The 1,082,334-nt window shown below is 43.6% G+C and overlaps 7 protein-coding genes, 3 long non-coding RNA genes and 3 pseudogenes across 67 annotated transcripts; 10 read left to right on the top strand and 3 right to left on the bottom strand.

Annotated features, from left to right (window-relative positions):
- Positions 1–29,791: 29,791 nt before the first annotated feature.
- Positions 29,792–29,961, bottom strand: LOC128775220 (U2 spliceosomal RNA; annotated as a pseudogene).
- A 35,432-nt stretch (positions 29,962–65,393) lies between these two features.
- On the top strand, positions 65,394–70,027 carry LOC109276377 (uncharacterized). Of its 2 annotated transcripts, none has more exons than XR_002084635.2 (5): positions 65,394–65,522; positions 66,801–66,910; positions 67,276–67,380; positions 67,613–67,696; positions 68,471–70,027. It is a non-coding gene; the product is annotated as an uncharacterized LOC109276377 (long non-coding RNA). The 2 variants fall into 2 exon arrangements; XR_008419482.1 differs by having other exon boundaries at positions 68,468–70,027.
- Positions 70,028–107,041: 37,014 nt separating this feature from the next.
- On the top strand, positions 107,042–137,488 carry ADA2 (adenosine deaminase 2). 5 transcript variants are annotated; one of them, XR_008419484.1, is made up of 12 exons: positions 107,073–107,155; positions 110,443–110,810; positions 113,644–113,869; positions 115,250–115,460; positions 125,382–125,509; positions 127,206–127,296; positions 129,039–129,147; positions 132,307–132,464; positions 133,008–133,210; positions 133,451–135,800; positions 135,906–136,144; positions 136,943–137,488. XR_008419484.1 is itself a non-coding variant. In XM_019465039.2 (11 exons), the coding sequence occupies exons 1-11, from the start codon at positions 107,076–107,078 to the stop codon at positions 135,907–135,909; spliced, it is 1,674 nt and encodes a 557-aa protein (XP_019320584.1). In that variant the 5' UTR covers positions 107,073–107,075; the 3' UTR covers positions 135,910–137,488. The 5 variants fall into 5 exon arrangements, 1 of the variants encoding a protein (XP_019320584.1); XR_008419483.1 differs by having other exon boundaries at positions 135,906–137,488; XM_019465039.2 differs by having other exon boundaries at positions 133,451–133,546; positions 135,906–137,488.
- Positions 137,489–160,084: 22,596 nt separating this feature from the next.
- HDHD5 (haloacid dehalogenase like hydrolase domain containing 5) lies at positions 160,085–177,765 on the top strand. The gene is made up of 8 exons (XM_019465038.2): positions 160,085–160,348; positions 166,007–166,210; positions 167,268–167,380; positions 169,196–169,289; positions 170,622–170,655; positions 172,839–173,013; positions 176,503–176,691; positions 176,880–177,765. The coding sequence occupies exons 1-8, from the start codon at positions 160,100–160,102 to the stop codon at positions 177,211–177,213; spliced, it is 1,392 nt and encodes a 463-aa protein (XP_019320583.1). The 5' UTR covers positions 160,085–160,099; the 3' UTR covers positions 177,214–177,765.
- Positions 177,766–201,263: 23,498 nt separating this feature from the next.
- Positions 201,264–206,351, top strand: TMEM121B (transmembrane protein 121B). Its single transcript, XM_019465037.2, has one exon. It carries the CDS (start codon positions 201,719–201,721, stop codon positions 203,495–203,497), a length of 1,779 nt encoding a protein of 592 aa, XP_019320582.2. The 5' UTR covers positions 201,264–201,718; the 3' UTR covers positions 203,498–206,351.
- Positions 206,352–210,995: 4,644 nt separating this feature from the next.
- Positions 210,996–234,546, bottom strand: IL17RA (interleukin 17 receptor A). Of its 2 annotated transcripts, XM_019465035.2 has the most exons (13): positions 234,280–234,546; positions 224,572–224,596; positions 223,697–223,843; positions 222,621–222,733; positions 221,124–221,250; positions 219,509–219,556; positions 219,243–219,406; positions 218,456–218,539; positions 218,006–218,090; positions 217,178–217,189; positions 216,808–216,909; positions 214,829–214,867; positions 210,996–214,232 (listed from the first exon to the last, which is right to left on the bottom strand). In XM_019465035.2, exons 1-13 carry the CDS (start codon positions 234,421–234,423, stop codon positions 212,734–212,736), a joined length of 2,589 nt encoding a protein of 862 aa, XP_019320580.1. In that variant the 5' UTR covers positions 234,424–234,546; the 3' UTR covers positions 210,996–212,733. The 2 variants fall into 2 exon arrangements, with proteins under 2 accessions (XP_019320580.1, XP_019320581.1); XM_019465036.2 differs by lacking the exon at positions 216,808–216,909.
- Positions 234,547–258,816: 24,270 nt separating this feature from the next.
- LOC109276375 (uncharacterized) lies at positions 258,817–267,061 on the top strand. The gene is made up of 2 exons (XM_019465314.2): positions 258,817–259,028; positions 266,110–267,061. The coding sequence occupies exon 2, from the start codon at positions 266,167–266,169 to the stop codon at positions 266,905–266,907; it is 741 nt and encodes a 246-aa protein (XP_019320859.1). The 5' UTR covers positions 258,817–259,028; positions 266,110–266,166; the 3' UTR covers positions 266,908–267,061.
- A 13,007-nt stretch (positions 267,062–280,068) lies between these two features.
- On the bottom strand, positions 280,069–1,032,555 carry CACNA1C (calcium voltage-gated channel subunit alpha1 C). 50 transcript variants are annotated; one of them, XM_019464982.2, is made up of 51 exons: positions 1,032,076–1,032,555; positions 882,902–883,223; positions 878,182–878,287; positions 537,347–537,486; positions 530,123–530,262; positions 492,894–493,052; positions 486,036–486,232; positions 475,180–475,283; positions 467,191–467,363; positions 436,613–436,687; positions 434,034–434,124; positions 426,571–426,597; positions 411,642–411,802; positions 410,470–410,695; positions 395,389–395,596; positions 394,515–394,635; positions 392,706–392,820; positions 391,783–391,903; positions 391,367–391,436; positions 383,768–383,900; positions 379,162–379,291; positions 377,914–377,973; positions 377,713–377,772; positions 373,228–373,334; positions 370,985–371,072; positions 370,089–370,196; positions 369,188–369,240; positions 368,717–368,863; positions 367,181–367,382; positions 365,451–365,609; positions 364,721–364,831; positions 347,935–348,018; positions 347,291–347,374; positions 333,201–333,233; positions 329,765–329,893; positions 327,460–327,525; positions 325,802–325,893; positions 317,547–317,712; positions 316,823–316,950; positions 316,072–316,168; positions 314,154–314,256; positions 304,436–304,537; positions 301,257–301,384; positions 300,695–300,829; positions 298,794–299,146; positions 298,178–298,204; positions 295,702–295,830; positions 292,161–292,267; positions 291,731–291,834; positions 289,597–289,932; positions 280,069–287,666 (listed from the first exon to the last, which is right to left on the bottom strand). In XM_019464982.2, exons 1-51 carry the CDS (start codon positions 1,032,212–1,032,214, stop codon positions 287,364–287,366), a joined length of 6,759 nt encoding a protein of 2,252 aa, XP_019320527.2. In that variant the 5' UTR covers positions 1,032,215–1,032,555; the 3' UTR covers positions 280,069–287,363. The 50 variants fall into 50 exon arrangements, with proteins under 50 accessions (XP_019320527.2, XP_053751040.1, XP_053751039.1 ...); XM_053895065.1 differs by having other exon boundaries at positions 347,297–347,374; XM_053895064.1 differs by lacking the exon at positions 475,180–475,283 and adding an exon at positions 474,773–474,876.
- Positions 293,963–294,649, top strand: LOC128774953 (thymocyte nuclear protein 1-like; annotated as a pseudogene).
- Positions 795,099–795,442, top strand: LOC109276261 (60S acidic ribosomal protein P1-like; annotated as a pseudogene).
- Positions 814,190–815,997, top strand: LOC128774954 (uncharacterized). The gene is made up of 2 exons (XR_008419515.1): positions 814,190–814,339; positions 815,746–815,997. It is a non-coding gene; the product is annotated as an uncharacterized LOC128774954 (long non-coding RNA).
- On the top strand, positions 938,183–954,198 carry LOC109276263 (uncharacterized). 2 transcript variants are annotated; one of them, XR_008419514.1, is made up of 5 exons: positions 938,183–938,294; positions 945,848–946,225; positions 946,511–946,555; positions 953,916–953,977; positions 954,081–954,198. It is a non-coding gene; the product is annotated as an uncharacterized LOC109276263 (long non-coding RNA). The 2 variants fall into 2 exon arrangements; XR_002084556.2 differs by having other exon boundaries at positions 945,848–946,555.
- DCP1B (decapping mRNA 1B) lies at positions 994,876–1,053,540 on the top strand. Of its 2 annotated transcripts, XM_019465032.2 has the most exons (9): positions 994,876–995,150; positions 1,000,805–1,000,845; positions 1,005,817–1,005,944; positions 1,035,481–1,035,547; positions 1,037,698–1,037,833; positions 1,045,737–1,045,865; positions 1,047,367–1,048,239; positions 1,050,691–1,050,939; positions 1,053,327–1,053,540. In XM_019465032.2, the coding sequence occupies exons 1-9, from the start codon at positions 995,001–995,003 to the stop codon at positions 1,053,405–1,053,407; spliced, it is 1,854 nt and encodes a 617-aa protein (XP_019320577.2). In that variant the 5' UTR covers positions 994,876–995,000; the 3' UTR covers positions 1,053,408–1,053,540. The 2 variants fall into 2 exon arrangements, with proteins under 2 accessions (XP_019320577.2, XP_019320578.2); XM_019465033.2 differs by lacking the exon at positions 1,050,691–1,050,939.
- The last annotated feature ends 28,794 nt before the right edge of the window (positions 1,053,541–1,082,334 follow it).

Here is a 1,082,334-nt window from a genome sequence, read left to right as displayed (position 1 = left end):
CTTGAATGACAGGCACAGTCATACAGTGTACGGTGGTTAAATCAAAGATTCTCCTCCATCTTGAGCAGTGTAAAACCTGGAGAAAAATGATGAACACTTGATGTAATAGAATTTGGTGTGGGCTATCTGGAGTCTCTCCTCCACTTCTCCCTCACTTTTCCTGGTCAGTTTAATAACCTGCTGTGTTTTTATCAGGAAGCATTAAGAAAAAAACCCCAAATTCTTAGAATATATTTCATTGTATCTTTTATGAGTCAAAATACTTCTAACACTGGCTCCCCCACTCCCTCTCTTGGCATAGAAACAGCCCAAAAGTTACATAGGTTTGTTCTTTTATTACCTGGGACTACCTAATGATTTAAAATTCCCACCCAAATTCTACTATATGCTTTCATCTTTGACAAAAATGAGCATATATCTAAGTGCTCCCCAAAAGCAAAGGCTACATTTTAGTGTGTTTATAAAGCACAGCTCCTCTGTAGATATCCTATTAATAGATGAAATGTGAAAAGGGTGACAAGCCACTGTGGAATTAATCACATAACCTGAATTAGAGGTTTTCAGGACTTTCTTCTGCAGTCTTTCTTCATTTCCTCAGATCTGTTTGACTTTCCACACTTTTTCTTCTGTCTTTTTTTAAACGGTTACCACTTTTCTTCATGTTCATTTCCAATCCATTATATCCTGACTCTTCTTTCCCCAACTTCTTTTTCCTGGTTCTCCATCTGTCTTCTCATTTTTGCCTGTATCTTTTATCATTATTTAACCTCTTACCTTGCCTCACTACTAGCCGGCCAAGTAATAATAGTGCCTAGAACGTTAACAATACCAGGAAGCAGAAAGGTGAGATGATGTGGTTACTCTAGTATGTTTGAGTACTGGTTACAACCCCCCCTCAAGTAGAAGTTAGTCTATTGTCCTCTTCCCTCCCCCCCACACCACTGCCCAGTCCTGTGAATCAACAAAACTGTCGTGGAACTGGAGGTGCCCCCTGGTGGTGGTTAGAGAGTCGTCTTTCTATCTCTCAGCACCTTTTTCTTACTAGCGTTTATTTCCCTGTGCTGCCTTTTTTTCTTCTGAGGATCCCCTCTCAGTGTTCATAGGGACCTGCACACCAACTTTACGCCCTCCCCTTTCTTCCTTCTTTCCTTCCTTCCTTCCTTCCTTCCTTCCTTCCTTCCTTCCTTCCTTCCTTCCTTCCATCCTGACCTGTTTCTTTCTGTCCTCTAACTCTGGTTCAGTCTCTGTACTTTTTGCTTCGTTCCTCCCCTCACTGTGCTCTTTGCCCACCCGAAATTTCACCAACAGTCTGGAACCAATTCTGGCCCTGGGGCTAAGCAGTCTTCTATGTCTCTGATCTGATGGAAAGTGTGGCCTCTGAGTTCCTTGAGTTTGGACTCCAACTAGAGCTTCACATTTGGAGACCAAGGCCTCTGCCTCTGCCTCTGTTGGAATTGATAGGCCGAGTCTTTGACCCTGCTTTGAACATTTGTCTCACCTTTCCCCTGGGACTTCACTACCTCAGATTTACTTTCTGGACCCACTTTTGACCTAATCTCCTACAGTCTAGATTAAGACCTCTATACCTATATGTTGGTCACTGACCCTCCATCAGTTCTCCCTTAGTTTCAGAGTGGCGTCTCATTCCTGGCTTTTTCCAGCCTGGCCCATTCATTCACCCTCTAAACACTGTTTGTACCATCTTCCTTAAAAACACACACAGCTCATACTTTCTTTCCCTTTCTCTTTCTTGCATCTTTTCTGTTTGTGAGCTGGTGCCATTAACCTCAGATTACCTTGAAAGTGCCAAGAAGTAATAGTCTTTTACATTTGCCACAGGCTTCAGTTCCATATCCTCTTCTAATTAAACGTTTTCCATTTTAAAAATCCCACAATAATTAGTTTGGCTAATCTGTTTTGCTAATTCATTAATGTTGCAAAAAAAAAAAATTTATATTTCTCATTGCAAATATGCACTAATTTCAGTTTTGATGGAATCTTTATAGATTCCTGGAGGATAATCTGGGAAACTAACCACTGTTTCATAACCACTTCTTTGGGAAATATGTTGTAAGTTCCAAATGATCGGCTAAAAACATTTATTTGAATCTGGAAGGGATGTGACAAATAAAAGTGTGGCTTCTCCCATAACCACTGCTAACCAGAACTAGAACCCCAATTTCTAGTTAGTCATCCAGTTTTCTCTCTAATGGGTTATACTGCTTCTCTCTTCTACTTGAATTGCCCTTTCTTTTTTTGGGGGGGGTAACCAACTTGACCTGGATACTCCTTGTTTCAGTCCCAGAATCCAACTGGAGTGAGAATGCAGTATAACCATTATTTTGTCACTTTAGTTGCCTGTGTATAACTGATGTCCAAGTACCTCACAAATTCTTGACACACCCTCACATACAACCTTCCTTTCTCATTAGAGAGCTACATTCTATAATGGACCTATTCCCAAAGAGTGCTGCAAGCCAGACAAATTTTAAAAATTAAAAGTTGTAGAAAGTAAATTAGATTAGAGGTCAGAAAACATGGGTTCTCTCTTAGAAAAGGCTCTTAATCTCTTTGTATTTCCTCTGTGAGAAAAAGGTCTTGAGCTAAATGGTCCCTGAGTTCTGTTGGCTTTGCCTTTAAAATAGAACCAAGCTGGGGGGACGGGCGGTGACCAGAACCTTATAAAACAAATGTCTGTGCCTTATGCCCAAAATAACCTATTATTGGAAGATAAACCTGACTGTGAGGAGGAGAGCCAACACTTGCTGAACACGTTTGAGCAAGACCTCAAAAATAAAGGAACTATAGGGGTGCCTGTGTGGCTCAGTCAGTTAAATGTCCAGGTTAAGTGTCTTAATTCACCTTAGACCATGATCTACCAGTTCGTGAGTTCAAGCCCCCCCAATTAGAGCCCGGAGACTGCTTCAGAGTCTGTGTCTCCCTCTCTCTGCCCCTCCCCCACTTGCTCTCTGTCTCAAAATTAGACATTTAAAAAAAAAGTAAGTAAATAAATAAAAAAGGAAATATAAATGAAAATTAAAAAAAATAAAGCCAACTTAATTTTCTTAAAATTTAAATTCAATCATACCATTCACTTACTCAAAATTCAATGAGTCTCCCTTGACCATGAGAGAAAGTCCCAATTCTGATAGATTCTTATTCAAGACCTGCCACAATCTGGCTTCAACCTGCCTTCTCAGACTTATCTGCTATCCCCACCCCATCCCCATCCATCCAATGACTTCTCCTGCCAAACTGGTTCACTCACCCACCTGGATATCCTTGCCTCCTCCTTTTTGATCATGCCTTTTCAATTGCTTGGAAAGACAACTCAACCTCTCAGATCATGACCCACTGAAAACTCACCTCCTCCCTAAAGCTTTCCTGAAAAACTCCAGCTTGGGTGTCTCTCCATGTACTCTTATACAAGAAATTATAGTTTGTATAATTCACTTATCAAACACTCCTTTGGGTCATCTTTTACTATTTATTTTGAAGTGCTCTTAAATATTTTACTATAATGGGGGTTGTCCTCTCCTCAACCAGGTTATTAGACTTTTGGGGGGAGGGGACTCTCCCTAACATGCAGCAATTAAATGATTAATTTGATTACATAATGATGATGTAGGTGATGGCATAAAAAACAAGAAATTAAGAACTTCCTTAAATTAAAATAATAATAATATAAATAAATAAGTTAAAAAAAAGAAATTCAGAACTTCTTTAAATGCCTATTGTGGATTCATTTATTTTCCCTCATTCCTTCCTCTGCCTTTCTGCTTTCTCATCATGAAACTTATTCTTTCAGCATTAAACATCATGTTTTTCTCAGTACACATCTTCAGTCTCACTTTTCTCCTGAGTTCCAGTGTCATTTCCTCACATGCCAATTGCATGCCTCCCATTACCTTAAACTCAATACTTTGAAAGGAAGGAGAATAACAACAACAACAAGTAGCTTAAATTTTTCTATCCACCTCACACACCCTTACTGACTTCCTAGTTCCTTTAATGGAACAACTGTATTCCTAGACTCCTGGGTTCACTTTTTTTCTGCCACTTTCTTCTCCCTTTTCTCTTAGTTAATAATCACTGTCTTATTAGTTCTTCCTTCATGATGTCTCTTGCATCCCTTTTCCTTTTGATAACCTCAGTTTCCACCCTAATCCAAGTCCTTTTCATCTATTTTGCAAGCTTCCTCACTAGCTTTCTTTCCATGTTGCCTCTGACCTACTCTGTCTTGCCCAGTATAGTCCTATTTATCTTAAAACAGTGCATTAATTTGAAGAAGGTGAATTTATTTTTTTAAGTGTATTTATTTATTTTGAGAGACAGAGAGAGCATGAGCGGGGGAGGGACAAAGAGAGAGAGGGAGAGATAGAATGCCAAGTAGGCTCCACACTGTCAGCACAGAGCCCATGGTGGGGCTTGAACTCACGAACCATGAGATCGTGGATGAAATCAAGAGTCAGATGCTTAACCAACCGAATCATCCGTGTGCCCCAAGAAGGAGAATGTAATCTTAATAATATATTTTCTTAAACCCAGTATATCCAAAATATTATAATTTCAACACATAATCAATACAAAAACTATCAATGAAATATTTTATGTTCATTTTTTTATACCAACTCTTTGAAATCTGGTGTGTATTTTATACTTAAATGCACATCTCAGTCAGGACTAGCCACATTTCAGTGCTCAACCTGCCACACATGGCTTAGTGACTGTTGTATTGGGTCTTACAGATCTACAGTAACCAAAATGATCAGTACTCACTGTGCGCCTCTAAATCATTCGTTCTTGTCCTATCCAAACTCTGCCTCTCCTCCTTATAGACCCCAGGGAGGCATCCCTAACCACCCTGGCCTACTGCTGCATCTCCCATTTTACCTCTTTCATGAATACTTAATTTCACTAAGTAAATCTCAGCTCTTCCACAGGGAACAGCCCATAGAGCTCCTTTATTTCTGTCTTCCACCTGCTCCCTTAAAGCAGTCTACAGATAATTGATCATAAATGAATGTTTGTGAAATAAGTGTATTGTGCATTGCTAATAAGTTCTTAGAAAACATTAGTTACTCTATCTCACTATTTTTTTTTAATCATAAAGGTCTGTGATAAAACACAGATTATAACTTTTAAAGTGTCAACACGCTTTCTATTACTATGAAATCTAGTTAACCACCTAATTTTAAGATTACTTTCAAGCCTTTCATATAAACTTAATTTTCTTTTATGTAAACAATTTATAATGACTTTGTTAAACTTTTTAAAGTTTATTTTATTACTTATTTTGAGAGAGAGTGAGAGAGCAGGGGAGGGGGCAGAGGGAGTGGGAAGGAGAGAGAGAGAGCATCCCAAGCAGGCTTGAGTCAGACACAGGGCTTGAACCCATGAACTGTGAGATCATGACCTGAGCCGAAACCAAGAATCGGATGCTTAAACCATGGAGCCACCCAGGCGCCCCAGGAATTCTTTAGCTAACCAGCACTTGTGATAAGCACCGGGTATTATATGGAAGTGTTGAATCACTATAGTGTATGCCTGAAAATAATATTACGCTGTATGTTAATGAATTGGAATTTCAATAAAAACTTAAAAAAAAAAAAGAAAAGAAAAAGGAATTCTCTCAAAAAATAAATAAATAAACAAACTTTTTTTAAAGGAAAAAAAAATTCTTTGACTAACCATATTGTGCCCTGTGTAAATGTCTCCCCCCAGCGCCCCCCACATTTCCAGCAATTTCTTTCGGCATTTCTGTAGTTAATTGCCCTCCCTAAAGCCCAGATTGAAGTACAAACACACTCAAAGTAATATGGTTCTCCTTTCCACCTGTCCACACCTTTCCTCAGAGCTTCTTAGGATGGGGACTCTCATTACTGTGAACTGTGATGCTTGCAAGCCTCCGTGTCCTTCTATAGCACTTTAATAACAGCCGCAAGGCTGCCTGGGACCAGGGCTACGGGAGCAGCTCTCTTTATTTTTGACCTTAAGACTGGTAATTTGTTATTGCCATGAAACTGAGGTGTCAGGTTTGAAACCCTCCTGACCCTGGTTGAGAAAGCCTGCTGGCACTCTTGGAGGCTCAGCCCTGAGCATGGAGGCTGTGGCTCTCCTGTGCGTTGCTTCTGTCTGTTCCGGCTTAAACCAGCTTGGACCAGAGCTGAGGTCTAACAAATACTGTTTTAATACCACATGTAGCCATAAAGGAGATATTACAAATGTCAGTACTCAGTGGGTGAGAATAGAAAGGGGGCTGAGGGTCCTTTCTACCATGGGCCCCCCTCTTTGATTCAGGGCTCAGAACTTCATCAGATTTTATTGCCTGCCAAAGAACTCTTCTTCAGTTCTATTCTAGAAACTATATCTAAGAATCAGCTCTCTTGCCCTGGTGGCTTAGTCCACGTTTATGCTGTTCTGTTCCAAAATTCCTCTCTGAATTCCTGGAGTGTCCATCCCTGGCCTATCTTATTGTGGCATCTCCCCTTGTTCTTGACACTAGGTCAAATAGCTTTGTAGCATCTCAATTCTCAGTGCCATTCAGAAGCTGACGAATCTTAATGAGTTCTTCCCTTAATCTCTTTTCAAAGGGACTACAATCCTTAATTTCTTTAACTTTCTTTTTAATTATTTTAGCTCCTTGTGTTGTTCCTTTGGCCTCAAACCGTCCCTACTCAGTTTAAAGGTCACATTATTTTGGTTGACAAAGTGCCCAGGGTTGTGTACAATCTGGCCTCAAACTCCTTAGCTGGGCCAGAGTTGTCTCTCCAATTTGATTCATCCTATATAGAAATATACATTTAGGTAGAAAATTCAGTCTCTAGCCTTAAGGAGTTTGTAATGCAATTGATAAGATTATCCATGTTGTATAGAATGTGAGTATACTATATAATGTTAAAGTCATAAGGGTTGTAAGAAATAATCTAGTTCATTTGGCTTCTTTTAGAGAGGAGTTCAGGGAAGAAAATATTTAGTGTGAGACTGAGTGTTTGGGGAGGCTTCACAAGGATGATGGATCTTGAATTGGTGAGAAACCCTATTAGCTATCTTCATTCAGAGCTTAACATCTTGAATAAAATTCTACTGAATTCAAAACTGATTAAATTAGAATAAATTTTTTAACTTAAAGTAACATTTAGTAGAGAAACAAGCATAGTGCAAAGGCAAGAGTAATGTTTTTTAGGATTCAAAAAGACCTAGCCTTCTCATTATAACTTTAGTTCCCGGCATCTATGTGAGCTTGAGTATTACATTGCATTTTCTCAAATCATAAATAATAATAGCACACACTCTCACTCCATTTACCTCCATGATTGATATGTGGAGCAAAGGAGATAATTACTTAAACAATAAACTGCCATATACATATGAAGAATTTTAGGGGTGTCTGGGTGGCTCTGTTTGTTAAGAATCTGACTCTTCATTTTGGCTTAGGTAATGATCTCACAGTTTATGAGGTCAAGCCCCACGTCAGGCTCTGCACTGACAGCATGAAGTCTGCTTGGGATTCTCTTTCTCCCTTTCTCTCTCTCAAAATACATAAACTTAAAAAAAAATTTTTTTTTAAACCTACTCAATTCAAAAGTGATATATTTCCATAAAAACATGAGCTTTTCACTTTATCCAGACAGGTCTCAAGTGAGATATTTTCTCTGTTGATTTATATTCCACACCCATATATTTAAGATGAAGGTGGGAAGGACCATAAAATATATATTTTAGGAGTGCCTGGGCAGCTCAGTTGGTTGAAGCATCCGACTCTGGCTCAGGTCAAGATCTCACTGTTTGTGAGTTTAAGCCCTGTGTCAGGCTCTGTGCTGACAGCTTGGAGCCTGCTTCAGATTCTGTCTCCCTCTCTCTGCCCCTCCCCCACTCACATACTGTCTCTACGTGTCTCTCTCTCAAAAAAATAAATAAGCATTTAAAAAAATTTTAATACAAATAAATAAATAATATATTTTACATTTGAACAAACATAATCTTTTTGAAGGTGGGAGCTATGTCCTCTCTGGGGTCTCTAATTAAGCACCAAGTATCTATTTTACTGTTTCATTGATTTGATTGTTAAATATCAGTTAAGTCTGCAAAGTTGAGCTCAGAAAATTAAATAAACTGAGAGGTGTTCCATAACAGTAATGAAATCTCCCTCTGGTAGAGTATGGCTTAACCGATTAATTTAATTCATACAGCATTTTTTGAGTACCTATCACCATTTTTTTTTAAGATTTTATTTTTTTAGGTAATCTCTACACCCAATGTGGGGCTCAACGTGGGGCTTGAACTTACAACCCTGAGGTCAAGAGTCACATGCTCTACCGACTAAGAATGCCAGGCACCCCAAGTACCTATCACCTTTAATAAGAAAATAGAAAGTAAAAGGATGAAATGTGTTTCAGGTGCCATCACTGTAAAAACCATGTATGTTTTTGGGTTTCCTAGGTGGCTCAGTCACTTAAGCGTCTGACTTAGGCTTGGGTCATGATCTGACAGTCCATGGGTTCAAGCCTACATCAGGCTCTGTGCTGTCAACTCAGAGCCTGGAGCCTGCTTCACATTCTGTATTTCCCTCTCTCTCTGCCCCTCCCCTGCTTGCTCTCTCTCTCTCTCTCTCAAAAACAAATAAAAAACATCTTTAAAAATTAAAAAAAAATGTAAGCTCTTGATTTCTTGAAATGAGTATATGTGTATATTTTTAAATTTTTATTTTTAAGTAATCTCTACATCCATCATGAGGCTTGAACTTATAACCTCAAGATCAAGAGTTGCATGCTGTACCAACTGAGCCAGCCAGATGTCCCAATAAGAGTATATTTTTAAAAGCAGAACACGAAGGGGTGCCTGGCTGCCTCAGTCAGAAGAGTATGTGACTCTTGATCTTGGAATTGTGAGTTCAAGTCCCATGTGGGGTATAGAAATTACTTAAATAAATATACTTTCAAAATAGATAAATAAAAGCATAACATTGAAATTAACTTTCTTTGCTTATTATCTTCATCTTTGAACTTAGAATAAAGAGCAAACATTTTTAATAGTCTAGAGTAACTTTCAATAACTACAGTAAATACTATTCATTTTATTACAATATAAGATCACACTATTCCCTTGTTTAAGCTTACCTCATTCTTTTATCAACCTCCCCCCCAAAGTTTCTACTTTTCATGAATAAAACTGTGAAATTAACATTGTTTTCTAATTTCATTCCTCCAGGTACTGACATTGCAGAGCCTGCTGTGGGGCTCGAACTCACAAACCTTGAGATCATGAACTGAGCCAAAATTGGACACTTAACCACCTGAGCCACCCAGGTGCCCCCAACCAAGCTTTTAACTAAAGGCTGGATGGTGAACTGTGAAAAATAAATTGATGTCATCAATCCATTTTCAGGGGTACAAGTGTCTGTCTGTACCTCAAAACCCATAACACATGACAAAGAATGATATTTCTTGTTGGCAATTCTGACTGAGGCCAACAATGGAGGTGAAAGAACCATCCACAGCTAATAGGGGAGTACTGGTGGGATGGTTAATGATGGCCAGCAGTGGTGGAAGAGTGAAAGATCATATAAGTGAAAAACATTATTATTTCCCCTAAGTGTGGATTGAAGCCCAGTGATGAGGCAAGTGAAAAAGGCCTGCGCTAAGATTGAGCATCTCTCGCTCTTTTCATGGGGAAGAGCGAGGACTTGGACACAGAATCTCCATGTCTCTCATTCTATTTCCTTCATGCATAAGAGTTCTTTGATTCTAACAAATAGAAAGAAACCTTGCAACAACTGTTCACTTGACGCTGCCCCTGGTACCTGGCCATTGGTGTTAAGTAAGCCTCAGTCTGCAGGTTAGTCACTGAAGTACTGAGCGAGCAGCTGCTCTTTTTTGTGCTCCCTATAGGTAACTATGGGAGCTACAAACATAATACTATAGGATACAAGATAACTTTCTTCCCCATTGGCTTTCCAATCCAGTTGACTCTATTTGATATAAAAGAATAATTCCCAGCTGCTAGCAACCCTGTCCACCCAAATGGGATATGAAATAATCCAGCCATGTTCTTTCAGGTCTTCCCACATTATCATCTGAAATAAAGACTCCTCCCCGCCATTACTGAGGAGCCAAGAACAGAAGCAGATAAGCTGGGTATGGGTGTAAAGAGTACAAATGAGCTTCTAGATATGCGTATGCATAATAAGGATAGGCTATGAGAAAAATAAAGTGGAAAGTAAAAATGGAATACATTAAATCATTGAACTTAAAGTGTGGGTGAGATTATGACTGCCACCATGCAAAGGTGAGGTGGGGCAGTGGAAGGAACACAAGTTAGAAGTGCATCATGGTTTCATGCTCCAGACATGCCTTAAAGGTGCTCTGGGTTAGCTTACCACCCACCCACTGAGGAGTGCTGTCAGCCTTTACCTGATCACTTTCCACTTACGGGGATGGGGAGTCACTACATCATCAGCCAGACCGGTCCAGTTTTTATCATTTCTAATTACTCAAAGAAATGAAATCTACCTCTCTGTAGATTTTACTCAAGGATTTTTTTTTAACGTTTTTTTTTTTAATTGTTTTTGTTTTTTTTTTAATTTTTGAGACAGAGAGAGACAGAGCATGAACGGGGAGAGGGAGGGAGACACAGAACCTGAAACAGGCTCCAGACTCTGAGCTGTCAGCACAGAGCCCAACGCGGGGCTCAAACTCACAGACCATGAGATCATGACCTGAGCTGAAGTCGGCCGCTCAACCGACTGAGCCACCCAGGCGCCCCGTCAAGGATTTTTAATTTAAGAGCAAGATAAAAATACATTAGTCTCTCTTGTACCTAAGAGAAAGCTAGTCATTGTCACTCTTAGATTTCTCCTTTCTCCAAGTCATTTAGTTCATTTAGTTAGTATTTATTTGTTCAGTTATTTAGAGTAGGGCTCAGACCTGGGTTGTTCATTATTGTATTCCTAGCACCTAGAGCAGTGCTCCGGTGTAGTAAAGTAAAACCAAACAAAAACAAAAACAAAAATCACTTACTGAGGGCCTTTTCCTTGCCATGCGTGGTATTTGGCTTCAGGTTTAGATTTATGAAGTTCAATAAACCAGGGTCTGTGCACTTTGGCAGTTAAAGTCTAGAGAGGAAGGCAAACAAATAAATCAGGTATTACGGTTTTAAGTGTAGGCACAATGTGGTATGGAGCACACGAGAAGGATATCCAAACTGAAGTGGGACTCCAGAGAATTCTTCCTGGACAAGGAGCTACTTGGGTGGAGCTTGAAGGGTAGAGTGACAGCTGGATAGAGGAGGGGAAGCAAAGAGCCACAGTGGCTCAGAGTGGCTGGAGTGGAGCATTTTGGTTGGTTGTGCTAAGAGGGTAGAAACATAACCTGGGCCTTTAGTGCTACATTCAGAGTGAAAGCTTTATGCTAAAATATTTGGAGAAGCTACTAAAAGATCGTAAGTAAGAGAATAACATAAGTGGGTTTTTATTTTTAGAAAATTGGCAAGTTATGGCTTGAAGCAGCAAAGGGAGGAAAGAGAGATTGAAGTCAAAAAGAATAGGTAGAAAACAGACTGAAGTCACAAATGCAGAATTCAGTGATTCAGGCCAAAACGCTGTGAGATCCTAACTGAAGGCAGTAGCAGAAGAAATGGAGAACAAGGAAAGCAGGGATAGTACTGCAGAGTTAGAATCTGTAGGCTTTGCTGACTGATGTGTGTGGCTTAAGAAATAGGTGTCCTAGATGACTTCAGTGGCTGAGCAAATGATGACATCACTACCTGAAATTATGAATGTCATTTCTGAGAGATATGGATGCAAGCAGGTTTATACATAGTGACCTTGAGGCACTGTGGGCATTCAAGGGTGGACAGCCAGCAGGCAGCTGGATACATAAGGCCAGCAGAGAGGTCTTGGTAGAGATACAGCTGAGGGAACCATCAACATGTGTACAAGACTTTGGTGTGGCTCCCCCGAGGGGACGTACAAAGGGCGAAGGGCAGAGGACTTTCCTTACTCCTTCCTTACATAATGTAGATTTAAGACTTCTTAAAGTCCTGTAAAAACTCTTTGCCAAGGTTCTTCTTGGAATTGCACATAACTAAACAAATAAACAAATACAGAAGTGATTTCACCAATGCATGTATAATAGTGTTGCTTTCCCTGATCTGGTAAGCATATTGGTATGATAACAACCAACATGGCATTAGCTTTTCTGCAGCTCATCACCTTGTTGGTTCATATTGAGCTAATGGACAACTGAAACCTCCAAATTTTGGAATAAATGCTGAGGTCAAGGGCTTCTCCAACTATTTTTTGATAATTGATATTTGGAAACTGATTACACAATTTCACAATTACCTACTAGAAGACAACCTCCTCAACCCTCATTAAACCCTTTTCCTGCTGTCAAAATAAAGGTGCCACATGTTAGTATCATGTAGAGAAGGTAAAGAAGTTTCAGAAAAGCAATTTTTAAAATTCTTAATTGAAGTATAGTTCACATACAATATTGTATTAGTTTCAAGTGTACAACAAAGTGATTTAACATTTTATACATTACAAAATGCTCACCACAGTAACTAGGGCTACCATCTGCAACCATGCAAAGTTATTACAAGATCATTGACTATATTCCCTATGCTGTACTTTTAGAAAAGCATTTTAAAATAGGACCTAGAGGAAGAAGCTAATGAGATTATGTTGTATTGTTGCTGGAGGAAAAAAAATTATGTCACATGTGCTAATTGGCTTTGCCAAAAACAGTTATGATTTTCTGTCTCATCTGGGTCCTGAGGATGCTTAGGATCCTTTCCTGAGTCCCAAGTTAGCAAACCTTTCCTAGTCGTATAACAGCCGTTCTAACCTATTCCCACCTCGCCTCATGACCCTAATCCAAGCCTCGTCTGGCTCTCTGTCTCATTGTCAGCAGACACCTTCATCTATTGTTGAGAAAAGAGAGGCTTCAGAGATCACCTCCCTGACTTCTCTTTTCTTGTCCTTAAATTATGGTCACATCTTCTGTTCCTCCTTCCCCCTACTCCTGTGCTAGCCCCCTCTGTGTTTCTGAGTCCATCCTTCTCGCTGTCTTCACGGCATGGATCTGATCCTGTTTCTTTCTCTGAGGCCTGGGAAGGGGAGATCTCAGTGACAGAAGGTCACATTCACAGAAGGGGGATGAATATCAAAATGTCAACAGTGATTTTTTTCCCCCTGGGAACTGGAGTGTTCTGTGATTTTTAAATAAATAAATGTATTTTGTTCCATTTAAAATTAATATATGATGATATGTAAATTTTCTTAATAAAGCTGTTTTTTTTTTTTTAAAGTAATAATACATGGTCCCAGATCCACTATTCACGATTTTTCTCTTGGACTAATTTCTTAATTTCTCTATCCCTCAAGTTTTATGGTGAGGGCTGAGTGAAGTATTCCTGATATACAGTAAGTGCTTCTTAAAAATAACTGTAAGGGCACCTGGCTGGCTCACTCAGCAGAGTGTGAGATTGATCTTGGGATTGTGAGTTGGAGCCCCATGTTGGGTGTAGAGATTACTTAAAAATAAAATCTTTTGGGGCATCTGGGTGGCTTAGGATTCTGTGTCTCCTTCTTTCTCTGCTCCTCCCCTGCTCATGTTCTCTCTCTCTCTCTCTCTCTCAAAAAAGGAAAAAATGTTTATTTTTATTTTTTAAATAAATAAATTTTTAAATACATTTTTAAATACATTTTAAATAATTTTTTTTATTTTTAAAAATTTAAATAATAAGGGACACCTGGGTGGATCACTCGGTTAAGTGTGTGACTTCGGCTCATGTCATGATCTCACAGTTCGTGAGTTTGAGCCCCAAGTCAATCTCTGTGCTGACAGCTCAGAGCATGGAGCCTGCTTCAGATTCTGTGTCTCCCTCTCTCTCTGCTCCTCCCCTGCTCACATGCTATCTCTCTCTCAAAAATAAATAAAGATTAAAAAAATTTTTAAATAAAAAAACTTCAAAAAAAAGTTTCCTGACTCCCATTGCCTTCAGGATAAAGTCCAAGCTCTTTAGTCCTGCTCGAAAGGTTCTTTATAAGCTGATGCCATCCACCTGTCTAAACTCACCTTCTCTAAGAGTTCTTCTCTTCTTCACTGTCCCTTGACAATGCACACTTGCCTGCCTCTGTGTGTCTGCTGACCCTGATTCTAGGAATTCCTCTTTTTCTATACTTAGATTTTATTCCTCCAAAACTTAACTCAAAAGATAAGTCTTTGTGTTTCCCTCCCCACACCCCTGCAATACTTATCCCCTCCCTGTGCACACCTCTAGTAGGTTCTTATTTTATTTTATGGTCATGATGTATTACATATTCATCTTGCCTGACACACTGCATACCCCTCATGCATGTCATAATCTGTGTACTAGCAGCTAGATGGTGCTTGATACATAATATCTTCGTAACTGAATGAATGAAGGAATGAGAGTATATGTTCATCTTTCACTCAGCTAGTCAATCAACTGGTATTTTCGAAATATCTATTATGTGCTCACCATGTGCACAACAGATCTGTCGAAAGACTTTAAAATTTTGAATTTCAGTACTACAAAGATTTTTTCTGAGTGCCCATTATTTGCTGTGGGAATATCAAGAAGTAAAAGACATGGTTTCTAATCTCAAGAGAGACTTTCATGGTGCCTGAGTGGCGCAGTCAGTTAAGTGTCTGACTCTTGACCTTGGCTCAGGTCATGATCTCACAGTTCGTGAGTGCACTGGTGGCACGGAGCCTGCTTGGGATTCCATCTCTCCTTCTCTGCCCCTCTGCTTCCCACTCTCTAAATGCATAAATAAATAAATAAATAAATAAATAAACATTTTTAAAAATTAAAAAAATAAAAAATAATTAAAAATAATTAAAAATAATTAAAAATAAAAAATAAAAAATAAAAAGTAAATAAATAATAAAGATTTTAAATAAATAAATAATAAAATTTATATAAATAAATAAACATTTTTATAAATAAAATAAATAAGTAAATAAACATTTTTAAAAATTAAAAAAAGAGAGACTTTCAATCTTTGTAGGGAGACACAACTTTGTTCCACAAAACAAATGTGAATGATACAAGCAAATTCCTATTAGATATAAAGGCAAGTGGAAGAGAAATGCCATAGCACTAAACTAAGATTGGGGGTCTTAGTTGTTTTCCCCCATCTGTCATTTAATAGCTATATAACCCTGGATAGGTCACTTCTTTATCTCCTTGACTCTGTTTTCTCATTTGGTAAAATGATATTTGATTTTTTTTATACTAAGTTTCCTCCTAACTCTTTGATTTTGTAACTAAGTGCTATGGGATGACTGGAAAAGGAGCATTTATTGCGATTTAGAGCTGCTGGAAGGAAGGTGAAATCTAAGCTGAACTTGAACTTTGGGTGAGATTTTGGATAGCCAGAGAAGAGGCAGAAAGGCATTTAAGATATGGGGAACAACATAAACAAAGGGACAGGCAGAGACAGGATTGAGCAAGCATGCTTGTGAGGTGGACTAGACCAGGCTCTCTGGTGGAGAGTGTTTGTTAGAGAGGATTGAGAAACAGCTTGGGTAGGTTGCCTAGGGCCAGGAAGGACTTACGAGAGAAGCATTGGAATCAGTGCAGCTATTTTAGGATAGTTGCAAAAGGCAGAACAGAGGTAATAGGGACCAAGATTAGCTTTGCAGCAGTGAGAGGGCAGAGCAATGGTTGAAGAGAAGTTTCGAAGATAAAAATCAGAAAGCTGGCTTGGCTATCTAGTCTAAAGGAAATGGATGAGTCAAAGATACCTTTTACATTTTAAACCAGAGAAAGTGAATAAATCAGGTTCTAATCCAGGTTCCAACACCTCTAGGAAGAGGACAGCATGCCCCAACAGCCTGTTCTGTCTGCTTCCTCTAGTGACATAGGCTTGAGGGCTGCTCTAGCTCTTCTACACACCAAACTCCTGAGGACTTTTGCTAAGAACAACTCAAACACATTTTTTCTTTTTTAATAAATCTTTTAGTATCCTTGGAAGTCCTTTGAGCCTATAATGTTTTGAAACTTCCAAATTTTATCTTAATCAAGAAACTACAGGGGTATCTGACTAGCTTAATCTGTAGAGCATGCAACTCTTGATCTCTGGGTCATGAGTTCAAGCCCCATGTTGGGCATAGAGCCTATGAAGAGAAAGAAAGAAAGAAAGAAAGAAAGAAAGAAAGAAAGAAAGAAAGAAAGAAAGAAACTGCAAAGACTTCCACTTTCTTAAGAAATTAAAAAGTAGGTATTGAGGAGGGCACCTTTTGGGATGAGCACTGGGTGTTGTATGGAAACCAATTTGACAATAGACTTCATATATTGAAAAAACAAGAAATTAAAAAGTATATTAAATCAGTGGTAACTAAATTTAAAGATCTGGCTGAACATTGATTTTATATAGAGAGATTTTATTCAAATGGTATTGCAAACGTTGTTTGCCTCAGGAAAGGGATCTAATTGTGAAAGGAAGACATAATTTACTCCAAATAAAATACCTAAAATTCAAGGTCTAAATTAGTGGCTGGCTCAGTCAGTAGAATGTGTGACTCTTGATCTTGGGGTTGTTAGTTTGAGCCCCACATTGGGTGTAGATATTATTTAAAAATAAAATCTTTTTGGGAGCACCTGGGTGGTTCAGTCGGTCAAGCATCTTGATTTTAGCTCAGGTCATGATCCCATAGTTTGTGAGATGGAGCCCCACATTGGGCTCTTCTATGCTGATAGCATGGAGGCTGCTTGGGATTCTCTTTCTCCCTCTGTCTTTGCCTCTCCCCTGCCTGTGCATGTGTGCACGCTCTCTCTCTCTCTCTCTCTCTCTCTGTCTCTCTCTCTCTGTCTCTCTCTCAAAATAAATAAACTTTTAAAAATAAAATAAAATAAAATAAAATATTTTTTAAAAATTAATTTATTTATTTTGAGAGAAAGAAACAGATGACATGAGTGGGGCAGGGACAAAGAGAGAGAGGGAGAGAGAGAATACCAAGCAGGTTCTGCAGTGTCAGTAAGGAGCCTGATGTGGGGCTCAAACCCATGAACTGTGAGATCATGACCTGAGCCGAAATCAGGAGTCAGACGCTTAACTGACTGAGCCACTGAGGTGACCCTAAAATAAAGTAATTTTTTTTAGGTCTAAATAAAAGTACACTGAAGGGAGATACTTTATTGTTTTTAAAAGAAATATTTTTTAATAATGTTTATTTATTTTTGAGAAAGAGAAAGAGAGCCAGGGAGAAGCAGAAAGAGAGGGATACACAGAATCTGAAGCAGGCTCCAGGCTCTGAGCTGTCAGCACAGAGCCTGATGCGGGGCTCAAACTCACAAGCTGCAAGATCATGACCTGAGCTGAAGTTGATGCTTAACTGACTGAGCCACCCAGGCACCCCTCATTCTTCAACTAATACTCATGTGCCAAAAATCATGTTATGATACTATAAGCTGTGAAAAGAGAGATGAAGCTCCCTACCTTCAGGAAACTTCCAGTCAAGGAGAGGAGAGAAGAAGTGAGCAAACGATCATACTGTAATTTTATTAGTCTTGATTGCTGCAGGTTGCAGAGGTACCTTCAGATGGAATTCAGAATGAAATTCTTCAGGAAGTGAAAAACTTTTTCAGAGGGGTAGACAAGCTGAGGGGGATCAACAGGGGATGCTGAGGCATTCAGGAATGAGCAGTGGCAGGCAGCCATCACCATCGGTAGCCTGAAAGGGCAAGGGGTGGCAACAGTGTCAATGAGGCCCCAGAGAGAAACAGAGTCAGGAGGAGGGACCTCTTGTCAGAGTGATAGTCATAGAAAAACATGGCCAGAGCTAAGGTACCACAGCAGGGAAAGGGCAGAGTAAGAAATGTTCCCATATCTCTCTGCTTCTGGTCCTTGGCGGTACTTCTCAGGGGTGGAAGCTCAAATGATAAGGTCTGTAGAACTCAGCCTGTTGGATCATTAAACAGGCTGGAGAAGAGTCAGAAGATGAATGGCGGGGGGAAGGTGTTAGAGAATAACCAGCCCGACAATGTCCTAGTCTGTAATAGAGGTATAGAGGATTAGAAATCAAGAGAGGCAGGGCTCAAGTATCCCGGCAGAGAGGGACTTCTTAGCCAAGATATAGAACTTAGGCACAGAGCAGGAAACAGGGCCTTTGTGAACAGAGATGTGAGTTGGCATGATGGTGCATCTGTGACAGTTAGATTCAGGAGTAATTTGGCTGCAGGTAACAACAACAACAACAATTACTTAAACAACATAAGGTGTATTTCTCAAAAAGGAAAATAGTCCAAAGGAAGCTAGATACAGAGGCTTTATAGTCATCAGGGACTCAGGTTTTTTCTATGGACTCTATCATCCTCAGCACATAGTTTCTATCTCATGATCCCCACAGCCATACCTCTGTGTTCCAATCAGCAGGAAGGAGAAGGGGTGAAAATGATTATGCTCCCTCCTTGGCTTACACCCAATTGGCCAGAAATGAATCATGTGGCCATACCCAGCTACAAGGAAGGATGGGAATAACCTCTTTATTCTGAGTATTCCTGGGTCCAGCTAAAAATCAGGGGTTTCATTTTAAGGGAAGAAGGAAAGAATGAATGTTGGGAGACAATTTGCAATACCTGTCAAAGGAAGGGATGGAAATACAGCGATTCCAAATGCTCAGCCTTGCCTGGGATGGTAAACGATTTAATTTTTTTAATTGTTTTTTAATTTTTTTAATTTAAAAAATTTTTTAATTTTATTTTTGAGGGGGGTGGATACAGAGGATCTGAAGCAGGCTCCTTGCTGACAACAGAGAACCTGACTCAGAGCTTGAACACAGGAACCGTGAGATCATTATCTGAGCCAAAACCAAGAGCTGGATGCTTAACTGACTGAGCCACCCAGGTGCCCTGATAAATAATTTTAAATAAGTTGGAAGATGTATTTATAAAAACAGAAAATTAGTATTTTGTTCATAAGGCAACAAGGTATTTTAGGAAAGTCCAAGAACTGGGAATTAGGAATGAGTACTAGTTCTCCATTAGTTATTAACTAAGCAAGGGACCTTAGGCAAATCAGCTTACTTTCTGAATCTTGGTTTCCTTATGTGCAAAATGAGAGGGTTGGAATATATTCCATTTAAAGGTTTCCCTTCCTATAGACTCCAGAAAGTTGTTTTCTGTATGTTGGTCCTAAGATTAGCAGAGGCTGAAAAATAATAGAAATGCAGTTAGGTTAGGGTGAAGGACTTTAATGGTTGCTCTGTTAACTTTAATTGATTTAAACAATACATATTCAAATTGTTTTTCTTGGTTATTTGCTCTTCAAACATTCTAGAAATATTCCATTCATTATATTTTGGAAATGTATATATCCAGATGAAATTATGTGTATATGTATTGTCAAAATATTACTCAAAGGAACATTCTGAAAATCATACTGAATTTTTCAGATACTACATTGATTCCTTAACAAAAGATCCCTCTTTAATATGAATTCACTAACACATCTGACTCTAGAGGTGCCTGGGTGGCTCAGTCGGTTGAGCGTCTGACTCTTGATGTTGGCTCAGGTCATGATCTCATGGCTCCTGGGATCAAGCCCTGCGTGGGGCTCTATGCCCACAGTGGAGAGCCTGCTTAGGATTCTCTCTCCCCTCTCTCTGCCCCTCCCCTGCTCATGCTGTCTCCCTTTCTCTTTCTCTCTCTCAAAATAAATGAACAAACATTTAAAAAAGCAAAAAGAAAGTGTCCAACTCTTGGTCTCAGCCCAGGTCTTGATCTCAGAGTCATGAGTTCCAAGCACTACGTTGGTGTCCACACTGGCATGAAGCCTACTTAAAAAAAAAAAAAAAACAAACCAAAAAAAACCCCAGGTAAAATGAATTAATTAAAATGAGAGAATAGAGATTTGTAAAAGCATCTGTTAGATATTATTTTCTTTTCAGACTGGATTCCTTCTATTTACAACCAGAGTAGATCTGAGGCAAACTTTCAAAGTAGGTACGTATATTTCTGGCACATCTCATTGTTCTTTTTTTTTTTTTTTTTTTAATGTTTTATTTTTGAGAGAGAGAGAGAGATACATAGTGTGAGCATGGGAGGGGCAGAGAGAGAGGAGACACAAAATCTGAAACAAGCTCCAGGCTCTGAGCTGTCAGCGTAGAGCTCAACGTGGGACTCGACCTCACAAACTGTGAGATCATGACCTGAACTGAAGTCAGATACTTAACTGACTGAGCCACCCAGGTGCCCCTCACTGTTCTACTTTCTTTTAAACACTCTTCCCCATCCTCCAAGCCCACAATATTCTCATATTGTTCTATTTCCACCCTGGGAGAGAGAAACACTATATTACAAGGCAATTCATACCATGATAGTAGTAACTTCTTATATTATCCCTTCATTTCCATTTTAAAAGTGTAGCTCCTTGAAAGGACAATGCTTAACCTTCAAAATGGGTTTCTCACTGTAGAATTGCCGGCTTCTTTACACTCAGAAGTATCTGAAAATTGTTTGTCTGTCTGTCTGTTTGTAGAGGAAAGGAAAGTGCTGGTATCTCTCAAATCCAACTATTCTGGTCACCCCCAGTTACCCATCAGAAACCCAGCATTTTTTAGACTTTTGGGCTAGATCTAGGAACAGTTTTGCTATTTTAGACTGAGGGTGTTTGTTAGGCTATTACAAGCTTTTTGTACATATACTTTGCATATTATTGTTTTTGTATCTCAGTTATATCTGAAAGAGTAAAATAGGTAATCAAAATGAAACAACAGGCCATAAGGGATCAATCCTCTTTTATGAAGGAGCAAGGAAAAATTACACGGTTTAGACAATTCTAAGAAAAAATTACTTTACATTAGTAAATTCCTAATATGTAGGGAATGCACACCCTCCCACCCACATGCACATGCAGTATTCATAAACCTAGAATAGTAAGTATGCCAAAGGAAGGTAGACTTGATGTTTGGTCTAACAGAAAGCAATTGAAATAGAACTTCCTTGGTCTGTTGCATAAAATCAAGTCAGGAAGATGCTAGAAACTAAAGGAAAGTCTACTTACAAGTTGGGCACATGTCATTGGTGAGGAAAAGAAAATAGGAAATAGTCATGAATATTTGGCTTTCTTGGACCAATTCTGAGCCGTCATGTTCTAGAGGATGTAAAAGCATGGCTGGGAGACCAACTGCCCAGGACAAGCAGCCAGAGTTCACACACAAGACTTTGTGGTCAATAAACTTAGGAACTGGGCACAGTGAAGGAAGGGGTGCCCCCTCTCTTTCCTCACAACGTGCAGGAGACTCCCTTTTTCTTCCTGCTTTACTCTGTATTTCTTACTAAGGCCAGATCTAAAAGGGAAGCCTAAATTTTCATTTTGACTGATTTTCTGTTCCTACAGGACTCAAAACCACATGCTGAAACCTGACTTTCTGGTCCCCAGAGAACAACCATCAAGCAGGAGAGAATTATAGTAGTAGACTTTAGGAATTTGCCTCTGCCAAAATATGAAGAGAACTGAAGTTATGTTAAGAATTTGGAGATATCTTTCAGGAATAAATGGTTAGGTCCATGAGGCCTAGGGAAATTTGATTCAGTTCACTTTAATTCAATTAAGTCTCCTCAAAAAAACATAAGCATCTATTATGTGCTAGGAACTGTACTAATTTAAGAAACACAGACATAGATCTGTTATGGACACTGTCCTCATACAGCTTGGAAAATCAAGAGAAGACAGATACATAATTTAAATGAACTATAAAGGGTTGTCAGTACTAAGACAAGTAGAGGGTATGAAATCAGTCTATTAAGCAATAATAAAGGCATTCACTGAGGGTCAAAGTTTACTGCCAGTTCAGCACAGTTGCACACTATTTGGAAATAATAGGATCTTCCCATCCTAGAGTGGTTTTGTGCTTAGTGATATGTTATAGAAACAAATACCTTCATATCTCCCTGATTTGAATTCATAGACTGCCTTCTGAGTTCCCCAAAATCACTCAGACTCATGCACTGTATAGTCTAGAAACAAATGTTTTCCAGGTGATCTAGGCTATTGCTGTGGAATAGAAATGTTTTATTAAAGAATAGCTGTGAGGGGCGCCTGGGTGGCTCAGTCAGTTGAGAATCTGACCCTTGGTTTTGGTTCAGGTCATGATCCCAGGGTCGTGGGATCGAGCCCTGAGTTGGGCTCTAAACTGAGTGTGGAGCCTGCTTGGGATCTCTCTCTTTCTCTCCCTCTCTGCCCCTCTCCCCCACTCATGCTCTCTCTCTTAAAAAAAAAAAAAAAAAAAAAAAAAAAAAAAAGAATGGTTCTGAAACGGACAAATTCTTTGAGCTGCAACAGACTTTCTGTCGGTGACCATGGTGGACGATGAGTGGCAGGCACAGGGTGGTTTGTACTGGAGAGGTACAGTGTGACCCCATCCAGTGTGCAGGCTCTGGAACAGCTTGCCTGGGTCGAAACATGGCTCCACCACTTACCTACCTGCTGTATAACTGGGGCAAGTAATTTAACTCCTCTGGGCTTCAAATTCCTCCAGGCCCATGAGGAGTATCTCAAGTATCTTAAGGCCCATGATGAAAGGGGAGGAAAGAACATTTTTTTTAATGTTTATTTATTTTTGAGACAGAGAGAGAGAGAGAGAGAGAGAGAGAGAAATACATAGTGTGAGAGAGGGAGACAGAATCTAAAGCAGGCTCCAGCTCTGAGCTGTCAGCACAGAGCCTGAGTGGGTTTCAAACCTGTGAACCGTGAGATCATGACCTGAGCTGAAGTCGCACACTTAACTGACTGAGCCACCCAGGTGCCCTGGAAAGAGCATTTTTAAATGCCTCCTATGTCCTGCAGCTATGAAATTCCATTTTACAGAAGAAGAAATTAGGGGTCAAAGAGGTTAAATACTGCTTTCAAGAGTACACAACTGGCAGAATAGACAAAACTGTAGAGACAGAAAGATGAGTGGTTGCTTAGGGTAGGGGTAGGCGGGTGAGGGGATAGGTTTGGGGGAAATGGGAGTGACTGCTAATGGATATGACACTTCTCAGAGAGGTGATGAAAATGCTCTAAAATTGATTATGGTGATGGTTACACAACTCTGTGACTATAATACAACCATTTAATTGTACACTTTATGTGAATTGTATGGCATGTAAATTATGTCTCAATAAAGTGGTTAAAAAAAAAAAGAGTACACAGCCAAGAAGCATCCAAGTCTGATTCAGACTTGGGCCAGGAGGATGACTTCAGGGCCAGCTCTTGTTATTACATCATCATACCATCTCTCAAACAGAACTTGGTGCACAGACACTCTCCTCACACAGGACACTATACACACCAGAAAATACCTAGAAGATTGGGTCCCACTCTAGTTCCACCTCCAAACCCTGAGAGGCCCCTGGAAAACAGGAAATGGGCATGTAAGTGAGTTAGCTATTGTAAGCTCAGAACCTGTATGCTGTCTGTTGACTTTGTTATTTTTGAGTTTCCCTTGTTTATTTTCCTTTTGGCTTCCCTGAATTTTTAGGAATGTTCCTTTGGCAAATCCTCACTAGTCCCAAACTGTGTTAGGAAGAGAAAGGAAGAAGCCTTGGTGTTTTTCCACACTCGGACCAGAGGGAAAAGGCGAGGAGGCCTGCTACCACCGCCTGAGGTCTTTGCAGACAACCCAGGCCACCAGAGTCAGCACAACCCGGACCCACCCCCTCAGGTGTACCAATGAAGAGCAAGCGAAGTTCAAGTACACTGGGGATGCTTCTGTGGCCTCACCACCATGTCTGCTCTGTGAAGAGGGCGGAAATCTTCATATTGCTCCCTTAATGACAGGGGCCGCACAGCAGAATAGAGGTCATCATCGTTGCAGCAAATTCATTTTCTTAGCATGGGAGAGTGAAGTAGAGTCCAGTTTTATTCAATTTATTTGATTAGGGAGGTGGAATTTGGAAGTTAGTATTATGTTGAAACCAGAACTAACAATACCAGTATTTTAAATGTTACTTAGTAATGATTTTGATTATACCCTGCTTCTTAAAAAAAAAAAAAAAGGCTTATAACAGACATATTCTTGAAAGAGTTGTGTAAGTCAATCATATATTAAACATTTGAGAAAAAGAGATGCTGAAATGTTAAGAAATGTTGCAGTTAATTGTTTTGATGAAAATAATCACCACTTAAAATTTTTTCTCTACACTTCTATTTCCCAAATATGTCATAATAAGTATAACTCTTAACTCTTATAATAGGGAAATATTATTTGTAAACTTAAAAATTAAAATAGCTCTCATTTTTCAATTTTCTTCTCCTCTCTCCTTCTCCCTCCTCTCTCCTTCTCTCTCCTTCTCTCTCCTTCTCTCTCCTCTCTCCTTCTCTCTCCTCTCTCCTCTCTTCCTCTCTCCCCTCACTCCTCCTTCTTCTTCAAGTAGGCTTCACACCCAGCACAGAGCCCAGTGTTCAAGGGGCTTGAACTCACCACCCTGAGATCAAGATCTAAGCTGAGATCAAGAATCAGATGCTTAACAGACTGAACCACCCAGGTGCCCCTCAATTTTCCACTTTTCTAATTCTTTTATATAAGCATGTATTATTTTTACAATAAAATATTTTAAAAAATCATCCCTAACTAAAGTCCTTTGTAAACTTGAATTTTTACAAACAAATTAAGGCTTAAACCAGTATTAAATGCCCCTGTTTACTTCTGTATATCCTTAATATTCAAAGTTGACACTGTCAGTAAGTACCATCCAGATGTCTGAGTGGTCAATGAGGCTTGACCATCCTTTTGAGGCTAGAAACAAGTCAAGATTGGCTGCCCTTTGGTTTTTGGATTCAGCCATTATTGAAGCCTGAATCAATATTGGTAGCTATTCATAGCCTAGCCTTTTCACCTCTGGAGAAGTCCTACAGTGCTGGCCAAAGATGTCCTCTATTATTGTGTTACTTGTGCCAAACAGGATTGTGTGCTGATTCTGTGACTCAGTGTTACAGAATGTTGCTTAAAGCTGAGCTTCTGTGGATAGCTCACTCCACTGTGGTCCTGTTTACTACACAGCAGTTGTTCATAGGTATTCCTCTTAGTCATCCTCTTGAGTCTTGCTCAGCGAATGGAGTTGCAAAATACCTTGCTCTTATGCAAGTTATGTCCTTGCACCTTTCTTGCTGGTGATCTTGTCTTGTTCGTGATGTAAGTTTGACTCAAGAATGAAGTTGATGAAAGTGTTAAGAAATTAGATATGAAGTCCAATGAAGGCAGAAGTCATACAAACATAAAGCCTAATAAAGCCTCATCTTGGCAATGTAAGTCTTTAACATATTTTGAAATTCTATGTCAGCTATGGTGACGTCATTTATACTGTACTTGCCAGTTCCCCAAAAGGCAACATAGGCCTTCCTTGGGATGTTTTCTCTTAGATTTTTCGTGCATTCTTAGACCTTAATTAAGTTGGAGGACTGTTTTTCAGATCTGAATTGCTTACAAATCTCCTTGGCTTTATGGAGGATTTTCCTGGCGTATCTTGTCATGTCTCCTTTATATGTTATTGTTAGTCTGGCCTGACTTTTCAAAAAGGATTGCTAATGTCTGATGATTAGACATTGAAAGCTTGATAACTATGATATAATGGAAAGAACAAAATGGGGATTGGAGTCCAGGATTTTGGGCTCAACTTTCCCCCAATATTTTATTATGAAAAATTTCAAACATACGGAAAAAACAGTTGAAAGAAGGGGTGCCTGGGTGGCTCAGTCGGTTAAGCGGCCGACTTCGGCTCAGGTCATGATCTCACAGTCCGTGAGTTCGAGCCCCACATCGGGCTCTGTGCTGACAGCTCAGAGACTGGAGCCTGCTTCAGATTCTGTGTCTCCCTCTCTTTCTGACCCTCCCTCGTTCATGCTCTGTCTCTCTCTGTCTCAAAAATAAATAAACATTAAAAAAATTAAAAAAAAAACAGTTGAAAGCATTGTATGTGTATATACCTATTACACACACACACACACACACACACACACACACACACACACACATTCTACAGTTAACATTCTGCTTTATTTGCTTTATCATTTACCAGTCCATCTAACCATGTGTCAGTTGATCTTATTTTTTGATCCATTTCAAAATAAGTTGCAGATATCAGGATACCAAACCCCTAAACACTTCAACCTGCATATTAATAACTAGAGCTCAATAGCTGTTTATGATTCTTTTTATTGAGGTAACATTTATATATAGTGAAATAAAAAAATCTAAAGTATTGTATCCAATGAACTTTGGCAGATGACATCTCCGTAACCCAAACTTCCAACAAGAATATAGAATATTCCCTTTATCCCAGAAAGTTCCCTCATAGCCTTTCTAGTCAATTCTAGTGTCTACATTTCCCAGAAGCAACTGCTATTCTGATTTCTTTTCAAAATAGATAAATTTTGCCTGTTCCAGAACTTTTTCTAAGTGGACTCAGACTGTACGTAATGTTTCTATAAGTCTTCTTTCATTCGGCATGATGTTTTTGAGCTTCATCTATGTTGTTACATATTTGTTTCAATACACTACGGTTTCTATATTCATTCTCCTGTTGATGGATATTCAGGTTGTTTCCAGGTTTGGACCGTTATGAATAAAGCTTCTATGAGCATTCTGGTACACATTAAAAAAATTTTTTTTAATGTTTATTTATTTTGAGAGAGAGAGAGAGTGAAAAAGTGGGGTGAGAGGGCAGAAAGAGAGGGGAGAGAATCCCAAGCAGGCTCCGTGCTGTCAGCACAGAGCCTGACACAGGGCTCCATCTCATGAACCATGAGATCATGACCTGAGCTGAAATCAAGAGTTGGACACTTAACTGACTGAGCCACCCAGGCCCCACTCAAAAGTTTCTTATAAAACTAAACAACACCTCTTTTATAATCCCAAAAGGAATAAAAGCACATGTCCACAAAAAAATGTGTACCATGTGAAGCCTGATCTCACAGTTCATTGATAGAATCCCACATCAGGCTCTTTGCTGAAAGCGTGGAATTGTGATTCAAATTCTCTCCCTCCCTCTTGCTCTGTCCCTCCCCTGCTCTCTTTGTCTCAAAAGTAAATAAATAAACTTAAAAAAGAGTAAGATTTATAAGACACTATAAAACTTTTCTCAATGTAATTATACCACTGAACACTCCACTAGCAGTATTTGAAAGTTCCAGTTGCTCCATGTCTTCATCAACATTTAGTGTTGTCAACCTTTTTAATTTGATAGGTGTACAGTGGTATTGTGTCGTGGCTTTAATTTGCATTGCCCTAATGATGAATGATTTTAAGCATCTTTTCCTGTGTATTTATCTCTCTCTCTCTCTCTCTCTATATATATATATCTTTCTTTGTGAAGTGTCCCTCAACTGTTTTGTCCAGTTTTTAATTGGGTTGTCTGTTGTTTCATAGGTATTCTTTATATTCAAGTCTTTTGTCATATATATTATATATTACATATTATATTATATTAATTTATTATTTATGTTATTATTTAATAATATTATTTATTATTTATATTATATTATAATTGATATTATATTATTTTTTATTTTGCATTAAGTTCAGACTTCCAAAATGTCACAAAAATGGCATGGAGAATTCCCGTATACATTTTACCCATATTCCTCACATGTTAACAGTTTACCTTACTTGCTATATCAATTATTCTCTTTCAGTGTATATATGTATGTGTACATATAATATGTGTATAAGTATAGGTAGATGGATAGATATAACAATTTCTGATATATTTGAGAGTAAATTGCAGACATGATGATTTTTACTTCTAAATTCTTCAGTGTGCATTTACTTTTTTTCTTTAAAGAATATTCTCTTGGGGCACCTGGGTGGCTCAGTTGGTTAAACACCATGCTCTCACAGTTGGTGAGTTTGAGCCCCATGTTGGGCTCTGTGCTGACAGCTTGCAGCCTGCTTGGGATTTTCTGTCTCTCTCTCTCTCTCTCTCTCTCTGCCCCTCTCCTGGTCTCTCTCTCTCTCTCTCTCCCTCTTAAAAATAAATAAATAAACATTTTTAAAAAATAAAGAAAGAACATTATCTTACATAAAAACAGTACAATGATCAAATTTAGGAAATGAATATTGGTATAATACTATTACCTAAACTTTAACCATACTCAAAATTTATCAGTCATCCCATTAATACCCTTTATTATATCTGGGATCACATATTTCATTCAGTTATGATGTTTCTTTAGTCTCTGGTAGTCTGGAACACTTTCTCAGTATTTCTTTGCCTTTTATAACCTTGACACTTTTAGGATTACAGACTAGGTATTTTATAGAATTTCCCTCATTTTGGGTTTGTTTGATGTTTCCTCATGTTTAGATTGAGGTTATGTATTTTTTGGCAGGAATACCACAGAAGGAAAGTTGAGTCCTCCTCAGTGCATCCTATCAGGAGGTAAATGATGTCCATTTGTACCATTACTGGTACTGTTAACTTTAATCATTTGGTTAGGGTAAAATCTGCTCTATTTCTGCACTGAAAAGTTACTGTTTTTTCCTTTGTAGCTAATAGGTATCTATTAGATATATCTTTTGCAAATTCTTTTCTCACTATGTGGCTTGCTTATTCTATTCTTTTTGTTAAATTTTTTAATATTTATTTATTTTTGAGAGAGAGAGAGAGAGCACGAGCAGGGGAGGGGCAGAGAGAGAGGGAGACACAGAATCTGAAGAAGGTTCCAGACTCTGAGCTGTCAGCACAGAGCCCAATGTGGGGCTTGAACTCATAAACTGTGAGATCATGACCTGAGCCAAAGTCGGAGGGCTAATCGACTGAGCTACCCAGGCTCCCCCTGCTTGCTTATTCTATTCTTAACAATATCTTTCGAAGAGTAGAAATTTTAAATTTTGATGAAGTTGAATTCATCAACTTTTTATTGCTTTTTGTGTCCTCTGTAAGAAATATTTACCTACCCTCAAGTCATAAAGATATCCTCCCGTGGTTTTTTTTTTCTAGAAGCTATAATTATAGTTTTATTTTTTGTATTTTAGTCTCTAATCCATCTCAAATTAGTCTTTGTGAATGGTGTGAGGTAGGGGGTCAAGGTTCATTTTTTTTTTTTCTCATATGGATATTTAGTTGTTCTAGCACCATTTGGTTGAAAATACTTTAGTTTCCCCATTGGATTGCCTTGGTACCTTCACTGAAAATCAAATAGCTGCATATATGTGGGTGTAGTTTTGAATTCTGTATTTTCTTTCTTTGTTATATTTGATTATCCTTATGTTTAGGCCCCATTTTTACACTAACTTTATAACTGGTCAATTCAACATAATCTCTCTGGGCCTCAGTTCCTTATTTACATAATGAATTATTGTAGCTACCTAATTTGTGAGGCCTCATATCTATAATATCCTATAGTTGTTGGTTCTTAGATTCTTAGCACTGCACCATTCTATTTGTGTCAATCATTTTTCAAACTGATTTTATAGCTTGCTGGTTTTGAAAGAAGTTTTATCAATGTGAGGATCTGCATGAATTCCCTCTCTTTCCCATAACTCTGGGGTCTCATTTCTGTCTCATAATTTCAGAAAAGTGGTTCCAATTATTTAATGTTGACTAGAACTAGTAACAGACCCTACTCTGTCTTCTGGTTTCTCTGGTAGAAATGTCTTATAAACAGAGACACTTGCCAAAAGTTAAGAGCAGCTATGACAATCGGGTATTCTATAAATAGGGTAACCATATATTTTATCTTTCAAATAAGTGCACTTTTGAGATTGAAAAGGATAATAATAATAATAATAACATTATTATTATTTTTTGTCCCTGAGGCAGTGGACTGTTCCTGAAATATCACAATACCTGTTTTATGTGAAGAGTAATGGGGCAAGCTGCTATTCCATCTCCCTTCTCCAAAAATCCATTTAATATATTGTTCTTGGATAGAAGGCATATCAGGTATTAAACTGATAAGAACAGATACTACACTTGATCTTGGCCAAAAGGTCAAGAAGTGATGAAAATGGGTAATTATTAATAACAGTGTCAGGACAACAGGTGTAAACCAAGAGTGCCCTGGAATGTATAGCAGCCCTGTTAATAAACCTCTTAGAACTCAATCAAAGTCATTCATTCAACAGCCATTTTTCAAAAGCCTAAGTACCAAGCTCTGTATTAGGTGTGGAGAGTCTAAGATAACTAACTGATTCCTGCACTAAAGAGCTTTCAGTATAGTTGGGGAAGCAGACAAAAAACCCAGACAACTATAGTGAGATATTTAAGTTCTATGACAGATATTTGCCCAGGGTTCCCTGTAAGGCAGGCAGGAAATATACTTGAGCTGAGGTGTTTTTTTTTGTTGTTTTTTTTTTTAATTTACATCCAAATTAATTAGCATATAGTGCAACAATGATTTCCTTAATGCCCCTTACCCATTTAGCCCATTCCCCCTCCCACAGCCCCTCCAGTAATCCTCTGCTCTCCATATTTAAGAGTCTCTTATGTTTTGTCCCCTCCCTGTTTTTATATTATTTTTGCTTCCCGTCCCTTATGTTTGTCTGTTTTGTCTCATAAAGTCCTCATATGAGTGAAGTCATGTGATATTTGCCTTTCTCTGAGTGACTAATTTCGCTTAACATAATACCCTCTAGTTCCATCCACGTAGTTGCAAATGGCAAGATTTCATTCTTTTTGATTGCTGAGTAATATTAAGCTGAGTTTTTAAAGAACAAAGTGTTGCCAAAGGATTTGCAGGAGGTAGCAGAAGGTATGTTGTAGAAGGCTTTCAGGTACCAGATGAACAATTGGGATAATGAAAATAATAGCATTTATAGAAAGTTAGATTTGCATAGCCTTTTAAAGAGTTGTCAAAAATTGGGATGCTTGCTTGGAGGAGAATAGAGAAACAGCAGTGTCAACATAGCCAGAGGAAATGAGAATAGCAATCCGTAAAAGAGATGAGCATTCAGCTCCTCAAACAATTTTCATGGAGGCCAATCAACAGCTGCTCCCAAGAGTGGCTTTCCACCCACTTCTCTTTCTGCATTCCCCCTGGATGACCTCATCCACTCCCAAAGTTTCAAAGGACAGTTCTTTGTTGATGCCTCTTAAATGGGTATGCTAGTCCTGGACTTTCTGCTGAACTGCATGTCTGAATATTTCCTGCTCATTGACTCAAATTCAACACGTCTATTAACATTTCTCTCCCTCCCCAGATCTGCTCTTCTTTGATATTCTGTATTCTACAGAATGACCTCTCTGTCCACCCTATTGCTTACATATCAGAAACCCAGGAATCGTCCTATAAGTTCCCTTCTTAGCTCCATGTCCTTCTGAGTCTACCTTCCTTTGTATCACCTGAAACCCTCCCCTCCATTTCCACCTTGGTTGTGGCTCTTGTCACTTCCAATCTAGATTACTGCCAAGCCTCCTAACTCTTCTGCTTGTCACCAATCTGGTCTCCACTCAAACTATCCTCCCTCCTGCAGCCAAGGCAAGTTTCTAAAATGCACATCCAAGCACCCCCACTTCTCTGCTTAAAACCTTTAAGTGACTCTCCACATTGCTTAAAGATCACATCCTTTAGCCTAGCAACTAAGGCCCTTGACAGTGAGATCCATGACGATTTCTCTGGCCTTACTGTGCATGCCTCACTCACACAGCTTTCACTAGGCTAGCCACTCAAGGCCACTTACACACCTCCATGCCCTCACACTGGCTATGCTCTTTTCCTTTTCTCCCATCTCTGCTTCTCTGATTGGCCTTCAAAAGCCTCTCCTCTAAGTTTCAAGAACACAACTTTTCTACATTTCAATGTCTGTCACTCCCACCAGACCAGGGTTTCTCAGTCTTAGCACTGTTGACACTTTGGACCACATACTTCTTTGTTGTGTCCCCAGACATTGTCAAATGTCCCCTTGAGAGTAAAATTGCCCCCATTAAGCACTACTGTCCCAGACTATGAGCTCCTTCAGGGCAGAAACCATGTCTTAGTTACATCCCTAATATTTCCCATGCTGCCTAAGAGGCAGTGGATATTCAGTAAATATTTATGTAATGAATGAAGGCAAGAAGAAATGAATGTCCTTCTCATTGATGTTGGTGGGACAGTTAAATAGTACAAGCTCCAGGGAATACAACTTAGCAATATCTATAGCAGTTACAAATAATTTTTCTTGGGGAGCCTGGGTGGGTCAGTTGGTTGAGCGACTGACTTCGGCTCAGGTCATAATCTCACAGTTTGTGAATTTGAGCCCCGCGTCAGGCTCTGTGCTGACAGCTCGGAACCTGGAGCCTGCTTCAGATTCTGTGTCTCCCCTTCTCTCTGCCCCTCCCCTGCTCATGCTCTGTGTGTGTGTGTCTCTCTCTCAATAATAAATAAACGTTAAAAAAAAGTTTTAATGTGGCCTCACTTTATAAAAAGCAAAAAACAAATAACTTTTCTTGTAGGGATTTTATAGCTATAGTCATACATATGTAAAATGATAAATGTTCCACATTATTTATTGAAGCTTTGTTTTAATAACAAAAGCCTAATCATCCATTAACGAGACACTCTTTAAATAAATCATGGTCCTTTATACAATGGAACATTATGCAACAGTAAAATAGAATGAAAAATCTTACATGCATTTATATGGAAAGATCTCCAAGATGCAGCAAAAGTGCAGAATGGGTTATTTGTGTTAAAAGGGAGAATAAGAGTACATATTTGTACTTACTTATATATGCATGAAGAAACTGTGGAAGGATACACAAGATAATAGTAATAGCTGTGTGTGTGTGTGTGTGTGTGTGTGTGTGTATTAAGGGTGAGGTTGGGAACTGGGCAGTGAAAGGGCAAAAGGTAGGAGGAAGATTTTTCATTGTGTACCTATTTATACTTTCTAATTTTTAAGTCTTATAAATGTATTGCCTACTTGAAATAATTATTTTTATGGGAAAGGCAGAAAATTGTAATGGAATTTACAGGTAATGAAGTGTACAAAACTTGAACTAATAATTGGTTAATTCATTATAATAATTATTGCTACAAAGCAGAGTTCTATATAAAAATATAATAAAACCTTTTTCAGGGGCGCCTGGCTGGCTCATTCAGTGACTCTGGATCTTAGGGTTGTGAGTTTGAGCCCCATGTTCACTGTAGAGCTTACTTAAAAATAAAACCTTTAATTCTTTCTCTTTTTTTTAAGAGAGAGAGAAAGTCCTCTCATGTGAGTGGGGGAGGGGCAAAGGAAGAGGGAGGAAGAGCTTCTTAAGCAGGATCCATGCCCAGCTGAAGAGTCATATGCAGGCTCTTTCCCAAGACCCTGAGATCATGACCTGAGCCCAAATCAAGAGTCAGACTCTTAATGGACTGAGCCACCCAGGTGCCCCAAAATAAAATCTTAAAACAAAACAAACAAACAAAAGGAACCCTTTTCAAATCCATGATCATTTATGTCCCATGTAAAAATATTGTGTTCATCTAGTTACAAAAACTTCCCTCTAAAGAAAGCTTTTGTGCAATAAATGTTTTCTCTAGTCTAATGTAACAGTCAGTAGGTTGCTTTTTTTTCTTTTTCCCTATACATTCAAGTAGCCATTCCCCTGGTATTTCCTGAGATACCAACAGTAGATGCACAGCAGTAGATGTTTAGAGGGATATGAAATGAACAAGATGCACTCCCTGTTTTTGAGTGGTTTACAAACTAATCAGAACTCTTTATGTCTGGAGCCTTCTCTTTGCTCAAGCCTTTGCTCAAATGTCACCTCATACTCTGATCCCACTTTTTAAAATAGCCACCATTGCCGCACCTAACTCTTCATTCCCTTACACTTACTTATTTTCCTTCATATTGCTTACCACCATTTGCCAAATTACAAATTCATTTGATTATTTTTCATATTATCCAATTAGAACAGCACCTGATCCATAATAGGCTCTCAGATGGATAAATGAATGAATGAAGAAGAAAGGAATGGCTGCAGCATCCCATATTATAGGGTGTGGTATGAACAATACAGAAGGTCAAATAGGATATGTGGGCCTGAAGAATCAGAAATTCTACAACATGAATTTGAGATGGGGAAGTTTGAAAAGTTGTCATAATGAAGTATAGACCAGAGGCCTCATGTGCTTTACATTGGTCAGAAATCATCCTTAGCCAGCTTATAGAAGACTAAGTGGGGTTTGCCCAACAACCTGAAGGTATACTTGAATTCTACACAAAGATAATTGACTAGGATCAAAACCCAAGACAGTGCCCCAATATAAGGTTACCTAAAAACTCAATAGTCCTCAATTGTTTTTGTAGGATAATGTTCAGAACTCTCAGTGGTACTTAAGCGCTATTTAAATTCTCTTGATTGTAAAGTCCCTTTCCCCACCTTTCTTTGGCCTCAACCACTGAGGAGAGCTGAAGCTTTCATTAAGTTACTCTGGCCTTTTATTAGAGGGTGCTTGGTGGACAATTGGGGTGTGGTTTGCATTCTTTTCCAGCCACCTGAATGGCAGGTTATATGGGCTTAATGGATCTAAGATGATGACAGAGAAGGCTGGTGACTAATGCATTTAGCCACCTTGTTTCCAGAACAATCACCTGAGTGAAAACCTTCTTGTCATCCTTGATCAATCTTGTTAAAGGGAGCTGGACTGGTATCAGTCCAGTGTGGAGTATGTGCTTGTACATACATGAAATTGTGAAATCAGTGTCTCATTTTAGAATACCCCTTCCAGGTCTTGTTTCATGGTAATGACTCTCATTCTCCATGACCTGTCATCAGCACTGGCACTTTTGACCAACCCCTTCCCTGAAACTCCTATATCCCTTGATTTCAGTGACACAACCCTGTACCACTACTTTCAAAGCAAAATCAATTGAAGTTAAGAACCCACACTGTGGAGGGGGCAGCATTGACTGGCTCAGTCTGATGAGCATGTGACTTTTGATCTCAGGTTTATGAGTTTGAGCTCTACTTTGGGTGTAGAGATTATTTTTAAAATTTTTTGTAATGGGGGTGCATGGGTGGCTCAGTTGGTTAAGCATCCGACTTCAACTCAGGTCATGATCTCACAGCTCATGAGTTCAAGCCCCTCATCGGGCTCTGTGCTGACAGCTCAGAGCCTGGAGCCTGCTTCCAATTTTGTGTCTCCCTCTCTCTCTGTCCCTTCCCTGCTTGTGCTCTGTCTCTCTCTGTCTCAGACATAAATAAACATTAAAAAAGAAGTTTAAAAAAATAAAAACTAAATAAAAATTTTTGTAATGAAAAAAATAAAAAACACACACTGAAGAAAATAAAAAAGAACACACATGCTGAAGTCACACTGCTGGGGTTTGACTCTGGGTTCTGAGCCTTGCTAGGTGAGCTCAGGCAAGTTGCTTAAGCTCTCTGACTCTCGGTATCTTTAAGTGATAGTTCTTACATTATGAAATCATCATCAAAATTAAATGGGTGAATAAATTTTAAATACTGACAATAGTGCCTGGAACATAATAAGCATTTGATTAGTTGTCATTACTTTATATTTGAATTCTCTCTGGCTCCTTCTCTGGCTCCTCTTCCAGTTCTCTGAATATGATTCAAAATTTGCCTCTTTATCTTTTCTTCTCTACACATTTTCTTTCTTTTAGGAATGTAATCCTTCCTCTGGGAATGATTGTATGGAAAAGATGGTGAACTCTGTGATGGTTCTGATTTCCCTCCTGAACTCCAGCCATACTCCCAGTGCCAACCAGACATTTACTTGGTTGTCTCGATAGTACCAAAATTGACATCCCGATATCCCAGACTCATCATCTCAGGAAAACATATTCTTTGATGTCTTCCCAGACTTCCATGTTCAAACAATTAATGAGCCCTTTATAATCCTTTGTTATCTATATCCCTTCCATTTCCAGTGCTACCCCCTAATATCAGCCTTTCTGACCTCACACCTGCATTGTTCCAATTGCTTTGAGTTTCTTTTACCTGCACATCAATTAATCACAGAGCGTACAAAAAATTTCCCAAGATTCTTCTACTCAGGAAACTTTAGGACCTATCTCTTGTCTAGCATATAAAATCTAAATCCATAACTTAGCATTTAAGGTCTTCCTGGCTCTGGCTCCCAACTGTCTCCCCCTTCTTCCCCATACGTCTGCATGGACCCCACGTTCTAGCCACCTTGACTTCTTCAGTCTCTGTGTCTTTAATCACATTGCTCAGCTTATGATGGCTCTTCACCCAACTCCAGCTATTGAAATCCTAAGTCCTACTTACCCTTCAGAGCCTAGTGTACAGACCACTTCTTCCAGGAGGTCTTTCCTAACTTCTCAGTTCCCTTAAGCTCTTTCAAGCTTTCTACCTTATATATAAGTACATTATAGTTACCACATATTGCCCTGTATTGTAATTATTTATTTCCATGGCTTGACTCCCCTGATAGACTGCAAACATTTTGTGGGTGGGATCCTCTTCTGTATATATCTTTGCATCAGACTTCCTTGGTTTAATACTGTTCACAGAGTAGATTCTTAATGTGAATGAATGAATGAAATCATATGCCTACTTTTATCTGTGTATAATTTTTCCCAGAGATTTGGTGATAACAACTGCTGCCACCGAGTCATAATCTAAAACAGAAAATACACTTCAGAGGATAATTAAATTTCCTTGGCTCATTAAATCTTGTAATTTGGGAAGTGGCTTCAGTGATGTGGTCATTTTTCTGCTAAGCCCCAAACGCAGACCATCAGTTCATGAAGAGGCAACATGTGGAAATGTTTATCAGCCACTAAATGCCAGAACAGAGTGGTTTGGCTGCTGCCAACAAGCAATCAATCACAGTATTTAGCTCTTCATACTCTGGGTCCAGAAGCTGGTATAGGAATTATGAGAAATATAAAAACAGTTTAAGATGTTATTATTTCATGGAGGCCTTTGATCTGATTATGAGACAAAATCAGCATACTTGAAATAATTTAAAAATAAATAAGGCTAATGTGCATAGTATTGGTAATAAGTGTCACAGGAATTTAGAGAAAGAAAAGATAAAAATAATACTAGTCACCATTTGCATGCATAGCATTTGACAATTTATTATAATTTATTTCTTATAATTTTTCCCCAAGTCTTTTGAGCCAAGCATTAGTATTCTCATTTTACAAATGCAGAAACCAAGGTTAAGAGATTAGGTAATTTGCCCAAGGTCTAGAAACATAGCTAGAAAATATTGTCATTTACCAGCTGGGCAAATCCACGTACCACTGCTTCCATCTGGACTTTTTAAAGTCTACCTCTGAAACTGTGTATTATTCTTCTACACAAAACCTCAGTAGTTCTTAAGCAATATGATGTCAACTTCTAAATATGGCATTCAAAGCCCTCCACATTGTGTCTACAATAACCTACCCTTCCAGCCCCATGGCCAGGTACTCCTCACCTTGTACTCTGGTGGAAGAGGACATCTCAGACTCCACCTCATTTTATAAAACCCAATGTTCAGGCCTCTGTGTCTTAGTTAGACATTTTTGGTTGTAAGCCAACTGCAACATATAAACAAGCAAAAATGGTGAAAGCTTGGTGCGGGGGCTGGCTGTCTCAGTCAGTGGTGCATGCGACTCTTGATCTCAGAGTTGTGAATTCGAGATCCACACTGGATATAGAAATTACCTAAACAAATAATTTTTTTAAAGGTGAAAGCTTATTATAAGGATATAAAGAAATCTCATTTAACCTCACAGCCTAACATCTCTTCAAAAGAGATTGGAACGTGGACCTGGGAAATGCAGGCCCTCCCTGAACCCTTATGGTCCCAACTCCTGTCTGAATATTTATTTCCTTCGTCCTCTTCTCCTGGGTACATGGTAGAGGATTGCTGTGCTACTTTTCTAAGTTCAAAATCTTCAATTGCAAGGGTAGAGACTAACCAATACCAATGGACATTGATTTCAAATTCACGAATAAGAAAACTGAATGGTAGCTTGTGTCAAGTGTCATCTATGGCCAGGGAGGGTAGGGTCTCATCACACAAACATGGCCTTTACAACCCTTCCTTATGTGTGGGACATTTGGTGATGGGAGGAGAATTTCTTGAAAAAATAAATCCAACCAAACAGATCCACTGCATTCTACCTTACTTAACCTCATCCTAGAAAAATCCTGACCCTCCTTCCAATCCCAGATTAAATGCCACTTAAAAATTTTTTTTCCTTAGAAAGACACATGTTATGTATTTTATCTAGCTGTATGACCTCTCCTATCACAGTTCTTTGCACATAACAGTTGCTCAATAAATAGAGGTTGAATTGGGTTAAGGTAGGGTAATAGAAGAAGACTTTGTGGCAAGTGGTATTTGGCCTGGACATTAAAATAGGGACATGATTTTCATCAATATGGGGAGGGGTCATTGTGGCCTGGGGAAATAATGAGCAAGAGTTCAGGAGTGGAAGAGCAGTGAAGAGGCAACCCTGAATGGAGAATGGTGTGGGCCCCAGGGATCATCAAGGAGGAGACTGAGGCCTGTGGGAAACCTTGACAGGTGGGTAGGCAGAGAAATTATACTTAAGGCCACAGGCAACTGGGAGGCAGTATAAGAACAGAAAATGTCTTGGTGAAAGGAGAAAGTAGCATAGGAACATGAACCTCATGGCACACAGCAAAGCTGAAAGAAAGGAGAAGGTAATACAGAGACGGAAAGAGAAAGAAAAAGGATAAGGGTGCAGAGCCAACACAAGGCCAGCAGGTCACTTGGAAGACTGTTGGGAACTTGGGCATGAGCTGGTGAGGACCAGACTACTAGAGTGTCCACGGCTGAAAGAACAGGAAGAACAAATCTGAAAGAGATTTTCAAGAAAGAAACTGTAGAACTGAGTCTGATATTTACTGCCACTATTATGGATCTCATTTATACATGTCAACAGCACTATAAGGTAGTTTCTTATGTATAAGTGAGGTAACTATGGTCACATAGGAAAGTGGTAGAGCCTGGATTTGAACCCATTCCTATCTGAGTCTAAAGCACCACTCTTTCCACCATGCCACACTGCTTGGTTATATTTACTGCACTTTCTTAGCACTGTTGACTTAAGCCAGCATGTCTGAGCACCGGGAATCTATGTCAATCTCCTGAAACCTTACCTCTACCCTGCAGGACACTCTCCAAAAAATTGTCAGGCTAAATCTGTAAGAACAAGATGGAGACAATTAGGTAAATTTACTTTCCCTTTCTGGGCTTTCAATTCTTCATCCACAAGAGGGGCAAAAATGGTGGGATATCACTTCTAAAACTAGATTACAAGCCCAGCTCACATTCTGACTAAAACTAATGAGCAACGCTGAGCCAGAATCACCACTTAGGCCACGCCTGGGGTTCCTGACTCTTAGAAACAGTGAGAAAATAAATATTTGTTGCTCTATGCAGCTAAGTTTTGGGTAATTTGTTACACAGCAATAGATAGCTGATGCATCCCATAAGCTGACAAGTTTGACAAGAGAGTGATTTAATGGCATGGGCTATGAAAAATTCCCTGTTGGTCTCATCTGTCAGTGCAATCTATTGTAAATGTTGGCACATGATAGAGGAAATAGGCTGAAAGAATAAGTCACCACCCAGGGTGGACCCAGGACTCAAACCAGGCAGTCTGACTCCAGAGAAAAAGGCAAGGTTGGTTAATGCTAGTGAACAGCCATAGCCATGTCTTTGTGGCTGACTGTAGAGGAAAGAAGCCAGGAAAAAATCCTTAAGAAACCATTTTGGGTTTTGTTCATCAGCAAACATTAGGGCTCCTTACTTCTGAAGGGCTTCACAGGATACCAATATTTTTTCCAGTGCTGGTTTCTGGAACACCACAGACAAAGCATTAGGAAAGCACCCACTTTATCCTCTATTAATTCTGATATATTTTCCAGGTCAACAAAGACAGTTTATCTCGAATCAGCTTCCTATGCTATGTGAGTTTGGTGGCTCCTTTGCTTTTTAAGGTAACTCTTAAAAGGGAGTAATGGGACTGTCACCTGGGAATTGCTCTTTGGTTTAAAAATAAAACAAGTTAAGGGGTGCCTAGGCAGTTCAGTTGGTTGAGCGTCTGGCTCTTGATTTTGGCTCAGGTCATAATCCCACGGTTTGTGGGATGGAGCCTTGAGTTGGGCTCTGTGCTGACAGTGCCGAGCCTGCTTGAGATTCTCTCTCTCCCTTTGTCTCTGCCCCTCCCCCACTTGCACTCTCTCTCAAAAATAAATAAATAAACTTTTTTTAAAAATTAAAAAAAAATAGGGGTGCCTCGGTGGCTCAGTCGGTTGAACGTCTGACTTCAGCTCAGGTCATGATCCTGCAGTTTGTGGGTTCGAGCCCCCTGTTGGGCTATGTGCTGACAACTTAGGGCCTGAAGCCTGCTTCAGATTCTGTGTCTCCCTCTCTCTCTGTCCCTTCCCTGCTCACGTTCTGTCTGTCTGTCTCTCTCTCAAAACTAAAAAACATTAAAAAAATTTTTTTAATTAAAAAAATAAATCTCTCAAAATAAAGCAACTTAAAATACAAACAAATACCCACTGGGTCAGACACTTCTTGATTATTTTTATTTATATTTTCTTTCCTTATACATTAGAGTGTTCCCAGAAAAAATTCAGAGTAACTACTAACCCCTTCTTAATACACAAATCTCCTTGCCCTTTCTAATTAAAACTTTGAGCTTCCTAATAACAGAGCTTATAGGTTAAAGCATCCAAAATTATTAATCAGAAGCAGAGGCCAGTAAATTTTTACTACCAGACATTTTGGTCTTTGAAGATGATACCAGAGTGTTATCTGAGCAAGCAAAAAAAAAAAAAAAAAGAAAGAAAGAAAGAAGGAAAGAAAGAAAGAAAGAAAGAAAGGAAGGAAGAAAGAAAAGGGAAAGAAAGAGCAATTAACCAGATTCCAAAGGGATGATTGAATGGTAGGAACAGGAAAGAGATCAACCTGCCAGGGGAGAGGAGACTTAAATCAAAATAAAGGGGAATTTTCTCTTCACTTTATTCTCCCTAGCTATTTCTAGTTTCTCCAAGTAGCATGTCAGTGCTCAGCTGCAGCATGGTTTGGGAGAACAAGTAAGCCATGCGCTTGAAAGCAGGGATTCAAGGCAGGTGCTGGAAAAGCCTCCCAGTAACCAAGGTGCACTGTTGCCTTTGGGATAATTCAGTAAGAGCTCTTTTTTGAACTGAACTTAAACCTAAAAATCAATTTAATCATAAAAATTATTATTGGTATGGCATGGGGACTAAAAAATAAAATACTGTGTTGTACACTTGAAGTTTGCTAAAAAAGTAGATCTTAAGTGTTTTCACTACACACAAGAAAAGATAACTATGTGAAGTGATGGATGTGTTAATGAAAATGTGTAATCATTTCATATGTATATGTATGGCAAACGCTAAGTATATACAAGTTTTATGTGTCAATTATACCTCAATAAAGCTGGGGGGGGGAGTTTTACAGACTTGATAAATTATAGAATCAGATGATTTTTAAAGTTTTTTTATTTTGTATTTTTTTTTAGTAATCTCTACACACAACATGGGGCTCAAACTCATGACCCCAAGATTAAGAGTCGCATGCTGTTCTGACTGAGCCAGCCAGGTGCCCCAGAATCAGATTTCTAGATCTGAAACTTATTTTTAAGGTATTTGGTTCAATTCCTTCATTTTATAAAAATGGACAAATAGAGGTAAATGACTCACTAAAGGTTGTCAGCAGGTCAAGAAAAGGATTTCCCTATCAGAGGTGAGTTCTCTTGGCTGAATTACTCTGTCTTCTAGCTACAATGGCCTGAGCACTTCAGCAAACTTAACCTTCCTTTTTGAACCCTCAGTTACTAAGGCACGGAGTCAGATTTTCCCTGAGCTGGAAAATGGGTGAGATTCTTTCTGTCAGGTAAAGGTGTGATTTTTAATTTGCTAGAATAGAAGCAGGGAAGAGCAATAGAACTGAAAATAGAGGATCTGCTTCAGGTAAAAATTAACTCCGTAGTCACCAATAAGTTATTGTGAAGCCTGCAGCCACCCAGCACCGTGGCAGTACATTTGACACTCTGGTCTTTATAGCTTGGCACAAGGGTATGGGGAAATGACCTTGACTTAGTCTCTTCAGGCTGCTCTAATAAAAGTATCACAGACTGTGTGGCTTATAAACAACAAATATTTATTTCTCACAGTTTTGGAGTTTGAAGTTTAAGATCAAGCTGCCAGTGGATTTGGTATCTGGTGAGAGTCCATTTCCTAGTTCACAGATAGTTATCTCCCTGTGTCCTCACTTGGCAGGAAGGAGAGAGAGCTCTCTGGGGTCTCTTTTTGTAAGGGCAATAATTCTATTCATGAAGGCTCCACCCTCATGACCCAATTACCTCTCCAAGGCTTCACCTTCTGATACCATCACATCGGAGGTTAGGATGTCAACATAGATTTTTGGTGGGCTACATTCAGTTTATAACAGTCCCCGTCCTTTAAAATCATACAAAATTCTCCCCGATTTAATTCCAATAGACAAAATTAAGTGCTAGTGTGAGGCAATGCTCCAAGCACTGCTAAGGCGACAAAGATGAAAAAACAGGGTCCTTGCCTTCCAGGGTTTTCCAGTCCAGTTACAGATAGCCTTGTCAGCAACAGTCTAAAAAAAAAAAAAAAAAAAAAGGTGAAAGTAAGGGCCATGCAGAGGGAAAATCAACATGCTGAAGAAGCCCAGAGGAAGAAAGGGTTCACATTCACCCTTGGGAAAGGTGTTTGCCAGGGCCTCAATGAATAGGTGGGATTTGGACAGGCAGGAGCAGCTGAGGCACCAGCAGGAGAAAAACCATGGAGGCTCAACATGCCAGAAAAACCTAGGAGACTCCAGGAGTTAGCAAATGCCTTTTCAATGCCCTGATCTGTTTTGTGACATAGGATAATTAGAACATTTGACTGCATGGACATTCCCAAGGAACTGAAGTTGCCCTTGTTCTGCCCTGACTCGAGAGGATGGGAACTGGGAACCGGCACAGAGAGGCCAAGCTTTTGTGTGAACCCAGAGGTGGTAGGTTGATCATGACATCAAGCACACACACAACTTCTAGAGAGATTCACCAGTTAAAGTTTCTGCATGTCAAAGGTAAATGAGGCTGAAGAAGTACCCCAACTGGCAGATGATGAAATGCCCCTCATCCTTTCCCTAGGCTGGAGGGTGGAAAGAAGGAAGAAGCCAGAATGCTTCTCTTTCTCTTCCTACAAAGTCCCAATGTGCTGCAAAGGCAGAGTCTCCTCCATATTCCATCTCTATCTGGACATGCCTCCTTTCACGGTCAGAGTATCCCTCTCACCTAAACACCAGCAACCATCCCTGGGAACATCACCTGGTCCCTGTGTACTTCTAACTCTAGTGGGGGCAATGTTTTCTGCTAATCTCTCAATTGACTCATTATCCCTTGTTCAACTCCTTGGTCTTCCAACACCCATGTAACCAGTTTCTTGCATGGAATGTCTATTTTCTTGACTGGATTCAGACGGATACAGCAGAGACACTGCTGAAGGGGCAATTCCTTTGCTACATCATGATCTGCTTAAAAAACCAAGTGAATTTTGCTTATATCTGTGTTTGTTTTAATAGGAAAATAATTTTCCCAGAAATTTTTTTAATGTTTATTTATTTATTTTTGAGAGAGAGAGAGTGCAAGCAGGGGAGGGACAGAGAGAGAGGGAGATCAAGATCCTTGCTATCAGCACAGAGCCTGATATGGGGCTTGAATTCAGGAACTGTGAGATCATGACCTGAGCTGAAGTCAGACGCTTAACGAACTGAACCACCCAGGCACCCCTGTTTCCCAGAAATTATAGTGTGAATTTGAAGCTCCAGAAAGATGCTTCACCTTTGTTCTGTGGCACTGTTTTTCCTATTCCTTAGTGTACTGATAGGGATCTCCCCATGTAGTCACTGACCATCTATATTAGTCAGTGGTACTTAAGCTACCACAACAAAATACCACCGATTGAGTAGCTTTAATAAAAGAAATTTATTTTCTCACAGTTCTGGAGGCTGAAAGTCCAAGATCAAGGTGCCAGCAGAGTTAGTTTCTGTGAGACCTCTCCTCTTGGCTTGCAGACAGCCACCTTTTCTCTGTCTTCCCATGGCCTTTTCTCTGTGCACACGTACTCCTGGTGTCCCTTCCTCTTCTTATAAGGACATGACTCCTGTTGGATTAGGGCCCCACTCCTATGGCTTTATTTAACCTTAATTACTTCTTTAAAGGCCCAAAAACAGCCACATTGGAGGCTTAGGGCTTTGACATGTGAATTTCAGAAAATTCACTCTACAACACCAGCCTTGTAACCTTTTGGCAGAACTGCAAAGAATTCATCTCCATTATGAAGATGATTATTCCAACATTTCCAGTATTTTCACAATTCCAGTAGCAGAGGCATTGTCTCCCCAAAAACCACTACTAAAAATGAAATTGCTACCTAGGAGCCTAAGAATATCACCTCTAGTGTTCTATTAGCCATTAGCAAATTACCACACCAAGAGAGTCATCCTGGGAAGAGAAAGGTTCATGGGGCTGGGGGTGGGGAGAATGGGAGTATTTGGGCCACAGAGGGCAGGCTGGCTCAGTTGGGAGTAGGACCGTGAAATATTCTTTTCTCTTTTTTCTCTACCCTTCTTCTTTGCCTCAGTTAACTCCTGCTGTAAGGAGTACTACACATAAACTGAGAGAAACCCTCACAGGTACTACTCCGCACGGGGAAGGACCCATGTCTGCTTGCTGTGGGCAATTGGTTGCTGCCACACCCGAGGCTGGGTCCATCTCTTTCCACCCAACAAAGAGTTGCAGGTTAAGAGAATGACTATGTGCAGGCTCAGCACTGGGCTCTGGGAGTCCAATGAACAAGAGCTTACGTCTTGTAGAGGAACTCAGCTCTCTCCTTAACTATTCTAATAGGGTTCAGTTTGCAGCAGTGGCGGGGGCAGGGCAGTTTGTTTAATTCAGAGCTTTAGAAAGCCAATGGGAAGTTATGTTGAAGCCTTACCATGAAATTAACCATATTCACTTTTTTTGGGGAAAATAAGCCAAATTGAAAATAATAGAAAGTAAAAAAGGCAATGTTCCCTTCTCACTGGGATGTTATTTAAAACCCTTTCTCAGAGGCGACCAGGACCAAGTTTCTGGCCCAGTGTAGTTTGCTTGCCCAAGTCAGCTGCCCCTTAGCCTTTGTTGTTTGTGCTGGCCGCAAGCACTACTGGGCTGGTTAATTCTCAGTATTCATATTAATTGCAGAAACATCATTGTTTATGGACTTTCTTGCCTTCATCAATTATTTTTCTATTTCTAGCTGTTCCTGTTCCTAATTTCTATTAGAAATGCTAGAGAATTCTCTAATGCAAATGCATTTGAGATGAAGCTGTGGAGTGCAAGGGTTTTTAAGGCCACTCAGCTTTCAGGAGGATCTTCTCGAATCACATAAGAGCTTCCCCCTCATTCCCTTGTCTAGTTGCAGCAGCAAGGGTCAAATGCTGTGTTTTTTGTTTTTGTTTTGCAGCACAATGTCTCCACTGCTTAACTGTTTTTGTTTGTGTTCTAATGTTGGAGCCAGGTCATCTGGGCTCTACTGGATTCACTAGCAATAATTCCCTAGAAGGAGCTGCTGAAGCAAGAATCCCCTGGGTGCCAGGTCTGAGTTATATTCCCTGTGTCTCCCTGATTTATTCCTGAAGTCTTTTCTTGTATAGATTTATTTCTTTTGTATTTTTAAATCAAGTTGCATGAAGTAAAACATGCGGATTTCAAATTTTAACCAAAAAATGAAAAGGGAAAGGAACTAGCATTTATTAAGCATGAACACCACGCTAGGTGCCTTAATTATTTAATAATCCCAACAATGCTAGGAGGTATTACCTCCCCACCTGACAGCTGAAGACACTGAGATCCCAGAAGGTGAAAAGCAAGCAGGGAGCAGAGTCAGGACATGCAGACAGTCTGACTCAGGGCGCATGTTCTTACACTGCAGCACCAGCACAAACCTGAATCCACACATCGCTTCTGTTTGCTGGTTGGGCATAAAGAGGTTTAGTACCATCATCAAGGGTTCCCAGCTAGTAAATAGTAGCATATAAACAGGGGAAAAAAAAAATCAGTTCTTATGATTCCCAACTTGCCATCAAACTTTAAAATGCAGCTCATCTCTGGGACCCCTGGGTGGCTCAGTCGAGTATCCAAATTCAGCTCAGGTCATGATCTCGCAGTTCATGAGTTTGAGCCCTGTGTTGGGCTCTGTGCTGATAGCTCTGAGCCTGGAGCTTGCTTCAGATTCTGGGTCTCCCCCTCTCTCTGCCCCTCCCCTGCTGGCTATCTCTCTCCCCCTCTCTCTCTCTCAAACATAAATAAAGATTAAAAAAAAATTTTTTAGGGGCGCCTGGGTGGCTCAGTCGGTTAGGTGTCCGACTTCTGCTCAGGTCATGATCTCATGGTTCCTGGGTTTGAGCCCCGCATCAGGCTCTGTGCTGATAGCTCAGAGCCTGGAGCCTGCTTCAGATTCTGTGTTTCCCTTTCTCTATCTGCCCCTTCCCCTCTCATGCTCTGTCTCCCTCTGCCTCTCAAAAATAAATTTTAAAACATTAAAAAATTAAAAAAAATTTTTTTAAATGCCTCTCATCTCCTTATGGTTAAATCCACTTTCTGGTCTTCTGTGTGAAAGTTAATTGTACAGTCAAGTGGTCTACCTCTCCTACATTGTTAGCTGTTGTGATACCATGTGCTTCCATACTTGAGAAAGGTTATTATCCTCTTAGATTCTCTTAGATTTTTTTGTTGTTTTTATGTTGTTGACCAAAATATCACAGACCAAAATTTATATAGATACATATTTCTACAAAGTAATGTGTAGTATCCAATTATTGACATAATATTCTCCCTTTCTTCTGTTCTTTACAAATATCCTATGTATAAATATTCAAAAATATATTTATGTATACTTAAAACATAGGGGAGTGGGTTAAATAAACAGAATTTTAATTTGTGTAATCCTTCATCATACTCTCAATTAAATGTGTAACACTCAAGATAAAGAGTGTTATTTACCTTTTCCTAGTTCAGGAAATGCACTACCTCTGAAGCAACACTAATCCATGCATTCCCAGGGATTACATCACACAATGATTTGGAACACAAAGAATATTCTTTTTTTTTTTTTTTTTAAGATTTTATCTTTAAGTAATCTCTACAGCCAATGTGGGGCTTGAACCCACAACCCTGAGATGAAGAGTCGTACATTCCATCGAAGAAGCCAGCCAGGCTCCCTAAGAATATTCTTGCATGGTATTTTTATTCTACAAGTATGTTATTCACCTCATCATACATTTGTTTTTGCTGAAGCTGTCTGAATAAAGTATTTAGAATTCAGTCCCTCAATGGGAAGAAGAAGAGCTGATGAACACCAAGAGCAAGCTGCTGTAGGAAGTGGTCTGAAGGGCAGCCTCCCCACCAGAGGCTGAGGCCCACTTCATTTCAGTATCCCTCTGGCCACTTGGCTGCTAAGCCCGGAGGTGGCAGGTGGTGTGATTTCACCTGGATACATACTGATTTTAGAGTATGATGAGACATAAGAAACTTCCAATGATCCTTGTTTCAAAAAATAAAACCAAACAAACCTAGTTGCAAAACTCAAAAAGCTTATATTTAGCATAGTTTAGAAAGGGAAATTATACATGCATATACATGCATATATATGACAGAAGTCAAATATATATGTATATATTCTGTCTTTACTTTTAGCTTTTTTTGCAGAACTACAGTTAAAATTTTCTATCAGGGGGCACCTGGGTGGCTCAGTTAGTTAAGCCTCTGACTCTTGATCTCGGCCCTGGTCATGGTCTCATAGTTCGTGACACGGAGCCCTGAGTCAGACTCTGTGCTGCCAGTAAGAGCCTGATTAGAATTCTCTCTCTCTCTCTCTCACTCTCTCTCCCCTCCACCTGCCCCTCCCCCCTCAAAATAAACTTCAAAAAAAAATTTTTTTTAAATTTTTTATCAGGCTTCTTTGGTTATAAGCAACAGAAATGGATTCTGGCTAATGTGAAGTAAAGAAAAAAGGAAGGAGAGAAGACAGAGATGTTGGGAAGATAGCTCACAGAATCAAAGGAAGAATTAAACTACCAGGTTTTGAAAGGACAGGAATCAGTCACTTGGTTAGATTGTAGGCTCTGGTTCCAACTTGCCTTCTGCCCCTCTGTTTCTGCTTAATATTTAAATTTCTTTTTTTTAATGTATTTTAAAAAATTTTTTAGTTTATTTTATTTTGGGAGAGAGAGAAAGAGAGGGACAGTGCACAGGGGAAGGACAAAGATAGAAGGAGAGAATCTTAACCAGGCTCCACACCCAGAGAGGGAGCCTTACTCAGGGCTCCATCCCATGACTGTGAGATCATGACCTGAGCCGAAACCAAGAGTCCAATGTTTAACTGACTGAGCCACCCAGGTGCCCCTGTATTTAAATTTCAAGGAGAGAATATCTTACTGTCTGAGGATGTGTTAAGGGCCCATCTGCATGGTAGGAGTAGGAAAAGTCCCCTGAGATTGACCACCCACTAAAATGAGATGAAATGGGGGTAGTGCAGTAGGGCTGTTCCCCAAAAGAAAGGACGCTGGGCAAATAAAAAGAAAATCCCAGAGGTCCAGGACTGTGAGTAAATACAGTGGTGGTGAGGAGCAGAGGGTGGCCAGCCAATGAGACCAGAGGAGGCCTGAAAACAATCTCACAGCTGCAAGCCGTTTGTAACTGAACTTGCAAGGCATGGAACAAACAGCCTCACCACTTGTGGTGACTACATGGGCCCCAAGAAGAAAGACAGTAACTATCTTTGCTTTTGTCCCCTGGGGAGGAAGTTTGGTTCAGTGATTGCTTGTTGAGATTGGACAGCTTAATGCTATGGCTCTGCCTCTGGCTGCAGAAGGGGATCAAGGTGACTGGAGAATGAGGTAAAGATGAAGCCAGTCTTCCTCCTTGGTTGTGAGTAGCTCAGAACAAACACATGACTGCTAGGCATACCCCTGATTTATCCAGCCTCTGACAGGCACCAAGGGTATGGGGGTGACCCAGAAGCCCCCTTCGACATTCACCTTAAAACTTAGGGATGCTGAAACTGTGCTGTCAATAGAGTAGCCAGGAGCCACTTGCAACTTGGCTAGAACAAATTGAGATGTGTTGTAGGGGTAAAATACATCAAGATTTCAGGGCTGTAAAAAAAAGAACATGGAATAACTATTAATAATTTTAAAATATTTACTATATGTGGAAATGATAACATTTTGGATATACTGGGTTTCAGAAAACATTAGAATTTCAACTGATTCTTTTTTTAACATAGCTAGTAGAAAACTTTAAATTGCATATGTGGGGGCACCTGGCTGGCTCAGTCAGTAGAGCATGCAACTCTTGATCTCGGGGTTGTAAGTTTGAGCCCCACATTGGGTGTAGAGATTACTTAAAAATAAAATATTGCATAAAAATAAATAAATAAATGAATTGCATATGTGGTTTACAGTCTGTTTCTACTGAACAGTGCTCTACTCTAATATTCTAGCTTGGCTTGGTAATGCAGGTTGGTTTTTTATTCATCTCTGTAGGCTCCTTGCCTTGCACAGAGCAGGTGCTCAATAAATTTTTGTTGGGCAAATTAATAAATTATTCAATTTAGTCAAAGCAGTTTTACACCACATGTAGAGTTCCTTATTAGAGAGATGAGAAGAATGAATAACTCATATAGTCAGTACTTACCTTCTGATCACTCAATGCTATACACCAGTATGAGGGTTAAACCCTTCTCTGAATATCAGGGCTAGAGACTAGCAGATTTCTTATTTTCCTCCCCCTGTGGCCCTGTTTTATTGTCCCTTTGAACTCACTCTGCTTCAACAAAAAGGCAATTCCTTCAAGGTTTAGACAGTTTAGCTGAAATGTGTGTTGTGTGGCAAATAAATGTTTTTATGGAAACGAAGAGTCTCCATAAAGGAGGCTGTTGAATCATCAGGATAGATGGGGTTGTTTTCAAATCACTATGAGGCCTGGGGAGATTGATTCCATGAACAGCCCAAGGCCACATGGCTATTCCTGATAGGGCTAGAACTAAACTCTCAGACTCTTATCTGAGATAATCTTCAATTTCACAGAGAAAAGAGAGGTGGTCTGGCAGGAACTCCCTCGGCTTTCCTCCCTGCAACATCCGTGATATCTTTGTCTTCATTGGTTCCTTCTCTCTGCCTTGCTCAGAGAAAGAAGGGGCATCCTTACTCCTTTCCAGAGCTAATTTTGCCCCCAATGCCCTGCACCCAGCCCCTCCCCCCTCCCCCCCCCACCCCCAGGGTCTTGCTCCTACACTCATCCTGTCCCTGAGGTTTGTACTCTCCACGGTGGCTTTCCTATCAACTTGCCCCCAAACCTCACTGCCCTGAAATTACCCTTCCTGACTGCTGTGATCCTTCCCCCTCTCTCCCTCCTTCACGCTTGCCCCTCCCATCCCCTCTTGGGCAGGGTCCACCCTTACTCTGCATATCCTCACTTCATCTTCTGCTCCTAAGACTCTTAAGGTCCTAGTTTCACCTTGTCCCCTCTCTTGATGCTGATCTCCAACTTCCTATTAGTTATTTCTACTTGGATATGCCACAGGGACCTAAAGTTCAACGTTGCCTAAACAAACTCAGAATTCTCCCTCAGACCTGCTGCCTTTCACCTGTACCCCCATTTCATTTACTCACAGACTCTAGATTATATCCTTGTATTTCTCTTTTGTTCTTACATTTACCCCTCCTCCTTCAATTCCTTTTCTGCTGGCAGCTTTCACTTTCTTTTGCGTCTTCCAGAATCCATTTGTTTATTGCACAGTTAGTACACTGAGTGCCAGGCATTGTGCTAGGCTCTGGGGCTATCATGGCAAACAAGACAGACAAGTTCCCGGCTCCTGCAGGCTCTACAGCTGAATAGAGGACACGGATGAGTCAGCAGGCAGTTGTAATCCAGAGAGACAAGTGCTTTGTTAGGGGACCCACAGAGCACTGTGAAAACTGAGTAGAGGGTATCTAACCTTCTCTAGGGAGTTTAGTGAAGGCAATAGGAAGAAAGTGAGTTAGGCCTGTAGGAATTTTCTAGGGGGAGGAGAATTTAAGGATGTTGCCAGCATATGTGAAGGACCAGAGACAATAAAGACAGCAGGACACACTGGTGACCTAAAGGTGTTCACTAGGACCAGGTGGGGAGTGGGTCTGACAGAAAAGCTGGCCAGATCACATTGGGCTTGTTGGGTGGGTTGTGAACATTCAAAGGGTTTGGGGCAGGGGAGGGGAGGGAAGGAGTGGGATAGGATTTGTGTATTAGAAAGGCCACTCTGGTCTCTTTTTCATGTGGCAAGCAGCAGGGAGGGAGGCCAGAGCAGAGATGAGCTCCTGATCGAGGTTGTTGCCTTAATCTAGGGAAGAGGCAATGGTGGCTGGAACTAGGGCAGGCAGTACACATTCATTCATTTCTAATCTTGATCGACTGTCTTAGCACATGCTGGGTTGCAGGCACTGGAGGAGATGCCAGGATGACTAAGTCTATTTCTGTAAGGAGGAAGCTCATTGTCTGGTAAGGAAGACAAATTATTTGTCAAGTAAATAAAGGATTACAATGCAGTGCGATAGGCGCACCTGACAGGTGAGGACAGATGGCTGTCGAAGTCAGAGGTGGGCGGCCCAGGAGGCCTTCCAGGGGTGGCTTCTCACTGAGAGCCACAAGTCTTCCCCTCCAAGAGAGGTGAGCTTTGCCTCCCAACCCTGGAAGAGGGTGTTCTTACCTCACTCAGAGTGAAGTATGTTTAAAACTAGGCATTCTTTCCCCAGTTCTCTGGGGATGGGATTCTGTGAGGTGCAGGAGCCCAGGAGTCTCACCTGAAAGGCCACACTTGAGACTCCTAGCACGGGCTCCAACAGAGACCACGCTGTGAAGCCAGTCTTGAGTCTAGAACTTTCCCCCCACTGACCCAGCATGAATTTGTTCAAAAAAATTTTAGTCCCAAAGGGTTTGTTAATATGAGTTTTACAGGGATCATTTCTCTCTTCTGCCTACCTAGCTCCTATGCATTATTCAAAACCATGTTCAAATTCTGCTCCACTGGTTCTCCCCTTTCAGCACACAACCACACCTAAGCCTTCACCATCCCTTAAAAATCCCCTTTCACGAATCTGCATCACCACAAACTGCTCTGTGCTCTAGTAGTTGCCGAGTGAGCAATACGCATGTGAATCGATCGGCCTTTTCTCTCCTATTATTCCAATCCTCCATGACTTCTACCTCATCATTTCCCCGGTGTTATTTCCTTTCGTGTGGAGGTTAACCACAGCTCTGACATCTCCCATGTTGGTTCATTTGTGCACAGATATGGTTTGCTTAATAGCAGTTACTGCCCCCCTTTTATGGCGTCTCTTCCATCTACATGTTATAAGGGTCTTTCAAAAATGCACATCTGACACCATTACCCGCCTTGTTTAAAATCTTGCATGATTGCCTGTCTCCCAAGAGAGAAACCTAAGCCCCCACCCATGGTACAGAAGAGGCTCCCTGTCAGCTTGTCTGCCCTTATCCCACTGCTTTCCACAAGACTGAGCACTTCCACAATAGACTGTGTCCTTGCCTTGGATGTTCTGCCTTGAAAGCTCTCCCCCATCACCTTGTCCAACCGACCTCTTATCTGCCATTCAGCATTCTACTTCAAATGCCTTAGTTAGGGGCTTCCCTTGACTCACTGACCCTCAGGAGTGATACCCTCTCCATTGTGAAAAATTATACCATTAGACATATACTACCATATTGTTACTGTTTGTGTTTCTTTTCTCCATTAAATAGTAAACTCTCTGAGGCCAGGGGCTGTGTCTTTGAGACCCCAGGATTTAGCTCAGTGCCTGGTTGGATGTGCTTAGGAAGGTCTCAATAAACAGAAGGATCTGTGAAGCAATCTTTTTGGTGGGCTGGTAGGGAGTTCAGATATGTTCCTGGGTTCTGGAACTGAGGCTCAAAATCATCCTGTGTTCAATGTCCATGTTTACTTTCCAATGCCCCACTTTATTTTTACTGCCTCCTCCTCCCCTCTCTGCCTTCCTGCCCCTACTGCTCTTCTTTTCTCTAAAATCTCTGGTTGCAGGGTGCCTGCGTGGCTCAGTTGGTTAAGCATCTGACTTTGGCTCAGGTCATGTTCTTGCAGTTCACGAGTTTGAGCCCTGCGTCTGGCTCTGTGCTGACAGCTCAGAGCCTGGAGCCTGCTTCAGTTTCTGTGTCTCCCTCTCTCTCTGCCCCTCTGCTGCTTGTGCTCTGTCTCTGTCTCTGTCTTTCAAAAATAAATAAACATTAAAAATTAAAAAAAATAAAATCTCTGGTTGCAAATTGCCTGATAAATGCACATGTATTAAGGTGTGGGGAACTATGGTATAAGGTGTATTTCAACAATGAGGATAACTTTTAAATTTTATTATTTCATTGCATTCTTATAAAAACCTCTGTAGCTCAAAAATAAGCCTTCCCTTTTTCTTCTTGCAGATAGCAGCCACCATGGAGAAGGAAGGCTCTTGGCTAAGAATTTATTGGAGTCTGAGGAGAGCCACAGTCTGTAAGCATTTTTTTCTTTCTTTCTTTCTTTCTTTTTTTTTGCACAGCTAAGGGAGGTGTATCTGGGATGTGTGGCCTAGCCCAGGGCCTGTGTCTTGCTACCAGATGGTCTGAAGGGGAAAGGGCAAGGAGGTGTGTGGGTGATGAAGGAAAGGAACTAAACCCTGTCTGGAATGATAATGTGACTGGGCTGGCTCTGAGGAGAGATGTGCCACCTGACATTTAAACTAAATTGCCTCTATGAAGTACTTGTCCTCAAGCAGTGTAACTGTGTGTTTGGTACATCAGTAACCTGCTGGCGAGTGGGGAGAGCCGCGTGTACTCACACTGAAAGCAGGATTCGAAAGGGACCTTCTGACTCATAGGCTGACACCATCCTCCCTCCTTGGACCTCACTGCAAGACTTAGAGCTCAGAATAGACTCCAACAGATGAGTAGGACTTGTGGGATGAAGTCATTGATTATCACATGACATCACATGAACACATGGTGTCGACTTGTACTCAGGAGGGAGGGGCATGTTCCTTCCTGGAGAAGGAGATCAAGACTCTGGTCAGGGGTGGGGTTTTCTACGAGGTAGGATAGGGGAGTGGGGAGGTGGAATACACAGATACTTTGGCAAGGAGGAGCAATCCTTGGGGTAAGGAGCCAGTCGAGACTGGGGGTGTGCATATGAGGCATATTTCTTATTGCGAGTTGAGATTTAGAATGCTTGAAAGCCATAATGCTGAGAGAACCTGACCCTGAAGGGGGACAGGCATGGAGGCAGATTCTTAGGTCATCTGTGTGAGGTAGGCAAGTATACGCTCCATTTTATAGATGACAAACTGAGGAAGTTATGAAGAAAGCAATTGCTACTGGAGCCTTGACTTTGTGCCAAGCACTGTGCCAACTACTTTCCTGACTTATTTCACCTGCTTCTCAGGTAGTTTTGCGTGGCTGGGGTGGTATTCTGTGTTCAGAGCAGAAGAGTTTGGATGACTTGCCCAAGGCCTCACAGATCTCAAGGCTTCCTGAAGGACTCATCCGGCTTCCTCACGCAGTGTTCTTTGCTGCTCAGGGAAAAGCCTGAACAAAGGGTATCGGGAAAATGACATACTGAGTGCAGGTGAATAATCCCTTATGGTTACATTTTAGGCATCAGTGGAGGGAGGCAGAAATGCCTAGCCTCTCAAATCACACTTCAAAGGCAGCAACAAACTCTTAGAAGTCAAACTTGCGCTGCATGGCTGGTTTGTGTGGGAGACAACTCATGGACTCTTTCTAGACTGAACAGAAAATACTGGGAACATTAACACGAGAGCAAGGGATTTCACTGAAGGTCACTTACAAATAGAGAACAAAGGAATAACACCAAAAGGGTATCTTCACCCATAAATTTTTCCCAGATGATGAGCTAGTGTTTTTTGGGAACCAGTTTTGTGGCTGCTACCATGATAATGGATGTGGGGGAGTTAAAACTACAAACCTTGAGCGTTCAAGGCAAATGTAGTGCACGCACACACGCAGGTGCATACATGCTCACACACATGCGTGCAGAGTGTGGAAAGGGACCGGGCCTGAAGTGGCCATCCAGCGTTAGGATGAAGGGGTAAAGGTTGGGATGTCTCTGGGTGGGGGCAGATCCGTAATGCTGAAGACGAGCACTGCAGACTATCATAGCGTTTCCAACTGACAACGTTTCATCTGGTTGTAGTTAGTGAGCGTCCGTCAGGTTGCCACCTCTCAAATCTGTGATAAGGCTAGAAACTCTGGGAAAACATGCCAGGTTAGTGGTAGCCACAAAAGAGGGAATTACATGAGTTTATTTATCTGGAAACTGTGATTTATGAGATATCAAGGAAGCTGGGTCTCCCAGTAATGTTAGGAGCCTGGGAGTGTTGACTTCTAGTTTTCTTGACCAGCTCTGTCCTTGACATATAGTATGACCTTAAGACCTTCATCCTGCCTCGTTCCCTTCATTTCCTGCTACTGCCCTGGCAGCTCAATCAACCCTCTCCTTCAGTCTGGCCTGCTCCCCATCTCCAGTGAGCTATGCTGTGTAAAGGGCTCAGCCTCCACCACACTGCCCTCCCCCTTCACACACAGGCTATTTCCCAAAGGCTAAGGAGAAGGATATCGTGGACACTCACCCATCATATAACGTGTATTGGGTATCCCGGTGCTCTTTATTTTATTGTATTATTCTGTATAGGTTCCACTGTCAACATCACATTGTGTCTCATCCACATTGGACTGCAGCTGTCCAGCAGCTGGAGCAAACTTCTCTTCTGGCCTGGGCTCACAACCCACATAATGTCCTGGGAAATAAATATCAATTGGATTATTAATGAAATTTATTGCCTTTTTTGTAAAGTGGTGACCACAGTTGCCCACCAAGCAGTTCTAGATCATTAGGGGCAAAAGAGTCATATAAAAGTAAATTATTAACTTACAAAACAATTTCCTTTAAACAAAATCTGTTAATAGTTTCCTCTTTGTGGTTTTCTGTATCACATGAATAAGCCTTACTATAATTTACATATACTCATGAATATAATACAATCAGAAAGTTCTGAGCAGGGGCACCTGGGTGGCTCAATAGGTTAAGTATCTGACTCTGGATTTCGGTTCAGCTCGCGATCTCCCGGTTTGTGGTATCAGGCCGGCATCAGGCTCTGTGCTGTTGGCCCAATGACTGTTGGGGATTCTCTCTCCCTCTCTCTCTCTCTGCCCCTCCCTCCACTCTCTCTGTCTCAAAATGAAAAAAAAACTTTTTTTTTTTTAAATTCTGAGCAACCACAGCACCTAAACTTGACATTTGGATTTTGTTTTCAAAATGAAAATACTTTTTTTTTTAAATTAAAGTAACTGCTATTGGATTGGATCAAAGTTAGTAGAAATTTTCCCAGAAAAGAAACACAGTTTCTTTATGTTCTAGAGCCTGTCGTGAGTGCTGTTTTATGCACTATATAAATGGTATACTTTATATTTTTTCTCTACTATATTCTTTCAACCTAGTTACAGGGAGTATTTATACAATTTACATATTCTGTTTTTTAGCGGTAATAAGTGCCATTTATCGAGCACAAACCATGTGCCATGCATTTGACATTTATTGGCTCATTGATCCCTTCCAATAACCCAGGGAGGGGGGTGTTTCTGGGTGGTAGGTTGGTGTCCCATTGTGAATTCTTATCAAAAGGCTTCCATTTCACAAAAGGTTTTTAATCAGGTGGGTGAGATAATGAGATGACCACCAGGTGGATGTCAGGGAGCTTCCTTCTCCATCACCCCAGGGCTCAGGAATAAAGGTCATGGTGGCAGGAAAATGAAGATCATGTATGAATGGTCTCAATAATATGAACTTCTTCTTACCAAGGCTGACCTGCCCCCCACCACTGCTGTAAGACCAACTTTTAGCACACCAACTCTTTGCTATGGTTCTGTTCACTGGGAAGACCAGCCAGCTACCTGGTGACAGCTTTATTACATTGGACCCCTTCTGTCATCAAAAGGGTGCCTCTATTTTGTCCTTATCAGAATAAATGCTTAGCCTGGATTGTTTTTGCTTTCCTTGATTCTGCTAACATAAAAATTGTGAAGTTAGGGGCTCTTGGCTGGTTCAGTTGGTAGAGCATGTAACTCTTGATTGAGGTTGTAAGTTTGAGCCCCATGTTGGTTGGGTGTAGAGATTACTTAAAAATAAAATAATAAAGAGGGGCACCTGGATGGCTCAATCTATTAAGCATCTAACTCTTGATTTTGGCTCAGGTCATGATTTCATGGTTCATGGGTTTGAGACACATGTCAGGCTCCACACTGACCTGGGATTCTCTCTCTCTCTCTCTCTCTCTCTGCTCCCTCCCTCTTCCTCTCCCCCCCCCCTGTGTAATTCTCTGTCTCTCAAAAATAAATACTTAAAAATTTTTTTAATTAAATTTTAATTTAAAAAATTGTGAATATAATGAATGCCCCTAAACATCCCCAAGTTGTCCCACAGACATTGTTTTACAGTGAAAGAAACAAGTGATGCACTGATGTCATAAGATTCAGTAGTCTTATCATGTACCCCATTGTCAAGAAGTCAGAGAACACTGGTTTGCACGTGCTACCAAAGACATAGCACTTTCAGAGATTGGTGTGCAATACTGCAGGATGTAGCTTATGCTTGGAACCAATGACCAAAGAACACAGAGCTAGGGCACCTGGTTGGCTCAGTTGGTAAAGCGTGTGACTTCTTGATCTCAGGGTCATGAGTTCAAGCCCCATGGTGGGTATAGAGATTACCTTAAAAAATATACAGAGATAAGAATCAGGAAATGAAATGGGCAAAATTGTACTCAGTGACCCATTTACAAATGTTTTTGTTTCCTATTCCCATATACCTGTTCTTTGCTGGTTTAGAGGTTTTAGTGCCCATGAGAAGAAAGCTTCCACCAGAAGACATATTGAAATATAAGCTAATATAGCTACCTAATGTTTTGTCTCCTTGTGTCATCAAGCAAAGAGGAAAAAAGGGGAGTTGGAGTATTGGCTAGGTCACTGACCCTTCCTTCAAGGGAAGTAGGATTGCTGCTAGACAAGGTAGATCCAGAGGTGTGGGTCTCCCACCTCCTGAGAAGTATTAAGTATGGGAAGTACTTGTGGATATTGGGCTATAAAAAAGGTAGGTTATAATGAACATGTCATTGCTTTGGTTGTCCACTTCCAAATCTCCATTCCACTTATGAGTCTTTCCCAGTGAAGGAGTCCTAGTGAGATGAAAGATCCTGTCTTCCACCTGGAAGGCTGACCTAGTATTCCCTCTTCCCACAGAGAAAAATAATCTGGTTTAGCCCATTTCTTTGAAGGAGTGTCACAGAGATGTGGAAATGGTTACCAATACTATTTCTTCACAAAAATGGAGCCAAGTGTCCCCTAGAGGCCTAACAGGGGTTTATCAGCCGGACTGTTTCTGAGGCAGGTTCTGGCTAGGGTTCATGGGTAGATTTGGATTTTGCCCATTTTCCAGGCCTGGTTCTCCAGTTTTCCTGGAGATCACCTTCAGTCAATTTCTGATCTTCCTGAGTTATCCATAGTTGGTTGTTGTTTGCAGCCAACAGCTCTGAGAGGTACAGAGGAGAAGCAAGCACAAACATGAATCTACATTTGTATTGTGATTCAGGCTACACGTGTTTTTTCCCTCCCTTCCTAGGCACTAAGTTTTGTTTACTTCAGTTTTGAATAGATAAAGGATTGAATAAATTCTTTAAAAGTAAGACAGAGGAGAAGCAAAACTTCAAGTCACAATAAAGAAACCATATCAATCACCAGCAATTTAAGACATGTCTAGTTACATCTTTCACTCAAACTGAGCTATAAATCTTAAACACCTCAAGACAACAGCAAAAACAACAAAAAGAAAAAAAGGAAGGAATTATAGGCTAAGAACTGAATTTCTTTTACCTCACTGGAAAATGGGGTCAGACTTTGGTTGTTGGTTCAACTTGAAAGGAGCCTAGGAGTTGCCCCTTTATCCTAGCAGCAAGTAAGAAGCTGAACAGACTGAAAAATCAACAATTCTTTTTTTTTTTTTTTGGATCTGTAAGAGAGGAAGGACATAGGGTAAACTGCTGCCCCCAAGATTGGAAAGACAGACAGACAGACAAGTACAGGAAGTCATGTCTTCCCAAAGCAGAGACTCAAAGCAGAAACTGGAAACCAGGGCCAGGGTAGGAAAACCTGAACTATAATTGACAAATTGCTGGAGGCTCCTGTGGACAAGTCTGAGGGTCAAAAACTCCAGGGGGACCCAGTAATAGAGGGTCCCTGACAATATGGTGAGATTTGCCTCAGGAGCTCTTCCAGATTCCATAGTAAAGGAAGAAAAATCCCCTTGGGCTTCCAGAAGGGGGAGGATGAAAGAAACCATTTTGAAATAGCCAGAACTTTCTGTTCTTAATGAGGCCCACCCTCAGGGGACACTAGTTAACCTAAACCTAACTTGCTATGGTGTTATCAGAGCCTAAGTGACCTGGGGAAGGGAAATACCCAATTTCAGCTCCTCTAGCTGTCTTGTCCCACTCACGGGGTGGGGCAGGGGAAGAAAAAGAACTGAGAAATTTGTGAAGTTCACAGTGCAGGCCCAGGCTCAGTAAAAGACTGACCTAATCATAGGACTGTAGAATGCTTTCCCTCCCTCCCCGCCTCACCAACACATTACCACAGGCCTATTTAGAGCAGTTCCTTGTACCCAGTATGTGCCCGGCTAACAAGAAAAAATTACAAGGCATACCAAAAAGCAAAAAACACAATTTGAAGAGCAAGCATCAGAACCAGATATGGCAAGGATGTTGGAATTATCAGATTAAGAATTTAAAACAATGATCATTATGTGAAGAGCGTTAATGGATAAAGTAAGCAGAGACAGAGATCCAAAGAACCTCCGCCCCAACCAAAATGCTCCAGGTAAACAACAACAGCACCACTGTAACAGAAATGAAGAATGTCTGTGGATGTGGCTGAAGCAAGAATCTCTGAGTTAGGGAATATATCAATAGAGTCTTGAAAACTGAAAAGCAGGCGTGCCTGTGTGGCTCAGTTGGTTAATTGTCCAACTTTGGCTCAGGTCATGATCTCATGGTTCACGGGTTCAAGCTCTGCATTTGGCTCTGTGCTGACAGTGCAGAACCTGCTTTGGATTCTCTCTCTCTCTCTCAAAATAAATAAATAAATAAACTTAAAAAAAAAAAAAAGATTCTTTCTGCCCCTCCCCTGCTCAGAAGTGTGTGTGTGCGCACGTGCCCTCTCACTCTCCAAAAAATAAAAAAAAAATAAAAAATTCAATTATTGTACTACACTAAGTCAAACTAATAATAAATTTGTCTGTCATGGGTCACCTGGCTGGCCCGGTCAGTAGAGCGTAGGACTCTCAAACCCCATGTTAGGTGTAGAGATTACTTAAAAGTAAAATAAATAAATAAATCTTAAAAAAATCTATCATGATAATAATGGCTTATAGTGTAGAGTAGTATATAATATATAGACTGTTTTTAATTATGCATTTTTATCTACTCTTCACACATTTCCTACAACGGTAGTATCATGATCTTCATTTCATAGTTTTAGGAAGCTGAGGCCCAAATGCTTTGAGACTCATCTAAGCTCTCCTAACTCATAAGCCACTGATGATTTTGTTCTGTCCCGTCACACAGCATTGCCTCTCCAGTGGGTGCAGATTGTGCCATAGACATTTCTCACCTTACAGTAAAAGAAGAACCATAGAAGAGGGACCCTGGGCAGAAACAAAAAGGAAAGGTGACTGTCCTCAAGTCCAGGTGTCTGAAGGGACATCTTTGTTCCTCTGGGTGATGCTCTCATAAAGGGTGTTTCTGTAGGAATGTGCCCTGGTTTGTTCTCCTAACTTTGGGTTTCTTTGCTAATCCTGAAGATCCGTGAGACTAGATAAATCCTAGATTTTATTCTTCACAAGGGAGAAATATGAAGATGGCATTTTTGAAAGTTTGCTGAAGCCTTCCCTAACTTGGAAAATCTAGTGTTTTTGTGATATTTTTCTTAATTTATTTAATAAGTCATGAAGGTTTAAATCTGACCCTCCCCATATCTTTGAGTATTTCTCACACAGTTAAACAAAGAATACTTGTAATTTTATCCACATTAGAATACTTGTACTTGTAATTTTATCCACATTAGAACGAATCAGGGACATCCTGTGTTTTATTTTATGCCCTAGAGCATGCTTCTTCTTCTTTTTTTTTTTTTAAGTAAGTTCTACACCCAATGTGGGGCTTGAACTCACAACATTGGGCTCAAGAGTCATATGCTCTACCAACTGAGCCAGCCAGGCACCCCAATCCAGAGCTCCTGTGTTTTATTTTATTTTATTTTATTTAAAAAAAAATTTTTTTTTAAATGTTTATTTTTGAGACAGAGAGAGACAGAGATAGAGCAGGAACGGGGGAGGGTCAGAGAGAGAGGGAGACACAGAATCTGAAGCAGGCTCTAGGCTCTGAGCTGTCAGCACAGAGCCCAATGCGGGGCTCCAACTCAGGGACCGTGAGATCATGACCTGAGCCAAAGTCGGACTCTCAACCGACTGAGCCACCCAGGCGCCCCTCCTGTGTTTTATTTTAAAGCACTTTTACAAATATGGTGTCTCAGTTATGTCTTACCACAACCCTGGGAGGTTGTTCTTATGTTTCCTGTAATATAGGTGAGAAAACTGAGGCTCACAGAGGGACAGTTACTTGCCCAAAGACACACAGTGGTTGAATCACTTAGTGGTTGGCCTGAGACCAACCCATAGATCTCCAAATCTAGGAGATTACAGCTCACATTTAGAGAGATGCCTCAGTAGGTAGGTTAAGGGAGGTGGGGGCAGAGAGTATTTGCTTTGGTATAGGGATGCTTTTACTAAATCCCATTTTCAAGGCTGATAGCCTAGAATAGGTGTAAAGATGGGAAGAAAGAGGATTCTGTTTTATTTCATTTTATATTTTAAGTTTATTTGTTTTGAGAGCAAGGGAGAGAGAACGGGGGTGGGGGTGGGGGGAGGGAAAGGGAGACAGAGAGAATCCTAAGAAGGCTTCACACTGTCAGCACAGAGCCTGATGTGGGGCTGGAACTCAGGAATCATGAGATCATGACCTGAGCCGAAACCAAGAGTCGGATGCTTAAGTGACTGAGCCACCCAGGTGCCCCAAGAGGATGCTGTTTTAGAGAATGTGCTTCAGAAAAACTTCAAATCTATTTTTGTTTTACTTATTCAAAAAGGCATGCTCCATGTTTTAAATTAATATTTTCCCCAAAGCTATTTTAAATCCAGTTCAATATTAATAATCAAATCTTTTTAAATTGATAAAAGACCCTGATTATTGATTTATTTTCAAAAACAAAATAAAATAGTATCTCTGTCAGCTCAGGAAAACGACTGAAATCATTTAAGTGTTTACTAAAACTATTGAGATAGAATATTAAATATTCTATGATTGCTATTTTCAAGTAGAAACTAAATGTACTGAAATTAGAGAAGTGGTTCTGTCCTTAACCAGCCCCTAGCACCTAAACCAATGCTAACTAACTGGGTTTCATTCCATAGCATTCTTCTGGTGTGTGCCTCTGTGACAAGGCAAGAGGGAGGAACGTTAAGGTCTTTGGAGCCAAAAAGCTGCTGCTCTCAGTTCTGCTCTGTATTTTGCAAAAGGACATATCTATGAATAAAATGCTGGAATTTAAATTACCATGCAAACAACACTTTCTCTTTTTTTTAAATTTTATTTTAAGTTTATTTATTTTGAGAGAGATAGAGTGAACGGGGAAGAGAGAGAGAGAGGGAGAGAGAGAATCCCAAGCAGGATCCGCGCTGTCAGCACAGAGCCCAATGTGGGGCTTGAGCTCCTGACCCTTGAGAGCACAACCTGAGCCAAAACCAAGAGTTGAACACTTAACCGACTGAGCCACCCAGGTGCCCCCCAAACAGCACTTTCCACAGAAATTTCCTGTTTTGAGGATGCATTTCAGTTCACGGTTATACACCAACTCTAAGAAAGTAGTTTCTTGTGTGTTTCATTCTTTTTGTTTTTATTTGCAGTGTATTTAAATACCCTTTACTCTGGGGAGATGGCAGCCAGACAGAGAGGTCCTGAAATTTTTACTTGATGGTGAGATAAACATGAGTTAATGTCACCCAGATCATCTGGATGGTGTGGCAGACTTTGTGAAGGGCAGACCTCACTGGAGCTCAGCCTTATGCTCAGTGAAGGGGAATCAATGTGTCGATGATATTTTAATTGGCTGTCTGCATTGTGTGGGCTCATTAGATGATTGCCAACCTTCTTCTTCACTTTGTGCCACACAGACCTGGCCACCGAAGACGCGTTGAAGAAAGAGAAGCTGGGAGCAGAGGCTGTTGGACAAGAGACCACAGGGGAAAGAGGAGGGGGCAAAACCTGGAAAGTATAGTGGGGGGGAACGAAAGGTCCCGAGGTGGGAGAAAAGAAAGGCAGCAGAGTGGAGAGCCCAGGAGGGGTTCAGGCTAGAGGGGGAAACTCCAGACACCAAGGCGTTGAGAAGACAGAGAGGAAATATAGATGGACAAATGATATCAGGACAGGCAGAGAAAAGCTTCAATAGAGAAAGATAGCCACAGAGGACAGCCTGCCAGGGGAGGGGAGCTGCGGGACGGGGTGCGGGTTGAGGTAAGAGATGACTCTGGTCCAAAGGGCTCCATTGAAGGGCAGGGCTGAGGGCCCCAATTTCCTCCCACTGTGGGAGGGAGACACACACAAGCTGGAAATGATGAGCCTAGTCCATCAGAGATGGGGCAGGGTATCAGACAAACTGAGGGAAATGACTGGTCACCACCTTATACCAGGGTGAGGACGATCACTGATGGGGAGCTGGGGGGTGGCACTGGACAATGAGGTTAAGGTCATCTTAGAGTGAGCTTGCCGGGCCCTTGAGCAAATGGGCGTGATTCCAAAGACAGCACTTAACTAAAAGAAAAACAAAAATAGCATTATCAATGGTGGATTTCTCACCTCATCTTGCCCTGTTGAAGAAAGTTTTCTAGAAAATAAAAATATCTGGGGCTCCTGGGTGGCTCAGTCGGTGAAGCGTCTGACTTCATCTCAGGTCATGATCTCGCGGTCCGTGAGTTCGAGCCCCGCGTCCAGCTCTGTGCTGACAGCTCAGAGCCTGGAGCCTGTTTCAGATTCTGTGTCTCCCTCTCTCTCTGACCCTCCCCCGTTCATGCTCTGTCTCTCCCTGTCTCAAAAATAAATAAACGTTAAAAAAAGTTTTTTTTAAGAAAATAAAAATATCTGAAATCCAACCCTCCTTGTAAAGAAGTCACCCATATGCAATAGCAAAAAAAAGGGCAGGGGAGGCAAATATCCATCAATAAGAAACAAGTAATTTGTCTCTTAGTTGCAAGTTTGTACCATAAAAAAAAAAAAAAAAATCATTCCTACTTTCCCACCACCCAGCCTCTGATAATCACCATTTGACACTCTGTTTTTATGAGTTTGGCTTTTTAGATAGAACATAAAGGTGATATCATACAGTATTTATCTTTATGGATTCATCCATTGACTGGCACTTATGTTGTTTCCATATCTTGTCTATTGTCAATAATGTAGCAGTACACATGGGAGTGCATACAAATAAATAAGAAACAAGTAATAATACCCAGACTAAGTCATACTATGCAGTAACTAAAAACAAGAGATGAGGACATACACTGGAAGATAAACTATAAACCCAGAGTTTGATTCCAATGGATCTGCGTGTATGTCCAAATGAGGTCACCATGGGAAATGCCCTGAATTGTAGACAGTGGTAATGCCCTGGGTGGGGGGGGGGGGGGGGGGGGGGGAGGCAGTGACTTGACTCACTCCAAATACTTTGGGTCCTTGAAAAAAAAGTCACCAAAAGTCACGATAAAGATGACATGGAAGGAGAGACAGCAGAAACAGGAATCTCTCTACATTTGCAAGAACATCCACCAGGAAGGAGGGAATAAAGGTATCTGGAACCATTTGCATGATCTATATTAACCTTAAGGGGAAGTGCTTGGCTGAGGCTGGGAAGGGATGGGGCACCACTCTGAGAAGGCTCTTATTTTTGTGGAGTGGGTAGAAACTAGAAATAACATGTTGCCACTGATAATAACAATATGTTGGGTCTTGTCTGGAGATCTCAGAACACTTTTAAGGCACACATTTCTTATCCTTGGGAGACAGTCTGATAGCATCGTCCATAGGGTAATTAAGGGCTGCTAGTCTGACCACACAATGAATCATTAGAAAGCCCAGAATCAGAACTCTGACTTGGAGCCTGCCTGGGTTCTGGAATGTGTTGCCTCATACTGTCTTAGAACTTTAACTCTGGCAGCCACCTGCCAGACTAGCCAAGCCTGCCTAACCTCTGCTCACCTCAGCTTAAACGTCACTTCCTCAGAGATACCTTCCCTTCACCTGCTGCAGCTCTCACTTGCCTCCTGGGCTCCCCACGGTCTGTCCTTCTATCTGCATTGGGGCTTACCACCTGTGGCGCTTACCCCTCCAGCAGACTGCAGGGCATCCCCTGAGCAGGGGCCTGCTTCATCCTCTCTGTTTACCGCTACATCCCTAACACCAATACTTCCAGAATCACTTCACGGTGGTTCCCTCTATCTCAAACCTGGCATTTGAAACTTGGTGTTAGGTAGGTGGGGTTGCCAAGGAAGATGCTGGAACAAATCCCTGCATTTCCTGAGCGGGTTAGCTGGTGACTGTGTGAACCTACAGTCCCTGTGGTATGTGTGATTCAGTGCCCTCAGCCTGGCATTCGGCCGTTTGGTGAGATGAACGCCTGCCTACACCCAAGACTCCAGGTGCTCAGCTGCAAGCCTGGTGGTTAGAAGTGGCACAGGGGCAGACCCAGAGGGGAGGGAGGGACACAGGTGACTGTATCCCTCAGCCACGTGGCCTTGCCAGGCACCAGGGAGCCAAGGAACAAATGAGGGGTGTTGCCAAGGAGGGTGAGTATCACCCTTCCTCCAACTCCTCCGCCAGCAGCAGCCCCCGCCCTGTGGGAAAGACAGGCTGAAAATCCCTCCTCTGAGACCCAGGGGAATTTTCAGCTTTTCCCTGCTCCCTTGGAGGAGGAGACACCGAAGTGCAGCTCTCGTGTGTGGTTCTGTTGAGCTCCACCAGATCCCTCCCAGTCCCTAAGTAGCGAGAAACAATGACAGTGAGCAGATGTTTGCCCCCAAGCTGCTCAGGGCGGAGGCAGCATCTCCCACTCCTGCCTTGGTGTGGGAGCCCCCCCCCCCTCCCTGGAGGAAGAGGATGCCTCCCAGTGGGTGGGAAGAGGGAGGGGTGGGGCGTAGATTGAAGGAAGGAGAGCCAGGCCTAAAAGGTGCGGCAGATGGTGCCGAAAGGGAAATTCCTGTGTGCCAGAGCTGGTGTCCTGGTTCTGTGTCCCAGCAGCTCTCTCCCCCACCCTCACCCTTCTGAGCTCATACTTCATGACACCCTCGTAAACGGAGTCCTGGGGTGGAAGGCCCCGCACCTTGCCCAGTGCACAGGCCATCCTACGCCTTCCTAAACCTTCATCCCCCACCTGCATGGGCCTTGCCTCCTTGGCCAGTCAGAATGATTTGCCAACAGCTTAGGGCCTTCTGTGCCTAAAGCCCACACTGCTTCCCCGGAACTTTACTCAAGTCTTATTCCCTAGAGCTGCAGAACATTTCTAGCATCCTGGGAAATCGCTGAGTTGTTTGCGTTATCCTGTCTTCACTCACCTCAGATCACGAGTAGAGAGCAACAAAGCCGGAGACCCTCAAGGTTTAGGATTCCAAGGTTCAGTGTGCGCCTGACTGCTCAGCTGGGAGTTTCCTTTGCTTTTATGGATGTCAAGTGAGAACCACTTTACCAGTCAAGAAAATGGACCCCTAAAAACAGTGGACCCCCAAAACCACTGGACAGGAGTTTAGGGAGGTAGGGGTGCCATTCCTCAGGTGGATCAAAAGCAGACGAAGATTCCCTTGGGGTGGGGGAGGACCTAGGTCCCCAGGTGTTCTCTGTGGGGAAACAGACTACTGCCCTCCTCTGAATAGAATTGGAGGTCCCCATCCTCCTCAACACCCCCACCTCATCTCTACTATGGAACATTTTCATTTTTTCTTGGTAGAATGGGAAGCACTTTTCAAAGTTACGAGAACCTTCTGATCATGGCACTATTGGATATCCGAGAGCCAAGAATCATTTTTGTCTTCCTACAGGTGAGGGAAATGAGGTCACTTGTCAAGAAATGTACATTTTCTCAGAAAACATTGTTGCAATGGAAGCAGCAAGGCATAAAACAGAACCCAGGAACTGTTGAAAAGGTCGGTGGGTGTGTGTTCCTTGGGACTAGAGAGCCACCACAGACAGACTCATTCTTGGATGACATTCTGACTCTAAGCCTTCAAAATCCCTCTTGGAGAGTGACGATCTGCTCGTTGGTGCTGGGATTCAGGTCACCCTCCTCACTGTAGGTTGGTGGCCTGACATTTCCAGGCCATGGCACAGTCTCAGACTTACCAGATCCTGTAACCCATGATCTGCTCTGCCTTTCAGCTATCACCCACCCTGTCTGAGCCTCAGTTCACTCACTTGTATCCAGAAGCCTCAACAGATAATTGAATAATTAAGTGAAATCACGTAAGTATGAATGGCTCTGATAGATCATAAGAACTCCAATATTACTTTCCCCTTTTCTTAGGTTTCCTTTAAAGAGAAGTGGGGGTGGGGCATCCCTAAACGCAGACCTCCTCACTGCTCAGAGGCAAAGCCCACTGGCCAAAGTCCTGACAAGGTAACACCCGCTAGTTCCTCCTGAACGTTCTCTGCCATGAGGATATAGTAGATAGTCTCAGCCTCGCAGGACGTCGGTAGCACTCTCTCTGTTTTCACAGCTAAGGAAACTGAGGCTCAGAAAGATGAAACAGTTTATCCAAGGTCACAGAATTACAGAGGACAGCAAGGCTGGACTTCAGACTCTCAATCCCCTGTATTAACCACCAGACAGTGTTACCTGCCTCTTGCCCACCACTGCAGCAGAAAGGCAAACTCATTCCTGCATTCACCTCATAAGAACCTTGGCGTTATCTTCCTGGGGAGGCCTAGCCAGCCACACAAACAACCAAAGCAGTTTAGGGTGAAGGTCAGGGGCTGGCCGAACACGGGAGGCAGTCTCAGGCTGTGTCTGGCTGTGATTATGTCAGAGACTGGGCAGAAATACTGTAAGTGGTTAGGAGGGTGAAAGCGTGGGGTTGGGGGGGTGGGGCTGGTTAATTGAGATGGGAGGGGAAGGTGGGGGGGAGTAGGCACATCCAAGCTTTCAGATCCGGTGCTGTTCCTGTAAACAAGTACAACCCTCAGCTCCCTGGAGGGCCTGAGGAGCAAATGTGCGCATCTCTGCCTCCTTCCCAGCAGCTGTTCGCTGGAGGACACAGCCCTGCCATCTCCACAGTCCTTCACCAGGCTTTCCCCAGCCCCCAGCTCCAGCCTCAGGAAGTGGAGCTGCTGAGAATCTCTCCTCCAGCCTCGCCTCCTGCCGAGAGTGTCCTCTGCGTGAGCATTTCCTGGCCTAATTAAGCTGGGTAATGAGTAGCTAAGAGGGAGGGGATAAAAGCCCTAGGCGGCTTAGAGCTGGGACAGTTTATGACAGGGGCGTCTGCAGCTGGTGACACTCTTAGGAAAGTTATTTCTCATAACCTGGGAAGTTGCATGCTGTTTCCATAGCACAGTGAGCCCCAAGGTAAGCACAGGGAGTATTGCACTTAAGAGGGACCAGCTGGAGGGTCCTGAGAGGGTCCTGAGAGGGTCCTGAGTGGGGTGGTACTGGGGGGGTCTGAGAAAAGGACTGATCCCAGCTGCGGAGCAGTCCTGAGCCGCCCAGGCTAATGCCCTTGGCTTAGCCCCAGGCCGGGGTGTCCTTGGTGACCACGTGTGACTCCCCAGGGCTGGGGTTTTATGTTTCATTTGAATGATAGGACTGTGCACTGTGGGCAGTTTCCTAAGACCGTGTCCGCCCCGAGTAAGGAAATCTGAGCCAGACGCTGATCCTGACTCCCCTCAGTCCTCTTTTAAGGTGCCCAATATTGTGTCCTGGAAAATACCAAGCTCCCAGCAGCCAAGCAGGAGCCCTGGGGGACTGGGGAAGGCTGACAGCAGCCTGGCCTTTCAGAGACCTTCAAAGGCCAAAAGTTGACTGTTTCCACTTCCAACCTCTGCCTCAAGAACCCAACTCCACAACCACAGCCTGCATACCTTGGCACCGTGTCTATTTCATTTGTTTAAATCACTTTGCACTCAGGCATTAGTTGGCCACCCCCCACCCCGCACCCCCTGCTCTGGTGTGTGAGGGGGAGGCAGTGTGTTGGAGCCTGGGTCTTGGAGTAGGTTTCATCACTAGAACAGGGGTTTCCCCTGTACAATCAGGGCTTTGGCGATGCCTAGCCTCCAATGTGCTATGAGCGCACAACCTCCACTGTCCATGAGTGGGGGGAATGGCCAAAACGTGGCCACATTTCCCAGGCCTTTCAAACTAGGGGACAATATGTGCACTTTTACACCCAGGAGCAACTTGCTCTGATTATCAGTGTAGAGAAGAGCTGTACCCAGTGAATGTTACTGATGATGGAAGAGCTCAGCCTTCCTCCTGCACTCCAAAATCGCTATTTTGAACTTTTCTAATTTTCTTTCTTTTTTCTAAAGTAGGCTCCATGCCCAATGTGGGCCTTGAACTCAAGATCAAGAGTTATATGCTCTACCAACTAAGCCAGCCAGGTGCCCCTTGATCCTTTCTAATTTTCTGAAGAAGACTGTTTCAGGCCATGTCCTCAGAACCCCACTTCCTCTTGGTGGCCAGAGCTCAGGGCCCACGGCTACAGGAAATTTGCAGAGTCCCTCCTTTTTTTTGTCTCTCTTCACTCTCTCCCCTTTGCTGTTCTCATAATCTTATCTACCCTCTTGGCCTGCTTCTCTTTCTTTTTAACCCATTTTTTATTGAGATATAATTAACATATAATTTGTATGAGTTTAAGATATAAAAAAACGGTTTGCTCCATGTATATATTGTGAAATGCTTCTCTTTCTAAAGGAGAATGGTCAGATCACAAATAACCTGGTGTCTCCCATCTTTCCCTCCTGCTGTAGTTGTCCTTGGAATGGAAGGAGACTTGGTGGCCAGACGCCTGACTGGGGAGGGCAGGTCTGAGCTGCACCCCCCTCGTCTGCAAGGACGCCTGGGACTCTCAGAATTCTGAAAGGGGGGTTCTGGAGTTCAGAAGAGGGGAGAGCAGGCCTGGTGGCTTTCACTGTGACCTGACCACCCTGCACTGGGTGGCCAAGCCCAGAAGTCTCTGGCATCCTCCAGCCCTGCAGCAGCTGGGCAGGCCCTGGGAGCCAACTTACTCTGAATGTGTAATCCTGGTTAAAAAGAGAAAGGGGGAAAGATCTTGTAATTTCCCAGGACACAGGCAATTGAAACCTTATACTCTTGTCAAGGGAGTCCTTTCACTAAGAGAGGCAGGGAGAGACAGGGAGAGGGAGGAAGAAGGCGAAGGAGGAAGGAAGGAAGGTGTGAGAGAGGCCATTCGGGACCCAGCACTGGGCCCAGCTAGGCCATGAGTGCTCTGTGTGTCACCTACCCCAGTCATTGGCCTGATGCTGACTCTTGAGGAGAGCTGAGAGAAGAGGTCTACCGGGTGTGAGAGCAGCAGTGCCCGTGGCTTTTACACACCTGCCATCCCCCTCTGTCCTCTCTCCTTTGGAGCCTCTGTCCCTTCTCCAGAGGACCAGCAGCTCTTCCTTGCCTTCCCTGCCTTTGGTGGGAGGGGGGTCAATGCAGTTGATAAAAATGCACAAAGGCCTTCAACACACCAATAAGAAGCAGTTCTTTCCTTCTTTCATCCAGCAAATAGTCATTGATCAATTGGATGAATGAAAGAAATACTATTCCATGCAGTCAAATGCATGGTCAGGGAGGAAAACCAGTCCAGCCTGACTTGGAAGGGTCCTGGTTGCTCACCCTTTTTCGACTACAAAGGATTGCAGGTGTTTATCAGGCTAAAACCACAGAAATTTAGGGAGGCTGCTTTAGGACAAGCTCTGTGCTAAGTGTGGTTTGGGAGACACTGACATATATGGCAAAGCATCTGTCCGTGAGGTATAGCATGCCATCTGGCTGAAACAGCAAGCCCATGAGCCCAAAGAAGTGGGGAACAATATACAAGGAAGTCCAATATGGAGCCCAAAGGTGTGATAGGGCCAGGGAATGGCCCCACAGGTCAGTTCTTTTGTATCTTACAGAGAAGGCTTTTTTTAGGTGAAAATTCTTAATGTCACTCTCTGAGTCAGCAGTGGTTTGTTGAGCTCCCATGGTGTGCCCGGTACTGGCCCAGGCACTGGTGATACAACTGCGAACACAACAAACTCACCACCCTGGGGGAACTCACCCTACAAGACTTGACTTCATTCTCATCCATGCACTTTTGTATTTCACAGTTCATTCATTCATTTACTCATGTGCCATCCTTACTCAAAAAGGAATTAAGGTAGTTTATAATTAATGGATAAAACCAAAAACCAAAAACCAGATTAATAGTTGAGGTCCAGGCTGTAAAGGAAGCTAGGGCAAGAGAATAGTTATACCAGACAACTTAGATTCAGGGAAGTGTGTAACACTGAGCCTAAAAATCAGCTCTGAGCTGCCTGGTGGTTGTGTCAAAAAGGGAAATAGTGTGTCTGATAAAAGAAGTATTTCTTGTGCAGGTCCCTTTGGGGAACTAACATCCAGGCTCACTTATGACCACTATCCCATACGTACTCAACCATGATCAAGTGCACGCAGTTTCCGCAGAAGCACAGGGCATTTGTCTCCTTGGCACATGTGTTCTCTCATCTGGAATGTTCTGCCTCCTTAATCTGAGTGAAGACCATTGGCCGTGCTTCAAGACCCAGCGCAGACATTATTTCTGCTCCGTGTCCTGTGATCAGGGCCGGATGTTTCCCTGTGTCCACAGTCCTCCTACCCTGCTCCGTCATAGCCCTCTCAGGGCACTGTAGCTGGTCCTTGTTTCTTTCCCCACCATCAGGTGAGCTTCTCCAGAGGTAGAGCCCTGTCTCCCATCTCCATGTTCCCAGGGCCTAGCACAGTGCCTGGTTCAGAGTATCCAACAAGTGTTTGCTACAAACAAAAAAATTTTTTTTGCACTTATTTACATGCCAAGCACCATGCTAATTTTCTTGCAAGTATTTAACCCTTACAATTTTACCCTGTAACATTGGTGCTATTATTATGCCAGTTTCACAGATGAAGAAACAGATTCAGTGGATTGCCTGAGGAATCCTAGTACGGAGCTAGCCTTCTAACGCAGGTTGGCCTCACTTTGAAGCCATTGGGGGGTATGAGGCATTTTTAATTCATGGCCTTTAATTAGAATTATTTTTTTCTTTAATTAGATTGCGAAGGAAAGAGTGAAAGTCTTCTCTCTCCCACAGTGGCTAGCACAGTGCTTCCTAGTAGGAATTTGCAAAAGCTTTTCTGGCAGCAATAGGTCTTAACAAAGACAAGTGGAGAATTACACTGCTGGCTTGCAGTGCAGTAAGACGGAACTTTACGTTGCCCTAATTAGCCAGTTGGTTTAATCACATTTGTGGTGCTCACAGGCCTTAGAACTTCCAGCTGGAAGGGACCTTAGCTCTCATCAACTCTTAACTCCCACATTTCACAGCCAAAGAAACAGTTGCAGAGAGATGAAATGGCTTGTCTAAGGGCACACGTCTCATTAGTTACAAAGCAAGGGCAGAAACAGATCTGACTCCTACCACTCTGAATCATTCTCCATTTTGATGCACAAATTCAACTCCATTCTTCAAATAAGGTGAGAGGAAAGTCCAGAAGTGGGGAATTCCCTCTAAGACAGTCAGTGCCTCCTGGAGGGAGGGTGGGGGAGGTCAGTGGTGGGCACTGGCCAGCCTCTCCTTCCAGCCTGTTCAATAGCAGCCACTGCTTCTCCTTCCCCCTCCCACACCCACCATATTTCTTAGAATGGTCACTCATTGCCTTTTCCATGACTACATCTTCCTTCCCGGGTTGTGAGAGCCTCTCTTGCTTAAAAGAAAGGTATCAGCAAGCATCTATCCTAACATTTACTGACTCCGTACTATGAGCACAGCCTTGGTTCAGACTCCTAAAAGGAGGCCTGTTCTCCTAGCTCCTGACACCAGTTCTCAGCCAAGTCCTCTTTTGCCCCCAGGGGACACCCAGCTAGTGTCTGGAGACATTTCGATTGTCATAAGGAGGGGTTGGTGGTACCAGCATCTAGTGGGTGGAGGCCAGGGATGCTACTGAAAATCCTGTAAGGCACCAGACAGGTCCCCACAGCAAAGAATTCCTTGACCCAAAATGTCAGTAGTGCTGAGGCTGGGAAACCCTGCTCTCTAAGGAGAAGGAGGGAAGAAGTGTTCACTTACTTCTACCTGGAATATTTCACCTGCCTCCTCCCACCTCATGCAGTAGTTCTACATGGACCTTTTCAGAGTCTCTGGGTTTGCACCCGCCTTTCCACTGTCCATTTTCCGTTTGGTGTTTCCATTTTGTCTCCCACAGAATATAAACAATTTTACCGAGCACCAGGTGGGGCCTCAGCAGAATGCTTGGTGTTGCAGGCATGTTTCATTAACTTTGCCTTGTCACTTCACCTGAAAAATATGGAGTAGTGATAGTATTTCCATTTTACCGATGAGAGAACAGGCTCAGAGAGGTAATGTAACTTGTCCAGGGTCACTCCACCATTCACCGTTTCAAACCCAGCTCCTTGCTATCCAGTCTAATGTTGCTGCTACTTTCCACAAAATAGCATTGGTTTATGCAAACAGATTTGAAACATTTAGCAAATGGAAGCCAGGTTTATTTTCCTCAAACAAATCCACTCCCTGCTTGTCCATAAAACAGTAAAGAGAGAGCTCTGAGTTGTATGTCAAGTATACTTCAATTACAATTTTTACAATTTATTTATTTATAATGTTTATTCATTTCTGAGAGACAGAGTGTGAGCACGGGAGGGGCAGAGAGAGAGGGAGACACAGAATCCGAAGCAGTCTCTAGGCTCTGAGCTGTCAGCACAGAGCCCACTGTAGGGCTCGAACCCATGAACCATGAGATCATGACCTGAGCCAAAGTCAAATGCTTAACTGACTGAGCCACCCAGGTGCCCCTACAATTTTTTTTTTTTTTTAAGAGCTCCGAGGAACTAGGGAAGCCTGAGGGTGAAGACAGGCTAGTACACTGTCTTCCCAGTTACATTGGCTTCAGCTTCTGAGAACTCAAGTGAACCAGTAGTAACCCAAATTTAAACTCTAAATTGCCAAGGAGTCCTCTGGGGGATCCTCCTGACACACACCTCCCCTCCCTGGGAGGCACTCACCCACCCACTGAGGTCTTCAGTAATGCCTACCATTGGCACTGGGGACTTATTAAACAGCACCAACTCAGAGCTTCTGCCTACCAGAGTCTGTTGTGACAACCTTTATTTTGGTAATAAGAATATACCGTGTGTGTGTGTGTGTGTGTGTGTGTGAGAGAGAGAGAGAGAGAGAGAGAGAGAGAGGGAGCATGCATGCAGGCTACCAAAAAGATGGCCTTTATTCAGGGTTTAAACTGGGCCTTGGCCTCCTGGCCTCTCTGAGCTGTTTCCTGCTGCCCTCCATCCCAGGGATCTGCCTCCCCTGCAGTCTGGATTGGAGCTGGGCCCCTCCTGGCTTCTGCTCAGGTTAACCCCTTCCTTCTAGCTTTCCTGTGCTTGGCAGAGGGGCTCTGGGCCAAGTGGCCAGACACTCACTGGCTCCAGGGCTGTGGATGCCATAAACTCATTTTCCTTGGGGACCCAGAGCTCCACGAATTACTTTCAGAAAGCACAACTGTTTTGTTTGAAATGGCTCTGGGAAGGGGGAGAGCCCAGGGCTCTGTACACATGTTCCTCATTTGCCATTGGTGGGGAGCAAGGGGCAGAGGGGGGCTGCGGAGGGGCGAGCTGAGGGTGTGCTGGGGAGGCAGGCACAGGAGGGGAGAGCCGGCGGCAGCTGCTGCTGCTGGGAAGTTTGGCTTCAGGGAGGAATGGAGGGAGAGAATGCTAGGAAGAAGGGGTGGGACTTGGGGACAGGGGCGGTGTCATGGGGGAGGAGGGAGCAGGTGGTGACTTGTTTATCTGCTCAGCTGTTTTGTGTCCAGGAGCCTGAGAGAGAGACAGAAGCAGCTGGGAGAAGAGAAAGCAACCCGGCCAGGGGCCCTCGTGGTCCCTCTGCCCTAGCCACGGGTTCTGAAACCACAGCAAAACCACCAGAGAGTGATTCACAGGGGTATAGGCTGCCCTCCGCCTACTCTGAAAGGTTTCTTTGGGGCCCATATGCTAGTTTCTGCTGGGCAAACACCCTGGTAATGCCCTCCTGGCCTTGGAGCAGCGGTGCTGATGGGTAGGCATTCCTGCTGGGTTAATACTGGCACAGACTCACGTAAATTTTCCTGGGCCTTAGTCTGCTGTACTCCCATATGTGGCTTGGCACGGTCCTTGGGGGCCAACCAGCTAGCTCTTAGCTTTGGTATCAGCCGGACCAAACCAATGAAAATTGTCCCTGGTAGAAACAGGATACCTGTCCCCACCCCTGCTCTGTTCTCCCCAGTGACTCCCCTCACTTTCAAGGCAGCCCAGTTTGGATTTCCCTCTTCAACTGCCCAAGACCTTATTGGTCTCCTTGGAGCCCCAGTGCTAGTCACATTTGCATGCTAAATTGTTCGTTGGCAAGGCTAGGCTGCAACTCAATTTGCCTTGATGTCTTTTGACCAGGTTAATAAACACACCAGCCCTCTCTGCACCTGAGGATCCGGAACAAAGTTATGCTCTAATTATAATGCAATTTCAAGAGTTTGCTTGTCCCCGCCCCGTTGGCTCTTTCTCCATCTTATTATTTTCTTGTTGTTTGTTTAAATGAGAACATTTACTGGAACTTCTGTAGATGACTCCCTTTCCCTCCTCCCCTAGAGATGAGTCTGATGCCAGCGGACTTTTTTTTGCCTCCCTCTGAGTGCACAAAGCCAGGGCATCTCTGTTGACAAAGGGTCTGCTTCTCTGGCACTGAGCCTGGTGTTTGGGGACACTAAGAAACACAGATGCCTTTTACATACATCTCCGATGCAGTCAGTGGCCACCAGCTTTTTTAGCAGCCCAAAACAACAACTCAGGAAGACCACAAGTCCCAGCTTGCTGCTATCTGAGCACAATGCCCATCAGAACTGTATGGCGCCCACAGGGTGGGAAGGATGGCAAAGGCCTGTGGGCAGATGGATGGATTTGGGGAAGGAAGAACAGTGAGACTGTCTATGGGGTGGTGAGGCAGAGTGACTGTCTCCTGGGAGAGGCTGGCCCAAGTGGGAAGAGGTGGGAGTGTGGAGTCAGTGGCTAGCTTCTAGTTAGTACCTGTTTTGCTCCTAACAAGGGAAGTGGTTCAGGGCTAGGTATTTCCCTTCTCTGGACCCTGCTGTGTAAAATGCAGGACTAGAGCCTCTGATCTCAGAGTCCTTTTCTACTTGACAAATTTGCTTGCTTTTAGATTGCTAATTTCTTTGCCTATAGCCCATTTCCTTTTTCAGAGGCCAGGTAACCAAATAAAATCACCCCTTAATGGTGGTTACTAATATAGCCAGCTCAAGTGACTGCCTGTTTTCCTGAACCCAGGTGCTCTAGCTGTAGCCCAGTTAAAATTTTCATCATGGGGAAGCTCTGGAAGTTTCCTTCTTACAGGTCGGGGGGCTCCAAAGGGCAGAAGAGCCAGGATACCATTTTTGAGCATTTCCTGTCCAGTTTTATATGGAATCAACGGCCCCTCCACCAGACATCCTGTGCCATGCATTCCTTCTCCCTCTTTTGGAAAGTTCCCTGAGCTCCACCTTATACAAGTAAGATTAGTGCTCTTTGGCTTCAGATGTAATCTGTTCAATTTTACAAATGTTTTTTGAGCACTTAGTCTGTGACCAACATTGCTGGACCCGAAGGAATGCAGAAGACATATGACCTGGTCCTGATCCTAACAGAATTGGCTGACCTGTTGGTAGCCAATGCTTACATATGAGACCATTAGAGGACTATTCTGTCCTACATCTCCCATTCTCCCTACAACCTTAATGAACATGGGAAAAGAAGGTGAGAGTGGAATTTCTTCCTATGTCTAAGAAAACTGGCTGTGACCGGGGCGCCTGGGTGGCACAGGTTGGCTGAGCATCTGGCTCTTGATTTCAGTACAGGTCGTGATCTCATGGTTCGTTAAGCTCGAACCCCAAGCTGGGCTCTGTCTGACAGCACAGAGCCTGCCTAGGATTCTCTCTCTCTCTCTCTCTCTCTCTCTCTCTTTCTCTCAAAATAAATAAATTAAAAAAGGAAAAGGAAAACTGGCTATGAGAAATTTATTCAGTTAGATTGCACTTAGAAGTACTCTATCTGGGCTCCTGGGTAACTCAGCCAGTTAAGCATCTGATTGTTGGTTTCAGCTCAGGTCATGATCTCACTGTGAGTTTGAGTCCCACATCAGGCTCCATGCTGACAGCTCTGAGCCTTCTTGGGATTTTCTCTCTCTCTCTCTCTCTCTCTCTCTGCCCCTCTGCCACCTGTTCTCTCTCTCTCTCAAAATAAATGAATAAACAAAAAAATTAAAAGGAAAAAAAAGAAGAGGTGCCTGGGTGACTCAGTTGGTTAAGAGTCTGACTTTGGCTCAAGTCATGATCTCATGGTTCATGGGTTCAATCCCCATATTGGGCTCTGTGCTGACAGCTCAGAGCCTGAAGCCTGCTTCAGATTCTGTGTCTCCCTCTCTCTCTGCCCCTCCCTGACTCACGCTGTAGTGCTCTTTCTCTCTCTCTCAAAAATAAATAAATATTTTAAAAAATTAAAAAAAATTTTGAATACCAAAAAAAAACCCACAAAAAAACTTTTTTGAAGACCTGTTGTATGCAAGCTCCTATGGCAGAATGAGGGTTTGGGTGGGGAGATAGACAAGTCAGGCGTGATTCTTCTCAGGGAGCTTATAATCTCTAAAAATATTCTTCAAATCTGTATTTTTGGCCCACTTTTCCATATGAGTTATGTGATCATTTTCTCAAATTCTGTTAAGTTCACTGGTGTTTTATGGAAAATGTGCTAAGTCTGCTAATTGATTGGGGAGCCTCATCCTCATTTTTGGTCTTCATAGACAGGAATGACTTTCTACTCTAGTAAATCATTCTAACTTCAGGGCCCAGACTTGCTGCCCGTTATCTTACTGTGCTATTTCTTTTTTCCATCTTTATTGACATAAAATTGACTCATGACATCCTGTAAGTTTAAAGTGTACAGTGTGTTGATTGATACATTTATATCTTACTATGCTTTTAACTCCGTTCCTATTCTTGCTGGGAGGCATGCCCAGGAGGGACTTTTGCTCTTCTGTATAGGGTCTGTCTTCCTCAGGGGCCCCTTTATGGGAGACATATTTATCTTCATTCCAAGTCACCAATTAGGAATCCCACCTTGGTTGTCCAGCCCAAGAACCAGTTCTTCCTGCTCTGCTTCTAGGGGCCTCACCAGACTCTAAGCTCCTTCAAGCCTCAGAGAGTCCAGGCTGAAGCATCAGGGGAGCCCAACAGCTGGGCAGAACACCAAGGGAGGAGACCAGCTGGGCAAAACTTGACCAACAGAGGCCCTGGCTTCAGGTCTCCATCCTATGATCATCTTCATTTAGTTTGTAAACTTTTTGTTATGAAAGGTCCCCCCCCCCATTTTTATTATGTTTGAAATACATACAAATAGAAAGAACTGTACAAAGAATCTTCATATATCTACCACCCAGATTCAACAATGGTAAATATTTTGCCATATTTGCTCATTCTATCTATTCTCTATCCCCCTACCTGTTATCTCTATGTCTTCGAATTATTTTAAAGTAAATTACAAACAGTGATTTTTCCCCTTCAGAAACATCTCCAGAAAGTAAGGATATTGTCCTAGAAAATAATTATCTAATTTAATTTAATAACAGGGCCATATTCAAGTTTTCCCATCTGCCCCCAAATATCTTTCGAAGTTGGTTTTTTGAAACCAGGACACAATCAAGAATCATGAATTGTGTTTTGTTGTTATTTTTCTCATCCATTTTAATCTAGAACAATCACTTCTCCTTTTACAGTGTTGGTGATTCTTTTTTTTTTTTAAGGGAGAGAGAGAGAGAGAGGGGAGAGGAGGGGCAGAGAGAGAGAGAGAGAGAGAGAGAGAGAGAATCCCAGGCAGGCTCCACGCAAGCACGAGATCATGACCTGAGCCAAAGTTAGACATTTAACCAACTGAGCCACCCAGGTGCCCCTCATTTTTTTTGTTTTTTTGTTTCTTTGGGTTTTTTTTAATGTTTATTTTTGAGAGAGAGAGAGAGAGAGAGGTAGAGAGAGGGGGACAGAGGATCCAATGTTCGCTCTACACTGACAGCAGTGAGCCCGATGTGGGGCTTGAAACCACAAACTACCAGTTCATGACCTGAGCCAAAGTTGTCTGCTTAACCAACTGAGCCACCCAGGTGCCCCAGTGTCATCGATTCCTGAAGAGACAGGTACTGACCTGTATATCTCATATACAATTTCATACCATGATTTTGTCTGATTATTTCCCCATTATATTGTTTAACTTGTTCCTTTATCTTTATATTTCCTATAAACTGAAAGTTAAATCTACAAGGTTTGATTAGATTCTGGTTAAAACTTCTTGGCAAGAACACATCTTAGGTATTGCCTCTGGTTCTATCTTAGTAACAGAGGTTGTCATCAGGAGGCTATTTCCAGAGTAGGGGACAGGAGAGAAAGGCAGAATGTGGGATGAAAGGGCCTGGCACTTCCCTCAGCTGGCTACTATAACAAATCTCAGCATGTGTGCCCGGGCACAGGAGCCTTCCTTTGCTGACTGGGAGCTTAAGAGGCAGGCTCAGGCTCAGGACTCAGGGGTAAAATCCTGATGGCCAGAAAGCAGTTGTTCAGAGCCGTGAGCTGCAGTGAAGACCCCTCCTGAGAGTGTGGTGACAACCCTGGCCCCTTCTTCTGGATCTGAGTGGCATTGGCACAGCAGACTTCGGAGACAGAGGGAGCGCTGCAATTTTTCAGCTTTTTGGTTTCAAGCAACCTACTTGCACACTTTGAGCCTTGGTTTCCTTGTCTATGAAATGGGCCCTGTAATTATCCCACATAATAGTGTAGTTTTAGAGAGTAGCATTATGACAAGGGATAACTGGCACGTAGTGGGTGTTCAGTAGATAGAAGCTGGTATTAGTGAGTAGAGCTTTGGGCACAGCAACGGGCCCATGGCCGGTGCTTGGGGCTGCCCTCTTCTCAGCCCAGCAACAGGGTGACCGAAGACTATTCCCCCAGGTGTTGGGGTGGGGTGAGGCTTGAAGCAGCTGTAGCCTTCCTGACATAAGGGACTATTAATTCTCTAATTAAAACAAGCCCATGGGTGGAGGCTGACAGCAAACAAAGCCATTTCACAGGCCTTCAGAGCTGGCCACCAGTACATGGTTTGGCAGGTGACCTTCTTTGCCTGCTTGCTAATTTAATCCGAGATTGCTGGTGGAAGTACATCTGCCATGGCAAGGTCTGTGCATTTGTCCTTTGTTTCCTTGGTTAACCTCAGAGGCTTTTGTAATACAGTTTTTGGGTCATATCATTTGCACATAAACTCTGGAGTCAAAATGAGGAAAAACTCAACCTCTTGAAATTTAAAAACAATACCAACATAAATTAGTTGAACGCAGCTTTCTACATGAGAAACCCACCCCAAAATATGGTTAAAAAATTGAGCAAATGATAGGGAGCAGGGAAGCGTCCCAGTTGGCAATAGGACTTATGATTAGAATGTTACACTTTGGTCAGGATGCTTTAGGTTTCAAATAACAGAATGCATAAGTAGAAGTGGCCTGAACAATAAAGGGCATAGCTGATCTCACATGACTGGAAGTCCAGCAGGAGATGTCTGGATGATTTGGCAGCTCAACAACATCAGGGCTCTATTTCATCCTCTCTGTGATTCTCTTGGCTTTGCCCTCATGATCACAAGGTGGCTGCTGTAGTACCAAGTGTTACGTACCATTGTGACAATAAACAAAGATGACAAAAAGGGGGAATCTGCTCTAAATGTGCCCCAGCCAATGTCCTTATCCCCTTATGTCTCTGACTAGAGAAAGTCATATACCTATCCTAAGCCAATCACTGTCAAAGAGACCTGGGTCCCTAGCATGGGTCAGGCCAGTCATATTTGGCTCCCAAGGGCTGGCTCCACCTTCCCTGAAAATATTGCCACTCTGAACAAAATGGTAAGGAACAAAGGAGAAATTGAGTAGACAACCAGCAAAGTCTACCTTAGTAACTAAAGAAGGTCATCCTCTGATCAGCTGCGTTACGAGCTCCCTGAGAAGTGTGTCTGCGCTGTGTCTAGCAAAGTTAAGCCAAAAAGCATGATTCAAGAAATGCCATCTTTATGTGCAGGGAGAGGTAGATTCCAAAGAGACAGCAAGAAAAGAAGCAAACTCTGAGCTTTCCTTTGCCACATCAGGTACAAACCCTAATTATGAAGTTTCAAAATAAGACATGTGGCTTTGCTTTCACAGAAGTTTGCCCAAGTAAAAAGAGCAGCTCCTTTTTGGTGAGAACCAAAAGCTATCTTTGTAACAACGACGCAGACACAATGGCTCTGCCATCTGCCAAGAGCCATACAGCCAGGTGCCTGGGGCTGTAGGGCAAATGTGGGGCCATGGTTCTGGGGCCCCCTCCTGGGCCCCCTCACTAATTTCATGAGGAACTGGCAAGTACGTTTTGTTTTTGTTTGTTTGTTTTTGAAGATGAAAACAATATTTATTTATTTATTTATTTAATATAATTTATTGTCAAATTGGTTTCCATACGACACCCAGTGTTCATCCCAACAGGTGCCCTCCTCAATGCTCATGACCCACTTTCCCCTCTCCCTCACCCCCCATCAACCCTCAGTGTGTTCTCAGTATTTAAGAGTCTCTTATGGTTTGCCTCCTTCCCTCTCTGTAATTTTTTTCCCCCTTCCCCTCCCCCCTGGTCTTCTGTTAATTTTCTCAAGATCCACATATGAGTGAAAACATATGGTATCTGTCTTTCTCTGCCTGACTTATTTCACTTAGCATAACACTCTCCAGTTGCTACAAATGGCCAGATTTCATTCTTTCTCATTGCCAAGTAGTATTCCATTGTATATATAAACCACATCTTCTTTATCCATTCGTCAGTTGGTGGACATTTAGGCTCTTTCCATAATTTGGCTATTGTTGAGAGTGCTGCTATAAACATTGGGGTACAAGTGCCCCTATGCATCAGCACTCCTGTATCCCTTGGGTAAATTCCTAGCAGTGCTATTCCTGGGCCATAGGGTAGATCTATTTTTAATTTTTTGAGGAACCTCCACACTGTTTTCCAGAGTGGCTGCACCAGTTTGCATTCCCACCAACAGTGCAAAAGGGTTCCCGTTTCTCCACATCCTCGCCAGCATTTATACTCTCCTGATTTGTTCATTTTAGCCACTCCGACCGGCGTGAGGTGGTATCTCAGTGTGGTTTTGATTTGTATTTCCCTGATGAGGAGTGACATTGAGCTTCTTTTAATGTGCCTGTTGGCCATCTGGATGTCTTCTTTAGAAAAGTGTCTATTCGTGTCTTCTGCCCATTTCTTCACTGGATTATTTGTTTTTTGGGTGTGGAGTTTGGTGAGTTCTTTATAGATTTTGGATACTAGCCCTTTATCCAATATGTCATTTGCAAATATCTTTTCCCATTCCGTTGGTTGCCTTTTAGTTTTGTTGATTGTTTCCTTTGCAGTGCAGAAGCTTTTTATCTTGATGAGGTCCCAATAGTTCATTTTTGCTTTTAATTCCCAGCAAGTACATTTTCTTTGAAAGGAGCCAGAGACCAGTTTTGCCTTGCATAAAGGAAGGTCCAGTTTTGTTCAATCTTGTTTTTTCAAGAACTTAAAATTTTAAATTTTTGTGTGAAATTGTCTCATTTTATAAAACTAGCAAAAAGAATCTTTTTTAGTATTTTAAATCTGATGGACCAAACACAACATCTGTGGGTCATATTTTGAATTACAGGTAAGTGGGTATAAAGGACATTATTAGGGTAATGGAAACGTTTTAAAATGTATTGAAGATAATGTTTATGCAATTTAACTTGGTAAATTTACTAAAGATCATTCAATTGTATAGTTGAAATAGATGAATTATGTAAAATATGCCTCAATAAAGAATACAAAAAATTTTTGACCTGTAGGTTGTAGGCCTGCTGTGTATGGACTAGAATATTATTCCTAAGGTCTTTCCAGCCCTACTTTTGGTGTTTAAAGGCACCAACCCTGCTGATAGCTGAGAATTGACAATATCAGTTTGTGAGAGAGGGAGTAAATTCTAGTAGTTACTATGTGGGCCATGGAGTCATTTGAGTTCAATTCTACCTTCCCCAATTACTAGCCATGTGACCTGAGGCAAGTTAACTCTCTAAGCTAGTTACCTTCTTGAGACTCAGTTTTTTCATCTCTACAATGGAATGGTAATAATAATACCTATATTCTGGTTTCTGTTCAGATCATATAACTCGCCTTAATAATAATACCTAGAAGATTAAATGAAATAACATGTAAAAACATCTGGCACAATAGAAGTCTTCAAGTAAGAATACATTTATTATTAGGTGTTCTTGTCACAAAGCATATCTACCCATCTTGAGCCTGGACTGTGGGCCTCTCCTTTTCCTTCCTGGGAGATGGGCTATATACTGCTGTTGAGTGCGGTGCACTGAAAATACCATTGTTAATGCTCCATAATGCCTGGGGAAGGAGGGCTGTCTCTACATGTTGGAGGCTCACAGTGCTCACAAATTTTTAACCCACATTTTCAGCGTGAAGAGTTTAGATTCAGGACTTCCCAGGGCTTCCAGGAGCTGTGTGTGAGAGAGAGCAGGAGAGCAGGGATACTAAAGTAGTACCCATGGAGAAACTCAGGTTTAGGTTCCTTTTCCTCAGGAACTCAAGGAAGGTTGATTCTCATCTTTCTGTTCCTGTAGTTAAAGCCAGATTCATGGAATCAATTCTTATGAACGCTAGTATCCTTTGGAAGTCACACACCAGAGACATAGAGGTTGAATGATGGGGTGCCTGGGTGGCTCAGTCGGTTAATTGTCTGACTTCTTCTCAGGTCATCATCTCATGGTTCATGGGTTTGAGCCCTGTGTTGGGCTCTGTGCTGACAGCTCAGAGCCTGGAGCCTGCTTCAGATTCTGTGTCTCCCTCTTTCTCTGCCCCTACACTGCTTGCCCTCTTTCTCTCAAACAAATAAACAAACAAAAAGAAGTTGAATGAGGATGCCATGACCCTACACCCTCCGTATGCAGTTAGTTTCTCTGTCAGTGTCCAGCAGTGTAGACTGTGTGTCAAACCCGGCACCGACTTGGGGCACGCTGGAACTCTGGGATTCCAGGAGCTGTAAGGAAGCTTGCACTGGCCATCTCCATTTGTTTGATTTTGCCCTGCCTATCTCCACTCTACCCCAACAAATGTTGCTTCTGAAAGGGCCACTTTCTCAATGAAAGTGAATTCTAATCTACTTGCTTCAGACAGTTTTTAGAGATATTCTCAACTTATCATCTGAAAGGAAGGCATTTTGGCCATTACTAGGCCCTGGTCACTGCCCTGTGGACTCCTGTGCATAGAGGAGGCAAGGGCCCACCAAGCAGAGCCCCTCCCACACCAAGAAACCTAGGAGGGGGCCATTCCCCATGCTACGCACAGGTGAACTGGGGGTGAAAACAGAGGGGCCTTTTGGAAGGACAGCGTGGGGTTCACGAGAAGCGAGGAGACCCCGCTTGCACTCCCAGGCTAATCTGGACCCCTGGGACCAGAAACGCAAGGGAAGAGAAACACAAGTCAGGCTAGGCGGTTCTAGCCCTCAGTTCCTTGTGTTCTCTGTCCTCTCTGCCTCGCTCTGATTGCTTGTCTTTGTCTAATTCTACAGGCTCCTCCTACTGCCCACATCCTGTCAACTGATGCCCTGTTTGGTCAATAAGTAGCCACGGGCTTCCTAAACAAATAAGGGCATAATTACCAGCAACTCAGAGGACTGAGGGACTTGGGGTGCAGTGGGAACGGGGCACAGGTGTGAGCTTATTCAGCCTGTCCTATTGAAACTCACTGTCAGGCCTCTGTGCATAGGTGGGGTGGGGACCCCCTTTCTCATATGCTTTCACAGGGGCAAAGCCACCCAGACAAATCTTTCAGCTCATATTTGGTGTTAGGTGGAGGGGGGGGTGGGGGAGACAATGGTGAGCAGAGCAAGACCCACACTTGGCTTGTGATTTTAGAAACTTGAAACTGCAGATCTTGAGTCATCCATGTGATCAAGGCTTTCTAACTGGCTTTTACTGGTTTGTTTTTTTTTGTTTTTTTTTTTTGAGGGAGGGGGAGGGGAAGAGAGGGAGAGAAAGAATCCCAAGCAGTCTCCCCACAGTCAGCTTGGAGCCTGACTCAGGGCTTGATCTCATGACTATGAGACCATGACCTGAGCAAAACCAAGAGTCGATGCTTAACTTGACAGAGCCACCCAGGGACCCCAAGGCTCTTACTGTTCTGAGCAGCAAAATCTGTAGCATGAACAATGGCTCAGACTAATGAATGCTTCAGTCTGAGTAATTGAGCTGTTCTCGCTCCACTGCCCCATAGATCCTCCTTATTCTGAAGCACTGTGTGATTGAGAACTCAGTTATATATTGCCTGGTGGTGTTCCTGTTGTATCATAGGAGTTCGTCCAGCCGCCCCAGCAAGAATTACAAGCTTTTTCAAGACTGGGATCCAGCATGTGTGATACTACTTTAACCTCCACCACTCAGTAAATCCTCCTTGATTATATCAGACAATACCTGCATTGCAGTGGGGGCCTTGGCTTTCAGCTTTTATGGCTTTACTTTCACAATTCTTAGCACAGAGAGGCACTCAATTAATAGTTCCTAGATGCAGAGTGATTTTTTTTTCATTAACAAGGGACAAGAACGACCTTTCTGATATTTTGCAGGGGGTGCTTAAATCTAAACTTGTTCTGCTGATTCTAACACAGCCCTGCCTTCTCTTCATGGTTGCTTCAGTTAGTAAGCTGGATTGATATTAGGGACACCTGGGTGGCTCAATCGGTTGAGCATCCCACCTTTCCTCAGGTCATGATCTCACAGTTTATGAATTCCAGCCCCACATTGGGCTCGCTGCTGTCAGCCTGTCAGAGCAGAGCCCGCTTCAGATCCTCTGTCCTCCTCTCTCTGCTTGCACTCTCCCAAAAATAAATAAATATTTTTTTTAAAAAAAAGGAAGAAAAAAGATGGGTTGATGCTATTTATTTCTTAGTAGTGTTCTGGGATGAACTGTGTCCCTCCAAAATTCATACATTGATGAAAACAGGGTCCTTTAAAGAAGTTAAAATGGGGCTATAAGAGTGGGCCCTAATCCAGTCTGACTGGTGTCCTTCTAAGAAGAGGAAATTTGGCCACACAGAGGGACACCAGGTGTGCACACACACAGAGGAAAGGCCATGTGAGGACACAGTGAGAAGGTGGCCACCTGCAAGCCAAGGAGAGAGGCCTCAGAAGGAACCCAATTGGCTGACACTTTGATCTTGGACTTGTAGCCCCCAGAATTGTGAGTAAATAAATTTCTGTTGTTTAAGGCACGCAGTCTGTGGTATTTTGTTATTTTGTCATGGCAATTATAACAAAGCAATACAGATAGAGATGTTGAGACCAACCTCCCCACCCCAGAAGGGAAGTATCTTCTGTCACAGATGAAGGGCTCAAGCTTTCTGGAAACCCCCCAAGTTATGTATCACACTTGGGGGAGTTCCCGCAGGGATACTACAGTCCAGCTGTGTGTCTCAGTGCAACTGTGTCTAGGCTTACTCTTTCTGATACTCCCTACAAACCGAACAAATAGGGTCCCTGTCTCCATCACCAATTCTTTTCCTGATCCTGGCCTGTCCAAGCTCTTCCCCCACTCTCACATTCTGCCCCATATCATGCAAGCACCCCTGTGACATGGGTCACCTTACATTGTAAGGAAGTAAGGAGCTCAAGCTGGCCGCAGTTGAGGTGACTCCTAAAAACATTCTTCCAGGGCTTGGTTCTCTTTGCACAGGTGACTGTACTAGGCAGTCCATCCACGGCTGTGCAGTTTAAGCTGTTGCCACCAGCAGTGTAGGGGGAGGGACAGAGACAGGCTGAGCTAGGCACCAGAAGAAGCTGCATGTAGGGCTGGGCATATGGAAATGTGAGTCTGAACAATTCATTGGGAAAGACAGGCTAGACATAAATGGGCAGAAGACCAAAAGGCAACTAATGAGTGGAGTCCCAGTCAGGCCATTTGGACAATTGCCTGTTTGTTGAAGAGATCCAACAAGAGATCCACCCGTGGGCCTCAGGGGTGGTGGGTAGGCAGACTCTCCTCCCATGTTAGCCCCCAGAGTTCTTTCTTGTGTGCCTGTCAGACTACTCTGTCCCTTTCTCCTGCAGGCACCTAGAAAAGGCACTTTCTCACCTGAGTTCCTACCTCCCAGGTCTGCTGTGGAGCGTCATTTGCCAACTTTTGCCCAACCACACAGGACGGGAGCTAAGTGCACAAACTCCTTTCAGATTGTAAAAAACATTTTGTAGTTAATAATTGCAAGCACTTCTTGGTTTACTTAGGCATGCCTTATTTATATTCTGGAATAGTGTTTTCTGGTATGTTTTTAACTGATATAAAACAGCACTTTTGAGGATATTACAGACTACACGGTGCCCACGGTTGCCCACTCACAGTGTGTTGTCGGGGCAGCACCTGCCGGTATTGAGTCAGAGTTGACCCTCTGTGAAAGGGCGTCCTGCCACTTCCTGTTTGTCCCTGCCAAGTTTTCCTAACCTAGCTGTTTGTGCTTATCTAACACAGCAAACTTTCTGTTGTTAAGCCCTTGAGAATTAGTGGACACTTGGAGATGTGCTATGATGAATCTGGGAACCTCCCAACTTCTGAAATGCCTCTAATCTCTCTATGAACTCTGCCACTCATCCCAGTCATTTACAGGAAGATGGGATTGTAAGGCTAGGACACATGACAGTTCTCAGACTTGAGTGAGCATCAGAATCACCTGGGGCACTTGTTAAAGCACAGAAACCTGGGCACCACCCCCAGGGGTTCTGGTCAGTAGATCCAGGAAAACTCTGAGGTTTTGCATTTCTAGCTAGTTTATAAGTGATGATGATGATTGTAGCCCAGGACCCAAACTTCAAGAACCCTAGGCTAGAATAATGGACTATGATATCTCTTTGTTTGTAACTAAGTATTTGATTTTTCCATGCTTTCTGGAACACTCTCTTGAGACTGTAAGGAAAGTCTGGATTAGAGTCCTGAACAGGAATTGACAAAATAGAACCAATGGTGAATCTTTGGACCTAGCTTGCCCTAAAATGTAGATGGGACTGAGCCTTTCATAAGGCTCTTTTTTTTTTTTGTAAAAATACCTGTAAAGATACATTTATTTATTTATTTATTTATTTATTTATTTTGAGAGAGAGAGCATAAGTGGGAGAGGGGCAGAGAGAGGGAGAGAGAGAATCCCAAGCAGGCTCCAAGCTGTCATTACTGAGCCCAACGTGGGGCTTGATCTCTCGAACCATGAGATCATGACCTGAACCAAAATCAAGAGTCAGACTCTTAACCACTGAGCCACCCAGTCACCCTTCTCAAGCCTCTTCTTGACTCATGCTCTAAATTTCATTCAAGGAGGAAAAATTACAAAGAAGGAAGAGATTTTCTGAGCACCAATGAAAAAACATTATTTAAAAAAAATATTGAATAGACAATTTTTTATTGTTGTTGCTGATGCAACAAATTACCACAAACATAGCAACCTAAGAGAGCACACATTATTTTCTCACAATTTCTGTGGGTCAGAAGTCCAGGTGGGCTCAGCAGAGTCCTCTGTTTAAAGTCTCCCAAGCCCCCAATCAAGGTGCTGGTGGGGCTGCGTTCCTCATTGGGGGTTCAGGGGAATAGTTGGCTTCTAAACTTGTCCACACTAGGGCACCTGGCTGGGTCAGTGAGGCGAAGAGCTTACTTTAAAAAACAAATAACATTTTAAAAATTAAAAAATCAATTAATAGGGGTGCCTGCCTAGGTGGCTCAGTCGGTTAAGCATCAACTCTTGATCTTGGCTTGGGCCATGATCTTTGGCTCATGAGTTCCAGGCTCACTTTGGGCTCTGCGCTGTGTGGAGCCTGCTTGGGATTCTGCCTCTTCCTTTCTCTGCCCCTCCCCTGTGCATACGTGTGCTCTCTCTCTGAAAATAAATAAATAAACTTAAAAAATAAATTAAAAATAAATACATAAATAAACAAACTCATCACATTGTAATTTGGAGTCAGTTCCTTGAGGTTGCAGGACTGAAGTCCCTGTTTCCTTGCTGGCTATCAGCCAGAGGACAGTTTCTGAGGGGTGACTGCTTTCTTTCCCAGGCTTTCCATGTAGCCCCCTGAGTCTTTCCCAAACTTCCAATCTCTCTGCCTCCTTCTGCTGAATCTCTCTGACTTCAACCAGAGAAAGCTCTCCACTTGCGAGGGCTTAGGTGATCAGATTGGGCCCACCCAGATAATCTCCCCATTTTAACATCCGTGACCTAAATGACCTAAAACGTAGCATATTCACATGGCCTGAGGATTAGGGCATCTTTAGGAGGTTGTTCTGCCTACCACAAATAAGTGGCATGGTTGAAAAAATCAGAATAGCATAAACTGTTTACAGAAAAAAAATCTCACTCCCACATCCTGTTCTACTCCCTGATTCGTCACCCAAACTACCAGCTGGCCACGCTGATCAGTTTCTTGTGTATTCTTTCAGAGTTGCTTTTTGCAAACACAGTAATGAATATATATTATTCTTTCTTCTCCTTGCTTATATTGAAGGTGGCACATTGTACACGCTTCACACTTTGGCACTGTGCTTTTTTTTTTTTTTAACTTAAATGTAGTTTGGAGATATTTTTCTCGTAGTGCATAGTGAAAAAAGTTCTTCATCTTTTATTTATTTATTTATTTATTTATTTATTTATTTATTGAGAGAAAGAGTATGCTCAAGCAGAGGAGGGGCAGAGGGAAAGGGAGGAGAATCTTTTTTTTTTAAGTTTCTTTATTTGTTTTGAGAGAGAGAGAGATTATAAGTGGGGGAGGGGCAAAGAGAGAGGGAGAGAGAGACTCCCAAGGAGGCTCAACGCTGTCAGCACAAAGTGCTACTTGGGGCTTAATCTCATGAACTGTCACATCATGACCTGAGCTGAAATCAAGAGTCAGATGCTTAACTGACTGAGTCACCCAGGTGACCCTTCATCTATCATTATAAAACATAATTCTCCATAAGTGGATACTATATTTACTTAACCCGTCTCTTACTGATGGACTGCTGGTCTGTTTCCAAAATTCTGTTACAGTCAATAGCTGTCAGTGACTCCATATACATAAATGTCATTCTTGCATGGGACCACTGATTTCTTTTTATTTTATTTTATTTTTAAAGTTTATTATTATTATTTTTTAAGATTTTATTTTTAAGTACTCGCTACACCCCACATGGGGCTTGAGCCACAATCCTGAGATCAAGAGTCATGTGCTCTACCAAGCCAGCCAGGTGCCCCTCTCTCCCTCTATTTTTTTTTTTTTTTTTTAGTGTTCAAACATTTCTAAGGCTAGTGACAAGTTGGCTTGGTCACAGTCTCATAGGTACCCAGCTTGTCCGCAGGCAGTAGCCCAGGAAATGGAAGCTTTTGCTTAAATTTGTGAATCTGAATCCTTGCTGGACCTGGAGATAGTCTCAGCTCCTCCAAAAGCATTTCCAGCATTTCTGTAGGGACTCTGACCATACTGTCCCTCCACGGGCCTGCCATACTGCACACTGCCAAGGGGCGCCTTTAATCTCAAATTGACATTGATCTGAATGACATCCCCTGAGGTTGTGCCTCCAGAAAGTATACGGTGCCACCCTGTCTCCAACTCACTCTGTGCCAACCTGTCTAGAAGGAAATTCTGGAGCACCTGGCTGGCTCAGTCAGTGGAGCATGTGACTCTTGATCTAGGGGTCGTGAGTTCGAGCCCCACATTGGATGTAAAGATTACTTAAAAATAAAGTCATTAGGGGTGCATGGGTGGCTCAGTCAGTTGAGCGTCCGACTTCGGCTCAGATCATGATCTCATGGTCCATGAGTTCCAGCCCCGCGTCGGGCTCTGTGCTGACAGCTCAGAGCCTGGACCCTGTTTCAGATTCTGTGTCTCCCTCTCTCTCTGCCCCTCCCCCCTTCATGCTCTGTCTCTCTCTGTCTCAAAAAAAAAAAAAAATAAGTAAATAAACATTTAAAAAAATTTAAAAAAATAAAAATAAAAAAATAAAAATAAAGTCATTGAAAAAAAGAAAAAAGAAGGAAATTCCATTTCAGGTTCTCAGTTATTACTCCCTTCTGACCTGGATGGTGTTCAAGCTCTGACTCAAAACAGTCACTTCTTTTGAGCCTTTGGGAGTTCTCTGGCTTCCCTGGCAACTTCTGCTTCTTTCATGAGTTTTGTCCAGTTGTTTGGATTCATCTTCACCTGAAACAGTAAACCCAGTTCACAGCAGGGCTTGGGCACTCAAGGCACACACTCTCTCCTACCTGCTCAATCCTGCATCACCCTGAGCACAAGTCTGCTCCCTCCCATTCGGTCCTGTGGGGGCCTCAACTTCCAGCTTCAGTAAGAGATGGAAGTGACTGAAGTATCCAGAAGAGCTCCTCAGGGGGCCTGCTCTGCTCACCCATTCAAACTCACTCTGGTGACTCACCAGGCCAGGATGAATCCCCCACAACACTCTGCAAGTCACTGTCACCGCTATCACACTGCCAATCACTCCCAGGGGGAGGTTACTGCCCGTTCGGTATCTGACAGTCATCCATGCAGGAAAGGAGGGCTGCTCCCTAAGCCAGGTTCAGGTACTGTGGAAAAGCAGACCAAGACACAAACGCAGGACCTGGACCCTGGGAAGACCAGAAAAGGACAAGCAGTGAGATGGATGCAAATCTGTTTTGAATCCATTGGAATGGATTTCCTTGTAATGGCTCAGTGCACCATAAGGGGCAGGGCTTCTAGATGGAGGTGAATATACACTGTTTCCTCTCTGCATCACACCATTTTCTTTACTTACTTTCCTTTGCTGCCACTCAGCCTCCATCCTTCTTTCAGTCCCTTAAACTTTCTACCTCAGGACCTTTGCTCTTCTCTAGGCCTGGAATGCTTCTTCCTCTGGCTAACTTCTATCCATCCTTCAGATTTATCTGAGATGTCCTTTCCTGTGAGGAACTGTTTTGTACCCCCTCCTCTGGGTTGGGTCTCCCTTCTATGCAATTCTTATCCTTTCATACCCTAAATGTAATTATTATCACATGTAGAATTAGCTGATCATTTCTTCACGTTCTGTCTCTCTCAATTGCAATGTATTGCCTGCCATACGGCTGACCTCAGCAAATATTTGGTGAATGGATGAGAAGGAAAACAGAAGCAAATAATTAATCATTCCTTCATCAGTGATCACTTAATGAATGCCAGGCACTGGGAATATCAAAATAAAATTCAACGTAGTCCCACATTCAAGTAATCCACAGCTGAGCACGCTCCTGGAAAGAAGAGTTAGAGTTGAGCAGGAGGGGAGGGGGGAGAGGGGGGTGCTGCAGGAGAGGAAGTGTGGGCCACTAAGGCAGGGCGCTCTCCATTTGCTCTGAGTTCTTGCCTCTGGTTTCTGAGATAGCACCTTCCTGGCCTATTTTTTGCCCCAGATGACTACTCAGATTTCTGGTGGAAGTGAAAGTCTTGTCACCCTTAGTTACTGACCCCAGGAATCTGGTCCTCTTTCTACATGCTGGCTTGCCCCCAGAATTTCTTATCTAGTCTCCCAGGTTATTGCATCCCCTTTTTCTTCTCCGCCCTGGTGGGGTTTTTATTATGCACTGGAGCCCACCCAGGTGGCCCCTTCCCTCCAGCCTGAGTCAGCTCATCACCCTGACAAAAACTGCATTTAAACATACATTATTGCATCTGCATATAAAAGGTAATCCTTTTGGCCCCTGGGCAGTTTGTTTCTTATATTACACCTTTAAAAATATTTAAGGCCCTTGTATTTGCATTTTAACACAGACTCCCCAGGTTCCAGGTTTGGAGGTGGAGTCACCCCAAATCTCTCCATTTGCGTTGGGGGTAAGGAAATGTTGCCTAGGTGGTTGCTCTGACACACTTCTAGAACAATTCATGATGCAAATTGATATTCTTGGTTAGTTGGGGGTGGTGAGGGGAGGCACACAGGCACACACACCCTCCCACGCCCTGATCTTGAGCCCACAGGGACTGACCCTATCCTAGACATCAGCACGTCTGAAAAGTAGCTCATACTTGTGGAGGTATTCTTAGCCCTATTTGGGGAATGTTTTGAAGACAGAGATGGCGCTGTTGTCCATGCTGACCCACCTCCTCCACCTGAACTGGTATCTGGGGTAATTTACCCTTAGCTTGGAACTTCTGGTGTATCACTGTCCACAGATTATTTCCTCCAGTGATGGGAGCACCTGAGTGGCTCAGCTGGTTAAGTGTCTGACTTCAGCTCAGGTCATGATCTCACAGTTTGTGAGTTCGAGCCCCATGTTGGGCTCTGGGCTGACGGCTCAGAGCCTGGAGCCTGCTTCAGATTCTGTCTCTCTCTCTGCCCCTCCCCCGCTCATGTTCTGTCTCTCTCTCTCTCTCAAAAATAAATAAATATATATATTTAATATTATTTCCTTCCAGTGGACCTCAGTTTCTCTCCATAAAACAGAGCTGCAAGCACATTTTCATCAGCATCTGGAGAGGGGAGTAAAGAGAGGGTGTGGCCTCAGGAGACAGATGCCCACACCTCATAGCTGGTTCCCTGGGCTCAGCCTGTGCCATCCGTGTCTCTCCTTAGGGGAAGCTGCAGACATGGAGACAGCTAGCGGCACTGCTTTGAGCTCTGGGAGCAAAGGAACCAGGCATTGCCTTCTGAGCTGCAGTGCCTCATTGGAAGCACTGTTTTGAAAGAGTCTCCATGGTTGGTGATGAGAGCACAGGAGTTCATCTCAGTGAGGAGTGGAGAGGACCTGATTCTGTTTGAGGGAGGAGGATGGAGTGATGGGGGCAGAGGAGAGCGAGTATTTTTCTCCTGTTCTCTCTACTTTTCCTTTCTCTTCTCTCCAGTTCATCAACTATCAGGCACCATTTAAGTGTGCCTCAAAATAAACCTTCATACTTGGAACTCTTCTCAGCTTGCCTTTGCTGACCCCCATCCTGGGTAAAATGTCACTGAGGAGTGGAAGAGTCTGGATGGGCCCTGTGTAGCGGGAGGAGGAAAGCACAAGTTCCTGTCATTTCCTCCTCTGGTGTCTCCCTCCTCCTTCCTCTGGATGTTGCTCAAGGTCATGTCAAATCTCACCTCCTTTATGAGGCTGTCACCAACTCCCCTCCCTGACCCCCAAAGAATTTGGGTCTTTTCTGTGTGTAGATAATGCCATATATTGCAATTTAACTTTTCCATATGGACCCGTCTCCTAAAATGCAGTGGTTTTTAGATCTGGCTGCACATGAGAATCACTAGGGAAGCTTTTAAAAAAATACCAGTACCCAAGACCCAAGCCCAGGGACTATGATTTAATTGGTCTGGGGTGGGGCTTAGATGTGTGTGGCTTATAAAACTTTCCCAGGTAATTCTAAAGTGTAGTCAAGGTTGAGAGTGGAGAGCTGGGACCAACATTCTTATGTCTGCATGAATGGAAGAATTGACCATAGGATCCTATGGAAAGCAAGTGTCCTGAGAGCCAATACTGGCCCCTGGGTAGTCATGGGAAGGAAAGGCAAATAGAAGTGTCCAGTAAGAAGGTGGTGAGGGCTTGTGCAGTGGGCACTGTCAACTCATTCTCCAGAGGTGTGATGTACACATGGCCTCCTGGCCCCTCTTGGTGAAGGAGACTGAGGTACATATGGAGTCCTTGCTCCAGAACCCCTCTTCCCTCTAGTGATCTTGTATGCTTTATTTTTCACACACTTTCTGTTTTCCTCCCCTAGAGGGCCTTAAGCACAGGGCAGGTGCAATGGTCCTGGCTCAGTCCCTTACTATGTGACCTGGATGGAGTTTATTGACTTCCCTGGACTTCAGGTTCCTCACCTGCCCACTGGGGATAAACGGCTTACCTCCTGAGGTTACCATGAGCATTACATGGAACAATCCCTGTCCTGGGCTGAGCCCATGGTACAGGCTCAGTGGAGAGCTATTTTTACCTGGTCCCACCTCTTGGTAGCTGCAGAACTGACGAGACGCGCTGGCAGTTGAAGCCTTGGGGCCCCAGTGGCCACACCTTGTACAATAGAAACAATAGTATGTCCTTCAGATTTGGGAGGTAAAGGGCAGAGCAAAAAAGAGGCTGTCAGGAAGCATGGATTCCTCTGCTCCCTGTTCCTCTTTACTTCAGTTTCTTTCTCTCTGTGCCTCTGTCTCTATCTCCTTGCACAGACAGGTGCCTCCTGGGATCCCCCTGAATAGTCATATTGGGAGGCTCTGGATGGAGCTTTGGGGACTAAAGAAGAGGTGGAGAAATGTAGAACAGGGATAAGGAAGTGTACTTTGGGGGAAAAAGACCTGCTTAAATCAGAGTAACAGAGGCTGTCAGTGAACAGCTGAAAGACCCTGTTCCTGATGTTCCCTCAGTGACAAGAACTGAAGCCTGAAAGAGGTAAGGGAAACTAGGTGGCTTCTTTCATTTACTTATCCACTGAACAAACATCTATGGAGTAGTTGTAAGATGCCAAGCACAGTGCTTGATGAGTGAGTCTCTGCCATCAGAGAAGGTGCATCTTCGAGGTAGAAACACACAGGTACCTGGAACATTTCAATGTAGTGTTAGTGTTGAGGGCTGAGCATGCGAGGAACACCTGACCAGCATCTGACTTGGCTTTTGTCCTGGGAGAAGGAGCCAAGACTTCTGAGAGTAAAAACAGTACAGCTAAGATTGGAAAATAGGAGTTGGCCAAGCAAAGGGGAATGAAAAATCTTCCCATGTGACTATGTGCTGGGGCCTGAAGGCAACAGGAGCCTGGCTTGTTCAGGGAATGGCGAGGAATTCGGTATGACTAGCAGGAGATTGTGGGGTGAGCAATGAAGCTAGTGAAGTATTCAGGGAAACCTTTGGAGCATTTTTAGAAGAATGACATGCTGATTTGCTTTACTAATGTCTCTCCTTCAGAGAGGAGAAAATCGTGGAAGAGTTTGTGCTTTGCAGGCTAGATAAGCAGAATGGAATTCTTGGAGGAGGCAATACACAGCAAGTGAGGAGTGCCTGGCTGGCTCAGTTGTGTGCCTCTCGATCTTGGGTCACGAGTTCAAGCCCATGTTGGGTGTAGAGCTTACTTAAAAAAAATACTCAGTTGGGTAGATATCTGGATTTCTGAGGTAGCTGGCCCTTTCCTACCATGCTCAAGAATCACACAGCAACCACCAGGCCAGGAGGTGCAGGTGGTCCTGATGTTACCCTGTCCAAGGATGGTGTTACCCCAAGAAAGCCAAGGTCCTCACATGTATAGCAGAGAAAATGCTGGCCAAAATGTGCACAGTCACACTAGAGGCCAATTCTTGTCTTTGGATTCAGAACCCACTTTCAAGGTGGCAAGACACATTTATAGGTGTGATTGAATCTCTGAACTTGCCAGAGCAAAGGACCAGAATACAGGCTCATCAGGTATGACAGGTGTAATAAAGAAAAAACTGCCACTCCACTCTCCTCCCAAAATAGGAAAAGAAAAATAAGAATGGAACAATGAAAATTGTGGAGAGGGCAAAAGTAAATGTTGGTGCTTGCAAAGAGTGTGTTTTGGAGACTAGCAACAAAACAATGGAAGATAAGGTTACTCCAAGACAAGGTCTGGTTCCTAGAGATACTTCAGTGTTTCACCAAAGATGGATAAAATGAAAAACAAACAAACAAGAACATCCAGCCCTTATCGATACGCCATTGGCATTTATCATCACCTCCCAGGCTGTCAGGTGTGATTGTGCAAGATGAGAACTGCACAATTCTAGGGGGCACCATTTACATCACTGACATAGACTTATCTATGTATTATAACTTTCTGCAGATGGCACAGACACAGGCCTTGTAGGTGAATGTCTGTGCTGACCATCCTTTGCAAGACACTGATCTTATTTACCTCTTCTCCATTACACCAGGTTGAGAAAACTCAAATGTCTACTACCTGCAGCAAACACTCAGAATTTTCTTTTCCTCTATACTTTCTTTCACTCATTCATTTGTACATTCCTACCTGCCACTTGCTTGCCTGCAGCAGATGTTTGTGGGGTATCTACTCTGGGCTGGACACTGTGTACTCCTTAAGGACACCACAGTAAACAACAGTTCAGAAAGCCCTCAAGCAATTTCCAATATGAAGAAGTATATTAAATAAACAATCATGGAAATACATAAATACAAAATTATAAATTGGACACATACTGCAGAAGAAGAAGAAGAAAAGTGTATTATGAAGAGTGTAACAGAGGAACTGTATTTAGATTGCAGAGTGTTCACTGAAGATTTCCCTGAGGAAAAGCATTTACACTGAGGCCTGAACGATGAACAGGAGTTGGCCTGATAGAGCAGGGGAGAGGTCATTGCAGGCAAAGGGAATCACACTTGAAAACTCTTAGAAGTGCAAGCGTTCACTACACGTGAAACGCTACAAGAAGGTTGGCCAGTGGGCAAAACGGAGCAAGTGGGGAGAGACAGTGGAGAGATAGTCCCAGGACCAGATAAAACATGGCCAAGTAGGTTGAGAAAAGGAGTTTGGATTTTACTCTTAGTGTAGTGGATTTTTAGCAGGAAGGGCCATGGGGGACATGCTGAGATTTTGTGCTTTTAGATCGGGACAATGAATAGAAAGGGGACAAAAGTGGAAGCTATTAATGTAGAGCAGATGAGAGATGTTGGGGCCTCATGTTGGGTTTGCAATGGCAGAGGAAGATGTGGATGACAAGACCTATGCAGGGGGCCAGGCAGCATCTGGTGAAGGTTGGTGTGGGAGACATGGATTGCATCAGCCATTCCTGGTCTACAAGGGGAGTCAGGTTTCTGACAGAGGCAATTGAGTGGATGAAGGTGCCACTTAATGAAGAAGGGAAAATTGGAAGAGAATCAGGTGCTGTGAGGAAAGGAGGTAAAAAAGTCAGTATGAGCCAAGTTGAGTTTTAGATATTAGAGTTTCCTCAGTTACTGTGTGACAATATTAAGAGAGACATGAGCTGAAGGGCTTCTCTCTATAGGTTCCCTTTCTCTGTTTGCATCCCAACAAAAGGGACAATAAAAACAAATATTTAGGGGCGCCTGGGTGGCTCAGTATGTTAAGCGTCCAGCTCTTGATTTTAGCTCAGGTCATCATCTCAGTTTGTGAGATTGAGCTCAGCGTCAGGCTCTGTACAGGCAGGCTTGGAGTTCTCTCTCTCTCTTCCTCTCTCTGCCGCTTCCCTGCTCACGCTGTCTCTGTCACTTTCAAAATAAAGAAATAAACTTAAAAACTTAAAAAAAAACCCTGAAATCTTTATTGAGAATCTACTGTGTGCCAGCACTCTGCAAGTCATTGGGAATTCGGCAAGGAACAAGGGAACATGGAAGGAAGATGAGTAAGTCCTGGGGAATCTAATGCACAGCATGGTGACTATAGTTAACAATACTGTAGCATATACTTGAAAGTTGCTAAGAGGTAAATCTTGGGTGTTGTCACCACACACACACACACACACACACACACACACACAATGGTAATTATGTGAAGTGATGGATGTGTTTACTAAACTTATTATAGTGATTATTTCACAATACATATATATATCAAATCATCATGTTGTACAACTTAAACTTACAAATATCATATGTCAGTTTTAGCTCAACAGAGCTGGAAAAAAGAAGTACATTTAGAAAAAGATAACACAGAAGGCAGTAGAACAGAATGGTGTTTTATGCCCTTGCCTGGCATAAAAAAACTGATTCTGGGCTGTACTTCTGAATGTGTAAAATGGGCAGATTCTCCACCTCACAGAGTTGTCCCAAGGACCACATGAGACAATGCTGGTAACGAACGCATTTGAGCATAGTGTATGGGACACAGTAAGTGCTAAATAAATATTAACGATTTTTGAACATGTATTTACTAAGTGTTGCAATCTGACGAAGCAGGTAGACCCTGAGCAAATAATTTCAAGGGTGATGAATTGTTGGATCCCTCAGTCTTACTTTTCAGAGTTTGCTTTTTAGAAACATGAAATGGCTCATCTGTAGGAATTCTCCAGTCTTTGGTTAGTGACCATCTGTTGAGCTCTGCTGGGGTGTAACGTTTGTGGTTTGTGTATGATACCACTCATCTCTCTACTCTGCAAGGTCACTTCACTGGCAGACCCGGCAGCCTGAAAAACAGGAAGAAGGCAGTCTGACTGGGGCCGTGCTGTGCACTCAGGCCCATTGTTTAAGAGTCAGAGGGTTCCACAGGACTGACCCCTACCCTACAGCCCCCTCACCCGCCATGCTGTTCTTCCGGAGGCTCTCCAAGCCTTTCAGCTGAAACGTGTAGCACCTCCCTCCATATCCCTAATAACTTTTTATACTGCTATTCTCGATTTATTTTGTTTTGGGCATTAGCTGCAGGCTTCCTGCTGTTGAAGATGTAGGTATCTCTCAGCTCTTCCCCCTACTTCTACCACCACACCCACGTTTTCCTATCTCTCCATCATCCCTATGTATTTATATGATTTTATTAATTCTATATTCGGTGCTGTATTAATAATCATGTGTGGACACTGCTAAGCTATGTAGTTCACCATGATAACTTTTCCTTTTCAGCACAATCTGTATTTCATGGAATTCATAATTGTCTTTTGCTTGTTTATTTAGTTTCTATATCTTTCCCCCTTATTCATCCTCAAATTCTCTTTTCGGAAACCCTTAATGCAACCAAACATATTAGATATCCTACAAATTTCATCCTGACAAAATGCTTCCCCAGAGGCTCTTTTCCCAGCTCCAGCTGCTGGAGGATTGGCTGCCCCCAGGGATACAGCACTGCTCTGGGCTCCGGGCTCTGTCCCTTTCTTGTGTTAGCTCCTCTGTTTCCTGGATCCCCTGAACTCCTTTCTTCTGGTTCACCTTCTTGTTATAGATGGTTTGGAGTTTTTCACTTTGTCCCCAAAGTCCCCACAACTTCACTGTGATGGCCTTGGTGTGGCTCATTTTCATCTGTTTGGTGGGCTTCCCAAGGACCCTTTCTGTCTAGACTCACAGGTCTTTCTGTTCTAAGATGTTTTCTTGAATGGTTTCTTTGTTTTTTCTCCACTCTGCTTTCTCTTTCTGCAATGTGCAGTTTTCATACGATTTTTTTCTTAAAAAAAAATCTTTTCCCTTCAATCTTCCTTTTGTTTTACCTTCTGGAAGATGTTAACTTTATCATTCAACTTTTCTTTAGTTTTTCATTTTTACTCTCCTTCATTTTTGCCAAGTTATTTTTTAAAATTTATTTTGAGAGAGAGAGAGAGGGAGAAAGAACCAGAGAGGGAGGGGCAGAGAGAGAGGGCAACAGAGGATCCCAAACAGGCTCTATGCTGATAGCAAGAGAGCCTGATGTGGGGCTCAGACTCATAAACTGTGAGATCATGACCTAAGCCAAAGTCAGACACTTAACTGACTGAGCCACCTGGGCACCCCTGCTAAGTTATTTTTCACCCTTTGACTATCCCTTCTTTATAGCATCCTGTTCTTGTTTCATGGGTACAATACCTTCTTTTACCTTTCTGACACTAATAATGTTAGATGGAGTTTTCTTTGCTTTCCTTGTTCTCTTTCTTCCATGATACTTTTTGCTCTGTCATAAAATAGATTCCTCAAATGTAGTGGCTCCTGGATGTCTGCTTCTATTTAAGAATGGGGTAATGCTACAAGCCCTGTGTACATGGGGAGGGGTGATCTGGTAAATCCCTGTCAGTATCTTTAGGGCTATTCTTGGGGGCCGGTGAAAGCCCCAGGGAAGGCTTTTCCCTTTTCTTGGTATGAAGTTTGTTGCTGATGTCTGAGAGACTAGTAGGGAAGAAAGTCTTGTTTAGTGTGCAATATTTCAATATTATCTTCATTTTTAGCATGATACACCATCCTTTTTTTCCTTTTTTTTAAATGTTTATTTATTTTTGAGAGAGAGAGAGAGAGAGAGAGAGACAGTGCATGAGTGGGGGAGGGGTAGAGAGAGAGGGAGACACAGAATCCAAAGCATGCTACAGGCTCTGAGCTGTCAGCACAGAGCCCAATGCGGGGCTCAAACTCACAGATGGTGAGATCATAACCTGAGCTGAAGTCGGCCGCTTAAACAACTGAGCCACCCAGGCGCCCTGTATATCATGCTTAACTAGGCCAGAAACTGTTTTACTCTTCCCCAAAACAAATCTGCAGTGCTCTGCTGAAGAGTACAGGAAGAATGTCTCTGGCTCTAGGGGTCTGGTTTTGTCCTTGTGTTTAAATGTTCTAGTTTGGGGGTCTGGCTGGATCAGTCAGTGGAACGCATAACTCTTGATCTTGGGGTCATGTGTTTGAGCCCCATGTTGGGCGTACACATTGCTTAAAAAAAATAAAATTAAAAAAAAAAAAAAGCTCTAGTTTGCATGGCTTTTTTCCTAGACATTCCTTTAAAAGGTTTCCAGGGGCCCCTGGGTGTCTCAGTTTGTTGGGCGTCCAACTTTGGCTCAGTTCATGGTCTCACGGCTCATGAGTTCAAGCCCCATGTCAGGCTCTATGCTGACAGACAACTCAGAGCCTGGAGCCTGCTTCGGATTCTGTGTCTTCCTCTCTCTCGGCCCCTCCCCTGCTTACACTATGCACTCTGTCTGTCTCTCTCTCAAAAATGAATAAACATTAAAAAATAAAGGTTTCCAGTCAGTCCTCTGTTCCTCCTGTTCCCAATCTGCCTTCACCCTACTTCCAGAAGTACCCAAGGTTGTTTCTTAGATGTACTCACTGCTGGTTTAAGATTCTACCTTTTTCTATTTAAAAAAAAATTTTTTTTTAATGTTTATTTATTTTTGAGAGAGACAGAACATGAGCAGGGGAGGGGCAGAGAGAGAGAGGGAGACACAGAATCTGAAGGAGGCTCCAGACTCTGAGCTGTCAGCACAGAGCCCCACAAGAGGCTTGAACCCATGAACTGTGACATTATGACCTGAGCTGAAGTTGGTGCTTAACTGACTGAGTCACCCAGGTGCCCATAAGATTCTACTTTTTTACATCTTCTAAGTTATTTGCAGTTGTTTATCTACCTCCCAGCTTCCAAAAGTATTTTGTTATTTTCTCCATTCCTGTTTTTTTCATATTTATGGGAATATGCTTTTTAAAAAAATCTCTTTGGGGCACCTGTGTGGTTCAGTCAGTTAAGCAACCAACTCTTGATTTGGGTCATGATCTTAAGGTTTGTGAGATGGAGCCCCATGTTGGGCTCTGCACTGACAGTGTGGAGCCTGCTTGGGATTCTCTCTCTCCCTCTCTCTGTGCCCCTTCGCCACACTCTCTCTCAAAATAAATAGATAATATTTTAAATAAATATACGAACAAATAAATAATAAATCTCTTCACTGTCATTTTAGTGAGGCTTTAGAGGGGAATTAAGGTTAATTTACATGTTTGATCTCCCATCTGTAACTGAAAATCAGTCCATGCATTTATGAATATACCCTGATTCATAAGACAGTTGGAGAAGGTCTCACTTAGGACCCACGTTCCTTGCAAGTTTAGTTATCTGACTCTCAGTCCACAGTCAACAAGGAGTAACACATTACAGGGAAGATCGCTAGATAAGAGACCCATCAGAAGTAAATATTAACTGCATGGGGAGGAACAGAAAAATCATATAAAAAGTATATACTAGCCCTGCCATTTAGGACAGGGTCAAACAGTGTCACAGTATTACTAAATATAGTGATAGTATGCAATACAAAGTATAATAATAAATGTTCATAATGATGATCTTATCAATGAAAGGTCAAATTATGTTCATCATGCTCTAAGAAGCCAGAAAAAAAACAGTTTAGAAAGATTTGTATAGGGAACATTACTTATATTGCATAGTTGCATAGTTACTTTGTAGTTTTAGAAATATTTTCATGTGCATTAATTTAACATACACCCTCACTTACTTGGTAAAAAAAACTTAGCAGGAGGAATATTGTTATTCTCCCCTTATTGCAGATGAAGGCATTAAGCTCATAGATGATAGATGTTAAGAATTTTTTTCAAAATCAATCAGCAATTCCTTGAAAGAGCTATTTTTTTTGCTTTGGCTGTTAAAAGCACAAGCTCCAGGGTGCTTGGGTGGCTCAGCTGGTTGCTTGGGTGTCCAATTCTTGGTTTTGGCTCGGGTCATGGTCTCATGGTTCATGGATTTGAGCCCAAATCAGGGTAGACTCTGACAGTACAGAGCCTACTTGGGATTCTCTGTCTCCCTCTCTCTCTCAAAAATAAATGAATAAACATCATAAATAAGTAAATAAATAAATAAATAAAAAGCGCAAGCTCCCAGTATCTGGAAAAATCATCTTATGCCCGATAATACCTGTTCCTGTGTCCCACCTTTGCTAATTGGGCTCTCCTGCCCGGATCTGCCCTTCTGTCTCAAGGGCCACTTTCCCACAGCAGTGGCTCCCTGCCACCTTGAAGACCTGTTTCCTTGCCAGCAGGTAAGGCAGTAGGTGGAAACTGCCTGAGTGCAAGTCCACACTCCACTCATTACCAGTTGTGTGACTTTGGGCAAGTGACCTACCTCTCTCCAAATACTTCAGTGTACTCTCTTGTCGAGGAGGCTAGCAATAGTCCCTACCTTATAAGACAACCAAAGGATTAAAATAGGAAATATATATAATTCTCAAGAAGTTTTAGCTGATATTATTTCACTTTTTTTTTTTTTTTTTTAACTCTGGGGGTCAGAAAACCTTATTTATCTTGTATAAAAGTGGCATATCCAGGGGTGTCTGGGTGGCTCAGTTGGTAAGCTTCTGACTTTGGCTCGGGTCATGCCTCAAGGTTTGTGAGTGGGAGCCCTGCATTGGCCTCTGTGCTGACAGTGTTTGCAGAGCCCACTTTGGATCCTCCGCCCCCCATCTCTTTCTGCCCCTCCCCTGCTCAAGGTCTCTTTCTCTCTCTCTCTCTCAAACATAAATTAAAAAAAAAAGTGGTGGATCCAGCACTTCTCACCTTCAACCACAAGTAACTCTCCTATGCTTTGCCATATGTTACACGTCTCAACGGCATGTGATTCATGGTATTGACAGGAGAAGGAAATGTTTTAATGAAAATAGTTCTCAAATATTTATGTAGTCAAACACCATCTTCAATTCTGAAATCCTCTCCTGTCTCCAGTTTAGGGTCATAACCCACCTGTCCTTTCAGACTTCATTTCATGTAGGTTAAGCTTTGTAGTCACTAAAAGATGCTTTGGTTCCCTTTTTCTGCCCTGTAGATTTTCAGATTCTGAACACAAAACCAGTTCTGTTTCCGATGGTTGTCTTCAATAAAACGTAAAAAGCAGAGCCCTGTTCCATATTTTATGGTCTCCTCATGTGGCAGAATATTCTTCCAGCATGTTCTCACCATTGTACACTGGGGCTTGCTGTCATCAGATGCCACACCTGCTCTGCTAAACAGTGCTTACAGCCACAGCCCCAGGGTGTCTGATGGCCCCAGAAGGCAGAGAGGTGTGCAGATCCTGCTGGTCAGTCTCTCGGGTCTGACCCTGCTTGGGTTTGTTGTTTCTGATCCTGTGTCCGGGTATGCACTTGCCCTTCTCCTCCCTGTTTCTGTTTCAAGATCTGGGTCCCCACTCCCCTGGGCCAACCAGCTTCAGCCTGATGCAATAACTCCAGCCTCAAGACCCACAGCCCTCCCTCCCCTGGCTTACTGCACTTCCTGGCCCAGTTGTGAGCTGGAGTCTCCAGAGCCTTTGGGATGTGAACATTAGCTCTTACTCTTAACCAAAGCTTTTGGAAAGAAAAGTTTTATCTTTTTAATTTTTTTTTTTTTTGAGAGAGAGAGAGATAGCACAAGTGGGGGAGGGACAGAAAGGGGGGAGGACAGAGAATCTGAAGCAGGCTCTGTGCTGACACCTGAGAGCCCAACACAGGGCTCAAACCCATGAACTACAAGATCATGACTTGAGATGAAGTTGGATGCTTAACCGACTGAGTTGCCCAGATGCACCAAGAAAAGCTTTATCTTTAGCTCTGATCGGGTATCCTAAAAAATATTCCAGTGATTTATGTTCACAATTTGGCAGTTTGCCCTCTTACCCTTGTACTTTAGTCAATTTTGTCTGTCTTTACTACCTGTTTGTTTCTTTTGATTTCACTGACTTTTGAACAAGTTAATGTTGAACTTGTGATGAGGGAATTCTTAGTTCCTCTGTGTTTTCACTTGCGAATTTCTTGCTGTTTATGAAACAGATGACCTTTTTACTGTTTGGAGAAGATGATGTCAGGGGCCCCTGAAGTTCCATTTGTTCAGGAGATGCAGAAGTGGAAGTGCTGGAGGATTTGTGGGTGTCTTTGGAGGCAGACGGCCCGAGACAGGGCTGGGAAGGAGAGGGGCACATGGCAGGCACGTGCTGTAGAAGTCACTGGTACAGTCTCACATGTCTTATTTACCTTGAACTGGATGATCTATCACGATAGTTATTTCCCGTAATAGTAATGGCTACTGTTTCTTGAGAACTTACTATGCACCAGGAACTTTGCACACATTCTTCATTTAATTCTCACAGTGCACCCACGTAGTCATTGCTTTTATGACTTCCACTTTCAGATCAGGAAACTGAAGCATAGAGAGTCTTTTTTTTTTTTTTTTTTTTTTTTTTTGAGAGAGAGAGAGAGACAGAGACAGAGAGCGTACCAGCAGGAAGGGCAGACAGAGAATGACGGAGACAGAGGATCTGAAGAAGGTTCTGTGTTGAGTGCAGAGAGCCCTACGTGGGGCTCAAACTCACAAACCCAAGATCATGACCTGAGCCCAAGTTGGTTGCTCAGTGAGGCACCCAGGCACCCCTGAAGTATAGAGAGCTTAAATAACAAGGCCAAGGTCATACAGCTACGAATGGCCAGGCTCAGTTCTCTTAGCTCTCCCTTAGGAGCCATTATCCCTCTTGCCTCTGGCCTCTCCTCCTTACGCCCTAGCTCCTGCCTCACCCCTCCTTATTTCCTCAATTGCTGTGCTTCCAGATCCCTGATTTTCCCCCTAAAACGTACCTTCTATTATATCTACTTTTTTACCTGCTGTTTAGTGGGTTGCCCCACAATTGACAGTCACATTTTAAGGAGGGGTATACTGCCCAAAGTTTATGAGCAGATTTTGGAGTACCTCTTTGTGGTGCTTGTTGTCTAAGCTATGTTCTGGACCCTACAATGACATCTCGCACACAAACACCCATATATCTTCCCCCAAAACATACATAAGCCCACACGTGCATATAAACTCACATAGACACATACAAAGATGCATACAACTGCCCCCACAAACATATACATAATCCCCACATGCATAAACCCACATGCACACACATGCACATACACAAAGATGCACACACACAAAGATGCACACAAAAACCTGCCACAAAATGCACCTGAACACATATAAACACACACATAAATCACCCCACAAGTGCATAAATGCTCACACACGCACACAAACGTAAACCCATACACGCAGGCCTACTTGTTGCCTCAGCTCTGCCAGACTATCTTCCTTGCCTCTCTTTGGAGACCGGAGCAACATGAGGCTGAGAGGAAGTGAAACCTGCCCCAACAGGAAGTGAAAAGAGGATGGTGAGCTTTTCTGGTGCTTCTGACACAGCTGTCGGGGGACTCAGCAAACAGTCTGCAGTTTCTGGAGCTGCTCTGAGGTAACTGGGATCCCCTGGGGTGGGGGTCCAGCTCATGAGGTTCCAGTAGGTAGCTGGGAAGCTGGGCACTCGGGCTTTGTTTCCCTGGCAGCAGCCTCCCTGCCCCCTACCTTAGGTGAGTTTGTGACTTTCAGTGCGGAGGCAGTGCATAGCCTTTCTCTACAACAGGCTTTTGAAAATGGTTGTGGGCCCAAGGACATTCACTCAGAGTCACAGATGCACATGGTCCGTTTCCTCGTTCTTACTCTGGGAACAAACTATTTTTATAGAGTTTTCATGCACCCTCTTTTAAAAGTAAAAGAAACTTTTCATGAGGAGAGAGATGAAGTAAGCATAGCAGTAATTATCACAGGGATTATTTCTCCTTATGCTTGAGCAGTCTGGTCCTGGACCAGTGTTAGATAAACTTTTATCTGTCAGACCAGGAGAAGTTGCTAGATGTTGGGGCACACAGCTACTTCTGGTGTCCTTGGAGAGGACAGAGTTGGAGATTTAGGAACTTAGTGGCCTCTGTTATGTGTTAGTAAGGAGAGAGGGGAAGGGGCTGGGGCTGTCGATTGGAAGACACAGCATGAGATGGGTGGGATGGTGACACAAATGTCACTCTCCTCTTGTCCTAGAGGTTTTAGCTGTTGGCAAACACTGTAGCCTCAAGACAGAGTCAAAGACTTCATGAAGTTGAGGGGGTTCCTCAAAAGCCCAACTCTCTGATTCGGGTAGCTACCCTACCATAGCTGTGGTACTAGAGTAAATAGTATCCAGTTCCTTCTTAAAATCCCCTGTTGGTGTCTGATGTACCATTGAATAATTGAATGTTAGCCCTGGAAAGGACCTTGGAGATAATGTATTTCAATGATTAGCAAGCTTTCCATTTTCATCATATCCCTGCATTTCTATTTATTTCATATCTTTCTTTAAATTAACTTGTTTTTAAATTTTTTTATTCAACCTAAACAGTGATATCATGTATCACTAATGACACATGTATCACACTTTGAGGACCACTGATCAAGTATAATTTGCCCTTTTCACAGATGAGAAAACTGAGACCCATAGACACTAAACAGTTTGTCCAAGGTCTCATGGTTAAAGACATCCTAATTTGGGACTGATCCTGAGGTCTTCCAATTTATAGTCTTGATTCTTTCCAGGTTACCATATCCTACTATGAAGTATGAAGAAACAATTCCTTTTTTTAAAAAAATATCTATTTATTTCAGTAATCTTTATACCCAACATGGGGCTCAAACTCATGACCCTGAGATCAGGAGTTTCATGCTCCTCTACCTGAGCCAGCCAGGTGCCCCATATTTCATAAATATAATTCAAATAAATAAGCAGATAAAGTGCTAACAGTGTCTAGAAGGAGGAGACCACTAAAGGTGAGTTTCTTTCCTTCCGCTGTTCAATCCTTACTCACTGTCAACCTGGACTAGCAGCTTTTAGGAAGCTTTTAGAATCTTTGAATGCTAATGTTCTGAAATATCAAGATGATATCTCATGGTGTGACTATTGAGTAATTGTCGTGCTGTGATAGGATCCCAGAGAGTCTCATCAATCCAGAGATGCAGGTCTTACATTCTGGTCTAATTTCTTGTATTACTTATTTACTTTTTTCTCCAATCTATTTTTTTCTTTTTCTTTTTCTTTTTTCTTCTGATATGTCTGTTATTTGGGTGTTGGATTTCCTGAGCCAATAATCATCTCATTTGTTTCTCTCTTATTTCATCTTAATTTCTAAAAGATGGTCTTCAATTCCATCTTATAATATTGCTAGTAAATTTTAAGATATCAGCTCTTGTATTTTTAATTTCTAAAAGCTCTTCTCATTCTGTTTATTTAATTTATTTTATTTGAGAGAGAGAGAGAGTCAGGAAGAGGGGGAGAGGGGCAGAGGGAGAGAGAGAGAGAGACAGAATCTTAATGACACGAGGCTCAATCCAACAACCCTGGGATCATGACCTGAGCTGAAATCAACCAACTGAGCCACCCAGGTGCCCCTATTTTGAAATTTATTCTTATTTATTTATTTATTTATTTATTTATTTTGAGAGGGGGGGGGGGATCAAGTGGGGGGAGGGGCAGAGAGAAAAAGAGAGAGAGAGAGAGGGAGGGAGGGAGGGAGGGAGGGAGGGAGGTTCCCAAGCAGGCTCTGCACTGTCAGCACAAAGCCTGACTTGGGGCTCAAGTTCATGAACCGTCAGATCATGACCTGAACCAAAACCAAGAACTGGTCACTTAACCAACTGAGCCACCCAGGTGTCCCTTTTTCTTTTCTTTTTTTTTTTTTTAAAGAATCTACACCTAGCATGGGGCTCAAACTCATGACTCTGAGACCAAGAGTTGTATGCTCCATCAACTGAGCCAGCCAGGTACCCCTCATGCTGCTTATTTTTTATAATTCCCTGTGGCTGGGGCACCTGGGTGTTTCTGTCTGTTGGGTCCAACTTCGGCTCAGGTCATGATCTCACAGTTCCTGAGTTCAGGCTCTGTATTGGGTTCTCTGCTGTGAGCACAGAGCCCGCCTTCTGATCCTTTGTCTCCCTCTCTCTCTGTCCCTCTCCCTCTGTCTCTGTCCCTCCCCCTTTCAAACACTCTCTCTCAAAATAAATAAATAAACATTAAAATAATAATAATAATTCTTGGTAACTGTTTTATGGACACAATATCTTTTCATATCCTTCTTAGGATATTAAGTATAGTTCTTTTGAATTTTTCTTTTATTTCCTTCTCTTGTCTTCCTTCTCTTGTCTTCCTTCTCTGTACATGTGTGGTTTTGTTTGTTTATTTGTTTGTTTGTTTTGTTTGTTTTTAACTTTCTTTATCATGTTAGAGGCTTTTTTATATGTCTTGTGATCTCTTACTCTCTGGTGATTTTAAAAGTGAAACACTCAGGGTGCCTGAGTGGCTCAGTTGGTGGAAGCAACGACTCTGACTCTTGATTTCAGCTCAGGTCATGATCTCACGGTTCATTCTTTGGCTCTCAAAATAAATAAATAAACATTAAAAAAAAAAGTGAAACACTAAAAATCTGATTGCAATGTCTTCCTCTACGTGTGAGCAGGGCTTGCTGACTGAAAAGGTCCACTTTTTTAAAGAAGGTCTTATGGTGACTTATTATTTGGGAAACCCCTTCATGTCTGTACTTGGAAGTCTTTCCTCTGGGGTCTCAGAGAAGAACCCTTCTGTATGCTGCCTCCTGGTAATCTGAAAACAGTGTGGTAGAAGGAAAATCAGAGTTTGACGTTTAAATCTGCACATTTTTGCTGACCTACTCCCTTCTTTAGTCCTGTCAGGTTTCCATCTGAGCAATTTCCTCTTCCAAGCATCCCAATGCCTGTGGATGGCCCATCTGGGTGGCCAGCCCTGCTCTCCCTGCTTCTGGCCGTGGCGATGCCTTTTTTCTGCTCAGCCATATCCATAGATGAAGCATGGAACCAGCTGTTGATGAGAGAGAAGATGATGCAGCTGGGGGGGCAGCTGGTGCTGACCGAACAGGAGGAGCTAGCCAATGAGAGGCTCATGGCCCTCAAAAAGGCTGAGGTGACACAGGCGATGAGGACCCAGAAGTTTCCTCCCAGCATGCACTTTTTCCGGGCCAAGACTCTCATTGAGAAAAGTGAGGTGTTTAATATCCTGAAGAAGATGCCAAAAGGTAGAGGTTTGGAGATGGTGGTTTGGGGGTGCTGGGAAGGTAGGGAGAACTAAACTTGGAGCTAGTGTTGTTATTGGAGCTGTTATTGTTCTAAATGGAGCAGTGAGGGGTGCCTGGTTGGCTCAGTTGGTAGAGCATGTGACTCTTGTTCTGAGGGTCAGGAGTTCAAGCCCCACATTGGGTGTGGAGCCTACTTAAAAAAATAATAGTAGGGGCGCCTAGGTGGCTCAGTTGATTAAGCGTCTGACTTTGGCTCAGGTCATGATCTCACAGCTCATGAGTTCAAGCCCCACATTGGGCTCTGTGCTGACAGAGCCTGGAGGCTGCTTTGGATTCTGTGTCTCCCTTTCTCTCTGCCCCTCCCCTCTCTGTGTCTTCCTCCCTCCTTCCGCCCCCCCTCCCCACACCCCACCCCCCCCCCCCCCCCCCGCCTCCTGCCCCCTCTTGTGCTCTCTCTCTCAAAAATAAATAGGGGCACCTGGGTGGCTCAGTCGGTTAAGCATCCGACTTCGGCTCAGGTCACGATCTCACGGTCCGTGAGTTCGAGCCCCGCGTCAGGCTCTGGGCTGATGGCTCAGAGCCTGGAGCCTGCTTCCGATTCTGTGTCTCCCTCTCTCTCTGCCCCTCCCCCGTTCATGCTCTGTCTCTCTCTGTCCCAAAAATAAATAAACATTAAAAAAAAATTAAAAAAAAATAAACATTAAAAAAAATTTAATATAAATAAATAAATAAATAAATAAATAAATAAATGGAGCAACAAGAACCCCACTTGTCTACTCTGCACCTTTGTTCTTGCTTCACAGACTAGGAAGGGGGCAGTCTGAGGGGGCTGCTACTTCACCCTGGAAACCCAGAGCCCTGCTTCCAAGGGGACTCTGCCTCAGACAGACAGCAGGGAGTGGGTGCCGGGCATCACTGTCTTTCCTGACAAAGCTGATGTGTCCACCCATAAGCGGGTATCTAGGCCCATAGGAACTACTGCTTTCTTCACAGCTTTTCCCACATCTGCTTCTTCTGCCCCGTCTCAGGCTGAGGTACCAGAGTATGATGTGAATGTTTCTCTTGAATAAACACATTTCTAGTAGTGTATGTCTACAGTATATATACATTTCTATGAGAAGTAAAAAAATTACCATCCTGCACATGTAAATAGCAGTTTGCAGCTTACAAGGACTTTTCTATACCTCTTATTTTATAACATTATTTATAACATTACATTTATAACATAACATTTTGGGTTTTTAAAAATGTTTATTTTTGAGAGAAAGAGAAAGAGAGAGGCAGAGGACAAGCAGGGGAAGGGCAGAGAGAGCGGAAGACACACCTGTCAGCAGAGAGCCCGAAGCGGGGCTCAAACTCAGGAGCCTTGAGATCATGACCTGAGCCGAAGTCTGACGCTGAACCGACTGAGCCACCCAGGATCCCCTATACCTCTTTTATTTTAATGTTAAATATGGAGACTAAAAAAACAAAGAAACAACTGTGCAGTTGGTAAAGTCACATCTCCACGTGATGGAGGACATAAGGTTTAGAGAGGTGACATGCCAAAGCTCACACAGCTGTGACACCTAAGTGGCCCGTGTCAAGGCCAGGTGCTAAGACAGAGCAGGAAGAGCAGAGGGACAGTGTATACTGTGACTTGAGGAGCGCTGTAGTCTAGATTGGTGTCAGGTCTGAAAGCAGCATAGGGCATCAATGGCAAGCCTGCAGGCCAGAAGCTGCCTAGATACTGGCTGGAAGCAGGGAATGCAAAACCAATGCGTGGGCGCTGGGAGCAGGCTGAGAGGACTGACAGTTGTGCAAACAGGACCAGGGTGGGAGCAAGGGCTGAAGCTCATCCCTCCCCCACTTTTTTTTAAGTTTATTTATTTACTTTGAGAGAGAGACACACACACAACTCAAGCTCACGTGTGGGGGAGAGGCAGAAAGAGAGAGAGACAGAGTCCCAAGCAGACTCTGCGCTGACAGAATTGCTGATGCAGGGCTCAATCTCACAAACTAAAATCATGACCTGAGCCAAAATCAGACACTTAAACAACTGAGCCACACAGGTGCCCCTGGGCTGCTTCTCTCTGTCTCTCTCTTGTTTTAAAAAAAAAAAAATTTTTTTAACGTTTTATTTATTTTTGAGACAGGGAGAGACAGAGCATGAACAGGGGAGGGTCAGAGAGAGGGAGACACAGAATCCGAAACAGGATCCAGGCTCTGAGCTGTCAGCACAGAGCCCAACGCGGGGCTCGAACTCACAGACTGTGAGATCATGACCTGAGCCGAAGTCGGCCGCTTAACCGACTGAGCCACCCAGGCGCCCCTGTCTCTCTCTTTTTTTAATGTTTATTTATTTTTGAGAGAGAGAGAGAGCCAGAGTGTGAGTGGGGTAGGGGCAGAGAGAGAGAGAGGGAGACACAGAATCCAAAGCAGGCTCCAGGCTCTGAAGTGTAGCACAGAACCCAACGTGGGGGTCGAACCCACAAACTGTGAGATCATGACTTGAGCCCAAGTCTGACGCTTAACCCACTGAGCCACCCAGGGTCCCCTGGGCTCCCTCTCTTGAATGAGGTCACCATGGCTTCTGACTAGTGAGGGATGCTCCCTTCTTAAACCAGAGCAAAGCAGGCCATCCTGGGGAGATAATGGCAGACATAGGCCTGGGAAGTCTTTGCACTGGAGTGGGAAAGGTATGTTATGTGCAGTTGTGGGGAACTCTGCCAGATAGGCAACCTTGTGATTCTCCTTTCTTGTCCATCTACACTGTCCTCACAGCTCTGAGCCCTGGAATCTGGATTTCACCTCTTTTGCTTCACTTCTACCCCTGCCCTCCTTCCCTTTCCAGGGGCTGCCTTACACGTCCATGACTTCAGCATCCTGAGTATGAACTGGCTGGTGAAAAATGTCACGTACAGGCCCCACTGCCATTTCTGTGTCACCCCAAGCGGGTACTTGAAGTTCAAATTTGCTTATCCAGCGCCCCCCACTCCTAAACCAGCAGAGTGTTCGGAGTGGGTTTTGCTGGAGAAATATCGAAAGGAGCTACAGAATGTCACTGAGTTTGACAACAGGTGAGTGTGGTTCAGAAAGAATGTGTCACATGCTCATCATAGGTAGTGGGTGGTGTACAGGTATGTCTTAGTACAACCCCATTTATGAAAATCTCTCCTTAAAAAAAAATCATGGCACCTGGATGGCTCAGTCAGTTAAGCGTCTAGTTCGACTCTTGATCTCAGCTCAGGTGTTGATCTCAAGGTCATGAGTTCAAGCCTTGCATTGAGCTCTGTGTTGGGCAAGAAGCCTACTTAAAAAAAAAAAAAAAAAATATATATATATATATATATATATATATATCAGGAGGCTTTTTCTTTTAACTTTACAGGATACTTTGCTTCACAAAAGCATTCAAATAGTAAGTTTCTGGTTCATTTAAAATTCAATCTGATCCGCAAAAGGTATTAAAAGTGACACTATTGTTGCATCAAATGAGATTTGTCTAGATGCTTAATTTCCAGCAAGAGGAAAAGTTCCCAGCTCCTGGAATAATGATGGTCCATTGGTGGGTGAAACAGCTTGAAAACATGATGAAGCAACTTCCTAACAAATTTGTAAAGTAATATTATAAGTAATAACTGTTTTTTAATCATAGAACCATCTACCGAGTGCTTTTTTGAGATTATTGCCCTTTATGAGTAAGAAATGTGAAGTTCAGTATGGTTAAGGAAGTTGCCCAAGACCACACAGCTAGTAAATGGCTACTCAGGGATGTAAACCTGAGTCAGAGTTATTTCCATCAACAGAATACTACACAGTACGTAGCTTAAACGATGGGAATTTATTTTCTCACTGGTCTGGAAGCTAGAAGTATAAGATCAAGATATTGGCAAGTTTGGTCTCTCCTGAGGCCTTTGTCCTTGGCTTCCAGACAGCCGCCTTCTCAGTGTGTCCTCACATGGCTTTTCTTCTGTGTGCACACTCCTGGCATCTCTTGTACCGGCCCTATTCTATTTGGGCCCCACTGTAATGACCTCACTTAACCTTAATTACCACCATAAAGGACCTATCTCCATATACAGTCACATTGAGGGTGAGGATTTCAACATATGGATTTTAGGGGGACACAATTCAGTGCATAACACCCCCCCGCAGAGGCTTAGTCTAGGGTGCAATGGGGTCAGACTGGCCAAACATGCACAGGGGAGCAAGAGAGCCTGGTTGGTGGGAGCATCCTACCTAAGCTGTGCCCTGAGGAGCATAAAGCAGGTCTCAGGGATGGGGGCCTCCATCAGAAAGCCTGGGGTGCTTTCCTTGGCCTCTCATCACTGCTCACTGTGATGCATCTGGGTTTGCTTCTGGGTGAGAGAAACGAGGTGGGCAGGACTCCTGCAGATGCCTGAAGGTGGTGGCTTGAAACACACTTCTTCAATTTACCCTCTTTGTGTCTTATGCAGACTTCTTCAGACTTTCACTCTGATGACCGAGAACCCTGAGGTGGCTTATGCAAACCAGGATGCTGTCTGGTCCAAGTTTAATAGTATCTTCTTCACAATCTCTGGCCTTGTCCACTATGCACCAGTGTTCAGAGACTATGTCTTCCAGGCACTGGAGGAGTTCTACCAGGACAATGTACTCTACCTGGAGCTCAGAGCCATGCTGTTCCCGGTGAGCCCACCTCTCCTCTCCTCTGCTCTGGCTTGACTTTCAGATGTTACCTTGTAGGTCTTCACAGGCTCCCAATTCCAGTATTGGGATAGGGACTGGATGCTGCCTTCATCTCAAAGGGAACATGTGTCCTTCCAGGGATGACCATGAGCAAGGAAACCTGAACTGTACTTGGCTGGCTCCCACAAAATTATGACCTTCACCCTCACTGCCCTTTTACCCCATCTTCTCTCATGATTTCCACTTCTCCCCTTCTCCCCTTCTTCCGGATACACAGTGCCTCCCAGTTGCTCAGAGTTTCCTGCCCTTGGGCTCTGAGCAGTGCCTCATGCCTGGACCTTTCTTGCCCTGTCTCCTTTCATATCAAAATTTAGCTTCCCAGAGTCCCTCAGGATCATGCTCTTGGTACTGGGACAGCTATTGGGTCTGGCAATTGGATCATCCTGGTAGCCTGGGGAGAACGGATTGCTGTGTGAGGGTCACCCAGTGAAAGAGGTGGGGATGGAGGCTGGGAGAGTAGGCAGACCACAGGTATGAGAAGACAAGGCCACAGGCACAGTAGCAATGATGAGGAAGAGCTCGTGTGCTGGAGGAGGAATCTAGAGGTTTTACTGACTAACTCTGGTGGTGAGGACTCTACTGCAACTGGCTGGTATTCGTCTTGGGTTGTCTGGTGGTGACATTGATGGTGACATTGGGGATATAAGAGGAGGGGCTGGATGGGAAGGGAGAAATGGTTTTAAACCTGTAGAATGGAGGTGCCTATGAGACATCCCTATGAAGATGTCCAGGAAGTTGCTGAATATATGACTTTGGAACCCAGAGGAGAGAGGGTTCTAGCCTGGAAATATATGTTTGACATTTGTCTGCAGAAAGGTAATCTTTAAAACTGTGAGAGGGATGAGGTTCCCGCAGAAGCTGCGAGATGAGAGGAGGAGTGGGCCTGGAAGGGGGCCCTGCACACAGACATCAGATGGAAAGTTCATGAAGTGGACTCAGAAGGAGCTGTTCTAAAAGCAGGAGACAACTAGGATGGCTTCCACAAGAGGGGAGGCCTCACTCAGGAGAGCAGCCCCAGGCGATCAGATGCTCCCAGACCATTCCTCTGGGATATCTGTTAGAGAGAAGTTCCCTGAGGACTATTTGTGGGAAGGATTTGGGTATTGTGGGAATGGGAAGGATTTCTGAATCCTCACAAACGTTGGAGATGGTTAAAGATTCTAAGACGCTTGGGGAAAGTAACCTTTGTATAGAGCTCTCCCCTATATTGTATCCTAACTAGTCTGCTCATTCACTGAAATATTTATTGAGTGCCTCAACACCTTGGTGACTGACCTTCAAGTTTGTGGCAAGGCCCTCAGGATGGCATTATTTTGGCTTTGTTACCATATTCCATGGTCTTTATAGGTTCAGAAATTGTATTGTTTGTACAGTCAGAAGTGATAGAGCTCCAGAGGACTGACACACATGGACCAAGTTCATAAGAGGCAGATGTATAAACAAGAAAGGCAGAATGCTGTTTTTTGGAGAAAATTCAATCAGACCAGACACTTAGAGCTTCTTGATTGGTAAGTTCTCTCCTTGAAGGCAAATTGTAGCCTTTCCTAAAGCCAAATGATAGCCAGAAATGTGTTGTTGAACCAGAGCCCTCATAAGCCTGGTCACTGAGCTCTGAGAATTTACAGGAGTCCATGACAGTGGACTTAACCTTGAGAAAAATCCAATGAATTCCCGGGGTGGGGGGGAGGGTGGAAAGTGCTCAAATAAATTGACTTTATTGAGGACAGTGTTTTCTTTTTCTTTTTTAATGTTTTTTTGTTTTTTTGTTTTTTTTTTTTTTGAGAGAGAGAGAGAAAGATAGAGAACACACATGAGCAGGGGAGGGGCAGAGAGAGAGAGGGAGACACAGAATCCAAAGCAGGCTCTAGGCTCTGAGCTGTTAGCACAAAGCCCAACACGGGGCTCGAACCCATGAACTGTGAGACAGTTCTCACAGTCTGACTGAGAGATTGACTGAGCCACCCAGGCATCCTGAAGACAGTGTTTTCACATGTATGCCTATGTATCTATGAAACTTTCTAGGAAACAATATAATGTACAGGTTGTGATATTTTTGCATTCTAAAATTTTTAAAAAATTCTCTGTGGGATTCCTAAACTGACTTTACTACCCCTAGTTTGATTTAAAGTGTTCAAGGACTTTCTAATGAAGGATTTACGTGTCCCAAGAACCAGTAATTCCAGTTTGTGGGTCAGGGCTCCCTTTCCCTTCTTCTGAGACAAAGCTTCCTCAAGGCTCAACTCTCCCAAATGACCCACCTTTTCCCTTAGTTATGTTAATACCCTCCTTGAGGTTAGCTCAAGGCCAGGCCCTGGAGGGTCCTGGTGAGCTGGGTCTCAAGTAAGGGTGCCTATCTCCCCCAGGATCTGACGTTTGTTTGATAGTTAAAGCTTTAAGCACAGTTCTTGGGAAGTGGGAATGGGGCTGACCTTTGTCCCTCAGTAGAGCTTCCATTGGTTTTGGGAGCAGAGTACACAAATGATCCTTTTCCAGGAAGAGAGAGTGTCCAACAACCTCTTAAGAGAAGAATTTCTGTAAGAGATGAGCTGGCCCTGGGCCTGGCCTAGGTAAGGTGAAAGAAACTGCGCTTCCTGGAACAATTTATTCCCATGTTTTTTGCCTAGGAAATCGTTCTGTCTCCAAGCATGCACTCCCCACCTGCCCCCCATCTAAGCCCCTCCTCCTGTCTGGGTCCCACTTAGGCTGGTTTGTAGGTTGGCCAATCCCTCTTTCACCCCCTTCCCAGGACCGTGTCTGTCCGCATGTCCCCTCTTTGTCTCCTGGTCATGTGGGTATTCAGCACTGAGCAGTTGTTGCCTCGTTATTTATGTCAGATCGTGAGATATTCCAGACTGGCACCACATCTTATATTGCCAAGAGGCACCAAGAGTGATAATCATGCTTGTTGGTTGTGGTCCTCAAACTTGGCTGTTCATATGAATAATTCAGAGGTGCTCTTTAAAATTCGTGTTTGGACCCCGACCTCCCAGGGTTCTAATTCTGTGCTCTTGGGTAGGACCAGGAAGCTGCAAAATTAACTAGCCTCTTCCTCTCGTCCCGGTGATTCTAATGCAGATGGTCTGACCCAGACCACACTTTGAGAAAAGGCCTTCTTTGCCTTGACCTTTACAAAGCACTTGAGGTGCATAGCAAGGTTGCATTTTACAGATGTGGAAACTGAGGCTTGGAAAAGCCAGAGTTTGACCAAGATCACGTTGGTGACTTGATTGGGTGACTGGATAGATGTCAGGGTGCTGGACTTGAGCACTAAGGCAGCCAGGCTTCATCTCAAAAGGAGCCCCAGAGAAGGCATTCTGCTGTAAGTCTCATCCTTCTGTAGGGAAAAGAGAGTCCCTAGGATTGGCTGAGCTGATGATTCACCCAGAGTGCTGCTGGCCCCTGCTGGGGGCCGGGGGCGGGGGTTGCTTCCTGTTGGGCCATTCCGACAGCTTTCTCAGCGTGGGGCATGGGGGAGGTAGCCCGTCAAATCCTGGTGGAGCCCTGGGCTCCTTAGGGGGTGGAGGGAAAAGGAGGGAGGGGGGAAACTGTGGAGGGTTTGGGTCTTGGTCGGTTTGAGGGCTGTGACTTTCATCTTGAGCCCGATGGAGAAGCATTTAGGGGAAGATGCTGAGCAATTGGAGGGAGCAGTTTCCTGCTCCATTGCTCCCCCTTTTCTGCGGGGGTATTTTCTCCTTACCATGCTGAGTGGGCTCCAGGACATTTAACTTGGGGACCCTGCCTCGCTCCTAACCTCTCTTCCCACTCTGCCCACCCCCCACCATCCTAGAAGGTGGAAGGCTGCTGGGATTTGGGATTCTGGAGAGGCTGAGGGGGATGGGATGTGACCATTTGTTCTGCTCTGACCCTGGAACAAAGGCCTCTTGCAATAGAGAGTCTATGCCTTAATGCCCCCCATTAGCCAGAGTAGGGGGAGCCATCAACACATTAACAACTAAAAACCGTCTGCACTGGAATTCTTTTGCTGAGCCGCACAACCTCCCCCTTCTTGCTAGTGGGGCTAATTCAGGGCCTGGGATGATGTTGATGGACTATCCTGGCTGCTCAGCCTCCTATTGTGTTACTAATGCTTGATAACAAAGGCTACTTGCCTTTAGCAACAGTTGCTAGGCGGGTCTTATCTCCTGGGCTCCAGTCCCTTCCCCCACGGCCAGAATCTGAGGCCCAGACTGGGTCCTGGCCAGTCCTCAGAGTGGAGCTCTTATAAGACCCCAGAGGATTATCAACAGGAGATTGCCCTGCTGGTACTTATTGACGGGGGGTCTTGGGAGAGAGACAGGCAGTGGCAGAGAACCCACGATGGTTGTTCCCAGATGTTTTCTTGGATGCTGTCACTTGTATAACAAACATTACTGGCACTTCTACGCATCCCACCCTCCCCCCCCCTCCCCCCCGCCAAGGTTTTTCCTGGATTTTTGGCAGAGCCTCCACTGAAAATTCCACCTGGCTTGTTGCTGAAGTGACCCCTGTTTCATGTTCCTGGTATAACTGCAAGAATACTGACGATCGAGACTGGAGGGACCCTCTTAACTGCTCTCCTTTATAATAGCATTTATCCTACTATGCTGTATTCATGCTGTTTACTTCAAATCCACAAAATGGTAGATCTTAACCCCAGCTGTACATTATACATTAGAATCACCTGAGGAGGTTAAAAACAAACAAACAAACAAACAAACAAACCACCCCAGAGGTTCTACCCCAGAGATTCTGATTTAATTAGTCTGGGGTGAGACCCAAGCATTTCCCTCTCCCTAGGTGGTTCTAAAGTGCAGCCAGAGCTGAGACATTGAGCCCCCCTAACTGTCACTATCACAGAAAGGTAAAGATGGGCTGCTGTGATGACTGGAGACACTCAGGGTCAGCAAGATTCTGAAACTCGGCAGACCTCCAGCCCTCACTCCCACTGTGGAGTACGACTCAGTTTCTTAAGCTTTCTGAGCCTCAAAATCCTCATCTGTAAAATGAGAACTACCTAATGTTGTAGTTTTGAGGATTAAATGAGATGATAACATAAAAGTGTGGGCATATGCCTGGCACATAGTAGCTGAGTAAATGGCTGTTAAATGAACGGTGCTCTAGTAACTCATCTTTCTAGGATAACTGCAGATTTTGGGTTGTTTTTCTACATCTGGTGATGATAATAAGATTGATGATAATAATATTATTAATAGTTATCATTTCCTTTTTTTTTAAGTTTTTATGTATTTATTTAAGTAGTCTCTACACCCAATGAGGGGCTCAAACTCATGATCCCAATATCAAGAGTCCCAATATCAAGAGCATGCTCTTCTAACTGAGCCAGCCAGGCACCCAATAGTTATAAATTCTTTTCTTTCTTTCTTTTCTTTTCTTTCTTTCTTTCTTTCTTTCTTTCTTTCTTTCTTTCTTCGAGAGAGAGAGAGAGAGAGAGAGAGAGAGACAGCATCCCAACCAGGATCTGTGCTGTCAGTGTGGAGCCCATTGTGCCCAATGTTCGTGGGGCTCCAACCCACGAACCGTGAGATCATTGCCTGAGCCCAAATCAAGAGTTGGACGCTTAGCCAAGTGAGCCACCCAGGTGCCCTCCTCCTTTTTTATTCTTTTTATTTTTTCTGAGTAGTTATCATTTCTAAGTGCTTTACAAATATTAACTCATCTGATCCTTGCAACGATCCTATGAGGTATGATTGGCTGGGGCAGATTGTATCTCCACTGTGAGCCTAAACCCAGAAGGCTGCCCAGAATCCCCTAACCAGCTGTGAACTTTCCTCCAGTACCATGCTTCACAGCAGTGTTCTAATCAGTCTAGCTGTGACGCCAGGAGGAGTTGCAGGTCTCCCCCTGAAAAGGGTCTCTTGATCCTTGAAATAGGGGTGCTCTTGAACATTCAGATCCTGTCCTAGGTGCTTCCACAAAGCCTGCAGATTCTTGGCTGGAAGCCAGGAGCCCAAGAACACAAGGCACAGGCGGCCCTGGTGGTGATTTACTGAGGCACCAAGAAACCAGGGGCTTCTGTATCTGCCGCCCCAGGAGCCAGATTCCATCTTCGTGGCTCTCCATGCTATGGGAACTAGCAGTGGGATTGGAACCCTGCAAGGCAGGGGTCCCAGATTCTCCAGCAATAAGTACTGCAATGATAGAATTAATGGCTTGGAACTGCTGCCATAGGCAAACCCCCACCAAGCCTCTGGTTGTATCATTTGCATATCTGTGCATCCTTGTTTAGTATGCCAAGGATCTTCTTGTAGACAGAATTGTCATTTGTTGATTTTTCTAAAAGATTCTTTTGTCTCCCTTCTGTTCTGCTGGCACTACCACCCCTCCAACATCCATCTATTTATCCATTCTCCAAAACATGCTGCCTGGGGCTGAGTAGTTTTGAAACTCCAAGTGGACAGTGCTCTTCCTCAGTTAATGCTTATTTATGGAGGTCCTTCTCTGGTGCTAAAGGAGGGGAGGTGGGAAGACCCAGATGACCTGGATCCCGCCCTCAGTGGCCTGCAATCCAGATGGGCTGTGTGGGCACATGACTCAGTAATGACACAGCAGTCAAGTCACATTGAAGAATTATGTTCTTCCCTTCTGCAAATCAGCTGGGTAAGGCCAAGACAGCTTCAGGTATCAGTTCTGGGATGGGTTAATGCAATTGTTCTCAAACTTTTACACTCAAAAATTTTGGAGGATCCCAAAAAGTTTTTGTTTATGTGGATATTATCTACTATATCTTGTATAATATAGCCTTCATTAGAAATTAAAACTGAGAACTTTCCAAAACACAAGCCTACATAAGCACACAATCCATTATTTGTCAGACTAATATTGTCACACATGATGCAACCTCTGGAAAATTCTGCATATTCAGGAGAGAATGAGGATGTAAAAGACAAATCTTAAATTTAAATCTTAAAATTTTTATGAGGAGAGTTTTTGATTTTGCAGATTGCCTGTAAAAGTCTAGGAGACCCACAGGGGCTCTCTGACCACACTTTGGGAACTGCTGGGGTACAGCAATAAGCTCTTTCAGCATCAAAGATTTGAACATTCTAACAGAGTGCCTGGAAGTCTGTTGAAGCCTTGATCAGTGACAGGAAGAATTCTCTTTTTAAAAATCTCTGGTGAAGGGGCGCCTGGGTTGCTCCATTGGTTGAGCCTTTGAGCGTCTGACTTTGGCTCAGGTAATGATCTTGCAGTTTGTGAGTTTGAGCCCCACATCAGGTTCTGTGCTGACAGCTCAGAGCCTGGAGCCTGCTTTGGATTCTGTGTCTCCCCGTTTCTCTGCCTCTTCCCCACTTGTGCACTCTCTCTCTCTCAAAAAATGAATAAACATTAAAAAGATTTTAATAAAAAATATCTGATGAAGTAGGAAAGAACAAAAATAACTTTTTCTTTACTCTCTTAAGGTTCTGTTTTTGGGGCCTGCAAGTTAAACTGGCAAAAGCCATATTAACAGGAGAAAAGGCATACACATTTTATTTGATGTTAATATTTAATTTTTCTGTGAATGGAGACCTTTGTAGAAAAAAGTGAAGACCCAAAGAAGTGGGTAGAACAGGTACTTATACACTGTTTTAACAAGTGGCGATAATTTGTGGAGAAATGACAAGGCAATAGGTTTGGGTTTCTGGGGCAGTAAATTGTGGGATAGTAAATATATGGGGGAGACTAATAGAAGATAAGAGTTATGTTAGTAAGGTTTGTTTGTGCAGACCCATCTCAGGACTGCCCTTCTGTCTCCAATGATAAGGGTCGTTTTCCTGGTGTGGGAGATGAAAGGGGGAACTTGCACCAACAGAAGTTTATGTCCTGCTTTTAGGCAGATAGGGGGAGAGCAAAGATCTCTGTGTTTGCTGCTTAATTGCCTTCCACTCAAAATAATTCTTATGCTGGGGCGCCTGGGTGGCTCAGTCCATTAAACATCCAAGTTCTTCTCAGGTCATGATCTCACAGTTCTTGAATTCAAGCCCCACATCAGGCTCTGTGCTGACAGCTCAGAGCCTGGAGCCTGCTTTGGATTCTGTGTTTCTCTCTCTCTCTGCCCCTCCCCTGCTCGCACTCTGTCTCTCTCTCTCAAAAATAAATAAACATTAAAAATTTTTTAAATTATTATGCAAAAGTGGCATATTTTAGGGTGGCATGGTCTGATCCCCTTCAGTAAATAATAATAATAATAGGTTATACTAGATACTGAGCTAGCAGTACCTAAAATTCTCTCCTCTGGAAAGTTCTGGCAGCCTTAACATTCAGTAAGCACTGTTTTCCATTCCTAGACCATGCAATCAGAGAAGATACACCTTCCAATAGTTGAGCCCAGAGATTGTGTGAGAGGCCAGGCTTCCCTGGGGCATCAGCAGAGGAAACCAAAGAGCCAAGGCCAAAGGGGCCAAGAGAAGGGGCTGGAAACAGCTGCCTGTTCCACTTCCCCCAACCCAGGCAGCAGAACAGACACCCCCCCACCCCCAATCCAGAGATGAAAGAACAAAAAAGCTGCTCTGTGTGTCTGGGGAGAAGAGGAGGCTGTCCTGCAACAGAAGGTGGCACCTGCGGGGTGCAGCTAAGAGGGAAAGTGGAGGTGCCCCAGGCTGGCGAGGGTGCTGTGAGGCAAGGGACCTGTGGGAAAGGAGAAAAGGGTCCTGGAGAGCACCCAGCTCCTGGGATGCCAGGATACAAGAATTGACCCCAGTGAGGAGAAAGGATTCCTCTCCATTAGGTGGTGAGATAGTTCGTGGCTCCCACTCTGCCTCTCAGCCTCTGCTCCCTGCACCCTGGTGGGCTCTCGCTCTGTGTGGAACCATTGCTTACTACACCAGGACACTAGCAATGCTTTCACCAGTGGGACCGCTGCTTGGCTTGCTTGCAGAGCAGGCTTCTCAGTTTCTTGCATATCAAATCCCCCTTGCCTTTCCAGGCCCAACCTCACCGCCATGTCCCCTGGAAAGCTTCTCTGATCCTATCCAGTTAAAAGGAGACCTTTTTCCTCTAAGATCCCATAAACCTCTATTTAGCACTTAATTCTTCCTCTTTGTATTAAAAAAAGGAATAGAGTCTGTCTACACTAAATTAGAAACTCCTTAAGGGCAGGCATCTTGTCTCACTCACATTTGTTTACCCCTTCCAATGCCTAGCCTGGTTCCTTGTATACTGCGTGTTTTTAATTGATGTTCGTGGAAATACCTTCTGCATATTATTTCTTCCCATCCTCCTTTGCCCCACAACCTCTTTGGAAACCTCCGCATCCTGTCCTGAATCCTGACCTGCCGATTTGTGCAGGGGTGAGAGCTGACCCAGTGACAGGAGAGGGCAGAGGGAGCGGCAGGGGCCATGTCATTGCTCCAACCCTCTCCAGCCTGTCACCATGGGCTTCGTGTGGCCCAACCTGCTAAGTGGGCACTTTGGAGGGGACTTCTTTATACCCCTGTCCTCTCCACTGTGTCTTTCTACTTTGTCTTGCCCACGGTCCAATCCTGGCTCTTCTCACTCTGCCCCTAACCATGTCCACCTGAGGGGACATCCCACCTAAGAGTGGGAGAATGGGAAGATAAAGTAGGTCCTTGTTCTCCTCTTTTTGGCTGTCCTCTCCCCAGCTGACCTGTTCTTCATTCTTTACACAAATACCTTTTGAGCACTTACTATGTGCCAGGCACTGTTACAGATGCAAGGACCCAGCAATGAATGAGACAGGCAGACACCCCAGCTTTGTGGTATTCAAGAGCATTATCCCAGACATGACTAGGACTTCTGATAAGTGTCAGAAGCTGTTGAAGGCACTGGACAAGGAAATTGTAGAGATTTAGAGATTATTGGCAATGGGAATGAAGTTTTGCTCACCTCTGATGTCTGACCAGGACCACGCTTCCCTCTCAGGTGTATGAACTGAACGGGACTGTCCATAGCCAAGAGTGGTCAGTGAAGACTTACAGAGAAGTGGCTTGTATGTTTGCAGAAAAGCATCCTGGGTTTATTGGAATCAAAATCATTTATTCGGATCACAGGTGAGAGAGAACACGGCTGAAGCTGCAGGATTTGGGAGAACAGGATGCAGGCAGAGCTACTAGACTTGGAAGGGAAGGGGAGGAGAAAGGGAGAAAGAGGGAGGCTGGGAGGACGGCTTCAGAGACCCACCCTCCATGCCAAAGAGCCATGGCTTTGGCATGCATGTTTCTGCATGAGAGCAAAAATCTATCTCTGAAGTCACTTCTAGTTCGAATCTTCACAACCAGACTGAAATGAAGAAGTGTGGCAATTTTCCAAATAATTCTAGGCCTTGACCTCATGTCGGCCTGGGTGATTCAGTTATGGGTATGTTTTTGCCAGTATGTTCAGATAATCGGCCTATTTCTTTGTTTCAGTTGGCTGATGGGGTTCTGCTTCATGTCAACCATGTGCTGTCCCTGGCTGTGTAGTTGGCCTTGATTGGTGACCCAGCCCTGAGTGACAGCTATCTCAGAGTCTGTGTGTGGATGTGTGACCTGGCAGTGAGAACAAGGACCCACTCTTTCCCCAAGCAAGCACAGAAAGCTTTAGAGCTTAGTTTCCCTTCTTAGTTTTATCCAAGGAAGGCTCTCTGTCAAAGGTAGGCCTGTGTAAGGACTGTGACCCACCTGCGGGGCTGGAGATGCAGGGGTGGCAAACAGATGGGGATCACACTGAGTCAGAGCTTGGGGAGGGGCAGCTCAGCCTTAGAGGTTGGGCTCTGGATGGCAGTCAAACCCCTCCCCGCCCCATTTCCCCTGAATCCCCTTCACCGTTTGTGAGAACAGAGGCCTGCACCTGTGTGCTAGTTGGCCAGGGTGGAGCTTGCGGGCTGGGGCCCCACTGGTTCCCCTCAGAGGCTCTCTGGGGGCCAGTGGCAGGAGGATGTGAGGGCTGGGTTGCAGGTGGTAAATCCTCCTGTGATCCCTTAGAGGATCTGCAGGAGGGGGAGGCTCTGCAGGAGAGGGAATGGGCAGGCATAGGGAGGGGGCAGGAGAAATGTAGGCCCATAGAACTGAGGAACAAGTGAGCCAGCTGCTGTGCAGAGACCTTTGTCCTGTCACAGAGTTGTGCCAGACTTTTCTTTTGGTGCTTCTGTTGTGCTGCTTGCCTCACCCCTATCCTGGGCTTGAACAGAGAGGGTACAGACAGAAGTAAGACAGTTTGCTTACATGGTTTCTGGAGTGCCCAGGGCCTTGCTGATTCAGCTGGAGGGAGAGGACATACAGTTGCCAGGTCCAGCTGACTCGACAGGGAATTGGGCATTCTGTAGCATTTCACAGGTGTCCAGTGAACAGAGAGCTGGCCTCTGTACTGCACCCCGTTCCAGGAGCCTTCGTCTCGGGGAGGCAGGGCAAGTTTCGGACAAGACCTCTTTGCTTCATACAAATGTGGACAGATGAAACCTATCCCATGGGTCTCCTTTCCTCAGTTGTTGTTCAGACACCAAAGTTTCCTCTAGAACCAGCCAGACTCCTCAAAAGGGTGGATTTGGGTGAAATATCTCTCAGATGTATCCCCTGGAAGGGATCACAAGAGCATGGGCAGGATAGGCTCATGTGCTGAGGGTCTGAGAAGTGGTTACTGAGTAATCTGGACTAGACCAGCCCCAGGCACCGGGGGAGCTGCTCCGAGGTACGGGGTCCCCCCGGGGTACATAGGTCCGCCAATGCCAAGTCACACTGTCTCCTATGCTTTTCTCCGTCTCTCCCACAGAGCCAAAAATGTGTCCTTCATCATGAAATCCATCCAAACAGCCATGACGCTCCGAACCATGTTCCCCAAGATGGTGGCAGGGTTTGACCTGGTAACAGACCCTACACAACAAAGCTGTCTGAGAGCAGGGCCCAGCAGGCAGCTCTTTGTGAAGGCCCTGGCAGCACGCACTGAAACCTTCTGCAGAGGCTCAGGCTGTCAACCACAGGCCTGGCCAGGGTTTAGCACTGACCTTGTGTAGGGGCCTGCAGGAGGATGATAGTCACAAGAGAAAGGAGAGCAGACAGGGCCAAAAGCCTGAAAAGGGGAGTTCCAGAATAAGGAAGGAATTCAATGAGGTTGGGTAGTAATGGTGGGCTTATTTCCATTTCCTTGCCCTCCATCCTCTTTCTAGCACATGTGGCCTACCTACACCTGCCTCTTAAAACTGTAGCACATAGAGGGTGGTCTGGAAGCAGAGATGGGTCTAGCCCTGGGCAAAACTGTCAAGGATGGGAAAGGTGTCCTCTGTCCCTTCATCCATTTGCTTCCTCAGCTATTTTTGAAGCTGCACGTCCATAGTGGTGTCACTGCCTTGACCACTGCCAACCCCCCGCCCCCTCCCAAATCAAAGCCATAGCTGAGTTCTGATAGCCAGGGCACACTTCCTAGGTGGCAACTCATCAATCTCATTAAGGAAGCTAAATTAGTTTGAATAAACTGGCTAAAAGGCACTCCTGACTCCCTCTTATAGGGAGGGAGTATATCTGTACATTTTACCTGAAACTGGGCTTAAGCTTTTGCTTTCAGAACATCCAGAGCTCAAAGGAGTGGATTTCAAAGAATCATTTTATTTGTACTGGGATGCCTTCCTGGGATCTCTGGGCGGTGCTCAAGGATCTAGCCTCTCCAGAAAGGGGCAGAAGTTCCTTCCATCTCACCTTTCCCCTCTGTGTGCAGCCCTGACAAAGGGGCCTGAGAAGAAGAGCCTCTAGTATAGAACTTCCAGAACAGTTCATTCAAGGACTGTAATGGACAAGTTCTAGAGGGAAATTGGGGTAGGAAGGGGGGTAGATAGTTGTTCAAAGGAGTCTACTTGCAAGTTCCAACTCTCTTTCAAGCCTGTACTCCATTCCACTACATTGAATACCTATATTTGGCTTATTATAAAAATGTTCCATTGCCCCCCAACAAATTAAAATTGGCATTCTGAAGGAGGTACCCATTTTATCCTAAGGCACCCTTGCTCTTGGCATGCAGCTACAAGCCCTGGGGATATGTGTGGTTTAGTTTGAAAAGCATAGTTTTGTTGTAGTTATAGCTGAGGCACTGAGTCACAGAGGGACCCTGCCAGGAAACTGACATGTCCAAGGACCCACAGGTAATGGGTGACTGAGCTGAGTCTGGAGCCTTCCTGACTCCTGGTCCAGGGCTCTTGTTCCCTCGCACTCTCTCTCCATTTTCTGTGGGTCTGTCAGTATCTCAATGTCTTGTTTTCTCTGTGTCTCTCTGTTGCTCTTGCTTTCTCCCTCACTCTCTGCCCACAGCAAGAAGCTCAGGGCTGAGCACAGGGACTTGGAAAGTGATGTCAGAACACAAGGTGGAAAGGGGTGGGAGGATACGAGATACAGCCTCTGACTGACTAAGCAGGGGGAATTATTTAGGGGTAATAATATACTTTCTTTTCTTTTCCAATTTTGCTGCCGGTCATTTTTAAAAGGCTATGTGACAATGGCCTCAAGTAGTAACGTCAGGTTATAAGGAAGAGTATTCACAGGCTATTGAGGGTACCATCAGCAAATTGAGGCTTGGACCAAGAAGACAGCTCCATGTCCCCTCCTCTCTGTCCTGCAGGTGGGACATGAGGACACTGGCCACTCCTTGTATGACTACAGGGAGGCTTTGATGATTCCCACCTTGCATGGCGTTAAACTGCCTTACTTTTTCCATGCTGGAGAGACAGGTGAGCCATGTGGAGACGAGCAGGACAGAGGTGGGATGGATAGGAAAGCTCCTTATTATCACTCAAGAGAACTGATGGGATCCTGGGGCAGTATTAGTATTGTTGATAGTCATTTTATGGCACTTGTCCATTTCATATGGAGAAATATGTATTCCCCCTGGAGAAGGAATAACAATATAACAGATAATATAACAGTATCTGGCACTTTACATATGTTATTTCTAATTCTCACCCCAGTCCTGCCAGGAAGGTGTTTTTATCCCAATTTTATTTATTTTTTATATTTTAAACTGTGCTTTATTTATTTTATTTTTTATTTTTAAAATGTTTTATTTATTTATTTTGAGAGAGAGAGAGAGAGCATGGGTGAGCAGGGAAGGGACAGAGAGAGGGATAGAAAGAGAATCCCACACAGGCTCCACACTGTCAGCACAGAGCCCAATGCAGGGCTCAAACCCACGAACTGTGAGATCATGACCTGAACTGAAACCAAGAGTTGGACACTTAACCATCTAAGCCACCCTCTATCCCCATTTTATAGATGAAGAGCCCAAGGCTCCAAACATAGAGTACTTGGCCCAAGGGTAAAGAGCTAGTCATTGATGGAATTTGATTTTGAATTCTTTCTGATGATCTCCATTTTATAATCAAGTTGTGCTTAAGAGGTTAATTCACCTGTCCAAAGTCACACAAGGGTAAGTGGCAGAAAAGGGACTACAACCAGGCAACTAGGAGGCTCTGTCCACACTCATCAGTGCTGAAGAGGAGACCCCACCCAGCCCAGACAGCTTGACTACTATTGTTTATGAAATGCCATTAGCCCAGCCATGCCTTTGCTCCCTAAAGCTCACTCCACAGGTTCATAGGTCATCTCTCAGAGCTTCCCATATTCCAGTCCTTAAAGTATGTAAGCCCTAAGCAAAAGGAGTCCCAGATCATGGCTGCAATTTCAGGTTAAAATGAAGATTTGGGGGGCTTAGATCAGGAGGAAATCTTGCTGCTACACCCCACCTGGTGTCCCTGAGTACTGTAGGCGCCTGTCACCCTTAGAAGACCAAGGAGATAAGTGGAGAGCAGTGTGGGGGCTTGGATTTCACAACCAGGCTTAAACCTTGGTTTATCACACCATTTCTCAGAGGAAGGGTATGTGTGCCTTAATCTCTTATTTCCTGACATTTCAATCAATTTAGACCCAATTTAGATCAAAACTGTTCTAGGAAATTTGAAGAATTGTTTGTGGGGGATGGGGCAAGGGAGTAGGGGGATGTTAACCTTGAAGAGCTTGTGGTCTAGTTGGGAAAATCATACTTACCTGTGTGAAATAATTTCAACAGTATGAAACACTGTAATAGGATCTAACCAAATTCCAAGACGCATGGCCCTAGGAGAGGATTTTGCCAGGAGCTGGGTATTTGATACCTGAGAGTAATGTTCTTATTTTTATTTATTTTATTTTTTTAAGTTTATTTATTTATTTTGAGAGAGACAGAATGTACATGTGAGGAGGGAAGGGGCAGAGAGACAGAGACAGAGAGAGAGAGAGAGAAAGAGAGAGAGAGAGAGAGAGAGAGGAGAGGGAGAATCCCAAGCAGGCTCTGTGCTGTCAGCACAGAACCTACCAACCATGAGATCATGACCTGAGCCAAAATCAAGAATTGGATGCTTAACTGACTGAGCCACCCAGGTGTCCCTAATGTTCTTATTTTTTAAAAGGAAGAAATCTTTGGGGCACCTGGGTGGCTCAGTCGGTTAAGCACCCGACTTCAGCTCAGGTCATGATCTCATGGTCCGTGAGTTCGAGCCCCGCATTGGGCTCTGGGCTGATGGCTCAGAGCCTGGAGCCAGCTTCCGATTCTGTGTCTCCCTCTCTCTCTGCCCCTCCCCCGTTCATGCTCTGTCTCTCTCTGTCTCAAAAATAAATAAACGTTAAAAAAAAAATTAAAAAAAAAATAAAAGGAAGAAATCTTTGAAAAAAAAGTTCTAGATAGGAAACCAGTGAAAATCCACCTAAAACACATGCCCTAAAAAGTAATGGGAATTCTTGGATTTTATTCCTAACAGAACAGTGGAGTTTTCATATTTTATATGTGGGTCAGTTAGGATGCTTTTGGCTGCCAGGAATGGAATACACACATTCAATAGGTTTTACAACAAGGTCATCTGTTATTTCACATAATAAGCAACCTCTGCTGTTTTCATTAAGTTCAGGGTTTACCTTACTTGGTTGTCAGTGAAGTCACATTCAGGTGAGACAAGATGTTTCCTCTAGGGTGTCTCCTTTTATCAGGGAGGAAGCCCAAGATCTCCCCACCAATAACCTTCCAGGTCAGCATTAGGACTATCCTAGTTGCAAGGGAAGCTGGGAGAGTCAGGACCTGTCATTTTCACCCTCCAAAGAAAGCCCTGCTAGAAAGGAATGTACAATGGGGATGGCTGGTAAGTAGGCAGCCAACACTATCTGCCACCACTTTGTCAGTACTGGTCATTGTAATCTTGCAATTGTCTTGCAATTGATATTGTTAAAGATATAAATTAAATAAGTACATACAAGTAACTATAGGGGCACCTGGGTGACTCAGTGGGTTAAGAGTCCAACTCTTGGTTTTGGCTCAGGTCATGATCTCATGGAGCCTGCTTGGGATTCTCTCTCTCCCCTTCTCTCTGTCCCTCCCCCACTCTCTCTCTCTCTTTCTCTCTCTCTCTCTCTCTCTCAAAATAAATAAATAAACTTAAAATTTGTTTTTAATTATATTGAAAGAGTTTGCAACACATTGTTGTAAAAAAATCATGAACAAAATTCCCAGAAAATAGCTCTGGAAATATAAAAAATGGAAAGAAAGAATATAGGCTGTGGATTCAGATAGACCAAGGTTTAAAACTGAGTCTTGCTACTTGAGTATGCTCCTTCAATTTACAAAGCCTATGTAAGTTTCAACTTCCTCATCTGTTACATACATACATAAAATTAAAGGTTTGCCATACCTCCTCTCTTTAGCATTGTTATATGAAACTCTGTGTGAGTGTGTGTGTGTGTGTGTGTGTGTGTGTGTGTGTGTGTGTGTGAATGTTCTTTTTCTTGCTTGGGGATCTGGAGCCTTTATCTGAGGATAGTCTATTGGGCCAGATCCATCTGACTGGAGACTACCCCTTTATCCACAGACTGGCAGGGTACTTCCATAGATAGAAACCTTCTGGTTGCTCTAATACTGAACTCTACCAGGATTGGCCATGGATTTGCTTTGACCAAACACCCAGCAGTCTGGGCTGACTCCTGGAAGAAGGATATCCCCATAGAAGTCTGTCCCATCTCCAACCAGGTATGCATGATCCATGGCACCAACCCAATACAATCTTTCTTTCCAACCTCAACCTCTGTTCTGATTCCCAAACTTTCCTGTATGATTTCTAGCTCCTGAGCTCACTTGTTTTCTGTATTCCTCTGCTGTCTCTCTCCCCTTAGTAAGTTATTTAGGAATGGCCCTTTGCCTAATCCATTCATAATGGCAGCAGTTGAGGGAACTGAGGCAGCAGTTGAGGGTCCCCAGTGGGGTGGAATTTGGGGCAAGGCCAAAAACAAAGCTAAAGGGACATTGAGGAAGGCCAGTGAAGTAGGAGGGGCCATAGAATACTTTTGCTTTCACAGCTGCTTGGGGTTCTTTGTGCACTGCCTCTCCTGCTGTGTTCCAGAGAGCTGCTCTGAGCCAGACCAAGAGAGAGACCAAATGTTTGTGAAGGTGAAGAAACTTGGAGAAAATTGGGAAGAGTATGAGGACTGGCTCTATTCCTTGTATTGTACCCAGAAGTCATCCCAATGTTTTTGGGTCAGAATTTGTCTTTCTTCTTTGTTTCCTGTTGGGCAGGTTCTGAAACTGGTGTCTGACTTGAGAAACCATCCTGCTGCTGTTCTGATGGCCACTGGGTACCCCATGGTGATCAGTTCTGATGACCCAGCAGTCTTTGGTGCCAAAGGCTTGTCCTATGATTTCTATGAGGCCTTCATGGGTATTGGGGGAATGGCAGCTGATCTGAGGACACTCAAACAACTGGCCATGAACTCTATCAGGTGAGGGTCCTGTGTACTTCCCAGATCCCCAACTCCCTCTTCCACCTCACAACTTGTGTTTATCTCTAGTAGAGGTTTATGGCAGAAGCTTAGAAGGTTTCTTTGGGTTTTCTCCACAACACCTCTGTTTTGTTATTGCTCTCGGACTGGGGAGAAATGTGTTCTGCAAGCATCTGAGATCCCCTCATCTGTTTCCCAACAGTTTCTCCTGGGGCTGACCTAAGTGCCTTTTCTTTGCAGGTTCAGCACCTTGATGGATATTGATAAAAAAGCTGCCATGAAAACCTGGGAGGAGAGATGGAATAAGTTTGTAGCTGACCTGGCCGGGAGGCCAAAGTGAGAAGACAGTCATTTATTACCCTATTCCTCTGCTTCCCTCTGCAAGCTGTTTTCACCTTCTGTCAATAATTCTTGAACCCACACCAGTATAGTTTCTACCTCCATTCCTTTATCAAAATTGACATCATGAAGGTCATCAATGGCCTCGACATTGATTATCCTCTCAGGAATACTTAAACATTCTACCAGACTCATCGTTTTGAAATATTCTTTTCTCTCAACCCCAGTGACATCAATGCTCTTGGTTTCCTCCTTTCTCTCTGGCCATTGCTTCTGGGGTCCCTTTGTCAGTTGCTCTTCTCTATCAGATTTCTGTGTTGGATTTCCTCAGGACTTAGTTTTGCCTCTCTTGTATTCATGTCTCCGCTTCTTCTCCTCTTCGTTTTCTCTTACTCTATAGTGTTTTCCTGGCAGTCTCATTCACTCCTTTGCTTTTAAATACTATTTATTTGCTGATGATCCCCAAATTTATCTATTTACTTGGATCCTTCACAAGAATCTCAGAAACCTACTATATGCAATTCTCAATCTCTTCCCTTTTAACCTTTTCCTGGTCTTTCCCATCTTGGCAAATGTCACCTCCATCCATTCTACCCAGGTGTTGAGAGCAGAAATTTTCAGTGAAATTGTTGATACTGGTCTCTCCCCTGTTCCCTGCAACAAAATGTATCTTGAATCCTCCATGCCTCTCTACCTGTGTTGCTATTGGCTGAGTTCAAACCACTATCACTTCTTGTCTGAGTTATAACGGTCTCTTAATTGAGCTCTCTTTCTTCTCTTTGACTTCATTTCATTTTTCACAGAGCAATGGCTTTTTAAAAATTAAATTAAATCAGGTTACACTGCTTACAACTCAGTGCTCTTAGAAAAATCCAAATGTTTCAACAGGGCATGTGGCATCCTGTTTAACCTGGATTCCTTTCAGCATCATCCTACCCCAGTCTCCCCCAGTGTACCAGACGTTGGCCTCACTGGTCCTTTGTTCCTCAAATATCCCAAACCCTATTCTGCATCAGAGTCTTTTCTCATTCTTTCTGCCTGGGATATTCTTTCTTTCCACTTTTGTCTAACTGACTCCTGTTCACCCTTAAGGTTTCACATTTCATGTCATTGTCTCAGAAATGTTTCCTAGACCCCTAACCTATTAATATCTCTCATGGCACCTTGCTTTTTTTCCTTCATGACTCTTAGCATAATTTGTAATTATATATTTATTTCTGTGTTGATAGTCTCCCTCCCACCAGACTGTAAGCTCCATGTGAGCAGGAGCTAATGATTATTTCATGTACCTTGTGAACACAGAGCCTAGCTCCATGCCCCAAACCTAGTTAGTATTCAACAAAAGATGTGTTGAATGAATGGATATAACTGTATGCATTGAGCCAGTTGCTGAAGCAGGAGGGAACAGAGCAGAGTCTCTCCAAAGAAAAGACCTCATGTGATCAAATTCTGGCTCATAGCCTAGTCTTCAGGAGAAGGAAGGCATGAAGCCAGCTCTGTCTTCACTTGACTAAAGGATGTGAAGAAGGATCAAAAAATTCCTTAAAAGTCACAGATGGATTCAAATATCTTCTCATCCATCAGCCATCACCTGATCTGAGCTCATAGGCTGCAGCCAACCGTCCCTCCAAGAGTTGTTTATCACTGTTTGGTTCATGACACTGGGAAAAGTCTTGCTGATTAGGGGTCCTCAACCACAGACTGGTACCCAGATGGAACAAGATGACCTTTAAGATCCTGTCTAATTCTGACAGTCTTTGATTTATTGCCTTAACCAATCCCAGTAGATAGCACATAGGTCCCAGCTCAACTGACTCACATTTAATAAATGGTGAAAATGGAACTTAGCTGAATGGGCTTTTGTAGCAAGTTGCCATGGCTACAGGGGTCCCCCAGGAGCATAAGGTCTCTGGCCTAGACTTGGTGTGATCACTGATTTGGCAAATTAAACCAGCTACAAGTCTTGTCTTCATGCTTGGTTCAATAGGCTGAGTCCTAGCAAAGAACTAGAAACCTCAACAGAACCAGACCCTGAGTTATGAAAATGTGGGAAATAGGTTGTAGCCCCCTTGGAACTGAGTAATATTTCTTCTAGGGGTAGTTAAATCTGATTTCATGTATTCCTCCTGTAGGACTTCCCAGAAGGTACCCTGACATATGTTTTTTTTGAAAAACTTGCATATTAATTGAATTTTTGTAAACGAAATCATGCTGTACCTGGGGCTTACTATTTATTTAAAGGAAATCTGAAGTAAAGCCTTCTGTTAATGAAACATATTTTTGTAATTTGAATTCATGTAGTCTATATTTATTTATTTCTTAGAGTGAGGTTAAATCCTTTTTTCTTCTTTGCCAGGTGAATTGTCTGGGCTGGAAAAACCTAATGTCCAGGGCACCAAGAGTCCTTGACTTGCCAGGCTTATTGTACAAGTCCCCATCATATGGCTTATGATGAATGCCCTGGTCCAGCCCCCTCCTCCTGGGTCCTGGAGCTTTTCGTCAGTTGGCACAGCTCCCAGGAAGGGCAGGGAGACTTCTGGAAATTCAAACTGAGGGAATGTTGTTGGAGATGTGAATCATCTTATTTCCCAACGGGTGAGAATTTGGGATCCAGACTCAGAGAAAACCCTGGAGCATTTTTCTTATTATCTTGAAATAATGTGAAACCTTCAGAAAAGTTGCAAGAATAGTACAAAGAACTCTAACATACTCTGTCTAGGTTTCCAAATTATTGACATTTTATAACATTTGCTGTATCATTCTCTCTATGTATCTGTATCTCTTTCAATGTCTGCATGATATATCCTATTTTTTCTAACCAATTGAGACTTAAGATGCAGACAGTGTGGCCCATTACTTATAAACACTCCAGTCTACATTTGCTGAAGACAGTGTCATTCTCCTATGTAACCACAGTTTAACCATCCAAAGCAGGATATTAACATTGATAAGATACTACCATCTCTCCCTGGCCCTTCCAGGCATGTTTCTTCTCTCTGCCCAGAACCTGACCCAGGATCACATGTTACATTTAGTTATCTCTTGTCTCTTTCAGTCTGGAACAGTTCTTCAGTATTTCCTTGTCTTTTGTGATGTTGACATTTTTTAAAAAAGTTTTTATTTATTTATTTTGAGAGAGAGAGAGAGAGAGAGAGAGCAAGTTTGTGCATGTGTGCAGGAGCAGGGGAGGGGCAGAGAGAGTGAGAATTCCAAGCAGGCTCCTTGCTGTCAACACAGAGCCCACCTCAGAGCTCAATGCCACAAACCATGAGATCATGACTGGAGCTGAAATTAAGAGCCAGATGCTCAACTGACTGAGCCACACACTCAGGTGCCTTGTGACCTTGATTTGAAGAGTACAGACCGGTTACTTTGTAGTGTCTCTCATTTCAGGCCTATATAATGTTTCCTTGTGAAGAGATGCCAGTTACACATTCTTAGGAGGAATACCTCAGAAGTATCTTTGTCCTTCTCAGAGCATCATATCAGGGGACACATGGATTGTGTCCCCTGGAGGTGGTCTGCACCAGCAAGCAACAGCCAATTGTTAAAATTTCAGCCTGTTGTGAAACCAATGGTGGTCTGAAACTGGTCATCATGGGAGTTTTTGTAATATGTATAAATATATTTTAAGTAAGTTCCAGGCCCAACGTGGAGCTCAAACTCATGACACTGAGGTTAAGAGTCAGCGAGGCAGCTGGGTCATTGGAGGAATTTTTACATTATAGAAATCAGCAAATACAAATCAGTGCGCACCCAGCCCCCGCTCCCCAGCCAGTAGTTAAACATTTATCTGTATACTGAGGCATATAATGTCAATCTGTCCCATTGTGATGATGTTCACTTTAATCACTTTGTTAAGGAAATGTCTGCCAGGATTTCACACTGTAAAACTTTCTACTTTGTGATTAATAAATATTTAATGGGGAGACACTTTAACTCTATGTAAACATCTTATTCCTCATCAAATCTTTAACCCATTAGTTTTTGCAGTCACTGAAGATTATCATCTGAATCTTCTACTGCTCCAATCATCACTGTTCCACTTAATCATTGCTGTGTAACAAATTATCTCGAAACTTAATGGCTTAAGAAAGAATATAAATTTGCTAGCTCCTACAGGTTTTGTGGGTCAGGGATTTGGAAAGGGACCAGCTAGGCAGTTCTAGTTTCGGGGTCTCTCATGAGGTTGCAGTCAAAATGGTGGTGGAGCTGCAGCAACTGGGGGCTGGCCAGACATCTTGTTTCTACACAATCTCAGGGCTCAGCCATGGAGTGTCCACATCAGCCCATGTGGGTGGCTCATGTGTGCGAGGAGGCCAAAGGCTTCAAGAGTAAGTGTTCAGGTAGTAAAAGAGAAATGCTATTGTCTTTTCTTTTTTCTCTTTTTAAAATTTTTTTTTTTTTTTTGACATTTCATTTATTTTTGAGACAGGGAGAGACAGAGCATGAATGGGGGAGGGTCAGAGAGAGGCAGACACAGAATCTGAAACAGGCTCCAGGCTCTGAGCTGTCAGCACAGAGCCCGACGCAGGGCTTGAACTCACGGACCGTGAGATCATGACCTGAGCCGAAGTCGGATGCTTAACCGACTGAGCCACCCAGGCGCCCCTTTTAAAAATTTTTTTTAATGTTTATTCATTTTTTGAGAGAGAGAGAGAGAGAGAGCACAAGTGGGGGAGGGGTAGAGAGAGAGGGAGACAGAATCTGAAGCAGGCTCCAGGCTCTGAGCTGTCAGCATACAGCCTGATGCAGGGCTTGAACCCACGAATTGCGAGATCATGACCTGAACCGAAGTCAGACACTTATCTGACTGAGCCACCCAGGCACCCCTGTTATTGTCTTTTCTTTCTTTCTTTAAAAAAAAAATTTTTTTTTTAAGGTTTATTCATTTCTCAGAGACAGAGTGTGAGTGGGGGAGGGGCAGAGAGAGAGAGGGAGACACAGAATCTGAAACAGGCTTCAGGCTCTGAGCTGTCAGCACAGAGCCCAATGCGAGGCTTCAACTCATGGACAGTGAGATCTTGACCTGAACCGAAGTCGGACGCTTAACCAACTGAGCCACCCAGGCACCCCTCTATTGTCTTTTCTAATATGACCTTGGAAGTTACATGGTATCACTTCTGCCATCCTTGATTGGTGATATCTCTCCAGTCTAAGCCTTCCCAGTTTCAAGAGGAGGGGACAGAGATCCCACTCTTTGACAGAAGACTATCAAAGTCACAATGTAAAAAGAACATGTAGGATTAGAGATACTATTAGAAAATATTTTAGAAAATATAATTACCAAATATTGATTTCTTCCATAATTATTAGTTGCCATTCTACTATAAGGAAGAACTTCCTCTATCTATCTATCTATCTATCTATCTATCTATCTATTACTAGGGTTCATGGATCCTTATTCTCTATTCAGTGGACCATAATCTAACACTATCATCATTTCTTTTAAGATGCTCACACTGTTCCAGGGTTGACCTTGGGAAGGAACTCTGTTAAGCTGGCTCCTGCGACTCTAATAAATTCTTATGATTTTTTTTTAGAATTTCCTTACTTTTTGACACAATTAAGTATTTTAGCTTCATTTTGCACTTTCCTTGTCTCGTGCTGTATATGAGCTCTTCTCCAAAGAACTATGATTCCTTTTAGTAGAGAATACTTAGAAGCCTTGATTTGAGCATTAGATGTGCTCATTGTTACTGGTGCATGTGTGTATGCACACATAAATATGATTCATATATATGCATACATAACTATAATTTATATTATTACAAAGAAAATCACACTCCCAAAATGGTGTCACTTAGGCCAAGTCACCATATTGGAGCTTAATACCTAACTTCACTGCAGTTTCAACTTGTGCCAGAAATAGAAGTCTTAACTGGTCAGTCAGGAATTTTCTGATCAGCACCAATGAGATAATCTGCCACATGGGCCCTCTCCATCCCTCAAAGATGAGGTAATCTACCTAATAACGGCCCCTGCCCTTCACCCTAAGGGAAGGTGACCTTGCCTGGAACAGTCTTCGCTTTTGTTAATAACTTCTTGCCCCACTGTCTTTCTTATAAAAACCTTCCATTTTGTACAACTCCTCAGAGGTCCCCTCTACCGCTAGATGGGAGGCTGCCTGATCCTGTGAATTGCTTAATAAAGCCAATTAGATCTTCACATTTACTCAGTTGAATTTTTTTCATTAACTGTATATATTTTTTTTTTAATTTTTTTTTTCAACGTTTTTTATTTATTTTTGGGACAGAGAGAGAGACAGAGCATGAACGGGGGAGGGGCAGAGAGAGAGGGAGACACAGAATCGGAAACAGGCTCCAGGCTCCGAGCCATCAGCCCAGAGCCTGACGCGGGGCTCGAACTCACGGACCGCGAGATCGTGACCTGGCTGAAGTCGGACGCTTAACCGACTGCGCCACCCAGGCGCCCCATTAACTGTATATATTAAAACTCACGTGCACAGAGGCACCTGGGTGGATCAGTAGGTAGCATCTGACTCTTGATTTCAGATTAGGTCATGATCCTAGGGTCATGGGATTGGGCCCCCCATCAGGCTCCATGCTCAGCACAGAGCCTGTTTAAGATTCTCTCTCTCTCTTTCTCTCTCTCCCGCTGCCCCCTCCCCCACGCATGCTCTCTTCCTCTCAAATAAAACACACACACACATATTTATACATATACATTTATATCTATTTCCAAATTTTTCTGTGTGCATTTAAACACCCTGAATTTGCAGGGTGCCTCGGTGGCTCAGTTGGTGGAAGCATGTGACTCAATCTCGGGGTTGTGCATTCCAGCCCTACGTTGGGTCTAGAGTTTACTTTAAAAAAAAAAACACAGACAGGGGCGCCTGGGTGGCTCAGTCGGTTAAGCGTCCGACTTCGGCTCAGGTCATGATCTCGCGGTCCGTGAGTTCGAGCCCCGCGTCGGGCTCTGGGCTGATGGCTCAGAGCCTGGAGCCTGCTTCCGATTCTGTGTCTCCCTCTCTCTCTGCCCCTCCCCCGTTTCATGCTCTGTCTCTCTCTGTCTCAAAAATAAATAAAATGTTAAAAAAATAATAATTAAAAAAAAACACAGACAAACCATGAACGTGTACCTATACCTCCAATTCCATTCAATACCATGAGTTTATTCTGGCCTCAGCCCTTCCCATGTCTAACTCTGTTCCCCAACAGTGAGAAACCTGGTTCCCCCATCCTCAATGTGTCTTTATAGTTACTGATTCCCTGTCTGTGTTGTCTATCTTTACCCCCCCACTGCCACTTCATCTGCAGCTGGCTCTGCTGATACCTCTGGTCCCAGATGCCTCAAGGAAAGGGAGGGGAAGCTATACACAATAGGGAAGGGAAGGAAAGAGAAAAAGATTTGGAAGGAGACAAACACAGGGACATTTTAGAGCGTGGAGAGATCATTAAGTGATCATTAAATGAACAGATTCACTGTGGTGTTACTGAAGCTCTCCTTTCAGGTGCTTGCACTTCATGGATCTTTTCTAAGAGAAATTGTGTATTAGTGATTTAAAATTATTTTTCTTGGGGGGCGTCTGGGTGGCTCAGTCAGTTAAGCATTTGATTTTGGCTCAGGTCATGATTTCATGGTTGGTGAGTTCGAGCCCCACATCAGACTTTGTGCTGACAGCTGGGACCTGGAGCCTGCTTCAGATTCTGTCTCTCTCTCTCTCTCTGTCCCTTCCCCACTTATGCTCTGTCTCTCTCTCTCTCAAAAATAAATAAACAAATAAACATTTTAAAAATAATAATAAGATTCTTTTTCTTTAAGAAGGTCCTTCAAATATGTATAAGCCCCAGGGTCCCACAAAATCTGGATCTGGGGTCTTTCTCTAGGTCAGCTCTTCATTTGGAATAAGGAAAACAAGGGAAGGTATGTTGAGTTGAAAAGACTTGCAAAACTGAGAAAAACATTATAGGCTCTCAGCCTGGAAGGGATCCTGAAAGTTATCTAAACTATCACCCCTTGTGGAAGAGCTGCCCCAAATAATCAGGAATAATCAGGCCTGCTTAATTTTTAAAGCTCACCAGAATAGGATTCTGTAACCTGCCCCAGTCACCCAGTCTAGAATCCCAGAATGTCCCTTTTCCCAAGGTCAGGAGTTTGAGTGACTGATGTGATCCTTGCCTCTCATAAGAATTTATCACTAGAGGATTGGATATATATAACTGCATCTATAGACCAGCATTAAGTTAGCATGCTAGATTATAAATATTATTTTCACATACATAATATATGTTACTTTGCATAGCTGTTATTCGAAAAATAACTTAACCTTCTTGGTCTTTTCATCTCTGTCCAGGAAGGGTGTAAATAGAGGTGTGGGAGCTGCTGGCTGTCTGGGAGCAAGGTGGGGACTGGGAGAAATTTTGAACTGGCTTTGCCAGAGAAATATCCATAACACTCAATGCTTACAGGTATTACTGTCTCCAGGGCAGAGCTGCTGAGTCTCATTTTGTCCCAGCTTGTAGCCAAGAACCTTTTCCTCCTCTACCTTCAGGGTGTCCTGGATCTAATCTTCCAAAGGGAACTTGCCTGAGGACTGTCCTGAAACCACATGTTAGGGGGATGAGGTCTGTCTTGGTCCAGCCAGACCTTCCTGGGGCTAAGCCCCTTCTGGGGTGGGAAAGGGTAGGAAGACTGGAATTTTTAGATTCATAGAATATCAGAGCTGGGAGAGGCCTAAAGATCATCTTATCTAACTCTTTGTGTTACAGAGGCCTCAATTAAGGCTCAGGGAGGGTAAACAGCTCCCTCAAGGTCACAGGGTAGGTGACAGCAGGTTTCCAGAGTCTTAGGTCTGGGCTCATACAACATAGGGCTGTTCTCTTCTTGTCTGAAGCACCTCTCAGTAACAGGTTTCCATAAACTCCTGGTGAGCCTAGGTCAGTTCTCTGGCTCAGACAGTGGAGTTTGGGCAGCCTCAGCCCCTTAACCCACCCTCAGACAACCCCTCCACCCGTACCCTTGCTTGATGAGGACAGAACCATTAGACCTACTGGGAGCAGCGATTTTCCTCCTGGGACAGGCTAACCCCTCCTGTGACCCCTGGCTCTCCTTTGGCGGAGTTCCAGTCCCGGAAACTGGCTTAGTTTCCTGTCCCCCAACAGGAGAAATGGATTGATTCTTGGAGCTCAGGGCCTCAGCCTAAGAGCCTTCTCTTTGTCTAGGGTCTCCAGGCAGAGCGCAGGTCCAGATAATCTCCACCAGCCCCCACCTCCACCGCTCCCCAGCTTGCAGACAGCTGTGGCCCTCGGAGACCCTCGTGACTGCCATTTAGTGGGAAATGGCCCGAGACAGAAGCATGTGGAAAGCAAATGGCGATTAGTGTGAGACTGAGGATAGCAGGAAAGACCTTTCCCGGCGGGAGCCTCGTCCCGTCACCTGTGGCTGGCGGCGGGGGGGACTGCGGCATGCTGCTGACCCCTGGTGGCCACTTGCGGTACCACAAACGCCTCCAAGATCTACGAGCACCGTTTGGTTCCCTTATCCTCTGCTGTCGCCTCCTGTCACTGCTGGGAGTAACACTTCATATAATAAGTTACAGTAATAATACTTTCTGATTGTAAAACATGCTTATGGTAGCAAATTTGTAAACTTTAAAAAGTATAGATGAAACAAAAATCACCCATACTTCCACTACTGTTACTATTTTGGTCCATTTCCTACCCACAGTAAATAGTACTCAGGATCTCGTTCCAGCACCATCTCCCCGCCCCGCCCCCCTCCCTGCTTCTGCCTTATTACCTGCCACTACCTCACTCATACGCTTTGCTTTTGCTGCCTCAGCTCCCCTCCCAGGTAGAAAGGTCTGTTCTTGACTTTGGGACGTCCTACTCTGTTGCTCTGTACAAATTTAGAGTACATAGTACAAGATGAGGGAATAGTGCCATAATAATTTTTAAATTTTATTATATTTAAAATAAAAAATTTTGAATACATATGCAATATCATTTCAAAATTTTTAAAAATGTGAAAAGGATAGATTGGAAAGTCTTAAGCCTGTCCCAACTTCACCCCATCCTCCTTCCCACCACACCCATTTTTCCCACCATACGTATTAGTTTCTCATGCTTCTTTATGCAAAATAAACAAATGCAAATATGAATATTCTGTTTCCTCTTTTCTGATACAAAAGGCAGCATATTATGCACACTGTTCTCGGCTTTGCTCTTTTTATTTAACAATATGCCCTGGGGATTTTTCCATTTTGGGTCGGGGAATACTTCCTTTTTCTAACTCAGTGTTTCATTGTGGGAACATGCCATAGTTCAATTAACAAAGCCCCTACAAGTTGCATCCGGATTGCTTTCAAATATCTCTTATTATAAACACTGCTGCAATAGAATAAGTACCTACTTTGTTCAGTGAATGAAGAAAAGGCCAAGTAACAAGAGCCTTGTGAGCATTTCCCTGGGTTCATAGACTTGTGTCTCCCCCCACGCGCCCCCCCCCCCCCCCCCCCCCGCCATTCTTTCATGACAGCAGCTCAGGTGAGGCCTAGAGAAGGTGCTAAATCATCATCCCTGCACTGGTTGGTGGGAAGCAGGGTCTTGGTTTATAGGTCATAGGCCTGGGCCAGGCAGGTTAGAAGTAGAAATGGAACAAAGAAAAATATGCAAATGAGATTTTTAAGGAAAAATGAGGCAGCAGTTTTCTTTTCTTTTTTTTAAGTTTATTTATTTATTTTGAGAGAGACAGAGAGAATGCAAGCAAGTGAGAGGCAGAGAGAGAAACCTAAGCAGGTTCTGTGCTGTCAGCACAGAGCCCGACATGGGGCTAGAACCCTGAAACCATGAGATCATGACCTGAGCCGAAATCAAGAGTCAGATGCTCAACCGACTGAGCCACCAGGCACCCTTCAGTTTTCTTTTCTATCAGACACAATTTTCTGTAGTACATAAGGAGCTCTTGCATCACTGTCTGCTCTGGAAAGGGGTAGAAGGCCAAGGTATCAATGCCTTAGTTGGTGAGCTCTGGTAAAGGCTTATTTATTTATTTATTTATTTATTTAGAAAGAAAGCACAGGTGGGGGAGGGGCAAAGAGAAAGGAGACAATGAGAATCCCAGGCAGGTGCTACGCCTGACTCAGGTGCAAGATCATTACGTGAGCCGAAGTTGGATGCTTAACCGACTGAGACACCCAGGTACCTGGAAAAGGCCTTTTCCTGAACCTCCTCCTTCACTTGCTTCAAACATGTCCTGATGCTTGGAGCTCATCTAGGTTCCCAGACGTCTTTCAGAAAAGCCTTGCTCTTCTTTAGCCCTGAATAACTCATCTAAGGCCAAGTGCAACAAAGGAGAATAGGGGTGCCTGGGTAGCTCAGTCGGTTGAGCGTCTGACTTTGGCTCAAGTCATGATCTCGCAGTTTGTGGGTTCGAGCCCCACATTGGGCTCTGTGCTGACAGCTCAGAGCCTGGAGCCTGTTTCAGATTCTGTATCTCCCTCTATCTGCCCCTTCCCCACTCATGCTCTGTCTCTCTCTGTGTCTCAAAAGTGAATAAACATTAAAAAAAAAAAAAAAAAGCAGAATAGAGTGATGGAGAACAGAACCTCTTCCCAAGGAGGGAAGTGGACTGGGCTGTGCACTCTGCTCTGGATTGATTCCCATCTAGGTGACTGCGCAGACCTGCCTGGACATAGGAGTCATTTGAAAAGACCAATACAGGAGAGAGAACAGAGTGCTGGCCCTGGAGGTCTGAGCTCTAGCTCATGTGAGTGTGTGTGTGCATTGACCCTTGTCAAACCTGCTCACAGCCTCTAAACTCAAAGAGCTCATTTTTGTCACTACAGGTGCTGGGCTGGGTGTTTTCTTTATTCTTTTAAAAAAAAATTATTGTCAAGTTAGCTAACATACAGTGTAGTCTTCGTTTCAGGAATATATTCTCATGATTCATCACTTACATACAACACCCAGTGGTTATCCCAACAAGTGCCCTCCTCTATCCCATCACCCATTTCCCCCACCCCCATCAACCCTCAGTTTGTTCTCTGTATTTAAGAGTCCCTTATGGCTTGCCTCCCTCTCTATACCTTATTTTCTCTTCCCTCTCCCCATTGTCTTTCTGTTAAGTTTCTCAAATTCCACATATGAGTGAAATCTTATGATATCTGTCTTTCTCTGACTGACTTATTTTGCTTGGGATAATACCCTTCAGTTCCATCCAGGTTGCTGCAAATGGCGAGATTTCATTCTTTTTCATCAATGACTAGTATTCCATTGTGTATATATACCACGTCTTCTTTATCCATTCATCATTCGATGGACATTTGGGCTATTTCCATTCTTTGGCTATTGTTGATAGCACTGCTATAAACACTGGGGTACATGTGCCCCTATGAATTAGCACTCCTGTATTATTTGGATAAATTCCTAGTAGTGCTATTGCTGAGTTGTAGGGTAGCTTTATTTTTAGCTTTTTGAGGAATCTCCACACTGTTTTCCAGAGCAGTTGCACCAGTTTGCATTTCCACCAACAGTGCAAGAGGGTTCCCATTTCTCCACATCCTTGCCAGCATCTGTTGTTTCCTGAGTTGTTAATTTTAGCCACTCTGACCAGCGTGAGGTCGTATCTCATTGTGGTTTTGATTTGTATTTCCCTGATGATGAGTGATGTTGAGCATCTTTTCATGTGTCTGTTGGCCATCTGGATGTCTTCTTTGGATAAGTGTCTATTCATGTCTTCTGCCCATTTCTTCACTCGATTGTTTGTTTTTTGGGGTGTTGAGTTTAGTAAGTTCTTTATAGATTTTTGATACTAACCCTTTATGTTATATGCCATTTGCAAATATTTTCTCCCATTCTGGAGCTGTGTGTTTCTTAGAGATCTTTCTGGCTTTGACATTCTGTTCTCCTATGCTCTTAAGGAAGAGTTAACACTGTAGGAAGAAACCATGGTCTATAGGAAGGCCAATAGGAACAGTGCATGGGGGAAGGAGATAACATCCTTTTGGAAAAAAAAAAATCAAACCCTGAGTTAATCTTGGAAGGAAACCTGGTGAGGACAAGTTGGGTAACCGTACAGCCTGGTGATCTGAGATGAGGACCTACTCCTTCTCTTATGCTCTGCTTCAGGAGTAATATGGCAAAGACTGATGTTGTCTCATGGTATATGTTACCCCTGTATCCTTAGAAATAGAGGCTTATGATTTTCAGTTGGACACATGGCTGCCTGAAATGAAGATTACCATTCCCAGCCTCCTTTGCAGCTGTGTGTGGCCATATGACTAAGTTCTGGTCAATGGTCTGTGAGTAGAAGTGTGTATAAAACTTGTGGGAGGAGTCCTTAAAGGGACCAACTGTCTTCTATCTCTTCTACCTTCTCACTAGCTGGAATGTTGATGTGATGATTAGAGCCCAGGCAGCCATATTAAGCCATGAGATTAAAGCTAGATGTTGAGGTGTATGCTGAAAAACCAATGGAAGAAGTCTGGATTCTGACACCTGTGTATCACTCTGCCAGCCTTGGATTGACTACTTCCAGCCTTTATTTACATGAGAGACAAAGAAATGTTTCTTATGTTGAAGCTATTGCCACTTCGGATTTTATGTTTCTCATAGCTAAACTCAATCCTAATTATACCAAATATAATACCTGGAAGTTGAGTGCAGCATGTAAAATAACCTAAAATATGGGGCTTTTGTTCTGTGGAAGCAGAGAAACAGTAGAGGCGTTATAAATCACTGGCTAGTAGAAAGCTAGTAGTATGATTCAATATAGATCTATTCAACCTGTTGTCTGTTTTCTCTGGAAGACAGATTATGCACCAGTCAAGGCTATATATAACATTATACAGAGAGGAAAGAAAAATTCACAATATTGGGATTTGCTGGCTTCTTCTTGCCACTTTCAGGAAGGTCAACTCTAGACAAGGGTGGATACTTGGTAAGCAGAGACAGATGGGAATGAGATTACAGCTTTGCTCAGGAAGGTGCTTTCTTCAGGAGACCAGTATCTAAGTTGGTGATGTCAGGTCGAACAGGCCAGCTGCTTCCATATCTCAAACTGCTTCCAGCCTCAGCAGGATAAGACGAGTGCCTCCTCATTCAAAAGCAGAGAGACTGCAGCAGACATGGACAGAGAGGACTGAGATTTTCAGTCCTCTGTCCAAGCCCTTTCTGCTCAAGGCCTACATTTCCTCCAGCCTCATGGAGGCTGCCATTAACTTGACATAGAAGGGACTGTCAGAGCTCAAAATCCAACAGGTAGAAGACCAGAGTCTTCAGGCTTAAAAAGTATAACTAGGCATGATCTTTGCCATGGTGTTACTCTCAGTGGAATGAACTGGATGCTTACTAACTTTTTCAGTTAATTGTATTTCCCCAAAACTATAAGCCACATATATTTGGAAATAAAAATAAATATACTATATATATGTATATACATACATATATACATACATACGTATTTGTGTGTCCCCCAATTCTTATACAAAGTGTAGCCTAATATGTATACTTGACTTTTTTTTAACTTTATACTATATACTCAGGATTAATCCATAATCTGCATAGTGATGTCACTTATTTCTTGGTTTGACTACACAGTGCTCCATTGTGGAGACGTCCTGTGGTATATTCAACCAATCCCCCATGGTGGATACTTAAGTTGTTTCTTTTTTCTTTTTTCTTAATTGCAAGTAATGCCACAATGAAAAAGTCATGAATAAATTAATTTGTATTTCTACAAGTTTGGGAAAGAGTCTCAAAATGGGATTGATGGGTCAAGGAGAAAATGCATATGTAATTTTGTTAGATATTGAGAAATTTCCCTCCCTGGGGGTTGTAGAATCCAGCAGTAAATGAGAATGCCTGTTTCCACATGGTATTGCCAACAGAGTATGTTATCAAACTTCTTGATTTTTTACAATCTGATAATGAGAAATGGTATCTCAGTAAAATATTAGATTGAATTTCTCTTCTTATGAATGAAATGAACTTTTCATATGTTTAAAGTCCGTTTTCATTTCTTCTTCTGTAACTTGTTTGTCTATATTTTGCCCATGTTTCTGTAGGGCTTGGTTTTTGGTATTTTCCTGTTGCTTTTCAGGAGTATTATATAGTAGGGATATTCAATCTTGAGCTGTGATATCAAGTGAAATCATTTTTTCCCCACCTTTTCATTTGTCTTTTGACTTAACAGGTAGGGTTGTTTTGTTTTGTTTGCCATGCAAAAGATTTTTAATGGTATGTAACTGAATGTATCAATCCTTTGAAAAAATTGCCTCTGAATTTTGGTTCATAGAGGTTTCCCTACTCCCAGGTTATAAAAAAATGAACAGAGGGGCACCTGGCTGGCTCGATAGGTAAAGCATGTGATTCTTGATCTCAGGGTCATGAGTTTAAGTCTCACCTTGGGCATAAAGATTCTTAAAAAAAAAAAGTTTAAAGAAATGGCATAAAGATTCTTAAAAAAAAAGTTTAAAGAAATGAACACATCTTCCCTATATACAAATCAGGGTGATGCCAATTGGCAATGAGATATGATTACATAGAGAATCTAAGCATCTCCACTGCTAGGAAGGGATGTGGGATTAAAAAGAGGGAACCAGAGGTTGAGTATGAGAAACTCAGCTTCTGCTCATGGGGCCTCTTCAGAATTGTGAAGCCCAGCATTCAGGAAATGGGAATTCTGGTACTCCTGCTACTCTGTCTAACTCAGAGGGTTAGAGGAATGTCTACCCCAGCGGTTCTCAACAGGGGCAATGGTGCCCCCACATTTTGGCCATGTGTGGGAACATTTTTGGTTGTTCCAGCTTGGGAGGCAGGGTGGGATGGGGTGCTGTTGACAGAAATGCTGCTAAGCATCCTACAGTGGACAACATGGCCTTATCCTGCTCAAAATATCAGTAGTGCTGAGGATGAGACTTATCCTGCTCAAAATATCAGTAGTGCTGAGGATGAGAAATCCTGACTCTACACTTCAGACCCTGGCATCAGAGCTCGCAAGCAAAGCAAAGCTAGGGGAGGGCTAAGATGGTTGTGCACATGGTTCTTTCTTTCCATTCCCATGGGACTGCAACCCTGTCTTCCATTTATGAGTGCTCCATCACTAGCTGCTCACTGTTGCTGTCCAGGTTCTGCAGGGAGGTAGATAATGGTTCTGATTTCTAATGGTGATGACTGAAGGTCAGTTCAGCCACACCTCTGGATCTGTCTGCCTGTGATCCCTCCCCCCTCCTCCCTCCTTATTTTTTTTGTTTCTTGAAATTTGTTTGGAGAAAAAACTAGGTTTGACCTGTAGAACATTCCCAGTCTGGAACTTGCTCATTGCATTCCTACAGTATTCTTTTCTTTTTTTTTAATTCCAGTATAATTAACACACAGTGTTATATTAGTTTCAGGTTTACAGTATAGCGATTCAATAATTCTATACATTATTCAGTGCTCATGATGATAAAGTGTGTTCCTAATCCCCTTCACTTGTTTCACCCATTCCCCTACCTACCTCCCCTTTGGTAACCACCAGTTTGTTCTCTATAGTTAAGAGTCTAGGGGCACCTGGGTGGCTCAGATGGTTGAGCATCCAACTCTTGGTTTTGGCTCAGGTCATGATCCCAGCATCATGGGGTCAAGACCCATGACCAGCTTCACACAGAGCATGCTTGAGATTCTTTTTCTCTCCCTCTCCCCCACTTGCAAGCACTCTCTCTCTCTCTCTAAAATACATGAAAAAAAATTAAGAGTCTTTTTTTTGTCTCTTTTTTCTTTGTTCACTTGTTTTGCTCCTTAAATTCCACATATGAGTGAAATCATATGGTATTTGTCTTGGTATTATTTCACTTAATATTATACTCTCTAGCTCCATTGGTGTTGTTGAAAGTGGCAAGATTTTATTCTTTTTTCCCCAATGTTTATTTATTTTTGAGAGAGAGAGATAGAGACAGAGAGGGAAGGACAGAGAGAGGGAGACAGAGGATCTGAAGCAGGGTCCATGCTGTCAGCAGAGAGCTTAAGGCGGGGCTCAAACTCATGAATGGTGAGATCATGACCTGAGCCGAAGTCAGATGCTCAACTGACTGAGAAAACCAAGCACCCCTCTTTATTTATTTATTTATTTATTTATTTATTTATTTATCTGTTTATTTATTTATTTATTTATTTATTTATTTGCAAAGCGCATGTGAGCAGGGGAGGGACAGAGAGAGAGGGGAGGGACAGAGAGAATCCCAAGCAGGCTCTGCTCTATCAGCTCAGAGCCTGATGTGGGGCTCAATCCCACAACCCTGGGATCATGACCTGAACTGAAATCAAGAGCTGGAAGCTCAACCTATTAAGCCACCCAGGCACCCCTGCACCACTTCTTTATCTGTTTATCTATCCATGGATACTTGGACTGCTTCCATAACTTGGCTATTGTAAATAATGCTACAATAAACATGGGTGCACATATCTTTTCAAATTAGTGTTTGCATATTCTTTGGGTAAATACTAAGTAGTGGAATTAATGGATCATATGGTAATTATATTTTTAATTTTTTGAGGCACCCTCATACTGGTTTCCACAGAGGTTGCACCGGTTTGCATTCCTACCAGCAGTGCACAGGGGTTCCTTTTCCTCCACGTCCTCACCAACACCTCTTTCTTGTGTTTCTGATGCTTTCTTCTGCTTCCTCTGGTCTACTGTGTATTCCCTCTAGTGTATTTTTAATTTCAGTTATTGAGTTCTTCATCTCTGATTGGTTATTTATGTTTTCTATCTCTTTGTTAAAGGTCTCACTGAAGTTCTTACCTCAAGTCTAGTGAGTGTCTTTATGACCATTACTTTAAATTCTCTATCAGGCATATTACTTATCTCTGTTTTGTTTTGTTCTGTTGCTGTGATTTTGTCCTGTTCTTTCCTTTGGGGCATATTACTCTGTTTCCTCATTTTGTGTAACTCTGTCATTTCTATGTGTTAGGAAAGTCAGCTATGTCTCCTACTCTTGAAAGTAGTGGCCTTGTGAAGAAGAGGTCCTATAGTGCTCTGCAGTTCAGTGTCCCCCGTTCACTAGAACCTGGTGCTTCAGGGCTGTGTTGTGGGTATGTTCTCCTATGTGTGTTGTGTGTGCCCTGCTGTTGTGGCTAAGCCACTTTTGCCATCAGTCTAGTCAACTGCATTGCCTGTTGTGAGTAGGGTTTGGTCCCTGTGTTGTTAGTGGGCCAGTCTGGGACCACTTCAGGTTTGAGTTGAGTCACACTAAGTGTTTTCCAGAGCTTCTGGGTGTTCTCCCTGTGTTGTCGTCTGAGAAACTTTCCATGGTGGACATGGCCTGCAGTCAGACCAGATGTTTGCCCCCATTCCACTGCTGGGGCTGCAGTTAAACTGGTGTGTGTCGTTTTCTTCCCCTCTCCCTGGGGTAGTAGTCATTTTGAGGGTGGTGCTGGCTCCTTTTGGGGCTGCTCACACACTGCCAGGCTTGTGGTGTGGGTTTGGATGGACTCTTACCAAGGGCATGTTGGAGGAGACAGTTCCATAGGAGAATGCAGGGATGGGCCACATGATGCCAGCAAGGTCCTAGCCAATCAGCTGCCAGGGGGAACCTGTAGCCACTGGGGAAAATTCCTGCTGAGGCCAGGTTGGAGGAGTGGGTCTGCAGAAGAGCACAGGGGCAGGGCATACAGTTAGCAAGTTAGGTGGAGAATGTTGCCACTGCACCGGTTCCTGTGGGTGTCTGTGCCTCTTGGCTGAGGTGGGGGAAAGAAATGGTGCCTGCCAGCTCTTTTGTTCTTGGAAAGGTCTCGCAGTGATCCCTGCTCCTCCATCACACACTCTGAGATTAGTAAATATAACTTCCCATATACTCCAGACATTTTTCAAACTACTGATTCTATGCTGTATCTCAATGGGGCTGTTCGTTATGCTGTCTCTTAAGGGTGGAGACTCTACCCTCTTGGCTCTCCCAGAGCTGAGCCAACTGATTTTCAAAGTTCAGGTGTTAAGCCCTCCTGATTGTTGGGCCCCTCTAGTTTTGAAAGCCAAATGTTTTGGAGATTCATTTTCCCTGTGCAGGTCTCCCCATGCCTGTGGTGCCCAGTTGGGGATCTGCCACTCTCTCTTCTCTGTGCCTGTTGTGTCCCTCTCAAATGCAGACAGTCCTTGGGTCCATTTAGCTCCTGACCACATTTCCACCCTTCTTACCCTCTTCGATGTGGCTTCTTTATATTTAGCTCTGGCGTGTATATTCTGCCAGTCTTTGGTTGTTTTCTGGGCTATTTATACTGATGTGGGTGTTACCAAGTGGTGTCCATGGAAGGAAATGAGCCCAGGAGTATTCTTTAACATGTTCCTCTGGCCTGCATATTTCCTGTAAATTGACAATTGGACTTAGAATTTTTTTTAAGTTATCTCTATACCCAATGTAGGACTCGAATTCACTACCTCGAGATCAAGAGTCATGTGCTTCACTGACTGAGCCAGCCAGGAACCCCAGACACTTAGAGTGTTGATAAGACATAGGTGTGATTCTTCCCATAGGGCTGTTTCATAGACAGTGTCCCTAGGTCTTTGCATTCCAGTGAAGAGCAGCCACTCTAGGCATTCTGTGACTTGTGCAGGGCTGGAGATGCAGGGGCAGCAACCAGGTGAGGATCACACTGAGTCGGGGCTTGGAGAGAGGCAGCTCCTCCATTTGCTCAAGCTACTCAAGAGCCTGGGCTTTGGAGGGCAGTCAGACTCCTCCCGGCCCCAACAACCCTGAATCCCTAGCCCTCCTTGTGAGGGCTTGGAGCTCACAGGAATGGAACACCTGTGTGCTAGTCAGTCAGGATGGAGCTTGCAGGATGGGGCCCTGTGGGTTCTCCTCAGAAGCTCCCTGAGGGCCAGTGGCAGAAGAGTGTGAGGGCTGAGCTGCAGTGAGTAAATGTTCCCCTTAGGGCTCCTCAAAGGAGGGAATGAACAATGAACTAACTATATTTGGAGTGGCCTGGTGCTGCCCTGACCCAGAAGTACAGGGCAGCCTGGGGATCCAGTCCAGGGAAGGTCTGAGGAGCTGAAAATGCCTAAGAGGGGCTGGTCTGGGTAGAGTGGTTTTACAATTAATTGATCACAGCCAGTTACAAATTTCTTTGTTCCTTCTCCACTTCCACTGCTTTACTTGACTAGTCTAAAAATTAAAAAAACAAAAAAAGACAAAAAAGCTCAGGAAGGGCAGGTAGCAGGAAGTCAGAGGAAGGGCCACAGGCTTTGAGCAAGGGGTGGTAGACCCCTGGGGCTACTGAGAATCCAGCCCAAGGGTTCACTTGGAATCACATGCTTCCAAGATGTTTAGGATTCTCCGTTCTGTTGTTTTTTTCCTCTTCCTTCACTCTTCCGTGTGTAGGATTTTTAGCATTTTCTTGATCAGTCTTGTCTCTTGCTTTTCTCTCTACTCTTCCTCTCCAGTTTACCCCTTCTTTCGTTTACCCCTCTCCTTTCCATTTAATTGCCATCCCCACCTCAGAAATCAGCTTGCATTTCACATGGACATGTTGGACAGAGCACAGGTGTGGCAGGGGGAACAAGGCTGGTGTGCCAAGCTGAGCTGCCCGCTTATATCCTGAGTCTCTGAGGAGCCCTCTCCTCACAGCCTGCTCTTGAAGCACGACCCGGCTTGGTATTCAGGACAGCTTACACACACTCTGGGTCAACCGGCTTCTCCGGCTGGAGTGCCCTGGAGCAGGTGGTGAGTGACTGGGAGAGAAAGGAAAGGGAACAGAGCACATGGCAAAGGCAAGAAACACTGGCAGTGCTGGGGACAAGGAGCATCTGAGCAGGAGCATGGGGCTGTGAGGAGAACCCATCAGTGTGGACTGATGGCTCCGTGAGTTCTTCATTTTCTTCTACAGATGGGACAAAGTGTCAGAAAGTCACCCCTCCACCCTCTCTGCAGCCAGGGGTAAGGAGGGCAAAGGTCTGAACGAGTGCACTCAAGGATAAAGTACTTTAGCCTGGGGGGTTTCAAGTTTTTCTTTAATTTGTTTATTTATATTAATGTTTATTTATTTTTGAGAGAGAGCGCACAAGCAGGGAAGGGGCAGAGAGAGAGGGGGACAGAGGATCTGAAACAGGCTCTGCACTGACAGCAGTGAGCCCAGTGTGGGGCTTGAACTCACAAAGCATGAGATCATTACCTGAGTAGGATGCTTAACTGACTGAGCCACACAGGTGCCCCTAAAGTTTTTCTTTTTTTTTTTTTAATTTTTTTCAATGTTTATTTATTTTTGAGAGAAAGAGACAGAGTGTGAGTGGGAAAGGGGCAGAGAGAGAGGGAGACATAGAATCCAAAGCAGGCTCCAGGCTCTGAGCTGTCAGCACAGAGCCTGACACGGGGCTCGAACCCACGACCCGTGAGATCATGACTTGAGCTGAAGTCGGGCACTCAAGGGACTGAGCCACCCAGGTGCCCTGCCCCTAAAGTTTTTCTGTAAATATCACCTGGCTACAAATTAGGGTCACATAATTCATCTGAGACTGGGTCACCAGGTTGGTGACCAGCTGCAGCACTGGTGCCAGGAAAGCCCACACAGGTCCTCAGAAGTGCCTCTTTTTCTAGACTCGGGCTCAGCTGTACTGAAGGAAGGTCCTGTCACCCTTAGCCCAGGATTAGCATGGCCACATCCCCTGTCTTGAATTTTTCTGAGCAGGGGAGACCAATGGGCTAGAGAACATGAAGGGTGAGCCTGAGCAGGAAGCCCTGTGATGTGCTGAAGTTCCAAGCCTTCAGGACCCTCTTTGGGCCTTTGCTTTGCTCCTGTCATTGTCATCTAGTGTCTTTAGCACTGACCTTCCTTCCCACTTGAAAAACTTGCTTTCAGGATAGGAGAAAGCATCAGCTATTTATATGCAGTGAATTTTTTCAACTTGCTGTGTCTGTGTTGTCCAATTTTCAAGTCATTAGCTTTAATTGTGGTGCCAAAGATGTTATTCCTTTCCTCCAGAGGCCTGGAGGGGCCAGGAGCTGACCAGGGCCCCTGGAGCCTCCCTACCACTGGGTGGCCAGTTAATCTGCTAATTGCCAGGGGTTGCTAGTCTGGAACCAGTGCGGGTAGAGGCTCTAAGGGTAAGTCCATAAATGCTCTTCATTTTCCTGCTTAAATCTGATTCCATTGAAGAATAGACACGGGAGAGATGGAATAAATATCTGATTTATTACTGTTAAAAGCCTGTTGGAGAACATGGCTTATTTGGGAGACAAAATGGGCTTGCTACCCCTCTACCCTTGAATCACAAGAATCCAGAGGTCTCAGGCACAGGTGTAAAACCCAGCCCTTCTCACCACAGGGGCAGTCTGGAACACCAAGTCCTATCAATGGGCTGGCTTCCCAAAGGGAGAAAGGACAGAGTCACATGCACATAGTTCTTTCTTACAAGCCCACCCATCAAGAAAGTCATGTCCCAGGTAAAAAGCCCACCCATCAAGAAAGTCCTCTGCCCCAGGTAAAAAGAGGCTAGTAGTACTGTTAATAGAAGTTGTTTCTTTAGGAAAACATGAGGAGAAGGGAATGGGTATCACTCCCCAGCAGAGATGAACTCAAAATTCTCCCTCAGCAAGACTGGGTGGGGCCTGGGGAAAGCCGTGTGTGTGTGTGGGGGGGGGGGTTGGGGGGTGGTGTGTGGTGTGTGTGTGTGTGTGTGTATGTCCCTTTACTAACCACCACCTACATCCACCCACCTCCCCTGTTGTCTGCTCCCCATCCTCCACTCTCTTTTAGCCACAGCATTCCAGCCCTTCCTCTTTTGGAGGCATTCCAGCCTTTTTGTCTGCTTCCTAGTATGAGGCATAAAATGCCAATTTCCTTTATTCCCCCTTAAAAAAAACATTTTTAACTGTTTATTTATTTTTTGAGAGAGAGAGTGTGTGAGCGCACGCACACACGTGCTCAAGCGGGGAGGAGCATAGAGAGAAGACAGAGAGGAAGACATAGACCCTGAAGCAGGTTCCAGGCTCTGAGCTGTCAGCACAGAGCCTGATGTGGGGCTTGAACCCATGAACTATGAGATCATGACCTGAGCCAAAGTCAGTTAATACTGAGCCACTGAAGCACCTCCCTTTATTCTCTTTTTATGTGGAAAAGGACACGCCTATTTTTAACCAGGTACAAGGCTACATTTTCCAACTTTCTTTGACACTAGGTGTGGCCATGTGATTAAGTTTTGGCCAGTGAGGTATAAGCAGATGTGGCACACCTTGGAGGTATTGTGAGTTCAGTTCCAAACCACTGAAACAAAGTGAATATCACAATAAAGCAAGTCAAGTAAATTTTTTGGTTTCCAGTGCATTTAAAGTTAGGTTTATACTATACTGTAGTCTACTAAGTGTGCAGTAGCACTATGTGTAAAGAAAAACCCCTGATATACCATAATTTAAAAAATACTTTATTGCTAAAAATGCTCACTACCATCTGAGCTTTCAGCAAGTCATAATCACTTATCACAGATCACCATAACAATATAATAATATGAAAAATTTTGAAACATTGCAAGAATTACCAAAATGTGATGCAGAGACATGATGTGAGCAAACGCTGTTGTAAAAATGGCACTGATAGACTTGCTCAAAGCAGGGTGGCCACAAACCTTCAATCTGCAGAAAATGCATTATCTGGGGGCACCTGGGTGGCTCAGGTGGTTGTGTCTGACTCTTGATATTGGCTCAGGTCGTGATCTTGCAGTTGTGGGATCAAGTGTTGCGTCAGGCTCTGTGCTGTCAGCACAGAGCTTGGGATCCTCTCTCTCCCTCTCTCTCTCTCTCTGCCCCTTCCTCGTTTATGCTCTTTCTCCCTCAAAATAAATAAACAAACATTTTATAAAATGTATTATCTGTGAAGTGCAGTAGAATGAGGTATACCTATGTAAGACTTCTGGAAATTGTACCTGTAGGGAGATGGCATACCCTTTTTTGTCTCTTTTTTCCTGATGCCTGGAATATGAACATAATATCTGGGTTTGAGCAGTTGTCTTGGACCATGAAGTGGAAGCTGTGCAGTGAAGACAGTAAAGGAGCAAAACAGGAGCCTGGGTAGCTAATCAGCTGATGGAGTCACAATACCAAGCCTCACCGTTCTTTCCCGTTCTTTCCCAACTTAGTTTCTATGAAAGAAACAAATTTCTACCTTATTTAAGCCCTACTCTTTGGAGGTTTCTGTTACTTATAGCCAATCCTAGTCCTAACTAACACAAAGTATGTGCGTAGATATGAGCAGGCTTATGCACTCAGGTGCACTTACAAATATATGTGAACAAGTTTATAGGGACAGCAGGAGTATGGATATTCATTCATTTGCCTACTAATTTAATTGAGCACCCATCAAGTGCAAGTTACCACAATATGACCTATGAGGATGACAAAGGTGAATCAGAGAGGCACCTTGCTCTCAAGGATTTTTCTTAATCGTTTCTGGCTTACGAACTCCTAGAGAATCTAAGGAAGACTTACCAATATTTAAACACACACACACACATACACAAATACCCAGAGAGTATTAATTACAATAGCCATATCGGAACCTCCCAGATATACGTGTTCTGTCACCTTTCCTGAAACAAACCAGGCTACTTCTGATTCCTGCCAGGGATGGCTCAAGTTTCATGGAGTTCAGTGCACAGGTGGGGAAGATAGAAAGCAAAGCAGATCCAGATACAGAACACAGTGACCCAGGTTGCAAAACCTCTGGAGATGGAATAGCAGTGATTATGATATAATTGTGATCATCAAGCGTATTAGTTACCTCTTGCTGTGCAATAAATTACCCCCAAACTTACTGGCTTAAACAACAAACACTTATTATTTCCTAATTTTTGAGGGTTAGAAATTCAAGAGTGACTTGGCTGGGTAGTTTTGTCTTACAGTTGTTCATGAGGTTTTGGCCAAGATGTCCATGCCTGAAAGATGGCTTTCTTCACATGACTATTGGTGGGGGGGCTTCAGGTTTTTATCCTGTGGGCCTTTCCAGAGAGTTGGCTTGAGCGTCTTTAAGTGCATTTGAGTGTCTTTTAGTGTATTTGACTTCCTTAGAATGAATGAGCCAAACAAGAACAAGGTAGAAAAGCCACAGTATCTTTTAGGACCTAGCCTTGGCAATCACAGTGTTACTTCTACTTCATTTTTAAAATTTATTTATTTATTAATTACTTACATTTATGCATGCTTCATTTTATTTATTAAATATGCATTAAGTCCGGGGCACCTGGGTGGCTCAGTCAGCTAAGTGTCCGACTTCAGCTCAGGTCATGATCTCACACTCTGTGAGTTTGAGCCCCGAGCAGGGCTCTGTGCTGTCAGTCCAGAGTCTGGAGCCTGCTTCGGACTCTGTGTCTCCCTCTCTCTTCTCCTCCCCCACTCACGCTCTGTCTCTATCAAAAAATGAATAAATGTTTAAAAAAATTTTAAAAAATATGCATTAAGTCCAGCCCATACTCAATAGGAGGGGAATAAACACCTTTTTAGAAGAGGATTGTCAAATAAATTGTGGACATATTTTAAAATCATTACACCAAGAAATCTTGTACCTGCTAAAGCAGTTTCTAGGTAGTTTGATAGCAGGAAGAGATTAGGAACATTTCAATCTTGGAAAGCCACATACCCTGGCAGAGTTTATGAGTTGGGCTATGATAGGTTTAGTTAATGTGAATCAGTCTGCCAGATCTTGCTCAGTTGCATCTGAACTGACAAAATTAAGATCTTGGCCTTCGAAGTTGAAGATCTGAGGATATTGCTAACTAATCTCTGAGTTAGCACAGTCTCTGTCCATCCCTGACGCCCCCCTTGTTTCCTCTTACCTAATGCTAAATATATTGTGGACTCAGCCATTCTTGGTGTAACTATATCCAGGGGACAGATCAAAGGTCTTAAAGGGGGCATCTTACACATTTCAAATGGTACAAACAGCCGTGCTCAAAAGCAAAGGTGTTCGCTTAGTTATCTGACCCTCTTTTGGGACAGTTATTTTCTCCCTTGTATTCTAGTCCTGAATCAACCTCCCTACAAAGTGTAAGTTTGCAGGATTATTTATGCATATAGTCTCCCCAGGAATTAGCACACAGTCGGGCAGGAGGGAGGACCATAGCAAATATTTACTGAAAGACTACAAGAATGAATAATTGGTATCCTACAAGAATTCCTTGATTGGTGTTCAGGGAACTTGAACATCAAAAGAAAACTTTGCCTCTCCCTCCCCCTTGCAAATAAGGATTGATTCCCTCCAGTTTCTTTTCTCTCATAAAGTCGCCGAAGGTTGAGGGAGCTGGGACTTCAGTCTGAAACGCATGTTCCAGGAAGTCCGCAGGTACATAGGCCGTGCATACTGGCCTGTCACCCCAAGTGTCCGTCTACTAAGGGCCAGACTTTGCCTGCGCCTCTTCGCTCCAACAGAACCCGCACCACGGCCCGCCGGGCAAGAACTTTCTGCACCTGGTTGAGTACCGGCCCCTGTTCCTGCCGCTGCCCCTGGCCTGCCCCGCCCCGCTCGTGCTCAACCCCATGCCCAGCTTGACTCAGAACTCAGCCACACCCCTAGCCCCAACTGGCTCGCGCCTCACCGCGCTTCCAGACACGGACTCTAGACTACAACTCCCGAGATGTCTCGGGCACCGATCGGCCCGAGAGCTCCCCGGCCGCTGATTGGCTGCGCAGCGGGGACGTGGGCGGGGACGGCCGCGGGCCGTGGCGACTGTCTGCACGTGCGCGCGACGGGCGGCCGGATGGCTGTGCTCCGCAGCCTGGCGGCGGTCGGTGCGGTGCCGGGGCTCTGGTGGGGGGCGGCGCGCGCGGCGGCGGGGCTCGGGGGCCGCTGCCCCAGAAGAGGTTACGCCGCGGACTCCGCACAGGTGAGAAAGTTCAGGTTCCCACCGAGCAGGTCCTCAGGGCTGGGGATGGGGCCGGAGCCGCCGGGAGGGAGGGAGGGGCCGGGCCACTCCGGCATCCCCGGCCTCCTGGGAAATGGCTTTTACTAGGCCACTGACCTCGGTGCGCTTCGTTCTTTCCCAGAGCACGAGTGTCCCTGGCGCGTCCCGCCTCCCCCTCAGTCAGGGGATTTGCCGTGCCTTCGGCCTGAAAGAAAAGTTACTCCAGCTAGAGAATGAACAAAACAAACCCAAAACGCGCACCAGGATTGTTTCTTGGCCGTTCGCTGCTTTCATCTCCAAAGTTACTCCGCGATTTCTGTGTTTCTGTTTTCCTGGTCAGAGTGTGATTCTTGCATTTCCTCTGTGATTTTTCAGGATGAGAATCTTTCGGTTTTGATATTTCAGCTACATTTGAAAGAGATTTGGGGACTCGCGATAGACTCCCCTCTGGGATCCGCGCCTATATAAACGGACAGCCCAGAGATAAATGTGGGTTTTGTGCGACTTTTTTACTTTGGTTCCATTCGCTTGTGGGCCGTGCTTATAATGAGCCTCTGTTACATGCAGAACGTAGGGGAAGCTCTGAGGGGCTAGAGGAAGAGAACTGGTGCAGGGTCCCCAATTTGTCCCGGTGCTTAAGTGATAATTCCACAACTTTGGAGGTAGATATAACCCTGTAGTAAGGAAGCTGAAGCTTGGAATCAAGTTTTTAAGTACTTTTCTTTGTAAGGTCAAACAGCTGGTGGACAACTGTGCCAGGACCCTAATAAGGCAGGTAGTCAGATCTGTCACCCTCACTTCCCCCTGGGCCATTTGTCTTTTTTTTTTTTTTAAGAGGATTACTTCGTTTTCTAAAATCACAATTTCTGTGTGTAATGATGATAGTATTGTACATTTATGTAGTGCTTTCACGGTAACCCTTTGATAATTTTAAATACTTATTTTTAAAAACAGCACTTTGTGCCACACAGTTCACAATTACTAATTTATACAATTTTTATGACAACTCTATGAGGTAAGTACTGTTATTCCATTTTACAGATGGAGGGACTGAAGCACAGAGAGGTTAAGCAACTTGCCCAAGGGTGTACAGCTGGTAAGTGGTAGAATCCGGAATCCAGGGCAGTATGGTGCCAGAGTCCTAGCTCCTAACAGCTATGTTATCACTGTTCTCATTTTTGCATATGGAGCAGCTAAGATTCAAAGAAGTTAAGTGACTTGACTAGTGCCACAGAGCTAAAAGTGGCCATGCTGGAAGCATGGAATGAGACTATTTTGGTAAAAGGACTTTTTGTCTTATAACGATTGTATTGACTCTAGCATCTTTGCAGGTGATATTTCCAAGTGACTTTCTGATAGAGTAGAAAAAGGGAAGAAAGACATGTAGCGTCAGCATTTCAGAGTACTAGCTTTAGAATTGAATCCTGCCTGTACTGTTTACTAAATGACTTAAGGCAAATTACTTAGCTTCCTAAGCTTCAATTTCTCCATCTATGCATTGAGGATATTACTTACCATGCAGTGTTTTTGTAAGAATATCTGTAGGGTATTTTCTCTGATATATGTAGGGTACTTTGCACAATGACTGGCAGATAGTAAGTTCTCTTAAATGTGGAAGTGATTGGAGTAGACAGTAGACAGTTCTAATGCTGTTGTTGAAAACATACCAAACCAATTCCAGGTTAGAAGCAAAAATACAAAGGAACATCTTAGTAGCCCCTTCACTTCAAACTACACATTTTGGGGCACCTGGGTAGCTCAGTTGGTTAAGTGTCTTGACTTCGGCTTAGTTCATGATCTTGTGGCCGGTGAGTTTGAGTCCTGCATCGGACTCTGACAGCTCAGATTCAGGATTCCATGCCCCTCCCCTTTCTCTGTCTGTCTGTCTGTCTGTCTCTCTCTCAAAAATAAACATTAAAAATAAAACCTAAACCTAAACCATACATTTTATCGGTGCCACAGATAAGAACTTTAGGATTTGGCCTAATACCCAGGACTAGTTAAAAACAAAAGATAACAAAACAAGTGATAGCAGAAGAAAAATCAGAACACAGATACAGAAGAGAATGAAAAGAAAAATGAAAAAAAAAAAAAAAAAAAAAGAAAGGAGGTCTCTTTCTATATAGATAACTTTGTTTAAAGAACTTAATAAACTTTATTTTTTAGAAAAGTTTTAGGTTTACAGAAAAATTGAACAGAAACTGTAGAGGAATCCTATATATATTCCCCCTTCCCCCAGTTTCCTGTGTTACTAATATCTGGGTGTTAATGTGTCACATTTGTTACAATTGTACCTTCACTTTCTTGTTACTGAGTGCTTGGTTTCTCTGTATACATTCATCTAAGGGTTGGAGGTGTATGATTACTCATTTATATAGTTAGAGATGAGGGAGCCTTAAAGACATTGCTAAATTGTCCTGAAAAAGGTTTTCGGTAGCAGGGTCTGTGGATTCTTATTTCTAAGAGAGCAGCTTTTGTGGCTATTTAGGATATAGGCATTAAAACTATGTATGGTTAAATTTTGTAGCCATCAGCACAAATGAGACATTTTATTTTTTTTAACTATGTAAGTTTTCAAAAATCCAAAACCAATAATATGAACCCATATAACCATCTCCCAGATTTAGCAGTTAATGACAGTTTGCCACACTTGCTTTGCTTATGTTCCTCCCCTCTCTTTTTTTTCCAGTGTTAAGCTTTTATTTTTTTATTTTTTGTTTTTTCCAGCTGTAAGATTTTAAAATGAATTGCTGATTTCTTATCACTTTACCCTCAGATTCTTCTGTGTGTACGTCTAAGAAAATGACATTTTAAACATAACTACAATGCTGTCATACCTAACAACATTAGTAATTCCTTAATATAACTTAATATCCTATCCTTTTATTTTAATGTTTATTTTTGAGAGAGAGAGAAAGGGAGAATCCCAAGCAGGCTCCGCGCTGTCAGTGCAGAACCCTCTGCAGGGCTTGATCCCATGACTTTGAGATCATGACCTGTGCCGAAATTGAGAGTTGGACACTTAACTGACTGAGCCACCCAGGCGCCCCCTAAACAATTTTTTTAATTTAAGTAATCTCTTTCCTCAATGTGGGGCTTGGAGTCATGACCCGAAGGTCAAGAGTCACATGCTCCACCAGCTGAGCCAGCCAGGCGTCCAAAGAATGATTTTTTTTTTTTAAAAAAGGACAATGTTCAGAGTGCCTGATTGGCTCAGTAGGAAGAGCATGTGACTCTTTATCTCAGGGTTGTGTGTTGGAGCCCCATGTTAGGTGTAGAGATTACTAAAAAAAAAAAAAATAAACTTAAAAAGGACAATGTTCAACTTTGTAAGTCCCAAGAAATACATATTGAGAGAGATACCATCATTTTTAAACTTTTAAATTAACAGGACCTTTGATAATTAACAAACTCTTTGATACATATGAAAATTATTATCGGCAAGCATAAAGTGCATTACCAGTGGCCGTGTAAGTTGACACATGTTTTTATTTTTTTACTTTAAGCTTTAAGTTTGTTTATTTATTTTGAGAGAGAGAGAGAAAGAGAGAATGAGCAAGGGAGGGGCAGAGAGAGGGGGACATAGAGGATCCAAAGCAAGGAGAGCCTGATGCGGGACTTGAACCCATGAACTGTGTGTGATATCATGACTTGAGCTGAAGGCCGATGCTGAACCGACTGAGCCACCCAGGTGCCCCATTTTTATTTTATTTTAGTATTTATTTATTTTTGAGAGAGAATGAGAGAGCGCATGTGAGTGAGCGCACAAGCAGGGGAGGGGCAGAGAGAGAGAGAAGGAGACAGAGAATCCAAAGCAGGCTCCAGACTCTAAGCTGTCAGTCCAGAGCCCAGTGTGGGGCTCAAACTCATGAACTGTGAGAGATCATGACCTGGGCTGAAGTTGGACGCTTAACCAACTGAGCCATCCAGGTGCCCTGATACATGTTTTTAGAAAACGTTTGTCAATAGGTTACACATCATTAAAATGTTTGTACTCTTTTTTTTTTTTAAGATGATTTTATTTTATTTTTAAGTGTTTATTTTTTAGAGGGGGGAGGGGACAGAGATGGGGACAGAGGATCTGAAGCAAGCTCTGTACTGACAAGAAGCCTGATGTGGGGACTTGAACTCATGAACTGTGAGATTATGACCTGAGCCAAAGTCAGTCACTCAATTGACTGAGCCACCCAGGAGTCCCAAAATGTTTGCACTCTTGACTTTTTTTTAAGTGTATTTATTTATTTTGAGAGAGAGAACACAAGCGGGGGAGAGGCAGAGAGAGAGAGGATCCCAAGTAGCCTCCATGCCCCAGCGTGGGGCTTGATCCCACAGACTGCGAGATCATGACCTGAGCCGAAATCAAGAGTCAGACACTTAACTGACTGGGCCACCCAGGTGCCCCTGCACTCTTGACTTATTACTCCTACTTTTATGAATCTAGCTTAAGGAAAAACCAGTAATCATGAAGAAGTTCTTTATAACATTATTCATAGTAGCAAAAATGTAGGAAAACGTAAGTATCCAAAATAGGGGGAAATATAATGTTAGTGGAGTATTCACTGAGAATTATGTAGCTAGAAATGATGTTTAGGAGATAGAACTATGTATATTGATATGGAAAGATAAATAAGAGATACCAAAAGTATTTAAAAAAAAAAAGGTCAGAAGGAAAAGAAAATAAAATATAATGCCATTGTGTGTTAGTTAACAGATAAGAAGTTATTACTATAGATTTATAAAAAGTTCCTGGAAACATACAAGATAGGAAACAACACTAAGTGGAAGAAGGAGACAAGAAACTTGAGAAATTTTTTATATCATCTATAGCAATTGAATTTTTTTTTTTTAACTCCGTGTGTGTTGTAATAAAATTGTAAAAGATGATTATGAAGGCTGTTGTAACAGATAAAAATATTTGAATGTCAAGCAAGAAGAACAGGATGTAAAATCGAACATATAAAGTGTAGTTGTAGCTATGTGATAAGCATAAGAATAGAAAAAGAAGAGTCTATGGTCATACCACCCTGAACACACCCAATCTCATCTGAAATCAGAAGCTAAGCAGGGTCAGACCTGGTTAGTACTTGGATGGGAGAAAACAAAGAGATGAGATTGGTTATGTTAAAGTGCTGGAATGTTTCTGAATTTCTGTATTTTCCACTTAAAAATTCTTTTATATTAATTATGTAAAGATAGTTTTAACCAAATACTTATATCCTTAAAAATACATGACAAGGGACTAATTCATTTTTATAGATGGATTTGCCTTATCAGAAATCCCATGTCCTCATTTTCTTTTTCTTTTTTTTTTTTTAATGTTTATTTATTTTTGATAGAGACAGAGCATGAGCAGGCAAGGGGCAGAGAGAGGGAGACACAGAATCTGAAGCAGCTCCAGGCTCTGAGCTGTCAGTACAGAGCCCGACGCAGGGCTCGAACTCACAAACCACAAGATTATGACCTGAGCTGAAGACAGATGCTTAACTGATTGAGCCACCCAGGTGCCCTCCATGTCCTCATTTTCTATTCAAAGCTCTAGGTGACCTGGGGATAATGAGGCACACCATTTTGTAAGGGTCTTTTCCTTCTTCCCCTTTGCCTCTTGACTCACGCTGTGGTGATTCTCTTTCCACTGTGCAGAGCGCGCCCACTTTTGGGTTCCTGTTGGACATCGATGGAGTGCTGGTGCGGGGTCACAGAGTGATCCCTGCTGCTCTGGAAGCATTCCGTAGGCTGGTGAACTCTCATGGGCAGCTGCGGGTGCCCGTGGTCTTTGTCACGAATGCTGGGAACATCTTACAACAGAGCAAAGCCCAGGAGCTGTCAGCCCTGCTGGGGTTCAAGGTGAGGCAGGTGGAGACATGGAAGCCCAAAGACGTGGTTCTGGTGGCACCCCCCTTCCAACTCTAAGCTGCCTTTCCTGGGTTCGGGCAGTGTTGCATAGCCCTCGGGCATGGCCAGTTGGGTCAGTACTAGAAAATAACTTGAAGTTCAAGCTTAGACTCATGAGTAGAGCCTCATCAGCATGGGCATTTTTTTGTATATCATTATGCGTTGAGCACAAAAATCCTGCCCATGGATTAGATAGTTTCAGTCTGCTGTCTTTGTATCCATTTCTTTTCTAGGCACCAGGATTGTCTGTTTTGGATTGTCAGCCCCTGGAAAGCAAGGGTCACATTTTCCTAAATCTCTGTATACCAGGTGGCACTCTTGTTTCTCATAAATAAGTTGTACACAACTGAATGAACACTGTCCCCCAAAAGCAGTCCCTTTTTGCCCATTTGGAGCTCCACTTGGTATATCAACATTGACACATCCTTCTTTGTTAAGGGTGGATTTAGTTTTTGGAAACAGCCCTTTGGAACCAAAAGAATAAATAAAGTGGCTGATTGACTGGGTTCAACATTGCTTGGGGGTGAATGCAGAGCAAAAGAGTACAACTGGTTCCCTTCTGTGCCTTCCAGAGAGGGTTCCAAAAACATTGTGAATATTGGCTGCATTGTTGGAGTTTGTATTATATAAATGTTAAAAAGTTAAGTCTTTAAGTAGAACTGAAAACAGAAAGTCAGAGGCATATTTCTGTGACGATGACAAAGAACATGCACATAAACCCTGTGGTCTCCAGTTGGAGGAACTGAGAACAGGTTTGGTGAGTGGTCAGAACCCACAACTAATGACATTTCCTGCTTGTTTGTTTTTTGTGGCAAGAGCCAAAGTAGGTTCTTTTCACACCTGTTTGGGTAGTGTCTAGAAGTGTCCGGGTGCCAGAAAAGGCTGCCCCCACTTTTTTTCTGCACAGATTTTTTTCCTTTCTAAGTGAAAGAAGCCACCTATCTCCCCATTATTTTCCCTCAACTGTTGTGTCACCTCTGCTGTCCTCTGTCTTTGGCTCTCTGTACAGGTGGAGCCAGACCAAGTCATTCTCTCTCACAGCCCCATGAAGCTCTTCTCCCAATATCACAACAAGCGGATGCTGGTGTCTGGGCAGGGGCCCCTGGTGGAAAATGCCCGAGTGTATCCTTTTGGTGATTCTTGCTCTGGCTGAAGAGGAGAGGACAGGACTGGAGTTTTTCCTTCCACGGCTGAGGGGGGACCATAGTGAGGTGTTCTGACTGCATGGTGCCAGAGCTTATGGGATATGTGGTAGGCTCTGGAGGGAGGGAGGATGGCTCCCAGGTATGGCCGGTCCTGGTTCCTGATAGTTTCCAAAATCCAGCCCACTGAATTGGAATCTACTGGGGAGCTTAAAATACAGGTTCTTGGGGGCACTTGGGTGGCTCACTTGGTTAAGTGCCTGATTTTGGCTCAGGTCATGATCTCACAGTTTATGGGTTCAAGCCCCGCATCAGGCTGTATGCTGACAGCTCAGAGCCTGGAGCCTACTTCTCAGATTCTGTGTCTCCCTTCCCTTTCTCTCTCTGCCCCTCCCCTGCTCATGCTTTCTTTCTCTCAAAAATAAATAAACTTAAAAAAAATATATATAGATTCTTGGTTTACTAGGTCTGAGATTAAAAATCAGCAATCTGTAGGTTAAAAGAGAAAACTAATTAGGTTTGGGAACAACTGCTCTAGCATTGTTCTTTGGGGTGCTCAATCAACTTATCAACTAATATCTACAGTGAACCTTTTGGGTGTGTGTACACTCAAGAGGCAGAAGACTTGGTCCCTGTACTCAAGCAGCTTATTCATTTGCTCATTTTGTGAACCTGTGTTGAGCACTTCCTCTGTACCAGCCCTGTGCTGTGTGCTCTGCAGGGGCAGGGAGACCAAGAGAAGCACATGGGGCTGTGTCTTCCTCAAAAGGTTCATGCTTGAGGAGGTAGGAGTAGCACACCCAGAAAGGATGCAGGAGTGTTTAAGATGATAATACATGATTGAAGACCAAGGAGTGCAGTACAGGTTCTGAGAGTCACAGGTGTTGGGAAGGGAGGATCTGGGAGTGGGAATGACTGGTGGCTTCATGGAGGGATGTGGCTGTGCCATGGGAGATGGTTATGGTTTTCCATGCGGGGAAGGAGGTAAGGATGCTGAAGAGAGCAGGGAAGACATGGATCCCCAAAGCAGGAGATGGGATTGGGACAGGGTGGGGAATGAGAAGAGGAAGAGTGGTGTCTCGGAAAGGAAACCTCAGAAGTAAGGGCAAGAGGCCAGCGAACTTATTTATGTGGGCAGGAGAGTCATTGCAGGTGTTGTTGCTGTTAGGGTGATCTAATGGAAGTATTTTTGAGAGATTCATTTTGAAAGTAATCTGAAACCATGCCCAGTTAAGATTTTAAATGGGAATTGAGGACAAGAAAATGGAGGCAGGTCTTGGAGAGGAGAGGTTGGTTGGCACTGGCATTCCACTCTTCGTGGGCTCCCCAAACTGTCTGAATCTGGCTTCTCCTCAAGAGTTAGCTCACGTCTGACTTCTCTAGACTCTGTCCAGCTACCAGCCCACTGAGGAGTCTCCTCTTTTGAACTCAACACATGTGGCAGCACTGTTCACAGAGTGCTGGTTTAAATGGGCCCTGGGCATGTAGTGAGCTTGAGGCCAGAGATTCTTGTGTGCTTCTGTGCCCTGGTAGTGCCCAGCATAGGACCTGGCACCGGAGTGTGCCCAGTGACCACCGATGCATTCAGTGATGGTGTGCATACATGCTCTGCCTGTGCAGTCATGGCTTGTCCTCCAGGATTGCCATGGGCCTTGCGGGGCTGTGTCTGGGCTCTCACTGGTTTACTCCTGTCTGGGGATTGGGTGGACTAGTTTGGTTGGGACTGTGTTGGTTCCCCTCACCTTAGAGGCATCTCCCAGAAGTGTCCAGCTTTGCTTTCCTAATCTTGCTGTAGACTGGGCTTTGAGAATGTGGTTACTGTGGATGAGCTGCGAATGGCCTTTCCTGTGCTTGACATGGTGGATCTCCAGCGGCGGCCAAAGACCACGGTAATAATGAGCATGCTCCTGGGTGTCTTGTGTTTAGTTTTGTCCTGTTATTCCCCACATGGGTTCTTCTTACCAGCCTTGCAACCCCTCCCACTAAGAACTTCATCTTATCCATCTTGGAGAGGCATATCTGGCCAAGGATTTTGTTCCCCAGATACACAAGGATGGCCCAGAAGAGCAACTGGCTCCTAAGGGCTTTCCTTTCTGCATCGTTTGTAATTAGCTGAGAATCCCTTTCAAAGCCTTAGCATTTCCAGTGAGGAGTTTTATATTTTACCAACTGGCTTTTTGAGTGTTGCTTGGGAGAATCATTAACCTTTGTGAAATTAATCATTGCTGCTACTTTATACTGAAGCTTGCTATGGAAAGTTGTCCTTATGAGAAACAGCTTGCTTTTAAAAGTAACCAGCAATTCTGAGTATGTCCATATTCCTTTCGGGTTTGGCTCTTATTTGAACCACTGATTTGACTTGTTATCTCTTCTGATCACTAGTTACGGAGCCTCTCGTTGATCTTTTAGAGTATGACTGCCCGCCCTTGATGGCCTTTGGCCCCCCTTCCTCATGTGAACTCTATGTCATATGGCCTACAGTTTAAGTCAAACCACTGTCAAAATATGGAAAAATGTAGTTATAAACAAATAAGCTTAACTTTTGTTTATGTAGCCTTAGTCCTTTCTCTGGAGCTTTCTGATTGAATAGAGCACTTCATTGCCTTTGAAAGCTTTCTTCTAGGACCATGCAAATTATGTGGAGAACTAGAATGTCAGAGTTGGAACAGATCTTAGAGCAGCTCAGAGACTGAGCCCCGTGCAGAGGAAGGGACCTGCCCCAGGTCACATAGCTGGTTAGTAGTAGTGCCAGGACTAATAGTCTAGAAAAGGAACGGACTCCAGGAGATTGGTAAACTGAAGACTCCTGCCTCCTCATCTCATGTTGAGAGAAATGGTCCATCATGCCCTGATGGCCTCCCTTTTCTCCATAGGCTTACCTTCATCTGAGCTACCTGATTCTAGACTCTTGCTTGGCTTATAACTTACCTCCTGTCCTGGAGAAGGACAGCTGACTAGCCCTTCCTCCTGGGAGACTTTCATATGTGGGTTCCCTCAGACTGTTCTGTGGTAGCCCTGCTCTTTCTCTCTTTACTTTTCTTTGTAAATTTTTTTCCTCAGTCCTATCTGGCTTCTCCTTGGCTTGGACTAGGCCTGGGGGTGGTCTTTGATCTGTCTAAAGTGTGTCTTTCCTCCTGCTACCCCTTGAAACTGGTTGTGTGGCTGTCTGGTAGTGGACTGCGACTGTGGCATTAATGGGCCTATTCTTTGTCTCTTGGCAGCCCCTTCTAAGGAACGACTTCCCTGCCATTGAAGGTAATGAGGTCCTCTGCTGGGATGGATAGGCGTGGCTCTGGGTGCTTCTCCTTTTGGCCCTCCAGGCTGTCCTAGTGCTGCTCTGTGCCTACAGACTGGTAGGGTTGCTAGGGGCGTTGGATGTCAGGTCGTCTGGGTTCTAGTCTCAGATCTGCCACTTACTACCTCTGAGACATTTGTTTTTAATCTTTCCTTCCCCATGTCACTTGCCTTAGTATTCCAGAAAAATTGTAAGTGTAGAAAATCTTAGCATGGAAAGGCCCCCAGAGGTTATCTAAACCAGTGTTTCACAGCTGCATTAAACCCAGTTCTCCCTTGTATAACAAAAATACCATAATGTCCTCTTTACTACTCTGCAGTGAAGTTCACTGATACTGTATATTAATTGAATACATACTGAATAATACTGTATATTAAAAATTAACTAGTTCAACATAAGCCCTATTTATGTATGTATGTATGTATGTATGTGTTTTGAGAGAGAGTGTGTGAGTCGAGGAGGGTCAGAGAGAGGGAGAGAGAGAGAATCCCAAGCAGGCTCTGCACCATCAGTGCAGAGCCCAGTGCGTGGCTTGAGACCACAAACCATGAGATCATGATCTGAACCAAAGTCAGACACTTAACTGACTGAACTACCCAGCTGCCCCTAAAGCCCTAATTGTAAGAGGGAGAGATAAAACAAAAATTTTTTAGTAAGGTAATATGTACTTCAACATGTAAATGATTATTCAAGAAGACATAATAAAGTAGTGAAATAATAATACAAAACATGGAATCACCATGAATGTTACAGCTACAAATGCAGCCTGATATAAGTGTAATAGGTGTGATATAGGTGTGTTTTATTTGTGACTCAGAAATTAGGGGCAGCATTGTCATTGGTGAAGTGATTTTCCAAAATAGGGAACTATTGGTAAAGTTTTGAAAAGATAAAGTGCAGTCTTTTCTTGACTTACATGATAGTTGCATTTTTGGAAAATGAGTGTGTATGAAAACTCTACCAAAAAATACTTTATGTTTACATGTAGAATTAAATTAGGGCTTAAGCTCAATTAATTATAAATAGGTTTTTCACCTTTGTGAATGTCAGATGGAACACTCAAATGTTAATAGGGGCCAGTTTTTGATTGTTTAGTAGGAGTGTCCTGAGCATCTAGCATTCTTGGCCCCCTCCCATGATCCCTTGCCATGATCATTACAATTAAAATACATCCTCCAGGGGTGCCTGGGTGACCTAGTCAGTTAAGAAACCAACTTCTTCTGCTCAGGTCATGATCTCACAGTTCATGGGTTTGAGCCCTGTGTTGGGCTCTGTGCTGACAGCTCAGAGCCTGGAGCCTGCTTCGGGTTCTGCATCTCCCTCTCTCTCTGCTCTTCCCCCACTCGCTCTCTCTCTCTCTCTCTCTCTCTCTCAAAAATAATAAATAAACATAAAAAATAAAATACACCCTCCAGTTTCTAGAACACCTCCCTAGGGGGCAGTACTTCCCCCTTGAGACCACTGGTTTTGTTCAGTCGCTGGCCTTGTAGCTTATATTGGCAGCTACCATTTGCTAAGTGCTGTGTGTCCAGCATGGATTAAGTGTTTTATTACATCATTTTTATCCTAAACGATAGTAGGTACTGTTATTACATACTTGGGAAGGCCGAGGCTTAGAGAATGTAAATAACTTGCCCACATTCACAAAGGAAAATTAACAGGGACTTGGAATGCAGGTCTGTGTCACTCTGGATCCCCCTGTCCTAGCTGTTAGGTTTACAGGCCTCTGGGGCTCAGAGAGAAGTGACTGAGGAAGATGAGCCCTTTGCCAGGTACTTGTGAGTGAGGTGGTCAGGAGAGCATTAGTCAATCAGAGGAAGCAGGCTTGAGACTTGGCTGCTGGTTTTCTTTGTTTTCAACTCTTCTGTGAAGTACTGGCGAATACAAGTGAAAAGTGGGAGCCCTTAGGAAGTGCCTTCCTGGGTCCTGGGCTTTGTTCACCTTGGGTGAATGGGTGAGTGGCTCTTTGAAGGCTGGTTCTGGGAACTGTGCCCTTGCAGGGGTGTATACTGTGGAGGAAGAGCTTGTGGTTGGGTGGTGCCAGCTGGCATCAGCTGGCCTTCTAAGGGCCTTCCTCCTGCTAGCCACAGAGGGCAGGCAGAGTGCCCTGCAACCCTCACCTCCATTCCTTTACTCTTTAAAGGGGTACTCCTCCTTGGGGAGCCAATCCGCTGGGAGACCAGCCTGCAGCTGATCATGGATGTCCTTCTCAGCAATGGGAACCCTGGGACTGGTCTGGCAACAGCCCCCTATCCCCATCTTCCTGTCCTGGCCAGCAACATGGATCTCCTTTGGATGGCTGAAGCCAGGATGCCCAGGTGAGGACACAGAGTCTCTGGGTTTGACTGTGGTGGCCACTGCCATCTGTTGCCTGGGTGGTCCTGCTGACAGTTTCCTACCATCTGGGCGGTCAGTACTCTGGGCGGTCAGACCCCTGCCTGAGCAGAACCCATATTTGTCACAGAAACTTAATCTTCTGGGAGGATTTTCAATGGGTCACTTCTAATTATTAAACGAAAAGTATAGCTTACAGAACATTGAAGATATGTTGAGATGATCTTTAACACATGATCTTTGCCCTCCAGAATCTTAACAGAACATGTTATTTTTTTTTAAGATTTTTATTTTTTTTAAGTTTATATATTTTATTTTCAGAGGGAGAGAGAGAGAGGGAGAGAGAATCCCTAGCAGGCTCTGCATTGTGAGCCCAGAGCCTGATGTGGGGCTTGAACTCACGAACTGTGAAATCATGACCTGAGCCAAAATCAAGTCGGATACTTAACTGACTGAGCAACCCAAGTACCCCTTTTTTAAGATTTTTTATTTTTTAAAGTAATCGCTATCCCTAATGTGAGGCTTGAGCTCATGACCCCTAGACCAAGAGTTGTGCACTCCACCGACTGAGCCAGCTGGGCTCCCCCAGAACATGCTGTGTTTGCCTGTGGAGCCCAAATGATGGATGACTTCTGAGGCCAGCAGTACAGCTGCTCCTTGCATTGTCCCTGTAGCACGAGTTCTTTGTTGTTTCTTTCTGCCCTTAAGATGTAGGGGCAGGGTATGCAATAATTATTCTGATGATTGTGTAGGCCAGAGAGCTTGAGACCCAGTGGGTAAGTGACTTTCTCAAAGGCACATTGATATTGAGCAGGCCCATGTTCTCTGCTCAGCTGTTTAAACCTCATCTGGCGTGTCCTTTTTGGAGGCTAAGAACAGTCTAGGCAGCGCTTTTCCTAGCCCTTGAGGGCCTTCCTGGAAGGGCAGCTATGGCTATTGTGTACTGTATGGCTGCTCTTAATCTGCAGGCCCAAAGTCTAGAGTTTTCTTTCTCTGCTACTTACTGATTCCCAGTGCACTCTGTGAGTGATCCATCAACAGAGGGCAGCAGGCCCAACACTTGATGCGACTGAAGTCATGTCACTCATTAACTCCAAAGAGATGAGTGTTACAAGTGTTCCCTTGTTACTTTAAAAGATATATTTCTGCAAGGGCACTTGTGTGGCTCAGTCGGTTAAGCATCCAACTCTTGATTTTGTCTCAGTTCATGATCTCACAGTATGAGATCGAGCCCTGCATCGGGGCTCTGAGCTGAGCATGGAGCCTGCTTAGGATTCTCTCTCTGTCTCTCTCTGTCTGCCCCCACTTGTGCTTTCTCTTTCTCTCTCAAAATAAATAAATATTTTATAAAACGTATATTTCTGCATGCTGAGGTTAGATATTTTTTCTGAAGTATTCTTCCTATAGTTAGTGTGTGCTGACACTAGGTGAGAGGGGTTTGGTTATGTAGGCTGGAACTGAATAGCCAGGGGCAAATTTCAGTTTATAAACTAAATTTGAGATTGATTTTCTTTCTTTTTTTTTGTTAAGTGTTTTTATTTATTTACTGAAAGAGAGCGTGTGCAAGGGAGGGGCAGAGAGGGAGGGAGAGAGAGAATCCCAAGCAGATTCTGCACTGTCAGTACAGAGCCCGACGCAGGGCTTGAACTTGTAAACTGTGAGATAATGACCTGAGCTGAAACCAAGAGTCGTACGCTTAACCGACTAAGCCACCCAGGCACCCCGAGATTAATTTTCATTCAGTAATTTAAAAATTGAAAATAAAATTTGTCGCATAAATAAGTGACACTGAAATACAAGTTTGTTTTTTAATTATTATTTTTAAATTTTCTTTTTTTTTTTTTAATATATAATTTATTGTCAAGTTAGCTAATATACAGAGTGTACAGTGTGCTCTTGGCTTTGGGGGTAGATTCCCGTGGTTCATTGCTTACATACAACACCCAGTGCTCATCCCAACAAGTGCCTTCCTCAATGCCCATCACCCATTTTCCCAGCCCCCATCAACGCTCAGTTTGTTCTCTGTATTTAAGAGTCTCTTATGGTTTGCCTCCCTCTATAACTTTTTTTTCCCTTTCCCTTCCCCCATGGTGTTCTGTTAACTTTCTCAAGTTCCACATATGAGTGAAAATATATGATATCTGTCTTTCTCTGACTGACTTCTTTCACTTAGCATAATACCCTCTAGTTCCATCCACGTGGTTGCAAATGGCAAAATTTCATTCTTTCTCATTGCCAAGTAGTATTCCATTGTATGGATATACCACATCTTCTTTATTCATCCGCCGATGGACTTTTGGGCTGTTTCCATACTTTGGGTATTGTTGAAAGTGTTGTTGTAAACATTGGGGTAACATGTGCCCCTATGCACCAGCACTCCTGTATCCTTTGGATAAATTCCTAGTAGTGCTATTGTTAGGTCATAGGGAATTCTATTTTTAATTTTTTGAGGAACCTTCACACTTTTCCCTAGTGGCTGCACCAGTTTGCATTCGCATCAACAGTGCAAGAGGGTTCTTGTTTCTCCACATCCTTGCCAGCATCTGTTGTTTCCTGAGTTGTTATTTTAGTCACTCTGACTGGTGTGAGGTGGTATCTCAATGTGGTTTTGATTTGTGAAATACAACTTTAATATGTTGGACAGCATCTGTTAAGATTTGGTTTAGCAGCCAGGGATGAAAACCCGAAACAAAAGTGTCTTAAACAAGATAGAAGTTTCTTTCTTTCTCATGTTAAAGAAGTATGCGGTAAGCAGTCCAGGGCTTGTGTGGAAGTCCCACCTATCTGGGACAGGTTCCCTCTGTCTTCCTGCTGTGCAATCCTTGGCTCTTAACAGCATAATCCAAAATGACTGCCTGAACTCCAGCCGCCATATCAGCATTCAGGCAGCAGGAAGAGTGGGGAAGGATGGAACAATTTTATACTCCCCAATTTTACACTTGCTAATAGTTTAGCCCAGCACTTCTGATTTCATTGACTCTTTGCCTGTAGCTTATTCACATGGCTGCTCACCTCGCTGCAGTGGAGGCAAGGGAGTACTTTTTACATCGGGTCACAATATGGTAAGCTGCAAATTGACACTGAGAAAGAAGGGGAGAATGGCAACCAGTAGTTTCCACAAATTTAAAGCTGAATTTAAACTTCAGTTTGTGGAGTCTTGACTGCTTGGGTTGTAATCCTAGCTCTGCCATGTTGGGCAAGTTACTTAATCTTTATGCCTCAGTCTTCTCACTGTAAATGAGGGGAATGACTGCTCTCTCATGGGGTTATTCTGAGAGGTAAGTGTGGTATGCCATTTCTAGTGCTCAACAAATGTTAGTAGGTAACAGCAGGTCATAAAAATAGGTAATGTCATTCTTACTAGAAATAAGTTCACTTACCTGTCACCAACAGGGTGCTGGAGTGAAAGGTATAGGGTCCTGCTTAGGGCCTGTGAGGGGAGGCCTGAACTGCTGAGCTCTCTTCTCTGACAGGTTTGGCCATGGCACCTTTTTGCTGTGCCTGGAAACCATTTACCGAAAAATGACGGGCAAAGAGCTGCGATACGAAGGCCTGATGGGCAAACCCAGCGTCCTCACTTACCAGTATGCAGAGGACCTGATCAGGCAGCAGGCGGAGAGGCGGGGCTGGGTGGCCCCCATTCGGAAACTCTATGCTATTGGGTAAGTGCTGCTCCAGCTTCTCATCCCTTTCAAGGCTCCCCCTGCTCTTCCTCCATACCTGCTCACTCCCTTGTTTCCTTGTATCAAATGCACGCCAGTTCCACAGCTGTCCTTTGCTCTCTTTACCTTGTAACACTGAACTGGGTTTTTTTTTCTCTTTCCTTTTCTGGTATGGCTACCCCTGCCAGTGATAATCCTATGTCTGATGTCTACGGTGCCAACCTGTTCCACAAGTACCTGCAGATGGTGAAGCATGATGGGGCAGAGAAGCAGGGGGCTGGTGGCTTGTGGAGGCAACGACCCTCAGCAACGCAGAGCTGCGCCTCTATCCTGGTGTGCACTGGTGTGTACAATCCCAAGGGTCCAGAGCCTACCCAGCCTGTCCAGGGTGCAGAGGAGGCTCCATTCCATGGGCACCGGGACTTCAGCTTCAGCCCGGGGCTCATGGAGGCATCCCACATCGTGAATGATGTGAACGAGGCGGTGCAGCTGGTTTTCCACAAGGAGGGTTGGATTTTATAGTGAGGGCTGTGCATTGGAGGCAAGGGGGCAGGAGGGGTCCTGGAACATTATGGGAGTCCTGTTGACTAGCTTCTGGCCCAGATCGCTGGGCATCAAGTCAGGGCCGCTTCCTGTGACACTTTCTGCTGCCCCACGGGGTGTTATTAACTGGTCACTTAGAAGAAGACACTGTTTTTCTTCTCCTGCTGGGCAATAGCCACAGAATTGTATCTGGGTAGCATTTTGGGTAGAACAGTCAGGATTTTCTGGGCTCAGTTCCTGTCTGATTCTCCTGGCAGTCTGACCTCAGGCTAGTTCCTTTACCTCTGTGCCTCAGTTTCATCTCTCATTTCAGTAGGGACTTCTGAAAAAAGGGGAAGTGGTAGGAAATAATGTGGAAATTTCTACAGAGCCTTGCCTGCATTGAAGGCACTACTGCGTCACTGCATGCCAGCAAGGTATGTCGCTAACACTAAGATACTGCTTTTTATTGTATTTTAGCTTATTGCCCAGAGACTTTTGGGCTTATTTTTTTTAATTGAAATAATCATAATAAAAATTCATTATGCTGTCTATTGTGAAGTGCTTCTTGGAAGGTACTAGAAAGTCCGGTGGGGGAAGAGTAGTGGGTGAGCAATGTGGGTGATCTTGAAGTAAAGAGATTGGTGCCATTTTGCTCCCATAAGGTGCTGATGTCTTTGCTTTCCTACCTCTGTTCTCCCTCCCACCACCAACCCACCCCCGACCTGCAAAGCCTGAGTCTGTCTAGGAATTAGTTATGCCCAGGCTTTGGTATGTACTTGGCAACTTCTCTGATACGGAAAAAAAAGATCTTGCTTATGGTTTGTTCAGAAAGAACAAATCACACAGAATCCTGTGTGATTCTGGAAAGAATGTGTTTCTTATATTCCTTCCTCTACAAGCAATCCAATTTACTTTCCATGGTCTGTGTTGCCAAATCCCTTGGTCATTTCTTGCCCTTGTGTTACTCCAGCAGTCATTTGCATGTGACACAAAGCTGATGACTCCCTCCCCTCTTCTCAAAATACTCTTTACTTCTCTGTATCTCACTGACTTCCTGACCCTTTTGTTTGGATGCCTGGTAGTCATTCAGAGGGAAAGAAACATAGGAGATTGAGAAGGAGTGGCCAGTGAAATAGAGTCACAAGAGTCTAGGAAGCTGAGTGAACATGTTTCACAAAGGAGGGAGTGATGAGCTGTGCTCCCTCTAGAAGTATCAGAGCTTGGCTGTGTCCAAAGCTGAGTGCAGTCTGACCTTACTCCTAGCGCCCTGAGCAGCCTGGGTCCTACTCTGGGTCCTGCTGCAGCCCCTGCCCTGTAGACACAGCACTGAAGATAGTAGGCTGAAGGCTTAGACACCCTTGTCTTCTCTCTCATCTCCTACGGCCAGTCCATCAGCACATCCTGCAACTTTGCCTTCAGAATGTACCCAGAGTGTGAGCATTTTCCAGCCTTCAGTGCCTCCCTGCTCCAGACTGTTGGCTCCTCTGGCGTGCGTTGTTGCGGCACACTCCAGTCTGGCCTCCCTGCCTCATCTCCTCCTCCCTCCCCACTGCTTTCCACTCAGTAGCCCAGAAGCAAAACCCTAAGTTTGACCTCTTCTAGGATCAAAACCCTCCATGACTTCATCTCAGAGGAAAAGCCCACATTCTTTACTGCAGCACAAATGCCTCTACATGCTGTTCTTTCCCCTTCATGTCGTACTAGCCCTGCTGGCTCCCTTGCCAATCCATCATACCCATTCCTGCCCCCAGGGCTTCTGCACTCATGGTTCCCTCTGCCCTACTTCCACTGTCCACATGGCTCATTCTATCTCTTTCCCCCCTCATCACTTGTTCAGTGTCTGGTGGATATGTCCTCCCAAGAAGACTCCCTCAACTTCCTATAACAAATAGCATTCATAATTCCTTAATTTTTTCCATAGTCCTTATTACTCGTGACCTATGTCTACTTCCTTTTTTTTTTTTAAGTTTATTGATTTATTTTGAGAGAGACTGTGTATGCATGCACAAGCGGGGGAGGGGCAGAGAGAGAATCCCAATCAGGCTCCACACTGTCAACACAGAGCCAGTCACAGGGCTCAGACTCATGAACTGTGAGATCGTGAGCTGAGCTAAAGTCGGACACTCAACCAACTGAGCCACCCAGGTGCCCCCAAACATGATTTTCTTTTTTTCTTCTCCTTTGAGGATTATGGCAGAAGTGAAAAGACTAAGGGTCTTGGAGTCAGACAGACCTGGAATCAAATCCTAGCTGTCATTCACTAGCTATATGGCCATGGGCAATTTCCTTCATTTCTCCAAGTTTCCATTTTCTCATCTGTAAAATTGGCATTGGCAGTGTGTATGTCATAAATGAGCTATTTTAAGTGCAGTACTGTATCATTTAGGATTTTGTTCAGCTGCTTATTACAGAAATCTGACTATAGTGGCTTGAACAAATAGGTGGTTATTTTTTTAAGCGATAGGAAGTTCAGAGTAGGCATTTCAGGCTGGGGAAGAAGCTCAAGGGTGTCATCAAGGACTCAGGTGCTTGGCCTACTATCCTTAGCATGTATGTTTGTCCAATTGCAAGATGGCTCATCCACCTTCCAAGGAGGATGGAGAAAAAGGTGAAGACAAAGCAAGTGGAGCTGGATTCCTTTAAAAGAACTTTCCCAGAGGTTCTACTTTAGGACTTCAGTTCTGTCTGGTTGACTACAGGTGGATCACACAGATGCTGGTAGCTACAAGGAAGCAGAGACAGGGCACAGTGTTGCTCAAATGAAATCTGGGTCTGTCTGTTTGGAAGACTAGTAGAATGGATGTTGAGTAGGCAACTAGTAGTACAACTCCAGTGCCTGGGACCCACAAGCATTTAACTGAGTATTTCTTCAAGTGCCCTGAGCAAGTGGGTAAAGCTCTGGCCTCAGAAGTACCTTGTCTAGCAGTCATCTGATGACGGCATCTGGCTGCATCTGGCTGGCAGTCTTGCTAGATTCCATTTGTACATCGCTTAAGCTTTTCCAAAGCATTGTAAGTTCAACATTGTTCATCCTGTTTTGTTAGAGCCTTCTAAAGCCCCTAATGAAGAGAGAATTTTTACCCTATTTTTCTAAAGGAAGGCACCAAGGCACTATTTTACTTTGATTTCAGAAACATTTATTGATGATCGCGTAGGTGCCAAACACCATTCTAGGTGCCGTAGCAATGACCAGTCATTGGCAACAATACCTGCTCTCATGGAGCTTTACCTTTCACTGATGATGTGTCCAGTCAGTTAGCAAATGGAGAGGCTGGGTCTGCAGTTCAGTCTCCTGACTCTGAGCCCAGTATTCTTCCTGAGACACACACCAAAGACTCTCCCACCCTTAGCCAGCCTGCTGCCCTTCTCCAAGCATTGTTTTGTATCCTGGAGCAGTTGCTGTTGTGCATACAGCCCATGTGAGCTCTCCTCGGGCCAAATAGGTCAAGCTTACCAAATGGAATGACAGGTGAGTGCAGAAATGAGTTGGAAAATAAAGGCAAGTATGGCTATATGGGGAGGAATCATGCCAGAGTCAAGACTCCCTTGCTCCACATTGAAATGACAGAATGACAGCATCTCTGTGCCTGTCTACCTCTGGCTCTGTCCCTTTGGCTGCCTGTCATTCTGACTGTGTAGTCATTTCTCTCTCTTACTTGTTTGGGTTTCCTGAAGATCTCACAAGCCATTCCAGACTGGGTGCCAAGGAGCAAGTGTATGCAACGGTACTTACTCAAATCTGTGTCAGAGGACAGGGCCAGCCAGCCGCTCAGCTCCAGTGCCAATCTTGTCCCTTAGGGGCTTTGTCTAAACTACAGAACCAAAACTCACAACCAACTGCTTCATTTGCTCAGTCCCAAACTGAATGAAAATACTACTTTTTTGTGTTTCAATGGAGCCAAGTGAATACAAAACAAAAAAGACTTTGTAAGTCAATTTGAACATCAAGTAAGCCACGCACTGTCCGCACTGTCCCGTGCTGAGCCTGATGTGGCGTCCACGCCCACAAACTGTGAGATCATGACCTGAGCCGAATCAAGAGTTGGACACTCAACCGACTAAGCCACCCAGGCACCCCAAGTATTTTTAATAAAAGTATTAAGCCGGAACAAAACTATATCATGAGGGGTTCACACTGAACAGAGAATCATCTTGGGTCTCTTCAAGTCATTACCTTGGAGCCAGAACATAGAGGCATTTCCTTGGTGTTCCCCTTGGTGGCAGCAGCTCCCGGCCTCCTGAGGACACCTCTAGGCTGCCAGAGGCAGGTGCATCGAGCAAGTTGGTAATCAGAACTCCCAGCAGAGTTAGGGTTGCCATAGCAACTGGATGCTGCCTCGAGGGTGGAATTTTAAAATATCACAGCTATAATAGTGTTTATTTCCCCCAATCACTGTCACTTCCCCAGTGCTGCGTGGTTCTGCTGAGGCTGGGGCCATCTTGGGACGCCTGTTTCCCTGCCTGGGGCTTTTGGCAGCTTCGGGGGTTGGAGGTGGGAGGATTGTCTCAGGGTGTGAACTGCTGGGAAGCTGACAGCTTCAGCTTTTGCTTCCAGGCTCCTCTAGCTCTTGGTTCCAAAAGCCTTCTGTCATTTTCTATATTTTGGGAGGTTTAGAAGAGGGGTCTAGCTTTATACTCTCTCCACTTCCTCCCACTGTGATTTGAGTGCTCTGACTTACACTCCTACCAGATCAGACTTAGCATTCCTGGGATTTCTCTTTGGAGAGGGGAGGGGCATATCCCCTCTTGTCTGCTTTTTTCTTTGGACTTTCTGACTTCCTCTTTCAGCTTCATTTATTTACTTACAAAATGACCATCAAGTACCCAAGGATAAGAAGTGAGAAACTGCCCTGGTCTTGAAGAAGCTCATTGTATTGACATTGGACTTGGGCCCTATCCAATTCCAAACATTTTTACAAACTTACACTAATTAAGACAGTGTTCTGTTGGCAGAGGGATACAAATCAATGGGACAAAACAGCATGCAGAAGCATGTGATAAGTATCCATCCATGGATGAGTTGATAAATGTATGTATACACACACAAGATGTACATCTATACATATACACAATGGAATATTCAGTTATAAAAAGGAGATCTGGTAGGGCGCCTAGGTGGCTCAGCTGAACGTCCGACTTCGGCTCAGGTCATGGTCTCACGGTTTGTGGGTTCGTGCCCTGTGTCAGGCTCTGTGCTGACAGCTCAGAGCCTGGAGCCTGCTTTGGATTCTGTGTCTCCTCCTCTCTCAGCCCCTCCCATGCTCATGCTCTGTTTCTGTCTCTCAATAATAAATAAAGACTAAAACAAATTTTTTTAAAAGGAAATTTGGTATTTACAGTAACATGAATGGGCCTCAAGGGCCTTATGCTAAGTGAAGATAAATACCATATTATCACACTTATGTGGAATCTAAACAACAACCAAAAAAACCCCCTTGTGCTCACAGATACAGAGAAGAGATTGGTGGTTGCCAGAGGTAAGGGGTGGGGGTGGACAAAATGGGTGAAGGGGACCAAAAGGTACAAGCTTCCAGTTATAAAATTAGTAAGTTGGGATGTAATGTACAAAATGGTGACTGTAGTTAATAATACTGTATTATGTATTTGAAAGTTGCTAAAAGTACTTAAAAGTTCTTGGGGCACCTAGGTGGCTCAGTTGGTTAAGCATCTGACCGTTGGTGTCAGCCCAGGTCATGATCTTGCAGTTTGTGAGTTTGAGCCCCACATTGGGCTCTGCACTGGTGGCATGGAGCCTGCTTGGGATTCTCTCTCTCTCTCTCTCTCTCTCTCTCTCTCTCTCTTTTTCTCTATCTCTGCACCACCCCTACTCACATGTGGGCTAAGTGGCTATTCTTGGCTTTTCCACTCCAAGTAGTGACTTAATCCAGACACCTTCCATTTTGTGATGCTGTCATCTTCAATGCATGATTTCCAAGGTCTCTATGGAAGAGGGAGAGAGAGTGGATGACTGTGAGGGATTTATGGCAAGACCTGGGAGTGGTACACAATACTTGTGTCCACATCCATTGGCCAAGCACATGGTTCCAGTGCAACTACAAAGAGGATGGGAAACGTCTTCCTTTGTGCTGAGGAAAAGGAAATGAGATCAGTCAGCATCTACCCTGTCTTTGTTGCCATATTTCTTTTTACCAGGATGAAGAAATTCTGTTTTGCCAAATTTTTGTTTAAATTAATAAATGTTGGAAGTTGTTTCTCTATGTTTATTCAGTTGATTATAAATGCTTTTCTCCTTTAATCTGTTAATGTGGTAAATTACAGTAATAGAATTTTTTTTTCCTCTTTAACTCTTCCTTGCATTCTTGTAATAAAACCTAATTGGTTATGTTGCATGTTGCTGGCTGCTAGTAGCCAGCATTTGTTTAGGGGCTCTTTGTCTATGTTCATAAATGAGATTGGCCTGTATATTTTTAACTATTTTCTACTGTCTTTGTCTGGTTTTGACATTGATTATATTAGTCTTATAAAATAAATAGTGGTTCATTCTATATTTTCCTATTTTCTGCAACAGTTTGTTTAAAATGGGAATTATCAGTTGGTTGAATGTTGGTGGAACACACAGATAATTATTAGGACCTGGCAAATTTTGTGGGGAATGCTTTTAGTTACTGATTCAATTTCTTTTCTTTTTTTTTTTGAATGTTTGTTTTTGTGTCTGTGAGAGTGTGAGTGAACATAAGTGGGGGAGGGGCAGAGAGAGAGGGAGACACAGAATCCAAAGCAGGCTCCAGGCTCTGAGCTGTCAGCACAGAGCCTGATGTGGGGCTTGAACTCACGAACTATGAGATCATGACCTGAGCCGAAGTCGGAGACTTAACTGACTGAGCCACCCAGGCACCCCCTGATTCAATTTCTTTAATAATTAAATGTATATTCAGATTTTGCTACTTCTAACAGTTTAGGAACATCATATTTTTCTAGATAATTTACCAATTTTTTCTAAGTCTTCAAATACATTGGCATAACATTGTTCATAATCTTCTTACCATTAAAAATCTCCATTGTTTCTAAATTAGATTTCCTTTTTCATACCTAATATTGTTTTATTTATACTTTCTCCCTTTTTCTTAATAAGTCATGCCAGATATTTGTGTATTTAAATGTCAATTTTAATTATTATTATTATTATTTTTTTTTTTAAATTTTTTTTAACATTTATTTATTTTTGAGACAGAGAGAGACAGAGCATGAGCAGGGGAGGGTCAGAGAGAGAGGGAGACACAGAATCTGAAACGGGCTCCAGGCTCTGAGCTGTCAGCACAGAGCCCGACGCGGGGCTCAAACTCACGGACCGTGAGATCATGACCTGAGCCGAAGTCGGCCGCTCAACCGACTGAGCCACCCAGGCGCCCCAAATTATTTATGTTCTTTAATAATTTCTTTATGATTTCACTGCATTTACTCTATTCTTTCTCCCACTTATTTGGATGCTTAGCTTACTAATTTTTAGTCTTCCTGCTTTTGTAACAAACATTTAAGGCTATCAATTTTGCTCTAAGTTGTGCTTTGGCTGTATCACATCATTTGGACAGGTAGTATTTTCAAAATCATTTAGTTCAAAATATTTTCTAAGTTTTAGATGAGTTATTGGCAAGTATGTTTTAAAATATTCCAAATGTGTGGGGAGTGGTTGGTTATCTTTCTGTTAACTGTGTTCTAATGTAATTGCTTTGAGGTCAAGGAATGTAGTCTGTACGTGGTCAAGTTTTGTAATATATTTCTAAACAATGTGTAATAGTCAAATTTGGGGGTTACACAGTTCTATATTCAGCCATTATATCAAGCTTGTTAATGATGCAGTTAAAACTGTATAGGGGTGCCTGGATGGCTCAGTCAGTTAAGCGTCTGACTCTTAATTTTGGCTCAGGTCATGATCTCATGGTTCATGAGATCAAGCCCTGTGTTGGGCTCTGCGCTGACAGTGGGGAGCTTGCTTGGGATTCTCTCTCCCTCTCTGCTCCTGCCTCGCCATGTGTGCACTCTCTCTTTTAAGACAGATAAATAAACTTAAAAAAAACCCAAAAGCTGTATATATCTTTATCATTGCTTCAACTATTTGATCTAGCTATTACTAAGAGATGCTTATATCCCCTACTATAATAAAATATTTGGCAGTGTCTTGTAATTATCCATTTTTTGCTTTATACATTTTGAGGCTATGTGATTTGATACATACAAGTTCAGAATTATGATGTCTTTCTGGAACTTGGTCCTTTTATAGTAGCAAATTCTTATATAACACTATGTGCCAAGGATTTTCCAAGTGCTTTTTTTTTTATAATTTTTTTTTTTACATTTATTTATTTTTGAGAAACAGAGTGAGACAAAGTGTGAGCAGGGGAGGGGCAGAGAGAGAAGGAGACACAGAATCTGAAGTAGGCTCCAGGCTCTGAGCAAGCGGTCAGCACAGAGCCTGATGTGGGGCTTGAACCCATGAACTGTGAGATCATGACCTGAGCCGAAGTCGGATGCTCAACCGACTGTGCCACCCAGGTGCCCCTCCAAGTGCTTTAAAAAAAATTTTTTTTAATGTTTATTTATTTTGAGAGAGAGAGAGAGAAAAAGAGAGAGAGAGAGAGAGAGAGAGAGAGAGAATTAGTGGGGGAGGGGCAGAGAGAGGGAGACGCAGAATCTGAAGTAGGGTCCAGGCCTGAGCTGTCAGCACAGAGCCCAACATGGAGCTCAAACTCGGGACCTGTGAGATCATGACCTGAGCCTAAGTCGGAGTCTTAACAGACTGAGCCACCCAGCACCCCTCTAAGTGCTTTTGATATATTAATTATACATTAATTTATTTATCCCTCATAACAACTCTATGAAGTAGGTATATATTATTGTCTCCATTTTACAGATGAGACAATTCATGGCTGAGAGACTAAGTAATTTGCCAAGGGTCACCCAGCTTCTCAGTGGTGGAGCCAGGATTTGAACTCGAGCAATCTGGCTTTGGAGTGTGTGCCCTTAACTACTGTGCTATACTGTCTTTTTAAAATCATGATATGGTGAAATTCTCTTTTTTTAAAGGAAAGACAAGGCATAGACTGAGAAATACCCCTTTTTTAAAATAAATCTTTTAAAAAAATTTTTAATGTTTATATTTGAGAGAGAGAGAGGACAAGCGGGGAAGGGACAGAGAGAGAGAGAGAGAGAGAGAGAGAGAGAGAGAGAGATTTCAAAGGCTTCAGGCTCCAAGCTGTCAGCTGAGAGCCCAACACAGGGCTTGAACCCATAAAGCCTGAGATCATGACCTGAGCTGAAGTCAGGGGCTTAACTGATTGAGTCACCCAGGCACCCCAAGAAATACACTTTTAAAGAATTTTATTTTAGAGAGAACACAAGCAGGGGAGAGGGGCAGAGAGAGAGAGAGAGAGAATCCCAAGCGACCCATGACACTGAGATCATGACCTGAGCTGAAATCAATGCTCAACTGACTGAGCTACCCGGGTGCCCCCAAAATTTATCTATTTTTGAGAGAGAGAAAGTGTGTGCTTGAGCGAGTGGGAGAGGGGCAGAGAGAGAGGGAGAGAGAAGATCCCAAGCAGGCTCTGAGCTGTCAGCACAGACAAACCATGAGATCATGACCTTGATCTCAATCAAGAGTCAGCCACTTAATCCACTGAGCCACCCAGTTGCCCCTGGGTTTTTTTTGTTTGTTTTTTTTCTTTTGTTTTTTAGGTAGGCTCCATGCCCAGCACGGAGCCCAATATCAGGCTTGAACTCATGACCCTGAGATCAATACCTGAGCTGAGATTAAGGGTTGGACACTTAACAGAGTCACCCAGTGGCATTTCTGATGAAAAGTCTACTGTCAATCTAACTTGTTCTTTGTAAGTAAGTTGTTTTTACTGTTTGGTTTCTCTTAAGATCTTTTCCTTGTTTAGACATTCTGTAGCTTCACTTCAAAGCATTTAGACATTTTTATTTTTAATTCATCCTGTTTAAGATTTATTGCAACTCTTAAATCTCTGGACTGGAGAAGTTCTTTCACCAATTTTGGAAATTTTCAGCCAAAATTTCTTTATTGTCTTTCCCCCAATTGTTTCTAGTTTCTCCTGGAAATTCTTTAGGCATATTTTGGGTCTTCCCAATTCATCCACCATGTCTTTTGATCTCTCTTTTATATATTCCATTCTCTAACTCTCTGTACTTCATTCTAGAGAATGTCTTCAGATACGTATATTATTAAATCTACACTGCTCAGTTGTGTTTAATTTTCTGCTTAATTCATCTATTAAATTCTTTCCGATGGCTATATATTTGAAATCTGAAGTTCTTATTTATTTATTTTTATTTTAACTTGTTTTATTTTTTATTTTTTTAAATTTACATCCAAATTAGTTAGCATATAGTGCAACAATGATTTCAGGAGTAGATTCCTTAGTGCCTCTTACCCATTTAGCCCATCCCCCCTCCTACAACCCCTCCCATAACCCTCAGTTTGTTCTCCATATTTATGAGTCTCTTCTGTCTTGTTCCCCTCCCTGTTTTTATATTATTTTTGTTTCCCTTCCCTTATGTTCATCTGTTTTGTCTCTTAAAGTCCTCATATGAGTGAAGTCATACGATTTTTGTTTTTCTCTTACTGACTTAATTTCACTTAGCATAATACCCTCCAGTTCCATCCATGTAGTTGCAAATGGCAAGATTTCATTCTTTTTGATTGCTGAGTGATACTCTATTGTATATATATACCACATCTTCTCTATCTATTCATCCATCAATGGACATTTGGGCTCTTTCCATACTTTGGCTATTGTTGATAGTGCTGTTATAAACATGGGGGTGCATGTGTCCCTTTGAAACAGCACACCTGTATCTCATGGATAAATACCTAGTAGTGCAATTGCTGGGTCGTGGGGTAGTTCTATTTTAGTTTTTTGAGGAACCTCCATACTGTTTTCCAGAGTGGCTGCACCAGCTTGCATTCTCATCTGAAGTTCTTATTTTTAAAAAAAATCCTTGTATTTGTGATTTTTTTTCTTGTGTAACATTTAACTTCTTTAGTTTTAAATTAATATTTTAGTTTTTTAAAGTTTATTTTGAGAGAGAGAGCATGAGTAGGGGAGGGGCAGAGAGAGAGGGAGAGAGAGAATCCCAAGCAGGCTCTGTGCTGCCAGCGCAGAGCCCCATGTGGGGCTTGATTCCATGAACTGTGAGATCATGACCTGAGCCGAAACCAAGAGCCAGAGGGTTAACTGACTTAGTGTTGCTCTAGGGCTTAGAATATACCATCTTAGCTCATGAGAATCCACTTCAGATTTATACTATATTAATTCCAGTGAGATATAGAAACTACACTTTTTTTTTTTTTTTTTTTTTTCAGAGCTCACATGGGTTTTAACTGTGGGGTGGCTCTGTGGGAAAGCAGCTTTTACCAGGTTGGTGTAAAAATGGAACAGGGTCCAGACATGGTTCTTTACACTGACAGTTATAGTAAATTCCAGAATTCTAGCAGCAATTTGAATCATATTAGAAACTATATTTCTACTTATTATTCCATTCCCTTTTTAGTGCTATTACTGTTACATGTATTCTATCTTAATGTTACAAACCCAACAATGCTTTGTTATAATTATTACTTTATATAATTTTAAGTCTTTTATTTTTATTAAAAAATTTTTTTTAATCTTTATTTATTTTTGAGAGAGAGACAGAGTGCAAGCAGGGGAGGAAGAGAGGGAGACACAGAATCCAAAGCAGGCTCCTGGCTCTGAGCTGTCAACGCAAAGCCCAACGCAGGGCTCGAATCCACGAACCACAAGCTCGTGACCTGAGCTGAATTCGGACGCTCAACTGACTGAGTTACCCAGGCGCCCCATAATTTTATGTCTTTTAAAGAAAGAGTAGAAGGGAGAGAAAGTATATATTTATAGTTTGTCATATTAAACTTACCATTTCTGGTTCTCTTCATTTCTGAGAATTCTCTTCATCAGGTTACCATCTGATATCTAATCCTTTAACACAGCTTTGCTCTCACCCACCTCCTTTATGTTGTTATTGTCAAATATATTTCTATGCGCTAAAGGCCCAACAATACGCAGTTGTGTGTGTGTGTTTTTAAATTAATCTCTGTGCCCAATGTGGTGCCTGAACTCACAACCATGAGATCAAGAGTTGCATGCTCCACTGACTGAGCCACCCCTGCAGTTGTGTTTTTTATAAGACAATTTATTTTTTAAATTTATTTATTATTATTGTTTGTTTGTTTAGAGAGAGAGCATGAGTGAGGGAGAGGGGGAGAGGAGGAGAGAATCTTAAGTAGTCTTCATGCTCATCTCAAGCCCAATGTGGGGTTCGATCCTATGACCCTGGGATCATGACCTGAGCTGAAATCAAGAGTCGAATGCTCAACTGACTGAACCACACAGGTGCCCCTAAAAGACAATTTTAATAGCAGTTTTAGGTTTTCAAAATTGAAAGAATAGTACAAAGATTTCCCAGTATACCGTGTGTCCCCACAAATGCGTAGCCTCCACCATTATCAACATCACTCACTAGAGTCGTACATTTTCTACCAAAGACGAACCTATATTGACACATCATAACCACCCAAAGTACACAGCTTACCTTAGGGTTCACTCTTGGTGGTGTATATTCTGTGGGTTTGTATAATGATATACACCCATCATAGTATCATGCAGAGGATTTTCACTGCCCTAAAAATCCCTTTGTGCTCCACCTATCCCTCCCTCTCTCCTAACTGCTGGCAACCACTGATCTTTTTATATTCTCTATAGTTTTGCCTTTCCAGAGTGTCATATAGTTGGAATCATACAAGTATGTAGGTTTTTGAGATTGGCTTTTTTTTTTTCTTCAACTTAGTATTAGGCTTTGAAGGTTTCTCTGTGTCTTTTCATGGCGGGATAGCTCACTTCTTTTTAGCACTGAATAATATTTCATTGTTTGTATGTACAGTTTTTTTATCTACTTACCTACTGAAAGACTTCTTGGTTCATTCTATGTTTTGGCAATTAGGAACAAAACTGCTATAAACATTCATGTGCAGGTTTTTGTGTGGATATAAGGTTTAAACTCCTTGGGGAAATACCAAGGAGTGCATTTGCTGGGTCATATGATAAAAATATGTTTAGTTAAAATTTTTTTTAACATTTATTTATTGTTGAGAGACAGAGACAGACAAAGCATGAGTGGGGGAGGGGCAGAGAGCGAGGGAGACACAGAATCCAAAGCAGGCTCCAGTCTCTGAACTATCAGCACAGAGCCCGACATGGGCTCGAATTCACAAACTGCGAGATCATGACCTGAGCTGAAGTCAGATGCTCAACTGACTGAGCCACCCAGGTGCCCCAAAAAATATGTTTAGTTTTATAGAAATGCCAGAGCATGTTCCAAAGTGGCCGTGTCATTTTGCATTTCTACCAGCATTGAACAAAGGGGTTCCTGTGCTTCTCATTCTCACTAGCACCTGGTGTCAGTGTTCTAGATATTGGCCATTCTAGTAGATGTGTAGTGGTATCTCATTGCTGTTTTAATGTGCATTTCCCTGATGGCATATGATGTTTAGCATATTTTCATATGTTTATTTGCTCTCTGTATATCTTCTTTGGCAAAATGTCTGTTAAGGTCTTTGGCCCATGTTTTTACAGTTGAAAAATTCTGTTTGTCTTAATGTTGAATTTTAAGAGTTCTGGGTATATTTTGGATAACAGTCCTTTATCAGATATGTCTTTTGCAAATATTTTCTTCCAGCCTGTGGCTTGACTTTTCATTCTCTCAACAGTGTCTTTTGCAGAGCAGAACTAAAAAAAATTTTTTTGATTAGAGAGAGAGCGCGTGAGCTGGGGAGAAGGGCAGAAAGAGAGACAGAGAACCTTAAGCAGGCTCTATGCTCAGCACGGAGCCCATCATGGGGCTTGATCCCATGACCCTGGGATCATGACCTGAGCCCACATCAAGAGTTAGATGCTCAACCAACTGAGCCCTCAGGTGCCACAAATTTTAAAATTTTAATGAAGTGTGACATCAATTCTTTCTTTCAAGGACTGTGACTTTGGTGTTTGTATCTAAAAAGTCATTACCAAACCCAGGGTCATCTGGAGTTTCTCCTGTGTCATCTTCTAGGAGTTTTATGGTTTTGTGTTTTACATTTGGGTTTGTGATCTATTTTTTTTTTAATTTTTTTTTAACGTTTATTTATTTTTGAGACAGAGAGAGACAGAGCATGAATGGGGGAGGGTCAGAGAAGGGAGGCACAGAATCTGAAACAGGCTCCAGGCTCCGAGCTGTCAGCACAGAGCCCGACGTGGGGCTTGAACTCAAGGACCGCGAGATCATGACCTGAGCCGAAGTTGGCCGCCTAACCGACTGAGCCACCCAGGCGCCCCATGTGATCTGTTTTTTTTTTTAAGTTTATTTATTTATGTTGAGAGAAACAGAGTGTGAGTGGGGCATGGGTAAAGAGAGGGAGAATCTCAGGCAGGCTCCTCACCATCAGCTTTGAGCCCCGTGCGGGGCTAAAACTCACTTTACAAAACTGTGGGAACATGACCTGAGCCAAAATCAAGAATCAGACACTTGACTGACTGAGCCACCCAGGTGCCCCGGCCTGTGATCCATTTTGAATTAATTTTTGTGAAGGGTGTAAGATCTGTGTGTAGATTCTTTGTGTGTGTGTGTCTGTGTGTGTGTGTGTGTGTGCATTTTTTGTCCAGTTGTTCCATTACTATTTGATAAAAAGATGCAATTGCTTTTTAAATGAGTTGGATGAAAGAAGAAATGTGCAATTGCATTCTTTTATAATTACCTACATAAGGACCTTTGCTGCAATTGCTTTACACATAATTTAGAAGAAAGGAATAGAAATACACAATTACATTTTTTATAATTGCATATGTAATGACCTTTACTGGCACACTGTTTTGTTGCATATGGATTTGAATTAATGTTTTCAGTCTGAAGAACGTCCTTCAGAATAGCATTTTAAAATCAGGTAGCACTGCTAGCAACAGGTTTCTCAGATTCTGTTTGTCTACAAATGCCTTTATTTCATCTTCATTTTTTTTTTTTAATGTTTATTTATTTTTGAGACAGAGGGAGACAGAGCGCGAGTGGGGGAGGGCCAGAGAAAGAGGGAGGCAGAATCTGAAACAGGCTCCAGACTCTGAGCTGTCAGCACAGAGCCCGATGCGGGGTTCAAACCCACGAACCATGAAATCATGACCTGAGTTGAAGTCAGACACTTAACCAACTGAGCCACCCAGGTGCCCCAGTTTCATCTTCATTTTTGAAAGATAGTTTGGCTGGATATAAGAATCTTGTTTCACTTTTTCTTTCATCACTTTGAATTTGTCATCCCATTGGCTTTGGCCTTTACTCTTTCTGATGAGAAGTGAACTGTTAATCTTATGGGATTCCCTTGTATATGATGTAGTTTTTTTCTTGATGTTTTCAAGATTTTCTTTTTGTCTTTTGCTTTTAACATTTTGACTATGATGTGTATGGATCTCTGTGTTTATCCTACTTGGAGTTTGTTGAGCTTCTTGGATGTGTAGATTAATATTTTTCATCAAATTGGGAAGTTTTCAAGAAATTAATTCTTTGAATATTTTTTCTGCTTTTTTATTTCTATCCTCTCCTTCAGGTATTCTCATTATGTGTATGTTGATATGATTAATGGTGATATGATTATCTCTCTGAGGTTCTGTTTATTTTTTTCTTCATTTTTTTCTCTCTGTTCTTCAGAGTATTTAATCTTCATTGATTCTTTTTTTATGCCAGCTCAACTGTACTGTTGAGTCCCTCTGATGAATTTTTCGTTTTAGTTTTTGCAATTTTCAACTCCAAAGTTTCCATTTGGTATTATTATTATTATTATTATTATTATTATTATTTCTATCTCTTCATATTCTGTATTTGATGAGACATTATCATCATACTTTCCTATAATGCTTTAAGCATGGTTTCCTTTAGTTCTTTGAACATATTTATAATAGCTGTTTTGAAGTATTTGTCTCCTAAATCCAATGTCTAGACACCTCAATGGCAGTTTCTGTTGTCTGGCTTTCTTTCCCTCTGTGTGGATCACACTTTCCTATTTCTTTGTATGTTTCTTTTTTTTAAAAAGTGTATTTTATTTATTAAAAAAATTTTTTTTAGTTTATTTATTTATTTTGAGAGAGAGAGATCACAAGCAGGGTAGGGGCAGAGAGAGAGGGGAGTGAGGGATTCCCAAGCAGGCTCCACGCTGTCAGCCCTATGTGGGGCTAGAACTCACTAACTGTGAAGTCATGACCTGAGCTGAAGGCAGACGCTTAACCGACTAAACCACCCAGGTGCCCCTAAGTGTATTTTATTTTTTGAGAGAGAAATAGAGAACAGGGTAGGAGCAGAAAGAGATCCAAAGCAGGCGCCACGTTGACAGCAGAGAGCCCAATGCGGGGCTCAAACTCACAAACCATGAGATCATGATCTGAACCGAAACCAAGAGTCAGATGCTCAATGGACCTAGCCACTCAGGCACCCCATCTTAAAATGTTTCATAATGTTTTGTTGAAAACTGGACATTTAAGGTAATATAGCAACTCTGGGAACTGATCATGACCCCTCACCCCCACCTTAGGACTTTTTGTCATTGATGTTTGTTTTGTTGTTGTTGTTTTAGTGACATGGCTGGAAAAATTCAGTGAAGTCTGTTTTGCTTGTAGTGCAAAAGCCTCTGATATCACTTTTTAGAAGATGTAGCAATGGACATGAACTCAGTCTCCCTTCCCTCCTGGGACGGTTCCAGTTTTAGCTGGGTTCTCATTGGCTGTCTTTTTTCCTGATCTCCCTGTTAAGCTTCTGGCTGGTCTGCCTCTGTTGGTTTCACACTCAGCTCTAATCTTCACTAATTGATAGCTGATTGTTCTGTTATTTTTCACAATGTCCTGGGGCATAAATTGCTCCACATCCGATCCAATAAATTTGGACCCCTTTGCAGGGGTAGTTCTTGAGACCAGTTTTTGAGGCTTGTTCTGTCCCCAGGTTTTAGCTCTTTCCCCGGTTTTCTCTGTTAAACTTCTAACTGGTTTACTGTTTCACTTGTTCCATCATGGAACTACGTTAGCCTCCTCTAAATTACTTACCACCGAGATTTCCATTGTCTTCAACAGTGCCTTTAGACTTGAACTTCCTCACACTCTGTTCCAAATAAAATCAGGCTCCTTAGGCTGAGCTACAGAGCTCTTTGTCTCTCTATCTAAGGCAGAAACTTTGTGCCAGTGCTCACACAGAAACAACACACTTCTCTTGGAGTGATACACCTTTCCAATGAACTGGAAGGGGATGAGAGGAGGGGGTAATAGCTCCTTGTCTTCTCAGCTTGCCTCTCCCTGCCTGGAACCTCTACCCCACAAGTGAGCTGGGACAGGGTGATTTGGTTCAGTATTTTTAGCCTGCCACATCTAGGTTAGAACTTTTACTCTTCAGGAAGGGACTGGTTGGAGGTAGGGAACCTCAGATCTCTCAGCTGTGCTTTTTTGGAATAGAATTTCTACACAGGAAGCTGGGGGAAAGGGGGCTGTATTAGAAAGCCCTTCCTAGGGAGAAACCATTATCCTAGCCTAGGAGATGGGAAGCCCCTTTTTCTTGGCTGTATTCACATGAAGTAGTTTCTGTCACACTCAGCTAGGGGAGGGAGGGAGCAGGTTGTGGCTTAAATGCCACAGACTCTTGCTGTTCTTACAGAGATTTAGTGTACTTTATTGAATAAATGTTTTTCTATTTGCTGGATGCCCTAAGACTATTTTCAGAAATTTTGAATCATTTGTCTGGTTGGTTTGGTTTGTTGTTTTTTACCTCCCTCCATCAACCCTCAGTTTGTTTAATGTTTATTTATTTTTGAGAGAGAGAGACAGAGAGACAGAGCATGAGCAGGGGAGGAGCAGAGAGAGACAGACACAGAATCTGAAACAGGCTCCAGGCTCTGAGCTGTCAGCACAGAGCCTGATGCGGGGCTCGAACTCACAAACTATGAGATCATGACCTGAGTCAAGTTGGTGCTCAACCAACTGGGCCACCCAGGCGCCCTGACCCTCAGTTTGTTTAAATGGTTGTTTTTTATAGTTGCTAGCAGTTATGGCTGTTTCACTGGGGAGCAAATTCACAGAGATCCACACACTGCTATTCTTGGATGTAATTCTCCCTGCCTTGTTCTTTTCTTTTTCTATACTATTCTTTTTCATAGCATTCTTTTTAAAAATGTTTTTAATCATTGTAAACTTATTGGTATTATAGCCTTCATCATCTGAAGTTCTTGGTGGTGGGGGGGAGGGTCTAATCTTGCTGTATATTTCATCTGCTGGCTTTCATTCATGATGGATTATTTCCTTATGTGTTTTGTAATTTGGGATTGTGAGCTCACTTTTGCTGGTGTTTTATCTATGGGACTTCTGTAAGGCCTGTGTTGAAGGTGTGTCTCTTCAGAACTGTTTTATATTTGCTTTCGGTAGGTATCCATGTTCATTGTCAGCCTACAACCAATATATATATTTTAATTTTTTTAACACTTATTCAATTTTGAAAGATGAAGAGAGACAGAGCATGAGCAGGGGTGGGGCAGAGAGAGAGGGAGACATAGGATCCAAAGCAGGCTCCAGACTCTAAAGCTGTCAGCACAGAGTCTGACATGGGGCTCGAACTCAAAGACTGAGAGATCATGACCTGAGCTGAAGTCGGACACTTAACTGACTGAACCACCCAGGTGCCCCAATATATATATATTTAAATAAAGTATATTTATTTTGAGAGAGACAGAGAGAGTACAGGGGAGGGGCAGAGAGAGGGAGAGAGAGAATCCCAAGCAGGCTCTGCAATGTTAGCCAGGAGCCTGATGTGGGGCTCAAACTCATGAACCTTGAGATCATGACCTGAGCTGAAGTCAGACACTTTAACTGACTGAGCCACCCAGGTGGCCCAGCCTATAACCAATATGTATGTTAATTTTTAGCATAAGATCATTGAAATTCTAAATCTATATGTGGTGTAGGCTCATGGTAATGAATTCCCAGGAGGGGTTTTCCTTGTACTTCTAGCCGAGGCCAATCCTCATTAATTTCGATGTAGTCTCCCTATTTGGGTGGTAGATTTGTTTTTCTAGTCCATCCTTTCATTGAGGGTTCTGGTTTTATGTAGGAAGCTCAGCTTTGCCTTCTTGCCTCATTGGGGTTGAATGCCAGGTCTCCTGTCTGTTTGGCTATTAAATCCAAGTTCCCATCTGTGTGGTCCAATAGAACGTGCCACAGTGATGGAATTGTTTTGTATCTGCTGTCCCATATGGTAGCCACTAATCACATGGGGCTTTTGAGCACTTGAAATGTTGCTGGTGAGACTGAAGAATTGAATTTTAGGTTTTAATTTATTTCAATTAATGGCAATTGAAATAAATTTAAACCTAGATTGCTGTTTGTGGCTAGTCCCTACCATATTAGATAACATCGCTTATCTAAGAGACTACGTATGTGAAGGCACTCAAAGCATCATTTACTTCACTTATCATTTTGGTTTTTAGTTTCCTCTTTATTTATGGCCCCAAGAATTTATCTTACTCTCTTAACTGGGCATTTAAAAGGACATTCAATTTTATCTTGTATTTTTTTGCTAGCTGGAGAGGTTTTATATTACTTAGTTCACAGTATTGCCAGAAGTAGAACATAGTCTCTGCTTTCACTTTCTCTCCCCTCCAAATCCATCATCTTTACTGCAAAATAACTTTTCCAAAATGCAGATCTGTTCTTGTTACATCTCTGCTCTCAAGAGTTCCCTATTCTGAGGGTGCCTGGGTTGAGTGTTGGTTGAGGGTCCCACTCTTGATTTCGGGGTTGTGGAATGGAGCTCCATGTCCACCTCCGTGCTGAGCATGGAGCCTTCTTGGGATTCTCTCTCTCTCTCTCTCTCTCTCTCTCTCTCAATCCCTTTGCCCCTCTCCCTGCCCTCTTTCTCTCTCTCTAAAAATAAAAAATAAATCACATCTTAAAAAAAAAAGAGTTCCCTGTTCTCTCAGAATGCAGCCCATTCTGCATATGGGCTGGCGTATGAGGTCCTACCTGTTTCCTCAGCCTTATCTCGTATTGCATCTTCTTGCACCTCATATTCAAGCAGTGTCCCATACTTGTAATTCCTTAAAAGTGTCCTGCTATTTCATACCTTTGGTACTTTGTTGATCTTGCTCCTTCTACCTGGGATGCTCTCCCTATCCAGCCCTATCTGCTATCTGCTAACCAACATCTCATGTTTTACAACAGCTTTCATACCCCATCCTCCTTGAATGCTTTACCGACTCCTATTTCATACCTCTTCTGGACCCTATATAACATTTGGTCATAACATTCATAATATTTTATTGTGTCTCCCTCCCAGTGTGGGTTCCTAGGAAAGGACTTGCCTTGTTTTAGTGTCTAGAATCCCGACACCTAGCCCGGGGACTGATACATGGAGTTGCCTCCTTTCCCCAAGAGGGTAATGGCATGTCTGTGTGACATCTGTGGGACAGCTCAAGGCACAGCCTTGCTCCAGGTATTGGAGGAGCTCTGAACTGGGGAACTGGGGCAGGGGGAGTGTCCATCTTCAGAGAGCTCTAAAAGCAGTTTTGAGGCTCCAAGTTCCTAATAAGCCGCACGCAGCTTCACAGACTCATCCTGTCTCAGTCCCAGTTCCCTGCTAGCTTCCCTTTCATTTTCTGATAGTCAGTATGGTGACTGTGTAGTTGAGAACCAGAGATCCCTGCTTGTGTCTTTTCACAAGTACCTGTGAGGTTCTACACACCCCTCTGACAGTTCTCTTTGGACCTGTTCTTTATTCTCGCTATGAAGGTGAGAGAGGGCAGTGATAGTGAACTGAGAATGGATCAGGAGTGAGTGGGGTCTTGGTTCAGTATTTGGAGGGGCTGGCCCTGCCTCACTGAACCTTCCTATGCTGCTGAGCTGGCAGGGATATCTTTCCCTTACTCCTAGTCTGTCTACTGCTGTTCCAGGAGGACAAGAATATTAGGTCCCCAAATGAACCTTATCCAGTGCCTAGTGTTTAGCAGGTTCTTAGGTAAGTATATTTTGGTTTGAAACCTGCTTAGTTTGTCCCTGTCCCCCAGGATGCCCATGAGTGCTGCCATCCTGGAGAGTGGTACGCGGTGAGAGCACTGGGCTAAGAGAAGTCTAGATCTAACCCTAACTCTGCCCTTAACTGCTGTGTGACTTGGAGTAAGTTGTTTTACCTCTCTGTCTCTCAGTTTCCAGGTTTGGTATGTAAGATATCTAGCATAGATCCTCATGGTTTATGAGGTCCTTGGCATCTGTATCTTCCCTTTGCTACATCCTTGTAGGATATTTGCTCTCACTTTACATATGAGGAAGTCTTTTTGTCTTCCTTCTTCTTGTCATGTCTTTGTCAAGCCCTTTCCAGGCTGAAGCAAAGGCTGTGTGTGTGTGTGTGTGTGTGTGTGTGTGTGTGTACACAGAAGATTAGAAAAAACCCAGTGCAAAGAGGAGATCCTTCCAATACCTAGGCCACCAGCTTATTCTTTCATGTACTCGGATTTCTTATCCTTATTATATGTGGTCTTTTATTCAGGGCCTCAGATCTGAAAAAATTGGGCTAAAAGATCTTGTACAGAAAGTTAATCTAATCTGGGGGCACCTGGGTGGCTGAGTTGTTATGTGTCAGACTCTTGATTTCAGCCCACAATTTGTGGGATCAAGCCCCGCATTGGGGTCTGCACTGACAGTGTGGAGCCTGCTTGGGATTCTCTCTCTCTCTCTCTCTCTCTCTCTCTCTCTCTCTCTCTCTGCCCCTCCCCTGTGTCCTCTCTGTCTCTCAAAAATAAATAAACTTAAAAAAAATCAAAACAAGAAAGTTAATCTGATTGACAGTATATTTCCCAGAAATACAAAGGATAACTTCAAAGGGCTGTTACAATTCAAGTGGCTGGGGAGGGAACCTGTCCTGGAGGCACCTGTGGGAGGAGGGGCTGGGCCTGCCAGGTGAGAGCAGGAGGGGAGTACCGTGAGTGGTGAGTGGGTCAGGGTAGCCGGCAGGTGTGGGGAGTGGGAGCAGATCTTTGAGTGTTCCCTCAGGAGCCCAGTTCTTTGCCTTCATCAGCTGCTTTTGTTCCTTCACCTTCTCTTCATTAGCTTGAGCAGAAGGCTTGGGTCAGCTTTCAGGTTAGTTGTTGGCTGGTGTTTTCCCTGGGGGAGAGCTGGGAGATTGGCTGTAATCACTCCCGTTAGCACTTGGCTGCTCCCCATTCTGCTTCTTAACCTGGACTGTCTCAATCCTGATGCCTGCTGGGTCTGCTGTGATGCTCACACCTGAGTGCAGGCTGCATCCGCTGTTTCTTCCCCACCCTGCCCCATGTGGAGGGGCCTTGGCACCAGCTGCCATAGTGGAATCTCTCACACTGAAGTCTGTGAAGACCAGCTCCAAGAACCACTGTCCTAATGAGAGTGGCTTTGCTCCCTGGCACTTCCCAAAGTGCAAAGCTGTGGGGGATAGAACTCTGGTTGTGGCCTCAGGAATCCAGCCCAGAAAACCATCATTAGTGGCCTGTACCATGAGTAAATGTTCCTTGGGACGTTAAGACAAGAGCTAAGAGGAATTATGATACACCAGCTGCCTTTAGCTGAGTACATACTCTGTGCCAGGCACTAGGCTAAAACCTTTGAATTCATGACCTCTCTTAATATAACAGCCTGTTAAGGTAGATATTGGTCCCTTTTTACAGTTGGATAACATGAGGCTCAGAGAGGGGAAATAACCAAGCTAAGTGGCAGAGCTGAGGCCACTGACCCCAGAGCTCACGTTCTGTCTGGCATGACGATTGGACATAGAACTTTTGAAAGGCTGTGTGTGACAGAGGCAGATGGAAAAGTGAAGGCTGTGGTGCTAAATCCCACATTTACCATGGCTTAGTTGTACAGACTGGAGAAAACAAGTTTGGCTCAAACTGACCCTTATTCAAGAGGCAGATTTAGGGGCAAGGCCTGGGCTTTACTGTTTCCTCCTCCCTGGCACTGCAGGGTGTCATCTAGGAAGGGAGCCCCAATGGCAATGAAATCAAGGCAGGGAACTTGGAGCCTGAAGTATGTGGGGAAGGAGGAAGGGGCCGGCAAGCTTCCTGCCTTGCCGGGATGTTTGCATTATACATGAGCCTCGGATTTTTTTGAGCCCCAAATGCTCTAGTCATTTCTTCTCCCCTAAATCTGTAAAGCCAGAGCTCTACCTGCTGCCTTCCTGAGTTGCTGGTGGATATCTAGCCCCAGTCATGGAATAAATCCTAGGGGCTGAGTCAGAAAGAGCTCTGAACTGGTAGCTGCAGGCCCACTGTGCCTTCTTTCCACAGTGGCTGGTTGTTAACATTCCCCATCACTGTCTTTGAGCTTTTGTTTTTTATCAAGGTACCCATACCTCTAAAGATGCCTTTATTTTACTCTCTGCTATGTACATCTTTATTAGTTGCAATTACCACTTTAAAGACCTCTGAGAATACCAAAAGCCCCACTTGGCTGGGGCCACATAAGTAATTCCTTTACCTACCCTCTCTCCCCCAGCAGTTATATTCAAAGAACTGATCCATTCACTGGAAATTGGAACCTCTCTGAGGGTCTATCACTGAACTCAGTGAGGGGGCACATGAATATGTAGAAATACATGACTGGGCTGATCCTTTTAAATTGTATGGCCTGACACCTTCATTAGTTTTTAAGTGCCTGAAGGAGAGGCAGGATGCCCCAGCCAGCGGGCACTGGACAGAGCCAAGGGGCCAGAGCTGCCTTTCTGCCTGCAGAAGTGTGCTGACCAGGAGGAGAGGCCTGAACCTGTCGTCTGTGTCTGGTGCTCAGGCGCATGGTCTGCACTGAGACCAAGGCCATCCAGTTGCTAACGCTTCAGCAGTTCAGCTAGTGGGATCTCTGAACGACTTTCCTAGGAATCCTATGCTCGGGTTAGTCCTCCCAGCGCCACCACCGATCCCCGGATCCCCCCCACCCCCACCCCCACCCCCGCCCCTTCCCGGTTCCCAGCCCCTCCCTCCTCCTCTCCTCTCTTCCTCTAGGCCCACCACAGCGCTCTCCACCCCAGCTCTTGTGTCTCAGCACCCCCTTCCCCCTTTTCTTCCTGCTGATCCAGCGAGCCAGGCTTTCTCCTTCTCTGGTCTCTCCTCCTCCTCTCCCCCTTGAATCCACTCCTGGTTTCCCCGCCACCAGCCTCCCTTTTCTCTCCGGCTGGGCTCGCTCCCCGCCCCCGCCCCCGCCCCCGCCGCGCCCGTCGTCACCGCGGAGGGTTCAGCTCCTCGCCTTCCCCGCTCCCAGCCACCCGGGGCTTGGCTCGCCCAGTCCGGTGGCTCCAGTCCGGATCTCGCTGCTGCCCGACCCGGGTACGAGTCCCAGCCGCTCCGGAGGAGGCGGCGGCTGGCCCCGGCTCCCCTCGGCCGCCTAGCCAGCCCAGGGTTGGCGGGGAGGGAGCAGCTGGGCAGCCCCCCGGAACCCCTTGGAGGACAATGCACCCAGCGCTCGGCAACCCCCGCTCGGTCTCGTCCTCGTCCGGCTCCTTCCCGCCGCCCCCCGCCGCCGCCCGGCTGCAGCCCCTTTTCCTCCGGGGGGGTTCCTCCCGCGACCGGAGAGGCTCGGGCGACAGCAGCACCAGCACCAGCACCAGCCGGGGGGGAGGCGGCGGCAGACGCGGCGGGGGCGGCGGCGGCGGCGGCGGCTCCCGCTCCCCCAGCAGCAGCACCGGCGCCGAGCGAGAGGACGACGACGAGAGCATCAGCATCAGCAAGCCGCTGGTGCCAGCCACCGCCGCCGGGCTCCCGGGACCCCCGGCTCAGGGGGGCGCCCCAGCCGCCGACCCCGCGCCCGCCGCCTTCTCCTCCTCGGCCGCCACCTCCTCCTCCACCTCCACGCCCACCTCCTCCTGCAGCATGACAGCCGCGGACTTTGGCGGGGGCGCGGCGGCCGGGGCCGTCGGGGGCCCCGGGGGCCGCTCGGCTGGGGGCGCGGGCGGCACCGGGACAGGCAGCGGCACCTCCTGCTGCTCGTGTTGCTGCTGCTGCGGTCGCCCGACCCGGTCGGGCCGTAGGAGTCGACGCCGCGGCTGCGCCCCCAGCCCGGGGTGCCGCTGGGGCTACCAGGCGCTGTCCGTGGTGCTGCTGCTGGCGCAGGGCGGTCTGCTGGACCTGTACCTCATCGCCGTCACCGACCTGTACTGGTGCTCCTGGATCGCCACTGACCTGGTGGTGGTGGTGGGCTGGGCCATTTTCTTCGCCAAGAACAGCCGGGGCCGTCGGGGCGGCCTGGCGAGCGGCGCGCACAACCACCACCAGCACCACCACCACGCCGCGCCGCCCCTGCACCTGCCCGCCTCCTCCGCAGCCTCCGCCGGGGCTGCGGCAGGGGCCAAGGCGCGCAGCGGCCGCGGGGGCGCCGGTGGCCCGGGGGGCGGCCCGGGGGCTGTCGGGTCAGCGGGCGAGTTCGCCTTTGCCTACCTGGCCTGGCTCATCTACTCCATCGCCTTCACTCCCAAGGTGGTGCTCATCCTGGGCACGTCCATCCTGGACCTCATAGAGCTGCGCGCCCCCTTCGGCACCACGGGCTTCCGCATCACCATGGCGCTGTCCGTGCCCTTGCTCTACAGCCTGGTGCGGGCCATCAGCGAGGCTGGCGCCCCCCCTGGTTCGGCGGGACCCCTACTCTTGCAGCCCCAGCAGCACCGAGCCGCCGGCTGCTTCCTGGGCACGTGTCTGGACCTGCTCGACAGCTTCACCTTGGTGGAGCTGATGCTGGAAGGCCGCGTGCCGCTACCCGCGCACCTGCGCTACCTGCTCATCGCCGTCTACTTCCTCACCCTCTCCTCGCCGGTGCTCTGGCTTTACGAGCTCAACGCCGCAGCGGCAGCTTCGTCCTGGGGCCAGGCTTCAGGGCCGGGCAGCTGTAGCCGCCTTCTGCGACTGCTGGGTGGCTGCCTGGTGGACGTGCCCTTGTTGGCGCTGCGCTGCCTCCTGGTGGTGAGCTACCAGCAGCCCCTCTCCATCTTCATGCTCAAGAACCTCTTCTTCCTAGGCTGCCGCGGCCTGGAAGCCTTAGAGGGCTGTTGGGACCGGGGGAGTCGGGCCTCCCCCAGTCGGGGGAGAGGGGGCTATGGCGCTCCGCCCTCTGCCCCACCACCGCCGCCACCACCACCACCACCTCAGGGAGTCTCTCAGCTGGGCCACTGCATCTCGGAGAATGAGGGAGGAGCCCATGGCTATGTCAATACCCTGGCAGTGGCCTCCCAGAATTGAGGAGGGATAAAGGAGAGGGGCTTACTTTGGGCTTGAGAGACCCCAGCCCCCTATCCTCTGACCTTCTCTCACCCAGATTTGATCAGGCTCCATTTGGAAAAGGTAACTGTCAATAGGGCTAAGGGCCAGTGTGTCCTTCTGCACCCTGTGAGTCAAGACTGCTTGGAGGGAGACCAGCCGCTAATGATGAAGGAGGAAGGTCCACTTACTCGATTCTCCCTTCTCCATATCCTACTCTAATCTAGCCTCCAGGGGGCTGGATACCTCTGCTTCTTGCTTTTCCCACTGTCATCCTAATTCCTGTCCATTGTGGGGGAGCATGGAGTAAAGGGGGTGCCCAGGCAGGGGGTGCTGGGCCTTAAGCCTTCCCTCTTGCTTGGAAGTGCCAGCTTCTTATAGGCTGTGGTTAGTGGTCACTGTCCCATGCCTTGAAGCTGACCCGGAATCCACTGTTCCCCTAATGTGTCTATTGGATTTTTTTTCCCCCAGATAGTAGATGCAAAGTCTGTGTTTGTCTCTGTGTGTATAGTGTTGTTTTCTTGTGTCCACACTGTGACCCCTTGCAATCAGTAGATCTGGGAGGCCCTGCCCTCCCCACCACACATATGACCACTCTCTTCATTGCTACCTGAATTTGTGGCCCTGAATTCCCAGAAAGAGCTGGGCTCCTGGGAGTTGCCCAGTTGCTCTCCTCCGAGGGAGAAGCTCACCCAGGACCTTCCTCAATTCTACTCCTCTCTTCTCAGCTTGGGGAGGAGAGGGTCCCTACTCTAAGGACCAAACCACACCCTTTCTTGGGTGAGTGAGCATTTCTACCTCCGTGCTTTCAACTTTTGTAGCATCATGTGCTGATGCTGCTTGCAAAAAATAAAGGCAAAATACTCAGAAGTTGCATTCAACATGGCCACTGGATCCAGCTGGGGTTTGGTGCCAGTCTTATTACAGGGTCTGTGGAGTATCAGCCATTGGCTTGCCCTCCCTGTCTCCTTCCCTTTGCACCTGGAACTCTTATCCTTCCTGAGGTTTGTTGCTGACTGGGTCAGATCTTGGCTCAGAACAAAAGCTTTGGTGGGGTTCCTGGATAGATGTGAAGTTGGGGCTCCTATCGGCTCAAGGAAATCCAATTCCCCATCTGTCCTTCCTCTAGGAAGCCTGGTGTGTATCAGAAAGTGTGGTGATGACCTTTGTCCTCGGCTCTGGTTAAGAGAATTTCTATGGAGAAGGCAGGCTGCATAGAGAGGCTGGGCAAATCTTACCTCCGCCCTGCCTTCCTCCCTAGTATTCTCGCTGAGGTTGATGACGAGGGACACCCAGGGGTTGCCCACTTATACTCTCTACGTGGGATCTCACTCTTGGAATCTTTGAGGCAGGATAAGTGTTTTTAGGGGAGTTATGAGTGCAGGAGGGCAGCTGGCAGCAAGGCCAGGAAATACTCATTTTCTTCCACCCCAAAATAAGATGGGGTGGTGCTATAAGAATTTTTGTTTTACCCTCCCCAACTTCTTATGCTTGAGAAGTCTTGTGTGGTTTAATGAACCCTGGACAAAAGACTAGAAGTCACGGACTGTAGTTTTGACTCTGTCACTCACTAGCTTTGAGTGACATGTCACTTGCTTTCTGAGCCTCAGTTTTTCACATGGGGCCCTTCTCTCTCAACTTCTTGGAAGTTTGTTGACAGAAGACATCTGTCCATGTAGACAGAGACACAGAGAGGCTGATGGCTTGAGCAGAGTTCTGAGCCTCCCCTACTGTCACAGTGGGGGACGATGGAGGAAAAATGTTTACACTCAATGTATTATCTGTGTTCCCAGCTCCTCACCCTACCAGGTCCAATATTAGCTAGTTGGATTTTACAACTAATCTTTTTTTTTTCTGCCTTCTCCCCCTCCCCCCTCTTACCCCAATCCTCTCCCTTTAAATTCCCTGTGCTTGAAGTTCTGGGCCCAGACCCTGGGTGGGCCCCCATGGCTGCTCCCTGGGTCCCCATATCCTCTCTCCAGCTTTGCTCTCTCTGCTACCTAATCTCAGTGACTGAAAGGGCTCTGTGTCTGAGCCATGGCCAGCCCCTGGCTGGCCCCTGCCCCACCCCTCTCTCCTGTTTGGATGATGGTCTCCCGCTGAATGACTGTAAAATCTGAGTGCTGTTGAGTTTTCTGTGGGAGGCTGTGATAGGTTCCAATGAGCTACCACTTCCCGAGATATGACAAGAGATTTATGGCACCTGGGCCAATTTTGGCAGAGGCCAGGCCTGCTCAGGCTCTGTCTGCTGCACCACCACCCCCCCGACTCACCCCTGGACATTCTCTTTCAAACATCTGGTGCAAGCACTTTGTGCTCAGGGGTCAACCCCTTCCTTCTGGTGTTTCTTTCTTGAGTCCTTTTACTTTCTTTCCTTGCCCCACGCTCAACAAGAAAAAACCCCTAAAGTTTCGTTTTTCTTGCTTTCTAGGGGCATCTTTAGTGGGGGGTCAAACTGGAGATATTTCCCGTGGGTCTAAATAAAGATAAGGTACACTGTCTCCTGAGGCTTGTGGTGGCAGTACAGTTCACAGAAAAGTACTCTGGGTTCAGAATTCAGACTGTCTGCCTCTAACATTTGTGCAAGTAAGGCATGCTCTTGATCTGAGCCTCTGACTCCGTATCTGTTTTAAAAGGGGGTTGGACCAGACCCTCTGTAAAGGCTGTTCTGCTATAATGTGCCCTGGTTCTGGTGGTATGTGTCTTTGTGGAGGAGAGCTGGCTGGTAGTTAGAGCCTGGAAGAAGGGAAGCGGCAGCTCACTAGCATTTATCACGTTTTTTCCCCCTTTCTCTTTTTAAAAATAAAACCAGCCTCTGTTCTGAAAATAAAAAAAAAAAAAAAAAAAAAAAAAAAAAAGCCTTGAGACTTGTGACAAGCTTCCTGTGTGGTTTGTTTAAGATCTTTCCTGTCCTGGTTTCCTTACTAAATTCTTAAATGTCACTGTGACATTTGTCATCATTTTATAGGCTTATGTTAACATCGTGGGTACACCTTGGCTATTTCCTTCTGGGCGGTTGGCATGCTATTCAGGGAGGCAGTGTGGTTTTGGCCTTGACCTGGGGGGTGTCTAGCCAGGCTTTCTGTAGGCAGAGCTAACTCAGGTGTGTGCTTGGCCTGAGAGAGATTTCCCCAGCCATTTGGGGCTTTCACTCCCATTTCTTTCTAAGAATAACTTGCCAAAAGAAAGATTGAGAAACTTATGTTTAAGTACTCTGTCCTCCTCTATTACTCTTCCCTCAGCCAAAGGCATGAATTATGTATGAATGAGAAGAATAAGGCCTTTAACAAACAAACAAACAAACAAACAAACAAACAAACACAAAGGGGACTGTGAAGTCTAAGACAGAACATTGAGTCTGCACAAAAATAATAGATTTTTTTTAGCATAGATATAGCCACTCTGTGTTGTTGCCCTATGATGCTTCTGGCCATTCCAAAGGCTACACAGTGGTTGGACCCAGAGGGTGAAAGAGGCAAAATCAGAGCATGGGAACAGCCTGGCCCTCGGCTTGCTCTCTGTTCTACTAGCTGAGGCTGTGGGCACTTACCTCACCTCCCAGAAGGTTTTCATCAACAGGAGCAATATTATCTCACAAAGCTGTGGTAATAATTAAATGAGGTGGCATATGCAAAAATGGTCCTTTTCCTCAAGATATTTATAATCATAATGGGGGACAAAATTTACATATAAAATAACGACAGAAAAACATAAGATCATGTTTTCATTTGTTCCTAAATCTAGATGTAAAATAAGATCATTAATTTGACTAAGCATGTTATAAATATTTACACATTTCTCATAGGCAAGCTAGCTCTTACCCATTTGGTCAACTGGAACATATATGAAAACATCTTTGTGAAAATGAGAAATGGCATATGAATGGGCAGTATATTCAGAGTGGGCAGGGCTGAGGTCTCACTCAGGCCTTGCCTGAGGGGTTGAGTCTGACCCTGAAGTTCCGGCCCTCTGGAAGAGCCTGGGAACATGCCCTGTGCTCGCCTGAGTCAGGCCCTTGCACAGCAGCCCATTTCATCCTCACAGCCATCTCCAAGGGAGCCTTATCTCTATTTTCCTGAAGCCCAGAAAGATAAAGTAGCTTGCTGAATACCACACTAGAGTCAGGAAGGGAATCCAGATCAGGGGCCCCAGGGTGGCTCAGTCAGTTAAGCGTCTGACTTCAGCTCAGGTCATGATCTCTCAGTTTGTGGGTTCAAGCCCTGCATCAGGCTCTGGGCTGACTGCTCAGAGCCTGGAGCCTGCTTCACATTCTGTGTGTCTCTCTCTTGCCTCTCCCCTGCTTGTGCTCTCTCTCTCTCAAATAAATAAACATTAAAAAAAGAGAGAGAGAAGGGAATCCAGATTTGAACCCAGGTCTGTCTGCTTTCCAGATATTCACTACCCCAGGCAGCCTACAGACTTAGCTGTCGAGTTCAACTTTCCCTTATTAAAGCTTCAGAATGGTCTGGCTAAAAACCAGGGGCTGGTTTTCATATTCTGTGTGAGTCCCAAGAGAGAGGCATTGAGCAAAAGTCCACTAGTGGGACACCCATGTCAGGGTGCAGGCAAAAGTAGGGGGCCAGCCACCTGTGCCTCATTCCTTTCTGCTCTCTCTCCTCTTCTCAGGTCACTATTGTATCTATCTTCTTCCTCTCTAATCAGAAAGGAAGAATCCAGTGAACATCCTAAGGGACTACTCTTCCAAGGAAAGGAATCTAGGAACTGGGGTGTCGGGAGTGGGGGCATGTTGAACAAGAATTCTTGGTATCCTTCAAGTCACGAGAGAGGGGACTCCATGTTCCTCTAACAGACAAGGCTGGCTCACCTGTCTTAACCAACCTAAATGGACAGGATGTGAATGTGGACCGAGTGCCAAGATCTGGGGGAGGCAGCAGGGCATGAAGAGCTGGAGGGGAGACCAAAAGCAAGAAGATGGACCTTGAAGCCATTTAGGAGTGATGTGGGAGGCCATGAGTGGGCACCCCAACTTCGCAGCCTGTACCCACGGGCTGGGGGCAGTTGCTTTATTTTATATTCTCTCATAATAAAGAATATTGGATATTACTTTTGTAATCTGAAAAAGCAAACACTATAGTGAGAAAGCCATAGCAACAGAAGAGAAGCTAGATAAACAGTGAGGTTCCTAAACTGCTCTGACCCAAATCAGGTCAGAGTGCTCCTTGCTAAGAGGCGATGAGACCTAAGGGAGCCTCTGGACTCCTCATAAGGGCAGCAGTGGGTAGGGGTAGCAACACCTGGATGGTGTGATGGCTACCATGTACTGAGTACTACCATGTACTGATTTCTCCTGTGTACTAAGTACTACCACATACTGAGTACTACCGTGTACTGAGTACTATCATGTACTACTGAGTGCTCCTGTGTGCAGGACACACCCAAGTGATTCACATGCACGTTCCAGCCACTCCTCACAAGACCTCTATGAGGTAGGAGCCCCTGCTGCACATCCTGCAGCCGGAGACCTAAGGAGGATTACTTGGTAAGCCACATGGCTGGCAAGCAGCAGAGCCAGGGTTCCAGATTTGGGTTAACCTTGGGCTAACCAGCCCTTGGGTTGCCTCTTTTTAAAGAACCTCTCGGGCGCCTGGGTGGCTCAGTGAGTTAAGCATCTGATTTGCGCTCACGTCATGATCTTATGGTTCAGGAGTCCGAGTCCTGCATCGGGTGAGCACGAGCCCTGCTTCAGGTGAGCCCTGCTTCTCTCTCTGCCCCTCACTCACTTGCGCCACCCCCCCCCCCAAAAAAAAATTCTCTCTCCCTTTCTCTGCCCTTCCCGGGTTCTCCGTAAATAAGTAACTTAAAAAAAAAAAAATCTCTTTCCCCAGCTCCCTGGCTTGAGACCCACAGCTGGAGCTGGAATACCAGCTCTGCTTTAATCCAAGCTCATGCATACTTGGGCCCTTACTTTCTTGCTCAGCCTGAAGCAGCCGGTGTCTTGTGGCCCTTAACTGACAGGTCTTTTCAGGAAACGCTGGGGCAGAATGGCACCTGGCACTGCCCTTGTGTATTTGGGATGGGAGCACACCAACTGCAAAGCTAAAGGACACAGGATTAAAACTTTCCACTGCATTGTAAGTACATCTTCCTCTCCCTTATGCCTTATTTAATATTCAAAGATAAGCAGAAAATCAGTAAAATCCATCATAGCCTGCCATGCAGAGATCCCAGCTCAAACTGCTGAATGGATGTTTAAGTGACTAACAATTCCCTGAAAGCCTGGACACCTTCCTGAGGTCCTTCCTAAGCAGAAAAGAAAAACTGGTTTGGAAGCTGAGTTGGAAAGCACTGTATTGAACAATGTCTACATCACCATTTAATCATCCCTACCGCCTTTTTTTTTTTTTTTTTTTTTTTTAAAACTAGGAACAAGACAGCAGGCAAGTCCACTTGGAAGTTGGAAGCTGGCCTGGTGCAAGCATGCAGACTTGGGCCGGACATCAGTCACAGCTACTCCACTGCAGGCTTCGGTCGTATATTGACTGTGGGTCCTCCCACCCACTTGAGCCACTTCTGCACTCTATTTAGGAGAGGGCCTGAGTGGTAGGAAAGTCACAGCTTGGAGGACATCTGTTCTTGGAATGGTGTTTCTGGGTGAAGTAGGATTTTATTAGCCATGTTTCAGAATAGTATGAAAAGAAAGGCATGGCTTTATTTATACATGCTCTTGAAGCTCTTGGCATTTGGCTGACAGCAGACACCACAGGTTGACAGAATTTCCAGCATTTATGCTGGAAAGACCAGTATGAGACTGGGGCTTTAGGGTAGGGCAGGGAACAGGGGAGGAGCCAGGGAAGAACATTAAAGAAAGGGTGAAGCCTGGGGACTTCATGATTCCACTTACTTGTTATGTCCAAAATGGAGAAATCTATAGAGGGATGAGGAATTTAGGGAGGTTGGGATGAGGATTAAGGAGTGCTAGATTTCTTTTGGGGGTAAGAAAAATGTTCTAAACTTGATTATGCTGATGGTTGAAGTCTGAACTCTTAAAAGCCACTGAACTGCATGGGGGCAGCTGTGAATGGTATGGTATGTGCATCGTATCTCAACAAAGCTGTTAGGAAGAAAAGTAGCAGCCCTGGAGATAAACAGGACTTAGTGAACAATGCTAATTGAGGACATTTTAGCCTCAGAGGCCAGCAAAGCTAGAATTCAAGGTTTGTGGGGAATGCAACTCAAATGGGAATGTCTTCTGGGCACCAGCACTACACTGGCTAGGGCCATTCTGCCACCACAGAGAGCCCTGGCTCCAGCAAGGAAGAGCCCATGGTGGTATTCCACACTCTGCACATTTAATGCTTCCTAGAAGCTGGGAAAACACCACAGGCTGGTAGGCATCTGGACCCAGCTTATTGGAGGAGAGATGGAGCCTGAGAGGCTGGCAGCTGGGAGAACTCAGTTCCTTTTCTCCCTTCTCTCTTAGTCTGTTAGGGCTGCTTTAACAGAACACCATAGGCTGGGCTGCTTATAAATGCAAAAATTTATTTCTCACAGTTCTAGAGGTTGGCAAGTCCAAGATCAAGGAGCTGGCAGATTGGATGTCTGGTGAGAGCATGCTTCCTGGTTCACAAACCATCTCGCTGTGCCCTCACGTGGCAGAAGGGAGGAAGTCTGGGGCTCCATCCACGTGACCTCATCACCTGTCCCTCCACAACCGTCACACTGGGGATTAGGTGTCAATGTAAGTATTCTGGAGGTGCACAGACACCTTATCTGGTCCTGCTGTCAGGCTGTGTACGGGCCACACTCTGTCTGGGACTTAGGCCTGATGCCCCTGCCACTATGAGGTGAAATCGCACCACTGGAAAGGACTCTACAGCTAGGAACTCTTGACCCATAGTAACATGGAACTCAAAGTAACTACCCAGAATTCTAACCAGAGTTAACACATTTATTCATTCTTTTATTGATAATCTCCCTTTTGTGCACACATATGCATGGGTGTGGCATACACACAGGTAACCTGAGATACTTGGTTTCCCATTATGTGCCAGAATCCTCACCCCTTCACTGCAGCTTAGAGCTGTGTCTCCATTCCAGGGGCAGATGGCATCCCATTGTGCTTGCCAGGACCCCAGAGGGACAAAGCCTTCAGTTTCTCCAAAGGAAGCACTTTCAGGAACCACTTCTTCAAACACTGGGCCTTAGCATCTCTCCTCTTTGAACCAACTCAGACTTTTAAAGACAGAGTGGTACACTTCCCTCTCTCCTCAAAGAGGCCTGCTTCTGCCAGCCCTCTAACTCCTGCCCTGCCCCCCTCTGCCCACCCTGATGTGAGGTCCGTATATCATACTCAGTCTTGGGCGCCCAGCTCTGGTGCTTCCTGTGCTCACGGGGGGCAAGAGGTGTGCGGATGGGGGGCTGCTGCCCAGGGGCCCGCCCATGCAGTCCCTAAAGACCCTGTCTTTGACTGAGTGCCAAAACAGGGGCTCAGGATTTCAGACTTTTCTCCCCATTGAATGCTGTTAGGTTTCACACCACACATTTCCATCCTGTCTCTTTCCAAAACTGAGCTGAGGTGGCTTTCAGGTATGTTTGGCCTCAGCCTCCTTCTCTGCAGAGCAGCAGCTCCCCATATCAAAGGAATCCCAGGCCACAGGGCTGATGTCCCAAACCCCAGCCTGGCCCACATGCCTTCTCCAACTGGGGCTCTAGCTGCCTCTCCACCACCTCTCTTACTGCTCCAGCCCTCACCCCACCTGCTGCCTTCTGCAACCACAGTGTCTTGGCCCAGGTTTCCCTTCTTTGTATTTTCATAGCCCTGGGCAGACCTCTACTATGGCCTTACTTCGCTCATGACCATCCTGTTTGCTAATCTGTTGCTCTCACTAGATGTTAAGCCCCTCCGTGGCCGGGGCCAATATCTCCTGCAATTTACCTTTGTATCTCAGATGCCTGGCACATAAGAGGTGCAAAATAAATGTTGAATGAATGAAAGAATTAACGAATGAATGAATGGTGGAGACTCAAGGACACTTTGTCACTAGCTCCTGGGAATGGGCTGTGGATTCTTGTGGGGAAGAAACATCATGACCAGAGGGTCAGAGAAAGAAAATTAAGGGGGATGCCCAGGGATCAAGAGGTTAACACTTCAAAGGCAAACATTTCACACACGGACATATGTATACATACAGACACTCATGTGCACACTTGTGTACATACATGCACCCTTCTCCCAACACTCGGGGTCTAAGGAGGCCCTATGGCATCTCAGGCTCCACACCGTCCCAACCAGAGTTCTTCTGAAGCTCTTGGAAGAAAAGTTGCCGCTGGAGGCTTCTCAGGCTCTCTACGTCCTCAGGCGAGAGCTGCTTGGCCGACCTCCCCAGGTCCTGCTTTTCTCCCTCCTCCTCCATTTCCAGGAGTCCTTCAGGGGGCTGCGGGGAGCTCCTGGAGATGTAGCCCTGGTCGGACTGCACTGACTGTCGCTGCCCATCCTCACAGGGAGCGTACAGGTCTTTGAGGGCTGCTGCGGCGCTCTCCCAGCCCTCCTGGTCCTGGCAGCCCAGACTCTGTTGGAAGAGTGAGAACATCAGGCCTTCGAGCTGTTCCCTCACGTCTTCCGGGAGGTGGTTGGGCGATGCCCTAGGCGTGCTGCAGAGGGGCAGGTCCTCTGAGTCCACGGGGAAGAGGATGCTGTTCCGCCGAGGGCCGTGGCCCTCCAACAGCGGCCAGGCCTCATCTCCCTCTACCACGGCCAAGCGGCTGGCTGTGCTGCTCCCGGTGGCTTGAGGGACAGGCTGCACTGCCTGAATTGGAGGCGCCTCCTCCACAGGGAGCACCTCTGTCTGGAGCGTCAGGGCTGCCGGCTCTCCCTGGGGCTGAACTTGAGGTTCCAGCCGGGACATTCCCCTTCCTTCCTCACAGACGCGCAGATTGAGCACCAGGCAGCCCTCGGAGGCAGGTTCCTGCACCAGGGGCTTTTGCTTGATGATCCCTCCTCCCGGTGGCAGCAGCGGCTCTTCAAACACCTCTTCATCCAGGGATGGGAGGTCCTGGTCCTCTGCGGAGCAAAGGTTCTCGCGCTCGAACCAGTCAGGGCACTGAGCCTGCCACTCCCGGAACCTCTCCACGGCCTCCTTCAGCAGCCAGCCACTGGGGCTCCGCAGGTAGTTCTCACCCGTGAGCTCCCCAACGCGGTGCATCCGGCCGGGTTCAAACATCTCCAGGTCCTGGATTCGGAAGTAAACTTCCTCAAATTTGTCCATGAGTGGGTACCTGGGAGTGATGTTGAAGAGGTCAGGAATATCACTCTCACTGCTGATGTCACGGAAGTAGCAGACAATGTAGGTGCCGAAGCAGGCTGGCTTCTTAAAGTCTGGCAGGATCATGTTCATGGCCGCTGTGAAGAGGTCACCCCCGGGCTTCCAGCAGTCACACCGAAGCTGGACAGCAGGCTCCTCCCAGCCGAGGATGGCCTGCCACTTGGCGCGGGTGCCTCGGGAGCACAGGATGATGATCTTGGAGTTGGTCTCTACCATTTCCTGCTTCTGGCGGCCCACCCAGGTCATGATCCCCACCTCTGAGATGACCTGCTCCTGCAGCAGGTCAAGGGCCACTTCGGTGCCACAGACGGTGAGCAGGAACTGGGCGAACTTTAGGACCACATCCACGTAGAGGGGGTGGTCAGCTGAGTAGACGATCCAGACCTTCCTGGGTTTCAGGGGTGGGGGTGTCAGGCTGCTCTTGGGCAGGACATCTGAGGGAAACAAGGAAAACCAGGCCCACAGGTTCAGGTGTGCATCTGCAATGATCCTCAAACCACAGGCCAGGGGCAGAACTCCTAATGGGTCAGGCCAGGAGCACCCTAGACCAGGAAGAGATTGGTTCCCTAGCCGAGGTAATGCAACTGAGGTCTCAGAATAAGCCAATGTTACTATTTCGCCCATTTTGGCTGCCTGAAAAGAATCACAATTTGACCCCTTCTGGGACAGTGAATTTCTTAAGATTCCTATCTGACCTTTAGCCGATACTTTAAAAAGAAAAAGAGACACAAAGGCCTGCCTATGGAATACAAATATCTGTTATAGGTAGGACCTCTTTTTATAAAAGATGGCCCCTTCCCTTCCTTCTTTGTCCAAGTGATTTAAAAAATGTTATCTTAGCTTTGCTATTTGAGGTCCCCTCTGTGTGGTGGTACTAGGAAGCAGGTCCTCTTATGGGGAGGTCTCCTGAAGGAGCTCAGGAGTTAAAATGCAGAAGGCAACCCACCCATGTCTCTCAAGAGAACCCTCCATCAAGCCTTTGACAGCAAAACACACCAAACAGAGGCCACCCACACCAGGAAATACTGACCTGTACATTTGGTGTCATTCCCGTATTTTTCACGAGACCCTGAAAGAAACAAAAATACACTGGAGCAGCTCTTTTGGAAGAGAAATAGGGACCAATTCACAAGGGCACCTGATGGCATGCTGTCCCACCCCTGACACAGAGCAAATGATAAGGGAGGGCAGTTATTAGATGCTTCAGGGCCTTTGCAGGACCCCGTGCTGTGTAGAGTCGCTCAGGTGTGAATCCCAGGTCAGCCATGAACAGCTGTGAGATCTGGGAAAGTTACCCATGCCTCAGAAACTCAGTTTCTTCCTCTGTAAAATGGGTCTGTGTGGCACAGATTAAATGAGACTGTATATGTGAAGTGTCTGGCACACTGAACATAGTCAGCAGGGGTCACAAGCACTTGGCAGCACTGACCCAGCAGGGACTCTCAGAGCGGTGACTGGGAGTTCCACCCACGTCCCTCATTGTAGCCCTGGTTCCTCTCCTCTCCACAGCTGGGCTGCTTCTGAGAAACACCCCACTGCAGGGAAAGCCTCTTCCTCAGAAGTGTCCTTGCCAGAGGCTTACAACACATCTCCAGAAGTAGCCCCCACCAGGCCGGTTTACAACATTTCCTCCTAGTATTTTTGAGGTGAGGAAGAGAAACAACATTCTTAAGCAACTGTTCCCCCCGAGCTACAAAGAGGGAAGCTGTGGTGCAGGAGTCGGCTCCCCAGTGACATGGCAGGGTGAACGGAACCCCCGACGGCCAAGGAAGACATGCAGAACCTTCATTTCAATCCCCACCTTTTGGGCCCTTTCCCAGAACTACCAAAAGATAGTCAAATGAGTGAACTTTCCTTCATGTCTTCTTCTTCATGTGTTCTTTCGTGTCAGTGTGGCGTGGGGCACTTCAGTAAAAGGTCAGAAGTGCAACAACAGAAATGAAGCAAAAGCCTCTCTGGCGTCTGCAGGGAGCTTTACAGTTTATAAAGTGTTCGCAGAGATGTTAACTTATTTGACCCTCCCAATAATCCTGTGGAGAAGAGCTCTCTCAGTGGGTCTTCCAGTGCCTGGTCTGGCGTTCTTCCCATCACACAATAAATAATAATTAATAAAACCTACTCCTGACGAGACTTGAATGTGTGGAAACAGCTCCCAGACTACTGAAGGAAGGGCCCGGGCCCAAGGCGGAGGGGGCAGGGAAAGGCTGAGCCCCTAGGCTAAAGGCCCTTGTTCTCTCCTGCTCAGAACTTGGCCAGATCATTCAATCCTCACACACCCCTGAGGGGGAGGTGTTATCCCATTTTACAGAAGAGAAGATCAAATCTAGGGTTTGTTAAGCAATTTGCCTATGCCTGCAAAGCAGGGAGGCAGAGCTGGGACCCACACCTGTACGTTCTGGGTCTACCCGGAGCCTTCTTTTCACACCATGCTGCCCCTTCACCATTCTCCCTGACCTAGTTTGTACAAGTCTGGGGGCTGCAGGATGGAGTCATTCAGGTTCTCCCACCTGCCTGGCTGATCATGTCTGATGCAGGGAAATTCTACCCTAGCTCCTTCCATTCAGTGTGTTTTAATGGTATTAATTTTAGTAGCAATAAATATAATTATGGCTAACATATGTTGAGCAAATATGTGCCAGGCTCTATGCTAAGAATTCATATATAAACATTATTTCATGTCATCCTTATATTTGTTTTACGATGTGGGTACCTTTATAAATTCCACTTTATAAAAGAGGAACCTGAGGCTCAGAGAATTAAGTAATTTGCCCAGGTAGTAAGTGGTGGAGCTGGTATTTGAGCCCAGGGCAGCCTTCCTGCAGGCTGAGTTCTTGACAACTGAGCTTGGTGTGGCCTAAAGAGGCAAGTTCTGTTCTTCAGGCTGGGGTTGAAGGGTGCCCTCCTAGTACAGCCTTACAGAGACTGCAGCAGAAAGAAGGGGACATAGGAATAAAGAGAGGAACAGAGGGGAAAACCCCATGACCCACCCCCACAGCCCCTGCCCCTTACTGGGTAGCCTCCAGGTCATGCAGATGATCAGCAGGATGACGGAACCCACCAGCAGGATGGAGATGCCCGTGATGAACCCGTACACCCACAGGGGTATATAGTCTGTGGTAAGCAGAACAGCATGAGTGATGTAGCAGAGGGGGTCTGCTATGCCAGCCCTGAGCTCCCCCAGCCCCCGGGCCCAGCCCCTGGGCTGTCCACTCTGGCCTGCACCATGACACGGTGATGATCTCCACCCCTGGGCTGGCCTCTTGGTTCAGCCTTGTCTGCCTGGCTCCATCCAAGGCTCAGTCAGGGACGTCTCACGTGGCCCCTGGGGAATGGCCCCTGTGGACTCCTACAGCGCTACGGGAAGGAGAGTGGGGCTTACCTGCGATTGAGACTGCAGTGAGAACAAAGGGAAAACAGTATTCTTAGTTATTAGCAGTGACCACAAGAACCATCACTGCCCCCACTGAGGGCCTGGCAGTGACCTCGGCCCTGCACTAGCACTCCAAATGCCCGGTAAACTGAGTGAAAACATCCATATGGAACACCCAAGTTGTCGGTCTATTAAGAGATGACCCAACTCTCAACCGGGAGGCTAGGTTCTCCTCCAGGCCAATGCAATGTCTGCTGCTTTCTGGTCTGCATTTGGCTGTAGCCACATGCTAGGGGGTGGGTGGCTTCTGAGTGGGAGGTTGGCAGCGGTGCAGGGGGAGGGAACAGGCTGCCAAGTTTCTGGCCCTCGGGCCAGAAGCCGAAGCTCCGGTACTTCCTTGGTGTGTGATCTTGGACAAGTTACTGAACATCTCTGTGCCTCTATTTCCTCATCTATGAACCTGCGGAAGGGACCTTCTGCTTCACAGTATGAAGAGTCACAATTTGTGAGGACTGAAAGTGGACATGGTAAAACACTTCATTCAGTACATGGTCCATAACTGTAACTCTCTGACAGTAACAATTCCTGTTTTTTTCAGTCTCAAAAGTTGAAGATCAGAAAGGTTAAGTATTTTGCCCACGGCTACATAGCTAATGAAAGGCAGTCAGGAGTCCAACCCAGGAGTGTCTTTAGAGCCCCACATTGCAGGCCTGAGTAACTCTAAGTAAAATTAAACTCCACCCCCACCCTTAGAACCAGGTCAGGGTTCAGCTCAAGGTGTTGACTTCATTCACACTCACCCCCTAAAATGCCCCAGAACAGCCATAAACTTCCTACCTGGAGGATCTGGAATTTCCGGGCAGGGTACAGTTATGGAGTGTCTGAGGCAGTCATTTAGACAGCTACTGAAGAAGGGCTGGATCTGTGAGAGCAGAGGAGAGAGGGATCCTGAGATGCTGGGGAGACTTGGGGTCCTCTACTAATGCTTTCTCGCCAGCAGGCTATTTGAGAACACACACCTGGCTGGCTGCTCCAGGACCTCCCTGTGCTGTCAGACAGATCACCCATCAGCTACAGGGGACAAAGAAGCCTGGCCAGGTGAATCTGGGAGAAAGGGCTGGGGAAGGTGGACATGATGCCTCACCAGGCAGGGAGGCCCAGTGGGGCACGGTGCCAGGTCCTCAGAGAGAACACGAGTCCCTGAGCCGCCCTCCTTTACTAGTCTGCCCTTCTAGGAGTACTACCTGTGCATGTGCTCCCACACCTGTGCACACTACACTCACTCACCTGTACTCGGTGGCGGCAGCACCAATTAGAATCTGACAGGGTGAGCGTGACATTGGACCGCTGGCGGGAGTCCTGGTACGCAGGCTGTAGGGAGAGGAGAGGACGGGTGAGAAAGTGCTGCAGGTGGCTGCTGAGAACGCTGGCATTGCTGTCCACTGTGCCCCACAGGAAGGCCACACACACAAATGCTTCTTGGGTTTCTGTTCCAGGAAAGGCTATGTTTCCCTAGGGCAACTGGTTCATTGTTAATTCGTGAACACATCTAGTAACTGGAATTTCTCTTTGCTTTGGCTGCTGGCATCGTGGGGACAATCTGTGTTCCTAACCAACGGCCTGACACACATTTTCAGTAGTAACTGCACCCTGGTTCCATCTTACTTCCTCATCTTTATTTCCCCTTTGTCTTAATACCCACATTTAAAAATATTCAGATCCTTTTTGGAATAGGTGGAAAACAACAACAACAACAAAAAGAACAGAGGACACTGTGGGGAAGGAAGAACTAAAAGGACGGGGGAGGTGAGCAGGGCAGAGATCAATGACATTTCTATCAACTGCAGAATCAACTATAAGAGACAAAGGAAAGATCAACCATAGAACTGACTCTATGTCAACCACGTATCAGAAGGAAAGAAAAAAAACAGATGCGCAGGATTGGGGTTGACTAAGCATGGTACTGAGCGCTGGGCTTCTGGCAAAGGTTCTGTCCTGACAGTGGAGGGAGACTTGAGGCTGAGGGAGGCAGCATGGTACTACACTGGAGGGGTCAGGACAGTGGCAACATTACCTCGGGCACCATCAGTGTGTGCTGGAAGCAGCTGTGGTTCTCCGTGTGTGGAAAACTGGTCAGCAGGATCTGGTAATGGGTAGATTCATTCCACAGGGTGAAGCTCACCCACAGCTGGCGGGCCTCCAGGGTCTCCACGGTGATGTTGGGGTCCCACAGGCTGCCTGCTCAGGGCGCAGACACAGGCTGGGAGTGAGGGGAGGGCATGCGTGCGTGTGTATGCTCCTGGGCAAAGCTCCCCCAGCAAGACTGCCAGCTGTGGTTACCTGAGCCCACGCATGGTGTGATCATCTTCATCCTGGGGTCTTCGCAGCCTGTCAACCCAGAAAAAGGTGAAACAACTAAGCCTCTGCCTTAGAAAGTTTGCTCTTCCAGACACCCGACACCAGGGATAACAACCTGTTTCCTTCTGGGGAGCCTTTAAAGATGGGCCCTTCAAAGCCAGTTCCCAGACAGCACTGCTGCCACTAGCCAGAGGTCCCACAGAACTGGGGGCTGACCTGGTTGTCTCCTCCTTCCTCTCTCAGGGAACCTTCCAGACTCAACTGTACTCCTCCTGAGCTTGCTCTGAGTGACCCAAGAATCTCAGCCTACTCCGGATCCTCCTCCCACCTCCAGCTTTCTCTGTGGGTTGCCTCTGACTCTTGACAGGGGCAGAAACATTTTGTTCCTCCACAGCAGTGTTTCTTGAACTTTCCTGTGCATCATCATGGGTAGTTTCTGATTTAGTCCGGTCTGGGGTGGGTCCTGAAAATTTGTACTTTTAACAAGCTCCCAGGTAATTTGATGCCACTGGCCCAGGGATTGCCTTGAGGACCACTGCTTCAGAAACATCTTCCTAACCTCCCTTCCCCAATGGCATTGACTGTATCATTTTCACTTTAGTTTAAGAAGACATGTGATAGGTATGAATCGCTGTAGACTGATAGTCACTGAGTCTACTGCAGGAACAAGCGAGGGGACTGGGGGGATTCACACATTTGACAAGCACTTACTGAGCACCCAATCTGTGCCAGGCACTGTTTTAGACAGTGGTGAATAAGATAGAGTCCCTGCCCTCTGGAGAGCACATTCCAGTAGAAAAGACCAATGAAAACAAACAGCATAATGTAACATCACAAATATATGGCGATAGTATGTCAGGGAGTGATGGGTAACATGAGGAAAAATAAAGCAGGGTAAGCAGATTGTGTGTGTGTGTGTGTATGTGTGTGTGTGCATGTGCCCATGTGGAGTGCTCTAGGAATGGAGAAGACTGTCATCATCCTTAACAAGCACTTCCTGATGACCTACTATATGCAAGGCACTGTGTGGTTCTGGAGATTGTGCAGACCCTGAGCAAGCCCCAGACCCTGTCCTCAAGGGGACTGGGTTTCCATATGTAGTTGGCTTTGAACAATGAGAAATGTTGTAGGTTGTGGCTGAGATTCTGGGGAGGACAGAGAAATAGATGGTGCACACACATTAAAGGTTTAGATGATAAACCCAGCAGTCTTCTTAGGCAGGATGGATTAGTGGGGGAAGAGGAGACGGTATCACACATGGGATGGTGGTGGATAAATGCAGGTAGGATGTGGGGTAAAAAGTGAAGAATCAGGTGGGGACAAGTGGGGAATGAAAAGGAAAAAGGTGCAGAGCAAGGTGACGAGAGCTGGAACCAGACTAGAAGCAGGAGTTAAAACTCTCTCAAGAGTGGCTTGTCCTTCTGACCGTTCCTGGGCAGGAGCTCCCCAACTGTGGCATCTGTTTATTCCATAGGTATCACATGCTATAATGGCAGTCACAGTCCAGCTGAGCAGGGAGGCTGATGTCTGAGCCACCTGCTGGTTTCTTCTCCAAGAGCTGAGTGGTGAAGGGAATGGCTTGGGAGGGCGCTCTTACCAGGTACGGGAAAGTTCCTGGACTGGTGGTTTGGGTCACCATCAGGGATGGGTTTGGGCAGGTGGTGAACAGTCACCTCATACTCCTGGCCAGGTTCTACCACAAAGTGGCTGAAGGTAAAATGCCACTGAAAAGAGGGAGGAAGGGGAGGTTGGAAAGGTCACATACACACTTCTCACCGAAAGAACTCCAAGCCCACCCGCCCTCAAAAGATCAGTGAAATGGGAGAAGAAAACAACCACCAAAGCAAGATCCCAAATCCGAGGGAGGCATTTCTTTGTTCTTTGTTTCCTCTGGTCTTTGCTGCCTATTTTAAAAAAGTCTGGCCCCTCATCAGTAGACTGTAGTGTCATATGCCAGAGAATCTGGGGAAAGCCAAAATAGTCCTCCTCCATTGTGAGCCCTCTCAAACTCCAGAACTACAGCGTAAGGGAGCCAGGGAGCCGAGCCAGAGGACTTGGGGCTATTGGGAGAGCTAGCACACAAGAGGCAGTTCTATGCCTTTGCCTATTTTGGGCTTTTCATATGAATGGAATCATTCAATATGTGAAAAAACAAAAAACAAAAAAACCAAGAGGCAGCTAAACACCATTTGTTAAATGACTCTTCCTCCTTAAGGGAAAACCAGGGATCTCTTGAGAATGTTCTGGAGCAGGAAAGTGCAGAGGGAGGGTTACAGATCCCCACTGAGTCTGCATCTGTAGGCACCTTTGTTGTACAGGTAATAGAAGGTGTGCAGATATTTTTTTTCTGGATGGTGCAGATGATGTGCATTGATTCCACCTCTCATTCTAACTATCCTGGTGGTGGACAGAGGTTGGTGGTGCGGGGGCGGTTTGCTTCTAACTTGATCTAGGCACGTGGTCCTCACCATCCACCTGGCAGTCAAGTTTGAGGGTCCTAATTACATACAGGAGAAGGGATCTGTCTTGGCTGCTTGTGGTTGTGGGGGATCTGCAAACAGGTACTTTTGCAGATTTCAACCAGCAGTTTGCACACTGGAGCTTGCACCAGAATCACTGGGCAGGCTTGTTCAACACCGATTGCTGGGCCCCGCCCTTACAGTTTGATTCTGGAAGTCTGGAGTGGGGCCCTAGATTCTGCATTTCTGACTGGTTCCCAGGTCATGAGGATGCCTCCAAGGACCATACTTTAAGCAAACTAAATGAGAATGAACATTTTACCATCGGGCAGTGAGCAGCCAAATAAACAGAAACTGCTGCAGAACTCACTGGCTTGTGCCCCAGCCACAGTGGTTCTCTAGGCTGGGCAAAGCTGTTTCTTCCTGGAGGCAGGCCCCAGGTTAATCCGGTTACAAAGAAAGAGAGCAGGAGGTGGGGCCGTGGAAGTCCTTCTCATTCAACTCTCTTTACAATGAACATCTAGTTACAGTTGGAAGCAAAAGCCGGGTGGGTATGTCTGGGAAGTCTTCGGAAACATGTTCTGTTCCTCACTGTCACCAGAGGAACACAATCCACTCTGGAGCCGGACACTTACCCGCTTATGATGATGCTTCAGTCTGGTCAGAAACTCAAACTTGACACACAAACGTTCATTGGTGTTCAGCTGCAGGACAGACAACTCTGCACCCTCCAGGTAGAGGATGCTGGCTGCAGGCCAGAGGGAGGAGAGGAGACAAACAGATGTAGATCAACAAACACAAACCGCGGGGTGTGGTGCTTCCCCATCTGTTATGCTTACTCACTCTTAAAAGAAAATCTGCACATTGTACCTAACCCTCCACTTCCTGTTACTTTTTGCTCGCTCTTGGGCCTGAGTTAGCCTCCTGTCTTGCTGACACTTACCTCCCAGCTGGGCAAGGACAAATGAAACTTTATACTGGGCTAGAGGCAAAGGCTGTGCAAATTTGTGGCTGGGATGTTGGCAACATGGCATGGGTGTCACACATGGCTGTCCCAATCCTTGGATAGGCTGGGGCAGGCACCAGAGGCTGGAGACTTATAAAGAGGATAACCTCCCCCAGGCCCTGGTCACAAATGTGGGGCTGGCTCTTGTTCTGTCATACAACTCTCTATCCCTGGAGAAGGTTTTTTGGGGGAAGGGTGTTGTTTTAAAAAATGCCAACTCCTAGGAGCGGCTGGCTGGCTCAGTCAGAAGAGAATGTGACTGTTGATCTTGGTTGGGGTTGTGAGTTTGAGCCCCATGTTGGGTAGAGCAGAGATTACAAAAAAAAAAAAAAAAAAAAAGCCAGCCCCTAAATTAAGAGGAAAAGCAGGCTGGCAAATGTGTTACCATTTTCCAATAAATATTTGGTACTGCAGTCAGAGAATTAACCATTTGACTTCCTTTTCCAGGGTGATAAGGATTTTAGGCTGAAGAAAGGATGGTGGGTTGAGAAGATACCATCATTGGTTAATATCTAAAATGCTGAAAAAGTATTCATGTATTGCATGAAATGATGGAGCCTTTCAGCATGAAATCTGGGCCCTCATGTCTGAGCACAGGACTGGGAACCCAATTCTGAGTCTGGTGGGAGAGCTGTATGGTCTAGTCTGTGGATTCACCTGGAAGTAGGTAGAATCTCCCAGGCAGAATCTGACATGCCCACTCACCATCTGTCTGCAGGGTCCATCTGATGCCAGCTACAGGCAGTAGGTCTCCATGCTGGGTCTGGACAAAGTCCAGGTGGACCTGGACATCCTTTGGGGATGAAGGGGTCAGATTTCGAAGGTGGATCCAGCTGTCATCCAGGCAGGTACCTGGAGCCAGAAAAAGCAAAAATTAGAGACCTCCATGTTCTGCAAGAACCTGAAGAAACTGCAAAAGAATGAGGCATGCAGGCAAGATGCGCCAGCAGTGGCTCCAAAGAGCTAGATCTTAAACGCTCAGGGGCCTGCGACCCTCCGCTGGGTTCTTGGCTTCACCACACTGCCCCCACCCCTTTCCAGCTTGTCTGGGTCGCTGCAAATCTCTGAAGTCTAAAGGGCATGTTAAGAGAGAAGACAAAGCATGAAACTTGGTTTTGAGATAAAGCAGTGAAATGAGAGCACAGGAAGGATGGGGTAGTGATAAAAGTTGATTCATTTTATATGCCAGGGGTCTCTAATTAGCACAGACACTGGAAGTATGTGCCTCCTTCTTGAAATAAAACACAAAACAGGACCAACACCACAGATGTCTCTCGCCTGACAGTGACAAGCTCTGGCAAATCAAATCGTATTATAGATACACCAGGGCAGCACCCCAGATAATATTTTCAAAACCCAAATGACAATTCTGATTCTCACTTTTGGACTTTTGCATAATGGATATTCTTGACAGGAAGCACAGGTACACACATCCTGGATTCCCAAGGGCACCTCCTGCTGAGGGCTGTAACCCTTATCCCAAAACAAAGTGGACTGGCAGCACTCTTGTCGGAGATCAGCATGGGGTTAGCATTTTATTAACAAGGCAATGACAAGACGAACAAAAACAGATGACTTACTATTCTTGACTACGCAGTTTAGCCCCTGTGGAAAAAAAGAAGGAGGTAATTACAGCTGTGAAAGAATGGTAGTTCACCAGCCAGGCTCCCCATGCTTCCCTTGGCTCCTTCTCATGGATAAAATGTACACAGCCCCCCACTCCCACTTCAGGTCGCTCTTGGGGCAGGGAACCATATTCTCCTCACACTTCTCTTATCCTGCCCTCCTATCCTTGGATAGGAGAAACAGGATGGCAGTGGGTACAGTGGCTGGCAAAACAGAAAGGGCATTTTTTGAGTAACTGGTAACAGCCAGGAACTTCCCAATTTTAAAAGACACTGGGAGGATTCTCTTGGGGCACCCTGCTGAAAAGGCCTCTAAATACCCAGCAACTTCCCATCTCCCATCTGGATAACAGTGCTGTAAGAGGAAGGAACAGAAACTATATCCCTCGTTACAGGATCAGTTATGGAAAATTCACCAAGTCTCTACAAGCTCCTTTAGGTGCCAGATCCTGTTCTGGGTGACTTAGATATATTATTTCACTAACCCTCGTACACATATGATTAAGTATTGCCCTCTGCCCTGTTTTATAGATCAGAAGACCTAAGTACAGATATTACCTTATGTCGCTTCCCACTTGGCAATCTGTGTTAACTCTCTAACCCAGAGGAGCTCTGGGGAGCCGGATTTAGAAGCCCCAATTACAAACAATCAGAGATGTGATTACTGGGCTTGAGTTTGGCCAGCTGACTCTACTTTGGAAGACACACACACATCCCTGGAGCTCAGCCACCTTCCCACCACTTACCAGCTAAGTGACTTTAGGCAAGATATCAAACATTGCCAGGCCTTGATTTCTTCAACTGTAAAATCAGAATACCCATAACACTAACTTCACAGCATTGTTGAAAATCAAATGACACAAATATAAAGATCATGGGGCAGGGGGTGGGCTGGTGGTGATGGTGGTGTAGGTTTAAGGAAGCCACTTACTTTCCACTTCTAATATATCTCTATTACAAAAAATTTCAAACAGCAGAAATGTATTTGTGTATTAATGATGCAATTAAATAAAGTAATACAGTGCTCCTGGACTGTTAAACAGGCAGCTTACTAGAAGCCCTAAGAAAATCGTTATGAGGAATTTTGTTGGCTGTAGTGCCCAGCGAACTATGTCATTGCCTGCTAAATGAGACAATATTTGTCCAGTGTTGGGCACATAATAGTTGCTCTTTAATTACTGGCTGCCCTTCCTTGGAGCTTGGCATATAGTAAGCACTCAAAAAATGGAAGCTATTATTATTATTACAGTGATCTCCATGTATTCGGATTTGGCAGTGGAGCAAAGGAAGAACACAGGCGCAGGTGTTTCTAGTTATCTAAACTGGCAAAATGGACCAATCATGGCTTGTGAGACAGAAAGTTGGATGTCGAAGCAGATCAGAAATACGATTTTCGATTTTCGGGACAACACCGAGATTTGGTATATGTGTGTAAATAGGGTGTTGGGGTCAGCACCCACCTTTTTCTGTAAAGGGAGCAGAGACCTCCTAGGTGGCTCAGTCAGTTAAGCATTGGACTCTTGATTTTGGCTCAGGTTAGGATCTCATGGGTTCCTGAGTCTGAGCGCTGCATCAGGCTCTATGCAGAGCCTGCCTGGGATTCTCTCTCTCTCTGCCCACCTCCCCCTACCCGGCCCCTGCTTGTGCTGGCACATGCACTATCTCTCTCTCTCAAAATAAACTTAAAAAAAAAAAAAAAAAAAAAAAAAAAAGCAGAGAGACAGGGCTAAAGATGGGAGGGGTAAGATACTGTGCCACCAGGGTTCACTCATAAAGTGGATACAGGGATGATATACTTGAGCATGCTCCAGGATTGACTTCAAGCACACCATTTCATCCATACCTGGGCATCTGGGACACCAGTTCATGAGCCCATGGGGTCCAGATTTTCTGTAGCCTGTCCACCTCCTGGTGATGAATTATCATTACCCAGGGCCATCAAAACCCTGCTAGGCTCTCCTCACATATTCAACAAAATCTACTAGCTGTCTGCTCACTCTAGTGTCACTCTGTTTCCTGGCTGGTGAGGAGATTACCTCCCAAGCACAAGCTCATTTCTCCGTCCACCGGAAACTCCTAGGACCAGGGTATAGCTGAAATCAAGAGTCAGATGCTTAACTGACTGAGCCACCCAGGTGCCCCTAATTTATCAAGTTTTAGAATTATCTTTGTGCTATCTTTAAAAATTGGGTAACTTACCCTTTTGTTCTGTGGTATTGAATGCCCATCAATAGGGAATGGCTGAATAATGTGAGATCTAGTTTAAATCTCACTATCCATCAAGACAAATGGTTGGATAGACTGCTCTCCACTATGGAATATTATGTAAATACTAAAGAGAATTAGTTACATAGAAATCTACTGACCTGGAGTGATGGCTAAGATGTGTTGATGAGTGAGAAGAATAAGTTGCAAAGAACTTTTTATCATATGACCCAATTTTCTATAGAAACAAGTGATGAAAAAACCCTTCCCATATATTTACATGTGTTTGAATATGATTGTATGAGCATATGAAAATATGTGGACAGATATATAGCAGGCCGTTAACACATTGGCTACCGTAAAGGGATGGAAGCAGAAGAGATGGAGAGAGGGAAGATAAAGGGGAAAAGATTTAAACAGAAGAAAAAAATGTGCATATAAGTGAAATATAGAAAATAGAAATATAGAAAAATAAATTCCATTAGAGGTTGTGGCATGTTGATCATGTACATATATCTTTTCCCCTTCCCCGAACCATATGAAAATTCTAGGAAAGGGAAAATTTTATAAATTTTCAAGGACAAAGAGGAAACACCAGTGGACAAAAGAGGTGAATACATTTTTAAAAGCCAAAGAGGAAGGAGGAGTAGACAACTGGCTCAGGCCAAGTGGAGGAACTTGCATCTGAGTTCCTTGCTGCAGAAGGGAATGAGACAAGAAAGAAGCCAATGGCTCATCAGAATCTTTTAAAGAACCAGGTCTTAAAGGTATCAGGTATCTGGAGAGGTAGTATAAACAAAGGAACTGAAGGGGGTGTGGTAAAGTGGTAAAGGTCTACATAGAGAATGTTGGGAACTTCAGCCTCTTTTTCCCTGCTCTGATTTCAGAATGCTGGCAGCCAACCCCTGGGAAAGGACCTCCAGATGCTGACATTAAAGAGTCCACTGATAGACAGGGCAAGTTCATCATTAGCCTGACCCACTATATTAAAGTCTGATGACCAATAAGCCCTATCTACACAGAGTATGTAATCAGCTTTTTAGGACCTCATTCTTTAAAAAAAAAATTTTTAATTAAGTTTTTCATTTTAATTCCAGTATAGTTAACATACAGTGTTATATTAGTTTCAGATGTACAATATCATGACTCAACACTTCCATACGTTACTCAGTGCTCATCATGATTAGGACCTCATTCTTAAAATATTCTCAGACAGCCAAAGAGTATCAGATACTTAAGAAGGGTTTCCTGTATGAGAAATAGATCAAAACATACACATTAAAAAAAATACTCTTGAAGGGAATAAGACAATGGTAGGAACAGAATAAAATTAAAACTAACAAAATTATAATACCTTCAAAGAGATAAGAGAGGACATGGACAAGGACTGGATACTGTGGTAAAATGAGCAAGTTGGGAATAAAAATGAACCTTGGAAATAAAAAACTCCATAGAAGAGTTGGGCTACAAAATTCAGGAAATTTCTCTGAAAGTAGAATAAGCACAATCAGAAATCAGAGAAAATATGTGAATATTTAGGAATCAATTCAGGAAATCAAAGTATGATTAACTGGATTTCCCAAAGACTGTTATACTGGAAACAGAGGGGAAAAAATTAAAAAGCAAAAAAATCCACTCCAGAACTAAAGGATACATATTTCCAAATTAAAAACATTCATTGAATGGCCTGAAAAAAAGACCCAGACCGAGGCCCCACTTCATGAAACTTTTGGAATAGCAGGAATAAAAAAGAAGATCCTAAGTGTTTCCAGAGGGGGGAAAAATAGGTACCATACAGTCAGGAAGGCATTGGCTTTCTTAGCATCTGTACTGTTTGCCAGAAGGCAACAAATCAATGCCTTCAAAATTCTAAGGGAAAATTATCTTTAATCCATGATTTTTATACCCAGCCAAATTAATCAAAAAAGTGTGAGGGCATATATGTGTATATATTTCCCTCATATCCTTATGCATTTTCTTAGGAAACTGCAGGAGGATATGTTCCAGCAAAATGAGGTAGTTAAGCTCTGAGAAGGAAATCATAGGGTCCAGGACATGGGAACTGTAAACAGGACAGATTATCTAGTATGATAGTTGTGCCGTGGTGCAAGTCCAGGTCCAAGCTGGAGAATGTGGGGTTCCAGGAGGGAGTTCTTTGGGGGATGAGGAAATGAAATTGATGGGATATCTGATGTTTGGGGAAAACAGTGTATGACAAATCCAACAGAAAAAACTAGTTATATGGAAAATTATGGAAGATAAAGAATTAAAAGAAATATCATCTCACAGAGGAAAAGAAATTACACCAGGAAATAAATATAATCAAAGGGCACCTATTTGCCTCAGCAGTGAATATTACTTACTTGGTATAAACCCCATGGATTTCATTGAGATTGTGATGTAACTACAATGGGGATGCTGGGAGAAGCAGTGGGAGCAGAAGTATAAGAAATTTAAATTTTTATCTGTTATGAGTCAATAGGTAATATCTAAAATTGACAAGTCAAGAAAAAACAGTGTAAGTACATTTAGAAATGTGGAGGCAAATGCCAGAGGAAAAAAAACACTAGGGGTACCTGGGGGGCTCAGTCAGCTGAACATCCAACTCTTCATTTCGACTTGGGTCATGATCTCATGACCCTGGGATCAAGCCCCACGTAAGGTTCTGTGCTAGCATGGAGTTTGCTTAAGATTTTCTCTCTCTCCCTCTGCCCCTCCCCTGCCCGTGCTTGTGTGCTCCCACAAGTGCATACATGCACTCTCTCTCTCTCTCTAAAATAAAAACAAAACAAAACAAAAAACTAAAAGAAGTATATGTGATCATCTCTGGAAAACAGTTTTAGGAAGTGCTGAGGGCTGGGACAGAGATCTGATGTTTTTGGTTTTAAAGGTCTTAGTATAATTTTAAAAGGATCACCATGATATTATACATGCTGCCAAATCAAGCATAGGATTACTACATATTACCTCGATAAGAATTAATTAAAAGACAGACTTTTATTCAGGACATTACTCCAAACAAAAGAAGGGATTAAAAGTGAGATAAACGGATGAAAACATTAATTTGTTTAGGGGAAGGAATAGCAGACTTTTTCCTTTTAATTTCCATGTAGAATTTCCTTTAGTGTGATGTCTTAAATGATGTAAAAAATGCATTCAGGCTCTTCTCTAAATGCTACTGAGACAGATCTTGTTGTATTCTCCTCCAACAAATCATCCCAAATTTCTTTACTTCAAATGCCCACTTTAAAAAAGATAGTTGGATCAGAATATTATTTATGAGCTACTTGCTTGTGAATGGCATTATGTTAGCCCTCCTGCAGAAATCTGAGAGAGAATGTTGGTGAGGAAGATGGCACTGGTAGCAGCTAACATTTACTGAGTTCTTCTTTTGTGCCAGGCATCATGCTAAGCACTTTATACACATATTTCATTTAATCTTTATAATAGTCCTATGAAGTAAGTACCGTTATCCCATTTAAAAAAATGTTTATTTATTTATTTATTTTTGAGAGAGAGAGAGAGAGAGGCAGACAGAGAATCCCAAGCTGTCAGCACAGAGCCTGATGAAGGGCTTGAACTCACTAACTATAAGATCATGACCTGAGCGGAAACCAAAAGTTGGATGCTTAACTGCTTAACCAACTGAGCCACCCAGGCTCAGTCCCATTTTTACTGATGAAAAAACTGAGGCACAGAGAGGTCAGCTAAGTGGCCCAAGATCCCATAGAGCTAACACTCAAACCCATGTAGTTTTGCTCCAGAATCCTTGCTCATTTTTTTTTAAAGTTTATTTATTTTGAGAGACACTGAGACAGCACGAGTTGGGGAGGGGCAGAAAGAGGGAGACAGAGAATCCCAAGCAGTCTCCACACTCAGCGCGGAGCCTGATGCAGGGCTTGAACCCACGAAACTGTGAAATCACGACCTGAGCAGGAACCAAGAGTCAGACATTTAACTGACTGAGCTACCCAGGCACCCCCAGAATCCATGCTCTTAATCACTGCTATACTGTCTAAATTGAAAAAAAAAAAAGGGACACCTACAACAGGTAAGCCAGTATTCTCTATCCATAGTGGTAAAGATTAAAAGGAAGAAATTTATTTCACTGTGTTTAACTGTGTGCATGTAGTGAACATTACCAAGTGCCTGGTAAAGAAAAGTGGGCTCTGAAGCCACATATTGCTCTGATTCTCAGTACAGCACTCACTAGCTGTGTGGCCTTTGGCCACTAGCATGTAATCACGCAGCCTGGCAGGTTATTGTGAGTGTGGAATGAAGCTAGCATGTTAGCCCCAGGCAGGGTGCCTGCCACAAAGCTACAGTTGAATGTTAGTGCCCTTGTACCTTCCAAAGCCACAGCCCATTGTAGTCTGTTGCTTTCACTCACTCACTCACTCACATATTATCACATGACCCTGTGAGGGGAGGATCTTTTATAGGCAAGAACATTGGTCCACAGCAGTGGAGTGGACCCAGGGCTACAGAGTGGGTGAGCAGGGAAGCTTGACCCAGAGACCATATACTCTGACCTGGTGTGTCCTCTTCCCTGCACGGTACTGCCATGTGCTTTTGGCTGCTGGCTGCTATGTGATATCACAGTACCGAGATGGAAGTCTCGCCGTGAGCAGTCAAAGCGAGGAGCTGGGTATGATGGTCAAGGAACCTGTTAACTGTGCTGGTTCCACTGCCAGCAGTGACCCTGACTGCTGGAATGCTTATACCATGTAAAAAACATCCACAGAACACAACTTTTTACGCCAGGAGTGGCCTGGCAACCAGAAGATAAGGGTTAAATCTAACAGTTTTTCTACCACAAGTCAAAACCACAAAGTGCTCAGGAAAAAAAAAAAAAAAAAAAAGAATTTGTAACACAACATACATCCTGTCTCTAAAATCGTGTGTTAACACTCATACTGACCAAATCCAAGTCACTGTCTTTTCTTGAGGGCTTTCCTCTTGGCTAGCAGTCATGGCAAACCTGCGAGAAAGCCCAGGCAGGGGGAAGGGCCAACCAGCAGGCTGCCCAGGGAAATGCAATTACTTATGGTTTCTCCAGTATTGATTTTTGTGGGGAACTCAGAGTCATCTGGGTTTTGAGGTGCTAAATCCAGGAAGCCAGAAATAGTGCTATGCTTGGTGTCAGTTTACCCTTGCTTTTCCCGCAGAGCTAACCATTCATTCATTCATTCATTCATTCATTCAACTTTAATTCCACAAATATTTATCAAGCCCCCACGTCCTGTGCTTGCAGCACAGAACAGGTATGTAGAAGGCTCTACTCTGTCTTGGGAGAGGGTCACTGAGCGAGAACTCCAACCAGGCTTTGGATAGACATTTGTATTCTGGAAAGTGGTACACACTTTGTGATGGTTCATCCAGGTCTTTCATTATGGAAGTGAAGAAACCCAGGTGCAGGCCACCTACGTTCCCTAAGCTTGCAGAGATTCTAAAAGTGAAATCAGGATGTAAATTTAGGTGCTCTGAAGCCAAGTTTTTGTGGTGTCCCCTACCCTCACTATATTGCATTGTATCCACAAACACCAGTGGAGGCAGAGAAATCTGAAGGGTGTTGTTTCTTTCTTTTTAAAGAGACTAGTCGATGAAGCAGGGAAGCTGTTTGTTCATGGAGATGAGCGGTCTGTGAGCCAAGTGTCTATGTAGAGGCAAGATGGAGGGAAGGCAGAACACAGGAGATGGCAAACAAATTTGGCCGGTAAGTATCTGTCTCCAGCCCTGCTCCTGACTTTCAATAGCTTCCCACTGAGTGATTAAAATCAAACACTTAGTCTAGCTCTTATACCAGGCTATGATGGAGTCCCTACCTCCCTTTCTAGCTTCTTCTCTCACTTTCCTGCCACATTCTCTGGTGCAATCACAGTTTATCCTGCTCACCCAAGGGCCTGGCTCAGCCTCTGTCTACCACCTGGACAGCTCCCACTACCCCTCAGGGCTGCCCTAATGTCTTATCTGCCCTGAGGAACATCCCAGCCGGAAAGAGTTTTTCTTTCCTCTGGAATTCTGTACACTCCTGGTTGCACAAGGAGCCCTTGCTACAGGCTGCCTTGCACCATAGTTAGCACCTTCAAGCCTCTTCCCCATCCTAAATGATTTGAGTCCCTGCACATTAGGGTCCCAGGGGTGTTTCCTCATAGTTTCAGTTCAGAGCAACAGTATCTTGTATTTTGCAGACACCTGGCAAACGGCCATCAGAAAATGAACACAAATTCTCTAGGTACAACAGTTCTATACCAAGTCTGTGGGAAGGATCTGCTGAGCACATGTCCCCTACTTTGCCTAAAAGCGGGACTCACAAGGACATTTCCCAACATTATTCATATAAAAAAAAATTCTTCTAAATCGTCACTCCCTCTCCACTCTCTTTTGGCAAATCCTCCATGACATTAGATAAGGAGACATATCTTTGGTTGTTTCACATCCTCTGACTCAGATACTGGGTCAGAGGTGGTGGAGGGGAGGGAGCTGAGGAAACCAGAGAGAAAGTGGAGGAAAGAGACATTTCTGAGGGGAGAAGCTGTGGAGGTGAGCAAGGTGATCTGCTGTTTGTTTTTTTCCCCTTAAGATGGTCCTCCACAGAAGGCCACTACCCGACGGGTGGGTGTGTCACTTTCCGAGGGCACATTGGGGGTACTACTTGACGGGTCCGAACTGGATGAGGGTGGCGGCGGCGGTGGTGGAGCTGGAAGGGCGATGTCTTAATCCTCTCCCCAGTCCTTAGGGCTTCTCGCCCTGGGGAGGTGTTGCCCAGCTGCCCGGAGCCAGCCGGCTGCATTCCGCACAACTGTCCCCGTCCCACCGCTCCGTCCCCTAGGCTCCCGCAGGCTGTCCGGCCTCGAGCACAGGGCTCTAGGACCGCTGGGTCCCTCCTGGGGATAGCGGGGCCGAGATCCGTTGGGGCCCCCAAGCTCCTCAGAGCCTCCCCCTAGTCAGGTTGCCGGGGGACTGGCGGGCTTCTTTGAGAGAAGCTCCCGAGGTCCGGACGGGTCTCCTGACCTCGGGTCCTGGCCCGCTCCGGCACCGCGGGGATTTGTAGGGCGCACGGCTTGGAGGCCATCGGGTCCAGTCCCCCACTCCTCCGAAGGGCTCCCCCCGCCTCCCTTTCTAACCGGCCTTGCCCAGCCTCTCCGGCCAGGCCCCGCGCCTCCCTCTCCTTCCCCGAACCGTGGGGCCCCGGCGGCGGCGGCGACGCTCCCGCCTCCCACACGGGACGCCGGGTCGGGTTGTGCAACACGCACCGCGCGAACTTCTCTCCCGCAAACTCCCTCTTCTCGGGTCCACCCCTCAACTCCCACCAATCCGAGTGTCCTCCGGAGCGCGCCCGCTCCGAGACCCCGAGCCTAGAGTTCCCGCCGGCCCGGCCTGGGGCTCCTCGTCCGCTACCACCGCCTCTGTCCCTCACCCATGTCCCAGTAACCTCGGGGCGCGTCGGGGTCTCACCTGCTGGGAGCAGACCGGCGCCGGGTAATCCAGGAGCCGCGGGGAGGCGCGAACCGGGGCCAGCCCGCTCAGGAGCAGGGACAGCAGTAGCCGCCCCAGCAGGGGCCCCGGGACGACTGGTGGTCCGCGGCGCGGAGTCCCCATGGCCCCGCACTGTCGCGGAGAGCTCGCGACCCGGCGGCTGGGGCGCTGCGAGGGACCGGCCCTGGGCTTTCCCTTCCGCCGAGAAGCTCCGAGTCGGCTCGACTTCGCCTGCTTCCGGCTTCCAACCGCCCAGGGGGCGGGCCGCCGAGGGGAGGGGCTCTGGTCCGACCAGCGCTCCGCTGGGTCCTCCTCCGGCCGTGCGTCCAGGTGCGCGCTCCTCCCCGCGCTCCCGGGGCCTGGGCTTGACTCCTGCGCGCCAGCTTCCTGCCGCCCCGCCCACCGCCTCTCCTAGCTCTCGGCTCCCGCCAGCTCGCAAATTTCATCTCCGCGCTTACCCGCCAGCGGTGGCGCCCGGCTTTAGCTCTTGCCCGCGTTGCCCGCGCCCCTGGTTAGTCTTCTCTGCGTTTTCTTCTCGGCTCCTGGACGTCAGGCCCCAGCTCGAGACTCCAAAGGAGTCCGATCGATTTCTTACTCCCTTCCCCTCTATTCCCACCCCTGGCAGCTCAGTTGTCTGGCTCTGTTCTGACTTTCCTTTCTTTTTCTCAGTCAGGGGCTGCTGCTGCCGCCTCCGACCCATTTCTCAGTTGGATTCCGGGGGAGGAAGTAGGAGCAGTCATTTCCCACACAGTTGGCGTCGACTCTGGGAGATTGAATTCTTGGGGGGCAGGCACCCGGTTTCGGACCATTCTGCGTGTTCACAACGCCGAAGACTTCCGTATTTCCCGAGACTTACCCCACGTCCGTTGGAGGACGGCCATCGCGACCACATGCTCTTTAGTCTCCCTCCTGATGACTCGTCCTCTGGAGGAGCGCTGACTGCATGCTTTCCTGTCCGGACTCCCCAGACTATCCAAGTTGGGCCGCGTCTCCCTTCTCCTGACTCCTGCCACTGCCTGACCCGGCTCGTGGCTTCCAGCTTCTGCCTCCCGGATTTCACCCTACCCGCTCCCGGCACATTTGCCTTTCTTAAACTGCATTTCGTATCCCCTTCCTGCGTTTCCCCTACACCCACCTCCCCCGCATTTCCCTCCTGGTCAACTCTAAACCCTGGCCTGGCCTTTGAAGCCCACGGAATCTAGACGCACTTAGCTTTTCCGTGTGTTTCCCACCCACGGACTGGAGCTCCCAAGTCTGGGTCGGTGGATTTTTTTCATTGTCTGAAGCAGCCGCCATCCTTTTCTGCTGCTGAGGACCCCTGGCGATTATCTCTGTTAGCCCCGCACCCCCGAACAGACTGCTGCTCAATTAGGCCTCAAGCATCCTGCTCTCCTAACATCTTTACCCGTTTTTTTCTTTTTAATGATTATTTATTTTGAGAGAGAGAGAGAGCATGAGTGGGGGAGGGATGGAGAGAGAGAATCCCAAGCAGGCTGAATGCTCCAAGCTGTCCTGGGACTTGATTTCAGCAACTGGGAGAACGTGATCTGAGCTGAAACCAAGAGCCCTGGATGCTTAACCAGGCGCCCCTTTACTTGTTCATTTCTGAAAGAATCTTGGAAAATTCTGCATCCTCTCACCCATTTTTCTAAATGTTTATGTTTGAGAGAGCGAGCGCGCCTGAGAGCGGGGAAGGGGCGGGGAGCGGAGGTGGGGGGGAGGAGGGATGGGGAGAGACACAGAATCTGAAGCTGGCTCTAGGCTCTGATCTGGTCAGCATAGAGACTGATGCGAGGCTCGAACTCAAGAACAGTGAGATCATGACCTGAGCGGAAGTCCTGTTCCCAAGTCAGATGCTTAACCGACTGAGCCACCCAGGTGACCCGCTCTCACCCATTTTTTAAGACGATACTTAAGGGGTGCCTGGGTGGCTCAGTCGGTTGAGCGCCTGACTTTGGCTTAGGTCATGATCTCACAGTTTGTGAGTTCAAGCCCCACATTGGTCACTGCTGTCAGCGTGGAACCGGCTTTGGAGCCTCTGTCTCCACCTCTCTGACCCTCCCCTGCTCGCACTTTCTCAAAAATAAATAAACGTTAAAAAAAAGACACTTAAAATTTTTAATCCTGTAATTAAGCAGATGTAGAGGATATAGTTAATTTGACATTTGTAGCAGGCAACTTCTGAGATGGCTCCCACGATCCCACCTCCTGGTATCCACATCCTTTTATATCTCCCTCCCCTTGAATGTGGGCTGAGACTAATGCCTTGTAAGACAAACATGATGGGATGTCACAATATTAGGCCACAAAAAGACCATGGGTTCTGGTTGTTTGGCCTCTTTCTGGGTTGCTGTGAGCTGCCCTGTGGAGAGGTCCACATGTCAAGGAACTGAGAAGGGCCTCCAGTCAACAGCCAGTAAGAAATTGAGGCCCTCATTTCATAATTATTAGTACTTAATTGATCAAAATGATGTAAAAGTGACACAAGTTTTGATAGTAATTATTAAACAGAATAACAAACATTTGAAATTCTCCTATGAGACAAGTAATTTTTTTCCTCATGTATCTGAGGACAAATACTGCTTATTCACAGAGCGAGACTGTGTTCAGCATTTTAAATATTTTGCATATAAGCCTCGAAAACTTTGTTTACATAAATAATTATGATACTAGGTTTGTCATAACCATGTTACTCAATTCTTTGAACCCCTTCTGAGTTACATGCCCCAAATCATATAGCTATCTGTCACCAAATATTTTCAATGGTTTGGCAGCTGATAACTTGACTGGGTCCTCCTTCAGTTTTGGTAATGCAATACTTGGCAAGACTTGACAACAAGATGTCATTAGAATCCTATTAGACACCAGTATTCAGGGAGATTCTTTTGTTTAGTGCCAGGTGAGATTTTTACACCCCCCAGGGCTGGTGAGTTTTTAGAAGAGGACAGAGAGATGCTGAGGTTCTAGAAACCCATTTTCTTCAAACTGGGATCAGCAAACCTTTTCTGTAAAGGGCCAGTTAGTAAATATTTTATATTTTGCCATATGCCCTCTATCCCAGCTATTTAACTCTGCCCTTGTGGCACAAAAACCGCTATACCAAATTATGGAAAGAACCCAAATGTCCATCAACTGATGAATGGATAAAGAAGATGTAGTACACACACACACACACACACACACACACACACACACACACACATTGTATATATACAATGGACTACTACGTAGTGATGAAAAAGCATGGAATCTTGCCATTTGCAACAGCGTGGATGGAACTGCAGGGTATCATGATAAGTGAAATAAGTTAGAGAAAGACAGGTATCATATGTTTTCACTCATATGCGGAATTTGAGAAAGTTAACAGAAGACCATGGGGGCAGGGAAGGAAAAAAAATAGTTATAAACAGAGAGGGAGACAAACCACAGGAGACTCTTAAATACAGAGAACAAACTGAAGGTTGATGACGGGGTGGGGGAGAGGGGAAAATGGGAGATGGGCATGGCAGAGAGCCCTTGTTGGGATGAGCACTGGGTGTTGTGTGTAAGTAATGAACCACAGGAATCTACTCCTGAAGCCAAGAGCACACTGTATACTCTGTATGTTAGCCAACTTGACAATAAATTATATTAAAAACAACAACAAAAGCTGCTATAGATAGTATGTAAACCAAGAAGTATGGCTGCGTTCCAGTAAAACTTTATTTACAGACACTTATATTTGAATTTCATATAATTTTTACATTACCCAAATACTATTCCTCTTTTGATATTTCCCCCATTATTTAAAAATGTAAAACCCATCTTAGCTCCTGAGGTGGTAAAAAGCAGGCAGCCTGCCAAATTTGGGCCATAGGCTCTAGTTTGCTGACTCTTGACCTGAAGCATCCATGGAAGCATGCCCCTTGGGAATGTGTATTCTAGTTTGAACTCAACATTCTGGTGCTTTAAAAACTACCAGTGCCCAGCCCTGCCCTCTCCATATTGATTTAGCTGATCTGGGATGGAATCCAGGCATTAGCTTTTTTTTTTCTTTCTTTCTTTTAGGGTTTCCCAGGTGATTTTAATGTTGCAGCTGGACTTGGACCACTATTCAAATTGCCATAGGCTCTTACACAGCTCTCAGGTATGAAGCTGCTCTGTGCTACGCTTACTGTATTTCATCCAGAGGAAAGCATCACCATCATAAGATGAATTGCAATTTGAAAGATTATAAAATGTAAAAAAGTGGGTGTCTTCAGTTTAACAGAATCTTGCCTACAGGACTGATCCTTCCTTACAGCAAGGATCCTGGCTTCCCCACCACTGTGTTCCTCTCACCCTTCAGTGCTCTGCTTGGTGTGCCGTGTTGAATAAATACTTACTGAGTGCACCATTGTACTGCTTTGTGTATTGCATGTTCTCTGGGCTCTTACTGTTTTCTTCCCTTCTTCTCTGCCTCATCCTGAGGAAATAGTAGATAGTCAGGAAGCATTTGTGGATTTATCGATTATGAAAGGATTAGTAGGCTGATATCAGGAACTGGAGTTAGGCAGGAACTGAAACTTGGTGGTGTCTTTGGCTGTGGAAAAAGAGAAGAAGGCACTGCTCCTACTCTTGGATGATGAGAGAGAGAACAGAGTGGTTTTTGCCATGAGGAAGATGGGATAGAGTCGGGAGGTAAGGAAATAGTCTCTGATCGGTATTTGTCTATTATCTCCCTGTATTCTCTCTTTTTTTTTTTATTTTTTTTATTTTTTAATATATGAAATTTACTGTCAAATTGGTTTCCATACAACACCCAGTGCTCATCCCAAAAGGTGCCCTCCTCAATACCCATCACCCACCCTGCCCTCCCTCCCACCCCCCATCAACCCTCAGTTTGTTCTCAGTTTTTAACAGTCTCTAATGCTTTGGCTCTCTCCCACTCTAACCTCTTTTTTTTTTTTTTTTTTTCCTTCCCCTCCCCCATGGGTTTCTGTTATGTTTCTCAGGATCCACATAAGAGTGAAACCATATGGTATCTGTCTTTCTCTGTATGGCTTATTTCACTTAGCATCCTCCCTGTATTCTCTACTAGTGTATAATCTCAACCAAAGAAGGTCTGGGAGTCACTTTACACTGTGTTTAGAAAGCATCTGTCTCATAGCAGATGATCAACAAATATATTTTGAATAAACTATTGGATAAATTTGTCCACTAAGGCTTACTAAAGCCTGAGAGAGGTTTTTGTATGTGGAAAAATTATTTATAATATTGGTGTTTTAATTATCATTCACTTACTTATGAAATTTAAGTCCTAGTTTTTCTCAAGCTTTTAAATTCAACTTACAAATCTTGCTAGTCCACTTACTAATCTAGTAATATTTATTTAAAATAAGAACACTTTTACTTGTTCTTTGATTCATGTACAGTTAACTCATAAATTTAAAATTAAATTGTCTTTAAATATTTAACACTACTCAAAACTTGATTAATTATATTTTCTTAGACATTTCAAACCATATCACAAATTTTATGTGTCTGCTTCTTGCAAATATTTCTAATGCTAAGCAAGTAGACTTATAAATTTAACAAACAAAATATTCCTAAGTGTTTAAGTAACACTTGCAAATCTAATTGTTAACAAACTACAGAAGGTTATTGCAGTAATGGTTCATATCCTGATTTGTTCATACCTTCTTGAGTAATCCTCTCTCATACTAACTCTGTGCTTGGTCATTGGAATTGCTTGGACCAATGGGATGATAGCATATGTGACACACTGGGGCTTTCTCTCTCTGTGTATTTGGAATCCTTAAACTCCCATATGAGGAAGCCTGGGCTAATCTATTGGAGGATGAGAGACCATGTGGAACAGAGACCAACAAACCAACAGCCTTCCAACCACCTGACATGGACCATTCAGCCTGACCATTCAGTACCAGCTGACCAGAAAAGCTGTTCAGTTGACCCACAGAATGAAGAGAAATAATAAGAGAGAATTTAAGTAACTAAGTTTGGGATGTTTCAATGCAGCAAAAGCAAACTGATATATAAACTGAAATTCTTCTTATTTATAATAGACCTTTTCAGGCCAAACTTTTTTCCATGAAACCTGGACCATCCATCTACTCTATAATAAAATATCTTTCATAACTTTTGTGCTCATGATTTGAGTTGAGGAGGTAATGAACCCTGCATCCAGATTGTAACTAATTCCTTTTTCCTGTTTGATTGGATTCCATACCCTTCAAATATTTCCCTTTTTTTATCAACTCTCATTAAAAATTTTTAAAAAATGTTTATTTATTTATTTATTTATTTATTTATTTTTTTTAAATTTTTTTTTTCAACGTTTTTTATTTATTTTTGGGACAGAGAGAGACAGAGCATGAACGGGGGAGGGGCAGAGAGAGAGGGAGACACAGAATCGGAAACAGGCTCCAGGCTCCGAGCCATCAGTCCAGAGCCTGACGCGGGGCTCGAACTCACAGACCGCGAGATCGTGACCTGGCTGAAGTCGGACGCTTAACCGACTGCGCCACCCAGGCGCCCCAGAAAAAAATGTTTATTTATTTTTAAGAGAGAGAGACGGAGACAGAGCATGAGCCAGGGAGGGGCAGAGGTAGAGGAGACACAGAATCCGGAGCAGGCTCCAAGCTCTGAGCTGTCAGCATGGAGCCCAACGATGGCTTGAACCCACAAACTGTGAGATCATGACCTGAGCTAATCCTGAGGCACCCAGGCTCCCCTCAATTCTCATTAAAAAAAATTTTTTTAACGTTTATTTTTTTTGAGAGAGAGAGAGAGAGAGAGAGAGTGAGTGGGGGAAGGGCAGAGAGAGAGACATAGAATCCGAAGTAGGCTCCAGGCTCCCAGCTGTCAGCACAGAGCCTGACTTGGGGTTCGAACTGTGAGATCTTGACCCAAGCCGAAGTCGGGTGCTTAACCAACTGAGCCACCCAGGTGCCCCTCAACTCTCATTTTAAAGTCATCTGTATGGGCACCTGGGTGGCTCAGCTGGTTGAGCATTTGACCTGACTTCAGCTCAGGTCATGATCTCATGGTTCATGAGTTCGAGCCCCACATCAGGCTCTGTGCTGGTAGGTTGGAGCCTGGAGCCTGCTTTGGATCCTGTGTCTCCCTCTCTCTCTGTCCCTCCCCTGCTCACTTTCTTTCTCTCAAAAACAAACATTAAAAAATTTTTTTTTTTTTTTTTAAAGACTGAGGCCGTTCTTGTGCAGGCCTTCTGTATTTTTTTTTTAATTTTTTTTTTCAACGTTTTTAATTTATTTTTGGGACAGAGAGAGACAGAGCATGAATGGGGGAGGGGCAGAGAGAGAGGGAGACACAGAATCGGAAACAGGCTCCAGGCTCCGAGCCATCGGCCCAGAGCCTGACGCGGGGCTCGAACTCACGGACAGCCCAGAGCCTGACGCGGGGCTCGAACTCACGGACCGCGAGATCGTGACCTGGCTGAAGTCGGACGCTTAACCGACTGCGCCACCCAGGCGCCCCGAAAAAATTTTTTTTAATATATGAAATTTATTGTCAAATTGGTTTCCATACAACACCCAGTGCTCATCCCAAAAGGTGCCCTCCTCAATACCCATCACCCACCCTCCCCTCCCTCCCACCCCCCCATCAACCCTCAGTCTGTTCTCAGTTTTTAACAGTCTCTTATGCTTTAAAAAAATTTTTTTAAGTCATTTGTAGATATCTTCCCAATGGTCAATGGGCCAATTACCCTTCTAACTGTAAAGCTTGATCTTTAAACAAATAAAAAATAAAATGTATTTAATAATTTCTTAACATAATAAACGATGCCAGTGTAATACAATTAATATTAATACCAAGGTGATAAGAAAGAGAATAATATGATCATCATTAATATATCCTACATAACCATCCTTTTCATGAGTTGAAATTTTCTTCTAGGATATTTTATGTTTTTCTCCTTCTGGAATACCATTATAGGCTGATGCTTTTCTCAGATTTGTTCCAATGAAATATAATGATTTTTTCTTTTTATTCAAATTATAATATCTCAGCCAGGGAAAGATCCTTAAAACTTGCTCTTGTCTCCTCAGTGCCATCCCAGATGGTCTGAAGTATCTCACTTTCTAGGAATAAGGTATTTTAGTCAACAAAGGTGGAATTAGCTACTTTTCACCAAACTTTGGTTATTTCAGTGGTGTGTTAGAAACCCCATTCAGTGTTCTAAGGGTACATTCGAATTGTTCCATGTATGTCTGAAATGGGTGATTTTGCTGTGGACCATTTTTTTAAATATATATTTTAAGATAACATTATGTAACATTTAATAAACATTATTATTCATTTTTGAGAGAGAGAGAGAGAGGGAGACAGACCATAAACAGGGGAGGGGCAGAGAGAGAGGGAGACACAGAATCTGAAGCAGGCTCCAGGCTCTGAGATGTCAGCACAGAGCCCAATGCAAGACTCAAACCCACAAACTGTGAGATCATGACCTGAGCCAAAGTTGGACACTTAACTGATTGAGCCACCAGGAGCCCCTGCTGTGGACCATTTTAATGACCGAACAGTTAGACAGTCATCCCCCCCCTTATCTGCAGTTTTGCTTCCCATGGTTTTAGTTACCCCTGGTCAACTGTGGTCTGGAAACACAATCCTTCTTCTGAGGTATGGTCACAAGGTCAGTAGTAGCCTAATGTTTTATCTCAACACCTGTGCCATTCACCTCACTTCATCTCATCACATAGGCATTTTGTCATCTCATACCATCACAAGAAGAAGAGCGTGAGTACAATAAATCAGATATTTTGAGAGACATCACATTGACAAAACTTTTATTACAGCATATTGTTGTAATTGTTCCATTTTTAAATTACTTATTGTTGTTAATCTCTTATTGTGCCTAATTTATAAATTAAGTTATCATACGTATGTATAGGGAAAAAATAGTACACATAGGGTTTGGTTTTATCTGTGGTTTCAGACATCCACTAGGGGTCTTGGGATATATCCCCGTGGATAAGGCAGGTGTGTGTGGGGGGGGGGACTATTATACTTTTAAAAGTAAAGAGTTCATAATGATGTTTTCAATATAATTTCCACTTTATCCAATCCTTAATTGTTGTTCTGACATAAAAATATTTTATTTACAGCGTGTCTATTTAAATTCAATACGACATTTCCAACTAAATTTAATGGAAGTAAGAGTTGTAAGTTGCTAAACATATTGGTCACATTTTATGGAGCAGATTGAAAAATAGAGAAATATTATCTAAGGGGAAAGTTCTATCAAATTCTACCAATGATTAGCTTTGCATTCTGGGAGGCAAACAAACAGATGTATTGGGCTTTCTTGCCACTTACCTTCTAGGCAAAGGAAGGTCCCAGAATCCTACGGGATGTCAGCACCGTTCTTGGAGGCAGCTTCTTTGCAATAATAGAAAGTGCTGCTTTTCCATTTCTATTTTTTTAATGTTTTTAATTTATTTTTGCCAGAAAGGGGGTGGGGTGGGGAGACACAGAGTGTAAGTGGGAGAGGGGCAGAGAGAGAGGGACACAGAATCTGAAGCAGGCTCCAGGCTCTGAGCTGTTAGCACAGAGCCCTATGTGAGGCTCCAACCCACGAACTGTGAGATCATGACCTGAGCCAAGTCAGATGCTTGACCAACTGAGCCACCCAGGCGCCCCTTTCCATTTCTATTTTTTTTTAAATTTTTTTTAACATTTATTTATTTTTGAGACAGAGAGAGACAAAGCATGAACAGGGGAGGGGCAGAGAGAGAGGGAGACACAGAATCTGAAACAGGCTCCAGGCTCTGAGCTGTCAGCACAGAGCCTGACGCGGGGCTCAAACTCAGGACCGTGAGACCATGACCTGAGCCGAAGTCGGACGCTTAACCAACCAAGCCACCCAGGCGCCCCTCCATTTCTATTTCTAAGAGAAGTTAGAGCAAGAAAGAACTACTGCAAAAAAAAAAGTTTTTTTTTAAAGGCATCCAGTCCAGGGATTGTTATGGTAAAGTCCATGGGTAGGTTCTAGGAAGTTTATAAACACTCAGAAATAATTTGCAAAATGTTTATGTGTTTATGTCTTACCCTGGAAAGAGAATTCATAAATTTCCTCACATTCTTGAGAGAGTTTTAGTATTAACAAAACAAAATAAAACCACCAGCAGCACCACAACTAAACCTCAATACTGATTTAGTTTAATCTTGTCCCTTAGTAATAAGTAAACTGATAAAGTAAATCACTTGCCTGGAATCACAGTATGTGGCAGAGCCTAGGATAGAGACAGAGTACGTGATCATTACATCTAGGGATAATTACTAAATTTATATTTTAAAAGAACATTGAGATTTGGGGAGAAATTGTGCAAAATGAGTCAAAAGAATCAGAGGCTTAGAAATGATTCCTATTTCTGAGAGACAGAGAAAGATGTAATGAGAGGTACAGAATTATGTGTAAGTGCTTGTCAATAACATGGCTAGAGGTTAGTGGTCACTGAAAGAAAGTAAACTATAAAAACATTTGCAGAATATTTCTCAAAGTCCCAGCAGGCTTTTTCATAGGAATTGAAAAGCTAATTTTATTTTTATTTTTATTTTTATTTTATCTTTATTTTATCTTTATTTTATCTTTATTTTCTTTAATATATTGAATTTTTACTAATGTACTTCTATATCTGTGTATGTGGATGTGTGTTTTTCAGAAACATTAGAAAGTTGTAGACATAATGCTTAGCCCCCGAATATTTCAGCAAGCATCTCTGAAGAGTAAGACAGCTCACTGCATTAACAGAATGCCTTTATTACACCTAAGAAAATTAACACCAACCTGTTAATAATCAGATCATAGTCAAATTTCCCCTAATTGTGCCCCTAACTGCTTTAACTATAGCATTTTTAAAACCATGGTTCATTCAAGTTACACATATTGCATGTGGTTGTTATGTCTCTTTAGATCTAGAACATGTCCCTCACCTTTTAAAAATGACATTGAGGGGGCGCCTGGGTGGCTAAGTCAGTCAGGTGTTCGACTCTTGATTTAGGCTCAGGTCATGATATCACCGTTTGTGGGATCAAGCCCTGAGTTGGGTTCTGCACTGACAGCTCAGAGCCTGCTTGGGGTTCTCCCTCTTTCTCTCTTCTCCTCCCCTGCTTGCTTGCTTTCTCTCTCAAAATAAATAAATAAACTTTAAAAAATGACATTGAATATTCCACATTTTTATATTTTTCTGACAACTTTCTTATAGTGTCTCTTAGCACGATTTTTTCTATCCCTTATGTTTCCTGTAAACTGAAAGTGAGGTCTAAAGGCTTGTTTTGATTCAGGTTAAATCTTTTTGGCAAGATTATCCCCCAGGTGATGCTGTGTATTTCATATGTTGTCACATTGGGAGAACCCAAATAAGCTCGGGTTGTTCCCACTGTTATTTATTTTATTTTTTAATAGTTTTATTGAGGTATTCACAGATCATACAATTCACCTATTTATTTATTTTTTATTTTTATTTTTTTTGTGAGAGAGAGAGGGTGCACGTGAGTGAGGGACAGAGAGAGAAAGAGAGAGAAGCAAGGTTCACCTGATGTGGGGCTCGAATTCACAGACCATGAGATCATAACCCGAGCCTAAATCAGATGCTTAATGACTGAACCACTCAGGTGCCCCCAATTCATCCAATGGAAGTGTACAGTTCATGCTATTGGGTTGTCCCAGGGCTGCATAACTACTCCTTTTACCAATGCTAAGTCTGATCACCTGGTTGAAGAGGTGATTGATTGCCAGGGAAGAGAAATATTTTAGATTACAAAGATTTATTGAGCTCTATGAGTTAAGTGCTGCATGGGGCGCGAGACTCAGGCCCCAGGACTGAGAGTTTAAGGGTTTCCATGTGACCTTGGAGAATGCAGCCCCAGTGAGGTTGTGGGGACAGAAGATCCCAAGAAGAATGTGGGTGCTGGGGTTGTGGCACACTTAGTTCATGAGGTCACCACACACACACACACACACACACACACACACACACTATGGGGGAGGGGCAGAGAGAGGCAGAGACAGAGGATCTGAGGCAGGCTCTGCACTCACAGCAGAGAGCCCCATGTAGGGCTCGAACTCAAGAACCATGAGATCCTGAGCTGAAATCGGAGGCTTAACCAACTGAGACACCCAGGCGCCCCAGTTTATGAGGTCTTAAAATCACAAAGAAGCAAGGACTTCGGAGGTGGCTTGAAGGGGTAGCAGAGTAACCCGTAGAGCCATGTTGAGTGGAACTCAGGGCAGCAACCACCCCTTTCCTCTACCTGCATATAGCTGTGTGTCTGTATGCTCTGCCCCATTGCCCTCGGCTGTAGTTCTGGGTTTGTACAGAGCAGCTTTCCAGACAGGTTCAGGAAGTCAGAAGTCCAGGTGAGAGCAGATGGGAGTAAACCAGAGGTTGCTGGGTGCAGACTGAGCACCAAGCCGGGGCACAGCTTTCCCAGCTGATTTAATCCTTGAAGCCACCCTGGGAGACGGGCACTGCATAGCCGAGCAAACAAGTTGGGAGAGATTGCTAATTAATTTACCCAAGGTCACACAGCAGGGTTTTTGGGTGCACACGAATTGGGTCTATCAGTTTTTATTAAATGTTTTTATTTATTTATTTTGGGGGGGTGCCTGAGAGAGAGGGAGAGAGAATCCTAAGCAGGCTCTACATTGTCAGCCCAGAACCTGATGCAGGGCTTGAACTCCCAAATTGTGAGGTCATGACTTGACCCTCTGTGCAGTTCTTTGAGTGTTTGTCCTCTACCCTTGTGGAGTGGGACTCACCAATTCACCCTCTCGTGGGTCTCCAGCCACCTGTGGAAGTCAACGTCCCCCCTCAGGATGCCCCATTGCAGCAAGAATATCACTGGGAGCAGCAGAGGCGCAGGTGTGATCCTCCTCCCTCCTCCTTGGCATTTGGTTCTGTCAGCAACATTTGGTAGTGGGGACTAACTGGGTCACAGACTACTCCCCTTGCAGCCATTGTGTTATTCTTTTTCAACCCATATTGTCCTTGACCTTTCTTAGCCACTCATTCTATGTTCTCTCAGTTCTCTGAAATTACCTGACTCTGTCCATTCTTGGGTCAGGTATCACTTGGATGTTAGTTTGGTTGGGGGCAGAAGACATTCAGAAGAATTTTGACTTAGACACTGTATTTCTGTTGCATATAAAAGTTCAAATAGGTATGAAGACTCTGCTTTATGAGGCCATCAGGGGGCCAGGCTCCTTCTATCCTTTTATTCCACCACCCCTGGGGGACGGTCCTGGTCTGCATCTGGGGGTGGCATTTCAGCTAGTGAGAAGCGGGGAGGGGAGAGGGGAGGGTGAGCCATTTCCATTGGAGTGTACAACCCAGAAGATACACGCCTCACCTGCTCACATCCCACTCACCAGAATGTTTTTGAAGGGAGGAGAGGATGGGGGTTGTAGTCTTATTAAGTGAAGCTATGTGTCCAGCTGAAAAAGAGCATGATGGCAGTATCTGCCACAGGCAGGCTGGGCTCTCAGGACCTCCAGTTCCATAGGCTGCTGGCAGTTGTGAGACAGTCCACCCCTCCCCCGCCCCCTGCTCCAGATAGTCTGCATACATCTCCTCCTACCACACTCCCCTGTTCGGCTGGAGTTCAGATTGGTCTAAATCCTGCTAGAGGAAAGGTGGTTTTGAGATTATGGATGCTTATGGTCTGCTCAGAGTTCACCATTCTCCTAGGGCACCAGAGCCCAGCTTCACAGTTCTCATAGTCACTGCTGCTGAGATGAAAAAGGAACTACTTATTGGGGTGATGTCCATGTCCATCCCCACATCCACCCCTCCATTCTGAGTAAGAGGTTGAATTGAGTATGCTCCCCTTTTCCTGTTGATGGCTCCTGTAAGTTCCTGCCTTGGTATAAAACGTGCCTTCTGGCTTAGATTTGGCATATGGTGTGTATTTGCTTCTCTGGGAGTCCATGTCCTCTTTTATTTACTTCCATTGCCTCCTATAGATGATCTGATGGAGAGAAAGTCCAGCTTATGTCCTGAAGGAGGGTCAGTCCTGCACTTAAGGGTGCAGTTGATGAGTGCACATGAGTTCCTTCAACAGAACAATAGTTGCAGTCTTCCTGCATGCCAACCCTTGGCTGTTGGCAAGGATCCCCACGGCTGCAGCAGCAGTATCCACTCAAACATGAAAGTGGTCTCTCCTGGTTATGGTGTATTGTTTGCATGTGTATCACAGAGTTCTAGTACATTTGGCTCATACGTACTATGTATCGATAAGACCTGTACATTATTCACCAGTCAGATGAAGACCTATTTGGGTCCTGGCCTGGTGGGTGCATTCTGGGGGGTAGAACAGCATTCAGGATACATCCTGGCACTGTTACCACTTCCTCTTTTGATGCTGGATCACGATCTCTTGCCTAGAGCAGCATGGTGACATGCCTCCAGTGTCTCCTTATAAACTAGAAGTCCTCCAGATGAGATGATGTACCTGAGTATTTCAGTGGCTCGAGGGGGTGTCCTTACCAGGTGAGTGCTGACTTGCTCTTAAATCTGCGGTATTGGTTTGCTCTCTGGTTTCACCACAGCTCGTATCAGATAAGGAATTCCCTTTGATGATCCAGTCCTGGGCCTTCTGAGCTCCTGAGCACTCTGTAATCCTTGTTGTGATAGCCCTGGAATTTCTGTAGATATCTGGGTTATGAATTCCTCTTGGTTGCTGTTTCAGAGACCACTGGCCTTATTATTGTCTGGGCCCTCCCTTTGTACACATTCCTGTCACAGTCCTGAGTCTTGGTGATCTGGTTTACTTCTGGGGCAATGTGTGGCATGATTTTATTTAATTCAAACTAGGGCAGTGTGAAATACATCATCTTAAACACCTTTCTTGGCCAAAGTGGGTTATTACTTACCACTTACTTATTCCGCTCCTCTAGGCCCTACAGATAGCACAGAGAACAAAACAAAGTCTTAATGTGATCTAGTGTCACAAACCCCCTGTTCCTTTGTGTCTTTGCTGAGGTGGTTTGGTGAGTGTTAACCCCCTCTGATGGGTGGAGCAATTTGAGGGTTTCCAGGGCAGCTTTCTTACCACACATGGGGTGGGCCTCTGCATCAGGAGTGCAAACTGGTACCAGCTCCCTCAGCTTCCAACAATGTTCATCTCTGTCTCTTCCAAATGGTCTGCTTCTATGGCTGTCACCCTTACTTTGCTCAAGGTTATGCACTCTGGCCTCTGGACTGAGGGAATGAGGACGTGTCCTCACATCCTTACTCTGATCAAAGACCTGTCTCTGAGATGATGGAGGTCACCTGGAATACCTGAGTACCCGTGCCTGGAGCCCATGGGCCATTGCTTCCTTATTCTCAGTCCATTTTATTAGTATTTCCCATCTCCTGGCCATCCTGGGGCTAGGCCCTTACCCCTGGCAGGACAAGTCCTTGTGCTTTTGCAAATCTGTGCTGGGGGTCCTGGAGATGCAGACCTCTTCCCACTTTTCTCTTTTTCATAAAAAAAAAAAAGTTGTTGCCTTGGCTGCAGGTGCTGGGTTTGAACCACTGTCTCTGTTTCCTCTTACTCGTCATCAGTTTTACTATTGTGCAGTCCCCCTTCCTAGAGCTGGGGTGAAGACTCCCCATTCCTTGCATTTCCCTTCAAACTCCCCTCCGAGCTCACCTGTCCCTCCTTCCCTAGTTGTTAGCACCAGGTCAGTCAGAGCTAGGAAGGTGAAGTCCAGCTAAAGACTGGGTTGAGAGAGGGCTGGGCAGCTCTATGGGAAAACCCCCTTTTTTAAAATTTTATTTTTTAGTTTTTTAAAATTTACATCCAAATTACTTAGCATATAGTGCAACAATGATTTCAGTAGTAGATTCCTTAGTGCCCCTTACCCATTTAGACCATCCCCCCTCCTACAACCCCTCCAGCAACCCTCAGTTTGTTCTCCATATTTATGAGTCTCTTCTGTTCTGTCCCCCTCCCTGTTTTTATATTATTTTTGTTTCCCTTCCCTTATGTTCCTCTGTTTTGTTTCTTAAAGTCCTCATATGAGTAAAGTCATATGATTTTTGTCTTTCTCTAATTTCACTTAGCATAATACCCTCCAGTTCCATCCACATCATTGCAAATGGCAAGATTTCATTCTTTTTGATTGCTGAGTGATACTCCATTGTATATATATACCACATCTTCTTTATTCATTCATCCATCGATGGACATTTGGGCTCTTTTTATACTTTGGCTATTGTTGATAGTGCTGCTATAAACATGGGGGTGCATGTGTCCCTTTGAAACAGCACACCTGTATCCCGTGGATAAATGCCTAGTAGTGCAATTGCTGTGTCATAGGGTAGTTCTATTTTTAGTTTTTTGAGGAACCTCCATACTGTTTTCCAGAGGGGCTGCACCAGCTTGCATTCCCACCAACAATGCAAAAGAGATCCTCTTTCTCTGCATCCTCGCAACATCTGTTGTTGCCTGAGTTGTTAATGTTAGCCATTCTGACAGGTGTAAGGTGGTATCTCATGGTGGTTTTGATTTGTATTTCCCTGATGATGAGTGAAGTTGAGCATTTTTTCATGTGTCGGTTGGCCATCTAGATGTCTTCTTTGGAGAAGTGTCTATTCATGTCTTTTGCCCATTTCTTCACTGGATTATTTGGTTTTTGGGTGTTAAGTTTGATAAGTTCTTTATAGATTTTGGATACTAACTCTATCTGATATGTCATTTGCAAATATCTTCTCTCATTCTGTCAGTTGTCTTTTAGTTTTGCTAATGGCTTCCTTCACTGTACAGAAGCTTTTTATTTTGATGAGGTCCCAATAGTTCATTTTGGCTTTTGTTTCCTTTGCCTCCAGAGACGTGTTGAGTAAGAAGTTGCTGCAGCCAAGATCAAAGAGGTTTTTGCCTGCTTTCTCCTCGACGATTTTGATGGCTTCCTGACTTACATTGAGGTCTTTCATCCATTTTGAGTTTATTTTTGTGTAGGGTGTAAGAAAATGGTCCAGGTTCATTCTTCTGCATGTTGCTGTCCAGTTTTCCCAGCACCACTTGCTGAAGAGACTGTCTTTATTCCATTGGATATTCTTTCCTGCTTTGTCAAAGATTAGTTGGCCATACGTTTGTGGGTCCATTTCTGAGTTCTCTATTCTGTTCCATTAATCTGAATGTCTGCTCTTGTGCCAGTACCCTACTGTCTTGACGGTTACAGCTTTGTAGTATAGCTCGAAGTCTGGGATTGTGATGCCTCCTGTGTTGGTTTTCTTTTTCAAGATTGCTTTGGCTATTCGGGGTCTTTTCTGGTTCCATACAAATTTTAGGATCATTTGTTCTAGCTCTGTGAAGAATGCTGGTGTTATTTTGATAGGGATTGCATTGAATATGTAGATTGCTTTGGGTAGTATCGACATTTACCAATATTTGTTCTTCCTATCCAGGAGCATGGAATCTTTTTCCTCTTTTGTGTGTGTGTGTGTGTGTGTGTGTGTGTGTGTGTGTGTCTTCTTCAATTTCTTTCATAAGCTTTCTATAGTTTTCAGTGTATAGATTTTTTCACCTCTTTGTTTAGATTTATTCCTAGGTATTTTATGGTTTTTTGTGCAACTGTAAATGGGATCTTGATTTCTCTTTCTGTTGCTTCATTGTTGGTGTATAGGAATGCAACCGATTTCTGTGTGTTGATTTTATATCCTGCAACTTTGCTGAATTCATGAATCAATTCTAGCAGTTTTTTGGTAGAATCTTTTGGGTTTTCCATATACAGTATCATGTTGTCTGTGAAGAGTGAAAGTTTGACTTCCTCTTTGCTGATTTGGATGCCTTCTATTCCTTTGTGTTGCCTGATTGCTGAGGCTAGGACTTCCAATACTATGTTGAATAACAGTAGTGAGAGTGGACATCCCTGTCTTGTTCCTGACCTTTGGGGGAAAGCTTTCAGTTATGGGAAAACCCTTTTTAAATTTGGAGGTCATCAGCACTGTAAGCTGCTCCAGCTCCCAGCCCTGGGCTTGGACGTTGTCTCAATGCCCAGAGAGTGCTACTTGCATTTAGTTCACTCAGGCCAGGGATGCTAACCAATTGGCCAATTCATGGAAAACTCCACTCAGAATGTGGACAGAACCCATGTTGAGAGTCCTCCACTTAGTTCCTGTTCCAAATCAGCAAGCAGCACTCTGGGAAAAGCTGACTTCAACCACAGCTGCTCCCTGCCCCTGAAAATTCAGCTCATCTAAACCTCTGGGTCTAATCCAGCCCACTGTGGGACATCCCTACAGAGCCCACAGCTGAAGGCCTGAAAACGTAACAGGATGTGAGAGCCTTTTGCTCACCTTGAACTTCTCTTATTCCTGTCTTGAACCACAAGGTCTTTCAGACAAAATCCTGCCAACATCTGCCAAACGAGATTTGCCAGCTGCCAAGTCTGGCTGGCTTTGACGTGACAGGGTTGTTTTTGCTTCATTTTTATTATGAAACCAGCACCTAGGCTGTGCAAAGACCATTCATGAGGGCAGTGGTAGTGGTGCTGAGGTTGTTCTGGCTCCCATACCTTCCTTGAACCTCACAAAGACATTCTAGAAATGCTATGGTCAGAGCCTCAGGGAGAGAAGAACCTGCCAGGTCAGAGCCTCTTAAATTCTCTACACCCTTGGTTTCTGTGTCTCTCCTTCTATCTCCCTGACCATTCCATTTGTTTTCCTTTGTGGACTTCTCTCCTAGGCTCTGTCTCTATCCAGAGCTGGGCTACCACTGGAGTAGATGGTAGGAAGAAGTTAGGGACCCAGGCGTCAGAGAGTAACATGAGTCCTGGGCACCCAGAAGTTAGCAAATGGAGTGGGGAGAGATGAGGGCCAACTGCATGTATGAAATTGCTGATATCTCATCATTTTTGATCTATAAAATCAGCAATTTCATCTGGTTCAAACTACAACTTCAGAAATTGCTTCAGTAGGGCCTATGTCTACCTATACTTTATTTTTTTTTAAATGTGTATTTATTTATTTATTTTAGAGAGAGAGAGAGATTGAGAGAGAGCATGCACGAACCAGGGAGAAGCAGAGAGAGAGGGAGAGAGGGAATCCCAAGCAGGCTCTATGCTGTCAGTGCAGAGCCTGATGTGGGGCTCGAACTCAAGAAATGTGTGATCATAACCTGAGCCAAAATCAAGAGAGATGCTCAACAGACTGAACTACCCAGGCACCCTACCTATACTATAAAGGAGAATATAAGAAGGTAGTAGGGCACCTAGGTGGCTCAGTTGGTTAAGCAACTGACTCTTGGTTTCAGATCAGGTCATGATCTCACTGCTTGTGGGCTTGAGCCCCATATGGGCTCCACAGCTGGCAGTGCGGAGCCTGCTTGGGATTCTCTCTCTCTCCCACTCTCTCTGTCCCTCCCCCACTCATGCTCGCTGTCTCTCTTAAAATAAATAAATAAACTTAAAAAAAGCTTAAGTAACTTACACAAAGCTAAACAGAAATAATTAAATTGGAAAAGACTGCTCTTTACAGCTAGCAACTCTGCAGTTCCAGAAGGTAGTGAAGTGCTGGAGTTTCATGTGAAATCATGTATAGCCAAGAAGTAGCTCTGTTTATAGCTGCTGAAAAGTTTATAGCCGACTTAAAATCCCCCTCACTGTCGAGGAGGGTGGAGCAGTGCAGCAGATCTCTGTGTCTCCGAGCCTGGCATGCCTGTCTGGGGTACTTTTTCAGAGCAGGCCCTGGAGTTCTATCATTCTATGCTGTGAGGAAGAGCATCAGCTAGGATTTGAGAAAGAGTTGGTAAAGACCTGGTACTTCCAGGGTAGCTCAGACAACTCTCTGCAAAGACAAAGCCTTGCTATAAGGAAGCCTGCACAGATACTGAGATGAGCTGCTTACTATCTGTGGAGTCTTAGCTAAGTAGAACTCTCTGAGCCTCAGGACGCCTAGCTGTGCTGACAGCTCAGAGCCTGGAGCCTGCTTCAGATTCTGTGTCTCCCTCTCTGTCTGCCCCTCCACCCCACTCACACTCTGTGTCTCTCAAAAATGAATAAATGTTAAAAACAAATAAAACCTCTCTGAACCTCAGTTTCTTCCAGTATAGAATGGGATGGTAAGTCCTACCTCTTAAGACTATATTGTCCACTAGAGTTGACATATCTAATACCACTGGGTGGCCTGAACAACAGAAATGTATTTTCTCACAGTTTTTGGGGCCAGAAGTCCAAGATCAAGGTGTTGGATGGGTCAGTTTCTGATGAGGCCTCTCTTCTGGGCTTGTACATGGCTGTCTTCTTGCTGTCTTAACATGGCTTCATCTCTGTGAGGGGAGAGAGAGAGAGAGAGAGAGAGAGAGAGAGAGAGATCTGATATCTCTTCCTCTTCTTATAAGGACACCAGTCCTAACAGATTAAGATCTCATCCTTATGACCTCATTTAACTTTTATTACCTTCTTATGGGCCCTATCTCCAAAAACAGTCACACTGGGGATTAGAGTGTCAACATACACATTAGGGAGGGGGCACAACTCAGTCTAGAACAGACTGTTTTCAGAGTATCAAGACATAGATTATGCTCTGAAAATGGCAGTTCTTTTGATGTGGGTCATAGAAGAGGTCAAGCAGGTTCAGTGAATCTGCCTGCTGAATCAAGAAGGTCTGAGCAGACTAAGCCAAAGATACCCCCAGGTCCTTGGTGAAGAAGAAATAAAAGTAAAGACCACACCCCTATAGTAGATTACTAATATTTTGCTACACTTCTCTTTATGCTTTAAAGGTTCATTTAATAGCTATCTGTGTTTTTTTTTTCATGATGACACCTTCTCCCTTACTTCCTACATTCTGTCAGCCACTAGCTGTCCTTGATCTACATTCCCCACTCTCCTATTAGTCCAGGTCTCCACTCCTGATGAATTAGATGCTCACTGTGGCTTCCTCTGTTCTTTTGCCACCATTCAGTCCCACCCACTCTCACACCCTAGACAGGCTGGTAGCTTAAAGTGTAAACTAGATCATATCACCTCTCCACTCGAAATGTTTTGATGATTCCTATTATTTTTAGGATAAACTCAAACTTTATACCAAGCTTTCAGGGGCCCTTCTTCTATCTTCTGGCTCTTACCCATCTCTCCAGCTTCATTGTCAACCCCACTTTCTCATTCTCTGACCTAGATGCCTCTGGGTTACTGCTCAAGCTGCTCTGCCTGCCCACACTCGTCTGTTCCCCACACCCTTATACCAGACTCATTTTTTAGATCTCAGGTTCCAAGTGACACAACCCAGAAAGCCTTTGTTGGGAGATTAGGCTGGGTACCTAGCCCATGTGCTCACATTCTTTTTGTTCTAACAGCTATCTCCCCATATTGAAATCTGTGGTTGTCTCTATCTCCCCCTTCAAACTGTAAGTTCTGGGGAGGGTCTTATTTATTGTTGTGTTCCCAGCATCTAGCACAGCAACTGGCACATAGTAGGTACTCAATAAATACTAGTCAAATTAACCAATTATGTTTTAAAAAACCGTTTTGGATAGTTGTATACCCATGTTCATAGCAGCATTATTCACAAAAGCCAAAAGGTGAAAACAGTTAACTGATTCGTCCCCAGTTAACTGATGGATGAATGGATAAACAAAATGTGGTACATCCATACAATGGACTATTATTTAGCTTTAAAAAAGAAAGAAATTCTGACACATACTACAACATGGAGGAAACACTATACTAAGTAAAATAAGCCTGTCACAAAAGGATGACACAAAAGGATGGCATGACTCCACTTATTTGAGGTTCCTAGAGTAGTCAAAGTCATAGAGACAGAAAGTAGAATGGTAGTTGCCAAGGACTCAGGGGAGAGGGAAATGAGGAGTTAGTGTTGAATGGGTACAGAGCTTTAGTCTGGGAGGAAAGAAAAGTTCTGGAGATGGATGGTAGTAATAGTTGCACAGCATGGGGGATATATTTAATGTCACTAAACTGTACACTTAAAAATGGTTAAAATGATAAATTTCATGTTTGTGTATTTTGCTGCAATAAAAAATAACCACTAAAATCGTTTTTATAAAATTTCAAACAATAAGAACAAAATAAAACCTCTAGGTAATGCTGGAGAGAGAGAGAGAGAGAGAGAGAGAGAGAGAGAGAGAGAGAATGAATCAGGAGGGACCCCTGCTGGGATCTGTGGTCGAGATTCAGGAGCCAGTGGGCAGACTAGGTTAGTAGCCCTCATAAAGGGTCCCTATGTAGTCAGGCTCATTGTCTCTGGATGTGCTTCAAGTTATCCTCTCACCCTCTCAAGACTGCTGCTGCTCATTTTTTTGTTCATTTCAATGGATATGATTAAAATAAACACTTGGGGTGCCTGGCTGGCTCAGTTGGTTAAATGTCTGACTCTTGATTTTGGCTCAGGTCATGATCTCACTGTTGTGAGGTCGAGCCCTGTGTTGGCTCTGTGCTGACAGCATGAAGCCTGCTTGGGAGTCTCTCTCCCTCTCTCTCTGCCCTTCCCCCACTCATTCTCTCTTCCCTCCTCTTTCCCAAAATAAAATGAACACTCAGGGTTTTATATATCACTATCCTTAAGGTCTATTCCACTTGGCAGAGTACTTTAAAAGAGGTTTCTTTGCAACTTTGGAAGTGAAACATTATTTAAGCACCCAGTGGCCGACTGTTCTTCAAAGATGATCATAACTTTATCTCCCATCTTGCATGATTTCTGCAATGAGACCATTATGAAGAGAGGTCTTCTGCTCTCATTAGGAAGAGAGGTCTATTTCCCTCTCCTTGAGCCTAGATGCAGAAGTGACATTGTGTGGCTTTTGAGGCTGGCCTCCAAGAGGCAGTGTAGTTTCTGCTCTTTTGCTCTCTGTGAGAGCCAGCTGCCATGCAGTAAAGAAGCTGCAGATAAAATACTGAGTGATGAGGCAGCTAGCATGTGCAATGAGAGAGGCCATGCTGGGTAGCTGACTATATGGTATGTGAGTGAAACTTCTTAGGCCTTCCAGCTCAGCCCAGCTGCCATTCGACTGCAACTTCATGGACACCCCCGTTAATCCCAGCTGGAACAGAAGAACTAGCCAACCAGGCATTGCCCAGACTTTTAACCCACAGAATCATTAGAAGTAAATAAGCCATTGCTGCTCTAAGTCACTAAGTTTTGAAATTGCTTGATTTGAAGCAATAGATAACCCAAGCCCCATCTTCTACCAAATTAAACACTAGAATGTATAATTGTAGTACAGCATTCTAGTACCTCCACTCCAGTTTGTATTCATTGTAATAATATCAACATAGATATAAAAGAAAGAAATCCATATACAACACCACCGTTCCAATGCTTTCTCTGTTTTCACTTATCCATACGTTTTTCTGTTAGTGTATGATAGGCATACATAGTGAAACAATGTTGTATTTATTGAGCACGTGACATTGTGCTGTTTTTCTCTCTCTTCACATTGTATTTTTCATTCACGCATTGAACAAGCATTTACTGAGACCTACTTCATGTTAGGCACAGAGGATTTGGAGCTAAATGACTGCATACTATTTTTTCCATATTTTTAATCATTCACATAATAATTCCTGTGAAATTGGTCTTTGAATTGAATGCAAATTAATCCAGGTGTTTCTTTTCTTGTCTATAAATTTTAGCTCTGAAGAATGTGTGGTAACTTATAATATGACCTATAGTATCAAACCATACAATTAAAATTATCAGGAAAGGAAAATAAATATACCATGAACCTAGTCTAATAGAATTACTATAATTGAACATATAGCTCTGAGATTTCAGTCAAGGCAAAAAGAAAACAGTGAAACAGTCATTCTCATTGCTTGACTTAAAGCAAGCCCATCACACTTCTGATGGGGATGGAGATCTTGACTTCCCTACACAGGAGGAACTGGTGGTGGACTAGAGGTGAGGAGGTGGAGACAGTATACATAGGAGAGGGTCAGCTTTATCCAGGAACTTGGCTAGCAGGAAGAGTAGGGTGTGGGGAAGCTAGGCAAGGGCAAGAGTGCTGGTGGGAAAATTCTGTAGCGAGGCAGAAATCGAGGATTCAGGGGAGAGTTTTGACTGAGGAGTTGGGGTCCTTGGGAAGGTCCAGGTATGGGATCTGGGACTCATTTGGAAAATGAGGGAGTTTCCTGGCTGGCAATCACTGTTTTTTCAGTTTAAATGAGATGAGAGTGTAGCAGAAAGGGGTTGGAGGTTTGAGAAGAATGGGAAAGGTACCAGCTATTCCTTGTTGAATCTGCTGATAGTCTGTTTCAGAGTCATACTATTGAGGCATCTGAATCCAGGAATAGGTAAGGAAAAGGACAGACCATAGCCTGGATATCACCAGGGCCCTGGCTCAATCTTCCAAGCAGGCTCCTGACCCTGTACAAACCCTCCATTCTACACTATAGAATACTTGATCTGAAGGTTCTCCTACACCTGCTTTTCTGAGGGTGATGATTTGTAGAGGCTGTGAAGACAGGCAGGTGGCATAGCCAATGGGGCAGCTAGCTGAGAGATTCTAAGGAGAGGAACAGTTGGTGAGGAAGGAGAGGTTTCCTGTTGACCACCAGGTTTTACATAGGAGAGGAGAGAAAAAGCAGGGCTTCAGAGCTGTGGCAGCAGAAGCAGGGACACAAATGGTCCAGACCGGATTCACTCCTCCAGCCACTGCAGTAAAAACCTGCCCTTTTAGTCACCACTCAACACATGTTACCAGAGATTTGATGCTTCAATTTGAGTGACTGGGATTTGGCCACAAAACTGTCTCTGAAGGAAGGAAAGCAAAGATCTGTGAGTCTGACCACCAACTGTTTTATTTCCCATGAGAGTTGGCAGGTGAGGGTTCGGAGACCCACTATGGCCTTCCTCCTTTCCTCCTTGTTATCTTTGGACCATGCGCTTGCAAAGCAGATGAAATCCAAAGTTTAGGCTGCCAAGTTAGACACTCTGGTTTCTAATCCTGACTCCTCCATGTACTTGGCTATATAATGATCATGGGGGAGTTACTTAGCCATTCTAAATCTCAGTTTTCTTGTCTAGAAACTGAGAATATTTATCTCATAAGGTTGTTCTAAAGAATAAATGACACATCAATGTCCATTTATGGCAGAGTGCCTAGCACATAGTAAATGCCCACTATGTGCATTGTTTTCCCACTGTCCCATCTACCCCCTTTGGCTCTTCTCCTTGATCAACCACTGCTCTTGGTAGGCTTACTGGGTAGTCCTACATCCATGAGCTCACTCTGGAGCCTGCCTCTCATTCCTATGTATGACTGTTTGAGTGATGTGACCTGATTCTTGGGAGTAATTTAGAAATATTGCTGAGTCTCAGACACCTTTGAAGAAGACTTTTCAGCACTAGCTGTGACAATTTTTTAGTAAAATGCAAAGCATTTAAAAAGAACCCCAGAAAACAACAAGTTTTGGCAAGGACATGGGGAAATTAGAACACTTATGTATTGCTGGTGGGAATGCAGAAGGCACAGATGCTATGAAAAACATTGTGGTGATCCCTCAAAAAAATTAAACATAGATTTACCATGTTATCCAGTAATTCTGCTTCTTGTTATATACTCACAAGAAGTGACTGGAAAGGCAAACATATCTGTACATCCATGTTAATAGTCGTTTTATTTATTTATTTATTTATTTATTATTTAATATGAAATTTATTGTCAAATTGGTTTCCATACAACACCCAGTGCTCATCCCAAAAGGTGCCCTCCTCAATGCCCATCACCCAATTTCCCCTCCTTTCCACTCCCCATCAACCCTCAGTTTGTTCTCAGTATTTAAGAGTCTCTTATGTATTTAAGAGTCTCTCAGTATTTAAGACTCTCCTTCCCTCTCTGTAACTTTTTTTCCCCTTCCCCTCCCCCATGATCTGTTAAGTTTCTCAGGATCCATATAAGAGTGAAAACATATGGTGTCTGTCTTTCTCTGTATGACTTATTTCACTTAGCACAACACTCTCCAGTTCCATCCACGCTGCTACAAAAGGCCATATTTCATTCTTTCTCATTGCTAAGTAGTATTCCATTGTATATATAAACCACAATTTCTTTATCCGTTCATCAGTTGGTGGACATTTAGGCTCTTTCCATAGTTTGGCTATTGTTGAAAATGCTGCTATAAACATTGGGGTACAAGTGCCCCTATGCATCAGCACTCCTGTATCCCTTGGGTAAATTCCTAGCAGTGTTATTGCTGGGTCATAAGGTAGATCTATTTTTAATTTTTTGAGGAACCTCCACACTGTTTTCCAGAGTGGCTGTACCAGTTTGCATTCCCACCAACAGTGCAAGAGGGTTCTCATTTCTCCACATCCTCTCCAGCATCTATAGTCTCCTGATTTGTTCATTTTAGTCACTCTGACTGGCGTGAGGTGATATCTCAGTGTGGTATAGTCGTTTTATTCACAACAGTCAAAAAGTGGAAACAACCCAAATGTCCATCAATGAATGTATATATAAGCAAAATGTAGTATTTCCATACAGTGAAATATTATTTAGCCATTAAAAGGAAGGACAACTTGACACCTGCTACAATGTAGATGAAACTTTAAGATTTTATGCTAAGTGAAATAAGCCAGTCGCAAAAGGATGAATATGGCATGGTTTCTCTTAGAGGAGGTTCTCAGAGTATTCAAACTCATAGAGACAGAAAGTAGAGTTGTGGTTTCCAGGGATTCAGAGAGAGTGGGGGGCGAAAGGGAGTTATTGTTTACGGGCAGAGCTTCAGTCTTGGAAGATGAAAAAGTTCTGGGGGTGGATGGTGATGATGGTTGCACAAGGGTGTGAACGTACTCAATGTCACAGAAGTGTACACTTCAAAATGATCATAATGGTAGATTCTGTCTTAATGTGTATTTCATCACAAAAAACTCCTCAAAATTTGTTAAATATTCTAAATCTCAAATTAAATGATTGGTCACTGCCATGTACAAGAACACATGTAAAACAGGACAACCATTGATGATTACCCAAATTAAGCTAATAAAAAGATTTAAGAAAGGTCAAGGTCAAGATGGCTGAGCAGCATGGAAGTTTTTTACATCTCTTTTCCCTGAAATGCAGCTAGATCAACACCAAACCATCTTGCACCTAAAAAATTGATCTGAGGATTAACTCAACAATCTGCATAACTGAACCACAGAACTCAGCAGGTACATGGCACAGAGAGGTGAACTGAGGGAGAGAGAAGCCACGGAAGGTAGGGACCTGTTTTTGCTTGTGGAGAGAGGACAGAGACAGTGGGGAGAGTACAGGAAAAGCCCTCTCCCTGAAAATAGCTGGAGAAAAAGAGAAAGAGTGGAAACACCCATAAGAGAATTAATAAGAAAGGGAGAAAGGAGAAAGGAGAGGGTGTGGATACCATTATGACTCAATGAACAGGAGAGAACAGAGTCTGAAAGTCCATGACTTGATACCTGGTGGAGCTCTGGTGGGAACAGTGAATCCCCAGGAGCAGACAGTGAGGTCCGAGGGATCCTCGGGCCACATAGGGAGAAGTGGTTCCTCTGCTGAGAAGACATTTGGTAGGTTGTGTGGACTCCCCACAGGCAAAGGTCCCAGTGGACCCTGGAGAACAACCATGTTTGCTGGTGTTGGAACAAGGGACATCCACATGCACATACTGGGCATTTACTATGTGCTAGGCACTCTGCTATAAATGGACACTTATTTGTAAATAGTATGTGCATTGTTTTCCCACTGTCCCAACATCTATACCCCCAACGTGAAAGAACCCAAATACATAAATCAATTAATCACAAACATACAGAAACTCATTGACAATAATACCATAATAGTAGGGGACTTCAACACCCCACTTACAGCAATGGACAGATCATCTAAACAGAAAATCAACAAGGAAACAATGGCTTTGAATGACACACTGGACTGGATGGACTTAACAGGTATATTTAGAACATTTCATCTTAAAGCAGCAGAATACACATTCTTCTCGAGTGCATATGGAACATTCTCCAGAATAGATCACACACTGGGACATCAGCCCTCAACAAGTACAAAAGATCGAGATCAGACTATACCTGTTTTGAGACCACAATGTTATGAAACTCAAATGTCAACCCCAATAAAACATTTGGAAAGACAACACCTACTTGGAGACTAAAGAACATCCTACTAAAGAACGAATGGGCTAATGAAGAAGTTAAAGAGGAAATTAAAATGTCCACAGTCCAAAACCTCTGGGACTCAGCAAAGGCTGTCATAAGAGGGAAGTATATAGCAATCCAGGCCTTCCTAAGGAAGGAAAAAAGTTCTCAGATACACAACCTAACCTTACACCTTAAGGAGCTGGAAAAAGAACAGGAAATAAAACCCCAAATCAGCAGAAGATAGGAAATAATAAAGATTAGAGCAGAAATCAATGCTATTGAAATAAAAAAACAGTAGAACAGATCAATGAAACCAGGAGCTGGTTCTTTGAAAGAGTTAACAAAATTGATAAATTCCTAGCCAGTTTGATCAAAAAGAAAAAAGAAAGGACCCAAATAAATAAAATCAAGAACAAAAGAGGAGAGATCACAACCAACACTGCAGAAATACAAACAATAAGAAGAGAATATCATGAGCAATTATATGCCAATAAATTGGGCAACCTGGAAGAAATGGACAAATTCCTAGAAACATATAAACTACCAAAAGTGAAACAAGAAGAAATAGAAAATTTGAACAGACTCATAATCAGTAAAGAAATCAAATTAGTAATCAAAAATCTCCCAAAAAACAAGAGCCCAGGTCAGATGGCTTTCTAATTCTACCAAACATTTAAAGAAGAGCTAACACCTATTCTTTTGAAACTATTTCAAAAAATAGAAATTGGAGGAAAAATTCCAAACTCATTCTATGAAGCCAGTATTACCAAAACCAGACAGAGACCCCCACTAAAAAGGAGAACTGCAGACCAATTTCCCTGATGAACATGGATGCAAAAATCCTCAACAAGATACTAGCCAACCGGATCCAATACATTAAAAGAATTATTCACCACAACCAAGTGGGATTTATACCTGGGATGCAGGGCTGGTTCAGTGTCTGCAAAACAATCAATGTGATGCATCACATCAATAAAAGAAAGGACAAGAACCAGATGATCCTTTCAATAGATACAGAAAAAGAATTTGACAAAATACAGCATCCTTTCTTGATAAAAACCCTCAGGAAAGTAGAGATAGAAGGAGCATATCTCAAGATCATAAAAGCCATATGTGAAAGACCCACCGCTAATATCATCCTTAATAAGGAAGAACTGAGAGTTAAGTTCAGCTAAACTAAGGTCAGGAACATGACAGGGATGTCCACGCTCACTACTGTTATTCAACATAGTATTGGAAGTCCTAGCCTCAGTAATCAGGCAACACAAAGGAATAGAAGGCATCCAAATCAGCAAAGAGGAAGTCAAACTTTCACTCTTCACAGACAACATGATACTGTATATGGAAAACCCAAAAGATTCTACCAAAAAACTGCTAGAATTGATTCATGAATTCAGCAAAGTTGCAGGATATAAAATCAACACACAGAAATCGGTTGCATTCCTATACACCAACAATGAAGCAACAGAAAGAGAAATCAAGATCCCATTTACAGTTGCACAAAAAACCATAAAATACCTAGGAATAAATCTAAACAAAGAGGTGAAAAAATCTATACACTGAAAACTATAGAAAGCTTATGAAAGAAATTGAAGAAGACACACACACACACACACACACACACACACACACACACAAAAGAGGAAAAAGATTCCATGCTCCTGGATAGGAAGAACAAATATTGGTAAATGTCGATACTACCCAAAGCAATCTACATATTCAATGCAATCCCTATCAAAATAACACCAGCATTCTTCACAGAGCTAGAACAAATGATCCTAAAATTTGTATGGAACCAGAAAAGACCCCGAATAGCCAAAGCAATCTTGAAAAAGAAAACCAACACAGGAGGCATCACAATCCCAGACTTCGAGCTATACTACAAAGCTGTAACCGTCAAGACAGTAGGGTACTGGCACAAGAGCAGACATTCAGATTAATGGAACAGAATAGAGAACTCAGAAATGGACCCACAAACGTATGGCCAACTAATCTTTGACAAAGCAGGAAAGAATATCCAATGGAATAAAGACAGTCTCTTCAGCAAGTGGTGCTGGGAAAACTGGACAGCGACATGCAGAAGAATGAACCTGGACCATTTTCTTACACCCTACACAAAAATAAACTCAAAATGGATGAAAGACCTCAATGTAAGTCAGGAAGCCATCAAAATCGTCGAGGAGAAAGCAGGCAAAAACCTCTTTGATCTTGGCTGCAGCAACTTCTTACTCAACACGTCTCTGGAGGCAAAGGAAACAAAAGCCAAAATGAACTATTGGGACCTCATCAAAATAAAAAGCTTCTGTACAGTGAAGGAAGCCATTAGCAAAACTAAAAGACAACTGACAGAATGAGAGAAGATATTTGCAAATGACATATCAGATAAAGGGTTAGCATCCAAAATCTATAAAGATAAACTCAACACCCAAAAAACAAATAATCCAGTGAAGAAATGGGCAAAAGACAGGAAGAGACATTTTTCCAAAGAAGATATCCAGATAGCTAACAGACACATGAAAAAACGCTCAACACCACTCATCATCAGGGAAATACAAATTAAAACCACAATGAGATACCATCTCACACCTGTCAGAATGGCCAAGATTAACAACTCAGGAAGCAACAGATATTGGCGAGGATGCGGAGAAAGAGGATCTCTTTTGCCCTGCTGGTGAGAATGCAAACTTGTGCGGCCACTCTGGAAAACAATATGGAGGTTCCTCAAAAAGTTAAAAATAGAACTACTCTATGACCGAGCAATTGTACTACTAGGTATTTATCCAAGGGATACAGGTGTGCTATTTTGAAGGCGCACAGGCACCCCCATGTTTATAGCAGCACTATTAACAATAGCCAACGTATGGAAAGAGCCCAAATGTTCATCGACAGATGGATGGATAAAGAAGATGTGGTATATATATATATATATTTAGGTATATACACACACAATAGAGTATTACTTGGCAATCAAAAAGAATGAAATCTTGCCATTTGCAACAACATGGATAGAACTAGAGGGTATTATGCTAAGCGAAATAAGTCAGTCAGAGAAAGACAAATATCATATAACTTCACTCATATGTAGATACAAAACAGATGAACATAAAGAAAGGGAAGCAAAAATAACATAAAACAGGGAAGGGGACTCTTAAAGAGTATTATTAGTAGTAGTCGTATCAATAAAGTATGATGATACTGAAGAATTGTGAATGGAACAGAAGCCATGTTCATGAAAGAAAAGGAAATGTTCTATTTTTCTCTATAGTCTTAGGAAATCTCCTGGCAAAGATACAAAGTAAAGTATAGAGATTGTCATAGGGCTTCTAGAACAACCAGACACACCTGAATAGTTAAATTCATTTATTCATTCCATCCTTTTGTTCATTTATCAAGTCTAATTAGACCCTTATGTGTCATTATCTATACCGGATGATATGGACATTTTAACTGTGAATAAAGTTTGACTCCTGACCTCCAGAAGCTGATAATCTAGTAGGAAAGATGAGATATGTAACTGTTGTGCAGTTGGGCGTGTCCAGAGTGGACAGCCTTTATCATAGGCTGAAACGTGGAGAGAGGAATAACCATATCATGGGGCACAAATATTGCATGTGTATAAAGATATGAAACTGACAGCTGGTAGCAGATCTAAAACCTGAGCCATCTCCTTGGATGTGCTTAGGATTCTTGGCCGCCTGCTCGCAAGTTCTGACACTGTGTTCTTCTTTCCTTTCCTGCCCTTCTTGAGGTGCTGTCAGGAGTCCTCCTGGTCTTGGATTCTGTGGTCCCTTGAGATTCTGAAGAGATGGCTGCAGCGGCAGTGGCTGGACTGATCCCTGTGCTACACTCAGTGGCTGGTGACAAATCCCGCTACTATATTGGGCGACAGCTGTGGTTTGGGTTCATCGCTGTGTATGGAGTGGTGGTGTACGTGGTCCGCATGCCCTGGGTTCCCATCCATGAAGATTTCTGGTGCCATGGCAACATTACCAATACTTGTTTGATTGAGTGTTTTGAAAAAAGTTTTAACAGTCCTGTAGTGGGAATTTGGTACTTTTTTTTCTTTATTTTCTTGGCCCTCTTCTTCCTCATGGAATTCTTCATGGCTCAGATTCGGCACAAGCAAATCAAAGCCAAGTCAGTGGAGTCAGCAGCAGATGAAATGGAGGAGGGCTCCATGGTGGGAATCCAGGAGCATGCCCCTTCCCCGAAGAGGTCCATCCTGAACTTCCACCAGGAGAAGATGCTTTTGCTTTTGTATCTCCTTTACTTCCTCCTACAGGTTGGTGCACAGTGTGTGTTTTTATTTTTTCTCATGTACCAACACCTGCCCCTGGTGAGCCAAGCCATCATTCACTGCAGCACCAAGAGCTGTCCAGGACCCTATTTCTGCCTGATCAGGGGGACCATGGAGAAGCGAATGTCCATCTACACCCTCATCACCTTATCCTTCATGATCATCCTCTTCTGTTCAGGTTTCTTCATGTACAGCATCCACCATTACCTGCTAAAAGGGCTTGCCAGTGCTAAATTTTGGCTTGACTAATGTTTGAAGTTCTTATTGAGAGTCTTTCCTCCTTTACACTAGGAAGTTTGTGTTCCTTTAAATATTGTGTCTGGGGCAGGGCTTCTTCCTGCTGTTTCTTTGCTTTAGTCCTTCATAAAATAAACATTTATTGTTCTTGTGTCCTCTCTCTACAGCCAGGTTCAGGTTGTCTAACTGTGGGGGGGGGGGTGGTACACACGATAACATTTCAGAGTTTTCTCAAATGTGTTATCTAATTTGGTCCTTCCCAGAAGCCTGTGGCCTTGAGCTTGCTACTTCATCCTTCCAGTATTTTCAAATCATGAAGAGCTTTCATAGTCTTAGAACTAAGAGCATTAAAGATTCAGAGGAGATTGGCTGACTTGTGCTCTGGCCTCCCCAATTTGGGTTGTAAATAAAGGGAAGGTAATTCTTCTCTACAGGAAAATTCTCAGCAGGACTGTCAGAGCAGGTTACTCAAGCTCCTAGGTGTGGGCGCAGTCTTGCCACCTCACTTGAGTCTCCAATGAAGACTGAATAAATCTGGATGAATCCCACTGGGGAGAGGATGAGTGTGGGTAGGGTGGGAATGAGGTTTGGAGGAATCAGTGCACTGGGTTTCACTATGTTCAGAATCTTGTCTCTCTCCAAGACCTGACCTATTTTTTTAAAAATTTTATTATTATTTTTCTGTACCTGTTTATCTTGAGTTATGTTGAAGCTCAGGTCAAGTCTACACATACGTTACTAACAATGCTTTGGGCTCCCTGCTGAGTCATGCTATTTGCAAGCACAAGGTGGTTTGAACAGATATGGCTAAAGCTCTCCACATCTGGGGGGAGGCAACAAGATGGGGATCAGAGTGAATATGCTACAGAGAAGGTATGGCTAGTTACCTCATCCTGTGCTAAGCAGTTGTCCCCAGAACTAATTTGAGTAGCCATCTTGTGCCTGAGGCTTAGGTTCCTTCCAGGTGCTTCGTGTGAGATGAAGAACGAGGGCAATGCCAAGAGCCTTACCTTGTTGGGTACAGTCTGTGTTGTCCAAGCAAGCATAATGTTCCGAAACTACTTAGTTGGATGTAGTTGGAATTTTTTTGAGGCTGACTGTGACAGGCAGATCCCAAGGTCTCCCCCAGTGATTTTCTGCCTCCTGGTATCCATGCCTTTGTATAATCCCTCCTTTTGAATGTAAGCAGAAACTGTGACTTGCTTCTAACCAATAAGATGTCACTCCTTTGATTATGTCATATTATATATAACTCTATTTTAGCAGATTAGAACAAGACTTTCCCTTGCTGGCTTTGAAGAGGCATTCATGGCAAGGAATTGCAGGCGGCTTCTTAGGGCTGAGAGTGGCACCCAGCTGACTGCCAGCAGAAAATGGGGTCATACAACTGCAAAGGAATTAAATTCTTCCCACAACTTGAAAGAACTTTAAAGTGGATTCTTCCCCAGTCAAGCCTCCAGATGAGAATACAGCCCAGCTTACCCCTAGATTGCAGTTTTGCAAAACCGTGCACAGAGGACCCATGCCTGGGCTCCTAACCCACAGAAACTGTGAGATAATATGTGCATGTTGGGGTGCCTGTGGGGCTCAGTTGCTTAAGTGTCTGACACTTGATTTTGGCTCAGGTCATGATCTTATGGTTTGTGAGTTCAAGCCCCACATTGGGCTCTGCACTGATAGTGTGGAGCCTACTTGAGATTCTGCCTCTTTCTCTGCCCTTCCCCCACTCGTAGTCTCTCTGTCTCTCTCAAAACAAATAAATAAACTTAAAAAATATATGCATGTTGTTTTAAGCTGCTAAGTTTGTGGAGATTTGTTACATAGCAATAGAAAACTAACACACTGACCCCAGGGGCCCCACAATGGTATAAGAGCCAGTGGAGGCTGGCTGGTCTCAGCATTAATGCATCTGTGGTTTTCACAGCTTTTCTTCCATCCCAGGAAACAATACTCCTTTGCTTTCTTCCAGCAGGTGACCCAGTCACAGTCTGAGGGGCTTGTATAAGTTTTAGCAGAGAGTGCCAGAGACTAAGGTGACTGCTGCTTCTGACCCTTCTGCCTAGATAAGAAGGCTCCTGCATAGGCCAGCCCTGGAAAGATTCTTACTTTCCTGAATGATCCACCTTGATCTGCATTGGTGTCGTACAGGTGGGATCTGAGGTTCCAGAACCTCCTGTTGCAATACTACTGTAAAATGAGAACTTGCTGGGCTCACACAGTCTCCACCAGGCACAAAGCTTGGCAGTTGGTGCTGCTGGATGCCTCCTTCTACTATCATCCTAGGCTGTCTTTGAGCACAACTGTGTGCAGGGGCCTCTGAGGCCCCATTTTGAAACTCAACTGGATTTGTGGGGAGGCCACACCCTGTGGATGCGGTTTTATCCAGTGCATGCTTGGAAGTTGTGTAGAAGAGGGAACTGTGAAAAAATTTAGGGGTGAATCAGAGCCAAGTGTTGCTGTATATCCAGTGCCCTGAAGAGTGTCTGGTACATGGTAGGGACACTAAATACATTTTTGGACAAATGGAGTATAATCCTGTGCTCTAAAAGAATCTTGATGCTATTCCTAGAGCTTGTGGGTAGTGGTAATACTATTCTCAGGCAGGTTTATTGAGAGTCAAAACTCAAGGTCTGGTTTATATCCCAAGTAAACCTTGCATTTCCCCTTTCCCTGGGCTTATCCTGGTTGCAGACATGGTGCTCAGTGGTTGGATCTGTGCCATCTTGTTTCACAGAATAGAGGCTGCATCAGAGACTTTAGCTTAATTACAAGAAGGACAGTCTGGACAGTGACAGCAGTCCGTCAACAGCTATATTTGAGCATGCAATTATCCAGATGAAGACTGTCTCAGACAGAGGGAAGAGCAAGGGCTCTGAGGTGGTGTATTGGTCAAAGTTTAACCAGGAACAGAAATGACACAAATAATTTGAACAAGGAGAGTTTGGTGCAAAGTCTAAGTAGTCAAAGGTGATTAACTATGTAATGGGATAAAAGAGGACTATAAGGGATCTGGAAGTAGCAATCACAGAAAATAGCTTCTGCTTCTAGGACTGATGGAGATGAACCAGGAGGGAAGGGTATGACTGCTACAGGAAGATGTAGCCTGTGGGGGATGAGAAAATCTGCCAGAGGGTGGCAAACTTGGGTCAGAGCTACTCTGTAGAAGCAGACTCACTTGTCGGAGAGTGCAAATGAAGCCAGTCCATAGGGCTACTTAGATGAGTTCTAGCGAGCTTCCCACACACCAGAACTTGGTGGCTGCTGCACCAAGAAATAGCACATTGGAAGGAATTCCCTTCTTTCTACTATTGCCTCCTAGTGTCCTTCCAGTATTACCTATTTTATCTAATGACAAATCTTAACACTAAACCATCTGGCAAAGGAGAAGTGTTTACAGGGTCCAGCCCTTGTATCACAAAGCTGGGGCAGGAAAAAAAAAAAAGATAATAAATTGGTAACTGGCAGTCTATCCTTTGGGCAACTCAGCTTCAATATGTATCTTCCTGCACACATTTAAACTTCTAAACAACAATGAAACAACTCTGTTTCCACCTAACAAAGCTGTAGTTGTTCTTTGTACAAGGAAGCAGTGCTCACACTTTCTCCAAACTGAAAATAGTCACAATAGACATTATACCCATTGCTGACTGTATTCAGTACTTTCAAATTTGGTCATAGTTCCATTGAAAATTTTGTTATTTAATGGCTAAATTATAAAGTTAATTTTCTTTTCTTAAAACATTTTTTCCTAATGTTTTATTTATTTTTGAGGGGGGGTGGGCAGAGAGAGAGGGAGGCACAGAATCTGATGCAGGCTCCAGGCTCTGAGCTGTTAACACAGAAACAGTGAGATCATGACCTGAGCCTAAGTCAGATACTTAACTGACTGAGCCACTCAGGTGCCCCTACAGAGCTAATTTTTAGCAACTTGTATATATAAAATAATAAGGGAAGGAATAAGAGAGAAGAAAATAGTTACAATTTACAAATAAATATGTACACAAAAAGAAAATATGTAAAACTGATATAATCCTTGTAATTGGTCACAAAGTCATAGTTGATATTTCTCCCTTCTTACTTATGTTTTTCTTTGCCCTGAGCCAGAAACTTAAGTTTCTAATAGGGTAACCCAAAATATCCTAATAGGGTGACCCAAACTGTCATTTCTGAAGGGTCTGAATCTTCAAGAGTCTTAACTTTTCCTTTTGTTGGCTATAGTTTTCCATTAACCTTCACTATTGGGCTTGGAAGTATTCTGGGTTCCAGAAATAGTTTTCTTTGTCCCCTACGTGTAGGGGCAACTCAATTTCTCACTGGCAGTTGTGATCAATCACTCCAGTCTGTAGAGTAACTCTTTTTTTCCCCTCGCCTGTTGGTTCAGCATAAAGATTCCCACATAGCCAAGTGGTGGTCTCATCTTCCAAATCAATAAAGCCATCATGCCCTTGATAGAAGCACTTCCCCATTGGGAACTAAGATCTCCAAACCAGAAGAGTTCATGGTTGCTGAATGGGAAGTGAAAAATTCTGCCAATTTTTTTTTTTTTTTTTTTTTAAGTATAATAGTGAGAGGAGCTTCTCTCCCTCCTACTCTTTGATTCAGAGGGTATATATATTCTGGCTGTGTGGAAGATAGCACCACATAATGGCTTCTGATTCAAAGCATGTATTTTAGCCTGTTAGACCCCATCTTTTCAGGGTGCTGTCTCACAATTGATACTATAACTGAGTTTTCAGTAAGCCCTTCCACCTTTCAATTCAGTCAGCTGCTTCTGGGTAATGGGGTATTGTGGGAGATTCTATGGGCATGAGCCTATTGCTATACTTTCTTTGCTGCCAAATTAGTTCCTTGATCAGACACAGTTCTGTGAGGTGTATATCTATCATCTAAGCACCATGAACCCCCACTCTGGTGGGACACAGTGGTGTTTTGGATTCTTAGGAATTAACTTCAATTCAGAGCCTGTATCTACCGATCCCTTAATAGTCTGGGTATTTCCTTTGCTCCAGTGCCCAGCTACTGGTAAATGGCTACAGATATCCTCAGGGAAGTCCTAGAGGAATGTTTGCTGTATATACTTGTGGCCATTCTGCAGAGTGTCTCCCCTTTAACCAATGGTCTCGGGATCTGTGAATTGGCTTAGGACTAGAAACTGGATGAAAGATCATGAGTCTCCATTGCGATGACTCAAACCAGATCTTGAACCAACAGAACTAGAAGTTTTTCAGTTATATAGATCCAGGTTGGCAAACATTTATTTATTTATTTAAAAATGTTTAATGTTTATTTATAACAGAGAGAGAGAGAGAGAGAGAGAGAGAGAGAACAGGTGAGGGGCAGAGAGAGAGAGAGAGAGAGAGAATCCAAATCAGGCCCCAGGCTCCAAGCTGTCAGCACAGAGCCTGATGTGGGACTTGAACTCACAAACTGTGAGATCATAAACTGAGCTGAAGTAGGACACTTAACCGACTGAGCCACCCAGGCACCTCTGGGTTGGCAAACTTTTTTTTTAATGAAATTTATTGTCAAATTGGTTTCCATACAACACCCAGTGCTCATCCCAAAATGTGCCCTCCTCAATACCCATCACCCACCCTCCCCTCCCTCCCAACCCCCATCAACCCTCAGTTTGTTCTCAGTTTTTAAGAGTCTCTTATGTTTTGGCTCCCTCCCTCTCTAATCTCTTTTTTTTTTCTTCCCTCCCCCAAGGACTTCTGTTAAGTTTCTCAGGATCCACATAAGAATGAAAACATATGGTATCTGTCTTTCTTTGTATGACTTATTTCACTTAGCATAATACTCTCCAGTTCCATCCACATTGCTACAAAAGGCCATATTTCATTCTTTCTCATTGGGTTGGCAAACTTTTAATGACAAAAGCCAAATAGTAAAAATTTAGGCATTGTAGGCCAAACAGTCCCTGTCACAACTAATTAACTCTACAGGTATGGCAGGAAAGCAGCCATAGACAGTATGTAAATATATGGGTGTAGCTGTGTTCCAATAAAACTTTATTTATAAAAATAAGTAAGGGCTGGATTTGGATCATGGGTCATAGTTGACTCCTGTCATGGATCTAGCAATATTTTAATAGGAGATCTCTTTTATTACTATACAATCAATTAACCACCACTTGAGATCCCAATTGGCCAAAAGCATTCTGATTACCTTTGTTCCTGCTCCCCTTATTTATTTATTTTTTTTTCAATATATGAAATTTATTGTCAGATTGGTTTCCATACAACACCCAGTGCTCATCCCAAAAGGTGCCCTCCTCAATACCCATCACCCACCCTCCCCTCCCTCCCACCCCCCATCAACCCTCAGTTTGTTCTCACTTTTTTTTTTTTAATTTTTTTTTCAACGTTTTTTATTTATTTTTGGGACAGAGAGAGACAGAGAATGAACGGGGGAGGGGCAGAGAGAGAGGGAGACACAGAATCGGAAACAGGCTCCAGGCTCCGAGCCATCAGCCCAGAGCCTGACGCAGGGCTCGAACTCACGGACCGCGAGATCGTGACCTGGCTGAAGTTGGACGCTTAACCGACTGCGCCACCCAGGCGCCCCTGTTCTCACTTTTTAAGAGTCTCTTATGCTTTGGCTCTCTCCCACTCTAACCTCTTTTTTTTTTTCTTCCCCTCCCCCATGGGTTTCTGTTAAGTTTCTCAGGATCCACATAAGAGTGAAACCATATGGTATCTGTCTTTGTATGGCTTATTTCACTTAGCATCACACTCTCCAGTCCCATCCACGTTGCTACAAAGGGCCATATTTCATTCTTTCTCATTGCCACGTAGTACTCCATTGTGTATATAAACCACAATTTATCCATTCATCAGTTGATGGACATTTAGGCTCTTTCCATAATTTGGCTATTGTTGAGAGTGCTGCTATAAACATTGGGGTACAAGTGCCCCTATGCATCAGCACTCATGTATCCCTTGGGTAAATTCCTAGCAGTGCTATTGCTGGGTCATAGGGTAGGTCTATTTTTAATTTTCTGAGGAACCTCCACACTGTTTTCCAGAGTGGCTGCACCAATTTGCATTCCCACCAACAGTGCAAGAGGGTTCCCGTTTCTCCACATCCTCTCCAGCATCTATAGTCTCCTGATTTGTTCATTTTGGCCACTCTGACTGGCGTGAGGTGATATCTGAGTGTGGTTTTGATTTGTATTTCCCTGATAAGGACCTGCTCCCCTTTATGTAGTAAATGTGTTCACCTTGTCAGGCAGTGACATGCTGTCTCTTGATCTTTCTAACTCCAGGATTTCATTGAGCCTATTGAAATCAGTGTAGCATCCCCCATGGCCATATCTAGTCTATAAATGAGAGTGACTACAGAGCTTTGAAAGGATGCAGGTACTCCTTCACTAATTTATTTCTCAATATCTTAGTGATGGGAGGGTCTTCTAAGCCTTCTCAGGGAATGTGGTTGAGGGTATGGGTATGCATATTACACATGATAAGTACATATCAATATTTCCATCTTCCTAAACCTTCAGATACCTTCCTTCATATCAGATCATTGAAACTATGGCATCTCTCATTAAGCAGAGGACATTACTGAGTCCAAGAGTCAGTAGACCACCTAAGTAAGGTGTCAGAGCCACTTCCATCTGCATAATTTGAAATACAAAATCTGAGGGGCGCCTGGGTGGCTCAGTCGGTTGAGCGTCCGACTTCGGCTCAGGTCATGATCTCGCGGTCCGTGAGTTTGAGCCCCGCATCGGGCTCTGTGCTGACCACTCAGAGCCTGGAGCCTATTTCAGATTCTGTGTCTCCCTCTCTCTCTGACCCTCCCCCGTTCATGCTCTCTCTCTGTCTCAAAAATAAATAAACGTTAAAAAAAAATTAAAAAGAAATACAAAATCTGAAATCTCTAGTAAGTACATACAAAAAAATTAATTTGGTTTGATACAGAGTTATATTCCACTCTCCATGTTCTTTTTTTATGTTTATCTATTTATTTTAAGAGAGAGAAAGAGGAGCAGGAGAGGGGCAGAGTGACTGGGAGAGAGAGTGAATCCTAAGCAGGCGCTAAGTTGATGAGGGGCTCGATCTCATGAACTATGAGGTTATGATCTGCACCAAAATCAAGAGTTAGATGCTTAATCAACTGAGCCACCCAGGTATCCCTCTACTCTCCATGTTCTAACTCCCTTAGAGTACACTCCCACATATTCCTAGGTTTACAAGTCATAATTTAGAGTACAAGCCATTTCCTCTTGGGTCATACTGTGTGTCTGAGTCCCTGACACATGCTGAGATTTGACCCAAGTTGTGGGTCTAGGAGCAATAAGAGGTGATGATAGTGCATCTTGAGGAGAATAAGCATCCCTTTCAAGACATCTGCCTTAGATGATGTTATCATAGTTTTCCAGCAAAGGAAGGCTAGTCACTGTAGCACTTATCTGCTTCTGTTGCAAAGGGATGCTCAGAATGACTTAGAGATTTTAGAATCTCAACTTCATTTGAATCCTACCAGATTTCTCCATCCATGTTTCGAGGTCTCATTATTTCTGAATCAGTGTTCTAACTTTCACTTAAGAAGCTTGTGAAGGCTGTGAATCCAACTGCTATTGTAATTCAACCACTTTCGCAGTTAAATTAGTGCTTGATATTCAGCAATATTAGTTATAAGAAATAAAATATTATATTAGGACTGTGGTAGGAGCTTTCCGATTCTCAGGTTATGATCCTGAGCCTTTTTCTTCCCATAAGTAATGCAATGTACTTGGGAAAGTCAGTTCCACACCACAGTCCTTGTCATTACTACTGCCATAATAATAAATGCAGCAGCTACTTGGGCTCCCAAGGCATTAATTAATACATCATCATAGGTGGCAATTTTATTAACTGGGATGTCACTCTACGTCACGGATAACCGGCATCCAATTTCCACTAACAAAGAACTTAGTACTGCCCTCAGATGCTAATACATGACCAAACTCACTCTCAAATTCTATCGTTGAGAGTCTGTCTCTCCAGAACATTCTAGTATCAATTCTATATCAGGGTTCAATCAGGAGACAGACCCCACACCAGTAATTTGAGTAGAAGAAATTTAATATAAAGAATTGTTGCTTATAAAAAGGGTTAGCTATCAAACTAGAAGAAAAAAGTAGCTACTATCTCTAGGGCTGAGGGAGAGTAGTTTAGGAAGGAACTAAGAACTTAGAAAAGCTCTCCTCACCACTCACCTCAAGGCTGATCCAGACATTCTTGGAGAGGCATGGCTGCTACAGGATCACACAGCCTGCTAGTGCTAAGGGAACTTGCCAGAGGGCATGGGTCAGAGAAGGTCCATAAACATGGCCTGTTGGGTGGTGGAGAAACCTGCTGGAGGTCATCAGCAGGCTGGAGCTGGTATGTAAAGGCTACTGAGATGACCAGTACCAAGCCTCCCACATACTGCTCCATGGCTATATGCCTAAAAATAACACACTGAATTGTGAAAGGAAGTCCCTTTATTTTGCAATGGTTTTTCAGTGCCCTCTATTGACAAAGACTGTACTAAGCATTGAGCCAGCTGGCAAAGGAGAAATGTTTATGTGGTTGAACTCTAGTATCACAGAGCAGGGTAAAAAGCATAGGTTTAGTGCTTAGCAGCAATAAATTGATAACTGGCAAAGGGATGAATACATTTTATGTGTTTAATGGACAGCAAGAAGGTGATTATAGCTGGAAGTGAGTGAGTGGGATGGGACAATGGTGGGAAATGAGGTCTGAGAAGTAGAGGGGTAGGTGAAGCCAGATGCTTAAGGCTTTATAGATCATGGTAAAGACTTTGGATTTTAATCCAAATGTGATGAGAAAGCATTAGACAGTTGAGAGCAGGGATGTGATGTAATCTGATTTATTTAAAAAGGTCAGTCTGTGGACATTTGATTTTAGGAGCAAAAGTGGAGTTAAAGGAGGCTCTGTTTACCAAGTGCCAGCTAATCCATGCTCCATCTTCTTTAGGCTGCACTCTCTTCTGGGTTCTAATCAGAGCAACCAAAGGTCTTCATTGGATGGACAACTAAGGGGCCAGAACTTCTTTATTCTCAAAAGTCCTAGTTATAGACAACATGCAATGTAGCCACCCTAATACTAACATATCTCAAATTCTCTCCTTTCCTGAGCACAAGCCTGACATTTTAAGATTATTAGGTAGAATTTCTAGAGGTGACTGCCACTCATTGCTATGTTTGGAGAATGCCTGAAGTACAGGTAATTCATCAAGATCCTCTTCCTCAACACCTCAGAGTCTTCTCTTTCTTGTTCCTCCTATATCCTATCAGTCCCAACCCATTAGTCTGATCCCTGATGTAGACTGCCGACATTCCTCTAACTTAAGATGCTCTAGAGAGGACTAGGGGAGAGTCCCACTGACAGTAGCTTGACTTTGAGGACTACCAAACCTTCAAAGGAGTTTTCAGAAGAAGTCTTTCCGGTAGTCTTAGTCTGGAAGACTAAGAAGAAGAAACATAAGAAGATGTTTAAGATGGCAGCCATGTGTAGAAGGTCAAGCCATCTTTCATTTCTCACTGGATCTTAGAACAGAGGCCAGATCACTTGCTTAATCTGACTTCATTGCTTCCCTAGACAAATCAAAATTCCTAGGTGGGTGAAATAGAAGTTTGCCTCACGATGCCTCTGGTTCTGTTACCTAAACCTTTACCTTCTTGCATATTTTGTTGTACTTTCCCTTCTGTCTCCACTCTCCCTCCTCAGTGCTGACAACGATTGCTCCCATTTCCCATCAAAATCTGCTCTCAAATCTTTTACTTATATCCTCTAGGGCCTTTGGTTTCCCCTGGAATGTAATGGAATGAAAGAAGCTTAAAAATTTTCCTCTCCCAGGGACCATGCATTTTAATAGAAATCAGTCTGATACCAGCAATTTGAAATGTTTGGTCTAAATAAGAACAACTTGGAGAGCTTGCTGAAATGCATATTGATGGGCTCCAACCTCAAAGTATCTGATTTAATAGCTTTGAGATAAGGACAAGTTTGTGGGTAAAACAAGAATATGTGTTCTTTCTAAACAATTTTTTAAAGTTTATTTATTTATTTTTGAGAGAGAGAGAGAGAGAGAGAGAGAGAGAATGAGAGAGAGACAGGGAGAGAGGAAGACAAAGAATCCCAAGCAGGCTCTGCACCAGCAATGCAGAGCCTGATGCGGGGCTCGAACACAGGAACCGTGAGATCGTGACCTGAGCCAAAATTAAGAGTCAGTTGCTTAACTGACTGAGTCACGCAGGCACCCTAAGAATCTGTGTTCTAATCAAGTATCCCAAATGATTCTGCCAGGTGGTTCAGAAACCACACTTTGATAATACCTAAGTTAAAAAGAGGAGACACGATAGAATTGCATGTGTCAGTTGTGAGAAGAGAAGGCTTTACTGAGTATCAAGAATTATGTCACACAGATAATGGTATTCAAATATATAACTATATTTTCTGATTCCGAAATTGTGTCACATGGAATCTCAGTGGAGCATCATTGAAACACTTGGGCTTAAATTGTCAACCTTTGTGATGGGGGATTTTGATGTTCTTTGAACTTCTCAAGAGTGCCAAATTCTGCCCTGCCTCTCCTCTCTGTGGGATTCCCCAGGAAATTATATACATGGCATTGTAGTCAGTTGGAAAGTAAATGTTACTCTATCATTAGCCAGAATAATGTCTGATAATGTACAACATAACGCTCTGTGAAGGCTGGATTGGAGCCCGTCATTTTAGCTCTTGGTGAGTTCAGAGTCTTCTGCTCCCCCACTTTTCACAGACTAATTCTTGGGCTAAAGAATATCCCTATATGCTGTGAAGAGCAAAAGATTGAGGGACTGGTGAGCCACTTACCTGGCAAGCCATATGGAAACAAAGGGAGAAAAAAATAAGAAAGAGAGATTTGTAGAAAGAATGCTTAGTTCTGCTCATTACACGGAGGTTAGAAAATTAAAGGACAAGAGGGAGTGTCATGTATGTATACTGATTTTTTTTTTTTTTTTTTTTTTTTTACCATGCAGTAATTCAGCCCATTAGCAAGTGCAGCCCAGTTAATATCTAGTACTCTCACCTCTTTCTTGTGAGGACAAAGGAAGAAATGGGCAGAAGTAGACCTGATATAGGAAGAGTGTTTGAAGGCCAGGCCAGGCTGAAAGAGCTGACACCAAATTATAAAGCAGAAGTGAGGCCCTGCACACAAAAGGGATGACTCAATTTGGTGATGTGCTCCTACGGTTATGTTTAATTCCTGCCATGGGCTGTCCCTCCACTCCTTTTACTCCCATTCAGGAAAGCATACAAAATGCAAGGCAGAGTAATTTCATTATAGGGTGAATCCTGAATCTATTCTCATTGGTTAAAGGTATCATTTACAAACTTTGGTGCTTTAATAATGACTGGATCTGCTGATGGGTTGTGACCTTGTGGGCAGGGCCCTGTGGAGTGTCCTCCCAGCCTCCTCTGGTAGCTACCGTCCCCAGCTCTTTCACTCCTCTGTTCTCTTCATAGGGCCCTAAACTTCAGAGCTTAGGGTATGGGTGGTGGGCTAGGGAGGAGGGAGGCTCTGGAGAAGTAGGGAAGTTGGCTGATGTCCTTTAATTCCTAAAATGGACTTGAACATCCAACGGTGGGAGGGTTTCTGTTGTTATAATTGTATTCAACTAAGACACATGGATTTCTGGGACAAATTATTTTTACACAGGGAATTATTCTGGAAGCTTTGTCAGAGCCAGTTTAATAATAAAACAGAACCCAAAAAAAAAGAACCTTGAATTTTTAATCTTTAATATACATAATCTGATCTTCCCCCTCCCTCCTTCTTTTCTCCCTTCCCTTCTTCCTCCCTTCTTCCCTTCATTCATTCAAAACCAATTTTATGCCTTTCCAAATATTGTGGGGGGAGGGGGGGAAGATGCTCTTCTGTTTTGTGGATTATCCATTCAATTCCTCCTATTCTCTTTCCTTGTCAACTTTGTTTTTCTGTTAACGTTTTCATTGGAAGGAGTGAATAAATTGCTGAAATAAGGTTAGAGATTATCATCGGCTTCAGATTTCACATGTTTTCCTGGCTCCCACCCCTCTGGAGGTTCTGAGAGGGTAATCTGGCAGTTAAGTGTATTTTTATAACCTGTAGGAAACACAAGAAGAGGAAGGATGTGGAAGATACGATAAAACCAGTGTAGACATTGTTAAGAAATTTATTTGCAATTCTTGTTTTTTGTTTTTTTTCTTTGTTTTTTAAATAACATCATTCCTTAGATAAAAATGCAATCTTACAGGAATATACATAGCGTCTCACACAGAGATGACCCTGAAGCTCTTCTCGAAAGGTTACCCCTTCTAGATTCCCTGGCCTTTCTCAAGGGCGAGAAGGCGCAGCAGGCGAGGCCTTTGACAACAGGATTAGTTGATGATTACAAACTGTACAACAGTATTTACAACAGTAAGACTGTGAAGTCGTGGAGCCTGGAGAGGAGGGGTGTGCAGGGGTGTGGGGGGTGGTGACAGGCAGTGGGATGACGATGGAGGCACCGTTCATCTTTCTGTGATGCTCGGAGAACAAGCATGATACAAATTGGTTCAGGCCTGAGCAAGAGGACATGAGGAGAGGGGGATGTATCTGGAGCCTCTTATGTGGACGGAAATTTTGCTTGGCAGCTCTAGGGTATTAAAACAAGATGATTATGAGAGTAACAGACATTCCAGTGCTTCATCAGCTGGGGACCACCACCCAATTTCTTAACAAACTTGTGTGTTTTTCCACAAGTTGTTCTCACCTACTACCATCACAGATTTGTCCAAATTTGTTTATGCCTTTGATACAGCCTATTTGGTGCTAGACCTCATTCCCATGAGGCTCTAGGAGAACAGCATATGTTCTGGGCAGGGCAGAAAGCGGCTATGGGGTAGTGCATAATCTAGTTGAGAAACCAAGAGATGGATTCCAAACTTGGGGGAATGGGATGCAGCTTGATGCATGGGTGGTGTGATGTGTGCAAGCAGAAAAGAGCCCATAGCATTTGGGTCACTGGAGTTGCCTTACAAAGGAGCCCTTTGCACAGGGTTGTTTGTTTACCGTCTACCCTTGATTCCCAAGTTTAGTTTTTTTAAGCTTTAATGTAGTTTCCCCATGTTGGGAAATCTTAGGGGGAGGGGGCTTGGTACAGGATGCAGTGACCTGTCCTCTTTTGTTCCTCCTTGACTCTACAGAAGGGAGCCTTCTCTTCTCTTCCTTCCTGGTTGCAGGCTCAGGAAAGATTTCATGCAGGGGGTCTGAAACCTGCAGCCCTCAGCATCCCTTGGCAGTGACTCAGTGCTGAGGCTGGTGCCCACTCACCCTCATCTTCCTCATTCCTCTGCTTATACACTCTGGGGCTCCAAGAATATCAGAACAAGAGTTCTTCAGACTTAAACTGAAAATAGGAACCATCCTATTTCCACAGTTCTTCACATAGAAATTACCTTCCCTTAAGACGTACAACCTCTTCCATCAAGAGACTTTTCTGATAATGATCTAGGTGAAAAATTTTCTTATGTATGAAGTACATGAGTGATTTTTGGATGGCAAATTTGTAGTAAATGTCTGATTTATGGTAGATTAAATGTCATGCTGCCCTTTCTAGGAACCTTATGAAAGTCATTAGATTCTGGGAAATGGGGTGTATGGGATGTCCCCCAAAAGAGAGTATAGCTGTGGAGAGGCCAGCATCTGATCTGAAAGGAGAATATTTGGTGATATAACATTTGAAGCTTTTGTTTAATTTTCTCGTGTTTGTCTTGTCTTTCTTAATTTAGTAGAGATTTAGGGGATTTTTGTGGACAGTCCCAACTCTGACTCTGCTCTCAGTGTTGAATAGATTTGTTCAACTCACCCAATATATCCTTCTGGCAATCTCTAATTCCCTTTCAGAGACCCATCAAAAGGCTTTTCTAGAATACTGGAGAGCCAAAGGGCCAAAGGGTCTATACCACTGCATCTGCTGTGGAGCAAGACTCTTAAAATCATGTGAGGGAAAAGTCTTGATTTTAGAAGTAGTAGTATTTCTCAATATAGATAAATAATATTTAGTTCACAGTAATAATAGGTTCAGATGACACTATTTCTACCCAAGGAAGTTATTCTGGTTCTCTCTCCATTTCTCTCTACACAGTGCTCAGTCCTCTGGGAGGACAATATCATGTGTGCAGAGCTCAACCCCTTCACTAGCACCTGTTCCTTAAGGAAGTGTGTGTGTGTGTGTGTGGTGTTCAAATATCTCCCCAACCATGTGGAAGTCTGGCAGAAACCACCTGTTCTATTGGTATCTGGCTTCAAAGCAAAGTTTCATTGCTTTGAAATAAAAAAAATAAAGTTAAAACCAGAACTAGTTTCACAAAGAAACTATGTAAGAATCTGCACATTGGACCCCTCTCAACTCTTCTGTTGACTAGACTGGGGGGTGGGGAGAAAGAAAAAGGGGGGTTGGGCAGGAAGCTGGAATAGAGAGAATGGCTTGGGGAATGGAAAAGAGGCCCTCTCTCTCCCTGACAGTTGTAGGACACTTCGTTCCCTTGTCTCTTTTCCTAGTGTCTCCTCAGTGGGAGCTGATGGGGAACCCGGATGTGGTGACCAGGAGCTTCACCGTGAGTGACATTAGGCCTTCCTTCATACCTTCCAACTGACTAGAGTCAGTTTCAGGTGGCATACTGGCTAATACAAGGGGAGGGACACCAGCAGAGAGGAAAGACAGTGTGGCAGATACCCCACATCTAGCCAAATAGTTTGGGAAAACAATGCCAGATGGAAACTTTAGTTTTCTCTTTTTCTAAAGTTGATCCTTGAGGCATCAGCCTCTCTCCTGTTCTTGCCATTGTGGGTGGTTGAACTGGACACTTCTTTCCATAAAATGGGGACAGATGCATAAAGAGTCAAGACATACCCTTTGTTTTGGCCCATTTCCCTTCCTGTTCTCTCTGTGCCAATACTTTCCCCTGACCAGAGCCATGTCTTTTTTTGTTTATTTTTATTTATTTATTTATTTATTTACTAACTTTGGGCTTAAATGAGTCTTCTTGAAACCAGATTGCCCTTTTCTGGTCTCTTTGCTAAATAGTTTCTAACTCTTAGACAATGATACTTCATTTTTTTTTCTAGGTCCCTCAGGATTGAGATGCTTTTATCCTCCTTAGCAACATTTATAATTGTACTTTGATGAGGCTAAAAACCTGACTGCCAGGGTTATTTTGTATGCCTGAACTAGGTTCTTGCTACATATCTTGACCTTTAGGAATGATGGGCATGTATCAACTGGCCTCTATGAAACCCTTTTGATACCTTCCAAACTCTTCATTTTCAGGGTGTTCTTATTTCTCAGAAAGATATTACTTAGGAATTGAAAGGTACACTTCTCCTGTGGTTGCCTTACTATCTTTAAGTGGATGATCAGGAAAAGTTCTGGAAGGAAAATGGCTGTGAGAAAATGATAGCTTCACTCCAGACAAGCCCCTGAGATTTGGAAGCAGCGTCATAGGATAAAGACAGAGTAAGGAAGCCTTGTTCCTTTGTCCTTGGACCTCCCAGTCAGAGGGCAGCCTGTCAGACTTAGAAGGTGAGGGGAGGGACTATAACTAATTGCCTGTGAAGCAAAGCAGAGAAAAATTCATGGATCAAGCCAAAATCTAGGAAAATATTCTTCTCTTTCTGCTCAAGACCAAAAAGAACTTTCTAGAAACAGACAGAAAGGAGACAACTGAAAATCACACACATGACTCCTAAAAAGCCAAAGTGTGGAAATAAAAGAGTCTGGGCCATTCAGAGGACAAATAAAAATCGCGTTCACCGCCCCCAGAACTTACATTGCACTTCTTCAAGTCCTGTTGGTCCTCAGCCATTAGCAGCTTTCTCCTGCCACTTAAGGGTTCTCAGATTTGACAGTTATGTTTTACAAGGTCATGGGGTAAGTTCTGCTCTAGGTGGAGGGTAAACATCTAATGGATGAGGTTCAGGATTTCATGACTGATTTAACCAGTCTGTCATGACAAGTATCTTATGTCAGCCCTTTACCAATTGACCATGAGGTCATGCCAGAAAGACTCATGGCTCTAGACAGGGAACTCCCATATGAAACTCCTTTCCTTCATAGAGGCGTAGGGCCAGATGCCCTTGTCACTGCTGACATTGTCCCTATAGGGTGCAAGGCTAGCTGGTCTTCTGACAGAGATGACTATAAAGAAGAAGGGACCTTGTAGGCATGAGTGGTGAAGGGCAAGGGGCATACTTAGGCACAGCCCTGGGGGTAGCTGGCATGAGCCCGGCCTGCAGCCTCTGCAGCTGACTAATGAGATTTGGTGATGCAGAAGAAGTCTAAAAGGAAAAAAGCAGCAGGAAGGCTGAGTGTGTATGTTGTGTGTGTGTTTGTGTGCATGTAGTCAATTAAGATTCCAAATTTCTATCCAGGGACCAAATGTACAGCAAGAACCAGGTATTAATCCAAAAGGGCTCCCCTCTCCATCATAATTAAAATCTTAGCAGCACAGTGGCAGACATCTTGGGAAACTAGACAAAGGATGACACCTAACTAATTTCTAGAAGGACTTCACAGCACTGAAAACAAACCAAAAATGTTTGGATGGGTTGGGCTTGGAGAAACAGGAAGAAACCCTCCTGCTTCTAGACAGTAAGTTAACCTGGGAGTATCTGGCACATTTCTCCACTTTTTCATGAATCAGTCCTTGAAAGTGAAATTCATCTTCATTGGGGTAATGGACTTTCTCCAACTTTAATTTCTAGGCTGCTCATATAAGGGCTGAGAGCACACTGGGACCAGAAGACATTCAATGAGTAAATCCTGGATGAATGGTTGGGTCCTGTTTTCCCCAAATCACTTCCTTTTCAACCATCATTGTTGAACTCTATTTGAAGGAAACAGCACCAATAGGATGATGTTCTAGGTAGACACAAATGGGCATAAGAGATGCTCCCACAAAGTCTCTGGTTCCACTATCACTGTGAACTCCTGACACGTCCTCCCCAGTCCTGGTCCCTTCCATGGCTGCCACACACACGAGGGTGGGTCTGGAAGAAATCCTGCTCCAGAGAGGAAGAGATGAAGTGAATAAGACAGAGCTGACGTTTGGATGGACAAAGATTTTTACCTGGTTGCTGTTCTCTGGCCCCTGCCGTCTGAGTTTGGGTAGAGCAGTTGCCAGGGGGAGGACTCCCTTCCCTCCAACCAGCCCGACTCTAGTTCCATCCTCTCAAGTCAGTGTACACTTTCCTGAGGAAACCACTGAGGAAAGTTTGTGCGGTGAAAGTGAACAGAAAAGCCAGCCACTTTTCCCATGGGGGACGTTGATGCCAGCCTGGTGATGTCCCCTCATGGTGAAGGAGTGTCCCTAGAGAAAGTCCAAATCAGAGAACTGGAGCAGAGTGGATAGAACGAAGACAGGAATAAGACATGTCCTGGTCTCTCAAAGCAAGATGTAGTATGAATATACTTATATAGTTTTGGAAAAATTGAGGGAAATGGAAGCGAACACAAGATATGCAAAACAGTAATGTCCAAACCTGTTTGTGGATCGCGGGGTAATGATTTACACTGGTGATACCTTTGCTCATTGTAAAAATTAAAAGAATATTCGTTCCCTTTCCCCCAACCACATATAGAAAAGCACTTCAGAGTTCAAGGGTAAAGCTTGTCACACTTCAAATACAAAATGATTTACTTACATGCAGCAAAATATACAAGAAGTGAATTCAAAAACAAACTTAATTCAATTCATTATATTCGCTTGGCACAATTGCAATTCAGTTTTAAAAAAATATTTGTAAAATACTGAAACTGACCTGAATTCAAGTATAACAGTTTCTTCAACAGAAACATTATCAATGCAATAAAACATTACACGGAATATATCGAAGCAAAACGCCTTCTTGAGTTTTTCCCTTAAATTTCTCTGTTTTTTTTTTTAAATACAGTTTTAATGCCAACACAACTCACAATTGTATTTTTAAAATGAATATTATTGCATTGTTTTTGCATATCTTGTGGGACAGAAAATGCAAAGAGTTACTGATTCCCGTTTCAGAAGCAGAGACAGTGGTTTGTTTTTGCTTTCAAATGGCCCCAGATTCAGATCTCCCCACAGTTAGACCAGAAAGGGGGAGCGACACACTCATTCACGCATGGGCGCACTGCATGGGTGCACATACACACGTAGGACATGTGCCCAGACAACCCACTACACACACACACACACACACACACACACACACACGTAGCACACACACTCACAGAGACTCTCTCATCCGTGCTTCCGCTCTCTGGCACCCACGGATACACCCAGCATTAAAAAGAACCCAACTCAATCACCCATATGTGCAAGACCACATCAAGTGCATTACTTTAAATTATAAAACCAAACCCAAAAAATTGTTGTTACTACCTACGGAAATTATAACAAATTATTGCGCATACACAATGGCTGGTAAAACTCGGACTACAGCGGCTCCACAGAACCCACCGTAGAAAAAGAAAACCACAATCGTTTAAATAATACAGTAAAACCAAACCCGATTTACATTTGCAAAAGTGAAAACAGTAAGGTGGGTGGCTACAAAGCTTTGTAAACACTTCTTCCTCCCCTCCCCCTGGGAAAACAAAATGAAAATAAAAACCAAAAAAACGAAAACTGCAACATGCTATCAAGAAATATGTCAAATCACAAAACAAAAGAGCGCTCAACAGAAGCTCAGCACCACCTCGTCGCGTCAAGAACTGGCTGCCCCTTCCCTGGCAGGCAGCGCCAGCTGCCCCTCCCCGCCAACGCAGGCCCAGCCGCCATTCTGGAGCTGGGAGCACAGGGCAGGCAAGGTGAGCCTGACGCAGACGAGTGGGCGTGGCCGGGGCCTCGGCGGTGAGGCTGCCACGCACCCCTCGCCAGCCGCTCAGGGTTCCCGAGCTCCTGCAGCCTCCTGCTGTTCCTCCTCCCTCTCTGGGATGGGGCTGGGTCCTCGCTGAAGTCCTACCCCTGCTTCCTTCTGCAAATCCACAGGGCCCTGGCTCTATGGAGACAGTGAGGCTCATACAGAATATGTGCAAAATGATTTTTTTTTTTTTTTTTTTTTTTTTACAAGCAAAGTTGACACCCGTTTGACATAGGGTCCTTTTGGTGAGGGCTACCGCAGGAAGCTGAGGTTCTCTTTCATGCCCGGAGGCGAGGGCAGGCGTCTCTTCTCTTGCTCTCCCTCCCTGATTCTTCCACTCCTCCTCACCACTCTACCTCTGTGCACACAACACAAACTGGGATTGCTGCCTTCCATGCCCCCGAAAAACTGGCTCTCCACCACCACCCAACTCTGCGTCTTGTCCCAACGAAATGAATGAAGACGCTGTTCCGGTTAACTCCAGGTCACGAGAACAGTGAGGCACTTCTGAAACGAACCCATTAGGAACATTGAAACAAATAAAAAACCCAGCGTCTCCCCAGCCCTAGCTACTACAGGCTGCCGACGTGGGCTCTGCTGTCCTGGAGCTCCTCCTCGCTCTTCCGACACGCCAGGGTGGGCGCGCAGGTCTCGCCCTCTTGGCCCTCTGCTCTGTCCTGCCCTGGGTCCCTGCAGTTAACGAAAGGTAGTAGGGTGCCATTGGGGCTCTGCTGGGCGCCCCCACTGAGGATGTTGTCTGCGGCGTTCTCCATCTCCTCTATGGTCATGTCACAGGCGTCAGCCAGCTCCTGGGTTGTGACCTCAATAAACTTGGGATCTTGAGCAAACTGCCCCAGTCCTTCTGAAATCAAGACCTGAAGTGGGAAGGGAGGACCATGAAGAAGAACCAAAGAGGAACATTATTCCTGGAGCTTGACTCTTCTCTTTAGGGCTAGGGCAAGGGGCGTATAATTGGTACCTTTGAGAAGTGTGTGTGTGTGTGTGTGTGTGTGTGTGTGTGTGTGTGTGTAGGGGTGCTCACAGGAAAGGAGTGGACACAGAGCATTGCCCAAAGGAATCAGGGGTGCGTAGGTTGGAGGGGAGATGTTTTGGCTGGGGCACTCAAAAACTGTTGTCAAACACATGAGAACTCAGCTTACAGAGGGGGCCAGAGGGGTGCTGTTGGGCCTTTGTCTAAGGTAGAACCCAGCCCACCCTGTCTTTTCTCCTCCCTGCCACCCCCACATGCCTGTCATATTATTCTTGCCAAGAAACCTTCATCCTCCTTTTGTGAAACTTGTTAACTTTTTGTTACCTTGTGCCCTTGCCTATTGCTGGCTGGCTGCCTCTGTGGGAGAGGATTGTGGGGAGGTGTGCAGAACGGCATGTCTGCACCTGCTTCTGTTCCCGCTCCAAAGGCCAGCAGGTGATCCCAGAGCTGCTCCCTCTTTCCTAAAGGCTGCTTTAGTGACTGGCTCTGAGCCAAGGGGAAGGTATTCATAATGAAGCCTGGAATGCCTTCCTCCCAGTTCCATTTGTCCTGCTCCCCACCCCATCACTCTTTATTTCCTCTCCTGCTTAAGTTTTCTTCAGAGCTCCCACCCTGTGGGACATGCCACACACATGTTTATTTATTGTCTGTGTCTCCTCACCACGGCATGAGCTCATGAGAGCAAAAACTGGTGTCTCAGCTATATCCCCGCACTTAGAACAGAGCCTGCACGTGGTCGGCACTCAATGGAAATCTGTGAACTGAATGAGGGATAATCAAGGTCAAGTGAAGAACAGGGTTTTGGAGCTAGAAGTGACCTTAGAGGTCATCTGGTTTAACTCTCCACCTCCTGCACAACAGCCTGACGACTGGATGGGCGGTGTCTCTGCCTGCATGTGTCCAGTGATGGCGGGCTCACCCCTTTATAGGAAAGCCCTCCTCATTTGGGAAAAGCTCTGTTGGAAAGGTCTTCCTCATGTGACCTTGAATCCGCTCACCTGGCAGGTTGATCTGCCGCTCCAGGCCTGCACTTAAGAGCCCCTGCCCAGGACATGAGGGGCCTCACAGGTTTGAGATGCCTATCGTGGCCTCCTAGGCTGTCCCCCCTCCAGGTTTGCTTCCCTAGTTCCCCCGACAGTTCTCATAGGAAATGGCATTTAGGGACCCTGCCAACCCCTTGCTGTGTTCCCCTTTGGGCTTGTTCCAATTTGTCACAGTCCCCCAAAATGTGGTGCCAGGAGTGCATTAGCTGCTCTGGCCAGGGCAGAGCATGGAGGAGCTGGAAGCATTCTTGTTCTAGAACAGTGATTCTCACCCCTGGCTGTGCATTAGAATCATCAAAGGGCTTTTAAAAATATCCATTTAATGTGTCCTAGGTTTCCGAAGCTCCTGGGTTATTCTAATGAGCCCCAGGCTCGAGAACCACAGATACTGATACTGAACAAACCCAGCCCAGGCCCACATTTGCATCTGGAGCAGTCAGAGCTCACCACTGGCTGTAAATTGGCGCCCAGGGCCCTGCTTGGGGTTCACTGGCCTGTGGCAGGGTTATGTTGCTCAGTACTTTCTCCTGCTACAGCAGGCCCGGCCCAAGCAGAAGCCTATAGCGTCTTGTGTGATCACCATTTTCTGCACACCATGCCCTTCTTCAGTAGACCCTGGGAGTCAGGGTCTTTCTGGCCAAGAGACTCGACATCCACTCTACTTGGGAAAGGACCAGATCCTCCCTTCTCCATTCTTCATGCAAAGCCCCCTTGCTGCCCTCAGCCTTTCCTTCCCCCTGTCTGCCTGCTGTGCAGCTCCGGGTCACTTACCGCTTCTACCAGGCTGCTGGCACTGCCGTGGAACTGCCTGCCCTGGGCCCCAGCCTGGCCAGGTACAGTGAGGGACACTGGCCGGGCTCTCCGGATGGTGCTGCCACCTCCACCACAGGGTGTGGGCTCCCCAGACCAGGAGCTGCAGTGGATGGACGGGAAGCTGCTGTTGAGTTTCTCGCTGGATTCGGCACCCTCCAGCCGCAGGGTGGGGATAGGCTGTGGGGGCCAGCCTCGGCTGCCTGGAGTGGCTGGTGGGGTGGCACAGGGCCTGGGGGATGTGCTGGGGGAATGGCTTCTCTGGAGGAGGGGGCTCAGGCCTGCCACCGCCAATGCCTGCGGACACACAAGGAACACGGGTTACTGGAAGCGGTCAGGCCTCTGGCTATTCCTAGCAGCTGTTGTTCCCGGCGAGCTCCACCTACCTGGAGCCCACATCCATCATTTTCAGCCCTCTGAATCCCACCCCCCCCATCACGACCCAGTGCTCGTGTCCGCCACCCTAAAATATATTCTGTGATCATGTCCGTCTGCAGTGATCGCCTTCTCCTCCAAATCCAGAAAGTTGCAAAGGAGTGGAATCGAGCTCGTCTGCCTTTCAGCACTGGCCCTATCACCAGTCAGCGGTGAATTCTTTTGCTTTTGGTTTTCTCGTGAGCAGTCTACCAGGAATGCTGCCCTCATCAGCTCTAAAACCAGAACACGAATGCCCTCTATCTACCTATCTTGCAGGGTTGATGTGAGGTTCAAGTGCAATATGGTCTGTGAAGCACCATAAAGTGCTAGAAAAAAAAATCAGTGCTTATTGTTTTAATTTTTACAATTAGGCTATTAAGAATGTCCTGCTGATCCTTAGCTCAGCTTGTCTCTGAGCTGTTGTTCAAATCTTACACTGTGCTGTGATTAGACTATTTACATATTGTATCCTCTGGCCTCCATGTCACCACCACAACAATTTCTCTGAGTGGAAGTGTCCATGGGAGAGTGTGCAGTGGGAAAGCCCAGACGGAGAGGAAGAGGAAAGGGAACATGGCGGTGGGTTGGGGGGTAGTGGAAAGGCATGAAGGGGGGAGTGTAAATAAAGCAGAGGTTCCTAACCTCATGATAAGAATAGATGGGTGAAATGAACTTCTAGAAATCTTTTTAAATAGCACATACAGTGTCCCCCCGGCCTGCCTCCCCTGCCCACAGCTCTTGATGGTCCCCAGCCTGGGTCCCTGGTTCCCTGGAGATCTGAGGGAAGTATAAGGCTATGCTCAATACTCCAGAAAGCCCAGTGGAAATCATATGTATGCTGGCAATGTCACATCGGCTAAGCAAAACAGTGGATACTTTGAGCCGAAATCATATCAACTTAGCTGAGCCACACTGGCCATCTTTTGTACATTATAAGTTTTGATTGGCAGTTGAGTGCCCTTGGGTATTAAAAGAAATCATCTAATGCATGGGCCTGTGGTGAGGGAGTATACAATTTGAGAGGTAAAAACTTTAGGAAATTTAGACCCTAATTTGCCCAGAAGTAAGAGACTGGCCTTTGGTTCTTTGAGGTTTGCATTATTTCTAAGATCCTGAGATTATGTTGGACATTGGTGTCTTGGATTTCACTGGCTCAGTTGGAGTCAGCCATGCCAAGAGGTACCTCAACTGTCAAATCTCTCTGGACCTGCTTTCCTTGAATATCAGTCTCCTCCTGACCATGTTGCTGGCAGAATCTTTGATCATTTCTATGTTTTGGTGTATCTTGCAACTCTGTATAAGTACATCTATAAGTAACGCTATGTAAGTACATCTGCCTGAGTGCTCTGTAGTGTAAGCCAATGTCTGTGGAGGGAACATCTGCACCATTGTAGGAAGAAAGATGAGGCAGAATCCTGGCACTGCTGATCCTTTGGGACCACATGAGGAGCTCCTGTTCAGTATTTGCTACATCTCCACCCTGGGAACTGACACCCCTTGTTCACGTTCTCACTTGCGTGGACAAGTGCCCTCATTGGGGGCTGTTAGGGCCAGGGGTTGGGACTATGAGTGGTCAAGACAGGGAAGACTGAATGGTGTCTTGGGATTTGCCATAATCATGGGGGTTTTGTAGCCTGTGGGGGTGATGGCCAGTGACATATCTGAAAGTTTAGGCTACCTGATGATGAACCAGATGCAAGGGCAGGACTGTCTTCTGAGAGATGTCTCCCCCTTGATTCTTCTGTCGCTTCAGACATTCCAGGTGGAAGGAGGCCCTTCGACCTGCAAAGCCAGCCATAGAACTGTGATCAGCACAGGGAAAGGGGACACAGGCCTGTGAGGCTCATACCCTGGGAGGTGTAGAAGCCATGTTAGTGGCCCTTGGATCACCTTCTCTCTACCATTTGGCTCCCATATCAGGTAGCATATGGTCAAGTTCCACCCAACAAGCCCTGCCCTTAGAATCCTGTCTCATCACTGGGCAGCCACTGTGTGGGAGTTGTCTGAGCCAGGCCATGGCAGTTTCTCAGCCACCAGAATGCCTGACCAGTCATCTGGGGGGTGATACCTGGCTGGTCACATCTGGAGTGAGAGGTGTGAGTATTCACCTAGTGAGGCAGAGCGGAGGAAGCCCCTCTTTGGAGATTGCCGGATATCTCTCTTGTCCTCCTCCGGTGGTGTTAATTGCCGATTTTCATCATCCTGATAGGAGAGCCTGGAACAGAGAACTCCTGGAGCTTATTCCGAGAGGCTGAGAAGTTCCACCCCATAGGGACAGCTGCCACCCCTGAAGGCAGTTTGCTTTCTCCCTTAGCGAAGGGAACTCCCACTTTTTGCTCTCCTAAAGGTTCGGCGAAGGGGCGGCAGGAATTCCCCCCCCACCCCCCAAGGCTGGGCCTGGCTCTCTGGCATCACAGATGTTTCCAGCTCCTCATACACGGTCTGTCTGCTCATGAGCCTTGCATTTCTGATTTGAGGCAGTGGAGGCGATCTTGAGTCAAAGTTGGTGAGAAAGTTGGAAAACAATTTTTGGCCCACAAGATTCTTTCTGGGAACAGCCTAGGCTCTGCTGTTTACATATGTGGGTGCTATTTATCATGAGTACTCCCAATTTCAGCCAAAACTTCTCTCCTTCCCCTAATTTCTCCCTGGCCTGCCCACCCTTCATCATCAGGACACACAAGTGGTTACCTATGACAAACACCCAGTCATCTAGTCAGTGACCAGCAGAGCTGTAAGAGGCCTTAGGGGGCATCTACTCAATGGCTTCTAAGCCTTTTTGATGGAGACTCACAATAAGAAATATACTGCTCGTGGTCCCATATACATAGACACACCTAAATGAACTCGGCTTCTGGAACCATACTTACCTTTATTGCATGCATTGCTCTCTGGTGGCTTCTATGCTACTTTAGTCTATTCTATTTCATCAAACAATGTCAGCTGCAATCCACTAAGTTGATTTCACAGTCCCCAGTGGGAGCAGCCTGCAGTCTAAGAAGACAGGTGCATTCTAACCCCTTCATTTTACAGACAAGGCCACTGACTCTGTTCCTGCTGTGTGACTCCACATGCTTCGAGGGCAGAGACTGTGCTGCCTTCCCTGCTCCTAGCATACTGCCCTTGAGCCTTTGTAGATGTAAAGAAAATTTCTGACTGAAAACCTCCAAGCCTTTCCTCTCATTTTTGACATGGTGAACTCATCCTATTATATTCTCTTCTATCCAAATTGTACCCACTCTTGAAGACCCAGCTTCTGTTTGATCTTGTGCAAGGAGGCTGTTATGGTCACCTTGACCCAGACCTTCTCTGAATGTCTATCCCCCTCATTGCTTGTACCACTCTGTGAACAAGTAGTTAGAAAATCTCCATGTTATCTCCCTCTTCTGAGATCTTAACTAGTTTGTAAAATATCCTTGAGTGCTGAGGCCGGTTTATTCATGCTCTAGCAGAGTGCCTGGATGCACCAAACACTCAGTAAGAGCCAAAATGGAAGGACGCATATGCTTTTACTGATTTCTAGGGTATGTGGCCATGTGAAAATTTGCAGTCTCTACAAATCAAAAGGCTAAAGGGCCGGTCCTTCTTTTAGGGAAGTTACTAAAACAATGCATCTTAAACTTTTTGAATGCAACCCACAGTCATAAATACATTTTATGAGACTCAGTACACACATTAAACAAGTATTTCACTAAATAATACCTTTGTGACATTGGATACACTATTATCTATTGTCTTATTCTAACCTATTCTATGCTATTGTGTACTATGTTATTCTTTATTTTAAAATGCTGATCTTGGTCTGGCTTTCTGGAGCCTGGGGAAGTTTCTGAAGGCAGATACAGAGTTGCTTTTCGTGTTTCTTCATTGATTCCAGGATCCTCTGGTCTTCAGCCCCCTGGAGGAGACCATGTTGAGACTGGAGAAGAGGCTGCCTGGAGCTGCTGAGCCTGCTGGGCCAGACAGACAATAAAGGGCCAGCAGGAAAATGTACCAAGACTAAGAACCCAGCATGGGCATCAGCTAAAGTGGATAAACTCCAGCCTTCAGAAGGCTTCAGCCTCTACAAACTCTGGGGAGAATATAGCAGTTAGTGGCTGATAAAGTCAGGGCCAGAAAGCTGACTAGACAAAGGTGTGGATGTGATGTTCAGCATTGGAGAGCTCTAAGCACAGTCCTAGCAGACAGCGTGCTGGGATGATGTTACAACCACCAGGCCCAGAACTTCCTTCCAGTCCTGAAGCTGGAGGAAGAAGCCTTCTACCATAGCAACTTCAAAGAGCCAGGCATCAAAGCACTTGTGAGGCCTGTGAAAGAGGCTGACTCAGACTATACATAGGTTGAAAAAAACAATCCCTGTTATGACCCATCCAGCAAAGAAGAGAGCCCCAAATGGTCCAGGGTGGATGTGCAGTTTGTTTGGATGAGGAAGAATTTCAGTATCCTGGCTGAGCTCAAAACCCATCACCAAGCTCACAAAGCCACTGGAGACCCCTTAAAAGAGATGGCTCTCTTCACTCGCCAAAGACTCAACTCAGCCCTGACCTGAGAGGAGTTTGATTTTATTTTGAGCCTAGAGAAAAAGGAGACAAGTTAACTGGGACACTGTTGCTGGAATGGGCAAGACATTACTCCAAAGAAGTTAAGCTTTTATAAGACAAAAGATGGTGTGATGAGGCTTGCATGTTATGTTCACCTGGGCTCATGTCCATAGGTGGTTTTCATGTACCCTTTCCCTTTCTTTCTTTCTTTCTTTCTTTCTTTCTTTCTTTCTTTCTTTCTTCTTTCCTTCCTTTCCTTTCCTTCCTTTCTTTTTCTTTCTAAAGATTTTATTTTTTAGTAACCTCTACACCCAACGTGGGGCTTGAACTCATGACCCCGAGATCAAGAGTTGCATGCTTTTCCAATTGAGCCAGCCAGGTGCCCCTCATGTACCTTTTCCAATAAAACATTAATATATAAAAAAGTATCGATCATAACTAAGTAAATGTCACAACCCTCGAATGGGTCTGGACTTGTAGTTAAAAAACGCTTCTCTTAAAAAATTCAAACTGTAAGAGACTCTTAAGGACTGAGAACAAACTAAGGGTAGATGGGGGCTGAGTGATAGGGGAAAGTGGATGATGGGAAGGGAGGAGGGCACTTGTTGGGATGAGCACTGGGTGTTGTATGGAAACCAATTTGATAATAAATTATATTAAAAATTCCAGCACTGACAAAAATCTTGGCCACTGTTTGCCAGCAGTGCCCTCTGCTGGGTAGCTTTATTATAAGAAGCTTCATGAACTTTTATTTGTCAATACATGTATGTGTGTACTGAGTCTCACTCCAAAGTATGTTTATGACAGTTGGTTTCAGTAAAAAAAGTTTATGAAACAATGTTTTAAAGTTTTCCTGAAAGTATTGCGTCACAAGAAAAGCTAAGCTAACTGGGGGATAGTGTGCATGTGTGTGTGTCGGGGGTGGGGTGGGGTGGGGTGGGTGGAGACACATACATCCATCTCCCTAATGAGGTGACAGATGCTTTAGGCATCTTCTGATATATGATCTCCTGCTCCCCAAGTCATGCCCAGAGGAGGGATTTCAGGGAGCTTCCCTTCACCCCCAGACCCTTTCCTGCACATGGGCTAGCCTGGGGGCAGAGCTCACATCTCTGTGGAGATCAGGCTGGGCTCGCTGCAGTACTCAGTGTCTTCACTTATCTTCACGTCATAGGTCTCATCCTGAGAGACCTCCTCCTGACACACCATGGCTATCTGGCTCTCCCGGGAGTGGCACCTGAAGTGTCCAAGATGGAGAAATAAAGTCAGAAACTGCTAATCCCCACCATTCCTTCAGCAGGTGAGGTGGCACACATTGCACATGCACTCATTCACATGTGCAATGCACTCACACAGGGAACACGCACACACACACGTGCACACACACTCACACAAAACCGCTGTGGCCTCTTCCTCCTGCAGTCGCTGACAAAGCCGCGGAGCCATGGAAGCAGTAAGATTAGAGTTAGAATTCCACATGGAACAAGCATCTCTGGGGTAGGATCCAAGGAGATCTGAGTTCTGACCCCAATTCAGTTGCCCTCTGGCATAAGTCACTAGCTCACCACATGCCTCAGTATCCCTATCAATAAAATTGAACTAACATATGCCCTGCTTGACTCAGAAACTTGTTGGGAGTAACAAATGAAGTAACAGATGAGATGGTGTTTTGAAAGGTAGAAAGGACCAGCTTTTAAAACAGGGTCCTGGACTGTTCTATACAGGTCGGCGTGGGCCTGTGCAAGGGCTGTCCTCTCCTTCTGCTAGAGACAGCTGGGGCTTTGGGTGCTAGTTGGGCAGAGCTGGGAAGTTCCTGGTGTCACATTTTGACATGGCTTTGGGTTTGTCATTGGCTCCTTGGAGTGAAGGCCCAGAGAAGAAGCCTCACATAGGGGGGTTTGTTGTCCTGGGTAGTGAGCTTGACTCCCTGCTGAGCTTGAGATCCTCCCACACCAGGATGTACCTTGGATTATTTTGTTTTCCCTCCAGACCAGGATCTTCTGCTCATTTGGTCATGTCTTCTTAGCTCTGGTCCAGGTGTTCTCTCTTCCTGTCTGTGCCTCGCTCAGTACCTCCCTCCATCTTTCTTCCTATAGTTCCTGAATGCTGGGGCCCACTTTACTCATGGAGGCATCAGGGAAATATCCCAGTTTATTTTCTCAGGGCTCAGTGATAGATTGGCACCTTAGATTTGACGCTGAGCCAGTGGGCTGTGTGCAATTCAGGATGATACCGTTCCTGGGTACCTACCTGGTTCTCTGGAGAAGGCCCTAACAGATGGCTGCCCACCCCACAGTAAGGAGAGGTGAAATGTTGAAGGCTCTTGATGGAGTGGGAAGAGAGATATGTGAAAGGAGCTTTGGTGAGGCATGATGGGATGAGCTGGAGATGGAGAATGGCAGCAGGCAGGCAACACCACTTCTTGGGGGCCACTGTGTGCAAGACATGCTGGCTTGTCCCCATCAAAAGTAAGGCTAGTCCTGGGGCCACTGCACTTAGCCTTGAGCTGCAAGATGAAGGATGAGGCCCCAGAGCTACAACCTTGGTTAAGTTGTTCCTCCTCACCAAGCAGAAGCATACTGCCTTGAGTATTGTTTACTGTGTTGGGAAGGGAGGGAGCCGATGTTTAGAGAGCTCTTACTACATGCTAGGCATTGTGCTAGGTGCTTTGCATGTACCATAATCATTGATAGATGTATCTGTGGGGAGAGGAAGACAATCCCCTGATGTCTCTCCTATCTCCTCTCTAAAAGCCACTCTCCCTTCATTTAATATGGAACACAGTTTGGAAAATACCCTTTGAAGGGGGGGGGTATTAGTTTACACTGAGAAGCTAATGATGGACACAATGAGCCTTCCTTAAGAAGAGGTTTTGATAAGGGGAGCAAGGGAGAAAATGGCACTAGAACTGAGTCCCTGAAGGTTGTAGAAGGGGAAAAGGTTTACAGAAAAGGGAGGGGCCACCAAGACAGTCATGGGTCAGCCACTTAAACTTTGATATTCCCCTGTACAAAGCTAACCCTTTCACATCAGCATACAAAATCCAGTGCGAAGTACACTGCCCTGCACATAGAAGGCATCAATATACATCTCTTGAGCAGGACTCACCCAACACTGCTTTTGGGTGGTTTAACCAGCCAGGCTTCCAGGCAGTAAGGTTTGACTTGGCTGTCATCAACACTGTTAAATGCCCAGGCCACGTAGGCTTACATGGAGCCATTTGAAAATGGGTGGTAAGAACAGAAGTGAAAACCAGGGGGCAGGTATGCTGTCTCCTTAGATGAAAGCAGCTTCAGGACACTTGTCCAGAAAGACACTCACACTTCACGATTATTTTCTAAGTTTGCAAGCAGGAGGGATCGGCCCAAGATCATGGCATGCTGGGGATCTTCCCGGCCTGCTGTGGTGGGGAGGCTGTCCTGCTCTGGAAGAGCAGCTCAACTAAGGGTGAAGTGGCAAGATGTGGAGGCATGTTCCCACCCAGCCGGCCTTGGGTACCCGGAGCTGTTGACAGAAAAAGCGGGGAGACCCTCTAAGCCCAGGCTGTGCTTCCTGAGGCCCAGAGCATGAAAGTAGGCACCTACCGTCCCAGCACATCATAGCAATGTATCCTGGAGCACCAGGGAGCAGAGGGTGGGGAGAAAAGCATGCGTCAGGAGGTGGGAGATCAGTCAAACTACCAGGAATGATCCTACACTGGGGCAGAATGAGAAAGTGCTACCGTGAAGGGCCTCCTGACACCAAAATGCCCCTCCCAAGAGGGTTGAGAAGGACATAATAGCTCCGTTCCCATCCTAATTGAGCCAAAGGCCAGGTTTAGGCAGACTTGGGAAAGGCCAGGGGAACAGAGTCTACTGTGGAGCCAGAATGCCGACATCCCAGGGATCAGGGGCTGGAGCTCCTCTGCTTGGTTAGCATGAGAAAGCACAGGAGGCTCTGTCCACAAGTGTGCATCTCAGGACACTTGTTGGGCAGTGGGGCCATGGTGCCTTCTCCCGAGGGTGGCTGCCACATATAATCAAGGGCAAGATTGGGAAGAAGCATTTGCCTATCTCTTGATGGGCTCTGGGGCAGCATCCTCCATCCCAGCTTGAGGGGTGAGTGGTAGGCCTGGGGGCCAAACTCTCCCCCCATCCACTCTGGGCTGGAGTGTGTGGGGCCCCTGTGCATGGGCCCTGGATGCCCCACCCTCCTGCTTACCTCTTGGAGCTGAGCTTCCATGCTGCCTCCTGTACCCGGACAGCAGGAGACAAGGGGGGCCCATGGCCCTCCACGGTGCTGACTGCGCTGGGGTAGCCAGCGGGACGGGGGAAGCGGCCCAGGGCAGTGTTGTTGGCATTGTTGATGTTGGCGTTGGAGCCAGTGGACGAGTAGCTGCTGGGGGTGAAGGTGGAGTCCACCAGTTTCTCGTGGGATGGCGACTCGGTGTCGCCTTGGCTGTTACCCGCCTTGTTGATGTGCAGTGGGCGCTGGGTGGTGAAGGTCTGGGGGAAGGCGCTCCGGCCGTCGCTTTGGTAGTAGCTGACGTGGTTGCCGAACAGGCCACCGGCCCTCTGTAGGCAAGACGGGAGGGGTGGGTGGAGGAGAAAGCCCCCTCAGCTACCTCTCCTTCTCAGCGAAGGCACGGAAGGTTGTCTGCCTTCCAGAGAGCACAACCATGCCGGGCAGCACATGGCAGATGGGGAACTCTTCACCTGCGTGGCCTGGTGGTTTGAGAGGGAGGGACCCAGAGAGTCCCCTCTGAAACCACTGGGGGAACAGTGAGGGACAGGACCTCTTGCAGAACCCGTCAGGCAGGGAGGCTGCTCCCCTGGGACTTTCTAATGAACCCCATGAGGAGTTTCAAGGACCAGTGTAGGATGGCAATCCTAAATTGCAGTCAGTGCTTGGCTTGGCAGCTGTGAGGCACGGTGAGGGCTGAGGGGTGGGGAAAGAGACCAGGGGATTCTAACAAGAATTTTTTAAATGGAGATCCAAATGGCTCACTGAGCTAGAAACCATGTTGGCGAAATGGTTTTGAAAATAAGGATGACACATTGACTCCATTAATTATATCATGGCTTTCTCTCCCCTGGGAGGTTCTTAGAGATTTCAAATCAGGACCCAATGTTTTTTCCTAACATTTTTTTCTTGCCCTGGGTGAGTGGGAAAGTAGCTATCTGCAAGTTGATCTGTGGGGTCTTGCTGGGGCAGTGTTATCATGGTGCTGAGTCCCTGAGGCCATTCAGTGATGGACATTTCACAGTGATGAAGATGAGGATGGTGATGACAGGGTAGCCACAAGGAGGGCAAGCTCCTCCCGGTGACTCCATAGCCCAGGACCCCTGTGTGGTCCCCCTGTGGGAGCTGGAAGGGACAGTTGTGAGCATGGCCCCATTGCAATGGTGGTCAGTAGTTTCTCCCTCACTTGGGAAGGGTTTTAGCCAAGTACCTCAGGGCTTAGGCATGGGCCACAATGAATGGAGAGAGCAGGACCCAAGAGTTCCACTATCCTGGCAGAGTCAGGTTTGGTTTTCACTTCTAAAACTGACGCTCAGCCTTCATATCCAGGACGGGAGAGGGAAGGAAGGCTGGAGGGGATTTTTGTGACCTGAAGAACACATGCTTTATCTCAAGAGGATAATTGCCACTTGGCTCCACTCCTCTGCTACCACATGGGAACATAAGCCAGATTTTCTGATTTTTTTTAAAGAGAAGCCAGAGGTCTAGATTTTTATTTGAATGTGCCGAATTTCCAAATGTCGGCAAACAAAATAGGTCTGCAGATTAGATGAGGCCCAAGAGCCACCATTTGCAACTTCTAATGTAGAAATTTCTCCTAGGAAACATTTCCCTTAAGAAAAGGGCTCCTCCCCTCTTTCTCCAAGAGCCAGTGACACTCTGTAAGCTGCCATGTCCTGGGAGCCCAGCCTTGAGATGGAATCAGGCTTGGAAAACATGCAGGGATAGGAAATAGTTGAGTGGGAAGAGCTTGGAATCTGCCTTAGAGCTCAGGGCTTTTTCCCTGGATTTTCTTAGCAGAAAAGGTGAAGCCAGCCCACCTTCTTACTTCAAACCGAACTTTATAAAGATAAGAGAGTGCTCCTATGGCATCCACCTACCCTGAAGATGTCATCTTCGGAGGCAGCAGACACAGCCTCCTTCATGGCCTTGTCCAGCTCCTCCTCAGCTGTCAGATCTCCAGAGATGGCCCGTCGGATCTCAGGCCCAATGTCATGCAGCGTGCGCAAGCCAGCCTGAAACCCAGAGGGGCACCCAGCCACCTGACCCACCTGCCTCTCCACAAGGCAGGTGAGCCTGAGAGGGTTTATCTGTGTGTGCTAACTGGGGATGTGGTTCGGGACCTCTCTTGTCTGCCCCAGAGTGGAAGAATCCATTTCTCCACCCAGGAAGGATAAAGGGCTGTTCCAGAACTTCAGCAGAGCTCCATAGAGCTCTGGGGAGCTGTGAAGCGGGCAGGACTGTGGAGGGCAGGGTGTGTGGGAAGCAGTATGTAGCCCCTTCACACACCCACCTGTAGAAAGGCTTGGAACTCTCAGAAAGTTTCCTTCTGAAGGGACCTGGCCTCCAGCCCACTGATGACAGACTTAAGCCTTAGCCAGAGGTTGGAAGAAGGTGACCAGGCCCTTCCTTAGGGTGTGGACCCCCCTCCTCACCCCTCACCTGCAAGGACAGGGCGTTCCTTTGGGAAGGCTTGCCCACAAGGCCCTGCTCTTTGCGCTTCTTGAATTTCCGGAAGTACTCTTGGATCAGGAAAGTAGCATAAAACTTGCCAACGGTGACCTCATCATCTGAGACGTGAGAAAAAAAGGACAGAAGGGTGATAAATGGGGGAATTCAGTTGGGCTTCATTAACTTTTTTCAGCATCCAAACTTTCTTAAGTTTTTTAAATTTAATTTTTTAAAAAGAGGTAGTCTATTAACATGGTTCAAAAGGCAAAAATATACTAAAAGGTATACAGTGAAAAGTCTTTTTACCACCCCTCCCCCATCTGCCTAGTTAACACCTTTTAATAAATAACCTTTCTCAAATTAGTTTGAGTATTTTTCCAAAGAGTCTTTCTGCAAATGCTTTCTGAATATAAGCAAATATATTCTTATCCCACCTTTTTTTTTTACACTAGAAGTAGCCTATTGTCAAAATTATTTCCCACCTTGTTTTTTTTTTTTTTAAAGTTAAAAAAATGTATAAAAAACTTTAGTGGTGCCTGGGTGGCTCAGTCGGTTAAGCGTCCGACTTCAGCTCAGGTCACAATCTTGCAGTTTGCGAGTTCAAGCCCCACATCGGGCTCTGTGCTGACAGCTCATAGCCTGAAACCTGCTTTGCATTCTGTGTCTCCCTCTCTCTCTGCTCCTCCCTAACTCATGCTCTGTCTCTCTCTCAAAAATAAATAAACATTAAAAAAACTAAAAAAAACTTAGCTTATATTGCTAACTCATTTTTATTGGATTCTAAATAATTTTTAGATGTTTGCTTTTGAGAGAGAAAGTGCAAGTTGGGAAGGGGCAGAGAGAGGGGGACTGAAGATCTGAAGCAGGCTCTGCCCTGACAGTAGAGAGCTTGATGCAGGGCTAGAACTCACAAACCATGAGATCATGACTTGCATCAAAGTCAGACACTGAACTGACTGAGCCACCCAGGTGTCCCTATTTGATTCTAAAACTTGAGATGCCCATCATAAACTGACCAGTCCCCTAAGTGCAAACAGTTCTGCTTAAAGATGGGGTTTGGTGTAAGGAGCACCTTCTCCTCTAAGTCTAGGTTTTTCTTATAATTAGACAGATTGGGTTTTCTTACCATGTGGCTTGGCTGAGTCCCTGCTGGGCTGGACACCCAAGTTACACATGACATAATCAGCCTCTGTCTTGGGAATGAACCAGGTGGTGGAGAAGCCAATGACTCTCCAAGGAGAACATTGCATGCCCTATGAGTAGCCCCTTGGTTCCATCTTCTTCTCTGGGAAATGGGCCCAGGAGATAGCTTGTAGGTTAGATATAGGGGCTTGTGATGGTTCTCCTACTCCTAGTTGTACTTTAAGAATAGCCAAGTCTACAGCAGTGATGACCTTCTACATGACAAAGACCTCATTACCATGTGAGAGGGAAAGCCCTGAGTTCCCTGTTTAGGGTAGTTGGGGAGGAAGAGCGGTAGGGAAGAAAGAGCTTGGAGTTCTAGCATCCCTCAGACCTGGGTTTGGATTCTGAACCTACTAGGTACTCACCATGTAGTCTTGGGTCAGCTACATAGTTTTGAAGAACTTCAGTTTCTTGAGCAAACTTCATAGTAACGTTATAAGGATTAAATAATGTACAAAACGTCAGATGATGCTTGGCCTGTGTAGGTGACTTTTCACTTAGCTCCTGTCCTGCTTCCCTTTGGGAAGTGGTTCTCAACAGGGGTGGTGGTGTCACATTTTAAGGAGTGTTTTGGGATTGCGTGGGACTTTCTTTTAGCTGTCACAGTGTGCTACAGGTATTAGGTGGTTCCAGATGTGTCCCTTAAAATACAGGCATGTTTTACACAACAAATAATAGCTTTGCAATCTGCTAGATGTCCATGTGGGGACATAACCTGTCTATAACTAAGCTAAGAACCTAACTGCATTTTACATATGAACAGAAAATAATTTTTTGCCTGCTTTTAATATATCCAGAATTTTCCAGGAATATAACTGCCATGTAAATTGATGGAAGACCATATTTACTTTGTTTCCACTTGGTTAAGAGGGGTTTACATTTTGGAAAATTGTATCCCTGATGGCAACACTGCTCGTGGTCTGAGTCACCTGCGGTCTGCTGTGGTCTGTAAGTAGTCACCTACTTACATTGGTCTGCATTTGTTCCATGTATGTGCACATACGTAGGTGCATGTATGTATACATACATGTGGATATTATATTATTTAATATACTTAGTTATCCCTCAAAATGATAAACACAAAATGTCAATGATATTCAATATCATCTTAGTTCCTTTAAACACAAACTTATTCATCATATGTAGAGCAAGTATTTCAGTTAACTATGACTTTTGGCGTAGTGTCATAAGCCATAGTGCTTTAGCGTGTATATATTGAAGAACATTTGACTTTAATGTATTTTATATTAAAGTGTTATATTAATATTTTGGAAATTATATATGTTGTAGGAAGATTATTATTTTCATTCAGGGTAGTAGTAGGAGCATTATAAACTTTTTGTTATGAAAAGGGGCTTTGGGTTTGACAGGGTAGAGAAACACTGCCCTAGGAGAAACAAAAAGAATTTCAACCAAGAGAGGATCTCAGGGGATTCTTTGTCCAGGGCACCATTATTTCCAGAGCAAACAGCCTGGTAGTTTATGGGGAAACTTATATTTGCAGAGTTTCCTTGGAAATTCTGTCAAACCTCTAAGTATTGAGGGGCCTTGCTTGGTCTTGAAATGTAGGATTGGACCAGATTTCCAAGCTGACATTCTGTATCTGAGTTTGTGAAGGGCATGGCACCCTTGTCCCTTCTTCTTTTTAAAAAAAATTTTTTAACATTTATTTATTATTGAGAGACAGAGAGAGACAGATCGTGAGCAGTGGAGGGGCAGAGGGAGAGGGAGACACAGAATCTGCAACAGGTTCCAGGCTCTGAGCTGTTAGCACAGAGCCCGACGTGGGGCTTGAGCTCACAAACCGTGAGATCATGACCCGAGCCGAAGTTGGACGCTTAACCGACTGAGCCACCCAGGTACCCCTACCGTCGTCCCTTTTAACCAATAGCACCTTTGAGCCCCACACACAGGGCCTGGGGAAAGCAGGCCTCCCAAGACCCTAGTAGACTCAGAAACCAGGCAAGAGATCCTGAAGTACTCACCACCTGCAGGGGGCACCACTTGGTCTAGCAGCTTCATGCTGGTACGCTTCCAGATCTTCTTGATTATGGCTCGCAGCTCCTCATTGGCTTGTTCTAGGTTCCCTGAGGGGAGGGAGATACAAGGCTGAAAAGGATCATCAGCCCCTTGGGGCCCTCCCATGGAGTGGGTCCTTCTGTGTAGAGTGGGAAGCCGCTACTGGTGGCATTTTGCCCCACAGAGAGACATGGTCCACGAGCTTCACTCTCTCTCTAGGCTACCTCCATCCATTTCTCTTTGTATTGTTCTCTGCACTCTTACTTCCCCCTCCCTCCATTCCCTGTCCAGTGCAATTCCTTTTTGCTTCCTCTCTGCCTGCTGCTTGGGCCAGCCACTGGTATCCCTTCACCCCCACATGCTGCTTCCTTGTGGGTGGCACTTGGAGCCGACCAGACAGCCTGCCCTGACTAAGCTCAACAGCCACCTGCCAGAGAGCATGAGGGACTGTTCCAGTGCATGGCATTTCTCATGGGCCTCTGTGGGTGATTGGGAGGTTTCCCCCACATAAGGCATAAAGCATCCATACACAGGGGAACCTTGGTGTCAAAGCCCTTTTCTGAGTCTCCTGTGGGGAGGATGTGGCAAAAAAATTTCTACTTCTACCTCAGTGTAGAAGTAGAAATCAGTAGACACTGGGTTCTGTTTTGGAGTTTCTCTGGGTCTACTTTTTCCACTGGTAAAACAGACTTAATTTGATGCCACTGGTGGTAGAGCAGCTGAAAGAGAGGATATGGTGGGCAGTAGCCTAAATTCTGCCTGAGCTATCTCCCACCACCACCAATATATACACACCCTGCATGGTCCCTGGGACTGTGACTGATGGATTTTACTCCTGTGATTATATTATATTATGTGGTTCCTATCACCTTAAGATAGGGAATCTAGGTGGGCCTGACCTAACACATGAGCTCTTCAAAAGTAGAGAGTTCACTGGTGCAAACTTCCAGTTATAAAATAAATAAGTCCTGAGATGCAATGTACAGTATGGTAATTATGGTTAATAATACTGTACTGCATGATAGTTGCTAAGATCTTAAAAGTTCTCATCACACACACACACAAAATTATAATTATATATGGTGATGGATGATAACCAGATTTACTATGGTGATCATTTCTTAATATATACAAATGTGGAATCATTATGCTGTATATCTGAAACTAATGTAATGTTATATGTCAATTGTACTTCAATAAAACCAAACCAAAACAAATAAAAAAGTAATGCATGAAGAAGGTCAAAAGATAAAACTAGAGAGTTGTCCCAAGTTGGAAGCAGAAGGAATAGGAGGTAGCTGCTATGGCCTGAGAGAAAGCACACACTGATGCTGTGAGCTAAGAGCCAGTCCTACAATGGCAAGAAATGAATTCCTCCAAAAACCTAAATGAGCTGGAGCTTCTGGAAGAGGACACATCCTGATCAATATCCTGATTTGGCTTTGTAAGACTCTTAGCAGAGAACTCAGCTACTCCATGGCTGGACCCCTGACCTTTAGAACTGTGGGCTAATAATAGGTATTGTTCAAGCCAAAGAATTTGTGGTAATTGGTATAGGTATAGGAAACCAATACAGGGGTGTTTACTGCTACTACACAGGGGAAGCAGTATGGTTGAGAGCTCTGGTGTTAGACTATCTGAGGTGAAATCTGCCCTGTGGCCACACCAGAGAGTCTCCTGTGGGAAGTGGTCCAACAGGAGTAAGCAGAGGTGGCAATGGAGAGAGAGTGATGGATTCCTGAGTCCCCTGTCAGATCCAAAAAGTACCTGGAGCCAGAGGATAATCCTGGGCATTCCAGTTATGGAGGCATCCCTAACGGTTAGGTTCACTTCCTGGTTAGGTAGTTAGTGGTTTCTGACATATACAATGAAAGAGTCATAATTAAAATAATGCTCAAATAAAAATGCTTATCTTTTGTAGTGGGTTGAATAGTGTCCCCACCAAATTCATGTCCACATGGAACCTTAGCACATGGCCTTAGTTGGAAATAGGGTCTTTGCAGATGTTACTAGTTAAGACAAAGTCATACTTCATTAGAGTGGACCCTAAATCCAATACTAATGGTGTCTGTATAAGAAGAGGAGAAGACACATGGAGACACACAGAAAAAAGGCCATGTGAAGATGGAGGCAGAGACTAGAGTGATACAGCTATGGCCAAGCAATACCAAGCATTGCTGGCCCCCACCAGAAGCTAGAAGAGAGTCACAGAGCAGATTTTCCCTTGAACCTTGGGGAAGAACAAATGTCACCCATACTTCTCCCATTCAGTAGGTTGCCTTTTCCTTCGCTGTGTGAAATTTTTTGGTTTGACGTAATCTCATTTGTTTATTTTAGCTCTTTGTCCTTGCCTGAAGAGACTGGTCCAAAAATATTGCCAAAACTGACGTCAAAGAATTTACTGCCTATATTTTCTTCTAGGAGTTTTATTGTTTCAGGTTTTACATTCAAGTCTTCAATCCATTTAAAATTTATTTTTGTATGTGGTGTAAGATAGTGGTCCAGTTTCATTCTTTTGCGTGTAGCTGTCCAATGTTCCCAGTACCATTTATTGAAAAGACTTTTCCCCCATTGTATATTCTTGCCTCTTTTGTCATAGATTAATTGACCATATGTGTGGGTTTTTTTTCCTGCACTTTCTGATTCTATTCCATTGATCTATGTGTCTGTGTTCATGCTGGTACCATACTGTTTTGATTAGTATACTAGCTTTGTAGTATAGTTTGAAATCATGAAGGATGATACTTCCAGCTTTGTTCTTCTTTTTCAAGACTGCTTTGGTTATTTACTTTTGTGGTTCCATGTACATTTTGGGATGCTTTGTTCTAATTCTGTGAAAAATGCCATTGGTATTAAAAATTTTTTTTAATGTTTATTTTTGAGAGAGACAGTGTGTGAGCGGGGGAGGGGCAGAGAGAGAGACACACACACACAGAATCCGAAGCAGGCTGCAGGCTCTGAGCTGTCAGCACAGAGCCTGACATGGGGCTCAAACTCACAAACCCTGAGATCATGACGTGATCTGAAGTCAGATGCCTAACTGACTAAGCCACCCAGGTGCCCCACCCTTAGTATTTTGGTAGGGAGTGCACTGAATCTGTAGAATGCTTTGGGTAGCATGGACATTTTAACAATATTAATTCTTCCAATCCATGAGCACAAAATATCTTTCCATTTATTCATGTTGTCAATTTCTTTCATCAATGTCTTAAACAGTATTCAGAGTACAGGTCTTTCACTTCCTTGGTTGAATGTATTATAGGTATTTCATTATTTTTGATACAATTGTAAATGGAACTGTTTCCTTACTTTATTTTTCTGATAGTTATTAGTGTATAGAAACAGTGATTTCTGTATGTTAGTTTTGCATCCTGTGACTTTACTGAATTCATTTATCACCTGTAATAGATTTGGTGGAGTCTCTAGGGTTTTCTCTACACAATATCATGTCATCTGCAAATAGTGACAGTTTTACTTTTTCCTGTTCAATTTGGATGCCTTCATTTCTTTTTCTTGCCTAATTTCTGGCTAGGACTTCCAATACTACGTTGAATTAAAGTGGTAAGAGTGCACATACTTGTCTTGTTCCTGATTGTACAGGAAAAGCTTCAGCTTTCATCACTGACTATGGTGTTAGCTGTGGGTTTGTCATATATGGCCTTTATTATGTTGAGATACATTCCTTCTATACCTACTTTATTGACACTTTTGATCATAAAATGAATGTTGAATTTGTTAAGTGCTTTTTTCTGCATCTATTGAGATCATCATATGATTTTTTATCCTTTGTTTTGTTAATGTGGTATATCACATTGATTAATTTGTGGATGTTGAACCATCCTTGCATCTCTGGAATAAATCTTGCTTGATTGTGATGTATAATCCTTTTAATGTATTGTTGAATTTGGTTTGCTAATATTTTGTTAGGAGTTTTACATCTATATTATCAGGGATACTGGCCTGTAATTTTCTTTCTTGTGGTATTTTTGTCTGGTTTTGGTATCAGACAAATGATACCTTCCTTCCTCTTTAATCTTTTGGAATAATTTGAGAAGAATAGGTACTAACTCTTCTTCTTAAATTTTTTAAATTTATTTTTATTTTTTAATTAAAATTTTTTTTAATGTTTATTTTTGAGAGAGCGAGAGAGAGAGACAGAGCATGAACAGGGGGAGAGGCAGAGAGAGAGGGAGACACAGAATCAGAAGCAGACTCCAGGCTCTGAGCTGTCAGCACAGAGCCCGACATGGGGCTTGAACTCTATGAGATCATGACCCAAGCCAAAGTTGGATGCTTAACCGACTGAGAGAGAGAGAGAGAGAGAGAGAGAGACAGCGAGCTAACAGGGGAGGGGCGGGGGGGGGGAGAGAGAATCCCAAGCAGGCTCCACACTGTCAGCACAGAGCCCAATGTGGGGCTTGAACCCATGAACTGTGACTATGACCCACCCATGAACCATGAGACTATGATCTGAGCCAAAATTGAGTCAGACACTTAACCGACTGAGCCACCCAGGTGCCCTGATACTAACTCTTTTTTAAATGTTTAGTAGAGTTCACTTGTGAAGCTGTCTGGTCCTGGACTTTTGTTTTTCAGAAGTTTTAAAATTACTGTTTCAATTTTATGAATTGTAATTGGCCTATTCATATTTTCTATTTTTGTGTGTGTGTGATTCAGTCTTTGGAAGGTTATGTGTTTCTAGGAATTTATTCTTTTTTTTTTTTTTTTTTTTTTAGGTTTTTTGATTTGTTGGTATATAATTGTAGTAAACTCTTACCCTTTGTATTTCTTTTCTTTTTAATTTTTAAAAATGTTTATTTATTTTTGAGCAGGGGAGGGGCAGAGAGAGAGGGAGACACAGAAACTGAAGCAGGCTCCAGGCTCTAAACTGTCAGCACAGAGCCTGACGCAGGGCTTGAACCCACGAACCGTGAGATCATGACCTGAGTTGAAGTCTGACTCTTAACCAACTGAGCCACCCAGGCACCCCTTACCCTTTGTACTTCTGTGGTGTCAGTTGTAACTTTTCTTTCATTTCTGATTTTATTTATTTGGGTCCTCTATCTTTTACTCTTGAGTTTGGCTACTGATTTTATTTATCTTTTCAAAGAACCAGCTCTTACTTTCACTGGTCTTTTCTTTTCTTTTTTTTTTTCCCCCAATCTCTATTTCATGTATTTCCACTCTGGACTTTATTATTTCCTTCCCTCTACTAATGTTGGGCTTTGTTCCTCTTTTTCTAGTTCCTTTATAACGTTAGATGGTTTATTTGGGATTTTTTTTGTTTCTTGAGGTAGGCCTGTATCATTATGAGTTTCCCTCTTAGAATTGCTTATGTTGCATCCCATAGATTTTGGAAAGTTGTATCTCCATTTTCATTTGTCTCAAGGTATTTTTGTTTGTTTCCTCTTTGATTTCTTTGTTGACCCATTGGTTGTTTAGTAACAAGTTGTTCAGTCTCCACTTGTTTGTGGGTTTTTTTCCAGTTTTCTTTTTGTAATTAATTTCTAGTGTCATACCATTATGTTTGGAAAAGATGCTTGATATGATGTCAGTCTTCTTGAATTTCCTGAAACTTGTTTTGTGGCTTAACTATCCTGGAAAATGTTCCACGTGCAGTTGAATAGAATGTGTATTCTGCTGTTTTGGATGAAACGTTCTATATATATTTATTAAGTCCATCTGGTCCAATGTGTCATTTAAGGCCAATATTTCCCTATTGATTCTCTGGATGATTTATCCATTGATTAAGTGGGATATTAAAGTTCCTTACTATTATTGTATTAATGTCAATTTCTCCCTTTATGCCTATTAATATTTGCTTTATATATTTAAATGCTTTATGTTGGGTGTATAAATATTTACAAATGTTATATCCTCTTCTTGGATTGAATTTTATCATTGTGTAATGCTCTTCTTTGTATTTTGTTATAGTCCTTGTTTTAAAGTCTATTTTGTCTAATATGAGTACTGCCTCACTAGCTTTCTTTTTGTTTCCATTTCCCTGGAATATCTTTTTGCATCTCTTCACTTTCAGTCTCCGAGTGGCTTTAGATCTGAAATGACTCTCTTATAGGCAGCATATAAATGGGTCTTGTTTTTTATCTATTCAGACACCCTATGTCTTTTGATTGGAGCATTTAGTCCATTTATTTTTGATGCGATTATTAATAGGTATGTACTATCATCATTTGGTCAATTGTTTTCTGGTTATTATTGCAGTTCTTCTCTGTTTCATTTTTCTTCTTTTGGTGTCTTCCACTGTGGTTTGATGGTTCTTTAGTTATGTTGGGGTTTCTTTCTCTTTATTTTTGTTTATCTATTGTAGGTTTTGGTTTGTGGTTACCATGATGTTCATAAATATTGCTCTCTCTCTATATATAGCAGTTTATTTTAAGCTAATAGTCACTTCAGTTTGAACAAAACTTGTTTTTAGTTTGAACACATTCTAAAAGCACTACATTTTTACCCACCACCTGCAATATTTTATGTTTTTGATGTTATATTTGATATATTTTTTATTTTGTGTATTATTTACTTACTGTAGTTATAGTTAAATTACTATTTTTGTTTTCTTAATATTCATACTATCTTTTTTTAAATGTTTATTTATTTTTGACAGAGAGAGAAACAGAGCATGAGCAGGGGAGGGGTAGAGAGAGAGGGAGACATAAAATCTGAAATAGGCTCCAGGCTCTGAGCTGTCAGCACAGAGCCCGATGTGGGGCTTGAACTCACAGACCACGAGATCATGACCTGAGCTGAAGTCAGAGGCTCAACCGACTGAGCCACCCAGGCACCCCTATTCATACTATCTTTTTAAGTGGCTGATTTACTGGTAAATATAAGTATATAAATATATATATTCTCTTTATCAGTGAGTTTTTTCTTCATGTACTATTTCCAATTATGGCCTTTTCTGCTTAAAGAAGACCATTTAACATTTCTGATAAGCTTGGTTTAGTGGCGAGGAACTCCTTTAACTTTTGCTTGTCTAAGAAACTATCTCGCCTTCCATTCTGAATGATAACCTTGCCAGGTAGAGCATTCTTGGTTGACAGTTTTTTCTTTCAATACTCTGAATATATTATGCCACTCACTTCTGGCCTGCAAAATTTATGCTGAAAAATATGATGATAGTTTTATGGGGGGGTTCCTTTGGGCATAACAAGTTGTTTTTCTCTTGTTGCTTTAAAATTTTTTCCCCTTGTCTTTAACTTTTGACAATTTAATAATATTCCTTGGTATAGGTCTCTTTGGGTTCTCTTTTAGGACTTTTTGTGCTTCCTGGACCTGGATGTCTGTTTTCTTTCCCAGGTTAGGGAAGTTTTCAGTCATTATTTCTTCAAATAAGTTTCCTGCCCCCCCGCTCCCGTCTCCTTCTGGAACCCTTATAATGTGAATTTTAGTGCATTTGATGTTGTTCTAGAGGTTTTTAAAACTATTCTCATTTCTAAAAATTCTTTTTTCTTTTTGCTGTTCTGACGGGATGATTTCCACTATTCTGTCTTCCAAATTGCTGATCCACTCTTCTGTATCATCTAATCTGCTGTTGATTTCTAGTGTATTTTTCAATTCAATTCTTGTATTCTTCTTCATCTCTGTGACTTCTGTTTTGTACTTTCTTATATTTTGTAACTCTTTGTTGAAGTTCTCACTGTGTTCTTTCATTTTTATCCTGAGTTTGGTGAGTATCTTTATGGCCATTACTTTGAAATCTGTCTGGTAAATTACCTATCTCCATTTCATCAGGGATTTCCCCCCCCCCCGCCCCCGGGTTTTATTTTTCTCTTTCATTTAGAACATATTCTTCTGTCTCCTCATTTTGTTTGACTTTCAATTTTTGTTTCTACAAATTAGGTGGAATAACTACCTCTCCTATTCTCAAGGAGTGGCCTCATGTAGGAACATCCCCTGTGTAGATTGCATGTGCCTGGAAGTTTTGGCTGGCTGGCTGGAGTTGAAGCCAGCATGGCCTCAGGGAGTCAAGGGACATACGGTGCATGGATCACCCTGATGGAATGGCTGGAGCTCAACCGACACTGGCTGGGGGTGTCCTGGGGTGCACTGAGACCAGGTCACCTTGGTGGGTTGGCTGGAGTTGGTGGGCATGGGTGGGGGCTACCTGGGGGAAGCTGGTGTGGGCTAAGGGCCTGGGGCTCATTGGAGCAACCCTATCAAGCCAACTAGAGCACTTAGACCCTGCTCTCATCTGCATTATCAAGGTGAAAGAGGAATGTAAACAATGGTGCTTTTTGGTACCTCCAACCTGGAAAGAATTCCAGTACTCCCCCCACCATTTAGTGGATGTAAATGGATTTCCTTCACTTATAGTCCTGTTGCCTGTTTTCCCCCTGTGTCTCAGGGTAGGTGAGTCTGGGTGCAGGTCCCTCAGTGCTATCCCTCCTCACTGCAGGTCATCACATTGGTCAGGGTGTTCCCATGGTTACCATGTTTTCATCTTTCCTGCCATTCTCTGTGTAGCGCCTCTAACATTTGTTGTGCAGAAGCTGTTTTTCAGGATGAATTGCTCTATATGTGGGTGTAGATTTGGTGTGTCCTTGGGAGGAGGTGAATTCAGGGTCTTCTTACACCAGAATCTCAGACTGCCTCCTTCAGCCTTTGTTTCTCTTCAGTTTGGCAGCATAACTTGAACTATTTTCAATTTTTTAAAGATTAGCTCATTACTTTGACATGTGTCTTGCTGGCCTGGTTCTTGTTTTCCTTCATTGTAGATGTTTCTATTATTTTGTGGAAGGATTTAACTGAGAAATGGCACTTCTTTGGATTCTTCACTGAACTGAATTCCCACACATCATTATCATTCTTATTTTACAAATGAAGAAACTGAAGTAGAGAGAGAATAAATGCCTTATCAAGTTTTAAACAAGCTTCAACAGCTGACTTTGAGGCAGGTGGTCTTTTGACCACACTCTAGGAAACATTGTAATTAAGCTAGAAGCTCTTGGAGAGCAATTGCATCTTCTTAGGTACATTCTATATAGCCTTTTCCACAGAGTGGTTCAGAAATACTTACCAATTACAAAGACAGCTGATTATCTCAGCCAAGGCTGCTGCTAGCCCATAGGGCACATTTGTGCAAACCAGAAGGCATCCCTTCAGGTGGACACATCCCTGAGGGAGCATGGCCCGGCTAGCAAAGCACAGGTGAGATCTTAACCCATACCTGTCAGCTAGCTGAGCACCTTGATCCAGGCACAGCCTGTATAATTGTATGTGATTACCTTGACCATAATCACCATTTGCCAATATGACCCCTTCCTGACACTTCTAATTTAAAAAGAAAGGTAAACATTTGAGAGATCCACACAGTCAGTAAAATTTCATTTAGATGGGGCTTAGTCCTGTTTCAGGTAACACTCATCACCTTCTGCTTTTGAACTATAAGCTATGACTTCAAGATATCACCCAGAATCATTCATAGAAATTGATGGAAAGCTAGGGTTCAAAATAAATAGGCTAAAGGCCAAAAGGCCATTCAAGGAGCAAAGGAAACATGAGCAGGCCAGGCCTCTTCAGCATGTGAAGGTTATCACTGAGCCGCTGCTCTGATACACAGGATGGGAAGATGCTGGGAGCACTTTATAGCCTATTGGTTTCCTCTTTTGTTAACCTGTTAGACCTTCTGAATGGCTCTCCCAGTGGCCCTCAGATGACCCTTACCTTCTGTTTTGATCCGCAGGGCTGTCCGGACTAGGGCAAACAGGGTGGCATTGAACATGACAGTCCCATCACTGTTCAGAGGCATGTTCATGGAGACCAGGCGCTGGAGGAGAAAGGGAGGCAAAGCTGGTGATTACAGCAAACAGTTCTCAAAGGACCTACAGAGCCACCATGGCAGGAGAATGCCAGGAGGGAGCCTTGAAACTTGTGTGTGTGTTGGGAGCAGGTGGGGGTTGAGGCATGGGTCACTAAAATGTATTCAAAATCTGTTCTGGGGAGAATCTCAGCTCTACCATAAGTACTTTCACCCTACCACACAGAGTGAAGGAAGAATGGAAATTGTCCTTATTAGACACTTGCCTCCACAAAAGGATGGTAAGCCCACACAACCCCCTCCTCTGCTCAAATGTCTGCTCAGGCATATGGGTGTGCTTTCTACTGGCAACGAAGAACAGCTGCATGCCAGGCATTTGCCAGGAGCCCACCTGCCAGCAGCATTCATCCAAAGCCTTGACAAGAGAGACAGTAATGGCAGGTTTGCATGCAGGAGGTGTAGTGTATCTTCTTTTCTGTATATTGAAAAATATACCTTTGCATCAAGCTGAATTAAAAGCTTGTTGACTGGATTGGATCAGATTGCCCTTTTCCCTCCATTCTCACCACCCAAAATAGCTGCTATTGCATTGTGCCCTGGTGTGCGGCCCTCAGCACACACCAGAGTAATTATGATAAAGAGCACCATTCTGGCATCTGCTCTCAAGATGTGGTCAAAGATCTTATTCGTTAGATCATATGGTGTCCCATTAACCATAGTGCCAAAAAGGTTTATAATTTTCCTGAGTGACTGGATCTTCTTGACTCTCAAGGACAGTGTGAATTGTGGACTGGCCATGGGGAAGCTCAACACCCAGGCAGTCTGGAAGGCACAAAGACACACTGTCACCTTGTGCAGGCCACATTTGTCCCTGCTCTTTTGTCCATTGTGCTTTGACTTTACATTTAATTTGTGCTCTATTTTTTGGTCTTATCTTCTATACCCTTGGAAATCTTCTAACATCTTTTTTGGAACAAGGTGGAGATGCAAGTGAGAAAAAAATGAGTAAAACAGAACACAATTCAGTTCTCCATTTTCCACGAATGGTTTATCCACAGAGTTAAAATTTTCTATTTGAGCCTCTTCTATACAGCTCTCTGATCTCACTTTCCCTAACCCCTTTCAGCTCATTGTTATTCCAATAAGGAGTACAGAGTGGTGGAAATGGGGATTGAAAGAAGAGGGGAGAGAGTGGAAACAATACCCTTCAGCATTTGTGGGGCTACCTGGTTGGGATTATAATGAGGTAAGGGAGGTGCCTGGACACAGAATTGAAGGGGGCGCTCACTCTCAGGGTCATGTGAGGGCCACATGAGCAACAGTTAGGTCTAAAGAGACTAGGATGCTTGTTTTTACTTTTATGGGGTCATGGACTCACTTAGAAATATGAACATGATGGATCCTCTCCCTCGTACAATTTGTGAGTGTTTCAGTGATTTTGCACACAATTTTAGAGATTTACAGGTCCCTGAGGCTGATACATAGACAGTCTAATAGCCCCCTGATCCCAGGAAGAGAACCCCTAATCCATCTGTCCTTGGCTGGAAGTCTTCTAGGATGCCTAGGTGGTGCAGCTTGATGGGACTGGGCATGTGGCTGGTTGGGTCATGAGGCATCCATTTCATCTTTCCTTTATGGTGTCTGAGGACTGATTGTTGGTAGGAACCTCAAAATATAATCTGGCCCATGCTCATTTCTTTAGGCACATAAAATATTGTCTTCAATCCCTGTAAGGATCAAGGTCTGACCAAGGTCACAAGACAAATAGGCCTCTTCCCTTCCATATTTTTTCTTTTTCTCCTTTGAACTCAGGTCATCTCTTACTTTGCAAGCCACGCGGTGAGGGCACAGCTTCCCAAAACCCAGTGGGGGCTGAATCCGCCGGAGCAGGGTCACCACATCTAGGTGTTTGATACGACCCCTAAAAGAGGAAGGAGAGGAGTCAAAGGTCAGTCAAGAGTCGTGGTTTCGACTGGCAGCCCAGGACTCAGTACTGGGCTCTCCAAAGCTATTGTTCTGTTGGTCAAACTTGGTGCAGAGTTGCAGAATTGCATGGTAAAACTCCAAAACCAATATATACATTTTAATGAACAATTTTCCACCAGTGCTTTTAATGAACAATTTTCCACCAGTGCTTTGCTTAAGGTGGAAGAGACTTTCAGTAGTACAATGAGATTCTCACAGATACTTGCTGCTGCAATTTAACCATCTGACCAAAAGGCATTTATTGAGCGTCAACCGAATGTGATGGACCTATGAGGGTATCTTTGAACCTGAAGTGAGAATGGAGTGAGATCTACTTGACTAAATATTTTAACTTGAATACTTACTAGTTATTCCTGACACTAGGATCTCCCATCCTTCTGTCCAACTGAAAATAGCAGACAAGTTCTTGACTTAGCCAAAGATGCCTGGCGTATCACTGGCCCTTTTGACCTTTGGCCCTGGGGTCTGGTGCAGTTCAGTGTTTCCAGTCGATCTACCCAATGCTAAACTGTCCTGAACCTCTTCTATAGGTGTGGTCACATAATGTTCTCTGGGTTTTGGGAATCAGTCTTTCTCTCTGGGAACTTACTTAGCTTCAGGATCATACTCTGCCCAGATTCTTTTAAATTCATCCAGATGATGGGGACCAAGGATTGACCAGTCTCTTGTCAGGTAGTCAAAGTTGTCCATGATGACAGCTACAAAGAGGTTGATGATCTGCAGAGGACAGAGATATGATGAGTTTCTACAAGAGGACCTCCTGCACACTTGAATCCTCTTTGCCAGCCGGTGCCATGTGTGTCAGAAGCCCATGTTTCTAAAGATCAGCTATATTCACCATTTAAAACACCAGTCCCTGGAACTTGGGTCTCTTGGGTATGAATTTGCTTGCATCAGAGCAGGGTTGGATGAACCCCACATGTGGGCTGGACAGTTTCTCTCATACACAGTTGCTGGGTAGCGCTGCCAAGGACAGAGGGCAGCTTTATCCACCACCCTTCCTGCACTCTGCATCAAAGTGTCGAAAACATACAGGTTGCCTCTAGGCCTCCACACACATCCCCTCTGTCCTCTAGTACAATGACACCATCACAAGAGCCAAGAATGGACAAGAAAGATGCTAGTTGGGCTCACTCTGGCCCAGGGCTTTGTGTCCTTGTCTGATGGTTGGACATTCCTCCTAACTCAGTCTCTGCAAGCTAGTTCCTCTGATGGAGTTGCTCTGACTGCAAGCTGCAAAAGTAGTTAGAGGGCCTGGGCTGCCTTGAACTGCACACTCATACCCATGGCTGTTCAGCCCCACCTTGGCTTACCAGGAAGGCACAGAGCATGTAGAAGCTGATGAAGTAGAAGACGGCAAAACTGCTGCCACAGGGCGTTTCCCCTTCCGTGCTGTTGCTGGGCTCTGACTCGGGGGCACACTTCTTCCCTGGCATGCAGGCCAGCATGATGTCTTGCCATGCCTCCCCTGTGGCACACCTAGGGGAGAGCGGTGAGAGAGTCTACCACCCATGGGGCCCATCTCATATCTCTGGATCTTTCTCTTACCCCTTGTGCCATCCTCCCTGCCCAGAGGGAACTACTGAATTGAATTTGGTGTTTATCATTCCCTGAATGGTCTGATACAGTCACTACCAGATACAAAAATATATATCATTGTTTTGAATGTTTTAAAACGATATATAAATGGTGACAAACTTCCTTTTCTGAAAAGTCCCTCTTTTTTTGCAATTCATGTTAAGTTTGCAATTCATGTTAAGATTTATCCATTTCGTTCTAGTTCATTCAACATAACTACCATATAGCAGTATACTCTATGTATATACCATTAAAAAAACCCCACTGTCCTGCTTAAGGTTTTTCTTTTCTTTTTTGCTATTATAAAGAAAACTGCAATCAAAATGCAGGTCCATGCCTTGGATATCTGCTTAGAAAGTGGAAGTTAGGGTCGTCTTCACTTTCACTAGGTATTCCTGGTTCTCCAAAGGTTTGTCCAATCTATGCTCTGGTCGTCAGTGCAGGACAAATGCCATTGCTCTGTGGACTTGCCAACTCGTTTTCAGTTTTGCTGAGGTATAATTGACAAATAAAATTGTAAGGTATTTATTTTTTTTCTTTTTTTGAATGTTTATTTTGTGTGTGTGTGTGTGTGTGTGTGTGTGTGAGAGAGAGAGAGAGAGAGCACAGGCACACATTGGGGAGGGGCAGAAAGAGAGGGAAAGAGAGAATCCCAATCAGGCTCTGTGCTATCAGTGCAGAGCCCCATGTGGGGCTCCATCTCACAAACTCTGAAATCACGACCTGAGCTGAAACCAAGAGTTGGATGCTTAACAGATGGAGCCACCCAGGTGCCCCCAAAGTTGTAAGATATTTAAAGTGTACTTCATCATGATTTGGTTTACCTATACATTGTGCAAGGATTCATATGGTAATTTTATTTTTAATTTTTTGAGTCATCGTCATACTGTTTTACACAATAGCTATGCCTTTTTCTTTCTCACCAACAGGGCACAAGGGTTCCGATTTCTCCACATCCTTGCCAACACTTGTTTTCTGTTTTGTTTTGTTTTGTTTTGTTTGATAGTAGGTATCCTAATGAATATGAGGTACTATCTCACTGTAGTTCTGATTTATATTTCCCTTATGATTAGTGATGTTGAACATCTTTTCACATGCTCATTGGCCATTTATATATCTTCTTTGGATATTTGGAGAAATGTCTATTCAAGACTTTTGCCCATTTTAAAACTGTTGTTGAGTTTGGCAATCGATTTTTTGGCATTTAATTTTGTTTCTTCTGCAATTCTTACTTTTTATTTTTCTTATTGCATTGGATAAAATTGCAGTATAATGTTGACTAGGAAAAGTGATAGTATGTGCTCTTTTCTCTTATATTTACTAATTACCTGGTATAGACTGAATGTGTCCCCCACCAAATTCATGTGTTGAAGCCTTAAATCTCAATAAATTTGCAGGTGAGGCCTCAGGAGATAATAAGATTTGGATCAGGTCATAATGCTGGGGCCCCCATGATAAAATTAGTGTCTTTTTAAGAACAGAAGGAGAGACTTGAGCTTTCCATTTTTTTCATCATATGAGGACACAGCAATAAGGTGGCTGTCTGTAGGCCAGGAAGAAGGCTCACACCAGGAACTGAATTGACTGGGACCTTGATCTCAGACTTCTAGCTTCCAGATGTGTGAGAAAGAAATGTCTGTTGTTTAAGCCACTCATTTCATATTTTGTTAAAGTAGGCTGACCAAACTAATAATTTCCAGTACAGGAAAGTGATTGTTTTCTTTTGGTAATCTTCCACTTTACTGATTCTATTAATTGTTATAAGGTTTTTGAGTTGATTTGCTTGTTTTTTCTACCTGGATTAGACTGTTGTTTGCCAACAATGACAGTTATGTCTACAAGTTTTCATATTTATACTTCTTGCTTTTTTCCCCTTTCTTAATAATACATAAGGTAGTAGCCTTATTTAGCCTTATGGAATGACTAAATGGAATGACTGAGGAGGTGTTTCTACCTTTTTCTGTTCCTGAAAAGTTTATGTAACATAGGGATGATCTATTCTTTGATATTTTGGTAGACATCACACATAAAAATACTGGATCTTGGGACTTTTTGAGGACTAAAACTTTGACTACCTTTTCAATTTCTATTGTGACTAATTAAACAAAATTTCCTCTTAAGATAATTTTGTGATTTATATTTTCCTATATAAAAGTGCCTACTGGATTTTCAAGTATTTGGCATAAATTTGTTCATAATATTTTATCATTCTGAAAATCTCTTGCATATCTATAATTGTATTTCTTTTCTTATTCTTGATGTGTCTTTTTAAAAAAATTAGATTTGATGAAGTTTTGTCTATTCACTGGTATTTTCAAAGACTTAGTTTTAGGGTCTATTGATAAATATTTTTGTTTCATATTTTATTAATTTCTGCTTTTATTTTAATAAGTGAGTTATTTCATATTTAGGGGTTATTTTGCTATTCTTTTTCCATCCATTGTTTTGGTTATTATAAATTTGTAAAATAAAATTTTGGCTTTGAAATTTTCTTTGGTATTGATTGATACGTCTTATAAATTTAAGATGTACTGCTCTCACTTTTCATTTCTAAGAAGTATGTAAGCTTCAGCTTTGAGTTATTTAGAACAGTGACTCAAAACATTTACATGAATAGATTTTGGAGGGACTACTGATTTTGTGGTTAATTTATAATTTTTGTTGTATTGGAGTCAGGGGAAGTTTTACAATTTATTGAATTTTTCTTTGTGACTTAAATCTTGGCTAATTTTTGTGAATGCTTCTGGGTGCTTAAAAATAACTTTTTTTTTGCAATTTATTGAGTACAAATTTATTACATTAAATTTGTCAGTTGTGTGTTTTTTGAATTTTAATTAATTAAAAATTAAATATTTATTTTTGAGATAGAGAAAGCATGTGTGTGCATGCGTGCACAAGTGGGGGAGGGGTAGAGAGAAGGGAAGAGGATCCTAAGCAGACTCTGTGCTGACAGAAGTGAGCCTGATGTGGGGCTCGAACTCACAAACTGTGAGTGGCTGAAGTTGGACACTCAACCAACTGAATCACCCAGGTGCCCCTATCAATTGTGTTTTTAGATATTCTTTACCCTTTCTTTTATTTTGTTCTATTTGATCTGTCATTTTTGACATATCTCCCATTGTGTGTATTTCTGTGTGTGTGTGTGTGTATGTGAGTGTTCATTTTTTCCTTATTATTCTATTAGTCTCATTGATATATTTCCAAATTATATTGTTAGGCTCATGTAGTTTTGTGATTATTATGTAATCTGGTGGATTATACCTTCTATCTATATCAAATATCCCTCTTTGTCTTATTTAGTTCCTTTCATTTGGAATTTTATTTCTTCTGATACTGTTATTACTACATCTATTTTTTTTTTCAACTTTTTTTTTTTTTTTTTTTTTTTTTTTTTGGGACAGAGAGAGACAGAGCATGAACGGGGGAGGGGCAGAGAGAGAGGGAGACACAGAATCGGAAACAGGCTCCAGGCTCCGAGCCATCAGCCCAGAGCCTGACGCGGGGCTCGAACCCATGGACCGCGAGATTGTGACCTGGCTGAAGTCGGACGCTTAACCGACTGCGCCACCCAGGCGCCCCTACATCTATTTTTTTTAAGCATTGTTCTATTTCCATTCCTTTATTTTTATTTTCTTTAGATCATTTTATTTTACTATATTATAAACAGGCTACAGTTAGATTTCTTAAAACTAACATTAGAGTATCTATCTTTTAATAGAGAAATTTAATTTTTAGTGATTATTAATCTTTGCTTTTATTCCTGCCATCTTGTTTTCTTTTCTAATTTTCTTTCCCTCCCTTCTCTCTCCTTCCTTCCTTCCTACCTTCCTTCCTCCTTCCTTCCTTTGCCTTTCCTTCGTTTTGTGGAATTGTTAAGGTTTTACTTGCTGATTTTTGCCCCCTCTAGTGATTTGGAATGTACACATTTCCATTTCTGTTTTTCTGGTGGTTGACCTTCAAATATTTAACATATATATTTACACACTTTCCCCTGGCTGTGCATAGGGTTGAATAGCATCTTTTCCTCTCTACAACAAGAGAAGAATGTCAGCACACTTTCATGTTTCTTATTCTTCTACCACTTCATTCTTCTGACTTTGTTGAGATAATTTTAAGGTTTTTACTTGCAAATTGCTATTGAGGTTTTGGACATTTTCCCTTAACAGTTATTATTTCTTATTTAAAAATTTATTACAAAAATTTTCAACCATATACAAAAGTAGAAATTATAAAGAAACCCCAGGTACCCATCACCCAATCTTAACAACCATCAATATTTTGCTGTGTGTTTCATATATCTCCCCCAAATTACCCTTCTCCCCTTTTCGCTGGAATATTTTATTTTATATTATTTTATTTTATTCTTTTGTATTTTGGATTCTCACCTTTTAAAAAAATTGAAGTAGTTGACACAGTGTTAACATTAGTTTCAGGTGCACAACACAGTGATTCAACAAGTCTATATGCTCTGCTCACTGCAAGTGTAGCCACCATCTGTCACCATACAACACTATTATGGTACCACTGACTATATTCCCTATACGGCACCTTTTATCTCTGTGATGGAATAGTTTAAAGCAAATCCCAAACTTCATGTAATATCATTATATCAACCCTAAATACTTCAATATGCATCTAAAAAATAAAATGATAACTTTATGTAACCACAATATAATTATTACACTTAAAAATGAATAATTCTTTAATAACTAATACCTCCCTTAACAACTATTTAGATTTAATATAAGGTTTATAATTTCTTTGTTCATAACTCATAACTATAAACTTCTTGGCTTCTTTACTAATATTACTCTGTTCATTCTATTTGTTAGATTAATTTTTCATTCTGTGGAAGTGCATCCTTGTGTAGTTGTTTCAGAGAAGGTTCATGTGAGGGAGTAAACTTTCTGGGTTCTTATGCTTTTGGAATCTATTTTGCTTTGTTACAGTGCTAATTAGGCTGCATTATAGGAGTCTAGGTCCAAAAGTACATTTTCTTCATAATATTGAATATATTATTCTTTTGTCTTCTAGTATGTACTTTTGCTAATACCAAGTATAATGAAAATTGGTATTTTTTCAATTTTAACTTGTTTTATTTTTTATTTTTTTAAATTTACATCCAAATTAGTTAGCATATAGTGCAACAATGATTTCAGGAGTAGATTCCTTAGTGCCCCTTACCCATTTAGCCCATCCCCCCTCCCACTACCCCTCCAGCAACCCTGTTTGTTCTCCATATTTATGAGTCTCTTCTGTTTTGTCCCCTCCCTGTTTTTATATTATTTTTGTTTCACTTCCCTTATGTTCATCTGTTTTATCTCTTAAAGTCCTCATATGAGTGAAGTCATATGATTTTTGTCTTTCTCTGACTGACTAATTTCACTTAGCATAATACCGTCTAGTTCCATCCACGTAGCTGCAAATGGCAAGATTTCATTCTTTTTGATTGACAATACTCCATTGTATACATATACCACATCTTCTTTATCCATTCATCCATCGATGGACATTTGGGCTCTTTCCATATTTTGGCTATTGTTGATAGCGCTGCTATAAACATGGGGGCGCATGTGTCCCTTCGAAACAGCACACCTGTATCCCGTGGATAAATGCCTAGTAGTGCAATTGCTGGGTTGTAGGGTAGTTCTATTTTTAGTTTTTTGAGGAAGCTCCATACTGTTTTCCAGAGTGGCTGCACCAGCTTGCATTCCCAGGAATACTTTTGAAAGTATTTTTTTTCTTTAGGAAGCTTTAAGGATATTTTCTTTATTCTTGGTATTCTAAAACTTCATCATAATGTGTCTAAGGGACTTTTTGACAAACTTATTCTGCATTTAGTAGGCCATTTCAATCTGAAGGCTCAGATCTTTATATGAAATTTTCTTTGATCATTCCTTCATTTCCTTCTCTCCATTCCTTCTGTCTTTTCTAGCTGAATTTGTATTAGAAAGATGGGATTTTCAGTTCTACCCTCCATGTGTTAATTTTTATTTTATATTTTCAATTTTTTTGTCCCTTTGTCTGTGTACTAAGAGAATCCTGGTTTGACCTTTCAGCTCAGTACCTCATTCTTTAGCTGTGCCCATTTTCTGAATATTTCAACAACTGTATGTTTTTTTGAGTTCTTTCTTTAATTTGTTCTTATTAATAATGACTTCTCTGGGTTGCCTGGGTGGCTCAGTCACTTAAGCATCTGACTCTTGGTTTTGGCTCAGGTCATTATCTCACAGTTCGTGGGACTGAGCCCAGAGCTGTCAGCACAGAGCCTGCTTCGGATTCTCTTTCTCTCTCTTTCCTAGCCCCTCCCCTGCTCTCTCTCTCTCAAAATAAATGAACTTAAAAGAAAACACTTCTCCTCCTCCTTCTTAATTTAACAGATGTAATATGCTCTGCAATCTCTCTAAAGATATGAATTATATTTATTTTCAAATCTTTTAGCTTCATATATTCTTTTTCCTCCTCATGTGTTCATTCATCTGCTAATTGAGCATGGTGCCTTTCTTTATTGATACTAGTTTCCCCCCAGTACTTTGGTATTATTATTGACTGTTATTTGTGCTTGAGAACCCAGTTCACAACTCTGTGGATCAAATTTTCTTTAGAGAGACTCTTTGGAGATCATGGAAGAAAGAGAAGATGTGCTGTCAGGTGAGATGGGAAGGTAGCATCTCTGAGGGTGGAGTTCCTTGGGGGGACCTGTTCTACTTCTCAGACCCCAAAGCCCAGGGGTGTGATGTTCAGTGCTGCTGCTTTCAGCTTGTGAGCATTAGCAAATGCTCTCCAAATACAGGTCCTTGAGGAGCTGGCCTGGTCATGGTCTCTCCTGTGCTGTGCACCTGTGGATCCAGGAAGTGCTCTCACTTTTTTCACAAGCCACACATTGTTGGGAAGGTGTTTTCTTCAGATCTTGTTCCTTTGTCAATTGAACCCCATCTGATTTCTTCCATTTAGAAATTCCTCAACATTCCTGGTTCAGTAACAGCACTCTTTCATGTCCCCCCCCCCCAACCTTAGTATTGTTATGGGTTTATTCTTTTAAGAAATATCTTCCGTCATCAAGGGCTTTAGGACAGGAGGGGAGATAGACCCATGTGCTCAGTCTTATATCTGTGTTCAGCTCTGATATTTAAATATGGCACAGGCTTAAGTGTTTTGATTTAATACATTTTGAGCAATGATACTTGGGCTTGGGTGTGGGGAAAGGATTTGATAGAACTTGGTGAAAGTGATGCTGTCTGATAGATCTCTGGATCTTCTGGAAAGGGACCCCAGGGAATGGTAGAGAGCTCACTGCCTCTCCCAGGGCCATAATATGTAGAATATATGATCTGGAATGGACTTTAGAAGTCGTCTGGTCCAGGGGATGGGGTAAATCATTCTCATCTGCCAGCCCTGGTCTAGATAGGGGCCCCAGAGTTCCAGGCTGTGAGGAACAGGAAACTGAGAAGGACCAAAGAGGTCATTAGGAGTCAGATGAGGAAGAAGTACGTTGCAGCATAGACTCACTCACTCAGGAGCAGGCTGAGAAACACTCTTTTCTGCAGCTAGGCCTGAGGTGGTGGCCTTCCAAGAGGGGTGAAGGCTCATGGCTGGCTAAAATGAGGAGGAGACTAAGTGCATGAGGACATAATAACCCACTACAGCAAATGACACTGACATTGGTATAGCTGTACTTGTTTGCAAGGGAGCTGAGACTCAGAGAAGTTAGGTGTCTTACACAGCGAATGTGTCACAATCTTGGCTTAAAGCCTGTTTGGCTTCCAAACCACGGTTCTTTCAGTATTAGACTTGTGACGACCTAGTGCTTTTGGGTGGTTACTAGCCAGTGACCAGTGGGCAGCTCAGTGGAAAGTATTGCAAATAACAATGAAACAACAGATTTCTCTCCCTGCACAGTCCCCTGGAAGAGTTCCCTCTCATTCTGCATCCAGACCATAGGGCTGCATCATGTAGGTGTGTTTGTATGCATCTGTCCTCAGAGACTCACCTGAAGAGAAGGAGCACAGCTTGGGGGAAGGTCTGAAAGTTGTTGTTCCGGTTGATCTCTGTGGTGTCATTCAGGGCAATTTTCCCAAACACCTAAGCAGGGGGAGAGGAGAGTAAGTCAGTGCATGGTGGACACTCATTGTTCAATGATCTCTTTAGGGGTCACAGCTGACTGTGGGTCAATCCAGCCCATAGCTGAACTGAGTCCCCTGACATGACCTGGCAGGGCCTCATGGAGGCAGGCACCTGCTGACCTATCCAGCCCCTGATCTCCATCCACCACACTGGGCAGGTGTAAGAGGAAAAGTACCCATGGGCCTTCCTGTGGGCCACTGGGAGCTGGGCTAAGAGCAGGTGGAAGCTGCAACCAGCACCCTGCTTTGTGTAGGGACAGAGGGTTCACTGGTCTTCTTCCCCTCCTCCTCCTCCTTCTGGCTGCAGATTCTTGAGAATATATATTTTTTCTCTTTCAAAAAACTTTATTGAGGAATAATTAACAAAGATAATTGTATCTATTTAAAATGTACAATGTGGTGGTAATTTGATGTACAATGCAATGTAGAATCGTTACCAAGACCAAGATAATTAACACATCCATCACCTCACACAGTTAACACAGGTAACTTTTTTTTTTTTTTTTTTTTTGGTGTGGTGAGAATGCCTAGGATCTTCTTGCAGCCACTTGCAAGTGTCTAGCGCTGTGGTATTGATTACAGTCACTGCTAGGCCCTCAAGACTTACGCTTCTGGCCTCCTTTTCTTTGCCATTTCAGCCCAGATGCCCAAACACTCTTCCAAATTCAGTTCTTGGATTTCAGAGCAGTCTGGACTTGGGCAAGCTTAATTTATCCATGAAATTAGGGGCCTCCTTATTTTTATGACCATTTAAAGATATGACTATCCTAGAAGCTGCCACCGTTGGTGAGGGTTAAGGTAGCTCTTCTCATCTCAAAAGATTTCGGCCTAGGAAACTTGAGGTCTTTCTGCAAGGAATAAGTAGGAGAATCTTCCTTAGGGAGCTGCTGAGGAAAAGCTCCCTGCCAATGTGAGTGTTAGGCTGTGGGAGCTCTCTGGAGCCTTGAGGAGAGGACAGCTGGAGAATGCCACAGAGTGTGAGGGCACCTGTGAGGGGGCCCTTGAAACTGCTGCGTGTTTGATGGGGATAGCTTGCCCACCTGACTCCCTTCTTCCCTCCTCCTTCTTTGTTCCTTCACTCTTCCATTCCCTCTCTCCCTCCCTCTCAGTCATGAGCTTCTCCGTAATGATGCTGGGGTTGGGGGCTAGTTCTCAGGCCGGCAAACCTGGGCAAAAGGAGGGGTGCTGTCTGACACACCCTTCGTGTTGTTTCTTGGAAGGGCTGTCTCTACAGAGGCCCCTGGTGTTAATCTTGGAGTGTTTTTCCCTACCTGAGAGCAGAGGCCAGGCCTGGGGTGCAGGAGAGAGAAGTTGTGTACTGCACTTGGCCATTCATCCTCCTATCTATAAGGCTGCCATTTGAAAGGATGTTCTAATTCTTGTGACTTTCTTGTCTCAGAGGTGGAAGCATAGGGAGGGACAGTCGGAGCAAGAGGGAGGTAGGAGGGAGGAGGTGTCCGGAAAGTGGGGCTGGGAGCTGGGAAGAGAAAGTAGAAGCGGAGGAGCAGCAGGAGAGCTGTCCTACCTGCATCCCGATCACTGCGTAGATGAAGAACAGCATCACTATCAGAAGGGCCACATAGGGCAAAGCCTGGAAGGAAGCACAGGATACAGGGCGTGAGACCAGTAGGGAGATGGCTGGCCAGATCCCTTCCCAGGGGGCACTGTGGCCTGGTTTTGGGAGGTGGCATTTCCCAGGGCCCCACAGAAGTTCAGCGTATGGGGGAAGGTCTGAACCATGGCATTGACCTCCCATTTTCCCTTGGTTTCAATTGCCTGAGAAGCAGTGAGTGTGGTGTACTGAGAAAATCAGGCTGCAGAGTAAGGGAAATTGTATGATACTGCTTTAATAAAAACTATCAAGAATGAGCAGACATCCTCCAATTAGGCTCTGTACAGCAAGGAGAAAGCCATGGAGGATACACACCAAGTTTTCCTGGGGAGGCATGGGGTAGAGGCTGGTTACACCCTTCCTTTATGTAGCATGATGATCTAGTTGTAATAAAAACAATTACTAAGGAAAATAAAAGAAAGATCATGGGTTCAAATCCTATTTCTACCACTTTCTAGCCATAGGAGCTGGGCTATATTACTTAACCTCTCAGAGCCTCAGTTTCCTCTTCTGAAGAATGAGAAGAATGAAGAATTACCTCTCAGGGGTTTTGTGGAGTTTAAATGATTTAAGGTTTATAAAATGCTTAATGTAATGCCTTCCACATTGTTGGGTCCCATATATTTTATTCACTCAATGTATTATTGCCTGGCAGCTCAGACAACTTCATTTTCCAGAGTCTCTGCTGCTTCTCCCGGGGAGAGTGGGAGAGAGCCCTGGGGCTCAGGGCTGACTCTGGAATCCAGGAGATTCCAAGAATTTGGGAAATGCCTTGCCAGGTGCTCACACACCACTAGATGGCATTGCAAGATCACACGAATGCTTTTTCTGTCAGGTCAGAGCTCCTGATCCACGTTCAAGCCACACAGCCCTGTCTGTTGCCTTTTCCTTGCCCAGAGAAATGTGTATGGCCTGTATAATCATCATAGCTGTGGGACCCTAGGGGTGCACCCACCGACAGGGCCAGCCACCAGTCCTGCTCTCACCGGAACCCTCAGATCCCAGGGAGTGGGCAGGGCATGGCACAGGTTGGGGGGAAGTGGGCTGGGGGTGGCAGGGAGGGCAGCTGCAGGCCATCATTAAGTGGGGAGCCAGCCTGGGGCTGGTGGGTGGACAGCTGGCTCTGAGGAGTGCAGCAAGGCTGATCCAGTCAAGGATCTCGGATGATGATTCCTAGAGCAGGAGGCTGCCTGGAAGGGTGTTTATTTATGCCTTTGGGATAGAATTCCAAAGCGAGGCAGGCACCTGTCTGGAGAGCACTTTCCTCTGACTGCATCTTCTGTTACGGGCACGTTCAGATCAGGGATCCACTCCCATGCCCATCCCTGGGCTCAGACTGGCCATAGCATGGGACAAGGAAGGAATCCTTCAGTGCTGGGAAGCCTGACAGTGGTGCTTCCATGGGCAGGGAGAAGCTGCCTTTGGTGCTGGGCTAAGGAAGCATGGCAGCACTTGCAGGGGCCCTACACTGTCATCTTCAAGAAATTCCAGTGGCCTTACAGAGTCTGCTGCTCTTTAACTTCAGACTTACATAACCAGTTGGCCAGGGGCGACCATTATTCTGCTTTCACAGATGGAAAATAAAGGCTGAGAAAAGAGAATTGATCCTATAGTTAGGCAACCCTGTGCGCCTGGGAGGGGACTGTCTCTCCTTGAGTGGAGTGACACTGGGGTCCTGGAGAATTTGGCTAAGTCCACAAACAGGTATGGACAGCAGACACCGCAGAAATGCCTACTGGGAGGCAGGTAACAGCCAGATCCTAAAAATGTCAAAAGTGGGAGGGCCATTGAGGTTATCAGATCATCTGGGCCCATGTTTTTCAAATTTTTTCCACCATAAAACCTCTTTGTGCAGTAAATTCTTGTGGAAAAATACATAGATGAGAGAAGAAAGCAGAACCACTCAGCCTCCCCCTTAGCTCCCAGCCTTCTCTGCTCTGACTTTGGGGAAGTCTGGGGCTCCAAGAGCTTGCTTTTGAAAACCACAAATCCAGCCCAATGACCTTATTATAGACAGGAGGAAATCAAGGGCAGAGCTGGCGAGCAGCAGTGTGAGCCCCACACTGGACCCCTAGGGGTGCTCTTTCCTGTGTAGCATCACCTCGCCTCCCACGCAGGGAGCCCAGGAGGAGATGGGCAGAGACCCTTGTGCAGCCCCACCTTTGGGGAGCTGAAGAGGCTCTTCTCCTTGCAGCCCGCTTAGGGTGGAGGTGGCTACCTGGAAGGACTTGATGAAGGTCCACAGCAGGGTCCGGATGCCCTCCCCACGGCTTAGCAGCTTGACCAGGCGCATGACCCGGAAGAGGCGGAAGAAGGTGATGGAGATGCGGGAGTTCTCCTCTGCGTTCTGGAATCCATCGGCAATAGGAGGTGGTAGTTAACACAGCAACAAAGAGGGGAGGGGCAAGAACGAGGTGGGCCCTGCTCTGAGCAACACAGCCCTTGGTTGGGGTGAAGGCAGGCAGGGAAGGGTTAGCTGCACTAGATTCTCTCCACTGGGTCACAGATGGGAGACCAGCTGCTCACCTTTTCCAGGTAGACAACTCAGGCCTGAGGTCTCTGCAGAGCCAAGTTGTGCCCAGGCCCCTGAGCCCATAACCCTATCTGTTCTCCTCTTTTGCCTTTTAGTCCTAATTCTTAACCCCCTAGGTGGAGTAACAGAAGATTCCATAAGGAACTTCCATATGCTTTGAAATCTCCTAGGCTGAGAGCTAGCTGTCTTGGGTGCATCCTGCCTCTGCTGAATGCTGAGGAAGCAGCCCAGCCTCTTTTTTGTCTGGCTTGGCTGGGGGACGTGCATCCGGAGCGGGATGTGGTTCTGTGCAAGGTGGTTGGGCGGGTCAGGTCATGGCCTCCATCCCAGACCCTGAATGATTGTACTGGGGGTCTTGGTGGGCCGGGTGGGCTGACAGCAAACAGGATTGGAGTGCGTTGCCTACTGCAGGATCTTGTGCCCTGGCAGCTCGGGGTTCCAGAGCTCCTGTTGTGCTACCTCTTCCCACATGGCTACAGGGAAGGTAGGAATAGGGTTGCTGCTCAGTGCTCAGTGCTCTGATGGTGACTGTTTCCCAGCCCTTGCCTCCCCTTGGGCTCTGAAGCTGTTCTACTCCCCTCTGCCCTGGGGCTTCTAAGAGGCCCTAACCCTCTCCAGGCTGTAGGAGACCCTAGAAGGGGTGGGGGGCACAGGCAGGGTGAGGTGGGGGGGTAGTCCCTCAAAGTGAGCCTTAAAGTCCACGCCCCCATATGAGAGGACCAAGGGGCTCTGCTTAGGGCAGATCATCTCCTCAGGGGAGTTCTGAAGCTTGAGGGCAAGGGGAAGGTGAAGAAGGACAGAATCCAGGCCAAGGCAAGTGGAAGCAGGAATATGGTGCTGCTGGGGGTCTGCTGGCTAGCAGGGCGAGCCTGTTGGACCTGGAGGGGCCTGGGGCTGGGGCACGTGCCTGCCCAGGGCTCAAGGGCAATACAGACTGCCCTGTCACACTCTGCCTCCAGACCTAAGAACAACATGGACTGATCCCTGGCCCTCTTTTTGCCCACACTGGCCAGAGAGCCAGTGGTGGCAGCCCCTTGGGAGCCACTTGCCTGTTCCCCAGAGCTAGTGCAGCTCACCCAACCCTGTTAGCACCAGGAGAGAATGGACCTTTGGGCTTCCTGTTACTGTTCCTGTCCTGTGCCTCCCTCAAGGGAGGAGGAGTCTGCAGTCATTGGATCTGTGTCTGCCCTCCCCATTCTTGATTCACCTTTCTGCTTTCTTTTTAGTCCTTTCCAGGCCAGATCCTGACAACATCCACACCTTGTCTGCACCCCTGAAAATCCTATTAGCACAAATGCCCTTTGTTCTAATCCCATGGTCTGCTGTCACTGACATGGCTGGTGGTTCCCGAGGCCACCCATCCTACTACTCCTGTTCAGCATGGGAGACCCACGAGGGTGGCAAAAACCTCAGAGGCAGCAGCTTACGTGTCAGCACACCCTCACTCTGCCCTGGGAAGGCTGCACAGAAACCATGTCTGAAGGGTCTCTCCTAGTTGTCTGCCTCTCCAGACAGGGGAGGAGTCACACTATTTCTTCTATTTTCAAACCACAGCTGCCTCAGGTCCTGTCAGTGGGCCTGTTCCCCTTAGGCAGGGTGACCTGTGGGCATCTGGGGGCCTGCTCATGGGCTATCGCAGGACTCAGGATGGGACTCCTCATCCTGCCCCTGGGTCCTTACCCTGCCTGTATATTTTGAAGTCTTTGATGCCCTTAATCTCCGCATTTCTATCACCCATGTATCTACTTGAAATTCTATTTTCTCTCCTTAAAAGGAGGTTGTGTTCCCCCAGAGGAGAAGGCAGAGGAGGCTTGGGGTTTTATAACTCAGCTGTCAGTTCCACTATGTTCGGGAAAGGAGAAAAAAGAAGAAAGAACAAGCTTACACGGGGAACTTCAGCTCTGAGTGTCAAGAGTTTGAGAAGCTGGTGCTACAGGGGCATCTGGATCCAATAAGTTAAAAAATAAAAGTCAAGCTTGCAGTTTGAATTCCATGCTGGGTTCACCACCCTCCCCGGTCCCCACAAGTAGCTATAGTTTCCTAACACTCTAGAAGGAGGAGAAGCACATTTCCATGTAGACACAAAAACGTCCTCTAAGAAGCCAAATGACACTGCTGGGAAGAAGCAGACCCCAGTGGCTGCCTCTGTGAAGTAGGGTACAACATCCAGTCTCAGCCTTTCCCTGGCAGCCTTCCAGCCAGCCTGGGATGGGCTGTGTTAGGAGACACCACCGGCTGGCCCAATCTTGCCCCCATTCTGCTGACTTTCAGGGAATTGACCTACTCACTCGTCCTTTTAAAAACTCACACTTGGCTCAGTTTTAAAACATGTGATGGCAGCTTTTTGGAGAAGGTTGCTCCAAGGAGGCTTCAAGGTCACACCCAGTGGCATCTGTCACTTTAGGCAAAGTGAATCATAGACTCCTACATCAGGAGTGTTCCAATCAAACTACTGAGTTCGTTTTTCTGCTTGCAGCCCGCTGTAGAAAAGTGGGGATAGCCTAATTTTAATGAGCTTCAGCAATTTAGAAAAATTCATGGGTATATTTGTTGGAGTGGTTGGATATTCAGCCACACTGTCAGTAATAAATTCCACCTTACACATTTTACTGTGGCCTTAAATACTGAGCACACAGGAGGCCAGATGTTACAGACACTGGATGATTAGTGGGAAGTCATCATCTGACTTTCTGTTATTCTTCTCTTTCCTCTTTTCTCTGGAGGCCCTTACCATGGTGCTTATGGGTGCCCTGCACAAATTTACCACATCAGATTAAGGCTAGAGACTCAGCCAGTGGAGTCCTCAGAATGTTTAACAGGAAATGGCCCTTGGGTCCAATTCTCTCCCGGTGGCTCATTAGATGGTCAAGATCACAGTGAATTATCACCCAGAGAAAAGCTCAGGGAGGGAAAAGAACACCATTACACAAACAGCACTTCATGGCTCACACACGACCAGGCAGGAGAGGGCAGGACAGACACGACATGGTGGCTACATGCAACGGCAACAGGAGCGAGGCTGGGCTCCGAGAGACTCTGGGGACCGGGGTGGGGAGTGATGGTGGGGGTGTTAGAGGAGGGTCACAGAAGCTAACAGCGTGGTCAGGAGGGTCGGTCTTACCATAAAGGGAGAGCATTGGGTATGTTCAGCTGGCTTTAAAGAAAGGCAGATAGAGATAAGCTGTAATGAGTCTCCAACAAAGATGCCTGGTATTCTAGGTCTCGGCTAACACAGGAGCAACACCGTGGCAGGGGAGGGCAAAAGGAAACAAGTGAAAGAAATACAAAGCATAGGCTGGGCAGGTTCTGGGACATCACTGTGAGTGGACTCTGCATAGGTGTGTCTCACATCTAGTGAGGACCCAAAGGCATTTTCTATTCAGGACCATTTCTGGGCACACATTAAATAATTCACACCCGTGGCAAATGAGTTCTTCCAAATTTTGTGCAGGAAGGTTTTGTTTTGTTTTTTGAAATGAGCTATGTCTCCTAAGATAACCTTTATGCACTTAACTTACCCTGGGTGTTGCCAGCTGAAGGAGAAAGGCCTTGGTTATGCTTAGTGCACATCCCTGCCCAAACATACTTGAGCAGAGGAGTTCAAGGGCAATGGTCCTTCAAGTTTAGGGGAAAACTGAATTTTAGTTATCACTGAGGAGGATCTAAAGAGGTGGTCCTCAACGCCCCTGTAGTGGGGGCTTGTTCTCAAGCTTAGGTTCAGGCGGGAGTTGGTCTTGCTTAGCTCCCAGTCTATAGGTGTAGAGCCTTGGCCATAATGAATGTTTTTTACATTTTGAAGACTTGCACACAATTTAGGATATTATTATTAACCCTCAAAAAAGCTCTTCTTATGGGTCTGACTGCTGAGTTCATTTTAGGGGAGGAGCTGAGGAAATTGGCCATTGGTGAGTATCCCATTGCAACCCCCAGTTCCTTGAGCTTGTATCCAGGAAGATGCCCCTACTCTTTGGGCCCCAGCACACAAAGCTAAGCCCCTGATGGATCCTGACCATCTGAGCTGTTAACTCTTTCTAGAAGGTCATGACTTTGCTTTTACCCTCCACTTTCAGATGGTTGCTCTTGTGTTTCTGTTTTTAAGGTACAAACAAGGAAACATGTAATGGAATTTTTGAAGGATGGAAATGTGCACAACTAGACATTTACTTGCAGACCGAAAATACTTCTTTGGTAACAGATTTCTCAGCAAATTCCTTTTTTTTTCCTATAGCAAATTGTTAAGATGTCCTTTTTTAGGAATGGTGGAGAGAAAGGGTGAGGCAAGGGAAAAGAAGGGAAGGGACACCTCTCTAGTCATTTACAGAGTGCATTCTAGATCTTGCTTTCTGCTTCATGAGGAATACCAGCTGCCAGGTCAGTTGACAGGCCTGGAGGCTGTGGGGTCACTAGAATTTAGCTAGCAGGATGAGATACAACATAGAAACAGACACACACAGACACTGACAGACAGACAGACACACACACACACACACACACACACAGAAGTAATTTCAAGCTGCTTGAGTGCTTGTGTTCCTGTGTTAATGGATAAGAAGTTCTGTGTTTCTAGACCTATAATGGGGAAGGGAGTGTGAGTCAGACACAGGTAAATCTACACTACATGTAATGCCAGGGCATTAGATAGAGTTCCCATAGGAGGCATGGGCCATTGTTCTCCTCTTGGATCCACCCTGAAAACCACCAAAGCTTCCATTACTCCTAAGATCCCTGAGAAAACCTTAAGCATCTTCTGGGTCAATCCTATCCTGAACAGGACCAGAATGGAGACAATTTAGAGAACATATCTGGGTGATGTGGCCCTAATGAGTTAACCCCCAGCCATGAAAAATTTTAACCATTTTTCTTACTTCTTAAACATTCAGAATCTCACATGTGGGATTTTAAAATGTATTAACTGTGTGTTTCCTTGTTGCTTTTTAGCTTTTCACAGCTCTCATTGAATGAAGATCTCATGTATTTAAGTCATATTTTACTTCAAGATTTACCTTTGAGTATGTTCTAATCACCTTTATTGTATCTTATTATTTTAAAAATATGTATTAACTTAATAATACTTATGATACACCTCTATAATAGGGTGTAAGAAGAAGTCAGGAGGAGCAATGAGGGAAGAAGGGAAAGGAAGGATGGGGCTCTCTGGGACTCCTATGTTGGGTCCCCAGCCCAGGTAATGATAGCTCTCCTAAGGGTCTCACTTTGGGAAAATCTGAAGACTCATTTTAATTTGGAGATTATTTTTTTTCTTGGGTGTTAAGCTATGCTATTCAGAGGGCACTTTCGATCTGCTGGAGTGGTGTTTGTCAATGTCTCATATAAGCCTATTCTTATTTGAAGAACTATGTTTTTAAGATCCAGGGTCTCAAAAAAAACTAACCACTCATAATAAGAAAGCAATCATTGGGTGATTTCTAAGTGGAAATAGGAAGAAGCTTGAGATATAGCCCTCGCCCTCACAGAGCCCACAGTACACTGACATAGTGCCAACCCCCCTAAGGACATTTCCTAGATGATCTTGTGTAGTCATTCCAGTCTTTGGTACCCTTGCTTGGCTGTAAGTGGAATCTCTTGGTGAGCTAGAAGGGGAGATTGGACCCACTGGGTTTGGGCACCTGCACCTCTAGCCCAGAGCCATGTTTGTGCTGTTTGCCACTCTGTGATTCCCTGGTATACTGCCCTGAAAGGTCACCTAGCAATAGTTCTACTTTTTGAACTAAATTTGGAATTGTTTGAAGGCCTGGAGTACTTATGCCATTCGTCTTTGACCCTTTCCCAGATCTGCTCCCAGTTCCCCTGAGTTAGCTTAGAGTTTATCCATCTGTGGTTTTCCTGGGGAGGAAAAGGTGGAAAAACTCTGAAGACTTATGCCCCATGAGCCTGGAGACCCTTCTACAGTGAGCCAACAGAGCTGCTTATCTATTCTGAACATTGTGGCTGAGTTTTCCAGTGGCATTTTGTCCAGTAATGGTAGGCACTCAGCAGCCAATTATTTAATCTTTGGTTTCTAATGGTCTGGTAATTTTCAAGGGTTTAAAAGATATTGGTCAATTAACTTAATTTGTTCATACAATTGGTAGAAATGAAATAAGGTTATTATTCAATTGGTGAGGCAGAGGTGGAATATTTTCATAAAGAATCCTGGCTAGTGGTTCCAGCTAACAGGCTAAGGGCAAATAGAAAGGAAACTCATGTACCTTGTTTAGTGTATTTATGCAGGTTACCTAGGTTTTGTATACCTGGCAATGATGATATGAGTGGCACTGGACAGCAAATAGGAGCTATTTTCTGGAAAACTGTCTTTCTGAATCAAGCTCAGGATCAAATTAGAAGTTATCACCTCAGTGGATGAAGTCTTGGTTCTGGAATGTCTTCCCTGCTCCTTTTCACTGGGGTACCATCTTTAGACCATGCATGCATAGGATACTGAAGAGTGAAACTCAGGGAATACCAGAGGCTGATAAGGAGAGGATTCTCCTAGATGGAGATTTTTCCAAAAGGATGAAGGGGAGAATCAGTGGAACGTGTCTCCCAATTGTTAACATTACATAGTCAGTCTCTCTGAAGAACTAAAAGGTTGTTGAAAATACCTCTTAGCCATATAAAAGGGGAGTGTTTGGGGTGCCTGGGTGGCTCAGTCGGTTGGGCGACCGACTTCGGCTCAGGTCATGATCTCACAGTCCGTGAGTTCGAGCCCCGCATCGGGCTCTGTGCTGACAGCTCGGAGCCTGGAGCCTGTTTCAGATTCTGTGTCTCCCTCTCTCTCTGACCCTCCCCCATTCATGCTCTGTCTCTCTATGTCTCAAAAATAAATAAACGTCAAATAAAAAAAAATTTTTAAAAGGGGAGTGTTTCTTTTCTCAACACAGCAAGGAGGTGAGGACTACTAGGGATTAGAAGCTGGGCAGTAGATATCTAGGCTGGAGTACCCAATAAAGCTGTATTCCAGGATATTTTCTCGAGATCAGGCCATTACAGAATGAAATCTTGCCATTTGCAGCAACGTGGATGGAGTCATTACAGAGCATTTTAAAGAGATAAGCCCCTGCTGCACTTTTCTGGACATGCTGACTTTGAAAGGTGCAGATTACTTTCTGATTCCCTCCAGGGAAGGTTGGCTCTTGGCTAAGTCATGAACAGGCCCCACAGAAGAGGAATGCACCATCCCAGTGGCCGCCATTGAGACAATGGTTATAATATCAGTTGCTAAAATTTTACATTCCTCTGAAACATGAGTCAAAAGCAATGTCACAGGAGCATGTGAGTCAGAACTGTTGCTTTTTTTTTTTTTTTTTTAAGTATCTCTTGTCCAGAGCTTAGGGAGTGGATCTAATATAAGTTCCATTTCAGACCACCTGAAAGTCTGGGTCCAGCTGGCACCTTCCCTACCTCCCAAGCTATGCTCTCTGCTTCTCTCTATTCACTGTCTCTAATCTCATCTTAATTTGATCTGCAAGACAGGATAGCTGGTTCAGTTGTAAGAGAGTCATGGGATGGTGGAAGGCAGAGGGATTGAGGTTTTGTTGGTGACACTCTAGTTAATCTAAGTTGGGAAGACAATCATCAGGTTGGTACAGGCAGAGATGACTGGAAATGGCAGGAGTCAGGGGCCTCTAGAGATATTTGACACCACCTTCACAGTCAGGAGCCAGCAAATGTAGGTTAAGGCAGAAGAGTCTTCATTATCCTTTTTATCTCCTCTTTCAACCAGGAACTAAAGTGTAGCCCTGCAGATGTGGAGGTGGGAGATGCTAAAACTTAGAGCCACCAGAGATGGCAGCAAGGAAGGGAATTTTAAGGAGACCAAAGTAAAATATGTTTTAAACTGTAACCCCTCTGAAGTTGAAGAGCTTCTTTGCTAGGGAGATGTAAAGTTTAAATAAGCACAAGTCAACTGGGATATATAGAAGCTGAGGGTAGCTGTCAATGGCTTTAAGATTTAAGGGAAAATGAAGGAAATATGGGTTGTTGCAAGCAGTTCTTAAGCAGAATTTCCATTTTGGTTTGTGGAGGAGGTCTTTGGTCTTTAGAGATGGATCTGTGGAGGAGGGGTGCTAGGAAAAGGAAGAAGGGGTAATGACAAGGGAGGCAGAAACACTGGACAGAAAAGGGCAGGGAAAAATGAAAGGAAGCTCAAATATGAGGCAGTGGAGAGTGGAAAGAGCAGCCCCCCTTTCCCCCTTGTCCACCTCCACCATGTTGGAAACCTCCTGGCTTGTATCTGTTTCCCATTGTAAAATTCTAGTCAGAAGGAGAAGGGCCCTTCTTGAATCTTTGTGGTTACAGACACACAGTTGAAATGCCCCTTCAGGACTTCCTTTAAGGGATTCTTTGGAGAGGTACAGAGCATGGGGGTTGTTGGTTCCTGGCTCATTCTTGCTCTTCCTGTCTCTGTGTGCTAGGTTGCTGAGAGTGGACAGCTGTGACCCCTGTATCATTAGCTGCACAGTGGCTAGCTCATGTGGCTGGAAGCAGCTAAAGCCTCAGGAGTCATTGTGTTATTCACCTGCAGCCTGATGGCTCCCCAGGTGCTATTACCTGCCAATAATTCATGCTAAACAAGACTAATTAAATTGTCAAGATAGTTTTATCTTCCCTTGGGAAGGACAGTCACTATCCTTCACTCAAGTAACAAAAGAAACCCATAAAGAATAAATGAATGAAATCAGTTTGTCAGCAGTGCTAACAACATCAAAGAATTCTATATATGAGAGAAAGAGAGAGAGAGAGAGGAGAACACAAGCCCAGCAGGACAGAGAAAACGGGAGACAGAGAACAAGAGTATGACAGAGAGAAAAGGTGCACTAAATATGAAGAGAAAATGGTATAGACTATGCTTTGGGGGGCACTCATGGGCATTTTTGAACCTGCCTGAGGTATAGATCTCTCACATCCTCTGCTGGCTCATGGAATGTTCTAGATCCCTTTGCTTTAGAAACTTTCTGGCAACGACACCAACAGTAGCTTGCTAGCCTGTGGGAACTAATGTAAGAGACACTGGCAAGGCCCAGATGGTGGTCTGGCTAAACCAAGGGGTGTGTTGTGACAGCCTCCTTCCACTCTTCTATTTTAGGGGAAAGGAGAGGGCTGTGTGTGGACAGAAAAGACGAGAATAGGGACAGAAAGGAAAGGAAGGAAAATTAGAGGAAAAGAGAAAGTGAAGGGGTCTTGGTCAGAAGGCAGAGGGAAACAGGAGCCTTGATGGGTTATAACTGCCAGAACACTCAGACTGTCCAACACAGGCTGAATGAAGAACCGAAACCAGGATTTCCATACAAAAGCAGGTTCCCATGGACTTCTTGAGTCAAGCCTGCAGGACACCTCAAGGCAACAGCTTTGGGAAAACTTGCATACCAGGCTGATTTATCAGGCCTGACTTTCTATCACATCTGCCCTCATGGTAGTCTGTGGTCCACTGTCTGCACAGCAAACCTCTCCTTGCAGAGGCCCAGGGACTTTCAAAATGGCTCCTCATTGCCAACTAGACTGCTGATAGATGCACTGCTAAATCTCTTGAGGGCTAACTTTATTTCCAAGCAGAGTAGAAAACTGCCTTTGTAGAGCAACTGGAGGGTGGAGGGTGGGGAATATGTTTTTCACTCAGATGTCATGTTCCTCAAAGTTTTATATTAGACACACTAGATTTCCAATTTTTAAGTTGAGCATTACTATCTTCTCTAAAGAGAACGGTAACGTTACTTTTCAGAAGGTAGCTTACTGAGTCACTACCATCTTAGTATGAATTAGTATATTGGAAACAGGATACTTTGGTCACATTAGTTTTGTATTGGTGCTGGGGGTGGTGCTGCAAGTGGGAAGAAGCTGGAAGGGAGATCCATGAGCAATAGAAGAAGGGATCCAGCAAAGGGAAATAGAGGTGTACAGAGATGTCAAGGATCAAGTCTGCCCCATCCAGTTTAGTCTGAGATCAATCTTGATTTAATCTACCTTAGAACCAGCTCTGGACTCACTGACCATTGTCATATAGACAAAGTCTGGTAATGCCACCAGCTGAGCCCCCTACACCAACACACCTGATTGGGAGTCAGGGGCCCAGTTGTGGGTTGGCCTTGCTATTAAAAAGTGGTGAGAATGAGCACGTTGTTTCCTGCCTCTGGCCCTCTGTGTCCTCATCTGAAACACTGGTATATCCCCAGGCTCTGCTGCACAGTAAATACTCCATGCACATGTGCGGAATATGTGGAGATGGGCTTGGGCCGAAGGTCTGCAAAGTCGTGTCCACTCTAACATTCTTGGACGAATCCACTGTCTGCCTCCACCCCTCATCATGGCTCTTGAGGGGCATCAGCCCTGTCCTTCTTGTGCCCATTCTGGCCCCTTCTCTGTTATGTTTGGGGGCAGGGAAAGGCAGACCAAGAGGGCCACCCCATGGAGGCACTGTGGGTTGAAGGATGGAGAGAGGGTTGAAGCGTGTGTGTGGAGCTCTCTGACTCATCCTGGAGGGGGTGGATGTGCAGCACACTCTTTCTCTATGACTCAGGATGACTCCTTTCCCTGTCATTGCAGACCCTGAAACCAGAGCAGGAATCAAACTTGCTTTATTGTTTTTATGGGAAACCAGTAAGAGACAGTTATTTGTCCCGTGGGTCTGTGGTGGGAAGGTACCACTGGCTTCAGGAGACAGGGCAAGGAAGATTTGGGGCCAGCACCTAGAGGCTCCTGGGAGACATCCCTGGACACTCCCTGCAGTGGAGCCCCATCCCTCCCAGTCTTGTTACCACATTCTCCCTAGTGTCCCCCCCTTCCCATTTCCTTCTCAAGCTGCAAGTGTCAAGTGAGCAAGGGTAGTGGGGGCTGATTTACACTTTGCCCTTTTCTCCTGAGCCCTATTAATCAGGCACATCAGTCAGGAGTATGCAGACCACTATCTGTCTGAGCATTCTCAGGGCAGTCTTGGCTCCCTTGGTCCAGCACTGGCAGCATCAATAGGCACAGAGAAGTTAGGCTGGGCAGCTCTGTGCCAGGTCACGGTGCTGGCAATGCACTGCATGAGGACCTGTGAGTGGCAGGGGCCCCTTGAGATGCCCAGGCAGTCTGGTCCAGGGATTTAGCCAACGAAAGTGCAGGAGTCGATTCTCTAATGGAAATGGATTTGAGATCCCAGTCTTGCCACCCATTAGCCATGTGATTTTGGGCAAACTATTCATCCTGTGTGAAGCTCGGTTTCCTCCTATGGAGACGAAGTGCTCTGAGGGGTTAATCTGACCATGTGCATAATGTCTTTAACATAGCCTGGCAAATACTCCTCCAAGAGAAGCCATCATTTCCCTCTTCCTCCTCCTCTTTTCCTGTCTCCACCTCACTCCTAATCAGCTAAGATCACAACTAGTACCATTGTTAATTAACTTGCTTTTCCTGTTCTGGTCATTTCTGTGGACTAGCACTTTGGCACCTAAACAAATCCTCTAGATTGTCTTCCCTCTGAGCCCCCCCAGAAGCCAGCCTTCTTTCCCCTCACACAATCTCTGTCCTGCTCCTTTCCCAGAAGGTCCCTTTAGGGACTTCTCTCCAGAGAGTTTCCACGTGAGATCTGCCAAAGCCAAGTGAGCCAGTTCCCACAGGTCTTGGGAGCTTTATGAGGAGCGCCCCTCTCGAATCTGCAAGGTGATGAAGGGAAATAAAAATGCCTCAAAGTATATCAGAAAAAGCCCAGTTCAGAATCGTGCAATGTTAGATCCCTCAGGTTGAGACCATCTCAACCTGCCCACCTCACCACATGCATTCGAGGAACCCCAGAGAATGGGGTTAGTTGCTCTAAGTCACAGGGATTAATAGTGCCAGAGCTGAAAAGAGGACCCAGGCTTCTTAATTCACTATTTGGGAATGTTTCTCCATATCCACAGTGCGAAGATCCAGGCCCCTTAGCACTTTCTGTGGTGGAACAGCCTTTAAAATGCAGATTGGAAAAGAAGAGTGTTGGGGAAGGCTGTTGTCCCAGGCACCCAAGTTGATTCCAGTCTGGGATGTTAGGGAGCAGTTTTTGACGCTCCAGGGTCTTCCATGAATAATCACAGGGGTTACCTCTTTAGGTTTCCCTCTGGAAAATATAATTTCAGACCCAAGAAATAAAGTAGTCCCAGAGGGATGCGCTGTTGCACTCTGCCCTCACAGGGCACACAGAGGAAGGGGCCTTAGGCAGAGAACAAGGTTAACTCATCAGGGAGGAGAGGGGCAATGGCCGGTGCCTAGGGAACTCAGCAGAACTCAGCGGAATTAGACAAAGTGGGGACTCACGATCTGCCTCTAGTAACATCTGGTGTTTGTTCACAGGCATCTCCCAGAGAGAACAGAAATTCAACCACAGAGTGGCTGTGAGCACAGGGGTTTTGCCCTCTTCATGCCGGAGGCCCAAGCTCAGTCCTCGTCTTTCCTTTGCCTTTCTCCCTCTCTTGGTGCTCTTCACCACTGTTACAGCTTTGAATGGCATCTACATGCTGATGACTCCATGTCCTGACCCCAGACAGTGTGCCCAACTGTCTACCTGACATCTCCACTGATGTCCTCACGGAGCTCCTGTCTTCCTCATGCAAGCATGCTTCACCTGCTGTCTTTCCCAGTTGATACTGACTCCATCCTCCCACTGCTGAGGCCCAGCCCCAGCTATCCTGGATGCCTCTTTCTCCCACACCCACACCCAGTCTGTCAGGAGACACTGTTCTATTTTCAAAACAGGTTGAGAATCTGACCATTTTTTTACCACTTCTATTGCTACTGCTTTGTCGCCAACTACCATCACCTTCTACTTGGATTACTGTGTTTACCTTCTAAGTGGTGTTTGGGCTTCCACTCTCGACTCCTATAGACAGCAAGGTGGTCCTTTGGAAATGCAAGTCAGATCATGGACAGCTCTTCTCAAAGGCACTGGTGTCTTCCCTTCTTGCTCAGTGTAAAAGCCAAAATCTGGTCCCTGTACAATCCTCTCTTTCTTCTCCTCTGCTCAGTCTGCACCAGCCACAGGGGCTGCTCCTCCTGCCTGAAAGCTCCTCTCCCAGGTATCTGCATGGGTAACTCTGCACCTCCTTCACATGTTTGCTTTCTTCAGATGTCCCCTCCTCAGTGAAGCCCATCTTTTTAAGACAGCACCTGCCTTCACTGTTCCCCAGCACCTCTGATCCCCCTCAGTTGGCACAGTTTTTTTCCAAAATACTTATCATTTGATACACTGTATGATGTTCCTATTTTCTGTACTTACAACACTGCTCATTGTCTGATAATTCCCCAACCCTAGAATGCCAGCTCAAGAGCAATGGGCTTTGTTTTGCCCACTGATGTATCCTAGGTGCCTAAAATAGTACCTGACACACAGAAGGTGAGACTATAAACACAGTGAAGTGAATGAATGATGGCTCCTGGGATTGGTGGAAAACCCATTTCCTGAGAGGATAAGGCACCATGGCCTGTGTAGTGAAGGCAAGGAGGAAAGAGACAGTATTTGTGGGGAGATGAATATAAATGTGGGGAGTATTTGACGGCATTTAGGATAAATACAGGATTCAGTGAGGGGACCAAGAGCTGATCTCTGTAGTTTTAAAAGAGTCAAAGATAATGAGTGACAGGTGAAAGCCCTTATGGATTCCTCTGAGGCTAAAAGTGTGGATTCCTGCCAAATAGAACATATGTCTGGGAAAGGATGTCTTGTGATGACGGTATGGCTAGAAAATTCCAGGAAGGCCTAGAGCAGCACCCAGGGAAACTGCCCTGGGTGCTGTGAACTTCCTCATGCCAGGGAGCGTCCAGACCCATAACCTGCCGACAACGTGAAGGCAGAACCGTGTGGTGGAGGGACCTACCTCTGAGACTACGCGTTATTGCTCATTGGTTTGTCATCCACAGCACTGAGCTCAGGGTCCTTCCAGGACCATGCTTGTGGAGGAGGCTTATGGAGGCCTGAGTTGTGGGCAGTGGTCAGTTACACGGTGCTTCCTTTCACCTGGCCGTAGCTGTCCAGCATGTTCCAGAGTCTAAGCATATTCAGGAAATAAGGGCCCTTGCAGTGTCTGTGGGTAGTAAGTTATACTTAGATATAACTGGTTGGAGATTGGGCCCTGCCAGCTACTCCAGTAGGGGTTTTGGAACAAATGTCATTTGCTTGGGTGCCATCGTCTCTCCCACTCAGTGGTGCTTTACAGTTACATAGAGTTTTAAAATAGATGCTCTTATTTCAGCCTCAAAACACACTGCAGTAAATATCATCATATTCCTTTGACAGATGAGGAAACTAAGTCTTTGGGCATTTTGGTAACGTCTATAGGCAGAGCTTTTGACTTCACATCTGGCCCTCTCTTCCTCTCCCACACTGCCTTTGGGCTTTGGGTGATGTTACATTTATTCTCTTTGTTCAGAAGCCATTAATTGTGTGGTGTGGGTCTCTGGACACCTTCTCTTGCTCTCGCTTATACACATTGTCCCCGTTTGATCTCCAGACAACCCTTCAGTTGTCATTTGTATGACTTTTAACAAATTCCTCAATCTGGAGGAGTGAGAAGAATCTCAGTGCAGGGTGAAGGGAGGCTGGAGGAGTCAGAGGTACATCAGGACTCTCAGGTGGGATGACACATAGTTCCTAGTTTAGAAAATGGGAAAAATCCTTGTGTGGTTATTTAAAATATAAATTACGGAATGTCAGGGATGCCCGGCTGGCTCAGTCAGGAGAATGTGCAACTCTTGATCTCAGGGTTGTGAGTTCAAGCCCCACGTGGGGTGTAGAGATTACTTAAGTAAATAAAAAAGATGACTTAAAAAATAGGAATAGATTACACGATGTAAGAGCTGAACAAATCCTGGCTAGGGGGTTATGTGAGATGTGTGTGTTTGTTCAAGGCACCTTGGAGTGAAGAGATAGGTGCTCTAGCCCAGGGCACAGTGAACTGGCTACACCAAGAGGCCGAAATCCAGCTGTATGGCTCTGAAAGGCACTTAAATCTCTCCACCAGCATCTTTATGGTCAGCAAATTGGGAGTGATAATTCTTGCCTGTGAAATTCACAGGGCAGTTATGAGTTACCTGAGATAAATGCATAGGTGAATCATAAGTAGAAAACCATCATCTAAACATAAGTGTCTGCATGATGATTTCATGCTCCTTTCTTGCCCTGCACACTCCTTCTCTATCCCAATGTAGCCACTTTTTCTGTAGAAATTTTATACCCTAGCAAACTTATTTTGCTTTGTTTTTCATTTAAAAACACTTATAGTTTGGGAGAAAATGGCAGGTTGAGTGATGTAGGCCTTGCCAACAGTGAGAATCACAAAGGTACCCCCTGGGGCTGCAATGAGTCCTCCCTGCATCCAGGAGAGCTCTCAGTCTCTTGGCATAGATTCTTACAGAGCTGCATTACTGTGTTGAAGACAAACCCCTCTGAAGGCAGGGCTGCTCTTTCTTTTCTATTTCTCTCTCTGCCTGCTCCATCAGTTGAGAGCACCGTAAGGCACAGGCTCCAAACACAAAGGTGCTGGCCTTTAGACATGCATGGGTGACTCATGGACCTAATTAGCACCTGAGATTTGGGGCTCATCCAGCCTGAAAGTCCTAAAGTGTGCTCAGGAGTGGTGAGGGTGGTTGTGGGAGGTGTTGAGGGGAGGGGAGGCACAGAGTATGAGTAGGAAGATTGATTTTTTTAAATGATCTGATAATTTCATGGGAAAAGTCAAGGGAGAGTATGTACACACACACACACACACACACACACACACACACACTCACACAACATGAGACAAAGACAACGCAGGGGGATCTCGGAGAAAGAAGGACCATCGAATCTGTAGCTATAGGGTGAGCAGGAAGGGTACAAGAGGTTGATGGGAGGGGAATGTAGGGAAAGTGTTAACAGGCTCCTTCCAACGTCCATCTGCTGGAAGGAAAGTAGATGGGCTTCTAGTCAGGGGAATCAGGCAGATATGATAACATGTCAGTTCAACTGATTGGGAGCAAAATATGGAGTGGAGCAAGGAGGGTAAGGATGGAGAAGGGAGATGGTGGCAGTTGGTAGGGTACTTTCAAACATCTTAGATCAAAACTCTACAGCGTCTGCTCCGTGCTGTTATTCAATGGTTCAGTGCATCAAAGGTTTGTGCAAACATTACCAAGTCTCTTAATTAAGGAAAAATAATAACAACAACAAAATTAAACGGACACATGTTAAAGACTAACCGCAAGAGGGCTTGCCTATAGATAAAGAGAGAAGGTTTAAACATGCCAGGTAACAAAAAGACATGTGCAGGAACTGGAAGGAACTGTATAGGAGGAGGCAACTTGGGAGAAGGTGGCAGGAGGCCCTGGGTGGGGGCAGGGGCTGGGGTTCTGTCTGAGGCTAGGGAGCCCGGGGCTGGGTTGTGATGGGGTCGGGAGTGGGAGAGAACCAGGCAGGTGCAAGAGTCAGTTCTCCAGGAAGGTTCATGTGGGAGTGAGACGCTCATCCAGAATCTGCTTCCACAGCCAGGGAAGGAAAGGCTGTGGAAGAAAAGACCCTGGGAAGAGCTCCCAGTGGATCACCCAACTGCTTGGTTCTTTGGCCACTCCAGAGAAGAAGGATCTGAGCAGGGGTCCTGACATGGTCGGTTCTCCTCTCCCAAAGGAGCCTGGGGGGACTGGGCTGCCTGCAGGGGCTGCTGATGTTAAAATGGCAATGGAGCCCTTCCCTTCAGTGTGAATGTAATGGGCTGGTCTCTGGGCTGACAAGGCAGGCAAAGTCCAAGTCTTAACTTTGGTGGTCCACCATGAGGGAGCTCCTTTCCAAGGTGCCATGGGAGTGGAAGGTGAGACAGGGAAAGGCAGCAGTCTGGAGGTGAAGGTGGGGGTGAGGAGAGGCTTGGGTCCCTGCCCCAGCAGTGGCCCAGAAGTTGTAAATACCCCTTTGCTCTGGCACTCTCTGTTTCCCATAGCTGCATCCTCCTATACAGTGTGAGTCATGCCAGGCTGATTGTAAAGGGAGAGAGAAAAGATGCAGCAATCGAAAAAGGAAAGGGGAGGCCTAACTCGTTCCAAAAGTTAAAAAAAATCAAAATAAAGCAATAGGAAAAAAATCCTTTAAACCAACTTAAACAAACAAATAAAATAAACAAAATGAAAATAAGGAGGTGGGGAGGAGAAAATAAAATGAAGGAAAGAAAATGAACCGGGGAACGACAAATGAGTGTTAGAACAGGCACGGACAGTCAGGTACAGACGCCATGTACTTACGTTTACCTCGGTGATTGCTATATCAACAATGCTACCCACAACAATCAAGGCGTCAAATGTATTCCATGCATCACAGAAATAGTGCTGCATGGGGCAGAAAAGCCGAGGAAAAGAGAGAGAGAGAAGAGAAAAAAAAAAAAACCAACAACAAAGGAGAAAAACAAAACAAAAAGGAAGAGGAAAAAATGAAAAAAAAAAAGCATGAAAGAAAGGAGAGAAGAGAAAAAAATGAGAAAAGAAAGAGGTTACGTGGGCATATTAAATACTCTCTTACCACTCTACAGTTCTGGCGGCTCAAACCTGGGCAACCTGGTTCTCACAGGGCGGAGAGGGCTGACAAAAGCTGGGTTAGTTCAAAGATTTCCCCTGTGCCTGCCCCTTCACTCAGCTCCGGGCTCCTGGGCCCAGCACAGTGGGGCAGAGCTGGGACAAACAGAAAAAAAGGAGGAGAAGCTCCCACTTTTTTTCCCCCATAGACGACGGCAGGTTCAATAAAAAGCATGACTGGAGGGGGGTAAAAACAGGAAATTAAAAAACCAAAAAAATAAAAGGAGGTAAAGAGAGAGAGAGAGTGACAGAAAGGGAAACAGAGGAGGCAGAGGAGGAAGAAGGAGGCTTCCTGGGGAGGGCAGAGTCATACTCACATTAGTTTCACTGAGAATGACGTCAATTATGCTGCCAATTACGATGAGGAAGTCAAAAACATTCCAGGGATCACTAAAGTAACCCTACATAAGGGAGGGGCAGGCAGGATGGGGATTAAAAAGGAATATTAGACAGACAAGAACAGAGCAACATCACCATCAGAATCACCGTCCAGGCACCTGAGTGTTGCTGCTGGAGTTGTGAGGGCCCTTATCTGTGGCCAGGAGCCCAAGAGGGAAGCAGGTGGCTGGGAAGTGGCTGGTCCAACCTTCCTGCCCCACCCTCCCATGGTCACAAGGCCCCCCTTCCTCCAGGTCCATCCCACATAACCACCCTCCTGCACAAAGGCTCTTTCTGTTTCCCACGGGGGGTAGGAATAGACATGGGGGCAGGCAATGGGAGTTGCAATGGCACAGGGACATGGTTGGACTCAGTCCCTGCTCAGCGTTTCCTATGCCCCCAGTTCTTCTCCAGCAGAAGGGCCTGTCTGCAGGCAGGGAGGGACACAGATGGAGGCAGGAGGGACATAGGCGTGTGATCCCCTTGAGGTGATTGGACTGTGGTCCTGTGGATGATTTGGGAATTCCAAAGGCCCTGAAAACCACAGCAGTGTGGTCCAGAAGGGTGGCCAGGTCATCTGGGCTCAGCAGTGACTCATGTAAAGCTCAGCAATAATGAGAGGACTGCCTCATAAAAACAATACCTCTAATAAGCTGGACTCTATGCAGCTAGAATCAGGGTCACCCCTGTTCCAGCACTGGACATGCCCTGGTGTTTCCAGGGACAGCTCTGTTCTGGCACAGGTTTTACTAACTGAAAGGAGACAGAGTCCAGGTCAGTCTTCTAGTTCAGTAATGTCAGATAGAGCCCTAGACGGTGCTTTCAGGGGTATCTCCTATGCACCTCCCCCAGCTTCCTCTCCTAACGCCATCAGTTTGATATAGAGTCCCGTTGAAATGCAAATGCCACCCAAAGTGAATTAAATTATCAAAGCCTGAGAACTGGATTGATAGGGGTGGTCTGGGTAGAGGGAATGGGGATGCAGGCTTCACAAGAAGGGACTGGAGACAGTGGTGCCACAGAAGGGAGATTATGGCACAGAGTGGGAGGGCTAGTGTCCAGACTTCACCACTTCACCCTGTGTTCATGGATTTCATTGGTGTTCCATCATATTTGGAGAAGGGGAAGAGATGATTTTGAAAGACTATTTTGAGGTCTTGGATGATGAGTCAACCCAAGGATAGGCTGTCTCAGATATCCTAGAGAATTCCAGGAGTCCTGGGAGGGTGGACTCTTTACAGAGAAGACAGGTGTCTTGGGTCTGGACAACCTGCCTCTCTGAGAGGTGGAGGAGTCTAGAGAGCACTGCTTTGTGGTCACATGGGGTATATGTGCACAGTTCAGGCAACCCCAGGAACAGGATAGTCACATTACCCAGGGGTGGAAAGGAAAGGACCTAGTACTAAAGATATTTATCTTCTTAAAAAAAAGACATTACATTTGCTTCTTCAGTTTTTCAAGGAATGTTCTGCAAAGGGGACAAGACAGGGCTGGGCCACATTTGTTCAGCAGGACCAGAATTTTCCTATTCTCTGAGACACTAGCTGGGGCCTCGAGGTTGCTGGTGGCAACCTCTAGAGGTTGGGGAGTGGGTATGAAAGCATTAAGGGTCCTCTGAGAGTTTCCCAGACCTCTTTCCCCAGTTCTCTTGAAGGCTGCCAACTCTCCCTTTTAATATGTTACTCACAAGAGCCAAGAGTCTGTTCTTCCATCGTCCTGGCTCTATCCAGCTCCCTTAACTTCCCCACTTCCCGGCCATGCCCTCTTTCCAGAGGGATCGCAAGACATGCTGTCCTAGGGCTGTTATTCTTAGTGTGGGAGGTCAGGTCACAGGGAAAGGGGCCTCTCAGTTCCCAGGCATTTCTGCCAAAAGAAAACAGAAACGCCAGTGCGGAGACTTTGGACAGCTAGACTGGAGAAGCAGAGGTTGGCCAGGGCGTGGGTTAGGTGAGGGTCAGCTGGAAAACATGGCTTTCTTGTTGGCTTCCCAGAATAGTTTCTGAATATATGAGAGCCTTTGAGGCAGAGGGAGACTGTTCTCTTCTATTTAAGTCACATGTTATGAGCAGGAAATAACTAATTCCCTCCCAGGTTCTTAGATATAATTCACAGGGCAAAGGGAGAAGATGGATTTTGAAAGAAGGGAGGTAAAGAGTGAAGACCCCAAATGATATAAATATGTATGTGTTTTAGACTTTGGAAAACACTGGGAGAGTCTCTCTAGGTGGAAATACCATCTCTTTGGGGAGAGATATTTCAGAAGGGAAGGAGAGGTGGGGTCGAGGAAGAAAAAGGAGAGAAACAGGAACCAGAGCAGAGTCCAGGAATATTCAGCATCTAGCCTAGAAAACGTGGTAACAAAACATTATTTGGGTGTGGGGGCAAGAGGAGAGATAGGAAGGGGGAAGGCTCAGCATTCAGGAAAGGAAGAGGAGTTGGAGCCTTCTCATTCACCAGAGACCTGAAACAAAATGGGTGAGCCGGCCTGGTCTGCAACGCCTCTGAGAGAGGAGAAAAGGGAAGGAAGGCAGAGAGTAGGGCAAAGGCCAGGATAAACACACAGGTTAGTCACCTGGTGAGCACCAGGGGAAGGACTGACACCTAAAGGGACCCTGCCAACTACCCGGTTGGGCAACACTCATTACCCTTTCTCTAGGATTTCTTTGTGTACATGCAGACAGAGGGAAAACACACGCCAGCCCATTCCTCCTTGACCATGGCCTTCTCCCAACCTTTCATGGCTGGCTTCCATTGGTTGGACTCTCTTGAGATGAATGCCTCATGCCTCATCCTTGCCATCACCAGGCTGTGCTACTGAGGCTTTTCATTGACTCCTCTGTCCCTGGCAAGATACCTGGTAGGCCCAGTGCCAGGGCCTCCACTGGGGGCAGAGACCGACCAGTTGCCTTATTGGTAAGGGCTCCCGTGGACTCTTCCCGAGAAGATTTACACACAGCTAGAATGCATGGGTGAGGGAGCATGTTTGGGGTGGGTGGGTGGCAGGATCCCTTTAAGAGACAGATTTTCACCCTGACTCGTCCATACACCCACCTTCCCACTCCTCTATCCCACAAGCCCATCAATTCTCTAAGCTGGACCATGAAGACAGTTTCAGACCCAGTTTTCAGGTCTCTGTTTCCTTGGTCCACCTCCCCTCTGCCCTGCACCCCCCCCCCCCCCCCCCCCCGTGCCGCAACAGTCCTTCCTCCCACCTGTTCCAACCCATCCCCAGAAACAAGGTGATCTCCTCCATTTAGACACCTGGCCAAATCCCTATGTGGGCAGGGCCTGGAGGAATATTTTTTCCCCTGCACACTCTGGAGTGTAAGAGCTTAGTATTCTCTCTCTCTCTCTCTCTCTCTCTCTCTCTCTCACACACACACACACACACACACACACACACACACACACACATACTGCTTAGCTCACCACCTTATTTGCTGGAAACCACAGGTAATACAGATTTTGCAGGTGTAATGGAAGAAGGAGGGTGGGAAAAATTGTAGACTTTTTCTCTTATCAAATCAGTTTAACCTGGAGCCAAGCTGTACCTGTGACTCCTTCCTTCCCTGGTGATGAAGTCCCAAAGGGTAGGGTAGAAGTCAAGGTTAGGAAGAGGGTTTTCCTTGCTCTCCTTGAAATGGCAAACCAAACCTCTTAATGTCCAGCTCCTCAGAGACAAGCAGGGTTGATCACCCAGAAGGGATGGTGTTTGGGGCGCTAGAAGGCTTTCCCTTGGCTTCCTTAAATCCTGCAGATGTAGTGGGTTTTCCCCTTTCAAATCCCAGGCTTTGGGGATTAGTTTGGAAGATGGGCCTCTCCTCTGGCCTTCCTGGGGCTGGTCTCATGTGTATCCACTCAGGCTGCCAAGCGGCCACCCCTGTGATGTTGCTTATACTCTTGGCATCACCTGTTTTCCTGAGTGCTGCTGGACCCCTGCTCACCGGCTGAGGTGGACTGACAACATGTAGACCAACCTGATTCTAGCTTTAGCAAATCATTGTTGGAAAGGAAAAGTTGCTGCAAAACACCACATTGTGCATTTTTGAGTACACAAGAATTGTGGATTTCCTTCCCTTTTGGATAATCTGTGCCCTAATTCACCTCCATCAGTGAAGTTTCCAATTCGAAAGAGCGCATGGTCTCTGGAGGTAGGTTGTTGGCTCAAATTCTACTTCTGACACTTTACTAGTCGGGTAATCTTGAGCAGATAAATTTACCTCTCTGCGCCTCAGTTTCCCCATGTGTAAAATGGGAAAACTATAGGGTGATAGTGGGGATTAAGTGAGGCAATGCTTGTAAAGCATTTAGACCTGTGCCTGGCCTAAAGTAAGCTCTAAATGAACATGGATGACTGTCAGGATTAACTTGAGCTCATCTACCTCTCTCCTCGTTAAGCAGGATTCACAAGTTCACTTTTGTGTGTGGGACTGAGTAGAAGGGAAGGCAAAGCGCAGGTGTGTGGAAGAAGTGGGGAAGAAGTAGAAGGTTCTAGGATAGTGAGCTTACCTTTTGTCTGCATCTAGGGCCTTTTCTGCCCACTTTGAGTCATGAGTGAGTACTTTGTCTTTTGAGACTCTTGAAAGAAATCTGGCTAGTACCATTTGGAGATTGATGACAGTTTGTGAGTTGTCATGGCTCAATTTTGTTTGAATCAAGGTCATGTAGACAGTTAACTGCCAGGTTCTTAGAAACCACTATCTGTGTTGGCGGAGACCCAGGCCCTTGTTCTTTTGCCTAGAAGGCTGGGAGGAGAGGATGGGCTGCCACGTGGGTCTGTTTTCTGCCTCTGATCCCGGAGAGCAGGGCTGCTACAGAGAGGTTATAGGCACGTGCGTTTGCCCTTGAATTCTAGATTCTTAGCTCCTTCCCTGCCCAGAGCCGAGGTCTCCTCTGTGATCTCAGAGGAAATAAAAGCTAACAGGTTGGTGGTGAGAAGGTATCACAAGAAAATCTGGGATTATGTTGTGTCTTCTTAGGGATTTTTGAGGTAATGATGATTTTGCTGCCATCATTTTTTTCCCCCTCTTCTCTATTCCTGCCTGCCCACCTTCAAATCTACTTCTGATGGTAAAGCAAAGAAACACAGAGGAGGTGATGAGGAAACTTTCCTGGCCCTGATGCGGAAGCTGACCTGGACTTTCAGTCTGTCCGGGGGTGTTTACTTCCAGAGACACTAGAGCCCCAGAGAGTGTTGCCAGGCACAGTGTCCACATGGGAGACCTGAGCCGAGATTAGCAGTGGAGGTGCTGGAATTGAGACAGAGAAAGGCCAGGGAAGGAAGAGTGTCAGAGGGAGGGAGAGCCCAGCTGGCAGGAGGCAGAGATGGCAGAGAAGCAAAAGAACTGCAGGAATCAGGTGAGAAGCAAAAGGTGAGAAGGGCATGGATGGGGAAGGTCATGAAAGGCAGATGGCAGAGGCAGAGGGAAGGATGAAAAGAGGTGTGAGAGAGGAAAAGCCATACGGATAGTGGGAAGCGGGGAAGAAGGAGAGAGGAAAGGAGAAAGAGGGGGAGTGGAGGGGAGCGTGAGAGGTGGCAGGCAGGATGCACAGTGCCCAGAGGTGGACTGCGGTCTCTAGCAGCTCTGCATCTCAGGGGGGAAGCTGGGAGTCCACACAAAGCTGGAGGAGGGGGTCAGGCCACCTGCTGGAGGCAGGACCTAAAATGGAAGGGAGAGGCCAACCATGGTTCATCCTCCCCCAGGGGAAGGGGTCCCTGAAAGAGAACGAGAGCCCCTGCTTGAGTGAGCAAGCATTTGAGAGAAGGTACATGAGGCAGGGAGCTGAGCAGAGGTGCTGGTGTGGTGGGGGGAGGTGCCCAGGTCCTTGGCAGCACTGGTCTCTCCTGGGTTTTGGGACATGGGACTGAGGCACGGGTGGGGGTGGGGGGAGAGCAAATGAGCCAGGGAGAGGCGCTGAATGCAGCTGGCAGCACCGCAGCCGTGGGGAGAGTCGATCTCACAGAGTATCAGGGAGCAAAATGGTAACTGACACCAAGCAGAGATAATATGAATTGTATTATGTTAGGATGTCATTTAGACATAACAGTAATCATGGAGATTAGTGGTGTCTAAAGGCGAAGTGGTAACTGGAGCACGCAGCTGCTCCAGGCACCTGGCAGCCTGGGAGGCAGTAAGGATTCTGCCTTCTTCTGTCAGCTCCTACCCTGTGGTGTGTTCATTCAGAGGCTCCTGGAGGCTCACACTGTACAGATAACTGGGGACAGTGGACACAAAGGGCAGGAGCCAGCAGGGGGCTGGGGTTAGGGACTGGGTCCTTGGCCCTGGGGAGAGGAGACCCGAGGTGGGTGGTGTGACAGGGCTGCCCTTGAAGTTGTTGGAGGAACTGGACACTTTGAACTGGAAATCTTCTCCATGTTTTTTTAAATTAAGTTTTTTTCATCCCCAGGAATGTTTCAAAGGCCTTCTTTCATTTATTTATCTTAGGAGCACACAATGAGCACTTACTAGGTGCCTTACTAGGTGCCACAAGATTGAATAGATCTGACACTTGCACTCTTCCCCCCGGGAGCAGATGAAAAACTGGGGGTTATTGACTAAGTTCCTTTTGGGGACCACAGAAAGCTCTTTCTGTGCCTCAGCATGCACCTGGGTGGGCTGCAGGATCCCAGTGGCTGCTTCCTGCTACTACTGAGCTGCTTTCTGCCCAGGTCTCCTCCAGGACCAGGGTGCTAGATGGATGTGTCCCCATGGCGGGGACAGGCCGGGCAGACACATTGCAATGTATGCAGGCAACCTGCAGTTCAAATAAACACCACAGACATGCTCCGAAGGACAAGGGAAGGCAGAGAACAGGCAGTGTTGGGAGTGGGTGAACGAGGAGATTGAACTCGGACCTTGATAGCCCTCTGTGGTCTGCCTGCCTTGAGTCCTCTCTCCAACCCAGCTGGGAAGACACTCCAAACCCAGATCGGACAGGTCTCCTCCGTGTCCTTCCTGGCCTAGTGGGCTGACCCCTGCTTAGTGAAGGGGTAGGGGTGACCAAAGCGCAATTGTGAAAGGCAGCACCTGTGCCCACTTTAGTGCATGAAACATGAACTGAATGAGCTACTGCCCTGTTTCCAGAGATGAACCTTGAGTTGTGCAGGCAGGTTCCCATAGCCTCTGCCTCCTCCTCTGTCAAACAGGAGCAATCACTATGCAGCCCTCACAGGCTCTGTGAGGACAGCCTCAGTTCACACGAGACGTGTTCAGTGCCTACTGGTTGCAATGTTGCTGCGAGGACCCCTCTACTGCTGCGGTCTGAGCAGTCAGTAGGGTGGCCTTGCCCATGGCCTTCCTGCACTGCCCCATCTCCTATAGTAGCATCTGGGAGCACCAGCAGAGCCTCAGACCTGGTGGGGCAGGTCTGAGGATCCCTCTTCCCCTCCCAGACTCAGGGTGTTCTGGTTTCTTTCTCAGTGGCAGGGCTGGAGAAGCGAACCACGGCGTACTTTCCACAGGGCTTCTTTACACAGTGTGAATAATTTCCCACATTAAATAATTAAATGTAATAGCTAATACCACCCTTCCCACACAAAGGCTTTATGCAAGTCATGTAATTATTTTTTATCATTCATAGTGACTTTTAAGCTCTCAAGCACCAGGCAGGAAAGAAACCTGTCACAATGTTGCAACAATATGCAAATCCCCTGGTACTAGAGCCACGTTGGGGAGGCCCCTCCCTGACAAAGCCCATTTGTGGCTGTCTGCGTGCATTGTTTGGCATCAGGTACCCTGTGGACATCCCACAAATAAATAATAATCAGGCTGCTAAGAAACAGGCAGGAGCTACGCCCTACCCAGCGGGTACCTCTTGACTCTGCTGAAGTCTGCTGCCAGGGGCTCAGGGAGTTGTTACGTGGTCCCTCCTTGCTGCCTCCCTTCCTTCTCTTTCCGTTTCTACTCCTTTGAATGAGACTTACATATGTGGGGAGTTTCTGGGTTGAGGGGGTTCCCCTGCTGGTGGGAGACACTGGTTTCTTAATAATTTGGATAAACAGGTTTCAAATATTTCGAGAATTAAATAAGAGGCTGAATGAAGTCCTACCTTAGCCTAGGGCAGTAGTTCTCACTATGGGGTGTGCACTGTCCTCTAGGGTGTTTGGGAATCTGTGGGAGCACCCCTAAGATTCAGGGGGTGAAACTGGTATTTTGTAATGGGGGTGGGTAGACCAAGGATGCTAAATGTCCTGTTATGCATGGGACAGTTCTGCCTAATGAACTGTGGTGTGTCCTGTATGACTTTTGGGAGACATGTAGGGTGCCACATGCAAATAAGGACCGTCAGTTATAACTTATCTTAAGCTTTTATTCTAAGGTCTCATATCTCTGCTCTTTCCTTGACTTCTACTTTTTGTGTGGAATGAATGCTACTAAATACAGACTTTCCCCACTGCATTAAAATTCAGGGATTTTATATATATGTGTATATATATATGCATATAATATAAAATTTATGTACATAAATATTACATTACATTTAATATATAAATATTACCTTATGTGTATAGATGTGAATTTTGTGTACATAAAGATTTATGTTTCCTCTGATTTTTTTTTTCTTTAAGAAGAATTAAGGAGGTATCACAAAGTGTTACAAAAAGAGAACTTTGGTTCAAAAAGGATAGAAGACAGCTAATCTAAAAGGATGTCTAAGTTTCTATACAACTTTTAAAAGAAAATATTGCTTACTCTTGGAGCTTTTACAGTTGAATTTTCCAGGTTGGTGAGGGAATAGAAAGTCGTTCAGTCCAAGAGTCATTCATACTTCTATATTTACACTGAACCTTGGCCATTAACCAGCCACTGAGGACGCTGCATCTCAGGGTTTACCCATGGTGTTCCTCAGGTAAGCATTCCCCAAGTGCTTTCACAGGATACACAGGTGAGATCTCCCTTGGGTGAAACTGTCCCTCACACTGCGGGACATCCAACATCGTTGGCCCCACCCACTCAACCCTCAATGTCAGTTTCACCTCCTTGGATCAGTGTGGGGCCCTGCAGATTCCCAAAAGTGTGTTCTGTGGGACAGTTCTGGGAGATGTTAATTAGCATATCAAAAAACCCCAATGAAACAAAAGAAACAAACCAAAAAACAAGGATCCAGTCCCCTAAAAATGTTGCAAGTGTTGATTCTCATAGCCTTTCCTGGGGCTTTAACCTGGGGCAGTCTTGGAGCACATCCTGCATCACAGGCTCTGAGTCCTACACGAAGAAACCTGTCTCATTACACTGAAGACAGCAGTTCCCTAGTTTAGGTGGCGATGTTAGGTCCTGCCGAATGCCACTCCAGATGGCAGCTCTGTAGGTATTAGCAGCCACTCCTTTGGCTTTCCATCTCTGCTTCCCTCTCTAGCTAGTTCTTGGGAGTGACCTGGGGAGGGTGAGAGTTGAAGGGGGTTTCCTCATAGGGTGTTAGACCTGTCATCGAGGGGTTGGGATCATCTCTGTGAGGAAGGACACAGGGTTCCTCAGTTTTCCCAGGGGATGCTGTCTGTGGAGGACAGTTTTGGTTTGCTCTTATTCAGGTGACATTTCCAGAGACTGACAAGTACCAGGTGCTACTGTGTTAGCATCTGGAGGGATATAAAGGTGGGCAAGAGGTAGTCCTGTGAAAAGACTATCCTGACCTTCCTTTGATTCCTCTGTCTCACCCTCACACCTCTTCACCATTGGGCAATGTCACGACTCTGACCACCTCTCTCTGTCCTCCACTGCTGTCACCTGTGCTTCCAGGAACAGACTCCTGCTTTCCCTCTTGGAACATAACAGTGCATTCTTCTTTAAGCAGTTAGCACACTGACTCAAAAACATGAATCCAATTATATAATTCCTGCTAAGGCCCTGCTCCATGTGGTTTCTGAGGGCAGTCAGGGTAAATCCACACCCCTTACAGATTTTGAAGGGTCTATATCCTCTAACCTTTTCTCTTACTCACTGCTCTCAGTTCCTAAAACAAGTGGAGCTTATCCCTGCCTGCCTCAGGACCTTTGCTCTCACCTCTCCCTCAAATGCTCTTCTGGCCTTTTCAACCTCTGGGCCTCAGTTTAATGAGGCCTTCCTGACAACCTTATCTCAAACAGGTGTCTCTTGCCTCAGTCATGCTCACCCTGTGGTGGCCTATTTTGCCCAGCATAGCACTTGCCCTATTCCTTAATCTCTTTGTCTCTGCACTACACTGTGAGCCCTGTGAGATAGTACCATGTCTCAACATCATCACTGAGGTGCTCAATAACCATTTGTAGAAAGAAAAGATGGAAAAATCAGTACTAGTAAGTAGAAATGACAGAGGGGCACATTTCAGTTCAATATAAAGAAGGATTCTCAACAGAGCTGCCTGTAGAAATAGGGGATCCCTTATGGCAGAAAGGAGGAATGTGTAAAGATTTCTGCATTGATGGAAGATTGATGATCTTAATGGTGTTTTCTTTTTTTTTTTAACGTTTGTTTATTTTTGAGACAGAGAGAGACAGAGCATGAACGGGGGAGGGGCAGAGAGAGAGGGAGACACAGAATCGGAAGCAGGCTCCAGGCTCCGAGCTGTCAGCACAGAGCCCGATGCGGGGCTCGAACCCACGGACTGCGAGATCGTGACCTGAGTTGAAGTCGGACATTTAACCGACTGAACCACCCAGGCGCCCCAATGGTGTTTTCTGATATTACCATTTGGATTCTCTTTTCCTTGTTCTCCAGTTTTGTAATTTGCATCCTGCATGCATGCATTAAACTTTCACTGAATGCCTCTCATAGGACACAGAATTGCATATGAAACAGTTCCTGCCTTCCAGGAATTGGGCAATCTAATTTTTGTCTTCACATCTTGAAAGTCTTCTCATGTCAAGTGCATGTGCATGTACGTGTGCATGTGTGTGTGCGCATACATTAATATGTAGGCTATTAGACGTTGTCACCTATCAGGTGACTGTTCCCTCTCCTGAAAGTACCTGTCACTTCAGATTTGGAAGGGAAATCCAGGTGGTCCTGATAAATCCAGGGAAACAAGGGGCCAAGGACAGAATGAGGGAATGAGGGGTATAGGGAGAGAAGGGGCCTCAGAGGAGGTGGAAGGAGTGGGAATGGAGTGACTATATCAGTTTACATAGACTTGTTACTTGAGAGTGGCTTGCTTTCATTCTGTCTCTGATTTGCTTATAAGGAAGAACATGAACATTTGCTGAGGACCCACTAGGTACAGAGCGACATCTCAGTTTGTTCATGTTTATTGTCTCAATTAGGGTGTAGTGGTTAGGGCTTGGCTTTTGAATCACCTAAACCTGCGTTAAAATCCCCCCAAAACCAACAGCAAAAAACTAGCTCTGCCATCTTGGACACATTACTTAGCTTTTCTCTGACCTTCAGTTTCCTAAATACCATCATACTAGTCTCACAGATTGATTGGGATAGTGAATGGAGAATATCTAATGCAATGTTCTTCAGACACTTAATATATATTACTTCCTTCCTTCCTTGTTCCTGAATGTTACTTAATTTAACATATTGGAATTGGTACACAATGGGTTCGTGTGTTTATTCACTGCTTCTTAAGTAGAAACAGGAGTACCAGGCTGGATAGGTTTTCCGGGGATGAATGAGATAATGAAATGGGGACTCTGCAAGACCAAAGAGTGAGCCAAAGTCAGGGAGGTCTATTCTTAAAAAGGCGAAGTGAGCAAGGCTATGCTCACCAACCTGCCTGTCATCACTGTTGTGTCCCTGGAACCAAGCACACTGCTGTGTCGGTGCTCAATACAGTATTTGTTGAGTTGTTGGTGAACTTTAGCCTATTTGGGAAACCTGGTCTGAAGTCTAATGGACTGGGAAAAAGAGTAGCTGGTGCCCCAGGGATCACCAGGGACACACCTTATATTCAGCCCACAATAGCAAGACTAATTCCAGACCACACTCTTCCCACCTTCCTTAGGGTCTTCCTTAGCTCAGGAACCTGGTGGGACAGGACCCACAGGGAAGGAGGCTCAGCACTTGCAGCTGACAAGGACTGGGGAAGTCCAGGGATGAACTGGCCGAGTCAGGAGAAAATCCACACTGTGGGATCCTTGAGCAAGAGACTGCTGTCTTACCCTGTCAAGAGGGCTCCCACCGTTATGAGTCAATTTCTGGTAGAAAATTAACAGCTGGAGAACAAGCGGGGAGGGTGAGGTAAACCATCTGGCTTTGTGAAGCCAGAGCAGCTGGGCTGAAGAAACTAAGACAGACAGAAGACAGCAGAAGCTGGGAATATTATGGGTAAGAAGCGGTGTCTGGAGCTGTGCTGCCCAATATAGCAGCTGCCGGCCACATTTGGCTATGTAATTTTAAATTAATTATAATAAATATATTTGAAAAACCCATCCTCTGCTGTACTAGCCACATTTCAAACATGCAATAGCCACAGAAGGCTATATTACTGACAGTGCATATGGAACATTGCAGAAAGTTCTATTAGATAGAGCTGGTCCAGAGGCCTCACTTCATCCCTTAGATTTGAAATGCCTTTGGACCCTAATTCGTTCTACAACAGGAAAGTCCTGAGGCTTCAGTTGCTCTTATTCAAGAAAGCTGGGGTACCAGGAGGGTCAATGAGGGATTTTCCTTTGGTTCTTTTGACCTCTCTGGACCATTCTCAGGCTAGGAAAGAGCTGAAAGGGGAGGTCAAAGTTTTGATCACAGGATGCTGCCAGGGTCAAATGCCCTTTAGCATCCTCCCCTGGGGGAGATACTGAGTGGGCAGCAGCCAAGGGGAAGGTGATACATCTCAGCAACAGCAGATCTGCTTCTTCATCCCTCCATGACCCATGTGAAAGTTTACAGGGAGCAGAGGAGTTAGGAGCCTTTTACTGCGGGGATTCCTACCTTTCTGGGCAACTGACTTCTGCTGAGGAGGACAAGCCTGGAGCCTCTCCTTCTCTCCCCACCTCCTCATTGTGCTTGCTGAGTCATTGTCAACAGTAAATCCCAGGCAGCCACGTGACATCATCACCCCTTCTGGTACTAAAACCTGTAGCTAACAGTGGAATATCTGTGACCAGGTTTTTGCCTCTCCCTCCACGGTGATGTCAGAGCTGCCCAAATGGGCTAAAGTCTTGGAACAACCCAGGATCATTCTATCAGCCACCAGGTGGCTGGTGGCTCCCCTTTCACCTGACATTCTCACCTTGGGTAAAGTCCAATCTGAAGTTTTCAATGGGATTGTACTGAATCTATGGGTCAGTTTGAAGAGAAATGACATGTTTATAATATTGAGTTTTTCAACTCATGGACATGATATTTCTCAACTTACTTAGTTGTCTTTAGTTCCTGTCTATGAAATTTTATAGTTTTCTCTGTAGAGATCTTAGACATTTTTGGTTAGATTTATTCCTAGGCATTAGATATTTTTCAGCGCTTATTATAAAGTGTATCTTAAAATTTTTTCTGTCTTTGCTGATGCATTTCAATTCATTATAGAACAGTGCAGTTATTTAGTTACCTTCAGAAAATTTTAACCAAGACTTTTCCATGCTGACCAACTTGGTCCTGCACAATCAGGTAGGACCCAGGTACCATTCAATGTCTCCAAGTATCTCCTACTCTAGGGAAGGGATCTCCTTTGGCTTGCTATTAGGTGTAGAATCAATACTACTATTACCTACTGCATTCTCTTCAGACATCACCACAGATCTCTGAGGTGGGGGACTGATTGCTCTAAACTGGTTTATATTCACCCATAGTTTTTGGTGTGTTTCGAATAGAGTGTCAACTTAAGGAGTGGGGCAGTTGGATTTAGGGCAGGGATTTACTTGAGTAAATTCAGTTTCCATAGTGTGGTGAGGAGAACAGAAATCAAGAACTTGGCAACATCAATCACCATGAAGACAATGAAAGAACAAAGTAAGAGAACAAAGTGATCAGCCAACTCTGACCAACCAACCAATCACAGACACTGAAAGAATAGAGAAGAAAAGTCAAGCACTGGGAACTTCAGGTAACTTCTCCCTGGTTACAATTGATGCCAGTCTTCTACACCCTTGCTACCTAACTGATCTTTCACACCCAATGCTTATAAGTGCAGACTCATTCATATCATAGATAAATAATCATTATAGTGAAATAAAAGGTGCTGAAGAGAATCTCAGTTAATGGTGAGATATGAAAGCTGTTCTGTATTTCAGGTCACTGTATACACCACTGGTTCTTGGCTTATAACACCAGGGCTTCAAGTTGTTTCTGGTTTGATTTTATGCCAATTTTGGAGGATGCTTTTCTTGGAGTCTATTCCCTAAATGAAGAACATAGCTTAATGAGAAACTAGGACACCCTGTTCTCTTCAAGTCTCCTTCCAACTGGTCAACCTTCCTTGCTTGGCCAGCCAGGTCCAGTGACCCTTACCCCTCTTATTATCAGAAGTACCTTTTGAGGTATTCACAGAAAATATCCATTTTTCTCTCAATTTACACCACAGTTTGACCCTGGCATGTGTGAAATGCAGTTGACCCCAGGATAGCTCTCTTATTTCTTTGGGAAAAGTTTCTCTTAACTTATTCCATCTTCTCACAATAGAAAACTAGGGATTGAGACAACTAGGAGTCACTCTATGGTTTAGACCACATCAGCTAGCTACTTCCTAGAAAATGGCTTACTCCTTGATCTGCAGGATTTAGGTAAGGGTGTCTTTCAGGCATAAGCCCCTGCAAGGATCAATTTCATTTTCTTCTTAGGGCAGTTTGCTTAATACATCTTCTGTACTTATGAGGTATAATTCAGAAAGTCCAATGCAGGGTTCTGAAGACTACATCAGACACCATCAGAGACACATCTGAGTCAACTGTGGAATGACTCAAGGCTTTGAAATATTTAAACCATATGTCTCATGAAACTAGGTGAAAACGATGCCAGTTTCTCTACTAGAGGCTGTCATCTGAGACTGAAGCTCAACTTGGCAATGATCCTGTATTCCCAGCCTCACTGGTCACGTTGCTGTGGGCTGTGAACCTGTCAGTACTGCTGAGCCACATGACTTGGAATAGGACCACAGGTAAGCAGAGGTACTGTGGGCCCCATGGAAGGTGGCCAGGGACATTTAGTGGTCTTTTCTAGGCCAGGACAATATTTATGCCCCTGAATAAGACTGGGTTTGGAAGGGAAAGTGAAAAGAGTATATTTTCTGCACTGGAGGAGGTAGGAAAACACCATTATTTTCACCAAATGACATTTATTAAGAGTCTTATCCTCTGAAAATTAGCCAAGATTCACAGGCATTCTTTGAGAGAAGGAGTAAGTATTACAAGAATATTGTCTGTCTTATCTTTGAAGTCTCTCAAAGGTTGTTTCCCTCTTTCTGAAAAGTACCCAGCAGAACACCTGACATGGAAGGTGCTTGCTAACAGCTTGGCACAGTGGAAATGACATCGACTATAAAGTCAGAGGCACCAGATTCTATTCCCAGTTCTGCCACTTAATAATGGTGTAATTAATATTACACTTAATTGCTCTCAGCTTCATTTCCCTCTTTCCTAAAAAGAGGATGCTAATACCTTTCTTATGATGGTGTTTTGAAGATTATATGCAATTAGATATGTGTAGCACATGGCAGGTTATTCAGAAATGTTAGTTGAATTTTAATTCAAAGAAGATGACATCATGGTAAATGAATACAGATCCAATAGCCAAGGAGCACCCCCTCTGTCCCAATTAATCCCAGGACAAGTAAAAATTTGAATAAAAATGGAATATATGGTCAAGGACTCTTCCTTTTTGTCTCTTTTTGATGTGTTGTATCTGTAAAAACTAGTAAAGGAGGGGGAGAGAAGGCTCAAAAAGCTGGAGAGGTTTCCTCAAGTGTGGAGCCATATGATTCTCTTAAAACCAACTCTTTCCTTCTTATTGCTCTCCAAAAGGGGTTGTGGTAGCCAGAGAAGCCACTGAGTTGCTGCTATACCCTCCCTCAGGAGTAGCTGCCCATGTTGTGAATCCCAAGCCAGGGGATGCCAGTGATTCTGACCTGTCTTCAGGGGTGGAAGATGGTGGGTGATATTCAAGTCAGTTTACTCCTCCATTATCCAGGAGAAGGGAGTAGGGCTGGTTAGGGGGGCACAGAGAATCCAAGATGACAGGCAATCCAACCTTCCCTACCCTGCCTCATTCAGCCAATAGTTCTAATCTTTCTTCCAGGCTTTGTTTCTAGAAGTTGCTTATAATGTCTGCTTATAAGACATTTGCCCTTTTTGTACTGGAAAGTGCAAGGGAACAATGATGTAGCCTCTGAGGAGGAGAACAGGAGGTCCCCATAGGCTGGAATGCTGAGCCCTGAGCAAATGAAGCCCTGGCTGAGCTTGAGGGTGGTCTGTGCAGCTGATAAAGTGAGAGAAGAGTAGAACAGCAGCCTGAGTGAATCTGGGGGGCTGGTTGTGAAGAGGTTTGGTTTGCCAGTTGGTGGGAATAGCTTATTCTAGATTATGTGTTGGGGGACCATCATCTGCCTCCTTGGAAGAAGAGGCTTGGCTCAGGGAGGAATCTGTTTCCTGTATATCCCAGCCGTGGACTAGAGTAGAGACTTTATCTCAAGGGGTTGTCCTGGTCCAACTCCTGGTAGATTTAGGAGGTATAACATTTGTCTTCCAAGAACATGGGGTCTTTCACTGATTAGTTTTGCCCCTCACTCTCCTTCTTTCAATACTGGCACTCCTTCCTCCCCTTCTTCTCCATCTCTCTGGTCCCTGCCGATCAGATACCTTTTTCAGAGGCCTACCTTGGGTTTGAAGGCAATGAGCTTCAGAATCATCTCCACAGTGAAGAGGCCAGTGAAGAGCATGTTGAGGATGTTCATGGCGATTTTGAATAGGCAGCTCTGGCCATAGTGCTGAGGGGAGGGGAAAGATTGTGAAAATGAGGCGGGAACATCCCTACTCCTCACCACCCTCCTCTCAACAGAGATCTTCTTTGAACTAAAACCTGGAAGGCCATTCACATCTCAATGGGCAGTAAGATGGACTCAGGAAAACCTGCAAATTCTTCCCTTCTCTGCTAGCTCTGAAAATGCAGGTTGGCAGAATTCTGTGTTCCTGCTTTGATTGGTTATGACAACTTTATGGAGACTTCTGGCTTTCAGGAGAGCTCAAGCACAAGTTGACTTCCCTGAAGACAGGTGGATATAGAACCAACCTCTACACCCATGCCTCACTGACAATAATGAGCTCTTCAAGCTCCCCCTCTGTTCTCCATTTCCTTCACTCTAAATGTTTTCTTAACCCAGGCTCCTATGGATTCTTTCATAAGATGCCAGAGAGGAGCTCATCCTTGAAAGGGACATTTATCTTTCTCTATCTGGGAAAAGAAGACAGTTCTGCTCTTTCTGCTTCCTTGGTCAATATGAAGATGACACGCTAGAGACAGCCAGGCAGGTCTTCTACACTTCATATCCTTCCCTAGCATTCTCCCTCCGGCAGGCATCACGTATCCAGGGCCCCCCTTGCACTGACCTGCATTGCCAAGCAGATGGTGTTGAGCAGGATGAGGACAAACATCAGGTATTCAAAGTAGGTGGAGTTGACCACATACCACACTTTGTACTGGTGCTGGTTTTTGGGGATGTACCTCCGCAGGGGCCGGGCCTTGAGGGCATATTCCACACACTGTCGCTGGGAGGGAGGCAGCGGGAGGGTTGGGGTGGGAATGGAGAGAGGGGGTTAGTAACCTGGATGATGTGGGTGGGGATGGCAGAGGAGGGGGGATGTGGATGAAATTATACACCTTGGGAGTCAGAGAAATAATCTACTGCTCTACCTCATTTATAGGATTGAGAGACTATTTGGACTTTAAAAAAATTTTTCTGTAACTCCCTAAATGAAGGAAAGAATTGCCTCTAGTCAATCTCCTTACCAAGATTTAGTCATGGAGTTTGTGTCTCATTTTCTCAACTTGGTAATGTCTGGTATGCTGCCAACACTTAGTTGGCATTTGATAAATACTGAATGACAGTTCCTCTTCCCATTGGTTATTTCCTATACCACAGATGCTCCTTGGGGCACTTCCCTCCTCAACTTTTCCTCCTATCCTAAGTCAATCTTCCTTATTTACCCATGTACACAAGATCTGAAGATAGTTCATGGATAGGGGAGGAGATCTTAGGCTGATGACATTCCTGAGACTCCAGAACAGATCTAGTTCATTTCTCTGCACTGTGCCCAGATTCCTATGTCAGGAACTGGCAAGTCATTCCAGCCTCTTCCTTTACTCTCAGCCTCCACACCCAATCTCTAAGCCTGACCAATTTTATTTCCTCTTATTTTCTCCACCTCCACTATCATTAACCTGATAGTAGATGAGGGTCTAATCATCTCTCATCTATATTTTCTAATTGGTCTCCTTCTTTCCTGTCTTTCTTCCAATCCAGAGGTCATAGAACAGCCAGAATGACGAGTCTAAACTCAAGATGTTGACATCAAAGTCCATGAGGGGTCCAGCTGGTCTAACTGGTGTAGAGCTGAGTGTCTTGTGCTATGTGCTTTCCCATATGAGACCTTAAGTTACTCACACACAGGGATATAACTCCTCCTTACTCTCCCCATTGAGGAGTCTAGCTGGGGAACTGACCTCAGTGACAACATGTTGCAGCCCACTGTAACAGCTTCATTCTTCACTGATGGAGTTGCCAACTTTCTCAGAGGCCACAGAATACCTTACTGTCCTGGCATTATCACATTATTCCTACTGAAGCCTCTTTCTTGCCCCCACCTCATGCACAGGCCTCTGTGTTTTACTTAAACCATTTAAGAGTTTTCTAAGGCCCTTCTCTTCCTCACCCCTGAAATCCTCACTGCCTCATTGTTCTAGTTTCTTTCTTCATTATCAGTGTGCCAACCCACGTGGGCACTTATTAACTTGTTAACTTCTAAGAGATAGGGTGTGAGGTTTTTTCTCACAGCATCTATCATGGAGTCTCCTTAAGTAGGTGCTTAACAAATATTTGTTGGCTGAATGCCAGATTCAGGATTTGCAGAGATTTGCATTTCTTTTGTCCAGGGCCTTCCAGAAGACTGACAGCCCTATTCCCTTGTTGAGGAGCAGACAGATGATCTTAGCATCTGCATAGATCTCTCTTCTGACCTCAGCCTCTCTTCTGGGTTGGCCACAGGCTGCCAACTGCTGTTATTCCTCGCATGCTCCCCACCCGGACCTGCCACCTGTTCCTCTCTTCCTAGAAAGCTACCTGGTTCTTGTCCAGTTCACAGTTCTTGTATTCCTGCTCCCCCTGCTCCTGGAAGGTGACGATGACAAAACCCACGAAGATGTTCATCATGAAGAAGGCAATGATGATGATGTAGATGATGAAAAAGATGGAGATCTCCACACGGTAGTTGTAGATGGGGCCCTTGTCTTCTGTGTGGGAGTCGATGGAGCGGTACAGCAGCCTGCAGGAGGAGACAGGCCCCACAGAGGGAACCGGAGAAGCAGTGTCACTTCTGTGGAATGACAGCACCACTACTCCTAGGTATCCTCAGGATCAAGGGTGCTGGAAACAGCTCTAGGCTGGGAGTCAGAAGATCTGGGTTCAAGTTCCAGCTCTGCCACTTACTGGAGTGGAACCATGGACAAATCACCTAATCTCTTTGAGCCTCAGATTCTTCATTTGTGGAATGGAGAGACAATAATTCCTGACTTTCCTACCTGGCAAGATAGTTGATATAGTGTATACGAGGGTGTTTTGAAACTGTCAAGAATTTGTAAAATGAGTCATGGACATTGATTTCAAATACTGGAAACATTAGTAAATATTGAAACAGCTTTGCAAACTGGCATAGGCTCAGAGGATGTTACAGTGAGCATAAAATAAATCTATCTGAGAGCAAATATCCATTTTGATAAAAATATTAGATAAAAATGACCCAAGCTTATTCAGATCATCAACAATGGTTTGGGTTTATACTTAGGTAGTTTATATATGTATGCCATTATATGTGTATGTTTCTCTTCATGGACAGGGATTAACTCCTCTCTTTCTTTTGTTACTCTGCACAGTACTTGGTTATTCTCTAGGTATCATCTATATTTTACCATATAATAATGGGACTCTTATCTAAGATCCATGTGTGGTTACTGACTTAGGAATATTTAGAATTTTCTTTCTTTTAGATGATAATTTCCCTGGAGTGCACTGGGTGGGGCGTATGGGGAAGCAGGTGTCTATACAAAGATATATGGAACACCTGATGCACAAGCTGCCTGGTAGAGGTGATAACACTGTAAAGGGCCAACCAGGCTGGTCTAGGCATGATCTCTGCAGAGGAATTTGGACTCAGGCTTCCATCCGTTTCTTACTTTTCACCGTAATTATAGACAAGGCTTTTTCCAAGGAGACTGAGGTAGAGTCTAAAACAGATATCTTTGCCATCTCTACCCACATTGAGTGCATTTTGGGATCAGTAATTTTGAATCCTGTCTAAGGGCTATCTAAGGGCTCATACCTAGAGAAACTCACCCCATTCCTATGTGTCACTCTGAAGTAGGGAAGGAGAGCTAAAAGAAGATCATTTTTGGTTGGAATTTCTGAAAATTTGACATCTTCCAGAAAAAGAATAGCCTATGTTTCAGCAGTGACCATGGTATGCAGATTGTCTAGGAACAAACCCTCATTGTTTGGGGAGGACACAGGTAAGCACAACCTGAGTGTGGGACAGTAATAAAACTTGGGGGAATAGCTTGGGCTCTAATATCAGGGTGGACAGGCTGTGACTTGCATACTCACTCTGGCCACCCCTCAAAAGTGGAGACGGTAAAGAGCGCCATCATGGCTGCCAGAACATTGTCAAAGTCAAACTTGCTGTTTTCCCAGCTGCGAGGCTGGATGATGGGGTGGTCAACTTCCCCATCCTTGTATGTGATGTAGTTACCCCTGAGAAAGAAGGAAGAGTTAATTATTGTGTTTCTCACCCTCCTTCACACCTGACCCACCAATGACTCCTGGCTTGCTGGGTGGGATGAGACTGGCTAGGCTTAAACCCCACAGTGTGAGCCGTTGTGAAGAACTTCAGTGGGTAGACCTTTCAAGAATAGATAATCTTACATTTCATGTCAACAGTATCACATTACCCAAAGGTAGAAGTCCACCTGTCAGTGCTATCTGAGAAAGAATGGACTGTCCATCCTCTCAGGCCAAGTCACTAACCTCCCAGAATTAACTATCCTTGGTGCTGGCTGCCCTCCAGCTTGTACTCACTTGCATTCCGCCTCGGTCTGCTTGGAACTATCTGAACAGGTGTAGAGCTTTCCCTGGAAGGCAAAAGAACAAAGTGATTGGAGATATTCATTAATCAATGAATCAGTCAAGAAATGATTAGTGATCATGTCTATAGCCCAGCACTGTGCTAGGAACTTGGGGCAAAAAGTACAAGGTGAGCAGAATCTAACAGGGAAGCCATGACTCACATATACCAAGCAGTCAGTGAATAAAGATGCTCAGTGCTGGATGTACCATTGAAATTTTTAAAAAAGGGGGGAACTCCACTCCACAAGAGCTGGACTCTTTTGGCTGGCCTAAAGAAGGTGGAAGTGGAACAGGTCTCAGAGGGACAAATTAAATGGCCGGAAATCAGGTGAATTTATATGGTCAGTGGGAGAGGGCAGGGGGAAGAATGCTTCAGAAATAAAAGGATTAAGGCAGAAAGAGCAGAAACCAAGGAAGCCAGCCTCACTGTAGCCGGGGGGGGGGGGGGCCTTGTCAAGAGGCAGTGAGAGAGAACCTGGATGGATGCAGTGTTCTGAAAGCTGGCTGGAGAAGGGTGGATTTGATGCTGTCAATAATGGGGGACCACTGCGGGGGTTTGAGCAGGTGACTGGCACGAGGCTTCAGAGGATAAAAGTCCCTCTCCCTTTCTTGCTAGAAGGAAGGGAAGGGATCAGAAAGGCAGTCTGCGCTGCAAGACCAAGGGGGTCCTTGGCTTGGTGGAGAGTCCTCCTTCCCAGTGAGGGATGCTGAGGGAGGGTGTTTGGAGGTTCCACTCATCCTAAGTCTGACCCAGGCCGCTGCCCTCTTTTGAGTGTATCTGCCAGCAATCTTTCTCAGGCATGCTGACAGGAGGGGAAGGAAGCAGGAGCACAGATCAGAGCCAAGCTATTACCTTGAAAAGCTGGACCCCGATGCAGGCGAACATGAACTGGAGCAGCGTGGTGACAATCACGATATTCCCTATGGTCCGGATGGCGACAAACACGCACTGGACCACGTGCTGTGGTAGGAAGGGAAGGCAGGGGACAGGTTTCAGGAAGTGCCTACAGCCTGAGCTTCCGTTAGCCAAGGCACGAACCTCTCTGAGGGAGGCTCATGGACAGCCCCTTTGTCACCAGAGTGAAAATATGACTCAAAGAGGCCAAGCACCTTCCCAGGTTCACACGGTGATGGGATCCAATGGAACTCAAAGTCCCTTGTTGGGCTTTAGGTGACTACAGGGACAAAAGCTCTGCTAGTTTCCCATTTTATAGGTGGAGGAATATGGGGGCCTCATCTTCATGTGGGGGCCCTGGGTTTGTGTGTGTGTCTCTTTTATGCACAAATTTTGCTTAGAAGTTCTGATTTTGTTTTTTTTTTAAGTTTATTTTATTTATTTTAAGAGAGAGAGAGAGTGCAGGGGAGGGGCAAAGAGGGAGAAAGAGAGAATCCCAAGCAGGCTCCATGTAGCTGGGCACAGAGCCTGATGGGGGGTTTGAATTCGTGAACCATGAGATCATGCCCTGAGCTGAAACCAAGAGTCAGACACTTGACTGACTGAGCCACCCAGGAGCCCCTAGAAGTTCTGATTTTGAACAGCTGCCTATCCTTGTTCTCTTCACCCTGAAGTGGGACTAGAGGTACAGGCTGGAGAGTCCAGGCTCTAACACAGCAGCCATTTGCTCTGGCCATTTTTCCTCTGTCCAGCCCTCCACCCCCACCCCCCTGCCTCACTTATATCCCCCCAGTCCACAGCTGGGTTGATGCTTGCTCTGCTGATGGCTCCTCACCTAGGCCCACTCTTCTTACCTTTAGCCCCTTGGCCCTGTTGATGGCCCTCAGGGGCCTGAGGACTCGCAGAACTCGCAAGATCTTCACCACATTAATTGCACTGGACCTGGGAGAGAGAAACAGGGCAGGGGAGTAAGCTCCTGTTGTGGTGGAGCAGGAAATAATGTGAGGGGGTGTCCTGACAGGCTGACCCCAGGCAAACTTGAGAAAGTGTAAAGTCTGTTTTGAGGACTTTCTTATCCTGGGACAATTCTCTACTCCCATCTACCATCCTAGAAGAGCCTGGAACTTGCCAGTGACCCTGGGACTTCCTGTTGGTGTGTAATAATATGAAAAGCAATTTACCAGAAGTCATTAGCAATATAATGTGTTACTCAGGGGAGCTTTAGTAAAGAAAAGAGAACCCCAGCTCTGTCGCTTAACAGCCAATTCACAGAGGATAAATTCCCTAACTTTTTCATCTGTAAAGTGGACCTCATAAGTTGTTGCAGGGATTAAATGAGGAAACAGTATCTGCATCATTTGCAGTGTGCTTGATGCATATTATGAACCGAATAAATGGTAGCTTTTATTATTATGTCTGATGAAGACATCACCGATCTTGAAGAAATGTTATACAGATGGTGGAGCTTCAGGCCTTGTTGGCTGGAGGTGATGGAGGAGCTATTCTGGTGTTCTCCAGGCAGTTGCCCATTACAGGTGTATATAAAACCACCCGTTCATAACACAGGACTTGAAGGAATGGATTCTACACAGCAGGTTCCACATGCCTGGATGCTAGGGCTTGGCCAGGATTTCTGGGAGCCTCGGCTTTTGCTGTTCCCTAGTGGAAATGAGGCACTAAGGTGCAGTTCTCCCCACAAGTCCCTCGGCAGGAAGCCTGCATGGTTTCTGGAGTTATCCATCCATCCAGGTGGGCTCTATCTCAACCCTCACACACTACCCATTTGCTTGAGATATCCTCACAGTCTTTCAGAGAGCCTTGTACCCACTTTGGGACCTAAAAAATGTATGACACATCAGCATGAGGTTAGGATAATGTGCTCAGGAGGGAGCTGGTAGATCTGATTTCTCTGGTTCACGGTTCTTTTATCCGAAAGGATTCAAAGGGCATTCCTAGTTATCCAAGTATCTCAGGGAGGGAGTCTGTTTGTACTGAATGGCAATGGAAGGGATTTTAAGGTTAGGTACAGAAAGCACAGACTAAAGGGGGGGTGGTTCTTGGTTCAAGGTTAAATAGTAGTTTAGTGGTAGTGCTGGGATTAGAATCTAGACCTGTAGGCTCCCAGCAGACAGCTAAGATGATCACAGAGATGATAACAGATGATCACAGAGAGTGTCTCACTCCTGTTCCTCCCATGTCTGCTCTTTCTAGGCTTACCGTGAAAACACCCTTGGGAAAGGACACCCAGGACCCCTTTCCTCTGCCATTGGTATGACCTTGGGCACATCTCATGCCCCAAATCTCAGTCTTCCTATCTATAAAATGGTGGTAACAGTCCCTGCCCTGCCTGCAGCTTTTTTTGTGAGGACAGTAGAAGATTGTGCATGTGAAAGGGCTTTTAAGTTGAAGGCAGAGTTAATGTTATCAGCAGATAGAACTTGGGAGAAATTAGTAATTGGCTCCTTTTAAACCTGAGCAAATTGGCAACCTTGGTTGTATGGTGGAGTCACCCAGAGAACTTTTAAAATTCCTAAAGCCTGAGCCTGTAGCCCAGACCAATTAGATAAAAACTTGGGGAGAGGGATCTAGGCAAATGTCTTTCCTGAAACTACTCAGTCCATTCCACTATGCAGCCAAGACTGAAAATCTGTAATTCCTCTCTTTCTCTGTCCTCCACTCCCTTCTTCTCATCAGGTGCTTTGACTGGAGAGAGAAAGGGAGGGAAGATGGACTGGAATATCAGGGCTGGTTATGGCAATGGAGGGCCCTTGGAGCTGAGGGTAGCCAAGGGCACTGGGCAGGTAGTAGAAGAGATATGAAGGCCCTGGAGGCATTCCTCTCATTATAACTGGGCCTGGTCCTGCCTGTCATGCCAAGATCCATATATTTTAAACATATTCTGGCTGGATGGACATACCCCCCAAGTGTCACACCATTGAGGATGTGACAAAAAGCCATCATGTTGTACAATTCAGGGGTCCCTCCCTGTTCCTGTCATAGAGTGGTGGCCATGCAAGACTTCAGAGTCTTGATCGTTCTCTCTGACACCCATTTCTAGTTGTGTGGCCTCATCATTGGCTGAGGGAGTCCTACTCACTGGATGCCAAAGGAGATGAGGGACACGCTGACCACCAGCAGGTCCAAGATGTTGAAGTAGTTCCGGCAGAAAGAGCCCTTGTGTAGGAAAGCCCCATAAGCAGTCATCTGCAGGGAGGCAAAGAGAAACATGAGCATGAGTGGTCCCTGCCCAAGCTCCAGAGTCCCCCTCATGCCTCCCTCTCCTCCCACAGCATTCTTTGGGTAGGGCAAGCTGAAGAGCAGTGAGAGGACTGGGGGCAGGCAGGACTGCAGAAAGAGAGGCAGGGCCAAGGACAATATTCTGCAATCATTTATATAACCACAAAAGAATTCCAGGCTCAGGATGGTTAAGTGGCTCCTTCCACTTACTAGACCACACCAGACTCCATATTTGAAGCCTTTTCAGATTGGGCCCTGCCATCTATCTCTCATTTTCCACTGTTCCTCATCACAGGTCCCTGATCCTGGCCCTGAGGGGCCCTTTGCTGACACTGCCCAGACCAGGTTTCCCTTTGTATGCAAACTTCCCAACCTCCTCTCCAAATTCTATCAACCCCCAGAGCCAGGTTCAGATACTAGGCATCTGGGGAAAGGTGGGACACACCTAGTATGGTGACCAACTGTCCTGGTTTTCCCAGGATTCCTGTTTTGGTACTGAAAGTCCTGTGTACCACCCAGGCAACTCTTCAGTCTTGGGCAAACCCAAGTCTTGGGCATCCTAGTGCCCAGTGAGAAGTTCTACCAATACATTTGGCAATTAGCATTCCTCCACTTCCTAACCTTAATTAGTGTTTATGATCTATGCCAAATATTCTAAACTCAATTCTATTATCTTCCCTTTAGACTGATGTTCTTTAAGGTCCAAGCTATGTGAACACACAGAGGGACAATGTAGGACCATGGTTAAGAGCATAGGCTCTGGAGCCAGGCTGCCTGAGTTTGAATCCCAGCTCTATCATATTTTGTTTGTATGGCCTGGAACAAGTTACTTAGCTTCTATGTCCCTGTTTCCTCATCTGAGAAATGAGGGTAATGATAATGTCTACCCTCTAGGGTTATTGGCATCAAATGAGTTATTACAGGTAAAACACTTACTATCATCAGAGAAAACTAAACTTGAGGCCAGATAGATTGGATTTGAATTCTGGATTCTTCCTATATAAGGATGTTCAGTTTCCCCATCTACAAAGTGGGCATACTATTCCCTTTCTTTATGAGGCACACATAGAAAGGCAACATGGAGGTCCTTTGAAGACTAAAATGGGAGCACATGGGATGGTGATTATTGTTACAGGACTTGGCTATTATTATCTCTCTCTGAGCTCAGTACAAAGTCACTGTAGATGCTCAACGAACAGCCTTTCCAATTCTGTTGATTTGAATTAAGAGCCAGCAGATTTCCAGGTTAAGGGTTGTGAAAGGCCATGGGCCGTGATGCATCAGCCAAAGGGAACAATTTGGAGCCGGTGGCTGAGAGACTGAGAGCAGCTCCCTGGTCATCTGGGGTCCAGTTTATCTCTTTGGAATCAGAGCATGCCCAGGGCAGCATGTCCGCAGAGCAATTCAAAAGCAAACACAGGGGGAACTGACAAAAATAGCTCTTGCAACCTAATTCTTTCCATTTATCTCCTACTGCAGGGGGTCACAGGGGACTCAGGCACCTGTGTCCTGCAACAGTTTCTAGAAGTGGGTATATTATATAAAAGGTTGCAGGGGAATATAGGCTTGCCATCTGGAGGAGCTTACTGTCTTGTCTCTCAGTGAAAATCTAGGAGGGGCTTGCTGTCCTGTCTCTGAGTGAAGATCTAGGACTGCAGGGACTGGATTTGGGTGGCTCCTATAATTCACTTAAACACAGAGCCTCTGTGCCTGCAGAAGGCCAAGCACCTTGCCTAGCCATTCACTTTTAGTTTCAGAGAAGGCACTGAGTCCGACCCTGCCTCACTCTTGTTTCAAATATTGTGAGGACACTACTGAGCATCACAGAGCCCTCCACGGTCAGGGAAGAGCACTCCTTGAATAGGTGCACTAGTAGGGCTCACAGTGCCAACGTCTGTCCTTTGACTTTGGGGTCCTATTTGTCAGGGACCTAGAATGAGACCAGCACTCCAAAAAGTGTGTGTGTGTAAGGGGTGGGAGGGACATGCCTGGGCAGGGCAAGCAGAATGGCCTTAGGAGAAAGGGCAACTGGGTGCTGAAAAATGAGAATTTATTTGAAAATTATTCCAGCCGTTTAAGACAACAGAAGAGGCCAGGTTCAGGTACTCAGTGCAAAGTGTCCTTTCCATACCCCGTTTTGCTAATGGCCACACAGTTAGTTCTAAGCCATTGCATAGGAAAAGCCTATTGCTGTGGTATTTTCAGCCTCAGGAAAAAAAAAGGTGGCCATGAGATTGCTGACTCTCTGAACTTGAAGGGCAGGAAAGATGCTCTGTCCAGTCACAGGCGACTACTGCCTCCCCAGGCAGCTCTTCTAGTTACTAGATGTATCCTATAACTTGTACTTACTGCTGGGCCCAGTTCACCTCGTCCCTCCTCTATGTGACAGTATTTTGCAGTATTCAGGCCAACAGTCATGGTCCTACAAGCCTTTTCTTCTTAAGGCCAAATATCCCCAGGTCTTTAAACTGTTCTTGACACTAAATGCCCCTTGGACAATGAGACTGTTGTCTGTGCCATGGTAGAAAGCTGAGCCTTCAGGCAAGGCAGAGGGGCCCAGTGGAAGGAGGTGCAGGGAAGTGGGGTGGGGACTGGGCTTTATATTTAGAAGCACACTGAGTATCAAAGGGAGTAGAAGAGGGAGAGGGTGAAGGGAGGGAAGGCTCTTGCCATGATAATGTTTGCAAAGAGATCTTTCACTTCTGTTTGCATGGCAACCTTGAAGGATAAACAGCACCACTGAAATCCATAAGGGAAGCTCTGTGGAGGAGTCCTGAGAAATGGGCCTCAGAGCTTTTCTTATACCAGGAAAGAATTTTGGGTGTTCGTGTGCCTCCCTGAGTCTGAAGTCCAGAACTCAGCTCACCATGGAAAGGGGGTTTTACAGACTACATCTCAATGCAGGTAGACAGCTTTTGGTTCCCTTTTCCCACCCCCAGGGATTGGGGCCTTGTCAGATCCACTGTCCTAGAGTAGAAGAGGAAACCTGAGGAACTCCCTTGGTCACTGGAGCCAGGGACAGAAGCTGGAGGTCTGGACAGCTCAGCCTTTTGGGGACACAGACACAGTGAACACTCAAAACGGCCCCACTCAACTTGTATCTGGATGTGACAAAACTGTCATGTACATTAAAAGTCTGGGTCATGACTTAGAAGTTGCATCAGGAAAAGAAGGGTCTGCAGGCTAGCTGTGGCACATGGTCAGATGTGGACAGTGGCTGGCATCAGCCCCAGGGAGGGGGAGAGGGAGCCTGGACTCCTTGGGAGGAGGAGTCCCAGATGAGTCTCCCAGGAAGAAGACACCAAGCTGAAGGATATATTTTAGAGCCTACAACCCTCCTGTTCAGGTAAATGAGAAGAAAGCAAATGCTGAAATGTACTTTTCCTGGGCCTCAGAACTCACATCCTGAGTCTCAGATGGAGTGGTTTGGCAATACATTGTTTTAGAGGCTCAGATGTATACTGGAAAAACTTAGAAATAATAATAAAATAAATATAAATAATATATTAATTATAAATTAATAGAAGTAATAAAATAAAACTTAGCAATCTCTCTCATCCCAATGCTTTCAGAGGTGGGTTCTACCGATGGGGTAAGTCTGTAGAAGTTCTGCCATCAGGGGTCAGCAGCACCTGGGGCCACCAGTCACAGGCAGGGCCAGCTCCATGTGCTCTCAGGACCGGGGCTTGGGACCTGGTTCTTCTTTTATGCTTAGGGCAAGGGGCATCGTAACAAGGCTTTTCAACAGGAAACTGAGGACTCAAGTAATCTACAGTCGTCTGTTGAAAGCCCCCAATGGAAGACTGGCCCCAAATCTTGCATTAATTAGGCCCATGATTCCTATCACCCAGGCCCATCTGGAGCCTAGCCCTGGTGCCTGCCACTTGTATGGAGGAAGGTGTTGACCAAGGCTGTCCAAGGGCATGGACAAAGTGATTTCCCATGCCCCATGAGCTTTTCCACTCTTGGAGTTTGTGCAGCATCTCCTCTGGGGAGGAGGAGGGAGGGGGAGTTCTAAGCAGGGGTCAGTCATCAATGACCCGGAGGTAGGGTGTGTGGGGGTGGTGGGGCACAACACGCATTGGCACAGTGCCAGACCTGGTGACAGGACATCATCAGTGTTGACACTGTGAGCCTTCCAGCCTTCCAGGCTGACAGGAGGCACAGCAGTGGCGGTGGGTTTCTTCTAGCTTCTGAGCCTGAGCAAAGTGAGGGGCACAAAGTGAGGGGCACTAATTCATCAAATTTCATGCTTGACAGTAAAAAAGAGTGAAAGAAACAAGAGAGAAAAGAGACAGCAGATATAGAGAAATAGGCAGAGAGTGCATTGCTCAGATTGCATTACCTTAAGGATAATTTCTAATGTAAAGATACTAGTGAAGACATAGTCTGCATTGCCTAGGATCTGAAAAATAAGCACAATTGGATTAGTGGCTCTGAGAGTGAACTCGACACCAACAGAAACATGTGTGTTAGCGCCAGACAGCAGCAGAGAGCTAGTGGAGGCTCACGGAGGACAGGATGGGGAGAGGCATTAGGGCTTTACCTTCAGAGCAATTTCAATGGTGAAAATGGTAGTGAAAACAATGTCAAAATAAAACAGAATCTGCAAAACAAAAAGAAACAGGATGGGAATGGGGTGGGAAGGGAGAGAAGCAGGATGGAAGGAGAGGTCAGCGGACATTCACCAGAAAAGGAGTCACTCTTCAGAACCACACTACATGTCATGTGAGCTTTTCCATGTGAAGACAGACAGTTAGGAGATGAGTAGCATATACACAGCATTGGATCCTGAAGTGGGGCTGGCCTCAGGCAGCTTAGTGGCTCCACACGAAGTCCCCAGACATGTGAGGGGAGCTTCCAGGGTCCTGGGTCTGGGCAGCATTTGGTTGGATGCTTTTCTCATTAATCCAATTTACTTACAAACCCAAATCAGACCACTGGGATGCTTGTCAAAAGGACAGAGAGTGGGGTTTTCTTTTTATTGCAGGAAAATGCAAAATACTTAACTCACTTTGGTGTGACTCAGCTGGCTTCTCATGTTGGTGGAAATACTGGTGTTGTGTTCTTTGGGGCATAGGAAGGAAGATCCTTAATGTGAGGACTGCCGAGGCTGGGGGCAGGCTATGTGGTTCACACTCTGTTATATCTCAGGTGATGGATCAGAGTTAGGGCCAACACCTTTTTAAGAAAACTCTGGACCAAGCAGGCTGCAGGACCACCAAGTGGTTTGGCATGAGTATGACTTTAGGTTGGTGGACTCTTCTCTTCACGTCCATCTGGTTGGGATTTGACAAAGTCTTCAGGCTTCGAGATATAGCAGTTCTTACTCTAGCCTTTAATATTGTTTACCAGAGCCTTGGGTGGGTCTCTAAATTTAATTTTCTACTCTACAGAAGGTCACTGAAACTCTCTTTTGTATAAGGTCAGCCTCATCTTTGGCACCTATTTGCCAATGCTCCCCCTATCTGCTTGGTGATTAGGACCAGTTAGAGTTTATTGGGAGCAAGGCAGGAAGTCAGAGGCTACTTTTTACTAAGTACATAGGGAACCAGGGAAACATCCATAGGGCAATGAAGGTCCTGAATTTTGCCAATCAGGCCAGCCTTGGGTACAGGTTCTCTTATTCATTTATGATGGTTTCTACCAAAGCCCTAATCTCTTAAAGAAATGTTTATTGTGCATCTGATTATAATATTTGGAATTGGGGTCTTGATTGAGGTTGGCAACAGAGCTCTGGGCCCAGTCCCATCCTTGGGAAGAAGAGGTGCAGGGGACAAAAGGGAATGCATACATGGTTCCTGAAGGAGGTGTGCTGGACAGGGTCCTCAGCTGCCAGGGAAATGCTGCTGAGCAGAATGAAGAAGAGGATCAGGTTGGTGAAGATCGTGTCATTGACAATGCGGTGGCACTGGAGGCGAAATCTGTGTGGGGAGGAGGAAAGAAGGACCGAAGTATGTCAGAAAGGTCAGGGAAGCAGCTCCTGGGTCTCCGGAGCTCAACTCCTTCTTTCAGCTTATCAAAGGTGCTTGTTAGTTTGAGAGTGGGCTCTTCAACCTGAGGTCTTACTGCTGAGGGTAGTGACAATCACATCCCACCCCCCTCTACACCCTCAGTGTAAGGCACATCTGTATAGAACTTTGCAGCTATAAAGCACTGTCACAGGCAGTAAGCTTTTGACATTTTGGAGGGTTACATCTGAGACCTTCAGGAATCCCAATATTTTCATATACTGCTGTGACATTAACAATTGGCTTTTTTGGGGGGACTTCTTTTTCCCCATCATTAAATCATTTTATAAGATCTCCTTCATATTTTTATATACAGGGAACAACAGATCCCACCTAGAGTCGATGCTGAAAGGCTGGCTAAGCCTACTCTCTGGCTAGGCAATATGCTCCTGTGTAATAGCTCCAAGGCATGCAATTCAATTCCACACTTCAGCACAATTATAAAGAACTACATGGATGGACCTCTGGGCACTCATTGGTAGTACCACAAAGGCTAAATCCTTGAATGTCAAGTGTGTCTTATATACTATCTCACCCTGGCAGCTCAGGAAGGGGATATGGGTGTTATTATCTTCATTTTATAGGTAAAAACACTGAAACCCTGGAAGGAGAGGCTGGCCCAGAAAGACAATTTGTAGAGTGTTGTGTGGGGGGGTGCGGTGTTCAGGGCTTGAATCCAGGCTTTCAGACTTCTTCTCACAACATTGTAGTGCTCTGAGAGACCCCACTGCTGCAGAAGCAGCAAATCTTGGAAAGGGAAAACTCTATGGGACAATTCTGGCTTCATTAGAGTTAGAAGGTCTGCATTGATTATCCTTTTCAAACAAATAAGCAAATCCACTGAGCCAGGGTCTGTGTGATAGGTATCCAGGAAGGGCAGAGTTGCCTGAGAATAGATGCTAGTAGTAGCACTGCTATGGGGAAACTGCATTTCAAGCCAATCTTAAGGTAGGGCACAGAAGCTTGGGACTTTTAGGCTAAGCCAACACTCATAAGAAGCCTCTGGAAGAAAGCTTCCCAATATTAATTTAGGTCCACAAGAATCTGATGAAGTACTGAGGTCACAATCAAAAATCATTATGCACATAAGAGGATGAACTTCTAAGATGAGAAATCAGAAGAAACAACAAATAAATGATTTAGAACGCCCTCCCAAAGACTGTGTATACTGAACATATCAGGTAGAGAATGTAACAACTATATTTGAAATATTTAACAGAATAAAGGACTTGATCACAAAGTTGAGGAATTAATAGGAGAAGTATTAGATATAGACAGATGGCTCTAGAAAATCAAGCTGCAAATGGAACTGTTTGAAATGAAAAAAAAATAAGTCAATATAAAAACTGGTTTAAACAGTAATGTAGACAAAGTTAAAGAGAGAATTAAGAAATTGGAAGATATAACTGAGAAAACTACCCTGAATACTAAAAGAGATATAATGAGGTGAAAGATTTATAAGACACATTAAGACGTAGGAGGACAGAATGAGAAGGTTTAACATATGTCTACTTGGAATGCTAGAAGGAAAGAACAGAAAGAGATTAAGAGATTTTCAAGAATTAGCAATTCTCATTCTAATTTTTAATGTTTTTTTTTTTTGACAATTAGAGAAAAATATAAATCAATAACATTCCAAGCAGGATTAATGGCCAGAAATCCATATCTAGACACATGGTAGTATATCTATACAATACCAAAGGCAACATAAGATATTCAAAACAGCTAGAGGTAAGGGGAAGATTATCTACAAAGGAATGATAGTAGGAAAAATACAGTATAATAATACCTTTGATATATTAAAAGACAAATCCTGTCAACCTAACATTGTGTACACAGCAAAACTATCTTTCAAGAACAAGAAATGAAAATAAGAACAAGAGATAAACAGGTCAAATGACTTTATATAAAGAAACACTAGGGGCTTTGGGTCAATACTACCCAAAGCTATCTACACATTCAATACAATCCCAATCAAAATTGCACCAGCATTCTTCTCAAAGCTAGAACAAGCAATCCTAAAATTTGTATGGAACCACAAAAGACCTCGAATAGCCAAAGTAATATTGAAGAAGACCAAAGTGGGAGGCATCACAATCCCAGACATTAGCCTCTACTACAAAGCTGTAATCATCAAGACAGCATGGTATTGGCACAAAAACAGACACATAGACCAATGGAATAGAATAGAGAACCCAGAACTGGACCTACAAATACATGCCCAACTAATCTTTGACAAAGCAGGAAAGAGTATCCAATGGAATAAAGACAGTCTCTTTAGCAAATGGTGCTGGAAGAACTGGACAGCAACATGTAGAAGAATGAAACGGGGGGGCGCCTGGGTGGCGCAGTCGGTTAAGCGTCCGACTTCAGCCAGGTCACGATCTCGCGGTCTGTGAGTTCGAGCCCCGCGTCGGGCTCTGGGCTGATGGCTCGGAGCCTGGAGCCTGTTTCCGATTCTGTGTCTCCCTCTCTCTCTGCCCCTCCCCCGTTCATGCTCTGTCTCTCTCTGTCCCAAAAATAAATAAAAATCATTGAAAAAAAAATAATTAAAAAAAAAAAAAAAAGAATGAAACTGGACCACTTTCTACACCATACACAAAAACAAACTCAAAATGGGTGAAAGACCTAAATGTGAGACAGGAAACCATCAAAACCTTAGAAGAGAAAACAGGCAACAACCTCTTTGACCTCAGCCGCAGCAACTTCTTACTCAACCCATCTCCAAAGGCAAGAGAAATAAAAGCAAAAGTTAACTATTGGGACCCCCTCAAGATAAAAAGCTTCTGCATTGCAAAGGAAACAGTCAATAAAACTAAAAGGCAACCAATGGAATGGGAAAAGATATCTGTAAATGACATATTGGACAAAGGGCTAGTATCCAAAACCTATAAAAACTCACCAAACTCCACACCTGAAAAACAAGTAATCCAGTGAAGAAATGGGCAGAAAACATGAATAGACACTTCTCTAAAGAAGACATCCAGATAGCCAACAGGCACATGAAAAGATGCTCAACGTTGCTCCTCATCAGGGAAATACAAACCAAAACCACACTCAGATACCACCTCATGCCAGTCAGAGTGGCTAAAATGAACAAATCAGGAGACTATAGATGCTGGCAAGGATGTGGAGAAACGGGAACCCTCTTGCACTGTTGGTGGGAATGCAAACTGGTGCAGCCACTCTGGAAAACAGTGTGGAGGTTCCTCAAAAAATTAAAAATAGATCTATCCTATGACCCAGCAATAGCACTTCTAGGAATTTACCCAAGGGATACAGGAGTGCTGATGCATAGGGGCACTTGTACCCCAATGTTTATAGCAGCACTTTCAATAATCGCCAAATTATGGAAAGAGCCTAAATGTCCATCAACTGATGAATGGATAAAGAAATTGTGGTTTATATACACAATGGAATACTATGTGGCAATGAGAAAGAATGAAATATGGCCTTTTGTAGCAACATGGATGGAACTGGAGACTGTTATGCTAAGTGAAATAAGTCATACAGAGAAAGACAGATACCATATGTTTTCACTCTTATGTGGATCCTAGAAACTTAACAGAAGACCATGGAGGAGGGGAAGGAAAAAAAAAAGTTAGAGAGGGAGGGAGCCAAATCATAAGAGACTCTTAAAAAACTGAGAACAAACTGAGGGTTGATGAGGGGTGGGAGGGAGGGGATGGTGGGTGATGGGTATTGAGGAGGGCACCTGTTGGGATGAGCACTGGGTGTTGTATGGAAACCAATTTGACAATAAATTTCATAGTAAAAAAAATAAACAAAAACATAAACAAAAACAACAACAAAAAGAAACACTAGGGGCTTCTAAAGAATGTGCTTTAGGAAGAAAATGATTACAGAAGGGTGGACTGAGATACATGAAAAAATGGTGAATGAGTAAAATGGGAAGTTGTATGTAAATCCAAGTATACATTGGTCTATATAATAATAATGAAAATGATAATAATGTCTAACTTGTGAAGTTAAAAATAAAGGACAGGACTAAAATACTAATTAATAACATGTAAGGTAGGAGGGCTGAGAGAAGTTAAAACAGTATAAGCTCTTTCTATTTTGCAGGAGGAGGTGTAAGATACTGCTTAACTTCAGATTTTAAGTTAAATAGACTTAGTAAATTACCAAGGGTAATCACCAAAAGTGTAGAAATAGAGTTTACATGTGTCAAAAAATGGAGGGAAAAACAGACCCAAGTCTTCTGATTTGGAATATAGGATACTTTTCCCTAAATCAGTGCCTGTTTGCACAAGTTGTGGGGGATTGGGAGAGTCCCAGGCTCCACTCAGAGGCTGGAGGATGTTAGCATCTGTTGTGCTTGTAGCATGGAGAGAGTAGAGTCCCACCTTCCCCACCATTCTTGCACACCTGTTGTTGGGGCTGAAGATGAAAAATGCACTGGCTTCTGGCATGGGCACTGCCTTTTCCTTAAGGTGCAGCTCAGAGAGTGGTCGTGGGCGGGGGCCCACAGGCATCTCAGGCTCCTCTTCATCGTCTTCTCCTGTAAGAAAAAAAGCACCATTCTAAATAACTCCACTACTCCCACTAGGTTTTTACCACTATGCTGCCTACTTCCAGATAGCTTCCTACCAACCAGAATCAAGACATCATTTGCATCTCTGAAAATGAAGGGTATCAACAAAGACATTCAGCTCTCTCCCTGTGAGTGCTGCTAGAATCTTTGTTAGAGAGACTTTTCTGGCAGCACATGACAAAGGGGGTTGTAAGTAGGGTGGCTAGTTCATGTCAAGGACTGTCCTGGTTTTTAAACTGAAATTCCCACATCCCAAGAGACTCCTCATTCCCATGCAGATTGGGATGGTTGGTCATTCTAGTTGTAAGGCACTAGGAAAGGTGATCGGGGAAGACTGGGGCATTGCCAGGTGTGCCTGTCCATCTAGGCTGCAGGTAGGGTAATGGGTATGGCTTAGGTGACTTGCAATCAACTCCATCCTTGGAGTTTAAAATCAACACTCCCATTCCTGAAAAATACCAAAAACTCATGTGCTGTAGGGATAATAGGACAGTGATGTTGGCCACAAAAGGCACTTCATTCAAAAGACTAGACATTAACACTAGTTTGAGAAGCCCCTTTGTTATCCTGGGCAGGGGCCACATTTACTGTGGACCAAAAGCAAAATCCTTTGCTTACACGGCCACTGCCCGTGGAAGGAAACTACTACATATCTTGTTCTGGTCAAATGCATTTAAAAATGTTTAGAGAGGGAATGGGAGCAACAACATGGGTTCTCTGGCCATGTCTAGATCCAAATCTTGCCTCTGTTTCTTTCTGGCATTTAGTCTTTCTGGTCTCAGTTTCCCCATCTGCAAATGGGATAATAGTACATACATACCTCAGAGTGGCGCCTGGCACATAGCAAGTGCTATATAAATGTTAGCTGTTGTTACTATCTCTACCCACAGAGAAGACTCTTAGCCTGTAAGTAGTGCTTAGCATCTTTCTCAGTCTGATCTCTGCCTGCTGTTATTCCCTAACAAATTTTCCACTCACATCAAACTGTTTTCTGAAGGTTTGTAGTAGTGGGTTGAATAACGTCCCCCCAAAATTCATGCCTACCTGGAACCTCAGAACATGACCTTACTTTGGAAACAGTAACTTTGCAGATGTATAGTCATGATGAAGTTATACTGGAGTGGGGTGGGCCCTAAATCCAAGGACTATTATTCTTATAAGGAGACACAGACACACACACACGCATGAAGACAGAGGCAGAAACCAGAGAGATGAGGCTGGAAGCCAAGGAGCACCAAGGATTGCTGGCCACTGGCAGAGATGGGGACAAGGCGAGAATGGGATTCTTTCCAGAGCCTTTAGAGAGAGGATGGTCCTGCTAATACCTGCTTTCAGACTTATAGGCTCCAGAACTGTGAGAGAATAAATATTTGCTGGTTTAAGCCACCAAGTTCATGGTAATTTGTTATGACAGCCCCAGGAAATGAATACACTCGCCATGTGCTTTCTCCTTTCCTCATGCTGTCTCCTTATTTGAAATGCTCTCATCTCCCGGTGTAGAGCCAGAAGGACTCCCAGGTAAGACAGCATCATTCACTTGGCTCTCCCGAATACCTGGGCTCTTGAGAATGACCTTCATGTGATTCTAGCAGCCCTGTCATTCTCCTGCATTCACTCGGCACTTGGGACCAAATACCTTGAATGCCTGACTTTACATGTATCTGTTCCATCTCTTCATGTGCTGAAAACCCTGGAGAGAGACACTCTGCTCAGCACATAGTAGCCCTTGTTTTTTGATGATTACACTTTCACATCAACATCTGCTTTATAAAGAAAGGGACTTTACAAAAGAAGAGGGTCAGGTGGAGACTAAGCTGGTTGGAAAGATAGTTACAGGACGTTTATCTTAGGGACCAGCCATGTCTCTGCATGGTCTCTCTTCTTCTGGTTAAAATGAAGCTAGGTTGTGCCAAGAAAAAAAAAATGCCTGGCACAGATAGTGGTTCTTTTTTTATTTTTTAAATATAATTTATTGTCAAACTGGTTTCCATACAACACTCAGTGCTCATCCCAACAAGTGCCCTCCTCAATGCCCATCAACCACAGAAAGTGTTTTTTTTTTTTTTATCAAGCAAGAAGCATTTAGGGGCCTAAGGCTTTTTTGGGGGACCAGAAGAATATAGGAATAAATCAAATTTTTATCCCCCTGGCATAATTAGAGCTGACCAGCAAAGCAATTAATCTTTTTAGCAGAAGAGAGGCACGAGGTGAACAGGCCAATGGTTGAAGCTTTCTAACCAAACCTTGGTAAGTAAAAGAAAGGCAGAGTCTCCTTGTAAAGCAAAATAAGTAAAACAGGAGTTGGCCTGAATCACAATATTTATAAATGAAATTTAATTGAGAAGGATCTTAAATTCCTGCTCAGCTGTTTGTATTCTTTTCAGTTTTGCTCTAAATGACCCAACACTTTCTTATTCATGATAATTTGGTAACAGGTAATTTAATGCTTATTTTAATCATGTGTGTTTATAGAAAAACATATTTACTAGCTTTGTGTTTTTCCAAGTTCCTGGTGAAGAATTTTGCATGCTCTTTCATCTGCAATAGCTTGCCTCATGGTTTGTGAAGCTCTACCCTGATTTCCATTCCTGGGGAGAAGCAAGTCAGTTGGTCCATTCAGACACACATGAGCTGAATTCCAGGCATAGTGTTTAGGAGGAAACTACTTCTGAAGGACAAACACAAATCTTCAAAGGGAAAGAATCTGACAGATGTGATGCTTTGCATGTATTAAGTGTAAGGAGAGAGGTTGGCAGGGGAGGAAAAGTCAAGTAAAGTTCATTTTTGGGGTTGGCAACTGAGTCACCTAGACTTCCACTCCCAGATGCCAGGGGACCCTGTGGGATCTCCAGTTTTCCCATCCCCATTCTTGGGGTTTGGAGAAGTGTGGCCAGTAAGGTGTTGCCACACTTCAGGGTTGCTGCTGTTTTCCAGATGGCTGGGTCCAGTGCTCAAAAGTAAAACCACTGCGGGGCTGGATGCCCCACTCTTGGTCCTTGGTGATCCATGTCCCCTACCCATTTGACACTCGTTTTCGCTTCTGTGATTTTGCTCATGGCTGATTCAAATAAAAATAATTACTTCTAACACCTACTGCCTACAGTGTACCGAACACAAAGCTGTGGTTCTTGCCCTCAAGGAACTTACAGTTTTTAGTGCAGCCCCAAAGTTCATTGGTGTGATTGGCACCTTGAGGTGAGCTTTGTGGGTGGAGTACTGAGACATAAGGCTGAGGATTCCCCTGTTGCTGCACTGGGCATCTTCTCTGCTGGCTCAGTTTAAAACCTCATCTCCCTCCACTGCTCACTCTCTCCCCCTGACTTCTAGGCCACTAGCAAGTCCTGCAAAATGCAGTGCCAGTCCTGCCACTTCTCTGTCTGCAGCACCACCACCCTGGGCTGAGCAGCCACTGCCTCTCACCAGGACCACTGCTAACATCCTCACTGCCTCCAGTCCTCATCCTGACCATCTACTGCCCTGTCTTTATGAGGCACAGTCTTCCAAAGGTAATTCCAACACTAGATCATGTCTTCCTCTGCTTGAGAACCTTGGGTGATTCTCCATTGCATCAGCTCAGATCCAAACCTCTCAGGAGGCCTTTGAAGCCTTGTCCCACTTGCCCCTGCCTAGTCCCTGTCCCACCCACTACCTTTCCCCTTCATTCTCTCTGCTCCATGCACACTGGCCTCTTTGGATTCCTCCACAGACAGGTACATTCTGCCCAAGAGATTCTGAAATTGCTAGCCTTCCACCTAGAAAGCTCTTTCCTCTCATTTCCATACATCTAATTCCTGTGACTTAGTCAGGTTTCTGCCCTAATGCCTTCGCTGACTACACAGCCAAAGCAGCCTGTGTCAGTGAGTAACTTGTAACACACCTCTTGGTTTCATTACTTCTTTGCTGCTTACTGCCACCTCATGTTGCCTTTCAGTTGGCCCCCTTTCTTGCTCATTGTCTCCCCACTGAAATGTAAGCTCCAGGAGAGGAGCAGCCTTCTCTGTCTTGCCCACAGGTGTATCCCTGGTGCCTGCCACAGTGCCTGGTACATGTAAGTGAATGACTATCTCCATGGTTTCTTCCAGCTCCCCGTCTATGACAGTAGTATGTTCTGAAACAACTTATTTCCTCTCCAACTCCCCAGACACAAAGCCCAGCCCAGCCCACCTTTCTCTGTGAAGGCTGGCTGTCTCTCCCCCACCACACCTCACTGCCCTGCTTCTGCTAGAACCCCTTGCAGCAGTTTGAGTCTCCCCACAGCACCTGGTGCTGTCCTATGCCTTCTCTGATATCATTCACGTTTCCTTTTCAAGTGTCTCTTAATTTTAAGTCCTTGATGACTCTTAACATCTGTATGTTCACTCAAATAAAGTGAAATAAGAGAAAGACATACAGAGAAAGACAGATACCATATGTTTTCACTCTTATGTGGATCCTGAGAAACTTAACAGAAGTCCATGGGGAAGGGGAAGAAAGAAAAAGAGGTTAGAGAGGGAGAGAGCCAAAGCATAAGAGACTCTTAAAAACTGAGAACAAACTGAGGGTTGATGGGGGGTGGAAGGGAGGGGAGGGTGGGTGATGGGTATTGAGGAGGGCACCTTTTGGGATGAGCACTGGGTGTTGTATGGAAACCAATCTGACAATAAATTTCATATTAAAAAAAAAAGAGTTGGTTAAGTAAAAGCACAACTTGGCACATTTCCTGGGTGAGTAGAGATTTCTAAAATCTAGTGTATACTAAGCAGGGAGGCTCAAACCAACTGTTGAGTTTTGGGGCTTAAACAGGGAGGGAAGGACTGATGCTCCACTGCTGGCCAGTTAGCACTTTGTGTGAATCAGAAGCAGGCCCCACTCTGCTGGGTGTTCACATAAGGACAGAGGCCCCTGCTAGGGGAATGTAGGCTGGAGCTCAGCCCCCCTTAGCCGCTTCAGCACAAATGCTTGGGTGCAGCCTGGACAAGCATGCACAGCATCCTGGGGATGGGGTATAGGCACAGGTGTACCCCAGTGAGAAGTGGGGCAGGAGGAGGGTGTGAGAATATTCCTTGGCCCTGCCCCTTCTCTCTCTGGGAGTCTGGCTGCAAGTGGGGCAGGTACAGTGTTCACCACTGCTGCCTCCCAAAGGGTATCTTCGTGAAGCAGACACAGCAGAGGCAGATCAGGTTCTTTGCCTTTTACGGTTCAGAGGAGAGAAGAGCCTGTGGGAATGAGAGATTGACAAGAACAAAGACAGCAGGCCAAGTGACCTGGGGAGGAGTCTTTGGGGACTTCTGTTTCACCTGGGATTAGGGTCCAAGAGGTGACCTGCAGAGACAGGGGAAGGAGGAGCTGGGAAGCAGAATCTGGTTCCTTGGAGTGAGGGGGAACATGTGGAGCCACCAGTTGTAAGAGCACACCACTCTTGGGCAAGAAAATGGAAATTAGGGATGGAGAACAAACAAGGGGGCCACAGGGGCTAATCTTCACAGCCTGAGAGTGGCAGTGGCTGAGGCAGGACAGCCTGCACTGTCTACAGACCAACACAGCTGTATGAGATGCCTGTGAGAAACCTGGGAAGGTCTGGGTCTGGAGCAGGCTAGAGAATGGTGGCCACATGACTAGTGAAAGGACACTCTATAAAACCTAAAGAATCGTGAGGAATTAGCAGAGTGTGGGAATAGCTTTTCAGTTTAAAAGCAAAACCATTCCAAGAATCCTCAAAGCTGGGTCAACAGAGAGACATTTCAATGGTTGCCAATAAGGTGACAATGTTTTCATTAATCTTTTTTCCACTGGCCTTTTTCTCTTTGATGTCATAGAGCATCAAAGAAGAGAAAAGCCATGAGTATATTTAGATGGATGAAACTGGAGATTATTGGCATATGTGTGGCTGCCCCCTGCCTGGTAGAAGGAGCAGGCCTGGGCCTGCCTGCAGCTGGGCACGTTGTGAAAGGACCCTCAAGCCCACTCTCTGCTCCTGTATGCTGTGTGCAGGGGGACCTGGGCCAGCTCTGCCCAGGGCTCAGAGGGATTTCTTTTATCACTGTTTTTCTTTTTAAACTTTAAAAATATACACACAAGTAGAGAGACTTGTGTGGCAAACCTCCACACCCAGCTTCACCAGGAGTTGCTGGAGTATTTTAAGGGAGCTTCTAAACATTCTAGATTCCAGACATACACACTTCAATACGTATAAGCTAGAACTACGACAACATCACTACAGTAACAAAATGAACAAAAACTACTTTAAATCCTTAGTTTCCAGTCCATATTCAATTTCCCTCCAATTATCTAAAAAATGTCATTTTAGAGTTAATTTGTTGATTCAGGACTAAGACAGGATTCCCCATTGCATTTGGTCAACATGTCTAGTCTGTCTTTGAAATTCTGTAAGAATTCCCACCCAGAGAGCTTTCAGACTTTGGAAGGTTTAGTGCCCAGCATATGGAAACACCCTTCTTGTTCTTTCTTCTGTCCAATCCCCAGGAAATCGAATCCTCCTTCCCTCGAGGCAGGAGGTGAGTGAGGGTGGAATGACCACGGCAAACCTGCTTCCTAAGGAAAATGGAAGATGGCCACCAGTGTCTTTGCAGACAAGCCAGCAGAGAACTGGTGGGGAGAAGGTCAAAAGGAAAACCTAGCTTTGCTCATAAATGTAGAAGGTTTTTAGCCACTTAATGTGGTTACCAACCCAGATGTAGCTTAACCTGCACAGAGAAGGAAATGTCAGTAAAACAACAGTCCCTTGATTGTGTGCAGTTGACTGCAAGCTTGAAGCTGGTAATAATAGCTGCACTTCTAGGTAAAAGGAAGGTGAACAGAGGGTTTGTACAGGATGTAGAGTTTCATGAAGGAGACAAGGGAATTCTGGAGGGAGGTCTAAGGACCTCTGACATTAAGCCCTCTCAAAGGAGACTGCCTGCCAATCTATGTATCAGAAGATGAGAAGGCTGAGTTGGTAAGAGCTCTTTTTGTAATAAATGAAAGCATTTGACAAAGCAACAAGTGGGACATCTGTGGTGGCAGCTGTCCTTGTACTCAGCACTGCCTCCTGAGTAAGGACAAGGCAGAGTCGGGATTTACTATTAAGTGAGTGTAACACTGCAACATATGTTATATTAATAAATTATATAAGTTAATGATTTTACAGCATAGGATATAATAAAACCTTAAATGTATATAGAATCCCCCTTCCAAAAGTCATAGAATCAGCACTGCTCAAACACAATTTGTTTAATGTTATATTGTTATTACGAGGAAGCCAGGAGCAAAGTTCTCCTCTGGATGATGATTGGTAATGCTTAGCTACAGAGACAAAAGGCATTTATCAGTGCAAGGTGCTTGTAGAGGGAAACTGGAGCCATTGATCCTAATACATAGGTAGTTCCATGTGGCTTTAGAACTTGGCTCTCTACCCCCAACCTCCCAACCTCAGAGTTAGGCAGTGGGATTGGTACCTGTATTTTCTGGGTTGGGGTAGGGACTCTTATCTTCATTTTCATTGGGCTGGAGGTCATCCATGTTGATCTAGGCAGCCAAGGGAGAGAAGGAGGAAGAATCCAATTAGAGACATTCCATTGTTTGAGAGGCTTAGAGCCTTGAAATTGCATCACGGTTAGTGGTTGAGCTGTTGACTCAAAAGTATATCCTTATTATCTTGTATATATCCTTCAAGACATCGACAGAAGGCTGGAATTCAACCAGTCTGCCTTCTCTTCACATTCCTAGTGTTTCTGGTCCATCTTCATGGGCTTTGTTCCACTGAGTCTCTTTTCTTCCTTCCTCCCTCGTTTCCATGGGTGGTCTGAGAAGGCTTTGCCCTCCTTCCCCCAGCAATGGACCTCTCAGCTCCTGGAATAAGATGGCTTCTTACCTTGGTGGTGGGTGGGGACTCTCCATCAGCTGTAATGGATTTCAGCTCAATTTTCTCCTCCTTAGTTTCCTCCACAGCTGGCTTTTCCATTATCTCTTGCTTTTTCTCTGGGCTGGCAGTCCTGGCCGGTCAGCAGGTAGAAAAATTAAAGGGATGTTTACTGAATGACAGGAGACATGAAGAAATCAACTACCTTGTGGTCTTCTGGGGACTAGTGGGAGCAGATTCCCTGGGCCTATGTCCATCATCCTTTACCCAGGGCACATGGCATGTGTCACTCAATCACAGATGCTGTTGGGCTGGGCCCTCCATCCAGGCACCAAGCCACACTTTGCTCTGTCTTGTACTTAGTTGGACTATTTCAGCTTCTCAGTTGCTCTAGTCTATGTCTGAATCAGAGAAAGATTCTGGATCTGATTCAGGATTGGTTCCTAGAAAACTCTGCTTGGTATCCAGCAGATGTGTGGCGTATGACAGTTCCATCTAGACAATGACAGAAGACAATGCAGGGCCTTATCTTGTTTTCTTAACACTGGCAATGATTTATAAAACAGCAAAAAGTTATCACTCAGCTGGAATTGCATTTCCCCTCTAAGCAGCTGCCTTCCTCCTCTACCCATCCTTCATTCCCACCACCTATCATGACCTTCCTTCTCAAAAGAGAATCCCCCAACTTCTTAGACAGGTGGGAAATAGAATACCTTCACAAATACTATAATTCACAATGTTCCCCATTTTAGGGCAATACCTAATAAATAGTAGAGAAAGTTGGGTGAAGCTTACTGTGAAGCCTCAAACCCAGTGCCCTCTAGGAGGGATGGCTGACAGAGGCCAGCACCGAAGCCTCTCTTTATCACTAATGGGAATGGCATTCCAGAACTGGGACCCTGGGGCTTTGGGTCTAGGTAAGCTTAGAGGGTTACCTGGCCAGCTTCTTTCTCTCCTTCTCTTCTTCCTCCTCCTTTTGGGCAGATGTGAGGCTCTCAGCATCAGCCAGGTTGTCCACAGCAATGGCCAAGAACACATTCAGTAGGATATCTGTTTGTGTCCATTCTTAAAGAAAATGACCCTTGGCCTTGGGGTATTTGGTGGGCACAGGGGGCAGGGAGGGTGCAAGACATGCAGGGGTAGACTTCCTCACTCATCGGGTGAGCTCAGTGGTGACTCACTGTGAGGAGTTCAGAGCCCAGTAGTGTCCCTCCTCCACACCTCTCCCTCCCCATTACCCTACTAGCTACTAGGAGTTTTCTAAGGGGTCAAGAGCAGGATAGCTTGCAGGGTGGAGTGGGCAGGGAGTGAGGCAGCAATCCTGCCTTGCTCTTTAATTGCTGGGTTTCATTATTGGTTTCCCTACTGAGATGACTGGCTGTAACTGACATTATAAACAGCATTGTCTCTAGCAGAATGCAGAATGCTCGTAAGAGCGGTTCATTAAAACTGGGCACTGAGGAGGCGGCCTGATATCTCTGCCAACTCTTAATCTGAGCCTGCACATACAAAGACCCTTGCAGTGTCCAGCTGGAGCTGGCTGAATCTTGGAAACTCCTAAATGAAGTAGTCATTTGCCCTTTCCTTCTTGCCCTCATCCCTAACCTTGAACAGAAACACTGTGGGTCAGAGGATTGCAGAATCAAAGAAAGTATAGATGAAAGGGGTCTTAATATTGTTAAGTCTAACCTCCGCCCTCAGGCACCCAGATAATCACACAATTTCACATATAGGAAAGCCACAACCCACAGAGGTGAAGGGCTTGACCAAGGATCTTACTGTGCACCTGCCCTTGGTCCCCTGGCGCTGTGGCAGGCAGGGGAGGGGCTTTGCATAAATTATCTCATTAAACTTCATCATGACCCCTTAAGTAGTAGGCAGTAATGTTTCATCACCCCATTTTACAGACACTGAGGTAGAGAACCTTTAGTTTGCTGGAGATCACCCAGTTGGGAAAAGGTGAAGCCTGTCTGTCAGCATCAATGTTCATGCCTTGGGCACTACATTAAACTATGATTTAAACCCGAATCTTGGGCCAGAGCTGCTTCTACTTTACCATCTGCCTCTGCACACAACCCTCTTGGGGTTTTGACCAGCAGGAGAGAATACCGCCTGCAGCTTGAGTCCCTGGAAAGCTGCCCATGGCCTGGATCAGCAAGGACCTGTCAGGTCTGCTTGGTGAAGCCTGTCCAGCTTTGCCTGTGACTAAAGTCCTGGAGAGTGGCTTCAGAGGGAGGGACACTGAGCAGAAAATAGGGAGGAGAGATGAAGGTCATTTCAAGAATGATGGCTCAGTCCCCCTTAACTGCATTTCCTACCTCCAGCAGCAATAGCCCAAGGCATTGGAGCCCAACTCCAAGTGTGTTCACATTGGAATCTATGTGAGTAGCTGTACATGCACAACACCAGGGGGTGTTGTTCACCTAGACTACAATGAGATCGTGCCTCCTGGAGTCAGGCAACACTGCAGCCCAAACTGGTTCAGGAATATGAACTTACATCCCCGCCTATGCCAAAGAGCCAGGCTTTCACCAAGACCTGCCTCCACAGTTAAGGTGGTTCTGGGACAGGAAACGTTTTCTTCCCAGAGCACACCTTTCCCCTGCTTGCCTGGGGGCCCTGTGGATGGGCAACCACCGTTTTCAACCCCAAGTCAGGACCTGCTGGGCACACATATTTGGCATCGTGCTGCAGGCTGAGGGAGGGTGAGGCGGCAGGGGCGGGGAGGCAGGAGCAAAGGATACAGTTTCCACAGATGAAGAGGATGATGAAGTAAATACAGACTAACATCCCTGGAAAAGAGGGGCCGCCATAAGCCATGATCCCATCATACATCACCGAATTCCAGTCCTCCCCGGTCAGGATCTGAATGACACATTCCCACCAATAAGGGACACAGCGTTAGACCAACAGCAAACCCCAAAACTCCCCTGCCCTGCCCCACTATGTTAACAAAAATGTCTAAAATCTCTTTTCCACCTCTTTCCCTCCTCTTGGTCCCCAGTTTTCCTCCCAGGGGCTCTGAACTACTGACCTGGGCAAGTTTGACCCTATACTTAGACAAAGTGCACTGGCATGATATTATTTGAGAAGTGACTGAAAGGCATTCCTGGTTAAAGCATCTCTTTCTACTCACATGCAGTGCACAAGATGGCTGCCATCAGCCATTCCTCAGGGCCCTTTTGCAAATGTGAATGTATTCATTGAAAGAGTAACAAGGGGCAAGAATGGTGGGTAGGAAAGACGGAGCCCCATCACCCTCTCCTCTCCCAATGAGGGCAGTCTGCTTTCCTTTGTTTATACTTTGGGCTTTCCTGCAGAATTTATCTGAAGTTTCTGTGGTTAAGCAAGAGTTTTTAAACTACTCATTTAGATTTTTTTACCCCAGTGGTTCATACAACAGTGGAATTCCATGGGGGACTGAGGGTAGGGGGAACTACAAGAACTCAGGACTCAACTGGGCATGGTCCCTCCATGACTGATCTAGGCTGGCTTTGGCTGCCCAGTGTAAGGGTGAAGCTTTCCACCACCTTTTCAAGACTCCATCTTCCCACCCAAACCCAACCCTGCCACTCAACCACCCTCCCGCTCATAATCCCAGCAGAGAAGAGTCCATACCTGAAACACGGTGAGGAGGGACTGAGGAAAGTTATCAAATGTGCTCCTCCGAGTCTGCATCTCATCAAAGTTGAACTTTCCTCCAAAGAGCTGCATCCCCAGGAGGGAGAAGATGATGATGAAGAGGAAGAGGAGTAGCAGCAGGGAGGCAATGGAGCGCACAGAATTCAGCAAGGATGCCACCAGGTTGCTTAAGGAGTTCCAGTACCTGAGGACCAGCATGAGGGAGATTAGCATCCTTTTTCTATGCTTTCCTTAACATCACTCCTCATTCACGCATCCACTAGAAATTTTAAGATAAATTATAACTCCTTTTGCCCCTTCATTAATATAGTGGTGGTGGTGTGAACTGGGCTGGTAAGCTCACAGTTAGAGTGTGGAGCTAGTTAATTCAATGTTCCAGGATCAGTAATGTGTAATGGCAAATAGAGGGAACTAAGAAGTGAGAAGCCTGAGTTCCAGTCTAACTCCACAACCTGCTAGTTGCAGTTGGGCAAGTCACATAACTTCCCTTCTATTTACCTCATCATCCAAGAAAATAGAGACAACAGTAGCAATTGGGAATATTACATGAGGAAAAAAAAAGCAGCTCTCCAAACAACAAAATAAAGACTAAACAAGTGGGACTACATCAAGCTAAAAAAGCTTCTGGTCAGCAAAATAAACCATCAACAAAGTGAAAAGACAACCTATGAAACAGGAAAAAATATTTGCAAACATATATCTGATAAGGGGTTGATATCCAAATATATAAAGAACACAGGCAACTCAAAAGCAAAAACAAAACGAAATGACCAAAAAGCAAAGCCCCAAACAATCCAATTCAAAAATTTGACACAGGACCTGAATAGACATTTTTCCAAAGAAGATATATGAATGGCCATCAAGTACAAGAAAAGATGCTTAACATCACCAGCCATCAAGGAAATGCAAATTAAAACCACAGTGAGGTAGCATCTCACACCTGTTAGAATGGCCATCATCAAAAAGACAAGAGGTAACAAGTGTTGGCAAGGATGTGGAGAAAAGGGAACCCTGTGCACTGTTGGTGGGAATGTAAATTGGTGCAGCTAGTATGGAAAACAGCATGGAAGTTCCTCAAAAAAATTAAAATCAACCACCATATGATTCAGCAATTCCACTTCTGGGAATATATCCAAAGGAAATGAAAACACTAACTGAAAAAGATATCTGTGCCCCCATGTTCATTGCAGCATTATTTACAATAGCCAAGACACGGAAACAACCCAAGTGTCTATTGATGGATGAATGGACAAAGAACTTGTGGTGTATATAATACATACACACTGGAATATTATTCATCCATAAAAAAGAGGAAATAATATCATTTATGACAACATGGATGGACTTGAGGACATTACACTAAGTGAAATAAGTCAGACAGAGAAAGACAAATACTGCATGATTTCATTTTTATGTAGAATCTAAAAGCAAAACAAGAAAGCAAAAAATCACCTAACTTGTAGAAGAAAGAGATCAGATTTGTGGTTACCACAGGCAGGGGGCAGAGGGGGGGAGAATTGGATGAAGTTGTCAAAAGGTACAAACTTCCAGTTATGAGATAAATAGGTCATGATGACCTGTACATGATGATGTAACGTACAGCATAATGACTATGGTTGACACTGATATACCGGAAAGTTGTTCAGAGAAGATCCTAAGAATTCTCATCAAAAGGAGGGAATTTTTTCCTTTTATTTTTATTGTATCTATATAAGATGACACATGTTAACTAACTTACTGTGGTAATCATTTCCTAATATATGTAAATCAAACCATCATGCTATGTGCCTTTTTTTTCCCCAGTATATGAAATTTATTGTCAAATTGGTTTCCACACAACACCCAGTGCTCATCCCAAAAGGTGCCCTCCTCAATACCCATCACCCACCATCCCCTCCCTCCCACCCCCCATCAACCCTCAGTTTGTTCTCAGTTTTCAACAGTCTCTTATGTTTTGGCTCTCTCCCACTCTAACCTCTTTTTTTTTTTTCCTTCCCCTCCCCCATGGGTTTCTGTTAAGTTTCTCAGGATCCACATAAGAGTGAAACCATATGGTATCTGGCTTTCTCTGTATGGCTTATTTCACTTAGCATCACACTCTCCAGTTCCATCCACGTTGCTACAAAAGGCCATATTTCATTCTTTCTCATTGCCACGTAGTATTCCATTGTGTATATAAACCACAATTTCTTTATCCATTCATCAGTTGATGGGCATTTAGGCTCTTTCCATAATTTGGCTATTGTTGAGAGTGCTTATATGCCTTAAGTTTATACAGTGATGTGTGCCAATTATTCCTCAATAAAACTGGAAAAAATATAATTCCTACTCTTAAAAAAAACACCCTAGTATAGTGCCTGGCACACAGTTGATAAAGGTTAATAATTACTGTTATCACTAGCAGTCTTTAGACAGAAAAACACATTAATTTTTTTCCCCAAGAATGCTGCCCTCAGCCCAGGCACCCCTAAGAGAGGGTACAAGGTTTAGTGAGGTTTCCCAGATTTACCCTGTCCAAAGATTTGGTTTTTTAAAAAGTCTCTTCTGGAGATTCTCATTCAATAGCTATAGTTTGGGGCCCAGAAACTTGTATTTTTGACAAGCATTCCAGATGATTCTGATAAGCAGGGAAGTTTAGGAACTCCTGGGTTACCGGAAACCAAAGAGGTCTATGAGTAAGGCAGGGAGGTCTTTCTGGGAAGAGATGGAGAGGCCTTGGAGAGGAGGCTCCCAGTCATTATAGTCACAGTCCTTTACTGTAAATACAGAGGTTCTTCATTATAGCCTTGGGAAAATCCCTTCCTCTTGGAAAAGGGGTGTGGGTGTGGGTTGCTAATGGCTGCTGGATGAAGCTTGGGCCTGTCACGATAAGGAAATGCACTGTAGCAAAAAGAACACAGCCTCTAACTGGAGCATGTGCAACTGAGAAATCTCACTTCCTTAGCTCCACCTCTGGCCTGTCTGCCTTCCAGGTCACAGTCTTGACTGCCTCCACTTAAGGCATTCCCAGCTTATTAGCAATATATGTAGTGAATTGCTTTTGCTGCTTAAAAGAGTGACATGCAAACCACCCCCGTTATAGCCTCATAGCTGCACCCCCAGCTTGGGTACTTCTCTCCAGAGAATAGTTCCATATTAGGTGAAAGAAGCAGATGGGCCAACAGTTTGGATGTAAACGTGAACTTCTTCCCAGCCTGGCGTCTTTAATGCTCCTTTCTCCTTCACAAATTCAGCCGTTCTCTACCTCTATTTTGCCTGCCAGCCATTCTTCCTCTGTTTGCAGAATATTAATATACATTTATTTGTATCTGTTCTATAAATGCTCTTCAGTGTTTTTCATTTGTGACAGTCTCATCTCCTCCAAATAGGCTCTGAGTTCTTGAAGGCAAAGATCAGAAGTTTTTTTCTTCCATTCTCCCCATCTTTGTCCTCAGATAAATTCTGTCCAACCTAGTATTACTGTGAGAGACTGCCTGTCACCCCAATAGGCTAGAGATTGTAATATTTGCTCTGCTTAAAGCCAGAAGTAAGAGAACCTCTCTGGGGCTAGGATACCGGCCCTTCTTACATTTAGAGCAGTGTTCCCACACTGGAGAGGAAACTGCAGAGGAGTTTGGTCATTTTGTATATACTGATTCCCAGGCCTCACCCTGGAACCATGAAATCATAATCTCTGGTGCTGGGACTTGAGTGATTTTCATTCTACCACTCCAAAACTTGTCAGTAGACTGGTATTTAGGAACCAGTAACTTTAGAGCATATTTATAACAAGATTTTCCAGCTGTATCAGAGGGAAGAGTATATATGGATTAAGGTCACAGAGCCCCCTAGAGATCTTCTGTCTGTTCAACTGTCATGGAATATTCTGGAAAAGCCCTTATGGCCAAAGAAGGTTGAAGTCTTAATTTTCATGAGGCACATGGACATGAGGGAAATAACTCAAACCAGGCTCACAACTGAGATTCAGAGGTGTGTGACAGCCATGGGGACCCAATGGGAAGCCAGACAAGGAGGCCCCTGACTGGACAGAGGTTTGGTGGAGTGGAGCAGCCAGGAGGCAGAGAGGAAAGGGGATGTGGGAGGAGTGCCTGGAGTTCTGGGAAAGTGGAGGCTGTGATAGAGAAACAAAATGAGTAATCTAGTGGAGAAGAACTCTTTGGAAACATTGGGCATGAAAGATGGCAGATAGTGAGTGCCCTGGGGGGCTAGCAGTGGAGCAGGTATGGGGCTGTAATGGTCAGAGGGGCAGGCAATGGGCGGAGTGTTTGACTAAAAGTGAGGACTCTTCTCACGCTTCCCCATGTCCCTTGAGGTATCCAGGGAAAGGCTGCACTTCTCTTGGTCAGCCAGGGATGGGCTCACAACATGAGATGTGTGGAATGACAGAACTCCAACCCCATCATCTCCCATAGTTTCTGGCTCAAGACACAACCTTTGCAGTCATCCTGAAGTCTCTCTTGACCCCACATCAGCAAGCTCTGTGGTCCCATATTCCAAGCAAAGCCTGAATCTGGCCACTTCCCATACTCTGTCACCAGCTGAGCCAGCAATCCCACATCCTGACAGGTTTCCCTGTTCAACACTTGCTCCCTGCAGCCTTTCTCCACATTATATACATCTCAGGTAAAAAGCCCTCAAATGCACCATACTTTTTTTTTTTACCGTTTATTTATTTTTGAGAGGCAGAGAGAGACAGAGCATAAGCAGGAGAGGGGCAGAGAGAGGGAGACACAGAGTCCGAAGCAGGCTCCAGGCTCTGAGCTGTCAGCACAGAGCCTGATGTGGGGACTCAAATCCACAAACTGCGAGATCATGACCTGAGCTGAAGTCAGATGCTTAACTGACTGAGCCACCCAGGCGCCCCACCATACTTTTTTTTTAATTGATAGTAATGGATTATAACACACTGAAAAACAATGTAAATCTATCGATATTTAAAAAAGGAGGTAGAGGTTTCCTTTATAGAATATGTCAAATGGATAACACAAATGTATGAATGAATGATAGAATCAGAAAATCACCATTTTGGGGGCACCTGGGTGGCTCAGTTGGTTAAGAGGCCAACTCTTGATTTTGGCTCAGGTCATGATCTCATGGGTTCGTGGGATCAAGCCCTGTGTATTAGGTTCTGTGCTGACAGCATGGAGCCTGCTTAGGATTCTCTTCCTCTCTCTCTGCCCCTTCCCTGCTCTCTCTCTCAAAATAAATAAATAAAATTAAAAAAATAACCATTTAGCATTAGCAACGAATTCAGTAATGATCATCATGGATGCTAAAACCACTAGGTGAAAGGTCACTGGGGAGTAGGGTATTCACATACTCTCAAAATATCACTCCATAGATTACTTAATCATAAAGGGAAAGGGTACCTCAACAGTGGAGAAATCTGGCAGATACCCACTTAACCAAGTTTCTACACTTAGAATCACCAATAACGAGACAAACTCATGCTACATACTTCCTGACACCATGCAATGGGAAGTACACAATCATCTATGTACTCCACACCACTGCAGCAGGAGGCCCTGTTAAATGTAAGTCACATTAAACTTCAATACTGTTTCATGCTCTTGCTTCCCATTGGAAGGCCTAACAGATCATGCAGAATCGGCCTCTACTGCCTCAGTGACCTCATCTCCTCCCACTCTCCCCACCACTTTTGCTCCAGCCCACCAGTCCCCTGCTGCCCCCCCAGCCTCCATGCATACTCCTGCCCTGGTCCCTGTTTTTCTGCTGTATACAGAGGTTTCCGCCAGAACTCTGTGTGGCTCACTTCAGTCCCTGCAGGCCTCTGTTCAAATGTCCCCTCACCACAGTGGTCCTCCCTTGACCACATCTATCTCCTATTCCCACTATTTAATATACTCATTACCACTTGCCATGAGAATGTAATGTCCGTGAGAGCAGGGAATTCACTTGCTTTGTTTGTATCCTTAGTGCTTAGAACAATGGCTAGTCAAAGGAGGTGATCAATGAATATTTTGTTGAATGAACGAATGAATCTTACTATAAATGTGACACATTTATACTTACTGGAGGGGAAAGCAAGGGACATGGGATTACAAGATAGTTCTGTGTATGTGTGTCGGGAGAAGGGGTGGGGTGGTGGTGGCCTCTCACACATGTACTTAAGTCAAACATACTTTGCCTGAAAACACCTCTCTCACATCATTTCTTTTCCTATAACTTCCCTAAGTTCATGGGTAGAGTTTTTGAGATTCCTGACTATTTCACTGCCTGACATTAAGTCCAAATATTATGTATTAAGGGAATAGATAGGTGATTGGGGTTGGGGGATGTGCAAACTGGATGAAGGGGGTCAAATTTATACACTTCCAGTTATAATAAGTCTGGGGATGGAATGGATAGCATGGTAACTATAGTTAATCATACTGTATCGTATACTTGAAAGCTTCTAAGAGAGTAAATTTAAAAAATCCTCATCACACACACAAAATTTGAAACTATATAGGGTGACAGACATTAACTAGATTTATTGTGGGGATCACTGTGCAATGTATACAAATATCGAATCATTATGTACACCTGAAACTAATATAATGTTATATATAATGGCTAATATATATGCCAATTATATCTTAACAAAAAAAGAAAAAAGTGATTATGTATCAGTTGCCCTATAGAAGATAGGGTTGTTATGGCTTTGAGACCCTTGCAGTAGGATTTCCCAAAGAGTTCTGTGAACATGTGTCTCCTTTGTGGAAGAACTCCCATCCTGTGGCTGAAAACCAATGGTTGTGGGTTGAAGGGCTTGAACCAGACTTTAAGGGACAAACTGCAATCAGATAAACTGACGGCATCCTACCTTCCTCATGAAAAACACCCAGACTGAAAAGATAATGCATTTAGGACCAGTCATACAGTTAAGACACAGTGAAGACAAAGAAACAAATGGCTGTTTATGCTGTTTATCTTCAACTTCCAGTTGCTTTCCATTCAATAGGGGCAAGGTGGGGTCTGCCCTGTAGCTGGCTTGCCATCTGTACTTTCTGTTCCTTTGGAGCAGAATTAAGGGAGGAGAGCTGGTGCCAGTAGTCTGGCATTACGAGGGGCATACAGCTTGCTGAACAGAAGGTGTCCATCCCTAATGTGCACATGGTTGGAGACGTTTTATGTGCTCTCTAAAGGACCGAGACAAAGGGACTGCTGAACTGATGTGGCAAAGAACACAATTAGGGGTCAGAGAAGAGCTGGATTTTGGAGCCTCCCACGCCTTGGCTGATAGCAGCAGATAGGGTGGGGGCCTCATTACCACTGATATCAATGAGAATTGTAGGTGACAGGTGGCAGCCTCTGGGAAGGGTGACATGAAGTAGCATTTAAATGAAATGCTGGCAGCCATGCAAGTCCTGAAGCTCTCTCTTCCTTAATGTCAATCTGATTCTTGGTGGCTGTTATCACCGTGGCATGCAGATCAGACGATGCCTCAGGTCTCAGAATCACTCTCGTTTTTAGATACATTAGCTTCTAGACATAAAAACTAAAAGAGTTAGTGGCATATTAGCAATCAGCTGAGGGTTTTATCCTAATCAATTAAAACCACTGAAGCACACACAGTCACCAAAAATGAACATCTTTGGAGAAAGGTGAGCAGAAGCAGAACAAACTAATGTCCGGGCCTCATAGAGAGACAGGAAAACTGAGCATCTCGTCTTCAGAACAGTGCACACACACATCCACATACACAGAAGTCTCATTCTGTATTTCGGGATTCACAGCCCCAGATGCACATGCCCAGGTTTAAAGACTCCCCTCCCTCCACCCCACCATCCTCAGACACTCCACTGGCTATGGTCATCCTTTCAACTTTTCAATTCTCCTGTGGCTCTAAATCATTCTCTACAAAGTGTGTCTTTGCCCACCCCATCCCCCCATCCTCCATACAACCTAGCCCACTGTTCTCTCTTTAAAGTAGGGTGCACATGAGGGTTTTCTGATCCAGACAATTTCTTTGTTACCTAAATTCTTTCACTTGCTGACTATGGCTTCACTTTTGCTAGCTTTCCCCTCTGCCTCTCTTGGCTTAAATGACCACCATGTGTTCAGGGGTATTGTATCTCCATCATTCTTTCTGCTAAGTCTGTTTGGGCCCTGTGGACTTCTCCTTTATCTTTAGTGGCAGAAAGTGGCCTGAACCTTGCTTGAACTGGAACTTTCATCTTGTGAACTTTTGCTTCAAATAGCTCAGGGCAGGGTTCTTTACAGTCTAGGTATGGAGGAGAGCATCGAGCCTGCTATAAATAAAAGACCTTCAAAATAACAGTACTAATAGCTTTAGGGTGCTTTGAAAATGCTCCACCCTACTTCCTCTCTGTTCCAGAGAGGTTCATAGCTAAATTTATACCTGTCCCAACTCTTCTTGTCCTGAGGGGTAAAAACACCCCAACCCTCTCCAAAATAAAACTCCTCTCAGTGTTGGTGGTAGTGATCTATTGTTGGTAGAGTATTTATAAAGCAAATTTCATGTGGTGAATCTGTGTGGTATGAGGCTTCTATACACTATTCCTCAGGAAGGGAGGAGAAATGCAGGTCACATAAGGTAACTGGGCGAAGCACAGAAGGTTCACTCAAGGAGGAAGCTCAGTTTTGCCACAGGGATGTACAAGATGGGTGTACAAGGACTAGCCCTTCAGTAAAGTTGGCCTCTGGTTCTGTAAGACACAATAGAGCCTGGAAGGATTAGTGAGGTAGGAAGCTGGACTAGGTAGGTGCTGGTCCAGGAAGAGCCAGAGAATTCTATACTATCGTGGTCAGGGTCTGGGACAGCTTGGAGCTCAAGGCCAAATCTACCGTTTAGTTCCTGCTGATATCTACCTCTGCCCCTTCCATTCTAGGAGAATGCACAGTTTATGTGTTTTGCTTTACAGTCAAACCCTGCCTTGGATAACAAGTTCAAAGTTCTTGTCTTCTCTGTTTGCATAAGAGGCCTTGGTTGCACTAATACATTCCCAGTAGGGGAATGCAACCCTGTCATGCTGGCAAGGTCATCTGGTCTTCATCTTGGGATTGCCTTGGGATTGTGCTCCTCTGAGCTCCTGGACCGCAGAGCTACTCAGTGTTCACTAGTGGGCCCCTGTACCAGATGTGTCAGGGTTAGGGAAGGAACACATTCAAGTCATCCTCATCTGGGTCTTCTTAATCCCCAGTAGATAATACCAGCCAGTCACCATTCCAGAGAATAACCACCCTTCATGCTGAAGGCAGTGAGCAGGCTCTTGAGTCTGAGCTGCCTTCTCCATAGACTCTGGCCTGGGAACTGGGCAGATGCCAAACATATCTCTTTAATAATGGTCCTTAAGGAGCTCAGAGCCTCCACGGTGTCCTGAGAAGAGGAGGGCTAGAGTGGGGAGGGTCAGGGCAGTGTGGAGGTGGATCTGATGCTCATGGTCAGATTCTGGCAGTTGGAATGGAGACATTTAGAGCCTGGAGAATTTGCGAAAGAATCTCACCTTGGGGCTCTATGGAGCCCATATGTGGTCATGATTCATCAGTAAATCTGTCTATGCTGAGTCAGCCCAAACTCACATTTCAGGGCCTGGGAAGGGAGCCACAGGGGAGGAGCAGTAGGAGAAAGAAATGGATTTAAGGTTTAAGAGAGAAAACAGCAAGGGCTGGAGGGATTTCAGTGCATTTAAAAACAAACTTTATAAAAAATGAAATGCAATTAGTAAATTGAAATCACATCCAGATTTAGTCTAACTGAGGTCTTTCTTCCTCCCTGTAGAATAAGTCAGACTGGACTGACAAAGAGTAGACATACTTGATATTAAAAACCGGCAACATTCAAGAGCCCTGTAAAACCTCAAAGCAGGAGAAAGAATCCAATCTATTACTTGGCTGGAAGGCCCACTGTCATGGGTAATGTATCAAAAGATGACAAATATTTTGGCCACATGTATGCCTCTCTGTTCTCACTGAGGCAGGAATCTTGCCTTCCCTATTTCATAATTTAGTGGTAATTTACCACTCCCAATATTATTAACACTCAGTAGTCAACTGATTTACAGTCCAGTGCAGGGTTCCCAGTCTTTCTTTCTTTTTCTTTCTTTCTTTCTTTCTTTCTTTCTTTCTTTCTTTCTTTCTTTCTTTCTTTCTTTCTTTCTTTTTATGAGACATGTAGGATGGATGGTATTCATACGCACAGTATACTCTCTAATGAATTCTCAGATTTTGACAAAATACACAAAAATAGGCATGCGGAAAATTCATTTTCTTCATATATCATATTCATATTCATCATATATCAAAAACTTCTGCTCCCTTCAGGTAACATGAAGAGTGGTAACTCTAGCCCATTCTTGCCCATTCATAAAAGCATTTGTGAATGCAAATGACCAACAGTGAGGGTGTTACAGGAACAATCTTGAATTTATTTGCATTTACTTTTTAGAAAACTAACTGTTCATAAACTTTGGTATTTCATCTCCTATAATAACAAATTATTGCTATGCACTGTTCAATGGCTCTGGACATACCATTGTGTCTTGACATCATGGTTGAGGGTTCTTAGTCTAGGTCAGTATTCCAAACTCAGAGTGCAGGTCTTGGGTGAGGTAAGGGAAGCCTGGAATTTTAGGAAGGCATCCACAAATCCATGGATACACCAAACATTACAGCACTCTAGATAAATAGACAGTCATCTTGTGTGTACATTACCACTTTTCAAATGTATACAAGTGTATAGGAATTAATAAAATTAAAATAATTTAAAGACTTTGCTGAATTCATAGTAGCTCTTTATCATTATATGTTTTCCCAGTCAGGAACTATCAAAGTACAATCTTAATATGATTAGGGGCTACAGTATAGAGAAGGGAAAGCAGATGAAAGAATTAAGGTTTCCAATTGTATATGAAGGTCCATATTTTAAGACAGGGAAGTGGACAAAGGACAGCAGCAGGAAATTAGACCAGCTTTTCTCAAAGTGAGGTCACTGGATTACCAGTATGGAACTCTCTAGAAGTTGCTGGTCGAAATCTCTAGAGGTGTGGGTCCTTCATGAGCTCTTATTGGGTTTAACTGTGTCTGAGAATCACAATCACTGGGTCAGAATGCACTGTGAAAAAATGCTTTTTTAACATACTAATAATACTGAGATACTACAAAATTTTCTCTAAGAGGTTTTAAAAGAAGATAGAGAAATATGCTTGCTTGATGACAGGACCATCTCAAGATGACCCATCTCTAGAGACCAGATGTCCACTCCCAGACCATATTTTAGGCATTTTCTTGGTCACTGGAGTATACTGGAGACAAGGTTCAGAAGGGGCATGGGATTCCCCACATAGTTATAGTCTCTACGTTGTTTTCCAAAAGCACCCGAGGGGTTGGAGGCTTGCAAAACAGGAAGATGATGGCCTTTGCCAAAGTAACTTCCAATTAGATAATGAAATTATTCTGTTTATAGACTTTACAGAGATCTGAAATACCACTAATCTTTCTTGTGGAGGGACTATGGGAAGCTCTCTGACAAAGACAGATTTTTAAAAATGGCTTCTTGGCAATAGTTTCAGTTTAGAAGTAGATAAATTATTGATTAGAAATAGAATGAATGTCAAATCTCTTCAAGACTCTATGACAATATCTAGGAACAAGAATTCTTTTCTATAGGAATCTAAAAAACAAAAGCAAAAACAAACCCCCAAACACATAGACTTTTGAGAACTATTTAGGAGGCACTGAAAACTCCAAGTGAAAAATAGCTTTTACCAGACCCAAGGAGGAACAGGTAGAATCAGCAAATATCCAACAACAAGAATCCATATGTAAAAATCCTTTAAGGCACACCTCTGGGATAAAGACAAGACAGTTCAGCAGTCAACTTCACAGTTCATGGTCATGGTTAGGAGCACAGAACCTGAGGTCAGACACAGATCTGCTACTTAATCCCAGATTCATCCCTGAGCAGTTTGTGTGGCTTGGGTAAGTGACTTAAATCTTTAAACCACAGTTTCCTCATCTATAAAATGGGAATTATGATAATAGTACACTCCTCTGGCCCTCTCTTACAGTTAATTGTGAGGATGAGTCAAGTGAAAAAAGCCAGACCACACTAGATGCACAGAGTAAGTACTGATGCATATTAACAATAATTGTTATATTTCTACTACTTTTAGTAACAAACCAAGGGTTTTCTGTAATGCCAAGATATTCAGGGCATACAGAAAGAGTTTTTTTCTGGGGTGAGGGGAAGGGAGGTGTTTGCTCAGGAACATTAAACTTGTGGGTTTAAATTCTGCATGTCCTTGAAGTCCATCCTGTGACATTAAACATTCCCCAGGGACTTTCTCCTTTTCCCAACTTCTAATAGCACGTATTCCCATCCTTGTCCCAACATTTGCCAGCTCATTTTATTCTGTCTTAGATTTTCTTTCAATGGTTTCATATGCACAAACTCCATCTCCCTAGCCAGGCTTTAAACTTCTCCTGGGTTCAGGTCATACCATACCTCTCTTCCCTTATCTCTCAGAGCTTGATGCATAGTAGGAACATGGGAGAGAAACAGAAGTAAGAGACTGTATATGTGTAGGTGGCTCTCAGGGCCCCACCTCTCCGTCCTCCAAATAACAACAAAGATAATAAACAGGTTAATAATAAGTCTTCTGGCTGCTGAGTGTCCCTGGGCCTGGCACTGTTTAAGTGCCTTCTCTCATCTGACCTTCGACAGCACCCCAGGAATGAGTGTGTGCTGGCGGCTGCTGAGAGAGCCATAAAGAGAACAACAAACTGAGGGCAGTGTTGCAAGCCCTGACCATTCATACAGCCATGTTCAGAACACAAGCAGGTATGGTTACCTTCAAATCCCTGAATGAAAGATACTGAGCCCACTCCCTCTTTTCCCAATACAATACAACTGATGGTTTCGGTGCCCTATTATCAGTTGGGATCCCAAAGCAGAGACTCTTACAAAGAGGAGGTTTGTCAGAGTTTGAGCCTCCTCCCTTTCACATGTTTCTGATATGTCCCTTCAAGGTTGACCACAACCTACTGCAACTCAGACATATATCTCAAAGATTTTTAAGAAACAATGTTTATGTTCATGTGAGGCCTTCTGAGAGTTTCCTATTCTATTTAAATCTTTCACTGAAAATGAGAATGTGAAGAAATTGGAACCCATATACATCACCAGTGGGAATGCAAAATGGTGCAGTCTCTTTGGAAACAGTTTGGCAGTTTCTCAAAATCTTAAATGTGCAGTTATCAGATGACCTAAAAATTCTAGTCCTAGGTATATATCTAAGAGAAATGAAACTGAAAATCCATACAAAAACTTATACATGAATATTCATAGCAGCATTATTCATAGTAGCCAAAAGGTAAAGATAAACCAAATATCCATCAACTGATGAATGAACATACAAACACAATGTGTATCCACAGAATGGAATATTATTCAGCCATAAAGAGGAATAAAGTACTGACACATGGTACAACATGGGTGAATCTTGAAACCATTACATAAGTGAAAGAAGCCCAGTCGCAAAACACCACAGACTGCATAATATCACTTATAGAAATTGTCAAGAATAGGGAAATCTACAGAAATAGAAAGTAAATTTTATTGGTTGCTGCTGGGAGGAATGTGGGGAGAATGAGGAGTGGGTATGGGTTTCTTTCTGGGGTGATAAAAATGTTCTAAAACTAAATTGTGGTGATGGTTGCAAAGTTATGTGAATGTACAGAAAAACACTGAACTGTACACTTTAGAGGCATGAATTATAGTATGTAAATTATATGTCAATAAAGCTGCTTAAAAACGATGGTTGTGATTCAATCAATTGATTTCACCACTCAAATAGGTCACAACACAGTCGAAATGACTGTCCTAGAGCGTGCTGCCTGGCCCCATGCCCCCGCCCATGCCTCCTCTTCATGAGAATCACTGCTTGACCCCGAGAGCTGGGGAGATTGTAGTCTTCGGGTGGGTGGATGGACAGGCAGATGGAGAGGGGGTGAATGTGAGGAAGGAGGGGTGAAAGCCATCTGTGCCATGATAGCCATCATCCTTACTCAGTTAAGGAAACTGGACTGCATTTTCAGCAGCACATGCACAGGAAAAAGACCACATTGCTCAGTCTCTCGAACAGTTGGGGTGGCCATGAGAACAGATCCTTTGGTAAGATCTCTCAAAGAGCTCTGGAAGGGCTGACTCAGCCAGGATGGGTGTCTGCTTTGGTCCCTTGCTCTTTCTCTTCTCCCTGCCTTGATTCAAACATGATGGCTCAATCTCTGAAAGCCACCTAATGACCCAGAGAATGGAAAGTGGTTCTAAGGCTGTCAAAGTAAAGGACAGCAGGGAGGGGTGCCTGGGTGGCTCAGTCAGTTGAGCATCTGACTTTGGCTCAGGTCATGATTATGCATTTGTGGGTTTGAGCCCCAGGTTGGGCTCTGTACTGACAGCTCAGAGCCTGAAGCCTGCTTCAAATTCTGTGTCTTGCTTTCTCTTTGCTCCTCCCCCCACCTCAAAAATAATAAACATTAAAAAAAAAAGGACAGAGGGGACGGGGTCTCTGTCTTCTTCAGTTAACCTGGGATGCCCACTTCTGCACTTTTTTTAAAGTTTATGTATTTATTTTGAGAGAGAGAGCGAGAAAGAGACACATGTGAGCAGGGAAGGGGCAGAAAGAGAGAGAGAGAGAGAGAGAGAGAATCCCAAGTAGGCTCCACAGTATCAGTGCAGAGCCCGACACAGGGCTCAATCTCATGAACTGTGAGATCATGACCTGAGCTGAGATCAAGAATAAGATGCTTAACTGACTGAGCCACATAGATGCCCCTCTATACTTCTTTTATGTAACTAAATAAATCCCAAATTTGTTTGTGCCACTGAGTTGTCTCTGGTAGCAGTGGTCAAAGGTACTTATAAATGATATGTCATCTAAATGAAGAAAAATTCCTCTCCATCATATATGAGCCAAGGATAGACCTCTTAAGAAATAGCAGCTACTCTCCCACCCAGGACTTTCTGCCTCCCTTGCCTTCTGGAAGAACTTCTACCTGAGTTCCAGGTCCAAAGGGAAGTGAGAAACCAAATACCTTGTGATTTTAAATATCCGCAGTAGCCGGACACATCTCAGTACAGAGATGCCCAAGGGAGACATGATCTTGGTCTCCACCAGGATGGTCTCCAGAATGCCCCCACACACGATGAAGCAGTCAAAGCGGTTGAAGAGGGACACAAAGTAGGCCTGCAGGCCCAGGCTGTACATCTTTAGCAGCATCTCCGCAGTGAAAAGGGCCAGTAGTGCCTTGTTGGCCGTGTCTGGTGGGTTCAAGAGAGGGGGTAGGATCCCAACACAGATGTGAGAGTGGGGAGAGGGGGGAGGAGGAGAAAGAAAACAGTAATTATCATCACTGGAGAAAAAGCCAGATGCTTCCCTTCCCAGCCAGGACACCTCTCCCATATGTTGCTGCCAGAACAGAACAATTGGGGCCAAAGTGACAAGAAAGGGGTATCTAGTAATAATCACAGTAAACATGTATTGAGGATCTACCATGTATCAAAGGCTTTGTGTGCTGATCTTCTTTATTCCTCCCAGCAGCTTTTCAGAGATGAGAAGTGAGGTTCTGAGAGGTAAGTAATCTGCCCAAACCAATCAGCCAAAAGGGGGAGCCAAGTCACCCGTCTGCCCTCTACACTGGGAGACTGTCCACCTCCCAGCATTCTGGAATGCAGCCCCTGTGTCTGCCTGACTCCCTGGGCATGGAGCTGAGGCACTGGCTAGGGAGGTCCTCTTCTAGGGGTTCAGGGAAGGGTACTAACTGCCCATTGAGGACAGCTCCTCGTGCTCAGGCCACTACTGTCCTCTTTCTTGGCTTTTTGCTCACCTCATCCTCACACGTTCTGGCAGGTCCACCTGCAGGCTATTGTATTGAAAATCCATTCTGGGAAGTTGGCAGCCAAGGGTTGAGATAGCCAAACAGGGGGCAGCATGTGTCCTTGTCACCTGGACCCAACGGTGACTGTTGGGGTAGGCAGATGGTGTGGGCCTACACAGGTGAGCCACATCTGTTTATAATGAGGTTGCACATTTTACTATGGGGCTTGCAAACTGTCAGGCCTTTGGTATCTCCAGCATGGTGCCTGCCAAGAGCCACGGCCACTGGCAACTTTCCCATCAACCTTGTGCCTGTGACCATTCCCTCCCTGGGATTTAGGGCTAAGTTAACAAGAGTAAAGCAGGATAGTGCCAGGGGCTGCCCCTCACCTTGGACCTCCGTGAGCCAGTGGGGCTGGTTGTAATGTTCTGAGGCGATGGTGAGTGTGTTGAGGAACACCAGGAAGATCACAAGCCAGTAGAAGACATTAGACTTGACTGCAGCACGACACTTTCTTCTGCAGAACCGATTCCACCGACGCCAGTAGCGGCTGGAAAAGGAGCAAGGAGAGAGGGATGGGGAGGGAGGTGACTGTGAAATTCAGATTTTTTCCAATCTGAAAGGTATCATAGTGGTCTCCTTTCTTCCCTTAATGGACTTGGCCTCACCAGAGCAGTACAATCTGGTGGCAAACAGATAAGCTTCATGTCAAATTAACCAGGATCTGTCACTTGTGTGGCCTCAGGTGTAGCCCTGCCCCTTGTAAGCTTTGATTTTTCCCATTTGTAAAACAGGAATAGGGCCAAGCTCACAGGGTTGTTGTTCAGATCAATAAAATCCATATATATATATACATATATATATATATATATATATATATATATACACACACACACACACACACACACCATATATTGCATCTGGTATAAATAGATATTTTTTTATAATAATAGCATCATTCAAAATTATATTGCAAGTATTAGGAGAATTATTAGTGATGGTAGGAATAGGACTAGTAATGTCTACCATTAATGAAACTTCGTCTATGCCTGTTACCATATTAGGCACTTTCCATGCCTTCTCTTTAATTCTTTAAATAACCCTGAAAAGCAGGTGTTATCCTGATTTTGAGGAGGAGTAAATTAAGGGCCATGGAGGTTGAATACCTTGATTAATATCACACAGTGGCAGAGCCAGATTTGGTTCTCCCCCGACCCCAGCCCAGTCTCTCGCCCAGATGCTGCCTCATCTGTAAAGTGTAAGGGCTGAATCTGGATCAGAGGTTCTTTGCCTTTATGGGGTTATGGAATGTTTTCAGACTCTGATGAATGTTTAGATCCTCTGTTCAGAAAAGAGCATACATGCACACACGCATACATACACACACATCTCTGCATACTAGTTCATACAACAGCACATGGACCCCTGGAAGCTTAGCTATGGTCCTTAAAATGTTCCTTTGGTCTCTTGGTTAGGGACTTCTGTCAATGATTCTCAAACCTGGCTGTACATAAAATTACCTGGGGAAGCTTAAAAAAACAATCATAACCTCCCACTAGTACCTAGGCTCCAACTCCAAATCAATTAAATCTGATTCTCTGGGGGCTGGGTATTTTTTAAAGCTCCCCAGAGGGTTCTAATCTATAACCATGGTTGAGAACCATTAAGCTAGATTATACCAAGGAGTCACTCACATTTTTAAATTCTATGGTGCAGGAGTTTATAGCTTTCCCAAATTTCATCCTTATTAGATAGAGAAAATACATAGCTATGTTTGGTAGTTCCGCTGACCAAACATTTAATAAATGCTGACAGTAGCAACAAAGGAGAGAAGGAAGGGGATTGTGGAGAAGTGCCTTGGAGGGAGACTTACAGAGGCCACCTTAACGATTTCCAGAGAGAGAATGATGGAATTTGATTTTAGAAAACCATCTAAACAACAAAACAACTTCTAGATCAGAGGTAGTATGAGAAATATTCTTTTGACCATCTGGGCTGGAGATGATGAAGGCAGTAGCTTTATTAATGGAAAAGAGGACACTGAGTTGACACTCCACAATTTTGGAGGCAGAATCAATAGGACTTTGAGCTTGACTGGATGTGCAAGGTAAGAGAGAAAGGTATGGAAGGACAGCCAAAACTTCTAGCTGGGGTGATTTGGAGAGTGGCACCTCTAGCCAATATAGGTACAGACAAGGAGAAGCAGTGCTCTGGGCAGGGAGGTTGCTATGAGGGGAAAGTAGGGGCGCCCAGCTCAAAAAATAGATTTGAAGTGCTTGCAGGTCATGTATATAGAGAGACCCAACAGGCAGTCAGAAGGCAGTGCCCCTGTGTGGGTAATAAAGAAGGCAGGGAAGGAACAAAGAAGCATCTTGGAACAATAGTCCATGAATATCTGTATTCACATCTGTATTCTACGTTTCTAGAAATGCAGATCCTTGCTGCTATGGATTCATCCACCCACCCCCAAACTGACTTTCAAGACAGCTTGACTTCATTTATGTTTTCATTCTGTATTTTCTACCTACTGTCTGTGGAAAATCCTGTTACCAAATCTTTGTTAAAATCTATTAGGATTTTAACTCACTTTAGAAAAGTGAGAAGTACATTTAAGAAGAGAACTGTTTCCTCAGAACTGCAGACAGAACTTAGTTTTTGGCTTGCAGAACAGGGAGGGAAGGAAGAATTAATCACATAGTGTTCTGATCTGACCCTACCTCATCATGGGTGCTTGAATGCCATCTCTAGTGTGTGCTATCTCTTTGTAGGGGATACTTACATGCTACTTAGGGGTAATTCACTGCATAGAGAAGAAATGCATTGGGGCCAGAAAATTAAGGTTTCGAAATGCACATAGGGAGTCTTACATCTTCCTAGACATACCACCCTGGGTAAGAATGAAGATGAGGGAGGCTGAGGAGAGGGGCAAAGGAGTGGGACAAGGGGTTCTTGGTGGTCCTCTGGAGTTTGCCAGCTCTCGATACTGAGGAGTCTTATCTTGACAGGACAGGACACTGATTCTTCCCTATTATTGTGGTTATTAATAATGTAGAAAAATTTGGTGCAATTTTTTCCTAAAAAATGAATTTCAGGACAAACTTCTATCTGGTCTTAAATAGCTTACACTGTAGTTTCAAAGAATATTTTAAATAGATATAATTTTATGTTACAGAAATCACTGATAATTGTGATTCAGAGTCCAAAGAATCAAGTTTGCATTTCTTTACAGTATATAAAAATGGACTTGGAGTCAGTTTAATACTGAGAACTTGATTAAGTTCCTCTTGTCCCGAGTTTGGGATACGAGGTACCACATAGTCAGGCCTATCCCATGGGTCTAGAACTGCCTGACTCGCTGAAGGAGTGGCTGTCGGATAGGGTAGTGGCTGTTAAATGTGCTGTTCCTGTGCACATCCATTCAGGGGAGTCACATGGATTTGGGCTGGGGTGGGGGTGGGGGTAATTACTATCCAGAGAAAGTATTTAAAGATAATTATACACCTCCCACTCTTCAAAATATAGCTTTGCTTGACAACTGGTTTCCTGGCAACACTTCCTACTGTATAATAAATGTAATGATTTATTAGAATGTGTAAATTTATTTGTGTGTTTACATACACACGGAGGATATAGAAATTAAATGATAAAATAGGGAGGAGAAATTTGCCTGCTATTCATGTTCCCCTCACACTAAGCACAAGAGTCATTTACTCTAGAAATAGAAGTTCCCATATGTAGACATAGGACAGAAAGGTGGATATGAATGTGCCTAATCTACTTCTTCAAAATTCTGTATCATTGCATCCCCATGGGAAAGTTCCGTTCACTCACCCTGGGATCCACCCTACCTTTTCCTAATTCTGGGCCTTACTCTTGCCTTTCCACCTACATGGACTGTCCCCACAACTCCCAGGACCTTCCCTTCCTATGTCCTGCCATTCTTTAGGGCTTAGCTCAAGTCCCAGCTTCTCCGTGGTGAAATTTTCTAAGTTTTCCCAGACTTAGTACTCCTGTCACACTTATTGTCTGCATTACTCATTTTAGTTATACATTAAGGAAATAATTATTAAACACCTATCATGGGATAGGTAATAGATATTCAACAGTTAACAGGATAGACAGTCTTTGCATAAAACTCATGCTTAAAGACCCTTGTAAGCAATGAAAGAGTTTGCTTACCACCAAGGCAGGCTTCACAGAGGTGCCACAGGAACACACCAAAGGGCCTCCTAGCCAGGGGTGGAGGAGCCAGCAAAGGTTACCCAAAAGAAATGATTTCTCATTTCCCCATACTGTCAGTTATCTTTTAGTATATGGTTCTTGCCTCTCCAGTGAGATCATAGGATCCTTGAGGGAAAAAGACTATGTCTTACACTTTGCTATAGATCCACAGTACTTAGTGCAGTCCATTTCACATGGTAAGGACATTTGACTGATAGGTTGGTAGAACAGCAGAGACAAACTCTATGCAGATTTACTAACATCTTGCTGAAGACAAGACTTGAGAGCCTGGAGCTTTTGTGACCCAGGGATGAAAGTGGGGGTGAGGAAAGGGCAGTGTTACTAAAAGAGTTTGCTTGGCATATAATTTTTGTCAGGCATCTAGAAGAGTAGACAACAGCAAAATGGTGGACATTTCAGGCTCTTTCTAGTGGCTAGAATAAGTTCCTATCTTTTCTTTAACTGGGAACAAGCAACACAGAAAATGATTACATTTAACTCTTTTATACTATATGTAAGTAACTTAAAATAGATTATCAGAGATTAGGAAAATTTATATATGTGCCTTGTCCTTGCTGCTCATTTCACTGAAGATGGGGCAAGACAGTCCTTCCAGATTTTAGAACGCTATGGGGTTCACTTCAGAACTCTGTAAAGTCAAGATCTGGAAACTCCAACAGGTTATCTGATTAATCCCTGCAAGTTGCATAAGACTTTCTAAATAACTTGTTCCATAACTGTTTAAATCCTATTCTGAACCATGATGCCCAAATGTTGCAAAATTCGTTATTGTAACTAATTCCTCAAAGTGGAGACTTGGCTTACAAAAGGAATCCCCTAATATTGCCTGAACATTATAACTTGATTATAATTTGCTGAGTTTCCTCTAAAGTTTCTCTTCTAACATTTCTTTTAAATAAACCATGACTTTGTATCATTCTGTATTGCAGATGTCTGGAAATTCAAATTGTCTTATTTGTCATTGTTAAACTGAGAAAGTGATCAGGACATTTTGTTAAAACTTAAATTTTAGAATCTTTTTAAAGAGTAAAACAGGCTCTTCACTGTTTACAAAGTTATTCTGAGTTGCAAAAATTCCCTCTCCATTTCCCCCCTGTACTACTATGCTTTTCTCCTGTATGCTCCCATTCAATCATGGCTGCCATAATCAGGCAGAAAGTATGAAGATACATTCTTCTTGCATCTGTAGTGGAAATCCTAGCAGCAGACTGAAATAATTCCAGATCTACTTTGATAATTTTCATGGCATTTTCAATCCATTGCCCGGCTTTGCTATTCCTTAAACACACAACATCAGTGGACTGTAGAATCTAGACTAGAGGGTTGCCATTTTGTATCTTCTCAGACCTTTTAGGGCCAGCCCATCTGGTGCAGTAGCTACTAGACACATGTGGCTCTTGAGCACTTGAAATTGGCTAATCCAAACTGAAACATGTAGTAAGTGTCAAATAAACGCTGTATTTCAAAGATTTAGTACAAAAATTAATGTAAAATATCTCAATTTTTATATTAAACAGGGGTTAAGATGGCAGAGGACTAGGAGGACCCTAAGCTTGCCTCATCCCTCAAACACAGATAAATATCAAACCATCATGAACATCCAATATCTGAAGGCTAAGAGAGCAAAACTGCACAACAAGAGGTAGAAAACAGCCACACTGTGGAAGACAGGAGCTGCAGAGAGTTGATTTGGGGGAGAGAAGAGTTGCAGATGCTGCAATGGGGACAGAGTTCTGATCTTGTAGAGAGTAGCAAAAGAGAAAGAAAGAGAAGGAAAGAGTGAAAGTGCACGAAGGGAACTGTACAAGAAAAACTCTCCCCCAAAACCACTGTCTGGGAAAAGGAGAGCAGTGCAGTGGAAAGCTGAAATTTTTTTTTCAATATATGAAATTTATTGTCAAATTGGTTTCCATACAACACCCAGTGCTCATCCCAAAAGGTGCCCTCCTCAATACCCATCACCCACCCTCCCCTCCCTCCCACCCCTCCATCAACCCTCAGTTTGTTCTCAGTTTTTAAGAGTCTCTTATGCTTTGCCTCTCTCCCACTCTAACCTCTTTTTTTTCCCCTTCCCCTCCCCCATGGGTTTCTGTTAAGTTTCTCAGGATCCACATAAAAGTGAAAACATATGGTATCTGTCTTTCTCTCTATGTCTTACTTCACTTGGAAAGCTGAAATTTTGAAGGTCTGTGCCATTGCTAGGGTCATGCCTGGTGGGCTTGGTGGTGCTCTGGTGGGGAAGGAAGGTAGAGACCCAGGAGTGGGCAGCATGGTCTGAGAATTCCCTGGGTTGCACAGAGATAAACAGTTTCCCTGCTTGGAGTGCATTTGGGAGTGGTGGCATGTCCCCTCTGGGGACAAAAAAAGTGGCAGCAGCAATGTGCTGCCCTGTTCCCTAGCATAGGAAAAAAGACACTGCCTAAGGACAACAAACCTTTGTCTGGAGTTGTGCTGTTCTTTACCATAAACTCTGAACCACTACACGATCTCGTGACCATTTTCTGAGACAAATCAGCAAATGGCAAAAACCTGGCTAGGCCCTCTCCCAGAGGATCAGCATGTGTTTGAGCCATACAGATCTCTAAAATTTGTAATTTTGAAACCTAGCCGCATGCCTGAGATAAAACACAGGAGTACTGTGCTACCTGGCAGACAGACAGCTCGGTCGCAGGCAGGGTGAAGGCAGGGATCTGGAAGAGGCTAGGGACACAAAAGAGGTGCTTGTCTGGTCTTTTGTGAGGGCTTTCTGAAGAGTGGTGGGCATGAACTCCCCACTCCGGGGACAAGAGATTGGGGTGACACTATTCCCCCCACCCTAGCCCACCCATCAGCACTGATCAACTTCAGTGAGCAAAACAGCACTAGCAAGTGGAGGCTGTAGTTGCTTACATTAAGTTCTGCCCCCTGTACCCTGCAGGTGCATCTCTACTAGGACAAATCAGTCTGAGATTCAGTGCAGCAGGCCACAGCCCCAGAAGACCAGCACAAACCCCTTGCATGCATCAAGTCTACTGATCAAAGGTGCTGCAAAAGCTTCAGCTCTAGGGGAAATAGGATCTAGTTTCCTTTTTTTTTTTTTTTTTGGACCTCTTCTATCACTCTCAGGAGCAGGAATATAGGAGCAGGCTTTTCTAACAATCCCCCCCCCCCAAAAAAAAAACTAGTGACCCAGACAAAATGACAAGACAAAGGAATTCACCCCAAAAGAAAGAACAGGAAGAAGTTATGACCAGGGATTTAATCAATATAGATATAAGTAAGATGTCTGAACCAGAATTTAAGACAATAATCATAAGGATATTAGCTAGGCTTGAGAAAAGCATAGAACACACTAGAGAATCCCTTATTGCAGAGATAAAAGAACTAAAAATTCGTGAGGCTGAAATAAAAAATGCAATAACCAAGATGCACAACCAAATGGATGCAATGACAATGAGGAAGGACAAAGCAGAGGAATGAATCGGTGATATAAAAGATAAGATTATGAAAAATAATGAAGGTGAAAAAAAGAGGGAAAGAAAGGTTTTGGATCATGAATGCAGACTTAGGAAACTGAGTGACTCCTTAAAGCATAATAATATTCATATTATAGAAGTCCCAGAAGAAGAAGATAAAGAAAAAGGAGAAGGAGGATTACTTGAGTTAATTATAGTTGAAAACTTCCTTACTCTGGGGAAGGAAACAGACATTGAAATTCATGAAACACAGAGAACTCCCATTAAATTCAACAAAAGCCAGCCATCTCAAAGACATATCATAGTCAAATTCACAAAATACACAGACAAGGAAAAAATCCTAAAACCAGCAATGGAAAAAAAAGTCCTTAACCTACAAGGGAAGACAGATCAGGTTCAGAATGGATCTGTCCAAAGAAATTTGGCAGGCCAAAAGGTAGTGGCATAATATATTCAATGTGCTGAATGGGAAAAATATGCAGCCAAGAACACTGTATCCAGCAAGGCTGTCATTCAGAATAGGAGAGATAAAGAGTTTCCCAAACAAAAACTAAAGGATTTCGTGACCACCCAACCAGCCCTGCAAGATATATTAAAGAGGACTCTTTGAGTGGAGGAAAAAATACCAAAAACAACAAAAATCAGAAAGAAAATAGAACATCACCAGAAACACCAACTGTACAGGTTAACACAATGGCACTAAATTAATATCTTTCAATAATCACTCTAAATGTAAATGCTAATGTACAGACTAAATGCAAATGTAAAGACTAAATGCTCTTATCAAAAGAATAGGGTATCAGAATGGATAAAAAAACAAGACTCATCTATATGTTGTGTACAAGAGACTCATTTTAGACCTAAAGAAATCTGTAGAATGAAAGTGAGGGGATGGACAACCACATATCATGGTAATGGTCGCCAAAAGAAAGCTGAAGTAGCCATAGTAGGGGACTTTAACACCCCACTTACAACAATGGACAGATTAAGCAGAAAATCAGCACACAGAAACAGTGACTTTGAATAAAACACTGGACTGCAAGGACTTAACAGATATATTGAGAACACTCATCCTAAAGCAGTGGAATCCATATTCTTTTTGAGTGCACATAGAACATTCTTCAGAATAGATCACATACTGGGTCACAAATCGGATCTCAACAAGCACAAAAGAACACAGCATCCAACTTTTCTGACCAAAATGCTATGAAACTCAAAGTCAACCACAAGAGAAATTTGGAAAGACCACAAATACATGGAGGTTAAAGAATATCCTACTAAAGAATGAATGGATTAACGAGGAAATTAGAGAAGAAATAAAAAAATACATGGAAGCAAATGAAAATGAAAACAGGACAATCTAGAACCTTTGGGATGCAGCAAAGGTGGTCCTAAGAGGGAAGTATATTGCGATTCAGGTCTACCTTGGAAAGCAAGAAAAGTCTCAAATACATAGCCTAACGACCTTACACCTTAAGAAGCTAGAAAAGGAACAGCAAATAAAGCCAGCAGAAGAAGGAAAATAATAAATATTAGAGCAGAAATGAATTATATAGAAACAAAATAACCAGGTAGAACATATTAAAAAACTAACAACTTGTTCTTTGAGAGAATTAATAAAATTGATAACCCCTAGCCAGATTTATCAAAAAGAAAAGAGAAAAGATCCAAATAGATAAAATCACGAATGAAAGAGGAGAGATCACAACCAACACCACAGAAATACAAACAATTACGAGACTATTCTGGAACAGATTTTGAAAAGACCCATAACCAGCAAATAAATTGAATCTGTAATCAAAAGTCTCCCAACAAACAAAAGTCCAGGCCCAGATGGCTTCTCAGGGGAATTCTAACAGACATTTAAAGAAGAGTTAATATCTAGTCTTCTCAAACTGTTCCAAAAAATATAAAGGGAAGGAAAACTTCAAAATTCACTCTATGAGGCCAATATCACCTTGATTCCAAAACCAGTCAAAGATCCCATTAAAAAGGAGAATTACAGGCCAATATCCATGATGAACATGGATGTGAAAATTCTCAACAGGATACTATCAAATTGAATCCAATAGTTCATTAAAAGAATTATTAGCCATATTCAAGTGGAATTTATTCCTGGGCTGCATGGGTGGTTCAATATCTGCAAATTAATCAACGTGATACCCCACATTAATAAAAGAAAGGATAAGAACCATATGATCCTCTCAATAGATGCAGAAAAGGCATTTGACAAAACATAGCATCCATTCTTGATAAAGGCCCTCAACAAAGTAAGTATAGATGGAACATACCTCAATATCATAAAAGTCATATATGAAAGACACACAGCTAATACCATCCTCAATGGTGAAAAACTGAGAGCTTTTCCTCTATGGTCAGAAACAAGACAGGGATGTCCGCTCTCCCCATTACTATTTAACATAGTACTGGAAGTCTTAGATTCAGCAATTAACAACAAAAAGAAATAAAAGGCATCCAAATCAGCAAGGAAGAATTTACTATTTGAAGACAATATGATACTCTATGTAGAAAACCCAAAAGACTCCACCAAAAAAGAATTGCTAGAACTAATACATGAATTCAGCAAAGTTGCAGAATATAAAATCAATGTACAGAAATTGTTTGCGTTTCTATACACCAATAATGAAGTGCAGAAAAAGAAATCAAGGAATTGATCCCATTTGCAGTTGCACTAAAAACCATAAGATAGATACCTAGGAATAAACCTAACCAAAGAGGTAAGAGATCTGTACTCTGACAACTATAGAACACTTATGAAAGAAATTGAAGAGGACACAAAGAAATGTGAAAAAATTCCATGCTCATGGATTAGAAGAACAAACATTGTTAAAATGTGGACACTACCCAAAGCAATCTACATATTTAATGCAGTTTGTATCAAAATACCACTAACATTTTTCACAGAGCTAGAACAAACAATCCTAAAATTTGTATGAAACCACAAAAGAACCCAAATAGTCAAAGCAATCCTGAGAAAGAAAGACAAAGATGGAGGCCTCACAATTCCAGACTTTAAGCTATATTACAAAGATGTAGTCATCAAGACAGTATGGTACTGGCACAAAAACAGACACGTAGATCAATGGAACAGAATAGAAAATCCAGAAATAGACCCACAACTATATGGTCAATTAGTCTTCAACAAAGCAGGAAAGAATATTCAATGGAAAAAAGACAGACCCTTCAACAAATGGTGTTGGGAAAACTGAACAGCAACATACAGAAGAATGAAACTGGACCATTTCTTACACCATACACAAAATAAATTAAAAATGGATGAAAGACCTAAATGTGAAACAGTAAACCATCAAAATCCTAGAGGAGAATATAGGCAGCAACCTCTTTGACCTTGGCTGTAGCAACTTCCTACTAGACATGTCACTGGAGGCAAGGGAAACAAAAGCAAAAAGGAACTATTGGGACATCATCAAGATAAAAACCTTCTGCACAGTGAAGGAAACAATCTACAAAATTAAAAAGCAACTGATGGAATGGGAGAAGATATTTGCAAATAACATATTAGATAAAAGGTTAGTATCCAAAATCTATAAAGAACTTATCAAACTCAACACCCCCCAAAAAACAAATAATCCAGTGAAGAAATGGGCAAAAGACATGAATAGACATTTTTCCAAAGAAGACATCCATATGGCTAACAGACACATGAAAAGATGCTCAACATCACTCATTATCAGGGAAATACAAATCAAAGCCACAATGAGATACCACCTCATATCTGTCAGAATGGGTGAATTAACAACATAGGAAACAACAGATTTTGGTGAGGATGCAAAAAAAAGGGGAACCCTTTTACACTGTTGTTGGGAATGCAAACTGGTGTAGCCATTGTGGAAAAACAGTATGGAGGTTCCTCAAAAAGTTAAAAATAGAACTACTCTGTGATCCAGCAATGGCACTACTAGGTATTTACCCAAAGGATACAAGTACAGATTCAAATGGATACAAAAGTACAGATTGGGCTACATGGCACCCTGATGTTTATAGCAGCATTATCAACAATAGCCAAACTATGGCAAGAGCCCAAGTGTCTACTGTCTGATGAATGGATAAAGAATATGTGGTATGTGTACACACACACACACACACACGTATATATGTATGTACACACATATATGTATATATGTAATGGAATATCACTCAGCCATCAAAAAGAATGAAAGCTTGCCATTTACAACAACGTGGATGGAGCTAGAGTGTATTATGCTAAGCGAAATACGTCAGTCAGAGAAAGACAAATACCATATGATTTCACTCATACGTGGAATTTAGGAAACAAAACAAATGAGCATATGGGAAAGGGAAAAAAAGAGAAAAAGAGGGAAGCAAACCATAAGAGACTCAAAGACAGAAATGCTGAAGTGTTGGAGGGAAGTGGGTGGGGGGATGGGCTATATGGGCAATGATCATTAAGGAGGGCACTTGTGATGAGCACTGGGTATTACATGTAAGTGATGAATCACTAAATTCTATTCCTGAAACCAATATTACACTATATGTTAGCTAACAAGAATTTAAATAAAAATTTGGGAAAAAAAACACCAAAAAGCAAAAACCAAACCAAAGCACACACAAAGAAACAAAAAATTTTATATTAATTACATGTTGCCATGATAATGTTTTTGATACACTGGGTTAAATAAATTATATTAGATAATTTTCACCTGTTTTTTTCTACTTTTTAACATGGCTACTAGAAAAATTTTAAAAATGTTTATGTGGCTCACATATTTCTATTCAACAGCCCTGCTGTAGAGCTACCTGCCCATGCCTAAGATATAATAGCTGAGCAGAAATAGAGTTTAGTATTCCTGGGTAGAACCTTATCACTAGTCTGGCACAGTGGTTAGCAGTATGGGACCTGGGTGTGGGTTCTCACTTGGCCATATGTAAGCCAGGTGACCATCTGCATCTCTCAGCCTCAGTATCCTCATCTGAAAATGGGTTGAACGATAGTGCCAAGTTACTAGTAGTGTGCCTTTTGGGAACAGAAAGTCTTCTCTCTGTGTCTCTGTTGTATCTTGAACAGTAGCTATAGAGGGAGGAACTCTTCCCAGAGATCAAATGGCTGGAATATAGGAGGTTAAGCAGACAGCAGGTTGAGGTGAGTCTCAAAGCTTGGAAAAGAGCCCTGAGGTTTAGGGGGACCACTGTGCTGTTCCTCTCCTTTTTCAAAAGCACAGGTTACACTATGGGTCACTGAATAAAAAAATGTTCCCAGTTTCCTGGATAAGCTTTCACTAGACAGAGTCCATATAAAGATGTAATTTCTCTTCCAACCCTTTGGATCATGTTCATTCATTCATTCATGCATTCATTTGTTCATTTATGATTTATTCACTTGCATGTCATGAGAATGATATTTTGGAAATATTTTCAAATGGATTTTTACATCCCTTTACTCTTATTGTGTAGAACCTTTGGAACTGTCAGGAACACGAATGCTTTCTCAGCTTTGGCTGTCAAATTAGATATTTTGTTTGAGTTTGTGCAAGCCTATTGTCTTACTAAGGCAAGACAATTCATTCATTCATTTGTTCACTCATCAGATATTAATTCAGTTCCTATTATGTATATGCCACTTCTTCAGATACTGAAGATAAAGCAGTAAAATTCAAGCATTACTGAGAGAAAAAGGGTTTTTAAAATATTTTTTTAGAACTCTCTTTTTCATGTACCAGCTAGGCCTGGTAGACTTGACCCTAGATTTTTTTTTTTTTTTTTTATGTAAAGGAGGTCTTGGATTGAGAGAAAGAGGAAGGGGAGAAAGGCCTGCATTTTCCAGTTCTAGCAAATTATGGGAGAAAGAAGGTATCAGAAATAGGGTGAAAATAAGACATCAGAGTCCTCACTTAATTCTCAGCCAGGAGCCAAGTCTCAAGAGGTTGCAGAAGGTTGCTTTAGAAATACCCAAATAATCATGGGGAAGCCCGGAGACACTGAGGCTAGTGGTGGCCTCCATTGGGTATAGTATGGGGGGCTGTCTGCAGCCCCCTGGGACAACATCAGTCTTTGACTCAGAGTTCTATTCAGGCTGGTACAAATACAGCAGTGGGAGGCGGGTAGGTAGGTGAGCCTGCCATAGTGCTCTGGGTTTCCCGTAGCTTGTTTACGGAGTGTGAAGGACCTGGAAGTGTCCATGCACTCAGATGAGGTGTGGAGGTGGCTGAAGTCAGTGGACTGACAGACCTTGGAGGTCAGAGAGCAGAGGTAGAGATTTCAAGATCAAATGCAAATATGGGGGGGACCCATGGACTCCAGAGGTAGATGTCTAAACTAGATGGATTGTTGCATCCCAGTAGGGGGCCAGTTCAGAGAGAAGCCCAGACTAGCCATCATACAGGGGAGATAGGCAGAGGACTCAGAAGGATTCCAGGAGCAGCTCTCACCAAGGCCTGTTTACTTCCCAGGATCTTGAAGTTCCCTGCCCCCATATATCCAGATTCCATCCTGGAGAAAAGCTGGCGAAATGGAAATATGAGAAACTGAACATTTCACCTTCAAGGACTATTTAAAGTATAGCAGTGAGTTATATTTACCCAGCTGGACTAAAGTTTAGTGTTATTTATGCTCCTGCTACACAGTAGGTAAGGCTAGGGAAGCAAGATTAGATCAATTACAAAACATAAACAACAAATATTTTTGGCATGTAGAAGCTTTGTGGGAGAAAATTCACATCCCCACTCCACAAATCCATTCATTCTTCCATTCAACATACATGTATGGACAGCCTACTCTTGGACCAGCACTTAGCTAGGCTCTCTGAGGCATGCAGGGGCTATTGAAAAAGATAGGCCTATGAACCAATAACTGGAGTGTAGTATGTTAAGTGCTGTGATAGAGGTATGAATGAAGAAAGCACTATGAGAATGGAGAGAGGTGAGTAACTTCTCCTGGAGAGTTTGCAGAGAATGTGGTAGATGTAGTAACATTTGAGGTTCTTAACAAAAATCTGAATTCTCCGAATGAAGACATGTGGACACAGTGATTCAGGTAGAAGAAAGCCTACATGCAAAGGCCTTGATGTCTGAGAGGACAGGGAACATTCTGGTGACTGCAAGAAATTAACCATTCCATGTGGTGGGAACAAAGACTATGTGCAGAGGAGCACGGGAGGTGAGGCTGGAAAGGCAGATCTGGGGCTGAAGACCACAGATCCTGTGGAAGGTTTTGAAGCAGAACAGTGTAGTGATCCTATGTGCATTCCATAGTCCTTACAGTTCATTTCTCACTGTGTTCCACAAACATGAAGTAGGCAAGAACAGTAGCAAGTGTCCATATTACATTTATTTTAATTGGACTTTATCTTATAAGGGAGACACATTGGGTTTCACAACCTCCTAGAGATGGTGCTGCCAAAAAGACTGGCAAAGAAAATTCAACAAATATCAACCCTTGAATTATATGCTGGATCTGATTTAAAGGACTTTTCTTCATAGCTGTACAGAAGAGAGCATTTACTCCGTAGAAGAAAACCCTCACTGTACTGCCCCACACGGTAGGTGTTACCTTGGGCTACCCAAAAGCATAGGGACAGAGCTGGTAGGCAGTAGGAAAGAAGATGAACATGCATCTCACTCACCTGAACTTTGATTTGGAAATCCGATGGCTGAAAGAGAAAAAGCAGATGTTACAAAATGACACATATGCATATTCTTCCATTTAAAAGATATTCAGCAATTCTAGAGAAGTTTGATGTCCCTGCATGACTATAAATGGGCACTGGATGGATGTGTGGAGTGAAGTAGAACAACTCTGAAGAGACAAAACCCTATTTGTCAACATCTCCTGGCACGTTTGTGTGTATGAATGTGAAAACCAATGACTGACAAGTCTACAAATCCAGTATTTTCTAAGTGGAAGCAACACTCTCTGGAGAGTCTCTGGAGGCGCCATGTGGCACCTGCTCAGCAGGTCCCATGAAGTTAGGTTAGGCTGTGTGTAGGGAATGCTGCACCTTGATGAGAGCCATGGAGGACAGGAAGGTCTCTCTGCAGATGTGAAAGTCTCACCAGTTGGAAACCAGAGGCAGGAGCATGTCATCACAGACCCCACTGCTGTCTGAACAGGATCCCAGCCAATGCTGGGGTATGAAGTGAAGATAAGCAATAGAAGCCAGCTGGGAACTGAAAGGCCTTTACAATCCTGGCCTGAGGGCTGCAGCTGGGCCTAAAGGAACAGCCGCAGGTCCTGTCAGAAGCTCAGGAAACTGACAGTTATGTGCAGCCTTAAAGACATGGGGAACTTTCAGGTGAAAGCATAGGGCAGGTATGACTCAAAGGGTCATTGAATGGGGAAGGAGGAATCTTCAAGGAGGCCCTGAGGCTACCAAGTTCATATAGGAGAGTCCACAGGAGACTAGGAGGAGGAAGGCTGGGAGAAGGGAGGAAGGAGAGAGGGGAGAAGGAGGGAAGAAGGGGTGGGGGCAGGGAATGTAAGCATTTGAGACAAAACAATTGAAGGCAATGTATCAGAAAAGCCTTTGGTGTTAAAGGAGTAAGGTGGAGAGATTGTAGGTGGAGCAACCATGCTCAGATGGATACCCAGATGGATGCAGAATGTAAGTTGGGGAGGAAGAAAGTGACAGAGACATTGGTAGGGAGACAAAGACAGATGCAGAGAGAAAACATGAGCAGGGAGTTCAGGAGGCAACTGCTGCAAGCCTGTGTTTTCCTAGCTCAGCACAAAGCAAGCTGTGTCACATAGCAAGAAAACAACCCCTCTCATTATTTTTTATTAAAAAAAAATTAACAGAAGATGTGACAGGTGGCAAAGCCATCGTGTGTGAGATAATTATATCTCTGGGGCACTGAGAATCCTAGCCAAGTGCCTTTACTGCTCTGAACCACTAGCTAATAACCTTTCCCCACCTCTAAGACTGCCTGCTAGGGCTGGAGTGTTTAATCACATGTTAACAAAGTGTGTGGGAAGGGGACCGGGAGCCAAGGACAGCATTTTTATTTAGAGCCACGGTTTAATGGGAGAAACAAATGTTTTCCAGATGCTAATTGGGTGTTGGGGAATCTGGGGTCCTCTCTTCTCCAGCAGGCCATGCTGAGCTTGGGGACCTTCAGGGTCTTCTCTAGGCTTACTTTTGGAGAGTTGACTCTCCTTGCTGTTAGGCATAAGCCAAAGTGGATGACCGCGGCCTTTAGTCTTGTGACTCTGTCTACAGAACCTGGTCTGGCCCCAGGCCTTCTTTCAGAAATGTCTCAGTGATCCTCTCTAGGATGTCCTTTAATGCAGACCACATGCTCTTTCCTGTAAGGGTCTCTTTCAGTCCAAGTGGATCAGCAAAAGTGGGTTCTTAAAACCAAATATCATATCTCCCAGGTAAATGACTCTGGGGAGTGGGCATAGAGGGGGATCAGAGCTGAGGTGTTTGAAATGAGGTGCTAGTCCTAGTTCCAGCATGGTAAGCTATGGGTCCTTCTGTGGCATTCTGGAACATTCTGAAGAGGAGGAAATAGAGTAGGACTTTCCTTTCCACTTAGTTTCAAGTCCTGATGTATAACACTGGATACCACACTCAAAGCCTATTATTGTTGCTGCTCTTCTCAGGGGATTATGAATGTAATTTTAGGTTCACTGCGTCAGAAATGTTCATTACCTTTTAAGTATCATATTACTTAAGAAATGGGGAGGGTACTGCTCAAGTGGCAACACCTGGAGACAAAGGAAACTTCAGTCCTTGGAGAGCTGAGGTTAGAACTCTGTAAAGGCCAAGCGTCTGAATTTCTCCATACTCCCTCCTATAGGTGGGAGACAACTGTAGGACCACACTTCATGAAAACAGAGGGATCCCATTGCTCAGCAACTTCACCTTGTGGGAAGTAACCGCTGGCTCAGGGTTTGGAAGGCTGGTCTGTCCTACTGTGTGAGTAAGCAAGCACCAGAGCACCTGGGTGCCTTGTACCATGGCACCAGTCCACACCCTGGTCTGGCTGACATGTGGTAAATCCTGCTTCCTTCCACTGGTTTTTAAACCACTTCAGATTCCTCAGAACAGTAGAGGTCTTCCAAACCCCAATGGGGTACGCACAACTTGCTTAGAAGTCTTCTTGGCTTTTTCTATCATTGTTATCCTAGTGAGGTACAATCCCTACCTTGTGTTTTAAATGGCTTCCTGAAGGAGAGCAGGGAGGTGGAGAAAGTAACTCATGCTTAAGACCATCAGAACAATTCTACTGGTTTGGACTTGAAGTTCCTTCAACCCAGGATACTTTCTCTACCCAGGCCTCCAAGACAAACCTTCTAGGAAGCCATGATTTTCTTTGTTGATATTAAGTTTCAAAACTGAAGACAAATCCAAACTCCTTTTGTTTTGCTTAACTACTTACTTCTTGGGAACTATTTATATTTCAGACTTTCTCTCCTTCCTAGAGTAATGAGAACCATATATTTACTACTTGCTGTATGAAATAGTATTTCCCTAAATTGTCCCAATTTGCTTCTAACCTAAGTCAGATGGCACAGTGGTCGCTATCCAGGTTGACACACATCTGACTCAACCTCCTGGACTCCACAACTTCAACACCATTCACAGATATTATTTCTAGAAGGGTAATGGACCTTGTCATCACAGAACACTGCTCCAACTGGATGCTTAGCTCAGTCACTCCACATTCTGGACAGTCACCTTCTCTATTAATCCTCCTGCTCTTCCTCCGAACCCAATCTTTGCCCTCACTATGTCTTCCCTATCATTCACACCCTTGTAGGGTTCTCAGGTTAATGTCAGGCTTAACTTCCAGTTCTCAGGTTGGCCCCAGGGTCATATTGATTTTGCTATCCACACAGTACCTGGGACTTCTACTTTGCCTGTCTTGCTAAACTGCCACCCTGGTTCACACCACTCTCTGTTTTTAGTGCTTCTGGGCCACATAGCCTGCCAAAAAATATGTTGAATTGTTCTGTGAGGCTGACTTCACATTTACGATGTCAGGCTCCACTGTGGCTTCAGCAATGCTCAGCAATCTTTTAGTGACCTCTTGGTGACTCACTAGTTTGAAACCTCTGTACTGTTCTTCAGGTTCCTAAGACACCTAACCCCCACTTTCTGTGATGAAATGACAGATAATTTGGTATGACTCCTATCATTCACTCTGCATTGGAGCCTATTTTGGATTTTATATTTGTTATAGAACTGTAGAATTTGAGAGCTTGGAAGGGATCCTTAGATATCACCTGGATCTATGGTTTGCAATTTATCAAGTTGTAGAATGTTTTATTCATATGAAATCTTACATGGAAGCCCAATATGTAAAAGAGGTGAAAGTGGTCCCCTTCTGCAGTAGCCCCTGCAGGTGGTTCCCAGGAGCCCTAGGCCTCTGCTAACAGCACTCTGAGCCAACAACCAGGACAACTCCTTTGTGTCCCAGAGGGAGAGACCAAGACTCAGAGGGGAGGTGCTTTGGCTGAGGTCACATGGCTAGTTGGTGGCTGATTGAGACTTGACCTCAGGGCTGCTGATGCCAGGTTTCTTTTTCTATCTTCCAATTAGTCCCAGAGGTAAGGAACTCCTTCTTCCTTTGTAAATCTTGTGTCTCCAACTGCGTCTTTGAAGTCAACCTTCCCCTTTTAGGCGATGCCTTCCAATAATCACTCATTTCCATTCTGGCATCCTTAGACCCTCCCCTTTCACTGGCCTCTTCTTTGCCATAAAGATTGTCCCAGTGTTTACAAGCCCTTACTTGGCCACTGCTGCCTTCCTTTCTGCCATCTTATTTTCTTCTCTCCCTTCCATGGCCTCACTTCTGGAGCAAGTGCCCTACACTGGCTCATTCTCACTCCTCTCCTTCTCTAAGACTCCAACTCCCACAAACAAGTCTTATAGAGTATGGCTCCAGAACACACAAATAACCCAACCACTTTTTAATCTCCACATGTGACTCTAGCCTGAGCCACCATCACCTCACACCTCAGTAATTGCTACTGATGATGCTTTACTGTGTGCCTGCTTCCGTGTTGGCATTGCTTCTACCTATTCTTTTCCTCACATCCAAGTGATCCTTCGAGAATGCAAAACAAACCAAATCAACCTCCCTACCCAGCTCCATGTTCTTGTGACTTCTCATATTCAATGACTTCTCACAGTCTTGTAACAGAGACAAAGATCATTAAGGGGTCTACCAGGACATGCCATCTCCAGCCTCAACTCCCTGTCTCTCCCTGCATGCTCTGCCCTGACCACACTGGCCTCTCAGTTCTTCCATCCAAAGGCCTTGAAACACACTGTTGCCTTTGACTGGAACATTCTTCCTTACTCTTCACTTCAATAATGTATTTTCACCCTTCACTTCTCAGCTTAAATTTAATTCTTCAAAAAAGTTGCCAGTCTAACCGGTTATTAGCCCTACAATATACTTTTCCTTCTTAACACTTACCCTGTTTATAGGGACTTATTCACTTGTTTAATGTCACTTCCACACAGATTATAAACTCCAATGAGATGATATCAATCTTTCTACTGCTATGTATCACCATCACTTAGAACCAAGCTGGGCACACTTTGAATGAATGTACAAGTAAACAGTTCTCTCTTGAAATTCTTTCTCCCATGGATTCCAGGCAAGTGCTGCTGTCTATTCCCTTAACATCTCTTCATTTGTTTCATTTACTTGTTCTTATTCTTCTGTGTGTCAGGTTCCCACGGTTCAGCCCTTGGCCTTCTGACTCTATTCCTCTACGACCAACCCTTGTCCTATACTCTCATTAATAGCTCTTATACTGATGACCTCAAGTGTGTGGCTCCATCCCTGTTCACAGCTGCACCTTGGACCTCTATATCCTATTGCCTGCATAGTACCTGCAAGCTCCTTGGTTGGACCCTGCTTCAAATTCTACTTCAACATCCTTACTGTCTTCAAACTTTGATGGCTCCTTCTTTTTAATCACCTCCCTCTCCCCCCAAAAATATACTGTAGTTCCTTTTTCTCTGTGCCCCCACCCCCTCATCTTCATCAGGCCTTCTCACTGCCTATAAATTCTCATCCTGGTCTCATCCAACCACACAAGCCTTTTAACTCTTAGCTTTAAAAATGCTAGACCCTCACTGTCTCCTTCCCATAAGACCCAGTCTCAGTCTCCAGTCAGTTCTCACACTGTGTTTCCCACCAGGAATGTTGGTGGTCTTATCCCATGGTTGGCTGAGGCAAGGAGTGGGGTGGGGTGAGTAGAGAGATGGTGGAAAGACCATAATTTATTAGGTATATATTATAGTTCTGGTACTGTGTCTAGGTATTTTATATGCACAGAGCAGATGCATCAATGTGGATATTCATAAGGATAATAGGAACCATTTCTACAGAGCTCTCCCAGCCTGCAGAATGTGTCCTCAAAGAAATGACAGATACACTAGAGGTGCCAGCTTCCCTCTCTGGAGGATAATCATATTCACCCTCCAACAGAGCCACCATACTCTCCTGAAATGTACTCTCAAGTGGCTTCCTAGAGCTGGGAACTCCCCTGGTCCCTCCTGGTCTGCAACTTGGGCTATGCCTAAAAGCCAGAGTTGCAGGGTCCTCCATGTTATAAAGACCAGAGAAAGGCCTGACAGACTTAGAGGGTTTGCTGGGACCCATTTGCAAAAACTTGAGTGCTTGCTTTGTATGGTTCCAAAAGGAGAAGAGGGAAAGGCTTGGACTGCTGTTTAAAAATGTAATTAGCCCCGTATTTTAACAACATTTTGACAATAATTGCTTCCCAATGATGCCGAGAAATCTGCAGTGCAGACTCCCTGGTGCCACTGTCAGAGTGAGTGATACTGAAGGCCCTGTGTACCCTGGAAATAGAAGTTGCAAGAGCTGGTCTGTTCTTAAGCCTTGTTTTCCCTTCTCCTTTGGCTTGGAGATCATTCTCAAGGCTGGCATGGCTTCTGTTTAGACTTATATATGGAGAAACTTTTTAAAAGTGTTGGGGTTTGCTCACACCATTGAGTCATTTCAGGAATGAAGGGTGAAATAAGATACTGTTTCACTGATGGAATGATTTTGAAACTAATTTTATTTGGGACTGGTCCTACTCAGAGCCTTCTGCATGCAGTGCTTTTCAGGGACCAAGGTGAGTTTACAGTTCTTATACCACAAAGTCAACAAGAAGAGTAAGTTCCACTTCCCAAAGCAGATCCCGAATGTTCCATGAGGCCTCATTCCCAAGGTCAATGTGAATCCCTGACAGAATATAACTTTAATCTTTGGACTCTGCTGAGATGCTGGTAACAGAACCAGCAGTTTGCTTATTTTTAGCAGTTAAACTATTTTTTCCCTTCATTCTTTGGTGGAGGAACATTTCCCAGGGACTACTGGTTTCCATTTTTAAGATAAAACTAAGATAGGTGATTGTGATAATTCATGTGTGAACTGTTCCTCTATGCACCTGGCCCAGTCCTGGGCCAGTCACTTACCAAAGCCTAGGCCCTGGGATCTGACCCAGGGAAAGGGAAGTCATAGGTATCTAGGCTGGAGCTGCTTTTGGAGGAGGTGACTGGCCACGTTCCAGGCTAAACACTGACGAATTCTGCAATAACTCAAGGTTGCACTTCAGGAATCTCTATTTCCCTTTACTAGGTGGGTAACTAGAGTTGCAGATAAGGACCAACATGTTTATTAGCTCCCAGGTTATTTTCTTACCTGTATCCTCTTATTCCAGGTCACATTTACCAGCAGGACCCAGGGACCCTCACATAGGTGTCTCATGTGACAGGGGGTGAGAGAGGCTGGGAAGAAACAGACTTTGGAGCCACCTCTAACCCCCCACCACTCGATATTTCACTGATGTAATGCACAGGGGCTTGAAATCCATGAGTCAGACCCTTACAGGAGTGCAGAATTGGAGACTGGCTTTAATGTTAAGACTCTTCCCCCTGCCTAGGAGCCATACTCAACCCAGGGCAGTCTTTTCTCACACAAGTCACCACCTGAGATTTATGTTTCTCTGACCTCTGCCTCAACCACGATGGGCCAAGCCATTGTGATTTCAGGACACAGCATCCCTTCCCGCACACCTGGAAAAGCCCCAGTCCCTGGGCTCTCCGTGCCTACTCACGCCAGCCTGGCCCCGCAGTTCTCTCCCTCGATGTCACCTCCAGCCACGTTTTCGGTGTTGACAGACTCGGTCTCACTTGTGGGCATGCTCACTATAAGAGTCAAAGGGATGCAAGGCATTGAGGGTGGGAAGGAAAGGGGAGAGAAGAGCATTAGTTTGCACAACACCCTATTCCAAGACTGTGTGCTGCTTGGGAGGATGAAAGCCTGAGCAGCATCTAATAGTGGGGTACAGTGGTGCTGCTGTGAACAGTGCCATGGCCAACTTTGGGGGTTTCCTTGACCAACATGCCTGATGCTTGTCTAGGGTAAGTTTTGCTGCCAAGGACACTCAAACTCATAGGATTTGGGAGGAAATATGGTGATAAGATCATTTGCTTCTTGAAAACAGTGACCACTGAATCCTTTTCTACCTTTTCCTACAATAGAAAAGTTTTCTATTTGCATCCACTACTAACCATAAAAAGAAGAGCTTTCATGAAAATATTTTATTTTGCTTTCTTCCCCACCCATCAATTCTAAGGGGCTTCATCCCCAAATTTAGAATCCAGCTTATTTGTAGAAAGGGTGTTTTTGTTGCCTCATGAACTACTATATGGATGTGGAAGACTGCTCCCTGTCGTGTAGTGCATACTGGGTGTATCTAGGACCATACCTGAAATAGGGAGCTTGAAATAAATGGCTATTACCAGAATCATGTACTAAGATTCAAACTAGCACTACAGATACCAAGAATGAGGATCACAACTGTGGAATCCACCAATTAAATTTAAATGTGACTTGAAGATAGACTAAAGATAGGTTGGGATATTATTTCCCCTTCCAGTAAATCTGACGTTCCCATCCCAACAGGCTGACTTTGGATATAAACCATCTAATTCCACTGGTGCCAACCTGTCCAGTCAATCTACACTCTCTTTCCGAGGCAGCAGTGGGCTAGATTTCCAGAGCAGCAGGAGTCATCTAGCTTGCAACCCAGTGTGGTGGCTTAGAGAAGCCATTTATTATTATTCTCTATTCCAAATAAAAGTTTTACTCAAGAGAATTCTCAAGAGAATTCTTCTTCTCCACCATTTCTTACCCTTTTAATATGACACAACAAGTTTTATTTTTGGTAACCCTTGTTCTTCAGAACATTATAGCATTGGTCCTGGTTCCATTCTTCTTGCAGAACAGAACTCCTCATGTGGTGAGAAAATCACTAACCCTCAGCAGCCACAGAATTTTCAGTTAATGAGGGTATGGTATCAGGTGATGTGGCACCATGTGACAAATCGCCATGGGGCCACCACAGCCCAGGAGAAGCTTCTACTGGTTATATGGATAATGTTGTTGGATGGAAAATTTCCAAGGTTCTTTTATTTTGGATGAAGACAAGATGGGTGGGTGAGAAGACACTCCTTTCAGGAACATGCAAGATACAAATAGGAACCCATGACTTACCATATGTTTGACCTCTCCACCCTAGGATTCACTTTTAATACAGTTGGGTAAAAAGAAATCTGGATGCCATTTCAAAGAAGGTTGTCATTGGATGAGACTTTAGATATTACCCAGCTATAACTTGTTCCCTTCACTTTACAAAACAGGGAAGGGGAGATTCTCACATTCACACAGTGGGTTTGGAGTAGGACTTGGTTGGAAGCACAAGTATCATGACCCCCTTCACCATGCTCATCTCAATTGTCCCTTATTGACCAACTCCTCACTCTACACCATCAGACAGGGCTCTTATAGCCAAATAAGGCTCTGGAAGCATCAAAGGAGCATGGTGAATAGCCAAATGATGGTGTTCAATTTTATAGCATTTAGACTCCCTTTGTAGCCTGATGTCTGAGGGAGCTGGTATGTGAGGCCAGACCTTAGGGAAGGTTTTAGCACTGTAAGCAGGGAAGACAGCACTTTCAGAGCTTGTCAGGTTCCTTGTTACATCCATACATACATTCATACAATTGAAGAGCCTTCATACAATTGAAGAGCCTTCACTCTTTCACTTCATCTATCTCTGGCCCTCTCTGACCTAAGGTTACTTTAATTCTTCAGGCATCATTCTTTAAAGTTATAGAGCTCTGACTTTGAGACACTTTGCTCCCAGAGAGCCCCTTTTGTGCTACTGGAGTAGTATGATGGGGATGGTGCTAGGCTTGGAAAGACAACCAAATTAGAAGTGGGTATGCCTGGGCTTTAAGGAGGAGCCATATCATCTTCCAAATCAAGGAACTGCCTGTATCAGTATCAAGTTGGCATTTACAGTGACCTTAATCTTGGGTGGTACTATCCAAAGGAAGGGTTCCATAAAAGAATAGCTGCTGCAATCAGCTTTGCTGTTTGTTTTGTCATGTATAAAGTCATGTTTGCTGACTTTATACATATTAAGAGATGATAAGGCACTGGATTTGAGTGGGGAAGGTTACCATACCCTTACACACACACACACACACACACACACACACACACACACACACACAGACACACACATACAGGACCACTGTATCACAAGCCATCAAGAAAAATACCCTCCCCTCCAGTCTGGTATGTACCAATGCATATTTACACACATAGAACACAGGGGAACATTACCATGGGTTTCTGTGGAGTGACTAAACCAAGAAAACTTCCCTTTCTTCTGATCAAGCAAGCCCGCTGGAGTGCTTCCTTTCACAGACAAGATGGAGTCAAGACCAGGAACAAGACATCAACAGAGAGCATGCAGTCAGCCACGGGCAAAAGAAAGAAACAAGGAACTCAGCTTTCACATAGAACATCCATTTTAATCCCTGAACATAAACTAAGAAAATTGTAAAAAGCAATAAATCAAAAACACACAAGAAAACATAACAAAATAGAACCAAAACCCCAAATTACATGAATTAATGACACAAAACAAAAGATGGACCCTGAGGAGAAGGAATTACTCCAGAAGAAGCTTCAGTCTACACTGGTCTATCTAGCTAGTGGCTTTGAGGGAAGAGTTTCCTAGGAGATGCTATCACCCAGCCCTGCTGCCTCCCTAGGGAGGTGCCTCTTTTACAGGCTCCACTGGGGTAACTGCTAAAATCAAACTACAGCATTGGTGTGCCCTGTCACTCTTACCCAATAGCCAGGTGACTTGACCTCTTCCCCACCTGTAGTAGATCTACCCCTCTCTTACTACTTACACCCAGATCATGTCACTTGCAGATGGAAAGCAATCCATGGATCTATTTGTTCCTTTGTCCAATTCAACTACTCAGTCCCATTCAATAAAGATCCACCAAGTGCTTCAGGCCTGATCATATTCAACACATACATATCTGCTTTCAATCAGTTTAAACAGGCAAAGAAGTTGCTCAGTTGCTTGTCAATGGGTGGTCTTTTGAGGAGTTTGGTGTATAAGGGAGAAGAGTTGTGTAAGCTTCTTTTGGCTCTGGGCTCTGGCTGAAGAAGAAGGTACTAAGGAGATTGTAAAAACACTGATTGCCACAAATGGAAGAGGGGGAGTTCTGTATTCTGCAACAGACTTTGAGTTCTGGATGTCAAATGCTTTATCTAATTCCAGAGAAAGAGAATTTTCCCATTCTGACAAAATTAGTGTTGACTGCACCTCTGCCAGGCCTCTATGGAGATTGCTGGGGACCAGTGGTGAGTGAGGCTTAGTCACAACTTATTAATGAGGTGGAAAATCTGTTACCACTCAGGAAAGGAAGCATGTGCCCTGATGAGAAATGGGTAGGTAGTCCCATCAGTTCCAGGAAAGGGCATGAAGAGGAAGGTCAATCCAAGTTTTTAGGTGCTTCTTTATTTTATCCACTTCCCCTGGAACTTGGATCACATTCAATGGCTATCCTTGAATGTTGCTTGTTAGTGAGAATTCTGAAGACTGGTTCATGATTGAAAAGGGTCAGGCTTATTTTTAACCTAGGTAAAGGGCCATGTCCCAAACACACATCTTTAAAACACAAAGCTTAGAATAAGCAGACACTTTACAACAGTAGCATTTTTTCTCACTTCTCAAAAATCCTATATAAGAAAAGCCCTGAAGGTTAGGAACTGAAATGAATGACTTGGTTCCAATTACTTTCTAGCAGAAGATATGTCTCAATTTATAATGATAACATTCACTGAAGTAAGCATCTTATAATGAGTGATCTTTTGTTTGGAGGTGTAAAGGGGTCAACATAGTCTGCCAGTCACCAAGTTTGTTCACACAGTTGTCTTGGGAAACAAGAGACACTTGGTCAGTGAAGGAAAGCTCAGAACATTGGGACCTGTTATACAGAAGCATTATTCAGCTTCTGGCTTTGGTATGAGTACTGTCCCATATTGTTTGATTTCAGAAATAACTGCATGATAACTTTTAAAACAATAGAGCTTGATAAATACATGTCACTCAGTGTATAACTGAATTTGACCAGGGCTGGTATCTCATATGGGCAAAGTTGGCAGCCATCTGTTTGGCAAGTTATATGAAGATCATCTAAATTCTCTCCCTTAAGAGTGTTCAGTAGTGTCTGCTAGGTCTGCTCTGTTGGGTCAAGTCATATATCTGAAGGTTCCTTGCTGAAATGAAAATATCTCACTTGGAAGGAGCAATACATTAACATATTAATATTAGCACCTATTTGTGACAGTTTATCCTGTAAATACCTAAGAGAATAAGATGGGTGAAAATGCAGTTTGTGTTTCTATTTCTAAGGGCTTAGACAGCAGGATCACAGTTGATTCTTTAAGGGATTTGTTGCCCTAGAGAGAGAGAGAGAGAGAGAGACTTGGATTCCTTCTTGAAATCTGAGTGTCCGAACTGTTGAAAGTTGAGAATTATAATTGTTAGATATTTATTCTATGGATGAGCTGGAGACTCTGACTCTTCTTTGGCCATTCAGTGAATTGGTTGGAAACTAAGGCCAAAAGATGGCAAAGAACCCTGGTGCCTGAGGGCACCTCTCCTCTAAAGGCAACCCTCTATATGCCTTGTGAAGTGAAGCTTGATGTCTGCTCATCTGCAGTGTCATAACAACATACCCTCTGTGGAATAAAATGTACTTTTTGAATGGATTTAGTAAGGAGAATACTGAGAAAGAATGTGGGAGAGGAAGCTAGTTTTATAACTTTCTAATTTCATCGTTAGCAGGTACTATGGATCAAATCTGGGTTTCTGGACTATCCTGTCCCTTGACTTCTGTTGAGAAGATTCCCAAAGAAATGAGATTTTCCTGGAAGAGTAATTAACAACTGCCATTGTAGGTGGTGGATAACATAATTACACATTTAGTAATATCACAACTACTACAATGAGTTGTGTAGACTCCACCTCACCAACTGATTACATCTTGAATTAATGTCTTCTCTCCCCCAAACATTTTCTTTTGGTGGCAACTCTTGTTTGAACAGTACTTGGTAGATTTTTTTTTTAAATTTGAGACAGAGAGGCAGAAGGAGAGAGAGAATCTTAAGCAGGCTCCATGCATGATATCCACGTGGAGCCCAATGTGGGGCTTGATCCCACTACCCTGAGATCATGACCTGAGCTGAAATAAAGGGTTGAATACCTAACCAACTGAGCCACCCAGCTGTCCCTGGTAGATGATTTCTATGTTTCAAGGGAGGTGCACAGTTCTTGTTTCACAGTAACCAATGTTTCTCCCAACCTACTTGGAGAAAAGCTGTGTGGATACTGGGGGGATTATAATAAGCCATTTTCTATGTGGGATAATCTGAATCTGGTAATCATGCTGGGAAAGTAGCACTAGATCTAAGCCATGGTGAAGATCGACAGTTCCTGGTACATTTGGCTTTGCAAACCCTCTGAAGGTTTACTAAAATTTAAGAATCTCCCATTAAACACAAGATAGTGCTTTGAAAGCATGGCTGCACAGATCAGCTGGCCAGGCTTTCCAAAACTATGGTCAACAGAGAAGCTCTCTGTAAGACTAATGTCTCCAGTCAGTTCCTTATACTACTTTAAAAAAATGACCAAGTGGTAAATCTACTCCAGGTTGTTCCAGTGTGTTAGCATTCATGTCTTCTGTAAGAAAAAAAAATTAGATCTAATTTAGCTATCATGATGCAATAAGTGTGTTCAAAGACGGCTATACTCATCCACACAAATAAAAAATGACTCCAGAAGGGGCTCTGACCAAAGTTTGAGAGTAAGAGCAACATTGGTTTTGATAAAGAAAAAGAAAGTCACTATGGTTACTTAGCAATTAATCCACAAAGGAAACCGTAAGCAATATCTTCTTAGGCATCTCTTCCTTTACTGTTTTTTTCCTCCTCCCTTTTTCCTATCCCAAGGCTAGGGGGAGATATGTGGAGAACCATCCACACATAAAATATCTGGCCTTGCTTCTTGAGGCTGTCTGTCTCAGATATTTTTATGCATCACAATAGACTGAGTGACATTAGAGCAAAGATCCATGTGAGGAAATGAAAAATGGACCTAGGAGAGATGAAGAAATTTGCCTAGTTCTAAAATCTTTGGTCACCCACTGTCCCAGGGATGGGGTTTTGCAATGTTCGTTTGTGACTTTCAGTAGGAATGGCTGGCCTCTCTTGAGATCTGCCCAGAGAAATGCTTGGTTTTCAGTTTGGAATTTAGCTACTCATCTCATTACCCAAGGTCAGAGAACTCATGAACTTTTGTCAATCATTTATCTCCTTTTGTTGGGAGAGGGTTGGTGTTTCAGGGCCAGACATCCCAGGCAGTGGCAGAGGTGTCAGAAGCCCACAGAGCTGAAGGCATTTCTCACCCAACCTGAACTTCTCCAGTGCTGTGCAGTGCTGTATGGTGCCAATGGGCTGAATTCTGGGTCTGCCAGACTGCCAGGATCTAGTTTCTCAGGCTTCCATGCACTCTTGTATGAACTGAACAATTTACTTTGCTATTTAATTGGCAGATGCCCATTTTATTGTCTTTTTTTGTATATGAATGGTATAATTAGTATTCATTTTCTCAAACTACTAATCAGAATTATGGCTAACATGCAAAAAGATTCCTAATTTCCTATCCCGCTGACTCTAATCTGGAATCTAAAACTCCCCGTAATCTGGCTCCATGCTATCTGTAATGGCTGTGAGTGCCCCTTAGAAATTCATATGAAGTCCTAGCCCCTGTAGCTCAGAGTGTAGTTGTATTGGCAGAAAGGGTCTTTCAAGAAGTAATTAAGTTAAAATGATACAATGATGGCAGGTTCAAACCAATATGACTGGTATGCTGATCAGAAGAAGAAATCTGGACACAGAGACATACAGAGAGAAGATAATGTGAAGACACAGGGAGAAGATGGCCATCCATAAGCCATGGAGAGAGACCTGGAGTAGGCCCTTCCCTCAGGGCCCTCAGAAGAAACCTACCCTGGTGACATGTTGATCTTGGATTTCTAGCTTCTAGAACTGTGAGACAGTAATGTTCTGTTGTTAAAGTCACCTTATCTGTGGTACTTTGTTAGGGCAGCCCTATCTGACTAAAATGCTATTGATTAATCCTTATTTCCTGTTACTTCCTGCAGAAATCCTCTGCCCAAGTTGGGCCTCCCTCTCATTGTCCCTTGAATGTACCATCTTTATTCTAACCTCTGGGCTTTTGAAGATATATCATAGATCATACCCTGTCCACCTCCTCTTCACATATTTCAGGGGTCAGGAAACAATAGCCCTTGGGCCAAATCCAGACTTCTGCTTGTTTTTTTTTAAATTTTTAATATGAAATTTATTGTCAAATTGGTTTCCATACAACACCCAGTGCTCATCCCAACAGGTGCCCTCCTCAATGTCCATCACCCACTTCCCCCCCCCCATCAACCCTCAGTTTGTTTTCAGTATTTAAGAGTCTCTTATGGTTTGCCTCCTTCCCTCTCTGTAACTTTTTCCCCCCTCCCCTCCCCCATGGTCTTCTGTTAAGTTTCTTAGGCTCCACATGAGAGTGAAGACATATGGTATCTGTCTTTCTCTGTATGACTTATTTCACTTAGCATAACATTCTCCAGTTCCATCCACGTTGTTACAAAAGGCCATATTTCATTCTTTCTCATTGCCAAGTAGTATTCCATTGTATATATAAACCACAACTTGTTTACCCATTCATCAGTTGATGGACATTTGGGTTCTTTCCATAATTTGGCTATTGTTGAAAGTGCTGCTATAAACATTGGGGTACAAGTGCCCCTGTGCATCAGCACTCCTGTATCCCTTGGGTAAATTCCTAGCAGTGTCATTGCTGGGTCATAGGGTAGGTCTATTTTAATTTTTTGAAGAACCTCCATACTGTTTTCCAGAGTGGCTGCACCAGTTTGCCACCAACAGTGGCAAATGCAACAGTGTTGCATTCCCACCAACAGTGCAAGAGGGTTCTCTTTTCTCCACATCCTCTCCAGCATCTATAGTCTCCTGATTTGTTCATTTTAGCCACTCTGACTGGTGTGAGGTGATATCTCAGTGTGGTTTTTATTTGTATTTCCCTGATGAGGAGTGACGTTGTAAATAAAGTTTTACTGGAACACAGCTATGTTTTTTTGCTTATGTATGTTCATGGTGGCTTTCACACTATAGCAGCAAAGCTGAGTGGTTGCAATACAGGCTCTGTGTGGCCTGCAAAGCCTAAAATAATTACTAACTGGCCTTTTAGAGAAAAAAAATGTGCTGACTCCTCAACTAGTCAAATTTCATCCATTACTGGAGACCCAGTTCTCATTTGTGGAGCTTTTCAGGACCACCTACTGTCACTGAGTCCCCTATTCTGAGTTCCTGGAACATTTGGATCCATGAGAATTTAAAATCAAAATGTGAATTCAAGTTCTATTTTCACCCTCTCGTAGCCATGAAACTCTGGTGAATTATTTAACCTTTCTGAGGTTCCCTTATATGTAAAAAGAGGTTAATGATACTATTTATTTCATGAAGTTCTAGTAAGGATTAAGTGAAATAATATTTATAAAAACCTTACAAAATGGTAAGTACTGTAAGTATTTGCTAATATTACCAACTAAATTAATCTGTTTTTCTTATAGTTTGCTGTACAAGTATTAGATTTATCTCCCTAAGTTATACTTTCCTCAAGGCCAGAGTCTTTATATTAGAATTCTCTGGACTCCCTTTCAGATCTTAGTGGTATTAAATATGGAACTATAATAACACTTTCTATCTTCACAGAGTTTTAAGGGCACTCCTAATATGCTGGACATCTTGAGGGTTTGTCCTTCAGATACACCCTCCATCCCTTTCTGCTATGCCCTGTAGTCCAGAAGGCTGATCTTTGTAAAAAAAACAACAACCTCTCCTATACTAGGGCTTTGTGCTGGGTCAACCAATAGGGAGTGCCAGCAGGACGTCTATGAAGCCTGAGGAAAGTGAGGCTGGGGTATTCATTTCCCTGGTGGCATGTTCAGGGTGGTACAGAGTGGCTGCATCCTATTGCTGAAGGCCACAGGTCTGGTCACATGACCCTCTCCTCATGACCACCCTCTCTGACTTATGGAAACTGCTCTCTCACTTTGTCCATCAGGTTCTTCCAGCAGGTCTATAGGTGCTATCTCTAGGATACTGTGCTATCCCTTGTTGACTTCCTTAAACCTTCCTGCATTTTTTTTTTATTAACCTCTCCTTATATCGCCCACTTAATGAGTATGTCTGTTTTCTGTCAGGAGCCTGACCAGTGTAGCCCTCTGGTCCAGGATAGATAGTAGTATCCCATGGTTAAGTGAAAGGGTAGTCTTTCTTGGACAAGAACTTACTTGTCCAGGGTGAAAGGTAGTAAATGGTAGAGCATGACTGGCATTGTGTCCAGGGCTTTCCTGGGTACATCAGAAAACCTCCAGAATAACTGCTCAAATACATGAGAGAACTAATTGATAAGAACTAGTGATGCAGGGTATTACAGTGGGCATGGCTTTTGTCCCACAGCATTCTGGTTGTGGTTACTGCCCCAGGATACTCTCTTGGAAGAAATTATGTTATGTTTCATTTCATTTCATTTCATTTCATTTCATTTCATTTCATTTCATTTCATTATTTCATTTCATTTTCTCTTGCAGAAAAAATAACTCGGAAAGTTATTCCTTACTACTTTTCTGTAGTTTGATAGATCAAACATATGGTCAAATACAGACTCAGGCTGATGCGTGAAGGAGCTCTTTATATGTCTTTATCCAACTGAGAGTCTTGGGAACCTCCCTAGTACTGTGAGTCTAGGAAATACCAAAGATGACCCTTCCTTGGTCTTGCCATGAAATAGCTCCAAATCCTGTATAAGCCACATGATTATTTGGGGTCTCATTTTCTTCATCTCTTACATTAATAAATTAAATTAGATGATGAATTATAGGTCTCTTCAAAGGGAAAGAAAGAGAGGGAGAAGGAGAGGAGAAAAGTAGATTGTAGCCAAGAAGAGGAAAGAGATATGGAGAGAGAAAGCAAAATGGAGCCCAGCTATGGCAGCCTATCTGGGTTGAAAGGTCATAGAGAAAGGTGCCATAGCCTCCAGAGCCTTCTCAGAAGCTTCCTGCCAGCCCAGGCCCAGCAAGGCTTCCCCTATATAAGCAATTAAAACCTGGTTGATGTTAAGCTATCAAAAAGTAAATATAAAACACGATTAAATATTAAGAAGCCAAACAAAGTGGCCTTATTAAAAAGGCACAATATAAGCACGATGTGCCATCATTATTATTACTGCTATAAACTGGGAGGAGGCATAAATGCCTGCCCTTGATCTGCAGCCATAATCCAAGGAAGAAAACCAGGGTCGCTCTGCTTTCAGCAGGCTATAAACATCCAGTGCTCCCAAGCAGAAAATTTCTCTCCACAATTGTGGTGCCACTGAGTCGGGCCATGGATGTGGGTAGGGGGAGGTGGGCAGTGGCAGGAGGAGGCAGGGGAAGGAAGTTTAGCTGGGTCAAACAAATGTCTGAACTTTAGCCCATGGCTCTTTCCTCTTCCTCCCTCACCCTGCCCCACCTTCATTAGTAATGGCAGGGCAGTGTGGAACATTCTCAGGCCCTTGGGACCATGGGGGAAACAGGACATCCGGCCACACAGGAGGGCATGGACATCCCCAAGGAAAACAGAGCTCACTGCAGCCACTGGGGTTGAGATGGGATCTTCTGGACATGGATGATGGTGGCCTTTCTGTGTAGGATCCCTTTGGAAACTCAATTTTTTTAGGTACAAACTACTTTTAGGCTGTGGGGAACAGTATAATTCCCAAAGCCTGGTTTCGCAGTACATGGTCACCCATGTGGTATGATATAACAAGGACAGAGAATGACTTGTGTCCTCAATCCCTCTCCAGCTCAGTCCAGTGATGTCTACTGGTCATTCCTTCATTTTAGGGTCTTGTCCCTTCAGAGTGCAAAGACTCTTGGACGTGTAATAGTAGTATCTGCCATTTCTATCCTAATACTAATAGTATTAAGAAATAGTAAGAATAATAACAGCTACTATTCCATGCACTTTACATATGCTAACTGATTCAAGCTTCAAACAATACTACGAGGGATTATATGTTTCCATTATATATTCCCATTTTATAGATCAGGAACTTGAGGCTTAGAGAATTAAGTCATTTATTCAAAGCAAGCAGCTAATAACATCCAGCATTTGAACTGTGGTAGATGTTATGCTGTCTCCCCTCTCAAAGCCCTTTCCCAATCATTAGAGAGGACTAGAGAGCCCTACAAGTGTGTCTGGATCCCTGAGAGGAGAAGGGGAGCAGAAAGTGCAGGTGGAGGTCCTTGGGAGAAGCCATTTATTTCATGACCCTGCCCAGGGCTTCCCTGTCAGCTCTCCTGGACAAAGAGGAAGAGGCAGTAAGCAGAGCAGCATGTTAGGAGCATGGGCTCTGGAGCCAGGTGGCCTGAGTTTGAATCCTGTCTCTGCCACTTTGGAGTTCTGTTCCTTAGACATGGTATTTCATCCCTTTGTGGCTCGGTTTCTCCACTGCAAAGGGAGATCTGAATCATACCTGCATTGCAGGTAGGGCAGACTTCATTTTACAGATGGGAATGTTAAGGTCCAGAGAAGGTCAGTGACTTGCCTGGGGTCACAAGGCTGGTTGGTGGTAGAGGAAGAGTCCTCTCCCCACATCCAGCACTGCTGCCTTTCTCACTTGCCATTCCCTCACATCATGGGGAGGCTGAAAGTCCACCCTGGAACATCATAGCTGAGCAGAGGCCCAGAGCTCCCTCCTCTTGTCTGGAATCCAAAAGTTCCACTGTGGATGAGGTTTACACTTTGTGCCCTGTTCTTGCTGTCTACAGAGGCTATATAGAACTCATGATTCAGGCTCATTTTCTCTTTTTCTTGGGCTCTGTCTTCCCTTTCACTGTTTTCCGCTGCTTGAGATAATTTTGACTCAGGTCAGATTCCTGCAAGAAGCCCTCCAGGAGCCCGGCACAATCTCGAAGGATGTGGGTACCCACAGAGCAGGAGCTGCCCCGAATAAGGAGCACCACCTCTTGGGAAGGGTCTTAGCTTTGCCTTCCCTTCCAGCATGCAAGTAAATTGCTGCCTTAAATTTCTAGGCTGCCTCCATTAATGGCATTTATGTGAAGTGAGTCACTTTAGCTCCCAACCCCATGGTGCCTCTTCAGCCCCATCATTTCATGAATGAGTTTATGGGCAGCTGTCAGGATATCAATCAGCTTGCCCCCTTCTGTGGCAAGTCCTTTAATTAATCTCCCAACTCCACCTGCTGGAGGATTGCAGTTGTGATTTTCCTCCTGCTTGCTGGGGTGAGGATGTAGTCTTGGGTCCATATTGCTATTTTAATGGCCCACATGTGGCACTGAAAGGTCCTTCTACAGTGTCACTTCACAAGATCCTAGGCCCCCTGCCTTGGATGAAGACCCAGGAAAGCAGTGCTCCCCTCCTCTGCATCAGTCAGATCCTGTTAGGATGGGGTTCAGAGCTCAGGACCACATTCACAGAGGGGTAGCAGCCAGGGGGGTAGCTCTGGGATGGTGGGGGGGCTGTATGTCATGTTCCAGGAAGAAATTAGAAACGTTTAGTCTAACATAGGTTAGGAGGCATCACCTTCTTCAAATATTTGAAGTCTTTTCACTTGGAGGGAAGATATTGCCTGCTTAGAGTAGTTCTACAAGGAAAAGGCATCAAAGAACTGGAGGGATGAAGATTTTTCCCTAATGTAAGAAACATTTCTGAAGTGGCCTGGCTGCCTTGAGAGGCGAGGAGTTGCTTGTTATTGGGAGTTTGCAAGCCTTTGCTGGGGGTTTGAGAAGAGATTCCTAAGGTTTCTTTTGCTTAGAAAAATAAACTGAGATTTACAAGAAGTGTGCTCTGATTGATGCAACACCATGTTGTGGATTGTTTGTGAGGGGTATGGCTGGGCCCAGACAGAAGGGGTTCTTGGAGCCCTTACCTGATACTCTCATCTGTTTGGGGAGCCTTCCCTAGGCATCATTTCATCATGTCACATCACTGCCGTGCACCACACAGAACCTGCAGCCTACCTCCTGAGCCCCCTGTGATTTGGCCTTATTCTATCTCTACCTACTGAATGCTCAGGGCCAGGCATTCAGCTCTCCTCTTGACCTCTGGAGCATGCCACACTGGGTTAGCTTGGTTTGATGCCATTTTGTGGAGAGCCTAACACATGCAAGGTGCTTGCCAGCAACTGTGTACCCACCTACATCTGGTCTTTGCTGCAATGTCCCCTGGGCTCCTCCACGGGCATAAGACCCTCTTTCCCTCCAAGTCCTATTGTCTTCCCGAGGCCTTCTTGGACCAACAGAATCACAGCATTCTTCCTCCCCAAACAGGTACTATTTGTACCATGTAGTTCAGTGCTCTGGTATATTTACAGTTCATTCTCTGCTCATTAGGAAGAGCACAGCACTGTTGTTACTCTCGGGAAACCATGCCATTTAATTCTCACAACCACCTGGGGAGACAGCCAGGGAAGGTGTCTTCATTCACAATTTCTAGATGAGGAGACTGAAGCTTCGTGTGAGCAGAGGATGCAGTCTTGTCAGTCCTCTGCTCGCTGCTGCTCCCCCAGCCAATGGTGCCTTTGACTTTGGCTGGTGAATGGAGGGAAGAGCCACACCTCATTGACTCACCTGCTTTTTTCTGCTTTACTTTCCTGTCCTTTTCTTTCCACCACAGCTCTCAGAAAGCAGGGCACCTTCCGTGGCACCACACTGATTTCCCTGGGAAACCAGATAGGCAGTGTTGCAGGCCCATGACTTCTGCTGGAGGCCCAGAGGCCACTCACAATTACTGGTTAGCACACACCCCCATTCAGCTTTCTTCCATGGCTCTTCTTCACCTTCAGAGAGGGGTCCAGATGAGCATCTCTGGGGTGGGGCCAGCGTCAGTGCTGTTTCACTCATTCTCCCTTTCATCAGGGCGGGGACTGGAACGCACACAGCCACCTGCTGAAGCCTCCTTCCTCCCTCTTTGGCTATGCTGGAGAAGGGCTCAGACTAGTGACTGCTGGGTACGGTGGCTCATGCCCACAGCAGCGGGGGTGACTCTAAACCAAGGCAGAGAAGGAGGAACCACCCCCAAACCAAATGTGCAAGGAGAACATGTGGATTTTACTGCTGGACAATGTCACTTTATTATTCTACTGAATATACTCTCCCTCCAAATTGTTCCCCTTAAGATTTAATCTGAATCAAAGGAATTATTCACTCTGCATCCCTCCTCCCTCTTTTCCCTCATCTTAGAACTCTTCTGTAATTTCTCAGGAGAGTTGGGCTGGCTGGAGAGGCTGATTGTTCTTCCTTTAGAAGAGAGAAAGGGTTTTTGAAATCTAGAGAACAGGAACCACTGTCTTCGACAAGCAAAAGGCCTGGAGGTACTGGCAGGAAGTGGGAATGCTAATGCTCCAGAAATCAACTTTAAATGGGAGGCATGACCTTGGGTTCACCTTGGCCTTCCTGCATGGGGTGTAGTGCCACCTCTGGGTTATTGCACCCCTTCTGAATCCTCAATTCTATGAGGATTTGTGCTATGGGTTCAGTGGCCCAGCAAACCCAAAAGGAAGGACACCAGAAATTTTGGTTTTTGGACACAGTCATGGTCATGGCAGGTGGGATAAAGAACAGGTGTTTCCAGTAAGGAAGAGAACTGCTGGTTGTGTGGACAGCATGATGAACAGGTGTTGGTGGTCCGTATAGAGGGGACATGGGGACTTTGTGCAGATCCATGCAACTCTATTGCTTTTGCTGCTTGCATTATGGGAGTAATCCTTATCTGATGGTTAGCTGGAAAGGACTGAAGATAGAGTATTTGCCTGACTTGGAGAAGCAGAAAGGAGACAGTAGCCCATTTTTTATTCCAATAAAATACACAGTGAGCCTCCTTGCAGATGGGAGGGACTAAGCACAGAGGTCAGCACTGGTGAGGAAAGATGTCCTGCGTAGGGGTGGGGGAAAGAGAGATGCAGGCAGAGAAGTGTCATAGAAACTGTATATGCCAGAGTCAGGAGCCCTGTTCCAGGGTGCTCCTCAGCACTGACTCAGTGTCTGGGAAGGATACATGGTTTTAACAGCTCAGTGCTTCCCTCATAGGTTACTTGGAGGACCAATGGGAAGATGTGGGCAATGATGTCAGAAGCACAGCCCTAATGGAAATGTAAGGCAGGAGGGAAAGCAGAGACAGAGAAGCAATTAGTGTGAGTAATTAGCCAGGCGAGGGTAATTAACAATGCCATCGGGAGGGCACTGTTGTGCCCCCTGACACCTCAGACCAGGGTGTGGAAGTTAAATAGCAACTTGTCTCCTGTCAGCTCAGGAGAAGGAAGAATTTTATAAAAACTGGAGTTGCACAAAAATGGAAGGGGTTTCTTGTGACCTGGTTGGTGAGTTCCTCTCACAGAATGTTCAGGAAAGGGGGGGGGATGGACTCCATATTGTATAGATGCTATACAGGAGTTTAATGCATAGATGAAGACACCAGGGGAGTAGGAATGAGCTTCTGAGACACTTTCCAGTGCTGAAATCCTAACATTCAATGCTTTCAAGGTAGAGACAAAGTTATCAGGATATTGGCTCTGGGAACAGAGCAGAAGCATAGCTGCTGGATGCTGGAGGGAGGCCACCCAAGGTTCTAGTAAGAACTTTGGACATTGTCTATCCTGTAGCCAACTGTAGCTGCCCAGCCATGAAGGGCAGAGACAGGGTCTGTGAAAAGGAGGATATTCTCTGCCTGGCCCAGACACCCATAACTTCTGGAATATAGGACTCAAAGAAAAACACAGTGCCAGAGGGGGCTATAAGGGATCAGAACGCTCAAGGGTTTATAGAAAACCAGAGATTATTACTTTTACATACTAGGAAACTGAGGCCTAGAGGGGGAAGGGTTTGTTCAAGGTTACAGAGCTATTCATAGTAGAGCTGAGACTACGAATCAGTCTCCTACTTTTCAGGGTCTTCTTTCCCTTCTACTTCCCCTCCTTATCACCAGGTATTTCTGGCAGGGGGAGGGGGGGGTGGGGGGTTACCTTGTTCTTTGTGCTCACCTCTTTCCTGCCTGACAAAAGAGAAAGAGGCTGGTCCTTAGAGTCAGACAGACCTGGGCGTGAGTCCTGGCTAAGCCTTGTATTGGCTGTCTGGCCTTGGGCAAATTATCTGAACCTTATCTTTCTCATCTGAAAAAATGGAGATAATAATACCAGTCTTGGAGGTTTAAGTGAGGATTAGAGATAATATGCCTGGGAACTGTATATATTTATTGGGGAATGAAAAAGCAAAATTCAGGCTAAACAGAAGAACCTCAGGATCACTTGCTTTGCATCTAAAAGGTCATCTGGAGTCTGAACACTTCTTAGTGATGATATATGTTTTCCCAGGGCCAGTCCCTAAGGATGGCTGCAGTTAATGGAGTTCCCTTTGGGGCCATCAACCTCCCCCATGTCTTCATCATTGTTGTCAGTCCTTTCATGAAATATTCATGAAGTTCCTACTGTGTGCTAACAGTAACTTACCTATGGTACGGTCCCTGCCTGGAAATGCTTAACAGCTTGTGAGAAGACAATCTGTAGACATCTTTAACTATCATGAATCCTGAAAACCTATTTAAGCACAATTGGAAAGAAGATAGCTGCATTTACATCCCTTTTGTGCTTTTTGGATTCTTTTTTTAAACCCTAAATGAAACCAAGAACCTGCCAGAGATTGTGTTCTGGTCTCCTAACCTGCTCTCTGCCTTGCCATAAAAGGTTATTTTGGACCACAACCTGGGCACCATGGTGGTCCTTCTAGCCTTACTCTGGATCTCAGTTGGGTGCAATCATATGGGTCCTGGGCCTTTTTAGAGTGGCCCCTGCTCCAGATTTCTGTAACTTACTTGGAAAGAATTTCTGCTTCTATGAACCAGTGACACTAGTCACAGCAATATTGGAGCCTCAGTTCCAGTTTGGTTTTAAATAGATTTTTGTCTAAATATATTTTTTAATATGCAACAATTGGGTTAGTCTAATGACAAATGTCATCCCCTACCATTGCCAGAGCAACATGCCATTTCCGTTAGGAGTGATGCTTCCTGGCCAGACTGAGGCATGGAAAATAATTTTGGGTCATCAACATTTCCCCTCAGTTTCGTTGATCTGATTAAACTTAGAAACGGAAAGAGGAATTTACAAATTAGATGCTGTTCTCTATTTATTACCAAAATGGTTGCTTTCCACTACATCCAGGAGATACAGTTGAGATCTCATTAAGTCTCAGCTTGTGATAACATTTACTCCATAAATCTCCATCGCATCCAGTGAATGAAATGAGCATGATGCCAAAGACCACATAATGGATGAAAATCAAACCTCTGCCCTCTTGGAAGATAGTTGACCTTTTCAAGCCTTAAACGTATTCAGTTTTCCCATCCTAAAGAAGCAGCTAGGCATTTATTCTTGGTACTCTCTTAACCATTTCCTGACTGCCATTCTTAGCCAGCTAGCTGGCCTTCCAGAGAGAGAAAGAAAATAAGGATATTTCTGATACTTCTCTGGATGAATGTGAAGAATAAAGTGGAGAAGAGGTGAGGACCTGAAGAAAAACATCAAGGAATGGGCCTTTCCTCTAGCAGAAGTTAGAAATGTTGACAGATCAGAAATGGAAGACGAAACATTAATTTGTGTGTCTGACTCATTATATATCCTCTGCTAGATCACATCTGGCCCTTCCTGGTTTTAGCTCTGACACTGTGACAAGGCAGGCCCCAGTCATCTGTTCCCAATGGCAGAGTTTCAGACTTTCAGGCCAAGACCACACTTTTCTCCCTCTCCCCCTCTGAACCCCATCTCTCATCCCTTTTCCAACTGCTACTCATTGCCTATCTGCCAGGCTCTGTGCTAATGCTGAAAATACAAAATTCCCACCCTCATAAGGTATGTGCCCCAGTAGATTGTATAAGATGGATAAATAAATAGACACAATATATGGTGCAGGCCTGGAGTAGGTGTTCTGGGAGTGAGGAGAGGTGGAGGGTGCGGTGAGGGGAGGGCAGGTAGAAACGGAGCTGATGCAGTTCCAAAGGCAGATGGTGGAGCTGGGATTTCAAGGCAGGGAGATCGGAGTGCATATAGGTGCCAGGAGGGTCTCTGGAACAACAGGCTGCTTCCAGAGTTCAGGGAATCCTGCAGGAGACCCAGTACAAATTCTGGGGGTCTGGGAACTGCAGGATTCTAGAATCAATTAAATCCTTCTGGGGTTTGATGGACTGGAGAGATCCAGGTTTGGTTCAGACTCCTAGGACTAAAGCTAACATATGTCAACTTAGAAGTACAGAAACAAAAGACATGGTGGGGTGGTGGGGGAGGACTTTGCTGTCTGGCCCAACCCCTCATTTTACCAATGAGAAGACTGAGAAGGACTAATTGCCAGTTGGTAACTGAGTGGGACCTGGAAGCCAGTGGCCTGTTTCTCTCAGGCTCCTAATCAGCACCACTACATCACACAGACTACTCCCACCTAAAACTCTGGCATCCTGTTAGGAGAGAAAGGTGAGGGCCATTCATCTCACATTGCTGCACTCTCAACTCATCTCATCAAGTGGATTAATGTGATTACGGAAATTATAATGAAAATGTATACCATCTGAGAGGCTTAAAAAGCAGCTCTACAATTTTTACTAAAGCTTGGGATCTTCCTGAGGAAAACCTAGGGTGTTTTGCCCGATTGTCAGCAACCGACCACTGCAACTTCACGGTCACTGCTGAATGGCAGAATGGGCTGTAGGTCAAGGGGGCTAGGGCCCTCTACCATTGGCATTACTTTTCACACCAAGAAGAGGCTCTCCCCTCAGGTGATAGCAGGGATCTTTTCCTCTGCCTGTGCTGGGCACAGCAAATGTGGTGCCAAACTTCTCATCATAGCTGAACTCAGCTTACTGAAGCAAGTAATAATACATACAACGAGACTCCAACTCTGAATATTTCTGACTAGAAGGGGCCCTCAATTTTTTCTTGTCCATGTGTAAGGTGTGTATGTGTGTAAGTTTGTATATATGTCTGTGTTTATATGTACGTATTGCAATTTCAGAGAATTTTGTTAGCATAGTAACTGGCCTGATACTGGATACCATTATTATATCTCATGAGTCATTGAAATGAGATATAGTGGTTGGACAGGTTGATTTGAAGCTTGGAATTGGGAAGGTAAACAAAGGCTTTTCCCCTTAAAGCCAGCCTGTCAAGCATATAATTAAGGCTTTCCAACTCGTCAGTAAGTTGTTGAGAACAAATCTATTATATCACACCCAAACACAGCACAGACAAGTTCCAGGGCAGTTGTAATAATTCCTTAACAGCTTTGGGCCTGTGTTTATATTTTCTCTTGACCTCTAATCTTGGAATGCTTGTGTTCCTGCATATGAGGCACTGTGAAGTCCTGTGTATGAGATTTAGGGTATGTTAGTCAAAACCAGCTTTATGCTTGGCAAATTGTTTTTAGAACATCATTTAGGGATCATCAAAGGCTTTTTAGTCCAGATGTTTAAAAAGTATCTTAATATTCATACTTTTTTGTAAACAAATAAAAATAAAACAAACCAACACCAAGGACCTTATCAAAATTTGAATATACATTTTTGGAAAGCACAAACCTTAAATTTCTTCCATCAAAGCTCTACCTAGTGAATCGTCCCTGAAGATCTTTGCTGGGAGTAATTTTTGTCAGTCTGATGAACTAATATGAATTAAGTCTTTATTGAAAAGAGTATATATTAGTATGAATCTGCATGGCTAAATATTTGTCTTCCTTTTTTTCTCCTAGGCTATCTGGAGATCTCATCTGGAATAGGACATTTGACTCTTTCACTCTGGTCTTCCTCGATGACCTCTGCAGGAGACCATTCATTCATGGACTGTATTTTGTGAATAGAGTCTTAATTGCAAACATTTTTCTTGCTCATCCTCCACTTTGAGATGTGTGACACTGAATGTCATGATAGTCTGGGTCCTCCTGGTGGATCCAAACTGGGGGCAGGGGGAAGAAAGTTTATGGCCTTTTCATTGAAGTCTAAGGGTAGGCCTGAAGTCAGGTGTTCAGAAATGAACAACAGTGATTATTCTGTTCTGGGAGGACTGTGCCCAGTTCCCACTATGTTGTCCTTGAGCACGTTGTATGATCTGCCCTGAGAGTGTTAAAACCTACATGCATATCTGAGAAAAAGTAGTTTGTAAGCACCGTGAGTGGGGAGGAAATCTGCCCTTTGCTGTCTTCAGGAAACATACCAGTCTTATAGGAGATAGGGTCCTACAGAAATCACCCAGATGCTTCTCTTAGCATCTGGTAAGGCATGACTGGACGCTGTGTGGCTCTGCCCAGATGCTGGGAGATAGACTCAGTGACCTGAAGACCCCTTTGTGCCCCAGGACTTTAGGATTCTGTGATTTTCTGATTGTGCTGGAGCCATCCACTTGGCTAAAGAAGGAATCCAGAGCCTAGTACAGGGACACACAGAAAAGTCACTGCAATGGAGTGTTTGTGTCACCCCAAATTCGTATGTTGAAACCCAACACATACCAATGTGATGGTATTTGGAGATGGGACCTTTGGGAAGTCATAGGTCATTAGTATAGAGCCTTTAGGATTGGGATCAGCAGCCTTAGAAGAAGAGGTCAGGGAGAAGGCTTGTGCTCTTTTTACCATGTAAGGACACAGAAAAAAAGCAGCCCTCTATAAACAGGAAAAGGACCCTGCCTAAGAACTTGACCACACTGGCACTCTGATCTTAGACTTGCAGCCTCCAGAAGTATGAGAAATCAATCTTGTTTGAGCCATGCAGTCTATGGTAACTGGTTACAGTAGCCCAGAGGGAGGCAGGAATAACGCTTAACTGGACCAACCCTCCCTGTTCCAGCTTTCCCTCTTCTCCTTGCCTTCAGCCCAGCCGACTACTGACATTTTGCCTTCTGATTTTAAGAGTTCCATTCATCTTCCCAAGGGACCACTCTTCTATTGAGCTAGTCCTTTAGGGTGATTTTGTTGTTCCTGACCAGGCTCCAGTCCTGTCCTACTAACCACAAGACTTAAATGCACAGTGATCATAATGATTAATAGTCCAGCACTTACAGCAGGTACTATAGTTATTTAAGAGGACAAAATATTTCCTATTATATGGGAGCATAAATCTCTTTTGGAAACACTGTAGTTATCACCAGAGGCATGTGCATTTCCATTTGATGAAGTAATCCTGAAGGATGGAGCCATCAAAGCCCTATGTTTGGGATTGCTACTGAACTTTTTTTTTTTTTTCATAAGTTACTTAATCACAAGGGCAGGGATTAAATGAGGTAGAGTCACTTGAATTCTACACATGGAACCTTTCAGGGTAAAGGGACTGCTTGTTGGTGTGTTTATGGTCGTGGATAGAAACAAGCCTTGAACAGCAGGGGCCAAGTGTTGATAGGGCTCCCAGACATGACAAACTAGCTCCCACGGGGAGTCCTTCAGGGGGACAGGTCACTGCTGCAACCCTTCCACCATCCCTGGGTCTGGTAAATTACTGGGTATTTATCCCAAAGACATTTTGGTCTGTCATTCCCCAGGACTGTCCTGGTGGATGCAGGAGATGGGTGGAAAGTCATCTTTGCACCCCATTCCCCTTCTATCACCCTCATTTTGGCTATATCAGCCCTTGAAATGACCGACCTCCCTGCTTGCAGCTTCTCCATCCCTCCAACCACTTGTTCCCATTAAGAGCATGGTGACCTTTCAACAGTGAACTCTGCTTAAGTCTCTTCAGTGGCCCCTCCTTATCCCGAGGATAAAGTCCATGTCTGAAGCCCTCTGGGACCAGGGCTGTCTTCTTTCTTGGCTTGTCTTTGGTTTCTCCCCCTGCACCCCAGAGTCAGGTCCTTTCCTTTCTCCTCTTCCTCGTTTTCATCCTCCTATTACTTGCCTCTATACTTGATATATGTGGCTCCCTCAGCTTACAATGTCCATTCTCATCTTTTTTGCCTTGTGAACTGATTCTGGTCTGTAGCATAGTTCCTGCCACGTGTCCACACAACTCTAGTTGTTCTTTCCCCCCTGGGAACTTAGCTAGACTATGTTTCCCAGCCCCTTGGAAGCTAGCTAGAGCTGGTAACTATTTTGGCCGATGAGATGGGGATGGCAGCCATGCCCACACTTTTAGGCATGGTCTTCAAAGCTTCCCGAATGCCCCTCTATACTTCCTCTCCCTTCCTTCTTCTTCTGGTCACATGCAGGGGATCCGTAGAGGCCCAGGGGGTGGTATAGCTGCCAGCAGGAAGAAGCCTGGTCCTCAAAGACTGTGTGGAGGTGAATGTCCCCTCCTACCAATATCAAACCCACACTGAACTGTGGAGCAAGAAGTAACCTTCACTGTGTCAAGTGACTGAGACTCGATTTGCTTATGACAACAGTTAGCCCATCCTGACTGACATGGCACCCCTCCAGAATCATTCCCTGGGTAGGCAGCCTGTCCACCCTCTTCCAAATGCTACTTCCTCTCTCCTGTATTTCTCCAGTACCTTTTTCATACCTTCAGCTCACTGCTGTAACCTGTGTGTGCATCTATCTCCTTAACTAAGCTGTAAGTCCCCTTAGGACATGGACTGTGTTTATTTATCTTGGTATTCTGAGCGGACAGTTGGTAGTTAAACATGTGTTGAATGAACGCACAAATGTCTCTCTCAAATGAGCATGTGTGACTCCACGAGGTCTCCCCAAAACTGTTCATTACCATAAGGCCAGTGATCACAGTTTCTGAGCCCCTTCTGCTGGCCTCCCCTACCACACACCCTGATGATGGAAATATAGTACGTGGTTAATCTCCTTCCATTACCAGATGATAATTTTCCACATCAGCACACATGATAGAGGCAGGAGCTGTCACTCCTTCTCCTTCACTAACAGCCTTGTGACAGATAATATATCTTGATGTGACATGGGGCTTTTATCTGTCAGTGTTTATGTGGAAGGAAGGGAGGGATAGGTGTTAGGAGCCAAGGGCAACTGTACTGTGGGTGGCTCTGCTTGGGGGCTGAGCACTGGTTATCAGAAGAAGTGGATCAAAGGAAATTTAGGATGCCTCATCTCCCCTTAGATCCATTTGCTGAGCTACTTCCAGCTCCCAGGTGTGTCGATCTGTTTGCAAAGCACCAAATTAAAATCGGCACTTTACTGGGCGCCTACCCTGGGTGAGGCTGAATGGGCAGATCCATTGTTCAAAGGGTTTTGTGGTTTCAGGCAGGTGACAAGACTTTTCCAAAAACACCACATATGAACTCCTCGCTGTGAGGCTGTCCCTGGCCAGGATTCTTCCTCTGGGCCTCTATAATGCCGAGGCTGCTAGGATTATCAGAGGTTTGAAAGCGATGACCCCATTGCACTGCATAATCCTGCATTGTCAGAGACAAACTGTATCATGTACCTCACAGTGGACTTGCCAAGGCAGGAGACTAGATGGTCAGTGAGCTAGAATACCCCGTTCCTGGAGCATTCTGGTTGACAACACTATCCTTTAATCAAGTCCCAAAGGGCCCTGAACTGAAAGAAATTCTGACAGGTCATATTCATGTTTTCTTTCAAGCAAGATTATCTCTTAAACTATTCCAAATGGACGTGTTTTTTTTTTTTAAAGATTAAACATATTTTATTTTATTTTATTTTATTTTATTTTATTTTATTTTATTTTAAGTAGGCTCCATGCCCAACATGGGGCTTGAACTCATGACTCTGAGATCAAGAGTCACATGTCCTACTGACTCAGTCAGCCAGGCACCACCCCAAATGGATAGTTTTTTAAAAATATTTCAGAGACAGAGAGAGAGCACATGCATGAGCTGTGGAGGAGCAGAGGAAGAGAGAGAGAGAGAGAGAGAGAGAGAGAGAGAGAGAGAGAGAGAGAGAGAGAATCTTAAGCAGGCTCCATGCTCAGAGAGAAGCCTGACACGGGGCTAGATCCCACAACTCTGGGATCATGACCTGAGCCAAAATCAAGAGTCAGACACTCAACCAACTGAGCTGCCCGGGCACTCCCAAGTGGACAGTTTTTGATCTCAGTTAACTTTTTTTTTTTCTCTTGAACAAGATAATGCCATCACTTCCTGTTATGCTTCAAACATAGTTCTTATAATCATAAAGCTCATCCTTTCTCTCTTTCTTTAAACATCAAACTCATGCCCCTTTATGTTAACATTTAAGATCAGTTTTCCCTGCCACTTTCTCCCCTCTGCTGTCCTCCCCTCTCCCCCTTTCCTCTATCTTGCTTTGCCCATTAGACTGAAGGTAATAAATGCTGTAAGGAAGGAGATGAAAAGGTTACTCTGGCCTCTGGGGGGTTAGAGAAGCCCTCTTCTAGTACCCTTCTGGCTGGAGGAGGAGGACAGTCACCACAATACTGAGGGGAGAGATCATGGTATAAGGAATATATGAGTATAAAGGTATATAGTACAGGGTCAGCAGAACTGGACTCAAGGCCTACCTACCTGAGGTTAGGTGCAATGTGCAAGCTATAGGACATGAACAAGTGAACTTCTCAGAGCCTCAGTTTTTCCATCTATAAAATGGGACATGAATATCTACATAAGATGATCTTGGGGAAGATTAAATGAGATAATCTATGTCTTTCCCCCCTTGCATGCAAGGAAAAGACATGTCCCCTGTCATGCCCTTAGCTCTGTTCTGCCTCAACAAGGAGAGCCCATAGAAGGCTGATATGTGTCCAGTATCCAATCTCATAATCCAAAAAGCACAAGCTGTGCGTCCCCTCAGCACAATGACTCCCCCTCAGGGAGAGAATGTGGGAGTGGAGGATCTCACCCCCTTGATCCATTGACCATCAAGCTTTTTCTTTCAGTGGGTCTATAATTCTACCTCCTTCCAGCTGTTCATCTAGGCCCACTTTCTTAACCCCTAAATCATTTCTACCCAGACTTCCAATGCTGATACATTCTCTGAGGGCCTACTCTGAGTATGGCTAAGACTAGACAAAGGGTATTTGGCCAAGTAGGTAGCAATGTAGATATATAAAACTTTAGTATTCTTGATCCAAAGACTTGGATTCAACTCAATTTGGTTCAATCTTTTTTGGATGGGGGTAGTCTATTAATTATAAATCACTGTACTGGATGCTGAGTGGGAGAATGAATAAGAAGTTAGTAAAGCATATTTTCTGCCTCCCAAGAGCTTTCTGTATGACAAGAGGGCTGGGCCTTCTCTACTCACACTGGTGAAGCAGGGGAGAGGTCTAGAGTGTCTGACAGTGCTTGTCCTGAGAGGGAAAGTCTGGGAGGACTGAAGACATGCTCCTGGTACTGAGCTGGTAGGCAGGGTTGGAGCAGGTGAGTGAGGTGAGGAGGGAAATGGTATTTTAGGGAGAGATGCATCAAAGTCCAGAAGCAAGAAAGTAGCAGACCTGTTTGGAAAAAAAAAGAGTAGTCTAGTTTTTCTGAGGGTGAATAGAGAGTGATATGATCAAACTATTGGCTGGGAGATCAGAGGTGCTGGCAATACTGAGAGAAGATGTTCAGGTTTTATTTTACAGTTGTGCAGAGACATTTAAAGCTTTCTAGCAGGAAACTGACATGTCAGCTGTAGAAATATGAATTTGGCCACATCATGCAGGGTGTATGGAAGTGGGGCTGGTGGGCAGGGCAGCCATATGGTTACTACCTGGGGGAAGAGAGGTGGAGAGAAAGGGAAGGACGGGGTGAGGGGACTCTCCATGGGGCAGGAGGAACTGATAAGACCTGACAGTTGACTGAATGGAGGAAGGATCACAGAAGAGGAGGAGTGGGGAGAAAGAGGGAGGAAAAAGAAGCCCTCTGGCCCAGTGGCCTGTAGTCAGGAGGGTAGTGAAGTTGCTAGAGACAGAAGAAGGCTTGGAAGATGCTGGTTTGGGCTGGAACTCTGGTTGGAAGGCAGAGGATGCTCTCTCCCAGGCACTGGAGAAGGAATGGACCTTCCAGGCTCTGGGGCCCCACCGAGGACTCCTGGCCTTTCTCAGTCCTTCAAGATCTAACAGCCTCTTTGCTCTGCCCCTGCTGAGTGCACAGTTGGCCAGTGATCCCAGGAAGACAGCTCCCACTTATCCCTTCACATGGCAAGAGCAGCAGGAGTGATCTGGTGGCTCAGTGGGTAATCTTGTGTCTCCAGGAAACTGCAGCATTGCCTGGCAAGTACCTGAGTGCTTGCTGCCATGGGTGCTAGATCTAAAAAGGTGTAAGAAGCCCTCTTCTGGTACATTTCTCAGCTGGTGTTGACTATTTTCCTCACTGTAAATGTAACCATTTGTCTTCTTGTTGGGTATAACTGATTTTTGGCACAAGCCCCCCTAAAGATATAACCCTGTGTGTGCTCTTGTGCTCCCCCAGCTTGCCTTTTTCTCCTTCATATGTCATCACCACAGAGCCCTGGGCCCTGCAAGGATGCAGGAAGCTTCCTTCTGTCTTGAAAGGGTGTGTGAAGTGGGAGTCTCCCTGAGTGGGTGGGGGTAAGGGGTAGGGAAGGGGTGCGTACGTGCTTCCAGAGCAGGAGCAGTTATTAACCTATAACTTCACACACCAGTCAGGCACCTTTACACTGACCTAAGGCTGGTCACGGGCAGGCCATCAAAGTCTGTCAAATTCTATGGGGCTTTTACTTCTCCATTCCTCCAGAAGCATATAGCCATCATTCACTGAGAAGACTGTCATGGCTCAAGGTTAACAAGCTTTACCACAAACTGGTTTTGCTGTAAGAAGTATATGGCAGCTCACTGGAATTGCTATGTTCAACTTCTCACTTATGTTCAATACCACCCCTCATGTAGCTCTTCCACTGTTCCCGGGGCTGGGACAATGGCATCTATAAACTTGCAGGGCCAGATAGCACAGCAGCCAGATTGTGCTCCAAAGGCAGATGGCTACCTATGGAAACCCCCGTCTGGGTCTTTGTTATGACATGACCCCCCTAAGGGAGGTACCACACACAATGCTACCACTGGAGCCAGAGAATCCATGAAATAGTGTCACTGCAGAGCCCTGGTGTATAGCAACTCCCACTAGACACTGGCATCTTCAGGGCACAGCTCTCTCTCATTTCTCAAGAGCTCCCCACACCTTTCCATGACACTGCAATCCTTCTACCTTGCCACTGTCCTTGCCTATGTGGGTTCCATGCCCATTTGCCTGGCTTCAAATGACACTTTGCAAGAGTGGAGAATGATTCAGAGCTAGTGGACAACAGATGTATATATGAAAGTACTCCAAAAGACAGTCATTAATGATGCCACAAGAAAGTCACTTCTGAACAGACAGAACGAAGTAGCTGTGATGGTCAGGGCTTCTGTGTCCTAACAGCCCAGGGCAAGGTGGAAGATCCTTTGCCAAAACTTGCTTATGGACAGGCACTCACAAACTCTTGTAAATCACTTGCATTATATGTGCAGTAATATTTCCAAGCCCAGGGATTTGTCAAGGAGTAGGGACACAGGGTGAATTAAGAGCAGCTGCCTGAGGACCTCACAGTGTAGCCTAGCAAGCATGCGAAGAGGGGGACACATCCCAAGTGCCATGGGAGGAGTGAGGGACAATTGGGGAGAACTATCTGACGAGGCTTCTGTGAGGAGCATCATGGTGTGGTGGAGAGTCCTGAATGGTGAATCAGGGGACCCAGCTCTGAGTCCCGCTCTCTCCAATAATCAGCTCAAGTGAGCTGTTCCTATCTTGGACTCCAGTTTCTTCACCTTATCTCAGGCCACATTCCAACACTAAAGTTTTAGGGCCCTTGTTTGGACCAGCTGGGAATTAACGGGGGTGGGGGAGCAAGAGTTATCTGGGGTCTGCACAGTCCACTGTCACTGAGCAGCATGGGGTCAGGATGACCCTCTCACACATGGTAACTAAAGGGTACAAAATAATGGAGTCAAGGGAAAAACAGTTGTTAATGTTTCATCTCATGCAATCTGAGCCAGATGGTTGGTGGGATTCTGTCACAAAAATCTAGACGTGTGGTAACCCCTGACCATGAGCTAAGTCCACGGTAAATACTGACTATATGGATTAAATTGTAAAAAAAAAAAAAGGTTGAAATAATGATGCACATGCCCTTGACATGTGTACAACGTAAATCAGTGATTTTCAGATTACTGCTCTTGAGCCACATGGGGCCTTTTTGTGGGCAACCTGCTGCTCTCATAAGTCCTCAGATTTCTGTATTTCAATAATACACTATCCCAGACTCTGCAGGGCATGTAGCAGTCACGCGGCTCTGTCGGGTAATGATGATTGGAAAAGTGGCTCCCGAGTCACATAACTGAATACCACTGGTGTAAATATTTAATCCTGCTTATCTATGTGGAAATTCAATGTTTCACTTCCACCGTCTGTCTGTCTTTTATATGCTCATCCACATAAATGTCTGTCAGACTGCAAGCTTTAGAGGGCTGGGACTGCATTTAAAATGTCTTAATGATATGAGACAGAGATTCCCAAATGGGTAGATATTTAATAAATGCATTTTTTGATCTTGAGGAGGAAAAAGAAAGAAGAAATTTCTGACTTTATCTCTTTCTCTATGGCTTCTCTCTAACAACTGGCCTTCTATTAGATTCAATATTGAAGCTGGAAAAAGGGCCCTGTCTCTTGGAGCAGCACATCTCTACCAGTGGGCTCTGTGCAGCAGTGATAGTTTTCTAAGTGGTGCCTTCAAAAGGGATGTTCGTTGCTGCTCGGAGGGAGAGGGAAGGCCTCTGCATTACCCTGGTCTTTACCCAAGAGGAGCAGGGCTTGAAGGCCAAGACACATGTGGCTGCCTGCTTTGGAAGTGACACAGAAGCAACAGTGCACAAGCCTACCCCCTGCTTGTTTCACCTCTTTTGGGCCCAGAAACACTTCATGAGTGTAATTTTCTCCTTCTCCTAAGGCTGTCTGTAACCAGTGGCAGAGGCAATGCCTAGTACTGAAATGACTATAGATGGGGATATAATGCAAGGTTGGCCTTTAGACACTAACCTCTTAGGGTCACATGCAGGCTGGATTACATGAGTCTCCTCCTCTCCTCTTTCTGGAAACACTTAGATGGCTGACAGTTAGGTCATGCCAACAACAGAGGGTCTTCAAACAATGCTTGATACCATTCTGTGAAGTAGCTAAACTCAAGAGATTCATGAAAGAAGACTCTGATTTGCCCTCAAGCTTTGACCCTAACCATTTCACCCACTTGCTCTTGCTGAGGCCCTGGTGACCTCCACATTGCTAAGCCCAATGATTCGCTTTTGGCGCTCACTTTGCTTGACCTCTGAGCAGCATGGACCCTCCTTCACTTTTCCTCCTGTCTGTCTGGCAGTGCCTGTCTAAGTCTCCCTTGCTGGTTATTCCTCATCACCCCTGTCTCCAAACATCACTGGGGCCCAGGTTCTTGGAATGCGTCTCACTTCTGTCTATACTACACCCTAGTATGGCAGCTAGGCTAATGCTGACTCTGCAAATTATAATTCTGTCCCAGACCTTTTCCCCAGACTTAGATTTATCCCAGTTGTTCACTCAACATCTCCACTTGGAAGTCTAATAGACATTTCAAACTTAAAGGTCTACAATGGTTTTCATGATATTCCTGCCCTGACATCTTTTCTCTCCCCATCTTCCCTGTATCAGTAAATGAGGACTCTACTCCTACTACTTTGAGGACAACCACCTTGGGATCTCCCTGACTTCTCTCTCTTTCACATCTCATATGTTATATGTCAGCAAATGCTGCCATTGTAGAGCCTGACTGCATTACATCATGTTACCAGGACAAGGCTGAACACCGTCTCTTGAGGCAGTAGCTTCCCACCTGGCTCCCTGCTTCACCCTTACTCACCTTCATTTCATTTTGCACATGATGGCCAGGGGGATCCTGTTAAATTTTACATAAATAAAAATCCTGGGTGGGTCGTATCTTTTCTCAGCTTGAAACCACCTGAGGCTTCTTGGCTCCCTTCTAGTAAAAGTCCAGATTCTTATAATGATTTTCATGATCTGCTCCTTGATTAACCTTGGACCTCATCTCCTACCACTGTCCCTGTTTTTCACTCCTCCCCAGTCACATTAGCCTCTTTTCTGTTCCTATGTCAGCCATCTTCCTGCTTCAAGGCCTTTCCATTGGCTGTTCCCTCTGCCTGGAATGCTCTTTCCTCAAATATCTATATGGCTCATTTCCTTACTGCCTTCAAGTCTTTATTCAGATGCTACCTTCTCAGTGAGGTATTTCCTGGTCACCTCCCCTAGAAATGCAACCTCTCAACACTTCTGCCTCCCTCTCACTGTTTTATCTTTCTCTACAGTACTTACCACTCTCTGTCATACTAGTTAATTTATTGTCTATCTCCCCACTAGAATATAATTTCCATGAGGGCAGGGAGTTTTGACTATTTTGTTCATTGCTATATCCCCAGTGCCTAAAAAGTGCCTGGCACAGAGTTGCCCTGAATTAACGGATGGACAGAAGGAGGGAGGAAAGAATGAACTAGAATATGTTTTTGCATATAATTTCACTGGAAACATCATACTCTAATTACTTAGAGACATGCTTCTCAACTATGCCCTTTCTCTCTGTTGTCTTTCCAATCCCTGTTCCTTCTACTTCCTCAGTGGTTTTGCAGCTTTTCCTAGAAAAAATGAGTAATTGGGCCCCTTTATGTAAGCCCAGCTACCATGGAATGTGCCATTAAACTGTCCCTGTGCTGGAGACAGCTCCGTCTCACCGGTGCCCACCACCAGTGGCATTTTGTAAGTGCTGACAGGGATTCTGCCTGAAAGTTGCCGGGGTCATTGATGAAGAGTGATGATACCTTTTTGTTTTTTTAAACGACCACCTAATTTTTGAGCTGAAAAGAACTGGTAAGTACACTAACCTGTAATCTTTTAACAATTTCAAAGGCTAAGATGTTACTTTAATTGAAACACACGTGTAATTTGTAACAGCATTTCTCTCTTCCTATTTGTTTTGAAGGGCAAACTATGAAGTTCTGAAGAAGAGAATATAGTTACTAAGCCACACACTTGCCTTTTCTGCAGATCTTTTCGTTGCCAACTCCTTAATAATTTAATCACATCAATTCTGCTTTTAATTGGACTTCCCCAATAGACAGTCCTTTGGCCCCATTTTCTGGCTCCGTTCCTAAGTCTCTCACATTCACTTCATTGCAAATGTCTATTTTACTCTCTATATCTTGCTTTTTCGATACATATTCCCTTGCCTCATTCCCTAGAACTGTTCCACCACCATCTCCACAACTGAAGGAGCCAGGTTCTCAACCTGTCCTCCGAGGACAGGTTGGCTGAGGATGAGAAGTAGACCCAAAAGTCTTCTCCAGCCATGAGGAAAGAGTATGAGGTGAGAGGCACAACAGTCTCCAGAGTTTGATTTCATCCATGTTTGAGCTTATGAAAATTTGGCAGAAACTTTGCCCATTGGGGTAGGCAGTTCAGTATGCTCTTCCCAAAGTTTAGCCAGATGGTGGGTGGATGGGTCTTGTCAATGTGATCTGCTCCAGCAGCAAAGAATACTTCCTACTGGAAATTCCTTAGAATTTTTTCACTTAATGGGCAAGGCAGGAAGCAGCATACTTCTCCATGGAAGCTCTTGTGTTAGCCAGAGAACAGGAGAACTATATGTCTATGTAGATGGCACTTAATTGCTTAGCAAGTAGTGGATACTGAACATTTTTAATAACATGGGAAGAAACATGTTCATCACCATTACTCATGAGTTAGGGGTTCCACCCTGACTCAAGGTGAAGAGAGGAGCCAAGATGCCATTTCCTGTGTCTTTGAGGTAAGCTTCTCTGTCACTCACAGGTCAACTTATCTATTCACCAAACCATTCAGTCCACCAACTGTTCAACTACTCCACAGTACCATTAACAGTATAAAATTAGGTGCCAGGCATTTTTCCAGAACGACCCTCAATGGCATTATTGCTCACTGTTACAATCCATCAAAGGTGTTGCCTTCCAACTTGCCAAACTACTTAGTAGAGCATAAGGGTTTCTTCAGGTTGTTAATTTATGTTGTTACCAGTCCCTTGTTGTTTGTGTGTTTTAATTTTGTATTTTCATCTTGAGCAGAGTTATTAGAAAGGGAATAGTTGATAGATGATAGTTAAATCAGTCTCTGAAATGAGGGAGCAGACATTCTGTTCTTTGTTCTCATCTTTGACTGTCTTCTTCTCTTTTCCCTGCACCTGCTCCTTCTCCCAGATTCCCAATTAGAATTCAGTTACTAATGAGTAGAAACACAAAGAAATCAACTGGGGAGGGGTTTGAACACAATGGACATAATTAATGCCTACTCACAAGGACAAGAAACTGGACTCACATGTTAGACACACATATGTGTGTTAGGATATATATGTACACACATTCCTACACAGTAGGGATTTTAAAACTCTAATGGGAAGACCATAATCTAACCCCTGCCCAAAGAGATGGAGCCTGGAGGAGGATGTCTGATCAAAAAAAAAAAAAGAAAAAAAAAGAGTCCACCTTAGCAAAATCTCAACTGTCTTTTAGACTCTTTGGATTCTAAAAGGAATATGAGGCTTTACAGATCAACAGCTATTATTTCCCATCTGTGACTGATTTCTATGAGCAGAAATGATCACAATCAATGCTACAAATGTTGCTCCAGGTAGACAAACTGTAAGGACAAGTTGGTGGTAGAAGGTTTCACTGTTCTGGACTCTGTCTCCTCCCTCTCCCAGAACCCAGCCCAAGACAGGACAGCTGCTCACTGTTTCGGGGCTTCTCCTCATCCATGCCTTCATCCTCGTTCTCAGGGTCGATGTCCTCTGCCTGGGTGATCCAGTCCAGGTAGCCCTTCAGGTCCTCTTCCAGCTGCTGCTTCTCTCGCAGCTTCTGGAAGTCTCCCCGAGCCTTGGCCTTCTCTCTCTCTTTGGAAAACTCTCTGGCAAGAGAGAGTGGAGTGGCAGGGTAGGGGGGCACACAGAGGAAGAGGGCCAGGTGGGTGGGAAGGAGAGATGGAGATAAGAGGAAATAAAGGGATTAATTTCTTCTCTTTGCACCAGGAGACCTGCCCACCTGCCCCTGCTTTCTACAGACAGCATTCTCTCATCCCAGGCTTTGTCTTCACTCTCACATAAACAGAAAGTCACTGAAGCGGACATTCTTGACACAGGCCACCAGAGTACAAAGTAACGGATAAAGTCCATTTCATTATTCTTGGATCACGGTCACAGACTTTGTCTTTTAATAGTGACTGTACTCCAGTGACCTGGAAACCCTTTTCAAACAGTCACTTAAAACCTCCATGACAGTTTTGGACCATGCACTTTCATTCTCCCCTGGAATTGGGTGGCCACTGGAAAGCCTTACAAACATCTCTGGATGACAAAGGTGTTAGGACTGGTGGTGTGCCAAAGCCCACTCACCCGCACTGGCTCCTGGGAGACCACCACACACAGCTCTTTGCTGCTCTAGCTTCACTGATATCTCCTTGTGGCTTGAAATTGGCCACGGTGGGAATATTTACACTATGGAAATTGGCAAAATGCTACAAACTAGGGCTTTTTCTTCCCGCAGAGCCGATTGGTAAATATTTACCAGTACACCACTGATTTAAGGCCCAGGAGATTTAACCTCCTTAATCTCTATTCTTACTACTAGAGCTCGTTTTGCCACTTTTAACATGCCTGGAAGGATTTCTAATCTAGAGAAAGTTCTTCCCCATGAGGAGACAAATGAGGACTCCAAACACAAGAAAATGTCCTGGGGGCTGCCCTTTATGTTAAAAAAGAAATGTAATCAGAATGGAAAAATATATAAAAGAAAGATGATATAAAAGTTAAATGATGCATTCAGTTTAAAGTAATCATGAGTAGAAATTGGAATTGGATTGGGATTTGCTGAAAGAAGGGCGTACTGAAAAATTTCTGACAAAATTGGTATTTCTTTCCTATTTTCTGATTCTGTTCTTATTTTCTCTCTGACTTCAAATGCACTTTCTAGCAAGAAAGGGGCTGGCAGCAGAAGGAGATATTCAAGAGGGCTAGTTCTGAACTCTTAATGCCTTTTCTTCCAAAATAGGACTATAGGAGCATTTTCGTCTTTGATATTTAGTCAATGGGAAATGGGGCCCTTGGTGGTGGTGGTGGTGGTGTGTGTATGTGTGACATGTACTGGGCATCTTGGTTAGTTCACAGAGACCTGATTCTTCCTTCTCTTACCAGTAAAGGCCTAGTTCAGGGCAGGAGGCTGTAGCAATCACCTTGAAGGCACAAGCCACACTAAGGAAAGGCACCTTGGAAGGAAGGGCACAGCAACAAATCACAGAGGGACAAAAGCTCAGCGCCTGAATCCATTCAGTCCTGTAGAGATGCCTCTGTCACCACATCCACTATCTATTTAGGATTTGCATTTTGCTTATGTGGCCTCAGAGCGTACAGATTTTTAGCATTCACTATTTTTATGGTGAAAAGGGGTTAGGACAAGGAGTGGTCTAGGGAATTTTTTATTTTTATTTTTTTTTTCCAATATATGAAATATATTGTCAAATTGGTTTCCATACAACACCCAGTTCTAGGGAATTTTTTAATTGGGAGATGCGGGGGCTCTCAAGCTAACGAGTTTTCTTGAACTGCTGTCTTAATGATGCTCTGCTTTGGATGGAATTTTCTTCTTAAATTTGATTGAATCCAGTTCTAATTGGATTGAACTTGCTCTTTCTCCGGCTTCCTGCCAACTGGCACTACCTTCATTTTCTTCCAAGGAAGTTTAATGCCAGGGAAAAGCAACCAGATTGACAGCTCAAAATGAAGATGGAAGCTTTGCCTTGCTTTGTTCCCTCACTCCTTTTGCTGTTGCGGATGAGCATGGATATGCCCCCTATATCTGGGCATACCACCTGGGCTGTAGGCTTGTTCTCTAGAGATGGTCACCTCATATGGTAGTTCCTTCCCCATGCAAATCCACTCCAATAGCTGTGCTTCCAGGAGCCTTCTCTGGACTATCATTATGCCCTCATACATTTGCATTCTCCGTTCCTTTTCTGTGGAATGGGTTTGGAGTTGTAAGGTGACTTAATAGTTATGGGTTCACTTTAGCTCTTTTGGATTATTTTGCAGAGGTCTCAAGTCCTAGTTACAAGACAACTACCCATCCTTCTGGAGTCAGGAGAACGGGGTTGGAATCAAACTGGAGTAGGGACAATCGATCCAGTCTTATGTTACAGCATTTGCCCCATGGAATGAAAGTTCATCATCCATACTCCAAGACTCTGGGGAACTTACATAAATATCCATGAGGTTGTATTGGGGGTGTGAAGGGAATGGAGAAGAGGCAGGACTGGATCTGAAGTCCTTCTGGCTCCCTTTGGCTCCTACAGTGTGAGGGGTATAACTAGGCTTATGGCTGGATGGAAGGTGAGTCACAGTTTCTCTCTCCAGATCCCACGCAGTAAGGGATTTTCTGGTTCGCTTTATCTCCTTGCCTGGATGCTAGCCATGTGCCTGCTCTGGGGACTGAACTAATGAATACATGAAGCCCCAGCCTGATGGGCTGTGCTGGGCCCAGGGACCAGAGCTGGCCAGACAATCAGCCATAGCCATGGCATTTGTTATAAGGCAGGAGCACAGCTCTTCACAGCAATGGCCAATGTGAAAAGTGAGAGGTGGAATAGAGAGCTGGAGCCAGTATTCAGTAATGTAAAGCACACAGAGGGAGGTGCATGTGGAAAATCCAATCAATACAGAGGGCTTGGTGGGGCTCTAGGCCCTCTCATGATCAATATAGTCAATTCTAATTATTCATAGATTCTGTATTTGCGAATTTGCCTACTTGCTAAAACTTATTTGTCACTCCCAAATTGATATTTGTGTGCCATTGTGGTCATATGTAGATATGTGCAGCATGGGGTAAAACTGGAATCACACTCCTAGCTGAGGTTAAACAAGGCAACACTCTGCCTTTGTTTCAGCTCTTATACTGTAAACAAGTGTACTTTTTATGGTCTCTTTAGTGCCATGTTTTTCACATTTCTGCATTTTTTATTGGTGGTTTTTCTGTTAAAAATAGCTCCCAAACACAATGCTGAAGTGCTGTCTAGTGTTCCTTAGTGCAAGAAGGCTGTGATGTGCTTTACAGAAAAAGTACATGTGTTAGATAAGCTCCATTAAGGCATCAGTGATAGTGCCATGAGCACGATGTTAATGAATCAACAATATATATTAAATAAGATGCCTTTAAACAGAAACACACATAAAATAAGGTTATGTATTGGTTATTTGACAAAAATCTTGTGACTATAGACTCACAGGATCCTAACCCTGTATTTCTCCTAAGAGTAATGGTTTAGTATTCATTAACTCAATGTTCATGGTGACCTCATAAAACATAACTATACAGAAAATGAAAATGACTATAGATGTTGCTATCTCTTCTGCTTTCACCCACAAAGAATGCATGTCCTGGCATTTCTCTTGCTTCTTTCTGGGCCTAGACATTGTGTCTTAACTATGTGCCATGGGCCAGGCATGCTATCAGGTTGCAAAATGCCTCTCCACCAAGACCCCTGCTGTTTTGGGGAGACACACCCATTTCCCAGTGGGAAAGGGGACAGGATGGCTCTCCATCTAAGAGATCCTGAGTTCTTTGTCTCCTGAAAGCACATGTCTGAAGTTCTCTGTTTGCAATCACTTAAAAACAAAGAGTGACCAGATTCCAGAGCCCAGGAACTTCTACCTGACCACAATTTAAGTACAATGTTGGGAATCTCACTGTCACTGCTTTAATTTTAGTAGGCTGGAGACAGAGATTTCCGGAGAGAAAAGCAAATATAATCCAATTCTTGTTGGTGGTAATACCAGTCCTGTAAGCTTGTGAGGATCAATAGATAATGAACACTAAGCCATTTTGAAAAAAAAATCCATGAGATGTATATTCTTTACGCTGACTCCATCTGGCTTCATGAGGAAGAAGATGCTCTAGATATGTGAAGGTTCTAGGTAAAGGATGCCTAACTCTCTGGTGACCAAAATCTCGAAATTTCTATTTTTTACTTTATAGAGTGTCATCTTTCCTTCCTGCTTTAACAGAATAGTCCAAGCACAATTTAACTTTTTTTGGTGACTGAAGGACATAATTTATGAGGATGAGCTACTGTGTTGGACTGTAAATAATATAATCACTAACTGATGGGTGTAGGGGTTCTTGTTGGGGCTCTTTCTGTTCCCAGTGGCTGTTTCCAGCAGCCAGCCTATGGGTTGGTTCTGCTTCCTCTCTGCTCCTCTCATCCCTCCTCACTACACTTACTGCTATTCACCTCTCTGTCTTCTTGACTATGATCTAGGAATGTAGGATTAACTGGTTAACTGGGTTTGGGGACAGTACAACATGAAGGATAGGGGTAGAGGCTGTGGATTCCCATTGGCTGGGTTTAACCCTGGATCCTCCATTTTCATCTGTAAGAATTGTAGTGAAATTTCCTCATCTGAGCCTCAATTTTATTCTCTATAAAATGGAGCTATAAATAGCACCTAACTCATAGGGTTTTTGTGAACACTGAATGAGCTATATACCTGCAGCTCCATGCATAGAGCCTGCCATGGAGAATGATGGTTACTGTTCATGTTATCATTGGGACAGTGAATTTTGTGGAGCTCTGAGAGTTTTTTGGATACTTTTGGAAGGTTGGCTTAATCAGAAATCTGACTGATGAATAAGTGGGATTTTGGTTGTATTATTGTGGTGACTTTTATATTACTGTCCTGCTTGATCAAGATGGTGACTCAAAACTGAAACCACTGCCACCATGTGGTCAGCCAGTAAGAGCCTGATTCCAGGTTTTGTCATTGAGTGGACTCAGGGCCACCCATTCAGAGTGGCCAGCCCTTTTGACTGATTAGGAGGCCTCCTTAAACCAAGAAGGGGAGATGCCTTTCCACAGACACTTCTTTGACTAGGCAGAGGATGTGCCCAGTGGCCCAGGAAGACTTGGGAGATTCTCCCTCAGCAGTTTTGGAGCTGTGAGGAGCAGACTCCCACTCTGGGTCAGGGAGCAGATGCTGGGGAAGGTATTCCACAGAGACCAATTTACACAAGAGCTGATTCTGAAGTCTGAAAGCCTTAGTGTTCCTATTCAGAATCAACTCATATTTGAAGTATTACTATGTGCCAGGGTTTGGTCTAGGTATTTGTACACACACTATCTCAATGGGAATGAGTTGGGCCAAGACATGGTCTTCAAAACAAATTTTCTCTCACATCAGCAACTGTTGCCATTTGATTTCTCTGCTTTGATATCACCAAGAAGACAGCTTTCCTGGGGGAGCCAAGAATGACTGTGAGTGGATACCTTGCTTGATGAGGGGCCTTCATGGGCTAGTGCTGATTCTCTACTTTGGATTCCTGGGGAGAATTTCACTTGCTTAGAATAGATCCTAATCTTTGGGGGAAGAAAGTAGAATCATTTTTTTAAAAGGTTCAGAGCTCTGGCTTGTGTTACAGCTTAAGTTCATTCAGTGTATATCCCACAGACACCGATGAGAAGATGGGGTCCAGGCTGTGCCTGAGTGCTGGTCCTCGTTCTGATACTTACAAGCATAATGATGTTACACAAGTCACTTACGTCTGGGCGCACTTTCCTCATCTTTAAAAGGAAAAGGTTGATGATTCTATTCAATAATTCCAGTTATGATAGGCACCAAGTAAACAATAATCATTCTCATGACAGCACCATTATTGAGCACTTACTATATGCTAAGTATTTTACACAAATGATCTCACTCTATTATCACACCAACCTATGAGTTGGTATTATTATCTTCATTTTTCAGATGGTTTAAAAGGGTGAAGTCACCAAACATTATGCATCTAACAAGTGCAGAGCTGGGGTGTTCAAATTTGTCTTGGGTGAGAGTGATGAAGTTGGATTTTTTAATGCTTTCCTTGGGGATTCACATATAAACACAGTGGCATTTTCTTGTGTTGGAACACAGAAATCAAAACCTTTCCACCTTCCAGGCAGCTAATCAGCAGCTTATGCTGTCCTGTTCATCATTTTTTCCCCTGATGGAAGACACTAGTTTCCTGTGTGGCCTTACCTTGGCAAAAGGCATGGTGTCATCAAAGTCTCTAACAGGCCACCCACCATGGCAAGAAGTGAGGGTGGAAGCAGATTCTTTCCTTCACCAAATCCCAAAGACTAAACCTGATGCTCCTGCAATGCATTAGGCAATGGCAGGAGACAGAAGTAGCTGTTCCCAGTTTATGTACTTAGTAAAAATGGAATGCAATTGTTCCCATCAGGCCTGACTTTGTCCCAGCATTAATGTCCCTGGAGACATAGGAAAGGCTACTTGAAGCAGCTGACCTGTCTTGAGCAGGGCAGAAATAGATTGTCCCCCACCCCCATGTAGCGAAGGCAGCAGAGTGGGTCACCCACGAGCAGGTCACCAGGAGCATTTTGGTGTTAGGCCTTGGCATGGCTGGCATGGACTTGTGAAGAAGAAGGTACATTGAAGAAATGCCCAGTGAGTCTCTGTGGTATCAAGGGGACCATCCCCAAGGTGGCTTGATGCCTCAACCATAGGCTATTTCTACCACTTTTTAACTTTATCAGAGGAAAGCCCAAATTAGGCAAACTTTATACTTGTAGCCAAGTAGATAAACTTAAAGGAAAGTATATTCCATCTCCTCTATTCTCAAATAACCTATGGCTTTGAACAGCTAACTGCCTTTTCCACCCAGAAAGGGACATACAAGACATGGACCACTGAGTCTATGAATTAGAATCAAAGGGAATTTTATTTTTATTTTGTATTTGTTTATTTATATTCTATTTAAAATTGTTTGTTTATTTATTTTTCAATTCTTATTACTCCAGTCCATTTAGTACTGAATAAGAGCTATCTGAAACTTTTACTGTTAGCCTGTCTCAAACTGTAATTAGGCAAGTACCTATTTGCAAGGCTGTTGCATGTGTTAGCAGCACAGTCTGTGAATCTTCCCTGCAATCCCTGCTTCCAAACCCTTTCGACTCAAGGGTCTCACCATGCAACTCCTCAGGTAGAAGGAGATGCATCCTGCCTACCTGAACAGCCACTTGAGGGTAGGAGGGGGTTGCATGAGCTGGCAGGAGACAGATGAGTCTAGGTATCTCCTCATGAAGCCCAAACCAACAGATTAATCCTTGTACATTTGATCCTCTGTCCAGCCAGACCAAGGACATTCACTTCAAGGCTCCTGAGGTGGCCTCTTATCCCAGGTTCATCAGAGCCAGAAAAAAGAATAAAGCCAGGAATAGCATAAAGAGTAAATAAAATAAATAAAATCAAGACCTTTTTCCTTGGTCCTGCTTACCCGCTAAGAACACCGAGAACCAAGTTAAGTACAAAAAATGACCCTATGATGATAAGTGTAACAAAATAGATCCAGGGCCAGTCCCTTCCTACGGCATCATTGACCTGGAAGAATGGAATGATAGTTAGTGAGGCACACTCAGCAGCCGAGCACGGCCAAGTGCCCATCACCAGCTCCTGGACACTGACCCATGCAGTGCCGGGACCTGGGGATCCTCTAGGTCCAAATCGGAGGCCAAATAGCCTGCCCAGCCAATGGGTCAGAATCTGTGGTTGAACAGGGACTTTTTTTTCTGGTTTTCCTGGCCTGTTAGGATCCCATCCCCGAGGACCCTGGTGATGTATATAGTGGGACCTGGGACCTTGCTCGGCTGCATTGTAAAGAGTACATAGAAACGGTAAGCTTACCCGCTCAACACACCGAGAACCAGATTTAGAACGAAAAAGGATCCAAAGATGACCAGACTGACAAAATACACCCAGGGTAACTCATAGCCCATAGCGTCCTGCATCTGGAAAGATGAAGAGCAGAATGAGAGCAGGAAAAGAGCAGGAAAGAGAGAGCAGAATGAGTTAAAGTGAGGAGGCAGGCATGAAGGGTGTGAACAGAACTGGAGACTTGTGAGGCTGAACCAGGGTCCATGGTTACCACTGTCACCCTCGATGTTCAAAATACTTCCTCATGACCCTGACCTGACCTGCAAAGGCCCTTTGCAGGCTTTGCCTCAAGAGGAGGCTTTTCTGGCTCTCTCTGTTGTTTTATTTTCTGGAACACAAAGCTTCCTTCAATGTTTTCACTTGTCTAAGAAGGTGGGCCACCTGAAAAAACGATTTCTTCAGTGTAGGATGGTTTTAGCTCAGTTGGGTTTACATGGCATTAAATCCTTCACTGCACTCTGGGGGTACCCTAACCTTGGTGTCAGGAGTGCCTCAGCTCTTACTGATGGAGCCAGAGATCCAGAATCTTCAAGGATGTGAGGAAGGAGAGAACTTCCTTAAGGGGCTTTCCTGATCTGGGCCCAGGATTTAGAGGCAAAAGTCCAGGGCTTCACGAGCACTATGGGCCACGGCCCAGGAAAGATGGTCGTTTTAGTATGTATTCAGAGAACAGTTCCAGTCCTGCAACCATATTTCCTAGATGGAAAGAGCCTGTAGCCTGGAGACTGACCACACCTAACAAGGGTCATGGAAACAGTCTGGAAGGCTGCAAACCCCTGGGGTAGCTGGAGGCAGTGGTGTGCTGGAACTTGTTCCCCTAGGCTTTGGAAAGCCACTGTGTCTCTTCCCAGTTCCATGTTCAGTGATGTCACTATGGTAGCCTGAAGCTGACCATGGTGGGCAGAAATGCACAAATGACACCGATCAGACCCCTTCTCCCCTTTGCTCCTAAGAATTGGTGGTTAACATTTACCAGCACATCACTGGCTGGAGGGTACATGTGAACATGATGCAAGGTCATAGAGCAGCATTTTTGTCAAACAGGAAATTTATTCTGATTTAGTTTCTCAAATTTACTTCTTTTGATGCTTTCTGGCTAGACCAATCAGGATTTAGTCTTATCTTCCTAAAATGAACCACAACTCTGCCCTTGTGAAATTCCCTTACAGGAATCCAAATTCCTAATACAAAAGGTTCCTGAATGAATTAGTGGATCTCAGAGTGTGGCCCTCACCTGCTTAGAAATGCACATACCTGGGCCCCTTCCTGAAACTCTGCAGGTGGACCCAAAAAGCCATGTTTCAACAAGCCCTGCAGTGAGTCTGACGTATACTAAAGTTTGAGAACCACTGGTTTACACCATTCTCCATAACTCCCAACTTCAAAAACAGGGATGCGACACGACAAATAGTGATTCACTATTTGTCTCTGCTTTATTGCATGGCAATGTTCTTGAACGTGTGGTCTGAAGACCACCAGCATCAGAATCACCTGGAAGAATTGTTACCATTGCAGGTCCCTGGGCCATTCCCCCCAAATCGGTATACCTCATAACTCTGAATGTTAGTCACCCAGGTGATTCGAAAGACAGGTGCCTCAGATGAGTCACATATGTGCTGGGATAGTACCGCCCTCAGCCCTCAGGGCTTCTCAGGCTCCAAGAAACCTTATCCATGTGCCTAATCATGCTGGACAAATACTGTGTTCTCTGTGTGCTGTGAGTGGAAAAGAATGAGAAGTTCTGGGAGACCTACCTAGTTGGATTGGTTTGAAGTGTTGTATTCCTATATGTTCTTTTCAAATCTAATACTACGTATCTGGGGTTACTATATTTTTGTTAGAAGAATCTACCAAATGTAGCCATAGTGCAGAGTACAAAAATTGTGTTAAGGGCTTGGGGATCACTGGTTTGAACTGAGTCACTCACTCAGCAAAAGAAGAGTTCCCAACATTTGTCCATTCAACCATTGCATAATTGGGTTTAACATGAATTTTTTGAGCATTCCCATTCCCAAATACTCTGCTGTTTTTCACATAGTACTTATCACTTTCTAACTGTATAACTTATACATTTATATACACATATTTATTATGTGTGTGTCTTCCATGCGGAATGTAAGCTCCATGAGGACAGGCAGTTCTGATTTGGTTTGTTCACTGGTGCTGAAAACAGTGCCTTACACATGGCAGGTACTCAGTAAATGTTGAGTGAATCAATGAACTTGATATGTGCCAGGTACTGTGCTATAAATAGGAAGCCCTTGCTAGCATGGGGGACAGATAAATAAAAGGCAACTACAACTGGAGGTGGTAAATGCAGTTGTAGGAATAAACAGGCAGGGTTATAGAAGCTCAAAGGGAAGAGTGGCTGTATGAGGCTCGGAGAAGCTAGCAAGGGCCTAACCAGGCAGGAGTGGGTAAACCTTGCACTATGGGGTCACTGAAGGCAGAAGGAGCACTGGAGCAGGAACGAAGCCCAGAGGCCATGTGATCCTATGACAGAATGGTGGGTTTCCTAGGAACTTGGCAATTATCAAAAATAGAACCCACAGCTGAAAAGCCATCCAGGCTCTGGGATGGAGGCTTTTTCCAGTGGCTGAATACTAAAATATCTAGCAAAACAGCAATTGTTATAAGAGACAGGTTAGTAAAGTCTGTGTGTGTCAGACTGTGCCCCTTTCACAAGGAGCCTGGGAGCCTCCTTTAACCAGAAAGTAACCAGCAGAGGAAAGACCTATAACCACCTTCACTCCCAGGAGGAGAAAAAGAATATGGCAGTCATACAGGAAGGGGCAGGACTGGTGACATAAAGTTAGGGAGGAGAAAGGCATAGGCACCACAGTGAGCTAGGCAACCACAGGCCACATAATGATTGTAAGGATGGCCATGTGATCCCAGTGTCTGTATGTCACATTTTATTATGGGGGACCGTGAAATAAGCCATTCCCTAGTCTTAGCAGTGGTCTCATTAAAGTTCACATTGGTTCAACAGTATTTCATGAGTGCCTACTATGTGTAAGACACCATGTTCTGTGCCAGTGAAAGCGACGGGGTTGAAAACAGCCCTGAGATAGGAGAAGGCATCTGCCAGGAGGTGTTTATAGAAAGTGGATTCAAGGCCATGAACACTTCAGGTGTCCTAGATTTTCCTTTCTCAGATTAAGTCCTGCCAATGAAAGTCAGAGCCCCTTCCTCTTCCCTAAGTTAGCAAGGGTGGGCAGGTCAGGAAGCTGATGGAAGCTGTGGACCCACCTGAGAAAAGCACCCATGGTGCTTTGCATACAACCCCATGGATGCATGTTTCTGACCAACCAATTGCTCTGTGCTAATCCTAGAAGAGTTTTCCCCAAAGGGGCCTGTTCTGAGTGAGTTCTCCTGCTTCACCCAGGATCTCAGACCTCCTCACCTTCCTCGGGACAGAGGGGAACAAGTAGTTCCAGAAGGCAATGGCATGTTTGCTGCAGTTCACACTCTCAGAGCTGCCTCTGGAGCCCAGGCATATGGTGAGTGGGAGTGAGGGCTGATTGGCACTGAACCAACCTCCTTGGAATTAAATCTCTCCTGACTGGTTTCTCATACCCCTAAATTTGTGCACACTTAACCTCACAGAAAACACAGTGCCCCAGGCCACATATCTCTCACAAATCAACAAACTCATGAACTCTGGAAATTTCCTTGGGCCCTTATTCAGATTGGGTGTCCTTTCCTTTGTGTCACAAGGGGAGTGACTTCCAGCATCATTAAGGACTTCAGATAGATGGAGATATAGACCATGTTGCCCCCAGATAGCTCATAGAGAGCCTCATAACATTATGATCTGTAGATAACATCATGACCCATAGATATCTCATTGATATCCTCATGACCCATAGATTTCTCACTGATATCCTATAACCTCAAGAGTCATAGATACCTCATTGATATCCTCATAATAGCCTCATGACCCATAGATATCCCATTGATATCCCTATGGTAACCTCATGACTCATAGATATTTTCATGACCTATAGATATCCCATAGAGAGCCAGGGCTATATTCAGGAGACTCAGGATCCCTACCTCTCTTTTGTCCTATGCTTTTGGTTTGGTCTCTCTCTCTTTCAAAGGTTTAAGATGCAGAATAGCAGGTGAGGAGCAGGAGGTAGGAGGACAGGGAGATTAACAAGTTCCTAAGACCCCATCACTTCCTCAGGCAGCAATGCTCAGCAGCCACCAGTGGGTGATTCTCTGGTCTGTGTGGCTCAGGCCTGAGAGGAAAGCACCCCTTTTGTCTTCTCTTTTGCTTTCTCTTTATTCTAGGCCACCTACTTTTGGGGGCAGACTGAGCAGAGAGCATACAATGCTGGGTGTCTCTGAAGTAGGGCAATGCCTGGAGTGATGAGATTGATGTCTTAAATCAGCTGGAATGGAGCTATTAAGAAGAGAGAGAATAAATAAAGACATATTTTTTAAAAATGACCCAGATTGCTGACACCCTTATTTAGAGGTGAAAAAGGATGGGTTTTCTCAAACCATTAAAGCTATATGTTTCTTAGGCCTATAACAAAGGAAGCTTTGTGACTTTTGTAAGGAAGGCATGCATTTAGACATCTTGATGTCCACCATAAGCAGCCATTGCGGCCTTCAGGCCCAAGGACTAACAAGATGACACCAGGCTTTGCTGAAACACACACCTTATTAAAATAATTCCAAGAATCCATAGACACACCAAAGGTGATACTGAATGAAAAATACAGAAGAACCTTTTGAAAAGAACATTTAATTCCTTGAGGGCAACTTCAACCTTAGACCTTCAAATCCAACATTTATTTTTTTCCCAGAAAGAAAAAAATAGGAGGAACAAAACCCCTGGACCCTAGTCTGTCAAGGTTACTCTCAAGCCTAGCTGATTTCCATGAGTTTTCAAGTTGTGGTATTTTCTCCTATCAGGTTCGTAGCATAGGCACTGGGGATCTAAAAAGACTAAGTAGTTTCAGCAAATGCCAAGAGGTCTGTCACTTGTCATCAAAGGCAGGAGGTGTAAACCCATAAAAGTCACAGTGCTTTCCACAGAGTATCATTAGAGGATGATATGGCTGCTAGAATCATTAGAGGACATGGGGTTCCCATCCACAGGTCAATGAGTAGCAAGTCAGACAACAGGTACTACCTGACTCCTTTCCACCCCCTGCACCTATTTATCATTGTACATGGAAAACCTGTGAATGCCTCAGGGCACAAGTAAAAGCCTGGATTATGTGGGGAAAGACACCAACAGCCTCCTGACATAAAGGCAAGCCAACAAAATTAAATCCTTGATCTATTAAAATCCCTGAACTCAGTTAGAATCATGCATTGACATCCTGGGGAAGTTTAGGGGGCGTAAGGAGTAGACTGGTGGCCTCAGGTATGAACACCTGTGTAGGAGAAGGCTGGCTCACAGCCAAAGGAAGAAATGTTTGTTTGTCCTGGGCAGCCACCAGGTGTGGGGTTGAGTTTGATGCCTGTGACTGCACCTCTAGGTAGGTGGCTTTTCAGACACATTGGGGCAGCTGAGCTGAGCTGTTGAGAGAACCTAAAACACAGTTCTCTCCAATCTCCCAAAATGTTATAAAGCTTGCTTTTCCCAGGAGGAAGAGCCTCAAGGCCAGTGAAATTCCACTTTCTTCCTGAAGTGCTCTGTGCCAGTGTGGAACTCTCTCTGCTCTCCCTGAGTGTATTGTCTTGTGCTGCTAAGTTATGTTTCTTTGTGTGTCCCTTAGCTCTTCAATCAGATCCTAAATTCCTTGAGGGCAGAACATCTCCCCATCTCTCTACCCGAGTCCCTACTCAGTCCTGGGAACACAGTACCTGCTCAATAAATGTTTGTTAAATGGAATTATTGAATAATAAGGACTCCTCTAATGCCAGTGAAATGAATAAAATAAAACCAAATAATTAAATAAATAATATCTTTGAGAGATGCTAATTTTCTTTTTGATATGCTTATAAACCACCAGTTTACTAAATGACATTCTTTATTTAAAGCAGCATGTGCACTAAGTGGGGAGCACTTTCACTGAAGCAGATTAAAAGTTAAGAACTGCAGGGTCTTAAGTAGGACCTACCACTTTCTCTACTCTGATACCTGTTAAAGAGCCCAGGATACTGTTTCTAGGTTACTTGAGGATTTTTTCTCAGCTCTTCATTTAGAATGACTATTAGGTCATCAATAGAGCTCAGCTTCATTTCTGCTTTCTTGATGCCTTCAGAGACTCATTTTCTATATTCTGCAGTGAAAAAAGGTGGCTTTTTGAAGAAAAGATTGAGTGGGGAAAAATAGGGTAAAGCCTGAATCAACCTGCCTGAGTGTGTGTGTGTGTGTGTGTGTGTGTGTGTGTATGAGAGTTTAGTAGGAATTATCTTGCCAGCATGTCCAGACATGTAAGTGGGACGACAAGACAAAGTGTGGAGCTGACAACTGACTTATGAAAGGTTAAAACATTAGAATTTTGTTCCCAAGTTCTCCTGCTGAGTCCAAACTAACCCAGATATTACAGAAGACACTATTTGTGATTCTAAAAAATCTTTTCTTTATATGATTTCTCACTAAGTATTCTTTTTAATCCTATTTTAAGTCCAATTTCTATTTTTTAAGAATCAATGAAACAACTGATCCTGGAGAAACCAATTGTGGGGGGTCAATGGGTGGTGTCAGAAAGAAGCGATCCCAGTATGTTGGTGGTAGGGTGGGCTGGGGTGTGAGTCCAGGAAAACCTAGACCAGAGTGCTTTTATTGTGCTCCACAGTATGTAATATTCTTGGGGACCTTGGATCAGGAGGGCACTGAGTGAGCAGAGATCAACAGAATCCTCTTGATGAAGGATTATTCAGTTATCTAGATTATGAAAGAGCTAGAAATGTGTATTCTTGGGTGATGCCTACTCTAACTCCTGCTTCCTTTTCCCACGAGTCTTACATGTGATCCTCTCCAGATGTTCTAAACCCCGAGTAAGTGGCCATGTTATTCTGTTTCACAAGAGCATGCGGCTATCTCAAGTACAAAGTCAGCACTGAACAGACACTTGGTTGATGTTTATGCTACTTAATTGCGATTCGGCCACAACATGGAAGGGATAATATTCAGGATTTCAAACTGACCCTAGTTCTTGATCACGTCTAAGAATTCTGCAGATCATCTTGATTCAACAGTCTCTTCTATCTTCAGGAAGGCACATACTCAAACCATATAAGACAAGTTGTTTTGAATTATATGCAGAAGGCGAGGGTTATTTTGTTAGAAAAAAAAGCAAACAAAATCTGAACATAGAAATGGAAACCAATGGTAAATGCCATACAATATTGGATTCTTCCCTCGGTTTTGGTGCTTCAGTGCTTCTAAAGAAGGCTGATACTTTTTATTTGATCACCTTTCCCCACCATTTTTAAAGAGGGTGGATGTCCTGAAAGTAAATGAAGAGGCTTTGGCTTAAGAAGCCATTGCCCAAAGAAACCACACCTCAGACTGAGTTTTGGCTTAGTTTTCAAATCCCCAGTGTTTCCTACCCCTTACCCTGTCATCTGCGGACTTGGTAAAATAAATGTTTCAACAAATCATTCACCTAGTTGGGGCCTTGGCCCAATGTATGGCTAATAGCTTTAACAGCTGAGGAACTGTTCAAGTATTACAGTTTGATCTTATATTTTTAGTCGACTAACTCTTCAAAATCATAACAATGGGATGAAATAACGGATGTCACAGAAAAAGAGAAATAAACTTGATATTATCCATGGTAGGAAGCAGGTGTCTGCCATTTGCTACTGGTGACCTTCCTGGTGCCATCCATCCCAAGCTTTATCCAGTGATTGAATCAATTGCTTCTTTAGTGCTTTAATGGCCAATTCTCTCCCTAGGTATATCTAACTAGATGTTTGATAGTTCAAAATGAACCCAGCTCTGGGGTTTCCATTCGTTGCTGTACTTGAAAATCTTGGTTGCTCCTTCCCACATCCTCTAGACTTGCCCCTTGCCTTTGAAGGGAAATGCATTTTTTCTGAGTGGAAGACCCTACTCCCCCAATTTCCATGGAAACCATAGCTCCTTAGACTGGTTCAAATCCAGTGGCATCAAAGCAGCACCATGCAGACTGAATAGGTTAGATTTATAGGGGTTTTCAGACTTCAGCTTGGGAATCAGAATTCCCTGGAAAGCCTTTCCAAAGTGCAGATACTGCGTCCTAACTTTGGAACTTCTCATTCAGTGGCTTGGAGGGAATTAGAAAGCTCCATGTTTTATACTAAGATACATCAAGACTTAGGAGTCTGTGGGTTTAGAGATACAGGCCAGAGACAAGGAGGAGAAAGGCTGAAGGGGAAGAAGTAAGAGGGAGAGAGAGGAAGAAGGAAGAAAGGAAGAAATGGCCATGGAAAGGTCAAAGCAATTAGAGAAATTATCTGAAAGCAGGAGCATTGGGCTGGGAAGTGCTTCCATCACGAATACCCAAGTATGAAGTTGTATCAGCTTAAGGAGCATACGTGCATGTGCATGTGTGTATGTGTGCAGACACATACACACATGCACATGCACACACACACAACATGGCCATTTTTGGGAAGGTGCTGGGAAAATCAGAGAGGCATGTCCCATGAGCCTGGGATTGTTCCTTCACCTCTGACACTTTCTCTGTTCCCAGCTTGAGCTCTATCACATACACCCCAGGGGAGAGAGCACAACACAGCTGCTGAAAATTGGTAGTTGCAGTTGTGTGCTTCTTCTCATTCCCCACTCTGGCTGTCATTATGACAGTATTTCTTTGGGTCACATCTGGCTGGTGGGGTATCAATGACTTATGGTGGGGGAGAGGGAGGGAGTGATGAAGGAAGATCACAAAAATATATCAGGGCCATCAGCAAAGTAAATTATACCTATTACCCCAGCCCCACACCCACCCACCCACTGCCACTCTGCCCTCAATTTGCTGCCACAGAAGTCATTCCTATAGCAACTTAAGGCGTAGGGTTGAAGCTCAAGTGATGAGGCTCCAAAGCACAGTTCCATATGATCATATGTTCTATGCCCATAGCAGAAACCTCAATGTGCAGAAGAATGTTTGGCTAGACAGAGGGATCTACCCAAGGTAGAAGAGCCACTTGGGAAATTTGATCAGCTTTACTAAACAAAATATATTTGCCTAAGCATATTTAGGCAAATTAGTTCAATTTAGTTCAAATTAGTTAAATTCCTTCTTTTCCTCTTAGAAATTGTTCAAACCAGTTTTGTATTGAGCATAGGCTGGAAAAATGTTTTCCAGTGTTTCATTTTAATTTGAGGGTGAGATGATTTGGCCTTTGTCTTTTTTTCAAAGTATCACAACATAGCAACAATACCATTGGAGCACAGGCTCCAGCTGTACAACCATTATTTAGTTTAGATTTACTATTTCTCTAGACTGAACTTTTCAGTCTTAACTGGATGTTATTTATGTCTGAATTCTATACCTAGAAGCATCCCTGGCATGCAAGGAATGCTCAATAAATGTTTGCTGGGTACAAGGCTCTTGGGCAAGTTTCTAGTAGTCATTTGCAGAAGTACGCATTTCATAGCAACACAAGGTTTCAGCATGTTGACTAGAACATAGAAACTGGGAAGAAGAGTTTTGAATCGAGAGGACATGGTGCTTATGAAAAAATTAGAAGATACAATACCCTGTACCACATCTCTGTGTTGTTACAAAACTCTTATGATTTTAGGAAGAAGTCAACACCTCTCTTGGCATCAGTTCCTTTCTATCTGGCAGCTCTGTTCAATGGGAAGGCATTCACTTTCCTCTCCCTCTTCCCTGCTTTAGTGTGTAGACACTATTCCCTAAGCAGGATCTTAGGCTGTTTTCAGCATGGCCAAATAAATTTGACTATTTGCAAAACTCTGTGTGAGATGGTATTTTCAAGACTGGCAACAAGCATTTTTCACCCAAATGCTGGAGAACAACACTGGATTCTGGCAAGTCATTCCTCATGCTCAAGTAGGAGATACTATAAAGAATTATATTTTCTGGAGCTTTTACAAATAATGGACTTGACTTTGCCAGAATGGAGACAGCTCAAATATGGTGTGTATATTTGCCTGTCCCATAGGCAAAAATCTGGCACTTTAACAGCTTTAATGTTGGCAAAGTAGTGTTGGCTGCTGGATAATAAAAAGGGCATCTTGAAAGTAGAAGAAGATTTACTGTCAACTGGTTGACACTTAGGAAGTTGTATTTATAAATATGCATCACATAACCAGCAGAGTATTTTGTTAGCAGTGAAAATAATGGCAATGTATTTGTCTGATGGACGATTCTAATATGATAAGGTATGATTAACATGAGAAATAGAAATATAATAGCATGCCATAATGCTATACAATTCAATAAAAATTGTTTCTTGTTAGAAGACCAAGTATGACTTTTTAGCCCTAAAAATTAATAATTGTGCTCTTTAGCTCTCTTTTGGGGACAGATGCAAGACAAGGATAAGAACAGAAGGAACTCCACAATGAGAAGGGGACTTGAATAGAATCCTCATGTTAGGTTTGGCCACCTCATTCACAGAGCATCAGATGCACACCAGTGTTTCTCACTACAGTAGGACAAACTGAGAGATGACATTTCTCTTAGGCTGGTGGGCAAACAGAGAGACTCATTAGGGTGCAAATTTCATGCTTTGTTTCTCAGGAAAGATCTGGAAGAAATCAAAGACATTCATCAACTATTCCACCAAGGTGTGTACATGACCACAAAGTCATGGGGGGAATGGAAAAAGGAGATGTCAAAGAAAGGCTTGCAGCCTTCTGGACTCCTTGCCTCCACCCATCTCAAGCTACGTACCCAGTATAGCACATCTGTCCAGCCCTCCATGGTGATGCACTGGAACACTGTCAACATGGCGAAGGCAAAATTGTCAAAGTTGGTGATGCCGTGCTTGGGCCCGTCCCAGCCAGGCTTGCACACAGTGCCATTCTGGCACTGCCGCCCATGGCCAGTCTCCAGAGCACAAGGGGAAGGATCATCTTCTGCTGGAACATCTTGAATGACCAGGGGAAAAGAGAAGGAAGCAGAAGGGATGGAGAGAGATGGGCAGAGAAAGGAGAGAGAAGTCAGAGAGAAAAGTGATAGGATAAGGTTGATGGGATAGGCAAAACAACCACAACAATAATGCAGAACAAGTTTTCGTTAGTTCCCCCATAGACAAATTAAACAACATATAGAACTAGGTATTCATTTAGGGTGTCATTGATTTAGCAGGTCAGTACTTTCAACTAATTGTTAGACTGAATTTTAACTTCAATAATTGATTTCAAAGACAGTAAGGCTATTATCACACTTTCTGTTGAAACATGTTGACATCATAGTCAAATGGCCAATTAAAAAATAATGATGATGCAATTACTCCAGGTGGAAAATATCCTGGAAAATGATCTTTTTCTTTTTCTTTTTCTTTCTCTCTTTTCTTTTCTTTCCTTTTTTTTTTTTTTTTTTTTTTTTTTTTTTTGGTGATAAATTCTCTATGGACACTTCCATTGGAATATCAGAGTTTAGGGTGAGGGCTATATTGACTGGAAGACTCTTTCACATAATTAGCCAACAAATCCCATTCAGTAACATTTTCTCCACTACATGTTACATGATGCATTACCAGGCATGCAAATCATTTTACAGTGGAAGCCTTTATAAAGGATAAAAAATAAATTCTGACCATAGGGGGAAAGTATCAACCATAGCAATCTTTACTATAACCCTTGATTCCAAATACTACTGACTTTTACAGACTTGCAGCACTGCTCTTTTGTCTCCAGAATTTATACATTTCAGAAGAGATGAATCATTTTCTGACCTCTAATCAGGACAAAGTGGCAGTGGGTAATAGGGAGAATACTCAGTATGGACAGAGTTTTTTCAGAAAACCATATAACATATCTACTGTGGCTATAGACAGGGCTTGGACCAATTCCACATGCCAGGGAGAGCTACTAGGAAATTAATAGTTAAGATGTGTCTTACATTTTTGGTGTGGAGGTCATTGGCGAATTGAAATAAGACTTGACTGATCTAAGAATTCCCATTATGGCAAAATACTGAGAGTTGGTCCCAGCTGTGGAAGGTAATAGTTTGGAATTCACAGAAGTTTGTAAAATTAAAGACATTGTCTCATGCTTATAGAAGGTAACAATAATAAACAGAATAGACTCCAGTCCTAACAAACAAATGATTGCTGTTAATGACAGTGAATAAATATATGCCCCGGGATAGAGAATTTACTTGTAGTTCTTCATTTAGAGATAACAGGTCACCCTGGGTCTTATCTTGTTTCATATGCATCAAAACAATTACAAGTCTAGTACCTCTGTATTGAAGAATATTGGTTGGTCTTTCTCAATTTGTGGCTTCAAATTTGAAACTGTTCACCCTCAAGAGGAGGACAGGAAGAGGAATATTAATCCTAACTAAGAGACAGTTCTTATGAAAATGAGTTGAGCAGTATGGTTGAAAATATATGCCGGAGTGTGTCTTGGCTTTTTTTCTTTTTTCTCCCTTAACAGCTTTATTGAAATATAATTTACATGTCTTACAATTCATCAATGTAAATGTACAGCTCAATTATTTTTAGTAAATTTATATAGTTATACAGCCATCACCACAATCCATTTTAAAACATGTCCATCAAACTCCCAAATTCCTGTGTGCCTGTTTGCAGTCAATCCCTGCTCCTATCCTCAGCCCCTAGCAAACTGATCTACTTTCTGTCTCTATAGCTTTGCCTCCCTAGAAATTTCATATAAACAGAATCATATAATATGTGGCTTTTTGTGCCTATCTTCTTTCTTAGCATGTTTTTGTGTTCTGTGTTGTTGCATATATCAGTATAGTATATTCTTTTTTATTGCCAAGGAGTGCATTTCATTATACGCCTATCCATTCACCAGCTGATGGACATTTGGATTGTTTCCAGGTGTGGGCTATTGTGAATAGTGCTGCTTCCTGGCTTATTCTTGGCCTGGTGCTTCAGGTTGCATGTGATTCTTTCTGTGATGACCAAGTTGTAAAGGTCTTCATCACTGGTCACTGAACTGTTTGAGGGAATGACAGTGTCTACACCATTTTCTGACTCTAGGGCCTGGCTCCCAGGAGGGCTCCATTTATGTAACTGAACTCTAGTCACAGAACTCTTCTGTGACTTTTGAATTTTTGAAGTCTTTGGAGATTTGGATGTGAGTTTAAATAATGAGAGGCTATAAAAAGAGGGACACTAAAAAGTGAATCCAAAACCTAAAGAATACATGAAAAAGTGGGCAAGAAACACCTAAAAAATTGAGAGGCTGGAAAACCAAGAAAAAAACAGATCATACGTGTTGTTGGGCTCTCACCCATTCTGGTGATGGCTTTCTACCGTGATGTGTTCAGTCACTATGATAAGTGTTGGAATGATATAGAAGATGGGAGGAAAAGAGAAGGCGGAAGAACAGAGGGATAACTTGCATTTCTTCTTCTCTTGTTTTATTTTCTAGTGAATAAAGATGCCATTAATCTTTGTATTATGACTGCTCATCTTACAGCCTTCCCTGTGTTCTCTCTTCCTGAAACAGACAAAAATAAGGAAAAAGTGAAGGTTGCCAAAGTGAGTTCTGAGTGCCTCAAGGAAGAAAAACATATTTTGGGGTATTAAAAAATATATATGTTGAAAGGAAAATGGCATCAGGAGAAGTGATCTCATTAATAAAAAAGAAAGGGTTGAGATTCAGAGAGATTATTTAAGGCTCAAGCGCCATTCTGCTATTTTAAATCTATCTTGAACAACAATAAAAAAGATTTGAGAACAATTAAGAAGCAATGATGATCTGGTAAAAATAGGTCTCTATAAAAAGCACTAAAGGGAACACTTGAAAAATGTGAACACACACAAATCAGCAGGTCCTTGCGACATGCACTTGAGGGTGGGGGAAAAATGGCTTGAATGTGAAAACGTGTTGGTGTTCTTCTGCAGAGTCATGAAGTCCCAGGGAAGAAAGGAGGAACGTGATGTAGGAAACAGAAACAAAGATGTGGGCCCTATGTTTTAAAACAGAAGTGAAGAGAAGTAGAGTCATTCTGGAAAGTCCAAATTAAGTTTGTGGTAAAAGAATGGAGGCAAAGATTAGGAGCGATTTTAGAAATGCAGTTAATACCAACAAGAATATGAAATCCTGGGAGAGTGCCAGTAAGGGGTTCCAAGGAGAAATCACCAAAGACAAAATCAATTACTTTTTTAGGACCAACTTTAAGAAGTGAATACAATGGAAGTGATTTCATTTCTAGGTTTGAGCCAACCAATTCTCTGCCAGTCTCAGGGGTAATTAGTGTGCTTGGGAGAGCTATTCAGAGTAGCCTGGCTCAGAGTACCATCAAACAGATGGGACAACCAGAAACAAAAGGTGCCGGCATATGGTGATGTATCTGTTGAGGAACTAGGAAGGCGCCTTGCAGATGCCTCCGGGATTGGAGAAAAATTGCCTCTTCAGAGACCACCTCTACAGGGAACTAGAAGGGCAGCCTAGAGGCTGGATAATGGCTCACCTGGCCAGCTCAAGACCTTTCTTCATAGAAAACATGGCTTAAAATCCAATGTGTCCTAAAATCTACAAGCACATAAAATTCGTAATCTGAGAATAATCTTAGAGTGCAAAAAAGAATTTGATTTAAATTCCATTAAAAATTATGACAAGGGCTCACAAGCACTTTTGAATAATCTAAATTTGCAGAATAATATGGTAATTCAATCTAAAGTCTGAAATTAAAAAAAAATCACCCATTCTAAAGGTGGTACAAAACTCTCCAAAACACATGAAGACTGGCTTCAAAGACTACAAATTTTTGATATTCTCTTTGGCTGCATGAAATATGTCCAGATTCCATACACTTTTTCCTTCTTATTTGTTTTAGTCACTATGTAGGTGGAAGAGGCCCTGATGACTGTGGCATTGTGTTCTTTTGGGAGCAATGGAGTGGGTCCCTAGATTGTCATCAGATGGCAGATTTAGGAAGGAGGAGCTACATGAGCTCTGGATTGCAGTGTGTTGATTAAAAAGTCTTCTGCAGCCACGTGTCCTCAGCCCCTCTTCCCAGCAGGGAGCCTGGCTCTACACAGAGTGAGGTCACCTTCCTGATGGAGCTGGCATGGCTCCTCTCTTTGGGACACTTCTCTTGGTATCTGTCCTCTGACATCCTGGCTCTCCAGGCTGATGTTCATTTTCACTGATGGGAGCTAACTTCCCTTCTGACTTGTGGAGTAAAGGGAAAACCCACCACTAAATGATCTGATGCATCTTCTGATAGGAAGCAGGTGAGCAGGTGACATCTCAAGTATTTTTCCTGGTCTTTTTTTTTTTTTTTTTTTTTTTGCAAATCAAGGATAGACAACAGTATGGTTCTAAATTAGCCACCCCAATTGGTGAGGCCAATTCTAGTCTTTATCCTAAAAGTGGGAAGGCCACTATAAGTTTTAGCAGGCCAGTGGTGGCTATTTCACCAGACTGTGCAGCTGTGGCACAGAGGAGAGCATCCCACCCTGTATCTCTTTTGTTTATCATGCCTGTTGAGGCCAATGAAGGTCTGACAGTGATGCCTAGTGATTTCCAATGTTCCAGGTTGCTTATTAGCATAGGCCTTTAGAGGATCTTGCCACCAGTGAAAAACATACTTTTGCTGTTTTCCCAGAAGAATGAGAGAAACCATGGGCAGTTCTGGGAGCAATGTTCCTTAGGTAAGTTGTATACAGACCTTTGGTTGCAGGGTAGGGTTGCTATCTTTAGCTCTGTGGCAGAGTTTCATCATTTCACTGTCCTCCACTTGGTATGCTGTTGGTGAGAGCTACACCATAACATATAACCCACTCTTGGGGTCTTTGACACTCAATATCCCTGTGACTGCCTGAGGACTTTGGGTCTAAAGAGTCGTCAATCATTTCAATACAACTGCATAAACTTTAGACATAATACAGTAGCTCTTAAGCAGGACTTAGAATGAGATCTAATAAAGCTACACAATTAACATAAATGTATTGGCTCAGGGCTGGCTACAGACTGAAGTGAACAAAAAGAAGGATTTGAATTCAAGGGGAAAATACTACTCATTGCATTATTTGGTATTCCTTTAAGCAAAGATGAGTTTTAGCTAAAGACAAGATCTGTTCTAATATTAAAGAGCTTCTGTTTTTTTAATATGATAGCTTATTTTATACAATTATGACCCAAATAATTAGGAAGTTCTCTCTAGAGTAAAAAAAAAAATGGTCTCTTAAACAACTCTTCATCAAAACAGTAAAAACCATTGTGTAAGCCTGTGATTATAGATTTATAGTTTTCTTGTTTGTTTGTTTTAGGACTATGGTTATGCAGCAGTGACCTAAAAACAACAAATACCCAGTCAATCCACCCAGTCAAACGAGATCATCCAGATCTGGTACTCTATTTTGGTTTCTGAATATGAATAACCATTTCATTCTTTGTCATACAGATCTGTCTCTCTTCACCATCCCAAGGCAAGAGGGGTCACATTTAATTTAATGCCTGGGCTGAATAGAAATGAGAAGCAGTACTGATGGAAAGAAATGAGGTATCTTTTAAAGCTTCAGACAGATGTTCCCCTTTCTCCATCAAGATGCCAAAAACTAGAATGAAAGATCTTGTTATTGGAATAAAAAATCACATAAATTTAACACTGCTAACCCCTTTGGGGGAAAGTACTTTTTCAAAAAGTTTTTATGTTAAACTGCTTTATATGTCTGTTTATTTTGTCAATCTCTGTTTAAATGTTTTTTTTAAAGGTGCAGCTGAGATTTTAGTAACCTAAGACAGCAGTTTGTAGCATATCCCACAAACCAAAACTAGTTGTATTCAGAGAAGTGCTAAATGGGCCAGCATTTCTTGTTAACTATATTGTTTTATGGAAGGAATATAGGGAAGTCTTAAAAAGGTGGGAGGTTCTGCCTATGAATGTAGAAGCACAAAACACTGACACAGAGGAGGCAAGATGAGCCCTAGATAGTGGAAAGAACCCAGGGTTGTGATGGAGGCATCTACTGGCTGCAGGCAAAGCCAGGGCTTTGAATGACAAGTGACACTGGAAGACCAATGGAATAGAGATACACACCATCACTAGGTCAGTTCTGATTCTTTTTTTTAAAGTTTATTTATTTTTGAGACAGAGAGAGAGACAGAGTGCAAGCGGGGAAGGGGCAGAGAGAGAGGGAGACACAGAATCTGAAGTAGGCTCCAGGCTCTGAGCTGTCAGCACAGAGCCCGACACAGGGCTCAAATCCATGAACTGTGAGATCACGGCCTGAGCCCAAGTCGGATGCTCAACTGACTGAGCCACCCAGGTGCCCTGGGTCAGTTCTGATTCTTAAATTAAAATACTCAAGGTTGGCTTGGTTATGTTTTTTGAATCACACAGCTCATTTAAACTGTTTAGCAGTGCTGGATGGGAGCTGTCTTAACAGAGATCTACTTTAGTAAAAAGAAAAATTACCAAGAGAAAAACAATACCAATCTCTGCCTCTCACTTAACCATGGAATGAAAAGATGAGTCCTTGAATGGAGGAGGCCTTGCCTAGCACCACTGGTTATATGGTGGCAGTTCACCCAACTACAAGGAAAGTAGCAATGACACAGTGAAGCCTCTTGAGAGCTGACCTCTCAGCATCTTCCTTACCTGCTATGCCCTCCTGGTTGTAGCAGGTCTTATGCATCTTTCCCATGAAGAGCTCCAGGCCAATGATAGCGTAGATGATGATGACAAATAGCACTAACAGGGCAATATGCAGCAGGGGGACCATGGCCTTGATAATGGAATTCAGAACGACTTGGAGACCTACAATGACAAAATTAGATAGTAACAGTGAGAACATCAGCTTCCACTTACTAAACCAAGTGCTATCTCAGATGCCATACTGACATAATCTCATGTAATCTTTTTAGCAATTCTACTAGTGAGGTATCACAAGTCTGATTTTTTAGATGAGGAAACTGAGGTGTAAGGTCACACAGTGAGTGACAGAACAGGGATTGATATCTAGGTTGGCCTGACTCCAAATCTTTCTTGGAGGCACATTCAAATGAAAGGACTGGCAGATGTTGTACTTCTAAGGGGAAGAACATGTTGTTTCATCCAGAACTATCCAATTTTCTAATATCCTGTCTTAGAGATAACCTAGCATCTTTTTGTCCCAGACCACCATCTCACTACAGTGAGAATTAACTTTGACTAGACACAGCTCTGCAAGGACTTGCTTATCCCTCAAGGTGGGATTACTAGATCCTGTGGCTGACCCATCTGCCAGAAAACACACATCAGCCTGGTTGTCAGGCATCTGGGAGGGGGGACTTTCTTTGTTGAAACTGATTCATACCCCCAGGTTACACATAGGTGGTGATACCTAAGACCTTATCTGGATTATGTGAGTGAACCTCTCTTCCTACAGATTTCTGGCCAGGCCACTTTCCCTCAGGGCCCATATCTGGAGAACACTAGAGCCCTCCATTGAAAAGCCCCAATAAAGGGAGTTCAAGTTAAATATGTAATTTCCATTTGGGAAGATAAGAAAGTTCTAGAGATGGATGGTGGTGGTCTTTGCACAATGTGAATATACTTAGTGTCACTGAACCATATACTTAAAATGATTATAATGGCAAAGTTTGATATGTATATATTACCACAATAAAAACTAAAAGTACTCAGATCCTGCCAGGACAAAAAAAAGTAAACGAAAAATCCTACGTAGTGTATCAGTCTTGTCAGTGCATCCCAAAAGTACTGAAGGCTTGTACTATCATCTTATGGCAACAAGGACCCCCAAACTTATGAACTCAACCATAAATGACACCAAGAATACTCCTTGTTCAAAAGAGATGTTACAAGTTTTCATTTGCAAATGGTGGAGAGACAGTTGCAGCCAGTCACCCCTAGATTACTATCAACAGTGAGTACACCAAATCTTCATGTCCTACGGCAGAAGTGGGGGAAAGGGCAGGTTCTCCTTCCTTACATCTAGGCCAGTTGTGCAGAAAATCTTGTGGCCACCTCTGACACACATATGATAGGATGCCCACCTGTGCATCACACCACACAGGGCACTTTTAGTGTCCGCATCTGACTTACCCCCCCAACCGCAGACATCCTCTCTTGTGCTGGAAGCTTCATCTTTGTATTCAGCCACTGCCCTCCCTCTGCACTGGGTAAACAAAGTCTGGGTCCCCCTCTCCCCAGACCCCAAGGCAGCCACTGATGTTTTGTGATTTGGTGCAGTGATATTCACAAGGCTAATTAGAGGAATTCTCCCCAGTTATTAAGCCAAGATGGGGAGAGGAAAAAAAAAATAAAAGAGAAAAGCTGGAATAATTTTACCTGTGAATTAATGAGAGTGCTTTGCAGCCTCCCATTAGAACAAGATGTTTTCAGATCCAAATGATTTCATTAATTAGCAAGTTGTACACACATTAGTGTTAAAGTATGTGAAGCCATGGAGGAAGTTGAAAACTGAATTGCAAAGCAAGTTTCAGAGGTGTCTGCTGGGGCGGGGAGCTCTCAAAGTGCTACTCACTGAAGAGGATGGAGATCTCTAGATCCAACCTATCCAGGCCATCAGTGGGCTTTGCTGCCTGGCCTTTAGTGCCACAGCCTTGGGTGGCAAGAAAGTGGTGAGAGACACAGAATGGGAATTGGTCCTCTGTGCTTCAGCCAAGGTGCTGCTCTTAGGTTAAGACCAGAGTCCTTCTTGTGTCCTTTAAGGCATTGTAGGGTCTGGCCCTATCTACTTCTCCACCCGCCCCATCCCCTGTCCTCACTCTCCACACTCCTGGCCAAACAGCTTTTCTTTTAGCCTCCAATATACTATACGGTAGACCTCAATGAGGGTTTTGTTCCAGACCACTGCAATGAAATGGATATTGCAATAAAGTGAGTCAAATGAAGTTTTGGTTTCCCAGTTCAAGTAAAAGTTATGTTTACTCTACACTGTAGTCTATTTAGTATACAATAGTATTATGCCTAAAAAACCAATGTGCATACCTTAATTAAAAAATAATTTATTGCTAAAAAATGCTCACCATCATCTCAGCTTTCAGTGAGTCATAATCACTGAAATCAGATCACACATCATTATAACAAATATAATAACAATTAGAAAGCTTGAAATATTGTGAGAATTACCCAAATGTGACCAGAGACACAAAGTGAGCAAGTGCTGCTAGGAAAAGGGCTTGACAGACTTGCTTGACACAGGGTTGCCACAAGCCCTCAATTTGTCAAAAATGCAACATCTTCAAAGCACAATATAGTAAACTGCAATAAAATGAGGTATGCCTGCACTTCATCTACCACAGGGATGTGAAGCATGCTCCTCTCTCGGCCTGGAATTCTTCTCCACAGTCCCCACCTACTTATCCTTCTGCTTTGGGCCCAAGCATCTCTCTTCTTGGGGATCCTTCTCCAAGCTCCCAGACAGAAGTTTCCTCTCTTATATATCTCCTTGGAACCATTTCCCTTCCTTTGGAGCATTAGTCTCAGTTTGGAATTCTATGTTCATTAAGTGTTTTTTTTTTAATAAAGATTAAAAAAAGAGAGAGAGACAGAGTGCAAGTGAAGGAGGAAAAGAGAGAGAGGGAATCACAGAATCCAAAGCAGGCTCCAGGCTCTGAACTGTCAGCACAGAGCCTGACACGGGGCTCGAACTCACAAACTGCAAGGTATGACCTGAGCCGAAGTTGGACACTTAACCAATTGAGTCACCCAGGTGCCCCTCATCAAATGATTTTTTAAAGCATTTTTATTTGTCTTTCACACTGGGCTGAATTTTTGAAGACAGGGGCTGCCTGCTCTTTTTGCTGTTTTAGCACTGATGCACACAGCAGGCACTCAGTAAGTATTTTTAATTTTTTTTAATGTTTATTATATTTTGAGAGAGAGAGAGTGCATGCTGGGGAGGGGCAGAGACATAGAGGGAGACAGAATCCGAAGCAGGCTCCAGGATCTGAGCTGTCAGCACAGAGCCTGACATGGGGCTCGAACTCACAGAATACAAGATCATGACCTGAGCCGAAGTTGGACACTTCACCATGCCAGGCACACCTGGAACTCAGTAAGTATTTACTGAAGGAGGGACAAACTTTAAATCTAAAGTTTGCTTTGATGGACTTTGATGCAATGGAGTGTGCTGTACAGGTAGGGATGTGAATGGACAGCTGAGTTCCAGGGGCCTGCAAACTCAGGCAGAGACTTCTGAGTAGGCTACAAAGAGGCCAAAACGAAATCACAGTAGCCTGTGGACTTCCTTTCAGCCATCAGGGACACCTGTTCCCCTGTCCCTATCTCAGTTGGAGGCCATACCTCCCACCTGAGGATCCAGGCCATGAAACCGATTGCCAAGGCTCTTCCCTCTAACTGGTTATCAAGTCACGCAAGTTTGATTTTGAAGTATTTTTAGACAAGCATAAATTATTTTTACTATATAAATGATATATGAAAAATCATGTATTATAGAGAAGATCACAGAAAAACACAGAAAATCATTGAGAAAAACAGAAAATACTTATCACAGAGAAATTAGAAAACATGGGAAGCAAAAAGAAGCAAGAAATCAGGTGGAAATAAGGTGGAATCCTTATTCCACCACCCAGAGATAGACACTGTTAGCCTTTGGTATATATTTTGGACATTTTGACTCATGAGTTGTTTTCCTCTTTTCCATCTTCTTGGTGTTCTTCATTCAGTTAATGGTCTCCTTACGTTCAGTTTTGCCCAATCTTCACGCTGTAGTTAGAATGCTCATGTTCAGGCACGTGTTGCTTCCCTGATGAACATGTTGCTAGAACGTGTTGCTTCCCTGATGAAAAGTCCTCTGATGATTCCCTATCACATAACACTCACCTGCCAACTTTCATAGTTTGATCACAACTGATTCCAGTTTATACCTTACTCCTTATTCTGGGAATATACTGCACTGTCTGAAGTTCTCCGGCTTCATGCCTCCCTATTCGGCACATGCTGTTACACCTGCCTAGAATGCCATTCCCTGAAGCCTCATCTTCTCATCTTTGTATCTTAGCACATAGTAGAGACTCAATGCACACAGAGCTAAATTGCATCTGTAAGCACAGGCTGCCTTAAAAAACAGAAACCACAATGATGAAGGAATGGAAAACCATGCCTTTAAATAATCATTAGAGGAAACTAAAGATGTATTGTCAGAAAAAGATAAGACTCATAGAATGGGAAAAGCACAGGCAGGGAGGGTGATATCAATGATTTACATATGATTTATTTATTTATTTATTTTTTTAAATTTTTTTTTTTCAACGTTTTTTATTTATTTTTGGGACAGAGAGAGACAGAGCATGAACGGGGGAGGGGCAGAGAGAGAGGGAGACACAGAATCGGAAACAGGCTCCAGGCTCCGAGCCATCAGCCCAGAGCCCGACGCGGGGCTCGAACTCACGGACCGCGAGATCGTGACCTGGCTGAAGTCGGACGCTTAACCGACTGCGCCACCCAGGCGCCCCTGATTTACATATGATTTAAATTGCTATTTTGAGAAAGAGGAGTTAGATGAATTGATGTAACCACAGGGATGGAACCACAACTAACTAGGAAGTTTCCAGAAAAGATTTAGATTCAACACAAATGAAAACTATTAAAAAAGTAGACCTATCTGAAGATGGAATGGGATATTTTGTTTGTTTTGTTTTTTGAGAGACAGAGCAGGGAAGAGGGGCAGAGGGAGAGAGAGAGAGAATCTTAAGCAGACTCTTAAGAGACAAATGTGGGGCTCGTCCCATGACCCTGGAATCATGACCCGAGCCAAAATCAAGAGTTGAATGCTTAACTGACTGAGCTACCCAGACTCCCCTAGAGTGGGATGTTTTAAGAGGTAGTGGGATCTTCATTCTCAGATATGTGCAAGCATTGACTGAACAAGTTCTTGGAGGAGGTGCCTTGTGGGTATTCTTGGGTGAAGAATTGCCCTGGCACACCAAAGCCCCTATATCCTGCTTAACCTGTTCTGAAGACATTTTTGTGGGTCAGGTGCAGCTCTCAACACTCTACTTGGATTATTCCATTTCTTCCTGGCAACAACCCACGAAGCAGGTACTGTTATTAACTGTATTTTACAGATGAGAAAAGTGAGTCCAAGGGAGGCAAAATGGCCTGCCCATAGTTACATGTGTGGTGAATGGTAGTATGGGGTACAGGGCCAGGTAGGTAGCCTGGCTCCTGAGCCTGTGGGCTTTGCCACTGTGCTAAATGCCTCCCCATAGCACTTAGACTGTGGTTCTTAGCCTCCAAAATCTATGTCTATAAAGCAATAAACACATGCTTACAACATGTTTCTTAGATGTTTCTAAGGCCAGTCCAGGAAAAACTTCTAGTTTCTGCCTACTTTCCTCACAGCCAGCCTGGGACAGCCTGGAACAGACTGGTATATGAAAGCATGGGGCCAGAATTCCTTCTTTCCAGTCCATCTACAGAATTTGGCTCTCAAGGTGTGGGTGCTTACTATCTTCTTTTTGGAATTGGCTCACAGCTGTCCCAGAAACAGCTCCTTCAGTTCAAGTTCTAATTTGACATTTCTCCACCCAAGTGTTCTACTCAGATAAGCCATGCTTATGGCTGGTAAAAAATTGCTAGGCCTTTCTTCAGGGCTGGCTGCTCATGCTGGTAGAAGCAAATGGACCCTAGGTAAGCCTGGTGATCACAGCAACTGTTGGAAAATGTCCTCTGAGCACAAGATCAGTAAAGGCCTAAAATATGATGAGTCTATTTTCCTAACTTCAAATCAGGATATGAGATCTGGCAAATACACATGTGCCTATGGGAACAATAGAAGATGTTTGATATGCAAACTATACCAGAAAATGTGGAACACACGGTTCTACACAGGGATTAAACATATAGTATAGAAATCCAGTGTCTGATAATTTGCAGTTCATGTTAGATGACCTCCTCTTGGTAGAAGGAAAGTCTCCCAAGATGCCTGGTTGCCAGATCTCCCAGGGAGATGGGGCTTTGGCAAGTGGCACCATTCAATGCTGAGTTTAGGAAAAGGACAGAGATGGATCTTAGTTGGCATGTATGGCTTTTCCTTTCCCCCCTCTTATGTTGCTGTTAATCCCTGGACAAATGGCTGTGTACCTACCTGAAAATTCCAGGGTTGGAAAGACTTAGAGGATCTGGGGCATATAAATTGTCCTGTTTTTCCTTAAAAGATTAAGAGGAGCCATCAATTATGGAAAGCAAAATCTGGCATCTTTCTTGAAGATAGTGTTGAGATTAGCTTGAAATTGCCCAGGCCGACTGAAGTTGGTGCTTCCATACCCCTTACAGATGGTCCACCAGGATGGATACAGAGCTGAGGATATATTACACTCTTGTTTTATAAAAAAACGTCTCACTAAGCCCTGCTTTGATGATGAATTGTTCTTCTCAGGGCCCCAGGAGTCACACCAGGAAGGAGTTTTAGAATGACTTTGTGAGCAAGAGCCTGAAGAAGGAAAATGAAAACTTACTGGGGCTGAAAGGCAATGTGCATAAGGGTTGTCTGATCAAGTGCTAGACCTACAGGCTCTGTTCTTTTCATGTAAACTCTATTCCCATACTCCTTTTGAACTCAACTTTTAAGTCGTTCTGGTATACAATGGGAGGAAAGGGAGAAATAATTGAAGACCCCCAAATTGGAGATCTTTGCTAATGTTAGTTTGATTTCATTGGTCAGGTTCCACATTGACTTACAGCTTTTTTTTGTTGGTGGTTAGGAATGTACACTTCATGTCCCAACTTTTCAGACTCCAAAGTTCTAGCCAAACACTCAGAAAACAATAAAAATTATCAAGAAATCCTGATCATAAAATTGATAAGAAAACAATGCTGAGAATCACTGAACTAGGAGAAGGGAGGTTTGGGTTTAGTGTGGTGGTGATAAGTCCAAGTTTCTCATAAACAAACCAAAGCTTGTCAGAATAGGAAGAGGACTTTGGGGTCATGTAATTCAATACTTTAATTTTCACTCATTCAAAGGATATTTATTAAGTTATGTTCTATGGGCCACCTGCTGTGCTAGGGCTGGGGATAGAGTGGCAGATAAGAGGTCTGCAGGCCTTGCCCTCACAGAGTTTGTAATGGAAGCCAAACATTAATTAAACAATCATACAATCAATAAACAATTATAAACTTTTTAAGAGCTTTAAGGGAAGAGAACAAAGTATTACAAAGATCATCCTTTGGCATAGAGGGTAGAAGAAGGCTTCACCAAGAAGAGAAGCTGGCCAGGTAGGCAGGTCCAGGCAGAGGGGTCTAAGTTCCAGGAGAGGTAGGTTGCCTGGTCGTCTGAGGAAAGACCTGTGGCTCTCCTGTCTGCCAGGCTCATGCTTTTCCTTTGGTTTTGTTCTCTGCCTCTTAAAAGATTTACTGGAAGGAGACTTGGGAAACCAGTTTACTGCTTCTGTTTGAAGCAGAAATCACTTACACTTTCAGAGAAAATAATTCAGGAAGCACATGAGAAAGGCTCTTCTGACAACTTCTTCATTTGTAAAATGGAGGAAATAATCCTCTTCCTAGCCACAGAGCAAGCAGAGGAAGGCAGGGAATTGGGCCAAGAGTACTCTATAGGCATACCTTGTTTTATTGCACTTGACTTTATTGCACTTTGCAGATACTACATCTTTTACAAATTGAAGGTTTGTGATGACCCTGCATTGAGCAAGTCTATTAGTGCCATTTTCCCAGCAGCATTTTGTTCACTTTGTGTCTCTGTGTCACACTTTGGTAATTTTCACAACATTTCAAATGTTTTCATTATTATTATATTTTATTATGGTTAACTGTGCTCAGTGATCTTTGATGTATTATGATATATCATTGTAATTGTTTTGTGGTGCCATGAACCCAGCCCTTAGAAGATGGCAAACTTAATCAATAAATGTTGTGTGTGTTATGACTGCTCCACCGACTTGACATTTCCCCATCTCTCTTTATCTCCTTGAGCCTCCCTACTCCCTGAGACACAACAATATTGAAATTAGGCCAATTAATAACCTTACAATGGTCTCTAAGTGTTTTTGTGCGAAGAGTCACATGACTCTCACTTTAAATCATAAGATAGAAATGACCAAGCTTAGGGGCACCTGGGTGGCTCAGTCAGTTAAGCATCTGACTTCAGCTCAGGTCATGATCTCATGGCTCGTGAGTTCAAGCCCCACATCAGGCTTTGTGCTGACTGCTCAGAGCCTGGAACCTGCTTTGGATTCTGTGTCTCTGTCTATCTCTGCCCCTTCCCTGCTCATGCTCTCTCTCTCTCTCTCTCTCTCTCAAAAGTAAATAAACATTAAACAAATTAAAAAAAAAAGAAATGACTTAAGCTTAGTGAGGAAGGCATGTCCAAAGCTGACACAGCCTGAAAGCCAGGCCTCTGGTACCAAATAGCCAAGTTGTAAATGCAGAGGAAAAGTTCTTGAAGGGAATTAAAAGTGCTACTCTAGTGAACACACAAATGATAAGAAAGTGAAACAGCCTTATTGCTGATATAAAGAAAGTTCACAGGCCAATAGTGGCCTGGAGAGAAGACCAAACCAGCCACAACATTCCTTTAAGCCAAAGCCTAACCCAGAGAAAGGCCCTAAGTCTCTTCAGTTCTATGCAGGCTGAGAGAAGTCAGGAAGCTGCAGAATAAAAGTTTGAAGCTAGCAGAGGTTGGTTCATGAGGCTTAAGGAAAGAAGCCATATCCATAATATAAAAAGGCAAGGTGAAGCAGCAGGTACTGATGGAGAAACTGGCAAATTATCAAAAGATCTACACTAAACAACAAGTTTTCATTGTAGACAAAACAGTCTTATATTAGAAAATGCCATTTAGACTTTCATAACTAGAAAGAGTCAATGCCTGGCTTCAAAGTTTCAAAGGACAGGTTGGCTCTCCAGTTGGGGGCTAATGCAGCTGGGATTTTAAATTAAATCCAATTCTCAATGCCAATCTAGGGCCTGCAAAAATTATGCTAAATATACTCTGTCTGTGCTGTATAAATGGAAGAACAAAGCCTGGGTGACATTACAACATGGTTTACTAAATATTTTAAGCCCACTATTGAGACCTACTACTCAGAAAAAAAGATTCTTTTCAAAATATGACTGTTCACTGACAATGCACTTGGTCACCCATGAGCTCTAATGGAGATGTCCAATGAGATTAATGTTGCTTTCATACCTGCTAACTGAACATCCATTCTGCAGCCCATGGATCAAGGAGTAACTACAACTTTCAAGTCTTACAATTTAAGAAATATGTTTTATAAAACTATAGCTGTCATCGATAGGGATTCCTTAGATGGATCTGGGCAGAGTAAACTGAAAACCTTCTGGAAAGGATTCACCATTCTAGATGCCACTGAGAACATTTGTGATTCATGGGAAGAAGTCAAAATATCAATATGAGCAGGAGTTTGGAGGAAGTTGATTCCAACGCTCATGGATGACTTTGAGGGGTTCAAGACTTCAGTGTAGGAAGTAACTGCAGATGTGATGGAAATAGCAAGAGAACCAGAATTAGAAGTGGAGCCTGAAGACGTGACTGAATTGCTGCAATCTCGTGATAAAATAGGAATGGATGAGAAGTTGCTTCTTATGGATGAGCAAAGAAAGTGACTTCTTGAGATGAAATCTACTCTTGGTAAAGATGTCGTGAAGACTGTTGAAATGACAAGGATTTAGAATGTTACATAAAATTAGTTGAAAAAGCTGCAGCAGGGTTTGAAAGGATGGACTTCAATTTTGAAAGAGGTTCTACTGTGGGGAAAATCATGTCAAAGAGTATCACATGCTGCAGAGAAATTGTTCATGAAAGGAAGAGTCAATCAAACTATTTTTTAATAAAGGTCTGTACATTTTTTTTGAAGACATTATGTTACTGCATACTTAATAGACTACAGTGTAGTGTAAACATAAGTTTTATATGCACTTGGAAATGCATATAAATGCAAAAAATTAATTTTCTCATTTTATTGCAATATTTGCCTTATTGTGGTATTCTGGAACTGAACTTGCAATAACTCTGAGGGTATGCCCATAATGCCCTGCTGGCTCTTTTGGGGGCCACTTTCACCACCAAGCTTTTGGCTGACTTGATCCAACTTAAAAGAGAGTTGCGGTACCACATAACATGCAGCCAATACAGGAAGCCTAGATGGAAAGAGATGTCCCCCCAACCTCAAACCCAAAAAAGTTCTAAGGTGGTACAGACCCCATTCTTGATGCAGTCAGTGCTTTCCAATGGCATTGCTGGTGGTTTTGTTGTTGATTTAGGACCCTGCACTGTGTCAGGGTATTTGTTAGGAAGACATATGCCCATGTCCAAGTCTGAGGGAGGAGTCAGGACGGCCCTCACTGTAGGCCACACCCAGGAATTTAGAAAACAATTCCTTGATTTAAGCTGGCTATCCTCTCATTGTGGAACGGTGGGCAGAAAAACATACTGCTTAATCCAGAGGTCTGGTTAGCTAGATGATGCTTAACTGAGAGGCTGGCTCCACCAAAGTGTGATATGCCTCCTGTATTTTCCAACAAACTTTTAACCAAATTCAAACAAAATGATAGAGTCACTACACAGTGAGCCAATTCTAAGCTTTCTCACCAGCCTCACCTCAGAATTCCTATGTAAAAGGAATATATTTCCATTAAAACAGGTGCTCAAGTAGAGTATTGTCCTTACCATGTCCATTGAGCCCCATACTGCTCCTAGACCTTAATCACCTTGGACCTGGGACACAGACTTTGAGAAGTGTAGATAAAATACCAACAGTTCCCAGGAGGAGAATCTAGAATGAGGCTTTCCTTCTTCAGCTGCTTCATTTCTCTTTTTGCCCTGGCAGAATTGTTATCAGAGGAGCTCCCCTTCCCTAATGGTATACCCAAATAGTAGGATGGTGTTCTTCTAAGGGTCAAGTTGCCTTTCTCTAAGCCACCACATGCAACTGTGCATCCCCTACTTATTAACCTACTGAGCTGATTGCCATGGGAGGTGGGGGAGGAAGGGCAGTGCAGTGCAGTGCAGTGGTTAAAGCACAGGGAGTCCTGAAGTCAAATGACCAGGTTGAATCCTGGCTCCACCACTTCTCAGCCAAGTGACCTTGGACAAGCTATTTGATCTCATCTTAAAGTAAGGATGAGGATAGTAACTATTGCATAAAGGTGCTGTGAGGATTAAACAAGTTAATTCACATCAAGTGCTGAGAACAATGTGTGGCTGGTAGTAAATGCCATTATTATTGCAAGTATGGTCAGACTATCAGTAGAACCCTAAAGCAGTGAATATGCACACAGGTTACCTGGGATCTTGTTAAAATGCAGATTCAGATTCAGGCCATCTGGAATGGAGCCTGAATTTTGTATTTTGGACCACACCTCCATGACACCAAAGCTGTTGCTCCACCAACCACACTTGGGAAGCAAGGCCTTAGAGCATGCTGGTTATCCTGGGAAATCATAGTAATCTCATCCAGCCTTGCTGAAGGCTGGATGCTGCTCTTAAGCAGTTACTGAATTTTTAATGGAGTAGAGTAATCCTTGCCACATCACTCTTTTCAGGTAATTTGTATGATCAGTAAAGTGTGTGAAGTCAACGCTGGATGCAGAAAATACCACACACTAATTGATGTCAGGGTGTTATGGAATTCTTTGCTATAATCTTTATTTTTATTTTTCTAAACACATGATCCTGGCAGAGGGTGAGACAGGGAGACTACACCTACACTGTGCTGCTGGGGAGCAGAAGTGATGTATGCTAGTGTCTCCTTCCAGTAACAATAAAAGCTATCCAACAGAGTTATGGAAGGGATTCTAATGATTGTGACTCAATCCTGCAATGTTACAGGAAGGAAGAGCTTGGCATCAATTTTCGCTCTTGACAGCCTGTATCATTACTACTCCTACCAAGCTTGCATCCACAAAAGTTACTTATGCCCACCAACTGGCCAACCCATGCCTTTGCCATGGCCATTATCTTCCTTGGCCTGTTTGATGTCATTGATTACCCCCTTTTTTCAAAAACTCTCTCCCTCCCTGTCTTTGTGACAGTGTAAAACTATAGCTCTTCTACCTCTACAGCTAGTTCTTTGCCTTCCTTCCTCTCCCTCCCTTCTGGACCTCTTTTAGTCTGGAGAATATTACAAAGACAAAAAAATGCACTTGCTGCCCATGAAGAACTGTGAGTTAGATAGAGAGGCAGACATGGAAACTGCTAATTGCAGAAGCAGGTGACAATGTTTCCTAAGAATTATGTCCAAAGAACTGTGGAAACATAAAGGAGAGAAAGGAATGTATATGTGAGGTGTGTCAGTGGGTGAAGCTTCCTTCTGCCTTTTTATTCAGTTAGTCTTCTAACCCCTGTGTGGCTGTCTCTAACTCTCTTTTTCTCAGGAAATTTGTTCACTTCACTGCCTCCTAAAGGTTTTAGTAGTCACTGCCATTAGATGGGCCCAAATCTGCAATTACATTTTCTTTGCCCTCTATTTTGAGTTCAAATCATATTACTCTATAAATCTACTAGATATTTCTACTGGGTTCCATCTCCTCACATGCAAGAAATCTAAATCTGAACTCAGCCTTCTCCCTAAAGCCAGTACCCACAAGGCTCAACACTTGGCAGTCACCCTGGGTTACTCCTTCAACAACTGCAGACAATTCTTCATCCCATTGTTTTTCTTATATCTGCTCTTCTCGCTGCAGCCACTGCTGTCCTTGCCATCTCTTGCCTGGACTGATATACTGGGATTCCTGTCTCCAGTTAGCTTCAACCCCAACCCATTCTGCAGCATTGGCCCATTATTCATCCTAAAATTGCCCTACTCAGGAACCTGCAGTGGTTCCATCACAGAGGGTAGACTCCTAACTCCCTTTTATGTGATCTGAATATAGTAGGTGCCTAAAATTTATGGGCAGAAAAAATGAAACCAGGTTACAAATATCACAAAAGTAGGTTCCAGCAACAAACAGGTGGTTACCAGGAGTGGTAAGGGGAGCAGTTGGTGGAGATGGACCATCTTAAGAGAAGATGTGCTAAGAAAGGATTTAGGGATGTGAAAACTCTGACCTCACCCTTCTCCCTCCTGCTGAGCTCCTGCTCTGCTTCCTATTGATTGGATCTACCTGAAAGCTGGGAGGCAATGCAGCCTTTTGTTGTATTCCATATGATCAGCTCCCCCAGGCCTAAGAGCAGAGTAGAGAAGAGTGGAGAGTAGATTTGGTGGTGCAAATGGGATAATGTGGGCAGACAGAACAATGAGTTTAGGGTAGTTGGCAAAGTATTGTTGACTTTCTGTGTGCCACCATCAATCACCGTTCTATTAGGAGCAATTACCCTATTTGGAAAACTTCTGAGTTTTGTGAGCCAAGATGTCCCCTCCTAGGGAAGGTGATCAGATAAGTGTCCTCTGACTACTAACTCACTAGTCAATCAGAGTTGGTCTTCATTTTCCAAAGTCATATCTGAATGACATTTAAAAGTGAAGACAGATACCATATGTTTTCACTCATATGTAGATCCTGAGAAATTTAACAGAAGATCATGGCAGGGGGGAAGGGGGGAGAAAAATTACAGAGAGGGAGGGAGGCAAACCATAAGAGACTCTTAAATACTGAGAACAAACTGAGGGTTGATGGGGGGTAGAGGAGAGGGGAAAGTGGGTGATGGGCATTGAGGAGGGCACCTGTTGGGATGAGCACTGGGTGTTGTATGGAAACCAGTTTGAGAATAATTATATTAAAAAAAGAAAATAAAAGAAAAAATAGTAAAAAAGATAAAAATAAAAAAAATAAAAGTGAATGCTCTTACTGGCAATTCCGGTTGTGTCTACCACCACCACCACCACCACCATCATCATCAACATACCAGTTGCAACTATTGACCTAATGCTTAACTTCTGATTCACACGAACCAGTTTGGATTGGCTAGAAATTAGACCTGTAAGTCTCACAGGTCATGTTTTGTGCCTTCATTTGACCCATGGAACAATGAGCACTTTTAATGGTTCACAGGCTTAATGGCTTTCAAAAGAAAATAGGTCTAGAACTAGGAAGGCATGTAGTCCTCTCTTGGGTTAAAGAGTAAGTTTGTCATACTGAAGTTCAAGGATGCCCGATACATTTTCTTATTGGAAGAGAGTCTTCCTACTAAGGGAGGAAGAACTCTTGCCTGGATAGCTTTCCTACAGTCTCAAGTTTTATTATTATTTTTTTTTACATGTTCTTATTAAAATGTCATTATTCATTAAAGATGTCATTTCTTTTTAATTTAACCTTTCCATATTAATAAATTTGTGCGTGTCACCAAAGGAGGACTGTTGTCCTAGGAAAAGGATGGCAAATACTCTGTTGCCTAATATATTAAAAACTATGAAGATTAATTAAAATATCAACCTTCATGTTGAATTAATTTTTTGTATTAGCAATATGGGTTGGAAAGAGAACCTCAGAGAAAAAAATAATAAAAAAATCCTGATATTAGAGAAAAATAAACATGGCAAAATGGAGACAAGATGATCCAAAGTGAACAATAATGATAATATCAGTTACCATTTCTTGAGGACTCAGCCTGTGCTGGGCACTGTGCTAAGTGCTTTACATATATCATTTCATTGAATTCCCCAATGATCTTGATAAAGATAAATGAATTGAGGCTTAGGCAAGACAGATAACTTGTCCAATGACATACCTGGAGCTGGAATTATAAGCTAAGCCAACTTTACTTTAAAACCTCAACTATTAGCTACTATACAGGCAAGAATGGCAGATATGCTGCACTACTTTCCGACCCTGTGCCATGGCAGATGTTGCTATCCATCATGGCCTCTTTCCCTCCTGTCCCAGATGAGGCATTGCAATCCTTCTCAACAGTATCTCTCTCATGACAACTCTCATCCATTGGAAATCATTGGGATCATGATTTGCTACCGCTGTATATGCTGCCTCCCTACTGGTGACAAACTATATCTTTCTGCTACAGGCAGAATAGGAAGCAGATTTCTTTTGGCACTTGCCAATGATGTAGATGCCTAGGCCTGCACTTTTTCTTTTGTTTTAAACCTTTTTGAAAAAAAAAAAGTGAAATAAAGCATACATACAGAAAAGTGCAAAAAAGAAAGAGGTCACAGAGTGTAAATTTTTTTTGAGAGAGAGACAGAGAGAACATGTGAGCAGAGGAGGGGCAGACAGAGAGGGAGAGAGAGAATCTTAAGTAGGTTCCCAGTGTGGAGCCCACCACAGGCTTGATCTCATGGCCATAAGATCATGACCTGGGCCGAAACCAAGAGTCAGACATTTAGCTGACTGAGCCAGGCACACTTATAGTATAATTTATCACAAAATAAAACCATATAACTATCACTCAGGTCAAGATATAGAACATCATAAGCTCTACAGAAGACCCACTCATGCCCCCACCTGGTAGTACCCCCTCCTACATCTAGATAACCACTACATTATACTTCAGTGGCATGTTAAAATGTATTCTTTCTTACAAAAAAAATTATGAGTCTATCAATACATGTAGAAAACAATTTCATATAATTCAGCATTTATTCTCCAATCTTTTACATTCTTTTTCTGTATTTCCCATTATTTTGATTCTCTGTGCTTCATTCTCAATATTTCCCCCTGACCTATCAATAGTTCATTCTGTTTTCAGCTGTGCTACATATTTTGTAAATCCATTCACTGCATGTTTAATATTTGCTGTTGTATTCTCCATTTCTAAAACTTATATGTGGTTCTTTTTCATATCTTCTGGTTCTCTGGAAAATTATCAATCTTGTCTTCAATCTTTTTGAATATAGTAAATGCAGTTATTTTCATGTCTATATCTGATAATTCCAATATCTGGATCCCTTCTGGGCCCGGTTATATTGTCTGCAGTTTCTACTAATTTTCATTCCTGTTATCTTGTCTCCTTGTGTGCCTAGTTATTTTGTATCGTGGGTTAGACCTTATTTTTGCAAAATTGTTTTTCAAAATAATTTGAGAAACTTGATGATGTTATCTTTCTCCAGAGAGGATTCATATTTGTTTTTGTCAGGCATTTTTGTCAAGTTTCAGAAAAGAGATTTAGAGTATTTTGTTCAGCATTTCTAGTTGTCCTCAGCAGGACAGTTGATACAAATTACCTCATGTGCCATTTCAGAAAGTAAAAGTGACCTGTACTTCTTAAGGAAGAAACTACCTAGGCAAGTCCTCTAATTATAATTTTCCCTACTACCACCATGCCAGATCCAGGTAATTGGGTCTTTGGATACATGGGCATATTAAAAAGGTTTGGAAAATCTCTGCTAATCAAATTCTTAGTGCCAGACCCTGGATAGAACTTTCTGGAGTGAGGTTTCTGTGGACTGACTGTATACAGAGTGAAATACCTGATAATAAGATTAAACAGGAGGGAGTGATGGTTAGGTTACAGTCACTACTGTTTCGTACTCCTTCTTTCAGAAATGTGTAAAAGGTGCAGAAATAAAGTATCTCCAGGATTTAGATGGCAAATTAGATCTACTCACTGTAGAGTTATCAAGTTGGATCAGTTACTAATTACTAATCATGATTATATCTCTTTCTCCAAGAAATACTATTATACCTAGGAAACTCACAGCTTTCTCTTCCCTAGCTGTTCTTGAGGTGAAGTTTAACAAAGAAACAAGCTTGTTTATTGATGCCAACTTATGGTGACTCTGTACACTAGAATCAATCTTTCTATGAAACTCAAACAAAATGTTCTTAGGATTCTAGACTTACTTATTTCCCTTTCTGGCCCAAATAACTAATGAATCAATAGTGGCTTTGGCACTTATCAAATTTTCTATAGAGGGAAAAATTTGTAAGCATTATGCTTAGTGTTTTGTTCTGCTTTGTTTAAAGAGATTTCAGATTTACTGGAAAAAAATGCCAGGCTATTTTTTCTTCTGCCTCCAATAGCTGTGTGACCTTGGCAGTTATGTCACATTTTGGGTCTAGGTTTCAATATCATTAAAAGAAGGCATTGCATGAGAAGAAATTGAGTGTAAAATTTGCTGGGTTATTTTCTAAATATCTTAAGAAAGATTTTAGTACCTTTTCTTCTTCCAACTACCACAGTGCCTTATATACAATAAATCCTCAACAAATGTGTGACAAATTAATATGTAACTTATATAATATACAATTATATATTACATAATAAATAATATCATATGGAATTTATGTAATGTTTGGGGAATAGTTTATATCTGCTAAAATATTAGTCACTGATTTTGAGATTTAAAAATCAAGTATACTTCCATTCCTAGCCATTTTAGAGAAACTAGTAGCAGATGAACCCTTCTACCATAAACATTAAAAAACTGGGCAAAAATATAAGAAGAAATTATTTTCAGAAAGTGTACATAAAGCAGCACAGGGCTATAATCCCTGAGAGAATTGAAACTCATGATGTAAACACCATAATTCTATGACTGGGAACAATTTTCTCATTGTAGCAGCAAGAGCTACAGTCTAAGCAGACAGACCACTGCAAACCAACTGATGTGAGAAGGTAGAGATCATATCAGAATTTGGGCAGCTGTAGTAGCTGTGGGGTGACATCAGAGAGGAGGCAGATAGGTAGATAAGAGGCCCTAGACGTTTGTGTAGGAGTCCCCTGTGTATCCATGGCTTAAGGCTGGGTCATACAGCCTTAAAGTGTATAGGATGCCATTCTGGCCCTGAAGAAAACTGAACAAAGCTTCAGGAACCAATGAGATAATAGATAATATAAAATGGCTTAACATAAGTGTAACTGGAATCTCAGAAAGAGAAGATTAGTCAATATTTCATTAATACCCTGGGAAACTAATTGAGACAACAGAAGGGGCACACCTGGAGTAAGTAACTTACCCTACAGTGAGACCAGCTCCTGATAAAGCCTAAAAGGAAGCTTTGACAAGATCTGAAAGGCAAATGAAACTTGGAGGTTGAAAGGCTTTGGCTTTCAGTTTGCACCAACAAGCGAAAAGCCAAGCCTACAAAAGTTCACAGTGATCAGTCAGTAAATGAACTGCCTGCTGAACAATCAACATTGTTAGCAAGATGACATCAATACAGTTCTTTTCAGCATATTCATAATTCCAGTATTCAGAAAAAAATCACTAGCTATATAAAGAAATAAGAAACTGTGATACATAATCAAGAAAAACCATTCAACAGGAAACTTTTTTTTAAAGTTTTTTTTTATTTTGAGAGAGAGAGAGACAGAGAGACAGAGAGAGACAGAGAGAGACAGAGAGAGATAGAATCCCAAGCAGGCCCTGTGCTGACAGCTTCAGGGCTCAATCTCATGAACCATGAGATTGTGACCTGAGCTGAAACCAAGAGTCTGATGCTTAACCGGCTCAGCCACCCAGGTACCCCTCAAAAGGAAACTTAAAATGAGATCTCTCAGATGTCTGACTTAGCAGACAGGGATTTTAAAACAGCTTGAAAAATGTTTAAAGAATTAAAGGAAAATATATTAAAAGAATTAAGAAATATATTGTCTTAAAAAGAGAACAGAGAGGGAATTTCACAGATAAACTGAAACCATAAAAAGAAATCAAATGGAGATCATATAAATGAAGAGTAACTGAAACGAAAAATTATTGAATACATTTAATGAATATTAAGACAGTAGAAGAAAAAGTGAGTGAAATAGCAGAATAATCAATAGAAAATTCAATCTGTGAAACAGAGAAAAAAAACTGAAGAGAACTGAACAAAGCTTCAGGGATGAATGAGATAATAGATAATATAAAATGGCCTAACATAAGTATAATTGCAATCCCAGAAAGAGAAGATATCTACCTATCTATAGATATATATATATATATATATATATATATAAAGTTCAAATACATATATCTGTATCTATCTATATATACATATCTTTTCTTTCTTTATCTATCTATATATACATATCTTCTCTTTATATATATCTTTATATCTTTCTATTTATATATATATCTTTATATCTCTTTATATATATGTATGTATACATGTACATGTATACATATGTGTGTGTGTGTGTGTATATATATATATATATATATATATATATATATATATATATATTTGAAGGAATAATGGCCTTAAATTCCTCACACTTTAATAAAGCCTTCAAGTTATGAATAAATCTAAAAATCTCAGCAAACTCCATGCAGGAAAAATATAATGAAAACCACAACAAGGCACATTGTAGTCAATTATTAAAAACCAAAGTAGAAAATTTAGAAGCAGTCAAGGAAAAAAAGAAACATGCAAAGGGAGAACCATGATAAGAATATCAATGACTTCTCATCAGAGACAATGGAGGCCAGAGAAAATGGAACAATATCTGTAGTTATGAGCAAAAAAAGTGTCAAACGGGAATTCTATATGCAGCAAAAATATTCTTCAAAAAGGGGATGAAATAAGAACATGTTAATATAAACAAAAGCGGAGATAATTCTGTAGCAGAAGACCTGTGTTATATAAATCCTAGGGGATGTCCTTCAAGGTGGGGGAAATGATACCAGAAGGAAAACTTAGATCTATAGAAAGGAATGGAGAGCACTAGAAATGGTAAATAAGTGTGTGAATATAAAAGACTATGTTTATTTTTTCATAATTTACTTAAAAGACAACTGACTGTTTAAAGCAAAAAATATTAACACTATAGGATGTGGTTTAAATATATGTATGAGTAAAAGATGTGTAACAATCACACAGGACAGGGGGTTACTGAATATAAATTATACTTCATTAAAGTTAACTTTGAAAAATAATGTTTATTTATTTTGAGAGAGAGAGAGAGAGAGAGAGAGACTAGGAGAAGGGCAGAGACAGAGGGAGACACAGAATTCCAAGCAGGCTCCAAGCTGCCAGTGTGGAGCCTGACATGGGGCTCGAACCCACACACCATGAGATCATGACCTGAGCTTAAGAGTGGAAACTTAACTGACTGAGTCACCCAGGTGCCCCATTAAAGCTAACTTTTAAAAATCAATTGTAGAAATTCCCCTTCCTTTAATGAGTCTAATGTGGAGCCTAAGGTAGGTAGAGAGTTGAACCCAGGAATACTAACAGCTAATATTTGTTGAATGCTTATGTGTTGAGCACAAGTATAAATGCTTTACAAGCATTTATATATTTAATCCTCACAATAACTCCGTGATATAAATGCAATTTGAACCCCTATTTTATAGATCAGGAAACTGAGGCAGATAGCTAATAATTGGTGGCTCTGGGAATTTGAACCCAGGTAATAGGACTCCAGTGTCAATGTCCTCAACTACTAATTGTCATGAATCAGCAAGAGGGAACAAACCAAGAATAACAGGTACATGGGGTTCATGTCCTGTGTGTTGATCATTTCATGGGACACTGACTTCACTGTATCTTCATTTTCTCCCCCCTCATTTTTCTTTCTAGCACTTATAAAGCATGGGTCACTTGTAAGCCTAAGTGGCCTTTATTATTTTCATTATTTTAAATTAGGTTACAGTCACCTTGCTTCTGGCTGTTATTTCATGTTTGGGGATCTCCAGAAAAGGGCCAGGCACATAAGAGAATCAATCATGGAACTTCCTGAATTTACGAAGCTCTCTTCTGTGAGTTACACCACCTGCCACAGTCCTAGGCACATTCTCAGTGCTTAATAAATATTATTGACTTACTATAGGACATATTCTCCCACCTCTGGCCTGATTGCTAATATATTGGGGGCTAAAAGAGTGAAGGGATTTGCCAAAGGTCATGCCCTGTCGATCACTACGTCTAGAACTAGTGATTAAAAAAAGAAATTCTTGGGTTATTGCTGTTCTATACCATTGAAGCATAGGATGATACTGCTTAGAAGAATTTTAGGGTTAATACAGTTTAACCCTTTCATTTCCCAGATGAGGAAAGTGAAGATCAAATTTAAATAATATGATCACCTCACTGGCCAGACTTAGATCCCTGGTTTTTTCACTTGTAGACCCAGAGCGCCTCCCACTTTCTCACAAGTCTCTAGGCATCAATGATACTATCCCTCACCAGCCTCTGTAACCAAAGGGGTTCATCAACCATCAAAACCTAAATAAACCAGCGCTTGGAACTATCAATTGTCCTCAATCTCACAAGCCATATGGAGCACCCTGATGGGAAAACTGTGCTCTCCTCCAAACAACAGAGACCTGAGTCCTACAGGGAATATTCCTGACTTGGAAAATCATCTGAACCCATCTCTGTTCATTACTCTGGGAGAAGCACTTGGGACTGTATTTGCTTATCTATAAATTAGGGATAATGTCCCTGCCTTCCTGGACCACTGGGCCGATTAATCAGCCAATACAGCTTGTAGAGTATGAAAGGCTTGCACTGATGCTGAATATTGCTTTTAGTTGGTGGTAACCCTAACATTTATCACCACTTACATTTTGTTCTTAAATCAAAAAGGGACATTTTCATCACTGGGGGAATGTCTGTGCACTTTAGTAAATATGAGAAGTTATTGTGTGGTGAGATGCATCATTCTTTGCCATTATTATTTTTTGAGCTGCTGTATGTAGAACACCAAATAATAGAGATTTCTCAGTGTAATCAGGTACTGTTATTGATTTTTCAATAACTTCTCAGTAAAACACCACAACAACAGGCACTGGAACTTTTGAAATATGCTCATTATTTAAATTAACTTGCTTTGCTGCATTTGGGTCATCTTCTTTTTCTCACTACCTGATGCCATGGCTCATCATAATCCATAACATCTCTCTTCAAGAGGTGGATTTAAAAAACTCATTGTTGCTAGAAGCTGGTAGGGGCTTTAGAGGTAAAACCTCATCCCTGTCCATGGAATACTCATCACTAATCTCACTTTGTAGATAGAGAAACTGAGGCAATGTGTGAAGGAACAGAGAGGTTGGCAGCAGAGCTGGGACTGTAATTGTGACTCCGACCTTCTAGTCTAGGGACCCCTTCAGAGGCATCTAAAGCAGAGGGGTCAAGAGTTCCCAAATCAGAGGAGGGGGGTGCAGTAGATTCATGCTAGGTGATGTGGAAGAGCGTGGGCATCAACTCCTAGCGGTCTTGAACATGAAAAGTTTTGTGGGACTGAGGCAGGATGTGTGGGACCGTATTCTAAATTCTCTTTTGTTTCTGGTAGGCAAGGCCTGCCAACACCAGGGAGCTGACTTCAGACCCCTCTCAGCAAAGCAGGCTGGCCAACCTGTTTGGAATGTTAAGAGGCCATGCTGTCTGTAGCTGTCTTCCAGAGGGTCTGCTCCACCTTAATGAAGACATGCCAGGAGTTTGACTGGAAAGTGGAGGAGGCACTGACATCCCCTCAGGCTTCCTCTTGGGGTGGCTGTGAACACAGGTGTGCGAGGGAGCTCTGTAAACTCCAAAGACTATACAAACCAGAGGGTCCATCATGACTCCTGTTAGTCTTCTTACACATGGTATAGGAATTGAGTCCTATCTGCCTGCCACCAGGTAGCTGTGTGGCCTTGAGAAAGCCATTTAAAATGGCTGGCCGCAGTGTTCTCATCTGTAAAATGGAAACTTGGCTGGACCAGATAGCTAACGTCCTTTCCCACTCAGACATTCTGGTTCAGGAATGGCACCATGAGAGGAACACAGGGAACAAGGTTTCCTGTTTTAGTGTAAGAAAAAAACCAAAGAAACAGTGGCAGAGGAGGGACCTAGAAGATGCGGCAGAAAGGATTTCTGAAAGGGACAGGAGTGGGACTGGACAGCTCTGGTCCAACGAGAAGTAGAGAGAGGGATGGACTTAGGCGTGAGCCTCTGCACATGCTCCTGCCCTTGTACGAAGTACAAATGGTTTAAGTGGTTTAAGGTCCCCCATTTTGGTTTCAGGTTCCATGACATTTAAGATCACTTTAGGAAAAAAGAGACATAAAGACACAGAACAAATTAGAAAGTGAGGGGAAGAAGAGGGCCAAGTCCAAGGAAATGAAAGGGAAGAGAGAAGCAGGGTGTGGAGAGGCAAGAAGGCCTGCTACCAGCAAGGGCTACCAGCTGGTGCAGAGAGGAAGAAAATGGAAGAGGGAAAAAGATGCAGATGCCAGGCAGTTCAGGCCCTTCAAGTTACAGGTAGAACAGAAACCCAGACAGAACTGACCTGCCCAAGGTCCCTGAGCTAGGTGGGGTGAAGGCAGGGCTGGAATCTGAGTCTTCAGGCTTGAGCTCTCCCACATCACCTGCAACATGCTGGCACTTCATGGGATTGTCACATTAACCAGGAGAAAGGGAGGTCTGGGAAGATGATGACAAAGGAAAGAGCGGGGGGGGGGGGGGCGGGTTGGGGAGAGAACAAGGTACATTTGAGCCTCTGCTTGGACTCACGGATCTTCTCTGGGACTCAGTTTTCAAAATCTGTAAATTTCAGAGGCTGACTTAATTTGAAAGTATCAGCTCTAGACAGACTTTCCTTCATCAAATCTGGGATTGTGAGGTGTTCTTAAATCCAGTGAGGGAGCTTTTGCTGGGACCATCTCTGGTACCTGAGCCCTCCTCCTCCCTAGCACAGTGCAGGTATCCCCCTGGGAACACTGTCCTGGGTGCTGTAACGGTGACTGCCAATCCACTGTGGCTCAACTTACCGAAGAACAAATTTCAGGCAGGATGGCATAACTGCTTTTGAACCATCAAAGTGTAAAAACACTCAGAAAAGTTGTTTTTAGCAGCTCTAATATGCCCCCAATGGGTCTGATTAACTGGCAGTGTTTGCTAATCAGTGTGGCCAATTTCACAGTTACTAATCCCCAGGAGGGGAGAACTCATTCTGGGGGAAAACTGCATTATAGAATGAGTGTGGTTCACCTGGGTTCTTGGGCACTCAGGTGAGTTTTTAACTTTTGCAGCAGGAAGTTTTAAGTCAAGAATCCACTCTATCAATAGCAATAAAAGCAGCATGTTAAGCGGGTTGGCTGCTCTGGTCTGATTCTGACCCTAGCTTTGCTACTGGCTAGCTGTGTCCAGGGTGGGTTAATGAAGCTCGTTGGAATCAAGATCTGCCATTCATTCTGATACTCTTTGAGGAGATTTTCAAGGCACTTTGCTGTGTCTCTGCAGTGCAGCCTTTTGAATGTTTCCAGTGGAGAGGAACGAGTAGAGTCTGTTTAGAAAACTGCCTTACTGGCCTGGCATCCAGGACTCAATGTAGTTTGCTCCTTGCTGACCTTCCTCACCTGGTTCTCACTACTTCCTCCTCTGTGGCTGCCTGGTCCACATGCATACACCCATGTGCTGGCCTGCGTTGGTAACCCAAATGAAGTTTTCACCCCAAATGTCCTTTCATCTCCATCCCTATCTCTTCTACCAAAACCTTAAGGCTCATTTCGATTACTGTTTCCTTCATAAAACTTTTCGGGACTGCCACAGTCCCTGGAAAACTCACCCCTTGAATCTACTTCATTATCATACATAATGCCTCTCTGGTATTTTTTGGTCTCATGTTGCTATTTAACTCTTAAATATTCCTGGCCATTTATTTATTTATTTTTATTTAAAAATTTTAAAAAATGTTTATTTATTTTTGAGAGAGAGAGAGAGGGAGAGAGAGAGAACAGACTGTGAGCAGGGGAGGGGCAGAGAGAGGGAGACACAGAATCTGAAGCAGGCTCCAGGCTCTGATGAGCTGATGCAGGGCTTGAACTCACGGACAGTGAGATCATGGTCTGAGGCAAAGTCGGACACTTAACTGACTGAGCCACCCAGGCTCCCCTATTTATATATTTATTTTTAAATATTTACTTTTAAATATTTATTTTTTGAGAGAAACAGTATGAGCAGGGGAGCAGGGGAGGGGCAGGGGGGTGCAGAGGATCTGAATCTGGCTCTGTGCTGATAGCAGAGAGTCCGATGTGGGGCTTAAACTCACAAACTGCAAGATCATGGCCTGAGCTGAAGTCAGATGTTTAACCGACTAAGCCATCCAGGCACCCTTAAATATTCTTTAATGTTTAAAGTATATATGTTGTCTCGATAGTGATTTTGTCATGTACTTCTATTTTATGTGCCTCATGTAATATAATGTGATGTGATATAATTTAATGCAACCACTACCATTTAACTGAGCACTTACTATAAGCAAGCACTGTTTAAGTGCTTTGTATGCATTAACTCATTTAGTTGTTCTAACAACATATGAAATAGGTTCTGCTATTATTTCCATTTTACAGATGAGGAAGCTAAGGCACAGAGAGGCTTAGTAACTTCCTTAAGGTTACAGAGTAAGTCAATGCAAAAGCCAGGCAGTCTGACTTATATTCAGAACCACTATGTCTTGTCTCTCCTGGTACCTTCGATATGGTATCCAATCAACAGATACTTGTTGGCTGATTGGTGTTGATTTGTTTTCTGGAAACAGTTCTAATGTGAGCAAGAAAAAAATAGGAAGAAAGGGTTTGACTCCTCTCCATACATGGTCCTTACTGTTCTTTCTCACTTCTCAATTAGGAAGCAAACCAAACCCTTGTTTAATACCCAATTGTTTTCTATTCCATGTGATTCCAGAAATGACACTTTTAACTGAGAAAGAGCTAATCTTACAAAAATTCATACCATAGGGAAAGCATGTCCCATAAAAAGTCTCTAAAGCATTCAAGTATCTTAACAGATGGGGATAGTATCCTCTTTATCTTTGTGTCTTTAAGGCCTTACTTAGTGCTTGGCTTACAGAAAGTGCTCAATAAATGTTCATGGTGAATGGATACTGTTTTCCAAGGCTGGTCTTGCATGGAGGTCACTGTTCAATCCTCTCCATCGTCAAGTCCAGTTGGCTGCTGAGAGTTTTTGTCAAAGACCTCAAAAATCAAAAAAACACTTCCTCACCTCCATCTCTCTGTCTGCTCCCTTTATTCAATCTACTCTGAAAGTTCTCCAGCAGGGCATATGATATTACATGGAAAGGAGGAAATGACCACAGACAAATGCACTTTTATATACATTGCAAATATTTAATCATAACCCTCCATGTTATTGTTCACATTCATTGTATAACGTTTATTGTTCCATATGGCCTATCCTTTGGTACAATATGCATGCCTCACAGTAATCCTGCTGTGGGTAAGTGCGGCTGGCAAGTGATTTTCTTAATTGTGGAAGTCTTGATGAAGCAAAATGGATAAATCTTTTGATTACACAGAATTTCACTGAAAGAGTCAACTAATTTTTACATCCATAGTGAAGTCAACTCTGAAAACTTACAGCCTTACTGTGTATAACTCTAGGGCCACAGTCATTCTCCTTACTTTTAATAATTTTCTAGGATGCTCCTCCTTACTTACCCTTCAGGATCTACCTCAAATGCTACCTCCTCCAAGAAGTCTTCCTGATTCTTTATCCCCACTCCCAAAAGTATAGAACCCCCAAAGCATACATGTCACAGAATTGATCACATCTTAAGCGTTTTTTTTTTTTTTTTTTCTGAGGCAGGGGGAGAGCACTCTCCAATTTTTGTTCCATACCATCATTTCTTTGAACATCTTTTATTCTACATTTCAGTCTCTTTGAAAACATACTTGGCATTGGAATCATTTCTGCATATGCTGTAATGGCTAGCAAAATCTTATATCAAGTGTGCACTCAGTAGGTTTTGTTGAACAAATTAATATGTGACTTGTAGCCTCACAATCATCTCTCTCATTCCATAATCTGTGATCTTAAGATTTCAGTGACATTTAATACACATATGGACATTTAAAAAATAATAATAACTTTTTGGACTTAGAGTTACATATTCCACAAATCATCCAACTTATCTGTTACAAGAAATAACACATTATCTACATATCACCTATGTGTATGTCCACATATCACACAGCTGTCATGAGGATAAAATAAGATAGAAGAACAAACACCCTTTGGAAATGCTAAATAAGGCTCACAAATGGGAGGCCTTTTAGCATTAGCATCATTTAAGGAGCCTGTTAGTTCTTAGTAACTGCTGTGTGTAGCACTGGCCGTGAGACACCTGCACAATGCCAGCCATTCATTCTACAAAGACTTATCTGGCACTGCAGATGCTGAGGATACAGCAGTGAATAAAACAAACAAAAGTTGTCCTCATGGAGGTTATATTCTCATGAGGCAAGGGGCAGTAAGTAAATAGTGTGACAGATGGTGACAAGTGATGTGGGAAAAATAAGGCAGGGAAGGGGCACAGGAAATGTAAGGTTGCTAACATGGGCGGGGACAGCAGGCCTCTCGGGTAAGATGACATTTCTGCAGAGACTGGAGGTGGTGAGCAGGCCAGACCAGCAGAGGGCTGGGTGAAGGGCATTCTGGACACAAGGAACATCAAACCCAAAGGCCCCATAATGGTAGTGGGTTTGGAATGTTGGAGGCATGGCAGGAGGTCACTGAGGCTGGCAAGGAGGGACAGAAGGGAAGGGTGCAGGGAGATGAGGTTAGAGGGGGAGAGGGGTGAGACCATGTAGGCCTCTGTGGGACTCTGACTCTCAGTGAGTTAGGGGAGACTTGGAGGTTTCTGAGCAAAGTGGTGACATGTTTTGTTTTTTTGGGCTTTTTTGTTTTGTTGTTGTTGTTTTTTTTTTTTACAAGGACTTGCATTTTAAGAAGACACTGTTGGCTACAGTGTTAAGACTAAGCTGTGGCAAAGGGCAGAGATGGAAACAGAGAATCCAGTTAGAAAGCTATTCTAATAATCCAGTCAAGAGGTGTCAGTGGCTGGCATTGGAGGTGGTAAGAAACAGTGAGTTTCTTGAGGGGATGGCTGATAGGATTTCCTGAGGGACTGGATATAAAGGGTGAGAGGAAGAAATAAGTCCAAGATTTTTTGCCTGAGTAACTGGAAGGATGAGGTTGACATTTACCAAGACAGGAAAGACTTTGGGACGATTGGAAGTTCTGTTATGGATGTGGTAAGTTCAAGATGCTTAGACATCCAATTAAAAGAATGGAGTGGGCAGGTAGGTATATAAGTCTGGAGTTTAGAGGAGAAGTCTGAGCTGGTGATATACAGTTATTAGAAGACATATAAGTGATAGTTAATGCCATGAGGCTGGAAATGAAAACCTGGAACCAACTGTCCCTGAGATAGAGAAGAGGTCTGAGGATTAAGCCTGTAGCTCTCCAATGTTAAAAAGATGAGAAATCAGCAAGTCATTCTGATAAGGAAAATTAAATGAACTGAGAAAGAATGGTGTCCCAGTAGCCAAGTGATGACAAGGGATGATCAGCTGTATTCAATGCTGCAGCTAGGTCAAGTACAATGGCACCAGAGAACTGACCACGCTATTCAGTAATGTGGAAATTACTAGTGGTCTTGACAAGAGATGTTTTATTGCAGTAATGGAGGAGACAGCCTGGCTGGTGTGGATTTAAGAGAGATCAAGAAGACAAGAATTGGAATCAACAGACAGAGGCAACTCTTTGGAGAAGATCTGCTGAAGTGTAAAAGAAGACACCCAAAAGTTCTAAGAAATGAAAGAAGGAGGTATTTGTCTAGGTTTGTAGTGGTAGGAGATATTGCTGACATTTTCCTGGATGATATCAACCAAACTAGCATGGGCACTTATTCACCTTGGTCTACATATTTTATTATTTAAACGTCACATAGATACTTTTCCAGTGAGAAAGGGTAACGGGCTGGATTAGCCCTTTCTTTAAGCTCCGAAAAGAGCTACTGTTTTTATTGGTGACCCATGGAAAACAAGACACAGGTGTTAGCCCTATGCATAAGCCTGAAGCCACCTGCAAGCCTGCCCACAACTGCAAAACCATCTCAGTGTGATCATCTTTAATGACAAAGATAATCTTAATGGATTACATAGCAGGTAATATGAGGGCCTTATATTTGAGGTATCATATCATGTCCTCCTCTTCTTGATGACAGAATTCCAAGGAACTCCAAGGAATTTTCTGACCATCACAATACAGTTCTACCATGAATTAAATGCATATGGAGATGGGACACCTTCTTTAGGAAGCTTCTTCTATAATGGAATCCTAGCTACTATATCTAATCTAATTTTCCTTTTTAATGCACTGAAGTATGAGTGACTCAACCATATGCATCTCTAATTAAGAATTTCTGTACTGGAGTTATTATTGTAATTACTTCTGTTAATAACAGTCTCCTCAATTTCTTTGTGTTAGATTGTACTATTCATTCACAATTATTCACCCAAACTTCTCTATAGGTACAGTATACTTCTGTGTCACATTATCTTTGGGACAAAGATAGCACTGTGACTTGCTTTGGCCCGTGGAATGTGAGCAGTCATGATATAAGTCATATTTGAGCAAAAACCTAAAATATGCATGTGTGGTTTAGCTAATTGCCCCCTTTATGAGCATCTGCCCCCTCTGCCATGAGAAAAACATGGCCTACCTGCTGGATGCTTCTTCAACCTGTGCTCTGGAATGAAGTAGCATACAGAACCCGGTCAAGCCCAGAGCCTAGCTGAGCCCAGAAAAGCTGCAACTGATCAACATCCTCATGTAACATGACCAGGTATAAATGTTTCTGGTTTTAAGTCACTGAGACTTTGGGATTGTTTGTTCCTACAGCAAAAGCTGACTGATATACTCTTATTAGACTGTCAAATTCCTAAGTGAAATAAATGTATTTATTCTTTATGGTATGTCCTCATACTGAGAACAATGCTCTGAAATTGTGGGCTCCTAATAAGCACATACATAAGAGGGTAAGATTTTTTATGTCCAAAGTTTGGAATCAGTTCATAATTCCTGTCACTGACACACTGACTGCACCATCATATTAATCTCCTTAAAATCATGTTCAGAATTATTCTCATCCTCCTTCTCATTCCTTGATTTTGATCTATTGAGTTATGCCTGATTGATCAAGAAAATCCAAAGAATTTAGGTTTCACAGAAAGGAAATTGGATCTTGGCCATCATATACAGTTGACCTTTGGATAACACAAGTTTGAACTGTGTGGGTCCACTTACACACAGACTGTTTCAATAAATATAGAACAGTCCTATAAATGTATTTTTTTCATATGATTTTTTTTTAATTTTGTATTTTAAAAAAAGGTGTTTTTTTTTTAGAGAGAGAGAATGTGAGTAAGGGAGGGGACAGAAGGAGAGAGAGAGAATCTTTTTTTAAATTTTTTTATTTTTTAAAATTTACATCCAAATTAGTTAGCATATAGTGAAACAATGATTTCAGGAGTAGATTCCTTAATACCCCTTACCCATTTAGCCCACTCCCCTTCCCACAACCCCTCCAGCAACCCTCAGTTTGTTCTCCATATTTACAAGTCTCTTCTGTTTTGTCCCTCTCCCTGTTTTTATATTAGTTTTGTTTCCCTTCCCTTATGTTCATCTGTTTTGTCTCTTAAAGTCCTCATATGAGTGAAGTCATAAGATTTTTGTCTTTCTCTAATTTTGCTTAGCATAATACCCTTCAGTTCCATCCACGTAGTTGCAAATGGCAAGATTTCATTCTTTTTGATTGCTGAGTAATACTCCATTGTATATATATACCACATCTTCTTTATTCATTCATCCATCAATGGACATTTGGGCTCTTTCCATACTTTGGCTATTGCTGATAGTGCTTCTGTAAACATGGGGCGCATGTGTCCCTTTGAAATAGCACACCTATATTCGTGGATAAATGCCTAGTAGTACAATTGCTGGGTTGTAGGGTAGTTCTATTTTTAGTTTTTTGAGGAACCTCCATACTGTTTTCCAGAGTGGCTGCATCAGCTTGCATTGCCACCAACAGTGCAAAAGAGATCCTCTTTCTCCACATCCTCACCAACATCTGTTGTTGCCTGAGTTGTTAATGTTAGCCATTCGGACAGGTGTCAGGTGGTATCTCATTGTGGTTTTATTTGTATTTCCCTGATGATGAGTGATGTTGAGCATTTTTTCATGTGTCGGTTGGCCATCTGGATGTCTTCCTTGGAGAAGTGTTTATTCATGTCTTTTGCCCATTTCTTCACTGGATTATTTGTTTTTTGGGTATTGAGTTTGATAAGTTCTTAATAGATTTTGGATACTAACCCTTTATCTGATATGTCATTTGCAAATATCTTCTCCCATTCTGTCGGTTGCCTTTTAGTTTTGCTGATTGTTTCCTTCACTGTGCAGAAGCTTTTATTTTGATGAGGTCCCAGTAGTTCACTTTTGCTTTTGTTTCCCTTGCCTCCAGAGATGTGTTGAGTAAGAAATTGCTGTGGCCAAGATCAAAGAGGTTTTTGCCTGCATTCTCCTTGACGATTTTGATGGCTTCCTGACTTACATTGAGGTCTTTTATCCATTTTGAGTTTATTTTTGTGTATGGTGTAAGAAACTGGTCCAGGTTCATTCTTCTGCGTGTCGCTATCCAGTTTTCCCAGCACAACTTGCTGAAGAGACTGTCTTTATTCCATTGGATATTCTTTCCTGCTTTGTCAAAGATTAGTTGGTCATATGTTTGTGGGTCCATTTCTGGGTTCTCTATTCTGTTCTATTGATCTGAGTGTCTGCTCTTGTGCCAGTACCATATTGTCTTGATGATTACACCTTTGTAATATAGCTTGAAGTCTGGGATTGTGATGCCTCCTGCTTTGGTTTTCTTTTTCAAGATCGCTTTGGATATTCAGGGTCTTTTCTGGTTCCAAACAAATTTTAGGATTATTTGTTCTAGCTCTGTGAAGAATGCTGGTGTTACTTTGATAGGGATTGCATTGAACATGTAGATTGCTTTGGGTAGTATCAACATTTTAACAATATTTGTTCTTCCTCTCCAGGAGCATGGAATCTTTTTCCATTTTTTTGTGTCTCCTTCAATTTATTTCACAAGCTTTCTATAGTTTTCAGTGTATAGATTTTTCACCTCTTTGGTTAGATTTATTCCTAGGTATTTTATGGTTTTTTGTGCAACTGTAAATGGGATTGATTCCTTGATTTCTCTTTCTGTCACTTCATTGTTGGTGTATAGGAATGCAACCAATTTCTGTGCGTTGATTTTATATCCTGGAACTTTGCTGAATTCATGAATCAGTTCTAGCAGTTTTTTGGTGGAATCTTTTGGGTTTTCCATATAGAGTATCATGTCATCTGCGAAGAGTGAAAGTTTGACCTCCTCCTGGCCGATTTGGATGCCTTTTATTGCTTTGTGTTGTCTGATTGCAGAGGCTAAGACTTCCGATACTATGTTGAATAACAGTGGCGAGAGTGGACATCCCTGTCTTGTTCCTGACCTTAGGGGGAAAGCTCTCCGTTTTTCCCCATTGAGGATGATATTAGTGTTGGGTCGTTCATATATGGCTTTTATGATCTCGAGGTATGCTCCTTCTATCCCTACTTTCTTGAGGGTTTTTATCAAGAAAGGATGCTGTATTTTGTCAAATGCTTTCTCTGCATCTATTGAGAGGATCATATGGTTCTTGTCCTTTCTTTTATTGATGTGATAAATCACGTTAATTGTTTTTGCAGATATTGAACCAGCCCTGCATCCCAATCTCCACTTGGTCATGATGAATAATTTTTTTAATGTATTGTTGGATCCAGTTGGCTAATATCTTGTTGAGGATTTTTGCATCCATGTTCATCAGGGAAATTGGTCTATAGTTCTCCTTTTTAGTGGGGTCGTTGTCTGGTTTTGGAATCAAGGTAATGCTGGCTTCATAGAAAGAGTTTGGAAGTTTTCCGTCCATTTCTAATTTTTGGAACACTTTCAAGAGAATAGGTGTTAACTCTTCCTTAAATGTTTGGTAGAATTCCCCTGGAAAGCCATCTGGCCCTGGACTCTTATTTTTTGGCAGATTTTTGATTATTAATTCAATTTCCTTACTGGTTATGGGTCTGTTCAAATTTTCTATTTCTTCCTGTTTCAGTTTTGGTAGTGTATATGTTTCTAGGAATTTGTCCATTTCTTCCAGATTGCCCATATTATTGGCATGTAATTGCTCATAATATTCTCTTATTATTGTTTTTATTTCTGTTGTGTTGGTTGTGATCTCTCCCCTTACATTCTTGATTTTATTTATTTGGGTACTTTCCTTTTTCTTTTTGATCAAACTGGCTAGTGGTTTATCAACTTTGTTAATTCTTTCGAAGAACCAGCTTCTGGTTTCATTGATCTGTTCTACTGTTTTTTTTGGTTTCGATTGCATTAATTTCTGCTCTAATCTTTATTATTTCCTGTATTCTGCTGGTTTTGGGTTTTATTTGCTGTTCTTTTCCCAGATGTTTAAGGTGTAAGGTTAGGTTGTATATCTAAGATCTTTCTTCCTTCTTTAGGAAGGCCTGGATTGCTATATACTTTCCTCTTATGACCGCCTTTGTTGCATCCCAGAGGTTTTGGATTGTGGTGTTATCATTTTCATTGACTTCCAGATACTTTTTAATTTCCTCTTTAACTGCTTGGTTAGCCCATTCATTCTTTAGTAGGATGTTCTTCAGTCTCCAAGTATTTGTTACCTTTCTAAATTTTTTCTTGTGGTTGATTTCGAGTTTCATAGCGTTGTTGTCTGAAAATATGCACAGTATGATCTCGATTTTTTTGTACTTGCTGAGGGCTGGTTTGTGTCCCAGTATATTGTCTATTCTGGAGAATGTTCCATGTGTACTGGAGAAGAATGTATATTCTGCTGCTTTAGGATGAAATGTTCTGAATATATCTGTTAAGTCCATCTGGTCCAGTGTGTCATTCAAGGCCATTGTTTCCTTGTTGATTTTTTGATCAGATGATCTGTCCATTGCTGTGAGTGGGGTGTTGAAGTCTCCTACTATTATGGTATTTCTATTGAAGAGTTTCTTTATGTTTATGATTAATTGACTTATATATTAGGATGCTATCACATTTGGCAGACAAATGTTTACAATTGTTAGGTCTCGTTGGTCTATAGACCCCTTGATTATGATATAATGCCCTTCTGCATCTGTTGATACAGTCTTTATTTTAAAGTCTAGATTATCTGATATAAGTATGGCTACACCAGCTTTCTTTTGTTGACCATTACCATGATAGATGGTTCTCCACCCCCTTATTTTCAATCTGAAGGTGTCTTTAGGTCTAAAGTGGGTCCCTTGTAACCAGCATATAGATAGATGTTGTTTTCTTATCCATTCTGTTACTGTATGTCTTTTGATTGGAGCATTGAGTCCACTGACGTTTAGAGTGAGTATTGAAAGATATGAATTTATTGCCATCATGATGCTTGTAGAGTTGGAGTTTCTGGTGGTGTTCTCTGGTCCTTTCTAATCTTTTGTTGCTTTGGGTATTTATTTATTTATTTATTTATTTATTTATTTATTTTCATCTTTTCTCCCCTCAGAGAGTCGCCCTTAAAATTTCTTGCAGGGCTGGTTTAGTGGTCACAAACTCCTTTAATTTTTGTTTGTCTGGGAAACTTTTTACCTCTCCTTCTATTTTGAATGACAGCCTTGCTGGCTGCATATTTTTCTGATTCAGCATACTGTCACTCCTTTCTGGCCTGACAAGTTTCTGTGGATAGGTCTGCTGCAAACCTGATCTGTCTTCCCTTGTATGTGAGGGACTTTTTTTTCCCTTCCTGCTTTCATGATTCTAGAGAGAGTATCTTTTTTTTTTTTTAATTTTTTAATGTTTATTTATTTTTGACAGAGAGAGAGAGAGAGAGAGAGAGAGAGACAGAGCATGAGTGGGGGAGGGGAAGAGAGAGAGGGAGACACAGAATCCGAAGCCGGCTCCAGGCTCTGAGCTGTCAGCACAGAGCCCAACGCAGGGCTCGAGCTCACAGACTGCGAGATCATGACCTGAGCCAAAGTCGGACGCTCAACTGACTGAGCCACCCAGGCGCCCCTAGAGAGAGTATCTTAAGTAGGCTCCACGCTCAGTGAGGAATGCAACTCAGGGCTTGATCCCATGATTCTGGGATCATGACCTGAGCCAAAATCAGGAGTCAGATGCTCAACCAACTGAGCCACTCAGGTGCCCCTCCATATGATTTTTTTTTAAAGTTTATTTATTTTTTGAGAGAGAAATACAGCATGAGTGGGGGAGGGGCAGAGAGAGAGGGAGAGAGACGATCTCAAGTAGGCTCCACAGTGTCAGTGCAGAGCCCAATGCAGGGCTCGAACCCATGAGCAATGAAATCATGACCTGAGCCGAAATCAAGAGTCAGACACTTAACTGACGAGCCACCCAGGTGCTCCCATATGATTTTCTTAATAACAGTTTCTTTTCCCTAGCTTATTTCATTGTATGAATACAGTTTATAATATATATAACATACAAAACATGTGTTAACTGTGTATGTTATCAAAAGACTTCCGGTCAACAGGTTATTAGCAGTGAAGTTTTGGGGGGAGTCAAAAGTTTTATGTGGATTTTCAACTGCACAAGGTAAATGTCAGCACACCTAACCTCCACATTGTTCAAGAGTCAACTGGATACTATTTCCATTCCTAGATACCCTATAATGGTTAAGTAGAAAGACTCTGCTCTAAATGTGCTTGTGTGGCTTAGCTCCATGTTCACTTTTGAATTTAAGACAGGCCACAAACTTTACTTAGGAGGTCCCACTGCAAAGAAAATAGTCTAACTCTTACCTTCAATTATCCAGTAAATTCCTCTACCTTGTACCGAGACCACTGTAGGCATTGTGCAGGAATCAGAGATAATATAAGGCAGAATTCTGGGCTTCCAGGGCTTAGAATGTAATTCAAGGGATCAAGTATATGTGTAAAAGTCTAAGACAATCAAGAGTTATATACTAGTTAATCCTTTACAAGAAGTTGTATGTATGGTGGGAAAGAGAGCTGGTTTGGAAATCAGGAGACCTGGTTCTAGTCCTGCTCTGTTGCTGGCTACTTAAGTTACTTTGGGAAGATCTTTTCACTCTTCTGTGCATGTACAGAAAGAATTGAACAGGTTACTATAAGGTCCTTCACACTTGTATGGTAAAGGTTGTGTTCAGAGGACCTCTTTGTTTTCCTGTCCCCTGCTCCCATCTCTAAGCTAGTCTGATTTCAGCCCAGTCCTAGGGACCTCCTTTACCTTGAGTTATGGGTCAGATGATGGAGCTGACTTGAGAGGGAAAAATCTCGGCACACAAGTCCACAATTGTGCTCAGATCCCACCAACTCATCAAGGAGGAGTGTAAAGAGGAGCTCTTGGAAAGCTCACTTAACCCCAAGGAACAACTTGGGCTGGGCTTTGCTAGAGCAAAGCTGGGTGCCCGAAGCTGCTGTGTTAGTTGCCTGGGGCTCATCCATGGTGGTATAGGATTCTGGAGGAAGAGCTTGAAGAGGAGCTGTCCAGGTGACTGCTATCCAGATACACAATAGACAATATCTCTCTGAAGCCCTTTTGCTTGATTCAGAGAGCTAAACACCCTCCACCCTCTGGCAAAACCAGTTCTACAAAGACAGGTAGCCTGTCCATAAATAGGGCTTCTGAAACCAGAAATGTCCCATTTGACATGAAAGAAGGAAAGGGTTGAGAGTAATGGCAAACAGAACTTTTTTGGACATCCACTGATGCTTTTCAGATTGTTCTTTGGAAAAATACAGAAAGTAGAGATAATCTCATAGGCTAAAATACCTTGCGAGCCTTGGGGATTAGCCTTCTCTGCTCACCTGGCTCCTTTGCTGAAAATGTATTTTAATTCCCAGCCCAGGGCCTTGAGGGGATTGCTCAGATGGCCAAGGGATTGCTTTCTCTGTTGTAGGCTGTCTTCATTTGGCTGCGTGACTGCTGTGGATTTTTTCCAGGTGTTTAGAGGAGCTGGGACCACAGTGTGTCTTAATGGACTCATATCAGAGTTAGGTTCTTTAAAGCAAAGGAATTCATTTAAGAAAAGGCCTCTCCATTTATATGAAATCAGTTTTCTTTGCAAAGTGCTCCCGGCAATTCAGCAAAAGAAAGCAGAGGGTGGTGACAAGATAACACTGTAAACAAGAATAATGGCTTTACTTACTTGGGACTCCAGACACCAGCCGCAAGGGGCGCAGCACGCGGAATGCCCTCAGTGCCTTCACATCAAATCCAGCTCCTTTCCCTCCTAGAGCATTTGCCCCGTCGGCTTTGGTGGCTTGTTCTAAAATTGCACTAAAAAGCCTAGAAGAGAAGAAGGGGAGAAGGAGCTGTCAGACTCTGAATTCTCTGAAGGAAGCCTGGGACAGCAGAGTTCGCAGGTGCCTCCAGCCTGGGAACCAGTGCCAAGGTGTGTGGGGGGAAGGGACTGTGACCATCATAAGATGACATTCCCTCAGTGTGGGTATCACCCAAGGGACATATCCACTGTCTAGAAAGGTCTGAGAGGGGATAGGCAGGCCATTTGTAGTCATAAAGCTGTGCATGAACACAAATGGCTTTGTATAAGCTAGGTGGCCTGCATAGAAGTGTAAAGCCACTAAAGTTTACAGTAGTGCCTCTGTCCCTTTGTGGTGTCCTCTCCCCACTCCAGGATTCCTAAAGCCTGCCCTCACGTGGTCAGGAACCGCATCCTCTTTCCTCCCCACTTACTTTCTTACTCCTAACAATTCCCTTTTGATTTAAACTGGGCACAAATAAATGATAGCATAGAAATTGGTTTTGTGCTGTGGATATAAGGACGGGAAACTGACCACTGGCTTTAGTAACATGCAGACCACTTAGACTTTGAAACATCTGTTTGGTGGAGTGATGGGGAAAATGCCTAATAGATATGGGTTCAAGAGAAGACAGCAAGAAAAGTTTGAGACAGCTCTAACACAACTATAATGCAAGCCACAAATTTGAGCCGTATATGTAATTGAAACTTTCTAGATTAGTGCTGAGTGGCCATGTGGCTGGTGGCTACAGTATAGACAACCCTTCTGACGAGCTTTGCTGTCAAAGGTGGTAGAAGAAAAAAGACGGTTACAGGAGAGGGTGTGGAATCAAGAGAGTTGTGTTTGCTTTAATTTTTTTTAAATGTTTATTTACTTTTGAGAGAAACAGAGAGAGAGAGAGAGAGAGACAGAGGCATGAGCAGAGGAGGGGCAGAGATGGAGACACAGAATCTGAAGCAGGCTCCAGGCTCCGAGCTGTCAGCACAGAGCCTGATGCGGGGCTGCAACTCACAAATCGTGAGATCATGACCTGAACCGAAGTCGGATGCTCAACCGACTGAGCCACCCAGGTGCCCCAAGTAGTGTTTGCTTTTAAATGGGAGATACAGCAGCATTTTTATATGTGATGGGAGTTATGTAACAGAGACAGGTGATCTGGCAATGCAGAAGTGAGGGAATAATTACTGGAAGGATTGATACCCTTCAGTAGGCAGGAAGGTATATCATGTACCCTGAGGGGTATTGGCCCTAGATAGGAGAAGGGATGGTTTATCATGGCTCTAGTAGGAGGGCACATTATAGCGGTACAGATGTTATCCTGATTGCACCTGTTTTCTCAGGGAAACAGGGAGCAAGGTCATCAGCTGAAAATGCAAATGAGGAGTGGGTACTGGAAGTTTGAAGGGTGAGGCAAAGGTATAAAAGAATCACCAAAGAAAGCAAAGAGTGAATGAGGAAGGTACATGTAGTAGGATTGCCAGATATCATCAAGGACCTATTTGAAGTTGGTGGTCATGAATGTAAAGTGAAACCCATCAGCTCAGCTTTAAGTTTCTCTACCCCTTTCAATGGCATAGCTTCAGGTACCAGATGGATCTCCATCTAGTTGTATTTGACTGTGGTTGGTGTTTTTCCAAATGAGCAAGGTAGATGAATAGAAAAATGAGGAAGTTGACTGTTCATGGTAGTGAGAGATTATGATGGGCTGGGCATTTAAGCTGGTTAAAAGGAGGACTGGACACAATGGGTGGAGGAACAGAGAGAATGGGACAGGGTGAATGGATTGTCAGAGTCAACGTGCAAGAGGGAATAAGCTGGAAATATGGGTGGTATTGTTTACAGAGTGGGATGTTTGGTTTGACATTATGGGGGAGGGCTCAGTTATTACTTATGGCAGGGATAGTGGCTATAACCATGGGAGTGTGCAGCTGGAGTCAGGATGGAGTCAGGGTCGCCGGGTGGGGAAGATATCAAGGAACCAAGAAGCTACTGGAGGGGACAGTAGCAATACTAAGTTTGGAGAGAATGGGAATGAACCAAGAGCTCATGTCTTCAAGGAATAGAGTCCCATAGAGGCCTACAGAGGATCCCATAAGGAGAAGTAGGGGTAGAAGGGTCTGATCACACACATTAAAACTGGAAGTTGCTAGGGAAGGGGAGGGGTAGCCATCTGAAAGCAGAAATAAGAGAAACACAGGGCTCTTCTCCTGACCTCCGGGTTGTAGAACAAGGCATTTGGGAGAGAGTGGCAATCTCTTGAGAGAATGCAAGGGAGGCAGGACTCTTGGGGGGGAGTCAGGGAGTTAAATGAGAGGCCAGAGACAAAGCTGAGGGTTTAGGGCAGCACTTGGGCCATCTGCTCTGTAAATGAAGTTTTGTTGGAGTTCAACTACACCCATCGTTTACATATTGCTGTTGTCTATTGCTATTTTCTCACTAAAGTTGAATAGTTGGGACAAAGAGTACGTGGTTTGCAAGCTGAAAATGAGCATGTTGCCCTTTATAGAAAATGTTTGCTGACACCTGAATGGGCGATGGCTTGTGGGGAGCAGAGGGCACAGTGGAAAGGTTTCAGCGAGGGAGAAGGGGTCAGAAGATGCAGAGAACCATGTGGGAATGGGAACCTGGAATCTTGGGCTTTTTGTGGTGACCAAGAAAATTAGGGGAAAGAAAAGACACACAGGGCAATTTCTGTCCTTTGTACTAGAGACAACCACCAATTCACTGTCAGTAGAGTGTGTGCTGAGTCATGGCCTGGGGTCAGGGGGAAGCCCAGGTATCAGACTGGGTCCCCACATCTGGCCTGAACTGAAGACCAGGGCAACTTTGTTCTTGAGGAATAGGCTTGAGCTCCTTAAATGACTCATGCCCCAGGGAACTAGATCTGAAAACAGGGGAGGCTGCAGCTAGGGGCCTAGCTTTGAAGAAACTCAAATCCAGGCAGGGCCCAGCAATTGAGGGAGTTGGTCTAGATTAAGGATTTCCAAACTGTGCTCCATGGATCCCCTGGGGATATCTTGGACAGCAAGGCCAGAGAAAAGTGGCTGGAACAGAGTGGCTTTCATGGGCCTTTGAGTAAGGCTTTAACAATGGGTTCTGCAGCTAAAAAGTTTGACAACACTGACTAGACCACATCTAAAGTCTTTCTTGGTCCTGTGATTCTTTCAGCTCAGCTTGGCAATTTGATGGTGTCATATGTTAGCTGGTGACATCCTGAACCCCAGGCAGAGTTGCCAGGATGAGGGGAGCGGGCTTCTTTCTCTGCAGAGAAATGTTCTTTCCACTGAAGTTTAGATTACTGAAATCTTAGAAAATGGAGACTAGTTTGCAAGTTTGTCAAACAGCATTCTAAATCCAAACCAGATTTGGTTCCTAGTATTTCCTGGAAGAAAGCAATATGCTTATTAGAGTACAAGTTGTTCACAAAATATTATTCATCGAAGGGAACAGAGGTTAGACAACTTTTTTCTCTTTTCCCTGCCCCAACTTGATGCAGACACTTTATTAAGTGCCTGATTTTAATTTTTAAGGGGTAGAAAATTCAGGAATGGGCCTAGGAGGTGTTCTTGGCTTGTAGGGACTGGTGTGTTTTCCTTGATTAGGCACTGTAAAGCCCAAACCACTGCTTTGTGCCTACCTGTCCCTAAGGGCTGGGTTCAGATGTGGATGCTTGGTCAGGGGTGGGGGCAGAATTCTCCAGGAGTTGTGTCTGGCAGTTTCCTAGCTGGACATTGGAGCTTTTTAAAAGAGAACAATGAGGCTCTAGAGGGCCCAGTGAGTCAGAAGAGCAGGGCCACCATATTGGGAGGAAGACAGGAGCAAAAGCCCCTGTGGCTGGAGTAGAGTGTCTTGAGCAGGGGATCTAGTGAAGATCCCGAGGTCCCTGGGTTGGGTAGGGAGAGGCCTCTGAAGTCCTCCCCACTTTCATTTAGTAGGCCCATCTCCCCACTGTACCAAGGAAACTCTTCCACTTTGGGAAGGAAATGTGACCGGCTTGTGGGGGGGAAGGAAATGCCTCTTGTCCCAGGACCCCAGCATGGCAATGCAGAAATGAGAGAGCAGCTCTTAGCCTGGCACTCAGGCAGCAGGCAGGCACACCCACCTGTCTCCAGGGCCAGGCAGACCCCCTTCTGATCGTAGAAGGGCAGAAGAAACCTTCCTCTAAGTAGCTGCAGATGAGGAGCCCAGGGAGTAGATACTTCCCAGGAGACATAAGGAAAGCAGAGGGATATCCATTTAATATTACAAAAAGGGCAGGAAAAGAAGGTACAGATGAAAGAGGTGGTTGAGCTATGCTGTGTGTGTGTGTGTGTGTGTGTGTGTGTGTGTGTGTGTGTGTGTGATTTTTCCAGTTAGAAGAATGGGCAGAGATAGATTGATTGGTTGATTGATTTAAGGTTTATTTATTTTTGAGAGAGACAGCATGAGTGGAGGAAGTGCAGAGAGAGAGAGAGAATGAGAGAGAGAGAGAGACAGAGAGAGAGAGAGAGAGAGAGAGAGAGAGAGAGAGAATCCTAAGCAGGCTCCAAGCCCAGCATGGAGGCACACAGGGCTCAATCCCACGACCACGAGATCATGACCTGAGCTGAAATCAAGTGTCGAACACTTACCAACTGAGCCAGCCAGGTGCCCGAGGCTGAGATTTAGATTAGACAGAGAGCCCCATGGGACCACTGCCCTTGGAGAAGAGAAACTAGGTGTCAAATATGTCCATGTGTGAGATCAATGGGGAAAAAGCCCAGAGGGTCATAGTGAACCACAGGCTCAGCAACCACCAGCATCATAACTTCTGTGGCCTAAACAATCTACAAGAGGCATCTTTTTGTTTTGTTTTCTTTTGTTTTGTTTTAAAATATGATTTATTGTCAAATTGGTTTCCATACAACACCCAGTGCACATCCCAACAAGTGTCCTCCTCTGATCTTTTTGAAGAGGGCCTCTTCATCAGCCTCATGGCCTAGACCCCAGGAAGATGTGACTGAAACCTGGGCTGACTCCACAAAAAGTCTGCCCTCTGTGCTTATGGGGAGGAACAGCAAGGCGAGGGTCCAACCCAGCAAAAGAGGAGCAAGTGTCACCAAGTGTGCAACTACATGAAAAGGCCCCCCCAGGGCTCCCTTTTGAGGTCTGCCCTGTGCCTCTTGTTTCCACCTCCCACGCTGTAGGTAGGGCCATGAAGGGGGCAGAGCGCTGTATGCACTCAACTCTAACTCATTTCCATAAACATGATAAGAACATGTAGCTTCTCTGCTTAAACAAAGTTGGTCCCTGCAGGCACCCTCAACTCCTGATAAATCTCATTCCTGGGGCTCTTTTCTATCTGTGAAAGGTCCTCTGGGGCCTGAGGCCTAGAGAAAGACACTGAATTTGAAGGGATTTAGGGGCATTTGGAACAAGGCACCTCAAAGGCCTTTGTTATGGCTTACTGAGTTAATGCAAGGTGTTTGTTCAGTTCTTCTTTGTTTATCCTGGCATGAACAAAAGCAGCAAGATCTCTTAGAGCTGCATCCTCACTCTGAGTCCTCTGGAGCCAGATCTATTCCTGGAAAATCCTCCAAGAACTTTGGTGCTTCTCATGTCACCCAAATAGCCCTGATGTTAATGTGGCCAAAGTGTGTCATTCATAGGCTGCACAAAAAAAAGACAACAAAGAAAACCCCTAAAACAGTTCCAAACAACCCAAATAGCCATCCAGATGGCCAGAGACAAGGAAATAACTTCTAAATGATCTTGATTTTCTCTTGTTATTTCTTGCAGGAAAGACCAGTCAGTCCCATGAGAGAATGAGCAGTGAGTGCTATGGAGGAGTCCAGAAGGACCTATGTCTTCACTGGGATGGCACAAATGGCATCAATCAAAAATAGGCTCCTGGGATATGAGCCTGATGACATATTGACCTTGACACTGACACTGAAGCCTGTCAGAACTCCAAGGGAGTAAAAATGCAAGGTGGCCACTGTGTGACCACTCTCTGGGTTCAGAGTAATAGCAGATCAGTTCAAAGAAGCCAGCTTGTTCCTCAAGTAGGATCTGCTGTAAAGGTGCCCTCCCCTCACAAAATAGATGAGTGGTTGGAACTTCATGAACTGTGTCTTAGTAAATATTTTGCATAGCACATGCAGGCCTGTTTAGGGACAAACATTTCATAGACAGGCACCTGGGTGGCTCAGTCAGTTGAGCATCCGACTTCAGCTCAGGTCACGATCTCACAGTTCGTGAGTTCGAGCTCCACATCGGGCTCACTGCTGTCAGCCTGTCCATGCAGAGCCTCCTTCAGATCCTCTGTCCCCCTCTCTCTGCCCCTCCCCGACTTGCACTCTCTCAAAAATAAATAAATATTTAAAAACCCAAATATTTCATAAAGAATCTTTTTGCAAAGTTACTAATTCCTTGATAAGGAGATCATCACTTCTAAATTTTATTTACAATTGCTTACATTGCTTTATTTTTTTTTAAAGGCATATATTGACTTTGCTTCACCTTTTGCCACAGCAAAGCATCCCTCTAGGGAAAGGCGTTTTTGGCTCTAGTTGGGTCACCCACGACCTTGGCCCTTCATAGTTCTCTGCTTTCTCCTCACCCTTTTATCTTGAGCAGCCTGTTTCCTGGGACCCTGGACAAGGCCCACTGAAGAGGTGAGAGCAGGCATCTACAGGACGGTGTGTGCCAGCCTCGCCCCACCGCCATGCTCACAGGCAGGCTGGACTAACCCTGCTCAGGGATGTGGCAGGGGAACCAGTCTGAAGAGGTGTTGGGCCAGATGTTGTTGGAGACAGAATAAAAGACCTTAAGCAGAGGACTCAGCTGCATGGAGGACCCTGAGTTTCATTAAAAGCACTCAGATTCCACTCCTGTATGTGTCTGTGCACATGAGTGCACATGTGTGAGCATGTGCATGTGTGAAGGAGGTGTTCCTAGGTAAGAGCTCTTTTCCCTTTGGAGAAAGTCTGAATTCAAAGTGACTTTTAATAGATCCTCTCATCTTGCCTAGAGCCCAGTGCTACTGTGACCAAACCAAAAAGAGATACAAATACAGAAGGAAAAGGAGATATGCATTGGTTGATGGTAAGGGGTAAGGGGAGGGAATAGAGAAAGGTAGTTATACTTACCCTACAACCACAATTATAAAATCTAGTAAATTCCAGCCATTGCGGAGGTAAGCGTTGGGGTGAAAGAGAAGTCCATAGGCTATTACTTTTAAAAATGCTTCCACAGTAAAAATTATGAGAAAGAGATATTCCACTCGTTCCTAGGAAAAAAAATAGAAGAGAGAGGAAAATAGTCATTAGATTGGGGTGTTTGTAACTTCTGAACCAGTAGAGCACACAAGCAGGTGGAGAAGAATGCTGCTCCCCCTGTGGTAGGATGTAGGGGGACACTGGGTGGGACCCCCAAACCAGATTACCAACTCCACAGTCTGTTTCAACCTTAGAGCTCCAATCCACTGGGCATTAAGGGTTTTTTTTTTTTTTTTTTTTTTTTTTTTTTTTTTTTTAGTCTTCAAATGCCCCCTGTTAAAATGCAAATATTAGGGTGGTGGAAAAATTACACATTTTGGAGAAACATCTTATTTAGTTCATCAGTGAATGTTTCATTTCTCAGAAGAGACCTCATAATGTCTTGATCTAGAGGGAAATGATGTCAGGACAGAGGACACAGCTCAGAAAGGAGGAAACAGGACCACAAGAACAGTGTATTACAATACTGAGGTGACAAATCCTGAGGATAACAGAAGCTGCCTTGGAGAGTATGCTAATCAAGGTCTCCAAAATGACAGGACAGAAACACAACCACAAAGAAGTTGAGACACTGAAAATCTAACAGCAGCTCAAACAGAGCCAATCTGCTCATATACACTGACCCTGAATTTGAAGTCTCTGTCTTTCTTGAGAAAATAAAAAAAATCTTTGTCCAAAGACATAGACCAGGTCAGTCAAGAAAATCAGCATTTCTAGGATGGAGGGAGGCACTGGGGTGGGGCAGTGAAGGGAAAAGGCTCAGTTGTTTTTTCAAGGGTGGGAGGTAGTCTTTTTCCTCCCTCTGCCATCTTGAAGAAAGGCTTTGCATTTAAGGATGAAGCTCCTGTCCCTGGGAGCCCACACGTAACAGGACAAACTCTTTGGCTCAATTAGAGCGAGCCGACTCTGTGCTGATTCACTGGCTTCCCTCACCACTAATTGCTTTCTCCCACAACCTTGTTCCCAGTGCATAGCCTTAATGGCCCCCACCAGGCAAAGGCTGCCTGGATGCCTTCATGCTCCACTGCTCGCCTCTGCAGGAGCCTCAGCTCATCTCACACTGGAGCCACAAAACACCAGTCCACATGGCATTCAGCCACAGGTTGAAAGCCTGATTACAGGCTCCAATGGGCGCTAGGCTCAGAACCCTTGGACCTATCTTCCCATCCTCTGTTGGATCAGACAGAGCTCACCAAAGACCTCCAGGTCTCACCCACACTTGGAGAGGGGGCATCACCTGGGAAGGCACACCCCCTCCTGCCTTGCCTGCTGGGAGGGGGCTCCAAGACCAGGGACATTAGTAGCCTAATGGATAGCTCTGTGGGGAGAGGCCTGACCACACATGTGCCTGTGCTCATCCATTTTTTTCCTGATGCACTAGACTTGGAGTGAGTGCCAGCCTCACTGCGTCCAGCTTTGGGTGAAGCAGTTTGAAGTTGCAAAGTTTAAAAATGCAGAATTCTGGGCCCTATCCAGACCTACTAAAATAGATGTCCTGGCTATGGAACCTGGAAATGTGCATTGCAGACAATTCTAGGTGTTTCTGAGGCACCCAAAAGTTTAAGAACCACTGGCTCATGTGCTGATGAAGGTCCTGATCAGGCAGTAGCTGTGGGAAGGGGATGGAGAATCCAGAATTAACGAGCACCTCAGGGGCAGACTTGTGTTTTACTTACTACCCATTACAGCATCATAAGGTTGGTCTGGGGATGTGGCTGCATGGGGTGGGGGAGATGACCCAGGAACCAATAGTAGTATGTGGGAGCCTCTGGTCTTTTAAAATTAGGTGATTTGGGGGTTAAAATATCTATTAGGACAGTGTTGAAAGCATGTTACAAAAGGGCACAGTGCAACCTGAGGAAACTTGTGTAAGGTGTGTGTGTGTGTGTGTGTGTGTGTGTGTGTGTGTGTGTGTGTGTAGAGCTGCAGGTAATACAGGCATCTGATTGGCTGGAGTGAAGGCTAAGAGGAAGTGGGGCTGGAGAAGTTGGTAGGAGGAAGATGACCAGGGGTTTTGTGGCTACACCTGCATGCTTGAATTCTACACTGAGGAGATAGTGAATGATGGGGTTAGATGTGTATTGTAGTCTGGCACTGGTCTATGTAAGGAGGGTGGTGATAGGGTGGGAGGATTTGGGGGGAGGTGACCCATGTAGAGATCATGGAGGCTTGAGCCAAGGTAGGCATTGGGATTGGTGAGAAGTAGGTAGGTAGGTTTTAGAGACAGAAGGATGTAATTTGGTTTCTGGTTGCATATAGAGGTTGGGGGAAGAGGCAGTGAAAGAAATGCACTGCCCCCCTCCCTGAGGTTTCTAACTTGAGTGACTGTGGATGGTGATGCCTCTCACTGCAGAGGGGGACATGAGGGGAGAGACAGCAGTTCTGGACTTGCTGAATTAAAGCATTTGTGGGACATTTAGTTGGGACTACTGGTCATCAGACATACAGAATGGGGGTTCAGGAGGAGTTTGGCTGTCAGGGGAGGCCTGGATGAGGTTGCCCTGGGAAAGTGTGCAGGCTATAGAGAGGGGAGATGAGGCCGGAACCCCTCTCCATAAGCGGCAATCTCATCCCAGGAAAGTGCTTTCACATTATGGGAATGCACCCCTTTGGCACAAGTTACAGGATTCTGCTTAAAGCCATGGTGTTGGAGAGATACAAAGAATCTTAGAGGGTATCTAATCAACCTCCTCATTTGAAAAACCGGGATGCTGATAAGATCCCAGCCAGGGAGGTAAATGCTGAAGATGGGAAACCAGATTTCCTGACCCTAGGTCCAAATGCCCATTCATCTCATCTTGCCTTCTTGGGTGCCAGAGATCTCACTGGTTCCTGTTTATCTCTCAAAGACACAACTGGGTCAGAGTCCTCATGCTAAGTTGTTTAAAGATCTGAGATAGAACTGAAAAGGATACAGGGGACCAGTAGGATGGGGTCTGGATGAAGAATCCTGAGAAGGGGCAGGTGCCTGCTGCTGCAGTGTCTGAAATGCAGTCATCTGTGCTGCTGAGTGTGTGTGTGCTCTGGTGGCTGTACTGTATTCCTTCTGACCTTAGGGGCATGAATGCCCTTAAAGTTATTCCCACCCCAACCCCAAACCCAAGAAAGAAAGAAACAAAAATATAAACAAGTGAAACAGCTTGGTTGATCCTTTCAAAACATATGTTGTGTTGCCATAGAAACATCTAAGGGCAAAAATGAATGGAGTAGAGAAATGCAAAAGTTTGTCTGAAACCATCCTCTTGCTGCACTGATATCTCAGCATCTCTGGTCCTGTGAATACACACTCCTTCACAGCCCTCCTCCTGCCTGAATTCTGAAGCCAGAGCTGTGTGCTCTCCTGAATCCTGAGGGGCCACAGAGCTCTTTGAGAATGCACAATATTCAGCTTGTGAACTCGCCCTTTTTTTATGTGATTTTGGGAACTCGGGAACTTTGGGAGCCAGCCTGGAACAGACTAAGATTCCATTCCTACTGTTCTGTGTTGAGGCTGAAAAGGGTCAAAGAGAAGAGAGGATGGACCACAGAAACTATGGCGTGGAAACTCTCTGACCATCAAGGCCGGAATGGAAGTCCACTAGAATGGAGTCCCAGGGCTCCTTCAGGACCCCTCCCCCAAAGTATGGGTGAAGTCCTACCTGCCTGGGGCAGGTGTGATGACTTCGGCCTTTCAGATGCTCTGGTCTTCCTCTCTTCCTGTCACCTTCTCTTCCTATCGTATCTTCCTATCTTTCCCCTTATTATTTCCTTTCCATTTTCATCTTCTTTTCCCTTTCTTTCCTCTCTTCCCTGCTCATTTATCAGCGCTACCACTGGAAGCTGGGGTCCATGGCAATACCCATGTATGAAATATTTAGAAAAATTCAGTGGAGAGAGAGTCTCAGATCCCAGGAACCATGATGTCTTCTAAACACTTGTGGAACTAATAGACACTTGTGAGTACAGGCTATCTTAGTTTTCCACTTATCTTTTCATGTACACATATCCTATCTTTCAACTACATTATAAGCTTCTATAGGACAGAGACTCAATTATCTTTTGATGGTAATAATCTTGATTCTGGTACCACTGGCTTTGTGTGTGTCTTTGGGTAAGTCACTTTACTTTGCTGGGTCTGTCTCATCTATAAAAGAACTAGCTAAGCATCAAAAAAATGCAATGCTGCAGAGAGCCCTAGGCTTACACAGTGCTGCTTGGGAGGAATTACAGGCTAGGGAAGGCTGAGAAAATGGGGCTTTGCTCACTGACCCCGCCACCACCTTGAACCAGACCAGTGCCATTTTAACCCACATGCAAAGTTGTCCAGAGATCCTGACAGTTCAAAAGAGTCCAGAGAACCAATATGATGGGGTGTGGACAGAGACTACACACAAAAAAGAAGTAGCCATCTCTTTCTGACTAGCCTGGAAGATGTTTATTGTCTTTATAAGCTGGTTTCTTCATGAGATTTTATTTGAGAGGAGGACTCAGTGCTTTTTTGTTTGTTTGTTTTTCTTGGAACTCTGAACATGAATTCCAAAGTAGTAGAGGACTTCCGAAGTCTCTTCACAATTCTATGGCAAGTAAGGATGCCAATCCCTAGTGTCTTTGCAGTTCTGCCTAAGGCACAGTCAAATTCCAAAACATAGAAAGGAACAAAGAGTTCCTTTCCTCATTGTTCTGAGGATCACTATAAATACAAATAGATTTAATAATAAAATGATCCTTCAGTAAAGAGATTATTCATATTTATGCTTTAGGAGAACACAGACTCCTTGTGAACAGAAGCCATGCCAGGGTAGAGCTCCTTGGACAAGGACAACCATGGAGAGCCTGCCATGTCTATACACGTGTGCACATTTCTGCACACACACATGTATGGCACAGCTGGGTGATGCCCACCATCTATGTTGAACACTGTACAGCTCATATCTGCTATATAACAGCCAAGGTGTGAGAATTCATACTAAAGAGAGCCTGTGTGTATTCACTTAAATTTATGCAAGTGTATTTATTGAAGCTGCCAAGATTTCTACACCAAACAGAATTGATGAGAAGCCCAGTCATATAATTCCATCTCAGTACAAGGTGCAAAGACAAGAAACACAATAATAATGAGCCAAGAAGCACACCTTATATTCCAGATTGTTTCATAACTTAAGTACCATTCAATCTGACCTCTAAATACAGCCTCCCGACTATCTCTAATGAAGGGAGATAAAGAAACTGGAATACCCTAGTTCCTCCAGTTCTTCTCTCCTCCCTCCCTCCTCTCCTTCCTTCCTTCTTTCCTTCCTTCCTTCCTTCCTTCCTTCCTTCCTTCCTTCCTTCCTTCCGAGGGTCACAAGCATTCCTGAGTGTCTGCTCTGCCCCACACCACTTGCTGCACTGCAAGTGTCTCTTAGGACACTGAGGGACTTGACAGAATATAAGAAGCTGGAAGGACCTCATAAAAGGACACGCATGCCCCAAGCTCCTCATTATATAGAAATAAGAGGACTTGTCCAAGGCCACACATCTACCTCATGTGATGAGGATTTGCATTTCCTGATGGCTGGTCTGGTGCTCCTTCTACTATAGGACAGCTGTCTGTCTGTGAGGTGACTGAAATCCTGGATTATTGTACCTATCAGGGGCTGGTGGGCACCCAGATGGCATGGCTCAAGGGTTGGTAGCAGGGATCTCCAAATCTTCCCCTCTCCTTGGGTCTCTACTGGTGCCTAGAATTCAGCCATTAGGAAGCCTTTCTTCCATCAGTGGATGAAGGATATTCATACAATGGAATATTAGTCAGCCATAAAAAGAAATAAAGTTCTGACACAGGCTACAATATGGATGAACCTTGAAAGCATTATACTAAGTGAACTAAGGCAGTCACAAAAGAGCAAACATTGTATGATTCCACTTATGTGAAAAGTCTAAAATGGGTAAATTCAGAGTGACAGAAAGTGGATATGAGGTTACCAGAAGGTGGAGGGAGGGAAGAACTGTTTCAGGGCATGGAAAACTTTGGACATAGATAGTGGTAATGGGTGTACAACATTGGGAGTATAATTAGTGCCACTGAAGTATACACTTAAAAATGGTTAGAATGGCAGATTTTATTTTATATATATTTTACCGTAGTAAAAAAAAGAGAAGCATTCCTTCGGATCTTAATTTTCCAACTTTTAAAGGTCTCCATCTAAAGTATATGAGGTCATGTTTAAATCTGTGTCAGCCTTCACCTTAACAGGGACTAGTTTATCAGAAAGCTGACAGTGTGGTCTTTTGTGAAACCCTAGACAGATGCCTGGGGCACCTGGATTGGGAAGAAGGGGGCTGGGAAGGGAGGTGGGAGGCCCCTGAAGACAACTGCTTCAATTTCACAATTCTTTGAGGGCAGGCCCTTCCCAAGGGCATTATATAGAAGCCTTATTTAGAAGGTGCCTGGTGGTTCAAATAGTCTAGCCTTAACACTCAGGACTTCTAGTAAAGGAAGGAGGGACAGGACAAACCACTTAATAGTCTAAGAGTAAAGCAGCTTTGAAAAAAATTTCATCTATTTATTGAGGGCAAGTAGCAATTGAGGCTGAGTGAGCTGAAAAGTGTGCCAGTGTCATTGGTTTTATAGTAGTTCAGTTTAAAAAAACAAAAATAAAAACTCTCCTCCAACTGGACTATTTTTCCATGCTTATCCATGATGCTAAATTGAAGAGACTTACCCACTTACTAATTTCTCAAGTTCACATCTTCCTACCTGGAGGCCAGCCTTGCCTCAGCTGCCCCAGCACAGTTCCAGAGCACCAAGCGGCCTATCTCAGATGTTGGGGAGCTGCCTGTCTGTTCCTCCTGGGCCCTTCACTGCCTCTATCTCCAAGACAGCATCTCTGTCTATCCTTGGGTCCCTTCTGAGGCCGGCCTTCTCAATGTAATGCCCCATAGAGCAGAGACTGGCTGGCTTAAGTTCTTTATCTGGTGTTCAGCATGTGATCAGTACAGAGGGAACAGTCAACCTTTGTCAGGTGCTGCCTGTGTCACCTTCTTGGAGTGCCCAAATGGCATGTGGGCCAGCCTCCTACCCACAGCAGGAGTCCCTCCCTTCAACCTCCTCCATCTCACGCTGTCGTTTTCTTATAAGGTGGCCCATCCTTAACAGGGCAGCCCTGGCTGTCAGAGTATGGCCAGTCCCTTCCTCTCCCAAAAGTTCACTCTGGCTCAGGGATATTACCCTTTCTTTGGGGGTAATGGAGTGGAGAGGGTGACAGATATTACCAATCAGGGTTGAATTACTCCTGGGGACAATGGGGGATTTGCTTAGTGACCTGTGGGCTAGAATGTAATTTACCAAATGGAGGGTTGGGCAGGAATGGCCTCAAAACCTTCATAAACGTCCACTTCTTTTGAGGAGTCAGACCAATACCTGGCCCAGGGAAATGGACCCTGTCTTTTCTGCCTGTCTCCACTGCCCATCTCCATCTAGGCCTCCATCATTGGTTGGATATTAAAGGAGCTTCCTAACCCTTCCCATCGATATCTACACTGGTTTACTGTGTAAAAACTTTCAACAGCCCCCCTCTGCCTTAAAATGGAGTGTAGCCCCCTTTGCCTGGCCCCCAGGTCTATCACAGTCCAACCCCACTTGCCCCTCTGGCCTCATCCTCAGCCACCACCCTGAGCTCTAGCCACACCAGAAGGCTCACCACATTCACACCAGAAAGGCTGTTTACATGCAACTCTCTTCTTGTCCTGACAAGCCCCACCCCTTTCTCTACCTGACAGACTCCTTCTCAGATCTAAGCCAGCTCCAATGTCATCACCTTGTCTGGACCTCTCAACCCTCCCTTGCCTCTTCTGCCCCCAGTGGGCTGGAATATCAGTCCCTCCCGCAGCTGTAGCACCTTTTCTTCAGATGATAGCACTCACCACAATGTGTGTGTTTTCTATGTGTTTCTCCTCTCCAGGGGCAGAGGGCCTGCAGGGCAGAAGCAAGTGTCTTTGTCACCTTTGGTTAAGAAGTGTCTTTAAATGAAAGGAAAAGTGACAGAGGAAAGAGGGCTTTGGAGTCAGACACACCTGGGATCAAATTGTTTCTCCATGATCAGCTACATAATCTTTCCAAACTTTGGCTTCTTAACAGTAGAGTGGGAATAGTGGTAATTATGAGAAGCAGAAACCAGAGTCATCACTCAAATGGTAGCTGCTGTCATAACTGTCATCCTGGCACCTGCACACAGTAGGTGTTTTGCACACATTGTGAAGTGGACGTCCCTGCTCTTGAAGACTTTGAGCATCCTCCACTGAGGTCCTGGCTCTGCTTGTTTCCATGATGCCCTGCTGGGCTGCTGGAGTGGCCAGCAGCACTGGCCCTGCTACTTCTCCTTGTTTCCTCCCTTGCCCTGGCCTCATCACCTTTCCTGGCTTCTAAGAAGGTAGCACAACTCACTTCTGTGCCTCTTTGGATCTTCTTCAACAGAAACTAGAGACTTAGTCCTCACATCTGCTTTCTATTATCAAAGCAAATTAAAAACAAAACCAAACCAAAAACGTCTCTGTTTGCTGGGTTCCAAGTCTTCCAAATGTTTTTTCCCTAGCTCCCTCCTTAGTCCTGAGATCTACAGTAATAGGTTCCATTCTGTCTAAAGAAACTCCCAGCGCCCTATCTGTGAGCATTTCCCTCATGTCTCTGGGAACCTGACAACACTTTGCCTCTTGAAGTGAATTATTTCACTTATGGCAGACAAGGATGAAGGATGATAGTCAGTGCTCCCACGGATTTCGGAGGTTTGCGAACCATGTTGTAAGCATCACAGTGATAACTCATCAGGTAGTACTTTACAGTTTAGAAGGCACTTTTCCATACATTTTTATCGTTGAGTCACATTTATTTATTTATTTATTTATTTATTTATTTATTTATTTATTTATTTATTTATGAGAGAGAGAGAGAGAGAGAGAGAGAGAGGAGAGAGAGAGAGAGACAGAGCATGAGTGGGAGAGGGGCAGAGAGAGAGGTGGGGGGGGGGGACACAGAATCTGAAACAAGCTCCAGGCTCTCAGCACAGAGAGTGACACGGGGCTTGAACTCACAAACTGCGAGATCATGACCTGAGCTGAAGTTGGATTCTTAGTTGACTGAGCCATCCAGGTGCCCCAGAGTCACAAGACCACTTTGTAAAATGGGAAGGGCAGGTCCTTTCTTTCCCTTTATTCCTCTTAGTCCCACTTTCCTTTCCTTCTCAAATCACCACCATCACCATCACTACCACCACGTCTGTCATCTCACCACCTCCACCACCATTATCATTATCACCACCTGCACCATGATCACCATGACTACCTCCACCATAATCATCATCATCACCACCATCACCACCTATACCATCATCAGCACCACCATCAATACCACCACCTCCACTCATCATCATTACCACTGCCATCACTACCCCCACCATGATCACCACCACCTCCACCACTACAATTATCATCACAATCACCTTCATCACCACCTCCATCATCATCATAACCACCATCATCACCTCCACCACCATCACTATCATCATCATCACCACCTACACCACTACCATTATCATCACCACTGCCATTACCATCTGTACCATCATTACCACCATCTCCACCACCACCACTGTCATCACCATCCCTACCATCACCTTCATAATCATCATCACCAGGACTATCATCACCTCCACCACCAGTATTATCACCACCTAAACCATGATCACCATTACGACCTCCATCATCATTACCACCATCAGCACCACCACCACTATTATCACCACCACTGCCATCACACCTCTAGTGTGTTCACCATCACTACCTCCACTACCACCACCACTCCTCCCTCCTCCACCACAGCACCACAGCTGCCATTAACTTGAGTCTGAGCCTGGATGCTTTAGTTATAATAGTAACTCTGCATGATAGATTAAAAATATTTTCTCCATTATATACACGAGGAGACTCATCAAAGAGATTTGATAATTTTCCATAAAGCCCTTCAGTTAGTAGGCAGTAGAGCTAGGACTGTAAGTTTAATGTTTTTCCTATTGTTTGTGGTTACAGAGATAGATGGACTCCCCCAGCTCAGCTCTCAAATAACTCAGGACCCATTTATCTGACACCACTATGAGAATAGGAAGTGTGTGGGGCTTTGTTGGGGCTATGCTTAATGGTTTTTGTTTAAACCCAGCAGTGTGAAGCAAGTGCTTAGGATGCAGAGTCTGTTTGGCTGGTGGTGTGAAGACATGTGGCCAAAGATGCTGGCTGTAGTATGGACCCTGCATTCTCTTCCCACTCCTAATCAAACCTGGTCACTACTTGTGAGGAGCACTGTGGCCATAAACCAACCACTAGTCTAACCCAACAGAGATCAGTCTATTCCTCTCCTCCATCCATTGGCTATAGAAGGGGCATGTGACCCAGCCCTGGCCAATATGACATGAAGGGAAATTTTCTGGGATTCCCCTAGAAAAGATTCCTCATTGACTAAAAGGGAGAGAGAGACATACATTCATAAGAGCACTATAATCTCTTTTTTAGCTGGACATGCTCATGTATATGTAGATGAAGCCTGGAACCATGGCAACCACCTAGGGATCATGAGGACTACTCGTTGAGGACAAGAGCAACATGCTGATGGTGGCAGATGGAAAAGGGGGAAAGAAATGGAGTCCTGGATAAAGTCATTGAACCAGTGAATTAACTTAACCAACTTTGGTACCATCCTAATTTGTGGCTTATTTTATATGAGATAAAATTTCTTTATTGTAGAAACCATTTCAAGATGAGTTTTTAAACACTTGCATCTGAAAGCACCCTTCCTGTTAGGCTCTGTTTGCTATCTCTACACATCACTCCTCATTCAACCTCTTTATCCCTCTGCTGCTTCAGTGCTTCCACCCCTTATCAGCCATTTGGGCACAGAACTAGCTTAGTCTCACTCAGCCAGGAAAGGCAAGAGCTCATAAACACTGCAAGACAAATGCTCCTCTGTCTCCTGGTTAGCTCTCAGCCTGTGTGGGAGATGCTTATTTCAGATTATGGTCTCAGACTAGAGCTAGAGAGCTCAGCCCAAGTCCCCATCAGAGAGTAGCCTGTGTAGTTCTGTGTTTAGCCTTGTTTCAGCACAGGGCTGTCGAGGCAAAGGACATGAAGCATAAGCATTACTGTGAGGCAGTAGCATTGCCGTCCTGAAAGAAGTTGGGTGGAGGCACAGAGGAGCCCCTTCAACACCCAGCACCAGAAGCCTGGAGATGGAGGATATGGATGCACACCTTGAATTTCTCTCTCTACCCTGGGTTTTTTTCCCCTCAAAGGATGAAGAAATTTCTGAGCAAGTAACTTTTCAGAACTTCACTTTATCATGCCACATCCTTATTCCTAGTTCATTAGGTCCCAGCTTTTTTGCTCGAATCTTTCCCTTCCCACATATATACCTTGTCTTCTCCCAACACCCACCACTCAAGTTAAGATGCTACTTTCCCACATACCTAGTTCCACTGGATTCCTCTTCCTATTAGAGGGTTGCTTTAACTTCTCTACGGCTCTCAATCTCCTTTTTCTGTGAGCCCTACAGCCTTATGGGCAGTCATCTGGAATTTTTGCATCTGGCTTTATGGTATTTTTTATACATTTTCAGAATGTGGCAAATGTCTTAGATATCTCTTCCCCCATCAGGAATGTGAGTGCTCTGAGGGCAGGCACTATGTTACAATTTCCCTGTGTCCTCCACAGAGCCTTATACAGGGCCAGGGACTGATGGCTCACAGATCCCTTCAGAGGACAGTCCAAAGGACACCTAGAGGACATTGAGGTCAATTTTGCAGCTGTGGCCTCTCTCACATGCTGCACTTCTTGCTTTACAATGTGCTTTCACATCTCCTGCTCATCTGCTCCCCAGACAGTCCCATGAGTCAGCAGGCTATCTGTCACCCAGCACTTGGTATGCAACTCCAGGGAGGAGAAAGGAGGAACTCTTTCTCAACAACCTTGCCCTCTGCCCCCATGAAGACACATAGCATCATCACTATGAAGAACATGTACTGACAGGCCTGCCCTGAAGGGCACTGAGACTAAGGACCAGGATTGCAAAGGGTATCAGACTCTGCTCTGCCCTCCAGGGGTTCATAGTCAGGTGAGGAGGCAGGGAGGGTGTGTCTGATGGAGAGGAATTCTAGCACAGGGTCACATCTGCTGCTTGCCAAATGACTCCTCCAGATAATAAGCAGATTAAGAATTTAGAGAAAAGGTAGATTTCTAGGGGCTGGAGGCTAGCATATGTGGTATGAGCTGGGTCTGAGGGGTGAACCTTGGGTGCACTGAGGTGATTTCCATATGGGAAGTGTAAGTTCCCTCAGAGACACAAGGAGGAGACCATTTTTGCTAAAGAATTTGCATTGTGGGAGACAAAGCTGGAAAGACAGCTAGGGTTTAAATTAAGGCAGGTCTCAAGTGACAGGATAGTCTGTACTTGATATGAGGGTATTGTCCCTGGGATTAAGGTCTGCAGTGACTTGAACTGATGACGGTTTGTGATCAAGAGGTGATATGTGCCCCTTGTTTTATGGAAGATATGTTTTAGGAAGACAGATATGGAAAGCAGTCCCTAGACAGATTAAATTCAGGAGACTCTGCAGTAGTTCAGGAATGAGGTGATAACAGTTTGAACCACAGAAGGATGGAGCCGTGGGACAAGAAAGGCAGTGACAGGTTCAGAAAACACTAGGATAGAAGGTGGGCCGTGAAGCAATCATCAAGCATGACATCAATGCATGTCTGGAAGAATGACATGGAAAAGTGAGTGTCATGGGTAACAACAGAGTCCAAAGCAGGAGCTGGCCAGACCCAGCAGAGTGGCCTGGGCATGTCACTGGGCTGTGGTGTCTTTATGCACTAAGTGCCAAGTTTGGCCAGATCATCTACACTCCCTTTCCTGCCTCAGGCATAATGCAAATTCCACGGCACTGGCAAACCCTGAGAATTTTAGAACTCTCACAACTATTGCACCTTAGCCAAATTGTTCACATGTCATATGCCTCCATTTCCTAGATATAACATAGAGATAGTATCTTCTTATCGAGACTCTCTAAGGACCAACGGGAAAAGTATGCTAACATGTTAAACAGGAAATACTCAAGAAATGTCTCTCTCCCTAACCCACCCCCCCACCACCAGTGGTTCTAGAGATGTCACACAGACATGATGAGGGGAAGCCACAACATCCAAGTGGAAATGTGCACAGGTGACTGAGAGGATGGTGGGTCAGAGCTGAAGGTGTGGGTTTGAGAAGCCATCTTCGTAGATGAAGCTGTGATAGTTATATGCAATCTGTGATTAAAGAATAGGGCCAAGTCGATGGGAATAGAGGCTTAAAGTTCAGGCAGGGGATGGTGGTAAGAGGGTGGCCCAGAGAGATATTATCAAGACCATCATCATTTTTGTCACATCCATGTATGTTTAGTATTATTTATTTACTTAATACTTATGCTTTAAATCAACTTGCTTTTCTTTTTTTAATTCATTTTGAGAGAGAAAGAGAGCTCACATGTGGGGGTGGGGCAGAGAGAGAGAGAGAGAGAGAGAGAGAGAGAGAGAGAATCCCAAGCAGGCCCTGTGCTATCATCATGGATCCCAGTGTGGGGCTCAGATCATGACCTGGACTGAAATCAAGAGTTGGATGTTTAACCAACTGAGCCACCCAGCTGCCCCTCAACTTGCTTTTCTTATACAGACATTTAGGAAGGAATTTTTTAAACTAGAAGTATCCCTGCTATTGCTCACCAGCCACCATGAAAGGTGACAGTAAAAAGAACTATTAAAAGTGCTTGTCCATGTACTACCCAAAATAATTTCACATGTCACCCAGGGTCACATGCCACACTTGGGGAAAAACTGTGCTCTAGAACTGTCCCTTGAAAGGATCAGACTGACTCCTTGTGGCTTTAGAAGGCAGGAGGAAGGAAGCAGGACTCATCAACAGACCTGACAGGGAGGCCGATTTTGTCTCCTAGGAGAACTCTTTAGAGTTGGTGTTTTCCAACAGTGGGAAGGGCTATCTCGGGGTCATGCACCCAGGCACAGGGGTAGGTCACCTGTGGGTGTGCATTCAGGGGCTAAGCCTTAGGTAGAGCTAGTCACATCTCTTCCAAGGTCCATGATGAATGGTACTTAATACCACGAGGTGCCCTCACATCTGTGAGCAAGAAGGAAGCAAATGAAGTGAGTGAATGAATGAATAAGTGAATAAGTGAATGAATGGATGAATGGTTGATGATGGATGCATAGAGGCAGAGAAGGGCTATTTACCACGCAGGCATGGGTCTAGGACCGTACAGTGTTTCTGCCATTTCAGCTGGCCTTCTCTCCTCCCCATCCACATGGGCTTGCCCAGGCCTGAGGCTGCTCCACATCTTGTGGCCTCACAAGAGCATCACCTGAAGGAGGCTGGCTCTGGCTCCGTGTGCACTGGATCCACCAGAGTGGATGCCTTTTCTGCCTCAGCTGCTCAGCCGATATCCTGTGCTGAGACAGGCGAGCGGCACCATCGATCCAGGCTCCTTTAAAACCGACAGGCAAGGAAATGAAATGCCCACCATCAGCAGCCTGGCCACGCTTCCCATATGGTTCAGAGACATTAGCATGCACATCAATTTCTGTGAACAAGAGCCTTGTTTGCGCAGCCAGCTCCTCTGGTGCTGGCTGCTGGGCAACAGGGATCCTCCCTGCCTATGTGGCTTCTGGCTCCTGCCCCAAAGGGAACACTTCCCTCACCCAGCCTCTGTTTCTGCTTTGTTTGCCCCCTTAATGCTCTAGTTCTATACTGGTGGCTTGCCTGGAAGGCTTGGGAGGACACCAGCTTTGTGGTGTGCAGAACGCATCTGGGCATGAAGCCTTAGGCTGGAGGGAACCTGGAAGCTTTTTGGGTCCACTGCCTTAGTTTTCCAGATGAGGACAGTAAGGCACAAAGAGGGGTAGTGACTTGCCCAAAGCCACAAAGTTGCATAATACAAATGACATGGTAATAACCCTCATTTACATGTTTTTTTTTAAAGCACATTACATCTATCCCTTTTCTGATCTACTGCATGCTTGCTCCACTATCTAAACTTCCACAGCACTTCAGATAGGACCAGGACCATGGCTGGAGAACCATGCTGGGGGTAATATCCTGCCCTGTGCTATAGCGAATTGCGAGCACATCTTACTCCCTCCATCAGATTATGCCACTGGACATCAGGGCCTAGGCTTCATCAGTGCATCAGCACACCTGAAACAATGGCAGAATATTGGCCACAGAACCACAAGGACTGGATTTGCTGCTTTTTACCATGAGTCCTAGGCATAGCACTTTACCTTTCTGGGCCTCAGTGTCCTCAGTTGTAATATGGAAATGATAAAACCTACCTCACAGAGATGTGGTGAATTGGAAATAAAAAATGTAAATAATATGCATTAAGGCCTTTTGTAATTGTCAAAGTGCTATACAAGTATGAGTTATCATTACTATAAAAATGAGCAAAAAAAAAAAATTCCCTAACATGTGAACTGAGCAGTAGGAAGGACTGAGTTCTCAGTCAAGACAGATGCACGCTCAAGAGGTCAAACAAGAGCACCATGAAGACCCCGGGAGCAAGGCCCGTTGCCCCACTCACACTGACACTCACCTCTGGCCTCTCTCTGATCTCCATTAGCCTCAGCCACCCATCCTCCACAGCACTGGGGTCATGGGGTGGAGACTCACAGACTTCTAGAGCAGAAACTGAACCCCACAACATTGGAGCTACTTCCCCAAGCTGCTAGAGCAGGTCTTCTAGGTTGGCCATCAGGATGGTGATTAAACTACTTTCATTCTACAGACACTGATGGCACGTGGGGCCATGGAGAATCCCAGGGCAGCAACAATGCAAAGGGATGGTCTCTGCCCTGTAGGAGCTCTCGGTCCACCTCCTGCTCTGGGAAGTCTGTGAGTTTAGGCCTGACGTCCGTGCCTAGCCTCTCTGTTGACCACATGCCTCCCAAAGGGGGCTAACTTGCTTCTCTTCTAAATCAGGCTGGGCTTCTCATGCGTGAATGCTTCTCGGAAACTGGCTGACGCCTATACCAAAAGCAGATCTAGTTTAAAAAGTGTTTCCTGCAAACTGCAAACAGTTGTAATTTTGGCTTTTTGTGGGTGTCTCCTTTCTCTTGTAAAAACGGGCCTGTTCTCCTTGCTGATCAGTTCAATTATAATGATATAAAACAGAGAACAATAAAAGCTGGGGACATGCCCTGAAAGGGGAGTTGTGGTAACAGTAATTCATAGTATTTTCCTTTGGGGACCTCGGCAGGGGTAAGATGAGTTTGAGCTGTCTCCAAGATGAAGACAGATTTTGTGATAGATGAGAAAGGGGATGGACATTTTGGGATGCCTGGGGTCCCTGTGTTCACCCTGACTTTCACCGGGCCCTGAGGAAAACTGCTCACCACACAGTAGTGCAATGGCACTTGCACACCCTGCCTGTTGGTGGGATTCCTCTAGTCCTTTAGTGGCAGGCAAATGAGGGTGCTGGATCTGAACACCTCACAAGGGGGCCAAACTCTTGGCTCCCAGTTCTTGTGGCATGCCAGGTCCTGGGCATTACAGAGATTGTCTCCTAACAACCCTGGAAGGTGGGGAATATTATTCTCATTTTACAGGTTTGGAACTGCGGTATGCTGGGTACCAAGCTGGTGTCTCAATCACTATGTTTATGTGACCTCTTAGCATACAGCAACACATTTGGATTCCTGGATTCCACCTTGCCTCTTACTGTTTTCTCTCTCTGGAAACATACATAGCAAGGGCAATGAGCAAGCTGTGGCAGTGAGCCGCATCTTGGAAGTCAGAAATCTTGAGTTCTAATTTTAGTTTCACCATTATCAAGCTGGGTGACCTTGGTAGGCCACACAGCCTCTGTGAATCTGATTTTCCTCATCCACACAATGAAGGGGTTGGGTTCTACCACTGGATCCCAAACTTTGGTTCTCTGATTGCTACCTAGAAACATTGTGGGCGCCTGTTAAAAAGATAGCCTCCTGAGCCTCCATCCCAGATCTGCTGAATCAGAATATTCTGGGAAGAGCCTGGGAGTCTGGATTTCTAGCAGGCTCCCCAGCTTCTGGACAGTGCCCAGGTTGGGAACTACTGGTCTATAAGGTTTCCATGGCTGCTTTCAGTACAAGATGCTCAAACATATCTCTGCCTCCTGGGAGTGAAGGGGCTCTGTGGGGAACAACCAGGACCCACCCACAGAGGAGTGATGTGTGGCTTTTGTAGAGACATCTGAGGCCAGGGACAGTGCTGGGGCACTGGGTGACCCTGAGTCAGCAGTTGGTATGTTTCCAGGGTAGAAGGCACAGCAGCAAAGGGAGGCCGAGGGAGGGCAGGGAAGTCAGGCCTGTTCTCTGCTATCAGCCTGTGGGGACCAGGCTCCCTGTGCCCAGCTTTGTGGGATATCTGTGGGGAGCACACAGGAAGGACTTTCTGTACTCATGCAAGAATGCAGCCTATCCAAGAAGATCCCTCGTCACCCAAGAAGGAGCATATGGTGAGTGGCAGCTGAAGAACAGAGACCAGGGCTGTGGGAGTCTAAAGGGTGAGAGGGAAGGAAAGGAAGTGGTGTATCCTGAGCACCTGCTGTGTGCTAGCACTGGGTCTCATACATGTCTGGGCCAAGGATCAAAGAGTCACAGGTGATCCTCCCTGGGCTGGTAGGGAAAGAGCCAGTGGGAGAAGCAAACCCAAGGATAGTGTGATGGAGAATAGATCTACAGACTCTAGAAAACTGTCCTGGGAACTAGCTGGAAGGCTCTAGGAGACCATAAATCCATGTGTCTACAGAATTAACCATCTGTATGTAGGTCCTCAGGCAAGCCACCAAGGGTCTCTGGATTTTAGTTAGAAATAAGAAGACTTGTCCTGCTAACTCATGGGGTGAAATACAACACAGCAGGTCTATAGAAAGTTAGGATCACTGCTCATGTCTCAGGCCTTGGCATGCACAGCTTCTCACACTCTGTACCCTCCTCCCTTGCTGGAGTTGGCCTGAAAGCCCAGACTCGTGGAAACTCTCCTCCTCCATTATCTAAGATGGGCCCAGTCAGGTGCTGCTGGGATCCTGGTGCACAGAATACTGTGACTTTTCTGGGAGTGAGCTGGGGAACTGGTACCTATCAAACAGCTCCCAGCATCCCTTACAAATTTCTGAACCTGACACACAAAGCCATCTCCTGGGCCCCTATTCCAATATGTTGGTGTTATTACAAGATGAGAAACAGAAACAAACAGGGACCCAGAGGCTCCTCTGACAACAGAGGCTGAGGTTCAAGTGATGCATCTAGAAGCCAAGGAATGCCAAGAGTTGCTGGCAACACCAGAAGCTAAAAGAAAGATATGGAGCAGATTCTCTCCTACAACACCTTGGTTTTGGACGCCTGGCCTCCAGAACCATGAGAGAATACATTTATATTGTTTTAAGCCACCCAGGTTGTGATGCTTTGTTAGACAACCACTGCGTGTGATGCTCCTGGCTTCCTCTCTTCACACAAAACTGGTGTGATGGGGCATGGACACAGGGTTAACTTCAGCCCTGTCAGCCTCCTGACCACCCACTGCAAAGTCACTACTCAGTGCAGAGTAATTTAGTGGGCTCTGTTGCTTCACTGGTGCCTGTAATGAAATGCCCAGCCACTCAGGGGGCATCCCATTGGGTTGAAAGTTCACTGGAATGATGAGGGTCAGAGCACAGAGAAGTGGGCCCCACAGGCTGGACACCCCTTTCAGGGAGAGCAAAGCTCCACTCTGAGCAGCTCCATTCTTCTACGAACCAACCCACCAACCAGCTACGACCCCTCAAACATCAGCCTTGTCTTCCAGGTGCTGCACATGCGGGGCATACAGAGACCTGGGAGATAAGAACTCCCCTCTCAGGGAGGTAGCAGTCTAGGTTGGTAGGAATAATACCTCCCCAAAAAATTAAACACCCAGAGAGCAACGCAGATGGCTAATGCCACAGCTGGCTACATCTGGAGAAGGCAGCCAGTGAACTGATTACTGGGGAAGGGGTAGAATAGAAAGCTGGAGGGTAGGTAGGGATCCAAGGCCAGGAGATAAGCTGTTCCAGCCAAAGGCATTTGACCGCCTGGCTAAAGCAGGGGTCCACAGGGGAGGGGTAGTGCAGAGGCTGGAAAAGCAGTGTGGGGCCTGATCAGGGAGGGCCTCACCTGTCAGTGAAAGGAAACTGGGCTGTGTACTGTTGAACTAATAATGCTCAAGTGAACCTTATGAAAGCACTTTTCAAGTAGAATTGAAACAGATTTTCAATTTCCAAGCAAGTATTACAAGATAGCCTTTCCTTTGAAAGTGTTTCTCAGCTTGAAAGCTCTGATGTCATGGGACTGAATGTTTGATCTGATAAGGGCTCACTAATACAGTATAAACATTCCAAAGCTGACAATATTTTGCTTTAAAAAATCTGCCTCACAGAATGCTAGCCATTCATTCTAGGTCTAGCCATGACTCCACCTCTACCAGGGGCCTTCCTTGATTGTGCAGGTCAACGGCAAGCCACCTCTGTCTTCTACGAATTCTTTTCTTTAAATGTTTATTTTATTTTTATTTTTATTTATTTTGAGAGAGATATATAGAGAGGAAGTGGGGGAGGGGCAGAGAGAGAGAGAGAGAGAGAGAGAGAGAGAGAGAGAGAGAGAATCCCAAGTAGGCTCTGTGCTGTAAGCACAGAGCCTGATACAGGGCTTGAACTTGCGAACTGTGAGATAGATCATGACCTGAGCTGAAGTCAAGAATCGGATGCTTAACTGACTGAGCCACCCAGGTGTCCCTAAATGTTTATTTATTTATTTTGAGAGAGAAAGAGAGAGGGGGGAGGGGCAGAGAGAGAATCTCAAGCAGGCTCTGTACTGTCAGAGCAGAGCCTGACTCAGGGCTTGATCTCATGAACTCTGAGATTATAATCTGAGCCAAAATGAAGAGTCAGATGCTTAACTAACTGAGCCACACAGGTGCCCCTCTCTTCTACAAATTCTTTCTCCTAATCAACTGTGCAGTGCTTCCCAGGCTCTTGTCAAGATTTCATGGATCAGTAATATAGCAAAACCAAAAAGATGTTAGGGACAGATTTGAGTTGCCAACTTTTCATTCTGCCAAGTAGAAATATTAAAAATAAAAACGACCATTTATTATCTCTTTTGTTTTATAAAAGGAAGGAGAAACAACCCATGTTTCTCCTGTCCCCCACCATGGCTCATATTCACACGTTGCACTCTGCCTATTTTTCTCATCTAACTGCGGTCCAATAAATCTTCACTGCAGACTGGCACAGGCCAGCACACTGGCATCTGGGAAACATGTCCTTCCCATCCTTTAGCTCATTGCATAATTTCCATGTTCTTCCTACTAAGGCATCCTTTACTCTGGCACTCAAGGCCCTCTTGGATTTGGTACCAGATGACCAATCTGTGGAAGCTGGCAAAAATGGCCATGATATTTTGTAGCTCTTCCCATCAAGAATCAGTCTATCTGTCCACCTCTTGAATCTGTGCTGACTTTGTCACTTGAGTTGACCAATAGGAAGCTGCAGAAGTGACATTTAAGCCTTGGCTTCTGAGGTCTTGCAGCTTCTCTCACATGAACAAGCCCAAGATGGCCTGCTGGAGAATGAGAGATTATGCAGAAGGAGCACCCAGGCATCCCAGCCATCTAAGGCCATTATGAATAGGCTAGCTCTAGTGACATACCAGCTGACCACAGACACCTGAACAACCCTAGTGGACACCTGCAGGATCTGGAAGAACTGGCCAACCTGCTCTAATATAAACCACTAACCTGCAGAATTGTGAGCTAAATAAATGGTGGCTGTTTAAGGTCATTAAGCATTGGAGTAGTTTGTTATGCAGCACAAGCTTGCTGACACATTACCGTTTCACAACAATTTGCATGGCACTCTCTGCTGCTTCTAAATATAATTTGAGCTTTCCTGTTTCTAAGAATTTGCCTACATGCTTCCCCCCAGGCCTGAAATATCTGCTCCCTTTCTCCTCAGATTTTACCCATTATTAAAGACTCAGCTCAATTACCTCTTCTTTAAATGGCTCTCAGAACAGTGGCACTCACTGTCTGTGCCACTCCCTTGGCCCTTAATCACATACTCAACACCCTGTGGCATGTCTTGCACACTGTTATAAATTATTTCTAATAATGTTATCTTCACATGGGTTTGTTACATCTTACCTTCTCCATTAGATTACTGGTCCTTCGTGGAAAAAGTGTTGTCTTACATTTAGACTGTTTTTTTTTTAAATTTTTTTTTAACGTTTATTTATTTTTGAGACAGAGAGAGACAGAGCATGAACGGGGGAGGGTCAGAGAGAGGGAGACACAGAATCTGAAATAGGCTCCAGGCTCTGAGCTGTTAGCACAGAGCCCGACGCGGGGCTCGAACTCACGGACCACAAGATCATGACCTGAGCCAAAGTCGGCTGCCCAACCAACTGAGCCACCCAGGCGCCCCAAGACTCTGCTTTTTTTAAAAAAAATGTTTATTTGTTTTTGAGAGAGAGAGAGAGACAGAGACAGAGACAGAGCACAAGTAGGGGAGGGACAGAGAGAGAGGGAGACACAAAATCTGAAACAGGCTCCAGGTTCTGAGCTGTCAGCACAGAGCCTGACCTGGGGCTTAATCTCATGAGCCATGGGATTATGACCTGAGCCGAAGTCAGACACTTAACCGACTGAGCCACCCAGGCACCCCTAGACTCAGCTTTTAACTCAATATTTTGTATAGGACAGCTATAGTTATTGCTCATTGATTGATGAGACTTAGAAATTCAATGAGTATCTGCAAATAACTGTGCTGGGTCAATTCTCACCAAGGTACCTTCTACCCAGCTCTGAGCTGTTCCTGGATCCTCATGCTTTACCAGGGGTATGAGCTCATTTTTCAGTCCCATCACAAATGCTTTCCTGTGCCCCTATACTAATACCATGGAAGTCAGAGAGGCACACCCAAACCAAAGCAAGTGAACCCCTCTTGCCAAATTATTACTTGGCCTCATGAGTCTCCTGGGACTTCCTAGAACCCTCTGGAAACTTCCCTTCTGATTCCTGTGACCTTTCATTTGTCCCAGGCATTGGGCATTGGATAATCTGAGCTTCCTGTGTCTTTCAGCCTTCACTAAGGTCTTTAAAGTGAACTACAAAGCTTTGCGTGGAGAAAAACAGATAAAAAGCTTAGCATTGCAAATGAGGAGCGCATTAAGCCCAGGCTGGAAATGAGGTAAGTGCATTCAAAAAAGCAAGAGCTAGGAAGACTAGCTGTAAAAGGTGAAACTGTGAAGGTAAAGGTCAAGGCTTCTTGCATTCCTAGTTTAGTCTTCTGGTTTGGTTTTCTCAAATGGCCCACAATGAAGTCAGCAACATGCTGTCCAACCCTCTGCCTTCACATCCTGCCTTGCTCTGAGCTCCTGCCTTGTGTTCCCATGCAGTTCCCTCAGCTGGGCCCCTTTCATTATTATAATTTTGATCATTTTATTTTCTAATGGCTTAGATAAAATATTTCATGTTACAAATTTAAGAAAACTATGAGGTGAAAAAGGAAAACAAAAATGAGCAGTATCCCACTTCTTAAGGTAACTGTTGTCAACATTTGTGCAATTTCCTTAGTGTATATGCATTTCTGATTTCCAAAATTGTCATCATACTCTTCATATTGTTTAATAATCTTTCATTTTTGCTTAACCAAAAGTTTTAAACACCTTATACATCATTCAATTTTGTCTTCAATATCACTTTCAATATCCTTATAGCATTCTAGCAGCATGGATAGGTATACTATAATTTAATTAGCCATTCTATGTAGAATGGTTTAATTTGGTGTTGTAGGCTTCTACTCTATCTGCAATGATTTGAGGCCTGTCCCTCTTTGGGGAAGTTGAGGGCCAGAGGCTTGCTTCAGCCCATTGCTGTATGCCCTTCTTCCTCTGTGACTCTCCCCTGGATGCTCCTCTTTCCCTCCCATGGAGCAGACTACCAAACTGAGTCTAGCAGGCCCTGCTTCCTCTGGGCCACAGGAGGTACTGTTGGTCAATGGGGGAGGTACGGATAGCCCCCAGCAGGTAACTCCATAGAGCTGCCTGAGAAGCTACAGCTCATGCGCCACTAAAAAGTGCAGCCATTAGGGAGAATCTAGTTAAGTCCCTGATTTTACAGATTAGGAAAATGAGGGTAAGATATAAGGAATGACTTGTTCAGAGTCTCATGACTAGTTAGAAGCAGCATATCTGGGATGAAAAGTCTTAGCCAAGGACTCCACATTCAGTGCTCTTTCTACAATATTATGCTCTCATCTCAGCTAATCTATGCCTAAAAACTCCCCATCATGGATCATACTGCTGGCAAGGGACCTGGCTTTTTCCTGATGGAGGACTCTCCTCACATTTGTGGCCCTCAGGCAGCCTCCATACCCATTGCCTCTGCCAGCTCAGACTCCCTGGAGAGACATCCCTCACCATCTTTTCCACCCTTCCCTCAGGAGGCATGTCCCAAACAGAACCTGACATTTGACAATGCAACCAGAAGTCAGAGATAGGCACAGGGATCACAAAGTTCCTGAACTTCCTGACCCTGTGGCTGCCCCTTGGTTATGATATACTCTTTCCTTGGAATATTCAAAGTCCTTCTTTCCATCTTGCTCATTTCCTTGCAGAAACAGCAGGAAGATCCTTTCCATTTAGAGATGTCCCTTTCTCCTTTTGTGGGTGAGGAGATGAGGCTGCTATGAAAAGTGGAGCCAGCCTTTCCAATCATGAGAACATACATTTCCCCTGGGAATGCTGCTTTGGCTTCCAGGTGGACTGGGGTTTTTGTCTCCACTCAGCACAATGCAGGAACTCACACCCACCTCCGTGTGAGCACACTCCATTCCTGATGTTTCTACAAAGTGTCCCATTCCTCTCTATCTCCCTATCCTTAAGACACCATTCAGTTGACATATTTTTATCCAAGATGCCAAACATCCAAGAAAGAACAAGTGAATCTGCCTCATGCTAGATGAAAGCTGCTCTGTCCTCATGAGCAGGCTTCTAGCTCCCCTTTGTTCTCCCTCTTCTCTGGCTCTTCACCCTCCTTTATTTCTCCTCTCCCCTCTGCCTCTCTAGCTTTTTTCTTTTTTCCTACCTATTCACTCTGTTCCCTTCTTTATCCCTCACAGATTTTCCCTTCTCCACCTGAGGGATAGGCAGATGTGCACATTCAGCATTCATTGAGTCACACAGGAGTTCAGCTAATGGAGGTATTTCTTGCAAAGTGCTCAAAATTTGTGCAGACCCACTGAAAATGGAAAAACACAGAGCCATGAGCATCAGCTTGTGATACTGATAATGCCATTAACAAAACACCAGAGCTTGCTAGGTATGGACTGAGAAAAAATGTCCTGACCAGTGTGGAACCACATAATGAGCATGAGTTATTAAAGAAACACTGACAGTTTAGGCAGCCTTGCCTGGGAGGGGAGTGAGACAGAGCAAGCATAGCCCACTCGCCTGGCTACTGTGAGCCTACAAGTGAAGCAATGGCCTAAATAGCAGTCCTCAGTCTGCTGCTCACATCCTTTGCTGGAATGATCTGTGATTGAGGAAGGTTGAGCTTTGACTTTCAAGCTAAAATTCTCTCTATGCTACATGGGTAAAATATCTTCTTAAACCTATCTTCATTTTTCTTATTATTAGGCTTGCTGTTTCTGACTTGTGGTTGTAAATCCTGAGGTAGGGAGTGGACAATGAATTCTGGGGTCATAAATAGCCCCTGGGTCACAGTACCTGAGAAGAATCCTGGTTATGCTGTTTTATCAGCTGGTTACCACTTCACTACTTATACTAGTACTACGACTAATGCTACCACCACCTCAACCACCTACCACTTCCTTTCACTAATTTTATTATGTGTGTTCTAAATCCCAACCACTGTCCCAAGTATCTTGCACGAATGATTTCCTTTAATCCTCATGATATCATGATATATTAGCCCTCCCCTATAGATGAGGATATCAAGACACTGAGAGATGAAGTCAACTCCACCAAACCATATAGACTGTAAGTGCTATGCTAAGCCCAGAGTGCTGTTCTTTAACCTTTCTTAGCTTTAATTTTTTCACTTATACAATGAGGATGATAAAAATAAAGGCTGCATCATGTGGTTATGGTGATATACATGAAAGTGTTCTGTAAACTGTAGAGTGCACTATGGAGATACTAGTTGGCATCAGTCTCAAAGTGTAGCTTTCCTTTGGGGGCAGAGAGAACCTTCTCCTAAAATGATCATAGGATCACATAATTTCATGGAAGGAAAATGCCATCTAGTATAATTTCCCACTCAAGACAAGATTAGATAGAATCATGAAATTGAAGGAGAACTTGCATGTAACCTGGTTCAACATTAAATAGAAGTGATCCACCCAAGATGGCACAGGGAATTGTGAGCAGAGTTGACTATAAACTCAGACCTGACCTTTGATCAATGCTCATTCCATTGCCCCTGGGAGTTCTGCTCCTCCCCTTATTTGCTCCTTTGGGAGATAGCTATCACCATGGTTTTACTTGCTGGGCCACAACATGGCCTCAGAATCCTTCTCAACACAGTTCTCCAGGTGACTACCATCAATCCATCAGTGTTGACTTAAAGTTGACAGACAGCTCCACTCTCTCTGAATGATATACAGGGTGATCATATAATTCATCATTCAAACAAAGGCACTTTTGAGAGAGAAAGGGGGGCACTATTAATAATTATGTGGTGACACAGGAGTAAACTGGGATCATCTTAATTATACCTCAGTGAGTCTCCCAAAGCATCCAAAATACTCCTAACTCCTTCTAGGGTAAAACTGCTAGGAAACTGGCTTGAAGGAAGGCCTGTTGGGGAGCATATTCCTACAGGATGGTGGGGGAGAAGAGGAAGGAAAGATTCTCTTTGGTAAAACAGGATGAAGGCCTACCTTTGGTTCTGTGTCTGCAGAAGCAACATCACCAACATGGGGTTATTTTCCATTCTCCCATTATTCTCCCTCTATTCCACTGGCCTGGAAAAGCTCATTACTTTCCCAGCTGAAAGTACCGGGTGTCTGTGAATGCTTCCCTCCTTCCGTCTTCTTTTTCTCCTCTTTATACTGAATAATCGTTTCTATGGTAGTTTAATTAGCCAATTATGAATGTGTTTGGGTATCTTACAAAGGAAGAATCACTTTGTTTACTTGTTGGTAATTAAATGGGGTACATTTTATTTCTGTTTTGGGAGATTTATGGGCATTTTCTTTTTCTAGATGGTAAAACTGAAAAATTAAAGTCTAATTATTTATGGATTTCCCCAAGTAGAGAAACAGAGAATGGTATTTCATTCATCACCAAGTTCACCATGTCTTAGCATGGCCATAACAACGGGTAGAGCATTACAGTAATATTATAGTCCATTAAAGACTAGCAAGGAGAGACGAAAGGAAGTTACCAATGTCAGTGGAGAGAGAAATCAGAGAGAATCCAACTGCTGGACTGCTCTGATTGGGTTCTGCTGACTTCTTCCTCCTCAAACCTTGAAAGTTTCTCTCCGATAACTCCATGTCCTATGGCAAACCCCCTTTTTCCCTCAAAAAAAAAAAAAAAATGCGACCAAGGGTTTAGTTAACAATATGAAGCTTCAAGTGTGGAAGATTATAACCAGGTGTGGTGTCTAATTTGCTATATAACATTGGCCAAGTAAGTCTTTTTTTTTTTTTATTCTTGGTTCTTACATGTTTCTCATTTATGAGGCAGTTTCCAAAAGTTATCATATTATTGGGTTATTTGAGCAGATTATGCTATAAAAATGGTTGTAAAGCCAGTTAACACAGAAAACGTTACAATTACAACATGCTTTATAAATATTTATAAGTTCCCTCTAAAGTGTCACAGTAAGCTTTAAGTTTTCTGGCCTTTTGAGTTGAGAGTATGAGAAAAATAATCTGAGAATTTTATTTAAAGGCAAATAAAGTTGACTTCTTGGGACTTCTGTTATTCACCGGATCCAGTTAAACTTTTGGCTATTACACCATTTTAAATTCAATTCACAGAATCTGGCTGAAATATGAGTAGGTTTCCTCCAATTAGATAAGAGGAAGGACTAAGGTTTTAGTGCACCCATTAGCATGTACCTGGTGCCAGATTTGCACAAAGATCTTCACATACAAAATGTGATTTAATCCTCATAATGACTGTAAGAAATGGGTATATTTTCTCCAGATAAAGAAACAGGGCTCAGAACCTTAAGTGATTTGGGGAAGCCAGGACTGGAGTCTGGCTCTGATTTCTACCTAAGCCCTGGCTCTGTCCGACACCCCAGGCAAAGGTTCATTATTGAACAAATTGTGTCTAACTCATGCTTCAATGTTTCAAAGTTCACAAGGATGTTCCAGAAACCTTGCTGAAAAATCATGTTTGCTCCTCATTTACAGGACACACTTCAAGGGACTTAGGTAATTTGGGTCCCAACAGTATGACTCTCCTTTCACCTTGGCCCAACCCACACCTGCTTTGGGACAGAGAACTGAATATGTTTCCAGAGAGAAGTTAGCCGAAAATGCAGCTCAATGACAAGCAGCCTCTCCTTTGGCAGGACACCAGCTCTGTGTACTGAAGGTAGCCCCATCCACCCCAGTGACCCCTCCCACCACCTCAGCCATTTCAGCAGCGGAGAGACTGGCAGTGCCTCCCGGGTCCAATCTCTCCCAGGCATTAATAGTGGCAGCTAGGATGAAAGCAACCGGGTGGAGGGCAGAGAAGCAGGGGAGGGGGGAGGAGGGAGGTGTAATTAGTGGGAGTGGCTCCATGTCCCTTTTGGGCTCCATAACTCTCAATCCTCTAGCACTCACTCTCCTGCCGACCCCTCCCCTGAATATGGTCGCGCGCCTGGGCGCGCACGCGCGCACACACACACACACACACACACACACTGTTTTGCCTGACGCTGTCAACCATGTCTGGCTGAGCTATCCTGGCTATGGCCAAAATGTATCCGCAAGGAAAAGTCTGGCAGTGCCCAGAGCAAAGTTGAATATATTCTATATAGACCAGGCTAAAGCGTGTGGGAGACAGAGGTGGTGGCCGAGGCCTGGCCCCTGCTGTGACACACCTCTGAAGCCAGCTCCACCCCAGCACCAGCTGCCCTCTCTCCAATCTGCCTGAAGTGGGATTTCAGAGTCAAAATCTCTTAAGAGGAGTTGCAAGGTACACCTCTGAGAATTTTTTTCCCTTCCTTCATATCACAACTACTATTGACTGAGGCCTCACTGTGTGCCCTGAAGAATGGGTTTATGCCCCTCTTTGGGGGGACCATTCTCTGGCTGCCCAAATCAGGACACATGGACCATCAAGTCTGAGTTTACTTGTGTAGACAGAGGAGTGACATCTGGACTGCACTGTAAGATTCTAGTCTGTCTGGCCCCCAGGTATGCCCTAACAAATCTAGTTGGATGTGATAAACGATTCTTGGTAGATCTGGGATGATAGAAAGGAAGAGCACAGGATTGGGTAGAGAGGACTCAGTTTGGGGGAAGGCATTTTGCCCCTCTGGGCCTTAGTTTTCTCATGTGTAAAATGAATGCCTCTTCCCTTCACCTCTGCCTGCCTCTGTTAAAGCATGTATATAGGGTGTGCTATACATGTTTATATGCATGTTTCCATAGGGGACCATAGCTCTCAAGAGACCATAAGGGCTCTGGGACCCCAGGAGGTGGTCTGAGGCCCCTCCCAGCACACTGGGGCTCAGCATGGCCAGCGTCAGGCTGCAGACACCCATGTCTGGAAGCTTCCTGGCCAAGTGCCCAGGGGTGTTACCAACTCTGTGCAGGCAAAGGTCAGTCTCGCTGATTGAGCTGCCTGCATGCTCTTCAAAGCTTCATTTATGTGCTGGAAGAGTGACCCTGGCTCCTGCTCCTGGCTTTAGGGCAGATAACTGGGACATCCCACTGGAGCCTTTTGTTCTCTCTCCCCCTTCCCATCCTCTGCCTCCCATTCTCTGATCCCACCTTCTCTACACTACTCTGGCCTAACTGGGCAGAAATGTGGGCAGATTTTGTTTTCATGGCTCTCCGCCTGCCTTCCTTCAGGCCCACACCTCTGTCAGGTTCTCTCTATTATTAAAATCTACTCCCACTCTGTAGCTGATGATAAGAATGAAGTCTTGCCATTTGCAGAAACGTGGATGGAACTGTAGGGTATTATGCTAAGTGAAATAAGTCAGTCAGAAAAAGACAGATATATGATTTCACTCATATGTGGAATTTCAGAAACTTAACAGAGGACCATAGGAGAAGGGAAGGAAAAATAAGTTACAAACAGAGAGGGAGGCAAACCATAAGAGACTCTTAAATATAGAGAACAAACGGAGGGTTGATGGGGGTGGGGGTTGGAGGGCAGGTCAAATGGGTGATGGGCATTGAGGAGGGCACTTGTTGGGATGAGCACTGGGTGTTGTATGTGAGCAATGAAACACCAGAATCTACTCCCGAAACCAAGACTACACTGTATGTATGTATATCCTGTATGTTAGCTAACTTGACAATACACTATTTAAAAAAAACAAAAACAACCCTGCTCCCAGGAAGGATCAGGTTATTTACACCTTACTGTAAAACAAAGTCCTAGAGGTCCCCCTTCTTGGGGTGTCTGTGCCTTTCTGTGTTCAAATCTATCTGTAATGTGGAAGACCTCGACCAAGGACAAAGGAATGTCAGGCATCATGCTGTGGGGACGTGGAGCACTTCAGGACCTCATCAGGGGTCTGAAATAACAGGCCAGCCCCACTCCATGAAAAAATAGCCTTGATGTTATTAGGATTCTATGTTGGGGTCCCAGGTAGGATCATGCACTCAGAAGGTTGTAGCAGGGACCCTAGAGTCAGGAAAGGAACAGCCCCTTCAGTCTACATATATGGAAATAATTACTTAAGTAACAATAATTTCCTCCACTATGTGTAAGCCCAATGAGGGCAAGGATTGCACCTGGTCTTGCTTACCCCCATAGTCCCACCTGCAAGCATAGGGCCTGTGTGTGGTGGGCCTCAAGTTGGTGCTTGTTGAATACATGGCTAGAAGACAGTTTCCCTGGGAACACCTCCCTTGGCACTCTGGTGCCAGCCTCTGCCACCAGCTGGAGAGGTACAGGGGGAATTGGCGCACAGCGAAAAGTCTCCTGCCCAAAGAACCCTCCAGCCAGTCTCCTAATTTCTCCACATTCATATCACTCACTCCTCAAGGGCCTTTTCAAGGAGATGCGATTTTTAACTGAATTAGAATGTTCTAATGCTACCTGGGAGGGATGATACATTAGCACGGATTAGTGTCTCTGATTAACAGCATCATTACCTCTCCCTTCTCATCTGCCTAGACCCTCTTGCAGCCAAGTCACACACCACCAGGAGACAGAGGAGGACACAAATCAGGGTTCCTGGCTCCAAAAGCCTTAGTGGGGAAACCTGCCTCTTGGGAAATATTAAAAATAAAGTGATGGGCCCATCCCCAGAGATGAATTGGGACTGGGGAAGAGCCTGAGGCATGTGCATTTGCAAAGCAGCTCACAGAACTGCAAAGTGCCAGAGCTCAGACCCACCGACCAGCCACAGGTATGTGAAGCCCTGTTGCTTAGGGGCCTCAAAGTAAGGGTAAAGGTTGCCGTGATTTGAAGCTGCTCACCTCAGGAAGCCCCTACACAGGACCAACCTATATAACACACATCACAGTGTTGAGCACATGGAGGTCCAGCTTGTGGGAGGGTCTAGGTTCAGGAAAAGATCTCCACCAAAATGGCATGAGCTGAACCTGATTTCACCATCAGATCAATGTCACATCCTTGCCTGAGGCCGATGCTCAACATTTTACAGAAATGACCATAGACCATATGAGGCAATTATATGCCTCATACGCATGCTTATGGCATGCTTATGCCATGTGTGTATGGAACAAGAGTTTTCAAAACAGGAAGATGCAGTCATGAATGTCAAAGGAGTGTCTTTCATGGGAAGCCCAGCGTGAAGGATGTGAAGAATGGATTTGGAACCAGGAGACCAGAGTTTGAATCTAGCCCCCCCACCTTTTTTTTAAAGTTTATTTATTTATTCTGGGGGTGGGTGGGTGGAGGGAGGGGCAGAGGGAATGGGAGAGAGAATTCTAAGCAGGCTCTGCACTGACAGCCCAATGTGGGACTTGATCTCATGAACTGTGAGATCGTGACCTGAGCTGAAACCAAGAGTTGACGTTTAACCAACTGAGCCACCCAGGTGCCCTGGCCCCTGTTTGTAATGGCTGTGTGAACTCTGGCCAGTTCCTTAGTCTCTCTGATCCTCAGGGTCCTGATTTGTGAAAGGTAATGCTGGTAACACCCTTTTCAGGGGGTTATGATGAAGGTGAAGATGAATGAAATCATCTATGTGGGCCTTACTCTCAAGGTAGGTGCCAAGTTGAAATGACTGCCCGTCCCCCTCAGCTCCTGCTCCTGATGGACAAGCTCCCTGGTGGAGAGAGAGGAGTCCGACTGCCATCAGCCAGGCTCCTGCCTCGTCCATACTACTGGACACTGACCGCAAGCTGGTTAAGGGCCCAGTCTCAGGAGGGAGACATCTTGGTTCTGATCACTGCCACCTGCTAGGGGTTTGATCTGGGCCAAGTGTGCCTCAGTTTCCTCATCTGTAAAATGGAGATAATAGCAGCTATCCCTCAGGGCTGTTATGAAGATTCAATGTGTTAATATTTGCAAATATTACAAATTATCCTTCCCTCTCTCCCTTCCTTATCCCCTCCCTTTTTCTCCCTCCTTCCTTCCCACCTTTCTTACCCTCCTTTCTTTCCAGTGGAGCTTCTCCAATGTGCCTGACACTGTTCTGGGCCCTGGGAACAGAGCACTGCATGAGAAAAGGTCCCTGATCTCATAGAACTTGTATTTTGGTGAGGAGAGGACACAGAATGAGTGACAAATAAGACATTTTTAATAGTGATAAGATGTTAAGAGGAAATCCAGGGGGGCATGAGGGAAGGCCTCTGTGAGAAGGAGGTAATGAGCTAGGGCCCGAAAGGCAAGGAGGAGCAGGCTGTGTGTGTGTGTGTGTGTGTGTGTGTGTGGTGGTGGGGTTCTACCTCCTTGGAACCCTGCACTCAAGCTAGCCTGAGACCTGGCCCCTCAGGAAGAGGGAAGGTAGGAGGCAGAAGCAAGATGAGGAGCCACCTGCGGACAGCAAGATCACTACGAGTGAGCATCAGAGAAGGTGGCAGTTAACAGCCTGGGGTGTGGGGTGCAGAGAAAGGCGGTCAGGGAAACAGCCCTGACCAATATCTGGAGGAGAGGAATGTGGGCAAAGGGAGAAGCAGAGAAGAAGAAAAGCATTAGGAGCCAGTGGAAGTTGGAGGAAGAAACAACAGTGATGGAGAATCGCTAATTTCATCTGCTGTCCCACAGGAAAAGCAGACATGCTCAGCTGTGACTGACCACGTGTGGCAAAGTGAGGGGACCTTGAGGGCAAGGGGCCAGGCCCGGCCCACTTATGGCCACCCTCCGATGACCTGGGGTTGATCAAATCAGAGACGCTTGGGTTGCAGAGTCTTTTACAGGTTTTTGTTTCTTCTTGCAGTGATCTTGTTGTTCCTGCTGCTATTATTGGTTCTTATTTTCACTCTCTGTGGGCTTGCAGAAAATAGTGTAAAGCATCTCCACTTGGAAGAAAACTGAACATTTCATTTTCATGATAGCAATTCAGGACAGCAGCTTGCAGGACAGCAGGGGGACTGGCTGGGCCCCACTCAGGGTCACAGCCAGAGTTGAATCCAGAAATGTGGGTAGAAGAGGTTGATGTGGCTCTTAGAGCATCAGCAGGCGTGTGGGTGAGGGTGCCCACCAGGGAAGAAAGAGGACAAGAGGTAAAAGACAAGTACAAATTGCCAGAGAAGAAAACTGACAAATAAGAAGGGAGGATAAAATGGTAGAATGGCCAGAAAGAGAAAACACGTAAGAGCTAGAAAGAAAGCCACATCTGTCAGAGTCCGATTCCTACCCAGAATGGATGCCCAGGGTTAAGGTTCCTGCAGCCATGCTCACAATGCCCAGGGGTGTCTGCCCAACGAAGGGTGTGTGTGTGCATGTGACAGGAGCTCATGGCGCATACAGGTGTCACATGGAATGTGCCCTGCAGGAAGAGCCCGCCGGGCATGTATCTGGCATGTCTTTGTCCCATGTTCCAGGAGCCCACAGATAACCTAACTGGTTGTGGAAGGGCACTGTTTCAGCTCCTCTGGGAAGAGTGGGCCATTTGTAAATCCCCTGTGGAGGAAGAAAGCCCATGATCTCAGTACTTCAATCCAACTGGAGCCAGGATCCCCCGCAGACATCTGACTGACTTCTGGCCACACAAGCAGCCTCTGCTGTAGGGTAAGTACTCTCCTCCATGTTGCTTCTTCCCACTGTGGCTCTCTCTGAGCCTTGGGCTCACAATGCCAGAGCCTGTGGAAATGGACTCCATGTGCCTGCCCAGTATCCAACAGACTGCTTGTCCAGTCAGAGGCCTGGGCCTCAGGGGGTCCAAGTTTTGATAATTTCAACAAACATTTATTATAAGTTTATCATTCTCCAGGCACTATGCTGGGCACTGGAGATCCACAGATGAGGAAGCAGTGGCCCCTGGCTTGAGAAGCCTCAGAGCCAGGAGAAGGATCCAGACTAGGAAAGAGGCCATTTCAATACAAGCCATGAGTTGAGGACTAGTTATACCCAGGAAGCTTGGAGGTCCCCCTTCTCTCTAACACCATCAAAACACAAAGGGCATTTCAGCCTCATTCTAGACTCCAAGCTCTGTGTCCAACATTCACTGCACCACAGAACCCTGCTGGGTTTTGTTATCTCAGAATAACTTTTGGCATCTCAATGGACACAGGCTTTCCTGTGAGACCAGTGGGCAGAAAGCCCTGATGTATATAAGGGCACGAGCTGAATGGGGTTCATATTCACACCTCCTCAGAGGTAAATCTGTAAGGCTCTTTGCCTACCTGCAGTCATCTGTACTCACACCACCCACTCAGCACAACCAGTCAGAATTCGGTCATCCACAGGAAGCAGTTATCTCCCCCATAGTTTCCATATGGCTTAACTCTTTGATCATCTCAGTAAAATTCCCATCCCCAACCACTGAATCCTGAAGGACCTGGAGGGTTGTGTTGTACAGGTGGTAGTCCTTTGAAAAGAAATGTTGAAAGGGGTGGAGTCGGTGAGGTGAGGAGAATGAAAAGAGAGCCAACAATGAGCGACTGCCTTGTGCAGACACCGTAAGGCAATGAGTCGTCATCACAGTGCGGTTGTTGTAATATCCATCTTACAGAGAAGGAAGTAGCGGCTCAGAGAAGTTAAGCAACTTGGCCAAGGTCCCACAGTAAATGATGGATCCAGGCTTTGAGCTGGGGCCTGGCTTCCTCTGAACCCCATGGTCTTTGCACACACCACATGCATCTTCCTCACGCGAGGCAGTACACTGAGCAGGGGTGGGGCACGCAGGGAGTGATTTCAACATGCACCAGATAGTCTCAGCTTTCGAGGCGTTTATGATCTAGCAGTAGAGGAAATCCTATATTCAAATAATGATAGAGCAAGGTTGAATGCAGGAGTGCTGAGGAAGGAGAAGGGCAGCTCACCTCCAGCTCAGGGGAGGGGAGGCTGCTTGGAGGGGCCGGCATGAAACTGCGCTTTAAAGGAGAGGCTGATGGCCAGAGGGCCCTTTAGGTGGAAAGAACATTGTGGACAAAGTCACAGAGGTGGGAAAGGACAGGTTGGCTCCAAGATCTGAGTGGTTCATACGAAGTTTATAAAGGGGCAGTGGGACTTGAGAAAGGTGGTCAGACCGGGGCGGTGGTGGGGGGGGGGGCAGATGTAGCCAGAAGCAGCCAGAAGCAGCCATAAAACCTCAAATAGCGGGGCACCTGGGTGGCTCAGTCCATTAAACGTCTGACTTCACCTCAGGTCATGATCTCACAGTTTGTGAGTTCAAGCCCCACATCGGGCTCTGTGCTGACTGTGCTGACAGCTCAGAGCCTGGAGCCTGCTTTGGATTCCCTGTCTCCTTTGCTCTCTGCCCCTCCCCCATTTGTGCTCTGTCTCTCTCTGTCTCTCAAAAAAAATGTAAAAAAAAAAATAAAAAAAAAAACTCAAACAGCAGTTTTGCAGGGGCATAGGAAGTGGTTTTGAGTCAATGGGCTTTGGGATGGCCTATAGGAGCATTTTATCAGAGCCGTGTTGACACGTCTGGTCCAATAAGTGAACATTTCCATCTCTGCCGACTTCATTTGGCAAGAGCAATGAATTCATATGGCAATTTAAGCAGCAAAGGGGAAGGGTTCAGGAGGGTTGGGGGAGGGTGGAAGGAGGGTGGGAGAATCATTCACAACGTGTCAGGTTGCTTTCATTTCTTCCTGTCCTTCATTTATTCACAAAAAAGTGGGTCCCAGAGATGACTGATTTTATGAATGTCTCTTTCTCCCAGCCTGTTAGCTTATAAGTTTCACTTACAGCTTAGTTTGTTATCTCTGAGCAAAACTGAATGTTTTTCAAAGGCTTTCCTCAGTGGTGCCTCCTCTTATATACTCTACAATACTGTCACATCGAACAGGTATGTTGGTGTGCATTTAGCAGACTGGAAACACCTAGGTACAGACACTGTCTTCCCCTTCAGCAGAGTCCCTCCTTCCAATGTCAACAGTCTGAAAATGCATTACATACATTTTATAGACATCTGTTAAACATTTACTTATTGACCTATTGATCAAGATATTTATTTATTCCCTGGTTCAAAAAAGTGGGATGATTTATTAGGCACTGAATGAAACTGAACTCAATTCATGGGAGACAGGACCAGAATCCAGATTTCCTTACGTGTAGCCCAGGGCTCTTTCTTCCAGGCCATGAAGCAGAATGCATGTGATCAGAGCCTCCTGGGCCTGAGTCAGTTTGCCACTTCTGTGCCCTTGGCTTTTACATCTCACTTTGCAGAGACCCTGGTTTAAGCAGCCAGGTCTGCTGGGCATTGCTCCTTGTTCCCAACACGTCAAAAGATTCAGAGGGCCTGAAAAGCCTTTGATGGAGTACCTCATCCTAAAACTTACTGCCTGACATGAGTTTCTCTGAGAGACCTTCTAACAGGCTACAGAGCCAAGCAGAAGAGCCCTCTCTGGAGTATTGATTATCTAAGGGACTAGGTCACTGAGCACACATCATGTTCCCAGGTGCTTCTGTCCTAGCCCTTCTAGGGGCTGCACTTCCAAGGCATTTTCTCAGACTCTAGTGACCAAGAACCAGGCCAGAAGAACCTTGTCACCACAGACTGGTCCCCTGGTGTCTACAGGGCACCACGGGCTGCTATAAGTGAGAAATGCCAGTTAAGCATGCAAGGGCAAATGCCAGTGGGTGTAGTGTATCTGTCTCCAGGATGCCAGGGTCTGATGGGATCCTTCTCTTTCTTCTGGTCTAGGCCCCCGAGACTGACCTGGTGGGATCCCCAGTATTCTCTGGACTGGGTTAGACTGGGGTGAGTGATAATGATGCTGGGAAGTTAATGGGCTGTGGAGGCTCTGGCTGGTCAGAAATACTGTCCAGGCCCCAAGCTCACCTTGCCCATGAAGGCTGCCCAGCTGCTGAGCTGGCTATGTGGAGGCTGGTATTGGATTTGGATGGCCTTAATAATATGGGCTCAGACCATATCTGAGACAAAGACCCCAACCGATGGGGGGAGGGGTGGGGTGTCACTGCCCAGTTTCCTGCCCAGGACAGCACTGTAGTTCTGCAGCTGCTGACCAGAGAAGGTGGTGATTCTTTCCACTGGGAATCCTTACCATTCTCTCACCTTTCTTGGTATCTCTTCTAGTTATGCAACCTTGGGCAACATACTTCACCTCCCGGAGCCTCAGTTTCTGAACTCACAAAGTGAATAGTGGGAATAATCATCATAATAAGATAATGACAATGTTTACATTTCATGGTTGTATGAGGTTTAAGGGAGATGTGTGTTGAACCAACGTTCATCTGGGGTGTCCCTCCCAGTGTGAGTACACAGGGTGTTTTGTCTGTTAAGTCTGTTCTGATGGGTCAGTGAGCATGCCATTCTTATTGTGATATATATATATACGTATATATATATATATATATATACGTATATATATATATACACATATATATATATACGTATGTATATATATATCACTCCTAGAATATATAAAAAACTGAGGCTAATAAGAGCCAATTGAATGGCAGGTAGTGTTACTCCAAGTGAGGAAAAAGACTTCCAGAAGGTTTGTAACTTGCCTGAGGACCCTCAGAAGCTTAGCAACAGAGAGGCGATGAAAGCCCAGGTTCTCTGACTCCTGGCTCTTTCCTCTCTCCTCCCTTAGTCCACAATTTATGGAGAATTTGCAGAGGTCAGTCCAGGCTGTCTACTGTAGCAGGTGTTTGTTTGGGTTCATGGCTAACTGCTGAAGTCAACAAGGGTGGGGGTGTTTGGACCCAATCATCCTTTGGGGCCTTGGTCAGAAACCAATTCTCAGACCTGCACACAAGATGTGTCAATGCCTGCCTGAAGGCTGAACTGAGCTCTTAGGTGTCTACTAATTTTCTCATATTGGGACTGCCTTCCCAGCAGGGGTTGAGGATGTCCTGGTAGGAGGTACTCTGGGAGTCAAGCAGTAGGGCTGGGGGCCGTGGTGAGGGAGAGAAGGGCAGGTTCTCTTATTCATGAAGCTGCTGCTCCTGTGGACCTCTGTGGGTCACAGTGGCAGATGCTCTGGGCCCCAGAAGGGCATTTCCTGTCCCCAAATGAAAGCCCTGAGGAAGAGCTGGGAGGGAGAGATGACCCAAGTTCAGAGGCCTTCACCTCTCATGGCCCCCATGCCTCTTACATGACTCCCCAGATGAAAGAAGGCAGATATCTGCTGTTCCCTCAGGGAGACCGCTGCAGAAGGAAGGCTGGCTTTCTGTGTCTCCTCACTGGGACTGTATTTAAAGACACAAAAGAAGGGATTACAGGAGGGAGCCCTGGGGTGGGCGAGGCTGCATGCTTGGTTAATGCACTTGTCTCTTCTACTGCCAGGGCTCTGCAATTTTTTTTTCTCATTGCAGTGCATCTCCCCAAGCTCCACATACCTCTGGGATCCCCGGTTTGAAATGTGAAGGGTGGCCTGGACACCTCATGGCTTGTTTCTGAAGCAGCTAGAAGGCCACAGCCAGCAGCTCCAGGAATCCCAGGGCCAGGCAGAGCTGGAAGGGAAGTAGGACAATGCTCCCCTGCTCTGTTTCTCAAGGGTTTTAACTGTTCTGAAGTCATTTCAGCCCTCAAAAGGATCAGGGCTTCTGTAGTAATTATCAGTAATTTCTATCCAGTGGAAAATAGAAGCACCACATTCTGGTGTGTCCCCATCTCCAGCCACCGTTCTCTGGTTCTAAAAGGTCTTTCAGGTGCCTTGTCCCTAAAGGCCCCAGTGCTCCAACTACCTGCAAGTTGTGACTTCTTTGGAGTTTGCCTTTTCATAAAAATCTAGAGAAAGGTCTGCTTTCATTCTTACTTGCTAAGGGTTCTGGGTAGGGAACTGGTACTAGAGGTGGGAATTCTGTTCTTTTTTTCTACCCTCCTAAGTGATGGTAGCTCCTGACATCTGAGTTTACAAGGTTGTGAAGAGGTGGGATCTACTAGGAAAGGACACCCACCTGGGGAGCTTTGCTGGGGGGGGGCATCATGATGGTGGGATTTGTGCTGACCCAGACCCTTCCCAATAGGTAGAACAGGCCTCTCCAGAGAGTGACAGAACCTAGCAGTTATATGGAAGAGGCTGGGGCTCTTGTCCAGGAAAGGAGATTTGGAAGAGAAAGACCAGAGAAAAATCCATGTGTGGTAGCAGATAGCAAGGAGAAAAAAAGAGGAGGGGAGCCATCTACATATAGCATTATCTCCTGAAAAATATATTCAGGCTGAATGTACACACACACACGCACACATGCACACACACATGCACACACACAGGGTACAGATGCTTTTTATTCCAGGCATGTTTATTCTCATTTACTTTTTTTATTATTTTTATTTATTTTTATTTTTGGGAGAGAGAGCAAGAGAGAGAGCACATGCACATGTATAGGGGAAGGACAGAGGGAGAGGGAGAGAATCCCAAGCAGGCTCTAAGCTCAGCACAGAGCCTACATGGGGTTCGATCCCAGGACCGTGGGAACATGATCTGAGTTGAAATCAAGAGTCAGATGTTCAACCAACTGAGCCACCTGGGCACCCCTATTCTCATTCACTTTAAATGTTTGATTTTGGTTTCCTTTACACAAAGTGATCCATGGAAATCATGGTCCATTAAAAATGAAAACTGTGTCATGAACCAAGTTCCTTGCAGGGGTCCATTTCTTGAAAAACTCTTAAAGCAAGGTGTCTCCATGATCTGGAGTGGGGGGCTGGTTCTCTATGCCCTTTCATGCTTCAGACAATGTGAAGCCAGAGTTTCTTGTTTCTAAAAAATGGGTGGTGGTGAGGCTGCTAAAAAGGTGCCCTGCAAGGTAATGTAGATTCTGTAATCAACATGGGCACTGACCCTGGGCAAGCCATGCTGCTCTGGAGAAGTGAAACTGTCCCTCTGGCCACCTTTAATAGGAGCAGGATGCATAATCCCAACATGCAAGGCTGGCAGCTAAAAACAACCTGCAGTCTGTGAGAGGAAGAAGCTGCCAGCTCACTGAGGCCTGGTGGCTGACAGGTAAGGACGATTCATCCCCTCCCTGATAGAAGATTCTCCTCTGTTTGCATTCCTGTCTCCCTGAGCTATCCTGCTCATCCATCTCTCTGCTCTGTTGGTTCTGCTTTGTGCCCTTCCTTCCCCTCTGGCCTCATCTTCTTTCTTTCCTTATTTCTTCCTCTTGCCCCAACAGGAATTCTGGGCATCACACCTGAGTTGCTCCCTCCCCTGGTGGAAAGCAGGCCCTGGGTTAACTCTTCTTTCTTATATTTGGTACAAGAGCCATGGGAGGCATAGAGAGCACAGGTGACTGACTTTGCTAAGGTGAGCACTTCAGCTTCAAGCATAGTTTACTCTTGCAAAAGGGGGTTGTGGGGACACAGAAAGGAAGAGGCAAAAGGGAAAGAAGACCTTGTGATTAAGGCACCTAACTTCAGGAGAAAAAAATGGACAAAAATCACTTATAATTTAGGTATTGCACCAAGGACAATTACCAATGAAAAGAAAAAATTATGGTGACAAACCCAAAATAGGAATCCTGATGGAAGTTTTACACATACTATCAAGCTACTGCTGGTTCCTACCCATCAGCACATAATCATCAAGGTGATCAGGTGTGGGGTGACATCTTTCTTTCTAATCCCCTGGTCTGATAATGACGTTGACTTTATTAGAGATGAGTAGCCTAAATGTAAAGTCAGGTTCAAACAGAGAGAGTCCATAGGGGTGATCCAATTCTCCTTCCCTCATTTTAATGATGAGGAATCTGAGGTTCAGGGGAATGAAATGATAACTTGACAATAAGTCAATAACAAGACAATAACAAGACAATAACAAGACAATAATAACAAGACAATAAGTGACAATAATAGGACTAGAACCCAAATGTCCTAATTCAAAGCCCACTGCTTCTGCTGCACCAGGGTGTTTCATCCAAGGACTATTTTAAATACTAGAAGTTATGACGAGAACAAAAGCACAAATCTACCGTAAACATATATGATCACATACATTAATAAAAGTTTGAAAGGGACAGCAGGCATATGTTGAAGAAACTGATAATTAGGACAAGAAGAGAAATGTCTGCACAAGTAGAATTAATTAATTTTATGGTTGAGAATGTGCGCTAGTCAGATTTACCTGGAATTAGTATTGTTGAAACATAGGGCAGAACAGAGGAGATGGTGGGGAATGAAATGTTATGACAACATGCTACTCTTCTGATGTTATAACTGTTGCTCTGGAAGTGTTTAGAAATATCAACATAAGATTTCAGAATTAAGAGCCCTTGTCTATAAAAATGAGAGATTTTTTTTAGCTATAGTTTTATATATTAAATTGAAAGGAATGAGATTTCACTGGCTAGCAAAAGGAAATGAAACATGGACAGAAATCTTTCCGTAAAATAAAGTGGCTTTGAGACTTCTACTTATGAAAAGATGAAGCAGACATATTTTCCCCTATTTCTCCCCCACAAAGTGCAACTAAAATTCATGGACATTACACATAAAACAAACATAAAAAGACTAAAAGGTGGAGAGAAGAAAGCAGACTGGTTAGGAATCGTGGGGCCTGAGGAACGACACAGTGGGTGAGGTCCTTGGTTTTCTGGGCAACCCAAAATGCTAATGGGTACAGAGAAACAATATCCAACTGAAGTCTCCTGTCTTTAGCTAAAGGCTCAGGAAAAGGAACTACCTAGTAAGAAAGAAACTTTTCCCCAAATTGTAGTAAAATATACATAACATAAAATTTGCCATTTTAGCTGTTTTAAGTGTACAGTTGTGTGGCATTGAGTACATTCACATTGTATGCAACCATCACCACCATCCCAAACTGAAATTCTATACCCATTAAATAATAATACTTAATAATTAATCCCCCCACCCAGCCCCTGGTAACCACTATTCTATTTTCTATTTCTATGAATTTGACTACTCTAGGCACTCCTATAAGTTGAATCTTACAATATTTAGCCTCTTGTGTTTGGTTTATTTTTCTTAGAATAATGCTTGCAGGAATCTTCAGTGGTGTAGTGTGTATTAGAAAGTCCTTCCTTTTTAAGGCTGAAGAATATTCCACTGTATATTTATATCACATTTTTTAATCCATTCATCTATTGTTAGACAATTGGATTGTATCTGTCATTTGGATTTTGTGAACAATGCTGCTATGCACAAGTGCACAAATAGTTGGAGTCCCTGCTTCCACTTGTTTTGGGTATATATCCAGAAGTGGAATTGATATATCATATGGTAATTCTATGCTTAATATTTTGAGAAACCATCATATTGTTTTCTATAGTGGCTGTACCATTTTACATTCCCATCAGCAATGCTCAGGGGTTCCAACTTCTGCACATCCTTGCCAACACTTGTTATTTGCTGTTCTTTTGATAATTCCATTTTAATGAGTGTGAAGTGGCATCTCATTGTGGTTTTAATTTGCATTTCCCTATGACTAGTGATGCTGAGCATCTTTTCATGTGCTTATTAGCCATTTGTATCATCTTTGGAGAAATGTCTATTCAAATTCTTTGCCTGATTTTAAACTAAGAAAACTTTAGATAGTAATCATTCTACTCCAGTCAAACACCACAGGGAAAACTGTTGCTCCATCCCTACCTCCTTCAGCAAAGGCTGAGTGAGGAGCCTTGACTTCCATCCTCACCTCCATCTTTGCCAGGCTATAATGAGACACTCCAAATCCCCTGCTGGGATGGTGTCAGACTAGGCCAAGTGAGGAACCAGGACATTCTTTCCCTCTGGGTGGTAATGAGTCTCCCCAGTACCCCCATGGTGTCAGTGGAGACCATGTGGGGAAACAACTTCCACTCTGACCTGGCAGTAATGAGGTACACCTCCCTCTCCCTGTTGAGATGTGTCAGTGGAGGCCTGCTGGAGAGTCATGTCTTTCACTGCTGTCCAGTGACAATGTGGCCCACTATGGTGCCACGGTCAGGATGACATCAGCAAAGTTCTAGTGGGGAGCTTAAATTGCCACCAGCAGTAATGAAAAGACCCTGCCCTACTGAGTGTCAGTGAAGGCCAAATGGCAAACCTGGACTTCCACTCACACCTGGGAGTAATGAGGTGGTGTTCCTCTTTCTTGCTGGGTTCACATCAAAGGAAGCCAGATATAATGGAAGACTTTAAAAAGTACTCAGAGTGTCCAGTTTTCAATCAATTCATCACACTAAAACCCAGGAAAATATCAACTTGAATGAGAAAAGACAATCAACAGATACCAACACTGAAATGACCCAGATGTTGGAATTATCTCACAAAGATTTTAAAATAGCTACCATAAAAACACTTCAACGAGAGCTTATAAATAAGCTTAAAACAATATAATAAAAAACAGGAAGTCTCAGGGAAAAAATAGAAAATCTCAGCAAAGAAATAAAAGATACAAAGAATGAAAATTTTAGAACTGAAAAATACAACAAAAGAAATTTAAAAACTCGGTGTATGGGCTCAATAGCAGAATGGAGACAATAAAGGAAAGAATCAGTGAATATGAAGACAGAGCAATAGAAATCACCCATTGTGGACAACATACACACTATAGTCTTTAAAAAGTGAACGGAGTGTCAGATACCTGTGGGACCATTACAAAGGATCTAACATTTGGGCCATAACAGAAGGAAAAAAGAAAGAAGATGGGGCTAAAAAAGTAGTCAAAGAAATAATGGCTGAAAGTTCCCCCAATTTGGCAAAAGATATAAACCAACACATTCAAGAAGTTGAATGATCCCAAATATGATCAATTGAAAGAAATCCACACCAAGACACAGCACAAACCCCTGAAAATTAAAGCCAAAGAAATAATCTTGAAAGCACAGAAAGAAAACTGAATGGGTTACCTAGAGAGGGAAACAAGTCTAATCAGAGACCACACATGTCAGAAGGAAGTGGCATAACATTTTTCAAGAGCTAAATAAAAAGAACTATCAACCCAAATTCTACATCCAGCAGAAATATATTTCATGAATGAAAGGAAAATACATGCATTTTCACAGATGAAGGAAAACTAATAGAATCTGTCACCAACAGACTTACCTTTAGAATGGCTAAAGGAAGTTCTCTAAATAGAAATGATTTTTTTTGGAAAAAGAAAAAAAAAAAGGAATCTTAGACCATCAGGAAGAAAGAACAGAAAGAGCAAAAATAGAGGTAAATACAATAGACTTTCCTTCTCTTGAGTTTTTCAAATTATGTTTGATGGTTAAAGCCAAAGTTTTAACACTAATGTGTTTCTCATGTATGTGGAGAAAATATATGCAATGATTATATTATAAGCAGGCAGGGTAAGGGGAGATAAAGTATCTACAATTTGAACAGGTAATTAATTAGTAAATGTAATTAGTAAATTAATTAGTAATCTGTAACACCAGTAGACTGATAAATTATGTATATATTCTAATATAATACTGAGAGCAACCAATGAAACAGTTATATAAAGAGATACACTCAAAAACACTAGAGATAAATAAAAATGGAGTTCTAAAAACATGTTCCAGCAATCCACAGGAAAGTAAAAATAAGTCATTTATATAATATTCTTAAAATGACAAAATCATAGAGATGGAGAACAAATTAGTGGTTGCCAGGAATTAGGGATGGTGGGGAGGAAAGTGGGGTGTGACTATTTAGAGGTAACATGAGTAAAATCTTTGTGGTGTTAGAACAGTTCTATATCCTGATTGTGGTGGTGCTCACGTAAATCCACACAAGTGATAAAGTGGCACAGAACTATATATACACATTGTACCAGTATCAGTTCTTGGTTTTGATATTGTCCCATGGTTATGTCAGATGTAACCTCTGAGGTACAGCAGACCTCTCTGTCCTATCTTTGAAAGTTCCTATGAATCTACAATTACTTAGAAATAAAAAATTAAAAATAATGTAACTTAGATCAGTAGAACATATCCATGTCTCCTTCCCCCATCTTTCCTGATTTCCCTCTGGGAGTAGCTCAAGTCCTCCTCCAAACCAGCAAGCCTTGGTTGCCAAGGGGAAACTGAAGCAGGGGAGCCACCAACAAAATACGTTCCCCTATGCAGTTTAGCAATGTATATATGGAAACACCTGTGGTGTCCTAAGCTCTGTGCTAGGCAACTGAAGGGAAACTAGGAATAAGTGTGACATGGATACCTCCTCATTCCCATGACCCTGGAATCCTGACCTCAGCCCAAATGAAGAGTCGGATGCTCAGCCGACTGAGCCACCGAGGTGCCCCAGATACCTCTTTATAATCTTAAAGTTTGTCTTTTTCCAGGCTCTCTCAGTCTTTCATGCTTGGCTCTTTACAAACAACAGCTACAAAAACAAAACAAAACAAAAGACAAAAACAAAAACAAAAACAAAACTAAAACAACAAAACAACCAACCACAAACTGTGTAATCTTTCAATGGAAATCTCAATTGCTTCATTTCTTTCTATGTTAACAAGTAATCCCCCAGAAGATGACAAGATACATCATTTATCTTCACACATGTTTTTGTCCACTTAATTTTCTGGAACCCATAGTACCTCATGCATTAGACTGGGCACTTGATTCTTCCTTCCCAGCCACATGAGAAGGGTCCACATTGGAAGGGATGCACACTGGGATGAACCTTTGAGGTGAAATAAAATTTTGTCTTACAATTCAGTGCCTAATTATTCAGGATTGTACATGGTTGAATGTCACTGATTTAATCTTGCCTAGTAAATACTAATTATAAATGCACAGACAACACCTGCACACACATGCAAAATGCCTGCTAAGTGGACCCCCTGTGACTTAGGTAGGGATACTCCTGAGAAGAAGAGCACACAAAGAAAAGGAACACACAAAATATTAGACTGAGGAGGGTCAAACAAGGGGAAATATGCTTTACCCAGAAAGAGGGGTATATTTGGGCTGACCACCGTGAGTATTTCTGGTTAACATTAAGAGGTAACAAGGTGCATTTGGGAGGAGGTTGGGACCCTGACAGTTTTGAAGGTCTGAGGATAGATGCTAGTATTTCCTGAGGTGGTTTAATCACTACCCTTGTAGGAGGCATAGGGAGTAGATTCTCAGGCTTTTTTACAGTGGGGCACACAGAGAAAATGATAGTATTTTCATGGCATCCAGCAACAGATGAATGATGTGCTTGTGGTCACCAGAAGTGACTGGCCCAGGAGACCCAGGCCCTGCCCTCAGGCGTACCCCAGTAACCAGCAAGGAAATTCTGACCTGAAGGAGCTCTAAGCTTTCAAGAGTGAGTATTAGGTGCTTCCCCATGTAGTAACAGGCAGCTCTGAAAAAGCCCCTGGGGCATCGGAGCAGGACTGTGGTCTACGGGATCAGGGCAGTGTTCTACATGCCATGATTCTGATGTTTTGCAGTTGGAAAGGCATCCCATAGTGATGGTAGCAGACATCTACCTGGGACTCACTTGGGAGATGGGAGGGGGTGGATTGAAGAGATGGGGGCCTTCAGGTTGCTGCGAATCATCTTCTCATCTGTTATTTACTGTACTTGTCCTAATCATACAGTGTCAATGCATCTATAAATTATCTTGTCTCTCAGCAGCTGCCAGGAGTGATGAAAGCTGTCATTTAATCAAAAAAGTTTAATTAAAGGAGAATAAAAGAAAGGGAAAGGAAAAGCAGCCTTGGAATGGCTGTTCCAGACTTTGCAGAGTTGTCTGAGATGGGATGCCAGTGTGGGCGCTATGTGCCTGCAGCTCCCACCAGATTCTCCAAATCCCACCTCCTCCAGGTCCTCAAAAATACCACACTCACTCCTGCCTCCAACACCTTCACTCCGCAGCCCTTACAGATGAGTGAGTAAACAGGAGACTACCCAGCCATGGGCAAGACTAGAAGGTCAATAATGCAAGGAGTGTCTTTGGCCTGGAGTTTTGTCTGCTTCAACTGGGTTTTTGGGAGATGAGGCACTGGTCAGAAAGGAATGAAGGGTATTTTTTTTAACGTTTATTTATTTATTTATTTGAGACAGAGAGAGACAGAGCATGAACGGGGGAGGGTCAGAGAGAGAGGGAGACACAGAATCCGAAACAGGCTCCAGGCTCTGAGCTGTCAGCACAGAGCCCGACGTGGGGCTTGAACTCACGGACCGCGAGATCGTGACCTGGCTGAAGTCGGACGCTTAACCGACTGCGCCACCCAGGCGCCCCAGGAATGAAGGGCATTAAAAACAGGTTGGCCTCTAGGAAATTTTGGGGAGACTGTGGCTTGTTCCTTATTACTCTAGTCCTACATCCCGGCTCTGTGTGTCTCAGGGCTATTGCCTAGATACTCAAGTTCCCCTCCCCTGTCTCCACAAAGCCATTCCAATTCCCCTAACTCTGAGATCCTTGTGATCTGGCTGTCCCTTTCAATTCTCACCCCTCTCAACAAAACAAAACAAATCTTGCTCCTAGTAGGGGGTCAAATGGGTGGGAAAAAATCTAATAAACTTATTATTCATAAGGTAGTATAAATGATGATGGCTTAAGTCAGCACCCAAAGAATAAATCCTTGAGGGAAGAAAAGTTCTGGTGATGGATGTGGAGTAGCAGAACCTTCCTGTTGTTCCTGAGACTAGGCTCTGAGGTGTGCACTGACACTGGGGCCCACAAGGCTGGTTGGTGATGGAAAGTTATTGCTAGCAACCACTGATTCTCTCCAATTTACAACAACATCAGTATAGTTCTTTAAGATTTATGAATTGTGGGTGCTTGGGTGACCACTCAGTTGAGCATCCAACTCTTGACTTTGGCTCAGGTCATGATCTCATGGTTGGTGGGTTCAAGCCCCATGTCAGGCTCTGCATTGACAATGCTGAGCCTGCTCAGGATTCTCTCTCTCTTCCTTTCTCTCTGCCCCTCCCCTGCTCGCATGCTCTCTCTCCCTCTCTCAAAAGAAATCAATAAACTTAAAAAAAAAGATTTATGAATTGATTTCACCTATAATGTAGACGGTGCCAGTATTAATATTTCCATTTCCCAGATAGGACCACTGAGACTCAGAGAGGTTAAGTGCCTTGCTTAAGGTCACACAGCAGTAAGTGGCAGAGTGGCCTGGGAAACCAAGCCCCTTGTTTTCCATACCCACACTGCCTGCAATGCAATCTCACACCTTCTTCTTCCAGCTGGCTCCATCCAGATTGGCTCTTGTTCTCCAGAGCTCCATGTGAGGCCTGGCTCTGGCCCCTAGAAGAACATGGCACTGCCTCTTCAAACCGCACTCTTCGTCTGAGGCTCCTAGCCAGCCACGTTGCACACGGCACTCTCCCCTTACTTCGTTATCATCCTTAAAATGCCAGGAATAAGAAGGGAAGCCTTAACAATGAAGGCTTGAAGTGCTGCCTACCGATAAGATAAATAGTCAGAAGGGTCAGGTGCTGCTTGGATAATTATCTAGCTTTGGTGAAGTCAGAGAACCAGGTTGGAAATCCAGGTTTTCTCAAGCAGGATGTTCCAGCACTTGGAATTAACACTGCCATCTTATTATTGAGACACTGTAATTCAGTTCGTATTCCTGCTCTCTATCCAGAGGCATGCACATGCAACATTCATGCATAGAGAACATCCAAGTTATTTTAGGCAAGGGTTTTAAAATACGGGATTCCATCCTCATGAGGCTGACTCCATATCTGGAGCCTTCTTTAATTAACAGAAAACTAGGTGACACTTTGTTCCCTTCCTTTCAAATGTGGAGATGTCCAAAAGTCTACAAAAGGACCCCATATGTGCATCTAGGTTTGTATTTTTACTGAAAAAATATTCAGTGCTTATTATGTGCCAGCACATAATAAGTTAGTACTTGTTTTGTGGATATTAACTCAATCCTCATGATAAGCCTGTAAGTGCTATCACACCCATTTTAAAGATGGGAAAACTTGGGCACAGGGAGGCTAAGTAACTTGCCAAGGAAACAAAGCTAAACAAATGGAGGAACTGGATTCACACCCAGGCATCCTGGGTCTACCCAATCAGCACTGAAATCAGGGGCAGAGTCTCCATGGTTGCTTCCCTGTCTGCTAGCTCTATAACCTTATACTCCATGCCTCAGTTTCCCAATATGTTCAATGAGGAGACTTATCTTACATGCCAACCTCATAGGCTGGTTATGATGATCAGATGAGGGCACAGACATGAAAATGTGTCTGTTATTAGAAGTGTGCACTATGAACATGAGAATAATAAATTTTATGTCACTCATCTTTAAAGACACACTTAAGTCCTCATTGGTGGGTCTGGTTTTGGGTCTTAAATTTGAAGCTGGTCAACAGGTGTGTTAATCTCATTTGATTCATTGCCTACCAGAGGACGACATGTAGGTAAGTGCCAAATCAGTATTTTGGAATGCATGGTTGGATGATAAAGCATGAAACATAAAAAGGCAAATTTTCACCCTTTCTTCAAAACACAATCTAACCAATTCCTCCAACCTTAATCACGAAGGTCCTAATAAGTAGGAAAAAAGCCAAAAGGTGATCACCCCCACCCATGTGATAGGACTCGAAAGTGACCTAGGAGTGCCCTTGTTGATCACCACATAGACTCCATGTTCCCAAAAGCCTGTTCCACACTCAGCCTGGCTGAGTCCTGCCATGGAGACGGGAACACACGTCCCCCCCTGCCAAGCCCCACAGAGGCCAACCCCAAAGAGCTGAAGAGGCAAAAGCATGAGTATGGTACTGAGGGACTAACTTTGATCTGTACCAAACCTTGAGGTGTCACCAGAAGCACCCCCAATATTCTGAGAGTGTTGTGAGGAGACTTAAGGAGGCAAGGGTATGCAGAGAGTGAGGGCAGGGAGGGCAAGGGGAAATAGAAAAGCGGGGAGAAAAGGCTCAGAGAAGGGAGGTGCAGGGTATGGGTGGGCAGGGCAGGGCAGGAGGGAGGTATCAGGCTAAACTGAAAAATGGGGTTTTGGTAGAAGAAGGAAACAACAATGGTAACAGTTGTAGCTCATAGCCATAAAATATTTACTGACCTCTGACCCTGGTGTCAGGCACTGAGTCAAGGGCTGGGGACTCAGCAGTGGGCAGGCCAGATGGGGCTCTGCTTGGGCAACTTGGTGGGGAGGCAGAAAGATAAGAAGGAAGAGCGCTTCAAGTGAGGGCAGGGGACGCTGTGGGGTGTATCATGGGGACCCTGAACTACTCTGGGGTGGGCAGAGGAGACTCCACGCTGAGTGCCTTATTTGTATTATTCTGTTCAATGTTCAGAGCAGCCCTTAGGTGGCTAACACGTGACAGACCAGGATTCGAGGCTTGATGAGGTCAAGGTCTCACAAATAGCAAGTGGGTGATGGAGCAGGCCCTGACACCCAGGTTCCTCTGACTCCAAATCATGTGCTTTTAACTCTGATGATAACCTGGGAGGTGATAAGCACCTGCTCCATGTAAACCACCTGAAACCTGCTTCTCCATGAGCTATTTCTCATCACCAAGTTCCTCATTCTGGTTTAGCTTTGGGACTAAACCAACAAGAGAGAAAGGAATATCCTGGTTTCTAAAATTAAGTGAGGCTGAGTTTGAATCTCAGTCTACCAGCGATGTATTGTATGGGCAAGTTACTTAACTTTGCTGAGCCTCAGTTCTCAGTTCTGTAAAAAGGGTTTAACATTGCCCACCTCATAGTGTTGCAGTGAGGAACCGATGAGATAATGCAAAGTCCCAGGCACCTATCCCACACTCCATAGTATACCCTTCTGCTCTCACCTCCAGGAAATGAAATTTTAAAAATGGGCCACTGTCAGGGCACCTGGATGGTTCAGTCAGTTAAGTGTCTGACTTCAGCTCAGGTCATGATCTCACGGTTCGTGAGTTTGACCCCTGCATTGTGCTCTCTGCTGTCATGCAAAGCCTACTTCAGATCCTCTGTCCCTCTCTCTCTCTGTCCCTCCCCTGCCCATGTTCTCCTTCTCTCAAAAAAAAAAAAAAAAAAAAAACATAGAAATGGGCCACTGCTGCTATAAGACCCATTGTCTAAATCTCCCAAATCCTTTGCAAGGGAGGGGATCAAACCTCTGATGCTTAAAGGCAGGCAGTTTTGCATTAATATTTCCAAAAACCCAAGAGACAGGAAAGGCAGGGCTGATTCCAAACAATGAGCTTATTCCAAGTTATAATGATCTGAGGTAACTGTGAGCAGCTCTTTAATGAAATAGAGAGTAAACCCATGTGGGGAGAAGGCACGGGCAAACTGTATAAAGAGCTCCATTTTCTAGGGACCATTTTCCAGTGGCCTTGGGCACTGAGATGGCATCTCATGGATGGATGAATTCTGATGCCTTTGGAGGCCTAAAAAACTACTGGGTTCCCCTGAACCCAGAGAATGTCTGCCTACTTGGTCCCTCTGTGCCATCTCTACCTGTCCTGGATGAATCAAGATGCCTTGGTGACAAGAAGAGCTGGGGAAGTTCAGGGTGGATCCCGGAAGACCTCCAGTGGCCTGGTCCCAGGAGAAACCTCCTAGTCCCCCCTAGTCCCACCCTCCTCCCCACCAAGGACACTTCCCTGCATGTTCGTTCACAATAGATTACTCCTGGGGCTAAATGGCTTCTAGGAGCTCTGAAGATAGAAAGGAATGAATTACCTAATGATGACAATTGTGTCCACTGTGGCCCTGGATCAGGAAGGAACTCGTAGGGGATAGAGCGAGTGGTCCTCATAAAAACTCATGCAGGCAGCCCCCTGGTTCTCTGTAAGGACTCACACAGCCTCCTCTTTGCTTCCAGTCCACAAAGCACTCCACACTCCTCTCCCCTGTCCTCTAAGTAACCCTGAGAGAAGCTCAGCCCCTCTGAGCCTCCACTTGCTCCTCAGTAAAAACATCCCTGCAGGTCAGAAAGGTCAGGTGACTTGTTCAAGGTCAAATAGCTGGTGTACTGTTAGATCTGTGTCAATACCCACTGTGGACTCTGGGCTGAGGGGGTTGTCACTTCCTCATGGCTGCCTCTGAGCCCAGCATAGGCCTGGCCCTACCTGGAAAAGCAGTGGGGCTTCTGTCTTCAAGGCCACTGTCCCTCCCTGGCCAAAGGCACCAGCTACCTCGTGGGCTGTGGGCCCTGACACCCACTACCCTGTTCCAGGCATATCAGTCAGGGCCCGCTGCCAACACCATGATTAATTCCCAATCTAATCAGCTTCAACAGTGACAGAACTCACCTCCCTCCGGGTGCTGGGATAATGTATTCAATATTACTAATAACAATCCTGCTTAGTGTGACAAAGCTGGCTAAACACACCTCGCTTCTCCCGTTTCCCTTAGACATTTTCACTCAAGCGGTCTGTCCCTTGTCTGTTTCCCTTATTTTCATGTTCTGTACTCTGACAGATCCCAGGGCCAAATCACTCTTCTCTTTGGCTTCCTGTAGAACAAAACCGAATCCTCCCACTGCCCCCCGCTCTGCTCAGACCTGCTGTATGTATACAAGCTCTCTCTGCTTTACAGGTGCAGCCTTACTCCTTTAAGCTTGGGGGCAGAAGCTGTGCTGAGGTGTGAACGGTCAGCCACTGGCTGCTGCTACATTCCCTGTGTGCAATGTGCTAGGGGCCAGCTGAGGTCCTCTCGGGGAGCTGGTTCCAGCCAACTATTCCCTTGCTCCTCCTGAGGATGTCAGCAGGGGCAAACGGGAGAGGGGGCCGGTGACAGGAAATTAATGCCAGTTAACTGTTTATTGGGACAGAGGAGAGCCACCAGTGGCGGTGGGTGAGAATACAGGGTAGCAGGAGGCCAGGCCAAGAAGTGTTCTCACAGCAGGGTTTTAGAGGCCTCTTCTTCCCTTCTGCTGGAGGTGAGAGCCCAAAGGCTCCTTCCAGCTCTGTGGCTCCTTCACTATTGCATCCCTGCACCTTACATATCACCTCCAAGATGTGGGTTGCTGGGCCTACCTCAGGCCATTAAGTGCAGTGTCTCCTGGGTCAGGCTGCAGGGCGTGCCCTACCCACTCACACAGACACTGAAGACTCCTATGGAGCCACTGAAGAATTGACCATTTGGCCTCAGAAGAGGAGAGGTTTGGGGACAGAAGTGAGACATGGAAGTCAGCCCCAGAGTGCAAGATCATGGGTTGAGGTATTCTAGGCCAGAGTTAGCTGGTCATTGGCATTTCCTCAGCACTTCCTGTGAGTCAGGTGCTGTGCTGAACATCAGTGGATTGGATGTGAACCCTGTTAGAGGACTCTCCATCTAGGGGAGCAGGGACTCAGGCAGAGCAGCACAGATCCATGTAGGGGTCAGAGGGTCAGGGAAGGCTTCTAAAGAGGTGACATTTGAGTTACTCCTTCAAGGGCAGTAATGAAGGGCATTCTGGGCAGAGCAAACAGTATGTGCCAAGAGCTTGAGGTAAAGTTTGGGAAATGGTGGTCTTATGGGGAGAGAGCTGTGTGAAAGGGGCCAGTGCTCTGAGGGCCTTGTTTGGTGTGTTCAGGAGCACAAACCTGCTCCTTGGGCAATGGGAGCCATTGCAGGATCAAATTCATGTTTTAGCAACATGACCCTCTGCAATGGGCAGAGGATGGCTGGCCACACATTGGCCAACTCACAGGTGCCTAGGGTGGTCCAGCCTTCTCCAGGGAGTCTCCTCTTCTACCTGACTCTAGGAGTGTTCTTCTGGCTTCCCCATTATAGTGTTTCAAAGGTCTTTTCATTCTTAAGTCTGCAAGTAAGAATGTGCCACAGCCTCCTTGCTCTGCTGTCATTTCCTAACCTGCTGGGCTCTACTGGGACATCTGATCCAGGAATGGCTTAGTACATCTTTAGATGCCACTCACCATCATCTTGGACCTGGCACATTTCCATTTCTTTCCACAGCTATGAGCAGACCTGGAATTCTGGAATGCACATTTCATAGTGGTTCTCTAGACAGAATCTCAACTGATACTAACTCTGTGGAAGGTGGAGAAGACCCAAGCTGCCCGACTTGCAGATAAGGAGATGTGGCTCACAGGCTCTTAAGTGCAGGTCTCCTGACTTACAGACCAGAGTTATGCCCCCATTTAGCACCACCCAACCTCACTGTCCTTCTCTTCCACAGAGGCCAAGACTATCTGTCTAGAAAACATCGATAGCAGTCAGACAACCTGCCAAAATATTTGTGAGCATCTTGGCAGAGTGGCAGTATCACTCACATAGACAGTGGCAGGTCAGCTGTGGGCTGTTCCTGCTCAGCTGGGGCTCCACTTGGGAGCAGGGGACAGAGGTGGGGCAGAAAGAAAAGACTGTGCTCCCTACAACTAAACACAGTCATGTACCTATATTCTCTCTCCTGAGCCCCAGCCACACCCTTCCTCCCAGGCTATTAACAGTGAAGAATCTCAGAATGCTCAAAGGGGAGGGACACATTCATTTAGACGAACCTCTCCAAATAGGAGGCATGCAGTTTGGAAAGTCTCATTCAATGTGTTAACTTCATATGTAAAGATGAAGAAGTACCTATTACTTTTATAATACAAACTTCACAAAGTAAAGCTCAATACAATTTTCTTGGCCAGGGGACTCAAGGTGTCAGGGATCCTTCTGGGGAGGGGCAGCTACATGGAGAAGGCCTTCAGAGTGCTAAGTAATCTTGGCTACCAGAGTTTTCCCAACAGCAACAGAACTCAGAGGATGAAAATAATGACTTTAAAAGAGTGCATTAGTCTTTAGTGCACAAAAGTGAGAAACCCTCCTCTACCCTTTGGAAGAAGCCAAACAGCCTCTTCCTCTTAACTGCCTTGCCAGCGTGGCCTGAGTTTATCCCAACCCTAGGCCTGTCCTTGGGCCAATGGTGGAGATTCCGGAATTGCAGGCTCTGGGACTGGGTCAGGAAGCCCGGACCACTCCTTGGGGTGCTCACACTTCAGAGTTCTTCCTTCTCCCAAAGGGCACCTGCTGCAGCTCATTTGGTGGACAAATTATGCCATTTGCCATAGCTAGTTGCCAAAATACCTAACTATACTTTCTCCTCACCATTCTCACCTCCTCTCAAATTTAACGTAGTGGCGGGGGGGGGGGGGGGCTGGAAGGAAGGAGGAAAGTACACAAGATTTTTCAAAAGGCCCCTGAGGTGAGAAGCCAGCAGGAAGCCCTCTGTGACACTAACACCACTCATCTGGAAGGGGGTGTGTTTACTATTTCCTCCATCTCTGCCATCAGCTCTGTGTAGTTTATTGAGCTCCTGCTTTGTGCCAGACACTTTGGATGTCTTAATGCCTCTCAACCACTAGCTTTTATCATTTACAGGGTCACAGATTCTGGACTTGCCCAGGGCCACAGAGTCCACAGCCATCAGCATTTGAAGGCAGATGTGCTGCATTACTTGCTTCCCTCCCTCCATATCCTGTCATTAGCACCTGCTGAAGACCATTCCTTGTTCCACGTTCTCCAATACCTCGACTGCCCCAGACTCCTAAAGCTCCTGGGGGCTGAACAATTGCCCCTGAGTGACTCTGTGCCTGGAAAGGCCTGTCACTCAACGGAGCTCCTACTCTTGCCTGTGAAGTCCTAAGTGACTAATAGCTTAGGCCTCATTCTGCAATTTGAGGACTTCTGACATTTCAAAAATACAAACCTTGTTTATGCATTTTCTTGGTGAGAGAATACTCCACAGTCCCCCATGTCAAATGTGGAGGCACAGGGGTTCACATGGGGATCCATCTTTAGAAGGTGGCTCATGAACACCTTGCAATTCTAAACAAAATGTTGTATGCTAGTACATGGGTGCATTTTTCTGGGGGGAGAGTCCAAACTTTCATTAGATATGAAAAGGGGTTAGTGAACCCCAATAGTTAAGAACTACAAACAGGCTGGATAACTTGAGAGAGACAGATGTATGGCATAGAAACATCTAGAAGAGGAAAAAACTGAGACAGTGCAGCAGCCCTCTGTGGGCTTCCAGCCTGGACTTCCAAGTGACCAGATTCCTGGGTTTGGGATCCTTCAACAGTTTGATTTTATTAAGTGTTCACGTACTTCCGAATGGCGTGGCCCAGCCAAGCTTGGACCCATGCCTTTGGAAAACCACTAATGAAACATTAAATAGTTGGAGAGGTCTAGTTTCATGCCAGAGTTCTTGGCCAGGAGTAGACTGCTGTGTGACCACAGGCCAGGGGCTGCTGGGTCCCCGCAAAATTTAATAGGTGGTGACAGGGCAAGTCCTGGTGACAACAACTCACCCTGTTCATGGGGCCCTACGTTTTGGGATCCTCAGCTGATGTCTTGAAGGACCACAAGGCCTGGGCAGCAAGCCACTGCTCAGCTGAATCAAAGCTCAGCACATTCCCCAGGTTACAAATCCTGTCAGGCCTGCCCCAAGCCTTTGGTTTCGCTGGACTGCCTTTCTGTCCCCCAACCACAGAAAGAGGAAAAAAAAGAACCACTCTACTTGGATAGATGTTTGTGTACTCAGACCCGGAAGGGAGCAGAAGCAGCTTTGCTAGTGATATATACTCAGGAATAATCAAGTTGCAAATATTTGCACAATTCCCAAACTGATCCCTCTCTTCACCTCTCTCAGTTGTCCCTATCTCAGAAAGCATGGAGTACAGACACATGTCACTGAAACACACACAACTTGGCACAGTTAGAATCTCAGGGAATGCCTGAGCACTCTAAAAATAATTCTATTTTCTTTTTAATGGTGGCTCAGTCAAAGGTCTGACTCGACTTTGGCTCAGGTCATGATCTCACTGTTTGTGAGTTCAAGCCCCGCATCGGGCTCTGCGCTGACAGCATGGAGCCTGCTTGGGATTCTCTCTCTCTCTGCTCCTTTCCAACTTGCTCTCTATTTCTCTCAAAATAAATAAAAATAACCTTTAAAAAGAAAAAAGAATTCTATTTTCTAGAAGCTCTATTTATTCGACTAGGGTATTGGACTCAGTGGGAAGCCTGTATAAGACATACTATTCACACTTCCCATGTCGGCTGAACCCCATGAACTAGTCAGGGCCATCCACTGCTGAAGTTCAATGTCATGAGAGTAGACAATGTGACTGGGCACTCAGGCTCCAGTGAGCCAGACTCACTATGTGATCCTGACAAATTAATCTCTCTAGCCTTGGTTTTTCCATTCAAAAACTGGGGACCCTAATACTTGATCTTGGCTTTTAATGATTAAATAAGATAACATATGTCAATGCCTAGAACATTCTAAACTCTCAATAGAAGGCTGATGTTATATGTATGTGGCTCAGATCTGGGTTGATATAAATGCAAAAGAGAAAAGTTGGAAGTCAGGTCCCTGTTCACTGCCTAGTTTTTCTAAAATCACAAGGCTCAGTGAAACACAGAAAAGGCCTGCCTGATAAGGTATATATGGGAAATCTCAGACAGGAAGAAAGATACAGCTCCAGCCTGGGAAGTCTGCTGTCTCCTGGGCAGTTCCAGCAGAAGATGCTCTTTCGGGGGCTCTGAGGGACGCTGGGCTCGCTTTCCCCGTAACTACCGCCTCTGGCCACTAGGGGCGCACCGATTCTCTCTATCTTAAGAGTCATGAAAAAACTCATTTATTAGGCTAAAACAAAGCTGGGAATTTTCATATAAAAATCTCAATAAGAAACTAAGAAAAAAGAAAGCAAATGAAAAATACAAACACATACAGTAAAATAAGTTAACAATGTAGAATTTGGGCCCTAATAGGAGTCTAGCCTCAGACGGGCTTTATAGATGCAGCTTATGGTACATCCAGCCTAGTTACAGATGAGAAAACAAACCATTAAGATTTCTAACCTGAGATAGACTGGGTTGGTACTACCTGCTGCACTTCTCTGGGGGTGGGCTCCCATTCTCCCTCCTGTAGCCCTTCCTTCTCAGTCCCACCTCTATCCTCATTGCTTCTCTGAAGACTTTTTTGGGTTGGCCAAGGGGAGAGGCCTCCTAAAACCCCACCCAAGATTTTATAGTATTGAAAACACTTCATATTTACATATACATTAAGTGATATGACATCATGTCCACCAGGGACAGAAGATGGCCATTTTCTCCAGGCAGTAGGGGATCTGCTTTTTTTTTTTTTAATAATTAAGTAAAAGGCTTAATATTTAAAGGTGTACTCGAGGGAGGGGGCTCACATTTATTCTACCTGTTCCTTTGAAAGTCAAGCATCAGGGAATGGAGAAAATTTTATTTTATTATTCACCTGATTTTTTTTTAAGCCCTGAGATTCTGAAGCCTATGTTTATCACAGCCGTGTCCATGTTGACCCTGTGAGATAAGGAATGGCCCCTGTATTCACACCAGAGAGAAGCTACATCAGGAGCAGGAAGAGGAGAGCACTGAATCATGCAGGACTGGACCACCCTTGGCTTATCCTGAGAACTTGAGTAAATTGTGTGGATTCTTTCCCTGCCTCCTTTTTCAGTTTAATTCAGAGATGTAGACCCTACCCTGAAGGGTTGTTGGGATGACAGAATTTTAGACCCAATAAGGATACAAACCTGAGAGAACAAGGGAAACTAACATCTACTGAACATGTATTTTAGACATTTGACATACATCATTTAATTTCTACAACAACCCTGCAAACAAAGTAAGTATTCCTATCATCTTTTACATATTAGAAACAGAGGCTTAGAGAAGTTCAATGGTTTGCCCTAAACCATACAGGTAGCAAGAAGCAAATGTGAGATCTGGGCTGTCAGGCTCCAGAGCTCTTTCCAATTACTATTTGCCCAAGATTACACAGCTAATTGATGACAAAGCCAGGAAATGAGGATTCCAGCAGTCGGAAACTTGTATGCTAGCCCCACCACTGGATGCCATGGCCACCTTGGAGGAACAGGTGTTGGAGGCCCTGGCCAACTGGGGATGAGCCCATTGTCTGGGTCTACAACTGGAAGTCATTCACATACTGTTTGCCCATTCTCTACTCAGCTAGTAATCATTTGAAGAGGACTCCTCAGCCCAGGTTGCATGTTCTGCTGTTTGTCAGGAAGTTGTGATGTCACTTGTCTGGGGCCCTTGCCTCTCCTAGTAAGCCCAGATTTCCACAGAAGATGAAGTGGCAGTGTTAGCTTCAGGTACAAGGCTGCTCACTCCAGAAGCAACTACCAAGGTGAGTTTTAGCTGAGGGACATGTGTCTGTCTGGGGGCCTGAGTGCGAGGCAGTAATTTATTAGAGGGTTAACACTAGTCAATGGCCTGTCAATAATACAGGGTTCTTAGTAGATGTAAGGATCGAAGGCCAGAGAGACATAAAGAAAAGCTCTCTAGTTGCCACATTTCTGCTGAATGTGCCCATCAACACATCCATGGGGGGTGGGATCAACCCTGAGAACATTCAGCCAATGTGCTGTCTGGGCAACTCCTCAGGTACAGCTCTTTTCCTCCCATGTGGGCATCTGTGACAATTCTCCAGCCTGTGTTCAAGTCCTCTGCACAAACAACAGTGAGAAGACCTCTTTAAACACACACACCTTGGAGACATAGAATCACCCAAAGACAAATTCCCTCAAAAGGATAAAGGTGAGAGTAGCTTAGGGAAAATGTGAAGTATGCTCTGGGCCAGTGCCCAGAGAATGGTTTCTCAGAAATCCACCACCAACCAAAAGATACACCTAAGGAGCTGGCAGATCAGATGCTTTCTCTTTCCACCAGCTGACGAGGTCTGTGCAAAAATGCCCAGACAGGTGGAAAGCTAGCAGGGCCCCTGTAGCTTCCTGGAAGGAAGGAAGGGGCTATGTTGCCAAATTTTTCTAATGAGCACATCACTTTAAAAAAATTATAAAAATTAAGTTACTGTGGATGCACAGAGGACAACTATCAGATGGAAACATTTTGATGGTAACTATGAAAATACTGTAAATAGATGGCTCATTAGAAATAATCCACTTATTTACCCCTTCCCCCTCTTGTTTAAATTAACATCTAGAATAATTTATTATAGGTCAATGTCTGGGGAAAATGTTGACTTTAAAGTTATAAGAATTTTTCAGCACAGGGGTGCCTGGGTGGCTCAGCTGGTTCAGTGTCTGACTTCAGCTCAGGTTATGATCTCACAGCTCATGAGTTCGAGCCTCACATTGGGCTCTGTCCTGACAGCTCAGAGCCTGGAGCCTACTTTAGGTTCTGTGTCTCCCTCTCTCTCTGTCCCTCCCCGGCTCAAGCGCCCTCTCTCTCTCTCAAAAATAATAAACATTAAAAAATTTTTAAAAAGGGACTTCCTTAAGCTCCATTAACCTGAAAAAAAAAAAAAACCTTTTTGTTAAACCCCAGCTCACCCTCAAACTTCAAACTTTCTCCTTTGCTTCAACTCCAAATGTTAAAGAAGCAGGCTACACTTTGCTGTTTCCTCCTCTCCATCTCCCATCCCACTCTACCCAAGTCTCCTGCTCAATCACTTTATTAAAACGGCTCTTTTAAAGATACCCAAAGGCTTTGATTCTGAGACCCGGTGGCCTCTCCTTGGTCACCCCCCGCAACTCTGAGTGTCCTTCTCTCCTGGCTTCCTAGACAGTGCTCCTTTGACTCTCTCTGACCTTGCTCACTCTGAAGAGCCTTCATGGTTCCCCTTTCTTTGGGGTTAGATGTTTCCCAGAGGTCAAGCCTGGGTTCCCGAGTCCTCTCAATTCCATACTTGTTTCCTGACTTTTCTCATCTACCACCACATCTTCAATCAATCCACTGAAGAATCACTATTTCCAGAAAGAATCTGTCCCCTTAGCCCCAGACCCAATATATAATAGGTATCTCTATGTGTATGTACCATAAGCACCTAAATAAGTGCCCCAAACTGTCTTCAGTGATGTTAGACCCAGCCCCTTTATTACTCCATGTCTTAGTGAATGGAAGCCCATATTCTTGGTCCTCCAAAGTAGACTCCTGAGATCTTGCCAGCTTGGTATTTCTCATCTTCAATGTCATGCACTAAATCCCATCATTTCTACTGCTGCATTCTCCTCCTCTTTGTCCTCCTTGACACTGCCTGAGTTCAGGAACACCCTATTGCATTGCTGCTCAGAGAGTCTTTAAGCTGGCCTCTCTACCCCCAATCACTCCCTATTCTGGCCTTCTCTACACCTTTCCTAGATGTGTCAACTAAATTCCAGCATGACAAAGCCCTGCACACATGTGAGAGATCACAAACACACAGAACTGATGATACCTTCAAAAGGTTAAAGCTCCTTAGCAGGGCCCTAATCCATTTCCTGGCTTTATTTCCTGCCTCTCTCTTTTTATAAACATTGTTCTCTGGTCACACACTGTCTCCATATCTTCACATTTCCCCCTTTCTCTACAACTCTACTTCTAGAGTAGTCCTATCATTCTTCAAAGCCTAGCTCTCATGTAACCTCCTCTGATTCTTGAACCCCTGATCACTTCTTCTCTGTTCCCAAAGCACTTTGTTCATAAAGCTATTCCTTATCAAAACTGAAATAAAAACTTACTAAACTGAATGTTTGCAAATTGTGTTTGTGTCTCTCTTCCCCAATAGTTTTTTTTAAGGTGAGGATTATGTCTTACTCATCTTTAGTTCTAGTATGTAGAACAACATCTATCCTATATAATAAATGCCCGTGACTATCTCCTAATGCCAAAAAAGTTTTTCTCAGATTCCATCTTTCATATCCATTATATGTAAGGTGACTGGGTGTCCTGGCTAGCCCAGTAAAGTCTCAATTTACCTCAGTTGTCCTGGTGTCATATTTGGTTAGGGCCCACATTTCATTCTTACAAGTATTCCTTTTCAAATGCTGAATTATATGGTAACCCTAATCATAGGCTTAGGTTGTGATCTTTTATGTAGAAATCTTTAAGAAGAAGATCTATTTATAAAGAGTTTAGAAAACTCAAACTGCCTGGAGGTAAGGGGATGGGTTAGGTGACTTCTCAACTTCTACTCCAGTAATAAGGTTCTAAGATTCTGTGATTTCTAGAAGTATTCTTGAGAGAAGCTATAATAAAAATTCAGCCTAATTTTCTCAGCCTGGGAATTCAAGACACGTTAGGTAGCTTTCTGTAAACTCTGCTAAATGAGAGGTAGGAGAGGCAGGAACTACAGAGTATATCCTAACCAGTGGGAACTTGCCCGGAAAAGAAAGAAGGAAGGAATACAGGGATTCAGGGCCAGAGTGGTTAAAGCGATGGGAAGAGGTCGGCTGGAATAGATCAGGAGCAAGAACAGAGCATAAACACATGGACTTAATGATGCCCCCAAAAGGCTAATGATGGGAGCCTTATTTTAAAAATCTGTCAAGGAAGAAAAAAATGAAGGCCCAAAGTATGGACAATTAGGAGGCCATGAATTGGCACAAGCAGTTATCAATGAAATGAGGCTAAGCAAGGAAATGTCTTTGACAATTCTAAATGTCTGTCAGGTTAGACACAGGGGTTACACAATGACATATGGCACTGATCGTATTAAAAGGTCACTCTCCTTTGTTTGGAGGACAGGCTCACAATCTTCCTTTTTACTCTAAATGTAGTCAGCTTGCCTCTCCTGCTTGAAAACAAGCTACCAAACCAAAACCCTTTCTTGATCCCACAGAATTCCCTCCATATACTGCCCTCTCCAACCCCTGTCTTTTGTAGCCTAATGTCCTGAAGGAGTTCACACACTTGTCTCCATCATCTCATCCCCATCACCCCACCCCACCCCCCAGCACAGTGTGTCCTGGCCTCTGCTCAAAACTGCACCCCTTTTGTCAAGCTCATCAATGGCCAACATGCTCTGAATCCAAGGGCCACGCATCAGTCCATATCTTACTTAGCCTCTCGTATCAGCAAGAACATGGGCCTCTGTTCACCACTCACTCCTCCAAACAAATCTTCCTTGGCTTCCACGACTCCACACTTCTATGGTTTTATTACTCTCTGGCCATTTGGGCTCATCTCCATCCTCAGCTCTTCCTATGAAGCCCTAAGTTCCTCTTACTCTATTCATTTTTCTAAGACAACAAATGGCCTTTGTTTCTGTGGTTTCAGTTACCATCCACAAGCTGATGACCCTTAGTCTATACTTCTCTCCTACATATCTCCTCTAAGTTACAGATCTGAAAATCTAACTCCCTCCCAGATAACTGCACTTGGGTTCATCATGGATACTGTCAAATCCACAAACCCAAAGATGAGCCCATGAACTGATTGACCTCCCTACCTCTCCAACCAGATCTTCATATCTCCCTTACCTTCACCACCAAGTTCAGCCATCATGTTCTATGATTCTGCTTCTTGAATGCATTCCCTTTTAGCCATCCTAACAGCAGCCTCTTCCTACTAAACCATTTTTGTCTCATTTTCGTCTCTTCTGGACCACTACTATGAGTTCTCTTAAATACAGATCCGCTAGCAGGATTCCCTTGCATTATGCTTTCAGTGGTGTTCTACCATTTCCAGGATAAAATCCAGACTCCTGAAAATGGCTTTGGAGACCCTTCTTGTCCTAGCCCCTGACTGATTTTCCAGCCTCAGCTGTCACTACTCATTTCCTCAATTCTATCATCCAATTTCTTTTAGCTCCTTAAACCCACTGAGCTCTCTCTGGTCCTGGAGCCCTCACACAGGACATTCCAGTTTCATGGAACACCTTCCAATCCTCTTCTTTCCTCAAGGTCAGGCCCAGACTTCACCTACTCTGGGAAGCCATGTACTCTGCAGACCAGGAGGTCACCCTGAAGCCAGATGCTTTCCATTCCATAGCAGTTATCACGTTTAATAGTAAGTGCTATTTTCCTCATCTGAGCCACCCATGACTGACAGCTCTGTGAGGGCAGTCCTCTCACCTGCCTTGTGCACCACCACATCCCAAGGCCTCGAATACTGGTGGTATTACAGAATGAATAAAGGATGCATGGAGTGAATTCCAAACCTGAAGCAACTAAACTTAACTCAATAATAGAAAAGTGGGGACTGTCTTCCTATTGGGCTCAAGAGCAGCAGGCACAGAGTACAATCCAGTTAAAGTTTCAGAAGCAGTTGACTTTTTAGAAGCTCAGAACTGCTGGCTCAGGTGTGGGGTGGGAAGAACACCCCACTGGGGGCCAGGAGACCTGGGTTCACTCACTCATGTACCCACACAACATGTGCTGAACATCTACTATGCTGGGACTGCTCCCATGCTGGAGTGTAGTTGAGCTAGTCATGGCTCTACCCTCAGAGTGCTCAGTTTCATAGAGGAGGTGCAGAGAGAAATGTAATCATAAAGTGCTATAAGATTCTATATGAACAGGTCCCAAAGGGAGAGTGTGGGACTTGGGGGAGGGGAAGGCACTAGGAAGTGCCTCCCAGAGGACAAGATATTGAGTGGAGTTCTGAAAAATCAACAGGTGCTTGCCAGGCCAAAGAGGAAGCAATGGACATCCCAGGCATAAAAACAGTGTGTCAAGGGGAATAAAAATGCAAAAAGAAGAAATAACATGACATACTTCAGCCGCTGCAGGTGGTTCTGTGTGGCTGAACTGAAGGAAGTTGTGGGCAGGGGAGAAGTTTCTCAAGAGGTTAGGCTAGAGGGGCAGCAAGGAGCCAGATCCTGGCCAGGGGTTCTCAACTTTGATTAGACCCAGCCAGGGGAATTTTAAAAATATTATTTCAAGGGGTGCCTGGGTGGCTCAGTCAGTTAAGCTTCTGATTTCAACTCAGGTCATGTCTTGCAGTTTGTGATTTCGAGCACTGTGTTAGGCTCTGTGCTGACAGCTCAGAGCCTGGAGCCTGCTTCAAATTCTGTGTATCCCTCTCTCTCTGCCCCTCCCCTGCTTATGCTCCGTCTCTCTCTCTCTCAAAAAGAAACATTAAAAATTAAAAAAAAATTATGTCAAAACATAAGCCTCACTCAATGATATGTTTAATGAATGGGTTGGGTGGGGGGATCTGTTGCGTTTGCTACTTTCATGGTATGAATACTCCCACGATGGCCAATTTCAAGCTACAGAAGGCAGAGCTGGGAAGATATGCACAGTAGCACAGCATTATGTATTTCCTTCATACAAACACAATCGATGTAAATAACCTCAAGAGCATAGTCAGTAAGAAAATATAGTCAAATCATTAGGAAGTGATGGATTTTGAGTATTTTATGACCTTTGTTTTTAATATAATTTAGTTGTAGTTTTATATAATTTAATTTTTAATAATGGCTGTGTTTAACAACCCACTTGCAAAATTCCTGAACATTTAATGATTGGCTCTCCTGGGCCAGCCGGAGCAGCTCCAGCTCCAGCACAGTTGGCCCCAACCCAGATTCATTTTGTGGAATCAGTAGGGGTGAGGCCCTGGCATTGGTGAGTTTTAAAAGATCTCCAGGTGATTCTAATGTGCATCCAGGGGTGCGAACCACTGGTCTGTTAACCGTGTTAAGGAGTTTGATAGTTATCCTAAGGGGAAACTGGGGTCATTGAAGGATTGTAAGACTTTTAACCAGAGAAACGATTTTATCAGGATTGCACTTTAGAAAGAAGCTAACTCTAGCTACAGAGGGGCAAATGGATTAGGACTGTAGGGAAGAAGAGAGACCGGTCCAGAGGTTGTTCCAATTTTGCAGGCAAAGATGGCAGGGATTTAACTAAGTTACAGGGAGAGGGTGGAGAGGGAGTGACAGCATGAGGCCACGGAAGACAGCTGTAGGTCCTGGATGCCCTCAGGTGCAGGGGTGTTATAGGAATAAGGGAAGGGATGGATTTATTTGTTGGTGGGGTCATTTTCTGATAGCTTCTCTCTTTTTTTGTATCTGAAATTGGCAATGAGGCTCATTTTCTGAGAGGGAAGCCTGAGCAGGACAGACGACTCAGGCCAACAGTTCTGGCCCCGTCCTGCAGTAACCAGCCGTGTGAATCTGGGCAGGCCAGCTTTCCCATCTCTAAAGTGAAAGAGTGCAAGCAGATCCCTGTAATGTCTTTTCCAGCCTGGAGACTATGATTTTATCACACTGGCATTTACTCATGTTTTCACTTTCTTAACTTCCTATATGACTCAAATTACAACCTGTTATGAGTATAAAGACTCATTTGCTCTGGGAATCCAGATTGCGTCTTTGTAAATCTTCAGGCCCTCGGAAGTGATTTTCAGCCTCTCAGAATGAGTACCGGCTTGTCTCTTTCTCCATCTCACTCTCTTTTCCCAGTTGGTTGGCTCCCATGCTGGAAGATGACCATTCCCTGACCCCTTTCCAGATGGCATCCACAGGGACTATTAAAGCCCAATGGGACACAGAAAGCCCTTTGGAGAACTGCTCTTGCACTAAGTTCCAGTGGACCAAAAAGTAAAAAGCATTTGCTAAAGAGGAGGAATGGGCTTTGTTCAGATTGCAAAGGAATTACTCTGCAGGCCTCTGAAACCTTCTGCTCCAGAGTTTGTCTGTCTCCTGCAGTGCCCCTCATCGGCACTGGAACATTCCAAGGTGAGGATTAAGTCCCAGGTTCATATTGGCAATGCTACTTATTTTTCCTTAGCTTCCCTTCCCTGTCACTCTTATGACTCAGATAAGAAAAAGTGCAGGATTGTCTACAGGGAAAAGAAAATAGAGCATTCACATAAAGGAGACAGGGAGGTGGGGACTGACAAAGAGCTGTGTACTGGAGGGGATAACCGTTCTGCCTGTGTTAGAAAGGAGCAGCCAGCAGGTGCTAGGAGACCTCCCGTAACTGTACCCAGTGATGCTAAAGGATTGAATGGATTCTGTGCCCAGTTCAGGGACCCACAAAGAAAGCAGAAGGAGAATTGGGAGGGAGGCGAACACAGCATCCTGAAGGGAGGGGTCCAAAAGAACAATGCGTACACACAGGGTGAAAGATGCACAGTTGTGCAGCCTCGAGAAAAGACAGCAGAAATGAGATCCAATGACTGTCTTCAAGAACATGAGTTCCTACAGAAAGGCCAGCAATTCCCCAGCAACAGGACAAGCAATGGGTGGCTGGCTGGCAGAGCTGGAGCCAGGTGCAGGGCAGGTCCCTGGGGGTGCTGAGGTTCCCTTGTGTTGTGTGCGACCACAAGAGGTGAGAAAATTAGTCTACAGGAGTTTAAAAATCAGAGCGCTTGGAGGGTTTGCTGGGGTTCAGCTGAGGCGGGTGGCGGTGGGGTGGGGTTGGCAGTCACATGACCTCTTAAGGACCTTGTACCAAAGGATCTGTGATTTCCCTGCTCATTAGCACCTTGGGCAGAAAGGGAAGCCAGGAGGTGAAATGCTCATCAATTAGATTTCCTGCCTGTTAACAGCTCTACTGAAGTGATTAACGGAGGAAGTTAAAACCAGCTGATGAAGTCAGGCCCAGCTCCCTCTCTTCTCTCTCCTTTCTGGGCCCATTCTGCAGCAGGGCCGTCTTATCTTGGTTTCTTTGGGAAGGCCACTTGGGCAAAAGGTTTTTAGCTATATTTTTGGTTCCTTCTGTTTTGACGTGGTTTGAGTGTCTAGTTCTCCCCAGGAAGGCATGGGAAAAAGACTTTCTTCCCTGCTCTGGCTCTGCTACAAGATCCCCTCTTATGATGATTATTATTGCTGTTAATGTTATCATTACAGATGAAGCGGTGACAATTCCCAACTTATTCTGCTGTTTCACTGATCCCCTCCTCTCCATCTGGGAATCTCGGCCCTCTATTTATAACATGCGTTTATCCTGGAGCTGCTGCTGACCCCTCACTCAGCTGGACGTGAAGGCACCATTACTTAGAAACCAAGGAGAAAGGGCACGTTCCTACCACCCGAAGACTTGCAGCCCGCTTCTGGTCTCTTTATCACCCAGGAGCTGTCGTGACATGAATGACAGGTAAAAGGAAGATTCAGGACCTCCAGATCGAATGTTACCACAAGATTCTCTGCTTCAGTTTCTGCTGCTCCCCGTCCGCTCTCCTTTTCCTAAGCTTTGCAAATGCTGCAGGGGCTGTCTGTCTGTGACAGTGTTTAGTGCTTATGACAAGCCAGGCATGCCTAAGCAAAATAGCACCCATTTTATGGGTGAGAAAGCTGAGGCACAAAGAGATGAATCAACTTGCCTAGGACACAGGGTTAGTGATAGTGCTGGGACTGGAACCTAGTTCTAGCTGGCTCTAGAGTCCACAGTCCTAACTATTAGGGGCTACTGCCCCTTCCCCCAACCACAGGCCTCAGGAAAGTCCTGTTTAGCCCAGAGTCAGCGGCTTCCAAGCCCTGGTCCAGGCATTCAGAGCAAAGGCCCCTTCCCCACTGTGGGACTCCAAGGAACAGTGGGGAGTAAATAAACTGACCCAAGGTATCTGAGGGGTTCTGGTTTAATTCCACCAGACCCACACTGATGTGAGTTCCTTTCAATACTCATGAGTTATTTTCTTATTTATTGAGGAGATAAAAGAGTGTCTCTGGCAAAATCATTCTGGGGTTTCCCAAGTTAGGAACCTTTCCTTGTAGGGTATGTGGTTGGTTTCAACTCTTAGCACACAGGCTCCTACATCTTCTGCCCTCCTCTCCTGGACTCTGTCTCTCCTCCCCCAACAGTTAGATAAGCTCAGAGTTCCACCCTTAATGTGGGCCAGAGAGAAGCAGCACAGGGTTGAAAAGTAGACTGTCTATGCAGAGCAGGGAGGGGACTGTAACCTTTCCTGCTCTGGAAGCCTTTGTCAGTTCTGGTGATGCCCGCGGATCCCTTCTCAGAATAATGTTTTAAAATGGAAATCAAGGATTGCAAAGAAAACCAATTATGTTAAAATATAGTTAACAAAAATATTTAAAAGATAATTTTCAATATAAAAATACACATGCTTCTTTGTTAATGCATTAAATACAAATCGAGTAGACTACCAGACTTTTGAGGTACTGATGAAGGGAAAACAATCCTTTTGAGACATCTATAACCATTTTAATGTGATAGGAAAATACCCATGGTTTTTAACAAGGGAAAAAGTCACAGATACTGCACTAGTGTGGTGGATTGTTGCCTACATTCACAAAGGAATAACATGATACATTTCAGGAAGAAGTCTGTGAAAAGATCCAATTATTTCCCATCCAAGTTCATGGACCCTCTGGAATTCTATCTATAGACTCCTTGAATCCCAGGTAAAGAACTCTTGATTAGAGCAAGGGGAATATTTGGGAAAACAAAAGAGAAGCAAACCTGTCTGCACTTGGCTGGAGGCAGAACTTAATCAAAGAGGGCCCTCTGATTCCAGGGCAGTCCCTGGGAATCAGTCTCCCAATATTTTCCCAGATGCTCCAATTCTTAATAAAGTTGTTTCTATTTCCCCCCAGGATATCTCCAAGTACTTCAGAAGATTTTTTCTCAAGCATTCCCAATTGTCAAACTCATTATTACTAATTTATTAGTCGAATTTCAAATCAGACATCCTAGGAATTGCTTTGCAGGTCACCTGCTTGGAGTGGAAGGTATAGTGCATAGGCTCTAGATGGTGAGGGCACTAGAGGGAAACAGACTCGGGGAGATGGGCTTAGTTCTGTGTCACAAGGGAACCACTAAGCTGCCCCATGGCTGGAACAGTCTGCAGGGTTAGCCCAGAACTGATGCAGTGTCCTGGGGTTTTATGTTGAGGATAACTTGGGGAGGGGAGCCAGCTTTCCAGAGCTGTTGCAGATGCAGATGAGGTGGGGACACTAGAGCCACCCCATTTGGGAGGCATTACTGGAAAGCCATTGAGTCAATTGCTTTTACACAGCTAATTTATAGGGTATTTCAACCCAAGCATCCATCATCCAACTCCACAACCCCAGTGCATCAGGTCTGGCAGCTCTAAAATCAGTGACTTAGAAGAGAAAGGTGGACCCTTGGGGAGCTCCTCCTTTAGTGGCTTTTAACCTCTGGTTCAGGGACTTAGAGGTAAGCAGTGGGCTTCTAGTCCCTGAAAAATGCCCACAAGCACATTCACATTTTGCATATAGTTTCAGGAACTTCAAGGACTCTTTGAAGCCTGTCCAGGCTGATGACTTTTTATCTATCCTCTACCTTCCCTTATTCATAAAGGACAAAACTGAGGCCACAGAATCAAGAGAGCTTCCTGCAACCACAGGTGGCCAGGCTGAAGGCTACTGTTGCATGGTTCATAGCAGGCCCAGGAAGGCAGATGGCCAAGTCACTGGAAACTGCTTCTCTTCTTCCACATGCCCTAGTCCCTCTGCCCTCCCCACACCCTGCCAGGAGAAAGTGCACATTACTGGACACAGGGCTCGCTCTGAAGGAGGCTGCACCATCTCTAGGTTGTCCTTGGGGGATGTGCCACAGTGGCAGAACACCATCTATCTTATTTGCTGTAATGAGGACATTGCCTTCTTTCCCCCCAACTGGGGCTCCCAAAGAGGCCAGCCTATTATTTAAGGCTTTATCTCTATACAAATAATAAATGCACAGAGCATGGGCATGGGAAAGTTAATTAGTATTATCATGTCTTTAATTCTAATGTTGCTCACTGTCAGAGCCCTTTCGTGCCAGCTTTCAGCCTAGAACAAACCTTTGTGATACCCGCTTGGACAAATTCCTCTGCAGTGAGGGCTTTGCTTGTGCAGAAAGGGGCAGCGTCTTTCCTTGGGGCTGAAGCATCTGGCAAGTGAGGTTGCTACGTGAGAGAGTTCCTCAGTGCGGGGACACCCCCCCAATCCCAGGCACTGTGTTCGCAGCTAGAATTATCAGGGCCCTGAAGATATAGATTCCAAGTGCCTCATAAGAACAAGAGAATAGGTTGAAAACTGACCCAAATGGCTTGTGTATTTGTTCCCTGGGAATGAAAGGGGGATGAGGAAGCATCTGGAACCAAACCAACCTATTTAGGGACCTAGTTTATTAGAAAAGGTTAGTAGAAGATTCCCCAAGAGGTGAAAAAAATCAGTTGAATATAACCAGATAGAGGACAATTAGTGAATGCTCATTCCATCACCAAAATAACACAGATGAAATCCTTGCCTGTTCTCTTGTTGTCGGTCCCATCTATTGGAAACTGTATTTGAATCACAAGACCATTGTCCAGGTACCCAAGTTGCAAGCATTGTGCCTTTAAGGAAAGAGGCAGCTTCATGTGTTAAGGCTTGTAAAACTAAATCCAAAAAGTGGCATACAAATGCCAAAGCCTGTTTTACACAAGGTGGGGTTAGACTATAGAGATGTTATACAGCAATTTACACAGAAACAAAAGTGGCATCTGTCTTCATGATTATACAACCTATTACCAATAATTCTTACCTGGAAAGTGTGCAAGGGACACCCCATTACTAGGGTAGAGTGTTGAACAGATGTTTAAGCTGACTTGACCATCCCTCAGGTGCAGGGGTGTGTCAGGAGCCCAAAGCCCATGGGAAGTATGGTGGGCTGGTGCAGGCCTCTCTGGGGTCGGGATGGGGGCGAGGGGTGCGTGGCAGGGGTCAACCTCACCTCCTGACGGGTCTGCCGTGGACCCACCCCATGACCTTGGGCAAGTTACTTCCCTCACGGGGTTTGCTTCCTTTCCCGTAAAGTGAAGGCAGACTGAACAATCTCTAGGACCCAGACAGTCTCACACTGCCATGAGGCAGGCCAAGAAAAAGCCATTCTAGCTGAGAGTGTCAAGATCCTCCCACTTCCTTTACGCTTTTAACAACACATCTTCCTCGCCCCCAGCCCCCAAGTGAGTAAAATTCTCAAGGTTAAAAGCTTTTTCCACTTATGCTAAAACGTGGAAGAGAAAACTGATAAAGGGACACGAACAGTTACTTAAGATTTCTCCAAAAGGCTGAAGGAGCTAAATAGAGGGTTCTTGATTATCAGCCCAGGACAGCCTATCATCACTGCTGCACGGACAAATTGTATTGCATGTCAGAGCACATGGAAGACGCACAATAATTTATCAGTCAGGACCCAGAAAATTGTACGGTGCAAGTACCTCTGCAGCTTCACACGTCCCTGCCATGCCATCCCCCACTTGGCTCTGCTTAAAGGGACATCACCAGCACAGGCCCTGGATCTAGGTCTCCATTTAAAAAAAGCACTTTGCAAAAATCCAAAATGAGTAGAAATATTTCTGTGACACTTATAAGTAAATAACAAAAAGAGGAAAACGGTATTTTCCCACCTGGTTCTCCTCCTCTCCTGGGGTTTCCTACCATTCTCAAGGTAGTTGCCTAAATACAACCACAAAACAACCTAAATTTGTGTAGTAGTGGGGCACCTGGGTGGCTCAGTCAGTTAAACATCTGACTGTTGATCTCAGCTCAGGTCATGATCTCATGGTTCATGGGTTTGAGCCCCATGTTGGAGGGGACAGTGCAGAGCCTGCTTGAGATTCTCTCTCTCCCTCTTTCTCTGCCCACCCTTAAAATAAATAAATAAACTTTAAATTTGTGTAGTTAACATGGGATTGACCAGGATGGCAATTGAAAGTGACTGCAGTGGCCTGTTGGCCAACAAGGAAATCAACCGACCAACTGAACACCAAGAGCAGCCAAGTAAAGGAAGTCCAACAGAGAAATGTATAGATTCTGTGGAATGCAAAGTGGTGGTGGGGTGCTGGGGAAGCATCCTGCTCCACTGGGCAGTATTTTATCACTGACATTATTTAGAATTGCCAGAACATAATGGTGACAGAAAGCAAACCAGCTCTTTGTCAGTTTTATTATTGTTTTTAAATTCTCCACAGAGGTCAGATGTGCCCCTTACCATGCATATATGGCAGATGGTTTCCACCACCCGCCCTTGGCATGGTTCTGTAGACATTGGTCGGCACAAACGTGCCTATGTTTGATGGCTTGAGGAATCATGGGCAATGAAGGTGGGCATTCTGTGGGAAAAATAATTGGCACAGGACGTCGAAGTCTCTGAATCTGTCCATTCACCTGGGCATCAAGCATTCCAGCCACTGCACACATGGAGGGTGGCATGCATCCCTTGGGACACTGAGACCATTCCCTTCAAGCTGCTTTCTATTTTCCCAACTGGTATTTCTGAGGCTGTTTCTACCTGTGGAGTCCATTCCCAAGACCTAGTGCTTCACTTGTTCCCATGCAGTTATTAACCCTCTTGCAATCATTAATTGTATTATTTCTTCTGTCATCGTCATTTCTGGAATAAGCTAAAGTCCAAAAGAGGGCAAATGATTTCATTGAGCTCCTGGCTGAAAAGAAGTAACAGCTCAGCTGTGCCAAGGGCTCTTACCCCCGCCTCCACCCTCTTCATGGCTCAGGAGCATGGGGTTCCTTGGCAAGTCCCATTTACTCAGCTCTTGGGCTCCAGGAGCTCATTTGGAGGCCCCATCTTCTTTCACAGGGTTTTTCCACATGGGAGAGGTGGTAAAATTCTGCAATTCTATTAAGGGAGACATTGGGTCATGTTCTGGACAGCACAGAAAAATAGAAAGAAGTCTAGGAGTCCGGCACACTTGGTTTTGAACTTGGGCCGGCATGAAATGTTTGTGGCCCCCACGTTACTGAGCTGTACAATGGAAATAATACAACCCTATCTTTTAAGCATGTGGTGTGGATGACATGACATAAAGAACACAGGATGTGCTCAGTGCACAGTACCTGTGCCTGTATTTATCAATATTTCCTGGCTCTCTCCCCACAACGAATATGGCAGTCTGAATGACACAGACAGTAAAAGAAACAAAATCCTAATTCCCTCTAAATTTGGGTCCTGCCACACATGTTGATGGCCTGCAGAATGTAGGCTGAGGGCACTCAGCAAGGAAGGCTGTACTAGACAGTAAGTTCCTTGTGGACTGAGCCGCCATCTGGGCTGTGAATGGGTCAGGGGTGATGGGGGCAACGTTGAAGCCACACTCATTTGTTTTCTGTCAGTGTGTTTATCCTCGCACTGCATGGGATGTCTTGGAAGCCTCAGACCCAGCCTCTGAGCCTTACACATGACAGCATCATATCTGAGTGGTTCTGCTGAGAGTCATCCAACCTCACCAGAATGAATTGTACTCACAAGTAGCAGAGGGAATGGGGGAGGGGGAGTCCAAACCCTCACGAAAACCCTGCTTTTTGGGTGAAACCCACAGCTCATGCTAGAGTTTAAATGCTAACTGTGGGTTCCCGGGACAGCCCATTTAATTTCTCCTTTTGTTGGCTGAATCCCAGCCATCGCCTCTTCCCCAGGCTCCTCCTCAAATATATCGCAGCAGCTGGGGAGCTGCCCCACCCCTAATTATTACCCCAGGGCTGCCAAGAGGTAGGCCCCACCACTGCGGAGGATGGCAGCAGAGCACAGAACGTGACAACAGCAGCAGCAGGTGGGCCTGGAAGAAAAGGCCAGATTATCGTCTCTGTGATTACTGTCATCCATCTCCAGCCAGACAGGCAGGCAGTGGAGCATGCTCGGTGCTGGGCCTTCGTGCTCCACACTCTTGGGGTGCCACTGTCTCCCACCCCTTCTCTGCTGAGCAGGCTGGAAGCTGGGGTTTTCTGAGCAGAAAGGTATGCCTTTCTGCTTCTAGCGACAGATGTAGCATTACTTAGCCCAGAGCATCAGAATCCCAGTTCAAGCTTTGTGCCTGAGTGTTTCTGGATTCATCTAGGCCCCCACACTTCTCCCCAGGGCTTCTCTGGGCAGAAACAGACAGCAAGCCACTGGCCCTTGGCCTGTTACAGTAATCCAGGACAACCCTTTCAGATTAAGTGAAGTTTGTCTGCTCTAGCTCCCAGACACTCCTTGTTCATTTATTTGTCCCTCTGTCCTCCCATCTCTTCATCTACCCAACCGCCATGTTTTGCTGAGAACCTGGCAGGTGCCAGTGCTATGCCACGTGTAGGGGAAGGTGGGTAAGACCTTATCCCTGTTCTCTTTGCCTAAACTCAGGTGCATTTTGTAAGGACTTTGCAGCAAGTCTGAGAGGAAGGGGTGCTTATCCTCACAGTCCAAGGCTTGGAATTCAACGACTTGCTTAACATCACACAGCAGGTCCAGAGCTGGGGCTCCAGCCTGGACTTCTAATCCTGTGTAGCCTGAATAGCCATATGCTTTCTAATGACAAAAAAGATACCATTTCCCCAAGGCTGAGGCTTAAGGGGAAACCCTGCTTGAGCTCAGCTGCTCCTATCACCTGAGCAATGACGGCAATTCAACCAATATTTATTGAACGCCTGTTAGTTTGTCAGGTGCCAGGCACAGAGCTAGGCAGTAGATTGCGCACAGGCCCTGCCTGGATCACTTCCTGTTCCTTCTCATTTGCTCCCTTGGTGGTTTGGTTCTTCTCTGACAGTTTCTAGGTTGGTTTAATCTTTTACAGTCCTCCCATGTGAAAAGAACATGAATTGGAAGAGAAGATAGCTCTCAGTCCATGTGGCCTGGGTCAACACTTTCAAGTGCAGTTGGCCTGGGAGTTAACTGGTGAGCTCTGGACAACACCAGTAGGGCTAAAGGCTCTGTACTGACTAGGTCACCACTGCCAGAAAGCCACTGTCCCTACCTAGCACATTAAGAAAATGCTAAGGCAAGGACTCAATTTAATAATAAAAATAGGGGCACCTGGGTGGCTCAGCCAGTTGAGCATCCAACTCTTGATTTTGGCTCGGGTCATGATCCCAAGGTCATGGGATCAAGCCCCACAATGAGCCTTGTGCTGAGCTCCACAGTGAGTGTGATCCTGCTTGAGATTCTCTCTCTCTTTCCTGCTGCCCCTCTTCCCCGCTCACACACACACACACACACTCTCTCTCTCTCTCTCAAATAATAATAATAATAATAATAAAATAATAAATAATAAAATAATAATAAAAACAATGACAATAACAACAACAATAAAAAGCATCCTTATGGTGTGATGTGTGGAGAGGAGAGACAGCAGGGGCCTGAACACACCCACAGGGAACAACTCAATATTGACTATAAATGGGAAGCTGAAAATACCTTAAAAAGGAAACATCTGATCATCAACAAACAGCTTCCTAAGTCATAGAATGATATAAATGAACATGAGTTTAAGGACTCCTAATCCAACTCTTTCACTTTGTAGTAAGAAAGCTAAGACTTGGTCTGCTTATGGAAGATGCTCTGGCTTGAGGTCCCACAGGAGCTCCAGGCTGGGCCATACCCCAGCCAGGCCATCACACCAGCTGTCATTTTCATCAGAAGTTTCTGAGGCTGAGCTCTGCCTGTGCCCAACATGTCTCCAGCCAACGCAGCTTGCTGAGGTGGCCCACAGGGCAAACACTGTCCTTCTTCGGCAGTGTCTCAGCCGTGCCATTTCTTGGGTGGCTGCTCAACACAACTGTGGCCCAGAGAGAAGAATAGATGTGAGATGGGAATCTTGGACCCGGGTTATGCTTTAGCTCTGACTCTTTCTTAGCTGGGTGACTTTGGATAAACCACTTATCCTTTCTCAGTCAGTTTCCCCATCTGGAAAATGGTATAATAATCTTATCTCCAAAAGGTTTTGTAAAAATTAAAGCATCGATCATCACTGAAAGCATGTTATTGTTTTTATGCCTGATTTCCCAACAATGATGCCAAACTCTGAGGCTGTCCTGTCACAGACCCTGATGTAGAACCACCCAGCACTCCAAGAGTCCAGCTTCTACTGGATGCATGACTTGGAGACTGAAGGAATGACTTTCAACATTGTGGTTTGCTTTTCCAACTGTGCTGGCTGGATGCAGTAGGGCTGACACTGACGGGAGATGGTTTATTTACCACCTAACATCAATGTGTCATTCCTACAGCTATGGTTATTACCTCTATTAGTATTCTTTGGATGCTAAATGAATGGCTAAGGACCCTGCTCTGGAGTGGACACAGGAGTGGAGGACAAACTGTGGAGCTGGGGACCTACATTGGTGTGAGTTGCAGGGGAGCCCTGACTGATGCCCACCTGACAGCCTGGGCCTCCAAAGGCAACATGGTAGGGGCTGGGATGCACTATAGTGAGAAGTGGAGGGTTGGTGGCCTGGAAGGTCATGTTCTGTCTGGCAGCCTACCTGACACATCAGCCTGTTGTACAGTTGTCAACAAACAAACAATAACACCCAGTTCCCAATCACAGGAAAACAAGCAGAGCATAGGAAGGCATGGAGAATTTAGGAAGGCTCCAATGGGAGCCACAAATAACGTGAAAGCAGGAAAGGGTAAAAACAATGACTGCCATCACAATAAAAACCTCAGTATAACCAAAAATGATGGCCAAATTTCCTAAGTATTGCAATCAAAGTTCCAATACCAGGAAATTCTAGCACACCAGGGAAGAAAGGAAGGATCCAAAGGAAGTTAGAGAAGACTAAAGAGGAAAAAAGGGGGAAAATAAAAATGAATGCTGGTAAGTAAATGTACAGCCCCCCTAAGCAGCTGGACAGACCTAGCCAGAGAAAAGGCATGCCAACGGGTGAACTGGTTTCAGTAAGGTACAGAAAAGGAATTAACCATTTAAACTACACCTTAATCTGATGAAGGTATTAAAGTAATACTTTGGAGGGGTGCCTGGGTGGCTCAGTCGGTTAAGCGTCCGACTTCAGCTCAGGTCATGATCTCGCACTCGGTGAGTTCGAGCCCCGCGTCGGGCTCTGGGCTGATGGCTCAGAGCCTGGAGCCTGCTTCCGATTCTGTGTCTCCCTCTCTCTCTGCCCCTCCCCCATTCATGCTCTGTCTCTCTCTGTCTCAAAAATAAAAAAACGTTAAAAAAATTTTAAAGTAATACTTTGGAGTTTTTTAAGTAAGTTAAAGAAAGGGCATGTGAAATTTTTATTATTTTTTTAAAAAGTTTTGATGATATGGATGAGAGGATAAGCAGACAGGAAGGACTGGGTGAGTTGTAGGAAAATGGGACATTTTTCAGTATGACACATACCCATCTCTCCCAGATTAACTTGAGATCAAATAAGCCACTGCTCAAGATCTGCCTGTGGTATAAGGTGCAACAAGTCAACCTGATGTTGCTATAGGAACCAGATTCCTCCCCAGCACCATGACAACTGACTCCAAAGTGTGTTAAGCACACAGTCTGCTCACACTCCACATCATAAACTGTGAAGAGATCAGCGGTGGGGGGCTGGGGGGATGCCAGGGGGAGGCTGTTCCTTCCTAAACTGATTAGCTGAAAACTCAAATAAATGAGGCTCACTTTGAATGGAGACAATCACAAGAGGTATGGGTGATGTGCATTAAGGAGGGCACTTGTTGGGATTAGCACTGGGTGTTATATATAAGTGATGAAATACTAAATTCTATTCCTGACACAAATACTACACTATATTTTAACTTGAATTTAAGTAAAATAAAATATAATGTAATATTAAAAAAAAAGAATTACTTAGAGACACCGGGGGCATCCTCAAACTTTTGGAGCCCATCTCTGGCTTTCTAGGTCATAAACTGTGCTGTAATCATAGCAACATGTTTCACCGAGGAGGGCTTTCTTCTAGGGTCAAGAAAACAACAAACCATAAACAACAAACCAAGAAGACAAAATCCAAAAAAGCTAATTGTGAGCCATTCTGAAGTCCAAGACCAACACTTTATAGTTCCTTCATGAATTTCTAAGTGACAGTGAACTTCCCCACAATGCAGAACAGCTAAAATAGAAGAATAGAAGAAAATCGCAGCACTTGCTTCTGATCCACATCAATTTATTTGGCCTGCTGATACGGCTGTCCTGTCATCAGGATATGAATGTGGATCCATTCAGACCTCTGAAGAGCCTGTAATTTAATTCCACAAATTTCAACAATACAGTTCAAGAGTTATAGATAAGAGAATCAGTAATTACTTAGCATGTATCTTTTATATGCCATATAGTGATGCTGGGATTTTTATATCATTAGACTATAGGCTCAATAAAACCTCCTTATTTGTTACTAGTGACCTCAAGCAGTGGTTTTCAAAGTGTGGTCTCTGGACCAGTAGTATCAGCATCACCTGAAGCTTGTTAGAAATATAGATTCCATGGTCCCACCACAGACCCATTGAATAAGAAACTGTGGAGGTAGGGCCCCACAATCTGCTTTTCACAGATTAGATGATTCTGTTGCATGGCAAAGGTTGAGAACCACTGGCTTGAGAATCTGTGTAACATTGAATGTTTGGTTTTTTTTTTCTGCCCACTGAGACCTCCAGTCAGTCATTGATGAAATTACAGACTCTTACAATTGAAATGGTCTTTCAATGGCTTCTAGGCCAATTTCTGCTCAGTGAAGTCTTTGATGATCACTCCTCAACAAGAGTTGTTCAGCTTCTGTTGTCCTGAACAATTTACCACTTTTCAAGATGAGATCATGTTTGTTCACACATCTAATTGTTATAACTCAGACCTTACATTGTTCTAAAATCTGTCTCCATTTAACTCCTCCCCAAGAACTAGTTCTGCTTCTTGACGCCCCTCCAAATTAGCCTAATTTTTCTTCCTGTGACAGGCTCTTCATGTAATTGAAATCAGCTATTACATTGCCCCTAAATATTCTCCTCTCTAGGCAAAATGTCCCTTGGCCCCGCACAGGTCCTTATGTAACATGGTTTCCAGATGGCTACTCTGGTTTCACTCACTGAATGTGACCAAGACAAAATGAGGAATCCCCTTGGCCCCTGGAAACATGGAGAGCCATGCTCAAGATGTGCTTTGACCTGTACAGAGGAGAAGGGACTGTTGTTCCCATAACCTGGACACCACAGCCTACCATCAAGGCAACCCCGGTCTTTTTTTTTTTTGGTTACAATCATATCACCAAGCATGTGGGCAACTAAAGCCCCTGTTTTTTTCTCATAAGTTAAATCAGTCCTGTTCCTTTTCTATCTTTTTTTTTTTGAGCTTGAATGTAGAACTTTACATTTCTAATAATAAATTGATCTCATTAGTTGTGGTCCAGAACTTTTATTCATAGATTACTGAGTTTATTTTCATAGAGTATAGAAAATGTGATATTATACATATTTATTTTCCTTTTAATCTCTGTTATTATGCTGTCCATATGTTTTATATCCTACTATTAATGCACAATGAACATTTTGACTTGCAAGCTTTAAAAACATCATTTTTATTAGCTCGTCACATGAATTATAACACAATTTATTTAAACATTCCCCTTTGATGTTAGCTTATGTCCATTTTTTTTTGCTGTTATACATAATGCTGCAATGAACATCATTGTACATAAATATAAATCTTTGCCCAATTATTTTCTTAGCCTAGATTCCTATAAGGAAAGTTACTGGTGAAAGGATAGAAACATTTGAAAGACCTAGATGTATTTGTATAAGTTATATACAATTTATATAAATTATATACAAATTGTATATAATTTGTATAAATCATTTCCAGGAAGGTTACAAATTTTTCTATTTCTACCATAGTATATGAGAACCCATTTCACCAAAACTTTGGCTAATATACTATGTTTTAAAATAAATGCTTGTCAATTTAATAAGTAAAACAATGGTACCTTATTTTAATTTGCATTTCTCTTTTACTAGTCAAATTGATTTAAAAATCCACATATATAATCCAAAATCTATAAAGAACTTATCGAACTCAACACCCAAAAAACAAATAATCCAGTAAAGAAATGAGAAAAAGACACGAATAGACACTTCTCCAAAGAAGACATCCAGATGGCCAACTGACACGTGAAAAAATGCTTAACATCACTCATCATCAGGGAAGTACAAATCAAAACTACAATGAGATACCACCTCACACCTGTCAGAATGGCTAACATTAACAACTCAGGCAACAACAGATGTTGGCAAGGATGCGGAGAAAGAGGATCTCTTTTGCACTGCTGGTAGGAATGTAAACTGGTGCAGCCACTCTGGAAAATAGTATGGAGGTTCCTCAAAAAACTAAAAATAGAACTACCCTACAACCCAGCAATTGCACTACTAGGCATTTATCCATGGGATACAGGGGTGCTGCTTCGAAGGGACACATGCATCTCCATGTTTACAGCAGCACTATCAACAATAGCCAAAGTATGGAAAGAGCCCAAATGTCCATCGATGGATGAATGGGTAAAGAAGATGTGGTAGATATATACAATGGAGTATTATTTGGCAATCAAAAAGAAGGAAATCTTGCCATTTGCAACTTACGTGGATGGAACTAGACGGTATTATGCTAAGAGAAATTAGTCAGAGAAAGACAAAAATCATATGACGACTTTAAGAGACAAAACAGATGAACATAAGGGAAGGGAAACCAAAATAATAGAAAAACAGGGAGGGGGACACAACAGAAGAGACTCATAAATATGGAGAACAAACTGAGGGTTACGGGAGGGGTAGTGGGATGGGGGATGGGCTAAATAGGTAAGGGCCACTAAGGAAACTACTCCTGAAATCATTGTTGCACTATATGCTAACTAATTTGTATGTAAATTTAAAAAAATAAAAAATAAAACAAGTTAAAATAAATAAATAAATAAATAAATAAATAAATAAATAAATATGATGTTATTACACTAATTATTTTGGACATTTCTGTTCAAAAATTTTATTCTATACACCAGTAAATATTACCAGAGTTTGTTTGCTAGCTGGTTTGTTTCACTGCTCTACCTGTGGATTCCTTTACCTATACTATTCTATTTAATGATAGTATTATATTTTCTCATATAGAAAAGGATCCTTTCCTCACTAGTGTTCTCTACATTTTTTTATTGGTAAATTCTGCCTGTTTATTCCTCCGAATAAATTCTAGAATTACTTTTGTCAAGTGCTCCCCTTCTCCCCACTACCTCCAACTCTCCCCTGCCCAGCTACCCTGGACTGTTGAATGGAATTAAAGTTATGAATTAATCTGAAAATATCTGGAATTTCCACAATGTTCACTCTTTCCATGATCCCATTTATTCAAACAATGGTCTATGACTTTCAGTTACATTTGTCATATAGTCTCATGTATTTAATTTTGGATACATAAAAAAAGCTATTGATTTTTAAAGTATTTATGTCATATCCAGCCACCTCCAGGTACTTTTATTAATCTTAACCACTTTTAGTTGGACTTTCTAGGATTATAATCACATTGATTACAAATATTGACAATTTTATCTCTTCTTCTCCACTTCCTACTTTGTTGCATCCTCTAGACCCTTTACAATGTGAATTAGCAATGGTTCTAGTGAACATCTCTTTCTCGTTCTTGATTTTAAAGAAAACACCTCCAGGGTTTCATCACTAAATGTTTGCTGTTGGTTTGAGATACTTTTTAAAAAAATTATGTTAAGTATCATACAATTTCTAGTACACTAAACTTATTTATTTATTTTTAACATTTATATTTTTGAGAGACAAAGAGAGATGGAGCACGAGTGGGGGAGGAACAGAGAGAGGGACACACAGAATCCAAAGCAGGCTCCAGGCTCTGAGCTGTCAGCACAGAGTCTGACGTGGGGCTCAAACCCATGAACCATGAGATTATGACCTAAGCTGAAGTCAGATGCTTAACCAACTGAGCCGCCCAGGTGCCCCCATAGTGAGTTTATTTAAAATGGATTGGATACAGGAGTGCTGATGCATAGGGGCACTTGTACCCCAATGTTTATAGCAGCACTTTCAACAATAGCCAAATTATGGAAAAAGCCCAAATCTCCATCAACTGATGAATGGATAAAAAAATTGTGGTTTATATACACAATGGAATACTACATGGCAATGAGAAAGAATGAAATATGGCCTTTTGTAGCAAAGTGGATGGAACTGGAGAGTGTTATGCTAAGTGAAATAAGTCATACAGAGAAAGACAGATACCATATGTTTTAACTCTAATGTGGATCCTGAGAAACTTAACAGAAGACCATGGGGGAGGGGAAGGAAAAAAAAAAGGTTAGAGAGGGAGGGAGCCAAACCATAAGAGACTCTTAAATACTGAGAACAAACTGAGGGTTGATGGGGGGTGAGAGGGTAGGGAGGGTGGGCGATGGGTATTCAGGAGGGCACCTTTTGGGATGAGCACTGGGTGTTGTATGGAAACCAATTTGACTATAAATTTGATACAAAAAATAAATAAATAATAAAATAAAATAAAAATAAAAATAAAAATAAAAACACAGCCAAAAGGTTACACTTTAAAAACTCCATTAATATGTTGAAATACTTTGGGTGGAAATAAATCAGCCAATGCCTTTTATCTAAAATAATAATAATAATAATAAAAATAAAATAAAATAAAATAGATATTGGATTTTATTGCATGATGCATTATTTTTTTAGTTGATTCACTAATGTGATATATTATAGTAATACATTTCCCAATATCAAATAGTTTTTCAGTTCACTGAATATATCCTACCAAATTATGAATCTACTGGATTCAATTTATTTTTCATCTGTGTACATACATAAGATTGCAATAATTTTTTTTTCTCTATGTGTGACAATTTTTTCAAGATAATGCTGCTTTTACTAAAATTTTTTTAAACTTTATTTATGTTCCTTTTCTGTGTTTTGGAACAAATTATCTAAAGTTGAAACTTTAATTTCTCCATAAAGTTGCAATTGAAATTTTCAAATATTTTAGCATACAACTATTAATATCATCCATTCTCTTAACCTTAAAATTTCCTTTGTATATATTATGCTTCCTTATTGTTTTCATTTTATGCTTCCTTATTGTTTTCCTTTTTATTTTTTATTTATAAACTTTATAGAGGTCACACAATTTTTTATTTCACAGCAGTAGCTATCAAATCCACTCTTGTATTATTTTCTAATTCATTAATTTTATTTTTAGTCTTTCTGTATCATTTGTGTGTAGTGAGTCTGTACAAGAATATGATTGGGTTTTATTTTCTAAATTTGAGAGTTTTAGACTTTTAACAAGAACATTTAACCCACTTTTACATATTTTACCACCATTGATATCTTTGGCCATTTTGTTTTATGCTTCTGGACATTTTTGTGTATGTTTATTTTCTCATTTTTTGTTTCACAGACTACATTTTAGCCTCTTGGTGTTGTTTTTTTTTTAATGAGAGTTAAAAAAAACCTGATTTTTTAACTTTTACACTTATTACATACATATGCAACAAAGGCTTCTATAACTTAAGAAGTCTAAAACAAAACTGTAACTCATGGCTCCCCTCATTAAGACAAGTATATTTAGACTCCACCAGAAGTCTGCTAGAACTGATACATGAATTTAGCAAAGTTGCAGGATACAAAATCAATGCACAGAAATCAGTTGCATTCTTATACACTAATAATGAAGCAACAGAAAGACAAATAAAGAAACTGATCCCATTCACAATTGCACCAAGAAGCATAAAATACCTAGGAATAAATCTAACCAAAGATGTAAAAGATCTGTATGCTGAAAACTATAGAAAGCTTATGAAGGTAATTGAAGAAGATATAAAGAAATGGAAAGACATTCCCTGCTCATGGATTGGAAGAATAAATATTGTCAAAATGTCAATACTACCCAAAGCTATCTACACATTCAATGCAATCCCAATCAAAATTGCACCAGCATTCTCCTCGAAACTAGAACAAGCGATCCTAAAATTCATATGGAACCACAAAAGGCCCCGAATAGCCAAAGTAATTTTGAAGAAGAAGACCAAAGCAGGAGGCATCACAATCCCAGACTTTAGCCTCTACTACAAAGCTGTCATCATCAAGACAGCATGGTATTGGCACAAAAACAGACACATAGACCAATGGAATAGAATAGAAACCCCAGAACTAGACCCACAAACATGTGGCCAACTAATCTTTGACAAAGCAGGAAAGAACATCCAATGGAAAAAAGACAGTCTCTTTAACAAATGGTGCTGGGAGAACCAGACAGCAACATGCAGAAGATTGAAACTAGACCACTTTCTCACACCATTCACAAAAATAAACTCAAAATGGATAAAGGACCTGAATGTGAGACAGGAAACCATCAAAACCCTAGAGGAGAAAGCAGGAAAAGACCTCTCTGACCTCAGCTGTAGCAATCTCTTACTTGACACATCCCCAAAGGCAAGGGAATTAAAAGCAAAAATGAACTACTGGGACCTTATGAAGATAAAAAGCTTCTGCACTTCCAAGGAAGCAATCAACAAAACTAAAAGGCAACCAACGGAATGGGAAAAGATATTGGCAAATGACATATCAGACAAAGGGCTAGTATCCAAAATCTATAAAGAGCTCACCAAACTCCACACCCGAAAAACAAATAATCCAGTGAAGAAATGGGCAGAAAACATGAATAGACACTTCTCTAAAGAAGACATCCAGATGGCCAACAGGCACGTGAAAAGATGCTCAATGTCGCTCCTCATCAGGGAAATACAAATCAAAACCACACTCAGATATCACCTCACGCCAGTCAGAGTGGCCAAAATGAACAAATCAGGAGACTATAGATGCTGGAGAGGATGTGGAGAAACGGGAACCCTCTTGCACTGTTGGTGGGAATGCAAATTGGTGCAGCCGCTCTGGAAAACAGTGTGGAGGTTCCTCAAAAAATTAAAAATAGACCTACCCTATGACCCAGCAATAGCTCTGCTAGGAATTTACCCAAGGGATACAGGAGTACTGATGCCTAGGGGCACTTGTACCCCAATGTTTATAGCAGCACTCTCTACAATAGCCAAATTATGGAAAGAGCCTAAATGTCCATCAACTGATGAATGGATAAAAAAATTGTGGTTTATATACACAATGGAGTACTACGTGGCAATGAGAAAGAATGAAATATGGCCCTTTGTAGCAACATGGATGGAACTGGAGAGTGTGATGCTAAGTGAAATAAGCCATACAGAGAAAGCCAGATACCATATGGTTTCACTCTTATGTGGATCCTGAGAAACTTAACAGAAACCCATGGGGGAGGGGAAGGAAAAAAAAAAAAAAAGAGGTTAGAGTGGAAGAGAGCCAAAGCATAAGAGACTCTTCAAAACTGAGAACAAACTGAGGGTTGATGGGGGGTGGGAGGGCGGGGAGGGGGGGTGATGGGTATTGAGGAGGGCACCTTTTGGGATGAGCACTGGGTGTTGTATGGAAACCAATTTGACAATAAACTTCATATATTGTAAAAAAAAAAGACAAGTATGTTTAATAATTTTAAACACATGTAATACTTAATTTCTTTGAGCACTATTTCTTTAATATTATTAATTTAACCTTGTATTATATACTAAGTTTCTTATCACACAATTATTCCTCAAAATAGTATTTTTAGGGGCGCCTGGGTGGCTGAGTCGGTTAAGTATCCGACTTTAGCTCAGGTCATGATCTCATGGTTCGTGGGTTCGAGCCCTGCGTCGGGCTCTATGCTGACAGATCAGAGCCTGGAGCCTGCTTCAGATTCTGTGTCTCCCTCTCTATCTGCCCCTCCTGCACTCACACTCTGTCTCTCTCTCTCTCTCAAAAATAAATAAACATTTTAAAAAATTAATAAAAAATATAATTTTAAAAATTAATTCCAATTTTTATTTTGTAATTACAGTTAACAAAGTTATTTTTATTAATGATATTAATAGCATCAATAAAAGCTAAACTTATTGGGCATTTTTTATGTGCCAGGAACTGCATCAAGCACTTTATCCACATTTTCTACTTAATTCTTATAGAAATCCAATTTTTTCAGTGAAATTCATAGAGGCTAAATAACTCTTGTATAGTCCTAGAATTAGTAAGTGGTAGAGCTAGGATTCATTTGCTGGTCTCTCTGATCCCAGAGTCTGTGGTCTTTTAAAAATTTTTTTCTTTATAATGTTTTTTATTTTTGAGATAGAAAGAGCATTAGCAAGGAGGGGCAGAAAGAGAGGGAAGCACAGACACCAAGGCAGGCTCTGGGCTCTGAGCTGTCAGCATAGAGCCTGACATGGGGCTGAAACCTGCCAATTCCAAGATTATGACCTGAGCTGAAGTCAGACAATTAACTGACTGAGCCACCCAGGTGCCTCCCAGAGCCTGTGCTCTTAATTATTATACCCTAGCTCTATTTAATTGGTTTCAAGTTCACCATTGTCCATTTTATACTATCCTTGAGTCCTTGATGTTGATTCATTTCAGTCACCTGGATATTAAGGATTAATTGATTCATTGTCTCAGGAGGAAGATATGAATGGCTTATTTTCAGAAGACTTTCATATCTTAATATGTCTTTATAATATCTTTCTATCTGAATTACATCTTATTTAACAGTCCAGTTCTTTGGGGACTGTCAATAGGTAGGTGTGTGGAATGCAGGCCAGCAATGTGCCTCTCAAGCCATCCAGTCCCACTGGTAAGAATTCCACTTGCTCTTTGATGTATGCTCTTAACTACTCCATAATTTAGAATGTGATTGCCAATTTTAAACTTGTTGGTATGTTTATGGGTATTTTATTTGGAAGTTCTTAGGAAGCATATCAAGCATGTTTGGTCTCCTGCCATGTTAAGTAAGGAGCCAGCATGGATCTTGTAAATATTTTTTTCTACTTATGGCATTAGTCATCTCTCCCAATTTTGTGTCTTCAACAAATGTGATGTTTCCTTTTTTCAGTTTCAATGATACACATGTTGACTGGGTCTGGGCACCATGGCATTGAACTGGAGGCCCGTCTCCAAACTGGCATCAATCTGTTAAACCACATTCTTTGATCAGAGTTGGTCAATCAATCACAACTTATTTTCCACATTTTTTTTCCATGAAGAAATTATGATAGATGTTCCAAATGCCTTATTGAAATCAACACTATCTTAGGTATCCTTTTGATCCAAGCCTAGTAATCCCCCAACTAAGAAAACCTAGTTAATTCAGTGTGTTCCTAAAATTACTGATTTCTTTCTAAGGCACACATATGCTATCTTTTAGGGAATCTATTCTAAGAGTCTGCCATGGAGTAACATCAAGTTTACTCTTCTAGAGCCTCTGGACTTTAGAAAATCAAAATGTTTGCCTTCTTTGGCCCCTATACACATTCCATAATTTCACTGAGCATACTGTCAAAAACTAAGAAAATATCAGGCGGTTCTTCCATTATTAGGATAAAATTGGTAAAGGCAGACTTTAACCCTTTAATTCAGGGAGATATTGTAAATGCATTTGTTCAATTCCTCTGTAACTGTATTTGTTGTAGTGCCTCTAGCCTGAAGGCCAGTCTCACTTCCTATTCTCCTTGCTTCCTACAGAAGCCCACATGGGGTCTCAGCATCCTCCACAAATTGCATTTTCCCTTTTGTATTAATATTTCTGATCAATTTTCTTTATTCTTATATATATTCACCTACAGACCTTCAGAATCACAATGATTACAGAAGAAAATGAGCTACAAGGAGGGGCAACAGCCTTCACTCTGATCTCCCTTCTCGTTGAGGTTGAGAACTCATACCAGAAACAGGGATTCTGGGGCTGGGGTTCAGACAGCTGACTGATGGGTTAGGGCTGCCCTTGAAGAAGACACAGAACTCATCCACATTGAGATGAGGAAGATGAGGACTCTCAGGTTGAAAGAGAACTCCCAGGCTATCCTCCTCAGCCTTCCACATACACATCATGTCTATTCTTTCACAGAGGGAAGGAAGGAAGGAAGGAAGGAAGGAAGGAAGGAAGGAAGGAAGGAAGGAAGGAAAGAAGGGAGGAAGGGAGGAAGGGAGGGAGGAAGGGAGGAAGGAAGGGGGGAAGGGAGGAAGGAAGGGGGGAAGGGAGGAAGGAAGGGGGGAAGGGAGGAAGGAAGAGGGGAAGGGAGGAAGACAATTCTGGAAAGGAGATGGGGAGGGTAGAGTGAGGACCCTAATGTGGGACATATGGAAGGCACTCTGAAAGTACCTGTCCATTGAGCACCCCAGCAGTCTGAGAAAGACTCACCGAGAAGGGATGAGAAGGAGACAGATAATACACATTTATTCTGACAGCCCTAACTGGTTTTGTTAGTACAGGTTACTAAGTTATTCGGAATGGACTATGGTATTAGTTGAGACAGGTCAAAATAATGTGGGATTTATAAATACAGAAATATAAAAATGACAAAGGGGGGGAAAGGATAATTCTGTGTTTTATAAGATATTCCCAGTGTATTATCAGATCAGCTAAGGTTTCTAGAACTGGAAACCCTCCAAGGCAGCTTGTCTCCTGATCCTCAACTGAGGTAACTCCTGGGGATAGAAAATGCTATGAGTCAGATAATGGGCAGGCAAGACAAGGGGCAAGAAGAATCAGAGGTGGCTCCTAGGCCAAGGGTCATAACCCCTTGAGAGCTGAAATATGAATATATGGGATTTCAAGATTTCGCTCCTAATAGAAAGAGACAGTTCATCTAAAATGCCTGACACCTACTCACCCCTGGGCCATCATCACATATGACTAACAGCATGTTACAGCTACTGGGAAGGTTTTGATGAAGAAAATTTTTATGAAGAAGTTTCCTTAGGGTGAGAAACCGTCTCTTATCATCCAGTTCCTATCTGGGGAGGAGAAAGTCTCTCCTGTGTCTGCCTGGCGAAGCTGCCCTAGCCCCTGGGCTCAGAGCCTGGGCCAGGTGATGTGTTCACCTCTGAGCCAAGCCATCCCTCATCCTCCTCGCTCTTTCCTTCCTGCTTCATTACACAGTCGGCAGTCACAGGAGACTGAGAAGGACCACAAGCCTGACACAGCTCTCACAGGGAAAAAAGTTCTTAACCTGTAAAACTCTGCTTTCTCAATAACACTACTGAGCACCTACTATATATTCCACATAAAAAGAATTCTAAAACCTGGTCTCTACCTTTAAGAAGATCATAGTCCAGATGGAAATGATGGGTGCATATACATGCACACACACGCACAAGTACACCTGCACATGAACACAGATGCACACACCTAGTAAGAGAATATGTTAAGCCCTAACTTTGTGGTCTTTGCTGAGACAAACTCAGTAAAAATCAAGCAATGGCTGCAATAGTTTAGACATGGAAGAGAAAGGATGTCAATGGGCCATAAAAATAGGCAGGATTCAGAGGAGTAAAGGAGAGGGAAGAGTATCCCAAGTAGCAAGTCCAAGTGAGCAAAGACCAAAGGCCTTACTGCAAGAGAGCACTCTTCAATCGCTGATGTGTACACTAAGATCACCTAAGCGTGCATCGTGGCATGCAGACATGCACATACTTTATGACTGGGCCCCCGGCTATGACACCAAGATTCTCCCCCGAGCCTACGAGTGAGAGCAGGGGTATACTGTATTTATCTATACACCTCCAGAACATGGCACAGTGTCTGTGGCCAGATGGATACACACGCGTACACATACACATAGCTGCTACTTTTAACCATCTACGATGTGCTAGGTACTAAATGGGATACCTTATAAATATGGTATCTAATACCTATGAATAGCCTGTGAGGTAGAGATTATTATTCTTTTTTCTTTCTTAATTTTTTTAACATTTATTTATTTTTGAAAGACAGAGAGAGACAGGGCGTGAGTGGGGGAGAGGCAGAGAGAGAGGGAGACACAGAATCCGAAGCAGGCTCCAGGCTCTGAGCTGTCGGCACGGAGCCCGATGGGGGCTTGAACTCACGAACTGTGAGATAATGACCTGAGCTGAAGTTGGATGCTTAACCGACGGAGCCACCCAGGTGCCCCGAGATTGTTATTCTAATTCGCAAATGAGGAAATTGAAAATCAAGAGGATAACATGCTCAAGGTCATGATTAATCAGAGGCAGACCTGCATGTCACAACCAGTCTGACTTTAGAAGCTGTGCCCTTTCCTATGTCTTTTCCAGCTGCATAAATGAAACAAAAAATAAGAGTGGCTTTATTTTTCTCTCAAGTCTCTGTCTAAAGGGAGATGGGCTGGGATGGCAGCTTCATGGTCATTGAGACTATGCTTTGCCATCAGCAATGCTTCGCTTCCATTGTACAGTCAACGTGGCTGCTGGAATTCCAGCCATTACAACTACATTCCAGGAAACAGGAAGGAGAAAAGAAAGAAGAAAAAGGGCTCATCCCTCTCCCTTAAAGGAGGTTTTATTAAGTTACCACATACAGTACTTTAGTTTATATCTCTCATTGGCCAGAAATTGCCACCAAGCCTTACAGGAGACTGGAAAACACAGTCTTTTCAGTCTAGGTTGCAATGTGCCAGGTGAAAATCAAGGTTCAGTTCCTAAGGAGGAAAGCTGGACTAAATTCTGTGGTAGAAAACTAGTAATTTGTCTTATACCAAAATTTCATTATTTTTTTTTTCAAGTACCAGGATGTGGCTAGTCTCCAACACCTCAGAAGCAAAGTTAATAATTGCCATTGGAGCTTCTTATTAGTCTTCTTCTTTTTTTTAAATACCACTGCAGTCTAGAACTCAGCAGGAATAAAACAAATAAGGCCATGAAATAATGATCCTTCCCCACAACATTCTTTACTTCCTATGAACAGTACTCTTTGATTACAGGCGCCACATTTAAAACACAAAAATCTGTTCCAAAGCCAAAGAACAGGATCTGTAGTTTGGTAATCTGCCTTCAAGTGAAAGAAACATATGCCCACGGTCACATGTGGTGAGCAGCAGCCTCACACAAGCTAACTGGGGACAGGCATATTGGTATATTCTTCCTTATCCATCCTAGCTCCCCAAGGCAAATAATGTAAAAGGGAAAAAAATCACCACATTTGAACCACTGCACTCTGAATATTGCACCGAACCCAGGATTATATATTCTTCAAGAATTCCTTATGAAATCCAACTCCTCAAATGGCCAGTGCACACAGAAAGGACAGACTTTGGAGACCATCTATAGCCTTCTCCATTTCCAGAGGAGGACACCTGACCAGAGGAGGAAAGATGACCTGCTTTCCAGCAGGAGGGGTCGTCTCTTGGCTCCCAGCTCATTTGCACGCCAGCCACCTGATGCAGTGGTGGGGTTTTTCTGGGACTCCTTGGTCCTGGCTAACTCTACAAAGCTACTGCCTAGACTCCAGTCACTGTCAGCAAAGTCAGGAACAAAAAGGTGGGATGAGCATTTCTTCTAGCAGCTTCGTGCCCATGCCTGAGAAGAGGCACCAGGCTCCTGAGGCCCCACAGAGGGCCCACTGCAAGGGAGCCAGTAGGGACACTGGGCGGAGCTACAAGGGCATCTGTGGTCTGGGTTCTGGAAAGGCTTATGGGTGGTGAAAGACCATGCTGGATGCTGAAGGGGACAAGAGGAATTTGAGGAGGTATTTTCTCTTTTTCCATATACTAGCCTCTTGGTTCTCAATGAATCTCTTAAGATTCCTCTGGAAGAATTTATTAAAAACAGACTCTGGACTTTCCCATCCAGAAATTCTGAACCAGGAGATGTAGGTGGGGCCCAGAAAACTGCATTCTGAACATGTGTGGAGAGATGCCAATGCTGCCATCCAGGTGCTGATCACAGCACGAGTGACTGGGAGCCTCTGGGCTAGATGCTCCACCACCTGCACCACCAGTGCCTGGCTCATAGGGGAAGACACCAGGTAGGGAGACCCACGACCCACCCTCTCTCTGTGTTCACCACACTCTGGCCAGCAGTTCCTCCAGCAGCTCCATGCTCCCTTCCCCTTCCTCCCTCTTTAAATGTCTTGCCTTCTCTGGTGGTGATGGGGAGTCAGCTAATCGCCAGCCTCCATATCCTAACACTCCACAAACTTGAATCCTGCTACTAGGTCACTTGTCAGCCTGCTCTTCTCCCAGTTAAGTCAGCCCCTGCCTCTCACCCCTCTGCTGTGGTCCCACTTCCCAGCCCATCAATCATTTCCACGCTCTCCTCTAAATGCTCTCCAAGTGCCCTCCGGTCCTCTTGAGCTGTCTTTGTTCCCAGTTCTTCCCAAACAGTTTGTGTCTTGTGAGATTAAAAAAAAAAAAAAATCCCTGCTCCAAAAGAACTCGAAGGCTATTTTGACAGGATTAATTTAAGAAACCTCCCTGTAGCATCCCAGCACTCCGGAAAGAGGCAGGTTGCATAAGAAAGTCTAAGGAAGGGACTACAAGGAAGACTCCATCATCTCCATGGCAACACACCCCAAAAGTTTTCTGGGTGCTTGCTAAAGAGACAAGGTGAGTCTACAGGACTGATGGCTTACTTGATGGCCCACCCAAACATCGGGAAGGACTGCTTAGCTTTGCTGTTGATCTTGGTGATGGAACTCGGCAGGCTGGGACTCAGCAATGGAGAAGTGGCAGAAAACAGAATAGAATGTGGGAGCCAGAGTCAAGGGAAGGGGTGGGTCATCAGCAGCCCTGGTGACAGCCACTCATCATAGCATAAATTCACTTTGGAGAAGGTTTTTAAAGGATGCAAAACTTTCTCAAGTCAATGATATGAGAGATCAGCCAGCCAGGAGGAAGGAGGAAGAAGCTAGACAGAGAGTAGGATGCAAAGGAAAATAGCAGGGGGTAAGAGAGATAGCGGAAGGGCAGGGAAATTGAGAAAAAAATCTGCCTCTGCAGCCCCAAGGGGCCTAGAACAATTATCCCACTTTCCCAGCAAGGAAAGAGATGGTGGAACTTTGCTGAGGAAGTTAGAAAGTGGGTATCGAGTTCTAAATATTTCCTGAGAGGTGATCTCACAGAACAGCCAAGCAGGTGAGCGTACTGTTCTCCCACTCACAGACCACCCACCTCTTTGTGGTTAACCTGGATTGTGCAGCTTCTAGAAAGCCAAGTGTATTTAGTAGCTCATAATTTAGCACTTCTCTCTTCTTAAATCCTTTCTTATATGCTATTTTGGTCTTCCCAATGAAATTGGCATTTATCAGTTGTAAATTCCTAAGGCTATGGGCACTGAATCTTGAGACCACAGTTAATTCCTAGTACTGCTACTTATTAGGTGTCTCTCTGAGGAAGTGTGTAGATCTTAGCCTCAATGTCTTGGCCAATAAATGGAAAGAGCAGTAACGAGATTTCAAAGAGATGATATAAGTGGAATATGAATGCCTATATCTCTTTCTGTACTGGGTATACTGAAGATGAGAACGAGACAGAAAGAGAGAGAATAGGAAGAGTACCCCTTCCCCTGAGCCAGCATGGATGAACAGATGGGTAGGATGGAGCTTACCTCTTCTAAAGAATGGCAGCTCATTCCTTCTCCATCCCATGATGATGCCAGGCATGCTCTGTGAAGCACCTGTCTGGGGCCCCTCCACTGCTGAGGAGGTAAGCCATCACCTGCAACCTCTCCTCATATGGTGTGAATATGCAGCCTACGGACAACTCAGATGTGACTATGACAAATTACCGAGGGCAAATGTGTTATGTTTTGTTGTTTTCTTTTTTTAGGGGGAAAAGAAAAGCACACTGAGGCCTTTCTTCTCCTTTTGGTTCAATCCCAAATTATGGCCCAAGAACTAATTTTGTTTGTTAGCCTCTTTGTTCACTAATTAGTAATTACGAACAGCTGGAGAGGGGATTACTCACCTTGAGAAGAGGGAAGCGCTCAAGAGAGATGTCACTTAGGGAGAAAAGAAGAACCTTTCCAGATACAGATGAACCAAACTAAAAATGCCCCAAATTAGATACATCTTTAAGAAGGCCAAGAAAAGAAAACGAGCTTTATTTGCCTCCCGTATGGCCAACATGCCGCCCCCTGGTTTCTGGGTAGTTCCACTCTCTAGTATCTACTTTCATCAGGAAACAGAAATACCAGCTGCCTCAAAGCAAGGTAATTCTCTTGTAATTTTAGGTCTGCTTGAAACCAGGGAGTATAGATGGGGAACAGCAGGTTATTCTGGATGGAACAGCAAATCTAATCTTGAATAAAAGGAAAGCTCCAATTCTAATCTTGTCCCACTTTGGTTCTAGTCAGTGAGTAAAAGCCCAGAGATCACTGTGTATATTCCAAAGATGGCTTAAAAACACCCAGGAAAAACAGTCTTATGTCTTTAAGAGCCCATGAAGACGATGGAAAGATGGGTAGACACTACATTTTTTGAGAACTGGAGGGAAGGATGAAGCAGTGTTCTGGAGTGGATGAGGCATGGACTCTGAGTTTGGAATCAGGCTCTACCGCATTCTAGCTGTGTGACCCTGGGCAAGCCATGCCATCTCTCTGGGCCTCAGTGGCCTCATCTGGAATGGGAACACTGATAAAGGTAAATGAAGCGAGGCACACAGAATGCTCAGTATATTTGGGTTAGGCACCAGGATGACCAAGCCCAGCCCCTGCCTCAAAGCAGGTAAGAATTTATTATTCCCATTTACAAATGAGGGAAGTAGGCCCACAGGTCAAGGTCAGACTGTCAGTACTGGTGTAGAAGAGATATGAACATCTTTGTGGGCTACAATGAAAGAATGCTGCTCTGCCCTTCACTGCACTGCCTCTAGGCCAGTGGGCTGGCCTGTCCTGCACTTCTCCAACACCTACTATGAAAGAGAGTTGGGGGCAGTGGTAGCTCTTAGCTTCATCTGTTTTTGGGTGATGAGAAGGTCATACTCCTTGTGTCCCTAAGATGCACGATAGGAGCCAAAGCCTTTACAATGTTCACGTTTGTCCCTAAGCCCCTGAGTTCAACTTCTCAGGGGCCTGGGCTCACCTACTAGTGTGGGCTTAAAGAGGACCTTCTTCACTCCCTGATCGTGAAGCAAAGGAAAGATTGTACTACCACACAGGGTAATTGGTGCATTTGACTAATTATTGGTGGGTAGCTTAGGTTCAATTCAGTTTGATTCAATTTAGCTAAGTAAGTTCAGTTCAACGCATAATGGAGTGACCAACTAAATTGAAAGGATCACCATGGTTCCAGATGGGTGGGGGCAGGGAGGAGTGGGCTGGAACATGATACAAGCAGCAGTGTCCTGCCCTCAAGAAGTTCACAGGTAGGAGCTGGACAGACATAGAGACACACAGGCTGGCACTGCTAATATGTTGAGCCAGTAACTCTTTGCGGTGGGGCCTGTCCTGTGTATCGTAGGATGTTCAGCAGCATCCCTCATCTCTACCCACTAGATGCCAGTAGGACTCATCTCTAGCTTTGACAGCCAACAGTGTCTCTAGACATTGTTCAACGTCCCCTGGAGGGCAAATTGTCCATTGTGAACATTGGTGTAATATCAGGTTAAATACCATCGGTTCTGTAAAAGAGGCATAAACCAAGTGTTATATAGCCAAAGGAGCAGGTGGTCATTGTAACCAGGGGAGACTTCATCAACAAAGTGACATTTGGGCTGGGCCTAAGAGAGTGAGTAGGGTTGACAAGTACCATTTCTATCTCAATAAGGGAAAAATAGAGCAGCAGTAAATTCTAGTACCCAGAATCAAGGGACTTGGCAGACTACATAACCTGCAGACTACAGAGAGCTTCTAACAATATTTTGCAACTAGTGTGGCACCCACTGATCAGAATGGGCCTGGGAACAGGGTGGGAGCAGACTCCCGCACCAGCATTGACTCTGAGTTGCTGAAATGTGGGATGGTGAGAAGGCCCTAGAAGGGGCACAGGGCATTGGAGGGGGCTCAGAGCAGCTTAAGTTTTTCATTACTTTAACAACTGCCATGGCCATGCCTTAACAGAATAATGACAGCCTGCTTTCTCCCCTCTGGAAAAGAACATATCCCAAAGTAAAATCCACTCTTGGTCTTAAATGAAGGCTTAAAAGAGGTTTGGCCTGACAATGGCCAAAAAATCCCCAAAAAGACAACAACAAAAACCCTTTCCAATTAAATACTGTAAATATTGTTGGGGGGGTAAAGGAAACAAAATTAGTTTTGCTGCTGTAGGTTTAATATCCACTTTATACAATATTATAGCTCCCCACCAGTCCTCCCCAGGCACCCCCCTAAAACCCTAGCATTTGGTTTCATTTCTTTAGGGTTCTTTAGCTTGTCTACTATGCAAACCTGGGTTATGTAGAGTCGCTCACCAAAACAGAGGCTAAGGCTGGAGGAAACCCACCAGCTCAGAAAAGAATATTTGGGTTGAAACCGAAAGGGAGACAGTAGACCAGGAAAATGAGAATGAACCAGAATAAACCAGAAATCAAGGCCAGTCTTGTCAGGTCTGAAGAAAGCACAAGCGCATGTCAGGAGCAGCAGAGATTCAGCATTTTCTTGCCATGCTCAGAAAAATTAAATTTTAACCCATCCTTTGGGAGGGAGTGCCTTGGCTCTTCCTGCCAGGCAGGGGGGAGGAGTGGATCCCATTTCTAGTCTTTTCCACAGTTCAGGCTGTTGTACCAGTAGAGGACCATCCTGGTGGCTTGACCAGAACATACACTTCTCACAACCTCAAACTCAGCCAGGGAGACACTTTCCCCCTCTTATTCCCTGGTTCTCAAAGATGGGATTCAGTTCAGCTGCTGACTAGATTCTGTCTCTTTTAAAAACAACCTCCCATCCTACCAGCGTTTCAGTAATGACTGCACACCGTGCCAGTGTTCCTGCTAGCCGTTTTGCTTGCTTTTCTAAAGAAAGACTTGGCTTATCAAAACTCCAAGCAGGTGGCTGAAGAATGACCCAGAGACACTGGAAGAAACACAAAGCTGTTTGCTTGGCCTTGTGCTCTCCGTTTCCTGCTCTGCACTGGCTTCTGCGACAGGCGCCAGCAAGGGGAGCAGGGATCTGAAGGCTGCAGTCCTGAGGGGGACGTGGTGGGGGAGGGGACGGCTGGCAGCTTGACTGTGCAGAGCTGATATGGAAGGTGGGGCGTGCACCAGTTTAGGAGTTTCTGGAAGACAAATTCCATCCATTCCTTCCTAGCAATGCCCCCCAGTTGCATTTTGGAAGCAGACCCCAATTCTATCACTTTCACGTGGCTCCTGGGCCATAGCAAGAGCTGCCTGATGGGAGTCTGTCTCCAGATTCTCTCTCCTCTAATCCTGTGAACACAAATGCCAGATTAGTCACCTGAAGACGCAACTAGCACTGTTTTATATCACCTCTCCCTCCATACACAAAAGACCCTGCTGCCTACAGTGCAACATTGAGATGCCTAACCAGCATTCTGGAGCCACAAGGTGTGGTTCCCCCACCATTCTGGCCTTGTTCGCCCAGCTTCTCTCCACACAGCTCTGCTTCAGCCACGCGGATCTAATCATAATCCCCAAGATAGGCCTCATCCATCCCCAGTCCCATGCCTGCACTGCAGCACCCACCCCTGGCATCATTCCCTTCAAATCCTGTCCACAGCTGAGGCACGGTTCACACTCCACTTCCTTCAGGTAGCTCTCCAGACCAGAGTGCGTTCCCTGGCCTGCAGCACCACTGGGTGGCATGTGGCACATTCACGGCCAGGTGGTCCATGGGCCACTTTGGGCTTTGACTTGCCCCACAGTCCTGTCCCTCTTCACCTCCTACCATAGTAACCCTGTTCAGGTGAGTGCCAGGCCTCCTGGGGACTGGAGAGGGTGTTCAATCCAGGAAAGTAGTCCAGGCAACACTGAAGCATTCCTGCAGGGGACAGGTGGGGAGTATAAGGGCAGAGCCAAGGAGATGCAGGTCCCCTACCACAAGGCACCACGGCTTCAGAATTTCCTGAAACCAAGGGAGCCCATTCCCTAGGCTGAATCAGGCCTGAGGAGACTCATTGGCTGGGCTGGATACAGTCCACTATCTCTCCCTCTAAAGATCCCATCCATATGCCAGGATTCTGCTTGATGCCCCCTTCTCTAAGACAACACCCTTCAACATCCTGGCCAGAGTAATCTGGTCCTCCTCTAAACTCACACTCATCTCCCTTGCCCTGATGCAGGTTTGACAGGTGACCTCCCAGTAGCACCCAGCACACTGCCTTCCACACAGTAGGAGCTCCACCCTTTCCTCCAGAAAAACCATCCATCAGTCCCTTATGTGTATACTCGCGTGTTGAAAGTCATTTGTTTTGCAGTCTTTTTTTTAATGTTTGTTTATTTTTGAGAGAGCGCAAGTGGGGGAGGGGCAGAGAGAGGGAACAGAGGATATGAAGCAGGCTTTGTGCTGACAGCAGCGAGCCCCATGTGGGGCCTGAACTCATGAACCGCAAGATCATGACCTGAGCTGAAGTCAGATGCTCAGGTGCCCCTGTCTTGCAGACTTTCACCACTGCTCTGAGAAAGTCAGTGTGAACATCACTATCCAATTTTACAGACCAGCAACACTGAGGTTCAGAGTGTTGAAGTGGCCTTTCAGAGCCCATATCACAACCAAGAGGCAGGTCAGGGATAGTCCTAAACTAGTTTTCTGTCCCAAATAGTCAAACACAGGACATATTTCTCCCAACGAATATTCTGGTGCTTGTTCAGTGGTCCTTGGGTGTAACATGCATCCCCTTCCAGGATGGGGAATGAGGCAGCTACTGGCAAAGGTGGTGAAAATAGCAGTAAGACAGGGAGTTCACCTGGCATGTCTTGTGAAGGTCTTCAATCCCTACTACTTTGTACCAAATCTTCCTGCAACCCACACACATCAAATGCAGGCAGCTTGTTTTGTATGATTGATGAAGACTTTTTTTTTAACATAAGAATTTAATTACAGAGGAACTGTATTCCCAGAGGGGCTGTCAATTGAGGACTCACCATATAGACCTTCTGACAACCTCAGGCAGCCTAGGAGGCCTCATTAGGCAAGCAGGGGAGGGGGAGAAGAGGACAGAGCCACCTGGGGTAGCGTCTTCAGCAGGGTCTCTTGCCAAAGGCCCACAGCGTAGGTTCTGAGACATTAGGTGAGCATCTAATCTGACAGTGCCCCACACTGCCTGTCTTCTCACCAAGCTGCTGCAGAGCAGACTAGAAGCACAGGAAAGGAATGTTGTGGCTCTGGAGACACAGGCAATTGTACTGCATTTGGGGTGGAAGCTAGGCATTTTGACCAACGTGTTTCTGAGTCAGGCCACATTGAGCATGGCAGGCTACTCAGGCTTGCTGTACTGGGTAGACAGAAACCTGGTAAGACAGGAGTCCTATTTCTTTCCTCAGGCTCTTCTGGAGCCTTGGGACTGTCTCTTTCTTGCTCAAATTTCCTTGTTGGATCATTTCTAGGCCCAGGTGTGGGGAAGAGGTGGTAGGTGTGGATTTGGGCGTAGGGGTGGGGAAATGGACACTCCAGGAGAACACAGAACTACAAATCCTACAGCAAGGAAACATGTTGTCTTGCAACCAAGCCGAGACAGAATTGCTCATGGTGATTTCCAGTCTGCAGCATTGGAGACACCAAATCAAGTAAGATGACCACTGTAGAAAAATTCTTGAGGAAAGATAAATGGGAAAGGAGACTTAAAATCAAGCAGTCCCTCCATGACTGGCCTCTCAACCTCACATTCACTGAATCCTTGCACAAGTCATCACTCACCAGGCCACATTAGCCACCCTGAGGACAGGAGGGACAGAGAAGGCGGGACAGGGCCCAGGGAGTGAGCAGCTCACCTATCACACCTCCAACTCCTGATGGGACAACTGAGGAAACCAAACTGCCTCTGGGCCAGGAGATGGCTGTGAGAACCCCTGGCTTGTTTACTCTGGGCCCCCCAGACACAGCACTTCAGCAGAGGCAAGATCAAGGAAGGTGATTTCTTTTCAGCTGACAGCCGTCAGAGGCAGAATTAGAGCAGTGACTCTCAACCAGGGGCGATTTTGTTCCCCTTACCCCTGGGGATATTTGGCAGTATCTGGAGACGACTCTGGTTGTCACAACTGGGGAGGCGGACTGCTACTGGCATCTAGTAGGTAGAGCCCAGAATGTTGCTAAACATCTTCTGGTATACAGGATAGTTCCTCACGACAAAGAATTCTCTGTCCCAAAATGTCAGTAGGGCCAACACTGAAAACCCAGAGTTAGCATGTTTGATAGTTCCTTCAGTAGCTGCCTTCAGAAAGGCCTGAGGGAGCAGACCAGAGGGCCTGCAGGAGCCACTGTGAGGAGGCAGCCTTTGGCTTGAGGTTATGAACAAGGGCATTCTAACAATTCGATGGGTATTTGAAGGAGCTTCTTTCCATCATCCTTGCATGATCTGACAGGTCCTGCCAGGAAGACCACAGGGGGACGCCTGAGTTGGGTGACAGAATTAACTGGGTGACCTCCACGGTCCTTTCCAACTCAAGAGACTCTAGTGTCCAATGATTAAAAGGAAACGGGGCCAGGTGAAGGAAGCTGACTGGGGCAGGTGATGGGGGCAGAGCTCGGCTCTCATTCAGTGGAGAAGGGCTGGAGAAAGGGGGTACTTATCATTCAGACCAACAACAACTGAGCCTTCAGGGAAAGAATGTTGTCCATTCAACAACTGGCCACTTGGCGCAGGACACTTCCTTTTCTATTTCCTGTCAATGGGTATATTGAGGCCCATTCTCCTTCCCCCTTTGATCTTTCTCTTTCTATTACTTAAAAAGCTGTATGGTATAGTGATTAAGGGCACAAACTCTAGAGTCACATTGCCAGGGTTCACATCCCACCTCTCTCACTGACTACTCAGGTGACTTTGGGCAAATTATAGGACCTCTCCAGTGCCTCAACTTCCTCATCCATGAAGTGGAGTAATGACAGTGTCTTACCACCTAGGTTTGCTCCGAAGTAAAGTGTCCAGCACAGCGGTTGGCATGTGATGACCATTCCACCAGTGTTGATTAGTATTAATATTGTCACAACCTAACCCTCTGGGGAAGGTCCAGTCCTGGGTTTTTCTCAGCTGTAGGTCCTTGACTTGATGGAGGGAGGTGGGGGTCTCTGGTCTTATTCTGGTGCAGTGAGAGAAGGCATATGCAGCAAGGAGGAATTTCATACCAGCCACCAAAACAAGGATGTTACATGGAAAGGGTCACCTCACCTCACTAGAGTTTTCCAGACAAGCCATTGAATGAACAAACATGATTCCCAAAGTGAACATCATAGCTAGAGACCCCAAAAGGAATCCCAAAACTTCTGTGAACCCTGGAGCTACTCCTTTTACCTTGCTCCATTTCTTTCTCTGATCTTCTCTGCAACCACTACATCTTTATATCCTGATTACCGGGAAATTAGTCTTCTTTCCTCTCCAAGACTAAGCAAATAACAAATCTGCAAATTCCTAGTCAGACCACAGTATTTCTGGAGCATCTACTATATCCAGAGCCCTTTCTGGAGGACACGATGTGCCAGGCCTTGTTCATACACAATCCTATCCCCACTCTATGGAGGAGGAAATGGAGGCTCTGGAGTTGAAATAGCTCAAATCTTTATAAAGCAGCAGAAAAGCAGAGCTGGGATGTAAAGCCAGACCTGTGTGAGGGCAGAGCTCTTCCCACTCACCCACAGAACCTTCCTCCTAAGTCCAGGAACCACACTGCATGCCCATGACCATGTACAGGGCTAACATCACAGTGAGGATGAGGGCAGGGTGAAGGTGGGGAAGGGCTTTCTTCCCTTGCGTGGTGGATCCCTACTAGAGATGCCCCTGGCCTGGCAGAGTCAAGCATTTGCCCAAAAGCATTTACCCCACGAGAGCCCTTCCATTTTCCCCTTAACCTTAAAAAAAGATTATTCCAATTAAGACAGTACTGGAGAATCTCCCTGATACTCTGTTGTAATTTCATGACCAGCCTGCACTGTTTCCTTATCCCAAAGCTGCTAAGGCCACTTTCCAAACCAAGTCTCAGCTCTACAAGTTGCATTTGGGGGATATCTCAATCCTAAGAGTGATTTCATTTCCCACCCCAAACGTGGTTTTACAATCCATGGGAACATGCAATTAGAGCAAACCAAACCTGCAGCCTACAGCTTAGGCTGCTGCTGAATGGTCGTATGACCTTGAGCAGGTCACCATCCTGTCTCCAGGTCTCAGTTTCCCCATCTATCAAGTGAGGGGACAGGATAAGAACCCACTGTCCTTTCTGGGGCTGTCATCCTTCAATTCAGCATGGGTCCAGAACAGCCATTGTTTTCACCATTCTGGGCTAACTGAACTTCCAACTATAATCCTCACATTAGCACCCATCTCTCAGAGGAAGTCCATTAGAGGGGCATTTAAGGATTGGGTGGGCTTCACAGGAGAGCTTTTCCTGCTGGTATCTGAATGCTGACATCACTGGCTCACATCCATCCATGTCCCCATCTTACATTTGGGAAGTCGGGAGAGGAGCAAGCTCAGGAATTATTTCCCACTGTCCCCTGGTTCCCGAGAAAGAAACCTTCCCCCTGAGACATTCCCAGCTCCTCCAGGGTGCCCCACGTTCTGCGTCCCTCTGGGAGAGATCTTAAAGTGTGGCAGGCAGACGGAAGTGCGAGTTTATATTCAGCATGCCAAACATTCTCGGGATGACTTCTAAACATAACCAGGCCTTAATATAGTGCCTCTTCCTGTGCCGACTAGTCGCCTGAAACCCTTGCCCACCCGACTTGTGAGCCCCGTTCCCTCACGGACACTATTTGTAATCCTCCACCAGGTGCTGCAGCTCAGTGAGAAGACACCATAAATGCCGACAGGAAAGGGGGCTCTGAGGTATGCCAGTCACCTCCACGTTTGGGTTGTCTAAGTGGCTGAGAAGCTGCATGACTCAGCGTGGGCTGGAAACCACGGGAAGTTTCCCCCAAGCTGGGTCTGATGGGTCTAGCTCCTTATGGCTGGGGCTGGGGGCTGTCCGCCCTTGCCCTAAGGAGGGAAGGGGGCCTGCAGCAGACCTGTAATCCATCTGGCAGAAGGTCCAGGAAGTCAGGACTGGCCCAGGACTCCCCTGTGCTGTCCAGGCCCCTCCCCACCTCAGGCACATCTGTCGGTAACAGTCCCACCGCTGGCAGCCAGCCCAGCCACCCTCCTACTTGCACTGCAGGCGAAGAGGGGCTCATCACAACCCAGAGTGGGTCTGTTGCGCCACCACCTCACTGCTCTTTCTAGGGCAAGCTTCTCTCCCTGAGACCTGACCAGAGTCCCTGGCTGGCACTGACTCTCTTGCTATGCTCCAAGGGCTGTTTGCAGTGGCTCCGTGAGAATAGCCCCAGGGTGGAACAGCCTCCTCTGCAGTGGGTATGAGGTATGAGACATCCTCCCTCCACACACACAGCCCCCCAAAGCGGGAGGCACCCCGGGAGGGTGGCAGCTGGGTCTGAGACCTGTTCCCAAGGTGGGAAGGGGCTGAGGGAACTTGGCCACCTGCAAAAGCTTCCCAGGGACATCAGTGGGCATGTCTGCCCCTGTGTCCACAGCTCAGGCTTGAGTGAGGCAGAGAGAGAACAGGCCTGAGTGGGGCACAGGGGTCTGGATTCCAGAAGACTAATCTATCCAGGAATTCCAAAGGCAGTCTATGAGCTCAGTCCTCATGGCTCCTGGGTTCCTATCTCTTGAGACTCTCTGACCCTCGGAACCACACTCCTGCTGGATGGGGCAGGGGAATCTCTATGCAATCAGCAAGTGGGCATCAGGTCCAGAGCCTGCTACCGTTTTTTTTTTTTTTATTCTGAGTTGGCTGCACGCAGGACCTCTCTTGAAAGTTTTTACTAAACCCACAAGTAGATATGTAGAGCCTGGCTTCCTTCCTTCCTTCCTTCCTTCCTTCCTTCCTTCCTTCCTTCCCCCATCTACCTCCAGAATGTATATGGTTATGCAGCTGGCAGATGCCTCACAGAGTTGTCTTCAGAAGGAAATGAAATAATGGATTCTGTGAATGTGCCTAGCACACAGCACCCAGATGCTGGAGGAAGTACAAATGACAATGAAATGATCCAGAAGACAGGCAGCCATGGTGCTGGAAAATCTCAGTCTATTCCTCACCAGTATAGTGGGAAAAGTGTGGACTTTGGGGGAGGCAGAGAAGGGAGCACCCATCCCTTAATTTGGGAGCTAACTGCACATAAGGCAGGCTCATATACCCCTTGAGCTAGGACACAGAGCCAGGCACAGTCTCTGCCCTGGAAGAATTTATGAAACGAAGAATTTATGAGTGAAGAATTATGAGGCAGGAGACAGACTAAAATAGGGTATGTTATGATACGAAGGGCACCTCACTCATTGGAAGGGGGTCAGATGACCTGAGTCCTATAGAGTCTGTGGCACTAGCCAGAGTCAAAGGGCTACACAGGGGACTAGCATTCCGAAAAGAGAGGAGGCCTGGGCAAAAATCCACATGATTCAAATCATGGGGCACTCCCAAAAGGGCCCTTGAGGTGAACAAGAAACCAGATGATTGTCATATATACACTGCTTTGTGTATACTTATGTCTATACCTGTATATTCTTATCATGAAGTGGATACAAAAGCAAGGTTTATTAGAAATAAACGAAATGTTTACTTCTAAATATTACTTTGGAAGACCTTCCCATCACCCCCTGCTGAGACCTGACAAACCTGTGCTTTGTAAGATGAAGGGAATCATCCTCAAGGCTCAGAAGGTGCTCCCAACCCCGAAGCAGATTCTAAGATGTGAACAGGACATTCAGAGAAAGCCAGGAAGCACTGCACTGAGGCACAGCCATGCTGACACAGTGTCAACATCTATCTCTTCCTGGGGTCACAAATTTCAGTTATTTATTTTTTTTAATTTATTTTTGTAAAGTGTATTTATTTTATTTATGTTCTGAGAGAGACAGAGACAGTGCGAGCGGGGGAGGGGCAGAGAGAGAGAGAGAGGGAGGGAGAAGGAGGGAGAGGGAGACAGGGGGGAATCCCAAGCAGTCTCCATGCTGCAGGCACAGAGCCCTATGTGGGGCTGGAACTCATGAAACTGTGAGATCATGACCTGAGCAGAAACCAAGAGTTGGGCACTTAACCGACTGAGCTACCCAGGCGCCCCATGGGTCACAAATTTTAAAAATAGCAAGCCCATTGTCCCAAAGCACTGGAACAATGGAAACATTTCCTCTAGAATCTGGGGAGCATGAGTTTGTCCTATGCCTAGGGGAGGAGGTGGAGTACATCTGGACACACATTCACATGCAGACATGCACGTGCGTGTAGCATGCACGTACACACACACACACACACACACACACACACACACACACACTACAGCTCAGCCTTCCACCGATCTGCTGACAGACAAGCCACAACTATGACCTTACAGAGAGCAAGGTCTCAGGGAAGGTTTCCAAGAGCCTGGGAGGGTGGGCTCCCCAAGACCCCAAAGGGCCTGCAATGGTTCTGGATGGAAAACAGAGGCAGTCTGTGTATCAGAAAAGCTCCTTGGAGTCTGAGAACTACCACATGGCCCCAGTTTCTTCACAGGCTTAGCTTAGTCTCAGAGGTGGTTCATGGGGTTTCCTATTCTGGGCATGGCCTGAGGAGGTGGGTTGGTTTCTCCTTCCCCTCATCCAGGTCCCAGACATTGGAATTTGGCAGAGAAGAATGAAGATGTTTCCAATGCCTAAACATCATACCTTATTCCTTTTTAGTACCTCAGGGAGAGATCATACCATGATCCAACCTGTTCAGTCACTTCCATGCCACAGTTCTGAAATGAATGATTTCAGGTGGCCAGCCTAGACAAACCTCCAGAAAGAGTAGCAGGCAACTAGCATAAAGAGACAGAAATCACCTTGTAATTAAGAACACAGTCTTCAAAATTAAGCAGAAGTTTCAAATCCAGCTCTGCTTCTTTCCAGCTTTGAGATCTTAGGGATGTTACTTAATGGCTCTGTATCTCAGTTTTGACATCTGTGAAATGGCAATATTAAGAGAATCTAACTCCTACAGTTATTTGTGAAGGTTACCCAAGCTAATATATGTAATAAAGCACTTAAGATTTAAATGTTTAAACCATTAAAATACTTCAGAACTGGTTAGTTCATAGCTACTGCCCTAAGCACCCCCAAATCTCCCACCCCAGCTCTTCCTTGGGGCCCCAGGAACTTCCCATGATGCAGCTACCAAGAAGTTAACACCTGCTGGAAGGAGGAGAGAGGGCAGGGTCTGTGTATGAGGTGACACTTGTGCCCAGCACAGCTTCATAGTTTGTACGCACCCCTGCTTCATAGATTCCTACAAACTCTTTCTTTGCCTCTGTACACTCTGCAAGTACTTTTGACACCCACCCACCTCCATGGTACTCTCAGGGAGAACAGAGCCTTCAACCATTCCTGCAATCCACTGATGAGAAAGGCACCTGCTTGGTTTTCTCCTGGTTCTCAGCAGGCGATTCTTCTCCACAGTATTCAAACCCGGAGATACAGGGCTCAGGGCCACCCAACTTGACTTTGTGTGATACTCAGCTTCACTTCTAGATGTTTGGGAAAAGCTGACTCAATGTCCACATTTCTATGAAGCTAAGGCAAAACCCCAAGCCTAGTCTCTTGGGGCCGCAGCACCAGCTTTTCAAAGTAAATAGGTCTCTTTTTTTAAAAAAAATATTTTAATGTTTTATCTATTTCTGGGAGAGAGAGAGAGAGAGAGAGAGAGAGCGCAAGCAGGGAAAGGGCAGAGAGAGAGGGGGACAGAGGATCTGAAGCGGGCTCCGTACTAACAGCAGTGAGCCCAATGGGTCTCGAGCTCACAAACTGTGAGATCATGACCCAAGGCAGAGTCAGACGCTCAACTCACTGAGCCACCCAGGCACCCCAAAGTAAATATGTCTTAAAGAAACAGGAGTTCAATCTGTGTAGTCCCACACCACTGCGCACAACCTATCCTGCCTTGGTTTGTAATCCTTGTCTTAAGCGATGTCAGACAAGTAGAAAGTAAGACATTAGAGTTAGAAAACATGAGTTCGAATCTCAACTCTGCTGCTTATTAGCTATGGGGCAGAAGGCAAGTCTCTGGCACCCTCAGCTCCTTTCCATGTCCCCTCCAGGAGTATGGGTGCTGAAGGCAAAGTCAAAGATCTGCCATGAGGCCAGGCACCCAGTCGGCCCTCAAAAGCTCATTGGTGGGGGGCATCTGGGTGGCTCAGTCGGTTAAGCATCTGACTTTTGGTTTTGGCTCAGGTCATGAGTTCGTGTGTTTGAGCCCCCACATCAGGGTCTGCACTGACAGTGCAGAGGCTGCTGGGATTCTGTCTCTCTCCCCCTTTCTCTCTCTGCCCTCCCCCCTACTTGCACTGTCTCTGTCTCTCTCAAAATAAATAATCTTAAATTAAAAAAATAAAAACCATTGAGGGAGGAGGTTTAGACTGTGCATCTTCATATGTATCTGGTATATAACAAGCACATAAGAAAAATTAGTGGATTGGGGCACCTGGGTGGCTCAGTTGGTTAACCGTCCAACTTCAGCTGAGGTCATGATTTCATGGTCTGTGAGTTTGAGCCCTGCATCAGGTTCTGTGCTGACAGCTCAGAGCCTGGAACCTGCTTCAGATTCTGTGTCTCCCCTCTCTCTGCCCTTCCCCCCTCACACTCTGTCTCTCTGTCTCTGAAAAATGAACAAACCTTAAAAAATTAAAAAAAAAATAAAGTTGCTCAAAAAAAATCAGTGGATATAAATTTTAAAAGGGAGTTGCTTGGTCCTTGGATCTGTAATGTAAACCACCATACAAAGAAAGGAGATAGAGAGAGGCTCAGACAAGGGCATGAGGCATGATCTTACTCCTGCGGGTGCAAAAGAAGCTTTACAAAGATGTGTGAAAGCCTGCATGTGAAACACTTGCATACCCAAAGGAGGCAATCACAAAGAATGCCTTGTCTTTGCTACATCATCCCATTTAACAGGCTGGCAATTTTCAACTTACCCTGTAAGCTTCCTTTACCTGGGATCTTCATAGGCAAATTCCCTAATAGCAGGTAGCAATCAGCCTTAAAAGCAGGGCTTGGGAGATCTCAAGATGCTATTGGGAAAAAATGATATCCCAGATTTCAAGAAATTCCAGACTGCCTGAAAGATGTCTTTAGCAACTTAATTCCATTTTCAAGGCAGTTGCTCCTTAAATTTACTGCCTGAGGGAACCAAAGATTTTCAAACAATCATTGTCAGATTGCCTTGAGAGTATAGGGAAGGTGACACCATTTTTTCTATTTCCAGTAGAGGAACCAAACTGATCATTATATTAGGCAGGAAACAAAACACTGTTATGTTTGAAAAGTAATTTACTTTTACTCAAAGTAAACTGGCTCTTGTTTGGTCTGTGCATGTGTCTCCAGATGGCATCCTTTTCCAGTTTGCTATTCTCTTTTTCATACGAATAGCCCCTTCTCCAGCTACCTGCCAAACCACTTCCCTACTGCTGTGTAAATAGCATCTCAGGACCCATTGTTTCCAGGAAGCATTATCTAATTAACACTATAGATTTTGCAACCTACCAGTTTCTTTTCCCAGCCTTCATTCTCACTCAGGGCACATCTGTCACTACTGAGCCCAGACCAAAGCCCAACTCTTAGGGCTGCAGATAAAACAAGGACACCCAGCTAGATCCGAATTTCAGCTAGACAAAAAAAAAAAAAAAAAAAAAAAAAAAAAAAAAATCATTCTTTTTTTTAAGTATGTTCCAAATAATACATGGGAAATATGTACTAAAAAATGTTTATCTGAAATTCTAATTTAAGTGGGCATCTTATGTTTTTTTTTTGTTACTGTTCTTTGTTTGCTTTGTTTTTTGCTAAATCTGGCAACCCTATCTGCTCTCCATCTTCCTTGTTTATACATCAGAGAAAAAGAAGAAAAAGGTCTGTCAACAGACAATAAAGAGAGGTCACAAAACCCATGCACTAAATCTCAAACATTCTCTTTGAAGCAAAGCCTCTTAAACATTTACCCAGTCATTTACACTCAGGTTTGCAGCAGGTTACCAACACTCTAAGACAAAGGTCAGGAGCTGCTAAAGGAGGATGGATGCTGGCATAGAGCCCCAGGCTTAGGATCAGAAGACCAGGCTCTAGGTTCCACTGTCCCCTTTCCTATCCATGTGGTCTGTGATACGTTGCTTAACTCTTAAAAGCTTCAGGTATTTTTCCCCCCTCTCTTCTAATCAGCAAAATTGGAGATGATTCCATTTACCTTGCAGAGTTTGATGTAAGGACTAAATAAAATAATGCATATGAAAACTCCTAATAAATAAATGTAAGATACTTGTTATCACAAAGAGACACACTGACAGAAAAATAAGGCTCCCGCTCCCACAGTCTCACTGCAAGGAAGGAAAGAAATTCTAAAAATCAAACATAAGAACCACAAAGACAACACTCTGAACTTCTTTAATACAGGCACAAAGAACTCTGCATTCCTCAATAAAACATTCATTACAGCACTGATGGTCAAAATGATAGCTTTGGGGAATCTTGAGTAAATGATTAAATATGTGATAAAATCTAAGATTAAATGATTAAAATATATTCAATATATTCTGTTTAAGAAAGCAGCAAACTGTTTCCTCCAGGCAAATCTACCTAGGCCCAGGGCTTCAATATTTGGCCCAGACCATCAAGAACCATGAGAGCTGCTTTAAAAAAAGTGTATTGAGTACCTACTGTGTGCCAGGCACTGTGTTAGTCATATTCTCACTCATGAGATTGGAAAGAAACTCTACGTTTGAAGTAAGTGGCTATTATCCCACTAGTAAATATTTGTTGAATGAAAGAAGGATTAGATGGATGAATCTCCGAGGTGGATTTACGAAGTGTTGAAAACATAAAAAGGACTCCGGATACACCTACAACTGGATTTACTTCTTTTAGAATAGGTGAGAGCGAAGGGCAGGGAAAAGGAAAGGCACCTTATGTGCATGAAGTGGAAACCCAGAACTCTGCTCCATCACTGGGGACACATAGCATGAGTTAAAGGGGATGTAATATAGTTGGAATTACAACTCAGCAATTACATTACATTATAAACTGGAGATTAGATTGCTTGATGGACCAAAGGGAAGACATTTCTAAAGATAACATTTAAGTGGCTAATATTTAACGAGTCATTCTTTTTTTATAATATTTGGAAATAATGTGTTCTGTTTTATTTTCCTAACAAATGGCTGGGCCTCATCATCATTCCCAGTGATCTAACCCATTAGGGCAGGTGGAGACCTGCCAGAGCAGCATGGAATTAACTCCTGGAGGGATACCTGTGAGAGTTACAGGCAACTACGAGCTGACTGGTGGTATTGGGGGTGTGCAGATGGGCTGAAATAAACCAATAGCAAGCTGCAGTGAAAAGGACATCACAGCCAGGACCAGTAAGGCTGACCCACTGAAATAAATTCCCTGTCAATCAAACACCCTATCAACCAGCTAGTCATGCCTGAATGTAGCCCCTCATGCAGGTGCACATGAGATGAGGAGGTTGTGGAGATTGGGGGAGTTGTCAAAGGAGATGACAGGTATGGGCTCATCCCCCGGAAATTCATTTTCTAAACTGGACAACAGTCACAAAGGAAGATAACAGAAGCACATGGACAATATCACAGAAGAGTAGGCCTGCACAGGAGAATGTCTCAGTGTGAGTACTAAGGCTGTGGCTATCTGCAAAAATGCCAAGCCAGCAAAAGCATCACCTCCCTGAGATAGGATTCCACAGCTACACTGAAATCAATGCTTAAACAGGCAAGATCTCACTCGTGCTGACTTGAAATCCTAAGGAAATTTGATCTAAAAGGATTCTTAGAGATCAGATAATTTAATCCTTCATTTGAACAGATGGCGGAGTGAAACGGCAAAAGAAAAACGATTATCGTGAGCCAAGCTCTTAACACGTTATTTAATCCTCACAACAATTGCATGAGGTACACAGCATAATCACTGTGCACATCACTTGCCCAAAGTCACGCAGCTAAGCATGTGGGCAGAGAAGTCAGGACTGTCCAACCAATGCGCAGGCGTGGTCCTTGTCGCTTCAGACCTGCACAGGTGAGGACAGGAAGGGCCTGTCTGGTGACAGGTATAGAACAGCAGACCCGGCCTAGGCCAGGGTCCTTAGCTGGGCCCAGTGCACCTCCTACTTCATGTCTACTTCAAACATGGTCTCAAAGGTGCCTACACTGTATTCCAATCAGAGTCCAAAGCTGGTTGGGAAACAAAGGCACTGGGACATGAATTAAACAGTTGGATCTGTACTAGGATCTCTTTTTTCAAGGAAATTTCAGATAGGGATGAAATCAATCCCATCTCACTACATTTCTAGAACCATTCAAATTTTTTTGTTGCATTACAATTTTGTCTCAACAAAAGGTAGAAATAAGGATGCCCTTGGCTTGGGTCTGGCCACGTTTTGCTAGGGATTTTACAGGTGGCTCCTCAGTTGTGTTTTAAAAGGATGAGGGTTGGTTCAGAAAACATTTTCCAATGTTATACCATGTTTAGTTGTTCTTTCTTTTCAGATTAGTAAAGATAATGCTCAAAGAACTGGGAACTATATACTCTGCTACTGAGAATCTAGATTTCAATAAGCTCTCTTAAGGGTCTTGGTAACATACAACAAGAGGCATAACATTTCACTTATAAATCCCCCTACTAGAATTCCTCATCAGGATAAAGCAAGTACAAAAAGAGATATATACTGATAAAGTTATTTCTTATATATATTATAAAGGTATATATAGAGGAATAAAGTTATTCTTCACAGTGCTGTTGATAATAGAGAACGCTCTCCAAACAGAGCACTGATTAAGTACATTATGATACCTTCATATAATTCAATATTAGATTACTATTAAAATGATAATGTAGATTCATATTTAGCGCCACAAAAAGGTATTCATGGTATGTAATTAAAGAAAAACCAGGTTACATATCATACTATGTATAGTAGGATTCTTTTTAAAAATTACATTTTTGCATTTGTATGGTTCAAGATGGAAGGATATACACTACAAGATGGTAGTGTCCCTGATGTCTGATACTTTGAATAGATTTTTTTTTTCTTTTTAAATCTGTCCTGGGATGCCTGGGTGGCTCAGTTGGTTGAACATCTGACTCTTGATCTAGGCTCAGGTCATGATCCTAGGGTCATGGGATCAAGCCCTGTGTTGGGCCCTGCACTAAGCATGGAGCCTGCTTGAGATTCTCTCTCCCTGTGTACTTCCCCTGCTCTCTCTCTCTCAAAAAAAATCTGTCCTTTAATTTTTCTATAATGATTATGTATTACTTGCATAATTATAATTTTAAGATTATTGTTTAAAAAATTTTTTTAACGTTTATTTATTTTTGAGAGACAGAGAGACACAGAACATGAGCAGGGGAGGGGCAGAGAGAGACACAGACACACACACAGAATCTGAAGCAGACTCCAGGCTCTGAGCTGTTAGCACAGAGCCCAGTGCAGGGCTATAACTCACGAACTGTGAGATCATGACCTGAGCCGAAGTCGGATGCTCAACCAACAGCCACCCAGTTGCCCCTTAAGATTATTCTTTAAAACAAAGGCTATTACTAAAATTTGGAGAAAAAAGGGGTGGAGCATTTTTCCCCACAAAATAATACTGTAACTCATAGTAAGATGATCAGGTTAGTCCATAAAACCTATTAAGCCAGTTTACAGTGATCAATATAATAGCTCCACTTGAGGAGGTGATGGGGGAAGGGGATGAATCTGGTAGAGGAAGGGACATGGAGGAAGAGTGCCTAGGATAAGCCTTCAATATCCCTATTCCATTTCCAATGGGACTCCCTCCAAGGCCTCTGATATTCTCATGCTTCCAGGACACTGAATCCCCCTTTGGGGCCCACTCTCTAAGTCATTCTGTGCTCCATTCTGAAGTTCCTTTAAACTTGTCTTCCTAAATAAATCCCCATCCCCTCAGGCCTCCCCCAATCTCTGGGGAATCAACAGAATGGCTTCTGCCCAGAAAACAGCTGATATGAGCCATCTGTGGCCACTGCCAACTGACTGAAGAGTGGCCATGACTCCAGCCACACCAACTTCCACTGGTAAGGTAGGGGACATGTCTGATTTGCAGGCCACTTTGGGCTCCAAAACACCCTAAGCGACATACCTGATCCTGCTCATGATGTGGGCTCACTGGTATTGGAAAAACATTCCCCTTTCTCCTAAGCATCTATTTCAGACAGTCTCTTGCCCACAAAGAGCCCATCCTGGAGGCTTATCCTATTCTTGACTCTATCGTGGTGCTGTTATGTCCACACAAATGCCCATTTCACTCAGATTCTCTGACTTACTGATTCAGAAGGGGTTTGCTGTTCATTAACTAGCCCCTTGCCAGATACCAAGGAGGCTACAAGAGAAAACAAACAAATAAAAGAGTTTCCCCTCTCCCACCTCACAGCTAGCCAACACTGGGATCTAAAGTTGACCATGGCATGTTAATCATGGAGAAAAGTCAGCCTGGCTACAGAAAATGCCAGTTGGTGGTGGTGAGGAAGTACGGTGGGATAGTGAGAGAGGACCAGGAAAAGAGGAGATATTCCAGTATTATGAGCCTGGACTTAATCCTAGAAGAGTTATTCTAGGTGCTGAAGCAGGAAAAGGGCACAATTACACAACTAAAGAGAGTTTGGGGAAGATACGACTGGTGGCAGCCTTTGGCATATTGCAGGGGACTGAGACCAGAGGCAGCGATCAAACCAGCATTAGAAGAGGTATTTAGTTGCCAAAGCTTTCAGGGAGGGTAGTGAAGGGCAATGATTCTGGCTCAGGACTCAAAAGTCCCACATTTGGCCTTACCAGCCGTGGACCCAGGAGCATGTTCCTCAGCTCCTCTGGGCAGCCCATTTTCCATGGGTGAAATGCCCATGGTAACCCTGCCCTCAGATGGAGCTCTCAGAGCTGCTGCAAAGAGCTTTGTTAAACTGTAGAGTGCTATACAAATGTTAGCTATTATTATTAAATGACTGAGACAGTATTTTGTCAGTAGCTTAGTTCTGCTCAGTTGAACACTACACTCCAAACATTTCACCAAATACCAAACAGAACTTTGTTATTTAGGGAAGAGATTCAGGAGCTTTCATGGAACACTGGAAAATCTAAACAGCAGCTAAAACCACAACTATCCCAGCTCCCATGATGAGCATTTTCAATCAGGTGAGGCTGGAGGCTTCTGATCACTGGAACCCTTGGGCCCACGCCCAGAGAGGGCCCATACCCTGCAGGTACTTGGCTTCAAGAGACGTCTGTGCCTGGGAAAAGTATGAAGGGGGAGGGGTACTCACATAGCCAAAGCCAACAATCCTCGTTTCCTCTGGGTTTATGTAGTTATGTACTCCCAAGTGCTCATCTACCTCAACGCAAGCAGAGCCTCTACAGAGACTTTCTGAAGTGCCAAAGTTCCTGAAAACTTAAATTCACTAAACCTTAGCCTTGGAAAGGATCTTGTAGCAAAATTGTCTCTCTGACTATCTTCTGCCAATCTGTAAGCTTCTTGAGAATAGTTACTCTTCTCCTAGTATCTAGCAAAGGGCCAGTCCAGTATGTAGTCAGCTATATATATATATATATATATATATATATATATATATGCTTATATATATATATGCTTGTTAAACTGGATGCATGGTGAATGGATAAATAAATTCTATGGTATTTCCAATCCAATGTCTAATCAAGAAAATACCAATTGGTAACTTTCCCCTTTTCAGAGGAAGCCACATGTTCTTCTAGTTCCTTACTCTTAAAAAAGGAAAAATTCTCCCTGTGACCCTCACCTACCCCAACATCTGTACTCTGTCCATTTCTTTCTTCCATTTCTGCTTATGAAGAGGCTGTTCTGATGTGGCCCAGAAACCTCTTCCCCAGGACACTCCTAAAGAGGAGGAAATGGCTAATGAGTTGGCACTGGTTCTTTCCTGGGTAAGGGATTAGAAGTTTCAGGGAGGAGGGGAAAGAGACATCTGGAAGGGTAACAGAATTCTATTTAAACATCAAGTTTTCATTTACATTTTTCACTAAGCACAAAAGCTCCCCTTTCAACCCTCACCTCCTGGCAAACAGACTATTCCTGCCCATCTGAGTCACATATCTCTGGGCAGCCAGACCTTCTGACTCACTGGTGGTTGAAATCTCAGATTCACAATACCACAGAGCTACTAAAAATAGGAACCATGTACCTGAGACCCAAAATAGGACAGAGACAAACATGGTTCTTTAAAAAACTACTGCTCTATCTGTAATGTAAAAATCAAACAGGGGCTATAATTGTCCTCTTTCATATGGTCTTAAATTTAATAAAACCCTCTTAAATCTTTTGGAAATAAGCAGGCTAGATGGACAGATACAATAGACAGAAAGACAGATGGGTGGAGTTGGAATAATCTTGCCTAACACATTCTGGTTGTTTTTATTAGAAAATTCCAGATCTTTAAATTAGCATGGGGTATTTCACAGCAGTGGCAGGGAAATGAAACCTCTTCATCCATGCTTTGGTGGTGGTTTCTCTCTTGAGAATCAATGTGGCTTAAAATAGTTTGGGAATTGTCACTGAGAAACAAAGAGGATGCTTTTGTTTTGTTTTGTTTGGAGAGGTTTTATACTCCTTTTCAAGGCTTTTGAGGTCTCCCTATGCTAAAATCTTCTAGCTCTCTCTCTCTCTCTCGCTCGCTCTCTCTCTCTCTCTCTTTTTTTTTTTTACTACTTAAAAACTGTTTATACACTAACAGTCTTCGGGCCAGCCTTGATTTTTTTTCCAGCCTTATGTTTTTGGGGAGAGATATCTATACCACTGCCATACATTCTTTTTGCCAAAAGTTGTGACAACTTACTTCATTCTGAATCTGTACTCTAGAATTTACCATGGGCTTTCACTTGCACTGCCTTATTTGACCTCACAACAACCTGTAACGAGGTCAGGCAGATGTCAGCACTCAGTCTACAAGACAAGACACTCATGCTTGAGAAGCAAGTGCTCAGAAGAAGAAGCTTACTCAGCAAGCAAATGGAAGAGCTGGGTCTCTAACCCAGGATCCCCCTGACACACATCCTGCACATGGAAATGCATTTGGAAGGAAGAGTAGAGCAGACCTGCTTTCCAGGGACAGGAGGGAGCCAGTGTGTTGACATCTTGCTCTGATAGGCTCCTAACCATGGAAAACTGCCTTTCCCCCTTCTATACCTGCACATCTTTGTACATTTCAGGTCATTTTTAAGCTATTAAGTTCAACACAGGGTAGGTGACCTAAAGAAAATTACCTCTGGAGACTGTCTTCAAGAGGAAGGAAATAGCTCTGACATAATACATTGCAGCTGTTTGTTTTCACTGGTGTTTTTAATTCCCAATGACTTCCGGCAGGTGGGAGGCTGCAGGCTTGTGGGTGCAGAACACTGGGTCATGGGACATAAATCATTAGGGCCATTTGTAGAACCCAGACTGAAACTCCAGCAGCCAACATGAGGCTACTGGGTGAGCAAGGGTGATGACACGTGGTTACAGTCACACTCTGGCCTGTAGGGGCTTCAGATAAGGCTGGCTGGGGTCCATGAGTGGCCACCACCAGCTCAGAGCACGTGTGAGGGTCCCTGAATTGGGCTTTCGGATGTGTTACCCTTAGAGCATTCATACAGATCCATGAGGTTAGAACTTGAAGAAAGGAATGGGAGAGGCCCAAGAAATGCAGCTTAGGACCCCGAATGAATTATGAGCTTGTCTTTCCCAAACACACACTGGGAACCCTAAAGTATAATATTTCCATTTAATTAGGAGTAAAATAAAATTGTTGAGAGTCAATTATGGCAGGTTTTTGGTATTTGCCATCTTAGTAACCATTGTTATGAAACCATGAGTTTATTATTATCTTTATTTTACATCTAAGGAAACTAAGACTCAATGAGGTTAAAGAGCTTTCTGGGGGTACCTGGGTGGCTCAGTCAGTTAAGCGTTAGACTGGCTCAGATCATGATCCCATGGTTCATGAGTTTGAACCCTGCATCAGACTCTCCGATGACAGTGCAGAGCCTGCTTCAGATCCTCTGTCCCCCTCTCTCTCTAACCCTCCCCGACTTGCACTCTGTCTCAAAAATAAACATTAAAAAAAAGATTGCAAAAAAAAGAGTTTTCTAGAAGTCATACAACTAAGAAATGAAGTCAGCACCAAACCCTGATTTGTCAGACTTCAAAGCTCACTTTTGCCTCACAACAGCATAATTCCTCTCTTAAAAAATGTGCCCAGTCTGCCAGATGGAAGTGGAGTCATCCTTATGAACAAACACCATTGTCCCTCCAAGCCTCAAGGGAGTTCTTTTGATTCAACCCATGGTGAGCTTTTCCCCTTTTTTGGCTCTCCCCAGTTCCAGTAGTACCCCCAGTGTGTGTTAATCAACAACTGCTGGACTGCAGTCATGTCGGGGCACCTTCATTTGAGGGTGGTCTCCTCTGGAACAGGATGAATTAACAGTGTCCAGATGGAGGCTCCAGCCTATCTCTGCCTTACATGAATCTTTTTCACTAGTTGGGGTAACCTGGAGGAGAAACATTTATAAGAATGGAGAAGTTCACCTAGTTGAGGTAAATCAAGCTGTTAAGGAGGGAAGCAGCTTTAGAAATGATCCAGCTCACCTCCCTGCCTTGGGGTGGTCTTTAAGGAAGATTTTAAATCCCAAGGGGCAGAAGAAGTAAGAGTCCAGAAGTCAGAAGACTGACTAACCACCAATGACTGGAGGCAAGTAACTTAAATCTCGCTGAGCCTTGCTTCCTTTTCTAAGGGTAATGATTCCTGCCCTGACTTTCTCAGGACCCTTTTGTAAGAATCTGAGGAGGTGACAAGTGCCATAGCACCTTGAACACCAAAGAAGATACCCAAATGTTAGGCATTTCTTCTCAAGGCTCTCTGGGAGAGAGTGAGTGGTGTCTTTGCGTAATTTATTTCTGTTTATTCACTCTTACTGTTAGAAAGTCTTCTGGATGCCAAACTAAATCTCTCCCTGCGGTGTCCCCTGCAGTTATGCCTTCTGAGGTGATGGAGAACACAGGACCAGCGCCATCCTAACAGCATGGGCTCCTTGCTCCTCGAAGGCTAAGTAAATCACCTTTGGAAGTGGACTGGATGATATGTTAATGCTTCCAACACTGAAGCGAACATTGTATCTTCCCCTTAGGCCACTGTGGGATGAGAATTCCAGGAGAAAAATAAGGATGCTTATTTTTTTAAATAATAAGCTTGAGGAAACCAAGACGGAGAGGAGGAAGAAAGCAAGCAAGCTGACTAGTCAGGATGAAAACAAGGAGCAGCACACTGATTCTACCCACTGCTGGCACTGCCCAGGGGCAAGTCAGGGCAGGAAGTCAGGGCACAGGTTTTGGGGTCATTCAAGCTCACATGGAACTCCAGCCTCGCCTCTTATTAAATGTTGACCTGTGTAATCATTTAATCTCTCCTAGACTCTGTTTCCTTATCCATTGGGGGCGGTAAGTGAGATTCCATAGTGCCCACCCCCATTACCCACAGGAGGGCCAGCCTTCACATTGTCACCTTGACCCTCTTAGCGTTCATCCCTCTTTCAAGAGCTGGGACTGAAGCAAGCCCAAGGGGACTGCTTCAGGGCTGCTGGAACACTGTACTTTCTTCACATGGTCATAAAAAGGCTCAAACTCTCCTTGCTACTTTATTTGGTGTTGCCATTATTTTCTGGCTTTGGACTATTTGCTTATGATAAGAAATAAGATATAACTGAAAAGCATTAGAAAGTAGGAGGAAATGCTATATAAAGAGGGTTAGCTTACAATTCTGGCTTACTTTCTTCCAGGTTTTTAAAAGTTTATTATTTATTTTGAGAGCAAGAGAGAGAGAGAGAGAGAGAGAGAGAGAGAGAATGAGTAGGGAAGGAGCAGAGAGAGAGGGAGATGTCCCAAGCAGGCTCCATGATGTTAGTGCAAAGCTCTATGTGGGGCTCGAACCATGAACCTGAGAGATCATGACCTGACCTGAAATCAAGAGTCAGACACTTAACCAACTGAGTCATGCAGGCACGCCTAGATTTTTATTTTATTTTATTTTTTAAATTTACATCCAAATTAGTTAGTGTATAGTGCAACAATGATTTCAGGAGTTGATTCCTTAATGCCCCTTACCCATTTAGGCCATCCCCCCTCCCACACCCCCTCCAGTAACCCTGTGTTTGTTCTGCATATTTATGAGTCTCTTATGCTTTGTCCCCCCTCCCTGTTTTTATATTATTTTTGTTTCCCTTCCCTTATGTTCATCTGTTTTGTCTCTTCAAGTCCTCATATGAGTGAAGTCAAATGATATTTGTCTGTCTCTAATTTCACTTAGCATAATACCCTCCAGTTCCATCCACATAGTTGCAAATGGCAAGATTTCATTCTTTTTGATCGCCTAGTCATACTCCATTGTGTGTGTGTGTGTGTGTATGTGTGTGTGTGTGTGTGTGTGTGTGTGTGTATATATACATATATATATATATATATATATATACACACACATATATATGTAAAAATACCACATCTTCTTTATCCATTCATCCATCGATGGACATTTGGGCTCTTTCCATACTTTGGCTGTTGTTGATAGAGGCACCCCCAGATTTTTTAATGTATGTTTTAAATGTAATTGAGATTTACAGAATGTATATTGTTTTTTGGTATTTCACAGGGCATTATAAGATAAGCATCTGGTCATGCTGTTAAAGACTGTTCAAGATATCATTCAGCGGGCACATCATATTCCCTAGCGGGGCCATATCAGGCCCCATTTTGGAATATTTACCTTGTCTCCAATTTTTCACTTTTGAAAGTAACACTGCAATAAGATATTTGTACTTAAATCTTTACATATTTGTAATTTTTTGTGTGTAGAAGTGGGGCTAAAAGTTTTAAATATTTTTCAGGTCTAAATGCAAATTGCCAAGTTGCATTCCAGACAAGTTGGGTGAAGCATTCCCATTGGCAGGGCTCAGGAATTTTGCCCTCCTCATATCCTGTTCCCCTTGTTAATTCTGGAGGCAAAACAGGGCATTCATTATTGTTTAACTTTTTATTTTAAAATAACTTCAAACTTACAGAAAATTTGCAAGAGTAGTAAAAGGAACTCTTAAGTACCCTTTAACCAGATGGGTCAATTGTTAACATTTTGCCATATTTGCTTTGTCATTCTCTCTCAGCAAGATAGATTTAGATATATAAATATGTAATATATAAATAAATAAATAAATAAATAAATAAATAAATACACACACACACACACACACACACACACACACAGAGAGACATAAAATTCTTTCTGGGTCATCTGAGAGTAAGTAACAAATGCAATACCCCTTTATATCTAAATAATTCAGTATGTATTTCATAAGAACAAAGTCATTCTTATGTACTATGATTAACAAAATTAGAAAATTTACATTGATAAATACTATCTCTAAACTGAAGACCTTAAATTTCACCCGCTGTCCTTCATAGCCACCCTCCTAAAGAAATCTAGTCCTGCATTCAATCCAAAATCATGTGTATTACATTTATTTGCCATATCTCTAGTGTCCTTTAGATGGAAAAATTCTCAGTCTTCTCTTTCATGACCATGACATTTTTTAGGAAGAGCCAGGATATTTGTAAAATGTCCCTTCGTTTGGGTTTTTCTGATGTTTCCTCACGGTTGGATTAAGGTTATGCGTTCTGAGCAGGAATACATAGAAGTGATGTTGTATCTATCTCAAAGTATCATAATGGGGGTACATGATGTGGGCTTGTCCCATTAGTGGTGAGCTTAACATTGATCTCTTGGTGAAGGTGGTATATGAGTTTCTCCACTGGAAGGTTACTATTTAAGTAACTTCTGGCGAGATACTTTGAGACTATGCAAATATACTGTTCTTCATTAAAGGTTCACTTATGGGGGCACCTGGGTAGCCCAGTTGGTTAAGTGTCTGACTCTTGATTTCAGCTCGGGTCGTGATCTCATGGTTTATGAGTTTAAGCCCCACGTCAGGCTCTGTGCATCTTGGAGTCTGCTTTGGATTCTCTCTCCCTCTCTCTCTGCTCCTCCCCTGCACTCTCTCTCTCAAGATAAATAAACATTAAAAAAATTGATTCACTTACTGGTTTTAGCATACACTGATGATTCTTAGTTGAAGCAGTGGGATATGGCTGAGTGGTGACCTTCTAATGCCTTCATTCTTCCATATTTGTTAGTTATTAGCATTTTGTTTCAACAGAAAGTTGTCTTTATTCTTCCCCATTTATTTACTTGTTAAGTTACTTACATCAATATGGACTCATGGATTATTATTTTATTCAATCTGTTGATGTCATTTACTTTGAAGCTCAAATTATCTCAGATTTAGCCAGTGGGAGTGAGTCCCTTTGAATTGGCACCTATGTCCATTGACACATCATTCTGTAAGCACTACTTTCTGGCACCAGATATTGCAGGATTCTCTTGTGCTTACTTTGCCTTTGATTCCTCTTAGTGGAGAAGACTATTTAGAGACCAAGAACTGGATGCTAGTTTTGCTTACTGCTCCTGGGTTGTCACTTCTAAGTCCTTTCAGCAGCTATAGAGATAGGAAATATGTGTATGTATGTTGTACATATATATTTATGCATGCACATTTATATATGTATATAAGATCATATACATGTATGTAATATGTAATATGTATGCAATATGCAATATGGCATTTATTTATAAAGTAGAATTAAAAAAAATTTTTTTAATGTTTGTTTATTTTTGAGAGAGACAGAGACAGAATGCGTGTGGGTTAGGGGCAGAGATAGAGAGAGACACAGAAGCAGAAGCAGGCTCCAGGCTCCAAGCTGTCAGCACAGAGCCCGACGCGGGGCTCGAACTCACGAGCTGTGAGATCATGACCTGAGCCAAGTCAGACACTCAACCAACTGAGCCACCCAGACTCTAAGGTATAATTTTTTAAATAATTTTTTTAATGTTTATTTTTGAGAGAGAGAGAGAGAGAGCAAGCAAGGGAGGGCAGATAGAGAGGGAGACACAGAATCTGAAGCAGGCTCCAGGCTCTGAGTTGTCAGCACAGAGCCCGACGAGGGGCTCAAACCCATGAACTGTGAGATCATGACCTAAGCTGAAGTCAGATACTTAACAAACTGAGCCACCCAGGCACCCCTATAAAGTAGAATTTTTAAAGTTATTACTTAGGTCAAACATTTTCCCAAATGTTTATTAGGGCATTGTGTGAATTTTTTGCCAATTTATCTATCAGAGCTTTTGCATTTCTTATTTCTTTAGATATATTTTTAAACATAAATGTTAAGCAAAATAATTATTAGGCAAAATATTAAGAAATATAAATATTAAGAAATTCACTGTTTGACTTTTTTATTTCTGGTGTACAGATTTCCAGTTTCTTGAAGTTAGAACTATCATCAACTTTTGTAATTTCTTCCATTGTTTTGAGCTATTAAAGTCCTCCCCCAGCCAAAGATTTGATACTCTCTTCTATTTTCTTCTTTTCCCATTAATTTATTTAATAAGCTTGGAATCTATTGTGGCAAACTGTATGAAATGAGAATCTAAATTGCTTTGATATTTTTTCCAAGTAGCTAACCAATTGTCCTAGCACCTCTTATTATATAATCCTTTCCTTCACCACTGATTTATCATTGTTGTTTTTAGAAATTGCTTTTGTATCTCCATCTGGCCAGGTGGTTTTTATAGAGGTTTCAGGGTAAACTGTTTTTCTCTCCTAATCTCACATAATTTAGAATCTTGGATGCAGAGCATAATGGCTAAGCATCTGGCTCCTGCACTAAAGCCAGGCTCCCTGGATTCAAATCCAGGTCCACAGCTTTTGAACCTGTAAAATGGAAACAATGGCCATACCGACCTCATAGGTTATTATGAGAATCAAATGAGTCAAAACACTTATAGTGCTTGAAATGGTACTTAGCACATGAAAGAGCCCAATAAATGTTGGTCATTATTACTTTTATTATTGTTTTTTAACGTAATTCCTTTATTTTGCAGATGGGAAACTGAGGCTCAGAAGTCTGTGAGGACTGTTCTAAGGTCACACATCCCAGCCCTCCCACACTGGCACAGGGAAGGTCAGTCCTCTTAATATCTTCTATTTAGGTAGAGTCCCATTAACTGTGCTTTTAACTTGTGCAGCTTCTACTATGAGGGTGAGAGGGATGGAGGGAGGGGAAGAATGCAATTCAAACAGTGTGTTTGCCATTCATCTCTACACTCAGCACAAGTGTGCCCCTCTCTAAGTGGAGAGACAGAAACCAGCCATTTACCTAGTCTTTCTTAGCTCCAGTGAGCTTTTCAAAGAGATAGCATCTCACCACATTGGGTGGGTTGCCAGTGTTTAAAGATGTAAATTTTCCAAAATAGCATGTCCCTTAGTGCAAACCAACTACTGTACTTCCAACTGGGGCTCAACTGCCCCAGCAATGGACTTCTAATCTGAATGGAGCAAAAACAGCTGCTGTGGCCTTACTGAGAAGTAGAAGTAGAATACCATTCTGAAGCCTGGTGCCTTCCTAAAAGATTTGTAGGGGGTTTTGTTTTGTTTTGTTTTGTTTTGTTTTACTACAAAGACCATGACAGTCATGTCATAGGCACCTAACTGGTACTTTTTTTGTCTTAGGTCTTCCCACTCACTAAATCAAAGGTACAAATGGACCATATCTTTCCCATGCTTAAAACTTCTTACCATGTACCCATTTTCACACAACCACATGGCATCCATAGCTAGTGAACAAAAATGTTTTCCTCTTGTCAAAATGCTAAAAACAAGATTTTTTTGTGTATTTGAAGGACCTAAGGTGACAAGGTAGAGTATATCATGTGACATGTGTAGAATAGGACCACTTACTTGATGCCAGCCCTACAGCACTATCTATTAACGAGGGGCAGTCCCCAGTGACTCGCTGCCTTGATGGGGGGGCACTGGCATTGGCTGGCACATTACTACTACAGATGAAGGGAGTCCTTCCTGGCGAGCAAGTTTCCATACTGGGCATGAGTACAGCAAGCAACCACTGTAAGATCAAGACATCACCTAATTCTGGCTAATATACTACAGAGTTCTATGTGTTTGAAAAATTATAATAATTAAACAGTAGAAAATGTTGATGCTATTATTCCACTAATCAAAACCATTCTGAAATTATGCACAGGAGAAGGACATGATCCCGGTAGAGAAAACGGGTAAAGACTGGAATGCAGTCATTAGGACAGTGGCACCTATCAGGGCCTGTAGTGTCTGCACATTCACGGTGGCCAGGGGGGTGACCAGAGGGACCAGGGAGCCATCATATACCAACACTTCCCTTGGGCTCTGTCTTTAGTTCTCTGTCACAAAATGAGGAGGTGCTCACAGCAAACTTCATTAATGCCCATACTGTTGTTGTTCCTGAACAAACCAATCTTAGAGGTAAGAGTAGAACAGGGATAACACAAGCAGGGCTGGTTCATGTGCAGGCAAATCCACCTGGCCCCAGATGAGGCACTGCACTGCTCTTTAGTCATTCTGTGGAGGCTGCAAGGAGTGGCCTTGTCTACCTACACTGTCACAGTATACACTGCAGATAATCAATGGCACAATAAGGAAGGCACACTAACAATAACTAAAAATGACTTTCTAATTGGGATTACACAATAAAAGCCCCCATCTAGTCATCATTGTCTAATCACACCAAGATGGTAAATGAATGGCCCGAGAACAGTCCAAGTGGTGTTCATTCACTCTGTTCCCAACTTTCCATAAGACTTATCTGTCAAGCCACATGCCCACCTATGTGTTCCATATGAATCTGCTCACATTGGTTTGAAGACTGCCAATCTGCTAATGTTCACTTGTGTTCCTAATATCTATCCTCGGGTGAATGAACAAGAGCAGACAATCTGGCCTGCATTTAGAGCTCAGGTTGACTACCCCATCCATCTCTACCTTTGGTTCATTTCAATGCCCATTCTGGGGACAGAACTAAGTGACAACTGCAGACAAATTAAAAGAAAAGGGATAAAATTGCTAGAATCATGGTGACTTTACTGTAATGATAACATCTGAGAATGTATGTTAAACTAGGCACAAAGCCCTATTGGCAGACACTGTTCACCTAGGGGAGCTGAATATCCCCAGGGACATTCTACTGCCCGGATACCAAGAAGAAAGAAATGAGCAAACCATCTTGAGAAATCCAGGCAGCTTAAATAAACCTTCAAAGTTCAGGGGTTATTTAAGGGGCAGCCAATACCACAGCCAGCATCTTCCTGACTATTCATGCATGGGGAGAAAAGGGGCAAGCAGTCTTGCCTCTTTGATAGATCTAACACGATTGCTCTTTTGGCTGAGATGCTATCAAAATTCTCCTCTGCAAAGAACTGGTCCCCTATCTAGGGCATCTGGAAGATGTATTTTCCTAAGGAGTAATTACATGATCTCATCTTTTGAATTAGATATTCAGGATGACAGGGCATAGGTGAAGCAGGAAGATAAGGTCAGAGGAAGCATCTGAGGGTTTTGTAACAAGATGCCAGTTCTCAGGCATCACCCTCCACCTCAGGGCTTTCACTTCACCAGTTCTAGTCATGTTCATTGTTTTCTTCTGAATCCATCTGCCTTTATGATTACATATAATGAAGCAGCTGAACTTTCATCTTGCTTTTGACAAGGCAAACCTCCAAGTTCACTTTCTTCCAGGGAAACTGCTGTATCACCCCCTATGTCTTTCCCAGTCATGCTCCAACCAACAATGTCACTGAGTGAACTTCACCAAACAGGTTCATACATTCTAAACTCCCGCACACATCACCCAATGCCTCTTAGAACTAAGGTCATCCTCTTGGCATGTTATAAATAGATGTAGAATGAAGGTCACCTGGTCAAAAACCATTCTTCTAACATGGACCATGGTTAGCTACAAGGCCATGGAACTAGTTACTGACAGAATTGGAACAAAACCCCAGAACTCCTGACTCCACCGATGAACTTCATCTTCTTTGTGTAGAAATAGGAAGAGAGGCAACCTAATCAATCACTCAATCAACTGAATATTTCTGGCTAATTATATATGCCTGGCAGTGCTTTTCAGGTTACAATTTTTGCAAAGGAAGTTTAAGTACTGTGTGTGCTACAACTAGGAAGAATTTATAAAGCTACTGAAAAAACAAGAGGAACAGACATCCAACATCCAGGATCTGAGTCTCTAGGGAGAGGTTTGGGCTTCCCTTTTTTGTAAATTAAACAAAATAGAAGCTTACTTCTTTTCTCTTATATAAAAATCTGGAGGTAAACAGTCACACTATATAATGTATATATAATGTATAAACACCAGATGCTGCCAACTCACCATTCATACATCTCCAGGGTGTGTACCTCCTATTCATGGGTCAATATGGTAGCTAGAGCTCCAGCCATCATATCCATATTTTTGGCAGAGGATGGAAGAAAAAAACAAAGAGGGATGGATGAAGGGCAAGAATGAGTATTAGAGGGCACCTAAGTATCTGCCACAGCACTATCAAGAGAATGTTCACCAAATCATGAGCCTCCTGGAGCCCAAGCTTGCATATTTTTAGAAAGCTTCCTGAAGTGTTGTTCATGCACACTCTTGCTTAAGGACAATTAGACTAGATCACATCTTAGTTATCTGTCAGTCACAAGCCATTCTGAGTGACATGATATGAGGAGAGATCAATGAAATATCACATTTGGTTGGTTTCAGGCAGTAATCCAATGAGCTGATCAAGATAACCAGGCCTTAAGAAGTGTGTGAAATATAGACTGGGTCCTCAAGGCCAAGAATGATGGTATTTACTAGGGCTTCAGGGGGTATTTACTAGAGATACAACATGAGGAGAGCTGAGAGGTAGGAGTCATGTCCGATTAAATTTGTGAAAGATAGTCACTGTAGTCTAAGGGCAATGGGGCGGCCCTTTCAAGTTCGGTGTGTAGACAATCTTCAATGAGACCAAGATCCTGCCTCTTCCAGGAAGAGGGGCAAAAATCCTTGGAGAAATTTGAGAATCCAGCATCTTGGAGTCCCAGCTGAAGGTTCAGGGTTTCCTAAAGTATGATCCCCAAACATCTGCATCAAACTTGTAGGAAAACTCATCAAAATGCAGATTCCTAGGCCCTGATTCAGATTTATTGAATCAGATTAAAATTCTATAATATACAGTTAACTTTTTAAAAATGTGCAGTTTTTACAGGATTCCCAGGTGTATATAATGAACATGAGATCCGCGTTCCCTCTGAAGAAAGGCCAGCTCACATACCGTATGGACTTCATCCTCTTAACTGCCCCCCCAACTGGCTTCTATTCTCTCTAGCTCTCTCTCTCCCATCCTTCATTATTCTTTTCTGCCTGTCTCTTTTAGTCCTTCCCTCAAAATCTCTTCTGAAAAACTTAATAATGAAAAACAAAAATATTCCTCAAATTGCGGCCTGGGGGAGACTCACTGCCCCACAGCCCCTCTCGTGTCCTTCCCTCACAGTGACCAGCAGAGGGCGCGGCAGGCCAGACATCTGCTGTGAATGGTGGGGGAGGACCCCTTGGGAAAGCCCACAGCCAAGGCAGTGGGAGTCCTGTCCTTCTCTAGCCCCCTCCTCCTCCCTGGCCTAGAGAAAACCTCCTGCTGCCCACAGAGCCGGAGGCTGAGTGCCCTAAGAGGTCAGGGCAATGCCACCAGACCACATGGCCAGGGACGGTCTTACAGTGGAGGTGGCAGCTATTACACGATTTGAAAGAGATCAGAAAAAAAAAAAACCTGTTTGCCCTCAAAAGGGACAAAAAGTGAAACTAACATTTGTTGAGGGTCTCTCTGAGCACCAGGCCCTGTGCTATGTGCTTAATGTGCAGAATTTTCCCTAATCCCTGTGTTACAGATGATACAGTGGGAGCCCAGAGAGTTTGTATAATTCATCAATGTTTAGTGGGAATCAGGACTTGGTATCTGTCTTTCAGAGTCTATATTCCTTCCAACAAACCATATACCATGATCCAAAACAGGAAAATAAAATGCAACCATTAGACAATGACTTATTAGGGATTATCTTCAAGAGTCCTACAGAGGTGCCCCATTAGTGAACTAATCTACCATTTTGTGACCAAGTATTCTTACTGCATCAGGGAGTTCAGTGGATAATTTTCCAACAGGAAAGGAGCTCAGAGGAAATGGCACTGGGGATTAGACTGTGTTGGTGGCAGGCAGAGGCTGCTCAGGAAGGCCTCTGTGGAGAGGGTGGGTGCTCTGCACACCGGGTGGCACAGAGAGGAAGGCAGGAGGGTGCTGGAGCAGGGCAGTGCACCTGCTCACCTCACAGCACTGTAGAAGGCTCTCGGATGGCAAGACTCTCAGGAAAGAGCCCATGCCCACCCAGACCTTGAGTCTATATGACCTTGAGTCTGTCCATTTAACCTCTCTGAACCTCAGCTTCCTCATCTGTAAAAGTGGAGATGATTCCCTCCCCATGGAGTTGGGGTGAAGATTCCATAACTAATGTAAAAGTGTCCAGCACAGTGCCTGATGCACAGTAGGTACACAATAGGTTTTTCTTGGTGGGTTCATCAGATGGAGAGCAGAACGAAGACAGAGGCAGGCCAAGCAGAGAGACCCAGCTCAGCTCCTCAGATCCAGTGCCCCACCTCTCCCAGCACCTTGCCACGCAGGCCCATCAAAGAGGTGATTTACAGAGGCCTGTTTATTTCCTTTTCATATTGTTAATGACCTTTGGAGTCTAGCAGCAAGTCTGCCCTATTTCCTACTTCAGACACAAGAGCAGAGCAGAAAAGCAGCTGCAAGCATCAGGATCCTGGCAACGCTCCTTTTCCAACAGGTGTAAGCTGACGGAGGCGGTCCCCCTGGGCAGAAAGGGCCTTGGTGGCTCTGAGTGGCAGGAAGGGTTGGGGATGCTCTGTGCTCTTCATGCACATATGAAACTGCCTTGGGCAAACATGGGGGCAAACCCAGCATGATCCGAGTACATACCCAGATGCTCCTGGGCACAGTCACTGGGCAATAAGGTTGCAGTTAGTCCCTTTTTCAGTCCAGAGAAATGAGAATATGAAAAATGGAAAAAACCTCCAAAAAGCAAAACCAATAAATAAATGAACAGTTGTTGGGCTCCCCTAGGTTTCTGCTGCCCCGTGAGGTGTCTGTATGTCTTATGCAAGGCCCATGGAGATCCTGAGATGTCAGGCCCATTCTCTGTCCTTCTGAGGGAAACTGAGGCTACAGTGAGTCACTTTCAAGCATCAGAGCGGGAACTTGCACTCGTATTTTTAGACTTGAAGAGAAGGATTGACAATCCTCTGGACATTTGGGTTATATATAGAGCCAACTGGCTTGTTCTCAAATGGAAATGTCCAGACTGACTACACAACCCAGACTCACCAGAGAAATGGAAAGGGCTACTACGCAGTGGGCTGGGCAGGAAGGGCTCAGATTTCATGTGCTCTTGACCTTCCTTCACCACCACTACCCTGCTCTTATCCCCCCACCCGCCGCTACCATTAGGCTCTGCTTGAAATGGGAGGAGGGCTACTCCCACACAGAGACAGAAGGTCACTACCGGACCCCCGGCTCTCAGAGATGGTCTGAAGGTTGCCTCCAGAAACTTTCCCAAATCTGACTCCCTGCACTGACTCACCACAAAGCCCTAGTCAACCTCTGGTAGGGTCACTCTTGAGTCAATGCAGTTTCCCCAAGCCTGTTGCTAAGATACAATTAGTAAAGATTAGTAGGAACAGCCACTGAAAAATAAGTTGTGAGGTGGGCTGGTTATCACTGAGCAAAGAGTCTAGTCTCTTGAGGGCAGGAAGGGGGCAGATGCAGGGCAGAATGTTCAGCGTGTGGAGAAGCTCAGGGGGAGGGCTAGCACAGGAGGGTGGGTTCCGGGCCATGGCCAGACTATGATCCTCCTTCCAGTTTGGTTCCAGTCCAATCCTGTTCTGGATGGCTCCACACTCCACCCGCCCCCAGCACCCAATCACTCCTCCGGATCCTGTCGTTGTTTTCCTCGTCCACAAAGTGAGGCCTGGACTCTTGCCCACCACCATCCTTGCCAAGAGGGGCGGAGGTGGTGAGCACAAATCTACCTGGTCCCTGGAAGAGTGGAAACCAGCAATGCCGCCATCGAGGAAGGTAGCTTGGGTGTTTTTTTGTTTTTCTGGATTGTGAGCTTAAGGAACAAATTCTAAACTTCAAGCTTACTTAGAAATGTGATTTACCAGATTGAGAAAGACAGAGCAAGTTCTGCCGGAAAAAGAGCTGCAGCTGTGTTTGGCTGTCTTTTGCATGTGTGCAGAAAAGGGGAGAGGGAGAAGGGAGCAAGGGGGAAGGAGATGGAGAAAAGTAGGAACAGAGAGCAGGCTAGAAAGACTCGAGAGCAGGGTCTGACCAAAGTTCAGGTGCATGGTGAGAGTACCTTCAGAGCTGACAGTCCCACAAAGAACCGCAAAATGAGGTGACAAGCCCTCTCTTGTCTTCTCAGGCTTGTTCTGAGCCCAGATGGGATGGTGCAGTTGGAAGTGATTCGAGACTGTACAGCTGCACACATACATGGAGTGTCAGGACCATCAGGGGCCATGGGGCACCTCGCAGAGGCAGGATACATAATCCCTGGAGTTAATGTGCTGTCCCCCTCCCAGCCCTCAGTCAGTCTTCTGGCCCCCTGCATTTAGGAACACCATTACTACTTTAATTAAAAGTAGAAACCATAATCCGGGCTGGCTCCAGAACCACCTGTGATTCACCAGGCTGCACTTTGTGAGCAAGCATGACCTTCCCAGGTCCTAAAGCACTGCTCCTTGCTCATCCTCTGAGAAGGCGTATTTGCATGGCAAATACCGTGCAATGTTAAACAATATACACACACAACTGTAAGGCAACTCAACCAGAGTACAGGTTAAGTTGGTTTCTTAATAATGCTCTATAGGGCTCCTGGGTTGCTCAGTTGGTTGAGCGTCTTGATTTCAGCTCAGGTTATGATCCCAGGGTGGGAGAATTGAGCCCTGTGTTGGGCTCCGCACCTAAGTGTGGAGCCTGCTTGGGATTCTCTCTCTCTCTCTCTCTCTCTCTCTCTCTCTCTGCCCCTCTCCCCAGCTCATGTGCACTCTATCTATCTCAAATAAAAATAAATACTAATGCTCTATAAATAAATGAGTTTTAGCTATTGAACAAAATAAGATGCCTCAGCAGCTACATCTAGTTCTGATAGCTCTGCCCAATCTGAGACACCTCCCAGGAACTCAGTGGTAACTCATAGGTGGAAGATTCTCTGGAATCTTGAATGAGGTCCCCAGGTCACCTCAGGAGTCTAACATGCACTTGATCTGCACTATTCCTTTGAGGCAGGAACCAGATACTATCACAACATAATCCTGCTCTGCTCATCACTGCCTCAGGGTCTTTGCATGAGACATTCCCCTGCCTACAGTGCTCTTCCTCCAGACTGTGACGCGATTAGCTATTTTTCCTCATTCAGGTCTCAGCTCAAATGGAACTTTCTCCCATCCCATATGATTTTATTTCCTTCAAAGCACATATCACTATCTGAAACCACCTTGTTTAGTTACTTGTATAGTTACTTGTCTGTTCCGCCACCCATCCCACACCCACACTCACACGTAAAGCCAAGCCCTATCTTGCTCACTGCTTTATCCCCAGAACCTAAAGTAGTTCCTGCCTGACACCCAACAGGTGCTCAGTATTTACTGACTCACCAGAATTAATTAATTAACTAACTAATTAATTCATGTCAACACAAGGCTCAGCAGTACTGCATTAAATCATCCCCTCAGTCCTACAAGGTGGAAATAAGTTCCCATTTTATGGATGAGGAACTAAGGTCCTGACCTAACTTTCAAGTAATGGGATTCCGTGGGTACACTGCCTGCACCTGGGGGGAGGGGGTGGACAGAAGGCAGAATCCATCCTTTCGTACTAGGGGATAAAGGAGGGGCTGAGGTTATACAGGCACCTGCTCCTCCCCGACCACACCTGTAGAAACTAGAAAGAGGTCCCCTTGGAAAAATGGAAAGGTTTGAAGAGCCATCACAGTCGCAGCTGGCAGCCAGGGCAGCCAGTGCTGGCTGCAGTGACACTGGCAGCCTGTTCTGAGGCTAAGCAGGCAGGTCGCTGTTGGCTGGAGGACGAGGCTGTGCCTCACACACCTTTAATTTTCAATAATGCGGCAACCGTAAATATGTGATTACAGGCTGCAGTTTCGGCCATCCGTAGCCTTAAACAGCTGCTGCTACAGTGGTCATGGCCATCGAAACCCTTCCTTTGATCCAAGGATTTTGGGGGAACTAGCAGGTCTGGATCTCACCCAGGATCTGTAACTATCCTGGAGCCATTAGTGTGTGTTGAGGGGGGCTTGGGTGGACACAGAAGGGGGTGCAGATGGGCTCAGGTTTTCAAGCACATCAGGAATACTGTCCTTATCTTCTGCTCCTCCCCCTAGTTAGTTGCCTTGGCCTAAATGCCTAACAGAGGCTGCAAACCTCAGAGATGAGCTTAATTAATACAGTACTTCTCTCCAGGGGCGCTGTGTCCTGAGGGTGAGTCACAGAGAAAGGCAGCCTTAGAGGGAGGCTTTCTAACCCAGAAAGATCCTTATGCACCAGAGGAGGGAAGAAAGCCCAGGGGAACAAGCCTCCTTTCTCCCTCCTCTGCCCCTTATAGCATCCATGAATGCCACAGGCACAGTAACCGGAAGAGCGGGGGCCCAAGGGTGACTGATCACATGTGCATTCCGCTAATTACAATAATTGCTATTTGATGCCTTGTGTGTATTTCCTCAGACTAAGAGTGCATACGCAGCGCCTGATGGAATAGGACAAGTTGGTATTGGATATTTGGGTATTTGCTGCTTTCTTTTTCACTAAAAATTATATATTCAACAAACACATGGGAAATAAATGAAAGCGAGGCTGAAAGACAGCCATAGAGGGCAGAGCCGCAGGCTGTTCTGGCTGCCTGGAATAAGGTTAGGGCTGGGAGGCAGGGGTTAGGGAGGTTCGATCCCACAGGGCCTGGAGTCCAGGATTTGAGTGCAGGCACTGACTAACCACTGGAAATCCAATTTTCCTGCTCAGTTTGGAGCCAGGGGCCCAGGGGGTCAGTAACAATGGGGCTTGTCCTCAGGCAGGGGACACACCCAGTGGCCTGAGCACTGGACCAGCTAGAAGTAGAATCCCCAGAGGGGCAGGGGGCATCGAGGGGACTGGTTGTCTGAGAAGGGAAAGGAAATACGTGATGGCAGAGTTAAGAGACCATCCTGCAGCAAAAGCCCCAGGGGATCAGCACTTTAGAGGGGCAGGGAGCTGGTGCCAAGACCAGAATAGCTCATGGGGCTTCCTCAGCCCTGGGAAGCAGTTTGTATTTTCCCTGAAACGCTGAAATGACTCAAGCGTGAGGAATTGAAATGTCTGGCCGGAAGCTCCCGTGTAATGGGGTGCCTCCCTGAGTTGTCTCAGGATCTGGCCCTTTCCCCCTCCCCCCCCACCGCCCCCAGCACTCCTGCTGCCTTGGGTCTCAGGGAATGCTCAACCCTGCCTGGCCCAGAACACTCCCTGCAAGCCTACAACACTTGTAGACATGTCAGATCAGATGAAAATCCACAGCAAGAGCAGACCAAGGAATAAAATAAGTCTAAAGAGGGTCTAAGGAGTGTCCGGCAGGTGGAAGAAGACAAGGCCTGCTTTTGGATGGGTGTGTGGGTCTGTGTTGAGACCCCAGGAAGTGAGCAACAGCCACTCTCCCAGGCCTGAGGCTCACCTTGTGGAGCCTCTGCACAGGGACCTTGGAGTCAGCCAACCAGTGCTGCCAGGCCCTTTTTCCAAAGGGCAAGAAAGGCACAGGGAGCAAGGATTGTCAGGACCCTGGGGCCACACAAGACAGCCTGTCTGCTTCCTGGACTGCTATGTGGGAAAGTGATCTATTCCTGCATGGTCCTGGAAGCTGTATCACATATCACATGATCCTGGCAAGGGGAGGGAGCCCACAAGGCTTTACTGATCCACGGTGACCCTGTCCTGGCCAGGACAGGTTACAGAGCCGTTGATATACTATAGGATAAGGGCATTTTTCTCAAGGAGGGGAGCCTGTGAACCTAACGTTCCCAGGAAAGAACTGCTGTTAGACACTTCCAAGCACCCCTCTGGAGACTTAGGATTAGTCCTTGGGAAGACATCACTATTATCAGAAAAGGAGCTCAATTCTGAATTTCTCAGTTCTTGTTCCAGAGAGTAGGACTCAGAGGAGTAGGCTTGCCTGACTTCCTCCCTCCCTCCCTTCCTCCCTCTCTCCTTCACCCCATCTGTCCATCTCTCTCCCTTTGGGCACTTACTTCCTGCCAGGCTCTATTCTACCTAGATACTGCTGCATGGGTGTCTGCCTGCCATGGGGAGGATCTATAAACTCACCCAAGCCCTGAGTCCCCACCTGTGTCCAAGCTGCTGCTCTGGCTCCTCTGTTTTCTGAGACCCTCGGCAATGGGTCTCTAGACTAAGAGCCCCTTGAGGGCAGGAGCCATGTCCTCACAGACTGTGTGGCCCAGTGTCCAGAGCAGTGCCTGACACAGAGAGAGCACTTGAAGAATGTGGACTGGCCAGGGGAAGGATGGATGAATGATGACTCTTTTTGTCCTGCACTGCAAACCTGAGAAAAAAGACCAATTTATCCCAATGTCATTGGATCTGTCTGCCCTTGATCTTCATCCAGGAAGGAAGGTGCTTGCGATGTGGTGCTGGGCTGTGGCTCAACAGGGCAGGCCGACACCCTTAGAATTCTCCGCTGTCACCTTGCTGAAATCATTGTTTAAGTGTCTGCAGAGTAAGATGTCTCCTCTGACTTGCAGCCACCTGTCAGGTCTGTAATTACACTTCGCGGCTCTAACAAAACCTTTTCTGATTGTGTGGGTTCCAGTTCCAGAAGGAGAAAGACTCAACTGAGGGGTCTACAGAAAAGTCTTTAAACACTTCATGAATCTGATTTGGGAAAGTCAATTAGACTAGCACAACTTGCACTTTCTTGGCCATTGCCAACCAAGCCACTGCTACCCACCAGTACCACTCCCAGCCCCAAGCAAACCTTCCAATGTGCACATGAAGATGGCACATTTCCTCAGGGCTCAGCCTCCCTAGCTTCTCCCCCATTAAGTAATACATGATGTCAGTTACTTATTCCTTCGAATGTGTTCAAGTCACTGTTAGCACCTGTCCCAGGGCTGGTTTCAGTTTGATTATGAAATGAAAGGTGATCGTGTCTTTCTCTTTGCTCTCCTGCAATCTCTCCACCTAAGCCAAGACAGCAAAGAGACCTGAGGCATAACAGCCATCCCTTCCAGAACTGGCCTCTCTTCTCTGTGTCCTCACATCCAGTCATCTGCAGGACCTGCTCTCATCCACAGTGCTCTTGCTCTCCAAGGCATTTCTTCTGTTCAGCTGGATTCAGATGCAGCAAATATTTATTTACTGAGTCCCTTTTATATTTAAAACATTTTTTTAATTTTTTAAAAGACTTTGGTAAAATACACATAAATATAAAATTTACCATATTAATCAGCCTTAAGTATACAATTCAGTAGCATTAAGCATATTCACATTGCTGTCCGACCATTCTCCAGACTCTTCTTATCTTATAAAACAGATACTCTGCACCCATTAAACAACTCCTCCTTCTCCCCTTCTCCAGGCCCTCAACCACCAGCCCACTTTCTGTCTTCATGACTTTGACTACCCTAGATACCCTATACAATGTGGAATCATACAGTACTTGTCCTTTTGTGACTGGCTTATTTCACTCAGCATAATGTCTTCACAGGTTCATTCACACTGTAGCCTGTGTCAGAATTTCCTTCCTTTTTAAAAAGTTTTTATTTATTTATTTTGTGCAAGAGAGAGTCCAAGTGGGGGAGGGGCAGAGAGAAAGGAAAGAGAGAAGTCTAAGCAGGATCTTTGCTGTCAGCCTAGAGTCCAATGGAGGGGCTCGATCTCACGAACCATGAGATCATGTCCTGAGCTAAAATCAAGAATCGGACATTTAACCCACTGAACCCCCAAGTGCCCTTCCTTCCTTTCTAAGGCTGAATAGTAGTCCATTGTATTATACACCACATTTGGTTATCCATTTGTCCATCTATGGATATTTCAACTGCTTTCACCTTTTGGCCACTGTGAATAACACTGCTGCAAACATGGGTGTACAAATATCTCTTTGAGACCCTGCCTTCAACACTTTTGGATATATATCCAGAAGAAGAATTGCTAGATAATATGGTAGTTATATTGTAAATTTTTGAGGAAGTTCCATATTGTTTTCCATTGTAACTGCACCATTTTACATTCCCATCAACAGTGTACAAGGATCCAGTTTCTCCATTTCCTCACCAGTACTTGATATTTTCTGGGTTTTTTTTAATGTTTTTGTTTTATTTTGTTTTGTTTTGTTTTGTTTTGTTTTGTTTTGAGGTGGAAGGTAATGAAGTTCTCTCATGTTTCAGGCACTATGCTGAGTGCTTGGCATGTATAAGCTCATTTAATCCACAAAATCAAACCAACAGTCATCTTTCTATGCAGTTATGCATTTCATTCTACTGGCAACCAGCTCTCTTTATATAGCATGAACATATGCACAGTCATGTAGGGTGCTAGCAAGGTTGACTTAGCAGATACTTGGTCATTTTCATTGGTGAACAAATGAGTTAATAGTGTTTTAGGCATCAACAAGCATTTGGGGATCTCTTTGGCCACAGGGGTCTCTGACCCTATAGATGCTACTCTAGCCATGCCTGAGCCTGTGCCTGGCATTTTATACAGGACAAACAAGGACTTTCCTCAACCAGGTAAAGCAGACTCTCCAGTAACAACCAGTCCTACATGGGCATTATGCCAGTTATGTCTGGACTTGTGCACAAAGCAGATATCCCCAAAGGAGTGTCCTATAGCAGGTGCCTGACAAAAATTTTCTCCAACAACAAAAATAATAGCCAATACTTTGAATGTTTCCCATATGCCCTGCACATTACACACACTGACTGATATAATCCTCATAATAACCCGATGAGGTCAATATGATTATCCCCATTTTACAGGTGAGAAACTTGACATCTCAGAGGAACACAGGTACTTTCTCAAGGTCACATAGCTAAGAGATAGGAAAGCTGGGATTTGACACCAGAGGCCATGGTCTTAACTGCTCTGAACTTCTATGTCCCTGGATCTGTTCAGCTTTGGAGGTCTGCCCCAGGTTAGTGGAGGTTTAACAGGCCCAGAGCCCATTCTCTTAATGGAGCTAGTGACCTCCTGGGTTGGGGCACAGGGCCCTCAGTCACTCCTCTGTCCACAAAGGCCCTGCCTTCTGATAATAGCTTGTGGCTTGTGATTATTCTCACCCTCAGAGCTGGCTCTGGAGAAGCCAAGAGAGTCTTATATACAAAGAACTATAACAATGATTTTTCTGTTGATGAGAAGAGGTTCCCAAGGTTATGGAACATTAAGGGACTTTGGCCAAAAAGCCATGTATTCTTAGAGCACTCTTACTCTGGATCAAAGTAAGTCTCAGAAGATTTCTGTTCTGAGAAAGCAAACAGAAGCTCTCTTAACTGTATTTTAAAACTAATCATTCATTCATTCATTTGCTCAGTCAACTGTATCCACATGCCTGAAATAATGCCCAGAACTTAATCTTTGCTCAATAAATAGATTTTTCTTCCCTTTTAGCACACCCTCCCCAACGCTTCTGGGGAGGAGAGCTGAAGCACACCTGAAATTCTGTGCCAGGCATGGGAGCACAGTTCTGCCTTCACTTCTTTCGTTAATGGAAACTGCGAGTGGCATGAGGACTGCTAGAGCTCATTCTTTCCCCTCATAAGTCAAACACCTTGACAACACAGCTTCTTAATAAAGAAGGCAAAAGGGGTGGGTAGCTAGAAGGAAAAATACACATATATGCAGTATGCTTACCCAGGCATTCATCAGTCTAGTTGATGGAGGCTGGTCCCATGTTGTCATAAATTCAATCTTAAGCAAACACTCATTTCTCTCTCGTTCCCAGATTATTGATGCAAAGAAAAGCAGATAGTCATGGATGATATCCATCAAGGGAGGGTAAGGGTTTCAAACTTGCCCAATTCCTCCACATAAGTAAGGCAAAGAGGACCACTCCTTTGGTGTCCATCTGTGTTTAAACGTTTGGAGTTCCCGTAAGACACTGTGAAAAATTATCAATGTAGAAGAATGGTTTGAAGGAAAGTTTGAGGAGCATAAGGAGGATGCACCCTCTTCCCTCATATCCATCAAAAGGAAGAGTCCTTTACAGGCTAACATAAAGGTTATCCCATGACAGGTCAAAAGATCTGACCCTTTTCACTTTGGATAAGCCACAGCTCTGTGTTTCCTTTTATAAAAGCAAGATGGTGGTTGGGGGTCAGGCAAGCAGAGAACTGTTCTCTCATTTTTCTACACTGAAAAAAAGTTCATACTGGTGGAGCCACTGTGTAAAACTGGCAAGAATAAAGCTAAATATACACATACCTGATGACTCAGTAATTCCACTCCTAGGAATTACCCTTAAATGAAGTACATGCATATGTTTATTATTTCGAAGGAAAAAAAACTCTAAATATCCATCAATAATAGAATGGTTATAAACACTGTGGTTTATTCATAAGAAGGAATACTATTTACCAACGAATATGAACAAAAAACAACTACAGTAGCAGAATGGATGAATCTCAAAATAATTTTGAGTGAAGAAAGCTAGACCCAAAGGTACATATTGTATGATTCCATTTATATAAAGTACAAAAAAAGGGCAAAATTGAGCTATGCAGCTGGAGGTCAGGACAGTGGTTCAGGGAGAAGGGGACAGTGACTGGAAGGTGACACAAGGAGAACAAATAATGGTTTGATTCTTTATCTGGGTGCTGGCTACACAGTGCTGACTCAGTGAAAATTCATCAAGCTTACACTTACAGTTTCTATATTTCACCACATGCATGTTATAGTTCAATAAAACTTATATTTATTTATTTTAGAATATCAGATCATGGACATTGGAATTTTGAACTCTCAAAAAGGAAAAAAAAAACCCTCAGTAAGATAAAAATTGATCCTATGGTAACCCCTACTGGATCATGTTCCTAGGCATCTGGATATATGAGTGATCCTGCCAGTGCTGAGAATAAGAGAAAGTGGGGGCTCCAGCTCCTCTTACTCCTCAGACAGAGCAGGTAACATGGTTAGATTTCCTAACATTGTCACCAGCCCCAAAGAGACCAAGAAGGGGTTGGAGAGAGAAGGAAGAGGAGGAGGCATAGTAGGGGCTGAGCCCTCCAGAAAGATGGATGGCATCCAAAGCTAGGGCCCTGTGCCCATAAAGCCGCAGCAGGCAGGAGGCTGATCATTTTCCCTGTGGCCTCCCTGGCCACAAGAAAGATGTATGGCATGTGATGGAATTGCTTTGATGGTAATTATTTCCTGCTCAGACAGGGAGGCGATAGATCATCTCAGGGGAGGCTCCTTAATTGAAAAAGTGTCAATAGATAAAGAGCAATAAAAGCTTTTTCAGCTGAAAGCCTGGTTTCCTTAGCCCCATCTGCTTCATTCTCAACCAACCTGCTAATGCTACTTCACTAAGAAGGGTCCTCCTGGGTCCTGTTAGCTCTCACCTCACAGACTTTGTCCTACCTGACAGACTATGTCAGAGGGCAAGAGGCCTCCACTTCCTTGAAGTCAGGAAAATCCACTCCCCAAATCTCCTGATCAATGTTCTGAGTGAACCATGAAACCAAATGTTGTCCCAAACTGTCATTTAGTTTATCCTCACTGATTACAGGGATGACCTTATTTTCTTCTTGGGGATTTTCTGGGCCCTTAAACCTTAAGTTACACCTCTTCCCAAAGACCTCTGAGCTACTGTCCTGTTGATTAGCATCCTATCAGAGGTGCCAGGAGAAATTCAACTCAAAGCCTCCCATTTCACTTTGTGAGCAGTTTTGAAGAAACTCTTTTTGTGGGGAGGAAGTGAAGCCTAAATTATCACCTACAATGAGGTTTGGGGATGACCAGTATTTTCACAGATTAACTCACTCCACAGAATGTACTGGACACCCACCACGTGCCAAAGACCATGCTCCCCTTTTAGCTTGGCTTGACTGCTACAGTCACTTAACCTCTCTTGAGCAGAGGCTCACCAATCCTTGGAGAACCAGAAGCTGGAAGATGTGACTAAGTGGATTCAGAGAGGCTTTGCCACACCCACAGAGCTTTGATTGATGCTTTGCTGTAAACTGGAAAGGTGGTCTCTGTGTTCCATGACCCAATTCTGTACAACATTTCTATCAAAACGTGTTACACAGAATTGTAACTCAGATGAAGATGTAGACACACTCAAAGCTAGGAAGGAGAGTAGGTGAGGAAATCAGGATTCTATATCTCAGTATCAGATGGACTGATTCAAAATAATAAATTATAATAAGGTTTATGTTAACTTTCTGGGTTCAGGTTAAACAAATATATCTAACTTCAAGAATGGGGAGCCCTTGCTCAACAGCTATTCCTGTGAAAAAATCTGGAGGATTTAGGTGACCATATGCTTTTTTTGAGGCAAGAATATGATATGATGGTTAAAATATAACATTGGGCTATATTGTTGGACATATGGAGGTCAAAGAAAAATAGAGAATAAAATTTCTACACCCTTCTCTGAGCATAACACCAACAGTACTGTTTAGTTCTGAGCATCACTCTGAAAAATGACTGTGAGCCTAAAGGAAGATGCATAGGCTAGTAAGGGGTCTGGAAACCAACACAGGAGCATTTGATGGAACTGAGGATGATCTCAGGTAGCAACAGAAAGTTCAAATTCATTTTCAAATTCTTAAAGTACTATTAAAAGAGGAATTGGCACTTTATTCTTGTAATATGAGTGGGTAGAATGAGGGCCAATGAATATGGTAGGAGGATTTTTTTTTTCTTACTATAAGGAGGAATCTCCAACAATCACAGAGTTTGGACAATACAATAGTTGGTGTGTGCCCCCACACCCAGACACCTGCTTTCACCACACTGAACAATTTTTAAGTCCTTTTTGTCCTTTAGGATTGGGGCTAACCTAGATGACTTTAAGTCTGTTTTAATGGCTACAGTCAATAATGAATGCAGGTAACCACTTATTCAGCTTTTCTTAATGCTCCTTGCCATGAGATGTCACTCAAGACATGGAGAGGATGTGAGGGATTGGTGGGTCCCAGGGGCATGACTTCCTAGTATTTTCCATATATGCCCCTGAAACACCCTGGCATTGTGTGGAACTGTTCCCAGAGAGCAACAATTCCACCCTCTTGCATTGCATGGTGGAGAGTAAGGAACATTCTAGATGTTCATAGCTTGCATAGTCCCAAAGAGCCTTTATAGCCCAATCATCCTACATTTTTATGGGGTGGGGGGAGTGTACACATAAACATAAAATTTACCATGGTAACCATTTTTAAGAGTATGGTTTAGTGGCATTAAATACATTCACATTGTTATGCAACCACCACCACCATCCATCTCCAGAATGTTCAGCCTACTTTTCAATGCCATCATGAAGTTAAAAAACTATTCCCCAAAGCTGTGTCTAGCTATGGCAGCCATGTGCTATATGCCATGGATTTCTATGCAGGCCCACCATGGCAGTGACTGTCCCTCTCAATGTGCATACTTGCATTTCTAGTTAAATAAGCTTCTGATATCTGACACAGCAAGGGGGTTATGCCTGTCACTGGTTCCAGGTGAACATGTGATGTCCACCTGTGCTTCAATGTATAAGCAGCCTTCTGTTTGCTTGGTAGAGAAGATGGCTTAAGAAGCCTCTTCTTACGTTGGAATTGATGACCCCCCCCCCCTCCCAAGGAAAGGGGCCAGCTTGGGTCCAATTTCACTTTTTTCTGAAGGAAAGGGGAAAAGTGGTAATTAAGGGTTCATGCACACTCCAGTTGATCTGCCTGGCTTGGTGTTAATGTAAACAGTTAACTGCAGTCGTGTAGGCCTAGGAGAATACAGGGTAGCTTTAATTAATTCCAGTACACGCCTTGCAATGTTTACATTCCAAATTACCTTCAAGTCAGAAGTATGTGGCCCAGAACCACAGTTTGGGGGCAATAAAATTCCACTGGCCGCTGCTTCCAGCATCTGGAAGTCATTTGCTAAAAGAGACAGAGTTTGCTATTTGGGAAAGTTAGATGTGCTTCAAGGGAGAGATGAGGTGACAGTGGCTTTCTCCCAAGCTGCTGACATAAGGAAAGAACCTGGCTAGTTTCAGAGAAAGAGTGATATCCTGTGTTCTGAGCAGAGAGAGGAAAGCCCCACCATTTGCTGCCATCAGCATGAAAGGAAGCCTAGGATGAGAGCCTGGGGAAAGATGTTACACCCATGACCAGGATTAGATTTCTAGAAAGTATTTTGCGTTGTTACAGACACCAGCTCTTGGTTTGCTAAAATTGGGGTTGTCTTCCTTTTCCCATTCCTTATCTACCTCCCACCCAAGTGCATTTTCCAGGATTCATAGAAAACTCCATCTGCATTAAGAAGGGTGTTTGGAGGCAACAGTTGGTTTTTCTGATGTGCTTGAGAACATTACAAGTTGGTTACACGATATCTCCAAAACACACTGGGTCCTTGGCACCTCTTATGCACTGAGAACTGGAACCTAGTGAATGAAAGAATCCTCTGAGTACAAGGCCCTTGCAAATTTCATCTAGTCCCTCCCCCTGCCTTTAGGCAGAGCTAAATATAACCCGCTCCACACTTTCAGACATCTACCATATTATTTCCCTCTTCAGATCTGAGAAAGGAAGGCTGGGTTATGAAAAATACTTTGCATTGGCTCCTTTGGAAGTCAAATTTCCAAATGAGTTAACAATTCTAAAGGGTTTATAGTATCTCTCTAAACAAATCAAAACTTCATGTAAATCCTATTATTTGTCAATGTAGTTTTGTCTCCCACTGGTTCAAAAGCCAAGTTAGATTTGTTGGTGATACACTTCAAGAATTCTGCAACTGTGAGGCAGGATACAGAATGTTGCCCCATCTTTCCAGTTAAGGAAACTTAAAGGAGTAGAAGTGGGCCCTGGAATCAAACAGACCTGGATTGAGGCCTTGACTTGGGTTAAGTTACTTCTCTGAGCCTCCATTTCTTGTGTATAAAGTAGAGACAATACTACAACTTCTCTGATGGGGGTGTTAAGTGTTAAATGAACACTAAGAGTTGTCAAGGGATCTTGAATACTAAGTTCTCCCAGCACAGTAGCTTGAGTGGCCTGAGTAGTGAGCTGAGTGGCTCTGGGACCATGCAGGGAGATTTTAATCACAGATCCCCAGGCTACCATGTCTCTGACTGCAGGTAGTACTAGGTATACCCAGACTGCTCCCTCTTGGAAACTGGAGATCCCAGCTGTCTCCCAGGCTCTGTGCTGGGTATTCGGCATTCCACAGCCAGTTCTGCTCCACTTCCTTATTCCTTCCTTCCTGGATTGTAAGTGGCCAGAAAGCAGGCACCACATCTGTGTAGATCACTGGGTGCAATACAGTGCTTGCAAAGCCACCTAGAAAGCAGTGCTTAATAAATGCTTTTTATTATTTTTATTTATTAAAAAAGTTTCCTTATTTATTTTGAGAGGGGGAGAAGGGGCAGAGAGAGGGAGAGAGAATCCTAACGAGGCTCTGTGCTGTTAGCACAGGGCTTGACATGGGGCTTGAACCCACGAACCATGAGATCATGACCTGAGCTGAAATCAAAATTCAGATGCTTAACTGACTGAACCACCCAGGTGCCCCTTAATAAATAATTTTTTAAATGATCATCAAGATGACATTGCTGTGTTACACATTACCCACCTTGCTTCTTTCTCTAAGCCACTTGGACAATCATGGACTGGAGTTTCTTGCCTCATATCCTAGCCTGTGGGTGTTTGAATGATTCCTATAATTAAGTAGTTTTGGGTCTTTACTATTTGCGTCAGCATTTCACCAAGTGTAGTCCAAGGATTAACTGTATCAAAACCACATGGGCTGGGGGTGGTAAGGGAGTGTGCTAAGCTAAAAATGCAGATTCCTGGCCTGCACCCCAGACCTCCTGAATGATAATCTCCGGGAACAGAGGCAGGGATCTTCCCTGTAAATAAGTCTTCCTGGTGTAGCCTCTGTGGCTCCAGGATCTGCTGTTTCTACCCTTGCTTTTTAGAATCTACAATAATGGGCAGTTGTATTGGTCTCCCAGAATTGAGAGTGTGGCCAGTTAGTTACATAAGTGGGCTTAAGCCAGAAGAATTTGAACTTTCTGCCCTGTCAAGAGACCATGCAAATTCAAACGCACCAGAGAGCAGGCAAAGCTTCTCAGTGCTCTGGGATCAGCAGCACAGAAAAGAACGCTCCATTCATAGCCTCAGAAGATGAAGTGTCTTTCCCAGATGACATCCCTGGGTTCATCCTGCATGGTCCTGGTCCTTCATGATGGATGGCTCTGTAACTTTTAGAAAGTGCCCTGGGTGGTTGTGCTGCACAGTAAAATTTGGGAACCAGAGTCAAAGTTTCAGGCCATCCACCTCCACCACAGTGAGCTTTGCCAAGAGGCACAACCATGCAACGGGAAAACCCACAAACTCTGGGCAGCGGGGAGCTGGATTCTAGTCAGGGCTCTGTTGCCTCCTAGGAGCTGTGTGGTCCTGCACAGGTTCCTAGGCATCGTGGAGCCTTGCTTTGTCCCAACTAAAGAAATCTCCAGTGTTCAGATTTTTATTTTGTCAATGACATCATTTTTGCCAAAGAAACTTACCCCGCACCTGGATACAGAAAACAGATTAAAGTGCAGTGGTCAGCACCACCTGCAGCAGCCCCACAGGCACATGAGCAGGAGCCCAGAACCCAGCTCTGAATCCTCTGGGGTGATCGAATGTCCAAATCAGACTTGCAGCTCTGCACATCCCAAGGCTAAACTCCAGGAGGAGATGGGAGGAGAGTCGTCAGCTTGCTCAAGAAAGGATGCAAAGAGCTGGCTGGCAGGCGGCTGTCTCATGTTTCAGCTGGGTACCCCACAGGCAGCTAAGAATGGGCTCTGGGTAGCAGTGGTAGTTTGGCGAGGGAAGTTCCGCTCCTCCAAATCTAGTCACTGGGGATGTGGAAGCCCTGACGATCTCATTCCCCTGACAGCAAATGGCCACTATCTCATTTCCTATCACTGCCACTGCAGGAGCTGTTCCCACACACACAGACTTTAGAAACACTTCCTCATTTGTATGTGAGATGGATGTGCATAAGCTTTTCTTCCAAAGGACATTTGCATATTAAAGACCCCAATGATAGGTCCTGTGGCAAATCAGCTTGTTTAGAATATTTCTAAACCAGCAAGTCTCAAACTTTTTTGACTGACTCTTTTTTACAAGTAAAGTTCATCCAGTATTCTTTGGAAGACAGTTTGTGATACACAAAGGTATAGTTTCAGAAGTGTCTGAATGTGGGTTTTAGGAAAAGGCTGACATTCTGAGGATCTGGAGTTGAGGAGAGGCAGAAGAGGAATTATTTTTAAGGTTTTTCCCTTTAATTTTATGTTCAAGGGGACAAAAGACTATAAGACTTAACTTTATTGTTACTCAAGTCCTAGGACTCAAACTAGCTATTTGTGAGAGGACTCCAGGGTCCCGCAAGTTTGCATGCTCTTTGGCAGAATTTCAGGATAAGACAGTGGACCTGAACTGGAGGCCAGCGCCAGGTATCACTCTGTCCTTGAGGGCTTCCTGCTGACCCTGTTCGCCCGGAATGTGTCCGACCACAGATCACACAGGCTGAAGGTGTGTTGTATCTGCTCATTCTAAGCTTCCCACCATGGACCAGAGCCTGGGAAACATCAATCTGCCTAGACAAACCATAGCTTCTGGAAGTTTCTGAAGTCCCTTTCACATCCTAGCAGCCTGTCACCCAATAGGACTAGTGGCCCAGTGGGTCTTTCTTCATGGGAAAGACAGGTAAGGTTAAGAACATGGCACCTGGAGCAAGACTACCTGGTGGTGGAGCCAGGATTTGACTCCTTAAGGAACTTCTGGCAAGTTCCTTAACCTCTTCATGCCTCAGCTTCTTCAACTGTTAAAATGGAGAATGTCAATATGAGGATTAAATGAGTTAACCTAAGTTAACTCATAGTTAACCATAGTTAACACAGTGTCTGGTACACAGTAAGTATCAGAAAGGTGTCTGCTATAGTAGTATTACACCACAATTCTGCCTCACTAGCAGACTGGTTTTGGTGGTGGGAAGAAGAAAACCCACCAAAAAACAGCAAACTATTTTTTGGTGGTAGGAAGGAGAAAACTCACCCTGAGTTGTTTCTGAACCTCTACAAGTGTGCACAGCTGAAAGAAAGGCAGGATAATGGGGACAGCATCCAAGATAAGACAGATATATTGGCATACACGGGAGGAGCACCAGACCGGGAACCAGGAGAGCTGGCCTCCATGTGAGGCTCCACCACGAACTTTGCCATATCACTGGGGCAAGTGTCTTAACTTCTCTGAGCCTTGGCTTCCTCCAGAGTAAAATTATGGGGTTGAACTAGGTGATATCAGAGTCTCTCAGATTTTAAACTCCACGTTTCTAGGCCCAGGTGCTAGATACGGGAAGGGCTGGGGTGGCACAGAGCCAGCTTGAGCCCAGAACTAGCCCTGTGTGTGCACATCTGTGTGCTGGACAGGAGCTCAGGGAAGATATGTTCAGACACCTCCCTCAGCCCCTACCAAGGAGTCTCTGCCCAGCAGTCTTCTGAGTGGCTCAGGATGGTGCTGACACCAAGGCAGATATTCTAAAAACGTGCTCACACAGCTGCCATCTAGCTACTTAGCACTATGTTCAACTAGGTAAGAATTTAATGTCACAGTCAAGATTAAAACTCTGTAAAAATGGAAAGCCCTTGGTGCGGCTACTTTTCTCATCCACATACATGGTTCACCCTGCCCTGTGCCTCTTTTCCCCCTACAGCCCTGCTTTATGCCCACGTGTTGAACCTCACTTAGCTCAGTGTTTGGATGCAAAGAGCATCTTTTGCATTCACAAGCAACTAGCTGCTCTGGCTCAGGTGAATGTGCTGCGTGGTGCAGGGAGGGCTCATTCACCGGGAGGTCTGCACATGCTTGGTGGCCTGTAAGAAATCTGCTTTCTGTCCCTTTATAGACAGGAAGAACACAGGGTCTGCCTCCTCTGGATGCTCAGTTATGTGAGCTGCCACTTCCTCTCCCAGCTTTATGGGGTCGGTCTGGCCCTAATCATAGGGTGGAAGAGCGACAACACGGGGGACAAAACAGGTCACAGTGGAGGTGATTTCAGTCCAGAGAAACCTGGCACTAGGGTTTCCTCTAGTGCTGGGTTAGTATATCAGGCTTGCCTCTTGTGGCTGCCACTGCATGCTCGGGGAGGCCACACTTGGAAGGAGGGCAGACTGGGAATCCCAAAGAGTCTCCTAGGCTGGACCACCCTCCACATTTCTCCCAGGGCCCTGTTCTCTCTCAAGCCCCCACCCTGCCCCTTCATATGCATGCATACAAGCACGTGGAGGCACACACATGTGTGCGTATGCATGCTCGCGGGCACAGGTGTGTACCCACACACACACGGGGTCTGCACTGCCTCCGGCTGACAGACTTGTAACTCACCAGAATCCACTGTCTGATGTTTCACTTTCCACCAGAGTTCAAAGTCCTTGACAGACATCTCGTCTGTCCTTGTCTGAACTCTCAGAGCTCTAACAGAAGTGACAAACGAGACCTACTCCCCACCCTGCCTTCGGCAGGTGAGAGAGACAGAGCCATCTGCCTGGGCTCTTCTCGAGAAGGGCCACACCTCCCCCGGGAAGCAGCAGGGCCACTGCAAGGACTCCCTCCATGGCCTCCTACATGGTGTGCACTTGTGGCATGCAGGAAGAATCGGGATGAAAGCCCAACAAGACTGTCCCTACCACAAAGCACCTCATTTCCCCAAACATACCAGTTTTCAGGGCTCCTCCTCCACCCCCCGGGTGCCTGGATGGGACTTAGGTGCTCACGCTCTGCACAACCTTCGTACCAGTCTTGCCCACGCAGACAAATCCACTAGTGGATTCTATTAGGGCTGAATGTGTTCCCCCTGATTCACATGTGGAAGTCCAAGTCCCTGGTATCTCAGAGGGCTACTATAGTTCAAGACAGGGCTCTTATAGAGCTAAGTAAGTTAAAATGAGGCCATTAGGGTGGACACACAGGTATGGAGGGAAGGTGGTGTGAAGACACGGGGAGAAGGTGGCCTTCTATAAGCCAAGGAGAGAGGCCTCAGAGGAAGCCAACCCTGCTGACACCTTGATGTCAGACTTGTGGCCTCCAGACTGAGAGAATATATTTTTGTTGTTCATGTCTCCCAATCTGTGGGGCTCTTTTCAAGGCAGCCCAAGCACCTCAGACAGATTCTGTCACTCATTTTCCAATCTGTAAAACACGTGCGTGGCTAGAAGCCATGCTCATGAGCCAGGATATTGGCTCCAACGCCCATCCATGTCCCTGCCAGTTAATGCCCGAAGCTCCCACAGCCTGGCCAAAGGAGGAGATGAAGGAGGAGTCAAGTGAAAAGAAGAGAGAGGGCCCAGAGTGATGCTCCTCACGGCACCAGGCCATCCTCTCTCCATGGCATGAAGAGCCCTCTCAGCATCTTGCTCTCTGGCCTCCCCTGCTTGTGCTGTGATGTATGTCCTACATTTACAAAGTCTCCTAGTCAGGCACTAACCCCTTACCATTGCAAAGGCAATGAGATACAGCCAGAGCACTCAGTCTTAAGACAACCAACATGGAGATGGAGCCAACATGCTCCCCAGTCCTAAATTAGAACGTGAAGGGCAGGGAAACAAAACAGACCAAAATACCATTCTTCTCATGAGGGAATATTTACTGAATAGTTTATATATACTGAATGAATCTTATGTAAGAGTCAACATGTTCAAAGCACTAAAAATAGGTCTGGATACATTTTGGTGAATAAGCTATTAATGTATTTAACCCTTCTCAAGAAAAAGCATATGTGGAGGAGAAGGTAAGTGGCCACTCATTACCTACCCTCAAGCCCTCCCCCAACCCTGGCTCACTGTGGACCATCACAGAGGAGAGGACATGGGCACAGGTGGACAGCCCCCACCAGCAGAGAAGAAAAGTCCACAGGCTTCCAGGAGGGCAGGGATACAAGGGAAGGAACTTCCAGGAATTGGTAGCTTCTTACAGCTTACCTGTGGAAGGGCATGGAGAGTACACAGGAGGCAAGGGCCTCAAAGTTACCCTCCTGCCTCCTCTGGAAGGTGAGCTTCACATTTGCTTCCCAGCACTTGGGCCAACCTGGCACTCACAGTGCGGGAGGTGGGGGACGGGGGCGCCATGCACTGCCTTATGCTCCTACCAAGATATAGGCCAAGTACTCTCCATTCTACCGTCCCAGTCCTGGGAGAGTCCCCCAGTCAAGGGTCAAGGATGGTGAAAGGGTTAAATAGCCACAGATGAGGCCTCAGGGTAGGAATTCACTGTGCACGTCTCATCGAATAGCCGAGGCAGCCAGAATTCAGTCCATAAACACTTGTCGGTCACGAGAATCATCCAGCCTCAAAAGCAGTATCCTTTTCAGAAACCCAAACACTTCTTCTTGTAAGTGAACCAAAGTTTACAAATTTTTTCCTAATAAATCAGTTGGATTGTACTTCCTTTGCAAGATTACTGACCCAGAAACAAATCTAAAATGTCTTCGAAATAGTCTCTCAACCACACTGATAGTTCATTCAATTGCAAAGCCTGACTACAGTCTCTTCTCATTTTTATTTCCAGCTGGTTAACAACTAAGGAACATTAAACTAGGAGTAGGATCTGGGGCTCCCAACCACTGCCAAAGCCAGGCTGGGGAATCTTGGGGAAATCTCTTCGGTATCCTGGGCCTCTGTGCACCTCACTTGGAAAATGAATGGGCAGATGATATCTGTCAGGCTCCTTCAGCCTCTGCCTTGTAAGACCCTATTATTCCAGGGTTTCCACAGGAGATTAGCCAATGACACTACATTTTCAGAATGTTCATAGGTGCTCTGTAGGAAGAAGTGTTCTGTGGTCAAGAAAATTTGGAGGTGACACAGGGTTGTTTACTGCAAGACTTCTCTGAACCTTGAAAAATGTTAATGAGCAATCTGTGATTCACCAGGAGGGGAATTAAAGCTGCAGCATTTCTAACATAAGGCATAAAATCTGACTTTTAAAAAAATTTTTTATAAGACTGGAAAACCTTTAACATCCACAGAGGAAAGCAGGATATGGAGCTAGTCTTCTGGGACAGAGGTTTCTACTAATGTCCCCCAAAAGGTGGCACAGAGGAAGGAGGGCACCTACTCACCTACCCAGAGTCAGGTGAGCCCTGGAGCTGAGTGTCCCCCCCCCCCCTCCAGACAATCCCAGGATATGGAGGCTGTTCCCACAGCTTCCTGGGCAAATCTTCCATGAAGACCTGCTCACAACCAAAAGTGGACTGCATGCCCACCGACCACTGGGAGCTGTCTCCAAGGCCACAGAGTTTAATGACCCTGATGAGAAGTGGCCATGGGCTCAGGGATCCCAGGCAGGTCAGCTGCTCATCACCCTGATCTCAGCTGTATCCCTTTTGTCTCAGGCTGCTTTCCAGAAGCCTCGCCTTACACATTTCTTGTCTTGGGATTCCCCGGGGCAGGTTCCTGACTCAGGGCCCTTTCCCTACTCTCTCAAGAGGCCCCTCACCATCTTCAGGGCTCATTGAATATGCCCTTTGAATCCTTTAGCTCTGGAGAGTCCGAATGACACAGTTTAGCACTTAATTACACATCCTCTTATCTGGCTCCTGTTCTTCAAACAGTGCTAACTATACTTCCTAGACCGGATCACAAATGTCCTCAAGGAAGGGAATACTGTCCTTCTTTATGTGATGCTACCAAAACATCAAGCTGAGCAAACAGTAGGCACTCAATAAATGAATTTAATTAATTCATTCTGGATGGTAATCAGGACCTCACTGTTTTCCCAAAGATGGCATTCATTCTTTATAAATATGTCTTGCATGTGATGTGCAGAACATTACTTCAACCCTCCCCAGAGTTCTCAGTTCGGATACGAATTCAAAACTAGTCTACCCCCGCCAGCCCCTAGGGCTGCTGCAGACTTCAGGGCCAGAAGTTTTTACTTCACATTCTTTAAATCTCCTAAATTTCTCTCTTTGTCTGCAGCTTCGACTTGAGTTACAAAATGAATGATGATGATGGTTAACACTTGCTGAATATCTGTGATGTGCTACACACTATTCATGTATTAATTCACTTAATTCCCAACACTTTTATGAAGCAGGTGCCATTGTGGTGATGATGAATGAGGCTTGAGGAGGTTGGGTATCTTTTCTGGGTCCCACAGCTCACAGTGGTCTATCTAGTGGACCCCACAACCACCAGATGGTCAATAGGAGACATGTAAAATCTCTTTTCCTGGAAAATGAGGATTGAGTCTTTGCCTCCTGGTGTTTTCTGAATCTAGCTTATTATCAAATCAAACAACAATAAAAATAATCATTCTTCATTCCTACCCACAGAGATTCTGTTTCAGCAAATCTGAGTGGGGCCCAGGAATCTATATTATTTCAAAGATCATTGGGAGATTCTGGTGGTCATTCAGGATTGAGAAGCACTGATACAATCTGTGCTCTTCTGTCCACAGCACCCGAATTAAACCACAACAGGCATCAGACAAGAGATCTTTGATGAATACCTACTGAACACTCACTGGGTAGGAAATGGGAAACAGCTGGTTGGCATTCCAACCCTCCCTGCTTCCTTCCCTCCCCATATCCACTGAAAAATGTATATAGTTTAGTCCACTGGGCCTCAATAGTGATGTCCAGGGAAAGTGAGGAGAGCCAAGAAGAGCTGGAGCCCAGGGCACCCCACATCCATATTTTCAAAGCTTCTCTGGTGGTTCTAATGCATAGCTTACACATTTGTCTTTTTTAAGTTGAAGGACTCTGGCCATTCAGCCTTGACCTTCAAAAGCTCCTTTCTCACATAAACAAAGTGAGCAGGGATGCTCCTTAACAGCTCCAGCTAATTTTAAAACTAATAACATTAAAATGTTTTAATACCATTACTAGTTCAGTTCAGCCTCATTAGGAAGAGTAAATAAAACAAAACATATTCCACGCACACGTGCAAATGGATAAAGTCAAGTCCCTGGGAGATGGTGACCATGTTGGTGTCACTCCTTAGGCCAGCTTTCAGCATACTTCCCTGCCCACCTGGTGTCATGGACACAACAGGTCAGGGCTGGGAGGGACTTGGGAGAGGCCCTCCATGGACACACAGGGACACAAGGGAAGTGACTTGCTTACATCTGGTGGCAATATCAGAACCAGAACCAACCAGGTGGCCCCAGATGATGTCATGGCACAACAGCAGTTAGCCTGCCAGCCTGCCAGACTCTACTCTTTGCTTTCCAAATGCTGGGGCAAAAAGTGAATAATATCAGTCACTGAAGCCTTGATGCCAATTTTTGACACTGTCACCTGAAGGATACCTTCATTTTAATTTCCAGCATGAATGATTTTGTTTCTTATTAAAGAAACTTGAGACCCTTGTTGAGCTTATCACAGGGCAGGCAGGAGCCATGCTGTCTACACTCACTTCCCTTTACTTCTGCATTCCAACAACCTACGAGCAGCAGGAGGTATTGCCCCTACACTCAGATGGGGGAAACCGAGGCTTTGAGAGGGCAAGTGCCTGGACTAAGGTCACAACAGCACATATGGGTGTTTGAACCAAACTGACTCCAAAGCCCATGGCTGTAATCACTGGGAATATTGTCTCCTTCACACTGGACAAGGCAGGAAGGAAGTATATTTTGGAACAACTGCTAAGGGCCCCTGAAACAGAAAAGACAACCTCCTTCTGAGAGTTTCTCTTCCCTGTCTTTTCCTCCTCTTCCTCCCCCTCCCCCTCCCTCCTCCCTCGCCTCTCCCTCTTCCTCCTCCTCCCTCTCCTCCTCCCCCTCTTCCTGCCTCTCCTCCCACTCGTCTTCCTCCTCCTTTAAATGTGTGTGCAGTTTTTGGTTTTATATTGTGTTTTTGGCAAATGCTGGAGTGCTGTAACACATCTATATATATCCAACTGTTAAAAATAAATTCAGGTGTATACATGTTACATATACCTGTGAACTCACGGGGTATGGAGAAATATTCTAATGTGAGATATATGAATATACCTATGCATATGCACACGCACATATTTAACATATATTCATACATATATATAATACATGGATAGTCACACACATCTATAATGTATATATTCAGACCAAGCAGAAGGAGAGGACCCAAGATTCTCACAGAGATGCAACCTGAATGATTTTAATGTCAAAACATCACTCAAAATTCACAAGCATGCTCTGAGGCTTAGTGATGGTGGGGAAAATACAACACCTGGGTGTCAGAACTCCACAGAGATGATTCCTTAGCAATCTCTCTCCCCTTTTCCTTTCCTCTTGGGAGGCAGAGACAACAGCGCATTTTCTTACAACCCACTGTCTTTTGAGAAATTAAAAATAACAATCTTAATAACAGCACAAGTGAATCAGGCTCGTGGACTTGTCCACTAATGACAACTTTCTGAATCTGCCAACGGTTTTCTATTTGTCAATATCCTCCTGGTGCAGGCAGAATCTCTCTCTCCCAAAGTCCCACCAGCACTGTGGATGAAACAATCAGTCTGTAAATGCCTCTGGTAAATGCTACTGTCAATAAGGCAGTTCCCATGTTTTTGGTGCTCCTGTCTCTAGAGTAAATGACAATTAAAATTTGGAGGGTAAGCTGAGGGGAGAACACTCAGGAAGCTTGCAAACAAAATCGGAGTTAGTTTTATTACTCAGTTGTTTGCTTCTCTGTCCCTTACTGGACACCTTTCCTTTTATCATGGATATTTCCCCACCAACTGGCAGAGGGATGCCTCCCCAAGGCAGTACCCAGGCAAAATGATGATGAAGACACAGTTGGCTTTCTAAGCCCTTCTCCATTTCTTCAGTCAGTTCCACGGATTTATTTGATCTGTGACGAGCTAAGTGATTCTGATAAGGGTGTTAGCACGTTAAAGTTTTCTCTTTCCCTGGAGGATTATGGAATAATGGAAGCAAAGCAAAGCTCTAACGGTGGAATTTCAGGCAGTGGGACACTTACAAGGAAGAGAAATTTCCACCCCATGCAGATGGATGTTTCTCTATTGTTGGACCACACACCAACTGGGGCGTTTTATACTACTTTGTGCCCCTTATCACACTGGCTTCCCTTCCCCTTTTCCTCACTCCTTGGCACCATGGTAGAGGATGCAGATAGTCAGCAGTTTGATGTGGGAAACCTCAGAGGAGGAGGTTGGGGCCACATTGCCTGGCAACAGTGCAGGTGGTGGTGGGCAGTAGGTGGTCTGGGATGAGGATGTTCTGAAAGCAGATATTTCTTCGGGTTGATGTTGGAAGGGAAGAAAACTGGACCTGCACTCTTTTTGACCCCAGTAACCTTCCTCCAGCCTGTCCCAGTGTGTGACGATGGCCTTGGACTGAGGGTCCAGAGAGAAAAGAGCCCAAACCAGTGTCAGGGTTAAATTAACCCTAAATATAAACTGTCTTTGTTGCCTATGACCTGTCTTTTGGCCTGTGAGGCCAGACCATATAGAAATGCTTCTGCTATTGTTTGCAATCAAGGGTTTTAGGTTCCTCTGTCTCTAGGGTGAAGATTCCCTGCACTTCTGCATTTTGCTGCAAAGAGATTGCTCCTCATAACCATTAGGGCAGAGTGGCTATCACATCCCCACTCCATTAGCATGGATAAACACTTGCGCTCACTCATCATCTGTCAACATCTCTCTTTTTCCCCACTCCCTTTCCATTTTCCCATCTTTACTCTAAGGCACAGGGCACAAGTCATCCATTTTTATGACACCTGCTGAGCAACCTCATTTTTCTGACCACTCTGGCATGTGACACCCCTTCCATTCTCCTTGCCTCTTACCAAGGCTGTTCCTCTATTAGAGAGGAGGGCAAGACCCAGTCACAGGGACAAAGAAGCAACATGTTCACAGAAACAAACCAGTGAAAAAAATCCATGCAATCTGCAATACGACATATGAATAGAGGATGCACATTGAGAGGTTAGGAGTGTGAGCTGAGAATCAGACAGCTGTTCTACTTCCATATCCGCCGCTTACAAGCCATGTGACCTTGAGCTTCTCAGAGTCTCAGTTTCTCAGGCTCATCTGTAAAATGGAGGTATTGCCAAGCAACAGAGTGGTTACAACACTGACATCATATGCTTGTGATGGGCCTCGCACTGTGCCTGACATACTGTGATGAATATAAACGGTAGGTTATTATTTTTAAACCTTTACCATTCTTAATACTATTTGGCATCTATTTGCCCCCCTCAGCTGAACCAGAATCATTATTATCAACACATACTCACTGAACAATGTTATTTTAAGGGAATTCTGCTAGGTACTGGGAATCCAAGAAATAGAAGAAAATTCCCCATCCTGGAAAGAAAAATTGGGGCACACAAACACACTTGCCTTGTACCAAATGTGTGAAGTATATAGTAAGGGCTGCAAGATGTCAGAGGACTTATCCTTCATTGAAGGGGGGTTGGTTTGAATGAAACCTTGAAGGACAGAACAGGAAGAGGCATTTTAGATGGGGGTGACAGAGGTGGGAGGGACATGATATGAATAAGAAATAAGGAATTAGTCAGCTTGGCCATACTAACTGATTCCTAAAGAATAATGGAGAATAGGCTTCAGGGATTGCTAAGGGCCACGTGTCAGATTAAGGATGTTAACTATCTAGGCTTCTATGAGCCAAAGAATCTGTTTTAAAGGGGGATTAAAGAGCAAAAGAGGGTTTAGGAAGAAGACTCTAGCAGAGGGCTTTATGCACACCTCTGCTAGAGTCTTCTTCCTAAATTTAGTGGGAGGCTATGTGCAGGGACCCAGTGGGAAGACTACTGCAATAGTCCAGGCCCCAGAAGACATAGTGAAAGAAGAAATAGGAAGAAGGGTTAGATGAGAGACAAATGCCAAAGAAATCCCTTCCTTGAGAAGAGTATGCCACAGAACTGTGAGCCCATGGAGATCCCACAACTGGGGCAGACATGATACAACACATACCAATTACACACATGAACAGACTGCCTGGCCCACCTATGGCTGGGTTTTCTGCTTGACTAATGGTGAAAACTGCCTTGACTACTTGCCTTGGTCAGTGTGATCAACAATGCATCTATAGTCCCAGCAGCTTCCGGAGATGCTCAGTATGACAGTGACCTGTTGTATATTAACTAAAAAAGCTGCTTTAACCAGCATACCTACTTGGACTTGTCTGACTTCGATGACCTGAGTTCTACTCTCATTGACTCTCTGCTTCTTTTCTTGGCCCTGTGGCATTCTTCAAGCTCTATGATGTGTCTTCAGAGACAGTCTTCCCTGCTCACAGAGCCACATCTTCTTGGACCTGCTTTCTGCCTGGATTCCTGACCTCATCACTGAAGACCAAGCATACTTGACCTCTCTGATCTACCACGGCAGCTTCCCCACCAACCTCCCTGTCCACTCTTCCTCTTCCAGCCACTGCCTGCCACCACCAGACAGACCTTCCCAAATGTCATCAGGGCACTCCCTGACTGCCTAAAGGAACAGATCCAGTTTCTTCCCAGGATATTCAAGGTCTTCCCACTCTGGCCCCAGTCTTCATCTCCCCTAGCAGGCTGCCTACTCAAGGTTCCTTTAAAACATCAGCCACATTCATTCCCCATGCCATGGGCTATGCTCTTCTCTCTGCTTAGAATGTTCTTCCTTCTAGGGGTGGCTGAGTGGCTCAGTTGGTTAGGCACCTGACTCTGGGTTTCAGCTCAGGTCATGATCTCATGTTTTTGTGAGTTCGAGTCCCATGTCGGGCTCTGTGTAGCTGGCAGCCCACAGTCTGCTTGGGATTCTCTCTCTCTCCCTCTCTGCTCCTCCCCCACTCACTCTCTCTCTCTCTCTCTCTCTCTCTCTCTCTCTGTCAAAATAAATAAACTTAAAAAAAGAATAAATTTTAAAAAAAGAAAGAAAGAGTCTAGGTTTAAAGGCATTCATGGAGTCACAGGTTTGAAAAATATTAATTGTTCTTAACACTTATTAAGCATACTAGACATTTATTTATCCCAGGATGTGACAGGACCACACTATGTCATCATGTTATCAGATATGACTCATTCATATTTACATATATTATTGTTAATAAGCAAAAGGACATTGTACCTGTATCAGGAAAAAAAAAAACCAAACACCCTGCTTCTATCTATCCAGCACACCTATGCTACAGCTTGAGACCATGTCCTTCACTTTCGCACTTCAGAGGAGATTTTAAAAGTGTTACTGTTTCCTTGCAAGAGGGCTTCACAGGCATGAAGACTGTCCCGTAGGCACTGACGGGCCCTGGAAGCCATGTTAGGGGATGGATGCTCAGACACAGAGAAGATATTATGACCGGTCAGTGTGACACACTAACACCAGGGTCCCTGACACTTCAGTGTCCAGACGCCTCACTTCCCCCCTTCCACTCTCTTTCCTGTCCCACCCCCAGGGCAGAAATATACCCACCAGGGTCTCAGATTTTATAAGAAGTCTCTATGAAAATCCAAGTAATACACAAGTATTTGTGGCCTGGGCATACACCAGAGAAAGTATAAAGGAGCTGCAGAGGAAAGTGGAATTTCCTGAGTTGCCAAGGTCTTTTGGAACTAATAAATATGCCAGGAAATAAAAGCAAGGAACCAATTATAGAAGGCTCCTTGGCACTGACCTGTAACCAGGTGTGCAGGTTCCCACCAGCACCACCATGGGGGCCTGGTGCTGTGGGGCACAAACAAAATGGAAAGAGGAGAAAGTCAGGAAGGGACACTAACACACATTCCCACTTGGTTCTTCACCATGGTCTGTCCATTTGGGGCAGAGATCTGCCTGAGCTCTAGAAGGTCCCCAGGCCACTTAGAGAAGGTGGCTTTGTTTAGATATGCTACCTGCTACCTGCCTTTCCTTCCCCATTCACCTATCTCTGTGCATCCTCTATGCTCTAGGCTACCCTAATCCTTCTAGTTCACCTGCTTTGGCCACCATAACACCCCTATGCCTTCACAGAAGATACTTGCTACATGTTCATTGATTGAATACATAAGTCTATAGAGAGGTTCCATAACTTGATCACAGATCTGATTAGTCACAGAGCTGATTAGTGCTGCAGATTTCAAATGTGGGCTGATTCCCGAAATAGTGCTCCTGACCTCTATGCTGTACAGTGTGGGAGTGGGAGGGCACAGAGGGCGAGAAAGGGTACCTAACCTTATCCTTCTCCAAACACCTCAGGGCATCTATAACAATGTTCTGTAGACAGAGAAAGGACATACAAAATGCAGACAGAATTGACTCATCTCAGAGGTGCAGAACCACTTTCAACCACTTTTCCATGCATGCTTCCTTCTCTAATATTCCACAAAAGGATGGCCCTGTCTTATGAGACCCATCATTTGCTGAAGCGAACACCAACTTACACCACTAAATTCTCATCTAACTTGTCACACTTCCTCACTGTCAATTTCTTAAAGATAAGCTCAAGTCCTATGCCTCTCTGCCTCCCCAGGAACCACAACCAGGTCTGACACATAGTAGTGCTTGATAGATGTCTGGCAATTGTTTTCCCCTTATTTCTAATCCTTGCAATGCCCTCCTGTTGCTCTTACTGATAGTTGGGCTCAGGGTAGCCCCAAAATGGGAAAGATCATTAAACCCAACCAAGAAGTGAAGAGTTGAAACAGTCCTTTCTTGCCTTCTCAGTTGGAAAAATGCTTCCAAACAAAAACTCAAAATAAAATGTAGGATGGCTCTCTAACTTGGATCTTTTCTTCTGCCTCACTTTGGATTTCTGGAAAAGCTTTTTTTCCCCTGTATGTGCACCACTTTCCCATGTAGTAAACAGAGGTGATGTTAATGGCAAATGGACCAACGTCAGTGGCTTGGTTACACTCGCCTCTCTTCCTTCTTAGAATAGACAAAGAGCAAATCAACAGTGGCCTGGATGTGCTACCCATAAAAAAGCACTTCCAAATGCTGCCACTCGGAAGTTGCTCTAGCTATTGTCACAGCCAGATCCTGTGTTCTCCACCACAGGATGCTGCTGTGACAAGTTTTAATAAAACTATATTTATGCCGAACACAAGACCAAACAAAATCTCCAGACTCTAACATCTTATTTACAAACATCTCAATTTGAAGTAATCAAAACAGTTGCAAAACTACTAGTTACCTTCCTTTCCTCCCTCCTCTCCCTGGTGTCCTACTCACCAAGGAGCCAAATCCAGAAAAGGAGTTTGTAGTTTCAAGAAACTACCAGTAGGTGGCGCCAGCAAATGCTCTGGGTAGGCTCCAGGGCAGGGCCCTAGAGTAGGTAAGCAAAGGGCCTTGGATAAACACCCGTCTGGGTTCCATTTTGATTGTTTTGGCTGGTATCTATGGATTTTGAGGCTCCCTCATTAAAACGCTGCACTATTTTCCAAATAACTTTTTTTTTTTTTTTTTTTTTTTTTTTTTTTTTTTTGCTTCAAAGGAAGGACTTTTTATTGCTTTTAGTAAGGGTTACCATTTAAGTGCTTGCTATGAGCCAGACATACTACTAGGTGCTTTTGATGCTATTAATCCTTGCAATAACCCTGTGACATATTAGTTATTACCTCACAGTACATGGGATCTAGGACTCAGCAAGTTAAAGGGGCCTGACCACATGGCTGGCAACTAGCAGAACTGAGGATTTAAATCCAGTTTACGTAACTCCAAAATCCATGCTGTAAACCACCACCATTTTTTCTCAATTGGCTGGCTGATTCAGACAACCCATTTGAGAAAGCCAAGGATGTGATTCCTTAGGGCAGTCAGGAAATCATCCCTGTGTCCCAAAGATCCCATAACCAGTGCTGATGATACAGGCAATTTCATTCTTGGAATATTGGTCTTTCACATACCTCACATCCCTGTGAAAAGTAACTTCTCCAGGTAAATTTAACATTTTACTCTCATAAGAATCCTTGACTCCTTTTGTGCACAGGTTTGGCTTCTCACTCTCTATGACACTGAGTGGAATAGCCCTAGGTCCAGCAGGGGTGGGGGTGGGGGGTTGGGTGGAGTAACTCTAAGCATGTTTCTTTAATAAAACACAGAGGAGGTTCCTCTGGTTCCTTTTTTTTTTTTTTAAGAGAGAAAGACAGCAAGAGCACCATTGGAGGGGGACAGAAGGGGAGAGAGAGAGAATGAGGAGAGAGAATCTTAGGCAGCTCAGAGCAGAGCCTGACTTGGGGCTCAATCCCACGATCCTGGGATCATGACCTGAGCTGATATCATGAGTTGGATGCTCAACCGACTGAGCCACCCAGGTGCCCTTCCTCCTTTTCATGGACAATACAGTGAATCATGTCCCCATTGCAGCCTTCCCACCATGCCTTCTGGTCATACTCCCCAGATCTGTATGGGGGAAAGGAGGTTCCTTGATACAGATGATTTCTTTCCCCCAAAGAAAGCATTTTCTCTATCTCCAACCAGCACTTTCTTCCCCATTCTTACAATTTTCCCCCAAAGTGCCTGCTCCAACATTTCACCCATGGGGCTGCCGCCCACGGGCTCCCTAGAGAAAATCCGCACCACTCTTCCCTGAAACATGAACCTGCCCTGCTGAGCCTAAGGGTCCCAGGAGACAGCATCCCAGCATCAGCCCTTTCCTGATGTGCCAATCCCCAATTGACACGACATCTGCTAAGGGAGTCAGGTGCTGGCCAGAAGGCTCTCTTTTGATGCTGGTTCTCCACCTGTCTATACTTACCCACCTGCAGACTTAGCTCTGCTGTGCCAATTAAAACATTAACTCTTCAGAGTGAAAGCTTGGCCATAAGTGCCCAAGAACTTCCCCTGAATTGACTTCATTTTTTAAATATTTTTTAAAGTTTTATTTATTTATTTTGAGAGAGAGACAGGGAGTGAGCGAAGGAGGGGCAGAGAGAGGGAGAGAGAGAATCCCAAGCAGGCTCCACACTGTCAGTGTGAAGACTGATGCAGGGCTCGAACTCACAAACTGTGAGATATGCTCTGAGCTGAAACCAAGAGTCGGACACTTAACCAACTGAACCACCTAGGTGCCCCTGAATTGGCTTCATTTTTTCAAAGGTGACACAAAGTAAAATAAAGTAAAAGGAATACTAAGTCAGGAGTCAAGAAAGTAGATTTCCATACAAATTCTATTGCTAACTAGCTGTATCATTTTGAACAAGTTCCTTAACTTCTTTGGCTTCAGTATCTTCATGTTTAAAGTCAGAGGGGTGGACCAGGTGATCTTCCAAATGCATATATTCAGTGATTCTATGTGATTTGACACAAATTTCCTCTTATGAGTAGAAGAGTCACTTGAGCCGAGAGTGTGAGCATGTAAATGACAAAATAGGAAAGTTGTTCCTTTAGATGAAGGAAGGGAGAGAAGGAAAGAAGGAAGGAAGGAAGGGAGGGAGGAAGGAAGGAAGGGAGGGAGGGAGGGAGGGAGGAAGGAGATCTGTGTTTGACCATTTAAGATCCTAAAAAGTTATTTCAGATCTGGGTGTCCCCACTGTGTGATCATAAGAACCTTGGGCCATTGCACAGACAGTCCTGATATATTTATCATGAGTACCCTGTCTATGTTGATATGCTCCAATGGTACAGGAATCTCAATGAAGACAGGGACCATGTTTATCTACACCAACACTGTGTCCCCAGGAACAAGCACCATGCCAGCACATTGTAGGAACTCAATAAATATTTGTTGCATGAATGAATTTCCACTGTACATATCTGATTTTCTGATTATACCAGAGCCCAATGGCAACCACACATTTCATATACTCTGTAGCTCTTCTCCATCCTTCCCCTGGAGATTTCCATAGGAACTCATTCTTACAGTGAGCTTTGTCCCTGGACATGACTGGTTGCCCTCATCTGGCCTGTTCCCTTCCAGTGCTCCAGAAGACTTAGAATGACTTTTGGGTCCAATGCCCTAACAACTACACCCACTGGAAGACACACAGCGTGCTAATGGGCCATGTGGTCCATTTTCCCACACAGAAATCTGCCTCCCATACACTCCCACTATATGGCCTGCACCCTTATCTCATTGCAAGAGAGGAGACCCACCATTCCTCAGGAAGCTTCGGCTCCTGCCAGCTTTCCTAACTGGGGGCACATCTTCCCCATATGGGATGCATTTGGTACATAATTAATCAAAGACATCTAATTTCAATGAAGCCCTAGTTCCTCCACTTGGTCCACTTTGCACGAGGGAAGAACCCTTTTAACCTGACTGGCATCCTGACAGTTTGGCATTTCTGTATCCTTACAGGCAGGCTGAGTCAGAGAACACACTTTTAATTAAAATTTGCCTTCCTATACATGTGTTGTCTTGCCATTTACATTGTAATTTTCAGGTCACATGCGCATATTAGTGGTACTTGTTGGCTGCCTTCAGTAGTAGTGCTGCCGACAAAGACTGCGCTACAGAATCTGTTGACTGGGGCTGCCAAAGCAGTGGGCATGGGCACCCTACAGTGTGGTGATTCATTGGTATGCTTCTCCTCACATTTGTTGTAGACACAGCATGGGGGAGACAAGACCAAGGAGGCTCTGACCTGCCAAAGGCACAAAGCACAGAACACAAGGGTGGGTTCTCAGCCTAGCACCCAAACTGGATAGAAAGAGCCACTCCTGAAGGCCTCAGAAAACACAGACCCCATCAAGAAACACGAGCCCTCTTTCAAAGGGGCACATGCACCCCAATGTTTATAGCAGCACTATTGAAAATAGCCAAAATATGGAAAGAGTCCAAATGTCCATCGATGGATGAATGGATAAAGAAGATGTGGTATATATAGAATGGAGTATTACTCAGCAATCAAAAAGAATGAAATCTTGCCATTTGCAACTATGTGGATGGAACTAGACGGTATCATGCTAAGCGAAATTAGTCACAGAAAGACAAATATCATATGACTTCAGTCATATGAAGAAATTAAGATACAAAACAGATGAACACAAGGGAAGGGAAGCAAAAATAATATAAAAACAAGGAGGGGGACAAAACATAAGAGACTCTTAAACACAGAGAACAAACTGAAGGTTGCTGGAGGGGTTGTGAGAGGGAGGATGGGCTAAATGCGCAAGGGGCCTTGTCAGGATGAGCACTAGCTGTTATACATAGGGTATGAATCACTGGAATCTACTCCTGAAATCATTATAGCATTATATGCTAACTTGGATGTAAATTAAAAAATAAAAAAAAATTTAATTTAAAAATATTTTAAAAAATAAATATTATGTTACCATTACTTAAGGGGTAGATTTAAAAAATGAGCAGGTGCTTTTGTTTTTGGAACCCTTCAAATACAATAAAAGGTTTATAATTTGGAAAATTAAAAAAAAAAAAAAGAAAGAAAAAAAGAAAGAAACATGAGCCCAGTAACAGAAGAGCTGACTCAAAGAGGAAAATGGAACTGCAAACACACTTGATGGGGAGAGCGGAAAGGGCACTTTCTGGGTGCAATCAACCTATTCCAAAGCAATTGACGATGTTTTCTAGGTTGCCACGGCCAAGTGGTTGATTGGTTCCTGAACTGCCCAAGGGGGCAGAATCTGGACAAGAGTCTCAAACTCCAGAGTGAGGTAAATAGCCCATCATCATATATTTGGCCAGAAATCATCAAACCTCAGGAAGAGGCTAGCTAGAGAGTGTAAGGAGGCTCATGGCAAGTGACATTGCTATCAACAGCTTGCTGCACATTCATCCTCAAGGGAAAAGGGCAGGAAGAGATGGAGGTTTACTTCAATCCTCAAAAGGACAAGGACAACCACTAGATGTCCTTGGGCAGGTCTATATTCCCTTTGATGGTTCAGGGATCAGTGGAACTCCTAAAGGTCTTTAACATGGTTCCTGGCACTTTAACATGGTTCCTGGCACACAATCTGACCAGAGAATAGTTATCAGAAGATGCCATAAATCATTGATTTAATATAGTTTTTAGTCATGGGTGTACATTAGAATCACCTGGGTAGTTTGAAAAAATTCTGATGCTCAGGTCACACCAGCAGAGATTCTGAGTTGTCACCCAGTTGATCATACTATTGATTCTCCAAGTGTGGTCCTTAATGAGCAGCATCTAATTATCAGGGAGCTTGTTAGAAATACATATTCTCAGGCCTCATCCCAGAGCCCCTGAAACTCGAGGGGTGGGGCCCAGGAATCTGTGTTTTCACAAGTTCCCCAGGTGATTCTGAGGACCACTAAAGTCTGAGAACCAGGAGTCCTAATTAGACTATATGATCTGGGCATTGTTTCTGTTAATCCCAGGTGATTCTAATGTATGGCCATAGATGAGAATTAGTAACTTAAAAGACTCACACAGTCACTCCCAATGGCACATGGACCTCTTTCACCCAGAATCACAAAGTTGGACATAGCTTATCATCAGACAAGATGGCTTCCAGACCATGCAGGCTGAAACTGCTCTTTGGGGCAATGATCTCAACTGATTCGACCCTCCTAAATAACCATGGAACAAATGAGCCACTTTCAGTTTGATCCCCTTGTTTCTCTGGAATTGCACTATGAGTAGCACGCCTCAAGGGACATTGGTCATTTATCCAGTGTCACTCCATGAGGGCACAAGTGTCTGGGCCACAATCCAAACAAGCATGGATGATTCGATACTGGCTCCTGCCCCTCACCCTAGGGAGGTCAGATGAGAAGGGTGCCCATTCCCAGAAACCCTCCTCTCTAGAACACTCCTTGGAAAGAAGGGGAAAGGGATTGAAAATGCCAAGAGACCACAAAAAGGAAAGAAAGACCAGTGTGAGGAATCTAGAGGGGGTCTAAATGGCCAACAGCCCCTCTGCCAATTGGGGGCAGGCTCCTATAGGAAGCTACTACATAAGTGTAATTGAGACCAGTTAGCCAGACCAAATACACAACATCCAAATTTCTTACACAAGCCCCCACTCCTTGACTTTGGATTTTATCTCCAGAAAAAGAGAATAAAAATCTGCTTAACATTCCACTGGGGTTCTAATCTGCTTGGAGTGGAGGGCAGCTACCAATTATTGTCCTGGCAAAATGTCAGCACCTGAGACACACTCTTTTGGAACAGTGAAGAATTCCTCTATCCTGTGATGAGGATCACTCAGTAAGAAAAAACAACAAAATTGTAAGAATGATTCCCTTGACTCTGTTTCCCTCTCTCCAGAGGAGAGCTGCTCAGGAGAGTTTTAATACCTAAGTTACATTGCTATTTGCTTCTTGGCTTATGTCTCCCTACTAGCCAGCACACTCTCCAGGGCAGGGACTGAGCCATTCTCATGGCTACAACCCTGCCAATGCCTACCACATCATCCATGCTCGATCAATATGAGCTGGTGAATGAACCTAATGAACCTGAGTTTCAACCAGCAAGAAGAACCCCCAATCCAGACTGCTGTAAAGCAGCTAGTTACTGGGCCGACAGGCTCCATATTACCCATGATGTCTTTCCCCACAGGGGCCTACAGCTGATCCCTGCATGTACTTCCTGTAGACACTGGCCCTTAAAATCTGGCATGCTGCCAACGGCACATTTGCATCTGCTTGCTCCACCTCAAAAGAATTCTATTCTAGGAATATCTGCCTCCAGGACATCTCAAATTCCTTTACCAAAGAAAGGTAAGAGCCTAGGAAAATCAAGGTTCTGTTTCCTATTCCCTTTTCATGTAAATAGCCAACCCCATTTCTCAGGCCTCAGTGAGTTCTGACAAGAACTCTAAAGGAAAGTCAAACAGGCCAGTCTAGTTTCAAAATTCTTTGCAAAGAAAAAGGACAAGACAGAAATGGCCAGATGCAAATGATGAGTATTTAGCTCTTGGTGATTCTCTGTTCATCCTAATAACTCCAGCAGTCATCCATAATTTGGCATGAGGCATGGGCTCTTTCAACACTCAAGCAAGCAAGCAAGCAAGCAAGCAAGCAGGCAAAGACACTAGGAGACCTTCATTTTTGTTAGAGTTTAGCCCCTCCGGGAACCCTCCCTGGGCCTCAACCTCCTTGCTTATAAGATGAGGGCTGGACTAAAGGATCTCTAGGGTGATTTCCAATCCTAAAAAGTGGTGACTTAAAATACTACAAAGTCTGAAAAGCTGTGCAATTTAAAAAGCACTTCCCTACCTCCCATGGGAAATGACTGAACCCCACTATCAATGCAGTATTCCTTGGACTTACAACTGTAATCCCCAATAAAACACTCCCCAATGTCTCCCAAAAGTCTTTGGGTAGGTAGACATCAATCTCTCTTTGAATGTGCATATCAGTGGCAGGTTGTTTAAAATGAATAAAAGTAATGTCAGATAAAATGACAGGGCTTAGGGGCACCTGGGTTGCTCAGCTGGTTAAGCGGCCAACTCTTGATTTCAGCTCAGGCCATGATCTCATGGTTCATGGGATTGAGCCCCATGTTGGGCTCTGTACTGACGGCATGCAACCTGCTTGGGATTCTCTCTCTCTCCCTCTCTATGCCCCTCCCCTGCTTCCATGCCACAAATGTGCATGTGCTCCCCCCATCTCTTTCTCTCAAAATAAATAAACATTAAGAAAAAGAGACAGGTCTTAGATAATGGGTAATTGTGGAAGGGAATAGAAGGGAGGCAAGGAACACAGAAAATAAGTCTTGTCTACAACTCAGCTTAGAGTACATCCAGCTGTGATCCAGAGCAGAAGCCTCCGACAGAAGAACTGATCAACCCTCTTGGGTAAGGGAGTGTCCAAAGAGTTTCAGAGAGCAGAGCTCCTGGTTCCAACGAGCTGTTCTGTGATGGGCAGCATAGGCTATCGGGAAGGAGGGAGGGTTCCCTCTGCTACCCAGGCTCCTCCCAACTTGGACTTTACCTTCACAAGTGCTCATAACCAGTACATGCTGCTAAGTATTCAACAAACCACTTTCCAGGGAATGGTGGGAGGAAAACCCTGATTTGTAACCCTTGCCGATGTCTGTGGTATAAATACTCCTCCCACTGTCCATTTCAAGCTCTGAATGCAGAGTTCAGAGCAAGGAGTTCAGGCAGCTCTCAGGAGCCATTCCAACCCACTTGATCCAAGGGAAGAGGAAGTTCCTGCCAGGTAAATATGCAGGGATGGAATGGAGAAACATGGAAAGTTTTTTAAGAGGGAACTGGGTCTGAGAGCTGCTGCCAGCACTTAGTGGCCCCCTGTTCTCCCCAGGGAAGAAGCTGGGACCACAGGAGCCCAAGCTGGGATCCTGCAGACCTGTCCTCCAGACCCCCATTTGCTTCAAGCAGTGCTACCTGCAGAGGGCAGGCTGGGGAGAGAGACAGAGACATGTTCTGGCCAAGCCCATTCTGTGGCTACCAGGAAGGTAGTGTGAGGAGGCTCGAGGTGCTGAGAAAAATGAAGCTTGGCGATTACCAGTGGAAGTTCATTATCCCTGCTCCTTGCAGCAGCAGGCGTTGGCTGCAGCCTCACATCTGAGTGAGGCTGAATCAAGAGCCTCGTAGCTTAGGGGCAGGAGAGCCGTCTGGCCCAACTGCCAATCAGCCAGGAAACCAAACAAAGCAAGACCCCATAGAGTGCAAGGCCCGAATTATGGTAAATTGCACAGGCATGATAATCACTTACATGTGTACGTGTCTTAGGGCGTACACATCACTTTCACGCACCCCCTTTTGGAAAACTGGTACAGTCAGTTCTTTCCCTGAAAAGCTGACAGCACAGAAGCGGGCAGCGTGCCCCAACCAAGAGAACTGCTTTGTGATGGGCCCTGGGGTCCTGTCCTGCTCACCCCCTCATCCTCCAGCCTCTCATGGTCTCTTCCTTTCAGCAGCTCTTCTCATTCATTCCCTCTTGGCAGCAGTCTCTTGTGTAACTGAAACCGCAAGAAACTTTTGTTTGGCTTTTAATTCAGAAGAAATTCCAGTAACCGGGTTCCCGCTACTTAAAAAAAAAAAAAAAAAAATCCAAAGCTCTGCTCTAGAGAATTTAGCTTTTCCCCTGGGCACAACTGTTCACAGAAAATGTATTTCTCTCTCGCTCTTCCTAGCTTCTCCCGAGGCCCCCCCCCCCACCCCGAAGCCTACTCTGTGCCAGGGAACCTCGGACATCTGCAACGCATCGGCCCCTCACACAGCTGGGCCTGAGTCCCCAGCACTTCCGGAAGGCCAGGGCTGAGACAGAGGTGGCATGTTCCTGTTTCACGTCTAGAGCCAAGCAAGTTAAGAGCTGTTGAAAGATGAGCTTGGCTGCTCTCTCTTCTTACCCCGGTACACTGCTCATTTTTGTTTTGGACAGGCAGGGGCTCAAGGAAGCAAGGGATGAGATCTACAGACTTCCAGGCCCCCTGCCTCAGAAACAAGCACAGCCAGGGTCCCCCTGACCTCCATGGGTCTATTTCTAATATCTGATAACATCCTCACAAACAGCTGCTCACCCTGGGTGAATGAATAACAAGTGACTGCTGATAAGTTAAGAAGAAAAACTTGACTTTACATGTTCTAGGCCCTTTCTGTTCAAAGTGGGGTCCAGAATCCTCAGCAGCAGCATTACCTGGGAACTTGTTCAAAACGCAGCATCCTGAATCCTCATTCTGGGTATACTGAATCAGAATCTGCATTTTAACACAGTTCCCCTACTTAACTGTGCAACTGTGTATACACATTAAAGTTTGAGAAGACCTGTAATAAGAAAATGTGCTAGTAACATTTCAGTTTAACAGTTTAACATTTTACCAGGTACTGCTATGTGTCAGCATCGTGCTTGGTGCTAAGGCAATGGAGTTCTGTAAGTGGAGTCCCTGCTCCCATGAGCTCACTCACAGCCTGGCACACAGGAATGACCAGCTCAGGGCAGGGAGTTCCTGGCCCTATGGACTGGGTGTGGACACAGTGTAAGCAGGTCTATGGCCCTCCCTTATGGGGACGAGGTCTCTAGCTTGTCCCAAGTCAACCTGTAGCTTCAGAAGCTCCTGTAGCTTGTGTTTTCAGTAGAATTCTAGTAGACAGTCCTACAAAGTCTTGCCTTCTCTTCTCTTTGGCCCCTTCCTCTATAAAGGCTGAACAAAGCAAGCTTCTTTGTCAGCCTCCCTTGCAGCTAGTTGTAATTATGTGACTAAGTTCTGACAATATCATGAAGGAGTGGTAGCCTGGCACCTGGCTACTCAAAATGCAGTTTCTACTAGCACTGACATATCCTGAGGGCTTGGTCAAAATGTGGACTTTTAGGTTCCACCCCAGATCTAAAGTTTCCAAATCTGTGTTTCAACAAGACCCTGAGGTGACACTTAGGTATACTGAAGTTCAAGAAGTATTATCCCAGGGGCTTCTGGGAAAGCCTCTGTTGTGTGTTTAAAGGGACAGAGTGCTGCTGTCACCATACCTTCCTCTTTCACCCTGCCTCGAATGTGGATGTGATGCTGGCACTGCATCACCTGCCTTGCATGAAGGAGAAAGCAAGTCTGAGTATGAACAGGCTTAGTATGAGGGAGTGGAGAGAGCCCCAGTTCTCAGTGGCACCTTGAGCTGCTGGACAGTCCTGAGGCTACTTCCAGACTTCTTAAGAACTCTACTGCTTGAAGCTGAAAACATTCCTGATGCATCCTATAAGTGTTTCAGAGTGAGGAGGGGTCTTAAAGGAATTAACCAAGTCTGGAGAAAGCTAAGTCTATGCAGACCTGCCGTAGACAGACTGCAGGGCTCCACGCTCCATATCCCTTCTCTGGTGTGAATTGAGTGAGATCCACCTGTCCCTGACAGCTCATTCAGTGGGCACAGCTAGTTCAGACGTACAGAGCACACTCATTCCTCCTCCCCTTAAGTTCCTGCCTGGGTGCATTCTCCACTCTGACATGGCTATGGGGGAAGAAGTGGTCATGACAACCTTCCCCTAAATCCACTGCCTCAGGCAGGGCCTTCAGGACCTATATGAGAAGCACTCAGCCTCCACAGAGCTTCCAGTCCTGCCTCACTTCTCAGACAGGCTCCCTTCCCATTGGGAAGGAAATCTAAGCATTAAGATCGGCAAGCCAGGAATGCATTCAGGCTGTCTAGTGCTTTTTGGATCAGAGGACTGTCCTTACTTTGGGAATAGGAAAGGAGAAGGAGAAAGGCAAAACTGGATGTATCCCAATCCAGCCTCCAAAGTGTGATGTCATACAAGGCCACCAAATTCCAGAAATGTCACCCCTGGATCTCTTCCTTCCAGAATTTCCAACAGTCATCTGGATTTAAGGATAGAGGGAGACATCTCAGTCTGTGGAATATAGGTTGAAAAGTCTTGGGTTGGTTTTAAAATAATAATTGTCAAATTATTAGGTAAATTTACCTCCATTTATCTAAAGGAAGGTAGGCATGAAGGCAAGAAGGAAGGCGAAGAGAGGAGAGGGAATGGGGGTAAGAATGGATGGGTGAGAAGGCAGGCAGGCAGGCAGGAAAGCAGAAAGACTTAAGCTTAGTGCATGGAATTTGATTGTCTCCCTATCTTAGGGAGACATAGATATTAATCTATAGCTCTTTGGACTAATTACTCCCAAATCACCGAAAGGACTGTGATACAAGCACACAGTAGAATACTACTCAGCAATAAGAAGGAATGAACAGATACATGCAAATACATGCAATAATATGCATGACTTGCAAAAGCATTTTGCTAAATTAAAATAAGCCAGACTCAAAAGGTGACATATTATAGAATCATATTTATACAGTATTCTGGAAAAAGCAAAGCTATAGGGACAGAAACCAGATCAGTGGTTGCCAGGTGCTGAGGAGAGGAGGAACTACAAAGAGGCATGTGAAAACTTTGGGTGATGAGGGGAATGTTTTCTATCTGGATTGTGATACTGCTTATATGATTATATACATTTGACAGAATTAATAGAACCAGAGACTTCTGCTTCTGGCCAAGATAGGATAACGGTAACCAGATTTACACTCTCACCTGAAACAATCAGACACTGGACAGCAGGCAACAAAAGCACTGTGTGAGATCCTGAAGATGTAAGAAGGGAATGAGGTAAGCTCCACAACTATCCTAGGCTCATGGCCTTGTTACAGTCTGCAGGCCACAGCATGAGTAGGGAGAGCCCAGGTGGAGCCTTGCAGATGCCCTGAGTTAAGGACATGGAGCTGAGAGTCTGGGGAGACTGAGGCAGTTAGATTTCACAGGACAGAGCTGCACAAATAGACAACTCCAGAGGTCTGCAAAGGGTCCCCTTGGGTGATTCAGCAAAGTAGTCATTGATGCATGTGTGTGAAGAAATGGCCTGAGGCACAGGAAAGAACTATATTTGTTTTTATTATTACTGTGTAACAAGTTACCACAAACTTGGTGGCTTAAAACAACACATATTTATTATCTTACTGTTTCTGTAGGTCAGAAGTCTGGGCATAGCTTAGTTGCGGCCTCTGTTCAGAGCCTCACAAGGCTATAATCAAAGTTTTGGCCAGGGTGTAATAACATCAGGAGGTTCCACTAGAGAAGAATCTATTTCCGAGCTCATTCAGATTGGTGGGAGAATTCTTTTCCCTGTGGCTGTATGACAACCTTGGGCTCTAGAGGCTGCCTACAGTTCCCTGACACGTGGGATTCTCCAATATGACCACTTACGTCATTAAGCCCACAAGGAGGCTTTCTAGCCCTAGTCTGGAGTCTTCTACTGTATGACACAATCATGTGAGAGACACCCTATCACCTTTACCATATAATATAACACGGTCACAGAAGTGGCACCCTATTATCTATGTCATATTTCATTGGTTAGAAACAAGCCACAGCTCCTACTCACACTCAAGGGAAGGGATTACACAAAGGCATGAATAAGAAGAGGCAGGAGTCACTGAGGATCACCTTAGGGTCTTTCTGCCACGGAGCCATCCATCCAAGAGGATTAAAGGGAACAGTGCCCAGTGCTCACACAGAGTTGGAAATAATTCCTATTCCTATGAACCAGAGTGTAAAAACTCATAATTCACAGGGCATTGGGTAGACTACTTAAAAGGGTCTTGCCTCAGTTGTGGGAAATGATCATCCCTAGACTAAACGCTGCCTAACAAATATTAGAACCAAGACCAAAAAAGAATCAAATTGTTTCCAAATAGCTTAACTGAGTCCCAGAATAGAGTTCAAAAATATTTATAAAACTATTTTGAATTGAATTTATAAGAATTCAACATTAACCAAGGTAAAACTTATGTCTTTCATCCAATGCAAAGAAGCAGAATATGCAACCCACAATGAGAAGAAAAATCAATTTAAATTGACCAGAATGACACAGATGTTAGAATTAGCAGATAAGGATATTAAAACTGTAATCATAACTGCATTCCATATGGTCAAAAAGTTAAGTAGAAACATGAAAAATATTAAGAAGACCCAAATAGTCCTTCTAGAGATGAAAACTACCATGTCAAAGATAAAAATACACTGGCTAGGATTAACATCAGATTATGCATGACACAAGGAAAGATTAGTAAACTTGACGACATAGTAATAGAAACTATCTGAAATAAAAGAGAAAAAGACCAATTAAAGAAAAAGCATTAGTGAGCTGTATGACAACTTCAAGCAGTCTAATATATATGCAATTACAATTCTCACAAAATGGGGAGGAGGAGACAGAAAACATATTTGTAGAAATAACAGCCAAAACTTCACCAAATTTAATTTTTAAAACATAAACTTACAGATTCAAGAAGTTTAATGAACTTCAAGCATAGCAAATATGAAAAAAAATATACACCAAGGCACATAAAAATCAAACTGCTCAGAACCAGTGATAAAAAGAAAACATTAAAAGTAGCCAGAGCATAAAGACAGATGTATTTACAGAGGAACAAAGACAAGGATGGCAGCAGATTTCTTGTTGTTAAAACAATGTAAGCAACAAGACAATGGAACAATAGCTTTAAATTAATAAAAAAGGAACTGTCAACTTAGAATTCTATACTAAGCAAAAAATATCTAAAAAATGAAGGTGAGGGGCACCTGGGTGACTCAGTTGGTTAAGCATCTGACTCTTGATTTCGCATCAGGTCATGATCTCACAGTTTGTGGGTTTGAGCCCCAAGTGGGGCTCCATGCTGACAGTTCAGAGTCTGCTTGGGATTCTTTCTCCTCTGTCTGTCCTGCATGCACATGCACACACTCTCTCTCTCTCTCTCAAAAATAAATAAATACACTTAAAAAAATAATAAAGGTGAAAAATCTTTTTTTTCAGACATACAAAAGCTAAAAGATGTCATTACTGGCATTCCTGCACTACAAGAAATGTTAAAAGAAGGAAAGTGATATGAGATGAAAATGTGGATCTAGATAAACAAATGAAAAAGGACAGAAATGGATGTATGTTTTTTCTTTAAAATACAATTTAAGCAAAAATATAATGTATTATGAGGTTCATAACAAATGCATAAATAGAATGTATGACAATAGTGTAAATGCCATGAAGGGAGAAATGTGAGTATACTATTATAAGGTTCCTATACTAAGTGAAAGCAGTATAGCAACACTTAAAGGTAGACTGTGATGAATTAGGAATGTATACTATAAACCCGAAGGCAACCACTATAAAACAAAACAAAACAAAGAATTTTGGCTAAGAAGCCAACAAAAGAGATAAAATGGAATAAAAAAATAATCCAAGGGGCATCTGGGTGGCTCAGTCGGTTAAGCATCTGACTTTGGCTCAGGTCATAATCTCTCAGTTTGTGGGTTCAAGTCCCATGTCAGGCTCCATGCTGGCAGTGGGGAGCCTGCTTGAGATTCTCACGTTCTCCTCTGTCTCTGCCCCTCCCCTGCTCACGCTTTCTCCCTCTCTCAAAGTAAAAAAATAAAAAAAACTTATAAAATTTTAGAAAAAAAATAATCCAAAAGGAGGCAGAAAAAAAGGTAAAAGGGAACAAAGAACATATGGGACTCATAGAAAACAATAGCAAGATGATAAACCTCACTGCATATCAATAATCATATAATGGTCTGAAAACCCCAATTAAAAGTAAGAGACAATCAGATTGAATAAAGAGCATGACCCAACTATACATTGCTTATAAGAAATCTATTTTAAATATAAAGGTGCAAATGGGTTAAAAGTAAAAGGTAGGAGGGATGCCTGGGTGGCTCAGTGGGTTAAGAGTCTGACTTGATTTCAGCTCAGGTCATGATCTCATGGTCAAGGGATGGAGCCCTGTGTTGGGCTCTATGCTGAGCACGGAGTCTTCTTGGGATTCTCTGTCTGTCTGTCTGTCTGTCTGTTTCTCCCTCTGTCCCTCCCCAGCTCACACTCTCTCTCTCTCTCTCAAAAAATAAAAGTAAAGTTAAGAAAAGATAAACAATACTAACATGAATAAAAGAAAAACAGAGTGGCTACGTTAAGATCGGGTAAAGTAGAGGTCAGAGCAAAGAAAAGGTCAGGGATAAAGAAAGTATTTTCACAGCAACAAAAGGGGCAAATTCTCTCTCTCTCTCTCTCTCTCTCTCTCTCTCTCTCTCTCTCTCTAAAAGAGAGAGAGAAGGAGATAGAGCACACACACGCATGTGTACGAGTAGAGGAAGGGAAGAGAGAGAGGGAGAGAGAGAATCTTAAGCAGGTTCCATGCCCAGCATGGAGCCCATCATGGGGTTCGATCTTATGACTATGAGATCATGACCTGAGCAGAAATCAAGAGTCAGAGGCTTACCCAAGTGAGCCACCCAGGCACCCCCGAAGGGCCAATTCTTTAAACAGACATAACAATCCTAAATGTTTATGCACCTACCAACAGAACTTCACAATACATGAAGTAAAAATGTTTCCTTACAGAAATTGGCAAGCAGATTTAAAATTCATATGGAAATGCAAAAGATCTAGAATAGTCCAAACAACTTTGAGAAAAGAAGAACAAAGTTGAAGCGGTATCAAATGTTACCTTATTTCAAGACATATTATAAAGACTTGATCATCAAAAACATGTGGTATTGGTGTAAAGACAGACAAATGGGTCAATGGAACAGAATAGAGAATAGATGGAATTGATCCACACATAAATGGAAACTGGTTTCAGACAAAGAAGACAGAGAAAAGACAAGCCATCAACTGCGATAAAATATTTACAAAGCACATATCTAATAAAGAACTAGTATCGAGAATATATAAAGAATTCTCGAAATGCAATTATGACAACGCAATTAGAAAATGGGCAAAAGATACAAATAAATACTTTACTTCACCAAAGAAGATATGTGGATGGCAGATAAGCATATGAAAGATGTGCAGTATCATTAGTCACCAGGAAAATGCAAATTGAAAACACAAGGAGATATCACTATCTATATGTAACAGCAAAAACCAATGCCAGGCCAAGTATTGGGGAAAATGGAGAGGAACTCAAACTGTCACACACTGCTGATGAGAGTGTAAGATGGTACAACCACTTTGGAAAACAGGTTGACAACTTCTTCGAAAGTTATACACTAGCACCATATGATGCAACCACTTCATTCCTTGGTATTTATCCAAGAGAAAGAGAGCATGTGCCCATACAAAGATTTCTACATAAGCATTCACAGCGACTTTACTTAAATAGCCCCAAACTGGAAAAAAGCCAAAATTCCATCAACAGGTGAGCAAATTTGGGTATATCCATTCATGGAACACCAGTTAGCAATAAAAAAAGGATGAATTATCAATACATCCAACAACATCCACAAATCTCAAAATAATTATGCTGAATGAAAGAAGTCAGTTAAAAAAGAATACATATATAAAAATCCTACATATAGAAATTATAGACAATACAAACATAGTGACAGGAAAAGATAGAGGATGGTGGGGAGGATGAGCTGGAAGGATTACCAAAGGACAAGAGAAAATTTCGGGGGTGACAGATCTGTTCACTCTCTTGACCATCTGTGGTAATGGTTTCACAAAGTGCACATGCATGTTAAAACTTTTCAAAGTACATGCTTGAAATTATGAGTGGTTTGTTGTATGCTGATTATGTCTCAATAAAGCCATATTTAAAAATTCATAGAATTGTAGACCTAAAATAATTTTACTGTTTGAAAATTACACATCAGTAAAAAAATATCTTTAAACATAAATGGGAGATATAAAAGCCAAGAGAAAACATCTTGGTATCTGGTGACTTCACACATTGGTCTGTTCCTATCAAATTTGAAGTCAGGCATACTTCTGTGCCACGTGGACCATACCAGCAGCAAGGGCAAAGTTCCTGGAATCTGTTTTCCAGGCATGTTGTGGTGGGGAGTGAGGGTGGGTCCTCACTGCAGGCCTTGAAACAGGCCAGGAATCAGTGGTCCGGGCACTGGTAGCTGGGCTGGCCCCAGTCTGCATGAAAAGCAGTGACGATATGTAGCCACCTCAGTGTGATCAGATTAAAGGCGGTTTCTGCCTCTAATATAATATCTGAGGGCCCTTCTGTTCTGCTCTCTATTGCTGCAGGTATAATAGGATCAAGTCCAGAAATTAAGTGTTAACGTGCAATAAAGAAGCATCAGAGAAAACAGACCCATTTGTGGCGTGCAGTTGGGGAGGGAGGGGTGGAGAGGACAGAAGCCACCTTTCTGTTAGGTAAAGGAGGCAAGAGAGAGAAGGCTCCTTCAGCTTCCTGGGATACTGCCCAGTCAAGACCCAGCAGTGAAGGACTTAAGACATGCTCTGCTGGGATCCTTGAGCAGACATGTGTTGGGACATCCTCTTGGAATTCTTCATAGGAGCCCGTGGCAGGGTTGGAGTCCCATTGTTGTTGCCTGAAGCCTCCTTAGATTAATGAGCAGAGGGCATTCTGAAGGTGTCTTTTGTTAGAGAGCAAAGACAGAGAAACTGCTATTGAGAAGCCAGAAGCAAAATCCTTTCCCTACCAATCCTCAGAGCAAGAAAGAGAGGGGTGTGTGTGTGTTCTACTGTCTGCCTGTCTACTAAAAGAGAGAGAGATGAATTAAACGAAATGTTTCTAGGACAAGAGCCGATAAATATAACTGTTAGAAGGCATTGTTAGTAATGGTGCTTCCAAAGCAATGGCTCATTGTGTTTCTACATCTGTGAAATGGGGATGGTAATAATAATAGCCACCTCATGTGGTATTGGAAGAATCACTTGGCATACGGGAGTGACTTATAAAGCATGAAGTGCTCTGCGAATATCAGTTATCAATATTAGGTGACGGCACAGTCTCTGATAGGAAAGCTTAATCTGATTTTCTGCAGTGACTCTGTAGCCCTTCTGGCATGCTGGAAAGAATTCAGGCCATGGCACAGGTGTCAGAATTTACATACTCCTGGTAATTTCATCGAGTGGTTGGAGTTTATGCTTGAAATCTTCTCTGGTATCTCTGATCCCTGCACTCTTGATTCAGGCACCCCAGCTTCCAGGACCCCCACCATTTCTTGATCTAGTCTATCCTCAACCCAAAAGCACCCCAGATGAACTTATTTTTCCCACGCCATTTCCTTTGGTTTCCAAATATTTCCTTATTCAACAACTCTCCTATAGGGAACTCCATTCTTTTATAGTCCTGGTCTCTGCTTTCAATTACTCTGGGAAATATATCATGCAAAGGTGTAGAAGCTGGGCATGTTTCATCCATTCATATGCCCTGTTAATAGGGGCTTCAAATGTTTTGTCACTATATTCTATGGGTTGTTAAAGATTCTAGAGAGATGCCTAGGGGGCCCCCTTGTAATATCAGGGGAAGCTGAACAGGTGGGCTCCGTTTTGCTCCTCCTCATGCACTTGAAACAAAGTAGCCCATACCTTTTCTTTTCAGTGCCAAATTTTGTTAGTGAAAAAGGTTCTTTGGATTATAGAATCCCAGGAAGGAAATGGCAGATTCCTCCAAATCCCAGCACATGGGCAGCTGTCTGCTCCAATCATGAAGCCAGCCAGCCTCCTTCTGGATAGAATGTAATCAAAATCCAGATTCTAGCCCAGACCTGCTGTCAGCCAGCTGTGTATCTTGAGTATATCCCTGTCCCATCTCTAAGGCCTCAGTATTCTCCCCTGATTAATAAAGTCATTGGACTCAATGACCACAGAGTTTCCTCCTGGCTCTAAAATTCTTGATTCCATAGTGCTCATTTTGGCAACCCTCTCCTGGGCCTACTGATGGACATCCATCCCTGAAAGGTACCAAGCACCTCACCATTCTACAGGGCTGGCTCCCTCCTCCCCCACCTAAACTGCCATGGCACCATAACAGCTCCCTTCTCCATCCTGACCTGACATGAGAGAAAAGGTCTCTACTATTTCATTTGACTAAGACTGGCCACCTTCCCACAGAGAATGGCGCACAGATCTGACGGTGCTGTGGGCAGAGTGATGTCAAGCCCAGTTCTCTGTGTTTCATGGATAAGAGCTCTGTGAGTGGGTACAGGCTCCTGAGAGCAGATGGAGGTGGTAGGTCAAAGGTGGGAGCTGGAGTTGTGTGGGGCCATGAGCTGGGGTGGAATGCATAGGGAGTTGTATGTGCCTGTAGGGGAGAGGGTGGGGAGCCTGGACAAGGCCTAGAGCAGGAGGATGAAAGAAAGCGAGGGCAAAAGAGTTGAGACTGTAGGCTCGCTGGACAATCCATGGGGGCATGGAGCTTCTGGAGAGACACTGCCTGCAAGACTCTGCCCCCTCTTAGGGTAGTGGTGAGGAGCCAGGGTATGCAGACAGGCAGCCGACATACCTAATACCACATGGCCAACCCTTTCCCCTGGCCCTCAACACACACAGAAACTGACACAAATCAGGGAAAGGGGATAAAAATCACGTTTGCCTGGCTTACATTGCCAATGATGACTGCTAGCTAGCGGGACAACGATTACATACCCAATGCACTGCAGCAACTAATTTTCAAGGAGATCAAAATAAATCAGAAAACAAAACCATTCTGACAGCAGAGAAATGTGGAAACGTGTTAAGAGGTAATTATAGTCCTTTCCCCCTTGTTTCACCCGTGTTTCTCCTGCCACTGGTGCAAGCGCTGAATCACAGCTGTCACTCCCTGTCAAGAGGCCCATGCATGCTGGAGGAATTGTGCAGGGCGTGCCCAGGCCAGGAAAGCTGCCAGCATGCCTGGTCGCCTGGGACCAATGTCTACTGACAGAGACATTAGTCCTGTGCCTGACCCTTGAGGACTGGGGGGAGCCAGCATCCCGTCCCAGCCAGGAGCCACTGTGCCAGCCTGCTCTGGCACTCTTCCACCATCTGGTGCTCCTTTAGAGCAAAGCCCGTCACCTCTTGCTCCAGACTGTACCCATGCACTGTGCTGTAGAAAAGGCACCACCTGGGAATCAGACAGACCTGGGCCTGAATTCTAACTACACTGGCTTCTAGCTAGGTGGCCTTGGGAAAGACATTTGGGATCCACAGGCCTCAGTTTCCCCATTTGAAAATAGAAAATATGAATGCCAGGGTGCCTGGTGACTCAGTCAGTTAAACATCTGAATTCGGCTCAGGTCATGATCTCACAGTTTGTAATTTTGAACCCCGCATCAGGCTTTGTGCTGTCAGCACAGAGCCTGCTTGGGATTCTCTCTCTCCCTCTCTCTGCCCCTCTCCCACTGTCTCTCTCCCTCAAAATAAATACATAAACTTAAAAAAAAGAAACTTAAAAAAAAAAGAAACTACCTCATGCAGTTATTGTGAGAATTAGAAATCATGCATGTAAGACACCCACCATCTGGCATGCTTCACCAAAGTTTGCCATTTTCATCATTACTGTTATAATATCTTTCTGAAGTCTGGACTGAGCAGTCACAAACTGATGAAAAACTCAATGAGGGCATGGGGGGCTCCCTCATAGTTGGGAGTGTTCTAGGACCTCTATGAATGGGACAAAGGTAAACACTCCCTCTTCCAGGATGAGCCTCCTTCTATTACCTGAAGGGAATGCTCACAGCTCAGAAACTCAACAGATCCTTCACAGCTGAATAAATAAAGCCAACAAGGGTTTTTATTAAAACTACTCAAGAATGCCAACATTGGGTAGATACCTGGGCTCCTCAGCATTTTTTGAGATGGCTGCTGGGTGTTTTGGCCCTGTTTAGAAATGGGCCAAACAGAATGATGACTTGCTGCTATCAAGGATAAAGCCACATAGGAAGTGGCACGGGGCCCTAGGCCATGACATCATCACCATCATCACCACCAGTCAAGCACCCAAGTATGACATTATGCTACTCCTTAACACCAGGGCAAAGATAATTCCTGTTGCATGCTGCACAGAACTCAGATGAGCAAGCCCTGTCTGCTAGAAACTGCCATGTAAAACCCATACTCGTTGCACTGTACAATCAATGGCCACCCATCAAGTTCTCACCAGGGTCAAGGGCAGAGCCTGTATACAATTGCTGTCAGGCATTGGTACTTACTGAGGGAAGCAGAGAGCCTCCTCACCCACTCCTATTTCTGTCCCCAGACCAGACCCTACCCTTTGGGTACAAGAGCCTATTTCACCTTTCAGTCTTCCAAGATGAGTATCCAGAAACATCTCCAGTACCAGTGCAACTCTCTGTTTCTGGATGTGGCCCATTCCAGCTGGCACATCCTTGTCCCCATGAGTCCCCCACTTTCTGCCTTGTGCTAGTTACTGCTATAAAGAGTATGGTCCTGAAAATCCTATGGGAAACTTGTCCTCGTCTATACTGCTCAGAACTTAGCCAAGCTCTTGATGGTGACTCTCACATGAACTCATGGAGGAGTGTGTTCCACTGAGTCCTTCCACCTATGAGCCACATTTGCCTGAGCCAAAGATGGTTCTATTGAACCATCATCTTTGTATCCCTCAGAGGGCTGAGAAACGATGTTGTAGAGCCCTTAGACCAAAATCTGGTACCAGTAAACCTGGATGAGGCAATAAAGTAAAGGGAGATACTGGACTCACCTTAAGTCATGAAAAGGTAGAACCTTTCTGAGTAGCAAGATATATTCAGTGTGCTGAATCAGAAAAATATACAGCCAAGAATTCTTTATCCAGTAAGGCTGTCATTCAAAATAGAAGGAGAGATAAAAAGTTTCCCAGACAAACAAAAATTAAAGGAGTTTGTGACCACTAAACCAGTCCTGCAAGAAATTTTAAGAGAGACTCTCTGAGGGGAGAAAAGATGAAAAAATATATATACATTTATACACACACACACACACACACACACACACACATATATATATATATATATATTCCAGAAAGCTGGAGTAGCCATACTTATATCAGACAATCTAGACTTAAAAATAGACTGTATCAAGAGATGCAGAAGGGCATTATATCATAATCAAGGGGTCTATCCACCAAGAAGACATAACAATTATAAACATTTATGCACCAAATGTGATAGCATCCAAATATATAAGTCAATTAATCACAAACATAAAGAAACTCATCGATAGTAATACCATAATAGTAGGAGACTTCAACACCCCACTCATGGCAATGGACAGATCATCTAATCAAAAAATCAACAAGGAAACAATGGCTTTGAATGACACACTGGACCAGATAGACTTAACAGATATATTCAGAACATTTCATCCTAAAGCAGCAGAATATACATTCTTCTCCAGTGCACATGGAATGTTCTCCAGAATAGACCATATACTGGGACACAAATCAGCCCTCAGCAAGTACAAAAAGATCGAGATCATACCGTGCATATTTTCAGACCACAATGCTATGAAACTCGAAATCAACCACAAGAAAAAATAGGGAAAAGTAACAAATACTTGGAGACTGAAGAACATCCTCCTAAAGAATGAATGGGCTAACCAATCAGTTAAAGAGGAAATTAAAAAGTATCTGGAAGTCAATGAAAATGATAACACACAACCCAAAACTTCTGGGATGCAGCAAAGGCAGTCATAAGAGGAAAGTTGTTTTTTTTTGTTTTTTTTTTTTTTTTTTTTTTTCAACCTTTTTTATTTATTTTTGGGACAGAGAGAGACAGAGCATGAACGGGGGAGGGGCAGAGAGAGAGGGAGACACAGAATCGGAAATAGGCTCCAGGCTCCGAGCCATCAGCCCAGAGCCTGACGCGGGGCTCGAACTCACGAACCGCGAGATCGTGACCCGGCTGAAGTCGGACGCTTAACCGACTGCGCCACCCAGGCGCCCCCATAAGAGGAAAGTTTATAGCAATCCAGGCCTTCCTAAAGAAGGAAGAAAGATCTCAGATACACAACCTAACCTTACACCTTAAACATCTGGGAAAAGAACAGCAAATAAAACCCAAAACCAGCATAATACAGGAAATAATAAAGATTAGAGCAGAAATTAATGCTATCGAAACAAAAACAAAAAACAAAAAACAAAAAAAACCAGTAGAACAGATCAATGAAACCAGAAGCTGGTTCTTTGAAAGAATTAACAAAATTGATAAACCACTAGCCAGTTTGACCAAAAAGAAAAGGAAAGGACCCAAATAAACAAAATCAAGAATGAAAGAGGAGAGATCACAACCAACACAGCAGAAATAAAAACAATAATAAGAGAATATTATGAGCAATTATATGCCAATAAAATGGGCAATCTGGAAGAAACGGACAAATTCCTAGAAACATATACACTACCAAAACTGAAACAGGAAGAAATAGAAAATTTGAACAGACCCATAACCAGTAAGGAAATTGAATTAATAATCAAAAATCTGCCAAAAAATAAGAGTCCAGGGCCAGATGGCTTCCCAAAGGAATTCTACCAAACATTTAAGGAAGAGTTAACACCTATTCTCTTGAAGGTGTTCCAAAAAATAGAAATGGAAGGAAAACTTCCAAACTCTTTCAATGAAGTCAGCATTACGTTGATTCCAAAACCAGACAACGACCCCACTAAAAAGGAGAATTATAGACCAATTTCCCTGATGAACATGGATGCAAAAATCCTCAACAAGATATTAGTCAACCAGCTCCAACAATACATTAAAAAAATTATTCACCATGACCAAGTGGGATTTATAGCTGGGATGCAGGGCTGGTGCAATATCCACAAAACAATTAACGTGATTCATCACATCAATAAAAAAAAGGACAAGAACCATATGATCCTCTCAATAGATGCAGAGAAAGCATTTGACAAAATACAGCATCATTTCTTGATAAAAACCCTCAAGAAAGTAGGGATAGAAGGAGCATACCTCAAGATCATAAAAGCCATATATGAACGACCCAACACTAATATCATCCTCAATGGGGAAAAACGGAGAGCTTTCCCCCTAAGGTCAGGAACAACACAGGGATGTCCACTCTCGCCACTGTTATTCAACATAGTATCGGAAGTCTTAGCCTCTGCAATCAGACAACACAAAGCAATAAAAGGCATCCAAATCGGCCAGGAGGAGGTCAAACTTTCACTCTTCGCAGATGACATGATACTCTATATGGAAAACCCAAAAGATTCCACCAAAAAACTGCTAGAATTGATTCATGAATTCAGCAAAGTCCCAGGATGTAAAATCAATGCACAGAAACTGGTTGCATTCGTATACACCAACAATGAAGTGACAGAAAGAGAAATCAAGGAATCAATCCCATGTACACTTGCACAAAAAACCATAAAATACCTAGGAACAAATCTAACCAAAGAGGTGAAAAATCTATACACTGAAAATTATAGAAAGCTTATGAAAGAAATTGAAGAAGACACAAAAAAATGGAAAAAGATTCCATGCTCCTGGAGAGGAAGAACAAATATTGTTAAAATGTTGATACTACCCAAAGCAATCTACATGTTCAATGCAATCCCTATCAAACTAACAGCAGCATTCTTCACAGAGCTAGAACAAATAATCCTAAAATTTGTATGGAACCAGAAAAGACCCTGAATATCCAAAGTGATCTTGAAAAAGAAAACCAAAGCAGGAGGCATCACAATCCCAGACTTCAAGCTATACTACAAAGCTGTAATCATCAAGACAGTATGCTAGTGGCACAAGAACAGACACTCAGATCAATAGAACAGAATAGAGAACCTAGAAATGGACCCACAAACATATGGCCAACTAATCTTTGACAAAGCAGGAAAGAATATCCAGTGGAATAAAGACAGTCTCTTCAGCAAGTGGCGCTGGGAAAACTGGACAGTGACATGCAGAAAAAAATGAACCTGGACCACTTTCTTACACCCTACACAAAAATAAACTCAAAATGGATGAAAGATCTCAATGTAAGACAGGAAGCCATCAAAATCCTGGAAGAGAAAGCAGGCAAAAACCTCTTTGATCTTAGCCACAGCAACTTCTTACTCAACACGTCTCCGGAGACAAGGGAAACAAAAGCAAAAATAACTACTGGGACCTCATCAAAATAAAAAGCTTCTGCACAGTAAGGAAACAATCAGAAAAACTAAAAGGCAATCGACATAATGGGAGAAGATATTTGCAAATGACGTATCAGATAAAGGGTTAGAATCCAAAATCTACAAAGAACTTATCAAACTCAACACCCGAAAAGCAAATAAGCCAGTGAAGAAATGGGCAAAAGACATGAATAGACACTTCTCCAAAGAAGACATCCAGATGGCCAACCGACACATGAAAAAATGCTCAACACCACTCATCAGGGAAATATAAATCAAAACCACCATGAGATACCACCTTACACCTGTCAGAATGGCTAACATTAACAACTCAGGCAACAACAGATGTTGGCGACAATGCAGAGAAAGAGGATCTCTTTTGCATTGTTGGTGGGAATGCAAGCTGGTGCCACCACTCCGGAAAACAATGGAGTTTCTAAAAATAGAACTACCCTATGACCCAGCAATTGCACTACTAGGCATTTATCCACGGGATACAGGTGTGCTGTTTCAAAGGGACACATGCATCCCCATGGTTATAGCAGCACTATCAACAATAGCCAAAGTATGGAAAGAGCCCAAATGTTCAACGATGGATGAATGGATAAAGAAGATGTAGTGTGTGTATATATACACATTTCATTCAAAAAGAATGAAATCTTGCCATTTGCATCTATGTGGATGGAACTGGAGGGTATTATGCTAAGTGAAATTAGTCAGAGAAAGACAAAAATCGTATGACTTCACTCATATGAGGACTTTAAGAGACAAAACAGATGAACATAAGGGAAGGGAAACAAAAATAATATAAAAACAGGGAGGGGGACAAAACAGAAGAGACTCATAAATATGGAGAACAACTGAGGGTTGCTGGAGGGGTTGTGGGAGGGGGGATGGGAGAAATGGGTAAGGGGCACTAAGGAATCTACTCCTGTAATTATTATTGCACTATATGCTAACTAATTTAGATGTAAATTTAAAAAAATTAAAAAGTAAAATTAAAAAAAAGAAAAGGTAGAACCTTTCTTTGATTAATCCTGAATAATAATAAGTAATAATAATGATAATAATAATAATAGTAAACAACTTCTTGGATACTTTGCATATGCCAGGTTCTGTCCTAAGCATATAGCATGCCTTAGCTCAGATAATTCTTAGACCAACCTACTGAGGTAAATACCATCCTTCCCATGTTAGAGATAAGAACACTGGGAGGCAGAAAAGTAAAGAAACTTACCCAAGGTCACATGATCAGAAGTGGTAGAGCCAGCTTCCCTCACAGGCAGGCTGGTTGCTGAGTCTATGCTGTGCTGTGCCTCATGAACCAGCCCCCTCCAGGGCTTTGCACTGGAGATCTACCTTTCCTGCCACCTCCTAAGCATATGGGATTCTTGCTTAGCCAAGAAGGTGGTCCCCTCCATACCATAGGCATGCTCCCTATGGTACCCATTTGGATTTGCAAGTACCTTCCTCTTAGTCCACAGGAGAGCTTACAGAGTTCCTTGAACACCCCTGTCTGTCTGGGCTTTCTTTGCCAAGTCTCTCCTGGTTTCTTGATGAAAGAGATGCTTGAGGGATGTTTGCCCCGCAGTGCCTCAAGAAGTCTAGATTCTTCTTCTGGTTTTCTTTTGATTTAATTCCCAGAAAAGATGAAGGCCCTCTCCCTAGCTCCAAAAGGAGCAGTATGTCCTCAGGGTACTGGCTGCCCTGTTGGTCCTCACCCAGCACCCAGAGGAGCTCCCCAGGCTGCACAGATAGTAAGATCTTAGGGGTCCAGTTTCTTCTCCACGAGTTCTATTTCTTCTACCAATGCCATGTTCCTGGTGCTCTGCATCCCCACTTTGAACTACTGATGCTTAGATGTCAAATGATCAAATAGTCATCTCGGTACATAACCCTTAACAATCAACATAGAGTGGTAAGTAAAGGTATCATTGAGGCTTTTTATTCCTAATAGGGACAATGTTGATGTGTAACACATAATGCAAGTAGTTTCTTTTTAAAGGCCAGCATCAGAGTCTTACTTGCCTATAAATTGATTTCTTGTAGCTGTGGACTTAGTTTATTCATGTCCTGGGCCTGTGGACATGTGTTCAGTAGAACGAATAAATACACTCTAGCACTGGTCACATGTAACCTGCCTCTGTTTCAGGAAAAGACAGGGTCCCAGGCAGCATCCAGAGCCCTTCTGCTGCTGCCTTACAGGAATTTGAGATGCAGAGTTGTCTCTACAACACAATGACGATGTATCAGAGAAACAAGAAAAAAGTCAACCCCCTCGGAGTAGGCACGCCCTACAAAACCAACTGTGCAAATCCCTGTAATGCCAGGCCCTATGAAGAACTGTTAGGAAGCATCTCCTTTTTCTGTGTTCTTAAAGAAGTGTTAAAAACATAGAAGTAAGTCCACAGGTAAAAGCAAATCCGGGGGATGGCGGCAGGTGGGGGTTGGAGGGAACTAACAGATTTCCCTGGTGAGGCAGAGGACTTGTAGCAAGAGTAGGTAAGGTTGTAAGCCAGATTGTGGAGTGGATCCAGACTCTTCAAGCGAGCAGACTCGCTGCAGGTTTCTTGATGAAAGAGATGCTTGAGGGATGTTTACCTCCCCCACCGGTGCCTCACAGATGCTCCATGTCCCCAGAGCCCCAGGAGGATGCCGTGCCCAGAAGAGTACTTCTCATAGTAACAGCAAATACTCACATGCCACCTATTGTACACTGGGCATGCTGGCTGTATTTACATACCTTAAGCCATTCAGCCCTCATCACAGTATCCCTAATATAGATACGATGGTTACCCTCAGGCTACAGGTCAGGAAACCAAAGAACTAAGACGTTAAATAACTTACACACAGCCAGTGAGTGGCAACAGCAGGACTTGAGCTCAGGCCATCTGGCTCGTGACCCATAGTCAGGGAGAGTCTTTCTGAAGGCATTCCCTCAGGCCCAGGGCTGTCTCCATTTTCTGTGTTGTGTCAAAAGGGAAAATACCAGCTCCAGTGCTGCACCTTGGACTTAAATCTACAGACATTTTTTCCATTCAGGACAGAACTGGGAAAGAGAAACACAGAGGGGAGGAAAATCTGCATTTCACCCAAATTGGAATTGGAAACCATCAACTGAATTCCACACCCCACCCTGCCTAGGCCCTTCCAGCCAGGCCTGAGTGGTGGCAGCTGGCTGCCTCATAAAGGTTGTAGATGACAAAGCCCGCCTGCCCAGGACACCATGAAGGAGTGCCCAGCAAGATTCTGGAGACCAAGAAACAGCTACGTGAGAAAGAACACTATGGGCTATTATCCCAAACAGGTCCATGTTGTTCTGAAGAACAGGCCACAGGCCATCAGCCCTTGGCAAAGAGTGTGTCTGATGCCCTTTATCTCCCCTTTTCTTCTCACCTTGTCCACACCCCCACCCATCACCAGGCCTGGCCAAGGAGGGAAATGGCCATCTGGTCTGTCTGGATATGCCAATGACTTCACATGCTCTCCCCCTCAAGTGGATTAAGCTCTTCACCTAAAAGAATAATCTGAATAGTGGAAATACCCACCACAAGGGCTCAGGATTCCAGAGGCATTTAGGAACCACAAGCCCTTCATGGCACATATTCATGGCCACACTTAAGCCAGAGGGACAGTCCAGTGACTTCCTTCTCTGCTTCGTGATCCCTGTCCTCCATTGCCATGGGCTCCCGCTGCACTGTGTATCTGTGTTCTTTCACCAGAGAAGGCTTATTGCATCTTTAGAGTGCTTGTGGACCTCATAGTGCTTGAGTCAAGCCTGCTCATTTTCACTCCCCAAAAGGTCCACCTTGTCACCATTTTGTCAGCCTCAAGGTTTGAATTATTGTCTTCTGTGAAGTTTAATGCACTGTACACAGGTGGGGGCTGTTAAATTTACTCAGACAACTGGTAATAAAAGGCTCAGTCACTGCCCTCCAAAAGCTGATTATTTCACAAATAAAGGAGGGATATGTGGGACATTTCAGAATTCCTTTATCATTTGAGCAATGTGTTTTGCAAGGTAAGCATGATAGTCTTGGGGACCGAATAATATGAAAGTGGGTAAGCTCTTTATAAATTCCCCTCCTCAGGAAGAGCTTTCCAGAGTTGGCAAACTAAGCTAATACTACAAATAAGCTCTTGCTCCCTGCTGACTCCCTAGATCCACTCTCTACCCTCCCCACCCTGCTCTGTGGCCTGGAAGGCTGATGCCCAGGGACTATATCTCCCAGGTTCTCCTGCTATCTGGCTTCAGGTTGGTTTGGCCAATGACAAGCACCAGCAGGACACTGGAGCTTATGAAAAAAGAGAAGTCAGGATGTTTTCTTTCCACGCCCACCTGATGTGGTGCTATTGGCCTGGCAGAGGCCATGTCCTTACATGACCATGGTTTCCAGCTCATGGTCCCTCCTCCCCAGCTCCAGTTCTCACTGGAATCCAAGAGCACTGTTTCCTCCCCCTTTGACCTAGCTCCCCTCCACTGCTAGATGTGGGTGGCTTAACAGCCTTGCTGGCTCCATCTCCCTCTGTGAAAATGCCCTTCAATAAGGTCCTCTCAGTTGAACCATCAGTGTACTCCAATTCGTATGGTGATATGACCCATTCTTTATATTTATTCAAGATAGATCTATAGAGAAAACACAAAGCTTCCATGGTTAGAAGTTCATTCCTTGCCTCCAGGAGTGGTTGTATCCAAACCTGTCCTAAATAGGCAATCACCCTTCTTATTTTTCAAATTCTCCTCAGGACCACATATTTCTATCAGGGCAGCATGTTTTGCTCAATCCAGAACCCAGGGGCTCAGAATTCCTCCACCCTCAACCCTGGCCAGGTACTTTACTCTCATTCCCATCAACAGCAGCAGAACAGCTTTTCAAAGCAAAGTGGGCTCAGCTCCTTAAGCACACATGCAGACAGTAGAATTTAGGCAGGTTTAGGCCAGTAGATTTCTCTCAGCCAGCCTATAAATCAAGCACTAATCCCCATTACTCCTGGCTCTAGGATTCGTATTCCCTCCTGGCCTCCATGGAAATGTCTTTTGCATATTGAAGTCATTTTGCTCATTGCTCACCCTTCCCTGAGTAGATGCGGAGGCATTTTGTAACTGTCAGTGTTTTGACAAAGTATGAGTATTTAATCATATGCCCATTACACCCTCCCCACCACAACACGTGGGCTTGCTGGTACCTGCTGCCAGGGCAGGACAGCGGGCAGGGAACAGGCAAGTTCTCAAGACCCAGGGCCTAGGCAGGGGATGGGAGCAAGTCGAGGAGGTGGTGCCCTCCCTGTTACAAGACAGTTTACCCAGGACCGCATCTGCCTTCTTCCACTTCAGGAAAGGAATGCGTGGCCCAGGCAAACAGAACCAAGATTAAGTAGGACAGAAAGGACCATCTCGTTCTTTCCCTTGCCTCTTCTGGAACTAAATCATCTTTGGCAGATGGTGTTTCTAGTCACGGTCTCCCTAGGAAACCTACCCCAGTGCCTAGCAACCTTCAGCCCTGGGGAGTCCTTGCTGTGGTCTAGCTTTAATGCCCAGGATGCTCCCAGCCTGAGGCCTCCACACTCCTGTTTCTACCAGACCCGGCACTTGCTGAAAGAGGTCCTTGGAGGAACCCTCTCATGGCTGTGGATACAATTCTCTCCCTGGGAGCCCCTGACCATTTCCCCAACATATATGTGACCTCCCGCCCCCTCCAATACTCCCCCAGCACCCCCAGCCTGCCCATAAGAATTTCCTTTGCAGTCACCTCCAAACTTCCCTTTCTTAAAAAGAAACAATTTTCTGAAGCCCAGGGAGTTAATCCATGAAATCCTCTGGAACAAAAGCAGCTGGCTTGGGCCATGGATAAGTCGATCAACAAACATGTCAGAGCCCTGCATGGTTCAAAGTGCTCTTTGTTCCAGCCACTGAGCATGGATCTGCCAGGGTCCTGCCAGTGACCCTCGGCTTCTCCAGATCTCACCTCTTGGGCTCTTGGCTCTGCTCCTGCCATACCCTTGAAAGCTAAACTCCCTTCAGAGGGACAAGGCATCATTTGTGCTCACAAGTCTCTCTCTCCCTCTTTCAGAAGCTACCTGATTAAAACTTTTTAGAGCAAGTCAAGGCTCAACACGAAATGAAAACAAACTGGTCCCTTGCAAAAGGCACAGGCTGTTTAGTATAAATGGAGGCCCCATATGGTTGTTATTTTGGAAGAGAATCAAAGACCCAAAACCTGTTTCTTAGATGACAACAGGGGGAAAAGAAAACCCCCCAAAAACAAAACAAAACAAAACAAAATAAAAACCACTCTTCACTTTACGTGCAATCGATCCTGAACGGTGTCAGATGTTTGGCAAGGGCCCCAAGACAGAAAGAACAGTCAGAGAAACAGGGCCGGCAAGACCAGCCAGATGCCAAGATTTCCCAAGAATCACGGAGGGGGAATATCCCTCCCAGAAGTGCCACACGGAAGGAATTCCAGCCTGCTGGGCTCCTTGCTTGCTGCCCTGGGCCGCCTGAGACATTCCAGTCACACCCCCCTCGGAGAGGGACAGAGCACAGTGCAGGCTGCCACACAGAGCTGATGGTCCTACTGAGATGGAAGAGGAACTCATGGGAAATTGGTTTCCTTCACTAGGACTCTTTCAAGTTGGAAGCAAGCAGTCCTTCAGGTTCTTTCCCTCTCTGAGCCTCAGTTGCTCATCTGTAAAGTGGGCATTATGATACCTAGTTTTGTGGGATGTTATGAGGGATATGATATATTTTTGTGGATGGAATATGGTGCATCCAGTTGGGTGTTTCCTCCTTGCCAGGTCCTGTCCACACCCTATTGCCAAACTTCCCAGGAAGCTCTAACAAGTACTATACAATGGGACTTATTTCACCAAGTCCTAGCTATGTGACCTTGGACACATTCCTTAGCCTCTCTGGGCCTTATTTTACTCATATTTAAAATGGGGATAATAATCCTATGGTGCCTAACAGGTTTGTTGTAGGGATTAAAGGAGAGTATGAGTAAAGCCCCTAGCTCCCTTTACTTGATGAACATTTCTTGAGCACCCATTGTGCATCAGGCACTGTGCTGGGCTTTGGGAAGAATCCAATTCAATAAATAACAGATGCACTTGTTATTATTATCAGAAACCAGTCAATGTAGTTTTATTATCCTTTAGTTTATAGATGGTAAAGAGAAGCTCAGAACAGTTAAGTACATTCGGCCAGTCAGTCACATGTCACACTTTGAACCCATACCCGCCTAGCTCCCTCCATGACAGTGTTTGATATGTGAACTCCCTCTAAGTCTCTCTATGTGCTTTTACATTGTAGCACCGGATTCTTATAGCATTCCTGGAAGTACAAGGACCTTGCTATTATCTCTTTTCTGCTTACAGGGAAACTGAGGCCCAAGGTCACTCACTCAGCATGCTGGAGCAAGGTATATTTTCACTACAGGACCACACCAGCTACTGCTTCTCTTGGAATGTCCCAGCTCCCATGTGGCGTCCCGGCTCCTGGTCCATAACGGGAGAAGGGGCGTAAACACATCATGCCAGGCCTGGCAGCACCAACACTGACAGTCCCACAGTCTGTCTCACCAGTGAGAGGGACACTGCAGAAGGAGCATGAGAGCAGGTGTCTGAGGCCCCTGGCGCCACCCTGGATCAATACGCTCAGCTTAATTACTTTCAGGACCTGGCCAGTTGCTGGTGCATCCAACGTGGAGCTACATGCTGGATAACAAGACCATATGCTCCCAATGTCAGCCCTCCCAACACATTCTCAAAAGCTAACCAGTTCAGAGGCATTATTCTGGAGATAGAAGAAGGGAAAAAGTGAGGCCGCTTTGGAGAAAACAGGGGCTTTGGGGCTGGGAGAATGTGCTTAATGACACGCACATGGTGATCCTCATGGCTGCCTATTCCTCCTTGGCAGCCTGTGTTTTCTGAGCTTTTTGATAGTGGGATAGGGGAATTGCTACTCTGTGTCCACAGAGCCCAAGGATGAGGCATTTATCTCATCAGATTGTTGAGATACAGTGTGGGTGTTTTGATGTCATTACTGCATGGATAGCAGTGTGCAGTGGAGGGGAGCAGAGATACTGAGATAAATAACACAGGATCCTTAAAAAATACACTGGGAACAAGAAGGCCATCAGCAGTATGTCTGAGCCAGAAGGGACCCCAGAGATTGCTGGCCAAGCCAGCATCACCTTTCGTAGGAGACAGAGGCCGAGAGGAGTGACACAACTGTCAGGTTCACTATAAAAGAGGGGTAGAGCCTAGGCGTCTCCCCTGTCATTCCAGGCTCATTCCACTGCACCATAGGTTTGAGCTCTGGCATCACCAACAGAGAAAAGATGATGGTGGAGAAGCACATCTCACTCTGCATTTGCAGGCAAGATGGTCCCCTGGGGGAGGCTATTCAGCCACCACAGAATTAAAAAGGTTTGAATACCTGTAAAGAAGGGATAGGAGGAGAAGACAGGGTAGGAGAAGAATGAGCTGGGGATTCGGAAGTTCCTGATCCTTGCTAACATGCCACCTCCCCCACTATTCAGCAGGAAGCTGAGGAGGGCACAAAGCAAGACAGAGGGGGATCATCTTCCTGCCTTGTCTTGAAATAAAGCATCAGGCACCCATGGGTTCAGAGGGCCTCAAGCCTAGGATTTTCACATGAAACAGGAGTAGGACAAATGCTCAGTTTGCTGATTCCAGCTCTGTAAGTTCTGAACCATTAACTGGAGGGTGGAGGACCCGGCACTCTTCACCTAGAGAGGCAGACAGCCATGGTAGTTAACAGTTCCCTCCTGAAGACTGTATGAAAGCCAGTATCACTCTACCCACTTCCACAAGGGCCAAGGGCCTCCCACCAGGCCAGCAAAGATGCTGATCTTCAAACTCACTGTCCTGGAATCCCTGGTATTGTTGCTTAATTCACCAGGTCACTTGAGGGTAGGAATGACCTCAGCTCATCAGGCAGGCGTCCTGGAGCTGATATTTAAGAAGAAATCCAGAGGCTTAAGAAGTAGTCAAGAAAAAGTTCAGTTCAGACAATTGGAAGGAGAAAGGGATTTGCAGGGAACAAAAGGGACCAATGTGGGTTTGGGCAGGCCAGAGAAGACAGCTCTGGGATGGGGAAGGAGGTGGCTGCTGGCAGATGAAGAACATGTTGGTGCAGAGCTAACTTTCTGCCCCACTGAGGACGTGGGGAATGGCAAAGCCAAAAGGAGTACCATCAATTTTAAGAAAAATATGTCTTGAGGAAGTACTCGCTGCTAAGGAATCCATGTGTCATCTGATGGGGTGGCTAGTTTGCCAAAAGGGCTGGGTGACCTCAGGGATGCCAGTCATCTTCTAAACCCTGATCTGGCAGTGAACAGCCCATGTGGAGGAGGGTCGGGGAACAGGAAGAACCACAAGCATACAGTGCGTTTGGGAAGATGCTCTCTGCCTGGCACGGATGCAAGGGTTAAGTGATTTGCCCTAGGTCATAAAGCTTCTAATTTGGACAAGTCATGTGATCTCTCTGGAGCTCAGTTCCCTCCTCTGTAAGAAGAGAAGGTTGGACAAGATGCTCTTTTTGTCAATTCTGACATTCTGCAGGTCTAATCAAGGACTTCTGATCTGCCAATTCGATCTCCCTGGACAACTGCAGGCATCTGAAGACAGGCTCAGGAGAACAATGGTGCCAGAGGACTGGTCTGGGAAAAGCAGAGCATGGATCCTCCCCAGAAGAGACCCCCGGGAACCCCCACAGAGACAGCCTGTCTTAGGAGATACCACAGTAAATTGTGTGTCCATTCCAATCCCAGCAGGGCCTGCCTTCCTGCCTACTCCCCGGGAGTCAGCCTTGTTTGAAGTAAGGCTTTGAGCACTGTCCTCTGCTGCCCACTAGGGAGCACCAGCAGGGTGGAAAAGGGAATGGACACCCTTGGCTGCTCATTGTTCCTTGGGTTTAGGCCTAGGGTTTGAGGCTGGCTCTAAGATGCTCCTTCATTGATCATTTGATCCCAGAAGTAGAACTTGGCTTTATAAGAGCTGCTGTTCTTTGTTCTCTCTCTCTCTCTTTCCTTTGCACTTTTTAGTCATTTCTCTGATTCTCCCTGCTCTAGTTTTGGCCTCTCCAGTCATCTTGACATCTCTACCTGGATACCTCAAACTAAACACATCCAAAACCCAACATCCAAACTTCCCTCAACTATTGCCCATCTCAGATAATGGCTATCTCCAGCTTTCCAGTTGCTTTGGTCAAGAAATTTAGAGTTGACCTTTATGCCTCTTTCTTCCATGCTTATTGTCCAATATGTCAGCAAATCATTCCAGGTGTACTTTTTTTTTTTTTAAAGAAAGGCAGACTGCCATGTGCAGCACCTCATTTGGATGTGTCTGGAGTCTTGGAAGCTTGACTACCCTATGCTCTCCTACAAATGGACCTTGAGAACTTGTTTGGAGGTTCTAGCAAGGGAGCACAGCTACTTGTATACCCTTGACCGAAGAACAGTCCTCCTCTATTGGGGAAGGTCGTCCTCTTCGACCTAGCGCACAGCTTCGGGAGGGACACACATGGAGTAATGAGGGAGGAAGGGGACACCCGCCTAGCCAGCCAGATCAGCTGAATCAACCCTGGCAATCAATGGGGTGACAGATGTCGCAGCCAGATCGCCTTCACATCCCTAGCTGTACTTCTAATATATATTAAGAATCCAGCAACTTCTCTCTACCTCCACTGTTTATGCTCCAGTCCAAGCTACTAACATCTGCCTCCTGAATTACTGATCTAGCCTCCTGCGTGATCTTCCTGCTTTTACCAGCTCCAACAGCCTCCCCTTCGATTCCCTTTTAAAACATCATCAGATCATGTCACTCCTTTGCTTAAAACCCTCCATAAGCTTTACACTTCATTCAAAGTAAAAGCCATAATCATCACAATGACCTTTAAGGCTCTACTTATTCTTCCCTTATTCCTCACTGACCCCATCTCAAAGAGCTCACTGTGCTCCAACCACACCTGCCTCCTCCCTGTTCCTCAAAGACACTCTGAGCATAGGGCCTTTGTACTTTCTGTTCCCTCTACCCTGAACGCCTTTTCCCCAGATATCTACCAGACTCACTTCCTTAACCCCTGCAGGTCTTGCCTCAAATGAGGCATCTTCTCAATGAGACCTTCCCTGACCCCTCTATTTAAAATTATAATCCCATCCTGGCACCCTATCTCCTTCCCTGCCTTAATTCCCCCTCAATATCTAATATATTTTACTCTTTTCTTCCTTTATTTTCTCCTATTCTTTGTTTTCTTCCTTCCATTAAGGGGTAAGCTCCCTGAAAGCAGGGTGTTTTATCTGTTTTGTTCACTAATGCCACAACTGATATATCTACAAAATGCCTGACACATAATAGGTACTCAATAAATATTTGTTGAATGAATATAGCCCCTACTCTGTAGGTGCCCAGAGAATACTTAAAAAGCAGGGGCCAGAGCCACTTCCCAGACCTGTCATGGGTTTCTGATCTTCTATATGCTGTCACTCTTTCCTCTTCCTACTAACTTTCTGGACTTCTACCATTTGTCCCACATTTCGGACATCCTCACCCCCACCCTGGACCTATGAAGCATCACTATGGTTCCAGGCCGCATCCTGGCCTTCCCCATTACCAGTCTCTGTCTTTCTCTGACTCTGCCATCCACAGACACTGATCTGCTCAGACAATGAGCACTGGCACAGGTCAGATTCCTGGTCCCAGGTCCTCAATCTTCATCCCCAATCTGTGGCTGCACATACCCACTGCTGATGCCAGAGACACAGGTGTTGGCCACAAGAAAGACTGCTGTTGCAACGGCAAGTCTGAGCCCCCACTCAGATTGGTCAGTGTTCCTTTATTCTTTCCCTTGGCGGCAGATAAGGGAGGAAACAGATTGGGGACTCAAAACACACCAGGTGTTTAATAGATGGCTAAGTGAAAAGGGTTTCCAAATTACATGCCAACACAGCAGCTTGTACAGCATTCAGCCCACTGCCTGCATTATGGCTTTTGGACTCAAAGAAAAGCCAAGGGAAAGGTAGCTGGGAGTGCCAGCTGATTGTCACATGGTGTGCAAGTCCCTTGATGGGAGGACAGTCATGGGCTCTAGGCCCATATCTCAGGGTAACTGACCATCCACTAGGTTGAGGTGACAAGTTCTGTGTCCACAATGTGAGTCCTGAAGGCACTGCACTGTGCCCCTTGGCAGACCTCTGCTGATCCTGCCCATTCCCTCCTTACCCGACTCTGCTCTATATCAGGAAACTTGGGTTAAAGACCTGGCCCTGGCACAGACTCACCTTGGGACTAGACTGACATGGGGATGCTGAGATGACAAATAAGATGATGGAGAGGCGAGTGTTTTGCTTCTTAGGAAGAAAGGCATCTTTGTGACGCCCACATGAAATCATTCCCATATTAGTACATGTGCACAATCCTCGCATTGCAGCCTGAAACATATCCAGGCCCTTTCAGGGCTCTCACCGGCCAGATGAGATGTCGCAGGACTTCTCTACAGCAGCAGCAGAGGCACCTGTTGGGTATGTGGGTTGTGCACACAGGAAGCAGGAAGCAAAGCCTCACTTTCTTCTAGCACTCTACCTCAGTATGTGTAGAAACTATCTCTGATGTTGTCCTCTAGCTAATGGTGATATTTACAATTATAATTTACTTCTTAGTGCTTACTATGTGCAAAGCAGTATACTAAACCTTTGTCATGATTTTTCAACCGAATGGTTCTCACGGTGTATCCCAGGGAACCCCAGAAGGGTGCCTAAGACCCTTTGGTGTGTCTGTGAGCTCAAAAAATTTTTCATAATAATTCTAAGATGTTATTTCCCTTTTTCACTTTAATAGTCTTACAGTGGAGTTTTCTAGAGGCCACATAACTGCATAACATATGATACTGCATCATATTGAGTGACAAAGCAGATACTAGAATCTGTCTTCCTAATGGACACTAAGGAAACTCTTTAAAAGGTAAGGCAATATCATTCTTCTCACTCAATTTTTTATTTTAGAAAACAATTCTTTTTCATTAAAAAGATGTTATGTTAACATGTAATGAGGTTTTTTGGATGAATTAGGTTTTAATTTCTAATATAGTAAACACTGACAGTTATAACCCTCATAAAGAAAAACTCTTTGGGATCCTCAATAATTGTTAAGAGTATAAAGCATTCCTGAGACCAAAAAGGCTGAGAACTGCTACTCTGACTCATTTAATTCTCAAAAGAATCCTCCATAGTATGTATTGTTATTACCCCCATTTTAGGAACAAAAATGTTGAGGCGGAGAGAGGCAATGGCTTACCTAAGATCACACAGCCAACAAGTGGTCAAAGCACAACTTGAGCCAAGTTCCATGTGGATCCCTAGTCCATACTCTTGACCATGATGCTACACTAACTCCAGGACAGGCCTATGTCCTCACAGGCAGAAGCAGGTGCTTGCCTTTGTGGGTCTGAGCCACTACATTCCTCTCTCCTTCCCCAGATTGTGTCAGCCAAGTGCCAACACCAGGCCAATGTGCCTAGCACAGCAGGGGTCCGTGACCTCACTGAGAAGCAGGCTGCTCTCCTCCGGGCTGACTGAGCTTGCTGGACCAATGCTCCCAAGGTTACTGTTTTCTTCTGGATGTGAGTGTGCAATCTGGGGATGCCGGTTGGGAAAGAGATGTTCTCTGAGTAGGACATTAAAACACCCAAGAAGGCAGGAATTTCACTGACAGTGATGTTTACCTATGCTTTTTCTACAAAAATTTTTAAAGCATAAATTGACTAATTTTTAATAAGAAAAAAATTTTAAAGTACAACTGTTGTTCTGGTTATATAAAGAAAACTAAACACCTAGATCCAATACAGTTCTTAATCCAACACTGTCAGCCTCCTAGCCACAGAAGACAGGCTTTCCTACCACTTCCTCCTGTCAAGAGACCCTCAGAAATTCGGTCCTGCCCTTAGCTCTCACTAGAACACTTCAGAGCAACTTATTTCTGGTCTTTAACTACTAACTCAAGAAGGTTTTTTTGTTTGTTTTATGACAAATACATTAATTGTCCTCATTAGCAGTTTTAATTCATTCAGAGATGTTTTAACTGTCTAGTTCCTATCCAAATGAAGAAGTGGCTTCCAGCTGATGTTGTTTTAAGCCAAATGGTCACACACTTTAGCCTGCATTAGAAAAACCAGGTACACTTGTTAAAACACAAATTGTTGGGTCCCAAGGTTTGCAGCGGGGGGGGGGGGGGGGGGGGGGGAGGAGAGGGGGGGGTGGGACAGGTGGTTCCCAATCTGTTATCTGAGGCAAGGCCCAAGAATATGCATTTCTATTAGGTTTCCCAGGTGATTTTTGATGTTAGCTCATGACCACATTTTGAGTTTTAAGCTACTTTTCCTGGCATCTTCATGGCCCTGGATTACTTTTCCCTCCACACAAAAAAAGAAAAAACAGAAAGTGAAGGAAATACTGAGCTATCTGATTTCCCCCAGGCCCATGTAAAACCCTTCCAGTTAGGAAAAGCCATTGTTAGTAATCATGTTCACTCGCTAGTGTAACTTCATCTCCCCCACCGATTTTTGGAATTTAAAAGCATATACAAGTTAATTTATATTGAATTCTTAACATCACTTTATTACTCCATCTCTCAAATCTACTTTCTTGAAGGGTTTTTGGCCTCTCTTCCCTTTCTGAAAACTTAAGAATTCATTTTGATGTAACAAACCTAACTACAAATTGATAAAAAAAATATGACTTCTTTTTAATTAGACAATGCTCATACATCTATAATAATAAATAGGATAGAAAACGTTCAAGTCTCTTAAAATAAGAATCATGTGAAATTGGGAGGGAAGCAATTAAAGTCCTAATGGGCCATCTGGACAAGGTAGCATTGTGGAGCGGAAAGAGTACCAGAGGTGGGCACCCAGTTCCAGATACCATGCTGAGCAGGGCTCTGAAAAACGGCTTTATTTTTACGGACCTCAGTTCTACATATGTAAGATTATGATAATAAAGTCTTCCTAAAAAGACTTATGATATAATTAAAATTACTTGCTTTATCCCACACCATTTTAAAAGGTGACTTGAGAGAATTTTAATCTCACATTTAAAAAAAAGACGAAAATGACAATTTCCAAAAATTAATAAGTAATTTTTTGCAAGTAGACCAGCCAAAAGCATAGGACAGTTATTCTGACTAATTGTAAATGCTGGCCTAAGTTTCCTGGCAGTATAATATAAAGAAGGATATTATTATATACCTCTCATATCTCATTAATTGAGAGGCCAACTCCTTAAAGCAACTGAATGAGATGATGTACATGAAAACTTTCAGTATGTAACCAGAAATAAGAGGTCATTTTTTAATAATGTTTATTTATTTCTTTTGAGGGAGGGGGAAGAGAGAGGGAGGGAATCCCAAGCAGGTTCCACACTGTCAGCGCAGAGCCCAATGTGGGGCTCGAACCCACGAACTGTGAGATCATGACCTGAGCTGAAATCAAGAGTCAGATGCTTAACCAACTGAGCCACCCAGGCGCCATGTTAAGAGGTCATTATTAAAAAATTATTAAGAAATGAGATTGCTCTTAGTTGAGGTAGGGGAGATCCAAAACACATCAGGTAACAGCACTGAATGCAAACCCTGCCCTCATCTTTTCTCTCTTTCCTTTGTCTCAATTCTCAAAGAAACCTCTGCCCACTGTGGACTGGGAATGCATTTACTGAAGGCAGATCTAGGGTTCTCAGGAGAAAGCTGAGAGTATAATGTTGGCTGAACCATATGAAAATGCCATCTTTGTAGGGCAAAAACTATCCAACATCAGCGATTTCAGGTAGTTTAGCTTAAGAGGACAACCAAATGAAGTGGAGGAAGAGGAGAAATGAGGGGGAAGGATAAAGAATATACAATATCAAGACCTTCTGTGCAGTTCTGATGAGTATAAAGGAGGTGTGAAGATTGGGGAGGTATAACTCGCTGTGAACTTCACTGCTTGAGAGCCTGAGAGAATGTGGAGGAGGAGAGATCAGTGACAATAGTCCAAGAGCCTGCAGGAAGGAGCTGCACTAGGAAGACATGATAGGGTGGAGCTGGCTGTTCACCATGCCCAGGCACTCAGGTCGACTACCTTTCCCAGCATCCTTTGCAGACAGATGTGGCCACATGACCAAGCTTTGACCAATGAAACATCAGTGGAAGTGACAGTCACCACTTCCAGGCCTGGCCCATAAGAGCCACCATTATCCTCTCTGTTCATTCCTCTGGCTGGCTGGCTCCTGGATACCACTTCCTTGGAAGACACCTGCCAAAGATGGCAAAGCCTTGATCCCTCAATAAATAAGGGCTACCTGAGCAGGGCTACCCGAGCAGGGCTACCCAAGAAGAGCTACCCGAGGCCGACTGGGCTTATATGAGTGATAAATAAACTTCGTGTTAAGCCATTATGATTTCAGGGTTCAACTATTACTCAGCTAATGTTAATAAAAGAATTGATGTTCTTGTGCCCAAAGAAGACAGAACTGAACTAAATGGGGGGGGAAAGTTCAGAATTTTAAAAGATAATGTTCTGGTTCCCAAACGTGAGAACACCTCATTGGTGGAACTTTCTCATCAGTAAGGATTCCCCTACACCTATATCTCTTGAATTTCCCCAGGACACTTTTTCAACTTCATTAATAGGTTATTACTCTGGTCATCAGATTGGAATCAGAGGATGTCTGGAAAGGATTTGGCTGCAACCATGTCCTCCAACAATGTCTTTATTTATATATGCTTGGGACTTCATCTGCTCTGCATCTTGGCCCTTAAACTCCTCATCTCTGGCTGGGTAACTGGTGTGTTTTATCAGCCCAAGAACCCTGTATGCTCACAGGGGCCAAGAATATAGCTTTCATATTTTGTTTCCAAACAGCATGAAGCTAGGCAGGGAATAAAAGCTCAATCAACCCTTCAGTTTATTTGATTTGAGGAGTTATCTTCTGTACAACCAGAATTGGGGGCGGGAGGAGGACTTTTCTAGCAACCTAGACATGGGAGACTAGAGTTAGCAAAAGCATTCCAACTGTATACATAATTCATTTTTAAGACACTGGTGTGCTCAAGTCACTGATCACTCTTCGCTTTGACAGTTACCAAACTTTAACACACACAAGGGTGAACTATGAAACATGTTAAAAATATAGGCTTGTGGGTTCAACTCCCCATATTCTGATCTAGCAGTTTTAGGGTGGGATCCAGGAATCTGCATTTGTGACTTTCCTCCTCCCGTCCCACCCACAATTCCTATGCGAGTGGCAAGGAGCAGTGTGTGTGATTGTAACATCTGTGAGGTGAGGTCAGGATCAGGTCTATCTGGTTTAATATTATATCCACAGGGCCTAGCATACGGCCCCACTAACAGTAAAGCTATTAACTATCTGTTGAATGAGGACACTCATCTGTCAGATTTATCCTAAAAACGCCCTTCCTCAAAGAAAGGAAATGAACTAGGTGACCTCTCTGGTTCTCTGAAGGCCACCAGCTCACCATCACATACTTTGTAAACTGGGAAGTGCCCCTCCTGGCTGCCTCAGACCCATCTGCTCTGAGTTCTAATTGAGGAGGCCGACCTTCTTTGATTGGCACTTCCCTCTCTTTCAGCCAGAGACCATCTGTACCCACCACCTCCTGACAGCTCAGACATCCCTTCCTCTCTGCTGGTGCACACAGGCAAGGGCATTGGTAAGTAGGTCTGGGCCTGGAGGGAGAGCCTGCCTTCCACACCCTGGGATGACCTCAGGACTGTCTGTAAGTCCTGCACAGATTGTCAGAGCTCCCTGCATCTGGGGAATGATGCTTTCCTGATAACCAGACTTTGTTTCTTAAGCAGAACTGTGAGAACTCTGTTCTGTTATCTCACATGCTCTCAGTACCTCAGTAAAACCAGTAGGTAGCAAGTGTCTTTATCCTGGTTTTACAGATGGCAAAGAGAGGAAATCTGACTTGCCCAAGGTCACACAGCAGGTCAGCTGTAAAGCCAGAAGGGCATCCAAGCTCTCTGCATCCAAAGCAACTGCTTTCCCACAGCCAAAGCGCCTTGAGGTTGATGGGAAGTCATGACTGCTTTAATTCAAGGCTGTTGCTCCTGAGTTTTGCATCAAAGCATATGTTCTTCAGAAAAGAAGTACCAAGCTAAGCTTTGTTTCTCTTCTTTTGAAAGATCTTTGGGATGAGTCTCAGAGAGACCATTCCTCAATCACCAACCAAAGTGAAGAGGGGAGAGAAGGATAATGCAAGATCTTTCTCTTAAAACTGGAAATGGGGCCCCTGGGTGGCTCAGTTGGTTAAGCGACTGGCACTTCATTTTGGTTCAGGTCATTATCTCATGGTATGTGAGTTCGAGCCCTACATCAGGCTCTATGCTGACACCACAGAGCATGCTTGGGATTCTCTCTCCATCTCTCTCTGCCCTTTCCCCCATCCCTCAAAATAAATAAATAAACATTTTAAAATTAAAAATATATGGAAATGAACCTGCAGTTCTTAAGGTGGGGAGTGGACAGTGGGCCATTTCAGAATCACCTAAGGAACTTTTTCAACATCAATCTTCTCCTTTCCCCTGAAATTCTGATGGGTCAACAAGCTGACTTCAACCCTGACTCCATAACAATGGAGTACTTTGATTGGATTTTTCCTTTTCCCTCATCCTCTGAGGTAGATGTTAACAATCAAGTGGACAAAAGGTGAGCAGTAGGAGAAGCTCTGACCCTGAATGGTCATCAGCACAGAGTAGGAGCCAACACACATCTGTGTCAGTTTACTGCTGCATAGATGGAAAAGACACAAGAGCAATAGGCAAGCAGATCATTCTTGAAGCTGGCTGTCTGAGCCCCTGTGCCTCCATTCCTATACAGCTAGAAAATTCAGGGTCACCTAGTATATATCCAGAACTAAAATATAAAGGGAATTAAACCCTGTATAAGAAATAAACAAAGGAGAAGGGCTGCTCCAGATGATCGGGGGGTACAAAGATAAATAAGACTCAAGCCATGTCCTCAAGAAGCTTGCTGATCGAAAGAGTTCTGTGTTGCTTTAAGACTCTCTTCCATATTGATATTCTCCTCCCTACCAGCCTGTGAGCAACTGGAGTGTGGATGCCTATCTAGGGGTTCCACAGTGGTGGGCACAGTACTAGACACATATGGTAAAGTTCCAGAAAAATGAGATGATTTTGCATCCCAAGATGTGGGAGAGAAAGCTATACATTAACATAGCATATGTCTAGCAACTTTTCTCAGACCTTGTCAATCTTAGCTTTTAAAAAAAAAGTTTATTTTGAGCAAGAAGAGAGCACAAGTGAGAGAGAGTGGAGAGAGAGGAAGAGAGAGAATACCAAGCAGGCCCCATGCTGTCGTACAGAGCCTGATGTGGGGCTTAAACCCATGAACCCGTGAGATCACGACCTGAGTCAAAACCAAGAGTTAGATACTCAACCTACTGAGCCATCCAGGTGCTCCGATCTTAGCTTTAAATAAGGCACAACCAAACTCAGGAGTGCCCAGATGAGGTCCACCAATGGATACCTTAAGGCTCATCACTGCATGTTTAATGATTTTAACAGCCAAACTCCTTCAGGCCCATCCTCCACCTTCTCCAGATGCCCTGGCTGTTTCTTCTCTTTCTTAGCACACTTCTCTTCTCTCTATTGGATTTGAGGTTCTTTCTCTCAAATGGTCCCCTAAACCAGGTGTATGGGGTATGAGGTTTTCTCATCATATGTTAAGCTTATAAATCGCTCTCAATGAGACAGAAATAATGGCTTTCAAAGGTAACAAGATAGGCATGTTTTAGACATCAGAGTGAACTTTCTCTCAGCAATCACTATTTAACTGTGACACAGGCAACCAAGGAAGGGCAGGTACTTACTGATGACCTATTGTGTGTAAATGTGTGTTATTTCATTTACTCCTCGATGCCCTGCTCTCAGGAAAGTATCATTATTTCAGAGATAAAGAGAGAGGTAAATTATAACATTTCTATGGCAGACATTCTCAAAAACAGGAGCCATAGACTTGGGTTCTTATAATTCTAAATAGTACTCTGAGGGAGAAAACGGTCCACAGATGTTGCCTTGCCTCCATTATACCCAGAGCTGCTCAGAGAGCCTTCTAGAAACAGCGATCAAGGAGGAATTCTGGGGCTTTGGGTGGTGGCCAAAAACTAATTGTCCATTCTTCCCTCTTACAAGTTCAGAACCAATTAAGAAATACGATATAGGAGACATACAGACTGAAATCAAACTAAAAGCTTCATTACAAACAAATTCTAAATTGGAGAATGTGGCTTAGATGGGTGGTTACAAAGTGCTGCCCAATAGTTCACTTAGAGTTAAAGCTACTCGCCCAATCAAAAAGTGGAACCATTGTAGGCTTTCCCAACAGGGCCAGAGCCAGCCCCAGTAACTTGGTGAGCCCTTCTTTGGGGACAAGTAGATTCAAAAGAGAGTCCCAGAAGGGGCTAAGCCAAACTCATGAATCAGGTAAGTTACTTCCCCTCCCCTGGAGTCAAGGGCATGAGTCAAGGGATAAGTGGGAAGTGCTCCTCCCACACCATTCACTACAGGGCTGTGGCGTAGAAACCCTCTTCTCCCTGCCTGTGGTAACAAAAAGAGTAGATAATTAGTGGTGCTCTCCTCTATGGGGGGTGGGGAACATTGTCAAAATTTTCAAGTTAGTTTGAATGTATAGAGATGGCAAAAAGTAGTGTAATCCAAGCTAAGGGCCATCCTGTAAGTGATGACACAGAAGGCCATGGAAGGACCAAAAAGATCTCTGAAAGAGAATGGGAAGGAATAATAGCTGAGAACGCTTATAAAGAAGACAGAAGGGGCTTGATTCACCAGGTCTGTATATAAAACATGCAGCTGTCCATGTACACACACCTTGATCCAATCTGGCATTTGCTCTCAATGGAACCAAATAATCTGGACAAAGCAGGCCTCTACCACCTACAGAGGCCACCTTGACATTCTAAGCTCATCACTATTGTCCCTGCCTCTTGATGTATAGTAGAGGCTGTTCATAAGGATAAGCCATGAATCATGGCATGAGCCTTCAGCCCTGTTTCATGGCTTCCAACCTCAGCTCTCAGTTTTCTGGTTTTCTCTTTCCTGCCCTGCACTGCCCCCACCGCCCCACCTCACACTCAGCACTCTGCCTTCCCTCTTGCATCCTCTTTCCAGATTATCCTGTAGACCCAAATGTTTGTGTATAATATCAGAGCTGATGATTTGAAGAGGCCCTTGACTGTGGCCAGATCATAGAGGCCACTGTGAATAAACCAGCCCTTTTTAGGACTTTCTTTTTTAGGCAGACTGAATATTTACACACTGGGAGCAGGCCCCATAAGGGCTCCCCAGCAGATAATACATTCATGCAAGCAGCCGTCTCTGGTGAAAAAAAATCATTATTAATTGGGGTTACAGCACTCATTTTAACTGCAGCAGGAGCTGAGCTCACTCGATTTAGTAGTGTGCAGACTTTTCCTGAACTCCAGTGGATACTTCACAAATAACAATAAAAATTTTAATGGTAAGACAAACATGGAGCAGGCTACACAGCTTTAGTCATTAAACAACCTCCATCCACCATGCTCAAGGATTCAAGCTGTTTTATGTGGCGGGCCACTTTGCCTAAGCCTGCTGCCAATAAGAGAATAAATTTTCATGGTGTGGAGTTTCAGTAAGAAACAGGTTTCATTAGCCCTGTCTGAGAGATACAGAAACCAAAGGCCAGAGAAGGGAAGTGATGTAGGATCAATCAGGGGTGGTGCCAGAAGTCTGTTCTAAGCCCCATGTCCCATCCTGGCCCTTGTTCTGCTCTGGTTCCCGAATTGTTTTCACTTCATGGAGGCTAGGAAGATTCCATTCTCTGCAAAGCTGCAGGGCAGCTGTTTCTGATTATTTGTCCAACCAAAAGAGCATTTTGGTTAGAAAGCAATTTCTTGTTCTACCCACCAGAAGTTATGTACATTCATTCACAGGGGACTGCGGCTGAGTTTGGCTACACTGCACTGACAGTGTCTAGAAGGTCTCCACTGAATCTGGAAGGTTAGTAATGGGGAAACTCAAGGGCTGTGGCAGGTCCATTTGGGTGAACACCAGGACATCTGGCTGCTTCCTGGTGGCCTTGCTGAACGACTTCAACCTCCTTGGTTTGGAAACCTCTGCTGGAAATCTGTAGGAGTGGGTTCTCTCCTATAGCACCTGCTTTTCATTATGAAGGAGATTTCAACATGGTTCAGCTGAGCCATTTCATATCATTGCTTTTGAAATTTAGGTGTTGCTCTGACTAGCCATCAACTGTCCACTCCTGTGCTGAACTTCAGTCCCCAGGAGATAGGTCAAATGGACCATGTTTTCTGCTAGTAACTTGACTTCCTTTTGCCCTTCATCCCCATAAGCTTATAATTACTGTAAGTGTGCTCCAGTTTCTCCTATGCTCTTCAGAAGCTTGTAGGAGTGGTTTTCTACTCCCCAGAAATTACATGATCAAGGAGTATTCACACACACACACACACACACACACACACACGCGCCAAACTCAGGGCTTTCCAAAGTGACATGACTATTCTATGGAAGAGCTAAGCTGACTCAGAACAAACTGTCCTTCCGTCTGCTTCACACTGGAAGGTGTAATTGCAGTTTACAAAAGTCACCTTGGTGGGTGGGCTGGACCCTTTTCCAGCAAACCCAAAAAGATAGAAATGCCAGCCTAGACTGGTTGGGCAGAAGACACCATCAAGACCAAAGATTAAAAAATAGTTATTTTTCTGAGTAGCTTCTTTTCATCTCCACTGAGAGCAGAACAAACTCCTAAAGCACATGGAATTTCCATTACAGCCAAAGAAGAAGTATCATACAGTGAGTCATTAGACAGTGGAAGGAGTGCCCGAGGGTATGGTGTTGGCACCACCACGATGATCAAGCCAGGAGGCTGGGAGAGGGAGAACAGCTGGACTGAGCTGAAGACCAGGACTCCATTTCTGACTCAGCCATTTAACACATGCTCTTAGGTATGGGTTCAGTCTCTTTCAGCTTGACTAATGGGCACACCATCACCCACCTTGTCCCTTGCTGTGAGGATCAAGTGAGATAACAAATGCAAAAGTGCTCAGTGAACCACCCAGAGATCAGTCACACCCATGGTCCTGACTAAAGGTCCGGAAATGGAGTGGGTCTTCTTCCTGGATTCCACATTATGTGCATAAGCAGAGGAGTTTCTGCCATGGTAATAAGCCAAGCCCTCCCAATTTCAGCAGTCAGGGAGGTGAACAACCCAGAGCTAAAGATGTCCCATGTGGAGAGCTCAGTGCTGGGAGCTGGGCAGGTGGGGGCAGGAGGCATGAATTAGCCAGCATCCCTGAAGCCAGGGTCTGTGTGATGCACTGTGTGGGCCTTGGGGAGAAGAGCAGAAACAGGGATGGACAGACAATGACCCTGTCCTTGAGAAATCCACAGGAAAGGCAAGGCAAGTATCTCTGACTAAGGGCCACTGCCAGAGTGAGCCCTGAGCTAGACTTTAGACCCAGCTCCACCTTGGGTAGGTCACTTGAGTCCTCTACATCACAGATCCTCTACAAGAAGGGAATGATCATAACCTATGTGTACCACTAGGGAGGGTCTAGTGATCATAAACTGTAAAGGGATAACAGTAGTAACAATAGCAAACCCTCATCTTGCATTTACTCTGTGCCAGGCACTGTCTAAACCCTTTACAACCAGAGATCAGCAAACTTTTTCAGTAAAGGGCCAGGCAGTAAATATTTTAGAATTTGTAGGTCAGACGGTCTCTGTCACAACTACTCATATCTGCTGTTGTAGCAGAAAAGTAGCCACACATAATACATGAATGAATGAGCATGGCTGTGTGCCACTAAAACCTTATTTACAAACACAGGTAGTGTTTTGGCTTGTTGGCCATAGTTTGCCAACTCCTGCTTCACATATATCCACTCCCCATAACCCTATGAGGTATATACCACCTTATACTCATATTGAAGATGAGAAGGGTGAGGCCCAGAGAGGTCCATTAACTTGCTCAAGGTCATACATCTGGTAAGTGATAGAGCTGGGATTCAAACAAAACCAGTTCAAACACACAAACTGGTTCCACAGTCTGTGTTCCTTACTTCTCTGTTGATAGCCTCCTGAGCATACTAGCAAGAAAGTGTAATGGCTACTAAATAAAACTCAGATGCCAATCACATGTGCCAATAGTAATAGCCCAAATTTACTGAGGGCCTATTATATGCCAGGCACTGTGACAGGTGCTTCCCACATGCAATCCTCATAACAGCACTGTGATACCAGTGCTATTACGACCCTCATGTTACAGATGGAGAAACTGAGGTCGAGAGTTGAGCCATTTGCTCAAGGTCCCAGAGTTGGCAAACATCAGAGCCATAACTGAGCCTACGGTTGTCAACTCTGAAGCCAGCCCCTCTCACCTTCATACTGTGAGGCACCATGGCCAGGAAACTGCATCTGGTCCCTTCTTTGGTTCATTTCTTTCCAAGCTCCTTTTGCAAGTAGAGTTGGGGACGTCTGGGTGGCTCAGTCGGTTAAGCATCCAGCTCTTGGTTTTGGCTCAGGTCACAATCTCACAATTTATAGTTCAAGCCCGACGTTGGGCTACTCGCTGATAGTGTGGAGCCTACTTGGGATTTTCTCTCTCTCTCTCTCTCTCTCTCTCTCTCTCTCTCTCTCTCAAAATAGATACATTTTAAAAAAATGTTTATAAAGGGGCGCCTGGGTGGCTCAGTCAGTTAAGCATCCAGCTTCGGCTCAGGTCATAACATCACAGTTCAGGGCTTTAAGCCCTGTGTCAGGCTCTGTGCTGACAGCTCAGAGCCTGGAGCCTGCTTCAGATCCTGTGTCTCCCTCTCTCTCTGCCCCTCCACCACTCATGATCTGTCTCTGTCTGTCTCTGTCTGTCTCTCAAAAACATGAATGTTAAAAAAAATTTTTAATGTTTAAAAAAAGGAAAGTGAAGTTGGATGTTGTTCTCTTCAAGAGTTTATATCCACTGAGGTTTTGGAGTGAGCATGAGCAGCCCTGCACTGACCTTGGGATCCCACACCTGCCTAACCCCAAACAGAATGGAGGACTTGCTTTTATTCCCCATTGCAGCCATCCCTTCTCCAGAAGCCATCTCTTGCTTGTCCTGGATGTCACTTGGCAATACATCATCTGTCAGTTCTTATGGCACCATGGGCTTAACATCTCACTTAGAGTCTGTTCACTAGCTAAAACCATGGGAAAATCGAGCACAGGAGTGGGCCCCAGCTCCTTTATAATGGAAAGGGATGCTCCCTTGGGTCCTTGGTCCTGCTGTAGAGGAATGTTTCTTGGACTTTCCCAGCATTCCAACTCTGGCCTCCAAACTCATCTGCTCCTCTGCTTAGCTGGTCAGGAGTTGAGCAGGGAAGAGGCACTGCTCACTGGTTGTGTTTATCAAGAAGAGTCCATCAGCCAGGAAGTAGAAGTTCAGTGTTATGGATTGAATGTTTGTGTCCCCTCAAAATTCATATGTTGGAGCCCTAATCTGCATGTGATGGTATTTGGAGTTGGGGCTCTAGGAGGGAATTGGGTTTAGATGAAGTCATAGGAGTCAACCCCCATGGTGGGATTAGTGACCTTGTAAGTAGAAGAGACATCAGAGGTTTCTCTTTCTCCGCCCACCTACACACACCAGGAAAGGCTGAGCAGGCACACAGTGAGACAGAAACTGCCTATAATCCGGGAATCTAGCCCTCACCAGGAACCAAACCTGCCAGCACCGTGATCTTGGACTTCCAGCTTCTAGAACCATAAGAAATAAATACGTGTGGTTGTTTAAGCCACCCAGTCTATGATACTTTGCTACAGCATGCTAAGCAAGACATTAAGAGAATAAACAGCATAAACAGAGCACAGAATAACAGCTGCCTCGTTACTTTACAACATTTGGGCCAACCCTCCCGGGTTAGCTGAGTTGTTGTGGTGTTATCTTTCCCTTAGTGAAAAGAAACACACGCACGCACACACATGGAATTTATGAGTTAAAACAAGGTCTGAGTAAACAAAGGCACCCAATAAGCCAGCTCAATTTTAGAAATAACTTTTTTTTGAGAATGGGAGAGGAAAGAAGAGTTGTGTTTTTTGTTTTTTGTTTTTGTTTTTGTTTTCTCCAGGTCTACAAAGGTTCTCAACCATCTGTCCACCTTCTGCAGTGGTCACAGCACTTTTATCCTTTTCCCATGTTGTTTTTTGTTTTGTTCCTAAAATTCCAGTCATCTTCCTCTCCCTTGGGAAACAAAGAGAAGGAGCAGCAGGTGAAACGAGGGTAAGTGGAAGTGACAGAGAATTCACAGAGGAAGGACAAAGAGGCTTGGCAAAAGTCCAGGGGCTTAAGAAGAAACAAGAATGAGTGATTAAAGACTTTAAAAGTTTCAGCAGAGATTCTTTTGTGCCTTTGCAAAACCTTGCTATCACAGTCCGAAGGGAACTGAGGAAGAACCAGGACATCAGATCCCACTCTGGCTGCTCCCCAGGAGTATGAGGAAGCCTGGGGCTCAGCCACAGGCACAACGTGCCCGCCAGGAGGATGAAGTCTGCAGTCACACTGCCCTGCCCTGTTATCCTGGGACATTCCATCACAGTATGGTACCACTGAGCTTTCTCCTACCCCAGAAATCCCCAAGGGACTTCCCAACACAGGTTATATCTCATCTTGGCACATGCGAATTTAGCTAATTAAATCCACCCAGAAAATGGAGTTCAAGGAAAAGGGAGCATCAGGCTGATGGGAAAAGCAGACCCTACTGCACTGACAAGGCAGGGGGGTGCAGGGAATCCAGGAGTGACCCTCCTGGGAAAATGCAAGGGTGTTCCAAACTCTGTGAAATGTGTCATGACCATGTAAAGAAAGTAAGGTTATAAAAGGCCACCCCCACCACCTAGTGTATTTTTAAGAATAAGATTTATTTCTGAAATACTTGGGTGAAATCTGCAAAAGACAAACAGAATGAATTAAAGGAAGCTGCAAGTTTTTAGGAGTCACAGGATTATAGGAAAGGAAGGAAATCGATGCAGCCTTTCTTAATTTACAGTCTTCTTTTCTTTGTTAGCCCTTCCTCTCACTACTATATGGCAGGTGCCTAATGAAGATTCTGAACAGGTTGTCTCGCTTCTGTGACCCCCTTGCTACAGGTGCATAGCATAGGAAAGTCCATGTGCCAGGGTTTCCTGCTAATGGAGAGTGTACAGCCAGGGTTTCCTGTGCACAGAGCTTTATAGAGGACCATAGTCCCTTATTGTAGACTCTTGGGGCCAAGTGCATTTCAAAATTCGGAACGTTTCAGGTTCTAGAAAGGTAATTTGTGCATATACTGTATATAACACCACAGCAGGGTGAAGGACCCCACAGGTCAACATATTTCTGCCATGAATCATATGAATAGTCACTCTGAGCAGGTTAAATAAAGACCATAGCTGCCCTCACATCAGTCTAGGTCTCTTTGCCCCCACATGAGTTTGGTCGAGGTTTTGCCAAATGGACAATGACTGAACATTCATTTTTCAGAGATTTTCAAATTTCAGAATGACAGAAAAAGGGCTATGGATCTATACTAGGTGCTGTGAAACATAACAAAAATAAAACTAACTGAACAGTGTGATCACTACATTTAGGAGACACAGTGAGAAGTGCAAAAGTTCAGACATCTTGTAGACCACCCTCTCTGATCCCCAGTTGCCTAGTCTGCAAAATGGGATGACATACCTGACAAAGAGAGGTTTATAAAGTGCCCAGCAAATTCCTGGCCAAGGATTCTGTAAGGATTCTTCCCTTTGCTCTCCTGTCAGCAAAAACTTAAACAATGGATGGCTGAGTACACGTGTGCTGAAGGATTTTCTCAGGGGAACTGAGCTGAGAAAAACTTACCTCAGAAGCTCCTTACAGGGAATGAACTCAAAGCACATCCTTATGCTTCAGTTTTGTTGAAATACTTATGCTTCAGTTTTGTTATGTACAAAATAGAAAGAATAGAAGACCATTAACTGAAGCACCTCCTTTAAAGTATGCCAAATTCCAGGGAATAATAACACCAATCCCTCTTGGTGTCACAAATGGCATGGGCCTCTCCACTTGGCCATGCAGTCTCTATCTTGTTTGCTCTTCTTTCAACACTTTCCTGAGATGCTTTCATTTCAAAAGACATCAAACACACAAACACAATTAGGTAATCCACTCAGCAGCAAGCAGAGTTTATGGCCAGTGAGAGAAAGCCAGTGGGATGTCAGGGTGAGAGACCAGATAGAGCCTCAGGCTCGATGAATCTGGGTTTACAGTTTACTGTTTGTTTTTGTTGATAAAAGTAAAGTCTTCCTTTCCATGTCCATTGTGAAGCGAGTTCCTTTTTGCATAAATGAACCTAATCCCCCTGTTTATTAACATTAAACTTGACATTTATAGCCCAAGTGCTTTACCGGCATTAACCAATAATCCCCAGCACATTCCTGTGGGGGAGTTCAATGCCAGGCTCTGAACTGCTCAACGAGAGTCCTTGCACACAGCAAAGTGGGCAGGTGGCTCTGCTCTCAGGAGGAGTAAGTTGCTCACACGACCTACTGCTGGCCTTATACTCTCAGAGCAATACACACCAGGATTCTGCATACCCTTCTGCCAAACCCCAGAGTGGGAAATGTGTACTGACTGAGCCACAGTGAGCACAGAGAAGTAAACAGCACAATCCTGAAGGACGGCTGGGACCTGGCGGGAGGGGGGGGTGCTGTTCTGGAAAGATCTGGCTGTCCAGTGGTTTACAAAGGAGTGTCATGGCATCGTGCTGAATGATGGAAGGGTAAGGTCTGTTTTCACCTAGACTTCCCCCTAAGGAAACACTCCTGCCTGGTGAAGAATAAAGGCTCCAGCCCTAAATGTTTCTGTTCGAGAGCAGAGCTGCAACCAGAGTCAACACCACATTCCTAGGCTAGTGGTCATGAGCAAAGGAGGCAGCTGACATTCTGCAAAGCATCCTGGGGAGCCAAAGGCCCCTTCCCAAAGTAATTAATGAAGGCCGCAGCTAAAAGAATCTTGGAGTGAGTGCCTAACTTCAGACCGAGGAGGCCGAAGGCCTGAAACAGACAAGGAAATCCTAGCAAAGAACAGCAGGGATGGATCCAGAGGTGGGTGGAACGTCTCAGAGCTATCTAGAGACGATGTTCTTACTCCCTTTGACTGGAGGTTTGGTAAAGATGAACTGGAATTTCATCATAACTCTGCTGTATATCCACAATTGTGTGTAGTTGGCTTTAAGATTAAGCAAATTGAAAATAGTTCTCTTCCCATTATGTAGACGGAGTCAGTTTCCACTTATTTTTACTGTCTTCATAAAATCTCAAGTTACAAGGCTCATCCAGGTACTGTTACGAAGGATTATTTGCATTGAGTGAATCTTACCTGACAACTGCAGTGAGGAATTCAGTGCCCAGCTTCAGCACAAGCAGATAAGCAGTGCCCTTACCAGTCCTGCTACACGAAAGGAATCCCCATACGGTACACTGCATTGAGTACTGATCGAAGCCAGGCACTGTATAGTTGTATTAGCACATGTGACTTTCATTAGCCTTCCTCACCATCATATGAAGTAGTCTCTGTTATCCTTGTTTTGCGGTTAGCCTCGTGGTGAAGAAACTGAGGCTTGAGAGTTAAACTGTCCACAACCAAGAATTAATCAAACCCAGGTCGTACTCCAAAATGCCACCATGCCATTTCATTCCTTCCCATACCCCAACTGGGAGGCCTTGGATGGTGACCATCTTGACAGCAGCTGCCATATATGCTACACTGCACATGTGACCAACAGCTACTAGCAGACTAGGAGCACAGCATTGAGAATCACGGGGTCCACAGGTCCTGACAATCCTCAGGCACAGCCTGGCTTTGGTGTCAAGGTATGGCTCCCTCTCACATGGCATCACCACTTTCCTTTGATTCAGTTTATCAGCAATTACTTACCAAACGCCTCCACAGACATCTCTGTACTAGATTTCATCCCTGTGTCTGGGTACTCACAGTCTGGTCAGAGAAGATGACCACGTGTCAAATAATCCAAGATCAATCACCATGCTGTACAGATGACTGCTTAACTATGTGGTAATGTATGGCATCTACCATATGAGTAATAACCCACATAACAGTAAGCTTCTCACTTCTTCTTAAGTATCCACATAGCACTTAACAGCTTACCATTCTGTCCAAGATTTAAAAAACAAAACAAAACACAAAACCTCAGGAGACAGAAGACCCAAATGCCATGGCCAGCTCTACCACTTATAAGCTGTATGGCCTTGGGTAACACATTTAACCTATCTGAGCTTCAGTTATTTCCTATTAAATTAAAAATATTTCTCAAGCCTACACAGGGTTCTTCTGAGAGTCAAATGAAACCATGCAAATGAAAGCACTCCAAAATTATAAGCCAAGCAGCTGAACATATCAAATATTATTGTTCCTATTGACAAATGAGGAAACTGAGGCCATCAGGACTAGAGAGTAGGTCTTCAGACTCTTTGGCTAGGGGTCTTCCTACCATGTGATGCTGTGTCTCTAAGTTCTAGGGGCACTTGGGAAGGGAAAGTCACTTCCTGTGACCTAGAAAGACTCTTTGGAGTGGAGGTCACAAGCCAGAGGCCAGTGGGCCACTGTGACCACAAATGTGTTTTATTTGGCAGACATAATTGTTTAAAAAAATTTTTTTTTGAGCCAGCACTTATGAAACATTAGGTTTCAGCCCAAATCCATATTACCAGAAGGGCTCATGACAGTGGGCAGATATTCTGTCATGGTGCTAATCTGCTGTAGGTGCACCTTTAAGGAAATACGTATTCTTGAGGGTGGCACAGACCCCTTCATTCCCCACTGTTTCTCCAACCTGGAGACCAAGTGTCAGAAGCTATGTATTATTATTCTTGTGTGATGTTTTCCTATAACGCTGGAGATGAGCATACACCTATGGGAATGTGAACCCTCTCCCTGTACCAGGCCTGCTTCACTTACATACATTTCTTGCCTAGCTTGGGTAGACATTTGAGCTTGCAACCTCTGATCTGAAGGCCAAAGAGAACCCCATGAGGTAAGAAGGCAGGGCTGTACCAAGAGCAAAGTGAGACTGGGAAAACGGCATGGCCATGTAGAAAGTCTGAAGAAGCAGAGGGGAACAAGAGGGTATGTGGATGGGAACAGGGATGAGTAGAGGACTGGGAAGAAGTCTGGATCAAGAAATGAGGCTGCATTATGCAGGGAGGATCTTGAGTGATGATGGTGACAGCAGGGGCCCAGGGGACAGGGCAGGGTAATACTGCCTTCAGGTAGAGAGGAAATAGAGATGCCGATGACTGCAAATTAGAAGAAATACTTTGCAAACTCATTCATTCAATAAAACTTTTGTGAACACCCCTTGTGTCCCAGGCATTGGAAATACAACAGGGAATAAAACAAGACGAAAATCCCTGCTTTCATGGCATATGCACTCAAGTTGGGAGGAATCTTGCCAACCCCCCCACCCCCCCTTTAATGATTCTGCCCATTAGGTGTGTTTGAGCAAGGGAGGGCAGACAAGGGGCAGAGATGATGCTCTTCCCCCAGAGGACTGTTGAACAGGGAAAAGGAAAGGTAAGGTGGGTTAAAAATGATCTGCCTACTGCTGCTCAGCCCATGAAAGCACAAAGCAACTCAAAACCCCACTCATTAATCTTCTAAGACACTGGATGAACCTCAGAATTACAGCAGAGACAGTGGGTCCTGTCATTCCTTTGACCTATTTTTCCAGGCTTCTCACATTGTGTGATTGATCACATATATATTCCCCCACACAAGTGCTCTCTTCTGCTCACCCACTCTCTGGCTTATGTACGCATGCACACACACACACACACACACACACACACACACACGCACGCTTACCCCGAAGCTTTTTCAGAAGGGGTCACCTTGACAACAAGATAGTGTTATGGATTGGAGTACTCTGCATTTGACAAAAGGGGAAACACACAGGCATGGCTCACGGCACCTCATGATAATACTTTCATTTCTATTGTGGAGGAGACAGAAAAACTAATTACGGGGGCAAATGAGGAAAATGACCAAGTATTCCCATGTAAAGTAGAAGCATGATAAAGGCTTTCTTCCACCGAAGAGCAGCCAAGGGCAACGCAAAAAGGAGAAATGTTTGTAATATTTCTGCCCGTACGTACACAATCGCTAACTGCATCCACCATGGGTTCTTTTATGACCACTCTCTACTTGTTTTGCTCACCAGCCTCTGGAAATCACTGCACAGCTGAGAAGGGCAAATAGAGAAGGAGCAATTGGTACAAGCTGGTGAGGTGGAGGAAGGGAACATGAGCTGGGCAGACGCAGCAAGGGAAGAGGATGCATTCCCTAAATATTTGCTAGATACCTGACAACGTGCTGGCCACTAGGGCTTCTGGTATGATACGCAGAGTGGGGAGGGGTGGCCAAGGTCTGGAACATCTAAGATGGCAGTCTGGTGGAGAAGCTGCTAAGGAAGACAAAGAAGCTTGGAAAAGAAGGGGGGCAGAATATGGAAGATGAAGAGGAGGTCCTGCAGATGAGTAAGTAGGGATGTGACTTGGAGGAAAGACTACAGGAGGCAAATACAGGACAGTTAGAATCAACTGAGAGAAGTGGTGTGTGTGTGTGCATGTGCATGTGCATGTGTGTGCATGTGTGTGCATGTGTGTGGTGGGGTGATGGGCAAGGGGAGAGGGAAAACATAATGTGATACAATGGACATGCTTGCTGTTGAGAACACTTGGATTTGAATGTTAGTTCTTCTACATGACCTTGGGCAAATTACTTAATTCTAAGTTTTTGTGTTCTCATACTTAAAACTGAGGGGAGGGTAATAATATTTACCTCCGAGCATTTTTATGAGGGTGAGGTGACATGGTCTACGTGAAAGCACACTGCCAGTGCACCAGCAGGACATAGTGGGTCTGCGACAAATGCTGTCCTTCTCACTGTGCCCCTTTGCTCCTTGACACGTGGGAGGGGTTAGGTCTCTTGGTCCACATGCAAATCAGACAGAAAGCTGCAGCAAGCCTTCAAGGAAATGCCTCTCCTCTTCCCACCCCCATCACCTCCCATTGTTAGGAGAGACACAGCCAAGACTGGTTTTGTGAACTATGTCTCTGGTATTATTTACGAAACCCTTGAAACTCCCTCAAGGATAATTCCATTTGGGTTAGGATTTACATCCCCAGTAACCTGTTGTTCAAATACAAATGTAATCCCTGGGGGGAGTCTCATACCAGCCAAAACACCCAAGATGGTAGATGGTGGGATGGGGGGATATGCACTTTGGAAATCCAGGCCTGATGAGACCTTCTCACAAAGGGAGGGGAATTTCAGAACAGGAGCCACTGACAGAGTGAGACAGGCAGCCTGGGGGAGGGCTCCAGATGGGGGCTCTGGGCTGCCAGGGGTCAGGAGGGTAGGTGGGGGAGAAAGAAAAATAGCCAAAAGAGGGGTGGAAAAGGAGGGAAAGCTGAGGCCAACATGGCCTACTTTAGAAAATATTTCATTCCTTTCACTAACATCCATCAGCACCTCAATGTGGAAAGGTCAATATCAGAGTGTGTAGGTGATAGAGGGTGAACCCAGCTCTAATACTGGCCTCCAAGACTTTAGAAAATGTCTTGTCCATTCCAGAGCCATTCCAGTCAGCTTCAGGGCTCAGACCTGAGTGTTCAGCCTGTAACTGGCATCCCCATTGCAGCCCTGCCTTTTATTCTGAGCTCAGGTTGGTCACTGTTTGCATTTTGCCTACTTCAATAAAGTTGCAGACATACATTCACATATCAAAGACCCTACCAGAAGATTTCCAAAATGCAATCCAAATTCTTCTTCAACCTTCTTACTTGTCAAGATTATTCAGTATCACTGACTTCAAGAAGGACTATATTATACACATTTTAAAAAGTTTGTTTGTTTGTTTATTTATTCATTTATTTATGAGAGAGAACATGTGAGCAGGGGAGGGGCAACGAGATAGAGGAGAGATAGAGGGAGAGTGAGAATCTTAAGCAGGTGAAGCCCAATGTGGGCCTCCATCTCACAACCGTGAGATCAGGACCTGAGGCAAAAGCAAGACTTGGATGTTTAACCAACTGAACCACCCAGGCACCCGCCCTCCTTTTCTTAATAGGGGGAAATTACCACAACCACTACCCACCTTTAACTCTAATGAGAAAGGCAGTAATGGAGGGGACCCTGGCAGTTGATCAGGCAGTACAGACATAGTTTCACTACTTCTTGGAAGATGACAGATCAAGCAGAGCAGAGAATTATCATACCAAGCTATTTGTGTTTCATGTAATAATGCCCTAATGATTCAATTAGCATTGATTCTTCAGCAGCAACAATATTTTCTGACTGATCCAGCAATTTAGTGCTCACTGTTGATTGATACAATTCCTATGTGTAATAAAGCAGTTTGAAAGAAATTTGTTTAATTCTTCACAAATGACTTTTTAAAACCTTTTAATTTTAACTTGATCTCCATTTCCCACTCTTTCCCTACCCCTGGAGGTCATAAGGGCCCTTTATTCTGAGTCTCCTGCCAGGCACCCCTGCTGCATTGGTCATCACGTGGCCAGGTCCTCCCTGCCCCTTGTCTGGGCATCTTCAGCCTTCACCACCCCCCACAGATGCTTGGTGGCTGCAGCCAGAGGAACAGATGGGGCACAATTGCTGAGCCTCGGTGAATGGTACCCGGCACACAGCCGCTGTGGAAACGGCCCAGGCGAGAACCACTGAAGCAGGCTTTCTGAAAAACTGCCCTGGTAACACCGCTAAAATTGGAAAAGAGGCAGGGTGTGTAGGGGGGCAGAGTGGGAGGCTGGTGGGAGAGAAGAAGGATGATCAAAAACAGAGAAGGGAACTAAAACAGACTATTGGAATAAAATCTCTTACCAGTTAAAAACTGGGCTTCCCAGGAAAAAAGCTGAAACACTGTGGCTCTTGAGCAAAACCCCAGGAAGGGAAGCCTTTGTGACCTCAGGGATTGGGCAAAAGGGCCAAGAGTCTGTGGTATCTCATCCTGACACTGTTTCTAAGCCCATAGTCTCCTCCCAGCTGTGGCTCCCACCAAGAGCCTTTCCAGTATGAAATACAGGGGGCAGGGGGAAGTGTGTGGAGGAGGAAAGCCCCAGGGGCTGAGGGAGGTGTTGTTGTCCCAACCCCTGCTGTTCCTCTAGGCAACCAATACACCACATGACAGTCAATGGCCCGTGGATGGAGCCAAACTGGGGTGCTCTGCCGCCTGGGTCCCCTTTAAACAGTTCTGCCGCCATTTCTGTGCCAGCTCTAGTGTCTACATCTTGACTGTTTCTATCGTCACTCCTCACCCGTCATGCTGTCCCAAGTCAGGTATTGTAACAGAACTAGAAGTAGTAAAAATAACTTGTAACGTGAAGAGCTGCTATGTGACAGTCATGATGCTATATATTATTTCATGTAATCCCCTTAACAACCTTCTGGAACAAGCATTATCTCCACTTTGCAGGTGAGAAAATTAAGGTTTAAGTGGTTAAGCAATTTGATGAAAGCCATTTAATAAGCTGAGGAACTAAGCTAGTCAAAATGAAAACCCTTGACCCTTAAAACCAGAGTTGGAGGTTCCAGAATCTCTCTACATTATCAACTCCCACATTTCAGCCATAGCCAAGGAGATCTCCTCCTAACTTCACCTCTTCTTCTCCACTTCTTGCAAGTATAACCCTCTTATTTTGCTTCTCAAAGAAAAAGATGGACAAAATCTCTTTAAAGACTCCCTTTGGGGGGCACCTGGGTGGCTTCAAAGGTTAAGCGCATGACTCTCAGTTTCAGCTCAGGTCATGATCTCGCAATTCGTGAGACTTAGCCCCACGTCAGGCTCCATGCTGACAGTGTGGAGCCTGCTTGGGATTCTCTCTCTCTCTCTCTCTCTCTCTCTCTCTCTCTCTCTCTCTCTCTCTCTGTCTCTCTCTCTCTGCCCCTCCCCTGCTTGCTCTCTCTCTCTCTCTCTCTCTTTCTCTCTTTCTCTCAAAATAAGTAAACTTAAAAAAAAAGACTCCCTTTGGACATAGTAAGCCTCCACCCAAAGGACTAAGAAATCCAGATTCCCTCCCCTCTCTGAGGACAGTCAACCCCTTCCTCCCCCAGAACACTTCATGGATCCACCCAAGCCCATTCCACATTAACTGGAGCCTTCCAGGTCCCAGCAGAACTACGTGTTTATTCTGACTCACACGGGAAGGAGTCAGCTGACTGATCCCCTTCCAATTTTTCTCTAAGGTTCAGAGTGATTTTAGTGGAATTCCTCTCCATTTCCCAACCCTTCACCCTTCACCACCTTTCACCAGCCAGAGAATGTATTATGAGAAGCTTCTGGGTCTGACAGAAATCAGATTGAAGGCAAGAACTGCTCCAGTCTTTCAAAATTCAGTAAAAGTGTATCTTTGCTCCAGTGTCACTATTTCTATGGGAAGATGGTGTCAAAATCAACTAATTACTTACTTCTTCACAGGAAATACTTATTGGCTTATATACACATCATGCTTCCTATCAATATTGGTTATTCTGAAAAGAAATGCTTCTTCCACATAACGTCTTCCCAGTTTCATGTGCATGAGCCTTGGTCCCAAACCTGATTCTGTTGGTTTTGATGATAAAGGCTAGAACGGACAGTCTGCAAGCAGCAATATTGTTTGGCAATTAAATAAACATACAAAAAAGAACACAAGGACAGCAGCAGCAGTCAAAACTGCATTTATTAATTTTAGGTTTTCAATATTAAAACCAGTCACTGTCACTTTTATACTCCTTAAAATGATTTGTAATAAGCAAATAAGAGTAGAGCTTGGAGGGCAAAGGAAAACAGTATAGGTTTTAATTTAAATCGAGAGAAAATTGGTTAATAAATGTTTTATCAAAGAATGCCCCTTCCTGAAGTTTTGCTTAGCAGTAAAAACAGTGCTGTTAGCTAACATTAGTTTCTTGAAACTTAGATATAAAGATGAAGAATAAGGTGAGTGAGATTAAAAGCATTGTCTGTACCCAGTCCTTCCTTAGGTCACATCTTCATAAGGCAACATCATTAAAAGTGAGGTTCCACAGGAGGTAGGAAGACCTGTCTTTCCTTTCCAGTTGGAAATGTCTCAAAAGAGGTCGACCATTGGCCACTGGGAATTGAATGCTCAGTGTCTTCTTAGAGACTCAACACAACCCTCTGAAGTATTTCCATATCTGAAAGATGCCTTTCAAGAAGTCATGTGGCCAAGCTAATACAACTGAGTTCATTGTTTCTATCAAACAATAATAACAAATCAACATTTATGTCCCATTGGGTCATTTCGGTTTCTTTTTCCTCGGCTCCATCAACCATTAGGTCATCTCATGGGTCTTGACGGAGAGGTACAGAGTGCTTCTCTGATGGTGTCATCCAAATGAGAGGGAAAAAGTGAACCCATACCATCATCCCTCGAGCAATGGAGGCCGTGGAGAGAATTGGAAAGGAAGAGAGGTTCCAAATTATAGAAGATAGCTTTTTGCCTTAACGTATAAAATAAAAACCTGATCTAGAAAGCTACACTTTTCACTGATTCTATACACTGGAGTTAAGATTCCCCATGAGGCCACCATGTGGTGGGGTCACATCTGCCCAGGCCCGTTCACTACTGGATTTGCCATATGCCCCACACCACCAGTAAGCAGATAAACCAAAATATCGACATATTAACACAGCAAGACTCAGATGTGGTTATCCACCAAAACTCAAACCAGAAGAACAAGAGTATCCCAAGGCACTGAAATATTCTCATGGTGTTAGGGCAGTTAGGGTCAGAAACCACCCTGGAGACTAACTTCAAGATTACAGGGAGGGGAGGATGTTCTGAGTGTCTAGACTCTTCACAGCAAGTGGACACCTCTGGTTGTAGGGATGAAGATATAGCAGCCTAGTGTAGGCAGGGCTCTGTTACCCCCCATCTCTCAGGAGAACAACTTGGTTCAACTATCAGCTCTGCTCAGGTTCCTGGGCACACTCAAGATTCAAAGGATGTGGTTACCATGGTGACTCTGCCTTTGTGATGGAATCTAACTTTGTGTCTGATCCCTTGTACATTGCTGGGGTGAGGCTGGGAGAACTGTATGTAATGGTGACTCAGAAAAAAATGAGGATTTAAACTAGCCCAGAAGTACTGAGGTAAGCCCAAGAACAAAAGAAAGATCCTTGGCTAATACACAGAAAAGGAGAACATTATCTTTCCATTTTCTATTAAAGTCCTATGAAAATTAGGTTTTTTTAACAGAAATTGATTACTCCCTGCTTCTATAGTTCTTTTCTTTTCCAATTGATCACTCATTAAATTCATATTGGTGTTAATGAGTCCTCTACTTAAATGCAAGGGTTTCTTCCACAGCCAGTGAAGTGCAATCTGATAGTGAAAATCATAGAATAGCCTACTAAGGCTTTGCAACTGGATGTGTGGACCACAAATTAGCCACATTGACATCACCTGGGAGCTTGTTGGAACTGGCCACACCCCAGAGCTGCTGAATCAGAATCTACATTTTACAAAGATCTCCAGACAATTCATATGCAAATTTAAGTTGGAGCCACACTGACCTTGACACAAGAAGCACTGTGGATTTTTCTCTGAAAACCCTTGGGGCTGGGTTGAAATGGAACCTACATTACTGACAGTGTGTCTTTGGTATAGCAGGCTGGACTCTAAGGCCACACTGCCTGATCTCTGACCCTAGCTTCAGAAGCAAATGTTTGTGAGCAAATTTATTAACTTCTCAATGCCTAAGAGTTCTCACCTGTAAAACGGGGACAATATTAGTACCTACTTTATCAGGTCCACTATTATGTATAACAGAATAGTGCCAGTCCCATAATAAGCACTATATATGATAAGCAGATAGACGGTACCACAAATGTGAACTGGAACTGAGAAAAGGAAACTAGCAGTGGCTTCTACATCTCCTGTGCACCTAACTGCCTCCAGCCAGCCTGACAGAGACAAGTTGTTCATCATTTTATTTCATATGGCTCCTGAGGAGCCATATAGATAGATTTGAAGAGTACTACACCTTTGCCTGGTCATAGCCCTAAGTTAACCCCCATCTCCCCCATCTAGTAGGAGTATCATACAGGCAATATGTAGGGCAGATCCCCCTCCAGGGACTGTATGATCTCTGATCTCCTACCAAAATAACAACAATAAAACCCCCTAAAACAAGACAAACCCCAAAACAAAAAACTGTTCGAAATAGGCCAGCAATTTGAAAATATCTAACCCATGATTTTCTGGGTGAAACAATTAGCCCTGAGTTGCTCCAGCCCTTGGCATCTTCATCCCACAATGTCAGGGTTGGTACAGTGCCCAACTGCTGAGCTGGGTGCGAAGGGGAGAAAATCCGTGCTGGATCTGGGCCGAATGGCTTTCCTGACTTGGTAGCTCCAGATGTTAGCTTGTCGCTGTAGAGCAACTGAGTTAATTAGGAATTTCTGTGGAGTCAGAATTCTGAGCAGTAGGGAAGAAATGGAAAATAAGAATTCAAGAATGGCTACTCTGTACCATATACAGCATTTCCTCTCCACATCTTCCCTTGAGACAAGGCTTGGAGAGATGGGGAGAGCACCAGCCCTTCAAAGAATCAACTGTAGAGACAGCTGACAATGCAAGAGTGGATGTTTGGAAAATTAAGGAATAACATCAAAATTCTTCCCCAGGAGAGAGTTGGCTTGCCTCAATCCCATGAAGACCAAATACAGGTCCATAGCAAGGGATACTGAGGAACCACCTTCACAAGGACTTCACTCATAGCAGGGTGTCAAAGCATCCATGATGGCTATCATTTATGATTCTTACCCAGAATCTCTTGTCTCTTCCACTGCCTTGCCTGAACCAAAGCTCCTGGGAGGGATTTTTCCCTTGCTATCCTCCACCTCTTGCCAATTTACACTCTCTGCTACTTTTAATTGAAATAGTTAAGCTATGTAGGTCAGCTCATTTAAAATTCTCAAGGGCAGACCACTGCATTGCAAGCAGGATGGGGCATACAAAGTTTTTCTCTAAACTGGATTTCATGTATTAACACACACACACACACACACACACACACACACACACACACGCACACACGCACACACAATTTCTGTGAAAAGCACCAACACAAAGAGTGAGATAGGCACTAAAGATTTCATGTTCATAATCCAGCCACTGGTCAACTACCAAGTTAAAGGTTGGAGAATTGGCCACCTTAAATGAATGGCATTATATGCTGAGAAACGTATACCCAATTACCCATCTTTGACACATCTGGCAAATGGATTCTCAGATGCCTATGCTACTTTTCAAGGCAAACACAGTTGATCCTATCGTCCTCCCATTTCTAACCAGAATGCATGGCAATCGACTTACCACAGCTCCACTGTTCCTCTCCTCCCAAGAACAGGCAATAAATTGGCCATTGTGTGTATATTTTGCATGCCAAAAACACACATGTGTTCAGTAACACAAAATACTCATAATTTAATGGATGCCAGAAAGGACTAATATAGAGAGAACACCGCTTAGCATCAGTTTTCAGCATTTCCATCTTTTCCAAAAGTAAAAGAGACCAACAGATGCTTCCAGACAATTGACTTGTTTGATAGGATTATATTGTCCAACCAGCAGAATCCTCTTTGCCAGAAACACTTTCTGAGCTGTGAAAGGGATTCTTAGTCCATTTGTGCTCAAACAGTTAAAAGAAGTACTAATAACAAGCCAAAGTGGGAAGCACTGAAATAATGCCAGATTGTATTAAACCAGATGGGAAGTATAGGATACAGTGGGAGTGGGGATAGTCATGTCCAAGTGACCTTAAGTGACATCACTGTTTATCTTCTTCAATCTGAGCCTAGATCCAACTTGATGTACAGGTGGAGTAGATTAAAGTCAAGCAACAGAATCTTTGAAAACACAATTTTGCTGAAGGGATCCTTTTTTGGTTTGAGGCTAGTTTGAAGAGGAGTACTCTTATTCCATCTTCCAGCCTCCATGGGAGAGGGAAGCACTGAAGATGGAGCCCTATTTTTGCCACAAGCCTTTACTCCTTCCTGCCAGCAGACTCTTTCACACAATGATTAGAGTGAGCAATTAAACACCAAAAGTCTTTTCAAGTCAAAGTATCTGTCTCCAGCCTCCTTGCATAAGGCCTCAAAGACTCAACCACCCATATGTCAGAATCAAGTCATGGGTAAAGGTTTTTAATGATACCAAGTGCTATAGTGCTAGGGAACAGCCTGTTCACATTCTCACAATTTCTGGATCCAAAATCAAAATTAAAAATCCCCTAGGCTGAATCCCCTAGGTTTTAGAATGCTGAATAATCTTAAATGAGTTCTCATACTGTGCAGTGACCAAACAAGAGTATTGTCTCCTACATTTAATAGAAGACACTGTATTATAAGTTCCTCAGGAGAACTTAATGCACCATGGTGAGCCCAGCACCCACAAGGCCTGACACGTACTGTGTGCTCAACACATACTTGCTTCGCGCATGAGTGAAAGAATAACATTGATTCATGACTTTAATTCAATGGAATTTAAAATTACCACCAGATGGGTGACATGTGCATGGTTACAGATCTTTAAGACCACTGAGACTCAAAGTGGCAGGGTCACAAATTGTTAGTGGCTCATGACAAGATAAGGAGCTCATTGACTCACTTTCAAAATGTGAAGCTTCCTTCATCAAGGAAGTATTGATATAAAAAAAGTTGATAGCAATGAGCACACCTAGTGCCCAAATCTTGGTTTTTAGATATTCTCCAATGAAATAAACCAGGGCTCCTTGGGGGAAGTGTTTCATTTCAGGGTTGGGGAAGGAAAAATTCAAGATGATCTTGGAGTATCTTGTGGTCCAAAAGCAAGAAAATGCTTGAGGACTGAGGGCATGTTGAAGGCTATAGGAGTTGACCCAGAAGAGCTCTAAATGACCAAAGCTAGATCAATTTGAACAATAAAATAAATATGTGTAGTATTAGGTTGTGACCCATAGAATAAAATAAATATGACAGTGACATAAATTAATAATTGAATAAAGAAAGAAATGGGGAAGAAGGGACAGCTCTTCCTAATAGAAGAATGCCAATTAATAAATGTAGAGGGAAAGAAGACAATAGAAAAATTAGGCTAATGTCACAGCAATAAATGTTGCAGGCAAGATCTACTATGTATGCTAAAATTATAAGCATAAGTTTGAGAAGCAACAGAATTTGAACAGTCTCAAAATATCTCCCACAGGATATGTATTACTTAGAAATGGGGAAATAGCAGCTTTACGGTGGAGAAACTCCACAGACACCACCTTCACCAAGTGATGAAGGTGAAGGTCAACAGCACCAGCAAAAAGACATTCTAACATCTTCTGCTTCTATTATGATAGAATGCAAAGGGCACATTACTTATATGATATTCAGAAGTGATGCATGTATTCAGTATGCAAAATGCATTACATCAAATCATGGGGAAACAGACAAACTCAGATTAAGAAGCATTCTCCAATATAACTGCCCTGTACTCTGCAAAAGTGTCAAAGTCATGGAAAAAAACAAGGCAAGACCAAGGGACAAGCACATATTGGGGGAAAACTAAGGAGATTGCTGACTAAATGCCAGGTAGGGTTCTGTATTCGATCCTGGACCAGAAACAAAGCATAGGTGGAAAAACTGGTGAAATCAAAAGGAAATCTGAAGTTTAATTGAAAGTATTGTACTAATGGCAATTTGTTAGCTTTAATCATTATATTACAGTGATGCAAGATATAAACATAAGAGAAGCTGGGTGAAGGATCTATGCACACTCTCTGTACTATTTTTCAACTTTTATGTAAGCCTAAAAGTATTTAAAAGAAAAATGTAAAAAGAGGAGAAAAAAAGTCAGGTAAACTAAGCAGTGTTTATAGACGTAGTTGATTCACATTCTGCCACAAGCCCGTGATCTCACCATAGATTGGTAACTGGTTAACTTGTCTCTAGCAGCTGGGGCCCACATTTTGAGTAGTACTCTACTAAATTGTTTGCAATCTGCCAGAGAGGAATCAAAACACCCTGTTGTTCATGCATAATGAGTATCATTAGGTCCTATGTTCAAGCTTTGTACTTAGTAGGTATGTGTCACTCACAAAATAGAAAGTCAGGAGATGATGGTTCTGATTCTGCTCTGATTTTAAAAACAAAGAACAAAAACAAAATAGCCCCGTGTGCGACCCTGGGTAGATCACTTGTTGACACTAACCTCGGTTTTCTCATAATTAAATTGGGAAAATAACATGCGCCCCACCACCTTTACAAGGGTTGGTGGAGAGGGGGTGGTGGTGAAATGAGATAAACTGTATAGAAGGTTTTGCAAATCATAAAAGCACCATTTAACTGTAATGAATGTCTTATCACTCACGTATTTAAATGTCCCCCTTTTCATTATTTTCAGAAATGGGTGGCTTAAGAATTGGTTACCAAATGCACTTATTCAACTTTAGAAATTATTTCGTATTTACTGAGGACCTACTATGTTTTATGCATTGGCTGAGATCCTATAGTAAATATGACAATGAATTCCACATGGACTGTGGTCTCAGTGAGTTTCCAGCCTCAGGAAGGAGGATGACATACATGTAATAAATTACAACACAAACAAGAGGTGGAAATTGCCAGCTGCCAGGCAGGAACCCCACACAGATATGGGAAAGTAAAAGGACTTATGCAGCTGCTTTTCCCCTTTGTGACCACATAGTTCCTTTGTGTATATCTGTACAAATTGTTTCCAAAAACTAATTCCACATGGTAAATAACAAATAATTACCAGATTGATAAAGGGAAAAGAGATAAGGCTTTTGGAGTCAGAAACATGTGTTCCAATAATGGCCAGCACTTACTAACTGTGGGTCTTTGGGCAAGGTCTTGAACATCAGTTTCTTCTTATGCACAATGGGGACAATAATGCTACCTACCTCACAGAACCATTCTGATGATTAAAGGAGTTATTGCAAATCAAGCATTCAGAACAGTACTTAGCACAAAATGAGTACTACACAAGAGTTAGTTGTTTCTTCTTGTCTTGAGGAAATGTATTTATGGCTTTGTGACTGACCATGAGGAAAAATACCCCACAAAATCAAAAGAGAAAACTCTAGTTGTAAAGTCCTCTTTGCTCCAGAAAAGCATAGGTCCCCTTGAGCAATCAGGAGAGAGAGAGGACAAGTCAGTAGTGCACACACTTGCTGGTTCCTGAAGCTACCAATGGCCAGGGTGGGTGCTGTGTAACTTCACCCACTACTCTCACCTGCTCCTCTCTTAGCCTTTGGGACATTTTAGGTCATATTATCAGCTCTCAAGTCCTCAGAGTCTTCTTGGGAAGTTGGGGCAATCCACAGACACACACGTAATTTCTCACTTCTCAGGGACTGTGCTTCTAGGCTCTCACTCCATCCCCCCACTCTGCTTGAGGACACCTTTCCTCCTTGTCCGGCACACAGGAAAGCCACAGTGAAAGGGTCCCTGCCTTGCCCTCAGCATACCCTCAGATCTTGGCTTGCTCTGATATCTGACATGCATGGGTGCATCATGCCTTTCCCCACAATGTCCATTCACCCACAATCTGGACATGTTCAAGGCCCGGCCTGAGACTGGTGGAGAGGCCCACAGTCCCTCGCTTCCTGCTATAGTGTCTCCAGCCCACAGCGATGGGAAACCATTCAGACAAATAACAAGGAAGCGCCAAACCCACAATATGAACCATATTTCTCCAGGCCTCCTCCTCCATCTCCTCCACTATCCATTCTCATTTGTCCTTGTAACACAGGGCAATCACATTCTCTACTTACATCAAGGTTCTCCGATTTAATGCTGAGACACACATGTGCACACACACACGTGCACACACACACACACACACACACACACACACACACACATGCATGCATGGTATCCTTCCTCCATACGTGATTTCTCCACATGGCAACCACAGTCATCCTATTATAACACAGTCAGACCATGTTGCTGTCTAGCTCAACACTTCTAAAGGCTCTGTCTTGTTCCAGATAAGAGGTAATGTCCTTACCATGGCCTACAAAATCCTGCTCCATCTTTCCTCTAGTGAGCCCTCTGTCCCATCCTCAACTAGAGCTCCTCCTAGCTCATGCCACTCCACATGTGCTGGCCTCTTTGCCCTTCCCTGAGCACGCCAGGCTGCTCTCACCTCTAAATATTTGCTCTCCCAATTCCCTCTGCCTGGAATGCTTTTCTCCCAAATGTCCACCTGGCTAGTTCCCTCAAATATCCCCTTAGGAACCTTCCCTAATCATTTTATTAATAATTTAAACCTCCACCCACATCCACACCCCTATTTTCCTGTTTTACTTTTCTCCATAGCACTTGTCACCATCTAATACCATGTATTTTATTTATTTATTTATTTATTTATTTATTTATTTATTTATTTATTTTATTTACTGTCTCTCCCTACTAAAACCTAAGCTCCCCGTGGGCAGGAAGAGCTGTTCTATTTACTGCTAACTCTCTGGTGTCTAGAACAGGTACTCAATAAATACTTGTTGAATAAAGGAAAGAAAGAGTTTAAAAATATGTATACATATATACAAACACATATGCATCTATTCCTATATATGCACAGTATAGCTACTACTTTATTGAGCACCAACTACCTCCCAGAGGCACTGGATGAGGTCTGCATGAAGCACATGCACTTCCCATGGGTATCTAATTAATCCTTTCAATGAGCCTACAAGAAAAAATATACTGATGCACATTATAAAGATGAGGAAACTGAACTTGCCTAAGTGGGTCAGCAAGGAAAAGACAAAGCTGGATATGCCCTTCAGAACTCCAAATCCCATGCTCTCCCCCAATCAACACTGTGTCTTGTTCTCATGCCCTTCACAACTCTAGCCTGTTAATGATAACTGGCCAGTACATCAGCTGTCTTTCCTACCAGATTGAGCCTCCTGGAGGTCATGGGAGCGTCTTCCCTGTCTCTGTTTTTATAGGACCTACATGTATAGTATAGTTCCTGGCACATAGTCAGTCTCAATTACTCACTGTTAGAAATGCTAATTTTCCTCTTTCCTTGGCAACTAGGGCACATCTGACTCAAGTCAGATGGGAGAGGCATCCTGCTGCATTTATCCTCAAGGAAGAAAATCACAGACAGGCGAAGTGCAGCACTGCTCATCCCAGGCACCCACAGTCTCCTCACCCAGGGGACCTTGCTGACGCAATGACAAAGGTGGAAGATGGAATGAGTGCACCTGGAGGAGAGCTGAAAACTCACCTGTAGAGGCTCAAAATCTGGACTGTGCTTCCCTCCTTTCCAATCTCCTTTACCTCCAAACTCCATAACTGAGCCCCTACATCTTTACACATGGCATGTCAACTAGATTCTTAGGAAACAGAAACTCAGACTTAACTCTTGTATTGTTTTATCATTCCCATGAGCTAAGACAGAGTGGGGAGAACACAAGGACTACTTTGCCAGCTCAGGCTGAGAAAGGGGAGTAGGGCAGAGTGGTTCATATCATGGACTTTGGAGTGGGGCAGACTTGAGTTCAAGCTCTAGGCAAGTAAGTTAACTCCTGAGCTATTTCCTCTGTAAGACACAGATTGAGCAGTACCTACTTTATGGAGGTGTTGTATCAGTCAAAAGAGTTTAGGATTCAAACTCAGGTCCGTCTGACCCCATAGCCCCGGAAGCACATCACCAGACTACACTACCCACCTGGGAGATTCCTTTAGCTGGGCAGAGTCTCTGATTCCCACAGAGAGTCTGAAATGCTAAATGTCCTCAGGAAAGATGGATACTAAAGTACAAGAAACATTTTTCCAGAAAGTTGGACTTAGTGAAAGGGAGAAGGGGCTCTGGAAGGAGATCCTGGGCAAAGTCAGGGAGAGAGAATTTCAGAGAGGAGGGTGATTAGCTAAAAAGAGGAGGCCAGTACACAGAGAAAAACACAGTGGTCCACCCAGAAGTTTTGGAGTGAACACTTAGCTAGGATCACCTCCCTACACATGGGCCACAGTGTCAGCATAACAACAACATCTGCATAATTTGGCTATTGTTGAAAGTGCTGCTATAAACATTGGGGTACAAGTGCCCCTATGCATCAGCACTCCTGTATCCCTTGGGTAAATTCCTAGCAGTGCTATTGCTGGGTCATAGGGTAGATATATTTTTAATTTTTTGAGGAACCTCCACACTGTTTTCCAGAGTGGCTGCACCAGTTTGTATTCCCACCAACAGTGCAAGAGGGTTCTCATTTCTCCACATCCTCTCCAGCATCTATCATCTCCTGATTTGTTCATTTTAGCCATGAATTGATGAATGGATAAAGAAATTGTGGTTTATATACACAATGGAATACTACAAGGCAATGAGAAAGAATGAAATATGGCCTTTTGTAGCAACGTGGATGGAACTGGAGAGTGTTATACTAAATGAAATAAGTCATATAGAGAAAGACAGATACCATATGTTTTCACTCTTAATGTGGATCCTGAGAAACTTAACAGAGACTATGGGAGAGGGGAAGGAAAAAAAGAGTTAGAGAGAGGGAGGGAGCCAAACCATAAGAGACTCTTAAAAACTGAGAACAATCTGAGGGTTGATGGGGGGTGGGAGGGAGGGGAGGGTGGATGATGGGTACTGAGGAGGGCACCTGTTGGGATGAGCACTGGGTGTTGTATGGAAACCAATTTGACAATAAATTTCATATTAAAAAAAAGAAGTCCACTGGATTGGAATTAGTTTCTCCTTTGATGAGCTTTTTTCATATTCTGTCTGAATTTTATGTATATGTAGTCATCTTTCTGTCTCCTATAAAGAACCCAAATACACTAAATCTTAAGTGCAGTGGTGCCTATGCAAATAATAAAGCATTATGAAATGAAAAAAAAAAACAATATCTGCAATTGGGCCCAGGACAGGTATATGTTTAAGCCTTAGGCAAGTTTAGCACCTTCCACCTGGTCAGGGATCCAGGTGCTGCTGTTCAGATTTACTGCTTATAGGATGCCTTCGTTAGAAAAAAATTTGCACCACCATAGGATGTTTTTCAAGAACTCTCCTAATACCCATAGAATACTTGAAGCTCTTGCTGAAAAAACAACAGGGAGGGAGCCTGAGAACTAAAGGGCGATGGGAGTCAAGCTCCATGTGTTTAATAGCTGTTAACGACCCAAGCACAGTGAAGGACAAGTTCCCAGCCTGCTAGCTTCCATTTTGAGTCTCCTTGGAGGAAACAAAGACACTGCATAATTATTAACAATAGCAAGCCAGGTTTTAACCATACTGTGGGCTATGGTGACCAATAGTAGTTTCAAAATGTGCGATATTGAGAGGAAATCCAGATATGTATATGGGTCTTGAAAAGTTTGTATGGAAATTCTGTCATTGACAGGTGGTCTTTAAATACAGGTGCCTCTAGAATGCTGATATCTTCCAGAGAGAATGACAAGGTGTTCAGAATGAATGCAGAATTCAAAGACCTTGCCTCTGTCTTAGATCTACGTGGGGACCTTAGCCAAGTCATTTAACCTCTGAGTCTGAGTTTCCTCTAACGTACAATGGCAGCCATCAGTAATAGTCCCACCCACCATGAGAGCTAGCTTTCGGTGTCAAATGAGATCACACCAGTGAAAAGATGCTGTAAACTATGAAGAGAAACAAAAGTAACAGATAACTTAATTAATTTTGACAGATCTTACCACCCCTCTAGGAAGAAAACCGTGTGTGTTTGTGTGTGTGTGTGTGTGTGTGTGTGTGAGAGAGAGAGAGAGAGAGAGAGAGAGAGAGAGAGCTGACAGAGAGAGAGAGAACAAGACAGAGACAGAGAGAGAAAGTGAGAGCACTACATACCTGGGAGTTTAGCTTCTCTAAGAAGCAGCAGAGATTTAGTAAGTAACTAGACATCTCCACTTCCTTCTCCCAGTATTGGGGAAGTAAGTGGCATTCTTCTCCCAAAGGCCAATCTTTCAAAGTTGTTTAACTGATGGGGAAGTAAGATGCATACAGTCTTGTGAAAGTTCCTCAGGATGATTCATACTCAGATGATTTGGTGATTGCTCTTGTATGGCTTCCCTGCTCCCTAGGGCTTCACCCATGTCCAGCTTGACTGGGATTTCATTCTCATGAAGACCCACAATGCAATGACCACCATGTTCAGAAAGTGAAATGGTGGTTGCCTACTACCCTAGAACAGCCTCTCTTTCCAGATGTTAAGCCTTAACACGAGTCTCTGTTGCACTGGGAAAGAAGAAACAGTGACAGAAACCTAATTACCTACAATCTCAAACAAAATTCTCTAGAGCACTTTTCCTGTACCCTAACCTCCCCGCCCCTCTTACTAAGGTCTCCTTGCTCAGGTCCCAGAGGTGATGTTTGGCAATTTCATTTACACAAAACAAGGTTCCTGTGGGACTTAGTTCCAGATAGGTGAGAACTTCCCATTTTATCTCTAGATTTTTCATGTGAGCTCCACCTTGATAACCAGATTTCTTCCCGCTCAGTTCTTATTATTTAGGCTACTGTTATTTGTATCCTATAACACAAAGATAGCAACTGAATTATTACTCTCCTTAGCTACCTAGTTTCTGCCTTTTTAAGAAGATATTAGAATATAATCTAGCAGGCAAGGAAGGAATGTGGTCTTTATAATTCTCTTTGTGCAACATGACATAAGTGCTGAATAAATGCTTTTTAATGATGCAGCAGCTGATAGGGTTCCACACATTATCTTATTCATATTGAAGATATCCTGGTGAAGTGAGCAGTGTCTCACAGATGGAGAAACAAAAAGCAGAAAGGTGAGGTGACTTGTACGAGAACAGAAAGCAAATCAGAAATGGAGGCTTGACAATCTTCACATTCTTCAGTTTGGAGTGCTATTGGTTATTCATTCACTCTAAAAAGCCACAACCTTAAACATAAAAGTTCTCCACTCCTACAAAATTTGAGTGTGACAAAAAGCACTTGATAAATTGTGCTAGAAGAAAAATAGTCCTAATAGTTGGCTCAGGTACATGTTGTCCCTTTCAACCAAACCTCAGAAAATCACTCTGTAAGCAAAAATACATTTTCATCCCCGTGTGCCAACAATGGCAATGGCATAGTGGTGTTTACATGTGAACCTCCCATCTCAGGACCCCAAGGTGCTTTACAATTTAATTATCTCTGACACTTTTCTATTTGCTTATACAAAGGAAGCCAAGTTGCCTTTTCTTCATCAGGAAATTGATGGCAAGTTATGCTATTGCCCAAGATCCCAAAGTGAGCCAACAAAAGATCTCGACCTCCAAACTCACCTTTTAATACAAGACTCTATCCTTCCCTTCATATTAAAATTCAATGTAACTGGCCATTCTTGCTACTGCTATGAGGTATTAGGACAGGTGGCTGGGAAGTTGAGAGCTTGTGGTGAAAGGAAAATGGGGGAAGGGAAGGTAGTACATTCTGTTTTAGACTTAAGCCTAAGAGAATCCTTGGATAACCAAGTTTAGATGCTTATCCAGGTGGATTAGAGGTGCAGGAAAGAGTTCCAGAATAAAGATAAAGATATGTGACTCATGCACATACAGGTAATAGCGAGTAGGAGACTGGAAATCCTACTTTTTCATACAGGTCTCTTGAGACCAACGATGTTTATTATAATAAAAACTCCATTTCCAATTCTGAACATCATTGTGAAGTAGAATTACAAAGTGGAACTAACCAGGAGCATGGGGTTAGTTGCAAGAATCAACCAGAAGGCAGCAGGTTCAGTTTATAAAATCCAACAAGCAAGGCCAGCCGGCAATTAATTCTCACCTCTCCACCCGTCACAGTCCCTACCATTTGTAATCAACATCTCAGATATTACATTCAAATTGCTTTTCTCCTGATATCTCCAAACAGAAGTATTCTGTCCCTTCTTTAAACTCCCAGAGGATTTTATGTGTACATCTTTTATAGGATGCATCATAATCTGAATGGAGTTGTAGATATCTGAATGGAGTTGTAGTTGTTATTGTTGCCATTATCCTTCCCACATAATTGAACCTGTGGATGGTAGGGTCATCCACTACGGGAAGGATGGTGAATGTTCAATCAGAAGGAATGCACACCTAACTGGCACACCTAACTGGCAGCTCCCAGGGTCCTCATTTGAAATGGCAAGGTTAGGGATCTTTTCTTAGAGTCAGAAGGCACTGCTGGGCACCAGTATTCTTTCCAATGTAGCAATTCAACTCAGCAACAGTTATCCTTTATCGTAATGGATGTGTATGCTGTACTTTCTACACCTCAAAGAGGCTAGGAGTCCTCAAAGAAATAAACCTCAGCAATTGGTCAGGCTTGGCTGCTTCATTTCCCTTTTTCCAGAAATCACAAGCTGAAAACAGAGGCTCAAACTCTTGTGCTGTAAGGGACTCACATACAACTTCTCCCCGGAGGGGTAACTCTCCAATAAGACATCCTAATATGGACAACACCATCTAATACACTATGAGTCTTACAGAGCCAGGCAGGACATTCCTGGCCTTGACCAATTTAAGAATTTAAAAATCAAGTGCCTGTTAGTCGTTCATCAATGTTTCCATGCATATCCATTCCATTACATCAGGGCCATGATATTTCAGATCCCAGTGTCCAGGGTCCATTAAAAAGCAAATGTCTCCTTTAAACAGAGAGACAGTGCATTTCTCCTTCATCCTTATTCTCACTGGTACCTCCCTCTGCTCAACTCCTTTGCAGGTTCATTTCCAATAGGTTTATGTAACACAACAGCTGAGTAATATATCAAAGGGGCTCTGGGTGCAGCGGCTGCTGAGATGGCATCTCATTTACAGCTTTCCAGTGAATGAGAAAGCACTCCTCACTTGAGAGCTGCCTGCCGCTCAGGACAAGCTAATTGTACCTTAAGTTCAGATTGTTTGCTTTTTTCAGGGCATGGGACCAGAAGCAAGCTGGCCTAACACTTAGTCAAAGTGTGGCCCTTTACTGCATGAGATGGGCATTACAGTACGCCACAAATGATCCATCCCCAAATATATTTGTGCCGACAATCAAGTCTGTGTGTGAAGACTTGGGCCCTGGAATATTAATATTTACATTGTTTTTTCATCCTAGAAGATATTTTCTCATCCCTGTCATTTAATCCTCAAAACAACTCCATCAAAACATCATTGCTATTTTCATTATTACCATCGTTCATTCCCATTTGCAAACTGAGTAAGTCAAGGGTCTGTGTGCTAGACGCTAAGTGTAGTATCCAAGATCCAAAGCCGGTCTATGGCAGACGTGGGTCTCTAACTCCATTTTTCTGACTCAAATTCAACATTTCTCTTGACACAAACTTTCTGAAGACAAACCACACCCTAGGAATGGTAGGGTATATGGAAGAACCATTATTTCACTGATTTATTCACTATTCCAATTTATAATCAGACATGGTAAGACCCCCATCACTTTTTAAATAACCCTTATTTTTTATTTCAAAATGTTTATCATAGACCATCGGTAAGAATCATAATTATTCAGAAAATGAATCATTTGTAATTTCACTTCCTGAAATGGCTTGTCATTAACACTCTAATGTACACCCTATTAGACTTCCCAGGTTATAGTACATCCTATCTATAATTACATGAGATGTAAATAGAGTTTATGTGTTATGAAAGTGAGATATTATGGATGACATTCTATATATTTCCATTTATATATCTATCAACCTCTTCCCAAGCCATTAAGTATCCTCCATATCACCATCTGAAGAGCTACATGGTGTTCCATCACATGGATGCACCCTAACATAGTCAACCAGTCCTCTAGAAATTGAGGAATAACAGAGAGAGGAATTCAATTATTTCAGGTTTGACTCTATTATGAGCAAGACTACAATGAAATACTTGTAAATAGTCTTTGTGTATTTCTGATTACTTCCACAGGGCAAAAGCCTACAGAATTCTTGAACCAAAAGGAATGAAGATTTTAAGGCTTTGAACAAACCACCTCCAAAGTGACTGTAACCATTTCCACTGCCCAGCAGCTCTGTCTCCAAAGCATGTCCCATTCATCCCAATGTACCAGCCTCCATCCTTCCCAACTGGTCTCTCATACTGCCCACCCACCCCCAATCCATTTGCCTAGGCAGACAACCTTTCAAAAATAAAAAACATGTCATGCTTCCTACTACGGATGCTCTTCTGTTTCTGACACACACCAAGTTTGTCCTGCCTCCTTTACACTTGCTGTTCTCTCTCCCAAAAGGCTCTTTCTCTCTTTCTTAGCAAGCCTAGCTCCTATTTGTCATCCTAGCCCCAGAGGGGTCTTCCCTGGCCACCAACTTAAAATAACTCCCTCCCTATAATCATGATATCCCATCACTTTGCTTCTCTTAGATTCCTTGTCCACAGCACCAACCACATTATTCATATTAATTAAGATCTCTTATTGATTTGCCTACTACTATATTTTGTCTCTTCCCCCTTCCCTCCCCCCACATGTACAGAAAATGTAAACTCTTATGCCCCTCAGTGTGCCTGAGAATCATACATTCTCAGTAAATACTTGTTGAGTAAATGAATGCACAGAAGAGTCATTTTAGTGCTGCCCTAACCAAGCATAATATGATGGCTAAATCTAATGTAAGACATACCACCTACTGCCTTCCAGAAAAGAGGGGGGAAAAGACAAGAGATACCATAAACAACAGCAAGTCAAGACTGGTGGGTAACGGCAGACCCCAAAGCTCAGGCTGTGATGCCTCACCTCACATCAGACAGACCTAGCAGAATCTAAGCAGGCATCAGAACAAGGCCCTTCTGCATTGGAAAATAAAAATCTACATCCTTTAAAACTAATCTCAAAAAAAAAGCGGGGGGTGGGGGGAATTTACCAGAAGAAGTTACAACATATAAGAAAACACCCAGAAGTGTCTTCTCTCATATTCTAGAGATATTTAAATTGTCCAGGTTAGTAAGATATAGATAGGGCAATACAACTGTTTTTCACAATTTGAAGACCTGACATATTATTAAAAACAAAAATATAAAAAGTGTTTACATTAGATCTCTAGATTACAATAGCAGCTATGGACATGCATGTGAGACTCTCACCCACATCAGCACCGCTGAACTCCTGGGTGGGCAGAGGCGATGCTTTACCAATTGCCTACTGCTGAGCCCCGACCAGGGAGCCAGCACTGCACCTGGCATTTGACATGTGTGACCACATATGAGCCTCCGGGCGACTCTCTGAAGCATTGCTATCCCCACTCGTACAGGTCAGGAAACCCAGCTTCATGGAGATCACAAATGGATTACATCAGGATTCCAACACATGCCTATCTGGCATGTGCTTTTTATACAATGTCCCCAGTTGCCCATGGCACAATTTGAGAACCAGGGTGCCCAGATTCCCAGTCCTTCACCCCTTCCACAAGTTTGTGCTAATGCTGGATGCAAGAAGCAAAGAGCCATTTCCTTCCACCTCTGAAGAGCAAGAAACCCTTTCTACAGTTGAGAACAGCTTTCCCTGTATGATTCCCCTGTCAGGTCAATGTCTGGAGTTTATCCAGCGTCAGAGTCCTCCTCAAGGACAGCCATTCTCCTGGGCTCCCTTTGGCCCTGGGTCAACAGGCCACACAGCATGTGCTTCCTCTCTCTTCCAGGGCCCTGCCTGAGACAGCGCCTCAGATACAATAAAGCCCATGGTGTGTGTGAAAGAAAATGTTTACAGGGTTTCAGGTACCCCAAAGAAAAACCTTCACAGTCATTTTAAAAGATTAGTTTCCCTCTCTAATCCGAAGCATCGTGAAGGGATAAAGCCAAGCCAACTTCAGGGAAAAGGGCCAGAGCTCTCCCTCTAGAAGTCTGATGGAAACACTGGACATGAGATGTATTTGACAACTTCTATTTACAACTCTAGAGAGTGGCAGAATCCTTGAAAATACTTGATTCTGTATTTTTTTTCAATAAATGAACAACAACAAAATGCTTAGTTCCTAGCTGGCCAGATAAAATGCAAGACAGGAGTTTCCTGAATTGAGTAAGAAGCATTGTTTGTTGGTCTCTCTGCCTCAGCTAGGCCCTCTGAGCGGACATCAAATGAGGGCAGATGAGGGAGAGCAGCTTCTTCTGACATCACACCAAAAAAGAAAAGTAGAGTGAGGCCAGAGGCACATGGAAACAGGGACAGGGACAATGTGGAAAGTAAAGTAGTTCTGTGGGCTCTTTCTCGAATTCTCTGCATAGCCCACCAAGGCACAAGGGCACTCTTCTAGAGGAGAAGTGTCCAAAACCACAGTGCTCCTGGCAATCACAAAGGGCATGCACGGCACAGCAATTTTAGAAACAAGATTCCACCAGACTGACTTTTAAAACAAATAGACACATATTTGTAGGATTGGTTCAATCTGGCACAGGTTTAAACTCAACCTTTCCTCCCATATGTCAAGCACACAAATGCACATCACCAGTTTTAAGACTGACAGCTTCCCTCCCATACTGAGTGTCTTGTTCTACTTGAAAGGCATTTCCCAGACTGAAATATTGAGACATATACAACTCATACAACGATGTTCAGGTTGCTAGATACTGACTAGTCAACCTATGGTCAGTAGCCGCTGGAGGATTAAAAAACAAATTGAAATGACCAGATTCCTGTATGTTCAACCTATAGCTGATATAGGACCTCTCTGCCCTCCTTTTTTTTTTTTTTTCTGTTGTAACAAAACAGATCTTCTTAAATATATTTCACATATTGCAGTAGCCCGGACATCAAATGTTTCCCAGAGTGAAATTAAATATAGCATTTTATTTGGAGCAAGTCAGCCTAACTCAATTTTCCTTCCCAGCATTGCCACATAGAGACCTTCCATTTGGCAGCTGGGAGATGTGCTCAGCTCTGAGCTGGACTTAGAACTTCTTTCCACAGTCTTGACAATCCATCTGTTTCCTCTGCCCTTGTTCAAGAGCTTTAGAAGTCATAAAGGGGGCAGTTTGGCCCTCTGCCCTCAGGCCCTGTCTTTAGGGGAAAACATACCTCTCTTCCCAGCAGAGCCTCTCCAGGCTCCTCATGACCACAATACTGCACCACTGGAAATTTAACTTCCTAGAAAAAGCAAATGAATTTGCCATGAAGCAGTCTGCCCTTGATGGAGGGAGTGGCTCCCATCTGGAATGCTGTTGCATGTCATTGTGCATTGTTGATGTTTACCCTAACACAACATCAGGAGAACCAAGCAGACTGGGAATCTCACAGTGGATAAACATTACTGCATACCAACTGAGGGCTGTGCATCAGGAACTCAAAGGTTATGGGGGAGCAAAGGCTGTCAGAACAGGTGGAGTGAGGGGAACCTCGAGAGCCAAAAATCAACGTGCTCACTTTACAGATGCAGCAACTAGACCAGAAAGGACATGATGCTCCCAGGGTCACAGCACCAGGCGGCAGCCACAGTGATTTCCTAAATCTCTGGTGAAGGCTTTCCCATCCCCATCTGGGAAGTTTAGAGGAAGACAAGTACCAAGTAGATGCCTCTAACAAGTGTGTCATCAGTAGGGGCTTACAGTGATCCTTCCCTCTTCCCAGGGGCCTGAGAGAGTACTTGGCATCTCTTTAATTCCCGAAACAGCCCTCAAACAAGGAACTGTGGCTCACAATTAGGCCCAAGATCACCAAGATCCTGAATGTCACAACTGCAATGTGAATCCAGTCCATTTTCAACTCCAGACCTGACTGTGCTGTGTTGCCTCACTTAGCCCTCCTCCAAAACGGAGCCATCTCTAATAAGCGTGTGGTAAATCAGAGCAAGTCCAAATGAAAACACAAGTTGCAAAGCATCTATCAAGTAGCATCCAAAGTGTGTGTGTGTGTGTGTGTGTGTGTGTGTGTGCGCGCGTGCGCACATGCCCATTTGCGCACATGTAGGAAAAAGAACACATCAAAGTACCAAGTGGTGATTTTAAAATTTTCTTCTTTATAAATTTCTGTTTTTCCAAAATATTAAACAGTTCTTATTTTTAAGAACTAATTTAATTTAATCTGAAATTAAAATTTTTAAACTGTGGTAAAATACACATAAAATTTAGCATCTTGACCATTTCTCTTTTTAATTTTTTTAATTTATTTATTTTGAGAGAGAGAAAGAGAGAGAGAGAGAGAGCAGGAGGGGCAGGGAGAGAGGGAGAGAGAGAGAATCCCAAGCAGGCTCCGCACCATCAGCACAGAGCCTGATGTGGTGCTCGAATTCACAAACCATGAGATCATGACTTCAGTCAAAACCAAGAGTCAGATGCTTAACGGACTGAGCCACCCAGGTGCCCCCCCCCCACACTTAACCATTCCCAAGTGTACAGTTCAGAACCATTAAAACATGTTCACATTACTATGCAACTGTCACTACCACCATCCATCTCTAGAAAACTTTTCATCTAGCAAAACAGAAACCCAATACCCATTAAACAATAACTGCCCAGTTTCCCTCCCCAGCCCCTGAAAACCACTGTTCTACTTCCTGTCTCTGTGAATTTGCTTCTCCTAGGTCCTTCACATAAGTATTTGTCCTTCTGTGTCTGGGCTTATTTCACCTCGTGTAATGTCTTCAAGGTCCATCCATGCTATAGCATGTCAGAATCTCCTTCTTTTGTATCACAGGTGCACACCACATTTTGTTTATCCATTCAATTGTTCGTGGACACTTGGGTTGTTTCAACTTTTGACTATTGTGAATAACGTTGCCACAAAACATAGATGTACAAATAGTTTTTTAGAAACACCCAAGCTTCTTAAAATCCTGAAGTATTTTTTTCGGAATGTGCCACTGTCCATTAAAATCAGGGTATGTCTTCTGTGGGTCCTAGCCTGGGAAATGGAGCAAATTCTATGCTGGGGTCTGCACGTTTTGCCTTCTATCTTTAAACACTTTTAAACCAATGGTTTTCAACCCTGGCTGTACATTAGAATCACCCGGGGGTGCTTTTTAAAAACACTGATGTCCAGGAGCACCTGGGTGGCTCATTCAGTTAAGCGTCTGACTTCAGGTCATGATCTCAATGGTTCGTGGGTTCAAGCCCTGCATCAGGCTCAGTGCTGACAGCCTGGAGCCTGCTTCAGATTTTGTGTCTCCCTCTCTCTGCCCCTCCCTGCTCATGCTCTCTTTCTCTTTCAAAAATATATAAACTGTAAAAAAAGACTTTATAAAAATACTGATGTCCAGGCCCAACTGAAGACATCTGAATCCCAATCTCTGAGTTGAGGAAGACAAATTAGATTTTTTTAAACCTTCCCTCTCCCCTATTATTCTGCAGGGGTGAGAATCACTGCTATTAACTCTCTTCTCTCTTCTTTGGGGGCCCCTTCTCTTTATTTACAAAATGTCTACCCTGTAAATAACACCTTTTCTCCCATCAAAAGTAAAAAGGGTTTACTGGCTAGTCAACTACCCTAGGTGTTTGCCTGATTATGTCTGAATGAGAAATGCTCACTGCAGAGCACTGCCTCCTCCAGTGCAAACCTTTTATCTCTAATTGTGCAATAAGAACCTGCCTCTTTCTTGGCAGGAATGTTAATATGAATAAGCAGGTAAGAAGGTATTTCTGGGCCTACAGTCCTTAAGGAAATTATAATCTAGTCCTTTTAAGGCAGCAAGGGCAGGAAGAGAGAGAGAGAAAGAGAGAGAGAGAGAGGGAGAGAGAGAGAGAGAGAGAGAGAGAGAGAGAGAGAGAGAGAGAGAGAGAGACCTCTACTCTCCAGGCTTGGAAGGAGGCTGCAGAGGAGGCTGGCTCCCTGGACTCACTGGAGGAGACAGAGGACCTGGGTCATGCTCACATTCCTCTGACCCTAAAACACCCCCAGGTCCCGGCCTCCCCCATTCTCACCCAGCACTCCCAGGTACTTCCTTTGGTGTGTCCTGAGGACAGTCAGTGTGGCTTTGTCCAGTTCTATATTTGATCATTTCCCCTCTGTAACCAGCACTCCAGAATGCATCTCTCTGCTGCTGTGCTCTCTGATCTCCAAGTTCTTGACAACAGAGGGTGTCGCTAAAAGGGGAGCATCGTGACTTCATCAACAAGTTGAGTTCTAAACATCTCTGTCAGAAGCTTCACAAGCAAAGGTGGACATGCAAGTGGCCGCAGCAGGACATACTCTGGGACAGTCTCTCTCTTCGCTCTCTCCCACAGGGCTCTCCTCTCTCAGTAGGCAGACCTGGGGCTCTAAGGCCCTTCACCTCACCTTGGGGCTCCTCTGCCTTTTTGGGGAGAGCCCTCCAAACAGGATATTGGAAGACATCCATGCTACAGTCACAGCAGCAGCTTCATGTTCCCAAGGACTAGTTCTCCATCCACATGAAATGTTAATGTAACAGAATGCCAAGCTGTGCTGGAGGCCAGGACCCACAGCAGGAGTTCAAAGGAGAGAAGAGAGGGTGAGCTGGAGGAGTCCAGGGAGCTGCAGAGAGTCCACAGAGTGTGGGGTAGCCCCAGTGGAGGGAGAGGGGAATGGACATGATGTAGCCAGGCCTAGAAAGCAGGAAGAGGGCACTCTACCCAGGGGACAGGACCTGCTTGGGTGTGGCTGGGGTGAGCAAGCCCAGCTCTGAACTTGTCTGTGCCCTCTCAGCGATGCCAGTCCCACAAAGTCATGAGCAATAAGGTTAGCAGAGAACTCAGCACCACGATAGATGACCAGAACCTATCCTAAGAAGTGAGCAAGCTCACAGAAAGGAAGGGAGAGGCAGTGTGAGGGGTAAGGAAAATGAAGACTGAAGCCCTGAATAATACAACAGGACACCTCCAAATAGCAGATGAACGCTGAAGCCAGGGACCTCAGACAGGCATGTCTCTGACATATCTCTGACCAGTGAACCCAAAATACACAGCCACATGTGGATCTGGTTATCTTGTGCAGCCGGTCCTTGCGGAGCACGTACTAAGCATCAGCACTTACACACTCCCAAGTTGCCTCCAGGTTTTCATGCCCCCTTCCTCCTGACTTCCCACTCACAAGGTGCTTAAGCCCAGACCCAGAGGACACCCCTCTGCAACATCAGAAGGAGAGAGGAGGGGAGACACTTAACATTATTTTGATCACCTCTTCAGTATCTTTTTTAGGCAGGGGTGAGACAGTTCTGCACAATTTACAGGTAAAGAAACAGAAGCACAGAAGAGAAGAGATGGAGTTCAAATGAACCTCATGCATCAATAAATTATGTTTGCCAATCAGGAGTGTCTGCCTATGGATTACGGCCGGGCCTGCAGGAGGAGGAAAGGCGGGTGGGCGGGAGGACTATTCAGCAATGCCATCACTAAATTAAAGTACACTGGTCACGGGGCACCTGGGTGGTTCAGTCGGTTAAGCATCTGACTTCGGCTCAGGTCACGATCTCGCGGTCCATGAGTTCCAGCCCCGCATCAGGCTCTGTGCTGACAGCTCGGAGCCTGGAGCCTGCTTCGGATTCTGTGTCTCCCTCTCTCTCTGCCCCTAACCCACTCATATTCTGTCTCGGTCTCTCTCAAAAATAAATAAAAACATTAAAAACAAAAAAAGTACACTGGTCACTCTGAGGAAGCTAGCTCCTGTGGCCCAGGCCTGTGGCTGAGATCCATTTTTGAGCATATTTACATAAGAAAAGGAGAACAGTGTGACAGAAAGGGCACAGGGATGTGGACGCAGACAGACTCAGGCTCATTTTTAGCTCTGCAACTTTGGATTTCAGCTTTACACAGGTTAAAAAATGGCTAAGGGATTAAAAAGAATCCTGGTATTATTATCCTGGTGATACTCAATAATAGAAGACTGTTTCTATTAACTTATTGCTGGTGTTTAGGCTTTCTTAAGTTTTCATCACAATCATTCACAAATTTATTGACCTAGAATAAAACCCAATAAAATTTTTGAGTTGTCTGTTGAAAATGATTGAGGCCACTTCTCATTAATTGTGTACTGATTAGGAGCAATTTCCCAGGTACAGTTAGGTGGGAAAAAAAGCAATGCAGGACAGAATGTGTAAGTGTTCACATCAGGGGCGAATGAGAAAACAATATACGTGTATATGTTCTCTGATGTGTAGGTCTCCTACCAGGACAGGCCCTGGAGGTGAAGAGCAAAGAAGAAGAGAGACTTTTCACAGCATACCGTTTCATGTATTCTTTATTTTGTACTGTGTGAATCTGCTATTTTTTAAAAAATACATAGAATAATTTACTTACAAGAAGTTTGGGGAAAAAATAAAGCTGTGCAAGGAGCTGAAAACTTTGGATGAGCTAGTGGGAGTACATGAGTGGTGATGTGCTTCACAGCTCAATGGAGAGACAGTTGCCAAGGACCCTGTGTCCTGAGAACAGTCTGGGGCCATGGGGAGGGGTCTCCAAGCATCCTGATTCCATCGCTTATTACAGAGCCTTGCAGTGCCAACCTCAAGATAAGCCATACAAAACAACTAAGAGCCACCTCCCTGGAGATGACACTGGTGAAAGTTCGTAACTCTCTGGTTCACATAGCACCTTCTATCCAAGGACTGCAAAGTGCTCATGCACATTCACGAGGCCCCAAGGCCACCCTTAGGAGAAGGGAGCAGCTCTCCATAGGTGTGAGGACTGCAACCCTGAGGGGCATGGAGGGTAAGCCCCTTCAAGCTCAGTGGCCCAAGCCTCCCACCTGAAGTCTCTCACTTCCAGTCACCCCGAGGCAGTTGTTCCACCTCTCCATACCTCAGTTTCCTTCTTTGCAATCTGAGAATATGAACAGTACTTATTTCACAAGATTGGTGTGTGGAGTAAATAATGCCCAGACACAGTAATAACTAATATTGATTGAACCATTATTTTATGCCAGACACTGCTTTAAGCAATTTGACCCATATTTACCTGATTACTCTCCTTAATTTATGAGTGGGGGAACTGAGGCACAGAGAGGTTCTGGAAGCCACATACATGATAGGACTGGTGAGGGGAACCCAGAACACTTTACATGCATCACTGCTCAGCAGGCTAACATGGAGGACTGTCAAGGTTTCAGATGGGCGCAGCCTAGAGATGGAAAAACTGAGGCACGAAGAGGCTGCTGGTTCTGCTGCTCTCTCTCACATATGATTGCAAGGCCATAGATGGCAACCTCTATCAACAGATGTCAGGGAAACCAAGACAACACTGTATGGTGGCATTACTGCTTCTCAGTCTGAGGGCAGGGGGATGCAGGCTATCACTCACAGATGTAAGCCCTAGGTTCCCTCTGAGACCTGCAAACACCTCTCCCCTCTTCAGGACCCAGGATTCAGAGCTTTGCTGACCAAGTGCAGAGAAGGTGCCAGAAAACCTGCATAAAAATCCCGAGGTGCCTGGAACATGAGAAAACTGGTTATTGTTCAAAAGCTCATGGCTGCCAGTGAAACATGTCGAGAGGGGGTGGCCCAGGCGGGGGAGGGGCAGTGTGTGAAGCCGGCAGGCCCATCTGTAAACACAGAATACGTTAGGAATGTGTAAGCAAAACCAGAAATCCCTCGGCAGCTGCCTCCATTCCTCTCCTTCACGGACAGGGCCTGGGAGGCCTTCGGAAGAGAAGGGAGTCTAGCGTTTAGCCTCCGATGGCCAGAAAGATAGCTCCACAGACTGTCTGTCACGGAGCACTGGGTAAAACAGACACACAGAGAGCTTCACTCATTAACATTGGCGTTGCCATGACAATAAGCTGTTGCCAGGTAGCAGCGAACTAGGAGAAGAGTGAGAATTAGCAAAGCCTAAAAATAAAGCCGTTATGTTTCTTCCCCCGTCTAGATGTCCATGTGTAACAGGCAATAATCTCGCCTCCGCCTCAGCCCAGCCCTTCTCCCCAGCCAGCCCCCACTGCTGCTCCCAGCCCAGCACCAAGGGCAAGGAGCTCCCCTCTGAGGCGGCAGGAGGGGGCCTCCTAAAAACAGGTGAGGGCTAAAACCTGAAGGCTGGCTAACAAGCGGCACCGGAGAGAGAGCAGCAGTGCAAAAGCCAGGAGGCATTTTCCCCACTTAGGTGGTCAGCCTTGACTCCAGACTGAAGCTGGGCCCACTCCAGGCTGTCAGATACTTATCCCACTCCTTGGCTCAGAAGGAACAGGAAGAGGCAGGTGCCCTGTCCTAACTGACCACTTTTCTCTTGGAAACTACTTAGCCAAGCCTCAGCCCCAGAGGTGACTGTGGAAGTCAGGAGCCTGGGCTGGGCAGCATGAGTGGTTCACAGTTTCCTTTAGAACTGTGATACCACCAGAAGAGCCCTCATGATACTAATTCCAAAAGGTAAAAGAGCATAATGATAAAAATCATTGAGCAATTTATAAACATCTCCAAGGGACAGGCAGTGAAATTATTTTCAGGGTCTTCCGGGCTGACTCTGATATCAGAAGAGAAAATACACGTGTCCAGTGGTTATCTGTTTCCTTTGTTCATTTCTCCCATCAGACCCTAAGCTGCACAAAGGCAGAAATCACATCTAACCACTTACCCTCATAACCTTAGCACCTGCGGTTGTCCCAGACACACAGCCAGCACACAACAGACACACCAGGGGAAAGAGGGAGCTGGGAAGGAGCTGGGTGCTGCCTCAAACACACGGCAGAGACAGCATTCTGGGTAAACGGCGAAGATATCAACGGTAATAATACTTGACCTAGATAAAATACCTCTCTTTCTACAATTCTAAGCTCTGTATTTTAAGAGCTAAGTACTACTCTCTATCCAGGTCTCTATTTTCAAAAAATTGATTTATCACAGACAGGTGTGTCATGCTTTAAGCAGATCAGATAAATTAAAACCCAAAATTTTGTTGGCAATAATTTCCTTTATAAGTCATTATAATAAGGTTTCCTCAAATGTACACCCATCTAATTTCTTTACAGTATGATTTATTTAATTCAGATAGTATGTGCTAATTTGAATCTCTAAGTGAAGCCAGAAGCAATAGTGGAATTCGTGGTTTCTTTCCTTCCAACAGACTCACCCTTGACTCACCACACTCTCCCTCTACCATGGTTAATATGCACTCAGCAAATGCAAACAGCAGCTAATTTTAATATTAGTGCAAGAAGTGCATACTTAAGAAACTAAAATCATTATTTCTTTTGCCATCAACCCATAAAAATATATAACCCAGAACAGAACATGAACATTATTTCTTGGTTCTTTGACTGTTCTGGAGTATCTAGCCATTAATCCAAATGCCAGTTCTTGCCTCTGGTCCCCCAAGCTTGTGCAAATAACGTAAACAGAGAGAATGACAAGGAAAAGTAGGAGCAGAACAACTGGGGATTTGAGAGCAAGCCCCATTGATCATCCCACTCCCCATCCCAACCTCCCAGCAAGGCCAGAGCTGTATGACTTAATTTATGCTCTTGAGAGAATGAGAATCAGCAGGTAGGGTCCTACTGAATAAGTTATAGAGATGCACATGACTGCTGTATTTCAACAAGATTCCACAGCGGTTCATATTCTTACAAAAAGACAGCAACAGTAGCCATCAAATCTGCTTTTAGCATTGTTTCTAGACAAGCTAAAGTTCATGGACACATTCCTTCTCTTCCAAAGTCAGACACCCCAGAATTTTACTAGAGGGGCCGTGTATTCACAATGCCTGATATGACACAGGCACAACCAGGCACAACCCAGACGAGTCCAACAATGCTACTGGAGCATGATTTCTACAAGTGTAAGGAAGTGGGATAGCAGTCCATTAACTGCAGAATTCCAAGTGATATGTGTCTCTGACATCACAGCCTGGAGAGGGCTCCTTATTCAGCAAGATCTGCCTGATTTATTGTTCCCAGAGCTGAAGCTGAGGGCCCCTGCATGCCAATGTCCACCTGGACCCCTGGGTTTTCAGCAGGGCCTTCACTTGACCACAAAACAAATGGAAAAGTCAGTCCTGACACTAACTGGAAAATAGGGTTCTTTTGAAAGCTTTATGTTCCTTTCTGCTAAAAGGGACCCAGGAGACAGCTCTTACCATCACTACACAACCATCTTGATACATAAAATCCCAGCTTGTCCTCATTACCCATCCACATCCTTTCCTCCTTCTCTATGGCATAAAATACCCAGTTATAGCCACAGATTCCAATGGAGAGGAGTTACTGAAGAGATGGCGGTGACACAGCAGCCGGCTTCACTGCACCCTGAGTACAGCCTGTGGCATTGCACTGGGCACCTCATAGGTGACCAAGAAATAGACATCGAGTCACTGAATCAACGAATAAAAAAATTAACCTAATGCTCTTTCCCCTAATACACTTGCATTACTGGCATGCTTCCCAATTTAGAAACTTGGGCCCAGTTCTCTGAGCCACCACAAGCCTAACGGAGATCACACTTGCCTGTTACTGCCTTTGAGGTCATTTGCACTAGAGCCAAATGTCATTGCCAGCCCTGCAAGAACTGGGTTGAAATCCACCTCTAACCTTGAATCAACTAGATCTCGATCATTACTCTGGACTTCAGAATCGAGGCACTCCCACCAATCCTGGGCTTCCTCACCGGAAAGGGAAACAACACAAGCTACCTGAAGCTCTCAAGGGTAGACAGCAGAAATCCTAAAGCTGTCATTATGAGCAATACCATCACCATTTCACTTGGTACACTCTTGCGAACGTCCCTACTTCGTCCTACCCCACCCCCAACTCCCATCTTTGCAAAGACTTCATATTTTGCACCATGGTCCTGGTGAAATGAATCTCGAATGATGACCCTAATGAAGCTGTTGAAACCTAGGGAGACCCCAACTCTGCACTAGCCGCTCCCCCCAGATGTTCGGTTGCAAAAGCAGTTGGATAAAAATAAAATCACACCAAGTTGAAGATTAGATTCCTCTCCCTGCCCTTCCTTCCTTCCTGCAACAGATAAACTTGTTTTCTTACTGTGCATTTACCATTTTTAGAAACGGGTTGAAAGTAAAATGCGAGCCTCTCCTGGAGGAAATGGTAGGATATCAGTCAGTCTCCCCCACTCCCGCCCCTCTCTACACACACTCTCTCTCTCTCTCTCTCTCTCTCTCTCTCTCTTTCTCTCTCTCTCTCTCTCTCCCCTCTCTCTTCTCCCTCTGTCTCCTCTCTGGCATGTGTTACTAAATTTTATACAGCTTGACTTGCTGCATCTCTGATATGAGCTGCTTATATACAACATAACCAGACACATATTTTTAAGAGTACGCAGCACTTAAAATAACTGGATTTTAAGCCTTCTGATTTTAGGTGAGAATTTGGTTGGAGGACTGGATGCGTCTTGGCTCTTGAGAAAGCAAGCAATTAGTGTTTTAAAGAAATGTATGAGTAACCTTTCAGGAAGCCACTGCCTGAAATGTAAGAAAAATCTGACTTGCTCTTTGCCCCACCAGACCCCCCTCCACCCCCTTGGAAAGTACACATATCCTTCCCTGGATGGTTTCCAGAGATGAATTTTCTGAAGCTCAAGACAGTTATTTTAAACTTCAGCTCCTTAAACTGTATTTCTAAAATATAATTAGGAATTCTTTATTCTTGGCCAAACAATTGCTAATAGAACACTGTGTGTATGGTGGTACAAGCCAGTTAAGAATCTTATGAAACACTGCCCAAAATACAGAGCGGCACAGACACACGTCTCTCTGTCTCTGTCTCACTCTCTGTGTCTCTTTCTCTTGAATACAAGTATGCACACAGATGGAACACCATTTGTCTTCCCAGAGCCATCAAATATCAGGCACATGATGACTCCTCCCAGTGAATTCCTTATTATTACAACCAACTGTCTTGTTTGTTTGTTCATGAGGACTGTGGTATTTGTTTTTTTTTAAACCATATTGATATATACAGTGGATGCTTACAAAATTTTTAAAGGTGTTTGATTATTGTTTTTATGAAAACAGTTCTAACAATAAACACATCACCCCAAACCAAGACTTTAGTGAGGTATAGTATGATTCATTGCTTCTTACTGGAAGGCATGAGGGCCAGGGAGTAATATTTAAAAATCACCCACCTTTCAGAATGGACACCACCAGCCAGGAGAGCTGGCCCGGGGCTCTGGAGCCCTCTGCCCTGCTAGACATAGATCTTCTATTTACTGGGTGCAGGGGATGTCCAGGGATCTGAGGAAGGGGCCAGGGGGTGGGTGCCCTTGGATTAGAGTTAACTCAAACGCTCAGAGTAGTTAGAAAAGGAACCACGTTTCTCCATTATTTCTATTGGTGGGGGCGGGGGGGCAGGTACTCAGGCCCTAAGTTAGATCCTCAGGTTAAACCAGGTGGAACCTCAAACCAAACCAAACCAAAAAACAAGGTATTTGTTACGGGGTAAACACGTTGTTCTGGGGTGGGGTGAGAAGAAGTTAGATAACCTGACTTCATTGGTTTACTCACCCCAGGGGTTCTAATTTGGTCTAATCTTCAGCTACTAGGTATGATAAGTACAAACTGATCATTACATATTAAGACACTTTCATATTGGTCGGTAAATGGCCATTTCCCTGAGTTTCCCAAATTCCCTGTACCACCCAGGCCCCCTTCCTCAGGTCCCCTGGATCCTCCCTTGAACCCACTAAATAGAGGGTTTATGCCAGGCAGGACAGAAGGCTCCAGAACCCTACACCAGCTCTCCTGGCCAGTGGTATCCATTCTGATGAGTGCTGCAGGACCAGTTGTTAATAACATGTGCAGCCCTAGTCATGGTCTTCCCTTAAGACCATCTCAGCTAACATAGCTATCCTAGCCAAAGCCATGGTGACTTCTCAGGTGTATGTCATCTCCCCTCTTGTCACTATCCCTCTCTTTCAGCATGTTGTAACTTTTTCATTTGAATTATGTTGTGTGTTTTCAATGTACATGTCTTCTGATTACTCTTAGACATGAAGAGATTTGAGGCAGGTATAATACAATGTTTTATGTTTTCTGCCTTATCACGTCATACTTAACACAGTACTTGGTGCATTATAGGTATTTAAGGAATGTTCACTGGAAGAAACTTCTCAAGCCTGACATTCAAACAGCCATGGCTTATAAGTTGATTTCCATCCTAACCAGGCCTTGCCATTCTTAAAGTCCCTGCAGGTATAGTCCCCTCCATGAAACCTCTCTGGAATTTCCCCCCCCCCCCCGCCCCACCCAAGTGATTCTGCTTTTTCTAATCCCTATGAAATCAACAGACCATAATGCATACCCCAACACCTAATTGAACTGTATTTCATCTTATGTTATGTTCCTTATAAGAAAGTTCAATTCTTGTTGTTTGTGTTATCACCCCAACTAGACTATACATTCTTTGAAGATAAGGACCACGTGGAAAAAAGCACATTTTGGTAATCTGTTTCTGAAAATCATATGTTCAGTGGGAAATGCTAACCTATTTCCCATTATTTTAAATAGGAAAAATTATAATGTGTTGCATTACATCAACCCCAAACCAAAATATATTATAATGTATTTCCTAAAATGTAAGCAAAGTACTGCACATAACTATCATATAAACTATCACATTAGGATGTAAAGTGTTTAAAATAGCACTTCCTGATCTCTCAGTTGAATGTGCAGAGGCCTGTCACCTGGTTTCTCCCAGACCTTGAAAAGGGCCCAAATGGATGACCTCCTTCTAGGAAGGTTGGCGGTCAGGAAAAGGGGAAGAGTGTGTTGCAGATGTATTATGGGTTGGAAAAGCAGTCTGGTCTACCTCACTATTTATTACATTGGCTTTGCAAATCCTCCAACACATATATGTGACCAAGACTCCTCCCCTGAGAAGAGGATGAATGTTCCTTTAGTGTAGTCACATGGTCTTTCTTAGCCCCCAAAATATCCCCAAAGCACATCTCCTTTACTGACACTCTGTGGGCTCTACAAATCACCTACAATTATTTCTCATGCTCTACCAGTTGTATTAGAAACATAATTGGAGACTTTTCTTCAAAATGTACAATGAGTTTGGGTGATATATTTCCTGTATAAATATCAACTGAAAAATCATTTTATTCAGAGCTGTGTATAAAATATGAAACAGGACTATTGAAAACTAAAATATATTCTCCTAGGAATATGTTAACATGGGAGACATTCTGCAGGAGAAACCTGCATTTCTTCTGAATTTTTACCACCCTTAACACAATGATGAGTACCTTGCATGTGAGCACTATATACCTAAGGACTGGTAAATGACTAAATAAATGGGACGAGATTAGGTTGGAGAGAAGGAGAAATCTTAAATCTTCCATGTTGACTCTTCAAAAGAGAAAAAGAACTAAGAATCAACACTCACTGGACACAAAGTGTGAGGTAGACATACATGTCATCTCTATATTCATGACAATGCAGAACGGGAGCTATCACTAGGCCCATTTTACAGATAAAAATACCAAGTTTCACACAGACTAGATAAACAACTTGGCTAAGAGCCACACAACTAGTCGGTGGTGAAATCTAGAATCAAATGCTGGCTTAACTCCAAAGTCTGAGCTCTTTCCACCATTGCATAGCACCTCCTCCCAGGTCAGAAGCAGACTCAACTCCCATGTTCTGCCATTTCCCCAACCCTTAGTGTCTTATTTTATTTTTGAAAACACTGCCCTGTGCTTCTGAAATCACCAATCTACATTATATAAGTTGTCAACTGGCCTTCTTCCCTCTGGATGTCATCCCAAGGTTTGGATTTTACGTCTCATGGAGCTCCAGTGGAAGCACCAAATCTCAAGTAGACTACCAGGAGGCTCAGACTCAATTTACATGGAGCAGCCCCAGGTTTGCCCAACTCGCCCTCCTGCCTCCCTGAGTACCCCCAAATCAAGGTTAATCCCCAACACAGACCATGTACACCAGACCCTCTGCCTCCCCCCTTATTCAAAAACATCAACCCAAGAGGAGTCTACCATCACCATTTACTCATCTGACAACTATTTCTTACATGCCAGCAATGGGCTAAGAACTGGGGATATGACAATGGCGAGAAGATAAATAAAGTTCTCAACCTCACCCAGCTTATGATCTACTGGGGTGATCAACAATCATACAAATAAATGTAATTACAAATTGTTTTAAGTTCTACAAGAGACAAGAGCAAGATAAAAGGGCAATACAGGGCAAGATAAAAGGTTATAACAGGAAAGAGGATTTAGAATAGGAGCTTAGGGAAGACTTGTCAAATGAAGTGACATTTAATGAGACCTAAATAGAAGGATAAGAAAGAGAAAGCCAAATTAAGAGTGAGCACCTCTGGGTTGTCGGCTTCCTCCTTGTAAGCACCACGACATGCCACCTCCCAAACCCCGCCTCCACAAGTCTATCTCCATGTCGGAACTGTGAGAACCCAGCCTCTCAGGGTGGTGGTGGGAGGCTACCTTGAACTTCTACATACAGAGGTTTCCCAGTTGAATTTGCAGAAGGCTGTCACCTGGTTTCACCCAGTCCTTTAAAGGGGCCCAAATGGATAACCTCCTACCAGGAAGACTGGTGCCCAGAAAAAGGGAAGGGATGAGAATGCAGATATGTCATGGGTTGGAAAACTACACTGGCTTTGCAAACCCTCCAATACATGTGACCAACACCCCCTCCCCTGGGAAGGGATGAATGTTCTTTGGTGTGTGTGTGTGTGTGTGTGTGTGTGTGTGTGTGTGTGTAAGAAGTTTTAAATATGCATTCTGAGAGAAATGTAACTAACTCGTCTGGTTCTGATTCATTCATAACTCACCAAATTTGTTTTGCAAGTGCTGTCTGATGTCCAAGAAACTGCCAAGCATCCCTAACCCTGAATCCCGCTTTGAAGTGGTGGTTGTGCAGACGTCACATGCCCGCCTGGGCATTGAAGAACAGAGCCTGGGGCCCTGGGCCCTGAGATTTGGTAAGAAGAAGACCTGCTGTGAAGGTCTTCCAGTCACAATACCCCACGCTACCCCCTTTGGTTCTGTTTAGCAATCTCTTTGGTGTGAAAATGTATCCATAATGCATGAGTGAACACCCCATGGGTGTGTGGAGAGAAGGGGGGGTGATAATCAATGTTTATTTCATTTGTTCGCTGACTGAAGCTATAATGTCAGCAGCCAGGTGAGCAGAAAGAAATGTCCTCCTTCTCTAGATTCAGAAAACTGCCCTAAAAACAGAGGAAGAGACAGGTTTAGACATATGACTAAGTCAGGCCCCAGAATTCTAACTTTCTAGTTGGTTCTGTGTTGAATGGACCTTCTCAACCAGGAGCATTATGTCCTCCTAGGAGGTGGTTCGAGGTGAGCAGAGGTCCTTCCAGGTGTCACCATACCTGGGTGGGGACTTAAGTGGGGGTGAAAGCCAAGGCTTCTAAACACCCTGCAGTGGGTGACACAGACCCTAACAAAGAATGGCCTCAGCACTGAGCAAGAGCTACCCTGAGGGGAAGAAGACAAGGCAGTAACCATGGCACTTGGTGGCAACGGGGGAAGACAGCTCAGAGACAGGACTGCATACATAAAATCCTACACCACCTTCTTGGTACTAGCCTGTTGCTTCTCTGACCTAATAGCCTAACTAGGTCTCTGACCTAATAGTTCAGAGGCATGTCACTTTAAGGGAAAGACTATGTATGTCTCACTTTAAACAATACTCAGTGTGGAAATCAAGTCATTTTCTAAATACTCCAGGGGAGATACTCCAGGTAAATACTTGACACACTCCTTTCATAGGATCCCCATGATGATTTTATCTGCATAGAAAAAAAAAAACAAAAAACTCTGGTAGTACCAACAGCCACTTCCTAGGCTTCTATGATCAGGCACTTAGATTTCCAGATACAAAGCATCTGTTTATGGAGAAGAGAAGTCTGTCTTGGACTGTGAGACATGGGGGACTTTGTCAGACAGATGTCTTCATCTCTGGGACCCGGAGCATTCTAAGGACCTATGGCCCTTTATCCATGAGCCTCACCTCACCCACCTCACCCTCTGCTTACAGAAGACAACAGAGCTTGTACTTTACACACAAAACATTTTTAGATTAAATGAAGGGTCTAAGGATGGTGTCCAGCAGGATGCTTTCCTCATGTGAAGCAAGGTCCCTTTCTCTTCTCTGCTGTAGCTCCTGAGATGGTTGTGCCTTCGAGGAGCAAGAAGGCAGACAAGGTACCAGTTTCATTCTGAAGGACCGGGAAGAGAAGTAAAGGTCTCCTACCCCCCAAATAATTCTCATTCTGTTAATAAATGCTTGAAATGTCTTTAAATGATTCAAGAGCAGACTTAAAATATGAAGTATCTAATATTCATGCTGAGCTATAAATGACTGCTCTCTAGTTCTTCGGTTCTCGCACAGGTTTTAACAGAGAGAAAAGCTTAAAAGTGCACAATAGCATTGATTACGTAGACAGAAAGAGGTTGGAGCATCGTGAAAGTAGAAAAAAAAACCATGAAATGAGAGACAAGCCATCACAGGCATGCTCAGCTAAACCAGCTATGAGACACCCACCAGGCAAGTCCCTAGCAGCATGAGCCTCAGTGTCCCTATTTGTAAAATGAAAGATTGAGCTGCATGGTTTTTTTAAACGTTTATTTTTGAAAGAGAGAAGAGAGAGACAGAGCGTGAGCAGGGGAGGGACAGAGATAGAAGGAGATACAGAATCTGAAGCAGGGTCCAGGCTCTGAGCTGTCAGCACAGAGCCCAATGTGGGGTTCAAAAGCACAAGCCACAAGATCATGACCTGAGCTGAAGTCGGACACTTCACTGACTGAGCCACCCAGGTGCTTGTGAGTTGCATGTTCTTAGAGGGCTTCCAACTCTAAAATCCACATTATCCAGTTCAGGCAAGAAGAAACAGAGGCCCGAGGTCAGCACTGAATAATTTCTCTAATCATTACAACTTAAAGAGAAAAAAAACACATATTTTTGCACGTGACAAAAGACTAGAAAAACGTAAATGGTCAGTATCACTTTTCAGCAGCTGCCGCTAAGGTGTTCAGTCCTTCTGAGGAAGCTGAGGCCGTGCTGGGGTGGGTCCCCCACTTCACCCTGAGACTAGCACGCGCCCACACCATGGCCTCCATCTTGGAGCTCACCTGCATCTACTCAGCGCCCTCATTCTGCATGACAATGAGGTGACAGAAATGGAGGATAAGATTAATGTCCTCATGAAAGCAGCAGGTTTACTAAGTGTTAAACCTTTGTGGCCAGGCCTGTCTGCAAAGGCTCTGGCTGATGTCAACATCAGGAGCCTTGTCTGCATGGTAGGGGCTGGTGGACCTGTCCCAGCAGCTGGCACGGCACCAGCAGAGGCCCTGACCGCTCTACCACTGCTGCCCCAGCTGAGAAGAAGGCAGAAGCAAAGAAAGAAGAATCTGAAGTTTGATGATGACATGGGCTTTGGTCTTTCTGACTAAACCTCTTTTATAACATGTTCAATAAAAAGCTGAACTCTTAGGGGCACCTGGGTGGTTCAGTCGGTTAAATGTCTGACTTCAGCTCAGGTCATGATTTCGGATTTTGTAAATTCAAGCCCCACATCGGGCTCTGTGCTGACAGTTCAGAGCCTGGAGCCTGCTTCAGATTCTGTATCTCCCCTTCTCTCTGCTCCTCCCATGCTCATGCTCTGTCTCTCCCCGTCTTTCAATAATAAATAAGCATTAAAAATTTTTTTTAAAGCTGAACTCTTAAAATGAATAAACAAACAGGTGGTGGGTACCCTCTAAGCCCCTGCCAGGAAGACCAGTGATGAAATCAGTATCACTGCCTGCCTAAAAGCTATCATTCCTGCTCACTGGCTGGCAAAGCCCAGATTCTGGTTGGTTGTGATACCACAATCCCAGTGTTGGAGGTAAGTCCTAATTCATCTAAACCTGTCAGGAAATCCCATTCTCCTTGCTAACGGGACATTTGACCAATTCCTGGCCAGGAGAAATGGTGGAGTGTATTGGACACTTCTGGGGGAAGTGTCCTCATTCTTAAGACACACTCAGGGGAAGATGCCTCCTGTGGCCTGGACATTGCTGCTTCTGCCTGGGATGTGTGAAATGGGTAGAGCCATCTTACGATTTCGGGGGAGGTCTCTGAGGACAGAGCTGCCACACCAAAGATGTCAGAGCACAAAGGATCGGGAGGATGCATGCCTCTAAGCCCCTCAGGAGACGATGGGCAGGATGGAGTGATAGAACAATGTGGAGCCACTTGTTGAAGGTCAAAAGGGACAAACTCACGAGCTTCAGGAGAAATGACTTTACGCAACTAATACCTAACTTACAAGAGGTTACATTTGCTTCAGGAAAAGTTTAGAAAAGATTTTTGGATAATCCACTATAATATATAATTGAAAACAATGAACAGAACATCAAAATGCATCCCTCACCTTGAAGACTAAGAATCACATGGAATAAATATGCTGCTCTGTATGTCACCTCTTGTTGGCCTTGTCAAAATGAATGCCCGCCACAGCAACCCTGGACACAGGGCTTAGTAGGCAGGTCCTCCGTCCTCTTCCCTTAATACCAGGATCCCTCATCTGACCTTCCCACCTCCCACCTCTGACTTCCTCCCCCTGGTGCAACCTGAGAGCTGCAGGGTAGAAAATGAGGAGTTTCTATCAAAGACACTGCAGAATTTACCTTTTCTACCAAACGTGATTTAATTGCTATTTTTTAAAACTGAAGTCTTCACAGTTTGGTAATGGAGGAACTCAATGCCACTGTGCGACACTGAGAGTACCACTCCCCCACACGTGTGGGGCCTACAGTATACGGAGTTGTAGGGAATCATTAAATGGTGAGTCATTCTTATGCCTGAGGAACACATCCACATAGCCTCTGAGGGGAGGCCTCTGGTTCAACAGAGATCAGGCGCTCTTCTGGCGGCATACCTCCTCAGAAGCCACTTCTCCAGGGGAGGCAGAGGTGGGGAGAGAGCCAGGTGGGGAGGAAAACAGGCAGGCAGATCCCCAGGTCCTGGCCCCTGCTGCCTTCAAAGATGCTTTCAGCAGAACGGCCAGATCTGAATATTTTGTCCTAAAGAAGGCAAGCACAAACACAAGCACCTTCCTTCTTGAGCGTGTCCTTTACTCCTGTTTCAGCCGTGTGTGTGTGTGTGTGTGTGTGTGTGTGTGTGTGTACACACATGCAGCCTTGAAAGGTAACTCCAGTCCTCTCCAAGCCCTGGCTGCCACTCCAATATCAAGGCCATCTCACCCTCAGGGGCAGGCAAACCACATAATGATAGAAGATCATTTCCATACAAGGGCCTTCCGGTAGTAAAAATTCATTTAGGAGGAAATAAATTTGAATTGAATTTACTAAACCCAGAAAATGTAAATCAGGGGAACCTTCCTAATGAAATTGCAGCTTGGTTTGAAAACTATCTAAAGTTGCATTTCAAGATACAGGTTTGTTTCTGCATGGAACTGATTCACTGGGTGGTTATTTACAGAAGCCCTGGTTCTATTAAAGGGTCCTCAAAAATGTCAGATTTTGAAATTAATAAAATTCATTTCAGTTTGGTGCTTCTGGTTCCAAATTTAATCATCCTCCAGTTTGGTCCTATTCAATCACTGATTTGAATGTAGGAAAATCTCACCTACCTGAATGTTTTTGGAGGAAGAGGGAGGAGGAAAGTCTTGTCTAAACTGATGAAAAAATCCAAATGGCTGATTTTTGAAGAAAAATGGTTCTAATACTTGTAGTATTGAACATATAATAAGCTAAGATTTAAATGAACACTAATAAGTAAAATTGAGTTAGTCACTGAAAAATTACAATCCATAATAGGCTTTTATTACATAATAATGAATTACATTATATCACTGAGTCTTAATTTTTTAAATCAATGGGAAACACAGACTGTGTCAGAATTCCTGGGGTACAATTTGAATTCAAGTCACACAGCACTCAGGATTTAATTGGCATTTCCAATGGTCAGTGAGTAGCTTTAGTAAAGTCAAGAAGCAGGGAAGCTGGAGAGGGGGAGAGGGAGGACAGAGAGAGACGGAGAGAGGAGGAAAAAGAGGGAAAGAGGGACTGGGAGGAAAGAGAGAGGGCGAGGGAGGAGGGGTAGAGTGGAGAGAGAAGGGAACGAAAGGGAGAGACAGAGGTAGAGGGTGGGGAAGAGATCCACCAAGGGAAGAAGGGATAAATTCTTAAATTGGGAATCCCGATTTACATGTCTTGATAGAGAAGAGCAGCCGAAAGAGTGGTAGGATTTAAATTTCCTAAGGGCATAGGGTAGGTGTTCTGGGCTGTAGTGAGGTACCTTGCTGCAGTCTCCTTGTTCTGACAGCTTTAGCTCCCATCTCCCATCTTAGAAGAGCAAGATGGTGCCCCTGAAGGAAGGGGTGCTTTGGGCCAGCCTGTGCCTGGTAAAAAGCCAGCTCTGGATATACTGCTGGCCATGGGACTGCTGACCTAAAAAGGACCAGAATATGTTTCACTGGGCAAGCCCAGCCCATCCATTCTGAACCAGAAGGCAGGCTGCTAACAGGTTTTGTCCTGCTCAAAACTATAGAAGCCCTGGAGTCTTCCCTTCCTGCTGCCCACCTTATTCCTATCAGCTCTGGACCTGCTGGGCTAGGTGATATTTAAAATACTCAAGGGGCACCCTGGTGGCTCAGGTCATGATCTCATGGTTCGTGGCTTCGAGGCCCACATCAGGCTCTCCGTTGTCAGCGCAGAGCCTCCTTCAGATCCTCTGTCCCCCTCTCTCTCTCTGCCCCTTCCCTACTGGTTCATGTCTCTGTCTCTCTCTCTCTCTCTCTCTCTCTCTCAAAATAAATAAATAAATAAAACTTCTAAAAATTTTAGAAAAAAATACCCAGGAAGAAATGTTTACAGGAGACCATAAGGGCTACACCTACCACAGCCTCAAGAACCCTGAACCACACTGCTCTCCTTGCTGCTTGCCTGGACCATGTAAATACCCAGTAAACTCTCGGTTCTTCCTCACTTCCCTCTTATCAGAGTAAAGATTAATCGGACATCCTGCTTTTACACTTCAGTGTTAAATATGTTTCTGTTCTAGCTGGAAACTGCTGACGGCTTTCCAAAAGTAGTTCGATATAGAGGGAGTCTAACTGCAATTCTATACTACTCATTTACAAAAATATTATTTTCCACTGTGATTCATGGTAACTATAGAGTGTTTCAGCTGTATTATGGGTTAAACAGGCCAGCCCAGAAATCTAAATGCCATTTAAAATTTTCTAAGTTTAAAACACCAAGCTAACAATGAATAAAAGAACAGTTCAAAATTTGGGGATTGCCAATAAATTATTTTTTTGTGTATGACTCAAAATATCTTACCAATGCTACTTCATTTAGGCTTTCATTACATTTAGGCTAGGAGATCTTGACTATACTTTATCACAATTTATCACCTGAGAAGTAGCAAAGAATCCCGGATTCATTAATTCCCACTAAGAACTGTAGAGTGAGCTGGCAAATCACAGGTATTCAGGATAGATGGACAAGAGGAGCTTCCTGAAACAACAGGAGGGTTCCAGGCTCCTTGTCCTACTAACCAGCCTGACAGATGAACTACTGGAAGAGAGGCTGAAAGAGTCTTACAAGTTCCGTATTCCAAAAGGAATCCCTGCTCTATCTACCAAGGCTGGCTCTTGAAGATGTACTTATCAGGGATGGTACCCCTGAGGGGGCACAGAGTGTGAAGCCCCCGTGATCTAAAGTCTCCTCTGTCAGAGATTCTTTGGGAGTTTGGAACATATGGCCTCAGAGGTCTCTGTCCTCTAAGGGCTGAGAGTTCCATGTATGCTGACATAAAATGAAGGGGGTGCTAAATGGTGCTGGGGTCCCCTTCCTGACCTGACATATGAATTTCTGAGTCTGAGGCCAAGGGGAAGATCCTCACCAGTCTGACATTCACTACCTCTAGCAGGCTTGAATTGCAGGGGACAGAATCAGATGTATAATTTTGTGGCTCCCGAAGAATTATGTCCCTATTCAGTTTAGGATGCTGGCCCATCCACCCATCCTAAGCCTCATCTCCACCCTGCTTCCTGTAGTAATGTCTTTCTACCTCTGGTGCTAACCCCATTCACTGTGTCCGAGACTAGAAAACATTTTGACAGAAGGCAATTTTCTTTTCTTGTGACAACAATGTTTCCCAAAGGAAGCTGTCTCTGAAATAACAGAGATATCAAATCATAGACATATATAGCTGATAACACTCTTAAGCACATCTAATCTGATCCCATCTTTACCACGGGAGAAACTAAGGCCCAGAGACTCACCCCCAAGTGGCAGCAACACTGGCACAGCCATGATCCCAACTGTCCTGTGGGAAACATGACTTGCTGGTTACAGGGAGCTCTGGCGCCACTGCTCTGCTCTCTAGCCATGTGATCAGGGCAGGTCTGATGACCCCTCCAGGCTTTGAGATATGCAAACTCACTCCTCATTAGTTGCTGTATGGACTAAATGACAAAGGTGTGTAGAACACAGAGCACAGTGCCAGGCAAGTAATAACTATTACTGTCATCTCTGCTATTATTATCAGTGATAAAAAAACACACACACACATCTCTTCTCCCATTAAGGGAAGTGTATTTGGTTCATTTGTAAGACATTAGAACATATTCTCTATTTTGGTAACTTGAAAGTTTTCTACAAGATCCCATGATAGCCAAAAAGACATTGTAGTCAGTGTTTGCTCTTGGGAATACAGTGTCCCCAAGTGTCCTCACAGGACCTTTGTTTGGAAAGTATTCCTACTTCTACAATGATGGAATTTTCAGATATGCCAGTGTAGGCTGCAGGATAGAACCTGATGAACACTGTGCTCCTATGAGGGCAAGAAACCCAGTGACACCTCCCATAGGTGTTCAATGGCTGGTCAGGACTTAGGGAATGAGCGTTCCTGCATGGGAAAATGGGATAGAATCAAAGGGAGCATAAATGTTCACAGGGAGCATAAGGGAGCATAAGAAGTTCATCAAATAGGCCAAAAACTCCTCCAGTCACTGAAACACAGCATTCATAGTGGGAAAGAAAATAAGAATATCACAGATCAGGAATGGTTGGGGGGGGGGGACAAGCAAAGAAGCCCCAAAAGGGGCCAAGTGTGTCAAGGAAAAACATTTACCAAGAAATCTCCAAAAGAAGGAACTGTCCATGGACAGAAAGAGAGAAACAAAACTTACCACTACACATGAAAAATGACTGAGGAATTCCAGTTGCCTAAAATTTCAACACAAGTAAACAATGTGATGTGGAAGGAGGAGGGAGGGGGATGAGGAGTGAGAGGAGAACAAGGAGGAGGGAGAGGAGAGAAGAAGGGAGGAGGAGGAAGGAAGGAGGAGGGAGGAAAGAAGAGGAAAGGAAAAGGGAGGGGGAGAATGAAGGAGAGGAGGAGGGAGGGGGAGGAGGAAAGATGGGGAAAGAGGAGAGACAGGGAGGATGAGGAGGAGGGCGGGGGAGGACAAAAAGGAGGAGGGAGGAGGAGGAAGGCAGTATATAATCTCAGGCTATGCTGTCCTAAGGGGAAGCAACAGTCTCTCATCCCTGTGGCCAGGTAGAGCTGAGGAAGTGTGGGTCAAAGGCAAACAGCAGAGTTCAGATGAGGTGGCCAGGACTGCAGGGAAAGGGTGCAGTGAAGAGGATTGTTAGCCTAAGGGACAACCAAGACAACAAAGAGACACATGGGAGCTGTCTTTGGTATCAACAAGGATTTCCTAAGGAAGGGAGAATACCTTTTTCCCCTCCAGATGGCAAAGTAAAGTGCAACAGGTAAAAGATAAAGGAAGACAGCTCTAAGAAAACCCTTTTTCAGGATTACAGATATCCCCAAATGGATTTCCACTCCTAGAGGTGTTGGGGCAGAGGTTGGATGGCCCCAAAGACTTGTCAAGAGACTGCTGCAGGAGAAGATCCTCTGCTGGATGGGCCAGGGCCCCTCTTAGCTCTGGGAGACTGGGGGAGTGGCAGGAGAAAGGGTTTTGATCCTTGCAGCACATGCCTGACTGTGTCAGCTGCTTACTTGCCTGGGCCTCTCTTCCTCTACCTCTCAAAGAGAAGTAAAGGCACGGGGCTCTCACAAAGAGCAGGCTGCTGGGAGAGTACGTGAACCCTCCAGCTCTGCCAGCCATTTCCCTGCAGGATCTGTCATGCAAACCAGCTCCTCAGGGTAACAAGTTTCAGCCGGGTCTTCCAGACAGGGCCAATAAGCTGCAGCTCACGTGGGAGGACACACTATGTCTGCCCTAACTGCAGGTGTGGCATCCTAGAGCAACGAACCAGCTTCTGCATGTGCTCTGCAAATTTAAACCTACTTGGAGCCACATCTTGAATCTCAGTAAAAAGACTTCTGCTCAAACAGACGGCTATTTTAAAAGGTTCTCCTCCCATTTATATCTAATGTGCTAAGTTCTGAATTCTGAATGCAGAGGACAAAGGCCCATCTCCTTGGATAAAAGCACGGCATGAAATTGTTTGGCCCCACTCCCCCTCTGCAGCTCCAGCTCTCACGACTCCCCATCACACACTGTCCCCTTGACCCATCTAGGTCAGTGTCACTGACCACACAGCACTGTGCCTTTTAATACCCTGTGACTCTGAGGGTGGGCGGGAGAGGAGTGACAGCTGCATTTTAATTGAGGATCTGCTATGTGCCAGGCACCATATTACACATTTTCATATATTATCTTATTTCTCACAACAACCTTGCAATTTGGGTGGCAACATTCCCATCTGATCCTTAGTGAAATTGTATATAAAAGAAAGAAAAAGTTACTTAAAACAAAAATTGACGCCATCTGCTTCTGCCTTTGAAGCAATGGAAAAATGAGTCTCTCTACCACCCCTTTTCCCTCATCCAAGAAGATGGGGTCAGATCCCCATCAGATGGCCCATCATGTGGGAAGGCACATCAGTGGATATGGCCCCTTGTGTGGGAAAGCACATCAGTGGATGTGCAGAGGAAAGCTCTGAGCTAAGTTTAGGGACTATATAGAGCTGAACTGCTCTGCATAATAAAAATGAGGAGAGTATGTTCAAGTGGTTTGGGGGCAGTAGAGGGGGAGAAATAGAAAGGGCAAGAAATACATTAAAACTGTAAGGCCTGGGTAGGCAAAAATGTCGGAAGGACTTTCTGAGCACAGAAACTTCAAACATTCAATATTTACATTACAATGATGTGAACTCCCTTTAGCTTCCCAAAACCTGAGTACAGGCTGATATACTCATAAAAACCTTGTGTGGGACTGGAGTGTCTGTGTGTGTGAGTGTGTGAGTGTGTGTGTGAGTGTGTGTGTGTGTGTGTGTGTGTGTGTGTGTGTAACTCAAAGAAGGGGAACAGGTCCATGTCAGGGTTTGTCCAGAGCAGGGAGAAGGGCATACTCAGAGAAAGTGACTGTGGTTGACACTGGAGCCAGCAGGGACTGTAGAAGGCAAGTCCCTAATGCCCACAATCTGGGAGAGGGCATGAGATGAAGAGCTGAAGCTGACACCTGGGACACACAGGGACCAGGCTCAAGGTCACACCATTGCTAGTTGTAGGCCAATGTTTAAATCCAGCTCTATCTGAAGACAAATCCAAGTTATTTCCACTTCCTTTCCTTGAGGTACTCTTCTCACACCCCTACTCCCTCCTGGCCTGGCACCAACACTCAACATCTTTATGTGGCAAACTCCACCCATCCTCAGTACTCACTTTTCATGGAGCTGCTCTGACTTCCCGGGGGGGGGGGGGGGGGGCGGCAGTTGCTCCTTGCAGTGAATGTGGCACTAATGTTCACCAAACCTGCTCCTCTTCCACATGAGCACAAAGCCAGACCATATTTCCCAGACTCCCCTGCAGGGGGCAGGGCCATGAATTGCTTTCTATCCAATGGAACATGTAGGAAATGATGAGCTCCACCTCTAGGCCTGGACCTTAAAACTTCGGGTACAACCCTCCATGCCCCTTATTATCTCTTATCTGTCAGCCCAGATTCAGGGGATCCAAAGGAAAATTTCCAGGCCCAAGGGGATGGCACAGCCTCTAAACAGAAGAACCCTGAATCCCTGAATGTCCCCTATCACGACCCTGCCAATCTAAGTTGGACTGTGATAGAAGAAATAAACCTTTATCCTGTTAAGCCACCAAGAATTGGGGGTTATTTGTTACAGCAGGCAGGCTATTCTACTACACTCTTTCTCAAGGTTGCCATGAAATCTGCTCATCTCTCTACCATCCTCTTTGCTGACCAGGGTATATTTCAATTTTCCACAAGAATATCTGTTTTCCCACTGGGCTGACCTCCTAAAGGAAAGGAACTCTATTATCCTTATTCTATGTCTTTAATACCTAGAACCCATAGTTTATATATGTCTTCACTAAGTGTATAATGAATGAAAAAATGAATGATAGATCCCACTAAGCCCAATATCCAGCTAAGTCTATAAGACCCTAAAACTTTTTACAGCCCTAGGACCAGCTAAGCCCTGGATGAAGGAAATGGAAAGGTCAGAAAACATGGTGAGGACTGAAAAACTGAAGGAAACTTCCCTCTTCTGCTATGTTCCTGTTGCACAGGCATACCTTGAAATGACAAAAACCTTACCCTGGGAGAACACTGGCTGGCAGGAATGTTTCACTGTGCTCCATCCTACAGTATTTTGAATTCTTTTGTTTAAATCGATTGGCAATGTTTAAACACACCATTTCACACAGAAGTACAATATTACTAATTAGGCAATAAGGAGTAAGACAGTGTCATTTTATGGTAATGCACCAGGCACACAAAAAAGCCCTCCCTCTTTAAAAATAAATTTTAGATTTTACATAATCTCATTTTTAGTGTAGAAAGGGGATTCCACTCCATTAACAAAGAGCAAGTTCTGGTTGAATGTACTACTTGCTTAATGGAGAAACACCAGGCATGACCCAAAAGATGCTTCTCCTGGGTTTCAGAAGTACCTGTGTCCAACCTTGAAGATTCTGGCTCTCACCTTGATCAAAGGCAGCCACTTTCAGGACCTCCTTTGTTCTCTTGTATCAGTCATCTCAAGGGATCTATATTTTCTTTTCCTGTAGTAAATCCCTTCATGTCTTTTTATGAGGGTTTTTTCCCCTTCTTTAAATATCACTAGTTATCAGAGCTCTTAATGAGTGTGTCACATTAACGGGGCCTGTCACAATTTATGATGCTTCATTTTAGTTTTTCTTATGTCAGGTAAATCACTGTGGTTGAGGATAGCCAAATGCTTCCCTCTCTCTCGCCCCTACAGGTTCCCACTCAAGGTGCTGATAGTTTTCCAGATGAGTAACAGGCCCCTCCTAGAAGTGGCCCTTTGGAAGCTAGACCTGGTGCCCCCATCTTGGGAAGCATAGCCAGAGCCCAGCTTCAGTCCCTAAAGAGGAAGCCATGGTGTCCCCACATGGCAGAGTGTCTTCCTGCTTCCATAGCCCAGATCCTACCTGAATGTCTTGGATAAGCCAGGTCCCTGGCCCTAGAGGGGTTTTCTCCAGCTTTCCTCTCCTTTTTACAATTCTGCCTCTTGTCACCCAAGTCAGTTCTTCACTCTGCTCCCCTCGGGCACAATATTTGCACACAGTGCCTGTGAGGCACCTCCATCATGGCTACATCCAGCACAAGTCTCTTTTTTGGAGCAAGAGGGAAAATCTATCATCTACATTACACCAGAGCCACACAAAGGTCGCAGTCAGAGGCTCTGGAAGAACCAGCCCTCCCCACATCTTTACTCTTCACTTCTGAAAATCTGAGCTGGTTGACACAATCACATTTAGAATTTATATCCTCCCTTCTGCCAAAGGATCTGTGGTAACTGATTTAATATCATCTGTTTGGGACACTTAGAAATTTTCCACATTTCTCAAAGAACACTTCTTATATTTTATAGTTATAAAAACAACACCAAGAGGAGACTGGAGGACCTGAGAACCTAGTATAATTTAGGCCAGAAAGTGAATATCAATTCACTGAAGAAGTCTCTTTCTTTCTCTCTCACTCTGGGTCTGGAGGGTGAGGTGGGAAGGGATAGAAGAGATTATACACTGGGCACAAGAGACTCAATGCCTATGCCCTACAAGCTTTTCATTACCCCAGAAAAACACTCGAAAATTTTTTAAAAAACTAGATTGGGTCCAAAATAGAGACGAAAAGTACAAAATCAAAATGGATATGTAACTCAATGTCCATAACACTTAACATTGTGTCAACTAGTCAAATGCAGCTCAACACATAAGAGTTATCTATCAATATAATAAAGTCTATATCACAAGACCAAAGTGAATAATTTATTCTTAATAAAACTCAACATTATAAAAACACAACCATTGTTTCTAACTTTGTTACAGCAAACATATTCTACTTGATGTGATTTGTGGGTATATTTGAAGATGTCCGATATGCTGATGGGTAGAGTTACCAAACATCAGAGGGCCGTGGGCCTTGGAAAGTTTTACACAACCCCAGGAAGACGACAGTTATTCTATCACGTGGCCCCTAGGTATTGTGTTGATAACAATTTTTTTGGTTTCTGTTTTAATTCTGAGTGAAGACTCACACACAGGCTGCTTGTTCTGTTTGGGTATTTGCTTCTCTCTGACAGCTGCTATTTCTGGAGGCCCAAGGCAGTGTTTCAAGGAGATAGGGCCGGGGTGCCTCCACAGATACCCTCCTCGCTACCATGCAGATGGGACAACTTAATCCCTCTGAGGGGTCAGCAGACCCGACTCTGACATCAGGACAACATGTCAGGGACCTTAGAGCCTCAGGACCTTAGCTGCAACCATGTGGGAGCACCAGTGGGAGATCTGCCTTTGCTTTCGTGGTCATTTCCCTTTAAAGAAGGTAAATGGAACACTTCAAGGCAGGTATCCTACTCTCTGTGGACACTGCTCCTGGTCTCTTTGCCACACCTGGCTGTCTCCATGTTTCCCTGATGTCAGGCCTGCCAGTCACTAATACATGCCCCCCAAACAGTAGGTTTCCTCACACTTACCTGACGTATCAGCCCTCTACTCTGTTGGAGGGCAGACTTTCTGAAAATGGCCAGTGGTCAACACTAAGCCATTACTCAGATGCTCTGCCTTGGGGAGAGGCTGCAGCTCCCAGGGAGAAGTTTCTATGGGCCCACTCATTGCCTCAGTGTCTCTCTACCCACAACCAACCCCATCTCAGTTCCAAATGCAAACCACTTCCTGGTTCCATGGCCTATCCTCTGGCTCAAGATGGAGTGGCTGCTATGAAGAACATGGCTCCTCAGAGAGGTGGCCAGTGAGGTTAGGAGGGTGCTGGATTTGAATTCTGACACTGGATTTGCATCCTGGCTCCACCACCTAACAGTTGTGCGGTGCAACCCTAGGCAGTCATTGAATCTCACTGAGCCACTTTCCCCTTCTACAGAATGTAGAAAATAATATCTGCTCACAGAATCACTGTATGGGAAAGGCTCTGGAAACACAATGGTACACAAAGGTAAGATACGCTTTCACAGTGAGTCTGTGGGCTTGACTGCTGGCAGCAAGAAAGCAGAGAGTGATGGCAGAGGTAGGAGATGAAAAAGGGGTGGGCTGTTTGTGAAAAGAGGACCACATGGGATAAAATGGATGGTGCAGCTCCCAGAAGAGAAAGAAGTGTCACATATTTTACAGTGATACACGTTGGGGTTCCACAGACCTCAGGTCAGAGTCCTGGCTCTTTTCCTTGCTTGCCATGTTCCCTATTCTGAGCACCTGTTCCTCTTGTATAAAATGAGATAATGAAAGTCCCCTCATGGGATTGTCATAAAAATTAAAGGAGGTTACGTTTACAAATGTCTTAGCACAGTACTTGGCACACAGCAATTGCTCAAGAAATCCTATTATTATTAAATGGATACCTACATTAAGACTGTACTTTAGAGACTCCCAGCAGAAGTTGTGAACAAGTCAGGGATCAGGAAATCCATAAGCAATGTCACCACTGCTTCTTCTAGGCTTCCCTCTCCCTCTTCCTCTGTCTGTCTGTCTGTCTCTCTCTCTCTCAGTACTTCTCTCCCTGTGGTCTTCCTGCCTCTCTCTCTGCCAATCTGCCACTCACTGTCTCTCTGTGTCTCAGTGTATGTTCTTCCCTGGCACTCTTTTTGTCTCCACCTTGGGCTGTCTCAGACTCTGACCTCTAAAGTTCTTCATCTTTTCCTTCCTTCCTTTAAAAGTAAGTAAATAAATAAATAAATAAATAAATAAATAAATAAATAAATAAATTCAACTTCTGTTTGGGCAGAAGGTAACTTCTGTCACTGAAAGGTGCCCTCACTCCATCCGTGGCCATCCTCCCCATGGCCTGCTGTTGCTTCAGGACCCACTGCACAACTGCCTGGCTCTCCTTCAGAAGTTCCATCCCAAAGGAGATCAAGGGGTGGGCACCTAACCTCACCTAGTTACCCAGGCCCTACCCAACACAGCAAGAGCCTGACTTCAGTCCTGTCTGGGTGACCTGAGCCAAGTAGACCCACCGCACAGTTGAAGACAGTGACTAGAGGCCCAGGAAGGAAACCCGCTATCATGTGTGGCTAACTCCAGCCATTCAAGGCTACACACTCAGCCCCACTGGAGGGAAGGGAAACCTTTATTGCCACCATCCAATTCTAATCAGGCCAGGGCTGGGCAGGCTTCCCATAAAGATGAGAGGCCTAAAAAGCGGCTCACCAAAACCACAGCCCACAGTGGGAGCAGCTGCTGACGTGAATCTGGCCACTGCCTCCTTAGAGTGGGGGGCAGAGGAAGGCACTCAAAAGAGGAGCCAGACTGTGGCCAGGAAACAACTGATGGCCTGGCTGGAAAACCAATCAGTCAGGCCACAAGCATTTGTTGGGCTCTCTTCACACAGGGCCACAAAGATGGCTATCATGTTTTGGGAAGTCTAGGCTGGTCTCAGGGACAGGGCAAAAAAGACATGGTCCATGAGAAAAGGTGGCCAAGGATACATGGCAGCTTCTGCCCAGGGGTATACAAGCAAGGCAGGAGATAAGAGCCAGAGGACTAGCTGAGAGACAGCCCTGTAGACAGGCACTCATGCAGGCCTCAGAGGTCTGGGCAAAGCTCTGAAGGCACAGGGGTATGCAGGGTAGAGAGTGTGGTGGGGGGGAAGGATTGGGTGCAGAGCAGGTACTGTGGGCGGGAGGAAGAACAGCCTGGCCCCTCCTCAGCTGCTTGATTCCTTCCTCCTGGTATCTCGACTGCACCTGCCAGCCACACATGAAAACAGAGAGGGATTCACCGGTGGTAAAGTGGGAGTGATACAAAGCAGAGAAGTAGAAACACAAGAGAGACAACTTGGAGGGTGTCAGTGGAGACATCTGTACCTTCACACAGCTTGGCGACAGGCATGGTGAATGAGCTACAGCCAGCCGGGCAGCATTAGCCACTTCAGAGGGAGATTCCAGGTCTTCCCACAGAGCCTACCCCAAAATTTAGCTCCACATCCCTTTACATAAGATTTTAACTCCAGTTTAAAGGCAAATGCCCATGGAATGGGAAGTATCTTAAGTTATTTCCATTATTATTCATCTTTAAGATCCTAGTGTTAGGAGTATTTTGTGAGGAAGAGGAAGCCACCAAGCCAACAAGGAAGAAAGCATCCTAGAAAACAAGATTCTCTGTCTGCTCTATCACGCCGCCTGTTCTCCTGTCCTCCTCACCAAAAGGTAAGTTCCAGAAAAGCAGGACTGAGCATTGGTCCTCACGATACTTCCAGTGTTGGTGACTGTGCCTGGCACGTGGCAGACAAGCAAGAGGTAAGGGTTGAGGGAATGAACGAACAGACTAACAACCACACAGAAAGACACTCACAGCACTCACTGACTATTTCATATTCTAGATATAACTGCATGGCAGGGGGTTCTATATGAGGCAAATCACATTCTTACGTGATCTGTGTTAGCTCTGACAGGAGACAACAAAGGAATGGGTACCCTAAAGTTGACACCAAAGACTACAAACTAACATGAACTTAGTTCAAGTTACCAAGGTATCACCCATGGCGACCGGAAACAGTTGCAAACTTCTGTCCCTTCAGTGGTAAACTTGAGGACATCATAGGGGAAGTCAGAGTTCACAGCACAGTTCATAGAGCATCTTAGGAGACTTACCAAGAATACAGAAAACAAGGAAAAAAGTCCAAGTCTCCTAACCTCACAAGGCATGTTGAAAAACAAGTCTCCTTAGCTGCCAAACACAGAGCCAACATTCCCTTCCTGCCTGTTTTTACCATCACACACCTGAAAATCCTCCGGAATCACAACATCCCGGTTCTGGTGCCTGTTTGCCTTGCCAGGAAGTCAGACATTACAGGCAATGGAGGATGGGATGGAGAAAAGAAAAAAGGAGACTCATTGCTGACAAAGATTGGACCAATTAGGAAAAATTGCAAAAGCTTTCAGACCATGCCGAGGCTGCCTCTCCTGCACACACACCACAAACCTCTATCCCTCTTTCACTCAGATGGATGTAATTCATAACAGATTTCACGTTTACAGGAACCAGACGGAAGCGATTTCCATGTCAACTTTTCAGGCCAGTTACAACTATCTCAGGAACCTCTGGAGTCAGCATGATGAGATGCCCCACTTACCCACCTGCCAGAGTCAGGTGACCAAGCACCTGTTCCTATTTCCCCAGGAATCTCTAGAGTGAGGGGAGGAGGAGAGCCCAGCAGTGCTAGACTTAGAGGCCGGTTCATGTCCTAAGCCCATATTCTCCAGACCATCATCTGTGCCAGCGAGCACAAAGCACACAAGAGCGATTCTTAATTTTTGTGGGATTATGAAGCACTTTGAGAATCTGGTGAAAACAAGGGGGCCTTTCTCTGGAAAAATGCACATAGGTACGTGTGTGCATGCACACTCATACTTTTGAATATATTTTCAGTAGGTCTCCAAATCTACCTATGCTTCAGGATCACTTGGGCAACTTCTCAAATTCTGGTGCAGCCCCTTCCTACACTCCCCAAAACAGAATCTCCAGAGAAAGCACCCCAACACTTGTACTAAAGAAACCATTACTGTGATTATGATATTCAGCTGGGCACCAATCTATGACCAAGAGTTTGGGAACCACTGTCTTAAGGACTTGTGGACATCAAGTTCAGCATCTCTGTGCCCACCCTTCACCCCCACCAAGGTCAGGAAAGGCAGGGAAATTTCCTTTATTGGGCCAGACACTACGCTAAATTGGTTTCCCTAAATTAACTCATTTAATTAGATTTTCACAGAAATGAATTGAAGGAAGTAATATTATCCCTATTTAATAGGTGGAGAGACAAGGGCTCTAAATGGTTAAGAAATTTGCCCACCATATGGCATGTGGCAGGATGAGGACTAAAACCAATCCCTGTCTGAAATTTTATAAGGATGACACCATCAAGTCCAGCCAGGTGACATCTGGGTAAATTCCCCTCCCACCTGCTGCCCCAGAACCCTGGGTGCACCTTTATCCCAACACTTATGGTGCAGTGTCATCTGTTTGCTTACTTCCCTGTGTCCCTGCACAGAGAAAACACAACAACACACCTTAGTCACCTTTGAGTCTCCATCCCTAGCACAATTCCAGCCAGTAGTAGACATGAGACAAGTATTTCCCAAATAAATTAAACAAAGAAAAGGAGAGGGTATACAGATGAGGTGACCACTTCTCCCTATAAAAATTCCACTAGAGAAGCCACTTCCCCAGAATGACCTTGGATTTTGTGTCCTCAATATGATAACAATGACCCCCACAAGGTTCACCAATAGGCAAAGGGCTTTGAAACCTCCACAGGTATGAGTGGGTTTCCATTTCAGGTGCTGTAGGAGAGAAGAAGAAAGAGTCTTGTACAGAGAAAGACTTGGGGAAGGCACGGGGAGGAGGAAACCCATAAGAACCTCTGCCCCCAGGGTGCACAGATCCTGTCACTGGACCCATGTTTCCACTTGGGTAATACCCATGCTTGTGTTCGCTTTCCCAGTATTACCTCATTGCTCACACTTTATAGTTGTTCTTGTTGGGCATGTTATTAAAGATTACATGGGTTCCCTCATCATTACTTTTCCACAGACAGAAATTCACATGTCATCTGGCCAGTCCCTTCCAGTGCCAAAACTCCCTCTCTATCATCACTGACTGTCCTCCAGCCTCTGCATGAATGCTTTTAAGGATGGAGAACTCACAACCTCTTGACATGTTCTATTTCTAAACAGCTCTTGACTGAACCCACAGCATCCACCCACTGTTGGAGTTCTACACTAACAAGTAACCCGCAGTCAGTTCACTCCCTCTCTACATGACCCCCTGAAAATACATCTTCTTGCCTGGCCCTACAGCTATTCATTATGGGCCATGGGCAGTGTCCCTTTTAATCCATTACTTAGGTTTCAGTGTTCCCATCTATAAAGTGATAATAACAATAGTATTGACTCTGTGGGGTTACTGTGGGGATTCAACAAGCTATAATTAAATAACATCATATATGTAGGTCTCTTGGCCTACAATAACTCCAGAGTCTGAGCTATTATTGGTCTTCTTTTTCTTCCCCTAGCCTAAACACTAAGCACTCCCCACCTACAAATGCAGCTTGGGATTGCACTATAGTTTTAGCAGCCCCCATCATTTAAGATGAAATACCTGGACTGTTTTCATGTGCTCTATTGTCAAGTCTGCTCTCCTCCACTATGTCTTTGAACAATTGAGTTTGGGAGCCTAAATATCAGACTCCAATGTCTTCCTGTTTGCTTCAGGTCACCATACCAGTCTATTGTGACCATACCAGTCTATTGTGATCATGTTGATCTTAACTCCATCCCACACTAAAGGCCTAGATGCTGCTCCCTCCAGCTGCCTCTCATTTGTATTTTACAGACTCTCCAAATAACAAGCATGATCTCCAAAACTTCAACTTAAGGCTAGAGGCTGGGGGTATTCCCCTTTGAGATTATTTTAATTCAGCTCCACATTTTATAGAAGAAACTGAGATGCAAATATATGAGCTGGTTTAGGGGAAACTGAAGAAACAGTAATGATCGTTGTAATCACTGTCTTGGCTGAGAACTTCCTGTCTACAGGTACTACACAAATGGCTCTCCTCATGGTGGCTCTCCCAGCCAGTGTCTTGGACCCCAGAGGGCAGGGTCCAAATCTGCAGCATTCACTTCCATGTACTCTGCACCCAGCAATGTGCCAGACACACATTAGACAGCCAAATACTTGTGGAATAAGTGAATACATGATCTCATTTGACACTCGCAAAAACCCTTATTTTAAAAAATGATAAAAAGTAGGCTTCAAGGGACTCAAGCACCCACTCAAGGTCCCCAGCTGCTTCTGGGATGTGCTGTGATTAGGACCCAGCTTGTCTGGCTCCAAAGCCAGCCCTCTTAACCTCTCACTTTACTGCAAAAGTGTTCCAGTACACAGCACTCCAGACAGTCAAGGGGAAGTTTTCTGTATTACATCTGAGAACTTACCCACCGCAATCACATGTCCCAAACTTATATCTAAACAAGAGAAATGGGAAAAACCTACCAAGACTAAAATATCTTTGAGCAAAGAAGATCCTTTAGCCTCTCCTCCCAAAGTGACTCACTCTCTGGTTCCATTCTCCCACTGACTCATCCTGCCAGGACATTTTGCTTCCTCTGAAAGGAGAAGGGCTCCATGCCAGGCTTGCCAGTACTCAGGCCTGCTGGGCTTCCTAGCAGATGCTGGCTCCAGAGAGAAACAAGAACTGGAGCTTCTGTATCTTACTGCTGTCCCCTCTGGTTGATGTTTATACTTCTCTAGGCCCCTCGCCCTTTGCCAGGTGCCAGAAAAGAGGGGTGCTAGGGGCTATCTCCATCTGTGCTTAGGAGTAGGGGGTGTTTCTGTGCATGCAGACAGACATATGGGTGTGTGCTTATACCTGTATGTTTGTTTATGTAGAATGTAGGCTTCATTTATTCATTCATACATCTACTATGTACTCAACCTCATGGTAGATAATAATGGAAGTTGCAGGAACTATAAGATATGCTCCCCATTCTAACAAGCATGAGCAAAGACTCAGAGTAAGGCCTGCTCAGGAGGCAGTGGGTGAACCCACCTGCCCCAAACAAAAGCTTATATCAAAGGGTGGAGAAAGAAGGGTGGAGCCTTGAAAGTCAAGTGTAAAAAGCTCTAACTTTCTCCAATTAGACAGAGAACCCATGAAAGTTTCATTCTTGGAGAGAAGAAATGCAGAGGAAGAAGACTCTCATCAGATGACTCCAGTAGTTGTGTGTCTAGTGGTTCAGAGGGTGAAGAAACCAAAGGCAGGAAGGCAAGAACTCCTCCTGAAAGAAGGTTCACATCAAGTAAGTGTGGACCAAGGGTATTTTTATTTAACTACTGAATACTTATTTGTGATCATTATTCTGAAACTTTGATTGTTCCTTCTGAACCTACTGAACTTACTCTTTTCTCACTGTCTCTACCTTCTAACTTTACTAATGTCTGTTGCTTCCTCTGGATATTTTTACTGCTGAATCTCTTCCAATTTGTGAATTCAGGTCTGAAGCCAATATTCTAGCAGCATTCCATTAATTATGATAATATTCTAAACCAATAATATGGGCCTGGGTCAACCTTTGGAATGCAGAACCTGGAGTTTTTGCATCAATTACTAATCAAGCATTCAATGGGGCAATGGGCTAGATGACCTCAGAGGTCCTGCTAACCTTAAAGAGTCTATGGGTCCAAGGTGCTGACTTCACTAATAAGTTTGTGTACTTTCCCTTCATCAGACAGCTCACTGGGTCAAAAATCTGGCCAAAACCATGAGTTCACTAAAACCTACCATCATCGGTAGGCCCAGGGAATGCTTCATCTTTGGCAATACATCACCCCCTAACTTCTGTGCTGGGCCTCCATGCCTGTAAAGACCATGAACAACTGGAGATACAAGAGGACACTCAGATTATAAAAAAAGACTTTGGATTTCAAGTTTTCAAACATTCGTTTTAATGCTTGTTTAATGAATTAAATAAGCATTATGTTGTTCTCACCACAAAAAGACTCCCCTTACTTCTACCTTTTTGTTTTCCTCTCAAGGGATGTGTAATTCATCTGAAAAAAAAAGAACACACCCATAGGTCCAAAACTCTGGTACTCATGCAGCCCCAAAAACTCCCTGGTGGGAACCAGGTCATGAAGAAAGTGGCAGAGTCTGCCCAGGAGTCAGGAAAGAAGGTCATTTTCCAGGAGCCTTTTATGACAACCTTGGAAGGGGGCCAAACTCTAGGTCTTAGCATCCAGCTCTTCAGACACAGATGCCTTGACACTACAAGGCAATCACTTAGATCCTTTGTCAAGCCTTATGTAGACTTGGACTGTCTGCAGCACATAACCTCACATGCAGCAGCAATTCTGAGTTAGGTTCATCTGTGCAAAAAGGAAGGTTCATGCCTCCTACAGGTATTTTTAAGAATTGCAGCTAACAGTGCATGACCCCTTGCAGATAGCAAGCTCTGTAGCATTCCCCTCCCTTCCCACAAGCGCCTGGCTCCTCTTGAAGCCTCCTGGCCTGAGAGCTCCATTTCCTGTCCTGTCACATTGCTGTGTATTGGCCGCTACCAAGGATGGTCATTCATTTGAAATATTTTGCCACTCCCCTAGCCAGCAATTTTCCTTTCAATAAGAGGCACAGAGACCATTCTAAGTTATGATGTCCCTTCTTTGGAAAATCTTCTCCCCTCATTATGTCCTTCTTTATCCTCTTCAGAACCTGCAGCTTGAGAAGAACCTTGCATAGTGGAGAGGCCTGGCCTCCTCCCACCCCTTGCTTCCCTTGGTGTACCTACCAAGAAGTAGGCCTGTGGGGAAAAAAACCTCAGAAGGTTACAGAGAACCACCTGGAATGATGACACAGAATGATGAGAAGGGATGCTTGCAAGCTTTCTTTGAGGCAAGGTATGCTTGAACTAGATTCCATTTAAAATTTTTTTAATTAAAAAAAAGCCACTGTTTAAGTTGACATTGAGTGTCTCTGTCTCTGCTTTTATTTCACATACAAACCCAGAGCAGAAGATGAAAGAGGGAACAGCTACTTGACAGGCATAGCTTGTATTGTATTCAGGCTGCTTGTATTGTATCCTCTCCTGGTTGCTAAGCACCCATAAATTCCTAACAGCCTATGACAGGCAGGAGTTACAGGCAAAGACAGATGCTCGTCCACAAAAAGGCTCTCTGGATGCTGAGAAGGCAGCATGGATGAAAAGGTGTGCTCCAAGCTGACTGGGAAACTCTGGAAGGAAAAGGGTGCCCCTCACCATGCTTAAAGTGGTAACCCCTGGACAGATGGATGGTCTCTGCTGCCACAAACACTGACCTACCTCTAGAATCACCAGGAATCCCCACTGGTTAGCCAACACCAATTCTTTAGAGATGGTGAAAATGTGCTGACAGACTTGTAACCAAGAACAAAAGGAGATGGGTCAAGTGGTGGCATTTTCCCCTGTATCATAATTTTAGAGTAAGATGGAATTCGATTTCTCTGGGATGATGGACATATAGTCATTCTGTGTGGAGGGTGAAAGAGGAAGGTTTCTGCCCTGGAATTTTATGTTATGAAGTGCTCAACAGCGCCAAGGAAAATGTTAAACCTAGGAACTTAAAAGGATAGATTAAGAGACAGTATTTCCTATAGTCCAACTACTAACCAGATGCAGAATTCCCCTCCAAACAGATGAAACACCTTCTGTCCACCTTGCTAGTACTAGCTGGCAAGGAAAGAAGCTTTCTACTTTTAAATCTAAACTCGGTTCCACCCTTACCTGACTACTCCATCAGGAGTCACATCATATGCCTCTGCTCAAAACCCTTCAGTGGCTGCCTAGTTCATTCAAGGGGAAATCCAATGTCTACTAGGCCCTACTTGGTCAGCCCCCTCTCCCACCTTTCTGACCTTGTCTCCTACTGACTTCCCCTTCATTCACTCACACCAGCCACACTGGCCTCTTTGTTATTCCTCAAACACTGTAGGCATGGTCCCCACCTTAAGACCCTCTGCCTGGAATGCTCCTCTCCGACAATGTATATGGCTCATGCTTTCACCCTCTTCAGGTTTTTGTTTAAATGTCACCTTCTCATGAGCCTTCCTGACCTTATTTAAAATTGCAAACCCAACTCCCACTCCCTCCAGCACTCCCTATACCCCTGCCCTGCTTTATTTTTCTCCATATCCCTTGTCATCACCTAACACAATATATCAACTTACTGGTTTGGTTATTATTTGTCTTCTCCCACCAGAATGTAAGTTCCAAGAAAGCAGAGTCGTGTCCGTTTTGTTCACTGCTGAACCATCAGGAGTTATAACAATGCTTAACATACAACAGCAACTCAATAAATAGTTGTTTAATTAATTAATTCATGAAAGATCTATCCTTCTTTGCTAGGGCACCAACTCATTATTCCAAATGTTGACAAATGATAGGAAAGCACTTGTCCTGCTTTTTCTATCAAACTGTATTTCAGGAAAACCAAATAAATGATGAGAGAGTGTAGTTCTTTATAAAAGACTTCCAGCTAGTAAGTGCAAAGGAGTGATGGAATAAAAAATGGACATTTTACAAGTCCTAGTGAATAACAGATATGGGCAACAGTCATCACTGGATGCTAAAATCACAATGTGAAAAGTTGATGGGGAGCTCTGTAATAGAGAGAACAGTCTGACAATCAATTCCTGAGCCCCCTCAAAAGTCCCAGAATCACTACAAGTGATGCTGATGTACTACAACAGGAAGTGCATAGCCCCAACAAGAATACCCTTGACCTTCCCTCCAAAACAAATGGAGCGTGAATCTAGCTTCTAGGTTACAAGAAATAGGAGGGTAAAGGAACAAATTAAATGACAAAATGAGGAAGTAGTCAGCCAAATCAAAATGTGGGACATTCTGCAGGACAGCTGACCCAGTTTCTTCAACAAACAAATGACATTCAAAAGAGGAGAGGGGGCAATCGTTAATAAAAAGAGATTTAGGACATACAAGTCAATGTAATGTGTGGACCTTATTAGGATCTTGATTCAAACCAAATGGCAAAAGGTTGTTTTTTTTTAGATAATAAGGAAAATTTAAATATGAACTGAGTATCAGATGTTATTAAGGATTTACTGAGTTTTGTTGGTGTTATTGTTGTCTGGGGTGATTCAGATATTTGGGGTTTTTTAAGTCTTTATCTGTAGAAGATACACACTGAAGTATTTAGAGGAAATTACAGATCTTCCTCAACTTATGATGGGGTTATGTCCTAATAAACCTGTATGCTGAAAATATCATAAGTTGAAAATGTATTTGCTATACCTAACCTATCAAACATCATAGCTTAGCCTAGCCCACCTTGCTCAGGACATGTCCGCTAGCCTATGGTTGGGCAAAATTATCTAATGCAAAGCCTATTTTAAAATAAAATAATGAATATATCATGTAATATATTGAACACTGTACTGAAAGTGAAAAACAGCATGTTTTCATGGGTATAGAATGGTTGTAAATGTATCAGTTACTGGCCCTGTGATCACAGGGCTGACTGGGAGCTGTGGCTCATGGCCACCACCAGGCATCATGGGAGAGTATAGTACTGCATATTGCTAGCCTGGGAAAAGATCCAAATTCATAGTTTGATGTATGGTTTCTACTGATTCTACTACTGTACCATTGTAAAGTCGAAAAATTACAAGTCAAATCATCATAAGTCAAGGACCATCTGTATATACGATGATGAATTTGCTTTCAAATATCTGAGGTAAAATGTCTTGAGGGAAACAAGAAAACTAACTTGACAGGTGTTGATAACTATGGAGCTGAAGCTGAGAGATGGATACATGGGAAATGATTATACAAGTCTCTGATTATGTTTGAAATTTTCCATGATAAAGCCATTTCTAAAAAATGTAAGTTGCTGTTTTATAGATGAACTTAATGAAGTAAATAAATAATAATTCAAAGTACTTAGAATAGTTCTGTGCCTCCCATCAGTTCTGAATGGAGGTCAAATACTAGAAGCAAAAAAGGTGGTCATTTTCTGACTTTGGATGTAGCTACGTGCCTTGCCTCTCTAGTTTAAAGAAAGCTCCTCTGGTTTTTATCCTGAGAAAAAGGCCAGCCCATCTTGTGACTTCTAGAGTCTTCTTTCTTGCCTGGGGGTGCTAAGAAGATTAGCAATCCGCTTATCTGGGTTCCTGCCTACCCTTTCCATGAAGGCCACACATCCCTCTCCCTATTTGCTTCCTTCCTCTTGGGCAACCCCCCTGTCCATTCAGTAAATGTTCTTTAACCACATCTAAATATATTATGCAATAAATCTGTGGACGATGTCTGCTGCTTATTCTAAGGAAGAGGGGGGCTATATTTTATTGAATTCCAAGTCCATAAAAGGTAGGTATTCCTGTCCCTGTTTCCCAGATGAGGAAACTAAAGTGCAGAGACATTGGGTAAGTTATCTGCTGTCACAAAGCCAATCATAATAGTAACCAGTATGTATGTGGTGCTTATTTTATGTCAGGCAGCATTCTAGTGTAAATCTATATTAATTCATTCATCTTCACCACAACCCTGCAAAACAGGTATTCTTGTTATCCCCATTTTACTGACAGAATTTGAGTACTGGTTAAGTAATTTGTCCAAAGTCACAAACCTAGTCAGTGGCTAGAGTGGTGGGGGGGGGAGGGCTTCATCTGAGTCTTGACAGTAAGAAGAATGGGCTCAGGCAGGCAGGAAAGGAGTCCCATTCTTGGCAGAAGATGAGGACATGGGTGGAAACATGCACTGCTCATGGAACATGCATCCCACTGTACCTCAGTGTGAATGGAGTGATATCTCAGAAGTCGGGTCTCCATATATCCCAGTTTTCCTAAGCCACCTTCGTGTGTGCCTGTTGTCCCCATATAATTATTAATAGTGTCCCCTTTCTTTCTCAAATGTGTCTTTGTTTGGCTAATACATTGTATGATCATCTTAATTATAAGCTCCTCCAGGGTAGGAGAAGCACATATAGCCAATTAATTAATACCTGTTGAATAAGAGACTAATGAATTTTGGTTTATGGTTATGGGCCTTCCTAGAAATGGAGAACTGACCAAGTAATGGTCTCCATGGTGTCCTTAGCAACTTGTTTGAATCCTGTGGCTCATAACTCTTTCTTAACTACCCCCTCAGATGTAAATGCCTACTTTCCCCCAACTCCCCTGGGTTATCCCATGGCATCTCTGAGTTCAGTGAAGAAACGGATCTGGGTTAGAGCCAAACACAGAAACTCTTAAACTTTTGTCACTCATAAGTAAGAGAACTCCCTGGGCACATTATCAATCCATCATTTAACCTCCCTTAGGGTAAGCCCTGTTCTCTCTCTTAGATAGAGGCTAGTCTCCTGTCCTCAAGTATGCCCACCATTCAGAACTCAGTGCTTCCTGATAAATCCCTCCCTTGGCTCTTCATCAATTCTGCAGTCACCTGCCACTTCCAGGCCAGTGAGGCACTGGCCAAAGCTGGCCAGTTCTCCTTCCCATGTTCCCTGACCCCACCCCATTCTTCTTTCGATAGTCCAGGTTCATGAGGGCAAGTCTACTCTAGTTTCTCCCATCTTGACATTTTGTAGTATCTAATTCACTCCAGCCCCTTATTTGTGCTTCATCTCCTTACCATGACATGCAGATAATCTCATTTTCCTAATTCTATCACACTATTCTAGTTTATTGCTAGAAAAGATTAGCTATCTTTATGGGGTCAGAGATAGGTGAAAGAAGTGAGCCTTATTTTTAAAGTATGAAGTCATCTTTCCAACTTTTCTGTGGGTCTTCACCTCTTCCTAAGGCACAGTTGGTACGATATTTGGACATATATTTTAATACTTGCCTATTGAGCTCTTCAGAAGAAAAACATGACATAAAATTGTAAGATTTTATTATCAACATTAATAATATTAATTTTTAAAGCTATTATAATTTGGTCTTGATTCATTGCAACCATATGGTATTTATTGGACAAGCACATTACTGCTTAATTAGAGGACCAAGGGCTCCCGGTGACGTGACAAGAGTCTGGAAATGCTGCCTTTTGAACTGACATTACAGCAAGACAGAGCCTCTGGCTCAGACTACAAGGAGAGAGAGGTGAACACCCTCCTGTTGCTGAGGTGATAATTGGCTTTCCTTTCTGCGTTCAAGTTCCACATTTGCTTCAGGCCCTCTGCACCACTAGATGCAATGGTTTATACTGTATTCGTTAGGGTGGCACTAATTGCTATAATACACACCAACATGTAGGTGGCTCAACACAATGTAAGTTTATTTCTTGCTCACAGTAATTCCAGATAAGCTTTCCTTCACATTGGGATTCAGAGACCAGGCTCTGTGCCCACTTAGGGCATCATGGCCATCTGCCTACGGGCCTTCCCATCTCAGGGCCACTGCGTTTCCTATTCCTTCTTTTTTTAATGGCCTTTCTCTCAGGCCTATTAATAAAAGGCCCAAAGAGCATTACCTTAGGGAGGCCTTCCATGCTATCCCCCAGAAGTAGCCACACCCCCCTCCACTGCACCGTCCACCCCCTCACTTTTTTTTTTCAAAGCACTTACCAGGATTTAAAATAGTCTTACTTGTTTAGTTGTTTACCTCATTTCTGTCACTCTCCTATAGAGCATCAGCCTTGTTATATTACTTTCCACTGCATTTTGAGCACTTATAACCCCTAGTAGGCACTCAAAAGGAAAGGAGGGACAGAGGGAGGGGTGGAAAGACAGTTCAAAGAGTTTAAGTGGTGTCCTGAAGGTCACTTATCCAGAAAGTGGCAGAACCTAACAGAGCCCCATCTGTCTGAGTTCTCCTACTAGACTCTTCTTGACAGACTTTCTGTGCAGGGTGCCATCACTCTGTGATGGGAGGGGAATGTACACTTTGACTCCTCCTTCCTGCAGAGGTGATGTTATGCCCTAAGCCTTGCCGTCTCTTGTCTCAGCCTCTCATTTGCAAGTCAGCTGCAGTGGGGGACTCTTGAAAACAAAGATCAAGGGTTCAGTCTCTAAGGGAGACATCCTGCTCAGTTCCAAGGGAATTTCTGTTCTGTGGACACACTTCTAGCTCTGGCCACACAGCTGTAGAACTTATTACCCTGACAGGTCATGCTGCTCCTGCCTGGCTTTTAGAGAATATGTGAATCAGCTTTCCAGACTGACATCCACCTCACCTATCTGGGGATGCCCCTGGGAAAAGACTTCTCAGTAATCCAACCCAGTACTTGGAAAGCCATGTACTGTAAAGTAACCACAGGGTGCGAGCTGTCTCTCCCTGCTACAGGGCATTCTACGGGCTGCATGAGTCACACAGATGGAGAATTCCAGATGCAGACACCATCAGCCCTTCTCCCTGCCTCCAAGGGGAATATTTATCCCTCTCAAACAGTGAGGTTTGGAAAGCCAGGCCTACCAATATGCCACTCAGGAACCCCTGCAGGCCTGGTGAGATCTCTCTAGTCCCCAGGGTCCTGGGTAGCAGTGTTAGATACATTGCTTTCTGCTAGACCACTCATCTGCCCCTAATGAGTCCGTTCCAACTCACCTCAGACTCGAATGCACTGTCCCTCTCACATTCCTTCCCACTGAAGGCAAGAAGGAAGCAAAAGCACAGGCAGCAGAAAAGAACTGGATCTTCATCCATTCCCCACCAGCCCTCAGACACACTTGGCATTCCCTGGGGAGGAGGAACTAGGCGTCTTCTACCTCAGCTTCCTAACTCTTAAGTTGGAACATAATGTCTTCAAGATGGTGACTCACTGCAGCAGTGAAAACTGACTAATTATTTTGATCTTCTTGAAGCCACTTGCCTCATTAATGGATACTCTCCATCCTGGGCCAAGACCCATTCTTGCAGTCAAACTTGGCTGAGTCAACCATACATGAAGGGGTAGGATAGCTCAGTCCCTCCCCTTCCCTTAGGTTATGGCTGAGCTCCTCTGTCCCTCTTATTCTAAAATAGACTTTTCCCTCTAAAAACAGAGTCTGATCTAAATCAGCAGGTACCTCAGAGCAGAGGGCTTATCCCCATATTGGGAAGGATACCTCATTCCTCATAGACCTGGTTATACTGAAGCCACATTAAAATGAATGAGACTGAGCAAAAATCCCACTATGTGAATATGCAAGGCACCCTGTAATGACTCAGTCCTGACTAGACTTAAATAGGGGCTGAGATTCACAGATCTAACTGCCAGCCAAGGCTGGGCCTGAGATTTCATTGTCTGATCATCTATTATATGCTTGGGATAAAAGTTAAAAAAAAATTATATATATGCCGAGAACCTGCCAAAACTGCAACAGGGGAGAATTCCTATTTCTGCCTATTCCACGCTCTTTTGATTCACTTTCTCTCAACCCCTGAAACTCATCCCCACCTCCCACTGCTACCATCCACAGATCTCAGATGGAACATCATAAATAAGTCAAGTGCTTCCCCAATCAACTTCTTCCAGTAGAATATGCCTTCATCCATGATAACCCATGGGATAGCCCATGATAATGTGATGAGTTACACCAATGGCAGAAACTTAGGCACAGAGGCAGAGAAATAGGAGATGAACTTGGAGCGAGCCCCACAGCACCCTCAAATCCAAACACTGGCCAGATTACACCATAATAGATATAATAGAAGTTGGCAAAATGTCAAGTGTGGCCAAATTTGAACATCTATGCCACAAGCACATTATTTCACTTCCTGATATTTTCACCAAATCCAATTCAGTGGCCACAGTGTGATAGAAAAGAGAGAACCACCATGGAAAGGCACACCATGTTCATAAGCTCACTTTGCAGGGTAGAAAGCCAAGCAGTCAAGGAGGGGCCATGTCAGATACTTAGCCTAGGGTCTCTCTGAGGACAAGGACTGCATCTTAATCACTAGAATTTCCCCAGGTCAACCCCAGGTGCCTAGTAAATATGTGAGCTAATACACTCATACACTCCAGGCTGGAAACAGATCATAGAAAAATTTTAGAGCCATATAGGCTCTAAATGATTTTATCATTTAGTCAACTCTGACTAAAATGACATTCCTCAAAGTAAAAAGTCAGGAAGGTAATTCACGAATCTCTGTACCAGGTCTTGAAATCCTATGAAGAAAGCCTTGTTTACAGTTTCATGTAAGAAACACCATCCAAGAATTACATTGTTGCCTCTATAACTCCTAAAACCTGGTGTTTCTTGTACTGAATGTAGGATTGATTTACCAAGGATAGTATACTCAGCCAGCTTTAAGAACTAAAAGGCCTGAGCTCCTACTAAGGCAAAGCACATAAAACTGTGTCATGATGAAGGTAGCCTACTGGACTCTGGACTGCCCTCCTGACCAAGGGCTGATGTTGCTTTTCAGCATGCCATCACAATCTGACACAAAAGAGCTCTTTGCTCTCCAAGAGGCTTTAGAAGATGCAGAACATTCTGAAGCTCAGGGAAGCCTCACTTTCCTATTAGTCCAGAACCAGGAAAGGATAAAATCCAGTATGTCCATCATACTGCTATCAGCATTTCCGGAGGCTCTCAGAAAACTATGATAGGGTATATGCCCGCTGTTCCCAATCTGGGCACCCCAACTGCAGTATGTCCCAGGGTTCCTAATAGGCCCATTTCCTTCTCTTTGAGAACTTAAAAAGTCAAATTCAGATTAATAGTAGGCCATTTAAGATAACATGGAATAACCAAATGCCTGTTGTGATGCAGGAGGTAAGAGAGAGACAGAGAAATTCAAAGGTTGTTAACCACCTATGGTACATTGTGTGTGTTGCTTTGTGCTCCCATTGCCTTAATGTATTCATAAACCAAAGAACACCACCAAGTATATTTTTCTCTGTTGGCATCATCTAAAGTCTGGGATCACAGGGCTGTGTATAGTGCTCTGCAAAACACAGCCTTACAGGAACCCCCAGCTCCAGGAAGGCCAAATAAGGACATTAGTGGGAAAATCATAATATTAAAGCTAAAAGACATTAATGATCAGCTAGCTCAACCCCTCATCTTGCAAAGGAGAAAACTGAACTCTGTTTTACCCATTAGCCTCCTAACTATCTTCCTACCTCTTCTGGCTCATCCTTCAAACAGATGTCAAGCCATGTTTCTGAGACACAATTCTGATCATTTTACTCTTCTAATTAAAGCTCTTCATCACATCCTTCAGGCTAAAGCTCAAATTCCTGAGTGTTACACACAAGGCTCTTGATGACCTGGCCTCTGCCTTTCTCCAAGCTATATATCCTTCCAGTCCCCTACAATACATGCACACACACACACACATACACACACACGCGCGCGCGCGCGCACACACACATACACTCCCTTCCAACCATACTGAACAGCTTGAAGTTCTTGAACTATCCATGTGAATGTTTTGCTTCCAATATGTTAAGTAGCTTATATTGGACCAATCCTTTCTGCATAACTATTATCTAATAAAATATCAAAAATAACTATTTGTGTGCACTAGAGGGCAACCAAAAGCAGGCAGAAATTGGGTAAAGGGAGCACTGGACAAGTTTTCTGGTCTTTGCAACTTTTTGCTGGAGAGGGGGCCCGAATAAGCACCCTGTGAAGTGGCTACAAACTAGATAGATACCTGCAGAATCAGAAGATGGAGTTGAGGCAGCTGAAAAATGAGAGAAGAAATACCAAAAAGGAGAGAGCCTCAGAATGGAACTCTAAATTCTATATATAAATTCCTTCCAAATCTCTAGCTGACTCTTAAGCTATACATGCATGGGACAGATTCTAAACAACCCAGCTAAGTTTAATAGAACTGATTAGAGATTTCAGTTTCTGCCCACTACAGAGAAAGTGGAGTTTGATGTTTGTGTTCAGTCAAATTCAATACCTGCTAAATTGTTAAAATGTCAATACTGTCCAAAACAATCTATATATTCAAGGTGATCCCTATCAAAATAACACCAGCATTCTTCACAGAGCTAGAACAAACAATCCTAAAACTTGTATGGAATCAGAAAAGACCCCAAATAGCCAAAGCAGTCTTGAAAAAGAAAACCAAAGCAGGAGGCATCACAATCCCAGACTTCAAGCCATATTACAAAGCTGTAATCATCAAGACAGTATGGTACTGGCACAAAAACAGACACTCAGATCAATGGAACAGAATAGAGAACCCAGAAATGGACCCACAAATGTATGGCCAACTAATCTTTGACAAAGTAGGAAAGAATACCTAATGGAATAAAGACAGTCTCTTTGGCAAGTGGTGCTGGGAAAACGACAGCATCGTGAAGAATGAACCTGGACCACTTTCTTACACCATACACAAAAATAAACTCAAAATGGATAAAAGACCTAAATGTAAGACAGGAAGCCATCAAAATCCTAGAGGAGAAAGCAAGAAAAAAACCTCTTTGATCTTGGCTGCAGCAACTTTTTACTCAAAACATCTCCAGAGGCAAGGGAAACAAAAGCAAAAATGAACTATTGGGACCTCATCAAAACAAAAACTTCTGCACAGCAAAGGAAACAATCAGCAAAACTAAAAGGCAACTGACATAATGGGAGAAGATGACAAATGCAAATGATATATCAGATAAAGTCTTAGTATCCAAAATCTATAAAGAACTTATCAAACTCAACACCCAAAAAACAAATAATCCAGTGAAGACATGGGCAAAAGACATGAATAGACACTTTTGCAAAGAAGACATCCAGGGGGCCAACTGACACATGAAAAGATGCTCAACATCACTCAGCATCAGGGAAGTACAAATCAAAACCACAATGAGATACCACCTCACACCTTTCAGAATGGCTACCATTAACAACTCCGGCAACAACAGATGTTAACGAGGATGCAGAGAAAGAGGATCTCTTTTGCACTGCTGGTGGGAATGCAAACTGGTGCAGCCACTCTGGAAAACAGTATGAAGGTTCCTCAAAAAATTAAAAATATAACTACCTTATGACTCAGCAATTGCACTACTAGGTATTTATCCAAGGGATACAGGTATGCTGTTTCGAAGGGGCACGTGCACCCCAGTGTATATAGCAGCACTATCAGCAATAGCCAAAGTATGGAAAGAGCCCAAATGTCCATTGATGGATGAATGGATAAAGAAGATGTGGTGTATGTATTCAATGGAGTATTACTCGGCAATCGAAGAGAATGAAATCTTGCCATTTGCAACTACATGTACAGAACTAGATGGTATTATGCTAAGCGAAATTAGCCAGTCAGAGAAAGACAAATATCATATGACTTCACTCATATGAGCACTTTAAGACACAGAACAGATGAACATAAGGGAAGGGAAGCAAAAATAATAGAAAAACAGGGAGGGGACAAAACATAAGAGACTCTTAAATATGGAGAACAAACAGAGGGTTGCTGGAGGGGTTGTGGGAGGGGGGATGGGCTAAATGGGTAAGGGGCATCAAGGAATCTACTCCTGAAATCATTGTTGCACTATATGCTAACTAATTTGGATGTAAATTAAAAAAATATTCAATACCTGCTAAAATAAAAAAAAATTAACATTCTTGAGAGGAACAAATAGAATCCATAGGCTCTACAATGTATCACTGACAATGTCCAGAAAATAATCCAAAATTGCTAGACACATAATCCAAAATTCCTTACTTAAGAGAACAGACAATCAATGGAGAAGAGCCACGAGATGACTCAGATGTTGGAATTAGCAGACAGGATATAGCATACACAGTGCTCTGTCATCCATGCCTCTGCACATACAGGAACCTCTACCTGAAAATCTCTTATCCTATTGCTAAATAACTCTTACTCATCTAATCTCAGTTATCAACTCCTCCAAGAAGCCTTCCCAGTACACCTCATTCTTCCTGATCATTCAAGAACTTGTCTAATTGTCTGGTTACTTACTCATCTCCTCCCTCAGCTTTCTTAAGGGTAAAGAGTGGATTGTTTTTATCTATAACATCAATGTATAGCACAAGTTGGGTGATAAATTGGGATCAATGAATGAAGTGACTGAGGATGATATTAAAAGGTTGAGTATCATAGACTTATGGGTAGCCCCTTTGTACTATGCTCACACTATCCTTTTTCTATTGCTATGTCTGATGTAAGTAGTTTCTGTGGCAAGGAGGATGTAGACCTTAAGTACAAAGATGTGCTCACATCCTGCATATTCCCACATTCAAAATGCTGTTAGCTACTCTCCTGGACCCCCACTTTTCCCAAATATGTATCTTATTCCTTCTTAATATCAATTTACAATATGCCTATTAATTCTTACCCTTTGAAAATTAACATAACTTTAGCTAACTTTTATTGCATGCCTTCTATGATGTCAGGCAGGCACAGTGCTAAGCATTTACCAAATAACTAACCCATTTAATTCTCCTAACTCCCCTATGAAGGATGCATTATTATTATTGCCATTTTACATATGACAAAACTGAAACTGTGAGGTTATTTATAAAGTTAGCAATTGGCAAACTCCTTTGCCTGCCAAACTAGACAAAGAAAGAGACTTCAAGAGATGTTATTTTTCCCCTCACTTTTGATGCTCCTTAAGTATGTACTTCTAATATATACTATATACTTCTAATATATTCTATATATTTCTAATAAAAAGGGGTATTTTGAATGGGGACAGTGTATCTACCCATGAAAATCTAAATAAACATCAAAAGCCACTTGAAGAATTGGCTAGCCAACCTAAAGATAACCTGGGTAGATGCTGCCTCTCCATTCTGAGTTTCTTTTGCCCACTCAAAGGGTTATGAGTAGGAATCCCACAAACTACTAGGAGTGGAGGCATCTCTCTGCCCCTGACTGGGTCTGGAGAGGATGGGAAACAAGCTGAAGGAATATGGGTAAATATGGCACAAAAGCCCATTATCCCAACAGTGCGGAATGTTTGCTGGGCCTAATGGGTTTGGAAAAACAGTTTGAGGGTTGATGTAACACAGTTCCCCAGAGATAATCAATCTCTGAGAAATCACTAGAACACTAATGGGACTAACAGGCAGAAGACACTTTGAAGCTTCGTCCTGTTCTGTTTTACCCAAAGCTATTTCTTCATATACCATGTGCCCTCTGCAATGTATACCATTTTGATTATTTCTTTTTACTCTCTGAACATTTATTAAAAATTGGCTTTCTCGTTCTCCTTTATCTTCTGGAATTGTTTCTGACCCTGAGAGCCAATGTTGAAACTCAGCTAAAACATAAATTGTCAAGATAAGACATGGGAGATCTGAAAGTCCTAAATCTTGCTCACCTGCCACTGATGAAAAGCATTATTTTGATAAAACTCTTTTCTCTGTTTCTTAAAGATACTGTGTGCTGGAAACCTTTACAAATACTTGAACTTCAGGCACACACAATCCCTGAACTTTGTCCAAGTTACTTGAAAGGTAATACTCAATATACATTTTTTTTTCATTTAGGCAGAAAAAGATCATCTAACATGTTATTTCCTCACTAACACTCTCTAAAGCCAGGTTATGTTCATCATGCATCATACCATTTTTGTAGTTGGTAAGATTAAGTTATCCAAAGTCGATAAGTGACCTTCCTGACATCTCAGAGCAAGGCAGTTAGAAATTTTTGATTTACACCCAAAGTTTTTTTTAAGGCCTCATTGCTTAGATCACTGAGCTACCTTCCAACTTTAAGACTTGAGAAACTTCATTTACTTAAATCCAGAGCAGCTGGGTTGGGGGGGGCAGCAAATTGGAGAGCAGGTCTGTTACTTTTGGTAGTTCAGGGATAAATCAGAGAGTCTCTCCTTAGCCAATCACCTCAAGAATACAGTGCCTCATTAAGACAGTTCCTTATCATTAAACCTGTTCCATTTTTCACAATTTGGTTAAAAAGTAAAGGTTTACACTTGATTTATTTGCACTGGCAGGAAGCAAAAGTAGCCCGTTTGAATCACTCACCAGAAATCTGAGACTCTAGAGAGTCAACCCATGTTTTTGTAAGTCTCTCCCAATTCCATAAATTATGGAGCTCTGTTAAAATGCTATCATGTGCATAATTAGTACTGTTAGTGTTCTTATTAGAACTAAAATGATTTTTTTCAAGTCATTACGCTGCTTATTAAAGTGATAAACGCATTGTCTTAAAATACAACCAATAGTTTACAAATCAGAAAATGCTCACCGATGGATAAGAAGACACACTCTTTTGCTTCCCAATTACAATTATTATTGCCACCACTATTTATTGAGCACTTACATTGTGTATACACCACACATGCTTTATCTCACTTATTCCTCAATCACCCTGTGAAACCAATATTATCAACTCTATACTTCTGATGAGAAAAGTAGTATTTAATAAGGTAACTTGATTAAGATCACACTAGTAAATGACAGGACTGTGATTTGAACCCAGGACTGAAAGACATCTGCTTCTTTTTTTTTTTTTTAATATATGAAATTTATTGTCAAATTGGTTTCCATACAACACCCAGTGCTCATCCCAAAAGGTGCCCTCCTCAATACCCATCACCCACCCTCCGCTCCCTCCCACCCCCCATCACCCCTCAGTTTGTTCTCAGTTTTTAAGAGTCTCTTATGCTTTGGCTCTCCCCCTCTCTAACCTCTTTTTTTTTTTTCTTCCCCTCTCCCATGGGTTTCTGTTAAGTTTCTCAGGATCCACATAAGAGTGAAAACATATGGTATCTGTCTTTCTCTGTATGGCTTATTTCACTTAGCATCACACTCTCCAGTTCCATCCACGTTGCTACAAAGGGCCATATTTCGTTCTTTCTCATTGCCATGTAGTACTCCATTGTGTATATAAACCACGATTTCTTTATCCATTCATCAGTTGATGGGCATTTAGGCTCTTTCCACAATTTGGCTATTGTTGAGAGTGCTGCTATAAACATTGGGGTACAAGTGCCCCCATGCATCAGTACTCCTGTATCCCTTGGGTAAATTCCTAGCAGTGCTATTGCTGGGTCATAGGGTAGGTCTATTTTTAATTTTCTGAGGAGCCTCCACACTGTTTTCCAGAGTGGCTGCACCAGTTTGCATTCCCACCAACAGTGCAAGAGGGTTCCCGTTTCTCCACATCCTCTCTAGCATCTATAGTCTCCTGATTTGTTCATTTTGGCCACTCTGACTGGCGTGAGGTGATATCTGAGTGTGGTTTTGATTTGTATTTCCCTCATAAGGAGCGACGTTGAGCATCTTTTCATGTGCCTGTTGGCCATCCGGATGGAAAGACATCTGCTTCTAAAACTACTCACTATTCCCTCATTCTCCTCTGTAACTTGTCTCTGAGATAGGAAGATAATATTCCTTTTAAGCTACATGCAGCCAAATCATAGGTGCAGGTGATAAGACAAAGACAGCTTAACAGGTTGCAATATGGAGAATGCATACAGACAGGTAAAAGCAATGAGAATCTCTATGATTAATCTATAAGTACTCCTGGAATTTTGGATTTGGCATAAACTCTACAGATTATCCAGTTCAACTCTCATTTTACAGATAAAGACTGCAACCAGAGAGGTGAAGGGATTCATCCTGGATAACAAAACTACATCTCCAGATTCCCAGATCTCTACTTTTTCATCAGATGAATCTGTCAGCATTCACTTGTGCTCAGCACACCCAGGCACTTACAGAAAGGGGAAAGATAAGGCAGATCCAGTGTCTGGCTCCAAAGAATCCAGCCAGAATAACTGTGCATAAAGCAATCATGAAACACTGCAAGGGGATATTTAATAAAGCATCAGCTTGAGCAACAAACAACCAGGTCACATGCATTCTGGCGAGGAGACTCCATGGAGGAAGTAGGGTCTTGCAGGCAAGCAGGATTTACAGAGACAAAGAGAGAAGAGGGATGTTCCAGGCCCAGAGGATGGAATAAGAAACTGAGTAGTGTAGTCCAACATGGCAGGGGAGTTGACAACTTGATTTTCCAATTACTTGCAAACTTAAAGAAAAAGATATGACTTTTGATACGTACTATACAGAGTGATATATGAACATTTTATTTCAGCTGAGTTGCGGGCCCCAGAGGCCAAGCAGCCAGCCTCACATGCAGGTGGCTCCAGTTATGTTTTCGATAAGCCACAAATAGCCTTGCTTTGTACTGGGCCTATGACCCTGACAAGCCATCATCATCATCACTGGAATGCCTTAGAGGCCAAAGGAAATGCACAGAGCCGCCAGAGTCATTGCAACATTGATCCAAATCCCAGGAGAAGGGGACCAGGGCCTGACTCAGCAGCGGTAAACTCACTTGCCAAACTCTTCTGGCACCTGTACTGGGCTTGAAGACATTTTTGGTTCCTATTTTTCTGAGAATCTTCACCACAAGCTGAAAGCCATTTTCCTCCTCTAGAAAACAGAAGGGTCTACACATGATGACTCTCATCAAGAAAAGTGACCAGTCTTGTTACCAGGTTACAGACAGGAGGCAGGAGAAGCATTGTGGATTACAAAAAGGAGCATGGGATGTGTAGTCCAAAGACTTCTGTCCTGCCTTGGTGATTTACTCACTGTAGTAACTTGGCATGGTGCTCAAGCCATTTCGACACCAGCTTCCTTATCTTTACACTCATACCGTCTATGCTTGATAAGGCTGTTATGAGGTGCAAGTGACATATGAGGAAATTCACCGTAAATTTTAAAGCACACAAATATCAATAGTCATATTTTAAATAGGGAAGGCATATCCATTGGTTTTCCAGACACATGGGCAAATGAGGGACAGAAATTATTCTAGTTTTAATGAGGGTGACCAAGAGGGCCATTATTAACATTATTAGGGTTATTTTGAGTGATGGCTTTGCCACACTGAGTTGATGTCCATGCTATAACCACAGAGCTCTGCTGAGATGAAATTTCCTCCTCAGTGTGCTTTTGTGGACCCCTTTACTGAGAATGGCCCACAGAAGCACACTGAGGAGGAAATTTCATCTCAGCAGAGCTCTGTGGTTACAGCATGGACATCAACTCAGTATGGCAAAGCCATCACTAATAGTAACAATTACCTTTTGGGAAGACCCTCCCACGGGCTAGGCTGTGTGCCTGGGGCTATATCCTCCCTGTTAGGGAAGCAACTTCTTCCCTCAGTCCTCTTGTTTACTCCTCTACTATTAATTGAGGGACTTTCATCCCTCTTTCCATCCCATTTCTAGGTCTCCCTGTTGGAGGAGTAGCTATTCTAACTGGCTACACCAAGGGACAGCCAATGGACAGGGTTAATGTACCTCAAAGGCATGTCCTGCTTCTTCTTTTATTCTTTTGTTTTGTGAATAAGAAAGTATGGACCACATCCCTCTGTGAACTTTCCTGTTCATTTCCTCCAGCTTTGTCATGCATTCCATGTAAAAAGCAAAACTGGGTGGGGCTTGTCTCTCTGTGGCAGTAAAATCAGCATCTTCATCCCAGCTGAACAAATGGGCTCATGGTCTGGGCTGGGCTCAGTGCAAGGAAACAAGGGGTCCTTAAACAGGAGGGAACAGTTCTCAGATGTTTGCCAAGCTCTTTAAGAAAGCAGCCATCTCCCTCACTTGGAGAGTACTGTTCTTTGGACATGAGATCCTTTCTGAGAGAGTACAGGAAGGGGAAAAGGATGTGAAACCAAAACTGAGCAGTGAACCCCTAATACTCACAGCAAACCTACAAAATAAGCATCATTATGCTCATTTTAAAGATTAGAAAATTGAGATTTACTGGTAAATAAATGGATGCCAGCAACCTTACAATCTGGTTGGAAATACAAAAATAGAAAATACCAAAACAAACAGAAAACAACTAACTACCAAGGTCTGTGGTGGTAGGTTTAAGTGCCCCAGAAGGTCAGGATGTCTTTCTCTAGAGTTTCTGCTTCCAAATATCACTCCTCCAAAACAAAACAAAACCCCCCAAACCATTTCCACCCCCTGAGTCACCAAAGAGGTAAATGGACTAACTTCGTTGGTCCAAGTTTTCTATACAGTCGCCAGTTTCACTTTCTTTGGTCTGGGCTCAAAAGCTAGAACCACTGGAGACCACAGCACCCTGTGTATGCCCAACAGGGTTCACACATCTCCATTCACAGCTCTGTTCCCCACACAGAGCAGTTTGGTACCCCAGAAAAATGTAAGTGACTTTTACAAGGCAAGAAAGTGGGCCATAGTCTCCATCATTTTTCGTGGTTTGAGGCTCCTATTCTCTCTGGATTCATTTGCCTTGTTGGGGCATTTATCCCTGCTGCCATGAGGCTGTGTGATAAGGTCTGAATTGCAGGGAGGGTTGACACACTGGGCTCGGTGCTTTCACAGCAACACTGGCCCCTTGGGCCAGCCCTCTGCAAACTGATAAAATGGGTAGCAGAAGCTGATCTTCGTACCCCTCCTCTGCCTTCTGCCCTCGGCCCAGTTGCCTACAAATTCCTGGGAATGAGTAAGACAGTGTGCAGGGCCCTCACCTGCTCCACTCCCTATGACCCCTCTCCTACTTCCCCACACGGACACTGCCTTTGGCAAGATTGTTAACCAAATAAACTGTGTTGGTAATTATTATCTCCCCTTCCACTCTTAAATTTATCAAAGATAGATAGCTACCAACCATAGCACCTAACCAGCAAGGAATAACCAGAGCTACACTGCCAAGTCAGTAGATACTCTCAGCGAGAGCAGAGAACCTTGACATTTTAGTTACTCTTTATAGCCTTATCTTGAATAAATGGGCAGTTTCCATTAGGTGTTTTGAAATATTAAAAAGAACTCTCTGGCCACCATTATGCCCTTGATGAGATATCAGAGTGTAGAAACTCCAGGGTGGAAATTATCATGATCATGGTTCATAGTCTTTTTCCTCTCAGAAGCATTTGTACTTTCCTTAAATTCCAAATAGTCTTCAAAACTCAAAGTGCTGAATCTCAAATAATTAGATTCCTGGTAGCAAAGGTGTAAATAGTGGGGGGTCAGGTGGGCTGCAGCAGGCCCTCCCTAGTTTCCCTGTTCTGCCCAAGCTAAGGGGTGATCTTGGGACAGGAGCAGGTCAAGAGTTGGTCTACTTTGTGGATGAGAGACAGGAGAGGAGTACACATAAGAACAACTGTTGGTCTATCCATCGAGTGCTTGCTACCTGCCAGGAACTGTACTCAGCGAATTAACCACAAACTGTTAAAATTTGCAATTTCCAACAATACTACATACAGCAGAGATCTATGGAGAAAGAGGTACAGGACAGGCAGTCACTAGTTTCCTAAATTTAGGGTCACAGTAGGAAGCATTTTTTTTAAAAAGGAAAACACTGAAAAAAGAAGTGGCCTTAATACCCAGCACATAACAGATGCTCAAGAAAAGATCTGCTGAATAAGAGTGGACAACATAGGACTCTCTCTCTCTCTCCTTTTTGTTTTAATTTTTTTAATGTTTATTTTTGAGAGAGAGAGAGAGAGCGAGCGAGCATGAGCAGGGGAGGGGCAGAAAGAAAGGGAGACACAGAATCTGAAGCAGGCTCCAGACTCTGAGCTCTCAGCACAGAACCTGATGTGGGGCTCGAACCCACAAACTGTGAGATCATGACCTAAGCCAAAGTTGTATCCTTAACCGACTGAACCACCCAGGAGCCCCATGTCTCTCTCTTTTTTTAAAATGCAAAATCATTCTATTTTTTTTTAACGTTTATTTATTTTTCAGACAGAGAGAGAGAGACAGAGCATGAACGGGGGAGGGGCAGAGAGAGAGGGAGACACAGAATTGGAAGCAGGCTCCAGGCTCTGGGCCATCAGCCCAGAGCCCGACGCGGGGCTCGAACTCACGGACTGCGAGATCATGACCTAGCTGAAGTCGGACGCTTAACCGACTGAGCCACCCAGGCGCCCCAAAATGCAAAATCATTCTAAAGGAAATAGCTGCTTAGCAGCAATAAGCTATTAATTTTTTCCAGTTTTCATTTTTATCTGTTATATATCCATATAATTAAAAGAGACAAATAGTTCTAAAAGGCTCATCACAAAAAGAAAACCACAGTTCTCTTTCCTACCTCCCTTCTAAACAAACAACCACTTTGGAGTCTTTAGCTGTTTCTTTTGGTAGTTAATTCTGTATTTTAAAATAATATGCTTATATAGCTTCTTACCAATTTTTAACTTTTTTCCTAGCATGGAAAGTGAGGATTATCCCCATTTTCCCCACTGCAGCTCAGGATTCAGTTATCTTATGTGTGCAAAGTCAGTCACTACTTGTCCATCTACTTTCCAGATTCCAGAATATTGTTGCCGCTGGATTGCATGAAGGCAGGGCCTCTCTGGCGAGTTCAGGATTCAGCTCTAGCCTTAACCCCCACACTATATCCATGGAAAGCATCACTTTTGGCAGTGAAATGGACACTAACACTGACTTAAAAGAGGTGCTGAAAGCATCACTTTTGGCAGTGAAATGGACACTAACACTGACTTAAAAGAGGTGCTGAAGGGGTGCCTGGGTGGTTCAGTTGATTACTGCTCTTGATTTCTCCTCAGGTCATGGTCTCATGGTTCATGGGCTTGAGCCCCACATTGGGCTCTTCACTGACAGCATGAAGCCTACTTGGGATTCTCTCTCTTCCTCTCCCTCTGCCCCTCCCCTGCTCACACACTTGCTCTCTCTCTCTCTCCCTCTCTCATAAATAAATAAACAAATATATACATATATACATACATACGTGAACAAACTAAGTGCTGAAGAACACCCCATCCACCATGGCCCATCCAGGGCAATATGTGTCTGCCAAGTCAATGCACAAAAACCTGGTAGAGGAACTGTGTGCTACACACCAGATCAACTTAATTGAGGATGCTTATAACAAGAAACTAGAGGAATGGGTAGGCCTCTGCAAAATTATCTGAGAGGCAAAGCCCTATAAAGCAGTTGGTTGCAGTTGTATGGCTGTTAAGAACCATGGCAAAGAATCTCAGGCCAAATATGTCTTCAAAGCATATTTCAAATACAAAAAAAAATGACAAATAAAAACCCAGTGTCCCCTCTCTCTAGATAGATATATAGATATAGATATAGTTATAGATAGGCATATCTATAGGCATATCTATCTATATATGTGTGGTTGCTGGTATTTTCTTTTCCATTCATTTTGTCTTTGTGGTTTATGCATTTTTAAAGATTCTTTTGCCATCATTTTACTGTGGTTTTGGAAAAGAGCACTCAATCTTGCCATATTTATCTGCGACTTCTAAACTACTGTATTTTTCTCATTTCCATATCACTGTATTCTATTTTTATAAAATATAGCATACATTCAGAAAAGTCCATAAAACATATTTTTATAGATTAATGAATAAGCAGAAAGCAAACTCTCATGTAACTACCATCCCGATCAAGAAACACAACACTGCCAGCCCTTTCCCACATGGTCCTCCCGAATCATGAACCAACCCCTCCTCACAGTCAACACTGCTACTTCGACTTTTTTTCTCTGACTTTTCTTCATGATTTTATCACCTATGGAATGTGTACCTAAAAGCCTGTGTTTAGCTTTATATGAATGGAATCCTACTGAACATATTTTGTCTTGCTTCTTTCACCCAACCCTATGTTTGTCAGATCTATTCTTATTGTTGTGCGTTGGCTATTGATCTTTTTCTGCATCTTTACCCTTTACTGAAATACACTTTATAACATTAATAATAAAAATGAGAGATGTTAGGGAGCCATGGAAGTGGCATGTAATAAAAGAGAAGTTAAATAATTTGCTCAAAGTTTAAGGAACAAAATCCTCAGCTTCAGAAATATTTCTCTTTAAGTGTGAAACATAATTAGACTTTTCAAAGCCAGTGGAAAGCTCGCCTAAAAATGGCTTTCCAGGGCTGGCTGGCTCATCCTCCCACCTCTGGAAGGATTTGTACTAGTCTCGGTGCCCATTTTCTCATCAGGAGATGCCCTGGTTTTGAGTCGGTGACGTTTTCTAAGAGGCGGCACCTTCTCTCAACAATCAATATATTCTTTTTTTTTTTTTTATTTTAGAGAGACAGTGAAAGAGAAAGAGTGTGTGAGCAGGGAGGAGCAGAGGGAGAGAGAATCTTAAGCAGGCTCCACACTCAGTGCAGAGCTGGAATGGGGCTTGATACCACAACTCTGGGATCAGACCTGAGCCAAAACCAAGAGCCAGACGCTCAACAGATTGAGCCACCCTCAGCAATCCAATATATCCTTTTTTTAAAGGTTACTTTTAATGTTTATTTATTTTTGAGAGTGGGGGGAGAGGGGCAGAGAGAGAGGGAGACACAGAATCCAAAACAGGCTCTAGGCTCTGAGCTGTTAGCACAGAGCCTGACACGGAGCTCAAACTCATGAACTGCAAGATCATGATCTGAGCCAAAGTCAGACACTAAACTGACTGAATCACCCAAGCACCCCACCAATATATTCTTGTAGCACTTTTAAGTCAGACATTGCCCCAAGAGACATGAATCTCTACAACCAATGAGTAAAATGGACTGAGGTCAGAAATTCCCTAAAAATCCAGCTATTCCAACACTTCTCTAGAGAAGACATCCAGATGGTGAACAGACACAGAAAAAAAATGCTCAACATCACTCATCATCAGGGAAATACAAATCAAAACCACAATGAGATACCACCTCACACCTGTCAGAATGGCTAACATTAACAACTCTGGCAACAACAGATGCTGGCGAGGATGCAGAAAAAGAGGATCTCTTTTGCACTGCTGGTGGGAATGTAAACTGGTGCAGCCACTCTGGAAAACAGTATGAAGGTTCCTCAAAAAATTAAAAATATAACTACCCTACAACCCAGCAGTTGCACTACTAGGTATTTATCCAAGGAATATAGGTAGTTTTGAAGGGACACATGCACCCTAATGTTTGTAGCAGCGCTATTGACAATAGCCAAAGTATGGAAAGAGCCCAAATGTATATCAATGGATGAATGGATAAAGAAGATGTGGTATATATACAATGGAGTATTACTCAGCAATCATAAAGAATGAAATCTTACCATTTGCAACTACATGATGGAACTGGAGGGTATTATGCTAAGTGAAATTAGTCAGAGAAAGACAAATATCATATGACTTCACTCATATGAGCACTTTAAGACACAGAACAGATGAACATAAGGGAAGGGAAGCAAAAATAATAGAAAAACAGGGAGGGGGACAGAACATAAGAGACTCTTAAATATGGAGAACAAACAGAGGGTTGCTGGAGGGGTTGTGGGGGGGGGGATGGTCTAAACGGATAAGGGACATTAAGGAATCTACTCCTGAAATCATTATTGCACCATATGCTAATTTGGATGTAAATTAAACAATAAATAATTTTTTTTTAATCCAGCTATTCTAGTCAGTTCTAAGAAGGCCAAAGAATGGTGAGAAAATGGCAATTAAAATTCAGTTAGTAGGGTGCCTGGGTGGCTCAGTCAGTGGAGCATCAGACCCCTGATTTCAGCTCAGATCATGATCTCAGTTTGTAGGATCGAGCCCCACACCAGGCTCTGTGCTGACAGTGTGGAGTCTGCTTGGGATGTTCTCTCTCTCCCTCTCTCTCTCTGCCCCTCCCCCGCTTGTAGGTGTGCAGGGTTTTTTTTTTTTTTTAATGTTTATTTATTTTTGAGAGAAAAAGAGAGAGACAGAGCATGAGCAGGGGAGGGGCAGAGAGAAAGGAAGACAGAATCCAAAGCAGGCTCTAGGCTCCAAGCTGTCAGCACAGAGCCTGACGCAGGGCTCAAACTCACAACTGTGAGATCATGACCTGAGCCAAAGCTGGATGCTCAAGCAAGTGAGCCACCCAGGTGCCCTGCATGTGTGCACTCTTTCTCTCTCTCAAAAATAAATAAACTTAACAAATTCATTTAGTATAGAATTCTGAAAACATCTTTAAAGATCCTTTTAGGGTAATCCTATTTTTTTCAGATGGGGAATTCAAAGCCCAAGTGAGATAAAAACACTGTCTAAGTTACAAAGCTCATAGGGCTGTTAGGCTCTCAAGGCTACATTCTCTTCACCTGTGGAGGGCAGGTGTCCTACATTAGTACTGAAGAAAACGAACACTCCAACTCCTGCCGTCTACAGGCAAATCAAGCCCACACTATGGGAACAGCCATCATGGAAAATGTATCTTCATGCTCTGTGTTCTCCAGGCAAAACAAGGCCCCTTACACATCAGGGGTATGACTCTGTGTATGTGTGTGTGTACACCTGTGTAATTACAAGCAAAGAGAATTATGTTTGCATTAGAAGAGTCTTCCCAGAATGCCATGGGATTCACCAAGTAAAAAAATATTTCATCTCCTGATAACTCAGTAAATGGAGGGAGACTGCACCTCTACTCCAGGAAGGTGGGATGAGCCTCTTTAAGAACACAGAGCCACCTCAGGAAACAAGCCCTGGGAACATCCCACTTGGGGAGCTTTGTCAACATCAATATAGCAATCACAAAGCCCCCACCTACCATCTATCCTGCAGGGAGCTTCTGTCTCATTGGCAAGACAAGGTTGATATGTGAAACTGTGAGAAAACAGTACAATGCAGTATGCTAAACTCTCTGATCAGACATTCTGTGCCTTTGGAATTGAGAGAAGGAAGGAGGCAGCCTGTGTAGGAGTCATCAGGAAAGAAGTTCTTCTGGGCTTCAGTTTCTTCACAGTGTAAAATTGCTTGGTAAACCCTCAGTGACTTATGCCCTGGAGCCTTGGATTCCCCCCATGGCAAATTCCAAAGTGTTGGAGGTATAGTTAGAAACATTTTAGACTCAGGGTGCCTGGATGGCTCGGTCAGTTAAGCATCCAGCTCTTGGTTTCAGCTCAGGTCATGATCTCACAGTTTCGTGAGTTTGAGCCCTGCGTCAGGCTCTGCACTAACAGTGCAGAGCCTGCTTGGGATTCTCTCCCTCTCTTTCTGTTTCTCCCCTGCTCGCATTGTCCCTGTCTGTGTCAACAATAAATAAATAAACTTAAAAAAAAAAAGGAAAGAAAGAAACATTTTAGACTCCACAGTCATACACAGGACTCCCAGCTAGGAGACCTGAGTCCTAATCCTGCATCCTCCACTGGTCCCACTGGCCTGAGTGAGAAGACCCCCTTCTTCTAATACCTCAATGTCCCTCTGTGTTAAGTGGGCACCAGGATGCTGGACACAGCAATGACCCCCATGAGTGGGGCAGGGAGCAAGAAGACTCTAGGATTCACAGGAAGAAAGTAGCTCTATACATTTGAGGTAGCGTTCTTTCTACAACCTGGTAGATTTTGTTTTCTGATCGCTTACCTTCTCCTACTGCCAAGATAATCCCAAGTCTCCAATTTGCCTTTCCAAGTGTATTGTCCTTCTCTTATGTCCTGGCCAGGCTCAGCAGCACATGGCTGGAGTGGGATGCAGAATTTCTTAGTTGTTTGTTTTTTAAGTAGGACCCATCACTGCTGGGAGATGACTAAGCCTCCTTTTGTCAGGAAGAACCCAAGATATTTAAATGGAGAGCCTAAAGGAAAAAAAATCCTATTGTTGAACTTTACATTGGAAATCTCCCTGGTCAAAGAGGAGATTTCAAGAGTGTCACTGGGGAGAAAGGTAAAGTCTAACTTTTTTCTTGAATTTAAAAGAACTTCTGCCCAGTATTTTGGGAAACAGAAAGCAGAGTGGAGGGAGACAAGGGAAAAAGAAATGTCCAAGAATAGCTGAAAGCACAATTAAAGTGGTAGAGCTTGGAGGGATTCTGTGATTATTTAGCTTTTCTGAGATAATTGGTATTTAATATTTTGCCAACTACATTCCAACTACCTTATTCATGATCCATGCCTCTGTGCCTCCAAGTGAAGAAGGCAGACACCATTCATTTCCCAGTAAGAAAAATTAAAAGGTACAATAACAGAAGACATTTTAGCAAGGGCTACCACATCCTACACTGGACAAAAAAGCACAATTATAGTTTGGAGTCTCTAAATTCCCAATGAACACAGTCCCTGGCTCCTTCCTATCAAGAAATTTACCCACCTCTTTCCCACCTTAGTAAAAAGTGGATTCTCCCAAAACAAATAAACAGACAAACAAAAAACAACAAACAAAAAACAAAGCAACCAAAAAATAGCCAAAGTAACAATACTTATATCAGACAAAATGAAGTTTAAAGCAAATACTGTAATCAGAGACAAAGAAGGGCACTGTATAATGATAAAGGAATCAACCCAACAAGAGGGCAAAACAATTGTAAATATCTATGCACCCAACATAGAAGCACCTAAATATATGAAGGAAATATCACCAGACATAATGAGAGAAATTGGCAGTAATACAATAATAGTAGGAGACTTTAATGCCTTACTTACATCAATGGACAGATCATCCAGACAGAAAATCAACAAATAAACAGTGGTTTTGAATAACACATTAGACCAGATGGACTTAACACGTATATACAGAACATACAACAGAATACACATTATTTTCAAGTGCATGTGGAACTTTCTCCAATATATATCACACATTAGGCCACAAAACAAGTCCCAATAAATTTAAGAAGATTAAAATCATATCAAGCATCTTTTCTTAACATAATGGTATACAACTAGAAATCAGTTACAAGGAAAAAAAACTGGAAAAACACAAACCCATAGAAGCTAAACAACATGCTATTAAAGTTTATTTATTTATTTTGAGGGAGAGGGGAGAGAGAATACCAAGCAGGCTCCACACTGTCAGCACAGAGCTGGATGCGGAGCTCAAACTCACAAACCATGAGATCATGACCTGAGCAGAAATCAAAAGTCAACCGAGCCAACCAACTGAGCAACCCAGGCATCCCTAAACAACATGCTATTAAACAACCAGTGGGTGAATGAAGAAATCAAAGAGGAAATAAACTTAAAAAACATGAAGATAAATGAAAATGAAAACACAATGGTCCAAGATCTTTGGGACACAGCAAAAGCAGTTCTAAGAGGGAAGTTTACAGTGATACAGACTTACCTCAAGAAACAAACAAAAAAAACCCTCAAATAAATAACCTTACACCTTAAAGGAACTAAAAAAGAATAACACAGCTCAAAGCTAGTTGAAGAAAGGAAATATTAAATATTAGAGCAGAAATAAATGAAATAGACTAAAAAAATAGAAAAGACCAGTGAAACTGGAGCTAGTTATTTGAAAAGATAAATAAAACTGATAAACTTTTGGCCAGGCTTATAAATAAAAAAGAGAGAGAAGACTCAAATAAATAAGTTCAGAAATGGAGGAGGAGAAATAACAACTGATACCACAGAAATACAAAGAATTATAAGAGAATACTATAAAAATGGTATGCCAACAAATCAGACAACCTAGAAAAAATGGATAAATTCCTAGAAACACCAATCTTCTAAAACTGAATCAGGATAAAATAGAAAATTTGTAGGGAGTGATTACTAGTAACAAAATTGAGCTTGTAATCAAAAAACTCTCAACAACCAAAAGCTCAGGACCAGATGGTTTTACCATCTGGTGAATTCTATCAAACAGGTATTAAAGAGTTAATATCTATATTTCTCAAGCTATTTCAAAACAATACAAAAGGAAGAAAAATTTTCAGTTTCATTCAACAAGGCAAGGATTACCTTGATACCAAAACCATACACTACAAAAACAGAATACTACAGGCCAATATCTCTGATGAAATAGATGTAAAAATCCTCAACAAAATATTAGCCAACAGAATTCAATAATAGATTAAAAGGATCATTCACCATGATCAAGTGGGATTCATTCCAGGGATGCAAGGGTGGCTCAATATTCATAAACCAATCAATGTGATACATCACATTAACAAGAGGAAGGCTAAGAACTATATGATTATCTTTTTTAAAGTTTATTTATTTATTTTGACAGAGAGAGAGAGAGAGATTGAAAGAGCATACACAAGAGAAAGCAGGGGAGGGGCAGAGAACAAGAGCAAGAACCCCAACCAGGCTCTGAGTGTTGTTAGTGAAAAATCCAATGTGGGGCTTGAACCCACGAACCATGAGATCATGATCTGAGACAAAATCAAGAGTCTGACGTTCAATTGACTGAGCCACCCAGGCGCCCCCCCCCCTCCATATGATTATCTTAATAGAAGCAGGAAAAGCATTTGACAAAATACAACATCCATTCATGATAAAAACTGTCAGCAAAATGGGTTTAGAGGGAACATATTCAACATAATAAAGGTCACATATGAAAACCCCACAGCTAACATCATACCAGTGGTGAAAAATGGAAAGCTCTTCCTCTAAACTTAGGAACAAGACAAGGATGTCCACTATCACCACTTTTATTCAACATAGTATGGAAAGTCCTAGCTGCAGCAATCAGACAAGAAAAAGAAATAAAAACATCAAAACTGGTAAGGAAGACATAAAGTTGTCACTATTTGCAGATAGGATACTATATATAGAAAATCATAAAGACTCCACCAAAAAACTACTAGAACTGATAAATGAATTCAGTAGAATTGCAAGATACAAAATTAATATATAGAAATCTGCTGCATTTCTATACACTAACAAAGTCACAGAAAGAGAAGTTAAGAAAACAATCCCATTCACAATTGCACCAAAAAGAATTAATTATCTAGTAATAAGGTTAACCAGGGAGATGAAAGAGCAATACTCTAAAAACTATAAAACATTGATGAAATACATTAAAAATAACACAAACAGGGGCGCCTGGGTGGCTCAGTCGGTTAAGCGTCCGACTTCAGCTCGGGTTACGATCTCGCGGTCCGTGGGTTTGAGCCCCACGTCGGGCTCTGGGCTGATGGCTCGGAGCCTGGAGCCTGCTTCTGATTCTGTGTCTCCCTCTCGCTCTGCCCCTCCCCCGTTCATGCTCTGTCTCTCTCTGTCTCAAAAATAAATAAACGTTAAAAAAATAAATAAATAAATAAATAAATAAAATAAAAATAACACAAACAAATCAAAAGATATACCATGCTCATGGACTTGAAGAATTAATATTGTTAAAATATCCATACTGAATGTAATTCCTCCAAAATACCAATAGTGGGGCACCTGGTTGGCTTAGTCGGTGGAGTGTCTGACTCTTGATTTCAGCTTAGGTCATGATCCTGGGGTCATGGGATTGAGCCCCATGTCAAGCTCCACACTAAGCATGGAGCCTGCTTGGGATTCTCTCTCTTCTCTCTCTCTGCCCCTCCCCTGCTCACTCTCTCTCTCTCTCTCTCCATAATAAAAATAAAGGCTTTAAATACCAATAGCATTTTTCACTAGAACTATAACAAATAATCCTAATCTGTATGGAACCATATAAAACCTCGAATAGCCAAAGCAATCCTTGAGAAAGAGCTGGAGGTATCAAAATCCCAAGTGTCAAATATACTACAAAGCTACAGTAATGAAATAGTATGGCACTGGCACCAAAATAGACACATATATCAATGGAACAGGACAGAAAGCCATGAAATAAATCCATACATGTATGATCAATTCATCTATGACAAAGGAGGCAAGAATATACAATGGGGAAAAGACAGTACTTCTAATAAGTTGTGCAGGGAAAACTGGACAAAAGATTAAAAATGGACCAGACTTATCAAAAAGAAAAGAGAAAGAATGCAAATAAATAAAATCACAAAGGAGAAAAGAGAAGTAACAACCAACACCACAGAAATACAAACAATTACAAGAGAATATTATGAAAAACTGTATGCCAACAAATTGGACAAAATGGAGGAAGTGGATAAATCCCTAGAAACATATAAACTGCTAAAATTGAAACAGGAAGAAACAGAAAACTTGAACAGACCCATAACCAGCAAAGAAATTGAATCAGTAATCAGAAAACTCCCAACACACAAATGTCCTGGACCAGATGGTTTCATAGGCAAATTCTACCAAATATTTAAAGAAGAGTTAATACTTATTCTCAAACTATTTGAAGAAAACAGAAAAGGAAGAAAAACTTGCAAATTCATACTATGAGGCCAGCATTACCTTATAGTAAAACCAGATAAAGACACCACTAAAGAAGAGAACTATATGCCAATATCCCTGATGAACACAAATGCAAAAATCCTCAATAAAATACTAGCAAACGAATCCAACAATACATTTAAAAAAATCATTTACCACAATCAAGTGGGATTTATTCCTGGGTTGAAAGGGTGGATCAATACTTGCAAATCAATCAATGTGCTATATCACATTAATAAAAGAAAAGATAAGAACCATATGGTCACTTCAATAGGTGCAGAAAAGGCATCTGACAAAGTACAACATCCATTCATGATAAAAACTCTCAACAAAGTAGGTTTAGAGAGAACATACCTCAACATGATAAAGGCCGTATAGAAAAAACAGCTAATATCCTCAATGGGGAAAAACTGAGAGCTTTTCTTCCTTGGTCAGGAACAAGACAGAGATGTACATTCTCACCACTTAATTTAACAGAGTACTGGAAGTCCTAGCCATGGCAGTCAGAAAACAAAAAGAAATAAAGGCATCCAAATTGGCAAGGAAGAAGTAAAACTTCCACTATTTGCAGATGACATAATACTATATATAGAAAACCCAAAAGACATCACCAAAAAACTGCTAGAACTGATCAACTAATTCAGTAAAGTTGCAGGATACAAAATCAATGTACAGAAATATGTTTTATTTCTACACACCAATAATAAGGTAGCAGAAAGAGAAATTAAGGAATCAATCTCATTTACAATTTTACCAAAAACCATAAGATACTTAGAAACTAACCTAACCAAAGAGATGGAAGACCTATACTCTGAAAACTATAAAACAATGATAAAAGAAACTGAAGAAGACACAAAGAGGGAAAGATATCTCATGCTCATGGATTGGAATAATATTGTTAAAATATCTATACCACCTAAAGCAATCTACACATTTCATAAAATCCCTATCAAAATACCAACAGCATTTTCACAGAACTAGAACAAACAGTCCTAAAATTTGTATGGAACCACAAAAGACCCAAATGGCCTTGAAAAAGGCCATTTTCTTTCTTGAAAAAGAAAAGCAATGCTGAAAGCATCACAATTCCAGACTTCAGGTTATATTACAAAACTATAGTGATCAAAACAGTATACTACTGACATAAAAATAGACACATAGATCAATAGAACAGAATACAAAACTTAGAAATGAACCCACAACTATGTGGTCAACTAATCTTTGACAAAGCAGGAAAGGATATCCAATGTGAAAAAGACAGTCTCTTTAACAAATAATGTTGAGAAAACTGGACAGCAACATGCGAAAGAATGAAACTGAAACATTCTCTTCCACTATATACAAAAATAAATTCAAAATGGATTAAAAACCTAAATGGGAGACCTGAAACCATAAAAATTCTAGAAGAGAGCACAGGCAATAACTTCTCTGACACCAGCCACAGCAACTTTTTTCTAGATAGGTCTCCTGAGGCAAGGGAAACATCTTGCTTACATCAAAATAAAAAGCTTCTCCACAGCCAAGGAAACAATCAACAAAACTAAAAGGCAACCTACAGAATGGAAGAAGATATGTGCAAATGGCATATCTGATAAAGGGTTAGTATCCAAAATATAAAGAACTTATAAAACCCAATACCCAAAAAACAAAAAAATCCAATTAAAAGTGAGAAGACATGAATAGATATTTCTCCAAAGAAGACACAGATGACCAAAAGATGAATAAAAAGATGCTGAACATTACTTTATCATCAGGGAAATGCAAATCAAAACTACAATGAGATATCACCTCACACCTGTCAGAATGTCTAAAATTAACAACACAGGAAACAACAGATGTTGGCAAGGAGATGAAAAAAGGGGAACCCTCTTGCACTGTTGGTGAGAAGGCAAACTGGTGCAGCCATTCTGGAAAACAGTATGGATTCTTCAAAAAGTTAAAAATAGAACTACCCTACTATCTAGCAATCATACTATTGGGTATTTACCCAAAGAATACCAAAATACGAATTCAAAAGGATACACGCACCATGATGTTTATAGCAGCATTGTCTATAATATCCAAATTATGGAAACAGCCCAAGTATCCATCAACTGATGAATGGATAAAGAAGATATGGGATATATACACAATGGAATATTATTCGACCATAAAAAAGAAAGAAATCTTGGGACACCTGGGTGGTTCAATCGGTTAAGCATCTGACTTAGGCTCAGGTCATGATGTCATGGCTCGTGAGTTTGAGCCCCGTGTTGGGCTCTCCTCTGTCAGTGTAGAGCCTGCTTTGGATCCTCTGTCCTCCTCTCTCTGTGCCCCTCCCCTGCTCACTCTCTCTCTCTCTCAAAAACAAACAAACATAAAAAAAAATAGAACGAAATCTTGCCATTTGCAATGACATGGATGGAACTCTAGTATTATGCTAAGTGAAATAAGTCAGTCAGAGAAAGACAAATACCATATGATTTCACATATATGTAGAATTAAAGAAACAAAACAAATAAGCAAAGGGAAAAAGACAGTGAGGGGCAAACCAAGAAACACTCTTAACTACAGAGAAAAAAACTGATGGTTACCAGAGAGGAAGTGAGTAGGGGGATGGGTTCAGTAGGTGATGGGGATTAAGGAGTGCAGTTGTTGTGATGAGTGCTGTACCGGGTGCTATACAGAAAGGCTGCATCACTATATTGTACACCTGAAACTAATATTACACTGTATTTTAATTAATTAAAATTTAAATAAAAACTTAAAAGACAAAGAACGAAACTGGACCACTTTCTTAAACCATACACAAAAAATAAACTCAAAATGGATTAAAGACCTAAATGTGAAACTTGAAACCATAAAATTCCTGAAAGAAAACTTAGGCAATAGTTTCTTGGACATTGGTCTTAGCAACATATTCATGGATGCACCTTCTCAGGCAAAGAAAACAAAAGCAAAAATAAACTATTGGGACCATACCAAAATAAAAATAAAGAAAACTATCAACAAAACAAAAAGGCAAATTAATGACTGGGAAAAGATATTTGCAAGTGATATATATGATAAATGGTTAATACCCAAAATATTAAAGAACTTCTACAACTCAACACCAAAAAATAATCCAACTAAAAATGGGCAGAAAACCATGTGAATAGACATTTTTTCCAAGTAAGGCATACAGTAGCCAACAGACACATTAAAAGATGTTCAACATCACTCATCATCAGGGAAATGCAAATCAAAACCATAGTAAGATATCACATCACACCAGTCAGAATGGCTCATATCAAAAAGATAAGAAATAACAAGTGTTGGCGAGGATGTGGAGAAAGGGAACCCTTGTGCACTGTTGGTGGGAATATAAATTGACACAATCTCTATGGAAAACAGTTTGGAGTTTCCTCAAAAAAATTAAAAATAGAATTACCATGTGATCCAGTAATTACATTACTGAGTATTTACCCAAAGAAAATGAAAACACTAATTTGAAAAGGTACATACACTTCTGTTTACTGGTACATTATTTACAATAGCCAAGATATGGAAGCAACTGGAGTGTCCACTGATAGATGAATGGATAAAGAAAATGTGGTATATATACATTTGGAATATTACTTGGCCATAAAAAGGAATGAAATCTTGCCATTTGTGACAACACGGATGAATCTAGCAGGTGTTATGCTAAGTGAAATAAGTCAGACAGAAAAGACAAATACCATATGATTTAACTTATATGTGGAATCTAAAAATCAAAGCAAGTGAAACAAAAAACAAAAAAACAAAGAGACTCTTAAATACAGAGAGCAAACTGGTGGTTGCTGGGGGCAGAGGCAGAATGAAATACAGAAAGGGGATTAAGAGGTACAAACTTCCATTTATAAAATAAATAATTCACAGAGACAAAAAGAACAGTACAGGGAATACAGTCAATAATATGATAATAACATTGTATTGGGACAGGTGGTGATTACACTTACTATGGAGAGCACTGAGTTATGCACAGAACTGTCAAATCAGTGTGTTGTATACATGAAACTATTACAACATTGTATGTAAATTACACTTCAATAATAATAAAAAATAGTTTAAAAATGATTACAGATCACCATGACAAATATAAAAATAATGAAAAGTCTGAAATATTGTTAGTATTGCCAAAATGTGACAGAGACATGAATGAGAAAATGCTGCTAGAAAAATGGGGCAAACAGACTTTCTGGGTTCAGGGCTGCCACAAGCCTTCAATCTGTATATAAAAACAAACAAACAAAAACACAGTATCTGAGAAGCACAATGAAAGGAAGCACAATAAAATGGGGGAAAAAAAAACAAGTGGCCTCCAATCACTGAAGGACAAATACTGTACATTCCACTTCTGAGGTACCTAGAGTAGACAAATTAGAGACAGGAAGGACTGTGGTGGTTGCCAGGGCCTAAGGGGAAGGGAGGAATGGGGAGTTAGTTTATTAGTTACTGAGCCTCAATTTGGAAAGATGAAAAAGTCCTGGAGTTGGATGGTGGTAACTGTTGCACTTCATGCCACTGAATATACACTTTCAAATGGTAAAAATAGTAAATTTTTTGTTATGTATGTTTTATCACAATAAAAAAAGGAACTTCCATCCTAAAATGGAGAAAGAATTATGTAAGTGGGGATGCTCCTGTGAAAGAAGTGCTGTCATTCATCTCAAGAATAAGAGCCAGTTCTTCAGACAGGTTACAATAGGCTGTTATAGGACCAACAGACCAAAGCAATAAAGGGGAACCGACCACTCCACTGACTCGGTGGACACTGACATTTATTATTAGAGTTAGATCAGAAATGAGGCTATCTCCTCACTCTTCATTCTGCTAGTCTGTGCCCTGCTGTCCATGATGGGCAGCTGGATGCCCCAAACTGTTTTTTCTGGAACTCTACCAGTTGCCAGAGGCACCAGCACCTTCTGCTTGCTGCTCCACCATGTCTAGGGTGCTGCTTCGGTCATCATGATCCAAGTAGCTCATCAGCATGACTGCACTCATGCCAGCAAGAGGAAAGAAAGGGGAATGGGCAGGCACAGCTTTCCCTTTAAGAGTAAAACCTGGAAGCTGTACACATCACTTCTGCTGACATCCCATTAGCTACTACTTATCACACAACCTCACTAACCATACAGATGCAGCCAATTGCATCCATAGTAACGAACTGTAGTTCGTTATTTCAGGCAGCCATGTCCCTAGCTAAAGATGCTATTACTATGAAAGATGAAGAGAATAGATGTTGAGTGAATCATTTCTGTCATTAGTGGAATCTGTGACCTCTTTTGTATGAACAACCTCCACCATAATGTGGTCAGCTGTGATGTGGCTAACCAGGGAACTGCACATCTGATGTCACCCTCCAGCTGACTGACCATTACCAAGATTCACAATGACAGCCTGAGTTCCAAACTTCTCAGATGGGCCAAGGCACCAGAAACATGAGGGTTTCAAACCTGTCCAGGTATGCTGACTGAAAGGGATCCGTTGGTTACCACATCACTGCTTGGTTCAGATCCCTCCAAGACGTGCTATATACCTAGGGCAGCACAGGTTCAAGGTACAGCGTCAGGTAATAAGCTATCAAAATGGGCCTCTACCCAATCTTTGGCTCATCCACCACATATGAGAATGGATTCCTGAGGGTCCACTGGTCTATGTATTAGGGATGGAGGAAAACAAGCTTAATGTGTCTGCCAGAGTGGCCTAGTGTCATCTCTAGTTCTCTGTAGCACTTTCATAATGACAGAGGTCGAGACAAGGTATAAATCTCCCTTCTTCATCAATATAAAACCATTTCTCTGCTAACCTGGCTCTGCGCCCAGCTTCACGACTCATTCTATGACAAGTGCTTGTTCTCTGGCTGGGATGTACCCAGACTCCTGGCCAGATATCTCGGCCTGGCTACTAAAAGGGATATGATAGGGACAGAGTCCAAAGGCAGTGAGTCTTTTATGCAGAGTTGCTCCTGAAAAGGGAAAGACTATTTTTGGTTCTGCTACTCCAAGCCTATGCAAATACATGATGAATGATGACCACAGCTTTAAGACTATAAAAATGGTTCTTCAGTCAGACACTCACCATCCCAAATGCGTTTTCTTGCTACCACTGGTCAGCCAGTGGTCTATACAAAGAACACTGGCTGTGCTACGAATGACTTCAATTTTCTTTAGACCTGAGTAAAATCTAATTTAACCTCAGTTTCATTATTTTGTAAAGTCAGGGAATTCAAGTAGATAATCTTCAGGTTTTCTTTTAGCTCCAATGATCTATATCACAGTTGAGTGTAACTGTGCCCACAGAATCCCATACTACTGGTAGAGTCTCTTGCGACTAAAATATACAAGTTCAGTGGAACTCAGTGAGTTCTGGGACTTACTCACACCTCCCCATAACTGTCAAAGACAGACCAATAGTGAACACAGACATAAAAGCCAATGCAAAGGAAAGCATGCAGGACACAAAAATACAAGCAGCCTCAGGCCCTTGGCACCTGCCAGAGGTACCACTGTAGTTCCCATGTCATCTTCCCAGGAGGTGTACTCAAAGTGCTTTGAAAGTATTGCTATTAGATAAAAAAATAATAATAATAATAGGAGGGTTAAAGACAGTTCACCCTTGAGAAGGAGAGAAGCAGGAAAAAACTGAAAACTCAAAGTTGTGTGTTAAATTTTGATTCTGTGTCATTGTCTTTAAAACACCAGTGTATATTAAGTATTAATTGCATGACAGCCCACATGTTTTTCACCAAACACCCTCTCCATTGGAGCTCAGAGAGGGAATGAAATTAGCCTTACCTATTTCAAAGCCACCAACCTTCTAGAGGAGGGGGAAAGCATTGCTGTCATCAACGATGCTTTGTAGCCTAAAAGTCTTATTGAAATTCAGAGGGCAGAAGGTCATGATGTAAACAGACATCTTCCTCTTTGGTTTGTCGTCCCTCTGATCTGTTCCTCAGGAAGTGCTGGGAAATTGGGGGTGAGGGACACTCTTATTCTCTTGTGTTCTGTTGATCAGTTAATGGACACATTCCTTCTTCCATGCAGTGGTTCCTCTAGAGACCAAGGCCAGCAAGACCTTTCCTATTCTGCCACTTCATTCTTACATGGCTCTGACTCTGATTTATCTCAGCCTGCAAGCCTCAAGCCAGCCAAACCTGCTACAGAATGCCGGCTTCTCGCAGAAAGCCCTTAGGGACTGGTACACTTGCTGCCCAGACTCCACCACCATGTCATGGCTCTCTGTTACCCATTCTCCTTGCTGGATCTCTGACTTCTACTATATGGTCTCTGTGCCAGATAGTCCATCAGTAAAAGTCATTACCTGGAGCCTTATCTTTGCTTTCTGCCTACTCTACAGTCTTAACCCATAAAGCTAGACTGGTTCCTTAAACTCTGCCTGCTACCCAGATTCCTGAGCCACTATGCCGACATCCGCCTTCAGCCAGCACCCCAGGCACAGACTCCCAGCTTCCCCAGCAGCCGTGCCTGGGGTTTGTCCCAGCCTGGACCCTCACATGCCCTCTGACAGTGGCATTGGTTCTCCTAAGTCATGGTCCCACCTGCTGTCCTCCGTTGACACAAATCTCTCCCGCTGCATTTCAGGCTACCGTCTCTTACTCAAGGCCAGCCCTGATCCAAGAAAGTTTCTGGTATGGTAGACAGTTAATACATAATCAGGAAATTAAAATACTGCTGAAAACCAGAAAAGACAGTAGCCTGCTCTACTACTATAAGAATTCCTGTAGCTAGGATCTTCCTAGATTCCTGCTTTGCAAAACACTATCAACAGAGATAATTCTTGCAATCAAAATGTTAAGTGTGTCCTGGGCTTTTTAAGTAAGTCCAGGAGAAGGGACTATGACATTCCCCAGATATTTTTTCAGGCCTGTCTCTCTTTCTTTTGGCTTGGAGCCTAGAATGGATGCATGCTCAGCTTGATTCTTTACACCAGCCTGGCATGAATCTGAACATGTGCGTTTATTCAAGCATTTCCAAAGGGTCACAAGAATCCCAAGATGGGTCAGAGCTGCCCTTTCTTCCTCAGCCTCAGACATTCAAATGCCCTTTGTGAGTTCTCAGGTCCAGCCAACTCATCAGCTTCCAAGTTAATTCCACATAAGCCCAATGTCATCTTGCAAGATTTCCTCTGCTGCTCAGGTGACCTACAAGACCACATCTTCCCAAATGCAAGACATCATTTCCCTGATGACCCAGGCAAAATCAAATCTTATGTGTGGAATCTCCACTGCAGAAGCCAAAAAACAGATTTCAGGGTTGGTCCAGACAGGACGCAAAGTGATGACTCCCACAGACACCCGCCAGCCTGCGGTAGGACGGCTTCTGGTAGCACACAGGGCTAAGAAAGCATAAGTCCCAGGCTACACCCTCCAGCCCCAGGAAAGGGAGCCACCACTTGCTCACTCCTGTGTTCTCAGACAACAAACCCCTCTTCCCCCTCCTCGGGCCCCTTTGACAATATATCTGGCATAGACATGGTTGCAAACATTGAGTACACTGGGAAGAACAGCATTTAGAGTAACACAGAATGTGGGTCACATCCTACCTCCCCTGTTTCCTAGTTGTGTGACCACAGCTAGGTTACTCTGCCTTCAAACCTGCTTCCTTGCTTGCAAACAAGAGTTGAAAAGTCTAATGTTGCAGAGTTGTTATTAAGAGTAAAGTTCCTGGCACATGATACATGCCCTGGAATTGTAATCATAGTAATCGTCATCAGTACGATTAAAGGTAAATGGCAGCTAAATGAAAGATGTGACCCAGAACCCCTGGACCATAATGCATTCTCAAAAATGAGGAGCCCTGGCCTGGCCTTAGAGTTTGGTTAAATACACAAGCGTGAACAGCAGAGGTTAACACATAGAATCTTTGAGCAGTGGCTGGAAGACAAGTTCAGATGCCTCCTTGCCCATAAGTGGGATCGATATCTCCACAGCAGGTCTTTTCAATGCAATATTTTAATATGAAAGGCAGAGAGAACACTTCCAAAGAGAACTGTCAGGCAGAAAGGAGTTTATTTCACAAGAAATTTATCAGAGATTTCTGTGGTTGTGTGGATGATTGGTTTGCAGCAGAGTGATATATTTGGGCTTTTTCCCTCCTTTTTCTCTATTGTGAAGTCCCTTCAGAGATTTCCTTAGGACTTTATAATGCTAATTCCTTTAAAAATTGTTGAAAGACTGGCAGGTATAAGTACATATGTGTATGTATGTATATACGTGCAAATGTACAAATAATAATTTTTAAGAAGCCCTGGAAGTTGCACCTAGCCCCATCCCCAGCACCTGGTACATTGTACCAGGTGTACTGATGGCGTGTTGTTTTCCAATGGACCCTTCACAACCCACAGTGGTAATCTGAGGATTATGAATCAAGAACATGGAAACCCAAGTGTTAAAGGGTGAATTTTCCAAAATGATTCACCTGGGAGGAAAACCTGTTGGTTATTTAATTACCAAAAGAAGTCCCCAGAAAGGTTCAGGAAAGTAGAATGAAGTCTCCTTTCACTTTATAATTCACAGTTCCTCTCCTTCCAACCTGGTCACAGTATTTTCATCATTGCCTTTTACATGTTATTGTCCTAAGATGTATGTACACTTTCTCTCCATTCTCCCTTTATCTCCCCTGTTCATGCAGTTAATCCTGAGCCTCATTTGATCTTTTCTCTCTCCACCACCACTCTTTCTGCCTTTTCTATCAATGACTGAGTTAATGGAAATTATCTAACACTTGTCATAAAGAGGCAACAAGTCCCTGGAAAGTACTTAGTAGTAGATAATTTCGGTGAAGCCCCAATACCAGCAAAGCCAAATGTGTGCCTTGCCCATATTTAGCATTTCACTCCCCAAGACTGCCTGAAGAAGTTGTCAGTAAACCTCCCATTGTATTAACGTCATCCAGAAACGTGCTGTCTGGGAAGCCTGGCCCTGCTAAAACAGCAGAATTTACCTCCACCTTCGACCTCTGCAGTACACTGTGTTCCTACCTTCCTTTCTCTCTGGTTGGCCCCATTGCTTGAAATTTAAACCTTCAATTCCTTTGAAGCTTCTGACACACTAAGCAAGTGAATCTCAACATTTTGGGGGTTGCCACCCTATATCAGTGACTTGTTTTAATCTCTCTAGATGCCACCCTTTGTCCTTAAAGCCCTGGATTGTATAGATATAAAGATAGGGATAAGAACTGAGCAAGGAACAGAGATATGCCTTTCAGTGAAATTAATTTGCTTTGATCATTCGAGGGACTGAAGCGTTCTCAGGGGAGATTTGTCTGTCCTCTCTTTCATTTGCCCACAACTGGAAGGACTCAGGCTGCCCTTCTCCCTCTCTGTCCTCCTTCCCTCACACCTAGCCCTACCTGGGTGTCATTAGCCCTCCCTGGGTGTCATCAGCCCTCAGGCATTTATCTTGAATGCCAGAAAAATCACTGGCAAATCCCACAAAACCCTTTCTTTTTTTTTTCACCTTATGAAAATTTTTTTTAATATGAAATTTATTGTCACATTGGTTTCCATACAACACCCAGTGCTCATCCCAACAGGTGCCTTCCTCAATGCCCATCACCCACTTTCCCCTCCCTTCCACTCCCTATCAACCCTCAGTTTATTCTCAGTTTTTAAGAGTCTCTTATGCTTTGGCTCTCTCCCTCTCTAACCTCTTTTTTTTTCTTCCCCTCCCCCATGGTCTTCTGCTAAGTTTCTCAGGATCCACATAAGAGTGAAAACATATGGTATCTGTCTTTCTCTGTATGACTTATTTCACTTAGCATAACACTCTTCAGTTCCATCCACGTTGCTACAAAAGGCCATATTTCATTCTTTCTCATTGCCAAGTAGTATTCCATTGTGTATATAAACCACAATTTCTTTATCCATTCATCAGTTGATGGACATTTAGGCTCCTTCCATAATTTGGCTATTGTTGAGAGTGCTGCTATAAACATTGGGGTACGAGTGCCCCTATGCATCAGCACAAAACCCCTTCTATAAAGAAGAGAGGAAATGGTGCAGGGGGCTGCATGAGTTGGGTTTTAAGATGCTCTCCCCTTCTAGTAGGTAAACAAAATCAGGTACTGAGAATAGAAAGTAATCTCTTCAAGCTTGATGGGAAAACAGATAATTAAATGCTTCCAGATAAACAGAAACATGGGATGTCCTTTCAGATGGCTCTGCTTTTGTCTAAATCCTGCTCTTCCTTTAGGTCAGGAGCCACTGCTGCTCAGTCACCTTTCCCACTGACCTCAAACCTGGGGCTGCCTTCTCCTCTGGTTTCCTGCAGCACTTGGCATCTCCCTCGTCTGGGCCCCAGAACAGGGAATGTACTATCTTTTTTCATGTGAGCATCCTGACTCCCCAACCAAATCACCACATACTGCCACTCAATAAATATTGATCTTTATTAACAATTATCATTGTTAATAAGATGAGAATGTTAATAAGTAAGAAGGTGATTCTGACTGATGCTGATGACAGCCACATTGAGAGCCAACTCCCCAGTGAAACCTTCCCTGAGTATGATTAGACTGTTGGAGCCAGAAAGACCCAGAGAGATCCTCAAGCCCTCTCTGCCTTCTCTTAACTCTTCCATGATTCTCTAATTGGTTCTTGTCATCCAAATCTGAGCCTAAAGTCCCCCAGGGCGGGAACCAAACTCCTGCCTTTCTTTGCACTGCCCTGCCCCCCACAATCCAAAACACGCCTAGGATACCCAGCACCGTGACAACGCCCTCTCTCCTTTGTCACCATTCCTGGTGTGGAATTAGTAGGCACTCGATAATAAAAATAGCGATACTTTCCATTTGAATAACGCTGCACAATTTTTAAAGAGCTTTTAGACACATTATCTCTAATGAGGTAATGTTCGTCACAGAAAGCCTGTGAGTTAAGTAGTGCTAAGCAACAGATGGAAACTGAGGCTCAGAAAGGTTAAGCAACTTGCCCAAGGGCAGACAGCCCAGCTAGTATTTCTAGAGCAGGTCAGTCAGCACCTTCCTCTATGTTGCAGGGAAACATATATTCGACACTCAAAATGCCAGGCTCCAACTGACGATCACAATTCAGGCAAGAAAGACAAATATGCCAGGAAAATCCACACCTTCCACCAAACCCCACACTTGGCAACACTTGACATTTGCCATAACCGAGATTAATCTAGTGTTTTCCCCACAGCGTTTTCTATAATTGAATGTCCCTTGCCCAGGCTTGGTGTATAAGAGACACTCAGAAATGCTAGCTGAACGAGTGAAGGATGAAAAATAAATGAACAAGCAAAACAAATGAAGAAACCTATGACAAGAATTGCATTGTTGCTGTAAATACAACCAAGAGTAGATTTCAAATCTTAAAAATTCACAAGTTTAAGAAAGGCTGATTTCAACATATAGAATTACAAATGTTTGAGATAAAACAGCTCTAACATAAGCAAAGACCCACAGAGTAAACAAAGAATTTTATTATTCAGTTCCAAAAGGCCAGACCTAAGAATACTACATTGAAGAAAAAGAAAAGAAAAACAATTATTCAGGCAGGAAACCCTCCTGACTCCAAAAGGGTAAAATGAATGTAACATTTTTTTTGTACAAAAAAATCCACAAGCTTTACTAGAAATGGCTGGCTACTGGGAGAAAAAAATGACTTTGCCAACCCAGAATTTCAAATCGTCCTGATATGTAAGGAATGACAGCAGGTGGCATACAGAGGCTCAGTACCTTCCCACAGTGAAAACACCCCTCAAATGCAGATACTTTTTTGCATGCTAATTGAGTTTCCTGTTGAACAATCTCATAGTGTGGCCCTCCTGCCTCTGCTGTGGCTCCGTTTCTTCCCCTGGGGTATGTTTTCTCTTCCTTCTGGAATCCTCTCCTTGTACCTTAGGATTTAGTTCAAGCAATCACGGTCTATTCCCCCAAGGAAATTTAGATTTCCCCTTCGCTCTTCATCCCTCTAATTCAGCAAGTCTCAAGTTTTCTGATCGAGGAGCCACCTGAACAGTACAAAAATTCTACAATCTACCCTAAAACATCTTTTTAATCACAACTGAAGAGAAACATCATCTTTACAATATAGCCCTCTCTTCAAAGCAATGAGGTGACTGTTAGTTCAGGCTTTGTTTTTTCAGTAGCTTAGGTAAATATTATTTTATTTATTTATTTTTTTTTAATTTTTTTTTTCAACGTTTATTTATTTGTGGGACAGAGAGAGACAGAGCATGAACGGGGGAGGGACAGAGAGAGAGGGAGACACAGAATCGGAAGCAGGCTCCAGGCTCTGAGCCATCAGCCCAGAGCCTGACGCGGGGCTCGAACTCACGGACCGTGAGATCGTGACCTGGCTGAAGTCGGACGCTTAACCGACTGCGCCACCCAGGCGCCCCAGGTAAATATTATTTTAAAGCAAATATAGTCACACCCAAACATAAACATAAATATTTTAGAGGCCAATTATAATTAAAAAATTAGTTATTTAATTAGATGCTGAGTAGGTACGTGTCTCCCTTAGATAGAACGATATCCCATGAGGCAGGAACTGTGTGTCTTAACTCCTGTTGTGTCTTATATACAGTAGGTGTTCAGTAAGTATTTGTTGATGAATGAATGCAGATCACCCCAAAAATGTTCTTAGACTGAACTTTGAGAAATCCATGTTTATATGTCAAAATTGTACTTGTTGCATGGAATTGTATCTCCTGTTTTTCTTACCTGGAATTCCTTCACTGCTACCACTGGCCTAGCCAATTCCTCCACCACCTTCCAGGTTTCACTCAAGCCCCACCTCCAGCAAAACCTTTTCTACCACTCCAGTTCACACTAATCACTTCCTTTTTGGCCTTCTACTAATCAGGACATCAGAATCATATCAGAATCTTACAGATTAGTGCCTGATGTTTCCATATGTCTTACCTAGCTCTGCATTCTCAATGCTTCAGTAGGGATGCTTACACCTCTTATGTGCCCACACAGTGCTGACCTCAAGCAACAGAGTAGGGCTCTGGTAATCTTTGTTTGGATGAACCAGCTAACCTTGCCTACCATAGCTATTTTCTTTAAATACCACTAATACCAGTGGTTATAAATTTATAGTCAAATGTCTTTAGGCAACTTTGAAGTAAACTAAAGACACAATTAACAGCATGCAGATAGCATGTCCCACTGGATTATGGGGTGGAGGTGGGGAGGAAAGTCAGCAAAACTTAGGATAAGTATCACCTCTAGCATAAGTTGATCCCCTACCACAACCCAACAAGAGCCAGGAAATCCAATAGTAGTAGTCTTTCAACAAAGTCCTTTAAAATTCTCCCAAACAGCGCCTGGGTGGCTTGGTCGGTCCGATTTGGGCCACGGTCATGATCCCAAGGTTTGGGGGTTCAAGCCCCATGTCAGGCTCTGTGCTGACAGCTCAGAGCCTAGAGCCTGCTTCCAATTCTGTGTCTCCCTCGCTCTCTGTCCCTCCCCTGCTCACGCTCTCTCTCTCTCTCTCTCTCTCTCTCTCTCTCTCTCTCTCTCTCTCAAAAATAAACATTAAAAAAATTAAAGTTCCTCCAAAGCAAGGGAGAATACCAAGTTTTTCTTGATCTGCCCCCTTTGTGATTAATTCCTAAAAATTGTTTTTGTGTACAGAATATGTCTGGTTTCCTCGCTTTGGAATGTGGACTTTGGTGCTATCAATGGCTTGTATCTTGTTGTAGTTAATGGAAGGAATTCATATGACATTAGATTGCAAAGGACTTTAGAGATCATCTCACCACTCCTACCTTACAGATGAGACTCGGCCAGCAGAGGCCAGTTGCCAAAGCTGCAGGGGACAGTCCAAGAGCATGGACTCTGGGTTCTTGCTCTCCAGGTGCAATCACCCAGGCAAATCGTCCACTTTTCCAGCCTGTTTGCTTCTCTGTCACAGGGGATAACAATATCTCCACCCCCTATGGTTGCTGGAGGCTGAATGAGGTGATGCATGTAAGGCACAAAGCTATGGCATTAGAAGTACTCATAAACACCAGGTATCACCTCCAAGGGCACACAGCCAGGTGGTGGTTATGCCAGGACTAGACCAGGGACCACCCAGCTCAGTGCTCTCTCCCCTGTGTCTGAGTCTCATGTCAACCTGGCTGTACTCCCCAAATGATGGAAAGGAATAGACACCTCTCTAACATTACCCCTCCAAATATTTGGACAGGCTTCTGGTCAAGCTAATCTCATATAGACTGGGTTACTATGACTCACACAAGGCTGACCTCTGCCCTGGGGCTGCCATCAAAGGAAATGAGTGAACTTCTGAATGTAGGCTGCCCATACTCTCCTTCCAGGTAGATGGGATATACAGATATACATAAAATGAAACCATTCAGAGTGCTGTCTCCATGCTCCTCTTCCCCTGACAGCAAAAGGCTGCAGAGGCCAGATGCCCCAGGGAGGCTCCAAATCCTCTCCAGCCGCCAAGGAGCAGAAGGGTTTGTATACCACCCAATGGGCTGGCCAGAAGGGCTCCCCTCATGAATCAGGGTGTAGAGAGCTTGACAGGTTACCAAAGGCTGGATCACCAAGACCACAGTGTATGGAAGAGTCAGGAAAACTGCCTCCAGAGGTACCTGGCCTCCATATCACTGATGAATTCTGACAGGAGCCATTGATATGTTTCTGTAACTCCCACCTTTCCCTCCTCTTGGTGAGACCTACACAGGCCCACTGGCAACACATACATCACTTTTGGAATGACAAAGTGAATGCAGAAATGTTCACCTTTCTCTGTTGACCTCCTATCACCCTTCTGGATGCTTCCTGCTCCTTTGCAGACCTTCACAAGCTAAAAGGACCTGCCAACCCAACATTCAGAGCAACCCCCTCAGCATGGCCCAGGTGAGGCAGCTCCTCCCATCTGTCTGACAGCTGGCATGCCTCTTCACCTTCCTCACTGTGCACCAGCCACTCCCACCACACACACCTGTGAGTCCTCCCTGCTCCAGGTCCATCTGCAGACTTTTCCCACAGGCCTCTAGTGTCCCTTCCTTCCCATCACCACCTCTCAGCTCCAGTACCCATCCTCGGAGACCTTCCCTGCCTCCCACCCCCACCCCCATTGCTCTCTGCCTCCAGAGCCTCTTCTACTTTCTTCATGGTACTACTGTCAATGCTGTGAAATTTTCTTGCTTATTAATTTGCCTTGTTGTTTACTGACTGATATCATAGAACATAAGTTCTTTGAGGGCAGAGACCTCGTCTGTATGCACACTTTATATTTCCAGCACCTAGCTGGTACACAGCAGACAGCCAATACACATTTATTGAATGAATGTGTGAATGACTGTACTGACACCAAGTCAAATGGTCTAGCAACCAGGCAAAGACTCCAGATGTGCAAAATGTAAAAGGACCATCTATACATAATTCTCTTTGGGGCGCCTAAGTGGCTCAGTTGGTTAAGTGCCTGACTCTTGATACTGTCTCAGGTTGTAATCTCACAGTTGTGGGATCAAGCCCCATGTCGGGCTCTGTGCTGACAGTGTGGAGCCTGCTTGGGATTCTCTCTCTCTCTCTCTCTCTCTCTCTCTCTCTCTCTCTCTCTCTCTCTCCTCTCCCTCCCTCCCTCCCTCCCTCCCTCTCTGCTCCACCCCCTCCACTCTCTCTCTCAAAATAAATAAACTTATAATCCTCTCCTGGATGATGAAAAATGTACAAACAGAGGTCAGAGAGGCAAAGTTACTTGCCAAAGGTCATCCAGCTAGTGAGGAGCAGAGAAAGGTCTGGAATGACAGGATGGTGCTATTTCAGTCACACTCCACCTCTCCAGTACCCTTTCCTCCAGCAAGTTCTCTCACTCACATACCCACTCAGTTATTTATTCAGCAAATACTCAGTGAGTACATTCTATGCTTCAAGAATGGTCCTTGGAGCAAAGTCCAAATCAAGAGTGCTGGGAGCCCTTTATCTACAATCACAAAGAAATTTCTGGTGGTAGTTAAAGGACCCTCTTGCTGATCCTCTCCGGGGATCATTCCACAAATCATCCACCTTCTATGACTGGTCCCAGAGTGAATTCGGGACTGTCCCCATCCCAGGAGAGAGATTCTCTGGTTACAGGATAGGTCTTCTGCTAGAAACACGATGACACACAGACACAAAACAGAGAGGGAGGGACAGCACTTTGAAGGGTGTGGAACAAGCTGGCTGAGTTGCCACGTGTCCACCAAGAGCTCCTCCCCTCTGTCTGGACTGAACTTTGGCAAAGATAAGTCACTGCTGAGGCCTCTGCCAAACTGGCTTCAAGTGGCCCTGAGTGCCAGGGAAGAGGAGGAGGACCAGCCCAAGCCTTCCCTGGTCGGTCAGGATGCACTGGGAACCAGTGGGGAAGCCAGGGCCCTCTCTGCGGCCCCTTGGGAGGCCTCTTCCTTCCCACTCACTGGCACCAGGAGGGGCTAAGGAGGCATCAGGACTGGGCCTACTGTAACCTGGAGAGCTGCCCTACCCACAGACCTCCAATTATGATGCAGTCAGAATTTTCCCTTCCCTTGGGGCACACATCTGACACCAGTGGGCCAAGGAGGCAAGAGAGGGAAGACAGGAGCAGGTCTTGAGCTACAGGACTGAGTTAAGGTCTCAGACCTTTGGGGTGAAAGGGACCTCTGCTGCCACCCAAGCTGCCATCTGTCAGGCAGCTCTGCTGTCACAGGGGCACCAGGAGCTTACCCTTGCCAGCACACACACCCACCCTAGGCACACTGTTCCCTAAAGTGAAGCAATGCCTATAACAGACCAGCCAGGCACTCAGCAGATACATATTAAGCTCCTACGGTATTCAGGCACTGTGCTGGATACCATATGGACATGATCCCGGCTTGCACACAGCTTACTGTTAGTGAGTGTTGTGGGTTGAATTGTGTCCCCTGGTACCTGTGAACATGACTCTATTTGGAAACAGGGTCTTTACAAACAGAATCAAGTTAAGATAAAGTTACACTGGATTAAGGTGGGCCCTAATCCCATGGCTAGTGTCCTTATAAGAGGAGGGAAATCTGGACACAAAGAGACAGATACCTGGAGAAGGAGGCCATGTGAAGGTGGAGACAGAGACTGGAGTGAGATGTCTAGAAGCCAACACATGGCAAACATTAATGACAACATCAGAAGAGAGGACAGAGGCATGATACGGATTCTTGCTCAGAGTGCCTGGAGGGAACCAATGCTGATGACCCCTTGATTATGGACTTCTGGCCTCCTGAACTGTGAGAGAAAAAAATTCTGTTGTCTTAAGCCACTAAATTTGTGGCAATTTTTTACAGAAGCCCTACCAACCGAACACTGTGAGATACACATACAAATAAACAGGAGATTAACAGTGCTTAGATAAGAGACACATCCCCCCTTATCTGCAGAGAGACACTCCAAGACCCCCAGTGGATGCCTGAAACCACAGAGAGTACCAAGCTCCATAGATCGTAGGTTTTTCCCTATACATACATACTTACGATAAAATTTAATTTACAAATTAGGCACAATAAGCAATTAATAACAAAAACTAATAATGAAATGTAACAATTACAATATACAGTAATAGGTTATGTGAATGTGGTCTCTCTGCCTCAAAATATCTTACTGGGCTGTACTCACCCTTCTTGTGATGACGTGAGATGATAAAATGCCTGTGTGATGACATGAAGGGAAATGAATTACATAGGCATTGCGATACAGTGCTAGGCTACTGCTGGCCTTCTGACGTTACATCAGAAGGAGGATCATCTGTTCCTGACCTTGGTTGACTGTAGTAGGTAACTGAAACCGCAGAAAGCAAAACCATGCATAAGGCTACTGAATCTAGAAAATCTTATGGAGCTGTGAAAGAGAAGAGAAAGCTTCCTACAAAAAGTGACTTCCAATCGGAGCCTTGAGGATACATAATAGTCAGCCAGAGGAACAAGTGCATAAAGTGGAGGTATCTGGGCTGAGACATCAAGGGCCAGCTGCATTTAGCCAGGCAAAGCAGAGGAACAACAATGTGAGCAGAAGCCCCTCAGTGAAGGGGCAGAGACCAGCTCAAGCCCAGCAATGCCCAGGTGTAAGTGTGGGAGGGAACTGAGGGTTTTCTACTGCTGCCTGACAAATGACCACAAACTTAGTGGCTTGAAACAAAATGCATTTGATAGCTCACAGTGCTGTTGGTTAGACACAGAGGGGCCAGGTTCTCTGCTCAGGATGAAATCAGGGCAGTGACAGACAGGGGAGTCCTCTTGCAAGTTCATTCACACTGTTGGCAGAATTTCATTCTTTGATGGCCATCAGATCAGGTCACTCTCAGCTCCTAGAGGTCATGCTCAGATGCTTGCTACAGGGTCCCTCCTTCATGAAAACCAACAACAGAAAATATCCCACACATCAAACCCTCCTGTACTCTGAATCTTTTCATCAGGAAGGGCTCAGTCACCAAACTAGATTAGACCTCTGTCCTTCCATTTTTGCCCCTTTCTTAAAGCCACTATGTGGGATAGCATGCCCCACCACAGTCATGCTCTCCTGTCCTAATCACAGGACAGCCCCACAATCATGGGGACAGGACTGACTGTGCAAGGCTGCAGGGCACTGGGAGTCATCCCAGAATTCAGCCACCAAGTAGGCTAGCAAAGTGGGCCTGTGGCAGCCTGCAGACTAAGATGACACATGTTCCTGTGCCTTTCCCTTTGGCATCTACTTCTTCTCCAACCCTGCCAGCTGCCACAACTCAAACCCAACTGCATTTGACCTGTGACCATAGCCCAGCTCTTAAGCAGACTAGCCACTGCCCTTGCCTGCACAACCAGAATCCACCCACAAGCACAGGTGGCTCTGAGGTCTGTGCTCTCTGAGCCTGTGAAGACCTAACCTGACCACAAATCCCACAGCACTGTGGTCCAATCTGCAGAAGACCCGATTCAGCTCACGAGGTCCCCTCCTGGACATCTGTCCTTATTCTCAATGTCTGACCCAGTCCCTAAGGACTTGAAGGCACTAGAGAGAGAACGCTTCCCAGGCCATATTGTTGATGATGTGTCCTGGAGCACAGAAACTCCAGTGTTCTCCTGTCATCTCTGCCCTGTATTTTGGAAGGCTTTACAAGTTGTAGGATGGTGCTGAAGGAACTACTCTCCTGACACACTCACCTATGCCCAAGTTAAACTAGCCCCAAAGAGCAAACACAATGAGCACCCAGTGAGCTCCCCAGCAAGGGGCTCCCTACATGTAGGGTGAGGGGTTCCAGGCCCCAGCCCAGTCAAGGATATGACAGCTGTCCCCTAGCTTGGATTTCCCAGGCTCCAACAGCCCAGCTGCACTCAGCACAAACAGGTTATGGCCACACTGCTCACCATCCATCTTGGAAAGGTCAGGAACTAAATTTGGAACTTGGCTTTTAGTTCTTTTGCATCTCTAAGTTATCTTGAGAGGAGGCTAAAGGAAAAGGTTCACAGAGGAACATACCAGAAAAAAGGGAGTAAATGTATCAGAGACCGACTATATCGGACTAGTTTTAATAACAATAGTTACTGTGATAATGCAGCTATGTTTATATGGCACTTTGCATTTTACAGAGCATTTATATACATCCTCTCATTTGAATCTTCTGTGAATCTGTGAGGTACAAGCTATTACCTATGTCACTACCAAGAAATCTAAAGGCCAGGGAAATAAAGTTATAAGGCCATGCCACTAGTTGGAGGCCAAATGGGAGCTAGACCCCAGGTCGGTGACTCCAAACTTGGGGCTCTCTCACCGTCATCACACTACCGGGTTTAGGCTGTGGCTATATGTTTACCCATATCCCAAGGGGCCTGGAGTGTTCAGGTGTATCCCACAAAGCCACACCCATGAAAGGGGATGTGGCTCTCATCTGAGGTTGGGTGCCCTTGAAGTCCCCTACATCTGATTCTGCTGGCCCAGCCACTAGACTATACAGACCAGGGTCCCAACAGAGCTCCTCATTCAAATGCAGGCCCTTCTAGCTCTCTAGAACGCTTCCCCAAACAGTCCCCAAGACTGCTCAAGGGACTGACTCGGTCCCCAAGAAGGCTCATTCAGGTTTTAAGCTTGTGGTCAGGAAGTCAGGCTGATTCTGGGTCCTCCGCTCCAACCTGAGGTTCTCATCTATTTAGGAGGAGGCTTGAAGGCCTACTTGGTTAAAGGTCTCAGCTAATGTGACTCAGGGATCCTTGAAAGAATTCGGGTCTCATAGCCAGTCTTTTGCTCAGGCAGCAATGGACACAAATGAGTTTCTTCTCACCCACCTCCCACACTTACCAAATGGCACCGACCAGGGGTGCCATGCCCTTAAGACTTTCACAAACACATACAGCCTGAGGCGCTTATTCCCTACATTCATTGTCCCTCCTCCTCTGACAACGCTTGGTAAAGAGATCATCATATAGGAGCACCTGGGTGGCTCAATCAGTTAGGCGTCTGACTCTTGGTTTCGGCTCAGGTCATGATCTCACTGTCTGTGGGTTTAAGCCCCGCATTAGGCTCTGTGCAGCACAGAGCCTGCTGGGGATTCTCTCTCTCTCTCTCTCTCTCTCTCTCTCTCTCTCTCTCTCTGTACCTCCTCTGCTTGCTTTCTCTTTCTCTCTCTCAAAATAAATAAATAAACATTTAAAATAAAAGACCATCACATATGTTATAGGTGTTCTAGTTGAGCCCCCAGTAATTAAAAGGAGCATATTATGGGCAAAACACCTCTCCCTTATCCACCTTAGGGAAGCCAAAGGGCACAGCAGTTAAGGGTATTGATTAAGGATCCACACTCCTGGGGCAAGCTAGTTCATTTCTCTGTGTCTCATTTCCCTGATCTTTAAAATGGAATGATTATAATCATAATAATAGAGGTCTCATGGAGTTATTGAGAGGACTAAATGAGTTAACACTGTAACATACATACAGCAGTGGCAGCGATGGAAGTGTGGCTACATGAGTGTGGATGGTGCAATTATTATTCTTATTAGTTGAAAGGCACTAATCCAACAACTTCAATCATACAGAAATCAGTAAGAACAAAGGGAATAAAGAGGAAAAAAGGCTTCTGAGAAGCCAAAATCAATTGTATAAAATCCACAAATTAAAGCTAATGCATTCCTAAATCAGAGTCTATTTACTCTTACTTTGTACATAACTATAATGGATGTGGTTATCCAGTTTCCACACTCCCAGGAGAGAGGGAACAGCACACTGAAAGGGCTGGTACGGGGGCAAGAGACACCCCAACAGGGACGGTGTATGAAAATGATGCCCAAAGATCCTCTCAGGTCACAGTGTTCTGGGGTCATTTGGAGTTTCCTTCACTCTCTCAATGGTTTTATGGTATTACATTAGTTTTAATAATTGAAGTTTCCAGTGACTGTACAGTCCCAGAAAAGGATGGGAGTATTTTGAGAATTTTCTTTTAAAGATCCAGGGATTTGTATTTTATATTCCAGAAAGACTTTCTTCTAATATACTTACGTTAAAAGGAGTTTGATACATGAAAGGGGTTCCATTACCCAGAGTGTGAATCCGTGTGAAACATTTTCCCCCCAAAATGAATACAGATGGATAAAAATGGAGCAAGAGGTGTCACCATGCTTAGACTTCAAAGCATCATCTCCTCTCACCCCATTCTCTGGCAAATGCAGAGCAGACAATGCTTTCTCCTCTGAAATATTTAGTGAGGAAACACTGAGTCAAACAATTGCCCCAGGCACCCGAGGGTTTAAGACAGAGTAAGCACAACTCTATCAGGGAACTTGCCATCCCATTGGAAATGCCAAGTCCCTGACCCGGCCACCAGGTGGGCTTTGCTGGCCTCCTTTGCTGCACTGGCCTTGCAGTGTGCCCCATCCTGCTCCCTGCTCTGTCCTTTCTCCCAACAGCATCCATCCTTGGGGTGAGGGTTTTCTCCTGCATGTGGTTTTAAACCACTGAGTTACTTGAGTACAGCATTCACCATGGTGTGTTCCAAGGAATACCACTCCTCAAACTGTCTGTAGTTTGAGATGGTTTGGGAAAGTCCAGGGAGCCTAGAGGCACCTTAACTCACAGGGAGGCTGCTGTAGCACAATGGTTAAGAACACACACACAGGTGTGTGTTACCCCCAGGCCTGTGTCTACACAACTGTCTACAAGACAGTGTTCACTTCGCAGCTACACTTCAAGGCACAAATTATTTCCATTCTCAGAGCTTGTGTCCTCATCGGTAAAATGGGATAATAACTAGGGTTTTTAAGATTCTTAAATGCATTAAAATACTCAAAGCACTAAATAGTGACTTGTTATCATGTTAAGGACTCCAAGAAGTCTCACAACAAATTAATTTAACTTCAGTTCTCTCAGCATTTACCAAATTTATTCTGCAACAGAACCAAGTTTGCTTTTTTAAATACCTGTTAATACTGCCAGAGAGTGCTTAATATTTGAAACATTTTCACACCTACTTCATTCTATGCTCACAGCAACCCTACATACTCCAGAGAACAGAGCAAAGAGCCCAGGCAATGCTCTCATACAGTCCTGAGTTCAAATTACAACTCTGCCACTCACTCACCAAGTCACTTTATTTCTCTGAGATACTATTTCCTCATCTGAAATAAAGGGATACTACCTGGCAGGGTTCATTCATTCACTCGACAAATATTTATCAAGAGCCTGACATATGCCAGTTACCGCGCAAGGCGCTGGGGATAGAGCAGCAAACAAAAGGGAAAAATTCTCTACCCTCAAGTAAAGAAGTAAATAGATATTATAATTTATTGCTGTGGGGATTAGGAATAGTGTTTGCAAAGCATTGGCACCTGGTGATCACTCAATAAGGGCGATTATTATGACTAAGCAGGTTTTATTACTCCCACTCACCGGAAGAGACACAAATAGGAAGGTTAAGTGGCTGACCTAAGGCCATGCAGTTCAGGTCTCTCTTCCCAGGTCAATTCCTGCAACCCTGGCTCCAGAATAGCTTTTAAGACATACCCATGCCCAGGTCCCACCCTGACCAAATCAATGAGCGCCTCAGAGGAAGCACGGTATCGTGCTCATTCTCTCATCCAAAGACAGACTATACACTGCTGCCTCTCCCCAACCCTGCTCCCTCTCACCACACAGCACAGAGACGATTCACGTACGATGCAGAAGCTATGTGGCTTATTACCTGCAATTATCTATTGGTGTATTTTACAACCCTAGTATTTATGCAAAGTGTGTAAGTCTGGGGCATTAAGATGACACATACAAGGTAGCAATAACAAATTGCATTTTGTTGAAGCATGAAAGTCTCACTCTTAGACAAACCTGATGATTCAAGAAATCACAGCTCACTGCAGAGAGATTAGGGGCCCCCTGAACTGGCATTTTTATTCACTTCTCAAATAGAAGCTCTGACTTGGGGCCACCCAGGTCTCGGAGAGCCTGGTGGGCAGGTCCTGGACTCATCTCAGAACTTGTGGCCTAAATGCAAGACCCTGCAGAGTGCCTTCAGCCCAGCCTGCATGGGGATTGTGGAAACCTCCACTCTACAGTGCCCAGGCACACCCCGGCTCCCGAAGCTATGACTGGGAAGAGACAGACACAGGGTTGTTCCAGGCACAAGACACCTGTGGGGGTGGGGGATAGGGTCCCCCACAGGCCACCCAGGGCTCTCCTTTCAGGGCTTGTCTTTCACCATGAATGCATCTCCACTCTCCTTCCTGTGCAGTAGACGATGAGGCTGAGGCATGTGCAGACACACGTCCATCTTGCCAGATTAGAGTTGCTAGAAACAAGGGCTTTTGGGTGTCCTCTCTCGCCCTTCTGAAACAAAAGCTAGCCTGAAGTGCCACTGATCCTGACTTACCCCAAGGAACCAGATGGAGGGGATGGCTTTCAGCCTCTGGTTTTGAGTTCTAAAGGACAACACCCATTTGCTGTGCCAAGGCATTGTTCTAAGCACTTCTCATACATTAACTCATTTAACCCTCGCGGCCAGCCTATGACGCCAACTCTCATCATTGTCCCAACTTTACAGCAGGAAGTGAGGAAATCTGACATTCCAACCTTTTTCCTAATGTGGCTCAAGTACCTCTCACAAACCCATCCCCCTGAGCTCACTCTAGTCTGCAATGGAGATGGCAAGCCCAGCCCCAAAACAACTCCTTTTCTGGCCTCTCCACCTCCGCAGAGAGCCTGGCTCTTGCTCCAGAAAGTACACAGCACTGTTCTTTGCACAAGGTCAAATGCCAAATATATTTTCTTAATATTTCAACCCAAGCCAAATCTTTGTGGACTTCAGGGTTTGAGAGAACTGGGAGTTTTCCACACACAATGAGTTCACCCCACTCGCTGAGGTTATTCAACAGACACCCTACACCTACTGGGTAACGGCTATTGGTGGAACAGGTTTACAGCTGCTATATTATAAATGATGTACTGCATAGCAGGTGGCATTGCCAGTAACAATACTGTGAATAACACAGAGAGAAATGTCGTGTCATGGGCCAGTTCGGTTTCATTATCCTTTACTAACATGAGGAAAAGATAACAAAGATGATGGATTTGGGTGCAAAAGTATATGTTAGGTGGAGCATAAAACAGACTTTTCTTTAAATAATGAGAGAAAGAGCCAAAAAAAATTCTATACCGGAATACTTTTCATCTCTCGGAAGGAGAAGAAAGCAAAGTGCTAGAAAAATAAGTGGGGGTTATATTAAGGAGACAGGAGAAAGGAGAGGATGACGGAGGATGTATGGAAGGGAAAACCATAAGCGCAGATGTGAGTCTGCCAGGGTGTGTGAAAGGAAGACTCTGCTAATTCTGTGACAGCACCAGCGTGCTTCGTTAAACAGTCTGTTCTTGAACCCAACAGAGTGGGAAACCTCTCAGCAGCCAACATGTCCCAGAGAGGGCTGTCAGGAGGGTGAGCTTCAGGAGGGTCCACCCTATGATGACAAGCTCAGAGGCCAGTCCCCAGTCCCCCACACCAGGTCACAGAGGAGGGGGGATGACCGTGGACAAGACTCTGGGGCCCACTCCAGACATGGAATGGGAGTCTCTGGGGCAGGGCCTGGGAGTCTGCATGCTAACCAGTTCTCCATAGGATCCTCACCTACCGAGGTCCGAAAACCACTGCTGTTGCCATCATCCCTCCTTTGCTTTTCTCAGAGCAGGACTCTGAAATAGCAGCTCCTTATTTAAAATATACGACCACACCATGAAAGTACTGGGGGAATTCTCGAGCTTCATCTTAGGGGAACCTACGTGATTGAGGGACCATGTTCTGGCACGACACTGAAGCTCAATAAACAGTCATTATGCACCTACTATCTCAGGGCCTGGGGGAGACTACAGATGCCAGCCTATGTCCTCTCCTCTTATGCTGGGCATTGAGCTCAGCTTCCCCCACAAAGCAGGCCAGTCCTCCTGGGATTCCTGGACTGCCAGAAAGACAAGCCTGAGCCAGCAACCAGTCTCTCTTCTATGTTTGTAAACTTTCTGACCTTTGCTTCTATAACTCTACTCTCTCTGGTTTCCCTCCTACCTCACAGGCCAAATCTTTGTCATACCTTCTGGGGCTCCCCTCCCTCTGTCCACCTCATGGCTGCAGCCTGGGAGTCCAGGGTCCAGCCTGCAATGCTCCAAATGAGGCCCGTGGCTTCTCCTACCATCTATGCCCTCACTCCTCCCTCTTCAGCCCCAACTGCCTCCTGAGCCTCTAACCAGTATCTACTGCCTGTTGGACATCTCCATGCGCGTGTTCCATGAGCTTCTCACTTAACAAAGCTCAGACTGCATCCCTCAGTCCCTTCCCCTTCAATGTGAAGTCCTCCTGGCTAAAGGCACATCACCATCCCAGGACTCTGCTCTCTGCTTCATCTACAATATCCAATTGGTCACAAGTCTGGGGAGGCTTACTTCCTAAATCGACCACCCTCCTTTCTATCCCTATTGTCACTATCATCTGGACTTCTGCAGTTTCTTTTTTTCTTTACAAATAGTGAAGTCTCTATCCAAGCCATTTTCCTTACACTTTCTCAAAAAGAAAAAAAGAAAGCACACTTTCTCAAAAAGACTCCCAGACCCAGTCCTCTGCTGCTCTTAAAATCTTCAGGATCTTCCCATCACCTGCAGTTAAGTTCAACTGCTGGCATGGGCCAGGAAGCCCCCCACCCCCCCGCCTCCTGGCTCTTCTCATTCACTTGAAACGCTAGTTATAAAGGGCACAGCCACAGGGCCTTTGCACATGTGTACACCTCAGCCTGAAATGCCTCTTTTGGTGCTCGCTTTGGCAGCACATAAACTGCCTCTTTTGGCCTGGAAATCACCTCTTATTGGGAGAGGCAACTCAAATATGTCCTCCCATGTGAAGCCTTCCCTCTTCTCTTCCCAATAGCAAAACAAATCAGTGCTTCCTCCCTGACACTTTGAGCCCCTAAAAGACCTTTCACGATTTGCAAACATCTGTACGTGTTTATCTTTCCTGTCTGCGTCTTGAAATATCCCAAACACTGTGCCTGGCTCTGGGCATGGATGTTTGTCAAATGACTGAAGGAGCATAAGATGGACCCATAGAAGGAGGTTCTGGAGGTAGAATACAAGGCAAAAGGCTATTGCAATAGTCTAGGCAAAAGGCCACAATGGCCCAGGCTGGAATGCTGACAATGGCATGAGGGTAACAACACCACCACTGCCCAGCATAGAGCCCTCACTATGGCACTCTTCTAAGAACCTTAGCCGTCTTGTCTCATTAATCCTCACAGCAATTCACAAGGTAGATACTGTGATTATGCTCTTCCCACTTTACAGACAAAGAAACAAAGTCACAGGAAGTTTACACAAATGACTTCGAAAATAGAAAGGAAGCTAAATTGGAGATATTGTCAATAGAAACTCCATTTCTGGAAGTCTGCTCAGATGAACACAGTGAGGGGAATAAGGTGTTCAGGATGACTCTGTATGACACCAAGGTCAGTCCGTAGAGCCAGTGACCAGGCTAAGAGCAAAGGTCAGGAGCAACATTCCTGCATGGTTTCTTTTGTTTTCTTTTTTGAGACCGGTTGTGTGATGAGAGCGAGGATAAATCCTATCTGGACTTGTTTGTCTGAAGTGTCTGCAAGACATCCTGGCACATGTCACTGTGTGCCAAGACCATACTGGGCATTTCATGATCACCGTCGGCCTTATTCTTCCCCACAACCCTGCAAGGGAGCATTACTTGCATTTTACAGGCTAGGGAACTGAGGTTCAGAAAGACTAAAATAAACAACTCCACATTAAGATCCAGATTAAGATACAAAGTGGTAAGGCCAAGACATGAACCCATATCAGGCCAACTCAAAGTTTACTCCATCCAAAAAGCCAGTAGCTCCCAAATCTGACTGATCATTAGCTCCCCAATCCTGCCCATGAGGGATTTTCCAAATGCATATTCCCAGACCATGCCCCAGAACTACTCAATCTGAATCAGATCTACCAAAGCACTGGAATCTTTCAGTTTAAGCTCTCCAGGTGTTTGTAATAATTAAGCCAGTTTCAGGAATCACTGCACTGGTCTATGGGCCTCTCTAATGTAGGAAATCCTAGCCCGGGCTTTAGAAAAGAGCTGAGAGCTGGATACATAAGTCTAGGAACAGCATAAAACAGCTAGACAGGGAACATGAAATTGTGGAAGTAGCCGGGCTCACCAAAGGGAGAGCACAAAAAGAGGAAATAAGAGAGGCCAGAACACAGACCGGTAAAAGTCCCCATAGAAGACAAGAAGCTAGAAGCAGGAAAAAAAAAGTAAGACATAGGAGGGGACTTGATAGTAACTATGTCCCAAAGCCAAGGGACAAAACAGTTTTGCAAAGGGGCACCTCACAACATAAGATGCTGTGGAGAGAAAGGGGAAGAAGAGGGCCCAAATCACAACACTCATATGCATTATATCCAGGGAGCAGAATAATAGCCTGGTCTACAAGCCAGTGTGGGTTTGGCTGGTTGTTTATTTTAGGGGTTTTCTAATACCCCTTGGCCGTCGTGCACTCCTCCCATTAAGTTGATGGCCTGCACTCTCCCAGGGAAGGTATGACACAGTGGAATGCAGGGAACAGGAGTCATACCATGGCTTCAGAGTTCAAAGAGTATAGGTCAGGGCACTGAGAACCATATAGAAGACTACAGGAGGCATCTGCTGGGCAACCTTGCCCCAAAGAAAGACCCCAAGATGGCAAACCTGGAAGTATCAGCAAGGAAACAAAAATAAGTGAGGCCCTGAGGTGTGTCCTTGAAAAGGCCTTGAAATCTTCACTGTGTCCCCATCCTGCAGCCCCAGCGTGGCCACAAGAGATCCAGAGCTACAGATCAAGAGACCCCATGCTGGAGAATAAGGGACCACACCGCCTGCAGGGATCAAAGACCAAGGCCCTTCCAAGAGGGACAAGGCCTCTTCAATGGTGTGGACTGACCACACAAGAGCAGTGTGTCCCCTTGGCTCCATAATGCAGTGGCCTAAGCTACAACTACAGGGAAGGGGCTGAGAGCACTTACAGGAATGAGCTTTATGCCACAGGCCAAATGGAGTCACAAATCAGACAGGATGTTCAGTTATAGGAAAGCAAAAACAAATTGCATTTCTTTCCCTCCTGAGTTTGCCAACTGAGATCCATATCTTTTACTTTCCAGAGATAGAGATGGGAGACAGAGAGCATGGAGCTGAAGAAAGAGCAAAAGCAAACTGGCAGAAGTGGCAAATGCAGGCTCTTGCTAAAAAAAAAATTAAAATTAAAAAATTATATATATACACACACACACACACACATACACATACATATATATAAGTTCAGGAATGGAGCCGAATTAGAGAAGTGTGTGCATGTGTGTGTGTCTATGTGTTTATGTGTCTGTGTATGTATATGTGCATGTATGTGTTTGTGTGTATCTGTGGGTATATGTCTATGTGTATGTCTACTGTGTGCATCTGTGTGTATGTCTGTGTGTGTGTACGTCTGTGTATGTGTCTACATGTCTGTGTAATATACCTGCACATATGTCTGTGTCTGTGTATACATCTGTGTGTATGTCCGTGTGTGTCTATGTATGTATATGTCTCTGTATGTGTGTCTGTGTCCATGTGCGTGTCTGTGTCTATCTGTGCATGTCTCTGTGTGTTTGTGTGTGTATCTATGTGTCTATCTGTGTGTGTTTGTATTTGGGATAAAGGAAATGCTATCATGCTTCCTTCATTTGGTAAGTCACTGCCCAAGCCATGGCTTGAAAGAGGTGGGAATTGATCTAGCACGTAGAAGCCCCTTTTCAACCCTTCACACTTTGCTCTGCAACCCCCCTGCCCAAAATCCTAGTGTAATGTCACTGACAAATTTCACTGGCTGTCCCCATCACCCCTTTCCCTCCACCTATCTAACCTCCCCTTCATTTGCAAGGTATAAAAGAGCAACAAGCAGCTAATGTTGGGAGGCATTGAAAGGCCTGGGTTTCCATGCTGGTATTATGCTTTTTTATAAAAACAGCTTTATTGAGGTATAATTTACATACCATAAAAATCACCCATTGTTAAATATATGACTCAATGATTTTTAGTACAGTTATACAGCTGTGCAACCATACTACCATCCCACTTTAGAACACCTCCATCACTCTGTGGTGTGATTTTAAAACTCCACTGTCCCTCCAGCAGTCTCTGCACTCCGCGACCTCCACCCCAGCTCCAGGGTAAGTCCAACACAACCCCTCCCCTCATTGTCCTGCCAGCCCCTCTGTTCCCATGCAGCCAGCCCAGGCTTCCCTCTCTGTGCTGCTAATCCCCCCAGGGAGCTCCACAGGAGGGGCTGGGGCATAAAATAAACACAAACTCTCTAGCCACTTTCCCCACTGCTTTTGCCTAGAGTACACCCAAAGCTTCACTGGCTTCAGAATAAGACACAGATTCTTTTTTTTTTTCTTAAGTTGCAGATTAAGTGCTATGCTGCAGGGGTTTCGGGAGGGCTGTGGTGGGGGGAGGGAGGTGGACACAGAGACAAGTATAACTGATGGAAGATGCTCCAGCTTTTCCAAGGGCCGTTTGGGAGACACTCCTGCTTGTATTTATTCTGACACAGTAAAGATTTCTTGCCTGTTAAGAGACAAGGTCACGCCTCAGAAGGCCGCATGGACTGCTAATGCTCTGCCTGCCTGCTGACTCTGGCCATGTCATCACTCGGAGCTCACTGGCCAGCTAGGGAACCTGTCCCCAACACGTAGCCCAAGCCAAGCCATAAGACGCAGCAGCCCGGCTCACACCATAACATCTTACCCAATATGGAGCTGGGGCCAATCGTCAGAACTGGGGAAAACAGGGGAGAAGTTTCAAATGTGCATCAGATCTATTTGCTGAAGGGGCCAAAGAAAATGTCAAAGGTTAAAAAGCAAAAGAATTACACCCATGATACCATCAGCAGCCAGCAACAACAGAAAGGAGAATTCTGTAACCCTCCTGCTTCTTTTCAAAACGATCTCATCAGACAGCCCAATCTCGCTAATTAGAGGAAGGTGCTGATGAGGGGAAAAGATGCACTTGGTGGGAATCACAGGAAAAGTTATGGTGTCTCTGCGGGGGGAGGGGGAGAGAGGCAGGATCTTCCTACCGCCTGCAGCAGAGGCATCCTGGAGTGCCCTGATTTTGCCAACTGCATTCCAGAGCTCTTTTCCTCCCATGCCCAGACAGAGCAAAGGCCTCTGTAATGACTTCACGCTCAGCCAAAAGTAAACACACTCTGCGCTTTTTCCATGGACAAATTCTAACCCCAAATTGCCAGCACTGGCCTCCCAACAATCCAAATGGAAAGCCGCCTTTCCCAAGAAAATAAAACCCTTTCAACTAAATAATACATCTTGGCTGCAAAAGGAAACTTTCCTAAAAGCTTCCTAGAAATTACTTCTCGTGCAGTGATACTACAGATCACCTGAGCAAACCCTACCAATGGGACACAGTCGCTTAAAATAAGTAACAAATGACCCAAGATGAAAGCTTGCGCCTGCAAACACCTGCACGTGCAACTTATGCAGCACATTTTGTAGCCCTCAACACACACACACACACACACACACACACACACACACACACACACAGCACACATCTCACCACCACCTAATTGGAATATTTTTTCTGAAAACAGGCTGTGATAAGACAGGTGCTGATTTGAATAGACAGCAATAGCACTTGAGATCTGAGCGTGGCAGCACTTTTGCGCATGTCAAACACACATGTCACTTCTCCCCACATTCCACCTTGAATCCATGTGATCCAAACTCAGTCCTGCACCGAGGGAGAAAAGCAGAGACTTGGGATGGTGGACTTACCAGGTTGGAATTGGTGGCATTGGAGTCATCTTCTGGAAAGGGAATATAGATCGCTAAGGCCACACAATTGGCAAAAATAGTCAGTAAAATAATTATTTCAAATGGTCTGAGGAAGGGAGTTAAGGAAGTCAAGGCCACAGAAGGCATAAGTGAAACAAACATACACATATATATTTTAAAATGAATCAAAGATTCATAAGAATTTTGTTTGAACAATACATTCCAAGCCCCTTGTATTCTGAGAAGAAACATATGCCTTTTAAAGTGCTTCTAATGGGTCCCCGCCAAAATTTTTCCTAATATGTCAAAAGCAGTGGAGGCCAGTCGCGTGCCAGAGTAAACACACATTTCTAAAAACTTTTTTCTTCTTCTTTTATTTATTTAGATTGCACTGGACTTCATTTTTCCCTCATGTGTGCTCAGGGGTGCTTTTACAGAGCAGTGCCTGCTCCAGTTGGGACAGGCTGTCCCCTAGACACCTCTTTTCCCGTGGCTTCCACGCTGCCACCCAGGGACTCAAGCTATGGTTGGGAGAGGTGACATAGTAGATTTAAGGCAGACTTGACTTCAAGATTTTTCATTGAAATTTGGAGATTCAGATCTTTTAATCTGAAGTTTAGAGTGTTTTTTCCCCTTTCTACTTTATCTTCTGACACCTTCCACAGAACCTGAAGATGGCTGGGGGCTCTGGACCCTCAAGAGCACAGCAGCATGTATCCTGTGCATTTAGGGCAGGACAGCCATCTTTGCTCCAAGACACAGCTCCACATGGAATACCTTACCGCTCTTTAGTCTGTGGAGGCCTTGCCTTCAGTGGGCAAGGCTGACATCTAGATCTTCATGACTTTTCTGTTGGCGCGTGCTGGGATCTAGAGGGACAAGCTGGTTCACTCACCAATGGCAGTGCACTCGGTGAAGTTCTTGTACCAGATTTCTTTATCAAAATTCCAGAAAGAACACATTCTCAAGAAAAAAGTGACCTAATATGATAAGGGTCCTTCTACCCTGCACCCACAAATGAAGGCCAGAAAGGGGAAACTTCAGAGGAAGGCCAGTTTATGCTCTTCCAGCCCCATCTCCCCCCACCCCCATAACACTGCCAGGTTTCCAGGCTTGCCCATGGGACCTAACAGGAAGAGGAAGGGAAAGAGGATGGGAATCCTAGAAGAAGGGACCAACTTCCTCTCCCAGGGAAACCTGTACTCACAAAGTTAATAAATCAAAGCACGGAGAAAGACCTTAGAGATTATCTAGTCCAAACCTCTGACGCCCAGAAGGCCTGAGAAACTTTCTCAAGACTTCACAGCAGGTACTTCCCAGTCAGGACTAGAACCCAGATTCCCTGACTACAGAGTCCAGGGTTCATTCTCCTACCTTGAATGGCCTCTGACCTGTGTTAACAGGGCAATTCTGGGCCTGGAAAGCATCTTAGTCAAGGCTTTAGCTGCTGTGCTAGTTATTGATCCCCCTCAGCCCTATGGGCATAGCTGAGGGTCCATTTACCCAGCATACCTCATGAAGGCTGCCATTTTCTACGTGTGCCTTGATATCCACAAGATGGTAGGCGGCAGACCTGCCTAACCTCCCAGACTGACAGGTACAGAAAGTAAAACAACCTCTCCCAGATTCCAAGCTGACAAATAGCAGAGCCAGGTCCAGAAACAGACCTACTGACTATCTTTTCCAATATGTGCTGCCCCTTGAGTTGGCCAAGGAACTAGTGATAACAGTGGTGATGCCAATGATGACAGTGATGGCAACAGGAAGGACAGTAGCTAACATCTGAGAGCGTACTCTGTGCCAGGCTCTTTTCTAACTGCTCCATACAAACACCCTGAGTGATTGAGTATAAAATTGTCATCCCTATTTCCAAATGTGGACAGTGGGGCACAGAAAGGTGAGATGTTAACTTGCCCAACATCACATAGCCTGTGGCAGAATGGGATTCAAACATAGGAAGTCTGGTTCCAAAGTCTGAGTTTGTAAGGACTACTCTATGCTGATATATCCTAAAGTTACCCTAAAGCATTTTTAGGGAGTTAGCACTTTATTCCTCCTATCACAAAACCTCTTCCCTTCTAGCCCTTTCCCCATCTGCTTAGGAAAGTGGCATTCGACCTAGGGGCTGCTCAGTTTCATTCCCATCATCTGGTCCCTTGTGCTCCTCCCACCAGGGTGATAGCACATCAGTTCAGCTGAGCCAGACCTCATGCATCCAATCCTCAAATGTCAACTTGTTCCTTCCACCAAAGTGGGTGATGGCTAAGCTTGGGGTGTCTCTTACACTATCAGTTCTACATCCTCTGCCAATCCAGGCTATCCATCCATCATCTTATGCTAAAAGTCCCTGCTACTTCTAGAGAAGATAATGTGTAAAGAAACCAATCAGGCAGATAAGAAAAGCCATCAGCTGCAGAGTGGAGAACCCAGGTTGAGACCTGGAGGCGTACTATAGCACCCTGTGGCAGCCAGACCCGTTTTAAAACTGTCTTCCCTTCTTAATGACAGCATCAGATTCCACTCTTTCAAGGAACACTGACTAGCTAATACACCAGACCATCTCTTTACCTGTCCAGTTACCCTTCCAAGGCAATCTAAGAATGCTACCCAACTAGCACTGCTGAGGCTGGGCCCACTTCCTTTCCTGCAGCGAGGAGGGCACAGTCACCCAGGTGGTGTGGCTGCAGCACCCTTCTGCCCAGCGTGGGGGTGCAGTGAGGTGGCTGGGTCCACAGGTGGCACACCAGGTAACTGCCTTGTTAACACTGCTGCTGACCCAGTCAAGGGTCTTTTCATGAATCCCAGACTCAGGCCTCGTGGGGCTTTCTGACCAGTTTCCATGGACAACACATCAGACATTTTCATTACAAAGCCCCCATTCTCCCACACTTCCCCGTCATGCCCTGTGTACTGCTATCTCCCCTCTTCCCTTCCTCCCAGGCTACTATGGCACCTGGCACTTCATTCTGCGCTCAGTGCTCCTTGTCAGGGAGCTGTCCATCCCAGGAGGGGAAGAACAGACTTGAAGTTAACTAGTACTCACTGAATACATCCCCTGACATAGCTTTTCTGAAAATGCTTCCACATGCACGGACTCTGCAGCCCTTGTTAATTCTCTGGTTATTCCCTATTAAAGATGAGAAAAGTGGACCCATGACCACTCAAGAACACAGGAGGCATGGCCATGATGGGAGTGGTTCAGGCTCCAGATCCAGGTGCCACTGTGTCCCAGTGGGCTGGATGGTGTTCCCCTGAACATCTACCCTGGTACCTATCCTCTATACTATGGGTGCATGGGGAATGGGAAATGTATGGATCTGGGACTTGGGGAACCTCAATTTGAAACCCAGCTCTGTCCATTGCAGGCTATGTGATCTGACCAAGTTCTTCAGCTTCTCCAGGCCTCAGTGCCCTCCCCTTTGGGGGAGCCTGACCCGCATGGCCCCCACCTTTCCCACTCTGTGGTTCTGATTGAGCAGTTATGACAGCAGCATAAGGAGGTTGTGCAGAGCCGAGCCTCTCACCCAGTCATCTGGGAACTGGAAGCATACTTGGCCACTCAGGACAGACGGCCAGCTTGCACTGCATTCTCATAAAGTTATTTTTGAGTGGAGGGGCTCAAACATTTATAGAACTGACATTTATTGCTAAACAGAAGATCTTCTCTCCGGAGCCATCTTCTTTTGCCTTTCAACCACTACCCAAGACTTTTAAATCCTTCTATGGAAAGTCATGAATAACACCAAACACTCCCATCCTGAGCCCCGGAAGACATGGTAGCCCTGCCTGCATGAACTCTTATTATGGAAATGCCCAAAACTAAGTGCCAGAGGTCTAGTCCTGTCTGTCACTGACCATATGACCATATGGAGTTCAATGTCATCACTGGGGAAAGTCAGAGGTGGCCCTACTGATCTTGAAGCTCCTATCAATCTCCACCAACCCACAATTCCCAGGACATTAAGGGGCCTATAATTCCACAGTGAGAGTCTGGCCCTTCAAAGTCATTTTCTCTGAAGGACCCACTCACTGGGCTCTATATATACAAAGTGGATCTGTGTTGAAACCTCCAGGCCAGCATTCTCCACTTTGGCTACACATCAGAATGATGTGGAGAGTTTTAGAATTATGCCTGAGTGGGGCTCAGGCACCTGTATTTTGTTACAATATTTCAGGTGATGCTAATGTGCAGCCAAGTTTGAGAACCACTGTTCCTAGGCCTTGAACCAAGAACCAGGGTCACTGACCACTACCGTCTTGCACCTCTTGGGCTCTTTCACACTAGAGAGAGGGGAGGTCATCAAACTACGCCAGTGCCATAACAAGGGAGGTAAAGAAGGCTATGGAGTAGCAGCATGTAACCACTATTAACCCAACACACCTGGAAAGGCTCAGCTGGGTGAGATGATATTTCATAACCTCTTAGGATCATTTTCTCAAATGTTGCTTATCGTATGAAAAAATATATGAAAAAGATACCCTGCTTGTTATTCCAGCAGATTCCTGGGCCCTGTCCCCAGACATCCTGATTCATCAAGTCTAGGGCAGGGCCTAAAATTCTGCATTCAAACAGCACCCCAGTGATGAAGAAGCAGTAGGTCTAAGAGCCACTTTGTAGGCTCAGCTCAGCCAACACAGCTCACTACCTGGTGGCATTTGTGGGGCTCGCCCCGCCAGGGCTCCCAGGGGCCCCCTGCCCAACCCAGAGCACAAAGGATATTTCCATTCGACGATGCTGATGCACGCCCTCCTGATGGGGTTCTTCAGAGTCAGGCAGAGCAGGGCGCGGGGCGGGCGTGTGGCGGTCGTGCTGCCCTGCTTCTTGGGTTTCCCATATTGCTGCCGCTTCCGCTGTGTGGAGCTGATGGTGGAGATGGTTGCATTGCCAGCGCTGCCCATCAGCTTAGCCTGCCGGGCCGCGTCGATGGCTGCCTGCCAGGACAAGGCTGCCCCGGGCGTTGGGATGTGCTCGGGGGCGAGCCCCGCAGCCGCATTGGCATTCATGTTGGCGTGAGCTGCGCGCGGGCTCCCATAGTTGGAACCTGCAGGAGGAGAGGACAGAGGATGGCAGTTACTAGGGAGAAAACAGGAGAGCTAGGAAAAGGAACCCAGACTTGCGATTTTTTAAAAAATCTTATTTCAAATGATTGCAAGAAACTGGGAGATGACGCATGAAAACATTAATGTGTGATGCTAAGAAAAAAAGAGTCAGGAAAACTATTCTGGTTACAATTCATCTGTGTGACCCTGGACATGTCACTCCTCCTCTCTAGTTTCACTGATTCATTTTAGGCGACAAAACATAAGATGTATGCATTACAGCATGCATGTATGATATGTGTATGCACCCAGGAGCACCGGGCAAGGGAGAAAAGGAGGACACAGAAAACAGTACATGTGCAAGATATGTCTATTAAAACACATATTTATAAGAACACATGCAAATAAAGGATATTCATAAATATAACAGAATGCTTGTTTAAGGAAAGTTAAGAGTAAAAAAGGAAAGTAGGATATGAGGATACAAAGGAAGAATGGATGGATGAGTGAATGAATGAGAGTCATTGCATGAAGCAATGATGGCAAACGTACAATGAACTGAAGAGTGTAATTCACTCAGGTCTCTACCCAATTTCCAAAAATAAAAATAGTATAATAAAAGAAAGGCACTGGACCAAAGTAAGATTATATCCTGGTACCTTAAACCTATCTAGGCAATGAGTGTTGGTTGGATACGAGGGGGTAGGGGCCTGTAGTGGTTTTAAATTATGTCAGCAAATCTTTGACATCCCTCCCATTAAGAAAGAGGACCTATGTCCTTTCCTTCTGAAATGGGATTTGTCTCGGGTGACTGTTTTGACCAATAAAGTACAGCAGAATGACAGTACATCACTTCTAAAACTAGGTCCAAAATATGCAGTGTAAGCCCTGTGGCTTCCATGTGGTAAGGAAGCCCAAACTAGCTTACATGGAGAGACCACATGCAAAGAGAGAGACTCCCAGCCAGCCCCCAGATGCTCCAGTCACCATCTGACTGCAATCCCATGAGAGACCCAAGAAATTCCTGACCCACAGAAACTGTGGGAGACAGCAAGGTGTTTGCTGCTATCAGCCACTTTGTTTTGGGGTGATTCATTATATAGCATTTGATATCTGGGAAACGGAGCTCTGTATGACAAGGATTGACAGGGTGGGGTAGAGGGACACTGTCAGGAAGGAAACGTGGGTAGAAACCAGTGAAATCCAGAACACAGGCATCTGCACTTCTCTGGTTTAAAGGCACCTAGAGCCTTCGAGACTGCCCCCAAGACACAATGCTTACTTTCTGGGCACTCTGCAGTCTGATCAGCTGGATTCCTCACCCTAGAATCCTACAAGGTTCACCCAGGATCAGCTCAGCCTGGGCCCAGACCTGAATGCCCCAGGACAGATGCGTGACCTGGAGACTTGTCACCTGGTTGGGTGCCACAGTATCAAGAGTAGCAGCAGAGAATGGGGTGGCAGTGTGGGGCAGTGAGCCTGGCATCTGGATGCCACATCAGTTGCCATCAGCGACTGTAGCTGGAGCAAGCAAAGCAGTTGCATATGCATGTCACCTCCAAACCTCCTCACAATGACCCTCTTCTCTGTTCAGTATACACAAGGCTCTTCCAGGGAAACTGCTGGGCCAAAAACAAACTGCCTTGTGGAGCCCCTTCCCTCTCCTCGCCACAACTCACTAGTATTCAGATGAACACTTAGCACCTCTCCCTACTCTTATCTTGGATTGAGCCTTCTGTGTTTGACCCTCAATATAACTTTTGTTCCCACTGTGACCTGCTATCTAGACCCTATCACCACCACCACCAGCCCTGTCTCCCCACAGGGGATAAGCAATGACCCATTTTAGCCAGACAGAATGCAGACATACTCTGTCCTAGAGACAGACTCTAGCAACCTCATCGGTCTCCTGCATCTAGCCATGTCTGACATTAGCCTTACCCTGAGCCTTTGGGTTATATATTACTTAAGTAACTCAGGGCTAACTCAAATTGAGTTTCTATCCTTTGCAACCAAAAAAGACCTGACCAATATGCCTGCTCAATACAACAAAGCTTGTACCTGTCTGGACTGTCATTTCTGCTAAATTCCAAAATCTATGTCCTTTCCATCATCACACCAGTGACAGACAGTAAATAAGTTTTCACTCTTATGCCAACTGATTGACTTGACTGCCCAAAAGGTTGTACCTAAAGGATTCAGAGTCTTCTCTGACTACAAAGAAAAATACATTGTGATAGATTAGTGATGTCTGCCATGGGCACAAAGGGTAGGAAATGGTATCACAGATGCCACGAATTTACCACCCCTGTTATGATACCAAGATGAGCACATCAGTTCTTCTTTAGTACCAGCTGGTCTACAGTCTTCTTGTCCCGACAGTTGTCTCCTGCACTATTGCCATCTGGTCGCTGTAGCATTAGAGCCCCACCCCCAGTCCCCAGGGCCTGGAAAATTGCCTCTTTGCTATACTCAATTCATGGCTATATTCTCAACATGACACTGACTCCTGCCTCCCCATATATTCCGTTCACCTTCCTCTTTTCCTCTGCTCCAGCTGCTCTGGGCAGCTGCTGCACCCCCAGGGGTAAAGTATTTTAACTGGAATGTCAGGATCATGGAGAACCCAATACTTCCTATGAGAAGTCTTCTCTCTCACGTACCTTGCCATTGCCCTCCCCACACTCACTGTGTGGATCATAGGCATAAAGCAAGGAAGGCCCCCAATAAGGCTGGGCCTTCACTTTCTTATAATACCCCAGAGGAAAAAACTAGAAGAGAGGATTTGAATTAATAAGGGCACCCGAAGCATGAGAGCTGGAAGCATTCGTATCTCCATTTAACACATAAGAAAACAAAGGAGCGTGTGACTCATTAAAGGTCACAAAGTGAGACAATGAGAGATTTCAGCAGCATGCACAGCACTCATAGTTAACTGCTAGACTATACTCCGCCTCCTCAGAATTCACACATGTACCCCACAGGCATATACACGTGTGTGCCCACCACCATGGCCACGAGCAGAGCACACATCTCCTACTGGGTTTGTGGGCCTTGATGGTGAAGGGGCTGCATTTCTTTTTTGTTTGTTTTTAATGTTAGTTAACTAGTTTGTTTATTTTGAAAGAGAGAAATAGAGAGTGAGCAGGGGAGGGGCAGAGAGAGAGAGGAAGACAGAATCCCAAGCAGGCTCCACACTGTCAGCACGGAGCCCGATGCGAGGTCAAATGCACGAACCATGAGATCATGACCTGAGCCAAAATCAAGAGTCGGGCACTCAACCAACTGAGCCACCCAGAGGACCCGAAGGGGCTGCATTTCTGACCTAAGAACATCCTTTATGTTTGGTATGATCTTCACAGGAAGGATTCCACTACGTGATTAGCCCCTTCAGTAACCCTTGGGGTGCCTCTGGGATGAATGCAAGGGGAAGGTGTCCCTTTTTCTATCAACTGTGTTGGAATGACCAGTAAACAGTGGCCTGATTTCATTTCTTACTGGGTCCACCAGGGTTGGAATTCTAATGTTATCCATTCCATCTGTGGTATATAATTTTTCCTTACTAGACTCTCTGCTTGGCATTGACAACACTTAATGGACTCTATTTTAGTTCCTCGACTAACTTCTCCCTCACATGCATAAAAGCAGCCATGTCTCCACCACTGTCAGCCTCTCCAGACTCCAATTCTCTTCTCACAAGCCCTCAGCACCTCACACCTTCCCGCAGATCACTGTCTTCAAACTCTAATCTTCATACTGTCTCCTAAGCACTGTCTTAATCCTCCTCTCTCCTACCACTTGCCAGTTCGAAAAGCCAAGCAATCCTGGGAAGAAGGCAGGAAGCACCAGCATGAGAACACATCCATTGCCTCAGAAAGGCTGTGGGGTTGGGCGGGGGGGGGGGGGGGGGGGGGAGGGTTACGTCCTATGCACCCTGAGCTGTTGACATTGAGAGCAAGATGACTGTGGCTCCACAGAGCCAATACGTGGTTTTGAAAGCCATGTCTTGGCAAGCTGACTTCTGAGCCACCCTGCACCATGGGTGACCTTATTTATATTCCCAGAGCACAAGGACCTCTCTGGAGCACACCATCTGGAGAAAGCACATACAAATAAGTCCATAGGGAAAAATGGAATGTCAACCTCTCCCTAGCCAAAGAACAAAACAACAACAACAACAACAACAACAACAACAACAAAAAACCAGCCTTCATTATTTTGGTCCTGGAAGCTCTGAGCATTGTTACAGCCATGTGACATGACTAAGGCACTGCCACAGTAAACACAGAGCCACGCACAGGTGAGACAGGTAAGGCCCCACAAGGCTAGTCTCCACAAGGACTGTGCTCCAAGGTCCAGCCTAGCCTCCTCTCCTCTAAGCAATTTTCCCCCATCAACTGGGATGATTCCCTCCCCAGGCCCAAGGCTCTATTAGCATCTCCAGGTCCCACTCAATAACGGGGCACAACTATCCAAGAATACCAGGAATGGAAAATCACCATCTTAGGCTCCACATTTTTGAACCCAGAGCAGTGCCATGGAGGAAGGGCAAGCAGCATTGTGTCCCTGATGGCTTTTGTTAGCACAAAATAACCACCGAATGCAAAGAGACCAATTTTCAAATTATAAAGCTGATTCAAAGCTCTGTCTCCTGGCTGCCAGCTGAAAAGATGCCACCGTTTAAGTCTGCTCTGGCTCCTGCCTTACTAAACTATTTGTACTGATGTGCTCATCCCTGAATGAGCCCGAGAGCAGATCAGGCCACATACAAACAGGTGGGTGTCCACAACAGCCACCTGCCCCTCACATATAAGAAAATGATTCCCATTTGTCAAATGGCCCAGATCCCCTGACTTCAGACAGTAGCTCCCTCCTCTGCACACAGAGCTGCTGCTTCTCCAAGGGACTAGAACCAGGGCAAGACCCCTGCACAGACTGGTCAGCCATATGTCATTCTGCTCTGCAAGGTTCAAGTAAAGATAAAAAAAAGTCAGGACGCAGTGGCTTATGCTTCCTTGGTACCCCCATGAGTGAGGCATGGAGCTGGGGACCTGGAAGGTGCTCAGCGATGAAAAAGTTGATTTTTTTTTTCCTTTAATCAATCTCCATCCAAGCACCTGATCCCAGGCCTTACTGCAAAAGATGCTTAATATCTATTTGCTAACAACTACACTATGATGAGGTCATGATACAGATGAAGGCAGATAACAGGTAAGCATTAGAAATTGCTGGAATCAACCCACCTACGCCCTAAAGCATGGGCTTATTCAGGCTCTCCCACTTAACTTCTTGGATGTGATTATAGGGGAGATTTCTGAAGGAAGAGTTTGTGAGCAATGACTTCCATCTCCCACGCCACCCCCCTCGTCCAGACCTCCATCCATTTCTTGCCCAGAATGCTGCAGTAGCCCCCTGACATTTCTCTCTCCTTTCCTGCCTGTCCCCAATCCAAGTTCCATGCAGCAGCCAGAGTGACCTTTTAAAAATATACATCATAAATCAGGTTCCTGTCATTCTTCTACATAAATCTCTTCAAAATCTGGACTCTTTGCCATGACTTATGAAGCCCACATAGGCTGGCCCTGGCCACTTCTCTCATTTCATTCCCCTCTCAGCCTGGTCCAATGCAGTCCTGACATACTGGCCTCATTTCACTCCTCACAAACACTCGCTTCTTATATGCCACAGTACCTTTGCACATACTTAGAACATTATTCCCTCTGCTCTTGGCTTGGTAATTCCTTCTCACGCTTCAGGTTTGGGCTTAAATAATTCCTTCTCAAAGCCCCCAACCCCAATCCTCCAATGTAAATAAGTAGCACTCCCCATCCCCCTGCCTCCATACACCTTTGAACAAAGATGACCAAACCCCCGGCACCATAAAGAGATTCCCAGTTAGCCATGTGTGTGGAAAAAAGTACAGTGCTGCAGATGTGCTTTGACAGCATGACCTCCTTCTTAGCCCGAGCACCTTCATCCATGCACCAAGGAGGTCACCACTAATGACCAGACTCTAAACACACAACCACAACCCAGATTGATTTATGGAGAGCAAGAAGTAGCAGTTGACACTTGGCAGAGAGAGAACTGGAAATGCATTTCCTCCTAAAGGCCTAACCATCCTCTCGTTTAGCAATCTCTACTGTGCAAAGGAAATGCTTTCTCTCAGGCCAGGGTGTCACCCGAGATCTTCGCAGAAGCCCATTTAGCTCTTGCTGTCTGTCATCTCACTGTAGTGACCAGGCGCCAACATTCTCTTTAAGAGTGCAGCAGCCAACCTGAAACAGAAACCGTGCTTTCTCTGCCCATTAAAGGCCAAATAACTAGAAAGCAGGAGGCCATTAATCTTCTCTAGCTAGAACATTACAGAGATAGCTGGGAAACTCAAAAGGGAAGATACTGTCCCCTGGTCTTAGAAGATACCCGATGACCTGTCCATCTTAAGCCCAGGGGTGCTCAGGCAAAGAAGGGTCAGCTCTGGCTCAGCCCCATTCAGCAGATGGGGTAGACTGGTGGATTGACTAAACTCAGCGGCTCTTGCAACCTCCCTGTACTTGTGCCTTCCTGTCCTGTAGAGGCAAAAGAGCTAACAACTATAATTTCCAATATCCCCTGTAGCTGGACTTCCTGATGTGACTATGGGGTTTGGCCAACTCAAGAAGTGAACTGAAACTAAGTCTGTTGGGGAGAGCATCTATTTCACTGCTATAGGGCCGGCAAGGCTATGGCAATGGTTTTTTGATACCTGGAACATGGATAAGGTGGTGTGATCCTGGAGCCAGCTCTTGGCACAATGGTTTCCAGATTCCTCATCTTCCTAATTATACCAGAGCCCCAGTCCTTTTGGTGAGCCAGTTCTGCAGTGTCGTCCTGGGAGTCATTCCTAGAGGCCCGACCTACAGCCTGCTCTCCTAACCCTTCCAATTAAATTCCCTTAAATTCCTGTATTAAGTATGTTTCCTCTGAAAATGGCTACAGCAGTGTCTGTTGTAGGTCTGACCCCTGACTGAGACATACAGTCTACAGTCTCGCTGTCTAATAGAACATCTACCATGATGAAAATGTTCTGTTAACTCTGAGATGTTCAATATGGTAGCCGCCAGTCATTGCTGACTATTAAGCACTTGAAATGTAGCAAGTGCAACTACAGAACTACACTTTAAATTTTATTTAATTTCAATTAGTTTACATTTAAATAGCCACACATGGCTAGTGGCTACCATATTGGACAGCACAGGTTTATATTAAAAGGAAGTCATAATGGAAAGAGTAAAATTTGTGAAGAAACTTTTTTAAAAAGCAATCAAGAACTGATTCAGATGCTGATAGGTGGGTGGATTTTCTGATCAGGAAATAATCACCCTATGCAAAAAGACATGTTTTCAAAGCCTAAGACAGTCTGAGACCCAACAAACAACATCAAAAACAAAAAGTCATTCTTCAGTGGCTAACACTCTTGTCAAGTGAATGAAAAACTAATTATCCCAATGGGCATATGGGGAAACTGACATTCACCCCCCCCCCCCCCGCCAACCTAGGTAGGTCCTAAGAGAGCCCCAGGACATCCCAGCTGAAGTGGAAACATCTCCTCAGACCGAGCACCCAAAGGATCTTCTAAGTGTGTCACAGCTGCTACCTGTATCTCTCACCTGAGCCATTTCCACACTATTTTCAATAGCATTCTCTTACACTCTTTCCTCACCCTTCTACAAACACAGCTCATGAGAGATGGGGATGCTCAGAACAGCCCCACCATCACAGTAGTCAAACCTGCTCCAAAACAAAGACAGGCACCCAAGGACATCTGTGGCCATCTCCTCGCCTAATTCAATCAGACACTGCCTTAAATAAAAGCATCACTTGCCTATTCTACATCCCACTCCTCTCTAATGACCAGGGAAAAGGCAAAGAACCTGGAGCATTTCAGGAACCCAAGACAACTGGAAGAGTGGTAAAGCTACCACACCTTCTAGTGATCCAGCAAACTAAATCTTTTCTTGGTTCTTCAGAGGGCAGCTAGTCAAAAGGAGAGAAAGACAGGAAAAGGAATTCTAGGACCGACTCCCATGGAAGCAAACTAGCCTCCATCTACAGAGGAGGTCTGCCAACATTACCTTGGCTAGAGGACATTAATCATAAAGCCATTTCCCTAGCATTACTCAAGGTCATACTGACATCAGAGAGCAGGCGAAGAAAAACAGCAGAAAACAACTGACAGATACACACCCTAAACCACACTCTCCAACCAAAGATAATAAATTGTGATAGTAATAAAACATTTCTTCCACTTTTTTCCAAGCAGGGAGAGGAGGGAAATCTCAACCTCTTGCTATTTGAACTAAGGTGCCTACCACCACCTGGTGAAGGCAAACCTAAATTACAGGACCTAGTTGAGGTTCAATTCAAATTTATCAAGTCAGCCATTTCAGCTTTTTCAGAGTAGCAAATGCAGAGTACAATGCAAAGTAGCCATTGTAGTGAAAAAAATAGATCTGGCCCTGAGTGAGGTCAGATACCAGCTAGAAAACCAGAAAAACTTTCCCTCTGTTTGTAGATGTCTGGGGACAGCTGGCCACAACAATGAAAAGACCAAACACTGGCTCACGGTCTCCTTGGCTACAGCTAATGAACGGCTGAGAGTGGTTACACTCTTATATGGGTGCTCTGCTCGTATTCTTCCAGGGAATCATAAGCTCCTTGAGCACAGGAACCAGCTTTGTGGCCTCAGAAACCCTGGCAGGGTGGTTGTCACCTACTAGGTCCTCAAAACACATCTCCTACATGGGAGTTCTTTTGCAAAATTTTTATTTCTATGTGGAAGTTTACAGAGATGATGTTATTCGATTGTTTTAGATTAGCATGTCATATGTGTGTTTATTCATGTGTTTATTTCATATATTAGGTGGATATTTATTTCTTATCCCCCATCAGAAGGGAAGCCCCAAGAGACAGGCACCTTTGTCTGTTTTGTTCACTACTGTGTTCCCCAGAGTCCAGAACAGCCTGGAGCATGATGTGCGTTCCGTCAAAATGTGTTGAATGAAAGAGGGAATATCTCAAAGTGTAATTGTCCCATGACAGTTTCTTCCCATGACATTTTTAATTACTTCAACTTCTGGCCCCAATTTATAGAGGGTTTTGCTGCTTTGGCCCCATTTGATTGGTAGGAAAACAGAGACACAGAGTGACTACACCTCTCCCAGTCACCAGAACTACAACAGATGAGGCAGTGCTATCTTGAGAGGACACTTGTTAGTGTACTCAGTGGCCTTGACCTCCTTCCTTCTCACCACCTGGGAGGATGGGGTGACAGGAAGACTCACTTGGCTGATACTCATCTGCCCATGTACTTCACCCACTGAACTGGTCAAGGCACCTTTAGGAACCAGCAGTAATTCCTCTGACTCCATCCATGCCTATGAATGCCCAGCCACACTGCCACAGTGAATGGCATATGGTCCCTGCAACAGGGGCACGGCCTTGCTGAGGCTCAGAACTCATAAACTCAGACACTCCATGGGAGGTTCTGTTTTGCGGGAGAGGTCTCAGTATGTCTGGAGCCTCTTCAGCCCTGAGGGGAGCAGAGGAAGCTGAACTCCAGAACCCTACTCATGCCTCTTTCACTTCACCAGCAGGAAGCATGGGCTGATCAACCCTGTAGGGAAAGCAACACAGCACTCCTAATGAGAGTCTTTAAGGAATTCAATCATTTGACTACCATTCTCAGAAGCTGTCCTAAAGGACTAATCAGAGACTCCAGCAAAGCAACGTATCCGGGTATTCACCACAGTGTAAATTATACCAACATCAAATTGAAAACCACCTATAAGCCCAACACAGGGGGACTGGTTACATAAATTGATCCCACATCCACATGATACAATTTTAGAAGCCATAAAAATTATGTTTTGAAAAATAATATAGAAAAAATTTCCATGATATTAAGCAACAGAAACAGTGCCCAAAAATGTACGGGCCCAATTTTTTAAAAAGACTTTTTTTCATAGAAGAAAGACTAGAAGAAAACACATAGAAATATTCCTAGAGGTTCAACTATAATTTTTTTAATGTTTATTTATTTTTGAGAGAGACAGAGAGGCAGAGCATGAGCAGGGGAGGGGCAGAGAGAGAGGGAGACACAGAATCTGAAGCAGACTCCAGGCTCTGAGCTGTCAGCACAGAGCTGGACGCGGGGCTCGAACTCACGAACCGTGAGATCATGACCTGAGCCAAAGTCGGATGCTTAACTGACTGAGCCACCCAGGCGCCCCTCAGCTATAATTTTTTTAAAAGTCACCTTTCTAGATCATGAGCATGACAAAAATGATTTAAGATCTCTATTGTTTTTACTAAACTTGAAAGGAATATACACTTATTGTTGAAAATAGAAAAAGTCCAACAATTTAAAAATGTATATCTTAGAAACTCCCCTACTTATGTGTCTCTCTAGATTTTGTCCTGTAAATAGTTAGAATAAAGATTTACAAAAATGAAAGGAAGCATGGAAGGAAGGAAGGAAGGGAGGGAGGGAGGGAGGGAGGGAGGAAGGGAGGGAGGAAGGAAGGAAGGAAGAGAAAGAAAGAAATACTACTAGTGGTTATCTCTAGGAAGAAGGAAGGAAGGAAGGAAGGAAGGAAGGAAGGAAGGAAGGAAGGAAGGAAGGGAGAGAAAGAAAGAAATACTACTAGTGGTTATCTCTAGGTAGCCACATTTATTTGCAGAGAGGCAGTTCAGCCTAGAACTCAGGGCCATAGACTTAGGAACCAGGCAGACCTGATGCATATTCTAGCTCTGCTAGTCACTAGCCGTGTGGCAGGAACAATTGCCTCACCTCTCTGTAGGTGAGATTCCTTCTTTGCAAAATGAAAATGATAATACTGCCTATCACACAGCATTGTTATGATAATCAAATGAGTTAATAAATATAAAACTCTCAGAATAGTGCTGAGAGTAAGAACCTTGTAAGTACTAGCTCTTTTTGAAGTTATTATATTTTCCAAATTTGGTATAGTAAATAATTCTTTGGTAATCAGAAAGAAAAAAGTTATGGTTTCAGCTTCATTATTTAAGTATACTTCCAAAATTACTGTAGCCAAACCAGTATCAGATTGTGGCCCAGCTGTCGACATACCCAATCTGGGTGGTGGGGTGCAGGGTTAGGGGAGGCTGTGCACACAGACCCCACCTGGCAAACCGGCCGCCCACCTTCCTAGCCTGCCTGAAGCCTCTTCCTCCCAGTCCCCAGCACTGCAGGAAAATACAAGCCTCTGCTTGCAGCTGCACAAGAACAAGAAGTCCCATGAAAACTGAGCACGCACCTCTGTGCAGCCCTCTGCTGCCTCAAACCTAAGCTCTGGGACAAAGGATAATTACACCCTGTGTCTTCAGCTACAGCTCTCCGTGAACAAAAGTATCTAGGTTCGGGACAAAGTAAAATGGTTGACTTAAAAATTAGCCAAGATACATATATGGGCAAGATGCTTTCTTTGTTCTTATCTTGATTTGTAACAATTCCATTAAATATCAACTCGGCTCCATGAGATATGAACAGGTATGTGTACACACAGAGAAAGACACCAGGACCCAGAGCTAGGACACCTGTGTTCAGGCTCCAGGTCTGAGGGGTGCCATCCATATCAGCACAAACCCTTCAAAGAAGCTGGAACAGAGTCAGACACTGGAGGCAGGGAGTGGCTTTCCTCCATCCGGAGCACAACCCCATAGCATTGAACCAGGCCCCTGACCCTGTGGCTGTCTCTCCCACCACCAGCTACACTGCCCAGTACCAAGTGATGCACACTTCTCAGTTTACCCATCTGTAAAATAGAGACAATAATACATTACTTATGGGACAATCATAAAGACTAAATGAGATTAAGTCTATGAATGTATTACCCACATATAAAGATACTTAATAAGAATCATTTCACAGATGCCCACATGCAAAGCCTCAGGGCACCAAAAAAGAATACCTCATTTCCAATGAAGTAAAATAAAACATTAAAGCTATTTTATAAAAAATATATATATATTTTCCCCAAAAGCACACCCCCTCCATGTTAAGCAACCACCTCTCAAAAACTGCTATATTTCACACACAAATTAATAGTATCAATTCGTGGAAAAGTGAATCCATCCAGAGACTTCCGAACACAGGAATCCAAAGATCCTTGAAAACAGTGCTCCGTTTTCCTAGGATCCTCTATTAATGAGAGGCTCTGAAATTCTTCTTCCATACCCCGTGGGACTGCACTGTGGTGGGGAGGGGGTCACTGCACATATTTACACACGAAAAACATAATACACCCATACATGACCCATTTGTCCTCCTCCTGATGTCTCTAATTCTCATTAAGGTGGGACAAAAGAAACACATTAGTGTATTCCTCTACACTCATAGGCTATTTAATAATGATGCTTTGTATAAAGTATAATGCTTCTTTCACTTAGAAAAGTCAAAGCCATTTATCTCATTAATCCCCACAAAACCTTTGCCAGACAGCAGGCAGACAAGATGGTGGAAGGCAACGAAAAAATAAGCAAGTCCCCCTGAGCCTGTTGTTCCTTGCTTAATATTAAGCTTCAAAAGATATGAAGCCATCTTGACTCCTTCCTGAGTTTGGTGAGAGAAGAACCAGACCAGAAGTCAAGAGAGCTGAATTCCAGTCTCAGTTTCATCACCCATTTGTCCTGTGCACTCAGACAAACCGCTTTCCTTCTTTGGCTCTCAATTTCCTCCTCTTTAGAAGGAGAAGGCTCAGCCAAACACCATAAGAGGTCAGGATCCTAGCTCAGACACTCAGGCATAGAAATCTTTGGTCAGGGCATCTCACAGCCCCCATTTCTCCTCCCTAAGCAGTCTAACTCCTACAGAGTTTCTCAGTGCTTGGATCTCCTCCCCACAGACCTCAAAGATACAGGCTGAGAAAGTCAGCCTGACTTTCTCAGCTCCCTGTGTTCACTGGCTGGGCTCCCGGCCAGAGAGGGCCTGAAAGAGGTATGCTTGGCTATCCTAAGAAGCTGCCTCCAATTTGTCTGTGCACACAGGGCAAGGTCAACCTAAAGGGCTACTCAGCTAGGAAGGGCAACAGAGAGAATATGACCCTCCAGCCCTTGTTTCTTTCCTGGTTTATTATTCCAGGGTTTCCCCAAGACACCTGGTGGTTCAACATGGTTTACATTGAAGTCCTCAAAGCCAGAGAGAGCCCTTCACCCCCATTAAGATAGCATGATCAAAAAAATGAGAAGGGACGCCTGGGTGGCTCAGCCGATTGAGCACCCCACTCCTGATTTCAGCTCAGGTCATAATCTCATGATTTGTGGGATAGAGCCCTGCATTGGGCTCCATACTGACAGCATGGAGCCTACTTGGGATTCTCTCTCCCTCTCTCTCTGACCTTCCCCCACTTCTCAAAAATAAATAAACATTAAAAAAATTTTTTTTAATTAGAAAATAGCAAATGTTGACAAAGACATGGAGAAAGTATGATCCTTGGGTACTGCTGGCTGGAAATGTAAAATGGTACCACAGCTATGGAAAACAGCATGGAGGTTCCTCAAAAAATCAAACACAGAATTACCACACGATCCAGAAATTCCACTTCTGAGTATATACCCAAAAGAACTGAAAGCAGGGACTCAAGCAGATGCTGTATGCCAATGTTCACAGTAGCGTTATTCGCAACAGCCGAAAGTTGGAAACAGCTCAGGTGTCCATCAACGGATGAATGGCTAAACAAAATGTGATTTATACATTTAATGGACTATTATTCAGTCTTAAAAAGGAAAGAAATTCTGACACATGCTACAAAATGGATGAACTTTGAAAACATTATGCTAAGTGAAATAAGCCCGTCATAAAATAAATACTGTATGATTCCACTTCTATGAGGTCCCTAGAGGAGTCTTATCCATAAAGACAGAAAGTGGATTGGTGGTTGCCAGGGCCTGGGGGGTAGAAGGGCAAGGGGAGTTAGTGTTTAATGGGTACAGAGTTTCATCAGGAAGATGACAAAGCTCTGGAGAAGGATGGTGGTGACAATAGCACAGTGATGTGAATGTACTTAATGTCACTAAATTATGTACTAAAAAAACATTAAGGTGGCAAACTTTATATAAGTTTTACATAATACAAAAATATTAAAATTTTAATTTAATTTTTTATAAAAACCAGAGAGGGAGGAGTGTTGGACCTGAAGCACTTAAAGGACACTCCAAGAGGAAAGAGATCTAGGAAGTGGGGGGCTGCCTTCTCAGGAACAGAGCGCTGGAAGGCAAAGGCATCTGTAATGTATGCTACTTGAGCCATCCTCAGGAAGGGCTGGGTAGGGTGCATGCACACTAGAGGGAGGTGTGCAGCAGGACGAGTCTCTACCCCTACACATGCGCCTCCCCATATAGGTTTCCACTTGGGCCCTCAGCACATGACATAGGCCCAGAAAAGGATGCAAAGAGTTTCGTCATAAATTGTTCCCAATTATCAAATAAATCACACATGCACATACACAAACATGCCTTCACAACTGAGTGAAACCAGACTCACGTCCAAATACCTCTATAGTGTTCTCAAGCTCCACTGAATATCAGGCGTCAGATCTTTGGCTGGGAAAGATGGGTAACCAGAACATTAGATCAATCCCTGGATTTCCATGGTTTCAGTCTTGTCCAAAAACTTTGCTCTGGGCACCTGGAGTATCTCCAGAGCAGGTCGTGACTTGTTCATCTCTGTAGCTCTGGTGCCTAGCCCAGTGCCTGACACACATCAGGTACAAAAAGAAGTGTTTGCTGAAGGAATATGATTTCTACTTAGCATCTGATAGTTTTACGTGAGGGGACAAATGACGTCATTCCCACTGCTAATGATGAAACCAAGGCAGAGAGAAACACATAGACCCCATCCAACGAGACCCAGGCTAGGACTGACTTAGCCACCCCCAAGTCCTCCAATTTCTCTGGCATCTCAAATCCGTGCTCTTTCCTCAGAGACTCTTACAGCCAGGAACCCCTTGAGCTCTCTCCCTCCATGTGTGTGTGTGTGTGTGTGTGTGTGTGTGTGTGCGTGCGTGCACGTGTTTGTGTGTGCATGTGTGTGTGTACATATGTGTTTCCTCTCCTTTGTTTTTTTTATTAAAAAATTTTTTTTAAGTTTATTTATTTTGAGAAACAGAGAGAGTGAGCAGGGAAGGGGCAGAGAGAGAGAGAGAGAGAGAGAGAGAGAGAGAGAGAATCCCAAGCAGGCTCCACACTGTCAGCGCGGAGGCCAATGCAGGGCTTGAACTCACAGACCATGAGATCATGACCTGAGCTGAAACCAAGAGTCGGAGGCTTAACCAGCTGAGCCCCTCCTCTCCTTCTTGGGCCCCAAGCTGCCTTTTCCCTTCTTTCTGCACGGCTTTTTCTGGACCTTCCAGACCAGTAGTACCTGACCCTTCCTGGCCTCTCTCCTCCATCTTTTCCTCCTTGGAAGACTGAAGAAATATCTGACAAGGATCATCCTTGTGTGTGGCAGAGATTCAGAGCAAGGTTCCAGTGTGGGCCAAGAACACCTCTAGTGCTGCCCACATCCTTCCCCAGGCCTCAGAGCACCAAAAGGCTGGGCCAAAAGGGAACATACAGGGAGAGGTGGGAAAGTCTGTTGTTAAAAACCCAAAAGTAGGAGGCAGAGGTCAACATGACCTCCATTCTTCATCTCAGAATGGAGTTATGATTCAACAGAGCAGAAACCAGGGCTGTAAAAACACTGTAAAACTCTATAATCTCTATACCTTTGTCACCCTGTTTATGTGACTCTCTCCCAACTATGTCCCCACAGTAATTAGGAGGGTTATAACCTCTAGACAAAGTGAATCTAGTGCTGGCCTATGAAGACACCAAGGAAGGAGAGAGAAAGAAGAGTATGGGATCTATACATACTGAGTTTCAGGGACAGGCTACAAGGGAATTGAGTGAATGGTGACGGCTAGAAGAGAAAGCAGCAGAGTCTAGTAGTTAAAAGCAAAGATCAAGAATCACGTGAGACCCAAGTTCATACTCTGTACAGCCACTTACAACCCTGGGGGCCTGTGCAACTTATTTAATATCTCCGAGACTCAGGTACCTCTAAACTGTTTCAAGGATTTTAAAACATTTACAAGCACTTGGCACGGTGCAGTCATATACAAAGTTCTCGGTGAACAGTGGGAATTAATTGGTATTGCTTTTATTGCTGATGTGGTTATTAATCTGGATCCCTGGGGCCTGCAGCAATGAAGGAGAGGCATGGAGAGGCCCTGGCCTGAGAAGGGCCATCAGGCTCAGCACCACGAAGGCCTCTGTGGGCACCTCAACACAGACCCTGCCCAGAGTATCAACAATTCACAACCCTCCACACTTCTACTAAAGCACACACAGCCCCACCCTATCTCACTTCCTGATCAGCTCCCCTTGAGTCAAGAAGACCAAGGACCAGGGCTGGGCACATGGGTCTCTTCTTCCCTCCCCCGCTAAGGAACCATGTGACTCTGGACAAATTCATCTCCCTGTGTTTCAGCTACCTCATCAGTAAAATGAAGGAGTTTACCAGATGATCACTAAGGTCCTATATGTGTGTGTATGTACATATACATATACATATACATATACATATACATATACATATACACACATATATATACACATGTGTATGCATATATATTTATATATTTTGGTACTCATTGATTCTAGAATTCACATGTTGGTGGCAGAAGAGTTTATCATGAGGAACATGCTGGCAAAAGAAACAGGCTTCCTAGGTGGATGCTCAATGCCCCCCACTCCTGAATTCCCTCCTTTAATGCTAATAATGCTGAAAAGCACCTACCTAATAGGGCAGCCACTTAAATAGGGCCACCCCCCCCCACCAGAGTCTCAACAAACATGGGCTAGGACTGCCATGATTCCTTGAGAGCAGGATACACAGTGTTTGCACTGCACACTGTCCAGCTTCTGAAATATCTGCTGACTTACTAAGCTGTTCTTCCTGGTCCTCTCTGTCACACTCAAGTTTTGGAGCAGAACGCTGCTGGAACTACAGTTACCTGCTCATTAGCTCTCCCTGAATGTCTGACTTGTTCGGCAGCCTTCTCAATTTGGTTTTCCCAATCTGTGAAATGGAGCTAACAGAAACCAGCTACCGAAGGATACGAGCATAGATGTGGAACTTAGACCCAGAAGCATCTTTCTAAAAATCAGTAACCTAGTTTTCATATAGGTAAAGAAGGTTATTGGGGCAAATGGGGCATTTGCTTCAGTCTGCTCTATGCACTCAGTACTCCACTAAAGGGCCCTTTAATATAAAACACGCATGGACTAAACATAGCTTTGCTACTGGGTGGTCCCCTGGCAGCCTGCAACTACAGACACTGTTTGCTGAGCATCACTGTTTGCCTTTTACAAAGAAAGGCAGTTTTCTTTATAAAACTATGGGCTTAGGACTCCACTCAGGATAGCAAATGCTTGGTCTAACTTCCCAGTTGAACCAAGGAGTTACAGAGCCACTACTCACTGACCCCAAATCATCAGTGATCACACAATTGTGTAGAAGCATCAGTGATGGGAGAAGGGACAGCAGCTGCTGCCTGCCAAGAATAAGGCCAGGAGAGCAAGTTCCCCTCATGACCACATGTTCACCCTGAAGCACAAATGTGCAAACGTGTGTGTGTCCCTAGTGAGTAACTTGCAGGCACAGACCACCACCACCATGGCCTTTGCCACTACTTTTTTTGTATCTCCATGAAGTATGTGTGTGGCTTCTCCCCCTGCACAGACATAACCCTGTAAGCACAGCCCCTATCTCATTCCACTCTGTAGCCCCCACAGTGCCAGCACAGGGTAAGCAGTCAAGAACGTCTGGGTGCATGCGCTGCACTGGGGCAGGCACTGTGGGGAGACGCAGACACGTGAGCCATGCTCGCTGCCTCAATGAGCCACCAGCATCCCTGGGTTGCACATTCACCCGCACAGAAGGGCACACAGACACCCACCCACACATACTCTCCAGTAACATCTGCCCAGCCAGGGACTTTGCTCTTTCAGAGTCTGTGACTAAATTTGGATGTGAAACCAAAGCAGCCAAGGCGAGACTGGCCCAAAGGTTAGCTCCAGGCAGCTTAGATTTCTACAGCACTTGGTTCACCTCTGCCAGAGTACGTGGTTTTGGGCTGTCACCCTCTCTAGACTGTAGCTCAGTGCTTCAGTTAACTGAGGCACCCCTCCCTCCCCCTGCCCATGGCTCCCATATTCCACTCCCGAGGGGGCAATTGTTTCAGGGGAAGGGACGAGGCCAGGAGTTATAAAGTGCCAAGGTACAAAGAAGAGGAGTTTTTGAATGAGACATAGCTCAGTGTGAGTCTCAACTCTCCCCAGCTAAAAAGCTGGCTGCTCTCTGCTAAGTTAGCCTAACCTGTTTGATCCTCAGGTTGCTTATCAGTAAAACAGGAATAATATTATAAGGATAAATAGGATTCATTAACACCAGTGCATGCTTACCAGAGGTTAACTATTTTGAGCCAACACTACCTGTTGAGTCAGCAAGGCTAAAGAGTGGTGTGAGACACAAGGAGTTATGCCCTCCTTCCCCAGCCCCTGGAGGATGCCAGTTCTCCAGCGACTTCTCCCAGCCCACTCCAGAGCACAGCTGGACCACCCATCTCAGAGAGAACAAACAACACCTAGTGATGTCTTGCCTTTGATGCCACATCCAGAGCTGGCAACACTCTCTCACACTTCCTTGAATGCAACAGCCCAGACCAGTCACCACACAGATGGGGTTACACAACAGCTGAGCCTCTGGGAGACATAGCTTCCATCTGGCTGGCAGCTTACAAATATTTGACCTTATCAGGCTTGAATTGGAAAAGAAGGATAATTGAAGTCTCGCATGAAATTATTGGGCAAGTTATGTATGACCCAATCAGGCTTACAGGGCATGTACCAATTTCATTGGTTTGTTCCAAAGATACTTTACATGGGGACTGGAGAAAAGAGGCAGGCAACAAAGCTGAGCCCTGCGCCCTTCATTTCTGCTATGCTTTAATTGGTACCCAGCAGCCATTTTCACAAAGTCTCACACATCTGTTCTTTTCTACCCCTGCAGGACAGCCTTGGTCTTTACACAAGCTGATGGGACAACGCAAAGTGAGGAAATGAAAGGAGAAATGACAGCTGGGTGTAAAAGGGGGGCAAGCTCAGCCTTGACAGCAGAGTAGGAGTGCCCTAGACACCATCTGTCCCCAGCACCTCCTCTCAGAGGTAACGACACTCAGGCCCAGAGATAGCAAGCCACATGCCCTAGGTTCCACCGCCAGGTCAAGGTCAACACAAAACTTGAGCCCAAGCCTCAAGATTCCTACATGCTGTTTCTACTAACCCAAGCCACGGCTGAGGCTGGCAGGCACATAACAAGAAGCTGGCCTATGAAAACTGCTCTAACCGCTGCCCTTTACATGGCAGAGGCCCATTGTGGTAGCCTGAATAACATCCCCTCCCCAAGATGTCCATGCCCTAATCCTTGGGAACTAAATATTACTGTACATAGTAAAAGTATTGCAGGTGTGATTAAGCTGATTTTGAGTTGGGGAGATTAGCCAGGATTATCCAGGTGGGCCCAATATAATCATAAGAGTCCTTTGAAGAGAGAGGCAGGGGAGGAGAAAGGAGAAGGTCTACACAGCTGGTTCTGAAGATGGAGGAAGGGGCCTCCAGCAGCTGGAAAAGGCAAGGAAACTAATTCTTCCCCTAGAGCTTCCAGAAGGAATGCGGCACTGCAGACCCACTGTAGACCTCTGACCTCCAGAACTGTGTTTTTTAAGCCACTCAGTTCGTGGTAATTTGTTACAACAGCGACAGGAAACTAATACCCTCAACACTGCATCTGAGTGAAACCATGGCAACCTGAAAGCAGCAGGGAGAGGGCAGAGTCAGGCAGTCTTGGTTATTTGGCTGATGGTGATGAGTAAGCTGTACATCTGGGACTTCCAGAGGGCAAAGTCCTTGCCTGCCAGGCCCTCAGAAGCAGGCCAGTGCCAGATGTCTAGGGCAGGGGACGGATGGTATGAGGAGAACAGAAACAAAAGTGTCTCAGAGTTGATTAAAAAAATGGGTAAAGAGGGGCGCCTGGGTGGCTCAGTCGGTTGGGCGTCCGACTTCGGCTCAGGTCATGATCTCGCGGTCCGTGAGTTCGAGCCCCGCGTCGGGCTCTGTGCTGACAGCTCAGAGCCTGGAGCCTGTTTCAGATTCTGTGTCTCCCTCTCTCTGACCCTCCCCCATTCATGCTCTGTCTTTCTCTGTCTCAAAAATAAATAAACGTTAAAAAAAAAAAAAATGGGTAAAGAGGGCACCTGGATGGCTTAGTCAGTTAAGCTCCCAACTCTTGATTTCAGCTCAGGTTATGATCTCACGGTTCATGAGTTCGAGCCCCTCATCGGGCTCCACACTAACAGAGCACAGACTGCTTGAGATCCTCTCTCCCTCTCTTTCTGGCCTTCCCCCACTCATGTACACTCTATATAAATAAATAAATAAATAAATAAATAAATAAATAAATAAATAAGTAGATAGATAGATAGATACCTTTTTCAAAGATGGATAAAGGACTTGCACCGATATTTCTCCAAAGAAGATATACAAATGGCCAATAAGTATTTGAAAAGATGCTCAATTAATGATCAAAAACTGCAAATCAAAACCACAATGAGATATCACCTAACACCCAGCACGGCTACTGTCAAAAATAAAACAAAACAGGGGTGCCTGGGTGGCTCAGTTGGTTAAGCTTCCAACTTCAGCTCAGGTCATGATCTCATGGTCCCTGAGTTCAAGCCCTGCATCAGGCTCTGTGCTGACAGCTCAGAGCCTGGTGCCTGCTTCGGATTCTGTGTCTCCCTCTCTCTGCCCCTCCCCCACTCACACTCTGTCTCTCACTCTCTCAAAAATAAACATTAAAAACAAAAAAATTTAAAAAAAATAAAACAGAAAATAATAAGTGTTGGGAAGGATGTGGAGAAACTGGAATCCTTGTGCACTGTTGGCGACAATGTAAAATGGTGCAACTACTATGAAAAACAGCATGCAGGTTGCTCAAAAAGTTAAAAATAGAAGCACCATATGGTCCAGCAATTCCACTTCTGGATATTTGGATACCCAAATGAACTGAAAGCAGGTCTGGAAGAAATATCTGTACACCCATGTTCACAGCAGAGGTAGTCACAACAGCCAAGTAGGGAAGCTATACAAGTGTCCAGACAGACAAATGGATAAGCAAAATGTGATATAGACACGCAATGGGATATTATTCAGCCATAAAAAGGAAGGAAATCCTGTCACATGCTACAACATGAAAGAACCTTGAGTACATTATGCTAAGTGAAACATGCCAGTCACAAAAAAAGGACAAATATCATATGATTCCACTTATACAAGGTATCTAAAATAGTCAAATTCATAAAGTAGAATGGTGGTTGCCAGGGGCTAGAGGAAAAGGGAAAAGGGAATTGTTTAATGGGTATAGAGTTTCCATCTTTCAAGATGAAAAAGTTCTGGAGATCTATTTTCACAAAAATGTGAATATACTTAACACTACTGAATTGTCTACTTAAAAGTGGTTAAGATGGTAAATTTTATGTTATGTGTTTTTCACCACAATAAAACAAATTGAAAAATACTAAGAAGTCTCTGAGTGTATAACAAGTACCAAATGAGCCCTGCTGGGGCCCAAGGCCTCTTACAACACAGCGTATGTGATGGTTCCCATCACTGTGCCTTTATTCCTGCATTCACTTACATGTTTGTCTCCCCTGGAAGATCATGAGCTCACTGAGGACAGCAGTCAAGTCCTATTACTCTGAGTACCTCACACAGCACCCAGTGTTGTGCTTTACACATAAGAGGTGCTTAATGAACATTTGTTGACTTTAACTTTTCAAAAGTATAGTCTTAGCTCCTGCAAATTTATCCTAATTTTCCAAAGTGGTGCTTATTCTACTGCCTCCCCCGCAGGGTCAGGGGTATTAGGCCAAGTACCAAGGAGACAGGGAAGAATGGATCAGGGCTTAGGGAAGAGGCCCAGACTGGACATAAACAAGTACAGTTATTCTCTAAATGCTCTCATGATATCATTTGTCTACACCATACCCCAGCCTTCCTCATGTGACATTAAACAGGTAAATACTCAAGAACATAAAATCAGAGGTAAAAACAGGATGATTCACCAGGAATAGGGACCAGCTTCAATTTGGCTAGACTATGAAGTGAAAAATGTCAGACCATACCTGAAGTAATAATGCAGGTCTGAAAGCCCTCCTTTACCAATTCAGCATCTCATTGATCGATTTAAGAATATCAACAGCATGCAAGCCTGATGCAGTGAGGTCTTCAGATATTCCTTCAATGCTGTGATTACATACAATAACCACTCCAACTAAATTCTATCAACTGAAAATGCTGGTTACCATGTGTGTTGGTAGTCATCTCCTGACATAACCTGAGCCAGCATGAAAACAGTGGAAATGTCCTTCTCCTCTTATCTGTAAGCATAAAGTCAGCCTTGGAGCCCTTAAAATGTATGGGAGGGGCCTATTCAAACAATCAAGGAGAAAACAAGACAGGGATACCTTTGGGGAATTCTTGCTTAAAAGTAATACTTCTAGATAGAGCATTTACTATATGGACCAGATGCTGTTCTTACAATTTTACGTGTGTTAATTTATTTAATCTTCTCAACATATCCATAAGTAACCATATTACTATGCCCACTTTACAGATAAGAAGACTGAGGCACAGAGAAACTAACTTGTGGAAAGCCACCAGTTCAAACCAAGCAGCTTGGCTGTAGAGCGTGGATCACAGCCTCCACAGTTAGGTCCCTGGCCTGAAGGTATTAGCTTCTACCTTCCTCTCCTTCCTCCCTGGTCCCCAAACCCACAGAGGGTACCACTTCAGGCCTCACTTGGAGAGCCACACAAGTTTAAAAAGCTATTTCTAAGAAATAATATTTGCAAATAACCATACATGTCTCAAGGCAAGAACAAAAGAACCAAGATGCAGAGCAATGCACCTAACACAAGTAATAATTGTATAGCATGTTTCACTCACATGTTGTAAAGCATGCTAGAAGCATGAATTACTTCTCACCCAAACTTCCTGAAAATTCATTCCATCCCATCCCCACTTAATAGATAAGCAGACGATCCAAAGAATGCCCAAGTCAGTAACCTGCAGAGTGAGTGGGTGATAAAAGAAGTAATGGAATCCAGGCATCATAGTACTTGAAACCTTACAAGACAATACCCTCTCCACTTACGAAATCATTGGGAAATATTACCCAGAGACAAATACTTTAACTATGAGCATCTCTCAAAAGAGGTATGAGCCAAAAGAGCATGACACCCCGCTTATTGTTTCTAGAATTACAGAATAAGAAAAGATTTTAGCTTGCTCATCCACCTCCTGCCACCCAGCAGGTCGCTTACAAGGCACCTGGGATGGGCTCTCCGACTCAGTGTTTTCCAGGAAAGCACTCGACTTAACCTCTCAAGAACCTATCCCCAGATCCCAAAATTCTGGAATTCATTAACTTTTTCTTAGTCTCCTACCTAAAAATCCCACACTGAAATGTGAGACACTTTCTTTTTCAGAGTAACAAAAGAACATCTACTCTAGCACCATTACCTTTAGAACAATTTTAAAACCAACTTTTTACAAATATGTTAAGATTGGCTCTTCCCTTCAGGCTTGTCTCCTTCAAGATACACAGCACTAATTCTTTTGGCTTCCCACAGCTGTATTTTCCAATGTCTTACTTATTTTATGGCTCTCATTTCAACTGCCTACATTCTCTAATTGTCTCTAAAAATAGAGTTCCAATCCATAACCAGTACTCAAAGGAAGGACTTCAAAGCATTGGACATATTTAAGAAACTCTCCTCTCTTGGACTAAGGTGGGCTCTCATCCAAGGAACACACATGGTGATGGCAAGCAGGTACCAAGGATCAGATGGTCCAGTCTCAGACACGTGAGCAAGACAAGGAGGGTTGCTAGGAAACTGGAGAGATGAGGCATCAATCTAGCCAAATCAGCAAGGAATGAGGAATTAGCCAACAACTGACCAGAGGGTTCAAGATAATGCAAAGGCAAAGAGCAAAAAGCAAAAACCCAGGTTGGGAGATGGAAGGTCTAAAGGCTTGGAGGCGAAACCCTGGCTAAGAAGGGATCTGGAACACATGAGGTCAGAACCTAAGACAGAGTATAATGTCAGAAACTGGTAATGCTCACTAATATCTGTGTTCCCTTTTTCTTCCTGGGGTCACAGGTAGCCCACATTCTCCAGCCTCTCTGGTACTTGGACACAGCCTTGTGACTAAGTTCTGGCAAATGAAATGTGAACAGAAGTGATTGGTACTACATCCAGTCCTGGCCTGGAGGAACCTCCCACACACAACCTCTCTGTTTTCCCATCTGCAAACCTCTCTCTTTCTTCATTCATCAGCTGAATGGAGAGGTCTCTAAAGACCTAAAAGGGGGCAGAGCCACAAGACGAAAGGAACCTGAGATCACTGAATCACCTGTGGGAGACTACTTGATGACGAATCCTGCATTATGACAAAATTAAAAAATAAACTTTGTATCAAGGCCATGAGACTGAGGGGCTACTTGTTATAGATAATTAATAGCCTTCCTTTACTAATACAGGGCCAGAGAAACAAACACATAACTAAGAAGTAAAAAAAAAAAATGGAGGTTAACATGCCTAGAGTAGATCAGAAATCAAACGATTTGAAACACCTATAAAGAAAAAACCTAATCGATATCAAAGTACCTCTTTAACTTTTGTAATAGGATTACAAGGCCAGTGAATCAAAAGGACACCACAGACACAGAATACAGCTGAGCAGGGAAATTAATAGTTACAAAGTCCACAATAAAATGGAAATAATTTGGCAAGCCACCCATTTGTTCAATAAACCCTGAATACCTGTTATGTCCCATGCCCTATGCTAGAAGCCAAGGCTACAGTGGTAAAGAGAGCACAGTCACTATCCAGAAGGGCCCCCAACCAGGTGGGAGAGACAAGAATGTAGTTACTCTACCATGTGACAAGGTATTTAACCAGTAGGCCTAGAGTGTGATGGCAGCTCAGGAAAAGGACCCCTAACTTATTCTGGAGCTGTCAGGAAGGAGTCCCAAAGGAGGGGATGCTTGAGCCCAGCACTGAAGAAGAATAGAAGCTAGCTGACAAGAAAGGGTGAAAAGGCAATCCTGTTAAAGGGAACAGCATGTGCAAGGTACAAATGAATATACTGCATTTGGGAACCATCAGTAGATAGTGCATCTTAAGTGTAGGGGTTGGTAGAGGGGAGCAGTAATAGATTAGCTATTAAGACAAGTAAAGGCTAGACTATGAAGGACCAGCCATCATTCATACTTAACAGGGAGCCAGCAAAGTGCTCAAAGCAATATAATGACATAATCTAATTTGTGCTTTTGCTTTCTGGTGACATAGCAAAGGATGCACTAAAAGAAGTAATATCAGGAATAGAGAATCTAGTCAGAAGACTCTTATAATCACATAGGCAAGACAGATCAGAGTCTGGGAAGTGGATTATGAAATATAAAGAAGGATAGTCTCTAAAACCAGCTAACTGAATTAGCTGTAGCGTTAGAGGAAAGCAGACATTGAGAATGGCTCCCTGGTATCTGGCTTAACCAAGATGGTGGTGCCATCACTGAAATAGTAACCACAGAAAGAGGAAAAGGTTCTAGGGGGCATAGAGACAATGAATCAATTTTGAAAAACTTGAAACATTCTGGAGACGTCCAGTAGAAAATTTTAAATGTGAACTTGAGACTGATATGTGAGGTGAAAAACTAAATTTGAAGGTCATAATCATAACAATGGTGAGCTCAATAATGAGCACAGTTGACATTGCCTAAAGAAAGATAAGTGGAAAAGTCAGAAACAATTCATATCACCTGTGTGGATGATACACTTAGGTGATCTGTAGTTAGCTGATACACAGGTGCATTAATGATTGATGCATTCATAGATGCACTGATTCTATGCACAGATGTTTAGAGCATTGATTCACAGATGCCTTTAAACTTGGAAGGTCTCTACTGATGTGACCCAGGGTTCTGTCCTTGGCTCTAGCTTTTTAAACACTGAATTAAAAACTTGGATGAAGACAAATTTGTCAAATGTGCTGCTGACACAAATCTGGGAGGAATAGCTAGTAAGTTAGAAAGTTGAATCAGGATTCAAATGACCTCAGTGTGCTACAACTATAGTCCAAACTGACAAGATGAAATATAATAGGCATGAATGTAAAGTACAGCACCTAAACGAAAAAAAAATGTCACTGCCTAAACATAAGGTAAGAGGAACCCTGGCTTATCAGCAGTTTATATGACAAAGACCCTAGGGGCTTTAGTAGACTGTAACTCAACGTGAGTCAACAGTAAAGCACAGCTGCCAGAAAGGCAAATGCAATCTCTACTTTCTTCATCTGCATTCAGGGCCCAGAATAAGGGAAGCAGCAGGCTGAGCAAGCACTCAGCACAAATCCACCCACAGCTGAAGCACGTGTCCCTCCGAAAAACAGACACCAAGAGGGACAGTGACAAAGTGAAGGATGACCAGAAGAAGGTGAAGAGTGAGGAACAAAGTCATGAGAACTGGGTGAAGAAACATGCTTAGAGGGAGCATGGTGACTTGCTTCAAAAATCCAGAGGAAGGGGCACCTGGGTGGCTCATTTGGTTGTGCATCTGACTCTTGGTTTTGGCTCAAGTCATGATCTCATGATTCATGGGTTCAAGCCCCATGTCAAGCTGTTTGGAATTCTATAAATAAATAAATACATACATACATACATACATACATACATACATACTTTTAAAAAATTTAAACTTTAAAAATAATCCAGAGGGCTAAATAACATACAGTAAATGCATTTCTTTGCTCCAGATGGAAGAAATAAGATGAATAGGCAAAAGTCACAGAAGCTAAGTCACAGCACATTTCCACTTTATCTTATTTCAAAAGATAAAGGCTATTCAAAACCAGAATGGCTGCTTTTGTGAAGCTAGTGAGGCCCCCTTCTCTAGAATTATCAAAACAGAAATTAGGCCACCAGTTAGGAACGCTAAAGAGACTTCTGCATTGGGTAGGAGTTTGGGCTGGATCAGGGCCCTAACCTTTTGAATTTCAAGGACCAGTAACATCTCTTTCAGATTTGCTATGTGAGAAATTTTTCAAAAATCAACTACCATCCACAATCACCATCGTTTCACAAAAACAAAAACATTTAACACTGAAGAGCAGGGAAGATATATTATCAGCATAAAGGGCAATCCTTTATAACAAGTAAACTTAACTTTCTGAAAAACACACCTAACTCTGTAAAGGGCCAGAAAAAAACATTAATCATGATCTCACCGTTTTGTTCACTTGTATTCCCAGTGCAAGGCATTTAGCAGGCATTCAATAAATACTTGCTCAATGAATGACTGAGTGAATGCATGCATTTAATATAGAAAGCCCTGGCTTACACAGAGTCCAAAAGCTTCTCTACCTCATCATTAATCGATATTTATTGACAGCTCTTGTCATTCCTGGCACTGAAACACACTATACAGCAAGGGCCATTAACTTCCCACAATCCATTTTCCAAGCACTGAGAGTAACAATGCCTTATATTTGTATTTTGTTTTAAGATTTACAAAGCGTTTTCTCATGCTATCATCTCACTCAATTCTCTTTACAACACAGAGATGAGTTCCCTAAATTTCCAGCTGGAGAAACTGAAGAACAAAGGCTTTCCCAAAGCCACATCCAAGATGGTTGAGTCAGAACAGGACTCCTCCAGCTGCAAGGTGATGCTATTCCCACCTGCCTCAAGCTATCTCCCAAAGAAAGGTATAACCTTGTCCTGTGGCCCCTTTGGGGAAATTGAAATGCTTTGTTTTAGCCACAAAACCACAGAGCACAGGCCTCAACAACACAGGCTGCCCTGGTACTGCAGGATCTACAGCCAGGGCCTCCTTGGGGAGAAGCAGAGAGATTGAGGAGCACACAGCTTCCGTGAGCAGCAAGCCAAGAAGAGCCTTTGTTTGCCTTCAAGACACCATCTGTGCAGCAGACCTGCTGACTCTGGCACTGTAAAGCCCTCTGAGATGGATCTGATCTTAGGTCTACCCAAATTCACAATCAATCAATCAATCAATCAATCAACAAACCAACCTCAGAAAGATGATGACAATGTGTGGGAAGCCAATAATGGGAACCTAAATTCAGAGCTCCCTTTTCAATTCTGTGTGCAAGTGAGCTCATGTGGGACTACCTGATGAGTTGTCTTAGCCTGAAAGTAACTGCCAATGCAGGAAACCAACAGTGCTATCCATGATTAAAACCAAAGATACAAAAAACAAACAATAACCAAAAAAAAAAAAAAAACTATTTTCACAGACTTCACCAGTTAATTTGGTGCGCGCGCGCGTGTGTGGAAAGAGAGAGATCTCATGTAGACTCGAGAAGATAAAGCATTTTTATTCAAGATACAGGAAACCAAATGAAGACTCCTTAAATGTGGGGTATCTCAGCACCTCTCCTCCAGTGTGTGACTAGCACAGAGTACAGTGTAGCTTAGCAACCCTAGGTGCTAGTTTTCTCACTGACAATTCCTTGGGTAAAGAAATCCAAGCTCCACTGACCCCCAGTCCAGAATGCCCTGGAGCATCTCAGTAAGGCAGGGTCAAGGTACTGAAGCAGCAGTAGTGGACATCCTGAACAGATGGTAAAGGCAGGTGTATATGGGAGGGAGGAGAAAACGTACATGCTCTAAATGCTGTGATCATTACTGCATTTCCTAGCAACACAGTGCTGGAAATGTTGTCTGAGTACCACATAAAAACTTGTGAAATCAAAACAAACATCAAAGAGACTGCTTGCCTGTGTGACACATGGTAAAAACACAGCCAGGGCATCAGGTCTGAGTGGGGCCTGTCACACAGGAGACCAAAGAATGTATGAGGGGGGGGAAAGTGGGGCATCAGTTTATAGGAAGTGCACAGCCAATGTCTGACCATTCCAGAAAGTCATTTACCCAGAGAAGTAAACAGTGAGGAGCAGAGCCCTGTAGAGAAGCAGGACCAGACCGTGAGATTCAACAGAATGGAGTCTGAACAATGGTTTTATCACTTTCCTAATATCACGATGGGGGCACACTGTTGGCTGACTGCATTTTAAGCTCAGCTGGGTTTGGTTCACCCACACTCACTGAACACATGTTACTGCTATACATTATACTGAGTGATGGGAGTACAAAGGTAAATATAGGCCCTGTTTTGCTACCTCTCAAAATGGCAAGTTATCTTTTTCGTATCATTGCCGTGAGACTAGATGAAATAATATAAATGACAGATCTTGGCACACAATAGGAATTTACTATATGTTAGTTGTTATTCTGGTGTTAATGATGGGTATCCAAAGGTCAGTGTCTGGATATTTCTTTTTTGTTTTGAATTAGGAAATATTTTAAATAACAGTTCACTATTTCTCTGAAAAATACCAAGACCTTAGAATGCATTAAATTCTGATCTTTGCACCCACTCCATCTATCACTTATTAGAACCTTATTATTGTTTAATGTTTAAAACCACATTATTTTCAAATTATCCTAAATCTTAGTCTTCTTTAGAAAGAAAGAAACAAACAAACAAACAATGCTTCTTTACTAAACGTGTGGCTTGGTTCTTTCAGCAAGGCCCACTTTAGAGTGGCATACTATCAGTCTCTGTACAAACAATGACTTTCCACCCTTACTCTTGAATGAAAATCTAGCTTTGCACAGAATTCTAGTTTGAGAGTCACGGAGCACTTTGAAGACATTATTTCACTGTCTTCTGGTCTCGGTTGTAGCTTGATGAAGACTGCCATTTGCAGATAATTTGTCTTCTCTCCTTGCTTGCTTTTAAGGTTTTCTCATTTTCTTTGACATTCCAGCAGTTTTGTCCAGTGAGTGTCTAGATGTAGATTTCTAATTACTCTTGATACTCAGCATGCTACTACAATGTGAAAATCAGTATCTCTCTTAAATTTTGGAACATTCTTCGCATTATCTTCTAAAACAATGTCTTTTTACCATTCTCTCTATTGTTTCCTAGAACTCCATCTAGGCATATACTGAACCTTTCATTCTGTCCTCCAGTTCTCTCATTGCTCTTCCACGGACTCAGTACTTTCTTTCTCAGCGCTGAAGCCTGGGCGGCTTCCTCAGGGGCAACTTCCCACCATAGATTTTACTCTCTGCTAGGTCTGACCTGATGTTGCACCCCTTTAATGAATTAAAGTCATTTATTTCAACAACTGTGTTTTTCAGTTTTAGAAGTATACTCAGCCCTTTGTTCAAAACTCTCTTTTTTCATAGAGTTCTTTTCTTAAGTTTTTTTACTTCTTTTGTCTGTTTAATTGTTTGAAACAAATTTATTTTATAGTCTCCTCGAATTGTCCTTTCATTCTGGGGGCACTAATTTTGCTGCTTATTGTATCTAGCTGGTTCTAATTCATGGAGGTTTGTTTTGTTATGAGGTTTATGTTTTTTATTGCGAGCTCATCTTCAGCCAGGATTGCTTGTTTTACAAAAGTGTTAGGGGCCCTGAGCTGTAGAAGTGTGCTTTCCGAGTTCTTTGTGTTCATTGCTGAAGGACTGTTATGGGTATCAATTATCCTAGATCTAGGGTTGTTTTTTTTTTTTTTACTGTGGCAAAAGACACATAATATTTACCATCTTTAGCATTTTTAGGTGTACAGTACAGTAGCATTAACTATGCACATTGCCATGCACCAGATCTCTAGAACTTTCTCATCTTGCAAAACTGAAGTTCATAGCCAATGAACAACAACTCCCCTTTTCTCCTCCCCTCAGCCCCTGGAAACCGCCATTCCGTTTCCTGTTTCGGAGAGTTTGACTACTCTAAATGCCACATTTATGTGGAGAGTCTCTTCGTGCCTGGCTTATTTCACTTAGTATAACGTCCTTAAGGTTCATCTGTGTTGTGATATATGGCAGGATTTTCTTCTTTTTTAAGGCTGTCGTAACAAATCAAATCAGCCTGGCAGCTTAAACAACAGAAACTTATTTTCTCACAGTTCTGGAGGCTGAAGTCTGAGATCAAGTTGCTAGCATGATTGGCTTCTGGTGAGAGCCCTCATCTTGGCTTGTGGATGACCGCCTTTTCACTGTGACCTCACATGGCAGAAAGAGCAAGCTCTCTACTGTCTTTTCTTAGAAGGGCACTAATCCTTTCATGGGGGCTCCACCCTCATGACCTCATCTAAGGCCAATTATCTTCCAAAGGACCCATCTCCACATACTTGAGGGCTTCAACATATGAATTTGGACGGGGGACACAATTTAATCCATAGCAGTATGTATATACCATATTTTCTTAATCGACTCATCCATCAATATCCAAGATAGCATTTTTTTAAATAATTTTTTTACACTAAAATTCCTATAACAGGCAAGGAGCATAAATTCAGACTCTTACATATAAGTGGTCCAGGCGTGGGGCTCCTCTTTCTCAAAGGTGGTACAGGAAGCTTTCTTGCTGCTTGAACCAGAGCAGTAAACAGAGTTTTTCTCATCTCCCTTTTTGAACAGGAAGCTCTTGAAGGTTCGAGGCTTTATACAAGGGCTCCATTCCAGCTCCCCGAAACCTCACAGGCCAAAGGCCAGAGCCCTTATCTTCTACCTCCACACTCTATACTCTTATCAGATCCAAATTTCTGTGGATCCCAGGCATTAGCTATTTTGAACCTATTCTTTTTTATGTACAGTTAAAATGTGTATATCTATGACACAAGACTGTTCTGAGACATAAATTACACAGTTCACATGAAGTTCCCATATAAGGAAGACTGAGCATACACTAGATACTCAATGAATCATAACCACTTTTATTTCTAAACCCCAACTCAGCCTGGTCTAGCCAAAACCACTCCCCTTCCTCTTAAAAATATAGTAAAAACTTAAAAGCTGTAACATATAACATTATCTATCTTGGACTGCCCATACAGTATCTCCCCTTTCTTTTGAAAGAGATAGGAGAAGAAATCATGAAATACAAGAGATATCAACAATCAGCTACAAAGTCTGAACTCCACTATCATTTGTGTATATGAGAGATCTCCATTATGAAACACCTGCCCAGATAGTTAGCTAATGCATGAATTCAAGCAAATGCATGAAATTCTCACCCACCTAATATGCGCATGCGCATGCACACACACACACACACACACACACACACACACACACACACACACTTACATACAAAGCTATTAGTTGTACCTAAATTAAATTTCCCAACTGATCATAAAGGTGTACAGCTTAAATTTCCATTCATCCCTGAAGTTGGAGACATGTTCATGTTTATATTGAATGTTGGTCAGTCTTATTGCTAAACATTAAACTCCAGCTAGTTCACAATGCAACAGTATATCCTAGCTTAGAATCTGTTCCAGATCATGATAGTTTGTGTTGCCCTAGTCAACACTTCTGTCCCTTTCCTGGATTCCATGGATGGTTGGCCCATGATTTCCCTTTCAGTAGAAAGTACTGTGGAGCAAAACTGCATGTCTTTCTAATATGGTAGCTGCATATATCAAGAGCAGAAGTTTTCCTGGCTTCCTAATAGGTGGCCTACATAAGAAGTCTCATTATACACAGCAAGAGCTCATTTTAACAGAGCCATCTTATAGAAACCAGCAATGGTCCCAGTTCCAGTGTATTTGACTCTAGAATAAATGGAAATCAAACTTGGAAGAAAAGTCAGAGGTAAATAATTTTATGAGTGCAAAATATACGGTGCTAAAGATATAATCTCTGTTGTTCTTTCCTACCTTTTGGAAAAACGGCTCTAATATTATGAAAAAAATGGGAGGAGAGGTGAGGGGAGGGAAGGGGAGGGGAGGGGAGGGGAGGAGAGGAGAGGAGAGGAGAGGAGAGGGAGAGAGGGCAGGGGAGGGAGAAAATAAATGCAAATTATCCCCAAAAGCAGCAGACTCCACATGAGCCATGTTGCCACTGAGATAGATGTGTGCATACTCCTTTATTTATTGTATCCTCTTGGAATGTATTCAAAGAGAGAACATTAAGCATGTGTAATATCCAGAAGTGAAAACAGCCCCTCTTGACATAGCTCTGTAAGTTTCTGCCCTAAATTAGATAGTGAATAAGAAGGTTCCATCTGCGGGTGGGTTGGGAAGAGAAAATAAAGAGTTCCACCGTGTGTAAGCATGTTGGGGAAAGACTGAATCTAAGGCAAACCTGTGTGATGATATTTTTTCGAGTCAGGAAAGGCAGATTCAGGCTAGTCTTGTTTTACTGCAGTGCAGATAGTGACAATTCCAAATTGATAAAGAAAGACCCCAAAATAGGCCCTATGTATCAGGCTGCCTTGTATCCCTGGGAAAGAACCATTGTGTCAACTGGATGTCAACCAAGCATTTTCTTACTGACCCACCTCCCTGACTTTTATCTCTGAGCATGCAGATAAACACATATGACAGTCCCTAGAGATGATTTCTAAATATACCAACCCCCGTTTCTACCAAAATGGATTCCTGGTTAGTGCCCTATGGGTACACACAGACTTCCAAACACCAGCCCTGGCCCTTCCACTCCCAAGAGAAACCTGGAACAGACCACAAACCAAGATTCTTGCATCCTGGTTCTTGCTATTCTAAATCTGAGTTTGGACAAGACCATTATGCTGACACCACTTCCAAAACAACACACATTCTTAACCCGAATTTTGCTCCTGCTAGGGGAGGTGTGAGTGGGCCCACAGGCTTGTCCTGCCAGCATACAGGCTGCTATTTAAGGTACCAAGAAAACTCTCAAAAGCCCAGCAATAAACTATACAAATTAGAAAAGAAACAAGATAATCATGGCAGGACTTTTTAAGACCAAGGGCTCAGAAAACAGGTTGCCTAGGTTCAAATTCCAGCTCCATCATTTATTATTTGTGTGACCTTAGGCACATTACTTAAGTTCTTTGAACCTGAGTTTTCTTTTCTGTAAAACTGGAATAATAGTAGTTCCTACCTCATAAATTGGAAGTAAGGATGAAATGAGATTGTGTGGTGCACGCAGCAAAGTACCCACTGGGAGCAATGAGCGAGGGTGGGTGGAGGGGGTCCACCTGCGCCCACTGAGCACAAACACTCCCGGAAGAAGGTTCTGATAAATAACAGCTTACTACTCTTCAGAAGGACCTCCTTACCATCCCCCGCAGTCATCAAAGTCCCTGGTTGCAGAAACAATCCAAACGGCGGTCTGGGCTAGGGAAAGCGGGGTGAGAAAATGTTGGCTGTCATGACGCTAAACTGTTTATAACCAAAGGAATGCATTAAGACACTCCCGCTCAGAGAGCTGATTTATGTTAAGTAAATGGCCCCACATCCCTTGGATGTCTCCACTTGAGCCCTCTCTGCTGCCTGGCCATTTAAATGCACAGCTTGATCTGGGTCCCCACTTGGGTGTTGGCAGGTTGAAAGGCACTTCCAAAGCCAACAAGCTCTAGAAAGCCAAATATGGCCACACTCAGACCACTCTAGGTGGACCACTGGGAGGCCCCTCAAGAGTGCCAGAAGATGGTGAGGGGTGACTCAGACAGCATCAGCTGACAACTTCAGGGTACAAATGACTATGGGCTATTTTCATTTCTAAACAAAACTTTCCATCCTATAAACCCCAAAGTATTTTACCGAAGCAGTGGGGTCTAGTTCATCAGGCTGCTGCTGACGGGACAACCTCTTAAGCAGGGAACAGACGCTATTTTGAGTCACTGCCCCAGCATACAGTCTCCTGCACCTTAGAAAATGTATCAACAATAATAAGCTGGGCAGAAATCTCCTGGAGACCCCAGAGGGGTCACAGAAATTTCATGGTACATGTGAAGGAAGCCAGGGATCAAGGCTAACCTCTCAACTGCTCGTGACTGCCTTTGGCAAGCCAGATCATCTCTGAGCACAGTTACCTCTGCTATGCACTAGAAACAAATCTGTCACAGGGATCAAGGGAGAATAAAATGAGATACTATGTATGAAATGCTTTGAAAAATATTTAGAAAGACAGTATAAAACTACAAAGTACTATCTAGTGACTCCTCCAGGAAAGTTAAATCGGAAATTAGAATCTCTCATATTTAATTCACCTTTCAAAAATTGTCTATGACTTAACAACCTACCTGAATAAAAAGTGAAAAAGTCTATAAAATGGACAAGACTTTTCTTTTTTTCTTCATTATAACCAAACACATTTTTTTTTTGCTGTTGCTGTTGAATTGGCTATTTGTTTGATAGAAGTAACTGGATCTGATGGCTATTTAAAATATAACCTAAACATCTGTCCATCTCTACCAAGAATAGCCAAAATAGTAGGTGTGTTGCATGCCTTACCTCCATCCTAAGTCTGTGGCAGACATCACTAATCAATCACTACACTCTTTTCCCCAGTTTGGGCAATGGTTAGAATCGTCTTCAGCAGGTGGCAGTCCAGGTAGCCATTACTAGTCTTGAATGGGCACAGAACCTGGAACCTGTTTGCCATCTTAGCTATATCCTTTACTAATTTAATCTGAAGCCATAAGCTCAGTAAAATCATCTATGAAATGATTTTAGTCTTACGAATTCCTCCTGACCTTAATTTTCTGAGTCTAGAATTCCTGAAAAAAAAGAGACAAAATCTTTCATTTCACAATTAGACAAAAGGCTGGACATGCTAATACTTTGGAGAAGATATAAAAATGATGTAACTTTATATAAACTGTTGATTCCAGTCTCCCTCTGAGCAGGGTCCTCATGGCCCTATTCCTTCTGGAGGAGCTCTTAACTGATTTTTGAAGGAACCATTCTCCTCACACCCTCAAGGGATGGTGTTGGCTTCAAGGGACAGCAGAGTTCACTCAAGACACACCCATGACTGCCAGGATGAACAAGGACAGTGCTTCATGACTCTGTTGAATATCTGAGCCCTTTTTCTGTGAGCATGTCTTGACAGAGGGAAGGAGAGGTAAAAGCAAAGAGCTCTGGATTCCTAAGAGTAATCTGAAAAAGCTCCACAGCAATGGAAGAGCACAGAAATGACAACCAGAGACAAACCTCCATGATACAGAGATAGCAAACAAGCCCCATAAAATCATTTTTCATACTATGTTTCATGCCTTCATACCAAAAGTTGCTCAACTTCCAGACTACATTTTTGTTCTGTTTTGTTTTGGTTTTTGTTTTAATTTATCCCTGATGGGATTATGGTATCAGTCTATATACTAACGCTCTGTAAAAAAAAAACTGAGCAAGACTTCCAGAGTCTGAAGGATTCACTCACTTACCAAATAAGTATGGTTATAACAATGTACCATGTTGCTATCACTGAGAAATCCTAATGCAATTCAGCCAGTGGCTCCATTGTAAGCTCCAGGGGGCAGATGCCCATCTGTTTTATTCCTCAATATATTGAGCACTGTGTCTGTCTGGCTCTGCTAGATGCTTCATACATGGCTGTCAAAATTGGTTATGCTTGTCTATGCTCTCTGCTACGTGGCTATTATAGTGCCAAACTCAGAGCAAGCACTCACTTAACATTAACTGACTGATTGATGATTGATGATTGATAGTCCGATCTGTCTTTGGTTTCCTAAGTGAAAACAAGCAGAATGAGCCAGCCTGATATTACCTGGTATATACTTAATATACCTAACAGACACCTAATGTACAAAAATTTGTGTTAATGTATACCTAATATATACCTCTTATACTTCACAATGTTAAAAAGAAGAAATAATGGACTGACATCCAGAAAGTTTAAAATACTCTAAATGAGTAAGTCTCAAAGGATAGACTGGAAATAATTAGGGGCCATAAATTGAATGTGATAGTTAAAGGAGGTAAACTATTAAATATCATCATGTCACATTGGTTTCTGACAGTTTTGCTTAAAAATATAGTTTTACTAAAGTACCAGTTCAAGGGAGAATGATTTAACAAACCAAGCAGAGGTATATTTATAATAACCCCTTCTTCATAAATGGGTCAAAATTTTCCAAGCATGTCCACATCCATGATTTCATTTGTCCTCACATCTTTGTGATGGAAGTAGAATTATTATTAGTGGTCTATAAAATACAGATGCAAATTTCCAGTTCTGGCAATGAGGCAGGCCAAGCTTAAACCAAATTCATTGTTTTACTATGCAGAGAAATGCTGAACAATATGAGCTGACACAAAGAAAGGGAATTCCTCAGTCCCAGGGAGAAAGAGAGAACTTAAAGCTGAGTAACAAGCCGAAGCACTACAGCTGTGATGGCCCTGGAGGATGTGGAGCCAGAGCTGGGCTTTTAACATCTACATGGGAGGAGACATAGCTAAGGGACCCCACAAAGTCAAGAATGGGAACTGAGGCCTTGGCAAAAGCCAAGAACCTGGAAAAACTGTTCCCCAGTAAAAAACCCAGTCTAAAATCTCTGCCCACCATCCCAAGAAAGAGATAAGGAAATGTGGGTCACCAGATGCTGATTAGTACTTTTCCTATTGTCTCAGAATTCCAGCTGAAGCCCCAAACCTAAGAACAATCAATGAGAAGTATTCCTCAGACAACGAAGGTAGTGGACAGACACCTTGCTGCAAAAGTAAGAAGCATCCAAACTGGTCCTTTCACCCTCCCTCCATCACCCCATCCGGCCCATATAAGCAGAGGACTAGAAACAGGAGTCCTAGAGATAATAAGGTAGGGGCTGTGGCAGAGTGTGCTTCTCCAACTCTCCCCCTCCCTCCCAAGCCAAGTGAGGTGAGTACCAAGGGGAGCATCTCTTGAGACTGGCGTGCCTGCGATAAAAAGAGACCAGCCTGCCACCTCCTAGCCTGATGCCTACTAAGGGACAGGACCCACATGCCCTCCCCAGGGAACCAGAACAGAGGACTATTGTGGGGAAAGTGCTGACCCATGTCTTTTAGAGTCTGGAGGGTGCACACAAAAACCAAAGGACATTGCCTGCTTCCTGCCTCAAGAATTCTAGAGAATTCTTGGAGAACTGGAGACAGGGTAAGAAGAAAGGGCAACAATGGGAAGCTGCCTGCAGTCCCAAATTTTAACTAAACACAGCAGCCTTTACTGGGCTGAGCTAATGGCACTGTAAGGTGGCTGGATTGAAGCCACTGTAAAATACTCCACCCAAGAGGGTTGCCTCAGCATAAAGAGGCTGTGAGATTCACAAGAAGTCTGGGAGATACCACATTACCCACATCAGGGAGCTCTGTGGTATAAAGGACCCCATGGGGACCATCAAAGAACCCACAAAAATGACCAAAGAGCCAGTATTGAGATGAGTACCACAGCACAGAACATGACAGTCAACCAATCTCTGGCAAGAAACAGCACCAAGGAGAGAGACTTTAGCCTTACTTCCTCTAAATTTTTCTCCTCTGTCCTAATCCTAGAAGTGCAGAAATAGGGGAGAAGTGGAAGAGCTAGAAGAAGGAAAAAAAAAAAAATAGATCACTACACTATTCTCCATACAAATCTGAAAGCCATGGGTAAGGCCTGAAATAGTCTATGGACTTTTTTAATATCTGTAACATGAGTCCTAACTATTGAAATGAGACTATTCTAGTAACTGGATATGAGTAGAAAGAAAAGATAAGCCTGAGAGAATGTGATAGAAAAGGCAAGGGAGATCCAACAGAGAGGGTCTGAATGCAGCAATGGTAGAAAAATTAAAATATTTCCTGTTTGGGGCACCTGGGTGGCTCAGTTGGTTAAGTGTCTGACTCTTGATTTCGGCTCAGGGTCATGATCTCACAGTTCACGAGATCAAGCCCTGTGTTGGGCTCTGTGCTAATGGCACAAAGTCTGCCTGGGATTCTCTCTCTCTCTCCTTCCCTCTCTCTCTGCCCCTCCCCCAATTTGCACACACTCTCTCTCACTCTTTCAAAATAAACTAAACTGAAATAAAATAAAATAAAATAAAATAATAAAATAAAATAAAATAGTTTCCTGTTTGTCTGAGTCAATTCATTTCATATACATGTTCCACTAATCTCTGACTGAAATTCTGGGCCTGAAATTTTTTTTTCTCATGATAATTAAAGCACCAGTGTGCTGTGGGCACTTTAAGTCAAGAAGCAAATATTAAAAACTGTTTCTGGACACTGAAACCACCAAGACTACCCACTGGAGGCTACTGCAAAACAGCACTATTGTAAGACCTCCACAACTCAAGGTGCTTAAAACCCCATGGGAAAAAAATTCACAAAGAAGATGGGTTCACACTCAAAATTTATATGCCACAGAAGGAAATGATCCACCACCAATGAAAGTCAGTGGATACAAGAATAACCATTCCCCAAGGGCTGAAGTAGATGAAACAATTTTAAATAGACTATACACACTTTATATGTATAAAGTATATATATGATTTATAGGATTTATATATTTTAAAATTATTAACAATCTAAAATATGGAATAGAAACCAAAAGGGAAAAATATACACTATTAAAAATTTTTTGAGGAAGAACAAAACAGAACTTTTAGAAACAAAATAGCCATTAAAAATAAAAATGCATTTAAAGGCTAAACAGTAGTTTAGGAAGAAATGAAGCAAAAACTGGTGAATTGGAAGATAGAGCTGAAGAAATTATTCAGAATATAACAAAGAGGGATAATGGAATATAAGATATGAAAGAGCATTTAAGAGAAAATGTAAAATGAGAAAGATCAATATATATTTTAATAATAGAGTTCTAGAATAAAATAGACCAGGGGAGAGGCAATATTTAAAAATGACTGAGGATTTTACAGAACTGGAGAACAATATGAATCTGTAGATTGAAGCATCCCACCAAGTCTTAAGCAAGATTTTTTTAAATCCTGTATTAACTCAACAGTGTAAAACCACATAACACTAAAGTCAAAGAGTATCTTTTTAAGTCAGAATAGTGATTTAGGCTTATAGCAGACTTTTCATCTGCAACAATAGAGTCCAGAAGAAAATGGAATATCTTCAAATTGCTGGAGTAAAACTACTACCACAGAATTTTGTACCTGACATCATTCATGAGTGAAGACAAAAGAAAAAAAGACAATGTCAAACAAAGACTGAGGAAGTGTGAAATTTACCACTCTAGACCATTCCTGAAAGAACTATAAAATATGTGCTTCCATATTAAGGAAAGAAACCAAGAAGAAAGGAAAAGAATAAAAGATGAAATAAAGCTTCCTCACAAAAGCTTCCTTGGGAGCAGCTTTGAATTCTTCGTCACATCTACTGCATGTAAGATAAAGCATCCTCAATTCAAGAACCCCTCTCTAGGACAGGGAAACACAGGACATTCCCATGCCTTTAAACCCCAAAGCCCAGGGCACCTGGGTGGCTCAGTTGGTTAAGTGTCCAACTTCAGCTCAGGTCATGATCTCACAGCCCATGAGTTTGAGACCTGCATCCAGCTCTGTGCTGACATCTCAGAGGCTGGAGCCTGCTTTGGATTCTGTGTCTCCCTCTCCTTCTCTCTCTGCCCCTCCCCCACTCATGCTCTGTCTTTCTCTCTCTCCTTCAAAAAGAAATAAACATTAAAAAAAAATTTTTAAGCCCAAAGCCCTTTTCTCTGGTACTATTTCTGAAGTTCCAGAGCAAGGTTGTCTTATATTCTTCCTTTATCACCTAAGACATTCTCTTTTTTTAAATGTTTATTTATTTATTTATTTATTTATTTATTTATTTAGAGAGAGAGAGAGAGAGAGGTAGCAGATGTAGATCCTCAGACATAGGGGAGTTAAATGATTCAACCAAAATTCCAAAGCAAGAGGTTGAGGTACATCTAAACACAGGTCTCCTTGCGCCCAGGCATGCCTGAACCTTGTAACAACATGCTGTCTTTCAGAGGTTTCCAGCTAAGTCATGCTGTTCTTTCCTCCTCTCTGCCTCTTCTTTCTCACACACACACACACATACACATACCGCATGGAGATACTTGCCAAAGAAATTGAAAGCATTTTGTCCCCAAGTGCTAAAGGAACACTTCCCTAAGGTTTAGAATTGCTGTTCATTTACTTCTGGGCCTAAAACACAATAAAGATGACTTTTACTACCATTTTATCCTCTCTCCTTCAAATGGACCACAACCTATTTATAACCCCTCAGGAGGCACTGACATATGCCTGTCCCTGGGCTGAGTGTGCATAAATGTGACTGCCCAGTGTGCTCTCTGTGGATGTCTCAAAGAAGAGCTGTGCCTACCTCTTGGAGACACCAGGTCTATTCCATTTCTTCATCCAACTCAAGAACATTTTTAAGGCCATTTTCTTCTTTAGGATCTTCTTTTCCCCTTTATTCTATGATAGCTAAGTCAAACTCTAAGGAAATATCTAGAACCAGTTGTCTGGAAAGTGCAACAGGAATTGAGGAAACCGGTTGCATTCAGACTCAGCCCATTCCCCAACTGATACCCTCAGAGGAAAGGGGTGCATTCTGCCCAAGTTTCCTTGGAGTGGAAAAAGGGAAAATCCCAAAGTCTTGCTGCCCAGATCCAGCAAGAGATCAAGGTGGGGTCAGTGCCACCTTGAGTTTCTCCAGAATAAAAGGCCAAACTTGGCAAAGAGGTTTCCCAAATAAAGCCAGACAAGGTGAAATGTGGCCACAGGACTGGTCATGCCAATTCCCAGAGGTTTCTGGGAAGGCAGACCGGCAACTAGTGCCACTTCACTACTTAAGAAAGGCAGAAAAATGTGCTTCCCAGTAAAGGCTTCACTCTTCTCGCTGGGGTTGTGCCACACAATGGTCAGGTCTAGTGGAAGAGGTGGGGGATGGGTTCAGGGAGCTAGAGGAAAAAGGCAGGACTTGCAGCCACTGGACTATCTGTGCATTTCACTGTGATGGTCAATGCAGAGAACATGAGTGGAAGTGCAGGGGCCTAGCTTCCCCTACTCAAATCACTAGGCCTTTGCAGCCACTGCCCCTCTCACTGCCTTTAGGCAAGGCTTTCCAGTCCACAGAGGCTGCCTGTCAGACTTCTTACTAGAGTCCCTGTACATGTGACAAGGACTGGGATAGAGCCCGGGGTGCCTCCTGGTCATTAACTCTTTCTTGGATGAAGTACCATCCAGAAGAGTATACTTCCATGGCATTCAAAGAGTGTTATTGTCCTTGGCACCAAAAACTACATCCTCTCATTAAACATTCAGATATATTTTTCTTTTTGCAGGAAACTACAGGTATTGCAAAGCTCCAATGGGATCCAGCCTGAGATTTTCCAGTGGTTTATAACATTTTTGTTATGGGAGGTTATGAGAGGGAGGGGATAAAGAAAAAATAATAAATTGTTCTTTTCTCAGGAATTTTATATACATACAGTTGTAATGATATGAAATCATAAAGCTTAACACTCCACAAAGGCTAACCAGGTCTCCAAGGAACTAATATCATAGTGCCACCCCAAGCCGGCACTTCTCATCTGAATTGTCCAGAACACTCCTATCTACTGTTGAGCCATGACTGAGGCCAAAAGTGCAAACTCCTTGTCCACGATGCCTAAGACTATTTGTGACAACCTGATGTTTTATGTCCACCTCTATGCCAGTCCTGATGTCACCTGCTTCCTTCCGTCCTTGTCTTGAACATGACCTCAGGTCTCTGGAGCATGGGCTCTCTGCTTTGGTGTTAGTGCCCAGAAGGTTCTCAGGAAGCCAAATTTTAAGACTTCAGTAAAATTTGTCTCCATGCACTTACCCTTCCATGCAAACACACACACACACACACACACATACACACACACACACACACACACACACACACACACACCTTAGTCCACCACCTTATATCTACTCTTCTTACACTGCCATTATTCCTATCACCCAGGTTTGCCATCTTCTTCCTGTTCTTATGTTCCCCAAAGAAAGCCCACCTGCTCCTCTGTACATCCACTCAGAGCTCAAGTGGCCAACCAGCTATTCTGATGAATAATCCATGAGAACAAAGGCAGGCTGGAGGATTCAGACTCATGAATCCTACTAAAATTATGTGTCCTGAGACCTCCATTCCCACCAGCCACCTCAATTGTCCTAGGCAACCACCTCCATTCTCCCACATCAACTCTAGCTTAATTTATCTCTTTACAGAACTAGAGTCCTCTGCCCCCTTGACCTACTTAGTGCCTATCTCACTTTGGCAAACTCAGTTCTGGAAAAACTTTCCCTAGGAATGTTGATCACTGCTGGCCCCTAACTCATGCTTCCTGACCTCAACCAGGTTTCCTCTGACTTAGCAACACTTACTGATTATCTTTGGGATGTCCCATAGTATTTTCTACTGACCGTTGCCTCTTCCTGTGTCTTCAAACTCAGACTACACTACAACTGCCTTCATCTGTCTCAGGATCCAGCAATGTAGTCCCTGAGACCCGTAATATCTCCTTTTTCAGCTCTCCCTCACAACTCTATGTTCTCATCCTCTGATTACTGTTAGTCTATTTCTGAAGACAGAATTGTACCTCCTTGGTTGGGGTTAAACCTCCCGTTCCTGTCCCTGACCCCACTGCCAACTGCCTTCTAGATCTGTTTCATCAACAGTCCCGCACTTCCATGTCGTCTCTCATGTGCCAACAAATCCATCTCTTCTCTTCTCCTTCACAGTCAAAACTCTAGAAAGAGTAGAAAGAGTGGTCCATTTATGCCTCCCATCACATCCACCGTGCTTCCGCACCAGGCAGTCTGACTGAACCCACTTTCAAAGTCCACTGCTGATACCCAAATCATCAAATCTAGTAGAGTTCTCTCAGTTCCCATCTTCCCTACCCACTACTCCATTTAATACGGACAGCACTGGCCTTCTTGCCCTCCATGGCTCCACAGTAGCAAGGCTCTTCTTTTACTTCCCTGACCGTTCTGGCTCTGTCTGCTCCATTTCTTCCCCTTCCTATCCTTTGAATGTAAGGACTCCATCTTCAGCCCCTTCATCATTTTCGTCTCTCTGTTCCCTCTCCCTAATAATTTCATCCATTTCCACAGTTTCAAACATCACCTCTAAATGAACTCTAAAAAAAAAAAATAAATAAATAAATAAATGAACTCTAATTCTGCACATATGCTGAGTATCTTCCATTTATTCCCTAAATCCACCCTCTCCCCTTTCCATATAGACAACAGCAAAGAATTCCCTTGCCCTCTGGCTTTTGTTAAGAAAAGCCCTTCTTCCCTCTCATGCCTGGACTATGACCTCATAAATGTCCCCCCACCTGCAGTCTTAGCACCCCCACTTCATCTTTTACTCTGCTCCCTGCCTGGTCTTCTGGCAGAGCAGCTCTGACCATACCACTCCTCACTCAGTGGTCCTCCGCTGCCTACCAAATGGGATGCAAGCTCTTCAGCCTGACTCTCACTTCTGCCCATATATAACTTGTGCTCTAATCCAACCCAATTCACTATTCCTTTAAAATCCAATGCATATGCCTTTCAACATACCATTGACTATACAATTCTTCTTGTAGTGAATGTGCAACCCCTCTCTCTACCCCACTTGTGTTCACCCTTCAAGATCCAGCTGTCATCATCTTTGCATAAGCTTTCTCTACTTATTCCATCTAACTGTATTACCCTCCTTCTTTAAACCAGTAAGGCTTTCATCTTTACCTCCCTGTAACATCAAGCATAGTCTGTCTTTTATTATAGTTCTATCTGTGAATGTGGGTGTGTATCTTGCCTCCTACTAAACTACATACTCCCTAAAGGAAGGGATAATCAAGAGACTATAATCTTGAAGGTCTCCTTGAATCCAGAGATCTTATGAGCAAATTGCCTTACAGATAACAGATGCTCATAACTTTCTGTGAACGACCAACCATCCCAATTCGGGGAAGGGAAAAAACAACTTAAAATTATTTTCATCACAATTGGCATGAGATACCCCACATTCAGGGACACTTCACAGTCAACTTATCTTAGAAAAAGGCTTCTTATCTCCTGGTCTTTCAGACAGCTGGGCATAGGTCAAAATTTTTGCCTTTTAAATAACTGAAAAACAGAGCCATAAGATCCTATCCACTGCAGACCAAATATGAGATGTGAGTCACTGCAATCCCCTCAGATGTGGAGCTTGGAGCCCCAGAATGACCTGGGCACCCAGACAGGGTAGCAGAAGCTTTTTGACCTTGGAGAAACACTGTGCAATATTTTAGCTATGGACAATGGCCAGAACACACCTATAAGCAGGACCAGGGAGGGGATGTGAAGTCAGAGCCTACAAGGGAATAATTTACTAACAGTTGGATAAAATTAAGTGTATTGGTCTTCGAAGTGACCTGCATCTCTGTCTTAGCATACTGAGCTCTGCTAATCTAAGACACACATACACACACACGCACGCACATGCACACATTTATGACCAGGCTGAACCCACCAATCAAGATGCACAGGCTCATGGAAGTATGTGAAGTTGAGCAGGCATGAGGCTTTAAGATCTGTGCCTACATCAGAACATAGTGCCCTAACAGATAATACAGCCAGGCTACAAAAAGAGCACAAAACCAAGAATAAGGAGAAGTATATTCTAGTCTATCCTGTTACCAAAAAGCTATCCAACTTTAATAGGGTTCGTGTAAGGAATAAATGAAATAACATATATGCGACCCCCAAAGATAAACATAAGATAAGTCTAACATAAAATAGTCTCTCAAAAAAAATAAACCTGACTAGTTTTTTTTCCTTCCCTAACCAGGCAAGTTGTTCCAATTCTCTAAGCCCAGCTTTCTTTATCTGATAAACTAGGAATAATAACACTTGTCCCACTACTTCAATGGATTTTTTTTTTTAATAACAGCTAAAATAGTAGACATGAAAAGGACTAAAGAGGTATTTTAGGTCAATCAAAATGTAAGATAATATTACTACTTTTAGGTAAGACAATTACCAAAAAAAAGCCATCCCAAGATTGGAAAGAAGCTTCCTGATCTTTAACTGGGCCATTAATCACCAGCATGGACCTATCAAGTTTAAAAATTTTCCCTCTGCTATCCACTCCCTTCTCTCCCTCTCTTCCTGACTCTTTTCCCTGTTTCTTTTCCATCACACTTTTTTCCTCCCTTGCCTAGACTTCAGATGGTGTGAGGAGTAGACAAGAGATCTGGGACACGGCTTCCCCCCAAGCATCTCCAAAGCTGGGAAAGAGAGACCCTATCAACCCAGCCACACTGCCCTTCCAACAGTACAGAGGAACAGCAGCCACCTCAATCCTCATGATTGTCAGACTGGATACAGCTCTCTACAGACATGGGTGCCCCTGGACTACACAGATGGGCAGACAGAGAGACACAGACAGACAGACAGACAGACAGACTAAATAGCTTTGTCTTGCCAAACACCCATTTCCTGTCCAGTTACAAATCCCAGTCAGCATGGAGGTAAACGCTGAACTGGATCTAGTGACGTTCATTATTTCTTGGAATGGAGGCAGCATCAGTCACTCCTCATCAAGACAGCTGTTAGATTGTTAAATTTCTGATATAGGCACTGGGACCCCAGAGAAAATACTACATTCTCATTACTGACACAGTGGAACTTCCTAATACTATATTTTTCCTCTGCAGGATTCAAACTTGGGGAGTCACACAAGGAAATGGGCTCTTCTAACTAAAAAGTCATAATTCAGAACCAGAAATTTCACTCCTGGTATATATCCAAGAGAATTAACAACGAAGACTCAAACAGACACTTGTATCCCAATGTTCATTGCAGCATTATTCACAATAGCCAGAGTGTATTCACAACCTAAGTGTCCATCAACTGATGAATGGATAAACAAAATACGATATATACTTACAATGGGATATTATTCAGCCTTGAAAAGGAATGGAGTTCTGACACCTGCTACAACATGGACTAAATCTTGAAAACACCATCAGTGAAATAAGCCAGACACAAAAGGCCAAACATTGTATGATTCTTCTTATATGAAATATCTACAACAGGCAAATTCATAGAGACAGAAAGTAAATCACAAGTCACCAGAGGCTGGGGAGAGGGTGGAGTGGGGAGTTACTGCTTAGTGGTAACAGAGTTTCTGTTTGGAACGAAGAAAAAGTTTTGGAAATAGACAGTGGTATAGTTGTACAACACTGTAAATTAATGCCACTGAATTTTAATATTTAAGATGGTTAAAATGGCAAATTTTTGTTACATATATTTTACCACAATAAAAAAAATTTAAAGGTCAGCATTCACATCTCCTTCAACTATCAATAGATGTGACTTGTACACTTAGCTTTACTGAGCCAGTTAAAAGAAATAAATCTTAAAACCATTCTTTCCATAAGTGAAAGAAAGTGCTTAATTTCAGCTGTAAATGATACGCAAGTCTCTAAATAATCTCATATGCTTCCTTTTAACTGAATCATTTATCATACAGATTGTCACGACATACCTAGATCTGAAATGCATGAGATGTGCTGCCAACAGCTAGACTACACAGAGGAGCTCCAATTGTAGAATTATTATTGCTGATAATAATGCATGAAAATCCATACAGGCAGATAGTAAACTCATGGTTTCCAGGGGCTGAAGGGAGGAGGAAAAGGAGAATGATTGCCAGTGGGGGGCATCTCTTTTTGGGGTGATGAAATGTGCAGGAATTAGACAGTGGTGATGGTTGCACAACTCTGTAAAACAACTAAAAACCACTAAGTTGTATATTTTAAAGGGTGAATTTTATGGCATCTGAATTATATCTCCACAAAGGTGTTATTTAAAAATAAATAGTTCATTCATTCATTCATTCATTCATGAAGTCTCGGAAGCTCAGCTGCAAGGACGGTCCCCTGAACTTGTCAGAATCTTGTTTGAGGATGGAGACTGTCCATTTTCCAGGAGGGAATTGCTGAGAAGACATTCCAAGAATGGGTGGTGAAGTAAAGCCATGCCAAGAAGTGGTCATCTCAAAGCCAAGACTTACTAGTCTAGATCTACCATTAAGATCTACAGAGGGATCTGAAAAACCAAAGAGGGCCCAGTCAGAAACCATGGACATAAATGAATAGCCAGAAAATGGGACCCTGAGGAGGGGCATGCAGAGTGACCACATAGCAGCCACCAAAGAAGAACAAGTGTTGGAGTGTCTGGGTGGCTCAGTCTGTTAAGTGTCCAACTCTTGACTTCAGCTCAAGTCATGATCTCGCAGTTCATGGGATTGAGCCCCACGTTGGGCTCTGTGCTGGCAGTGTGGAGCCTGATTGGGATCCTCTTTCTCAGCCCCTCTCCACTCACTCGCGCACATGTGTATGTGTGTGTATGTACACACACTCTCTCTTTTCTCTCTCTCAAAATAAATAAATAAATAAATAAATAAATAAATACATACATACATACATACTAAAAAAAAAAAGAAAGAAAGAAAGAAAGAAAGAAAGAAAGAAAGAAAGAAAGAACAAGTGTTCAATTGTTTATCTACTACACATGACCAGGAGAAGCTGGAGTTTCCACAGAGCAAATCCAAGCACGGTTCCATAAGGCTAGCCCAAGGTAGTTTTTTCCAAAATGGATGGATAGTGAGTTCTTCTTTCTCCTCTTCCCCACATAGAGAAATAATAGAAACAACAAATGCTTTGAAAGTCTAACAGACCTGAATTTAATTCTAACACCCCAATACTGTCTGGGTGATGCTGGCCACAATACACAAGATCTTTGGTCCTCAGTTTCCTCATCTGAAAAATATTAGCACCTGCCGCAAAGGACTAACATAAGGACAAAATTATAGTAAGCGCATGAAGCCCAAAGAACACTGCTGGAGACATACTAGGCATTCAATAAGTGGTAGTTATCACTCCTGCCCCATTCTAAAAATATAAAAAGGAAGAAGTTATACTTCAATATAACTTATTTTTTTTAATAAAAATGAAAGCATGAAAGACTCTACAGACTGACCCGAGGCTGGGAGAGGGGGCCTAGTGAGGGGAGCAAGGTACAAACTTAAATGTGAATTTTCCAGCACCCTTTTTAATGATGAGATTTTTTTGCTTTAGGAAACTAAAGGCTAATCTCTCACTTAAGATGGAAAATTAAAGCCTTTTCCTATTGTGGTAAGTGTCTCAGTGCTGCATGGAACTATTCCCTCTCTTTATCTACAAACCTCTAGCACTTTTACTATTCATGAAAAATAGGGGTTTGTTTTTTTTTTTTTTCTAAAGCAAGTTTTACATCTGAAGCAAAGTTTTATTTTTCAGGCAGTCTGTCCTTCTATACTAAGGAGCTGTGTTTAGGTTTCGGCAATTCATGTCAGAAAGCAAGTGGATGTTCGTTTGCCCAGCTGGTGTCCTTCCTGCTCAGTGGCCCTATTTTCAGATATTTGTACCACCAAAGGACTTCTGACCAGTTTGGCTTTGGACCTTAGGCTGAAGGCAGAGAGCCTCACGCTGTGGGTGGGAGAGGACGGCAGCGTGTCAGGTGGACAGCTGCTGGGTGGGCATAAGGAAACCCTGCATCCCTGGGTCCTGACACTCTGGTTGGAAACAGCAGTTCAGACGGTCCCACAGTCCTGGGATTCTACTGGCCTCACACTGGTCAACAGATGTCAAGAAAACCAAAATACCAAGCCTATCATGACCAATTTTTCACTTCTTTGCTTATTCTGGTATCAGCCAGACCACCTCGGTCTCTTGCTTTTTGTCTTCCATTTCCATCTTTGAAATTTTGAATAATGTCAGTCATCCAATAACACCTACAAAGTAGTTTGAAACACTTTGAAAGTTGTTTCATGGCACTGCTTTTTCAAACCCTAGTGGTCTGCTTTCTGATAAGAATAATTGATACCTGCATGGTGATTTACACTCATTCTCCCATACGGAGCTTCACAGCTGCCCTGTAAAGTTGACTGGCTAAGGATTCTTATCTCCATTTTATAGATGAAAAATGTAAGGCTTGATTCCTCAGAACTCTCAAAAAAAGATCAAGTCAAAGAATGTGACCCCAGTCATTTTTCTAGCCATAGTCTTATTTTATTTTTTACTTTTGCTAACTAACATCTTTGAAAGTTTTTTAGCCCAACATGGATTATTTTCGAAGGAAAAAACAATATAAATGACTGAACATGACACAATGGTTACAAAGTAAATAGAGCTTAATTGAGTAATCAAGTCAACATTTCTGCCCACAGGCTATATGGGGAAGAACATTCATTTACTGTCTGGGTTTTGGCTTGGTTCTCTAAAGGACAGGAGACAAGATTATTTTATTTTCTTTTTAGCTAGGTTCAAGCGGGCAATACCAAGTGTAGCCAAGTGTGTTAAAAGAAACCCCCCTCGGCAGACTGGCAGTGTGAATATTTCATGAAATTATCACAACACTATGTTCTGAAATGGTGGTTTCCCCCAGGGATCTCAAAGGCCACATCTCTAAGGGTGAGTCTAGCTCATGCCCCTGTCTTAAAGCTAGAGATCAAGTCAGCCTAAACGGCCTTCCAGTTTTCGATTTATAAGAGAATCAAACAAGTCAGCCAACAAACGCTTCAAGGATGATGGGAATGTCAGAGGCAGGTCCTAGATGAATTCCTTTCCATGTGCTGATTTAAACCAGGGCTCCTTATTTAAACGTCTCCTGGGCAGAGCCCTGTCCTAGAAGACCAGCCCTGACAAAGAAGCAAGGAGAAGCCTTTGTTCTTCCAACTCAGGTAGAGTCCACGGCAGCCGGTCCTCTGGCCAGCCTGCAACTTAAATGTCCCCACGGTTTCTACCCTGCAGTGATGTGACTCCATGCACTGACCAACAGCAAAGCCAGTCCACGAAGAACTGCCAACAGTTCGCCAAGGGAAGTCCTACAGAACAGCTCGCCTCTCATCACCCCACTCCCTCACAGGGGCTGAAATGAGCCTAGAGCGGGACAGAAAAGAAGTACACAAATAAAAACAGCTTGGAGCTATATCTGTTTGCAGACAGAACAGTGATCTGAATTTTGTTGGAGGTCCTTGTGGACATGTATGAACTTTTACTCTGCAGCCTGAGAAATTATTTTTAAACCTTTCCAATGATAGCTACCCCCACCCCACTCCAACTCTGTTTCCAAATCTAACATCTCAGAAGTGATTTTAAGTCAGTACAAAGGTGGGATTGGACAGAGGTAGAATAGAGAGAGGTTGAAAGGTTGATTAAGCAAAATTTTACCAGAAATACTAAGCAATACTTTCTTATCAGGTTTAACATATACCAAGTATGGTCAAGAGAAAGCAGGAGGAAAAAGAGCCTGAAGACCTTGTTTTCTGTCACATCCCTGCCTGAATGACTGACTCTTTAGGAGCCTTTGTTTTCGTAACTAGAAACAGAGTTTGTCCTAAGGTTCCTTAAAATGCTTTGATCCTAGAAAGTAAATTCCCAGAGACATTACATTTATTCTACGTCTGTTTGACAAACCCTTCAAAGCTCATGAATCTAGAACCACCCCCTCCCCACCCTCTCTCTGTGTCTCTCTCACATACATACACACACACACACACACACACACACACGCACACAGTGCAGCAAGAAGATGTTTTTAAGTGAACATGTTATGGACAGCAATGGTCTGGTGAGGTTTTGGGAAGGGGAGGAATTTTTGGCTTCTTGCCAGCTAATCCACCCTTTCCTCATTCTCTGGCTCTGAGCCAGATTTACTATTCCCTTCATTCACTTGGTCTCTGGGGAAGGGCCTATTTTCAACCTCTGATTCCCCAGCTCCAGGCCCAAACTGCTTTCCTTATGTCCCTTAAATCCCCACTTGATTTAATTCAGTTCCACAAGTTGTAACTGTGTTCCCCAAACTACCCCCCCACCCTGGACACATCCCGGTCATCTGGGCCTCTTCCTGCGTCCTTCTCCCAACAGCTGGCTTCCTGAAGCTCCCAGCCATTTCACAACTCTGCTCCTCTACAAGGCCCTCCTGGGCCCCCACCCACACAGGGCACAGACTACAACTGCAGCATGGCTCTCAGGGTCCCAAGCCTCCTAGGAACCCGAGACTCCGCTCCAGTTGCCTTCTTGCCACGAGAACCTGCCTCCAAGTGCTCCTACACCATGGAGGGAAAGAAGCAAGGTCTGTGGCAATGTTCTAGGTGTGCACCTCCTAGGGTCAGTAAAGCCTCATCTTGAATACAGAAGCACTCCATCTGGGAATTAAAATACATCGAAGACCTTTCCTGTAGTACCTGGGCTATTGGTTCAAACCATCACATTCGCTTCTTCAGCCCTCCATGCTGCTTTTCTGACCCGGGTTCAGTTAAAGTCTATGGACCTGGCTTTAGAACAGGACTGGCTTTAGTGCTGGCTTTAGAACAGCACTGAAAATCATTCCATTTTCCCAGAGGGATCCTGTCACTTTTACTTGTTTTATACAGTATCTAACCTTGAGGTACATGTAAACAGGTGTTTACTAAATTATTTTAATAATGACAGCCATGGCATGGAGTGTTGTTTCATTATCAGAATGTTTAGCACTCATGTTGCTAAATATTCAGCACCTGATATTTTGCAAAACAATTCCCCATGCCTTTTTTTTTTTTTAAATCAGTCTTCTGCTCTCCTCCACAGTGCCCAGCATTAACTGAGGCAACAGTGAGGATGGGATCTAAAAACAGACTAAATTAGTGCGATCATTTGTTAATTGGCTTTGCTCTTAAGTCTTCAGGTGTTTCCCAAACAATCTATCAGTTTTCTTTAGTCCATACTGGAAAATAAAATTGTCTCTTACTTTTGAATGCGGAGCACTGATTTTGGAGTCCCAGCAAGGAAAAGTGGGGATGACGCCAGCTGACCTGTTACTACCATGTAACAAATAGATGCCTCACCAGGCAGGAAGAATTACTGAAAAGGAAGAAAACGCTATGGTCCACTCATTCGCCCCTTCTTAACCTGATAGCAAGAGGTTCTCAGACCTCACAGAATTTGCCACAACTAAGAAGGCCAACTGAAGGGATAGAAAAGAAACAACCAGGAGTTGGAAAACATCACTGAAAATTAGAACAAATCTCAGTTACTGACTAACCTGGGTCTCGGGAGCTTTTCTGCCATTACCCAGCATGAGCCCAGCCAGACTCATAAACAGAAATCAGCTGTGAAGTGTACCCAGTTGTTTTGTGTTTTTTTTTCCCCTAATAAAGTTAGGAAAACGCCTTCTTGCCTTTGAGCTGACAAGCTCTGTAACCCTATAGGTTAGGGTTTCCAAATCCCAAATTTCTGGTCACCTCATATTCCACTGGGCTTGGGAAGTCCTGGCCCCTCTGGTTACTAAAACATCTATGGTAAATCAGGGAGAAAATTAATATACAGCCATAACAAGTTCAGCTAATCACCCAAAAAGCTCCCTCAAGGCTGAGTAGGATGCTGTTTTAGAGGTAAACAGAAGTCTGAGGTAAGAGTGTGCAAAAGTGGGAGAAATCCAAAGTGGGTTTTCTTTACCAGAGGGTGGCAAGGTCACTGAGGGCCTCAGTCACACTGGGGGGTCCTCTGGTGTGTGTGCTGGCACGGGAACACACACTGGTCTTTGGGGTTCTCTGCACTGGGGCAGGTATAGGCATAAGCAAAGAGTCACAGCACACAGGAAATTCTCTCCAAACTCTCCCAATATCTTTCCTCACCAAACCCAGGGAGACTGCCCCTTTCCTGACTCCTAAGCCCTGGAGTGCCACCTACTGGGAGAGGCAGAAAGCACATCCACTTTAGGTCTTCTAGGTCTGCATTCATTCGTTCTCACCAGCATGCATTCATTCATGTATCAAGGGCCTGAATGAGCGGGGACCTGTGCCAGAAGTAAGGATACAAAGATCAGCAGGGCCTCAAAATCCCCATTCGGTATGCTTCAGTGTTAAGTCCAAAGTCTTATATACATAGATGAACCCACCTAGGACAATGTTCACTCAAAGAAAAAAATGCAGGAAGAGTTCAAGTCATCACCAAGACTCTGAGAGGCAGCTGCAGGGGCTAACAGCTCACCGTTTCATCTGCAAAGTACTATACCTGTAACATCTACTTGTAGAGAACAATTCTCCACTTAACATTTCTACCATATGAGGTAGAAATGTCCAAACAGTCTTAGGGGGCTGCATTACCAATATTCCTCTCCACAACTCACTGGGTCCCCAAAGTGCATTAAACTCTTGTGTCATCTGAAATCTTTTCCTTATTCAGTGTGTGTGTGTGTGTGTGTGTGTGTGTGTGCGCGTGTGTGTGCGCGCGCACGTGTGCATTTAAATACTCTTAGCATGTGCTCTATGGAAATAATGAATAATTGGTTCTTGTAATATAGTTTATTATGTAGTATTCTGATACACTGTAAAGTATCAGAGCAATACTAGGAATGATATTTTGAGCCTCAATAGCCCCTTTTCTCCAGTTTCCTCCATGCAGTACCCAGAGAAAGAGAAGCTAATGTCATGCTTTCTATAACCCACACAAGCTAAGGTGCAAGCAACATTGTCTATGACCATTTGTAAAGAGAGTTAACTGTGATCATTATTATTATTACTTTATTATGATGATTACTATTCTGCCGTATTGCTAAGTAGTTAAAAGAAAAGCACAGTATGTCTTCCCTCCCAGAACACATGTTTCTCCCCTCTGCCTTGTCTCCAGCAGATAAGGGACATTCTGATGTTTTATTTGCTAACTGGTTGACTATTAAGAAACTCATTTGCTAGCTGGAGCCTGCAATGGAAAATCAGCCCAGAAAAGTGGGAGGTTGGCGTGGGACCGAGTAGATAGGGCACCAGAGGTGAGGCAAGGCCCACATGAGCCACTCCCAGCCTGAAGCCCAGGGTCAAAAGCCAGTCCTTCCGTGAACCTTCAGGCTATCCCAATGCACTGGCCACTGGTCTCCATATCCCAACTCTCAATGCACACGCACGCGCGCGCACACACACACACACAGCACTGAAAAGCTGGGGAGAAAGGGCCAGTGCATCCAGTGCCTTCAACTCTGTCAGGAAGAGAAGAATGTAAAGCCCCACCACTGGCAACTTTTTCGGTTCTCCACTCTTTGGTTCGTCACCATCACTGATCTGAGGTAATTGTTTGGCTTCTCTACTCTCTTTCCTGAAACTCTAACCCCCAATTATGTTTCATCACCCCTTTGGTTATTAAACCACAGCAACCCCTTCCTTGTAGATATTTGTGCTTTTCCAGGTCTGCCCTTCCCTACCTCCATCACCCTCCATCTCGCCTCCCTGCAAAAAAACCCTGGGCAATGCCAAAGACCAGGGAAAGGGGGATGGGAAATGGAGGGGAGACAGGGATCCTGGTGCTCTTTCACCTGAGAACCGCATCCAGGAATGGAGGCAAAATTGCTCCTGTGAATTATATAATCACTGCAGCTTCAAGGGAGAGAACTGGAATTCAGGTTGCCATAGTGTTTGTTGGCATGTTGCTGGAAAGGCAGAGCTCCCGGCCACGGCTCACTTGCTCCTGTCCCTCCATCTTTCTCATAAACCTTTCCAGGGTCAGTGCTCCTACTTTTAATGTCTGCTCCCTGCATATGGGGTGGGAGGAAGGATGCCAGGGAACAAAGGGGCAAAAGAAAGGAAAGGGGCCAAGAGGGGTTTATCCTGCACTAAGAGGGGACCTGGTAAACTAATATTATCGTTATGCGAATAATAATTCTTACCACAGTATACTGCCATCATTAGTGATAGTAAGGACAATACTATTGAGCTCTCCTCTTCAAGGCTGCTCACCGAGTTGAGAGCCTGGAGGGGAGACATCCATCCCCACACTTCACAAATATCACCCTTTCCTTTGTGTTTCTCACCCTCTCCCTCCTAATGCATCCACTGCTCCATCTGCTAGAAAGGGGACAGGAGAACAGGTGAGGGATAGGGTCATGGCATCGAGAAATCCAGGGACAGAAGCTGTCCTAATGACAAAGCCCTGGCTCACCCTAGAACCCATGGCCCTTGACAAAATTCTTTCTACCAAGAAGTCAAAATCATCACGCTGCCACCCCAGCTGGAAAGCAAAGGGACAGCTGACCCTCAAATCGGTTTCAGGATGGACAGAGACCAGCCAGGTGGCTCTAAAGGACAGGGGCTCTGTCCCCAAATGGTGGAGATGGGGGCAGGAGGAGGCTGGAATAAAGAGACATGGAGACAACCGCTCCCGCCACACACACCAGGCTGGGGTCCTCAGAGAATCACTTAAAGTATACCCCAGGAAGTAACAGGACTAACAGCGACAGGTATTCAGGAGGAAGAAATTGAAAGGAAGATTGTAAACAGGGAGGCTTGGGAAACTGGGAGAGAAAAAGGAAAGACTACACCCAAAAGAGACAGAGAAAGCCATAGAGACAAGACAGAGATGAAGCTGGAGGCTGCCACACTCCAGCAAGACCAACCCTCCACACTCCATCATAACCTTAACCGCTGAGCAATGCCAAAACATAATAACTTGTTAATATGGGGATGGGGGTGAGGGAGAAAGTTTCCAAGAAGTGGGGAGTTACCTGAAAGCCCTTCCCCCTCACTGGGGGGAGCTGGTGACACTTGATGCCAAGGATGGAGATGCTGGCAAACACTGGGCAATAGTGTGCAGCCGCGTGAGCTTGGCACACCCTTTCATTATTTCCTTAAAACATGAAAAAGCAAAGCCCACACACCGCCCGAATTCTAACTGCTTACATCCTCAGGTGCTAGCCCACATGTGGGTGCGAATAAGAACACACGGGGCGTGGGTGCACTCGGGGTCAATGGCAGTAGAGAGGTGGGTGGGTGTGGGTGTAGGTGAGCCGGGGGGAGAGAGGGAGAGAGGAAGAGAGGAGAAAGGGAGCCGGGCGAGAGGAAGGGAGACAGGAACGAGGGAGACGGGAAAGAGGGAGAGAGGCGCCGAGTCTCACATCTGCATCCCGGGCCCCCACCCGCCACCTGGAGCGCGCTGCCGGGGGGAAGGGGCGCCCGGCTGCGAGCGGGATGCCCGGCGGCGGCCGGGGGCGCGAGGCCGACCTGGGGCGGGGTGCGCGCGCGCGCTCCCAGCCGCGCCCGGAGCAAGGCGAGGGACCCTGGCCCGGGGGGCTCGGCGGCGCCCCCTCCCCCCACCCGGCGCCGCCGGCCGGGCAGTTGGGCTTCCCAGGCAAACGCGAGAAAGCGAGGCAGAGCAGACACTTGGGGAACTTTTCCCCCTCGCCTGGAATTTCATAGGAAACACATGCTCTGGAGAAGCCGGGCACGGGGAGGGGGAGGGGCAGGAATTTTCCGCTCCGGCTCGCGGGCGGCTCCGGCCCGGGTCCCGCCGGGCTCCCGGCCGCTCGGGCGAGGCGGAGGCGCCCCGCTGCCCGGCGCCCTTTGCGGACGCAGCCCGGGGCAACTCCGCAGGGACCGGCCCAGGGGCCGCGGGGAGCGCGCGGGGGAGAGCGGGAGAGGGGTGGAGAGGGCGGGGAGACCGGGCGGGAGACCGGGCTGGAGCCCCGGCGAGGCGGCGGGGTCCAGCCTTACCTTGGTGGTTTTCCTCTGGAATGTACATCCTCGTGTTCTCATTGACCATTGACCAAAAATTGTTTTAAAAGGAGAAGAAGCCACAAAGAGGAAGAAATGGCCAAACACCCCCAAGCGGGTCTGGATTAATCCCTCCTCCGAGGTCGGCGGCTTTCGTGCAAATTCAAGGAAGCCGTGGATCTGCAGTATTTTCTTCTTCCCTTCTGAGGATTACCTGATTCCCATTATTGCATCAAACACCAAAAACTGCTCCTTTCCACTACTGCCTCCTTTTGTGAAATTGTAATGCATCCTCAGTACATCCGGGCCCCTTCCAAGAATTTAGCACCGCACCTCTGGCGGCTACACCGTTCGAAAAAATAAATCGAGAGAGGCAGAGCGAGAAGAGGTGGAAAGGAGGGGAGTGGGGGAGCAGCGGACCCCTGGACGCGGGGAGAGGGGTCCGCCCGGGCCAGCAGGGGGCCGAACCGTCTCTGCCCGCTCGTGGCGAGTCCTCCTCGAGGCCCCTGTCGGCTTTTTTCTGTCAAAAAGATCCAGCAACTCCTGAGGGCTAGCAGGCAGGAAGAGGCGCCGCCGCCGCTCCGGGCCGCGCCGCGCCGAGCGCCGTTCTGGCAGGGAGCTGTTTCTGCAGAGGCAGGGAGAGGGAGACACCGGGCGCGCGAGAGAGCGCCGCGCTCACTGCCGCCCAGCCCAGCCCCGCCGCGCCCGCGCCCTCCCCTGCCCGCGCCCGCCCGCCCGCCCGGCGCGCTGGAGGCAGACGCGCTGAACGCTTCCAGATGTGGCGGCGGCGGCGGCGCGCGGGGAGCCGGGCGCACGGCTCAGGGCGCACCGCGCGGACTTGAGCCCGAAGTTGAGCACCCGCTCGGGCCCTCGGCCGCGCCGCGCGAGCCAGCCTGCTGCCCACATGACGTCAAGGGGAGCGAGGCGAGGCGGCGGGCCCGGCGAGGGGCGGGGGTGAGGGGCCGCGCGGGGCGCCCCCGGGGAGGGCGGGAGGGGGGGCGGGCGGGCCGGGGCGCGGACACACCCCCTCGCGCCCCGCCGCCGGCGCCGCGTCCCCCACCCCCACCCCGCCCGCCTCCAGCCCCCCGCCCTCGTTATCCTCGGCGGCACCGGCGTGTCCCTGCGCGGCAGACCACGACGGGAAGGCCTCTGTGAGCGGAATTCCAAGAGGGGAGAATACAATCTGCCCAACTACCAGAGTCTCTTTGCAGATCGGGCCACTGAACAAAACAGCAAAATGAGCCGTGATTCCGTGATTCTGTTTGATCAATTATAATCAGAGCGGTTGTAGAAGTGACATGTAGAGGCGAGGATGGGAAGAGGGGAGGGGAGGGGAGAGAGAGAGAAAGGACTGGAGAGGCGGGGCCTCGTAGGCTAGGCGGTGGTGCCCAGATGTCTGAACAGATTAATAGACCCAGGTTTTCCAATTCCTTGGAGGCAGCCGAGCACGTGTGCTACTAGGATATCCTTACCTACTTCTCTTAATTATTCCTGCCACTCCCGAAGGAATCTATTGAGCGTCTCTCCTTCCCGGAGAAGCAAACATTTCTCTCCATCACTGCAACCACAGCCAGTTCCAGGGCACCCCCTGCAGGCCCGGGCTGCTCTAGAATGGACCTTTCGTCAGCTCTAGCAGGGGAACCTGCAATTCCCTCTGGGAAAACCTTTACCTTCCCGCCCTCAGACCGCCCCACTTCCCATCCACACTCATTCCTTGGGTGATCCCATCTGTCTTCATGCCTTTAAGCAACTGTCTATCTCAGATTTGTATCTCCGGCCCAGACTTCCTGAGTGCCAGGCTACACAGCCAACCTCAGTCTTCACTTGGGAGTCGGACAGACACCTCAAACCTGACATATCCAAACCCTGAATTCCTTATGTTCTGTGCCTTCCTCCTCACACAGCCTTCCTCATCCCAGCTGATGGGGCCAAACACCTGGAGTCATTCTTGACTCCTTTCTCTCATCCTCCTACATCCCTTTTGTTCTACCTTTGGATAAATGCAGAATATTACCACTTCTCAGTTCCTCCCCTACTGCCCCCTTGGTCTGAGCCAACATCATCCTTCACCTGAGTTTCTGCAGTAGCTGATCCCGCTGGTGTACCTTTCCCTCCCCACTTTTGGTATATCCCTAATACAGTGGTCACAACGATCCATTTAAAATGTCACATCACTGTACTCCTCTGCTCAAAACCCTCCAGTGGTTCCCATTTCACTTAGTAAAAGCCAAGTTCCTTAGAGTAGCCTACAAACTCACCTGAACAGTAGTGCACACCTTCTCATCTCCTAGTGCTCTCCCACCTGCTCCAGCCACACTGAATCCTTGCTGTTCCCCAAGCACTTACAGGAATTATCTCTCCCACTGCCCCTTTCTCTTTCTGTGTCTCTCTCAGTTCCTGTCTCCCCCTCTCCCTCCCCATCTCCATCTCCCTCCCTCTCCATCTCTCTGTCTCTCTGTCTCTCTGTCTCTCTCTGTCTCTCTCTCTCTCTCTCTCTCTCTCTCTCACACACACACACACACACACACACACACACACACACACATTCCCTGAGCCCTTTGCTCTAACTGTCCCCATTGAGAAACACTCTTTCCTCAGATGTCCAGTTGGTGAACTCCCTCACTTCCTTCAAAACATTGGGGAAATGTCACTTTCTCAATGAGGCTCATCCTAACCACCATATTTATTTTATTTATTTATTTGTTTGTTTGTTTTTGAGAGAGAGACAGACAGACAGAGCGTGAGCAGGGGGAGGGCAGAGAGAGAGGGAGACACAGAATCCGAAGCAGGCTCCAGGCTCTGAGGTGTCAGCACAGAGCCCAACGTAGGGCTCGAACTCACAAACTGCAAGATCATGACCTGAGCTGAAGTCAGACACTTAACCGACCCAGCCACCCAGGCGCCCCCTAACCACCATATTTAGTATGCAACCTGTCCAACCTCCCCCCAGGACTGCCACTCTCCCCTTTTCTCTAGTTTTTACATGGTATTTAATCCGTAACGTAATAAAGCCTACTTATTCATTAATTATATTATTTATTGTCTTTATGCCCCCACTAAAATGTGAAACCCATGAGGACAGAGATCTTTGTCTATTTTGTTCACTATTGTATCTCAAGTGCATAAAACAATGTCTGGCAGACAGTAGTTACTTAATAAATATGCATTGAATGAATGAATGAGTGAATGAATGAATGAGTACCTGAAATGGTTTAGGAGTACTAAAATTCACTGCATCAAAATATTTCCCACTGTCCCCTGCCTGGTAGCTGAAATCCCACCATTCCATCTTCATTCCTTTGGCCAAGGGTTTTGGCCCCAGTTGAAAATGCAAATGCCCCCTGGGAGAGGCATTACACATTATCAGTCATCCTCATTCTCCTGTGAACAGTCTAGATTATTCAGTGCCTACCTTTAGAAAAGCAGCCTAGATTTAGAAACAGTCTAGATTTTGTTGGTTACAAGAGAAATCTGACTTCTTCACCATTCTGGTGTTTTCATACTCAATTTTCAACCTAACAGAGAAAATTAGAAATGACACAAATGTAAATATCTCTTCCACTTAGTTTCAGGATGCACAAAGAAAAATGAACACACAAAGAAAAATGAACACGGTTCTCTTCCTTAAGGCCTTCCTTATAAGCCTATGTCAGAGTGATAAGTGATCACACCATTGAGTGATCTGTACTGTGTAAGTGTTTTACAGGCCTCACTCGTGTAATCCTCATTGCATCCCTAGGTGCAATAGGTGATGTGATATTGCTCTTCGGGTCCCCATTTTATAGATGTGGAAACTGAGACTTAGAGACTTCAGTGACATGTCCAAGGTCACCCAGCAGGTAAACTGTAGAGTCTGGATTTAGCCTAGGAGTGTCTGACTCCAAACATCTACTCTTGGAGAGGATGTTTGAGAGTGATCTGGGGTGGGTAGAAGGATGAAGAGTTTAAAATGATAGTAAAATGACCGCAAAATGTGCTTCAGAGAATTCAGAGCCTGATAACAGAACAGAGTATATGTATGTTGGGGGTGGGGGGGGATGCGGGAGGGGAGGGCACATGCTGGATTTATAGCCAGGCTTTTCTAAAGGTAGGCACCGTATAAATCTAGCAAGTAAATATTACCTTCATGCTTCTTTAGTTTCATTTTTCACTTCTCTATTCAGCTGTGAAATGTGTTCTTTCCTTTTCCAGAAAAAAAGGTATTTCCTAAATATTTGGTCTTGCATTGTACACCTCTATCCCTGGAACCTTTGGAACACAGCCCTTGGTGCTCTCTCTCGAGGTAACAAATTCTGAACCTGACAAACGAAAACCATTCTGAATTCTGATTTGAGGATCTGGGAGGTGATGGGAGCAGAGGGCGAAGTCTTTCTATCTCTTCCATTGCCTGTCTGATTCCCCAGCTGAAGGTGTGTTCTCCTCTCCCACGGTTCTTCATTTGTGCCCTCTGTCTACATGCTGGTATGTTTGTACATAATATTATATTTGTATATGAATGTGCCTTTTCTCCACCCCCACTGCATTTCAAATGTCTTAAGGAAGAGAACTGTGTTCATTTTTCTTTGTGAATAGCATAATGTTTTGTACATTATGGACACTCAACGTATGTAGAGTTCATGATTCACTCTGGAAGAGATTCCCTAATGTGACCACAAATATTTACTATACTTAATTTGTTAATTATGGTGTATGTGTAAAAGTGAAAGCCTTGGTGAAAGGCTTGGGAACAATCTAAATATTCAATTTAGAAGGTTGATTAAATAATATCAGAATAGAGGTAGGTTATCTACATATAAAAAGTCATTTGTTCTTCAGAACAGCCCTCTGAGGGAAGTACTATTACCCCCATTTTGCAGGTGAGGAAACTAAGGATAGCTAACTCACCTGCCCGTTTTCACAGCTAGCAAATGTTGGAAGACCTGTTATTTGAATCCCTGTAGTCTGTCTTCAGAGACTATGCCATTAACCACTTCATAGATAAACTAGGTACGTTCATGCTGTGGAATTCTTACGCAGATGTAAACAATGTTAAGGAATAATATTAATGACATGGAAAAGGCTATTCACACTAAAAGAAAAACAGGTTATAAAATATCATGTATGCTAAGATTCCATTTTTCTTGAATATTTGAACTAGGTGTATATTTGAACTAAGAAAAAGACTACAAAGGCTTCACACCAAAATGTTGACAAGAGCTTTCTTTGGGAAGTAGGATCACAGGTACATTCTTCTTTTTTTCTGTCTGACCCAAGGCTGCCAGGGAAGAAGTGAGTCAGAAGGCTCTGCCTCAATGTGCCTTCCAAGAGGTTATCTACCCTCTGTACCTCAGTAAGGCCATGCGCATCAGTGAAGTGGCACCATTGGAACATTGGTGCAGCGGTTTTGCATCAGGCCAACTTAACTAATTCCTTCCTAGAATTACCTTCTGTATGTAGTTTCTCAGGATTGCCTACAACAGATATTTGTGGAGCATTTGGAAGGTAGAAGTGAAACGGCAGCTTTCATGTTGTGAAGGTCAGTGTGTGGCTACGGGGGCTGCTTCAAACTTGTCAACACATTGTGACCCATCCGGGGACTTTCCCTGTTGGTGTGGGCCCACAGCCTTCCCCAGCTCCTGCCACATCTTCCCCTTCAGCTACTCTGAGTCTGGAGCAAAGCTTAGGTCCCGTTCTGTGGTAAAGGGTACCAGCTTTTGGTTTCAAAGTCAAGGTTGAAAGTGGCAAGAGAAAAATAAAAGTTCCTTTGGGGGTTTCACTTTGGCCTCACTCTCTCCCACCTCACATCTGGCTTTTCTTCCAGACTTCTGGCCCTGCTGATCTATAGCTACTTCAGACCCATCACTGGGTAAGTCTCAGCCCTATAACCAATCCCTTCCTCCCTGTCACCCCCAGTACTCATGAGGGTACTGCTTCCTTAATCAAACCTAACTGATTCATCCCAGCATTTCCCAGGTCACTTGCCTAGATGTTTTCAGGAGTAAATAGTGCCCAGAACATAGGTGCTCTTTATATATACTTTTTGAATTCAGACTAAGTACCATCACTTAATAACACCTAGTGAGTGTCTGGTACCATGGCAGGTGCTTTAACCATGGTTAAGAGCCTGGTCTTTGGAGACAGGCCAAGCGTAGAATCAGGCCCTCCCTGCTATAAGCTGTGGGAATGTGGACTCCTGACTTCACCTCCTAATGCCCAGTTTCTACAAAATGGAACTAGCAATAGTACCTACCTCTCTAGAGTGCTTGGGAGAATTAATAATCCAGGTAAGGAGTGTGCAATGTGCTCATTTAAAGTTGTTATCATCCCTCATCCCCGTAAGAAAGATTTATCAAGTGTCTAATATGTGACTCCACCACAGCCCTGCCAAAGAGACTCACCCCTGCCCATTTAAAACTATAAAGCATTTAAAAATATAAAGGTGCCTGAGTGATTCAGTTCATTGAGTGTCCAACTCTTGATTTCAGCTCGGGTCATGATCTCAGCATTTTTGAGATCAAGCCCCACATCAAGCTCCATGCTAGCAGCGCAGAGCCTACTTGGGATTCTGTCTCCCACTCTCTCTGTCCCCCGCCCCCGCTCACATACTCTCTCTCTCTCTCTCTTTCTCTCTCTCTCTCTCTCAAAATAAGTAAATAAACACATTAAAATTGGGATTTGAACCCAAGTCTATGCAAATCCAGAGGCTGTGTGCAGTCCACTCTACTACACAAGACAATTCAGGTACTGGATCTAAAATGGAGGGGAGAGAAAGGCTTCAGGAAAACTCGCCCTACTCACAATTCAGTGAGCAGAGCTGAAGAGGGTGGAGTTATCCCTGCCCTCCTTTTGAGAGGCCCACAATAACCCTGCTGCCTTCATAACCCATGTCAGTATTGAAGAACCTCTACTGACAGACTTCTTTTCTATATTACATTGGAATCCCTCCTCCTCACCTACTTATCTAGAAGCCATAGGATAAAAACAGATTCCCGCTAACCCATTGGGTTGTCTTTATATATTGCATTTAATGAGAGCTCTCCTGGCAGCTCAGCCCCAATTTCAATTCCAAAGAGGAGGCCAGAGTGTTTGAGGTGTGGGGGGAATTCAATCCTCATCCTAGAGCAAGCTTAAATGGCAGGGATAACGTTGTGGTAAAATACCCACCCTTGTGACTTTCAGCAATACTTAACGCCCAAAGGTAGAAAGCAGCGAGATGGTTCATGGCCCAATCCTAAAGACCAGCTGTTCTCGCAGGAGAATTCATATGCCACATGTGAGTTCAAATCATGGCACTCTCTTTTCTAACTCAGCAACTCAGCGGTCCAGGGTAAGTCACATAAGTAGCCTGTCCCCCTGTTTGCCCCATCTGAAAAATGGGGCAAGTGGCCTCATCTCTTATGGCTCTTTGCAAAGAAAAGCTGATACCCAAAGAAGAGCTAAGTCATTAAAATGACTTTCTTGATTACTTGTCAAGGCCCTGAGAAAGTCAGCTTCATATGGGTAGCCTGCTGACCCTCAGAAGGAATCCCCTCAGTAAGTCTCAGAACCAGTCCAATATTGTGTCCACCTTTCAGGTGCTCAAGGGCCTTCACAGAGTGGAAGCCATTCCCATATGTATTAATGTCGTAGGGCTGCAATAAAAAATTACCACTAAATGGATGGTTTACAACAACAGAAATTTATTCTCTCAGATTTGAGGGCTGAAGTCAAAAAAATTCAGCGGGGTCATGCTCCCTTCAGGGTCTCCAGGGGACCATTCATTTTTTGCCTCTTCCAGTTTCTGGTGGCTGTTGGCATTCCCTGACTTGTGACCACATTACTCCAATTTCTGTCTCTGTGGTCACCATTGCCTCCACCTCTCCTGGCTGTCAAATATGCCTCTGCCTCACATTTAAGACATCATTTGTTGGTGGACTCACTGATAATCCAGGATGATCTCTTCATCTCAAGATCCTTCAGTTAATTACATCAACAAAGACTATTTTTCTGAATAAGGTAATATTCACAGGTTCTATGGATTAGGACATGGACATATATTTTGAGGAGTCTCCATTCAACTCACATACTACCTTCACTCAGACTAAGTCCCTTCACCCATTCTCATTTCAATCTCAAGTCCAATATTTACTAGTTGGGCAATCTCTCTCTCTCTCTCTCTCTCTCTCTCTCTCTCTCTCTCTCTCCTCTCTCTCTCTCTGTTCTTCATTTATAAATGGAAATTATGGGCATATGTTAATACTTGAATGAGTGGCAAATAAACCTAGCACAGTTGCTAGACTACAGAAGATACTCCTTTCCCTCAATACTCAACTTCACACATGTAACAACTCTGTGGGGTAAACATTATCCCCAGTTTTTATTTAAAGAAATTGAACATTTGGGGAAGTTAAGTAACTTGTCCACACCAACTCAGCTGAGTAGGAGTGGACCTGACTTTAAACCCCATAGTTCATTTTGCTACTCAGACTCCCTAACCTCTTTACCTTCTTAACTGTTCCTGGCCAATTCCAAAATTATTCCCTGTGCTAGATAGAATATGTTTTTCTTTTCTTTTTATTTTTTGAAATTTAATCTTAAGTTTTAATTTTATTTTAGAGAGAGTGAGCAGGGGAGAGGTCAGAGGGGAGAGAGAGAGAGAGAGAGAGAGAGAGAGAGAGAGAGAGAGAGAGAGAGAATCCCAGGCAGGCTCCATGCTCAGTGCAGAGCCACTGAGATCACGACCTGAGCCAAAATCAAGAGTCAGACATTCAACCAACTGAGCCATGCAGGAGCCCCTTAACTTTCCATTTTAATTCCAGTTATTTAATGTACAGTGTAATATTAGTTTCAGGTGTACAATATAGTGATTCAACACTTCTTTACATCACTTGGTGCTCATCATAACAAGTATATTCCTTAATCTCCACCACCTATTTCACCCACCCTGCCCCACCTCCCCTCTGGTAAACATCAGTCCTCTGTAGTTAAGAGTCTGTTTCTTACCGGATGGCTCATTTGGTTAAACATCTGGCTTTGGCTCAGGTCATAATCTCACCCTTGGTGGGTCTGAGCCCCACATTATGCTCTGTGCTGACAGCTCAGAGCCTGAACTTGCTTTGGATTCTGTTTCTCCCTCTCTCTCTGCCCCTCCCCTACTCAAGCTCTGTCTCTCTCAAAAATAAATATTTTTTTAAAAAAGAGTCTGTTTCTTGATTCTCTCTCTAGTTTTCTCCCTTTGCTTGTTTTGCTTCTTAAATTCCACATATGAATAAAATCATATGGTATTTGTCTTTCTCTGACTGACTTATTTCACTTAGCATAATACTCAATAGCTCTATCCATGTCTTTGCAAATGGCGAGATTTCATTCCTTTTATGGCTGAATAATATTCCATTGTATATACGTATCACATCTCCTTTATCCATTCATCAATCAATGGACATTTGGACTGCTTCCATATCTTGGCTATTGTAGATGCTGCTATAAACATAGGCGTGCATGTATCCCTTTGAATTAGTGTTTTTTTTATTCTTTGGGTAAATACCCAGTACTATGATCACTGGATTGTAGGGTAGTTCTGTTTTTTGGGCTTTTTTCAAGTTTATTTATCTATTTTGAGAGAGACAGAGCACAAGCAGGGGAGGGGCAGAGAGAGAGGGAGTGAGAGGATCTCAAGCAGGCTCTGCACTGTCAGCGCAGAGCCTGATGCGGGGCTTGAACCTCCAACCATGAGATCATGACCTGAGTTTAAATCAAGGGTCAGACACTTAACTGACTAAGCCATCCAGCCACCTCTAGGGTAATTCTATTTTTAATATTTTAAGGAAACTCCATACTGTTTTCCACAGTGGCTGCACCAGTTTGCATTCTCACCAATAGTACAAAAGAGTTCCTTTTCTCCAAATCCTCACCAATACCTGTTGCTTCCTGTGTTGTTAATTTTAGCCATTCTGACAGGTGTGAAGCGATATCTCATTGTAGTTTTGATTTGCATTTCCCTGATGATAGTGATGATGAGCATTTTTTCATGTGTATGTTGGCCATCTATGTGTCTTCTTTGGAGAAGTGTCTGTTCATGTCTTCTGCCCATTTTTTAACTGGTTTATTTGTTTTTGAGTGTTAAATTTTATAAGTTCTTTATATATTTTGGGTACTAACCCTTTATCAGATATGTCATTTGCAAATATCTTTCTCCACTCCATGAGTTCCCTCTTAGTTTTGTTGATTGTTTCCTTGGCTGTGCAGAAGCTTTTTATTTTGTTTTTTTTCTTTTAAAGTTTATTTAATGTTGAGAGAGAGCAAGTGAGGGAGGGGAAGAGAGAGGGGGAGAGAGAGAATCCCAAGCAGGCTCTGCACTATCAGCGTGGAGCCCCACGTGGGGCTCAAACCCATGAACCGTGAGATCATGACCTGAGCAGAAATCAAGAATCTGATGCTTAACCAACTGAGCCACCCAGGCTCCTTGAAGCTTTTTTATTTTTATGTAATCCCAGTAGTTTATTTTTGTTTTTGTTTCCCTTGCCTCAGGGGGGACTCATCTAGAAAAAAAGCTGCTGTGGCTGATGTCAGAGAAGTTATTGCCTGTGCTCTCTTCTAGGATTTTAAGTTTTCACGTCTCACATTTAGGTCTTCAATCCACTTTTAATTTATTTTTGTGAGGTATAAGAAAATCATCCAGTTTCATCCTTTTGCATGTTCCTATCCAGTTTTCCCAACACCATTTGTTGAAGAGAAATTATTTTTCCCGTTGGATATTCTTTCCTGCTTTGTTGAAGATTAATTAACCATAGAGTTGTGGGTTCATTCTGGGTTTTCTATTCTGTTCCATTAATTTATGTGTCTATTTTTGTGCCAGTACCACTCTTTTTTGACTACTATAGCTTTGTAATGTAACTTGAAGTCCAGAATTGTGATACCTCCAGCTTTGCTTTTTCTTTTTCAAGATTGCTTTGGCTATTCAGGTTCTTATGTGGTTCTATACATGTTTTAGAATTGTTTGTTCTCAGGGTGTCTGGGCGGGTCGGTAGGTTGAGCGTCCAACTCTTGATTTTGGCTCAGGTCATGATCCCAGGGTCATAAGATAGATTGAGCCCCTCATCAGGCTCTGCACTGAGCATGGAGCTTGCTTGGTATTCTCTCTCTCTCTCTCTCTCTCTCTCTCTCTCTCTGTTTCTCTCCCCTTCTGCCTCTCTGCCCAACTTGTGCTCTCTCTCTCTCTCTCTTTCTCAAATTAAAAAGAAAAGAATTATTTGTTCTAGTTCTGTGAAAAAATGCTGTTGGTATTTTGATGGGGATTACATTAAATGTGTAGATTGCTTTGGGTAGTATAAACATTTTTTAAAGTTTTATTTATTTAAGTAATCTTTATACTCAATGTGGAGCTCAAACTCATGACCCCAAGATCAAGTCACATGCTCCTCCAACTGAGCCAGCCAGGTGCTCTTGGGTATTATAGACATTTTAACAATATTTGTTCTTTTAATCCATGAGCATAGAATGTCTTTCCATTTCTTTGTGTCATATTCAATTTCTTTTAGCAATATTATAGTTTTCAGAGTATAGATCTTTCACCTCTTTGGTTAGGCTTATTCCTAGGTATCTTACTATTTTTGGAGCAATATTATTATTTTATTTAAAAAAATTTTTTTTAAAGTTTATTTATTTATTTTGAGAGACAGAGCATGAGCAGGTGAAGGGCAGAGAGAGAGGGAGAATGTCAAGCAGGCTCTGCACTATCAGAGTAGAGCCTGATACAGGGCTTAAACTCATGAAACTGGGAGATCATGAACTAAGCCGAAATCAAGTGTGGGATACTTAACTGACTGAGCCACCCAGGTGCCCTGAAAATGTTTTTCAAAGTAAACTGTAAAGTGTTTTCTTCAGTAAACCTTCCAGAACCTTCCTCTTCTAACCAGCTTTATAAACGTTCTTTCCTCTCCCTCCATCCTTTTGTAAATGCATTCTAAGTTCTCTATTATCTTTAAAACATGTTTTCCCCCCCTGGCCATCAGAAAGCAGTTATCAACTCTCTTGTTCAATCCACAGCCCTCCTATTAATACCACTCTTGGTAATTTCACCTTTCCTTTGATATTTCAGCTGGTATTAAACCTATAATGTCTTTTCTCTCTGACACCTGGTTTTTCTCTTTCTTACCCATGGATAATGGTTCAGTTCATACCTGTGCTCTGGATCATTCTTTCTTGAGTAGTCACTTTGCATCTATCCCTTTTAGAATTCCATGGCATTAATTTCCACCTTTCTTCCCTACAAGATCACAAATCACGTTAGACTAGAGTTCTCATAGCCTTGAAAATTTTGGGTTCTTGATCTGACATAGGTGAGGTAGCCCTTTGCCTGACATTTGGGGGAAGGGTACCTTATTGGACAAGAGAAGGATATTTGTTCCCTAAGACCTCTTTTTTGAAGATGGTCCTCTATTCTGACTATAGATTCTAAGGATCTTTTATTGGGATACCCTGGATCAACCTGCAGCAGTCCCCTGCCTGTACTAAACCTGAAAGAATACTAATATAAGCTACTTAGATAGGAATAATTCCAAATATTTACATTCTCAGAAAGTAAACCCAAATTTCCTATAACTAATTACGCTTGATCTGGCTTAGTCACTCTATCTTCTAAATTGTTGAAAAGTGATTTTCCAAGCCCCAGGAGATGGAGAAGTTATAGCTGAACATTACCACCATTACAGTGAGGTCAATGCCCCATAACACATCTAGGTAACAACTTAGACAAAGCAAAGCTAAAGGGCTTACATGGTCCACAAAAAGAATATCTTCCTAGTGATGACTATCATGAACTTGCTAAATGACTCCAATTCAGTAACCAGGTGGAGACTGGTAGAGTCAAGAAGTTGGCAGAGTTTTCAAGTGCAACAGGAGACTTGGAACTATCTCTTCATATGACCCTGCAGAACCAGCTCTACCTACTAGAGAGGTCTTAGGTAAAAAAAGTCATATTTGAAGACAAGTTTCATTCTTTCAAAGTTCGCCAGTTTTGCCTTTTTCCAAAACAGATTCAAGTTTTCTGTTTTTCTCATGTTCAGTCCTGCTTCTATAATCATTTTTTGCAATGAATATAACCTCGTTGTTTTATTATTTATCACCAACCCTTGGTAATCATTTTTTTCCAAGATGATTAATGCTGCTTATGAACTGACACCTATATCAACTTTACTACAGTTTAATTCCAATAATATTGTTTTCCTCCCCTTCTGGGCACATGGAAGAGTGCACTTCTCAATTACTCTGTACCTGTACGCACTGTGGGACTAGTTCCGACTAATGAAATGTAAGTAAAAATGACATGTGTTCACTGAAAAATGACTTCAAGTTTGAAGTGATGAAAGACCCATTGCGATGTTCCCATTTCTCTCTTCTGCCACATAATCCAGATGGTGCAGCTACAAGACTGAGAAGCATCCATCAGCCTAGATCCCTGAGTGACTTTGTGCAGCAGAACCTCTCCCACAAACCCCCTCTGGATATATAGAATGAGCAAGAAATAAGCATTTATTGTACTAAGTCTCCAAAATTTGGAAGTCATCACCAATTGTGCGACATTGCCTATCCTGACTAACGGACTAGTATAAATCAACAACTCTGTGTGTCTGTGACCCATGTGTGCTAGGGATATGCCAAGTTCTGATTAGTTGAATTGGTTCCCATTCCAATCAGCATAAAATCATTCAATTATTCTAATTCATAAGAGGGTACGTTGTAACCATAACAATCTTGTGATAGAGTAATATTGACAGCCATTTATAATTTATGTGGCATATAATAGCTTTTATTTGTTCTAGATAAATCAATGACAATATCCATTTCAACTGATTCTGTAGATGAAATATCCCCCAAACACACTTTTCTCTTACTGAAAGTAAAGGTATATTTATGCCTGTATTTATGTTGAATAGTCTAGGCAAACTAGTCTTATCTAGATACATCAAGAACATGTTAGCAATTTCCTAAGCAGGTTTGGAAAGTATTTGGAGTAGTTTATGGCATCTTCAAACTGATGTATGGGTTATCTTCATGGTACATGGATTGTTTTAATGGAATCAGTTTCCAGATCCCCAACTTTCACATGTATCCAATCTTAACACTATTTGAAGGACAAACTGGGGCAGAGGCTGGAGGCTGCCAGCCACTTTCTCTTTCTCTTCTGAGCTTTCACAAGCATCCTTCATTCACATTACAGAAGAAAGTCATGCCTTTATATACACACACACACACACACACACACACACACACATCCTTCCGTGATCCATTTCCCTGTGATGCGAGTACCACCAGGGCACCAAAAAAGGAGATATTTGAAATACTGATGTCCAGAAAGCCTCCTTTAATCAAACACCATACCCTCTCCAGTCATCCATCTTTGTAAGAGATACATTTGGGATAATTTTTAACTTTTATATTAATCATTACTTCATTGGGGATTAATAGCCAAAATATATAAAGAGCTTATATAACTAAAACACCAAAAAAACAAATAATCCAATTAAAAATACACATTTTTCCAAAGAAAATATATAGATGTTCAACAAACACATGAAAAGATGGTCAGCATCACTTTCTATCAGAGAAATGCAAATTAAAACCACAAAAAGATATCATTTTACATACATCAGAATGGCTAAAATCAAAAACACAGCAAATAATTGTTGGTGAGGATGTGGAGAAAAGTAACACTCATGCACTGTTGGTGGGAAAGCAAATTGGTGCAGCCATTGTGGAGGCTTTTGAAGGTTCTTCAAAAAATTAAAAATAGAATGATCCAGTAATTCCGCTACTGGGTATTTACCCAAAGAATACAAAAACACTAATTCAAAAAGATTTTATGCCCCTGTATGCTTTATTGCAGTGGAATTTATGGTAGCCAAGATATGGAAGCAATCCCAGTGCCCAACCAGACATGAATGGATAAAGAAGATGTGGTATATTTATACAATGGAGTATTACTCAGCCATAAAGAAGAATGGAATCTTGCCATTTGCAACAATGTGGATAGAGCTAGAGGGTAAAATGCTAAGTGAATGAGTCAGTCAGAGAAAGATAAATACTATATTGTTTCATCATATATGGGATTTAAGAGAGCAAATGAACAAACAAAGGAAAAAAAGAAACAAACAAACAAAAAAAAACAGTCTCTTAAATACAGAGAACCAACTTGTGGTTGCCAGAGGGGAGGTGAGTGGGGAGACACATGGAATAGATAAAGGAAATTAAGAGTACACTTTTTTTGATGAGCATTGAGAAATGTATAGAATTGTTGAACCACTATATTGTGCACCTGAAACTAATGTAACACTGTATGTTAATTATACTTGAATTTTTAAAAAAGCTCATAATGTATGTATGTTGTCTTGCTCGATTGTATATTAATAATATTTGTGATGATAATTCAACCCAGAAGAAACTTGTAGCACCAAGCCTTATAGTCACAGGAAATTTTTTTAGTTTACATTTAAATTTATATACCTCTTTTTGTTGCAGAATAGTATGATTGTGTAATCAATGAGAGACTTTTCAGCATAAAAATATATTGCATCAGGGTAAACTTTTATGGAGGAAATGAAATGGAAATATGTTTCTAAGGTGAAAAAGAAATGATGCAAAATCTTATTTAAAAAACAGCTTTTATATAATATTTTTGAGTGGATAAATAGAGGTTTCAAATAGCATTGGAAACTTTTTAAAGAGGGGTGCAACAGTTTTATTTTATTTTAAACTGTCAAGATCTACAAAGCACCAGAAATTGCATCATTTACAACCATTTAAACTTATTTTGAAAATTTTTGGATGTTAACTTGAAAATGCATAGTGAAGCACATACTTTTTGAAACTCTTTTTGGGAAATATGCAAGCAAAGCAGTGTAGGGACTCCTGGCTCAACAAGGACTGAGGCCCAGGGAGGCCCACCTAGGGCAGCCTATGGATAGGCTAACTCTGCCTCCACACTGGTGTGCACTGCTCTTCAGAAGGAGAGGTGGGCTCCCAATGCCAGGTGCCTGGTCTATAAGCACGTGTTTGTGAAACAAATTAACATGTCTGATTTCTCCTTCCCACCCTTTGTTTATCCCCAACATGGTCTTGAGCAATTTGCATCCCTTCTCAAGGTTTTTAGTCTTGAGATTCTTAGAGAAAGAGATGCTAAGTGTCATGTGGTCATGTCTCTGGTTATCCCAGAGAGTATAGAAAACATCCTTTGGAAAATGACAATCCAAACACTCCTGAGGATTCTTTTTGACCCCAGATTATTTGTATTTTATTCCATGACAGAATCATTCAATTTTCAAGTATGTTTTTAATCCATAGAGACCCAACAGAGAAGACTATTGGACTTCACTGCTTGGGTCTACCCTTTCAACAACTTGAGATTGGGTTTTCTCAACCTCAGGAGAAATTCTCCTGGTTCTGGCCTTCAGTCAGGATTTATTGAACAGATCTGAATCTGTCATATTTTAATGTACAGTCTGGGAGCCAAAAAGGTTAGGTATTAGAATGAAATCCGAGTTCAAATCTTGTATCTATTCCTACCTGGCTGTGTAACTTTAGCCAAGTCTCTTATGTTCTCTGAGTATCAGTTCCCTCAACCATAAACTGGGAAACCCCCTAGAAGAGGGTTCTGAGTATAAAACAACATTAATATGAAAACATGTGGTGAGTAAAAGTAGAAAAATAGCAGGAAGTAGAAAATTACCAGAAAGATGGAATTTTAAATCATATTTGACAATCTGTGGTAGCACCCAGTAATCATTTCTGGTCCAACCTGAGTATCATTAAGCACAATTCCAGTCCTTTCTTTTTGTCTTTTAATTCCTTTTTTGGAAAAAGGAGAAAGAGTTGGCCACCACTGCTTATGTAAGAGTCCACACTATCTATTTGAAGAGAAAATATTTGAAACCAATTCTTCAGAAGCAGAAGTCAAGAATATTCAACGTCTCCACACTACCCAGCCTACACCTGGAGTTTGATAACCAAATTCTGCCAAATTTCCCATGAAAGGCAAACTAAATTTCAACAATTTTATCCCAGTAACCATTTTCTGCTTGAAAATTTCCCTTAAAACTCCAAAAGCAAATCCTGTAAAGGGAGTACTTAGATTAACCAAATTATTTGCTGCCAAGTCATGCATTTAGCTAAGGTCCCATTAAGATGAATTGTACTGCAGAGGGCAGAGCAGGCTCCATTTCCTGGGACAGATCAATGTTATAGAAGTTTGATAAGCATGGGGCTTAAAACATTTCCCATTACAGAAAGACCCCATTTAAGCCATATTCAATAGTTTTTTAAATGCCCAAATTATAAATGTAAAAAAAAAAAACACACACAGATGGAGTTTAACTGTCTAACCTCAAAAATCTGCTGGTTAACCCTCTCATTGTTGAAGCTATGGAGTGAGACTTCACTGGATAGAAAAGCCGCATGTGGGTGGCAAAACATTGAATAAAGAGGGATGGATGAACGTTGAATGAAGAGAAATAGGGTGCTATCGTGCCTTCAACAAAGTGACCAAGTAGACAAATTGGTCTGAGCCATCCTCCATCTCTGGGCATAAATTCTGCCATGCCTCCCCTCCCCAATTTGCAGAAGCACTCTCTAAACACACATAGGCATGCAATGCCTACATGATGTTCCATGGGAACCCAAGGTCTATTCTCCTCTGCCTAGACACAGGGATGCTCCCTCCTGCTTACAGAGCCCCATAGTCCAAAATCACCTCCCATTCCTTCTCTCCACATCCAAGTTGCCAACCCCTATCCTTGACATCTGTCTGGCACTTGTCTGGCATCTGTCTGGCATCCTTTGTATCCTATAAGACTCAGGTCAAGAGTCATGTCCTGAAGCTTCACCTGTTCAGGTGGGTGAGAATCCTCTTCCTCTGTCCCTCACAGAACCTTGCAATTATCTGTATCAGAGCACTAGTTATATCGTTAATTGCCATTTGTTTATTTGAGTTATTTGTTTACCTCCTGTCCCTTTGACTAGACTTTGAGCATCTCAAGGGCAAGAACCATGTTGTATTTGCCTATAAAATTCTGTTCCCTAGAATAGTGTTTGGCTCATAGTAAGTGGTTAAGAAACATTTGATGAATGAATGAATGAATGATTGTTCTATCAATCTCTGGAGGTGGTAGGGAGTTTATCCAAAGGAATATTTGCTAATGGTGCAATTTCAGGCATATTACAGACTGGCAGAGGAGATATTTTGAGACCAGGAGACCTGCCCTACTTCTTTCAATCACTTCACAGAAGTATCTACATGAAAGGGTGGCCTTGAGCTGGTAGTTAATGTTCCTGACGAAGCTCCCTGGTAGGTTACCCACAATGATTAGTTCTTTAAACTAGGAAATTGCTTCACTTGTCTGCTCATCATTGTTTAGTGGGCTATCTAGCTAAAAAGACCCTCTTCTAGGGATCTGGGACCCTATATGCATGTTTTGACTCTTATTTTTCTAGTAAGAGGCCCCTGTTACATGCAAGGGACTGACTGTTGGCCCCAAAGACCATCGCTCATAGCAACTGTATTTTGCAATTTCCTACCTATAAAAGCTGTGTTTACTTACAAAGCATTTGCAGTCCTTGCATTTGCCAGTGTCCCATCTGTAACACCTGTATTTATCCATCTCCTTTTCCTAGCATCTGTCTTTTACTATCACTTATTGACAAAATTCATGTTTAGGGATTTCACCTCTGAAAACATTTGGGCCCAGGACAGTCAGGGAGTTGCTGTGATGTTGGATTGCATCTCCAGGAAGTGACTTAAATGAGAGAAAAATCAGATCAAGCAATAAAAAGGGGAAATATCACGCAAGTCAGATCTGTTCCTACAGTAACTGGAAAGAAAATGGACACAAAAACATCTGAGCATTTATCACATGTCAAAGCTGCCTGGCAAACCACTAGCACCTATTAAGCATGGGTCCACGTATCTCCAGAAATATTATCTCAACAATTCCACCCCCCCCCCTTTTTTTTTGGTAAGCTCTAGGCCCAACGTGGGGCTTGATCTTGTGACCTTGAGATCAAGAATCAAATGCTCTACTGACTGAGCCCGCCAAGTGCCCCAAGAATTCTCTTAGATTCTGAGCCACCTGGGTGGCTCAGTCAGTTAAGCAATTTGACTCTCGGTTTCAGTTCAAGTCATGATCTCGTGGTTTTGTGAGTTCAAGCTCCATGTTGGGCTCTGCACTGGCAGCACAGAGCCTGCTTGGGATTCTCTGTCTCCCTCTCTCTCCCCCACTCACGCTGTCTCTGTCTCAAAATGAATAAACTTTTTAAAAAATTTTTAAAATAAAATTCTCTTATGTTCCTTTGGCTTATCAAAACTCTTCTAACATCCATCACTTATTTTAATACTTTATTTATTTTTGACAGAGAGAGCTGGGGGGCAGAAAGAGAGAAAGGATCAGAAGATCCAAAGCAAGCTCCACAGCAGTGAGCCTGATGCGGGGCTCAAACTCTTGAACCATGAGATCATGACCTGAGCCAAAGTTGGTCGCTCAACCAACCAAGCCTCCCAGGTGCCCCATCACGTATTTTTAAACCTGGACTTAGTACCTTAAGTGGCCAAGTACATGAAAATAATACAGATAAGAAAAACGTATCTGAGATGCAGCACTAAGAATTTAGTGTCTGTGAGCAATGAGGACTTACCAGTCTGAGAAGCTTTAGGGGTCATCCTTTCAGTTAAGTCAGTCTGTTATGTAGTTAAGTGGTTGCCTACAAAGTGTCAAATGAGTGTTAAGAAAGTCACCCTATCCCCCAGATGTCTACAGTCTTTATCAGAGTACCACAATGACTCAGTTTCTACAAATAGAAATGCACTCTTTAGGTTAGTGATTTATTAAGTATCCTATTTTATAATATCCCAACAAAAGAACTCTTCAAGTTTTGAAGTCACTTACAATTTAACATGAATTATCTTCTCATATCTCTTTTGTCCCAGTATGTAAGGGACCTGGGCCATACTGAGTATACAGTCTGTGTTATTATTTGCCTATCTGGGCTTTTTTTAGAGGGGGGGCAGTCTGGGGAGAAGGGGACGAGAGTAGAAAGGAATGGAGGGAGAAGAAAACTTGAATGAGAAAAAAGACTATCAAAAAGTAACTAGTGAATTTGAAGAACTCCTTCACAATTTTGCCTGGGATCGTATGCTAAGACTCTACCTGGAAGGACTCTCATTTTCCAGTGCTCCTTAAATTTTTAAAAAAATTTTTTAATGTTTATTTCTTTTTGAGGGAGAGAGAGAGAGAGAGCACAGGAATAGCCATGGAGGGATAGAGAGAGAGGGAGACACAGAATCTGAAGCAGGCTCCAGGCTCTGATCTGTCAGCACAGAGCCTGATGCTCAAACCCACAGACTGGGAAATCATGACCTGAGCTGATGTCAGACTCTTAACCAACAGAGCCACCCAGCTGCCCCTGAAATTTTAATATGTATATGAGTCTGCTGGGGATCTTGTTAAAGTACAGACTGATTCCACAGACAGGGGTGGAGCCTGAGATTTTGCATTTCTCTTACAAGCTCCCGGAGGAGGAGGATGCTGCCAGTCCCCAAGCTTTGAGAAGCTATATAGAAGGCTCAGGTATTTTCAAAACTTTGTGCTATTCATCAGGTGGGGGATGGTTAGAATCCTGAGCTAATTTAAATTCTTCCCTGACTTGTACAACGGTAAGAATGGGGTCTGCAACACACCCCCGCTTTATCTGCCCACACCCCTTCCTAAAAGACTCGAATCCAGGTAGGATGGTCCTGCTCTTTCTCTCCCCTTCAGAGGCACAACGTGATTTTTTATTTTTATTTTGTTTTGTTTTGCTACAGTTTTAGGTTTACCATAAAGTTGAGAAGGAGAAGCATCCCCTCTCTGATGAACCAACATCCCTCACCAGAGTGGTATATTTTTTTTTTTTTACCAAGGATGAACCTATATTGACAGCGTAATTACCCCAAATCCATAGTTTACCTACAAGGTCATTCTCAGTATTATACATTCAGTGGGTTTGGACAAATGTATAATGACTATATCCATCATTATAATATCATATAGGGTATTTCCACTGCCTTAAAAATCCTCTTTGCTCGCCTATTCATCTCTTCCCCATCCCAGCCACTGATCTTTTTACTGTCTATAGTTTTGCCTTTTCTAGATGTTATAGAGTTGGAATCATACAGTATATAGCCATCTAAGTACCCTACAGTTTTTAACAAATAATTTCAAGACCGAGTTGGGTCCTTAATACACTTTAACTCCCAGCTAACTCTGAGATAATAAAACAAGAATGGCTGTCAGCAGACAGTGAGTCTAGGGCTGTGTTTGATGATACCAGTAATAAAAGCAAGAGAAATTCAACAATCTCACATTTATATTTGTAGAAGATTAAAATTCCTGGCATGCCTACCCAACAACAAATTCTTTATTTCTGTAGCTTTTTAAAGAACTTGAGGAGGTAAGAGTATACAAGTGAGTGGTAGGTTAATCTGTCTCATGATGTGATCCTGTCATTGGCTGAAGCTGCCTTCACTGCTAAGGACCAATGGTTCTCAACTCATGATGGTTCAACTTAAGATTTTCGGACTTTACGAAGGTGAAAAAGCAATATGCATTCAGTGTACTTTGAATTTTGGATTCTGAATTTTGAATTTTGGATCTTTTCCTGGGCTAGCAATATGCGATACAATCCTCTCTCACACAATGCTGGACAGCAGCAGTGAGCCGCAGCTCCCAGTCAGCCCCGTGATCACATGGCCAACAATCGATACATTTATAACCATTCTTTACCCTTACAGCCATGCTGTTTTTCACTTTCAGTAGTCTTCAATACATGAGATATTCAACACTTTATTATAAAATAGGCTTTATGTTAGATAATTTTGCCCAACTGTAAGCTAGTGTAAGTATCAAGGTGGGCTAGGCTAAGTTATGTTCAGGAGGTTAGGTGTATTAAGTGCACTTTTGACTTCTGATATTTTCAACTTACAATTGATTTATCAGGACATAACCCCATTACAAGTCGAGAAAGATCTGTACCGATGAGGCCGGATGCTCAGTGAGCTTAGCTGGTAGAACTTTGCCTGGGATAAACTATGCCCAACAGCTCTCCCCTAAAGTGAGCTAACTAATACCAGCCTTCAGCAAGCTGTCCTCTGGACACACATACCAAAGGTAGCAAACAAGAATGCTTTGGAAAAAAATGGGAAATAAGTGAACTTTGTGTTCAGCATCCTCTTGCTCTTTGTGTGGGGCCTTTGTCTTCGTTCCTGGCAAACCTCCATCCTCAGGCAGCCTGAATCCTCCCATGCCAACCACTGCCTCTCTAAACCAAAAATGAGTCTGTCACAGCTCCTTTCTCAGTTCACTGAAGAGTTACACAGTATTGGCTTAACGTATTATCCTTCCTAAAGCACTGACTTTTTAAAGATAGAGAAGGTTGGGGAGGGTGAAAAGCTAGCCTTCTATACAACCAGGTATTCACTTTCTCAGTTGTCAGGGACTAGAGGCTGGCATAGCACCCACAAAATGTGGTCATGGATGGCCCTGAAGAGACTCTGAAAGGTCCAGCTTTGAGTGGCAGCAGCCCCTCCATTGTCCATCCTTTCCTAAAGTCCCATCTTATGTCACTAATGGAAAGATGGCTTTCTGGACTAGGTCTATATGGCCTCATTTCAAATTTCAGCCACAAGCCTTTCATGCAGCAAAGCATTCTTTTTTCTACGGAGTATTGAATCACACAGGATACCTGTGCAGCACTTTTAGTTTGAGATGTCACAGCTTTTAGAGCTAGACAACTCCTTGGGAATCAGCCCTAACTCAACCCTCATGTTTATAAATTAAAAAATAAATAAATAACCCCCAAAGAAGGGGGTTAAAATAGAATGGATGATTCCCAAGCCTGCAAAATTAGGACCAGAATCCTTCCCTCCCATAAAGCAGAAGATCCACAGCATCTACCCTCAAGGAACAAGACTTAAATCACAACCAAAGAGATTTAGATGTAGCATAAAGAAGAACTCGCTGGTAATGAAGATGATTAAATACTAGAACAGACAGCCATGGGGAATTGCGAAATCGTCCTCCCTAGAGATCTTTTAAAATAGGACAGTTAACCATCTGTCTGAGATGGTTTAAGTACAGTCCTGCCTTGGAGGTTGGAAAATAATAAGATGATCCCCTTACCTGTCACATTTTGGTGTTCTACAAGCACACCTAGATATAGATGTACTCATCATAGGGATCCCAGGTTGAATCTGGGCTGTGCCCCCCACTGGGAATCAGATGTGTCCAAGTTGTTGAAAGGGTGTAAGACCCACAGTGTTCTGTCTGCATGAGGTGGGAAGGTGTTTGTATGGAAGAGTTGTGTGCTGGGGTTTTGGGGGGAAAAGAATGGAGTTGGAAGAAACAGAGCTGTCATTTCCAAGTTCTTCCCCTCCCCCTCTCCTGCCCTCTATAACACCCTGTCCACTCCCTGCCATGTGAGTCTAATGAACTGCAGCTGATGCTGGCAGAACCAAGGGACTCCAAGAAACACCGGGACACAAGCAGCCCTGCCTTGTTTCCCAGTGACAAAGCATAATACCTAGTGGAAGAAAGAATGGTGCCCCCATCTCTGTGGAGAAATTCAGAATGGCTCTGGCCTAGTGAAATTTTCAGGGCCAACTGCCCCTTTGCAAGACTTTAACGTGCAAGTTTTAGAGCAGCAGGAGACATTGTCTTGGAACAGACCTGAGGATCCTCTCTCATAGGTCACATGCACCATGGTGGGGCCAGAGGAGACTGGGCCCTGCAGGGGAGCGGAGGTCCACCCATACCAGCAGGGGGCGCTCACACCCGAAGTGCATGACTGGGCTTGGAGTTTCCCATTCAAGCCATAGTTTCTCAAGCCTCTAGGCCTTTTACATGTGCTGTTTTCTTTGCCTGGATCTCTGTCTTTTCTTCAGGGTTTCACCTTGGTAGCTCCTGAATTGTTTCCACTTAGTCGCATTAGGCATCCCTCAGCATCCTGTAATTTCCTAATTATATTTACACACAGAATTAAAATCACCTATTTATACTTTTCTCTGCCTTGAGGAGAGGGACTCTGTGTTAATCACCATTATATATCTAGGGCCTGGCACATAGTAGGCTCTCAGAAAAATACTTGTTGAGTAAGTGAATGAATGAATGAATGAGAAATAACAAGCTTTAATAACACTGGATGGCACAATTAGTCCTTGAATTATTTCAGAGTGATTGGTTATTGGTCCAGCATATTAACTGACCTTCTCTTTTAGCTTGTATGTTTGGGGGAGTTACTTCACATAGACTAATAAAATAGGAGGGATCACTATGGGTCATCTGGTGGCTCCTTCTTATAATACTCAATAACCCCCACTGCACCCTCAACATCAGCCCCTCAGCCTGTGCCTAAAGACTTTGAGGGACTAGAAACTCAAAGTAGAGCTATTCATTTCATCTCTAGACAACTCTGCATGACGGAAAGTTCTGCCTAATGTTGAGTTGAATCTCTGTTGCTTCAATTCCTTCTCTGTAACTCTAATTCAGTCTTCTGGCACCGAGAGAAAGCGTACTGTCTTCCACAAAGCAGGGAGACAAGGAAGATGGAACATGGCCTTTGGAGCTGGAAGGACTCAGACATGAATCTCAGCTTTGCACTTACTAAGTGTGGGAGTTTGGGCAAGTCATTTCACCTCTCCAGTTTCATCATCTGTACCCAACAGGATTGTCATGAGGGCTGTCTAGTTAACACATTCCAAAGATCTAAGACATAGCAGATATTCAAAATATGATTGCTATTATTATTATTATTAGAATATAGATCATTACTATAGAGACATAATATAGATAATATATGAAATAATATATATAAGATCTTCCTCCCTTTTCTATGAATCTTTTACTCTCCAAGCCAAAACATAAGCTACTTTCACATTCTCTGCCATCCTCATCTCTCTTTCTCTATCAGTGTTTCTCTCAAAATAAGCTACCAGGGGCACCTGGGTGACTCAGTTGGTTTCAGCTCAGGTAATGATCTCACAGTTTGTGAGTTTGAGCCCCCCGTGGGGCTCTGTGTTGACAGCACGGAGCCTGCTTGGGATTCTCTGTCTCCCTCTCCTTCTCTCTCAAAATAAATAAATAAACATTTAAAAAAAAAAAACATGCTACCAGAATTGAGCTCTCAGGGTGGTGACCAGACCAGCACAAATCATCAACCACCGTCATTTTAGATGTGATGCTTCTATTCGTGATGCCTATGGTTCCTTTGGCTCCTTTGGAAACTGCATCTTCTGTAGTTCCTGGGCATCTAGCCATGTTATGCTCCTGTCTGTGGTGAGATGATTGCTGGAGGTTTGACTGCGGGGGCGAGGGGTGTTATGATACAGTAGTGGGGGGGGGTGGAATTTTGTTGTTGTTCTCATCTGTTTTAGTATGAGACAGCTAGAAAATGTTTGCCCTTAGAATTACAGCATGAGGGGCACTTGGGTGGCTCAGTCGGTTGGGCATCTGACTCTTGATTTCAACTTAGGTCATGATCTTACAGTTTGTGAGTTCAAACCCCGCTTCGGTCTCTGTGCTGACAGTGTGGAGCCTACATGGAATTCTCTCTCTCACACACTCTCTTTCTCTGCCCCTCCCCTGATCTCTCTCTCTCTCTCTTGAAAATAAATTAATAAACCTAAAAGAAAACAAAAGAATTATAGCATGAATCATACTCAAGGCCCTGAAGATAATGCCACTGACCATTCAAGGACAGTAAGACCCCAAGAGGCATTTAGCATAGAAGAATGGAAATAAAGCTCAATTTTCCAGGAAAGAACATACAGGCAGGCTTTTGTATTTTTAAGGTATAAAAGTAGTCTGGGTTTGGAGGGGGAAAAGGGATCCATGTTCTGGGTGCCAGAGGTATCAGATGCCTGAGCCCCACACAGAATTCCAGGACAGAGGTGCGGCCCAGACAGTGTCTGCTTGTGCGAGCAGGTTAATGGCCACGGCATGCGGGTGGGCTTTCTAGGGCACCTGTGTCAGAAGCCAGAAGGAGGAGCCAGCTGGACACAGAGACTGGGCTTCACTTGTAGGAGGAGCTGCTTACACATGCCCCAGGATTCCTTACAAGTCAAGGACTGGAGATCCCACACATCTCTCCAGAAGCAGACTAGGCCAGCGGGACACCTCCAGGGAGGGTTCAGCTGCATCACTGTGCCAGCCCAGTGCTCCTCTCAGTGCCATAGGGTTGGCTTAGCACTTTCTTCCACCACCCGCATTTTCAGTCTAATATCCCTTTGATCAGACTGGCAAACCCTCAATTTGTCATAAAGAAGACTCCCCCCAAAAGTAGACACTGTCAGGAGGAAGGTGTTTTGTAGGGAGGGAGATTCTCTTTCTTTTCTGGTGTGTTCTTATTTCCTGCACAAGGGCTTCAGCCATTGTTATATCAGAACCTAGTTCTATAAATACTTCCGATCTGAAAAGCCACATTCACTTTCTCTACTTCAAAATTCAAGCCCGAGAGGGCAGCAACATCTCACGGATACAGAATACACAGAAACACGGCACAATTGTTAGCACCACCTCCTGATGTTCTGAGCTGCCTGTCCATAATTCAGAGGACAAGACAAGGTCACTAATAAACACGACTGAACTGTGTCTCCTTTCACGGCTTCTGCATAAAAATATTGCAGCCCCAATGAACACCAAACAAGTGTAATGGGTCGGTTTAATTCACATCTGAACACCCACAAACACATCTGCCTAATAACCTTGCTGTTTCCAGCAGGTTCTCATGCTTGTCAATTATTCTGAAACATCAATTGTCCTAACTTTGACTTCATTTAAAGATGCATTTGGTAGGTTTAGTTAGTAACGGAAGGAAAACCAAGATGCTAAGTCCATTTTAAAAAATCCTTTTCAAGAGCATCAGAGTTATTCTGAACTTGTGTGCCACCTATAAGCACGCACTTGAACCTCTTGCCTGGAGGAGCACCAGGATGTGACTGGTGACAGATTGTTGTTCATGTTAGGGATAGTCTGTGACACTGAGGCCAATGGGAGTCATTACGATACAAACACTCAGATGAAACCTAAAACCGTAAGATATTCCATACAGAGAGGGACTGGGGTTTGGGGCCACAGGAATCTCCCCCAGGGGTGGCCCAAAGTATGCCCTCCATCTCCAGGTACCAGGACACCAGCAGTCGGTGCTCCTCACTCACATCTATGTCAGTCCTGCACAGCCCTCACAGCAGGGGTGGAGCATTTGTCTTTGAGGAGGAAATTGACACTAGGACCAAGGAGGAACCACCAAGAGGCAAAGATCATGTTCAACAGTAAAGTTTTACGAAAATGAATCATTCCGTAACAGATAATAATATTTATTTAGCACCTCTATGGGCCATGATCCCTTAAACCTTTTGTGTGCAATAACTCAAAGGCTCCTTACAACCACCCTCCAAAGCCTGGGCAACTATCAGCCCCGCATTGTTGGTGAAGACACAGAGCAGTAAGTGACAGAGTCAGGATTTCCAGCTAGACAACTTAGGGCCAGAAGCCAAGTTCTTAACTGCTGTGCTGCCTCAGATGCAGAACTGTACCTGCAGCGAAGCCTCGCCTCCTGGTGATCCCATCCAGGAAGGCAGAGCAGAGAGATGCCTCCATTGGCCAAGATGACCCTGTCTAGGCTACTGTTAGGAAGTTTTGCTACAGTTTTGGTTCCCAACCATGACTGCCTACTGAGAGAGCATAAACAGCTTGGGCCTGGGACCCACTTCAGAGGTGCTGATTTAATCAGTTGGGGGTGCAACCTGGGTAAAGGAATTTGTAATGGTGACTCCGTTTTGCATTCGGAAACTTTGCTCTGGGGTAAGGGGAAGCAGGAGAGGAAAAGAGGTAGACACTCAAGCAGACTTATTTTGAAACTTTATTCCCATAGAAAATAAGGGTGGAAATAAAAAGAAACTCATTCTTCAATCCTCTTCTGCCCAAAGAAAGATATGAGACAAGGAAGGAGGGATAGGAGATAGGAAATCATTGTCTTCCAAATGGTTGAGCCTGGAGAACTCAGATCAACCCCACATTCGCCATTCTACCCATCTGTGTGCTAAGGAACCTGGGCCACCATTTAGCCAGTTCAAGCTCACCTGGACACCAGAAACCTCAGTGAAGGGAAAGCATGGATAAGCTCCAGAGTTTCCCCATACTGAGACCACAGTGATGAGAAAGAATCCAGGTTGGACCCCTAAGAGAGTCAAGAGGTGTCTGACCCTTTGGATATTCCAAGTTTGATGATGAGGAGGTCTGCCTGGTAGGTGGCCCAGGAATGGCCATGGGTAGTTACGCAGCAGTGTCTCTAGATCCCTATGCGACAACAGAACAAAATCTAATTAACAACTCATGCTAGGAGACCTATGAAAAGGTCTGAGCTTCTCTGTCCATCCTTAATCAGAAATAAGTTGCACGTGTGGAGGCTTGTCTTGCCTTCCAGCAGCCAGCACACCCCTGTGGATTCTTGCCTGACACAGGGAACAGAAAAGAAGGTCAAAGAGGTCAGGACAAAGCTTGCCTCTGTTTTGAAACCTAAATTCATGGGCCATGTCCCAACCTGCTAGTGGTCCTCTTGCTGGCTACTTAACTCACCTGTGGTATAAAAGTTCACATTTGATCCTTTCTGCCTCAGCTACTCTGAGTTCATCTTCACTGAGTTCATGCTCCTGGTGCCTAGACCTACAGGTTGGCTTGTCCACAGCTTCAGAACTGTGGAGCATAGCCTTATACCTGCCGAGGCTCTGCTGCCCATCAGATCTCTGGCTGCCTGCTCTGACCCCTCCCAGGCAGCTCTGCCCTGCTGTGGCCCATGCCTGTCCTCTGGAAAGATTAGCACAAATAATCCCATCAATGAGACAGACACAACCTCACAAGCACCTAAAGAAACAGGACACAGGCCCCTGCATGCAGACAAAAGGTCAACACCAGGGCGCACCTGAGAACCATGGAGAAGGACCAGAGCAGTACAGCTAACCAATGTGAGATCAAGAACAGGAGGATGCTGCTTTCCTCATCACAGCCCAAATAAAGACTGAACCCGTAAAATTTGGCTCAAAAAATACGTTTTTGGCAAAATAATCTATGAAGTTGTTGGTTATGAGAGTAAGGAAATTAAAACAAAACAAAACAAAAACTATGTTGGGCAAGATTTTATCTTGACAATGTTCCTTTACCTGATGTAAAATGTGATGAAATTGACTGTAATTGATTCCAAGGAAGGATGCCAGAGATTCTTCAGCATTAGATCCAACCTTAAAATAGGAATTATTGGGCCTCATTAGTATAGTGATGTTATTTTTTAAATTTCCTTCTCTCTAGTTCAGATGTCCATCCTTACAGACAAGGAACTCACCTGGTTAACAGAACACCTCAATATCATGAAATGACATCTGCATTATGGCTTGTTGCCAAGACCGAGTGGGCCACATGCTAGCTGGTTCCCCTTTCAGGCTGGGAGTGTGTGACGAAAAGCTGGCAGAGCTGGCATTGATGAAAAGGGAGCCTCTCCACGGCCATATGGGTTGTGTACAGAACCTAGGTATCATCCAGAGGCTGAACTGTCCAGCCTCTGAGGTTTCTTCCTTCTTCACAGAATAGCTGCCAGCCTGGTCCTCAGAGTTCACAAATACCTGGGCATAAGCATGTATCTAAATGGCAGGAAGGGGTGCCTCACAGATATACTCTAGATAAAATAGCAGGTGGGTGAGCTTTGTCTGCTCTTGGGCTCCTGTCTTGAGAAACTAGGGATATGTTGGTAGTAAGAAAGGGAACCATAGTGCAGTCCCTTATCGATGATGGAGGTTTGGAGTGGAAAGGAAAAGAGAAACAGTAAAACAGAAAACTGTGTTACAATCAGTTAGCCTCAGTTCAGGGGGATGATGGGAGACAAAAGGGAGCATGGAATCCTTTAACTGAAATGCGATATAAAAGTCATAAAAAGGAAATGTAGCACTGATACATGCTACAATGTGGATGAACCTTTAAAGCGCTGTGCCAAGTAAGGTAAGCCAGATATAAAAGCTCACATATTGAATGATTCCATTTATCTGAAAAATCCAGAATAGGTAAATCTATAAGGACAAGAAGTAGGTTAGTGGTTGACAGCGTCTGGGAGGAGACGGGAATGGGGAGTGACGGCTCAACAGGTACAGAGTTTCCTTTGGAAGTGATGAAAATGTTTGGTGTCTAGATAGACATGATGGTGGCTCAGCATCGTGAATGTATGTAATGCCCCTGAGTAGTACACTGTAAACTGGTTCATTTTATGTCAAGTGAATTTTACCTCAATAAAAACAATTTTTGCGGGGGGGGGGGGGCTATGCCTGGATGGCTCAGTCGGTTGGGCACCCGACTTCGGCTCAGGTTATGATCTTGCAGTTCACGAGTTCGAGCCCTGCGCCAGCCTCTGTGCTGACAGCTCAGAGCCTGGAGCCTGCTTCCGACTCTGTATCTCCCTCTCTCTCTGCCCCACCCTGCTTGTGCTCTCTCTCTCTTTCAGGAATAAATAAACATTAAAAAAATTTTAACTGCAACATAAACATATTGATGCAAAGAATAAGAAGTAGTTTTAGGATAGACTGCAGGCTCCCCAGGATTGTGTCAGATATCACAATTTGGAAAATCCCAGAAGACTGAGCAAGTCATTTCTGATCGTGGGGCCTCAGCTCTCACTCAGCTATCTGTAACGTAAGACAAGCTTCCAGTTCAAATAGCATATGATCCTATCACTGCTCCTGCCATGTGATAAAGTCTTTAACAAATGTTAGGGGACACATACCCACAAATGTGGTCATCCTCAGCACCAAATGTAATAGGATTTACAGGTTACAACGCATCCAAGGGAAAGTTACAGAAATCCCAGTATTCAAAGAGCTTAAGATACAAACTTTCAAATAAAAGCTAATGTTTATTGAGTATTTACTACCTGTCACACACTGTTGGCAGTGCTTGTATACCACTGACTTATTTTATCATCGTAACAGCTGTTTTCCAGCCGAGGAAGCAGGGCGCAAGGAAAGTTCAGTAGCTTATGCGAGGTCATACAGCTAAGGGTGGAGAAGAGATTTGAGCCCCAACAGTCCAAATCCAGTGCCCTCATGTTTAACCTCTGTGCTCTCCAGCCTCTCTATAGGCAGAATCTATTTTCTTTTTGGTTCTAGCTTAGCTCTAAGGTTGGTGCTATTAGGTTCATGCTGGTTCTGGCTACACTGAGGAATCTAATAGTCATTAGGAAAAGTAAAGAGCCCTGGACTGGTAGACAAGAGATCAATGTTTTAGATCCATCTTGGTCATTGGTATTGTGACTGTGAGCAGATTTTACAACCTCTCTGGCCCTCAGTATCTTCTTCTATTAAAACTGAGAAGTTGGACTAGAGCAATTGTTTTCCAATTATTTAAGCAGCAGAACTCATTCTTAGAATTAAACTTACTTGGAAGGCCAACATATAAAGTATATAAAAGTGTGGAGCTGTTCTGGATGAAAGTGGCATAGGAAGAACAATAGAATCTCTTTCTACATCCCAGGCAGTTCCTGAGACACTTTCTTGGAACCCCTGTGACTCTGTGGAACATAGTTTGAGACCCACTTAAATAGAAATTCGTGAAGCTCTTTTGAAAATAAAACCTAAAAATTTTAATTTCAAATACTGCATCCTTAGGCATTATTTAATGCTGTGGGGAAACTTGGAATATTCTAGCCACTTCACTCGAAGATATTTATTTGAATTGATGACCTTGTACAGAGTTGGTGAAGATTTCAGGTAAGAAGTGCAAGTGGAATCCCTCCAAGGATGCAATCCCAGATCAAAATGAAAATGTTCAAAACCCAAGCCTTCCAAAGAGCTCTCTGCATCCCTTTTAACTAACTGCTAAATGTTACTAACCCAACAGATCCCCTCCCAGGAGACAAGCTGTTCAGTTCTGGATCTGTGTGTTTTGTCTAAATAGCCTAAAATTATTAAGCTGGATCATTTATTAGAATTTTATGTCAATCAACGCAACCCCACTTCATTCTTTCTAAAACTTGATACTGATATCTTGCTGGATCCCTGCAATTAAACTTGGTCAATGAATAATTGGACAAGAAATGCCAGGAAGAGTAAGAGTCTCTTATAGTCACTCTGGAAAGATCAACTGACAGAGACCTCCAGGGAAGGGAACTTCATGCTCAAGTCAGCCCCTCTCACTCCACAGGCATTTATAAATTCAAGTTTGCTGCAGTGCTTGAAAGAGGTTATACAACTGTTATGACGCAATGTTCAAGGCAGACAGCTACCCATAACTCAGAGGCCAAGACAAACAGGAATATATTAATAGCAGCCATAACATAAAGATAATTCATTTTCAGTATCTGGAAGCTAAGGGGATCCGCAGATAAACTGTTAAGCATTTAGGCATTAAAGCAGAGGAGCTTAACAAATAGGGGGAAAAAAACAGGAGGGAGATGGAGAGAAGAAAGATTGATCTCCTTTGGAAACAATGCAGCATCTGAACCAATTAAGTTAAAAACAATTATGTGGTTATGGGCAACACCAGACAAAAAAGAAAAGACATTTTCCTAAATCCCCTTGCTCTGCCATTTGGGTGGCATATACCACCCAAGGGACAAAGCCTTTCTTAGTACTAGTAGAGAGATTATACCAGGAAACATTTTCCTTTTCTTAACTCCCCTCACCCCCAACATCGTGGTTCAGATTGCTGGCTTGATGCAAGTAAACAAACAAACAAAAAACCCCTCACTGTTTGAATTTAATAAAACATCATAAGTACCTTTCTTTGGGGAATGGCTGGAAAGAATTAGAGGACTATTTCTCTACTTTTTTTTTTTTTAACTCATGAAACCTGAAGTAAAAGAAACATTTTGCAGTTTTAGGCTTGTTTGTTTGTTTGTTTGTTTTGTAACATGGCAGGGAATGCATTTTGATTATGTACTCCCAGAATGTACACTGTGAACTCCCCAAAATGTCACAAAGGCTACTTAATAAGAAAATAGTCTGACCACCAAATAGGCTGGTCATCATCATCACACCATCTTGTACTCAGGCAGTAAACTCACATGAATTGTTGATAATCAATTAAAAAAATAATGATATCAATGTTTAAATCTGAGGTGTTAACATCAAAACTCAAATATTCACAAAAGTATACTTGTACACAGTGTTTAAAAATTTTTTTAAGTTTATTTGAGAGAGACAGAGACAGCATGAGTGGGGGAGGGGCAGAGAGAGAGAGGGAGACAGAGAATCCCAAGCGGGCTCCACACTGCCAGTGCAGAGCCTGACACAGGGCTTGAACCCATGAAACCGTGGGACCATGACACGAGCTGAAACCAAGAGTTGGACGCCTAACCAATTGAGCCACCCAGGTGTCCCATACAGTGTTTAAAACTCAGTTGATATTTTATCATATATGGGGTAAGACATGGCCTTTTGCAGAGGAGTGAAGGCTTCTGGCGCCTACAGCTTCCTCCACATACAGTGAGTCAATCTCATGCCTCCCGGATGTGCTCCCTTCATTCATTCCTAGCCTCTCCCCACCCCATCTTGCTAGTGCCATCTTCCAGCAGGAATGTGTATCAAACTGATCCACCTGTCTCTGGTCTTACTCCCTACCCCAATCAATCTATTTTTCACACTGAAGTCAACATCATCATTCTAATATACAGATGTGATCACACCATGCCCCTCCTTAAGAGTTTTCAGGTCCGCATTCACTACAAGATCACCCAAAAACTTTAGCAGAGCCTATAAGTACTTCACCATCTTGCCCACCTCACCTTTTCAGCATTTTCACCTGCTCATCTCTCCTTTCCCCACCCAAACACATGCAGACCTCCAACCCCCACCTCCCTCAAATCGTGGAACATAGACATTAACACTCTTGTCTCCCTCCGTCAGCAACTTCCCATCTCTTCCATCTGATAGGTCATTAAAAATGTCAGCTCTTTCATGAGACTTTCCAACATTCCCAGGCAATTGATTTTCTTATTTTTCAAAGCATTCACACATATGTCTACCAGTAGAATAATTATTTGCTCTGTTGCTGTTTCTAGTAACTGCCCTCCCTCCTCAGTTATCTAAGGCAGGTGCTAGGAGGGAAATTGTTTGTCTTTGCATACCCAGTGCTTAGCACAGTACCTAGCACAGAGCAGTCCCTAGTAAATGACTGATAAATACAGGAACAAAAGAATTCAAGTGTTTACAACCTGAGAAAAGATGACAAAAACATGTGAGTTTAAGTACTTAACAATATAGATCAATGATAGTTCAAGTCAACGAATATAAGAAATATGAGGTAAAATCAGCAAGTGTCAAAAAAATTCAGAGGCTGGCATTTTGTGGGAGGGCTTCTCCAAGAAGAGGTATTGGAGTCTTCAATGGACAAAGAGAACTTGAATCAGAATACAGAATACAGAACTACACTCCAAGAGGCTGGAATGTGAGAGAAAAAAGAAGAACAGGAAGGCTCAGCCTTGTTTGGAGGCTAAAAATAAAGCAATCCAAGAACGATTTTAGAGGCTTTGAGTAAACTGGTGGGTAACAAAAAAATGCCTGCCCCTCCATTGTGCAGAGCATACAGAGCTAGGATGGGAAAAGCATACTGTCACATTCACTTCTAGAGTCCCTGTGTACCCCACAATGTCCCTTGTTGTTTGCCTACCAGATGTTGGCCTGGGGGTGGGGGGATCACACACACTGCCCCTGCTCTGCTGAGACACCACTGCCTGGTATCATCATTTACAGGTGTTGCATGGAACACGGAACTACAGAACATGTTTCCGTATGGCCAGAGATCATTTTTCCACCCTGACTCTAAGTAGGAAGTAACTTTTCCTTCCAAAAGGGGCCTCCTCCCCTTCCCTACAGAGATCCCACAGAGATGCAGAGAATTCAGTTTAGAAAAACTGGAAGCTACAGCATTTTGTTGGGGGTATTAGGAGGAAGCTAAGCCTGCCTTCCATAGAAACCAGTGCCCAGAGACTACACTTTGACAAGTCCATAAATGAAGCCCAAGAGCTAGAAGTTGACATTCTAGCACAGTCCAAACAAGAACACTGTGGGGTATTCTGAGTAGACCTATACTGAGCCAGTACAGAGATTGTATCCATGGCCACACGGCCTGAAGATTTACACTAACTCCTCAGAGGAGGATGGATTGTTGATGCCATAACCTGCTTTAGTCTTCATAATTCATCACATATAAGTTCATATACTAAATGTATGTAGAGATCTTCTGACAGGTCAAGGGTGCAGATGCTCCCAACAGAACTTTTGTTCATCTTAATCAAATCCTAAGATAAAAACCACATGTCAGAGACTGCTACTTATCTGCCAATATCCATTGGCAAGTGTCCCACATGGCTGCCTAGAATAAATATTTCATTCCCCTCTTCCAACAGACTGAGTTCTGGTTGATAGGCTAGGAAGGAATGCGATGGCTGCAGCTTACTTTCAGTCCTCTTCTTTCATCCTGTTACCGGTACAGTGACTATGCCTGGAAGCCATCTTGGGCCATGCATGTGAAGGCAACAGCCTAGGTGTGGAGGTTAACTTAACAAGATAGAAGGGACCTGGGTGTCTGACACTGGGAAGCACTGGCTTGCTCAAAAGAGAATTAAATGTCTGCCTCCATTTAATTCACTGTTATTTTGGGCTTCTTTTACAGCAGCCAAATCTGTATCCCATCTAAGGATGTCATATGCAAATATATGGCCCAGGTGGATCCTGCCTGACAGAGCCAAGACTCCATGGCCCTAAGTGGAAAGTGTGGAAAGTCTAGAAAGCAACCCCCTATGGGATTTTCTAATAATAAGCCTGTTTGCCTGTACATATCACTCTGATGCTGTACTCACAGTGCAGTGAATAAAAAGACATCAGAAAATACCTCTTCATTGATCAAAAGCCTATGTACTTTGAGCCAAGAGAAGAAAACTCAAGCTAAAAATCTGTCCATTCCCAAATTACAAAGCCTTATAAAAGTCCTGGGCTGGATATGAAAAGCAGGATTTGGCAATTACTTACTTAACCCCCTCACTTAATTAGGACAGGTAAAACTAGTCGGAAACCCAGCTCTCCTAACTCTCAATCCAGTGCTCTCAATACCTTCCTGCCACTTTGAAAGAATTCAGTCTAAAGGAAGACTAATGAGCAGTGAAATATCATATCAGGCAACTGATGTTATAAAGAAGGTATTGGAAGGATGTGTGTTATTACATGTTGTTTGTCCTTTTTCTTAATTGGCAGCCATAGGCTGAGTCACATTTACTTAGACAGGCACATTTTTGTTCAACTGGATATGCTAAGACAAATGAAGGGAGATATTCAAGGAGCGCTGACGTGACCTCTTCCAGCTGACTTTTCCTGGAACAGTTACTGAAAGATCCTGCTGCAGCTCCAGATCTCACCTCTGTCGACTCTTGTGATGTCCACCTTCCTGGCATTTACAGCAGTCTGCGGAAGTAATGAGGAGAGCCAAGAGCTCCCATGTTAGCCAAAAGGAGGAAGCTCTCACTCAGCAGGTGGAAGTCTCTCCCGGGGAAATCCTGGAGGCTTGTTGTTCCTGTCAACTATTATAATGTGCCCATAAATTTCATCTGACAGAAAACACGATGTCAAAGGAGTAGAAAGTAACAAAACCAAAAATGTAAAAGCATCCTTGCCAGAACTCGGCCCATCCTCTGTGCACAGCATTGAAGATACAAGGAAAGAAGCCATCCACACGTCCTGTGCCCAGACCACTGCAGCTGCCCTCTGGGGCTTTCCAGGGCAGTGAATCAGGAGCCACAGAATGGGGAGTGGGTTCTACAGGTCATTCCAAAACATATTAACCTTCACAACTACAGGACACTAGATGCACCACACTGCCAAAAAAAGGTAGTTTCTTTGTTAGCTTGATTTTTTCATTGGTAGGCCAAGAACCAGTTAATTTTCAGGGCTCACTATAAAATGATAATGCAGGGCTCCCTGTTCCCAATACATTAGAAATTTTAAGATAAGGACAGCAGAGCATTAAACCAAGCTCAGAGCCCTTCTAAGTGGGACTGTGCAAGTTACATATCCCTGGATAGATTCTACCTTCCGTAACATTCTCTCTTTTTTTTATATATATAATACTTTTTTTTAACGTTTATTTATTTTTGAGACAGAGAGAGACAGAGCATGAAGGGGGGAGGGGCAGAGAGAGAAGGAGACACAGAATCGGAAGCAGGCTCCAGGCTCTGAGCCATCAGCCCAGAGCCTGACGCGGGGCTGGAACTCACGGACTGCGAGATCGTGACCTGAGCTGAAGTCAGACGCTTAACCGACTGCGCCACCCAGGTGCCCCCATAACATTCTCTTTTTATACCAGGCAGATTGGTTTATTTATTGGGTATTCTAGTTCTGTATCCAAGCTGTGTGTATGCAAACCCCAACTCCTCTGTCTATAAGCTGGGTGACCCTGAGCAAGTTATTTAAGCTCTCTGAGCCTCAGCTTCCTCAGCTATAAGACAGAAATAATCACCTAGGAAATGACACATATAAAGCTCCTGACATATAAACACCCACTCAACTATTATCAACTATTACTATTATTATTATTATTATTATTATTATTACCTAGGAGGATGTCAGTTGATTGAGAAGTGTTCTGAATGATAATCAGTGATTAGGGAATATTTGTGAACTCCATATCTAGGAATAATTTTACTACTGGGAAAAAATAGTCAATGTGTGGATATTTCTGTATTTACCCTAGGAACTATTCTGAGACTTGTTGTATATGGCACTAAAAAGTCAGTTCCTGGCCACTGAGGAGAAGTTACTGGTTGGCATATATAGGTTTCACACAAGGAAAAACTTTCTAATACACCATCTGTTGACACTGCCTAATGAGTTCTCCATCTTCAAGGGCATTCAAGGAGGCTTAACAACCATCTTGTCAAGACGCAGAGCAAATTTATGTATTAGGCAGATGGCATTCAAGTTCTCTTCCATTCCTGAGATGCTGTAGATTCAGTGTAGTTTCAGAGTTTCTATTCTGTAACTACAATGTCTAATTTTATTCCCTCCATGGCCTTCCACCAAATCAGCCCTTCTGTCTTCCCTTCTTTCCCCTTCAACCATTTCATTCCAGCCAAGTGTACTTATAGACTCGGGAAGCTTACAGCATCTAGAATTTTTCTCCTTCTTTTCTACTGTATCTGTCTTAAGGAGTCTACCTTCTCCCATCCCCCAGTGCCTTCTATTTTTATTCTTTCATTCTGAAGTTAACTCCATGTAAATCGACTTCAGGAAACCTATCCTGATTAATGATTTGGGAAGGAAGGTACCAGGAAGTAAAGGTGCAGAGCACAGATTTGGAGAACAAATGGTCCTAGGCACCCCATCCAGCTCTCCCAACTACTGTGAGTGACTCTGAGCAACTTATTTAATATTCCTGATCCGTGTTAATTTATCTAAAAAGTCTGGATAATATTAGTACCCATCTCACAGAGTTATTCTAAAATTTAAATGATGTAATGCATGTAAATGCTTAGCATGGTATCTGGCATACAGAGATTCCTCAGTGAAAGTTTGCAATTATTTTTATTGATGTCCATTAAAGGGCTTTTGCTGATAGGATTCTGTTCCTGCCTTTCCTTCAGCTTCCAAGAGAAGTGTGTGTGTGTGTGTGTGTGTGTGTGTGTGTGAGAGAGAGAGAGAGAGAGAGAGAGAGAGAGGGAGGGAGAGAGAGAGAGAAGATCTCTGAAAGAATCATATACCTTTAATGTTTGTCTTTAACCCTATTTTAAAGATTGCCCACCATGTTCATGCCACAATCCTGAATAGTAAGAAACATAAGAAATTTAACAAATGGTTTCTCCCTACACAAAGTTAAGGAACATGAGAAATCAACAGAAACATAAAACCATCTATCATTGATATTTTAAGGATACCATTAGGTAGTAAATATTAAATATGTGCAGTTATGTACTTCATATTAAGTAATATTTAACATATTATGGGCACTGAAAACTGAATCAGTCTGTGAGCAAATCAAACAGCGCTATAGTTAATAGTACTCTGTCACAAAAATAACATGTTCCATTAGAGGCCATCTGGATTCTACTTCCCATCCTTAAGCATCTCAACCTCTGCTTTTCCCCTTCCTCCTTCCTCCCTACCAAACCATCCATTCTGCACTATTCTGGGGCAGTTAAAGACTCATGCAGCTTAGAGCCCAAGTAACAACTCAGGGAGCCACCCAGTTTGACTTCTACCTTTTTCCCTCCAATAGCCTCCACAGAAATCAGGAATCCCATCTCTCAGTGGAGAGTGATAAATTTTACCCCCTCATCAGACAATGTTTAAAGGAGGGTTAATTTTTTTTTTTTTTAATTAGGACTTGGGACTGATGCTTTAGCTGGTTTCAGTTTATTTGCATGTTTGTAAGAGAGCTGGATTGGGAAAGAAAACCCAGCATGATGATAAGGGAAAAGCTCCATCTTTTGTTTTACCATTATAGTTTTATTCACATGTAAATTTGAGTACTTGTTTTTAAAATCAGATGTGTCCTGTATTAAGTCAAGTTCTCTGTCCCTACCGGGTATTGGTCAAACTGAACTGATTTTCTTCTCAAATTAGTTGAGTCATGCTTGTTAAGATAGAGAGAGACCAGATTAGCTCTGTAAAATCAGCTACTGTCTTGTGCAATGCCCAAGCTTGGCTATATCTCAGTTGATGGATGAAGAGTTTGTCCACACCCTTGAATTTCGTCTTTCCACACTCCTTCACTTTTACCCCAGTTATTTCTCAGCATTCCACCTTCCCTTCCATTCTGCCTATCACAGCTATGAGTGGTGCACAGGAGCAGCTTGCACCAGCTGATGAGAGAAGATTGTTAAATTTTCAGAAGTTTTGTGAACCAATTGTTAAACATAGCAGGTATCAAATATGTAAGCTTACACTTAAATGAGTTACATCAAAAACAAAGGGAAGAAACAGTCAAAATCTTATCACTTCCTAACTGCTTTACTACATTTTGCCATTATCTTTGTTCTTGGACTTACTTAGGTCTGTTGAATTTGTATGGTGGAAAACCATAGGCTACTGAGCATTTCTTTCCTACTCCACATTCGACGTTTGTGTTGCTATGTGAAATCAAGTCTTAGTGGGAATATCTATAGCAGAGAAATCAGCAAATGCTACATATCGGCCCTTGATGTGTTGTTTTGTTCACTGTTTAGACCAAGGGTCTGCAAACTCTGGCCAGTGGCTTGATTTTGTATGACTCTTGAGCACAGAATGACTTTTTATACTTTAGAAGTCTCTAACAAATATTCAGAACCTCACTTTGGTTGAGACATTAATACTGTGTTGTGTCAGTTTAGAAGGCAACCAAAGTTCTTTCTGATTTGTTGTGCTATGCCTTCCAGCCAAGATGCAAGCCTCCAGCCAGCTCTTCTTGCTTTCTTCTACCTCCTTCCTGAGAATGATGAGTCTGGCATTAGACTCAACTGGCAAAGAAATGTGATACAGCACAAGGCAAATGAACCCAATCATCTCACCACCAGAGTCACATTAGCTCCACAGACCCAACAACAGTAAAAATACGTTTTGATTATAAGCAGCATTGGATAAGGCCAAAAAAAAAAATCTTCACATCACATAAGTGGATATTTGGCAATTATCCAAGTAATTGGATCAATGTAAGTAACCAGACCACTCCTCTCCTCTCCCTCCAAAAAGTCTATTTGGGAGTGTAATTATCTATTTTGCCAAAATTAACTGGATAATTAAAAAATCTGTATCCTTTTTTTTTTAAGGGTGAAAACTTATCTCTGTATGATTCTGAAATCCATAAATGCTTGAGAGTTCTTGAAGGAGCAGCCTTCATTTAAAGACCAACCTATGAAGTAGCAACTGAATTCTTTAGATGTTTACCAAGATGGCAGTTGAATTTCAAAGCTGAAAACCAGCAAAAGCAAAACATTTCCATTGCCCTGACTCCTTTTCTTTTCCCCGGTGTGCCCAGGGTTTTGATACCATCACTCTCTGACCATACTAGTCCAGTTTAGGCCTTCAGTGTCATCTTTTTCTCCTAATGGGTTACTCTGTCTCCAGACCTATCTATTTTCTACATTGCAGCCAGAAGTATCATTCTGGAAATCAGATGTCACTTCTCTCTTAAACTTCAGCCTGTTGACTAGAGAATAATCTCCAGTCCCAAAGTCCAAGCCACATCCAGAAGCCTCCTAAGCATCTAGCTCCAGTCTACCTACAGTTGTATCCTTGATGAGCAGGAAGCTCATACATCAGTGATTCCCAAACTTTAATATACATTAAAATCATCTGGGAGCTTTTAAAAATCCTGATGCCCAGGTCACACCCCTATCAATTAAGTCAGAATGTCTTGGACTGAAGCTAGCATCTGGCACCTTAAATAATACCAAAACTATAATAGTATTTTGGTCACCCAGATTGCCTAGAGGACTAGAAACTGTTCTTAGAACTTTTACTTATTTGGGGTGCCTGGGTGGCTCAGTTGGTGAAGCATCTGACTCTTGATTTCAGCTCAGATCATGATCTCACAGTCATGAGATCAAGCCTCATGTACAACTCTGTGCTGGGTGTGGAGCCTGCTTGGGATTCTCTCTCTCCCTCTCCCTCTGCTCCTCCCCCATGTGCACACTTGAATGTATTCTCTCTCAAAATAAATAAGTAAACTTAAAAAAAGAACTTTTACTTATTTATTTTTATAAATCTATTGACATAGTAAATACAGTGTACAGTAATTTGCTTTAGTGTATCTCCTCCATCAAACTCTAAACTGCTGGAAAGCAGGATCTGTGTTTAATTTTTTGTCATATTGACAATATTTAGATAGTATTCGGCAACCAAATAAGAACACAACAAACGTTTGTCAAATCAAAGAACAAATGAATGAACAAATAAATCAATAAATTATAGCAAGCAAGAGACACTAAACAGAATGAAATGTAAAAAGCTTAAAATAAGGTGTACTTGGGTGGCTCAGTTGGTTAAGCATCCAGCTCTTGATTTCAGCTCAGGTCATGATCTCACAGTTCATGGGATCAAGTTCGTTCCAAGCTAGAGCCTGTTTGGGATTCTTTTTCCCTCTCTCTCTGCCCCTCCCCTGCTCATTTGCTCTCTCTCTCTCTCAAAAATAAATAGACAACCTCATGAAGATAAAAAGCTTCTGCACAGCAAAGGAAACAATCAACAAAACTAAAAGGCAACCAACGGAATGGGAAAAGATATTTGAAAATGACATACCGGACAAAGGGCTAGTATCCAAAATCTATAAAGAGCTCACCAAACTCCACACCCAAAAAACAAATAACCCAGTGAAGAAATGGGCAGAAAACATGAATAGACACTTCTCTAAAGAAGACATCCAGATGGCCAACAGGCACATGAAAAGATGCTCAACATCGCTCCTCATCAGGGAAATACAAATCAAAACCACACTCAGATATCACCTCATGCCAGTCAGAGTGGCCAAAATGAACAAATCAGGAGACTATAGATGCTGGAGAGGATGTGGAGAAATGGGAACCCTCTTGCACTGTTGGTGGGAATGCAAACTGGTATAGCCACTCTGGAAAACAGTGTGGAGGTTCCTCAAAAAATTAAAAATAGACCTACCCTATGACCCAGCAGTAGCTCTGCTAGGAATTTACCCAAGGGATACAGGACTACTGATGCATAGGGGAACTTGTACCCCAATGTTTATAGCAGCACTCTCAACAATAGCCAAATTGTGGAAAAAGCCTAAATGTCCATCAACTGATGAATGGATAAAGAAATTGTGGTTTATATACACAATGGAGTACTACATGGCAATGAGAAAGAATATGGCCCTTTGTAGCAACGTGGATGGAACTGGAGAGTGTGATGCTAAGTGAAATAAGCCATACAGAGAAAGACAGATACCATATGTTTTCACTCTTATGTGGATCCTGAGAAACTTAACAGAAACCCATGGAGGAGGGGAAGGAAAAAAAAAAAGAGGTTAGAGTGGGAGAGAGCCAAAGCATAAGAGACTCTTAAAAACTGAGAACAAACTGAGGGTTGATGGAGGGTGGGAGGGAGGGGAGGGTAGGCGATGGGCATTGAAGAGGGCATTTTTTGCGATGAGCACTGGGTGTTGTATGGAAACCAATTTGACAATAAATTTCATATATTAAAAACAAAGAAATGAAAGAGAGAACCTCACTGTATATCCCAAGTACATTAACAAGATAATAAATTATAAGCAATGCTATGACCATAAATTTAGTAACCTAGTTGAAATGAACCAATTCCTTCAAAGACACAATATCCCAAAACTTATACAAGAAGTAGGCAATTTGAATATCTATTAAAGAAATAAAATCAGTAACTAATAACCTCCCAAAACAGAAAGCACCAGGTCCAGATGTGTCCCTGGCAAAATCTCCAAACATTTAAAGAAGAAATTAAATCAATTCTCTACACTTTCTTTCAGAGGGTGGGAGAAGAGGAAATATTTCCTAACTCATTCAATGAGGCCAGCATTACCGAAATACCAAAACCAAAGACAGTATAAGAAAAGTACAGATCAATATCTCTAATGAACATAGTAGATTCAAAATTCCTCAAAAACTATTAAATCAGTGGTTCCCAGGGGTCAGTAGGGAAAGAATAAATAGGCCACACATAGAGGTTTTTTAAGGACAGTTAAAGTACCCTATATGATACCATAATGATGGATGACTGCCATTATACTTTTTTCCAAACTCATAGAATGTACAACACCAAAAGTGAACCACAGTGTAGACTATGAACTTTGGGTACCACTCTGATGAGGGATGTTGACAATGGGAGGCTGTGTGTCTGTGTGTGTGTGCATGTGTATGTGCGTGGGGAGGGAGTATATGGAAAATCTTTGTACCTTCCCCTTTATTTTATTGTGGTCCTAAAACTACTCTGAAAAGTTAACAATTCAATTAAAAAAAACATAAAAAAAAGAAATGAGTATGTCACTGTAAGACAAATGGCTGATGGCATTTGTTGCTATCCACGAAATTTAAGCTTTTAAGTGAAAGCTAGGATTTTGAAAAATTTGTATATGTCACTATGAGCTTAATAGCATCCTAATAACTTAAAAATTTTTCTCATGAGATTAATGATGATATTAGCAAATGAAACTTTTTGATATCGTGTCATGAACTATATCAGTATTTGAGAGACCAGCATAAAAACAGTTAACCAATATTGATTTAGGTAATCAGTACATGATATTACAAAATCATTCATAGGTAAAAGATTCTTGCAAAGTGCAAGGCATTGAATTATAATGTAACAGATTATGAGAAGTTAATTAATATGGTTTCAGATTCCATTTTGCAACTAACTTTAAGGAACTACCCCTTGTCAGTTTTTGGTATATTATCAAAAAGATTGTAGGCAACATTTTGATTCTTTTCATGTCCTTTAACCAAACTGATGTATCACAACAAACTGAATGCAGAGCCCACGTGACAATGTAGCTTTCTTTTGCTAAACCAGATATTAAAGAGATTTGCAAAAAAATACAAAACAATGCCATTCATTGCATTAACTGTATGTTTTGGGAAACAGTTTTTTTCCAATAAAAATATTACTCATGTTAAGAAAATAAATAAATAAATAAATAAATAAATAGACAAATGTTAAAGAAAAAGAAGCTTAAAATAAGGAATACTCTTCCCTATTTAAGAAACCAGGCCATTCATGTTATTTTTTATTTATATTTTATTTTTTAATTTTTTAATGTTTATTTATTCTTGAGAGAGAGAGAGAGAGAGAGAGAGAGAGAGAGAGAGAGAGAGAATGAGTGGGGGAGGGGCAGAAAGCGAGGGAGACACAGAATCTGAAGCAGGCTCCGAAGAACCTGTCAGCACAGATCCCAACGGGGGGCTTGAACTCACGAGCTGCAAGATCATGACCTGAGCCCAAGTCGGGTGCTTAACTGAGCCACCCAGGTGCCCCTTCATGTCATTTTTTAATACAGTGAATCATTTTAAAGGATGAAGCAGCCCAATTGCCACTGAATTGATCCCATAGGCCTTAATAAAGGTGGAAAGAGCATTGTCTGGAAATCAGTAGACCCACAGTCTAATCCTGTTCTATCATTGCCATTTTATTTAAAGGCACTTGATACCTTTCAGGTGCTTTACTTGTACTTTCTCATTTAATTCTCAACAACAATGCTACAGAGTAGGATTCATTAGAAACTTCATTTTATAGAAAGAAAACTGAGGTTGACATAGTTGAGCCACATTCAAACCTAGGAAGCTTGTCTTTGGCACACAGGCTGCCATGTCTTTGGCACACAGGCTGCCATGTCTTTGGCCATGCTGCATTCAAACCTAGGAAGCTTGTCTTTGGCACACAGGCTGCCATGTCTTTGGCCATGCTGTCCAGGGACTTTCCAACCTGGCTGCAGTTAGACTTACTTTAAGGAGATTTACCAAGGCCCAATCTGAGAGTTTGATGAACTAGTCTGGGTGAGCCCTGGCCATTGGTACTTCTTTTTAAATGCCTTCCACCAAGGCTTGAGAACTTCTTCTCTAGGCTCTCTCTAAAGTGATGTAACCTTGGGGCATCTGGGTGGCTCAGTCAGTTAAGCATCCAACTTCAGCTCAGGTCATGATCCTGCAGTCCATGAGTTCCAGCCCCCCATTGGGCTCTGTGCTGAAAGGTCAGAGCCTGGAGCCTGCTTTGAATTCTGTGTCTTCCTCCCTCTCTGTCTCTCAGAAATGAATAAACGTTAAAAAAAAAATTAAACTGATGTAACCTCACAAAAGCCATTCCTCTAGCTTAGCTTTCTTCTACACAAAGAAGAGGCTAAAACTACTTATCTTGGTGACAATTCAAGTTTGAATGCCTAGGAATTATCCCTGTCCCTCGTCTATCCTTAACCTCAGGTATGAGCAAATAGGAGGCTCCTGATATCTCCATATGTGGACTCCTAGTCAGCCTTCTCTTGGAGTTTTTAGCCCCATTGAAGAGAAATTGGGGCTATGACAAGCCAACACTATAGCTTACTTCATGAAATGCAGTGAAGGAACAAAAGCTGTATAGCTCCCTAGGAAGAATAAGAAGGAATAAATGTAACTCAATAAGTATGCCTTGCTAGCCCTACTTAAAGATGATCACTTAGCACTGGGGAAAGGGACAGAGTACAGAAGAGTCTACTGATTAGTAAACTAGCCCTTTCATAGCTGACAAGGTCTCCTCTGCCCTGCCTCAGGGTGACAAGTGTGAAGAAGTAGAGAATCCAGTCTGCCCCCTTGGGAAGGGAGATCCCAAGGAGAATAAGGGAGGGCTGATCAGGTGAAAACTGTTGGTAGTTCGAGTACATACTATTCATACAGATGAATACCTGGACTAAGACTTGGTAGTCCCTAAGGAGGAAAGGATTGCCTTTGGGAGGGTCTTAGTTAGTCGGCTGTCCTCCAGGACCAGAGGGTATCAAGGTGGCTTTAGGATGATGTCTACGGCCCCACTCAGACAAGTCTCTAGGACTTCTCTAAGACCAAAAAGCTCAAACCACCCAAGAAAACTCATAGTGTAAGAATGACCAGGGCCCAGTCTCTCAATCTTAGGGCCACTCCACCCTGGTCTGAGCCTAAAGAGAAGATATACAACACCTTCATTTTGTTATACTTGGCAATTCATTTAAAGAAACTGAAGCCTTTCTTGAGCCTCCAGCATGTGCTCCCATGGCATCCCAAACCTTTTACATAGCACCGACCACTTGATTGTCATTAGCTGTTTATGTGTCCATCTTCCCAATTAGACTAAACTCTAGGAGGGCATGGCATGCCTGTCTTGCTCACTGTAGTATTCTCAGCTCCCAGTCCGGTGCCAGTTCCATCATAAGAGCTTACCAAATGTTCACTGAGTGAATAAATGATTAAATGTAAAGGATATCTGACAAATGAATACACCAATACTTCCTATCTACTTCACAGGGAAGGAGAGAGACAGAAGCTGCCCTACTTATTACAATAATTCTCCCTGTTTAGACTAATCATGGTTTATTTGGGTTAAATAAACATGCTTGTTTTCCTGACATTTTCTCATTTTCTTATAAAGCCCATATAATTCTTAACAAAAGCAACTAAAACCAAACAATGGATTCAGTGTTTGCTGTTCTTTGAAAATGTATTAACATTAAAGGCCCTCAGAGGAACAACCCTGTAATAAAATGAGTGAGGCTGGCTAGAGTCATGGCCACTGCTCCTAGGAGTCTCCAAAACAGCAGTGAAGGTCAAAGCCCTGCAGAAGGCCGTTTATTACCAACAGGCAATGTAGAAAACACCCTGTCCTTTAATCTTCAAATTACCTCAAGGGAAACAAAAAGCAATGCTATCATTGTTTTTATCCACAGAGGAAGGAGAGCCTTCTTTGGACACTCAAATCCTGATTTTAAAGCCTTATATTTTATGACTACATCAAAATACTTAAAGTGTTTCAAAGAACTCTTTCAGGAATACTCAGAACAGTTACAAAAATAAGTGTTATTACCCCCCATTACAGACAAGAAAAACTGGTCTTGTTTCTACATGATTTCTCCTATCATCACAGAAATAGGTGAAAACCTATAGATGCTGATCCTCAATCCACAAGGCTAGTACAACTGTCAACTTACCTCTCCTCCAAAGACAGTCAATATAGAGCCTGAAAGAGCTCCAGGTTCCTGCCAGTACATCAAAGTGTAGATCTGTATTTGCATTTTTTATATAGTGCTCCCTGTCCCCAAGTTCCCAAGGACATTATGGAAATAAATTAGGAGACTGGCAATGGCGACAATGATAAAAATTAAGAATCACAACCATCAACAAACTAAAAAGGGGGAGAAGGGGCACCTGGGTGGCTCAGTCGGTCCGACTTCGGCTTGGGTCATGATCTCACGGTTTGTGAGTTCGAGACTCGCGTCAGGCTCTGTGCTGACAGCTCGGAGCCTGGAGCCTGCTTTGGATTCTGTGTCTCCTTTTCTCTCTACCCCTCCCCAACTCACGCTTTCTCTGTCTCTCAAAAAGTAAATAAATGTCAAAAAAATTTTAAGAAAGTAATGGCCATGACTAAACATTGATCAAGCCCCATCTTTGTACCAAGCGCTTTATATTCTAAGCACTTCGCATGCATTATATGATTTAGTTCTCATGACAGCCTGAAGAGGTAGGCATTATTATTGTTCTTAATTTGTAGATGAAGAAACTGAGGTCCAGAGTTTAACAGAACCCCCAAGGTTATATAGCTAGGAGAAGATGAGGCCAAGATTTAGACCTGGGTCTCTTTGACTCTAAAGCTCATGTTCTTAATCATTACACTATATTTTTTCCAAAAAGAAAGACATTATGCCACTATGACTGAATTAAATTCTCTGTAGTTTAGGGATATTGAAGGAATCCCAAATCCCAGAAAAATCAATCAGTTAAAGTTACTCAGAAATACTTCTGGTCATTAAGGTATCCCCTAAGCACAGGGCCAAAAATATCAGTGATTTAAATGACACTAGAGTAGAAATACAGGTCAAACCCAATTACAGTGGACCTCAAGGGAGCATTCAAGCTCTTATGGTATCCTGGAACTTTATTATATTAAATACTGCTTGCTCCAACTACTAGAGGACTCACACACCCTCCTTCCCTTTCTCTAAAGTCTGGTGCTTGTCCACACATTAAATTTAACCCTTGATTATATATTATGTTTTATTTTTCACCATTTTTCCATGTATGCTTATCTTCATCTCCTCAACTAGATTTTAAGTTCCTTGAGAATAAAAACTAGGCTTCAAACTTTGTCGCCCTTTCTAATTTATTATGTGCTTACAATGTGCACAAACTGAGTGCCTACTGATGTAAGTTACTTATTGGGAAGGGTGCTTGGATGGCTCAGACGGTTAAGCATCTGTCTTTGGGTTTCAGCCCTGGTCATGATTTCATAGTTGGTGGGTTTGAGTCCCACATTGGGCTCCATGCTATCAGCACAGAATGTGCTTGGGGTTCTCTCTCTGCCCCAAAATAAATAAACTTAAAAAAAAATCATTTCAAAAAAACAAATATACCAGGAGTCAGGAAACTTTTTCTGCAAAGGAAACAATAGTAAATATTTTAGGCTTTGCAGGTCATCTGGTTTTTGTTGTAGCCGTTCAATTCCTTTGTTCCAGGGTGAAAACAACCACAGACAATACATTGAACATGACTGTGCCCCAAATAAAACTTTATTTAGGAAACAGAGGGCCAGATTTGGCCTGTGGGCTGTAGTTTGTCAACTCAATAGAGACTACATACAATACGCTTAAGGGTCCAGCCTGGGAAATGTTTTGAAATATCAGCATTTTATCAGCAGATTCTGTACCTCCCCCTCAGGCCTCTAGCCCATTTTTTAGGGTCCTAGCTTCTGACCAAGCCAATTGTTTTTCCAAAGCCTCTTTCCTTGGACATAAGTTTAGTTCAGCACAATATTTTGCTGTTCATTTTTCCTTTGGGGATTCATACATTAGTTTAAAAAGAAAAAAATCAATCACAAAGTGAAGAGCTGACATGGTAGGGTTGCATCAATAATAAGTAATTAGAAAACTCTTTGAATGTATTCCAGCCAGGAGTCCCTGACACTTTTTCTGACTGCTTCCTATAGGCTGCCATGTAAATCATCAAGGTAACTTGAAATCTGTATTTCACCTGAATTAAAAATCTGCAGAGAGAGCTGATCACTCCTGGCAGCAGGTGACCTAACGGGTGGCAAGGATAAACATTCATTCCTCTGAACAATGACTGCTTCCATCTGAGAACAAGAGAGCACAATGAATGAAGACACCTTTCTCTTTCTTGATTAAAACATTCAGCCCTCAGTTTTGATGTAACATTACTAAGTCCTTAATGGGCTGCTATCTTGACCTAATTTCACTGTGCACTAAACAGATTGTTCATTATCGTTTCTGGGATCATCTACAGGTTTGTTGAATGGAGGTGGTTCAACAGACAGTCACGCTATCTAGAGGGGGAGAATTCTTCTAATTCAATCACCATATTCCACGGAGAAGTTAAGTGACTTGCCTAGAACTGTGGACTCCACCCAAGTCAAATAATTCTAAAGCCATTCCTCTATGGGATTGGTACCACTATGGTGAACCAGCTAGCACCACACACACCTAGGTAATTTGAGAGGTAACTCAGTTTACTATCCTAGTCCTAATGGACAGTCCACTAGGAATCCCCCACATCCCCACTCTGTCCCAGTACAAACTGCTTTATATGAAATTGGCCACATTCAATAACAATTTCCTGAATCACGTGACACAGAGCAGCCTGTGTTTGCAGAGACACAGCAGAGGGTCTATGCAACTTCTATGGTCCCTTCCACCACGCACTCTCAAAACAGGGAGATTTGTCTTTTGCCCTCTCAACTCACCCTTTCCTGAAGCCTTCTTAGGAATCAGGTGTTGAGACTCATGGACATAAGTTATCACAGTGGTTTTTGCATTTTAAGCCTATAATTTCTTTGTGTGGAATTCAAGGCACTTCCTCATGTTTTAGTATGTCCTGAGCATTGAGAAGTAGCTGAATATGTTGTTATTATAGAGGTCCTCTAAGCCCACTAAGCCTGACCCCTGACAATGAGACAAAATGAATAGGTTTAGTAGGACTGGCAGACAGACTCAAGGCAAAGTGAGATTAGAAGAGAATGTGCATGCGTGGTCTCCCCACACCAAAGAGCTCCAATTACCCCATGTCCACTCCAGGTCAGGTTAACAGAGGCTTAATCCTGTCAGTGGCTGGGCCCAGAATGGAGAAATTCTGATCTTTTTTACAGGCTCAAGCAAAGGTTCACCCAACAAGTCCCTTCCTTCCCCACATCTGCCCCTTCTCTTCTGTTCCAAGGCCTTCTGATGGCTGTTTCACATCTTAACTGCTTTGGAATCTCATGGAACACATACCTATATCTCCTATATTATTTCTTCCTCTTTTTGTGAAGTTTCTGATAAGTATGTTTTAGCTCAGATTCTCTATCTTGTAAAAATCCTAGGACTGAACTGTCTGTGGAATTAATGAGCTCCTTGTCACACAAAACTTTGTTGAGATGAACTGAGCATTGACCAGGTAATTGGACAAGAAGGATCCTTCTGGGTTTCTATTATAAATAGTAATAGCAATGAAGAAAATAATACTAATGATAGTACAGTTATAATAATCATAATCATAATAGCTTTTTTCATTTGCAGAACATTTTATAGATTGCAAATCTTTTTCAAGTACTCTTTCTAACTTGATCTCATTTACTCTATAAAATTGGTAGGGTGGATGTTATTTAGGATCCCTAAGTTACAGGTGAGGTCACTTGCTGAAGGTGACTGATAAAAAGAGGTTAAAGTAATTTCCCTTTCCAAAGGGTGCCTGTTCCACTATGTACTGCTGCCTGAAAAAGAAAGGAACCTTGCGCTGAAAACAACTGATAACACAGCTTCAAACCATTCCCTCCACTAGGAGAAAGAGGGCATTCATTAATTCTTTACTTCTATCATCATTTAGTACAAAATTCCTAGCAAAAAGGATGGTTTGTACAGGCAGCACAAGCAGAACATTAGAATTTGTTTAAATCATTTTAGAATCACAAACTCTTAGGGAGTATCCTGCAAACTCCTCTTTCCCCTCCATTCCAACACATTCTACACTAGGACAAATGCAAAACTTAGAGGTTATTTACACAATAAAGAAAAGAGTACTAATAAAGTAGACTGTGTATTTCTGTCTCTAGATTATTATGCCCTAAAAAGTCAATTTATATTTGTTTACAAGTATTCATACATAGCTACAAAACCAAACGTTTTTCAGTTATATCCCTATTTTCAAACAAGTTAAACATATTCTGTTCCTGAAATTACCTTTATGGATTAGGTGGTGAATTCTATCTTAGTCATTGCAATGGTATAAAAATCACAGACCTGGACATTATTTATCATACTACAAACTTGTCTTAAATTGTGGTGTACAAATTTAAATACCAAGTATTAGCACATGTTTTATCTCATAATGACAGTTATAAAATAATCATGAAACCCCAAAGTTACCAATAGATGTTCAAGGTATCATAATGAGGCTTCTGGAAACACAGTGGAAGTATGCCAGCAGTTTGGAAGCCAATGGAAGTTGAAGTGATAGGGATTAAAAAAGAATTCGCCTATTGTAAATGGTCTTTTTACTAACATAGAGCCTGCAATTTAGTATATTTGGATAAGCAATGACCTGTTTTACACAGGTTATTCAAATAGAAATTAGGTAGAAGTCTGTCTTTATCCTAGAAGGCTAGAGCTTAAAGAGTTTGGAGAAAAATAATTTTATTTATTTAAATGTTTATTCAGTTTTGAGAGAGGATGAGTGGGGGAGGGGCAGAGAGAGACAGGGATGGAGGATCTGAAGTGGGCTCCACGATGAAAGCAGAGAGCTTGATATGGGGCTCAAACTCATAACTGTGAGATCATGACCTGAGCAGAAGTCAGACACTGAATCAACTGAGCTACCCAGGCGCCCTGAGAAAAGCAATCTTAAAAAACAGAACAAAGTTCTGTGGGCCAGGAGATGAACAATATGGCAATGCTGAAGTCATTGCGACATTATCTTTTTTGAGTGTTATTTCTAATCCTCAAGGTTTTTCCCCTTTTCTTTTTCTTTTTTTCTTACACTATGTAAAGTTTTTTTTTTTTTAAGATTCAATTTTTCAATCTCCCTCAGAATGTAAACTCTGAAAGATCAGGACTTGATATATTTGGTTCTTTTATCCCAACTCAGATTCCAGTATTTTATAAGTCAAGAGCTCTTAAAAGAAAAAAAAAAAAAAAAGACATTTAATAAGTAAATTTAAGCATCTCATGGTTTAGTTCAATAGAGTGAGCATTTACTAAGTTTCTATTCACAAGGCATTGGACCAACTGCTAGGGAGACAACTAGGGTGTATCTGTGTTCCCTAAAATATTGGGAAAGGTAGACTTTGCCCACTGGCCTCAAGATACAAAGGCAAATTCCTTTATAAAAGAAATGTTAAACATTTACTAAAAGATTTTAACAAAAAGTTACATCCAGTTATACATAATCAAACTGACGAATGTTCATCTTCTCTCAAGGTTTAAAGACCAAATCCTTATCACAGACTTTGTAAATGCCTACTGATCTCATCAGAAAAGACCTCAAGTACTGAGAAGCTGTCCAACTTGTGGTAGTAGATATATGTTTTCTAAACTTCGATTTCTTGCTTGAAAGCTCAAAAATTATCATTGGCAACAATAATTGTCCTTGTTTTCCTGAAAGTGACAGATGCATGTTATTTATTTTTGAAAAAATGTCTATCAAATATGTCTGAATAACCATAGTTTGCCCATCTTTCTTTCAAGTAAAAATAGTGTTCTATGAAAATAAAAATAAAAATATACTAACTCGGCTTTTAACTCAAGCACAGAAGTGTTTTCATGGAGACAAATATACAGTACTCTCATATTCAGCACATGTGCTTTGAACATACTTCTTTCTTATTTTTTCACACAGAATTTAAAAAGTGAACCAAAGAGTTAGACTCTAATAAAGTCAATAGTTTTTACTGCTTTATTGAGAACACTCTTAAGTGACACTGGCTTTTACAGTGTGGTACCGCCGCCTTGATTCTTCCTAAGACACCTGCACTTTTACCGCCATGGTTTTTGCACCATTGGTGCAAATGTCAGCACAGTGAAAGAGGCAAATATATATTAGTATTGCCATGAAAATGGCTCCGACCTGGCCGATTACTGAAAGGGTCTCAGGAACTACCAGGGGGTTTGAGAACCACGCTTTGAGAAGCTGTAGGTGTTAGCGCCTACAGAAATCACAGTTCTGTTTCTCCTCAGTTATTAATGCTTGAGGCTTGAGGCTTATTATTATAGATTTGATCACTGAGCGTCAAAGAAAATACATGCCAAGACGTCGAACACATCCAAGAGATACACCCTATTGCGCGTGCAGCTCCAAGGCTCACAGAAGAAGAAAACAGCTCTTGGGGAGGGGGTACAGGATTCAGACCTCCAGCCTGGGCTTGCCGTTGCCAGTGGCAACGATCGTCGCCGGCGGGAGTGCGGCCATCGATTAGTAATGTCTTGCGTCCGTCACAGGAGGTGGGGGCATGGCTGGAGAAGGAAGGCCTCCCTGGACTTGCGGTCGCCGCGTGTTTTCGGTTGCAAGGTGGCTCGCTCGTTCTGCGATCTATTGAGAGTGGCTTCCGACAGCTCGGGGTTGATGTCGGGGAGGGAGGGAAGATGGCGGCCGTGGCAGCGGGCGGCCTGGTGGGAAAGGGGCGCGACATCAGCCTGGCGGCCCTGCAGCGCCACGACCCCTATATCAACCGCATCGTGGACGTAGCCAGCCAGGTGGCTCTGTACACTTTCGGCCATCGGGCCAACGAGTGGGTGCGTGCGGACGCGACGGGGCCGTGCAGGCAGGGATAGGGTGGGGACGGGGTGGTCAGACTCGGGGCTCCAGAACCCGGTGAGGGGGACCAGACGCTGACGCCCTGGAGGTGGATGGAGGTGGATGGTGGTGGATCGCGGCCTGAGGCCGAAGCTGTGGCAATTGGACTCCTGGGCCGAAGGTTTTGGGGGAGAGGGAGGCCGCTCTGAGAAGCCACCTGAAGTTGGGGAAAAGACTTAAATATCTACGATACCCCACGTGGGGAGACCAGACCGATCAGGGACGGGACCCTGAGAGCTGAAGGAAGGAGGGGGCCCTGATGTTTCGAGGCCGGAAGACTGATGTACTACGAGAAAGTAAAGCAGGGTTCTGTTACAGTAAAACATGGCTGTAGGGGAGGCAGAGTTAGGGGACGGATGGACAAACCGAGTTCTGGTTCTGGAACATCTGTCTTAGATGGGACGAAGAGAAGTGAAGCCTTGGTAGAAGTTGTGAACTCAGGGAATACACCAAGAAAAGAGCAAGCATCGGGAGATCAAGGACAAAATGGGGCTGGGTCTAACACTTCGAAGGAGGCTGACGCTCTTGGGATAATCATTACACCACAGCCTACCAAGACCAAAATGGGTTTAAAATCTGAGTCCGTTTGGGAGCTGAATTATTTAGTGCACTTTTCAAAGCAAAACCCCAGTAAATAGCAGTGGGATGAAATTTAATTTTCCTCACAATTAGAATGGGGTAGGAGCACAAGACACTTGTGTCCTGTTGCAGGAATTACTGCGTGTGATTCTGTAACCCACCCACTTGAATATAGAGATGTGATTTTTCTCTTTTCCTCGTATTGATTTTTGTCCCAAATAATATTAATCCATCCATTATATAGCCATCCATCATTTTTAAATAAGTTAGAAAACAGTATAAAGAATAAGGCCTAGATTAATGGATTTCAGGTGATTTTTTAAATGTATTCTCCAAGACATCAAAATTCAAGCAAGGAAAACATGCATATTGAACAAATTCACATATTTTTTTAACATTTGCATTTGTAAATGTACATAGCCTCCTTATCTCTAGTGTGGATCTTGAGCAGTCTGTAATAAAAATTCACCTGAAAATCATTAACAAAAGTAAAAAGATTGAAAAGGAGACCCAAAAATGGGGGAGAAGAGAATAGCTTTGCCTGAAGTTCTTAACTGAGGAAATTTACTGGAATGGAGCAAGGAATTTAGGTCTGTACTCCTAGTAATCAAGCAAAAAAGGAAAATGGGAGAGCTCTTTAATATTCATTGCTCTGTAATAGAAAGTATGCCACTTGGTCAGGAGAGAGGTTATTTCTTCCTAATTTTCAGGAGAATTTGTCACCTGGGTCTTTATTTAAAGGACATTAAGCAATGTACTGGATAATTTCATCAATGACAATTTAGAAAAAATACAAGGATATTCTATACCTGTATTGCTATTATACTGCTCTAGTAAAAAAAAAAAAAAAAAAAAAAAAGGCCGAAGGCATAATGTGTTAATTCTGTCAAGGTAATTTTGTAGTAGATAAGGACAGAGGATGTATAGTCCTGTGAACTGACTGAACAGTAGGAGTAGAGTCTGGAGAATCTTGAGATACTGTTAACATGTAGAGGAGAACATTAATCATGGAAAACAATTGTCCCCTATGTAGGCTTTTGACAGGATCTGTATGATAGATACCTGTTAAAATAGTTACAGAGGTTTATTAGATAGCCGGTGAAGTCCTTCTAAAGCCTCATCAAAAGGCAGAAGTGTCACAGTGCGTTATTTACAGGAGTTATGTTTTCCTGCTTCCTGGACTTGTTGCCTTCAGATGGGGCATATTTCATTCAGTAAAAGGTCATTCTTTCAAAGTACTGATCTTCAAGGCTGTGGTAGCCGGAAAAAAGAGACCTAGTTCAGATGCAGAGCAGTTGCTGAGGGTAAATGGTTTGTCACCACTCTCTCCATATGCCATCACTTGGCCTCAGGATGGGACCCTTTTGAATATAAACCTAATAAAAGTTTAACGAACAGTCTTGAGATTGGAGGTGAAAGTATATGCAAGAAAGCAGATGGGATGTAACGGAGGAGAATTCTTACTACACTGTAATAGATGAAGAATGACTTCAGGCATTCAGAGCAGGAGGTATTAGTAATAAAGGGTAGATAGAAAATGAGGTACTTGAAGGAAGGATTAAGAAAGATTATGTCATGACTGGGATGGGAATTTTAGAGCTGGAACTACTTCCCATTATCTGGAAAGACTGCTCCCCCCAAATCCCTATGTGTCAGTTGAAGAGTATAACCTTATTTATTTTCATGTCAGTCCTCAGCAGTGGTTTGTAACTAGTTTTGACTTTGTCTCCAGGGAACTTGTTGCTGGCATCCAAAGGATGGAGGCAAGAGCTGCTGCTAAATACCCTGCACACAGGACAAGCCCCTGTGACAAAGATTTATCTGGCCCCAGATGTTGGAAGTGCTGAGTTTGAGAAATTGCTTCAGAGTGACTTTTGTCCTCTTGTTTCTAGCTAGTGGTTTTCTAAGTTTTCTGTGTATCGAAATCACTTGGAGTTTTAAATGGTGTAACCTGCCAGATCAAAATCTCTGGGTGTGAAGTCCAGGCATTTGCTATTTGTTAAAAGCTTCACAGTTGACTTAGGTGCTACATGCATGACTGAGAGAGACCGATTTATGAGGATAAATGGAGACCTACTTTTTCATTATATTAACATAGATAATCAGAAATGCAGAGATTGCTTTGGGTTGTTTCAAAAGTGCCAAATACTATGCCAAGTCCCAATAATTTGCCAGCTAGCACTGTTTTATATTCCATTTTATTATTTTAAATTTTGAACTGCTTAGTTTTTTTAATACATGTTAGATTTTATAATGAAGTGTAATATTAAACCATTAAATTGTACTTTTAAAATTTTAGCTAAAATTCCCCAGAACTATAAACTAATGATTTAACATAGAAGTCCTCCTTGCCTGGAGGAGCTAAGGAGGACCTAATAAAATCTTGTTCTAACTATACCCCAGAACCTCAACCCTGGGCTTTGCCCAGGGGGGGGAAAAAATCTGGTTACCCTTGGATAACTCTGGAGGCACCAGGAAAATGCACACATGAATTAGAGCTGTTCAGCTATGATAGATCAGAATTTACATTAACAAAGTCCTTTTTATCCAGTTGTAACAGAGCACTTAAAATATGTTTTTCAAAAAAATATGTGTTTTCCATCAAGATCTGAGTGGTATAGACTGGTTCTATCTTTTCAGTGGAGAAACTAGCTAAGAATAAAGAATAAACTAGCTAGCCCAGTATGACCTGGAAAGAACCCTACTCTGAGTATTCATAATCAGGATTTAAGAAATCCCTTATACACTTTAATTCAATGCTGATGACAGTGCTCATGGTGGGCAGTGGACACAGTGGATTTTGTTTGGTGCAGACTTACCTAGTTACTTGGGTCTGGATCCCAAGGAAAACTCCAAAGCTGTTGCCTGATGATGTTCATTATACAGGGAGACCAGACTGGTGGGTGTGGAAGTATGGCCCCTAGCCATTCACAGAGAATTTCTAACTTTTTAAGGACCTGTTGCAATTGAAGATGGCCACAAATTCTTTAACACTTTATCAAGAGGGGGGTCCATGACCTTGAGGAACCTATGCTAAGTGAAATAAGTCAGAGGAAGAAATAACCAATACCATATGATTTCACTTATATGTGGAATAAAAAAAATTGCTTATTACCAGTTGGAGAATAATTTCAGAAGAAACATGCCTTTTATATTTCTGATTCTGGATTTTCAAAACTAAAATTGGGCATTAAAGTATTTTTTATTTTTATTTTTTTTAAGAAAAGGTAATTTCTATTACTATTTCATGGAGGAAGAAAGGAAACAAGTCAAAAACTTTTAGCTTTATGTGTACCAATCCATAGAAACAGACTGGTTTGGATCACTAAGATGAAACAGTCCAAGGTCAAATACTGGAAGACAGAAAAGTGTTTTGGCCTTGCAGCAAGTGCCCCTAGCAATACATATATATAGGCTCTTAGTCTAGTTTCTTCACCAGTACATATCTCAATTTCAGTTTCTTATAAATGTAATAATCCAAAAATTTAATCTCTACTTCTTTTTTTTTTTTTTAATGTTTATTTTTGAGAGACAGACAGAGTGTGAGTGGGGAAGGGGCAGAGAGAGAGAGACACACACACACAGAATCTGAAACAGGCTCCAGGCTCTGAGCTGTCCACACAGAGCCCGATGCGGGGCTCGAACTCACTAACCAGGGATCATGACCTGAAGCAAAGTCAGATGCTTAACCGATTGAGCCACCCAGGTGCCCCAATATTTACAAATTATTCTTAAATAAATTTTTTTTAACGTTTATTTATTTTTGAGACAGAGCATGAACAGGGGAGGGTGAGAGAGAGAGGGAGACACAGAATCTGAAACACGCTCCAGGCTCTGAGCTGTCAGCACAGAACCCGACGCGGGGCTCAAACTCACAGACCACGGGATCATGACCTGAGCTGAAGTCGGACGCCCAACCAACTGAGCCACCCAGGCTCCCCTTATGTGCCTTTAAAAAGGGCATGTAAGGCACTGGCTGGCTCAGTCGGTAGAACATGTGACTCTTATTCTCAGGGTTGCAAGTTTGAGTCCCATGTTGGGTGTGGAGATTATTTAAAAATATATCTTTAAAAAATTACCACTTGATATTATATACCCTTGTTCTTAAAGAGTATATTTCTCCTACAACTACAGTGTACTTAAATTTCAAATGATTTTGATAATAGAGATTAATAATAAAATATTAGGTTAAATGGAATGCTGAAACTAAAACATGTAAATAACAAAAGTGCCTTTGAAATTCTGAATTATAACTTGTTTTCTGTTAAAACTTATTATGCATTATATTGATGAACATTTTCATCATGGCCTGGGCCCCTGTCTTCAGAGAGATGGAAGAGAGCCTTTCCAAATGAACTGAAATGAGTTGATCACTTTAACTTTACCACTTAACCAGTTTCTGTGACATTTCTTGAGTCCTAGCCTAGCAATGTTTCTAACTTGATTTCAAAGATCCAAACTAGACTCTAAATATTCCACACCATGTTGGTGATTAATTTTTCTGAAAACTACAGCATTGTTCCACTCTTCTATGTTGTAGTCAAAGTAGAGTTGTTATTGGCAGATCATCTGCTCTCCTAGGTGACAGGATATGGCAAGAGATAATGAACCCAGAAAATAGAAGCGTAATGAAAGGCAGACATGAGTGATTTGCGCAGCTTGCCATATACTCCGCTCACAGGATAGAGAAGGCAGCACACTTTTAGTCTCCTCTTTCAAATGAAATCCATGGAGCAAATTTTTGTATTGTTTTAGCCAGAGGTGTGTTGCTGTCCCTGTCTTTGGTGAAAAGAGATAATGACGGTTTATTTTGTAAACGACAAAAGGAGAATGGATGCTTCCCGATGTCGAATCAGCAGGGCTACTGCCAGGCTGAGGCAGTACTGCTTTCCTCCTTGTCCTAGGAATATTACATAGATTGGCCCTACTTGAAATGGAATGTTCTCTAGCTTCTGTGAAAGTTACTATTAATGAAGAAAATATATATATTTTGCTGTGTTGTTTTTTTTTTTAGGAAAAGACTGATGTGGAAGGAACTTTATTTGTTTACACAAGGTAAGAAAATTTTACTTTTACAAAGAAACTGACAGTCTTTGAAAGAATATGTTGACTCCATTGTGTCCCTCTTCCTCAAATGTAGTTTTATTTCAAAAAGAAGAAAAAAACCTGAATCTTAGTTTGAAGTTATTAGTTGATATAAAGAAGAGAATACTGAGTAATGTCACTTGGTAGCATGTGAGGAATACTAATTGCAGAATGTAACTTAAACTCCAATACAGACAAACTTAAATCTTGGTGTTCTTTTATATATATATATATATCTATATATATATATATATTTTTTAAGTTTATTATTTAAAGAGAGACAGAGACAACATGAGTGGGGAAGGGGCAGAGAGAGACGGAGAGAGAATTCTAAGCACTGCCTGTGCAGACCCCAATGTGGGGCTTGAACTCACTAAACCATGAGATCATGACCTGAGCTGAAATCAAGAGTTGGATGCTTAATCGACTAAGCCAGCCAGGTGCCCCTTTGCATTCTTTTAAAAATAGTATTAAGTATTTATCCTTTAATTCAAATTAATGGTACAAGGTCCTTGAATATAATGCATTGGCAAGGAGAGAAGTACACTATTAAGAATATCAGATTATTTAATCATTATTTGGAAAAAGATTTTATTGGTCACCTCACCACACACCCGCCTTTGACTCTTTAAAGAAATATGCACCAAAATTAAAGATGTCTTTGAGTCTTCCATTATATAGTCAATAGAATGTGTTTCAGGATAGATTTAATAAACTCAAGTTTTTTGTCATTTGTATCAGAAATTGTTAACATCATATATGCATACAGATACATGTAGTATGTATATTGTCTTAATAGCTAAATGTCTTATTCACATAAAATGTCATAGCTAAGGCCCATCATTGTCAGTGGGAGGACAAAGATAAAATACAAAGGCCTAGTACAAACCCTCTTAGAGCAAAGTTTCTTTCTTTTTTTTTTTTTTTATTTATATATTAAGTATATTTTTTTTTAATTTTTTTTTAATGTTTATTTTTGACAGAGAGAGAGACAGAGTGTGAGCAGGGGAGGGATAGAGAGAGAGGGAGACACAGAATCTGAAGCAGGCTCCAGGCTCCGAGCTGTCAGCACAGAGCATGCTGCGGGGCTCGAACTTACAGACCGTGAGATCATGACCTGAGCTGAAGTCAGACGCTCAACCGACTGAGCCACCCAGGTGCCCCTAAGTATCTATTTTTGAGAGAGAGAAACAGCACAAGCTGGGAGAGGGGAGACAGGACCTGAAGCAGGCTCAGCACTAACAGCAGAGAGCCTGACACTGGCCTCAAACTCACAAACCATAAGATTATGACCTGAGCCAAAGTCAGGCGCTTAACCAACTAAGCCACCCAGGTGCCCCAAGAGCAAACAGTTTCACTGGGGAGATAGAAAATGCACACACACACACACACACACACAGAGACACACACGCAAGTATATATTTTTTACACATTCACATTTAAAGTTACCCCCCCCAAATAAACATAAACCCCAATACAGATAGCCTATCCTCACGGCCAGTTGATAGGTTATAAGCAATGAATGGGCTGCTGTGATTCTGGAAGGCATTTTAGAATTGGTGGGTCTCAAGTAGGCCTTAGGAATAAGGTAGTACTTGACTTGCATAGAAGAGAGGGAAGGGCTGTCTCAACAGGAAGAATTTTGGAAGCCGAGGCATAGAACCCAGTGTGGTGAAGGAACAGTAAGGAAAATGACTTGTGGCTGCAGAGAGTTTTTACTGGTTTATGTTAGTTAGGAGACAGTGAGGGTGAAGAGATTTTGCTGGCTTAGAATGTCAGACTATGGATTTTGACATTTATTTTCTTAGCAGTAGGGAGTCCTTGAAGGTTTATGACCAGGGAAATAATAGTTCTGGCAAAATGTGTGGGGTAAGTCAGTACATTAGCATTATGAAGATGCACTGATTCCAGAAGAAGTTGGAGTTAGGACATTGGACAGATTATTGCAGTGGAGTAGATATGAGATGAGGAGGGGAGGGACTAAAATGGTAGGAGTGGAGCTGGAGAAGATTTCTTGAAACATTGCACATATAGAAGGGGTGATGAAATTTTTTAAATAAATTTAAAAAATGGAAGTTTTGAAAGGGAAGACTGAAAAACTGACAGAACTAGGAGCAGAATGGAAAGACAGGAGGTCGAGAATCTGGGCTGAAAATAATTTTATTTTGAAATAACGATTTTGGAATGATAGCAGGGCATTCAGGTGGAGATGCCTGGTCCCGGTCAGGGATGGAGATACAGAGTTTGGAGTTATCTGCCTTAATTTGGTCATTGAAGCCATGAGAGAATGAGTGTTCTCTGAAGGACAGGAAAGTGACAAAAGCTAATGGTCAAGTTTTAGGGCCCCAGAGAGATGGAGAAGAGCCAGCCGTACAAATACAAGCAAAATGAGAATGGTACAGAGGCCAGATGCGGGCACCATGCAGGAATGGTGGAAGAGTGTGCAGGTGCAGGTGCAGGCGGAGGCCATAGTGGGAGCGGAAACAAAGGAATGGATGAACGAGGTAAGGAGGAGGTCCAGTTTCTTCAAGGTTTCAGAAAAGTGGGAGTGCCCAAGAGCCGTTGGCTATTTCAGTTTACATTCCACAGTACCAGAGCATACCACCAAGTGAGTGTCTTCAGTAGAGTGTAGATTACTCTTGAGAATTCTGAAGTGTGGAAAGAAAACCAAACAGTTGAACTCTGATATATGCTAAGCACACAAATGACACATTCTCATTCATTTTTCACATGTATTAATCTTTTGAGAAGTGAAAGAAAAGATGTGTTCATATACATTAATGATTTATTTTAGGGATTTTTAGTAGGGTCTCTCTCTCTCTCTCTCTCTTGTCTGCAGAAGATTAACAAATTATACCTTTTTGTACCCCCCAAAAATGTAGATTTTGCATTCTCAAGTATTTCTTAATATACTCTGAGTTCCAAATGGAGCTGTCACTTAAACCATTAAGTTGAGAAACAACTCTTTCCCTGTTCCTTAATCTCTTCCCCATATCTAACTCCTCAACAATAGGAGCTTCTCCCATCTCTCTCCTCTTCCCCCCCCCCCACTAGGGGGGAGGTACACCAACCCCCCTCCACTCCCCCCCGCCGACCAGATAGATGTCAGATTCTAGCATGTTGAGGTCTTTTCTCAGTAGAGAATGACAGAAAGCTCATAAAAGTCAGAAGGGAGTGTTTAGTACAGGTAATGGAGCTGCTGGTGATAATATTTTGACTTCTGTTATGGATATTGCTTTAAAGCAACTGGCACATTTATCCCCTGAGCCTATTTTATAAATTATGAGATGATATAATAACCATACTATTACAGAGGTGAGGTCCTATTGTGATAATGAAATACTTGAAGAATCAAATTCTGATTCTGTATAAAAACACCTAAAACACTTAAAAAATTATTTCTTTATTTCCTCCCATGGCTTGCTTTCTGTGATAGAGAGTTCATAGAGACACCCACTGGTGATTTTTGAGCTTGACACTTCCAAAGGACCCTCTGTCAGAGATCTCTGGAACTCAGTTTTCATACTTTCTGAGAATTTAAGTTGAAATGATTGTAATGATTATTTCTAGTATTGGTTATATGCCCACCTCTGCTTTACCTCTTTGTAAAATAAGTTACACAATGATTGCCTTCCATCAACTTTAAAATTGGAAGTCTCAAAAGAAAATTCTGTAGGTGGTACTGTAGCTTTATTTTACTTCTTTATTAGCATTAAATGGCTAAGGTGAAATAAAATTAAAACATGAACACCTTTCCTTCCTATTGCTCACAACATTTCTGTGGGTTTGTTACCCTGCTGCCCTAGTTTCAAGTAAATAAATGAATTCTGCTTGCTTCATTTTCAGCATAGAAGCATTTGGTGTTTCATTTGTCACCAGAAGTTGCACAGTTGGATTACTATATGGCTGTCACCCAAGAGTAGACAAATGCACATGTAGCTGGTAGAGTTCTACTTGGTGTAAAATTTGGGCTCTTTCTGCCTGACAGAGAGTAGGCACTGACAGTTTATTCAATGAAACAAAAAATAAAAATCACTAAATGCCACATTTTTATGGAGAAAAACTTTTATACTAGTTTATCTGTGAAGCTGTTTGCTTACTTCTGTAATGTTTTAATTGTACTGAATCTCTTTACAAGTTTGTTGACCAGAGTGAGTGGCATCATTTCTCTAAATTTCAAACTGACACTAACATTTTCTATGAAAAATTTCTTCATTATGATTGTGATGTACATTCTCTATTAACTATCAAGATTCTTCAAAAGTGTGTCTGTAATTTTTTAAAGTGGTTAATATTCCTGCCTTAAAGGAATTTACAACCTAAATAGGGAAACAAGGTATCTCTACACACATAGCTAAATGAGTAAGACTTGATTTTGCCAAAGGAACAGCAATGGCAGTCATGCTGTATGTGTTACATATGAAGTGGTGCATAAATTAGTACATTAATTCTGTTAGTCAATAGTAAAGAATCATTGCTTTAGGAGCACCTGGGTGACTCAGTTGGTTATGTGTCTGACTCTTGATTTTGGCTCAGGTCATGGGATCGAACCCCACATCAGGCTCCGTGCTGAGCATGGAACCTGCTTAGAATTCTCTCTCTCTCTCTCTCTCTCTCTCTCTCTGCTCCTCTCCCCTGCTAGCTCTCTCTCTCTCTGTCTCTCACTCTGTTTCTCTCACTCTCTCTCCCTCTCAAAATAAATAAATAAACATTAAAAAAAAGAAACCTTAAAAAGAATCATTGCTTTGTATGTGTACAGTCTGCTTGCACAAAGCTGTATATACATATATATATATATATATATATATATATATATATATATACACACACACACACATATGCAAAAAGGTTGAGAGACATTCAAATACTAGTTCTACTAAAAGTGTACTTCTGTTGAATAACTTGTCTTTTGATATCCTCCCCACCCCTTGTGATTTTTAGGTCTGCTTCTCCAAAGCATGGGTTCACCATTATGAATAGGTTGAGCATGGAAAACAGGACAGAACCCATTACTAAAGACCTGGATTTCCAGCTCCAGGACCCTTTCCTTCTCTACAGAAATGCCAGATGTGAGTCTTTCTTAATGCATTTGGTAGTTTTATTTCTGCAGTTTGGCCAAGTGTTTTAAATTGTATAGTGGATGTGTTTGTGTTTGTGTTTAGTATCAGCATCAGTTAGCTTGGGAAATGCATGTCCCGTTGAGAGGGAATATCTTCTTCCTTGAGAAAGTTTAAATGAAAACAATGTGATATGATGATGGAAGTATTTGAACCCTGTCTTTTGCAGTTAGACCACTTTGTAGTAGAACCCACTGGAGATTTTAAGCCTGAGCAGGGCTAGGTGAGGTGAATTCTTGGTCAGGAGACTATAGAGGGACAGACACATAGGCAGTGTACAGATACAGAATTAGTGATTCAGCTAGTGGCACTTTTTCCTTATGTATCACTTTTGACTGAACATCCTGACAGGATGTTTGAGGGAGAGGGCCTATATTCTAGAATTGCCATCTTTTGAACATATAGTAAATGAAAAACCAAAGCCAAAAGAGTTTTGCTCATTACGAATTTCATAACACTTTATAATGTTCAACGTTACATAACACTTTGTAGTATTAGATAACTAACTAGGCCTTGTCTGATTTGAAATGAGGTAGCAATGACCTATCCGATATTCTCTCTCCATTTTACTCTTATATCTTATCTGACCATTTGTGTTGAACTATTGGGCAGCCCAGAGAAGAATGATGAAAAGTATATAAACTGCAGGAACATCTCCATACACAGAAAATGAGAGCATCCTTAAATATAAATTGTATGTGCATGCACATGATCTGTGCTTTATGCGTAACTTGCAGAAAGACTTTGCAGTTAGGAAATGTTTTCCATACGTTTGCCACCTTGCTTTTGAGGTCAAGGTACAAGAAGTTGCTGACTGTATACTCTTCAGTGTAATTTTAATAATGAATGTAATGCAAATAATATTTAATGTTTTAACTTCAGTGAATTGTTTTGAAATATAGTATTTTAACTTATATTCACATGTAATTAAGTTGTCATGAAAGGTGGTCATCTATTATTTAGAGAATACAGTTAAATTCTTATGAGAAAAAAAGCCATTAAAACTGTAACATGACTTACCAATGGTAAGTCCTGTGAAGTAAAAAAAATAGTAATATAGGGAAAATTTTGTTCTTTACTCCTATTTCTTTGGTGGGAGTGTAGTTAAGTCAATTGTAGCTTATAGGTATTTGAATTATTTGTATGCTTATAGTTCTGTCAGGTTTTATTTTTTTAGATTATTAGATTCTATGCCAAATTAATATACAATTCAAATCCTAATAAAATAACCACAAAAATAAATATAAATGACTTTAGTGATTTATAATAATCCTTTTTGATTGCTCTTACTTGGGATAAATACTTGGTCTAGTCAGTATAGATGGTATTTTATTTTAAATTCTTATCACAGTATTATGTATTATATATCACATACTATGTCAAAAATATAAAAATACAAATTCTCTTTAATGTGGTTGATTTAAAAAACAGCTTTCCTAAGTCCCACAGGGTTTATCTAATAAGAAATACTGTTCGGATATAATAAACCTATTAAGCTTTGCCGTGGCTTTATAGTAGGGTCGCCCCAAGCTGCCTCTGCTCTCTAGTAGGGTCTCCCCAAGCTGCAAGCAGCCATGGAGCACTGGACATGTGGCCAGTCTGAATTGAGCTGTGCTGTGAGTATAAAATACACACAGATTTGCAAAGACTTACTATCAAAAAAGAATGTAAAAAAAATCTCATTAATAATTTTATATTGATTTACCTTTTGAAATGATAATATTTTGAATTATTGAGTTAAATAAAATATACTATTAAAATTAATTTCACCTGCTTCTTTTAATTTTTTATTTAATATTACATATGTGGCTCACATTTGTGGTTTATCTTATATTTCCATTGAACAGCACTGTTCTAGGCATTTTCATTTATTTTACCATATTTTGTAATCACAATTTTGTAGTGTAGACATTTTCACCAGATGAGAAAAGTGAGGCTCAATGAGATGACAGACCTGACAGAAACCCATAAATTCTGCTTTTTTTTTTTTTTTTTTGCTTTTTCTACATCACCTGTACTGTTCTCTGCACTATTAAACACGAATGCAAATTGAAGGCAGCCTTTGGGATGCATAACAAAATATTTCTAATAAATTTCCATAAGAAAGAAATGAAATCGGTTAAACAACAAAGAATGGTAGGGAATGGATCTATTTACCTTTCTGGGTTTATTTGCTTTTTATTTTCTCCTTAATATCTGGTACTAATTACCTTTGCAGCCATAGTCTTTGGTTTTTGTTCATTTGTAAAAGCCTTTTCAGTCTCTGACATCAAAGGTTCACAGAAGAGTTTACCCCAGGTGCTTTCAGAGTCTCAGATACCTCTCAAATGTTTCTGAATTCAAATACTCTATGTAATGATTGCTTATGGTTTACATATTCTCTGCTGTCATATAGATTGTCCTTTGAACAATGAACCCAGCTTCACTCAAGAATGGTTTTTAAGACTCTATATCCCCCAAGACCTGTGTAATCAAGAATCTTCTCTGTATGGTCTTGGCATTTCACTGTGGTCTAGGTGTGTCACAGGCCATGTTTGGACATTTCAGCAGGTAAAGTTGATTTAGGTTTGTGGTGAGTTTTCTCTTGGAGTGTTTTAGATTCATTAAATTAAAAAAAAAAAAAAATGGTACATAGGGAGACAATTAACCCTGCCTTGAATTGGATGAATTTAGAAGAGCAAAGTGAAGTAAAAATCTTAAAGTTTCTTCAGTTAATAAAAAAAGATGTTTAATAAATAAGCAACTTTGAATTTTGACCAAACACAAAATATATGGTTTTATTATAGTAAAGGATTTATAGCTTTTAAACTTCGTTATAATAAGGCTTGACCTATATAAGCTTTAAAAGTAAATAAGACAGCTGTTAATTACGGACTGAAATTCATTTCTTCCGCAAACATTTACTGAGCATTTGCTGTCTGCCAAGTACCATGTCAAGGCTTTAAATGGGTTATATGACTCTTATGACTTTTTCTTGGAAATTCTTTTATTGTTTAAAATTGAGGAGACTGAGATTCAAGAGATTTAGTAATTTATCAGGATCCATGACAGTTTTGAGATGGAAATAACATTTGAACTGAGAAAGCCTAACTTCAAAAGCCCAGGACCAAGCAGTGAAAGCACTAACATATCAGTGATGCATTTGAGCAAAGCTTACCTTTTAAGAAATACTTAATCTTTTTATTTTATACTTCAAAGTTTAAAAAGCAAGGTTTTTCAAGGCTGGAGGCATCACAATTCCTGACTTCAAGATGTATTACAAAGCTATAATCATCAAGACAGTATAGTACTGGCACAAAAACAGATACATACATCAATGGAACAGAATAGAAAACCCAGAAATGGACCCACAAACATGTGGCCAACTAATCTTTGACAAAGCAGGAAAGAATACCCAATGGGAATAAAGACAGTCTCTTCAGCAAATGGGGTTGGGAAAACTGGACAGCATCATGCAGAAGAATGAACCTGGACCATTTTCTTATGCCATACACAAAAATAAACTCAAAATGGATGAAAGACCTAAATGTAAGACAGGGAGCCATCAAAATCTTAGAGGAGAAAGCAGGCAAAACCCTCTTTGATCTTGGCCTCAGCAACTTCTTACTCAACAGGTCTCCAGAGGCAAGGGAAACAAAAGCAAAAATGAACTATTAGGACCTCATCAAGACAAAAATCTTCTTCACAGTGAAGGTAACAATCAGCAAAACTAAAGGCAACCAAGAGAATGGGAGAAGATATTTGCAAACGACATATCAGATAAATGTTAGTATCCAAACTCTATAAAGAACCTCTCAAACACAACACCCAAAAACCAAATAATCCAGTGAAGAAATGGGCAAAAGACATGAATAGACACTTTCCCAAAGAAGGCATCCAGATGGCTAACAAATACATGAAAAAGTGCTCAATATCACTCATCATCAGGGAAATACAAATCAAACCCACAATGAGGTACCACCTCACGCTTGTCAGAATGGCTAAAATTAACAACTCAGGCAGCAACAGATGTCGGCAAAGATGCTGAGAAGGAGGAACACTTTTGCATTGCTGGTAGGAATGCTAACTGGTGCAACCACTCTGGAAAACAGTATGGAGGTTCCTCAAAAAATTAAAAATAGAACTACCCTTTGACCCAGCAGTTATCCAGAGGATCTAGGTGTGCTGTTTCAAAGCGGTACATGCACCCCAATGTTTATTTTATAGCATTGATATTGACAATAGCCAAAGTATGGAAAGAACCCAAATGTCCATCGACTGATGAATGGATAAAGAAGATGTGGTGTGTGTGTGTGTGTGTGTGTGTGTGTGTGTGTATAATGGAATATTACTCAGCAATCAAAAAGAATAAAATCTTGCCATTTGCAACAATGTGGATGAAACTAGAGTGTATTATGCTAAGCGAAATTAGTCAGAAAAAGACAAATATCATATGGGGGTGCTTGGGTAGCTCAGTGGGTTAAGCATCTAACTTTAGCTCAGGTCATGATCTCATGGTTTGTGAGTTCTAGCCCCGTGTTGACCTCTGTGCTGACAGCTGGGAGACTAGAGCCTGCTTTGGATTCAGTGTCTCCTTCTCTGTCTGCCCCTCCCCCATTTGTGCTCTCTCTCTCAAAAATAAATAAATGTAAAAAATATATATATCATATGACTTCACTCATATGTGGAATTAAGGTACAAAACAGATGAACATAAGGGAAGAGAAACAAAAGTAATATAAAAACAGGGAGGAGGACAAAACATAAGAGACTTAAATACAAAGAGCAAACTGAAGGCTGCTGGAGGGGTTTTGGGTGAGGGATGGGCTAAATGGGCAAGGGGCATTAAAGAAGACACTTGTTGGGATGAGTACTGGGTGTTATATCTAGGGGATGAATCACTGAGTTCTACTCCTGAAATCATTATTGCACTATATGCTCACTAACTTGGATGTAAATTAAAAAAAAAAAAAAAAAAGCTGACAGAGCAGTGACTGGTAAAATCTAGTCACTGACCTAAAGCCAATACAACAAATCAGGTGACCTTCAATGCCTTTTAATTACCATTTCTGAATAGCTTTCTGTTACTAGAGAAAGAAAGACTTTAGGAAAATAAAACCAGTATTACTATACAAATATGAAAATATATAAATAAAAGACAAGGTGTTTTTGTTATAGTTTTTTCTATTTTGAGAGTGAGCAAGAGTGAGTGGGGGAGGGGCAGAGAGAGAGGAAGAGAGAATCCCAAGCAGGCTCTGCAATGTCAACACAGAGCTGGACATGGGGCTTGATCCCACGAACCAGGAGATCAGGGCCTAAGCCAAAACCAAGAGTCTGATGTTTAACTGACTGAGCCACCCAGGCGCCCCCAACATTTTTTTTAAGTTGAGAATCTCTTGTATCTCAGCTATTAGAAAGGAGAAAATCAAATAAAAATAATGTATCAAAAAGCTGAATTTGACCATTTCTTTTATATTATAATCCTTTAGCAACCATTTACTGTGTTTTCCATCGTACACCTAAAAAAGACTGTATTTTCCCAAATATATCGTAATGTCTACATTAGAGACAGCACTGGCAGGTAGATTTCAGAATTAGACCAACATGTTGAATGTATCATTGTGTGTGGCTACAGGATTAGAACAAGATTCTTTTGAGCTGCTTGATTTCATTGCAGACATAAGCCTGGAGCTTAGAGAAAATGATAAAAGCAAAATCAAGATATTTAAGATCAAAGTTGTTTTAGAACCTCCTCCTCAGTTTTAAGGGAATTTACCATATTGGATAGTTTTGTATTCAGAAAGAAACACAGTTCAAATCCTTTATTGACATTTGTAGGATCTGATAAAAACTGATATAAATAATGGAAAATGGTACACTAAATGAAAAAGATAATATATGGGCAGTCCTCCTCTTTCAAACATGCCATGTCCTAGCAGTGCCCTTTTAAACTAATTGGTTAGTAGATGACATGGCATGTTGAACACATTCCTATGGTTCTCCTATAACTATTGAAATAACAACAAAGAAATCAAAAAGACTTAAATCCACAAGGGCAGGGGATGCATTTCACATAAAAGATGAAATAAACAAGAAAGAGGAAGATATGCTATGATATTTTTACTATTCACAATTATTAACTTTGCTTCCCTGCAAAAGTTTATATATCTCTGCTCTGCTGGTGTCAGACTTGACTACATGATTTGGTTCTTACCCCTATGACCCACCATCCTGGAGGATATGTAGTGACCCTGTTGAACTCACGTATGGCTATATGAATTGCTTTGGCCAGTAAAATGTGGATAGAAGTGGCTTGTGTCACTTCTGAGCAGATACTTTAAGAACAGGTTCATGATTCACCATGTCTCTTTTCCTTCTGATGACCAGCAATGTTCTATGCAGAGGCTGCTCTGTCAGCCTGGATCCTAGAGTGAGGATAATTTGTGGTACAGAGGTAAAAGTGACCCATGATGGACATGTAATGTGTATATGAAATAAATCTTTATCATTGTAAACCATTGAGATTTGGGGGTCATTTGTTACTGAAGCAGAATTTGGCCTGCTGTGACTGATACATAAACCATTCAAGAAAAAGGGAATCCAAACACTGGATGGAGGTAAAGGAATTCTAACAACAGTGGTAAAAAGGAATCCCATAATGAACCCTGTGCAACTAAAGATCAGTCAGTTTAAATTAAAGTATAAGAATAAAGGGCTTCAGGAAGGGTATCCAGGAAAAACTTTACAGCTAATACTTTGAATCTATTGGGACATTTATAGTTTTTTGTTAAGAAAGTTTGGGAGGCTGTAAAAACATTGAAAACCGAGAGAGGGAGGGAAAAGTACAACAAAAGGAGGCAATTCTTAATTCCTGGGAAAACAAAATATTGTAAAAGAAAGGAAATGTAATTATAGTACACTATATGGCTTTGCAAGTTATAATAACTAAATTATAAACAGACTGTAGAATGGTTTTATACTTATTGGAAGGATGGGGGAAAGTGTGTTTATATGTAAGAGTGTGTGTATTATAAGAAAACTAAATCGTCAATGAATTTTTAAAAATCAGGAAGTAGTGTATATACAACATATAGAAAAAGAAGTTTAAATGCCTCAAGAAAAGTTAGATGAGAAATAAATGGAGAGCGGTAATAATTGTCATGTATATAATTAAGGTGGCTTTGGAGGTACAGTAATAAAGAATGTGATGGCTAAAGAAGAGTTCTGCTATTTGTTATTATAAACCTTATAGTATATGACTTTAAATTATGTACATGTATTATTTTGATAATGATTAACATTTTTAAAAAATTGGATATCAGGGGGTGTCTGGGTGGCTCAGTTGGTTAAGTATCCGACTCTTGATTTCATCTCAGGTCATGATCTCACAGTTCATTGGTTCGAGCCCTGCATCAGGCTTCTCACTGACAGCATGGAACATGCCTGGGATTTTCTCTGTCCCTCTCTCTGCTCCTCCCCTGCTCATGCGCATTCTCTCTCTCTCCAAATAAAAAAATTAAAACTTTAAAAAACTGGATATCAGGATGCATTCATAAAAATAATATTTTAGTTGGTTAGATTTCTGAGTCAACTCACAAGAGTCTTTTTAGCCCAGTGTACACATACTGAAGAATAGCACACTAACATTATAATGATGCACATATGAAATATAGCACTAGCATGTATAGCATTATTTGTATAGGAAAATTTACTCAAGAATAAAACTTATGTATATCCCCAAATGTATAACTTCCTTAGCTACAGGTCAGAGGACTTCTAGTGCTCATTTGTACTAATAGATTATTTGTAAAGCTAAATATTCATATGAATTGTATTGTAGCATGTTTGGTAATAGTAAAGTAAACTGAAGCTTTCTCAGACAGTTGCTAAGCCCTAGTTCAGTAGTGGTTCTCCTGTTTTCTCTTCCCTTCCCTTCCCACATCCATTCTGGTTCAGGCATTATCTGTTACTTGGGGGTATGTTATAACTCCTTATGACCAAAGCTTCCAGCAGCAGCCAAAATGTAAGTTCACTATGAGACATCTCTCTCACATCTAAACAGAACTAAAAGTCCTAAATACAAAAAGCAACAAGTGAAGATTCTGCAAGTAAACAACAGACATATTGGGGAGGGAAATCAAAGCTTAAAGAACAACCAGTATGGTGGTGAATTTCTGGATTTTATTCATTCTTTATCTCCTGATGGTGACTCAAGAGTGGGCCAAGTTGCAGAACTATGGACAAGAACAACAAAAACTAGGAGAAACTCCTTTTTTAGTTTCAGAACTGGAGAAGTGGACTCCTGTAAGCTACAAAGCATGAAAAGAATCTCCCTCAGTCCCCCTTTTTTTCCTCTCCTAGCCCTACCCTGAAGCCAATTGCAGCGCAAAGCTGAACTGCCACTGTGGCAGTGATGGTGGTGGCACAGTCACCTAAAGATTCCAAAAAAACAGCCTGTCTCTGCCACGGGAACTGGAAACCAGGACCCCTGTGGTCTAAAGATGGGGAAGAATTCCCACTATATATTTTTATCTTTCTTTTGCTTTACCTGTGAACATCCCAACCTATATAGACTAGCTGACTGTGATAAGCTAAAACTTTGACAGATATCCTGACTTTATAGCCAGAGGACTGGGGAAAGGGTCCCTGAGAGCTCAAAAGTTGGGGAGACTGTAGAGGAGAAAGCTGAATAAGAAAATCTCCTAATTCTGATTATAAATGGACACATGTCCTGGTCTCACCTCTGAGGTTCACATACATGTAACAAAGACAAAGAAACAGCAAAGGCTTTGAGAACTCACCTACAATATAAATCACCATCCAAGTTTTAGACTAACACCTGAGTAGTACACAGCTTTGAAATGGAACGGACATAAGAACCATGGCCCACAAAAGGCAAGACAGAACTTCCTATCTAACCCTAAAAGAGTTGATCACCTTCTCAAACAAAATAAACATTCTCTGGGGGGTTTTAAGAGTTTTTAGAGTCTCACAATGTAACCAAAATGTTGGACATTTGGTACAATCCAAAATTGCTAATCATGCAAAAGAAACAGGAAAATCTGATCAATTCTCAAGGGAAAAGCCAATCTACAGATGCCTACCCTGAGATGATATAGATGTTGGAATTATAAGACAGTGGCTTTAAGATAGTTATTATTGCTATGATCCATGAGGTAAAACTGATTTTTTAATGTTTATTTATTTATCTATTTTGAGAGAGCAAGAGCATGGGGATGAGGGGGAGAGAGATAATAGAGAAAATCCCAACCAGGTTTCACACTGACAGCACAGAGCCTGAGGCCAGGCTTCATCCTGTGAACTGTGAAATCATGACCTGAGCCAAAATCAAGAGTTGGACGCTTAACCCACTGAGCCACCCAGGTGCCCCCAAACTAAATACTCTTAAAAAGAATGTAAAGAGAAATTCTCAGCAGAGAAATAGATATAAAAACAAACCAGATGGAAAATTTGGAACTTAATAATACAGTATTCACTGGATGGTCTTAATAGCAGAATAGAGATATAGCAGAATAGGAATGAAGAGTCAGCAGCTTCAAAGATAGATCAGTAGAAATCACCAACCTGAAGATATAGAGGAAACAGATGAAAACAAAACAGGGCCTCAGAAACCTATAGGACAATATTAAAGGGTCTGAACTTGTGTCACTGGAGTACCATGAAAGAAGAAAAAGACTGCTGTAGAAAAGTTTTTGAAGAAATAATGACTGAAAACTTTCCAAACTTGGTGAGACACAAATATATGGAGTCAAGAAACTCACTGAACCCCAAACAGGATAAGCCCAAAGGAAACTGTGCCTCTTAATCATAACCAAACTGCTGAAAAGCAGAGTTTAAAAAATCATGAAAGCAACCAGAGGAAAATGGTACATATGGAGGAATAATGTTTTGAATGACTATAGATTTCTCTTAAGAAACCACAGAGCCTGGAAGACAGTGGGGCAACATTTCAAAGTGCTGAAATGAAAGAAATGTCAACTTCGAATTCTCTCCCCAGTGAAAATGTCCCCTAAGAATTAAGGTGAAATTAAAGACATCAGATAAAGAAAAATTAAAAGAATTTTTTGTCAGCTAACCTGTTCTAAAATAAATGCTAAAAGAAATTCTTTAGACTGAAGGGAAATGATACCACAGGGAAAGTTGGAACTGTAATGTGCCTTAGGAAGAGCAATATATGTAGTAAATATATGGGTAAATAAAAAGTACTTTTCCTTCTCTCTAGATCTTTAAAATGCGCAGGATTATTAAAAGCAAAAGTTATAATGTTGTCGGGGGGGGGGAGTTATTGTATGTAGATGTGATATGTGTGACAACTATAATATAAAGGGGGAGGGCAAGGGGACCTATATAGTTGCAAAGCCTTTCTGTTTACTTGAAATCGTAAAATGAAAAATGTAGTAGACTGTGAAAAGTTAAGTGTGTGTATTGTGATCCCTAGAGCAACCACTAAAAAAATACAAACAGATATAGATGCCAATAGGTAAATTAAAATAGAATACTAAAAACATTTCAAGTAATACAAAAGTAGGCAAGAATGGAAGTAACATCAGAACCAAACAGGAAGGATAAACATGAAACAAAACAGTAGATCTAAATCTAACTATATTAAGCATACTAAATATAAATGATTTAAACATACTAATTAAAAGAGATTGTCCAATTGGGTAAAAAAATCATGACCCGACACTATGCTGCTTATTAAAAAACCCTTTTTAAATGTAATGATGTAGATAAATTAAAGGTAAAAGAATAGAGAAAGATATACCAGGCAAATACTAATTAAAAGAAAGCTAGAGTGACTATTTTAATATCAGACAAAGTAAACATCAGAACAAAGAAAATTACCAGGGATAAAGATGGACATGATATAATGATAAAAAGGTCAGTTTATCCAAAACACATGACAATCATTAACATACACCTAATAACAGAGCTTCCAAATATGTGAAGCAAAAGTAATAGAAATAAAAGGAGAAATCAAACCTTGCAAATATACTTGGAAGACTTCAGTACTCCACTTTCTATAATTGATAGAACAAATGGACAGAAAACAGCAAGGATATAGAAACCTGGGCAACACTATCAGTTACTTGATAGAGAAAGAGAGCGTGAGCAGAGGAGGGGCAGAGAGAGGAGACACAGAGTCTGAAACAGACTCTAGGCTCTGAGCTGTCAGCACAGAAGCTGAAGCGGGACTCGAACTCACAAATAGTGAGATCATGACCCAAGCCGAAGTTGGACGCTTAACCCACTGAGCCACCCAGGTGGCTCTGAAATTATTCTTTTTTTTTTTTTAATGTAAGTTGCAGAATTTTAATTTTTAAAAAAAAGTTTTTTAATGTTTATTTATTTCTGAGAGACAGAGTCAGTGCATGAGCAGAGAGGGGCAGAGAGAGAGGGAGACACAGAATCCGAAGCAGGCTCTAGGCTCTGAGCTATCAGCACAGAGCCTGATGCGGGGCTCGAACCCATGAACCATGAGATCATGACCTGAGCTGAAGTAGGACGCTTAACTGACTGAGTACCCAGGTTCCCCAAAAGGAATGAAATTCTGATACGTGCTACAACATGGTTGAACCTTTAAGACTTTATTCTAAGTGAAATAAGCCATACACAAAAGGACAAATACTGTATGATTCCACTTGTATGAAGTACCTAGTAGAGTTAAATTCATAGTGACAGAAAGCAGAATAGTGGTTACCAGGGGGCTGGAGAGGAGGGAATGGAGAGTTAGTGTTTAACAGGTACAGGGTTTTGGTTTGGGATGATGAAAAAGTTCTGGAGGTGGATAGTGCTGATGGTTGCACAATATCATGAATGTACATAATGCACTGAACTATGTAATTAAATATGGTTAAAATGGTAGGCTTAATGTTATTTATGTTTTACCATAGTAAAAAGAAATACTAGCAAATTGGGCCCAGGAACATATAAAAAGGATGATATAACATTAGCCTTATAATTTGCAGCTGGCTTATTATCCCCTCCATGCAAAACCACTGTTAGATTTATCTTCCTAAAGCATAAGTCTGATCAAGTCATTTTCCTGCTCAAAATCTTAAATGCCTACCAAGAAAACATTTTCACAAGGTGTTTAAGCCTTACTATAGTCAGGTCCCGGTTTACCTGTCTGGCCAAGTCTACCATTATTCTACTACACTTGTTTTCTGTTGTAACCAAACACAACATATGTTTTTCCCAGAATATTCTTTAATTTCTTATCTCCATGTTTTTAAACATGTTTCTTATTTTTTCTCCTTGAATTCTCTCCCTTACCCTGACCAATCTCTACCATATAAATTCTACTCATATTTCAAAACCCAAGTGAAACTTGACCTCTCCCTACTGTTTTTATAATTCCTGTGTCTAGCTGTGATTTCTTGCTGCAACATATACTTTGATTTGTTTAGGTGCTTATTGAGCACTTGTCTGTTGATAGTGATGGATCAATGCTGGATTTCAAGAGTTCATTAATGAATAAGGCACATCCCTTCCCTCTTATAGTTTACTATCCTAGCACACAAGACGGACATATAAATATAAGTGTTCAAAATAATATGCTAAATGCTGAGCTGGAAATATGGAGCAGGCACTTACTAGTACTTATATTTTACCTTATAGATATTGGTCTTAGTTTCTCCATTAGCAAGCTCCTACGTGACAAGATATCCTTCCACTCTCCTTAATTCCTGGCATTAAGTGTGCACAGTTAAATATTTGCAATGAGTTTTTATTAGATTTCTTTATTCAAGGCAACCAATAAAGCTTAACCAACAATTTCACAACTATTTCTTCAATCTTTTTTCTTTTGGGGCATTATCCAACAGCCAATAAACATAACTTAAAGCTCTGTGTGGTTCCTGGATAGAAACTCAAAATACTAAATAATTTCAGCAGCTTACATAGGAATTCCTCTGCTCCTCAAGGTTGATTTTATATAGATAGTAGTAACATTTACCTAAAAGTTTCTAGAAATTATTGCAAGTTGTGAAAATTCATGCATTCTCATCTTGAGAAATTTAACAGTTCTAGGAAGAGATATATAATGTGGGAAAATGTTAATTTAATCTTATGTGAATGTTCTTTATGAAACTTTAAGTTTTAAAAAACATTTTACAGAATGTTTCCTTCAGGGGCGCCTGGGTGGCCCATTCGGTTGAATGTTCAACTTCAGCTCGGGTCATGATCTCACGGTTTGTGAGTTTGAGCCCCGTACTGGGCTCTGTGCTGATAGCTAAGAGCCTGGAGCCTACTTCTGATTCAGTTTTTCCTTCTCTCTCTGCCCCTCTCCTGCTCCTACTCTGTCTCTCTCTTTCTCTTAAAAATAAATAAACATTTAAAGAAAAAGAATGTTTCCTTCAAATTTGTTTTATTGAGGCATTCTGATTTGATATTTAAGAAGTTTATTCACGGCAGCTCTTTCTGTCCACAGGTCCTATCCCTGTGCTTTAATAAAATCACCTTTTTAAAATGCACCCCCCTCCCCAAAAAAAGAAGTTTATTCATTACACCAAAGTTAGGATATATGAAAATAGGTCATGTTGCTATTTTCCAGTGGCCCTGTTAAATCACAATCACATGGCTTAAACAGTAATGCTTATGCTATAGACACTTTATCTGAGAATTAAATAAGAAATCTTTTTCCATGTTTGTGTAAGCAACCAAATCTGTAAGACTTTATCAACAACAGTTAAAAACAGGTAGTATTACCAAACACTAGATTTAAATTAAATCTTGTAAGCATTTACCATAAAAGAAAAAAAATGATAAGTTGTTCCCCATCAAAAGGAGAAATTTTATCAAATCAAAAACTTCAGGGTTTTTTGTTTGTTTTTTAGAGAGAGCTTGTGCATGCAAGCAAGCAGGCAAGGGGACATTGGGTGCAGGGTGGAGAGCAAGGGAGGAGAGAGGGAATCCTAAACAGTCTCACCACTGTGAGATCATGACCTGAGCTGAAATCAAGAGTCAAAGAGTCAAATGCTTAACTGACTGAGCCACCTATCTGCCTTCCCCTTTAAAAAAAAAAAAACAAAAAAAAACAAAACAACTGTAACAACAAAAACAAAAACAAACAAAAAAAAAACCTTCTGCTCTTCTAAAGATACCTTTAAAAATTTTTTTCTTTATTTATTTTGAGAGAGAGAGAGAAAGAGAATGGGGGAGGGGCAGAGAGGGGGAGAGAGAATCCCAAGCAGAGGCTAACAGTGCAGAGTCCGATGTGAGGTTCAGTCCCACAAACCATGAGATCATGACCTGAGCCGAAAGAGTCAGACACTCAACCAACTGAGCCACCTAGGTGCCCCCTAAAGATACCTTTCAGAGAATGAAAAGGCAAGCCACAGACAGGGAAAAAATATTCTCACTTCATATATCTGACATAATATTTATATCCAGAATATGTAAATAATTCTAAGAACTCAGTAATAGGAAGAAAAGAACCCAATTTAAAAATTGGCAATATTTTTAACAGACATTTTACAAAAGAAGATCTATAAGTAGCCAATAAAGAGATGCTCAACAATAATTACCAGAAACTTCTAAGTAACTATGTTGTAGCAATAGCTTATTGCTTTTTATTGCTATATAGTATTCTATAGCATCAGAATATTGCAATCTGTTAATTTATTCTCCTGTTGGTGGGTTGTCTGAATTATTTCTAGTTTTAAACTATTGTGAATAAAGTTGCCAGGAACATTCTGGACCATGGTTTTCAAGTAGGTATATGCACTTAATTGTTTTGCGTTTTTAGCAACCACTTATATGTAGTACAGAGGTTTGTTAGTTTTAATAGATAATGCTGAACAGTTTTCTAAAGTTGCACGCCTGTTTATTCTCTTTCCAGTAATGTATAAGAGTTCTAATTGCTTCATATCGTTGTCAACACTTGATATTGTTCCTTTTAACTTGAGCTATTCTGGGAGTTCTGAAGTGATATCTCATTGTGGTTTTAATCTGCATTTTGCCGTAATTAATTGTGTTGAGCACTTTTTCATATGTTTATCGCACATTGGATGGATATGCAAATGAAAACTAGCATGAAAATACCACAGAACTTAGTAGAATGGCCAAAATTTAATAACTGACATTACCTAAATGTTAATAAGAATGTGGAACAGTCAGGGGGCCTGGGTGGCTCAGTCGATTAAGCGTCCGACTTGGCTCAGGTCATGATCTCACAGTTTGTGAGTTCAAGCCCAGGGGACAGGCTCTGACAGCTCAGAGCCTGGAGCCTGCTTCAGATTCTGTGTCTCCCTCTCTCTCTCTCTGCCCCTCCCCTTCCTGTGCTCTATCTCTCAAAAATAAACATTAAAAAAATTTTTTTAAAAAAGAATGTGGGAACATCTGAAGCTGTCATACATTGCTGGTGGGAGGGTAATATGGTCAACCACTGTGGAAAATGGTTTAGCAATTTCTTATAGACCTATAAACATAATTATCATGATCCAACAATTTCCATTCTTTAGTATTTACTTAAAAGAAATGAAAAAATATTGTCCATACAAAGACTTTTATCCAAATGTTCATAGCAATTTTATTTATAATAGCCAGAAAAATCTAGAAATAACCCAAATGTCCATTCATCAGTAAGTAAGTGGACAAGCAAATCTGGTATATCCATATAAGGGAGTACTACTTAGCAATAAAAAGGAATGAATTACCGATTGGTTCAATAACATGGATGAATTTCAAAAGCATCCTGAGGAAAAGAAGCCATCTACAAAAGAGTACATGTTGTATGATCCCATTCATATGAAGTCTAAGAACAGGCAAAATTAATCTATTGTGATAGAAGTGAGAAAATGATTTTATCTGCTGGGGTTGGTGGTGGAAATGCTATAGTTTTTGACTGAAAAAGTGATCACAATGTTTTATATCTTGTTTTGGGTGGCTGCTTACCTGAGAGTGTATTATTGCCAAAACTCATCAAACAAAACACTTTGAGTTCTGTCCCTTTTGTCATACATAACGTAGAGGCACCTGGGTGGCTTAGTCGGTTAAGTGTCCAACTTTGGCTCAAGTCGTGATCTCACAGTTCATGGGTTCAAGCCCCCCCCCCCCCCCCCATCGAGCTCTGTGCTGACAGCTTGGAGCCTGGAGCCTGCTTCGGATTCTATGTCTCTCTCTCTCTGTGTCTCTCTCTCTGCCCCTTCCCCGCTTGCTCTCTCTCTCTCTCTCTCTCTCTCTCAAAAATAAATAAACATTGAAAAAAAAAGTGGAAACAATTGAATTTTATAAAAGAAGACTCTTTACATAAATGAATACTTAAATATAATTGGTTACCTTTCTTTTTTATCCTGGCATGATTAACCACCATTTCTTCTAATCTTGATCTCTTCTTCTAAATTGATGAGAGTACTAAACTAACACTTCTCCAATTTCTATCTTGGCTTCCTCAACCTGGTATAACTCACTATCTTTATTCTAAAACACATATTCAGGATTTTAAAACAAATGACACCAAAGCCTTCATGTAATTTGACCTCAACTGAAAGTTTTAAGTAATTTGAGGTAATGGAAATAGTTTAATTTGCGTTTGTAGTGCCTAGATTGTTAGGAAGGCTATGCCCCCTTTCCTCTGGCTTGGGCCATCTACTTCCTCCACAGGGCCAAAGAAGAAATGTTTCTTTTTGCTGAATATATGAAAACCTGTACAACTTGATCTTTTTTCCTGAGTGGAAGGAATTAGCTTTCCATTCCCCTTTTCAGTGTTGTTTTTTAAGTCAGTTTTCTGGCCTCTGCAATCAGACAACACAAAGAAATAAAAGGCATCCAGATCGGCCAGGAGGAGGTCAGACTTTCACTCTTCGCAGATGACATGATACTCTATATGGAAAGCCCAAAAGATTCCACAAAAAAACTGCTAGAACTGATTTATGAATTCAGCAAAGTTGCAGGATATAAAATCAATGCACAGAAATCGGTTGCATTCCTATTCACCAACAATGAAGCAACAGAAAGAGAAATCCAGGAATCGATCCCATTTACAATTGCACCAAAAACCATAAGATACCTAGGAATAAATCTAACCAAAGAGGTGAAAAATCTATACACTGAAAACTATAGAAAGAAATTGAAGAAGACACAAAAAAATGGAAAAAGATTCCATGTTCCTGGACAGGAAGACAAATATTGTTAAAATGTCGATACTACCCAAAGCAATCTACATATTCAATGCAATCCCTAGCAAAATAACAGCAGCATTCTTCACAGAGCTAGAATGAATAATCCTAAAATTTCTAAGGAACCAGAAAAGACCCCAAATAGCCAAAGCAATCTTGAAAAAGAAACCCAAAGCAGGAGGCATCACAATCCCGGACTTCAAGCTATACTACAAAGCTGTAATCATCAAGACAGTATGGTACTGGCACAAGAGCAGACACTCAGATCAATGGAACAGAATAGAGAACCCAGAAATGGACCCACAAATGTATGGCCAACTAATCTTTGACAAAGTAGGAAAGAATATCCAATGGAATAAAGACAGTCTCTTCAGCAAATGGTGCTGGAAAAATTGGACAGCGACATGCAGAAGAATGGACCTGGACCACTTTCTTACACTATACACAAAAATAAATTCAAAATGGATGAAAGACCTAAATGTAAGACAGGAAGCCATCAAAATCGTCGAGGAGAAAGTAGGCAAAAACCTCTTTGATCTTGGCCACAGCAACTTCTTACTCAGCACATCTCTGGAGGCAAGGGAAACAAAAGCAAAAATGAACTACTGGGACCTCATCAAAATAAAAAGCACAGTGAAGGAAACAATCAGCAAAACTAAAAGGCAACTGATGGAATGGGAGAAGATACTTGCAAGCAACATATCAGATAAAGGGTTAGTATCCAAAATCTATAAAGAACTTATCAAACTCAACACCCCAAAAACAAATAATCCAGTGAAGAAATGGGCAAAACACATGAATAGACACTTTCCCAAAGAAGACATCCAGATGGCCAACCGACACATGAAAAAATGCTCAACATCACTCATCGTCAGGGAAATAGAAATTAAAACCACAATGAGATACCACCTTACACCTGTCAGAATGGCTAATATTAACAAGTCAGGCAACAACAGATGTTGGGGAGGATGCAGAGAAAGAAGATCTCTTTTGCATTGTTGGTGGGAATGCAAGCTGGTGCAGCCACTCTGGAAAACAGTATGGAGGTTCCTCAAAAAATTAAAAATAGAACTACCCTGTGACCCAGCAATTGCACTACTAGGTATTTATCCAAGGGATACAGGTGTGCTGTTTCGAAGAGACCTATGCACCCCAATGTTTATAGCAGCACTATCAACAATAGCCAAAGTATGGAAAGAGCCTAAATGTCCATTGATGGATAAATGGATAAAGAAGATGTGGTATATATATATACAATGGAGTATTACTCAGCAATCAAATGAAATTTGATCAAATTTGATGAAATTTCATGAAAAAGAATGAAATCTTGCCATTTGCAACTACGTGGATGGAACTGGAGGGTATTATGCTAAGTGAAATTAGTGAGTCAAAGACAAATATCATATGACTTCACTCATGTGAGGACTTTAAGAGACAAAACAGATGAACATAAGGGAAGGGAAACAAAAATAATATAAAAACAGGGAGGGAGACAAAAACATAAGAGACTCTTAAATATGGAGAACAAACAGAGGGTTCCTGGAGGGGTTGTGGGAGGGGGGATGGGCTAAATGGGCAAGGGGCATTAAGGAATCTACTCCTGAAATCATTGTTGCACTATATGCTAACTAATTTGGCTGTAAATTTAAAAACAATAAAATGAAAAAAATAATAAAGTCAGTTTTCTGGCAGAGAGAAGCCGTAGCATCTATTTTGCAGTCCTTTTTCTAGAACAAAATATATAGTAAACAATTCATATATAGTAAGCAATTAATACAATTTTTCTTGATGGCTATTAGAAAACATATGAAATATAAGCTTTAATTTTTTTCCAAAGCTCCAGTTGAAATATACCTGGGCATAGTCATAATAAGTAATAGCAGTAAGAAAGCCAAATTTTCAAACAAAGATAGGTCAAATGCATTTTGTGAAATGTTTTCTCTTCCACTATTCTGTCATTAATTGGTTGATTATTGATTCTCTAGACTATTGAGAAAGCAGTGACCTGAGTAATAGATTACCAAGGGCAGAGACTACATCTTAATATTTTGTGTTCTGTGGTACCAAATAAGCACAGAAAATGAACAGATCTAGATAAGAAATAGACACAATGTACTTAATGTAATTCCCAAATCATTTATATGAATTCTAGATTTGTTATTAGGGATATATGTCTGATGTTTTTGTCCAGCTTTGAAGATACTCTGCTTGGGGTGATTGAGAAAGGGCCACAATGTTGCCCAACTTTACTGAATTCCTCACTGTTGGCCATTTCATGGTAAAGATTGAAAATCCTACCTCTCAAGCTAATGTAGAGCAGTAACAGAAGCTGAACTGTGTGGTTCACCCTTGCTGTGGCCAAGGATGCAAAGTCTGGTTTTTGAAGCTCTCTCCTAGACTTCAGGCCACGTGGAGGAGGAAAAGGTCTTACATCTTAACAAATTTGAAGACCTCAAGACTTTATCAACTGTTTTTTTAACCTTGGAATCAGTTCAGGCAATTATTACAAAACCAATTTGAAAGGTTAAAAGTGAACTCTGTGTAAATTTATTACGAAGAAAATGAAAGTCACATTATCTGCCCACAGATAATTGAGAGTTATTTTTCCATTCTAAGGTATTTACTGGTGTATTGATCCTCAAATAGTAGTTCTTAACCTTCTTTGAGTCACAAATTCCTTTGAGGATCTGATGATCCTCCCTGCCCTCGCAACATTTTTCTTCCTCCCTGCCCTCGCAACATTTTTTAATTGCCTGCCATGTGCCAGGCATTGTTGGGGGGGGGGGGGCGGTTATGCTTTGTACTTCTTACCTTCAAAAATGTCTTCTTTGCATATAGACACATCATTTTGCATACAACTTCAGGGATTTTATTGAACCCCTAAAGCCCTCTAGAGTCAAGAAAGATCTTTAAAGTAATTATATGGCTAAAAATACTTGACATTCTACCAGAATCTTAGTATTTGCAGGAATAAGAAGAGAATGTTCTATTAAGGATCTGTCCAGTGATACAAGATCCTTAAAGTAAACTCATTGAAACCATATGCAGTATGGAATGGGAGACAAGGAATTTGACATTTCATATGCAATTAGACTAGGTAACTGATATAGTCTTGCTCTTTTACTGTACATGAGAGGAGTGGTTGGTTGCACTAGGTAACCAAGAATTCTTTCTACCAGCTCGAAGTCTGGGCTTCTTAGTGAGAAAGAAAGGCCACCAAAATTTAAACCTTACAGTGTGGTCGCTGAATCTTACTCTGTGTCTGTCAGCCTCCTTTACCATTCTAACTGAAAAATTGACCTATTTATTATGCACCATTGCTCAGAAAGCTAGTGTGTTTTAATATATGGTTAAGGGTTGTACATCTGCTGTGACTTGAGTGATGAAACCTGTCACTCTGACCTTAACCCAGAATCACTCTTTTCTTCTGTCAATGCTCAGTCCGTGGTGAAAGGAAAAGATCTAAACTCTAGAGGAGACTATTAATCTAAAGAATTCACATCCTATCAGTTAAAGAAGGATCTGAAAAGCCTCACATAAAGCAAAATTTCACCTTTGAGCCATGTAGTATGTCTAGGTTTCATGGTTTTTTTTGTTTTTTTTTGTTTTTTTTTTTACTGTGTTGAGTTGTGATACTTGCTAGCTCCTTGAAACACACACACAAGGTGGGGAAACAATACTTCTCTTCACCCTGACCACCCAGTTTATGCAGCCTCCAGATTTCCATTATTACCAGAGGACTCAGTGGATATAGGACAGTCACATGAATTTAATGGGGAGCTGTGTATATGCATCTCTAAACTTATTTGACTTAACAATCTGGCACAGTTAGATAAAGAACCCATGTAGCAAAGCTGATACACAGATACTATGTGAGTGAAATTAAAGTGAAGTCACTTTTATTTTATCCTGAACCAAAAAACACTTTTAGGATTCTCAACTTTACCAAAGAAACATCTGCATAGTGATGCTATTTGGATTCATACACTACACTTGTGGCTTGGAGACAGACTGTATTTTATATTTTGTTTTTCAGAGCCCAGTTTGGCACAAGAGAAGTCTAAATCTTGGCAGAAAAAAACTGGATTCCAAAACACTTTCGGAAATGCTTAATGTGTGAAGCATCTTTTAGTTTCCCTACCCTAACACAGTGCTTTGCACATAGTCAGTGCTCATTATGGCTGCACTGAGTGCTCATATCTGTTCTTCTTTAGAGTCTTTCTTTTCTATTATTGACTTTTGTCCAAAAACCACTTAGAAAATAGTTTCAAATAATCAATTTGAAAGTATTGGATTAATATACTTCTTAACCCACAGAAGGAAAAGTTAGAATTTTTCATGTTCTTAGGGGTTTTGGAGAAATAAAACGATTTTAGCCAAGAATTTGTGTTAAAATTATCCTGTATACAGCCTTAGAGATCTAATTTAATTTAAGTAGGACCAAAACATGATTCAATGTTTATAACATAAAGGGCTTTGGGAAAAGTGGTATCTCCTATATCCATAATTATAGATTGAGGTCAAATTGGAAAAAGTACAGAAACTCTGGCTTATTTTTCTTCAATCAAGAAGTAGCATTTGGGGGCGCCTGGGTGGCACAGTCGGTTAAGCGGCCAACTTCAGCTCAGGTCCTGATCTCACTGTTTGTGGGTTCAAGCTGTCTGTATTGACAGCTCAGAGCCTGGAGCCTGCTTCACATTCTGTGTCTCCCTCTCTCTTTCTCTGCCCTTCCCCTGCTCATGCTATCTCTCTCTCTCTCTCTCAAAAATAAACATTAAAAATTTAAAAAAAATTTTTAAAGAAGTAGCATTTGGCTCCTTTCTAGGCCACTGCTATATGGAATCTTAGAAGTTTTTCATTGATCATATATTTAATAGTTAGGATATTTTCAGCAAAACTATTCCTGTAATTATCAAACACTTGGTTAAATAATCTGAGTCAAATATGACGAAGTCTGCTTTTCATTGGAACAAGCTTTGACATGTAGAAACACTCTTTTATGTTTAGGTTAAACATATATTTTTCATAAACTATAATTGTATGCGATAAGACTTATTTTGCTACGTTGAGATTCAAGATAAATGCATGTGATTTTGCAGATTAATTGCATTCTTTGAGCTCTTAGTTGCCAGGGCCTGACAGGTATTCAGTCAGGAAGACTGGCATATGGTAGAATTGTCATAATAATAAATACACATGAAATGAGTACATTAGTGCCTACAAAGTGCTGGGGCAATAGAAATATACAATCTGAGGGAGTTCAACCCCAGTGACAAAATCCCATCAAGATGGCTAATGCTGAAGGTTACCAAATGTGTGAAACTAAATTCCGGTTAGAAGGAGAAATGTTAAGCAATGTTAGCAGAATTCCCATGCTATGTAATCCCTGGTAGAAGTTGTTATCATTGAATACAGAGGATCTAGCACATCTAATCTGTGATGTGTAATTAGCCCAGAATAGTGATAACTATTAATATTAGCAATACAAAGAATATTGATAGTATAAGATCTTGTAGTCTGATTTCAGTTCAACTCAGCAAATATTTATTGACTGTCTACCCCATGCTAGTCTTATGCTGGGTGTATTAACAATGTCCTACCTTCCAGGAATTCATAGTCTAGTGGAGCAAACAGTTGTGTAAATACTTAATTATGACATGTGCTCTTTTTTTTCTTTTTTTGGTTCAAGGGTGTACAAAAAACTATGGGAGCAACAAAGAAGTTGAGATTATTTATCCCTAAAGGAATGAGAAAAACTCATAGTTCTGAAGACAACTATTAGCTCAGAGAGGGGGAAAGACACTTTAGGGAACCCATGTTTGTTATTTGTGGTCTAGGAGATTTTGAAATTAATCCACAGGATTATGAACAAAAAGAAGATGTAGGGGCACCTAGGTGGCTCAGTTGGTTAAGTGTCCAAGTCTTGATTTCAGCTCAGTTCATGATCTTGCAGTTGGTGAAATCGAGCGCCACATCGGGCTCTGTGGCTGTCCGTGTGGAGCCTGCTTAGGGTATTCTCTCCCTCTCTCTCTGTCCCTTCCCTGCTCATACATGCACACATGAGTTCTCTCTCTCTCTCTCTCTTTCTCTCTCTCTCAAAATAAATAAAATTAAAAAAATATATATATATATATATAAATTTAAATGGCCAAAAAGCAGAATAAGTAATTCCTATTTATTATTACTGATAACTTTTCCTGCTTCCTAATTTTTTTAATGTTTATTTACTTTGTTAAATCTCAGATTAAAGGAACTTTCCCCTGAAATAAATAAAATTAGGAAATTAGTATGTCATGAAAAAGATTCCATCTGGCCTTTCATGAACTTGAGGCTAGTAGCAGACCTAAAGTTTCTCATTTGGATAACGACCTCTGTGGAGATTAGGGAGGCCTAATGACATAACATGCATTTGTTTTAAATAAAAACCTTTTAAAAGATAAATCCATCCTTTTCTTTTGAAGTAATAAATGCTAGTGTATGGTTGGAGATACATATTAACTTAATCCAAATTACTATAATGCTTTAGTTGAGAGATTGTTTTTGTGGTTGTTGTTTCTGACATTAACTTTACAATGAAGATAATTTATTTAGAAAAAAGAATTGTTTTTACTTCACAATATTTATTTAGGTTTTCTACTGTTTCTCACAAAATGTTCATGAGTATTAGTCACCCATAAAATAGAAACTGCTTCTCATCTACTGTGAACCTTCCAGTATTTTGATATCATGGAATCACTGATTTGTGAGGTGCAGTAAAGCTATGTCATATGAAAAGAACCAGACCGGGGGGCCAAAGATAACACCGCTATGTAGACTCTCCGTGGCCAGTGAAGATTTTGTTTTACAAGATTGTGTCCGTGTTTGGTCAGTAGAGCTAAGGCAGAAGGTGAATGAAAGAACACTGCTCTAAAGGCATTAAAGAACATTATGAAGGAAAACATTTTTAGTGCAAAGCCTTCCAAATGGGGTAGAGGTACAGAGTCAGCGTAGAACAGCCAAACAGAGCTTGCGTTTCCCATATGTGGCTGCCAGAACATGGGCAGTATGATTGTTGTCCTAGCATTCACTGCCATAAAAATACTGCCAATACTAGAAATCTCAGATTCCTCTTTGTTTCCTCCCTCTCCCTTCCTTCCTTCTACCCTCATTTCTCCCTCCCTCCCATCTTTCCTTTTTTCCTTTTTGAGAGTCCATATCAAACTTGTTTTTAAAAAAGGCTAATTCCCATCTCTTAAAACCAAGCCTACACCTCAAACATAAAAATTGTTTCAATCTTTATTTACTTCATTTGTAAGGTGGGGGGAGGAGCATATTTTAGAGAAAACAGATTGAACCAGTAAAAATGACATTGACTAAGTCATTTTGCCTTGTTAGACCACACATTCCTCATTAGTGAAATAGGTTGTTGAACTGCACACTTCTTAGCTGCCTTCCAGCTCTAAAACTTCATGATTCTAACTTCTGATTTTTTAACTACCGGTGATCTTTCAAGGGGTAGGAGCTGGGTGTACAGACTTACCACCAAATACCAGTGACAAGTCATCGTCAACGTGGCCAATCTTACAGAAAGATTCAAGAAACATGATATTTGAGCAAAGTCTCAAAAACAAGTGTTTACATCAATTAGATGTTGGTCCTTACATTGGGGTTATTATTCCACTCATTTGGAAAAGACTTGGTGAAAGGAATGGGGTTTGAAGGAATTTTAAATTTTGGTTTATCCTTAACTGCGCAGAAGAGATTTATGTAATTTACACTGCCACATTTCCATAGCTTTCCTAGTTAAAAAAGAGAATTTAAATGCCTTCTTTGCTGCATTCTAAGAAGCATATATCCTTTTGCTTTTGAATGAAATTATTAAAGAGGGAGAGAGAATGGGGCGCTTGGTGGCTCAATTGGTTAAGTGTCCATCTTCAGCTTAAGTCATGATTTCACGACTTGCGGGTTCCAGCCCTGCATTGGGCTCTGTGCTGACAGCTCGGAGCCTGGAGCCTGCTTCAGTTTTTGCATCTCCCTCTCTCTCTCTGCCCCTCCCCTGCTTGCGTGCTCTCTCTCTCTCTCTCTCTCTCTCTCTCTCTCTCTCAAAAATTAACATTAAAAAAAAATTAAGGAGAGAAAGAGAAGAGAGCATTACCAAATCAGATATCCTTCTCATGCCTATTTAAACTTTACCTATGTAATTATGAATTATCTACTTCCTAACTATATGGCAATATGCCTTATATTTTGAAGTTGCACAAATATTAGCATGAATCCTTATTAGACGACTGCACACTACCATTCATGATTTGGAGTTGAAAGATATTTAGGGTAAAACATGGGGCAAATGATATATGGCTTAAAAGAACATCCTATATAGAAATACTTGTTAGGAACATAAGCCAGATGAGGTAAATCCCCAAAGAACATCCAGAATGAACTAATGCTCCAGGCTAATACGAATCCAAGAGTGCATTTAAGGACCTTTGATATTGCCTCTAATGACCTCTTAACTACCCTCTTAAATTTTTATCAGCTTTCAATTTTTCTGCTGAAGAAATTTAAAAAGAAGAAAATACCATTATCAGATATAATCAGCTTGCTCTCTTTGTCATCTGTGTGTACCTACATATTCAGACATGAAATCTAATGGGGGAATTTTTACTTTCCTTAATCTTGCATGCAGAATTAAAAAGAAAGTGGAAGATTGTTGCTTAAATAGATAGGTGAAGGCAATATTACATTGCCTGTTGCTTCAAACACTGTTTTTTTTCAATTGAAATTTTCCAAAGCATAAGATAGACCAGGACAGTACAGTTTTCAGCAAAATTTCACAACTGTGCTATTGAAAGTCCTGCATTAAATACGAAGAGGATTGCCAAAAAGATGAGTTGTTACATCACACGTTCTAGATGTCATTAGAATATTTCAGAGTAAACTTCAACGTGTTCTTTCTAGCCTTTACTCCACTTTTGGGTTACTTACCTCCAGGAGGGATGTAGAAACGGTTGAGTTGAGCTTCATGCACCAAAGTGCCCTTAAACTTCACCTCTGACTCGGCAGAAGGGTGCCTGGGAAGCGGCTGGTATGCAGGCGCAGCAGGCTGAACAAAGGCTCGAAGCATGGTGGATGTCCAGATGTGGACTAATAGTTCAGTTTTTTAAAACAAATCTCCTCATGAGCTTTTCTCCTTGTAATTTCTTAAAGCCCAGAAGTCATTCCCATTTCATTGTTCTACAAGTTTACACCGCTGTATCACCTCGCAAATTTAGGTCCCGGTGATTCCTTTTTAAGTGTTAGAATTCGAGAAACCACACCTTCTTTTTTGGTTCTTTTCAACCTATTTTTTTCTGTCTTGCCTGCTGTACTCACTGCCTACATATGGATGGGCCTCTCCCCCAGTGGCTGTACAAGAAAACTGGGATTGAAATGTGAAGTTAATGGTTTCTGTCAGCCTGTCAGCTCATCACCTCCCTGAGGCATGTTGATCTCTGGTTTTTATATATCAGCACGAGCTGCTTTGATATAGCCTCTTGTGTGGAAGAGTGATAGTTTTGTCCAGGGGTTGGGAGACCTTGGGCCTAAGAGGCAGAAAACTTCAGTTGGAATGTGCACGCTCATGTAACTGTTGGCCCTTTCCTGGTGGAATGCAACTCAAGTTGCGAAACTATTTTAAGGAGAAAAAAACTTAGGTCCAGTTCTACATTTTATCTCAGTGTTACCCTTCAGTAGCCGGGACTGTTAGTCGGTCTGGTTTTTTCTCCACCGACTAGTTAAATTTTATGTTCAAACTAAGTATTAACTGGGATGAAAAGTGCTATTTCAAAATGATCCCATTTTAATTTTGAAGTCCCGTTGTTTTAGAGATAAATGGTCAAGTCCTAAAGAAACCTCCACCATGTCTTAAATAGTCATTACAGACCTGATCTTCCCTTCATTCTGCTTTGGCATCTGAAAGATGTTTTCATAGCATTTTTCCTTCCTAAATCTACATTTCAGTTACCTCATGGTAATGACATTGTCAGACTGCTTTTCTGTTTGTATCAACAGTTTCCTTGGCATCTAACTCTTATGAAAACCTAATCCTTATGTCAAATGCCACAAATGTGTAACATCAAACAAAAAAAAATGACACTCAAAACATTTCTACTAATACATTCTACAGATGAGACACAAATGGCTCGTTTTCCTCTGCCAGTGGGCCTGGAGTTTCTTAGTTGTGCTGTGTTTTTCTCCCCTGCTACCACCTTTCTCTTTTGATAGTTTTGGGAAACCCAGTCTCCAAGAAAAGAAAGGTTTCACTGTAACCAAAAAATAGACCAGGCTCCTAGTTTTATAACTACAATTAAAACTGCCACAACACACAAATGTATTCAGATTTATTGTCGTTGAATGTCAGTGACCTAATGCACTTTTGCTTACAAGGACACAAGGCTCAATGGGTGAGTGTATAGGAATCTGTGTAGGCAATCAGAATAGGACATTAGTGTGGATGGATTTGCAAAGAACCTTGAGTGAAAAGCTTTAAGATACACATTTAATGATCTTGAGATGAAAGAATTTCTTTTCAGTATTGAGGCTCTCTCAGCACATAAGCTTCAGAATTCAGATGTTCTTTTTTCAAAAGATTATCAATGTACTAAAGAGAAATATGTGTATGTATTTCTAGGAGGATAAAATGGTCCTGTTCAGGAAAATGCTGGAGGGTTTTTCCATTTTTTTTTTTTTTCCTCTTCACATGTAGGTAAGATAAAGATTCCTGGCACACTAATCATATAAAAAGTTTAAAACCTCATTGCCACCTTATGGCGAGTCAGTAATTCAGATTTATAGGGTTCCTTTTAAAAAATATATCTGTTTAAAATAGCACTAAAGAGACATTTCCTGAAGCTTTGTATCTGAATCATTACTGACAAGAAGCAGAAATCCCACACTGAGGCACTGGTCAGACAGGTGGGGAAAAGAAGTTGTTAAAATATCAGCTGTTTTAATGACCAAATAATATGTATATAATTAAATGTTTTGAACGTTTAAATTTTTAAAGTTTTTCCTTTAAAAAAATATTTTGTTGGGGCGCCTGGGTGGCTCAGTCGGTTAAGCGGCCGACTTCGGCTCAGGTCACGATCTCGCGGTCCATGAGTTCGAGCCCCGCATCGGGCTCTGTGCTGACAGCTCAGAGCCTGGAGCCCGCTTCAGATTCTGTGTCTCCCTCTCTCTCGGCCCCTCCCCTGTTCATGCTCTGTTTCTCTCTGTCTCAAAAATAAATAAACGTTAAAAAAAATTTTTTTTTAATATTTTGTTATTTTTCATTGCTCTATCGTAACATTGCTGCTATTTTCAATGAAGATTATTTAAATGTATCTGTAGTTAATGCATCATTTATATGATTAATACCACGAAATCCTTAGCTAGATCTTTATAAATGTACTTTGGAACTGTTTAGCCTTTGCTATAAAAATGATGTAAATGGGCACATACTAAAGTATACAGTTTATTTGAAAATTGTTAGATGAATCCATAGCAGCTACAACTTACTACATTTTTCTTTCATTCCTAAATGAGTAAGACATAGTCACATCTCATCTTTCTTTTTTTTTTTTTTTTTTTTTTAATTTTTTTTTTTTTCAACGTTTTTTTATTTATTTGTGGGACAGAGAGAGACAGAGCATGAACGGGGGAGGGACAGAGAGAGAGGGAGACACAGAATCGGAAACAGGCTCCAGGCTCTGAGCTATCAGCCCAGAGCCCGACGCGGGGCTCGAACTCACGGACCGTGAGATCGTGACCTGGCTGAAGTCGGACGCTTAACCGACTGCGCCACCCAGGCGCCCCACATCTCATCTTTCAACAGTTGTAAGTTTTCTGTACATTCTGAAGGCAGAGATTTGTTACTGAATTTTATTTTTTTCTGTACTCTTTCTTAACTTACAGCTTACAAAGCCAGTTTTTCAGTTAACATATTCCTGAGAGAAGGAGAGAGGTTTCTAGGCCTAATTTGTGCATCAGGTTTCTGAATACTTAAAGATGAAATACATATATAAGTGTGCAGATGGAGTCTAGAAACAATGATGCTTCAAAGCCAGGAGTTTAGTCTTCAGCCTGTATTCATTCATTTAAGAAGCATTTGCCAGGTGCCCATTATGTTCAGGTACTATATTGTTAAGGGCAACATACTTTATTGGGGGTATATATATGTGTCTGTGTACGCATAAGACCACTACAGATTTCTCTGTGGCCTTAGAAAATTCGAGTACTAGGTTTTCAAGCTTAAACTCCAGTGATTGGTTTCATTTATTTGTAAGTGTGTATTTTCTTCAAGATGGAAAGGGAATTTCTTTCCCTTTTGTAGTTTTGAAGGTGCTCATAATTTGTTTGATGTGTTTTTTGCAGTGTCCATTTATGGAATTTGGTTTTATGATAAGGAAGAATGCCAAAGAATTGCAGAGCTTATGAAAAAGTAGGTACTGAAAGGCTAAGTATTTTTCAGGACATGATGATTTTGTTTGTGTTTCCCAGTATGACTGCACTATACTCTTAACAGAATATCTCTCTCACAGCAATCCTTTCCACAGTGGTTAGGAAAACATTTACTACTACTTAGATGAAAAACAGACATATTTTTACATTTTCACTAGATAAGATCCCTCAGTAGGTAGAACAGTTCACCTCATTTTTTTTTTGCATGTGTGAAATATCGATGATATGAATTGTTCCAGATGGCAGTTTTCTTCAATATTTTACTCATTTGCAAATTAGCAGTTTTTTTCTTTGAAAAGCTATTAGTATAGCTGTCAGTAAAAAGAACACTCTGAGCCATTTTAAAGGCCACTACACATTCTCTAAGATCTTCCATTTCCTTCCTGCCCTAAACTCTTTCCTTTAACTGCATACCCATGGTTATGGGAGGTCAGAATTTCCTCACATCTCAAATGCTGTTGAGTACGTAGACTTTATTTTCAATCTTGTTGGAAATATCTGGGTTAATATTAGTTTAGTGATCAGTAGACAGTCTTTTTTTCTTTTTGTAGCTAGTCTCTTTTTCTTTTAATCTCTTGATACGTTGTGGTTTGTCCCGTCTGCATTTTGGGAAATTTAAATCACTGTCTGACTTTCCCACTCTTGGCTCCCCTGACTGCCTTGAAAGGAAGGCCCAGGTAAGCATGCTGTCTATTCTGTGATTGGTTCTTGAGCCCCGACGCTGCTCACTGGGAGGCAGTTCTTTCCCTGCTTTATGGGGATGGTTTAAAGCCTCAGAATGAACTAAATTTCCTACACATGCCATATCGCAGCCAGTGACTGGACTTCGCCAAACACACAGTATGGCTGCTGCCCGCATGGATTTGACAAAGCATCTCCATCTGTAAAAGAACCATTTTCCAATTTTAAATCCTGAGGCAAGGAAATGACTTAAAAGTGACCCCCCAAAACGAAATGTGGGGAACACTTTTTTATAAATAGATTTCTGAAAATCTAGCTTGTGATAGCTAATTGTAGGTAACCAGCTCAAGTTGCAGATGGTGATTAAGTGTGCTCAAACTGGTATTTACCACCATAACAACTAGTTCCTAACACATTCATGTTATTGTAAACTGTGCAATGGATAATAATAGCAGGATTTTATATAGATTAAAAAATACCCTGTGGCTCAGCCAAGAGGCCATGTTAAAATTGTTAGCATTCTGCAGTAATTACTTAACAGCTGGGGCAGGAAATTGATTGTTGACTAGCAATAAGCAGCTGATATGTGTGGATTCCGAGCCCTTCCTCAGTTAGAATTAAATCTCCCAGTAAATTCTCAGATCTCTTTTACCATAAATGACATGGCAGTTGTAAAAATTTGAGCTGAAAGTCAAAGCACACAAAAGGAAAAGTATTTTTCTCAGTGTCACCTAGCACCACATAGGAGCAATCTGGTCTCCCTTCTGTATTGTTTTCAGGAAAACAGAAGACACTCTACATTGCTCCATTTGTTTGTTAGTTTGTTTGTTGTAATGCCCCTCTTCTAGAGTGGAATCTTCATAGTTCATAAACTGCCAGAGGACTACAGGATTTGAGTTGCTGGAATCAATTTTGCTTTGACTTCAAGGCATATTGAAACAAGGGGGGGGGTGGAAATCTCGATATGCCATGCCGTTTGCTCAGTGTTTGAGAACTCTAAATTGGGTTTCCTCAGCAATTAATGAGTCCTGTCAAATGCTCTAAATGAGGAGTCAGCAAACTTTTTCTGAAAAACAAAACAAAACAAAAAAACAAGTATTTTAGGCTTTGTAAAGCCATAGTTATCTGTCACATCTGCTCAACTCGGCAGTTACTGTGCGAGGCAGCTAAGTGATACAGTAGCAGTGTGTCTGTTTGTAACTTTACAAAAGTAGGTGGTGGGCCAGATTTGGCCTGCAGGACATAGTTTGCCCACCCCTACTCTGGATTCATTTATGTACTCACTGTACTCAGGACCTCCACTCTTATTTTTCTTCTTTCAATTCCTAAGCAGTCTTACTTCTATGACTATAGCAAGACAAAAACAACTGGGTGAGAATTGGATGGTTTTAAAAGCCATTTATGTTGAGTTCGTTTTTCTTCTGTGGATTCTCCCCTCTGTTTTTCTAGCCTAACTCAGTATGAACAGTTGAAAGCCCATCAGGGAGCTGGAGCAGGAAACTCCCCGATGATCCTCAATTCAGGAGAGGGCAAGGAAGTAGATATCTTGCGAATGCTCACCAAGGCCAAAGATGAATACACCAAGGTGAGTTTTTGTCTTCCCTTGTGAAACATACTTAAATCCTACAGTGGTAATATGCTTGTTGGGAAAGGCTTAGCGCTATTCCTTCCACCAAACAAAATTGTATGACAAGTTAAGTCTTTATTTGCTTTCAGCAGGATAAAGAAGACTTGTTTGTTTTAAGTGGATTAAAAGGTAGCCTAAGAAATCAGCAGGCTTCATATATACAAATAGTACCCAATCAGAAGGTTTACTAGAAGACCCCATTTACAGTAGCAACTATTAATATAACATTCTTTGGAATAAAGGTAACAAGGAAAGGGCAAAACCTGTATGAAGGCATAAAAATAGACTTGACCAAATGGAAATATATGTCCTGATCTTGGATAAGAAGATGAAACTTAAAGCTTTCACTTCTGTTTAGTCTGTAAATTTAAGATGATTCCTAAACAAATAAAGACTGGTTTATTTTCTTCTTTTCTGGAGCCAGACATGTTGATTGTAAAGTTCATCAAGAAATATACAGGAAGAAAAGCAGCAGAAACTCTGACAAAGAAGGGCACTATTGGGAGAGAAGGGGCAGCAAACTCTGAATATTAAGGCATTAACACCTAAGCACATAAAACACTATGGTCTTGATGGTATCGATGCATAAACAGCCAGAGAGACCAATGGGACAGGTGAGAAAGTCCAAAATGACCCCCCATTAGGATGTCATTTAGGATGAAGATAAAGATGAAAATCTCAAATCAACTATTTGAGTGGATATTTAAATAAATGAAATGGGAACAAATGGTAGCCATTTGGAAAAATAGAAAATTGGATTTGTCCCTTATACCAGGATAAATTCCAAATTATTAGAAATTTAAATGTAAAAAAAACCATTCAAGTACCAGAGAAAAATTTGTATGGATTTCTTTGTAATCTGGAAAGGGAAAATCTTCCTAACTATATCTTAAAACCCAAAAGCAATTCATTCAGCTATATAAAAATCAAAAATAAATGTTTTGCCTGGTTTTAAAAAGTGGAAAGATATATAAAACTGAGAAACATTTATATTTAAGCAACAGGAAGAGGGTTAATTTCCCTATTTTATACACTGCTCTTATAAAAATTGAGAAGTAAAAGATTGACACTCTCTAGAAACATAGGAAAAAAGAAAATTAGGGAAAAATGATAATTAAAACCTAGGATTTGGAAACCAGCTGAAATAATGTACATAACTGAATATCATATTGTGATATAATTACTTAGAAAAGAAATTAGAGTGACTTCAGAGCCCCATATTTGGACCCTTAGTACATTATATCTAAAGGACATAAGGACCCTTAGAGCATTATATTTGAAGGACAAAAAGAACTGCAAAGAAATTGTAAACTTCATTCAGTGGTTTTATTGTTAATAATAATATTGGCATTGTAATTTTTTTAGCTGTCATGGATATAATAAATGAGTATGTTTATGTGCTCAGAACAAAACCTTTCGTATGAGAGAAAAATATTAAGTTAAAGTCATATAATGTTAAATTTTAAGTAGAAGTGTGAGAATTAGTTCATATTTGGTTTCTTAAATATGTAGTTACTAACTTCTACCCTGAAGAGACCTAGAGATAAGTGACAACCCAGTAGCAATAAGCACCCTTGGCCCCAAGATTTTTGTTTCTAAATACTGTTCCCTCCTAAAAGGTATCAGCGCTCTTTGAAGAAATTCCCAATTCCTATATCCCATGTCTGGGATAGGAAAATCAAACAATAGGGTTATGTGAAAGGGGCACAGAAGTCAACGCGAAGGGACCGCTAACCAAAACATCAAATTCTAACATCAATAAGAATGACTACAATGGATTGAAACACATTGCATATATATAATCTGTGAGTTCGTGGTGATGAGAGAGCAAGCAGACTAAAAATATAAAACAAAACAAAAAATAATTGTTGGCTATTCTTGGAGGTATTAGGACACCAAGTCGTTCCTCTGATAATTGGTAGTTTATGGGAAGGAATTAAGCATTTACCCTGCCTGCCCAGCAGGGACCAATTTTCAGAGTAACCTCATAATCCTGGTTTAGGAGGGAAAGTTCTCAACCAAGAATTCCAGCTATTAAATGTAGATGAAGTGATAGAACTTAAAATCACCATAGTAAAATAAGTGATTCAAGCAATTGTCATTAGTAATGTTAATATTATGAGAAAGTTTGATGGAAACTTGACCATGGAAGGATCAATCTGCCACCATCTGAATCCACTGATCAGTGCCTTTAAAAGTCAGATAACCAGACATCACATGCCTCCTAATGTGATATAATGTGAAACAGAAACATGTAGCACCACTTCGAAATGTTCTTACATGTCATTAGATCCTGAATCTAAGTCTTGAGCTTTCTTAAACTTTATAGTTTACAGAAAATGAAAGGGAAGAGGGGGAAAGGGCAGGTAGAAAACAACTTCAATGACACAACAAGGAAGCTCAGAAAAATCCTGAGGGGAGGGTACATAGTAAAGGACAACGGACTGAATTTCTTTAGCATGCCTTTGACTTGATGGTTGACCTTCTCTTGATTGTTGGACTGTGAGCTACTTGAGTACTAAGAACATCCTTCATTTATCTTCAGAACCTTCAGAGCTCCCAGCACATAGGTGCTAAATAAATGATTGTTGAGGGAATGAATACAGATGAATATGAATCTGAATTAACCACAGTTTCATTATCCTTCGATTGGAGGGCCTGGACAGAGGATGCTTTAAAATGCCAGATTCAGTCAGTAACAACTATTTCTGTATTAGTTTTGTGTTTTGCTTAATTCTTTAACAGCCATTGAAAGATATCCTAATGACTTGGTAACTGTCAACTCATTATACTTTAGTAATTGCACTATGTTAGGCACACCAAAGATTAATCTTAAAAGGTGACATTTTTGCCCTCTGGGAACTTAGGTTCTGTGAGGACAGCTTAACGATGGCCAATAAATAATGAATGCAAATATTGAACAAAAATTATTTTCTTTCTTCTCCCTCCCTCCTCTCAATACACACACACATATGCATACACACACATACACACATTCACATACGCAAACACATATATTGTGTTATTTTTCTTTTATGATGTTTTGACATCTTAAAAGTCTTCTGGTTGGGGACAGAATCCTCCTCCTTGGGCTAGCCCATTCTTAGAACTAGCAAAGGGCCCAGTCAGAGGATGCCTTTGACATGCACACTAACCAGTCTAGAGCCATCCCTCCTGGATCTGGCCCCAGCACCCCAGGAGGTAATATTCCTCTGCCTTAATCATTTCAGAACCAGGTTAGGCTACTAGGGACCACCCTGTAGTGTAGAACATACTGCAGTTATCCAAACTAGCCAGTCCTAAAGTGCAGAAACCCCAGCAGAGGCTCTAGTCTTGGCTTTCCCTTTGCTCCCACTTTCTGCTCCCTGCCCACCCTGAGGCTGCCCCATGTGGCCCTGCGGGGCGTCCTGTGCCTCCTGTTTCTAGGACCTTTGAGTGTAATTTTGTTTCCTGAGCCTCTCCAGTGTCTCCTCTTACAGCTGCACCTGACTGTCTCATCAAAGGACACAGAACACACACACAGAAACACTCACACGTGGTTTTGGAGATGTCATGTAGGCTATCACTTTATACCGTACCTACAACTTGCAGTGTTTCCCCTCACTTTGTTTGCCCTTCAGAATCTACATATCCTTCAAAGCCCAGTTAAAATTCCACTTTTACATGGAATTTTCCCAGATCTCTTCATTCAAATTAATTATTCTTTCTACTGAACTCAGCAGTCTGTTACTATTTAGAACTTATTTTGTTCTTCCTCGTTTGTTACCTTTAAGTCAACTTCTACCACTATAAACTTGTTGAGGTCACGGGTGCCTGGGTGGCTCAGTCGGTTGAGCATCCGACTTCGGCTCAGGTCATGATCTCACGGATTGTGAGTTCGAGCCCCACGTTGGTCTCTGTGTTGACAGCTCAGAGCCTGGAGCCTGCTTCGGATTCTGTGTCCCTCTCTTGCTCTACCCCTCCCCCACTCATGCTTGCTCGCTCTCTCTCTCTCTCTCTCTCTCTCTCTCAAGAATAAATTGAAAAAAACATTAAAAAAATAAAAAATAAAAATAATAAACTTGTTGAGGTCAAAACAGTGTTCTATTCATCATTATGCCCCCATATTGGTTGTTATAGTGTTGACGTGAGGTGCAGATGTTTAATCAGCGTATAGACTTGCTTTTCTCTAAACCCAAATACATGTTATATGCATAATGTTAATTGCTCCAACTGTGTGATAAGCAGAAGAAATTATTCCTTCTGTCATTAACAGCCAGTGATGTAACCCAGGAGCACCTGAATCATCACATTACTTCTCTGGTCTAAATTCTTCCTGGTTTCTCGTTGCCTAGTATATGAACCTTTGGACTCTCCAAGGATTACATAACATAGCCCCAGTTTATTCTTCTAATCTCACTACCTTCTACTCCACCACCCCCCACAAATATTTGAAACTCCTACCAAACAGAGTAACAGTGTCACTTCCTGCAAGTGTCTTCATGCCTTCTTCCCATGCTGTCCCCTCTCCTTCTTTACCTGCCAACGTATGATTAGCCCTTCATGGCCCATTTCAAATGGTCTTTGTCCATCCTGTTATTTCTGATCTACACAACCTGATGTATATGCTCCTCTGTGAACTTCCGTTGCATTGTGTAAACCTGCTTTATATTTGCCTGTGTTTGTGTTACCTCCTCTCCCACACACAGACATTTCAGAACATGTGGAGATCATGAGTAAAATGGCTGTGAGGTACAGGAAAGGGGGAACACAGAAAGAGGCAAAAGAGAAAGAAAACAAGATTTCCCTCGGACTTCTCGTGTGAGGAAGTGCCTCTCCCATCACCAGGAGTATTCAGGAAGAAACCACATGATGACATACCAGGATACTAGAAAAGAATCTCACTTCTCTGGGTAGGGATTCAACTCAGTGATTTCTGGGATGCTGCCCAACTTTAAAATTACTCAATTCTTGAAAATCCCAAAAATTAAGAGGAGGAAAACTTTTGAGCTAGAGGTACATGATATTGGTAAAGTGAAGCCTACTGACATCAGATGCAATTACTTACATGAAGTTAATAAAATAATTTAAAAACCTTATTTTGGCCAATATTTTATGTTTTTTCCCCTAAGCAACAACTTTCTGTGAATCTGCTGTAAAGTAGCATGATGTTAATTTGAGCTTCATCTCTTTTTACCTCCTATTAGACTTCTAGCTGATATGCAAATGAGCAATACAGTAAAACCACCAACGCTCAGTAAGAAAAAGAACCAGGGCCAGAAAGGATCCTTGGCTGCATAGTTAAGTTCTGAGTGTGCAGAAATGGACTATGTTGTGTTTTGTGGTTTAAGGCAAGAATTAATAAGTCTCTTTTAATATACTGTGATTTATTTATAAAATTAAAGAAATTACTAAGTGTCGTTTGATGTTCAATGAGGAAAGTCAAAAAAGTAGAAAAGGGAAATAAAAAATATCCATAATCCTATAACCCCAAGATGTCTACTTTTAACGCTTTCAGTATATTTTCTTCCAGGCTTTTCTCTTGGCATGGGTACATATGTTTGTGTGTTTCTGTGTGAGAAAATGAGATCATGTGACATAGTTTTTAAGGCTTTAAAGAAGTGCCTCAGGATCTCTATGGAGAATCCATTATGCACTTTTTCCAGCTCTGTGTTTTTTTCCAAGTATCATAGAGTTATTTGGGTCGAGAGAAGCATAGAAAATTAAACAGCTGGAAAATGAGCTACGAACTATTGAGGCAGATGATGTTTAATTCTGAGCAATTTGATAAAGAACAATTTTTACATGAAAGCAAGGCTTCAGTGATGGATAGATAGTGACACAGAAGACAGCTTATAGCAGTTTTACTTAGAAAGGCTATCTGGGGCTTATGCATAGCAAGAAACAGCAGCTTCTCGGCCCATGCAGATATGTGTATAGCAAAGGTGGGGGGAAAATCTGTTTTTCTTTGTTTGAATTCAAGGTCCCTGAACAGAGAGGATGAAAAAGTACAGACACAGTCATTCATTGAAAGTAATCTGAGTGTCCTCTTTCTTTTACATAGCAAGCAGAAGTTCTAGGCTTCCATGCTAACATTTTGTAAGTGACTCTATCTCAGGCTGTATTCTTGTCTTGTGTTGGTTATTGCCTTGGAAAGCCAGGCCAGTTGGTCCATGCAGCCACCAGCATTCACCTAAGAATTAGAAATAACATTTTTTGACTCAAAGGGATTTCACCTCCCAATCAATCTAGTGCCAAATACCCAAATTATTGATAGGACTCTTGGAAGAAAATAAGTCCTATGTACAATTAATTTTACAAACACAAGTGAACATGGTGGTAATTGACCCCATACTCTTACATCCTTGAATTAGAAAATACAACCCAATAACTGTAAAACACCTTAGATTCTTGAGGAATAAGAGTGTCTTTATAGCTCATTCCATGTCAGGGACAGTGTGAGATATTTTCTGGCCTGAGGCCTTGACAGTTGAAACTAGCAATGCTATGGAGAATATAGAATAGAAGGTATGGTTTTATATTCAGTTTTATTTGGTGTTTCAACAAGGTAGATACTGACATCATTGCTGTATTCTTGGTGTTATAAATCCTACTGTGTTAGCAATTGCATGGTTGGTTAGATTAATGTATGATAATGATTCAGTATTTGAAATGATGAGTCTTGTCTCTTGTCTCTTTCTCTGTGAAATTCTAATTTGTAGTGAGTGGCTCAGAACACTCAGATTTGAATTACTCTGTTTATGTAAAACGTCATTTATTAAATAAAGATGATGTTAGCAGTTTTTAAATCAATGGTTTGAATCAGCTTTACTTTTTGGTTTGTAGACCGAAAAGTTTACTTACTTTGATAATGCAACTCCCCAGTTTTAAGTCAACTGCTAGTGGGTGAATAAACCATACAGTTATCCAGACATGGCATTTAAAGAATTGTTTCTGGGGCACCTGGATGACTCAGTCAGTTAAGCGTCTGACTTCAGCTCAGGTCATGATCTCACAGTTTGTGGGTTCAAGCCCCGCATAGGGCTCTGTGCTCCCAGTGCAGAGCCTGTAGCCTGCTTGGGATTCTGTGTCTCCCTCTGTCTCTGCCCCTCTCTGGCTCACACTCTATCTCTTTCTCTCTCTCTCTCTCTCACTCAAAAATAAATAAACATTAAAAAATTTAAAAATAATAAATCATTGTTTCTATCACTGTTTTCATTGAAAAGCATTAGACTCTCCATTTCTTTTTTTTCCACAAGTAAAAATCTTTATTATACCATGTTGAAAAGTGTGAAATAATGTAAACAAACAACAATAAGCATATGGTTAAGTAAGTGATACTCTCTCCATTTCTTTTGACAGAGAGCAAGTGAGTGTGTCCACATACTTGCATGAGCGGGGGAGGGGCGGGGGGGGGGAGGGGGGGAATCTTAAGCAGGCTCCATACTCAGTGCAAAACGTGACTTGGGGCTAGTCTCACAATGGTGAGATCATGACCTGAGCTGAAATCAAGAGCCGGATGCTCAACCAACTGAGATACCCAGGTGCTCCTAGACTCTGTATCTTTAAACTATTGCTTCTTAAGCATATCCATAGCCTTTCAAGCATCTAGGTATCTCAGAGTCTCTGGGTCTTGCAGACTGACACTGTTGGTAATATTTTTAGGGCATTGAAATTGTACAACAAAGAAAAATTAAATTTGAATTTGACTTATACTCAAATATAGTTCATATCAGAGGAGATAAAGTAATTTTCCTTTTTGCACAAAAATTTATCAAAAAATAGCTACCAATTAGATAAAATAAAGAGCAACAAGTTATGTACTTTTAAAAAGATTAAAGCTTCTTTTTCACCAAAAATAAGGTTCTTTTTTCCATTTCAGTGTAAAACCTGTTCTGAGCCAAAACAGATAACCAGTTCATCTGCTATCTATGACAACCCCAATCTCATCAAACCAATTCCAGTGAAGCCTAGTGAAAACCAGCAACAGCGCATACCTCGGCCCAGCCAGGTACAAGTCCTGTGCTTTTCATTTGCCATGTCTCTCTAGAATTCTTAAAGAACTTTGACCCAGAGTATAGTCAAGGGAGAGCCTGGTACTATTCAAGGGTGCTTCAAGGTAAACCCAAGAAAGAGATTTCAAATTCAAGATTTTTAAAAAATTACTATTAATGTATTCTTCCTAGAAGCAGGTTGAAATTTTTAATTTTGGCATTTACCATAATCTGTGCTCATCTCTTGTGGACTTGAACTCCTTAGATAATATATTTTTTAAAAAACAGCAAACTCGTAACATTGTCAGAGCTGACAGGAATACTACCTGGCAGGCCTGTGTTCTTCTGAGGTAGGTGGTTGGCTTCCCAAGGCTACTGAGGGAAGGACACCAAGGCAACAAGTCAGTTAAACATTTCTGAGCACTTCCACCATACTGGGTGTGGCGCTGGGCACTGAGTGTACAGAAATGGATTCCTGTTCTGAGGAGGGGCATACAATTCCCCTGTAGACCTGATGATTTGTCATGGCATTTGCATCTAAATATATAAATATGATGGCATATTTTGTACATATATTTTTCAGAATAGTGCAGCATTAACAAAATTGCTAATCTGGAAGTCCCATTATTGATTACAAATGTGACGTGGCTATTTCTGTTTCCTATGGTTATTCCTCATTAAAGGTTTGGTATTTTTTTGTTTGTTTGTTTTTAAGGAATTCATTTAAATCAATTTTGAAAATGAATATAGAGCCAAAAGACATAAAAGACTGTCTAAATGAAAGGCTCATGTTGATTTTTTTTAAAAATAAGTCTTTTCTAATTATGTTTTAGCTTTCTTTTATTTTTGTTTGCCTTCCATGGAAATTTTTTTTAATAGAGAAACTGGAATAGGTTGACTTTAGAATGAAGCTCATGTTTTCTTAGTCCAACAACACAGGAAGCAGCAGAAGGAGCAGGAGGTGATACAGAGCAGGAAGGAGGTAGCTTTGTGACTGATCGGGCCAGGGCACATAGTATGTATGCACATGATGATTGTTTTAAAGCTACTGGTATATAGTTGAAAGGGTCAAGTTAGATTAGATGACTTAGATTTCTTTCCAGTCCTAAATTTATAATTCTACAAAAATCCTCACATTCCTGTGCATTCTCAGCATCTTCTTGTACTCTGCAGGGTTAGGCGGACTTCCCGTTGAAGAGATTATTTCCCTTTTAGTATATGTTTGTACCATACTGGTCCCCTGTCTGTGAACCCCAAGCCCATCAAGGACCTATTTTATCAACAGATGCTAGAATATGACCATTATCTCAGGGGTGGTAGAGAAGAATACTGAAAATTTTTGACCTTAAAAGGAGGTCTTAAATTTGTAAAATTTACTATAATTATAGTTTTTTCATCCCTTCTAATTGATCCTGTGTAAATAGAATAAATCATCAGTGAGGTTAGTTATGTTTCATAGCCCCCCTATATAACCAAATTGTCTATAGAACCATTTTCAGACATTTTTATTTTTTCCAGACCTTAGACCCTGAACCACAACACTTGTCCTTGACAGCTCTCTTTGGGAAGCAGGACAAATCTACATGTCAAGAAACTGTGGGGTCCCCACAGACCATCCGCCACCAGCAGCAGCAGCAGCAGCAGCAGCAGGAGAAACTTCCGGTCAGGCAGGGGGTTGTACGCTCTCTCTCCTATGAGGAACCCAGAAGACACTCACCCCCCCTCGAGAAACAGCTCTGTCCAGCCATTCAGAAACTCATGGTCAGGAGTACAGACCTCCATCCATTGTCAGAGCTGCCTGAAAACCGGCCCTGTAAAAATGGCAATACCTGTTCTGCTGGGGAGGTTTTTCTGGGACCTGTCCAGCCAGGGTCTCCCCATAGCATTGGGACTTCCTGTCATGTACAGAGTGCTTCCAGAACTCAGAACCTGTTGGAGAAGCTTCAGAGCACCCCAAGGTCAGCAAACAAGTATGAGCCTAGTATACCAGCACCTGCTGGCTCAGCTGCCCCAAACCTCAGCAGCACTCTCCCCGCTGCCACCCCTGGCGCTCCAGTAAGGGGACTGGTGCAGGCACAGGTGGGGTATTTCAATGGCTCCCTTCCACCTCAGACACCAGGACATCAGGCTCACGGAAAAGAGCAGTCAACACACCCGAGACCGACACTCCCCCTCTCTGGCAATCAGATGAGCAGCTCTGGAGTGATCTCCCCTCAAGAGTTACTGAAAAAGCTTCAGATTGTACAGCAGGAGCAGCAGTTGCACGCATCTAACCGGCCGGCTTTGGCAGCAAAGTTCCCCGTGGTAACCCAGAGCTCTAGGACAGGGAAGACCTTGGAGTCCTGGATAGACAAGACACCCAGCACAGAAAAGCAGACTCCTCTTTTTCAGGTGCGTGTCTACAGGGGTGGGGGCGTGGGGGCGGTATTGCTGCACTGCAGTGAAGCTTGACATCAGCCTCTGTGCTCTAGGGACATTTCTGTGCAGAGCAGGGCGCCGAGCGCCATATCTGTGCATCTGATTATCACCATAACTTTCTGCCTGGAGAGAGCATCCTTTCTTTGCTTAGCCATCTGGGGGCTTCCCGCCTTTTAGAGATACTTTATTTGTACAGTTAAATCTTCACAGTGTCATAAGGCCTGACACAAGCATGTGAACACGGGAAACAACACGGATGTGCCGAGAACCCCCTAATCTTGGACCATGGATACTTACTGTCTGCTCTGAAATACTGTGAGATGCCAAACATTCGACCTTTTCTGATTATTTTAAAATCATTACTGTTTATCCATGTATTCACTAAATACCTTTGAGCACTTACTACGTGCCGGGCACCGTGCTTCCTGTGGGTACATACCTGCAGGTGTGTGACAAGTGACAAGGCATGCAGACTCACCACCTCAGAGGTGCAGGCTGGTTTTATTTCTGTCGCTGGTATAGCTTAATGAAGATTGAGAGAGGAGTGAGTATGCCATCTAACTCCACACACACACACACACACACACACACACACACACACACAAAGTGCCAGACAGGAGGAAATACTTTCAGAAATACTCTGTCCTTTGAGGAAGGCAGTTCTAAGTTTATCAGTAACTTGGAGTGGTGAGAAAACCACAGCTGTTTCATCACCTATGAGTAACATCTGGAGACCTCTGATTTTTTTTTTTTCCCCATTTGGATTGGTACAAATTCAGTGAAAAGGCATTGGGTTTAAAAGTTACGACATTTCTTGGCGTTCCTGGGTGGCTCAGTCAGTTAGGCATCCGACTTTCGGCTCAGGTCATGATCTCACAGTTTGTGAGTTCAAGCCCCACATCGGGCTCTGTGCTGATAGCTCAGAGCCTACAGCCTGCTTCAGATTCTGTGTCTCCCTCTCTCTCTCTGCCTCTCCCCCACTCATGCTCTGTCTCCTTCTCTCAAAAATAAATAAACTTTAAAAAAGAAAATTAAAAAAAATAAAAAAGTTAGGACATTCTCTCTGTTCATTAACAGATGTCAGCATTGGTCTTTTTGTCCTGCTTACAGGACCGTAGCTTACAACGGTTCCTCAAAAGTCCTTCACCTTTTTGAAAACAAAGATCACAGTCACATAGCATAAGTCTTTGTATACATGAGTCAAAGTGTTGTTGATTATTTATGACAATCTCAAAGAAACGATTGTTACCCACCCCCCTCCTCATTTCAGTGCAATAGTGTCCCTTTCTTTGATACCTGCTTCTCTTGGTGGTTTAGATGGGACGCTAGAAAAGTTGGGGTTAATAGTTTGACATCAACTTCAGTGGGCACAATTCTCATTTCTCTTCAGTGCCCACGTGCGTGGAGAGCTGATCACGACAGTGTGCATCCGTCAGCCTGCACTGCATTCTCCTTAAGGGTGCCGGGACCCGCACTGTGGGTGGCATCTGTTCTAGCTCCTCTCCTCGCGATGGCAGATAGGGACAGTTAAAGAAAACAAACAACCTGCCTTCCGCCAGGCTTCTTTCTGCCCAAAAAGATACTGAGGGAGTATAAAAATCACAGCAGCTTCTAGACTATCAGCCTTTATGCCCTCTTCTCGTGAGTTCTTTTGGGGCATTTTTTCTCACCTGCCTTAGAAACAAATGAGAGCTAGCTGTAGGAGTCCGTCAGACAGGGATAAAATGTCACTTGCATAACTGGAAAAGCTGTTGGAAAACTTGGTTTTAGGTGTTTAGCCAAGTGAGGTAGACATACTGTCTTGGACAGATAAGTCACTGGCAGTGCTGAGCACCACTGGCCCTTCCTGCCCCCATACTTGAGCTGGATGCTCTCCGTGAGCTGGCAGATCCTATCAGGGAGGGACTAGGAGGGGTGAACCTAATAAGCATGTCTCCCTCCTAGTGAGAAATCATGAGCAGGTGGAGAGAGGCCGGGAAGGTTCCTCCACGTAGAGAAATCAGGAGCGGAAATGTGTGTGTGCCCCCAGCAAGTGTAACAACTCACGTGGGTTGCTGGACCTTTAGGTCAGAGTAGTGGCCAGTTGGCCCTGAGGAAGAGACCAGCAGTCCTAAATGCATGCTGCAAAGTGATGGTGGTAAACTGCAGAAAATATTACTCAGAGGATGAGCTTTATATGCAGTGGGAACAATAGTCACAGCGGCAGACTGCCAGAGCAGCTTAGTGATGACAAAGGAAAATATGGAGACAACTGAGCAGGAGTCAGGCTCCTACAGGCTCCTCCACCTAGTGGAGTTGTGAGCAATTAATACTGAAACTCATTTATATCCATTCTTGCCAGCGAGGGGCCTCTTTATCTGTCTACCTTTCTTTTCAATGAGTTGCTACTTACTCCTGCCCTCTGTGTGTATTTGCTGTGAGCAGGCCATCTCACCTCCGCGCGTCCTTGCAACAGTGGCTCCTTCTCTGCTCATGTCCCCTATGGTGTTCACACAACCCACCTGTGCCCCACCAAAGGAGAGGGACAGTGGGCTCCTGCCTCTGGGAAGCCAAGAACCAGCTGCCACTTCCACCAGCCTCCTCCTGCCTCTGCAGACCCCAGAACCCCCTGCAGTCACCAGCAGCCCACTTACCAAGCTCCAGCTTCAGGAAGCACTGCTGTATCTCATTCAGGTAGGAGAGTCACGTCATCTCTATTCTTCCCTTTCCCTGCTGACCTGTTGGTTGCCACTTTGAGATAAAGACTCAGTTAGCTAATGCCTACTTAGTACTCCCCAAGAATAAAAGGACCATGTAACAATTCAACCTAAACCTCAATGGCATCCATGCTCAGTTAGCTGGGTGAGATTCAAAATACTGGCTGTGGACTTTGGGTGTCTCAGACCATCAAGGATTTTGTAGTATTGACTAAGTCCTCCAAGCTGTCACCTGCCAGAAAAGAAAGAAACGTATACTGTATAATTAAGCAGCCACTGGGAGGATTGTAGGTGCTGGCTGGTGCCCAGAAAGCTCACCATGGGGAAATGGAGGTGAGAGCCATCTTGAGTAAGTGGCAGCATTTAGGGGAAGGTTCACAAGGACTGTTGAAGAAGGAGGAAAAAGGTAGGGAAGCAAGTAATGGCTGTGACTACTAAGGGCATATTTTACAAATAATTTTGAAACCTACTGATAGGACAGGATAGAAGGAGGGGACTTCTTTGTCAGCCATTTGTCTCACTTGGCTCATGAGGTAACAACATAACAGTGGCCACATGTAGAGAGCTCTGTGCCGGGCGCTGTCTTAAATGCTTCACATATATTAATTCATTTAATCCATCTACAACAACCCTATTATCTTTTCTATTTAAAGACAAGGAAACTGAGGCTAAGTGACTGGCCTGAGGCCACAGCTAGGAAATAGCAGAGCTAGGATTCAACCGCAGTCTGGCTACAGAGTGCTCCTTCCTGCTGCACTGGGCTGGGGCCATGGTAGTAATGGGACTGCAAGGGATGGGCCTCCGGAGGCCGTTCAGCAGTCTACCAGGTGAAGCATACCCCAAAAATATATGCTAGGCCTTGAAAAGTGGAACACTTTTATCCAGACAGACTTCAAACACCTCAGTTAACATAGTTAGGTGTCTTTGATATAGTCTTTAAGAAAATTTTTGTGGTACTTTACTTAAGCTTTGGCAGACTTTCAGAGAGCTGGCTAGCACTCCACAGATGTTCCGTCCTAGTTAAAAAGCCTGTGGTCTCTGTTATTAAAAACATTTTTTAAAGGTCACGTATTTTGGAGGGAAGGGAAGGAGAGAGGGCTAGCAATCAGTGTCCAAGTGTGAAAGCAGAATAGCAGCCCACTAAAGATCAGCAACAAATGAGTTGCTGATCCATATAATCCATAAACAAATATCAGGGTAAAAATATTTCCCACCTTTTCAAGCCACTCATAAGTTCATGAGGACTTAGGACATCTATAAACTTCTTTTTTATGTGCAATAAAAAAAAAAAAAAAACTTAAATTGAAAAGTTTCACATTTTTTTCTGGTTCATTCCATTTAAAAAAACATTGTTCCAAAGATCTTTGTACAGGAGCCAAGACTCCAGCAAAAGTCTAGAGCAGGCCCGGTACGTTGCTAGGCAGAAAATTATGATCCGTCCACTCTCTGCATACACTTTACTTTTCCCCATGTAGACATCATCTTCCTGATGGACTCTTGGAAGTCACTCATGCAGACTGTTTTTAGTCTTCGCCTGTTGGTAGGACAGTCTCACGCACAGGGACTTTGTGGCTACTTTGTAGGAAAAACAGGGAGAAATCACTCTTTCATTGCATGAGAATAACTCTATGTGCGTGGGGTGCCAAGAGGGAATGAAGGGGGAATGTGAAATGTGGGTGAATTGCTAAAGCTTTAAAGGATTTGAGTGGGAGGGAGAAGTCTCTAGAATTAAAAACAAAGAGCACCACTGATTAGACCCATGATTCTCCCTCAGTCCTAGCCAGGCAGTAGAGCCCAGAGACTGCCAGTCTAACTGCTGCCCACTCACCCAGACCAAAAACTTTCCATAATTAATGGGAGAATTATGCTAGTTTCGATGATATAAATGAAGCATGTTGCAAGTAAATCTTAACTAATGTTGAAATAAAGTGTATATATTGTGGGAGACTTGGAGAACCTTTAAGAAGCCCCAGCTATCTCCTGACCAAAGAGACCACTGACCTGGATCATTGCCTCCCACTCCAGCCTTCTGTTAGAACCTGTATCTTTTCCTGAAACAGACCCGGGCTTTTTTTGAGTGACCCTCATCCCATACTGCCATGTGGCTGGGCTGCCCATCCGTGCTGTAGGTAATGAGCACTTGCTACTTCTCATATGACTCTTGGACACCAGCAGCTGACTTGGTCAGGCCTCCAGTCCCACTTAACACTCTCGTGTGCAGTGAAAAACCACCAGCCGTTGGAGCAGACAGGCAGAGAGGAGCGTCTGAGTGTCAGAATGCCAGTTTAGCTCCAAGACAGAGGAAGCCTTTGGTTCCTGCCAGCCAAATCACATTCCCTTGGGTCTTTTGATTTTGTTTTCCAGAACGATGACAACTTCTTGAATATAATCTACGAAGCTTATCTCTTCAGCATGACACAAGCAGCCATGAAAAAGACAATGTGAAAGCAAAACATTTTCAGACTGATTTTCAAGGTCCTGTGGCTCAAGATTCTTTCAAACGTCAGTGGTGTTACCCTAAATGTTTCCGCCTTTTTTAAAAGTATGTACGATATGAATTAAAACATTTCAGAATTTTTTTCAGTCAAGCTCTTTTTTAATCACATCCTTTGGTTACACCTTGTACTAAGAATCAAGCAGATAGAAGTCTTTTGCTCATATCACACAGTAAATTCCAAGCTTAAATTATTTTTTCCTTGCAGGCATGGGGCCAATTCTACAAGAAGTAGCCTCTCAGTAGGAAGGACTGTTCTGGAAACTTGGTTTCTTTTTTATTAATAGCTCTGGTTATTCTTTGAACGCGGGGAGTGTGGTTTCCCTGTTGCTGAGCTCCTTGTGCCGTAGCGCATGCCAGCCACCAGGTGGCAGTGTCACCCCACATACTAACCTACGCGGACCTACCCTAGCCTTTGGAGGTTTTCTTTTACCAAAGTAAACGTTTCATTTGTAAAAATCCAGTTGGCATGTTTTCCCAAGGCTTTTGAAGGGAAATTATTTCTAAGGATATTTATAGCTAGCTTCTAGAGGCGAGTTGTTCTAGGAGTCCACAAATGGCCCAGATTTCCAGTAACACTTCGTTTATCCCAGCTCCTGTTATTTCTTTTGGACCTAACCAGCCGAATATGCCTGCCTATGCTTCCAAATGAACATTTTGTCATTTTTAGCAAAACATGCTGAGAAGAAGTCTACAAAAGATTTTAAAGCTTTCTCTTGGCCTCTGAAGAGAGGTGCTAGGTTCTTTAGGGGCATAATGACAAAGACTCTTCAAGCTACAGAGCAGATTGATTTTATGTTCACAGAGATGAGGAGCTTAATCTTGGAGGGAGTCAGAAGAGCCCTTGTTAAGGCCCAGAAGTGTCGATATGGGAATTAGTCTCTGCTGAATACTGGTAATAAATAAAGCTTTGCATTTCTATAGCTCTTTTTATTCTTAGATCATAAAAAATCTCTAGAATGCTGTCCGGAAGACAGGTTTTATTCTCATTTTATAGGTCATATAGGAGGCATGGGAAAAATAGGTTTCCTGATAGCTTCCAATGCTAAGACTTGGGCTTTAAGCTGTGGACCTTCATGCAGGCACACCATCAGTAGTGTTCCTGGGAATACCACTTCCCCTGCTCCTGCAGGAGTGTGCCTTTTCTTCTACAGAGAAAAGGTGGGCAGGAAAGGAATTGACTCTTATTACCCTTGTGATGTGCCATTCACTGGACTGAGGAGTCTACTGTTACCCTCCTACGTTTAGGAAGGAAGGATTTCTTTCTTTCTTTTTTCTTTTTTTTTTTTTTTTTTTTGACATCTCCTACAATATCTAACACAGATGTAAACCCATGTGATGTTCTAACAAAATACTTGAAATTAATAATTGTGTATGTAATACCTCCATACTCTCATAAGGAGAATGGGGCAAGGGGAGAGACACACATGACCTATTATCCCGAAATCAGCGATTGTGCTCTCTTCTGCAACACACATACTAAAATTGGAACAAAATCAATGATATACTTAACCACTTGCCAACCTTTTCTTTAAAAAAGTCTCTTTGATCTTAATTACATGTTTAGAGTTGTTTCTCTAACTAGAAAGAAATGAATTCCATTTTAAATGTTTTAATATATCTGGGGGTAGAAAATGGCTAATTTCTGAAATATTTATTTTTTTAACCTCAGCAATGAATAAATAGAATAGAAATATCAATTGCAGCACCTAACGTGAAAGGATGCACAGTGCTATGTGATAGAAGAAAGGACCTGGGCCCAGCAGGGTCAGACCTGCACTGCAGGCTTCACTCGGGACTTTTTAGGTCAACTCCACAGTGATCTGTTTTGAAAAGTAATAAATTGTCCATCCTTTACTGGAATGAATCACTTTAAAAGTGACAGGCCCAATTCATTTAGACCAAAGACCAAGTCACCCTTTTAAAGGGCACTTGGTGATTGAGTGCTTATTTCTTCTACATGGCAAAACAGAGGAGACCTTCTTTGTACAAAGAGCTTCCTCTAGAGAGTCCAAGAAATAGATAAAATGGGTTATCTAAGGTACCCCAAATTAGATTTCATATATAAATTGACTTTTCTTTTTCCTACTTTCATCCCAAATTCTGAGACCATCACGGATGCCACTCCTAGGTGTCACTGGCTCCCAGGCAGCAGTTTTAAGCTAATTGAATTTCAGATGCAAAACTGAGATAATTATGCCTAAAGGCAGTGTTCTCCGACATGGTGGATTTCAAGCTTGCAGAAGTTACGGAAGTCAGTTCTGCGAGGTGTGGGGACAGAACACACAGCCTTCATCAGGCATTGCCTTCAGCGCCTGCGTAGGTGAGCCTCTCAGAGATGCTGTTTTCATTTGTAGAATGAAAGTAAGACCCGCCACACAGGGTCCTTAGATGGGGGCAATTTGTGGAAAGCGGTTCCTACGTGCTGTGCATTCTATGAGTTCGTTCTCCCCCCTCTGTGCTATTTGGTGTGTCCCAGTCTTCCGGCCACTGGGATGAGGCCTGAAGCTGCTGGAGTGAACCTCACATGCCTTCATTTGTCATCCACTGTGACTGAGTGTTAAGTCTTATATTGACACTTACGTTTCTGTGGTCACTTTACTATACCCTCTTCTCCCCTTCATCTCTTTATCAGTAAAATGAAAACAGTAACACTTACCCCTTCTTTCCAAAGGAGATGACATGAGCTCTTTAAGACAAAGATGTCAGTGTGACCCGAGATCGTATTGTTACTGTCCCTGCATTTATAGGTGAAGTGCCATTTTACTTGTAAAACCAGAGAAGACAGTGCTGTTAATAGAATTTATAGTCCCTGAACTTCTGAAAAGACACATTGCTCAGTCTCCCCATTTAGAAAACCAGGCATGGAGGTAATTGCAGAGTGAGAGAAACATTTACCAGCATCTTTAAGAATTTTCTAGTGTTTGTACCCAGTCTTGCTGATAAAATTGGATGACATTGGCTATCTTCAGTTCTCTTGGGTGTTAAAGAGAAAAGCAACAGTTGACACATGTTAGAGCCCACATCCCCAGGTATGTAATGCTAACAATGGGAGGTGTCCCATCAAAGACCAGGCCTCTAAATACCAGGCTTCACCTGGATTCAACCATATGTTAGTACAAAGGCAAGGAAGGAGAGGAACTCAACTGAACTGTGAAGACAGTTCTTTGTTCTGCTGGGCAGGACAGGACAGGGCTGGGCTGGCCTGGGGTGGAGGTAGATGGTGCTGTGTTAGGAGTGAGGTCTCTAGAATCTATGGACAAATTGGCGGCTCCCTCCTTCTAGCCATAGAGAAGCCCTTTTTTCTCCAGTTCCTCCTCTATTCAGACATGCGGCTCCTTCTCCCTTTCCAAAGCAATCAGCTTGCTTCCTAAGCTTTGGAACATTGAGCCATCTTTAAGGCTAAATTTATCGTTTGCAGCCAGCAGGTTGTAGCAACACTTCAACATGTAAAGTTGCCTGGCTGCACAGATTGGTGGGTCTCCCCAGCATTTTGCTGAATACTTGATTTCAGGTTTCAAGTGGTTGGCATCCCCCTCCCTCTTATAATTAGGATAGTGAGAGAGGCAGTTACAAATACTTGGTATATTTAACTCAACCTCGAGTATCTAGATAGATATTCACCAAATTGAGTTATGAGTAATGCCTTCCAACAACTTCGAGCCTTGAGAAAAGTACACAAATAAAAACTGCGTGTGTCGACTGTGGTCTTAAAACACCAACGGGGAGGTGGAAAGCATAGCTCTGTTGTTAACCTTCTCCAGGGACTGAGCAGTGCAGACGGGCATTGTGGCTCCGAGCCAGCTAGCACAGCCCAAACCATGCAGCCGGGTTTCTTGGATAAGCCAGTCCTCTTGGACAAGGGCACAACAGGAAGGAAGTAAAGATCATTCTAAATAGACAAGAGAAAGGGTGGGAGACCCAATGTTTGTAAGCCAAAACCTAAGAATTCCCCTATAAGTCTAAGGACCAAGATGAAAGGCACAAGCTACCGAGTGAAAATCCAGGTAGGACATCCTGCCAAGGCTGGGAGGAGCTGAAACACTCAAGAGAGGCAGTGGGTGTTCCCAACTTAGTGATGCTGAGCATCACTAACAGCAACAATAAGCCCACTGGTCTAGAAGACTGCATATTGTCAGTGGCCCCATGACAGGTCCCATCCAGCTGTGTCCACACACGATTCTATGGAAGACATAAGCAGTGAAAGAAGCTCTGGTTCCTCCAAGAGATTTGTTCTCACTTCCTACCACCAGGCTGAGAAGTAATGCCGACTATGTCTTTCCTCAGCACAGCTAGAGCCTACACAATCAACTTAAGGGCTCAAAAGACCAAGATGGCAGTCCCAACAGGTAGGCTGCCATGAGCATCTTATCCCATATGGCAAAGAACATATACTTAGGGCCAAACAGTTCTGGATTTGGATCCCACCACCTCCTGTCTCTTTCTTCAACCAAGACAGTAGCAGGAAAGAAAATTATTTTCTGTGTGTTTATCATGGGAGCATAGAAGTTGTCGCTTTGGGTCAGAGCCATCTATGCTCCGCAGTGGCGTTTTCTTCTGGACAGCAGCCCCAGGGAATGTGGCAAGGGAGGAGTTGCTCTTCACTCCCATCAGCCTCAAAGGTTAGGTGTATCCCAGCTTCTCTTTGTTGCCATTTATGGCTCCATCATAGATCTGTCCAGAATTCTTTTTGATGCTTTCATATTTCCTTCCTATAGCACTTCCCCAGGGTTATGAGTTCCTTAAGTTTTATTCCCTGCTGTATGCATAGTAGCTCACCCAGCATGCCCAGAGGCTGAGAAACTGTGGCTTGACAGAAAATCCGTAAATATCAGACCCTGATGGGATGGGGGGCTCTGTTCTGCAGTGAAATGCCCAGCCTGTGTCTGAATGTCCATTACCTGTCAGATGCCTCTGTCATCCCCAGGCCAAACACAGTAACATCGGCTAAAAAGACAGCTACTCCTAGTTTTGGATTCCTGGAAAATGCTCATCCTCCCCAGTGCTTTCCCTTTCCTCTTAGAGGAATGTGCCTCGTTCCGGTTCATATATCCAAAAAGCATGTCTATCTTTCCCACCCTTTGGAAATGAGCTGCCTTTCCCTAAACTCTTTTCCTCATGCCAAGTTTGGGGCCACTTCATTCATGCATGCTTGCATTCATTCATTCACTCAGTAAACATGTACTGAGCTCTCTGTGTGGGGAGACATAAGGGACCTAATCCTGACCCAAGGATCTCACAGTCCAGGTTGGAAGGAGACTAACTGTAAGACGTGGTAAGGGCAGTTATTGATAGGCATGGGATATTACAGCACACCTAAAACAGACAGGAGGTTGAGAGAAGACTTCCAGGAAGAGGAGGCCTGAGCCGATTCACAAAGGACAGGTAAGGGTGGACAAAATGGGGGGAGGCGGATGTTCAAGGCAAAAAAAGATGGTGTAAGATAAGAAGGCAAGAAGCAGCAATGGTGTGTAGCTGGATGGGAAGGAGGGAGGTAGAACACAAGCCACTTGGTGTTGCTGGAATTTAAATGGAAAGCTAGAGGGAGGCAGGAAACGTGGCTGGAGAAAGCCCAGGCCAGACTCCGCAGATAACAAGGAGCCTGGGCGATTCAGGCAGGAAGGGCCATGGTCAGATCCCCGGCAACTGAAGAGAGGGCAAAGGCAGGGAAAATGAGCAACAGGGACACTGTGGGGAGGTGTGGCAGGGGTTCACATGGAGGAGGATGATGACCTGGTCTGAGGGAGGGGTAGCTGAGGTGGTTTGAAAAAGAAGGGACAGTTACAAGAAATATTTAGGAAGCAAAATCAGTAAGACTTAGTAGTAAGTAAGATGATTAATTACTCATCTGCGGATAGTAGAGAAGGAATCAGGTTTCCTGCTTGGTTGCCTAGGTTGATGATCATGAGATTAGATGAGGAAATGCTGGCTAGAGGTGAATAATAATAATAGCAGATAGCACCTATTAAGTTCTTCATATGTACCAGGCACTTTTCTCAGTACTTAGTACTTTATTTCATTTGTCCCTCACTGAAATCCTGCAAAGCATCCCCTATTTTATGGCTGAGGAAACTAAAATTCAAAGTTCACTTCTTAATTGGACCGTTTTACTAAGTCATTCAGAGGCAGGGCAATCCTTCCCCAGGGGCCCAAGCTGAATGGGATGGGAGGCAGGAGGTGGGATGGCCATGTTGGCAGGCTCGCCTAGGCTTGGGGAAAGGAGAACACACGGTGTGTGCTTCCCCAAATCCAGATTCCTCCCTGGGGCTGATGACAGCGGAGCAGGGCCAGTCCTAGGAATGAGGAAATCTGGGCCCAGACTGATGACCTCCCAGGGTCTTACCCCAAATTCTGTGAGTGTGCAGTCCTGTTGTATCCCAGAGGACCCCTCAGCCTCCTTACAGTCTGTGGCTCTCAGCAAAGTCTGTCCTGACAGCTTCCCCACCTCCTGTCAGTGTTTCCCAGGCAGGCCACTCAGGATCCCTGGGAGGCTCTCCACCCACTCCAGCTGTCGCTCCCTCTGGAGAACCTGAGGGAAGCAGCACTTTGCACTGGAACCCACAGATATTCACCTGGTTTAGTGGATTGAGGTGGGATGGTGAGGGGACAGCTCCCCCCCCTTCTCCCCACTGCCCAGGCCCGGCTGCCCTGTGGGAATGCCAACAGCCAGGGCAGCAGAGAGGAAAGAGCAAGGCCCAGGAGACCTGGGTTCTATTTCATGCTTTGCTATTAACCTGCTGCATGACTTTTCCCCTCTCTGGATGTCAGTTTCTCTTATTTAGAAGATAAGATGATTCGACTTAATAAAAAGTAATGCCTTACATGTGAGGAGCTCTCTGCAGTTCCAGACTCAGCAACACTGTGAAGCAGGTATTTGGACAACTGTTAAGTGGGGACTGTCTCTGATTTCGGGAGTTTCAGGGAACCTTCTCTAACTCAGATGCTGCAGGACTCTCTTTGTACCATCACACTCCACTCCAGTGGGAGGAAAGAATGGTATCTCCATAACAGCACCACTTCTGCTGAAGCCAACAGAACCTCTTGGAGGGATTTTGTGGTGAACAGAGGTCCTTTCAAGCCTAAAGGCCAAGAATTCCATAGTTTCAAGTCCCCTCTCTTCTTGTTTTTTTTTTAATATTTTATTTTATTTTTGAGAGATAGAGTGCAAGCTCCTACACATGAGTGGGGGAAGGGCAGAGAGAGAGGGAGACAGAGGATCCCAAGCGGGCTCTGCACTGACTGGAGAGAGCCCCATGCAGGGCTTGAACTCATGAACCAACTGTGAAATCATGACCTGAGCTGAATTGGGACGTTCCCTGGCACCCCACCTCTCTCTACTTTGGTGTTACCCAGTTGTCAGCAATAAGGTGACCACAAAATCTGTCATCCAAACTAGGATACTTCTGGGCATGAACTATTAATAATTACATCAAACTGTAGGCATAAACTTGCACCATCCTGAGCAAATGGGAACAAATGGTCACCACATATATTCTTCTAGAGATCCCCTGGTTCAGCCATGCAATTAGCACCAGCCTTAGACCAAGCCTAAAAGAAATCAGACTGCACACAAGGAGTCTAAAGTCAGGAGGCCACATTCTGGGCCTGGCTCTGTCATTAATCTGCTGTGTGTAACTAAAGCCAGGTCATGTCAATGTTCCGAGCCACAGCTTCCTCTGTCAAATGAAGGGTTTGAACTAAACGTGGTTTCCTCCAATCTCAGCATCCAGCTTCCTTGCTCCTTTTGGGCCTTTCCTTTTGGATTAAGATGAAAGTTCAGAGGAGGTCACTGTCAAAGGTGGTCACTGGTCCTGAGTGTAAGGTGGCTCCCACTTTCCCTGCCTTCACTACCACCTAGAGACAGGTTCCCTCCATGCCCAGGATAAGGATGCTCTGGACTGTGGAGGGATGGCTTTACAGCCCCATTTTAGCTCTGCCATTGATCAGATCTGAGGTGTTGGGCAAATTATGTACCTTTTCTAAGCATCCCTTCAAGCACCCCATGGGAGGTCCTGCTTGCTTCTCTCAAATGCACTTTGTGACCTTGACCAAAGGCGCTCACTGATCATAAAACATAACCATGAGAAAGGCTTTTGTGATCATAATCTGACCCTTTCATTTTACTGATGAAGACAGGGCCCAGAGGTGAGTTTTGACCTGCCCAAGGAGGTACAACCAGTTAATGGCCAAACCAGTACCAAAACCTTGGCTTCACGGCAGCTACCTCCTATGCCTCTTCCCCCAGCACAGCACAGCACAGCACAGCACAGCACAGCACAGCTCTCTCCTCCCCCCTAAGGGACTCCAGCATTCGTCAACCTTTAGAAGTCTGTGTTTATTTATAAAGCTGCTGCTTTCCTTCCAGCATCTGAGAGCATTTTACAGGCATTAATTAAGGAAGGTTCACAGCAAGCCCAAGAGGGAAGGAAGGGTTTGGGGCGGGGGTGGGGGGATTCTTTAAAGGACCAGTTTCTCCTGCTGGGTGCTTCTCCCTGTTTTTCTTTAACTTCTCACTCTCCTCAGTACACACATGTGTGCACCCATACGTACGCACACATATACATGCATATACACGTATGTGCACATTCATACATATGCACACATACACGTGTGTGCGGTCATGTATAAACACATATACACACACATATATGCATACACACGTGTGCGCACACACACACACACACACATACACCAGCCATCTCCAGCAGCCTTCTAGCATCCTTCATAGCAAACCTCTGCTGACTCCATCCTGATTGCATCTCTGACGCCTCCCTGAGCCCCTTCCCTTGTGGTTTCACCCAACCAGCAGTGCCCAGAGGATGCTCCAGGGTCAGAGTCACTTCACCCCACATGACCCTCACCCCTCACCCCTCCTCTTTCCCAAATTCACTCCTAAATGTTGCGCACACTTCAGCTCATCTCCCACGCTGTGCAGAAATAGTCCTTTCCCCCTCCCATTAAGGCAGGAGAGGTTCGTAGGGGAAGGCCAGGACCAATAAGGCACTTCAGTGTCGGTGGTAGGGCCACTGCACCGGGTTCCAAAGTACCACAGACTGCCAGACTTGCACAATAGAAGGGTATTGTTCACAGTCTGGAGGACAGAAGTCAGACCAAGGTGTCAGCACGGCTGATTCCTTCCAACCTGAGAGCCACGGCGGGGGAAAATGGGGGGGGGGAATCTGTTTCATGCCTCCGGCTTATCTCCTGGGGGTTTGCTGGGGATCTTTGGCATTCTTTGGCATTTAGAAGCATCACCCTGAGCTCTGCCTTTATCTTCACGTGATGTTCTCCCTGTATGCATGTCTGTCTCCAAGTTTTCACTTTTCATAAGGACACCAGTCACATTGAATTAGGGGCCTTCCCTCATCCAGTATGACCCTGTCTTAACTAATTACATCTGCAATGACTCTATTTACAAATAAGGTCACATTTTGAGGTACCGGGGGTTACAGCTTGAACATCCAAATTTGAGGAACACACAGTTCAACCCAAAACAACTATGTCACTGAAACCACAGGTCCTCCTAGGCTAATTAGTGTCTGTCACTGGTGGCCTGAGTGACTCACATGAGAAATGTTCCTATTCAGACACCAAGATTATAACCCACTGGCTAGTGGCTGAGCCTCCTTACCTGGAGAACCCAAACATAGCTGTACACGAGTTTCTTTAAACTGGCCTTCGTGTATATGTGTTAATTGCTAGACACACAGTTCAGCAGTCAGTTTAGTCTGATTTAATTGCCAGAGAGGACACTGGATGTGGGAAGTTTTAACCCTGAGTGACCAGAGCCGGGGATTCTTCCTTGCTTGTGTCTGTCACTGTCTTGGATTCCATTCTTGACATCGAACGGGCCAGGTGTCCTTCTCTTGGCAACAAGCCTGGAAAGAGATGGTGACTACAGAGTCCCACTGCCTGCTGACTGCAGAGACTCTTGGGGTCCATTTAAGTTCAAGTTTCTAAAGCCTGTGCTTTCTGCCTGCATTCTGCCTCCACCTCACTGCTGCTGTTGCTCTTTGGTTTTCAATTTTTCGGTCAAACTCTGTCCCTTTCTACCTTGGGCACAGAAAAAAACTGGATTAATCATACTCCTTAGTTTCTATAAACCTTCATTATTGGTTTGGACAAGAACATTTTTTTTAATCTTATTCATTTCTTTTCTTCTGTGTTCAAACCACACTCCATTCCCTTCCTTCCTAACAGCCTCCCCACAACCATCCTATTGAGCCCATATGTACTCAACACCCTTAATTATCAGGGAAATGCAGACTGAAGCCACAATGTGGCACCACACACGGCCACCAAAGTGGCTAAAAGTAAAAGGCTGACAGTATCTTGAGTTGGCAGGGGTGGGTATCCATTAGAATTCCCATATGCTGCTGGAAGAAGTGTCAAATGACACATAGCCTGTCAGAGAGAGGACAATGCCTACTATCCTGTGACCTTTTTGTTTGCATGTGTTCTTACAAAATGTGTATTGTTTTGTACAATAAAGTATGGATTTATTTTTTATTGAAGTATAACAGATACACATAAATAATGCAAATGTTAAGAGTACAACTTGACAAATCTTATAAATAACTGTGTAAGTATGTCTGGGTACACCACCCAGATGAAGATATAAAAATATCTGCATGGGTCTCTCATAGCCTTCTCGGTCAAAACTAACCCCAGAGAGACCATTTTTCTGATTCCTACCATCAAAGACCCCTGGGCTTGAACTTCACACAGTGGAGTCATACAGATTTTTTGTTACCGGCTTCCTTCACTCATCACTATGTTCATTTTTTTTTTTTTAATCTCTGTGTGGTATTCAGCCATGTGGACCTTTGAATTGTTGGACCTATTAATAGACCGTCAAGTGTTTCCAATTTTTCTACTCTTCTGAATAATAAAGTTACTGTGCACACTTTGGTACATGTCTTTTTGTGAATATCTGAGCTTCTTTCTTTCAGGTGTGCACTCAAGAGTAGTACTGTGGGTCACAGGATAGCAGGCTTTGTCCCCTGTCTGACAGGCTACATACCATTTGACATGTCCTCCAGCAGCATGTGTGAGTTCTAATGGATACCCATCCTTGTCAACTCAAGATACTGTCAGCCTCTTATTTTTAGCCGGTTTGGTGGGTGTGTATGGTGTCACATTGTGGCTTCAGTCTGCAGTTCTCGATAATTAAGGGTGTTGGGTACATCTGCTGTACATGCGGTTATTGGCTAATCCCATATATGGGCTATAAAGTGCCTGATCAGGTTTCTTGCCTATTTTTTAAGTGGCCTATTTGCTTTTTCATATTGATTTGCCTTCATTCTTCAGATGTTCTCATGTAAGTTATTTATGTGCACCCACACTTTGTTCACACAGCCCCCCATCGCTCTGTGCAGTTGCTCCTGTGTCTATGACTGAAGTGCTGGGACAGAAAGGCACTCAATCCAGGACACTTTTGTCCTTAAACTTGATAACATGCAAACTGTTGTACAGAATCTCCATCTCTCCACAGTTCACTGACTCTAGGATGTGTCAACCTCCCACTCCTTTGTACTTAAGTATTATAGTCCCAAAGCTGAACTCTCTTGTATCAATGCAGGTAAGCCCAGAGGAATGGCTCTCAAACTCTAGACACTGCACTGGGTTCCCCCAGGGAGACTTGGGGCCTCACACCTCAGTAGGTCTGGGACAGGGCCTAGGAGACTTCATTTCCCACAAACTCCCTAGATTATTTGATATGCAACCAGGTTTCATCTACTCAAGAAGTATTTATTGAGCATTTACTAATAATGCCAGCTACTAGGCACCAGGAACAGAGCAGTGAACAAACAAATATTTCCCCCTTGAGGAGGAGATGGATAAAAAGAAAGACAAGTAAAATATATAGATATTAGAGAGAGAGAAACACCAAGGAGGAAAATTAAGCAGAGAAAGAGTATGGCAGATTCAGAATGAGGATTGCACTCTTTGATAGGGTCACAGACGGTCTCACTGAGAATGAAGCATTCAGTAAGGACCTGAAGGAGCTTCAGGAGTGAGCCGCAGGGGAATCTGGGGGAGAGCAACTGGACAAGGACACAGCTGCTGCTCCTTAACTTCTTAACTGTTTGCTGCCTCTAACTTGTTGGCTACACCTGGAAAACCACTTTCAGGGCCAAATATTTCCGAAACCTGTGAAGAGGCCACCCATCAGCTGGAGGCAGGCTCTACTGCCCACCCTCCAGTGCCCACACCTCACTGGTTGATCACACAATACCTGTCCACCACTCCCTTCCTCCATCCTATCAGACCTCAATGTTTTGGGTATCCTTTGTGTGGTCACATTCTTTTGGGGAGGTGGGCCCAGCCCCAGCAGGAGGGGAATTATAATTGCTTTAGGCTAGATGTGGCGGTCCTGCTCCCTTGCCCTTTACTCCTTCAAGCATGACCCTAGAATACAGTCTGGCTGTTGAAAAAGAAAAGTCTGCTGGATTATTTCTGCACCAAATATTCCTCACAGATAAGCAATGCCAGGTAAAATCAGTCCTTCATCTCCTTCAAGATATTATGATGTCTGACCATAATGCCTAGAACAATGGCAGTCCTCTTGTGACCATGAAGGGAGCTAGGCTGAGGACAATCCAAAATACTGAGGATGACAGGGAAGAAAGATGGGACGAACTTGACCTTTGGTACATCATTGAGCTGCTGTATTAACCAACTTTGAGACCGTCTAGAGTTCTTATGTAAGATATTAAATTGCCATCATTTAAGCCAAGTGAATAGGGGTTTTCTGTTATTTTCAGGCAAAAGCACTAACTGATATCCACTCCATTGATATACCTTGAGCCTATTTAAGACATCCTTCCAATAGTTCCCTGAAGATATGGGCTAGGCAGAGTCTACTCTCTACTCTTATGACCTAGTGGACCATCAGGTGTTTGGGATATACTCGGGCTTACTTTTAGACTTCATCTGCCATCACAACAGCATAAAGGAAGTTGCATGGAGCAAAGGGCAAAGATCCAGTGAGAGTCAGCTGCTCCAGCTCTGGGTTCCCACACTCCCCTATTGGGTTGGGATTTTTTTGTGTGTCTCCCTCGTCAGCAGCCTATGAGCTTCCTCCAGAGCAAGAAATTACCATCATCCTAGTAGCTCTGAGTCCTCGGGGTCTTGCACAATGCTGGATGTATACTAGGTGCTCAGCAAAGGTTTGCTGAGTGTTGGCAAGACATGGAGAACAATTGAGAAACAGGAAAAGAGGAGGAACAGAAGGGGAGGCAGACAGGGGAAAGCTAAGAGGGTTAGGGAAGTGGAAGGAAGTGAGGAGTGGGGTTCCAGACAACTATTTGCAGAGAAAAGTATGTGTAGTGTGTCTTCTTCATAGGGACCATAAAGGAAGAAAGCAAGACTGTGAAACAGAAGGTTGAACACCCAAGGGACCCAGAGGCCAGTGGTCATGGACAAATGAGCCTGAGCACACACCTCATTATCAGCAAGCCCATCTGGTCCCCCTCCTCCCTCCCTCCCAGTATGCCTCCTCTCTTTTCCCTGTTCTCTCTCTCTCTCTCTCTCTCTCTCTCTCTCTCTCTCTCTCAGAAATGAGGACACAGCTTATGCTTATAGGGATGAACTTCTAGCTGTGTGTAACTCTAGCTATGGTTCCCAAAAATGCTTTGGGGATTCATCAGAACCAATAACTGCCTTTTGTCTCCTCACCTACATTGCTCATTCTGCTGCTCCAGAATAGTTGCTGAAGCAAGCACAGATATCACCCACCCCCACCTCCAGGGATGTGCTGTAGTCTCCCTGTGAGACTGCCTACCTGCATTATGGGTAACTGATCCATGGACTGTGGCCAGGAGTATGAGGATTGTGACAGTGACAAGGAGAGCTGTGATGACCACAGGATTTAGTGAGTGCTTGCCATGTGCCAGGCAATGTGGAGGATGTGGCACATTTCCTCTCACACACCCCTGACACCACCCTTCGTTCTATTGAGCAGGAAATTTAGAGTCTCCCTCTGATCCCCTGCATAATGAGAGTGGTTCCAACTCTCATTTGCCACTTGACCTTCTGAGATTTTTTCTCCCCAAGGTAGAGGCAGAAGCCCTTTCCCCAAGCCTCTGAGGTGTTCCCAAGGGTATTGTGAATTGGAAGGTTAGCTCAACCAGGGCAAGGCATGGGACCATCCCACTGGAGGATGGCTGGCCAATGGAGTGAGAGTCCATTAATGAGGGCAAGGTACCACTCACCAGCTGGTGCTTCATTCAGTTTCCCAGCCAGAGTAAACTGACAAAGCTTTGCCTCACTCATGTGGTCTCCCCGCTCAGGATAAAGTAGGTAAGAACTTCCTAAGGTTAATGGGGTTCATTGTAATCACACATCAGTGCAATTGATGGGCAATATTTTCCTTACAGATTGCATCAAGAAAGCCCTGGACAGCAGACCTGGTGCATGCAGGGTCTCTTCACTTTGTTTTGCCCTAGATAGTGCCAACCTGAGTGTTCGCCGCAAGTAGACACTTAACAGGCCCTTCCTGGCCTTTCTGGAATGCCATCCCTGGGAAGCTCCAAGCTGCAATTTCTGAGCAAACTTGCAACCTAGGTGAGGTAATTTTCACAGAACCTGGCCCAGCTCTGTGAGGAAACACTCCACTCCCTGCCAGGACCAAGGCCTTGCCACCCTCATTGCTTTTGCCTCCAACTGCTCCCACCTGCTGTGGCCCATAGGGCTTAGCACTGGGGTTCCTAGCTGAACATTACTACGTTTCAGCACCTGCTTCCAGCACCTTGCTCCAGCTGGCATGGGCCCCAGGATTTTTAATGACAGGGCCAGGTTTTGAGAACCACATTGCCAGGATACGGCTGAATAATTCTAATTTAAGCTCATGCAATTTTTCAGACTCAGGCAGTGGCGTGGCCTGTGGGACTTATTTCCACTCCAATCTTGGCTGCCAGTCCCGGGGGGGACATTACACACGCAGGCTGCAGACTTCCCCCACCTGTTAAGGGGAAGTCCACAGCTAATTTCTCAGGTACTCTCCCAGGATTCCTTCCTCCTCCACCAGGACCCGTGGGGGCATTCAGAGGTCTCTCCCTGGGGTGCTGCCCGGGCCTCTCTGCTTCCCCCACCCTTTTTCACTTCAGCCAAGTCTCACTGCTCAGCTTCCTGCCTGCCCAGGAAGGAGTGGAAACACTACAAACAGAAGTGATGGAAGTGACTCGAAGGCCTTCCTAGTGATGCAGTCCTAGCAGCAGTCTCCTCCAGAGGACAGTGGGGTAGTTTCCAAGGGAAACGGACATAGTTTCCACTTTCCCCCATGCAGAGATTCCGGATGGACACTGCCTGTTGGCCTCACATGATAAGAATCACCAAGACCCCTTTACCACAGGGAGCTGACCTCAGCCCCAGCCTGCTCTTCCTCTTTTCCTCCACTTTGACAAGCCCTTTTGCACCTTATATCCCCTGGCCCATCTTCCTCTTCCTTTTTGATAATTGACATATAACATCATATTAGTTTCAGCTGTATAACGTAAGGATTTGATAGTTGTCTATCCTGTGAAATGATCTCCATAGTAAGTCTAGTGAACAATATTTTCTTGCAATGAAAACTTTTAAAGTCTACTCCATTAACAATAACAACAAAAAACTTTCAAATATACAATAGAGTATTATTAACTATAGTCACCATGCTGTACATGACATCCCCAGGGCTTATTTATTTCCTAGCCAAAAGTTTGTACTTTTTGACCCCCTTCACCCATATCATCCAACCCTGACCCCCTGCCTCTGGCAACCACAAAACTGTTCTCTGTATTATTGAGTTCAGGAGTTTAGATTTCACGTGTAAGTGAGATCCTACAGTATTTGTCTTTGTCTGACTGATTTCACTTAGCATAATACCCGCAAGGCCCATCCATGTTGTCAGAAATGGAAGGATTTCCTTCTTTTTATGGCTGAGCACTATGGAATGTGCAATGGAATTGCACATATAAAATATTCAGCTGAACCTTGAACAACATGAGTTCCAACTGTGCAAGACCACTTATATGTGGGTTTTTAAGAGTTGACAGCAAAGGCCACAAGGCATTTATTTAGGACTGCCCGCCCTGTTCTCCACAGAACCAAACCAGAGGTGGCTGGCACAGAGATTGTGTCTGCTGCTCTCTGAGTAGCCAGGAGTCCCACAGGGGCCACTGGCAGCCTGTGGATAGGCCTGCAGGGCACCTCACATGTCCACAAGGCAGATTGGTCAAGTACCCAGGACTGGAGGTAGGAGGCCAACCTGAAGCCGAGGAATGTGCCCAGAGAGCAGGGATATTGCTGTGCAGGGAGCCCTGCACCCTCAGTACCTTCATCCCTGGAGCCCTCTTCATGCTAGTCTCTGGGGCTGCTCAGAGGAACCACTGGCCTCTGGCCACTCCCAGGCCAAGTGAGAACCCCTGTCCACAATGGTGCCTTGGGCCCGTGGCTTCCCTGAGGCTGGTGCATTCATGTGTGGCCACAGCTGCCAAAGACCAATGGCTGGTGGTGCACCTCCAGGCCACCGTTGCTGCCCACAGACTGCCCAGTGGCTGCCACCGCTGGGCCAAGGCCACCAGGGTGTGGAATATCGCCATCCTGGGAAGTCTGGCTATATGCAGAGTGTTTTTTTTAAATATATATATATATATATATATATATATATATATATATATATATGTACTGTACTATAAATGTGTTTTCTCTTCCTTATGATTCTCTTAATAACATTTTATTTTCTTAACATTAATGGAATAATCCATTACCACATTTTCTCTGTCCATTCATCCATCAATGGACACCTAGGTCGCTTCCATGTGTTGGCTATTGTAAAAAATGCCACAATGAACATGAGGGTGCAGGTATCTTTTTGAGATAGTGAGGAACCTCTGTATTGTTTTCCATAATGGCTGCATCAATTTACTTTCCCACCAACAGCATATGAGGGTTCTCTTTTCTCCACATCCTCACCAGCACTTATTTTTTTGTCTTTAATGCTAGTCATTCTAAGAGGTGTGAGGTAATATCTTATTGTGGTTTGATTTGATTTGTGTTTTGCTGATGATGAGTGATGTTGAGCATCTTTTTTACATACCTGTTGGCTATCTGTATGTCTTCTTTGGAAAAATGTCTACTCAGATTCTCTGCACATTTTTCAATAGAATTGTGGTATGGTTTGGGGGGGCATTGGTTTGGGGTTTTTTTGTTTGTTTTGCTTTGTTTTACTGATATTGAGTTGTATAAGTTCTTTATATATTTTGGATATTAACCCTTTATAAGATATATGATTTACAAATATTTTCTCCCACTCTGGGTTGCTTTTTTATTTTGTTGATGTTTTCCTTTGCTGTGCAGAAGCTTTTTAGTTTGATGTAGCTCCATTTGTTAATTTTTGCCACCTGGGCCCATCTTGACACTTTACATATGTTTTAATGTGTATGAAATTTCCCTTCATCTGTACATGCTGCATACATGTGCTTGAATGAGGACCTTGCGTGTGTGTGTGTGTGTGTGCACGCTTACTAGACTCCCAAACCACTAAGGCCCTGAGGTGCTTCTTCCTCCAAGGATTCAAATGTCTTACATTTGCATAGAACATCACATTCTCATGTCCACCATCTTACATGGTCCTCTCTTATAAGAATCACACACATCATTGTATATAGATGACAAAATTAAGAGGTTAAAGTTTTAAGTCATGCAGATGACTAGCATCATGGCAAGAATTAGAAACTAGGTCTCCTGATCCCTAGATGGATGCAGCTGCTCTTTCCAGTGCTCCAAACTATGAAGGAATTTGGTAGCCAAGGAAAAGCTCCTAGACTCCATGGATCCTCGTGCCCTGCAGCTGAGTCCTCCCCTTCCCTGACCTTTCTACATACCCTGTCTTCTCCCCTGAAAAAGAGGGAAAAAGCTCTTTGCCAGCTCCCCTTAAAATGTCCTGGGAGTTAAGGTCTGCCTGTCGATCCTTCTATGGAAGAGAATTTATATGTAAATAGTAATAGAGGATGTTTTTTAGGGCCAGATCCTGATTCTGCTTAGGGAGTGTGGTATACCAGTTGCCCACATAACACCCCCTTCTCCTGTTCTTTCTTGGTAACAATGTCCAGCCCCGGGAAGGACATCAAGATTTATTAAACCAGGTGAAACAATCCTGTTCCCATATTTCCAATCTACCTTGTAGCTCATTGTGACTATGTGACTCACTTCTACCCAATGGGTCAGAAACACAAGCCTGCTGGCAAGGGGCAGGGAGGTGAGTAAAATTCTGGAGAAATTTTTTGTCTCATGTTTAAAAAATGAACAGAAGCATCTGGCATGGTGCTTCACCTTCACTCTACCTTGAACTCAGGCATGATGTTTGGAACAGCAGCAGCCCTTTTGTGACAATGAGATAACAAACAGAAGAGGACTGTAGCAAGTGAAGGAGGGAAGAGTAGAAAGAGAGAGCTCTGGAGGACTTCTGGGAGCATCACAAAGCAGTAAACCCAGACCAGCAACTGCCGACTGCAGACTCCTGGCTCTAGGTTAACAAATCCTTATTTGTTAGCTGTGTATCTTGTTACTTGCAGCTGAATGCATTCCTACCTGACAGGGAGTATCATCCCTATTTCACAGATAAGAGAAATGAAATCCCTTGGATGACAGAATAAGAAAGAAATAGTGCTAGAGCTCAAACCCAGATCCCTGCACACAAGAGCCTGAGCTCTCTTATTGTCTAAAAAGAGTTTTGTTAAACAAATTATTAATATAAATAAGTTTGCAAGGAGAACGTTTATCCTATTTAAAAGGATAACTACAGGTTAATTACGAATGAAACTTATCTTCATATTAAATCATGCGCATTGGCCCCTGTCCCCAATGCTATGTGTGTCCTCCCCTAGCCACAGCCACATGGCTGGCCCCTCACAAGAGGATCTGGGATTCACTGGGGCTGAGCAAACACAATCTTTCTTCAGATACAGGCAGTGAGGCAGGAAGTCAGGGTAGCCTGAGGAGGACTCCAGCACACCAAATTAGCCTAAGCCCCTCTACCTACAATGAGAAAACTGAGGTCCAGAGAGGGGAGCACTTTGCCCAAAGTTACCTCTAGCTAAGGGCCAAGCTGAGACCCAACACCAGGCCTCCTTCCCCAGGTGGGTGCACTCGTGGCCTCCCAGAGGCTTCCAGAGCTCCTCTGTGTACTGTGACTCCAAGCCCACTTGGTCAACAGGTAGACCAGGTTTGAGGACAGAGCCCTTTGCTTCCCAGTGTGTGTCTCTACAATGAAGCTGCTGTCCTGTGAATGCCCATCGGTTTCTGGCATGGACAATGTCACACTGCCACACTATCCATACATGGGGTTCCTGAGTCCCCAACACCAGAACTGGAAGCACACAATCCTGGCCCATTGCTCATTGCAAGCCCTCACTTGGTAAAATGAGGGAATTACTGGCTTGTGGCTGGTACCTCTCAGCAAGCACTTCCTGGTCCTTCCTCTCAAAGCCTATTCCTTGAAGCCTGAATTTCCTCGAGACCCCTCCCCACACTCCTCCTGGAGCTCCGAGCAGGAGGGAGATGCAGAGAGCTGTGGACTTTCACCATCTCCTTTATCACCAAGTGCCCCTCTCTCCCCGCTCAGGGACCTCCTCCTGGGGTTTCTTTTTGCCCCAGTCTCCCACCCTCCTTTCTTGCCTTTCCCAAACATGCACGTGTGCACGCACACACACACACACCTGCACACCTTCCTCTAATAAGCCACCTGTCAGGTATTTACAGACCCCACAGGTCTCCTAGTGACCCTCTCCAGCTGCCTGCTTGGCCAACCTCTAATCAGCCTTGTGCCCTCTGCCCTGGGGCTTTGATGTGCCTCAGACCCTCCAGGCAGAAGTGACAAGTCAGGGGCCTGATGTCCCACAGGCAATTGCACCAGCAAATCCAGGTTGAAGTTAGGCTGGTGCTGGGTTGTCACCTGCATCCATGTGGTGTTTCTATGTGGTCAGGGGGGAGGTTGTGTGTGCAGCTGGGTGGAAGGAGGCATGTTGAGTTAGACCACAGCACTTTGTTCCGTGGCCATATTCTTCCTCCCTTTTCCCTTGTAAGAATTGGCTAAGCCATGATTAAAGGCATTGGCAATATGAACATTACTCTCTCTTTCAAAGGTCTAGAATCCAGCCAGAACTAGTATTTTTTAGCAATGGACATTTTCAAAATGGGAAGCAGCCTCAGGAAGACAGAGCAGAGTGTCCAAACTCCCTTGGCTCTGCTCATGGCAGCTATACATGCTTCCCCTTTTTTCCTACTTAAAAAAAAATTGTGGTTAAAAAAAATCTCACAAAATTTACCATCTTAAGTGTTTGAGGGTACAATTCAGTAACATTAAGTACGTTCACATTATTGTGTGACCAAGACCAACCATCAGGATTCTTTTCATCTTGCAAAACTGAATCTGTCTACCCATTAAACATTAACTCCCCAGCTCCTGGCAACCACCACTCTGCTTTCTGTCTGCATGAACTTGACTCCTCTAGAAACCTCATATAAGTGGAATCAGACTTCTTTTGTTTTAAAAAAAAAAAATGTTTATTTATTTTTGAGAGAGAGAGAGAGAGAGAGAGAAAGAGAGCACGAGCAGGGAAGGGGCAGAGAGAGAGGAAGACACAGAATCCAAAGCAGACTCCAGGCTCTGAACTGTCAGCACAGAACCCGGCGTGGAGCTTGAACCTACAAACTGTGAGATCATGACCTGAGCCAAAGTCGGACACTTAACCGACTAAGACACCCAAGCGCCCCCTTCTTTTGTCCTTTTGTGACTGGCTTATTTCACTTAGCATAATGTCCTCAAGGTTCATCCAAGTTGTCGGCTGAGTCAGAATTTCCTTCTACTATGTTCTATTGTATGGATTATTCTGTTGTGTGGAAATACCACATTTTGCTTATCCACTCATCCATCAGTGAACAGTTGAGTTATTTCCAGCTTTTGGTTCCTGCAAGTAATATTGCTATGAACAAATATTGTAGTGTACAAATATTGTAGATGCCCTTTGTGATGTCCTCTGTGTCATTTGAAGATGAAATGAACCACCCAAGACACATTTGCAAAAGGAAGGGGCAATGAGTGCCTTTGCATGGTTATGCGGTGGTTTCCAAATAGAGTTCAGGGCCCTGGGAAGGGAGGGGGGAAGAGCAAGCAGGACCTGGACTGACCCCCCTCACACTGTCTCCTACCAGAGTATCTCCACTTCCAACCATTCATCCATTTCCCACGTATTCTCCCATTTGCACTGAGCACTGATTTAGACAGTGGTGGGAATACGGCACAGAGAAAATCAGACCACAGTCCCTGTCCTCACAGAGGTTATGCTTTGGTGGAGTGGACAATAGATGAGCACAAGCCATAACGAAATACTGTACATGATATATTTGATGGCAACCCCTAAGCAAAAAAAGTGCGGGGAAAGCCCAAAGCAAGAAGAGTCTGGGAAGAGGGATATGAAATGTTGAAGGCAGGCAAAATTTTAGATCCTGTAGCCACGGAAGGATTTACTTACTGAAAAAAAAAAACATTTAAAAAAAAAGAAATGTAATTCACTCACCACAAGAGTCCCCATGTTAAAGTGGCTTTCAGTATATTTACAAAGTTGTATACCACCACTATTATCTAATTCCAGAACATTTTCAGCATTTAAGGTGATTTTTGAGAAATATCTTATGCTGGATACCTTCCATCTGCTCCTCCCTCCATGCTGTCTGCCCCTCTTGGCCCAGAACATGGGTGGGCTGTATCAATGGGCTCCTTCTATGGGGGCCTCCAGGTGGCTTAAATAGCTGGGAGCACCTGCTGGAGAAAAGAGGAGGACTTACTCTTCAAGTTCCCTCTGGGTGGGGTCCCCACAGACTGGCTGCATCCTGAGGCCACTGTCCCTGTGAGATGGTCATCTCCATGGAGCTCACTCTCTCTCCAGGTTCCAGGGACTCTCCTCCCCTTGTCCCTTCATGCCTAGGGATTGGGTGCCTGCTGTTTCCAGCCCAGGATAAGGCAGTGTCCCTGTCATTTCCCCACACACCCTGTCCATACCTCTGTAAATAGTCCCTTTATTACACTCTTCTCAAGGCACCCAATTCAAGTATGCCGTCTCTTCCTGCCAGGGACCCTGACTGACAGACGCCTGATGGAAATGAGGGAGCCAGCCACCCAGGGGCAGCAGGGCAGGCAGAACCACTGAAGGGGCTGCAAGCTCAAAGGCCCTGAGGTGGAAGCAGGCCAGACTTGCTCAGGCAGCAGCGAGATGCCACTGTGGAAGGGGGCCCATGAGTAAGGGCAGACAGCACAAACAGGCCAGGGATGAAGCCAGGTTCAGCTCATGTAGGGCCTTGTAGGCTGTGGCAGAAACTTTGGCTTTTACCCTAAGATGCATAGCCTCTGAGGCTTCTGAGCAGAAGAGCGACACGGTCTGACTTACCTTTTAAAAGGAGCCCTCAGTTGCTGTTCTAAGAATAGACTGAAAAAGGGCAAGAGCAGAGGCAGGGAGACCAGCTGTCAGACAGAGGCCCAGCAGGAAATATGTGGGACACTCATAATGGGAAAATTGGAGGAAAGTTTCTTACAAAGGTGCAGATGTAGAGGAAACACAAGGGTAACCCAGAGCTTTGGAGCCACTGAGATGTTAATATTTTCCAAGTCATGGGAAGGAAGCAGTTACTAGTGGAGTCCAAAGAGAGCATGGAGGTCAACTTTATATGTCAGCTTCACTGGGGCACAGAGTGCCCACCCATTTGGGCAGACATTAATCTGAGTGTGTCTGTGAGGGTGTTTCTAGATGTGATTAACTATGTATGTATGTATGTATGTATGTATGTATGTATGTATTTATGAGAGCGAGAGCATGGGAGAGGCAGAGAGAGGGTAAAAGAGTCCCAAGCAGGCTCTACGCACTCAGCGAGGAGCCCAACATAGGGCTCGGTCCCACAAACCATGAGATCATGCATGACCTGAGCAAAAATCAAGAGTCCAACAGCTCAACCAACTGAGCCACCCAGGTGCCCTTAGATGAGATTAACATTTGAATGGACAGACTTAAGTAAAGTAGATTGCCTTCCCTAATGAGGGTGAGTCCTATCGAATCAGTTGAGGGCCTGAATAGAACAAATGCTGATCCTTTCTGTAAGAAAGAATTCCTGACAGCCTTCAAGCCAGGGTATTGGGGTTTTTTTCCTTCCTTCAGACTCAGGAAACATCAAAGCTCCCCTTGGGTCTCAAGACTGCTGGCCTTTGGACTGAAACACCATCAGCTTTCCTGGTTTTCAGACCTTTGGACTCAGACTGGAAATATACCGTCTACTCTCTTGGGTCTCCAGCTAGCTTGAGGCTTGTCAACCTGCTTAATTGTGTGAGCCAATTCTTTATAATAAATCTGTATATACACACACATTCTCTCTCTCTCTCTCTCTCTCTCTCTCTCTCTCTCACACACACACACACACACACACACACACACACATCTTATTGGTTCGGTTTTCCTGGAGAAGACTGGTTAATACAAAGAGATGGTTGTTCAGAGGTGCCCTCCTGAAGAAGCATAGTGGTGTTGGGTTGAAGATCATGGCCAGCACAAGGAGACCTCACTCTCTTTCCAGGCACCTGCTGAGGCTCCCTGTTAGCTGAGCTCCCTGTTAGCCTCAGCAGAGGTGGTCCATACAGATGAGACTCCCAGGGCACAGAGCAGGATACACAGCATAGAGCCTAGATCTGGAGGGACAAACAGAAGTTGTCCAGCATAAGTAGTAGGAAGGATGTCACAATCCAGGGAAGAGACAATGGTGGCTTGGGCCAGGGTGGTGGCTGTGGGTTGGGGAGCAATGGCTGCATTCTGGATATATTTGTAAGGCAGAGCTTACAAACAAAAAGAATTTGTTAACAGCCTGGATGGAGCAGGAGTGAGAAGAGAAGGGTCATAATGACTCCAAGGTTTCTGGGTTGAAAAACTAGAAGAACAGGGTTGCCATTAACTGAAATAGTTTTCCTTGGCTTCTGCAAAAATTTCTTTTGAAGAAATGATTCAATTGCTAACAAAATGTTCTGAAATCCCTGATAGCATATTTTATATTTTGTCAATGAAATACACTGCTCTTGCCTCATTTGATCTTCACTATCCCCTGAAGCAGGTAGGGGAGGTATTCAATGACCAGTGGGGAAATGGAGCCTGGGCACAGGGCCTCGCCTGCAGCTGTGCTCATTCATATTGATGGAATGAAGGGGAAATTGACATGGAATGGTGGGAAATACTGATTTGTCATACTCGGTTATAGAATCAGGCCTAGAGACCTGATTCGTTCCATTGTCTGCCCTTCCATTGCTCAGACAGGAAGAGCCCAGAGATGAGTGAGCTCCAACCTAAGCTTAGTCCTTGAGGAGCTAGTGGACCAACTCCACAGGGACAGTCACCAATAATGTAAAGAAAGTGTGTGTGGAGAAGAGGGGGAGAGTGGGAGTGGGGAGGCGGGGAAAGGGGACAAGGGAAGAAGAGGGCAGGATGCACACCCTAAAGAGGAGAGCTTGGGAATTCTCACTGACCAGTGCTCACTGAGCGATAGACAAAGAAGTACACTTGTAGTCTGTGCACAAAGGAGCTTAGCACAGATACATGACTCTTTTATATCTTTTCCTTCCCTGTTTCTTTTCCTTCCCACCCCCCTGTTCCCCTGTACTGCCACACCCATAAATGGGTACTTTCCCATAGATGTGGACTTGCAGCAGGGGAGATTTGAGTTATATTTTAGAAAGAACTAATATAATCCCTTCATAATTTAGGTATAATCTAACTTTTCTTCAGCCTCATCTCCTACAGCACCTTTCTCACCTCACTTACCCCCAACCCTTCCACCCTTGCCATCCTCCCTTATCCCTCACCCTACTACCTTCACAGTGGTGGTTTTAAAACATGTCTGCAAATTTTTGACCCTCTTGCCATTGAGAGGTAGGGTCTGTGTCTCTTCCCTTTGATAATTAACTAACCAATAAAACACAATTGAGGTGATGCTCTGGGACTTCCATGGCAGACCATAAAAGGCAATACAATAACCAGTATATTCTCTTGGGATTCTAACTCTTGGACCTCAGTCACCATGCTGTGAGGAAACCCAAGCTGTCCATGAAGAGGAAGTCTGAGCAGCCATGTGGAGGAAAACTGAGTCTCCTAGCCCTCAGCCTGAGCTGGGTTCCTAGCCAATAGTCGGCACCAACTTGCCACCTTGGAAGTGGATCTTCCAGCCCCATTAAGCTGTCCTGCTGACACCGCATGGAAGAGCCTTCCCTGCTGGACCCTGCCCAAAATGCACAATTCATTAACTAAATAATATATTGATTTATTTTAAGCCACTAAGTATAACTTAGTATACAGTTATGGATATCTGATATTTTGACTATTTTCCAACAAGTGTATACAACATAACATGACCATGGTTTCCTACTCTTGCTCCTTCTGTTTCTTGTATGCTGTCTGTTCCTTATAACTATACATTGAGGAATCTCCCATTGGTGAACTCTATTCATCATTTAAAGCCCAAGTCAAGGGACACTTGGCTGGTTCAGTTGGAGGAGCATGCAACTCTTAATCTCGGGGTCGTGAGTTTGAGCCCACGTTGGGTGTAGAGACTACTTAAATAAATAAAACTTTAAAAAAATAAATAAAGACTTGGAATGCAAGCTGGTGCAGTCACTCTGGAAAACAGTATGGAGGTTCCTCAAAAAATTAAAAATAGAACTACCCTACGACCCAGCAATTGCACTACTAGGTATTTATCCAAGGGATACAGGTGTGCTGTTTTGAAGAGACATATGCACCCCAATGTTTATAGCAGCACTATCAACAATAGCCAAAGTATGGAAAGAGCCTAAATGTCCATCAATGGATGAATGGATAAAGAAGATATATAGATAGAGATAGAGATAGAGATAGAGATAGAGATAGAGATAGAGATATAGAGATATAGATATAGATACACACACACACACAATGGAGTATTACTCAGCAATCAAAAAGAATGAAATCTTGCCATTTGCAACTACGTGGATGGAACTGAAGGGTATTATGCTAAGCGAAATTAGTCAGAGAAAGACAAATATCATATGACTTCACTCATATGAGGACTTTAAGAGACAAAACAGATGAACACAAGGGAAGGGAAACAAAAATAATATAAAAACAGGGAGGGGGACAAAATATAAGAGACTCTTAAATATGGAGAACAAACAGAGGGTTACTGGAGGTGTTGAGGGAGGGAGGATGGCCTAAATGGGTAAGGGACATTAAGGAATCTACTCCTGAAATCATTGTTGCACTATATGCTAAGTAATTTGGATGTAAGTTTAAATAAATAAATAAATAAATAAATAACGCCTAATTCAAATGTCTCTTTCACTGTGAAGGCTTCCCTAAAACTTCCCTCCTCCTTTTTCCCCCACCATAAGGAGAGAATAATGTCCCCTCTACTACATTGCCAAATACTTCGCTTATGCATCACAGCACTTAGCTCCCTAAGCTGTTGTTTTGAGATTGGCCTTCCTGTAAAGACTCTGAGCCCTATCTCATGCACCATGTCCAATCTTCATGCCAGCTCTATGCATCATATCTCCAGTGCCTGGTGCCAAGATGCCCTAGGAAAGTGGGTTAGGATGGATTAATTAAATTGTGGGTGGTTTGATATGAAACACTGACCAAGAGAAAGTTGCAATACTCCTTCTCTTATGGCCCTTAAAAATAAAGCCATGGGGCACCTGGGTGGCTCAGTTGGTGAAGTGTCCAAGTCTTGATTTCAGCTCAGGACATGATCTCACTGTTGTGAGATCGAGCCCCATGTGGAGCTCTGAGCTGAGTGTGGAGCCCTCCTTGGGATTCTCTCACTCCCTCTCCCCTCTGCCCCTCTCCCCCACTTGCTCTGTCTCTCAAAATAAATAAACTTAAAAAAAATAAAGCCACAACATCAGTTCTCTCCTAGCCAGCATGAATATGCCATCCTGGCCTGCAGCTAAGGGATGAGCCCCTGAAGGTTCTGAGTTTCAAACATCTGTCTTAAGGACTGATCATTCCCTTAGCTCTATGCTCTGCTCCCATGCTTCATTTTATTCCTACTAAGACATCTCTTCTCTGGAGTTATTCGGCTCCCAAGTCCTCTGCCCTCCCTTACTCCCCCCGCTCCCACCACAATCCATAGTGTTTCCCAATATCATGCAGTATACCTCTGGGTCATAGTCCTAATGAGCAAAATGGGCCAGAGTAAACAATGATACAAAGCAACTATTTTAGAGTTATTTAAAAGGTATTTTTCTCTAGACAGCTGGTTAGGCACTTGCAGAGTGAAATACCTCAGTAGGTCATTCAAAAGACATCACTTTCCTTTACTCACCATTGTAACATCAGTGTTTTTCTTTACAAGAACCTTGAGGTCTTCCCAAGCAAATCTAAAGGGCCAGGTAGGACCTGGGCCACTGTTGTGTCTGTGAAGTGAGCAAAAGTTTCTATGTAGCTCCATGCTTATCCCGTTAGAAGAAGTCAGTGCCTTCAGTGAGCAGGTGCCACAAAGGGGTCAGGGGCCTGATGCTGTGGGGTCAGAAGCTTGCAAAATTTCGGGGTGGTTATCTATAGTAGAAAAGGAATGCAAATTATAAATACAAAAATAGATATTAAAGTGAACATTTATTTAGAATGAAAAAAGTCACTTGAAACTACATATTTTAAGGTGATGAATACTACAGAAATCATAAACCTAGAAAAAGTACGTGTTCTTATTTATTAATTGTCCCATAAGCCTGTGTAGTACTTTTTTCTAAATTTGCTATGATTTGTATTTTTAAAATGTGCAAACTTCATCTGAAATTAGGCATTCATAGAAACAATTCAAATGCGTTTAAAAATCGGCTGCCACGTTATGTTGAACCAAATAATTGCGTAACCAGATTACTCTGATGCTACAACATTGACTTATTGATAAATCTGTGTAGGAGTTCTGTCACTAGAACACTTGCTTCTTCAGGCATTTCTCTGCGTTGGTGGCAATTTTGTGTGCCACTTTGCTGGAACCCGCAGATTTTGTCAGGACAAGATGTATCAGATCCACTAAGAAGCATCGATACGTGTTCTGTGTAAGCTGAGACTTCACATGCAGTGCCCGTGTACCACCATTACCAGATTAGGCCCACAAACACAACAGTTTTGGTCAAATTATGTTTTGTGTAATCCCCATCAGAAGAGAAGACAATATAAGCTATATTTATAATTACATACATTCAACATTGACTACTTTCCTAACAAGAGAGAACTGTTTTGGCCAGGCCTTGATAAGAACCAAATCCTCTGCTGGCAATTTTACTTGTTTGATCATTGGAAGAATCTGCCAGACTAGCTTCTGGCTCAAAGTATTTCCAAACCTTATTTTTCCCTCCCCTCCCACATACTTCCAATGGTGGGTGCTGTAGGACATTCACACCATGATAAACTTAGGCTGCACCTGCACGTCCTGATGAACAGTGTAGGCACTGGCAGTGATGAGAGTGTTCCTGGAAACCATTCCTATACCCGGATGGTTGCAGATAAGTTATCTATACATGGAAGTGACAGTGAGCTACAGAAATATATCTCTCTAAGCCCAAATTAAATGTTTCCCCAATTCAACTTCCTCTTAGCTGGATCCCCGAAATGCCCACAGGCACTCAAACATCACCCAACTAAAGGAAAATCAGACAGAGAAGTTGGAATGGAAAGAGACAGAGCTATTAACCACTTGTACTTGGACAATCTTACTTTTGCATATATTAACGCAACATTTGGGTACAGGAACATGCTGCCCCTCAGGGAGGGGCCCTGAAGCTTCATCAGCTTCCCAGCAAACATGTCCCTTAGCCTAGGACCAGGAGCA

This window comes from Panthera pardus, unplaced genomic scaffold, assembly GCF_024362965.1.
Source record: "Panthera pardus isolate Hobbes unplaced genomic scaffold, ASM2436296v1 HiC_scaffold_6, whole genome shotgun sequence".
In the NCBI taxonomy this organism is placed as follows: Eukaryota; Metazoa; Chordata; class Mammalia; order Carnivora; family Felidae; genus Panthera; species Panthera pardus.
This window is presented reverse-complemented; position numbering and strand designations above follow the sequence as displayed.

What these genes read in the sequence shown, in the direction of transcription:
- ADA2 (XM_019465039.2), top strand. Translation starts at nt 107,076, where the DNA reads ATGGTGAGCTTTTCTGGTGCTTCTGACACAGCTGTCGGGGGACTCAGC. An exon ending in TTTCCATGCTGGAGAGACAG is followed by an intron (nt 129,148 to 132,306) that starts GTGAGCCATGTG and finishes CTTTATCCACAG; the next exon opens with ACTGGCAGGGTACTTCCATA. An exon ending in TCTGTCCCATCTCCAACCAG is followed by an intron (nt 132,465 to 133,007) that starts GTATGCATGATC and finishes CCTGTTGGGCAG; the next exon opens with GTTCTGAAACTGGTGTCTGA.
- HDHD5 (XM_019465038.2), top strand. Translation starts at nt 160,100, where the DNA reads ATGTCTCGGGCACCGATCGGCCCGAGAGCTCCCCGGCCGCTGATTGGC. An exon ending in CAGCCCTGCTGGGGTTCAAG is followed by an intron (nt 166,211 to 167,267) that starts GTGAGGCAGGTG and finishes CTCTCTGTACAG; the next exon opens with GTGGAGCCAGACCAAGTCAT. An exon ending in CGGAAACTCTATGCTATTGG is followed by an intron (nt 176,692 to 176,879) that starts GTAAGTGCTGCT and finishes TACCCCTGCCAG; the next exon opens with TGATAATCCTATGTCTGATG.
- TMEM121B (XM_019465037.2), top strand. Translation starts at nt 201,719, where the DNA reads ATGCACCCAGCGCTCGGCAACCCCCGCTCGGTCTCGTCCTCGTCCGGC.
- IL17RA (XM_019465035.2), bottom strand. Translation starts at nt 234,423, where the DNA reads ATGGGGACTCCGCGCCGCGGACCACCAGTCGTCCCGGGGCCCCTGCTG. An exon ending in TGAAGCATCATCATAAGCGG is followed by an intron (nt 221,251 to 222,620) that starts GTAAGTGTCCGG and finishes CCCTCTTTTCAG; the next exon opens with TGGCATTTTACCTTCAGCCA. An exon ending in GAATGACACCAAATGTACAG is followed by an intron (nt 214,233 to 214,828) that starts GTCAGTATTTCC and finishes TGTTTCCCTCAG; the next exon opens with ATGTCCTGCCCAAGAGCAGC.
- LOC109276375 (XM_019465314.2), top strand. Translation starts at nt 266,167, where the DNA reads ATGGCTGCAGCGGCAGTGGCTGGACTGATCCCTGTGCTACACTCAGTG.
- DCP1B (XM_019465032.2), top strand. Translation starts at nt 995,001, where the DNA reads ATGGCGGCCGTGGCAGCGGGCGGCCTGGTGGGAAAGGGGCGCGACATC. An exon ending in TCTCTACAGAAATGCCAGAT is followed by an intron (nt 1,005,945 to 1,035,480) that starts GTGAGTCTTTCT and finishes TGTTTTTTGCAG; the next exon opens with TGTCCATTTATGGAATTTGG. An exon ending in AGCAGACTCCTCTTTTTCAG is followed by an intron (nt 1,048,240 to 1,050,690) that starts GTGCGTGTCTAC and finishes TGCTGTGAGCAG; the next exon opens with GCCATCTCACCTCCGCGCGT.
- CACNA1C (XM_019464982.2), bottom strand. Translation starts at nt 1,032,214, where the DNA reads ATGCTTCGAGCCTTTGTTCAGCCTGCTGCGCCTGCATACCAGCCGCTT. An exon ending in TCGGGGTCCAGCTTTTCAAG is followed by an intron (nt 369,241 to 370,088) that starts GTAATAGCTTGG and finishes TTTGCCTTCCAG; the next exon opens with GGAAAGCTCTACACCTGTTC. An exon ending in CCCAATGCTCTCCCTTTATG is followed by an intron (nt 329,894 to 333,200) that starts GTAAGACCGACC and finishes GATGGATTCCAG; the next exon opens with AACGCAGAGGAGAACTCCCG.